The sequence below is a fragment of the Schistocerca serialis genome, chromosome 8 (assembly GCF_023864345.2).
Source record: "Schistocerca serialis cubense isolate TAMUIC-IGC-003099 chromosome 8, iqSchSeri2.2, whole genome shotgun sequence".
Classification (NCBI taxonomy): Eukaryota; Metazoa; Arthropoda; class Insecta; order Orthoptera; family Acrididae; genus Schistocerca; species Schistocerca serialis.
This window is the reverse complement of record NC_064645.1, coordinates 56,225,469-57,378,901: the sequence shown is the minus strand read 5'-3', so window position 1 is coordinate 57,378,901 and position 1,153,433 is coordinate 56,225,469. Positions and strand designations below refer to the sequence as shown.

The following is a 1,153,433-nucleotide window of genomic DNA, read 5'->3' as shown; positions in this document are numbered from 1 at the left end:
AACCTCTTTGGGGGTGAAATAGGGGATGAAAGTTTTTATGGTAATATTTCATTATATAACCAATTTTGAAGCTAAATCTGAATATTTGTATTTGGCTTCCCTGTTAGAAACAAAAAATTGCATTTCACTGCTTTTTAAAATTCAACAACTTAGGAGCTGAAATAGGGGATGAAATGTTTTATGAAAATGGTTCTAGTGAAAATATTTTTAAATCTAAGCCTTTGGAAACTGGTATTTGGCTTCTCCATTAGAAATTAAGACGTATGTCTTTCATTGGTTTTGGAAATTCATCCCACTAGGGAATGAAACGTTTTGTGAAATTATTTTAGTATGAATGTATTTTCAAAGATAAATCTACAAAAATTTTATTTGGCTTCTCTGTTAGACTTTTTTTTTAAAAGTGTTTCACTGTTTTGGAAATTTAATCCCTAAGGGGTGAAATAGTGCATGAACGTTATTAAGAAATTATGTTGTTATATTAAAAAAGTTTAAAGCTATATAAAGAAATGTGTGTAAGGGAATGGAAGTTGCAATGGAAATATCACTGCAAGGATGCAAGAGGCATGATTAACAGAATCCTTGTACTCAAGCTACCAGAATTGCTTTTTGGCCTGATGTACATTTGGGGAAGATCCTGACTTCTGGTCTTAATTAGCAAGAAAAGTGTAGAAGGTGTTGCAGTTCGTGAGCAACATAAAAATGCGATTAAAGAAAAACAAACAAAAAAGGTCTGTGCAGACCATTGTTGTTGTTGTGGTCTTCAGTCCTGAGACTGGTTTGATGCAGCTCTCCATGCTACTCTATCCTGTGCAAGCTTCTTCATCTCCCAGTACTTACTGCAGCCTACATCCATCTGAATCTGCTTAATGTATTCATCGCTTGGTCTCCCCCTACGCTGCCCTCCAGTACAAAATTGGTGATCCCTTGATGCCTCAGAACATGTCCTACCAACCGATCCCTTCTTCTAGTCAAGTTGTGCCACAAACTCCTCTTCTCCCCAATTCTATTCAATACCTCCTCATTAGTTATGTGATCTACCCATCTAATCTTCAGCATTCTTCTGTAGCACCACATTTCGAAAGCTTCATTGATCGTGACCAGGCCAAATATCTTACGAAATAAGCATCAAACGAAAAAACTACAAAGAACGAAACTTGTCTAGCTTGAAGGGAGAAACCAGATGGCGCTATGGTTGGCCCGCTAGATGGCGCTGCCTTAGGTTGGTTGGTTGGTTGGTTTGGGGAAGGAGACCAGACAGCGTGGTCATCGGTCTCATCGGATTAGGAAAGGATTGGGAAGGAAGTCGGCCGTGCCCTTTCAGAGGAACCATCCCGGCATTTGCCTGGAGTGATTTAGGGAAATCACGGAAAACCTAAATCAGGACGGCCGGACGCGGGATCGAACCGTCGTCCTCCCGTGCCTTAGGTCAAACGGATATCAACTGCGTATTTTAAAATAGGAACCCCAATTTTTTATTACATATTCGTGAAGTACGTAAAGAAATATGAATGTTTTAGTTGGACCACTTTTTTCGCTTTGTGATAGATGGCGCTGTAGTAGTCACAAACATATGGCTCACAATTTTAGACGAACAGTTGGTAACAGGTTGATTTTCTAATTCAAAAACAGAACGTAGGTACGTCTGAACATTTTGTTTCGATTGTTCCAATGTGATACATGTACCTTTGTGAACTTATCATTTCTGAGAATGCATGCTGTTACAGCGTGATTACCTGGAAATACCACATTAATGCAATAAATGCTCAAAATTATGTCCGTCAACCTCAATGCATTTGGCAATACGTGTAACGACATTCCTCTCAACAGCGAGTAGTCCGCCTTCCGTAATGTTCGCACATGCATTGACAATGCGCTGACGCATGTTGTCAGGCGTTGTCGGTGGATCACGATAGCAAATATCCTTCAACTTTCCCCACAGAAAGAAATCCGGGGACGTCAGATCCGGCGAACTTGCGGGCTATCGTATGGTGCTTCGACGACCAAACCACCTGTCATGAAATATGCTACTCAATACCGCTTCAACCGCACGCGAGTTATGTGCGAGACATCCATCATGCTGGAAGTACATCGCCATTATGTCATGCAGTGAAACATCTTGTAGTAACATCGGTAGAACATTACGTAGGAAATTAGCCTACATTGCAGCATTTAGATGGAGGCCAATTATTCTTCCTCCCATAATGCCGCAATATACATTAACCCGCCAAGGTCGCTGATGTTCCACTTGTCGCAGCCATCGTGGATTTTCCGTTGCCCAGTAGTGCATATTATGCAGGTTTACGTTACCGCTGTTTGTGAATGACGCTTCGTCGCTAAATAGAACGCATGCAAAAAATCTGTCATCGTCCCGTAATTTCTCTTGTGCCCAGTGGCAGAACTGTACACGACGTTCAAAGTAGTCGCCATGCAATTCCTGATGGACAGAAATATGGTACGGGTGCAATCGATGTTGATGTAGCATTCTCAACACCGACGTTTTTGAGATTCCCGATTCTCGCGCAGTTTGTCTGCTACTGATGTGCGGATTAGCCGCTACAGCAGCTAAAACACCTACTTGGGCATCATCATTTGATGCAGGTCGTGGTTGGCGTTTCACATGTGGCTGAACACTTCTTGTTTCCTTAAATAACATCAACTATCCGGCGAACGGTCCAGACACTTGGATGATGTCGTCCAGGATACTGAACAGCATATGTAGCACACGCCTGTTGGGCATTTTGATCACAATAGCCATACATCAACAAGATATCGACCTTTTCCGCAATTGGTAAACGGTCCGTTTTAACACGGGTCATGTATCACGAAGTAAATACCGTACGCACTGGAGGAATGTTACGTGATACCACGTACTTATACGTTTGTGACTATTACAGCACCATCAGTCACAAAGTGAAAAAAGTGGTCCAACTAAAACATTCATATTTCTTTACGTACTACAGGAATATGTAATAAAAAATGGGGGTTCCTATTTAAAAAAAACGCAGTTGATATCCGTTTGACCTATGGCAGCGCCATCTAGCGGGCCAACCATAGCGCCATCTGGTTTCCCCCTTCAAGCTAGACGAGTTCCGTTCTTTGTAGTTTTTTCGTTTGATGCTTATTTCGTGAGATATTTGGCCCGGTCACTATCAATGGACCACCCTGTATAATGAATTTTCACTCTGCAGTGCAGTGCGAGATGATATGAAACTTCCTGGCAGATTAAAACTGTGTGCCATATGGAGTCTCAAGTTCCCAAGTTCCTGTCTCCATCTGGCACACGGTTTTAATCTAGACAGAAAGAATACTATAACAGTTACCATAAGACACTGTTTTAACATCTGGAACTTCAACATTAAAATTAATACACGAAACAAATGGGTTTGTCTGTACTACACTTAGTGCTGAAAATATATTCAGAATATAATACTCCAGGTTCGAATCCTGCCTCAGGCATGGATGTGTGTGATGTTCTTAGGTTAGTTAGGTTTAAGTAGTTCTAAGTTCTGGGGGACTGATGACCTCAGATGTTAAGTCCCAATGTGCTCAGAGCCATTTGAGCTCTTTGGTGCCCAAATGAGCTGCAAAATCTGAACCTCTTAACTGCTGATGAAAGAGTAATATTTTGTAGGCAGCTTTGAACTGATGAGCTGTGGGACTGTTGTTATCACCATCATACATCCTGATCAAACTGGAAAACATCTCAATGCGATCTTGTAACAAATAATGTGCCAGAAAGAACATAAGTTTTGGAGTAGGGCTGTTTATCAGAGAAACTTATAATCTTCTTAGACTCAGAATTGACACATTAAAACTAAGAGAACGAGTCTTTCCAGTTTCTTTAGAAGACAGAGGAGTATTTACACCCAGGCTTAATTTCCTTACATATTTTTCAGCTTCATCCAACAATGACAAAATATGGCTTGTTGTCTGCAGTGAGAGAAGTGCTTTACATCCTCTGGTTAACAGATTCCTACAATTAAAGCAATTGCAAACACTGCTTATAAGCCTTATATAATGTGCTCAGAAAAAATTACGTACCAGAGACAGCAAATTTAATGTTTTGTGATAGTTCTGTAATTAGGATATTTGTGTTTTGCTGCTTTCATAGAAAAACAATGTTATGTATTTTAATACCCAAAACTACAGACTACATAGAAGATATTCTATGCCCTGTGGTAACAAACTAATTGATTCTGTGGTAAGGATAACTATTGAAACAAAAGCATCTAAACTCAGAGTGATAAGCAGTGGTTTTATATAGCAAACGAAGCATTTCCAGACACTTTATGATTTATATGTAATGTTTACATCCTTGTCCTCTACGACATCAGAAAACTAGCAACAGGTACTCTGATACCCCTGCATATAAACTGTCTGCCCTGCATTGTAGCACTTTGCGTTATTCCTTTGGTGGCATCCTATTTCCAAATACAGTACAATGACATATCACAGTCGGTACAATTTCCCCAAATGGTTACATATTCTGTAATATAGAATAACACTGCATCTAACATACAAGTGAAGTTAGTAGGGTAGACCAGGGCAATGCCGACACCTGGGGCAATATCGACACAATATGTTTTAGTTGTATTTTGATCTGCTGCGTAGTGCTGCGCCCTTGCGGACGACACCACAACTAGCGCTCAGTGTGCTTCTGTCTTCTACGCATGCCAGTAGTTTTGTGGTATTTTATCTTAAAATACACTCCTGGAAATTGAAATAAGAACACCGTGAATTCATTGTCCCAGGAAGGGGAAACTTTATTGACACATTCCTGGGGTCAGATACATCACATGATCACACTGACAGAACCACAGGCACATAGACACAGGCAACAGAGCATGCACAATGTCGGCACTAGTACAGTGTATATCCACCTTTCGCAGCAATGCAGGCTGCTATTCTCCCATGGAGACGATCGTAGAGATGCTGGATGTAGTCCTGTGGAACGGCTTGCCATGCCATTTCCACCTGGCGCCTCAGTTGGACCAGCGTTCGTGCTGGACGTGCAGACCGCGTGAGACGACGCTTCATCCAGTCCCAAACATGCTCAATGGGGGACAGATCCGGAGATCTTGCTGGCCCGGGTAGTTGACTTACACCTCCTAGAGCACGTTGGGTGGCACGGGATACATGCGGACGTGCATTGTCCTGTTGGAACAGCAAGTTCCCTTGCCGGTCTAGGAATGGTAGAACGATGGGTTCGATGACGGTTTGGATGTACCGTGCACTATTCAGTGTCCCCTCGACGATCACCAGTGGTGTACGGCCAGTGTAGGAGATCGCTCCCCACACCATGATGCCGGGTGTTGGCCCTGTGTGCCTCGGTCGTATGCAGCCCTGATTGTGGCGCTCACCTGCACGGCGCCAAACACGCATACGACCATCATTGGCACCAAGGCAGAAGCGACTCTCATCGCTGAAGACAACACGTCTCCATTCGTCCCTCCATTCACGCCTGTCGCGACACCACTGGAGGCGGGCTGCACGATGTTGGGGCGTGAGCGGAAGACGGCCTAACGGTGTGCGGGACCGTAGCCCAGCTTCATGGAGACGGTTGCGAATGGTCCTCGCCGATACCCCAGGAGCAACAGTGTCCCTAATTTGCTGGGAAGTGGCGGTGCGGTCCCCTACGGCACTGCGTAGGATCCTACGGTCTTGGCGTGCATCCGTGCGTCGCTGCGGTCCGGTCCCAGGTCGACGGGCACGTGCACCTTCCGCCGACCACTGGCGACAACATCGATGTACTGTGGAGACCTCACGCCCCACGTGTTGAGCAATTCGACGGTACGTCCAACCGGCCTCCCGCATGCCCACTATACGCCCTCGCTCAAAGTCCGTCAACTGCACATACGGTTCACGTCCACGCTGTCGCGGCATGCTACCGGTGTTAAAGACTGCGATGGAGCTCCGTATGCCACGGCAAACTGGCTGACACTGACGGCGGCGGTGCACAAATGCTGCGCAGCTAGCGCCATTCGACGGCCAACACCGCGGTTCCTGGTGTGTCCGCTGTGCCGTGCGTGTGATCATTGCTTGTACAGCCCTCTCGCAGTGTCCGGAGCAAGTATGGTGGGTCTGACACACCGGTGTCAATGTGTTCTTTTTTCCATTTCCAGGAGTGTATTATAGTTTTCGGTGTAAAGAAGGACTTCTGAACAAGTTAAGGTAATACTCCGATTATTTGTGTCACTAAAATACAACATATACAGCTAGATATTACATATTTTAACAACCATGTTGGTACAGTAGTTGTAACATTTCAAAGTGTGTAGTAGTCTGTAGGGTAAGGTATCCGCAATCTTGTCCCTCCGGGGTAATGCCAACATCCCATTATGGGGCATTATCGACAGGGTGTCAGCATTTCCCCATCTGTCCTAATATTTAATGGGGGACTGTTAATGCCTAAAAGTTTGTTTTTATTGTATTCCAGATGATCAAGTAGGTAAAAAGACGAGGGCTTATAGAAATCCTTGGGTAACAGAAGAAATATTGAATTTAATTGATGGAAATGGAAATGAGCGTTTGGCGTCATTGGCCGGGAGGCCCCTCGCGGGGCAGGTCCGGCCGCCATTTCGCAGGTCTTATTACATTCGGCGCCACATTGGGCGATCTGCACGCCGGATGGGGATGAAATGATGATGAACACAACACAACACCCAGTCCCTGAGCGGAGAAAATCTCCGACCCAGCCGGGAATCGAACCCGGGCCCAGAGGACGGCAATCCGTCACGCTGACCACTCAGCTACTGGGGCGGACAATTTAATTGATGAAAGGAGAAAATATAAAACTGCAGTAAATGAAGCAGGCAAAAAGGAATACAAACGTCTCAAAAATGAGATCGATAGGAAGTGCAAAGTGGCTAAGCAGAGATGCGTCAAGGACAAATGTAAGAATGTAGCGGCATATATCTGTAGGGGTAAGATAAATACTGCCTACAGGAAAATTAAAGAGACCTTTGGAGAAAAGAGAACCACTTGTACGAATATCAAGAGCTCAGATGTAAACCCATTTCTAAGCAAAGAGGTTTCCAGAAAGGTGGAAGGAGTATATAGAGGGTCCATACAAGGGCGATGTATATGAGGACAATATTATGGAAATGTAAGAGGATGTAGATGAAGATGAAATAGGAGACATGATACTGCGTGAAGAGTTTGACAGAGCACTGAAAGATCTAAGTTGAAACAAGGCCCCGGCAGTAGAAAACATTCCGTTAAAACTACTGACAGCCTTGGGAGAGCCAGTCCTGACAAAACTCTACCATCTGGTGAGAAAGATGCATGAGACAGGCGAAATACCCTCAAACTGCAAGAAGAATATAATAATTCCAATCCCAAAGAAAGCAGGTGTTGACAGATGTGAAAATTACCGAACCATCAGTTTAATAAGTAACAGCTGCAAAATATTAACGTGAATGCTTCACAGATGAATGGAAAAACTGGTAGAAGCCGACCTCAGGGAAGATCAGCATGGATTCCGTAAAAATATTGGAACACATGAGGCAATACTGACCCTACGACTTTCTTAGAAGAAATATTAAGGAAAGGCAAACCTACGTTTCTAGCATTTGTAGACTTAGAGAAAGCTTTTGACAATGTGGACTGGAATACTCTCTTTCAAATTCTGAAGGTGACAGGGGTAAAATACAGGGAGCGAAAGGCTATTTACAATTTGTACAGAAAGCAGATGGCAGTTATAAGAGTCGAGAGGCATGAAAGGGAGGCAGTAGTTAGGAAGGGAGTAAGACAGGGTTGTAGCCTCTCCCCAATGCTAGTCAATCTGTATATTGAGCAAGCAGTAAAGGAAACAAAAGAAACGTTCGGAATAGGTATTAAAATCCATGGAGAAGAAATAAAAACTTTGAGGTTCGCCGATGACATTGTAATTCTGTCAGAGACAGCAAAGGACTTGGAAGAGCAGTTGAACGGAATGGACAGTGTCTTGAAAGGAGGATATGAGATGAACATCAACAAAAGCAAAACGAGGATAATGGAATGTAGTCGAATTAAGTCGGGTGATGTTGAGGGAATTAGATTAGGAAATGAGACACTTAAAGTAGTAAAGCAGTTTTGCTATTTGGGGAGCAAAATAACTGATGATGGTCGAAGTAGAGAGGATATAAAATGTAGACTGGCAATGGCAAGGAAAGCGTTTCTGAAGAAGAGAAATTTGTTAACATCGAGCAGAGATTTAAGTGTTAGGATGTCGTTTCTGAAAGTATTTGTATGGGGTGTAGCCACGTATGGAAGTGAAACGTGGACGATAAATAGTTTAGACAAGAAGAGAATAGAAGCTTTCGAAATGTGGTGCAATAAAAGAATGCTGAAGATTAGATGGGTAGATCACATAACTAATGAGGAGGTATTGGCTAGAATTGGGGAGAAGAGAAATTTGTGGCACAACTTGACTAGAAGAAGGGATCGGTTGGTAGAACATGTTCTGAGGCATCAAGGGATCACCAATTTAGTACTGGAGGGCAGTGTGGAGGGTAAAAATCGTAGAAGGAGACCAAGAGATGAATACACTAAACAGATTCAGAAGGATGTAGGTTGCAGTAGGTACTGGGAGATGAAGAAGCTCCCACAGGATAGAGTAGCATGGAGAGCTGCATCAAACCAGTCTCTGGACTGAAGACCACAACAAGAACACCGCTGTCAGGATACAGTTCTTCAAACAGCTCTGCTTCCTGCCCTTGTCCTTCTCGTTTAGTGCACAATGTGCAGCATTCATAACTCGCTTGAAATTCATCACTCCTAAACCCAACTTAACTTTTCCTCACATGGTTTTATCAACTGCATATGCTGCGCTGCGTTGACTTATAGCAATATCCTTTCTTCTCTGTATCGTCTTAGCCTTATCAGCTAAAATTCTATCGCAATGTAACGACTTGATAGATCTTTATTTGCAGTGTATGCAGTGTCATGTTCCATACACTCTTCGTCGAGCTGATTATCTCCCTTATCACCTCGTGCCAAGCGTTTCTGAAGCTTTGTCCCAGGTCCACAGTAGTTATACCAAGGGATGTATAATTCCACTGGCAGTTTCTCTAGAATACCACCACCTCCTCTAATGCGACTCCTAGTATGCATGTTATGCTACTGTAGTGGCTGTGAACTATGCGCCCCCATTATATAGCAAATTCTCGGCATCAGTCCAACTGTTTTGTGTAGCAGGACAACGAAGCCATTTGACCAGTGCTTTATTTCCTCCACGACTTCTTATGACTCTCTCCACGAGGAGAACGTCCAGTTCAGAGTTTTTCTGCAACTTCTCGGTGTAGAAGCAGCCTGCAATTTCTTCACCTTTACTATCCTTCAATACATAAATTCTAGGATTCGTTCTCTGCACCTTTAAAACTGTAAATATCTCTGTTCACCAGTTCGGTGGGTATGATTTCTCAAACGCCGTCTTGTGTTTTGGGATACGCACCAAATCACCTACATTAAATTCCTCTCTGCGTGGATCCAGCATTTTAATGCGATAGTGCACCATATTCATGAGTCCATTATCACGAACATCGATTGGTCTCATTTCTATTGTGTTATGTTTGGTTCGATTATACTGAGTAATTATTTCTGGGAGGATATCTGTCCATTCGTATGAGCCATGAAGGTTATAATGCATCCACATTCGACCTTTTATTGTTCTGTTCAGACGCTCCACTATACTTGCCTTCAGGTGAGTGAATGTTGAGTAGTGATATATTCCATATCGCTGCATCACTGTCTTGAAATACCTATTTTAAACTCTCCGCTGTGATCGGTTTGGAGGTTGTCTGGGCATCGATTCGTCCCTGTCTGTAACAAACGTTCAAAAACATCCGTGACATTTCTAACCGTTTTTGTTTTAACAGGTAAATTTGGAGTATGTATCAATAATCATTAAAATATTTTTGAATCCGTTATTCTCATGTGAATATTCCCTCATATCTACAAGATGAGCTTGCCATAAGTAATCCAAGCCTTTAAACATAACATGCCTACGAGCGTATGTTTTGCGTGCTGGTTTGTGCAGTTCTCGAACTACTGTCTCCATACTTATTCGATGATACCTCTCTCTCTAAGCTCTGAGTTTACTGAAACAACCTCATTCGAATGGGCTGTATTACCTGCAGCAGCTGATGCCATGAACAGCCGTAGTCGATCTATTAGTTCGTTGTGGTCGCCATAATATATATACCGAGGGATTCGATTGTTCACTGCTTTATGCTCAATGTCAGTACCATCACCGCTGCTGCTGCTGTTGTTGCCGTTTTCGCCTTCAAGTATTGGTTTTATAATGGTTTTACATTTATTGTTGCTCAGGCTTTTCACGATCTTATGTACATCAGTCATGTGCAGCATTTCACAGTATGTTCCCTATCATTAACTCAATAATTTATAGGTTTTTGGAGGTTAGGAAAATAAGATTCATTAAGGTGTTCTCTCAAATCGCTTATCACCAATCTGTATTGTGTCATCAGTTACAGTTGTAGGATGCGTACCCAATCGAACGTTTCTACTTAACGCCTGCTTTGTTTAACCTTCCAATCTAAAGAGAGTGGAAGGGCTGACCCAATAAGGGAAAATTTCAATTCCAATGTGTTTATTAACTACCAAAAACAATCTCACATAAAAATTGACAGACGCCACTCAGGTAAGATTATTTACGAAACACTCATCACATAAAATCATAAGCGAGTTAATAAATCATTAGCCAACGATCTCCCATAAACATTGAGAAACGCCACTCAGGCAAAACATTTAAGAAACTTCCATTGCATAAAATCATTAATAAAGTAATAAACCATTAGCAACTATCTCATATAAATGTTGACAGAAGCCACTAAGGCTGAACTTGACCATAACTTTAAAAAAACAACTCTAGTTAAGACACGTTATTTAAGACCCTTTCAATTCCAATACTTTAATATTACATGTAAAATAATAGTGTACACACAGCTTCAGTTTTAACATGAATACTTAGAACATATTTATTAAAATGTAACTTGGGCAATCTTGCAAATTACTAGACTAGAGAACCTTGAAGAGCGAACCACGAAATTATTCAAATACCCATTGGCTTGTAAGATGGGCTTTTAGGGCATATAATGTTACAACTTTGTATAATCATAAATGTGTAATAACAGAAGTAAGGCCCAAGTTTGTAAGGCCGAAGTTTAACCAAGAACAGTGGAACCGACTGAGGGACGTAATACTTAACTTCGAACAAAGACGTGGCTCCGTTTGCAACCCCACGTCGAGTAGGCCACCGAAGTGTGAACCATGCAAACGCTACCGAAGAGGAACACACGAACTCAGTCGAAGTCCACCGCCCGTAAGCCAAACTTGTAATCTAAAGGGAAGCCCTGAGCTTAGATTGCCCACTGCCTCAGCTCACTGAAACACAGACAACACCCGACAATAGGAAGCCAAAAATACTTTTTTCAAGATTTTTGACCAGTAAATTAACACTATAAAATCAAGGCTCAACAACACTAACTTCACTCGCAAATGCTTTCTTAAATTGAAACAGTACCTGATAAACGCTAAGATTGGGAAATGAGGTGGCTCACGAGAACTTAATGACACACATATTGGCGACCTTAAGTGGGCCTGCAAAGCTCAACACGGTAACCTTTAGAAATAAAAACTCAGATTGCCCGCAGAGGACATATTGACATGGATTAACTGATATCGTAAGCAAATTAAACACTTGCTAATAATAGCCAATGGAATAAAATTCTGCAAATACATCAATATTATGCGGAAGCAGAGCACACGCTGAATAAGAGGCATCAATCATCATCATCTTGGACAGTTTCCAGCCACTGGCTGGGTCTGTCGGGAACACAAGCCTCTCCATCGTGTTCTGTCTTTCCACCATTCCCCCTCTTCCACCTTCGTCCAGTTCTCTCCTCTTCTCGTCACACATTCCTTCACTCCCTTCACCCATCTATCTCTTGGTCTTCCCCTGGGCCTCTTCCCCTCCAGTTGCAGATCAAACATCCTCCTTGGAATTCTTCCCTCATCCATTCTCTTCATGTGTCCATACCACTGCAGTCTTGATTTTTCTATCCTGTCCTGTACTGGTTCATCCTTTAGTCTTTCCCTCACATACACATTTCGCAATCTGTCTCGTCTTGTTACACTCAACCTGCTCCTCTGGAACTTCATTTCACTAGCTTGTATTCTACTTTTGTTGCTTTTGTGCATTACCCATGTCTCACTTCCGTATGCCAATATGGGGACAAAGTAGGTTCGGTATATAATTCCCTTGGATTTCTGTGGCACCTCCTTGCTCCAAATAAGCCCCCTAATGCATTTGAAGAACTGACCTGCTTTTCTGCACCTTTCATTTATTTCCATTGCGTTTCCCCCCTTACTTTCAATCATGCTTCCCACGTACTTGAAGTTCTCTACCACTTGTTGTTTTTCCCCTCCACAAGTTATATCCACATTTGGCCTATTCTTCTTCCTTGTTGTGACAATTATTTCACTTTTCTTTGCAGAGAAATGCATTCCATATTGTGCTGCCGTTGCCTCCCATACATCTAACTGCTCTTGCACCTCCTTCTCGCAATTTCCCCATAACATCAGGTCATCGGCAAAAAGCACTGCTTTCATTTTATGATCTCCAATTGCATCTGATACTTGTTGTAGGATTTCATCCATAACAATAATAAACAATAAAGGCGAAAGTGCACTTCCCTGTCGCAGCCCATTTTCCAGCTTGAACCATGCAGTACGTTCCCTCCCCACTTTCACGCAACTCTCACTTCCCTCATACATTTTTCTGACTTTTCGTGTTATCTCTTCATCTATCCCTTTTGCGTTCAGCACATCCCAGAGCTTGTCCCTATAGATACTGTCATACGCCTTCTCAATATCTAATATGATGTTATGTGTATTTGATTTCATTTGATGCCTCTTCTTAAGATATTGAAGAGGCATCAAATGAAATCAAATACACATAACATCACGTGTCCGGCAACATCTTACTGTACTAAGAGCGGTCGCAATCACAGTTAACTAAGCTCTCTTAGTAATTAGAGTACTTGACTGGGTGTCTTGATGCCGGAGCGATTCTGCGAAGATGCCAGACCATCACTTCGCAAGACCGTAACAGCGTGTCCCTCCAAGGAAGCGGGCACATCCACAGCTCACAAGGTTTCCGAAGACTGACAGTCAGTAGCGAGCCAGTGGGTGCGTTGGACCTTCCATCGAGCTACGGACCCCCTTGAAGATGTTCCTGCAGTCGGAGACGAAACGTTGGGAATGGACACAGAATTCATCAGCCGACCACGGCATAACAGCCCGGATAATTATAATGGACATGATATTTCCGGCTGTGAAAGTCTATATTTTAGCATCAGGATGTAGGTTGCAGTAGGTACTGGGAGATGAAGAAGCTTGCACAGGATAGAGTAGCATGGAGAGCTGCATCAAACCAGTCTCAGAACTGAAGACCACAACAACAACAACAACAGCCTCGACCTTTTCAGTTAAGTCGGCTACTTTCTTACCGACTTTATTAACTAACTCATTTAACGCATTCATCATTGTCAGAAGAGTCTGGTAATACGTCTTTAGTTCCCTGCGCATACCTCCAACTTTATGCACAATAGCCTGAATTTTCGAATCCGTGTACAGGCGAATGTTCTGTCTGTGTACACCCATTCTCGCGGGTTGAGAGCTAGACATACGCGCGAATCTGTCCATGGTGCAGTGTATACTGATGTACTATCCTCTCTTACCGTGATATATATGCAGAAACTCTTGAAAGTTTCGCCTGTACCTACCATCACTCAGTTTTCTAGTTTTATCAATAACCAGAAACCCACACTGTGAATGATTCCAGCAATCAGCACATATCTTTACAAAATCATTGAACATGTAATCATTGAACGACATGTCAGTTCCGACATGTGCCTGGTAAATGTGTTTTAAATTCAGATTGTCTTGCTTGAAGGCTATAATCAGGTTTGCATTAACCCTAACCAACTGTTTCGGGATTCTTGACTATGTTTGGCTTAGATAAAATACATCAGTACCCATATGACAACCGAAACAGAAATATTTTAGAATTTGGTCTTGGTTTTCCACAGCAACATCATCAAATATGAAGACAGTGTTTGGCTTTGCCTTTCTAGGTGGAGGGATATTACCGCTTTCACCGAATGTCGTGTATGTAACACCATCTACACCGCACAATATCTCAATAGCTGTTACTTGGGTTAAAACAGTGTTTTTGAGAATACAAAACATGTTCAAATCGGACTTCATCTACATGTGTTACCAGCGTCATAAGGACATCAGTGTTTCCGCAATTGGATGGACCTACAATAATGGCTCGTATATTATCAGAATTCCATTCTTGTTCTTCTTCAGGTCTTCTTTTGCATCTTCACACGACCAGTCACCGACAACAAAGTCCTTGTGACGAGGATGTTTCACTCATCCTGCCATGATACTAACTACGCCAGGTACTGACAAGTAGGTGGCATATATAGAAAGATACACTTAAAGGGGCAGTAATAGTACGTATAGCCAGTATAGTTCAGTCCAAATTCACTGATCCGGAGGTGTAGTATAGCACTGTGCTCAATTGTATCCAGTCACCTTCGCATTTGGGGAGCGTTTTCTCAGTTTTCTTTATGTCTGTTAATATACATGTGTCGTGGAAGTCAACGCATCGCAGCATTTGCAGTTGATAAAACCATGCGAGGAAAAATTATGTTGGGCTTAGGAGTGATGAATTTCAAGCGAATTATGAATGCTGCACGTTGTGCACTAAGCAAGGATGACATGGGTGGGAAGCAGAGCTGTTTGAAGAACTGTATCCTGAAAGTGATGTATGCAGCTAAAAACGCACTGAAGCAGAAAGATGCGGGAAGAAGAAGAAGAGGAAGAGGAGGAGGAGGATTGGTTAAAGCACCTCGAGCTCTACCAATACCCAAGACGTCTGGCGGTTTTCTTCCATTTCTCATCCCGACCTTCTCCGCGCTCTCGGCGGTAGGTTCCCTCGCTGGTGGTGCTGCAGTTATCGTTCGAACGGTCAACTCGCAAAAGTCCCAAGCGCAGTTGGAAAAGGTAAGAAGACATAGCCATATGATGGAAGCCGCAGCCATTGGAAAAGGACTATACTTGAAAATGTACAGGAAAGGGCTTTGTCTATTCACAAATAAAAAAAAGGCCATTAGCGGTAATACCAGATCCACCACTCACAAATACTGATCTTCTTAAGTTTGTTAGAAACAAATTCAACATACCAATACAATTACATACAATTACATCTAAGGCAGGAGGGGTGTACAGAATAAAACAAGTGCACGCAAACCACAGCATATCAGTTCACTACAGAACATCAAAGAGATAACGTGTGAACTATGAGTTTCTTAAATCAGTTGGCTTGAAATCGTGCAATGACATCCTTACTCAATATAACCAGTCCGGTAGAGTATGATGAGAGAATTATACGTCAGGAATACTTCTCTCATAAACCTTATGCTTCAACCACATTTAACGAGAACGATGACATTAGGATTGTCATCCAGCACCAAGATGCACTCACACTTCCATGCAAGAGTTTCAGATATCTAGAGGGATCATTCAAGAAAACCGATGGTAGCGATACAGTGGAATGCAAGTCTTTTAGACTAAACACCATCTGCTGCATTTTGTTATTGTTCAGTACAAAGCTATTTCCTTTAAACTAATAGGATGCTTGAGCCATCATCTCTTTAACACAAGATTTTAGGCTACTGAAATCATTACTACAATGAAGGAAAGTTTTATGTTCTGCGTATAGTACAGTCATGGACTTGATGAATGATGGCAGATCATTAATCATTATTAGAAACATAAAAGGCCCCAGTACAGATCCCTGTGGTACACCTATTTTAACTAATTCAATACTGCTTCTTTTCATTACACACACCCGATTTTCTATTTACTTTAGCACCTATGTCTGATACTAAAGTCTGTGAACTCGTTATTTTCCCTACATCCTCTTCTCGAGCTAGTTTCACTTTTTCAGGTACTTTGTTCTATTGTGGGATCAACAGTCTCTACCAGTTCTGTTCGATCCTCCCTACTTCAGTTTCGAAACGACTATTTATGTCTCCTAACTTTGTTTGTGCTTATTTATGTCTTCTAACTTTGTTTGGGCTTCCTCCATATCATGCTTCAGATTACCAATTTCGGTACTGAATGTTAATACTTCTGCTCCGATTTTATCTACCTTTGTGTCAACAATTCCAATATTACCGTTAACAGTTTTAATTGCTTTATTCTGGTCATCCATTCTACTGATTAACAAACTGAACAAATCTTTTACATTTCCGGAAATCACAGGTTGAAACTCCGGTTCTGTCTTAATAGATTCCTCGTATCCGCCATCCATCGATTTTCAGCAGCAGCGTCTGTGATGCTAGCCACCAAATTTTGAATGGGTCCCGCTTCCTGGGTCGTTCATTGGTCGACCGATTGTTCCGCATTTGGTACAAACAAATTACTCGCTTCGCCTAATTTATTCATGTTGCCAGTTTGCTGATTACTGTGAAATTTAAATGTGCGGCTTATTTCTGCCACTTACTGTTACTGTACTTGAGCGACTTTGTTTGTAGCAACAAGTTATTATTCGCTACAAAACTGCACAATGCAAATTCGTGCCCAGAACAATACCAAACTGATATTGTCCTGTCACCTGCGTCGCCACGTGTAACCTCACCCTTACTAATCGGCCTATCCTGCTTGAGATATAAAATATGACCGTGGATCGCGTGTATACCTACCGGAATTTTTCTAATTAGATAAGGCTATCTTTCCCGAAGAAGTAATACCGACAAGTAGGGGGAAACTGTACAACCGATATTTCTGATGGAAAAGTCTACTAAAATTAAAAAGTAGTTAAACCGAACAGGGCTACAATTTGGAAAAATGAAAGTTTTTTGTGCATTCACTCACGAACAACTCCGGACGGAAAAGGGGTACCACTGAACATGAATCCAAAAGTTACACTAATGAACGAAAAGGAAATAATTACGGTCGCCATCACACTAGGGCGATTTACATCCAAAATTCTGTACAAGATGATGGGAAAGAAAAACATTTGGAGTTGGAATGAAGACATGTAATTATAATTCCGATATCTAAACAAAGTAAACCCTGCAGTATTATTAGTGTATGTCAATGCTGTAAGTATTGTAAGTGCAATTTGCTAGAACACTGACTGTCGACGAGATCCTTAAGGATTTCCAGGCAGAATAGAGAGACGTGTAACTCAAGGAACATTAACGTGCAACGTCACTATAAGACTCGTTAACAGGTGTGGAGCTACTCCTAAACATGTACGCCCTCGCCACACACAGACGAGGGTGAGCAGTGGTCACAGTGCAGTAAAAATAAACTCTTATCTACATACAAATGATGGGTGTCACTACACCAATCTCGCTACGCTATGAAAAATGCGATCTTAGACATTCAGCAGTGTCCGTTGATAAACACATTCTCCAAAGACCAATTAACCTTCCACCAACGTAATTGAAATTCGGAACAACACACGAACAATGACTGCTGGAAAAACATACTGCACATGCCTGATAAGAGTACAACAGTACAATCATCAATGACGAAATGCTGTGCGTCTTTGTCGACGCTGCCGACACCGGACCGCAGGCGGTGACTCCTGGAGTGCAAACCGACAGCGACGTCCATCACCTCTCCTGCTTGTCAAAATGGCTCAAATGACTCTAAGCACTAAAGGTACTTAACATCTGAGGTCATCAGAACTACTTAAGCCTAACTAACCTAAGCACATCACACACATCCATGCCCGAGGCAGGATTCGAACTTGCGACCGTAGCAGCTACGTGGTTCCGGACTGAAGCACCTAGAACCGCTCGACCACAGCGGCCGGCTCCCGCTTGTCCCAGGGGAAGAGCCTTATTGGCTCCAAGTATCCACGGGAAAATCACTCAAAGGGAACTGATAAATGAGGGGAATCACCGACCTGTGGGTCCAGCCAGCTAATTTCTCTTGTCACCTGTGGCCAGGGCGTCCAGAATACTGAGGTTGCAACGTGTCCGTAAAGAAGCGATACCTGAGCAGCGGCCGACACTGGCGTCGGCGTCTGCAGTCGCCAGAGACCGTTTGGCTGAGGCTACCACAGTGTCACGAGTCCGAACCTGTAACGATAAAAGCATTCTAGTACTAACCTTCTTACACGTCTTTGAATTGCTGGATTTGTCCATACAGTCTTATTAAAAAGTGCAATACTTGGTAATAACAACGCGCTCTACTCATACTAATTACAACAATATCATCAGGTGTATAGTACTGGACGTTAAGATTTTACTGGGAATTGTAATATTAGTAATTTTCGCCTCACAAACATTAATATACGCTCAATAGTAAACGCCTGATGGCCTAAAGTTATCGAACAATTGTAAAGTAAAAGAAATGAACCATCGCATAGCACCGACAAAGTCTATTATTCTTTATCTTTGCCGTTCTTGCGAGGTGCCTGTATATCTCTATGTACATGTATCGATTAACGGTATAAAAAAAAAGAATTCTGTTGTTTCAACACAAATGAGGCTTTTGGCGACTCACCTTTTATTGTTTGTATTCTATGAAAGGCGGACGCAGACTTGCTGCGTTCCGCAACTGTATTTTATATTTTATGTGAAAATATTGAGTGAATATGCTAAATGTTATTTTTTTTCAATCAGAAAACATGTAGTTTCTTGTAACTGATTACAAACAGACAGCATCAAGAGGACATTTTGAGTGTTATGTATAAAGTATTTAACCACAATGGTCATCTATTGTAATTTAATATGAAAAGTTCATCACCAGAAATTACGATCACGCTGATGGGCCGAACGCAGCATGAGGCAGAAGGAACATTATCGTTTTCCTATTATTTCTGAGCCAATTTTTTTGTAAATTGTGTAGTGTTGCATTTCTTTTAAAGTCCATAAATCTTCTGGTCCCTTAGTGTTGTTCCGGGTATGACTACATCGCGAATACAAAAATGAACAGAAATGATAATGTTTCTCTTATTCAGGTATTTAATGCTCAACGTATGTTATTATAATAGTGTAATCAATCCCCGATTCTGTTGCCAAGTGGCCCACCAAAATATACACTTTTTCGACATTAAAAAAAAACAATTCTTTTTATTTTCGTCCCCCAAGAGCAACGCTACAGAATCCATCTCTCGCCATGAGCATAAAATAGTATAAATACAGCCGCATTTGAAAGGTACGACCCGAAAGTTTTGTCATGTTGCGCCTGTACCCTTATGTTTTATGCTGATCATCGACTTAACTTTGTTTGACCAGTGAGGATCTAACGCAAAATATTATGTAGCTGTTTATAATTTTTATATGTTTACCGTGGAAAGCGATTGCGTAAAATCATGCTGTTGGCATGTGCTCGTAATTAGTTATGCAAATTCGTGATGTTGGTGTACTTTCGTATAGAAATGCGCATTACTTTATCAAAATATGTGTCTTTCCTTATTGACATCGGGCCAGTACTTTAATAAATGTACACCGCTAAGTGTTCGATTTTGGTGTGCAGAGTAGCAGTATGTGCGAGCCGGCGCTGGTGGCCGAGAGGTTCTAGGCGCTACAATCTGGAACCGCGCGACCGCTACGGTCGCAGGTTCGAATCGTGCCTCGGGCATGGATGTGTGCGATGTCCTTAGGTTAGTTAGGTTTAAGTAGTTCTAAGTTCTAGGGGACTGATGACCTCAGATGTTAAGTCCCATAGCGCTCAGAGCCACTTGAACCATTTGAACTATGTGCGAGGAGCGATCATTAACTATGGCAACACATTTTTTCTCTGAAAGCAGGTTGGTTTTATTCACGATTCCAATAACCACACTACTCGTCATGCTTTTGGCTACAAAACCCTATTTTTCGACATAATCTCCGGTAAATGTTACACCACCTCACTGGGAGAGCCCTATGGCCGCATGGTATTACTCTACTTGTCTACGTCGGAGACAACGTTTTGCTGCACCTATAATCTCCCCGTCATCCATGTAGTACTTGTCACAAGGCGAATCCTTCGTTGGACCACACGGTGGAAGTCAGAAAGTGAGATATCCTCGCTGTAGGGGGATAAGGAAGAACATTACAATGAAGTTTTGTGAGCTGTACTGGGGTGCGCAGACTTCTGTGACGCCTTACGTTGTGATGGAGAATGAAAAGTTGCTTTGCATTTTTGTGGTGACGAACACACTTTAAGTCTTTTCTTCAGTTTCGTGAGGGGTAGCACAGTACACTTCAGAGTTGATCATTGCATCGTGAGGTAGGACATCAAACATAACAACCCCGAAGACCGTCGCCATGACACTACCAGTTGAGGGTGAGTGTTTGAACTTTTTTTTCGCCGGAGATGCCACTCCACGGATGGCTGTTTTGTTTCCGGTTCGAAGAGATGAACGCAGATTTCATCGCCCGTGACAATGTTCGGCAATAAACTAATAGCCTCGTAACGCGCATCCAACTCCTTCGTTGCTCTTTACGGTCTTCTGTTTGACGGCGAGGAACCCAGCGGGTACACTCATTGGAGTACACCAGCTGGTGGACGAGTGTGTCAGCACTACCAACAAAGATGTCCAGTTGGGCACTGAGGTATTTGATTGCGATCCGTCGATCACCTCGAATGGGAGTGTCCGCAGTTCCAACATGGTAGAAGCCACAACCGTGCGCGGCCTGCCGGCATGAGCCAGACCGGACAGGGTTGCGCAACATTGTTGCGATGATGGCGGACACCTCGCCCATCGACTCGCCGTGCTTCTGTTCACTGCCGGGTCTCCGTAGGCATTGTGGAAGCGCCTATGAATAACTGCGATGCTCAGGGTTTCCGCCAAAAGAAACTCAATAACAGCGTTCTGCATGGAACCCACCCCCATTACAGACGCCGTTTTGAAGGCTGGCTACGTATTACGCCGACACCTATCGGGACTTCAAGAAAGTATAGGAGCTGAAACGGGAATGTTCCTCGATGTCACACAACAAATCCCGCATATTTTCAACCGAAATTGGCCGAGGAAAAAAAAATGTTGCATTACTTGTTGAAAGCTCCTCGTATGTTGCTTGTCGTTGCTGGACTTCTCGCTCCCCACCATATGGCTCTGGCGGCGTATCCACATCACGGCACATACAGTATAGCGAAAGTTCAATCACGTGACTGGAAGTGTTGCCATCATGCTCTTTACCCCACGATTATTTTTTGCTACTGTAGTCAACAATCATACAGCATTTCCTGTTCGTGTTCACACTGTCATGCTATGACGCACTCCAGTGTTTGTACTACACTTTTACGAATGCTAAAGTAAACTGACGTGAGGTCTAATCCGGCATCTCCAGGAAAATTAAAGTAAATACTGTGGACTTGAGTGGTTGCGCACACATCCCATATAATGAGGTCCGATAATCGATTTTAAACCTACGCTCTGTATTTCTATAATTATTTAACCTGGAAACTTATTACATGAGCCAACAAACAGTGATGCTTACAGTTCTGCTATGGTCTGTATGTAGGCTGGATTCATTCGTCATAAGCAAACCAATATGGCGTACGATATGTACAGTATTTAATAATCACTTTCTGAATATAACAGGTGAACTAAATAGAAACCTAGTCCCAACAGGGAATCATATAGCGCTCGTAGAAAAAAGTGTTCCGACACTGTTACCTGAAATGCTCCTCCATGATACTGACAAGAGGGAGATTGAGTTAATAATTAAATCACTAAAGGCCAAGAACTCTCATGGATATGACGGGATATCTAGCAGAATACTGAAGTATTGTTCTATGTATGTTAGCCCAGTACTTAGCCATATCTGTAACTTTTCCTTTAGGAGTGGTCGGCTTCCTGACCGATTAAAGTACTCGGTAGTGAAGCCACTTTATAAAAAGGGAGACGAGGATAATGTTGACAATTATAGACCTATTTCTATGCCATCGGTGTTTGCTAAAGTTATCGAGAGGGTTGTATATACAAGGTTACTGGAGCATTTAAATTCACATAATTTGCTGTCAAACGTACAGTTTGGTTTTAGAAATGGTATAACAACTGAAAATGCTATATTCTATTTTCTCTGTGAGGTTTTGGACGGATTAAATAAAAGGTTGCGAACGCTAGATGTTTTCTTTGATTTAACGAAGGCTTTTAACTGTGTTGACCACAAAATATTACTGCAGAAGTTGGACCATTATGGAGTAAGGGGAGTAGCTTACAATTGGTTCGCCTCTTACTTTAAGAACAGAAAGCAGAAGGTGATTCCCCGCAATACTGAGAGTGGTAGTGATGTTCAGTCCCAATGAGGCACTGTTAAGTGGGGCGTTCCCCAAGGGTCGGTGCTGGGGCCACTGCTGTTTCTTATTTCTATAAATTATATGCCTTCTAGTATTACAGGTGATTAAAAATATTTCTGTTTGCTGATGACACCAGCTTGGTAGTGAAGGATCTTGTGTGTCATATTGAAACCGTATCAAATAATATAGTTTATGAAATAAGTTTGTGACTTGTGGAAAATAATTTGATGCTAAATCACAGTAAGACTCAGTTTTTACAGTTTCTAACTCACAATTCAACAAGAACCGATATTTTGATCAGACAGAATGGGCATATTATAAGCGAGACGGAACAGTTCAAGTTCCTAGGCGTTCGGATACATAGTAAGCTGTTGTGGAAAGCCCATGTTCAGGATCTTGTTCAGAAACTAAATGCTGCTTTATTTACCATTAGAACAGTATCTGAAATAAGTGACAGTTCAACACGAAAAGTAGTCTACTTCGCATATTTTCATACGCTTATGTCATATGGTATTATTTTTTGGGGTAATTCTTCTGATTCAAAAAGGGTATTTTTGGCTCAAAAACGGGCTGTTCGAGCTATGTGTGGTGTAAGTTCGAGAACCTCTTGTCGACCCCTATTTAATAGTCTGGGAATTCTGACATTGTCCTCACAGTATATATTTTCTTCAATGTCGTTTGCTGTTAGCAATATTAGCTTATTCCCAAGAGTTAGTAGCTTTCACTCAGTTAATACTAGGCAGAAATGAAATCTGCATGTGGAATGCACTTCCTTGACTCTTGTGCAGAAAGGAGTGCAGTATTCTGCTGCATCCATTTTCAATAACCTACCACAAGAACTCAAAAATCTTAGCAGTAGCCCAAACACTTTTAAGTCTAAACTGAAGAGTTTCCACATGGCTCACTCCTTCTATTCTGTCGAGGAGCTCCTGGAAGAGCTGAAAAATTAAGCAAATTACAGTGTTACATTGTTGATTTTCTTTATTTAAACTTACGAATTGCCGCCTGAATATGTTACTTATATTTCATTTTATCTGTTTCTACTATCGTGCTATAATTTCATGTATTGACTCGTTCCATGACCATGGAGACTTCTCCTTAATTTGGTCCCACGGAACAATAAATAAATAAATAAAAATAAATAAATATCTTCCCAGAGTTCTTTTTTTGCGTTAAGAACATGGAAAATTCTAGTGATCATAAATATAAGAATGGACAGGCCAACAATACATCTCGATAGTGTCTGACTGTTTTGCTGGTAGAGGTATGGAATAAATTATGCCTTTCTGATACGTAAAGGACGGAGCGTGCTTTTGGCAGACTTAGACCATTACCTATAAAAGGTTTCGTGTGTATAATCCTAAGGCCGTTCAGGATCTTGTCTACTGAGATAGTAACACTGTATTAGATGTTGTTGATCGTGACATCTTTTTACAGATCAAATTGGAAAACATAAGTGTTATATTTTTACTTGGATGTGTACGTGCTGTGGAAGACTGTAGTTTGGATGGATTATTCTGTAATGACAGGACGTAATACCTCGATACTACACTTAAAAAGAGACAATCAGGACCTATAATGGTTTATAAAACTATGTGCCGTACGCCTATAATTTTAACGTGGAAATCAGTTACACAAATACAACGATACTGGTAGCTATTTTGTACGTAATCTGATGGTGGAATTCAGAGTTACTTCGCCTGAGGGCTGAAATCATCTCGTCTGCGCACGTTACTTCCTACAGAAGCAAGACTCGCAAAATAGCTCTACTATTATGGCAGAAACATTGTTTTTCCAGATGTGTCATGGGTCCAATAAGCCATGCTATTATCAATATGGTGTTATAAATAAATACCTACGAGTGGTCTTCGAATCAAAAATTATTTACCATATACGTAATATGTTTAGCATTTTCGTGGTTTGTTACGACAGAATACGACATATGATCGATAGTCTGGGACAGTTACCAGCTATAATTATCGCAAGAATTACTGCTGTACAAGCCTATTTTATTGATGGTTGAGTGCTTGCAAACGTATAATTCTGAACAAATATTAGACGCAGATTCATCATGTTTTTTAACTGCTTATCTGAACTCTAGGTCGCTTATTGCTTATCAGAGGATCACGTGAACATGACTTCTCTCTTCACAAGGCTCATGGTATGGTATCTTATGCCACTGAAAAAAAATAATAAAAAAAGGCTAGAAAGGAACACGTCCACCGAGTCCTAATTTCTCTAATCGTATGCGAAATTTACAGTGGCTGCAAAAGTCACTTCCCAACAGTGTTTTTCGCGAAGAGTTACTTCATGCTAGTGTATTGATTGAAGTACTGGTACCAAGTCCAGCGTTACGTTTTTTGGCTTTTATTTATTTATTTTGGAAAAAGTCTTCTAGTTAGTAAGTTGTGTGTTACAGAGACAAACGATTCGTTGCTGTGAAGTGTGATGAGCAAGTTATAAGACCACATTACGGGATTTGCTCGTTAGTCTGAGACCCCTACCAGGCTGGCTTGGTAGGTGTGGAATTTATCATCTGTCATGCACTACATGTTTAATGTATGATGCACGAACAAATTATCCAGCAGAGTCGTAACTGAGGAACACATTACAAGCAAGGCTTATGAGCATTTCTTCGAATGAGATGCCGCATTTAGCGTCATAGAAGAGAACGGAAAATACATTTCATAGTCTGCTCCTCTCTCACAAGCACGAAACAGTGAATTTAACTCCGATATTACCTGATTTTGCGATTTATATTCGACGACAATGCAGACGGCATGATGTCGTAGCTGTAACAATGCATGGGAACCGGGGGAGAAGTGGACTCGTAAAATCTTCAAGTTGCGGCGCTATACACGTGGTGATAATATTGTAACCAGTACAAGTATCATGTGTTTTTGCTACTAAGTAATGCCTTTTTTTAATAAGGCTGCATGGATAAATCCAGAAATTCAAAGACGTGTAACAAGGTTAATATTAGAATGCTTCTATCCTTACAGGTTTCACCTCGTGACACTGTGGTAGCCTCATCCAAACGGTCTCTGGCGACAGCAGGCGCCGACGCTAGAGTGGGGCGCTGCTCAGATATCGCCTCTTTACGGACACCTTGCAGTCTCAGTATTCTGGACGCCCTGACCACAGGTGAGAAGAGAAATTAGCTGGCCGGTGGTTCCCCTCAGTTTCCGTTGGGTGATTTTCCCGTGGATACTTGGAGCTAATAAGGCTCTTCTCCTGGGACGAGCAGGAGCCGGCCGCTGTAGTCGGGCGGTTGTAGGCGCTTCAGTCCGGAACCAGGCGGCTGCTACGGTCGCAGGTTCGAATCCTGCCTCGGGCATGGGTGTGTGTTATGTCCTTAGGTTAGTTAGGTTTAAGTAGTTCTGATGACCTCAAATGTTAAGTCCCATTAGTGCTTAGAGCCATTTGAGCCATTTTGACAAGCAGGAGAGGTGATGGACGTCGCTGTCGGTTTGCACTCCAGGAGTCACCGCCTGCGGTCCGGTGTCGGTAGCGTCGACAAAGACGCACAGCATTTCGTCATTGATGATTGTACTGTTGTACTGTTATCAGGCATGTACAATATGTTTTTCCAACAGTCTTTGTTCGTGTGTTGTTCCGAATTTCAATCACGTTGGTGGAAGGTTAATTGGTCTTTGGAGAATGTGTTTATCAACGGACAGTGCTGAATCTTGAAGATCGTACTTTTCATAGCGTAGCGAGATTGGTGTAGTGACACCCATCATTTGTATGTAGATAAGAGTTTATTTTTGCTGCACTGTGACCACTGCTCACCCTCGTCTGTGTGTGGCGCGGGCGTACATGTTTAGGAGTAGCTCCACACCTGTTGACGAGTCATAATGACGTTGCACATTACTGTTCCTTGAGATACACTTGTCGACAGTTAGTGTTCTAGCAAATTGTACCTACAAGTCTTATAGCATTGATAGACATTAATAATACTGCAGGGTTTATTTTGTTTACATATCGGCATTATAATTACATGTCTTCATTACATCTGCCAGTGCTGCCTGGTTGAAAGTGGGGCCACCCATGCTAACTCTGGAATGCAAGATAGTTGGGAGAGGAGGGTGATCTTTCATCTGATTGGTCAAGAGATGAAGAGTGGAGAGGAGGGAATTGCTGGACACATAATCTGCTAGAAACGCCTATCCGTGAATGGGTCCACAGTTTTCCTCTGGCGAGCGCGTACCTGTCTGCGAGTTACGACTGGCTTGCCTAGGTGGTGGTGCCGCCTCCCTTAACAACAGAGATTCATTCGCGCCACCACGAGACTGGAGGTGACTACGCATACATTGTGCACATTCCTCTACCATGTCTCGGAAGAAGTTCTGGTTAGTGTTGAGTCAGCATCTCACTTGGCTCGTTCGTCCTGCGAATACTGGGGTGAGTTCCTCGTGATCTAGGTGTGTATATGTAGTAGTATTTCACATTACAACCAACATGTTGAGATCTATTTGCCGTTGTTACCCAAGGCAGGAGATCCCTCGGCCAGAACTGATATAGGAGCATTGTCGGCCACCACAACGGATATAATAACACGTATAATTACGGGTCTTCTCTAGGCCATTGCTAGCGGCGTGTTTGCAGTTACACCCCACATGTTTAACTTCGAGGGGTTGGATGTCGTACAGGCTTTTCACGAAGGGTGAGCCTAGTTACTCAGCTACTCTATCTCTGAGTATTTTGTAGCGCAGGAGGAGGATGGGATGCTTGACCCTCATTTGGCCCAGAAGGGAGGGGTGGGAAGGGGTGGTTTGGTTTGTTGCTTTGGGGGAGGGGACCAAACAGCAGGGTCATCGATCCCATCAGATTAAGGTAGGATGGGGAAGGAAATCAGCCTGCCCTTTCAAAGGAACAATTCCAGGATTTGCCTGAAGCGATTTAGGGAAATCACGGAAAACCTAAATCAGGATGGTCGGACGCGGATTTGAACCGTCGGCCTCCCGAACGCGAGTCAGTGTGGTAACCACTGCGCCATCTCCCTCGCTGAGAGGAAGGGGAAAAGAGGAGGAGAAGAGGGGCTGGGAGTATCCGTGGGTAGCCTTAATCAATTATTGATCTTTCCCCAGTGTAGAGGGAATGGGGGTGACCTTAAATATAAGGCACGCAAGTGTGTAGCCTGACACTGTGTGTCTTTATGAGCAATTCCCACTGCATCTGGAACTCTTCTTGCCGTTCTAATACTTATCAGCAGTAGAGTATCATATCACAAGTTGATAACACGGCTGTGGACTGCCTAGATCCTGCAACTTCACTCGATTTCTGTCAGTGCGTTTTGGAAGGGGTGCTCACTGAACGCGAAGTAACGCGACGCATCGTAAGTGATGAGTCGGCCGATGTTTACCTATCCGACTCGTGCTAGAATCCTGCTAGGAACACCACTGACAATCTAATTTGCCCTACTTTTAATTTGTTAATGCCAATAGGCACTGTTGCAATTAGAAAAGTTAATGTTCGCACAGTAAATACACTTCTAAGTGTTGTTACTATCTGTGTATTGGCTAGCAATACGAGCCCCTGACTACTAATCCATTCTGAGAAAACCGCACTTCAATAGCACTTACCTTTTCAGCAATATCTGCAGTGCGAGTTTAAGTAATTCCCCCTGCTTGTGCTTGATTTTGTATTGATGAACTTGAACTTAGATCGTTTGTGTTGGTAGCAGCTTCAACTCATGTATCAGTTTTGCTGTAGAGGATTGTGGTACCCACAGTATATCGGTTGATCATGCACCTCCTCCCCTAAACTCTGGCTCTTAATTTGAGAACCGTGTTTTTCGGGTATTTTTAATGACTTGCCTTCGTGTTCATCGTCGTGCCACTTGACTTATTCAGGAACTGCTTGCTATAGCGAGGCTATGTTGGTCAAAAGAAAGATCATAGTGTGTAGATTCATACGTATGCCTACGCAGTGCAGAAATTTCCATTAGTTTCCTGTTTGGATTTTTCTTGAGGAAATTAGCCTTCAGCCTATCATGCATCTCTCGATCTGTTATTAGAGCAAAACTGTGTTATTGAAAACAGATATTGTAACGTGTGAAGTTAGATGATTACCTGCGCTAGGGACACATTGCCGATAGTTTCCTGTTTTTTTCGGATTTTCGGGGAGTTTGATCTTCAGCCCACCACGTTTCTCTCGATACAATGCTGGAGCCAAACCAGCTTGTTCAAAGTGTAGATCGTGAAGCGCTGAACTGAATGACTAACTACATGCTTACAGATTTTAAATAATTTTCATATTTTTGAATTCATTTGAGTTAGTGCATTTTTCGCCTGCGACTCCTCCATGTGGCCAGCATATCGGAGATATGCATTCAGTCCGTTTAACTGGCGTGTTATACTGCGTGAATTTATTATCTGTACGCATGTGAAATTTGCTCGGTGCCCGATTTAGAGATCCTTATTCCGAGATCCTTATTCCCAATTGGGTGTTGACTGTGGGGCTTCTCCAACAAGCCCTTGCATGTCTCGGGCACTATCGACTGCTCTGTGACCTCTGGAATAAGAATATATTGCAATGTGCATTGCTTAAGAGACATATACGAGTAATTTGATTACTTCCTGCCACTTCCTTATCGTAGTCTTTCGAATCCAAAAATTTATAACTGAACCTTCAGTTTATTTACACAAGGGTTCATGATTAGAACTGTTCATGACACATTCGATTATCAAGTACAGACGCTTATGAAATGATGTACTTTCTGAACCCTATGAATGCCTTGTGGAAATACGTATAACAGCGAATTATCTTTGTCAGGTAATACATCTATACTTGATTTTTGAATAAACTGGCGTTCTAAAGTACCCCCCCCCCCCCCCCCCCGGTGTACCTTCTTAATCCCAAGCCAGCATATAGAGTGTTTAGACACCTTGAATACATGCAAAACCCAGTAAATTGGTAGTATTAAGAAAGAAAGTAAATTATTCAAACCAATTTAGTATACTCACTAGTCACGTGCCACTTGTATGTCAGCGTTCCATCTCTTCACATGCATGTCGAGACGTTAATCTTAATCACACGCATTGTCTGTTGTGTGTGATAAATACTGAAATTACCGTATTTTATGGGTCAGTTCTGGCATACAGACCAAGTCAATGATGGACAGGCATTCTGGGCTGTGTAGTTTGCAGAGACAGTTCTTTAGTTTCTCCCAGACGACTCATCCCTCGATAACTACTCACCAGAGTGGCTCCCAAGTGTGGTTGTATGAATGACATCAGGAACCAGAAGTCATAAAACAGCCAGATTTCACTATCTACTCTCATTTTATTTACATTACACCCCATTTCATACTTTAAGGTCCTAAAAAACCTACGACCTTTCCTCCCCTAACCTAACGCTGTTCGGCATGCAGCTTCTCGTTTTATTTTTTAGTGATTGCGCTCTACTTCATTTCAAAGACCTCAGTCAATCAAACACTTTTAATAAATTTAGAACCACATGTAATCTGTTCCTGATTTTAAATTGTGTTACACCATTTTCACATATTTTAAAAATGTGTGAGTGAAGAACAGGATGTTTCTACGGCTAACAACTCGATCCCCGCTCTTATGGGGCGAGGTGATGAAATAAAATAGAACCATTTTCCTATTACTCCCGAACAGGAATGCGTACGGTAGCTGACGAGAAACGAATATCTGATAAATCAGCCCTGACTGTAATAAAATCTTCACTTCAAGGTACATACATAATAAGAGAGGAACCCAAATGCCACTTATTTTTGTGTATTAGACCGTGGTACAATGTTACTGAATCACGAAGGACACCTTGTGAAGAACTGCGTAGTGCTTTATCCCACATAGCCGTAGCAGACAGTATCACGAGATCGGTAATACCCACCAGTTGTCCAAACATGTAGGTTGTCTGACAGAAGATGTTTCGCGACGACGTGCAGCCGTTATCAAAATATGGTTCAAATGGATCTGAGCACTAAAAAAATGGTTCAAATGGCTCTGAGCACTATGGGACTCAACTGCTGAGGTCATTAGTCCTCTAGAACTTAGAACTAGTTAAACCTAACTAACCTAAGGACATCACAAACATCCATGCCCGAGGCAGGATTCGAACCTGCGACCGTAGCGGTCTTGCGGTTCCAGACTGCAGCGCCTTTAACCGCACGGCCACTACGGCCGGCTGCCGTTATCAAGTTCTATAAAACATGGAAAACATGGAAATCATTACTTCACATTATTACGCATAAAATTATAAAAGGAATTTAATTACTTTCTAGATTCTCGTCTAGTATTAAATACCTTAACTTTAATATGCCATTAGGCACAGCCAAAACAATAAGCAAGCAGAAAACATGCATTCTCAACGTAGAAGATTCTCCACTACACATATCATGCTATAATGTTAATAATTTGAACTCTTCTTCACTTTCACTGGGGATAGCAATATAATCAGCGGATCTTATCATAGATATTCTTTAACACTGAATTTTAATCCCATTCTTGAACCTTTTTTTAATTTCTGTCACTGCTTCTTCGATGTGTAGACAGAACAGTATGGGCGAAAGATTTCATCCAAATCTTATATCCTTTTTAATCGGTCTCTTTGTTCTTCGTCTTCCAAACTTATTGTTCCCCCTCGGTTCTTGTACATATTATATTTTACCCCTCTTTGTCTATTAAAAAACTAAACTCCTCCCGAACAGGCCATAAAGGTCCAACGGTACTGACCGGCCGCCGTGTCATCCTCAGCTCATAGGCGTCACTGGATGCGGATACGGAGGGGCATGTGGTCAGCACACCGCTCTCCCTGCCGTACGTCGGTTTCCGAGACCGGAGCCGCTACTTTTCGATCAAGTAGCTCCGCAGTTTGCCTCACAAGGGCTGAGTGCACCGCGCTTGCCAACAGCGGTCAGCGGTCACCCATCCAAGTGCTAGCCCAGCCCGACAGCGATTAACTTCGGTGATCTGACGGGAACCGGTGTTACCACTGCGGCAAGGCCGTTGGCGCCTTTGTCTATAGCTTAGCCCTATTTTTCTCAGAATTTCGAACACTTTGCACCATTCGACATTGTCCTGGTACAGTTTGAAAGCGACCTCATTGTGGATCTTCATTTGGCCGACCGGTCAGATCATCAGTATCCAGATTTGTGGGGCATTCGAATGTAGCAGTGGCCCGATGTTAGTCTGCATATTGACTCGAGGGCACACGTACTCGTCGGCAATGTTCTGGTTGACCATATGTGACGACCACAAGGGAGGATCAAGATACTGTGCACCACACACATCGCGGCACCGTCATATCAGCACCTGCCTCATCCTGCGCTATTGATTGGAGTCTAACAGCAGCTAGACAGTGGAATTACCGTCCGACGTGTGGGCTACTGTTAACACCACAACACAGATGGTTGCGTCTGGAGTGGTGGAGTAGGCGTCCAGGGGCAACAAGAGGACAAGGAATAGAAGGTTCCACTAGTGCGCTTACCGTATGTTAAGGCCGTCGGCGAACGTCTAGTCATCGTCCTCCAAGGTTTGAAACCGATTTTCCGCAGCAGCCACAGGATCTATAATATGAAAGGTTCCACAAGCAAGGGTCAACAAGCTAAATACTGAAGGAGTACATGAATACGTTGTGAGTGCGGAGCTACATAGGGGAAACAGGTAGTCCAGTTGGCACACGAATAGCGTAACATAATTGCTATGTGCGAATAGCACAGAATAATAAATCAGCGACAGCGCAACGCCACCGTGGCTGTGGACAGCCTGTCTTGTTCCAGGAAGCCCTCGTGCTGGCGAAAGAGTCGTGGACGCGACAACGCAAAATTCGAGAGCCGACTGAAATTGTCAAGCAGCCGGGCCACGTCAACACAGAGGTCGGCTACACTCTTCTGGCGTCCTGCCTGCCGGATTATCACAGAGCAGCGCGCCGCATGCGGATGGGGGGCAGCAGCCTCACCGGACACGGACCACAGAGTACACACAGGGCGGCTCAAGAAAACATGGACAAACTGACGTGGCACATCGACCCTAAAAGACCGATCAGTAATCAAATACTGAAGCGCCAAAGAAACTAGTATAGGTATGCATATTCAAATACAGAGATATATAAACAGGGAGAATACGGCGCTGGTGTCGGCAACGCCTATATACGACAACAAGTGTCTGGCGCAGTTGTTAGATCGGTTACTGGTGCTACAATGGCAGGTTATCAAGATTTAAGTGAGTTTGAACATGGTGCTATAGTCGGCGCAAAAGCGATGGGACACAGCATCTCAGGGGTAGCGATCAAGTGGGCATTTTCCCGTACTACCATTTGACGAATGTACCGTGAATATCAGGAATCGGGTAAAACATCAAATCTTCGACATCACTGCTGCCGGAAAAGGACCCTGTAAGAACAGGACCACCGACGACTGAAGAGAATCGTTCAACGTGACAGAATGCAATCCTTCCGCAAATTGCTGCAGATTTCAATGCTGGGCCATCAACAAGTGTCAGCGTGCGAACCAGTCAACGAAACATCATCAATATGGGCTTTCGGAGCCAAAGGCCCACTTGTGTACACTGCACGACACAAAGCCTTACGCCTCAACTGGGCCCGTCAACACCAACACTGGAATGTTGATGACTGGAAACATGTTGCCTGGTCGGACGAACTAGTTTCGTTTCAAGTTGTATCGAGCGGATGGACGTGTACGGGTATGGAGACAACCTCATAAATCCATGGAGCCTGCATGTCCGCAGGGGACTATTCAAGCTGGTGGAAGCTCCGTAAAGGTGTGGTGCGTGTGCAGTTGGAGGGATATGGGACCCCTTATATGTTTAGATACGAGTCTGACAGGTGACACGTACGTAAGCATCCGGTGTGATCATCTGCATCCGTCCATGTGCATTGTGCATTACGACGGGGCAATTCCAGCGGGAGAATGCGATACCCCACACGTCAAGAATTTCTGCACAGTGGCTCCAGGAATACTCTTCTGAGTTTAAACACTTCCGCTGGCCACCAAACTCCCCAGACATGAAGCATGTCAGGGATGCCTTGCAACGTGCTGTTCACAAGAGAACTTCACCCCTCGTACTTTTACGGATTCATAAATAGCCCTGCAGGATTCATGGGTGTCAATTGCCTCCAACACTACTTCAGACATTAGTGGATTCCATACCACGTCGTGCTGCGGCACTTCAGCTTGCTCGCGGGGGCCCTGAACGATATTAGGCAGGTGTACCAGTTCCTTTGGCTATCCAGTGTAGGAACCGGGAGTAGCAAAGGCATCTGGGGCTACTAAATGGCGTTTCAGTTATTTAATTACATGCTAAAAATGGGCGCCCACTGCAGAAGATGCTCAAAATTTTGTCCATATGCATCGAGGCACGCCTGACATAGACACTGCATTGAACTATGTGCCCTCTCATAGATACTGGTGTATCCCGAAGACATCCTGTTGCCGCAACAACTCTGTCCTCTGGGTCCTCCGGCAATGTAACGTTTCATACACAAGTCCCTTCGGATACCCCCTCAGGAAAAAACTGACTGAGGACAGATTAGGTGATCGTTGTGGCCATGTCTCATACCACGACCAATCCAGCGACCGGGAAAGGTTGCCTACAGACGTGCCTTCGCCTGTCCGCCGAAAAGCGATGGGCTCCGTCGTGCTGAAATCGAATGCGGTGACGAACAGGCACGGGAACATTGGTAAAAATGGCTCTGAGCACTATGGGACTTAACATCAATGGTCATCAGTCCCCTAGAACTTAGAACTACTTAAACCTAACTAACCTAAGGACAGCACACAACACCCAGTCATCACGAGGCAGAGAAAATCCCTGACCGCGCCGGGACGGGAACATCGTTCAGCATGTCCGGCAGAACCTCTCGCAGGAATACAAGACAAGTGAAACCATCAAGTCGGTCCGGGAGAGCGTGCGGCCCAAGTAAACAGTCTCCGACAATGCCAGCCCACACGTTAAGGTTAAATTTGCATTGCGAGGCATGCGTACGTGTAGCATGTGGGTTCACATCCTCCCATGTGACAACGCAGCCTCATCAGTGAAGAAGACACCAGGTGTAAAGCTTCGGTCTGCAGAGGACTCCTGACGAAACAACCGCGAAAATCCCGTGTTCTTGTTCTGTTCCCCCGGTTGCAATGCCGGGATGCGTTGGAGAAGAAAGAGATGCGGTCCTTGGTCGTGTAAGTGTGCCAGACGGAGGGTTGGAGGACATCAGTGGCGCAGGATAAACCGCGTGTTCTCGTTGATGGCGTACGCTGCACCCTTCGGAGAACGCTTTCTTCCGCCGCAACTGCCGTGTTGTTCATTTGCAGCCAGCAGCCGGCCTCTGCACAAATAACGGGCGGTTTCGCATGGTGGGTGGCGAATAATGTCTGCCACGGCACAAAACAACCGCACGGCTTCTCGTCCATTGCAGTTGGACGCACAATATATCAAACCCATCCCAGCCATTTGGCGATACGTGTAGCTAACTGTTACTCCCAACGCCTCCTCGGCGAGAATGGCGGCAGTCTCCGTGCGCTCCGCCCGTGGATGTATAGCAACGGTCTCTCGTAACCGTACTGCCCTCTCGTGGCGTTTGTGACCCCGCTTCCTACGTGATTACTGACCTGTGTTGTACGCCCGATGTCCCATGTTAGCTTATATACATGGAGTGGGCATAGCCAACTGCTGCATGTTCTCAACATCAAACCGTGCTAGTCACGTGGATTGCCGGCGACGCTGTCAGTCTACGACTTGTGGTAGTAGCGAAACTTGAATATACACGTGACACACACAGTGGTTACGGTTTCTACAAGCCACTCTACGAGTTGGGAAACGGGGCCAAATTTCTAGTAGTTTACTGTCGAGTTGAGATTTTCACAAATGTTTTATTCGTATCTTACAGAAACTAGCAGTACGGCAATAAACAGCCTTTTCAACTCGCCGCTAACGGCAATCAAGTAATTTATAGCAATACAACAATTTAAAATTAAAAAAAAACACAGAAGATAACAGTACGGCAATAAACAACCTTTTAAAACACGCCGCTAACGCCAGTCAAAGTAATTTATAGCAATACAACAATTTAAAAAAATTTAAAGAACATTAGCAAAAAGGCTACTAAAGTAAATACAGAACTTCGTTAATAAAGTACGGTCAGGTAGTGAAGCTACCAACACCGCCATTAAAAAATTAAACAGGTCTCAGCAAACATACGATTAATGGCACTAAAAGGAATTTGCAAACTTGGAGGAATTAAAAAAATTTAAACAAAAGTGTCGTGGAATATCATTAGAACATAACAGATATGACGGACCCGTGTAAGGCGGCCACAAATCACCCACTCAGGGATGCTCAGGCTAGACAGAATACTGACCAATTTAAATACGCCCGTAAACACAATTGCCACTCTCAGGCTGGTCACTGCACCGACCTTTAGCCAGCGAAAACTTGTATAAGATGGCTTAACTTGCTGACAGAATTACAGCTAACCTCGTGCATGGAAACATTACACCACACAGTCCTGAATGAGCCACCACATGTTCAACCAACAAGAAGCATTAATTTACTCATAAACCACGACAGAATGGCGAAACAATTAAACTGCCCAAAACTACACCTCCCATCGGACAGTAACCAGAGGAGGAGGAAAGATCACTGTCTTCAATTACACTGGTGCCAGGGACAGGAAACCCGGTCGCCGGAGGCCACAAGGCAGAAGAGACGCTGGTTACACAAAATCATTACTTAATGATTAAACCTTCCACGAACTTAACTTGCAATTATGCTCAAACAGGCAGTACACGACCTCCGATGGCAAGGATCCACACATCCGACCGCGCACGCGTCGCCAGCGTACCCAACACACCACGGTCACGCGACAACACACTCTGTAACCGGAATTCACGTCTTCTCTGCAACGTTGACGGGTAGTGACCGCTCCTTCATTTTAGGTGTCTCCTTTTAAACCCCAGTGTTGAAACGGAGGATTTAAAGAAGCTTGTTAACGTCCCACCAAGGCGAAATGAACAGCAACTACTCGTGGGGCGATTCTGTATACAACCGACATGCGGGGAGCTCTTCCGTCAACTCGACCCGCTCGTCACACACAACCGACATACATCACGTGGCGACTCGGCACAACCGACCACGCCTGCTTCTACTGGAGAGCCACACTGCCCTCCGTGTCCACCACACTCTCCGCGCGCAACCCCCTACTTCCGAGCCACCACACGATGTTACAACCGGTCAAAGATCTCACTTCCTCCATAGCAGTTTCCCGGAAGTAAAAACGGAGATATCGATAGCAGAGGGAAAGGACAACCAAGCAGCCACTTAATGTCAGACAACATGTCAAACAAACATGTCAGGGAAAGAAAAGGAAAACCAATGCAATCTAAACACAATGTGTAGCACGAGTCGATACACGGCTCAACACATATTCGCCTTTTTTATACAGGTTTCTGCACGTTTGAGTTTTAGTAACAGCTATGGTACAGTACTGTCGTTGCTACGGATGTAAAGAGAAGTATGTGAAAGGAGGACCAGTTACTTTTCCTAACTATGTACAATAAATGCATAATTCTAAATGTCAGACTGATTTGAGGCACTTAATATGTTGAAAAATATCGAGGCACGGCGTTATGAAGTCTTGGGTTGTAGAGATAATTCTCGCGATTTTATGGTCATGTGTTTACGAGACAAGCACTAGATAAATTTGCAAGTTTGTTTGAGTAAAGCGCCAGTTAGCGAATACACATCGGTGCTGCGTTCATATGCAGATAAAAATTGTAGCCCTACATGACAGTCTGATTAATTTTCTGCAGTTTTTGCACGTTCTCAAATCCTTGTGTGCCTCTAACAAGGGAAGCTGCCCATCGCACCCTCTCAGATTCAATGGTAGGAGGGTCCAGTAGACAGAATGTCACAAACTCAACACAGATCAAACACGGAAACAGGAGGGAGGTGCACTGGACTGCGAAAAGAAGCAAACTAGAAACAGTGGATGGTCCAAGGAAAAGAAGTGCAATATAGAGAAGCCAGCAACACAAAAGGCGTTCTCGTTAAGTGTGGTGTCACCGCCAGACACCACACTTGCTAGGTGGTAGCCTTTAAATCGGCCGCGGTCCGTTAGTATACGTCGGACCCGCGTGTCTCCACTGTCAGTGATTGCAGACCGAGCGCCGCCACACGGCAGGTCTAGAGAGACTTCCTAGCACTCCCCTCAGTTGTACAGCCGACTTTGCTAGCGATGGTTCACTGACAAATTACGTTCTCGTTTGCTGAGACGATAGTTAGCATAGCCTTCAGCTACATCATTTGCTACGACCTAGCAAGGCGCCATTATCATTTGCTATTTATCTTGTGAAGCATGTACCGTCAGACCGATGTTTACCAATTATGGATTAAAGTTAAGTATTCCATTAGCTACGTACTTTTTTACTAGTCTCAACGCCTTTAACTGTTCCAGACCTCACGCCAGCCTGCGTCAGCTTAAACGCGTGCCTTTCGGCTACCTCCTAGTGGCTTGGCTGTCTTGCCAAGTCACAACATTAAGTATTACGGTGTTGGACTGCCAAGATGGCGAGCCGTGTTCAAACGTCCTTCGTGCCAGTTTTTATCCATATTTGTGTGTGTGTCGTGGTGTAAAGTCCGTTTGCAACAGCGAGGTGTAAGGTAGGGATCTAGAATGACAGCTGATTCTGCACGACTACTCAGTTAGCAGCCGAAAGGAAGTGGCTTTCGAATGGGAACCCCAAACGTTTGATGACGATGGAATCCTCCACCGGAAAACACGTCTGTTGTGTCACAGACGGCATTAGTGACAGAACGTCTCTCATATGATAGAAACCTCTAATCGACGCACCTAATTTGCACGACTGGTGAGTGAGTGAGATATGCCTCCTTACCCGATATAGGTGTTCGTATGAATCTGACTGTGATCACTCCGGAGGAAATGATGGAAACATAATAGTTTGTGACATAAGCTGCAACAAATGAACGCAACAGTTTCACAATCACGCAGTTTCTCTGTGCCCTGTCAAAACATATGTTCTTAACGTTTTTGCCGTTGCGTTCCGGTTTGGAAGTCTTGACTCATGAATTCCTTTGTTGTAACGCAGTTCACACACGTTTATTTGTTGCTTTCATTTCTGTGAGGCATCTATGTGGTATCTCGGCTGCTCTCACTATTCATCACGTTTACTTGCGGCGGTAACGTATTCTTACAACATGACTCACATTCTATAACCGATGTATAGTATGACAACTGCCAAGAGAACAAATACACTACTGGCCATTAAAATTGCTACACCACGAAGATGACGTGCTACAGACGCGAAATTTAACCGACAGGAAGAATATGCTGTCATAAGTAAATGATTAGCTTTTCAGAGCATTCACACAAGGTTAGAGCCGGTGGTGACACCTACAACGTGCTGACATGAGGAAAGTTTCCAACCGATTTCTCATACACAAACAGCAGTTGACCGGCGTTGCCTGGTGAAACGTTGTTGTGATGCCTCGTGTAAGGAGGATAAATGCGTACCATCACGTTTCCGACTTTGATAGAGGTCGGATTGTAGTCTATCGCGATTGTGGTTTATCGTATCGCGACATTGCTGGTCGCGTTGGTCGAGATCCAATGACTGTTAGCAGAATATGGAATCGGTGGGTTCAGGAGGGTAATACGGAACGCCGTGCTGGATCCTAACGGCCTCGTATCACTAGCAGTCGAGATGACAGGCATCTTATCCGCATAGCTGTAACGGATAGTGCAGCCACGTCTCGATCCCTGAGTCAACAGATGGGGACGTTTGCAAGACGACAACCATCTGCACGAACAGTTCGACGACGTTTGCAGCAGCATGGACTATAAGTTCCAGACCATAGCTGTGGCTACCCTTGACGCTGCATTACAGACAGGAGAGCCTGAGATGGTGTACTCAACGACGAACCTGTGTGCACGAATGTGCAAAACGTCATTTTTTCGGATGAATCCAGGTTCTGTTTATAGCATCATCATAGTCGCATCCGTGTTTGGCGACATCGCGGTGAGCACACATTGGAAGCGTGTATTCGTCATCGCCATACTGGGCTGTCACCCGGCGTGATGGTATGGGGTGCCATTGGTTACACGTCTCGGTCACCTCTTGTTCGCATTGACGGCACTTTGAACAGTGGACGTTACATTTCAGATGTGTTACGACCCGTGGCTCTACCCTTCATCCGATCCCTGCGAAACCCTACATTTCAGCAGGATAATGCACGACCGCATGTTGCAGGTCCTGTACGGGCCTTTCTGGATACAGAAAATGTTCGACTGCTGCCCTGGCCAGCACATTCTCCAGATCTCTCACCAATTGAACACGTCTGGTCAATGGTGGCCGAGCAACTGGCTCGTCACAATACGACAGTGACTACTCTTGATGAACTGTGGTGAAGCTGCATGGGCAGTTGTACCTGTACACGCCATCCGAACTCTGTTTGACTCAATGCCCAGGCGTATAAAGGCCGTTATTACGGCCAGAGGTGGTTGTTCTGGGTACTGATTTCTCAGGATCTATGCGTCCAAACTGCGTGAAAATGTAATCAAATGTCAGTTCTAGTATAATACATGTGTCCAATGAATACCCGTTTATCGTCTGCATTTCTTCTTGGTGTAGCAATTTTAATGGCCAGTAGTGTAGTTAAGTGACCGGACGGACTGTTCAAAATGTGAAAAAAAAAAAATTGCACCAGGGAGTTTTAAACATAGCTCGCTCGCTTGGCAGTCCAACAGCATGGCCACTTACTCACGATGCCGTTGCTCTATCAGGTTGCTCACTGTTTCTGTTTTCACCGTTTCTATTTTTTTCTCACAGTTCAGTACACCTTCTTTCGATTTCCATGCTTGATCTGTGTTCAGTTTTTGACGGGCTATCCACTGGGCCATCTTACCACTAAATATGAAGGGGTGTGATGTGGAGTTTCCCTTGTAAGTATTTCTGCATGAGACATTTCCGTCCGGCCGGTGTGGCCGAGTGGTTCTAGGCGCCACGATCTGGAACCGCGCGACCGCTACGGTCGCAGGTTCGCATACTGCCTCGGGCATGGATGTGTGTGATGTCCTTAGGTTAGTTAGGTTTAAGTAGTTCTAGGTTCTAGGGGACTGATGACCTCAGAAGTTAAGTCCCATTCTGCTCAGAGTCATTTGAACCATTTTTTGAGACGTTTCCCTATACACTCTCATTGTAACGCAATTAATTAGAACAGATTCCACAATATGAATCGGTACAATAGAAACCGTAAAAAATATTGTTGGCTGTTACTCCTTATTCCGAAAGATCGTAAATAAAGTGGAATCTGAGCTCTGGTACAATGGTGAAGAAGCACAATACCATTGCTCTTCACATCTTTAAGCTAACTACGGTTCCTGGTATCAAAGTTTTAAGATGCCTGTAAAACACGTATATCAAGTTTCACGGTACGGTGATTTGCCTATTAGCAGCGAAGTAATAACAGTCAAAATAGGTTGCGCACTATAGGGCTGAAATGCACCCTCCCAGAATCACGTGACTTAAGCTGCAGGAGATGTTGCGGATAGAATTGCCGTTCTGCGTATCCGAATGCTCACTCCGTAGATATTTATACTCTACGGCATGGAAGCGACAGCCTAAACAAACGGCTACAGGGGAACTGTCAGTGCATTTCCGGGCACACCAGGAAGAAAACGAGCCCACCAGAAGCCAAGCGCCGATTTGCTGGCTGTCGCCAATCACTGACGAGTCGGGCAGACCACGAATAGCTTTTCTCCTACCCTCCCCCTTCCATTATCACTAGCTTGTTATATTCTAGGGCCAATAAAGTTTCAACAAAATGTGACGTACTGACACAAACCGTCTGCAATAAATAGAGCCATCGGTTTATAATTAAAATATTTTATACAATGAAGCGGTACAACACCCAGAAGAATTCTAATCATAACATGATGAACATCACAAATGTATCTATGTTGAAACTGACTTCACAATATCTAGCCTTACCATTTGCGACACGTTCTTAGAATTCATTGGAAGACTGGTTGTGATACATTTCACACTCGAACAGCTGATGCCTTAAGAGATGTCTCAGAACAAGCAACAACGGAATGTCCATATTATTTGGATCGCTCCACGACTTAAGACCATCTCGGACTGTAATTGTTGTGTCCGTCGGTGTAACGAGGTGGATGACCACTCCAGAAGACATCAGAAGCCATAGGATGATAACACTGATGTGACAAAAGTCACGGGACACCTCCTAATATCGTGTCAGACTTCCTTTTGCTTGGCGTAGTGTAGCCTCTCGACGTGGCGTGGACTCAAGTCGTCGTTGGAAGTCTCCTGCAGAAATATTGATGCTGCTGGCAGATTTTGTACACTGACTTATCTCTCGATTACGTCCCATAAACTTTCGATGGGATTACGCTTGGCGATGTGGGTGGCCAAATCGTTCACTCGCACTGTTCTTCAAACCAATCGCGAACAATCGTGGCCTTCCATATTGTTCGGAAATATGGAGTCCATGAAAGGCTGCAAATAGTCTTCAAGTAGCCATACACAATCATTTGCATTCAGTGATCGATACGGTTGGACCACAGGACCCAGTCCAATTCATGTAAACACAGCCCACCCCATTGTGGAGCCGCCACCAGCTCGCACAGTGCCTTGTTGACAACTTGGTCCATGATTTCGTGGGGTCTGCGTTACATTCGAACCCACCATCAGCTCTTACCAAATGAAATCGGGACTCATCTGACCGGGCCACGGTTTTCCAGTCGTCCAGGGTCCAACCGATATGGTGACAGGTTGAGGAGAGGCGCTGCAGGCCATGTCGTGCTGTTAGCAAAGGCACTCTCGCCTGTCGCCTGCTGTCATACCCATTAACGCCAAATTTCTCCGCACTGTCGAGACGGAAACGTTCGTCGTACGTCCCACATTGATTTCTGCAGTTATTTCACTCAGTATTGCTTGATATTTTACGTACATACTTTATGAGTGGGCCTGGCAGTCTGTTGGTAAAATGTGTACCTGAAAACGTTTTCTTTATCTTGAAAAGCAATATATTTGAGAAATACCAATCAAACTATAACATTAACTTCTCGCAGCTGGGCTTCAGTACAGTAAAATTTTGTGAATGACATCGTGGACGTCTTTGACTGTAAAATTATTTATTTGGAAAATTCAGTAATGCAGTTTCTACAGTATGGACATTATCAAGCGGAACTAACTGCTCTTTAGAACTTGACAAAACATGAAAATCATCTGACATGATATAACACAAAGCTGACTTCATTGCGTTGTGTCCCTTATTACAAGTCTCCTTGTTATGCTACACTCTTTGAACTGCACTGTAAATATGTTGCTCATATTCTGCATAAATTTTGGTGGCATCCGTAATACTGGGTAGGAAAATGATTCCATATTTGTTTTTGTTTCATATAAAACAGAAGGTGATTCGTCACATGGTATTCCGCGGACTCACGTTGTTTGTTACTGATTACGAATTCATGTGTGGAATGCTCGATTTAAATGCATTGTTAGTATAATTGGGCATGCATCTCCGAGGCAGCGATGAAGTCGGGGTTTACCTGTACGACCATTTCACGAGTGTACCGTGAATATCAGGAATCCGGTAAAACATCAAATCTCCGACATCGCTGCGGCCGGGAAAAGATCCTCCAAGAACAGGATCAAAGACGACTGAAGAGAATCGTTCAACGTGACAGAAGTGGGACCCTTCCGCAAATTGATGCAGATTTCAATGCTGGGCCATCAACAAGTGACAGCGCGCGAACCATTCAACGAAACATCATCCATATGGGCTTCCGGAGCAGAAGGCCCACTCGTGGATGCTTGATAACTGCACGACACAATGCTTTACGCCTCGCCTGGACCCGTCGTCACAGACATTGGTCTGTTGAAGACTGAAAACATGTTGCCTGGTCGGACGGACAAGTCTCGTTTCAAATTGTATCGAGCTGATGAACGTGTACGGGTTTGGAGACTACTTCATAAATCCATGGAGCCTTCATGTCCGCAGGGGACTATTCAAGCTGGTGGAGGCTCTCTAATGGTGTGGGGCGTGTGCCGTTGGAGGGATATGGGACCCCTGATACGTCTAGATACGACTCTGACAGGTGACACGTACGTAAGCATCCTGTCTGATCACCTGCATCCATTCATGTGCATTGTGCATTCCGATGGACTTGGGCAATTCCAGCAGGAGAATGCGATACCCCACACGTCCAAAATTTCCACAGGGTGGCTCAAGGAACGCTATTCTGAGCTTAAACACTTCCAAATTCCCCAGACATGAACCTTATTGAGCATATCAGGGATGCCTTGCAACGTGCTGTTCAGAAGGGATCTCCAGCCCCACGTACTCTTACAGATTTATGGACAGTCCTGCAGGATTCATGGTGTCAGTTCCCTCCAGCATTACTTCAAACATTAGTCGAGTCCATGCCACGTCGTGCTGCGGCACTTCTGCGTGTTCGCGGGGGCCCTACACGATATTAGGCACGTGCAGTGCATATGTGCAGTACATCCACACATTACAAACCAACGTGAAATGCATGGCGTACAGTGGTAAGAAGTAGAACCTTTGAAAGTATTATTACATACTCATTTCATGACAAGATGTACTATCGTCGCCAACCAATTCTGTCACAAGTTGCTAACGTGCATTTCTGCATTAAAAGCGAGAAAGTTGGGGAAACGAATACAAATGAAAAATAACAATAATAATAAAAAGTAGAGTGACAGCAATATATGTACAAGAGATACGACTTCTTGGACTTGTAGTTAAAAACAGTAATAATAATAGGTAAAACGAAACAGAATAAAAGAACATTTAAAACAAGATGCCGAAACACTGATGTTTAAAAGAAACACTTTCCTGGCACTAAAACTGGAAGGACCTGTCCTGGGATGGGGAGTATGTTGTTGAAGGTGAAGACGTTGGCCGGTGAGGACTGTAGGAACGTGGTGCATAGTATCGATGGGGTAGGAATGGCTGTTGGGACAGAAGAAGGGTGGAGTAGAGTGGAGCGAGGGGATTACTGCTGAGGCTAATAGTTGATGGGGAAACGATGTTGAGGAAAGAAAGGCAGGAGAGGATAAAAAGGGGGGAGGGTAAGTAAATATGTGGGGAGGAGAGACAGGTAGCTCTGATGAAGTGGAATGGGTAAGATGGACTTATAGCTGGTAGGATGGGCAAATATCAGGGCGGAGGTCGTGATCTGGGAGGGAGAGATGATTGAATTTTCTTTGGGAGAGTATGTGGAGGGTGTGAAGGAGGAGGGTTGGGGATATGTGTTGGCAAAAGCGCGGACAGCACGGGAGGATTGGAAAGGAGAGGGGAAACTGTAGGATGATTGGTCCAGAGTTTGTGGGTGGTGTGGATTGTTCGGAGATGTTCAGTGTAAGTGAATAAGGACGCTGCTCCGACTGGAGCGGTTTAAACAGACGTGCGGACCAATCACAGTTGCAGGCACTGAGGTGACGCGAATCCGGCGTCCTCTGGTGAGATGGCGTATGGCGATCCCTCGCTAGCAGCGGCTCGAGGTGGCCGGTTTAAATGTCTCTTCTGCGGAGATACGAGTGACGCGCGCGACACGCCGTGTGCGGTCGACGAAGGCACCGTCGATGGCGCAGTGCTCGCTGCTCACCTGTTACTGTCCAAGGAAAGCTGTTGTTTTAAGACAGCTGGATCAGAGATATTCATGGAAAGGAACTTTGCCGTTCCACATATCGCATCACTAGTCACGCAGCTGGTCTAACCTTGAGGTTCTCCATGACATACACACCCCTCGATGAATAGGTATCACCGATATCCTATCTGACAATCACTCGCTGCACCTCTTCTACGAAGCTTCCGAACGGACATTGGCGCCGCCATTTGTCTTCGATCACAAACTTGCGACTAAGTCGCCGTTCATTAGCAAGCAGCATGGCAAGACTTTCTTCAATCGATAGGGTCGCCACTCCTAGAACAACTTGTCGCACTTGTAGATAGTTTTATGGTATTTGTGCCAAGCCACACACTGTGATCTTAGAAAAGCAACTATGTGCACCGATTCAGCGACTGGTCTAGGTTGTGTACAGAGTGATCCAACCCACCGGAAAACCTCGTCTGCAGTAGTGACAGAAATCACAGTCAGCACATCCCCCATCTCAGTGGTTTCGATGCGTTACTGAAGACAACACCACAGACCTCCTCTCGTAGATTCTGTATTTTAAAGGATCTAGTTTCATCTTCTTTATGGTGGTGCAGAACTTCATTGCTCACAGGTCCTCTTGATGTTTGGCCTCAGACACTCACAAAGATTCAAAGGGTAAATCGCCAAATGCACGCTGTAAGCACCAAGGAACCAATCTTTGACTTCACAAAGTACAGCTCTTATTGGAAAATACTACTTATTATAGGATAAACACTACGTTTTGTGGTAAATTATAGACGTAACAATGTCATCAGCAGTGACTTAACAGGGACTGAACTGCTACTTTCTCGTCTTGTGCGTATCTGTCAGCAGTTTGCACGAAGTTCACGATAAGAAAGGATCCAGACGTGGCTCTGTCGCACGAGAATGTCTATCCACGGTACATTTGGAAACGATCACGTATCGAACAACTGCTGAGTCGGCGAGAACGGAAAAGACGCACCGCATTGCTACGTTCCTTGAGATCGACCAGAGTAGGGAGGATGTTGGAGAGTGAGTGATACCATCTGTGATTAGAAATAGCTGTTTATCTTTGTATCACGCTTTTGTATGTCCATTCTCTTAATATTACGTACCACCTAACGGAATATCAGTCGTTCTTAAGGATATCTAAGCCGTTTTTTATATATGCGAATTTGCTACATTACCTATCTTTTTTAATCCACTGCGTCTTCCAGTGTTGATTATATTATGTCAGAACGCACCCATATCCGAAATTTAGTTCGGGAACGCAGTTTCAAGAGAGTGCATTGCGTGTCAGTTCAAGCGTTGTAATTGTAACCCAGTCGAGAGCGGCGCTAAATGCGAGCACCATTCCATTTTTCGTTGGAACAAGCGCCTGTCGCCAAAGAGCTTGAAATGCGAGGATACAGCCAAACACTTTGAGGTGCAGAGAGGCCTCTAGCGGGTGGACGTGGAACTACCCTGCCTCGCCTCGGTTGCCCGCCCGTTTAAACTGATCCAGTGTGTATTGATCCTGCGCGAGGAGCACGTTCGCGGGTGACAAGTGCGATACATACCAGAAGAGAGTTGCTGTTCACAATGAAGCGGGTAAGTCTGGATTAAGTATTTTATTCTAAACCGCTCTAGAAGTGCGATATACAGCAATGCTCCTAACTCTGCTGAGACATCCCATTCAGCTGTTACTGCAGAGGAGACATGAACAACATTGATAGTACACTCATTTTTTATTTAGCAGTAGCTAACGAAAGGAATCGTATGGCGATCGCTTCAGCTTTGTGTCTGCTTCTTTTCCAGAATAATAAAAGAGATTAGCTATCGTTTATAATTATACTTCTCCATATATTACGACCTTTCAAAATTTGAATTATTGTTGTAGTAGGTTCGATCGCACTTAGAGAACAGCTGGCTTGATAGGTCCTACGTTGTTTTTCAAAAAGTTGGGTTTTGTGAGCATATAGAGACGAGAACATTCATTTGCGTAAGGTATGAGTGAAATGCATGACCTTCATTTGGCCAGTTACACGGAATTATCGTGATTGAGATGATTATATGGTACAAGCTGCTCATACATTCAGGTTAGTGTTAATAAAATCGAATCAGTCTTCGCGGTATAATTTAAGAACATTCCAGCCGTTCCGACGCTATTGCCACATCTGAATTCTCGAATTTTTATTTCATTCTGTGCAGTGCGATATACTTCTAAATATAATACTATTTCCGAATTGTGTATATGGTCGATGACAAATATTTTAGCCGTAAAAAAGTGCGTGAGAGGATATCAAGACGGCTTAGATATGAAGTTACTTAGTGAAGCATAGAACCAGTGTAACAATATTCGGTGATTAGTGTAATTTATAGTAAATGCCACAATCCTATCGGCGAAGTCGAAATATTGACGAGAAAGTTGGGTATTCGGCAGCGGAATGCGTAAATTTTTATAACAGTATCACAAACATGTTTGCTGTGTTGCAAATATTTTCCGATTTTGAGATTTTATGAGTATCTAGTAACAATACAGTGTTAGTATGGTACACGTATGCAAATGTTTTGGCCGCTCTGTTGTATACTATGCTAGTATAAACATAACCGAATTTCATAAAAACAAACTTCCACGTATTTTCTACAGTGGTCACAGATGTGATGGTTAAAGATTAAAAGCAAAGATTTGATAATTGCAGCTTTTATGAATTATTCTACATTAATAAGAAGCTTCATCGAAATAATGTTCCGTCGCAGGCATAAGGCTTGATCTCAGGAACGACGCAGGTATTAGGTTATAGGAAGTTAGCTTGTCTTGGCGCTGAAACAATTCGTTTTCCACAGCTTTGGATATTCTGTCGTTTCTGGAATATTGCATATTTCATGGCTATTTTATTTAGCCATGCCCTTTGCTTCAGATCCAGACATGCATTCCAGTGGCGTACATCGGGCGCTCTTAACCTGTGCTCGCATATTCATAGGCCTGTGTAGTCTGTTTTAAACAGCAAATAACTACAGAAGTACATGGAAGATTTTCACATATACTGATTTTATGGTATATAGAAACTTCTCATATTTCAACGTGTTACTTTAGTATGATTCGCGTAACAAGTAACACTTGCTGTTTTTTACAAAAAGTGGTTCCAAAGGACTACGTGAAATATTTTGGAAGTATATCTGCCTGGTTCTGCAGCTCATTGACGTTTTTTTATAGAATTCTGAGATGACGATCCCGAGTAATCAAAACGAGACTTTGATATCAAGTTTAGCCAACAATAGGGTTTGCCTTGCAAGTATCTGACGTATTTGAAACAGGAAGATACCAGAAGGAAGCGAGACATAACAGAACGCGCCACAGTAAATGATAAAGAAATGCCAAATATCGTAATTTTATCTGCGAAGTATGCCGGTTTTTGCGGTATGATTTGCGTTGACTTTAAGCGTCTCACAGTTCAGTTTTTTTACCAACTCTATGAGGCTCTCCCATATGTCACACAAACCCGTCACCATTCGTGAGGCTTTCCTTTGTATATGTTCGGTATCCACTGTTAGTCTTTGGTTTGAATCCCACGCACTTAAGTAATTTCCTAGGGTGGGTCAATCTCCCTTGTAGCCTGATTCCCTGGTATTCTACTAATTAACCGAAATTTGCCACCCGCTTTACGTGGACCTTTCATACACCACCAAAATGTTGTTACACCCAGGTATTTGAGTTCACAGATTCCACTTAAGATTCACTGGTAATTTAGTCATAAGATAACCATTTTTTTGTTTTATTTTTCTATTCCATTTTTACATTTTCGAACGTTTAAAACAAGTTGTTTATCTCTACAACACTTTGGAATCTTCTCAAGATTCGAGTGAATATTAGTGCATCATTTTGTAGAGAGATAGATTAAAGACAACTTCATCAACTGCAGAAAGCCTGAGATTATTATGAATATTGTTCGTCAGATTATTAATATTTAATATGGACAGCACTGGTGCAACACGCTTCTGTTTGGTATACCTGAAATTATTTCATCATCTGTCGATGACTCTCCATGTTGCGTCCTCCCTATTTAGAAATTTTCAATCAAACTTCGCTTGCTACCCAATACGACCATACTTCCATTTAAAACAAGGGTATAGTACTGAGTCAAATGCTTTTCGGAAATCAGATTATGCACCTACCTAACTGCCTTGATTCACAGCTCTCGGGATGGTATGTGAGAATAGCTCGAGTTGGACCTAAGATGATCAATGTTTTCAGAATTTATGGTGATTGGCATGGAGGAGGTCATTCTGTTAGAGATATCTGATTACGTTCGGGCTCAGAATATAAGATTCTACAAAAAAGGGCGTCAAGGATATTAGACAGGAATTTCATGGATCACTTGTCGTACCGTTCTTGTAGACGGGTGTGTCCTGTGCTTGCTCAAAGTACTGGGTTCAGTGTGTTGTTTAAGGGGTCTACGATATTTTATAGTGAAGAGGAGCTAGCACAACCGCAGATTCAATATCGAATAAGATAGGGATTCCACTCTGCTCTGGAGCTTTCTTCAGTTTTAGCGATTTCAACTGTTACTCAACGCCAATGACATACATCCATTTCATTCATCTTTGCTGTGGTGGAAGAATAAACTTGGGGAACACTTTGGATTTTCCTCTGTTAAGGAACATTTGAAAGCAGAGTTCAGAATTTCTGCTTTAGTTTTGGTACCCTCAATTTCAGTTCCTGGTTTATCCGTGAGTGTATGGACACAAACTTTGGTGCCACTACCACCTTTATATACGATCAGAATTTGTTTGGGTCTAGTGAGAGATTTCTCTAGAATATTTCGCTACTGTAATCTTTGTAGGCTTCACTCATGGTCCTCTTGACAACTAAACGCTTTTTATTCAGCATTTCTATGTATATAACACTGTGCTTTGTTTTACACCTATCATGGAATAGACGCTCTCTCTGTAGTACTTTCTTTACTGTAACTGCGAACTGTGGAGAGTTCCTCACACCATGAACCGTTCTTGTACATAAATATCTAGACAGTGCGTGGCCAACTATTCTTTTAAATTTGAGCCCCAGTTGTTCTACATGCTACTGTCAAGAGCTAAAGGTTTCAAATGCCTCATTGAGATATGAAACTGCCGCCTCTTTTCTAGTTTGCATACCGTACAAATCTGTAGAGTTGTCTTAGTTGCTCCTTATTCTTTATCAGTACTCCTGATAACTGATACCAGTTTCAATATGGACATTTTCAAAGTTGTCAAGTCTATTTGTTGCCATTAGACCTAATAAATTTCCACCATCTGTGGGCTTCTGAACTGTCTTTTCTAGGTAGGCGTTTAGTGAAGTTTCATAGGGTGTGATCTCACGCCCACCACTAACATAACTGTAATTATTACAATTGATTAATAATTCATCAAAATCTTCTCTGATGACTGTAGGATTTGGGAACATACCTACTACTGAACTGTAATAAGCAGACGGTTGCATCTAGAGATTAATCTAATAATCGACAGAAAGAGTTAAAGCCTGCATTTTACCATGTGGCACTTATACAGTACCGTTCTTGCTACGCCTCGCTCCACGAAGGACATGGCCACGAAGATTTGCGACCTCAAATTTACCATTCCAGTTGTAAAATCGCCCACTATCACAGTAGCATACCTGTCGCCTTCTCCTCCAGCAGTGAACAAGCCACCAAATCTACGCCTTCAGTGGCGAAATCGCCTGCTAAACAACAGCCAGGTCAGAAAGGACAGAAGCAATACTCCCGTGAAGACTTTCTGCGTCTCTCCAGCCAACAGACATCTGTGTCATCATCTACCAACTGCAGAGGCTCTAAGAAATCAAAGGCAAACGTCTTCTCATTCCCCAACTAGGAGATGATCCTCAATGGTATCGCCACATAATACCCTCACCCGGCCGACCTCGATTTTGCCAGTGCGCACTGCCAACCATTTTTCTGCCCTGGAATCTACAGGCTGACCCAATTAGAATGCCGACGCCTCTAAAGACCTCACGGAATAGGACCTTCGAGCCTCTGCGCCCTGTACCAATGAGTCTTCGGCTGGCTCTCGGCAGCCGCCGAGGTGACTACCCTTCCTTTGTTCCGTCCTCCCAATCCCCATTACGACTCTTCTTCACTGGAACGTTCGCGCATTAGATCCAACAAGGAGGAATTACGGCTGCTCTTGGAATCGCAGCTTCCTCTTATTCTCTGCCTCCAATAAACAAAATTGCGTCCTTCCGACTTTTTTGACCTCTCGCATTTCCTTCCGGTCCGCTTTGACCTTCGTTCCGAGAACGGCATTCCATCTCATGGGGGAGTCATGCTGCTCATCTGGGGCGAAGTTCATAGCCAAATCATCTCTACGAGCACTCGGCTGCAAGCTACTGCAGTCCGCATTATCCTTCCTCGCTTCACATTTTCTCTTTTTAACATCTACATCCTTCTGTCATTCGTTTTCACGAGCGTAGACTTACTCCAACTAATCAACTTCTTCACCCCTTTTTGCTGCTCGGTTAGTCTAATGCACACCATCCTCTTTAGGGCTCTTCCAGGCCCTGTCAGAGCGATGCCCTCTTGGCTGACCTTCTCAATCAACTCAACCTCACCTGTCTTAACAAAAGAGCACCAATGTTTCGTTTCAGATTCCACAAACCGCTATACCCATTTGGACCTCTCGTCCTGCACTGCCCAGCTTGCCATCGTCTCGAGTGGTCTATTTTCTCTGACATATACTAAAGCAACCATTTCCCCCTTTGCTATCCGTTTGCTGACTCCTCGCTACCTGCGTTTAAACCCAAGTGCAATCTCTCTAAAGCCAGCTGGAGCCTTTATTACTCCCCGGCGACCTTCGATGAACAACATTTCCCCAGTTGGGATGACCACGTAGAGTACCTCCTGAAGGTTATCCTTTCCGCCGCAGAACGTTCCATAGCTCGCACTTCTTCTTTACCGCGCTGTGACCCGGTCGCTTGGTGGACTGAGGCGTGCCACGGCGCGGCATGCGCGCGGAGACGCGCTCTCCGCGTTTTTTAACCGTCGTCCTATGATAGTGAACTGTATTCGTTATAAACAGCTGAATACACAATGTCGTAGCATTATTCGCAATAGCAAAAATGCTAGCTGGATTTCATTTACTAGTTCTTTTGACAGTTACTCTCTCTTTCGTTATTTGGGGTAACCTCCATCGGCTCTCTGGGACCTAGGTCCATTTCGCCGATTTCCGGCCTGACCATAGCAAGTATTGTCATTGGGGACCCTATAGCTACACTCCTGGAAATTGAAATAAGAACACCGTGAATTCATTGTCCCAGGAAGGGGAAACTTTATTGACACATTCCTGGGGTCAGATACATCACATGATCACACTGACAGAACCACAGGCACATAGACACAGGCAACAGAGCATGCACAATGTCGGCACTAGTACAGTGTATATCCACCTTTCGCAGCAATGCAGGCTGCTGTTCTCCCATGGAGACGATCGTAGAGATGGTGGATGTAGTCCTGTGGAACGGCTTGCCATGCCATTTCCACCTGGCGCCTCAGTTGGACCAGCGTTCGTGCTGGACGTGCAGACCGCGTGAGACGACGCTTCATCCAGTCCCAAACATGCTCAATGGGGGACAGATTCGGAGATCTTGCTGGCCAAGGTAGTTGACTTACACCTTCTAGAGCACGTTGGGTGGCACGGGATACATGCGGACGTGCACTGTCCTGTTGGAACAAAACTTCCCTTGCCGGTCTAGGAATGGTAGAACGATGGGTTCGATGACGGTTTGGATGTACCGTGCACTATTCAGTGTCCCCTCGACGATCACCGGTGCTGTACGGCCAGTGTAGGAGATCGCTCCCCACACCATGATGCCGGGTGTTGGCCCTGTGTGCCTCGGTCGTATGCAGTCCTGATTGTGGCGCTCACCTGCACGGCGCCAAACACGCATACGACCATCATTGGCACCAAGGCAGAAGCGACTCTCATCGCTGAAGACGACACGTCTCCATTCGTCCCTCCATTCACGCCTGTCGCGACACCACTGGAGGCGGGCTGCACGATGTTGGGGCGTGAGCGGAAGACGGCCTAAAGGTGTGCGGGATCGTAGCCCAGTTTCATGGAGACGGTTGCGAATGGTCCTCGCCGATACCCCAGGAGCAACAGTGTCCCTAATTTGCTGGGAAGTGGCGGTGCGGTCCCCTACGGCACTGCGTAGGATCCTACGGTCTTGGCGTGCATCCGTGCGTCGCTGCGGTCCGGTCCCAGGTCGACGGGCACGTGCACCTTCCGCCGACCACTGGCGACAACATCGATGTACTGTGGAGACCTCACGCCCCACGTGTTGAGCAATTCGGCGGTACGTCCACCCGGCCTCCCGCATGCCCACTATACGCCCTCGCTGAAAGTCCGTCAACTGCACATACGGTTCACGTCCACGCTGTCGCGACATGCTACCAGTGTTAAAGACGGTGATGGAGCTCCGTATGCCACGGAAAACTGGCTGACACTGACGGCGGCGGTGCACAAATGCTGCGCAGCTAGCGCCATTCGACGGCCAACACCGCGGTTCCTGGTGTGTCCGCTGTGCCGTGCGTGTGATCATTGCTTGTACAGCCCTCTCGCAGTGTCCGGAGCAAGTATGGTGGGTCTGACACACCGGTGTCAATGTGTTCTTTTTTCCATTTCCAGGAGTGTATCACCAACACCTTGGCCGCTATTTTGCGGAAATTTCGAGCTCTACTCGTTATCACCTCGCCTTCCTGCAAAGGAAAAGAGTGTAGCAGCCTCAGGTGCTATCCTTCTCCTCTCAGAATCGCGAATGCTACAATACCGCCATTGCTATGGCGGAGCTAGATCATGCTCTCACTCCATCTCAGTCTTTCGCCCAAGGGCCGGACGATGTTTACATTCAGATGTTGCAGCACCTTTCTCTTATGGGAAACACTTTATTCTCGATACGTACAATTGAATTTGGGCAGATGACACGTTTCCGGGATGCTAACGCGGAACACTGTCATACCCATACCTATGCCCATCAAGGACAAACACCTTCCTCCTAGTTACCGCCCGATTTCTCTCACTAGCTGTGTTTCAAGGTGATGCAACGTATGATTCATGCCCGGCTGGCATGGTGGTAGGGGCGAACGGTCGCAGGTTCGAATCCTGCCTCAGGCATGGATGTGTGTGATGTTCTTAGGTTAGCTAGGTTTAAGTAGTTGCAAGTTCTAGGGGACTGATGACCTCAGATGTTAACTCCCATAGTGTTCAGAGCCATTTGAACCATTTTTGAGCATGGTGGTACTAATCTTGCAATCTACTAGTCACTGCACAGTGTGGATTTCGAGCATGCCGTTCCGCAGTTGACCATCTCATCCCTTTGTCAGCCCACGTCGTGAACGGTTCTTTGCGGAAATACCAGACTGCGGCTGTTGTTTTTGATTTGGGGAAAGCCTTATGACACCTGCTGGAGAACAGGTATCCTCTGTACTCTGTACAAGTGGGACTTCCGAGGCTCTCTGCCCCGTTTCCTCCAGGAATTTTTAAAATACAGTGTTTTCAAGATACATATGGGTTCGTCCTCGTTGAACATCTTCATCCAGGAGAACGGGGTTACTCAGGGCTCCGTCCAGGGCGTCGTTCTCTTTGCTGTAGCCATTAACCCTACTACGGCCTGTCTCCCGCCAAGCACTCCGCCTCTCTTTCCATCGACGTCTTTGCGATATATTGCAGTCTTCCACGGACTTGTCTCCTTGAGCGGTGTCTTCAGCGATGTCGATCGTCTTTACTCGTGGAGTATCGACAGTGGCTTTCGCTTTTCGATTGACAAAACAATTTGTGGCGGCGCAATCGGTTTTTTCGTCCATCTTCACATCTTCGAGTTTTGCTCTTCCGTTCACTGAAACTACGAAACTCCTCGGGGCTCATGCTTGATAAGAAACTTCCTTGGTTCTCCCACGTGTCTTACCTGGCTGCACGCTGTACCTGGTCTCTCAGTGCCCTACGTGTCCTCAGCGGTACTTCACTGGGAAGCGAATCGCGCCATCCTCCTCCGTTTGTACCAATAGCTTGTCGAATAGAAACTAGGTTATGGTTGTTTCCTGTATGCATACACACGTCTTTTTTTTTTGGTCATCAGTCTACTGACTGGTTTGATGCGGCCCGCCACGAATTCCTTTCCTGTGCTAATCTCTTCATCTCAGAGTAGCACTTGCAACCTACGTCCTCAATTATTTGCTTGACGTATTCCAATCTCTGTCTTCCTCTACAGTTTTTGCCATCTACAGCTCCCTCTAGTACCATGGAAGTCATTCCCTCATGTCTTAGCAGATGTCCTATCATCCTGAACCCTTCTCCTTATCAGTGTTTTCCACATATTCCTTTCCTCTCCGATTCTGCGTAGAACCTCCTCATTCCTTACCTTATCAGTCCACCTAATTTTCAACATTTGTCTATAGCACCACATCTCACATGCTTCGATTCTCTTCTGTTCCGGTTTTCCCACAGTCCATGTTTCACTACCATACAATGCTGTCCTCCAGACGTACATCCTCAGAAATTTCTTCCTCAAATTAAGGCCGGTATTTGATATTAGTAGACTTCTCTTGGCCAGAAATGCCTTTTTTGCCATAGCGAGTCTGCTTTTGATGTCCCCCGTGCTCCGTCCGTCATTGGTTATTTTACTGCGTAGGTAGCAGAATTCCTTAACTTCATTGACTTCGTGACCATCAATCCTGATGTTAAGTTTCTCCCTGTTCTCATTTCTACTACTTCTCATTACCTTCGTCTTTCTCCGATTTACTCTCAAACCATACTGTGTACTCATTAGACTGTTCATTCCGTTCAGCAGATCATTTAATTCTTCTTCACTTTCACTCAGGATAGCAATGTCATCAGCGAATCGTAGCATTGATATCCTTTCACCTTGTATTTTAATTCCACTCCTGAACCTTTCTTTTATTTCCATCATTGCTTCCTCGATGTACAGATTGAAGAGTAGGGGCGAAAGGCTACAGCCTTGTCTTACACCCTTCTTAATACGAGCACTTCTTTCTTGATCGTCCACTCTTATTATTCCCTCTTGGTTGTTGTTCATATTGTATATGACCCGTCTCTCCCTATAGCTTACCCGTACTTTTTTCAGAATCTCGAACAGCTTGCACCATTTCATATTGTCGAACGCTTTTTCTAGGTCGACAAATCCTATGAAAGTGTCTTGATTTTTCTTTAGCCTTGCTTCCATTATTAGCCGTAACGTCAGAATTGCCTCTCTCGTCCCTTTACTTTTCCTAAAGCCAAACTGATCGTCACCTAGCGCATTCTCAATTTTCTTTTCCATTCTTCTGTATATTATTCTTGTAAGCAGCTTCGATGCATGAGCTGTTAAGCTGATTGTGCGATAATTCTCGCACTTGTCAGCTCTTGCCGTCTTCGGAATTGTGTGGATGATGCTTATCCGAAAGTCAGATGGTATATCGCCAGACTCATATATTCTACACACCAACGTGAATAGTCGTTTTGCTGCCACTTCCCCCAATGATTTTAGAAATTCTGATGGAATGTTATCTATCCCTTCTGCCTTATTTGACCGTAAGTCCTCCAAAGCTCTTTTAAATTCCGATTCTAATACTGGATCCCCTATCTCTTCTAAATCGTCTCCTGTTTCTTCTTCTATCACATCAGACAAATCTTCACCCTCATAGAGGCTGTCAATGTATTCTTTCCACCTATCTGCTCTCTCCTCTGCATATAACAGTGGAATTCCCGTTGCACTCTTAATGTTACCACCGTTGCTTTTAATGTCACCAAAGGTTGTTTTGACTTTCCTGTATGCTGAGTCTGTCCTTCCGACAATCGTATCTTTTTCGATGTCTTCACATTTTTCCTGCAGCCATTTCGTCTTAGCTTCCCTGCACTTCCTATTTATTTCATTCCTCAGCGACTTGTATTTCTGTATTCCTGATTTCCCCGGAACATGTTTGTACTTCCTCCTTTCATCAATCAACTGAAGTATTTCTTCTGTGACCCATGGTTTCTTCGCAGCTACCTTCTTTGTACCTATGTTTTCCTTCCCAACTTCTGTGATGGCCCTTTTTAGAGATGTCCATTCCTCTTCAACTGTACTGCCTACTGCGCTATTCCTTATTGCTGTATCTATAGCGTTAGAGAACTTCAAACGTATCTCGTCATTCCTTAGTACTTCCGTATCCCACTTCTTTGCGTATTGATTCTTCCTGACTAATGTCTTGAACTTCAGCCTACTCTTCATCACTACTATATTGTGATCTGAGTCTATATCTGCTCCTGGGTACGCCTTACAATCCAGTATCTGATTTCGGAATCTCTATCTGACCATGATGTAATCTAATTGAAATCTTCCCGTATCTCCCGGCCTTTTCCAAGTATACCTCCCCCTCTTGTGATTCTTGAACAGGGTATTCCCTGTTACTAGCTGAAACTTGTTACAGAACTCAATTAGTCTTTCTCCTCTTTCATTCCTTGTCCCAAGCCCATATTCTCCTGTAACCTTTTCTTCTACTCCTTCCCCTACAACTGCATTCCAGTCGCCCATGACTATTAGATTTTCGTCCCCCTTTACACACTGCATTACCCTTTCAATATCCTCATACACTTTCTCTATCTGTTCATCTTCAGCTTGCGACGTCGGCATGTATACCTGAACTATCGTTGTCGGTGTTGGTCTGCTGTCGATTCTGATTAGAACAACCCGGTCACTGAACTGTTCACAGTAACACACCCTCTGCCCTACCTTCCTATTCATAACGAATCCTACACCTGTTATACCATTTTCTGCTGCTGTTGATATTACTCGATACTCATCTGACCAGAAATCCTTGTCTTCCTTCCACTTCACTTCACTGACCCCTATTATATCTAGATTGAGCCTTTGCATTTCCCATTTCAGATTTTCTAGTTTCCCTACCACGTTCAAGCTTCTGACATTGCACGGCCCGACTCGTAGAACGTTATCCTTCCGTTGATTATTCAATCTGTTTCTCACGGTAACCTCCCCCTTGGCAGTCTCCTCCCGGAGATCCGAATGGGGGACTATTCCGGAATCTTTTGCCAATGGAGAGATCATCATGACACTTCTTCAATTACAGGCCACATGTCCTGTGGATACACGTTACGTGGCTTTAATGCAGTGGTTTCCATTGCCTTCTGCATCCTCATGTCGCTGATCATTGCTGATTCTTCCGCCTTTAGGGGCAATTTCCCACCCCTAGGACAAGAGTGCCCTGAACCTCTATCCGCTCCTCCGCCCTCTTTGACAAGGCCGTTGGCAGAATGAGGCTGACTTCTTATGCTGGAAGCCTTCGGCCGCCAATGCTGATTATTTATCAAAATTTAGGCAGTGGCGGGGTTCGAACCCGGGACCGAAGACGTTTTGATTATGAATCAAAGACGCTACCCCTAGACCACGGGTACAGAACACACGTCTATCCATCTAATACCGTGTTAATACAATCCATCGTGGAATCCATTTGGCCACTGGCGCCTTTTACATTAGCCTAGTTGAGTCTCTATGCAGAAGCTGCCAAACTTCCGCTGTTATACCGGCATGATGTTCTCCTCAGCAGATACGCATGCCGTTTGTTTGCCGTCCCCGGCCACCCATCGTATGCCTCGTTCTTCGATGACTCCCTTGACCGCCAGTATGGGCTGCGACCTTCTTCTCTGTTAACTCCCAGAGTTCGCTTTTGGCTATTGCTCTGGCAGTTTAACTTCAACTACTACCCACCACGTTCCTGAGGGGTGTGAACCCTTCACAACCTTGGCTTCGTGTGGCGGCCCGTGTTCGTCTTAGACTTCATTCGCTTCCTAATGAAACTAATCCAGATTCGACCTATCACTGTAAGTTTCTCGATCTTCGCATGGAATTTAGCGATAGTACCTTCGTGTAGACTGATGGCTCTAAAACTGACCATGGTGTCGAGTGTGCCTTCGTCATCGGTTCCGACGATTTCCGGTATCGGCTTCCAGAACGCTGCTCAATATTTACAGCAGAGCTCTTCGCCCTTTATCAGGCCCCCCAGTACATGCGGTGACACATATACTCCGATTTTCTCAGCGCCCTTCAGAGCCTTTGCGTGTTGTACACAGTCCATCCCTTAGTGTAACTGGTTCAAGAGAGTTTCCATTTGTTCGCTGTTGAGGGAGCCATCGCGATGTTCATGTTTATGATATTCATGTGGGTTCCTGATCACGTCGGTCTTGACGGAAAATAAGGTTGCTGACGCTGCTGCCAAGGCTGCAGTCGTCCTATCTCGGTGTGCTAGCTCTTCCATCCCTTGGGGTGATCTTTTTGCAGTCTGTCGGCAGATGGTGTCACTTTGGCATCACCACTGGACCTCTCTTCATGGGAACAAGTTCCGGTGAGTTAAACCTCTCCTAGCGGCTTGGTCGATCTCATCTCGGCCATCTCGCTGCGAGGAAATCATTTTAGCTAGGCTGGGTATTGGGCACTGTCGTTTTAGCCGCCGCCATTTGTTAGGTGGTGATCGGCCACTGCTTCATGCTCGTTGTCGTCAACCTTTGACCCAATGCCCTTTTTTTAAAGACTTACGTTCTCATGTGTGTTTGCCATCTGAGTTATCGCCAATTGCTGTCGACCGCGTTTTACTTTTTATTCGTCGTAGCAATATGGCGAGGGTCATTTAAACTTTGGTTAGGGACATCGCCTCTACGGCGTATTTCGTGAACTTTTCTCCACGAGTAAGTCCTTGTTCTTAGTTCGCTTTTTTCGTCGATTGGGCTTCACGTATAGTCGCTTTTGAGTTCTTTACTTCTTGATGATCCAAGGCTTATGACATGCGCTTATGACCTTAGTTCTTTTCTACGCCCTAAAACAAACAACAGAAACGATAGAAAGAGTCAGTTGAAGTTTATTCCCAACCTTGATATTAAGTCTTGCTTGCTTAATCTCACGTGAAATTCTTTCTCCGTGGATTTGATTTTCTTGTTTACTGAGAAAAGTGGACCATCTCCATTTTTCATTTGCATACTCTTTTGACACACAAAAATTTTCTCCAAAAATGTGAGTGCTATCAGTTTCGTGTCTTAACCTAGTATTGTGTAAGCTCCTCTGCCGTGTAGAAGCACTTCAAACTCTGTCAGTTTGTTGCGAATGGTTCGGCAGTTAATCAGTAGGATTGTAATAACGTCGCCAGTAGCGGACGGTTTATGTGACACTAGTTTGGGTCCTGTACTGACACTTCCGCGTCTCCTACAGCTGTCGTTACGCGAATGGAAAGCCACCTAACTAGAGGCTCCATGCCGACTTCTCTGCAAGAGATTAACACGGCTGTGGTAGCCGCACGGAACCACTCCTGAGAGTCCAGTAGCTTGTATCCGATGCACTACTACCCGTTTACTGTAACCTTCTCATGGGTGAGCGGTTCCAGGCGCTTCAGTCGGGAACCGCGCGACTGCCACGGTCGCAGGTTCGAATCCTGCCTCGGGCATGGATGAGTGTGATGCCCTTAGGTTAGTTAGGTTTAATTAGTTCTAAGTTCTAGGGGACTAATGACCTGAGCAGTTAAGTCCCATAGTGGTCAGAGCCATTTGAACCATCAGGTGCAACATGTGTACGGATGTCGTCTCTGAACGATGTTCGTAATGTTCGGTCGGCCACCGCTGCTCACACAGTGCGTCGACCTCGACGTGCGTCTGTACTATGCGGACGTACAGAATCTGATCTCCAGCTGTGGGAAATTTCCACAGACCACTGTTGAAACCAGCGACACACCACCGATACACAGTGCCAAACACTTGCAGTAATACGTCGATACGTTCATCCTGCTTCCCGCTGTCCCACAATTCGACCCTGTTCAAATGCCTGACGTTGTTCAACAAGAGTACTTACTCGACGGTGGGGCATATTTCTGCCCTAGATTGAATGTTTCAATTACTGTTCCCCTCTAAACTCGTCACATCTACTGTCCGCAGTGTCAAAACAAAGGGTGCACAGACTGCCCCCCTAAGCGCCATCAGATCGCCGATGACAGTGTAAATGAATCAATAAATCTGCAAGCTGTATCCCTGTGCCACTGACCATAACCCCTGAGGGCTTTGCATTTTTTCAGGCAGTGTATAAATTTGTTGTGCTGTGGCGGGTGTTGGATTTGTGTATATGTTGGCCACGACAACGAGTAACTGTTGTTCATAGTAGCTTACCCGCATTCCCATTTTCTTCACTATTAGACCTACTTTTGCATTGCGTGTTTCTGATTTTGTGTTTACAACCCTGTACTAGTCTGACAAAAAGACCTGTTTATCCTGTTAACGAACTTCACTAATCTCCACTACATCTAACTTCAACCTATCTACTCGCCCTTTTCACCTACCCAATTAAGGGATCTAATATTTCACACTTCGTCCCCTAGAATAACAGTTTCGTTTTTCCTGATGACAATATTCTTCTGAGTAGTCTCCTCCCAGAGATCCGAATTGTGGACCATTTTACCCCCGGGGTATTTTACCCAGGATTCCACTGTTAACGCATACAGTGGAGTTGGATAAAAAAAAATGGTTCAAATGGCTCTGAGCACTATGGGACTCAACATCTTAGGTCATAAGTCCCCTAGAACTTAGAACTACTTAAACCTAACTAACCTAAAGACATCACACACACCCATGCCCGAGGCAGGATTCGAACCTGCGACCGTAGCAGCCTCGCGGTTCCGGACTGCAGCGCCAGAACCGCACGGCCACCGCGGCCGGCCGGAGTTGGATACTCTCGGGGAAAAATCACGTCTGTAATTTCCCATTGCCTTCAGCTGTTTGCAGTAACAGCACAACAAGGCCATTTTGATTAATATTAAAAGGCCAGATTAGTCGCTCATCCAGACTGAAAAGGCTACTGCCGTCTTTAGGATTCTCAATCCCAGAGTCACACAAGCCACTCCATATCGTCAAAGTGTATAGTTCATGGGGGACTTGGGAAGCGTGGGATGGAGGGAGGGGGGGGGGGGGGAACACACAGAGACATATAGGATAAACAGCGTAATTTTCAGCGGCGCGTGACGCGTTGGTTACTTGAACAGAGCGCGACTTGGAGGGGGAGACCGTTTAACACCTGCGGTGCTGTGCTTCCTACTCTTCCCTCCCCTGCGGGCCTGTGCTGTGGAGCCATTATTCCGTTCGGTGGGTCAGCTAACGACTGAGCAGACGGGGGCGAGTTCTTTACCCCTGTATAACCAACTATTTACCCTTTCGTACAAATACCTGCCGCTTTTTCCGCGCTGTCAATTGGGCTTAGATTAAGAGTACGGTCAGTCTTAATAGACAATGCAGTTCGCATAATGGTTCATGCTTCGTAACAAATGAAATAGTATCTCGAAGAGAACGACCTTCATGTCAACCAGCATGGATTCCGGGAAAATCGTCATGTGAAACCCAACCCACACGTTTCACATAATATTCTGAAAGCATTGGATCGTGGCAGTCAGGTAGATGTAGTATTTCTTGATACGCCAAAAGCAATTGTCTCAGTATCACACCTATGCTTATTATCGAAAGTACGGTTGTAAGGTGTATGAATCGAAGTTTATGAATGGACTGAGGATTTCTTGATAGCGAGAGCGCAACATATTTCGGATTGGAAATCATTGAGATACAGAAATAACTTCAGGTGTTACCAAGGGAAATGTGTTGGGTCTCTTTCTAATCATGTTTTATATTAATGATCTTGTGGAAAATATTAATAAAAACCGCAGAGTACTCGCTGATGATGCAGTTACCTTTAATGAAACACTGTGTGAAAGAAAGCTGCACAAATATTCAATCTAATCTTGATAAGATTTAAAAGTGGTGCAAAGATTGGCAATTTGCTTTAAATTTCAGAAATGTAAAGTGGCGCGTTTTACAAAGCGAAAAACATAGTGTGCTATGGTTACATTATCAATAAGTCGCAGTTGGAATTGATCAACTCTTACATATACATGGGTGTAACCATTTGCAAAGGTTTGAAATGGAACGATACATAGCCCCAGTCATAGGTGAAGCTTGTGTGGGGACTTTAGTTCATTGGTAGAAAGCTAGGGAAATGCAATCAGACAACAAAGGAAATTGCTTACAGAACACTCGTGCGATCCGTCCTAACATACTGCTCAAGGTGTGTGTAGGGATCCTGAACGTTTACGAAAGAGGGCAGCACGAATAGTCGCAGGTTTGTTTTACCTGTGTAAGTGTGTCACAGAGATGCTGAAGAAACTGAACAGCCAGACACTTGAAGATAGACTCAAACTATACAGAGAAAGACTAGGTTAGAGATGCATTATTAATATTGCGACTTCAGTTGCAATATTTTGCGTATTTTCTGGTTACTGTCCACTGCGATTCGGAGCTACAACTCCATTTTCAATGGCTCTCTCTACCTATGGACGTTAAATGTACTTCAGTTTTTCACATAACAAAAGAACACAGTTGTTAGTTCTATGAGAAAACTATCTCAGGCGCGATTAATCAGGGAGATAAATTATTGTAACGTATTACCTGTGGAAATGAGCGTACGGCATTGTGGACCGCGAGTCCCCCATTCGGGGAAGTTCGGCCGCCGAGGGCAAGTACTTGTTGCATTCGACGCCACATTGGGCGACTTGCGCGTCGGAGATGGGGATGAAATTATGATGACAACACAACGCCGAGTCCCTGGGCGGAGAGAATCTCCTGCCCCAGCTGGGAATCGAACCCGGGCCCCTTGGCGTGGCATTCCGCCCCACTGACCACTCAGGTAGCGGGGGCGGACACGTATTACCTGTGTTTGACCAGATAACATTTGTCTGCTAAGTTGATGAAAAACTTCTACATTTTGAATAATTTAGCATGTTTATGAGAGTATTATGAGACTCAAATGAGGTATATATAACCTATGTTACAGTTGAGAGGCACCCACATGCCTTGCTCATACTGTGGCATCATGCAGTCAGGCCTGCAAGATGAATGGTCTGCCAAGCGAGTGGATTTATTCTTATTTATTTCTCGAGTAACATCAATGACTGATTATGAGCTCTAGTACCCATAATTAAGCTACAAATTATTCTCCTGTTCGAATATTACGCAACGGAAACGGATAACACACATCTGACTATTACTAGTTTACACAACTCTGACTGTGCACTACGCACTGGAAATACCACATTTTCTTTCTTACCCAACGGCTTTGATCAACACGTGGCCATTGCACTGAATTTGAATGGCGCACACATTATAAATTCTGGATATCATGACTACACACTACTCGAAGAACAAGGCCACCAATCTTTTTCTTTCACTATCTTTTTTATTCCGATAAATTCTATTATGGTTCAAAGATAACCTAAACACACCATTACATTTTATACAACAATTGTACATGAGAAACTCCGCCCAGTGGGTCTCTATCTTATGGTTTCGTAATTATCTAACGCTACAGTGCACTTTCTGGATAGGATGGTGGATCTTTTGCTATATCTCACACTTCGACTCTCACACCCATCATCACCCCCCCAGGGGGCCCACAATTCTTTTTTGTGGACACGTGCGTAGCGAGCACGGGACCCCAAGCTAATGTGGCCCTCCTTCCTTTCCGGGCTGCATACCTTCCCTTCCCTTTCAGCATCCTTCCCCGTCCCCCATCTTCGCCCCCCCCCCCTCACCACTGGCTCTTTCCTTCCCTTTCTCCCCCTCTGGGAGTATGGTTTGTGCCTATGTCCAGAGACGGACGCTCGAAACTGTTCCAAATTCCTTGCTATCTACACTTGCAAGTCCTCGTCCTTCCTCTGTCCATCTCTTTTCCTTCCCTCTTCTCTTTGCCCTTTTCTCCGCTGCGGCGTTTGAGACCCCCTCTTCTTTCCTTTCCCTTTCTCTTTTTTCCTCCCTGTGCGTGTCTGAAGGCCGACCCATGCACTTCCATGCGTAGCCGGTGACGGGGTAACGTGTAATTCCCCGCCCCGGGTAGACAGGTAGGACACGTACGTACCCCCTGGTAACGGCCAGGCCCAGGGAGGGGTGATTACCCGAGCTGATACCTTCCGAAAGTGCCGATTGGTCCCTCCGTCCGTTTGTCGGGAGGTGTGACCTGAGGTGTGAACAATCACCTAAGGCGGGTGTGCCCTCAGTGAGGGCCCCCACAAGGGAGGATCGCGCCATCGGAGACGCCGGTAATCATGGGGGATTCTTCCGCAATGGTTTCCTCACCTTCCACTATGTCTGCTCACAAACGCAAGTTCACTGAGTCTCAGCCACAGACGGTTCTTCCATCGTTGCCACAGTTCCTTGTTGTTTCTCGGTCTGACGAAGGTCACGACTTCTCCACGGTCAACCCTTTCATTATTCAGAAAGGTGTCGACGCAATTGCAGGTCCTGTAAAGTCTTGTTCCAGATTACGGAATGGCACCCTGTTGTTAGAAACACACAGTGCCCTCCAGGCTCAAAAATTGCTGCGTACTTCTCTGCTCCACACCTTCCCTGTCCGGGTGGAACCGCACCGTACCTTAAATTCCTCGCGTGGAGTCTTTTATACACGCTCCCTCGATGGATTGTCTGACGAAGACATTCAGCACTACCTGTCTGACCAGGGCGTAACGGCTGTTCATAGGTTTATGAAAAGGGTTGACACGAACGTCATTCCAACCCGCACTGTCTTCTTGACATTTGATAAAGTTCAACTCCCATCGAAAATCAAAGCAGGCTATGAGATAATTTCCGTTCGCCCTTACGTCCCAAACCCTACGCGTTGCTATCGATGTCAGCGGTTCAATCACACCAGCCAGTCCTGTTCCAATCCGGCCAAATGTGTTACGTGTGGCAAGGATGCCCATGAGGGTGCTTGTCCACCTCCATCCCCTCGCTGCATCAACTGTATGGGTGACCACGCTGCTTCCTCTCGATATTGCCCCGTTTTTAAGGACGAAAAGCTCATCCAGGAAATAAGAGTGAAGGAAAAGGTGTCGACCTTTGCTGCTCGAAAATTATTCGCCAGTCGACAGCCCACCGTGCCTCAGACAGGAAAATACAGCACTGTCCTTGCTTCTCCTCGGCCAACAAAGGAGGCGGCCACGCAGACTTGCGACCTCACCTTTAGTACCACGGTCGTCAGATCGGCCAGCGCAAAGATCGCCCGTTCAACCTCACCTCTTTCGCCTGCCCACTCTATGGCTCACCCTTCGTCGGGTTCTGCTAAACCTCGAGCCCAAAAGTCAGGCGCCAAGTCTTCGAAAAAAGAGCATACTCGTGAAGAGTTTTTACGTACCGCAACTTCACAACCATCGGTTCCTCCTTCATCTAAACATCATACTTCCAAGAAGGCTACAAAGAAACACAGTTCCTCTCCTTCTCCGCCAAGGCGAGTCCCATCTACAGCACCACCTGGCGGAAATCGCCCTCGGCCGTCTTCTGTGTCGCCGAGGCGCACTGCTGGCGGCCGGTCAACCGGCCGATCGCTGGTGGCAGGAGCTGCTCCTGACCAACCTATGGATCAGGATCTTCTGCCTTCGACTGAATGCCATTCCATGGCGTCGGTCGCAAGCTCTGAGCAGTCGTTGAGTTGACAGCACCCTTGGTCACATTCTTCCATTTTCTGTTCACCCTATGTCCATTATCCACTGGAATATCCGCGGCATTCGAGCCAATCGGGATGAATTGTCGATCCTCTTACGATCCTACTCGCCGGTCATCTTCTGTCTTCAGGAAACAAAGCTGCGTCCCCATGACAGCTTTGTTCTCCCTCATTTTCAGTCCGTCTGATATGACCTCCCCTCTGTTGAAGGCACTCCAGCCCATGGAGGACTCATGATTCTTCTCCATGATACTCTCCATTATCACCCAATCCCCTTAAACAGTTCCTTCCAAGCTGTCGCCGTCCGTCTTTCCCTTTCTGGATACACGTTCTCTCTTTGTACGGTATACATTCCATCGTCCACACCAATGGCACGAGCTGATCTCCTTCATCTTCTTGGTCAGCTTCCACCCCCCTATTTGTTGGTTGGGGACTTAAATGCCCACCACCCGCTTTGGGGATCTCCACATCCTTGTCCACGTGGCTCACTATTGCTAGACGTCTTCCACCAAGCGGATCTAGTTTGCCTCAACACTGGGGTCCCCACATTTTTGTCTGCCTCCACGACAAATTTATCTCATTTGGACCTTGCGGTCGGTACTGTTCCGCTAGCTGGGCGCTTCGAATGGTTCGCCCTTGATGATACACACTCGAGTGACCACTTTCCATGTGTTCTTAGACTGCAGCCTCAACTGCCATATATGCGCTCGCGACGCTGGAAGTTTGCCCAAACCGATTGGACACTTTTTTCGTCTCTAGCGACATTCGATGACCCTCTCTTTCCCAGCGTCGACGATGAGGTCACACATATTACCGACGTTATTCTTACAGCTGCGGAACGTCCAATACCACGCACCTCCGAATTGCCCCGGCGCCCCCCAATTCCTTGGTGGAACGAGGCATGCCGTGACGCAATACGTGAGCGGCGACGTGCTCTTCGCATTTTCCGTCACCATCCAACTTTGGCCAACTGTATCCGATATAAGCAGCTCCGTGCGCGATGCCGTCGCGTCATCCGCGATAGCAAGAAGGCAAGCTGGAAATTCTTTATTAGCTCATTTAATACCTTCATTCCCTCCTCTGGAGTTTGGAGTCGGCTTCGACGGTTCTCAGGCGCGCCTAGTTTCTCCCCGGTCTCTGGGCTCACTGTCGCGCATGATACCTTAGTGGACCCCGTCGCAATTTCTAACTCATTGGGTCAGCACTTTGCTGAGATTTCGAGCTCTTCAAATTACCCGCCAGCGTTTCTCCCGAAGAAACGTGCAGCGGAAGTGCGACATCTTGCTTTCTCCTCTCAAAATCACGAAAGCTACAATACTGTTTTCTCCATGCGGGAACTCCAACATGGCCTCTCTTCTTCTCGCTCCTCCGCCCCAGGACCGGATGGTATCCATGTCCAAATGTTGCTGCATTTATCAACCCATAGTCTGCGTTACCTCCTTCGCCTTTATAATCGAATTTGGACCGACAGTATCTTTCCCGGACGATGGCGGGAAGCTATTGTCGTTCCAGTTCCGAAACCTGGAAAGGACAAACATCTCCCCTCTAGCTATCGCCCCATTTCTCTCACGAGTAGTGTCTGTAAGGTTTTGGAGCGTATGGTGAATTACCGTTTAGCTTGGTGGCTGGAATCCCGCAGTCTTTTAACACCTGCCCAATGCGGATTCCGAAAGCATCGTTCTATCGTTCTGCAGTTGACCATCTTGTTGCTCTCTCCACTTATATCATGAACAATTTTCTCCGGAAACGCCAAACAGTAGCAATATTTTTTGATCTGGAGAGAGCATACGATACCTGTTGGAGGACAGGCGTCCTCCGCACACTGTTCTCTTGGGGCTTTCGAGGCCGACTGCCCCTTTTTCTTCGCGAATTTATGGCAGAGCGCACATTTAGGGTGCGGGTGAACACTACTCTCTTCCGTACTTTCTCCCAAGAAAACGGGGTACCCCAGGGCTCCGTGCTGAGTGTTGTACTGTTTGCCATCGCCATAAATCCAATTATGGATTATCTCCTTCCTGATGTTTCGGGCTCCCTCTTTGTGGACGATTTTGCGATCTACTACAGCTCTCAACGGACCAGCCTTCTTGAAAGACGTCTTCAAGGATGTCTCGATCGCCTCCACTCTTGGAGCATCGAAACCGGCTTCCGTTTCTCACCCAGTAAGACCGTTTGTGTTAATTTTTGGCGACGTAAGGAGTTTCTTCCGCCCTCCTTGCATCTAGGTCCTGTCAACCTTCCGTTTTCCGACGTCGCTAAATTGTTGGGTCTTGTTTGACAGAAAACTGTGCTGGTCCTCCCACGTTTCCCATCTTTCGGCTCGCTGTCTGCGTTCCCTTAACACGCTCCGTGTCCTGAATGGTACCTCCTGGGGAGCGGACCGAGTGGTCCTTCTCCGCCTCTATCGCGCCTTAGAGCGCTCGAAATTGGATTATGGAAGCATAGTCTACTCCTCTGCTCGGCCGTCTATTCTTCGGCGTCTCGACTCTATCCACCACCGTGGATTACGTTTAGTGTCTGGAGCTTTTTACACCAGCCCTGTGGAAAGCCTTTATGCTGAGACTGCTGAACCTCCGCTGTCCAATCGGCGGGCAGTCCTTCTGAGTCGTTATGCTAGCCATCTGTCTTCCATGCCTGCTAATCCAGCCCATGACCTTTTTTTCGACGCCTCCTTTGATGTAGGGTATGCAGGCCGCTCCTCCTCCCTACTACCCCCGGGAGTCCGCTTCCGTCAACTGCTCCATTCTCTTTCCTTCCGCTTTCCCAAAACCTTCTTGACAAGTTGGGGTACAGCACCGCCTTGGCTCCGTCCCCGGATCTACTTGCTCCGTGACCTTTGTCAATTTCCCAAGGATGGTACCCCTACACTTGTTTACCGTCGGGCATTTGCTGCTCTATGTGCACAAATGATGGACGCCACATTTATTTACACCGACGGCTCGAAAACATCGTTAGGTGTAGGGAGTGCCTATATTGTTGGCGACACCCCAAATCACTTTCGACTTCCCGACCAGTGTTCGGTTTATACTGCGGAGCTTTACGCTGTTCTCCAGGCTGTCTACTACATCCGCCGCCATCAGCGGATACAGTACGTAATCTGCTCAGATTCTCTCAGCTCTCTCCTCAGTCTCCAAGCTCTTTACCCTGAGCACCCTCTGGTCCACCGGATTCAGGACTGTCTGCGCTTGCTCCACCTGGGGGGCGTCTCGGTGGCGTTCCTCTGGCTCCCGGGACACGCTGGTATCTGTGGGAATGAGGCGGCCGATATAGCGGCCAAGGCTGCAGTCTCTCTTCCTCGGCCAGCTATTCAGTCGCTTCCCTTCACCGATCTACGGAGCGGTTTATGTCGCAAAGTTGCTCATTTATGGCATGCGCATTGGTCAACACTTCCCCATAATAGATTGCGGGAAGTGAAAGCCCTTCCTTGCGCTTGGACCTCTTCCTCCCGAACGCGTCGTCGGGAGGAGGTAATTTTAGCTAGACTCCGGATACGGCACTGTCTTTTTAGCCATCGACATCTTTTAAGCGGCGATCCTCCCCCACTCTGTCCCCACTGCTCTCAGCTGTGGACGGTAAGACACCTTTTAATTGAATGCCCCTATTTTAATCCGTTACGCTCCCATCTACAGCTATCGCCTGATCTAACGTCGATTTTAGCAGATGACACGCGCTCAGCCGACCGCGTTCTCCAGTTTATTAGTGACAGTGAAATGACGTCAGTCATTTGAAGCTTTTTTTGGGGACAACCAACCCCTTTCTGTAGTGGATTTTTAAGCATTCCTTCTGCTTTTAGTTTCTCAAATTTTATGACTTTGTTCCCATTGCTGCTGGTTTTAAATTTCGGTTTTTTACTGTTTCCTAAGTCACGGGCTGGGCGCTAATGACCATAGAAGTTTTGCGCCCTAAAACCGAAAACAAAAAAAAACAAATAACCCATCATCACGAAAATTTCCTCCAGACCGAGAGGTACAAAAAGGAACATGCATAACCCACTGCCTCTGAACCTATCTTGCTACTCTCCCATTCAAACAACACATACTTCAATTACATGAAATACATCACACTGGCAACATACAATACATCACAAAGAATGGTCACAACGTTAGAATCACTTCACTTTCAGCTTTCCCACTTGAATTAGTATCATCCCAGTTTCACACGACACTGCCCCATTTCGTAACTTTTCTTTCTTACTACGAACTCTGGAGGATATATGCACGTCTTCCTGTGCAATGCAAGCCAAGTGGCGTTGCTGGATAGACGGCTGACTCACCTTGCTTCTCTCTGAGTATTAGAGTTTGAATCCAGCGTCACACGGAAACATAACACGCAAAGTAATACTAAGATAATATTCGTCACACACGCGAGCCCTCAACTGATACCATGGACGAGCACTTCTCTTTATCCGTTGTCTCACACAGATTGAGACTCACACAGTACTCACCACGTGGAAGTAATCGTCTCTAATTTCAAGTCCTGCACACGCCTTTTCTTAAATATTTCCAACTTATAGTACACACGCCAGTAATTCAGCTTAACTTTAGCACTCGGAAGTATTTCAACTTAGTACTAGCACTCGCAAGTATTTCAACTTATTGCTACACGTGGTTTCATTGTGACCGTCGGTCACTTCCGAAGAGTACTACGATCCCCTTAATATTACCTGCCTGTCATTTAATTCTCCCCGCAAAAGTTCCTGAAATAGAGAAACAATTATTCCAAACTACTCTTAGGTATTTCACATGCATACCATTCTCTCCACTCTTTTTGTCTTTGCGGAGCACACCTAAGACAGGTCTTACCAACACAAGATTCAGCGCCAGAGTGCTGAAACATGGCCGTTCTTCAGGTCATCTCGCACCTCCGCCGAGGTGGGGGAGCACCTTGCTACCGTATTGGTCAGCCACATTTCAGGTGCTCAAAGCTCAGGTAAGTTTCATCTCTCTGGTTCTACCAAAGGTGACCAAAGGACCGTCTCAAAGATGATCATATATTGCACATTCACTATCTGGGATTAGCAGACGACCATACATTCATAAATTTCGCAGATCTCACCAAACTGGATGTAGGGATTTATTTTGTGGGAGTGCACATGTGATCAATTAAATAAATAAATTGTCCGTCTTTCCCACACTGGTATCCGGCTTCGGTGTATTAAGTGAAATTGAGTTATTATTACAAAAAATATGTTGTTCTGACAAGAATAACGAAGAATGTTGTACCTATTTGCAATGTCGGGCGGTACTGTATCCTTTCACACTGATTTGATGGAGTACTGAATTTCGTATTTCCGTTTATCCATATTGACGAGGCCAGTGTAAGTGGAATGATATATGAGGTGGTGATGAGAGGGAGAGGGGCGGGGGCGGGTATGGAGATTGTGTTCACTACGACTTGTGAGGTTATTGTATTAAGAAACCCTCGTGACTGAATATAGAAAGTAATCTGTTGTGTTGGCTACGTGTCTTTTCATTCAGCATGTTAGTGGTTTGGAATATCTGTTCCTCTAGTACGTTGAGTTTTGTGTCTGAGGATTGTCTGTGGCCATCTGTGAGATCCTTATTGATGCCTAGATGGCCGTGTTTGCTGCCATAAAGATGAGTTTCCATTGCAGAGTTATGTACATTTAAACATTGAGCTGACTAGTGTTCATTCTTTCCTATGGCAAATGATCTGCGTGTTCTATGTAAATGCTGGATCGGTCTGGCCATGAGTTCGTGTAACCAGATGAATGCTTAGTTTGTCAAGTCTGTTGCAACTGTGAGAAAGTATATGCTTTATTTTTTGTGTAATAGCTCATTTTAATGCCATATCTTTTTTGAAATGATTTGCAATTTAAGAGGCTCTTTCAGTGTATGGGATAAAGAAATATTTTATAGTTTTAATTTCTTTTGGTAACAATTGTGTTCTTTCATTTCTATTTTCTTTCTTTTCCATGTTACAACAGATTGCTTTCTATATTCAGTCATCACTGTATTTAAAACAACCGCACAAGAATTAATGAACACAATTCCATTGTCACTGTCTCAAACATAAATACACCCTGTCACCTCCATCTCTTTCCAAGTACCCCCGGTATTGTACTCAGTACTCACTGCCACTTTGCAGTAGGTTGTTTTACTTCAGGTGTATGCATACACTTAAAGTGTGTGAAACCCGTAACAAATAGGACTAACAGAGGATACTGAACGTATACGGAGAAGGGCAGCACGAATGATCACAGGTTTGTCTGAACCGTAGGAGAGTGTCACAGAGATACTGTGGGAACTGAACGGAAATACTCTTGAAGATAGACATAAATTGTCCCGAGAAAGTCCGTTAAGTTTCAAGAGCCTGCTTTGTGACTCTAGGACTATACTACAACCCCCTACGTATCGCTTTCATAGGGATCGTGAGGATAAAACTAGAACAACTACTGCACGCACAGAGGAATCGAACAGTCAATCCTCTAACACTCCATACGTGATTGGAATGGGAGGAAACCCTAATAACTGGCACAATGGGACGTACCCTCTGCCATGCACCTCACGGTGGTCTGCAGAGTATAAATGTAGATGTAAGTGGAAATGTATATAAAATGATGTTGTTACCGTATAAATTACACATTTCACAATAAGAACAGTAAACAGTAGCGAGTATTTTGAGTCACTCTCTATGGTAATCAGCACAACAAATGTTGTGTTGAATATGTTAGAATATCAAACAAAACTTAACTGTCCCTCCAATAAATAATTTATTATTTTATTTCATGCATCTGTGTAACCGGAAGTAATACAAAGTTCAATATTCCATCATATCACTGTAACACAGGTTAAATATACGTCACTCGTGTCATGTAGTACTCTAATAAACATGGCAGATTGTTCAGAATGTAGATGCAGATGCAAGCGTTTTCTACCAATGCAGAAGACGAAAGTTACGTGGTCAAAAGTGGGCGATATGTTACACTATTTGCTCTATTTCTCTCATTAATTTCGCCTTAGTTCTCACATAAAACTAACAACTGTGTCGTTCTGTAATTGGTAGGTGAAAAGCTGAAGCAGATTTAACGCCCATATGTCTATACAGTCCTTATAAATGAATTTGTAGCTCCGAAACACGTTGAACAGAAATTAAAAACAAAACAAAAAAATATTGTGACTGAAGACGGAATACGATTAATAAAATCCTAACCTAAAAGTTAGTTATGGACAACCTACGACTTAAGATACGTTAATAAAATAAAGCCGAGAAACACTACTTACAAAGTTTCATGAATGAGCTTTAAATGATGACTCTAGGAATTGTACAAGCCCATACATATCGCTCCCGTAGGGATCGCGAAGACGAGATTTGCTTAATTACAATGCGCACAGAGGCGTTTAAAGTCATTCTTCTCGCGTTCCGTAAGTGATTGGAACAAGAAGATACAACATAACTGGTATTTTGGGGAGTGCCGTCTGCATGCACTTCAAAATGGTTGCAGAGTATGGATGTAGGTGTAGATATAGATGTTGATAGCATGCCCATTTACATTGTCTGATGAATGATGCGCTCTTTCGCACAGCCGTCTGGTCATCGGACATTAGGATTGATCAGCCTATAAGTTGTGAGGAGCCAGTGTTCAACAGTGTGTCTCGTGGTGAATGGGACGGGAAATTACAATACTTTGAAGCGTGTAGTGTTGAGCCTTGTTTCCGAGGTTCTTGCGTTTCTCTTGACGTTCACGTAGATGTCTCTGTTTTACACAATATTAGGCCGCGTATTGACATTAAAAACACAGTTCTTAACGTTTCCCAGCCAACCAAAGGACGAATAATTGTTTTTTAATCTGCGTGTTTTTTACTGAAAATTAACGGAAAGTTCAATATCGATAAAGTTGGAGTTCCAGATCAGCTGGATCAGGACGCGGATTGGAACAGTTAATGATTTGACAAAAGGAATCGCGTCAGTGTTCGCGTACGGTTATTAAAGCAACCGGAAAAGTCTTAAATATATGCTTAGCCGGAAGGAACTTGCATACTGCTCCACAGCTTGAATCCATTACAGTAATGAGGTCAGTAAACGAAAGCTTCCTGTGCATACCACGATGTTTTCCTAGTCTTTGTCGTGTCTTAGTGGATGAACCTCACGTTCCTATGACATGCGTACCGGTAAACTATGGTAGACAGTGACAGCGTCGATTTAATGGGATGATTTTTTCACATGCCGAAAGTACCGAACGGAAGCTGCTAAGTGCTGGAAAAATAGTACAACTAACCTGGAACGGAACATTAAAGCTATGTTTCGGAATCTGGCAGCCATTGAGTCATAAGGCGTTGTTACAGGTTTTTGCTCTGTCACGAGCAACCATTAACGACTGAAACTGTGCTCTATGTTGCAACTTCATCTGGCTACCACCTCTGCGAGCTGTCAGGTCACCAGAGCACGTTCCATACGCCTCCCAGTTTGCCAGCATCTCTTGTCACGATTTTCGAAAAGCTGCGGGGCTCCCCGTTAATCATGCACGACTAGCGGTCTGGGAGATTTGTGACCAGCCCGCAGAATAGAGACGGTTTCCTAACAAACTTTCTCGCTCCACAGCCGCCCATCTGCCGGAAATGTTTCTGCGAAGGCCGGAGATGAAAGTTCGGCTCCGACGTACAGTTATTATGCAGGAGTTTAGTTATAGCGCATGCGGTGTTCAAAAGGGCGAGATTTCATTCCTGTATTACGTAACTAATTTTCTCTTATACAGTCTCTACGCTAGTCCCTGATGTTCAGAAAAGCTTGTGACATTGGTTTAGTACGCTGGATCCGTCCGTGATATGATGTTGATAGCAAATTTGGCAGAGAAATAACCGAGTACGAGAGTGGCCCACGTAGTAAATTCTGTTCAGTAGGCTGCTGCAATGGTGCACGTGTGTGACGGTGTGTTACTATTTACTTCTCTATCGCTTTTCGTCTGTTGCTAAATACTTTTCCAGATATTACTTTTTTGAAAATTGAACTGACGCCGAAACATGTACAAAAAACAAAAAAAAGCAGCCATCTGTTCAAAACCTTAGCGACCTCGTTCTAGCAAGGCACGGGCTTGAAATCGAAGTGATCAGCGAAAAATAACAGGACTGTACGCGAAATAGGATGCAAAAATAAATGAAGAATTCTTAGCCCAAGTGGACCGAATATAGATTTTTGAGGACGTACATCTGTAATAATAAAAATGGCTGCAACACGCAAACTGAGTATGCAACACAAAAATCTGACAAGCAGTCGTACGAGAGGTAGTTTTATTTATCACTTCGACAAAATACAGCTGCGATCTTGAAAATAAGTGATGGTGTTAGTACTTACGTCCATAATGACTCTTCAGCGCGACACATTTTTCCCGGTGCTAGATGAGTTGGAAACCTTGGTTGTAGGTTTTCAGGAAGTGTTCCAAGTCGAAAATCACGTTCTCGTCATTCTGGATATGCCTGCCGCAAAATGGTCTCTTCCTCCCAGGAAAAAGGAAGAAATGATTGTGTGCCGTTGATATACTCTTTCTACGGGGTCAATCAACAAACTATTCTCCCAACCAGTTTCAATAACAAGCGACAATCAATCAGGTATCTTTAACGGTAATGATAAGGGAAAGGATTAATTCGCCCCAACGCTTCACTTTAGATCTTGCATTTATTGTCACACCCTTCAGTGTAAACCACAGAACAAGCAAGTGTAACAAGGAGAGAATATTTGCACTCGTAATATCTGCTATGTAACTTAAGAATTACTTAATAAACAATAGGAATCTAAAGTTATTCCTTCTTAACAAACATATGTTTAAGACCATAAATAATAAAGATCAACGGTTAATAAAGTCCCATAAACTCGAGCAAGGATCACCTTTTCAGTCTCTGAATGAAGTCAGTAGGTGACATAGGGGACAATCAGATGTACATTAAATGTTACACCATTAAGGACGATCACTCATTAAGAATTATAACCACAAATTAAAGAAGATTCATTTAAAGCAATTAACATCAACAGCAAATAATTAAGTCACGTCTCAGCAAATGTATCAAAACCAAATCTTTTAGTTCTATAACAATATTAGATAGTGAAATACGCCAGATTACCAACACAGAAGGCTAAATTTTACCAAACAGCAATTTCTCCAAACCTATAGCTATCTTAATAGTGTACAATAGTTAGGTTATCCAGAACTACTCTAATTCGTCTTTCTTCGACGTAACGGTGGAGTAGATAATTAACCTCTTATTTCATTCTCCTGGAACACTGAGCGGCAATAGACACTCGGGAAACTCTTACCCCAGCGTGGCTTGGGAAAGAGGATGGCTCCACCAGGAGGAGGAAACATTTACCCGAACTGGAAAGGGAACTCGTCTAACACGAGTCACTATATTTGACGAAGACCAGTTTCCGATTTCTAATCATTAACCAAAGCTTGATGGCCAGCGGACGAAAATTACGGAGGCAAAGGTAGCTTTATTTGTGCTTAGAAGAATTGATAACTTCTGGAAGTGAGCCGCGCGGGATTAGCCGAGCGGTCTAGGCGCTGCAGTCATGGACTGTGAGGCTGGTCCCGGCGGAGGTTCGAGTCCTTCCTCGGTCATGGTGTGTGTGTGTGTTTGTCCTTAGTATAATTTAGGTTAAGTAGTGTGTAAGCTTAGGGACTGATGACGTCAGCCCGCATCTCGTGGTCGTGCGGTAGCGTCCTCGCTTTCCACGCCCGGGTTCCCGGGTTCGATTCCCGGCGGGGTCAGGGATTTTCTCTGCCTCGTGATGGCTGGGTGTTGTGTGATGTCCTTAGGTTAGTTAGGTTTAAGTAGTTCTAAGTTCTAGGGGACTGATGACCATAGATGTTAAGTCCCATAGTGCTCAGAGCCATTTGAACCATTTTTTTGATGACGTCAGCAGTGAAGTCCCATAAGATTTCACACACATTTTTTTGCAAGTGAGATTCCGGCAGAACTACCGCCGTAGTATCAATACGGGACTTCGGACCTGAGGAGAGCAAGTCAACAACGGTCTCTACCCAATAGACCCAACATTTGAGACAGACCGAGCAACCGACATCAGTCGTGGCTAGAAGGATTACCAAATAGAAACTCTAGCACTACCTTAAATACAATTAAATAGAGCACTTAAATGCCACGGGGACTGAACTCCATAACACAAGAATATATATACACAATAACAATGACTAAAGTTAAATATGCCTACGTACTAAAACACAACAGATATTGGCGAACATTAACTTAATCTCGGATTTGAGACATCCATAAAATTAATTGGGTCTATCTCTCCGCCAGACAGTACGAGTTATTTAACATTGCCGGCCGGAGTGGCCGCTAGAGTCTGGAACCGCGCGACCGCTGCGGTCGCAGATTCGAATCCTGCCTCGGGCATGGATGTATGTTCTCTCCTTAGGTTAGTTAGGTTTAAGTAGTTCTAAGTTCTAGGGGACTGATGACCTCAGAAGTTAAGTCCCATAGTGCTCAGAGCCATTTAAACCATTTTATTTAACATTTTACAACGAGCTTATCCAAACAGTGACCTACGCCGCCCATGGAAAAACGACTTGCAGAAGGCTTACAGCCAAACAATTTTTTTTTTCTTTACGACGCGCACCTAAGCCAGCATGGCGTTCAAATGCACGATCATACAAGGGAGCAGTAACACACACGCAAGGCAATTTCCGATCACAAACTCAAAGTAGAGAAACGTTGCCACACAGTTATTAATAACTCCCACAACACCGGGAGATTGGCCCCGCCAGACGACGACCGTTGCACTAACTAGATCAAAAATCGTACTTTCAGTGACGACACCACCTTCTGGAGCTTACTGGTTACTGGCAGCCGCAGAGGGACTTCATAGCTTCCTCAACCCATGAACGGAAACCAAACGTTCTCCACAGATTTACGGCCTCTTGTGTCCTCACGCCCCGGGTTTTTGGGCCCATCCAGACCTGGCATAGAGGGACCGAGCGACCCGCTGCAGAACGGTCGTCCAGGGCCAAACACTCGTCTCAACTTCACGTCCGCCCTCGGCTCGGCGCACAGAGCCTCCTCCTCGCGGAGGTTCCGCAACGCCCTCTAGGAAAGCGCGGAAACTCCAAACAGCAGAAAACCAAGGGAAAAACAGGAACCGTGGCAAACGGTTCAGCCATCTACGGAGAATACGAAAGTGGAGAGAAAATTTGACAGTTTAAAATTAGCTCGACACAACGGTAGTTCCAAAAACGCAATCGGCGTCAGGGTCATATTGCCACAGCCGGCTCTCGCCCACGGTGACCAGAGGGACTAAAGCAGTCACCTGCATTGGCCGGACGCAGCGGCAGCGTCCCCCTGGTGCCTCGTCTCGGCGCTCCCGTGGGCAGTCGTGGCTCTCAGTGGGCGGTGAGATTACTCTTGTTCAGGGTGTCTCGGAAGTCGTTGAAACCTGGTCCGTGTCTGTCACTTCTTCCTCTGTCGATGCGGTACTCCGGTAATCGAGCAGCGTGGTCTTCATTTGTCTTGAAATGCTGGTTCATCGGAGATACGGTCTGCCAGTTCATTGTTCTTCATTCAGACTTGTTTGACCATACTGGATCCCTCTGCTCCACATGACGGCGTCATATGATAGCGCATTGTTGTCATACACTTCCACCAATTCAGCATGGGTTGCTGACACGTTGTTTCCCTTCAAATATAGGAAACAAATTATCGTATGACATTCCACTACATAAATGAAATGTGCCATTTTTTTTTGGTTCCCATCGCGTCTTACTACGATGCTGTGCTGCAAACCAAGAAACAATAATTAGTAAAGTAAATAAATTTTCTGTACGAGTCTGCGATCATCATGAATATTTTTTGAAGAAGACCGTCCATAGCGCAGAACAGATCTCTTTACTACGCCGTTTCGGCTACTGTCATAGGCAGAAATTTGCAATTAAGACTAAAGGAACATCAAGAGTGACAGGCGTTTGATATACAACAAATTAACAGTAAAAAAAATTGGAGTTAATTTATCACAAAGCTTTGATCTTGCGAAGGAAGGTTCAGTATCAGTATTAAAAGCTTACTCCTACTTGGGGTGGAAGGGGAGGGGGGGGCAAATAAATGGTTTGAAAATTGTACTTACATAAACATTTAAGTTCTAGCCGAAATATGTTAGATATTTTTTCCAACAAAATGGTTCAAATGACTCTGGGCACTATGGGACTTAACTTCTGAGGTCATCAGTCCCCTAGAACTTAGAACTACTTAAACCTAACTAACCTAAGAACATCACACACATCCATGCCCGAGGCAAGATTCGAACTTGCGACCGTAGCGGTCGCGTGGTTCCAGACTGGAGCGCCTAGAACCGCTCGCCCACACCGGCCGGCTCCAAGTCAACATATTTTAGTGTCTTGCTTGGCTAAGCTTTCGTTTATACGGGACATTTTTTTTATTTATTGGACACGCGTATTTATAACAGGAAATACTATTACATTTGCAACATTCTGTTAATGCGAAATGTATTTAGTACTAAACTTAATAATGGAGTAATTCCCTTTAAATGCGCATTTTAGATCGCGTACTTGTTTCCAAACAAGTGACGAAAGAAAGCACAGGTGCAACCTACAGACGAAGTGTAGGGCTGGTAAACAAGAGCCACACACCCCAATGAAAGTCTTTAGCCATCTGAGTAAATAATTAAACAAGCTGCTGCTGCAGTGGTCAAGCCACTGCAATCGCGTTAGGCAGGGCAAAGGCTTAAATTATCGTCCGGCCAACCAGGTATACGTTCTCAGTGGTTTCCAACAACTGTTTAGACCAAACGCCGGAATTGGTCCTTAGGAAAGGACACCGTCGATTTCCTGCCCTATCATACATTAGCTCCTGCTGCTTGTCGTAGACGAACCGCAGAGCCCTAAGCTTCATTCGTTTTATAAATGAGGCAAATTTAAACATTCTTACACCGGCAGAAGACACTAGGCTTCTGAGTAAACCTTCATGCTGTCACGTTTCAGGCATTAAATAACGGGTTTCTAGTCTTCCAGACTCCTTCTTTCTCCAGAATTGTTGCCATACAAAACTACTTTTTAAGGGGCAGTCAGTGTTAGTAAGCTGATAGTCCCGTACTGAGAACCGTAATTAATGATGCCGAACTCTACACCTTTATGTAAACCTTTCACAGTTATAAATCAAATAAACGGACGCGTTACTATGTGGTGGTCGCATATTGAGTGAATTGATCTCATTTGACGAATAGATTGCCAGACAATTTCCGCTGCTGTGTTCGCAAATGTAATCGAAGGCTCTAGGCTGATTACTCTAAGCCTTGGCAGCGTTGGTAAGTATTGTACCACAGTGATGTAATCTCCTACCGCCATTTGCATACCATACGTACAAACATTGACAAATCTACAGGAATAAGTTGGTTTTAACTGCTCGAGTGTTTATTAAATGATATTCCGTCACTTAACCGAACTTACCAGCAAACAGCTCCACTAGTAAGCTATTCACTTTTCAAATCTTTGTAATTGGACCCTGGATGATGGAAAAACAGTACGCAACGGGATAACTTTGTTTTAATTTCCTAGGATTTTTATCTATGACTTATCAGTTCTTCCATCTCAGGCAATATTTGTTGACTTGAAAAGCACCGAACTGCACCGTCTTTCGGAATTTCCGTTAAACTATGGATGCCCCCCTCCCCCCCCCCCCCCCCCTGTAACTGCCTTAGTCACATCAAACGACGGGGGATTTCAGCGGCGTACCGTCTCCTGTAGTATCAGGCCTGGTGAAGAGACATGTACTTACTTTACTTATTCTTAGTTATACTCAACAAGCTGAAACTATATTAATTAGACCGTCAATTAGTTAAAACTAGTCTACGATTCTCCTTTTGGTCTGCAAGTTGACTTTTCTGGCTATTAATAACTGTTTTGTAATGATCAAAGTTATATTTAAGAAATTCCCTACTCTCAGCTGAAAATAGCTGCACGAAGCGACAAGAAACCTCAGGCGCCACGCACAACAGTTCGCGCCATCATTCGGTTCACTGTTCGGACACTAACACATACGTAATTACACTGTAAAATTAGGAATAAACATACATGTGACACATAAGGTCATTGTTTCCCTAAAATACTTTGACTACGCAAAGTCAAAATTGACGCAGTGTTGCTCCTAAAGTTTCAGTTTAGGCTTAAATGGAATCAAAACATGGTATCAGTTTTTAGTATCTTTCTATGCTATTAACGATGCAATCTCTCAGGGCTGGTTTATCAAACAGAAAACTTCCAGATTAAGGAGTCAGAATAGCGCTACGTACAACTTTCTCTGTCGAAAACCTCTCGCAGCCATTTCGTTGGACATATAAGTTCGTGTTGTTGAGGTCACGATGTCACAACTAGAAAATTTTACAGTCGATCAGTTTTACAGTGTCAGCTGTTTACGAATAATACATAATTTTTTTTACCAGTTAGCTACTCAGATTCTTTCAACACTCATACTAACGTGTGCGAGCAGATAAGACATGAGACGTTGCTACTGAAGCGGTTCCCTTCGCCTCTAGTGCACCTGTTCTGGTGAACCTACAACCGCGTCCTTCTCCGTGAAGTCACAGAGGGTGAGAATATAACGTTTCTGAAGCTCGGTAAGAACATCGCGTCGCATACGCTGTAAACGTCATAAGGCAGATCTTCGCTCGCATCATTGTACAGTTCGCCTAGGAATATTTTACGGAAGTCCTGGATGGAACGGTTCTAGGCGTTACAGTCTGGAACCGCTACGGTCGCAGGTTCGAATCCTGCCTCGGGGATGGATGTGTGTGATATCCTTGGGTTAGTTACGTTTAAGTAGTTCTAAATTCTAGGGGACTGATGACCACAGCAGTTAAGTCCAATAGTGCTCAGAGCCATTTGAACCATTTTGAACCTGGACGGAACCCTACTGAATATACACTGAACGGCTTGAAATAACGTGCCATGCTCCAAAGAGGGCACCGAAGCGTTCAACCTGATTTGTACTTATTGATGCGATTCGACATAGAAGACTGTTCTACTCAGAACTTTGTCCAGTATGTCGTGCAACAAACGCAGCTGTTGCAGTTTTATGTGCTGCAGGGCGAAGAGCTTACTATTCAGACGGAAGATTTAGTCATAGAATCTTTGTGGACGATGTTTGAGAACAGGCTATTCCTGGCGTAACGCAATTTTCCTCCCACACCTCCGGGCGTCGCGTGCAGGCAGCCTACACGCAGAGCGGAACGCTGCGAACCTCAGCTGCGTAGTTTAGCTCGTGCGTGTATCCTATCGATCGCTGCCGTCCGAATATTTCCGACAACTGGCGGACACGGCCGAGATTTCCGTGCGCCGCTTTTCTATTGTAACATTCCAGCTGCCTTGTCCCCTCGGAGGCAGTAACGGAAAAACACCGCATCACTGGAATCCAGTCTGCGGATTACTGTGCCGTTAGTATTTGTGTACGCACGCAGTGTCGCATTGTTTAAACCAAGGTTTTCTCAGTACACACAAGTTTGATGCCAGGTACTGCTTCGCAAATTTCAACCTGCGTACTTAGGAAGTGGAGCTAAGTCAGTGCTGTGGGCATAAACGTTATTGTTCGCTGTTTTCTTCGTCATTCAGTTTCCATTGAAATTGGTACGGTAGAATACCATTTTCACGAACATACTGTTATTTTTCATTTATGCAGTGTGCATTCCTTCCATATAAAGTAAAAAAAAATCGCACTGAGCACTATGGGACTTAACATCTGTGGTCATCAGTCCCCTAGAACTTAGAACTACTTAAACCTAACTAACCTAAGGACATCACACACATCCATGCCCGAGGCAGGATTCGAACCTGCGACCGTAGCGGTCGCGCGGTTCCAGACTGAAGCGCCTGGAACCGCACGGCCACAACGGCCGACTCCATATACAGTATCCTAGATGTGCTTAAATGGAATAGATGGCGACATATCCAGTGTATTCCATTTCTTATCGCACTTTGTGGAGATATTCTTATAGATAATTTCTTACGACCCAAGTACAAGGGTATTTCACAATGCCCTACACCCTGCAGAAATGTCTCAACTCAAAGGAGTAAGCACTGCTCTCCTTTTTCTTGTGCCTTTGTCCCGCATCGGCGCAAGGTCTACATCTACATGGATACTCCGCAAATCACACTTAAGTGCCTGGCAGTGTGTTCATCGAACCACCTTCACAATAATTCGCTATTATTCCAATTTCGAATAGAAGAAAGGAATACCTGTATCTTTCCGTTCGAGCTCTGATTTCCCTTATTTCATTATGATGATCTTTTGTCCCTACATAGGTTTGCGTCAACAAAATATTTTCGCATTCGGAGGAGAAAGTTGGTGACTGAAATTTCGTGAGAAGTTTCCGTCGCAACGTAAAGCGCCTTTCTTTTAATGGTGTCCAGCCCAAATCCTGAATCAGTTCAGTGACACTGTCTCCCATATTACTCGATAAAAGAAAGCATGCTGCTCTTCTTTGAGCTCCCTCGATGTACTCCTTTAATCCCACCTGGTAAGGATCCCGCACCGCGCAGCAGTACTCCAGAAGAGGATGTAGAAGCGTAGTGTATGCAGTCTCTTTAGGAGATCAGTCACACGTTTTAAGTGTTCTGCCAATAGAATGCAGTCTTTGGTTTGCCTTCCCCACAACATTTTCTGTCTGTTCTTTTCAGTTTGTTGTTCGTAACTGTAATTGCTAGATATTTAGCTGAATTTATGGCCTTTAGATTAGAATGATTTCTCGTGTAACCGTAGCTTAACTGATTATTCCTTTTAGCACTCATGTGGATGTCCTCACACTTTCCGTTATTTAGGGTCAATTGGCAATTTTCGCACCATACATCCGAGGTGCATCCAAGTTCTAAGGCCTCCGATTTTTTTTCTAATTAACTACTCACCCGAAATCGATGAAACTGGCGTTACTTCTCGAATCGCCCTGCAGACGTACACATTTTTCACAACGCTGACGCCATGATTCCAGGGCAGCGGCGAAGGCTTCTTTAGGAGTCTGTTTTTACCACTGGAAAATCGTTGAGGCTTAGCAGCACGGCTGGTGAATGTGCGGCCACGGAGAGTGTCTTTCATTGTTGGAAAAAGTCAAGTCACTAGGAGCCAGGTCAGGTGAGTAGGGAGCATGAGAAATCACTTCAAAGTTGTCATCACGAAGAAACTGTTGCGTAACGTTAGCTCGATGTGCGGGTGCGTTGTCTTGGTGAAACAGCACACGCGCAGCCCTTCCCAGACGTTTTTGTTGCAGTGCAGAAAGGAATTTGTTCTTCAAAACATTTTCGTAGGATGCACCTGTTACCGTAGTGCCCTTTGGAACGCAATGGGTAAGGATTATGCCCTCGCTGTCCCAGAACATGGACACCATCATTTTTTCAGCACTGGCGGTTACCCGAAATTTTTTTGGTGGCGGTGAATCTGTGTGCTTCCATTGAGCTGCCTGGCGCTTTGTTTCTAGATTGAAAAATGGCATCCACGTCTCATCCTTTGTCACAAACGACGAAAAGAAAGTGCCGTTCATGGTGTCGTTGCGCGTCAACATTGCTTGGCAACATGCCACACGGGCAGCCATGTGGTCGTCCGTCAGCATTCGTGGCACCCACATGGGTGACACTTTTCGCATTTTCAGGTCGTCATGCAGGATTGTGTGCACAGAACCCACAGAAATGCCAACTCTGGAGGCGATCTGTTCAACCGTCATTCGGCGATCCCCCAAAACAATTCTCTCCACTTTCTCGATCATGTCGTCAGACCAGCTTGTGCGAGCCCGATGATCTGCCTTCATTAAACTGTCGCACCCACGAACGCACTTTCGACACATCCGTAACTCCATCACGACATGTCTCCTTCAACTGTCGATGAATTTCAATTGGTTTCACACCACGCAAATTCAGAAAACGAATGATTGCACGCTGTTCAAGTAAGGAAAACGTCGCCATTTTAAGTATTTAAAACAGTTCTCATTCTCGCCGCTGGCGGTAAAATTCCATCTGCCGTACAGTGCTGCCATCTCTGGGACGTATTGACAATGAACGCGGCCTCATTTTAAAACAATGCGCATGTTTATATCTCTTTCCAGTCCGCAGAAAAAAAAAATTTGAGGCCTTAGAACTTGAATGCACCTCGTATATCTCTTATAAATCGATTTGCAATTTGTTTTGATCTTCCTATGACTTTACTGTACGACAAACGACAGCACTATCTGGAAACAACCTAAGACGGCTGCTCAGATTGTTTCCCAAATCGTTTATTTAGATAAGGAACAGCAGAGTGTCCATAACACTACCTTGGGGAACGCCGCAGATCTCTTCTACGCTACTCGATGACTTTCCGTCAGTTACTACGAGCTGTGACCTCTGACAGGAAATCGCGAATCCAGTCACATAACTGAGACGATATTCCATAAGCACTCAATTTCAGTACAATCCGCTTGTGTGATACAGTGTAGAAAGCCTTTTGGGAATCTTGAAATACGGAGTCAATTTGAAATCCTTTGTCAATAGCACTCAACATTTCGTGTGAGTAAAGAGCTAGTTAAGTTTCACAAGAACGATGTTTTAAAAAACCGTGTTCACTGTGTCTCAATAGAACCTTCTCTTTTAGGTAATTCATAACAGTCGCATAAAATTTGTTCCAAAATCCTGTTGCATATTGACGTTAATGATATGGGCCTGTAATTTAGTTGATTACTCCTACTGCTTTTCTTGAATATTGGTGTGACCTGTGTAACTTTCCAGTCTTTGGTAACGGAGTTTTCTTAATGCGAGCCGTCGTATATGATTGTTAAGTATGAAGATATTGCTTCAGCATACTCTGAAAGGAATGCAATTGGTATACAGCCTGGACCAGAAGCCTTGCTTTTATTAAGTGATTTAAGTTGTTTCACTACTTACAAGGGAACCTCCCCATCGCACCCCCCTCAGATTTAGTTGTAAGTTGGCACAGTGGATAGGCCCTGAAAAACTGAACACAGATCAATCGAGAAAACAGGAAGAAGTTGTGTGGAACTATGAAAAAAATAAGCAAAATATACAAACTGAGTAGACCACGCGTAAAATAGGCAACATCAAGGAGAGTGTGAGCTCAAGAGCGCCGTGGTCCCGTGGTTAGGGTGAGCATCTGCGGAACGAGAGGTCCTTGGTTCAAGTGTTCCCTCGAGTAAAAAGTTTAATTTTTTATTTTCCGACAATTATCAAAGATCAGGCAATCACACATAATTAACTTCGCTCTCCAAAATTCCAGGACATGTTCAGATTTGCTTGGACATATACAGGATTTGACGGTCTACACACGGAAAAATATGAAAACGTTAAAAACATATGTTCTGACAGAGCACAGGGAAAACTGTGCGACTGTGAAACTGTTGCATTCATTTGTTGCAGTTTATGTGACAAACTCTTATGTTTTCATCACTTTTTTGTGAGTGATTATCACATCCACAAGAAAACCTAAATCGGGCAAGGCAGAAGGATCTTTTTACTCATTCGCCAAGTGTACAAGTTAGGTGGGTCGACAACATATTTCCTGTCATGTGACGCACATGGCGTCACCAGTGTCGTATAGAATATACCAGACGGATTTTCCTGTGGAGGAATCAGTTGACCTATGACCTTGCGATCAAATGTTTTCGGTTCCTATTGGAGAGGCACGTCTTTTCGTCTACTAATCGCACGGTTTTGCGGTGCGGTCGCAAAAAACAGACACTAAACTTATTACAGTGAACAGAGACGTCAATGAACGAACGGACAGATAATAATTGTCTGAAAATAAAAAATAAAACTTTTTACTGGACGGAAGACTTGAACCAAGGACCTCTCGTTCCGCAGCTGCTCACTCAAACCACGGGATCATGGCGCCCCTCCGCTCAAATTCTTCTTGATGTTGCCTATCTTGCGCTTGGACTACTCAGTTTGTATATTTTGCTTATTTTTTTAATAGTTCCACACAACTTCTTCCTGTTTTCTCGATTGACCTGTGTTCAATTTTTCAAGGCCTATCCACTGTGCTAACTTATAACTAAATCTGAGGGGGGTGCGATGGGGAGGTTCCCTTGTTAGAGTATATGCACTTCTAAGTTACTCATGTTGTCAGCTGTTCTTGATTCGAATTCTAGAATATTTACTTCGTCTTCTTTGCTGAAGCAATGTCGGAAGGCTGTGTTTAGTAACTCTGTTTTGGCAGCACTGTCGTCGATAGTATTTCCATTGCTATAGCGCAGAGAAGGGACTTGTGTCTTGATGCTAGCACAGTTCACATATGACCAGAATCTCTTTGGATTTTCTGCCAGGTTTCGAGAAAAGGTTGCGTTGTGGAAGCTATTACAAGCATTTCGCACTGAAGTCGGCATGGCTATTTACGGATTTGGTGTGGTTAGTTGCAGTGTTGGCCAGATGCCCTTCCGCTCACCACCTCTTTACTCCCCGCGGCGGAATACGTGCACCCCCAGCTGTCAGCGTTTAGTGTTAATCGTGAGAAAATGAGCGAAAGTAGCCTGTTCTGAACCTTTGCGATTCTTGTAACTGAGACGGGGCTTGGGAAGCAGGCCAGTATTCAGCTTGTCAGATGTGGGGAAACCGCCTGAAGCCCACGTCCAGGCCGGCCGGCACACCGACCCTTATCGTTAAACTGCCGGGCAGACTGGATGCGGCGCTGGGGCACCTTCCCGTCCCGTAAGCCGCGCTGCAACACGCACGGCTATCCGGGCGCGTGAGACTGCGTTACTTTACGCATTGTAAAAATAAAATACATCATCCGCTCATGTTAGTTTATTTTTGGAAATGAACTGTGTGGAGCAGAAAACGTGTGATACTTCTTTTATTTAAATTTCATAAGGAAGGTGAGGACGTCAACAATTTACACTCCTGGAAATGGAAAAAAGAACACATTGACACCGGTGTGTCAGACCCACCATACTTGCTCCGGACACTGAGAGAGGGCAGTACAAGCAATGATCACACGCACGGCACAGCGGACACACCAGGAACCGCGGTGTTGGCCGTCGAATGGCGCTAGCTGCGCAGCATTTGTGCACCGCCGCCGTCAGTGTCAGCCAGTTTGCCGTGGCATACGGAGCTCCATCGCAGTCTTTAACACTGGTAGCATGCCGCGACAGCGTGGACGTGAACCGTATGTGCAGTTGATGGACTTTGAGCGAGGGCGCATAGTGGGCATGCGGGAGGCCGGGTGGACGTACCGTCGAATTGCTCAACACGTGGGGCGTGAGGTCCCCACAGTACATCGATGTTGTCGCCAGTGGTCGGCGGAAGGTGCACGTGCCCATCGACCTGGGACCGGACCGCAGCGACGCACGGATGCACGCCAAGACCGTAGGATCCTACGCAGTGCCGTAGGGGACCGCACCGCCACTTCCCAGCAAATTAGGGACACTGTTGCTCCTGGGGTATCGGCGAGGACCATTCGCAACCGTCTCCATGAAGCTGGGCTACGGTCCCGCACACCGTTAGGCCGTCTTCCGCTCACGCCCCAACATCGTGCAGCCCGCCTCCAGTGGTGTCGCGACAGGCGTGAATGGAGGGACGAATGGAGACGTGTCGTCTTCAGCGATGAGAGTCGCTTCTGCCTTGGTGCCAATGATGGTCGTATGCGTGTTTGGCGCCGTGCAGGTGAGCGCCACAATCAGGACTGCATACGACCGAGGCACACAGGGCCAACACCCGGCATCATGGTGTGGGGAGCGATCTCCTACACTGGCCGTACACCACTGGTGATCGTCGAGGGGACACTGAATAGTGCACGGTACATCCAAACCGTCATCGAACCCATCGTTCTACCATTCCTAGACCGGCAAGGGAACTTGCTGTTCCAACAGGACAATGCACGTCCGCATGTATCCCGTGCCACCCAACGTGCTCTAGAAGGTGTAAGTCAACTACCCTGGCCAGCAAGATCTCCGGATCTGTCCCCCATTGAGCATGTTTGGGACTGGATGAAGCGTCGTCTCACGCGGTCTGCACGTCCAGCACGAACGCTGGTCCAACTGAGGCGCCAGGTGGAAAATGGCATGGCAAGCCGTTCCACAGGACTACATCCAGCATCTCTACGATCGTCTCCATGGGAGAATAGCAGCCTGCATTGCTGCGAAAGGTGGATATACACTGTACTAGTGCCGACATTGTGCATGCTCTGTTGCCTGTGTCTATGTGCCTGTGGTTCTGTCAGTGTGATCATGTGATGTATCTGACCCCAGGAATGTGTCAATAAAGTTTCCCCTTCCTGGGACAATGAATTCACGGTGTTCTTATTTCAATTTCCAGGAGTGTATATTGTAATGTGGATGAATCTAAATTAAAATTTCCTTATGTATTGAGAATAATATACAAGAAACAGAAAACTAAGAATAGGTGCAGCAATTCGCACTAAGGTTTTACGATCAGCCTATTAGTAGTGTAGATTGATGTTGACGGCAGATTTAAATTATTAATTCCGAAACTGAGAATTTCGGAAGGAAAATTACTACCTAGAAAAGTACGTACTATATGGAAACGAAAGTATTTGATGTTTCATCACGAAATTTACGTAACACTCTTGAAAAACGTTCAGTGTCTTTATTATTTGTGTAAATTTTACTAAAAGTGTATGTGTGTGACATTAAAACAGGTTAGTTGGCAGTTACAGCGAATCAACAAAAGAGTTCAGTAAAGTTAGACGGTCTAGACGTCTCAAACAGGAAACCAGACCCGACTGGCGCCAGTCTCATCCACTCTTTATAGAGGTAATAAGATAAAGTAGCCCACCAAACGGCTCGTCCCTTATGTGGCTCTGCCCTGCCAACAGAATAAGATACAACCATACGCAAAAATTATTTTCCAATTTCTTCAAAACGAAATTCAAGCTTTAAATGGGCGTTGCGTAACGCAGTGTTTACATGCTCTGCTGAAACAAGAGAAAAAAGATGTGTGTCAGACAAATCACGGGCGTCATTTAGCCTTGCTGTTGGACATATGGCACTAAAAGACGTCCTACAACGGCCCGTCCATCGGACTGAGAAGTTTACGTGAGGTTGGTTTAGCAGTCAGAATAAAGAATGATGGCAAACCAACTTTTTCGATCTCCAGCAAAGCCAGACAAAGTCGTAAAAAGACAGTCAATGAAGTACACTGGTGGAAAAATTAGATTTGCCGTCTTAAATGTTAGTGTATTCTCTGACAAAGAGGACTGCCACACACGTAGAATTCTGCCGTCACGATCGTGATTTAAATCATTTTAAGGACTTCCACAACTAGGTTTCTTCGTGAGTTGCCTGTTTCACTTCAGAGGAATGCCGGAACATTCCTTCGGACCGGCTTTCAGTGTATTCTTGCTTTGCATTTGCCAATGTGAATTTACGCAAAACCTGTAATGGCGTCGATATGGCCTTTTTGCAGTGTCTGCTCTAAACCTAGAGGTCGTAGTCGTATGTGAGGTAATACGCTAATCGAAGGCAGCGATGATTTGATCTTTGACGTCAGTGGTTCACTGTGACCAAAAAAGCTTGGTAATTCCTATTGGCGACTATGTGATGTCAGACCAGCCATCACTAGGATAAAACGCAATGCTCCAACATCAGACAAGTTCTATGCGAGAGGTTCAACAGGGAAATCTTGAGCCAGGTGCAACGGAATATTTTTATAAGTAATATTTGTATCACTTAAACTGCGCTGTTAGCCATGGTAAATTTTCAGCGGTTCGCTAAATCCAAAGTCGGTTTGGTAGGTATAAGAAAAGAGAAGTCATCGAACTAGAAAGTATTTTACGAAACAATCATCATGCGTCACTGGCAGCTGTTGCAGAGAACTTTGGGTGCAGGTCGGGTACATACGAGTACATGAGTAACGGAATGATCCAACTGGAAGCGAAATGGTTGTGTTGTCGTCTAGCAGCAGTTGCTGACAATGAGCGACTTCGCTTAGAGTTGTCCTAGCAGAGCAGCCATTAGCCTGTCCGATAACCGGTTGATCCGTATACTACGGGTAGTGCCTTCTTTTGTCTCGATCTCAGGACAGAATGATTATGCATACCCCCATACCCCTTCGACCGCTCGCTCCCCCCCCCCCCCCCCCCCAAAAATGCCAGTGTTTACCACAGAGGAGAGGCAGCTGTAGCAAACTTCACGTTTAGTCAGGTCACTTGGACTGCACTACATCCTGACATCAGGCTCGTTACACAATAGATTGTCGACACACTATCGATGCAAAGGAATTTATCGTTCATCCAACGAACATGCTGGTTGCAGTGCAGCGGACTGGAACACAGTGAGCTTTCTATGGACGCCTGTGGACCTCGTCGTAAGGCACACTACGCACAACAGGCTTTTAATTATCTGCAGTTTCAATGCAGCATAACGTTTAGTGAGGACATACAACAAACAGAAATAAAGCTGTGACGAAATACGACTCCAGAGAAGCCTCTGCTACTACAATTGCAACCTTCTCCCTCCAGAAGCTTGCAGATTACGGCTTGGGCATGCTGTAGAAGATAACTGGCGTAAACCGAAGCAGGCGTTTCCATCACAAAAACGAGACCGTTCATAAACAGATGGCTGATCAGCGACAACTAGGGAGCTTCATCTTGAGGATTACTTGGATCCACGGGGAAACAAATGGGCCAAGAAATACACAAGAGTCCGTGTAATTACGGCTCTAATCAAAATAAAGGGCAGATGGGAGGGACATGGGATCAGATGAACGGAAGATAAGTGCACCAATGAAGTTTTTTGTTGTATTGAGAGGTACAACAGTCTGTAGATATTTTAAAAAAGACATGGAGTGTTCATGTGGATGGGTAAAGCAGAAGACCGTAGTGCAACTGAGAAGAGACGCATTACCCAGCAGCTAGCTATTGTGTGGTGGTGGTGGTGGTGGTGGTGGTGGTGGTGGTGGTGGTGGTGGGGGGGGGGGGTGATTGAGGAGGAGGAGGATATGTCGCTATGGTACTTACAGAATACGTACAGCATTAAAGCAATCATTAACTCATTGTATCACCTCTACTTTCGTAAATTCTCTCTGTTACGCACAAGTGCAGTAACTGTGCTCTAAGACGGGGTGGAGTTAGTTCGACTCACAGTAGACCACTTTGCATCTGTCAGTGGGTTTGGTACAACTCACTTCCTGTTTCCTATTATCTACCAACCACCGTGCCCACCAACCTTCCACAGCAACACTTGTCAGCGCTCAAGAAATTGTACGGAAACCAAATGGTAAACTTCCCAGATTATCACGTCATTCCTAAGCGAGCGCCGGCCGCGGTAGCTGAGCGGTTCTAGGCACGTCAGTCCGGAGCCACGCGGCTGCTACGGTCGCAGGTTCGAATCCCGCCTCGGACATGGATGTGTGTGATGTCCTTAGGTTAATTAGGTTTAAGTAGTTCTAAGTTTAGGGGACTGATGACCTCAGCTGTTAAGTCCCATAGTGCTTAGAGCCATTTGAGCCATTTGAGTCCTAAGCGAGCTGTTAGCGTTACGTGTTATGTTAAACGAAGTTTTGCTGCTAGGGCTCTAAGCAACATTTTTTATACATTAAGCACAAAGTTATTTTAGAGCATATATCGGCGCACCTACGGTTATAGCATTTGCAGACACAGCAAAAGCCTTTGATTGTTGACTGCACTTAAAATCTTTTAAATTCTAAAAATGGCAGGATAAAGTACAGGTAGCGAAAGATTATCTACGACTCTTATTTAAACCAGACTACTGTTATCAGAATCTAAGAGCATGGAATGGAAACCGTAGCTGAGAAGGGAGTGTGAGAGATTACTGTTTTTCAAAACGTACATTAAGCAAGCAATAAAGAAAATTGGATAGAAATTTCGTTACGGAATTAAAATTCAGGAGAAAGAAATAAAAATTTCGAGGAGGCAAAGGACTTGGAACGGAATAGATAGTGTCTTGAAAAGATGTTATAGGAAAAATATCAAAAGTAAAACAAAAGTAGTGTAGTGTAGTGGTATTAAATCGACCGAAGTTCAGAGACACTAAAAGCAGATGAGTTTTGTTATTTGGACAGCAACATAACTGATGATGACCGAAGTAGAGAGAATATACTCTGAGGTGACAACTCATGGGATACCGCATCATATCGTGTCGGACCTCCTCCTTCCCAGCGTAGAGCAGCAACTCGTCACGGCATGGACTCAACACGTCATTGGAAGTTCCCTGCAGTAATGTTAAGCCATGCTGTCTTTATAGCCGTGGTTAACTGCGAAAGTGTTGCCGGTGCAGGAGTTTGTGAACAAACTGACCTCTAGATTATGTCCCACGTCGGGCGATCTGTGTGGCCAAATCATTCACTCGAATTGTCCAGAATGTTCATGAAACCAATCAGGAACAATTGTGGCCTGGTGACGAGCATTGTCATCCATAAAAATTCCATCTTTGTTTGGTACCATAAAGTCCATGCATGGCTGCCAGTGGTCTCCAAGTAGCGTAGCAGAACATAACCATTTCCAGCTAATGATCGGTTCAGTTGGATCAGAGGACCCAGTGCATTCCATGCAAACACAGCACACACCAGCTTGCTCGGTGGGGCTTCGAGGGGACAGTGCAACCCTCGAATCCTACCATCAGCTCTTAACACCTGAAATTGGTCCTCATCTGACCAGGCCACGGTTTTTCCAGTAGTTTAGGTCCGACCAATACGGTCACGAGCCCAGGAGAGGCTTTGCAGGCGATGTCCTGCTGTTAGCAAAGCCACTCGCGTCGGTCGTCGGCTGTCACAGCCCATTAACGCCAAATTTCGCCCCACTGTCCTGACTGACACGTTCGTCGAACATTCATCATTGATTTCTGCGGTTATTTCACGAAGTGTTGCTTGTCTGCTAGCACTGACAACTCTACGCAAACGCCGCTGCTCTCGGTCGTTACGTGAAGGCCATCGCCCATTGCGTTGTCTGAGGTGAGAGATAATGCCAGAAATTTGGTATTCTCGGCATGCACTTGACACTGTGGATCTCGGAGTATTGAATTCCCTAACCATTTCCGAAATAAAATGGCTCATATGTGTAGCTCCAATTACCATTCAGCGTTCAAAGTCTGTAATTACCGTCGTGCGTGCATAATGACGCCGGAAATCTCTTGACATGAATCATCTGCGTACAAATGACAGCTACGCCAATGCACTGTGCTTTTATACGTCGTGCACATGATACTGCATGTGAGTATATGGCTATCCCATGACTTCTGTCACCTCGCTGCAAACTGCAGACACAGTAGCAAGAAAAACGGTTCTGAAAGAGGGATTTATTAACATAGAATACACTCATCATCATCATCAGTTATCTGCTATATTAGCAGGTCCTTTGCCTCTCCATTTTCTGCGATCCATTGGTTCCTTCTTAAGGCTGCTGTATGTTGTACCGTCCATCATGTCATCCAGTATCGGGAATCTCTTCCTTCCTCGCTTCCTTTTCCCTTCTACATAACCTTCTAAAACCGTTTCTATCAGTCCGTCATTCTTTCTTAATATATGCCCAATCCAGTTTCGTTTTTCTTCTCTTTATTACATCTAGTAACTGTCTTTTCTCTCCCACTCTTGTCAGTACCTCTTCATTTTGTGCTCTGTCCGTCCAACTTATTCTTTCCATCCTCCGCCATGTCCAGATCTCAAAAGCCTCCAGCCTTTCACTGTCTTTTTTCCTCATAGTCCATGTTTCAGGGCCATATAGGAGAACACTCCATACAAGACATTTTATGAGTCTCTTCCTGAGTTCTCTGTCCAGACGGCTGCAGAAAATTCTCCTTTTCTTATACAACGCCTCTTTTGCCATTGCTATCCTTGTTTTAATTTCTTTGGTGCACTTCCAATCGGTGTCTATCCTGTTTCCAAGATACTTAAAATTTTGCACCTGTTCTAGCATATTTCCATTCAGCATAATTTTTATTTCCTTATTTCCTCCGAGTGCCAATACTTTTGTTTTATTTGCGTTAATTTTCATTCCATATTTTTTCCGTTAGTTGCAATGGTGTCCACCAAATCCTGTAACTCTTTTTCCCCTGTGGCTAGATGGACCATGTCATCAGCAAACCTCAAACACCCTACTCTTCTTCCTCCAATTTCTACTCCTTTGTTACTACTGGCCATTAAAATTGCTATACCACGAAGATGACGTGCAACAGACGCGAAATTTAACCGACAGGAAGAAGATGCTGTGATATGCAAATGATTAGCTTTTCAGAGCATTCACACAACGTTGGCGCCACCTACAACGTGCTGACATGAGGAAAGTTTCCAACCGATTTCTCATACACAAACAGCAGTTGACTGGCGTTGCCTGGTGAAACGTTGTTGTGATGCCTCGTGTAAGGAGGATAAATGCGTACCATCACGTTTCCGACTTTGATAGAGGTCGGATTGTAGTCTATCGCGATTGCGGTTTATCGTATCGCGACATTGCTGCTCGCGTTGGTCGAGATCCAATGACTGTTAGCAGAATATGGAATCGGTGGGCTCAGGAGGGTAATACGGAACGCCGTGCTGGATCCTAATGGCCTCGTTATCACTAGCAGTCGAGATGACGGGCATCTTATCCGCATGGCTGTAACGGGTCGTGCAGCCCCGTCTCGATCCCTGAGTCAACAGATGGGGAAGTTTGTAAGACAACAACCATCTGCACGAACAGTTCGACGACGTTTGCAGCAGCATGGACTATTAGCTCGGAGACCATGACTGTCGTTACCCTTGACGCTGCATCACAGACAGGAGAGCCTGAGATGGTGTACTCAACGACGAACCTGGGTGCACGACTGGCAAAACGTCATTTTTTCAGACGAATCCACGTTCTGTTTACAGCATCATCATAGTCGCATCCGTGTTTGGCGACATCGCGGTGAGCGCACGTTGGAAGCGTGTATTCGTCATCGCCATACTGGGCTATCACCCGGCGTGATGGTATGGGGTGCCATTGGTTACACGTCTCGGTCACCTCTTGTTCGCATTGACGGCACTTTGAATAGTGGACGTTACTTTTCAGATTTGTCACGACCCGTGTCTCTACCCTTCATTCGATTCCTGCAAAACCGTACATTTCAGCAGGATAATGCACGACCGCATGTTGCATGTCCTGTACAGGCCTTTCTGGATACAGGAAATGTTCGACTGCTGCCCTGGCCAGCGCAGTCTCCAGATCTGTCACCAACTGAACACGTCTGGTCAATGGTGGCTGAGCAATTGGCTCCTCACAATACGCCAGTCACTACTCTTGATGAACTGCGGTATCGTGTTGAAGCTGCATGGGCAGCTGTACCTGTACACGCCATCCAAGCTCTGTTTGACTCAATGCCCAGGCTTATCAAGGCCGTTACTACGTTCAGAGGTGGTTATTCTGGGTACTGATTTCTCAGGATCTATGCACCCAAATTGCGTGAAAATGTAATGAGATGTCAGTTCTAGTATAATATATTTGTCCAATGAATACCCGTTCATCATCTGCATTTCTTCTTGGTGTAAGAGTTTTAATGGCCAGTAGTGTATAAACTCAAGCGTTAGGGAGTCTCTTCCGAAGCTATTTGTAAGGAAGAAAATACAAACTTTTAAAATATGGTGCTACAGAAAAACTATGAAGATTTGGTGAATAGTTGGCATAAACAATGAAAATGTGTTGAATCGAATCGGGGAGAAGAACTTTAGAGAACCGCTTTCCTGAAAGAAGCGATAGTTTGTTACGACATAATCTTGAGCCATAAACGTCATAGAAATGGAGGCAATTTAGAGGGGGCAGGGAGGGGAGAGGTTTGTAGGAGGAGACCAAGGTTTGACTACTGGAAGCAGGTTCAAGGGGCTGTAGGGGGCAGTAGCGATGGAGGAATGAAGAGAGGCAGAATACACTAGCTTGGAGACCTGCATGAAACTTGTCTTCAGGCTGAGGACAACAGCAGCCTCCAGTTTCAACGGCAGCAACCGTATCAGAATGTCCGTGTGGAAAGTAATGTTCGGAAGCTAGGAGACAGAATTGCGTTCAGATTGCCCCGGCCGAGGCCACAGGATGGGCGAGCGTCCGTCACCCGCGTCCCGCGCTGTAATGGAGTTGCGAGCGGCTAATTGCCGTCTGAGGGCAGCGCTGATTAGCCGCCAGGATCGATGTGTGGTGTGAGTGCGCCGCGGGCGGCGGCCGGTGTAAACGCGTAATCCGCTTCCGCTCACGCTGCCTCGCGTCCACCGGGACCTGGCGCTGACGTCGGCCGACATTTGTGACTCTTATATTACTGCTTGTAACGCAGTTGTCAACTGACTCGGCGAACTGATTTTCTTCGTACAATCTTGTACATTTTGTCCCGCGTGAAAACACCTAACTGATTGTGAGACGCCTAATCAAATTACAAAACCAGTTTGAAAATGTGAGTAGAAAATATTACATCTGAGAAATTATGAACAGAATTTTCTGAGTCGAAACCAAACTTTGAAGTGTGCCAAGGGTATCTCCCCGCCGCCGTCTGCCCCATTTATCTCCCCTTTTGTTTTTTGTATCAGCGCAGTTGTAGAACTGTAGATGAAATAGTCAGGGTAGCTTTAAACGTGCAAAGTGCAACTCTATAAAGCATAAGTGAAGCACAAAAATATTCCGAGTGTGAGACTGAGCGGAATCTAAGCTAACTGTAGACCACAAAGAGTGAGAGCCCAGGAAAAAAGTGAGGAGGACTTGTTAGGGATCTGATGGAAGAAGTAGATTCTCTCATTTGCTTGTTAATGGCACTGCATTAATTCCAGTAGTACATGTTACATTATCACAATAATAGTATTATTATATTATATATTTATAAAAATTACTCAATTCCATTGTGGGAGTGTGGTACAGCAACCAGCTTCGACTTTTTTCGGAGTAAAAACAACCTTGGCTGCGAAATTGTTTAATATCAATGACGCATTTTACGTTTCTGGGGCATTATCAGATTGTCTAAGCAGAATGTAAAACCCATCCGTCTTTAAGCCACATAAGACGAAAAATGTAGACTACAATAACTGGATATGCAATCCATCCGTCTAAAAACATATAGCCTAAAATGTTACGCCAGCTGAGCCTGCCGTAGTAGTACAAAATAGGATCTGCGTACAAAATAAACGCATTATGAGCAGCGCTGAGCACAATGTCCCTTTGGCAAATAATGTAGTATTTGTGGGCACGCCAAAAGGAGATTGAGCTGAATACTGTTCATTGTACGCGTCTGTACGCGTGGTCCTATTTTGTACTACTATGGCGGGGTCAGCTGGCGTAGCTTTTACGTTTTTCTGACTGATGGATTACATATCCAGGTACTGTTGCGTCCATTTTCCGTTTTATATGGCTTAAAGACGAATAGGTTTTATACGTAGATAATTTTACAGACTCTGAGGATGCCCCAAAGGGGTGAAACGTGCCTTTGATATTAAATAATTTCACAACCAAATCTGTTTTTATTCTGTAATTATATTTATATACTTCCATATTCTATGTTCTGCTAGCGTGACTTGCCACATAGTGAATAATATGTACTGACCTTATGTGTAGACGATCTGGCTCTCTTTTGGAAATATTAACAGTGAGCCATAGTATTATTACATTCGTCATCTACGTGGAATAGCAAAGTAGTAATGGTTGAAATGGCTCTGAGCGCTATGGGACTTAACTTCTGAGGTCATCAGTCCCCTAGAACTTAGAACTACTTAAACCTAACTAACCTAAGGACATCACACACATCCATGCCCGAGGCAGGATTCGATCCTGCGACCGTAGCGGTCGCGCGGTTCAAGACTGTAGCTCCTAGAACCGCTCGGCCACCCCGGCCGGCAGCAAAGTAGTAATAATAATAATAATAATAATAATAATAGTGTTATGTCGCCAGTGAAAAGTAAAAGCATGGTTTCCGTAGTAAAAATGTCTATCAAAGCGATATTTGCATATCTAGCTCTGTAATATAGGAATCAAATTATAATTATTTTAAATATTGAGCGTGCCTGTTGCGTTATATACCAGCTATAGGATACAAACCTGTTGTGTCGTTGATACATGAAGAAACATCCTCTGGCCCGCTGGAATTTTGTCTACATAGTTGGCTGGAGACCAGGCAGGTGCTACCCTGTCGGACTTCGATGTAGATAAAGTACTGTGGGGCAGTGTAAGTCGTAAGTCGTGTCCCTCTTCCTACCAGTCTCTAGGCAGCTGCTCCGTTCGCGAAGTGCAGTAAGGTTCAGTGAGACCTGGGTGAAGCTATGGCTGCTGTTGCTCGTCAAGACGTGCCGACCAGTTAGAGCGGCGGGCAGTGAGGTCACGTGGATTCGACGTCCCCTGGGGGCGTGTGCGGGTGGCGCCCGCCACATCGGACACAGCGAGCCGTGGAAGAGCGATTTCGCCCGGTGGCGCGCTGGCGTGGCGTGGCGTGGCGTGGCGTGGCGTGGCGTGGCGTGGCGTGGCGTGGCGTGGCGTTTAAATGCGCCGCCTCTAGCCAAGAACCGTATAAATACTGCACGAGCTGCAGAACCGTGCTGACAAGACAGCATCACAAGCGCGCTGTAATGACTGGATACGTATGCAATAGATGCGGATTGTTAAAAATAGTGGTTATAACAGATAATTCGTCGCCGTCTATAAGCACCCCTCGTTTATATCTTTCACTAATCAGCAGCGCAGAATTATATTACCAACACAATGAATACCACATTTTGAAGTTTGGGGAGTAATCTGAGGATTAAATTTTAGCTTCAGTATCCTGAAAGATACACCAGCGTAAATTTACGTGTCGCCATACTGGAATATGGCATGACCTTCTGTGTATTTTTCCGTCTGTAAAAATACGTGGACAACTGCAGGGATGAAACTCGCGACTTTTAACGCAACAGAAGAATACAGTATCCATCGCGCCACAGACGACATGAGGCCTACGTTTAAACACTAAAGGTATTGATAAGTGATTTTGTGGAGTACCCTCCCAGATAGCCCGCTTGCTCAAGCGCCGCTTCCGGGACGGCGAAGTGCGAGGCCGCAAGTCGAATCCGACGGGCCGATTAACGACGAGGCTTGGTGAGCCGGCCGGCCTGTGAGTGGATTTTAGGCGGTTTCCCACATGCCACTAGATGAATACCGGCCTGGTACCCAATATCCGCCTCAGCTATACGATTCGCAAACAGTTAGAAAAACCGGAAGGCACTTTCACATGAACAGCACTGCACTGAGACAGTTGAGGTGCAGACATTCCAGGGATACAGGACGCGGGAGGGGGTGGGGAGGGCGCGACAATTGGGTTGTGGCAAGAAAGGTATCGTTCCAGCCCTTATGTGAAGCATACCAAATCTGTTAATAACCATGTCGATCCTGCGGCGATGCGGGACAAAGGGTGAAGACAAAGCAGTAATTTTCTCGAGTGCTAAAAACCGTAAGGTACGAAGAAATCTACTGTTTGCACACTTACTGTTAAGGGCCAGCAGCATAGTAAGACAATGACACATAACGGCATGATTATTAGAAAGATGCACCAGAGTAGTTGCTTATAATAACCAACCGTTAATGACGACAGACTGTTCCGGCATTTATCGCCTTTGTCAGGTACCTGCTTTCGTATCCCGCCTGGAAGGCGGCGCGTGGGTCTGCTACTGTATACTGAAGGGTAGGCCGAATGTTGGAAGTGAGTAGGAGCAGGAAAAGGTAAAACACGTCGGTACTGCGTATCATAGATGTTTACTATAGGCAAAAACAAGTTAATAAATGGTTACATAACTTGGCAGTGATGAGAAAGCCTTAGACGCGTTGTAAGTAGTGCAAAGTCTCTATGAAGCGAAACTGAAGCAAAGTATCTCAGCCGTCTGCTGTTGATCAAATGGGCAGAATCTGCAGCGGATCTCGTAGATCTGCACAGCGCCTGCTACAGGGCGCTATCGTCGTTGTCGGTCGTAGTGCCAACTTAAGTACTTGCACCTACGCTGTGACATCGTGGCTATCGATACCACACCTGCGAATATAATTTTGGTCAGGCTGTGTGTAGATGAGAATCTCATTTACATCAAAATGACTATATTGCACTCAAGTCTAGAATGATGTGACATCTACTGTATATTACGTCGTTAGTGAACTGTACTATAACTGTCAATGTTTTGATTAAATATAAATGACGTAAATATATTGAATAGTTTTTGTAACATTGAGAATTTAATGTCTCCTCAAGCTGAAGGCACTGGAATGGAGTAAATGAATCTATCGGGTGCTCTTAACTGCTGTTTTAATACGATATCCACCTCTCTTTACTTTCTAGACTCAGTTAACAGTAGCACAAACTAAGCTTCGAATTTTGCTCATAGTAACGCGCCTCCATGTTAGTTCATACTCAGGAAGGTGATGTGAAGAGCGCTTGTTTCTGACGGCATGTGTGCCCGCAATACAAGTTTACATATGTCAAGGATATATTCATTAGAGTGCAGGTTCAGCATTTCTGATTGCTTCCGCCCTTCGTTTCGTGTCGTTACTTTTTCATTGGTTTCGTACCCACTGACTCCGCTTACTGTGTTGCCCACGCCGCACACGGCGCTGCCGCTTGGCAGGTGGTCCGTGTAGTTCGCGCCCGGCCTGTCGGCTCAAAGCGACCCTGCGTGGTAGGGTAGGAGCGCGGCAGCTGGTCCCGCGCGCTTACAGTCGATAAGGCACGCCGAGCAGAGGCGACGCGCCGCCGCGACCAATCGATAGCCGGGATGGCCGCATCGGAAATACGGCCGTCGGCGTGGGCGCGGCGATAGACAGCACAGTACAGTACAGCGCAGAGCAGCGGGTGCCGCTTAGCCCGCGCCTCCTTCACTCACCGCTCTCCAGCCTGCTCTGCTTTATGGAAAGTAAAGAAACGGAAAGACGTGACGGCTCGTCTGTCTGCCTGCACTCTTGAAACCCATCACCCTGTCCTCTGCCGTTGTAGCGATCTGACAGCTTGGTCGGAAGCCGTTCACACTGTCAAATGCGTAAGATTGTCAAAAAGCGGATATGGTTTTCGTTTATGAGAAATGTTGCTAAACCGTTAGAGCAGCGATATGGTTGTGTGCCGAAACGTATACTGATCACGCCCACGTGTTGTGCGATTGCAAAAATTATATAAATTCGGAAACCGGAAGTATGAAGAATAAAATACACAAAGAAGAAAAACAGCTGACGAGGCGAAAGGAGTTTCCATCATTCCTACGCACTTCCTCCTTTCCATCACCTTTCGTTCCATTAATAGCTTCATGGCAATGAGTTTCAAAATCGGTTACATTTCTGCGAAAGCTGTGTACGAAAACGGCAATCTGATGCGACGTTTCCGTGGAATATTTTGTTTGTGGATGAAGTATCGTTTACGAACCGTGGGAAAATCAGTCCTCATAATATACCCTATTCCTCGCTTAAAAGTCTATGCTTGCTGAGAGAAGTGGATAAACAAATACCTAGGTCTGTTAGCGTGTGGACCCGGCTTTTTAAGAATCGCATCGTTGGATCCTGTTTCCGTTATGGTGCTTCAAATAGCCAGATATCTACAGTTCCTGACATGAACACTGGCACAGTTACTGAAAAACATCCCGCTGGACATAAGGCTGACGTCCCAACAATTCTACACAGATAATTGCGGACGCCCTTCATAGAATATTCGGAGATCGTTGAATCGATCGCTCGGGGAACGCAAAATGATTTGAGCCCTCGCCAGACATAACTTTTGTAATTTTATCTGGGAGAAAATTTAAACGAGAAGCACACAGGACACCAGAGGACATGAAATACCGTATAAAACGGAGCTGTGCTGCGGTAACTGCAGATTAAATTCAGTGTGCAGTGTTGTTTGTCCGTAACCGCTTTATAACGTAATTCAGGGTCAAAATTTTCAAGATTTGATATGACAGTCATAATAATAATCACACAAACTGTAGCTGAGTGTTTGCTTATACACGGCACAGTATGTACCCGTGACCATACTACCATCTTCCGTCTAAACAATTAAAGAAAATACACAGAGAAGAAGTTCAATACTGAACGTGTCATGTGCAGCAATGAGGATTTAAATTTACGTTTTACGACAGCAGAAGACTAATTACATCCTATAATTACATCATATCAAAACATAAACACTACAATTATAATATATTCATTCGCCGTTTCTACATAATTCTCTTTGTATATCTAAAATTGCTGTAACTGAACCTGCATCCGATACGTCAGTTACTTTTATCGACATATTTTATGAATGGATCATAGACAAAAACTGCTGCTGATCCCATCGATGCTGCTGGAAACACGGAGAGGTCCAGTTTGCTGTCCATTCGCTGTTCCTGTTGAATTCTTAACTGAGGACAAGCAAACAGGAGGCAGCTGACATCAGCAATCAGTATAGGCTATCGCACCACGTACAAGGCCGTGAAAATGCCTTGGCAGGGTCCAATAGTTTAGCCTAGACTGCTATTAATTGAGCTGGAGATGCTTCTTTGCTGTAGCTGTTTTTCTGGAAGAAATGTGCCGTTGGAATCGTGTCTTTGAACTGCAGCACAACGGCTGCCCTTTAGTTTCCTCGATGTGTTCGTCTTCTTATCAAATGAATTTAATGTCCGATGTCATGATATAACATTCTTTGTGGCGTAAGTGTATCCTTAGCTGTATCCCTGTTACCCCTTCCTTTGCAAGTACATGCACTTCTTTGTAGTACACTCCTGGAAATGGAAAAAAGAACACATTGACACCGGTGTGTCAGACCCACCATACTTGCTCCGGACACTGCGAGAGGGCTGTACAAGCAATGATCACACGTACGGCACAGCGGACACACCAGGAACCGCGGTGTTGGCCGTCGAATGGCGCTAGCTGCGCAGCATTTGTGCACCGCCGCCGTCAGTGTCAGCCAGTTTGCCGTGGCATACGGAGCTCCATCGCAGTCTTTAACACTGGTACCATGCCGCGACAGCGTGGACGTGAACCGTATGTGCAGTTGACGGACTTTGAGCGAGGGCGTATAGTGGGCATGCGGGAGGCCGGGTGGACGTACCGCCGAATTGCTCAACACGTGGGGCGTGAGGTCTCCACAGTACATCGATGTTGTCGCCAGTGGTCGGCGGAAGGTGCACGTGCCCGTCGACCTGGGACCGGACCGCAGCGACGCACAGATGCACGCCAAGACCGTAGGATCCTACGCAGTGCCGTAGGGGACCGCACCGCCACTTCCCAGCAAATTAGGGACACTGTTGCTCCTGGGGTATCGGCGAGGACCATTCGCAACCGTCTCCATGAAGCTGGGCTACGGTCCCGCACACCGTTAGGCCGTCTTCCGCTCACGCCCCAACATTGTGCAGCCCGCCTCCAGTGGTGTCGCGACAGGCGTGAATGGAGGGACGAATGGAGACGTGTCGTCTTCAGCGATGAGAGTCGCTTCTGCCTTGGTGCCAATGATGGTCGTATGCGTGTTTGGCGCCGTGCAGGTGAGCGCCACAATCAGGACTGCATACGACCGAGGCACACAGGGCCAACACCCGGCATCATGGTGTGGGGAGCGATCTCCTACACTGGCCGTACACCACTGGTGATCGTCGAGGGGACACTGAATAGTGCACGGTACATCTACCATTCCTAGACCGGCAAGGGAACTTGCTGTTCCAACAGGACAATGCACGTCCGCATGTATCCCGTGCCACCCAACGTGCTCTAGAAGGTGTAAGTCAACTACCCTGGCCAGCAAGATCTCCGGATCTGTCCCCCATTGAGCATGTTTGGGACTGGATGAAGCGTCGTCTCACGCGGTCTGCACGTCCAGCACGAACGCTGGTCCAACTGAGGCGCCAGGTGGAAAATGGCATGGCAAGCCGTTCCACAGGACTACATCCAGCATCTCTACGATCGTCTCCATGGGAGAATAGCAGCCTGCATTGCTGCGAAAGGTGGATATACACTGTACTAGTGCCGACATTGTGCATGCTCTGTTGCCTGTGTATATGTGCCTGTGGTTCTGTCAGTGTGATCATGTGATGTATCTGACCCCAGGAATGTGTCAATAAAGTTTCCCCTTCCTGGGACAATGAATTCACGGTGTTCTTATTTCAATTTCCAGGAGTGTATTTGACGCTGCAGTATCCTTCCAAACCAATCATTTCTATGTGATTCCATTTTTCGTTACAAGGAATGCACTACTCTACTATGTTGTTGGTATTTTCAAACAGTTTCTACATTTTCAACTGTAACTGGCATTAATACAGATGTAGAATCAGCGAGTTTAGGGTTAACGTCGATAACGTACTTCAGTGCTCAACAATAGCGACTGGACACGGAGCAAAATTAGAGGCATCATCTGTTTTGTACATATGAGTCGTAGTCGATTTACAAGTACTCAGTGGATGTTTAGCAATATTCTGGGGTGGGTTTTTCACCACAAACAAAATATTACTCTATTTTTACAGTTGGCTCGGAAGACTGCCTTAAATTATTAATACGAGGAATATATGTTGAGCGTGAGTGAAACGCCAGCCAAAAAAATTTGGTTTGTGTGTGTGTGTGTGTGTGTGTGTGTGTGTGTGTGTGTGTGTGTGTGTGTTGATTTGTGAAGTCGCTTTGTTCGTTTGCACATTTATTTTTCTGTTGCGCAATACATAATTGGATGGGACGGGCAAAAATTTTCATGCGTTGCCCTGCACTAGAAATCATTTCACGCAGAAAGAGAAGTTTCAAATAAATAGTTGAGAAGATAAACTAGAAGCACCTTGTCTTGGAGCTTACTAAACAAACAGATTAACAATATTTACGCTTGATGTAATTGCAAGTAACTAAGACAAATCGTGAATTTGAGATAATTTTCGTTTCTCCTTTTATAATTTATGAAATATGATTCTGGTCCATAAGTTTGCAGCGTCTTTCGCTGACGACGGGCGCTGCAGCGATTTAAGCGACGCCCCTCCCAGACCAGCCTCCTAACTTTTAAGCGTCTCCGAGCTAAGGCTCGTTACCTTACTAAGCGGAGTAAGAAGGAATGTGGGAGCGCTATGTTTCCTCCCTGCGGACGTATGCCTCTTTACCACTGGTTTGGTCAAAGCTCCGTAGCGTTCTGGGCCGCTAGCAACAGTCAACTGTCCAGGGTCTGAACCTCCAAGGAGCTCTGCGCACTGATCCATTGGTCCTCGCGGAACATCTTGCGACACTTTGTGATGGCATCGTCGTCCGCTTCTTACCCTCCCACCTTTCTCCAGCAGGAATCCAGAGTTGAACAGACCCCCCCCCCCACCATTTCATCCCGCACCACGTTGAGCCCTATAATGCACCTTTTGCTGAATGGGAATTGGTGCAGGCTCTTAGCTCTTCACGAGACGCAGTCACAGGGCCAGACTCCATTCAGTCAGATGATTTTTGGACGTTCCCAAGAGACAACAGCTCCTCAGGGCCTTCAATCACATCTGGCTTACGGGTGCTTTTCCATCACAATGGCGAGACAGTATAGTTATCCCCGACCTTAAGCCCAGGAAAAACCTAACGTATCTAAACAGCTACCGCCCCATTAGCCTTACGAATCTGCTTTGTAAACTGCTCGAAAGGATGGTCAACTCCAGATTATGTTGGGTACTCGAATCTCGGGGCCTTTTGTCACTGTAGCAGTGTGGCGTCCGGGCAGGGCGCTCTCCAACTGACCATTTACTCCAATAGGAATCAGCCATCCGACAGGCTTTTCCTCACCGCCGGCACGTTGTCGCAGTTTTCTTTGACCTTCATAAGGCGTATGACATGGCTTGGCCCCACCACATTTTAGTTACTCTCCATGACTGGGGCTTCTGTGGTCCCATTCCGATTTTTATCCGCAAGTTTTTATCTTACCAGCTCTTCCGGGTTCGAGTTCGCACTTCACTCAGCGTCCATCAGATTCGGGAGAATGGTATCCCACAGTTTTTTGTGCTAAGTGTCACGCTCTTCCTCTTTCCCATAAATGGGCTTGTGACCTCTGTTGGGCCTCTGGTTACCCCAGCGTTATACGTTGACGATTTTTGCATCTGGTGCAGCTCCCACTCGGTGGCGTCTGCTGAGCGCCAGCTCCAAGGCGCTATCTGAAGGGCTTCTGCGTAGGCCACCGCCCATGGCTTCCAGTTCCCCCTCCAAAGCGCGGGTTATGCATTTTTTTTCGTCGACCCACAGTCCACCGTGATCCAGAATATTATTTAGGCAGCCAACTCCTTGATGTTGTAGCACAGTCCCGTTTCTTGGGCCTTATTTTTGAAAACAAGGTGAAATGCCTGCCCCACATTCGCCACCTAAAGATTACATGCATGCAAAAGCTTAATGCTCTCCGCCACCTGGCCCACACATCTTGGGGTGCTCTGGTCTTGTCCAGACGCGATTATGGTAGTCAGGTTTATGGCTCACCAGCTCCTTCTACTTTGAAACTGCTTGATCCTGCCCACCATTGTGGGATGTCTGGCTATTGGTGCCTTTCCCACTAGTCCTGTTGACAGTCTCCTCACAGAAGCAGGGATTCCCCCTCTACGCATCCGACGGAGCCAACTCCTTGTTTCTTACGCAGTCGCCATCGCCAATTCCCTGACAATCCTGTGTACCCTGTGCTCTTCGAAAATGAGGGATGTCTCCCTCTTAACACCCGCCAACAGGTGGGATTGCCGGTTGGCAAGCGTCTCACTGCCCTCTGCCAGGATCTCCATTTGGACTCACTGGACTGCATCCCGTGTCTTTCCTCCTATACACTGGCGTTTGTCGTTGTGCATCAATGCGTTTAAACGATCTTGATCCACCCCTGAAGATCTTCCTGAACGTCGAGAGTCACTAATGCCAAAATATCCTTTTCAAAATGAGAAAATCATTTTCTTGGCGTGCTCTGTCCAGTGGCATTATTACCATAGATGGCTCACAAAAAAAAAAAGCTCAATTGGCTCTGAGCACTATGGGACTTAACTTGTGAGGTCATCAGTCCCCTAGAACTTAGAACTACTTAAACCTAATTAACCTAAGGATATCACACACATCCATGCCCGAAGCAGGATTCGAACCTGCGACCGTAGCGGTCGTGTGGTTCCAGACTGAAGAACCTAGAACCGCTCGGCCACACCGGCCGGCCCATAGATGGCCTAAATGTTCGTGGTTGCGTCCGTTGCTGTCACCCCTCTATTGAACTCAGACAGAAGATATGTCGGAAATGTTCCAATTTCTCCACTTGGCACCCATTTTCTAGCGTCCACAGCTCCACTCTGAATCTCTGATGACAAAATGGCGATACGTGAATTCAAATATCGATAGTGAACTACAAAAACAATGGAAATCGGTAAATAAAGCTATAGCAATCCGAATACCAACATGAAAAACAGAAACGCTACGAACTTAAGCACTAACCTATTAATACTATTGGGTAAGACATTTCTAAAAGTTTTCGTGGAGCGTACCGTGGGAGTGTTACGTGATCAGATTATTTCGAAGACACACATTTCGTTTAAACTTCTTTACTGAAGTGTCTCGAACTTACCAGGTCGGGTTGTCAGAGAAGATAGAGAAGATCCAAAGAAGAGCGGCGCGTTTCGTCACAAGGTTATTTGATAAGCGTGATAGCGTTACGGAGATGTTTAGCAAACTCAAGTGGCAGACTTCAGGAAAGGCGCTCTGCATCGCGGTGTAGCTTGCTGTCCAGGTTTCGAGAGGGTGCGTTTCTGGATGAGGTATCGAGAATATTGCTTCCCCATACTTATACCTCCCGAGGAGATCAGAAATGTAAAATTAGAGATATTTGAGCGCGCACGGAGGCTTTCCGGCAGTCGTTCTTCCCGCGAACCATACGTGAGTGGAACAAGAAAGGGAGGTAATGACAGTGGCACGTAAAGTGCCCTCCGTCACACACCGTTGGGGGGGCTTGCGGAGTATAAATGTAGACGTAGTAGATGTAGATGATATTTGCAACGAAACATTTCTAAAAACTAACCAAAAATTACGCTAAATTTGTGACTTATTGAGTGGGCAGAGAGAGTAGGGATAGGTACTGTGCACAGCTTGTAGCGTGTAAGTGAGGACGCGGGTGTGGGCGAGGAGAGCTGCCGCCTTTACGACGCCCTGGGGCAGCGCAGCAGCTGTTGACGTATCGAGCAGCGCGTGCTCAGCTATGCGCCAGCTCCTCGGCTGGTTCCCAGACGCGCCGATCGACCGCCAGCTCCGGGAAACAAAAGCGGGGCAGCCGACAAAAGCGGGCCGCAGCAGACGAGGGCGGCGGTTCCGACTCGTGCACCCTTTACTGTCGTCGCTCAGGGGGCGCTCTGCTTTACTAAGGCCATCTCAATGACGACGATTTGCAGAAAGTATGCTGTGTTCGAACATAACGAATTACCTCGAAGGAAACATTCTATTGACACACTCTCGGCACGGATTCGAAAAAGCAGCTCACACTAAGTAATGAGTGCTGTCGACTGGGATCTCAAATTGATTCCATATTTCTAGATTTACAGAAGGCTTTTGACACCATTCCTCGCAAGAGACTTCAAATCAAATTGCGTGGCTACGGAGTATCGTCTCAGTTGTGCGACTGGACTCGTGATATTCTATCAGAAAAATCAGTTAGTAGTAACTGACGGAAAGCAGCCCTCTTAGATTGTTTGCAAATGTTGTCATATACCGTCTAGCAAAGCCACTTTCTGTGAAGTTTGGAAGGTAGGAGACGAGGTACTGGCGGAATTAAAGCCGTGAGGACGAGGCGTGAGTCGTGCTTGGGTAGCTCAGTTGGTAGAGCACTTGTCCGCGAAAGGCAAAGGTCCCGAGTTCGAGTCTTGGCCCGGCACACAGTTTTAAACTGCCATGAAGTTTCATATCAGCGCACACTCCTCTGTAGAGTGAAAATAGAAACATCCCCCAGGCTGTGGCTAAGCCATGTCTCCGCAATATCCTTTCTTCCAGGAGTGCTAGTTCTGCAAGGTTCGCAGGAGAGCTTCTGTGAAGTTTGGAAGATAGCTGATCTGAAATATTATTTCGGCCTTTAGTCGAGAAGATATTGTAATTTTACTTAAGTAAGGCCTTCAGCCGTTTCTTTAATCCTGGTGTTTTAAAAACAATCATTTAAATTTAATCTGGAGAAGTTGCTTGGGCCCTGAGCCGTGAACTGATCTTTGTTGTTTTAAAGAGAAAACTGTGCGTTGGTTTGAGGAATAAAGTTGTGTGTGTTCTTGTATAACTAACAGTAATTCCCACAATCTGATCCGCTCTGTCCTGCGAAACCAGATTTCAAGTACTTCTACCGTAAATGTAGTTATTCCATTTATTTAGTAATATAACCTCAGGGGCGACCACGTTACAATGTCATTATGAAAAGTCTCCATCGAACTTGCAGACCCAGAAGAAGAAAGTTTTCGCTCTGCACTTCACGAAACACTTACCTGTAAGTACAATATCAGTTAATCACAATAGGATGCTGGCAGTCAGCTCACACAATTACTTTGGTGTAACAGTTTGCATGAATATGAGATGGAACGATGACCTACACACAGTAGCAGGTGTCCCTCCACTCTGAAACTACTTGGCACTGTCCGTCATTAGGAGGTGCATCTGGCTATCCGTGCCTTTCGCAACAGTCTCCTCGCAGAAGCGGCGATTCCCCCTCTACAGAACCGACGGAGCCAACTCCTGGTTTCTTACGTAGTCGCCTTTCGACGATTCCTTGACCATTCCGTGTACCCTGTCCTCTTTGCAAACGAGGGATGTCTCCCTCCTGAAAACCGTCCACGGGTGGGGTTGCCGGCTGGAATGCGTTTTACTTCCCTCTGTCGGGTTCTCCATCTCCACTCCCTGGAGTGTGCCCCGTGTATTCCCCCTCCCCCCCCCCTCCTTTGGATGGTGCCACAACCGCGGATTAGGACCATCATAATCCAGGGTCCTTAGGTGTCTGTCGTCCCTATGGTCTTCCAGCGTCTTCTAAGTTCCATTCTTGCAGAGTTCCAGGGTGCCATTGATGGTTCTAAGACGATAGATAAGGCGGTATATGCTTTTACGCTTCCCACTGGCGTGGAACTCCATTTACTGTCTGGACCATGTAGTGTATTCACAGCAGAGCTGCTAGCCATTAACAGGGCCTCCATTTTGTTTCTCAGGCCTCCCTCCACAGTGTTATGATACGTACCGATTCAATGAGTAGGTTACATGCGATAGATGCTATTCTCGTCACTCTTTGATCTCTGCTATTCACGTCATTCTCTCTGCCCTTGGCCGTGCCTCCTGCTCAATTGTCTCTCTGTGGACCCCAAGCCATGTTGGTATCCCAGGGAATGGACTGGCTGACCGTTTTGCTAGAAAGGCAGATACTTACCCCTCATTCCCTTTCATGATTCCAGGTGCAGATATGCGGATCGACATCAAATCTCTCTTTGCCCAAAGGTGGAATGACATCTGGTGCAGTACTGCTGTCAGTAATAAACTCCACACAATCAAGAGGACAACTTAAGGATTGCGCTCTTCCTTCCACTCGTCTCGGGAGGAACCCACTGTTTTATACCGTCTACGCATTGGTCATACTAGGCTAATCCGTTATCTCTTGCGTGACGAGCTAGCTGCACAATGTGATTGTGGAGCCAGACTGACGGTATCCCGTGTATTGGTGGAATGGCCCTTTCTTTTGGCTCTTCGTATTAGGTATAGTCTTCCAGGTTCCCCGTCTTTAATATTAGCAGACTATTCACGATGATTGAATTGGAACTCACTTTCCTACACGAAAGTGGTTTTTACTTTCAGTTACAACGTTTTGCTTTACTCCTAGAGCGGGGTCAGGGTGGGTGTGGTTGGCGCCGCTCTTTGTGTTTTCTAGCCCTGGGACGCATGACCACTCCCAAGTGCAAAGACAGCTTTTTTTTTTTTTTTTTTTTTTTTTTTTACCTCTGTTGCCGGCCGAAGTGGCCGTGCGGTTAAAGGCGCTGCAGTCTGGAACCGCAAGACCGCTACGGTCGCAGGTTCGAATCCTGCCTCGGGCATGGATGTTTGTGATGTCCTTAGGTTAGTTAGGTTTAACTAGTTCTAAGTTCTAGGGGACTAATGACCTCAGCAGTTGAGTCCCATAGTGTTCAGAGCCATTTTTATACCTCTGTTTTTTCGATTTCGCCTACCCATTTATGGCTTCTAACTTATTTTAACTTCCTCGGTTTATAGTCTGACTCTTTTGATTGGATCCGCCCACTGTTAGCGCACCCTTTATCTAATGCAAGTAACTTTTGAATTGCCTCGCTGTTTAGTCCCAAAACCCCCTCAATGAGTCAGTCGTAGGTAAAGCGTGTGGCAGGTTTTTATACATTGGTAGAATACTGGAAAGATGTAAACTGTCTAGAAAAGAGAATGCCCACAGAGAAGAGTGTGGGACCAGTACCGCTGAGGACTAACAGCGGTTACTGAACTTATACTATGAAGGGCGGCGTGACTGCTCACAACTTTGTTTTACTGGCCGGAGAGAGTCGCGGAAACGTCGAAAAACCTAAATTGGCAGACTCTCGAAGGCAGACGTAAAATCTTCCGGGAAAGCATGCGTACAATGTCTAAAAAAACCAGTATTAAGCGAGGAATCTAGAAATATGGTATATTTCTCTGCCTATTTCCCTCATTCAGATAGCAAAGACAAGGTGGGATAAAATAGAGAGGAATTTAAGCGGCCATCCTTGTCGCGTTCCATATGCGAATGGAACGGGAGAAGCCCAGCTAGCTGGAACAATGGGAATACCGTCTTTTCTGTTCGCCTGTCGAGTGATACGACAGGCGGTAACTGGAATGCACAGTAGCCATAACAAGTGGTTTGTTTATTAATTAAGAACAAAAGTTCTGGGGACAAAAGTCCACACTAGTCGATTTCCAACTTAAATGTCAGTCCCTGAAGTTGTCTGGTATATACCCACAATGATGAAGTCCAAGAAAAGCCATAGTGGGCCGTGACGGGGAAGGTGGCGAGAACGATTAGCGATCTGCTATGACGCGGGTCCAGCGAAGTGTTTGCAGTTGAAACCGGCTGACGGAAGTCCAGCGAGTGTTGAACGACCGGTGCTCACGGCGTGTGCGAGACGACCCAGAGCGATGGGCTGCGGAAGCGGCTGGCGTTGTCCGGAGAGTGCGGGAAGGACGCCGACCTAAGTACCCGTCAGCGGGTGAAAACTGTCGCGGCGTTACGTGGACACGTCATCTAGCGAAAGCGGAACGGCGCCTGAGACCTACGGCGCTGTCTACTACGGCATACGGGGCAGCTCACACCCCGTGAAGCTCGGAGGAAATCAGCCTGGCAAGCTGTTCGGCGCTTGCCGTTCTCGTGCGATCTCTCACAGTAGAATCACTAACGGCAGGAGCCGCGCCTTACCCGCGACACGTGTCTGTAAGCGTGGCGGCCGCGTTGCAGGGGCGCAGCCTGAGGCATACAGTACCCTCAGCAATGCGCCAGTGGTTTGCAGGGTATAGGTGTCGATGTAGAAACACGCATAGGTCAATAAAAACTAAAATACAGACAGTTGACGGACTCTTAGGAATAAAACATGACGCTGTCGCTTGGTTTCCGCCGTTTAGACAGTAATTCCTGAGCTACATGTATGCCGATTCGGTAGGTGACAAGTGTACTTGTACGGTCTTGCCTAACACCCACGTAGACAGGGACGGCAGGATTAGAATAAGCAACCCTCACAAACACTTGTGCCAGGCACCTGGAACATTGGAAGTACCGACAGTGAGCGTGCAAACGTACTTTCTTGGCAAATTACCGCATATCAGTATTTGTACAGAACTAAAAGTTGAGAAACCAGTCCAGTTTCCACCACCATAACGGTTTATCTTTATACTGAGTGTACATAAAGTCCGGGAACACTTTCAATTATTTATTGCACAAGAACTAAACATTGTACAGATGTCATACATACTGCATTTTGAAGAGAAACTCTGAAGTTTTTTTTACAAACATTCGATATGCGAACCATGAACCGTGAGTGACCCGGCAGACGTCAATACGGTAATCGAATTCTTACCATACCCTTCCCAGCATGACATCGTCGACTGTGGCAGTCGCTTCCCGTATTCCCACCCGGAGCTCTGCTACATCACGCGGTAGAGGCGGTACATACACCAGATCTTTAGTGTGTCCCCACAGAAAAAGTCACACGGAGTGAGATCTGGTGATCGAGGAGGCCATTTCGTGAAACAGTTCGCTCCGCACCTGAGCTCGAAATGTATGCGACTAGCGCCGACTACCGGCAAATTACCAAACTACGTTGTGGCGGTATACATGAAAAAAAAAAAAAAAAAAAAAAACTTTCTGTGTTTGTCTTCAAAGTGACATATGTATGATATTTGTACAATGTTTAGTTCTTGTGCAATAAATAATTGAAAGTGTTCCCGGACTTTATGTACACCCTGTATAACCAGTTCCACTGTTAAATTTTTCTTCTGGTCTGTTGCATCACTCATAAATCCTCAGGTTGAGAGAGAGAGAGAGAGAGAGAGAGAGAGAGAGAGAGAGAGAGAGAGAGAGACAAAGACAATGACAATGACAATGAATGTGTTTTCCCACTGCCTCCCGTATGGCAGTATTGCAGCAGTTGTCTCGACGTCGCGTGCACATATCATTACAGGCTGCCGCACCAGTCTTCGTCATTTCTGCGAGCTGTGACTACCGGAGGAATCGCTACGTTGCTCAAGAATCAGGCGTCTGTCTGCCGAGCCCCAAGATAGAGGGCTGTTGTTTCCGCTCTCTCAGCCATGTTGCTGATCGCCTGGTCCTAATCGCCTCAGAGAACGATATAATTTTCACTGTATTTCCGCCGGCCGGTGTGGCCGTGGGGTTCTAGGCGCTTCAGTCTGGAACCGCGTGACCGCTACGGTCGCAGGTTCGAATCCTGCTTCGGGCATGGATGTGTGTGATGTTCTTAGGTTAGTTAGGTTTAAGTAGTTCTAAGTTCTAGGGGACTGATGACCACAGATGTTAAGTCCCATAGTGCTCAGAGCCATTTGAACCATTTTTGAACTGTATTTCCGGCAAAGGGCTCTTTCGAACTACCACCAGTTGGGACATTTGGGACAAGATTTCTTTTTTTATTATGATACTTCTTCATCACTCTTTTCTTTAGCTTGCGACACGCATAGTCCAAACTTCAAAGAAAAATTGTCAGATGTATAAGTACAGTACACATACTACACAGTGAAACGCTTTTACATCTACACTAACATCGTCACACGACCGAGTTACGAACATTTTCTGTTCTCCTCTCCATGAGTAGGAATAAATTTATGGATGAACCCACCCGTAAGCAAGCAACGTAAAGTTGTCTTTAGGAGGTACATTACGGGCTCAAAAAGGATACACAAAAACTTAACGGTAGTTGATGAAGAATGAGATTCCATTCTGCTGTTGTTCTCTACATAGATAAATGTTACATAAATGATTTGACCGCGTGAGCAGCAATCTACGGTTGTTCGCCGATGATTTTGTGGTCTACGGTAATGTCTCGAAGTTGAGTGACTGTAGAAAGATACAAGACAACTTACACAAAATTTCTTGTTGGTGTGATGAATCGCAGCTAGCTCTAAAAATAAAAAAAATAAAAAGGAATTTAATGTGGATGAATAGGAAGAACAAACCTTTAATGTTCCGTTACAGTATGACTAGTGTCCTGCTTAACACAGTCAAGTCGTTTTAATATCTGGGCGTAACGTTGCAAAGCGATGTGAAATGGAATGAGCACTTGAGAACTGTCGTAGGGAAGGTAAATGGTAGAGTTCGGTTTCTTGGGAGAATTTCAGAAAAGAGTGCGTTACCTATAAAGCAGAACGCATATAGGTCGCTCGTGAAATCTATTCTTGAATACTGCTTGAGTGTTTGGGGTCCGTACCTGGTCGAATTGTAGCAATTCAGAGGCGGGCTGCCAGATTTGTTGCCGGTAGGTTCGAACACGTGTTGTGGAGATGCTTCCAGAACTCAAATGGCAATCCCTGGTGAGAAGGCAACGTTCTTTCTCAAAAACACTATTGAGAAAATTTAGAGAACCGGCATGAAGTTGACTACAGAACCATTCTACTGCCGCGAACATACATTGCGCGTAAGGACGACGAAGTTAAGATTCGAGGAATTAGGGCTCATACGGAGGCACATAGTCGTTTTTCCCTCGTTCTGTTTGCGAGTGGAACAGAAAAGGAAATGACCATTCAGGGTTCATTCCGCCATGCACCGTACGATGGCTTACGGAGAATCGATTAGATGTAGATTCTCGTAACCTAAAAGAAAGATCGCTCTTAATGAGTGCTATTCGTCTGGAAGCTTCCAGCCGCCCCCTTTACTGTTAAGAAAACGCTGTGCAATCTATGTAACTTAAGAAACTGTCTGAACACAGTCGCCTTGTCTGATTCTTGGAACGCAGGCAGCTCCTTAATTGTTTCCGATGTCTATTCAGGAGGTATCGCTCCATCCCTGATAACTTGGCCCGCCTGGAAGCGGCTATACAAAGGCTTTCCTGTGTGGCCATCATTTAATAGTTATAATTCTTGACATCGAGAAGGTCTACGATAATACTTTGAGGGGAGCTTAATGAAAGGCGTTTTCGAGGATGTGTTCAAATCTTCATCCGGTCCTTCCTCTCACCACGCTCTTTCAGATACCGAGTCGATGAAGTCTTCTCTGACCGCTTTGAACAGAGGAAAGATGTCCCTCAACGTAGCGTTCTTAAGTGTGACTGTCTTTGCCATGGTTGTTAATAGTATTTCGTCAATAGTTAAATGTAGTGTCCAGTGTTCGTTATTTGATGTCGATTTCTGTCTTCTGTTCCTTTTCCAGTCTTGTAACAACTCGTTTACAGTTGGCGAAATTTGAATTCTCCACCGAGAAGTCTCTATGCGTTCTTTTTAACCGTTCGCGTTCTGTTCTAAAGTCTTCTTATTTGGGGATAAGAGACACTGGTCTGAAAGACGCGGTGAAGTTTATGGGTTTCACATTTGACTCTAAATTAACATGGTTGCCACACATTAGGGATCTAAAAACACGGTCCTTCAAAGCAGTATTTTCAAATGTTTTAACCCAGGTCACGTGAAAATAAGTGGTCTCTGGTCTTAGCCATAGTTGATGGGGAGAGGACGAAACGTGTTTGCTCCAGTGTTAGAGGGCCTCCGTGCCATCTCGCCTTGATTATGAGCGCACTGTGTAAGAGTCTGCAAGACCCTGTTATTTGAATATGTTAGAGGAGGTCCACCACGAAGGACTTGGGCCACAGGGACCTTTAGAACCGGCCCCACACAAAGCCTCTGCGCTGTGACTGGCGACCTGCCGCATCACATCAGCAACGACTCCTCACGATGCGGCAGGCCTGCGAATCGTTATCCAAGCCAAACACTACCGGCATTCACTACCATTGCTCGCCCGCCAATGGACAGCCTTTTTTCTAGTAGACACCGAGCAACGAGGCCGTGCTGGATTCGCGGGAAGGATTGCCATTTAGAGTTGGGTGAAGCTGATTTTAAAATTTTGCACCAAGGTTAGAGCCGACCACCTTGGCTACTATAGAGGACCGGAACTATTTTAGACTTGGCGAATTATAAGAAAGGTTGCACTCCATATTTTACCTTTCAATCTGTTTCTTAACATTTTATATTTTTAATGTTGCATACGCTGACTTTTTAAACAGGGGGATTCTATTGGTTGTTCAGTAATGTTCCTCTACTGTGTCTTAAATATTCGGTTTCTTCGCGGCTATACTGTATTTACTGCAGAGCTCCATGCGGTCCTGAACGCCCTGTAGAAGATGAGGTGTCTTCAGGGCAAACAGTTTATCGTTTGCTACTATTTCCTTAGTGCCCTACAATCTCTGCACCACACGTAGCCAGTAGAGAAAATGGTTCAGTTAATACATGACCGTATTTACTTCCTTCGGCAGTCGAGGAAGCAGGTTTCACTCTGCTGGGTACCGGGGCATATGGGAATTTGAAGAAACGTACAAGACAATCGAACTGCCAAGGCCGCCCGCAGGGAACCCGATGTGCCGTTCTCCTGCTGGCTGCCATTTCCTTGGTGAGTGAGAGATTCGTGCAAAGTATAGGAGGAAGAGTGGCTGGCAAGGACGGAAAGGAAGCTGCTGATGGTGAAGCCAACTGTCCGGCTGTGCCGTCCCCCTGCCGGCCACTAAGGCGGGCTGAAGCGAGCCTGACCCGCCTTCGAACTGCGCACTGTCCCATAACGCATGGCTTCTCATTCCACCGCGAGCATACCCTAGTCTGTGACGCGTGTGGCGTTGTCATGTCCTGACGTAGGCGGGAGATGGAAAAAGGGGTTACTGGTCAGTCTGCGTTCCCGAGCGGTACAGAGCAGAAGGCAGAAGGACAATTCACATTGAAGGCATTTGATAGTTTTCTTCTATCTGAGTCAACACTGGTGCAGGCATTTACTAGAAATGCAGGTGGTGAGACTCGGTAGGGAACTCGTTGTGGCGACTCTTGGACAAAGAGGGTTTTGAAATAGTTGTTTATACCAGACAGGACTAACTTGTACACTGAAGGCTACTTCTAGGGTTAGAAAAAGCATGAATAACACTGTTACAACAGAAGCCAGTGCAGAAGTCCCAGGAGTGGATGCTAACCACAGTAGCAAACACTAGCAGCATCTTAAGGCAACAAATTAGTTGCAAAACAAAACATACTGAATGTGACACTGTTCACTGAGGCACTCCAAGTGAGAGAGAGCAGACTTACGCGGAGCTGGACCGAAGTTGGAGTCGACGGACTCGGATTCGACGTCCAGATCGTCTGACTGAGAACTCTGCCAAAATGCGGAATCTAGGGGTTTTAAAGCGTCGTGTGGGGGCACTGTTTTTCCCACTTAAAGCCACGCAGCCAATCCCGTAGGTCTCTTGCAGGTGCCTGCCAATCACGGTTTAGCTAGGTCTGCTCCTAAGGCGGGGATATTAATGCAGTTCCACTAACTAAGTCCGTATTTGGTATCAACAATGTTCAGCTGAAAGCTAAACTTATCTGCTCTGCCAAATAAGGCTTGCAACATTATTGTTATACGTCATTTAGCCCCGACCCTCGGGCTCTCCGGAGTAGGAACTGCTAGGTCAACAATTTTTGGCGTTTTCGCTCTCTTTCTAACCCTTGTGAGCCTACTGACGTTGTTGTTCTCAGGGCTGGTATCAAGCTGGCTTTATTCGCTAGTACGTGCCTGTTGGTTACAAAGTTCTACGGTGGCGACCTGCTACAGCGTCTAGACGACATATGAAGTTACATGTTAATTCCTTGAAGAGTAATTAACGCCCTGGGACCGCTTCTGGGGGCGTCTGCATTTTCGCAAGGCTCTCCCCTTACGGTTTACTTCTCGTAACAATATCTCTCCCAGTTTCGTCTGCCCTCAGCATCGTCTCTACTTCCGTGCCCTGGAACGCTTGTCCTCCTTTCTCACAGCTTCAAGATAACACCACAGTAGCAAGGAGTAATCTATATATTACAGCGTGCCACATTTTAGCTGGCTGCATTTCGTGTTATGATGAGTAGGCAAAAGCGAATTTCGGTGGGCATCTGCTCTCTGCTTTAGCTGTCCACGAGACGAGTGTGGTAAAGATTTTAAAGTTTTTTGATGTGCCTTGGTGAAATATGCCAGGGCGTAACAATTAGCAAATGCCAATCTTCATTTCTCGGCGATCTCCCATGCTGCAGTAGCTGTAAAAGAATTTTCAAGTATCTGTTCCATCAAAATTTTGCTGCTACTTGCTCAGTTCTCGACAGTGTAGCTATTGATTTCATAGTGCTAAGAGAGATTTCAAGTATTTTAGGTTGACACAAATCGTCTTTTTAAATCAAATGTTTATTGCGTAACTGGCTCACAAAAACTGTCGGAAAACTGATAGAGAAATGGCTGATTCGCCATTTAGCTGCCATTCAGTAACAATTACTGCCTACGTCATCCGTTATTAGAAACAGAAAATTTGTTGACTACAATCAAAATCTTGCTAGTGTACACACTCTCGTCATTCAGTTACGCATTTTTTAATTCGTTCCTCTCACATCGCATCATAAAGCGGCTTTTAGTCTTGAAGTTCGTAAAACATATTCGCTATCAGTCTTTTTTTTTTTTTAAGTTACTTATATCATGAAGATTATCGGTTGGAAAATGTTCCTAACATTTCTGTGAGTTTATGACACAAATACAAACGGAATGCTAATTTCACTCCTTGCAAAAGCTATCCTGCAATTACAAGAAAAGAATTGTTTTCATGTTCAAGTATCGGTTAGTAACAGTCGAACCAGCGCAGAGCTATGTGTATGCTTGCTAAAGTCGGAATGAAATTAATGACAGAATATGAATCAATTTAATGAGTTGAGTTCTAAATGACCAGATAGCGAAAATAAAGTTGTTAATAAATCTATATAAGCCTACCTCAACCCCCTCCCCTGATTTTTTCTTTTTATTATCTGTTCTGAGTCTGATTACGCACGTGATGCCCATTACACACTCGTCCCACACTATTTTAGTGGTGGCCCTAAGACCCTGCTGTACTGCACCAACACACCAGTCATCATGAACATAGTCTTGAGCCTTTCCAAAGTTTTGGTGGATAGACGGCCCACAGCTAAATAATCAGAGGACCCACTTTCAATAAAATAGAACGTGGTGCAAATTCACTAGTAAATACAATGTTTAATTCCTTCCGCAAGAGCTTCTCATAGTCCTACATATCTTTCCGGAAGATTTTAGAATTTTAACCATTATAGTCCATCGAATGTACACTTCAGTGCCACCGGACTTCAGTCACAGTTGTTGTTGTGGTCTTTAGTCTGGTTTTATGCTACTCTATCTTGTGCGAGCCTCTTAATCCCCGAATAACTATTGCAGCGTACATCGTTCAGGATCTGCTAAGTGTATTCATCTCTTGGTCTCCCTCTATGATTTTTACCCCCGACACTTCCCTCCAGTACTAAACTGGTGATCCCTTGATGTCTCAGAATGTGTCCTACCAATCGATACCTTCTTTTGGTCAAATTGTGCCAAAAGCTTCTTGTCTTCCCAGTTCATTCGATACCTCTTCATTATCCTCATTAGTTACGTGATCTACCCATCTTATCTTCAGCAGTCTTCTGTAGCACCACATTTTGAAAGCTTCTATTCTCTTTTTGTCTAAACTGTGTATCGTCCACGTTCCACTTCCATACGTGGTTATACTCCATACAAATACTTTAAGAAAGGACTTCTTAACACTTAAATCCGTATTCGATGTTGGCAAATTTCTCTTCTCCAGAAACACTTTTCTTGCCATTGACAGTCTACATTTTCTGTCCTCTAAACTTCGGCCACCATCAGTTATTTTGCTGCCCAAACTGCTAAACTAATCTGCAGTTTTCTTTCTTTATCTAGTTCCCTCAGTATCACCTGATTTATTTCGACTATATTCCATTATCCTTGTTTTGCTTTTATTGGTTTTCATCATATATCCTCCTTTCAAGACAATAGGTTTTTTCTTTTTTTTTGGGTGGGGGGGGGGGGGGGCGCACGACAGCAAGGTCTTCAGCGCTTTCAAGACAATGTCCATTCCGTGCAACTGCTCTGCCTCTGACAGAATTACAGTGTAGTCGGAAAACCTCAGAGTTTTTATTTCTTCTCCCTGAACTTTAATTGCTCTTACACGCTTTTCTATGTTTCCTTTACAGCTCCTCAGTGTACAGATTGAGTAACATCGAAGATAAGGCTAGAACCCTGGAACCCTGCCTGCCTCACTCCCTTCTGAACCACAGCTTGCCTTTTATCCCTTTCGATACTTATGACTGCCGTCTGGTTTCTGTACAAGTTGTAAATAGCCTTTCGCTCTCTGTATTTTACCCCTTCTACCTTCAGAATCTGAAAGAGAATATTCCAGTCAACATTGTCAAAAGCTTTTTCTAAGTCTACAGATGCTATAAACGTCGGTTTGTCTTTGCTTAACATATCTTCTAAGATAATTCGGAGGATCATTACTGCCTCGCGTGTTCCTTCATTTATAAGGAATCCTAACTGATCTTCTCCGATGTCGGCTTCTACTACCTTTTCCATTCTTCTGTATAGAATTCATATTAGTATTTTACAACCAGGACTTACTAAACGCATAGTTTGCTAATTCTGATACCTGTCAGCAACCATTTTCTTTGGAATTGCAATTATTACATTCTTCTTGAAGTTTGAGGATATTTAGCCTGTCTCATGCATTTTTCAAACCAGATGGAAGAGTTTTGTCATGGATGGCTCTCCCAAGGCTATCAGTAGTTCTGACGGAATATCGTTTATTCCCGGGCCTTTATGTTACTTAGATGACACTTTTCTTCAGTCTCTTCATCATCTGCGGAGCTAGTTGACATATAAACTATTACTACTGTGGTGGGCTTCGTATGTACGTTGGCTACAATAATGCTTTCGCTATGCTGTTCGTAGTAGCTTACCCGCATTTCTATTTTTTATTCATTTTTAAATCTACTCCTGCATTGTCCCTACTTAATTTTGTATTGATAGCCCATATTCACCTGACCAGAAGTCCTGTTCTTCCTGCCACCGAACTTCGCTAATTCCCACTATATCTAACTTCAGGCGGTCCATTTCCCTTCTTTAATGTTCTTACCTACCTTCCCGATTAGGGATCTAACATTCCAAGATCCGATTCATAGAACGCTAGTTTTGCTTCTTCTGATAACGACATCCTCCTGAGTTGTCTCTGCCCATAGATCTGAATGGGGGACTACCTTACCTCCGGATGCTATCATCATTTAACTATACAGTAGAGCTGCATGCCCTCGGGAAAAATTCAGACTGTAGTATCCCCTTGTTTTCAGCCGTTCGCAGTACCAGCACAGCAAGACCGTTTTGATGATGTTACAAGGCCAAATCAAGACTGTTACCCCTGCAATTACTGAAACGGCTGTTGCCCCTGTTCAGGAAAGACACATTTGTCTGGCTTCTCAGCATAGACCCCTCAGTTGTGGTTTCACCTACGGTACGGCTGTTTATATCACTGAGGCACTTAAGCCACTCAAACGACGGCAAGATCCATGGTTCAGTCAGACTAGCAATCAGAAAAGAAAAGCTATAGTTTCGACAGTAAAACAATTCGTTACGATTATTTATATTCCTCTCCCCTGCGACTCCCACAACCATCCCATTACAGCTGTTACAGCTGCTAAGGCTTAAAATCAAACTTCGTCTCTATCCAAACAGTAAGTCGTAAGTGTGTAAATTTGTCTGAAATTTTCGGTGAACAGCACTGTACAGTGCAAGGCGAGGGTACTTTGTACCAATATTATCGATTGCCTTTCCTGTCCTATTCGCGTATTGAAGGACGGAAGAAAATCTGTCTACACAGCCCCGTGTGCCCTAATCTCTTACAATGTTCTCATCATCCCTTAACTGGGTATGAGATGGTGGAACCAGACTAGTCACATAGTATTGACTGTGTACAGGTTCTTCAAATTTAACCAATACGGTTGGTGAGAACTACAGTCCAAGGATTCCAGTGGAAGTTGCACAAGCATTGCCCTTAATATTTCCATATGGAAAAGACAGGCCTTAATGGCTGTAGCAACGGCTCCATTTGCACTGTCCATTCACATTAACGTGACTACCTGTCAAAAACCTCAATAACCACCTCTTGCAGCGTGAGACGTTCAAGAAGACAGTGAGGTTCTGGGAGGTACCGTCAGGGATGTGGAGCCATGCCGATTCCGGTGCTGTGGCCAGGTTTGTCGGCTGAGTATCAGGGCCGCAAACAGGCCGATCGAGGTGGTCCCACAGATTCTCGATTGGATTCTAATCCGGAGAGTTTCGTGGCCAGTGGCATACGCTGGGCGACGTGTTGTATTGTCCTGCTGTTAGATGGCATCGTGCCGAGGAAAAACTAAGTGCATGTAGGGGTGGACATAGCCCCCACGGATAGATGGATACTTGTTGATTCATTGTACCTTCTAGAATGACGATATCGCCCAGGGAATGCCACGTTAACATTCCCCAGACCATAATGCCCCCTCATCCAGCCCGGACACTTCTGAAGATTGTTTCAATGTGTTTGCTTTCCGAGTTTTCACGCCATGAACGTCAACAGCTGTCTATTCTGTGCTGGCGTAAGCTGTCGCCAGTACACCGGTCGGCAAAGAGGTTGCAAGAAGATCGATAATAGGCCCTGAATCAAGCGCTCCTATCAGGAGAGAGGCCAATGACAGACTCATAAACAACGTGCCGGCAACGTCGTCTCGACCGCAAGTATTTAGATCGCCGCCGTGGGGCTCAGTCAGCCACAGACACCCAGCCCAGTCAGAGTTCCAGGCAGTCACCCAGTCAGTCGCAATCGCAGTCAGCTCAGCTGCTAGCTCAGTCACTACTCTAGTTGGCGTCTGTCAGTTCACGTCATCGGCTACGGGAGTGTAGTGTGTGTAGTGGGATTTGTACTTCAGCAGCAGTGAGGCTATTACAGAAGAGCTTGTACCACAACAACTTGGGTAAAGGTGAGTAGCTTCTTGTTCTTATGAACAAAGAACCCTGTTAATACATGCGTGCAGTTGTGTTGTGGAAAGTGTATACCGGCCATCTAAGAACATGTTCTTCTTGATTCCCATTGTGCAAGACTCTACAGTGGGAACGACGACACAAAATGTTCGGTGGAAGTCCAGCTGCGATAATGGCATGCAAATACCAACCTTCGTCGCTGGCGAACTTCAGTGAGCACGGGAGCACGAACCACGTGCCTGCTGCTGACGGCCAAACGCACCAACGCTCACTGAACGGCCGTCGAGGAGACACTGTTGGTAGCCCCTTGGTTCGTCTGTGCGGTCAGTTACTCGACAGCTGGACGTCTATTCGCCCGTACACATCTCGTCAGCCGTCATCCACCCCTGTCATATGTGGCCCGTGGTGCACCGTAGTCGTCTCGACGCCTTTTTGCCATGCGTGGTATGCTTTAACGACGGCGGCCAGCGAACAGTTTACGAACTTAACCGTTTCGGAAATGCTTCCATTCTAGACCTGAAATCCAATGATCATTCCCGACTGGACGTCAAAGAGCTCCGTTTTCGCATTGCGTCAACGACTGTAGTGTTTTCCTCCTTCCCCAGACACGCTTTGTATGCCCTCCACTTTAACTGCCGCAACCTGCCGTCTATGAGCGGTTATTGCACGTTGATGTCGAACGTATACGGTGGTCACATTAATATCACTGACCTATTTATTTTCTCACGCTCACTTGATACGGACTTCAAACACTAGAACAATACTCTAGAACTGGTCGCACTAGCGTCTTCTATGAGGTATCCTTTATAGATGCACTGCACTTTCCTATAACCTTCCTAACAAGTCTGTTTTTCATATGCCTTCCCTAATGTTCGTGTTCGTCTCATTTCATAACGCATTTTAGTGGTACCCCAAAATACCTAAACGATTCGACGTGCTCAAGGCATTTCGTCACTAAATTGTCCGATACTGTCAAGTTCTTGCTCTTTGTCCAGCAAATATCGAACAGTGTTACTTGAAATGTGCTCAAACTTGAGCATGCGTAGCTCACAAGCTTCGTCTTTCTTTCAGGCCCACATACTGTGGCTTTTCTGGGAGTTACGAACTCCAAGTAGTAGAGTGGGCTGTTTGTGAGTCGCAGGCCTCCTCAGCCAATATTTCAGTAGGCTGGCACTGCGGCAGATGAAGTCGTAATACTTTGTATTTGGTATTCGCCTCTTCAAGGGGAACAGCCCAAAAACCTTGGTCGGAACCGGAGGATTAGAATTATCTTGTTATCCAACGATCCAGACAAAACTGAAGGTGTGTGTGTGTGTGTGTGTGTGTGTGTGTGTGTGTGTGTGTGTGTGTGTGTGTGTGTGTGTCACTGTATTTTTCAGTGAATAGTCTCTACCAACTTTGCTGCAAGAACATACGGATAGTTAATAAGACGCGCTGATGACCACAGCCCACAATAAAAGAGAGCAATTGAGTCAACGCCAGCAGTAAAACAGATCGATATTGCATAGAACACAATGGGCAATAAAATGCAGATACTCAGCGTTAAGGGACTATGCCGTACAGCGTCCTCGCCCTACTGGCAACGTGACTTCTTTCCACAATTTAAACTGGCCAAGTCAGGCACACTCGTCCGAACGATGTAGGTTCGCCCTGAACGCAATCATCAAGACCTCTTTTAACCGTCGTAGACAATCACGTGCCGCGGCTAATGACAGCTTGTGTTCTTGCAGCAGAGGTGTACAGATTCTCCTTCCAGCCAGCCTGCCTGCCCCAATCTCCACTGCAACCATTAAAGCAGCTCGACCTCGGCAACGGAGACACAATAGTACATGTGTACTGAAGCACAGTGGTTACAGCAGGCCAGCTTGGGTTTCCGCAGGCCTAGCGAGCCTCATCCAGCTGTATCTGACAGCAGGTTGGGTTATCAGGCGAACGTGAGTTAGCAGGTGTATGTCTGCGTAGGAATTCTCATTGCGTCATAGTGGTGAGAGCAGCAAAATAAACAAATCAAATTTAAAGGAGACTGAGAAGAAATTAAGATTTGGAGAATATATACCAGTCACGAAACAGAGCGCAAGTCTAGCAGGGGAAAAATTGTCGTGTGCTTGAGGCAGTTCCAAATAAATCCGTAGGTGCCCCTCAATGCAGATTGTGTAAAAAGTTGCTAAATACTCATTCGGGATCCTCGAGTATGTTATAAAACGTTTGTAAATTTGAATAGCAGTTTCCTCATTCCAAAAGTATTTTGAAAGAGAACAAAACCTCAGTGGCTGAGAAGTGTGTGGAAAAGTGTGCTAGGGACTTGGAAACTTGTAGTAGTTTATTATCTTTCTAAATTTAGGGCAAACATTGACTGAAATAGGAAAAAAATGGTTCCGTAAATACTAAAAACCACAGTCCGTTGGTATGCAACCCAGTGCAAAGAAAGCTTAGTATGAAAAATAAGCTTCTTCTTTCAATCATCTACTTTGTAGGTCAACATGATACAGAAAACGAATTTCGTGTTTGCTAAAATGCATTTGAGGAATTTATAGTGAACTACTTTGGTCACTTAGAATCAATTCAGCTAACCTGCAACAAACATCCTGGAAAAAGGAATTAAAAATGTATAACTGATGTCATATTTGGGTAGAACAACTAAGGTTACAGAAACTAGGCTTTCAAAAACTTAACTGTAGTTGGAGTTGTAGTACAATAGACTTCTTTAGGTTCTTACGTGTATAGGTTCTCTACTTTCAGAGATAGTTCTATCACTACAGACAATATGTCTTAGAGGTGATCTGATGATGGATCCAATTGAGAACAACCAGTGCTTGTCGAAAGAGAGTGAAGTTGCGGTGGAAACAGTTCATATCGTCCGATATACGCCGTAACGGAAAAAAGGACAAATAAAATCCACCGTTTTTTGGCATTCAGTGACCCAAAATGAATATATATTTCATTGAGCCTCGTCTTGAGATACTCGGTTACTTTCACCAACTTCCGAACCCTACTTGTAACACTTCAGTGAAACCGTACAGAATAAACTGTTTCGTAGCGTAACACAGCCCAGGCAAGCGAGACTCCTATAGCCTGCTAGGGTTCGGCACACCTCGTCTTGCTTGGGAGTAAGGCGGCTTGCTGGCGGCCAGCACATCAATTGCAACTCGCCTCTGTTTCCGTCGAACCACTCCATCACACTCCTGGCCCTGTGACATGCCGCATTATCTTGTTGAAAGATGCCACTGCCGTCGGAAAATGTGATCGTCATGAAGGGTGTACGTGGTGTGCAACCAGTGTACGGTACTTCTTGGCCGTCAAGGTGTCCTGCACGAGCTCCACTGGACCTAAGGATGCCCAAGTGAATGTTCTCCAGAGCATAATGGAGCCGCCGCCAACTTGTCTCCGTCCTGCAGTACAAGTGTGAGGTAACTGTTTCCCTGGAAGGCAAAGGATTGGCGCCCTCCCATCGGCGTGATGAAGAAGGTATCGGGATTCATTAGACAGTGGAACGCTCTGTCACCGCGCCAACGTCCTGTGCCGATGATCACGTGGCCATTTAAGTCGTATCTGCCGAAGTCGTGGTGTTAACATTGGCACGTGGATGGGTCGTCGGCTGCACACACTCATCGTTAGGACGCACCCAGGGATGGTACGCACTGCCGCCTTGCTGTCTTCGGAGGTCCAAAGTGATTTTAAGCTTGACGCAGTACCCGAAACATTTTCGTCTATTTTAAGTATGTACCATAGTTTTGTTGTTATTTATACAGATGCGTCCCAGCAGGGGAATGCTCTCGGTTGTTCTGTGGTTTTACCTGATAGGGTTTTTAAAGTGCGCCTTCCAGAACAATTTACAAATTATGATGCGGAGTTATATGGCAATCTAATGGCACTGGAGAGGGTTCACAGACATCACCGTACGAGTCTTCTTGTCTGTTCCGACTCTCTTAGTGCACTACAAGCGCTTCACCAAATGTATCCGGTAGACCCGCTGATTCAGCTGGTCCATGATTGCTTACAGCGGCTCCAACGCCGTGGCAAGGAGGTGATCTTCTGCTGCGTACCTGGCCACATTGGGCTACAGGGTAGCGACATGGCTGATAAAGCTGCCAAGGAAGCGGGTTGGGGTGGTGCTGTCCATCAGTGTCCCATCCCGTTGCACGCCATTATCTCATTTTCTGACAAATGCATCATGCTTCAGTGGGAATGGTTGCAGGTGTCGGACAACAAACTGTGGTCACTCAAACCGACCACAAAAGCTTGGCGGACTTCGTGTCAGCCTCGCCGCTGGAAGGAGGTTTTGCTTACCAGACTGCGCATTGGACATAGCCCTTCCACACATGGCTTCCTCCTCCGTGGGGAGGGGGGGGGGGGAGGAGGATCCACCTTTCTGTGAAGTTCGTGGCGTACCTCTTGCGTGCATATTGCGGCTACGTGTCTCCTGTATACTGATAATAGGGCAGCCCTTGGTCTTGCTGGAGATCTGCCCACCGTCCTCCCGGATACCGATACCAGTGTTCACAGAGTGGTGGAATTTTGTGAACCGTCAGGCCTCATCCCTAAACTGGTGAAGGGCGGCAGACTTTAGTACGTTTTAAACTGCTCTGCGTGTGCGGACAGCCCTCGTCCCCACCCATGAGATTTCGTGTCGATTTTTCGTCAGGGCGCTGATGAGCGTGGTGTCGAGCACCCCCTCATTCTAACTCGTCATCATCATCATTATCATCATCGTTTGGAGTGTTCGGTGCACTGTGTGTTCAGACGCAATTGTACTCTGCCCAGTATTAAAGTCTGATGATGTTAGTTCCGCCCTAGTTCGCTGCCTGTCCTTGTCTACCAGTGTGCCCAGCCTACGACGCCCGAAATCTGTCTTGAGGGGTGGCTGCCCAACCCCACGACGTCTGAACGTGGTTTCACCTCGATTTCGCCACGTATTGAGGACATTCACCAAAGCACTTCTCTAGTACCCGGCAAGTCGTGCAGTTTCCGAAATGCTCATACCTAGCCTCCGAGCCATCACAATCTGCCCTCACTCAAACTCAGACAAATGGTTCAAATGGCTCTGAGCACTATGGGACTCAACTTCGGAAGTCATTAGTCCCCTAGAACTTAGAACTAGTTAAACCTAACTAACCTAAGGACATCACACACATCCATGCCCGAGGCAGGATTCGAACCTGCGACCGTAGCGGTCGCGCGGTTCCAGACTGAAACGCATAGAACCGCTCGGCCACACCGGCCGGCAAACTCAGACAGATCGCGCGCCTTACCCATTCTACAGTCGAACAGCACGCTCACTGATACTATATGCGCCGTGCGTGTGCCTGATTTAGGAGACATTCCTCGCCGGGTGACGCTGCTATCACCTGGCCGGGTTTATATTGATAGTAGGTCGATGGTTATAATGTTCTTGCTGATCAGTGTACGTGTGCGTGAGGTTGAAATATTACGCACTGATATTACTTACTATTTTCCGCATACAATAATCTGTGTTCTCGAAGAAGTCTTCAAAATAAATGGGCAATGTGTCCACTTTTCCTTGTCTTCAACATCCCGCGAAAGGAGGACTCTTGTTGTCACTCCACGATACAGTACTTGGCGCTCGGGTATTAGGCGGCTGCAGTGGGGCAAGGTGAGTGACAGACAACCGGTGAGCTCAAGAATTTAAAAGCTATACTTTCAGGAGGTCGTAACTGCTTACTATCAGAATTATGGGCCACATGTTCTCCCGTGATGGATTACTGAATGTGATACCTTGCGAGTGTTGCTTTTTCTCCTTAAAATGTGAGGTGGAGTTGATGTTTCCTTGTTAGACACTCGCTAGCTGTCGTGTCATCTTGCTGGCTGCCCACTGCAGGCTCCCTCTGGTGACGACAGCGGCCGTCCAGTCCTAACCCAACCGGCCGCTATTACCGGCTGACCCTACGGGCCAGCCACGCCGTCACGCGAATAAGACGGGACGGCGCTCGTCCCGTGGCCCGGCACCTCACGCGTAGCCTCGTCCGTTGCTGCCCACGGGCCCCGGCACTGCTCCAGGCTGATGTCGCCCGTACACCAGACTTATACTCTCTGTGGCAGCACGCGGCGGAGCGGGAAGCGAATAGGACTATGCCGTGAATCGTTAATTCGTGGCACACAGTTTCAGTGTACGAGGAGCCTTTATAACACCCACAGAGTGAAAGAGTCACCGTTCAAACTGCACCAGTTCGTCTCTCGGTGGACGCAGGTGAGATCCGCAACCGGGAACCGAAGGGAAGGCTCGAGGTTGGTTCTAGTGGAGCACGGAGCGGGCTGTCGGGGCCGGCGGCCGTGGCCTAGGTCGCGCTGAATGGCGCCGGCGGCCGGAGCAGGTGCCCGGCGCGTGCGTTGTTCTCCTTGTAGGGCGCGGCGCCGCCCCCCGTGTGGGGGTCGCGATGCCACCTTGAGGCGCTAGGCGAGCAGGCCACGTGGAATGCAGCCGCAACTGGGCCACGCGGCGCGCTGCGCTAACCTAACCGGATTTGCTTGCGTCACCGCTCGAGGATGGCCGCACCTGGCTCTGCTCGGCTAGGCTCTGAAACCGCGTGTGGCCGCACCGATGACAAAGGACTTCGTTCCGACCCATTTCACTCTGCCGACGCAATTCACATTTTGACTGAATAAACTGGCATTGCGGTAAAGGTGTGTATAATTCTAATCGAAGACACACTTTGACACTTGCTGACAGTTTCAAACTGACTGCCGGACTGACTGCCGGGTCACGAACCCAGAACATTGCTTTTCCTGACCAGTTGAGCTATACGTGCACGCCTCGGGACACACTCTGACAGCTACATTTCTGCCAGTATTGCGCTGCTTCAGGAAGTTGTCAAGAGCTCTCCGGAAATACCTCTGTAAGAAAGGCTGTTCCCGAGAACTGGTTAAGCCCCAACCTACGATTTTCTCCAGGAATAATCTCCTCCCAAATCAGAGCCAAGTGTCTCGGACAATGTGCAGCGTAACTCGGTCTCGACTCAGCCTAAAGGCGACGTTCCGCGTTCTGGTGCAACACGGGCTAATCGAGCCCGACCGACCGCCGTGTTCATCAGCACACCAGTATTCCTCTCGCTGTCGGGTTTCTTGCAACCGCCACCAGTGGGTCGAGCAGCTCCTTAGTTGGCCTCACGAGGCTAAGTGCACCCCGTGGCAGTCGTTCCGTGAAGGAAAAATAGCTGGTGGTGCCGGGAGTCGAGCCGTGATCCCCCGCCACACTGACGGAGTCGGCGATGCAGAGCGAACCGTCAGTTCTGAAATCGCGTATCTTGTGCCTCGCAGCTTCACTCTTAAGAGGTTAAAGAAGCGTAACAGACTGACAGAAAAAATTTCACAACTTCACGAAGGAGTTGTGCGACATAAACGAAAGTTCGTAGACGTTTTACTACGTATGGAAGATGTCCATTCAAATTTCGCGCCAGTCGCATAAGAGTGGCGCTGTTGGTGCCACTACGCGGATGCAAATCACGTTTGATTTTGTATCTTATTACTATCTTTGCGACGTTTCTCATCGAGCCATATACGTTATCTCTCATTTTTAGCTGCTTCTCTCACACAAATAATGATAAAATTTCAGAAATTCAGGGTCGCCACCAGCCCAAGTCCTTCCTAACCATTTAGAAAAAAACGGAGCTGAAAAATTATTAGTTTAATTACTTTAATAATTCAATTACAAATATCCAAATTTCTTTAAGTAGCCAGATAAATAGGACTCCATGTCGTGCATGCAGGATTGGAAATCGGAGTAAGTGGGTAAGATCAACACCACAGAATTTATCTTTCACGTAGATTATTTATTGTATCTAAGTATCTGGTTGCACATCCTAACTAAACATAACTGGTGCCTAAGTAGAAATACTTAAGTAAGAATTACGTGAGAATGTAACAGAGCACAATTGAACTACAGCAAGAAGAAACACAGAAAACGGGGATGGGAGACAATGATACTATCATCTCCTTTGCATTCATACCATAAAAATATTGAGATTCGCATTACGATTCTACTCATGCACTGTTCTGGACAGAAGTTTAACCAATGCACGGGGTTGTGCGATAATTATTCAACATATTAACTGCGTCTGCTGCTTGTAAACGGCCGAACTATAGCACGTGGTGCATTCCGAATCAAACTGTTGTGCTGCTTTGTAGAAAGCGCACGAGAGAACAGATATTCTTGCAGAAATTATAGCTCATTAAACAGAAAACTGTTGAAATAAACCCTATTGCGGTGCCGTGGTGGACCAGAAGGATCATTGATTACCAAACACGAGGCACAAAATCGACACACAAAGACAAAAGCAACTTCCACAAAATATAAGATTAAAAATCATACTCGCTTCGACACAGTATTACACTGACGTACGGTTGAAGCGATCCTAACTAGGTTTTCCTAATCAGATTTACCGTTTGAAATCCTACTTCATCGTTGTTCAAAATGAATAAAGTAACTTCCACACTTTTAACTCAAACACCCAAAATCGCCTATTTAAAGCAATATAATTATGGCACATTCGGAAAAATAACTCGCTTCAGTTAAGTTGAAGTTCTTAAGTATTTTAACAGTTCAACATAACGAAGTCCTAACTCAACCTGCTTCCTATCACCTGAAACCCCCTTAAGAGCTACGATCCGTACTCACCAAGCGTTCACCGAAGAGTGCCGCTTTCTCTTTCGAGATTATCTAGCTCCCCGTGCAGCGGAAGCTACCACAGGGGTAGGCCTCCGTCACCAACCTCACACACAGAAACAGCCTTCGTCACAGCCTTCGACTAAGATGGGTAAACCTCTGTGTTCAGGTATTGGAAACCTAAGTTGGTCATCCTGTGCTCTCCTTCGAACGAGAAGCAACATCGCCTGTTCCCAGCAGACGATGACCAACTCAACGTTTCCCACAAAACGAAACCGAAAACACACATATAATATTCAATAGGCCTTATTTGAGTGCTCAGTCTTTCTGGAAGAGTTCATGAATTGAGCTAAAATCAGTTAGTAAAGTGAATAAGTTGTACGGAATTCGCCAAGCGTCTTATGAAACGACTTCACAGAGACGTTTCACTTTAAACACACGCTGTAATGGTCGTCAGCCTTGTTTACCTTTAGATTAGACGTGATGCGTTGTTGTTAGTCAAGAACGCCTTTAAGGCGACAAACACGCCATTATCAGCACTTCCCTGAATTTGAAAGAGATCTGTAATAGGACTACAAGAAACTGCATATTCCTTTTGCGATACTCCAGAATGCATTGATAGGAATGTGACCACTGTGCATGATCGCTGACACCGGTGGCCACGGGAAGGTACGGTCGCAGGAAGACTGGGCTCCGGGCGCCCACGTAACACTACCGAGAGGGAAGACCATCGCCATTGGTGTATGGCTCCGATGCATCGCACTACATCAGCAGCAGCAGTTCAAGCAGCAATTGGAAAAAATTTTGGAAATTTGTGGTAAGGACTATGGGACGAAACTGCTGAGGTCATCGGTCCGAGGGAGCTCTCGAACCTCCGACAGGGGGAGCCGTGCGAATCGTGACACAACGCCTCAGATTGCACGGCTACCTCGCGCTGCACAGCAGTTGGCTGCAGTGGCACGACGGACTGTTACAGATCGGTTACTTCGATACAGCCCTGTAGTGTGCATTCCACTGACCCCAACCACCACTGTTCTCGACCTGAGTAGCAGCAAGCCAGGGCTCACTGGAGGGCGGGAAGGAGATCTGTTATTTCCTAATGAAATGTGGTTGTGCCTCGGTGCCAGTGATAGCTTTGTGCTATTGCTGTGTGCCTGTTATGGCGAGGCCAGCTAAGGGCCTGCGGTCAACCCGTCTGCGTGCTAGACACACTGGACCTACATCTGGAGTTACGGTCTGCGGTGCGATATCGCTTGATAGCAGGAGCACTCTCGTAGTTACCCCATGCACTCTGACTGCAAATTTGTACGTCAGTCTGATGATTCGACCTGTTCTGCTGTCATTCATGAACTGAATTCCGTGGTGCATTTTCCAACAGGATAACGCTCACCCACGTACCCCTGTTTTACCCCAACATGCTGTACTGAGTGCCGACAAGTTGCCTCGGCCTGCTCAATCACCAGATGTGCCACCGATCGAGCACGTGTGTGACGTCATCGGACGACAACTCTCCAGCGTCATCCACAACCAGCATTAACCGTCCCTGTACTGACCGACCAAGTCCAACAGTCGCCCCACAAACTGACATCCGGCAGCTGTGCAACACACTGCATTCCAAGTTTGCGTGCTTGTATGCAACATTCTGGTGGGCACACCGCTTATTATTGTAGCACCATTTCATATTTGCAATGGCTTGTCTCGAGCTAACATTAACCTGTGATTTTGGACTGTTAATCAATTAAATATGTTACCTAAAGAAATGTATTCTCGAAATTTGATTACTCTGCATTAATTATTTTTTGGTGTAGTGATTTTTTCCGTCAGTATAAAATTTCGTTTGCAAGCATTGTTTCATGTCGAAAGATTGCAAATCCATACTTTACATACTGGAAATAAGTTTACAAATGGTACTTATTTCACGTGCGAGCCGTAAGAGTTTTTTAAAGGTGTGACTTTCCTCACGATAATGGCAGGGGATCTGGCAAGGGGGTACATCTACATCTACATCTATACTCCGCAAGCCACCCAACGGTGTGTGGCGGAGGGCACTTTACGTGCCACTGTCATTACCTCCCTTTCCTGTTCCAGTCGCGTATGGTTAGCGGGAAGAACGACTGTCTGAAAGCCTCCGTGCGCGCTCTAATCTCTCTAATTTTACATTCGTGATCTCCTCGGGAGGTGTAAGTAGGGGGAAGCAATATATTCGATACCTCATCCAGAAATGCACCCTCTCGAAACCTGGCGAGCAATCTACAGCGCGAGGCAGAGCGCCTCTCTTGCAGGGTACGACGAGAAGCGTTTTCCTGTCACGCTCGTTTCGATGGTGTCATAACAAGTCTTTCTACTTTCTGCTCCAGTCCATTATACGAACCCATTTAACCCACTGAACTTCAACTTTTTTCACAGTGCAAACATTAATGTGTGATTATTTTAATTACGTCTTAGTAAAAATAACTATGTGAAAAAAATAATTCCCGCCATTTCGTTTCCAACGCGGGGAAGCGTGGTTAAATACTCCATTATGAATAAGCTGCTTCGGGGTTTCAGAAGACGAGTGCGCAAGAATTAAGACTTACGGAAAACAGACAACATCTTTGGCTAAATCATCTCTCCAATTTTCTAATCCAAACTATGGGTGCCGTTCGTGCCTCCGCAAACGCAATACGTACGTGCATTTCAATGACACGTATTATTCGAGAAGGCCAGACAGTAGATCTGTTCAGTGGACTGCCTATCTGCAGGCGCCAACTAATTCCATGCGACAATATGAGGCGGACGATTTCTCTAAAAGTCCTGACATGCATGCCCTCTTCTTGCAACTACGCCACGGCGCGTGGTACTACGAATCGAAACCTGCAGAGTTGCTGTACATAAGATGTGAGTGTTGGTGTCTTATGAGTCTTGTACTTTCAGCACAGTCGCCTTATGAAATCACATACATGGTTACAACTGTGTACTTGCCTACTGTTGTTTTGACGTACGTACTACATGTAGCAGTGGCAATGATGTCATCACTCTTTATTTTCAATTACGATAAATATTTCCAGAAAAGCACTCGGATCGTGTTTATGATTACGAATATTTGATATTCAGTGTATTATTCTCAATGACAGACTGTTCAGCATTACATGCAAATTCTAGCTTGTCGTGTGATTGTCGCATCGATACTTGTCATGGATGTGAAACAGTTTTTGCACAAAGCAATTTGACACGAGGTATATAAGATCTTTGCTCTAGTTTTCTTCTTTCTTTTAGCACATCCTGCCCATCTTGTTTTACCTCCAGTCGGCATATGGTTCGCAACGTTCATCATAGGTTTGTACGCAGCAGTGGTGTGCCCAGTAGCGCTTTTCCATTTGACAATCGCGTCTTTCTTTCCTAAAGCAATCGTTTATTCCGTATCTGGGTTAAGAAAGTCCATCAAGGGCATTGTGTTTTTATGACGAGGCATCTAGTGAGGAGAGAGTTAACAATGAAACTTGAATACAGTACAACCTACAGGCGCAATCTGTAACTATGAGAGGTCAGCAAACCATTATCGGGATTCCAGAATGAGATTTTCACTCTGCAGCGGAGTGTGAGCTGATATGAAACTTTCTGGCAGATTAAAACTGTGTGCCGGACCGAGACTCGAACTTGGGACCTGTGCCTTTCGCGGGAAAGTGCTCTACCAACTGAGCTACCAAAGCACGACTCACGCCCCGTCCTCACAGCTTTACTTCTGCCAGTACCTCGTCTCCTACCTTCAAAACTTTACAGAAGCTCTCCTGCGAACCGCACACAGTTTTAACCTGCCAGAAAGTTTCATTATCGGGATTCCCTTTACCAGAGGGACATTAACACACAGCAATAACATAGAGCCAATTCTCACTGGTTCTCTGATAACTTGCTCTGGAACACGTACGTCCCAACGACAGTGCTATGGTTAAGCCATTGAAACTCAGACAACAAGTAAATAGAAATTTTAAATGTATGAATTATGATTTTGTAATAATATAACAGTGAATAGTGACTTCCGATCTCACGGTCCCGTGAAACCTGAGGAGAAAATAGAATAGAACTGCAAAAAGCGACGGCCTAATTGCATCGACCTGATCCCTGAACGAAACGGGGCGCTTAATGCCCATAGCGTTTCCCATCAGTCGAGACGAGGCGGCCTGATTTCAGCCCACAGCCGAGTGCGCGCTCTCTACAGTCAGACGAGAACCTTCACCCACAGAAGCAGTGGCTGTTTGAAGGTCCTAGTTGAGGTTCGGGGAGTAGAGTGGTAGGGTAGCATTTTCAGGAGCATTCCCTCTCAGAAAGATTCTGGCAGAGATACCTGACCTGTTCCTGCCTGGCATTCTGCGGGAAGATTGGAATGAGAGAGAGAGAGAGAGAGAGAGAGAGAGAGAGAGAGAGAGAGAGAGAGAGAAGAGCTACAAGATTCGTTACAGGTTTGTCAGAAAAGAAGACAGATTACTGTTTAATATCCCGTCGGCAACGAAATCATTACAGTTGGAGCACGAATTAAGGACGGGGAAGGAAGTCGGCCCTGCCTTTTTCACAGGAACCACCCCGACATTTATCATAAAGAGATTCAGGGAAATCACGGGAGACCCAAATCTGGACGAGGATTTCAGCCGTTCGTCCTCCCGTATGAGAATGCAGTGTGCTGAGCACCACGCCTCTTCACTCGGTCAAGTTTCTTGGGTTTCTCTGGCCAGCATAACGGCGGCACAGAACTGTTGAATCTTGCCAGTAGGCTCTGCTTCTGGAAGGAAGGTGCCCACCAGTTACCTGCATTTAAAATTCAGAGGGTGTTCTGTACCAAACGAAACATTCTTTACACCCACACACATGTGTCATGCAATGTCAATAAAATTGTAAACTGAAAAATAACGGAAAAAATATTTCCCGCAGTTTTGTTTCCAACACGGGGAAGCGTGGTAAGTACTCATTATGAATAGGTTGCTTCGGGGTTTCAGAAGACGACTGCCCAAAAAGTATCTGCCACCCTAGCACAGGTATAGTGATTGTTTTAAATTAGTTGGATTTTGCTGTAGTGGTCTAGCGATCATTCATTGCTACTACGGAACGGAATATAAATGATACAGCATTCACATGGATCATCCCGTACTAGTCGTCATTGTCTGTAAACGGCGCACGGCGGAAGAGCAAGAGGGAGACTGCGTAAAGGGTTAGAACACGAGAATTTAGCTTGTTTGGTATCCCAAACGAAGCTCACAGAGGTTTGCTTAAGAAGTGAGCGCTTTGCAGTTACAATAAGCCTCAGAACTTTTCACGTGCACGTGTTTTCCTGCTGTCTCTAAAATATATGCATTTGACGTGTACTTCATGCTTACATGAATATTTTCTTATTGACGATTCTCAACGTTTTCCAACCGCACTCACGCTACACAGATTTAGCGTGAGCACGGAAAACCCCGCTGGCTCGCGTGCAGACCGTCTTCTGTCAGACCTTCTCCGTGGTCCATTGGTAGGCTTTCCTAGCCAGCGGCGCGGAGATTCCGGGTTCGGTATCCGATGGACACTCTTCATTTTCCAGAATGGGATTTTCACTCTGCAGCGGAGTGTGCGCTGATATGAAACTTCCTGGCAGATTAAAACTGTGTGCCCGACCGAGACTCGAACTCGGGACCTTTGCCTTTCGCGGGCAAGTGCTCTACCAACTGAGCTACCGAAGCACGACTCACGCCTGGTATCACAGCTTTACTTCTGCCAGTACCTTCACTCTTCATTTTACTGAACTCGGATTATTTTAGCCGCGTAAGAAAAGAAGAGAAGCCGCTTGAACAAATATACGAAATTGCAAGGCAAGCCACCAAAATGCCGCGAAACAGAAGGGCACGCAATCCGCGAGGAGCTGCACGTCATTAATTTATTTACCTTGGTCGCCTTTGTAGCATGCGGTTTTGGCCCTGTATTCGCACTGGTGTAGTTTCGTACGGAAATGTTTTTCTAGAATTACGTGTTGCGTTTCAGACTACCATTTAGTGCAATTCGACCAAAATCTGTGGTTCATCAATTCATTAAATTTTCATATTTTCTCAAATTGTCAAGCGAACCTCGCGTAGCGTGTTGTGTCGTCTGAAGGCATGAGATTCCCGTCGCTCCTGCTCTCGTGCTAAGAGATGGATCACCACACTTCAAAAAACGCCCTTTTGTGTGTGTGTGTGTGGGGGGGGGGGGGGATATTCTCCTCTGCCCGCAACATATCTTGACACGACTTCTCCCCTTCCTCTGCCTCGCTCATTCATTCTGCTGGCTTTGTTCGACAGAACAATGAACGTACTGCCAAGCCAGACATTGTCGGTGTGCACACGGCTTCTCTGTAATGAAAGCGCCACAGTCCTCACCATCCAACCCCACTCACGAGACTACACGTCAGTGTGCACCACGCTCCTATTACTCTCTTCCCACTTCGTTTCCAAGAAAGTTTTGTCCCTAAATTTAAAACAAATTGAATATAAGTACTGAAACTTCCTGAAAGGTTAATGCATACCTGTCAGACACAACCTCGACAGAAAGCGGTCTGGCGGAGCGGTTCAAACCGCGGCGGCTGGCAGCATCTTCGAGCGGCGAGGAACCGATTCCCACAGAGCAGCTGATAGCGGTACACGAAAAAAATGTTTTCCGAATTTCATCATGTAAAAACAATACTGTGTGTAAATGAAGAAAAGCTACGTACACTCCTGTAGTTAGTTTTTTGGTAGGAATTCTCTTCTTTTAAAAATTAAGAACTACATCTTTCCGTTTTACGTGTTTTCGTCGCTGTAAAATAGTTCTCATTCAATTTGTAACACCACAGCTCTAATGCGGTACTGATTTATTTTGCTTTTGTTTGATTTAATATTACATTGCTGTGCTTCTGTAAATGTGTGTGATTGAATCGATAACATAAAACTGTATATTTCTTTCTTTGCACAAACTTTGATGTCATGGTTTGGTTCTATGCAGTCGTTTAAATGCTTTGTCCCATTTGGAGGGAACAAAACTTACTGTATATAATTGTAATTTTGTGTGAATAATTTTTTGTAGAAATGTCTGCATGTGCAAATGTTCTGTTTGTTTAAAATGATTGTTTACTGTTATGTAAACTGCTGATCCTCACTTAGGGTTCCTAGTTAGTTTGTATGTAAAAGGTGTAGTGGTTCCCCTCGGGAACGGAACTGTGTAGCGCGCGCAAATTGTGGTTGGCCTAGGTGGAAAAGGTGGAACTGATAGTCAGTCGGGCACGAGCCAGCAGTCGGGGACGAGCTACGAGTCCGTGCACTGCATGTAAAAGATGCGTATTGTGCTGATTTCGAGAGAGGCTTTTCCTGCTTCTTTCCAAGGCCTCGGATGGATGGATAAATAGCTGGAACTATTCCGGAATTTGTGTCTATCATCGTCACCAAGAAATGACAGAGTCCAGCAATTCTGTCTGCGAATCCACCTACCAACGTGCAGTTGCCACCACATTGCGCAATCATCGCATCGTAATGCTATAATGATGTACAGTGAAGGATCAGCTTAATGGAAGTGTTATTGTGCTGAAATATAAGGTAATTTACATATGAATTTATGTACCTACCTTGATTTTTCTCCTCATCATAACACCTCTTAGGTTCCTCTCCGTTTGAACTGAAGTGATTTCCAAGTGTCCTTACTGAAAGAAATTAAAGCATAGAGTTTTGCTAATTGATGCCTCTTGAACATTGTAAAGAGAAAGTTAAAGTTAATGTGGCAAGAGAGTGAGTTAAAGTAAATGTTGTTTGCTGAAAATATTCCTATTAAAACTGCTTATTAAAGTGCTGTTGCTAACTTCAAAATTAAAAGTTCTTAAGACTGAGGCCTATAAAGCAAATGATCACATTGTTGTCTGTAGTAAATTTTAGAAGATGAGTCAGTTTCTTGCAATTTTGTCAACATTGTGTTTCGCTGTAGTAAAAGTGAGAAAGCTGCAGTTGTGAAACATTATATACTCGTGTTTACTAAATGTTAGTCTCTCTGGTGTATTAGAAGTGCATATTAATAATAATGTTATAAAGACCATTCACTTTGTGTAAGCCCTGAAAGTAATAGTGTGTTTCGGTAGCTGTTATAATTTTGCAAATTGTTTCCGCTGCTCTTAGTTCCAATCTTACACTCGCGTGTGACAAAGTATAGGTTGTGTGGATCCGTTATAGTTACTGATAACTATTTTCTTAATCGAGAATGTTAACATTCTCTTGCCTAGTTAGGCTGGCGACCGTTTTCTATCTCAGTTGAACAGTACAGATAGACAAAATTTTGTTCGTACTGTTCAAACATTTACGTAATTCTGACTTTCATTTTCGATAAGCCATTCCCGTTAGGTACAACACGGTCAACCTAACAAAATTCCTCTCAGAGGGTAACACTGCTCTGTTGCTTGAACAAAATAGTTTTAATTCATAACCTGTTTCCATTTTTAAGGTTATGGTACAACAGTAGTAGCAGACGGGAGTGTTATACGTGGCTTTTCCGTGACAGGACTGATTTGTTCTGTTGGGACATCGTATGTACTAAGCCAAACTTGGTATTTGATTGAATAAGCTACGTAAATAAATGCTGTTGCAGTGTTATAAATTCTCAAGAAACTAGTTGGCACAAAAGTTGATATTTGCAGATATTGTAGTTTCACCTTTTAGCTTGATGATGAAGTCTCTATTCTGTCGATGTTGGATATAGTTACTCTGATACCTACTTTCCAGGTATTATGTAGCATAGATTTTGAACGGTTTGCAGCGAAGAAGGTGGTCACTGGCTATTTTACGTTTCGTTCGTTTTAGGTGATACGTTGCTGCGAACGAAATGTACCTAATATATCGAAATAGTTTTTAAAGTTGAAATCAAAGCCATATGTCAGTACACGGCCAAGTACCGCGGCCTCCGCGCAGTCGTCAACATTTCGTGGAAATAGATGCACGTTTTTCGCATTAGTGATGGCGAATTGTTATTATACTTACTGCTGGGAGAAAATGACGACCATGAAGATGAAGAAGAAAGAACAAGGAAAAGAAGACATTCTACTTCAACAGTTGCTTAATGGAAAAGTTGAAACATGTCCTCCCTTTTATAACACAAGGCTTGACAAAAATTTCGTTTTCGAGACTTACCAATCGTCATTTATTAAACGAGAACAAAGTCCTGGGAGTTCTTCACGTTCAATATTTCCCAGTTTAACTATTCCGTAGGTCTGGTCAAAGAAGCTTTCGTGAAGAATTCATCAAAGAGCTATTTGTATCTGATAACACATGACGCGAAATTAGTCGTAACACTAAAGCAAGAAAACTCGAAGTTCATTGAACACTACAGCAGTTTATTTATAGTCAATTCTGTTGCAAATGGTGTTTCTCCGTATACCTCGCAAATACGAGCTAAAAAACAGTCGCGTCTTCACTTCAAGTACAACACTCCACAATTTTCAAGACAGTAAAGTAAGTTTTCTTTAAAATGTGGCATGTTTTGCACAACTACATAGCAAAAAATAAGTTTCACCGCCTCTCTGCCTGCTGTAATTAGTCTAACCTTGTCCACACGATCCACATGGGAGAGGTACGTAGGGGGTTATGGTATATTGCTACAGCCATCATTTAAATCCGGTTCTTGAAACTTCGTAAGCAGGCTTCCTCGGGCTAGTTTACGTGTGCCTTCAGTTATCTGTCGGTTCAGTTCTTTCAACACCTCAGTGACACTCTCCCGCAGGTGACCATTCGTGCTGCCCTTCTCTGTATATTTTCGATATCATCTGTTAGTCCTGCACTTGAGCAATATTTTATGATGCATGAGTCGAGTGATTTCTAACCAGTCGTCTTTGTAGACTGATTACATTTTCCCGGAATTCTCCCAATAAACCGAAGCATCATACCCGCGCTGCCCTACCCGTGACTGGGCCTGTGTGATCCTTTCATTTCATATCCCTACAAGGTATTATAATCTGGTATTTGTACTACTTGGTTGCTTACAACTGTGACTCTTTGACATTGCAGTCCTAGGATACTTCGTTTCTTCATTTTGTGGAGAGCACAATTTTTCATTTCTGAACATTTAAAGCTAGCTGCCAATGTTTGCACCAAACTGAAATTTCAGCATTACCTCAATTAATATGACATGGCCAAACAAATGCGATAACAGTTTCAGAAACAAGGCCAAGGGAACCTTGGAACGAATAGGCAAGGTTCGGGGAAAACACCTTTCACCCTTTTGTCTTGTTTAAATAAATTGTGTAAACTAAAGATTTTTCAATTAAAAACATTCCCAGTATTTTAAGAGATATAAATAAAAACACGTAGCATAACGCACAGACCAACTCAAGCGGTTGAGGAAGGTTCACAATTACGCATTTCTTAAGAGAAATGTCAACCATCAAATTTAAACTTTGTTCTCAGTTAATAGCAATAGCTTTTTTTAAAAAAAGGGGTTTCACCATTTAAGAAAAACAACCATTTAAGGAACACCGACAGCGTATACTTGCAAGGCAAGCTTTGAATTATGTATGATTCCTTTAAAATATTAAAGTCTATATGATTTCACCACACTTCATAAAATCTCACAATTTCTTTCAGTTAAGAAACAACAGAAAACTCTTCACGTATTAATCATATAAGAAAAAGCGAAAAAAGAACATTTGAGAGCCCCCATCCAAAGTGCACCTTCCAGGCAAACTCTCAGTTGTGTGTAATTGCTTTATATAACTCTTGATTCGGTGAGCCGTCTGGCGAGCCGCCGTCGCCCGGTTGTCGCAGGTGCGGGCTTCAGGCAGGCGGCGTCTTCTACAAGGCGCGGCCCTCACACCGGCAAAACTGCAACCCACTAAGGCGTGTGTTAACGGACGTTTCAGGATCACTAGTCGAGAAGTGAAGTCAATAAACAGACAAGGGAGAGAAATATGTCTGATGCGAAATAGGACAATGCGTTCGTAAAACTAATACAGAAACACCGAACTATCAGGGGCTGAAAACGTAACTGCAGAATCCAAGGCCCGCAACTTCACGAGGCGGTATCGAACCAAAACACCAAAGAGATGTTACAGATATCCAGAACAACTCAAGAGGTGGCCGACAAATGCAAAGGTTGAAGCAAACAACCGCCCAACTTATGTCCACTCGGAGGAGGCAGCAACATCCACAGTTCAATTTTGGAGTTAATGATACATACACATTACCCAGAAGATGACGGCAAGTATGGAGAATAGAACACTGGGTACTCCTTTAAGATTAAATGGATAAATACAACGAAACCGCCAGCAAGGGGACACTGTCCAGGCTCATTCTTTCAGGAATTCACATAAACAAACAGCTAAGTCCTAAGTGAGAGTTTGTAAGTAGGATCAGAATTTGTGTCCGGGATCACAGCACTATAGTCACTCCACCAGATATCGGAAGTAAAGGAAGGTCCCTAAATAGTGGAAAAACTACCGGAGCTGGTGACGATCCCATTCAATTGGACGCCAACACCTGTGACCCTCTCGTTCTGAAAGACAATGGGGCGGTCTCCAGTCTGTTATGGAGGTCGCGTCCTAACTCCTGCTGCCATCTCCGTCCGGCCAGACTAGAGTCGCTCCATCCGACTGCCCTGCATCGATCGCTCCGTCCTCCGTACTGTAGATGGCGCCCTTTCGCGACCACCATGCTGAAATCGAGATGCCGCCGCGAAGCGAGAGCTTCCACCAGAACAGGAACATCTCAGAAGCGAACAAACAAAGAACATAAATTCGAAGGAAGCTCAGAACATTAATGCTGATTCTTTCATCAGCATTCACAACAGATAATTACATGAAATGCAAAAATCTGAGGCTATTATTGATACTATCCGTAACGCTATAAACACACTTCCAGAGGTACACCTGAATTTACGTCAGCATCCCTTGATGACACTCCTTCCTAGGTAGCTCGCTGCGTCTTGGCTAGCCAGTCACAAATTTCACTTGATACTCCTTCAATCATACTTCTGATAATAAGCATAGGTGTGGTGCTGAGTCAAATGCTTTTCGGAAATTGAGAAATACTACATATAACTGACTGCCTTCAGTTATGGCATTCAGTATGTCATGTGAGAAAAGTGAGATTTAGATTTTACGTGATCGATATTTTCGATATCCGTGCTGGTTGGCATGGAGGTCATTCCCGTAGAGGTACCCCTTTATGTTTGAGCTAAGAATGTGTTCCAAGATACAACAAATTTACGTGAAGGATATTGGACAGCAGTTTTGTGGATCACTTCTGCTACCCTCCTTGTAGATGGATGTGATCTATGCTTCCTTCAAATTAATAGGCACGGTCTTTTGTTAGAGGGATGTACGACAGGCCATAGATAGGAGGTATTGCTTGAAATTGTGTTATGAAACAAGAATACGGAATAATATCTTCGGCTGTTAGTGTTAGAAACAAACTCGGAAATAATTCGTTTTGACATCAGAAATACCATGTGAGGCTAGACAATTATTTTCGTTTAAATGTGAAATGTAACTGTCTTACATGAAGTTAGATTGTGCACGTGTTGCTTTCCGTTTTGATCACATAGTTGCTTACATACGTTCTGTAATATCTTTCAAATGCCTTAAGAGTAGTAAACACTGATCTCCAGTAGTTAACATTGTACTGTACGTCATTTTATGTAACTCACTGCATGTGTGAAAACTAAGACTTTTGCAAAATATTTACCATTTTGCATCAGTTTAGCAGCTGTATCCCTCCATGCTTCGGGATACTTCAAAACGTTCTTATAATCTGCATCGCCTGTATCATACAAGAAGTCGTATTTGGTCACCTGTTCAATGAGATTTTCTGTTTACCTGATTTCCACTGAGTGCACTGCACGTTCACCGATATGACAGACCTGCTGCCTCACCGTGTGTGTGTGAAAATAGGGCAGAAAATGCTGTAGCATGCGCTCACAGCCACCGACCGCGGCGGTGAATGTGTATTTTGAGACAGACTCGCCGCGGCGCAAGACCGCCCTCTTTGTGACCGACACGACGCAACGACGCTGCCCGCCCGCCGCGGCTCGAGGTCGCAGACCGCGCCCTGTGTCACCAGACACTGCTCTGTGTTCGAATTCCGATCCGGCAAATTGCGTCAGTTTGCGTAGTGCTTAAAAAATGATGGAACTCTGCGTGCTACAGAGTGAAACCTTAATTCTCCAATGATACTGCCGTTTTACTAGAGGAATAAATGTTGCCCATTTTTTAATGCAGTTGTACTCTTCCAAAAACACACATTCGTCAGGTGTTATGTTTTTAGACTGAAGCGCCAAACAAACTGGTATAGGCAAGCGTATTCAAATACAGCGATGTGTAAAGTGGCAGAATACGGCGCTGCGGTCGGCAACGCCTATGCAAGACAACAGCTGTCTGGCGCAGTTTTTAGATCGGTTACTGCTGCTACAATGGCAGGTTATCAAGATTTAAATGTGTCTGAACGTGGTGTTATAGTCGGCGCACGAGCGATGGGACACAACATCTCCGAGGTTGCGATGAAGCGAGAATTTTCCCGTAGGACCATTTCACGAGTGTACCTTGAATATCAGGAATCCGGTAAAATATCAAATCTTCGACATCGCTGCTGCCAGAAAAAGATCCTGCAAGAAAGGGACCAACGACGACTGAAGAGAATCGTTCGACGTGACAGAAATGCAACACTTCGGCATGTTGCTGCAGATTTCAATGCTGTTTCAGCGTGCGAACCATCCCACGAAACATCATCGATATAGGCTTTCGGAGCCAAAGGCCTTTTCGTGTATCCATGATGAATGCAAGATACTAAGCCTTACTCCACGCCTGGGCCCGCCAACATCGACATTGGACTGTTGATGACTGGAAACATGTTGCGTGGTAGGACGAGTCTCGTTTCAAATTGTGTCGGACGGTTGGACGTGTACGTGTATGGAGACAACCTCATGACTCCATGGATTCCGTATGTCAGCAGGTGGAGGCTCTGTAATGGTGTGGTGCATGTGCAGCTGGAGTGATATGGAACCCCTGATACGCCTGGGTACGAGTCTGACAGGTCAAACGTACGTAAGCATCTTCTCTGATCACCTACATCCATTAACGTCCATTGTGCATTCCGATGGACTTAGGCAATTCCAGCAAGACAATGTGACACCCCACGCATCCAGACATGGTACAGAGTGGCTCCAGGAACAGTCTTCTGAGTTCACTTCCGCTGACCGCCAAACTCCCCAGACATGAACATTTATTGAGCATATCTGGGAAGCCTTGCAACGTGCTGTTCAGAAGAGATCTCCACCGCCTCGTACTCTTACGGATTTATGGACAGCCGTGCAGGATCCATGGTGTCAGTTCCCGCCAGCATTACGTCAGACATTATTCGAGTCCAAGCCAAGTCGTGTTGCGGCATTTCTGCGTGCTCGTGGGGGCCCTACACGAGATGTGCCAGGTGTACTAGTTTATTTGGATTTTCAGTGTATATCAAAAGTGTATACAGATAGCTAATTTTTTCTTATTGCCCTGTTGCAGTGAAATGTAACCTTCCGATTTGTTACGAAATATTAACGTAGTTTCATAGCTGCTACGCATCCTTTCTGCGTATTTTGTTTTTAGGAAGAAAATGGTAAAATGGTAAATATGCAAAATTGCTACGAGGCCGCCCTATGAGTGTTTTCTACAAACGCTGCCCTCGCACTCATCTACATCTGCAAGTAAGTGCCTGGCAGACGTTTCATCGAACCACTTTCACTCTGCCGTTCCACTGTCGAGCAGGGCGCGGGAAAAACGAACAATTAAATCTTCCTGTAAGAGTTCTGATGTCTCTTATTTTATTGTCTTTTTTCGCTTTGTAGGTGTCAACACAATAGTTAACTAAACCTTAGGTCGGACCGTTCCCTCCTCCTCCGTCTTTATCGTGCTCTAGTTCTGTCACGTTTGGACTATGGTTGTCAAGTTTATGGTTCAGCTGCTCCTTCCACGCTGCACGTGCTGGATCCAGTCCACCATCGTGGTATCCGTTTGGCCACCGGTGCCTTCCCTACTAGCCCTGTTGATAGTCTCCTGGTTGAAGCTGGGATCCCCCCCCCCCCTTTCTGTTCGGCGGTCCCAGCTTCTGGTGTCTTATGCCCTTACTATCCGTTCTTCTCCCGCTCATCCTTCCTATTCTATCCTATTCCCAGACCATGGACGTCGCCCGCCTGACTCCCGCCCTCGGGCGGGTTTACCGGTTGGGCTGCGCCTTGCGTCTCTTACCCGTGATTTTCGGCTTCCTTCTTTGTCCTGTCTTCCTCGCTCCCTCCCCTCCACCCCTCCTTGGTTAGTTCCTCGGCCTCGACTTCGGATGGATCTCCGCCGCGGACCGAAAGATTCCATCCCCCCGGTGGTGTTCCGTTCCTTTTTCCGCCAGATTTTGTGGGAGTTTCGGGATGCTGTTGTTTTTTACACTGATGGCTCTAAATCTGCTGATCATGTTGGGTATGCCTTCACGTCCTCTGTTGGAACGGAAAATCATCTGCTGCCACCTACATGTGGGGTGTTTACTGCGGAATTGATGGCAATTTCCCGGGCCCTTACCTTTATTAAACAATCCCAACACAACCGCGTTTTGTTATGTACGGACTCGATGAGTGGCCTTCTTGCTATTGACCGGTGTTTTTCGCGCCATCCCTTGGTCTCTGCCATCCATGACCATCTCGCTGATCTTCACCGTGCTGCTTGTTCCATTGACTTCTTATGGGTCCCGGGCCATGTGGGTATCCCGGGTAATGAGCTCGCTGATCGTTTGGCTGGGGGAGCAGTTACTTACCCCCCGTTTTCCGTAACCCCTCCTGCAGCGGATTTACGGCTTCACATCAAATCCCACTTTGCACAGTCATGGGCCAATTCTTGGGAGGCTACTCCACTGTCTAATAAACTTCGTGCCATTAAGGTGAATACAGGCCCATGGCGTTCTTCCTTTAGCCTCTCCCGCAAGGACTCGACCACACTGTGTCGTCTCCGCATTGGCCATACCAGGCTGACCCATGGTTTCCTTTTGCGTGATAAGCCACCCCCGCTATGTGGTTGTGGAGCCTTCCAGTCAGTGGCCCACATTTTGGTTGAATGCCCCCTTCTTTTGGCTCTGCGTGCTAAGTACAGACTCCCCCACACTTTACCTTTGATGTTGGCTGACGATTCCCGGATGGTCTCTCTGGTTCTAGGTTTCCTCCGGGAGAGTGGTTTTTATTCTCAGTTTTAAAGTTTTTAATCTCCCTCTGGTGTTGGGGCAGGGCGGTGAGTGTTTGGGTGTCTCCCACTGTAGGCAGTGTTCAGAGATTCCCGATTCACCTCCCTGACCGGAATCCTCTTTTCTTTCCCTTTTACTCTGTTTTTACCCCTTCTTTTTAAGGCTTGGTTAGTTTTTCTATTCCCATACGTACTTTCTGCATTATAGCAGTTGTACCTTTTAAGTCACAGGTGGTCTTGCCTATGCTGTTTCAGCATAGTGTTGGGTTCGTTCTCTTGCCAACTTCCCTCATTTGTTTTTACTAATGACAACGTGACTGCCCTTTTACGTTTCCCCTTTATCCGTTTTATTTTTCTGACTATACTGAGATGTCCCGTTAGCAGAATGGAGTCTATTTGAAACAAGGGACTGATGACCTTGCTGTTTGGTCCCTTTAACCTCAAACAACCAACCTAAACCTTAGGTCGCAGGCCCATCGATTCTGCCAATGAAAACAGATGTTGGATCTGATTGGTGTAAGGCTGTAGCTACTACCAGTAACAAAACTGGCGCAACACGCAGAGATATTAGGTAGAAAACAGAATTTCCTGTTGCTAAATCATTTCAGGTATGGAACTGACTCAGTTCTGGATGCTGTTTCAGATCAGAAATATTGTATATTCACTGATAACAACAGATTTCCAAGTGGAGCTGGCCGGCCGCGGTGGTCTCGCGGTTCTAGGCGCGCAGTCCGGAACCGCGCGACTGCTACGGTCGCAGGTTCGAATCCTGCCTCGGGCATGGATGTGTGTGATGTCCTTAGGTTAGTTAGGTTTAAGTAGTTCTAAGTTCTAGGGGACTGATGACCACAGCTGTTAAGTCCCATAGTGCTCAGAGCCATTTGAACCAAGTGGAGCTGCTGCAGCCCGCACATATACGTAGAATACTGGAGCTGAACTCAAAGCTGTGAAAGTTCGATGGTAGCGCTGTTGTTGAACACTCCATTACTTTTGTTTCCATCTGTATGACAGATTCCGACAAGCTTTTTAATGGGTGAGTGGTATTTAAATTTTACGTACTTCGGTCTTTATTCTGAAAGAATACAGTACACTGAAAAAGAGTTTGATCAACATTAACGAGTTATCACAACGAAAAAATCTCCCACGTTGGTTGGCGCTTTCTTCAGTGCTCGTTATTTGAAGTTACTGGTAATTTCCATTTCGCAGAAAATTAGTTACATTTAGAAGAGCTGCTTTCTTTTTAAAAGTTCGCACTTGATTCCCTGTAATACATTTGAAACGTATACATAGTTAGCTGCTTTGACCCCTGCCATGTAGGTAGCACAAATAGCTTCTGCGCTGAGGTGTTGCCTCTACTCGCAGGCGTACCAAAATACGCGAGATGGCTAACGTCCGTCGCTTCTGTATCAGAACGGAGGTTTAATCGAATTTTGTAAACAAAGGAATAATAGTAACAACATTCCTTTGTCACTTTACGTAAAATATGACATTTCTCTAAGGAACCTACTTTAAGCTAATCTGCAAGACGAATATCCATGCGTAATAAGTTTCAGTAGGTGCTGAGCCACCGTCATAAAGCCTTTTTTGAAGGAATGCACCGCCATCTGACTGTATATTTGCGTATATTTTCCGTCTACAATCTAGAGTGCGGCTTTCACGCCGTAATCGAGTTGAATGTTGTGGTCTAAGACCACTGTAATCGATAATGACGTGAAAGCTAAAATGTAGATTCTACAAAGGAAATATACAGAAATACAGTCCTTGAGTAATATTGCCTACTCTTTCAAAACGTTTAGAGACAGGACTAATGAAAATTAGAAAAAGTTAAGATGATGGTTTAATGCTTCAGGTGGGGGCAGTCTGCTTTCAGTCGAGTGCGATGCACAGAACTTTTATGCAATCATGTGAAACTATCAGAAAAATCCTTCATTAGGATGCTATTCAACTCGTGCGTCTCATTGCCTTGAATGTCGGTTATGTCTTCAAAGCGTTGACCCTTCGTATGAGTTTTTGCACTTAGCCCTTTTGTGATAGGTTCTTATTGACAACACCAAGTATCGTCACCTGTGATAGGTTTTACGAGAAAAGAATTGTCTGGGTTTTACATTTCAGTCAAGGTGTGCAGGTTACACTGAGCGAGGTGGCTCAGTGGTTAGCACACTGGCCTCGCATTCGGGACGACGACGTTTCAAACCCGCGTCCGGCCATCCTGATTTAGGTTTTCCGTGAGATCCCTAAATCGTTTCAGGCAAAGGCCGAGATGGTTCCTTTGAAAGGGCACGGCCGACTTCCTTCCCCATATATTCCAAGTCCGACGGGACCAATGACATCGCTCTTTGGTCCCCTCTCTCAAATCAACCAACCAAGTCGTTCGGGACAACCTTTGCAGACACTTTCCTTGAAAACATTCTGGAGAGTGCCTTGAACACTTGATGTGGTGTTTAGAGTAGTCAGTTCAAGCTGACACCGCAGGTACTGCGCTGACGTCGCTTTGGTTTGAGAGTCATTATCTATATGAAACTGCGAACATTTCAGGCAGCCTTCGTCATGGTGGATTCTAGCGTACGTGCTGCCGCATCTCTTCCATTTGCCACATGACGGGAACACCACGATATTCCACGTGTTGAGCGGAGGAGAGGATCAAGTGGGAGGGAGATGGAACGCTGATTGCTGGCCGTGTGTGACTTTGTAGCCGTTGGCTGACGTCGAGGAGGGCCGTGGAGTGCTGCTTGCCAGTGGCTCCTGTACCTGCTGGTGCGGTGTTCACAGCCGGCAATCTGGCACTGACTGAGACAAACTGGACCTGTGAAGACGGTGGCGTGCATAACGGCGGCGAATGCGCCTCCAGCCTCACTTACGTAGTGTCGATTTCCCTGAAACAGACTGTCGCCATCAAAGTCTTCCTTCCAATACGAGAAGGAGACATTAGGCAGCGTTACCCCGTAAGATTCATTTTTGCAGTAACAACTGTTGAACTGTCACTCTACGAAATTGTTAGTCTTCGCGTACTGATACCAGTTGGGGAGGGAAGGAATGTAGTTACATTCGGGTCCATAGTACAGATAGCAGTTACCATATTAAATGAAGATGTGTAGAAAGGCTGGACAAAATAATTGCGGATAAACTGTCGCACGTAGATGTACCTGTTCAAGCATTTGTTTTGAGAAATAAAGGCTCTTCACTTTTTTAATTACTTGAATGCCTGTCTTCCTTCGCTTGTCTAATCCATTCATAACTGACTTTTCAATCTGTTCCTCCCCCTTACTCGGGCTCGCCACCAATTTTGCTCCTTCGAAATTATCCATTCTAGTGTATCTTAACACTTGCACCAATCTGCTTTTATTCCGAAAGCAAGCTTTTAGAGTCCTATAAACAAATTCCTTTTTACTCACTTATTAAATGTTTCCACCGTTTCTAAGGCTTTAAAGTTTGTGGACCTCCCTACGGTGTTTCCACCTCGTCCCTAGTGTTCCCAGGTCCACTTCTGCTTGTCGTTCTCTACCACAAAAATCTTCTTCCGCTCCACCTCCCGTGTGTTCGTCTCTAATGTGTGGGCCCCCGTCCACCTACAGCTCGTGCCCGGGTTCCCCCAGCCCCTCCGGCATGTGCTCGCCTGGAGCGCTGTTCTGTCTGTGCCTCCCTCGGCGCCGGCCGCAGTCGCGTTGGCTCGTGTCCAGCAGGGCGGAGGGCGGAGTGGGCGACTGCAAGCCACCCCGTCTGCCCCCCCCCCCCCCCCTGGATCAGACACAGTGCGGCCTTGACCCCGCTGTGCTGCAGACCGCCCCCAGACGGGCACTGCGCAAATGAGGCGCCTAGCTCTCCCAACAGCGTGCCTCTGACAGATGGCGGGACCTGTACAGTACTGCTCAGAACAAGCTGCCGGTCTTCCAGCACAGTAGCAGGTGCATTTGGACGAGTGTCACAAGCACCACCTTCTTCTGGTGCAGAGATACCGTGCACATTGTGATCGCCTCCCCCATCTGGATGCGGTCGTCGACGTTCTATGGATGGGATCACCAGGCTGAGGCCGCAAGGTTCCACGCAGAGTTCCACTGGTAGCCCTCAACTCTGTTGACGGGATCGTCAATCTTCATTTCTAATGAGGCCTCTCCGTAGCCTCTGTACTGGAGCGTCAACGAATTCCCGCGGTCAGAATTTGTCGAGGTTTTCTCCTGTAAGTTTAGCGCCCGCGCATCCAATGTGCTCGGACCGCGCGGGGTGGCCACCCGGTTTGAGGCGCCATGTCACGGATTGCGCGGCCCCTCCCGCAGGACACTCGAGTCCTTCTTCGGGCATGGGTGTGCGTGGTGTTCTTAGCATAAGTTAGTTTAAGGGGACATAGCATGTTCTATGTCGCCAATGTTAAATTGTCGAGTTTTGTGACCCATTGTCTTGGAAACATTTTAAGACACCAACTTAGAATTTTCCATAATTATTGAATGCACCTTTCTAGATACACTGAACTAGAATTATTACTAAAATTATATTGTGAGGCACGTTATCCTTTTTTTTTTTTTTTTTCAAACACTCAATTTTTTGGCAGAATTTTGTAAATAAGTGAACATAAAAACAAAACAATTCCGGATATTTTAATTACGCTAGCTTCATATGTGTTGAATAACACACTTGGCACGCTGTGAAAATTTCATGTCTCTACCATCAGTACTTTTCTAGAAAACGGGTCATTTATTACAAAATATGTAGTTAAGAGATATTGAGTTTTAAAACATTTTTATTACAAATTCTTTTACAGAATTACAAATACTTCAGTAGATACTGCCACTAGATTAATTGTAGCCTGAAGACTTTCTACATGTTGTGGTTTCAAGTTCGAAGGGTGGTTTGATGCAGCTCTCCACAATCAACCGTCATGTGCAAATTCCTTCATCTCTACATAACTAACAGAACCTATTGAACATGTTCAATGTAGTAAAGGCTTGGTCTTCCTCAGCAATTTTTGTATCCCCTCCCATGCCCCTCTCCCAACCGTCACCGATTTAACGATTCCTTTATTTTCAGAATGTCTGCCATCAAAAACTACGCTGAGAGATGTAGCAGTAGCAGCCACAGCCAACACAAGCGTAAAGGTACACTTTCCACCTTTTCCGTGTGGGCAACTATTTCCAAGCAGATACTTTGTTCCCGACGAGACACGCGGCCTTGATTGGTGTTGCGTTGTTAAAAGGTGATTTTATCCGGAGATGTCCTTGCGTGTTACTACTTGGTACCAGGAAGTCCGAACAGTGATAGACTGTTGTTGGAGATGAAATTCCAGATCGCCTCTAGCGAGAATTTCCAATCACAGTTCAATTTAACGAGGTGGACTGAGGCGGTGATAGCCGCCGGATGGAGGGGGGGGGGGAGGGGGGGGTGGTTAGCTCGCTCATTTCCATATGCACGATCGCCGGCGCGGGCTCAGAGATAAGCGGCAGGCGGAAGACGCTCTCCATAAATAAGAGGCGGCGGCAGCTGCCGGCGACCAAGGCCGCGCCCGGTAGGTCTAGACGCGTCCCGTATAAGGAAACCTCCCGCCCGTGGCGTTCCGATCTGTCACGTGTTGACATCATCGGCACCAATAAGTCCGCCCAACGAGAGGTCCAAGGTCCCCCTGTTGGTTTTTTTTCCTGGAAAGTCCGCCACTTTCGCTTAGCGACTGTGGCGACGTGTAAGATATTCATTGCTGACTCGTGTCTAGGACACTCGTAGTTGATGTTGCTGTCGTAGATATCTGTGTAGCAGTATTAAGTTGCTATTGGCTAGAGCAGCTGTCGTCTGAATCTATCGACATGTGATATCAGCTCTGACGCATTGTGCCATTTCTGTATGGTTCCACACCTTTTTCTTCGGTCGTTTTATTAAAGCTTTGTGCGTTGCGATAAATCTTTCAGTCCATCCGTGCGTATTGTTTAAAGCGGTGCATTGGACGAGCTGGCAACTCGGTGCCTCGCCAATTAGCAGATAGGCACTGCACTTCAGCCGCTGTAGCGCCAAATGGCCAGAGTGGCGGGATTATTTCGGAGAAGAAAGAGCCGCCTCCGAACGCAAACTCGGGGAAAATCTAAATGTTAATACAAAGTGTTGTGGACTGGCAAGACAGCCAATCCACAATGACGGGTAGCCGAAAGGCACGCGTTTAAGCTCACGCAAAGTGGCGTGAGGTCTGGAACAGTTAAGGGAATTAATAATAGCTAATAAAGTACGTAGTTGTAATACTTAACTTTAATCCATACTTGGAGAACATCGCTCTTGTTGATACATGAATGATAATCTCAATATAAACTGGTAATGGCGCCTTGCTAGGTCGTAGCAAATGACGTAGCTGAAGGCTATGCTAACTATCGTCTCGGCAAATGAGAGCGTATTTGTCAGTGTAGCATCGCTAGCAAAGTCGGCTGTACAACTGGGGCGAGTGCTAGGACGTCTCTCTAGACCTGCCGTGTGGCGGCGCTCGGTCTGCAATCACTGACAGTGGCGACACGCGGGTCCGACGTATACTACCGGACCGCGGCCGATTTAAAGGCTACCACCTAGCAAGTGTGGTGTCTGGCGGTGACACCACACAAAGATGTTGCAGTGATACAAAAATAATACCACAGACAGTGTTACCGTAGTAGGAGGAGACCTGATAGTAAAACCAATCAGCACAGAACGAACAAAAATTGAAAGTCGCAGCAACGGTACTGATCCTGGACTCAGTCGGATAATGGCTGCTAGAGGTGGACGCCGTGGAATGGTAACTCAGCTCTGCCAGTGATTTAGTATTACAGTAATACTGAGTTTTGTGTAGTTTGAGAGATCGAGGAAACTGAAGTGGCATCAGCACAGGATGCGACGCAGAATACAAGCGTGTGCGCTATCAATTGCCCTTATACATTTCATACAGCAGCTCACACGCTTATCGACCAGACACGTCCATTACGGGTCACGCAACTGTGAAACAGATGCCGCACGTCGTCAAGAACTGTGGGAGGTAAGAACTTTAGTAGAGCGCCTCAGAAGGTACGTAGCCTATAAACTGCCCTATAGTACTGCCATTAACGGACATCGAATTCAGGAATGATAGACGCGGACTGTAAGTCGTGTTTGGCACCTGCAGTACAACAGTGGTTTATACGTAATCATGGCACCAGCTGGTTATACTTGTAATCGCTTGAACCAGCCGCTAGCCAGAACAGCATGAAAATTAGGTACCTTATAGCTTATACTGTGGCATTTGGCGCCGTCCGTGAGCAGAGATAGAAAAGAATACTGACCCTGTTTATTTTTTACTTCTGTTTTATTCTTTTGAATGTGAGTTACGTGTGGCTAATCCCGAGAAAGTGGTTCTACAACCACATCTGAATCCCACAAGACACCTTGACGTACCGCTTGTTAGTTACCCAACTTTACAGGAATGATGATCAGGTTGCGCGCTGCAGGATCTGTGTTAGTAATGTGTCATGACTTGCCGTTAGGCGCCGGTGTCGTGTAGGGAGGAACACTGGCCCCAACGACCAAGGACATGCAGCGTGGACGGCACACGTTACTGTGATCCGCTGCTCTGCGTTAGACAGGTTCTTTGGACTCAGCTGTTTCGATGCACGGTGGAGCTCCACCTCACATTGCTCATGAGGTCACTCTGTTACTCCGTAACACATTTGGAGAAACCCGAATCATTGGCCGATCGTTCAAACTGCGTGGCCACCAAGATCACCAGATTTCACCCGTGTGATTTCTGGCTGTGGGGTTACTTGAAGGGCAGGGTTTATCAGTGCGACATCGGCACGCCTTGGAGACTGAAGACAAGCGAGAAAAGCAGCCAGCGTCCAACTGAGGTGTAGACCAGTCTCTAGTGCAATTCCATGCTGTCGTGGACGCAGATGGTCGTCACACTGAACAACGTGTCTAACCGGGAACGTAAACGTCGTACGCAGTTAACAAATGTTACTCTGTCAAGTGGAAACTAAAACGTATTTCTTTCAATGGTTTACTCCTTGTTTCCCTTCTGCATATTGTAACTTTTTCTAAAAAGTTTCATTGTCCTACTACCACTCTCAAGTAAGGAAGGTTTAATTATAAACACCCAGTGTGTTTGCTCTATGACTAAAAGACAATTGCAAGCTGCAGGAACACGTGCTACCAGAAGAAAGATATATCCCACGTCTACAAAAGCGAGCCCTTTGGAGAAAAGAGAAGCTACTGTATGAATATAAACAACATAGGTGGCATGCCACTATTAAGCAAAGAACGGAAAGCTGAAAGATTGAAGCAACATATAGAAAACCTATGAAACGGAAATGAACTTGAAGACAGTATTACAGAAACGGTCGAGGAAGTATATGAAAATGCGTTGGAAGATATTATACTGCGAAAAGAATTTGAAGAACAATTAAAGACCTTATCATAATTAAGAACCCTACGGTAGACGACGTTCCTTCAGAATTATTTCATCCGGTGTAAAAAGTACGTTGACAGGGGAGATACTCTGAGATTTCAAGAAAAATGTAATAATTCAAATTCCCAAAAAGGCACGTGCAGAAATGTTTGTTTTTAATAACTCACGGTTCCAAAATACTGACATGAAGTATTTACAGAAATGCAGAAAAACTGGAGAAGCCGACGTCAGGGAAGGTCAGTTTTCGTTCCGCAGAAATATAGGAACATGCGAGGCAATATTGTCTCCACGACTTACCCTAGTACACTCCTGGAAATTGAAATAAGAACACCGTGAATTCATTGTCCCAGGAAGGGGAAACTTTATTGACACATTACTGGGGTCAGATACATCACATGATCACACTGACAGAACCACAGGCACATAGACACAGGCAACAGAGCATGCACAATGTCGGCACTAGTACAGTGTATATCCACCTTTCGCAGCTATGCAGGCTGCTATTCTCCCATGGAGACGATCGTAGAGATGCTGGATGTAGTCCTGTGGAACGGCTTGCCATGCCATTTCCACCTGGCGCCTCAGTTGGACCAGCGTTCGTGCTGGACGTGCAGACCGCGTGAGACGACGCTTCATCCAGTCCCAAACATGCTCAATGGGGGACAGATCCGGAGATCTTGCTGGCCAGGGTAGTTGACTTACACCTTCTAGAGCACGTTGGGTGGCACGGGATACATGCGGACGTGCATTGTCCTGTTGGAACAGCAAGTTCCCTTGCCGGTCTAGGAATGGTAGAACGATGGGTTCGATGACGGTTTGGATGTACCGTGCACTATTCAGTGTCCCCTCGACGATCACCAGTGGTATACGGCCAGTGTAGGAGATCGCTCCCCACACCATGATGCCGGGTGTTGGCCCTGTGTGCCTCGGTCGTATGCAGTCCTGATTGTGGCGCTCACCTGCACGGCGCCAAACACACATACGACCATCATTGGCACCAAGGCAGAAGCGACTCTCATCGCTGAAGACGACACGTCTTCATTCGTCCCTCCATTCACGCCTGTCGCGACACCACTGGAGGCGGGCTGCACGATGTTGGGGCGTGAGCGGAAGACGGCCTAACGGTGTGCGGGACCGTAGCCCAGCTTCATGGAGACGGTTGCGAATGGTCCTCGCCGATACCCCAGGAGCAACAGTGTCCCTAATTTGCTGGGAAGTGGCGGTGCGGTCCCCTACGGCACTGCGTAGGATCCTACGGTCTTGGAGTGCATCCGTGCGTCGCTGCGGTCCGGTCCCAGGTCGACGGGCACGTGCACCTTCCGCCGACCACTGGCGACAACATCGATGTACTGTGGAGACCTCACGCCCCACGTGTTGAGCAATTCGGCGGTACGTCCACCCGGACTCCCGCATGCCCACTATACGCCCTCGCTCAAAGTCCGTCAACTGCACATACGGTTCACGTCCACGCTGTCGCGGCATGCTACCAGTGTTAAAGACTGCGATGGAGCTCCGTATGCCACGGCAAACTGGCTGACACTGACGGCGGCGGTGCACAAATGCTGCGCAGCTAGCGCCATTCGACGGCCAACACCGCGGTTCCTGGTGTGTCCGCTGTGCCGTGCGTGTGATCATTGCTTGTACAGCCCTCTCGCAGTGTCCGGAGCAAGTATGGTGGGTCTGACACACCGGTGTCAATGTGTTCTTTTTTCCATTTCCAGGAGTGTAGATAGGTTGAAGGAAGACAAACCTACATTGAAAGCGTTTGTAGATTTAATACAAGCGTTTGACATTGTATTGTTATTTTGTATTGTTATTGTTGGCTGAAATACACTCTTTGAAATTTTGAAGTGGAGTGGATAAAATAAATGTAAGGAAAAGTTATTTACTCCTTGTACAGAAACCAGACTGCAATTATGATCAGCCTAAGGATATAAAAAGGAAGCAGTGAGTGAGGGAAGTAGGGAGGGCGTGAGAGAGAAGGGGTTGTACTCTGTCGCCAAAATTATTCAGTCTTTACACTGAGGAAACAGTGAAGGAAACCAAGAAGAAATTTGGAAACGGAAGTAAAGAAGGGAGAAGAAATAAAAACTTAGAGATGTGCTGACGGTATTGTAATTCTGTGAGAGACGCCAAAGGACTTGAAACAGCAGCTGAAAGGAATGAACAGTGTCTTAAAAAGATGAACATTAACAAAAGTAAAACAACGGTAATGAAATGTAGTCGAATTAAATCAGGAGTTGTCTAAGGAATTATATTTTGAAATGGGACACTAAAAGCAGTTAATAAGTTTTGCTATTTGGGCAGTTAAGTAACTTTTAATGGCCGGAGTAGAATATATAAAAGGCAGGCTGACAATAACCTGAAAAGCAGTTTTTAAAAAGGAGAACACGTTAACATCTAGTATGGAAGTCTTTTGTGAAGATATTTTATGGCCTGTAGCCTTCTACGGAGTGACACATGGACTATAACCAGTTCAGACGACAAGATAATGGAAGCTCTTGAAATGTGGTGCTACGGAAGAATGGTGAAGAGTAGATGCATAGATCGAACTAATAATGAGGAGGTATTGAATCGACTTGGTGAACAAGGAATTTGTCACAACCTGAGTAAAAGAAGTGACGCACCCTGAGACATCATGAAATTCAATTTGGTCTTCGAGGAAAGTGAGAGGGGTAAAAATTATAGTAGTAGACCAGGGGGGTGAGAAAGACTTGGGCTGACGAACATAACAAACATTGTTTGATGGTGAAGGTCACAAGCTGTGGTAGTAACAGCAAGCACTCTGGAAAAAAGAAATGTTGCTCTGGAAGATGAAGAAACATTATAGTGCAAGGTCTTCTCCGGTGCACATCCAGAACGAGATAATGTAAGTAAGTAAATCCAAAACAAAGAAAATTCGTAACTCTAAGAGTGAGCCCAAAAGATTTATTGTATGTAAAAAACATCATTCATAACAAAATTCTAAATGTATCTACAAAAAGTAAGTCACCACATTCCTGGACTCCTTGGAGAATGCCTCGGCAAGCAAGTCGCGGACCCCAATAGTCAATAGGCTGTTGTGACCGCAGAACTGCGCTTAAAACGCTCCAATCAACGTGCGCTGCACCTCCCAGCCGATCTTCCATTACATTTATTACCTGAACAAGCTGCAACTGACGTGAAACTGAGGTTACCGTCTTGCTGCGGCGATTTAGTTGGTTATGCGGGGACCGTATTTTCATGCATTGCGATCTACAGTCAGTTCTACAAGAAAATGTACGCTGTTATCTGTATGAAATAGAAGACACTATTATAAATATATGTTTACATGAAAATACATGTTATTATTACTTGCACAATTATGTACTATTTAAATCAATCGCCGCCATTATCGGTTATAGTTTGGCACCTTTTTGCCATGCTTTTACGAGATTTTCTGCATATTCTCTCGGCAACGATCTCCATATCGTTCTGGTTTTATACGACAGCTTCTGCAAGGCGTACACTGACTTTCCTTTAAGCTTCATGTTAATATACTACCGAACATATTTGAACGGATTTGCATTCGGAGACATTGCAGGCCGATCCATCGTGGACCCTCCCCCCCCCCCTTCCCCCTCCCTTGTGTTGTTTCCACGCTGTACAGAGACGGCTGCGATGTTTCGGATCATTACCCTCTTGCAGCACCCAGTGCAAATAGCCACAACTGCAACCTACAAAACAAAACATTCAACTGTCATACTGTTTATCTAGGCACCGTGCAAAAGCGCATTGAGCGCAGATTCGAGACCACTACCAGAGACGTCGCAGCGGATGTTATATTTAACACTACGGCGTATACTTCTTTGTGGAATCGACTGTAATTTCGTGTATGTATTGTTAACAGCATTCAAGTGGGTGTGATCTCTTACCCAGTCGCGGATTACTCACTACCGCTGTATTTCAAGGTGGTTTTGTAAGAGGGGGATGAAAACTAGGAGTCAAACGTCACTTCGACAGGAGATGCAGGCTGTCTTCACCTGCGGGACACGAGAAGTTCTGACGGTTTTTGGAGAGACTGACCTCCACCGGGCCGTTCCTTGGATTGTTTACTATACCGGGTCTCTCTCCTACGGGTCGCGAGGCGCATGTTCCTGGTGTTCCGGCTGAAGTTTGGAATTTTGTTTTTGCAATGTGCTGCTAGATTCAGCCCAAACAAAGCCTGCTCATCACGTCTTTCATACATCGCCCAGTGTCTGTTTGTTACCCACTACAGACAAAAAATTATTTTTAAAGCGAAATTTTATGTGCCCATTCGATAGCGCTATGCGTAGTTAGTCTAGTGCGCGATTCGTTTTATCGATACGTATTAACAAGGGCATTAAGACACGAAGAGTAACAAGTACTCCGGCAGCGAGTGAGCAGCCCTCCTGCATGGCGGTAGCAGTCAGCCAGGGCCGGCCAGTGCGGTGCTGTCGCTGCTGGAGAACACGTGTTCCACTGTCCCTGATAATACGTATCGATAAAACGAATAACGCACTAGACTAATTAATGATGGCTGTATCGAATGGGCACGTAAAATTACACTTAAAAATAATTTTGTTTGTAATGATAAACGATAGTGTTATTGAGCGGGCCATAATGGGTGGAAGTGCCAACGGCACACGCCCCCCCTCCCCCCCCCCTCCCACACACACACACACACACACACACACACACACACACAGACCAACACAGTCTCCTTGTTTATGTATGTCGCATGAAAGACGTGATAAGCTACATTTGTCGTGTTTTGAACGTGCAGCTGGAACCAGCCCAGCTAAATAATTGCAGATATCTGCCGAAACACCACAGAAACAACGTCTTGAGCACGTGTTGCATATAACTGTATTTTTAAAAGCCACAGAACACTGTCGCGATAAAACCATCGGGATTTCTTCACTTATGCTATCGCAAAACAAACGTGTTGTCAGACTGAAGCACCGAACGAGGTGGCGCAATGGTTAGCACACTGAACCTGCATTCGGGAGGACGACGGTTCAAACCCGCGTCCGGTTATACTGAGTTACGTTTTCCGTTATTTCCCTAAATCGCTTCAGGCAAATGCCTGGATGGTTCGTTTGAAAGGGCACGTCCGATTTCCTTCTCCATCCTTCTCACATCCTATAGGACCGATGACCTCGCTGTTTGGTCCCCTCACCCAAATCAACCAAGCAACAAACCATTAGAATGAAGCTTAGAGTCACTTTGTTCAAATATCATCGTCGGTACAACTAAATGAAATGAAAATATCAGAGTTACGGTTCCGATTTGAGACAGTTGTAAATCCACCAGTACGCGCCGTCAGTTTCAGCGGTCTTACACGTTGTCTGCCATCAGTTCCCTGGCTGGTTTGATGAGACCCACCACGGCTCCCTCTCGTGTGCCAACCTCTCCATCTGACGAGGAAGCCACAGCCCAATCGCAGTCTTGCAGTTCGTTGATGTTTATGGTGCGTGAAATATCAATCGAAATAATCTGTTCGATGCAAGTTCCAAAGATTCTCGAGAAAATCGACTTCGAAGTTTCGTTTTCCGAGCGACTTTAACATCCTAAATTCGGGTTGACTTTTCGACAGGCAGGGTGGCTTTGTGGTAGATTGCTCCCCTGCCACGTAGATGCCTAGGGGAAGTGTAAAATACATAAAACAAGGAGACTGTGTGTGTGTGTGTGTGTGTGTGTGTGTGTGTGTGTGTGTGTGTGTGTTTGCGGGTGCGCGTGCGGTTGGCACTCTCACCCATGATCGCCCGCTCAATCACACTAGTTACAACACGGAAAAGAACATGAAAGATGGAAGGGAGTTCGAAAACTGTCATTTAGAGCAAACTAAAAGAGATTCACAGGCGAATGTAGCAGTAGCAGGCCGGTCACTTACAAGAAACACGAATGAGCCAGCCATCCTGAAAACACATTAAAATTGTCGCCCTAGAATTTTAGTCAACAAGTCTGACGTTGTAGAAAAATTAAGACGTACCACATTTGTGTCACTGTCATTTAAAATTGAGAACGAATCGGTTGACAAATGAGCTGCTACCCTCTTGTCTGAAAACAATCTACTAAAATGTGGCGCACAGTGATCGGTACGCCTCGAGCACCCCATATTGGACGGTCCTCTCGCCGGAACAAGAATCATGAGTAGGAGGGCTGTGTACTATGCGGAGACGAGTGAGGAGGACCCCATCCAGTCTGCGGGGCTGGAAGGAGGTACGCCATGGCGGAGCTGCGGTCTTTGACAGACGCAGTTTGTCTTGTCGAGCCACTCGTCATCCCATTGGCGCGTAACTCTGTACCTCAACAGCGAGAAGAAAGAACTGAGATTCACAACACACCTCTTTGGTTGCTACATGCATCCTCCCTTTCGTTCCCCGCAATACGCATGTGTCCTGGCACCCAGCGCTAGGACTCGTCCTTCCCCAGTCGTTGTAAGCTGATGACATGCTGGATATCCTTGACTGCTTTATCAGCTGGATGCAAGCGTTGCAGAGACTGAAGGGCACTCAGGGAGTCGAAAAACATGAGGAATTTAGCAGGCATGGCACATTTCATCTGCTCCAGCGTCCTCAAGATCGCGAATAATTCGGCATCAAATACAGTGAACTCTGGAGGAGGACACGATCTGGGAAAGTAAAAGAGCAACCACTGGGGTCCTCTTATTTAGACCAGTCGGTAAGACAGTTACGTAGTTGTGGTGCTCATTTAAATTGTCGGAAAATATCGTATTGAAAACATCAGCTGCAGTGAAAACTCCACTGTACTGCGCTAAATCTAAAATGACTCTGGTCCTCTGCGGTAACCAGTGTGTCAGTGCGTGCCTCTTACCAAGGGCTCCAGTTCAAACTTCATGCGCAAAATAATCAGTAGTGGACAAGTCTGGTAACGAAAGGTTCGAATATTATTTTGATCATTATTTTATGTTTTTCATTCAGTCCGAACATACAAGTTGTGCAAATATAAAATTGATTAAATACATGCTAATTAACATATATCTAGTTGTCCTTTTTATGAAATACACACATATTCCTGTTTATAATTACATGTTGTTGTTGTTGTGGTTCCCTGTGTCTGTGCCTGTGGTTCTGTCAGTGTGATCATGTGATGTATCTGACCCCAGGAATGTGTCAATAAAGTTTCCCCTTCCTGGGACAATGAATTCACGGTGTTCTTATTTCAATTTCCAGGAGTGTATTTCCTTATCTAATTCCCTCAGCATCACCCTAATTAATTCGGCTACATTCCATTATCCTTGATTTGCTTTTGTTGATGTTCATCTTATACCCTCCTTTCAAGACACCGTCCATTCCGTTCAACTGCTCTTCCAAGTCCTTTGCTGTCTCTGACAGAATTACAATGTCATCGGCGAACCTCGAAGTTTTTATTTCTTCTCCATGGATTTTAATACCTACTCCGAATTTTTCTTCTGTTTCCTTTACTGCTTGCTCAATATACAGATTGAATAACACCGGGGAGAGGCTACAACCCTGTCTCACTCCTTTCCCAACCACTGCTTCCCTTTCATGCCCCTCGACTCTTATAACTGCCATCTGGTTTCTGTACAAGTTGTAAATAGCCTTTCGCTCCCTGTATTTTACCCCAGCCACCATTAGAATTTGAAAGAGAGTATTCTAGTCAACATTGTCAAAAGCTTTCTCTAAGTCTACAAATGCTAGAAACGTAGGTTTGCCTTTTCTTACTCTAGCTTCTAAGACAAGCCGTAGTGTCAGTATTGCCTCACGTGTTCCAACATTTCTACGGAATCCGAACTGATCTTCCCCGAGGTCGGCTTCTACCAGTTTTTGCATTCGTCTGTAAAGAATTCGTGTTAGTATTTTGCAGCTGTGACTTATTAAACTGATAGTTCGGTAATTTTCACATCTGTCAACACCTGCTTTCTTTGGGATTGGAATTATTATATTCTTCTTGAAGTCTGAGGGTATTTTGCCTGTCTCGTACATCTTGCTCACCAGATGGTAGAGTTTTGTCATGACTGGCTCTTCCAAGGCGGTCAGTAGTTCCAATGGAATATTGTCTACTCCGGGGGCCTTGTTTCGACTCAGGTCTTTCAGTGCTCTGTCAAACTCTGCGCGCAGTATCGTATCTCCCATTTCATCTTCATCTACATCCTCTTCCATTTCCGTAATATTGTCCTCAAGTACATCGCCCTTGTATAGACCCTCTACATACTCCTTCCACCTTTCTGCTTTCCCTTCCGTCTGAGCTCTTGATATTCATGCAAGTGGCTCTCTTTTCTCCAAAGGTATCTTTAATTTTCCTGTAGGGAGTATCTATCTTACCCCTAGTGAGGTAAGCCTCAACATCCTTACATTTGTCCTCTAGCCATCCCTGTTTAGCCATTTTGCGCTTCCTGTCGATCTCATTTTTGAGACGTTTGTATTCCTTTTTGCCTGCTTCATTTACTGCGTTTTTATATTTTCTCCTTTCATCAATTAAATTTAATATTTCTTCTGTTACCAAAGGATTTCTACTAGCCCTCGTCATGTTTCCTACTTAATCCTGTGTTGCCTAACTCTCTCATAAAAGACTGGTAGTTAACATTTTTGCGTATTCTATCCTTGACGGAAATATCCGTGGATCATGTACCTTCGTTTAAAAATTTAGCACTCCAGGCAATCGAACCCAGGTCACTCACGGGGAGCTGAGCCTTGTACCACAGATACAAGGGGTGCATTGAACTCACGACCTTGTTTTGGGATATTAAAGACGCAGGGAAAAGTTCGAAGTCTATTGTCTAGAGAACTTCTGATAGTTGCATCAAATTGATGTGGGGATTCATATTAGTTCTGAACTACACATACCATAAATCTAAAAGAATTACAAAAATCCAATTGCATGGTCTCGTCATAAAAGCAACAGCGGTTGCACCCAAAGTCCGCAGCTTGTAATGCGCACATTCCAGTCTCTGTCTTCCGCTGCAGTTCCCACTTCCTTTCTCGTACCATGCAAGTAATTCCTTGGCGTCTTAACAAAGGTCCTATCATTATGTCCATTTTCCTTGTGTATGTTTGCACATGGTCGTCTCCTCGAAGGTTCTGCAGAGAACCTGTCCATTTCTTCTCACTTCACTCAGTTTTCAGCAACCTTCTATTGCAGCACATCTCAAACGGTTCAAGTGTCTTCTTCTCCGTTTTACCCACAGTCCATGATTCCATTCCATACAATGTTGTGCTCCACTCGTAGGTACTCAGTTACATCTTTCTCAAATTAACATCGATGTGCCAAGGTAGCAGAATTCGTTGACTCGGTGTGCTTCGTGGTCATAATTTCAATGTTATGCATATCACTAATCTCATTTCTGCTACTCCTTACGTTCATTTTCTTTAGTTTACTCTCGGACAGCAGTCTATGCTCATTAGAGGTGGCGAGAGGAAACAGTTATTGCTACGACTTTTTAGACTTAAATATGTCCTATACTTGAAAACAAACACATTTTTGAGGTAGTGATGTTCAGACGAGTTCATTGGACAGTCGTTTTCACAGAGAAGAGTGACATCAGCCAATCTAAACACTGCTATCGTTTCACCTGATGACGCTTCATTTTGTTTTCATCATTGCAAGACTACAAATCTGGAAAAAGTTTGAAGGGTTTTGACAGGATGAACTTCTCGATAAAGCGTGTCTCAAGATCCTCGACCGTCTTTCGAATGATACCCGAACTCCTCTAGCCAACTTCGTATTGCTCCAGAATGAATGCCCTGTTCTAGAGCAGCTGCGCTACCGACGGAGCACTGCATAGCGACACACCACAGGATCGCCTTCCATACGTACTACTGCTCACGCTGGGGCTTGCGAGCTACACTCTGGGATGCGACGCCCGGTCGCTCGGATGTTTGGCGGGGCCTTTGCCGCCGAGCCTGTCGGCGCCGCCGTGCCTCGTCTGGCAGCTACTAGTACATTATGCAGCTCCATTTCTCAGCGCGCCTTTTCTTCCGCTGGCTGACCTCGGGCCGGAGTCAGAGCGGCAAAATCCAGTACCGCAACTCTTACCTTAAATACCAACTGGTTACAATCAGACTGCAGTCAGTCGCAGAGGTGCAGTGAGGACTGTAACTATCGTATGGCAGCGGAACTCGCCAGTATGCTAATGCGTTAATACGAAATCGACGTAAGCTGGAAAAAATTAGTTCCAATTTTGACCATCAAGTGCAAATCTGGCGCTATAAATGCAAGAAAGGCTTTTAGTAATGTTTCCTTATGTAAACGGGACCTGGGCAGAAAAGATCAAACAGCTGAGAGAGGCATATTGCTGATTTAATTATTAACCGCCGCCTACACAGTTCGTTCAAAACGAGCACCTGGTGGTCAAAATTGGAACTAATTTTTTTCCAGCTTACGTCGATTCCGCTTTAACGCGTTTGCATATCCGCGAAGCTTCGCTGCCGTACGATAATTGCAGCCCCCACTAGACCTCCGTTAGTGGCTGCACTTTAATTATAACCACGCGGTATTTCGATGCCTACAGTGACCACATCGCCATGCTTGCCTTGTGTCGGTTGCTGTAGCGTTTGTTCTCACGCGGAATGAGCCTTCTGTCTCTGTAACACGTCAGCTGCACGTCGCCTGATTGCTAATAGAGTCCTGTTTGCCTACAGCGCAGCCCTGTACGAGTCCTTAAATAAAACTTTCCTGTTGTACTGAGGGCGATTTCTTCCGATACAAAATAAATTCAGTAGTGTAGAAGTGCGGATTCCGGAAGAATGGTTAGAGGCTTCTCGCGTTTTCACCAACCAAGTGGACGGCCTTAAAAAAAAGGCTGTAAAACACTTTCAGCATCAGTTGACAGCTGCCTCACGCCATTTCTTTGTATCAGGATACAAATTCTTCAACGTAGTGAGTCATTATAAAAAGAACTTTTACCAGTTCTACAATTCAAAAAACACACATTTATCAAGGCTTCAATACCACCGACATTTATACCGTACTGCTTCGAAGGGGAGACTATGGGCAAAAAAAGGAAATCCTTTTGCTTTGTCGTTTGATTTAAATCTACGGAATCTGCTGAACATCTTGTCAGTAAAGAGGTTATAGGGCATTTTATTGTCTTTTTAGTGAACTCCTGTATTCTCACTGTGCCTCATCGCGAATTAAATTGACCCAGTCGGCCGGACAGAATTCCAAAACAGTACTTTCGTAGCGAATAGCTCGCACTGCCCACCGTTTTCTAGAATTTTTGTGTTTGATTAACGCTGCCTGTCCCACAGAAAACTTCCTCTATAGCGTTTTTGGTTAGCGAGCAGACGTTCGCAGTGGCAGAATAAAGACGAATCTTTAAAAAGCGTACGAACGAAAGCAAAAGGTTTTGTCGCAGATAGATAGTTGATGTTAAAAAAAACTTGTTTGAGTCCAACACAAGAAAAAATGTGAACGGTAACTGTGATAACACTAACGCAGGGAGGCGTGTTACTTCGAACGAAAGCAAAAGGTTTTGTCGCAGATAGATAGTTGATGTTAAAAAAAACTTGTTTGAGTCCAACACAAGAAAAAATGTGAACGGTAACTGTGATAACACTAACGCAGGGAGGCGTGTTACTTCGTCTGCGCTCAAGTAAGACAGTAAGGCGACGTAAGCAGCTGTTTGGCACCTCGTGCAGTACCGTTTCAATATTTTCTCAAAAATATAACTATACTGATACGACCGGGACTTTCAGATAGAGACGGGAATGAGTCATGTCCACGTTGAACACAATCAAATTGTCACTTGGTAGTTAAAGCGTATCACTTCTTCTGGCCTGACAACGATTTGTTTATGTGAAATCTGTCTGAGTCCCACTGTGGTTCGAAGTCCACTTCAAGGTGCAGACCCGCCTGTAACTGCCTGGGCCAGTCAGCCCAAATGTAGACAGAAGGCACGGAATACCGACTCTGCGTCTCGTAAATCATCAAACGAACTTTGGGTTTGAGGAAAGCTTTTCTTTCACAGTTTGGATGGGAGTGGCTCTTGCTGAAAATCTTTTTAATGGTGATAGCAGTTGCTAATTTTTCGATTTAATGGATCTCGTTAATGATAGGGTACCAGCGTATTCCTGGAAAATTAAAGTTTTGATCTACGCCGTGACTGTCCAGTTTCGAAGGAAGAATACAGGGAGCGTAAGTACAAGGCGTTGCTTGCAGTTTGAATTTTAAACTTGCACAAAGTTTCCTGTCAATCATTGGGAGCTGTCTACGAAGAGTACTTGTCAGATCTGTAACAAATCAATACCAAATAGAAATTAGTGATCTTTCAGAATATCTGTGAAATAATGAGGCCTTGAGGTTTATTTGACACCGGTTTGAAGGCATCATTGTCGGCGACGTTCCTTTATCAAAGCCAGTTCCTTGTTGGTTACAACGGGAGAAATAGATTACTACATCAACATTAAACCCATCGTCGCCAGGGATCAAATTCGGTGCATTGAAGTTAACAGCAAGCCAGTCTGCCCACTCAATCAAGAAAGGAAGACAGAACGCGAGGGACTTATTTTACAGTCTGCAAATGGAGGATAGGCTTGTGTTGATCCCTTTCAAGCACCAGCTCTGATGCCCCGACTTCTCTTATAGTCGTAATCAGCAGCAGTGGACTGACGCACTGGTATGCGCACGGAAGTCTCGTCCCACCCACGCGGTACACGTGTGTGTCGGTCCGCTTTCTACGTCGCGTCGCGTTGAGACCACCCGGTGCAACTAACCGGTGTGACGGCTCTGATGTCCATCAGGGTCGCCCTGCGCCCAGATGACTTACGTCACGACTGCTCATCGCCAAGACAGAGAGGATCCACCCACGAGTTCTGGGAACCAGCCGCTTGTACACGAGACAGAGGCTTAACCCGTCTACAGTTACGTAAGATTCCGAAATGGATTTAAGCCACGACTCCCTAGGAACGGTAGCAAGGTAGACTACTGCAGCACTTTGTTCTTTTCAGCCAAGTGAATGACTTCTTTGTGTTTCGACCTCGAAACGTACACCGGTCCGCTTGGGATGTTCCATTACAGATCTCAGTTATTTACAGCACATGTCCCAATGAGTTGTGAGAGAGTCAGGGGACTACCAATTGGGGATATTTGGGAGGCATATGACTTGTAATCAAAGGAAAGGCAGACGACATGTTTCGCAGTAGCGAAGATGGACAAGTGTACATAGCTCTTCAGTTACGCACTTTAGAGCCTTGTTTACTGGTCATCACTACTGTACCACCTTCATAAGTATGGAGAGGAAGGAGCTTGCATTGGAAGAGATTTATTTCAAAGTACTGAAGATGAAGTGCTCATAGGTGGTAAGGTTTGCATCTTAGAGCCCATCTTTACTAGAATTTTTGCTTCGAATGATCGTTCCTGTCACATCCTTGAATAGTGTCCATTTCTCCTAGGGTAACCTATGTACACCAGAAAATTAGTGCTCCTGGAAGAACGATGTAGGTTTTGATGCCATGACGACATATGACACCTGCAGGGTAGTATGGTACTGACAATGGTTCCTACATCGTCCGCCAACAGACAGTGGCTTAGCTAACAGAGCGCCGTCTGTGTTTATCCTTTAATAGGGAATGCTCACATCCAGAAGGCTCAGTGTGGCGCAAACGTGTGAAGCAAGCAGGCAACTGTGTTATGGAGACGTACTCGTCCTTCCTACAGCCAACTGAGAGAGTTCGAAAATGTCTAATTGTGACCTACCGAGTGGCAGGATGTTCCTTTCAGAGAATTGTCAAGCAAGTTGGATATGCTGCGTCAGTTATGCAAAGATGCTGGTATCAGCGCTCACGTGAACATCCTCACACCAATAGAAGAGGCTCTGGACGTCCACACAGCAGACGCCTGCCAGGATCGTCGTATTCTAAAGGCACCAGAGGTAGATCGTACAGCTACGACAGCACAGATAAGAGAGCTTGTGAGACCAGATGTGTCAACACGAACTGTCGTGAACCGGTTATTAGTGGTGGGACTACGGGCACGCACCCCTCTAGCCCATCTTCCACGCACGCCACAGCACCGACTGCACGGATGTTGCCGTCAGAGGACCAGGTTGGATGGTGGAGTGGCGCGCTGTGGTCTTCAGCGATGAAAGCAGATTCCGCCTGCACACACGTGACGCTGGTTCGCGCGTGCGACGTACACCTGATGAGCGCTGTCTCGTAGAGTGCATTCGTCCGAGACACACGCCCGCCCCACTCCAGGTCTTACGGTCTGGGATGCGATAAGCTACAACTCTCGTTAACCTTCGGTGTTTCTGGAGGGGACGCTAACCAGTGCTCGATACGTGCAGCATGTTGTTAGACCCGTTTTCTTGACGTTCTTGCTACAGGAAGGCGATGTGTTGTTTCAACAGGATGATGCTCGCCCACACACCGCCCATGAAACTCAACGGGCTCTCCGCGACGTGCAGCAACTTTCCGGGCCAGAACGATCTCCGGACTTGTCTCCGATGGAGCACGTGTGGGATGTGATGGGACGCGAAGTGACTCGAGCGACCCGTCAGCCAACGACTGTTACAGGACTCCGTGAGCAGGTCGAGCGGGCGTTGAACAACGCGTCGCAGGACGGTATTCGCCATGTGTATGATTGACAGGATGTCAGAGTCAGCTCCTGCGTTGCCGCCCGTGGAGGCTACGCCACATACTACAATATGGGTGTTTCTGCATGGGTCGTTAGCTGGTACCTCAGAACCGCTTGTGCTGTTCGTCTGTAAATGTAATCATTTCATGTACTCCATATGCACGTTTGCAGCAATAAATTTTTAGTGAATTGGAAACCTCTAAATGGGCGTACTAATTTTTTTCCTGCAGTATATATTCAGGTAAACTGCTAGTTGAGCAAATATCTCATACACTACGCGTATGTGTTGTACAGATGAAGTATTATAAAATGTCAGAATCATTGTATGATTGTCATTTTATGATCTGTGCAATCTAAAAGTAGAAAAGAATCTTTTTTCTTTTTTGTTCAACCAGCTGCTCATTTTGGCAAACGGCTTTCTTTAAAGACAAAAAAAAAGACTGTTTTAGAATGTACTGAAGGTAAAAGCAGTCGATCCGGACACAAAACTCTAGTGGCAAGACAAGTGCAGTGCAGATGAAACGAAAAGAACGTAACACGAGGAGTAAGTCCACCATGACAATACTGTACGAGGAACTTCCTTTACTTACATAAAATCTGTTTATATTTTCAGAACGTGATTCTCCACAGCTCGTAAATATTTGAAGATCATCATAATTACGGTAATGGTGGCGTTCTTCAAATAAAGTCTTTTTTTCTGGTAATACAGCCGTACAGTCAGTTCCACAAGAAAGTTTTCGCTGATATCCGTATGAAATAAGACGCTATTATAGATACATGTTTGCATGAAAATACACGTTATTACTAATTGCACGATTACCTAATAATTATCCAAATCGCCGCCATTTTCGATTATACCTTACCAACTTTTTGGCATGCTTTTCACAAGATTTTCTGCATGGTCTCTCGGTAACTATCTCCATATCGTCGTGATTTTGTATGACAGCTGCTTCAAAAGTATATACTGGATATCTTTTAAGGTTCACCTTCATATACGACCAAACATTTCGATCGGATTTGCATCCGGAGACATTGCAGGCCAATCCATCGTGGACATCCCATTGTGTTGTTTACACGCTGTACAGTCTGCAGCTCGTGGTCTAGTGGCTAGCGTTGCTGCCTCTGGATCGCGTGGTCCCGGGTTCGATTCCCGGCCGGGTTGGGGAGATTTTCTCTGCCCGGGGACTGGGCGTTGTCCTTATCATTTCATCATCATCGCCATCATTCGTGACAGTGATTAGATTGGACTGTGTATAAATTGGGACTTTCTACTGGCGCTGATGACCGCGCAGTTGAGCGCCGCACAAGCCAAACATCACCATCACGCTGTACAGAGAAGGCTGCGATGTTTCGGTTCATTGTCCCAGTTTGCTTCTTAATGGACCTCAGAAGGCATTTTTGATAAATATTGCACATTTTTTACGGCGTTTAAATTGGCTGTAAATAAGTGCAAATAGCCAAAACTGCAACCTAAGAAACAAAACATTCAACTCTCACTGTTTATCTATACACTGTGGAAAATCACACTGAGTACAGTTTCGAGAGCACTACCAGCGGTGTCGCTGCGGACGTTACATTTACTATGGCGTACACTTCCTTGTGGTACTGACTGTATTTCAAATATGATCCTCAAGGCCTTCTTGTACAAGAAAAATAAGACGAAGAGAACACAAGCCGATTACATCAGTACTTGAAAACAAAAAGATCAGGGGTAACAGCTGGCGATAACTGTTGCGTTTGGCGAGGACGGAAAACAAACAAAACCGCCGCTCTGACACTGTCATGCAGGACTCAAAATGTTGCACGCTACGGAGAAGATATAACCTCCCTCTGCATAAAAAAAAAGGCTACGGCTTGTAATTTCCGGATTAAGAGGTGCCCTGATGAGGAAATAATTAAAACAGATCATTTCATTAACTTCAGTGGCAGCAACTGCAAACTTTCGGTGTCAGCCAGTGGCAAAAGTGTCACATCTGTTACGGGCTTCCCGGACGTGTATTTACGCAGGATCTCCAAACGAGCAGTTCCCGGTACGATTTCCAGACTCTCTCTGAAGAGTAGCTCTGAACGCAGCAGCTGTATGTGTGGCGCACGCCTCAAAGTAACCGTAGTGCAGGTTTCAAAAGGAGCCACAAATAGCCCTGCCACAAGTTCTGCCGAGGAGGATACGTAGCGAACGACACTTCCATGCTACACACCATTCTACATATGCGTACCTAAGAGTTTCGTGAGAATCACCTAGTATCAAAGCTAAAAAAAGATCATTTTAACAGTATGAAGGTAGTAGCGTTTTCATTTTCATAAAAAAAGAAAGACATTGGTCTTTCAGTAACGAATCTGAAAAATTATTCTCACCAAACAGCTGACACTACTGTGGTCCTGGAGCTGCTGTCGCTCGACATTGAAACGTATTTCCTAAGAGATACAAACTGCGAATCAAGCATACTGGGTGTTAAATAAGCTGTGAACGAAGGAGACGCTCTTCTCATTGAAGGAAGCCCAAAGGCGCACAGATACTAACAAGTAGGGGTGGTAACGGACTGGATTTTCCGAAGCCGGACGTTTCCCGCCATTTCACTCGGAAATTCCAACTTGCTACGGTAATACTAGTGCGGGAGGTTCAAGTAGGCGTACAGAGCGGACTACGTTCTGTTTTCGTTCGACGTTTCTAATTCGTTTGTACAGAAAATATTTTATTTGTCTGTGCTTATGAGGCATTACAAATACAGGGAATAAGAAAATTGTTTAAAATCTATTGTTACCTTTTGTATACATGGCAATTAAATGTCCAAATTCATAATGGTGAATTGTGTGTAAAACTGGCTTCATGTTTGGTGAGGTATAAGTAGGGATATAGGATGAAACTGTTAGGATTTGAAGATCGCAACTGAATTTAAAGTAGGAGGAATATTGTTAATTTCTTCTTGCAGTGATGCATAAATAATAATAATGATAAAACTTTTTTCTTCTGCGCTTTTCAAAATAGTTGCTGGCTATCTGATCTTCATTTTGACGTAAGGCAAAGCAAAGCTTTCTGTTTGAACACTGCAGTGTTTCACAAAACAGGATCCTGTTGTACCTGTTATGCTGTAGCCTTCTTCCGACCTCAGAACTGATGTGTGCCGGAAATTAAAGTAAATGTCGTGTGACATTGTTGGCTGGGAAATTCCACGAGACTGCTTCAGTCCGCAGTCGGAGAGGGCGGTTTTCCTACGTCCTCATTGGCTTCTTTCCTTGCGGATGTGTAAAAGCTGTGTGGTATGTGTGTTTCTGGTATGTAGGTGAGTGTAACGGAAGCATGTATAGTGCAGTTTTATGTTGTTGTTGGTGGTGGTGGTGGTGGTGGTGGTGGTGGTGGTGGTGATAAGACGGTGAAACTCTGTGCTGGCAAACAGCCCACTCACTTCGAATAGCATCAAGCGGACCGCCAAGCTTAATGTCCCCCCAGAGACGTTATTGTCGTGTAACCACTCCTACACAGGCTGTGCGTTATTAACAGGTGCTCGATCGTGTTGAAAGATGCAATCGCCATCCCCGAATTGCTCTTTAACAGCGGGAAGAAAGAAGGTGCTTAAAACATCAATGTAGGCCTGTGCTGTGACAGTGCCACGCAAAACAACAAGGGGTGCAAGCCCCCTCCATGAAAAACACGACCACACCATAACTCCACCGACTCCGAATTTTACCGTTAGCACTACACGCGCTGGCGGATGACGTTCAGCGGCCATTCGTCATACCCACACCCTGTCATCGGATCGCCACATTGTGTACCGTGATTCGTCACTCCACACAACGTTTTTCCACTGTTCAATCCAGTGTTTACGCTCCTTGCACCAAGCGAGGCGTCGTTTGGCACTTACCGCATGATGTGTGTCTTATGAGCAGCCTCTCGGCCATGAAATCAAAGTTTTCTCATCTCCCGCCTAACTGTCAGTGGATCCTGATGCAGTTTGGAATTCCTGTGTGATGGTCTGGATAGATGTCTGCCTATTACACTTAAGACTCTCTTCAACTGCCGTCGGTCTCTGTACATTGAGAGACGATGTCGGCCTGTACGCTTTTGTGCTGTACGTGTCGATTCACGTTTCCTCTTCACTATTTCATCAGAAACAGTGGACGTAGGGATGTTTAGGAGTGTGGAAATCTCGCGTACAGACGTCTGACACAAGTAACACCCAATCATCTGACCACATTCGAAGTCCATGGGTTACGCGGGTCGCCCCAGTCTGCTCTCTCACGATGTCTAATGACTACTGAGGTCCCTGATATGGAGTACCTGGCAGTAGGTGGCAGCACAATGCACCTAATATGAAAAACATATGTTTTGGGGGTATCTAGATACTTTTGATCACATAGTACAGGTGGCAGACGGGTTAGTACTTTTACAAAGGCCTCAGTGTCAATCACTGCATTGTAATAAAATGATGACGCACAATTGCGCAAAAGCCCACTGGCCCCTGTTCATTATTTATCGCAAAGGTATAAGGGTTTAACAGCCAAGCAGAACTGACTCTGAATTATACGATGTACAGTTGTGGACAAGTATATATTGGAACAACGAAAAGAAGTGTAAACACTCGTTTAGCCGAACATAAAAGAAACTGTCGCTTAGGACACATCGAAAAATCGGCCGTAGCTGAGCATGTTTTTCGAGATGGGAATCATGAAATTAAATTTAATGAGACAAGCGTTCTAGCACGAACATCCCATTATCATGCGCGCATGTATAGAGAAGTAATAGAAATTCACAAACTCCACAACAATTTCAATAGAAAAGAGGAAGTTTTAAAGTTGGACAAAATATGGATGTCGACGTTGCGCCAGAATGATGCCGCCTTCCAAAGATAGGCATACCGTCGGCACCACGTGACGAATGGTGGTGCCCTCTATGCGCTCTATAAATGCGAGAGCACCTGGAGCCTCAGTGGCAGTAGCCGGACGAGCTCAGAAGATGTCTCCCGCAGATGGAGACGAAACGTCAGGTGGAAATTTTATACATCGACCACGGCCTCGCAGCCCGGAAGTCTTAACTGAAGAAACTGATGACTCTGAATTCATAAATTATATTGGCTAGTAAATTTATTAAACGTAGGCCATTTACACGTTACAGCTTCTAAAATCCCATAATAGTAGCACATTGCATGTTTTAAAGTATTAGACGACAGTCAACTTACAGGATTGCAAAAACATACACCACAGTTACTCAGGCTGATGGCAACAAAAATACTGCGACTTCATTTGCAAAATATATTAACATGTAACATCTTTAGCCCGTAACAACAAAAGACATAATTATTCGCAGTTTTATTCCAAACAAAGGTAATTCTTAAGATACTGATCAGTATTGCTCTGAACTGAGCTAACTCATGTGCGACGTAAGTCAAATCAAAGCTTGCATCAGTGAGAAAAAAATCGCACGTCAGACGATAACCGGTTTCGATTTTATCAAAAATGATCTTCACACCATGTCTCTGAAACGTTAAACATTAACAATCTTTATAGGGAAACATGCATCAAAATTACGCACTTAATCTACATAATAAATATGAATAGACAGACTTATTGCAACAAAAAGATTTTGTACCAGCAGGTGGTGGGTGGGGACGATACTCACCAATGCTCCGCCATCGTCCCCACCCACAACCTGCTGGCACAAAATCTTTTTGTTGTAATAAGTCTGTCTATTCATATTTATTATGTAGATTAAGTGCGTGATTTTGATGCATGTTTCCCTATAAAGATTGTTAATGTTTAACGTTTCAGAGACATGGTCTGAAGATCATTTTTGATAAAATCGAAACCGGTTATCGTCTGACGTGCGATTTTTAGTTTGTAATAAATCCTTGCGATCAAGAATGATCAGTATTTTAACTATCTATCAGGTTGCTGTTAATTTCCAACAATGTTTCCAAAACTTAATAAAGGTAATTATCCTAATATGTGACCGAGCGGTTCTAGGCGCTTCAGTCTGGAACCGCATGACCACTACGGTCGCAGGTTCGAATCCTGCCTCGGGCATGGATGTGTGTGATGTCCTTAGTTTAGGTTTAAGTAGTTCTAAGTTCTAGGGGACTGATAACCACAGATGTTAAGTCCCATAGTACACAGAGCCATTTGAACCATTTTTTCTCCTAATATGAATTGGGTGATAGATAGCTAAGTTCAGAATTGTTACACCTAGGTCAATTATTACATCCCTGTAATTACAGCAGATATAGGAAACATTAATTTCGTATCAAATAATTTGATGCTCTGAATCGTAGCAATGTATGAGAGGGCGATAGAACACGTCGTTACCAGTGCTCACGTGGAAAGAGGAACATAGCTCAGTGTAATTTCCGAAAAGGGGAATACTAAACAGCTGACAATTATACCATCTAATTTGTATGTTAGAGGGTGTGTGTAAGTGTGTGTGTGTGTGTGTGTGTGTGTGTGTGTGTGTGTGTGTGTGTGTGTGTGTTTTGTGGCGTCGAAGGTGGGGGGGGGGGGGGGTGTAAGAGTTATTGACTGACGCCAAAGGATAGCTACAGTAAGCAGATAGAAATGGATGTAGGTTGCAGTAGGTGTTTGGAGGTGAATAGACGTGCACAGGAGAGATGAGGTCGGAGAGACAACAACACCGCTAACGGGTAAAACATTCGTCTTGGAAAGGTCCAGCTCTATCGCAGGCTAAGTAAGCGGTCATCTAGAGTGCTAAAACTGGGTTACGGAATAGGGAAGGCTGTTGTTGTTGTTGTTGAACTGGCGGAAGTAGAGCTGTGAGGACGGGGCGTGAGTCGTGCTTGGGTATCTCAGATGGTAGAGCACTTGCCCGCGAAAGGCAAAGGTCCCGAGCCGCGCGGGATTACCCGAGCGGTCTAGTCCGCTGCAGTCATGGACTGTACGGCTGGTTCGAGTCCTCCCTCGGGCATGGGTGTGTGTGTTTGTCCTTAGGATAATTTAAGTAGTGTGTAAGCTTTAGGACTGATGACCTTAGCAGTCAAGTCCCATAAGAATTCACACACACATCATCAAAGGCCCCGAGTTCGAGTCTCGGTCCGGCACACAGTTTTAATCTGCCAGGAAGTTTCATATCAGCGCACACTCCGCTGCAGAGTGAAAAATCACATTCTGTTGTTGTTTTCAGTCTCAAGGATTGTGTGATGCAGCAGTCCACGGTTCTCTATACTGTGCAACCTTCTTTATCTAATGTGGAACTGGCGTGAAAATTGAGAAATTTTAGACAACTACAATCTACATCTACATTTATACTCCGCAAGCCACCCAACGGTGTGTGGCGGAGGACAATTTACGTGCCACTGTCATTACCTCCCTTTCCTGTTCCAGTCGCGTATGGTTCGCGGGAAGAACGACTGTCTGAAAGCCTCCGTGCGCGCCAGAATCTCTCTAATTTTGCATTCGTGATCTCCTCGGGAGGTATAAGTAGGGGGAAGCAATATATTCGATACCTCATCCAGAAACGCACCCTCCCGAAACCTGGCGAGCAAGCTACACCACGATGCAGAGCGCTTCTCTTGCAGAGTCTGCCACTTGAGTTTGTTAAACATCTCCGTATCGCTATCACGGTTACCAAATAACCCTGTGACGAAACGCGCCGCTCTTCTTTGGATCTTCTCTATCTCCTCCGTCAACCCGATCTGGTACGGATCCCACACTGATGAGCAATACTCAAGTATAGGTCGAACGAGTGTTTTGCAAGCCACCTCCTTTGTTGATGGACTACATTTTCTAAGGACTCTCCCAATGAATCTCAACCTGGTACCCGCCTTACCAACAATTAATTTTATATGATCATTCCACTTCAAATCGTTCCGCACGCATACTCCCAGATATTTTACAGAAGTAACTGCTACCAGTGTTTGTTCCGCTATCATATAATCATACAATAAAGGATCCTTCTTTCTATGTATTCGCAATACATTACATTTGTCTATGTTAATGGTCAGTTGCCACTCCCTGCACCAAGTGCCTATCCGCTGCAGATCTTCCTGCATTTCGCTACAATTTTCTAATGCTGCAACTTCTCTGTATACTACAGCATCATCCGCGAAAAGCCGCATGAAACTTCCGACACTATCTACTAGCTCATTTATATATATTGTGAAAAGCAATGGTCCCATAACACTCCCCTGTGGCACGCCAGAGGTTACTTTAACGTCTGTACACGTCTCTCCATTGAGAACAACATGCTGTGTTCTGTTTGCTAAAAACTCTTCAATCCAGCCACACAGCTGGTCTGATATTCCGTAGGCTCTTACTTTGTTTATCAGGCGACAGTGCGGAACTGTATCGAACGCCTTCCGGAAGTCAAGAAAAATAGCATCTACCTGGGAGCCTGTATCTAATATTTTCTGGGTCTCATGAACAAATAAAGCGAGTTGGGTCTCACACGATCGCTGTTTCCGGAATCCATGTTGATTCCTACATAGTAGATTCTGGGTTTCCAAAAACGACATGATACTCGAGCAAAAAACATGTTCTAAAGTTCTACAACAGATCGACGTCAGAGATATAGGTCTATAGTTTTGCGCATCTGCTCGACGACCCTTCTTGAAGACTGGGACTACCTGTGCTCTTTTCCAATCATTTGGAACCCTCCGTTCGTCTAGAGACTTGTGGTACACGGCTGTTAGAAGGGGGGCAAGTTCTTTCACGTACTCTGTGTAGAATCGAATTGGTATCCCGTCAGGTCCAGTGGACTTTCCTCTGTTGAGTGATTCCAGTTGCTTTTCTATTCCTTGGACACTTATTTCGATGTCAGCCATTTTTTCGTTTGTGTGAGGATTTAGAGAAGGAACTGCAGTGCGGTCTTCCTCTGTGAAACAGCTTTGGAAAAAGGTGTCTAGTATTTCAGCTTTACGCGTGTCATTCTCTGTTTCAATGCCATCATCATCCCGGAGTGTGTGGATATGCTGTTTCGAGCCACTTACTGATTTAACCATACCTGATTTGTCCATACACAAGTTAGCGGCTTTTTTCCATGACAAACCTAATATAGAAGCATTACTCTTGCCATCACCGAGGCATCAGCAACTCGCAGCCCCTTTCGATAACAATGCGCACTATTTAGTAAATGACCTGTATACCTAAATTCTGTGGCCGCTACGACGATAGACAAACTCCCGTCCCACTCGCACCTTAGATTTTTTAGTCCGCATTTTAGCCTAGCTTTCACCTCTAGCGATGTGAGGAGTCAAAGTATCGACACGAGGTTCAGATTCCACCTTAAACTGTAGGTTGCCTTTTCCCGATGGTATAACTGATGTAGGTTAGGGACGCGCAAGTCGCCGAAATAGCATCCAATTGAAAGATTTGCAATAGACCAGTGAGCCACACGAAATTACTGCCAGAAAAGAGAGAGTAGTTTGTGACAGATAGGACGAATTATAGGGCCTCGATTCTTTTCTGCCCTGTACCAGGAGGGCTTGTAGCGGGACAGCGGGGGACCCAACTAGGAATACTTATGGGGCGGAGGGAAAGGTGGGGGGAGACGTACTGTTCCGCTATTTTCCCTACAACCGAGGAAAACCTTGATAGGAACCGGATGACTGGAACTGTTTTAAATAATTTGTATTTATTTTTCATTTTTCATACGGCGGATCACGGTATTATTATACAGATATAATATAGGGCGGAGCAAATAAAAGTGGCCTAGAGAACAGAGCTCCAAGGTACAAAGAAACACAGCAGAGGAAAGGATATACAGTACTAACATGACCACAGCAGGTGTCGAAAGTGACCTCGATTCACCTCTTGGCATTTTTGGACCCTATTCAGCAAGATGCTGAAAGCGGATCGAAGCTGGACTGCTGGAACTGTTGCAGTCTCATCCGAAATATTCTGCTGCAGTTCTTGAAGACTATGAGGGTTGTTGCGATTCACGTTAGACTTGAGGGCTTCCCACGAAAACTAATCGCTCACTGACAGATCAGGTGACAGGGTGGCCGGCTAGGGCAGCGACAAGGCTGACCTCTGCTAGCAATTCCATCAAGCGTGAAGATCGTGTAAATGTGGTTCAATGTGGCACGTGGCGGGCGAACACGTGGTGTGCGCGTCACGAGGGAATCATTCACGTCCAATCTTACTCACCCGTCCGGGCCAATTTCATTTTCCCCACCCTGTACAATGGTAATAATGAAAAATAGATAAAATGTAGACAGAAAATACATAGATGGTACATTAATTTCCCAATACAGCCAACAGCATCTGGGTTCAGCGCCAGTTTCGACGCTTCAGTCCGCCGTCTTCAGGCCTTACTTGATGCTGAAGGGGTTGTCACGATCCATACATACGACGCATCAGTGGCCAACATAACTGGTTTACACAGACTATCTGTAGCTGTGATGTCATCTCTCCAATCATAAACTGTCACTGTTACAGATAGTCTGCGTAAACCAGTTATGCTGGTCACTGATGCATCGTATGCAGGGTGTTTCATTAAATGTGTTTGCCTCTGTAAGTTACGAAGTAATAGGCGACGGAAATATTTATTGCGGTAGGTCACCATAAGAAACGTTACACTGTCTGCGGAGCTATGAACATAGTTTGTTGTGTTATTATCCAAAGAGTTACAGCAAAAGAGACAATTTTTAAATGGTACAATAGTTGTTTCTATCATGCACTGGAATCAGTAACACCAGCTGTGTATACATCAATTTAAATTATTCCTAACACTTTTAGTTTGGCAGCTACAGCCCTTCAAAGTATCAGGGGCAGATACCACACGCTGTACATGATATATGCTGTGTGGTGGGTGCTGGGATGTTCTGGCGATGGGAAGTTGATTTAAATGAGATGTTGAAATGTGTGTCCACGTTCCTGAATGCACACTGCAATGCGCCTTCTAAGGGATCTGCGGACGAGATGTAAGATTGCCGGTGTCACGGAGCAACAGGCGTCCTCGATGCGCCGTTTTAGATCATCTGGGGATGTGGTCTCAGTGACATAAACACGATCCTCTAGATATCCCCACAAAAAGAAATCCAAAGGTGTCAAATCGGGCGACCTTGCGGGCCATGAATGAGGACAATGGCGCCCCAACCACCTTCCTGCAAAACCTGTTGTTTAATTCTTCCACAACAACACGCGCAGAATGGGCTGGGTGACCATCGTGCTGCATCCACATGCGGACTCTCGTGCGTAGACACACATGTTCAAGGAGACGACCCAAACTGCCGACTATAAACGAACGATATAACTGTCTTATCAGTGTACTTGGGAAGTAGTGTGGACCGATTATTTCATCGCCAAGGATTCTACACCATACATTTATAGACCAACTGAGTTGACAGTCGACAGGTCGCACCCACCGAGGATTGTCTCTGGCCCAGTAGTGCACGTTATCGCGATTCACTGCTCCATAATTTGTGAACGTGGACCTTGTACAGACGCGAGCGTGAAATTACGCATGGCCCATTCACAGAGCTTAACTCTCGCACGGAAATCGTTCCCATGCAGCTGCTGGGTCAGTGACAGGCGGTAAGGGTGAAACCTGTGGCTGTGTACGGTACGCTACACAGATGTGAGACTGACACCAGCGACTGCACCAACGGCTCGTAAGCTGACAAGAAGATCATGGTGTACTGTGCAGCTAAAACAAACACCTCCGTCTCCTCACTTCACCTCTTCGTCTGTTACTGCGGCGCATTACCAAGCTGCCTGTTTCCCGAAGTCGTTGTTCGGCACGTAAGAACGTAATGGCTGGCGGAGCTCTCCGCCTAGGATATCTCACGGCGTACGCCATGGCTGCTTCAGTGGCAGATTGAGCCCCGTTTGTTTGTGTGGCTCGAACTGTCGGGTATACGACCGTGTGCGGCGACAGTCGGCTGTCTAACAGCGCATCGAGGAAGCTTCTCACTCCGTGACACCGGCGACGTCACAACTCGGCCGCAGCACATTCAAAAGGCGCATTGCGTTATGCGCAGTGTGTGTATCTGCCCTTGAAACTTTGAAGGGTTGTAGCTCCTAAACTAAAAGTAATAGGAAGGTAATTTAAACTGATGTATACACAGCTGGTGTTACTGATTCCAGTGCATGATGGAAACAACTATTGTACCATTTAAAAATTGTATCTTTTTGCTGTAACTCTTTGGATAATAACACAATATACTATGTTCATAGCTCTGCAGACATTGTAACGTTTCTTATGGTGACCTACCGCAATAAACATTTCCGTCGCCTATTACTTCCTAACTTACAGAGGCAAACACATTTACTGAAACACCCTGTATGTGGATCGCGATAATCCTTTCAGTATCAACTAAGGCCCGAAGACGTCGCATTGAAGCGCCGAAACTGGTAACTACACAATAAATAAGGTAATAAGGAGGGATGTAGGCGTTCCATTCTCTTACAGTGTTAGAATTTAGCTTTCTTTACGAGCAGGTACGGTTGACTAACTCGTGGTTGAGGATGGGGCTGGGTAAAACATATACTCGCCCTGGGCGAACGCGAAGTATTATGGAAACAAAGACCGGCCGAAAGTGCGACCCGTTTCGCGCTGCGCGTATCTAGTGTAGCGTAGTGCACGGAGCGCTCGCGAACCCGCAGCCCGCACGCCGCGTGACGTCACACAGTGGGGCGGGCGTTGCGCCGGCGGAGCGCCGGCCGGCAGTCGCGGTGTGGACGCGGCTGGGTCAGCGTCGCCCTGCGTGTGCTCGCGCTCCATCGGCAGTCTGTGCGCTACAGTGCAGCTAGTACCTACAACAGTGGCCCGTCGGCGGATTCCCGAGGGACAGCCCGCGTGGCTCAGTGACCGCTACTACACGCCGGCCCGGTGCAGTCGATAGCTGCGCCGCCCTGCCGGCAGCTGCAGTACGGCGGACTGCAGAACAGCCGAGGCGTGCCGCCGCTGCTCCCAGCGGTTCCCTCAAAGTCGCTGCTCTTAGCCGCAGGTATCTGCCTCCTGTCATTCTCTCCGCGTGGCGTATCGTACCAGTGCACTCTCTGATTTGGGTTTTAAGCCTTGTTACAACGAGAGAAAGCGCCCAAGTACCTTTCTCCGATACTTGTGGTATTCAGACGGCTGGATGGCTCTGATACCACAGTGTCACAAACGGTAAAAATGTCCTCGTAAGGACAGCCTCCTGATTGTTAAAACCAGACAGCGCTCTGATTATGACTTAAGTGGATAATTATTCCTTAAGACTACTAGCATCTTAGCTCACAATAAAGGATATGTGCTGTTCAAGTACCTAGAGTTTTTGTACCTAAGATATGACAAGCGGCTGTGACAAAAATTGATCTCTCACGATTTTAACATCTTACATTAAGGGTATAGAGTCATTCCGAAGACCTGTCTAAAGCAACATATATTATGTAGATGGGACAGCAAGTCGGGTGAAAAATCAAAGAATCTTCAAAATGTTGCGTGTGTATTCATATTTTCGCTATCATTAACGTGGATACGAGGCACTTGCCGGGTAACTGCCTGTATTAGAGTTAAAACACACCTAAAAGATACTACTTACCCAAGTCGTTCCACCAGTCTAAAAGGCGTTAACCCACCCCCCTGTGTCTGCAGTAGGTTATTTGAGCAGGCGAGAAAAGAAGAGAGAGACCCGTTTAAAATAATTTGAAGCCATAGTGATTATTAATCGATAGTGATTGTTTCAAAAAATGTGAAAAGGTTTACAAATACCGCTAGCAGTCCCAAAATTTGTTGACAACTAAATCATTTATTTAGCGATCTCTTTCGATGTGATACCTCATGTAACCTGACGTGAGGCGTCACCTCGAAACAGATCGCTAAATAAATAATTTAGTTGTCAACAAATTTTGGGACTGCTAGCGGTATTTGGAAATCTTTTCATACCGTTTAAAATAGTTTTACTGTAGTGACATTTCTTTGAAGTAGTCTCTCGATACCAGTGCACGTCTGAGAAAATTGGTCCCACGTGCTTTTCTCGTAACAATACTATGTTATAATCACTCCAAGCGTACTCTTTTTGCCTACAGATGTTAATGGAATACAACGTAACAGATACCACAAAATATGCACTATCTCCAAAAAATCCGCGTCACTCGTTCCAAGACCTGCTTACATGGTCCTAACTTGAGAAGAATTCTGTCGCTAACCACCTCATTACAGGACGAGCTCTCATAGCGATGAAACCATTCCGCTAGTGCTGAGGAAGAGCGGTCTTCGAAACTTTGTTTACATTTGCTGTCATTCGGAAACATGACTCCAGGTGAATACTGGGAACTTCACAAAATGGTTCAAATGGCTCTGAGCACTATGGCACTTAACATCGATGGTCATCAGTCCCCTAGAACTTACAACTACTTAAACCTAACTACCCTGAGGTCATCACACAACACCCAGTCATCACGAGGCAGAGAAAATCCCTGACCCCGCCGGGAATCGAACCTGGGCGTGGGAAGCGAGAACGCTACCGCACGACCACGAGCTGTGGACATACTGGGAGCCGGCCGGTGTGACCGAGCGGTTCTAGGCGCTTCAGTCTGGAACCGCGCGACCGCTGCGGTCGCAGGTTCGAATCCAGCCTCGGGCGTGGATGTGTGTGATGTCCTTAGGTTAGTTAGGTTTAAGTAGTTCTAAGTTCTAGGGAACTGATGACCTCAGATGTTAAGTCCCATAGTGCTCACAGCCATTTGAACCATTTTTGAATACTGGCTAACATATTTGTTAGTGAACAGCACAATCTGCACTGCAGTTTTAACTACCATTTATTGTGCAACACGGCTAGGTAAAAGCTGTCACGATGAACCGTTTGCGTACGTGCTTAACACCAATGTAACACCGTTACAAATTGAATTAGACCTTCAGTGCTACAGAAACGGCACAGTAATAAGACGGCGCGGTCTGAAGCGAACGTCTGTAAGGGAAGCGACTGTTCGGCTCTCGTTCAGAATGCTGGTTAGTTTAGTGTAAAGAAAGAATATTCGTTTAAAATTCGCACAACATTACTGTGAAGATGAGCTTCCGACGCAGTAATCTGATTGTAACCCATAATAACGCTCGTAGATCAATACAGATTACGCAGCGTAAATTGTTTCTGTGATCTTGACAGAACGTTAAACATGTACCTCCTCTTCGGTGTAGCTTGATTTTCCTCTCTAGCAAGACTTCCTTTACTTTTTATTCGTGGGCTCAGTCAGCTTCCAGTTCGTCGTCGGTGGAGAACGCCCACACTTTGTGGCGAATTTCGCTTTCAAATCATCCTCCCGGAAATTACATTCTAGTGGTTCCATTAAGCGGGCCTTTTTTCAGTGGCTCGTGATTCTCTGGAGATTCTCGGGCCGTTATATCCACTACCTCACTGGATCTGTGAAGGTCCTGTGCTATAGTGCCAAGAATTGACATATTGCAGATCAGAAAATTTCTTTCGCGTTGTAGGACGTTTCACCTGAGTGGAAAATTGTAACGTCACGCTGATTCTCGTCATATTTATATTTCCTAGTATCTTGGTCGAATCGGAACGTTCGGCTTGGTTTTAACGGCTCTACAGTCGGTAAAAGGCTGTAAAAAGAAAGGCTCTTGTGTAGATCAGAGCAGTTGTCATGTTATCTGTTGCCTCGACTGTGTAATAAACTTATGCTTAACCAACCTTTGCGTTGTTTATTGGTGATACTAATGCTTGTGTTTTCCGAAGATGCGTCTGTCCCTGGGAATAATCTTCCTAATATTCTGATTCCCAATATGAGCTGAGTATGTTTGCATGTTACAATGCCGGATTATTTAATTCGCCTGTTAATAAGAATTTTGTCCTTGAGGTGTGTGCAAGCACTTGAGTTGCCTAAATACAGAAATTGCTTATGACTGGAATGTTACGCGAGTTAGTTTTTATGAGTTGTCAGCGGTTTACACTGAATTGCTTACTTCTCCGATAATGTCCTTCGCATTTCAGTGTTGCAACTTTCTTTTTCAGTACCGTGACCACCAGTCCATCTGGTTGCGCCAGAGTTATAATAATATCTGTTTTAAGATTTCTCAGAACAAAATTACAAACTGATTTCATTAGACACGGGAGTAACAGTTCTAAGAGGAACAGATATTTAGTGCACAGTCTACTAAAAAAGAGTACGTAGTGTAATTTCTGAAATTATCTCTAGTTCACCTGTAATAATATTTGTTATAATATGTGGAAATTATTGTTTCGTGAGAATCGATTCTTTAATGTCGGTGTAATGCTTGAACCCTCCGTTTCTGTTAAAATTACACAAACATCACACGAAACTGCCATACTTTGTCCATTTTTTATATTATATTCTTTTCATATCACTGTTTTGACGTGAGATAATTAACTACTTCATAGCAACACATGTAAATTGAGACCTTTTGCACAAAAAGTTCACAGACTCATGTTTTCCCTTGCACTGGTACAATGTAAGAGTTATTTTACCTTACGGCAACACGATGTGAAGAGTCCAGCAGATGGTGGGTCAAACTTCACGGAGGGGCCTCCACGCTGTAACCTTGATGTAACGCCTTCCGCGAGCGGCCGTGGGATATTCTCATAGAGGAACAGCTTACTGCACGGCCCGCATTTTTCCACTCATCATTTGGCGACCGCCTCCCTCCCCCATTTTTCCTCGTATACTTTAACGCGCGTCTGCTGTTGCTTACACAGTAATTTAACCAACATACACTTGAGCGCTCCCTGGCTCTCCTCTATGCTTGGCGCCACAAACGCCCGCTACTAACTGTGTAAACAAACTTACAACTGGGATGGCTTTGGCGGCGGCTTGTGCTTTAAACCGGCCATGGCCGACTGATATGGACGATGATTTGACGAAGTTGCCGTTTCAGCCGCAGGAAAAATATTAGTATCTAACGTGACAACAATTTTGTTATAGAAGGAGCTGGAGTGCGATCGAACTGAAAAAATACTCGTTAGCAGAAACAAATGCACACAGGGCGTAATAAATAATTTAACACTGACTTTTCATTTGCTGTTGCCAAGGTAACGTAGATTTTATCTATGTTGCGCGTAAGTCTGTGACGATAACTTATATTCCTCCTTTGCGACCAAATCGTTTATAATATTTCAATACACATAGTGCAAACGTGCAATATATACCAATAAAAGAAACGTCTATAATTGGCAAAAGCAGAAAACGTAGAAAAGCCGCCCATACAACGCGAGAAATTCGTACAATTTTGTGAGCACAACCATGGTTCATATTTCAGACTAAATCAATACAATAATATTTGAATATAGAACCTGCTACACAGTATAACAGAAACGTTAATATACTGAAAAACTATATCAAGGAAACGCTGTTTACAAGATATGTTTAATTCGTATGTTACTGGCATAAAGAAATAGCTGGTTATCAGTTGTTCGTCGCCTGTCACACATGCTATTCTCGCATTGAGAGCCTCCAACTTGACACGGAGAGACATTTCCAACTTCAGCTCCATACCGTGGAAAAGAGCAGCGACTCGCCTACCCGTTGTGAAATTTAACTCACGGACAGTGAACGTCAGAACTATTGTGATCGTGTAAAGCGTTGGGTCTACTGGCAGATATCAGAACAGGTCAGAATAATTACATGGCCGCCGCCGACGCAGAGCATGCTCTGGCGTTACCTCCGCCGACAGTGTACGACCGCTAGCCACATGTGCGGGATTGGATAGTCCACACAAGACTCTAGGAGTGAACGTCATGCGGTCTGGTCAGGGCTACGTCTTGGCACAGAAGAGCGCGTCTAATGACTCCCACAAGACGCGTAGCTCGTCGCCTCACGGGACTGCCCAAACTTTGGGAGGCAGGCAGGCAAGACAGCTTAACAGCATTGACGAAGAAGGATCACACTTTCGTTCAGAATTCACTTTAGGGCAGCTAGTAGGATCGAAAATGACATTCGCTGCACACACTGCTGATACAAACGTGGGATTACAGCTCCGTAACACTTGAGTTGGAGAAGCAAACCATTAAGCTTGAGAAGCGTCTAAATAAATCTTTATTGACAGCGAGGTCGTGTCAGGTACAGGTGATATAAAAATAGGGAAACTGGCATTCCTTAATTTAGTATAATGTCATATAGCATATTGGAGTAACTTATCCAGCCAAGCTAAAGTTTTGAGACTCCAAAACAGTGTAGTGAGGTTTATGAACTCGATAACGTCGTGCAAAAAGACTATTCAAGGAACTGGGATCACTAGCTGCAGATTTATTCTTCTATGAATATTTGTCAGTTATCTTTTTCAAACTAATAGCTCAGTTCTGCAATCAGTTCTTCCTTTGCCGTAGCGTTTCCGCCTTGTAATTAGGATCCGCTTTCCCAGGGTTTGGCCATTTTTTATTTCGTTATTGAACTTTGTGGCTGCATGTCCTTCCTGACGCTGCAGTAGTCAAGGCAACCCAAAAGGGAATCGTGTGCGGTATCGTATTTTAACTGTTTGCGTATCGTATTCTCTGAGGCAGAACGTGGTGACCAGCCCAGCATTTGTCTAAACGTGCGTGGGAAACCGCCTAAAAACCATACTGAGTCTGGCCGCTGCACCAGACCATTGTCGTTAATCTGTCGCGTGGAGTGGATACGTTTCTAGCTCACCACCCTGTCTCCCATGCCGGCACCTCTCATGGGATCAGTACTACAGATGAGAATAATTTTACTGTGAGGCGGTTAGGTGTCCGTTATTCAAGATCACACATTTTCAATAAATCCCCATGTGTCAAAAAAAGGTTAGCTACTTGTAAAGTTCAGTTTAAAAGGAGCCTGCTGGTTAACTCCTCCTCCTCCTCCTCCATTGACGAATTTCTTAGCGGAACTGAATGATGTGCAGAAATAAGATTTTATGCTAACAGGCTATTTGATATTATTAATAATATATTCCTCTTCATACGGTAATGTGGCTCGTAGGGGCGAGCGTTGACAGATTGTTTTATCCCTTCTGTTATGTTTGTGCTTTTACATGTTTGTGAGAAGGCTGGTATTGGGTTTTAAATGAATTTTTTTCTATTTTGACTTAACCTACTTTCTTGAAGGCCGTTTAACATTGAATTTTTTGAAATAAAAATAAGTAGTTATGTTTTGTACGACGTATTCTACATCTTTGATCTTTTTACTACGTATTTATGGAGCTAAAAGTATACCAATCTCATCGCTTCGATCCTCCAACACAGCTAAACAGCTGGGAGCTTACCACTGCCGCAACGTAAGTGGACGTCACCCAGGCAGGGGTTAGAGGTTATCCGCGAGCGCGGCTGGCATCAGAACATCTGCACAAACACTGTGCCGTGACCCCGGATTGCGGAATCGTCGACGAGCTTGGTGTCGATTTTGTACATGAAGTCAACAAAATAGACGCGGCGGGTCTGCGCCTCCGCTGTAAAGGAGTGTGCGCTGTTTGGCATTCGAGTTGGGCCGAGGAAAGCCGCGGAGCTGGCGTAGGTTATCAGCAGCACTTACCGATAAGCGGGCAGGTAGGTCGACGTTCTGCCGGCGATGCGTTACACGCAGAACTGTTACGACGTTAGTGCTACAAAAGTTCCCTCAAACTGCTTTTATCGTGTGTGTCCATTGCATCAAACCCAAACCAGTCTTCCGAACGATGATCGCAACAACAAAAGTGGATTGAACAAGCTTTAAAGGAGTGTTCCTTTTTTGCTCATTTATCCTAACGTCGACCGATGATCTTAAATTTCCCTTTGTGTCGTTTGTGGACCACGTTCAGCTTACACTATTCAGTTTTATGTCTTTCCGAACCTCTTCATGTTGTGACTTCTAGCTTCTCTTTGTCGGTCAGCAGGTTCTCCCTCTGACTTTTTTTTACACACTTTGCGCGTGTCTATTACTCTCATATACGCGTCCCTGTCAGTGTGTTCTGTGGTTACGCCTAGTTCCTCTCTCTCTTTTGTAACTACTGTACTTTCATACATATCGCGGTGGCATCGCGTTTGTTAGTCTCGTCCCAGATCCTTCTGCCGCTCGCTTTATGGATATGTTACGTTTGGCAAAGCTTCAGCTGATGATTTATACTGGCTGAAACCGAACTTCTCAGAAAATGTCCCCGAATAATTTCCGAAATTTTTCATTTGATGTATTACTCCCTTTTATTTTTGTACCTGTAATGCACAGAAAATATCTGCACAACAGCACAAACGTCTACTACGTGCACTGAGTGTCTTCTTCTGACACAGACTTGTTCCATTGGCTCGCGGTACTTACTTCGTGTTGAAAGCAGTAATGCCCACTTTACTCTCCACTGTCAAGCTCGGCTCCATCTCCGGTTTGCTTTACCGGTGTTAGTGGTAGGTTAACATTGAATTTTTTGAAATAAAAATAAGTAGTTATGTTTTGTATGACGTATTCTACATCCTTGATCTTTTTACTACGTATTTATGGAGCTACCCGTGTTAGTGGTAGGTTAACATTGATACAAAGCAGCATGGGTACATTTAGTGGTGGCGAGCTAGGCGATATGCATCTCGTTCACTGAATACAACGAGTGTGTGCTGGTCCCACGGCGACGGCGACTACGTCACAGTACTTCTCATCTGCACAGTGGCACCAGTGATTTGTATTGCTTGTTTTGGTTATTGCTTATTACAGGGTATCTCATTCTTGTGAAAGTATTTTCACACAAACAAAGGTAATAAGAGTTGCAAATCTAATAAAACAAAATTACGTTATTACTCTGTAACGAGCCACCGGACATTACCGCCCTTATGCCGAAATACTCAAACAATATCGCTGTAGTACCTAAGAAATTTTGTCGATTGAGTTAGGCTTCGCCCTATATGAGGCAGGTGCCAAGTTCTACCGTCGTTTTTAAGTCTACCATAAACTGTAGGTTTTTATACATAATGCATCTCCCTGGTCGGATGAAGACGGGGGTTTAAACATATAAACATACATTAAGACTACGCCAGACTCTGATATAGCAGAAGACTGCTAAGGGCTTCTAATTCACCGACGAATTCTTGAGTCTTGTTCGCCGGTAGAGAGACCCCACCAACGTAGATAAGAAAATGACTCGAGAATATGCGTCTACCCGTAAGTTTCTCTGTCGCAACGAACGTTTTGGTGTGTGGCTGACGGTTCTGGGCGTACCACTGCCACTCCGTTCCCATCAGTACCCTCCCCCCCCCCGCCCCCCTTCCTTTTTTCTTCTCTCTCTTTCTACGGTAGGTGGGAAGAAAAGCTGTGGGTAAGCCGCTGTAAGAGCTTGGACGACTCTTACTTTCCCCTCGTGATCACTAAGCGAGATGCGAATGAAAACAATATTCAAAGAAAAACCTTATGCTTTGTCACGTGTTTCTTTACTCAGAGTAAGAGCGTCACAGAAATGCTCCACGAACTCTGAGAGACCATCACAAGAAAGGTATTGTGGAACGCGAACAGCCTTGTTCAGAAAGCACGTTCTCCTATACATACCAGGAAACATTACTGGGTGGTTTGGGGGAGGAGACCAGACAGCGAGGTCATCGGTCTCATCGGATCAGGGAAAGATGGGGAAGGAAGTCGGCCGTGCCCTTTCAGAGGAACCATCCCGGCATTTGCCTGGAGTGATTTAGGGAAATCATGGAAAACCTAAATCAGGATGGCCGGACGCGGGATTGAACCGTCGTCCTCCCGAATGCGAGTCCAGCGTCTAACCACTGCGCCACCTCGGTCGGTCAAGAAACATTACTTTTGCCAACATAACTTCCGTAATAACCGAGAGATATCTAGACCACCGTGAGGTGCATGGCAGAGGGTACGTCCCATTGCACCGGTCATCAGGGTTTGTTACTGTGCCATTCACGTATGGAGCGCTAGAAGAATGGTCGTTTGACTGCCTCTGTGCGTGCTATAACTGTTCTACTGTTATCTTCACAATCTCTGTATGAGCGATACTTAGGAGGTTGTACTATATTCCTAGAGTAACCCTTTAAAGCTGGTTCGTGAAACTTCATTAACAGACTTTCTCGGGATAGTTTATATCTATCTTCAAGAGTCTGCCAGTTCAGTTCCTTCAGTATATCCGTGACATTCCCCCACGCATTAAACAAACCTGTGCCCATTCGTGCTGTCTTCTCTGTATATGTTCAGTATCCCCTGTTAGTCCTATTTGGTACGGGTCCACACACTTGAGCAATATTGTAGAACCGGTCGCACGACTGATTTGTAAGGAATCTCCTTTGCATCCTGATTGCAGTTCGTCAGCGTACTACAATAAACAGTAGTCTGCTACCTGCTTCAGCCTCGACTGAACCTATACGACCATTCCATTTCATATCCCTACAAAATGTTACATCTAGGATTTTTTATGAGTAGGCCGATTCCATCTGTGACTCATTGATATTATAGTCATAGGATACTACGTTTTTTTCATTTTGTGAAGCGCAGAATTTTATATTTCTGAACATGTAGAGCAAATTACCGATCTCTGCACCACTTTGAAATCTTATCAAGATCTGACTGAATGTTTATGCAGATTCTTTGAAATAGTACTTCATTATAGATAATTCCATCATCTACAAAAAGACTGATTTTACTATTAATATTGTCTGCAAGGTCATTAATATACATCACGAACAGCAAGGGTCGTAATACATTTCTCTGGGGAACACCTGAAGTTACTTCTTATCCTCCAAGATAACATGTTGCGTCCTCCCTACCAAAAAGTCCTCAATCCAATCACAAATTTCGCTTTATATCCCGTATGGTCGTACTTTTGACAATAACCGTAGGTGTGGTACAGAGTGAAATCCTTTCCGGAAATCAAGAAATACTGCATCCACAGTCTGCCTTGATCCAAAGCTTTCAGCATGTCAAGTGAGAAAAGTGAGAGTTGGGTTTCACATGATTGATATTTTCGAAACCATGCTGGTTGGCATTGAGGAATTCATTCTGCTCAAGATACCTCATTATGTTTGAGCTCAGAATATGTTATAAGATTCTACAAGAAATAGATGTCAAGGATATTGGACGGTCGTTTTGTGGATGACTTCCGCTCTAGTCTGTGGAATAGAGATGCAGATGTCTAGCAAAGCAAGCGGTTTTCAGAGCCCTTTAGGATAGAGAAGAGCTCAGTTTTCATGCTTTGGTGTGATATTCTTATGTAGCGTTTTAGTCCACTAAATTAATTGCTAATTATTTTCTCCTTCCCAGATTGAAAGTGATCGGTAATAAACACGAGAGTTTCTCAAAATATAAAATAAAATTAATGAAACTATGAAATGACTTTTGACAGTACGTGACAACGGCGTTGTAGAAATAAGCTTCAGTCCTTTAGTTACGGCTCTGCTTTGATTAAAAAGCGACTCTTCAGTGCATGTGTCGTATATAGAGTCTTCACTTTTGAAGTTCGTGGTGAAAGAGAGCGAGGACATAATTTTCTGGGCTGCTGTGTGAAAGGCTATCAGACTCGAAAAGGCCACACATCAGAGAAGAAGGGATTGTTAGTAACGGGGTGACACTCAATCGTGCAACTTCAAAGACAAATTTCTGATTTTTAAATCCAACAAAAGAACCGTGGCGATCCCTTGTCATTAAACTGCTATTATCTGTTGTCAGAAATTACCATAAGCGAGTTGAATTATTCACTATAAAAGACGAGAATGGTGTCGTGCGGGAGTTTGTTCAGATATGATAATATGTAACAGTAGTTTCCGCGATGACAACACGCACTTTCACACGGCAGTCGTTAAACGAGTAGGAAGTTCCTGCCTGCCCGCCGTGCAGCTCACGTTTGATTACGCAGCTGACTGAAGACGTTTGAGCATTTATTTTATACAAAGATGTGGCTGAGTAGTGTGTGATTCAATGGTTGAGAGGGCAAACAGACCGCATGTGTGAAATTTCAAAAGCTGCTCTTACATGCACTCACAAAAAGCACATGTATTCAGCTAATAGTAGAATATAGTACTTTAAGATAGTTGCCTGTGCCTTTAAAACAATTTGTGTTTCGAAAAACTGTCATAAATTCCTTCACCGATAATTAGATTTCAACAATCCATGATTCTTATTAGTACCTCTTGTTCTGTCACCTTAGCCCATCTTTGGCACCTCCACCTACGTGACATTAACTTCTGAACGTCCTTTTGTCTTAGCACCAGAACACTCTTAGCCCACTTTTACCTTTTATACCGCCATAAGCTGTCTGTGCCGCATCTTCCAAACTCAAGAGACATAACAAGCCAAAGAAGGGTGACGTCGCACTTCTTTTTGTCTCGACCCTATCTGACTACCAGGTATAATTAACTTCTTACAGTGTCTTCCTCAAGCACTTGAGCGCGATGAAGTCCTGGAGAGGTACTTTACTGTTACTAGCAGTCTTTTATTAAATTTATGAAAAACACGAATCACGGACCTGAAAACGAACAAACATCAGAACATTAAATTGCTATCCAGTTTGATTCTATGGACTTGTTGAAATTGATATGATGTAATTAAAATACACTGTACTTTAACTCTAGAAGCGAATAAGCTACGTCTTTGGAATATTCGTAGTATAGACCATCTATGAAATGTGTACATAAACATGTGTCCCTGACGCAGTGTGACGCCCTATCGTGAAGTGGTCTTCTCGATAGTTAGCGCAAAAAAAAACAGCAAATCTCCTCCCACCTTCTCTTTTCCGTTTTATTCGACGAGTGGTTTTTTAAAAAAAAAAAGACATCCAAGCATTTGGTAACAGAAAGGCACATTTCTAAAACTTCCTCTTCCTCAGACGCTTGAGAAATAACGTCAGAAGCAAATTACAACTGATTATTGGCCACAGGAATCTAAATACACAGTGTAAGACAACCACGAATATTTGACTGAAGGCTTTCTCTGTTATCATTCTGATGGCTCTAATAGCTTAGTGCTTGCTTTACCACGTACGACGCTTTGTCTCTGATAACGTGAATGACTTGTTACTATCTCCAAGTGACGTTCATCCGTGGAAGCAGGCGAAGTAACAACTATCACCAAATATTTAAGATTAAATTTATCTCGACTAAAGAGCACTCAAATCAGTAAAACGAACGTGTGCCACAGATTGTTCCACCGAAACAGAAATCAGAGCGGTCATATGCTGTATCTCGGTTGAGAGCCCTCACAAGAGATACTGCAGGCTGCCAGCCGCAAAAGCAGTGACAACATTTTGTTCTCACTGTAGCGAGTGCTCTTAAGGCGCAAACGAAATCTAAAGATTTGTCTCGCGAGTTGGCGACTGCCAACGGTGGCTGAGCTTCAGGACAGGGAAAGCTACTGCTGCAAACGCCGCTGTCTCCTCGCTTCCGCGTGACAAGCAGAGGGCGATGAACTGTCGTGACGCCAACACCGTGGCAGCTGAACGAACGAAAAGCAGCAGTGAAAAGGAAGGAAGGGAGATCAGGGGTCAACGCCCCTTCGACGACGAGGTCATATGGTTCAAATGGCTCTGAGCACTATGGGACGTAACATCTGAGGTCATCAGTCCCCTAGAACTACTTAAACCTAACTAACATAAGGACATCACACACATCCATGCCCGAGGCAGGATTCGAACCTGCGACCGTAGCGGTCGCACGGTTCCAGACTGAAGCGCCTAGAACCCCTCGGCCACACAATCCGGCGACGACGAGGTCAGCAGAGACGGGGCGCGCAGCGTACGGAATTACAAAAATAACTATATGGTGAATGAAAATAATAATAAAGGCATTTTCTAAAGTTTTCATTTTTGGAAATCAAAATTCATTAATAAGGTAACATTCAGTACCGTAGTAATATGCTTGATCCTTCTTGCCGTGGTGTCCACGAGGTGGTCGAGAAGCTGCTGCTCAGATTTGGTCTGTTCTTCAAATTCGGCTTTCCTAAGGTCATGCGGTGTATGAATAATGCTCCTGTGTTTTCAAAGGAACCGAGGGTGATCAGTCTGGATAATGTCAGCAGGCCTTTCCATTCTGTTGATTCCTGTCTTCTGGGGGGTGGGATGATGTTCACGAGGTGAGCGCGGTACTCACGTGCGCTATCCTCTTGGAAGACGCACTAGTCATCGAAATGTTGACTGAAGGGCTGATTTTCTCCCCATAATGCTCAACTATCAAAATTATCCCCGATAGCGGTGAGACGCGTCAGACTATGTACACGATACCGACCCAAAATATGAGCGACCCACCTCAACGCACAACCCGTGAGAATGTAAGCATGCGTGAAAAATGCGTTGGTAGCCGACCGCCTCCTCGCCCTTCTACGAAGCCTGTCACGCGTCAGACAACTGCCGCCACATTGGTGAGGAGAGCCCCACGCCACTGATCAAAGCTCTGTTTCAAACGTTGCATTCCCAGTCTTCTCCACCTGCGGTTCTGGAGTGTTTCTATTGTTGCGCGTAATGAGCGGCTAGAGCCAAAAATGATCGTGTGGAGATGGCAGAGCGCTGTCTTGATCGACATTACGCTCCCAGCAGGCAACGCGCTGATCTGTGGGGTCCGTACCAGTCATAATGTGTAGGTGTGTAGGTGTGTATCCAGTGACCTGTGTCTCACGATAACGCTCGAATCTTCGAATGAAGTACGCCACTTCGCGTGCCGTTGACCCTTTCTATTGTTAAGGTGACAAGCGTAAGCTTGAAGCGGACCTTGCAGACACGTTGGGAGACTGAGTTTCTTACGGATTCAGTTTGAGAGACAGCTCAGTCTTCTGAACTCCATCGAGTATGCACTATAGGACAAGTGGCAGTAGACCAACCTCGTGATTACTGGTAGTCAATAGAGTATTGAGGAAGAGGTTATCGTTAAAAACCTACGCATCCCACGAGGCTGTTGCAAAATTTATGTTAATAGCTTACATAGTGTCTGCTGCGATATTTGGCAGTGGTTAAGATTAAGACTCGGGCGCAGCAAGCTCAAGTACTCGTTCCGTTCTTCCTAATGTACATTGTCCGTTGTTTCTGGAAACCTCAGCATCCTTCCCAACCGACCTCTTCTTCCATAATACGTTAAACTATTAACTTTTCCGGAATTCAGCCACTTATTGACTAAAGGTTGATCAGTTGTTTGGACCGTAAACTTAAAGACTCTGGCTCATATAAATGCAGTGTTGGTTACAGTATGTATTCTCTACAAAGTCATTCGTTTGAAGCCGTATTCGCCTGAATGTTGCGATTGTAGGCAGCAGTTGTCACTTTAAAGTTAATGTTAAAACTTCAAGGCAGCTCTGGGTAAGCAGCAACAGGGGACTCGGGCTTTTATAGATCATCAGAATGTGGATGGTCGATTATTTCACAGTGGGGATATGCACCCCAGCACGCTTGAACGTAACTGCAAAATCGAAAACGTGTTCAGCTGGCGGAAACTAAATGTGCTGATTTATTTCATCGATGATAATTTGTTGCACATAGTCGACACCAGTCAGCTTTTCGGAATAGTGCGATATTGTCTCTCGACCCGATTTAAGTTTACCGCTGCTGTATCTTCGTTATGTGTGGTGGATGGCAATGTGTGCATTGTAGTGAGCAATCGAGCTTACAGGTCGACTAAAAGGAAAATAAGTTTCCTTGTGGCAAGAGCACTGACGAGCGACTATGAATCAGTCAATGTTTCAGTTCCGTAATGTTCTGCAGTGTATACCCGGTATTTCAAGTAAGGCGTTTGTAACTTAGAAAATTGTAAGTGAAATGCATATGTATTTATATGGGAAAATAAAAGAAACGTTAATATCTCTATAGATAATATATTTGAACCGACATTGTAGAAACCGATATAACTGAAATTTCTATCAACTTTAGCTAGCGATTTACAAATGTTCAAAGTTTTAATGGTGCTTCCAACATGCACTACATGACTGGTTGTGTTCAAGGGGATACTCTGTGACGGAATGTTTCAAATTTTCAGATGTGTGTGAAATCTTATGGGACTTAACTGCTAAGGCCATCAATCCCTAAGCTTACACACTACTTAACTTAAATTATCCTAAGGGCAAACACACACACCCATGCCCGAGGGAGGACTTGAACCTCCGCCGGGACCAGCCTTACAGTCCATGACTGCAGCGGCTTAGACCGCTCGGCTAATCCCGCGAGGCGACGGAATGTTTATTTAAACAATGTTTATTGAAACTTGATTCAAGACTTTCTTGCAGACAGAACTCAACAAGTCGCTCTTGACGGAACGAAATCGACAGATGTAAAGGTAATTTGCGGTGTACCGCAACGAAGTGTGATAGGACCGTTAGTGTTTACTATATATATAAATGATCTAGTAGAAAGCGTCGTATGCTCTCTAAGGCTGTTCGCAGATGATGCGGTTGTCTATAACAAAGTAGCAACGCCAGAAGACAGTAATGATTTGCTGAATGACCTCCAGAAAATGCAGGTTCTGAACGCCAACAAATGTAAGACGTTGCACATACATGGGAAAAGAAATCCACTACTGTATAGCTACACTATTGATGACAAACCGCTGGAAACAGTACCTGCGGTAAAATATCTAGGAGTAACTATCCGGAGCGACCTTAAAGTCGAATGACCACATAACAACTAGTGTGAAAGCAGATGGCAGACTGAGATTCAAGGGAAGAATCTTACGGAAATGTAACTCATCCACGAAGGAAGTGGCTTGTGAGATGCTTGTTCGACACATTCTTGAGTATTGTTCATCTATCTGGGGTCCCTACCGGATAGGACTGATAGAAGAAAGAAAGAGAGAGAGAGAGAGAGAGAGAGAGAGAGAGAGAGAGAGAGAGAGAGAGAGAGACAGGATCCAACAAAGAGCGGCACGTTTCGTCACAGGATCGTTTAGTCGGCACGAGAGCGTTACGGACACGTTGAACAAGCTCCATTGGCAGACGTAATAAGTGAGGCGTTGTGCATCACGCAGAGTTTTACTATTGAAATTTTGAGAGAGCACTTTCCGGGAAGGGTCGGACAACATATTTCAAAATGGTTCAAATGGCTCTGAGCACTATGCGACTTAACCGCTGAGGTCATCAGTCGCCTAGAACTTAGAACTAATTAAACGTAACTAACCTAAGGACATCACACACATCCATGCCCGAGGCAGGATTCGAACCTGCGACCGTAGCGGTCGCGCGGTTCCAGACTGTAGCGCCTAGAACCGCACGGCCACACTGGCCGGCACAACATATTTCTTTCCCCTTCATACGTCTCGCATGATGACCATGAGGAGAAAATTCGAGACCGTAGTACCACATTCTTTTTAAATCCGTACGCACAGTCATTGTGTTGTCCGCAATACTGGTAGCGATTTCATCTTACTAGTGATTCATGGTGTTTCTCATACTCCCCCCACAGAAATGCTTGACTGTCTCTGTAGATGAGGTTGCAGTGTCTCGATTTAGCTGTGGTTGTTCCTTTGCGTTTCCACATCACAGTGACATCCGCAACCGTGGATTTGGGAAGCTTTAGGAGGATTCAAAGGCCCGTGATGGCTCTGTTACTCAGGCGACGTCGAAGTCACTCAGCTCTCCGACCGACCCATACTGCTGTTACTGCTCCCCTACTCGGAGCAATACTCGTATACTACCCGCCCCCTTTTGTACTGGCGGATCAGCCTCTCGTGACAATTTGTAGTCAGTTACTTACGGGTGTCCGGTTACTTGTAATGAGATAACGGTGAAACGCGTTCCTAATCGTTTTGAAATACGAATGGAAACATGTCGACATGGAATTCTTGTTGAAACCAAAAAGAAACAGGAACAGAAAATTATTAGGTATTCCTGCGAATTAAAAAGAAATCAATTCTCAACTATCTGACTGCGACCTAAAAAACTCCCTAACGGCCCCTAACAACTGTTCTACAATCTTCTGTATGCAACAGACTACTTACCTCGTCTTGCCGCTGCAACTGCGTGATCAGCAACATGATAAAATATTTCAAAACCAATTAAGCGATCCATGGAGAGTCCATGGAGTAATTGCAGCAACTACTGCGATATTTTTATACATAGAAATTGAATGATCAGGAGGGGTTTGGCTAACTAGCCTTAAACGATGTAAATAGAAATGAAAGAAACCAATAAAGTCTATAGTCTATTATATTTGCTATATATTATTTAAACACTGACAAACTTTACACAGACTTTTAATTATTCCACCATGTCTGTACTCAATAAAGGTGTTTGTGGCAACAGCAAAGATGCCACTTTTACTCTCAATGTGTGCATATAGGAAACTTCCTGGCAGATTAAAACTGTGTGCCGGACCGACGCTCGAACTCTGGACCTCCGCTGCAGAGTGAAAATCTCATTCTGGAAACATACCCTAGGCTGTGGCTAAGCCATGTCTCCGCAATATTCTTTCTTTCAGGAGTGCTAGTTCTGCAAGGTTGGCAGAAGAGCTTCTGTGAAGTTTGGAAGGTAGGAGACGAGGTACTGGCCGAAGTAAAGCTGTGAGGACGGAGCGTGAGTCGTGCTTGGGTAGCTCAGCTGGTAGAGCACTTGCCCGCGAAAGGCAAAGGTCCCGAGCTCGAGTCTCGGTCCGGCACACAATTTTAATCTGGCAGGAAGTTTCATATCAGCGCACACTCCGCTGCAGAGTGAAATTCTCGTTCTGTGCATATAGTAATCTGACAAAATCCCTCCAGCGCGCAAGCAACCAATAACTACGTGCAACGAAAGGCCAAATTACCAAAAATCCTCAATTAATACCAAAATCTCCTCCGACGCTACTGGCACGATCGCGGCACGCTGCGACAACTCGGGTCGCCCGACTTACCTCCACCGCACCCTGCGTCCGACCACTTCTGACTCCTCTCAACAACAGTTCGCTCGCTACTACTCGCAATAATAATATCTGAGCCAGAGTTTGTATGTGCACACAGCAGAATCAAAGACGTCCGACTTTCTACGAATGTACTTCTGTCATCGTGTAGAGTTCCCTTTGCCAGTTTTCGCTATTCATGATCCTCTGTGCGTAAAGAACGGTCTGTTGCTTTTTTTGTTGGACCTGATTACGGTAAATAATTACAGGATAATAAGTTAACCTTTTAAGGAAAGCTCACCGAAAGTTAAGATAAAGGAGAACAGGTGTGGGATCGGGGGTGAGATGGGGGAGAGAAGGGAGGAGGGTAAAGGAGAGAAAGTAGACGCTGGCCGGGTCGGCTGTAGCGCTATTAGTGCCCAGAAACTCGCTGCCCGGTGCAGCCGGTGGTGTACGGGAGCGGCAGGCGGCCTGCCGGGCTGTGGCACGGCTGCGAGCGCCCGCCCGCCCCGGCTCATTACGTAAACGGCGGGCAGCGCAGGTGCGCGGACGACGCCGGCGGCCGGCGTGCAGTACGGCGGCGGTTGGTCGCCGTTTCGCAGGCGCGGCCCCGCCGCAGCTGACCGCACTCGCTGTCGGCCACGTGTTTCTGCTGCAGCCGGCTCAAAACACTGCGAGGGATCCGTCGCTTCCGTGGTCTCCGCACATCGACCAGAACACTTCCCTCACGTCACTGTTCAGGAAGGGTGCATCCTGCTTCTCCGCGTAGCGGACTGTCGCTCAGCGTTTCACCGACTGTTCCAGGGATTTAATTCTGCGTTGTCTGCTCATTAACAACAGAAATAAACGTCCAATAACGACACTGCTTTCTGTTTTGTAGTCTGTTACTAACTTATTTGATTGTACGAAATTAAAACATATTTCCTCAAGTAGCACCTAGAAAGCGTCCTACAGTCAATAAAACTACTACACTACTGGCAATTAAAATTGCTACACCAAGAAGAACTGCAGATGACATTTTTCACGCAGTTTGGGTGCATAGGTCCTGAGAAATCAGTACCCAGAACAACCACCTCTGGCCGTAATAACAGCCTTGATACGCCTGGGCATTGAGTCAAACAGAGCTTGGATGGCGTGTACAGGTACAGCTGCACACGCAGCTTCAACACGATACCACAATTCATCAAGAGTAGTCACTGGCGTATTGTGACGAGCCAGTTGCTCGGCCACCATTGACCAGACGTTTTCAATTGGCGAGAGATCTGGAGAATGTGCTGGCCAGGGCAGCAGTCGAGTATTTTCTGTGTCCAGAAAGGCCAGTAAAGGACCTGCAACGTGCGGTCGTGCATTATCCTGCTGAAATGTAGGGTTTCTCAGGGATCGAATGAAGGGTAGAGCCACGGGTCGTAACACGTCTGAAATGTAACGTCCACTGTTCAAAGTGCATTCAATGCGAACAAGAGGTGACCGAGGCGTGTAACCAATGGCACCCGATACCATCACGCCGGGTGATACGCCAGTATGACGATGACGAATACACGCTTTCAGTGTGTGTTCACCGCGATGTCGCCAAACACGGAACCGACCATCATGATGCTGTAAACAGAACCTGGATTCATCCGAAAAAATGACGTTTTAACATTCGTGCACCCAGATTCGTCGTTGAGTACACTATCGCAGGCGCTCCTGCTTGTGATGTAGCGTCAAGGGTAACCGCAGCCATGGTCTCCGAGCTGATAGTCCGTGATGCTGCAAACGTCGTCGAACTGTTCGTGAAAATGGTTGTTGTCTTGCAAACGTCCCCATCTGTTGACTCAGGGATCGAGACGTGGCTGCACGATCCGTTACAGGCATGTGGATAAATTGGCTCTGAGCACTATGGGACTTAACATCAATGGTCATCAGTCCCCTAGAACTTAGAACTACTTAAACCTAACTAACCTAAGGACATCACACGACACCCAGTCATCACGAGGCAGAGAAAATCCCTGACCCCGCCGGAAATCGAACCCGGGAACCCGGGCGTGGGAAGCGAGAACGCTACCGCACGATCACGAACTGCGGACTGTGGATAAATGCCGGACATCTCGACTGCTAGTGATACGAGGCCGTTGGGGTCCAGCACGGCGTTTCGTATTACCCTTCTGAACCCACCGATTCCATATTCTGCTAACAGTCATTGGATCTCGACCAACGCGAGCAGCAATGTCACGATACGATAAACCGCAATTGCGATAGGCTACAATCCGACCTTTATCAAAGTCGGAAATGTGATGGTACGCATTTCTCCTCCTTACACGAGGCATCACAACGACGTTTCACCAGGCAACGCCGGTCAACTGCTGTTTGTGTATGAGAAATAGGTTAGAAACTTTCCTCATGTCAGCACGTTGTAGGTGTCGCCACCGGCGCCAACCTTGTGTGAATGCTCTGAAAAGCATCTTTTTCCTGTCGGGTAAATTTCGCGTCTGTAGCAAGTCATCTTCGTGGTGTAGCAATTTTAATGGCCAGTAATGTATTTCTTGTATGCGGGGTGTTTCCGTAAGAGAATGCAAAACTTTAACAAGACATAGACGATGTTTCACTGAATAATTTGTGGTAGGGAACCTGTGGTCGGAGAAACCAGCTTAAGAAGATATGAAGTAAGATACTCTACCGCATTGTCTAGCACTACTGTTATCCAGCTTATTTACGACTAACATGGCTTCAAGTGTACACGTACAGTGCTGTTTATTTACATGTACATTCCTTATTTCCTACAAGAAAACAAGGAGGACGAGCCTGATTACTAGGAAGTCTACCTGGCCGCCTGAATGGCAAAGTGTGTCAACTCCTAAGGGACCAAACAGCTGTGGTCATAGGTCGCTACACTTACACATTACTTAAACTAACCTATGCTAAGAACAACACACACACACCCATGCCCGAGGGAGGACTCGAACCTCCGGTGGGAGGGGCCACTGAATCCGCGACATGGCGCCTCAAACCGCGCGGCCACTCCGCGTGGCTTCTGACTATCAGTACTTGAGGATCGTGCGAAGAGCGAGTTACTGGAGAACGTAGTCTTGGCTCTTCATGACAGGATGTTGGTCCAACATTTCGGTGCACCACCTCACTTGTGTGGCTGTCCGCAACCATCTCAGTGCTGTATTTCCTGCTCGCTGGATTAGAATGGGAGGCCCAGTTCCATGGCCTGCGAGGTCACCGCAGCTGAATCCCCTCAATTATTTCCTACGGGGATGTCTAAAGCGTCTCGTGTATGAGTTCCCAGGGGATAAGGAGATGGAATTAGTTGCCAGAATTGTAGCTGCCTATGATGTGATTCGAAACACACCAGGGTTATTTGTCAGGGTGCGTCACAATCTTGTTCACCGATGTCATGCTTCCGATGTGGTCAATGGCCGTCAGTTTCAGCACATTTTGTAAGACACTGTACAAATGGTACTTTCATTGTGTCAATGGTGGTATTTGCAGTTTACTGTAACTAATGTAAATAAAAAAGTACACAGTAAAGTGATTTTATTCCTATTATGTCCTTAAGCTGGCTTCTCCGACCCCATGTTCCGTACCTCAAATTGTTTAGTGGAGCATCCTCTATGTCCTGCACTCTCTTACGGCAACACCCTGTATAGTCTCAGTTGTGGGAAAATAATAGAGTACAGCAGAAAATCTGAGAGTGGTCGGCGATAGTCACTACTGTCTTGGAGAAGCCAATATTGCTCGTTTCGTTATCCAGCTTTCTAGGATCATAAATGTGTGGACTCAGGATTTATTCCCTGTTAAATTACTGCAGATGATTATAACAGCTGTTCATTTTGAAAAATCGGGAAACAATACAGTGTTCTACATGTCGTCACGTTTGTATCTTCGAGAACAGGAAATAACTTTGTCATCCATTATCAGGAAGAGACTTTTCAGCTAGTGAATATAACAGATATAGTGACAGAACACAATGTAATGTTTCGAAGAGGTCCCTCTGTGACACTTCCATCAAACTTCTGTCGCTCACGATACCGCTCAAAACATTACTTCTACGCACGTTTAATGTACAAGTTAATTTGAAAGAAACAACTCCGTTGATCAGTTCATCGATAGCTGATCAATACATGTATTCATGGATGGATTGATGGATGGATGGATGGACGAAGTTTCCTCGTATTGACCTGACAAACTTTTTCTTCTTCTTCTTCTTATTCTTCTTCCGTTCGAACGCTTGTCTGTTGTAGCCCTCAAGCTGGTTCATCGAGTGTAAGTCTCTTCATCTATGTGTAAGCAGTGCAACCTACATCCATTTGAAGCCGCTTACTTTACTCGATCCTTGCTCAATCTACAATTTCACCTTTCACGCTTACCGCCAGTATTAAACTGACGAATCGTTGAACCCTCAGAGAATGTTCTGTCAACTTACCTCGTATTTTAGTCAGGCTTTACCCCAGTTCCATTCCGCAGCTCCTCATTGGTTATTCGGAATACCCAACCGATCTTCAACATTCTTCCGGTAACATGTTTCGAAAAGAACTGTTCTCTTCTTATCTACATTGGCCATCGTCCACGTTTCTGTAGGAGACTACACTCCAGATGACTACCTTTTAAAAATGACTTCCTAACGCTTAAATTTAGTGCATGTTAACAAATTTCTGTTTTCACATATGCTTCTCTTGCTATAGCCAGTGTACACTTCATGTCCCAAGTACTTCGGACATTAACATCGGCTGATTTAATTCGGCTACATTAAAGTACCCTTGTTTCACTTTTGCTGACAATCATTTTACAACCTATTTTAAAGACTCATCCACTCCACACGACAACTGTTCCAAGTCGTTTGTCGTCTCCGAAAGGATTACAAAGTCTTCGCAAACGTCAACGATATTATTTATTCTCCCGCACCTTGAATTAGTTTTCGAAATTTCTTCTTCGTACCCTTGACATCTTGCTACAGCGTACAGATTAACGTCGGGGATTGGCAGTAGTCCTGTCTCACTACTTTCTCAGCTGCTGCGTCCCTTTCGCGCCCGTTTATGTAGAAGTTGTAAGTATGCTTCCGCTTCCGGTATTTTATCGATAATTGCAGAATCTGAAACAGCATTTCAGTTAACGTGCTGTTTGGACTTAACAAATGGAAATAAATAATATATATTTCATGAAGAAGATGTTTCTTCACTGTCCCCGTGTGTTACGTGAAACCATTCATGATTTGTTAAAAAAAAAAAGGAATAAATATTTACACTACTGGCCATGAAAATTGCTACACCAAGAAGAAATGCAGATGATAAACAGGTATTCATTGGATAAATATATTATACTAGAACTGACATGTGATTACATTTTCAAGAAATTTGGGTGCATAGATCCTGAGAAACCAGTACCCAGAGCAACCACCTCTGACCGTAATAACGGCCTTTATACGCCTGGGCATTGAGTCAGAGCTTGGATGGCGTGTACAGGTACAGCTGCACACGCAGCTTCAACACGATACCACAGTTCATCAAGAGTAGTCACTGGCGTATTGTGACGAGCCAGTTGCTCGGCCACCATTGACCAGACGTTTTCAGTTGGTAAGAGATCTGGAGAATGTGCTGGCCAGGGCAGCAGTAGAACATTTTCTGTATCCAGAAAGGCCCGTACAGGACTTGCAACATGCGGTCGTGCATTATCCTGCTGAAATGTAGGGTTTCGCAGGTTCAAATGAAGGGTAGAGCCACGGCTCGTAACACATCTGAAATGTAACGTCCACTGTTCAAAGTGCCGTATGAGAACAAGAGGTGACCGAGACGTGTAACCAATGACACCCCATAGCATCACGCCGGGTGATACGCAAATATGGCGATGACGAATACACGCTTCCAATGTGCGTTCACCGCGATGTCGCCAAACACGGATGCGACCATCATGATGCTGTAAACAGAACCTGGATTCATCCGAAAAAATGACACGAGGCATCACAACAACGTTTCACCAGGCAACGCCGGTCAACTACTGTTTGCGTATGAGAAATCGGTTGGAAACTTTCCTCATGTCAGCACGTTGTAGGTGTCGCCACCGGCGCCAGCCTTGTGTGAATGCTCTGACAAGCTAATCATTTGCGTATCACAGCATCTTCTTCTTATCGGCTAAATTTCGCGTCTGTAGCACATCTTCGTGGTGTAGCAATTTTAATGGCCAGTAGTGTATTTTACGCCTTGAATATTTCTAAGGGAAAATACAGAGAGAGAGAGAGAGAGAGAGAGAGAGAGAGAGAGAGAGAGAGAGAGAGTGTCAAGTTGGAGTACCTTATAATCTCTTTACGTCCTTGAATTGACGGGAGCCTGTGACCTCCGCGGTAAGCTGAACATTGCTGGCCATAGCGACTGGAAGCGTTCCAGCGATTCATAGGCCATGGTCGGCAGTACGGGCCGCACGAGGAAAGGTGTTCCCACTCCTCCACCGCGTGGCGGGGCACGCCCTCTTGTGTAAGGCGGACTGGCCAGCGGCCGCAGCTCTGAGCCGTTCCGCTTGCCCTCCTCCGAACCGGACCTCTGCAAAACAAGAATCGCTATCCCAGAGAAGACCAAACTCAAGCAAAAAGATAATAACGGGAAACAGTATGTTTGCTGCGGTGTGTAGTATAGTTTCGACTTCAAAATTAATCGATGATTCCATTATTTCCATATCAAGTTATTTTTCTCTCTGCGAAAGGCTTTAGTGTTCTTTTAACCATTAGAATGGCGGCTAGTTTTGTTTTATCGCGAAACAGCGAGTCGAGTTGGGTTGACAATGATTAATACAAAGACATTTTTCGCTGTGACGAGAATTTTCACAAAATTTCTATCACCGATTTTCTTTCTGGATGTCAAAATATTTTGACTCCCACCTACTTGGCCGTAGCAATAAAATCAAAGCTTCACGGAAAAAATTACTTGTTCAATTTCTCCCGTTCTATTCGAAGGGGAACGGTCGAGAATTAACCTGAACGTGGTCGTATGAACCATATGCCAAACACACAAGTCTGAATTTCATAGTGGTCTCTTGTCGGTATCTGGAGAACTGTGACAGTTCAGAAATAAAAAAAAAATTCACCAATCTCTTTCTGGTGGAATGTACATAAGATGCGTGACTAGACCGATGTGCAGAACTTCAGAACGAAAATAGCTTTTGCATGATGTCACTTCCGACTAACATAACTCATGAAACTCAGACCCTATATAGAAAGAACTGCTACAGTACGGTAAAAAAGATACCTGAAGGAAATACGGAATGAGACGAAGAGAAACGACACTTTTATTCGAAGACGATAATTATACTGAAGCCATCGCGCTTCATTATGATCCACTGGACATTACAAAACAAGGACATTGTTCTTCATGGCTTACGTGATTACTAATGGACGCCAGTGCATGGTCTGCGACGTGGTGCTATGCTGGCGACGAGATCAGCAAGGACTTGTGATAGGCCTTTCCATTCCTATACCAGCGCAGATGTCAACTGCTGAATGGTCTTTGGTGCCTATAGGCGTGTTGTGTACGTCTCCGCAACACATTCCACACGTGCTCGATGGGATTTAAGTAGGAAGATTAGGTAGACCAGTCCTTTCGCCGAACACCCTCTCACTCCAAGACCACCCACACCTCCACACCTGCGCTGTTCGATGCAGCCGCGCATTTTCACCCACAAAAATGAAGTCAGGGCCGAATGAACACCTCAAAAGACTCACACGGAGAAGTAGTGCAGTGTCATAATACACGTTGACCAGTGAGTGTGCCGCGTTCAAACATCTGGAAGTCAACGCGCGCATGCCACTTAATGCCTCCTCGCACCATATCACGTAGACCAGCAGACGATTATGTTGCGGCATTTTCCTGTGTGAATTACGTGTTCTCGCATTTTGAGGGGATCTCTAGCATTGTCGAGCACGATCGTTTTGGTGGAACAGGTGTGGGATGGCTTGATGTTGCAGACCACTGACTCTGTCAGGGGAGAAGAATTGTCGTTATTCAACTAGGAACTGCGTCGAAATGTGCTTCATAAAATCTGAACGTCCCACTCCAAACCGCATTAGGAGTACGCGTGTGTAACACACTGATAATCTTTCTTGATCCAAACACGGAAGAAGCGTCCGAGAAATACCTAGTTACAGGTCTCAGTGTTAATACACAGGGGGCGGCAAAAAGTTTACGTTCGAAGACCACACTTGCCCCTTGCCTACATGTCGGTGCTTATATACCCGCATACGAGTAGCGCTAGATTCCACAAACACACCAGCAAGCCCTCGATAGGAAACTTTTTGATCGCCTCTTATAGTTTAATTATACCGATTACCATTCGATCCGTACATGGACATTATCTAGTTTCCACACTGTAGAGAATTTTGAAACTTAGGCGCCTCAGGCTGCCCCGCCAACCGACCCCTTCTCTCACTAAAGCTGTGCCATAAATTTCTTTTCCCTACGGCTACATTCTGTTGTTCAGAACGCGTTGCGAATCGTGTATGGGCCAGCCCTGTTCCCCGCTGTCAGAAGTGTTTTCTCGCCGCCCAGGTCACGGCAGCCTGCTAAGCGCCAGAATACACAGTGCCGTGAATCACACTCTGCTCGCGGGACGTCGCCTGTCACGTCGGCCTGGGAACCTCTGCGTGCCCTACGACCGCGAGTAAACAGTTCTAAACGTGCCAGCTGCTGTAGCACGGTGACGCGAATCGAATTATCGCAAGAGCTGTCCGCCCCCGGTAGCTGAGTGGTCAGCGCGACAGATTGTCAATCGTGAGGGCCCGGGTTCGATTCCCGGCTGGGTCGGAGATTTTCTCCGCTCAGGAGCTGGGCGTTGTGTTGTCCTAATCATCATCATCATCATTTCACCGCCATCGACGCGCAAGTCGCCGAAGTGGCGTCGTATCGAAAGACTAGCACCCGGCGAACGGTCTACCCGACGGGAGACCCTAGTCCCATGATATTTACATTTACATCTCAAGAGTGCACAGGGCACTCGCAACTGCCTTGACCTTTCCAACTTCACCAACATTTGACAAACGAAACAAACGTTAATACACTCGTCATTTAAGACCACTAAGCGTATAAACAACCATACCACCAACAGGTAGATTTCATCCTCTTGCCTTTGTGTCCTTCGTGGGAGACATGTTTTTGACAGACACACTAATCAGTACTTATTTTTCACATTTTCATTTCGTACACAAGCATCGATGAGAAATAATGTCACAAAACATCTCTAATAAATTTAACATTAAAATAGAAGGTTGTGAAATACAAAATTGTAACATTTTCGCAATTTACCGACGGAAAACAATAAAGTAGTTTCAAATGCATATCAGAGTTGTTCCCCTTTGACAACACCTCTGACGTAGATGAATCACTGTACGTAGATATCCAATCAATTGTAAACTTGTAAACGGCAAGTATGTTTTCACATTACTCACTTCGGAAACATGTGCGATTCCTGAATCTTTATTACTCGTGTCTTAATGTGTGGTGTCTGCTCTTTCGGACATGTCTTTCAGACTGAGCGACAAGTTTCTTGTGACATAGCATGGACAACTTAGGTATATATCAAATCCCTTATTCACTTATCTGTTGAATTCCTTCCAGATAGGTTCCGTCCACATGAAGATAATACCGATAAAATATTCTACATCCACATCTACATCGATTCTCCGCAATTCGCCATACGGTGCGTGGCAGACGGTACCCTGTACCACTACTAGTCATTTCCTTTCCTGTTCCACTCGCAAATATAACGAGGAAAAAGCGACTGACTTTATTACTTCGGAGGAGCCCTGATTTGTCTCATCTTATTTTCGTGGTCCTTACACGCATTGTATGTTGTAGACAACAGAATCGTTCTGCTGTCGGCTACAAATGCCAGTTCTCTAAATTTTCTCGGTAGTATTCCTCGAATATAACGTCGGCTTCCCTCCAGGAACACCCATTCGAGTTACCGAAGCATCTCCGTAACACTTGCTTGTTGCTCGAACCTACCAGTAACAAATCTAGCTGTCAGCCTCTAGAATATTTCATAACCTGACCTGGTACGGATCCCAAAAATTTGAGCAGCTCTCAAGAACAGGTCGCACTAACGCCCTATATGCGGTCTCCCAGAATTCTCCCAATAAACCGAATTCGACCATTCGTCTTTCCTACCAGAATCATCGCATCCTCGTTCCATTTCATATTGCTTTGCAACATTACGTCCAGATATTTAAACGACTCGACGGTGTCAAGCAGGACACTAGTAACAATGTAACCGGACATTAGAGGTTTGTTCTTCCTAATCATCCGCATTAACTTACATTTCTAGAAATTTTGTATAAGTCGTCTTGTACTTTCCTATAGTCACTCACCTTCGACACCTTAATGTACACCTCGGCATATATATATATATATATATATATATATATATATATATATATATATATATATATATATATATATATATAAGCCGGTCTGTCTGGCGGTGACACCCCTTATATATATATAAGGGGTGTCACCGCCAGACACTACACTTGCTAGGTGGTAGCCTTTAAATCGGCCGCGGTCCGTTAGTATACGTCGGACCCGCGTGTCGCCACTATCAGTGATTGCAGACCGAGCGCCGCCACACGGCAGGTTTAGAGAGACTTCCTAGCACTCGCCCCAGTTGTACAGCCGACTTTGCTAGCGATGTTTCACTGACAAAATACGCTCTCATTTGCCGAGACGATAGTTAGCATAGCCTTCAGCTACGTCATTTGCTACGACCTAGCAAGGCGCCATTACCAGTTACTATTGATACTGAGAATAATGTACCGTCAAGAGCGACGTTCACCATTTATGGATTAAAGTTAAGTATTCCACCAGCTACGTCCGTTTTTCTAAAATTCTAATTACCTTGTCCTGTTCCAGACCTCACGCCAGCCTGCGTGAGCTAAAACGCGTGCCTTTCGGCTTCCTCTTGTAACCCGGTGTTGGCTCTCCTGCCAACCTACAATAGAGAGATAGAGAGAGAGAGAGAGAGAGAGAGAGAGAGAGAGAGAGAGAACAACAGCGGTACTATCACACTTCCCTGGGGCACTCCTGACGATACCCTTGTCTCTGATGAACATTCGCCGCCGAGGACAACATACCGGGTTCTATTGCTTCAGAAGCCTTCGAGCTACTCACATATCTGTGAACTTATTCCATATGATGCTTGTACCTTCATTAACAGCCTGCAGTGGGGCACCGTGTCAAATGGTTTCCGGAAATCTAGAAATATGGACTCAGCCTGTTGCTCTTTGTCCATAGTTGGCAGTAGGGTATCTTGTGAGAAAAGGACAGGCTGAGATGCTCCCTAAAATCATGCAGATTCGTGGATATAAGCTTCTCGGTCTCAAGAAAATTTATTGCATTCGAACAGAGCATGTGTTTAAGGATTCTGCAGCAAGCCGAAGGTAGAGACATTGGCCTGTAATTTTGCAGGTCCGTTCTTTTGCCTCCCATTATGCACAGGAGTCATCTGCACTTTTTCTCCAGTCGCTTGGGACTTAGTGCTGGGCTAGAGGTTCACGATAAATACAAACTAAGTAAGGGCCAATGCCGTAGAGTACTCTTTAAGAAACCGAATTGGGATTCCATCCGGACCTTGATTCCTTAAATTGTTCCTCTACTCCAGGAATGTTTCTTACTATGCCGTCCATGCGGGAGTCCGTTCGATAGTCAAACTACGGTATATTTGTATGATTCTCCAGCGTGAACGATTTCTTGAACGTAAAATTTAAATATTCGACTTTCGTTGTGCTATTTACAAATGCCACACCAGACTGCTCAACATATGACTGAATGGAAGCCTTAGACCCACAGGATGGTTTTGTCAAAGGAAATTTAGCAGTAACTGCATAAGCAAAACTGTGAAACATCTTACATTCCACAGAAACGGCTTAGGTGAATTTTTGAACTACTAGAATTTAACACACAATGCTAGAATGTTGTCTTAATTATGTTCTGCAACTTTTCCATAGACCATTCGTTCTTCTGGAATGAGTGAATTTTGAGTCAGCGAAACACACAAGTCTTTTACTGTCGTTAGTAAAGACTGTCATAGCTCAGAAGGTCACATCTTCACACACATCACTTCATGTTTTAGGTGCAGACTAAAAATCTATTGCATGTCCTAAGTGTATTTCCAAATTTAAAACAAGTTATAATCTGTTTGATGATGACATTAAGATTTCAATGGAGTAATATACTGTGATGTGAAACCTTTTTATTTAGATACTCAGGAGTGACGAAACCGGGACAACTGTTAGAAAGAGTCGTTAGGTTCGATATTTATCAATTTTTCATTTTTGTTGCAAATTATGTGGCAGTGTAAGAAGAAATTTCCTTGCAAAATGTCGAACAAAGGAATGTAATGGAAACCGCAACGATAAGCGGTAGGACAATAGCAGGACGTTTATTAAGACGTCAGACTATAGTATCCTTGTACTATAGGGAGCAAAACGTGCGGAGGAAAACGGAGCGGAATAATTAATTCAGGATGAATTGGAAAGAATTTCACTTCATTCAGGACACAGTTTTTGTTTCATCCTTACATGTTTCCGCTCTCTGTTATATCATCAGCGTGTTTTATTTATTGCTCTGACCCATATGACGCTATCAGTTAAAATATGCTTCTAATGCGGTTTGTACCATACTTCATACAACTTGTCATGGTTTCTGGTACTGTTGCCTTTACAGGTGCATTACATCAGTAGGCACACGAATTCGGTTCATTGCAGATGCCTCAACAGTCGCCCATGTATTGCATCACGAAACAAAGAGCATGTTGCTGTCAGCTCATGTGTTATTGTGGCTGTAGGAATCTAGATGTAAGTGCTTTTTTTTTAATATTATGGGACTTAACTGCCAAAGTCATCAGTCCCTAAGCGTACACACTACTTAACCTAAATTATCCTAAGGACAAACACACACACCCATGCCCGAGGGAGGACTCGAACCTCCGCCGGGACCAGCCGCAGATGTAAGTGCTACTTTGAAATAAAAAGACTGGCACAAAACGAGAAATCATGGTGGACAACATTCAACATTTTAGAAGACAAATCAAGAAGAAAGAAAGTTATTCAGAGCCATATTTTTTCCTTAATTAAATCATAGTGCAACTTGTAATCTGCAACGGCTGTTGCTTGTACGTGGACTGAATGCCCAATGTGCGGGGTGAGAAAACTGTGGTTAACATGTGTTCCACTCACCTGTGGCTACCAGCTAGCAGATTTTACAACAGAGATTGTTATCGGCACTGCATTAAACACCGTAATGCAGTGATGGCTATCAGCTAACACAACGCGGATTTGTGGAAGTGATAACGACTCAGATAAAATATAGTAGACCATTATCGTTACGGACGTTCATGGTGCAGTGGAGTAGCCATCGGCCGTCCGTGATCGTCACATCGTTGACGCTTTAGAGGGCTTCAGTCCCTCACACACCACTAGATAAGTCACATCATGTATCTCCAATGCGGTCCACGGCTGCAGCTGTGATGTAGCAGACGCGTAAAGTGCACTCACGAAGATTCGTACAGAATTTTCAAGAAAATTTGTCATCCAGATGTGGGTACAGTTTAAGCAGGATAAACACGGCGGATTGATAGGCTATTTAGCCTCCGTGCCACTCTGGGCGTAACTAGGTACTTGAGTGGGTAGTATGTCGGAGTACCAGTGTAAAGAGTCGAGCTTCAGTCGTTTTACGGATATTTTTTTTCCTGACATTTCCACTTTTTCCATCTCTGATAATGATTTGTTAATGTCGACATTGCTCTGTTTCTCTGAGTCTGCGTTAGATTGACTTCTCTCTTTAACTGTTCGTGTCAGTCAGTTCACAGGTCTCAGAGGTCCGGAAGTTAGGCCATAACGCGTCTAAAGGGACCTTGTTTAATAAAACACAGTTGTGTTCGAACCGACCTTCGGGTTTATGGCAGATTTACGCAATACTCTGAGATACACACACGTACATGTACGCACGGACGTACGTGAACACACGCAAAATTCCGGAAGGCTTGTATTTCGAAACTGGAAAGTGAAATATTGATTTGCCCATACGAGGAAGCAAGAGCAGGTCGTTGATTAGCGGAGAAAGGATGAGATATCTCTGTTATTTAAAAGTAAAGCACAGTATTTCAGCCGGCCAGAGTGGCCGAGCGGTTCTAGGCGCTACAGTATGGAACCGCGTGACCGCTACGGTCGTCGCAGGTTCGAATCCTGCCTCGGGCATGGATGTGTGTGATGTCCTTAGGTTAGTTAGGTTTAAGTAGTTCTAAGTTCTAGGGGACTGATAACCCCAGATGTTAAGTCCCATAGTGCTCAGAGCCATTTTTGAACAGTATTTCATTCATCGTCGCGAGGGTTGGTTTGAATACCATTCTTTACTAAGTACCGCCTGTTGTACGACTTAAAAATTTCACATTGTCCTAGACTGGGGATACCTTTTCATTTGGGTTACCCACCAGCTTATCGAAAGTTACTGGGTGGCATAGAATGTAGAAGAGTAAACCACAGCCTCAGTGTTGATAAAACAGGTGTGTCGCCAGAGCGTACACTGGGCCTGTCGTACGTTAAAATCGTTAATCCCATCCCGGCACACATTGCGAATGGCCAGTTTTAGTAAATGTGGTAAGTACTGGATGAATCCAATGGTGATCGTCCTACAATAGATCAAAATTGGTCACGAGGTACTCTTCGTCTTCTTCACACAAGGTCTGGGAGACTAGTACGGACGTACTTCCGAGATACAGGATTAGTGACTTGCCTAGTTTCTTTACACTCGTAGTGTGTCTGTTGCAGAACCAATTCATGTGTGTTTGAATACGCGCTACGCTCGAACGCCTTCCACTTCCCACGCGCCGTCGTCGCGGCTGGCATTTATCTCTCGAGTTTATTTGCGATAACGTCTCCTTGTGATAACGAGGCACTGACGTATTAGACGTTCGCCTGCTCGCTGCCCGATGAGCTGCAGTTTTCAGCTAGTATCCAGTTCGCAAGGTGTCCACTATAGTTCTGTCGATGAACAGAATTCTGTAAAACACCAGTGCGACTGGCGACTGGCGACTGGCGACTGGCGACTGGCGACTGGCGAGAAGAGGCCGTCCCAGCAAGCGTCGCAGCGTGACGGACCGAGCTGGCTGCAACGCCGCCTTCAGTATAGAATGGACGGAGGGTGGGGGCATTTCCAGTGAAGGCTCATGCCGTTCTGCACGGAGAGCCACAAGTAGCGAGTCTGGAGCTTCTCCAGGTGGTGAAAGCCAGCGTGGCGTCCTGGGAACAGTTCCTGCACTGGTCACAGGCAACAGACAGTGGCCAACGGCAGAGCCCGACAGCTGTGGAAACACGTGGCCTGTTCTAGCCCGCTACAGTATCGCGTGACCGGAAGCCCGTCTTCTGTCCCTCTACAGTCGCCACAAGTCGAGGTTATTCCGGCTCGTTTCGTTAATCCGCCGCCATCGGCCTGCACTGTGTGCACCATACGCTGTGGGTGAAAATTCTTAGTAGGTTCATTTACAGGGAGTATAACGCTGTTCTTGGAAGCAATACGTGTTTGCACCTGTGAAAGAGTAGTGTTCGTTGGTCAGTAAAATCTGTCTATGGACAATCTACCCCAGAATGTAGAACTGGATCGATATCACACATTAAAGCTATGTATACTATCCTTATATTTACATCACAGAGTTAGCGAGCAAATGTAAATCCCGCTCTCTTCTTTTATACAAGTGCTACTATTCCTTTGTTACTTAACAACGACCATTGATTAGTTCGAACTGCTTGCAAATGACGAAGGAAAAGCCGTGCATGTATCTTGCTTAAGCATATACATTAAACATTCGTTCATTTAATCCGTTCCTTTTAAAGCTTCCATTCAAATGTGGAAAATAGTAGGAAGTAACGACATCAAGAATAAGAATAAAATCGTTACAGATCCACAATAGGGACAAGCAAACAAAAGCAGCTCAGGTTGTTGTTAAGATATTGGCTCTTCTCAGCTTCATAGAGACCTGTTCCCAGATGGCTACCGTTGCGATTCCACGACGACTTACAACTTTTAGATCACGACCGAGACAAGACACCTTGGAACCAATGTTAATTTGCAATTTTGGCTGTTACTGATTCAGATATTGGTACACATGCCTAGTTTGGGTGCTTAGTGTGAAACACTAAGCTCGGTGGCTTCCTCGGCACGTACTACAATCTGTTTGACATCGTGACTCGTTGTATAGATTAGGTATTCCCAGCCAGAAACCCCAGAAGTGAGACTGGCAGTATTAGTAAACAATATTCCTCATGGTCGCCAGTTAACAACAATAATTTGGTAAACGTAATTGGTGGCAAAAGCTAAGAGGTCACGCATTTAATGGCGTGGTCTTCAATAAAACATAGAACACCACTAATGTACTAAGGCATTAACGTCTAATTAAGGAGAGAAAAAATAAATGAAAAATAATATGAACCGTAATTACACTTTCTTCATCAAGAATTAATGCTCAGGGGGTAGTGTCAGTAGAACAGTGGTGGCAGTAAATGGTTCAAATGGCTCTGAGCACTATGGGACTTAACATCTGAGGTCATCAGTCCCCTAGAACTTAGAACTACTTAAACCTAACTAACCTAAGGACATCACACACGTCCATGCCCGAGGCAGGATTCGAACCTGCGACCGTAGCGGTCGCGCGGTTCCAGTCTAAAGCGCCTAGAACCGCTCGGCCACAGTGGTCGGCGGTGGCAGTAACTATTATTGATAAGACATCCTCCACTCTGTAAAAAGGATGTATAAAAATTAGTTCATTCAGTTATTGCTTTATGGTAGCACTTTGGAGTTAGTACCATTGCGTGACAGAACTGCTTTAATTATAACTGTCACTTTCATATTCAAAGGGAAAAAATTCTTTGTCGTGGTTTTGTATACAAATTTAGATACAACAGAATTTCGAGATCTTATGAAGGTTCAAATATCTTTGAGCATTTCGAAATTTTTCTTAAAATTTGTCCAAGATATATTCTACACGTATTGCTCGTTAGAAGATTGTTGACCACTGTAGAACCTAAAACTATAGGGGTAATCTTTTTATGTGGTGGTAGACGTTCAGGTTTGATAAAGATTGAAACATTGGCTTCAGATGCCGTCATATAATATACGAGGCCTATTCGGAAAGTAAAGTCCGATCGGTCGCAAGATCATGTGAAAATCAAAAATGTTTTATTTGCAACAGTGAGCTACATCTTCCAGCTACTTCTGTACATAGTCGCCGCACCGATTTAGACATTTGTCGTAGCGTTGTACCAACTTTCCAATACCCTCGTCATAGAAGGCAGCAGCCTGTGCTTCCTGACAATTCTCTATGCTGTCTACAGCTCGATGTCTGTGCCAGCATATTGTCTTAGTAGCTAGCGGTTCATGTAAGCAGAGATGAAACTCAGAGAGTCAGTTACGGGCTCTGTTGTGGATGATCAAACACTTCCCAAAGAAAACTCTGAAGGAGCATATTCATTGTTCCTGCAGAGTGTGGTCGAGAGTTTACATGAAGAAGGAAACCCATGGCAGCTATGTTATGTGGGCTGCAAGACATCAGGCGAAATTTCCCACCAGGCCCTCGCACCTGGCGGGAGACACTATTGCTCTAAGCATGTTTACGAACTCACTGTGTGCTCGGAACTGAAGAGAGCGACATGACACGATCGACTGCCATACTAGACTCACTGCCCAACGCTTCAGTGCAGAGCTTCATCGCATATTCACTGTGGTTTCCATTTCGCACACCATCGGACTTTACTTTCCGAACAGCCCTCGTAATAAGTAATAGTTCACCCACAGGTGTGGAACGTGTATGCCACATTAGTGGAAAACACTGTCTGTTCTTCAATATAGGAGAGAGATCAGATTCTCCGCTATCGGGTAGACAGCGTGTCATACACTTCTGTGATTCTGTGCCTTGTAGCGCAACGTCTAGCTACGAAACCGTGAAAGCGTGCCGCCAGATGAGATTCTAATTGGATCGCAGTGCGTGGAAAACAAGGACATACACAACTTGTGCCATCGTGACAGTCATTCTGCTGTCAAGTACCACATTAATTAACACCATCTTGCCGATATTCCGTCAACTATTAACGTTATTTTTTCGATTTTTAAGTCTTGGCCCCAGAGAACAAGTTAAGACATGGGTCTACCCAGCCCATAATAACAGAACAGATTCGTTACAAAGCTACTTGGAACTCCCTACTTCTAAACATAAATTTAACGGATGCTTCATAGTCTGCAGTGATGTAGTAATTTGGTTTTAAAATTTGGTGAGTTGTGTTACAACATTGCACCCTACTGCACATTCTTACTTTAATCGGTGTCATCAGCCATCGTCTCTGTCTTCGTGTCGAGCTAGTTTCGTGACATAACATGCGGTAAACAGCTAACAGCTGTCGGAAGATATGCCGCACGCGTTAGCAGAGGCCTCTCAGTTGCACGCACAGAATTCTAAATTTGGGTGTTTGCTGTAACCTATTACCGTACCGCTGGCAAGGTGAAGTCATGGACAGTGGTTTTTCGTTGCTAATTTGTGCTAGAAATGTTCGCAGATTTTTGAAATGTGTCCATTGGTGCGGTATTCAGACACTACGCGCATTTACGCGAGAGGAAATTTGACACACTGCAGTAACAAACATCATATTTCTGGATTCTTCCTTCGCTGCTTGGAGCACTATTTCATATTTATTTTATGGTTAAAAACAAACTAAGAGTGTTTTAGAGTACTAGTTTTGTTCCGTACTAGAGTGTAGCTGTGAGATAGTAAATATAACGTTGAAAGATGTTGAAATGCTGGTGACAGCTTTGGAAAAAGACAGTACTGTCGAATGGTATGTTGCAAAAATTGTCACAGAAGAAATTTGTAGCGTTGCGGTGAGACAACAGAAAACAAAACATTGGACAGATGGAGAAGGAATTGTAGGAGTTGAGAGACCAATTTTATTATTGGATAATATAAATAAATTAGAACAACAAGACAGCAGAGCAGAAGAGACATGCGTGTGGTTAAGCAGCAGATTTAATAACCCGGAATACTGAGAAAGCTCACAATTAAACTAATACAGAACATTGTGTCCAAGTACAGTGCTCCGCAGACCGTAGGAAGTGGAGAAGTGGTTGAGAGAACTGGGTAATTTTTTTAGGGTGCTAAAGGGTTCCAGGTAGACAGTCATACGTCAGCTATACCCATATTAATAGAATCTGGCTGAAGGAGGTCTAACCGTTAACCATAGAAAGACAAGTAATTATATGTTTTCAGACTAAAGCAAAACCTTTTATTTCCATGATGACCATAATGCCTTTGTGGCAGTTGTTACTCGTCATGCCCTTCTCTTCAACGACGGCAGTCAGTTGTTACCTAACAACAGTTCTGTAGGTTGCAATGGATTAACAAGATAAACATCTACAGTTAGCGTTTTCATAGGCACGTCCTGTTTTTTGGGGTGCAGAACTAAATCTGTAAAGAGACATTTAGGATCGCTTTATTTCTTACATTTATTCCGAAATATTACTTAAGAAAAGAATTTGTTCAAAATGGTTCAAATGGCTCTGAGCACTATGGGACTTAACTGCGGAGGTCACCAGTCCCCTAGAACTTAGAACTACTTAAACCTAACTAACCTAAGGACATCACACACATCCATGCCCGAGGCAGGATTCGAACCTGCGACCGTAGCAGTCGCGCGGCTCCGGACTGAGCGCCTAGAACCGCTCGGCTACCGCGGCCGGCAAAGAATTTGTTACCAGCTGCTTTTTTTTATGTACATAACAATGAGGCAATCAGACTTTAGTTCCTTTTTCATGTTCATATTCCACACCATCGCCAAATGGTACTTCTGTGGTTTACATTTACATTAAAAGTAACTTTTCTGCTTAAATCTGCCTGTCTGTTTTCGTCTCTGACACTCTCCTCCATGGAGGCCACCAACCGTCCCTGTTTGTAGTTATATGACGTATAATTACAATTATATAACTGTACTTATAAGGAAAGACAGAAACGTTGATTTTTAAACTCAGTCTGGAATTTGCTCGAAGTGGAGGGGCATTTTGTAGTCTGTGGGCGCCAACAACCATGCGTTTTCGGCCACAGAGAATTCTCACAGTGGACTCGGCAATTAGCGAAAAATTACTACCCATACGCACCTGAATTTAAACATGTTCGCTACGTGGTGTTTAGGATTTGTATTGAAGCAGTGGTGTGAACTGCCACACGAAACGACAAGAAAACAATTAACATGAATCAAGTACAGAAACACCGATAGATTAGCAATAACAATTTAGAAATGAAATATTGCAACGTATACGTAACTCCGATGCTAATTTATAATATTACTTGAAAATACAGCTCTTCGGTTGCAAAGGTAAAAAAAATTTCAACTTTACCTAGGTTTCATCTGCTCTAAGGCAGCCTTCATCAGAAGTAAAACATTTTTACATTACATGGAGTAAATAGTTATGAAATGGTTTAGAGCAACAGTGCTCACGTTAAAGATAAAAATATATTTGTACATTATAAAATTTTCCTAGGAATGCACAACTTGATTAAGACGCGCCGCTAAGGGTCGCGTGTGCGGCCGGCACTGTAAGCAGCATCAGACTGCTCATGATGTATGTAATTTGCTTAGTAGAAATGTAGTTCGCCCTGAAAATGTCAATTATAACAAAAAATTAATCAACTCTATTAATGTTAAACTTAGAGATAATGATGCTCTCATAACAAAATCAGATAAAGGTAATTCTCTTATTATTGCTACAAAAGATGAATATGTAGCAAAAACTTTAGAATTTTTTGGGGAAAACAATATTTCTGAGCTACAGGTAGATCCTACCCCAATTTTACAAAAAGAAATTAGATCTGCGGTCAATGATGCAAATTACTTACTTAAGCAATTCCAGAAAAAACAGCTGATTAACATGAACCCCCAGCCGCCTAAGCTTCGGTCCCAGTTTAAGGCCCACAAAATAAATCCCTCTATTCGGCCTATTTTTAATAGTATGAACAGCGCTTACCACGATCTAGCAAAATTCCTTCATGATAAATTAAAAAGGTCTTATGTTTTTCGAAATAATTACTCTATAGCTAACAGTCAGAGCCTTATCAACAAAATAAAAGACACACTGCGACGAAAACACAAAGATGTTCTCATTTGATATTAAAAACCTTTATACCAATGTGCCTGTACTAACGACTTTAGATAATATAGAGACTAACTTACGTTTGTTCAAAAAAGAACTCTCTGATGAACGGATCACTGATTTCATTAACCTAATGCAGATCGTAACAAAGTACAATTATTTCGAATTCAATGGACAGCTGTACCACCAACGTGATGGTCTTGCTATGGGCAATCCCTTAGCTGGCATCCTAGCAGACATTTTTATCAACTCTCTAGAAGAGACATTTTTCAAAAAATTTTCCACTACCACATTAGGAATTGTTTCATATTCTAGGTACGTCGATGACATTTTAATCATCTATAACGGAACGAACGATGGCATTAACCACCTGCTCGAGATCTTAACTACATGAAAAAATCACCTTCAGATGTGAACTTGAAAACAGCTCCCGTCAGTTAAATTATTTAGACTTAACTTTGACAATAGTGAATGACAAAATCTCTTTCAATATTTTTCGTAAGGATTCTTTTTCTGACCAAATTGTGCCAGCCTGTTCCACACACCCACGATCTCACAAAAAAGCATTTTTTCACTCTGCTGTTCATAGAGCAATCTCTATCCCTTTATCCTCTGAAAATTTAAAAACCGAATAGAATCTAATTAAAACCATTGTAGTTAATAATGGTTACGAACGAAATATAGTAGACGATGTCTTCAGACAGAAAACCAATAACAGAATTGCCACGCTTGGGACCACTATGAACGAGCCTAGCGATTTGAACAAATACTTCTCTTTACCGTATGTAGGGCCAATAACCTACAGATTGCAACGTCTCCTTAAAAATAAATATGACTGCAGCGTAGTTTTCTCTACCAACAACTCTCAAAAATAATCTTATCCATAATTTAAAACCAAGACGGTCGCCTCTGCAAAACTCAGGCGTTTATAAAATCACCTGTGACACTTGCTCAGCTTATTATATTGGACAGACTGGACGAGCTTTTTCGATTAGATATAAGGAGCATCTATTAGGGAAAAAAGGTACGAACGTACATAATTCGTCATTCACTGACCACCTTCTTATCACAGGACACAAAGCTAAAGATGTTCATGATATTTGTGTCTTACATACGGAAAAGAAAGGCTTCAAACATTTTTCCCGTAACGACCATTTAATCCTCAATGAGCAATTACAATTACGTGATAAAAATTTCTTTGATGGTGTAAAGCCCTTGCTTAAAATCACTTAACGCGGAATATTGCTATTATGCTTCCCGTACTGTAGCCTTAAATATTGTTCTCTCTCTCCCTGTTTAACAGTATAATATTTTGTTCAACTTTCGATCTGTTACATACTATCTGACATAATGTAATCAGCACATTACGTGCACTGCTGTTCCAATGCTTCTGACAGCTGTTGTCACTGTAAATTACAAGCATTCAGTACTAGATGGCGCGATACAAGGTGCCGACTTGCTAACATCGACGGCGCGCGCGCCTGTCAGTCTGATGCTGCTTACAGTGCCGGCCGCACACGCGACCCTTAGCGGCGCGTCTTAATCAAGTTGTGCATTCCTAGGAAAATTTTATAATGTACAAATATATTTTTATCTTTAACGTGAGCACTGTTGCTCTAAACCATTTCATAACTATTTATTACATGTAAGTATGCTTTCTTTGTCTACTGTACCGTAGCAGTTAGCTATGATGTAGCCCGCATCTCGTGGTCGTGCGGTAGCGTTCTCGCTTCCCACGCCCGGGTTCCCGGGTTCGATTCCCAGCGGGGTCAGGGATTTTCTCTGCCTCGTGATGGCTGGGTGTTGTGTGATGTCCTTAGGTTAGTTAGGTTTAAGTAGTTCTAAGTTCTAGGGGACTGATGACCTAAGATGTTAAGTCCCATAGTGCTCAGAGCCATCAGCTATGATGTAATTTTATTACATATGTTTAATTTAATAATTTTTATATTATTCCAACACTCTGTTATAGGTAATGTAAAATTTTTTTACTTCTGATGAAGGCTGCCTTAGAGCAGTTGAAACCTAGGTAAAGTTGAAAATTTTTTACCTGTGCAACCGAAGAGCTGTATTTTCAAGTAATATTATAAATTTCGTCTACGGTTGCTGCATTATCGGCCATGTTCAAAATTGTAACATTGTCATTTAGTTCAGCTGTTATGGAATCTTCCGCACTGACTGGCTGTCCTGTCTACTGTCTCATAATATACCATACAGTTTCAATCTTATTATTTGCGTATATTTCTGTCAGGACGTGCGTTTTTCTGGATATTTTAATGAATTTCTTTAAAATACTAAAGTATTTTTTGTGGTATGCAAGTAATGTCGGTTCTTGACTTATTCTGGCCTCTATATTAATTTCCCCTTCTCCTGTTACGCGAAATTGGAATCACATTAGCTATCCTTAGCTTAAATGTTTTTTTTCTTTAATCGCCTTTCTGGATAGCTTTTTACGAATGCTACTTGACACAAATTTACTATGGAATGTATTGCATTTCAGGTGGCATCTCTTTCTGCATGTGCCTCTTCACTTACACCCTCCTAACTTATCCCTAAAACACTGAACTTTGCTTTGATTAATAAGTCTCACTGCTTTGTAAGAACGTGCATCAGTTGTTGTGTATCTACATCTACATGGATACTCTGCAAATCACATTCAAGTGCCTGGCAGAGGGTTCATCGAACCACCTTCACAATTCTCTATTATTCCAATCTCGCATAGCGCGCGGAAAGAATAAACACCTATATCTTTCCGAACGAGCTCTGATTTCCCTTATTTTATCGTGGTGGTAGTTCCTCCCTACGTAGGTCGGCGTCAAAAAAATGTTTTCGCATTCGGAGGAGAAAGTTGGTGACTGGAATTTCGTGAGATTCCGTCACAACGAAAAACGCCTTCTTTTAATGATTTCCAGCCCAAATCCTGTACCATTTCTGTGACACGCTCTCGCATATTTCGCGATAATACAAAACGTGCTGCCTTTCTGTGAACTTCTTCGATGTACGTCGTCAGTCCTATCTGGTAAGGATCCCACACCGCGCAACAGTATTCTAAAAGAAGACGGACAAGCGTAGTGTAGGCAGTCTCCTTAGTAGGTCTGTTACATTTTCTAACTGTCCTGCCAATAAAATGCAGTCTTTGTGTAAGCCTTCCCCACAACATTTTCTATGTGTTCCTTCCCATTTAAGTTGTTCGTAATTGTAATACCTAGGTATTTTGTTGAATTTATGGCTTTTAGGTTAGAATGATTTATCGTGTAAACGAAGTTTAACGAGTTCCTTTTAGCACTCTTGTGGATGACCTGACACTTCTCGTTATTTAGGGCCAACTGCCACTTTTTGCAACATTCAGATATCTTTTCTAAATCGTTTTGCAGTTTTTGATCTTCTGATGACTTTATTAGTCGATAAACGACAGCGTCATCTGCAAACAACCGAAGACGGCTGCTCAGATTGTCCCCCAAATCGTTTATATAGATAAGGAACAGCAAAGGGCCTATAACACTACCTTGAGGAACGGCATTTTTTTATTTACATTACTCGTGCCTCACGATCAGGTAATTCATAAGCAATTTGGTGCACATTGTTTTAGCCTGAGCATTACCTATAAAATGTTATCAATCAGGTTCCTGCTTGACCTTGTCTCCCAGCACAAGAAGTACCTTGAAGGAATGGTTCGCATCCCTTGCAAAATGACGTGCTTACTTTGAGGATTTTTTTTTTAAATCTTATGGGACTCAACTGCTAAGGTCATCAGTCCCTAAACTTACACACTACTTAACCTAAATTATCCTAAGGACAAACACACACACACACCCATGCCCGAGGGAGGACTCGAACCTCCGCCGGGACGAGCCGGAGGATTTGTTTACACATCACAAAAAGCTTTCGAAGTTCTTCGTGGTTAACATACACGACGTCAAGTGATTGTATGAATACTTTCTTCACCAGGGACACGGTCAGTTCTTACCGCAGCCTTCGTCCGTCGATGTTGATGTTCGCCACTTGATGAACTTGAAGTACACTGAAGTAGTGTATGTACCCAGGCATCTGGATTTGAAATTATCTGATCTCATTAAAGCGATATAACCGAATACTTGGACAACTTCTTAAAGGATACAGATTATTTCCTTGCTATCATTTCCAATTAAAGCTTTTCCTAAAAAATTCTTTGTCGACGAGACGTGAGACTAGAAATTTTCGTACTTAGCTGTTCGTGCTCAGTGTGGAATCGGTTTAGCTAAGTTTGCGACGCTATGAGTTACCACGAAGAAAAATCTGACGGGCTCTCTGCCTGTGTGGCCGCGGCCAGAGGACAGAGGCGTGTTTCGGGGTCGCCACCCTCTGTAGCCGGTGGCGTCAGCCTGACCCACATTCTTCCTCTCTCTCTCTCTCTCTCTCTCTCTCTCTCTCTCTCTCTCTCTCTCTGCGCATTGTTCTCGTCCCTCTGCCCGAGCTTCCGGTCGGCTCTGCACACCAGCGGTCCTACTCTATAACGGGGGAGGAGGGGGCGGGGCGCACTGGAGCCTTCAGGACCATCTGAGCTAGCTTTCATAGCATCCGTACGATTACCACAACGAGGCCACGCTCCGTCAAGTGCTGTGGAGCCACAGATAGCGCCCGCAGCGGTTCCTCGCCCGCGCGCTGCGCTGCCCCTGGGGCCTTTAAGATAAGCGCGCGTTCCCTTTGTGTGGCGCCTCTTACAGTCTAACGAGCGTAAGTGGTGGAGCTCATGAGAAGGTCGTAAACGCGGGGGCCACAGTGAGGCTGCACACACTGTTCTACGGCTTCGGAAAGAAGATATTCTCGGTACCCGACACTGTCTCAGTTATCACGAGTGAAACATGCTGCGGTACTAAATGTGTCAATCATAAATTAGCGCGACACCTTTTTTTTTTAGTGTATTCTTCAGTTCTTGGGACCGAACGAGGTGGGGGCCGAGGGTAGCACACGGGTGGCGGTTCAAATCCGCGTCCGGCTACTCGCATTTCGGTTTCTCTTGCCTACCTTGCAGTCGCTTTCAGGCTAGTTCCGCAGTGTAAACGCCCATTTCGCTCCCCACCCCCACCCCTACACGAATCTGCGTCCGTGCTCATATTACCTTGTTGTTGATGGGACGTCATCAGTACCCTGGAAGGAAAACCGCGAGTGGGCAGTTTAACTACTGCCATTCGCGCATAATTTACTGGCGTGGTTCATTTTATATTTTCGTAGCTTCTGTGCACAGGTTGTATCCTTCTTGCAATAAAAGAATATTATTTCCTACTCTCGCATTCAGGAAAAAACAGTCGTTTGAAGTATTTTCGGCTCCTACTAATTCTTCGCATATAATTTACACTTGTTTCCTCGTGAGAGTTGCCTCCAGATGGGTTTACCAAGGGGTTTGGCAGCGCCGATAGCTAAATCCGTGAAATACCTCATTACTTGGAGGAGAATACACCATCTGCTTTTTGAATAATTCCTATACAACATTCACGACATAAACGTACACGGACTTTGTCGTGGCAATGCATACTGCTAATACAGGGTCCTCTGCAGGGTTTCTATACGATGTTTCGAACCAGTCATGATCAAAATTTATACTGTGATTGTGTGTGTGTGACTGTAAATACGGTTTTCACTGACCTTCTCCGCCACGTTCGCCTGTAAGCCCTTCCACTTATTTGATTCACCACTCGCATCAGTGACAGACGGTGTTCTTCACTCGCGGCATAGATTATGATAGGTGGTGCAACGATCCAGTCTTGATTCTTTCATCTTACTAACTCACCGACTACATCAGTCCCGTCTGCTACTCGGGTAATCGCCTCTCTTACACCTAACGTCGACCAGCCGAATGTGAACAGCTGACACGCAATCACTCATTTGCCTGTTATTTGTAATAGCTACATGGAACAACACTAACGTAGATTTTCGTGGTTTATACATGTAGCGTGCCAAAAATGTAATTTGATACTTTTCAGGGCAGAAAGACAAAAATGACTTTTTTTATGCCAAAAGTCAGACGGACCTCGCCAGAATACCGAGCAAGATGCGTCTTTAGCCATTCTGTACTCCCTTACTCGCTTTCTGCAGACTGCATCACCAATAACACAGTCACAGAAGATCTGCAGTAGCTCGTTGACAGAGAAAATGATCACACTTCGTCGTACTAAGTCTTAATTGTGCCTGCTTCTCAGATATATTTACTGTCTACATGAAGTTATTGACATACGTCTCACGTGTGTCGAAACAACAGACGAAAAGCAAGGTGCCTAAACAGATAAGTTTCCAGTGACGAGCTTACTTTCTCATCTTTCAGACTTGACGACTGTATTTACGAAAAAGGATGTGTGTGCTCACCTCGGACGTGAGGTTGGTATACATCGCGAGGTAGCACTGTTCAGCTTTAGGTGACTGGCTTCCTTGAAACACCACGGCACCTCCACCGCATGATCCATAGCACAAGAGATACACGCACGGAACGTCATGCAGTTGATAGATGCATCTACTCAAGTAGCAGAAAGTATAATAACCCCGATGATGCAAATTCGTTTTGTTTTTCCAAGCGTGTTTTTTCGCGAGGGAAGGATTTTTCACGGCAACAACTGCCATCCATGACGCAGCTTTTGAGCCAATGCTCATTACAGTATGTGTGTAGATTGGTAACGTACATGATATGGTCGACAAAACCGGAGCGGGGGTGGGGGGGGGTGGGGAGTGCTTTACACACATTAACATTCCTGTAATATTTTTCAGTTACTTCCGTTTGACAGGGCTCGGAATGTGCCTTCATCTCGTTATGGCAGTGGATTTCTCTCCGTCGGAAGTACACGAAAATTCACTGCAACCTACTCCCCCTGCCCTCCTCCCCTCCTCCCCCCTCCCCCCCACCCCTGGGAAAGTATTATCCGCTTCTGTCGCACTCGCCACTCCCTGCACTTTTTACTTGGGGCCTTTGTTTCTCTTTATGGTTCTCCCGAAAGACGAATATGCTCGGAAAATCATTACTGTCGCTCGTTAACGTAATACTCGATGTGTTTGCTTTGTGTCGACCACTTTGTGTCGCCCATAATCTACACTGCAATGGGCAAATGGCCTCATAACACCTACACTAGCACGCAAATGAATACTGATTGTTCTACGTGAGAACAGAAGCTCATGCTATTGGCTGCAACGTCACTTGATAGGCTGCCCCTTGTTATTGTACGCCACCCCAACAGTCACTTTTTTATCCGACCATCACTCTAGTAAATTGATACAGGCAACCACACACACACACAATGACAAGCTCGGACGTGTGACCATTTTGGGAAAGCATCCAGCGAGCTCCTCCGCGTCCTCACAGTAGTTTGTGCTTGGGGTACGGCGAGCAGACATAACGACGATGCGCTCGTTTTAGCCAGCTTTCCCTACGTAATGCGAAAAAAAGAGGAGATGGGATGTGTGGGGTGAAGACCGGTTAATGAAACGAAGAACTTAATCTCATTTCATGTTACTGTGATTTATCCACACGATTGATGGGGTTATTTAAGGATCAATGGATAAATACATTTATTCTCCTGTCACTAGTAACACCATTGACAGAAAAGGATACAACCATGCTAGAACCTCTAACTCGACATGAATGAGTGACGCAATTAAGGCGATTTCTCGTAAGCTGAAAAGACCACGAACCCTCAAATACTGATCGCTGTAAGTGGGTATAATGCGAGTGTTGACGTATCTACCTCACGTCTTCCTGGCCAGCAAAAAAAGTATCTTTCATTTTTTCGCTCTTTTAGTTGGTCGAGAACGAAATTATCTTTTTAATAATGACGCGTCTGTGAGATAGGCTTAAGCCAAACTTGTTACGGCTTTCGTGGCCACTTGTTGACAAACTGCCTATTGGCTTCTGCCTCGGGTTCTTCGGCCGAAGTTCGTCTGATGATATTACTGATGTTTCGCCAGCACCAGTGGCTGGCATTGTCAAAGCTTCACCCTCCATTGCTGGCGGTGAACTGGAGCCGAGCTCGCGACCGCATACTATATGTATCTGGCGCGCCAACGTCCGAAGGCTTCTCCGCAATCATTTCCGGTGCGGTTCTCCTCTTGCTACCTGCGACGGTCGTTCGCTGCGGTACGGGAAGCCAGGACGCGTTTACCTTAAGGCTTTCTTCTTTCGTGTTGAAGCTATTCCTGTGTTTTTGTATTTCTATAGCTTCTCTGGACAAGCGAGTGTGATAGTGCTTCTCTACAGCCAGAAATTCCGTGTCGGCGAAGTTTATTACATGGTCGATCTCACTCAGTGCGTGCTCTGCCACGGCCGATTTCTCCACCTGCCCCAACCTGCAATGTCGCTTATGTTCTGTGATCCTGGTGTCGATTCATCGTCCAGTCCTTCCAGCATACACATTTCCGCATCTGCATGGTATGCAGTATATACCCGACATTGCAAGTGGCTCCCTTTTCTCCTTTTCAGGTGTAAGACACTCTTTTGATCTTCCTCGTCGGTTTGAAAATCGTCTTTGCGCCGTGTTTGCTGAATATACGGCCGATTCTGTAAGTCACTCTGGTAATGTATGGCAGAAAGGCCGTATCAGACATTTGTTTTTCTGATTTCTTACTTCGCCAAGTGGTTGGCTCTGTTACACTTCTAATATAATTTGTGGAGTACCCGTTCCTCCTCAGAACACTTTCCAGGTGTTGCATTTCGCGTCTGAGGTGCTGCGGCTCACATATTCGTCCTGCTCTCGTTACGAGCGTATTAATCATGCCTCTGTTCTGGCTCCGGTGGTGGTTTGATGGTTCGTGCAGGTATCGGTCAGTGTTCGTCGATCTTTGATACACGCTGTGTCACAGGTTTTCGCCATCCCTTGTGACCAGCACATCTAAAAATAGCAGTTTTTTGTTCTTTTCTAATTACATGGTAAATTTTATGTTGGCATGGAGGCTGTTCAAGTGTCTTAGGAAGTCATCGAGCTATTCTTCAGCACGGCTCCACAAGTATCGTTTACGTATCTATATCACATCTTATGTTTCAACGTCGCAAAGTCCATTGCCTGTGCTTCGACATGTTACATGAAGTTTGCCACCACTGGACTAAGAGGACTACCCATGGCGACGACTTCCAGGTGTACGTAGAAATTGCCATTCCACGTGAAATAGCTCGTGGAGAGATATGGATGAAAAAGTGTGATGTCTTGCGGGAAAATGGAACCGACGTGCTCCAGAGAGTCACTGAGTGGCACTTTCGTAAACAAACAATATCAAAGCTGACCAGGATGTGGTTTGGTGCAAGCTCCAGTTTCTTCAGCTTCTTAGTGAAATGTCCTTTATGTATGTGTCGGTCTTCCCCACGCGCGGCTGGGGCAGAGAGGCCAAGTGTTTTGCCTGTCGGTGGCACGGCTTCTGTGTTGCGCAGGCTTCTCTGTATGTTCGCCGGCAGAGAAGATGCCAAGAAGTGGCGCATGCTTGTACAATCCGGCATATAATCTGTGCATACCATTAGCACGTGTACGTCGGTTTGCTCGCACGAGCTTCCCATAACGAAGTCGATCAAACATCGGACACGTAGGCCAGAGGCGCGCTGTGTGGACTGGACGCCGGCCGGCCGGTCGGTCTGTGGAGCTGGCCGCGCTCCGCCCTTGGCAGGACCCCCTTCCGCCGGCGGTGTAGCGTGTCGCCGCACACCGGCGTTGCCGTTGACTCGCTCTCAGCAAACGTTCAACTTTCTCATCTGGCGTCGCACACATCGAGCCAGTTAAAGACCGAATAGTGCAACGTTCTATTCACCGTGTAACACTATTCTTCCGTTGATTGGCGACTCCATGGAGTGCTGTGTGCACAACGACCATATAAAAGGAAGATCAGCGTTGGCCCTAATATTGATGTTTTATTGATAGCTAAATCGATTTTCAATCACATAGTAATCACCTTCAGTGCTGGAAGTTAAAAATTTCACATGGCGATCAGTGAATAAAAACAAAAACAAACAAACACAAATACACCTGAGTATAAACCAACTGTTAGAAAGAACATATCTGTGGTGTACAAATTAAACTCGGACACTGGTATCAAGTCATCAGTAACCAAAACTGAAAAGCGATCACTATAACTGAAGCCGCTGCTTACATTCAGCAGACCTCGGTGTGACAGGGTCTTGGAACGGCCTCTATGTGGCGTGTGTCACGTGAAGACTTAACAATTCTTTATTTGCCAAGAGATTACCACAAAATACCAACGTGCACTAGCAAATCATTAATTGAATATTTCAATTTTAAAATTGTACATTAAAAAACGCATAGCAAAAAAGACGGGGGGAAATGCACATCTTGACAACATACGCTGGCGTATTATTTTCAAACAACTTAAAAAACGTGTCAGAACAAAAAATCAACAGGTGAAGTTATGTGGTGTCAGATCACAGGACTAGAAAGAAGAAAAATATACAAATAACATGACATCAAATATAACAGAATTTGTTATAACACAGTAACCGCCATCTGGCGTAGAGAGTCAGAGATATAAAGTTCTCAATTTACGTAAAATATTACATTGAAACCAAGAAGTGAAATACATAAATGTAATTATACAATGTATGTCACAATATGTTGTTGTTGTTGTGGTCTTCAGTCCTGAGACTGGTTTGATGCAGCTCTCCATGCTACTCTATCCTGTGCAAGCTTTTTCATCTCCCAGTACCTACTGCAACCTACATCCTTCTGAATCTGCTTAGTGTATTCATCTCTTGGTCTCCCTCTACGATTTTTACCCTCCACGCTGCCCTCCAATACTAAATTGGTGATCCCTTGATGCCTCAGAACATGTCCTACCAACCGATCCCTTCTTCTGGTCAAGTTGTGCCACAAACTTCTCTTCTCCCCAATCCTATTCAATACTTTCTCATTAGTTATGTGATCTACCCATCTAATCTTCAGCATTCTTCTGTAGCACCACATTTCGAAAGCTTCTATTCTCTTCTTGTCCAAACTATTTATCGTCCATGTTTCATTTCCATACAAGGCTACACTCCATACGAATACTTTCAGAAATGACTTCCTGACACTTAAATCAACACTGGATGTTTACAAATTTCTCTTCTTCAGAAACGCTTTCCTTGCCATTGCCAGCCTACATTTTATATCCTCTCTACTTCGACCATCATCAGTTATTTTGCTCCCCAAATAGCAAAACTCCTTTACTACTTTAAGTGCCTCATTTCCTAATCTAATTCCCTCAGCATCACCCGACTTAATTAGACTACATTCCATTATCCTTGTTTTGCTTTTGTTGATGTTCATCTTATATCCTCCTTTCAAGACACTGTCCATTCCATTCAACTGCTCTTCCAATTCCTTTGCTGTCTCTGACAGAATTACAATGTCATCGGCGAACCTCAAAGTTTTTATTTCTTCTCTATGGATTTTAATACCTACTCCGAATTTTTCTTTTGTTTCCTTTACTGCTTGCTCAATATACAGATTGAACAACATCGGGGAGAGGCTACAACCCTGTCTTCCTCCCTTCCCAACCACTGCTTCCCTTTCATACCCCTCGACTCTTATAACCGCCATCTGGTTTCTGTACAAATTGTAAATAGCCTTTCGCTCCTTGTATTTTACCCCTGCCACCTTTAGAATTTGAAAGAGAGTATTCCAGTCAACATTGTCAAAAGCTTTCTCTAAGTCTACAAATGCTAGAAACGTAGGTTTGCCTTTCCTTAATCTTTCTTCAAAGATAAGTCGTAAGGTCAGTATTGCCTCACGTGTTCCAGTGTTTCTACAGAATCCAAAGACGTGGTAAGACACACATCTCACTTATCCCGTTGGGACATGTGAACACTTCATATAAATTAAAACGTCATCGTAATTATGAAATCAGGATGTTTTAAAAGTGCATTGTGGATGCAGAGATTGTTTAGCACATTCGTGAGTGAAAACTACTGTTACAAATTGCAAAGAATAAATTATATGTTGGATAGAGACAAGTGTACGAAATACGCTAGCTTAGTGGATACCTGCACTATCACACTTGATATTTATAGAAAAATTTATCATATGATACAAACAGAATTTGGGTATAAGGAAACAGTGTTCTCTTTAAAGTATAAAAGCTTTGTCCAAAATAAATACATCGCACTCAAGCTACACCCTTTTGCACAAGCACTGGGTCAGAACCCATCATACCTTTACAGTTGATAAAACAGAAATGAAAACTATCAAGGAAACGGTTTTGGATACTCATATAAAGGAGGTAACGTAAACAGCGGCTTCTGTTACAGTGATCGCTTCTCAGTTTTGGTTACTGATGATACCAGTGTCTGAGTTTAATTTGTACACCACAGGTATGTTCTTTCCAACAGCTGGTTTATACTCAGGTGTATTTGTGTTTTTTTGTTTTTATTCACTGATCGCTATGTGAAATTTTTAACTTTTGATAACTAGGATTGGTGTCAATATGTAATAGAACATACGTCCGGCGACGACAGCGGGATGTTACTATACCGTATGGACCACGTGGGGGCAAGTATTGCACACTGCATGTACATGCGTACCTTAAGCCACGACATACAAGGATTGGTACAGCATCGCTGAACAGTAATGTCCTTGGCCCTGTATATCACTTCTTTCCTAAATTTCTCGACACGGAAAGAATAGTCCATTAAATCACTATGTGATTGAAAATCGATTTTGCTATCAATAAAACATCAATATTACGGCCAACGCTGACCTTCCTTTTAATTTACTATTATTCCGTCTATACTGGAAGTTATCGGGTCTACTACGTACAGGACATTTGTCCATTTTCAACTGTGTCCACTGCAAAAGTAAAACTGTGAATCACGCTGCTTCACTGCGTAAAGGACTTTTTTTCCACAAAACAGCTAAAAAAATTTCATTTTTTTACAATATATTTTGAACTGTCGTTGTTACATTACCAGTGAGCTAAAAGTGTCGAAAATAAGTTTAAACATAATTTTTTTCAGGGTGTGTCCAATTTTTTCGGTTAACGAAATAAACTTAGAATGGGACTCAAATACTCACAGAAGATATTAAGCAAAGGAACGTGATTGATTAAATTCGATGTTTATTTTCACAAATAGCAAAATGGTTCAAATGGCTCTGAGCACTATGGGACTTAACATCTCTGGTCATCAGTCCCCTAGAACTTAGAACTACTTGAACCTAACTAACCTAAGGACAACACACACATCCATGCCCGAGGCAGGATTCGAACCTGCGACCGTAGCAGTCGCGCCACAAATAGCATCTCCCACTTCAATGCACTTTGGAATTCATTTGTCAACAGAACCTGTAGGTCCTGTTGGGTTGTCTTGACATTATTTTACATGGCAGCACTACAATCCGAACGATCAGCACGTTCGTTGTTTACTTTGCCTTTGCACCCTTCGCCTTTCAACCTTTTAAATCCGAAGGGTTGCGGTCGTCAATGGCCAAGAAACGTGACTATTTCTGTCGATCCATCTTCGGAGGTTTATATGATGTCATCTGAGCGTTAGAATGTGCGCGGATTCCGACATTCTGGAAGAACATACCCATCCTTGAAGCCAAAGGAATCACTTCAGTAATGCAGAAAGCTGGTTCACAATAACGTCCTGGTAACCAGCCTCTTCGAGACGATGCGGCCGGCCGCGGTGGTCTCGCGGTTCTAGGCGCGCAGTCCGGAACCGTGCGACTGCTACGGTCGCAGGTTCGAATCCTGCCTCGGGCATGGATGTGTGTGATGTCCTTAGGTTAGTTCGGTTTAAGTAGTTCTAGGGGACTGATGACCACAGCAGTTGAGTCCCATAGTGCTCAGAGCCATTTGCACCATTTTTTGAGACGATGCGGTAACACTACAGGTAAAATCTGATTGTCTGTCATACAACACTACATGCTTACAGGGCGCCGTTCTTGAGACTGTCTCCACAAAGGAATATGGGTTATGGTCGGACCACTGATGTGACTTAAGATTGCTGATGATACGGCTATGATTGGAAATGACATAAGTAAACGTATGAAGAGGACTACTTGCCGATTTGTAATTAGTCAACGTCTATACCTTCATCTCCTTCTCAAAAGATGTTGATTCACCTGTAAATGGGAAGGATAGACGCCGTTCACACGTAATGTCCGCAGTATTATTGTATGTCGAACACTGATACGTGTAGAAAATCTGCGTGTGCTTGTTGAAGGACTACGGTCCATCGACTGCATAGTGTTCTCTGCTTCATTCACAATCTGTTCATATGCACGTCCAGATGAAGTATGAATCCTGTACGTTGCAGCAGTCTCGCGCAGTTCCGTGAGAACACGAGTAAAAGCTCTAGAATCTGTTACTATGCGGTTAGGAAATCGTCTACCGCATTCTCTACAGTCGCGGGTACCATCGTTTCCAAATCACAAAACCCTTACTTAAATACCGTATCGGCTTACTCGGTATTTGTAAATAGGCGTAGTATGCTAAGACGACGCAGTAGTAGAATTCATCATCGTCGTCGTCGTCGTCGTCGTTTTCCAAGTTTCCCGACTGTGGTGTGAAAGCGCTCACCATCTCCTTCTGTCTTCATACATCTTCTGTTCCAGGACAGCTTCCCATTTGTGTCCTTTCTCCTCCACGTCTGATCTTTACAGTCTCTACCAAGCGTTTTCTTGGTCTTCCCCGTGGTCTTCTTCCTACGAGGTACTGGTTGAAATACTTTTCGGCATATCTTTGGCTGTTCATTCTCATTTGTGTCCATACCACTGAAGCCTGCGCTTCTTTATGATGCTGGTAACAGGAACCTCAATACCAGCCACTTTTCTAATCACCTCTTTCCTGATTTTGGCCTTCTAGTTGTCTGATTGTAGTTCTAAATATTCTCATTACTGTGGCCTAAATTCTGCTGAGGTCTTTGTTTAGTAGCGATGTGTTTCTAAACCATATGTGAGGACTATTAAGAAATAGATGTGGTACATAGTTGCCTTTGATTTCCGTAGCCTTTTATCGACCCAGAGAAGATTTCTGATTTGACAGTAAAAATTAGATGCTGTCTATGTTCTGCTGAGTACTTCCCGCTTAATGGTTTTGTCTTTCGAGGTCATGCTTCGTAGGTACTTGAAATGTGAAACAGATTCTGCTTTGACTCCTTCTACAAATATATTTGAGGTTGTTTCTTGATTGTTGATGGTCATTTCTAGTGTCTTTGTTTTACTTATTTTTAGTCAAATATTTTTGAATGTGTTGTTCCAATCATTAAGTTTCTTCTGTTCTTCAGCTTCCGCCTCTCCCCGTACTATCAAATCATCAGCAAAAATAAGGGCATTTGGTGCGCTGTCTATTTTCTTGGTAGATTTTATGATCTTGACTTTGCTATTACGAAAGGGCACTTCCTTCTTGGACACCTCTCTTTGTTTCAAAGCATTTGGTCGTCCGTTGCCTATCTGGGCACATTTGTAACACTATTTGTATAGCATCTTGACTTTATCTATTAGGTACTTTTGCTAGGCCTAACACAGAATGCTAGTCAGCAGCTAAGCAAATATATACTGCTTTCGAACTTAAACCAAGCCTCGGATGGAATAATGAATAAACGCAGTATAATTGACCATGAAATTACAATCAGAATTACAGTTGAAAAAAGTCAATTATGTAACCTCATGCTCAGCTTGTTCTTCGAAACAAAAATGGCGACCGATAAATAAATTCCTAACAACTTGAATGCCAACACGTAAAACTGAAACTAATCCCTGTAACCAATAACAACTGAACACACATGAAATGTTTTATTCGAATAACTGTGTACTACCACTTTCTAAAATGTTCGTTTCTAAAATTACAGTGACTTAAGATAGTAGGTACACATTGTTATAACAGACCAAGTAACTTGGACGCGCATTGCTCTTAAAGTCGCAGACGAATATGACAGTGTTTTCCAACACACTTACTAGTTTCTGTTAACAACGATCGGAACTTTCCACTAGTTGTTCAGTTCCTCGACAATTGAAATCCGCTCCTTGGCCACGAAGCCTGTAGAGAATCGCTGCGGTAACGTCCTTATCGTGGGAAAATTTGCGATTCTTGCAAACCGGTTCTTCCATTACCTCAACGTTGTCGTCTGTGGTTTGTGGTCCTGCCGGAACGGCATCGCTAACGTCTGTGCGGCCTCGGTCGAAAGGTTAGGACAATTTAATTATGGTTGGAAACGAAATTGCATTTGGTCTAATGTACTATCACGACGAATCCGTGTGAATTTTAGACACTTTGCCAAAAAGAATCGTACTGCCTCACGTACTTCACCTTTGGAATATGTTTGCAGTTGGCGCGCCATTTCATCCGCATACTGTGAATCACGTGTCAGCTGTACTGCAGCAGAATGTGACTAGAGGACAATTGTGTTGCGCAGTGATCTTAGCGTGGACAAGATAGATAAAGTATCATAATGTGGTAATAGGTTGGTGGAAATGAATGAAAGAGGAAAAGAATGTTGCCAGAGGTGTCCCAATGTTCCCAAGAAAATTGGACGTCACATTTCTTGTCAGCGTATCTGTAGCGCCAAATCGGAATGGCCTCGCAACACGACGCAGTTGAAGGAACTGGAAAAGACAGTGTGAGCAGTTACGGTGAATTGTGGTGATGGTCTTCAAAACAGCTTGGCCCGGAGACATCAGGATGAATTCACACAGAGAACAATGTTTGGGAAACTGGAAGAACAAAGTTTGAGGAGAGTAGCCCAGGATTTTTGTATTGGTATTGTTTCACGTGCATGGGTAGCGTCCCGAACAAAAGGCAGTGCTGCCCGAAGGAGAGGAGGTAGTCCATCATGGTCAACTTGAGACGCCTGCTAACCCCGCTGGGCAGAACAGGTGATTAGGACTGCGGAAAGGGCCAAATAAGGTTGGAGTCAGTTTCACCTTAAAATTGTAATTTATTGTAATTTAATAACACAGTTATAACCAAAGCGGCACATAGACGAATCTTTACAACTACGAGTTCCAAAATGCAACTCTTTCACGGCTGAAGGCCTCCAAACAAGAAATCTTAGAAATCAACAAGATAAAAATGCAGTTAAAATAGGAAATAAAATAATTAAAAATACATCACAGCTAGGCAGAAAGCCTCAAGACAAATTAGATAGAACAAACATATGCAAGGTGCAATGCAAACGGCTGAAGGCCACAATTAAATTTCAAATTTTTTAAATAGATTACCATAATCTTTTAAAGGCAGAAGACCACAATGTTTAAGCTTGAAAGGTAATTTTAAGAATAAGGTTCCAAGGCTGAAGGCCCACAATTAATTTCCCAAAATTAAAAAAAAACATATAACCATAAGCCTTAAAGTTTAAGTAACTGAAACTGGACTAAAAGAAAAGACAACACAACGGCAATAACCTTTTAGCAAATATCCTCTTGCCGAAATTCAAACTTACATAAACACAGTAAAACCAAGACTTTTTCTTTTATCATTGGCTGTGATAGATTATAAACAGACAATTAAACACCGGTGAGAAAGACAGTAAAGACAACAGCACTCAGAAGCCTCCAGGGGGTCGGTCTGCCCTCGTTCACTTAGGTGAGACAGGTGGTGAGCCCAGCTACACTTGATCGGTCGGAAACCAACGAAGGGACAGCCACGGACCGACCGACAAACGACTTGCTTGCCGCCAATCGGTACATGAGAATTCAAACACAAAATGTTACGGGCGTGATTATCCACAATCAAATACGTATATGTATTAAGCTGTCAAAACTACAAACTGTGTTGGGCAGCGTCAACAGGTGAGGAAAGGACACTGCCTGAAATTACGTTAGGGGCCAGGGAAGGTAACTAGAATTCTAACGCCCACAAGGCAGAAAATTGCGCTGGTGCACTTGAATTGTAGTCAACCAACATTGTTAGTTCCACCACATGGCGGCTAAATTTCAGCAATATAAACACTCGGTGTTGCTCACAGGAAAACCTCCCCAACAGCGAACCACCGAAACGAACCACACAACATGCATGGACGTGGCTTGGGTACTTGAAACCACTACTCAACTTTGACGTCCTGGGTCGGTGTACCACGAAGCTCGTAGCGATCGGACAGCTCCACACACGCTCCGACACTGCGTGGGACCGCCAGCGGACCCAGCCAACTTCACCGCCCGGAGATAACTTCCCTGGTCGGCAGCAACCGACCGACTCGCTGCAGACCCCCTAGATAGAACTATATGCACAAAACCAAAGATGGTACACGGTGCAAATATCGATACACATCGCTGCTGCCACACATAGAAGGAAGAAGAAACACGGCTTAATCGCAACAAGGGCGGGAAACCAAACACAAATAGACAGCCAAGTTCACGAAAACGCATAGTTGGGAGTGAGCACGGCTCACAACTACAGCAGGATATGATAGCAACATTATGCAACAGGCGAGAAACGACACGAGTTAAACAGCGCCTGAAATTGCAACCACATTTATGCGCTTCGCAAAGGTACGGCGACATCATGGGAGTTCTTTTCTTTGGCCGATCAGAACGCTTTGTTCTGTTGACACCCTGATATCGGCCGGCACCGTTTGCGATGGTGCCAAGAGCACGTGGAGTGGTCGAACTAGGAGTGGGCAGTGGTGCTGATCTCGGATGAGAGCACATTGAGTCTGAATAGTGGTTCTGCATGTACCCTCATATGGCGAAATGTGGAAATACGTAATGGACACAGAAACAGTGCCAAACGAGATTGTTTTGGTGGTCGAGATGTTATGGTGTGGGGAAGCAATGTTGCATAGGCGTACTGACCTGCAAACTTTGAACACACTACACTCAGCGGTCAGTATTATTGTGACACTGTATTCCTTCCTCTTGTGCTTCTTCTGAGGGGTGCATTTGGTCCTTTCTTCGTGTTAACATTGAACAACGCAGGTGGAGGAGCGTCTGTAACGAGAGGATATTCGGCGAATGGACTGCCCTGCCCGTTCCCCCTGACCTAAATCCCATCGATCGCGTGTGGTATGCCTTGGGGAGACGTCCAGATGCATCAGCTAGCCTCTAGCAGCTGTCGACGGCTCGGGCGGGGGAATGGAACGCTCCACCACACCAACTTCTTACCAACCTTGTGGTCATCAAGGGAGCACGTTGTGCAGAGAATGCATTTCTGTGCATGGTGATCGCTGACCCTACTATGAACCATGTACCGTCTTTTGTAATGTCCAGAGGACTACCGTAAATAACGGTGACTGTGGTATAAGTATTGTCTTTGAATACGTTTTTTGTATACCAGGTCCCAGTTTCATCGGGTCAAATTACTTGGCACTGATATAATATGGGAAAGTTGCTTTCGTCCGTAAGTCTTGCACACAAATGCTTTTCCTGAACACTATAATTCCTATGAGAGTTTCAAACTGTGAAGAGAATCGATGTAGCTATTTGTTTAGGTTATAAGCTTTGGCCGACCATCACTTAGTACTTAATGTTGCGAGTTATTCTTAAGAATCTTACATTTGGTAGAAGAAGTCACCTGAAAATGGCACGTGGTCTGGACGCTGCGTTGCTGAAGACAGAAAAATTATTTGACCAGGTAACATCCTACACTATGATTTAGTGATTTAATTTACGAACAGGTGCGCGAGGGGTGGGGAATAGGGCTTTGGAACCCCTAAAATCAGCAATATTTTTAAGGCATACGAGGGAGTCTGACAGGCAGTCTAATGGCTGTTAACGACCGATAATATTTCGTAGAAGACTAAACCGGCCTAGAGCTCGATGTGCAAAGCTAAAGGACATTTGTCAGTGTACAATATTGTAGTGCCTGTGTTATTCTGATTACGATGCAAATTTCCTCTGGACATGCGTGCATGTCCAAAGGAACAGCCACTGCGGCGACTACGGCCGCTATGAAATACACTCCTGGAAATTGAAATCAGAACGCCGTGAATTCATTGTCCCAGGAAGGGGAAACTTTATTGACACATTCCTGGGGTCAGATACATCACATGATCACACTGACAGAACCACAGGCACATACACAGGCAACAGAGCATGCACAATGTCGGCACTAGTACAGTGTATATCCACCTTTCGCAGCAATGCAGGCTGCTATTCTCCCATGGAGACGATCGTAGAGATGCTGGATGTAGTCCTGTGGAACGGCTTGCCATGCCATTTCCACCTGGCGCCTCAGTTGGACCAGCGTTCGTGCTGGACGTGCAGACGGCGTGAGACGACGCTTCATCCAGTCCCAAACATGCTCAATGGGGGACAGATCCGGAGATCTTGCTGGCCAGGGTAGTTGACTTACACCTTCTAGAGCACGCTGGGTGGCACGGGATACATGCGGACGTGCATTGTCCTGTTGGAACAGCAAGTTCCCTTGCCGGTCTAGGAATGGTAGAACGATGGGTTCGATGACGGTTTGGATGTACCGTGCACTATTCAGTGTCCCCTCGACGATCACCAGTGGTGTACGGCCAGTGTAGGAGATCGCTCCCCACACCATGATGCCGGGTGTTGGCCCTGTGTGCCTCGGTCGTATGCAGTCCTGATTGTGGCGCTCACCTGCACGGTGCCAAACACGCATACGACCATCATTGGCACCAAGGCAGAAGCGACTCTCATCGCTGAAGACGACAAGTCTCCATTCGTCCCTCCATTCACGCCTGTCGCGACACCGCTGGAGGCGGGCTGCACGATGTTGGGGCGTGAGCGGAAGACGGCCTAACGGTGTGCGGGACCGTAGCCCAGCTTCATGGAGACGGTTGCGAATGGTCCTCGCCGATACCCCAGGAGCAACAATGTCCCTAATTTGCTGGGAAGTGGCGGTGCGGTCTCCTACGGCACTGCGTAGGATCCTACGGTCTTGGCGTGCATCCGTGCGTCGCTGCAGTCCGGTCCCAGGTCGACGGGCACGTACACCTTCCGCCGACCACTGGCGACAACATCGATGTACTGTGGAGACCTCACGCCCCACGTGTTGAGCAATTCGGCGATACGTCCACCCGGCCTCCCGCATGCCCACTATACGCCCTCGCTCAAAGTCCGTCAACTGCACATACGGTTCACGTCCACACTGTCGCGGCATGCTACCAGTGTTAAAGACTGCGATGGAGCTCCGTATGCCACGGCAAACTGGCTGACACTGACGGCGGCGGTGCACAAATGCTGCGCAGCTAGCGCCATTCGACGGCCAACACCGCGGTTCCTGGTGTGTCCGCTGTGCCGTGCGTGTGATCATTGCTTGTACAGCCCTCTCGCAGTGTCCGGAGCAAGTATGGTGGGTCTGCCACACCGGAATCAATGTGTTCTTTTTTCCATTTCCAGGAGTGTACATTTAACGAATTCGTAACTGCATGCATTCCCAAAGGAACTTTGCATCGCAATCATAATAACACAGGCGCTGCAATTCTGTATTTATCTACCGATATCGGGTAAGCGACTGTGAAGTACAGCGTCTGACCTGTACGCATAATGGGTGTACAAGTACAGGTCGTAAACACATGGTTGATGACATATGGAAGTTTCGGTCTAGCGGTGAGTAGTGCACGGATAGCCAAATGGTAATGCGACTGCTGGCGATAAGTGGGAGATCCGGGTTCGAGTCCCGGTCCGGCACAAATCTTCATTGTTGTCATTCCATTGTACAGCTGATGGTTGTCCTCGTTAGCAACTGCGAATTGATTTACTGTGTACTTGTCGTTGCAATCAGCCTCACCTAGGGTCACCAGCTTCAGCGGCAGGTGGCTCAAGGCGGACTACACCGCCAGCCAGCCAGACAGAACGGCTGCCCCTGCGGCTGTTCAATCTGCTGCCTGACTGCCTCCTGTAACGGCCGCCATCTGGCCTGGGCGCTCCCTACATCAGTGCGCGCCGCCGACCTCCGTCTGTACCCTGCGCTCCTGCGCCAACTGCCAGTTGCCCACTGACTCTGTCCAGTCGTCGTCCTCCTTGAAGTCTCTGTCCCACCCTGGCAGTCTATACCAAAGATGATAATTTTTAATTCTGTCGCCAGATATTCCTCCTGTCCTCGTCAGTCTTCTGCATTGTGGGAGATAAGTGGTGTGAGCCACCTGCCTCTGGCTCGTGTGGAGTCATCGCATTTTCCTTGTATACCGTTATTTAGAGGAAGTACGTTGGTGTTCGCCCAGACGGGTGTGGGAAACAACCTGGAAATCATACTCAGGTGGGTGGCGTACAAGAACAATGGTCCGTACGAGGCAACGGGATTGCATCACTCCCCAGTTTCACAATCTTAGGCTGTCGCGGGAAGCTAGCCGAGCAGATAGATTAGTCATTAATACTTCACAGTTTTCATTTTTCTCCGGATAAGGCAGATTTGGCAGGAATAACAATGAGCCGCCATTCCTATTCCTTATCCCACTCCCCCTACTCCCTCCTGCCACCGCCACCCCACACATACAGAGAGAGAGAGAGAGAGAGGGAGAGAGAGAGAGAGAGAGAGAGAGAGAGACAGGCCTCACGTAGATGACAGGGATATTTCACGTTTATTCTCTGCTTATCTGCATGTTACTTGTGTTGGCAAGGTGCCGTGCACGAGGATTGAATTCTTCTCTGGCCTATTACTGAAAGTGAAGAACAGGTAAGGGACACACCTGGCTGTAGCTGCCCATGTGCGATGTTGCACAGTATCATCTTAGAATACTTAAATCCCCAATTTAAAATGACGCTGCGGGATACTCTATCGCCGTTCACCATGCCCCGCTGGTAGCAAGCAGCTCCTATTCTGCGAAAGGCTCGGCACACAGCCTATATCAGTAAATCGCGTTCCAGAAATATTGCCCCGCCTCTAGCGATATCAAACCGAACTCTTAACGGCGACATCCGATGATCAGTATTTGAAGAATGCTCAGCTTATCAAGTCACGGGCGTAGCTAGCATATCTTGGAGAGTGCAACGGTCCGCATACCTTTTCCTGTAGCAATGACCAGTTTACTACTCACAGCTGCACAGATGTCCCCGACACGTAATTATCTCGGGGATATCAATCTCTGAGGTCCCAGTATTTCGACCAGCAACGTTTCTCATCCATAGAATGGAAATATTTATCGGAAGCTCGTACAACACTGCGTTCGCTTTGCAGCATAATAGTTCTGTTCTTAATATATTTCATGTAGCTGGCCGTTGGAGTGACGATCCATTGGAGAGTGAGGGACTTCACAGCCAGATTCCTGGAGAGCCGCTACTGGTGCAATAGGGAATGGTCTGGCAAGGCATTACCAGTTCCAGAATTTGCCTTTCACCCAAGGGAAAGCTCCCGAAAACTTAGTTCAGAACAGGGAGATTTGGAACTCTTTTTAATCTAATTCTGGGACCATGCATCACATATAAAAAATAAAAATAAAAGATTAAATTGAAATCCTACTGTCTGTATAGTTGCGTATATTGATGTACGTATAAAGTCCATGACTTGTTCGACATGTGGAGAGCGCCTATCCTGTGCCGCTCGTTTTCCCGTGTTTGACCAAACGGTGCACTTGCATAGTGTTTCCAACAACATAGAGGCAACGTCGCAACTGTAAAAGTACCAGGTAACAGTTTAGGCGCGGCGCGCTGATAACTGAGATTACAGCACGCGTGATACGCACTACTGAACTGATCTGACTGGCATTCGCAAACACAGTAGAGACGGAACCACCTGACATCTTGCGTAACCATGGTACAGCAGTTATCTTTCACGACTGCCTTGTAAAACGAACATGGCTTAAAGGCGATTTGCTTCAGGTTCCACTGGTTGCAGTTTGTGTCACAAGTCTGATGATTTTCGTACGAAAACCTGTGAACACAAACAGAAAATCTCCATTAACCGGTTGTTTGAGGGTCTCTATATAAAAGTATTATTTCATAATTTCATTTTTGTATGTAATCATTTTGTTCCGAACATTTTAATACGATAAAAAAGACATTCTTCTTACATTAATCCTACGTTTCTGGCATCGCTACCTGAAAGTTAAGTTTTCAACTTCGATGTCCAGGAGCTTACTTAGTACCAGAATTGAGTCTCTTTACCATGGTCTTGAAACGTACAGTGGATTTTTATTGCTGCCACAGAAACAGGCACTGTTCGAGGCGGCGGTGACAGCTGAGTGTTGTGAAGGCTGCCTTTCCACTATAAAGCGCAGCCCGCCGCCTGTGGCGTCGTTTCACTGTACGAGCGGCAGCCAACACTGTCGGCTCGCCCTTCGTGCAGCAGCGACCTGTTTTCCTCGTGACGTCACTGTCGTGACCAGCTACCGTGACGTGACGAGGTGTTTGTTGCATTCAGTCTCCGGACACTCCGCTTGCTTTACGTCTGCGAACTTGAACTGAATATCTGACGTACTGGATTCCTCATTGTTTCCAAGAAATTCGTGATATGTATGCGTACCAGTAGCAGGAAACAAAGGCGATTGTGTCGAGCTAAACATCTTAGTAACCAAAGCTGTACCAGAAAGCTATTAAATATGTTTCGTGTTTTGAGGTCTGAAAGTGGTGTTTCAGCTGCGGAAAAAAAAAACGCTATCACTAGACTGATACTAGTTAGTAAATTGAAAGCGTTTGCCTTCTCCTCGAGTGACCTAACACAGACGTAAGGCATTTAAATGAAGAATATGTATGATGATGCCCCCCACCCGCCATGAACCATGGACCTTGCCGTTGGTGGGAAGCCTTGCGTGCCTCAGCGATACAGATAGCCGTACCGTAGGTGCAACTCAACGGAGGGGTATCTGTTGAGAGGCCAGACAAACGTGTGGTTCCTGAAGAGGGACAGCAGCGTTTTCAGTAATTGATTGATCTGGCCTTGTAACACTAACCAAAACGACTTTGCTGTGCTGATACTGCGAACGGCTGAAAGCAAAGGGAAACTGCAGCCGTAATTTTTCCTGAGGGTATGCAGCTTTACTGTGTGGATTGGCTATGGCAAGGAAAGCGTTTATGAAGAAGAGAAATTTGTTAACATCGTGTATAGAGTTAAGTGTCAGGAAGTCTTTTCTGAAAGTAGTTGTATGGAGTGTAGCAATCTATGGAAGTGAAACATGGACGATAAATAGTTTAGACAAGAAAAGTATAGAAGCTTTCGAAATGTGGTGCTCCAGAAGAATGCTGAAGATTAAATGGGTAGATCACGTAAGTAATGAGGAGGTACTGAATAGAATTGGGCAGGAGAGGAATTTGTGGCAAAACCTGGGTGAAAGAAGGGATCGGCTGGAAGGACACTTTCTGAGGCATCAAGGGACTACCAATTTAGTTCTGGAGGTAAGCGTGGAGGGTAAAAATTGTAGAGGTAGACAAAGAGGTGAATACACCAAGCAGATTCAGAAGGATGTAAGTTGAAGTAGTTAGTTACTCGGAGACAAAGAAGTTCGCACTGGATACAGTAGCATGGAGAGCTACATTAAATCAGTCTCTGGACTGAAGACCACTGCAGCAACAATATGATAATGGTCCATTAGAAGTAGAAGCAAAATAGCCGTTAATAGACTAGTTTATTTAAGAAACGCAGGATCCCTAGTTTGACAGCCACTGTCAGCTAACGACCCATTCAGACTTTTCCATGTGTTCGGGTCACCAATGTTACTTCTGCATGGCAGGATGTCACAGTGATCTCTTAGCTCTTGGAATCAGTTAACACCTCCTTTCTCCTTTCCGACTACATATCGCCCCTCATCAATTTCCTTTTCATTAGAGTTTCCATTACTTCCGTTCCCTGATCCACTGGGTTGTTATAGTGTCTCTGCAATCAATTTCCAAGGTCCGTTTCTTCGTTGCTAGCTAACCAACCCCGTTCACGGATTCCTTTCGCATTTTAATTCTTACTGCCGCAGTAAATACTAGAGACACCCTTTTCAGGCCACAGTAAAGTTATTTACTGAAACCAAAGTACTCTGACCATCTCTGCTAGTCAAAGATATCCGACAACTACCGCGACACAGAAGAATACACTGCTTGGCAATTGTTAAGGAAAAACTAACACTTGCTAAGGAACAACTGCCTATTGATACGGAACAACCTACAATTACTACGAAGCACACGTGCAAAGATAGTAAAAGGAGATATTAAGTGCGCGACGTATTAAGTACAGCAAAGCCTGTACACGAACGCTCTGAATGCTGTCGTGAGTTCATGTAGTACGGTTTCTGACGAAGGTCGTTGTGGAACCGACTAGTGCGACATTCCGTGTTGTAAAGCAACATCTCTGCAAGACATCATTTGAGTGTTACGATAGTAGACTAGCAATTGGACGGCTCGAAAGCTGGTCCAACTGTCACTAGTGTGGCCACAGTAATAGGTGTGTCCAAAAGTGCCCTTTCGATATTTTGAAAGGCCGCTGAAGGTGTAAATGCTGTGCGAAAGCATGTCAGTGGTTATACATGGACCACCACACCGCAAGAGGATCGGTATGTATGCCTAGTGGGGAAGAGGAACTGACACCTCACTCCCAGGCAGATCTCGTATTACGCACAATGGCCATACACTGTGCGAGGTACCGTTACAACAGAGCGGTATTGCAGCGAGGTTACTTTGTATCATTTCCATTTGTTTATGGGTGCGGTAAGTCCCGACTTTCTGCTTATGGACGACAGTGTCCGCCCACACACGACCGCTGAGGTGTCGGACACACTGGACGGTGAAGATACTGAATGTATGGAACGGCTTGCGTACTCCCCGGATCTGAACCCTATACGGCATACTTGGGATGCTTTTGGCAGACCGGTTTCTCAACGAACACTCCCTCCCCGAACCACGCAAGATGTGAAAACTACCTTGAGAGATATGTGGGACAATAACCCCCAAGGATTCCTCAACAGCTAGGAACAAGACGTGCATCAGTGCCCCAGGAGGGCATATTTCTTATCGAGAGTCTGATATCGACCTTTGAGAGTCTAACCTGTGTCAGAGATGAGCGTTATTTACGTCTGTTGTATAACTTTCCCACATGGTACTATTTTTCGTTATAAAAAAAATGGTTCAAATGGCTCTGAGCACTAAGGGACTCAACATCTTAGGTCATAAGTCCCCTAGAACTTAGAACTACTTAAACCTAACTAACCTAAGGACATCACACACAACCATGCCCGAGGCAGGATTCGAACCTGCGACCGTAGCAGTCCCGCGGTTCCGGACTGCAGCGCCAGAACCGCACGGCCACCGCGGCCGACCGTTATAAATAAACCACTCTACCACTTTTACGTATCTACTGTGTTTTCTGTCGATGCCTGTGATTATTATTCCTGTCCAAAAATCTCTCGGTTCCCTAGAATTTGTCAATAAGTGTGTGTAAATATCTCAATTGGTTCTATAACTTTATAGTTCATGAAAACGCATATACTCCTGTATGAGATATTCATGTTTCAGTTGAAGTGTAAAGATTGACCATTAAAACACTAGGCTCCGTAACTGGTACCATCACACGTATTGCCAATAAATTCCGGTCGATTTAAAGCGTGCACACATTTTTCCCGCTTAACGTCGTCTTTCGACTAGCTTGATGCTGCCCTCCGTTTCTTACTTCACTGGCCTAATTTTGTCATCTGTACCTAGGTATTTTAGCCGACATACACCAGTATCTGTTTCTGGTTATTCTTGTCTCTTTTTAACCAGTATTATCTACTTCTCCTCCAATGGTCCTTCCAGCGCTATTCCCTTCTTCTGGCGATTCTCTTCCAAGCCTTTAGTAAGCTACTCTTTCTAACACCTCTTCATTTCGCACTAGATCTGTCCAGCCAATTTTTAACATTCTTCGATAGTATCACATTCAAAATCCTTTCAGCTTATCCGTCTCCGGGTTTCCAATGGTCCACTTCTCATTTCCGTACAACGCTGTGCTGCAGACACACGCTATCAGAAACTTGTACCTCATTTCCATATGTACCGGATGCCACTCGAACGTGGTTAATGAAGAAACTTTTCCCCGACCCTGCCAACATCTTCCTTACTTCGACAATCGTGGATATTCTTGCTTCCCAGATAAAATTCTTTCACGCCTTGTTCCCGGTTTTGATGACAAGCAAATCGTTACTCCATTTTCCGCACCAAGTATGTTGCCCACACTTCTCTACAAGTCCACATCTCGTGGTCTAGTGGATAGCGTTGCTACCTCTGGATCACGGAGTCCCGGCTTCGATTCCCGGCCGGATTGGGTATTTTCTCTGCCTGAGGACTGAGTGTTTGTTTTCCTCATCATTTCATCATCCTCATCATTCGTGACAGTGGCTAGAATGGACTGTGAAAAAAAAAGGACTTTCAGAAAATTGACTTTTTACGGGCGCTTATGACCGAGTAGTTGAGCGCCCAATAAACCAAAAATCACCACCACCACCACAACCACAACCACCATCACCACCACTTCTCTACAGGTCCTAGTGTTCCTTATACCCGGGCACAAGTACTGTGTGTTCCAAAATTTTCTTTCACTTCATTGATTGCTTCATTCGACGTAAGTTAAAAAGCCTACTCGCCCTTCTAACGATGAACTTGTCTTTGATTACGATCCATTTTTCTTATTCCACTTGGATTGTGTACGTTTTGATGTTGTGGATTACTCGTCTGTCTTCGTTTCTAGCTCCAGTATTCTAAGGACTACGAATGTCTTATTCATACATATTATGTCGACGGCTTTCTTTAGGACCACAAACGTTAGGAGGGTATCTGTATCCTGCTTCAATCTGCCTCCCATTATGTAGCGCAATGTCAGAATTCGTTCTGTCGTTCCTTTTCCCTTCCTGAAACGTAACTTACCTTCCTCTAGCAGAGTTTCATTTTCTTTCCTACTCGTCTCTATATTATATTGTTCAACAGTTTACGATCATAAATTTATCCGCACGTGCCTTCCTCGGTATTGGGATGGTAAGTTACCCGATTCACATATTTTCAACGGAAGTGACCTAGCTCCTTCACCTCCGGTAAATTTCAGCAACTCCAAAGATATATAACCGAAAACAACAATGAGGTGCCGCGCGGGACTAGCCGAGCGGTCTCAGGCGCTGCTGTCATGGACGAGCGGTCTAAGGCGCTGCAGTCATGGACTGTGCGGCTGGTCCCGGCGGAGATTAGAGACCTCCCTCCGGTATGGGTGTGTGTGCTTTCCTCAGGATAATTTAGGTTAAGTAGTGCGTAAGCTTAGGGACTGATGGCCTTAGCAGTTAAGTATTTCACACACATTTGAACATTTTGAACAAAGTGGTAATTGTAGGTCCTCCTTGATGCAAAGCACTTCAGTTATTTATGTATCCCCCAAACTAGTTTCGGCGACAAATATAGCCATCATCAGTGGGTGCTTTAATTCTGAAACATGCAGAAATAGCATAGTTATAAAGCATTATAACTCCTGTTTACTTTTAAAAAAATTGTTTTCTGTGATTACTTTCACAATATCTTATATATTACACTTTACAGCAGGATTTTAAGGTTGTTGTCGCTGTTTGCAGTATATTTTCTGTTGCCGTTTTTCTCGGCATACAGCATGTCCTCTGCAACTACTTTGAGCGGCTGTTAGTAAAAAATACGAAAATGTGAAATTATGTATGTCAGTATTGTACAGTTCGGATTGCGGTTGTGTTGTGGATACAGTTTTGATGTGTACTAGACTTTTACATAGTTTATCGTGTACTCACATTTGTTGGATGGCTTGCAGTTACTTTTATACACAGAAAAACGAAACTTTCGCACTTCGTTCATGATCCAAAACATCAAGCCACTTGCATCAAGGCGGACCTACAGTTCCCATATTGTAATTGTATGCAAACACGGACCAATGGAACAGTTCCGACTTCTGCTGACTACTTTGATCTCATGTCGTTCAGTTTTGTGTCAAATTCGGACTGCGTCATTGGACTACCAATTTATTTTACTACTCCTGCTCCTCCTCCTCCTCCTCCTCCTCTTCCTCCTCCATCACATTTGGGGACACTTCCCTGCATCACATCGTGGACATTAATCACTGGTTCCTAGCCAATTCTTTGTCACTAAACTTTGAAAAAACACACTACATGCAGTTCAGAACTTGTAAGGGGTGTCCCACGAATATATGCCTAACATACGATGACAAGCAGATAGAAGAAGTGGACAGTGTTAAATTCTTCGGATTACAGCTTGATAATAAATTCAACCGGGAGGAGCACACCACAGAACTGCTGAAGCGTCTTAACAAATCTCTATTTGCAATGCGAATTGTGTCAGACAGAGGGGATATAAAACTGAAAAAGTTGGCATACTATGCTTACTTTCATTCCATAATGTCATATGGGATTATTTTTTGGGCCAATTCATCAAGCCAAGCTTAAGTTTTCCGGGCACAAAAACGTGCAGTAAGAGTTATATGTGGTGTGAGCTCAAGAACATCTTGCAGAAGTCTCTTTAGGGAACTATGAATACTAACTTTTGCTTCCAAATATACTTGTTCCTTAATGAAATTTGTCATTAAAAATGTTGTGGGTTGGCAGGAGAGCCAACACCCTATTACTAGAGGAAGCCGAAAGGCACGCATTTTAGCTCACGCAGGCTGGCGTGAGGTGTGGAACAGGACAAGGAAATTAGAATTTAGAAAAACGACGTAGCTGGTGGAATACTTAACTTTAATCCATTAATGATGAGCATGGCTCTTGATGGAACATGATTACAGTATCAATAGTAACTGGTAATGGCGCCTTGCTAGGTCGTAGCAAATGACGTAGCTGAGGGCTATGCTATCGTCTCGGCAAATGAGAGCGTATTTTGTCAGTGAACCATCGCTAGCAAAGTCGGTTGTACAACTGGGCGAGTGCTAGGAAGTCTCTCTAGACCTGCCGTGTGGCGGCGCTCGGTCTGCAATTACTGATAGTGGCGACACGCGGGTCCGACGTATACTAACGGACCGCGGCCGATTTAAAGGCTACCACCTAGCAAGTGGCGGTGACACCACACCACAAAAAATATATCACTTTTTCAAACCAACAGCTCAATTCATGGAATCAATACTAGAAATAAGAATAATCTTCACAAGGATTTAAAGTCACTTAGTCTTGTACAAAAAGGTGTGCATTATTCAGAAACACACATTTTCAATAACTTGCCAGCAGCCATAAAAAGCTTAACAACCAATGAAATTCAGTTTAAGAGAAGCCTAAAGGATTTATTGGTGGCCAACTCCTTCTACTCCATTGATCAATTTCTCACTAGAACCAACTGATTATATATAACTTCTGCACAATTTCGGTGCAGTAATGTGTTCACGGTAAATGAGTGTGTGTGTGTGTGTGTGTGTGTGTGTGTGTGTGTGTGTGTGTGTGTGTGTGTGTGTGTGTGTAAGTACTTCTGCACCAGTTCAGTGCAGTAATGTGTTCATTGTAAATAAGTATTTAGTAGTTTTATTACAGGTTTATTACCTTATAAATAAATAAACTTTTTTATTTTAAATTCAGTGCATTAGTATTTGTAATATGATTCTTTCATATAGCGTTCATTAAAAAATTATGACCATGTCACTTGGGACCTGTGGAATGGTACATTAGCTTATTTGTTTGAGCTGTAAAAATTTGTCATGTATTGTTGTTTTCCTGACATGTTCTTCATCCTGGAGAACCTCCTCACTACGGATCAATTGGAATGAAAGTAAATCTAATCTAATCGACGTACTTCTTCCATTTGTTGTGCATTTAATTTGCACATAACTTTATGCAGTTAGCAACGAAATCTTTAATAGCTTTTCTAAGAGCATTTGCCAATGGTCACCTGTGGATATGGAAAAATTGGCATGTCACTCGACGGACTCAAATGGGATGATTCTGCGAGAATGTCAGTAGAGAAATTCGTAATTAATAATGTGTTTGGTAGTACACAGGAGAGTTCTCCGCCCACATTGGATAGTGTATTGTGAAAACGGCGTCCCCTCCCCTCCCCTCCCATCCCCTTCTGATCCCTCCACAAAGCTGCTGAGGGCTGCCACATGGGTATAACGGTGCACACGGCAGATGTGCCGGCGACCTCCTTCCTGCAAGCAGAAGAGTATGACGCGCCCTCATGCGGGTCCTGCACCGTTCCGTCATTTCCGGGACCAGCGGCACAGGGAAGTCGGAAATCGGTACACTGCAGTACGCTCTTCGCAAGGCTGGGCTCGTGGCTAGGTCACAAGAAACCTCCCTGCGTGTACAAGGTTAATTACTGGCTGAACAATGCAGGCTGCAATGTGTTCGGTTCATGACCTAAGTTTACGTTATCTTGTGTGAAATCTAAACATTACTGAACCACAGATTTCTGAGAGCGCACATTCTGATTTGTTTGATATCAGACACACTAAATATGTACTCGTGTGGATATGAAAGAGTGAATCTAATATATACGTTCAGCTCTGTTTCATGTGCACACCAAATTCTACCAATAACCAATATTTACTTGAAAACCAGGAAGGGGTACAGATAGTTCACATTAATTTAACGGGTCTTATGCGGGAGAGATCCTATACACATCTGGTATGTTCGTTGATAACATGAAACAGTTTATTCTCACAATTGTAAGGTAAAAATAGTTACTTGCACTTCTGCATGTCAGTGGTATTGCAAGCCCAATTCATTCCAGTAACTATAATTGTGCACTAAAAGAATTGGCATTCTGCAGGGGACACCGAGTAAATCTGTATTTTTCTATTTAGGCCTGAATCTTGTTTTGAGTCACTACTGTTTGAAATTACTTTACATTCATTATTACACACATAGTGGTACTTTAAAGTGTAGCCACAATGCCAGACTTTACTCACTTCTTACAAGAGATACGCATGTTCCTCCTGTTTATTGTTTTTATTGGCTTTAGGGACATGCACGTACAGCCACCTGAATAGCGTAATATCAGCTATAAAGTTGCGAACGTAAAAATAACACAATACCCAGACCCCCGGCGGAAAAACTCTCCGACGTGGACGGGAATCGAACCCGGGCCCTTCGATTAGCAATACTTTGCGCAGACCGCAGCTGTTTGTAACCTGAAACATCACAGCCATTCTCGTTTGTAAGTAACTGTGGTGTTTTGTTACATGCAAAATAAAACACCTAGGGCGTTGACAGTGAAAATTATTGGTTTGTTGCATGTTAGGACATGCATTTACAAAATCAAACATTGAACCCACGGACTACACATTCGAGTACAAGATAAGTATTAGTAAGCATTTTGCAGGGAGACATTGCGGGCACATTCGGCGTTTGTCAGATGCGTTAGACATGTGTTTAGAAACGTGTCGGGGATGGTCTGAGATGTATCACACAATAGTTGGGTTACTATTAATTTCGTTATCGGTAACTTTGACGTAAACATAGTCTTTACAGATGTTTTTGACATATCTGGATAGAAATAATGTAGCAAAATCAGTAGAACTCGAGAGCAGAAAACTCATCTGTACTCAAAGTTCGGTGAAAAAATTACCACCGCTAAAAAGTGGTGTTTTTACGTACGGCTCCGGGAGGAATTTAAAGTGGTAAATTTCTTCTAGTGCCTCGTCTTAGGGCTACGTGCGAGAACCTTTATTTATGATCCGTTCGAACGGTTTGTGTATCCCTAAGACGAAACGCTGAACTAACCGCGTTCTGCGACTGCAGGTGCGCGCCTAGACGTCTCACAGGAACGCGTAAGAGCCTCTTGCATGGCACTCTGATCGACAAGTTCACGCGATAACATTCTAGCCGAGGCTTTCAGTCGGAAACAAGCTGCGGAGAGCGCGCGTTGACGGCTTCCTGCATTCCGTGCTCGCAGCGAAGCCGGTGTCAGCCATGATACGTACACACACTCAGTGTTCGTAGATTCTGAAGTGAGTGTCTGTCACTGCCGCTAAACCACAAGGTCAGCACTCGACGATCCGTCGACGAAGTACACCACGACTTTCGCAGGATATCCTCAAGTCAACATACATCTTCTGTATTGCTTATGCCCGCTTCTGTGCAGTATCGGATTGTTTCGGTGTGCTCTGCCGAGTAGTGACGGAAAAGTTTCCGCTAGAGCGTAACTTGCTCGCTACGTGTGTTGCTTACTGTAACACAACCCACTGGCCTTCAGCACTGCGACTGATAAGGCCTGTAGGCGCACACCTGAAGTCGCAGAACGCGGTTAGTTCAGCGTTTCGTCTGAAGAATACACAAACACGTCGAACGGATCGTAAATAAAGGTTCTCGCACGAAGCCCTAAGATAAGGCACTGGAAGAAATTTCCCACTTTAAATTCCTCCCGGAGACGTACGTAAAAAGATCGCGTTTTAGCGCTGGTAATTTTTTCACCAAACTTGGAGTACAGATGAGTCTTCTCTTACCTGTGGAGCTACTCTCGAGTTCTTCTGATTTTGCTGCATTATTTCTATTCAGATATGTTAAAAATATCTGTAAAGACTATGTTTTCGTTTCAGTTACCGCAAACGAAATTAATACGTTTCTTCATTAACAGAAATCGTGTTCCGTACAACACTCATTACGTGACTAAAGGTAATTTCTTTTAGATCTAAGTCCTCCAAAGAAGGGTGGTGGCAGCTATCCGCATGCAAATACAGGTCGGTGTGAGTTTTCTTCCTGTATGGCACCCGGGGCCACGGGGTATACAGGAAGAAAACGCACACCGACCTGTATTTGCATGTGGATAGCTGCCACCATCTTTTGCAGATGAATGGTGTGCTAAAAGCACTGGTGCACAGGGCACGCACCATCTCTGATGCAGAGTGTCTGCCCCATGAGCTGGAACACTTCGAAACTGTATTCCGGAAAAAAACGGGTACTCAGAATGGCAGATCAGGCGCGCTCTCCGCCCCACCTCTACAGTACAGCGTGTGGAGACGGAAGAAGTCACGGAGGAAGGGATAGCCACTACCTATATACTGTATACTGGCGCTCTAAGGGGAAAGTAGGACGAATATTGAGGAAACACCGAGTAGGAATTGTCTTCTGCCCACCCAATGAAACACGAGCATTATTGGGAAGTGTCGAAGACGATCCCGGTTTGCGGAAGGCCGCCTACCAGATCCCGTGTTAGTGTGGGAAGACTTGTATTGAACAGTCAGTGCGCACCATCGAAGATCTTTGCCAAGAATATCAGAGGCACACTCGACGTACTCCAACAAGTCGGCGGTCGCAGAGCACTGCTAGTCCGAAAATCACGAAATGGACTACCAACATACCAGGGTCTTGGCACAGACATCTAAATACTGGGACGTCGTCGTTAGAGAGGCAATCGAAATTCCTACCAGGGACAGACTCATCAACCAAGATTCCGGCTATAAACTCAGCAAGGCATGGGAACCAGCATTGAGTCTAATTAAAAAGAAAACGAACGGGCGACCAGGGCGGATGAGGCAATTACAGCGGCGCCACCACAGATGGCGACGCAAGCGTCTCAGCGACCACCGACGCGCGGCCGCAGAGAGAACGCCTCGCAGTGGGAGGGGATTTAAGACGGCATCCCGCCCTCAGGAGCTCAGTTCGTCAGCGCACCTGACGATGGCGACTGATCGCCGAAATATTGCGACCGTTGGACACCGGCAGTACACCCGCAGACTATTCGAGCAAGAAATACGCTGGGAGAAACTGAAGAATCACACTTCCTAAAGTGTTTCGGGAATTAGAAAAAGCACATTCATAAGTGTATAATATGTAATGCGAAATATTTTGAAGAGGATATCATTGCTGTAGACTATCAAATAAAGTTCTACCCAAAAAATAAATATCAACATGTGAACGCACCTCGTATGTCAAGCTTTTTACGTAGAACTCCAGAATCGGCGTACATGTTTCGAAGGAAAGTTCACCAGTGTTTAGAACAGCTATTGCGCACATGTTTTAAGCAATATGTCTCTAATCAGGTGAATAACAACCTAGATAGAGATTTAGTGACAAAATACATTGAAATGCTGCTGTTCCATAAGCGTCAAATGTTTTACGTGATTGAATCACATTCTGCTAGCGAAAAGTTATTTAATTTTACCATGAAGTTCTTAAATTATTACTGATTTTGTACCACTAGTGATAATGGTATTTATTGCTTTGGACCACATGTGACTGTATTTGTCTTGGAAAACTGTTTAACACTTTTAACACCATGTACTGCATTTCTATCAAAAGAAACTCAATTGTGTATGAGCTGAGTCAGGCTTGAAACGACACACAACGTATTTTTAAGAAATTATTCATTGCATGTTCTCATAGATCGTATTTTAGAGGTCAACATTAACAGTGTCACTGTCACAATCGTCGTCGTCGTCGTCGTCGTCGTCGTCACTTTCTAAGTTAATAATTACGGCGTTTAGTATGTCTTCAATAATCCCATCCTTAACCCAGTACTGTCTTTCAAGTTTCTTCACGTGGAGGCAGCATGCACTCCAGTCATCTTGAGTTATCGTTTCAAAACCTGTAACAATTGGGACAAGTGTGTATGTATCCTTTTTTCGGTTATTGAAAAATTTAGTTTGGAATAAAAAAATGGAAGCTCAGAAAATGGCTACATACCTTGTTTCACCAAGTACAGCAACTTTGTTGTGCAAATATCTCCAAGAATATTTCTTCCTCTGACGAAATTTTTGAGTTTTGCCCCCGCCATTTCAATTTGATTTAAATCAGAGTTGTATGGCGGAATTGCAGAACAGTGTGTCCATGAGCTTCAAGTATTTTATTGATTCCAAATACTTTGTCTTCCGGCTTATGTTGTTTAATTAAATCAAATAATTCTGTTTTTCTGTTTGACAAATCAGTTACCATCTTACTATTTAATAACCACTCAATCATTTCCCTTTTTTTGGAGGACCTAGTAGGAGCTGTGTTATGCTCCTTGTTGCGATATGAAGAGTTGTCCATAACAATAATACAGTTCGGTGGCAAATTCGGTATTACTTTAGTCGATATTCCAACTGAAAAATTATCGTAGTTCATTTACCCATGGTAGTCTTCTGTTGCACATCCCGCTTTATAAATCAACTGTGCGTTGGATAAGAACCCATCTTTTGATCCAATATTGACCACTATAATCCTATTGCTTTCGCTAACATTGTCCATAATGCCTTCAACGCAAGGGCCCTGCCAGCATTTTCTTTAAATAATGTTGTTGTCCACCCAAGTTTCATCAATATAAAAAAAAAAAAATCTGTCTAGCTTCCTTAATTTCGTCCCTTGGATCAGGTACTTACACCGTCAGTCATTTATATCCGTTCTCTCTACCAGAATCTTTCGTTTACTTATTGATCTTTTGCAGGTAAATCCGATTTCGCCCAGCGTCTTGTGTAAAACATCTTTCTGTCAAGGAAGATGTATTTGTTTCACGGCAGTAAGGAATTTCCGTAATGCCGGCACTATTTTTTGGTTTATGTAAATGTCCTCCATCGCTTATCGAATGACCAATTTTATGAAACTGTCTATAACGATGGGTTTCTTCCCAAAATCATTAGTTTTCCTTGGTGGAGATTCCAGTAAACCATGCCGGTTATTTTCGTGTTCCTTACTTATGCGTCCTATTGTGGCGAGGCTGACCCTTGTATAAATTGCAGCCCTTTGATTGGGACTGGTAATATTAGCCAACAGTTCCTTCTGTGTCGCCTCCTTAACAAACACTGTCATAACATTAGAGACGATCTAACGCTCGTTACTTCGCAAATACGTCCTCTTCTTCGTATTCTGCACATTTTCTTGCAATGCAGGGCGATTACCCATCACTTCCGGATATCGAAGTACATCAGTGAGTTATTTATTCATTTCATTAACCGTACAGAGTAACCCACCGCCTTGACATGTAAGGTGGGTCGGATACTTCCAAATCCAACAGCAAACGCTTCTCATTTTTAAATGCGAATATTTTAGGTTAGGCTCTACCGTGACTGTTACTGACATTAAATGAAACAACGAGTTTACTGTTACCAGTCACTGTTTATTTATCTCCACGACGCGTTTCAAAGATTACACAGTATGACAGTATAAATGTGATGTGCTACGACAACGAAAGAAACCTGTGACCTCTGGAGACAGTGGCAAAAGTTCCTCCAAAAAATCGTAACACAGCACAGACACAAATGTCATATTAACAACTGTAAATCCACCTGATGATGGAGGTTTAAACCTTTGAAACTCGTCGTGGAGATAAATAAACAGAGACTGGTAACAGCAAACTTGTTGTTTCATTTCACTTCTCATTATTACAATCTTATTGGTATACAGTTGTCAATGCTTTTTTAAATAATGTAAAGAACGCAATATATAAAAATTTCTCTAAGGTTACAGCGAATTGAGTGCATAACAATTGTTAAAATGGTTCTATATAATTTGTTTCTGTCTAGTTGATGAGAATGTAATTTATATAATGCAAATGTCGAAGAAAAATAAAAAGAAATAAGTTATACAATGAGTGTGGTGAAAATAATTTGCAATATGTAGAAGGACGTGAGACTGTATCTGGGTATGTAATATAGCCTATGTAGCATGTTGGATGGTAATGGCCTATTTCTACCTATTCTAGCTGAGAAGATCTCGGTAGAACCTCGAGCTATTCTCATCTGAAATGGATTGTGCTTATGTATGTTTACTGTGTTTGTGTGTATTGGTATATTACTGGGAGTGTTGCAAGTGAGGACAATACATGATATTCAGCAGCTGTTTGTTTGTCCCATTGTTGGTAGTTGCGATATATTCTGTGTGATACCTTAGATACATACACCTGGTATTATACAGATTAAATATTGACTGAGCATTTGATACATGGAATACATGAATTTAAGCTTTACGTGAGAAGTATGAGTGAGTATACAAAGTTAACTGATTGACACTGGCGATTAAGATTCCACGAACAGAAGCGACGTATATCATTGCACGCCGATCTACACTGCTAGACAGACAATGGGCAACTGATTTTGGGTTCCCCTGTAGGTCAGTGGCAGGGTTCTTCCGGGAAAGGCCCCTTCCCCCAACAAAATCGCTGCTAGCTCTTGATTTTTACCTGCAGACTATACAAAGTTAGGAATGTATGTACGTAACAGCAATAAATAGAAACTGTGTCTTCTACATCACACACTTTTTCAAGCGGCTAAAGAACGTTATCAGATATATAATTTCCTAAACCAATTTCTAAATAGTGTGATCCACTTCCTGAATTTCACAATCATGGCACTTGCTTTCTCCAAAAGTTTCAGCAGACTCATAAACAATACATGCACCAGTGATCGCCTCCGTATTTCGCAGTAAAAAAGGGATGTAACTCGACAAGAGCGTAGACTTAAGTACTCTTTCAGCAAACCAACACCATCTTTTGATACAAAGGAAAAATTTTAAAAAAATGTTTCAGAACCAGCAATAACGTGAAAAAGAACAGCGCTGTAGTGTAATGCAATTCAAAATACCAACCAAAAAGTGCAGTTCCGGTTCAGGGTGGCGCGGGGACCGTGTCACTCATCAACTGCGGAGCCGGTAATAAAGAACACGTATAACTTTTTTAACGTTGTTGTACATCCATATTTCACTAATTTCAACACTAACAGATGCTACGTACACCGATTCCTTGAATCGTTAGCTGAACAACGTTACCAACACAATAACAGTCAGTCACAATCCACTCTTTTTTTCCAGTCCTATGTGAATAGAGCTAACAACTACGACTAATAAGTTTCTCGATCATAAAAATGGTGATGTACGTACTGAAATAGACCAAGTGAGATCTCACTCTTGTGTGCAATAGAAGTAATATACCAGTTTAGTTACAGTAATTTTCGGTGAATTATAATATCAGCCACGAAGCAGAACTGATAGTTCCACCCTTGTAGGTGTTGATGTATGCACACTCTCTCGAAATTGATTGTAAATAAGCCGGCCGGGGTGGCCGAGCGGTTCTAGGCGCTACAGTCTGTAGCCGCGTGATCGCTACGGTCGCAGGTTCGAATCCTGCCTCGGGCATGGATGTGTGTGATGTCCTTACGTTAGTTAGGTTTAAGTAGTTCTAAGTTCTAGGGGACTGATGACCTTAGAAGTTAAGTCCCATAGTGCTCAGAGCCATTTGAACCATTTTGATTGTAAATAATCGTACCTCAAGTAAATAAGGGCCATGTCTCATTTTATAAACCTAGAAGTTTAGACCTCTCTGTAGAACAAAACTTCGCAATACCCTCCATGGTTGATGGCACAAAGCAAAATGTCACGACATGTTGTTTGGGAAAGCCTGATCTACGTTGTGCTCACTGACGGAAGCTGGAACCGTAACACAGCGACATGCAAGAGAAAAATGTGAAGCCTTCGGCGTCTGAACAGGTGAAACATTAAGCCGTGCATGAAAACTGAACGAAAATGCGTTGTAGGTAGTAGACAAAGGTGCATTCTTTCCAAACGCAAAATTGGTGAAGTATAAGATAGAAAAGGGTCGCAGAAACAGCATGAAGTTGGCTAGATTATCGCAAAACTGAATTCAAAGGAACAACCGTTAGACTTGGGGAGTAATCAGGATGTCAGACTGTTTCGCTGCGCTTCCTAAGTGGTTTGATGCGAAACAAACGATTTCTAGGCGAACTATGTTAGGAGTGTAAAGGAAAAAAAATAAATAAAAACTCTGGCGACGATATTACGGCGTAAAGTCGCACTAATGCACGGCAAATCTTACTGGAACTTGTAAATAAAACAGTTGTGCCAAGTTGTAAGAGATTCATGAGGAATTATGATGAATTTATTCTGCAGAAATTAAAAACCGCCATATTCTTGATCAGTGCTGCGTTATTTCCAGTGTTTTTTAAACTCTGCACTACGATTTGTGAAAAATCTTAAACAGCATTATTATGTTTAATTCTAAACTGTTAACGGCTTAAATAAGCGGCGAAATACGGCGCCTGTAGCGTGTGCTACATGTCCTTCGTCGATAATCTTTAATTCTGTTTGTTTACGCTTATGCTAGGAGTGCTAACGCGCCGTCGGTAGTGGCTATGGGGTGAACGGGACACGTAATAAACTATCCCACCGTTGGAGAAACGTTTGACAAAATTGGTGTGAAAGTGGGGCGAGGTAACAGTTTTCGGTGCAGAGGGGCTAGACTCGCCGTGCGGATGGTGATGGAGTTGCTGCAGAGGGAGGAGAAGTGGTGGTGATGCGCTTAGGAAGGCACGCCGCGGCCGGAACCCGCCGGGGACAGACCGGTCGCCCTCCACCTGGTGACGTCACGGCCGCAGCCGGAACTGACGCGGCTGGGCGCGCGGAGCAAGAGGTGCGCTCCTCGCTGTAACGACCGTGCGTGCACTCGCCGGGCCTCTCTCCTCTCTTATTTTAGTGTTTCGTAAGCAGAGCTGATAGAAGGCTAGAGTGTAGTAACACATTTCCTTCTCCATCTTGTTTCCGCCTCGTCGCGACTACTCTTGCTTCCTGTAGATCCATAAAATTATTTAGAAGACTTGCGCCTATCACAGATCTGTTGAAAAAGCCGAAAAAATCGGAGAAATATAGGAAATTTTTTGAAGAATTTCGTACATAATTATTGATGGACGTACACATTGCAAAAGAATCGTTTGGTGATACAGATCCCAAAAACGCAGCCGGCTGCGGTGGCCGAGCAATTCTAGGCGCTTCAGTCCGGAACCGCGCGACTGCTAAGGTCGCAGGTTCGAATCCTGTCTCGGGCATGGATGTGTTTGTTATGTCGTTAGGTTAGTTATGTTTACGTAGTTCTAAGTTCTAGGGGACTGATGACCTCAGATGTTAAGTTCCATAGTGCTCAGAGCCATTGGAACCATTTGAACCAAAAACGCAGTGGCGTAGCTACGCAATACTTAAATGTCCGGTGTACTCAGCTGATGGATAAAAGATACACATTATGTCGTAAATTTCATCACACGTCTTTAGTAAGCAAACTGTTACCGAGGCAATCTAGTTCTTTAGATTTTTAACATCACACTGTATCCCATACTGCTAAAACTATTTTTTCTAACTCCATTTACACAAAAAATCTGAACTGATTGGTGAGGAAAAATCTGATACCTAAAAGATTAGGTGAGTAATTTGAACGGGAAAAGATCGATTGAGAGCGGGACAGTTCATGATAATTAGCATCGAAGTCCGGAGGAAGTTGAAATTGCGGAAGACTGGAGGTGCGTTTTGGTAATTGACTCGGCAAGCGTCGCTAAGAAGTTTTAATCGCATAACGAACTTACATGACACAGTGTGTCATTAACGGTACAGCAGCATTTATCATAGTGTGTTGGATGGCACGCCTGTATTTACATATTACATATCGTAGGGACAAAATACCAGATTTTCGAGTATTTGACCAGATTTTTATTATATTCAGCACTTCGGTGACGATAGAAGTCAACAGGCCATTCTTACGGAACAAAATAGACAGGTGTAATGATTATTTCGGGAGTAGCCCAAGACAGCACTAAGAGGCTGCTGATGTTGACGAAATGCATAAATATCCAGGCGGGTAACGTCGGTGGCTGGGTGGGAGTGCTGGCGGACGCTGCTGTTGACTACAGGAGAGTCAAAAACACAGATGGATGTATCAAAAAGCGGGTAAACTTATAGGGGACATGAGATTTTCAGCGCGACTGGCAGCTGACACTGAACGTCGATTTATATATGACGTAGTGCGCATAAATAGATGAACAGGTCCGCTACCCATCGGTTACATTACCGGAGACTAAAGTACTTAGAAGCAACCATCCTCAACGACCTAAAGTGAAATGACCACACACGACTAATAGTAGGAGGAATAGATATAGACAGTTTCACTTGGATGAACCTTATGGAAATGTAATTCACGCACGAAAGAGATGGCTCCCAAAAAAGAGCGGTTCAGCCGATTCTTGAGTATCGTTCCTCAGTCTGTAATTCTTACTAATTGGGGTTAATAAAAGAGATGTCGAAAATCCAACGAAGTGCAGCGCATTTCGACACGGGACCGTTGTATTGTATTGTATTGTATGTTAACCGGGGACCTAGAAACGACGGAGAGACTCCGTCCCCGCCGCAGCCGCAGTGGTCCACAACCCCACGACGACTACCGCAGTCCACTTCACCCCTCCGCCGCCCCATACCGAACCCAGAGTTATTGTGCGGTTCGGTCCCCGGTGGACCCCTCAGGGAACGTCTCACACCAGACGAGTGTAACCCCTATGTTTGCGTGGTAGAGTAATGGTGGTGTACGCGTACGTGGAGAACTTGTTTGCGCAGCAATCACCGACGTAGTGTAAGGGGAACCAGCCCGCATTCGCCGAGGCAGATGGAAAACTGCCTAAAAACCATCCACAGACTGGCCGGTTCACCGAAAAGCCGGAAAGCACGGCCAACCGGGTGGGCGTCACGGGACCGTTTGGCGAGCGCGAGAGAGTTGCGGAGATGCTGAACAAAATCCATGGCAGTCACTGCAAGCCGGACGCAGTGCACCACGGAGAGGCGTGCTGCTGGAATCGCAACAGTGTACATCCCAACAAGTTTCAGGCAACGTACTACATTCTCCGACACAAATCTCACAAGCTGATCAGGATGACAGAGTCTGAGAAACTGTAGCTCATGTGGGTGTTTATCGAGAATCGATCTTCCAGTGTACCATTCGTGAAATGAGACAGGAAGGAGGAAAAAAGACAACGGTACTGGAAATATCGTCCGTCGTAAGTGTAGTAATGGCTCTGTTTTGAGTAAGACGATGTCCTCAAAACGTCTACGAGTGACTGGGTGACGAAATTATCACGGTGCGTTGAGGTAGTGGAGCACATAGGATATAATGTTGTCAGATCCCTCCTGAGCACCCCGTCTCCACTATCGGAAAGTTGCAGGCTGTTATCCAGACAATACGGGCCAGAGGTGCCGGCTAAGCAGGAGGTTTTATGGTGTGGCAGGTGGCAGTTGACGCTAAATAACGAAAAGTGTGAGGTGATCCACATGAGCTCCAAAAGGAATCCGTTGGAATTCGATTACTCGATAAATAGTAAAATTCTCAAGACTGTCAATTCAACTAAGTACCTGCATGTTAAAATTACGAACAACTTCAGTTGGAAAGACCACATAGATAATATTGTGGGGAAGGCGAGCCAAAGGTTGCGTTTCATTGGCAGGACACTTAGAAGATGCAACGAGTCCACTAAAGAGACAGCTTACACTACACTCGTTCGTCCTCTGTTAGAATATTGCTGCGCGGTGTGGGATCCTTACCAGGTGGGATTGACGGAGGACATCGGAAGGGTGCAAAAAAGGGCAGCTCGTTTTGTATTATCACGTAATAGGGGAGAGAGTGTGGCAGATATGATACGCGAGTTGGGATGGAAGTCTTTAAAGCAAAGACGTTTTTCGTCGCGGCGAGATCTATTTACGAAATTTGTCACCAACTTTCTCTTCCGAATGCGAAAATATTTTGTTGAGCCCAACCTACGTAGGTAGGAATGATCATCAAAATAAAATAAGAGAAATCGGAGCTCGAACAGAAAGGTTTAGGTGTTCGTTTTTCCCGTGCGCTGTTCGGGAGTGGAATGGTAGAGAGATAGTATGATTGTGGTTCGATAAACCCTCTGCCAAGCACTTAAATGTGAATTGCAGAGTAATCATGTAGATGTAGATGTAGGCCGGCAAGTAGCCAGTGACTGACTGGGCAGGGACTCGGGCAGCGCCTGCCGTGACATTTGGCGAGGTGGGGGCGCGCGTGCCTGCAGCCCCGTGCCGGCGGCCACGCGTTCCCTGCGCGGCGCGTGACGGCGGCGCCGCGACTGCCAGCACGCTCAGCCGCCGGCAGCAGAGCCGTACCGGTCCGAGTGCCGCTCTCATCATTTCGAGAAAATTAGGCAAACGCGTTTGCGTTTGTTTTAAGGATACACGTCATTTTTTTTGTTTTTATCTCTAATGAAATGTTGACTGATACGTTAGAATAAATTAAAAAAAACTGTTATTGAATTTTTATTGGAAGATAAAAAAAGTTTGGTTTTTGTAGTAAACAGATCAAAAAATGGCTCTGAGCACTATGGGATTTAACTTCTGAGGTCATCAGTCCCCTAGAACTTAGAATTACTTAAACCTAACTAACCTAAGGATATCACACACATCCATGCCCGAGGCAGGATTCGAACCTAAACAGATCACTTTCATCACATCGGTACAAACAAATAATGAAATTACAGTGGCGTTACATCGAAATACTGAATGTCACCTCCAAATCCGGACGGTAGCATGTCTTCATCGTCCTGGGCCTTCCTCTTCTGGGTACACGCGAAACTGATTAGTTGAACAGCTGGTGAACTGTTGGAACAAATTCAACAGTTGTAAGTCCTGCAACTTTTTGTATGGCAAGGGCTTTGCTACTCTAACCTGAGTAGAAATGTATTTTCGGACGCTTAGCAGAAATGCCTGCAAACCTGTTTCATTAGGTTTGAGGTCAATCACTTCATACTCTTCTATCTAGCCGACACTGTAACGCAAAATTGAAAAAAAAAAAGAAATTATTTTTCACTTCCGTGATATCTTAACGCCCCCTCCGAAAACAGTTCGGTAGCCTTTGCAGTTAATCTGATAGGCTTCGAAAATCCAGGAACTTGTCAGTCATATCTCCAACTGCGAAAGATTTACGCTCCCGACAGCGACGCACGAGGCGTGAAGACGCCTGTTCTCTTCTTTTTCACCTATTTGGTCTTCAAAAAGTTACACGAACTCCAAACTATAAATCACAATCATCATCAATATTTTGCACTTGGATCACTTCAACTTTCGCACTAAATCAGAGATATAAATTGGTGTTATAACTATCCCAGTGTGCATTTTCGCTTAGATCAGTATGGCAGCGCGTATTTTTCAAAGCAAGATTAGTTCTAAAGTGGGAATTCAGTCACGTTTACAGAAGACGGCGGTTTTTCGACATGGATCAATGTTGCAGGAAAATTAATGCTTTTTCCCATCCATTCACGCGAAAAGCTCTAATAAAGGAAAATGCCAGAATCAGGATGGTCCTCTGGTTCTCAACTGGCCAAATTTTAACACCCGGCACGTTGCTTCGATACGTGGCTTTTGTGTCCTTCCTTTACTTCCAAGAAGTCTAAGTCTTGCGAATCCAGGTGGCTGACATTCTCGCAAACTGTACAGCAGTTGATGCACAACTTTGAGCAGGGGAGGCCAGTTTTTTGGCTGTTAGAAGAAAGCGACGAGATCCAGTTTTGCAGATGCATGCCGTACAGACCAGAGTAACATCGGGTGCTGGCAGCTGAAGCATAGTTGTTGGAACCAGGCGATCTTTGGATCTTGGAGAGCACCATTCCTCGGGTTTTCGGTCAGCCACTGTTCTACCTACTGGCCCATGGTGGGAAGAAGCATCATCAGTTGGTGGCAGGAAAGCGTTGTTGACAGTTGTTATGAATAGTGATTTGATGTAGTTTCTATATCTGACGTTGTTCAGACTCTCCGCTTACACCACTGTACAACTTGATGAGGAATCTTTTACCACAGTCCACTAAGGCCTTCGGATCTTTAAATATTTGTATGTCCACTTGCAGTTCAAGGTTGTTCGTCATTACCGTCCTGCATTTCTCTTTTGCTTGACTGTCTAGAGCAGAAGTAGTGCCACAACCACTGATCGCATGCAAGAACAGGATATTCCCTCAAGCGGGATGGCCAATTCCCTCACTGCTGTGGGGTTTTTCCTGTCCCTTGTTTCATCAGTGATAACATTACTTCGATGATTGAGGACTGGTAGAAAGACGAGAAGGTCCACGTCTTCCCCAACAACTACGACGGTTGAATATGTGGGGCCAAAGATAGTGCTATGTTGATAATTAAGGTACATGTATCTTCCGCAACTTGCTTGGAAGCTACGCCTGCTTTGGTCGATTTGTCGATGAACATCGATATTAAACGGTCCTTGTTCCGATCTGAGAGGACATTTTGCGGAGCGACACGTGCCACCATTGTTTCTTTGAAGATTATTCGTGCGATCTTCTCGATCGATCGTTCTCCCTGGTGCTGGAACTCAACTCGTCAGGATAACCATCTAACACTGCATCAGATCGTGAACTTTACTTAGATTACATGAAGGAAACGCAACTGTCACGGATACCTGAAAATAACTGCCCACTGTGCCAAACAGCTCGACGCAAGAAGTGTTCGACATTTGGTGGGGTTGGTCAGTGGCATCTGACAAACATGTTACCCCTCACTACGACAATTACCGACCACCGACCACCAACCACAACAGAAACATTACAGGAGAATGGAATTCGACAACAGATGAGCAAGGATATACGGTAAGGGCGCTGGACTGGGGTTCGAGGGGGGGGGGGGGGGGTGGAAGTCCTGAGATGGCGCGAAGCAGCTTTGAAATCGCGCAGATTTCAAGATTTCAGCAATTTCAGCACTCGCTACACGCCACAAGGTTCGTCTGAAGAAAAGAGTCACAACGCCCTATTTTGTGGAAAATAATATCCTCTTTATTCTCAGAAGTAGTCAGTTGGGTCGTTTCTGAGTCATATACGAAAAAAAGGTCGCCTTTTTCGTATTTTTACATTTTTGACTCATTTTTGGGCCAATAGTTTGGTGGGACTTCGAAAATTCAGATCACCACTCTCGAAAACATATAGAAAGCTTGTAAGGAAAACTTGTACAAAGCTTTCAGGCCGTATGCGCACCATTTGACTGCACTAATTGTCTGTAATCAGTGTCGACGACCTTCCTTCCCTATCAGCATGAGCCACATCTGTACGACCTTGGTCAAATTGCTGGCACAGTTTCACTGGTTGGTCCATATACCACCAGAATTCCATTGTGAATCTGTGTGCAATTTACGTTTTGTTCGCGAGAGCCATACTGTCCCTTGTACTCAATCTGTGGAGTAAGTTTCCAGCTGGCGCGCCGTTTGCCTCAAACACTGTGGTGCGCCTGTGATCTGGACCACAATATAACTGTGTCTGCAGGAAATCCGAGAACATGTACTCCCGTATGACAGTGCGTCACATACGTAAAGTAAGAACGAATGCCCACTTACGGTGTATGGTAAACGTAACTCTCATTGTATTTGATAGCTACATATTATCGAAAAATTGGTGCGGCTCGCTGAAGTAAACGTTCAAGTTCCGAAATCTGTGCACATCAAAATTTTTATGAATGTCTCTTGCATTTAAACTTTTTTATCGAATTTTTTTAGACATACCATTCACGCAGACCCTTTGATAAATCTGATGAGTAAATGAAAATCTTTTGTAAGGAGACAGAGTGCACGTAGTAACCCCTGATCGCAAGTGAGACGACATTAATTTTGACTATTCAGAAAAAAGAAAGGAAGATACAAATGAACTAATTATTCTGAAGTAAATATGCGACAGTATCTTGGAGGGCAAAATCGTAGAGGGAGACCAAGAGATGAGTACACTAGGCAGATTCAGAAGGATGTAGGATGCAGTAGGTACTGTGAGATGAAGAAGCTTGCACAGGATAGAGTAGCATGGAGAGCTGCATCAAACCAGTGTCAAGACTGAAGACCACAACAACAACAACATCTTCTTAAAAAACTTTATTCCCATAAGATGGACAATAAGCAACACATAAATATGCGTACTGTCATTCCATGTCATGGTGCCGAAGCTCTTCGTCGAAATGTAGTCAAAGATGTGTGTAGACCTTTTTTTTTTTTTTTTTTTTTTTTTTTTTTAATGAAGTCTCCGTCTTTAGATGCTCTGATACAGCATCTATTATTTCCTCTCCTCTGCCAACTTCATTTCAGAGTACATTTACACCCAGAGTTGGACATATACCGATCCTTCTCTTCCCCTATATTCTTGCGCTCTACAGCCTACAGCTGTGGAAGTTATTCCTTGATGTCGTAGAATACCACAATCTCATAAAACGTATAAAATTCCATAATTCTATATTTTATGATATGAGGATAGTGGTGATACTAGTTTGAAATTGGTTTCAGTAATGCTTAGGCCCTATCACGAAGCTACGTCAAACCACCCTCAGGGTTTGGAAATTTAAATAATTTTCTGATGCTGATTTGCGCGGACGGGTGAGATTGCCGCTGATGCTTATCCTGTGACAGTGTCGGGGACGTTCCCGTGAGGGGAGCGCATCGCCATGACGGACCCCAGGTGTCGTCTAACCGCGAGTGGAACCCGCAAAGCACGATCTTCTGGCGGGGGCGGGAGGTGGGGGAGGGCCAGACCGCAGATTACAGTGCTGGTGACACTTGCGCCATTGTGTTTTTTCTCGCGCTTCTTTTCCATATGCCACGTAGTGCCATACTCTCCCAGATGAATAGAAATCGGTACTTTTAAGCAAGTGACCGTTTTTGGCTACGTCATTGGGGAGATGGGTCACGTTCTCGTTTTGCTGAATGCCTTGGTGCTCTGAAACTGTACTTCCATCACATCAACCGAATCGCTTTCCACCCCCGGTAGCTGAGTGGTCAGCGCGACGGGCTGTCAATCCTAAGGGCCCGGGTTCGATTCCCGGCTGGGTCGGAGATTTTCTCCGCTCAGGGACTGCGTGTTGTGTTGGCCTAATCATCATCATTCCATCCCCATCGACGCGCAAGTCGCTAAGTGGCGTCAAATTGAAAGACTTGCACCAGGCGAACTGTCTACCCGACGGGAGGCGTCGTCACACGACGACAACCGAATCGCTAGTGTATAGGCCGAGTATTACGACGGAGCTCTTATGATTAAAATCGTGTTAAACTGATGAGAATAAACTTACCGGAGAAAAGAGTTGTCTCACCCTTAACAGAGCACACTGGTCCGACCCTGCAGCGCTGACGTAGGCCGTGGGAGCGAAGTCAGTTGCAGTCAGCTGTACGTAACCAGCGCAGTGACGTGGGTCGACGTGATAGAACAGCAGGAAGGCAATACCGTGTTTGGACGTAGCCTTGACCACACAGTGAATGCAGTTCCGCGATCCGTTGGAGTATCACGCGGATTTTCCATCGTCTCTGCAAAGAATGGTGCCCCACTTGCAGCCATATAACACAATGGTTGTAACCGACAGGATCCGAAGACTACGGTCACGCCCTGTCAGTGATAGTCGTTTTCAAACCCGATTGAAAATGAACCTCTCAATGAATGAAACCAGTGTCCGAGCGACCGTTGCGAAAGCCATTCGGCAGACTTTTGGAGCCGGGCACTTTCACTGGGACGAAGTATGCAGAAAGTGGGCAGTAGCTGACTTGAGGTATGCAGTGTGGACCGGCGAGTCGTGATTTTGTCTGTCATCAGACGGTGCGAGGCTGGCCCAGTGAAGTTTAATCCACGGTGTAGAGACGAGTTTGAGCCGGAGGTCGTTCTGTCACGTTTCGGGTGTCTTCTTTCGTATAACTTCAGGCCACTCGTCCGCCATTATACTGAACATGAACAAAGATTTTTTTTTCAACATTGTCAGCGACCACGTGTTTCCCTTTGTTTTTCATCGTCATAATAATCACGAGTTTACTGTAGATCTGTCATCAAAAATCACAACTGCCGTTGTCACAGGTCTGCACGCATACATTCCTGGTTTGACGAACATTCTGGCACCGATCACACGTCGACTCGCTCGATCATATTTTCAAATAAAATACCTGAGACTCTTCGGAACGGCTGGTAAATCGCAACTGTCGACATTTCATTTTGGAACCCCTGTTGGATCAGATCGTTAATGACTGGTTTCAGCGGGCTACGCGGCGTTCCTGAAGAAACTTGTCTCCCGGGCGTCAGAAATGTTTTGGCCATTGTGCTCGGTGTACTTTTGGCGAGCAGCGTTCCGTTAGCCCGGCGGTTTCAGCGTCCTTTGGTAGCTACTCAGAGTGCCAAGTCGCGAGCGCTTTGGGAGCGAGGCGGATGTGTATTCGCGCTGTGTCACTGTCGAGTGCTCACCAAAGCCCATTCCAGGGACCCGGTTCCCCGTCACCCCCGCCCTGTGGGAACCAGTATTGGAGACACAGACAGAGAGAGAGAGAGAGAGAGAGAGAGAGAGAGAGAAACACACACACACACACACACACACACACACACACACACACACACACACACAAGCTCTCCGCAAACCGCTACGCGAACCAGCCCGCTGACCAGTCCACCCGCAGCTGCATTTCCACAACAAAACCTCGCCGTAAATGCCGTCCAGGCGGGTCCAGCAGCAGCGGCGGCGGCGGCGGCACGCGCGCGCAGCTGTCAGCACAGACGTGAGGCGCCTGACCTCGGCGTTCCTCCCCCTGCCGCAGACGTCTGTCCCCAGCAAGGCTGTGTGACGGGAAGCGGCAAGCGTGTTGCTTCGGGAGTGGCGCAGCCCTGGTCGGGGAACGACTTGGTCCGAAGATACAAGTGGAAATGATAAACTATTGAGAAGACAAAATTATATCCTCCAGAACTGTGTGTTAGCTGAGGACACTGATCGCTCCTCTATTATCCAATTAAGACTTTACAGCCAATTTAACAACAGGCAAAGTTGGGCCAACAGTAATACATTATCATCAAATGTGCAGAGTCAGTTTTCGATGTGTACGGAAAATAAAACGATGTACAAATTCCACTGAAAGGAATCGAAAAGCTACGTACAGAAACCAATTATTTACGGAAGTTTCCAGAATGAGATTTTCACTCTGCAGTGGAGCGTGCGCTGATATGCGAACCTCCGCAGGAGAGCTTCTGTAAAGTTTGGAAGGTAGGAGACGAGGTACTGGCGGAAGTAAAGCTGTGAGGACGGGGCGTGAGTCGTGCTTGGGTAGCTCAGTTCGTAGAGCACTTGCCCGCGAAAGGCAAAGGTCCCGAGTTCGTGTCTCGGTCCGGCACACAGTTTTAATCTGCCAGGAAGTTTCATTTACGGAAGTGTTGCTACATTGCTATAGCTCACAAATGACAGGTCGGGAAAACGTGTGAGAGCCACGCAGAAAGTAGTGTCTCTACTTCCCTTCTTTATTAAATTGGTAATGTAGTAACCGTGAATTTGGCGCACTTTAGCAAAACCAACTGCTACAACCCACCCCAGTAACAGCGTCTCGCATGATAGATGGAAGCGTTGTGTAAGCTCATTAAATGACCGACATTCGCGTGTGTGTAAGACAACGTTCTGTCGTTGAATTCCTTACTGCATAGGGTGACACGCCCAATTGCATTCATGAAAGGTTGGACAAATTATACGGAAATACTACGGTGGACGTCGGCGCCGTTGGACGACGGATTCGTCGCTGTAGAGAAACGGAACGGCGAACACAGCTGGCTGACGCAACGCTGAGCTGACGGGCCGGCCAGCAATTGCAGTGACGTCACACAACATCCAGCGCGTCGACCGAATGATACGTGGCGACCGCCGGTAACTCAAGGGGAACTGCGTCGGTGAAGGCAGCGTGATGGCCATTAGTGAAAAACTGGGCTACTGCAAGACTTGTGCACGCCAGGTACCGAACAATGATTATACTGGAAAGTTAGTTCAAATGGCTCTGAGCACTATGGGACTTAACTTCTGAGATCATCAGTCCCCTAGAACTTAGAACTACTTAAACCTAACTAACCTAAGGACATCACACGCATCCATGTCCGAGGCAGGATTCGAACCTGCGACCGTAGCGGTCACGCGGTTCCAGGCTGTAGCGCCAACAACCGCTCGGCCACCCCAGCCGGCTACTGGAAAGTAAAAATTAGTTGTGAATATTGTAGCTGCTGTCAGAGTATGTGGTACTACGTTCTGACTGACGCTCGCAGACCAAACTAATTCATAAATAAGATGTCAACGTAAAGATTTCACAGATCTGCATCGCTTAAACTACTGCAACTTTTTGTGCTTTTACGATCTTCAATTTGGAAACACCGTAGCTACTTGCTTTACACTTCTATTGCAGTGTTGTCAAGCCATTGTGGCGCCCTACCCCTTGTATTGTACTTACCTGCTGCTCATTATCAACGTGAAGCATGAAATCTCTCGCGCGACTGCTTGTCCCGGCATTCAGGCGTGACCCCCTGTTATAGTCCCACGCGGTTTCCGAAGGTCGCCTCTACAAAGAAAGCGTTTTCGTCAACTGTTGACCACACTGTTCGCATAAAACAGTAGTAGTGTTTCCATTAAAAGTTACCTGTACTTTATCAAGGCGACTTTTCTATACGATCTGAAAAGCCGACCTGTATAGGTCTGATCGAAAGAACGTCGCTGTTTGAGTAATTTCTAATGACTAAACTTGAAATATAAACCCAAAGCAAATTTGCCTTTGATTTGCGCTGATGATTAAAATCCGTGTACACACATCTTTGCAGTACTCTTAGTACCCTGCGCGACTACCAAAAGACGTTACATATACAGCAGCTCACCAAAGTAGTCACACTCAGACTCTCTCTCTTTCTATTTCTTTCTTTCTTTCTTTGTCTCTCACTTCGAACAAACTCATTGGTTTAGGAACGTCACAGGCAACCAGAATACTTCCTGGCAGATTAAAACTGTGTGCCAGGCCGAGACTCGAACTCCCGCTGCAGAGTGAAAATCTCTTTCTGGAACCAGAATACTTGTTAGGAGACACTCTTCAGTATCTTTTGAGATGTCGTGCACAAGACTTCGCACACGATTCCACGAGAAGACATCAAGTGGGCTTAGGACAGGTGTGTGAGCTGACCGAGAAGTAGTAGCACCTCTGCACGTCCACATTCTGGAGAGCATCTGATGCAGGTGTTCGTAAGAACGACACACAAACAGAACAGCACCAGGGCTCCACGTCGGAACAAGATACGTGTGAGCCGTTGGGCCATCTTCAAACAATGCAGGGGTCGCGTCTCCCAGGAACACAGTGTACAGCTATACAGTTAGAGCGGGTAGGAAGTAGATACGGCTTGCTGACCAATCATGGACTATGCCCGCACGCAGACCTAGTGCAGATCTGAGCGGGTAGGTCTTCGCAACTGTAGCATGACGATTCTCAGCGACTCGTGCATGAGAAGTATTAACTCAGTCTCCAACCGTACGTGCAGACTCCACCCGACAAGATTATACGAAATAAAGTGAGGCTCAGTAGTACATCGTTGCAGTACTCATTGGCGCAACACAATGCGACGTCCCACTTATGCCTTACTTGTTCCCTAACTGGGCAAAACTCCATTTCATTAGGATTCATCGACTTTACTCTTAAATTTGTAATAAAACACTGCACTCTTACAGACCTTCACATCAGCACTGGGCAAGTCAAAGTACACACCATTACCATCTGAGTTTAGACGCCCCCATCCCTCACGACGGATGCCTAAAATTTGGCAGGGTTTGTATAGCCTCCCGGGTTAGAGATTTCACACGTAATGAATCAGCTTAGCAAATTGGCAATTCTTATATTGCTCAGGGTGTGTCCTAATAACTGATCGCTTATTGTAATCAAGTTGTGCGGAAAATTTTTCTTCAGTAGATACTTGACCTACTCATCTAATCTTTTGTAACACCTCATATCATAGCTTCGGTTGTCCTTGTCTGAACTGTTCATTGTCCACGTTTCACTTCTGTACATGGCAGTACTGCAGACCAAATACCTTTAGACAAGATTTCCTAACATTTAAATTTATATTCGAAGCTAAAAATATTTCTGTACCAGGAACGCTGTTCTTACGTATATAAATGGATTTTCCGTACTTCAGTTACATATAAATCGAAGTAACTGTGTAGCTGTAATTGTGCGCGTCAAAAAATTCTGTAGTTGAAAATGAAATGAAAAATTTTACGGCTTACGACGATCTTCATGAAGAAACCATTGTTAATTATTGTAATCCGCGCGGAGTGGCCACGCGGTTGGGGGCGTCATGTCACGGACTGCTCGGCCCCTCCTGCCGGAGGTTCGAGTGCTCGTTCGGGCATGGGTGTATGTGTGTTGTTCTTAACGTAAGTTAATTTACGTTAGTTTAAGTAGCGTGTAAGTCGAGGGACCGATGACCCATGTAGTTTGGTCCTTTAGGAATTCACACACATTTTTGAATCATTTCAAACCCAGCATGTCTGTTAGCACCAAGTAATTGCTTTCACTTGAATAATTGTCTTTCTGTATTTTGCTTTTGCACCAAATCGTAGACTGTGATCTAGGGGTACTTGGACTCTGACCACGAGAAGTAAGAATTCTCATAACTTTTACTGACAAGCAGCCTGCCCCTTGAACAGAAGCGATAACAGGCATGTCGGAATCCATCACCATATCAGACGAGCAGACCAGCTAGGACCTGTGGGACAGGGTTTGTGGCAAGAACTTAACAGCTCAGCGTTATCTTATTTAGTTTAGTGACGTGGTAGTTTGGCCACACGAAATGACGCTTAGCTATACGTGACGAAATTTTCAACCTCAACGATCTGCATGAATCATTCTTGTTTTCACTCTGCAAGGCCAAAATTACTTTCAAATATGTACACTTCACTCTCTGCAAATTATATACATCTTGATTAGTCTTCCGGAAAATATCTTACTTTTTTATTATTAATTGCATTACGCAGTAAGGGATGTTCTATCTGCGTTCTGACATTGGTGTAAGTAAGTGTATGAGGCATGACGTGGACTGAGAAGTCAAACTGCCGCTTGGAAAATATTTCCTTAGTCCCAGACATTAACCATGAACCATTCTGATTCGTATGGAAAATTTTAGTATCTAAATGTGTGTCCTATAACATCGAAAACAATGTGTAATTAATAAAGTGTATTCCTCGCTTGATTTATTTTCAGAACAGAAATAGTGATAATAGTTACGCAGAGTTCGTATGACATTTGACCAAACGACTGCTGTGGAGGAGACGAAATACGCCTCGAGGTACATGGAAGCATTCAGATCGGAATATTACCAGGCAACTACACTGGTGTCCAAACCTAAGGCCGAAAGTAATTTTGCATAGTGTGTAACTGCCGACGAACATAGCACGATGAAACCTGGACCCTACATAGACAAAATTGCTACAATAAACTGCTAAGGAACCCGAAAGAAGTATGGTCCTAGCCTGGAGAAACAATATTAAAATATCACTCCTACGAGAGACTTGTAAACTACATACTTCGTGGGTGCACTAAACCTCCTGAGAATTCTTCCAATGTGTCTGTTTGGCATCTGTCTTTCCTGAGATTTGTTTCATGTGTTCTTTGACTCTGCATCGCTCCGTACGCACACACTCAGATATTTTGTGGATGTGACTACCTCCCATGACTGTTCTGCAGTCGTGTAAGTGTTAACCAATGCGTATTTTTGTGTATGTATGTGCAATACGTTACATTTGTTTATGTAGAGTGTCAACTGCAAATCCCTGCTACAAGCGTTGAACCTCTCTGTAACTCAAGCTGCATTTCACTACTACTACTTTTTTTTTTTTTTTTTTTTTCGATTTCTCGGTGTACAACAGCGTCGTCTGCGAAAGGCGTCATGGAACTTCAGACGTTATTCACTAGGTCATGTCTAGGTATTGAACAAAGAAATTGTGCTATAACGCTCCCTTAGTGGACCCCCGGAGTTCTACATCTACATGGATATTCCGCATGGCGGAGGGTATCCTGTACCACTATTAGTCATTTTATGTTCCACTCGAAAATAGGGCGAGGAAAAAACGACTGTCTATATGCCGCCGTATAAGCTCTGATTTCTCGTATCTGATCTCGTTGGCCCTTTCGCGCTCTGTATGTTCACGGCAGTTGAATCGTTTGGCAGTCAGCTTCAAATGCCGGTTCTCTAAAGTTACTACTACACATGAAGATTTCTCCTCCTTACTAATGACATACTGTGTTCTGTTTTCTAGGAACTCTTCAATCTAATCGTATAACTCGTCAAATATTCGGTGCGCTCGTATTTCGATCGCCTGGTGACAAGGCGAAACTGTATCGAACACCTTTCAAATGTCGATGAGTACGGAATTTAAGTGACAGGAGGGTCTGGTCTCGTGGACGAACAGAGTTAGATGATTTCACACGATTATTGATTTTGGAATCTAGGTTGATAAGTACAGAGAATTTCCGTCCCCGAAACTGTCACAGTACTCGACCATAAAACGTGTTCAATTATATGGACAGACGCTATCGATATAGGTCTCTAGTACTGGGTGTCTATACGACGACAAACCCGGAAAGGACCTGCACGTTTTTTGCAATCAACAAGAACAGTTCGCTGCTCCAGGTAAACTGTTGCTAAAAGAGGAGCAAGTTCTGTCGCATTATTTCCAAACCTGAAAGTGTCACCCCGGTCCAGTGGCCTTGAATCTGTTTAGCTATTTGCTGTCAGAATAGAACCCGCAATCACACGCTATTCAAGCCAGGTACGTAGCATCGCTTCCATAAGGCACGCTACAGCGTGGTATGTGCCACTGGTAAAAATAGTTCAGTGTTTTACAAATGGGAAGTTTTGTTACATAATCGTTATCGACGAAGCACCATCTCAACTGAGCAAGAATGGGACAAAGACTTGGTTGTGTTCTCGTTACAGGAACCTTATCAACATTCGCCTACAACTCCCTCAAAAACTAACCTAGGTTTACGTGGTCGTCTGGCTTCCTTTGACGCAGCAGCAGAGGGCGTGGTGCGGCCGAGATCACTGGACTCGCGAGTGGCAGCGCGTCGCCTTGCCAATTAGCGTGCGGCATGACGGCGGACGTGTTGGCGTGTCGGTGCTCTGAGGGGAACTAACGTTGCCAGACTGCTTTCACCGTCGTCACAGTCACACTGTCACAGCACCAGGCGTGATGGTAGGGGGCGCCATTAAGTAGATAAGACGATCACCTCTGGCTCGCCTTTCGGACAACAACCAAACTTCTGACATGTTAAGACCCGGCGGCTGTGCCCTTCTTCGAGGTCTCACAAGGGAACCTCACCATCGCACCCCCCTAAGATTTTGTTATAAGTTGGCAAAATGGATAGGCCTTGAAAACCTGAACACAGATCAATCGAGAAAACAGGAAAAAGTTGTGTGGAAGTATGAGAAAAATAAGCAAAATATACAAACTGAGTAGTCTATGCGCAAGATAGGCAACATCAAGGACAGTGTGAGTTCAGGAGCGCCGTGGTCCCGTGGTTAGCGTAAGCAGCTGCGGAATGAGAGGTCCTTGGTTCAAGTCTTGCCTAGTGTGAAAAGTTGAATTTTTTTTATTTTCATACAATTATTATCTGTCCGTCCGTCCGTCCGATGCGATCACTTTTTTGGGGGTGATTATCACATCCACAAGAAAACCTAAATCGGGCAAGGTAGAAGAATCTCTTTACCCATTCGCCAAGTGTACAAGTTAGGTGGATCGACAACATATTCCTGTCATGTGACGCACATTCCGTCACCAGTGTCGTATAAAATATATCAGACGTGTTTTGCTGTGGAGGAATCGATTGACGTATGACCTTGCGATCAAATGTTTTCGGTTCCCATTGGAGAGGCACGTCCTTTACTAATCGCACGGTTTTGCGGTGCGGTCACAAAACACAGACACTAAACTTATTACAGTGAACAGAGACGTCAATGAACGAACGGACAGATAATAATTGTCTGAAAATAAAAAATAAAACTTTTCACTCGACGGAAGACTTGAACCAAGGACCTCTCGTTCCGCAGCTGCTCACGCTGACCACGGGACCACGGTGCTCGTGTGCTCACATGATGTTGCCTATCTTGTGCATGGACTACTCAGTTTGTATATTTTGCTTATTTTTTTCATACTTCCACACAACTTCTTCCTGTTTTCTCGATTGATCTGTGTTCAGTTTTTCAAGGTTGGTTGGTTGGTTTGGGGAAGGAGACCAGACAGCGTGGTCATCGGTCTCATCGGATTAGGGACGGAAGTCGGCCGTGCCCTTTCAGAGGAACCATCCCGGCATTTGCCTGGAGTGATTTAGGGAAATCACGGAAAGCCTAAATCAGGATGGCCGGACGCGGGATTGAACCGTCGTCATCCCGAATGCGAGTCCAGTGTCTAACCACTGCGAGTTTTTCAAGGCCTATCCACTGTGCCCACTTATAACTAAATCTGAGGGGGGTGCGATGGGGAGGTTCCCTTGTCAGTGACAGAAATCGCTCAGGATCACATGTGGCTTGAGCTCTCCCGATATACCTCGATGCAGTGTGTGTTAGACTGTTCCTCCGGGCCGCAAATTCTCAAGATCTCTCCCCGACTGAAAACACCTGGTCACGGGTTACCTAAAGAGTAGCTTGCCACACTGCGTGAAGCCACTACCGTTGACGGACACTAATACAGAGTTGGAGTACGTATCCGTATGTCTCATCCTCTCTGAGATCGACCTGATCCCCAGGCGGGTTAGAGCCGATGCTTCTGCCGGACGTGGCGGCTCTGCGAACTAATTTTCGCAGCCTGTATACACCCAAATCACCTACAAATGCAATCATGTACACTCCCTACGATGCAATGTACGCGCAAGTTGCTATTGTTCGTGGTGCTGCAGTTTCAGTAGCCACCACTCTTTAATATACGAGACAGGCGAAGACATCCTTGCTTCTCCCAACATTTCTTCAGAACGGTTCCTAAATTAAGTGAAGCGTCACGGTTCCCAAAGCCGCCATATTCCAGCACAGGAAGCCCGCAGCCCTAGGCAGGGCCTGCTCCCTCTCCCTCGCCGTGTCCCTCCCCCACCCCGTTGGCCTCGTGTCCGTGGTGCGCTGCTAATTGTAGAACGCTGTCCGGCCGAGTGTGTCCGCCGCTGTCCTTGCTGCCGCCCCCACTTCGCCCCTCTTACTTGTTGCAGGTGCGCCTCGGCAATTAAAGCGCGTTAGGGCCTCGGCGTGTCGTGTCGTGTCGTGTCGTTTCCTTTTCTCCTCGTTCCCTCCCGCCGCCGCTATTAGCGCGAGTCAGTGACCTGCTCCGCCGGCTGCCTACCTTCCCCGCAGCGTCGTCTGCCCCAAAACAACTACTTTAGCAAAACTTGCCTCTCAGCCGGTGTACCAGTCGAAGCAGAAGTCCCTGGATCCAATACATGCGATACAAATTTGGTGAACTCACAGAGCTTACTCCCCTGTAGGAATCATATCGCTCATTTAGTCAACGAGACGCAAAAGGCAGTCGGCATCGGCGCCCAGGTCGATGTCGTGTTTCCTGACATCCGGAAGGCATTCTATACAGTTCCGCACTGTCGCCTAGTGACCAGCTGTGCGATGCAGAGGATCCTTTTGCTAAATGCAGGAAAAGATCCTCGAGAAAATAGTGGGCAATAAAGTTGATACGCACATGGCCGGAGATACGTTCCAAAGGAGGAACATCGACATGAAGATTGTGAAAGTGTAGGTTCCAGTGATAGAAAGTACACACGAGAAGACACCTGGCAAGTGGGAAAGAAGGAAGGAAGATGAGACTTTAAAGTTTCATCGACGGCGAGGTCGTTACAGACGGAGTACAAAAGCTGGGATTACGAAAGGACAGGGACGGAAATGAGCCGCGATGTTTTGAAAAGAAACAACCCGGCATTTGCCTGGAGCGATTTAGGAAAACCACGAAAAATTTAAATAAGGATGGCCCGATGTTGATTTGAACCGTTGTCTTCCCGAATGCGAGTCCAGTGTCCTAACCACTGCACCACCTGGCTCCGTTGGCATTATGTCCGTACTGTTTTAGCTCCATACTGAAGAAGGCAGTAGTGTTGTCCGTAACGGCGCGGCGGCACGCTTACACATCGTTACTGGTGGGACCTGCTATTGCCGATTCACTCTGGTGTGGACCTGCATCGCGCAGTATAGCGCTTAGAGACGGTGACCCGGTGTACCAGCCCGATATGGTCTTCACATATGGGCAGGCAAATAGCAATGGCCAGGCATCAGCATGACTATACTGGAGAAAATATGCCCGCCGACAGCAACCGCACGACAAACCCTTGGCAGTACTGTTTCGTAGTTCGTGTGGGACAGTTTCACTTACGGCAGTAGATATCCACACGAAAGGCGGATGCGCCTGGTATGTACACATGCTTTGAAGGAACACCATTGAACAAAGCAGAACACGATAGCGGTATCAGCACCAGGCAGCATGGGACCTAGGTTCAAACAGGTCACGTGAACGTTAGCAGAATTAGTTTGGGGAGAGAACAAGGATCTCATAGATTCAGCAGAAGATGTGACGGGGATGTACTGTTATGAACGGGTAGACAGAGGGGAAAAAAACCGCAGCAGTACGCTGTAGTCAAATTTACGTGTGATCTGCAGTGACAGTTTTCAGAAATTCGCTGTGCACGAAACGGAAAATGGATCAGTGCAGATTTCAATTTCTGAAATTAATTTCGTAGCGACAGCGTAATTACAGCAGTAACGACAGGTCGGAGACTTAGGAGGTGCGACTTTTCTAAAGTACCAATCCTAAATACGGGGTCGGGTCCCCAGTAATTTTCAGTGCGTGTTTCCTTACGGTATCCGACCCGAAGACGCGGGAATCCTCTTGAGAAACGGAGTGCCGCTCTAAACTTTATGTGAGGCGGGCACACAGCTCGGCGCTCCGCAATAACTTTGCCGGCGCCGTAAAACGCTAAGCGTCCGTCGCCGCCGCGCCGGCAGAGTTCGAGAAATTGCCGGCACTCGCCGCCCAGCGCGCTGTGATCGCACCGAAAAAAAACAGCTCGTGTCGTCGCTTCCACTAAGTTGCGGTACTTTCCTCTAAACCACACGGGGTACATGCTAGGATTAGGCGTTAAATAGGCCATAACTTTAGGTAGTAGTTGCGGGGGTGAATGACCGAAAACGATGTACCGTTGCTTACTCACGAGCGCAGTACAGTTGTGTGTGTGCAGTCAGAAACGGTAACCGCTGTCTGCTCTGTTCTTTTGCGTTTAACCGTACTTTATGAATCCTAACATACCTGCGGATTATTGGCACTCAGGTGTAATCTTGTGTGTAGTTTGCTTCCCGCTCTTCCCCAAGCTGTAAGAAGACCAATGCTGCATATGCCTTAGAGCCCTTAGTACTGCAATAGACTAGCTTTTTTCTGACCGTGTGATTACCAAAACCTCCGCAATTTTAATCTGAATATTTTACTAGTTCATCAGCTAAAGTAAACTTTTGGAAATTTGTGGTAAGGTCCTATGGGACCAAACTGCTGAGGTCATCGGTCTCTAGGCTTACACACTACTTAATTTAAACTAACTTACGCTAAAGAAAACACGCACGCATCCTTGCCCGACGGAGGACCCGAGCCTCGGACGGGTGGAGCCGCGCGAACCGTGGCAAGGCTGCCTAAAATTCGGTGTTCAGACAGAAGGTCCGTTATACCAAATAGGATTCGAAGCAGCGGACATCAACAGCATATGACGAACAAGTGTGAAACAAATCTTCAGTGTCGACTAATAAGACACAAGAAGAGGGACACAACCTCGAGTGCCCCGTCCACACGCAAATCTGCATTCGAATTACTGTGAGCTGAATGCGCACATGCCCATTACACCTGGCATATGCACTGCCTGGCAAAAAAGTGCTACTGTGCGGCTGGTCTCGGCGGAGGTTCGAGTCCTCCCTCGGCCATGGGTGTGTGTGTTTGTCCTAAGCATAATTTACCTTAAGTAGTGTGTAAGCTTAGGGACTGATGACCTTAGCCGTTAAGTCCCATAAGATTTCACACACATTTGACCATTTGAAAAAAGTGCAGCGGGTTGTAGAAAAGAAGTGAAACGTCACAGGTACAGAAGCTATGTCGTGTTATTTCACTGATTACAAAAACGAGTAAGATTTACAAAGAACTTGATAGTATGCACCCACTTGCACTATGAAGTTGCCCCCACCTTATCTGCATGCGTGCAGTAATTCGGTTGGGAAGAGCGTCATAGAGCCATTGCGTCCTCACCTCAGACCATCTGTCCCACGACTTGCCCTCGATATCCCGGTTACCGACACGCGGATGGAGCTGACGCCTTAGCTGGTCACACACACATTCTATCGGGGACGCATCTGGGAATTTTTGCTGAGCACGGGAGTTCCTCGACATCGCCAAGACATCTCATAGAAACAGGTGCCATGTGCTTACCAGCAACGTCCTGTTCAAAAATGGCGTCAAAAACTGTCGCAGCAGTGCACATCTGCCCTCTCGTTCCATGCAGTCCAGATACAAACTCAACATCGGGCTATGCGTATGATCCGCAAATCTCGTTCAACTTGTTCAAATGGCTCTGAGCACCACGGGATTTAACATCTGAGGTCACCAGTCCCCTAGAACTTAGAACTACTTAAACCTAACTAACCTAAGGACATCACACACATCCATGCCCGAGGCAGGATTCGATCCTGCGACCGTAGCAGTCGGGCGGTTCCGGACTGGAGCGCCTAGGACCGATCGGCCACAGCGGCCGGCCACAAATGTGGATATCGCACGATTCCGCAAGTCTGTCTCATGGATACCCACAACGAGGCCCCGTTCAAACTGTTGTCAGGTGCTGATGAAGCACTCCCACACGAGTTAGCGTCATCTCCGCCACTTTCACAGTAGTCACTCAACATCTGACGCTGCTCACTCCCCTTATACACATCATCGGGCCTAGTAACAACACTAAACACGAACAACACTAGAGCACTGTGGTGGGCGTTCTACTTGTCCCAGGGAACCGTAGCTCTAATTATTTACGTACCCGCCGATGGTGCGCGCGCGTAGGAAACTATATTCATATCCTACCACGTCTGGTGGGAGCTTCTCGTTTTTTTGTCAGGCAGTGTAGTTTAGGTTACTGCGGGGAAATGTATTCGGGAAGTAAGAACATCTCAGTCCTGATAAAACTCAAGTTTGCTTTTACACAGAAGAGCCAAAGAAACTGGTACACCTACCTAATATCGTAGCGCCCCGCCAGCACCCAGAACTGCCGCAACACGATGTGCCACCGACTCGACTAATATCTAAAGCAGTGCTGGAGGAATTGACACCATGAATCTTGCAGAGCTGTCCATCAATCCGTAAAAGTACGAGGGGGCGGGGGGCGGAGATCTCTTCTCAACAGCATGTTGCAAGACCCTCAGATATGCTCAATGATGTTTGTGTTTGGGGAGTTTGGTGGCCAGCGGAAGTGTTTAAACTCAGGAGAGTGATCCTGCAACTACACTGTACCAATTCTGGGTGTGAGGTGTCGCATTGTACTGCTGGAAATGCACGATGGACAAGAATGGACAAGATGTTTCCGTACCTGTCACATGTCATCTTTACAATTCCTTCAATAAATCTAAATCTGCCACATGCTTTTCTCGCATTAGATGTATGCGGTAGTTCCATGTTAAACAGCTCTGGGTAGATTGTGTGTATTGAACTGGGGACCTAGAAACGACGGAGAGGCTTCGTCCCCGCGGTAGCCTTCAGTGGTTCATAACCCCCCAACAGACCACAGCAGTCCACCCACCCCACCGCCACCTCACACCGATCACGGGGTTATTGTGCGGTTTGGCCCCCAGTAGTCCCGCCTGGATACGTCTCATACCAGACGAGTGTAGCCCCAAATGTTTGCGAGGTAGAATATTTATAGTGTACGCGTACATGGAGACTGTTTGCGCATCAGTCTCCGACAAAGTGTAACTGAGGCGGAATAAGGGAAACCTGCCCGCATTGGCCGATGCTGATGGTAAACCACCTCAAAAACCATCCACAGGCTGGCCGGCAGTCCGTATCTCAACACTAATCCGCCGGGCGTATTCGTGCTGGGGACTGACACGCCTCCCCGCTCGTAAAGTAGCGCGCTAGACCGCGCGGCTAGCCGGGTGGGCTTCCGGGTAGATACTCCTAGATATTTCTGTTGGTTCTCATTCCAGTGAGTGATCACCGTCAGGTAGTCTAACGATACCGGATCCTCAGGCACAGTACATCTTGGGCACGAAATTACAATAAAGAAGAAAATGATTTATGCAACTCTCCAACTATCTTCATAAAAATATCGGTTGGTTAAAGATAGCAAGCTCTGTTGTTGTGGTCTTCAGTCCTGAGACTGGTTTGATGCAGCTCTCCAAGATACTCTATCCTGTGCAAGCTTCTTCATCTCCCAGTACTTACTGCAACCTACATCCTTCTGAATCTGTTTAGTGTATTCATCTCTTGGTCTCCCTCTACGATTTTTACCCTCCACGCTGCCCTCCAATACTAAATTGGTGATCCCTTGATGCCTCAGAACATGTCCTGCCAACCGATCCCTTCTTCTAGTTAAGTTGTGCCACAAACTTCTCCTCTCCCCAATCCTATTCAATACCTCCTCATTAGTTATATGATCTACCCATCTAATCTTTAGCATTCTTTTGTAGCACCACATTTCGAAAGCTTCTATTCTCTTCTTGTCCAAACTAGTTATCGTCCATGTTTCACTTCCATACATGGCTACGCTCCATACAAATACTTTCAGAAACGACTTCCTGACACTTAAATCTATACTCGATGTTAACAAACTTCTCTTCTTCAGAAACGCTTTCCTTGCCAATGCCAGTCTACATTTTATATCCTCTCTACTTTGACTGTCATCAGTTACTTTGCTTCCCAAATAGCAAAACTTCTTTATTACTTTAAGTGTCTCATTTCCTAATCTAATTCCCTCAGCATCACCCGACTTACTTCGACTACATTCCATTATCCTCGTTTTGCTTTTGTTGATGTTCATCTTATACCCTCCTTTCAAGACACTGTCCATTCCGTTCAACTGCTCTACCAAGTCCGTTACTGTCTCTGACAGAATTACAATGTCATCGGCGAACCTCAAAGTTTTTACTTCTTCTCCATGGAATTTAATTTCTACTCCAAATTTTTCTTTTGTTTCCTCTACTGCTCGCTCAATATACAGATTGAATAACATCGGGGAGAGGCTACAACCCTGTCTCACTCCCTTCCCAACCACTGCTTTCTATACAAATTGTAAATAGTCTTTCGCTCCCTGTATTTTACCCCTGCCACCTTCAGAATTTGAAAGAGAGTATTCCAGTCAACATTGTCAAAAGCTTTCTCTAAGTCTACAAATGCTAGAAACGTAAGTTTGCCTTTCCTTAATCTTTCTTCTAAGATAAGTCGTAGGGTCAGTATTGCCTCACGTGTTCCAACATTTCTACGGAATCCAAACTGATCTTCCCCGAGGTGGGCTTCTACCAGTTTTTCCATTCGTCTGTAAATAATTCGCGTTACTATTTTGCAGCTGTGACTTATTAAACTGATAGTTCGGTAATTTTCACATCTGTCAACACCTGCTGTCTTAGTAATTGGAATTATTATATTCTTCTTGAAGTCTGAGGGTATTTCGCCTGTCTCTACCATCTGGTGAGCAAGATGTATGAGTTTTGTCAGGACTGGCTCTCCCAAGGCCGTCAGTAGTTCTAATGGAATGTTGTCTACTCCCGGGGCCTTGTTTCGACTCAGGTCATTCAGTGCTCTGTCAAACTCTTCACGTAGTATCGTATCTCCTCTTTCATCTTCATCTATATCCTCATCCATTTCCATAATATTGTCCTCAAGTACATAGCCCTTGTACAGGCCCTCTATATACTCCCTCCACTTTTCTGCTTTCCCTTCTTTGCTTAGAACTGGATTTCCATCTGAGCTCTTGATGTTCATACAAGTGGTTCTCTGTTCTCCAAAGGTCTCTTTAATTTTCCTGTAGGCAGTATCTATCTTACCCTAGTGAGATAAGCCTCTACATCCTTACATTTGTCCTCTAGCCATACCTGCTTAGCCATTTTACACTCCCTGTCGATCTTGTTTTTTTGAGACGTTTGTATTCCTTTTTGCATGCTTCATTTACTGCATTTTTATATTTTCTCCTTTCATCAATTAAATTCATTATTTCTTCTGTTACCCAAGGATTTCTACTAGCCCTCGTCTTTTTACCTACTTGATCCTCTGCTGCCTTCACTACTTCATCCCTCAGAGCTACCCATTCTTCTTCTACTGTATTTCTTTCCCCCATTCATGCCATTTGTTCCCTTATGCTCTCCCTGAAACTCTGTACAACCTCTGGTTCTTTCAATTTATCCAGGTCCCATCTCTTTAAATTCCCACCTTTTTGCAGTTTCTTCAGTTTTAATCTACAGTTCATAACCAATATATTGTGGTACAAATCCACATCTGCCCCTAGAAATGTCTTACAATTTAAAACCTGGTTCCTAAACCTATGTCTTACCATTATGTAATCCATCTGAAAGCTGTCAGTATCTCCAAGCTTCTTCCATGTATACAACCTTCTTTTATGATTCTTGAACCAAGTGTTAGCTATGATTAAGTTGTGCTCTGTGCAAAATTCTACCAGGCGGCTTCCTCTTTCATTTCTTAGCCCCAATCCATATTCACCTACTACGTTTCCTTCTCTCCCTTTTCCTACTACCGAATTCCAGTCACCCATGACTATTAAATTTTCGTCTCCCTTCACTATCTGAATAATTTCTTTTATTTCATCATACATTTCTTCAATTACTTCGTCATCTGCAGAGCTAGTTTGCATATAAACTTGTACTACTGTAGTAGGCGTGGGCTTCGTGTCTATCTTGGCCACAATAATGCGTTCACTATGCTGTTTGTAGTATCTTACCCGCATTCCTATTTTTTATTCATTATTAAACCTACTCCTACATTACCCCTATTTGACTTTATATTTATAACCCTGTATTCGCCTCACCAAAAGTCTTGATCCTCCTGCCACCGAACTTCACTAATTCCCACTATATCTAACTTTAACCTATCCATTTCCCTTTTTATATTTTCTGTCCTTCCTGCCCGATTAAGGGATCTGACATTCCACGCTCCGATCCGTAGAACGCCAGTTTTCTTTCTCCTGATAACGACGTCCTTTTGAGTAGTCCCCGCCTGGAGATCCGAATGGGGGACTATTTTACCTCCGGAATATTTTACCCAAGAGGACACCATCATCATTTAATCATACAGTAAAGCTGCATGCTCTCGGGAAAGATTACGGCCGTAGTTTCCCCTTGCTTTCAGCCGTTCGCAGTACCAGCACAACAAGACCGTTTTGGTTATTGTTACAAGGCCAGATCGGTCAATCATCCAGACTGTTGCCCTTGCAACTACTGAAAAGGCTGCTGCCCCTCTTTAGGAACCACACGTTTGTCTGGCCGCTCAACAGGTACCCCTCCGTTGTGGTTGCACCTACGGTGCGACTATCTGTATCGCTGAGGCACGCAAGCCTCCCCACCAACGGCAAGGTCCATGGTTCTGTGACCATTTAATGAAGATCCTAAAGTAACATCGAGAAATTTAAGACAAAGATTAATTCAGATAAATTGTTTCGCGGCTTATTTTCTAGTAACGATTTTTTTTAGTGAAGCATGGTTCATTTTCAAACCTCAATACAATAAGACTCCATTGATGACGCCACAAAGTGTCATAACATGTTTGGGCATGAAATATAATATGAGAAGATTTTATAGTTCGCATAAGCGAGCAAAACCCAATTCTAAAAATGGAAATTCCGTTGGGAGTCATACAGAAGTGAAGCGAAATAATTTTCCTCATTAGATGGTTTCCGTGTTGGCGTCGCAGATGAAAAAAAATTCTTGCTGCACCTGTGCCGACCTGGTTTAGTTTTCTATTCCAAGTGCAGCGTCGTCATGGGAGCGAACGCGGATGCAGCAGAGCGTCTCGGCATGGTCGCCACGACCAAATTGACGGATCATCCTTCCCGTGCGTGTCGTGACGTCAAACGCCGAGGCAGCCGCCTGGCAGTGGAAACCTCGCGTAGCGTAAACGCTCCATAACTCTGGATCGACTCGCTGACACACTATTAAAGTCTTTGCTATTTGATACGAACTGCTGCTTATCCAATCCAGTGATGATTACCTGCTGGGTAGCTACGTAACACTGGTGAATTCAGACTGGCACTTGACATTTGTCTATCGGAAGTGTGGCAGTTTCGCCTAAATTTCTTTTTCGTGTGAAATATTATTTATAACGTTAGTAACGGTAACGCTACTACAGTTGTAAGCCTACCCACCTACTAGTGGAAAAGAATCCACCGAATAACTACAGTTTTTCAATAGCTACAGTTTTTCCTTGAACGTTATTTGCAGACCGGTTACTGAAATATTTTTTCCATTATCAGTGTTGCTATGGTATAGTTTTCTTGGTGCGTATCCACATGTTGGACGCCTGGATTGGGTCTGCAGATGTTATCCATTTTGTAGGCGAAAAGAATACACTAAGAAAACATTTTAGCTCTACTTTTGATTCTTTTCCGCTTCAAAATGGAAAAACACAGATGCAAACCCAACTCAGACGTCCACCACGTGGAAATGTACAAAGAGATAAGCGTATCATATCCTCAAAAGCGAATAGTATTTCACTAAGCTCAGACATAAACCAGTTAGCTACTCGCGAAAAAAGTGGTCCAACTAACACATTCATATTTCTTTACGCACTACACGAATATGTAATAAAAATGGGGGTTCCTATTTTAAAAAACGCAGTTGATATCCGTTTGACCTGTGGCAGCGCCATCTAGCGTGCCAAGCATAGCGCCATCTGGTTTCCCCCTTCAAGCTAGACAAGTTTCGTTCTTTGTAGTTTTTTCGTTTGACGATTATTTCGTGAGATATTTTGCCCGGTCACGATCAATGGACCACCTTGTATAGCTTCGGTTTCCCTAATGACTCTCCGTCATAACTACGACTGTGACCGGGAGAGGCATTTGAACTTGTTACTTCGACTACACGACGCTATTTTTAATACCACTACCTGTAGTAGAGTGATATGCTTAAAAATGCTAAAATTCCGCGAGTAAAGTATGCTGACAATGTCTTACGCTTAACCTGTTACCAATGATCCGACTGCGAAACAAATATAACTCCTGCCAAGGAATGCAATATCGATTGATTGAGCGTAGGAGTCTGTTTTAAAATTTGGAGCAGTTACTCCCGGTACTGGTTTGAAATTTCAGGACGTTTGCCTTGCACCTTCTGAGTCGTGTGCTTTTAGAAGCCAGCCGGCCGCGCGCTGCGGTCGTAACGCGTTGCAGATTCGGCTGCGCTGATAAGACGCTATTGTGAAGTGTAAGGCCCCACGGCTCACTCCGTTGCAGCTTAGTTTCGCGTTGTACTTTCAGAAGCGCTCCAGGACACGCCTACGCACCGACAGACGCAGAGAATAGCAGAAATGCGCCTCGCGCAGACTACAATTAAGCAGCGTGACTATGCCGGTACTATTCAGAGGTTTCCCCCATTAATCAAAGTCGCGAACCGCACGTCCTGCGTTTGTTCTACCCGCTTCAGTTTGTGAAAGTTTCTCAGGAGCCGTCCCGGGAAGGAACGCTTCGCCTAGTTGCAGTGACTTCTCTCAGTAGCTGCATGTTCCTGTCCGCTAGATACGCTGGCATACAATATCTAGAGGAGTTCTTACTCCCAACCCCGTAGAACACGAGGATCAGGATATGGTGGTTGTTTCATCAGTAATCCTTTGAAACAAAAGATTATGACGGTTCTGAATTTGCTGTCAGCGTTAAAAATAATTGTCTACATGTCTGTAGGCTATGCTACTGCTCTGTCTTAATAACATCGGAACTTCAACATCGACTTAAATTACATCACATTAATGTGCGTAGAATTTGAGCAGTTACCAAAACCTAGGGGGTTTATGATAAATCTGACAGTAGGAGTTAATGATCTGCACATTTTGAAGACGACGGAACAAAACAGAACAGAAAGAGACACAAAGAAAATTAAAGCAAAACAAAGCAATATTGGTACGCATCATGTACAAATGTCCCTTTTGATAGAAAATTCCAGTATCGTCCCAGTTTAATTGACGCACCACTGCAGAGATGAATGGTGTCTACAACAGATCCTGTCATTGGCGTTGAGATACAATCGAAATCGATTATATCGAAGAATGTCCTATGTTGCTATGAACTCCGTGTCAGCTTCCACCTGTAATTGGCTGCTGACGTAGCTCGTCTATTAGGCCTAATAAACTGTGAATCTTGCTTAACACAAAACAGTACCAGTGGGTGGGACAAATCACAGGTCACACCTGTCTACAAGAAGGGAAGCAGAACTGCTGCGCAAAACTACCGTCCATATTCACTGACTGGAACTTGGAATACGCTATAAGCGGAAAGGTGATCAGGTATCGTCGATACCGACCAGTGAGAATCTGCATACATCGGTTATGCGAAATCCAACTCGCACTTTTCTCACGTGTCATGCTAAAAAATATAAACCAAGACGATCAAGTGAACGCAGTAACCTTTGGCTTTAGAAAGGTATTTGACTATGTACCATACCTACACACAATGTGATCGTATGGGGTATCAAATGAAATTTGTGACTGAAGTCGTTTGGGAGGATGCAGCATGACTACTTGTATGGTGAATCACCCATGAATTCAGCAATGACTTCAGTCGTGCCCCAGGGAAGTGTGATGGGACACTTACTGCCCACCTTCTAAATTGATGACCTGGAAAGTAATTGTAATCTCAGACATTCTGCGGACGATATATTTATCTGTAATGATGTACTACTTGAAAAAGCTCAGCAGATGTAGTCAGGTCTTGATAAAATGACATTGTGTTGCAATGATTGGTAAGTTGCATTAAATGTTCAGAAATTTGAAAATATCTGGGTGTAACACCTTGTGGAAATGTGTAATGGAAAGATTGCATAAGTTTAGTTAAACATAAACTGGATCTCAAACCTCAAAAAATGGCTCTGAACACTATGGGACTTAACTTCTGAGGTCATCAGTCCCCTAGAACGTAGAACTACTTAAACCTAACCAACCAAAGGACATCACACACATCCATGCCAGAGGCAGGATTCGAACCTGCGACCGTCGCGGTCGCACGGTTCCAGACTGTAGCGCCTAGAACCGCTCGGCCACTGCGGCCGGCGATCTCAGACCTCCTTCATTGGTAAGATACTGGAAAGTGCTGCCTGTCTACAAAGAAAAGGACTTACAAATCATTCGTGCGGGCCATCGAAGAATATTGCTGATGGGACGCATCCAAACTAAGGGTTGTTGAACGCGTGTAGAGGATAGTGTAAATGGTCGCTGTTTTTTGCACTCGTGGGAGACCGTCACAGAATCGCTGAGAAACCTGAGGTGGCAGATGCTTGCGGGTAGGCGCCACCTGTCTCAAACTTTGCGGAACCAGTACCAAGTGAGGACTCTCACAGGATATAGCAGCACCTTATCTCCCTCTCCAGTAGGGACCGCGAAGACAGTATACTGATTACAACGCACTCAGAGGCATTGCATCACTCTTCCTGAGCTCCATACACAAATGGAGCGGGACGAAACCCTGATACCAAGTATAATCATACGCACCCTCTCCAGTGCAACTGTCAGTGGTTTGGAGAGACTGGATGTAGGAGTGGAAGTGCAACCGAGCGCCAGCTCTGCTTACCGCTGGTGCTCTTCTCCTTCCACTGTTTTACTAACGGTTCGTTTTCCACCACTGATTTGCACCTACGGGTATTAACAGACAGCTACTTCGTTGCATAGGCTTCTACAATGGTGAAGACTCAAGAGAGTGTCAAGCTGCCACGGCAGGTTCGTCCCGTGCGCAAGCCCCGAAGGAGCTGATGTTCCGTGGCAATTTATAAAAATGCGTTGCGTGACAATTTGGATCTATTGTAGCACACACATCACAATAGACAGTATACCCAGTTAGTTAACACTGCATGAAAACTGCACACAATATTCGCTACTGCCAATGATTGCACTACAGAGCGACGTAGCGCAGTGGTTAGCACATCTAGGACGACGACGGTTCAAACCCGCGTCCGGCCATCCAGATCTAGCTATTCTGTGATTTCCCTAAATCGTATCCGTCAAGTGCCGAAATGGTTCCTTTGAAAGGGCATGCCCGATTCCCATCCCCATCCATCCCTAATCCAAGTTGTGCTCCCTCTCTAGAGACGTCGATCTCTACCGGACGTTACACTATCTCCTCCTCCTGCCCTCCAATGATGGCACTGATGTGACAAAATATGCATGAGTAGGGATGTGTTAAACTTATTTTTAAAATTATTATTATTGGTCAGAAATCGCAAGGTCTGCTGCAATTGGCCGGTGAGAGTCAGACGCTAGCAGAACCAGCTAAGTAAAGTTAAAACAGACTTGCTGTAGGGAGAGTAGATTGCCACCAGGTCTTCGCAGAGAACTGCAGAAAGGGATGTCTGTGACTTCCTTAGAACAAAGCACAAAGGCCGAGCTGGACTCGAGAGTTACCAGCCGCTGCTGGTAATTTTCCAGTGCTTTTTCTTCAAGTCACTAACCATTTTTGCCGCCATTGGCGGTACCGCGATATACAAATAGTTTCGTGTTATGCTTTTGTGGGTCCACCCACCTGTGCTTTGGCTACAGTTAGTGTTTGCAATCTCTTGTCCACTTGTTTATGAGCTTTATTCAGTTGGTTACTCATTTTGGTCGATGTCTTACGGCAATAAACCATATTGATAAAGTGAACACTAGTTTCCTTCTGTACTTTGATGAGTCCTTTCCTTAATATATCCATGTTAGGTATGATGCCAAGAAGAAAGAAATATGTTGACAGAGATGTCAGTAACTACTGACGCATTTCACTGCTGATAACATTCTCCGAAATTTTTGAGAAGATCATGTATTCTAGAATAGTGTCTCACTTTAGCAACAATAGTTTCCGTATCCGAGCGGAATGCAAAAGGCCGAAATTGCATTTAATCGAAGAAGGAACTTACCAGCAACAACATCAGTCTGAAAATAAGGAAACGTATCATGAAAGATTTCGTTTGGAGTGTGGCCCTATACAGATGTGAAACTTAGACAATAGGAAGAGAAGAGAGAAGACAGCTAAAGGCCCTGGAGATGTGGTGCTATAGAAGGATGATGATCAGCTGGAGAGACAAAGTAACAAATGAAGAGGTGCTTAGAAGAGTACAGGAAACCAGATCTCTGTGGAGGCACGTCCAAAGAAGAAGAGGCAAACTTGTAGGGCACATCCTACGACACAACAACATTATTGGGACAATAGCAGAAGGAGGTACTGAGGGAAGGAATCGGCGGGGACGACCAAGGATATCATACATGCAACAGATCATGAATGGCGTTGGATGTAACACCTACGTGAAAACGACGAGAAGGCAGACAGAAGAGAGTAATGGCGCTCTGCTGCAAACCAACCTCAGGGTGGAACACAAAAAGAAAGAAGTATCCGTGGCAAATCACAGTTTAGGTTTTAGGAGGGATGTAATAATGAGAATGACATTTACACATTCACTCACCAGATTTCGCAAGCATTAAATAATAAAATAGTGGCAGTTGGTATTTTTTGTTACCTATTTAAGGCATTTGACTGTGTGATTCACAGTATTCTCCCAGATAAATTGAAATTTTATGGTGTTGATAGTGTAGCCAACCAATCTCATATCTAATCAAAAGAATGCAGAAAGTTGTACTTAGTAATTCAGGCAATATAGTCCAAGGACATAATTCAGACTAACTAGAAATCAACTACATGGTTCCACAAGGTTCAATCTTAGGTCCACTACTGTTCTCCATATATGTAAACGATTTTCCTGCCTAGTACACAACAAGCAGAATGAGGTTTTATTCAGATGACCCAGTATTGTAATCAATCCAAGAATATGTACAGTAATTAAAGTACTTAAGAGTATTATTGACTGGTTTTTGCGTGTGGTCTCACCCTCAATTTTGTAAAGACATTACTTACTCAGTTCTGCAAATCTAGAGGTACTACGTAAATGATAAGTGTAACACATGGTGAGGAAACAATTAATGGGATGGAAACTTCAAAATTCTTAGGGTACACATTGATCAGAATTTCAACTGGAAGAACACATTTTGGTACTCCTAAAACAGCTTAATTCAACCACTTTTGACCTTAGAATCATTGCAAATCTTGGGGGAGACAAATCAGTAAGTTGATATATTTTGCATATTTTCCTTCAATAATATGGTATGGAGTAATGTCTTGGGGTAACTCAACTTTAAGACAGAAAGTCTTTATTGCGCAAAAACGTGCTGTAAGAATAATGTGAGGTACGCACCGGCGATCATCTTGCAGACATCTATTTAAAGAGTTGGGCGTTCTATTGCTCCACGGTATATTTATTCCTTCATGAAGTTTTTTGTAAATAATCCATTAAGTTCAAAAGGAACAATGATCTACATAACCACAACACCAGAAGGAAAAATGTTATTCATTACTTTATATTAGCTTTGTATTTAGCACAAAGAGGAATGCACAGCGCTGCAACAAAAATTTCTGGTGACTTATCCAGTGATGTAAAATGTCTCACTGACAGCAAAGTAGAATTTTGTAACCAACTAAGAAGGTTTCTCCTTCACAACTCCCATTACGGTGAAGAATTTCTATTACTGTAATGTGTAAAAAGTGGTGGGTAGGAATTACTAATTCACATGTGTATATAGCTGCCACTTCCTTTTTGGATTGTGTGGTTGTTTTATTTCATACCCCAGTAATCATTACTCAGTTATTTGGGTGGCATTACTGATACCAAGTTTTTCCTTTGTGTGGTGAACACAACTTCGGCAAAATATTTGAGATAGGAGCCCGTATTTCACCCGGGTTTAGCCACGTAGATGGGAAGTACTGTAATCATTGCTATCAGATATGAGCGAAATAACTTGAATTTGTATAGAGCCACTGAGACACTCTTAATTAGTGTCATTGCTTAACCATGAGCCCTGCCTGTACCAAGACAAACATTAATGCAATCCATATGCATGGAAGTCTGATATTACGAGGGTTAAAATACAGGTGACGAAAAGATGTCTACGATGTGTATAGAAACCAGACTGCAGTCAAGACATGAGAGGGGCAGCAACTGAAGAAATAGTGAGACAAGGTTATAGGGTATGCAGGATGTTATCTAATCTGTTCATTGAAAAAGCTGTAAAGTAATTCAGTAACACGTATGAAAAAGGAAACTAAGTCCAGGGAGTAGAAATTTTGAGGTTTGTTAATGGTATTCTAATTCTGTCAAACGACAAAGTACTTGAACGATTAGTTGAACGAAACGGATAGTGACTTCAAAAGAGGATATAAGATGACCGTCAAAATAAATAAAACAAGGGTAACAGAGTGCAGTCGAATTAAGTGATGGTAGAAAAAAATAGAGTAGGTATTGTTTTCGGTAACAAAACTACTAACTACGGCTAAATTAGAGAGGATCTGAATGCAGACTTGCGAAGCATGGGAATTGTTACTGAAAAGGAGAAATATCGTAATACCTAATATAAATTTTAGCCCTAGGAACTATTCTCTGTAATTATTTGTACGAAAGTGAAACATGGGTAATAGAACAATAGAAGTTCTTGAAATGTGGTGCTACAGAAGAATACTGAAGGTTAGGTAGCTACTCAGCACAGCCAGTGAAGGGACACAGTACTGAATCGAATTCGGGAGAAAATATCGTGAGTAAAACAGGGATCATGGTGGTAGATTACATTCTGTCGCATCAAGGAATAGTTTCGTAATGAAAGGGAGTGTGGGGGATTGAAATTGTAGAGGGAGACCAAGACTTTATTACGGTAAAGAGGTACAAGTGATGGCACAGGAGGCTGCAGACGTGAAGAGACGTGGCTCAGAATGGCTGTTAAGGAGCTGCACCAAACCAATCGTCGGACTAAAGGTGACAATGTGAACATTTGTTCACACGGAGCAGCAGAACCCCGGCGTCAAAGGAAATGCGTGCGGCAGCGGCTAACAGCAAGAACACGGATTGTTTATGAAGTCTCACTTGGGTCCGAGGAGATCAGTGAAGGATGAGCTGCCACGATGAGATTCGGAATTATGAGGAAAGAAGTAGGTGACATTTTGGTGGGAGGCGAAATATAAATAGCTATTAATTGTGAAGAGTCTTTACCAAAGCTGGTAAATAGCTCACTTGCTTTGACATGAAGTCCTCCGTCACAGTACTAAAGGCAATACTAGGATTTCATAGTTCCTCAGAAAGATCTGTTAGGTGGCCTCCCACATCACTTTGTGTGGTTCCATAAGTGGTCCAAGGTTCGAAGGAAGGAAGGGACAGCGATGTGCGTGTCAGATGAGAGTAAATGACGGAGAAGCTGCCTTGGCCTGATTAAAACCCCAACCTCATAGTTTCTCGCTGCCGAAAAAATGGAAAGCTTTTACTTGTATAGCCCTGTAAAAGTCTCTTGTAGAGATGTCGGCCATCTCTCCTAGCTGCAGATGGTAAGTCACGGTGTGTGCAGGCGGACAAACAGAAAGTGCACTGTTCCAGATGGCATGTGGAGCGCGAAATCAGGTGTGTGTGTGTGTGTGTGTGTGTGTGTGTGTGTGTGTGTGTGTGTGTGTATAAAATTATTGAGACGCCTAATCTGTGGACCTCTTCAGTTACTTGCTATATTTCCCACCAGCCACACATTTATTTATTACTTGGTTTATTAATTTATGAGGCTGTTTATAGTATGCCCACTTCATTGTTCCAACCATAGCACGTACGTCTTCCTTTCTTTTAGTTCTCAGTAGTAAGCCGCTTCTATAGAGTATGTAGTCGCCTGTGACTGATCTTCAAAGTGCATTACCGTTCTCCAACTCTGATGGCATTCTTCCTAGCACAACAGGTATCACACCTGTGTTTTCGTAACCACTCAGACCAGAATAGATACACCGTTTCAACATTAATTCCATTCTATGAACAGTGTCAAAAAAATGGTTCAAATGGCTCTGAGCACTATGTGACTTAACATCTATGGTCATCAGCCCCCTAGAACTTAGAACTACTTAAACCTAACTAACCTAAGGACAGCACACAACACCCAGTCATCACGAGGCAGAGAAAATCCCTGATCCCGCCGGGAATCGAACCCGGGCGTGGGAAGCGAGAACGCTACCGCACGACCACGAGCTGCGGACTGAACAGTGTCAAACCCGTCAACTGTACTACTGTTTACTACTACAACTACCACCACCATTACATCAATAAACCTGAATAAAATAATCCAGTAATTACAATGTCGTTGCTATTTACTAACCGGTTCATGATACAACAGACTGAATTCGTACCTGGTGTGTTCCACTGTTACTAAATAAACACCACGTCCATCAAACTTCTCAGGTCATAGGAACCAACTTTTGTGTGTGTGTGTGTGTGTGTGTGTGTGTGTGTGTGTGTGTGTGTGTGTATAGCTTTCCACCGTCGTCACTTCTGCCTGACAGCGATTCCTCCATTGCGAATCCTTTTTTTGCCCTCTTCAAACTAGTAGTCTAATAGCAATGTTTACCACTGTCAGTTCGAGGTATTCTGTCGTATTAAACTATGTATGTTGCTTCCAGTGTTCAGTCTTAAAATCGCCTCTCTCTCTCTCTCTCTCTCTCTCTCTCTGGTTTTTACGTCACGATCTCTTTGAAAATATTGATAAGCCAGAACAGAAGAGCGCAGTAGGAGAAATCTTTAGCAGGAGAACGAGGATGAACTATTGTTCAATTTTTGATGTCGAATATTGTGGACGTTTCCACCGTGATCTTCAGCTCACAGGTTTACGCGATAGCGCCGAAATAGACTGAGGTGATAAGCATCGGACAGCGATATGCACCTATACAAATTGCGGCAGTGTTGTGTAGACAAAGTATAAAAGGGCTCTCATTTCTACCCAGACGATTCATGTGAAATAGTTTCCGACGTGATTATGGCCGCACGACCAGAACTGACGGACTTTGAACGCGGAATGGTAGTTGGAGCTAGACGCATGGGTCACTCCATTTCGGAGATCGTCAGGAAATTCAATATTATGAGATGAGATGCACAGTGTAAAGGGTGTGCCGAGAATCCCATATTTCAGGCAATACCTCTCACCACGGGCGACGGCTTTCGCTTATCAACCGAGAGCAGCGGCGTCTGCATTGTTAGTTTTAACAGAAAGGGAACGGTTCGTGAATTAACCGCAGGATTGGAATGTGGGACGTACGACGAACGTACTCGTGAGCACGGTGCTCCAAAATGTGGCGTTAATGGGCTGTGACAGCAGGCGACCGAGGTGGGTGCCTTTGTTAGCAGCACGACATCGCCTGCAGCAGCTCTTGGCCACATCGGTTGGACCCTAGACGACTGGGAAACCGGAACCTGGTCAGATGAGCCCAGATTTCAGTTGTTAAGACGTGATGGTAGGTTTAGAATACGGCGCAGAACCCACGAAGCCATGGACCCAAGTTGTCAACAAGGCGCTGTGCGAGCTGGTAGTGGCTCCGTAATGGTGAGGGGCTGTGTTCACACGGCATGGACCGTGTCCTGTGGTCAGACTGAGCTGATAGTTGACTGGAAATGGTAATGTTCTCCTACTTGGAGACTATTTGCAACCATTCTTGGACTTCGTGTTCCCAAAGGAAGATGGACTTTTTATAGAAGACAATACGCCGTGTCACTGGATTTGAAGAGCGTTCTGGACCGTTCGAGGTACTGATTTGGCCTCCCAGATCGTCCGACATGAATCCCATCCAACATTTATGAGACTTAATCGAGAGGTCAGTTCGCACACAGCATCCTGCATTGACAACACTTTATCAACTGCGGAGTGTTATAGATGCAGCATGGCCCAGTATTTCTGGAGGGGACTTCCAACGACTTGTTAGTCCATGTCACGTCCAGTGGCCGAAGACATCGCAAAATTAGACCTCACGGACATGATACCAGGCAGTGAATATTTTACAACGATGATAGAGCCAAAAGCACCTCCCTGAGAAACATGTATTGTGCTTCATTGACCAACTTCAGAAGAGAAATAGCTTCATTAAATGATCTAATTAGACGCTTTGTAAGTCATTACCAAACCAGACGTGACTGTTGGAGCTAGCTGCAGTAACGCGAACCACACTTCCGGCTCTTCCTGCTTCAGTGTGGTCTGTGGTAGGACCAGATTACATGAAACTAGATGTGAATCCCACGCGGCGACCTACATACCGACTCATCTTGGGGCATACCAGAGTAGGAGGCGAGAGTTACGCAAGACGTGACCGGGAGCGCAAGTGGCGGTGTGGGGCTCAGCGCGTGGGCGTGAGGGCAGAGAGGCCGCCCCAGCACGTAAACACGCCTCGTCCGCTCGACATGGCCAGCCTGTAACTGAAGCCTGACCTCCTGATCGCTTCCTTCTGACTCCTTACGGGTGGCGTCAATAACTACGACCTGATGCGATACTGACTTCATTTTCCAGGCTTATTGAGGAGGTGATTGATTCTAGAATAGTATCCCATCTGAGCAACAATAATAATCCAGAGTTTGGATTTCAGAAGAATAGTTGTACTGTTGTTACACGTTCACTCAGCTAATTCTGAAAGCATTAAAGTTTTTCGGCGACTTATCTAAGGCATTTGACTGTGTGAATCACAATATTCTCCTAGATAAACTGAGGTTTTATGGGACTGCTGGCGTAAGAATGCAGAAAGTTGTACTTAGTAATTCAACCAATGTAATCAGGGTAGATTCTCTGACTGGGGATAAATCACATACAGGGCTCCCCCAGGCTCTGTCTTGGGTGCGCTTCTGTTCCTCAGATATTTAAACGATCTGTGACCTAACACACAACAAACAGAATTAGTTCTTTTTGAGGTGACACTAGTATTATAATCAGCCCAAGCATACATACAGAACCAGAAGAAATGGTAAACAGTATTCTTAAAAGAATCATTGACTGGTTTTCTGCGAGTGGTCTCACCCTCAACTTCAAAAAGACACAACATATTCGATTCTGCACATCTAGAATTACTGCATCAACGATAACACATGGTGAGGAAATAATAAATAGGGCAGAAGCTACAAAATTCTTAGTTGTCTGTATCAATTATAATTTAAACCGGAAAAAACATATTTTCGAACTCCGAAAATAGCTTAGTTCAACCACATTTGTATTCTGAATCACTGCAAATCTTGAGGAGAATCATATCAGTAAGCTGACATTTTTGCATAATGTACATATTTTCATTCAAAAATGGCATGTGGAGTAGTGTTCTGAGGCAACACATCTTTAAGAAAGTCGGTCTTCGTTAATCAAAAACGTTCTATAACAATGAGTGGTGCGTACCCACGGTCATTTTCTAGACATCTGTTTAACGAGTTGAGCATTCTGATTACTGCTTCACATTGTATTTATTCTCTCATAAAATTTGTTGTAAATAATACACTGCAGCTCAGAAGGAACAATGATGTACCTAATTATAATGCAAGAAGAAAAAGTGTCATTCAGTACTCCACATTAATGTTGTCAGCGTTTCTAAAATCAGGAGATGACGGTGAGAAACTAGACGGCGTGATAGCAAGTGTGTAAACATCTAACTGCAACTGCAGACTGCAGTTAGTTTTCCGCTAGGATAAATTTCCTAAGGTAACTGCCACATTCGAACGATAAACGTCACGACCTGCATTAGTATTTTACGACGACTCAGAGGGCGCGAACTCTCAGTACAAGAAGCCACTCGCCACCGTTATGGGCACTGCGCGTGCATTGCACATTGGCAGCTCCAGAAAATCTGGAAGAAACTGTGGCTGACTGCGGCCGGGGGGGGGGGGGGGGCTGCAACAACAGCATGCATCGTAACGTTAGAAAAACATAGGTCACTTTAATTAGAGAGTTGTGGATGAACTAGACAAATGTAAAATTGGCATTAACAGGTTGCTCTTTATCGCTAATTATCTTCCATCAGGAGTATCCCGTAAGTCACGGCGTCGACCTTCGTACTAACGAACGTATCTGACGATAATCGTAAATGGGAACCAAATTTAACCCATAAAATAAAAAAATGTCTAATTCTTCTCTCTTCTCTCTCTCTCTCTCTCTCTCTCTCGAAAACGCACAAACAGTTCATACAAATTTAGCACCATTTAATTAAAAATTAATTCACAGTACTACACTTCAAGTTAGTTAAATGCGTCCGAGTTAAGGCCGTTCAATAATAAGTATTCCCCACTTGGTATCACACCAAATGTCCAGTCAGCTAGCTGTGACTCGCGACAGTCAGAACTCAGTTGCAGTGTGTGCTCGCGGTATTCGCACCGTTGCGACAGCCCTTCGCCAGCGTTCCGGCCTTCACCTTGCAGTCACAGGCCGTTTCATAATCGCCGCAGACCAGTTGCCTTTCCCCATTCCTACGCGGGAAAGTTGTACGGCTTCGGCGGCGACAGCGATGTAAACACGGCGCGTGGTCCAGGTCTGCCTCAGCGAGGCGACAGGCACGATTACGTCTTGCAGAGAGAGAGTCACTAACTCCGGCAGTGCCAGGAACCCAGAAGGTTCTGCCTTCAGTGAGGACGGCAACGAGAGCCTGTAGACTCACGCTCCTACGCTCCTGCTGTTCTTTCACAGTCGTGTTTTGTATTTTCCTTTTCTTTGGCCTTCCGGATCGAGCTTAGTCACTGCGTTTTTAGAGTCTTCATTGCCAATGCATCCGAAGTTACATCACACCTACCCATCATCTTACGAGCGCATTTCAGGAAGCAACGACAGCTAAACTTTAATGAATTCCAAGAACACATATTGTTAGAACATACCACAAAAATGAAGCTTACTTTCACAACATCTCCGTTGTTTATATATCGTATCTATCTACAAGCTTTAGAGTTCCTTGTCCTTGTCAACTGCTGGCGGTCCAAAAAATGGTTCAAATGGCTCTGAGCAATATGGGACTCAACTTCTGAGGTCATTAGTCCCCTAGAACTTAGAACTACTTAAACCGAACTAACCTAAGGACATCACACACATCCATGCCCGAGGCAGGATTTGAACCTGCGACCGTAGCGGTCTTGCGGTTCCAGACTGCAGCGCCTTAAACCACACGGCCACTTCGGCCGGCGCTGGCGGTCCATTAAGCTAGTTGTACACTGCATTAATCTCAATATCGCTTCCATAAAGTTTCTCGACCTGGAAGTCTTAGAGCATTGCGGAAAGGTAAAGACTGCGTGATCGATCGTTTCCCATCCAAACTGATGCAGCAAGCCTCTGATTTTACCAGCAGTGTAAATGTGATCGTAGTCATGAAGGACAATCCGCAAGGAGGCGTTACAAGCCGACAATTACGGAGTGTTCCCTTTAATTTTAAATGCAAGGGTGTCGCAGTATCAGTCTGCCTTCAGCGTAGTGCTGCCTCGTGATGAGTGGGTGTTGTGTGCTGTCCTTAGGTTAGTTAGGCTTAAGTAGTTCTAAGTTCCAGGGGACTGATGACCATAGATGTTAAGTCCCATAGTGCTCAGAGCCATTTTTCATCGTAGTGCCTTTTGCACGAAATAAATCCTTAGGATATCAAGCAACAGCCGCCATGAGTTTACATATAGATTTCGTTTGAATTTTCACCGGTTTAAAAAAAATAGTTCGATGCCACTAGAGTGATTGACGGTTGGTCTGTGGAGTGAAGTGATGTTTCTATGTCTCACCATCAGATTCCACGTGCATGGTGCCACATCAAACCTATCAGCGTTACAACTATTTGGCTCTGAGCACTATGGGACTTAACATCTATGGTCATCAGTCCCCTAGAACTTGGAACTACTTAAACCTAACTAACCTAAGGACATCACACAACACCCAGTCATCACGAGGCAGAGAAAATCCCTGACCCCGCCGGGAATCGAACCCGGGAACCCGGGCGTGGGAAGCGAGAACGCTACCGCACGACCACGAGCTGCGGACCTACAACTGTTTCCTGTGGTTTTTATTGCTCACACGTTTTCCTGTAAACGCATCCAGCAAAACGTTTGCTACGGCCAATACGACTGGCTAACATTTCACGAGGCAAGGAATGAGTTACGCAATTAGAATTAATCTTCTTTCTTGCAGTGTTTCGTTCTTCACTTGATTCTGGAAGGAGCCTCCGAAGAAAGTCGGATGTCTGTGTCGAGAATCATTAACCGTTTTGCCCAACTTCCTCACAATTTTTTCGTTCGTTATTTAGATGACATTAAAATTATGATAGCTTCAACTTTCTAGCATTCAGGAAGCGGATAAGATTTTTTTACCTTACTACCGGTGGAAATTTACATCGTACACGGTACATTATCAGTTACAGAATGCAGAATAACTTATTTCTATCGCCATCCTCAGAAAATGAAGACTAGATGTTGAAGAAACGATTCGAATTTCGACAGAATATTTAAATCAATATGAGTAGCAGGAGTGCGTGAAAGGTCGCTGCCCTCGTACATAAACTAAATACACTTCCCGATCAAATTACCTAAAGACTTGTTGCTTTCATCTGATATTTCGCGTGAGGCTACTGTGCAACTCGTACAGTATTTCCGGACTGGTCAGAAGTCTGACGGCTGCATAGAGGCAAACTCTGATGATGAGGGGCTCTTCCCACTAGCGTGTGTCGGAATTTGTATAAAAAAAATTTGCAAGACGTTCTCGCGCATGAACAGTTTTTTCAGTGTGTTCCGTACTGGTAGCTGATTCTTTTCACATTAGATCTGCGTCAAATGGTTTTATGGAATTTATATACAACGTGAAATTATTCTGTGTTTTCATCTAGTTTCCTTCCTTGTTCGAACTTCCAGTAGTACCTTACTTACTATCTTCTTCTTTCTTCCTTGTCAGAGAATAGTTTAGACGCGCATCTTAGCTGGTTTCGTGTTGATAATCTGCTGTTGGTGCAGCAAGCGTGGCCGAATAACCAGTTTCAAATGAAGTAAATGCGGACGAGTGGAAAGTCTGAAAGCTGGCATCACAATTTTACGCTCTACGGAAACAAATATGGAGGCCACTTCCAGACACAGTGAATCTTCTTAAGAAGTCGTTTCAAAGCACCTAATATTGTATTTTTTTTGTGTTACATCTGTCTTCCTTAGCTGCGACCTGACACACATTATGCAGACTCATGGGCTGATGTGAAACGCCATTTGTCCCGCTACGTTGAATATTCATTAGTGTTTCTCGTGGGAAATACAGTTGTGGTGTTTCACAACATGAGCTGCAGTTCACAGAGATTAAATTGGACCGGCAGCGTAATGCAATATACGGCAATAACTGTCAGCTCTACGCAACCATACAGCAGCGCGTAGAGGCGTAACAGTCGCTTCATTTTGTGCAGGCTGATGAAGCAGCCTGAAAGCGCTAGCAACGAAAACAAAACAAAAAAAATTAACTGCAAATAATTATGTCTGTTCATTCAAGATAGCTATTATATGGAGCTGAGCAAAGAGCTACGTGTCATAATGGTAATAAATCTCTCTCTCTCTCTCTCTCTCTCTCTCTCTCTCTCTCTCTCTCTCTCTCTCCCCCCCCCCCCTCTCTCCTGTCCCCACTCCCCCCTCCTTCCCACGCGCGTAATATAACACACCACTGCCTCAACTGCATCCTCTCCCCTCTTTATCTCTCTTGTCGTAGTTATATATGTGATTATTGTGCTGTTATTACACTTGGAAAATTGAGAGCTGTTTGCCATAAAGTGTACAGTATTATTTTTAATTTAAAAGTGTGGAGTGATATTTTGATTTCCTTTTCCTGAACATAAAGTTTTAATTATTTGTGCATCTGCTAATGTGCTAAATATGAAGTGTATCGCGTGGCAAAAATATAAATCTACGTAGCTTTCTCGTCTGCCATCCCAGAAATCCATATTGCTTGCATCCTCTTAATCGCTTCAATGATATCGATACACAGTATTACTCCACTGGATTTTGTTATTAATTTTTCTCGCTTGCTTTCGTTGTCTTGGCGAGTGAATCGTGATTAGTAATAGTGTCTCTTCTAAATATATCTTCATGGTCATTCATCCCTTTAATTGAGCTCTTTTCTCTTGTTTCAGGTAAGTTTTGCGAGGCGCCTGGTCTAAAGCGTGGTAAGTTCTCTTCACGAAGCAGCTAGCTCGGAGAAAGAAGGGGCGATGACATAAGGTGCACAAACGACCGCCGAGCGGAAATGTGAGTGCCGATCGGTTTGTGATCTTGAGAACCCCCGTAAAAGTCGCTGTTCAGAGAACAGGCCACAGGAATTAGGGCGCTTGTACCCGGTGTAGCCTCTGTTCGACGGAACTCTTAAGGAACGACGAAAGTCATCACTTGATTGTAGTAGTCCATAGCACATACGACCATATCACTGTGTTCTAGAGATACTTAGTGTCACGCCATTGGTAGTGACATCCAGTAATCTGAGCAACGTACAATGCTTAAATAACTACATTATTTCCATCAGGTTTTTCTTTTAAATGAGTTGTTAATCAACCGTTACTAGCCATTTCCCAGCCTGTGCAGGGATGGATGTGGACGCATCTTCGAAATGGCATGTGATACGTCCATGTCCACCTCTGAAAGGGCTGGGAACAGGGTAGTAATAATTCATTAAAAACTCATTTAAAAGAACAACTTGATGGTACCGTTGTTGTACACGAACTTGGAATAAGTATGCACGTACCACGGACAGCGAACAGCTAGCAACCAGTAGTTGTAAATATTGTATAAAGCAACAGCTTGCTAGAAACTACGTCGTTCTTTAAATTTATCGGGGCTGTGGTGCCCACTCAGTAGTAAAGTGAGGTGTTTACAGTAATAACAGTTTGTTTGAATTAGTGTGCTCTTCAACTTTGAACCGAATTTGGTCACTGTGATGGGTTGTACTTCCGCAGATATTTGAAAATGTACTTAGTGGACGTGGTAACCTCTCAGCCCGTAAATATCTTATCGAGGTGGTATTTGTGTAGCACCGAGAGCTGTTGATAGACTTTTATTCGGTTAGTTTCCATCCGAAGGATCATCATCAGAAGACAATGGATAATTGCAGCAAACTGCATCGCTTCGCTCATAAGGCGGAATCAAAGAAAATGAACGACACCGCCACACAATGGATATTTTATAATTTCATATTTATTGACGCCTCAGCAAGAGTTGCACCTTATAGGTTCGAATGGTACAAGAAGTTTACTGTTGGCAGTCTTTGTTTATTTACTTCCACAACACCGTTCGGCGGTTTAAGCCTCCATCATTTTTGTGGATTAATATGACATGTATTTGCTGTGTTATCGGCTCTGAGCACTATGGGACTTAACTTCTGAGGTCATCACTCCCCTGAAACTTAGAACTACTTAAACCTAACTAACCTAAGGACATCACGCACATTCATCCCCGAGGCAGGATTCGAACCTGCGACTGAAGCGGTCGAGCAGTTCCAGATAGTAGCGCGTAGAACCGCTCGGCCACGCCGGCCGGCTTGTGGAGCTTTTTGATTGCTTAGATAAATGGAATTGGACGTGTAAATATCACCAGTGACCATAAATTATTTTATGTCCAATTTTCAAAATTTAATACTTTGTATATAATTAATTTTTCTAGCATGTTACGCTGAGTACTTAAGTGCAATAACAATGTTGCCTGCAATGCCAGAGTTTCTATGACAGCGGCAGTTTTTTTCGTGTGTTCCTGACGATGAGTGTTTCGATCGAAACCGGTTCCGATTAAAGGTTCATTTTATGAGTAGCCCTTGGTGGTTCACAGACTTTTTTGAATATTTGAGAATGACTTCGCAGCCGAAATTGTGAAGAAATGGTAACAGAATACACGGAAGGTGTAATTCAAACCGCGACACTAAGTGAGACAGGAATGCTACCATTCGGACAATTTCTGGTGGTTGTGGGCCCTGTTGCCATCCAAGCGTTACTTTGGAAAGTCTCGCGTGCTGCTTAGGATAGAAAACTGTGCCCACTGCTAGGAGCAGCACAGCCGGCCACTGTGCCCGAGCGGTTCTAGGCGCTTTAGTCTGGAACCGCGCGCCTGCTACGGTCGCAGGTTCGAATCCTGTCTCGGGCATGGATGTGTGTGATGTCCTTAGGTTAGTTAGGTTTGAGTAGTTCTAAGTTCTAGGGGACTGATGACCTCAGATGTTAAGTCCCATAGTGCTCAGAGCCATTTGAACCATTTTTGGACCCTTTTCCCTTGTGCAATCCTTACTATTATTATGTTTCTTCTACATGTCTTTTTTTGTGGTACTATACCTCAGTCAGTAAAAACGGAACCCTTATAGAATCACTTTGTTGTCCGGCTGTCTGTTAGACTGTTAAGACCTCTTTTTCTCAGCAACGGTCATGATGTCAAGTTGAAATTTATACTAAGGTCTACGGTAGCGTAAAAAATGTAAGTTTCTAAGTGAATGCAATCAAAAGTGATGGACATTACTGTCACATATTTTGACTTGCAGATTCACTCATCAGAACCTATAGATGAACTGTATGTATACACTATTAAGTTTGTACAGAACTCTCAGAGACCGCACTTTATTATTATTATTATTATTATTATTATTATTATTATTTTAATCCTATACATAGCAAAATTCTTCCATTCTCGAAGAGCTCCTTGTCCTACTTAAACATTTAGTCATACCGTGTATACATCTGTTGTGCACATCATTGCCATCGTCTTATGTTTTTGTGATTTTCATATTAGATCTGTCAGCTATGTTCCATTTCGTTAAGCACCAAACTCAGATCCTGTTCATGTTCGGTGATTACTGCCACGCTATCGACGAACCATATCGTGGTGGCTGCATGTCCGTGACAAAATCCCCCCACTTCAAGATATTTCACTTCCCTCACTGCCTCTTTATTATACAAATTAAATATTAGCGGTGGCGACGAGTACTCCTGTCCTACACATTTCATGGTTTTGGCCTCTAGTAGCGTCCCGTCAACGCTGTGTATTCAAGTCTGCTCGGCACAAAGAGAGTAGATTACCCATGTAACCCTGAAGCTACCACACAGTTTAAGAGCGGTAAACTATACTCCTCTCTCTTCGCTGACATATTTTCCGTCGTGCGGAGTTCACTGTTTCTCCATGGTTTGGGAAATTTCTTTTATGTTAGTTGTTTGGTCCTGTGTCCTTCATGTCGCCACCTTCACCAGCTCACCAAAAGGACGGAAGCTGTGTGTGCCACGAGTGAATCGTGTAACATCTGTCGTGTGTCCTATCGTATAATTTATGTATCGTGCTTCCTGAGGCGGAGACTTGCGAACAGTTCAGCAATTGACTACCGTGGATCTGGCCAGACAAAGACAGGAAAGGTCGCTGTTACGCCGCGTACATTCAACCGCGTCTGGGTCACCTACTTGTCTCGCAGCGTAGCCTCATGGACGTTAAACCTGTACGCGCAGGTCAACGGAAGGAACATTGTCTCGCGGGAGAATATCCCAAGACAAAAGTCTGGTTGCTGGTATCGTTCAAACCTTGTTCTACTTTCTTCAGTTATTCCACGATGTGACCTGCCACTACCGCGTGGCATTGCTTTCAGTTCTGGACGCATCCCCGGCGCGTGGCGAGCAGTCTGTTGCCCCGCGCTGCGTGTCGCTTTCGCCTTGGGCTACTTGCGCGTCCAGACTTGGCGAATCGCGACGCGCCAGCGGCAGGCGCGTACTGCGAGCAGGCTGTGTGTGGGGGACGGGCCGCACGCTGCACGTCCTCGCCGCCTCTCGCCAGATCCGCACTGCTCCTCCTAAATGGTTCAAATGGCTCTGAGCACTATGGGACTTAACATCTGAGGTCATCAGTCCCCTAGAACTTAGAACTACTTAAACCTAACTAACCTAAGGACATCACACACATCCATGCCCGAGGCAGGATTCGAACCTGCGACTGTAGCGGTCGCTCGGTTCCAGACCGTAGCGCCTAGAACCGCTTGGCCACTTTGGCCGGCAGGGAAAAGGGCTTTCTGTATAATGACACAGCAGCAAACATCCAAAAGTTATAAGTCTCCACAGTCTACAAAGGTTCATAAAAGCTACGTTCAGAGCATTATTCCGACATGTTCGATATATAGACAGTACGCAAGACAGCCTTCGAAATGTTGTGTTCTGGGAAACTGGCACCAGATTCATTCAACGAGAAAGCAACGAAGACCTGAAAAACTTGAACCAGAGAAAAAGGTGTACAGGCAAGCTTAGAGGGGCTATAAAACCGTACACCGCCAACAATACAGCCCGTCATTGTTACCCGTCGGAATTACAGACCACGCGAAATGCCACCACATGTCCAGCAAGGAAAAATTTAGCTTGAAAAACGGAAATCGGCCTTCGAGGAAAGTTGTTTTTAAGTAAACTATTTCCGAAACTTTGACTCGTGAACTTACGCTGTGTAAGAGTGCATACTACTTCCACAATGTTCAAGCAGGATTTTGTGTAATCGTTTAAAAGCGGTTCGTCTGAGAACTTGAAATACCAATATCCGACTACGCCAGTTAAAACTAGACTGGCGATCGCCTTGTTTTCGCCACTGGTAATTCATACGGAAGTTTGATGTAGCTGTACAATGCTACCGCCTACTTCTCACCCACATGCCTGTTGGCGCCGTCCATTTGCGACACTTTTGTGGAAGCACTCGAGGGATTCGTCAAATCAGTTTGAAATAAAAATAAAACGTTTATGTTCACTAGTACAGTGATATAACTATGAATTTCACACTTTATCTACGACCAAAGTTATAGAAAGCGAAAAATAATGTAACACTTTATAAATATCGCAAAGAAAACCAGTTGGTGCTCATGGAAGCTTCAGAAACATTTAGGAGTTTTAAAGATGTATGTAGAGTAAAATTATGGCTAACTACAGCAGGTCTTCTGCTACAACGGTAGAAGCGACAATGTTCTTTTTCAGATTTCAGTGTTTGTATGCTCTGCCTGCGCAAACAGGACGTGGTGGGAGGAAATGGAATGAACTCCGCCGGCCGAGAGGGCGCGTGATGTGGCGTTACTTCAGTGATTAGAAACTCTAGACAAATTTACACAGGCTGGCATTAAGAGACAGTTGTGCCGTATCACGTTGCAATCACACTGGCGTGGCCAGATGCCCTGATTCGTTTGGGCAGCGTGTCGTAAGGCCGCTGTACCGCCTGCTGAGGCTGGCTGCCTCTCAACTCTTGTACTTGGATGCTGGCTGGCACTGTGACGATGCTTCCGTCCGAACTGTCCTCTCGCATGTTCTATCGCGGACAGACGTAGGGATCGGGCAGTCCACGGGAGAACCTCAGCACCGCGCAGACTCTCCACTGATTACGGAAAAACACAATACACTGAATGCTGCACAACAAGTGGTAGATTAGGAAAAGCTTAACTGATGTACTACGTGAAATGGAGTCGGTTGTTTCAGATAATTCCATCTCATTCACCAAGTGCAACAACTTTTTAGTCTTACAATAATTGTTGACTTGGGAAGCAAACAATTCGTCATCGTGACCTACCTTTCTCACTTGATAATTTACGGCTTAATGTTCTGTGATAACTAATCACTTAGAAATACACCCAGAAGAGTGCAGTTGTGAAGTAGCGTTTTCATCCGAAGCCAGTTTGTAGGAAACTCTTCGACGAGTTACAGACTTTACATTCACCTCCACAGTATCTATAGTAGCTAACATGATAAGTAGACAAGAGTAAAAGAAGGAAAAGGAAGCAAAAGTTCGGAGTAAGGAAGTGTGGCAAAGGAAGTTGACCGTGTCCTTTCAGAGGAACCATGCCGGCATTTGTCTTAAGCGATTTAGGCAAATCACGGAAAACCAAACTCTGGATGGCCGGACAGGGGTTTGAACCGTCGTCCTCCCGTATGTGAGTCCAGTGTTCTGACCATTGCGCAACCTCATTAGGTTTGGCAAGAGTGGTGATGTCTGCAGTTACAGTATCACAATAAGAAAAAGTTACTCATTACTAAAGCGGAATGTGGCTCAGAAAGGAATTCAGTGCTCAGTCACCAATATCTTCGATGATTTAACAAATAACGTGAAACGTCCGACGATTAGCAAAGGAAATTTTAAGTATAATTTGAATTAATTTCTCGTGCACACCCCTTGTATCACACAGACCAAAGTTAAACAAACACTGGTAACACATACTGGCCGGCCGCTGTGGCCAAGCGGTTCTAGGCGCTTCAGTCCGAAACCGCGCTGCTGGTACGGTCGCGGTTTCGAATCCTGCATCGGGAATGAGTGTGAGTGACGTCTTTAGGTTAGTTAGGTTTAAGTAGTTCTAAGTCTAGGGGATTGATGACCTCAGATGTTAAGTCCCATAGTGCTCAGAACCATTTTTGGTAACACATGCAGTACTAGGAAAACGTGTTTATTTTGTTCTGAAATCTGTGCATCATTTGTAACATAAATAGCGAGGAAGAATAACGTCGTCATTTTTATAAAATTTAAGCCACTGTGCTAATCAGTATTCTGTTAATGACCAGCATGTACTCACACAGCGAAAGCTCGCTTGAACACAAGCAACAGACTCCTCCCACATCATTTCGATACAAATCGCGCATATAATCTATGGTACTTGTAGTTAATTAACTGTAAACGTCCGAAATGAAGGTCGACTATGTGTAACAGACTGAAGTTTTCTCTTACCAGACCTTACCCATGATGTAAGAGCGGACCTTTATAGAACTCGTTTATTCTGTGTCTAAGTGATGTATGCATGTGTGTGAGAACCGAGATATTCAATAACAACAACATACAAGAAAAGGCAGAGCAATGTGTGCCAACAGTAAAAGAACTGCAATGCACAAAAATGAACCCCATATTTTGTGAATATATTTTATGACAGGGATCCATTTAATGATACGACGTCTCCAATTACTCGTTTAGCTTCCGCAACACTAACTTGTTTGTACTACATGAGCCAGGATTCGCCCTCTTACCAGATCGCTCTGTATTTTCACGAAACTTTGCATAGCACTAATGTGCTCTGGGGAGATGACGTAAACAGTTCTCCCAACTGTTGCGCTGAAAAGACCTGACCGTCGTCACACTTGTTGACAGTGGAGTAAGTCTTGCCCCGTTGTCATGATACAGGATACTGGCGCCTAAAGTTGGATGTAACCACGGTTATCCATTATTATTATTGTCTTAAGGATTCAGTTTCAGTCCTGCCAGTCCAGAATTATGTGATGATTCTTCTTATCATAAATGTTGGTAATAGTCCATTTAGTACACCATGTCTGTTGAATCACTTGAAATCCCCAAGTAGTCCTGCCCTACATCTATACCCCACAAGCCATTACGGTTAATTAGTATGCCCTGTCGTTCCCCCTCTTTCTTGTTGCACAGGAAAAACCAGTGACAGTAAGAGCCCTGTATGAGGTGGCATTTGCATGGCGGAGGGTACCTTGTACCACTGCTAGTCCTTTCCTTTCCTGTTTAACTCGCCAATGAACCGAGTGAAAAGTGACTGCCTATATGCCTCCATACGAACCGTGATTCTTCTTGCCTTCGTGGTCGTTAGTCGAAATCTACGTCGATGGCAGTATAATCGTTTTGCAGTCAGCCGCAAATGCCGGTTGTCTAAATTTTCTCAGCAGAGTTTTGTCAAAAGAAGGTCATCTACCCTCCAGGTATTCCCATTTGAGTTCACGAAGCATCTCGGTAATATCTGCATGTTGTTTGAACCTTCCATTAAGGCATCTCGCAACACGCCTGTGAACTGCTGCGATATCTGCCTTTGATCCGAACTGGTGGGGATCCCAAACACTTAAGCAGCGTTTATTTAGTAAACAAAGTCGTGGTCGCATATAAACAGTCACTTTTTACTTGTAGATGACCGGTTTCGATCACCTACAGAGATCATCATCACATCATCAGATGTACGTTCCTTGTTGATAGTAGAAATCACTGGAGTGGAGCACGCAGAGGGCCCGTCTGTGCTGGTGTGGAGAACACTGCTAAAAAATTAAAAAAATAAAATAAAAACTATTACATGTGCCCGGACCCTTGTTAAGTGTCTGATTCGAACGCTTTCCGGAAACATAAGAAAATGGAATCGACCTGTGGCCTTTCATCCATGGTCCGCAGGATATATTGTGAGAAAAGGGCAAACCTGAGTTTCTCGCGAGCAATGCTTTCTAAATCAAAACTGAATTCTGTTTTGCGAACAGAAGCTTTCCTATCTCAAGGAAATGTATTGTATTGGAACTTGGAATGTATTAAAGTGTACTGCAGCAAAGCGATGTTAAGGATATTGATCTACAGTTACGCGGGTCTGTTCTTTCACACTTCTTACACACGGGAGTCGCTGCGCTTTTTTCCAGTCACTCGGGACTCGGCGGTGGGCGAGAGATCCGCGGCTCTGCTGTAGAAATGGAGTTGGATGAGCGTCGTCCAGCTGTCCCTAGGCTTGCCAAAGTAACCAGCGACCAACTGTAGGACTGTCCTGCGGATGTTGTGCATCTCGCCCATTTACCCTACCTGGTAAGTGTCTCAGGATGATGAAAAGTATTCTAAAATCGGTCGAGAAGGCGTGTTGTAAGCCATAGTGTCTCTTTCGTGAGTGAATTAAATTTGGTCTAGATCTTACCAGAAAAAAAAGGACTGCCTAGCATCTGCAGTTTCCTAGAAATTTTAGTGACGATTAGTTTTATATCGCAGTTGACGCTTACCCCTATCTGTTTAACTGTTTCTTTCAAAGGGATGAGTGGCAATCGCATAGTAAAACAGTCTGTCTGCCTGTTTTACGAAAAATTGTTTTGTTACTTCACTTTGTCCTATGACGACATTAACCTCGACATTGATATGTATTGATTCTCATAAGATACTTGCTTGCGGACCTAATTTTGATTCCTAAAGCGAAAATTTTCGGTTTGAAAAATTGTAATGGTACTCGGGCATAAAATGTTTTAACTCGAGACCAGCTTGACTCCAGCGATATAGTTTTACAGTTACTCCTATCTGCCAGACAACGCGTCTTAAAAATGGAAGTGTTGTGTGCAGTTTTTCTAGGGATTTAACACGTTTCGTTTACCCAGCGTTAAAGCCATTGTACTAAGACTCATTCCAGAATACGGTACTCATTTGGAACATCTTCGTCATATTTGAAAATATTACTGGTGGACACCGTGAGAAGAAAATCATTTGCCGTTCATTAATTCGCCGTTCGCAACACGCACTTTCTTCACTTCGACACTCCATTGCTTCACCACTCTGCCCTGAAGATGCCTATTTCGTGCTCTAGAAGCTTTTCAAAATACCTTCTGCAAACCCACAGTAAAGAATAAAGCGCTTGCAGGAACTTTAAGCACTCTGCAAGCACACAGCAGCAGTCGAAGGAGAAAACACTGTACTTAAACCTCATACTAGATGCGTGATGGTGTGCACACGAGCAGCTCTTAAAGATGGTAACGAATGCTGCCGCCTGTTAGTAGGCTACGCTCGTTCCGCACGCGCACAGTATTGTCTTCCTCCGTCACAGCCGCGGGTGCAGCTGGCATCTGGCGGTGGGTGTAACGTGCCTGCAGGCGGCCGTGCTCTTGTGAGACAGCTGGCGCGCAGCCGCCGCCTCTTGGTAATACCCTGCCTGGTGACTGACCTCATAGTTCATTCTGTCAGAACACGAGGGTAGAGTCTCAGGGACCTTGCGAGATCTTGTCCCCGTCCGGACGTCACAATTTCGGTAGCTAGACCGAAACAGTGTGTCTTCTGTGAGGTAGTGAACTTAAAAATCTGCAAGTACTTCAGTCTACTGCGGACAAGGTGCGAACTACTACACTTAATGGGGTATTCAGGTTGTCGGCTGTGAACTGTGCTATTACTTCGTAGAACAACTAAAATAAATCACTTCAGTGGTAGTGGATGAGTAATTTACAACAGACCATTTGTTGTCTGAGGAGCCTCACGAAATATAGTGCGCAGAAATGTTTCGACCAGTGGTAGATGCGAGCGCAGATCTTAGAGGACGCAAACGTGTCATACTCAGCTAACACCACTCACATGGGCAACTTTAATTTCCTTCTGTTGTACTCACCAAACACACTGTGTATCAATCACATAAATGTGACACGAAGAAAACCCGTACCACTGAAAATACTTGCCGTTGTGAGATGCCTTGCTTGCACGCAGCAACTATATCAGTTTCATCTTAGGGCCAAATAGGCTTAGCGACGGCTTCGACTAAAATAGATGGGGGCATAGATTAGCAATAATTTACAAAGACTTACTAATAGAATATGTCTTAGAATATTCATCTCTAATACGAAGAATGCGAATGGTAGTATAGACCGTTCTCCACTTGCACTGATGTGTTTTTAGACACTGGTTTAGTTCAAATGGTTCAAATGGCTCTGAGCACTATGGGACTTAACATCTATGGTCATCAGTCCCCTAGAACTTTGAACTACTTAAACCTAACTAACCTAAGGACGTCACACAACACCCAGCCATCACGAGGCAGAGAAAATCCCTGACCCCGCCGGGAATCGAACCCGGGAACCCGGGCGTTTTAGTCCTAGAGCCAGTGAACAGTGACTAACATCATTTACATAATGTCCAGTTTGGTGGTTCTTGGCGGCAACTGTTAATGAGTCGTGGAACACTTGCCGAGTCACTGTTCTGAGCTACTCACTCACGAGATGATGAGAGCAGCCATGTGTTTGCATACATCCATGTTTGGCGGATGGGTGTTCTCTTGGGAACTATTTGTGTGCTCCCTCTCTGGAGGTTAACCTCTGTAACTTGCGCCGGAATGGTAGGCGGCTCGTCACTCTGCAGTACAGGGTTTATACACTGCAGCCCGAAAGACACTGTATAGGCATGCGTATTTAAATGCACAGATATGTAAACAGGCAGAATAACACAACAAGTGTCTGACGCAGTTGTTAGATCGGTTACTGCTGTTACAGTGGTACGTTATCAAGAATTGAGTGAATTTGAACAGGGTGCTATAGTCGGCGCACGAGCTATGGGACACAACATCTCCGAGGTAGCGATGAAGTGGGAATTTTTCCGTACGACCATTTCACGAGTGTACCGTGAATATCAGGAATCCGGTAAAACATCTATCTGCCACATCGCTGCGTCCAGAAAATGATCCTGCAAGAACGGGATCAACGACGACTGAAGAGAATCGTTCAACGTGACAAAAGTGAAACCCTTCCGCAAACTGCTGCAGATTTCGATGCTGGGCCAACAACTGCCAACGTGCGAACCATCCCACGAAACATCATCGATATGGGCGTTCGGAGCCAAAGGTCCACTCGTGTACCCTTGGTGACTGCACGACACAAAGGTTTACGCCTCGCCTGGGCCCGTCAACACCGACATTGGACTGTTAACAACTGGAAACATGTTGCATGGTCGGACGGGTCTCGTTTCAAATTGTATCGAGCGGATGGACGTGTACGGCTATGGAGTCAACCTCATGACCTTGCATATCAGCAGGGGACTGTTCGAGCTGGTGGAGACTCTGTAATGGTGTGGGGCGTGTGCATTTGGAGTGACATGGGACCCCTGATACGTGTAGGCACGACTCTGACAGGTGACAAGTACGTAAGCGTCCTGCCTCATCACCTGCATCCGTTCTTGTCCACTGTGCATTCCGACAGACTTGAGCAATTCCAGCAGGACAATGCGACACCCCACACGTCCAGAATTTTACAACGTGCTGTTCAGAAGAGATCTCCACCCCCTCGTACTCTTACGGATTTATGGACAGCCCTGCAAGATTCATAGTGTCAGTTCCCCCCAGCACTACTTCAGACATTAGTCAAGTCGATGACACGTCGTGTTGCGGCACTTCTGCGTGCTCGCGCGGACCCTACACGATATTATGCAGGTGTACCAGTCTGTTTCGCTCTTCAGTGCTTCAGTGTAGGTGTCTTCTGGGGGGCACGGCAGCTTCACATACAGAGTATTTGAATGTCAGTGAACGGACATCGAGTTATCTAAAGCAGTGCGATTCAAATCTCCAACAACAGTCGAAAAAACTGACTTTGGAATTTCTCGAGTGCTATTAAGCACAAAACATTTCAACTCAGTTAACTTATGTGGCCATAGTTGAATGGATAGCATTCTTATCTTGTAATGACGAGTTCACTGGCTCCATTCACCGTACAGGCAGATGTTTCAAACTTGTATTTGGATTTCGTCTTTATTATCAAATCTAAAAGATAGTTGACAAATATTGACGTCAATCCATTTTAATAAAATATTTTTATTTTGAATTACCCATTGCATGTAAAGGCAGTATTCATAATGAATGAAATTTTGGTACAAAAATGGAAACATCAAAAAAAGAACACTTTCTTTCTTAATATTACAAAAATACGAATGAATCAAAGATACAAATGTGATATTAATAAAAATATTTAATGTAGTATGGATACTCACTGTTTCATGTGATTAATAATTAAAAATGAAAATGTTATTTTGTGTAAAAGGTTGTTGAGTCACGTCTGTACTGATAATTAAAATTTCATTTCGATAATATATACTAAATTCAAATAAAAGTTTAAAAATTCTCCTCTAGGGAGTATCGAAGCAGTGAAGTCTTGATTACGAGACTCAACTACATGCTCACCCACGGGGGATCCGTTTAGCTAAAGCGAAATGTTTTATAATTGACAGCGCTCAGAACCTTCAGATCTACAAAACCAATTTTTTCGAATGTTTTTGAGAACTGCGTCGTTCTGGTTTAGGAAACTGACGTCGATGAACCGCCGTTAAAGTCATGTAAGTTTGAAGAAAATGGAAGAGGAGTCAATCGCTAAGCTTAAGTTGTAACTGAAAATATTTTGTAGGGACAGAAGTTTGCGGTTTCAGACTGTTGTTGAAGCAGTCATATTTTAAGAACTAGTTGCACCGTAGGTGTTAAAGATCAAAAAGGAGCCGTGCACCATTACACGACGACAAATAGCACGTTATTGACGTAACGTCTCTTGCGTACTTTCCAATTCATCTACAGATCAAATTAACGCGGCGGTTTCCTCTTATTTCGTTTCGTTGACCAACTGAGATCACGTAAAAAATTTCTTCTTTCCTCATTGCCACCTATTTTTCCATAATTAATCTTCTCCACATGTTGTCTTTTTCTTTCTTCTGTACAGTTGTTACGGTATTTTTTCCTTTGAAGGTTTGCTTAATTTGGTATGATGTTCTTAAGAAAAGTTTATTTCCGATTCTTTGGTACGATTTCACTGTAGTTCTTTTCTTCTTCCTGCAACCCATATAACTGTTCTCATTACAGAAATGCAGGAAATTTTCCTTATCTCTTTATTTAACTTCGTGGCTTAAGAGTAGTTTTCTTAAAGTTTGTCTCTTTCACAGAAACAAAAAATAAAAATCTTAACATACGCGCATTTGCTAATCCTTCCAGACAAGATCCCTACAGTTTACACATTTTTCCAGCTATGTTCTGCCTGTCCTATGCCATAATCGTGGAAGTTCTCAGCCTGAAAAATATTCCCCACTGCAGAATCTTCGCCATTGGGCAGAGGAGTGATGAAAGCCGTAAAACGTACCCTTCGTGTACTGCATGATGAGCAGCTGACCTTCACACGTCGTGACAGCCTCTCCATGATATTTTTGCAACAGCCATCGCGCACGAAGCGAGGATCTGGCCCTGAGAACAGAAGTCCGTTACTCCGTGACATCATCCCTCAGCAGCGCTGCGTGTGTCCGCCGGGTGCAGCAGCCAGAGCCGCAGCTCGTGGCCGTCGGCGAGACATCTGAAGGGCGAATCACTCACGCCAAGCGTCAGCCAAAGCACGCGTGCAAACCATTTGTCACCCCCCCCCCCTCTCTCTCTCTCTCCCTCTCTCAGAGAGAGAGAGAGAGAGAGAGAGAGAGAGAGAGAGAGAGAGAGAGAGAGAGAGTGGATTTCGTTGGCCAGTTGAAACAAAACTATTTGTATAAAGTGCTTCTACGCTACAAATAGGAATAAAGCGGAAAAACACTTTAGAATCTTATAAGGAAAAGTCAGTGTGGTAGAATGAGGCCGCGGTACAAGTGTAGTGTCGGAACCCTGCTGCCATTTCGGCTCACCTCCACTGCACTAATGCAACGAAATCTGTGTCCATGGTACACCGACCGAGGTGACACAGTGGTAAACCATGGTCTAGAACTGAAGAGGACGACTATTCAAGTACGTATGTGCACATCTAGATGTAGGTTCCTCATCGTTCCCCTAACTGGCGTAACGCAAGAGCCGGGATGGTTCTCATGAAAATGACATGGCAGATTAGGTGATTGCGGTATTATAGTTTACAGTTGGTTTGAATTCTGCATAGATCAATTAATAGAGGGGTAACGTGCTCTAATTTAGTGAAGTTTCCGGAGTAACCGACCTCGATAGTCACTTCTTCAGGCCGCCATTTCTGAACTGCATCGCAACCTCACAGAAAGTGACAATGGTACCTGTTGTGGAAGTGCTGTGGTTCCTTTATTGGACAGTAACGCTGTTAGCGTGTAACTTCTGAGCCTGCCAAGAGTCCAGAGGAGCTGATCCGTTTTGGGATATTAATTGCTGGTAGGGATTTAATTTGCTTTTACGTTTGACCCAATTGGTAGCCAAGTTTTCGGGACATTATCTTGGTTGCTAGTGGCCCAAGAACTGAATCTGGCTTAATTCCGAAAGCGCCATAGATTAGAGGTTTCGTTTTCTCTCCAGGTCGGACTGGGAGGTAGGTTTCCGCTATTCTACGTAAATTGATGAATACGGGAGACTGCTGAGTTGTTTGCTCAGAGAGTTCTAGGCTCGCTAGTGAATCAGATTTCCCAGTGGCGTTTGGTATTCTCGCTGTACCGTGAGGTTGGATATATTATTGTGACTCGTCTAGGTGAGAGGTGGCAGTTCCTGCAAGGGTGCTACTAATGGGAGAATGATGGGAGAGCGCTTTGAACCTGCCTGCAATCGAGTCATTTCACACGTCACGTCTTGTTGGCTGAAATGTATCAATCCGTGCCGGCCAGGGTGGCCGAACGGTTCTAGGCGCTACGGTCTGGAACCGCACCACCGCTACGGTCGCAGGTTCGAATCCTGCCTCGGTCGTCGATGTGTGTGATGTCCTTAGGTTAGTTAGGTTTAAGTAGTTCTAAGTTCTAGGGGACTGATGACCTCAGATGTTAAGTCCCACAGTGCTCAGAGCCATTTGAACCATTTTTATCAATCCGTAAACAATGTCGGTAGTTGCTTGGAACTCCAGAAATCGAAGTCTGCAGGCCGACATCCTGAGCGTAAGAGTCGAGCTCTGAACAGCCTGGAAGCAAAAGTGATTTTTGGAAGTGTTTATCTTTGAAATCAGTTATTATTGATCTACACTCATAAAGTTAGTGTCCCAGTATGGAAACCTTAGAAGAATCGTAAACGCTATCTCGCCGAGTCACTGCATTAGACTGTGGAGGTATCAGATATATGTTTGATGGGAGAGGTGGTCATTCAGAATCAGTTAAACCAGACCAAGTGGTATAGGATCCTTGACTCTTGATGTACGAAACTCGTTTTGTGTCTGTGGGAATTTCTGCTTAAACTTGCAAGGGACCAGCGGAAGCACCGTATTGAATGTTACCGGTGTACATAGTCTATCCAGTGATTACTTCTTGGAACATGTTTGAATGCAGTTTTGATTGCTACAGTTTATTTTTCATTGGTGTTGAAGCAGTTGCCATTTTAATCTTGTTCGTGGGCCAGAGCGAAGCTGACGAACCTTACTGAATCTCCTGAAAGAATAGCAGCGCAGAGAACTGAATCGTGTTCGCCGATAAGCGTTCCGCTGTCGAATCGGCGGCGCAGCAGGTCGCGTAATTCGTGTGGCGCGCCGCACGCCGCAAGGAGTGCGCAAATTCCAGCCGCGGAGGCCCCCTACCCTTGGCGCAGCGCCACGGCATCGCGGAGTCGAGGAACGTCGCAGCCTCGGGTTGGCCAGCGCAGGTTTCGTCATTCCAGCAGGCAGCTTGCCGAATGTGTGCCGGGCTTGCTGGCTGCGATCACGCGGACGGACTGAGCAGAGAGGCGTCGCCAGAGACGCCAGCTTCTCACGTGGTAGCCGCGGCGCGAGGCGGCGCGCGTCGAGAGGCGCGAACTGTGCGCCGTGGCGCTGCCGGCCGTGACCTTTGAGCGCCGGCGCCCGGCCGCCGCGACGCCCAGAGACGCGGCCTGGGCCGGCAGGGAGTGGCGTCACAGGCTGTCTGTGGCGTCATCCCCCACCCTGCCTCGGCGCCCACGCGGAATCGATAACTCAGTTACAAGTAGTTTCCTCCAAACCGGCTGGTTCAAATGGCTCTGAGCACTATAGGACTTAACTTCTGAGGTCATCAGTCCCCTAGAACTTAGAACTACTTGAACCTAACTAACCTAAGGACATCACACACATCCATGTCCGAGGCAGGATTCGAACCTGCGACCGTAGCGGTCGCGCGGGTCCAGACTGTAGCGCCTAGAAACGCTCGGCCACCCCGGCCGGCTCCATACCGGCTGCCACTCCCACATATTTACTAAGGTAATGACACTTCCCACCTTCGGTTGGTTCTTAAGTTCGTGGCGTTTTCCGGGTAAGTTTCCAAGATGCTATTCCAGGCCGGTGTAAAATGAATGCGCGCAACGGAAAATAATAAGCGCTAAATGAAGATTTGGCCCTGTCTATCTACCCCCTGAAGCAGATCTTAGGATCTCTCAATTCTATAAATTACAATCTATACGTAAATGAATAATGAAGGCAACTAATCCTACTAAATGATAAACGTTTTTCCTGCTTATATATTTATTGTAGATTTAAAAGAAACCTTTAGATTACAAAGTTTACATTTCCTAAGTAAAATTACTAATCAATTACCCAACTCTGCCCCTTATTATGACTGCGCGGCCTAATATCAATGGCACGAAATGACTGACATCATCTACGTACCAAACACTAGAAGACACTACTTTCAAAAATGATCTACGGTGGTGTGGAACCTCAGTGGACATAAACTAACGTGATCACAGTTGTTTAGCTTTTATAGCCCTAATAAGCCGAAGCAATTTGTGATATCACCATATGTAGTGCGTCCGGTGCGTTGAAGTGATGGTTCTCGTACTCGTTTGCGGCGATGGAAGAACTCCAGCCACAAATAAACTATTTCAAACACTAGGACGGCGGAAGGCGATCATCTGACTAATATACTCTAATACTGTCTTCTCCTCTCTATGTTCTACAGACGAGAAACGCGAACTCCCAGCCACAAGGACGGAGTTCAGATAACGTCTCAACGTAAGTATAGGCAGAGGAAGTGCTCTCAATTACTGAACGCTACATGCTCAACGACGACGTCCAACCCGGAGGTGAAGTCCAGAATCGTATAGGTTCGCAACATTACAGTGCCTAACTATTCTAACTATAAACTCTCCTGAGAGCAAAGACAGCAAGTTCGCCCGTAGCAACAAAGCTGATATCGAGCGACCGTCACACAAGGGCGCTCACAACGGAAGACCTGGTCTCTCCAGCGCTGGCTACCCAGCAAGACTCGGCTCCCGCCCGTTCCTCGTAATTCCGAAAACAGCTAATATTTCCGAAAACACTGAATATTCTCCCTCTCTACAGATTTTTCCGAATGCCGACCAACCATATTTTAGTCTTTTGTCGTCCAGCGCGGAAAGTTTGCGAGGAAAAACCTATACTCGTACAATGGTACGCTTCTGAGTAAAGATCGTTGGAAATAACCCAGCCTGCATGGTTTCCGAGTGGCCACTTCTTCGTTCCTCTCACATGCGTCCAAGATTTTCAGCGTTCGGAAGTATTACCCGGTTATCTTTTCGGCCCCTACTACAATAGCGGCCGGCCGTCACCCTATTGTGCTCCAGAGCTCAGGTGCCACGATGTCCATCTAGCTACTTCCTGTATTTAAGCAGGACCAACACCTGTTCGGGCTTCCCACCCAGAGCTTCTGCCTGCCGTTTCATCTCCACTGGCGTTCCAATCTCTACTAGTATAGGCAATCATTCATTACGCCGTTTTTATAATAAAGACACTCCGTCACCTTTCATCCAATAAGCGTTAACAATTATTTACAAGACGCACGTGACAATGTCAGTCTCCTTTATATATTCTGTTGTGACTTGGCAAGACAGGCAAGCCACTAGGAGATAGCCGAAAGGCACGCGTTTAAGCTCACACAGGCTGGCGTGAGGTCTGGAACAGTTAAAGGAATTGAGTCTAGTAAAAAAAGTACGGAGATTCTGGAATACTTAACTTTAATCCATAATTGGTGAACATCGGTCTGACGGTACATGCATCACAAGATAAATAGCAAATGATATGGCGCCTTGCTAGGTCGTAGCAATTGACGTAGCTGAAGGCTATGCTAACTATCGTCTCGGCAAATGAGAGCGTAATTTGTCAGTGAACCATCGCTAGCAAAGTCAGCTGTACAACTGGGGCGAGTGCTAGGAAGTCTCTCTAGACCTGCCGTGTGGCGGCGCTCGGTCTGCAATCACTGACAGTGGCGACACGCGGGTCCGACGTATACTAACGGACCGCGGCCGATTTAAAGGCTACCACCTAGCAAGTGTGGTGTCTTGCGGTGACACCACATATTCATATATGCGATGCACAACCTATCAAATAATACCAAAAGTGGTTGTAGATCAGGGCAAAGTAAGTGGATGAGTGGCCGGCCGAAGTGGCCGTGCGGTTAAAGGCGCTGCAGTCTTGAACCGCAAGACCGCTACGGTCGCAGGTTCGAATCCTGCCTCGGGCATGGATGTTTGTGATGTCCTTAGGTTAGTTAGGTTTAACTAGTTCTAAGTTCTAGGGGACTAATGACCTCAGCAGTTGAGTCCCATAGTGCTCAGAGCCATTTTTAAGTGGATCAGTGCTTGCAAGGTGCGAAATTATAGCCACATTACAAGTTTAATAAACAAAACAGAGACTTTAGTCATCGATAACACAGCTCTACAAAATAAAATTTTTTTTTCGTTGCCAGGGAAGTTGAACGAAAATGGGATATTGTTATGATACTCATTCCGAGTATATTTGTACTTTTTCCAAATTGGCTCTGGTTTTTGAGATATAGGTTATGTGTGGAAATGAGAGTTTCATGTGGATAATATCGACTGCAGGGTCCATATATGGTGTAATGTATTCGCTACCTGTTTTTTAATTAGTGATATTGTACTATCTTTATTAAACAATTGTGCTCAGGGAGTGCATTTGTGTGGTTGAGGATTACATCATGCAAACATCACACTGTCAGCATGTGTTCAGTCCTGTTGTGCGGTGCGTGTGTTGAAGATATTGAGGGTTGTGCAGATTTGAATTCGGCGGTACTCGACATTCATTTGTTGGCCGAGGTAATCCCCGCAACAGCCGATAGGTAGCGTTCAGTGTAAACAAGAAAAATGGCGATGGTCGAAAGTCACACACATGTGCAGTGCAGCTTCAAGGAGATAGAACCTTTTCATCGTGACAGCAAATAAGAGGTGAGTATTCATTTCACACAAAACAATGATGTTTGTTGGATGTGATTGACATGCAAATACAAGAAAGTTCTGCATAATATGTAGTATTTGTGCAATTTTGTTTTAGGAAAACATGAGTTCTTCACGCCGTCTTTGCGTGAACCATCCAGATGAGTTCTGCTACATTTGTGGTGAATACGTTCTTCAAAAGAACAGGAAGAATATCACTCCTTTTGTGAAGGAAGCGTATCTGGCATATTTCGGAATTAAACTTGGAGATCAAGACAAGGCGTGGGCACCCCATAAAGTTTGTAAATGCTGTGTGGAGTGCTTACGGCAGTGGACAAAACGAAAAAGGAAAAGCTTAAACTTCGGAGTGCCTATGGTATGGCGAGAGCAGAAGAGCCATACAGATGATTGCTATTTTTGCATTGTTAATGTGAAAGGTTTTAATAGGTTCAAAAAACGATTTGGAGTCAGCAAGAAGACCGGTGGTGCACAGCAACGATGTTCCTGTACCAACCTTCACAACATTACCCACGCTAACATCATCAGATGACGATGTGCACGGCGAGGAATGTACAAGTAGTGGTTCGGAATACGAAGGACGTGAGACACAACCCCAGCAGTTCGACCAGAAGGAGCTCAGTGACTTGATACAAGAGCTCAATCTTTCAAAGCAAGCATCAGAACTCTTAGCATCCAGGCTTAAGGAAAAGAACTGTCTTCATCCAAGTGTTAAAATAACAGCTTACCGGACGAGAGAAGAAAACCTTCTTCCATACTTCAACCAAGAAGCGGTTATAGTGTATTGCAGCAATATACCTGGACTTTTACTTGAATTGGGGCTGCCGGAATATAGACCAGAGGACTGGCGTCTCTTCATAGACAGTTCCACTAGAAGTTTAAAATGTGTTCTCCTACACAATGGCAATCGTTACGCATCTATTCCAATTGCCCACTCAACAAAACTTTGTGAAGCATATGCTAACATCAAGATGGTTCTGCAGAAAATTCAGTATATGCAGCACCAGTGGTTGATTTGTGTTGATTTGAAAATGGTGAACTTCTTGCTTGGACAACAAAGTGGATACACAAAGCACCCATGTTTTATCTGCATGTGAGATAGTAGGGCAAAGCACGAACATTGGAAGCAGAAAACATGGCCTCCAAGGGAACATATGGCTGTTGGTGAAGCAAACATCATTAATGAACCTCTGGTTAGTAGGGACAAGATTGTTCTTCCACCATTACATATTAAGTTAGGACTAATGAAGCAATTCACCAAAGCTTTAGACAGAAATGGTAATTGCTTCACATACATCTGCAATACGTTCCCTGGACTCAGTAGTGAAAAACTTAAGGCAGGAATATTTGATGGTCCTCAAATTCGCAGGCTCATCAACGATACCAATTTTACAAGTGTCATGACTGTCACTGAAGCATCGGCCTGGAACAGTTTTGTCGCTGTTGTAAAATGTTTTTTGGGCAATCATAAAGCTCCCAATTACGAGGAACTGGTCAAAAACATGCTCACTAACTTTCAAAACTTAGGAGCTAACATGAGCATAAAATTGCACTTCCTTCACAGCCACTTGGATCGATTTCCTCGTAATCTAGGTGATTTCAGTGAGGAACAAGGAGAGCGGTTTCATCAAGATATGAAAGGAATAGAGGAAAGATATAAAGGAAGATGGGACAGGCATATGATGGCAGATTATTGCTGGAATCTGCAACGTGACTGTTCTGAAGAGACCTATAAAAGGAAAGCGTGCAGGAAGCGGTTCGTCATGGACGGAAAATGATATACTTATAGAGAAACTTTTCAATTATGTTTTATACGTGGACAAATGCCTAGCAGGTTTTCATAGAAGCTATTTATAAAGATTATTTTCTTTTCTCATTGTAGTTTGTAGCGCTCGAGTTCAGTATTAGCAATTTTTTCTAATCTTTTGAATAAATCATGCATTATCTCAAAAACTAGAGCCAAACTGCATAAATGGTTGCTATATTCGTCCTCAGCACCACTAACCCATCCTAAAGCCACTCAAATATCCTTGGCAAGAAAATGAGTGTTGACCAGTGTAATACATTGTCCTTCACTATTTCCAGTACTTTGCCAAAGCTGGGGTAACTTTTCGATTCCGTGACTGTGGAAGTCAAGTAATTTTGAGGCGAAGAACTTGTCGAGCCATGTCCGGAAGCGCATTTTCATCCTGAAAGGAAGTTCCTTGCGAGTTATTCGATAGATAGTGGGAAAGGTGAAATAGTGAGGGCGCAAGATCAGATGAATAAGGTAGGTACGGAATGACATTCCGACCCGACTGCTGTGTAGTGTTCTTTGTCAGAGATTGTGGGCGGGCGTTATCGTGGAGTAGCGTCACTTCACGCAGTTTTCCTAGTCGTTATTCTTGGATTTCGTCTGGACAAACGTCTCAGTTGTTGACAATAAATGCCAGGAATGAGGGCTGCACCTCGGGGGAGCAATTCGTAGTACACCACACCGTCGCCGTTCCACTACATGCATGAAACCATCGTTTGTGGATGCGCGCAGGTCTTTGTACGGGGGGTTGCTGTTTTGTTTGGGATCAACAATTCCTTTCTTTCCCTTCTCTTAGTATAAATATACCATTTCTCGTTACCAGTAACGATACGGAATAGGAATGGTGGGTGTTATTCACGAATCAACTGATGACGAGCGAGTAGAGATGCACTTATGGTCACTGATTTTCGTGATTTTTGCTTAGAGCATGCGATATACATACACCTGATTTTTGTACCTTCCCTATGCGATGGTGGAATGATCACAGTTCACCAGATCTGGCAGTTCTGGAGTACCCTGACGTGGGAGAACTGTGGATTAATGTGTTTAAGCACTCTTCATCAAACCCAGAAGGTCTTTCTTAACGTAGAAGGTCACTAACGTCAAAACGAACCTCCTTAAATGAGAAAACCATTTTCTTGCCATGCTCTGGTTCAAATGGCTCTGAGCACTATGGGACTCAACTACTGTGGTTATCAGTCCCCTAGAACTTAGAACTACTTAAACCTAACTAACCTAAGGACATCACACACATCCATGCCCGAGGCAGGATTCGAACCTGAGAGCGTAGCAGTCGCACGGTTCCGGACTGCGCGCCTAGAACCGCGAGACCATCGCGACCGGCCTTGCCATGCTCTCTTCAGTAGGATTATCCCCATACAAGACGAAAATGTTTCTGGGTGCGTGTCACTCTGCTGAACTCGAGCTCCACTTGGCATTTCATTATCGAGCATCCTCAGCTCAACTTAGTAATCTCCAAATGATAAAACGACAATATGTGGACTGAAATATCGACAATGAAATACAAATAAAAAATGGCAATCGATAAATAAACCCACAGGAACCGGAATACCAACGTGCGAAACAAAAACGATACGACGATATGCACCGACCTAATACAGTCACTGTAATTTATGTCGCCCGATCAGCTGAATTTGGCGCAGTGCCATTGTCAAGTGCTCCTTGTATTGTAATTTTACACAGTGACCTTTTTTGAGTATATACAAATGTGCGTCTGTCACTTAAAAACACTGTCTCACAAAAAAAACTGAAGCACCGAGAAGACGTCGTCGAATGTCAGTGTAACTTCGTACACGAATACAACGGTGGCAGGTATATCAAAGATGAGGCACTTGCAGTTCTCTGTAACGAGTAGTGCCTAGTGTTGTTACCAGACCTGATAGAATATATAAGGCCGTCAGATGTAGAGCGATCGTTGAAGGATACGGAAATGCCCCGTACTCGTCTGAGAAACTGTTATCAGCACCTGACTTTCGAAGGGCCTTATTGAGCTTCTCCATTTGGTTGACAGGATGTAACGTACATCGGAATGCGACAGTGACCCGAATTTGGAATGTATCGGAACACCTACGTTTGCCCCACTAGAAGGGATGTGCACCGTGCACATTGTAGCCTATTCGCATCTGCGGCTGCCATCGCGAGTTCAAGAAATGGGTACCCTGGACGTTCTGTATCATGCTGCACTAATGGTCGGAAACTAGCAGTAGCCGGACTAGGGAATTACCGTCCTGTGCGTGGGCTGCGCCGGCCGGAGTGGCCGTGCGGTTCTAGGCGCTACAGTTTGGAACCTCAGAAGTTAAGTCGCATAGTGCTCAGTCATTTGAACCGTGGGCTGCGACAACACGAACGGCCGCACTTGGAGTCGTGCCGTGACCGGGAAGCATGGAGTGGTGGCGAATGGCTTCGCACTGCTTCTAGCGATGAATAGCGCTTCTGCACCACTAGCCCAGATGACGACCGTCGGCGAGTTGGGTAGAGGTCACACACACACACTTTTGCAGAAGCACAGAGGTGTTACTTCTGTTGCAGTGGTGTGGTGCGCCATCGGCTATGGCCATAGTTTACGGCTGGTAATGATAAGGGAATTCAGTCATCTATGGTCGTATGGTGGCGCCAGTGTTTATAGTGTGTGCGTGTGCGTGTGCGCGCAGTTTTAAATTCTGTCGCACATCAGCCGGCCGAAGTGGCCGTGCGGTTAAAGGCGCTGCAGTCTGGAACCGCAAGACCGCTACGGTCGCAGGTTCGAATCCTGCCTCGGGCATGGATGTTTGTGATGTCCTTAGGTTAGTTAGGTTTAACTAGTTCTAAGTTCTAGGGGACTAATGACCTCAGCAGTTGAGTCCCATAGTGCTCAGAGCCATTTGAACCATTTTTCTGTCGCACATCGCTTTCTTGCTGCAGTTTTGCCTTGAAAATGGTTGTGTGTGCACCTGTAGAAATATGGGTGGCTGCATTCCTGTAAGTTACTTGGATATAGACACGATTGTCTGCAGTCTCGCTGAAATGAAATGAAATGATCGTATGGCAGTGCTGGTCGGGAGGCCTCTTTCGGGGGAGTTCGGCCACCGTATTGCAAGTCCTCTTTAGTTGACGCCACATCGGCGACTTGCGAGTCAATGATGATGAAACTGATGATAAAGCACAAACAACACCCAGTCCCCTGCCGGGAATCGAACCCGGGCCCCTGCGTGGTGGGCGGTAACGCTACCGCTACGCTACTGTCGCTTACAGGGTATGCGAATTACGCGTTCATGCGTAGGTTTCAGCAGTCGCACACTGGTTCGTTCACTGGCGTTGTCGCCTCCCCTGCCGCGCCGTCTGCGCATCTGTGGACCAAGTTACCCCGTGCACACCCCACTGGTCTGAAGAACACTCTGCAGTGGTGTCTTCAATGAGTCAGTAGAGGCGCCACGCAGCGCACAGTGGTCTGCGTTGCGGCATCCGAGTGGCTGAACAGACTGCCGGGCCGTGACACGCCAGCCATTGTGTGCGCTGCTCAGACGTTTGCCGGTAATGAATCGGGCGGTAAGTGGTCGTGCCAGACGCGAGGGGCCGCACTTCCGCCGCACATCTGCATGGGGAGTGCAGAGCAGAGCAGTGCCGGCGGCTTCCTGTGGCGCAGCCGGTGGCCGGGCCGTCCCTAATTGGGCATTGTTCGCGGCCTGCCCTCGCGCTCATTTCGCCGGCTGCCGGCTGCTGTTCGCCGCGCCGTGCCGTTTACTGCCGGAGAGCGGAACACGGCGGCCAGCAAGACGACGCCGGCGGGTCCGGCAGCGGGCAGAGTACAGCGTTTCTCAACGCGAATTACAACTGGCGCTGTGGTAACGTGATGATGTACACGAGGGAAATGGCTGCTACGGTATAAAAACATGTTCTTTGTTGTGGTCTTCAGTCCTGACACTGGTTTGATGCAGCTCTCCATGCTACTCTGTCCTGTGCAAGCTTCTTCATCTCCCAGTACCTACTGCAACCTACATCGTTCTGAATCTGCTTGGTGTATTCATCTCTTGGTCTCCCTCTACGATTTTTACCCTCCACGCTGCCCTCCAATGCTAAATTCGTGATCCCCTGATGCCTCAGAACATGTCCTACCAACCGATCCCTTCTTCTGGTCAAGTTGTGCCACAAACTTGTCTTCTCCCCAATTCTATTCAATACCTCCTCATTAGTTATGTGATCTACCCGTCTAATCTTCAGCATTCTTCTGTAGCACCACATTTCGAAAGCTTCTATTCTTTTCTTGTCTAAGCTATTTATCGTCCACGTTTCACTTCCATACATGGCTACACTCCATACAAATACTTTCAGAAATGACTTCCTGACACTTAAATCTATACTCGATGTTACCATTATATAATCTATCTGAAACCTGTCAGTATCTCCAGGCTTCTTCCATGTATACAACCTTCTTTTATGATTCTTGAACCAAGTGTCAGCTATGATTAAGTTGTGCTCTGAGCAAAATTCTACCAGGCGGCTTCCTCTTTCATTTCTTACCCCCAATCCATATTCACTTACTACGTTTCCTTCTCTCCCTTTTCCTACTACCGAATTCCAGTCACCGTGACTATTGAATTTTCGTCTCCCTTCACTATCTGAATAATTTCTTTTATTTCATCATACATTTCTTCAATTTCTTCGTCATCTGTAGAGCTAGTTGGCATATAAACTTGTACTACTGTAGTAGGCGTGGGCTTCGTGTCTATCTTGGCCACAATAATGCGTTCACTATGCTGTTTGTAGTAGCTTACCCGCATTCCTATTTTTTTATTCATTATTAAACCTATTCCTGCATTACCCCTATTTGACTTTGTATTTATAACCCTGTATTCGCCTCACCAAAAGTCTTGATCCTCCTGCCACCGAACTTCACTAATTCCCACTATATCTAACTTTAACCTATCCATTTCCCTTTTTAAATTTTCTAACCTACCTGCCCGATTAAGAGATCTGACATTCCACGCTCCGATCCGTAGAACGCCAGCTTTCTTTCTCCTGATAACGACGTCCTCTTGAGTAGTCCCCGCCCGGAGATCCGAATGGGGGACTATTTTACTTCCGGAATATTTTACCCAAGAGGACGACATCATCATTAACCATAGAGTAGAGCTGCTTGCCCTCGGGAAAAATTACGGCTGTAGTTTCCCCTTGCTTTCAACCGTTCGCAGTACCAGCACAGCAAGGCTGTTTTGGTTAGTGTTACAAGGCCAGATCAATCTATCATCCAGACTGTTGCCCCTCCATCTACTGAAAAGGCTGCTGCCCCTCTTTAGGAACCACACGTTTGTCTGGCCGCTCAACAGGTACCCCTCCGTTGTGGTTGCACCTACGGTACGGCTATCTGTATCGCTGAGGCACGCAAGCCTCCCTACCAACTGCAAGGTCCACGGTTCATGGGGGGGGATAGAAACATACCAGTACACAAATGTCCCTCCTGCCGACTCCTTCCTTTCATAAGGCAAGGACTTTACACCAATTATTTGACATTCGTCCTTGCTACGTCCTCCTGGATGATTTCTAGCCATCGAACTGCAGGTTCTCCTCTTCTTCCGGGCCATATTTCCCATTTGTCCTGAAGGGTCGGTCCTCTTAGTCCCGTTACGCCATTCTGAACGTATTAACTTCATATCAAGACACAGATCCCTAATTTTCAGGTCGTTCTTTAAAGTCCTCACCCGTGTATTCGGTCGGCGTCCAGGGCTCACTTTCCACTCTTTTATGCCAGGTACTGTTCTTGTCATACACTTAGGTTCACAGCGCTTTACGTGCCCAGACCAGCGCAGACGACTCTCCCAAAGCTTCGCTGCTATGTCTGCTACCTTAAGCCAGACTCGGATGTGGTCGTCTCTTACTCTTTTAGGGTCCCTCCTCCAGAGCAGCGCAACATTCCTTGACCTTGTTAACTACAGCTGATTTTTTCGTGGCCCACATTTCTGAACCGAATGTCAGAGTTGGTCGCATCGCTCGCTTTCCTTTGACTTTCACAGACATTTTCACATATCAGATGGCTCCTGTCGATGACCACCATTTCAACCACACCGTTTTCGAACGGTTTTCAGTGTTTTTATCAGTGGAAGCTCTGAATGTTGTCATCGATTCGAGGTACCTGAACTGATCGGTTGGTGCTACAAGGACATGGTCTTCGTGTAGCTGTGTTTAAAAACTGGTGGCTGTCCTTGAGAAGTTGCAACACATTTAGACCGTTTAAGTTGTATGTACTCTACGTCGTCTATGTTCTAGTGTTGTGCAACAGCCATTATGCTCGTTTACAAATTCTGGGCTAATTCGTCAGCGTATGAAAATGTCCGGGGAGTTGGTTTCTGTAGAGTTCTGTGGTATAGTTCGTGACCAGACTTATTGTCAGTGGACTCAGAGCAGGTTCTTGGTGGATTCTTTCATCTCGAATTCTTCCATGGAGGGCTTGAAATTTTTCCTTGATGTCTTCATACATATCACTCAGAATGTAGCTCCCTTTTCTATGTGCAGTTCAAGAATTTAGAAAAACGTTTCAACCTCAGATAAAACAAAAACTTGCCCACTGAGTATATCTGCTGAACCTCTACTACCTGCCGGCCGGTGTGGCCGAGCGGTTCTAGGCGCTTCAATCTGGAACCGCGCTGCTGCTACGGTCGCAGGTTCGAATCCTGCCTCGGGCATGGATGTGTGTGATGTCCTTACGTTAGTTAAGTTTAAGTAGTTCTAAGTTCTAGGGGAGTGATGACCTCAGATGTTAAGTCCCATAGTGCTCAGAGCCATTTGAACCATTTTGAACCTCCACTACCGCGATACAAATCAATGTAGCACAAACAGAGAGAACACCACTAACATTCGGCTCAACCATGGAATAGGCGACCTGATTTCTTAAGAACTAGTGACAAACACCTCTCGTCCCATATCAAATGCCTGTCATCATCCTATAACTGTAATGAAAGATCTGACTCACCCAGTAGCTTGGCTGTGCTGCTGCATAACTGAATCTTTGCCCCTCTCCATCTCCATTTCAGCCGTACTCATCTGGAACAGACTACGTGATAACCCGAATCTGATCCTAAAGCACATTGTTCTGAGTCGCAGATTAGAGATTTTCGTGTTATCGGCGTAGCTTCACCATCGCGATAACCCAGCTCCCTTCTTCCTAGCACGCAGTGAGCTAGTATCTGTCACACTGTCATAATCTTTCCACTTTTCCTCATTAAGTTTTCTCCTAAACTTAATGCTATTTCTATCTTGTGCTCTGTTAACTTTTTCCTATTTTGCCTTTTCCTTCATTGGGCAGTTTAACCTCTCAGGGTTTGATTCTTTCGGTATTGGTGTCAAGCCTTTCTGTTACTAACGTATTACTTTCATTTGACACGAATGTCATATTATGAAAAATGTACTTACCAGATTGTTAAGCACTGTAATACTTATATGACTCAAATTGGTTTTTATCAAGTTTATGTCCAACGTTTTCTACGCACACTGTAAGAATGCCGCATGGTTAGGCTCACTTTGGTCAGAACTAACGTCGGACACTATAAAGCCATGCGCCGGTTGTGAATTGGTTCTTGAATACTAGTTTTTTTTTTGTTTACTTTCGTATTGGTTTGTCATCAGACTCTAGACATTGACAGTAATACTCCCAAAGTCACGCATCACGGTGCTAAAATTCCTAACCTTGTGCCTAAATGAGACGTGCCCTATCAAATTCCTGCTCATTGGTCCACATAATGAACCCGGTGACACACCAAAAATGATATAGTCTGTTGAAACCAAACAGGTTGTACTAGATACAGGACTTTAAGTTGATGATAAACATCCCTACGATATCTAAAACTCGTTCACAATATATTAGCATTCACACATTTCCACATCTCCGTTCGAGTTATCCACTGCTTCCCTGATATGGACCGATCGCCGTGAAATATTATATGTTATCTCATTCCATACCACCTACTTAGAATACTAAAGGCTTACGCCCCCATGAAATACTTGAAAACGTGGCAGTGGCTACAAGCCAAAACTGGTTGTTGTGAGAAAGAGATGTATGGAACTACATCTCCGATTTGTTCAACGTATCTTAAAGAGTTGAGATGCTCGATTGTTATTGGGAATAAAATACTGACGAAAATAAGATTAATTTTTGATGTGTCTGGGTACAAAACAAGGTACATTTAATCTCGAAACATTTCAGATTAGTGTCCAGAACATTTAATTAGAGATGTTCTGAATGTCTAGGGTGTTTTCTTTTCCTGAATCAACTTCTTCGGAAAATAACACACAGTAGCAAATGGTTCAAATGGCTCTGAGCACTATGGGACTTAACATCTGAGGTCATCAGTCCCCTAGAACTTAGAACTACTTAAACCTAACTAACCTAAGGACATCACACACATCCATGCCGAAGGCAGGATTCGAACCTGCGACCGTAGCAGTCGCGCGGTTCCGGACTGAAGCACCTAGAACCGCTCGACCGCCGTGGCCGGCACACACAGTAGCAAAATCGTTTTTAGGTGATCAGCTGCGGAAAGAAGCTGGGTTCGCCAATCTGCGGCACTGCAACACTAATTTTTCGTGAGTGCCGATCTCAATAGCCAGTTTCCTGTGTTCCCTTTTATTGCAGTCCTGAGAACGGTGACCGTGGTATTGCTTTAGGTATCTGCCATTAGCAGCGTCGGTAGGACGTCCTTTGTTCCATACCGTCATTTGAGTTGAGTACTTGGAGACCGTAAGGTGGGTACTGCGTCGCTAGCTGCCACAAGTGTTTGGCAGCGACGTGGCCTACTATCTGCGGGGTTCTTAGGTAGCTTTATTGGCAGTGTATCGCGGTCTCCACAAAGAGCTGCGCTTATATTTGGTGGAGGTTGCCCAGTATCTGCGGTTCGTCTCCTCAAGACATACCAGACATATTATACAGGGAGCTTACAACACGATGTCCATAAATGTAGCGATGTATTCCTGACACCAATAAATTCAAAAAGATGTCCATATGGACAATACAGCGTCAGGGTGATCCTTGATAATGCAACGCATCTCAGAGTGCATTTTTAGTCACATTAGAGAAGGCCTTGCTATTTGCATTTAGATAGTCTGATTGTATTTCGTTTTGTTCTGCGTAGGTCAGAATAATTCGTTTTGCTTTGACCGATTATAAAGCGATTTATTCAGTGAGTGAAATGACGGGTATACTCTGTCTAGTATGACCTACATATATATGGCCTAGCATATAAGAATGCGGTTGAAGCACTTCAGTTTTACACAGAAAGGTACTCTGGAAGATATATACCTTGCGTAAAGACGTTCGCACCACTCACCCACTTGCGGGAGACAGCCGCATTTGAGAGGAGAGTTTCAGATGTTGGAATTCCACGGGACTTACGAAGCTGTGCGCTTGGTGAAGCCCTATCAATTAGTACGAGAAGAATTGGGAGAAGGGAAGGCGTTAGTCACGTCAGCACCTAGAAAAGTCTACGTGGAAATCTTCTGTAATCGTGCCACCTTCTGTGGGTTTCTTCCCACAACGTCTTGCTGGCCAAAAGTCGGTTACCCACGACTGCTCAGAAATGAAGTCCTTCATTTACTCGATAATGTCATCTAACAAATGTGGTCCATGAATATCTCGATAAGCCGGCCATGGTGGCCAAGCGGTTTTGGGCGCTTTTGTCTGGAACCGCGCGACCGCTACGGTCGCAGGTTCGAATCCTGCCTCGGGCATGGATGTGTGTGATGTTCTTAGGTTAGATAGGTTTAAGTAGTTCTAAGTTCTAGGGGACTGATGACCTCAGATGTTAAGTCCCATAGTGCTCAGAGCCATTTGAACCATTTTATCTCGATAAGCAGTCTCCGAATCGAGGGGGACTCATTGCATGCCCTGCCCGATCTCCAGATTTGAATCCAAAGGGGTTATACTTCTGAGGACATACAAAATTCTTGGTGCTTTCAAATCCTGCACATAATGTCGAATAGCTTGAGACTGTAAAGCTCCTGTCCAAACATCATTGCGGTTTCAGAAAGTATCGTTCGTGCGGTTGAGAGAAGGTACCCTGTCACTTAAAAAAATTAGGAAAGGAGTTACACAGGAAGTCAAAGCAGTGCATCAACTAGCTTTCTTTTGTTAAGATGTGCTTAGTGTTGTTTATATGTGTTTGTCACAGTAAAGGGTTACTGATGATGACGAACGTGCTTTGTGATAAATGTGAAATCACACGGAAAAGATTTAGATACGTCGCCGTTGTGCTCTTCAGTTGGAAGACCGGTTTGATGCAGCTTGCCGCACTAGTCCGTCCCGTGCTAAACTTTCGATCTCTGTACAACCGAAGCGCCTTAAAGCCAAACGTCCACTTCGACCTGCTTGCCTTAATCAAGCCTTGATCTCCATATGAAATCTCCCCCCCCCCCCCCCCCCATTACCAAACTGACGATACTTCTACGTTTTCTTTTTGCATTCGATTCGGTATCTTTTCATCAGTTACTCGATCTACCACTCTAAGCCAACCTTTTTCTATAGCTCCACATTTCAAATGCTTCTATTCTCTTCTTGCCTTAAGCCGTTTTCGTCCACGTTTAACTTCCTTAAAGACTATATCATACGTAAGTATCTTAAGAAAGACTATCTAACACTTAAATTTCTATTCACTGTTAACAACTTCCCCTTTTTCAGAAACCTTTTGTTGCTAATTTCAGTATGCATTTTATATTCTTTCTGCTTCGACCATCATCGGTTATTTTGCTACCCAAATAGTGAAATTCATAGACTACTTTTAGTGTCTCATTTCCTAATCTAATTCTCTCAGCATCACCTCATTCAATTCGACTACTTTCCATTACCCTTGTTTTACTTTGATATAATATAACTTCCATTCAAGACATTGTCCATTCCATCCAGCTGCACTTCAAGGTGCTTCGCCGGCTATGAGAGAAATACGTCATCGGCACACCCAAAGTTTTTACTTCTTCCCCAAGAACTTTCTCTTTCCAAATCTCTCCTTGTTTTGCTTTACTGCATGTTCAATGTACAGGTTGAACAAGTTCGAATGATGCTACAAGCCTGTGTCTCTCCCTTGTGTAGCACCTGTGTTACGTTGTGAATAGTCCTTTGTTCGCTGTATTTTATCGCTCAATATTTTCAAAATAATATCTCTAAGTATCAAGATGCTATAAGCGTAGATTTACAGTTCTTTAACCACTCTTCCAAGACAAGTCGTAGGATCAGCATTACCTCCCGTTTCCTATATTTCCTTTTTGATGATTTCTTCCAGTGTTTCCATTTCTGTGTAAATAATTTGTCAGTATATTTCAGCCATGACTTATTAAACTGATTTTTCTTGATGTCTGAAGGTATTTCGCCTGTCTATTGTATCTCGTACAAAAGATGGAACAGGTTTGTCACTGCCGATTCTTCGATGGATTTGAGGGAAAGTCTGTAACATTGTCTTCAGATTCCTTTAGATGACTGGGTAGTAATCAGCAACTGAACGTACGCTGATAAGCCAAGACGTTATGACCGTTGCCCTCTGCAATGTTGGAAGCCACCTGGTGGCGTTGCGTGCACGTGACGCGGTCACCAAAGTATGTAAGCGGGGCGGACTCGGACGGGGGATCACGCTAGCGAGGATATGGGCTGCAAATGGGGGAATCCATTGAGAAAAGTGACTTTCACAAAGGAGCGGGTTATTATTACGCAGAGGCTGTGAACGATTTTCTCGAAAACGGCGAAGCTGGTCGAGTGTTCAAGTGCTACTGCCGTGACAATCTACGGAAAAAGGTTGGACGACATTGAAACTAGCACTAGGCGCTAAATATTGGATGTCCATGACTTTTCACAGAACGTGGGGTTCGGAGGTTTTTCTGCCCTGTAAAGTAGGATAGGTAGTGATCTGTGGCGCCTCTGTGGAAAGAGCACAGTGCTGGTGCACGCACAAGTGTTTCGGAGAACATCATTCATCGTACGTTGTTGAACATGGAGCCCCGCAGCAGACTATCCCTACGTGTCTACATGTTGACCCAACGACATCGTCAGTTACGATTGCGGTGGGCACGGGACCATCAGGATTCGACCATCAGTCAATGGAAACGTGCCGGCTCTTCGGCAGACTCACATTTTCGCTACATTAGGTCGATGGTCGTCTCCTTGAACGGCGGCTCGAAATGTGCAGTGCGCCACGGACGCAGGCCGTTGGGAGAAGTATTAAGCTATGGCAGACATTCTACTGCGCTTACAGGGGACCTGTGGTATTAATCGAAGACACGCTGACAGCTGCGAACCACCTGCATCCCTTCATGCTTTATGTCTTCGCCGACGGCAGTGTCATCTTTCAGCAGAATAATTGTTCGTGTCTCGGAGTCAGAACCGTGCTACAGTGGTTTGAGGAGCATTCTAGTGATCTGACGTTGATTCCTCCGCGACCAAATTAACCTGACTCTAATCCTATGGAACACATCTGGGTCGCGCCCGCCCAGCTAGCCGCGCGGTCTAACGCGCTGCTTCCCGAGCGGGAAGGCGTGCCGGTCCCCGGCGCGAATCCGCCCGGCTGATTAGTGTCGAGGACCAGTTTTTAAGGCGGTTTTTTCATCTACATCGGCGAATGGGGGCTGGTTCCCCCTTATTCCGCCTCAGTTACGTACACTGTGTTGGCGATTGCTGTGCAAACACCGTTTCCACATACGCGTACGCCATGATTATTCTACCACGCAACCATTTGGGGCTACACTCGTCTAGTATGAGATGTTCGCGGGGGTCCATTGCGGACCGAACCGCACCGTAGCCCTGGGTTCAGTGTGGGGTGGGTGGACTGCTGTGGCCTGTTGTGGGGTTGTGAACCACTGAGGGTACGGCGGGACGAAGCCTCTCCGTCTTTTCTAGGTCCCCTGTTTAATACATATGTACATACATCTGAGTCACTATCGGGCGCCATCACCGCCTACACAAATCAGCAGCCCGCTTTTTACGAAGATTGCTTAACCTGTGCGTAGACATACCTCCACAAACCTACTAACAAACTGTCGGATGCCTGGTACGCAGAATCAGTGATGTACTTCGTTCCAAATACGGACAAACAAGCTATTAAGTAGCTGGTCCGCGAGACCGCTACGGTCGCAGGTTCGAATCCTGCCTCGGGGATGGATGTGTGTGATGTCCTTAGGTTAGTTAGGTTTAACTAGTTCTAAGTTCTAGGGGACTAATGACCTCAGCAGTTGAGTCCCATAGTGCTCAGAGCCATTTGAACCATTTAGCCAAGTAGCTGGTGATAATGTTTTTGCTCATCAGTGTAATCTGTAGAAAACGTATTGTCGCTTAACTCGTCCAAAACACAGTACATGCATTTACTGATGAATCACTCTTGAAAAAAAAATGAAATTATGATCAACTGTTGTGGCTTTATTACGTCTGAACAGATAAATACGTGTAACTCTTAGAAGTATTACATTTAGAATCTTTGGCAAAAAATTATCAGACTTCACCGTATGAAAAATTTGCCCTGTGTATCACATTGAAACTTAAACTTGCTTTCTTATTTTCACCCTCTTATGATCGTCGTTTATTTTTGGGAAAATTGTGTGCTTCTCCCAGAGAAAAGCGACTAGGATTTCCTACGACGGCAGTCTGCGATCTTCGTTTTAAAGCATCTTCGTTGTTAAAGCACCCTGAGTCTTAACTCCGCAAGCCCTGTAACTACGTACCCATGGAGGATGTGTGTAATGATGACTGCAGCATCCGGTGTGACAGCTGAAAAGAAGAAAGATATTTTCTTTTCGATGCCATTTTCTCAACAGTTGTACAAAAATGAGAAACACTATCACGCGAACTGCATTTTTCAGTAAATTTCCACCTGTACTAGTACAGTGTGTGCAAAGTCCACGAAGTTGAAATCCAAACTGAATGGCTGCGACTGGTTTCAGTTCTGTTCCCGAACACTGTAGCTCAGCGTGTTCTCGCATACTTCCTGCTCGCGCAGCTGGAAGCCTGCTACTGCCGTCCCGTGCGACGGTTACCACATCGGCGTGGTGCAGAGGCGCCTGCCGCATGAGGGCCAACGGACACGCCATCTCGTGGAAATTCTCCCGTCCTTCAGCCGACGACAGCTGCTGCCAGCGTTGTGCGCAGGTAGGTGCGGAGTGGAGGGATCGGGCGTGCTCTCGCAACAACACATGTGAGGTGCGGCCGCCCCCAGCAGGGCCTCCTTTTGTACTGCCCTGCCTCGGTGATTGTCCGCGTAACGCAAGGGCGTTAATAGCAGACGCGCGGTTGTCGCTGTCGCTGACGTACCATAATACCATGTAGATGTAGGTCATGCACGACGGGCCATTCAGCAGGCCTCCAGCTATCTCGCGTGTTTACCCAAAATTTCCCGGACAGTGCGTCGAGGCTCGGGTGTATTAGTCCTTCGCATCCAGAAGGCAAAGTCCATTTCTTTATTGGCGGTGCTTATGCCGCGACTAGATTTGGCCTAATAAGTCTGCTTCCACTCACGTTACATGTTATTCATTGTACAGAATACGTATCTAAGCCCGAGGGTCAGTCGCTAGGTGCAGGATGGCATATTTACGTCTTTGTTCTTCGCAAGAAAAAGTTCGTGGTTCACAGTACGTCTGTCAAGTTTCTCTTCTTTTCTAAAGGCGCGTACACACTAGGCCAACGGAGGGCAACGAACTACAGCCAGTGCATTCGGCCGAATTTCTGGTAGGGGACACATGTCATCTTCAACAAGCCAAGGTGTTGGGAGCTAGGGATTCGGCCATGTGGAATCGCGGTTGGCCCTGACAACTCGTCTAGGTTGCTCCTGTTTTGTTATTATTATAAAGTAGCCTTTTAATTACAATTTCAGCGGTCGATATTAGAAGGGAAGAAAAGGATTCAGCAGATTTTATGTTAAGTGAGAAGTTGATCGCCAGAAAAGAAGATGAAGAAACGACATTGGTGGACTGTTACCAACTGATTCTAAAAAGTAAGGAATAGCGTGCTGGGAAAAAATTGTCTGACCTTAAAGGTGAATGGTAATATCGACTATTTCATAATTTTTTTCGACTGAAAGCTACGTATTGCAATACAGACTCCAGTTTGTTTTCCACGTCGTGCATATTTCTGACTCACACCTCACGTATTTCCCTTCAACCGTCTAATCTCTTCAAGTTGCTGTTATAATCGCAGGTCCCACAGTCACGTCCACGATAAGAACCTGTGAACTTTAATGCTGTTTCCATATTCCACTCTAGACTCCACTAAAGCTTATGGAGATAGGCATTCCAGTAACTGACCTACGTCAGTTTTTACGTCGCCAAGTTTTTCGGCTTCGGGAGACTGTACGGCATCGTCTCAGTACACACAATAAACTGCGTGCCATTATGGAGACCACGAATGTGTGTCAGTCCTCCATGCGGGCCTCTCGCAGGGACCCTGCGGTTCTCTGCCGGCTCCGCATTGGCCACGCTTGGCCGACGCATGGTTACCTCCTGCGCCGTGAAGACGCGCCTCAGTCTCGATGCGGCGCCCGGCTGACAGTGGCCCACATTCTGGTGCACTGTCCCACTCTGACTGCCCTGAGACGAACTCTTGGCTTACCGGACTCGTTGCCGCTAATTTTATCTGACAATATCTCATCGGCTGATTTAGTTATACGTTTTATTCGTGAGGGTGGGTTTTATCATTTGATCTAAATTTTAACGCATGTCCTTTGTCCCTCTGTGTCCTCCACCCTAGTGCTTTTACGGTGGAGGTTTTAATGTGTTGCAGAGTGGCTGGCTTCACCTTTTTAATATCATGGTCAGCCAGGCAAGGTAATCTGTTTTGTCGTTTTAATCTCTCCTATCTGTTTCTTGCGTTTCTGTGGTTTTCTTCTCCCCTATTCTTCCATTTGTTGCCCTTCCGTCGTTCTTGTGGTTTTTCCTTTCTCTCCAATCTGAGTTGTGAGTCTTGCTTGTATTATTCTCATCCTTGTGGCATTGTTTTACTCGGAACAAGGGACCGATGACCTTACAGCAGATGTGCTACATGGTTCTATATGTGAAAGGAGTTAACAGTATTTATCGGAGTAAAGATACATTTAATATACGTAATAGGGGTGCCTTTACTTACACATTCTGTCGTTACAACGCACAAACGAGTTATCGTGGAACGATGTCACGTGCCTCCGTGACTGATGCTATGGACACGGAAATTCGTTGACCACATACTCATACCTTGTTACTGGATTTCTAGCTGTATCAAGTCAAAGTTCCGCCCATTGTCGTGTCTGAAGAAGATGGGACTCTCCACTGTGTTTTCGAATGATGCGTGTTGTACAAGCGGTTAGCCGCTGCAGATTGCTCGCGGTTGTTGAGCCTAAATGCATGTGGTCGCTGAAATACATTTATGTTTTTAATAGTGCCGATTTCTGCCGGACTGTGTCTTCTTCTGACAGCTCACTATTTCGTTTTCTGAGCGTTCTACTCTGAACGCTCTCCAGCTGTTCATTTTTGGAACACAGCCTACGACCAGCTTAGAGACAGAAGTGATGACTCTTTCTGCAGGACCTGACCATCATTTTGCAGGAAAATGCTCAAGCACGTAAAGTGCAAGCTGTTACTGATTTGTCTGACTCATGGGGCTGTTAAGTGCTATACCACCTACTGCACTCCCCTGACTCAAGCCCTCGTGAGTTCAACTCGATTTCTAAACTGAAGGAAACACTTCACGGCATTGGCTTCGAAACTGCTACAAATTCGTCGGGCAATAGACCGCGCACCTCGAACTGTCAACACAAATGGCACTGCTAAGAGTATTCTACGACTTTCACGTCGCTGGCAACGGGTTATACACAATGCTGATGACTACTTTGAAGGTCAGTAGAACTTTGAAACGCGTATCTATTTTGCACTAGCTGTAAATAAATAGTTGTCACTATTAAAGTTCCAACCCTGGTATAAAGAGGATAAATGGTTTTACGATGACAGTGAAAAGTGAAATGTATACGTGCAGAAGCGAGCGAGTAAGGCTGCTGTATAATCGTATGGCTACTGGAAGTCTCTGCCAGAATTCTTCGCTTCTTTCTGACACTTTGTATAGGTACCTTGAAATGAATATATCATCGGAGTAGTCAGAGGTGGGTCTACCTGTTAAGAAAACATTTCAAAAATTTTGTTTGTAATGATATCTGAAACGATGTCAGCCGAGAACGCTGAATGTGTGCATGTGTGAACCTGTCATACACACTGTGTATTGAGAACTTCCTCCGAAAAACGAGACTCTTGCACCTACACTCAGTATTTTAGCACAGGGTTACTCACGAGGACGTTGACACCACGTCTTCGTTTTGGGTCTCGCGGCAGGTGCCTGTGCCAACTCTACTGAGTCTGACCTGTGGTTCTTGCTGTGTAGTAAAGTCACCGGCAGTGATATCGTCCGTACTCGGCTCCAGCTCCAGCTCTGTCGTGCGCGTTCTGGGTCACGTGACGGAGAGTGCCGACGCCTCTGGACGGGCCGCGAGCCAGAGTGCGCAGCGCGCGTTCGCGTTCGCCGTCCTCCAGGCGACCTTGCCCGCGGCTGACCTGCGCCCACGGCGCCGACTACGTCGCAGCCTCGGGCGGATTGCCGCGCACCACCTCTCGGTGGTGACGTAGTCGTGACGACGGTGCTATTACAAGAACGGCGATCACCAAAGGTTTTAGTTATCCAGAGAAGTAGGAGAGCAATTTCATTTGGTGGAGCTGATAACCAGTCATAGCAACGTGGGTAAACGACGAATGGAGTACATTTAGCTCAAATCATGCAGGCAGAGGACAACTAGAGTCAACACTGCAAAACATTAGAAAACTGCGCTCCAAGTTCGTGCCACGTAAAGTAATAAAAAGACGACAAAGACCTGTGTTGGGTAATGGCACCATCCATCCTTGGGAGCTCTGATCATACGTGTCTCGCAGATCCGTCTGTGGCTGAAACTACAGACAGCGGATAGAAAGCACTAAGATGTATTGTCACTAGAGGATACCACCATACCAACGTTGGACAGAAGGACACTACAGCACCTATGTTCGAGCACTGCACAGACTAACGAAATAAGCGATAGTGAAATTAGCACCGTCGGCACTGGATTTTTTTTTTTTTTCTCCTTCCTTCATAGTCATCTGTCTTATGGCTGGAATGATGCAGCCCGCCGCAAATTCCTCTCTTGTGCCAACCTGTTCATCTCAGAGTACCACTTGCAGCTTACGTCCTTAATTATTTGCTGGATGTATTCCAGTCTCTGTCTTCCTTTACAGATTTTTCCCCTCCACAGCACCCTGTTGTATCACGGAAGTTGTTTACTGATGTCCTAACACATGCCGTATCATCCTGCCCCCTCATTCTTGTCGGTGTTTTCCATACATTGCTTTCTTCGTCGATTCTGCGGAGAACCACTTCATTCATTGCCATGTCAGTGCGTCTAGTTTTCAAAATAAAATGGCTCTGAGCACTATGGGACTCAACATCTGAGGTCATAAGTCCCCTAGAACTCAGAGCTACTAAAACCTAACTAACCTAAGGACGTCACACACATGCATGCCCGAGGCAGGATTCGAACCTGCGACCGTAGCGGTCGCGCGGTTCCAGACTGAAGCGCCTAGAACCGCTCGGCCACACCGGCCGGCCTAGTTTCTAACATTCGTCTATAGTACCCCATCTCAAATGCTTTCATCCTCTTCCGTTCTGGTTTTATCACAGTCCATGTTTCACTACTATTACAATAATGTGCTCCAAACGTACATTATCACAACTTTCTTCCTTAAATTAATATCAATGTTTGATACACGTAAACTTCTCTTGGTCAAAAACGCCCTTTTTGCCATCACTGGTACGATTTTATGTTCTCCTTGCTCCGTTCATTGTGGCCTTTTTGCCGCCTGGCGAGGAGAATTCCTTAACTTTGTCTACTTCCCACTGTTCTTATTTCTGCTCCATCTCGTTAATTTCATCTTTTTTCGACTTACTATCAGTCCATGTCCTTTACTCATTCGCCAGTCTCTCTGTTCATGTCCTTTATTCATTCGCCAGTTCATTCCACTCAGAAGATCCTGTAATTCTTCTTTACTTTCACTGAGGATAGCAGTGTCATTACCGAATCTTGTCATTGTTATACGTTCACCTTGAATTTTAATGTCACTCACGAACTTTTCTTTTATTTCCGTCATTGCATCTTTGATTTATAGTTTGAACAGCAAAGATGAAAAACTACATCCCTATCTTAACCCTTATTAATGCGAGCACTTCGTTCTTGGCCTTCCAGTCTTCCCTGTTGGTTTTTGTACGTATTGTGTATCACCCATCTTTTCCTATAGCATGCACCTATGTTCCTCAGAATTTCGAAAATCTTGTACCATTTTGCGCTGTCGAAGGCTTTTTCCATGTCGAATCCTATGAACTTGTCGTGATATTTCTGTAGCCTTGTTTCCATTATCAAACGCAACGTCTGAACTGCCTCTCTGGAGCCTTTACATTCCCTGATCGTCATTTAACACATCCTCAATTTTCTTTTCCATTTTTCCGTACATCATTCTTGTCAGCACCATGTATGCGTGAGTGTTAAGCTGATTGTGCGATAATTCTCGCACTGGTCGGCTCTTGCATTCTTCGAAACTGCGTGTATGATGTTTTTCCGAAAGTCTGATGGTATAGCACCGGTCTCGCACATTCTGCAATTCAACGTGAATAGTCGCTTTGTTGCTAGGTTCCCCACTGATTATATAAATCCGTATGGAATGTTATCTATCCCTTTTGACTTATTTGATCTAAAGTCTTCCAAAGCTCTTTTAAATCCAGATTCGAATACTGGATCCCCTATCTCTTCCTTATCGACTTCTATTTCTTCTTCTATCACGTCATCGGAGAAGTCTTCCTTCCCATATGTTCCATCGATGTACTCTTTCCATCTATCCGCTCTTTACTCTGCATTTCACAGTGGATTTCCCATTTCACTCTTGATATTACCGCCCTTGTTTTCAATTTAACCGAAGGTAGTTTTGACTCTTCTAATTCCGATAGTCATTTCATTTTCAATTTCTTCTCGTTTTTCATGGAGGTTCCCTGCACTTCCTATTTATTTCATTACTGAATTACACGGAACGTTCTTGTATTTCCTTTTTTTCGTGAAGTACTTTTTTCTGTTAGCCATTGTTTCTTCGCAGTTAGCCTCCTTGTATCTACGTTTTTCTCTCCAACTTCTGTGGCTGCCGTTTTTAGAGATGTGCATTCCTCTTGAATTGCCTACTGAGCTATTCCTTATCACAGTACCTAAAGCCTTAGAAATACGGAAGTACTAAGGAATGAAGAGGCTATCTCTTCATTCCTTACTACTTCTGTATCCCACTTGCTTGCACATTGATTCTTCCTGCCTAGTGTTTTAAACTTCAGGCTACTCTTCATCATTGCCAAAATGTGATCTGAGTGTGTATGTGCTCCTCGATACGCATTACAGTCCAGCATCTGATTTCGGAATCTCTGCTTGGCCAGGGTGCAATCTAATTGAAATCTTTCTGTATCTTCCGGCCTTTCCGAGTATACCTCCTTCTCCTCTTGTGATTCTTAGTATTGACTGTTACCAGCTGAAATTCATTACAGAACTCAGTTAGTCTTTCTCCTCTCTTATTCCTAATACCAAGCCCACATTCTCCCGTAACCCTTTCTTCTCCTCCTTCCCATACAACCGCATTCCAGTCCCCCATGACTACCAGATTTTCATCTCCCTTTACGTGCTGAACTGCCCGTTCATTATCCTCATATACTTTCTCTCCCTCTTCATCTTCTGCGTGCGACATCGGCATGATTACCTGAACTACTGTTGTAGGTGTTCGTTTGGTGTTGATTCTGAAGAGAACAACGCTATCACTGAAGTGTTTACAGTAAGTCACTCAAAACAGTTAAGGCTGCTTCCAGCGAGAAAGGCACCAAGCCATGAAAAAATTCCAGTTGTATTTCACATGGAATACGTCGCGAAATCTGCTCCTTTATTATTGCATATCTATCTAGAATCTTTCGCGCTGAGAATAGTCCATCGAGAATGGGAAAGAGCGCAGCTCTCAGTTCATAGAAAGCGTAAAAGATCATAAGAATATACCTATTCACTGATGTGCGCCTGTTGCAGATTCCTACAGCATATTCTCAGTTCAAACACTATAATGTTCTTGGACGAAAACAAACTCGTCTCTAAGGATCGGTGCGGATTTAGGAAGCAGAAACATCATCTGGGCGAAATGCAGCTAGCTTTATCCATACACTAGCTGCAGTGAACACACACAATGCACCTTCCTAGATATCCAAAAGGTCTGCAGCACTTTCTTACATATAAAAATGCAGTAAATGAAGCAGGCAAAAAGGAATACAAACGTCTCAAAAATGAGATCGACAGGAAGTGCGAAATGGCTAAGCAGGGATGGCTAGAGGATAAATGTAAGGATGTAGAGGCTTATCTCACTAGGGGTAAGATAGATACTGCCTACAGGAAAATTAAAGAGACCTTTGGAGAAAAGAGAACCACTTGTATGAATGTTAAGAGCTCAGATGGAAACCCAGTTCTAAGCAAAGAAGGGAAAGCAGAAAGATGGAAGGAGTATATAGAGGGTCTATACAAGGGCGATGTACTTGAGGACAATGTTATGGAAATGGAAGAGGATGAAGACGAAATGGGAGATATGCTACTGCGTGAAGAGTTTGACAGAGCACTGAAAGACCTGAGTCGAAACAAGGCCCCGGGAGTAGACAGCATTCCATTAGAACTACTGACGGCCTTGGGAGAACCAGTCCTGACAAAACTCTACCATCTGGTGAGCAAGATGTATGAGACAGGCGAAATACCCTCAGACTTCAAGAAGAATATAATAATTCCAACCCCAAAGAAAGCAGGTGTTCACAGATGTGAAAATTACCGAACTATCAGTTTAATAAGTCACGGCTGCAAAATACTGACGCGAATTCTTTACAGACGAATGGAAAAACTAGTAGAAGCCGACCTAGGGGAAGATCAGTTTGGATTCCGTAGAAATATTGGAACACGTGAGGCAATACTGACCCTACGACTTATCTTAGAAGCTAGATTAAGGAAAGGCAAACCTACGCTTCTAGCATTTGTAGACTTAGAGAAAGCTTTTGACAATGTTGACTGGAATACTCTTTCAAATTCTGAAGGTGGCAGGGGTAAAATATAAGGAGTGAAAGGCTATTTACAATTTGTATAGAAACCAAATGGCAGTTATAAGAGTCGAGGGGCATGAAAGGGAAGCAGTGGTTGGGAAGGGAGTGAGACAGGGTTGTAGCCTCTCCCCGATGTTATTCAATCTGTATATTGAGCAAGCAGTGAAGGAAACAAAAGAAAAATTCGGAGTAGGTATTAAAGATGACATTGCAATTCTGTCAGAGACAGTAAAGGACTTGGAAGACCAGTTGAATGGAATGGATAGTGTTCTGAAAGGAGGATATAAGATGAACATCAACAAAAGCAAAACGAGGATAATGGAATGTAGTCGAATTAAGTCGGGTGATGCTGAGGGAATTATATTAGGAAATGAGACACTTAAAGTAGTAAAGGAGTTTTGCTATTTGGGGAGCAAAATAACTGATGAAGGTCGAAGTAGAGAGGATATAAAATGTAGACTGGCAATGGCAAGGAAAGCTTTTCTGAAGAAGAGAAATTTGTTAACATCGAGTATAGATTTAAGTGTCAGGAAGTCGTTTCTGAAAGTATTTGTATGGAGTGTAGCCATGTATGGAAGTGAAACATGGACGATAAATAGTTTGGACAAGAAGAGAATAGAAGCTTTCGAAATGTGGTGCTACAGAACAATGCTGAAGATTAGATGGGTAGGTCACATAACTAATGAGGAGGTGTTGAAGAGGATTGGGGAGAACAGAAGTTTGTGGCACAACTTGACTAGAAGAAGGGATCGGTTGGTAGGACATGTCCTGAGGCATCAAGGGATCACCAATTTAGTATTGGAGGACAGCGTGGAGGGTAAAAATCGTAGAGGGAGACCAAGAGATTCAGACCAAGCTGATTCAGAAGGATGTAGGTTGCAGTAGGTACTGGGAGATGAAGAAGCATGCACAGGATAGTGTAGCATGGAGAGCTGCATCAGACCAGTCTCAGGACTGAAGACCACAACAACAACACTTCAAACGGAGTATCTTCGCAGATGTGTGATTTTATCCATGAAAGTGCGTTTTACTGGAGGACAGTAGTTTCTCATAAACGGCTCTAACATCGGGTGTAGTCCGAGGAAACGTAATGGGACACTGATGACCTTAGTGTACGATCATAAGACTATGCAGAAAGACTTTCGTAAAATTTCAACTTGGTGTAATTAATAGCGGCTGTCATTATACGTGGACGTATGTAAAGTAAATTTCGGTAGTATGTACCCCTCGCCATGCACTGCAGAGTGGCTTCCGGAATATGTAAATGTATCGGATAAGGACGTGTGCGTGACGCCGGCGACATTACTCGACCAGTGGCACCTTTCGCTGCATAATTTAAGGCAGAAGACTGCGTGCATTTTAGACAACACTCCAGTATTTATTGATGTTTGCTGCGACGAGCACAAAGTACTCAACGTTTTGGAGGAAAAGAAGCGAGTAGGATGGGCGACTTCGACGTAGTCGCAAGATAAACGTTGAAACATGACTGATAAGACAGAAAGGCACTCAAGGTGCGTGTTGCGTGGAGGGACACAATGTGTGAAACAGGCTCACGCAACCACTAAGACAGTCTGTCAAGCAACGCCTCGAAATTTTACGTACTAGCACGATTCATCAGACTACACCAGTGGGCAAATACCTCACGGCATTTAAACCGCGGTGTTTGCTACACGCGCCGATACGTGCAGTTTCAAATACATCAGTATCCATTGGTACTGGGGTAATGCGTAGCCGCTAGACCAGTTACAACATTGCAGCCGTGAGATCGGTAACGGTTCCACATATTGTTCTCGATATTCTACAGCGGGGGTTTCCAACATTTTATCTTACCAGGACCACATTGGAAGAAGACGAGTACTTTTAGGCCGCAATTAATACGCTTAACGCTAACAATAACTGCTGAGCAAAAAATAAATAAATAAATAAAAATTAAAAATAAGTACGGGCCAGTGAGAGGAAGCAACGTATGACGGGGTTTTCAAACTGCGACGCAAGAGATCCAGCCGCGCGTCTTAAATCTGCCGCTGTCGACGCGAACGAACCGTTGACATGCGGTGCCGATACAAATGAGGCCTAAAGTCTTGATAATGATCGCCAGCCTGACTTTCACACACGAGACGTGGTTAACAGACATAACTCTATTCTCGCCAATCGATTGTTGTCCTGTCTGCGGTACCGAAATGTTGTTGTTTCTCTAGAAAAGATAAACATCAAATTTCTGCCTTTGAGATACTGTAGTCTTAACTTGTAAAATATGCCACATTACTTCCGTATCACATATGCCACATTAGCTATCATTTTGTGAAGCGAGCTCCAATAGGAAAACATTTAAACTCTCCATCAGACTAAGCTAATTGCTTACGTATTCATTTTTGTATCATTAATCCAGTAAGTTAACATTTTTAACTTTACATAAACAATTTATTTTTTAATTTTTTAAAGAACGCATGAGGGCCGCTCACTTCTTGCCCCCGGACCGCGAGTTGGACAACTCTGGTCTACAATAAAATGATGTTCGGAATGTATTACTTCTAATCGCAGATCCATGACATAATTTTGTTAAAAATCCAGAAAATCTTTTAAGTGTTTCTCGCCGTTTTTCTAAATGTTACCACTTCATGTCACAATTATGGCATGTGTTGACAGGAAATTGGCTCTTGGAAGTATGATATTACGTCAAAACGTCGGACAAGGAAAATCAGTCAGGACTGGGGGCGTACTCAGCTGATCCTAATGGTGAGGGCAACTGATAGCTGTAAGCAGGAGACCTGCGTTAAACTCCCAGTCTGGTACAAGTTTCCAATTACCAGTGCACACGCGTATTCTTGCCGCCATTAGTCCGAAGACCAGTTTGATGCAATTCTCCACATAATCTGTCTTGTGTAAATATTTTTACATCTATAAAACCAGTGCACGCTACATTGGTTATCCTCTAAAATTACCCCCCGCTCCCAACACACCCTTCTTATTTATTTTCCGGGTTTACTACGGAAAACTGTAGAGAATTCCTCCTTCTGCAGGACACCTTTTTATGCTTTCGTTATAACCCAAACAAGTTGCGGTACTTTATGGCTATCTTCAGTGAGAGTTTTGTTTTTTTCTGATAACTGGTGCATGTTAACCTCTTGTATATGTTATGTAAATTTTTGTCTCAAAAGTATTTAAATTTGCAAAAGAGCTATTATTAGGTGTCAAACATTTTGCACAAGTTTACGTACTATGTACAGTAAAGACGTGTCACCAAGTTGAGGCATCATGTTCGGTATATAACAGTTAGTTTATAATTACTGTCAATTTGTATAAGTGCGCCAAACATGTAGGTACTCGTATTTTAAAACCAGATATGCAGAACATATCAGAGCATTAGAAAGTGATAGCTCCCACTCAACGTTTGCTGATCAATTTGTAGCACAGAATCATCTCCCAACGAACATAGAAACTCGTGCAAAAATTCTTAAAACTAACAAAATTTAACTATAGAACAGAATTATCGCATTATATACTCTTTGAGGGATATACTCAACTGTTGATAAAATTATTCTTGATGAAAAAATGCGCCTCAGTTGAGCTTAACTAATCCTTCGGATAGAATCCTACACACGACCCGGGTTTCAGGATGTAAGTCTCGTGTTGAGAGAGAGAGAGAGAGAGAGAGAGAGAGAGAGAGAGAGAGAGAGAGAGAGAAGGCACAGTACAAAAATAATAAAACCATAATACAGCAAGGAAAAATTTATCACGTATTATTATTATTATTATTATTATTATTATTATTATATACTTTGTATTTTCAAGTTTTCTTTTAAGCGTTCTTTCTCACCTTAGTACCTAACTGTAATTCTGCAGCTTTGTATATATTTGGCGTTTCTCGAGTTCACTAGTCATGTTGGTTCCTACGTTACTGGAAATTTTATGCTCTATGATCATGTAGGTAACCCTATAAGTGGTGTTGCACTGTCTGAATCCACATTCCATTCTTAATATGACTTATTCAGTATATTGACATGTTGTTATTGTTGTGGTCTTCAGCCTGAGGACTGGTTTGATGGAGCTCTCCATCCTACTCTATCCTGTACAAGGCTCCATCTCCAAATGACTGTTGCAATTTACATTCTTCTGAATCTGCTTACAATATTCGTCTCTTGCTCTCCCTCTACGATTTTTACCCCCCCCCCCCCCCCCCACGCTGTCCTTAATTGGTGATACCTTGATGCCTCAGAATATGTCCTACCAACCGGTCCCTTCTTTTGGTCACCCTGTACCACGAATTTCTTGTCTCCCCAATGCTATGCCGTACTTCCTCGTTAGTTACGTGATCGACCCATCTAATTTTCAACAGTCTTCAGTAGCACCACATTTCGAAAGCTTCTATTCTATTTTTATTGAAACTGTTTGTCGTCCATGCCTGACTTCAATTCATGGCTGCACTCCTGCAGAAAACACTTCCTAACAAATTTACATTCGATGTTAACAGAGTTCTCCTTTTCAGAAATGCTGTTTCCGCCATTGCCAGACTACATTTTGTACCCAAGCGGTGTGTGGCGGAGGGCACTATTCGCGCCAAAGTCACATTCCCCCCCCCCCTCCCCACCCCCCCTCCTCTATTCCACTCGCGGGACGCGCGAGGGAAAAACCATTGTCTAGACGCCTCAGTACGAGCTATAATTTCCCTTACGTTGAATGGTGATCATTGGGCGATATGAAAGTTGGTGGTAACAATATATGCTTTACATCTCGGAGAAGATCGGATTTGTAATTTAGTAAGCAGCCCCTTCCGTTCAGCGCGTCGTCTATCTGCAAGTGTGTCCCACTTCAAACTTTCTATGAGATTTTTAACGCTCTCGTAATGACTAAATGTACCAGTCACGCATCTTGCCGCTCTTCAATCTCTTGAATCAGATCCAACTGGTAAGGGTCCCATACAGACGAACAATAAGACTGGACGAACTAAAGTATTATATTAGAAAAATGTAGCGAAATGCAGGAAGATCTGCAGCGGATAGGCATTTGGTGCAGGGAGTGGCAACTGACCCTTAACATAGACAAATGTAATGTGTTGCGAATACATAGAAAGAAGGATCCTTTATTGTATGATTATATGATAGCGGAACAAACACTGCTAGCAGTTACTTCTGTAAAATATCTGGGAGTATGCGTGCGGAACGATTTGAAGTGGAATGATCATATAAAATTAATTGTTGGTAAGGCGGGTACCAGGTAGAGATTCATTGGGAGAGTCCTTAGAAAATGTAGTCCATCAACAAAGGAGGTGGCTTACAAAACACTCGTTCGACCTATACATGAGTATTGCTCATCAGTGTGGGATCCATACCAGATCGGGTTGACGGAGAAGATAGAGAAGATCCAGAGAAGAGCGGCGCGTTTCGTCACAGGGTTATTTGGTAACCGTGATAGCGTTACGGAGATGTTTAACGAACTCAAGTGGCAGACTCTGCAAGAGAGGCGCTCTGCATCGCGGTGTAGCTTGCTCGCCAGGTTTCGAGAGGGTGCGTTTCTGGATGAGGTATCGAATACATTGCTTCCCCCTACTTATACCTCCCGAGAAGATCACGAATGTAAAATTAGAGAGATTAGAGCGCGCACGGAGGCTTTCAGACAGTCGTTCTTCCCGCGAACCATACGCGACTGGAACAGGAAAGGGAGGTAATGACAGTGGCACGTAAAGTGCCCTCCGCCACACACCGTTGGGTGGCTTGCGGAGTATAAATGTAGATGTAGATGAAGCAATTTCCTTTGTTGATGGACTGCATCGCTTCAGGATTCTACCAATAAACCGCAATCTAGAGTTCGCCTTACCCGTTACTTGTGCAATCTGATCGTTCCATTTGAGATCATTTCGAGTAGTCACACCGTAATACTTAACGGATGTTACCGCTTCCAAAGACTGGACATTTATTTTGTACTCGTACATTAATGGGGATTTTCGCTTTGTTATACGCAGTAGGTGACACTTACTAATATTGAGAGATAACTGCCAGTCATTACACCACGCATTTATTGTCTGCTAATCCTCATAGATTTGTACACAACTTCCATGTGATACTACTTTCCTGTAGACTGGAGTATCATCGGCAAACGGTCTGATGCCGCTGTCAATACCATCAACCAGATCGTTTATGTAAATCGTAAAAAGCAGCGTACCTATTACGCTGCCCTGTGGCACACCTGATGTTGCGCTTGTTTCTGTTGAAGTTTCCCCATTTAGGACCACATACTGCTCTCTGTTAGAAAACTTTCTATACAACCGCATATGTCATCGTACAGACCATAAGCGTTCACTTTTCGGAACAAGCGACAGTGCGGAACTGAGTCGAACGTCTTTCGAAAGTCGAGGAATATGGCATGAACCTGGGAGCCGGTATCTAGAGCCTGTTGTATATCATGCTGGCTTCTGCAGATGATCTTCTCAGAGTCTAGAAAGGTCATTTTGTCTGAACACAAAATATGTTCTATGATATGTGTCGCTTCCTAAACTGATTCCCTCAGCATCACTTGTTTTAACTCGACTACATTCCATTATTGTTGTTTTGCTTTTGTTGCTGTTAATCTTGTATCCTCCTTCCAAGACGTTGTCCACACCATTCAGCTGCTCTTCAAAGTTCGTTGCAGTCTGTGACAGAATTACAATGTCATTTTTGTTTCTTCTCCTTGGACTTTACTTGCTACTCCAAATTTTTTCTTTCGTTTCCTTACCTACTTCCTCAGTGTACAGTTTGAATAAGATTGACGATAGGCTACAACCCTGTTTCACTCACTTCTCAACCACCGCTTCCCTTTCATGCTCTCGACAGTTCTAACTGCCGTTTAGTTTCTTTACAAGCTGTAAAGAGCCTTTCGCTCACTGTATTTTACCTCTGCTGCCTTCGGAATTTGAAATAGGCAACATTGTCAAAAGCTTTCTCTAAATATACAAATGCTAGAGACATGGGTTTGCCTTTCCTTAACTTATCTTCTGAGATAAGTCGTTGTGTCAATATTGCCTCGCGTGCTCCTACATTTCTCCGGAATCTAATCTGATCTTCACTGCGATTGAATTCTACGAGTTTTTCCATTCTTCTTCTTCTGTAAGGAATTCTTGTTAGTATTTTGTAACTATGGCTTATTAAACTGATAGTTCGGTAATTTTCAGACCTGTCAGTAACTCCTTCTTTGAATTGGACTTCGTAGATTCTTCTAGAAGTGTGCGGGTATTTCGCCTGTCCTATACATTTAGCACACCAGGTGCCTTGTTTCGACTCAGAGCACTGAAAGACCTGAGTCGAAACAAGGCCCCTGGAGTAGACAATATTCCATTGGAACTACTGACGGCCGTGGGAGAGCCAGTCCTGACAAAACTCTACCATCTGGTGAGTAAGATGTATGAAACAGGCGAAATACCCTCAGACTTCAAGAAGAATATAATAATTCCAATCCCAAAGAAAGCAGGTGTTGACAGATGTGAAAATTACCGAACTATCAGCTTAATAAGTCACAGCTGCAAAATACTAACACGAATTCTTTACAGACGAATGGAAAAACTAGTAGAAGGCAACCTGGGGGAAGATCAGTTTGGATTCCGTAGAAACACTGGAACACGTGAGGCAATACTGACCTTACGACTTATCTTAGAAGAAAGATTAAGGAAAGGCAAACCTACGTTTCTAGCATTTGTAGACTTAGAGAAAGCTTTTGACAATGTTGACTGGAATACTCTCTTTCAAATTCTAAAGGTGGCAGGGGTAAAATACAGGGAGCGAAAGGCTATTTACAATTTGTACAGAAACCAGATGGCAGTTATAAGAGTCGAGGGACATGAAAGGGAAGCAGTGGTTGGGAAGGGAGTAAGACAGGGTTGTAGCCTCTCCCCGATGTTGTTCAATCTGTATATTGAGCAAGCAGTAAAGGAAACAAAAGAAAAATTCGGAGTAGGTATTAAAATTCATGGAGAAGAAATAAAAACTTTGAGGTTCGCCGATGACATTGTAATTCTGTCAGAGACAGCAAAGGACTTGGAAGAGCAGTTGAATGGAATGGACAGTGTCTTGAAAGGAGGATATAAGATGAACATCAACAAAAGCAAAACAAGGATAATGGAATGTAGTCTAATTAAGTCGGGTGATGCTGAGGGAATTAGATTAGGAAATGAGGCACTTAAAGTAGTAAAGGAGTTTTGCTATTTGGGGAGCAAAATAACTGATGATGGTCGAAGTAGAGAGGATATAAAATGTAGGCTGGCAATGGCAAGGAAAGCGTTTCTGAAGAAGAGAAATTTGTTAACATCCAGTATTGATTTAAGTGTCAGGAAGTCATTTCTGAAAGTATTCGTATGGAGTGTAGCCATGTATGGAAGTGAAACATGGACGATAAATAGTTTGGACAAGAAGAGAATAGAAGCTTTCGAAATGTGGTGCTACAGAAGAATGCTGAAGATTAGATGGGTAGATCACATAACTAATGAGGAAGTATTGAATAGGATTGGGGAGAAGAGAAGTTTGTGGCACAACTTGACCAGAAGAAGGGATCGGTTGGTAGGACATGTTCTGAGGCATCAAGGGATCACCAATTTAGTATTGGAGGGCAGCGTGGAGGGTAAAAATCGTAGAGGGAGACCAAGGGATGAATACACTAAGCAGATTCAGAAGGATGTAGGTTGCAGTAGGTACTGGGAGATGAAGAAGCTTGCACAGGATAGAGTAGCATGGAGAGCTGCATCAAACCAGTCTCAGGACTGAAGACCACAACAACAACATACATTTAGCACACCAGGTGGAAGAGTTTTGTAATGGGTGGCTCTCCCGAGGCTATCAGTAGTTCTGACGGAACATCGTCTACTCACTGGCCTTGTTGCGATTTAGATCTTTCAGAGCTCTGTCAAATTCTTCTCGCAGTATCATATCTCCCTTCTCATCTTCATATATGTACACTTCGCTTTCTACACCTATGCTTCCAAATTCATCTTCCTTGTATGAATTATCTACATACTCCTTCCAGCTTTCAGCTACCGCTTCTTCGCTTAGGACTGGGTTTAATCTGAGCTCTTGATATTCACACAGCTGCTCCTCTTTTCCTGAAAAGCGTCTTTAATTTTCCTGTAGGCGGTATCTGTCCTTCCCTTAGTGAAATAAGCTTCTAAGTCCTTGAATTTGTTCTCTACCCATCCCTGCTCAACCACTTTGCACTTCCTGTCAATCTCATTTTTAGAGAGTTGCATTCCTCTCGCCTGCTTCATTTGCTGTATTTTTAATTTTTCTCCTTTCATATTTAAATTCAATACGTCTTGTGTTATCCGAGAATTTCTGCTAGACTTGCCGAATATCCTCTGCTGCCTTCATTCATTTCTTAAAGATACCCATTCGTTTTCTACTGTATTCCTTACTCTGTTCTAGTCAACCGTTGCGTAACTCTCAGCAACATGTGGTTCTTTTAGTTTATCCAGGTCCTATCACCATAATTTCCTATCTTTTTCCAATTTCTTCAGTTTTAGTGTACAGTTCATAACCAATAAATTGTGGTCCGAGTCCACATCTGCCTCTGGAAATATCTTACAATTTAAATTCTGGTTTCTAAGTATCTGTCTGGCCGTTACGTAATCAGCTGAACCCTTCCGGTGTCTCGAGGCATCTTCTACATATACAACCTTCTTTTATGATTCTTAAACCATGTGTTAGCGACGATTAAATTACGCGCTGCTCAAAAGTCTACCAGGCGGATTTCTCTTTCATTCCTTTCCCCCACACTATTTTTCCTTCTATTTCTTTTCCTGCTATCGACTTCCAGTTCCCCATCACAATTAAATTTTCGTCTCCTTTAACTAACTGAATAATTCCTTTTGTTGTTGTTGTGGTCTTTGGTCCAAAGGCTGGTTTGGTGCAGCTGTCCACGCTGCTTTATCCTGTGCGAGCCTCACCATCTCCCAGTACCTACTGCAAGCTACATCTTTCTGAATCTGCTGAGTGTATTCATCTCTCGGTCAATCTCTGCGATTTCTACATCTTTCTGAATCTGCTGAGTGTATTCATCTCTCGGTCAATCTCTGCGAATTTTACCCCCCACGCTTCCCTCCAGTACTAAATTGGTGATCCCTTGATTCCTCAGAATGTGTTCTACCAACCGACCACTTCTTGTAGTCAGGTTGTACCAGAAATTTCTCTTCTCCCCAGTTCTATTCAGTACCTCCTCATTAGTTACGAAATTTACTCATCCAATCTTCAGCACTCTTCTGTTGCACCACGTTTAAAAAGCTTCTGTTCCCTTCTTGTCTAAACTGTTTTTCGTGTATGTTTCAGTTCCATACATGGCTATACTCAATAAAAATATTTTCAGACAGGATTTCCTGACACTTAAATCTGTACTCGATGTTAACAAATTATTTTATGTCGTCATATATTTCTTCAGTCTCTTCATCATCTGCGGAGATAGTTGGCATGCGAACTTGTACTAGTATGACAGGCGTGGGCTTCGTGTCTATTTTGGCTACGATAATGCGTTCACTGTGTATTATAATAAACCCACCACATATGTTGCCTGTTACGCTTTATTTGTGGTATGTTGGTTTGGCCTCTTTAATAGTTTATACTGTTGTTGTTGTGGTCTTCAGTCCTGAGACTGGTTTGATGCAGCTCTCCTTGCTAGTCTATCCTGTGCAAGCTCCTTCATCTCCCAGTACCTACTGCAACCTACATCCTTCTGAATCTGCTTAGTGTATTCATCTCTCGGTCTCCCTCTACGGTTTTTACCCTCCACGCTGCCTTCCAATGCTAAATTTGTGATCCCTTGATGCCTCAGGACATGTCCTACCAACCGATCCCTTCTTCTGGTCAAGTTGTGCCACAAACTTCTCTTTTCCCCAATCCTATGTAATACCTCCTCATTAGTTACGTGATCTACCCACCTAATCTTCAATATTATTCTGTAGCACCACATTTCGAAAGCTTCTATTCCACTCCATACAAATACTTGCAGAAACGACTTCCTGACATTTAAATCTATACTCGATGTTAACAAATTTCTCTTCTTCAGAAACGCTTTCCTTACCATTGCCAGTCTACATTTTATATCCTCTCTACTTCGACCATCATCAGTTATTTTGCTCCCCAAATAGCAAAACTCCTTTACTACTTTAAGTGTCTCATTTCCTAGTCTAATTCCCTCAGCATTACCCGACTTAATTCGACTACATTCCATTATCCTCGTTTTGCTTTTGTTGATGTTCATCTTATACCCTCCTTTCAAGACACTGTCCAGTCCGTTCAACTGCTCTACCAAGTCCTTTATTGTCTCTGACAGAATTACAATGTCATCGGCGAATCTCAAAGTTTTTATTTCTTCTCCATGGATTTTAATACCTACTCCGAAATTTTCTTTTGTTTCCTTTACTGCTTGCTCAATATACAGATTGAATAACATCGGTGATAGGCTACAACCCTGTCTCACTCCTTTCCCAACCACTGCTTCCCTTTCATGTCCCTCGACTCTTATAACTGCCATCTGCTTTCTATACAAATTGTAAATGGTCTTTCGCTCCCTGTATTTTACCCCTGCCACTTTTAGAATTTGAAAGAGAGTATTCCAGTCAACATTGTCAAAAGCTTTCTCTAAGTCTACAAATGCTAGAAACGTAGGTTTGCCTTTCCTTAATCTTTCTTCTAAGATAAGTCGTAAGGTCAGTATTGCCTCACGTGTTCCAACATTTCTACGGAATCCAAACTGATCTTCCCCGAGGTGGGCTTCTACCAGTTTTTCCATTCGTCTGTAAATAATTCGCGTTACTATTTTGCAGCTGTGACTTATTAAACTGATAGTTCGGTAATTTTCACATGTGTCAACACCTGCTGTCTTTGTAATTGGTATTATTATATTCTTCTTGAAGTCTGAGGGTATTTCGCCTGTCTCGCACATCTTAATACTACGTTTTATTAATTTTATATTTTGTGCTGTGGTTTTATTCGTTTTGTTTGTTGACAATTTCATTATGCCTTTTTATTATCTTTATTTCTTGACAACTGCATTATACATTACTTTTACTGCTTGCTCTGTACTAGGCCTATCTTAGCTAGTGCCACGCAGAAGTAGATGGTATTAGCGCTGTAGCGGGTGGCGTTTAGGAGGAAACTTGGCGGTGTAGCCGTGATGTTAGCTATGATTTTTCCGGTGGTCCCTCCTGCCCTCGGTGGGCACACAAGATATGAGGCGAGCTGGGCGCTTATATGGTAAGCCAGTTCCGAGGTTCACAAATTGGCATTCTGCAGCTTATATGACTTAATTTTAATTTCTTAAGCCCATGCCACATGTCTAGTCGTTCGCAGTTGGTTCAGAGGTTACATTAGGCTGGTAATGTGTGCGGCAGCGCGTGTTTATTTGTTGTTACATTCAGGGTTAGGTCACAGGCAGAGCTGGAGCTGAGTATGGACGGTGTTACTAGCAAATAACACGTCAGGCGCATCAATTTTTCTTTGTGTACGTTTAAAGTCTCTCTTTTCCTCCTGAAACGAAGCAAAGGAACACTAAATAGCGTTAACAACAGGTGATGTGGCGGCAGAAACCTTGGACATTGCGTGTGTAAGAGCAAGAAATTCCACCAGCAAAGCGAATAAGTGGCTTAACGTTTGACAAACAGGGGCAGTAAGGTCACATCATCATAAAAACAGTAAGTAACACGTCAAATAACGCGGTATATAGCGATTTTTGAGTCAGAAATGAACGAAAAACAGAAAAATAGAAAACGTTTCGCTGTTTGCATATAACAAGTCATATAACGTATGGTAGGTATAAAGTTATTGCGTATACTGTTAATTGCATCATGTGAAGCATGTCAAAAAATATATATCCCCAATATTTCCAAATGCAGTATCCTAGATCTAAATGTTAAAGCCTACCGTAAGTGAACAACATTAAGTGCCGGAACTCAGTGACATGCCTTAACTGTATACCGTATGTCTATTAATTTAAAACATATGACACCTGATAATCTCTCATTTTGAAGCAGAAATTCATATGACCTGCACAATAGGTTCACATCGTACCAATAATTTTCCAGAAAAAAAAAAAAACAAATATCGCATTGCAGGTAGCGCACAAGTGCTGAAAGATGTTTGGATAATAAAAAATATATAAAACAGTGTCATGGATAAGGTGTGTTTCCTCTCCAGCTTTGCTGTGGTTTAGCTAGACGTGCCTTGGTAGTATCGCTCCTGAAACAGCTTTTCTAGGAAAGTATTAATGGTAAACAGGCAGCATTTGTTAAGCCGTACGATTTTACTGTAAGTAAATTAACAATATCGGTGTAGTGTATTATCTATATATTTAGTCTGTCAACACATACTTTCACCGAAGGAAACGACATATCACGGAGGAAATACCCGTATGGGGCGGAAATCGGTAGGGGTTACGTACATGTACAGTGAAACAAATTATTGAAATTTCAGAAAAATTCGATGCTTTATTCAAGAGAAAGCTTCACAAATTCAACAAGTCAAAAACGGGCTGCTCCACCTCTGGCCTTGATGCAAGACTGGCATTAATTGACCGAGTTTTTGGATATTCTCCTGACGGATATCGTGTTGAATTCCGTCCAATTGGCGCGTTAGATCGTCAAAATTTCGAGCTGGTTGTAGGGCCCTTGCAATAATGTTGCAAATGTTGTCAGTTTGAGACAGATGGCCAAGATACAATTTGGTAAGCATAAAGACAGGCAGTAGAAACCTTCACCCTGTGTGGGCGGGCATTATGTTGCTGAAATGTAAGTCCAGAATGCGTTGCCACATAGAACAACAAAACGGGGCGTAGAATATCGTCGAAGTACAATTGTCCTGTAAGGGTGCAGCAGATGACAACAAAGGGGGTTCTGGTATGAAAATAAATGGTACACAAACCCTCAGTCGTGGTTGTCGGGCCTTATGGGGGGCCGACAGTCATTTTAGTATCCCACCGCTGTGCGGTGCGTCGCCAGACACGCTTTGGCTGGTCATCATGTCTGAAGACAGTCAGTGAGATACCAGGCCGAAGACATGTCTGGAGACGCCCCGGAAAGCGGTGGGATACCAACATGACAGCCAGGAGTGATGGCCTGGTGTGCCATTTGTTTTCACAGCAGGACCCCTTTGGTTGTCATCTGCGGCACCCTTACAGGACATTTGTACTTCGACGATGTTCTACGCCCCGTTTTGTTGCCCTCTGTGGAAAGGCATCCTGGGCTTACATTTCAGCACACGGCGAGAGTTTCTACTGCTTGTATTCGTGTTTGCAAAACCCTACCTTGGTCAACAAAGTTGCCGGATCTCTCCCCAGTTGACATTTGGAGCATTATGGGTAAGGCGCCAACTGGACACAATTTGGAGCGATATCCGTCAGGAGGACACCCAACAGCGCTATCAATCAATGAAAAGCCAAATAACTGGTTCCACAAGTGCGAGAGATGGACCAACGCTTTATTGACTTGTTCAGTTTGCGAAGCTCTTCCTCTTGAATAAATCATCCAATTTTCTGAAACTGTAGCCATATTTTTTGCCTTAGAGTGTATACATGAAATTTCTAGTTTAAAGCGACCTCCAAGGCGACAGTGTTAAACTAGCGTATTTTCAACCTTAGCGACATTACACTAATCACTCCTTTAGCCCAAAAATTACGTCTCCTAAAGAAACACTGGTATCCAGAGCTCACTGTTCGGGCAAGCGGGAAAAGAGGGTGGTGGACCACCAACAGGAATTCTTCACTACCACTCCACCGGCAGCAGGATAGGAAATGTAACGTGTATGTGCTCCCCTCGTATAATACGATGGGTATTAGGTTTTGTTGCCAACGGCCTTGCCGCAGTGGTAACACCGATTCCCGTCAGATCACCGAAGTTCAGCGCTGTCGGGCTGGGCTAGCGCTTGGGTGGGTGACCATCCGGTCTGTGGGGTGCACTCATGTGAGGCAAACTGAGGAGCCATTTGACTGAGAAGTAGCGGCTCCGGTCTCGTAAACTGACATACGGCCGGGAGACCGGTGTGCTGACCACGTGCCCCTCCACATCCGCATCCGGTGACGCCTGTGGGCTGACGATGACACGGCGGCCGGTCGGTACCGTTCGGCCTTCGTGGCCTGTTCGGTGGGAGTTAATTTCTTTTTACTAAGTTTTGTTCTAGGTGACAATACTGGACGGTATCGGCGGATTGGTCTGTATTAGCGCCGCGGCTACTCTAGAGAGACAGGCATTATGCCGGTGTCCCATTACTGTGCTTATTAACCTGAGATACTCCGCGCGCAGCTTTATCTCAGTGTTGGTGTACGCTACAGAAGGCAGACGCTGCGTTTAGCCGCACAGAGGAGTGGATGCACCAGCAGACGGTCGGTCTAGTCGTCCTGTGTATCGCTGCTGCTTGTTTTTTCGTCCAAGGACGCGTCCTCGGAGCCACTTAGAATACCAAGAGGTTTACGTTAGTCTCTTCTGCAAGAGAACCAGGCACTGTAAACAAGCGTAGGAACGTACAGGAAGTCACATCTGAGTCGCTACACGCAAAGTAATGTACATTCTGGAATAAGAGAGAAAGAGAATGGTAAAGTACAGCACTGCCAAGTGTCCGCCAGGATTACTCCGAACTCGAAACTGTGTCGTCATAGTAGGAAAGGAGTTCGGCCAGCTTTGTACCAGCCGATGATTCAGATAAATAAAAGCAATACACCATCAAATGCTCTCGGTAGCGTGTGAGAAAATCTTCAAACCTCTGCGACCTGAATGTTTACTTCACGCTGCACGAACTTACTGCAGCCTAATCAGATTATTTTCTCTAGCTCGTACTTGACATTTAGTAATTACTTCTAGTACTTAATCATTAAGTGAAAAATGCTTGAAACTTCAAAGTATTTCAGTTCAGAATGTACCCAAATTTCGTTTTCAAGGGAACGATTTTTATTAAATTCAGAATTAAGTGTACAATTGCACCTCTGTAGCTGTGAAGCTGGGAGCCTGTACAAAGAAGAAAAAAACTACGATTTTAGCCTAAATATTCAACCAGTAATATAACATTTTCGACTGCCCACCTTCATGAAGTCCTTTTTCACCAAATACATACGGGGTGTCTCGTAACCTATTTTTAAACAGTAATAATTTCTTTATTTATGAACCATTTTTCTTAGTGCTGCTTTTGTTAGAAAGTGTTGCTACACCACGAAGATGACGTGCTACAGACACGAAGTTTATCCGACAGGAAGAAGATCCTGTGATATGCAAATGATTACCTTTTCAGAGCATTCACACAAGGTTGGCGCCGGTGGCGACACCTACAACGTGCTGACATGAGAAAAGTTTCCAACCGATTTCTCATACACAAACAGCAGTTGACCGGCGTTGCTTGGTGAAACGTTGTTGTGATGCCTCGTGTAAGTAGGAGAAATGTGTACCATCACGTTTCCGACTTTGATGAAGGGCCGATTGTAGCCTATCACGATTGCGGTTTTTTCGTATCGCGACATTGCTGCTCGCGTTGGTCGAGATCCAATGACTGTTAGCAGAATATGGAATCGGTGGGTTCAGGAAGGTAATACGGAACGCCTTGCTGGATCCCAACGGCCTCGTATCACTCACTAGCAGTCGAGATGGCTGGCATCTTATCCGCAGGGCTGTAATGGATCGTGCAGCCTCGTCTCGATCCCTGAGTCAACAGATGGGGACGTTTGCAAGACAACAACCATCTGCACGAACAGTTCGACGACGTTTGCAGCAGCATGGACTATCAGCTCGGAGACCATGGCTGCGGCTACCCTTGACGCTGCATCAGACAGGAGCGCCTGCGATGGTGTACTCAACGACAAACCTGGGTGCACGAATGGCAAAACGTCATTTTTTCGGATGAATCCAGGTTCTGTTTATAGCATCATGATGGTCGCATCCGTGTTTGGCGACATCGCGGTGAACGCACATTGGAAGCGTGTATTCGTCATCGCCATACTGGCGTATCACCTGGCGTGATGGTATGGGGTGCCATTGGTTTCACGTCTCGGTCACCTCTTGTTCGCATTGACGGAACTTTTAGCAGTGTTCGTTACATTTCAGATGTGTTACGACCCGTGGCTCTACTCTTCATTCGATCCCTGAGAAACCCCACATTTCAGCAGGATAATGCATGACCACATGTTGCATGTCCTGTACGGGCCTTTCTGTATACAGAAAATGTTCGACTGCTGCCCTGGCCAGGACATTCTCCAGCTCGTTCACCAATTGAAAACGTCTGGTCAATGGCGGCCGAGCAACTGGCTCGTCACAATACGCCAGTCACAACTCTTCATGAACTGTGGTATCATGTTGAAGCTGCATGGGCAGCTGTACCTGTACACTCCATCCAAGCTCTGTTTGACTCAATGCCCAGGCGTATCAAGGCCGTTATTACGGCCAGAGGTGGTTGTTCTGGGTACTGATTTCTCAGGATCTATGCACCCAGATTGCGGGAAAATGTGATCACATGTCAGTTCTAGTATAATATATTTGTCCAATGAATACCCGTTTATCATCTACATTCATTCTTGGTGTAGCAACTGTAATGGCCAGTAGTATACGTTATGTCACATTAATCGTGGTTGATTAACCACGCTTATTGTGGTTGATTAACCATGGTTTTACCTACAAAGCTGAATCTTTGAAAGCAGTTACCTACTAAACAGAGGTGAACATGTAACAAAATTAGGGGGTCTTAAGGCTTGCCAATCGTGACATCAATTTCAAATTAACAATCTCATGAGTTATTTAACCGCGCACGTTAGAGATGCTAAACATGTTGTTCATGTTGTGACTTTAAGGAGTAGAAAAACGGAGTGTGTTGTCTCGAATGTCAGAATGAAACTAATCACATCATCATTTGATGTTAACGTAATTTCACCGTGTAACAATTTGTTAAGAGATTTTTAGAATGAAAAGAGCTAATGACGAAGCCGGCACTAGTCCGGGGATAACAAGGCTTTTGCATCACCCTGGACCTTAAACAATTTTCCGCGGACGCCAGTGAATCAGGCGAAGTGCCCAAGTGTACAGTGATGTATCTCAACGTTATGAAGTTCTGCAATTAGAGTAATACATCCTCTATGAGAGCATGTGAACCAAATAACATGTTCTGTATTTTATTTCTGTCATTTATTTACTCTGATTACACTACACTTTGGGAAGTTGGGTACAGACTGCAGTGTGTGTGGGTAAAGGAGTGTTCCCTAAACTTGACTTCGATGCAGAAACTACCTGTACAGACTACGGAGCCCGCCTCAGAGGGACGGCGTCCTGTCACATTGCCAGATGGTTGGAGAGTAGCTGCCGAGGCGATGAGACGAGCCAGGGACAGTGGTGGCGAGAGCGAAGTTGCCCGCCGTCTCTTGGGGGGGAGGGGCGGAGAGGGGAGGGTGTGGAATCGCCGCACCTGCCGCCCCAGTCCCCCGGCCACACCGCGGGCTCGTCTGGGCGCGGCTGCCTGTTCCTCGAGGACAGCCGTGGAAGCACCACCACCACTACTAACTACTACCAGATCCAATGGACTGCTGTTCCACGTCGCCGACGATTCACGTGACTAAACAAAAATGCGCGTCACGTAGACATTGGTGTGGCCCACGAAATTCTTGCCTATTGGTGTTTGTGGATCTGTTTTTCCTTTCCTCTTCTTTTCTTCTTCGTCTATGGATATGTCGGCGCCAATCCTCAATTTTTTTCCTATTTTCCTCAGGTATCTTTAGTTCCGATCATATCGTCAGTTTCATTTCTCGTTTTATGTGCGTGATGTACCGAAGTCTTGGTCTGCCTCGTGAACTGTTCCCAGGCATATTTTCCTTCTACCAATTTCATAGTGGCGGGACAGTGTCTGTATAACTGTTCAGCTCACCGGTCTCTCCATTCCTTGACACTCCTCCACAACAATGTTTTGTCTCCTATAGTGTCGAACACGCCATTGCTCTTTATTTTCTTTATTTATGTTCATGAAATTTGTACAACACTCTTCAAAGCCATACTTCAAAAGCCTGAAGTTTCTTCCGTTTTGCCACGACAACTGTCCATGACTGCGATCCTTGCAGGCCAACGCTGCTCCTGGTATTTAAAAGTTGTGTATCGCAATGTTAGTAGCTTCTTCTATTTCGTCTTCTTTTTATTCTTGAATGACGTTTTAGCTTGTGCAATCCGGTATTTAATATTCCGGTCTGATTTCCAAACCTCCATCATTCTAGTACCCTAATATTTAAAGCTGGTAACTTGCTTAAGATTGTCTCTGTCGTAACGTACTTTTTTTTTGCTATTTGAAATTCACTATAACGGGCAGTGAAATGAAAACAAGGCAGATGGAAAAAAAGTAATCACCATAACTGATAATACATTTACCGCACCGTGAGGCAACACGATCAGTATCTTCATGCAAAAACATTTGCGATTGCCTACAGGTTCATGATTGTACTCAGGCGTGCAACGCTTTCTAGGAAGCAAATTGACGTCCACAGACGTCTTTTCTTCAAGGCTCCAAAAATGCGGAAATCGCAGGGGGAGATGGTTCAAATGGCTCTGACCACTATGGGACGTAACATCTGAGGTCATCAGTCCCCTAGAACTTAGAACTACTTAAACCTAAGTAACCTAAGGAGATCATACACATCCATACCCGAGGCAGGATTCGAACCTGCGACCGTAGCGGTCGCGCGGTTCCAGACTGTAGCGCCTAGAACCGCTCGGCCACAATGGCCGGCTGCACGGGGAGAGATCGGGACTGTATAGAGGATGTTACCCAGCGAAACTTCTGCAGCGTAGTCGAAAAGAGCTTCTACATCTACATCTACGTCGATATTCCTCGAGCCACCGTACGGTACGTGGCGGAGGGTACCCTGTACCACTACTTGTCATTTCCTTTCCTGTTCCATTCGCAAACAAAACGAGGGCAAAACGACTGTCTGCACACCTCCGTATGAGCCCCAATTTCTCATATCTTATTTTCGTGGTCCTTACGCGCGATGTGTGTTGGCGGCAGTCAGCTTCAAATGCCGGTTCTCTAAATCTTCTCAGTAGTGTTTCTCGAAAGGAACGTCGCCTCCCCTCCAGTGATTGCCATTTGAGTTCCCGAAGCGTCTCCGTAACAGTTAAGAGTTGTTCGAACCTACTGGGAACAAATCTAACAGCCCGCCTCTGAATTGTTTCAGTGTCTTCCTGTAATCCGACCTCGTGTGCATCCTAAACGCCCGAGCAGTACTCAAGGATAGGTGGCACTAATGTCCTATATGCGGTCTCTGTTCTGGGGTAACCAGTAGCGCCGGAACGAAGATGCGGAACGCAAGAGCAGAGAAGGCGGCGAGGAAACGTCGGCCAGTGGTGCGAGGAACTGGACCGCGCCGCGCCAGGAGCGACACCTGGGAGAAGGGAATGGAAGCGCAGCTCCTGCCAGCCTCGGCCACTCATATCGCCCCAGTCTGCAACGGACATTTCTGCTAAGCTATCTGATTGCCGAGATCCCTATCAAGTGCTTACTTGGACTTTGTGTATACTAAGAACTTTACTGTTTTCATGTCACCTCCCGCTAGCGACATTTGCTGTAATCAGAGTTAAGTACTCTGTTTGCTTTCTAGAAATAAAACTACTAATGTTGTTTAGTTGAATTGTTGTATAACTTTCCGAGAACGCTACATCCTGTACGCACCCTATAAGCAGCTAGTGGGCAAGACCCCAAAGTTTCCTTTACAGATAAACCACACTTTGTCAAAATGCTCCAAATAAGCCGAAATCGACCACTCGCCTCCCCTACCACAGTCCTCTCATGCTCGTTTCATTTCATACCTCTTTGCAACGTCACACCCAGACACTTAAACTACTTGACTGTGTCAAGCTGGACACTAGTAATACTATATCCGAACATTAGGTATGTTCTTCCTACTTATCCGCATTTACTTACATTTTTCCACATTTAGAGCTAGCTGCCATTCAACACACCAACTAGAATTTTTGTCTAAGTCATCTTGCTACAGTCACTAAGACGCCTTACGGTACACCACAACGTCGTCAGCAAACAACCGCAGTTTCCTGCCTACCCACACTGTCTGGAAGATCATTTACGTATGTAGAGGACAACAGCGGTCCTATGTATGACCTTCCTTTGGGCACTCCTGACCATAACCCTTGTGTCTGATGAACACTCGCCGTCTAGGATAACCAACTGGGTTCTATTATTTAAGCTGTCTTCGAACCATTCAGATATCTGTGAACTTATTCCATATGCTCGTACGTTCGTTAACAGCTTGCAAAGCAGCAGCGTGTCAAATGCTTTCCGGAAATCTGGAAATATGGAATCTGCCCGTTGCCCTTCATCCACAGTTCACATACAGTATATATATATATATATATATATATATATATATATGTTATATATATATATATATATATGTTATATGTATACTGTATGTATCCATAGTTCATATATATATATATATATATATATATATATATATATATATATACTGTATGTATCCATAGTTCACTATATATATATATATATATATATATATATATATATATATATATATATTGTGAACTACGGTTGAAGGGCAACGGGCAGGTTCCAGATTTCCGGAAAGCATTTGACACGCTGCTGCTTTGCAAGCTGTTAACGAACGTACGGGCATATGGAATAAGTTCACAGATATGTGAGTGGTTCGAAGACTTCTTAAATAATAGAACCCAGTTGGTTATCCTCGATGACGAGTGTTTCAACATTCCTGGGTGTTTGAAGTTGATGGCGCACTTCAGTTTTTGCAAAGTGTCAGGGTACCTCTGTATGTCAATTGTGGCGTCGTGTTGCAGAAAGTCAATGAGCAGCGGGCCCTTGCAGTCAAAGAAAATGGTCAGCATGACTTTCCGGGAGCTGTCCTGCCTGTTGTTTCGACTACACTGCAGAAGTTTTGCTGGGAAACTCTCACACGTCGTCCGTACAGTACCGATCTCTGACCATGCGATTTCCAAATTTTCTGAGCCCTGAAGAGAGACAATCGTGGCCATCGATGTGCCTCGGACGACGAGGTGCACGCCTGCGTACAAGCGTGGTTCCCTAGGCGACCGCACACATTTTTCCCTGTGGGTACTGACCGCCTTGTGCCACAGTGGGGTAAATGGATGAACAGTTATGGCGATCAGTTTTCAAACAATGAACAGTTTACTTACCTTGTTTCTTCTGTCTCGTTTTAATTTGACTGCTCTCTATACATGACTATTTCTGTTTTCTTCTTATTTGTATTAATACTTTCATATCTTTATTAAAATATCTTGTTTATGACTTTTTGGTCTGTCATGGCGCTGTTTTCAGATTCGGTCAATACTGCTAAATCATCGGCAAGTCCAATCATTTTCATTTTTTCATCTTCGGCGCATGTCGTAGGAAACCGTGATCTCGTCCGTTATAATAAATAAACAAACAAAATCTGGATCACTTCTTTTATTACCGACTACCGGTTTCAATCTGCGCTGCAGATTATCGCCTTACCCCACCCACAGCCTTTGTGTTTTACATTAGCTGACAAACATCGCGTTGCGGCGCCGGACCTAAAGGTGGCCTGCAGAGCGGATTGAAACCGGCAGTCCTCAGCGTACGTAGCGGCCTCAGAAAGGAAGTCGCAAATTTTCCACGCTAAAGCCCGTCTCACACGGAGCAAGATTCGCTGTAAGTTTCCTTGCTGGCTCGCGCGACGGCTACCTTGCGGGCTCCGTCGTCTGCTAGCGGGCTACCTTGCTGGGAACCTTGTAAGATTTCCAGGATAGATCCGGTGCTATTTTTCTTGTAAGATTCCCTGCGTGCTACCTGCGTTGGCCAATCATGAGACGTTTCGTTTGTGACGTCAGATGCGGAAAGCTTGGGCGGGAAGCCTTTGTTGAAAGTCGCTTTTCTGCTGTTGTGAGGTGCGATAGGAAGTTCTTATAATTATTAAATAATGGCACCGCTGTGGTCCAAGGAAGCGATTCTAGCATTGATATGTACTTACAGGGAAGAACAGTGACTGTACGTCGTGAAAAGCGCAAACTACTATAATAAATACTTGCGTGCAGAAGCACTCGAAAGAGTTGGAAGTGCCGTGTGTCTTGTTCGACTATTCGTATAAAATTTGCAAAGGATGTACGATCTTCTATCCTATAAAATAAAGTCGTATATAACAGTCATTATTGGTATATTTATAAAGTCAAACAGTAAAGAAATGGTGATACTTTTCAAACAAAAGTAGGTGTTCGCATAACAACCTCAATTCTTTATGACGCATGGAGAGCACACCTTTCCCAGCTTTTCTCCTCTTAATCCAGTTTTTCGTCCATTCTTTCTTTCTTCTTCTCTCATTAGCATGCATTTCTGCATCGTTTAGCGCCAAAACAGCTAATAATGCCAGTTTGCCCTGAACATCTGTACCTGAAGCAGCCATCTTCGTTCGATACAACATGCAGCCGATCACAACACAACTAGCTGCCGATCTTGCACCGTGGGAGAGCTTCGGCATGGAAGATGGCCGCCTCCTTTCCCTGCAAGCCGGCAGGCATGCACGCCATCTCGAAAACTTGCGGAGAACCTTGCTCCGTGTGAGACGGGCTTAAGAGCATTGCGCAGCAAGACGGGCTCATTGTCAGAGGAGGGGTGCGTGTTCCGGGTATCCTGCAGATACAGTGCTGCTGAGCTACAGATAACAGGTACATCCCAGTGATAACAGGTGCATTACAGTGCGCGAGTGAAGTGGTACAGCAACAACCAGAGACTACTCCAGATCTGAAGTACGAGTATGTACGATTCTCATAGGCGAAACGTCTAAACTGGACAAAGATTCACCGTGAAATTCTGGCGGTAAAGGAGTCAAATACAATGTCGCGTCCGGCCATAGTCAAATGGTGGTGATGCTGATCTGCCACGCAATGCAGATGTAGCATTGTACGATTTCCACCTTTACGGCGAGCAGAAAGAACATGTGGGAGAAAGAAATTTTTCAACGGTGAGGACGGTCACGCAGCAGTTCTCGAACGACTCCGTCACAACTCGACGGATTTCTGTCGTCGAGGAATTCAACGATTCGTGGAACGGTCCGACTTTGTTTACGGAAACTTGGTGCACATGTTCTAAAATAGTGTCACGTACCTCTGTCACGGTGAAGTGCAGTGCAGCTTTCAACTAAAGTTACTTGACCTGCCACAACAGTGTGTAACTTTTTGAAGTCACTTCGTATTCGTTGAAGAGTAATCTTGAAACGCTGCATCCCTGCAGAACACGTTTCCTTTCTGGCGCAGATTTTTGCGTCATTGTCTGTCATTTTGAGCACTGCTGTAAAGCTGATAATTTTCCAGACTCGGTGATCCAACTTAATGCTCCGTAAAATTTGCCTTACTGTAGACGAGTTAACATTATCAAAAACCGTTTCCAAACCATTTAAGTTTATTAATTCTAAATATTTTTATCTTCAGTTATTGCTTCTTCAGTTTGTGTATCTTTACTGAATCCAAATTGATCTCCAGAGACGTTTTCAGTAATTTTGGTTAATATTTTGTTCCTTATAATCTTTGTCAGCATCACGAAGGTAAGAGTTGGCAAACTTACAGTAAGTGATGGAACGTCTCTTTTTTCTGGCAAACTATGTCTTTGACTATTTACACGCGATACATCTATTTCTGTTCAGTGCCAGCTGCTAGTCTTCGCACGTATACAGGGGGTTTTACGAGCATGCGCGCAGTTCGTATGGGACCGGAAACCCCCCTCCCAAGCCCCGTTATATAAAGAATCGAACACCTGTTTGTACTATAGTTTCAAACCTCTGATTACTCTCGAGATGAATTAATGTGTTAAGCATTTCACCTCAACCATGTGAAGCCTTTCCGGTTGAAAACATTGTAGTTTTACACGCATGTCAGTGTTCACGACGTTCTAATCCCAAAACTAGGTGTCTTACAGTGACATAATGTGGCAGGTACATTCAGTGGTGTATCTGGATACTACTTGCAAAATCTCTTGCGAATAGTAAAGAAGAAATAAATAGTAAATGCTAACCGTTATTTTTTTCCTTTCATTATTTTCTAGTAGGTGTCGGCGAAAATAAATTTCGCAAATGATTTAAATTATATGTAAAACGTGTTAGAAGTCATTAAGTGGTCTCATTCTCAAACATTGGGTAAATATATTCAGGGTAATTTGCGACCCACGAGAACTGCCTCAAGAAATATGTTTTTGTAACTTTAATACTTGACTTGCCTGTTAAACTTTTCATATAAGGGTATACCTCTCAACGAGTATATTGTAGCAGTATTTTAAATTTTCAAATTCAATCAATAATTAAAAACCACATTTTGTTGCCCCTGGAAACCGTTACATGGGCTGCCTGCACCGATTTACAAATACGACGGGCAGTCAAAAAGTTCCCGGAATTTAGATGTGGCTATTTATTACCACGCTACAGATATACTTAACCGCGCTCAAAATAGACTCGTACAGCACACAGACAAATGTTTCACTGCTCCTGCCATTGCTGGAAACAGCGACGAAAGTCCTATTTGGCATCTTTTGAAATTCAGCCGTTCTGTTGATTTTCATGCCTTCTACTATCGCAAAAGGGTTACCTTTCAGGACTTTTTTGATCTGGAGGAAGAGCCATAAATCCACCGTTGCTAAATCTGGTGAGTGGGGAGGCTGGTACAGGAATGGATTATTTGTTTCCGCGAACGATTTGTGGGAGCGACCATTGTCGTGATGTAGTGTCCATCCTCCTTGTCATTTCGCGGGACGTTTTCTTCGGTTTGCCTCCGTCGTTCGTTTCAAATCTACACCTGCAAATTCACTGTGCACCACACCTCCGTTGTCGAAAACCGCAGTGTGCCTCAGTTTAGTTTCGGATTTGACGGACGTGCTTTACTTGTTAGAGGAGAGGACGTATGTGTGTGCCGTTCTTATGACTGCCTTTTTTGTTCCGAGTCGTACGCGTACTCCCAGTCCTCATTAACAGTAACGATTGTCTCAAGAACCGTAGAGTCCTGTGTACCTTTTCGGCCGCAGTAAAAAAAAAAAAAAAAAAAAAAAAGTTTGTTTCTTCGGGAATCAGCATCCGCGGAATAAACTTACCACTGACACGTTTCATCCTCAAATCAACGGACAGGAGAGCGTGTGAATGATCCATGAGAGATATGCAGTTCTTGTGCCAACTCGTCGATGGTCATTCGTCGGTCTGATCTGATTAAATGTTTCATTTGCTCGGCCTCGTTTCTGAAAGTTGATCGTCTTCCTGTCCTTCCCGAAATCTTGAAAACCACTCGCAAACGGCTGTTTATTTCAAAGCAGCTTCCACGTAAACTAGTTGTAAGGCTAATAACATATCTGCAGCAGATTTCCCCAAAACCGTAACTCAGTACAGGCAGTAAACAAAACGAACCTCTAGCTCACGGGGCTTGCGATATCCCCTCTGTTGTGTCGTCAACTGCGAAGATAACGTTCCCACCGTGGGCCCTACCTTTCCTGTCACTCAAGAGGAAATGAATTCCGAAACACACAAATACTGATACACCGTCGTCCCAACGAGCTTGTGGAAGTGATGCGTTACTGCTTGACTCGAAGGCCGCATCGCGTAAGCGCTCTCCTGCTACTGGGAAATGCAATAGCCGGCGTCGATTCACCTGGTACGCATCGAACAGGTGGAGTCGCGCGTTGCGCAAGCGACGGGCGAGCGGCGAGCGGTGCAAATAGCTCTGATGCAACGCGACTCCACACCACGGCACTCCACTCCCCTGCACGCATCCTCCAGCCAGAGCCGCTTTCATCTGGCCGTCGTAGAGCGGACGCACACGGCCGCTTCTTCTTCCACGTAACTCGCAGCGGGAACCCTGTTGTATCTCGCAGCTGCCTCGGACGCGGAATGGCCAACTCGCTAATGAATCCTTGTAGGGAAGGGGGCTTTGGCGGTTTCACTATTGCTTTCCCCTCTCTCCTCCACCCCCCCCACCACCGCCACCCCACCCCACCCCTCCCTGCCAGGGATATGTCCAGCACCTATCGCTCTTCTGTTGAATGATATTATAGCGTATTCTAAGCGACGTTAATGGATGAAAACACCCGAGTGAAGCCCAGCTTCCTTTGTTCATACACAATATCGTGCACACAATACAGAACCGAAACAAGAGAAGGTAGTCATGTTGGTAGCGAAGTCGTCGCTGTAACTCATGCCAAAGGTGTCCCATTGCGTTAAGTTCAGCACCTTGGGCAACTAGTCCGCATGAGAAATTTTATTGTCCATAAACCAGCGCCTCACAGATGGTGCTTTGTGAGAGCGTGTATTTCCATGGTGATACAAACATCGTCCCCGAACTCTTCCTCTACTTTACACAGTCCACAAAGCTCTAAAGTGTGTTCATATACTTCCGTGTTTAGAGGTTCCTTAAGTGCATTAAGGGGACCATAGCCCAATGTCGAAAATCGCCCCTAATTCCGTAGTACCACAACCACCTCCTCCGTACGGCGAGTTAACGTGTCCCAGCCAGTCACTAAACCCAGACACTTCCATCACATTGCCACAGTGCATAGCGCGATTCATCAATCCAGATCACTCGTTTCGTACACAGCACAGAGGCGTCGCGTAATTTTTACACCGCCTCAAGCGTTACTTAGCATCGAATACAGATATGTGTGGCACATGAGGAGCTCGTGGACCACTTTGTGGTATCGTCCACAGAACGAGATCTCGAGCAAGAGTTGGTACCTCATGCCGGCAGCACAAGTAAAGATGGCGGCTGCGGAGACCTCGGCGTAGACACGGCGCCGTTTTCTTACGCCGCCGAGGCCGGAAAGCTATTGAGTACGTGCTCAGTGCCGCTCACCCCAGTCTTTATGTGACCAGCGACCACTCGTAATCATCGCTAACGAGGACAGCATCGTCTTGACACTGATATGGCTGCGAGCGAATTTGAACAGTTACTCTGAATTTACATCCGGTCAAAAACAATTCTACCCTGGTGTGAATTTTTCATTCAACGTTATGCCAGCGGCGCATCAGATGCGAGTTACTGTGTGAACTCTAAATGTTACAAAAGTTAAGTACACTCTGACGCAAATAAAAAGATAGACAATGGAGGAATTACCCGAATGAGATAGAAATCGATAGATGTCATGTACAGCTACAGACACAGATGATAATTTCAGAAAAATTAGACGGTTTATTCAAGAGAAAGAGATTCTGGAACTGAGCAAGTAAATAACGCATTGGTCCACTTCTGGCTCTCATGCAACCAATCATTCGGCTTGCCATTGATCGCTAGAGTTGCTGGATGTCCTCCTGAAGGATATGGCTCCACACTCTCTCCAACAGGCGTGTTACATCGTCAGAATCCCTGTCCTTAATGCTCCAAACTTCTCAACTGGGGAGGGATCCGGCAACCTTGCTGATCAAGATACAATTTAGTAAGCATGAAGACAAGCAGTAGAAACCCGCGCCCTGTGCGGGCTCAAATGTAAGCACAGGATGCCTTGACGTGAAGGGCAACAAAAAGGGGCGTAGACCACAGTGGACCTACCGCTGTGCTGTAAGGGTGCCGCGGACGACAACCGAAAGAGGTGGTGCCACTGTCCAGTGCGTCGCCACACCCGCCTTCGCTCGTTATTGGCGTGAATTAGGAGGAGCGCTCGTAACTAAGACAATTCTGCTCCAGTCGATGAGACTGCAGACCGAATACGTATCTGGGGATGAAAGACCTACAGAACGCAGTAAGCAAATAAGAACACATTATTCTGTTGGTATGCTTCTAATGTAATCTGCCTGCTCCTTCATATGGTCTGCACTTCCGAGCCATCGCTAAAGGAGGTGCTCAACATGGTGTCAATTCATAGTAAGGTATGCTTCTGTCTGGCGTCTTAGGGAATCGTGCTTCTCTGAAAGTCTTTATGTTCGCCACTCCCTCTTTTAGATTTTGATGACGCATTCCTGTAATGATCGTATAACGAAAGATTTCATGCTTCCCAAGAACCAAAAATCGAAAGGAGAAAAATCAAGTGAACGAGCTCACCAACGTATTGGTCATCACGGACCAATTCATTGCCCAATAACTAACTGTGTGCGACGCTGTCGTACATTTCCGGGTAAATGGGCTAGTGCTCCATCAGGCATCAAACAAATCTCCAGCCGTTGCTGGAATGGCACCCCCTCTAACAGGACAGCGTAGTCAGTTGATAGGAACTGACGTCACATTGCTTCAGTCTACCTGTCAGGCAGTATGTAAACCCCTGTTAGTCTACCGGCACTGAAGTTTTTGTACTTGAACTGAGTGTTCATTTGCATCATCCGACATCTGTTCATAGTAACAAAATAATTTGTTTCCATTCTTTCACTGCGTTCTGTGGGTAATTTGTAATAGCAGACAGTTTTCAGCAGAAGAGACTTTCACGGTAGCGAAGATCAAAAAGTGCTCATAGCTCTTAAAGTATGCATTTATGTTTACTGGACATTTGTTTGTTGTTTTGATCCATGTTACGACCTCTCTGAAATTTGAAATGGGGAACTCTCTCTCTCTCTCTCTCTCTCTCTCTCTCTCTCTCTCTCTCTCTCTCTCTCTCTCTCTCTCTCTCCTCCCTCCCCTTCCTCCCTCCTCCTTTCTACCTATATATACATGATGCAGTCGGATTAACGTGACCACCACCTACGTTCGACGTCACCGTGCGATAACCATTCACAGTCGGCAGGTGGGAGCACTAGCAGTGAAGGCTGTATATACCATGTCGTAATGCTGAAACGGAGCGATTTATCTGACGTCCAAAAGGGCAGGACTATTGGCTTTCGAGCAAAGGGTGAAAGCTTTACAGCAATGGCTAAGTTTGTAAACATTTCACGTGTCGCTGTGGTTAAAGTACGCCGTGGGCGGCGAAATGGCATTGTCCAAAACCTGCGCCGAGGCAACGGTGGTGCACCACGGGCCATGGATGTCACGGGTGAACGACGGCTGCGGAGATGTTTACGGGCAAATGGAAGTGCAACTGTCGAGCAACTGACCGCCCAGATGAACCAAAGCGCTACCAACAGTGTCTCCTCAACGACCGTTCAGCCAACGTTGCTGCGTATGGGCCTCCACAGCAGGCGACTGGTTCTTGCACCTGTGTTAGTTGTTTCTCATCAGCCAAGAGGGCTGGAATTTGCACGCCAGTAAACCAAGTGCACATCCACTGAGAGACGACAGGTGGCCTTTTGAAAGGAATCAGGTGTTATGCCCCATTGGACAGATGGCCGCTGGCATGTACGGTGTGACGCATCTGAACACTCTACAACAGTCATCGAAACGGTGCAGGCCGGAGAGCATTTCGTGGGTGATCTAGTCGTTCTGGAAGTCACAGTGGATCAACACAAGTATACATCTGCCCTTGGGACCATATCAACCCCTACACGCAGTTTGTTTTTCCTCGGCACGATGGCATCTACCAGCGGGACAATGCAACGTGTCACACAGCTCGCACCAGGGCGAGTTTACCGTGCTCCCATGCACGCCAAACTCCCCGGATTTAAACACAATCGAGAATCTGTGTCACCACCTCGACTGAGCTGTTCGCGCCACGGATCCTCAACCAAGAAACCTAGCGCATGGTTCCACATCGCTGTCGGTACCTTCCTGTACGTTGTCCACTCTTTTTGCACGTCTCGCAACGGTCCGCGATGCAAAAGGTATCTGAGGCTTCTGATAGGCGGTCAGATCATCGTGACTGAACGGTGTACGTATACAGGGTGAACGTTAATAAAACTGACAAACTGTAGGGTCGGATTATCGACTGGGAATGGAGGAAAAAAGGATCTATGAACGTGTGTCCGGAAATGGACGGCGTGCGTGCAATTGCAACAAATCGTGGCGGAACACCGTACAGAGCTACATCGCATCCAAGAGGTTCAAAGTGGGCTCCGTGGGATGCAGTGCACGTGTTTTACTAACGTTTATCCTGTACAATTATTGGTGATTTTTCAGGCATTTTGTTTTAAGTGTCCTTCAGCTTCGATGGTCAGAATTGCGAGGGGCAGTTTCATTTTATGTTTTGGATTGGTGCATAAGTTGGTAGCGTTTTGCCCGTAAGCTTAATAAACACAGCAAATACATATAACTTATACTTCAGGAACATATTATCATTGACTATTTACAGCAGTCTGCGAACGCTGGCGTAGCATGTGGATTCCGCGACTGTAGAAATCACGTGCTTTGGAGGCGAAGAACTCTTCGAGCCACGTCCGGAGCGCATTTTTATATGGGAGAGGAAGTCCGTTGGAAGTTGTTCGATAGATAGCGGGAAAGGTGAATATCTGAGGGCGGAAGGTGAGATGGATAACGAGGATGCAGAATGACTTCCCAACCCGACTCCTGCGTAGTGTGTTCTTTGTCGGTGTAACGGATTGAGGGCGGGCGTTATCGTCGAATAGCATCACTCCACGCAGTCTTCCAGGTCGTTATTCTTGGATTGCGTCTGCAAGACGTCCAGTTGTTGACAATAAATGTCAGCAGTGATACTTACACCTCGCGAAAGAAATTACTGGTCCACCACAGCTTCGCTGTTGCACCACATGCATAATATTATCTTTTGTGGATGCGCGCATGTCTTGGTACGGTGAGTCGCTGCTTTGTTTGGACTCAGTCATTCCTTTCTTTTCCTTATTTTGGTTCAAATGGCTCTGAGCACCGTGAGACTTAGCAAGTGAGGTCATCAGTCCCCTAGAACTTAGAACTGCTTAAACCTAACTAACCTAAGAACATCACACACATCCATGCCCGAGGCAGGAGGCGCCTAGACCCACTCGGCCACAACTGCCGGCCCTTATGTCGGCATAAAGGCACCATTTCTCGTGACGAGTAACAATACAAGATAGGAAAGGTCGGTGTTGTTCACGAGCCAAATGATGACGAGCGAGGAGAGATCCATGTATGGGCACCTGCTGAATTTTGTGCTTTTTAGCTGAGAGCATGCGGTACCCATACACGCGAATTCTGAATCTTCACCACTGCGTGCAAATGTTTCACAATCGTGAAATGATGACAGTTCGTCGCATTTGCCAGTTCTAGAGTAGACTGACCTGGATCATTGTGGATTAATGCATTAATTCGATCTTCATCAATCCCAGAAAGTCATCCCGAACGTGGAGAGTCAAAACGTCCTGTTTAAAATGAGAAAACCATTGTCTTGACGTGCTCTGTGCAATGGCGTTATCCCCATACACGGTGCAAATCTTTTTGGCTGCTTGCGCTTCTTTCACGCCTATACTGAACTCGGATATGTTCCGATTTCTCCACTTGGTATCCCATTTTCTAGCGTCCAGAGCCCCATTCACTGTTCCCAAATGACAAAACGTCAATATGTAAACTCAAACAGCAACAATGAAGTACAAATAAAAAATTACTGTCGATAAATAAACCCACTGCATCTATAATACAAACATGCGAAACAAAAGCGCTACGAACTTATGCAGCAACTTAATAGTTTCTCAGTGTTCCTGAGTTATTGACGTTTAATCGACACATATTTGTGTTCCGTGGTCTTCCTCTGTTAAAGTGTGAAGAAGTGACGTATTTATAAATAACCTATCAGCGCGACTTTCTTCCATTTGTTGACACGAAGTCGCGGTAAAAGTTAGAGAGGTCATGCACACGTTGTGGTGACAGAAATGGTACTAGAAAGAAGGTTGGATATACGTTCAAAGAAGAACAACGAAAAATTATTGTATACAGAAACATGTTTCGCTGTAGCCTAAGCATTAAAGAAGAAAAATTAAATTAAATTGATTGTTTACTACTGCAAGCATTTGCATGTTTATCGATCACTCCCCAACAAAATAGATCTGTGATGTGGTACAATATATTATGAACGTCTTATATTTTTTCTCTTCAGATTTCGTCCGTATAATTCTTAGCGTAGTTTACGAACGATTCGACTTACATACTTTACCTACAGCTTTGCTCTGTTTGCCATCTTCCAGTGTGTGGTGTGGTGTACCTCGTGTACTTTTATCAAAAAGAGTGTTAACATAGGCAGGACTACCTAATTTACCAGTTGTGAGGATAGCTGCAGAGAATGGAAAGAAGAATTTTTTGGGCCAAATTATAGTTCTCGCAATCACAATTAATCGCAGGTGTTTAATTTTTGGGGTCTATAGTCGAAATTGTAGTGGTTGACTTTTTTGACTGAACCACAAAGTCGCAGCTTTCGTGCAGGTAGCCCCACTAGTCACGATGTAGTGAGCCCCCCCCCTTTTCTCCGCCCCCTCTGCCCCCACACCCTCCCCATACACCCAGAGACTGCGGCAGCTGGCCGGTGTCGGGGAACTCTGGCCAAGGCCGGTGCGGGTCGCGAACCCCGGCCCGATCGATGCGAGGCGCGGCGAGGCGGCAGGCGCCCCTGCCGCAGCACACCCGTCGGGCTCCCCACAGACCCATCGCCGCTGTTACCGGCCACACACTCCTCTCCTATGGTAGCTTACCCTGACACACCCTCACACTGCAAGGAAACAGACTTTGCTGGCAGGTATTTGGGTATTAACGTAGGTTCCCGTTCCGCTCCCAACTGTTCGTGTACTTACAAGGTGGGAAGCTGTGCCACAGAAGCAAAAGCTCCAACGAAGTTTTTATTACGACAGACCGAGAGAGATACGCGTAAGTGTTAGGAGTATTCGATGACAGTACCCACTGGTCTTCTCTAGACTGGTCTGCAGACGTTCGCCTTGATACTATAACGGTAGTAACTTCAGAGTATCTTTCCGTAGTCAGCGTTCCCTTAATTTAGAAAATTAAGTTGATACTGTATTTTTATATAATTCCTGTATGTCGCTCGTTTTCTTCCATCACTTTCGTAATCACCTAAACTTTTATGGCAAATTTCTAGCCGTTTATACGTGTAACCGACGACGCATGCATATCTAGCGTTACTCCAAATGTGATTTGTACGAAAATTCTGTGTTCTAGAATGTGCAACCTATAAAAGACAGGCGAAATACCCTCAGACATCAAAAAGAATGTTACAATTACAATTCAAAAGAAAGCAGATGCCGACTAGTGTGAAAACTGCAGAACTATCAGCTTAATAAGTCGTTGTTGCAAAGTACTAATACGAATTATTTACAGAAGAGTGGAAAAACTGGTAGAAGACGACCGCAGGGAACATCAGCTTCTGTTCCGGAGAAATGTAGGAAGACGCGAGGCAGTGCTGTCCCTACAACTTATCTTACAAGATAGGTTAAGGAAAGGCAAATCTACATGTACAGCATTTGTAGCCTTAGAGAAATCTTTTTACGATTTTGACTAGAATACTTCCTTTGAAATTCTGGAGGTAGCAGAGGTAAAATACAGGGAGGAAAAGGCTTGTACAGAAACCAGACTACAACTACTCTAGTCGAGGGCTATGAAAAGGAAGCAGTGGTTAATAAGGGAGTGAGACGGGGCTGTAACCTATCCCCGACGTTATTCAAATTGTACATTGAACAACAAGAGAAGAAAACCAAAGAAGAGTTTAGAGTAGGAATTAAAGTTCAGTGAGAAGAAATACAAACTTCGAGGTTTGCCGATAACATTGTAATTCTGCCAGAGACTGCAAAGGACTTGGAAGAGCAGCTGAACGTAATGGACAGTTTCTTGGAAGGAGGGTATAAAATGAACAGCAACAATCGCAAGACAAGGGTAATGGAATGTAGTCGAATTAAACCAGGTGATGCTGAGGGAATTAGATTAGGAAATAGGACACTTAAAGTAATAGATGAGTTTTGTTATTTGGGCAGCACAGTAACTGATAATGGCTGAAGTAGAGAGGATAAAAAATGTAGACTGGCAATGGCAAGAAAAATTTGAGAAATTTAACAATGAATATAGAATTGAGTGTTAGGAAGTCTTTTCTAAAGATTTTTGTCAGCAGTGTAGCCTTGTATGGAAGTGAAATATGGACAACAAACATTTTAGACAAGAAGAGAATAGAAATTTTTGAAATGTGGTGTTACAGAAGAATGGTGACGATTAGGTGGATAGATAATGTAACTAACGAGGAGGTTTCTGAACAGAATTGGGGAGGAAAGAAATTTGTGGCCAACCTGAATAGAGGAAGGGATCGGTTGATAGGACGCACTGCGACGTCAAGCGATCACCAGTTTAGTATGGGAAGAAGTGTGGAGAGTAAAAATTGTGGAAGGAGAGAAAGCGATGAATACAGTAAGCAGATTGAGAAGGATGAAAATCGCACTAGTCATTCGGAGATGAAGGCTTGTACATGGTAGTGTAGCATGGACAGGTGCATCAAACCATTCTTCGGGCTGAAGATCACGGCAACAACAGACTGATGACAGGCAAAGACCTCCCCAAGACTCATCCATTGTCTTCAGCAATACGCAGCCATGTTTTCTAGTGTCCTGTGATGTTTTCTAGTGCCATCGGCGCCCGCCCCACTAGCATGTCGCCTCACCCGATTCTTATCTCTTGGAATCCAGTAAAGTACTTCCTTGGTCCAGCGGCCATCAGTTCGTGAATCAATATGTTCCGCACACCTCCAGTTCTTTCCCATTACAGGCACGATTATTACACCCTGAATTCCATACTGTCCCGTTAGCCAGTTCTTTATCTTCCTATCTCTCGTAATATTTCTCAATATGTGTTGTTTGACTGTCCAACAATCAATCCCTATTATTTTACCCTTTATGTGAAAACTGTTCGATGTTTCACTGCCATTAAGTAAAATTATATATATATTGTTAGTAAATATTTTTCTCACATCAGAAGCTTAAGTTTGAAAACTCTGGTTAGTTCTCCCAATGCAATCCAGCACGGTTTTGCTGTTCTGTTTCTTTTGTAAACCATGCAGTTCTCGTCTTCAACTACCCTAAAGACAAAATGTTTCAACTCGTTCTGTGACTTTTATAGCTGATTTTAACATCTAATACCAATCTTGATCTTCCATTAGTTATGTAGCTGCCTAACGAGAAACACTGGGATGCTTGCAATTGTCTAACTTCCTTAAATTCGCCATCTCCCCCTATAATGTTAAAATCGAATGTAAGCTATAACGCTGACGTCAGTATTGGTCAGTATATTAACGTAGATGTTATACGACATTAAGAACAGGTTATAGTACAGTTTTTATTAAGAAGAAGTCGAAAGCTTTCTGAAGATCCGTGAATCCTAGATATCAGCAGTTCATACTCGTTCCTTGAATCCTATAATTTCTTTCGTGACTTTCATTTCACCCATTGTGCTATTTACACTTTAAAAACTGGTTTATTTCTTCGATAGCGTCAAGTTCATTTTTTTTTCACGCACCTGTGATAATTTTAATGAACATGTTGTACGTTAGGATGATATTTTCGTTGTTGTACATCTTGTTCACCCCCTTTATTGAGCAAGAGAACAATTACACTGTTAATCCAGTGGTGAGAAACGGTCTTCTTTTACAAACATCCTGCAAAGAATTTTTGAAGTTACTTTCATGTAACTTTTCCTGAGATGCGGACTACTTCTGTCCGAAGCCTGTTATATCCCGGTGTCTTGGTTACCACCCATCTGTATGTATAATTTTCATCACAAAACTAGACAAATACTAAAAAAGAAGTTTTGGGCACTTGCACAATTTGATGTCTGATATCTGGTGTTAGTCTCCCATCTGCGATCTTAACTGATGAAGTGTGGTTTCTACCGAAGATAATTTTGTTTTCTTCAAAGTCTTGTTGATCTAATTTACTTCTGTTATCAAAAATTCCTTGTACCTTTCTGCATCCTCTCGGACACATTTCTGAACAGTTACAGATAACTGCACTGAATATAGCGTCATCTTATTGAGGCGATTCCCAGGACGGTGACCGTCTGGTAGATGCGATAGTATTTAATTTTGCGACCTGTGCTGGCGTTATTGGGTTTTCCTCCTGAGTCTAGACACACGATAAACTAAATACGGACCTTCTACAGAGTAGCTTCATGAAGCAAATTCATGTCGGTATTGCTATTTGCTTCAATTTGTCGTTAAATTTAAAATGATTAAAGAAGGGGCTACATTTAAACACATGACTGCATCTTGGTATTGGTGGTAACGAGCAGAGCGCGAAATTCTGTCTTGCATGGCACTTAAGTCTTGAATGGTCTTTTAAAGTGGCATATTCGTGTAATTGAATCACATCGTCAGGGGATCAGGGAACTACAGATAGTGTCTAATCTGAATGAAATAGTTTTCATCATCATTATCTGATTCTTATTTCCATAAAATATTAAAGAGAACATCATTTTCGCTTTTTCCATTATTTAGTATTGTAATATTTTCTTAACGCAAGAGCAGTCCGTCTTGCTCCAATACCTGAGCATCGTACAGGTCGCAGGGTCCAAGAGTTCCTGCCCGGCTGGCTTGCTTCTTAAAGACGCCGTCACACCGTGCGCTGACGACTCGAGCGTAGGCGTAGCGGGTGGGACCGGCGCTGCGAAAACGTAATTTATGTGAGAGTTCCTTAATCAGACCGAGCCTCACTGCAGGCATCGCACGGTGCTCCTGCCCTCTGCAGAACGTGGTACGTCAGTTAAAAGTTCTCACTACTGTGACGCTTACTAATGCGGATTCGAACAGTAGCAGGTTGCACAATAACTCGTATCCTTTTTAGTAGTTTTTATCTGTCCTGCCGCAAAGTTCTCATTTTGCGGTGCTGTGGTCAGTATGATTTACGCTTCCAGTTCCACGTATATTTCTTCATTTTTGCTCACGCTTTCCCTACGGCTTCCTTTACGCTTCGAGGGTATCGCGTTTCAGTCGATCGCACCATCGATGCTTCCTTTCTTGTCAGTTCTCACGTTTTCTTCAGTACAGCGCGATCGTATACAACACTGTTCGTAAGATTGTGGAAATTTGTATTTCTTAGGGTTCTTTCGTTGTATTAATAAACATTATTTTGTTTACCGGCTATTTTGTATCGACATTCAGCGACGTTAACACACTCGTAGCTATTCGCTTTCCGGAAGAGCAGGTCTACAACTTCCGCCCAGCCACCGAGACTTAAGTTTTCTTGATTTCCCTACTTCATTTAAGACGAATGCTGGGTAACTTACTTGAGAAAGGTACGCCTGGTTTGCTTTCCGATATCTGCTGAAGCTGAGTGTCAGTTTTCAGTTATCTCAACCGTAATCTTCCTTTCAAACAGTGTATTACGAAATGAACAAAATTGCTACACTGCGACGAGAAAGATAAGGTGTTCCTGAGGTCTTGGTGCTGTCAGCTTATAGTTCTAGGAACATTTAAGGTTGTGAATGTTCGTATATCTGCTTGCATAATGCATAAAATTTGAGAATGACATAAAGAATATGACGAAATTGGACGGATAATTCAGTCCGTAAAGGGAGGTGAAAATGTGTTACGAGAGAATATGGGTTTGGTAACAGGAACGAAAGAGGAGAAAGACTAATCAAGTTCTGCAGTAAATTTCAGATGGTAGTAGCGAGTACTCCGTTCAAGAATCAAAACAGGAGGTGGTATACTTGGAAAAGGTCGGGAGATATACGAAGATTTCAATTACACTACATTATGTTCAGACGCCGATTCCGAAATTGGATACTGGATTTCAGGGCGTATCCATGGGCAAATGCAGACTAAGATCACAATTAGATAATGATGAAGGAACTAGTCAGCAAGAATCAATACACAAAGTAGTGGGATACGGAAGTACAATGAAGGGCCACAGAAACTAGCACATCTGCCCAATATCGTGTAGGACGCCCGCGAGCATGCACAAGTGCCGCAACACGTCGTCGCATGGACTCGACTAACGTCTGAAGTAGTGCTGGAGGGAATTAACACCATGAATCCTGCAGGGTTGTCCATAAATGCATAAGAGTACGAGGGAGTGGAGATCTCTTCCGAACAGCACGTTGCAAAGCATCCCAGATATGTCAATAATGTTCATGCCTGAGGAGTTCGGTGGCCAGCAGAAGTGTTTAAACTCAGAAGTCACTCTGAAGCAGTTCTGAACGTGCGCCTGCCGCATTGTCATGCTGGAATTGCTCAAGTCCGTCGGAATGCACAATGTACATGAATGGATGCAGGTGATCAGAAAGGATGCTTACGTACGTCTCGCCAGTCAGAGTCGTATCTAGGCGTTTCAGGAGTCCCATATCAATCCAACTGCACACGCCCCACACCATTACAGAGCCTTCACAACAGTCTCCTGCTGACGTGCAGGGTTCATGGATTCATGAGGTTGTCTCCATACCCGTACACGTCCATCCGCTCGATACTATTTGAAACGAGACGCGTCCGACCAGGCAACATGTTTCCAGTCATCAACAGTCCAATGTTGGTGTTGACGGGCTCAGGTGAGGCGTAAGGCTTTATGTCGTGCAGTCATCAAGGGTACGCGAGTGGGACTTTAGCTCCGAAAGCCCATACCGATGATGTTTCGTGGGATGGTTCGCACGTTGACAATTGCTGTTGGCCCAGCATTGAAATCTGCAGCAATTTGCGGAGGGGTTGCACTTCCGTCACGTTGATCGATTCTCTTCCGACGTCGTTGGTTCCGTTCTCGCAGGATCTTTTTTCAGCCGTAGCGATGTCGAAAATTCGACGTTTTGCCGGATTCCTGCTATTCACGGCACACTCGTGAAATGGTCGTGCGGGAAAATCCCCACTTCATCGCTACCTCAGAGGTGCTGTGTCCCATCGCTCAAGCGCCGACTATAACACCATGTTCAAACTCACTTAAATCTTGATAACTTCCCATTGTAACAGCAGTAACCGATCTAACAAATGCGTCAGGCACTTGTTGTCTTATATAGGCGTTGCCGAACGGTAGCGCCCTATTCTACGTGTTTAGGTATCTCTGTATTTGAATACGCATGCGTATATCAGTTGCTTTGGCGCTTCATTGCATTAAGGAATGAAGAGATACGCTTGATGTTCTCTGGGGCTATAGATAGTGCGGCAATGAATAGCTCAGTAGGCAGTTCCGTTAAAGTGGAATGGGCATCTCTAAAAAGGACAGTCACAGAAGTTACAAAGAGAAATGTATGTATAACCAATTTAACCGTGAAGAAACCATGGGTAACAGAACAAATACTTCAGTTGATCGACGAAAGAAGGAAATACATTAAGTTCATGGAACTTCAGAAATACAGAAATAAAGGCACTTAGTAGTGAAATAAATAGGACGTGTAGGTAACTAAAGCGAAACGGCTGCATGAATAATGTGAAGAAATCGAAAAAGAAATGATTGTCGGAAGGAGTGACTCAACATATAGGACAGTCCAAACAGTCTTCGGTGAAATTAAAAGCAACGTAACATTAATAGTGCAATGGGAATTCCAGTGTTAAATGCTGAGTAGAGAATGGATAGGTGGAAAGAGTGCATTGAGAGCTTCTGTGAGGTGGAGGATTAACCTGATGACGTGACAGAAGGAGAAAAAGTGTCGATAGGGAAGAGAGAGGGGATCCAGCACTGAAATCATAATTTAGAAGAGCTTTGGAAACGTTAAAATCAAATAAGCGGTATGGTTAGATAACATTACATCGGGATTTCTAAAATCATTCAGGGAAGGGGCAAAAAATTGATTATTCACTCTGGTATGTAAAATGTATGAGTCCGTCAACATATCATCAAACTTTAAGAAAAACATCGTCTACACAGTTACGAAGATTGCAAGAGCCGACAAGTGCCCGAATTTTCGCACAGTCAAATTAACAGCTCCTGCATCCAAACTCCTTACAAGAATAATATATAGAAGAATTCAAAGAAAATGGGGTATCTGTTAAATGACTATCGGTTTGGCTTTAGGAAAGATAAAGGCACTAGAGAGGCCGCTGTGACGCAGTCATTGCTAATAGAAGCAAGACTGAAGGAAAATCAAGACATGTTGGTAGGATTTGTCGACCTGGAGAAAGTGTTCCACAATGTAAAATGGTGCATGATGTTCGCAATCCTGCGAAAGTAGGGGTAAGCTGTACGGAACGATGAGTAATAAACAACATTTACAGTAACGAAGAGGGAACAATAAGAGTGTAAAATCAAGAACGAAGTGCAAGGATTCAAAAGGGTGTAAGGGAGGGGTGTATAGTGTAGTATTTCGCTGATGACATAGCTATCGTCAGTGAAAATTAAGAAAAATTACAAGATCTGTTGAGTGGAATGAACAGTCTAATTAGTACAGAAAATGGATTGAGGGTAAATCGAAGAAAGACGAAAGATGAAAGTAATGAGAAGTAGCAGAAATAAGAACAGTGGCAAACTTGATATCGTGATTGGCGATCACGAAGGTAGGTAAATAACCTATGACGGACGGAGAGGGGAGTAGTTTTAAGATAGTTTAGACATGTAAAGGGAATGTAAGATCGAAGAATACCAAAACCGATCATGGAGGCCAAGTTTGAGGCAAGAGGGAAACCCAGAACAATGTTGATTGACTCGATTAAGAACAGTTTAAGAAGAGGGACTCTGCACCTGAACAAAACAGTACAACTGTAGAACAAGAATGGTGGAAAGGCAGCGGAAATTGAGAAGTACTATAAATGTCAGACGCCGGGTTGATGGTGGATAAAAGGGAAATGAAGACGACGACGACATGCTCAGTCGGGAGTTGACGAACCGGAAGATAGTCGAATGATCGATATTGATTGTCCTCTGGTCGCTGTCAAGGTTAATTATCTGACAGCTTTGTGTCTGGTGTGTCTTGGTCTGCAAAAGCAGAAGTGGTATGACCGATCGCTGAAATGATACATGTTATTAGCCTTTCACTCGTCTCATTTTTTGACCATAAGATGCATTAAAAATGTCAATCTTCTGCTAGCTGAAGAGACTCTTCTTGCAGTCCGCTGTAGCATTAAGTCTCTCTCCCTCTCCCTCCCTCCCCACCCTCTCTCTCCCTCCCTCCCCTCCCTCTCTCTCCCTCCCTCCCCTCCCTCTCTCTCCCTCCCTCCCCACCCTCTCTCTCCCTCCCTCCCCACCCTCTCTCTCTCTCTCTCTCTCTCTCTCTCTCTCTCTCTCTCTCTCTCTCTCTGTCTTTGACGCTCATTGAAGTTCATTTCCCTAATTAACGCTGGGGCTGCTAACTTTGCAACCTCCAGTGTTAAACGTTGTTCGTTAGCGGCTAGATGCGAAAAGAGGAAGACTGCGCAATAAATTGGCAGGTGCCAACACAGCAACGTCGGTGCAGCAGATAGCAGCACACGCGTTCAGTAAACTACTGGACGGTAGTGGTAGCTTTCCAGGAGTATCTTCTATAACTTAGATTAGTCACTACGGTCTGTTTCTTACGGTATAGAATTGGAACCCCTCCAGCAGAGAAAACAGGTTCCCTATTTACTATAGAAATTGTACTGGGTGTATAAAGGAATTCGGGAAAAATCAGACGAATAGAATGAGGGACCCTCGATATGGAAGCGGCAAAATTCTTGAGCAGTTGACATGACGTGTAAGGAGCAGACCGTTCGCTGAGCTGACAGAGACTGCAAACACAAAATAAGTATTTTCAGCAGGAATCGCCATGAATGTGCCAGCTGTCATATTCTGATAAGTAGAGTTCAGAAATAATTTTAACCATGTGGTTCACAGGTGTGCACTCAATATCACGAAACTAAATGGTAAATTAAAAGAAGAATGGACAAGAAAAGATGTTTGAATGTTATTGTCAAATGATAGGTAGGCTTGTCGAGATGTGTGTGCTGCGCATTTACATTCTCTCGACTGCATATTAAAAACTGTCACAAGTGTTAAACGAAGTGCATATTTCGAGTCGACGAATAACGAACGTTTCGTCGCCGAAATCACTCACCTTTGTAAAGCTAAGACCTAGTAGTGAGTATTAGGAGGGCATTCTGAAAAGTAATGCCTCAGAATTTTTTTATGTGAAAACTCTGAGTGCTTTTTAAATAAAACAAACGTTATTAACATTCTACATCTTCATTCTTCGTGTTTACGCATTTCAATATAGTCACCCTGGCGACGAACACATTTCCGTCGACCCCAACGAGCGACGAGTTTGTTAATACCGTCACTGTAGAATGTTTTTCTCTGTTGACGGAGACACAGCCTCACACCTGCTTAACATAGCTTCATCGCTGTCAAAATGAAGTCTTCGAAGGTGTTGTGTAATACTTGGAAAACAGGTGAAAATCGTATGGGGCCAAGTCGGGACTGTATGGAGGATGATCGATGACAGTGAACCAAAGACTTCGGATTGTTGCAGATGTCGCAGCACTCGTGTGTGGTGTGGCATTGTCGTGCTGGAGGAGAGGGGGCTCCGTGTGTGGAAGAACTCTTCGAAACTCGAATACCGCACGCTGTTTCTCAGCCGCCGACATAGTGAAGTTACACACCGCCATGTTACACGCTATAATTCGGATCCCCCTAGCGGCAGAGTGCCGCAAATACATATACATGAAGAATAAAGACGTAGAATGTTAATAAGCCTTGTTTAATTTAAAAACCTTTGAATTTTCACATAAACAATCCGGAGGCATCACTTTCCAGCACCATCTCGTAGTTTCAAAATCAAAATTATTAGTAGGCACCAAACACCAAAGTTATTTAGGTTACTGCCTAACAGGAAGACAACCTACATGCTTCTGTAAAATAATTTTGTATTTAGCTGATGGCTATGTGGAATTCAACGCGCGTAGTGCTTGCAGTCCATTTTATGATTCAGAGCAATAAAATATTTGCTCAAACTTTATCACGTGATAATTTTCTTTAGAAGCATCAAAATATTTCCTACTTCCTGACCCACTTGAGTATCAGGGTGGCATCACTGATACATTACACTGTAGCGTGTACAATAACTTTCGTCATTGGTCAGCCCAAATGTACAATGATAGAGGAATAACCGCAAGACTTGCGTAAATGCCATTAGGTAAACCACAACACGCTAACGAAATGAGCACTGAAGGATGTCGGTTTGTCGCGCACCTTACTTGTCTTTATGTGTCTAATCGATATCCAAAAACATTTTGCTTTCGCGCCTGTGTTATATTCGCGACTTCTCTCGCAAGATAAACCTCAGCAGTTTATACACATCAGTAAACACTTGTCTAGGAGTGCAATGTGAGTGAGGAGTGGTAGGCAAACATTCAGCGACGGAGTTGCTTTGGACCAACGTTCTGCAGTTCTCAGCCGTAACATGACGTAGTAAGTACTTGCTGCCAACGTAACGCACGGAAAGTCGCCGGTTACAAACAAAAACAAGACATCTGTACATTAAATGTGAAACTTTCTTGACTCGTCGAAGGTGGTCAGCAGTTCCTCGACGCGTTGGACCCTTTCTTTACATAAATTTACAAATTTTTTATTATGTTCAGGACTTTTTGGCATTTTTACTTGACTCTCCAGTGTAGTAATAATCTGTAAGGTGTGCCATGTCACTACTTTACCGCAGGAGTTTGTATCGACTTGATTGAATTCAGAAATAAGCTGTAACTTCTGTCATACAATAGCTAATATTCTTGACCTAATATGAATGTAATGTTGAAAATAATAGGACTACTGTTTGCTCCTGGTTTGGCTTGGAAGAGCTTACTGTATAAGATCTTACGTAGTTACTGTTTCGTAAAGGAGATCACTGCAATGCGGGCAACTGAAGAAGACTGGGTCTGCTCTTTTGCCTCAAGAACTAATCAATAACTAGTTACCCGTTTTACGGGATATTTTCTCCCGCTATTTGTGTCAAACAAAGGAGAGCTGTTTAAACAGAACCGTTCCGTTCTCAGAAATACATTTTTCGATATGGTTAATCTTGTTTTGTAGCATTTGATGAGCAAGCGAAACGAATGACAATATTCCGCAGTTTAAAAGTTAAGCAGTTAAAAAGTAAGAATAAATGGAAGAAAATGGTACAGAATTTTAAATACACGGTCTCTGGAGTTAAAACTACGCTGCCGACAGAGGATCCTAAAAGGGGGTTTCTGAAGTGAGGGACTATAGTACAGAAATGAAGATTAAAGGCGAATGAACAATGTTTGTAAAGAGACTGTAAACTGATAAAGTTTCTTAAAAAAAAAAAGAAAAACAGCTGCCAGTCGCATCGCTATTGTTGGCGCTTCCTGAAAACATGCGATACACAGTCTGCTTTCGTGAATCCACGGTGTGATTTGCCACTGACTTGCCTGCGTCTAAGACTGTGTATCATTCTCCCCAAGAACTTGCGGACGCGCAAGTAACATACGGTGCAAGAAGATGGAGTGGCCAGAAGCTGGACGATAGAAACTTGCAAAACAGTCATTCAAGACGCAGACAGCTGGCCATCGTTCTCGACAAAGAACCATTGACGTAGTAGAAATTGAGGAGATCGTGTCGGATCGTGTGGGACAAAATTAATCAATAAACACGCGCCTACGTAGTCCGAAAACGCATGTTTGTAAGAGCACTGTTTGGGGATCAGTGGTGTGGCAGCAGTTACAGCCACGTGTCACAACAAATGCGTTGGAGCAAATGATTCTGAGTCCAGAGGTGTGTGTTCTGCCACTGAATTATGCACTGAGATCCGTTGTTGTCACTTGGAAAAGCAGCTGCGAGTTTAAGTTGATGTTCTAAGCTGTAACTTGATTATGTTACATTTTATTAACTTAATTCTCGATTTCCGACGACTTGTTCCTTACCTGCCGACAATACAAGAACAATATACACTACACTTACACTACCCAGAAACATACATAGATATACACAGCAATAAGCGACGAAGAACAATGGGCACAACTAAACGCATTGACAAACAGTATTTCAAATACAACACATGAAGAATATCTGCGGGCACGACATAACAGACGTGCCTGTATGGAACATAACAATAACAACTCCGTAGGATGCACAGCGGTACCCTTAGTGACGAGGGGAACAGTGACGATGAAGAGGAACAAAAGGAGGGAAACGAGATGTGACAGTAAATAAGCAAAAGGTGCTGGCGATCTAGCCAAGAAATCACCAAATGCTGTAAACGGATGAGCACCTAAAGTTAATAGATAGGATTAGCAATACTATTTCTCTACTACTAACCAAAAATATTTTTTGTTGTTGTTGTGGTTGGTGGTCAACAGCTCTAATAAACCATTCCGTGGTATTCACCGTTAGTCACAACCGGTGATGACACCAACAAATCTCTCCTCTATCCTATCAACTTTTAAATATTCTTCTTAAAAAAAACAACAAAATGTTATTTATATTTCGACCTTAAATTATTTTCATTTTGAAAAGTATTATTCTTCGTAAAGTGTTGTAGATAAAAACAAAAGAAAATAAAAATGCAAAAAGGATGAAAAACGATAACTGTAAGATATAGGACCTGTATTAAAACACCAGGTAACAGGTCTATAATTTGGCAATATATAAATAAATAAATAAAATTACCTGACAATACTCAGGTTATATACTACGTCTCAGTTTTGACCCTAAAGACTTAGAACATTCAGCATTTTAGTAAAGAACATATAAACCATTTTCCCTCGCCTTTATCTAGTTGCCTTGAACATACACTTATTTATCTTACCGTAACACTACTTTGCTTATTATTATTATTATTATTATTATTATTATTATTATTATTCGTGCAACGCGGGACACACAGCTGTCTGTATGTCATTAATTCTCACTACTGGTTTCGATTCATATCTATTATCAGAGTACGAAAGTTCATACATTATTTACGTATGTCATGTCATATCAATGCGGCAATGTTCGTAATACAGCCCCATCAGAAATGTTGAACATCAAACATAGAACAGGTAAACGTACTCAAGTGGATACCTGTTTGCTCTTTCGCTGTTAAGCAGTTTGATGGGGCCTTATTAACATGTCCGTATTAATATGATATGACATATGCAAGTAATTTATTAATTTTCATACTGTGATGATAGTTACCAGTCGGAAACGGTATTAATAATAGAGCACACGTAGACTGCTGCCTGTCATGCATTTTGTAACATATGCAAGAACTTCTGGCAGCTGGCAATAGACTTCAAAAAAATGTTAACTACTTGACCAGACAATCGCAGTATCTCGCACTCCTCGCTAATTCGTGTCCTTTCTTTTGGAAGTGCTTACTATTGGTACTGGAATGTGCTACTCCAGCTAGATACAATGTGTCTGCGTCTTTTGATTCTGAAGGTAGCTGCTGGACGAAACTCGTAACGTGTTAAAGTGTAACCAATAACTCAAGTGTTGGACAGTTGTACAATCTGAACACAGACAGCCGAAGACAGGCCACTACAGGCCCAATGGGCGAACGATTATTACTTGCCGGATGAATCTGGAAATTTCGCGTGATTTGTGTTTCTACTCTGTAATCGCAAGTTTCGCAGAAACATATATTGACGGCCACTTAACTTTCTCACGCTACACGGCGGCCCATGTGGCGTAAAATACGTAATCTACAGCAGAATCTCTGATCACCTGTTGCAGGGTACTCAGCGATCCCTCATTGTGCTCGGCATATCCTGGAAAACGTGCTCAGCGAGAGGTTTGCCTTGGAGAGTATTCACCTAATAGGCCTTGCCAGCCGTCATTAAAATTCTGAGCTGCTGCTGATGTTACACCATCTGAGGCCCTTTCTCTTTCGAAATAAAACATCTAATTAAACGCAGAAATTTTTCCACCGAAATAAATGCTGAAGAAGAAGTTGGAGGAGACCGTTGTACTGAAGCTTAAGTTCCTGGTAAGACACTTAAAGGTATTCAGTCACACGTGTTCGTATTTAACCGAGGAAAATGTCTTATTAAACGAAATACTGTTAAAGCCGAGGATACATTATACTCAAATAAGCGTGCGTTATGATAAATAAAATTCGTTAACTAGTTAGAAAATTAAATGTGTAATGTATACAGCCACTTGCTTTTGTACTCAGTATTGGTATTTCAAAAAGTATCTACGACTGACGCAGTCGTTCATTACACGTATTTTCTGTGTGGTTTCAGCTAGTGAACCGCACCGTCTAGATTCTGAGAGTACAACAACAGCAATTCAAACATTATGGGAAAAAAGGAAATTTTGTGTCCCATCTAGATGACAAAAAATTTGTCAGTATAAGCGCGTAAATTAATTCTGCTTCTGGGCATAACTGTTGTGCACTTATGTTCTTAGTTTCAAATGGCGTTCTCGTATTTTGTTGAACATGTTAAGTCCAATGCCACAAAGCGTTAACTGTGAGACTCCATTTCCTGCTGAGTTCAGGTGCAGACAACGTATGCTGGTTTCAACACCACTGTGGGTTACTAGGCTTCGTCCTGTAGGACGTGGTAATAACTGACTTCCTTCGAACTTCAAACGGTTCCACCCAGCCAGTTGTAGTGCGACGTACAGTTCAACAGGACTCCGACACGTGGTGGAAAGTGATATTTTTTGCATATTCAGTTCATTACCGGTGGTAAAAGAAAGACATGACAGACAAAATCGATCTTATTGAGCACTGAACCGTGGACCTTTGCATCTGTAGTGTGACTCTTACTAAACTAGTGTCGAAAATTAAAGCAACAAACAGAAATTTTGCAAGGTTGCGATTATTTTGTCACAAATCAGTATAAACAAGTGATAGTAAAATATAAACAATGTAAAGAATACAGAACGTAAACAAATGCAACATGCATAACAGTAGACAAAAAGTTCTTCATTTTTTCCAACTTACCGGATTTGCACACACATTCCAACGACTGGGTAATGTGCTGAGTACGGATTTTGATCACCCCTGGCAGAAATACAACCATGATAACGACGCGGCATGGTGCATGATGTTATTAGTCCCATGTTGAGGCAATAACGCCCATTTTTCCTACAGAGGTGCTCGCAGTCTTAGAGACAGGTTGGTGGATGCTGACGTGATGCAACCCGTCCCCCTAATATATCCCAGATATGCCCTATGGTATTCAAACCGAGAGGGCGAGCAGGCCACACCACGCGTGCCGTTTACAAGAAAACGTCAACCAACCGTGCTCTATGAGATCCAGCATTCTCGTCCCTCAGTAAGACTTCCGGGCCCACAGCTCCTCGCAACAACTGCTCGTTAGGTCCCAAGATCTCGTCACGGTACCTAACAGCGGTTAAACGTTGCCGATTCACCCATAAAAGTTGATGAAGGGATGTTGATGTGGTCAAAATGATCCCTGCCCGCACCGTTACGGATCCTCCTCAAGATCGGTCTCTTTCCACATTGTCTTGGTCCCGAAATCGTGTTCCACATTCCCTCTAGATGCGAATCCATCGAGAATTACTCTGCAGACCAATCGAGACTCATTGGTCCATTGTTCGACCGCCTAGATGGGATGTTTGTGATTCCACTCTAGACGTTCCCTTCTGTGAAGACGCGCCAGAGGTAGACACACAGCTGGTCTCCGACAATTATGGCCAATCTGTCGAAGTCTTCTGTACAGCGTTTTCCTCAATACGACACGTCCAGTGGATGCTGCGAGGTCAGGTGCCAGTTGCAGTGCAGTAGTAAGGCGGTACCGTCGTGCCCTCCTCTTCCTGATGTGACACGTGGTCGGCCCTGCCCTGGTCTTTGGGATACAGTTTCGGTCTCTATAAACTGTCGCCACATCCGAGAAACAACAGAACGTTTCACACAAGGCAATCGGGCCACATCAGTTTGCGACTCTCCTGCTTTCTTGTTTGTTGCTTTAATTTTGCTCACCAGTGTATGTATTTCCCGAGCCTGTAAAAGTCCAAGATATTTCAAAATAATTCTCCGTATTGTACTATAAAGCGCAATTTTGTAAAGAAGCGTATTTATTGGTGCTTGAATTTTGGACACACGATAGCGCCGTCATTAGATGTATTACACATTGCCTACGTCTTGCACTGCATTTGTAAATACTATGAAATCTACGTGTAGACGATGGCGTGATCATTAACATACCAAGTGGACTGTATTCAGGTGATTCCTGAAGCACGGCAAATCCTTTTCGTCCATCTATGTATTGGCTCCATCTCCACGATAAACACAGTACGACGGACTGACTCTGGAGGCGTAACGGAGGAAGAGCTCTGAAAGACGGACCGAATGCTTACTGCAGTAACGCACAAGGCGATGTCCCTGCCAACTGTTTACATCACATTCGACTCTTTGGCATTCACAAGTGAATCTACAGATAAAGAAACTACCATGTGTGGTGCCATTTAAGGGAGTACCAAGAAGCGACAAAAAATAGGACATTGTAGGACGGTCAGCTTCACAGAAAGCAAATAAAATTCCCCTTCCGTGTAAATTTGAGAAAACCTTCAGCTACCCGTTTCTGTTGTGCTTTTTTTTCACTAATTACGTCAGAGTCTGTCTTAATCACGAGATGAACATGAAATTTCTGCAGGCCTTAAAGGCATGTCATTTGTTTTCTTTGCGGTAAGGAATTACAACGCCGGTGCTATGCCGGACCCATATCTCTGCTGGCAGATAGTTCGCTGTAGAAAATGATTTTACTGCTTCAGACTGAGGGTCCACTCAGTACAGCGTGTGGTTTCCCGCAACCTCTGGCATTCCACGCCTGAAACGCAAGAGCGGATAGGGGTGCCACTCGTGGGAAGAAACTTGTGCCTCTTGCGGCAGTCTAGCCACCGATGAAGAGTCATGTAGTGTAGGACGGTCCAGGGCAAATGGTGTTAGATCCCCTTGTGTGGCCGGCCGAGTTGGCCGAGCGGTTCTACGCGCTTCAGTCTGGAACCACGCGACCGCTACGGTCGCAGGTTTGAATCCTGCCTCGGGCTTGAATGTGTGTGATGTCCTTAGGTTAGGTTAGGTTTAAGTAGTTCTAAGTTCTAGGGGACTGATGACCACAGCAGTTGAGTCCCATAGTGCTCAGAGCCTCTTGTGTGCACTCCTCTTTTAATCTTAGCGCTGGCATCTATGTCTACGAAATGTGCATCTTGTTATATTTAGCGCGTAGTTAACATTTATCATTGTCGAACAACGTGCCGTCACATAACTTTGTGGTATATAAACAAGTAAGAAGAGGAATATTTGTGGTACCTGTTGCGGGCATGCAAATAAATTATTCACAATTCTTGTAAACCTAAATAATAGTATGCAATTTGTCGATTCAGAGTCTTACGTGTTTGAAGTTCTATTCTTGAAGTAGTATTTTAATTGTCTTGAAGGTTACATTAGACAGCGCCGATAATGGCGAAAAAGCTCTACTGTGAAATACAGCTCGCTTTTGCGGGCATGTCAAGGTACTTGGGACACGTAGTGGGTCGCATAAGCTGAGTTCAGTGAATTAATGGTGATCGCTGTAAACCTTTCTTGTGAGCAGACTTGCGTCGCCGTTGTTTTTGCTCGCTGTCCATCCCTTGGCGTCACTTGTTCCAATGGTTCAAATGGCTCTGAGCACTATGGGACTTAACATCTTAGGTCATCAGTCCCCTAGAACTTAGGACTACTTGAACCTAACTAACCTAAGGACATCACACACATCCATGCCCGAGGCAGGATTCGAACCTGCGACCGTAGCAGTCGCGCGGTTCCAGACTGTAGCACCTAGAACCGTTCGGCCAGCAGCGGCCGGCCCGTCACAAGCAAGGAAGGAGAGAAGTAGCGATGGCCTGTGGCTGGAATCCAAAATCATCTGTATATAACACTTGCAGATTGATAGAACGCTTTAATTTCTAAAAAGGAAAGAAACATAATTTCTCGTTATGATGTGGATTGATTTGTTTCCTGTGCCTCCTATACGCAATTACTTTTACACAGTATTACTACTCGCAGAACGCAGGCTAAGTATCGTCTTAGTATTACTCAGTACTAATGCTCTCGAAGTCCGCGAGCGAACTGGGTGCTGACCAGCGGTGGACGGCTGGTCAAGTCAGCGTTGACAGGGGACGCTGAACTCCGTCTTCCCGAGGTGTGGCGCTGCCCGCTCTCTCCGCTGGCGCGCGGATCACCGCCTTTTGATGCCGTTTCGCGGCGCTCCGCTGGCCGGTGTGCCGGTCGATGCTCCAGGACTGCGCACACCTGATAAATCAGGTAATTCATACCAAGCAGGAGCTTAAGCCTCAACAAAAGAAAATGATAATCAGGCAAAAATGTAGACATATGAGGTCTGCCTTTTGCGCTTCCGAAACGGTTGGTAGGACAAATAAATATAATATTTAAAAGAGGGACGGATTTCTTTGAGAAACAATCATCACAGTTTAGCACAGTTTACTGAAGTGAAACACTATTAAAAATTCTCAAAGTAATTTTTGACTATGATTTGTCGATTCCTGTTATTTAATTATTTAATTGACTTATACTATTATTGTGCTGAGTTACATTGCGGTGAGAAATGGAAATGGAATATTAGGCACGCACGGGAAAAGTTCATACAAATATACACGATTCATACACAGAAGAATAGAGAAACAGTATTTTCACTCTCAAAATGACTCAAAGGCTTAGAGGTTCATCTCTATCGCTATAAATGAATTATTGTCAGTACGAGTACTACGGAACGCTTTCCAACAAAGGAATTTATATACATCATCTTCCACATGAAGCTAAGGTACTCTGGCGTGAAACATCGGCAAATACTGTCATTATTCAACAATAAAGCAAAATTACTACGTTTCGTGAAAACTTGAAGAGCAGAAATGTAAACCGAATAGACACAGAGATATATTAAATATCACGCGGACCTAAGAGTGAAACCATACAAGATGGTACTGAAATTACACGCAGTGAAATTATCAGCAGGTGGCATCAACAAAGCTGTAAAATTTTAAAGTTGAAACGAAATGAAACGCAGAAAAAGTGAAACACTCACACACGAGAAAAGTTCATGCATACTTCCCAAATACTCGTAGAAGAAAAGTCAGACAACTGAATTTTAAACCTGTGCTGGAGTACCGACTTCCTGCTGCACGTGTTCTGGTTACCTAAAGCAAGGACCGGAAAAACTTACTGAATGCAGAAAACATGCTGTACACTGATGTAGCAAATTAAAGGTTTACATCAGTTAGAATGCCTACACACCATCACACATCAACGCACTCACCAACGGCAAGTCGCTCGTAACACTCTCATACTGACTCACCAAAGTGTCAGTGTCGGGTGCGGAGAGCACCCTCTCCCTGTAACGAACTTCCCCAGGCAACCGGAGGAGACCATAGGGGCCCTTTCTGCCACCAACTTAATTACTGTCCAATGACTGCTGAAAGGGTACTGATCTCTCTGCCTGGACTGAGAAAGCTACGTTGCCTTCACTGTTACTACCACGGCAGACGGTCAGGTGCTGCACTGCTAGCAATAAAAGACAAATTCAGCACACACTCTCACTCGTTCATACAGAGGATACAGAGAGAAAGGAACTTTGCAAGCACATAATGTAGGCGATATATGTAGGATTGAGTGCTTACTGCAAAAATCGGTGTATTAGTCTACCTCTCCTGCGGCACTGATTGGGGACAAACACGAGGTGTAAAACTAAATAACAAATGATTGAGTGTGAACAGCAAAAAATACAAATTGAATAATGTGAAATGAACCTAACACAGACGTCCAACTTACCCACTCTCTCATTTATGTATGTGTGTATGGAATCTGTTTGTGAAACAATGAACGCAAACCGATGCCGTACAGGCAGATACAAACCCAAGCACCCAAACTGAAACAAGCAACAAGGCTGTGTATAACTACCCCAGCCGGCTTTGAGTTATCACTCGAGACATGGTCAACACTTTAGCTGAATCAGGACTTACTCTAGTAGGTGCACTGATGCGTTTCACTTCACCCGCAACATGAATTTCTCACCGAGAGGCTGACGATCCGTCATATCACCCAAAATCGTGACCTGAAAACGAACATCCACATGCAGATATTTTCGTCGTGACACAAAGTGCAACTGATCATGCCAAAGTTATAGCCGTCCAATTGTGCAATGAGGACATTTTCTTTATTAACAGTTGCAAATGATGTTTTAGATTTAGACCACGTGGGCAGAAGACTCCGGACACCGCTACGAAAGCCGGAAATGCAGTGGGGAATTAAGCTCTACATGGCACGAGAGACGGAGCTACAAGTATAAAAACAGCCGAATGGGTCGCTCAGGAGAACTCAGCGAAAGGCAAACGCGCTCTAATCCTTGGATGTGACCTCAGTAAGACACTCATCAGGGACATTTCACCCCTTCTAAACGTGTCAAAGTGCCCTGTTGGTGATATGATAGTGAAGTGGAAACGCGCAGGACCAAACATGTCTGCTGGCCGCTGTGGCCGAACGGTTCTGGGCGCTTCAGTCTGGAAATGCGCGACCGCTACGGTCGCAGGTTCTAATTCTGCCTCGGGCATGGATGTGCTTGATGTCCTAAGGTTAGTTAGGTTTAAGTAGTTCTAAGTTCTAGGGGACTGATAACCTCAGATGTTAAATCCCATAGTGCTCAGAGCCATTTGAACCATTTTTGAACCAACCATGTCTAAACCAAGACGAGACAGACCACACTGACTGACAGAGGCAGTCGAGCATCAAGAAGGGCGCTAGGGACAGAAAGAGTCACTTGTGAGTTCAAAAGCGCTCCCAGCAGCCAAGCCAACACAATCACTGCACTCAAGGAGTTTAAGAGATGGGGCAGCTCGTCGCAAGCCACACATTGCTGCAGTCGGTGGTAAGGGATGCTTGTTGTCCTGTAAAGACCGACGCCACTGGAGAGTGGATGACTGCAAATGAGTGGCTTGGAGTGATGAAGGACGCTGTATCGTAGACCAATCAAATTTAAAGGTTAGGGTTTGGCGAGTTCTTGGAGAAAGTTACCTGCCATCACGGGATGTGCCACCAGTGAAGTGCGGTAGAGGCAGTGTTAAAGTGTAGGAGTGTTCTTCGTGTTTAATGTGTAGCTCTCTTATTGCGGTTAAGAAAATGTTAGATGCGGAAGGATATGTTCATATTTCACAGTATTGTGTACTGCGTACATTAGAGGAACACCTCGTAGATGACGGTTGTTGGTGTCAGCCGTTGTATCTGTGAGACAATGGCTTGTGGATAACAGCATTCCTGAAACTGACTGGTCTGCCCATAGAGAATCTTCACTCCAGACCCCAGTGCCATACATGACCAAATTCTCTGGTTTGCACTCTTGAAGAAGAATGGGCTGCCATTCAGACAGACATTCAGAGACTGAAAGCGTCCATAGCAGAGCTCCGTCAGTCACAAAGATAAAGGATGGGCACACACCCTTTATTAAAGTCCAGTAATACGTGTCCGGATACTTTTGATCAAATACTGTACACCGATTTTCTAATGTCCTACATCTTTGCAGCGTTCTTCTATTAATTTACATGACGTATACTACGCAGTTTGTGATGTTTGTCGTACCATAAATGAGAAGCTTTCTCGTATTTCTCTACATCTACATCTACATTTATACTCCGCAAGCCCCCCCCCCCCCCCCAACGGTGTGTGGCGGAGGGCACTTCACGTGCCACTGTCATTAGCTCCCTTTTCTGTTCCAGTAGCGTATGGTTCGCGGGAAGAACGACTGCCGGAAAGCCTCCGTGCGCGCCAGAATCTCTCTATTTTACATTCGTGATCTCCTCGGGAGGTAAAAGTAGGGGGAAGCAATATATTCGATACCTCATCCAGAAACGCACCCTCTCGAAACCTGAACAGCAAGCTACACCGCGATGCAGAGCGCCTCTCTTGCAGAGTCTCCCACTTGAGTTTGCTAAACATCTCCGTAACGCTTACCAGATAACCCTGTGACGAAACGCGCCGCTCTTCTTTGGATCTTCTCTGTCAACTCGGCCTGGTACGGATCCCACACTGATGAGCAATACTCAAGTATAGGTCGAAAGAGTGTTTTGTAAGCCACCTCCTTTGTTGATGTCCTACATTTTCTAAGGACTCTCCCAATGAATCTCAACCTGGTACCCGCCTTACCAACAATTAATTTTATATGATCATTCCACTTCAAATCGTTCCGCACGCATACTCCCACATATTTTACAGAAGTAACTGCTACCAGTGTTTGTTCTGCTATCATATAATCATACAATAAAGGATCCTTCTTTCTACGTATTCGCAATACATTACATTTGTCTATGTTAAGGATCAGTTGCCACTCCCTGCACCAAGTGCCTATCCGCTGCAGATCTTCCTGCATTTCGCTGCAATTTTCTAATGCTGCAACTTCTCTGTATACTACAGCATCATCCGCGAAAAGCCGCATGGAACTTCCGACACTATCTACTAGGTAATTTATATGTATATTGTGACAAGCAATGGTCCCATAACACTCCCCTGTGGCACGCCAGAGGTTACTGTAACGTCTGTAGACGTCTCTCCATTGAGAACAACGTGCTGTGTCTGTTTGCTAAAAACTCTTCAATCCAGCCACACAGCTGGTCTGATATTCCGTAGGCTCTTACTTTGCTTATCAGGCGACAGTGCGGAACTGTATCGAACGCCTTCCGGAAGTCAAGGAAAATAGCATCTACCTGGGAGCCTGTATCTTATTTTCTGGGTCTCACGAACAAATAAAGCAGAACGTGGCGGAGGAAGCTGTAGCCTGGCTGAAAGCGCGTGCGGTGCGTGTGTAAAGGCCTGCGTTAACTTGCCGCGGCGGCACGCACCGCCTTGACACGGGCACGGCGCGCGCAGAGTTGCGCAGCAGCGCGCACGCCACGCCGCGTCCGGCAGTCTAAAGGTCTACGTCGAGAAGCTGAATACAACAGCAGCTCTGCCACAGACGTACTCTGTCCCAATACAGCAGCAGTCTTCTAGTGTGTGCGCCCATGTTACTGCGTCCTGAATATGTCTCGGCGAAGCACCATGCCAGCGCACGTCTCGTCCACACCTCAGCTTTGTTCAGCTTTCCTGGAAGAATCGTCCCCACACACTTCAGAAGATATCCAGGGATGATTTGCTTTAGGAAACCTACAGCCAGAAGAAGCTAAAAAAGTCAGAAAATGGAAAGTCAAAGGCTCAGTTGAGATATAGTGAGCGACAGCGAAATCAAATGGAAAGATCAGAAACTCTCATCAGATGAATAGGGGTAATATCAGCAGCAGCAGAAAATGGTGTCAACGGAGGTGGTATTTGTCAGGAATAGGAAGACAAGACGTAGTGAGTTATGGTAACTGTTAAGTCATAGGATTATACTCATCAGAATTGACGCAAATCAACAACAGTAGTCAACGTATATATGCCGATGGTAGAGAAAATGAGTGAGGTAATGGAATGTGTAATTATGTGTGCAAAGGGGGATGAGTAACTGGAACACTATAAAAAGGCAACGAATCGGACAGAGTTAGGGAGAATTTGCGCCCGTTGGCAGAAATAAGACATAAGAAAGAATTAATGAGGCCTGCAATGTAATCTTAGCTAATAACAGCGAATGCCCTGTTCAAGAATATAAAGACGACATATACTTCGAAAAGGTCCAGCTGGATAACATCATGGTGACAAAGCGAGATGGAAATCCGATATTGGATTTTAAGGCACACCTGGGAGCAGATGCAGACTGGAAGCAGATACATTTTATTAGTAATGAACAGTAGACTCAAGTTTAAGAGAAACGTCTGGAAGTTTCATTGAGGGAGGAAGTGACGTACTGAACTACTGAGAGAACATCAAACACATCTAATTTTTACCAAGTCCGTAGCTAGTTCGATAATGAATATCACTACTGGCAGCTCAGCTGAAAAGGAGTGGACACCTCTAAAAAGGGCAGTCAGAGAAGTTGGACTGTAAATATAGGTACAAGATAAATAGCTAGTAAAGAAACCATGGGTAACAGGTGAAGGAAGTACGAAAATGTTTAGGATAAGAATGGAGTACAGCAATATGTCACTTAAAAAAATGTTCAAATGTATGTGAAATCTTATGGGACTTAACTGCTAAGGTCATCAGTCCCTAAGCTTACACACTACTTAACCTAAATTATCCTAAGGACAAACACACACACACCCATGCCCGAGGGAGGACTCGAACCTCTGCCGGGACCGGCCGCACAGTCCATGACTGCAGCGCCTATGTCACTTAGAAAATAAAGAAATAAGGCGCAGCATAGTGGCACGCCTTAACATGACGCTTCCGAAATTCTGGGAGGCGTGCTGGTCCCCGACATCAACCGGACGTCCGATTAACAATGCAGGCATGAGATGATAGAAGAAGATATGGAAGACATAAGGAACTCGGTATTAGCCAGATTTTAAGACGTCTTTAGAAGGCTTGGTGTCAAATAAAGCAGAAAGGATTGGAATTTCTAAAATCACTGGGGGTGGGATGGAGTCATGTCATGACAGATGCGAGAAAATCTCATCCACATGATGTTTATTATATATCGTGGGTTGACTGAAGCTCTAAGTTAATGAATTGAGTCCTGGCAGGCGTCGATTAAATATGCAAGCACTAAACGTACTCTGTCTTCAGGCCACAAGTGGCCCATCGGAACCATCCGACCGCCGTATCATCCTCAACAGAGGATGCGGATAGGAGGGGCGTGTGGTTAGTACACCGCTCTCCCGGTCGTTATGATGGTTTTCTGTGACCGGAGCCGCTACTATTCGGTTGAGTAGCTCCTCAATTGGCATCACGGGGCTGAGTGCACCCCGAAAAATGGCAACAGGGCTTGGTGACCCGGACGGTCGCCCATCCAAGTGCCGGCCATGCGCGACAGCGCTTACTGCGGTGGTCTAACGGGAACCGATGTAGCCACTGAGGCAAGGCCGTTGCCAAATACGCAAGAGTACCCTCCAAAACAATGAATGTTAAGTGAGACACGACTGACAATTACTTTGATTTATTCCAATAAAATGATCGTTGAACAAACAGCAAAGTGTGTCAACATTAATTTTCTTACAACAAAACCACAGATAAACAAATGGCAATCTGAACCAATATTCATCTAACAAAACCTTATCTGACATAGCGGGGTCAGGAGGACAGATGCTAACAATTGCCCAGTGACTGTCGTAATCGTTATTGAAATTACACTCTGAGATAAAGGAACTGCACACCACGAAGAAATTAACCGAATGGGACAGAAATTCATAGATGTGATGCACATGTGCAAAGAAACAAACAAATGTGAACCATGAATTTACTTTCAAAACCTTTTCTTAAGAATTTACTTCATTTACTAGCCATTCATCAAGAACATTAACACATTTAATCACACTATGTGAGTGTCGAAATAGTTGCCAATGGGTAACTGATGACACAAATTGAAATTTTTTAATAAATGGTAATTTTATTTCTAAAAGCCTTTTTTTTTAACAGATTTAAAACTTGAATCAGAAAGCACCCTGTAAATATCAAGTTACAATTTATTCAGAGGTAGAAATAACATTTTTTGTAGTATGAGCTTTCGGGCTGAGAACCTTGCCGCTCCCTTTTAACACGGCCGTAGTCACTACCGCTCACAAAAATCTCTAAAAGACTATACTGGTGCAAATCTGCAACCCATCAGATTACTTTAAACTAAAATCTTAACAACTCACACAAACACATAAACTATGCACCCCGTAAGATGGATGGAAATGGTACCAAACACTGACATTAAAAATTATTTTACACCGAACGTGCAACTTGTTTTTAAAAGAACTCTTACGGTGGAAGGGTGGCAACTTTATATACTAAAATGACCATTTAAATAAAAACCCATTAAATACAGTTTTACATAAAATGTACAAACATGCTCTACATTTCACATATACCGCCTCTCAAGATGATAGAGAAGATAAAAACATATTGCAGGAATTCGGCCTTTACACCTTAAGCAATAAATTCGTTAACACCGAATCCGACAAACATGACAGAAGCAGTTATTAACGTATGACAGAGCGACAGACAGACAGACAGAGACTATCTGCCTAACAAATGCGGACGGGAGACAGATGAGCAAGCTGGGGACGAGAGACTGACCAAGAAAACAAGTAGAATTTAACGAATAAATGAAAAAACATATCACGGATCACTTCTAAAAAACTGCGATGTCTGGCGAAGACCTGGCGCAGCACCCCCAAAACGCTCTCCCGAACCGTCCGCTGCCAGCCGCTTCAACGGACAAAGGAAGGCGCGCCGATCTCCCGCCTCACGGCGTCGTAGCTCGCGCCGGGCAGACCGACGTCGTGGGTTAACCCCTGTTGCTCTCGTGTCGGCCGCGAAGCCACTACCCCTCGGTATACGGCGCGGCCCACTGGACTGACGTGGCGACCTCACATGCGCCGACGCTCAAGGCGGACAAGTCATCTTGTGTCTCAGTGCGCGACCGACCGACCAACCGATCGATCCAACCGCCAATGACCCTTGCCTGCACAAACTCGAGCAGACTGGCGGCCTAACTCATACTAGCACTCCGGACGACAGACAGACACTAACTGCCGCACTAATGCGAACGAGAGACAGACCAGCAACCGACTAGCCAACTGACCAGACTCGCCGAGACTGACAGACTGACCAACTGCCGAGCTCATAGCGCCCCTTAAATGCTCGTGAACAGGCAACTTTTCCCCTTTCCCACCAGAGGGAGACACCAAAGCTGCGACTGCCACAGCGGCGCCACCGCCAGAAACGGAGGGCGACTGCCTTATACTACGCGCAGCGGCACGCTCTTCAAAACAGCAAATTTTACAACGGCTCAAAATGATTATAACCGCAGAAAATTTGGATGATTTATTGAAGATTAAGAGCTTCACAAATCGACAAGCTAGTAATGCGCTGGTTCACCTCTGGGCCTTATGCAAGCAGTTATTTCGCCTTGAAATTTAAAGTTGTTGGATGCCCTCTTGAGCGATGTCTTGCCACCTTCTGTCCAGTTGGCGCGTCAGATGGTCAAAATCCCGAGCTGCTTGGAGGGCCCTGCCCATACGGCTCTAAACATTTCCAATTAGGAATAGATATGGCAGCCTTGCTCGTCAAGGTAGGGTTTGGCGATTACGAAGGCAAGCAGTAGAAACCCCCGCCGTGTGCGAGCGGCTGATGTGTAAGCCCAGGATGGCTTGCTATTAAGGGCAACAAGACAGGGCGCAGAATATCTTCGAAGTACCGCTATGCTGTAAGGTTGCCCCGGATGCCAACCGAAGGGGTCCTGCTGTGAAATGATTCGGCGTCCCAGACCATCGGACCTGGTTGCCGGGCCGTATGGTGGGCGGGTGTCAGGTTGCTCTCCTACCGTCGTCTGGGGCATCTCCAGAAGCAGCGGAGGCCGCCGAAGGTCGTCTTTAAGGTCGGAGATCTCTCCTCGAGTGGTAATTAAAAGGAAACCTCGCATTGCCACGTGTTACGTCTCTCACTGTCTTTGGAATAGTTTCAAGTCCGGATCACCAGAGTGTCAATCGATGGAACTGCTTCTCACAAAACGCTACTCCCGTGACTCCGTCTGGTTAACCACTGCCTTGCGTCCTATCATCCTTTACAGAAAAAAGTTGCGTCACTCTGTCTGTGTCTGTTTCTTAACCAGTGAGGTGCTCTGCGACATCAACGTCTGTTGTCTCTTTCTAACATATACTTTATATACGTGAGTCAGTAGTGGCAGGGTTTGCATCATGCAAATATTTGTTTTTTGCAGAATCAAAACATTTGGAAGTGCGTCACGTTTTCAGAGGCCTGGGTCTGTGGGTCCCCTAACTGTCTTCAAGATGCTTACCTCTAGCTTTCAGTGCTTTCTGGGGAAACGGCCAGCTTTCTACGTTTCGAGTACAATGGCACCTTCTGCGAAACAGGGCGGTACACCTCACTCCGTTTCCAGGTCACAAATGTTTTCGCCACGAGCAGTCTGTGTTTCTATACAAAGCCCGACGTTACCCCCCCCCTTGGCAGTTCCTTCTCAGAGATCCAAATCAGGGACTAATCCAGAATGTTTTGTGACTGGGTAGACTGTAATGAAACTTTATTCAGATGCAGGCCACATTGCATGTGGATACACATTGTCTCTCTTTAACGTAGCGGTTTCCATTGACTTACCATGATACCGTCGATCATTGCTGCCTCTTCTACCATTTGGTGGCAGTTTCTCATCCAAGTGCAAGAAGGTGCCTCTTTCCTCTAATCCGCCCTCTTTGGGTAGGCCACTGGTACAACGAGGGCAAATCCTTACGTCAGAAGTCTTCGACCGCCACTGCTGACGACTTCTGAATAAAAGTTAAGCTGTGGCTGGGATGAAACGCGGTACGCAGGACTTTCTGGTTATTAGTCAAAGACGCCCTTATATCACGGCTACAATAATTGTGTGTAGTGGAAGAGTCCTTCAGGTTGTGGATTTGTGGACAATTTTCAGTCGTGCTTATTAACGGCATATTGATTGAAATTGTTAATAATGTGTTACATTATCGTGTATGTTTCACGCAAAATAGCAACGGGAACTTAGTGCATTACACTTTGTTAATTGCAAGGGGTATTGTACTGCGAGATTTTAGTTTGATACAAATACTTTTTATAATCTGAGTTATTTTCTTTTTATAAACGGTCTGTTTATTCTGTTCGGCGGTAGCTGGACTACTCCTTTACAGTAACTTTTTACTATGCTTCTGATTTACTGCTGTTTCGTGGAATGGTTAAACAAGAGCAGAGGCTCTCTCTACAGCGAGTCCCTGTAGACGGCATTAACTGATTGTGTTTCTCTTTTCCAGGTAAGTGTTCCGCGGCGCCTGCTTTAACGTGCGGCAACACCTGCGCTCGGAGCGTGGCGCATGCAGTGGTAGGGCGAGATAAATCTGCACGCAAGGCTGGTGAGTGAGACAGACAGAGAGAAAGAGGGAGAGAGAGAGAGACAGAGAGAGAGAGATGAAGTGCGCGTTAGAACTGAACTAGTAGGTGTGGCGCGGAGCCCAAGAGAGACACCCTCGGCATGGCGTCGGTGACAGCACGAATACCACCACTGCTGGCGTCTCCCTCAGCAGTGGCACAATGTTAACAGCACGTGGTCGTGTTGTCGTACAAGTCGCTCGTGCAGATGCGATGTAATCAAGCTACCAAATACGTTATCTGCTTTCGCTCCCTGCTTCTGAGGCTAGTCACCCCAGGTACCCGACATACAAACAAGTCCAGACGATCCACACTCCCTATCCCACCTACTGTGACACGGGGATGAAGTGGTATTCTGCTGGGTACCAGGGCACATGGGAGCTGTACTTGCAGTTACCTCTCTGTTGAGATATTGGATCATGTCAGACCCTCTGCTGGTGGTTTACAGGTACCAGTACACCCCCATTTAACAGGAATTTGACAGCAAGACATGAAGGCCTACCAGCTGATCTGTTTAGGAAACGATGAAACGAATGTGGTACGTCTTTAGAGACTCTGTGTAATATATTTACGTTTTTTAACAAGTCATTTTTTCAAACTGACTGTAGGCTAACTGTGAATCTTACATATTTTGTAGTTCTCAGTGAAAATGTGGATGCAAATGAGTAAGAATGGAGCAGGGTCAATCCGTTTTCCAACTTTTAAGACAATTTTAAATATTTAAGTTCACTAGTCTCGGCCGGCCGCGGTGGTCTTGCGGTTCTAGGCGCTGCAGTCCGGAACCGCGGGACTGCTACGGTCGCAGTTTCGAATCCTGCCTCGGGCATGGATGTGTGTGATGTCCTTAGGTTAGTTAGGTTTAAGTAGTTCTAAGTTCTAGGGGACTGATGACCTAAGATGTTAAGTCCCATAGTGCTCAGAGCCATTTGAACCATTTCACTACTCTCGAATTATTTTAGCAAGTACGTTGATGACCTCCATCTTCAACGTACATACAATCAATCGAGTGTGTCACAGAGAGAGAGAGAGAGAGAGAGAGAGAGAGAGAGAGAGAGAGAGAGAGAGAGAGAAAATGGGGTAGGCAGGGAATAAGAAATACAAAGAGACATACATATTAAGCTGAAAACTCCTGGCGCTACTCCCAGGAAAACACGTGTTGATTTTCCGGGTGAGACTAGTTGAGCCACGATGACTGTGGCACGGAGCAGGAACCGCCCTGCGACGGCATGAAGATCAGCCGTCCCTGCCCCGTGCCGTTGTCTCCAGCAGTCAGAATGCAGTAACTGGTCTCAAGATGATCTCACACAGATAGAAAATTTTAATAGTGGTTTCTGACCGCTGTTACTTGGAAACGGAACTGTCTTCCTTGTCGAATCCTAACGATATCTCCACAGAGAATTTATGAGAGACTGATTCATCAGTTTTCTGTTAGAGAAAGCGAAATTACTAGAGTTGAAGTGGTTTTTGGGTGTCCACAATAATATTAGCCTGAAGCGGTTGAAAGGAAAGGAAGAAGTAAGGGAGTTTATAATTTGTCATGCCGACACGTAGATACCTCGGTGTGACCTGCTGCTTCGCATTTACCGTACCCCCTTGGAACTTAACTTATCCGATGAGAGCACCGTATATGAAACACTAAGTGCTCTCTGGCGCCAGTTTCCCACAACAAAGCGTGCAGTGTATACAGCAGCACACAGAAGCTGACGCAAGCAGAAAAGTCATTCAGCAAGCGGTGCGCAGAAACCTCAGCTGCGCCTTGTCCTACCCTAGCCGTGGCAACGCTACAGCTCCACGCGACGCGATGTTGACCGTCGAGTGATTCTCATTACACTCCAACGAGGTACTCGCAGCGACCTTGCTTCCGCAATAAATAAATAATCGCGGCATTCACCTGGAGAGATTTAGCGAACCCCAGAGGACCTAAAGCAGGATGGACGCACAGCAGCTTCTCTCTTCCGAGCTTCTGCTTACGAACGAAAAATGGGTGAGAAAATGGTTGCAGACATTAATATCAACATTAAATAAAGCTATCACGGACTGGATTTACCTTATACAGGGTGTCCCATGAGAACGATCAATAATCAGGGATACGGTAGGAACGATCATTCGAAGCAAAAATGTCTAGCACACCTGGCATGAAAAAGGCTTACCTTACGAGTAATGAGCATTTGTTAATTGTCTGTAAAACACATCTCTTCTATTAAACAAGCGCTCCTAGTTGTCAAGGTATGCATTTTAGTGCCCGTGTTTAATGGATAGCTTTTTATTGTTTTGGTCCATACCACCTGCTGCCAAAATACGGAAATCAAAGAGCTTGCAGTAGATGCGATTTATTTCACAGTATGGAAGCTGAAGAATTGGACATAGCTTAAAGGTATCAATATTATAGCGCATGTTCATTAGATTTTTTCTTCTTGGAATGACGGCATCTCTTATATCTCTGGATATTGAACATTTCTCCAGGGACACACTGTATATCGTAGCTTCAATCACGGTAGTGCAGTTGCAACGCCCGTTGAATGACTCTTCGCAACTAATTCAAAGTTCCAATTACATGTTTCTCCAGTTGCGTGTGTTTTCAGGTTCACAGTCGAGAGAAGAGTACAGTAGGGTGCAAATGTACCGTCAGGAAAGACATCTTTCAACTTTTTCTATCACCCTATTGCTCCTAATGTTCAGTCACTCCTGACAAAAATTAGGATTGTTTCTCTGTTCCTCACTAGCAATTCAGAAACCGAAGTTACATGCCATCGCAAGGCGAAAGTGCAAGCAAACAGAGATCACATGCCGCGTCAGCATTACAGACACATCCGGTACGTGAAGGTGTTGAGGAAAATAAGTGTGTCCCATTTCTCGCTCAGGGGCGCTTCGTGCTGCGCCCCCGTGATCTTGTAGGCTGACACGAGGGCCGTGCCATTGAACTGCTGGCCGCCTGCGAGCGGTTGCTGAGCTACGGAGGCGCTCTGTCACGCTGGTGCATTCCGCTGCGGTCGCTGAGCGGGCGCCCGTTGCGTAAGCGCGCTTTCCTTGCCTGCAGCGTGGCTGGCAACAAAAGTCTCGCAGCCACGTACTGACAGCGGGCGAGGGCGCGTGGTGAAGACGCCACTGGTCTAGCATTACGGGACGATCTCGTTATACTATTTAGCAGCGTAGTTCACATTTAGAACTGTGGCGTCACAGAAGTAATATGCAAATAAGTTACGTACGGGAATACTTGCGATAACTGTTGTTTGAATAAGAATGTATTACTCACACTAGTAGTAAACTTTAATAGTGTCAGCTTGTTCTTCTCGAAATATAACCCTAGTAGTGTGAATGTATGCTTTCCCGGCGTATACAGCTGGCGAAGAGTTCTCGGGCTTCCAGCCGGGTGGCGGTGTCTTCAAACTGCGACGTTTCGACGAGTGACATACTCATCATCTTCTGGCGAAGTCACTTTTGCGGGCAAGTGCTCCACCATCTGAGCTAGCCAAGCACGACTCACGCCCCGTCCTCACATCTTTACTTCTGCCAGTAACTCGTCTCCGACCTTCCAAACTTTACGGAAGCTCTCCTGCGAACCTTGCAGAACTAGCACTCCTGAAAGAAAGCATATTGCGGAGAGACAGCCTGGGGGATGTTTCCAGAATGAGATTCTGTAAAGTTTGGAAGGTAGGAGACGAGGTACTGGCTGAAGTAAAGCTGTGAGGACGGGGCGTGAGTCGTGCTTGGGTATCTCAGATGGTAGAGGACTTGCCCGCGAAAGGCGAAGGTCCAGAGTTCGAGTCTCGGTCCGGCACACAGTTTTAATCTGCCAGGAAGTTTCATATCAGCGCACATTCCGCTGCAGATTGAAAATCTCATCCTGATAAAGGACATGTGTGTTGTATTGTCTCAATGCCTGTCAAAATCAGAGTTTGTGCTCAGTCTCGAATGACTGTCGTATTCTCGACAGTACTGGCGTACTGCTAATATCCGCAATAAACTTGACACACCTCTGCCGTAATATCCGCGCAATGAAATAAGACTAGCGGACGTCTGTATCGTTCGTCATCGTCAAGATGGAGATTAATTTCACGCCACCTCACTACCGTTTGCCTAACGAAGCTCAAATTGCTTTGACATTCAATATGTGTTATTCTTGTTATATGTAGTGAGAATAACACCATCGGGAGTATTTACCGGTCTTATTCATACGAAACCCGTTTTGATGCGACAGTAAATCATCTTCAGGTCCTTCGATGCAGCAGACACATCGTTTGTCATATTGCACAAAATGTACTACCAAAGTACCTATAGATCCTTCTTTTTTAATGATCCTACACTAAAATTTCCAGTTACATACATGCATGTGACCAGCATAGTATTAAAACCTTTATAAAAAAATAAGAGCTGTAGGTAGCGTTTACACGCTATCATATTTGTAATTACTGCGATAAAATCAAACATCCTGCAATATAGATGTATTAGCAGACAGGAGCAATACATATACATTGGGTTAATCATTGGGCTCTAAAACCTACTAGGCTACATCGGTCTTAGGAGGAGGACTGTATTCTTTTTGTGTCAGTCACATAAAACAGTTCAAATGCTGCAGTCCTTACTGTATCACTTACACGGGGTGGGCCTAGACGTATTATAAAACAAAATGTAACATATACTTAAGATAGTTAAATATTTTAACCGTACGATAAAAAAATGTATCCATTATTTACATTGCAATATGCTACACGTGGGCTATTTATTATTTCCATTCACTTTGCCTGTTGTTGTTGTTGTGGTCTTCAGTCCTGAGACTGGTTTGATGCAGCTCTCCATGCTACTCTATCCTGTGCAAGCTTTTTCATCTCCCAGTACCTACTGCAACCTACATCCTTCTGAATCTGCTTAGTGTATTCATCTCTTGGTCTCCCTCTACGATTTTTACCCTCCACGCTGCCCTCCAATACTAAATTGGTGATCCCTTGATGCCTCAGAACATGTCCTACCAACCGATCCCTTCTTCTGGTCAAGTTGTGCCACAAACTTCTCTTCTCCCCAATCCTATTCAATACTTCCTCATTAGTTATGTGATCTACCCATCTAATCTTCAGCATTCTTCTGTAGCACCACATTTCAAAAGCTTCTATTCTCTTCTTGTCCAAACTATTTATCGTCCATGTTTCACTTCCATACATGGCTACACTCCATACGAATACTTTCAGAAATGACTTCCTGACACTTAAATCAATACTGGATGTTAACAAATTTCTCTTCTTCAGAAACGCTTTCCTTGCCATTGCCAGCCTACATTTTATATCCTCTCTACTTCGACCATCATCAGTTATTTTGCTCCCCAAATAGCAAAACTCCTTTACTACTTTAAGTGCCTCATTTCCTAATCTAATTCCCTCAGCATCACCCGACTTAATTAGACTACATTCCATTATCCTTGTTTTGCTTTTGTTGATGTTCATCTTATATCCTCCTTTCAAGACACTGTCCATTCCATTCAACTGCTCTTCCAAGTCCTTTGCTGTCTCTGACAGAATTACAATGTCATCGGGGAACCTCAAAGTTTTTATTTCTTCTCCATGAATTTTAATACCTACTCCGAATTTTTCTTTTGTTTCCTTTACTGCTTGCTCAGTATACAGATTGAACAACATCGGGGAGAGGCTACAACCCTGTCTTACTCCCTTCCCAACCACTGCTTCCCTTTCATGTCCCTCGACTCTTATAACTGCCATTTGGTTTCTGTACAAATTGTAAATAGCCTTTCGCTCCCTGTATTTTACCCCTGCCACCTTTAGAATTTGAAAGAGAGTATTCCAGTCAACATTGTCAAAAGCTTTCTCTAAGTCTACAAATGCTAGAAACGTAGGTTTGCCTTTCCTTAATCTTTCTTCTAAGATAAGTCGTAAGGTCAGTATTGCCTCACGTGTTCCAGTGTTTCTACGGAATCCAAACTGATCTTCCCCGAGGTTGGCTTCTACTAGTTTTTCCATTCGTCTGTAAAGAATTCGTGTTAGTATTTTGCAGCTGTGACTTATTAAGCTGATAGTTCGGTAATTTTCACATCTGTCAACACCTGCTTTCTTTGGGATTGGAATTATTATATTCTTCTTGAAGTCTGAGGGTATTTCGCCTGTTTCATACATCTTGCTCACCAGATGGTAGAGTTTTGTCAGGACTGGCTCTCCCACGGTCGTCAGTAGTTCCAATGGAATATTGTCTACTCCGGGGGCCTAACTAAGCCAAAATGCGATCTGGTATAAGAGTCATACACCGAGGTGTACCGTGACAGAAAGACGCTCAAGTAATCAGGCAACTCTGAGAAAATTGTATACCTGCCATCTGTAACACAGTGCAGATCCATGTAAGTAAATAGTATACTCATTATGAGCATTGGCCGCAAAAGGCAGATTCTAAGTTTCGAATAACGTCCAGACATAAAGTCCCAACACGCCAGGAAGCTAAAATGCGTCGGACATTCGGCCGCAGAGTGGAGGATCCAGTCTGACAAACCTCGCATCGATTTGACGCTGTCTGCAATCCCCTGTCGCGTATCCTTTTGAATTCAGCGTTAATTGCTGCATCCTGCGTTTTAGCGATCTGCCTTATCTGCTAATATCTACAATTGTCTCTGCGATTCTTAGCTTCTGGCATCCGTTCGACTATAGCTTTCAGCAAAAATTCGTGTTGTAAATAAGTAGCCAAATATTCTCTTTCTCATATTCACTATATTCATTATTGGCCGTGTTTTCAAAGTGCCTCCTTGCAGAACTTCTGCGTTAGTTACGCGATCTCGTAAATCGTTTCCTGTGACATTAAATTTGAGTAGTTTCTAATCGTTTCATTGCTGGTCGCTATACAGAGCTATACTCTGAATATAGCCCACCATTTACTCTTCTGAATTAAATTTTTGGATATTACCACCGTTTCTTTTTACTAAAAGGCCTTTTGCGTAGCACAATTCTGGCGACTATTTCTTCCTTTCATCATCCTTTTCGCCTACACAGGCACATTATTCTCAGAAAACATTCGTCCTCTCAGATCAGAAATAGAAAAGGGTAACACGATATTAGTAAACTACAGGAGTATGGCAAGACCCGAGAATTACGACGGGACTTCGAAACCTAAGTAACTTTTATTGAACGGTGCAGTGCGCTTCAGATGACGGATACATGGCGCTACTTTTCTACGCATTTCCAAATAACGGTCTGAATATCCTGCCAGTCCTTCAGTTCCTCGACGACAGCAATCGGCTCTTTGGTCACAGAACCATTCGAGCACCGCTGTGTGAATATTTCGATAGTCATAAAATCTAAGACTGCTGCGAACCAGTTCCTCGACTGCACGGAGTTGTCAATTGTGGTCGATGCCGCCGGCTTTCCTTCCCAATCAGCATCACAGGCCTGCCTGTGCGGCCTTCCTCATATCGGTGGCTCCATTCACTACGGCCGGACGTGATGTTGCATTTGGTCCATGTACCTCACACAATCACACGGTGAATCTACGTGCAGTTTCGACGTTTCGGACACAAGACTCTAACTGTTCCGTGGTCCTCAACTTCGGAGTACGTTTACAGTTGCCGCGGCATTTCACTTCCAACCTGTGGTGCACCTGTCATCCGTACAACAGCAGAACTGTGTGCGCAGGAAATCCAGAACATGCACTCTCTTCTGACCTCTCGTTATGCAATGGTCTTAGCGTCTGTAACTACATGAGTAACTTATTTTCTGAGGGTACGTAGTTTGTCATTGCAGGTGTGATAGCCAGATAGTATTAGGACAGCAAGTTGGTTGAAACTGGAAGTGAGTAGCAACAAAATGCAAAATGCAGAGTGGAATATATACCGCAAGAATGGGTTAGACGCCAGTGAGGGCGGCGTAAGTATTCCAGTTATGAACTCGTCTGTACCTAGTGGGATGGTATAGATTCCGCTTGTGAAATAATCTAGGCGGAGTTGAGCAACCAAAGTTGGTCAAACATGGTATTAGGATGGTTTGATAGAACGCCTGCGTCAGGCGCTGTACTGACAGGTAGATTAAGAGAGAAGTTGCAGAACATTGGGAATAAATTTCTTCATCACGCTATTCTAATAGGGGGAGACTTTAATTTGCCAAGCATAAAATGGGAGAGTATTGGTATGAAAGGTGATGCCAGCGACAAGGATTCGTCTGACATTATTGTGAATGTTTTGCTCGTAAATTACTTGGAGGATACAGTTAGAGAATGAACAAAGCGACGGTAATCTTATAGCGCCTAGCAACAAACAGACCTGAACATTTCGAGTGACTTAACGTGATTATAATACTATAATAGTATCAATGACTAAAAGTGTTACAAAGAATGTGCAGAAAAGAAGAAAACATTTTGGTTAGTAAGATTGGCAGGATACAAATCGCAGAGTACCTTAGTTGACATCAACTATTCAGTTCTGAGAACGAAGCACAGATCGATAAAATTCAAAATCATCGTTCAATACGGCTTAGGCAAGTATGTTCCGAGCAATGTTTTAATGGTTGGAAAAGGCCCACTGTTGTTAAATGCTACAGTGACAGAGACAACTACCTGACAGATTTAAGAGAAGTCAAACCAACACAAGTATATTTATTAATTAATCCATCATATACAGGGTGAACCAGAACTCCACCGAGAAACTATCAGAGTCGGTAATATGGCCAGAAAAAGGAAAAAAAAGTCTAGTAAACTTGTGAACTAAAATGCACTGTTTAAGAGCTATGAGCACTTTCTCAACTTCGCTAGTGAGAAATAAACCTCGTCTACTTAACAGGTATTCGTAACTCTGAAACTTTACATTTTAAAGCACAAGTTTACTAGATATTTTTTCTGTGTTCTGGCGTCCATAGTACTTCCTCCCAAAGTATGGAACGCAAAAAGCTTGCAGAAGAACATGTGTGTTCCACAGTGTAGGAGAAGTAGTACTCATAACTCTTACGGAATGCATTTTAGACGCCATGTTTACTACAACGTTTTTGTTTTTTCCTACCCTACTGTATCTATAAGTTTGTCAGTCGATTCCAGGCTTGCCCTATATATATATATAAGCGGAACGTGGCGGAGAATAGTTCCTGTTCACGTTGATCATTAATGACTTCGCAGTCTTCTTGATAGCGATGCACAGAAAAAGATCACCGTGGCGGCAAGACTTGCAGCTAGCTCTCACTGTAGAGGAATGTCCAGTTCTGCATTTCACGGAGCGTTAAATGGCAGCGAGTTAGTTATGAATGCAGCTATTTCTCAGTAATAGTATTCAGGATACTAATGCGGATTCCATGCACTTAAGAAATATTGATCTGAGATCCGTACAAGAGTTTTCCATACAGTTCCCTTCTTACGGAAACGGCAAACGAAGAGGGTCTGCCATTTGCTCTGTTTCTAGAACTTACAGGGGAAGCTACGACGTTGGGGTCACATATTTACTTCAAACTTTGTACACCTTTAGTAGGCCATTAATAATGTGCAAATGGTAAGCTGCACTTCCCTGGCAATTCCGAGAAAATCGCAAGAGGAGTTTGATGCATCTATCATGTGGCTTATGTATTTCTACCGGACTTTAGAGTTCAGTGTGGTCAAGTGATTAGCGTTCGAGCTTCGTAAGATGAACCTGTGAGCGGCGACGGTTCGGCTCCCACTCAATTTTTAATCTACACACACCAAAACAAGTTTTGCGTCACCCTGGTTCCCAGAACTCCTGAAGATAGACGCTGAGTGTGGATATTGTATCACAGACACAGTCCATTTGACCAGAGATGTCATTAAACCCTCCCAAGATCTAAACAACCATGCATGAGCAGCGCCTATTAGACGGAGGGGGTCCGCCAGCCGATGAGTTCGTCATTCCACCAGGAAGGAGGTAAACGCCTTGTGTTGTCTGTAGTTCAACCATGCCTAGACGGTCAATACCGCTGTTCGATCGCGTCCGCATTGTTACTTTGTGCCAGGAAGGGCTCTCAACAAGGGAAGTTTTCAGGTGTCTCGGAGTGAACCAAAGCTATGTTGTTCGCACATCGAGGAGATACAGAGAGACAGGAACTGTCGATGACATGCGTCACTCACGACGCCCAAGGGCTACTACTAAAGTGGGTGACCGCTACCTACGGATTATGGGTCGGAGGAACCCTGTCAACAACGCCTCCATGTTGACTTATGCTTTTCGCGCAGCCACAGGACGTCGTGTTACGATTCAAACAGTGCGCAGTATGCTGCATGATGCGCAGCTGCAATCTCGACGTGCATGGCGAGGTCCACCTTTGTACCCACGACACCATGCACCGCGGTACAGATGGGCCCGACAACGTGCCGAATGGACCGCAAGTGATAAGCATCACGTTCTCTTCACCGATGAGTGTCGCATATGCCTTCAACCAGACAATCGTCGGTGACATGTTTGGTGGCAACCCGGTCAGGCTGAACGCCTTAGACACACTGTCCATCCAGTGCAGCAACGTCGAGGTTACCTGCTGTTTTGGTATGACATTATGTGGGGTTTCGTACGACCCTGATGGTCACGGAAGGCGCCGTAACGGGTGTACGATATGTGAATGCCATACTCCGACCGATAGGGCAACCATATCGGCAGCGTATTGGCGAGGTATTCGTCTTCGTGGACGACTATTCGCGCCTCCATCGTGCACATCTTGTGAATGACGTCCTTCATGACGACATCGCTCGAGTAGTGTGGCCAGCATGTTCTCCAGACATGAACCCTATCGAACGTGCCTGGGATAGATTGAAAAGGGCTGCTCATGGACGACGTGACCCAACAACCACTCTGAGGGATCTACGCCGAATCACCGTTGAGGAGTGGGACAATCTGGACCAACAGTGCCTTGACGAACTTCCGGATAGTATGCCGCGACGAATACAGGCAAGCATCAATGCAGGAGGACGTGCTACTGGGTATTAGAGATACTGGTGTGTACTGCAGTCTGGACCACCATCTCTGAAGGTCTCGCTGTATGGTGGTACATCATGAAAAGTGTGGTTTTCGCTCAAATGGCTCTGAGCACTATGCGACTTAACTTCTGAGGTCATCAGTCGCCTAGAGCTTAGAACTAATTAAACTTAACCAACCTAAGGACATCACACACATCCATGCCCGAGGCAGGATTCGAACCTGTGACCATAGCGGTCGGTCGGCTCCAGACTGTAGCGCCTAGAACCGCACGGCCACTCCGGCCGGCAAAGTGTGGTTTTCATGAGCAATAAAAAGAGCGGAAATGATGATTATGTTGATATCTATTCCAATTTTCTGTACAGGTTCCGGAACTCTGCGAACCGAGATGATGAAAAACTCTTTTATTTATGTGTGTATATTATCAGAACAAAAAAAAAAAAAAAAAAAAAATTCAGAATGTCAGTGAGGTGTTTTTCCCTTCGAAACTCTGACCATTCCCTGTAAATTCGGGAAAAGTGCATTCATTGTATGTAGTAGATGCATTTTCAGTTTATGTTTTCCATGTCTGTATGACACACAACATCCTGCAACGTGTGATGTCGAGAGCACATCCGACGAGTAATTGTACATTATATTGTGGTCTGGAATATTGTGACTTATCGTATTACAGAATGTCATTCGCACCGTTATTTTTCGAGGCTAGACTTGGACTTTCGAAGCCTGTCCCTCGTCTTTTAAAATTTAATTAAAAATAGTAAATAGACAAATAACTTACGAAATTGATTGCAATTTCATGAAAATGAAAATGCACCTGTTTTTTTTTTCATTGTATTACCTGTCAAATGTAGTGTACATTAAATAATGTGACAAGTGATGAAAAAATATTGATTAAAAAAATAAGTGTTAGCAAGATTCGGACCGTCATCTCATCCACAAATATCTTACGAAGCGCGACTGCTAACCGCTCGGTCACAATAAATTCTTACATTTCGCGTCTTCGCACAGATACGTCAGTAACATAACATTGATTGGATTGGATTGTTTGGGGGAAGAGACCAAACAGCGAGGTCATCGGTGTCATCGGATTAGGGAAGGACGGGGAAGGAAGTCGGCCGTGCCCTTTCAAAGGAACCATCCCAGCTTTTGCCTGGAGCGATTTAGGGAAATCACGGAAAACCTAAATCAGGATGCCGGGACGCGGGATTGAACCGTCGTCCTCCCGAATGCGAGTCCAGTGTGCTAACCACTGCGCCACCTCGCTCGGTAGTAACATAACAGACATACTAAATTTCTCTTACGATTTTCTCGGAATTGCCAGAGTAGTTCAAAATGGCTCTGAGCACTATGGGACGTAACTTCTGAGGTCATCAGTCCCCTAGAACTTAGAACTACTTAAACCTAACTAACCTAAGGACATCACACACATCCATGCCCGAGGTAGAGTTCGAACTTGCGACCGTAGCGGTCGCGCGGCTCCAGACTGTAGCGCTTAGAAGCGCTCGGCCACTCCGGCCGGCGCCAGAGTAGTGGACCCTACTAGTTGCACATTATGTTGCTTTAATGATCTACTGAAGGTGTACCAAGCGTCGTGGCCTCCTCTTGTTCGTCTATATGGTCGTGCGGCGTAACTTTATGACGTAGCAGCATTTATTAACATCATGCATCGATATCGTACCTGCAAGGAAATCGAGCTTAAACAAGGTGCCGACAAATGGTGACGGGCTTGTTTGATTGGAAAAATAGTGACATATGCTGAAAAGTCGTAACTGGAAGACGTTAAATAAGACACCATAAGAATTGGCAGTCATTCTTCCCACGCCGCCCATCCGTGAGTTGAACAGAGCGAAGCTTTATTATTTGGTGTATCAAAAGGAACGCTCTGTGGGGCACTTCATAAGAAATAATGGAATCCGACTGAGGATAGCGGAGCAGTGAAGGCGAGTGGTACGGCCGTAGTGAGAGAGGAGACACGGCGCTTTCCCACGCCGTGTCCTGTGGTTGCTGGCCGCTGCTGGCGGTGAGAAGGAAGGCAGCGCCAGCTCGCCACTTGCTGTTGTCGCAGCCGCAGCCAGCGCCTGCCGTTCCGCGCCGCTGCCCCCGCGTCGCCTCGCCTCGCCTCTCCAAGCCGCTGGCCGGCCAGCCATTCGGGCCCCGTCCTCTGTCCTGTGTCCTCTGTCCTGTATCCTCCCTCGCCACTGCCAGCGCACTCCGCCTCGCTGGTCGCGCCGGCCGTCCAGCTGTTACCTGTCACCAGCAGCCAGTGTTGTCTGCCCCGACTCCTGTCTGACAGGTCAGCGAAGAGTACTGCAAGTGCGACTGCTTAAGGAGAGTTCAAGTACAGATCTGCCGTTTGCTGATTACGTCATTCAGTTACAAGGCAAGCCAGCCAGACCACTTTCAGTTTGGTCTGACTCACTGCTTCAGTGATGCCGGCACGGTAGCGGCTGCCTTCTGTGATAAAAAGAACAGTAATGTATTCAACGATGAACTATAAGAGTGTACCATGTGACGTCCACCAAGACCAAACCACGAGAACAATGGCGATCAAAATTAAGGAGAAATATGGTGAAATGCGGGTTGCGATTGAATCCTGGAAGCCTTTTACCTAGTTAAACCGTAGATCTGTCCCCAGGATTACCCGGGCGGTTCACGGACACGCAGGTCACCAAAGTGGTGTCCAGTTGAAAGACTTGCCCCAGGTCGATGAGTTTCAGAGAATTATTACTACTATTAGTTTGCATTTGAGTAGTTTGAGCACCCCGACAACTGAGCACCCCTTCATACTAGACTGTCTGGAGGAGTGTGGTTATTATATAATAAGGAACTGTGCTGAAAAAAGGAATGCTGCGGAAAGCAATAGGAATGTGAGGAGTGCACTGCCCAGAAAAATAGTCTGTCAGCATTACTCAAAAATCAAATCTGTGTGTAATATTATGGGACTTAACTGCTAAGGTCATCAGTCCCTAAGATTACACACTTCTTAACCTAAATTATCCTAAGGACAAACACACACACACACACACACACACACACACACACACACACACACACACACACACACACACCCATGCCCGAGGGAGGACTCGAACCTCTGCCGGGACCAGCCGCACAGTCCGTGACTGCAGCACCTAAGACCGCTCGGCTAATCTCGCGCGGCAGTCAGCATTACTCATGAACTGGTTAGCGCGACGTATTTGTACACGACGGTTTCTCAGACTGAACTGTATCCTTAGGGCCGGCCGCGGTGGCCGAGCGGTTCTAGGCGCTCAGTCCGGAACCGCGCGACTGCTACGGTCTCAGGTTCGAATCCTGTCTCGGGCATGGATGTGTGTGATGTCCTTAGGTTAGTTAGGTTTAAGTAGTTCTAAGTTCTAGGGGACTGATGACCACAGAAGCTAAGTCCCATAGAACTCAGAGCCATTTGAACCATTTTGTATCCTTAGGCTGTGACAAGCTTTACCTTAGCTTCTCTGACCGCAGACATGGATTGCGCTATTCCTCCGGCAGTGGAGTTCCTACGTTGACTCACGGGAAACGAAGAGCTGACGTCTTTCAGCAATGCAAGTACTGAACATGTAATGAGTGATGTCAAATCGGTCCAACAGAAAACTTATGGAAGCGTACGCATCTGAAGTACCATTCTCGTTCTTTTTGGGTCACTTCTCGTACATGTTGTTTTCCAGTGAACTGCACGAACACGTTTACTGTAAACTGATCGTCTACTGCCTCTGAGTTGATCCATTTGGATGCAACGCTTAACAGCCTTTGCACACACCTCAGGACTAAAATCGGTGGGGAACAAATACTCTATCGCACATTGTTTTCAGTTACGGCAGCAACCGTCTATCTTGTTTGCCAATGTACCTATCCTGGCCCTGGTAATGTGTGCAGGGAACCCTCGTTCCGCTAAATGTGTACAGCAATGCTCCTGGAGAGATCCATTTTTCGGGAAAACCCCGGCTCCTGATTAGCAGTATTGCTGCGAATGTGAAAGCTACATTACAGTAAAAGTGTGCACATAGCTCTCATTAGCAAGACCTCCTCGCCATTAAATCGATCCATTAGTCAAAACCGTATCAAAATCCGCATAGTAATTACTGAGATTAGCCTTCAAACAGAGACAGGAAAATGAAGCCGGGACTATAAGTATGGAAACCTACATTGACATAAGGTGGCTTGACGAGGCCTGACTATGGGTGGAGCTATTGTGAAATGCTGTGTTAACATTACTATGTCCAGTTGTAAGATTTCACTTACATAAAGTGTAAGCTTAACTGTCCGTCGCTGACATAGAAGACTGCAAACCTTCTTTCCATCCCGTCTGGGCAAGCTGTGCAGTGACTAGAGTACGTGTAAAGCTTACTGGGACAGGGTAAATGTTAGCTACAATGAGGTCGATAATTCGATGGTAATACTGGCATTTTAATTTGATATTCCCCACAACTGACAAAATTTACAAAAAAATATGAATTTCTTTGTCCACCCACACGCTCCTGAGAATGACGCATTAAGAATTTGAAATTACGCGCCCCTATTACCGGCAGCTACGTTGATAAATACTCCGCACCTTGCAAGGATAACTTCTAGGTCGAGAATATTAGGTAAGTTGTTGGAAGTTGTTAGGCGTTGCTGAAAATCTCGTTTCTGAGCACACAAAGCGCTCTAACCGCAGAACTGTGTACGGAACACGCGTTGGTGCAGTGCCGCGATACAGACCGTATATGTCCCTTCGAAGACGATAGCCAAGACGGCGTCTTCGTCCGTACCGCTCGATAGCTGAAGGTGAAGTCCATTCTCCCCACAGTTCTCCCGTCTCCCACGCCTACGAAAACGCGGCGGAAGAATACTCAGTTTCGGCCAATGTCGAATGCTCTATCATCGCCGAAATCCCTCCTACGGCATTTCTGAGATCTAGCCAATGATCGAGTAGGTCATAACGCCCCTAGGCAAACGAAATTCCCGTCTTCCGCACGTGTTGCCCAGCACAGGTGGCTCCGGATGCCGGGCTACCACCAAAGGCGCCGTATTGCCCCGCGTTTCCGGTGACCGCTACCTGCCTCCGACGGCGGCCCGTCAAGCTACGGCCAGCTGCAGACTTTATATTCCACAATTCTCAGCTTCCGACACTTTTCACCAACGCATTAATTAGTGGCTCAATCATGCAGACATATAGGGAGTACTGCTCGAGAGTGCCTCATATTTATCATAATTCAATAGACTCATGATCTAATGCCCTTGCCAGTCCCTTTATTACTAATACTAATGTTGGTAAGCTAACGTGTAAGTGCCCATGTCCTGGCACCTTACAAAAGTACAAGTACAGTGTAGTTATTATAAACGTGCAAGTAAAATAACTTGATAACGTAAGCAGTCTCTCCACGTCGCAACAGTTATTTATTATTGACAAATCTTGACGGACTGTTTCTGATATACTGTTAAATACAAGCCGGCCGGTGTGGCCGAGTGGTTCTAGGCGCTTCAGTCTGGAACCGCGCGACCGCTACGGTCGCAGGTTCGAATCCTGCCTCGGGCATGGATGTGTGTGTTGTCCTTAGGTTAGTTAGGTTTAAGTAGTTCTAAGTTCTAGGGGACTGATGACCTCAGATGTTAAGTCCCATAGTGCTCAGAGCCATTTGGACCATTTTTTTTTTTTTTTTTTTTGTTAAATACAATCGTTGTCGTTCCGTTACGACATCCAAAATAATTACAATAACTCCGATTTTACTCTACAGTCTAATAGAAGACTGCGATAGACGAGTAGACAACGGCATGTAATCAGTCAGTAAACAGACAGTCACACACAGCTGGATACAAGCGCGCTATGTGACCGGGGTGGGCGTTGTCCAGAGCAGAGACTCGACGCTCGGCGCACGGCGGCTGCTGCTGCGGCTGCCCCCCACTGGACGGCAGTAACCGCGCATTGTGGGCGCCCAGCAGGGCCGAGTCCCGCCTATTGAGCGCCACCGACCGCACTGTGCCAGACAGCGACCCCGCCTCCGCACAAAAGCGGCCACCGGCCCTCACCGACAGCTTCCACTGGGAGCTCCCTGTCAACCCCATGGCAAAACCGCTCTCCCCTCCTGTCCGGTCCTGTCCTCTTCTCTACACGGCCACCGTTCTCTGTGCTACATCGCTGCCCCTGAACTGGTTTTTTACAGCTGTTGTTACCACACTACTGGGTTGTCAGCCACGTGGGCAAGCGCCGTGGCGCAGTGGTAAGACGATGGATACCCAGTACAGGGGTCTACTATTCGTATGTTGATTTTTTTCGTGGTTTGGTTAAGGTAAATGCCGAACGGTTTCTTCCTTTTCCCTCCCCAGTCGTAGTGTGCACTCAATCTGAAAAACTCTCCCATCGTTAACGGGCGTGAAGCCCTAATCTTCTTTCCTTACTGTAGGTGTTACGTCAGAAGAGGAGGCTAAGATTTCAAGATTTCATACCCCCTCTTTCCCCCCCCCCCCCCCCCCCATCAGTCTACTGTCTACTGTCTACTGACTGGTTTGATGCGGCCCGCCACGAATTCCTTTCCTGTGCTAACCTCTTCATCTCAGAGTAGCACTTACAACCTACGTCCTCAATTATTTGCTTGACGTATTCCAATCTCTGTCTTCCTCTACAGTTTTTGCCCTCTACAGCTCCCTCTAGTACCATGGAAGTCATTCCCTCATGTCTTAGCAGATGTCCTATCATCCTGTCCCTTCTCCTTATCAGTGTTTTCCACATATTCCTTTCCTCTCCGATTCTGCGTAGAACCTCCTCATTCCTTACCTTATCAGTCCACCTAATTTTCAACATTCGTCTATAGCACCACATCTCAAATGCTTCGATTCTCTTCTGTTCCGGTTTTCCCACAGTCCATGTTTCACTACCATACAATGCTGTACTCCAGACGTACATCCTCAGAAATTTCTTCCTCAAATTAAGGCCGGTATTCTATATTAGTAGACTTCTCTTGGCCAGAAATGCCTTTTTTGCCATAGCGAGTCTGCTTTTGATGTCCTCCTTGCTCCGTCCGTCCTTGGTTATTTTACTGCCTAGGTAGCAGAATTCCTTAACTTCATTGACTTCGTGACCATCAATCCTAATGTTAAGTTTCTCGCTGTTCTCATTTCTACTACTTCTCATTACCTTCGTCTTTCTCCGATTTACTCTCAAACCATACTGTGTACTCATTAGACTGTTCATTCCGTTCAGCAGATCATTTAATTCTTCTTCACTTTCACTCAGGATAGCAATGTCATCAGCGAATCGTATCATTGATATCCTTTCACCTTGTATTTTAATTCCACTCCTGAACCTTTCTTTTATTTCCATCATTGCTTCCTCGATGTACAGATTGAAGAGTAGGGGCGAAAGGCTACAGCCTTGTCTTACACCCTTCTTAATACGAGCACTTCGTTCTTGATCGTCCACTCTTATTGTTCCCTCTTGGTTGTTGTACATATTGTATATGACCCGTCTCTCCCTATAGCTTACCCCTACTTTTTTCAGAATCTCGAACAGCTTGCACCATTTTATATTGTCGAACGCTTTTTCCAGGTCGACAAATCCTATGAAAGTGTCTTGATTTTTCTTTAGCCTTGCTTGCATTATTAGCCGTAACGTCAGAATTGCCTCTCTCGTCCCTTTACTTTTCCTAAAGCCAAACTGATCGTCACCTAGCGCATTCTCAGTTTTCTTTTCCATTCTTCTGTATATTATTCTTGTAAGCAGCTTCGATGCATGAGCTGTTAAGCTGATTATGCGATAATTCTCGCACTTGTCAGCTCTTGCCGTCTTCGGAATTGTGTGGATGATGCTTTTCCGAAAGTCGGATGGTATGTCGCCAGACTCATATATTCTACACACCAACGTGAATAGTGGTTTTGTTGCCACTTCCCCCAATGATTTTAGAAATTCTGATGGTATGTTATCTATCCCTTCTGCCTTATTTGACCGTAAGTCCTCCAAAGCTCTTTTAAATTCCGATTCTAATACTGGATCCCCTATCTCTTCTAAATCGACTCCGGTTTCTTCTTCTATCACATCAGACAAATCTTCACCCTCATAGAGGCTTTCAATGTATTCTTTCCACCTATCTGCTCTCTCCTCTGCATTTAACAGTGGAATTCCCGTTGCACTCTTAATGTTACCACCGTTGCTTTTAATGTCACCAAAGGTTGTTTTGACTTTCCTGTATGCCGAGTCTATCCTTCCGACAATCATATCTTTTTCGATGTCTTCACATTTTTCCTGCAGCCATTTCGTCTTAGCTTCCCTGCACTTCCTATTTATTTCATTCCTCAGCGACTTGTATTTCTGTATTCCTGATTTTCCCGGAACATATTTGTACTTCCTCCTTTCATCAATCAACTGAAGTATTTCTTCTGTTACCCATGGTTTCTTCGCAGCTACCTTCTTTGTACCTATGTTTTCCTTCCCAACTTCTGTGATGGCGCTTTTTAGAGATGTCCATTCCTCTTCAACTGTACTGCCTACTGCGCTATTCCCTATTGCTGTACCTATAGCATTAGAGAACTTCAAACGTATCTCGCCATTCCTTAGTACTTCCGTATCCCACTTCTTTGCGTATTGATTATTCCTGACTAACGTCTTGAACTTCAGCCTACTCTTCATCACTACTATATTGTGATCTGAGTCTATATCTGCTCCTGGGTACGCCTTACAATCCAGTATCTGATTTCGGAATCTCTGTCTGAACATGATGTAATCTAATTGAAATCTTCCCGTATCTCCCGGCCTTTTCCAAGTATACCTCCCCCTCCTGTGATTCTTGAACAGGGTATTCGCTATTACTAGCTGAAACTTGTTACAGAACTCAATTAGTCTTTCTCCTCTTTCATTCCTTGTCCCAAGCCCATATTCTCCTGTAACCTTTTCTTCTACTCCTTCACCTACAAGTGCATTCCAGTCGCCCATGACTATTAGATTTTCGTCCCCCTTTACATACTGCATTACCCTTTCAATATCCACATACACTTTCTCTATCTGTTCATCTTCAGCTTGCGACGTCGGCATGTATACCTGAACTGTCGTTGTCGGTGTTGGTCTGCAGTCGATTCTGATTAGAACAACCCGGTCACTGAACTGTTCACAGTAACACACCCTCTGCCATACCTTCCTATTCATAACGAATCCTACACCTGTTATACCATTTTCTGCTACTGTTGATATTACCCGATACTCATCTGACCAGAAATCCTTGTCTTCCTTCCACTTCACTTCACTGACCCCTACTATATCTAGATTGAGCCTTTGCATTTCCCTTTTCAGATTTTCTAGTTTCCCTACCACTTTCAAGCTTCTGACATTCCACGCCCCGACTCGTAGAACGTTATCCTTTCGTTGATTATTCAATCTTTTTCTCACGGTAACCTCCCCCTTGGCAGTCCCCTCCCGGAGATCCGAATGGGGGACTATTCCGGAATCTTTTGCCAATCGAGAGATCATCATGACACTTCTTAAATTACAGGCCACATGTCCTGTGGATACACGTTACACGTCTTTAATGCAGTGGTTTCCATTGCCTTCTGCATCCTCATGTCGCTGATCATTGCTGATTCTTCCGCCTTTAGGGGCAATTTCCCACCCCTAGGACAAGAGAGTGCCCTGAACCTCTATCCGCTCCTCCGCCCTCTTTGACAAGGCCGTTGGCAGAATGAGGCTGACTTCTTATGCCGGAAGTCTTCGGCCGCCAATGCTGATTATTTATCAAAATTTAGGCAGTGGCGGGGATCGATCCCGGGACCGGAGACTTTTTGATTATGAATTAAGGACGCTACCCCTAGACCCCGGGTATCACCCCCTCTCGTCTGCGCTATACGACCACAGCTGGCTCGGTATGAGCACAGTGTTGAACGCCTCCCGCTTCCTTGGCTCGTCACTGTCATCGATAACACAGATTACACACGAGATTCTGCTCACGCTCACCTGTCACCCACACTAGGCAGACGCACCCATACTTCACGCGGGAAAGCTAACGTACGCGCGGAAGGCTAGTATCGACTTCACAACTAACACTGGCATCACTTTCCTTCCTACAGCTTCAGCAAACAGAGCGAGTCGTGTCTGGCATGCTCGATGCTTCTTGATTCTTACAGAGGAGTCATATAAAAACACACGTTTTGTAAAAAGCCAACCGAGCTGGCAAGCCATTTGGTTGCCATAATCTCCATCTGCTGGACCAACCGAGAGACATATTGCTCCCTACTAACTCAGATGCGTAAATGATTCAGTCGGACAACAGACTGAACGATATGAACTCGTAAATAGTCCCGGGTGTTGAACATTAGCAATAAATTACAGCAGTTATGAATACTGAAACGCACTTTGATCAGAGGTAGATTGGTTTGGACAAGTCTGCAAGAAACAAGTGAGGCGGGAGTGAAGGTCTTTCTCGAAAGTACATGACCACCGATGGGCGTGCAGTGATTAGCTCGACTGTGCCAGCAGGACATGTGACAATCATATTGAAACGTGTGACTTGGGGAAGGTAAGAAAAAGTGTGGACGGGCCCTTACTCAGGTACCGTTGCTTGCTCAGTAAGCACGTACACTTTCTGTAAGGAAATAATTTTTTAAAAACAATCATTTCAAAGAAATTGACTGTACTACAAACTACAGTGATGGCTGAACGCCTTATTAAGAAGAATTCAAATTATTTGTCGGCTGAAGGGCACAAGCAATAGGAATAATTTAAACAAAATATTATTTTTTAAACAATTGACACAATCAGACCAAATAAAGAAGGGAGTCATCGACAGACAGTGCTCCAAGGATCGACCTGGGAAAGTAACTCGAAGCAAGGTGAGACAGGCATCCCGGTGTTATACTCACTTGACAGGATGGCACCTCAAACTAGTCACTATTCAACGCAAGATCAACACTCTCGCAAAACCTACCTAACGTCCGATGCCCGATACAAGGATGGAATAACCCATGCCAGGCAGACGGGCGGACCACGCTCTTGACATCGTAAAACGACAAACGTTATACAAGAGAACATGTTCAAACGCAAGAATAATCCGAGGTAATCACAAGTAGTTTTCTCCACGAATCCAGTACGCAGAGAGCGTTAAAATGACTGCTCATTCAAAATCACACTAGATACACACGGATCCGCAAAAACAATTACACAAACAACTCAAACAATACTATAACCAGTCACTGTGGAGCAACAAGGACCAATTACAAGTCGACACAAAAACAGATAACCCAGAAGCCGTCGGAAGACCAGTACACGGCAACCGAACGACCAGCCAACGGTCGCTCTCGATCAAGTCGGGCAAGGCAAACGTCCCAGTATGAATCGCCAATTACCATAATGTCACACACACACACACACACACACACACACACACACACACACACACACACACACACACACCAGTGAAGGTTGCACTACTCGAATATAACGATCCATTCAACTTAAACTGGCTGCATCCGGACGTCGACGTGGCCGTGAACTCTCGCGACCACATCCTTCCACCGGGCAGTGCACGTACCGCCAGCTGCCCCGGCGAGTACTGGCGCTGTGCGGACCTGACTGCTGCTCCGTCCCAGATCAACACCGACACACGACGACCCGGAAATACTAGAGGTCGCTCCAAAGACAGTACCACAGTACTCGCTATCGATAAACGCCGCTGCGGCCACTCACGGACAGACAAAGCGAGGAAACGCAGTGGCGGCAGTGAACGGACTAAGAAAACGAGAGGCCACAATCCGAATACACGACGCCAACCTGCCAACGGCTCAAACGCGAGCCAGAGCACGGCTCACACGGAAATGAAAAGGCCTGCTCTGTGACGGATGAGCCCTTCAGTCCCTGCCGGCTGTTAACCTACGCACCGAAATAACGCCTAACTGCTCTCTCTGCCGGTTGCCCCGCACTGCAAGGTAGTCTCAGCACAACTGACGAGTCGGAGCGCCGAGTGCTGCCTGCCTCCTACACCAGAGCCCCATGCCGGCAGCTTAACAGTCGTCTGTCGCCCTGTGATCGGCACTTCCTCAGAAACACAGCTGCAGTCCCCGAACTCAGGACATCCGCTTCTACACATGTCTTAAGACCCGAGCGTCTACTTCCACGTGCCTTTTCCCAGTGTGTCCCCAAAACATTCGCTCTTTCCTCTCTACTCTGCAGCAAACCCTTGCAGAAGAATAAATGTTTTACAAGTTATCTACCGTACTCCAGACGCAAAGAGTTATGAGCCGTCTGAAGAAGCATCTATATAGAAATCATGGTGTTAATGAGTTGTTACCTGAAAACGGCGTAGAATGTGTAGCTCCTCGTCAATAATACCACATGGGTGAGAGCGCAAAAATTGATTTAATGATGCATCTTTCCACCTTTATGGACTTGCGAATGCAAAGAATTCAAACATTTGGGCTACGGAAAATACGCATCAGTTCCAAGAGTGCCCTCGGCGTGCCCTAAAAGTAGGCGTCAGGTATGCAACGATACGCAGGCGAATCTTCTCCATGTTCTTTCATAGTACAGTGAGCAAGGAGGATTTCGCCTGGCAACTCCTTCCATTCTATCGGCGTATTTTTATTTAGAAACAAAACAAAAAAACTAGTTTTTCTAACTTTACTTCCATGACCAGGAGTAAATAGTTACATCTTCATTAATGGTAACATTAATCACGTATGCGTAGGCTGTACACTTACTCGTTCCACATCATTTCGATGAAAGAAGCACTCAAATCATCTTCAGAACATTTCACTAACTAACTCCTCAGACCAGCTGCAGTGCAGGTGGTTTTAAAAAAAGACGACGCTACGGCTTGTGCACTAAAGAGCGCTATGACTCCCATGGATCAGTGTTTTGACAAGTAAGTGATTCCGAAGGCACCGTGGTCGTCTCGGTACTGTATATTAGTGCCAGCGGACTTTTTCTCGTGGAGATACTTTAAGGATGACAGAATTCACCCTCACGCTTTTCCTCAAAATTGCAGAAACAAACTGAACGGTGTGTTGTCGCAGTTCAAGAGACGTTACGGCGTGAGTTTAACAACATGTAACGTCGCATTGAGTTGCAACTTGAACTGTATAAAGGAGGTCTGTTCTATCGGTTACTATAAATTAGCGACTAGTTGCGTCACTTTTCGAACACCCTGTAAGAGCCGCCATCGTCTCTCAGTTTGTCGCGGCGCGGCGCGGCGCGGCGCTAGCCAGGACGTGTGTTGTGGCAGCAAGGTATCAGGGTCAAGGCGGCCTAGGTGGCAAGCCACCTCGCGGCCCACTGGACGCCGCAGTCGCAGGAGTATCGTATAGTGTCGTGTGTTCTCTTGTGCCGGCAGCGCGAGGGCGGAAACACAGAGACTGCTGCCAGAACCCGGAAATTAATCCCGCGCTGCAGCACACGGTACGTGACGGATCAAACGGTTCCGAGCACTATGGGGCTCAACATCGGAGGTCATCAGTCCCGTAGAACTTAGAACTACTTAAACCTAACTAAACTAAGGACATCACACACATCCATGCCCGAGGCAGGATCCGAATCTGCGACCGTAGCAGCAGCGCGGTTCCCGACTGATGCGCTTAGAATCGCTCTCCCACAGCGGCCGGCTAATAAATGTAATATCTGTACAAGTACACTGCTGATGACAAACCGCTGGAAACAGTGTCTACCGTAATATATATAGTAATAATTCTACATTCCGACCTTAAGTGGAATGACAACATGCTGAATAATGATCAACACATTGACTGAACTCGAGTAAAGTGAAACACCAGCGTATTTCCATCATGGAGATTATATATATGTGGTGTATCACTTAAGTGGAGTTCGGTCTCGCGGTTCTAGGCGCGCAGTCCGGAACCGCGCGACTGCTACGGTCGCAGGTTCGAATCCTGCCTCGGGCATGGATGTGTGTGATGTCCTTAGGTTAGTTAGCTTTAAGCAGTTCTTAGTTCTAGGGGACTGATGACCAAAGATGTTAAGTCCCATAGTGCTCAGAGCCATCTGAACCATCTGAGTTCGGTCAGTGTGTTGATCATCATTCAGCAGCTTCCCCACTTGTTGTCCAGGACATGAACTATGATGTCTCTTCAATGAATATTGCAAGCTTTTTACAATTATTAATATAAATGAGGAAATTATATACATTACAGTACAGAAAAGCAATCATTCCTACATAATTGTGAAGAAAGTTCTGAATACGTGACCTCTATTGGGTGCGTCCAACGTTACTCTAGTTTTTAAGATGAAAATCGCAACACGATATGCCCAGATGACATGCATGCGCAGGTTGTCACCATTTTCTTTGTAACTGTTGGGGAGCCGAATCATTAGCATCGTGGACATGGGAGGTATATCCAGATACAACAGAAATTTGGCTGTAGTGTAATGACTGCAGACTTGGTGGTGACGAAATGGTCTTAGGACAGCAGTGTACCAAGAGCACTGGGCACAGCTTCTTCGAGAAGGGATTACACCTCGAGCAGTTAGCAAGGGCTGCTCGACTGGCTCCGAGTAAAAGACGGACAGCAGGTGAATCCGGGACCGTGGTCGCAGAGGTCACTCCTTACACTAACCTGGGTGTAGGACGTCACCATCTAATCGAATCAAAGTCTAGATATTTAACACAGGGAAAAATGAAGGAAGGAAGATTAAGGTTTACAGTCCCGTCGACATAGAGGTCATTAGAGACGAACCAGAAACTCGGATTGTTGAAGGAAGGTTGGGGAAGGAAATAGGTCGTGCTCTTTCAAAGAACCGTCCCGGAATTTGCATGGAGCGACTTATGGAAATCATGGAAAAAATAAATCTGGTTGGTCGGACGCAGATCTGGGCAGTCGTCCTCCCGAATGCGTGCGCGCTGTGCTGACCACTGCACCACTTCGCTCAGCGTTTAATACTTGCTGTGTCTGAATTCCTCCACAAAGTGTGGTTAATATTGGACTGGAGCTTCGCTTTCCTTTTCCGTCAGCGTGTTTGTTGAATGGCGTCGATTGAAGTTTGTAATGAGAGAGTGTCCATTAACAGTTGCACGGCTGTCACTGAACTATTGTGCGACCGTGGCCGCTTGTTGTCCTCGAACTTAAGAGTAAGGCCCCTATCGTACCTGCAACATGAGTAACTGGAGCAGAGTGGCCGTATACCGTACGTCACCATATTAGGGGCAGAGACGATGAAGGGATGTCGCGCAACATGGCAGCTCTGTCGGTGCTGGAGAAAAGTAGGAGTACACGAAGTTTTCTGGCGGTGAGCGTGAGAGCGCCGGCTGTTCTGGCAGGTTTCCGCCGCCTTGGGGGCCACAGCGGAATCCCGAGTGGTGACGTAAGCGGTGTCAGGCGGCCCTGCAGCCCGGTGTTCCCGTTCCGCCGCCAGCACCGCACGCCGGCACGCTTCGCCGCCCGCAGACCTGTTTCCAGGCACGGCAGGTGGCTGCAACCGCTGCCACACAGTCTACAAGGGGCGTCTCAAGACACTGGCTGCGTGTTCCACGCTGGGTGCCAGCGCTGCCCCCTGGCAGGCAGAGCTCAGAACCAGTCACCGCACGAGGTTCTGGTCCCAGGGTCCGGATCTTGCGGGGGGGGATGACGGCCACAGAACATTCGTTTCTCCGCTTCCTTTTCCCCGTCCACATGTAACTTGCAGTCAAGCCCACTTTTAACAGATGCCACCGTCGCCTAGGATTCATCTTCTTCTGGCCCTACATTAATTTTTCAGAGTCCTTTTTAAATTAGTTCTACAACCAATAATTAAAATATTTGCTACAGCACAGAATGCTGTGTATCTTAAAGTTTTATCTAAAAATGTTCATTGTGGCATACGAAATATGTCCCATCTCTAATCTGTTTCCTGTCACATCCCATGAACTACGTCTCGATGTATGCTGACAACTGCTTGTGTTATCCGTTGTCGCAGCTCGTCTACGTTTCGCGGAATAGGAGGAACAAACACGCTGTCTTTAATGTAGCCCCCTACACAGAAGTATATTGGCGTCAAATCAGGTGATCGTAGTGGTCAGAATATAGTTCCACCATGTCGAATCCAAGCCACGGGATACGCGACAAGTTCACGATGTTAATGTGGTGGCGCGCCATCTTCTTGGAAAATAAATATGCTGTTGTAACTGAGGCGTCACATAACGTTGAAGCATTTCCGGATACGGTGTGTCAGTTACAGCTGACTCGGTAAAAAAGGACCGTAAATTTTTTACAGCTTACAGTTCAATGAACCATTTACCATACGCGAGTCCCGAGCATGTTCGATTAGGTGACCTGGTTTCTCCTCGCCCCATTTCCGAACATTATGCCAATTCATTTCACCGCAGGTATGGAAACTGGTTTCATCACTAAACACATTTTCATTGAGAAAATTATCTTGAGTCTGTATTCTGTTAGAAATTCCTGCACTATATTCATCTCGCTTTTATTTGTCATTTTCTTTTAAAGCTCGCAACAATAACGGCTTCCCGAAGCAAAAATACGGTTTTAAGTATTTCATATAATTTACTCGATGAATTTAAAATTGTAAAATGCTACCATGTATAATCTCACGTTAAAGGTTTAACACGACGAAGTTGGAAACTGTGTACACGTCTCGAGGCAGCTTAGCTCAAGACGCTCGAATTACCAACACCTCATTCAGTCACTATTTCAGAATGAAACTTTACACGTAATTTCAAACCTTTTCGAAATTTTTTGTCACAGACATTCCTCCCGACAAAACAATAAAAGAAAATAGTTTATCGCTTACTAACATTCTCGCAGCTCGTACAGAAAAGTGCAGCATCAGGCGTGACGTTTTAATTTATTACTTGTTTACTATGAACTCAATTCGGAACACAGTTTGCACACACACTCCACGTATATCACTGAATGTACCTCCAAAAATTAGATGGTTTAGGACACGTAAGGGCCAGTCAAATGAAAACGAGATATATGAAAAAAATTAGTAAGCTGTTTATTATTTCAGAAGTAATTTGCATAACTGTTCATACATTTATCTCACCGTGAGACGAGATGGTCAATGCCTTCGCGCAAAAATGTTTGCCGTAGCCTACGGAACCAGGAGATTACACAGCCGTGCGCCTCTTCGTCCGATGCAAATCGACGGCCCAGAATGTCTTTCTTCAGGACTCCAAAAATATGGAAATGGCTTGGGGAGGGATCGGGACTGTGTGGAGGGTGTGTAAGGGCTTCCCAGCGAATCGTGCTGACGGGCATTATCCTGCAACAAAATGATGCTGTCCGTCAACATTCCTCGGTGTCTGGACTTGATGCCGCGCTTCAATTTTAGCAAAGTGTCCACGTACCGCTGTGCGTTAATTGTTGCACTACGTTCCATAAAGCCAGTCAACAGCGGGCCCTCGCAGTCAAAGAAAAAGTTCGTCATGACTTTCTCCGAGCTGGCGTGCCTGTTGTTTCGCTGGGAAGCCCCTACAAATCCTTCGATCTCTCCCCATGCGATTTCCATATTTTTGGAGCCCTGAAGAAAGAATACAGAATTCTTTCGAAACAGTAAACAGCTAACTTACTTTTTCCATCGGTCTCGCTTTCCTTTGGATGGCTCTCATAGTTCAGGAAATATGACGCCATAAAAATTGAGATTTTTGGGAAATTACCTTAACAGATACTCAATTCCGAAGTATTGACATGTCTGAACTGTGTTATACATATATTTGCTGAAGATCCAAAAAACTGGTACGCCTGCCTAATATCGTGTAGGGACCCTGCGAGCAAGCAGAAGTGCCACAACACGACGTGGCATGGACACGAATAATGTATTGCCCTGCTGAAACTGTCAAAGTCCGTCGGAAGACACAATGGACATGAATTGATGCAGGTGATCAGACGGAATGCTGACGTACGTGTCACCTGTCTGAGTCGTATTTAGACGTATCAGGGGTTCCATGTCACTCCAACTGCACACGCCCAGAACAATTACAGAGCCTTCACCAGTTTAAACAGTCTGCTGCTGACGTGCAGGGTCGATGGATTATTGAGGTTGTCTCCATACCCGTACACGTCCATCCGCTTGATACAATTTGAAACGAGACTCGTCCGACCAGGCAACAGGTTTCCAGTCATCTACACTCCAACGTTCGTGTTGACGGGGCCCAGGCGAGGCACAAAGCTTTGTGTCGTGCAGACATCAGGGGTACACGAGTGGGCCTTAGGCTCCGAAAGCCGATATCGATGATGTTTCGTTGAATGGTTCGCACGCTGACACTTGTAAATGGCCCAGCGTTCAAATCTGCAGCAATTTGCGGAAGGGTTGACTTTTGTCACGTTGCACGATTGTCTTCAGTCGTCGTTGGTCCCGTTCATGCAGGATCTTTTTCCGGCAGCAACGACGTCGAAGATTTGATGTTTTAACCGATTCCTGATATTCACGGTACACTCGTGCAATGGTCGTACGGGAAAATCCCACCTCATCGCTACCTCGGAGATGCTGTGTCCCATCTCTCGTGCGCCAACACCACGTTGAAACTCACTTAAATCTTGATTACCTGCCATTGTAGACCAGTAACCGATCTAACAACTGCGTCAGACATTTGTTGTCTTATACAGGGTGTTACAAAAAGGTACGGCCAAACTTTCAGGAAACATTCCTCACACACAAATAAACATAAGATGTTATGTGGACATGTGTCCGGAAACGCTTAATTTCCATGTTAGAGCTCATTTTAGTTTCGTCAGTATGTTCTTCCACCTACGCTCAATGGCGCACGTTATCTTGATTTCATACGGGATACTCTACCTGTGCTGCTAGAACATGTGCCTTTACAAGTACGACACAACATGTGGTTCATGCACGATGGAGCCCCTGTACATTTCAGTCGAAGTGTTCGTACGCTTCTCAACAACAGATTCGGTGACCGATGGATTGGTAGAGGCGGGCCAATTCCATGGCCTCCACGCTCTCCTGACCTCAACCCTCTTGACTTTCATTTATGGGGGCATTTGAAAGCTCTTGTCTACGCAACCCCGGTACCAAATGTAGAGACTCTTCGTGCTCGTATTGTGGACGGCTGTGATACAATACGCCATTCTCCAGGGCTGCATCAGTGCATCAGGGATTCCATGCAACGGAGGGTGGATGCATGTATCCTCGCTAACGGAGGACATTTTGAACATTTCCTGTAACAAAGTGTTTGAAGTCAAGCAGGTACGTTCTGTTGCTGTGCGTTTCCATTCCATGATTGATGTGATTTGAAGAGAAGTAATAAAATGAGCTCTAACATGGAAAGTAAGCGTTTCCGGACACATGTCCACATAACATATTTTCTTTCTTTGTGTGTGACGAATGTTTCCTGAAAGTTTGGCCGTACCGTTTTGTAACACACGACCCTAGCGCCATATGCTGCCTGTTCACATATCTCTGTTTTTTTGAAAACTCATGCCTATACAAGTTTCTTTGTTGCTTCAGTGTGTATTATATATTATATGGAGGTTCGATTTTGTTTAAGAGTCCGTGCGTGGGACGGCTATTGGTCTTTTCTAAGACAACAGTTTACTCACCACCAGGTACTTCTCCAACGTAGTTAGCGACGATCAAGAATAGGACTGTTTGTAAGAGACGCTGTCAGTATCACACGCCTGTAGATGAAATTTAAGCGATGCACGTCGATGAATAATACCGTCCGTTAACTGTGTAACTGCAAATGCGCTTGTCGGACAGCCGTGAGAGCAGCTGTCAGCACGTGGTCAGCAGTGCCGACAAATGGAAAAAGAATTACCACTTTGTGCGCCGGCTGTTAGCCAGCGCCTCGAGATTACCACTTAGATGTCTCGGAGACGCCGCGTAGATCACAATTGAAGCGAGATTACAAACGCCAGAGGCGTGACGGCAATTTCGCCAACTCCGTCTCCCTGCAGTAAGGCAAGGCAAGGCAATCATCTTAAACGGGGCATTTCCGCTGGCGGCTGTGCGCCCCAGTCGCTGCCGATGCATCTGTCTGAATAGCCCGGAGCAGCCGCCGGGAGAAGGGCAGTTGAAGCGCTCCGTGCACGATTCCACACGGATATTCCGCGGTTTGCTGCCCATATGTATCCTGCCCTGAAGCGCTATATGCCAACTTCTTTCTTACCGTCGGCCTTCAGTTTCAGAGGTAAGATAAAGGATGTGTGTCGCGAATTGTAGCTCTAGATACGTGTGGTTCCACAGGGCTTTCGGTTGAACATTATATGCGGAATATGACGTTCTGGAAACAGTAAGTCTGTATTTACAGTCCTATACGACCAACTGCCTTCAAGTGTTTGGCGGAGGGTACATTTGTAAAACTTTCGTTCCCCATCTTTCTGTTCCATTTACGGATGTTGATGCAAAAAATCACAATTCTGACACCTCTATAACCTTAAAAATTTCTCTAATTTGCTGTTTTGGTCTTCCCATGAAAAGAATATTGGAAGACGTTACAAATATCTTGTACTCGAACTCAGGGAATTACAATTTCAGAAACAGCGCAGTCCATGCAGTTGCATCCACGATGGTTTCTTTGGAATTATTGTCACGGCTGTCACGATGAATGAAGAGAACAGCGATGGAATGCACATCTCTTTGTAGGACTTTCTCAGTCTCTGTCGTTAATGCAACTTGTTATGGGGCCCAGACGTCCAGAGTTTGGTTCAAATGGCTCTGAGCACTATGCGACTTAACTTCTGAGGTCAACAATCCCCTAGAACTTAGAACTACTTAAACCTAACTAACCTAAGGACATCACACACATCCATGACCGAGGCAGGATTCGAACCTGCGACCGTAGTGGTCGCTCGGCTCCAGACTGTAGCGCCCAGAACCGCACGGCTCGTCCAGGGAACATGGTCATCTGAAGTTCATGTAATACACTTATAGTTCTCCCAATAAGTGTATGCCTTCCCGAAAGTGAGGTGTACTGGTTCATTCCATCGGCCGAAGACATCTCGATATCGCATTGTTGTGAATCTTTCCAGTGATAGATAGGCACTGATTTGCACTAACTGTTTTGGCATGTGCTAGTGTGTGTAGAAGACAACAGCAATTCGTAACAAGCTGCCTATCCCAAAAGTACGCTTCTTTAGCGGAGCGTTGGGAGCTAATGATTTCAGTCTTTATCAAATAAAATACATAGCACCCGCAACTAAATGCTAGAGCACCAGCGCCTAAGCAGGTATATACCAGAGGGTATATGCAACAGCGCTTTGTACCGTTGTCTGAACGACAACTGAGTAAGTTTTTGTAACTGATATTGAACCTGAACAAAAAAGAAATACAGTTTGACATGTCTCTACGAACTGTCGTAAGGATGATATGCACTCATGTTCTACATTTATTTTAAATTTTATCCTTATTACTAAAGCATTGTGGGTTCAAATTTAGTTTGAAGGAATTATGGAAGAGTCAGCTAGCACGCAAATAGTTCGCTGTGCCCCGGGTAGACCTACTGAACTATACATCCTGACAAGATTTTCTTTTCACATTATACACTCGGTAATCTAAACACTCAGGCACTTTTTAAGCACCGGGTCTTGCTATCGACAAATATGTCTTGTATAACATCTTCACAGACGCCAAATCCACAACATGAGCTATCTTAGGGATGAAGCTATTACCAAAATTCAGAGCAGTCACAGAATGAAAACGAATTCGTGAAAAATATTAGTGACACATTGCAGCCAAGGTCATAAACATAACTTGCGTACTAAACACTTAGGTGGGTATGTGCAGATTTAAGAGTTTGCATACAAACGTCATTGCATCAGGCCTACTTAGCTGATCTCAACATGAATTCTGACTTCATTTCATTGAAGTATACTTCTCACATATTGCGAATTGCTGAGCGTATTTACCTTGTTAAATTCGTCGCAAACTGTGTGTTGTAAGCCATGTGATGCACTGTTACTAGAATTTAAGTAATGGAACGTTTTATAGATTTTTCATCCGTTTCTTTGAGGTTTCAGTGGATTACAATGTGTGTGTACCATAACCCCTGATGGAAAGTCTTCAACAATCAAGTTGTGATTATGACGTCAGTTCTAATATATTAACAATGGTTTTCATTAACTTCTTTCCATTGTATGACCGATCATGCTGTTAATAATAGGTTTGTCTTGAAAGAAGGCAAAATGTTGACAAATGAAATATTGTGCAGCTACATGGTTTTCGTGAAGGTATAATGCAATTTAAACTGTATTCGAATGAAATTCTTTTTTCAGTGCCACTCTTTTTACCGTCCGTAAATATGAAACACGCTTCTTGTCATCTTGGAGTTTTTTTAGCTTCCAGTAATTTATACGACACAGTAATTACGGGTTTAACAGCAATATTTTAACAAAACTGTAAGGGATAATGTTCATTAGAGATGCAGAAAAATATTATTGCAAAAATCAGAAGCAAACTGCTCATAGTCTGCTAAGAAAGTTGCTAATGTGTTGTGAAACTGTCAGTAGGTGTCTCCCGCTGTTACGGGAAAACACTACTGTGTGTACGGAACTGATATCGCTCCAAACTTGTTATGGGGAATTGCAGCATGATTAATGGACTTAACTTTCTGTACAGAAAATAACTATTGGTTTCAAATGTAAGTAAATACGATTAACATTAACTGTTGAATAGGGTGCAAGCAGTACGTAGATAATATACTAACAGGAAAATATGTGCTTCACAGTAGTTTATGGTCAGAATTCAGAAACACAGAGTGGTCACTTGCAATAATCCCTTCCGAATTATTCTGTACCATTTATCACGAATTTGTTTAGCCTCCAAGAGAGTATCACGGAAACACCAACAGAGTCTGTGACATAAGTATAACCGAATTAGCATACCCTCTTTTCATTTTGCACGTGTAAAACCTTCAAACTATTAGGATCATGGTAATGCCGCATATTCACGTTTGTCAATGAAATCGGAAGTTAAAAAAAATAGTGCACCATATATCACACACGCCATATAAGGGAGAGTAGATTATCCACCTGAACGAAAAATACGCCTACCATTTAAACTGCACTTCACTCATGTCGAAGAGTATGCAGCACTGCTTTCAGAATATTCCAGTTGGTGGTGAACTGCTCTGGATGGATATTTCTCGTCCCTTAAGCATTCTCGGAACGACCTGCTGCCGTAAGGAAAATTGTCGTGCGTGCACTGGAAGTCGATAGCGTGACGTGACTAACCACGTTGCAAGAGCGCTGTGTGTAGGCTGGCGACGATTTTTCTCGCTAGCTCTTCCACCGTAGCCGTCACGGGAGTAACACTGTAAGGGTCGCGAAAATAGTTACGCTTCTCAGTAAGGAAATTGGAGTAGGGCAGCCGTCTTACTTTTTTGCTGAATAATACTGTTTTCTTTTCATTAAGTCTATCAAAATATTTCTTCTAGGCAGAAAAATTATGGAACGGTCCGTTAAAATTGCCGTAACACAAGAAGTTTTAATTTGTTAAACTACAGCTATTTAGGTAAATAGCTATCCAGTAACTCAATCAACAGTGTCTTCCACATTTCGTCGTACAGCAGTCCAGAAATTTGGAAAACCGCCTTTGCTGGTGTGTGTGTGTGTGTGTGTGTGTGTGTGTGTGTGTGTAAAAGTAAAGAATTGTTTCTAAACTTTAAAACGCATCGACAGTATAGAATTACGCATGAATGTACACAACTTTCTTCACCTTTTGTTAATTGGAATAACGCGTTTTACTTCAAAATTAATTTTCATAGCATGTCGTTATTGTTCACATGCTGACACAGCTTCCAAGCTAGATTTCATTTATATGAGACTGAAAACACGCGTTAACTGCCACAGCTTGATTTATCCAACACGGGAGATTGCACAGTGATTGACGAGTTCTGTCCTGTTCTACTCTCTTGCCGAGCGAGCGAAAAATTAATCTTACTCTGATGATCTCTACATTTTCCGAAGGGGATTTCTTGGGAAATGTCATCCTTCTTCCAAATATTCCGCCTTAAGTTAACCGAGCATTTTTGTTGCACTTTCGTAAGCGGCTACGCCGACCTTTCGAGGTCCTTTCATTTCGTCTCTGAATGTGTTAAATGTCTGCCTACTGCATTGTAACTTACTACGGAGTCCACTTGCTGGGCCAGTGTTCTAGAGTTGGTCACACCAACATCTAGAGTCGAACAGTATTCCAGAAAAATTGCACTTTACAAGAAGACTTTTTTAGTTTCGCTTCCTACTAGTTTCGATTCTTAGTATTAATTGTAACTAAAACATGTGATATGCGTCACATGCTCTGTTATCCTTCGGTTATCAACATTTTAACTGTTCTGTTTGTTATATACTGTGTACCGTCATATACTGTGGAGTTTTCCAAAGTCACCAGCCTGTCGACTGTTTTGAAACTACCCTCTGTATTTCCGTATCTCCTTCTAGCCTTTTCGTTACTACAGCACTTAACATCCCCCATGAGCTTCCTGTACAGTTTTCTCTCCCACTTCTCTTTTCAGTATCAGGTCCTACCGGATGTTCTTGGATGTTACCAGTAGAGCAGTTTCAGATACAGCAGATTTTCTTAGCTTCATTCACAAATTTTGATAGGTAAGCTCAGTTTTGTTCCACCCAATACATTCTTTACTAGAGTGGACGTAGAAGTGATCAAGAGGGGTTGTATAAAGGAAAAATAAATACTTTTATATTCTGATATGCACATATAATTAATGTGTACTAATTACAGCATTGTGGTTGGCCGACATGACAAGATAGGAAAGCCCAACATGATTAAAACCACAGAGTCAGGTATAAAGCCGTTACACGAAAGTCCGACATAAAATAATGGTAAAACCACACAGTCTAGCGTAAACTTGTATAAGTTATCCTTTATATCCGATTTTATATAATGGTTTTTGTTTGACTGTGTGGTTTTATCACTATTTTATGTTGCACTTCTGTGTAACGGCCTTATACCTGAATGTGGTTTCTTGCCAGTCGTCCTAAGTTGTTATTTAAGTGTGTCTATGAGGCTGCTTGTTGATGTTCTGAAAATTTGTTTTTGTATTACTAGCTTCGTTAAGGTGTTCGAAATCGTTTCGTCGACTAGGCGAATATGGCACTGGCATGATGAATTATAGACGACCCCTTGCTTCCGTTAGTAACTGTTACTCAAATATCTTCTTGTAAAGGTTTTTGCTTGTATTTGAAATTTATATTCTGCAATGCTTGTTAACGCAAGCGCGGTCAACCACTATATGAAGAACTATAACAGACTGTAAGAAGTGAAAAAACATTTGTAAAATATAATGCCCTAGACGGCGCAGTTTCGATAAGAGTCCCCTATCGTGGTCTTCCTAATGTCGTTTACCCTTCAGTATTTCAGATGGGTGAACGAAGTACTGCTTTGTACCAAATATGTATTTAACTACAGTAAACATTGATGTGCCTGTCGTAATGCATGTTATTGCATAACTTATTGGTACGAGTATTTACCAACTGTCATCAGTTACCTTTGTACTGTGGCACTGTTTTGCAAAGTATAAAGTGCTCACTGTTTTGTTTCTGTTTCCAAGGATGATTTAATAATGAGCTTAGGGCCAAAACTAGTCATTAAGGAATAAAGGAAATTAATATTGCTACTTTGACGGTCTCTGTAATGCATTGCATAATTTGATATAATTTGTGGACTACTTTTTCTGACTCATGCAGACATTCTCTTGCGGACCACTTGATGTGAAGCATCCCCTGAAATTTTTCAGATCCGCCTGTAGGTTTGCGAGGCTGTGAGTAGAAGTCACATAGCATCCCGTAGGCCTCGGAGATTTTCAGATGGGGTAGGTTTCGAGAGGGCGTTTACTTGCTGCATTTGTAGCAACAGTCACGTCTTCACAGGGGTAATGTCATGCCAGTAAACAGAAGACAGAATTAATGGAAAATAGTTTTATTCCGCTACTGTGTTTAGCAGGCAGTGTAAGCTACCAGTAGACAAAAAGAAGAGCGGGAAAGAAGCTGGTTACGTCAGATTCTTGTATCACTAGTAGGAAACACATAGCTTAAATGGACTGCACGTCTAGGAAACCCAGTGTCGGACAGACTTATATAGCTAAAATGTTGGTACCACTGCCCTCGATCCTTGGAAACTTGGTGTATGCCAAGATGAGACCCCATTCACTCGAGGTACACTAAACCTGGACAACCGCGTAATGTAGGATGATAAAGAGGGTTTTACTTATTTCTGTCCCGCGGGACGTTTTCTCGCCACACGAAGCGTACAGAAAAGCCAACCTTAATCCAAATGTGAGGCGTGAAAGACCTTCCGTAATGGTGCATATGATTATGTGATGGTTTTTGTCAGTTCCACAGTTTTAACTGCATCGATAAGAAATGAAAGAGAGCTCTTTAAGATCTGTGAAGCTTCTGTAAGGGCCCAAGTGCAGTGTTTTCCTGTCATTTGGTCTGTAATGCAAAAAAAGTACGAAGTGACAAAAGTTCCAGAAGTGTTTACTAAAAGCAAGTAACGAGATGATTAATTTATAATACGTAATCTGAGGAACTACTGTAGACGCTCTGATTCGGTTTCACTAATAGAAAGAGTTATTCACAAGGAAGATTCGCCTATATAATTCCTGAATATTTCGCGCAAATTGGCTGAACTACAATCACAAATAAGAAACAACCTACAGACAACGGAGCACACAAGAAGTATGAACCACGACATTGATATGTATACCAGAAAAGGCGAGCAGTGTATGTTGTTCAGCTCAGAATACTGGAGATGCCTGCTTAACCTCAGTAGCTACCGGTAAACGTCGAAGTTCCGCCATCAACTCTTCGATGAGCTAGGTAGTTGTCCTAAAAAAGAGGGTTTCGCTCATTAACCAAACGGTACACAGTGTCACAATAACCATCGGAGTGATTCCTTTCAAAGGGACACGGCTGGTATTTCCATTTGCATGATTACTCTAAAATTTAAATGTAAGTATGTGGTTGAAGCTTCATAGACCCACTTCGAGAGTCTCTATCTACAGTTGCACTCTCGAATAACACGTGAGGAAAATCAACACCGAAATATCTCCTTGCGAGCTCTGATTTCTCTCATTTTATTGCTGTGATCATTTCTCTCTGTGTAGACGGGAGCCGTCAAATATTTTGGCAATCGGACTAGAGAACTGGTGAATGAAAATTCACCTCAACAAGAAGCTTATCATATTCGAGACAGTACGCGACCTGTCTCTTTCACGATAGTACAAAATGAGCTTCCCTTCTTTTAATCTTTGAACCTTTCAATGTTCTCCTTAAATCCTGCCTGGTAAGGATCCTGTGCCGCGCAGCGTTACCCCAGAAGAGGACGGGCAAGTGTAGTGTAGACGATCTCTCGAGCAGAATTGCTAGCGTACTGTCAATAAAACATAGCCTTTTCTTTCATCTTCTCTACAACGTGTATTATGTGATGGGCGAAATTTAAGTTGTTTGTAATTGTAAACCCTGGTTATTTAGTTAAATCGACAATCTTTAAATTTGTGTGATCAAAACTTTTTTTTTTGTTCTCATTCTATTGTCAGGGTTAACTGGCACTTTCCGCACCGTACAGATACACTTCTCCAATTCCAGTTTATGCTGTGTCCTTAATGAGCTCGTTGTCTAGTGCACGTTAAACCCTGACGATTCTTCATTTACAATGAAGCCGGAACACGTGCTGACTATCGGATGTTATGGTATTTAGGCAATCCGTTTGAGCAGGCATATTAGCAGTCCGACTGCAAGAAACGAGTCTAGCTCGGCCCGGCCCGGCCCGTGGCACCTTTTCCGTAAGGCCGAGGGCAGCCGCCGGCCTTGGTGAAACCCGAGCTGACGATGGAGGCGACCAGTGCGGCCGAAACCGTAGCCGCGCGTCCTACCGGCCGCGGCCACATCGCGCACTCGAAGCCTCATCAGGCGCGCACCCGCACCCGTCGTAGCCTGGGAGCTGATACTTATGGCTTTGTTGTCTACAGCAAGCTCCTTAAAAGTCACAGTCCGTATCTGTCTGCAGTTGCTTTCGAAAATGAGTCACCATTTGCTGTAGCAATAACGTTGTTACAGTTTTATACCGTCTGACCAGTTCCTGTTTAATATTAGGAAGTTCTAGTTTCCTTACTCCAGACGTACTGGCAACGTACTGAGTGAACAACACTGACGGCTCACTACAGCCTTATCTAACTTGAGTTGTTTATTATTAAAGATTTCTTAACCATGTCAGTATTGTTGTCTGTTAAAATCCGGAGTATGGACACATATTTTTTACAAATTTTATGACGTGACTTGGGAACAAATTTTCAGAACGTAGCTTTCATAACTTTTGTCTTACAAAAGTCTGTTACTGTAAATAATAATAACTCTTCGTACAAGGCGTCTCACAATTTGTGTTGCAGGCTTCTAGCGGTTGCAGAAGGGACTTGGTAGGTAAAGGGACCCGTGTCTGGAAATGTGTATTGTTTGGATATAAAATAATTTTGAGGATAGGATCACTTTCTGATCTCCCACTTCACGCTACGGTACGTAACGGCACAGTTGCACAACGCGTGCATTGATGACGTTCGCCGTAGAGCCTCGGTCCATCACATACCATTTTCATCAGACTGCAATAGCGACTGCCAGAAAGGAATCATAGTTTTTACTACACTACTAGCCATTAAAATTTCTACACCAAGAAGAAATGCAGATAATAAACGGGCATTCATTGGAAAAATATATTATACTAGAACTGACATGTGATTACATTTTCACGCAATTTCGGTGCATAGATCATGAGAAATCAGCACCCAGGACAACCACCTCTGGCCGTAATAACGGCCTTGATACGACTGGGCATTGAGTCAAGCAGAGCTTGGATGACGTATACATGTACAGCTGCCCATGCAGCTTCAACGCGATACCACAGTTCATCAAGAGTTGTAACTGGCGTATTGTGACGAGCCAGTTGCTCGGCAACCGTTGACCAGACGTTTCCAGTTGGCGAGAGATCTGGAGATTATGCTGGTCAGGGCAGCAGTCGAACATTTTCTGTATCCAGAAAGGCCCGTACAGGACCTGAAACATGCGGTCGTGCATGACCCTGCTGAAATGTAGGGTTTCGCAGGGATCGAATGAAGGGTAGAGCCACGGGTCGTAACACATCTGAAATGTAACGTCCACTGTTCAAAGTGCCGTCAATGCGAACAAGAGGTGACTGAGACGTGTAACCAATGGCACCCCATACCATCACGCCGGGTGTTACGCCAGTATGGCGATGACGAATACTCGCTTCCAATGAGCGTTCACCGCGATGTCGCCAAACACGGATGCGACCAGCATGATGCTGTAAACAGAACCTGCATTCATCCGAAAAAATGACGTTTCGCAATTCGTGGACCCAAGTTCGTCGTTGAGTACACCATCACAGGCGCTCCTGTCTGTGATGCAGCGTCAAGGGTAGCCGCAGCCACGGCCGCCGAGCTGATAGGTCATGCTGCTGCATACGTCGTCAAACTGTTCGTGCATATGGTTGTTGTCTTGCAAACGTCCCCATCTGTTGACTCAGGAATCGAGACGTGGCTGCACAATCCGTTACAGCCATGCGGATAAGATGCCTGTCATCTCGACTGCTAGTGATACGAGGCCGTTGGGATCCAGAACGGCGTTCCGTATTACCCTCCTGAACTCACTGATTCCATATTCCGCTAACAGTCGTTGGATCTCGACCAACGCTAGCAGCAATGTCGCGGTACGATAAACCGCAATCGCGATAGGCCACAATCCGACCTTTATCAAAGTCAGAAACGTGATGGTACGCACTTCTCCTCCTTACACGAGGCATCACAACAACGTTTCACCAGGCAACGCCGGTCAACTGCTGTTTGTGTATGAGAAATCGGTTGGAAACTTTCATCATGTCAGCACGTTGTAGGTGTCGCCACCTTGTGTGAATGCTCTGAAAAGCTAATCATTTGCATATCACAGCATATTCTTCCTGTCGGTTAAATTTCGCGTCTATAGCACGTCATCTTCGTGGTGTAGCAATTTTAATGTCCAGTAGGGTAGAAATACACTTATTCAACAAATAAGAGTCGAGAAAAATGTAAAATTTCAAGGAAAGACTAGCTATTCTTACGCGTTAATCAGCCTTGAGGTAATGGATTTATTTTGGACAGACTGTCGGCAGGGAAGAAAGCAAGAAACGTAAGAAAATCGTGTAAATCAGCAATTTCCAGAAGGGAAACAAATGGAAAACAAGGTTTTAGGCTACAATGAATTTAAATACGCTAGTAAGCATTAAGTCTTTTTTTTTTTTTTTTTCATCCCATGTGTCGAGGTTGGCTTATATCTCCGTCGTGAGATGTATTTAAGTAAGTTAGTAACACACATACGATTTGTGCATTTGATTTTTTGAGTTTATCGGAGGGATGGCAACAACAAACTTGACCGTGATCAAGATGACAGGAAATAAATTTATACAACAAACGTGGCCTCGCAAGTCTTCTCACTAGGGCAGAGGACGCTAAACTGCATAATATGCGAAGAAAGTAAGTTTCCCTAGAGACAGATGCACAGGCCAAAAGACTCGCTCAAAAACGTAAGATTTATTGATTGTGCTTCTAAGACACATTATTTTAGGAGATATAACAAAAGTAAAACATTTCTGTTACAGACAAGGCTACTCGTTGAAAACTAATCCAGTAATGAACCAAAGAAAGACGACTTCTGAATAGATTCTAGAAGACATCAGTTAGATTCCGTTATTGCGCTGTGAAGGTGGCTGCCTGAATTTGCAGCTAGTCTCCGCTATTGCGCTGTAAAGGTGGCTAATACGTTGGGAAGAATTTTATTGAAATCGAAATACGACGTTTCAAGAATCGGTGAAACATCGAATTAATTGCTCAGGTAAGCAATGGACACGTTCTGCATCTAGTCAACGTGAATAAACAACGAAATGTACAGCGTAGATCAAACAGTTCTTCACGTAATACCACCTGAAACGCTGATGAAAACTGTAGTTGCACAGATGGTGGCAGGATAGATTCGCAAACATTACATAAGACAAATTTTCGACTTACTTCTGTTAACATTTGCATCTACGTACTCCGCAAAGCACCATATGCGCGTGGTTGAGAGTATCTTGTTCGACTGTTAATCATCTCGTTTCCTGTTGGAGAAAGGGGTAAACCACCGTGTACAGAGGTTGGACAAAAATATGGACGCACCGTGAGAAATGCATGGCTGAACATAAACGCAGGCGCCAGCCAAGCCTGCAGGTTGCGCTGTTTTATTTCACGACGAACGCCACCTGTGCAATGCACTCAATATATTGCAAGTGTCAGTCGTGGTCACAACAGCGTTCTATGTAGTTGTGAGTGCAGTACGTCAGAGCTAAGTGAATTCTGACGTGGGCAAATTGTCGGTCCTTCCGTTACCAAGGCAGCCGAAGTGTTTAGTGTTTCAGCGGGCACCATATCAAACATTCAAACGACATACAACAAAAGCGGAGAAACGTCATCCACTAGGTCACAACACTTGATCGTGACAGACGGTCACTGAAGAGGAGTGAGACGAAAATAAGGGGTGGCAGATGCAAAAATCACTGAAGAACTGACTGTCGGACAACCTGTCAGCATCAAAACAAGGCGGTTCCGTAAAGCTGGAAAGTGTAGGACGAGCTGGAATTCCAAAACCACTCACCAGTGATGCAGCTGCCCTCCACAGGGAAACGTGGTGCAGAAGCCACGAAGTCTGGACTATGGAGCAATCGAACAAAGTCATTTGGTTGGATATGCCTTGTCTCACTATTGCCAACTTCTGGCAGAGTTTATGTCCCAAGAGTGAAATACGGCAGAGGTTGGATGATATTCCATGAGCATTATGGTCACTCTGCAAGGTCTCATTATTGGCAAGGTTTATGTCACCATTTTGGCTGATCTGATCCATCCGATGGTATAATGTTTGTTTGGCAACGGTGGTACCGTCTTCAGAGACGACAGGGCCCCTGTTCCCACAGCCCGCGTCGTCTAGGGCTGGTTTTGTGAGCCCAAGGATGAACTGTTGCATCTCTTGTGGCAAGCACAGTCACCATGTCTTAGTATTATTGAACCTCTGTGGACCGCTTTAGAGAGCAGCGTGCGAGATCGCTATCCATCGCCGTGACCTTAACTTGCTACTACACTGAAGAGCCAAGGAAACTGGTACACCTACCTAATATCGTGTAGGGCCCCAGAGAGCACGGAGAAGGGCGGGCCACAGCACGACGTGGCATGGATGTCTGAAGAAGTGCTGGAGGGAAATGACACCACAAATCCCTCAGGGCTGTATATAAATGCGTAGGAGTACGAGGGGGTGGAAATCTCTTCTAAATACCACATTGCAAGGCATCCCAGATGGGCTAAATAATGTTCATGCCTCGGTAGCGAGCGGAAGTGTTTAAACTCAGAAGAGTGTTCCTGGAGGCTTTCTGCAGCAATTCTGGACGCTGGACGTGTGGTTTGTCGCATTGTCCTGCTGGAATTGCCCAAGTCCGTCGGAATGCACAATGGACACCAATGGATACAGGTGATCAGACAGGATTCTTACATACGTGTCACCTGTCAGAGTCGTATCTAGGGTCCCATATCGCTCCAACTGCACACTCCCCACGCCATTAGAGAGCCTCCACCAGTTTGAACAGTCCCCTGCTGACATGCAGGGTCCATGGATTCATGAGGCTGTTTCCATATCCGTACGCCTCAATCCGCTCGATACAATTTGAAACGAGACTCGTCCGACCAGGCAACATGTTTCCAGTTATCAACAGTCCAATGCCGGTGTTGACGGGCCCCGGGCGAGGTGTAAAGCTTTGTGTCGTGCAGTGATCGAAGGTACACGAGTGGGCCCTCGGCTCCGAAAGCGCATATCGATGATGTTTCGTTGAATTGTTCGCACGATGACGCTTGTTGATGACCCGGCATTGAAGTCTGCAGCAATTTGCGGAAGGGTTGCACTTCTGTCACATTGAACGATTCTTTTCAGTCGTCGTCGGTCCCGTCCTTGCAGGATCTTTTTCCGGCTCAACTGTGTCGGAGATTTGATGTTTTTCCGAATTCCTGTTATTCACGGTACACTCGTGAAATGGTCGTACGAGAAAATCCCCACTTCATTGTTATCCCGGAGATGCCGTGTCCTATCGCTCGTGCGCCGACTATAACACCATGTTAAAACTCACCTGCCATTCTAGGAGCAGTAATCGATCTAACAACTGCGCCAGGCACTTATATAGGCGTTACCGACTGCAATGCCGTATTCTGCATCTTAACAAATCTCTATATTTGTATGGTCATGCCTATAGCAGTTTCTATGGCGCTTCAGTGTATTTCGGAAATAGTACCAGATTCTCTTGAAAACGATACACAACATGTATTTATCCATTTGAAGACGAGTGGAGGCTGCTTTGAATTTCAACGGTTTTCTTACACCGGGTATTAGGCATGGTAATGCGTTGTGTTTTTGCTGTTTCCGTATTTGTCTCCGCCGCAAATGACGGTTCTCGAAACATTCTCAGCAGTGTTTCTTCCTCTCTTCAGGATTCCCATTTGAGTTCACGGAGCCTTTCCGTAATACCCGCATGTTGATGGAACCTTCTGGTAATACATTCAGCAGCAAGCATCTAAATTGCTTCGACGTCTTGCTTGAATCTGACCTAGTTGGGATCGCAAACGCTCGAAGAGTACTCAAGAACGGGCCGGTAAGTGTTCCGTAAGCAGTTTCCCCTGTAGGTGAGCCGCACTTCCCAGATTCCTGCCAGTACTTGAAGTCGGCCGTTCGCCTTCACCACAACCGACGTCGCGTGCTCGCTGCATTTTTCACGTCCTGCGCAAGTATATGCCGAGATGTTTCATCACTGTGACTGTGTCGAGCAGCAAACGAGCGAAACCGTGCTAGAAAGTCACCGATTTCTTCCCACCACTCATCCGCTACAGCCCACACCTCAGCGCATCCAGAACAAGCCGCCTTTCGTCACACCAAACAGGAACTCTGTCCTTGTCATCATTCTGCATCCTCCACCTGCAACTCAGTGACGACTCGCTTTCCTTTACACCGCAGCGTCGTCAGCCAACAGTCGCAGACTGCTGCTCATCCTGTCCGTCAGATGGTTTATGCCCATAGAGGACGAGAGAGAGGGTACTACATTTCCCAGCTCACTGCCGCCCATGTCCACTTCTATGAAGACTCGCCGTCCCGAAGAACGCACTGTTACCTCACAAGTCTTCGAGCCACACATCGCACCCCGGCAAGAACAGAGACAGAACTCAAAAATGCAATGCTTGACAAAACTCGACTTGAAGAATTTTTTGAAAGTTATATTGAAATAGTGTATGCTTCCTTTAAATTCCATTGTATTCCATACAACAGTCATATGGACATGTAGTTATGTTCTCGTCGAATGTAAAGTGTTATCAGTTATTTCAGCTGTCACTTTTCTTTCTTTTCAAAAAACTGTTTCATTTTTGTTATGACTTCTCATGTAAAACTTTCGCTACTTCCACCCTCAGTTATAAGTTTTCTACTTACTATAATATAATACTACATTTGAACCTCCATTCGGCAACATTAGTAAAGTACGAATAAAAAATGAGAAACAAGTTGAAATTCTTTTATTAGAAAAATACAAAACGTAAAGTTATAATTTACGAAAACTTATACAGTTAATAAGAGACATCAGTTAGGTAAAATTTAAGCAAAACCATTTACGAAACATTGAATCATGAATGGGCTTGATAACGTAGGAATACTTTTCGTCGAGAAAAGGAACAATGTGAACTTTCATTATAGTAGAAATTTCCAGTTTTTTCATCTATAGGGCAACGCACAAAATTTCGTAATATTTCCAACAATTGCTAGCGTCATATCAGCGCTGAAGGACATTGTAATATAAGATACAGACACTGTACGATATTGTGACAACCGATCATCATCATCTTGAACAGTTTCCAACCCCAGGCTGGGTTGGAAAATAATCTGCGCCATCTAGTCCTGTTTCCCCACAATCTTTCTGTCCTGATTCTGGTGCAGTTCTCGTCTCTTTTCTCAAGACTTTCCTGCACACCTTTCAGCCATTTGTCCCTCGCTCTTCCTCTTGATCGTTTGTGTCGCATCTCCATTTGATCACGGGAATTCTCTTGTTTTCCAATCTCTTTAAGTGCCCATACAATATTAGTCTTGATGTTTCTAACCTGCTGTGCTAGTAAATGATGTTAAAAATTACACTCACCTTACACATGAAAAGTGTCGCATCTCCTGCTGAGCCGCTCTTCCTGAGTGCCCAGGCACACGTGCCAGTAGCAACGCTGGAACGACTCTGTTCTTGTCGCGGAGAATCATGAAGAAGCCTGCATCAAAACTGACACAACTGGCCTGAAGTGAAGTGGACAAATTGCGGGATAGAGACGTGGCGTTTTTCGTGTACGTTGGGGCACTTCGAATGTGTTTTTCTGCGACACAGGTTAAAAACTGCCGTGTTTTGACTAGTCTCTTTTCTTTCCAGGATGTGATACGTGGGAACCTATTCCGTATGCTATGTCTTTCTTCAAGTCTGCAGCCTGATGATGCGGGGTGCAGCGCTTATGCTGAAACGAACAGCATAGGCGGCAACCAACGAGAGTAGAGAACTGCTAACCAGCTCTAAAACTGATTCTCGAAACAACAGTTATTAGCGACCGAAGAGGATGAACAGACTTTTTTATGCGATAGGTGTTTGTAGACTCCGGCGACGCAGCTCAGCACGCCGTGGAAGAGACAGGACAGACGATGGTAGGCGGCGCATGGCCCATCCCGCATCCCGCGGATACCCCCGCCGCTGTGAGCTGGGTGAAGCACTATCCAAGTTCTGACGGTTGGCTGGCCATTGCAGTCGCTGCGCTGCCGGCAGCACGCGTGCGCAGACCGGGCTGTGGGCGGCCGCTTCGTTTCTCATTTCCTGGCGGAGCCAGCGGTGCGGCGAGCTTCATAGCCGCCCTGTGGCCGACACAACAGAGCACCCCACCACCTGAACCGCCCACCTGCTTCCTCCACTTCAGTGCTCTTCGCTTTATTTTTCCCTTTTTCGCCCCTTCCCCCGTTTGTTCCTACTGAACCATCAATTAGTGCGGTTCACAAACAACAACTCAGGTACACACGTTATTCCAAAACGTTATCGTGGAAGTAGGAGCCAGGATGTGCTGGTGATATAACACATACTGCTAAAGATAGCTTTTTATTTTAAAAGACTTCCTCAATGATAAATTTTTAAGTCTGGCATTTTTTAAAAAAACAATTTCCAATAGCTGACAAATTTTCTTTATGAGAAGGAGAAAAGAACAATGAGAAAAAAACCTTTAAGTAGCTAGTTTGTACTAAAGTTAAAATAGTTATCTCTTGGCAATTGCCGGCCGCGGTGGTCTAGCGGTTCTAGGCGCTCAGTCCGGAACCGCGCGACTGCTACGGTCACAGGTTCGAATCCTCCCTCGGGCATGGATGTGTGTGATGTCCTCAGGTTAGTTAGGTTTAATTAGTTCTAAGTTCTAGGGGACTGATGACCACAGATGTTTTGTCCCATAGTGCTCAGAGCCATTTTTTTCTTGCCAATTAAATAACATATTACACCTGTCAGTTGTTACAAGATAAATGTGAATAAGCCAACACACAAACCTTCACATTAAAGGCAGTTCCCAAAAACAATTTCCCTTAGCTCGGTGAAAAATGGTTCAAATGGCTCTGAGCACTATGGGACTTAACTGCTGTGGTCATCAGTCCCCTAAAACTTAGAACTACTTAAACCTAACCTAACCTAAGGACTTCACACACATCCATGCCCGAGGCAGGATTCGAACCTGTGACCGTAGCAGTCGCGCTGTTCCAGGCTGAAGCGCCTAGAACCGCTCGCCCACTCCGGCCGGCTAGCTCGGTGAGGGACTGACACGTCTAAAGGGGCCCAGATCACAATAGTCGGAATATTTATTGGTGGTCTACAAGGCCACAACAGATCAGCCCCAAAACTTGCATTACAAGCCACCATCTCCCCGAGTTACCCAAAACCAGAAGATGTAGCAAGGGCGGTGCCTGTACAGACTCTGAACCACAGAGACACACGACACCGACCCTAAATCACCCAGTCGAGGTGTGAATGAAACGGCCCGACCAAGAAGCAATTACCACATTCCCGCGGACAGGCAAACGAAAACTGTGGTGGGAAGACCCCAACAAAACCACTGGTGAAGAAAAGAAACTCATACAGTACACTAGAACTTGCAAAACCCCTTATATATATAAACAGTACTCAACTTCTCACACAGCGCCGGCAACACGTTGCACTTCCTTATGCTCGTCAGAGCCAACCGCTGCCAGTGGTTTCAACGGCCGATAAGAAGACATGCTGTCCCACGTGCTGATCTCTCGCACCACGGCTTCTAAGCTTCATAGGCCACGTACATGCGGGTAATGCAAATGCAGACTTAGCCTCTGACAGCCAAGAGGTCGGCCAAAGCACGTGGCGAGCAGTTAACGACCCCCCAAGAACAGGGCCCCGCTCGCGCCATCACCTCTCTCGGTCACCGCCCAGTACGTACTCCTCTATCGTCACACGACCGTACACTTGCTCCACCTCCCACCAGAGGGTGGTAGCGATCCAAACAGCGCGCCAAACCGATAGCGCCACCGCAAACACTAGACGCGAAGCTTCCCACTCCGCCTGGCGCGCTTTTCGAAGAGCCGGACACGACTACGGCCCACCTACATTGTAGCATACTAGCTTTCTCGCCTGTATAATGTTTACTCCAGACTCCGTCCTTTCAACGTGGCCGATATTTCATTTAATGGTTGAACTCAGATAATCGTTACATCTCCAGTGGCTAACTACAGGAAACAGCTGTTATGAAACGCAGTCCTTGCAGTACCAGCGCCTCAGCGCAAACTTTGAACACGATTTTCTTGTGCGTTCAGTTACCCACAGTAAGCTGTGATACTTTCGTCGGTTAGCCCGATTGCAGCAGTAACTAAGCGTAGACGCTTCGTGCTAGAATTGCATATCTTTCAGCTAGTAGGATGAAGATCGCAGTCCCGTTTGTTATTGGGGAAAATTGTCGACCGCCTGCAGCTTCTGGTTTATTCGGAACTACATTTCGGAGGTACTCCTAAATCTTCATGTACCTCTTATATTAGGTTTCTCACAAGAAGCACCAACACGTGATTGTAAAAATGTACGCCTACATCTATACCCCGCAAGCCACCTTACGGTGTATGGCGGAGACTAGTTCGTGTATCAGTACCACTTTCTCTTTTCCTGTTTTACTTGCGTATGGTTGGGGGAAAGGCTGGGCTCGAATGTCTGTAATTTTATGTTGATGGTCTTTTCGTGACATTTACATACGAGGAAGCAATATATTTCTTGATTCTTCTAGAAACGTACGCTCTGGGAACTTTAACCCTAGGCTATACCGCGATGCAGAACGCCTCTCTTGCAGCGTGTGCCACTGGAGTTGACTGAACATCTGCGTGACGCTTTCGCGCTTGCTAAATGAACCTGCACCGAAACGTGTTGCTCTATTTTGGATCTTCTCTATTTCCTCTAACAGTCCACTCTGGTACGGATCCCACACTGACGACCAGTACTAAAATATTCCTTTGTTGACGGGCTAAATTTCCAGAGGATTCTTCCAGTCAGTCTCATCCTGGAATCTGCCTTACTCACGATAAATTGTATGTCGTCGTTGCACTTCAAATTGCTCCGTACGCTTGCTGTGAGATATTTTACAGAAGTAACTGCTCCCATTGATCCACAACTGTGTAATCATAAAATAAGGGACTTTCTGTTTACGTATTTGTTTCTTTTGACGGTCAGTTGTCACTCCGTGCAGCAAGCGTCGATCCTCCGCAGGTTTTCCGGCACTTCGCTACTCTTCCCTACCGTCGCGACTTCTCTCTTTGGAATGTCCTCTGCTTTTTTCCAATCATCACTAACACTACGTTCCTCTAGAGATCTAACGTACAGTGCCGTTAGGAGAGAGAAAGTTCTTCAGCAAACTCTGTTTAGAATCGAGTCGGAATCCCTATTGAGCGATTTGAGTCGCTCTTCTGTCCTCAAACCCTTACAGATTTGCGTTTCCCTGATTACAGAAATTTACTTCTTAGGAACTATGTTAGACATAGCTATGCGGTTTGTTGGAAATTTTAGCTTATTTCGCAGTTTTTTTATGAATACACTACTTTCTGTCTATGTGTGTGTGTGTGTGTGTGTGTGTGTGTGTGTGTGTGTGTGTGTGTGTGTGTTTTTCAAATGGTTGCCTAACCCATGAACCATCGAGTAACACTTTACCTGGATGTCACTGCGGGTTATTTGTTCACCAGTTCGTGGATGAAATATTTCTAGACGGGTGGATCTGTACAGATGGTCTAGCATCATGACAACACCTTTACAGGATACAAGTCCTCTTGACATTTTCGAAGTGTTACGTTAAGGTTAATTGGTCAGCTGACTAGTTCTTGATGTGCAGACTATTATAGCACGAATACGAGATGCTGTAGAGTTGATGACGGAAGAGATATTCACAAAGACTTGGAGAACCATTGAGTACCGCCTAGACGTTCTACGAGCAACAAATGGACTGCGCGTAGAAGTGTATCCATAAAAAAGTTTGAGTTAACCTGCTGTTTGCAACAAACCTCATAGTCGAACCCGGTGAAATTCTTTATAAATATTTTTTTTGTAATCAGAAAAAGGCTTCACGCTCACCATTTAGCAGACAGGTTGATTCCTTGATGATGTTACAATCTTTCAGGGGTGAAGGAGAAGGGGAAACGTATAAATGTGAGGTAAAGACCCTGGAGCAGAAAAGATCGGGTCGAAAGCTGCAATCTAAAATCGTTCTGATACCTCTTACAGTAGAATACATGTACCGGTATGGTTGTTGATAAGATTTTGGGATACGAAAAGTTCAGGTGTGATTGTAAGAATCAAAACAAGATAAAAAGTCTGATAAATATAGATTCTAAAATGCATACCTTAATAGCTATAGCCACTTTTTCATCTATGTTGTGAAACAGATTTTTTGTACCAAACAAGTGCCCACTGATCCCAAAGTATGCAGCTTCGAGCCCATGTTTACTGGACATTTTTTTTCTTGTTTTGGTTCGTAGTGCCTCCTTCTAAGGCACGGAAAGAGTTTGCAGTGGAAAAGATGGTTTTCACACTATGGAAGATGAACAAACTTCCGTAGCTCTTAAGGTAGGCGTTTTAGAGTACCTGTTTACCAGACATTTTTGTTGTTGTTCTGGTCCATACTATCAGCTCTAGCCTACAAACTAAGCAACAACAGTACCGGTACACGCATTTCACTGCCAGAAGTGTCAGAACGATTTTCGCTTATAACTTTCGACCCGGTCGTCACCGGATCAGGGTCCCTAACCTCAAATTGATACACTAATCATTTGCCATAAATTTTGAAAGTTTTTAATATTACAACGGAATCACCCCATATATCGGACTAAGTGGTTGGGTCTGCTTCACACTTCGTGTGCTACAAAGCCGGCCGGGGTGGCCGAGCGGTTCTAGGCGCTACAGTGTGGAACCGCGCGACCGCTACGGCCGCAGGTTCAAATCCTGCCTCGGGCATGGATGTGTGTGTGATGTCCTTAGGTTAGTTAGGTTTAAGTAGTTCTAAGTTCTAGGGGACTGATGACCTCAGCAGTTAAGTCCCATAGTGCTCAGAGCTATTTGTGTGCTACAAAACGTGAAGCATGTTTCTGATTCCAAAATAGTAGCGTGGCGCCTCAGCAACTGCTGTTGTTACGCGCACTGTGCGTATCGAAAGAAGTGGCGCAGTGGTTACCACATTGGGATCGCATTCGGCAGGGCAAGCGTTCAGACCCCTGTCCGACAATGTGGACTTTTTCCTACATTCCCGTAAATCTGTTCAGGCAAATTTCCTGATAATTCCTTTGAAAATACTGCTGCAGTTTATCTTTCCCGTCGTTGCCCAATCAGAGCCCATTTTCAGTCGCTAATGACCCGTCGTCGACTGGACGTCAAACACCATTATTTGTCTAAGACAGTTTGTCAACGACTGAAAGCTGTTGTTAAGGAAGAAACTAAAAAGTAGTTTGCCACGTGGAGTGCGATTGTGTTCGCCACAAACTGTCAGGTGTTATCCGCCCGCATATGTCCGTCTGACGTAATTGCAGCCCGCATGTTGTCGGTGTGACGGTAAATAGTGGATGCAACGGTCACTAGGTTCAAGGAACGATAAGTCAGCGAACCGTAAGTCCAGAAACTGATTGCAGTTCGCCAAACATAAAGGTTGCGGAGACGTGAGCGCATTGTTTCATTCCAGAAAATTTTCTGTTTCTCTGAAACCAGTATCATCGTAAAGTGCAAGATTCCTATCCCTTTGACGTTGTTCTAATTTATCGATTAGGGGTGACGTGATCATCTTGAAGATTGCAACAATCCAATGTTCAAAAATGCGTAGAAAGTAAACACTCTTTGATCGCAGATTTACGTATATAATTCAGTCACCGATTTCGAACGTTACGTTCATGAGATTGATCTAAAAATGCGCGATTTATGAGTTACGAGCATCGTAAGTTACAACAACATAGCAGTATCATTGATTCACATGACCTGAGAAGCATCCGAGAAATGACGTATCTGTCCCTTCGAACTTCGTAAAAGAATCAATAAGATATTTAGCCATGACTGGCATCGTCGCTACATGTAAAACATAATAATACTGCGACGAACACTCGTGGGCCATGACGCACACTGCTTTCAGCTGTAGTATAAACAGCCGAGGGGACTTGCCGATCAAAGACTGTTTCAGTTTCTACGAATTATGTTCTGATTTAATCATGTTTATTTTTTATTTTCTCCATAAAGGTGGCAAAATGTTCATGTTCTCCGTTTCAAAAGGACTTTGTCAGAATTTAGATATATCAATTCACAACGTTTAAGTTGTTTAGGTTTCCAATTATAGGTAAAGTGACACAGAAAAACGTATGAAAAGGTAAAAAGTGGCAATGTATATCGAAGAGCGACGATTTTAGACGGGCTTAAGGCAGAAGTAAGACTCAAAAGAGAGTTATTACTATTTAACATGTAAACTTAAAAGTACGACAAATGTCGATTAACTTGCTGAAGGAAAATGACCGAGCATGAGGAGAGCGCTCGCACTAAGTGGTGGAGGACGGGGTCTCGGAGAGGGGCGGGCAAAAAAAATGTGCTCATAAAGGCGACCTGCGGAACAATAAATATAGCAAACACTCCGTATTTTAGACCGGAAGAGAGCCTACTTTATCTGCATGGGTTAAGCAATACAGATATATCGTCTAGGATGTGCTTTGTTCGTAATAAGTGTGGGTATATCATGTAACTATTGTGGTATTACTCAATAGAAATGGGGGAGGGAGGGTGGAAGAAGTGTGGGGGGTAAATGATGTAGGGTAACCCCAAGAGATGACTTCAGTAAGCAGGTTCAAAAGGATGTGGGTTGCAGTAGTTACTAGGAGATGAAGGGGCTTGCACGTAGAATGGGGAGGTGCATCGGATTGAAGACCACAACAACAACAAAATCACTGTGTTTGCATGTCGACGCAATGCTGCCATCGTGTCGTGAAATCGTTTCACGAGCTTATAAGTTCCAGCCTAGAGATCCGTGAAGTATGTGACGGGAAGTACATGCACAAAGCTCAACCTTAAGTAGTGAATGACGACAGCGCAGGGTTGTGCTGTGTTTGCGAGCGCAACATATTAGGTGGTCGTGTCCTAAGCAAATAAAAAGAAACTTGTAAACCAAATTTATCCGTTTGCAGTATTCTCATTTACAGTAACGGAATGCGAGAGAATGAGGTTCAAAAAAATGGTTCAAATGGCTCTGAACACTATGCGACTTAACTTCTGAGGTCATCAGTCGCCTAGAACTTAGAACTAATTAAACCTAACTAACCTAAGGACATCACACACATCCATGCCCGAGGCAGGATTCGAACCTGCGACCGTAGCGGTCACGCGGTTCCAGACTGAAGCGCCTTTAACCGCACGGCCACACCGGCCGGCAGAGAATGAGGAACAAATGCGACAAGCGCATACTGTTCTGTAACTACAGGGCTGCTGTTATTAAAGAACAGCTACTCGTGGGGGTGCAGTGTGGGCTATAATTATCTTATACCAGCGAAAATACGTGACAGATATTCTCATGCGTTCACGCGGAAACGAGTTACGCTGGAAAAATATTAGTTCCAATTTTGTACACTAGGTGTAAATCTGGCGCTGTACAGCATCTCATCGAGGTCTCCGGTGGTTATACTGAACAAATTGTGTAAGCGACGATTGAAAATAAAATCAACATCATACCTTTCTCATTTGTTTGACCCGTTCTGCCGACGCCCATCCTTAATTCTATGCGTCTTTCTTATAATCACAGCGCCAGACTTGCACCTGGTGGCCTCAATTTGAACTATTATTTTCCCGTCGCAAATCGTGTTCGCATTAACGCATTAGAATGTGTACCAAGTTCCGCTGCCATACGATAATTACAAGCGACACTGGAGATGTGTGAGTAGTTGCACTTCAATTAAAACTACCCGGTGGTTACGGTTCCAGAACGCTCTGTTTCCCTCGTAGGAAAACACTCTGCTAGGGCGGACCTACACCTGGCGCAACTGAGCGCAACGAGCCTGCACTGCAGCGATAGAACTAAGCGGCTTCCGGCATGGGCTAAAGCATAACGGCTACTTGGAGGCAGTTCCGCAGAGGGAGGGGATTTACGAGAAACAAACAATGCTGCCATGCACTGTGAAATATATTTCATTCGTGCGCTTTAACCCACAGTATTTACATTTATTATGTTGCCAGAGCTTAAAAATATTTATCGTTCGTACTTTAATTTCTACCTCATGTTTTTCGCGGTACCTGTTTCAGTTACAGTACCGAAATATCCTACTAAGAATAACATTTCGTTATCTCGTACCCACTATTTTTATCCACATTACTTACTAGCTGTAATATTTACATATCGCAAAATCATGAAAGAAAATCAATTTCATTTTGTTTGGTTATGATATTTTGCGTAAATTTAGATACAATTTGAATCTTAGTTTCCGGAAGAGACAAGCGTTTTATGATAAGATTCGATTACTCAGGTCCGTAACTAGTTTGGGACTGTTACTGACACAAATTATTGGATGTTAGTAACAGTCCAATATCCTTGTTTCCTAATAATTCTGTGGCAGCTGCTGAAAATTCAACGTTGTCCATCTTTAATCGTTAATGAATGCGTAGCATGCATAACTGACACCGGCGAGTAATAAGACGAGAGTTAGCTACGCCGTACGACAGTGAGTACGAACATTATTGTGCGGGGCGTCTACCAGGTATTCAGTGAGGAAGGATGGAATACGTCTAATTCATTGTCACCTGCCATCAAGAAGCTGTTGAACAAGAGTAACAAGGCAGTTGTTTGTCAGTATATAAAAAAAACATTTTTACAACCGTATGTATATGTGTGAGTATGCTTTCGAAACTGGTTATTGTTGCAGTGCGAGGGCAGGAGAGGGGGGAAGAGATAACAGATTTGCCCTGGTTGCCAGCAATCGGTACTGGGCTACAGTGTTTTTCTCTGAAACATAGACCTTGGCAAAATAAAATTAATTTTGTTCAGTAGATCCAAATGTCGATCAGACTTATTTGTAGTTTGTGTCCTTGAAATCGTGGAAGTGTAGTGGATAGATGTATGGCATTAATCACACTGCTACCAACCATGCTTAACACACATAAAAAAGCCTTAGAAGAGCGCAAGGAGCATTTTCCATAGACTTTTGTCCCATGGTTTCTTAATGTTTCTTCACACCATTTTCTATTTGCAAATTGAGTGGTAATAGAGGCAGGCCACATGCATTCCCTCGTTTAATATCTCAGCTTGTGGTACTGCTTCCACAGCGAAAACATTCTGATTCTTGTAGAGCTGTAATTTTTTTTGTCTTTATAATCACTTACGATAATCTGACCTTAATATCAAGACCTTGCGATAGTTGGTACGGGCGTGCAGAATATTCACAAATGCGTCGCAAGAAACTGTCGGACTAAAAGTAGCAACGAGGTTGCTATGTAAAAACGCTCAATATGTCTGTAACACTCATACACGAGCTGTATAAACTCTCACTCACACTTTACATTTACAGCTGCCACTGTCTCTCACTGGTGAACGGTACAAAAACCCACTGATCGAAAACGTGAAGAACATCTCGTAAGCCGCAGCACGAGATGAGCGTGACTTGGGATTGACCTGCCTGCCTAACTTAAGTGCAGTGGTTTCCCGGTCACGGGTCAGGAGACTTCGCCAAAGCCTTTTGTCTCTCTTTGAATACACCCGGTCAGTCCAGAAAGTTTCAGGACTGGATAAATCAAATATAGAGAAAAGTTATGGTGTCCTACACAGTGTCTCACATACGAGAGCGACGCACAAAACTTTCATACAATCACGTGAAACTGTCAGAAAATTTCTTCTGTGGGATTTTGTTCAAATCCCGCATCACGTTCGCACCATCTTTGATCTTGGCGAAGCACCAGAGACCCATTGTGCACTTTGTCGTTTTGTGGCAGGTTCCCATTTAGCACAGTCTTGTCGCCGCTGATGCATTTATCCAGGAAAGAGTTGTCCCCGTTTGTTATTTCAGTAAAGACGCGGCAAGCGTCCACACGTCTTGGCTTTTTGTTCGGGAGTCATTGTGTGCGTGACTTTCTTTTCACACAGTTTTTTCTTCAAGACATTCTGGAAAATATTTTGATCACTTGGTTTAGAGACGTATAGTTCGTTGCCCCACTGCGATTTGTGACACAACAGCAGCGTTGACACCTACGGTCGCACTGCCTGCCCATTGCTGACTGGTCGGATGCACATCTGCTGTCTACAGTTATCAGTTCTAGTTGTCACCGTAGTTACTGTGCTGACGCCGGTTATACGGCAGGAGTAAAATCACTCTCGGAACTTTTTGGACGCACAGTGTGTGCAGTAACGCGACTCTTTCGTCATCAGGTGAAACGATAGTGTCTGTAATTAAATTTGTCAGGGGCATACCATACCATACCATATTAGTGCGCCGGGCAGACGCCACGGCATCGTGTGGCAGAGGCGTCATTTGGATCTGGTATGAAGGATGTGAGGTCGACACAACGTTCTCCACATATTATTCCCTACTTGTCACTCAGGTAGCTCCTAAACTGGCATCATTAGGCTGAGTCCGCTCCTTTCCAGTCCTCCGGCCTAGGAAAAGCTCTTGGCAGTCCCGGGAATTGAACACTTCTCCTACGGAAGGCAGGCAGACATGCTGAGAACTCAACTACGGGGTTGCATCAGTTGTATATGGTATGGGTCTTAAGAGAACTGAAAGAAAGATGATGAGAGCAGAGGTCGGGCCCAAATGCTATTCCTCTGTAGTGTCTCCCAGGTGGTTGCCGATCGTCCATAGTAGACCCAAGCATTATCGCAGTAACCGTGATCGACATCTTCTGCCTAATCATTGTGCCTCTATTTCAGATGATAGCAGCTCAGGAAACACTGTGGACATGACATAAATGTTTCAAAAGTAACACGGTGAATTTAGATGTTGTACAATGATAACGAAACATATGCCGCCACGTCTTTCCTCCTGCTTGATGACGGAACACTGTTCGTGAAATTCGTTGTCAGTATCGCAACCGTCTACCACTGGAAGTAAAAATGAGTAAGTTTTTTCCTACTAGCCCACGAGGTAAGATCTGTGTGAAGCTGAAAGTTTCACCCCAGTCGGCTGCAAACACCAACACAGGAGACGTCCTGTGAAACACTCCGTCGCGTCGCGTTTCGTGACGTAAGACGGTCTGCTTGAGAGCCTTTAAACGACAGCAAGAACGGGGGACAGCCTGCTGCGATGCGACTCACTCAGGCTGAGCGGGGCTCCCAGTCGGTACCTGATAGAGGAGGTTCCGGAGGACAAACACGGCACTTGCCTCTGATGGCAGAGTCACAGCAGCCGGCATCACTGCTGCACATCGACGATGACAATTTGCTGTCGTCGCTGAAAGTGGGAAACGAATACAGGATCTGTTGAATGGAATGAACCGACTAATGAACACAGACTATACAATGACTGAAAAACATGGCAACGCCAAAAAATAATTAGTGTAGAGTTATAGAATTGCGGGAATACATTGATCTAGGTAACATATTTCAGTCATTAACATTGCAAGATCGTCTAATCTAAGCGCGAGATAAATCATGGGTAATAAGAAAAGCTACTACATGAATAACTAGATAACCGCCAGAATGTTGACTGCAAACGTGCCTGCATTGTGCTGTAAAGGTGCCGGATGTCAGTTTGTGGGATGGAGCCCCAAGCGCGTTGCACTTGGTCGGTCTATACAGCGACGCTTAATGGTGTTTCTGGATGACGCTGTAATTCTCGTCCGATGATGTTCCATATGCGCTTGATTGGAGACACATTGTGTGATCGAGCAGACCAAGGCAACACGTAGACACTCTGTAGAACATGTTGGGTTATGACAGTGGTATGTAGGCGAGAATTATCATGTTGGTAATGTTACGACGTAATAAAGCCAGCGCCGGCACGCCAGTTGGGGACGACGGCTGTGAGAATAGGTCAGCCAATCGCACGCTGACCGACCTCCGTCCAGGACGACTATCTGACATCAGCCGCCCCTAGGTGAAGGACATAAGCGCCGCGCCCGACTGGTGCCAGCCCACTTCGATAGCAACTTAAACGTTATCCACTTCGTTAGCCGACGCATCGTAGCCGCTTCATTAGAATCTCTATCTAGCACACGCTTGTGTTTATTCTGAAGAAGACTGGCTATTTCCTATGTCGCCCTTTGCTTGTGACACATTCATCAATTTGTAATTGTCTTCTTATAATAAAACTTAGTAATACGAGTTGTTTCATTGTTTGCGTATCCTACGACTTATCTTAGAAGCTAGATTAAGGAAAGGCAAACCTACGTTTATAGCATTTGTAGACTTAGAGAAAGCTTTTGACAATGTTGACTGGAATACTCTCTTTCAAATTCAGAAGGTGGCAGGGGTAAAATACAGGGAGCGAAAGGCTATTTACAATTTGTACAGAAACCAGATGGCAGTTATAAGAGTCGAGGGACATGAAAGGGAAGCAGTTGTTGGGAAGGGAGTGACACAGGGTTGTAGCATCTCCCCAATGTTATTCAATCTGTATATTGAGCAAGCAGTAAAGGAAACAAAAGAAAAATTCGGAGTACGTATTAAAATCCATGGAGAAGAAATAAAAACTTTGAGGTTCGCCGATGACATTGTAATTCTGTCAGAGACAGCAAAGGACTTGGAAGGGCAGTTGAAGGGAATGGACAGTGTCTTGAAAGCAGGGTATAAGATGAACATCAACAAAAGCAAAACGAGGATAATGGAATGTAGTCGAATTAAATCGCGTGATGCTGAGGGAATTAGATTAGGAAATGAGCCACTTAAAGTAGTAAAGGAGTTTTGCTATTTGGGGAGCAAAATAACTGATGATGGTAGAAGTAGATAGGATATAAAATGTAGATTGGCAATGGCGAGGAAAGCGTTTCTAAAGAAGACAAATTTGCTAACATCGAGTATTGACTTAAGTGTCAGGGAGTCGTTTCTGAAAGTATTTGTATGGAGTGTAGCCATGTATGGAAGTGAAAGCTTTCGAAATGCGGTGCTACGGAAGAATGCTGAAAATTAAATGGGAAGATCACATAACTAATGAGGAGGTATTGAATAGGATTGGGGAGAAGAGAAGTTTGTGGCACAACTTGACAAGAGGAAGGGACCGGTTGGTAGGACATGTTCTGAGGTATCAACTGATCACCAATTTGGTATTGGAGGGCAGCGTGGGGGAAAAAATCGTAGAGGGAGACCAAGAGATCAATACACTTAACAGATTCAGAAGGATGTAGGTTGCAGTAAGTACTGAGAGATGAAGAAGCTTGCACAGGATAGAGTAGCATGGAGAGCTGCATCAAACCAGTCTCAGGACTGAAGAGCACAACAACAACAACAACATGTAGCACAGACTTGTTTGTCTATTCTGAAGAAGGCTGGTTATTTCCTATGTCGCCCTTTGCTTGCGACACATCTATCAATGTTCAGTATTTGTAATTGTCTTGTTATAATAAATCTTAGTAATACGAGTTGTTCGATTGTTTGTCTAGCGAACCGAGTATGCGGGATTCCTAGACACAACAGATAAACACCACTGAAATGCTGTTCATGAATGGCAGCACAACAGGTCGAATCAGCAGACTGACGTACAAATTTGCAGTGAGTGTGCGTGGGACAGCTACGAGAGTGCTCCTGCTGTTACACGAAATCGCGCCCGACACGGTAACTCCAGGTACAGCTCCAGTGCGTCCAGCACGCAGACAGGTTGCTTGCAGGTCCTCAGCTGGCCGCCTCCTAACCAGCACATGGCAATTGTGGCGTCACCGCGAGGCACCACAGTGGCCAGGTTGTAGGCATCAAATCGGCCGCGGTCCGTCAGTACACATCGGACCCGCGAGTCGCCACTGTCGACGCTAGCAGACCGAGCGCCGCCACTCGGCTGGTCTTATGAGGCTGCCCAGTTATTCAGCCGACTTTAATAGGAATGGTTCACTTGTTATAGCTTCAGAGATCTCATTTGCAGAGACGCTAGTTAGCATAGCCTTCAGCTAAGTCTGTAGCTACGACCTAGCCAGGCCCCACATACAGTTTATGCATTGCCAATTGATTTATATTTGTGAAGCAGTCAGAATTGTAAAGCAGTATTGGCAGTTCAGTCTATAACTGCACTTGTGAATATTATTGTACAAAGTCAAGATCGACGTTCATCGCTGATGCTGAATTAAAGCTAAGTATCTACAGTGTGAAAAGAATTTCAACCGACAAACTCTTGGAGGTTGTAGGGGGCATCAAAACAAATATTTTTCTCTAATGTCATTTTTTCCTGTGAGAAGTCTTTAAATCGGTTGAGGAAGATTTCTCTGGCGGCAAATTAATTAAACCAACAAACACTTACCCATTTTTTTATGACCAAGAGCCAACACATTAACACAACCCGATTTCAACTATAGTAGATTTTGAAAAAATGCCTCCATTGACACGTAAACAAAGGTTACACCGTCGGATCATGGTCTGTCTGACACGGGTAAAAAAACCCCAGGAGTATCCTGAATTGTTCCTGCTGCTGCTACTATCCGAGCAACCAGATCCTCTTCTGATGCAACAGGAGTTGCGTAAACAAGGTTGCGCATCTCTCCCCACACAAAAACGTCCGGAGGGGACATATCTGGGGATCGAGCAGGCCACGGTACAGGACCACCTTTGCCAATACACGTTTCTGGGCACCGTCGGTCCAGGAATCGACGTATACGACGACTGAAATGTGCCGGCGCCCCGTCATCTTGGAACCACATGTGTTGTCTTGTAGGGAGCCGGACGTCTTCCAGCAATTCTGCCAATGCTCTGGCGTGAAAATTGTAATAGTGCCTGCCATTTAATGGCATAGGTAGCAGATACGGCCCAATTAAGCAGTCCCCAACAACACTGACCCACACATTAACGAAGAACCGCACTTGATGAGCGCTAGTAACTGTGGCATGTGGGTTACCCTCACTCCAAACATGCGAATTGTGCATGTTGAAGACTGCATCACGCCCGACCGTTGCTTCATCGGTAAACAACACAGAGGGTGGAAATGTAGGATGCATTTCACACTGTTCCGGGTAACACTGCGAAAACTGTGCTCTGGGTGGATAATCAACTAGTTCCAGGTTGTGCTGTAAGTGAAATGGACGTAACAATTGCTCTCGAAGGACTGTTCTTACATTCGTCTGATTCATCCCCATATTACGTGCAATTGCACATGTGCTGCTTGAAGGATCCCGCTCCACATGCTGCAAGACAGCTTTCTCAAATTGCAGCGTTCTTACCGTGCGACGGCGTCCCTGTCCAGGTAATCTGCTAAATGACCCAGTCTCACGCAAACGTTCGTACACAGCAGCAAAGGTCGTATGATGTTGGATACGGCGATTAGGATATTGTTGCTGATAAACCGCTGTACAGCTCGTCCGTTGTGGTGTGCTACGTAGTACGCACCAACCATATCAGTGTACTCACTCCAGGTGCATCGATCCATTAGTAAACAGAGACAACGCACTACTACACTGGTGGAGAGCAGTTTCCTACAACTGAAGGGCATAATACGGCCTCTAACAACTGAAGATCCTAATACGGCCTCTAGCAACTGAAGAGCGTAATATGGCCTCCACCGGTTTAAATAATCCTCATAGGAAAAAATGACATTAGGGAAAAGTATTTGTTTTGATGTCCCCTACAACCGCCCACAGTTTGTCGGTTTAAATACTTTTCCCCCTGTAATTCTATTCCTGTCTACTAACTTCTAATCACCTAAGATGTTCAAGACAGATCCCGTCAAGTATAGTTCATTGATTCTCACGTCAGCCTACCTGATCAACGTGTGCAATAATGGCCACCCCTTGTGATCAGACTAAGAGTAAAATTGGGTGACTCAGCTGGGTCACCCTTTTTCCATGAGGCCCATAGTTCCGCCTCGTACATAAAAGCAATCACTGGCACCTAGGCAGAAATAAGTTTCAAGAGAAACAAGAGGCTCCTGCTTGACAGCACTGAAGTCGCACATGGCGGTGGTCTGTGGTCAGTGGAATGAACGCTGCAGAACGTTTGGCTCGGAACTGACCTTGAAGTAACCGATTTGTAAAGTTCGTTGTGTCACTGTGATCCCAGCTGCTGCTGGAGATGCAGTACGACGCGCCACAGCCACACGCCGAACACGGCGGTATTCCCTCTCGGTGGTGCCACGTGGCCGTCGGGAGACCGGTCTCCTTGCGGCCGTACGTTCTCGTGACCGCCGCTGCCTGCCACCGTGCACATTGGCTACGTTCCTGCCAAGTCTTTCTTTACGTCGCAGAAGAAACACAAAGCTTCTCGTAGTGTTATTACACGACCCCATTCAAACTCAGTGACGTGTTGATAATGGCGTCTTTGTTGCCTTAAAGGCATTCTTAACATCAACTGATGACGTCCGATCTCAAAGGACAACGTGTATTTAAAGCAAACCTGATTTTTATCCTCATTCTGGCGCGAAATTAGAAAAGACATCATCACTCAGATATAGAAACACGTCTACCAACTTTCATTTATGTCGCACAATTCCTTCTTGGTGTTGCGATTTTTCTTTTCGTCGGTGTAGATTGAGAGTAAACCAAAGGCGGCGTCGTTTTTTAATCACTTACCAAGTTTCTTCCTCCCCTGTCCTCTACCCTGTCACCATTCCCCCTAGTGCAACCTTTATCAAAAAGAATTTTCTCAAACTCTCCTATCCAGTTCCTTTCGGCTCTTAATTGTTTCCAGCATTTGTCCTCGTCCACCCTTTGTAAAACGATATCATGGTTTATTTTATCTGTTCATTTCGCCTTTACATTCTTCCACATTATAAAATCATCTAAGCATTTCTCCTCTCTAAGACGCAGAGCCCATATTTCGGAAACGTGCGTCCGGTCATCGTGATGTAGCTTTTCAGTGATTTCCCTAAATCGCTTCAGGCAAATGCCGGGTGGTTTCTTTCGAAGGGCACCGCCTACTTACTTCCCAATCCTTCCCTAATACGATGGGACCGATGACCTCGCTGTTTGGTCTCGTCCCCCAAATCAACCACCCAACCAAGCCATGCTTCGGGACCATACGAGTTAAAACACCAGGCCAAATATGGAAGCTCAGGGAAAAGTCTACGAAAGCATAGTACTGCCCCCAACCGCCTCCGTGGCCCGGTGCACGTTTCCAACAGCCGCTCGTCCGGCAGACGGCGTATACAAGAGTCATCATTAAGGCGACACGTTTCCGATGGTCCACGGTCCAGTCAGGATGATACCGTGACCACTCCAAACTTAACTGGTGATGTCCTTGGTTTAGCACAGGAGCAGAGTCTGCCACAAAACTCCAACAATGTACGCTGAACGGCGTGTCCCGAAACACCGCTGACGGCACCAGCGCTGTACTCTGCCGTCAGATCTGCCGAAGATCACCGCCTGCCTGTCCTGCTTCACAGAGCGCACAAGGTCCTGACTCCCACGCTCCGTGATGAGGCGTGGACATCCAGCAGCTTCTCGCCTACTCGTAGTTTCATCGGCCTTCAGCCACTTTCCGACACATACGAAAATGGCGCGCAGCCAGTCGACCAGCTTCGGCATTTTGGAGACGTTCCTTCCCATGCGCCGGGCCGTAACAATGTGCCCTTCGTCAGAGTCGTATATGTCAGTGGGTTTCTGCATTTCCGGCCGTCTCGTCGCTTCAGTGATTCCCTATTCGTCTCTGCTCCACTTATTGCTTACCGCGTCACGAGCCCACAAAATGCATTACTCTGTTGGTAGGCACTGCCCATAATGCAATCCAAAAGCTAAGAAACAAAGCGCCATGAAGGAACGAAAATCGGTTGGTGCAATCCACATGGCCAGACAAACAAATGATTACAATTTCAGAAAAATTGGATAATTAATTCAAGAGGAAGAGCTCCCAGAATTACAGCAATACAGTGACACGTTGCTCTACCTCTGGCCCTACGGAAGCAATTATTCGGCTTAACATTCATCGATAAAGTTGTTCGATGTCGTCATGACAGATATCGTACCAAATTCTGTCCAACTGGCGCGTTAGATCTTCAAAATCCCGAACTGGTTGGAGGAACGTGCCCATAAATCTCCAAACGATCTCAGTTGGGGAGGGATCCGGCGACCTTGCTAGCCAAGGTAAGGGTTTGGCAAGCACCAAGACAAGAGGTAGAATCTCTCGCCGTGTGCTGAAATGTAAGCACAGCATGGCTTGCCACCAAGGGCAACAAAATTGAGCGTAGAATATCGTCGATGTACGATGTAGCGCTGTGCTGTAAGGGTGCCACGGATGACAACCAAAGGGGTCATGCTCTGGAAAGAAATGCCGCCCCCCCACCCCCCCCCCCCTCCGCAAAGTCATGGTCTAGGGTGCTTTTCCTTTTCATAGCCTGATCCCTTTGGTTGTCATCCGTGGCGCCCTTACAGCACAGCGGTACGTCGACGATATTCTACGACCAGTTTTGTCGCCCTTGGTGGCAAGCTATGCTGTGCTTCATTTCAGGAAGAAAATTCCCTCCCGCACACGGTGAAAGATTTTACCGCTTGTCTCCGTGCTTGCCAAACCCTAGCTCGGCCAGCGAGGTCACCGGCTATCTCCCCAACTGAGAACGTTTGGAGCCTTATGCTCAGGACTCTACATCATCAAAATCCCGAGCTGGTTGTAGAGTGCCAGTTGCACAGAATTCAGTGCGATACTGAACAACTCTATAAGTCAATGCTAAGTGGAATAATTCCTTGCGTAAGGACTAGAGATGGACCAGCGTCTTATTGATTTGCTCTGTTTTTGAAGCTCTTTCACTTGAAGTAATTATCCAGTTTTTCTGATACTGTAATCATTTGTTTGTCTGTGCATGTACCTCACACACATCCAATTCCGTCCCATTCGAATAATACCTTCATGAAGTGTTGTTCTCTATGTCCTAGACTGTATATTGCTTTAGTTTCGCACTGCACATTCTCATGCTCCGTTGCAGTGAGATATTCGGACTTCCCTTTCTTACATTTCTGCCGAAAGTACGATAAAGGACTTGGCGTCTGTTTCGCTAAACTTTAGTAATCTTCGAATAGTGTTCGTGTCTTTAGAAGTACTAAACATTGAAACTGTGCATGAAATAGTAAAGGAAGAAAGGAAGTTTGATTGATGGAGCGGGGGCGACGTAAGGAGCAAATTAGGACGGGGAGAGAAGGCATTCGTCTCCTACTATCAACAGCAGGCTATATTCTGCGGAAGAAACCTCTGGTAATATACGTCTGGAACACAGCAGTGTATGGAACTGAAGCAGGGCTATGTGAGAAACAAGAAATAAGAGAATCGGTGAGTTTGAGGTGATCTGTCACAGAAGGATGCTGAAAATTAAGTGCACCAAAAAGGTAATTTGAGGCACAATGAATGGAAAACGCTGGCTAGTAGAAGGAGCCGGATAATATGATTCTGCTAAGACATCAGGGAGTAGAGGGAGCTGCTCAGGCTAAAACTTGTACGGGGAGAAAAAGTTTGTCCTAACATGTAGATATGATAACTGTACAGAAGTGGAGAAAGAGGTACAAACACCGCGAGAAAAGTGAGGTTCAACATAAATGCAGATGCTGGCCAAGTCTGTTTTACGAGGCAAAGATAGCTGAACTGATGGGGCTTCAAGAGGCACGGTATCCAAGATTTGTATCGCATGCAGGGAAACCGTAAAACATTTTCCGCTACGCCAGAACGCGGACAAAAGTGTACGTTGAGTGATCGTGTCGGACCATCGTTGAAGAGGACTGTGACAGAAGAGGAGAGGAAGAGAGTAGCAAAAGTCACTGCAGAACTGAATGTCGCACTGGCGAAACCGCCAGTATCAAAACACGAGGGAAGCTCCATAATCACGGAACTGTAGGGCGAGCTGGAATTCCAGAACCACTTGTCAGTGATTAAAGCATCCGTAACTGGAAAAGGTGGTGCCGAAGCCATAAAACCTTTTGTATGGTGAAATGGAAGAATGTCGTTCGGTCGGATGAGTCTTATTTCACGCTGATTCTAACTTCTGGCCGAATCTGCGTCCCAAGACTGAGGTGTGGCGGAGTTAGGTGGTGATTTGGGCAGCTATATCGTGGCATTCCATTGGCCTCGTGGTTGCTCTGCAAGGTCGCATAGGAGGAGGATTATGTGACTATTTTGGCTGATAATATCCACCCTATGTTACAGTCTTTGTTCCTAAATGGTGATACTATATTTCAAGACGACAGGGCCCTATTGACACAGCTCGCATTGTCCAGGACGGGTTTTGTGAGCCCGGGGATGAATTTTCGTATCTCTCCCGGCCATCACAGTCAGCGGATCTCTTTACTGTTGACCCTTTGCGGCCTGCTTTAGCGAGATGCGTGCGTGGTCGCTATCCAGCTGCACCATCGGTACCTGAACCTGCCACTGCCTTGCAGGACGAGTCGTGTAAGATACTCCTGAAAACAACACAATACCTGTATTTATCTTCTGCGAGATATGTGGAAACTGCTGTGAATGCCAACGGCTTCCTTACACCGTATGAGGCATGTGTTGTGTTTTGCTGTTTCCACAATTTTGTCCACCCTCTATATACTGTACCATCTGTACCTCGGTATATCTTTAAGTGAATGTCATAATATAGATCCAGAGGTCTGGAGTTCAGTTTAATTTCGTCCTACCATTTTTTCTGTCATTTGCCCTGTGTTCCACCCCTGGCCGTCACTTCTTAATGTGGAATCCACTAATTTGTAACGTAGTTACCGCAACGTTAGTGGAAATATTTATAAGTAAGCGGAGGGATACTTATTACGTAGAAATTTAAAGGTGCCACCATCCGTCTCATGGAAGTACCACACACAGTCATTATGTCTAAAACAAAACAGATACAAACATAAAACTACTAACAGTATGAGAAATTCTAATTATCATAGAAAAGAGTCTTGCAATTCACATATCGAACGGAGGATGCATTTTATTGAGTTCCTGAAGAGACTTCGTTCAGATTTTTAAAACAAAACATGAAAAAGACACTGTTACTTTAACCCTTATTGCCCCATATGGGTCGGGGGATAAGAATAGGCCCGAGGTATTCCTGCCTGTCGTAAGAGGCGACTAAAAGGAGTCTCAAACGTTTCGCCCTTCATGTGATGATGGTCCCCTGTAGGGTTTGACCTCAACTCTTCAAAATTTCCCCGAAGACCGAGCCAATTGGGGAAGGGCTCCTTACATGGTGCATTGTGTCCATCGTGCATTGAGATCCTTAGCCCACTTACTCGTCGTCGCATTGCAGTCCCGCCCATTGTCCATCTCTTCGGAGAGGACACCTTCCTGGGTGCGTTTTCCACCATGCACTATGCAGTGTCGCTTTCTGCGTCTACGATGACCATGGACTTGTTTACACCTGATATCCAGCACAGTAGCCAGTCCGTTGTGGTGGGGCCTCTATGTACCCTGTTGGTTGTAGCCCCTGACCACACACTGTTGGCTCTTCTGATGCCTGCGCCGTTAACTCCCCACGTATGCAGATGCCCATCCCCCTGGGGCATCGGGACTCCCAGCAATGGCCGACAGGTGGCCTTAGCTGCGGCTGGGTGGCGCCCGTGACCTCAATGCCCTCCGTTGCCTGAGCAGCACCAATTGGGGTGCAGATCGCCCCACGCTGCTGCGGCTATGCAGAGCCCCTCTCCAGTCCCGAACTGACTATGGGAGTGTGGTTTACGGTTCGGCAGCGCCCTCAGCATTGCATTTACTCGACCCTGTGTACCACTGCCGGGTTCGACTAGCGACTGGAGCTTTTAAGACGAGTCCGGTGACCAGCGTACTGGTGGAGGCTGGGGTCCCACCATTGCAGATCAGACGTGCACAAATGCTCGTCAGTTCCGTAGCACACATTCGTAGTTCTCCTGAGCATCCGAATTACCGTCTCCTTTTCCCGCCCGCGGCAGTCCATCTCCCGCGTCGGCGGCCGAGGCCGGGGCTAACGATAGCGGTTCGCGTGCGGTCCCTTCTCTCCGAACTGGAGACCTTCCCTTTAGCACCTGTACTTGCGGTCCGTTCACGAACCCCTCCATGGTGTACGCCTCGGCCGCAGCTTCCTCTGGACCTGTCATGTGGCCCTAAGGACTCCGTTAACCCTGTGGCTCTCCGCTGTCACTTCCTCTTGATTCTTGACGTGTTCCGGGGCTCTGAATTGGTTTACACCGACGGCTCGATGGCTGATGGTCGCGTTGGCTTGCCTACGTTCACGGCGGCCATATTGAACAGCATTCCTTACCCGACGGATGCAGTGTATTCACTTCAGAGCTGGTGGCCATTTCTCGTGCACTTCAGTATCCCCGTTCGGGGCCTGTGGAGTCTTTTCTTTTATGTACTGACACCTTGAGCAGCGTGAAAACTATCGACCAGTGCTACCCTCGTCATCCGTTGGTAGCGTCCGTCCAGGAGTCCATCTATGCCCTGCAACGGTCCAGTCGTTCAGTGGTGTTTGTCTGGGCCACTGATCACGTCTTAGTCCCAGGAAATGAACTTGCTGACAGGCTGGCCAAACATGCTACAGGAAAACCACTTCTGAAGATGGGTATCCCCGCAACTGGCCTGCGATCGTTATCACGCCGCAAGGTTTTGCGGCTTTGGGAGACTGAATGGCATAACCTCAGTACGCACAACCAGCAGCGTGCCATTCAGGAAACTAAGAATGTGAGGAAGACCTCCATGCGTGTCTCTCGCAGGAACTCTGTGATTCTCTGTCGGCTCCGCATTGGCCATGCCTGGGCGACCCATCCACGGCTGCCTTCTGCGGCGTGAAGACCCACCTCTGCGTCGGTGCGGCGCCCGGTTGACAGTGGCCCGTATTCTTCTGCTCTGTCCTTCTTTAGCTGCCCTCCGAGTTCATCCTCGGTTGCCGGACTCGTTATCATTGATTTTAGTAGACTACTCCTCATCGGCTAATTTGGTTTTACGTTTCATCCGTGAGGGTGGATTTTATCATTCGATCTGAGTTTTAGCGCACGTCCTTTGTCCCCTGTGTCCTCACCTTAGTGCTTTTAGGGTGGAGGTTTCAATGTGTTGCATGATGGCTGGCTTTTCCTTTTTATTTTCGTGGTCGGCCAGCCACTGTAATCTGCTTCTGTGTTTTACGCTCTTCGAACTGTTCCTTGCATCTCTCTGTTGTTTTCTTGTCCTCTTTTGTTCCATTCAGTGTTCGTTGCCTTTCCTTCGTTCTTGTGGGCTTTCCTTTCTTTCTGTTTTGTGTTATATGTCTGTTTTATTCTCACACTTGTGGCATTGTTTTATTAGGAACAACGGACCGATGACCTCGTAGTTTGGTCCCTTTCCCCCCCCCCCCCCCTTTTAAACCAACCAACCGTTACCCTTATTATACTGGAATCCTGTTTAAACGTAGAACACAGAAATTACTACGGGGAAGGAGGGAGGGTACAGATGAAAGTACGTCTAAGAACTTACAACAACTGGGAAAAAGTAAAGACCTGGACTCCCAATAGTCAAAAACCATTTAGACGTCCAGTACGACACTGCAAAATGTGCTTATGCAACAAAGTGGGAATCCTAAGCCGACACTGCTGATGGGTTGTTATTTTACATCTGTTTCCTCATGGTTAATCTGAAATTCTCAGTTAAGTACCTGGCAGAGGGTTCATCGAACCACCCTGAAGCTATTTGTGTACAGTTCCTATCTCGAACAGCACGCGTGAAAAACGAACACTCCAATCTCTCCGTGCGTGCTCTGAGTTCTCTGATTTTATAATGATGATCACTTCTTCCTAAGTAGATAGCGGCCAACGAAGTTTTTTCACACTCAAGTTTGTGACTGAAATTTTATGAGAAGATCCTGCCGCAACGAAAATCGTTTGAGTTTCAGTTATTGTACCCCACCATTTCGCATACCATATACTCTTACTTCTCGATAACACAAGACGAGCTACTCTTCTTTGAACATTTCCGATATCCTTGGTCAGTCATATCTGATGCGGATCCCACACTGCACAGCAGTTGCTGGTGAATTAAATAAAACTTTAGTTTCTGCAGGGAATCATGTACCTTTCATGGAAAATGCCTTTCCGAGATTGATGTCTGAAATACTCCTCTATGATACAGATAAGGGAGAGATTGAGTCAATAATTAAATCACTCAAGACTAAGGACACTCGTGGTTATGATGGAGTGCCTAGCAGGATATTAAAGTACTGTGCTGCACATGTTAGCCCTGTATTTTTGTAATTTTTTTCTTTAGGAATGTTCAGTTTCCTGAAAGATTAAAGTACTCAGTAATTAATCTACTTTCTAAAAATGGAGAAAGGAATAATGTAGACAATTTTAGACCTATTTCTATGCCATCAGTGTTTGCTAAAGTTATTGAGAAGGCTGTGTATGTAAGGAAAATTGATCATTTTATATCACACGATTTGCTATTAAATGTACAGTTCGGCTTCCGAAGTCGTTTAAGAACTGGAAATGCTATATTCTCTTTTCTCTGTGAGGTACTGGATGGGCGAAACAAAAGGTTTCGAACGCTTGGCATATTTTTTGATTTAAATAAGGCACTTGACTGTGTTGATCACAATATATTGCTCCAGAAGTTGGAACACTGCGGAATACGGGGAGTAGCTCACAGCTGATTCACCTCTTACTTTAGCAACAGACAGCAGAAGGTCATCTTGAAACTGGCTGTGATGTGGGGTCTTAGTGGGGAACGGACAAGTGGGAGGTGCCCCAGGAATCAGTGTCGGGGCTACTCCTGTACCTTGTTTATATAAATGATGTGCACTCTAGTATTACGGGTAACACTAAAATATTTCTGTTACCTGATGACTCTAGCTTGGTAGTAAAGGATGTTGTGTGCAACATTGGCTCGGTTTCAAATAGTGCACTTCATGACCTAAGTTCATGGCTTATAGAAAATACCCCAATGCTAATTCACAGTAAGACTCAGTTTTTACAGTTTCTAACGCACTATTCAACAAAACCTGACGTTTTAATTTCACGGAATGGGCGTATGATTAGTGAAACTGAACAGTTCAAATTTCTAGGTGTTCAGATAGATAGTAAACTGTCGTGGAAAGCCCACGTACAGGATCTTGTTCAGAGACTTAATGCTGCCATTTTTACTATTCGAACGTTATCTGAAATGAGTGATCGTTCGACCCGAAAATGAATATACTTTGCTTATTTTCATTCGCTTATGTCGTATGGTATTATATTTTGGGGTAACTCTCTCCATTCTAAAAGGATATTTTTGGCTCATTCGGGCAATAAGTCCACGAACCTTTTGTCGACCCATGTTCAAGAGGCTGGGTATTTTGACATTGGGCCCTCAATATATATATTCCTTACTGTCATTTCTTCTTAACAATATTAGCTTATTCCCAAGAATAAGCATCTTTCACTCAGTTAATACCAGGCAGAAATCAAACCTGCATTTGGATCGGACTTCCTTAACTCTTGTGCAGGAAGGTGTGCAGTATACTGCTGCATCCACTCGAATTCAAAAATCTTAGCAGTACTCCACGCGCTTTCAAAGCGAAACCGAAGAGTTTCCTAATGGGTCACTCCTTCTATTCTGTTGAGGAGTTCCTTGAAAAATTAAGCTGATTCTTGTTGTATTGTTGATTGCGTTTACTTAATCTTATTGACTGACTTTTTTCGGGTTCATAAACATTTTATTTTTATCTGTTATTGCTTTTATGTTGTAATTTAATGTAGTGACATGTTCCATGGCCTTGGAGATTTCCTCCTCAATTTAGTCCTACGGAACTTCACGTGTAGATAAAGACTGATTAGCGTGACTAAGCAGTCTCTTTAGTAGAACTGTTGCACTTTCTTCGTGTCCTGCCAATAAATCGCAGTATTTGGCCTGCTTTCCCCACAACGTTATCAGTGTGATCATTGCAGTTTAAGTTACTCGTAATTTTAATCCCTAAGTATGTATTTCAATTTACAGCCGTTAGATTTGTGTGATTTCTCGTGTAACCGAAATTTAGCGGGTGCCTTTTAGTTCTCATGTGGAAGCCTTCATACTTTTCATTATACCACAATTTTTTGGTCTCTGCATTTAAAACGGTCAAATGTTTCTGCTCCTCAGGTTTCCTCACTGTACAGGGATAAGCTTAACAAAGGGCGGACCATACTATTCATCTCAAACTGACGAAACAGCTTCACTGACTGAAGCGCCGGGTGACGGCAAGCGCCTGCAGTGGAACACACGGCTACCCGCAAAGCATAGCGGCGCTGCACAATGCACAGATCTCAGGATGAAACAGTTCTGAGGCTAGACTCAAAGAGAACAGGGATCAGCCTTTATACTCCAACACAGTTTAGTGCCTGAGTGTACTGTACTTTAGATATTAAAAAGAAAGCATCTACTTTTGAGATAATGGTTAAACAAAGACATTAAATATACTTCTGAAACTTCCTGACAGATTAAAACTGTGTGCCCATCCGAGAATTGAATCCGGACGGCCCCTTTCGTTTCGGCGGTAATGCTGTTAACGACAGAGTTATTCAGACATAACCACGACCCGAGTATAAAAGAGCACACTCTGCTGCAGAGTGGAAGATTCATTCTGGAAACTGGTTTTTGTTGGTTGTCCTTGGGACCAACAAATGTGCCAGCGAGACATTTGGTACTGTTTATTTCTAATAATTTTCTTTTTGTATATTCGATTTTTGTCGCCTAAAGCACATTGTAAATCATGCTTAAAATGCGTCAGTGCTTTGCTTTCCTTTTCATTGCTGTCAGTCGATTAATTACTTTCACACTCGTTACGTCTAGCGAATTGATTGAGTATTCTTTATGGTTTTTCCGATAATGAGATATACTCGTACCAGTATATCGCCAGTATTTCCATTCATATCTTACCGAAGTCTACATTCAAAATGTTACCCTCGAGAAGTCCAAGAAGTTGCACTTTGGGTCAAATTTCACTACCTGAAAAATATTTCCTCATTCGCTGAAAGATGTCTTAGAACCAAGATATTTACTTGTTGATTTTACAAATCATGAAAATATATGCTAGTAGAATTCATTACTGATGACAAGTGAGAATTGCAGAGTAACCATGTAGATGTAGACATTTAAGTCCCTGGCAGAGGGTTCATCGAACCATTTTCATACTACTTCTCCACCATTCCACTGTCGAATGGCGCGTGTGAAAAAGGAACACCTAAATCTTTCCGTTCGAGCTCTGATTTCTCTTATTTTATTATGATGATCATTTCTCCCTACGTAGGTGGGTGTCAACAAAATATTTACGCATTCGGAAGAGAAAGTTGGTGATTGAAATTTCGTAAATAGATCTCGCCGCAAAGAAAACCGCCTCTGTTTCAGTGACTGCCACCCCAACTCGCGTATCATATCAGTGACACACACACCCCTATTGCGCGATAACAGGAAACGAGTTGCCCTTCTGTGCACTTTTTCGATGTCCTCCGTCAATCCTACCTGGTAAGGATCCCATACCGCGCAGCAATATTCCAGCAGGGGACGGACAAATGTAATGTAGGCTGTCTCTTTAGTGGGTTTGTCGCATCTTCTAAGTGTTTTGCACACAAAACGCAGTCTTTGTTTCGCCTTCCTCACAATATTATCTATGTGGTCTTTCCAATTTAAGTTGCTCGTAATTGTAATTCCTAGGTATTTAGTCGAATTGACAGCCCTTAGATTTGTGCGATTTATCGTATACCCAAAATTTATCGGATTTCTTTTAGTACCCATGTGGATGACCTCGCACTTTTCTTTGTGTACTGCTAATTGCCACTTTCCGCACCATACAGAAATTCTCTCTAGATCATTTTGTAATTGGAATTGATCGTCTGATGATTTTGCAAGACGGTAAATTACAGCGTCATCTGCAAACAATCTAAGGGGGCTGCTCAGATTATCACCTAGATAATTTATATAAATCAGGAACAGCAGAGGGCCTATGACACTACTTGCGGAACGCCAGATATCACTTCTGTTCTACTCGATGATTTACCGTGTACCACTACGAACTGTGACCTCTCTGAGAGGAAATCACGAATCCAGTCACACAACTGAAACGATTCTCCATATGCACTCAATTTAATTACTAGTCACTTGTAAGGAACGGTATCCAAAGCCTTCTGGAAATCTAGGAATATAGAGTCGATCTGAGATTCCTTGTCGACAGCACTCATTACTTCATGGGAATAAAGAGCTAACTGTGTTGCACAAGAACGATATTTTCTGAAACCGTGTGGGTCATGTATCAATAAGTCATTTTCTTCAAGGTGATTCATAATGTTCGAGTACAGTATATGATGGGAAGCAGCGTATGTACAGAAAATGCAATGAAGAGCAGAAATAGCACGAAGTGCAATGGTGAATGACATAGGTTTTTCAAAACAAGGTAATCACTTCGACTGCAAACTAAAGGTTTCACTGGTTTTTTTTTTACTTACGGTAGTGGGGTATAGATTTTTAATGTGTAAATCACTGTACAATGAGGCGTTGTCAGATAGGATGGACAGGAAAATAAAGAAATGTGTAAGGGAAGAGAAAAGTGGGAGGCGTAATGAAGACTAGGAGATGGGTGGGAGGGCTGCACGACCGCTTCTGACCTCGGCTTTCTTTAGCATTAAACCTAATAAAAAACATCAAAAATGCTATGCATAGGAATGCGTGAAGGAGAGAGACTTTAGGCAACAGTGGATGTCAAATGGCTGACTTTGGGACGCAATAAATATCAAATTCTAATGAAACACACTTAAGCGCCAAAGAAATTGGTGCAGGCATACGTATTCAAATAGAGATATGTGAACAGGCAAAATACGGCGCCGCGGTCGGCAACGCCTATATCAGACAACAACTGTCTGGCGCAGTTGTTAGATCGGTTACTGCCGCTACAATGGCATGTTATCAAGATTTAAGTGAGTTTGAACGTGGTGTTATATTCAACGCACGAGCAATGGGACATAGCATCTCCAAGGTAGCGATGAAGTGGGATTTTCCCGTACGATTATTGCACGAGTGTACCGTTAATATCAGGAATCCGTTGAAACATCGAATCTCCGACGTCGTTGCGGCTGGAATAAGATCCTGCGAAAACGGAACCAACGACGACGGAAGAGAATCGATCAACGTGACAGAAGTGCAACCCCTCCGCAAATTGCTGCAGATTTGAACGCTGGGCCATTAATAAGTGTCAGCGTGAGAACCGTTCAACGAAACATCATACATATGGGCTTTCGGAGCCTAAGGCCCACTCGTGTACCCTTGATGACTGCACCACACAAAGCTTTACGCCTCGCCTGGGCCTTCCCGGGTTCGATTCCCGGCGGGGTCAGGGATTTTCTCTGCCTCGTGATGGCTGGGTGTTGTGTGCTGTCCTTAGGTTAGTTAGGTTTAAGTAGTTCTAAGTTCTAGGGGACTGATGACCATAGATGTTAAGTCCCATAGTGCTCAGAGCCATTTTTCGCCTGGGCCCCTCAACATCGGCATTGGACTGTTGATGATTGGAAACGTGTTGCCTGGTCGGACGAGTCTCGTTTCAAATTGTATCGAGCGGGCTGACGTGACTGACTCACAGTTGAAGAGGAACTGTCGGGCTATGTCGTCTGTACGCAGCTAGCAAAGAAAGAGTAATTCCTTGAGTGTGGTAGGGAGAGAGTGGAGAGAGAGAGGTAGGAGCAGAGGGAGAAGAGCAAAGGTTCAAACGAGAGCTGCACACTTCGTCAGAGCTTTGCTTAATCCACCTGAAAGGGTCACAGATTCCATTTGTAGGCGGGGATGTGCGCGGTAGAGGCTTCTACTCTCAACATTTCAAGAGCCGAAGTTCTGGTGGGTGTCGGTGAATGTACGTGTTACTTCCTGGAGCCTAAGACTCTCGTAATTACGGCAACGGCAAGTGGGGGGAATTTGGATGTATACAATAAGATACAGACTGTCTTTCTTTCCGAGCGCCGTCCGCGTATTCAATAGAGGGAAAGGGGATGCGAGATAATCCTGGCACATCGTGGCACAAATCCTATGGAGTCGTGTGCAGTACGTGAGCAGACGTAAAGGGCAGGCGGCGTTACTCGAAGCTCCTCTCAGGCAACACAATGTAACATGTGAGGGCACCATTGTACGCTTAGCTGAACTGCTTAAGCGTTTGTCGCCCGATCCATTTCGTACGTCACCATGTGCAGCTGTGTGACGGTAGTACACTACTGGCCATTAAAATTACTACACCACGAAGATGACGTGCTAAGGACGCGAAATTAAACCGACAGGAAGAAGATCCTGCGATATGCAAATGATTAGTTTTTCAGAGCATTCACACAAGGTTGGCGCCGGTGGCGACACCTACGTGCTGACGTGAGGAAAGTTTCCAACCGATTTCTCATATACAAACAGCAGTTGACCGGCGTTGCCTGGTAAAACGTTGTTGTGATGCCCCGTGTAAGGAGGAGAAATGCGTACCATCACGTTTCCGACTTTGATAAAGGTTGGATTGTAGCCTATCGCAATTGCAGTTTATCGTATCGCGACATTGCTGCTCGCGTTGGTGGAGATCCAATGACTGTTAGCAGAATATGGAATCGGTGGGTTCAGGAGGGTAATACGCAACACAGTGCTGGATCCTAATGGCCTCGTATCACTAGCAGCCGAGATGACAGGCATCTTATCCGCATGGGTGTAACGGATCGTACAGCCACGTGTCGATCCCTGACTCAACACATGGGGACGTTTGCAAGACAACAACCATCTGCACGAACAGTTCGACGACGTTTGCAGCAGCACGGACTATCATCTCGGAGACCATGGCTGCAGTTACCCTTGACGCTGCATCACAGACAGGAACGCCTGCGATTGTGTACTCAACGACGAACCTGGGTGCACGAAAGGCAAAACGTCATTTTTTCGGATGAATCCAGGTTCTGTTTACAGCATCATCATGGTCGCATCCGTGTTTGGCGACATCGCGGTGAACGCACATTGGAAGCGTATATTCGTCATCGCCATACTGGCGTATCACCCGGCGTGATGGTATGGGGTGTCATTGGTTACACGTCTCGGTCACTTCTTGTTCGCATTGACGGCACTTTGAACAGTGGACGTTACATTTCAGATGTTTTACGACCCGTCGCTCTACCCTTCATTTGATTCCTGCGAAACCGTACATTTCAGCAGGACAATGCACGACCGCATGTTGCAGGTGCTGTACGGGCCTTTCTGGATACAGGAAATGTTCGACTGCTGCCCTGGCCAGCACATTCTACAGATCTCTCAGCAATTGAAAACGTCTGGTCAATGGTGGCCGAGCAACTGGCTCGTCACAATACGCCAGTCGCTACTCGTGTTGAACTGTGGTATCGTGTTGAAGCTTCATGGGCAGCCGGACGTCTACACGCCATGCAAGCTCTGTTTGACTCAATGCCCAGGCGTATCAAGGCCGTTAGTACGGCCAGAGGTGGTTGTTCTGGGTACTGATTTCTCAGGATCTATGCACCCAAATGCGGGAAAATTTTAATCAGATATCAGTTCTAGTATAATATATTTGTCCAATGAATACCCGTTTATCATCTGCATTTCTTCTTGGTGTAGCAATTTTAATGGCCAGTAGTGTAGATTTCGTACGTTAAGTCACTGATTTATTTCCTCATATGTATCTAAACGAGAGAATTAACACGTCTCACTGGTAAATTATGGTCGCTTCCGGAAGCTATTGAAAAAGAGGAGGCGAATATGTTGATATAGCAGGCTGCGGACGTGGTGGTCTCGTGCGGGAGCCGGAGGCTGCAGCCGCTCCTGGGGTGGAGTGTGGGGTGTAGTGGAGTGCGGTGGAGTGTAGCGGCGCAGGCGCCCTCCCACGCACCATCGATCTGTTGGCAACGCCACGCCACGCCACGCCACGCAGCGCGGCCGCGAGAGCTGGCGGCTGAGAGCTGGCGGCTGGGGTCCGACAGCGGAGTGGCCACAGCGAGGCAGCGGCCCGCACCTGCCCAGGCAGACAAGGGGGGACCCTCCAGGCCAGGGTGTAGGGCGCCGCCGCGGCGCAAACACGCACACGCGCTCCGCAGCTGCGGGCTCACATAGCGCACTGACAGACACGATAAACCGTATCTATTAACTTTTCGTGAACGCTGTCTGTAAATTTGTGCACCTCGATTCCGCCTCTCTTAGCGAACAGCTAAGTCGCCATTAAAAGCTGTTCGTCGTTATGTACTGCGTGATCGACAGATCAGTCTTTAGAAGTAATAATGATTTAAATAATTCAAAAATAAATTGTTTTAATTTAGCACACGGAGGATAAGTCTCTCTCATCAAACGGCGGTATCCATGCTGTTCTCAATTAGACAGTCGATCTGTTCATAGATAATGTAATTTATAAAACAAGCTTTACTTGACTAGGAATTAATAACAGGCGTACACGAATTGCACAAGGAGATTTGGATATGTGGGACAAAATATTAAAAGTGGAGTTTAATTTAAACTACATTGAACTTATATTTTCCGTAAATAAATTAATGGGAAAAATAACACATATGCTACTAGAGTCCGGCTTTGACGGTTAAGTGACCCATAAGATAATTAAATTTCTTGCCTGATGGGCTTGCAAATCATTGAATATGTGTAAGGAAAGGGAATAACCTATTAAAGGAAACGTACAAACACTAACACGACATAGAAGGAAGAACAGAAAGAAGAATATAACACCCCCACCAACACGCATATGGACGGCAGAGATTTCTTCCCCGGCCTAAGGCCATCCAGAAAATTCATCCGTAGAATTAACTAAAAGCTCAAATCCGAAGTACAATTCGGGTCGAAAACAGAGATTCACTTACTTACAAGAATACGTATGAAGCTAACAGTGCACAGAACAGGACGAAGTCACCCGAGCCGCACAAAGCCAAACCAAGAAAAATACAAAATTCCAGAAAGCCGGTTAATTCCTGAAAGGGACTGTGGTCACAAGTACAAAGAGGTTCAAATGGCTCTGCACTATGGGACTCAACATCTGAGATCATGAGTTTCCTAGAACTTAGAACTACTTAAACCTAACTAACCTAAGGATATCACACATCCATGCCTGAGGCAGGATTCGAACCTGCGACCGTAGCGGTCGCGCGGTTCCAGACTGAAGCGGCTAGAACACCGGCCGGCGGCCGCAAGTAAATTATTGTAGAACCGTTGCAAGCTAAAGCTGATGCCGAGAGCTGGAGGCTCTTGGGATCTCGCGTTACGTGGAAGCGAAGGAACAAAGGCGCGCACGCACAAAGCTCATAGAAAACGCTGAAAACGGATGAAAATCAATGAACGGAAGAATAAAACGACACGAGAAACGCAAATACGCACAAATTCACACCGATAAACACGAAACCTAACTGTAATCACGCTTTGTCCTCACATCATACTCCCAAATTTCTGCGTTCTGAGTGAACGAAGCCACTTTTCATGAAACTGAACCATCTCAAAAACTGTTGTTCCGTACATCGGATCAAATATGTTGAATGGTTATTAGTGCCAGACGACGTAATAGAAATCGGTTAAGACTTAACTAGAGTTAACCTTACACAAACAGCTACCATTATCAGCTACTACACACCAGCTCATAAGAAAAACCTCGCTCACCAAACTCCCAGTACCGAGTGACCAGTACCATGACCAAGTCGGGGTCCATACACGGGTAGCGGAAGCTGCCGGAGAACGCCGTCATGTCGTCAATGAAACCTCTTTGCCATCCTCTAAGCTTACCCCAAAGATGACTCAATTTCCACTGTAGCAGACAAGCAGTTTACCGCCACTAGACACTATGAAACCTCAATACACATACGTATTCACTTACCCTGTCGTTCCGAGGTGGTAGGAGTGGGATAGGAGGATTGTGTTACAATGTAAATGCACTGTAATTACAGAAACGTAACAAATCAATTTATGGATGTAAAATAGACATAGAACAAATAGGCGTAGTTGTGACTGTCTGAAACATACTCAGCTGCTGTTGTCTCCTCCAGGGGTGTTTATTGAATGTACCGAAAGTATAACGTGCTAAATTTTGACTGAAACATACTCACCTGCTGATTCTCTCCTCCAAGAGTGTTTATTCAATGTACCGAAAGTATAACGTGCTAAATCACAAGTAAAATGACGTTAAATGTTATTGAAACATTGCGCTGGCGTTCACATAGACATCCTTGGACGGAAAGAACCAAGCTCCATGTGTTGCAGTACAACTGCAACTGCATAGTACAGATACGTAGCTTTTCTTTCCCGTCGCATACTCCTTCTAGAGCACCACCTCTACGTGGGATACCGACCACAGGCCTGACCAAAAATGCTTACCAGAGTCCTTCAAATGTTCTGCATTAGGGTAGCCAGCCTCTCTTTATATTCAAAACTACGATATACGAGGTGGTTCAGTCTCGAAGACTTCCTTGGCCTCTAGAACTACTTCAGTCGACAACATACACGAGCAGTCTTCGTTGGCCCGCGGACCTGATTTACTTAAGTTATTTAAGCTCGCGGGTCGCCTCATCGCATGACGCGACAGCGGCGCTCCTAGTCTAAACTACAGTCTCTGTGACGTTAATGTTTATGGGATAAACGCACCGATATAATGGCACCCTTCCCCGACATGTTACGCTAGCAAATTATTCCTCAACACACGCCTTTTTATTAGTGTACATTCATTTTATGTTCACACCAGCTTCTGATGTTTACATTTACTAACGCGTCGTGAACATTGTTTCTTGACTCACGGCCGGCCGCGGTGGTCTAGTGGTTCTAGGCGCGCAGTCCGGAACCGCGGGACTGCTACGGTCGCAGGTTCGAATCCTGCCTCGGGCATGGATGTGTGTGATGTCCTTAGGTTAGTTCGGTTTAAGTAGTTCTAAGTTCTAGGGGACTGATGACCACAGAAGTTGAGTCCCATAGTGCTCAGAGCCATTTGAACCTTTTTTTTTTTTTTTTTTTTTTGACTCACGACGTTTTGCTATAGCTGACTTAAAAATTTCCGTAGCAAAATTCTGCGACTTTGTTAGTAAAGAAACAGTGTTAATGACACATAAAGATGGGATGCCAAGAATCGTGAAATGTCACAGTGGAAAAATAAGCGCCTATAAAAGTATCTAGTTAATCCGAGAAAGAAGAGAAAAATAAAATACACCAATGAGATAGGTAATCTCAGTCGACATGCAATTAGAAGTTCCTTTGCGATTTCTGGCCACAGAGGGGTCACTTAGTGTTTAAAATTTGGTGTGTTAATACCGACAAACTCTCTTAAATTATTTTTTAAATATTTGTTCAAAAATAGTTTTGATGACTGATCGCATCTGCATGTGTTACTGTCACCAATAACCCAGAGCCGAAATGCTTCTCCCCACATCGCTTGCTGGTAGTGAGCTGCATTCCCCACTCATTGTAGAGGGACGTGTCCTCAGTACCTGCCTACCTACTTTTCGTGGGGCATCCCGTAGTTTCCGAGAAAAGCGATCCGGAAGTGTTATGCCTGTCTTTCATACGCATAACATTAGTAAAGTTTCCACCGTCCTAGAACAACAGCAAATATTCGCTGCTACCACGCTGGTGGTACAGGTTCAAACACTGCCCGTGTCCTTTTTTTTCCCTCCGATTTCATCGTATAGAATATCATTAAACAGTACATGACATGCAAAATTAATCGGAAAGTATCCCACCCACATGTATCCCAGTGTTCCAATCCTTTGATTATTTTCACCGGGAATTTAAAATTTTCACGATAAAAATTTAAAAGGCTCCCAATTTCCTGAAGTCTATTTCGAGAAATCGCTTCGATGCAAGATTCCATGAACTTACACTCTTCAATTACGCATTGACTTCGTTCATTTACTTTCACATGAACGATCAAATACATGCGGTTTCCATAGAAAGTGATCCAAGAAAGAACAATCTTTCTGATTTAAACGGACTGTATATTCTGGTATTGCTTCCGAAATATCTTTGAGGCTGCAAGGCAGTAGCTTTCATTAAATGTTCGTGGTGCTCTAAGAATGTGTTTCGGTTGCTCCCACGACAAATACTCTACGCAATTCTGTTGTGGCACAGCAGTCCATAGCGAGAAAGACGATTCAGTAATCTATTATATAACAAACGGAATACGCATTTGAAGGAAGTGTGTTGTAGTGGTTCATTTGTTTATGAAATTACTACAGCAAAAATAACTACTTTTGAAAAATTTTGCATCACATATAGTATTTAACGATATTTTGTACGGTGAAATAGAAAAATGTAGACACGCAGGACTTGAATTGTGGCACTTGCCTGGTAACGGTGATCCCTAGTTGCTGCGCTAAGCTCACTGTGATAACGTTACACGCACAGCAGGTATGTGTAAAACTTCAACATTTATTTTCTAGCAACCTATGGGCTGTCGCATGAAAAGTCACTAGCCAGTTACTCAGGATAGGTCCCTCTAGTACACACCTTAGATTCATCCAAATCCGTGATTACCTGGCCAGAGGCCGAAGTGGCCGAGCGGTTAAAGGCGCTACAGTCTGGAACCGCACGACCGCTACGGTCGCAGGTTCGAATCCTGCCTCGGGCATGGATGTGTGTGATGTCCTTAGGTTAGTTAGGTTTAAGTAGTTCTAAGTTCTAGGGGACTTATGACCACAGCAGTTGAGTCCCATAATGCTCAGAGCCATTTGAACCATTTGAACCTGGCCAGACGGTCGCCTTGTCAGACAGGAAATGTGTTTCCATTTGTTGTTGACATCCACAGGCGGCGAAATTGCATTGTGTATGCGCGGAGTGAGCAAAACTTCCACTGGTCTACGTCACGAGCTGCAGAGCCTAAGCGAGCCGAGTGTCGACACAAATATCCGAAAATGCGTCCTGTACAGTGCGAGCGCTTCGCTCTGTCTATCCCCCACGAATTTCTTCCGCGGGCAGGGTTTGAAACCAATCACTAGCATCGTGAGATGCGCCGGCCGCCTGCTGCCCGCTGCCCACTCTTCATTTAGAAGATAAGCAGTTTCTTCGTTGCATCGATGCACTGCAGGGAGATAATCAAACCAAAGCATACAACTACGTAAAACCGTGCCCTGGACCCGCCTGGTCTCTAAATCGGCCACCCGCCTGACTATTTCTACCCTGACCGTCACGCACGAATCATTTTGCTCTCGCACTTGCGGGCGTAATTAGCCTCGGCCTCTTCCTTAATTTCTGTGATTGAATTACTGGCAGAATTAGTAACATTCTTGCCGATCACAAATCTACGTAAATAAGAATCGTAGAAGACTCAAACAGGTGTACTGAATGAAATTCTCTCTCTCTCTCTCTCTCTCTCTCTCTCTCTCTCTCACACACACACACACACACACACACACACGCACGCACACACACAAATAGGCCAACAGTGAAGCATGCCCAAGCATAGAGCAATTTTAAGCCCCATTGATAGAAAATTTGTATCCTTCGCTGTATCTATGTTTTGTAAAGTAGGTAGCGTGGGCTATATTTCTGTCGTGACTACTCTTCGTAGTGGAGACGTATCTTAATCCATCTCCAACGCTGCTCACACCGCTGGCATCCAGTTTTTCTCCTACTTTTTGATCTATACTTCATTCAGTCATCTCTGTGTTTTTTCGTAGAGCTTTCTAGGACGTCACGTTTATTTAAAAACGTTATTGCTGTTTTCGTAATTAATGAATCATCTCGATAAAGCATTGACGTATTAGAGGACAGTGGTTGATAATGCTTCATGTCGTAAACTGATCTACAATTACTCACATACGAAATAGAATTATATATATCTCCTGTTACTACTGTGTCATATTCACAGAATGAACTACTTCGCACGTATATTCGGTGTAGCTGACAGAGGAATTTCGGCAGTTCACGGAACTAAAATTTTTATTCGCTTTTACTGTGTAGAACTTGCTGTTAAAACTACGCCAGCATGAGAAGGAAATGAAAAATTTCGGCCCTGGGAAATGAGAGTAATGTTGACTTTGCCAGTCGGTCTGAGACCCTTCCGCACTCGGCCAGCTATTGGCCTAGCACTGACCAATAGCGCGACACCAAACGAGTAGCTCGCTCCACTTCAGTTTACTAGTAGCAGTTGCCTGTGGCCGGTCCAAGTGGTTAGAGTTTATGTGAATCGTGTTGAATACTCAATTTTGTCACCAGTAACAGCTGTGTATTTTTTGGTATTACTTGGTTACTGGCAGAGTTTCCGTGAATACAACGCCTGTTCGATCTAAGCGACGTACCGACGAGAAATGTATCCAGCAAGCCGTGGAGACAAGGTACTGTTTGACAATTGGCAGTTTCAGTACGCTGGTGTCATTCGCTTCAGACAAACTGAAATTAGTTTGAAAGAAGTCTTACTCCTGCGTCGTCCTATTTCTTATTTGAAGCAAAGAATTCATTTCATGCGCTGTTAGTTAATTTATCTCTGTTTGTATAGCATCATGCAACTTCACACAAAAATAGTTGTGCTTAGTTTGTGAGCATTCCATGAATCCACCCATACAATATTGTGGATTAAATCTCATGACTTTTAAAATTTCGAGATACATGGTAACAGATTGTGATATACTGGGTCAGCTCGTACAATGGACTAAAACGCCAAATGGGTTACACTTTTCTGTTCTAGGTACAGAACCTCAGATCTCTGAAAGTACACTAAGATACCGTTGCATGTTTATCTACTCCAGTGTTGTGTACATCGTGATATGTTGACTACTCTTCGTACGAAGAAACGAAACTTCAGTGTATTTTGTTTGATAAGACCCAAATGTTTCTGTAAGCTTCTGTAATATGTTTATTCGCATGGCCATCATCCTCAGCAACTGCAGTTTTTCCATGTTCCACACAGTGCAATTAAAGACTATATTTCGCCAGATGTGTTTATCTGATATTTATAAAGCATTTTCTGTGGTCACTTTGGAAATATGGATACATAACACGATCCCGGATTTTGGTATTTATAATTAAAAACAGCATTTCTGTGTAAAACTGGAGTACAGTTCACTTACGTTGTTTTTCGTCTCTTGTTTACATATTCTGCACACCATTGTTTTTTCCCGTCGGTGTTAGCGAAGGTTGAGATCGAAGGAAATGTGGTTGCACATTCGTTTCTAGCAATTGTTCGTCATTTTCATTCTTATTCACGATTACGAAAAAAATATGCATTCTCAGGTAGGCAACATTACCCAGAAAATACACGAGTGAACAGTGTTTTGTCTCGTGGAGTTTTACAAACGTGAGGTGAAGTTCAACAAACACCAGGCAACCATAAGAGAGAGTGGGTTCAACAAAGACGAAAATTTGCAAAAAGTGGTTGTGCAACAAAGTTTCTTTCGACACCAATCTCCTCTAACAACCATAAAAGAAAGTGGTTTGCAGAATTCGTAAACAAGAGGCAGAAAACAACGTAAGTAAATTGTACTCCAATTTTATAAAGAAATAGTCTTTTTAATCTGCAAATGCCGACATCTAGGGCCATGTTAAATACCCACATTTCCAGAGTGATCACAGAAGATGCTTTATAAATATAATAGCAAGACGTCTGTAAAAATACCGTATTTTGCTGTACTATGCGTAAGACGGAAAAACTACAGATACTGAGGAGAATGGCCATCCAAACAAATATTACACCTACATACTGCTCTGAAGTTGCTCGTAAGACGGTACATTCCCACCTATCAGAATTAAACTGCATGTCGATTCAGATTTCGCTCTACAACGGACAGTATGCTTTTTTCTTTCTTTTTTTTCCATTTCTTGACAATTTAAAGCGAAGAACCAGTACTCGAACCTGGTACCCTGTTCTCCTTGGGTAACGCTCTTAGAGCAAGGGCAACGTTCAGTGGTTCGAGTCCTTTACGGCACTCCACACATCTTGCACGAAGTTCCAGTTCAGATTTAGTTTTCCACATGCAACTAGTTTTATCTGATAACATAGTGTTTGTTTCGTCGTGAACAGCAACCATTTGATATTACATTGCTGGATAAATGCGGCCTCTATGGTCTCTCGATGATTGATAATTTCATCTACCTACATTATTCTCGATTTTCGGAGAATCAGTATCTGACGTAGGATGTAACTATTGTTTCCTTTTTTATTGTCACGTCGACGCAGAATTTATTAGGAACGTAACACCCGTTTCTTGAGGGATCAAGAGATGATAGACTCTGTAACAGGCGTATCTGAACCCCAACACTGGACTACTCAGTTTGTATATTTTGCTTATTTTTTCATAGTTCCACACAACTTCTTCCTGTTTTCTCGATTGATCTGTGTTCAGTTTTTCAAGGCCTATCCACTGTGCCAACTTATAACTAAATCTGAGGGGGGTACGATGGGGAGGTTCCCTTGTCAGAGGAACACTTGTTGGCTATGTTCACTCCGTATCCCGCTTAAGTCCTAATCTCTACAGCTCCCTCAGTATCACGAAAGGTGCTCCCCGATGTCTTTAAGACGTTTCCTGTCAACTGCGGTTTCTGCTCGTCGGCGTTTTACACACATTCCTTTCCTCACCAAGTCACTAGAGAACCTCCTACTTTCTTATGTTTTGTAAACAATTTGTTTCCAAATATGCTACTTCTAAATCTAAGCTTAACGTTTGCTTCAGTAAAACGTAGACCAGTCGAATGATTAGATTTCACATTCCAAACAGTATTACTTTTCAAATTCCAAACAGTATTACTCCCAGCTAGGAAAATACTGTCAGTTCTCTACTTCCAGGAAATATTCTCATATACTTTATCCGTGAACAGCTCTGCAAGTGTGAAGCTGCGAATCGAAAGCTGCTGGTTCTATCCACAGCTGATACGAGAACAATGATTTTTTTTAATTTTGGCCTCCTAACGTGTCTCTAAAAGGAGACAGGTTTTTTTACGCATGTAAAAAAATGTTGTTGAGTTGCGGTATGATTTAAATCTACATTCTGCACGATACTCCTTACAACGGAATGGTCCAATCCAACATGTCAAAACCTACTCTCAAATTTTTCTCACAAGCAGAATACACGGATAGAAATGCATTGCGAATATTCTAGTTGCTAAAGCGCACTGCAAGTTACTTTTTTTGTAATTAAAGTTACTCATTTTTGCCGCACGAAAAACCGCTTGCAATATCGGTTTGTCCAGCGCTTCCTGCCTAGAGCGCGCGCGAGTCGGCAAATAAGCAGACGAAGCCGTGACACGAGAACGCAGCGCGTAGTCAAAGGCGCTCACAGGCGAATTTTAAGCACTTAAACCACACCAAATATGTCTCAAATCATTGATTCTTTGAATAACTCGGAGTTCATACCAACAGCTAAGCTGCTCCAAATGTGACTGCCACGCAACTGACTATAAAAACAAAGCAGGGTATGATGCTACATTACTCGCAACTTCCTCAATCGCAGTTTTAATTTTTTGATATCAAATATTTTTTAACAATAGCTGCAGCACAGTTCCAAAGATCGTTTTTAAGTAATATAAATATTACCAGCTATGAAACCGTCTCTTGTTTCTTCCCTGGAGTTGTCACAAAAATGCGAAGTGTCTATTGGATGACGAAAACGCACACCTGATGTAAGAAAAATTAACGCATTCAGGGGCTTCGGTGTAATTACTACTGTAGTCTTATCTAGATAGAATTAGGATGGACCTGCAGTAATGGTTCCATGGCAAGCTAGTGGAAAATGGACTCCATCGTGCTACCTACCTACCAAATTTTATCTCAACTTACATGAATGAAAATACACAAAACTATTTTCATGTATACTGCAGTTATCTGATAGCCCAAAAACCTGAAAATATGGTTCAAATTCACTTGAACCAGACAAAAATATTCTTACTGAACTTTCATTTAAATAGTAGAACACTAATTTTTAGTGTTTACTGTCAATACATTTGAATACAAAACCATGTATCAGATTACTGATGGAGTAGGAAATGATTGTGGTAGCTGTTCTGCACGCTGTGCTGCGTACCAGGCGTTGTTGTTTTGGTCTTCCGTCCAAAGACTGGCTCGATGCAGCTCTCCATGCTACTCTATCCCGTGCAAGCCTCTTCATCTCCGAATAATCACTGCAACCTACATCCTTCAGAATCTGCTTACTGTATTCCTCTCTTTGTCTCCCCAATTTTTACAATTTTTAACGCCCCCCCGTCCCCCCTCCCTCCCCCCTCCCTCCCCCCTCCCACAACCTACCCACACACTTCCCTCCAGTAATAAATTGGTGATGCCTTGATGTCTCAGAATGTGTGCTATCAACCGATCCCTTCTACTCAGGTTGTACCAGACATGTGTGTTCTCCCCAATTCTGTTCAGTACCTCCGCATTAGTTACGTGATCTATCCATCTAATCTTCAGCATTCTTCTGTAGCACCAAATCTCAAAAGCTTTCATTTTCTTCTTGTCTAAACTGTTTATCATTCATGTCTCACTTCCTTCCACGGTTACGCTCTACACAAATACTTTCAAGAAAGACTCCACAACACTTAAATCTGTACTCGATATTAACAAATTTCTCATCTTCAGGAACGCTTTTCTTGCCATTGCCAGACTACATTTTATATCCGCCCTACTTCAGCCATCATCAGTTATTTTGCTGCCCAAATACCAAACTCATCTACTACTTTCTCTCATTTCCTAATCTAATTCCCTCAGCGTCACCTGATTTAGTTGGACAACATTCTATTATTCTTGTCTTGACTTTGTTGATCTTCATTTTACATTCTCCTTTCAAGACGCTGTCCGTTTCGTTCAGCACCTCGTCAAAGTATTTTGCTGTCTCTGACAGAATTATTATGTCATCGTCAAATCGCAGTCTTTATTTCTTCTCCCTGGACTTTAATTCCCACTCCATTTTTTTTTCTTGTTTCCTTCACTGCTTGCTCAATATACATATTGAATGACATTGGGGATAGGTTACAACCCTATCTCACTCCCTTCCCAACCACTGCTTCCCCTTCATGCCCCTCGGCTCTTATAACTGCCATCTGGTTTCTGTACAAATTGTAAATAGGCTTTCGCTACCTGTATGTTACCCCTTGAACCTCCAGAATTTGAAAGTGTATTCCACTCACCATTGTCAAAAGCTTTCTGCAAGTCTAAAAATGCTATAAACGTAGGTCTGCTTTTCCTCAAACTATCTTCTAAGATAATCGTAGAATCAGTATTGCCTTGCGTGTCCCTGCATTTCTCCAGAATCTAAACCGATCTTTCCCAAGATCACCATTTACCAGTTTTTTCACTCTTCCGTAAAAAATTCGTGTTAGTACTTTTAACCATTACTTACTATACTGATAGTTCGGTAATTTTCACACCTGCAATAATAGATCTTGCGTATCAGGTGGAAGAGTTAAGTCATAGTTGGCTCTCCCAATGCTATCAGTAGTTTTGACGGAATACCGTCTACTCCCGAGGCCTTCTTGCGACTTAGATCTTTCAGAGCTATGTCAAATCCTTCTCGCAGTGTCATAGCTCCCTTCTCATCTTCATCTACGTACGCTTCCCTTTCTACAACATTGTTTTCATCTTCCTTGTATGAACCCTCTATATACTCATTCCACCTTTCATCTTTGGCTTCTTCGCTTAGGACTGGTTTTCCATCTGCGTTCTTGATATTCATGTAGCTACTTCTCCGGAAAATCCTCTTTAATTTTCCATTAGGCGGTATCTATTTTTTTTCCTTAGTGGAACATACTTCTAAATCCTTACATTCGTCCTCTAGCCATTCCTACTTGGCCACTCAGCACTTCCTATCAGTCTCATTTTTCAGACTTTTGTATTCGGTTTCGCCTGCTTCATTTGCTGATTTTGTGTATTTTATTCTTTCATCAGTAACGTTCACTATCTCGTATGTTATCCAAGGATTTCTATTAGGCCTTGTGCCTTTACCCACTTGATCTTCAGTTGCCTTCATTATTTCATCTCTTGATGCTACTCATTCGTCTTCTATTGCATTCATTTTCCTTTTCTAGTCATCCGTTGCCTAATGCTTCTTCCGAGACTCTCAACCACCTTTGGTTTTTTTTAACGTGCTCGGGCCACATCATCTTAATTTCTTACCTTTTTGCAGTTTCTTCAGTTTTTGTCTTCAGTTCATAATCGATATATTTTGGTCAAAGTCCATATCTGCCCCTGGAAATGTCTTACAATTTAAAATCTGGTTCCGAAACTTCTGCTTTCCCATTATATAATAATCTCTTCCAGGCGTACTTGATAAAATTCGTAAAACGTGTTGATGCAGACTCACAGTGCACAGATGACTGATGTTCAACAATACTATCGGAAATTGTATTTGTCAGACGGTTTACTAAAAAAAATGCTTTCACCGTGGAAACGTTTCTTTATCGAGAGGCTGAATAACACTTTTAGTCCCGAGTGGAATCCGAGTTATATGAAGTCTTTTCGTCGTCGATCTAAAGACAGAGGTGCTCAAGCCAAGGATCCAACAAAAGCAAAGAGTTAATTTCTGCGGCTGGTAAGACGACGTTTCAGCTATGATACTGAACACTATTCTCTCCCGCTTTTCCAAGATTTGTTACGTGGATTACTAGATTTTTGCAACTAAACTGTTCTTTTATTAATTTTTTGGCACTGCTTCACCTTGAGGTTCATGAAGGCAGATACAAAGCAGCAGACACAGTAATTCACTGATACTTATCGCAGCATTGTCGTATACGAATGTGTCATAGCACTTACCGACTGCACAAGCGACTCTCTCTTTTTTCATCTCTAGTGCTTTCACGTAGATCTTGCACAAAACGTGACTTAATGATTTTATAGGCAGCATTTTAAGAGACAAGAAGTTTCGTCTTCAAGGCAGCTACGAATTTCGTTATAGTTTTACCTATTATTCACATGTTTGATCGCTACTTCATGTAAACTTCGTAACATTGCGACTTTTCATTTTGTATAATTTCCTAAATATGTGTAACCAGAGGGCAGTTCGTAGATCTTCCTCGGTAACAGTTCACTGGCTATCGCAAGCAGCTCTAAATTTACCGAATAGTTATTGTTCAGACTTTTGCGAGTTTCATTTTGGCGCATATTTCATAATGTGTGTAAATCTTTCTCCCATTTATACAATTCACATTTAGTGTTTACGAAACCAAACCGGCTTTGCAAACTGCTTAAGTTTAGGAGTTTCATCTCTCCTTCGGGTAATCAAAAAATTTACAGTTTTTTTTTGTCACTGAAAGCAATTACTCTCAATGTTCTCTTTGGGCTAGGAGGGTAGAGTATTTTTTCTCCAGACTTGTATCAGAAAAACAATCACCGTTCGAACCACAATTCACGGAATTGTCGGTTATTCCCTTTTTCTTCTAATGCTGACAGAATTTCCGACCAAATATCGGCATCATTTTAATCAACTGAAAAGAAATTAACTAATAAGTAACACACATATTGGCCTCTAGGAGAAGTAGGTAATTTAGATTGCATACTTCGTTGTTTATGTTTCATCTTCGTGAAGTTTAAAATATTATTGGATTCCACCTTACTGTGAAAATCGGGAACCTGCACAGACAGATTCTGTTAGCAAGCATATACGAAGAAAACTCAAAGAAAATTTTAAATGACATTTAACTTTTAGTGAATACTAGAAAAAATTGAAATTAGCTTTACGAGATGTGATCGCGCTCTGTCGTGTTATGTTTACCGATGTGCCGACAACCATGGATAAACACTATGCGCTGCAACTACGATAGGGGTGTGCTGTTCTCCAGACGCCCGTAGAGCTACTGTTTGACAATTTTCAGCATTTTTTAAAAAAAATATTGTCTTAGCAGCTAAAATTTTGACGTTGTTTCTTTGGGTGTATTCTTCCTGTATAAAAAAATTCAGGGGAGGTTTCGACAAGTCGGACTGGACCATTTTCTTGATAGCTACATCTACATAGATACTCCGCAACCCACCGCACTGTGCGTGGCGGAGGGTTCCCTGTACCACTACTTTATGTCTTCCCCCCTGTTCCACTCGCAAATAGAGCGATGGAAAAAGGACTGTACACCTCCGTATGAGCCCTAATCTCTCGTGTCTTACCTTCGTGGATCTTACGCGCGATGTATGTTGGCGTCAGTACAACCATTCGGCACTCAGCTTCAAATTGCGGTTCTCTAAATTTTCTCAATAGCTGTGCGTCACACGATAATCTCTACTTTACTGTTCGATCTGCGGATGCTGTGTGTGGAGGAAAACACTGAGACTCCTCATGAGGTAGAGCTTTTCCATAAATACCCCCTAAACGAACTCCTAACGAATTCCAACATACGTTTTTTTGGATTTTTCTATTGTCTCCATTAAGACTGCCCTGCTGAGAGTATTGGGACAACCTGCGTTCTGCACCACTTTCCATTCCTGCCAGATGTATCCAAGATGGCGGCTTGTAGACTTGGCAACAGCGCATGAAATCATCCATGATGGCATCTATGATGTCATCCAAGATGGCGGATTTTGGCAGGAAGTTTGAATTTTGGTGGGAAGTAGGTCAATTGGGCTACCTCCACTACCTAACCACCCTCCCCTCCCCAAGGAAAATGGAAGTTCAGATTCCACATGATAAAGCATCACACCACAGCTATATCAACTACCTTAAGAAAATCGCGAGAAGATAGGTCACTTGGACTACCTCCACTAATGTAAGTCACCCGACCGCCACCTCATCCTAGTAACTGGCGCGAAGTTTGAATTTTAGCGGTATAGAAAGGTCACTTCAGCTATCTCTCCCAATCTAAGAAAATGTTTGAAAAGAAAGGGCAGTTGGGCCACCTCCACTACCTAAGTCACCTGAGTGCCACCTCTTCCTAGGCTTACTAGGACTACTAGGACTCAACCTGTACTTGACGTAAGTCTCTATTTTGCATGCACTATTTTATTTAAACAATTAGAGGCACTACCACCATCAAGTGTCGTCGCCAAGGGGTCCAGACTCCAACTGACCTAGTACACAGTACCACCACAAGAGGGTGCTGTCATCCCTCCTGTGACGTAATCCAAGATGGTGGTCTGGAGGGGGAAAATGGTGCGAAAATGACCGAGCCTGTGCTGCGTTGCTGGAGAGAGTGAGGAAGAAGTGTGCTTTATTTACTTTGGAACAATTTATTTAGGGATGGATTATATTTATCACACTGATACAAAACACACACTCTGACATGGTTGGGCTCACGCCACACAGCCCACAGACCAGTACACTACTCCTAAATAATGCTCTGCAGACATGTAAACAACTCCTAAATTACTGATATATTTTCAGCTCAGACATGCAAACTGCTCCTATATATTGCAGTACACTGATGTGTTAACATGCTCAGTACCCGTAAACTGTCCAATTAGCGCATAGCACAGCCTACAGACCTGCTCGCAAAATAATGCAACGGACACTGCTAGCCACCGCTGTCTACTGGACCTCACACACTCCCAGAAATTGAGATGCACTGAGACCCCTGCAAAGTGGTGCAGTCGCCAGCTGCTGAGCCACGCACAGGTCCCCATTTAGATTCCTCAAGCTTGACACGGAGACATCACTTTCACACTTGATACCTGAGAAATTCCTCTTGAAATACGTATTCACCTAAGCACCACTGCCTACACGACCGGACAGGAGCTAAAACCTATTTGCGGACCATAATTCAAACTCCTCTGCCGACAGCATGTGAAAGTTTACCGTTCCTGGTGCGATGATGCATAGCTGCAGTGCAGGTCCAGTGAGAACAGCGTTTGCAATTGTTTTCTGCAGACGAGACTTTCAGAGGTAAAATTATTTTGCACATATCGCTAAATTGCACTGACAGCTAAACCCACAAAAGTTCTTTACAGATCATCAAATACATACAAAACTCACAAGAATATTGGACGCCAGGAACATATTTACCAGTGTAACTGCAATTAAATATTAAGATTGCTGCTACAGTCTGACACCGATCGATGTACATGTAATGTCTCCTCTGTGATGGCTCTGGTTCTGGAACGAATCTCAGTATCTATAGTGCTGATAATTTTCTACATAAAAAAATCTTTCTCATACCCTTGCTGTTATCAATGTGCTCAATCTAAACATCCCTCACCGTAGGACACACACTCATCTTCTCCGGTCATGCCAAAACGTAAGCCACAGTAACTTTACAATGCAATATATACACATTTTACACAAAAAGTGAGATCTTTTGTAGCTGTACAGCACCAAAAAAAATTATGGCATGCTGTCACTCACACCGGCTATGTATCTCTATTCTCCTCAGTCCTAGGAAATTATCGGACAGTCTTACAATCAGCACTTCTGGAAGGTGCTGCATCCAGTTTAGATTCTCTGAAACAATTGTTATGAAGGATAGGCATCAGGTACTATGTGTGATACTGAGTATCTCACCCACGTATGTAATGCTTGGAAAGACATCACTGATGCAGATTGGTGTACTGTAATTATCATCACTATCGGTAGAACAACAAGGAAACATGCGAATTCGTTCTTCCTTGCGCTCCTAATGTGGCACCTCATCCATCACATGTTACACTTACTGCTTTCAACATACATAAACGTTCTCACTGCTATGTAGAGACTCCTATATCCCTGCACAAATGACATCTTGTTAATGAATAGGGGATTATGATTGCTTCCTATCAAATTTACCCACTGAATTACTGATGGCATCAGTGTGGAAACACAGTCTGCCTTTTCTTTTTCTTTGTGCAGACGAGACTTTCGGCAGCAAAAACTATTTTAAACTGATCGCCATACTGCACCGACAACTAAACGCCGAAATGTGCCCTACATATCGTCAAATATGGAAATACTCGTACTCAATTACACTGCTCTCCCAGTGAGGACAGGAGCTCGAATATTAAAGCGTGAAACCGATCTCCAACCCAGCAATACATCACCACGTACTGTGTCGATGTAGTAAACATACAATTCGTATCCTACGCCATACAAAAATCGCCCCTTTTATATCATTCGTACATATGCCACGAAGACAGACAGCAGTGTAGTTAAACTCGCGGCACAAGTTATTTCCCTGCATGGTCGATGGTCGTCCATTCCCAACAGGTGACCAGAGTGCATTCAGTGGGCCGAAGTCACTCTCAGAAATGTTCTACAAATTCGAGTTCGTTCCCCTTCGACACAAACGCGTAACGAAGACCTTTACTTGAGAACCCGAAACAAATGGAGGAAATAGATATTTCCACTCGCAAATGCTGATGTCAGTGACGTAACAGATTCCAAATCATCCCTATAATTTACAAAGTCATCTAAGGTGTTTCTCATACCTAGAGAACCGGCAAACATGTCCTCCCCCTGCTAGACACTTGCACGACAATCGATATTCTCTCAACTAAATAAAGATGGGAAAGTCCATATTGAATCTTGTCAAATTTCCACGCGATCACGAAAGCTATCCAACACATACGAAGTATTAGTTCGCTATTCGGTCATCTCGAGGACAACCTGGTTAAGACGTCTACATTCGTACGATCCAGCAGGTATCTCTATTCCGAGAGCTTCTAGTGTTAATGTGAAACGTGAATCATCCCTGCAAAGGGCACCAGCACTGCACACCAAGCACGCACAGGTAGAATCACCCTGAGAAATTGATCACATATATTTTATCCCTATACTTACAACTAAATGTTACTATCGCAGATGAACATCATTTGACATTGAGCGAAGTATCGGAAATACACCCTAATGGCGGCTGTGGCTGTGGAAATATAAATATCAGTATCATTCTTATGACCTGACATAATCTTCTGTTTGCTATTACAGTGCTAGACATCAAACCCATACCTTCCTTACGAATGGACAGTCATTTCCTTTGCAGATGTCTGAACACAAACACATACTTTATAAGCCTGATGCTCAAGGTCAACCTATCACATATGCCCTACTACTACTACTACCACTACTACTACTACTAAGTATAATACTTGACCAATAAATGATTCTACACGATACAAAATAATACTGAGAGAAAATCAATGATGGGTGGGCATCTCTCATAAGTTTTTTTTGCAAGTGTTATCGCTGTGTCTTAGAAAGAGAGGTGTAATCGGCCAGATGTTAAAAAACCCGTTCCCAACAACTACTGAATGTTACTGTCACAAGTGGTCTTGGTTCTACAGGTGCACACAAGTATCCCTGCTAAAAGCTATACTGTCTTTATAAATCGAGTTATGGCGTTACCTACGAATGATGTGGTTTTCCCAACAAATACCTAGACAGTGGTTATAATACCATATATTATCGTATTATCAGTCAGGTTACACATAACCCACAATGCAACCTCGTCATGAAATCGCTCAATTTTGAAAGTGTTTCGGCTAACGAATGTGGTATGAAACTGCTATCAGCAACTCCCTCACAGAGGTCATAAGAAATGTACACTAGCTTTTCAGATCTCTAGTGTTACGCTATCAACTAGAAATGATGGCCATTATTTGGAATCAACTCTCCACATACCTGTGTTGGATCACAGCCACAAGTGAATCATATTTCTGATATTCTCATATCTTGAAACACTTTTCTCGAACCTGTCTGCTACAGTAAAATTCCAACATGGTTTTAGTCAGTTGCTATGCATCCTGCAGCTGCCCACATTTCTGCAGCTTTGTGCATGTGATCGTTCTAATTTAATTGGGAACTGGGCAGAAGTCAGAAAAAGCCATATCCACCACCTTCTGCAACCCATGATCAAATAGAACGACCTGAGTTAGCGCAACAGGACCGTTACTTGACTATTCAGTGGCAATGTGCACATTGTGGTGCATCTACAGACTAGATACAAATACTACAGTCCGAAGCAGATCTGCATCCATTCACATCTATCAGCCCAACATGCTATCATTGTTATTCTATACCATCCAGCAGAGAAATATTAAGAACTATAAAAGCTCTACTAACTTCTTATGATATAGAACTCACCTAGGCACCATTGGTGGTGTGGTGATGCATAGCTGTGGTGGGGGTCCAGTGCGGATAGAGAGACCCCACTTGTTACTAAATTTGCCTGTCAAACTGCTGCTGCTGATGCTGCACGATCCTATTAAATATACAGCTTTGATCCATTGCAGACACCAGCTTAGTTTCATCACCTGTACTGTAGGAGGATGATCACATCCCATGGACTATAATGTAAATCTCAAGAGACGCTCCCTGTGACCCTGTATCATTATTTGAAACATTGTTTTCTAACATACTTTGTGCACTGCCATACATTTTGTTTTTCTACCATGACTTTGAGGCACTTGTCAGGTTCTAAACTGACATTAACAAGGCCTGATCCATTGCCTCTCACAGAAATCTAGATGTCACATGGTGTAAGTCAAGTTTTTACTGCACCTGCCGTAACACGCCACTAACACTGGATGATTTTAAATAAAAGAGAGTTACAACATAAGGAAACTGGAAGAGTGAAAGACCCTCCTCACATTGTCATTGACCAACATGCCCTGCAGCACCGTTACTGAATTAATCTGCAACTGATCAGAAGAAGACCGCTACTTGCATGTCTTGTGAATGAATGAATTGTGCTTTCTGAGCCCTCACCGATCCAAGTGCACAAGATTGCTCGATATGCACCCATGTCGAGAAGTTTAGATTTCGAAGTTTCGTGACGTAATAGCAGACAGTTAAGAAGAACAAGAATCAAGTGATTTTTATGTGCGATGGAGCTCCAGAAGGATGGAGTTCGACGCATTTTTACGTAAATCAACCAAGCTATCAACTCTTAAGTATTGTTCTAGAGTCTAAGATCAGCATGTGGAAGGTATTGGTAAGAGAGAACATAAAGACACACACTCCTATGGCTACAACGTTTTTCACTTAAAACGGGCTATAATGTTAGTTCGCTTACATTTCCGACCAATCAGTCTCATGGAATGTGGGGCAGTTAATATCCCAATGTATGAAATATATTTCAAGCGGATTACATACTTCCTTATTCTCAGTTTGTCTATGATAAACTACGTTATCGAACGGTAAAACGAAAAAACTATGTCCTTAAAACATTGGCTCTGTGTGATATGAGTACAATATAGCTTTCCAGAGAAGTATAGTGCCCACTGTTCACGACTGATCACATGTACTGTGCCTACCCTAAGCCCTATATAAAATGATCGTTAGTAATGGCTAATACCTCTTACAAGGAAACAAATAAACGCATAGCAGCAGTGTCCAACATGTGAAAATTACAACTCATTCCGCCACTAACTCTGTAAACAGCACATCTGCCAGGCAAATGTATAAATAGGGATTGCAGCGCCTCACAAACATCTATCACTAACTTAGTTATGAAGCTGAAGCTGGTGATACATTGCTGGGTTGGAGATCAGTTTCACGCTCTAATATTCGAGCTCCAGTCCTCAGTGGGAGACCAGTGTAATTGAGTGAGAGTCTTTCCATATTTGACGATATGTAGAGCACATTGTGAGGTTTAGTTGTCAGTGCAGTATGGCGATCAGTGTAAAATAGTTTTTTGCTGCTGAAAGTCTCTCTGCAGAAAGAAAAAGAAAAGGCGGACTGTGATTCCATACTAACGGCATCAGTAATTCGGTGGGTTAATTCTACAAGAGCCAATCACAATCCCCCACTCATCCACAAGACGTCCTTTGTGCTGGGATATAGAACGTTTGTGTATGTTGAAAGCAGGGAGGGTAACATAGGATGGATGGGGTGCCACATTAGGAGTGCGAGGAAGAACGAATTCGCATGTTTCCTTGTTGTTCTACCGATAGTGATGATGATTACAGTACACCAATCTGCATCAGTGATGTCTTTCCAAGCATTACGTACGTGGGTGAGATACTCAGCCTCACACACAGTGCCTGATGCCTATCCTTCATAACACCTGTTTGAGAGAATCTTGGCTGAATGCAGCACCTTCCAGAAGTGCTGATTGTAAGACTGTCCGATAATTTCTTAGCACTGAGGAGAATCGAGATACATAGCCGGTGTGAGTGTAAGCATACCATAATTTTTTTTGGTGCTGTACAGCTATAAAATATCTCACTTTTTGTGTAAAATGTGTATATATTTCATTGTAAAGTTACTGTGGCTTATGTTGTGGCATGACCGGAGAAGATGAGTGTGTCCTATTGTGCACTGCAGCTATGCATCATCGCTCCAGGAATGGTAAACTTTCACGTGCTGTCGGCAGAAGAGTGAGAGTTATGGCTCGCAAATGGGTCTTTGCTCCTGTCTGGTCACGTTGGCAGATGTGCTTAGGTGAACACGTGTTTCATGAGGAATTTCTCAAGTACCAAGTATGAAAGTTATGTCTCCGTGTCAAGCTTGAGGAATCTAAACAGGCACCTGTGCGTGGCTTGTCAGCTGGCGACTGCACCACTTTGCAGGGGTGTCAGTGCATCTCAAGTTCTGGGAGCGGGTGCGGTCCAGTGGATAGGGGTGGCTGGCGGTGTCTGTTGCATTATTTTGCGAGCAGGTCTGTAGGCTGTGCTATGTGCTAATTGGACAGTTTACAAGTACTGAGCATGTTTACACATCAGTGTACTGCAATATATAGGAGCAGTTTGCATGTCTGAGCTGAAATTATTTCAGTAATTTAGGAGTTGTTTGCGTGTCTGCGGAGTGGTATTTAGGAGTAGTTTACAGGTCTGTGGGCTATGTGGGATGAGCCCAAGTGTGTGTGTGTGTGTGTGTGTGTGTGTGTGTGTGTGTTTTCTGTATCAGTGTGATAAATATACTCCATCCCTAAATAAATTGTTCCAAAATAAATAAAGCACACTTCTTCCTTACTCTCTCCAGCAGTGCAGTACAGCCCGATTCATTTTCGCACCGTATACCCCCTCCAGACCACGACATTGGATTGCATCACAGGAGGGATGACAGCACCCTCTTGTGGTGGTACTGCATACTGGGTCAGTTGCAGTCCGGAACCCTTGGCCTCCACACTTGATGGTGGTAGTGCCTCTAATTGTGTAAATAAAATAGTGCATGCAAAATAGAGACTTATGTCAAGCACAGGTGGAGTCCTCTCCCTGCCAGTCCCTAGTAAGAGGTGGCATTCGGGTGACTTACGTTAGTGGAGGTAGTCCAAGTTACCTGTCTTCCCACAATTTTCTTAGGTTAGTTGAGATAATCGTGGCGTGATGCATTATCCTGTTGTAATTTGAATTTCCCGCCATTTTCTGGGGGAGGGAAGGGGAGGGGGATTAGGTTAGTGGAGGTAGCCCAATTTGACCTTCTTCCCGCCAAAATTTGCCATCTTGAATGGCGTCACAGCTGCCATCTTCTATGATGTCATGCGCTGTTGCCAAGTCTACAGGCCGATATCTTGGATGACGTCACCGCTGGCATCTTGGATACCTGCAACAATGTAACGTGGCGCAGAATGTAGGCTGTCCCAATACTGCGGAATAGCAGTACTCAAGAACGTGTTGGACGAGTGTTTCGTGAGTCAATTCGCTTATGGATGAATTATCTTTCCTTAGGTCATTTTCTGTTAATCTGAGCCTGCTCTCAGCTTCCTACGTCCAGTCTTATGTTGTTCCATTTTACTTCGCTTCGAGAGGAAACACTCATTTTTATTTATATTTCACGACTTCCAATGACTTCTTGTCAAATGTGCAATCGAGTAATTAACAGTCCTCTGCCTACTTATGCGCTGTACTTTGTTTTCGAAGACGACGTACTCTTGGTGTCGGTGCCATTAGTATGCAGGTCTCTATGAACTTCGCTACAGTTTTGCGTCGTTGCCCCCTGCCCACATGGAAAAGCCTCGTCCACGAATAGCTCCATGGAGCTCACGACATGAGAGATTCGCCCGTGATGATGTTTTACGACGTTTAATCGAGCCCCCGTTAGTAGTCAGCCAAACCCACAGCTACTGGGGAGCTGAGACTTCCTGCCTGACTAAAACTGTATATCGGACCGGGTCTCTAAGCCGGGACTTCGCCAACAGTGCTCTTACCGACTCAGCTGCCCAGGTGAGGTTATGGCTTTGAGTCCCAGTCAGACACTCAGTCTGCCAGCAAGTTTCGAAAAAGTGCACAGTGCGCTGCATAGCGAGAGATTCATTCTGGAACCAGTCGCGTAACTGATGGAATTGATTTCTGGGTTACAAGTGCAGAGCTTCATCTGACGTCTCAAGCGATATTGATGTTCGAATAACAAACGAGAACTTAATAGGAAGTTCATTACGAACATCGAGCGCCAGCAAAAATATAATTCTGATTGGCTTCAATATGGCAGTCGTTAGTGTTACCACGATATCATTAATCAAAAACGAATACTGTGGTCTTTCACCCGACTGATGAGCTCTCAGTACTCCTCTGTCCGGTGCTGCTCGCTTTGTTGTGTTGTCTTGCGGTACTGTTTCGGCGTCATCTGGCCCATGTGTAAGAATTACATCACGTTTCTTAAATCAAAGTGTCTGTTCTTTAGTTAGAAATCATGCTGAAGACCAAGTTTCTGGGAAGATTCAATGCGTCACAATAGTCGAGAAACCCCACAGATTCGTGGTTATTGGTCCGTTTGCAAATCGTTTTCGTAATATATTGACGGAATGTATCTGACAAGGCAGAGCGACAGAAAAAGCACTAAAAAAATTTCAAAATGTGATTGCTTTGATTATCATGAAACTTAAATCAGATGTTTTGAAGAGAGTATTTTTTTAGCTACAGACGAGTTTATATCCGCCTTGTAGATCATACTACCTAGCTAAATCGAGACAGTTCAGCACCTGAGCTGAAGTAAAACTATTTTCAAAGAACAAGCCGAAATATTGCTCGAGCTGTGCTAAAATTTAGATCACCACCACGAAAGGGCCTTCCGAATGAAGCAATCACTTAGTCGTGGATGAGGTGCTACCGAGTTGATCTCAGAATGACAAAAGAAGCGGAGAATTCATGCGGACAAAATATGAAAGTATCAAATCGGTTTTTTGACAGCATTCACGATTTGGTATTAGATAGAACTCAATACTTCGTTCTTAACGAAAATTTAGCTCTCTTGGGGTACACGCCCGTTCCACTTCGTTCGGAATGGAGTGAGTTCTATCTAACTGAAAGTCGTGAGTCCAGTCCCGAAGCTGGTTTCATACTAAAGTTCGTTTTGTGTTTACTTTCTGATACTGTAGAAGTGCATTACATGTCTTCTGGGAATGACGAACACACTATTCAATCGGACATTTGTCTGCACGAAATGTATTCGCAGTAGCGAATATGAACGGCCTGCAGCTGTATAATGGAATAAAGACAGTGAAAATTTGTGTCGGTCCGGGACTCGATCCCGAATTTTCCGCTTTACGCGAGCGGTCACCTTTACCTTTTCGGCTACCCGAGCTGTCGACCAGACCCAAACTTCCATACGTCGTCGTCCGCGTGTCATACCGGTACTCCTACACCCCGTGCAGGGGAGATATTTTATTTGTACGTCGTAGGCCAATGAACACGAATTGCAGAGCCTGTGTCGTGTAGAACTACGATGCAGTGTTTCATCGGACATGCATGCATTTCCGAAGGAACATTGCAGCGTACTTTATTACAACAGGCTCTGCAATTCCGTACATTTGCCTAGCACATGTCCGATTAGTGAAGCATAGTTCAACTTTATGCTGTTCATGTGAACGCAACCCCAACACAGGAACGTAAAGATATAGTATGCCCTTCTCTACCCTTTTAGCCAAAACTTTGGAACTATTTCGGTCACATTCTGCTATTCACTTCTTAATCAACATATTCATCTCCACGCTAGACCACACTTTTCTAAAACAAATGATCTGTAGACTTAATATTTTCTTTGACCCACTCACATAAGATTTATACTGCTAACGGGTTTCGTCCAGCAGTGACCATCATCAGAACAGTCGCCCTCCCGGTTAACCGCGCGGTCCAACAGTCTGCTTCCCGAGAGGGAAGGCGTGCCCGTGCCCGTGCCCGGCACGAATCCGCCCGGCAGATTAGTGTCGAGGTCTGGTGTGCCGGCCAGTCGTACGCTATCGTCTGTGGAATGGCGACTCACTGTCCAAGTCTGGATGATCATATGCTTCACGTGCCAGACTCAAGAAACATCCTGCTCGGCTCCTCTGGAATTGTTAAATAACCATTTTCTACAAACTTTGTAAAAGTTCGCCTCCTCAGAAAATTGTTGATCACAACATAGTCGAACCATGCCGTGTCCAATCCCATGCGATCTCTCGGCAGTCGTGTTTTCGCTGCTGGGGAAAATTCACCTTCTGCTGCTCGAGGATTATCTAGCTTGCACGTTAGCATATTAGATTTTGTAGCTACACACACAAAAAAGGTTCAAATGGCTCTGAGCTCTGTAGGACTTCACATCCGAGGTCATCGGGCCTCTAGAACTTAGAACTACTTAAAGCTAACTAACCTAAGGACATCACACACACCCATGCCCGAGGCAGGATTCGAACCTGCGGACAGTAGCGGTCGCGCGGTACCAGAGTGAAGCGCCTAGAACCGCTCGGCTACACCGGCCGGCCTAGCCACTACAGAATGGCGTCAGGAACATCAACGGGCTCTCTGGCGCACGTTATCCTAGTTCCTCACGACGCCCTGGCAACCATACGCACCTTCAGAAAACACCTACATCAATTCAGAACACGTTCTCACACTTGAACATTAGGGTCACCCTAGAGCGGGTGTAACGACGCCAGTCTGCGATTTGTTAGTGCACCCATTTGTGACTCACGTTCAGCTTGATTCTTAAATATGAGCCATAAAGTTTTGCGCATTGAGTACTCGTATCCAGACCGTCAATAATGATTTTATTTGTTATTGTTCATCTTTCCCAATCCCCAGCTCACAATGAAATGAGAATGGAAGACATATTGACATTGCGATCGTAAATAAGTAAATAAATAAATTCAGTTCAGTCCCAGCAGACCATATCGCCGATGTTGTGTTTGTGAAGGACTATGCAAACAAACATAAAATAATACCTACCAGTTACTGGGACTCTGAACCGTTCCTTCAGACGGACGATTTGTATTCGGTTGTCCCTGCTGTTCACATTTCCCTTAGAAAACTGTGATGTATATCAAACGATTTGATTTGATTAGAGGGTTATGAAATTGGAATTGCATTTTGTCTAGTACAGTGTAACAAAAGTTATCGATGTACTTTTTGGATGTTTCTTGTTAATTAATAGAAATCAAAAAGTCGTCATGTAATGAAAACTACTTAAGAAAATAGAAGTTGGTTGGCTGATTCGTGGGAGGGGACCAAACAGCAAGATTATCAGTCCCATCGGATTAGGGAAGGATGGGGAAGGAAGTCGGCCGTGCCCTTTCTGAGGAACCATCCCGGCATTTGCCTGAAGCGATTTAGAAAAATCACGGGAAACCTAAATCAGGATGGCGGGAAGCAGGTTTGAACCGTCGTCCTGCGATTGCGAGTCCAGTGTGCTAGCCACTGCGCCACCTCGCTCGGTAAAATAGAAATATTTTGAACTCCTCCTTCGGCTGATTGAAAAGGCGTTCCTAAAAATTTTAGATATCGAGGTCAGCAGTGTTGTCATACCAGACTTTGCAGGATTCTTGATGGAGGCTGTACACCCCAGAATCTGTTGGAACTGCGAATGGGAGGTGATTCTCATGTCCAACAAGTATTAGTAAAGCTGAGGATAAACGAAATACAAAAAATTTTAACTATATGCAGGGAAATAGATAAAAGTAATGCAGGGGAAGGCATAGGTAATTTTAAGCTAGATTGTGGCCGCAAGTACGAATTATTTACCTCAGAATCGTCTCTTTTTACGTAGAAGAATGGGTTATAATTTACAAAGCAATTCTCGTCTCAAGCAATCAGTTTAAACAGGCCGGTCGATCGCAGTCTGTCTCGGATTTATAGAGAGGGCGGGCGTGTCAAGCAGAGCTACAGCGCAGTCGTGAGTTGACACTATTTTTTCACTAGCTTTTTTTTATGACCCATCGTCTAATTTCTTATGGTGGGTTGTATGTTGCCATTTAGCCGCTGTGACTGAAAGTAACACCAGTCTGGCTCCCGTCCCCACTGACGCCGTTGCCCGTCTCCCGCCACTTGGAGACGGGCTCTAATTGTTTACATCTATTTGATACCTTTTTTGTGCAGCATTACAAAAACTTATAAGTAATGAGTTGGCAGTGGAGCCGCAGCGCTGACGCCGGGCGCGCGTGTCGCTGTTGCAGGGACCCGGCGAGAGTCGCATCCCGCTGTTCCGGGCTGCGGCCGCCCCGCGGCAGGCCTTCGCCGCCCCCGCGCCGGCAGAGCCCGCCGCAGTGGAGGCGCACCTGCCCCACGTGCAGCAGCGGCCGCGCCCCCCTCAGGAGCTCGCGGAGGCGGCACTCCGGCAGGCCGGACAGCTGCCCTCCGTGCCGGGGAAAGCCGGCCTCTCCCTGCACAGTCCTCCGCGGGCCACAGGTGCCGGTGCCGGTGCCGGTGCCGGGGACTCGGGAGCGGACGCGGATGGCGCCGAGGCGCCGGCAGCGCCCAAGGCGCACAAGGGTGCCGGCAGGGTAGCCACCATCTTCGGAGCGCTGCGCAAGCTGGCGCCGCAAGCGGGGGGCGGCAAGAGAGAGGAGCCCGCGCCCCCCGCTGAGGCCGCCATGCCCGGCGACGGCGACGCCTGGCAGCGGTTCGCGGCGCCGCAGCTGCCCAGGCCGGCCAGGCCGGCTGGCGCCGCCCCCGCCCCGCCGTTCGCCAGGTCTGCGCTGAGGAAGGGCGGCGACCAGCCGCGGGGGGCGGCGCCGCTGCCCAGGTCCGCGAGCGCGACGACGAAGCTCCACGAGCGACACGGCGACACGTACACGGTGGCCTCGGGTCGCCAGACGGCGGCGACCCTGGCGCTGTACCGAGGCGTCGCCGACGACGACCCCGCACCGACGCCGGCGGCGTGCGGCGCGGTGCAGGAAGTGACGCCCAGCCCGGAGGAGCAGTTCCAGAACGCGGCTGCGTCGGCGGCGGGGGCGGCGTACCGCAAGCGGCCGTCGCTGCTCGGCCTGTTCGGCGGCGCCGCCCCCGCCAGTGGAGGCGTGGCCGTCGCAGTCGCCTCGACCTCCTCTGGTACCACCTCCCCCGTCGGCAGTGGCCAGAAAGCGCGCAAGTACGTATTAAGCTAGCAAAAATGAAACTATGATGAGATGTGGACATCGAATACTAGATTAGGTGGTACTGAATCGAATTCCGAAAAAAATTACTAAACTAACTCAGTCTCAACATCTACACTTATTATTAGTGACGATGTGGACCGTTTGCACCAGCTGGACATCACGTGCGGCAGTTGCACGTGCAGATTCGAACTTCAGAAACAAGTCACAAATGTCCTTTCCAATCACCTTGTCTCTTGTATAGTTCTTCTAACTAAGGTACGAGCATATGGGATTGGTTCCCAAATACGTGAGTGGCTCGAAGACTTCTTAAGTAATACATTCCAGTACGTTGTCCTCGATGGTGAGTGTTTATCGGAGGTGAGGATATCATCTGGAGTTCCCCCGGGGAAGTGTGGTAGGTACGCTGTTGTTTTCTATCTACATAAATGATCTTTTGGATAGGGTGGGTAGCAATGTACGGCTGTTTGCTGATGATGCTGTCGTGTACGGGAAGGTGTCGTCGTTGAGTGACTGTAGGAGGATACAAGATGACTTGGACAGGATTTGTGATTGGTGTAAAGAATGGCACCTAACTCTAAATATAGGTAAATGTAAATTAATGCAGATGCATAGGAAAAATAATCCCGTAATGTTTGAATACTCCATTAGTAGTGTAGCGCTTGACACAGTCACATCGATTAAATATTTGGGCGTAACATTCCAGAGCGATATGAAGTGGGACAAGCATGTAATGGCAGTCGTGGGGAAGGCGTATAGACGTCTTCGGTCATTGGTAGAATTTTTGGAAGATATGGTTTATCTGTAAAGGAGACCGCTTATAAAAAAACTAATACCACCTATCCTTGAGTGCTGCTCGAGCGTTTGGGATCCCTATTAGGTCGGATTGAGGGAGGACATAGAAGCAATTCAGAGGTGGGCTGCTAGATTTGTTACTGGTAGGTTTGATCATCACACGAGTGTTACGGAAATGCTTCAGGAACTCGGGTGGGAGTCTCTAGAGGAAAGGAGGCGTTCTTTTCGTGAATCGCTAATGAGGAAATTTCGAGAACCAGCATTTGAGGCTGACTGCAGTAAAATTTTCCTACCGCCAACTTACATTTCTCGGAAAGACCACAAAGATAAGAGAAATTAGGGCTCGTGTAGAGGCATATAGGCAGTCATTTTTCCCTCGTTCTGTTTGGGAGTGGAACAGGGAGAGAAGATGCTAGTTTTGGTACGAGGTACCATTCGCCACGCACCGTATGGTGGATTGCGGAGTGTGTGTGTAGATGTAGATATTGCTTTATGCAGAAGATGCAACACGATCGTGGGTGCGTTCATAGAAATCACCTTGCCTGTAATATGGTTTCCTAGACGTAGGCAGCTTGGCTGTAGGCAGTGTTTTCGAATTTCAGTTTACAGATGCCTGGATACTTCTTATTTATGACAAGAACTAACATTGGGGACACTTTAAAATGACACTCATCTGAAATAGAATAAAATTCCTTCTCGCGCACTCTACAACTTTATCTGTGATATCGTAGATCGATGACATCCCCAACAGTGTCTCACAGTTGGCAAAGGAAACACAGTTTCCGGCGTCTAGCGGTCGCGCGGGGACCCTGCGGATCCAGTGATGCGCGCCCACTGGTCCACACCATCAGCGTCTCCGACTACGAGGGCGCTCTGCTGCAGCGATATAGGATAGCCGGCGGCCGCTTAACGGCTCAGTCTGGCGGAGTCTTCGGCAGTTGCGTTAATAGTGGGAGCCAACCACTGCACAACACTTTTTAATTCGTGTATTAGCTGGACTTCATTGTTACTTGCTCTTCGGTAGAGTTTCTCCACAATGCTTGGAGAAAGCTACAAGTTAAATAAAACTTCTGTCTGTTGTATTTACGTGTCCACTAACGATTGATATTCCTGCACAGCTTCCCTACGATGGCAGCTCCTGCACCAGTCTCTAGCCCACCTCTCGTTACTGTTGTGTATCCAGTAGTATGCAACATTCTGCATGCACATTGGTGCACAAACTGACGCCACCACTTAGTCTCAGACCGTCGTGGACACTGTATTCTCAAAACTACCTAATCAAAGACCACAAAAGGTGGCGCTTCCTTGTAAAGACGTGCTTTGTACATTCAACGGGAGACGACAAAAAGTATTTCTCATGCGTTTCTCGTGTTCGACCACGCAATCAGGGGCGTCATCACGACACAGTACTATTGCTTCCATATACCGCGTTATTTGGCATGAAAAACTGTCTCGTAACAAACAAACATCATGTTCGAGATTCAGCGTATCGTACCACGAGGGCAATCCGCGAAAAATATTATTAAGCAACAGTTTCGTATGACATATTATTAGGTATGAAGGAATTTTCAGTTTCGCAAAATCGGGTTAACGCGCAGGACAAAAATGGGAGAGGGCCGGTAAAGTTCCAATACAGAAAGCAGGCTCAAGCGGATGTAGGTCGCGGTAGTCATTCAGACACGAACAGGTCTGCACAGGGTGGATTAGCGTGCACGGTCGCACCAGACCAGTCTTCAGACAGACAGACAGACAGACAGAAGAAGCAGAACGAGGAGGCCATAAAAACGTAGGGTTCCAGAGCCGTTGCGAGCCTCATTGCAATGTTTAGATACATCCCCGCGTCAATAAGAATCCAGGAACGGTAGAGCGGGCACCCATGAGTTTCCCGACTGCTATGCTCTGAGCAAGGTATAACACCACCGAATTCTCGGTTATTTTAGTATCTTCGTATTCAGTGCTCCATTATTAATAAATATGTACAGAAAAGAAGCAATTAAAAGCAGGAAGGTTAAAGAGTGTGCATAAAATGCAGGGTGGAAGTGAGTGAGTGAGTGAGTGAGTGAGTGAGTGAGTGATTGGGAGGGAGGGAGGGAGGGAGGGAGGATGGATTTGCTGAATACACTCTTAACCTCAGTGAGATAGAGGAAGAATTACCATACTTCAATACTTGTTGCAGATAATGAAGAATTCACTGAACACTGAATATGGACTGAGAGTAAACAAAAGAAAGGTCGAAGTGATGGGCAGCAGCAGAAGTGAGATCGCCAGTAAAAATTGAGAATCCATTAGTAGTGGAATTGAAGACATTCTGCTACCCCAGAAGCAAAACAACGTTTGACTGGTGAAGCGAGGAGGCTATAAGAAACAGAATAGCGTAAACAAAAAGGGTATTCCTCACTAAAAGACTCCTGCTGTACCTGAGTCGGGATGACAGAGCGACTGTCGAACACGGACAGTGCCGATGTTGCCAGTTCACCTTTACCCGCAAACCCAATGTGGTCGCGGCAGCAGGAGCTGTGCAATTCCAGTACTGAATTCTTTCGTGCGTTCCTGCCAAACTGCGGTACTCAGTTGGCCTTGCACAATAGTAATGCCTTATCACTTTCGCTATTAGCTGCAGGCAGTCTTTTGTGTATCATAAAGAAAAATACAGCACAAAGAAACAAAGCAATGACGGAAACGTATCACAGCAGTGCGTTAGCAACTGTGATTGTTCGGAGAGCGATATGACAACAGACCCCGCAACTGAACTCGTTCTCTCATATGAACATTCAGCTGTCAATCACTCCGTTATTCTGATCCACGTACAGTACCAAACATAGACCTTCACTTGAGAAGGGTATTTCTGAAAATGTATATGTGAAGTGTGGAAATGAACGATGCACATTAGGAGAACTGGGAAAGAAGGAAACACAAGCGATTGAAATGTACTTCTACAGTATGAAGCTGAAAATAAAGTTGATTGTCAAAGTAAGAGGACATCCTCCCTTCACCAGGTGAGGTAAGCGAGATATCGAAAAATTAACTATAATGAGGCATAGCTTTAAATTAGACATCAGGGAATAGCAGCGGTGATACTGCAGAGAGCTGGAGGGTAAAAAAACAAGTGTAGGAAAGAAAAAGTTTAGAACACACGAAAGAAATAATTGAGTGTAAGTGGTACTCTGAGATTTGGAGGTTCACACAGGATGAGGAAATCGTGGTGGGCCATAACAAACCAGTCAGAATACTGGTATCCCACAAAACAAGACAAAGACGAGGCGGGGCGTGCAGTGTCGATCGGAGACTGGCATAGTGTGCTGTGACTTATCGATAACCCGTGCAACAGTTACTAATAAGAGTGTTCATGCAAGTATAGTTTCAAAGACGTTTGTACGTCTTACAGTTCCTGCCACATGGATTTGGATGATAATGAGGAAAGTAAAAATGTTGCTTTGGACAGAGTGCATCTATTTAAAAACACGAGTGAATGTCCTTTGTTTAGGGTACTATTGGAAGCAGGAACACGTGCGCAGAAGCAGGTTAACTGACGTCAGCAGTGAAGTCGTCCACTGCGCCAGGCTGCAGCTATGTCCAGCCGTCGGCCCACCGGAATGTGGGAGACCTGGGGCGGCGTCACACAGTGAGACAGAAGTCATGACGCAGGTGGCTGCTTCGCTGGGCCATCAGCTCCTTTCCCTATTTTGATACATAGGTGGTGGCCTCCATGGGCCACATCTGAGTTTGATATCAGTTTTTACGCAACTGTTACCTACCTCCAACATGTTTTGCTGTTTTGGTCTTCAGTCCGAACGCGGCTTTGACGCAGCTCTGCACACCACTCTGTCTTGTGCAAGCCTGTTTATATGTGCATAACTACTGCAGCCTTATCCATTTGACCTGCTGACTTCACTCGAGACCCATCGTCTAGGGGTAGCGGGTAGCGTCTTTGAATAATAAACGGAACATCCAGTGTCCTGGATTCGAACCTAGTCACTACTAAAGTTATGAAACAAAATCATTAGTAATTGCCGCTGAAGACTTCGGGCATAAAAAGTCACCCTTGTTCTGCCAAAGGCCTCTTCAAGGAGGGCACAGGAGCGGACAGAGGTTCAGGGCATTCACTTGCCTTGGGGTGGGAAAGTGCCCCTAAAAGGCCGGTCACTCACACCAGAATGCAGAAGGCAACGGAAACCACTGACTTCCAGACGCAGGACATGTGAGCTGTAATTGAAGAAGTGTCATGATCATCTCTCCATCGGCAAAATATTCCGGAATAGCCCCCCATTCGGATCTTCGGGAGGGGACTGCCAAGGGGGAAGTGACCATGAGAAAAATATTCAAAACGAGCGACACGGTAACATCCTACGAGTCAAGGCGTACAATGTTAGAAATTTGAACGTGATAGGGAAGCTGGTAAGTCTGAAAATGTAAATATTAAGGCTCAGTCTCCATAACAATGGGAGTCAATTAAGTGAAAAGGAAACAAGACAATGTCTGACGAATGTAAGGTAATATCAACAGCAGAAGAAAATCGTGTAACGGAGTGGGATTAGCTATGAACAGGTAGGGCAGAGAGAGAATTATTGTGAACAGTTGAGTGATAAGGCTGTTCTCAACAGAATCGATAGCGAACCAATACGACGGCAATAGTTCAGGTATACATGCCTAGGCCAGAGGCAGATGACGAAGAGCTAAAGTATATGACGATAATGAACGAGTAAAGGGAGGGGGAAAAGGAATAATCATGGGGGATTGGAATGCAGTTGCAAGGGAAGAAGTAGGTGAACGGGTTATCAGAGAATACGGACGTGGTAGTAGCATGAGAGAGGAGAAAGACTAATTGAGTACTGAAATAAGTTTCAGCTAGTTATAGGAAATACTCTGTTAAAGAATCAGAACAGAAAGTACACTTTGAAAAGGCCGGGAAATATGGAAAGATTCTAGTTAGATTACATCATGATCAAGCAAAGTTTCCGAAATCAGATACTGAATTGCAATGTGTACCCAGGAGCAGATATAGAATCAGATAACAATTTAGTAACGATGAAGAGCAGGCTGATGTTTAAGAGACTAGTCAGGAAGGAACCATGTGCGAAGAAGTGAGATATGGACATAGTAAATAAGGAAGAGAGATATTTGAAGGTTTCTTAGGCTATAGATACTGCGATAACGAATAGCTCAGTAGACAGTTTAGTTGAAGAGGAATGGACATCTCTCAAAACTGCAATCACAGAAATTGGGAAGAAGGTAAATGCGAAGAAAACATGGGAAACAGAAGAAATACTTCACTTGATCGGCGAAAGAAGTAAGTACAAAAATGTCCAGGAGATTTGAGGAACATAGAACTGGAAGTCATTTAGGTGCGAAATAAATAGGAAGTCAGGGAAACTAAGGCGGAACGGCTGCGTGATAAATGTGAAGGAATCTAAAAAGAAATGGTTTTCGGAAGGACTGACTCAGCAAATAGGAAATTCAAAACAACCCTCATTGATACTAAAAACTAGGATGGTAGCATTAAGAGTGAAATGGGAATTCACTGTTGAATGTGGGGGGAGAGCGATTAGTGGGAAGAGAACATTGAAGGGGTCTATGAGGAGGAGAACTTACGGGATGTTATAAAAGAAGAAACAAGAATCGATACAGAAGAGATAGGTCTTCCAGTATTAGGATCAGAATTTAAGAGATTTGGTGGACTTAAGATCAAATAAGGCAGAAGGGGTAGTAACATCCCATCGGTATTTCTAAAATCAGTGGAGGAAGCGCCAATAAAACGACCATTCCCGTTGGTGTGTAGAATGTATGAGAGTGACGACATACTATGAGCCTTTCAGAAAAGCATCGTCCACACAATTCCGAAGATAACAAGAGCCGTCAAGTGCGAGAATTATTGCACAATCAGCTTAACAGCTCATGCGTATAAGTTGCTGACAAGAATAATATACACAAGAATGGAAAGAAAATTGACAATGTGCTAGATGACGATCAGTTCGGCTTTTAAAGGTAGAGGCACTAGAGAGGCAATTGTGATGTTGCGAATGATAATGGAGGCAAGATTAAAGAAAAATCAAGACACGTTCATAGGATTTGTCGACTTTGAAAAAGAGTTCGACAATGTAAAATAGTGCAAGATGTTCGGAATTCGGAGAAAAATATGGGTAAGAGAGAGTGAATCGAAGAAATATTAAAGTAAGGAGAGGTAGTAGAAATGAGAAGAGCGATAAACTTAACATCAGAACTGCGAGTTGCAAAGTAGATGAAGTTAAGGAAATCTGCTACTTAGGCAGCGGAATAATACATGATGGATCGAGCAAGGAGGACGTGAAAAGCAAACTAGCACTAGCAAAAAGGGCATTCCTAGTCAAGAAAACTCTGAGTATTATACACAGGCTTTCATTTCAGGAAGAAATTTCTGAGAATGTACATGTGCAGGACTGCATTGTGTGGTAGTGAAACATGGACTGTGGGAAAACCGGAAAGAAGAGAATCAAAGCATTTCCGATGTGGTGCTACAGAAGAATGTAGAAAATTTGTCGGACTGACAAGATATGGAATAAAGTGTTTCTTCGAAGAATCGACGAGTAAAGGAATGTATGAGAGACACTGACCTGAATAACGGATAGGATGGTAGGACATCTCTGAAGACATCACAGAATAACTTCCATGATACTAAATGGAGCTGTAGAGGGTAAAAACTGTACATGGAGACAGAGATGGTGAAAATAATTGCGGACGTTGGTTGCAAGTGCTGCTCTGAGATGAAAAGATTGCACAGAAGAGGAATTCGTGGCGGACCGCATTAAAATAGTGAGAAGAGCGATGGCCCAAAAAATACTAGTCTCGTGCCTTGATCTCCCCCTACAATTTTTACCTGCTAACGCTGGTTTTTACCAAACTGACAATTGGTTGGTGGATCGTAATTATGTCCTGTCAATCGATGCCTTATTTGGTGAGTTTGTGCCGTAAAGCTCTAGTTTCTGTAATTCGAGTCTGTATCATTTCATCGGTTACTCGATTTACCTAGTGCAATCTTCAGTATTTTTCTGCAGCACATTTCAAAGGCTTCTATTTTTTTGTGAACAATTGATAATCCATGTTTGTCTTACATTCAAGGCTACACTCCAGACAAATATCTTCAAAAAGGCTTTCTAATAACTTAATTGGCATTAGATATTAACAAATTCCTCTTCTTCAGAAAATAATTTCTTGCTATTGTCAATCTGCATTTTACGTCCTATCTATTTGGGTCAACGTTTGATGTTTTACTGCCCAAATAGAAAAACTCTTCTACTATTTTCAGTGTCTCTCATTCTTACTAATACTCTCAAGATCGTCTGATTTAATTAGGCTACATTTGATCATTTGATGACACTTGTTTGACTTATGTTGGTAACGGCCTTTCAAGACACTATCCATTCAGTTCGACAGATCTACCAGTCTTTCGCTGTCTGACAGAATTAGAATGTCATCGGATAACCCTATATTTTTTGTTTCTTCTCCTTGAAGTTTTATATACTTTCCAAAAAGTCAAGTAATCTTGAGCTCTAAAAGGCATAACTTAAGATATGAGCTATTCTTGATCTTAAATACTGTGAAACAAATGGGGAATAGAATGTTGTAGAATAGAATGTTGGTTGTTACTAGGCTCATTTGGTAGTCCACTAAACAACTTAATTTATAAGTCAAGCCTCGTAAACAGGACTCCAGAAATTTAGAAGCACAAACAATTTGAAACTGACTTCATAAACACCAATAAAAGAAACTTGACTATCATGTCCGCCAATCTTAGTATTAGGACGACTTGGGGTGACCATAAAATTAGCTGGCGTCAGAAAGGATCTTGGGCGAACACGACACACCAGAATATAGAAAGCTCAGATTCATCTCTAGCAACACTGTGCAAATGACGAGTACGTAGTGTCTATCTGTCACGCTATGCAACCACGGCAGCAGTTTGTAAGCTACGTGCCGGATACAGTGTTCGGGCCGGGAACCGTTTGAATGCGGTCGGCACGGCCCGTCCAGGTGCAGACCACGTGCACGCCACGCCCCAGTCGTGTGCTGCATCGTTGTGGTTTCCTCTGGCACACGCCGAGACGCCTGTCGACTGTACAGTTGTCGCTGCTTTGGCCAGAATCATATCCCCCCTCCTGGCCAGCACACCACCTTCCACCCCACAAGAAGCAGACAGCGCCCTCCTCCCAGCTCGCAAGTGCAGACTATCTGGAGTCTGAAAGACGTCGGACCGAATATCAGCCCAATGTTACCCTCGTTAGCTTCGAAATTTCGAAGATTTAGTTCAGTCAACATTGTAAAACCCTTTCTCTAAATCCATAAAACGTGCGTCTTACGAACCACGGCGCTCCGGCGTCGCGGTGGTGTGTCTTCCTTGCCTCAGCGATACAGGCGGCAGTGCGGTAGGTGCAACCACATCGGAGGGGTACTTGTTGAGAGGCCGGACAAACCTGTAGTTGCTGTAATCGAACAGCAGTCTTCTCAGTAGTTGAAGGAGGCAACAGTTTGGATTATTGGATGTTCTGGCCTTGTGTAAAATCAGTCAATATGGCCCTACTGTGCTGGTACTGCTAACGGCTAAAAGCAAGGGGAACCTACAGCCCTAACTTTTCCCGAGGGCACGTAGCTCTACTGTATGGCTAAATCACTATGGCATCCTCCTGCGTGTAAAGTATTCTGGAGGTAAAATAGTCCCCCATTCGGATCTGTGGGCGGAGGCTAATCAGGACTGTGTACTCATCAGGAGAAACAAAACTGGCAATATACTGGTCAGAGCGTGGAATTTTAGATCGCTTAATCGAGCAAGTAGGTTAAAAAATTTAGAGAAAGGGTAAGTTAACTTAGGTGTAGTGAGAATTGGCGAAGTTTGATGGCAGGAGGAACTGGACTTCTGGTCAGGTGTATTTATTTAATTTTACTTTTACCAGCTACGAATTACTCTTATATGCCAACCTTTTCGTCTCACAGTAGCACTTGAAGCTATGTCCTCAGTTATTTGCTGGATGTATTCTAATCGATGTCTTCCTCTGTAGTTTCTGTGGGTGAATATACAGGATTATGAATACAAAATCGAACGGGGGTAATTCAGGAGGATGCTTAAAAATGAGTAAGGAAGCAGGAATGCGGGTCACCGACTACGAGCAGCATAGTGAACACATTGTTGTAGCCAAGAATTTGGAGTAGGAATTATAGTCCAGGTAGAAGAAATAAAAACTTTGAGTTTTGCCAATGGCATTGTAATCCTGTCAGAGACAGCGAAGGACCTGCAAGAGCAACTGGTTAGAATGGACATAGTCTTGAAAGCAGGATATAAGACCAACTTTAACAAAGCAAAACAAAGTATTATTTAGTAGTCCAAATAAGTCGGGTAATTCTGAGGGAATTATATTAAGGAACGAGATACTAGAAGTAGTAGACGAGTTTCGCTATTTGGGCAGCAAAAAAACATGACAGGCGAGGTAGAGGGGATATAAAATTTAGACTTGCAATGGCAAGAAAAGCGTCTCTGAGGAGAAATCTGTTAACATCAAATATTTAAGTGCTGTGAAGTCCTTTTTTAGAGGTATTTGGAGTGAGGCCTTGCCTGGAAGTGAAACATGGACGATAAACAGTTTTGACAAGAAGAGAATAGAAGCTTTCGAAATATGGTGCTACAGTATGATGCTGAAGATACGATGGGTAGATTATGTAACCAATGAGGAGGTACTTGATAGGATGTGTGTGAGTGTGGGGGGGGGGGGTTATTGATAGACCAAGATATGAATAAAATCCGGAGGTTCAAAAGGATGTGGGTTGCAGTTCTTATTCAGAATAGATGAAGCGTTTTGCACAGGATAGTACAGCATAGAGAGCTGCGTCGAACTAGTCTGCAGACTTAAGGGTTGTCGATTTCTATCAGTCTTTTTGTTCTTCCGTAAATAAGTCGTGTTAGTATTTTGGAAGCATCATGTAATTAAACTGCTGGCTTGGTAATACTCGCATTTATTACCTTTTGCCTTCTTTGGTATAGGAATTACTACATTCTTCCAGGAGTATGGGAGTATTTAGTCTGCCTGATGCATCTTGTAGACGTGATACATTTGTGTTGTATGTTCTGCCAGAGACCTCAGTAATTACTTAAGGTCGTTAAATCTTAGGCATACAGCTCTCTTAGATGTGTGCAACTTTATAGTAGTTGGGAATGCAGTCACCATTTCACTAGGTTTTCCTGCAATTTGAGTGTGGAGAACGTTCAGCATATCCCAGTATGAGGTGGTTTCGTCATCAGCTGGCGTTTGAATGTCCTCTGAATTGTTTATAACTCAGATCTTATTGGCGTGTGCAGGAAAACATGTGTATCCCAACCATCTCCAAATTATTTATGTGGCATGTCTCATCGAAAGATCTATATCACGGTTTTGTTGTCGTGCTGCGCAGCATACAAGCGTATGCAAACCACATTTCCTTCTGTGATGTTTCCTGCTGCTGTCCCCATTGCTGCTTTATTTTTTCCTGAAACGTGGGCAAAGTGTGAACACGGAAGCTGAATAAGTAGCAGGTCCACTTCACTGAAACTGTCTTCTGTAGGGCTATTTATTGCTTCGTTGTGACAAATACCTAAGTGCCCATTCCACTGCATAAGATCAACGATCTTACTTTCTTTCTTGGTTTTCATTATTAATTCCACCACGTCATTGAAATTATATTGGCTGTGCTCCATAGCACTTCTGTAACCAGTAAGAATTAAAATTTTGCTCCTACTTTGGATACCAAATATAGTTGTTGCTTTTCTACCACGTTATAAACACTGCTTCCTTGCGCTAACGAAAATTTTCTATGGGTATCTGCAATGCAGAGCAGTAACATGAGCAACTAAATACCTAAAGTGTTTTGGGTCCATCATATTTTAGTAATCTATTTGAAAGTTAAATTTATGCCCAGATTAACTGAATGTCAAAGAGTAGGTAATAACGACATAAACAAGCCACAGAAAGTTTTAAAAGTTTTTTCTCTGTAAGGATTTCACAAGTTCTTTTTATTTATTACGACACGTTTCTGCTCTCTTCAGAACCACCACTATATCTTGTGTCCCATGTATGTCGTATTTATTGCTGAATTAAAGTGTCTAAAATAGTGTCAACACAAATGATTCGCACTGCAGAAATTTCAATACTCGTGATTTACACAATGTAACTAATCGCTGAGAACTGAAAAGCAATTATTTCAGTTGTGGAGAAAGCAGAGAAGTCCTAGAATTATACTACGTGAGTACCAGAAAGACAAAGCAACTCACTAATGTGATAAAATCCTGCAGATTTTTTTTCTTGTAGTGAATATTTCTATGAACAAAGAAGTTACTGTGGGCAGGCCGTCAAATCTTTTGAGTCTGCCGAAAAAGTCCACATTTTTTTATTTAACAGATCCACTAAATTTTAAGCATCCGTCTATAACACAACCTTCAAAAGCTTCCGTTCTCTGTTGCATCGTCCATGATTCACTGGCTTAAAATGGTGTGCTCCAGACGTAGTACATTCTCACAAATGCCTGCCTCAAATTAAGACTCGTGTTTGACGTTACCACAGTTCCGTTGGCCAGGAATGCTCTCTTTGTCATGTTAATCGTTTTTGTGACCACCTCTCTCTGTCCTTCACGTGTTACTTTGCTTGCACGGCAGCACACTACCTTCACTTCGTCTGCTTCGTCATTTCCAGTTTTGATACCACTCTGGTCATTCTTTGGTTTAGTCTTACTTTAGCTCAGTATTCTGTAATGATTGCAATCAGTACCATTCATTTCATACAACGATAATTCTTCCTCTCAGTCACTATGAGGATGGGGATGTCATCATCTTTGACGTAGTTTCTCACTGAATTTTAATCGTGCTCATGAACGTATATGGAACGCAAGGAACTTAAGCCTCTCCCTATAACTGCATTTGCCGTCAGTCGCCGTTCGTTCTTAAGAGTAATGATACATTGTTTTTGATACACTGGTCACAGCATCTGCTGACGTTCCCCCCAAGGCCCTCACGGGTCCTACGCCCCTCCAGGGGGTCCACAACTCTTTTGTGGACACGTGCGTAGCGAGCACGGGACCCCGAGCTAATGTGGCCCTCCTTCCTTTCCGGGCTGCATACCTTCCCTTCCCTTTCCGCATCCCTCCCCGTCCCCCATCTTCGCCCCCCCCCCCTCACCTCTGGCTCTTTCCTTCCCTTTCTCCCCCTCTGGGAGTATGGTTTGTGCCTACGTACGGAGACGGACGCTCGAAACTGTTCCAAATTCCTTGCTTTTACACTTGCAAGTCCTCGTCCTTCCTCTGTCCTTCTCTTTTCCTTCCCTCTTCTCCTTGCCCTTTTCTCCGCTGCGGCGTTTGAGACCCCCTCTTCTTTCCTTTCCCCTTCTCTTTTTTCCTCCCTGTGCGTGTCTGAAGGCCGACCCACGCACTTCCATGCGTAGCCGGTGACGGGGTAACGCGTAATTCCCCGCCCCGGGTAGACAGGTAGGACACGTACGTACCCCCTGGTAACGGCCAGGCCCAGGGAGGGGTGATTACCCGAGCTGACACCTTCCGCAAGTGCCGATTGGTCCCTCCGTCCGTTTGTCGGGAGGTGTGACCTGAGGTGTGAACAATCACCTAAGGCGGGTGTGCCCTCGGTGAGGGCCCCCACAAGGGAGGAGCGCGCCATCGGAGACGCCGGTAATCATGGGGGATTCTTCCGCAATGGTTTCCTCACCTTCCACTATGTCTGCTCACAAACGTAAGTTCACTGAGTCTCAGCCACAGACGGTTCTTCCATCGTTGCCACAGTTCCTTGTTGTTTCTCGGTCTGACGAAGGTCACGACTTTTCCACGGTCAACCCTTTCATTATTCAGAAAGGTGTCGACGCAATTGCGGGTCCTGTAAAGTCTTGTTCCAGATTACGGAATGGCACCTTGTTGTTAGAAACACACAGTGCCCTCCAGGCTCAAAAATTGCTGCGTACTTCTCTGCTCCACACCTTCCCTGTCCGGGTGGAACCGCACCGTACCTTAAATTCCTCGCGTGGAGTCGTTTATACCCGCTCCCTCGATGGATTGTCTGACGAAGAAATTCAGCACTAGCTGTCTGACCAGGGCGTCACGGCTGTTCATCGGGTTATGAAAAGGGTTGACTCGAACATCATTCCAACCCGCACTGTCTTCTTGACATTTGACAAAGTTCAACTCCAATCAAAAATCAAAGCAGGCTATGAGATAATTTCCGTTCGCCCTTATGTCCCAAACCCTACGCGTTGCTATCGATGTCAGTGGTTCAATCACACCAGCCAGGCCTGTTCCAATCCGGCCAAATGTGTTACGTGTGGCAAGGATGCCCATGAGGGTGCTTGTCCACCTCCATCCCCTCGCTGCATCAACTGTATGGGTGACCACGCTGCTTCCTCTCGAGATTGCCCCGTTTTTAAGGACGAAAAGCTCATCCAGGACATAAGAGTGAAGGAAAAGGTGTCGGCCTTTGCTGCTCGAAAATTATTCGCCAGTCGACAGCCCACTGTGCCTCAGACAGGAAAATACAGCACTGTCCTTGCTTCTCCTCGGTCAACAAAGGAGGCGGCCACGCAGACTTGCGACCTCACCTTTAGTGCCACGGTCGTCAGATCGGCCAGCGCAAAGATCGCCCGTTCAACCTCACCACTACCCACGAGCAGCAGCTCGTGTTCTTCGTTTTATCAATTTGACACACCTCGCTAAGGACATTTGATGATGCTGTTTTTTAATCCTATGCCTGTCAGTCTGTCTTTTATCGTGTTTTCCCTTTTAGTTGTTGTGGTCAACTTGTGCCTCGCGGTGCATTCTTAGAGTAGTCAGGGCGCTAATGACCATTGAAGTTGTGCGCCCTAAAACCACAAAAAAAAAAAAAAAAAAAAACCTCACCACTTTCGCCTGCCCACTCTATGGCTCACCCTTCGTCGGGTTCTGCTAAATCTCGAGCCCAAAAGTCAGACGCCAAGTCTTCGAAAAAAGAGCATTCTCGTGAAGAGTTTTTACGTACCGCAACTTCACAACCATCGGTTCCTCCTTCATCTAAACATCATACTTCCAAGAAGGCTACGAAGAAACACAGTTCCTCTCCTTCTCCGCCAAGGCGTGTCCCATCTACAGCACCACCTGGCGGCAATCGCCCTCGGCCGTCTTCTGTGTCGCCGAGACGCACTGCTGGTGGCCGGTCAACTGGCCGATCGTTGGTGGCAGGAGCTGCTCCTGACCAACCTATGGATCAGGATCTTCTGCCTTCGACTGAATGCCATTCCATGCTGTCGGTCGCAAGCTCTGAGCAGTCGTTGAGTTGACAGCACCCTTGGTCACGTTCCTCTATTTTCTGTTCACCCTATGTCCATTATCCACTGGAATATCCGCGGCATTCGAGCCAATCGGGATGAATTGTCGATCCTCTTACGATCCTACTCGCCGGTCATCTTCTGTCTTCAGGAAACAAAGCTGTGTCCCCATGACCGCTTTGTTCTCCCTCATTTTCAGTCCGTCCGATATGACCTCCCCTCTGTTGAAGGCACTCCAGCCCATGGAGGACTCATGATTCTGCTCCATGATACTCTCCATTATCACCCAATCCCCTTAAACAGTTCCTTCCAAGCTGTCGCCGTCCGTCTTTCCCTTTCTGGATACACGTTCTCTCTTTGTACGGTATACATTCCATTGTCCACACCAATGGCACGAGCTGATCTCCTTCATCTTCTTGGTCAGCTTCCACCCCCTTATTTGCTGGTTGGGGACTTCAATGCCCACCACCCGCTTTGGGGATCTCCACATCCTTGTCCACGTGGCTCACTACTGCTAGACGTCTTCCACCAAGCGGATCTAGTCTGCCTCAACACTGGGGTCCCCACATTTTTGTCTGCCTCCACGACAAATTTCTCTCATTTGGACCTTGCGGTCGGTACTGTTCCGCTAGCTCGGCGCTTCGAATGGTTCGCCCTTGATGATACACACTCTAGTGACCATTTTCCATGTGTTCTTAGACTGCAGCCTCAACTACCATATATGCGCTCGCGACGCTGGAAGTTTGCCCAAGCCGATTGGACACTTTTTTCGTCTCTAGCGACATTCGATGACCGTCGCTTTCCCAGCGTCGACGATGAGGTCACACATGTTACCGACGTTATTCTCACAGCTGCGAAACGTTCAATACCACGCACCTCCGAATTGCCCCGGCGCCCCCCAGTTCCTTGGTGGAATGAAGCATGCCGTGACGCAATACGTGAGCGGCGACGTGCTCTTCGCATTTTCCGTCACCATCCGACTTTGGCCAACTGTATCCGATATAAGCAGCTCCGTGCGCGATGCCGTCGCGTCATCCGCGATAGCAAGAAGGCAAGCTGGAAATTCTTTATTAGCTCATTTAACACCTTCACTCCCTCCTCGGAAGTTTGGAGTCGGCTTCGACGGTTCTCAGGCGCGCCTAGTTTCTCCCCGGCCTCTGGGCTCACTGTTGCGCATGATACCTTAGTGGACCCCGTCGCAATTTCTAACTCATTGGGTCAGCACTTTGCTGAGATTTCGAGCTCTTCAAATTACCCGCCAGCGTTTCTCCCGAAGAAACGTGCAGCGGAAGTGCGACATCTTGCTTTCTCCTCTCAAAATCACGAAAGCTACAATACTGTTTTCTCCATGCGGGAACTCCAACATGCCCTCTCTTCTTCTCGCTCCTCCGCCCCAGGACCGGATGGTATCCATGTCCAAATGTTGCTGCATTTATCAACCCATAGCCTGCGTTACCTCCTTCGCCTTTATAATCGAATTTGGACCGACAGTACCTTTCCCAAGCGATGGCGGGAAGCTATTGTCGTTCCCGTTCCGAAACCTGGAAAGGACAAACATCTCCCCTCTAGCTATCGCCCCATTTCTCTCACGAGTAGTGCCTGTAAGGTTTTGGAGCGTATGGTGAATTACCGTTTAGCTTGGTGGCTGAAATCCCGCAGTCTTTTAGCACCACCCCAATGTGGATTCCGAAAGCATCGTTCTGCCGTTGACCATCTTGTTGCTCTCTCCACTTCTATCATGAACAATTTTCTCCGGAAACGCCAAACGGTAGCAATATTTTTTGATCTGGAGAGAGCATACGATACCTGTTGGAGGACAGGCATCCTCCGCACACTGTTCTCTTGGGGCTTTCGAGGCCGGCTGCCCCTTTTTCTTCGCGAATTTATGGCAGAGCGCACATTTAGGGTGCGGGTGAATACTACTCTCTCCCGTACTTTCTCCCAAGGAAACGGGGTACCCCAGGGCTCCGTGCTGAGTGTTGTACTGTTTGCCATCGCCATTAATCCAATTATGGATTGTCTCCTTCCTGATGTCTCGGGCTCCCTCTTTGTGGACGATTTTGCGATCTACTACAGCTCTCAACGGACCAGCCTTCTTGAACGACGTCTTCAAGGATGTCTCGATCGCCTCCACTCGTGGAGCATCGAAACCGGCTTACGGTTCTCACCCAGTAAGACCGTTTGTGTTAATTTTTGGCGACGTAAGGAGTTTCTTCCGCCCTCCTTACATCTAGGTTCTGTCAACCTTCCGTTTTCCGACGTCGCTAAATTCTTGGGTCTTTGACAGAAAACTGTGCTGGTCCTCCCACGTTTCCTATCTTTCGGCTCGCTGTCTGCGTTCCCTTAACACCCTCCGTGTCCTGAATGGTACCTCCTGGGGAGCGGACCGAGTGGTCCTTCTCCGCCTCTATCGCGCCTTAGTGCGCTCGAAATTGGATTATGGAAGCATAGTCTACTCCTCTGCTCGGCCGTCCATTCTTCGGCGTCTCGACTCTATCCACCACCGTGGATTACGTTTAGTGTCTGGAGCTTTTTACACCAGCCCTGTGGAAAGCCTTTATGCTGAGACTGCTGAACCTCCGCTGTCCAATCGGCGGGCAGTCCTTCTGAGTCGTTATGCTAGCCATCTGTCTTCCATGCCTGCTAATCCAGCCCATGACCTTTTTTTCGACGCTTCCTTTGATGTCGGGTATGCAGGCCGCTCCTCCTCCCTACTACCCCCGGGAGTCCGCATCCGTCAACTGCTCCATTCTCTTTCCTTCCGCTTTCCCAAAACCTTCTTGACAACTTGGGGTACAGCACCGCCTTGGCTCCGTCCCCGGATCGACTTGCTCAGAGACCTATGTCAATTTCCCAAGGAAGGTACCCCTACACTTGTTTACCGTCGGGCATTTGCTGCTCTATGTGCACAAATGACGGAAGCCACATTTATTTACACCGATGGCTCGAAAACATCGTTAGGTGTAGGGAGTACCTGTATTGTTGGCGACACCCCAAATCACTTTCGGCTTCCCGACCAGTGTTCGATTTATACTGCGGAGCTTTACGCTGTTCTCCAGGCTGTCCACTACATCCGCCGCCATCAGCGGATACAGTACGTAATCTGCTCAGATTCTCTCAGCTCTCTCCTCAATCTCCAAGCTCTTTACCCTGTGCACCCCCCCCTGCGGGTTCGGGGGTTAGAATAGGCCCGTGGTATTCCTGCCTGTCGTAAGAGGCGACTAAAAGGAGTCTCACATGTTTCGGCCTTATGTGATGGTCCCCTCTCGGGTTTGACCTCCATCTATCCAAATTATTCCGAAGAGCGAGCCAATTGGGGAAGGGCACCTTACATGGTGCACTGTATCCTTCGTGCAATTAGACCTATTGCCGTCTTTCTCGTCGTTGCGATGGTGTCCCGCTCGTTTTCGATCTCATGGGCGATTACCACGCTGCACTCTGCAGTGTTTCTTTTAACTGTGACGACGACCTTGGCCATTTTTGCACCTAAGATCCAGCACGGTAGCCAGTCCGTTGTGGTGGGGTCGCCATGTACCCTCTTGGTTGTAGCCCCCTGACAACACAGGGATCGCTCTACTGATGCCTGCGCCGTTCACTCCCCACGTATGCCAAGGAGTAGATGCCCATCTCCCTGGGGCATCAGGACTCCCGGCAATGGCCATCCTGCCAGGTGGCCTTTGCTGTGGCTGGGTGGCGCCCGTGGGGAGGGCCCTTGGTCGGAGTAGGTGGCATCAGGGCGGATGACCCGCAATGAAGCGTGGTACATCATCTCTTGCTGGCGGCCAGCCGTCAGCAGTCTCTAAGCGTTCCAAGGCTCAATTCAAGGCTAATGTGTATGACCCCAAATCGTTCCCCTCCCTGGCCACACCATGGGAGGAACGAAGGGCTATGAATGAGAGCGAAAGATACTCGCCCCGGTATCTCGTCTGTACCAGAGCTGACGGGGAACCTTTTATGTCCGTGAAGCCTCAGTTCTTTGTAGAGCATTTAGAGGACAAGTTTGGGGAGGTGGAGGGCTTGTCTAAAATGCGCTCTGGATCAGTACTGATACAAACGGCATCCTCCGCCCAGTCCCGCAGGTTACTTGCTTGTGACAAGTTGGGGGATGTTAACGTTTCTATTACGCCACATAAGAGTTTAAATATGGTCCAGGGTGTTATTTTCCATAGGGATCTCCTTTTGCAGTCTGATGACGAGCTGCGCGCCAACTTAGAACGTAGAGGTGTTCATTTCGTCCGGCGCGTTCATCGGGGTCCGAGGGACAATCAGGTTGCTACCGGTGCCTTCATCTTGGCCTTCGAGGGTGATACGTTACCGGAAAAGGTCAAGGTGATGGTCTACCGATGTGACGTCAAGCCCTATATCCCTCCCCCGATGCGGTGCTTCAAGTGCTGGAAGTTCGGCCACATGTCTTCCCGCTGCACTTCCAGCCTCACATGTCGAGATTGCGGACGCCCGTCTCATCCCGATACTCCATGTGCCCCGCCTCCCATCTGCGTCAACTGCGGGGAGCACCATTCACCTTGCTCGCCTGACTGCACAGTCTTTCAGAAAGAGCGCAAAATCATGGAATATAAGACCCTGGACCGGCTGACCTGTACTGAGGCCAAACGGAAATATGACAGACTCCATCCTGTGAGAATGACATCTTCATATGCAGCTGCTACAACAACTGTGCTAGCTCCATCCGTTGCGAGACTTCCAGCCAGCTCGATAAGCAGTACGACTCCTTCTGCCCCCTTGCCCGTGGGGGGCTCTCCCCAACCGGTTGCTCCTGCACCACCTACCTCAGGAGCAACCTCCTCCCACCCGTCGGGGACGTCCGTCCCCGCTTCTCAGCCGGAGAAGCGCCTAACTTCTTCGGCTACTCTCGCCCGTAAGAGTTCCCTTGGGACGCTCCCTTCCCAGGGTTCCCCCAGCGGGAAGGATGACGGCCACCAGTGGCATAAGTCCTCACCAGCAGCCGGGCGTAGGGCTTCACGATCCTCCTCTGTCCCGGAGACTGAATCGGTGAAGCCTTCCCAGCCGGTGAAACCCAAGGTTCAGCGAGAGAAGTCCAAGAGAAAGACCTCTAAGGCTAAAGAACTTGCGGTGGCACCAACCCCACCGCACCTTTCGCGCTCTGCGTCTGAGGATGAAGTCGAGATTCTAGCGTCCGCTGAGGACCTTGATCTCGCTGGTCCCTCAGACGCCATGGATGCCTCTCGTCCGGGTACTGAATCGGTGGCAGTGAGTGAACAAGCGGCGTAAATTGCCTTCCCAGTCCTTTCACGCCTTTCTCAGCCATGGACAATACCATCCTCCAGTGGAACTGCGGCGGTTTTTTCCAGCATTTAGCTGAGCTCCGCCAACTTCTCAGCCTTCGCCCTTTCTTCTGCATTGCTCTCCAGGAAACTTGGTTTCCGGCGATGCGAACCCCCGCCCTCCGTGGCTATCGGGGTTATTACAAGAACCGAGCAGCTTATGAAAGGGTGTCTGGTGGCGTCTGCATTTATGTCCTTCACACTCTGCACAGCGAGTCTGTCCCTCTCCAGACGCCCTTAGAGGCTGTCGCTGTACGCGTGTGGACGCCACAGGCTGTTACCGTCTGCAGTCTTTACATTCCACCGGATGGTGATGTCTCGCAGCATGTCCTGGCTGCACTGGTCGCCCAATTGCCGCCACCTTTCTTGCTATTGGGCGACTTCAACGCTCATAACCCTCTGTGGGGTGGGTCAGTGGCAACAGGTCGAGGCGCCATCATTGAGCATTTATTGTCGCAGCTCGATCTCTCGCTGTTAAATGATGGTGCCTTCACACACTTCAGTGTGGCGCATGGCACCTACTCCGCCATTGACCTTTCAATCTGTAGCCATAGCCTCTTACCGTCTGTCCAATGGAGTGTGCATGACGACCTGTGTGGTAGTGACCATTTTCCGATCTTTTTGTCACTACCACAGCGCCACTCTTCTGGGCGCCCTAGCAGATGGGCTATGAATAAGGCTGACTGGGACTTGTTCTCCTCCACTGCCGCTTTTGAGCCTCTCTCTACCGATGACATTGATGCGGTGGTTCAATCGGTCACCACCGGCATCGTTACTGCCGCCGAATCTGCCATTCCCCATTCCTGTGGGTCCCCTCGGCGGAAGGCTGTGCCTTGGTGGTCGCCTGAGATCGCTGAAGCGATTAAAGATCGCCGGCGGGCGCTCCAGCGTCACAAGCGACACCCCTCCCTCGACCACCTTATCGCCTTCAAACGGCTGCGTGCGCGGGCCCGCCTCCTTATCCGCCAAGGCAAGAAGGAGTGCTGGGAGCGGTATGTGTCCACCATTGGCCTCCATGTCACTCCCTCGCAGGTCTGGGCCAAGATTCGACGCGTCTACGGCTATCGGCCACCTGCCAGCGTCCCTGCGCTCTCACTGAATGGAGCAGTTTGTACTGACTCCGACGTCATTGCCAATCGCTTAGCAGAGCATTTTGCTATGAGTTCCGCTTCTGCGAATTACCCCCAGGCCTTCCGCTCCATTAAAGAGCGGATGGAACGTCGGAGCCTTTCGTTTCGCACCAACCACCCAGAATCTTACAATGCTCCATTTAGTGAGTGGGAATTTCGCAGTGCCCTCGCTGCTTGCCCTGATACCGCTCCTGGGCCAGATGGCATCCACTGTCAGATGCTGAAACACCTTTCAGTGGACTGCCAGCGGCGCCTTCTCGATCTTTACAACCGTCTTTGGGTCGAGGGGGAGTTTCCGTCGCAATGGCGGGAAGGCATTGTCATCCCCGTTTTGAAACCTGGAAAGAACCCTCTGGAGGTGGACAGCTACCGTCCCATTAGCCTCACCAACGTTCTTTGCAAGTTGCTTGAACGGATGGTGAGCAGGCGCTTGCATTGGGTACTGGAGTCTCGGGGCCTTCTGGCTCCGTCTCAGGGTGGGTTCCGTAAAGGCCGCTCCGCCACCGACAATCTGGTGAGCCTGGAGTCGGCCATCCGTACTGCCTTTTCCCGCCGTCAGCACCTGGTCGCTGTCTTTTTCGACATGCGGAAGGCGTACGATACGACGTGGCGTCATCACATTCTTTCTACGCTCCATGGATGGGGTCTTCGGGGTCCTCTGCCGATTTTTATCCGCAATTTTCTGTCGTGTCGTACCTTCCGCGTGCAAGTCGCGGCCTCGTATAGTTCCTCCCACGTCCAGGAGAACGGTGTGCCACAGGGCTCTGTTTTAAGTGTCTGTCTGTTTTTAATAGCCATTAACGGGCTTGCTGCGGCCGTGGGAAATTCTGTCTCCGCTTCCCTGTATGCTGACGACTTCTGCCTTTATTACAGCTCTACTGGCATTGCAGCTGTTGAACGTCAGCTACAGGGCGCTATCCGTAAGGCGCAGTCTTGGGCTGTAGCGCATGGGTTTCAGTTTTCGGCAGCCAAGACCTGCGTTATGCATTTGTGCCGGTGCCGAACAGTCCATCCTGAGCCGCGGCTTTATCTTGCCGACGAACTCCTTGCTGTGGTGGAGACCCACAGGTTTTTGGGGGTGGTTTTCGATGCCCGGTTGACTTGGCTGCCTCATATCCGGCAGCTGAAACAGACGTGTTGGCGGCATCTAAACGCTCTGCGATGCTTGAGCAACACCCACTGGGGCGCCGACCGCTCTACACTGTTGCGGCTCTACCAGGCGTTAATCCAGTCCCGTCTGGATTATGGGAGCCTGGCTTATGGCTCAGCATCCCCATCTGCGTTACGGGTGCTGGACCCGATTCTCCACAGCGGGATACGCCTTGCCACTGGTGCTTTCCGCACCAGCCCTGTGGACAGCGTACTAGTGGAGGCAGGTGTACCTCCGCTGCGGTTCCGACGCCAACGTTTGCTGGCCGCTTATGCTGCCCATGTTCTAAGCTCGCCCGGGCATCCAAACTATCGTCTCCTGTTTCCGAGGTCGGTCGTCCGTATGCCAGAACGTCGGCCCCGGTCTGGTTGTACAATAGCGGTCCGCGTCAAGGAGCTTCTCTCTGGGCTCCAGGGTTTCACTGTTCCACCTCCTTTCCGGGCTACTTTGCATACACCCCCATGGTGTGTTCGTCGCCCTTGCCTTCGGCTGGACCTGGCACAGGGCCCGAAGGACTCAGTCCCTCCAGAGGTCTTCCGCCGCCGCTTTTATTCTATCCTGGCCACGTATCAGGGCTCTGGTATTGTCTACACTGACGGTTCGATGGTTGCTGGTCGTGTCGGGTATGCGCTCACTCTAGGGGACCGTTCCGAACAACGTTCCTTGCCGGATGGCTGCAGCGTTTACACTGCTGAACTGGTCGCCATCTTTCGTGCCCTGGAGTATATCCGCTCCTGCTCAGGTGAGTCCTTCGTTATCTGTAGCGATTCCCTGAGCGGTTTACGAGCTCTCGACCAGTGTTTCCCTCGTTCTCGTTTGGTGATGGCTATCCACGAGTCTCTGCATACTCTCGCCTGTTGCGGCCGCTCTGTGGTCTTTGTGTGGACCCCCGGTCATGTCGGTATCCCGGGTAACGAACATGTTGACCGCCTGGCGAAAGAGGCCACCAGCAAGCCAGCTCTGGACCTTGGCCTCCCTGAGACTGATTTGCGGGCAGTCTTCCGCCGCAAAATCTTGGCGCTCTGGGACGTGCAATGGCGCGAACTGACAATGTCCAATAAACTCCGTGCTGTCAAGGAGACGACGGCTGTGTGGCGATCATCCCTGCGAGCCACTCGCAGGGACTCGGTAGTTCTTTGCCGGCTCCGCATTGGCCACTCCCGGCTGACACACAGTTATTTACTGCGCAGGGAGGACCCTCCTGTATGTCGCTGCGGGGCGGCTTTGACAGTGGCCCACATTCTGTTGGCCTGCCCCCTTTTAGCTGTGGTCCGGCAGACATTTGCGCTGCCTGATACGCTCCCTGCCCTTTTAAGAGACGCCCCCGCTATGGCTGACTTAGTTTTACGTTTTATTCGGGCAGGGGGATTTTATCATTTAATCTGAGTGTTTCTGTTTTCTTTTATTGTTTTGTGTTGATTCTGGCCTTTGGCCTATGATTTTACACTGATTTTTTAATGTGTTTCTAAGTGGTTGGCTTTTCCTTTTTTTATTTCTATGGTCGGCCAACCACCGTCATTCTCTATGTGGTTTTCGTTCGTTTTGTCTTGTCTTTGTCTCAGTCTCTTCTGTTCTGTATCGTCTGTGATCTCTTCTGTTCCTCGTTTTTATTCTCTGTGGGTGTTCTTTGTCTTTGGAAAAAGGGACCGATGACCATAGTAGTCTGGTCCCTTTAATCCCCCAACCAACCAACCAACCCTGTGCACCCTCTGGTCCACCGGATTCAGGACTGTCTGCGCTTGCTCCACCTGGGGGGTGTCTCAGTGGCGTTCCTCTGGCTCCCGGGACACGCTGGTATCTGTGGGAATGAGGCGGCCGATATAGCGGCCAAGGCTGCAGTCTCTCTTCCTCGGCCAGCTATTCAGTCTCTTCCGTTTACCGATCTACGGAGCGGTTTATGTCGCCAAGTTGCTCATTTATGGCATGCGCATTGGTCAACACTTCCCCATAATAAATTGCGGGAAGTGAAAGCCCTTCCTTGCGCTTGGACCTCTTCCTCCCGAACGCGTCGTCGGGAGGAGGTAATTTTAGCTAGACTCCGGATAGGGCACTGTCTTTTTAGCCATCGACATCTTTTAAGCGGTGATCCTCCCCCACTCTGTCCCCACTGCTCTCAGCTGTGGACGGTCAGACACCTTTTAATTGAATGCCCCTATTTTAATCCGTTACGCTCCCGTCTACAGCTATCGCCTGATCTATCGTCGATTTTAGCAGATGACACGCGCTCAGCTGACCGCGTTCTACAGTTTATTAGTGACAGTGAAATGACGTCAGTCATTTGAGGCTTTTTTGGGGACAACCAACCCCTTTCTATAGTGGATTTTTAAGCATTCCTTCTGCCTTTATTTTCTCAAATTTTATGACTTTGTTCCCATTGCTGCTGATTTTAAATTTCGTTTTTTTCCTGTTTCCTACGTCACGGGCTGGGCGCTAATGACCATAGAAGTTTTGCGCCCTAAAACCACAAACAAACAAAAAAAAAAAACGGGTCCTACGTGAGATTCCACCACGCACGCTCGTGTCTCCGAGCTACTGCGGCCCTCTCGCCCTTCCCAGGCTGCGTTCCCTTCCCCGTGCCCCTCCCTCCGTGTCCTCGTCCCTCCCCCTCGACCCTTTCCTTCACCTGTCGCGATACCCTCGGTTAGTTGACCCGACTATACCCCTGATTTCTGCTATCCCTTACGATTTTCTTCCTCAAGTTATTTTTTTGCTTCACTTTTCCTATTTTGCGTATTTGGTTCTCCTTGGGGCTTTGACGTACCCTTCTAAATTTTGAATCTGTAGTGTGAGCGAACTGGGGAATAACATCTTAGAGTCTTCGGCATGTGGCCTTACCACCACTTCCATCTTCGCCTTGAGACCTTAGTTCATCAACGCTATATAGCCAGCACTGTAGCCAGTCTGTGTGTTGGGGTCGTTACATACCCTTTTAGTTGAGCCCCTGACATCACAGGTACCACCACACTTCTGATACCTAAGCTGCTAACCCCTTATATATGCGTAGAACTGGTTGCCTACCATTCTAAAGCTTTGGAACTCTTGGCAACAGCCGCCGTGTCAGATGTCGCTTGTGTAGTTGGCAGGCACCACAGGGAAACCACCTTTTCGGAGTGGATGGTATCGTGGTATCAGGGCGGACACTTTACGTATGAAACGGAAGAAGTTCCAAACAACACTCCTTTCTTCTACAGCCTTTTTGAGATCTCCCTTCCCCATCTGCCCCCTAGGAAGGAGACCAGACTTGCAGGCTTGGGGTGAAAGACTTTCCCTGCAACCCAGTTTGCGGTGACATTTCCACTGCCACTAAGCCACTATTTTTTGTGGAAACTATTGAAGCCAAGTTTGGCGAAGTGGACACTCTGAATAAGATGCAGCCAGGTTTGTCGTTGGTCAAAACTACTCCTGCCGCCCAGTCTACAGCCTTTTGTACCTGTGACCAGTCTTCCAGTGTCCATTATGCTTTACCAGTCTTTGAATATGGTTCAGCCTGTCATTTTTCATAGGGACCTCAACCTTCAAACTGACGAGGAAGTCTGGGCCAATCTGGAACGAAAGGTACATTCACGTTGTTTAGTGTATTCAGAAAGGCTGTAAGGACGGTTGCATCAATAGCAGAGCTTTCATTCTGGTATTTGAGGGGCATACCCTCCAACAGAAGTCCAGGTTATGATTAACCAATGTGACACTGAAGCTGTACATCCCACCACCCCTGAGGTGTTTCCGTTTTTTGCATTTTGGGTGCATGTCTTCCCACTGTACAGCAGACCCTCTATAGTGAATATGGACGCCCCCTTCTAAGAGGGGAGCAACAATGTTCCAGCGCTCAAGTGTGTTGTTATGACCATCACTCTCCATGCTCCCTGGAGAGGAAAAATGATACAAGAGTGTAATTCCCTTGATCATTTCTCCTACACTGAGGATCGTCATAAATACGGCAGTCTTCATTCTGTCTCTATGACCTCCGTCCCTTCCTAATGAGTTGCAACGCTTTCTCCTCTCTCCCCTCCCATGTGGCCCCATTGCCCTCCCCTGTGAGTGCCACTCCCCCTGTCCCCTCCCTCTCCTCACTTTCTTGTCAGCCACGATCTGTGCCTTCTTAATTATTGTTCCCCTACCCATGCCTCTTGCAGCCCATCTTCTGCCATTGATCTTTCATCCACTTCCTCTCCATTTCCCCCTTGATTACACCGGTTGCCACATAACGACCTCTGTGATAATACCACTTCCCATTGATTGTCTCATTACCTTCCTGCCTCCTGAATGCCAGGTTACCCTTCTGGGTTTTCCATCATGCTGACTGAGGTCGTGTTTACCCGCCCCGTCCCCCCCCCCCCACCCCCTCCCCCCTCTGTTGCATTGATGCAGTTGTCCATGACGTGTCTCAAATATTATTCACGCTGCTAGCATTGTTGTAACCACTCAACTGGCCTCTTTCACCAGTGGCTAGTCCTGAGGTGGAGCATGGCCATTGCCTTCGCTATTAGTGATCGTCATCGACCATGAAGAGATGCCCATCCTTTGCCCATGTTATTACCTTTAAACACCTTCTTTCTTACACTCTAAGTGGGCTATTTAAGGACCCCCTCCCCCTCCCCAGATTTTCATTCGCTAGTTTCTGTCCCATCAGTTATTCAGAGATTGGGTAGGCATTTCTCTCAGCTCTCCATGGACCCAGGAGAATGGCTTTCCCACTGGGCTGTGTATTAAATGTCTTTTTCCTCATCACTACTAATGGTCACTTGTCCTCTGTTGGATCATTGGTCACCCCCTGGTCTAAATGTGGATAATTTCTGTATCTGGGCTAGTTGCCACTCAGTGGCCTCTGTGGAGTGACAGCTCCAGAGTTCCATCTGACACACTTCCATATGGACTCTCCCACATGATCAATTCCCCCCACAGTAAAACATAGATGGTACATTTCTGTATGTACTTCCCATCCCACTGCTAGACACCGAATTCCTGATGGTGGGCCCCAGCTCCTTTTCTTGGGTCTTCTTTTTAACAACAAGCTGACTTGGTTGTTCCATATCAGCCTTCTGTAGATTTGCTGTATCCCTAAACTAAATGTCCTTCCTCCCTCTTGCAGTGTGGGTTGCTAGACCCAATTCCACCTTTATTGGCCCTTACTTCTGTCCTATCTGGACTGTGGTTGTCAAGTTTATGGATCAGCTCCCCATGCCAGACTGCTCTACTCGGATGCAGTCCATCATTGTGGTGTCTGTCTGGCCGCTGGTGCCTTTCGCACTAGCCCTCTCGGTATTCTTCCAGTTTACACACAGGGGACCCCACCCCCCACCCCCTCCCCAACTTCAATTCAGTGGTCCCAGCCTCTAGTTCCCTGCGCCATCATTATCTGATCTTTTCTTGCTTGCCCCCTCCTATTCTATTGTTTTCCCTGTTTCGAGACATCATCTGCCCACTGCCGAACCTTGGGCGGGTTTACTGCTTGGACTCTGCATCACTTCTCTCCACTGTAATTTCCATCTTCCCTCTCTGTCCTGTTCTCCATGTTTTCTCCAAAACACTCCCTCATGGTTAGTTCTTCGGCTCTGGATGTGGATTGATCTCTTCTGTTGGCACAGAGCACCATCACTTGTCTGCTACATAAGGTGTATTTACCACAGAAGTGATGGCAGTTTATTGGGCCCTCGGCGTTATTAAATGCTCCTCTCTAACCAGTGTTTTGTTACATTTGGACTCGATGAGTGGCCTTCAGTTATCGCCTGGTGTTTTTCCCACCACCTCTTAATGTCTATGATCCACTGCTTTCTCGACTATCTTGATCATGCTGATTGGTCAGTTGATTTCTGTTGGGTTCGCAGTCGCATGGGTGGCACGGGTATTGAACTTGCTGATTGTCTAGCTATGAGGGCAGCTACCTAACCCCCATTTTTTGTGATCCCTGCTGGGACAAATTTGCGGCTTCATGTCAAATTCCTGTTTGCTTAGTCATTGGCTGTCTCCTAGAGGCCACCTCCTGTCTAATAAACTTCGTGCAATCGAGGGAACTCCCGCCACATGCCGTTCTTCCTTCTGCCTCTCGCAGCGGGAATCTACCACCCTCTGGCGTCTTCTATCAGCCATACCAGGTTTACAAAGGGTTTTTTTACTGCAGAATGAGGTGCCTCCCTTTGTAGTTGCGGAGGCGCCTCAGAGAATCCACATTTTGCTGGACTGCCAGCGTCTTCAGGGCCTATACATTAAATATGCCCTGTCATTCTACTTAGCTTAGGTGTTGGTGAAAAATCCACGCATCGTTACGTGTGTCCTTTGTTTTCTTCAACAAAGTGGTCTATCATCCCAAATTTAAATAGTCGTATTTCCTTCTAGAAGTTGAGTCCCACAGATAGCGTTGGCCCTGCCGCTATGCCAGGCAGGTCCCTCTCCCTTTTTCTCTACGTTTTGTCTGGTATTTTTTCCGTTTAGTTTCCCATTTTCTTGTCTTCTTCCCCTGCTGTTGTCTTTGTTATATTGCTATCGTGGTACGGTGCAGGGGTCGGGATGTATCGGCAGCGGTGCCGGTGTCCCGTCACGTGATGGGCCTCTGACACCCTCTCTCGCCAGTCCCCATCATTCGCTCCCCCCCCTCCCCCCATCCCTCCGTCCTGTTTTTTGCTTATCCTGCTGCCTCGACATTCCTGCTGCCTCTTCGCTTGTTTTCCTTTCATGTAGTCCCTTAGTTGTCTGCTACCTTGGATCGTAGGGTCGATGACCTCGCTGTCTGTTCACCTCCCACCCCAACCAACAATACAACCATCTGCAGATGCCAGAATGAGATTTTCACTCTGCGGCGGAGAGTGCGCTTATATGAAATTTCCTGGCAGATTAAAACTGTGTGCCGGACCGGGACTCGAACTCGGGACCTTTGCCTTTCACGGGCAACTGAGCTACCCAAGCACGACTCACGTCCCGTCCTCACAGCTTTACTTCTGCGAGTACGTCGTGTCCTACCTTCCAAACTTTGCAGAAGCTCTCCTGCCAAACTGGAAACATCCCCCAGGCTGTGGCTAAGCCATATCTCCACAATATCCTTTCTTTCAGGAGTGCTAGTTCTGCAGGGTTCGCAAAAGAGCTTCGGTAAAGTTTGGAAGGTAGGAGACGAGGTACTGGCAGAAGTAAAGCTGTGACGACGGGGTGTGAGTCTGGCTTGGGTAGCTCAGTTGGTAGAGCACTTGCCCGCGAAAGGCAAAGGTCCCGAGTTTGAGTCTCGGTCCGGCACACAGTTGTAATCTGCCAGGAAGTTTCATCTGCAGATGGTTTTTGAAGAGGTCGAAAAATCGTTATACAAAAGGTATCTTGATCCAGTTGGTGGTAAAACAGTTCCAATTTATAAGGATCATAGATCCCAAAACACTGCACAGCATAAAAATAAATACACACAGGTTTAGCACATTACGGCTCTGGAAACTCGCAACCGTTGGCCTCGTTGCTTTCGCCCGTTGCTGTGGTACCGCAGCCTGCTCACTCTGGTCGGTGTGACGCACAGGGGCAGCGGCGGCCGCTGGCAGCCGCTCTACTCGTCGACGCCGTTTCGTCCGCCGCCGGACGCCGGAAACGGGTCGGAGGCTGCCACACCGGAAGACGACAGGCTGCGCATGCGCACTGCCAGGTGCGCAGCGGTAGCGCCGCGCGCCGTGGCGCGTGGGCGTCACGAGCAGGAGGAAACCTGCCACGTGGTGCGCACGCGTCAAGAGCAGGAAGAGTCCGGCGGCGGCGCCACCACCACCACCACCACCACCACCACCACCACCACCAGCACCAGCAGCCACAACAGTAGCAGCGGCGGCGGCGCTGGCCAGCGGCCGCGCTACTTGGAACACAGGGCGGGCTACACGTTCACCATTCCCCCTGAGCCCTCTCCGCTGACAAAGGTGAGCCACCGTAGTCTGCGCTACCAACACTGTGCCCTTTCGTGTATTTGACACACAGTGGTTACGAACATATGTCACGTACTTTATTTCGTGCACGCTTGGCGGTATCCTTTCCATTTGCTGTGAAATTTAACCACGCGGAAGGGAGATGTAAGTTTCAGATTTCGTAGAAGAATCCTAGGTGTAATTTAAGCACGAAAGAGGTCGCTTAAGAAAGCCTCGTTCAACCATTTTTGTAACCAGGTTGGATTATGAGGAGAGCACGAACAGATCCAAAAAAGTACTAAATATTAACGACCCGTCGACGATGAGGCCATCAGAAACAAGAAGCAAACTCAGTTTTGGAAATGATAGGAAGACAGTAACTTTCCAGACATTTGCCTAGATCGATTTAGGGAAAAAGCAAGAAACGTGAGTATGGATGGCGAGATGAGGATTTCAAACGCCGTCATCGCGACTGCGAGTTCATTGTTGGTGAGGCCGATCGTGGATCGTGCCTGGTCTGGAACGGAACTTCCCATGACAGGCAAAGGTTCCGGGTTCCGGGTTCGATTTCCAGTTCGGCGCTCATTGTTTGATTGGGAAAATAACTCAGTTATCCAGTACAGTCATATTTATTTCTAAACAAGTGACGTGTTTCGGCTGGCATCGACTATCCTCAGATAATCAGATTCAGGCCGTTGTTCAGAGCGAGCAATGCGGCGACCGCATTGTCAGTGTTGACGACGCCCTGCTTTTCATAATCTGAGGATGGTGGTAAACACCAGTTATTTTGTTAGAAATAAATGCGACGGTGAGGGATAGTTAAGCTATTTTGAAAACAATCGCTGTGTTCTCCTGCTCGACAAGAATACCGTTCTTGTCAAGCTTGCAATGGCAGAAAGTACTACTCCCTCCAACATACATCTCGCAAAATGACCAAAATAAATAAAAAAATAAACTCATTCGCGTTCTCAGATCGGCAAACTTCGTTTCCCATCTGTTACCCTTGAGCAGAATATTGATGCGGAGGGTGTGTTATATTGACAGTGGCACGCTAGGTAACCTATCCCACAACTACGTATCACATTTGAATTTAAGTAAACGTCTGTAGAAATGTGACAGTCAAGCTCTGACGCACACCACACTCGTGACGTGCTCATGAAATATGCGCAAGGAAAGACTCTGAACTCATTTGGTCCCTATGCAACCTGCCTTGGCTAAACATCTCAAAGATTAAATTAAGAGATTCATTATTTTTTGCCCTTCTAATTAATGACGGGTAGGAATGCAAGGGAATTGTGTAATTCAACACAGAAATTCTCACCTAGGGTATTAAGGAAATAAATTGGCTCAAGACAAACATGAGCATGGAATTCAAATATGATCTGTACGGAAATCTTGTCCGCAGCTCGTGGTGTCGCGGTAGCGTTCTCTCACCCCGAGATCGGAGTCCCGGGTTCGATTCCCGGCGGGTCAGGGATTTTCACCTACCTTGAGATGACTGGGTGTTGTTGTGTCGTCTTGATCATCATTCATCCCCATTACGGTCGGAGGAAGGCAATGGCAAACCACCTCCACTAGGACCTTGCGCAATACAGCGGTGCGTGTCTCCCGCATCGTCCCCTACGCTCTGTCAAGGAATATGGGACTTCATTATCATCGTGGGGATCCTAAGCGCTATGAGTTACTGAAAATTTACGAACCAGAATAAGGCAATGGCAAAATGAAATACGTGACCTATCTGAATCAGCTATACGTGACTGGGCCCACAGTAAGATGCAAATTAATTGTAATCGAAGCTAGCGCATCAGTGATAGAACGCTTTACAACGCTAATTAGAAGTAGAGAAAAGTTACGCTAAGTGCAACCGCTGTGAACAGAAGAGTAACGGATTCCCTGTTAGTCTGACGAAATTTCGTCGTGAAGACGACGACTGTGATGAAGCTAATGGCGTCCAATATAGGCAGCTTCAAAACCGACTCGAAACGGTAACTGTCCAGTGACTCGACAGGTAAGGCTCTAATAAACTATTCCGCTGCGAAGTAGAGGAGAGAAAGTGAGGACCAACTCCTCTCACGGTCAGGAAGGCTCCCCCTCGTCTTTCCTTCGCGATTGGTCTACCAGAGCTTTTGCCCCATTGCGCTAGTGAGCAGCCAATCGCCGCCCAACAACTTTTCCGCGAATGACTGCTATTAAAAAACCGGCAAATCCCCCACTGCAAAGTTACGTGACTATACCCCCAGTGACAGATCTTACCCCCAATCTCCAAGACAGCTATAATCACAATCTGATGAAGCTCTCGAGCGCGGGACACTGACTGACTGTGTTCGTTACGTGGCCTGAAAGGGGCGCCGACGAGACGGACGCCCGCTTCCGCGAAGCCCAGGCCATAGCGTCCGTCCTCCGTCCTCTCTCTTAAAACACACAGCTTTGGACATCAGCGTTCGCCCTCGTAGAACGGTGTCCGGAGCGTCCGCTAGCCACCGATTGCTATGAGACAGCGAACCGCGGTGACGGTCCTAGGCCCCTTTGCTACGGCCGGTAACCTCCCACGCACTCAGTCTGTTCACCACCGGGGTTGCGCGGCTGTTGTGTAGGATCGTTGCATTTCTGCGAATCCATGAGCTTTCTCCACTCGACGACCACACTCAAGGCTGGCAACAAGATGGGGCAAGAAATGATTAAAAAAAAAAAAAAACCTGTCACCAATGTAAATTATTCCCGTTACACGCCGGCACAGAGCGTTCGATCACAGATTTGTAAAACGAAGTATGTCCACTGCATGTTAAAGGCAATTTGATTATATGTAGAGTCAAATATGATAATCGAAGATCGACTGGCGTAATGGGTCTACTGCCGTGGGTGGGAGGCGCAAAAGGTCTGCCATTTATAGAGGGGGCAGGTAGTAGTGATATGGTTCACAAGAGATACAGGTAGCTCTGCATGTGTAGAAAATTTAGAGCTGGTGATAGGAACGGGTGTCATACTAACAAATAATGTGCCTTAAAGATATACAGAGCAAAGATAAAGGTGGTCAACAGATGAAGACAGAGAATAACGATTTATTCATATCAAAGTTGGGAACGGTACACAAGAGTAATAAGTGAATAAATTCTTATGAAAGGAGGCGGATTACACAGGAAGATGGAAGCAAGGCAAGTATGAGAAGGTATCAGATGTAACCAACCATAGGTGAAGAAAGCTTTCTTAATTAAAAGAGGTTTGGTAGTATGAAATATTGATAGAAAACTGAGGAAGTTTCTGAAGCTCTACCTCGCCTCCCACTGGCCTGATTTGTGGCCGTCTTCACAACTGGAATTATCCACTAACGCTCTCCTACTGTCTACGCTTTGCAGAAGAAACTCTCCCTTGTGAATGTACCAGTGCTGAGAATTCGTGAAGTAGGAGAGAGATAGTGGCAGGATTGAAGTTAAGATGAAGACTCGTGCGTTGTACCATCCCCTCCCCTCACCGTTCTCTCTCTCTCTCTCTCTCTCTCTCTCTCTCTCTCTCTCTCTCTGTGTGTGTGTGTGTGTGTGTGTGTGTGTGTGTGTGTAGACAACGAAGCATTACCCGTCGCTTGTGGGTGTTACTTACTTTACAGTACGAGGGCCGGCACTCCTCGGCGGACCTCGGTGACTTCAAACAGCGTCAGCGGGACTCGCAGCCAGTATCAGCACCGGTGCTGGGAATCGAGGACACAGAGGAGATGGACGTGGACAACGACGACGAGGAGAACTCCGTGGACCTGTCGTCGGAGCAGGCGGACGAGCCGAGCAGCGGCGCTGGAGGCGGCGGCGGAGGCGGCGGGCTGGCCAACAGGCAGGGCTCGCTGGAGCTGGACGAGTCGCTGGGCATCCTGACGCCCGACCAGATGAAGGAGCCGTTCTCGCTGCTGGGCGACAGCGCCGCCACCTTCCTCTGCGGCGGCGCGCCCGCGCCGTGGGCCGGCGGCGAGAACTCGGCGCTGCGCATGGACGCGCTGTGCCGCGAGGTGGTCTACGTGGACCAGTTCTCCTTCCCCGAGTACGACTCCATCATGGACACGGTGGAGGAGGGCGGCCGGGCGGCCCGGGCGGCGGCGTCGCCGCTGCCGCCGGCGTCGCCCTGCTCGGGGGCGGCGTCCGCCTCGGCGGCCGGCGACGGCGACGCCACGGAGCACACGCTGTCGCCCGAGGAGCTGCCGGTGGACACGCCGGTGCGGGAGGAGGCCGCGCTGCTCGACGACGACGACACCAAGACCGAGGACGCGTCCGACGCCACCACGCAGCTCACAGGTGAGCGTTCCTTTAACACACAGCCGGCACAGTTGTGAAACACAGCCGGCTCCTCCTTCCCACCGAGGAATCAGTCCTGCCAAGTTCATCCCATATTTCTAGATCTGTAAAAGGCTTCCGACACTGTTCCTCACAAGCGTATTCAGTGTGGAACTGCATTACCCGTTAACACTGTCGGAAAGGTCACAGTCCGTAGTCATTAACGCCAAGTCACCGACTGAAACACTAGTGGAGATCTACAGTTCCCGAAGGAAGTGTTACAGGCATTCTGGTGTTCCTAATCTAACGCTGTCAAAAATATTTTCACATGTTTTTGGGGCAGCTTGCCAACACCAAATCAAGAAAAATAATTCATACGTTCAAAAATCTTTCGTTTCCGTCTTATTAATTAAAGTCTACAGTGTACGTTATTGAAGCTCACCAATACATCAACTCATAATAAAGACTCGAAACTGTACAGTCTTGATCTGTAAGGAAGCAAGGGAGTCGATGTTGTTATTGGTGGCCGGTATCCTCTTTCTACAACACAAATGCACGCGTGGATTGATACGGTTCTTTATTTTCATGAACATTTACTTAACTGGAATAGAGTCCATGTGTTGTGGCACAAGTTCTTCCCTGATAGTCCTCTAGAAGACGATATCAGTCCTCTTGCTATTACAAACTTTAGTCTCGCTATAGCCACTGAGCTGGTCGCTATCTACTGTCCTAACCAGTGACGTGAACCTGGACCGCTCTGCGAACCGACTGATTCACCAAACTCGATGAGTGAGTCAGTCCATTCTCAGAAAGAGGGCCAGGTTCACGTCACAGGTTACCAAAGTAGATAGCGACCAGCTTAGTGGCTATAGCGAGACTAAAGTTTGTAATAGCAAGAGGACTGATATCGTCTTCTAGACGACTATCAGGAAGAGCTTGTACCGCAACACATGGACTCTTTTGCAGTTAAGTAAATGTTTCCAGTACACGTAAATAAACAACCGTATTAATCCACGTGTTCATTTGTGTTGTAGAAAGTGGGTACCATCAACCCCTAACAACATCCTCTTCCTTGCTTCCTTGCGCTACAAGGCTCTACAGTGGCGACGAGGCTACTACAGAAACGTCCTCCTCTTTCTTCTAAATACGCATGCATTCGTCGAAATGTGGAATGTCGCACCCTGATGGGTTTCCAGTGGTTTCCCAGGTCGCCATGAGACGTCCATCAAGAATTTCTGCGCCCAGATGGTATGCTGCATAGACCAATAAGATGCCCCAGAGATAATAATCCAGATGACTGAGGTCTGAGGGATGTGGAGTCTATGCAGTTGGTCCTCCTCTAGCTATCCATCTCTCATCGTAGGAACCAACCAGTCCTTCTCGAACACCGAGATTGAAATCCACTGGAGCACCATCACGCATAGACCTCGTCTTTCCTCTCATTTCCAGGGACGCATCTTCTAGTATGTCTTGAAGGGTGTTCTGAATAGACCCTGCAGAGAGCACCTGTACGACCCTACGAGGCACGCGCTGATCCTGCAGCCACTATGAATAAAGACAGAAAGGAATGAAAGACATTAGTTGCCTGTGCGTATCGATTTATATCAATAGGGCAATTTCAAAATATGCGCCATACCGGGATTCGAAATGGGGTCTTTCTCACTAGTCATCTAGCCATCTAGAAAAAGCAAGGAATCAAATCTCGCCTTTGCATTCTGATGTGTTTTAGAGCAAAATACAACACGCCATTCTAAAAACATTGCGACAGCCCATTATCTCCTCACGAACGTAACTCGGATAACGTAAGTCTCCTTACGACAGCGGTACTTCGGCGAGGTACAGATTACTTGCAAAGATCAGGTCAAGGGCTGGAAGCTGCCTTATAGCAGAATCGCAGAGATATGATAGCTAATTTAGGTTTTCAGATTTTTTCGTGAAGAAACAAGTACAGTTCTGTTGTTTCCTGAAAGCTGCATACGCATAGAATTAAACTGATGTTCAGCTGCCATTAACATATGTAATCTAGACGTAGAAGTGATTTATGGTTGCAGAAATCCTGTCACACACGTCATTTTGTTACCTCTTCTTTGTAATAATAAACTTGAGATGGTAGTGGGACAAATAATGTAAATTAGACACTTGTGCCGATTGGTAGTACGTAAAGTGTGCTTTAATGAAAATACGTCGAATGTGTGCTTCAAACTTGCACCGCTGTAAACAAACTGGACGCAATGCCGCACATACTCCTAAAGTATTATGTTAAATTCAAAACAGGTAGCAGTTGATTTTTTACGCTGAAAATCCGGGCAGCGCTGCTGAGGGTCGCAGACAGCGTGAGGCCGGTAGTGTGTGCTATGAGGGAACGTGCCCCTGAGCTGTGCTGCACGCAGTGGGCTCAACAAAAGGCGCGTCTGCGGGCGGGTGTGACGTTTCAGCGAGACACATTCGCTGGTGCAAGTATTGTTCATTCAGTGAATCCCGATCTAAGGATGGACGGCTTCATTTCTCGTGTTCACCACAGCAACGTGACACCTCGCTCCGATCTGTCCTGGAGGCCGTGTCGTGACGAGTAGTACCGAGCACACTGGATGCGCGCCAAATCGTGGGGCAACCTCCCGTGCTGACACGCCGAGGCACCCTGACACCCTAGACATTAAGCAGAGACCACACTGCCCCATTCACGACTGGATACGAAACTCACGCTACGGAACTACACACGTGTTTGTACGTAGCGATGTACACGGCTATCATGAAGCGTTCAGTAGTTTTTAAACCTCCATGTTTTTCAAAGTATTACTTGTACAAATTCGGCTGATGCGTGAATAGAACCGTAAACTCAAAAAGTTCGCGTTTTGCACTCTGCAAAAGTTCTATGAGCGCCCCGATTGTCGTGCGTCACACATCCAAGCGGTAGAATAGTTCGTTCCATAGTGTCAGTGGTCAGCACAGCAGAGTTGTCCCACCGTTCTTGGTAGTGGGGGTACATAAATACGGTCCTTGATGAGCCCCCAGAGGAAAAAGTAGAGGCATTACGTGAGGCGGCCCACGGGGACCAAGGGAACGTGGCCACGTCGGCACCATTACATCCAACGCGGCGACGAAGAAGTTCGTCGTTTAGGTAGCGACCAATATCGGGGCTCCAATGAGGGAGTGCCCCGTTGTTGTTGTTGTTGTTGTTGTTGTTGTAAAACGAAATTCTCGGGATCAAACAGTCAGTTGTGGAAACTATCACAACTGCAGCATATCGAGGTAAGGGTCACCCGTCAGTCTTCTCACAGAAGAGAAACGCCACATACAGCTTCGGCTCTGACACTGCACGGAAAACAATCTTCGGCCAAGCACCAAAATTTAATGACGATTTTCAGTGCCCGACCTAACGATTGTGGCGATTAACCTTTCCGGATAACCTGAAAGTTGCTTCGTCGCTGAATATGCTTGGAGACGAAATGTTTATCCTAAATTGCTCCGTGCGATAATTTTTTGCGTACGAACCTTAAACTTTCCCTTACACCCTTCACACGGTTGCGTCTGGTGCATCTGGCCCACCGCCGCTTTCGTATTTACAGGCAAAGCCGGCGTCCCTAAATTATCGATGCCAACGCACAATGCTCAGTGTACAAGGCGGTTCTTTTCCACTCCTGAATCCTCGCGCACTATTGTAGCAGATAAACATTTTTATGTCTCCGTGATTGTCGTCAAATATGGGGTGTCTGGGAAGCATTCTTACTCGCATCGCTAGACAACATTCAAACAAATCATATTAATGAGTTTTATTCCAAAATGAAAAGAGATAATCCTTAACTTTGACAATCACACAGAAGTGCCGCAAGCAAAGGGCGTCAGTGTATACAACTCCAAGTCGGTGCTATATAGAAATTACACGCGAAGTAACTAGAACTGACGCTTTTATTCATGTCGCTAGTCTTGAAGCTGCTGTTCAGCTGGGTTGCGACCAGTCGGGCGCGGCGCTTACGTCCTCTTCGCATAGGGGTCGCTGCTGTCGCGTTATCCTCCTGGAAAGGGGTCGGTCAGCGTGCGATTGGCTGACGCCTTCTCACAACCCTCTCTTCTCTGTCGTTAGCGACGGGCGTGACGGCCCTTCAGCTTACGCCGTAACAAACATCTCGGATATTGCAACACGCAGAAACTTTTTTTTTAAAAAGTCATAAGGGTAGTCAAAGACTGTCGAGCAGTTCAGTTGCGAGTACAAATGTGTGATGATACGTAGTGGAGCGACCATATTATACGGTCAGCTGTGCGTACAGCAAACGGCAGCGTGTGACACAGACCGCTGTGATATTCCTGACTGAATTGTAATGGATAACACAAAAACAAGCTGAGGCAAAGCTAAGCTGCGACAATGGTGCGGTTCAGTAACGACTCGTTGTTGTCGTCCTGTGCCCCGGCAGCGTCTTCGTCGGCGGAGCCGTCGTCGCGGTCGTCTGTGGCGGTGCCGCCCCCGCCGGCCACCGCCCCCCAGCAGGGCCTCGCCGCCCCCGCGCCCGGCGCCGCCCACGCCGCGCACTGCTTCATCACGTCCGTCACCTCCATCACGAGCCTCGACACCGGCTACCAGGTACTGTGCGCCGCGGCCGCAGCCCTGCTCTGCTCTCAGCTGAGGGAGCTCCCATTTTTTTCTGAGTGAGCTGCCCTTTAGTTGACTACTAGTGGTTAGTCCTTCCCTGTGCCAGCTCCCTTGGCTCAGAGTACCGCGTGCACCCACCGTCCTAAATTATTTGCTGGAAGTACTCCAGTCGGCCCCCCGTTACAGTATTTACCCTTCTCATTTCCCTCTGGTACCCTGATGTCTTACCACGCGTCCTACGGTCCTGCCCCTTCTTATCAGTGTTTTCCATGTGTTAACTCCTTCGCCGACAATGTGGAGAAACTTCTCATTCCTTACCAGTTTATTTAATTAATTTTCAACATCCATCTATAACGTCAAGTGTCAAATGCTTTACGTCCCTTCTGTTCCGCTTTTCCTACAGTCGATTATCCACTACCGTACTGTGCTGTGTCCCAAACGACCATCCTCAAAAATTCCTTCCTCAAATGAAGGCCAATATTTGATATTAGACTTCTTTTCGCCAGGAATGTCCTCTTTGCCTGTACTAGTCTGCTTTTTAAGTCCTTGCTTGGTGCTTATGGTTATTTTTTTTTCTTTTTGTTTCCTAGCCAGCAGAATTCCTTCACTCGCTCTACTTTTCACTCCCCAATTATAATCTTAATTGTATCACTAAACTGATTTCACGTAGACCTCATTACTTTCGTCTTTGTTCGGTTTAATTTCAATCCGTATTCTGTGCTCACTGGACTACTGATTCGCTTCAGTATGTGTATAATTAGCTATTGTCTTTCACACTGAATGTCAATGTCATCAGTGTGTGTTATTAACGATAATGTTTCACCTTGAATTGAATTGTATTACTGTATCTGTAGACTGGATTTTCATATTTTACTATCCTTCTGATTGATTTTTATGAAATGTTACTTCCACTGCGGGACAAAAATGCAACACTCGAAGGACAAGTTCATTTCATTGACAAGTGAGGTGACAGGTAGTTAATCATTGATAAAAGACTAAAGCCAAATGAAACACATTTCACGGTAAAGGGTACCCAAACGGTCGCATGACCGTGTAGACACCGCCCTCTTCCCACACTGCTCTCTCTCCGGCGTAACGCAGGCGTGGCGAATTATATCCTGCAGTACATCGTCTGAAGTATATTGCGTCTCACGTTGCAGCCCTTCAGTGGTTCTTCCAGGTCCTGGAGCAGGAATTAGTTACCCCTCGATCATCTGGCATACTTGTCGATATGGCGAGAGGTCTGGTGCACTTGCCGGCCAGAGCAGTTCTACATCACGAAGAGCGCGAAGATGCGCACGAGTCGTATGTGGAGCTGCTTTGTGCTGCCAGAAACGCGCGTCGGCTTCCAATGGAAGAAACGGCAACAGTACGGGGATAACAGCCTGAGCAGTGTAGCGAGGATTGCTTGCTTCGTCCTGTGGAAGCACCAAACGTGACTACGTTATAGATGACGGCTGTCCACAGCGTGGAGGCTGCGGTGGGACCTGTGTGTTGTGGGCGAATGCACAGTGGAACAGGCAGCTCACCAGGTCTGCGCCGAACGCGTTTACTTACATCACTCGCATACTGAGAGAACCTACTCTAGTGACTGAGGACAACAGTGCGCTATTCCATTCCCCTGGCATGACACCAGAGAGGCGATGCTTGGCGGTGTAGTGGTGTCTGCGGTAGCCTGGCTAAACCCGCTCGTCATCTGAATCCTGTGACCAGACGGTTCCCAGTGGTCCCTGGTGACGCAGCAGGTGCATCGTCCCCGGATCGCGTCTTGTCGCTTACTGCTGCTCCCAGAGTCTATCCTGACGTGAATCTGTTCTTCGCGAACGTCCAGAAGAAGTGCTATAGGTGAGGGAATGTTCCTCAGACCACTGCTGAAAGAAACGTTGCATTGTGCCTAATACACTACAGGCCATTAAAATTGCTACACGAAGAAGAAATGCAGATGATAAACGGGTATTCATTGGACAAATGTATTATACTAGAACTGACATGTGATTACATTTTCACGCAATTTGGGTGCAAAGACCCTGAGAAATCAGTACCCAGAACAACCACCTCTGGCCGTAATAACGGCCTTGATACGCCTGGGCATTGAGTCAAACAGAGCTTGGATAGCTCGTGCAGGTACAGCTGCCCATGCAGCTTCAACGCGATACCACAGTTCATGAAGAGTTGTGACTGGCGTATTGTGACGAGCCAGTTGCTCGGCCGCCATTGACCAGACGTTTTCAATTGGTGAACGAGCTGGAGAATGTTCTGGCCAGGGCAGCAGTCGAACATTTTCTGTATACAGAAAGGCCCGTACAGGACATGCAACATGTGGTCATGCATTATCCTGCTGAAATGTGGGGTTTCTCAGGGATCGAATGAAGAGTAGAGCCACGGGTCGTAACACATCTGAAATGTAACGAACACTGCTAAAAATTCCGTCAATGCGAACAAGAGGTGACCGAGACGTGTAACCAATGGCACCCCATACCATCACGCCAGGTGATACGCCAGTATGGCGATGACGAATACACGCTTCCAATGTGCGTTCACCGCGATGTCGCCAAACACGGATGCGACCGTCATGATGCTGTAAACAGAACCTGGATTCATCCGAAAAAATGACGTTTTGCCATTCGTGCACCCAGGTTCGTCGTTGAGTACACCATCGCAGGCGCTCCTGTCTGTGCTGTAGCGTCAGGGGTAGCCACAGCCATGGTCTCCGAGCTGATAGTCCGAGCTGCTGCAAACGTCGTCGAACTGTTCGTGCAGATGGTTGTCGTCTTGCAAACGTCCCCATCTGTTGATTCAGGGATCGAGACGTGGCTGCACGAATACACCCATGCGGATAAGATGCCTGTCATCTCGGCTGCTAGTGATACGAGGGCGTTGGGACCCAGCACGGCGTTCCGTATTACCCTCCTGAATCCACCGGTTCCATGTTCTGCTAACAGTCATTGGATCTCGACCAATGCGAGCAGCAATGTCGCGATACGATAAACCGCAATCGCGATAGGCTACAATCCGACCTTTATCAAAGTCGGAAACGTGATGGTACGCATGTATCCTCCTTACACGAGGCATCGCAACAACGTTTCACCAGGCAACGCCGGTCAACTGCTGTCTGTGTATGAGAAATCGGTTGGAAACTTTCCTCTTGTCAGCACGTTGTAGGTGTCGCCACCGGCGCCAACCTTGTGTGAATGCTCTGAAATGGTAATCATTTGCATATCACAGCATCTAAATTTCGCGTCGGTAGCACGTCATCTTCGTGGTGTAGCAATTTTAATGGCCAGCTGTGTATGTGCAGCAACCCTTCGATACGCTCGCCCTGCTTGCTGCGGAGTCAAAATGCGGTCCCCGTGAAATGACGGAAGCTGTTCGACAGGAGAACTGGCTCGTCGGTGCAGCATAGTTGAACGCTAGAACGAACGTAGCAAACAGTGTTCACCTCTAAACCAACACAGTTACTGTCTGGAGAGTCAAGACAGAGGGCGCGCAGACAAGCCTCCTGAGATCCATCTCATCGCTGAGTCGCTAACACTAAAACCTCGTAGCATGCACTGCTGTCACTGAATAGAGTCTTTGTAGGTGTTGCACTTTTTTTCCAACAGTGTATGTAGTAGATCGCTAATTGCATGGTAATCTGTGAGTAAGTCCATCTCGAGAATGCATATCAGACACAATGTAGCTTGCTGTAAACGACTTCCTTGCTACCAGACTGACTTTTTTCTCTCCCTGTGCAGGGGGACGGCGAAAGCAGCCGCCCCGCGAGCCGCGGCGCCGAGCTGTCGTCGCCCCCCGGGCCGCCGCCCAAGGCGCAGGTGGCGGGGGCGTTGGCGGCGGCGGCGGGCCACGGACTGGCGCTGGCGCAGCCCCAGGACCCCATGACCGACTCAGACTTCTTCACCGAGAGCGACGCCGACGGCCACGAGGAGGCCAGGGCGCCGCCCCCGGCCGCCGCCCCCGCCGCCCACGAGGAGCCGCCCTCGTCCTCCTCCAGCTCCGCCGCCACCGGCTGCGGAGACCGCCGCGCACAGGCAAGCCTTCCAGCTTCGTACCGCCTATCGAATATAGCAGCAAACATAAGGGAATCCACATCACCGAACATAGGACGTTCGTTGTCAAATTTTGCAGATAAAAACAAAACAAAAACGCTACAAAAAGATGACAAACGAAAACTGTAATGTGTACGACCTTTTTTCAAATATCGAGTAACATGTCTTTAAATTTGCAAAAAATAACATAACAGAAGAGCGTTCCACACGCAACGGGAGAAAAGCTCGCAAACCGTAGTAGACATCAACAGTCACAGTACCTCTAGGAAAAAGCTCTGACTTCTGCCGCTAGGGGAAAATATTTTAGTGATAATATGGAATAAAAAGTTTGAAGCCGCGGCAGATAGTCAAAACTTCACGAGCTTATAACCAAGCATTCGTTGGCTATTGCGAAGTGGTAGGACTGCCAGTGGGCTGCTGGTACGCCTTTGTATACACTAGCTGCTGGCTGTGACGTCACTGGTGCTCACGCGACGCCCGCGAGAAAGACAGGCAGCGGCGCGTACGCGATGAAGGAACGCCTGAATTCACTCGCTCGCTCAGCCCAGCAGACAAACTACGTTTCTATACCTGTTAACTCGCAACTGGGCGTGTACCTACTGACGAGAATTGCATCTTCCACTGGAATCTATTACGAACTCTTCCTGATTAACAATTCTAAAACAAAATTTAAAATCAACACTCTATATAAATAGTATAACGGCCATTTAATCTCTTCTGCTTAACAGTCCTCATTTCACTGGGGCTTCATGCAACTTATCATTTTGGCATGATTTTACTTCTATTGTACTCCAGCACAGCCGTAACAAATTATAAGTAGGCCTTTGGATTAATAGCAGTAAGACTCCATAATAGCGGATTCCAATTGAAGTTTGTTTTCGTTTGTACGTACACGCCTAGTTGCGAGCTAAGAGGTGTAGAAACGTAGGTTGACTTGAGTTGAGCGAGCTAGCTAGCTAGCTATCTAGCTAGTTCAGGCCTTCCTTCGTGACGTACGCGCCGCGACCTGTCCTTCTCGTAGGTCTCCTGTACCCGCTTCGAGCTCACTACTGCTCGATCCCTCGCCGCGGTGAGCTGCAGGCCGCTGTGTGTGTTAACGGTGTTATCGGTATTTATGTTTTGATGGCTTCCTTAATTACGCAGTCCCAGCATTCGCTAGTCCGAGCCGCGACATAAGTTTCACCAAATTTGCTCGGGTTATTGTCGTCTCAAGCACGCTCAGCTAACGCACGATAGCGTACGAGGTAAAACCTCTCGTGCACCTCCCTGCGTTGTTCTGCAGTGCGTACTATTTGCCCGACGTGAGACTGGCCACACTCACAAGGTATCTTGAAGAAGCCAGTTGCCAAGAGGCCTTCTGCATCTTTAACTGGTATCAGAAATTACTGGATTTTTGTCGGGGTCTTGAAAATCGATTTGATCTTTTGTTTTCTCAGCAGCCGGTTTATCTTACCCGATACGGAGCCACTGAAAAGCGCAAGCAAGTTTTTCCTGGTCCTCGTCGATGATGTTACTGTCATTCTTTCTTGACGTAACTTCATTTAATTGGTCAACGTTGTAGTCTTTCTTCCCGAAGATCTTGCGCAAGTGGCTCAGCTCACGGTGCACGTTATCGGCTTCTGATATCGTTCCTGCACTATGCACCAATGTTTGTAACACAGTGACTTTGTGCTGGGCGGTGATGCCTGATGCCTGACAGCGTGGAAATACAGGCCGCTGTGGATAGGTTTTATGTAAATGTTGAGGCCAAGGCACGCATTTCGTTTGCTGCGGACTAGGAAGTAGGGGAACGGCAATGCATTGCCTTTTTTTGCCTCCATTGTGACAAAACATTAGTCACTCTTTACAAACAGGAAAGTTGTCGCTTAGGAACGCAGTAGGTGGGGCACAATTAGCACATGGCATCACTAACTCAAGTGCTTGCTGTGAGGTAGTATTTACGTGCCAGTGGGTAGTATGCAGTCGGCGCAGTAAGAGTCGACGTGACAGAACGGAAAAACGAGCTGTCATGTTTGGACGTAGCTGTGGCCATACTTTAAGTAGAGTTGCCCGATTTGTCGATGTATCAAATGGGACTATCCATTGTATCTACAATGAATGGTGCACCATTCAGTGACGCCACCAGGGATGGGTGTCACACCTAGTCAAGCAAAATCGCACTGAAACCCGAAGGGACTCGGCGCTGCAGTGAATACAGGTTCATCTCCACCATTTTCTAACAGAACGTTCCACGGAATGGCCGTCTGGAGTCTGCTACCTCGCAAAGGGGCCTTGCTCACAGTTGCACATAAAGCTGCACTTCTTCAGAGGGTCCAGCCGCGCACAAGCTGGTCAGTAGCCGATTGGAGGTGCGACGTATGCTCCGACTGTTGTTCGTATTTCATATCATCCGAAGCGCCGAATCACCAACGGTCCAATGTAGAGCTTAACTCACAGTGTGCGGAGGGTGCAGCTCAATCGGCAGGTGCTACTGTGACGTTCTGGGGTTTTTTTCGTACCATGATTTAGGGCTCACTCATTCAGGTTACTGCAAACGTGAATCAGGAAGTTCAACATTCTCAGTCACCATGTGCTCTCCTTTCGTCTAGACCTTAGGGAAGAGTACGCTGTGTACACTCTCGTTTCCCAACATCAGTCATGTTCACCTGGCTTCGTCCATAGTTTCCTGGTTTCACAGAAATTCGGAGACGCCATCGTACTTAGATTGGCCCGCTAAATCAACCCATCTTAACCCCACTCAGAACATGTAGCGGTCTGCTCATCAGCCAGTCGCTTCAGCTGGATTTGGCCTACGTATCCAGTGTTCTCCTCGCCTTGTTATCAAGGCCAAGGGCGGTCTTACACTGTACTGCTGTGACGTCTTCCACAGGTGACTAATTTTTTCTCATGTTTCACACAAAGTTAAGACATATCAGTTTCATCGAATTACAGGAAGCGAAGTAAATTCCTATTAAAATTTTCGAACCAAAACCACGCAATTACAAATGCTTGCAATTAATGAAAGCGTGTCGAAGTATCACAGAAGTCAGACTACCTGTAACGTACACGAAATTGTTAAAATATTTTTGTAACTATGGACCCCTACATACTTGCTATTCTTAAATGGGACTGTAATAGTAATCGAGATTAATGATTTAATTTATATCAAAATTTAGGTCGTTATATTTATTTTCAAGTGGAACAGACGCAAAACTGTCTGTTTTACCTCTACATCATGTGCAGACTGACTTTCATCTATTCGCCACACGCCCAGCTTCGAAACATCACTGGCGATGTAGTATCAGGCACGTAAAGTGTCAAACCCACAATAGTGGACTCTGGAATACTGAACCGTACAGAAAACAAGCACATCCGACCCGTCACACTATTTCCCCAGTCAGCTCCGCTGCCCTGTGTCGACAACACGTACTGGTGCACGCTTTAAAATCGGTCCGTGCACGACTGCGCGCGTTACCAATGTGTTCCAAAAGCCGCGAGCGAAAATGCGGTTTTTAAAGGGGGATCATTTCTGTTGATCGCAGAGATAAAGACTGAAGTGCCTTGAACAACCCTTGGCCTAGCGATCATTTGTGTACCTGTCGAAATAATGGTGTGGCTGTCCTACAAAACAGGGTCAAAATTTAATGACAGCACACACTTCCTCCAGCCTTCGCATATTGAGCAATTATGTTGGTTCCTTTGCATTAGGTGTTGTCTAGGGTGGACCTTAGGAGGATTATGAAACCATAATTTGTTCATAGGCTGTTCCCAAGAAAACTCCGAAAAACCATGATTTTCGGGTACGAAAAGTACCAGTTGTGGTGATGACCACTTACTTCCATTATTTCTATTCATGGCAGGTCGTAGACATTTTTACCATATGTTTATCAGATGATGATCTCAGGAAACTTTAAATTTTTTTTAGATACTGCTACGCGTTACCGAGAACCAGAATGTCGTTTCAACTGACGTAGTGAACATACGGCAAAGGTCCTAGGGTCATCGCGAGGGTTCTCAGATCACCATACTATGTTTTCAGTCAGAATTTTTCAACAACAGAACTTTAATGCGTTGTATCTGGCTAATGGGCACTTCACGCCTATACAAATATGCCCCAAGTGGTACTGCGGTGACAAAAATCAGCTAAAAAGGGTCTTAACATGCCTCAAAAGAAATTAAAATGACTGCCAAAAATTGTGTAAAACTGGGAAGACTGCAAATTCAGTCAAGTACAGTATTTCCAACGACATTTTTACTGTCATGATACAAATCACAAGCCGGCAAATTATCCAGAAAAAAATTTAAAACAAACTAGTCTGTGTTCATTATACGTATTACACGTGCTTATTTGTTGTTTATGTGATGTCAAAGTGTATAAAACTGTCAAAACTTTACTGACCTATAGAATTCGTTTTACACAGATACGCAAGACACCTTGCTGTAACAGTAAAAGAAGGAAACCAGCAAAAAGATGTTCCTGTTAGACCACAAAATAGGCGAGTAGCTTCCTCTTTAAAAGACTAACATTAAAGTGGGGAACCAGCTATCTCAATGCTTATTCCGCCTTCCTCAACAAAACATTTGACTCGCGAACATATTCGTCCTTTCTCGAGAATAGCAGAGATACAGCGACGGTAGAAGAGAGGCGACGAGAGAGAGAGAGAGAGAGAGAGAGAGAGAGAGAGAGAGAGAGAGAGAGAGAGAACAGCAATGTGAGCGAAAGAGGAAGGAGACAGATCAGTGGAGACCATACGTGAGATTGCGCGGACCTTCTCAGACTGGCGGAATTTAATACGTAGGCTCATGTGATGGCACGCTTTGGATCAAAATTTTAAACACGTGGGTGTTGGGGAAAAAGTAAGTTGGCTCACTAGAATTTTTGAGCTGCGGCGGTACAATGGAGACAATGGCAGTGGCATGTACCGTAAATCAGGGCTGCGTAAGCAGGCGAAAAGCGCAGATTTGCAAGCAGCGACTACTGAAAATGGTTCAAATGGCTCTGAGCACTATGGGACTCAACTGCTGAGGTCATTAGTCCCCTAGAACTTAGAACTAGTTAAACCTAACTAACCTAAGGACATCACAAACATCCATGCCGGAGGCAGGATTCGAACCTGCGACCGTAGCGGTCATGCGGTTCCAGACTGCAGCGCCTTTAACCGCACGGTCACTTCGGCCGGCAGCGTCTACTGAACCCCAGTCCGTCGCCACAGGGGAGACGGTAGGCAGTCGTGTGGGGACTTGGGGTAAACGAGGAACTCGATTCTGAGGGGAAATGATTGGAGGAATGTAGACAACCTTTATACACGCTGTCGCATTCCAGATCAATTACTTGAAACTGCAGATTAGGACGAATTAGGTACTGGAAGCTTTTCGTTTTCCCGTACATGTGCATTACCAATCCTGATTTATTTTCCAGCGTGGCTGGCAATCCTTCTGTAGACACATAAATTAATAAATTCTGTGACAAACCTACGTTTTCTACACCTTCTTCAACGCTGTCATAAATGTCACATCCAGTTCGCATGACCGTGATGTTTGATAACGACACCACGCGAAACTTGGTTCACCAGAAGTGGACATACAGGTTGAGGTGCAAGTCGTCTTTATTAAATCACCATCCGCGGAAGAACGTAAGACCTTTGATAGAAGTCGTGATTTTCCTTCCTCTTCTTTAAAGAGCTTCCTTTCAAGTTTTAAAAGTTTTTGTCCGCGTTAAGATCCTTAAGATTTTTCGTTTCCCTATCTTTTGACTATGTAAGATAAGTAGTCAAGTAGAAAATTAAACTTACTTGAAGCAGTCAGTCCTACGTACGTATTGCGTACCCATCTTACTGCGTAAACAGGTAATATTCCTCGTCCTGTGGAGTGAAATGCGTAGACGTTGTCGGAGTTACAAAGTGCCCACTCGTCATTGCTGCTCTCGGACGACGCTGCTGTGAGGACGGGCCGTCCTGTCTTTCACAGTTGGCTCTTCCATGTGGTGTTGGAGCGAGGACGTGCTGCGCCCCCATTTCCCCTCTGTCCGCCCACCACGCCGCAACTGCTCTGCGTGCTCACGCTCAAAAGCAGGCAGTAAATAAAGTCAATGGGAGAGAAAGAAGACAGTGGGAGAAAGAGACACACACAGACACTGGCAGTGAGAGGGACACGCCGAGTATGAAGGCTCCACTAGAGAGAGACTGGGTCAAACCATATGACAACTTAGAATATTCTGCGCCAAAAGAGCGCGAGTATGTTCGCATCACATCATTTTTGGTCAGCAATGCAGAATGAAAATAAGCAGCTGGTTCCGCTCTTTTGTCAGAGTCTTTAAAAGAGGAGCTCTCTCTCTCTCTCTCTCTCTCTCTCTCTCTCTCTCTCTCTCTCTCTCTCTCTCTCTCTGTTCTTTTTCTTTTTTTCCCCCTCTCTGACAGGAGTACTTTCAGCACATTTTACAGACTACTAACTCAAAGAAGCTGTTGGTCACCATCGCAATGCAATTTAGTACAGCACTTATGGTTGAATTAGACTTAAACTCTGTGTACAGATTAATAAAGTTGTCCATTAATTTGAAACAGTAAGTTCTTGTAAGCTGTGTTGCCCCATAATAAACTGACGAGGGGCTTTCCCGAGACCGACATGTGTGATCAAAATCAATTCAATCATTTTTATCACATTAAGATTAAGGAACTGTCTTTTTCCTTGTAACCGCCTTTCTGGGGACTACGCAAGGACTCTGCAGGAATGGACAAGGTTTCTGCAAACACTGTTCGCCTAAAAACCAGCTTCCTCCGTTTATCTCAGAAGGGCACTGGATGGCGTAGCTGGGGTTGACGAGTTTCCAAACCGGAAAGCTTGCCACACGGTCGCCTGCAGTCCAGTGCCGGACAGAAGTTGCCGCCGTTGCCAGCTTTCCACGCGAAGCACATACTGCTGCAGAACCAGTAACCATTTTCTCCTATAGAGCAGTGAATTTGGTATGCCAACTCCGAACTACATAGACGACAGGATGGTAGACCGTTGACTTTTAACATCTACGTCAATACTCCGAAAGCCACAGTCTGGTTTATGGCGGAGGGTAATCTTGTATCGTTTCCCCTTCGCCACCTTCCTATTTCATTCGTGGATGACAGGCAGGAAGGTAGACTGTCGTTGGATTGAATGAGTCACAGCCCATCCAATTTTAGTAGTGCGGTCGTTATGCGGAGATATAGCATGGAGGAAGTTGTAAGAACGAATTGCTGAAGGTGTGGGATCTTGGAATTTCGTCAGGAAGGGGTGTCCGCGACACAGAAAGACTTTCTGACAATGCCTACCACGTCGGTTCGTGAGCATTCATGGGCCACTCTTACGTCGATGAAAACAATACCGTCAATAATCATGCGGTTGTTCTTTGAATTTTTTCTGTCTGTTATGTTATTCCAACGTGGTACGGCATTGTTACACTATTTTGAGGTACTTGATACAGAATCGACGCAAAACGGTTCCTGACCACTGCAGTGAGCTTTACGCGTTTGCGTCAAGCAATCACGTAATGCAGTTTTTGTGTTTGTTGCTATGGCAACGCCTCGTCTTCTGCACCAGCATGTGCTTCGCGCAGAAGGCTGGCAACGGCGGCAACACCTGTCGGGCACTGCTCTGCAGGCGAGCGTGTGGCAAGGTTTCCGGTGTAGGAACTCGTCAACCCCAACTACGCCGTCCAGTGTCCTTCTGAGGTCGAATTAATAAACAGAGGAAGCTGGTTTTTAGACGAACAGTGTTTGCAGATACCTTGTCCATTCCTGCAGAGCCCTTGCGTAGTCCCCCGAAAGGCGGTTATAAGGAAAAAGAAAGTTCCCTTATCTTAATGTGATAAAAGTCCAAAATCTCCGATATGATATCCTTTCTGGACAAATACATCGAAGGGAGAGGACCAACATAGCTAGGATACTTCTCAGTTTCTGAAACACTGGGATCGACAAAAAATGGAAACAGCAAAAACACAATACACTACCATATCTAATACGGTGTCAGAAATCCGTTTGCATGCATAGTGGCTTACAGTCGTCTCGAAATGGATAAATACAGGCCCTGTAACATTTTGAAAGGAATCTCGTGCTATTCGCCCTGCAAAATAATGGATAGTTCATCTAACGAAGATGGAGGTCGATAGCGCTCAAATACCTTTCTCTCCAAAGCAGAACACAAAAGTTCAATAATACTTGAGGTATGGTGACTGCGGTGGCCAGGTGAGATACGACAACTCATCTTCGTGCTCGCAAAAGCAGCCCTGAACGATGCGAGCTGTGTGAACAGGCGGCCCTGTCGTCTTTGAACACAGCATCACTATTGGGAAGCAAACACTGTACCATGCAATCGACCTGATCAGCCAAAAGAGTCACATAATCCTTGGCAATAATTCTATCTTGCAGTGTAACCATGGGGTCCGTGGAATACCTCGATATTGCTGCCCAAATCATTACACTTTCGCCAAATTTCTTGGCAAGTTGGAAACTGTGTGAAACAAGATTCATTCGAACAAATGACGTTGTTGCGTTGCTCCATAGTCCAAGTCTTGCGGCTTCGGCGCGACAATCTCCTTTTACTGGAATTTGCATTACTGACGATTGACTTTGGAATTTCAGCTTGCCTTGAAATTCACTACGTATGGCGCTCCTTTCATATTCTTTTAATGGTGACAGGGTTCGCGAGTACGAGATTCAATTCATCAGTGATTTTTCAGCTGTGGTCAATTTGTTTTTCATCTCAGTGCGATGTTATTTATTGCGTTGTAAATGAATTTCCTTGCAGCTTTATTTTTATCTTGTTGTTTACCTCATGTATGTACAATCTCTGCGTCGAAACGTTTCGAAGCACAGAGCACGAATTATCAAACTGTGTGTCACCTTGCTTGATTGTGCGACGCAATAGCAATAACAGCATTCGATTCAGGAACCACGCCTAATCGTTCTTGGAGATAAGAATGTTGGAAATCTACTGTACATACATCACGTAATCATCAAAATAAAATAACAGCTGCAAGGAAACAGACTTCCACTAGAATAACTGAATCAACAGATGTCTGCGTGATATTATCGTCCTCTGTTGAGGAGTAATTCCTAAGTGTCTCGATGCCTGTTTACATGCAAGCCTATTGTGCACGTCTGTTGCGCCATTATTTCTGTCATTACAATTTAAATTCCATGCGAAATCTAAAATCTATAGCAATACTTCATAGAGAGTGTAGTAATAAAATATGAATGTCGTGATCAGATTACACCCCAACGTTTGTAAATAAAGCCATAATTAAGGTAAGCAGGTGCGTTCGAAGATTTCGGGCCATTACGCTCGTAGCTAGTCTTCATGACGACAGCTAAAGTACAAAGTATAAACTTTGTTTCTGTCGTGACTATTCTTCACTCCATCTTCACAGCTTCTCACACCTCAGACATCCAGTTTTTCTCCCACCTCTTGGTCTGTACGTCATACAGTCACCTCTGTATTTCTGCGATTTTTTTCGTTATTCTTGTTCTCATAATTAATATATAATTTCGATAGAGCATTAATAAATTAAAGAACAGTAATTGTTGATGTCTCATATCGTTAAAGTGTTTTACATCTAGCCCACAAAGCAAAAAGATTATTCTGTCACATTCACAGAAATTATTTCGTACGTGTATTTGTTGTAGCTGATAAAGGAAATCGTGCGGTCCATGGAAATAAAAAATATATATTCACTTTTACCGTGTGGGACGAGATGACAGCATTACGACGACAGGGGAAGGAAGTGATGAAAATCCGACCCCGGGATTTGACAGTACCGGTAGTGTTGAATTGGCCAGTCAACCTGAGACCCTCATGTGCTCGGCCAGCTATTTGCCTAGCGCTGGCCAATAGCGCATCACCAAACAAGTAGCTCGCTCCGCTTCAGTTTGCTGGACGCAACTGCCTGTGACTGGTTTCAAGTGCTTTGGGTTGATGTGAATCGCGTCGAATCGTGCCAGTCATCAATAATAGCTGTGTGTTTATTTGATAGTACCTGTTTACTAGCAGCGTTTCCGTGAATACAGCGCCTGTTCGATCTTCACGACATACAGACAACCAATGTATGCAACAAGACTTCGAAAAAAGGTATCGTTTCACAATTAGCAGTTTTAGTACACTGCTGTCATTCGATTTAGACAAACTGAAATTGTCTGAAACAAGTCGCATTCTGCGTCAGGTTATTTTCTGTTTAAAACAAAGAATTTATTTGGTGCACGATTAGTTAACTTTGATCACTTTGGGTAGCATCATGTAACATTCCACAAAAATAGTTGCGATCCCATTTGTCAACATGTCACGAATCCACCCAGTCAGTAACGTAGAATGGATCAAGCGTTAGTACTGTTTGCTTTTTAAAATTTGAAGATATGTGGTAACATACTGTAGTGTACTGTGGTATGACGACGAAACCAGCAAATAGGTTGCACTTCTTCGGTCTTGGTTATAGAACCCCCACTTGTCAGAACATACAACGCCATATCATGTTGATCTACTTCACAGTATTGTGTACGTCGTGAGATGTTAAGTAATCTTCACTGAACGAAACAAAACTTTAGCGTATTTTTGTTTGGTGATACCTAAATTTGTTAAAGTAAGCAATTTTCAATGAAATAAAGCATTCTCCTATGAAAAAGATACAGTAATGACTGCTCCCAGGAAATTTAAAGCCGTTGTGGAGCCAAGCATTAAAAACAGTATACAAATATGAAATGGTGACGTTTATCGTGATGTAATGGAAAGTGTTAGCAACGTGCTGATATCAAATCTAACAGTAGTTACGAGTGCGCCATTAAACTACTTAAGAGTTGCTCAGCAAATGGTGAGGTACTATTTTCGTTAATTATAATTCCACTCCAGGGCAGTTAAAACTGTACTCTCAAATGGAGAGTGAGCTGTTTTGGACTTCGTGGCATTTCAGAGTGCTGGGCCAGTGCTCGAACCTTCTAGCTTGTCTTCTGCAGGCACGGTTCCGAGGTTCGAGTAGTGATTTGCCTCGAACTTTCAATTCAGATTGTTTCCCCGTATTCACACTTTTTTTTACCAAGTGTTAGGGCGTTTGATTCGCCATCGTCAACATTAACCATTTCGTATACGTTGGTTAATAAAGGCACCGTTTCACATTTCCCAAGCCTTATGGTCTTTAGATGTTTCCTGATGTCGTCTACCTGTCTTCCGAGATGTTCAGAGGACTATCTGTGCTGATGTGCAACTACTTTATCCAGCTTTTACGGACACTTCAATGTAAAACTCTTTAGGAACGCAACACTCGTTTCTATAGTACAGTGGAAAGGGTCAAGAAACGAAGCAATGCGTGGCAGGGTGTGTATCTGAACCCCAACGCTTTTTTACTGGAGTCATGGAATCTAAACGATCGTTCCACGTCGCATCAGTTGATCACTGCTTGATAGAGTTGACTTACTGCACCGTACGCTAACCTTCCATTCTCGAAATGCAGTCAGTAGACATGAATGATTCATTAGTATCTGCGCAAGTTCAGTGTAATACCTTGAATAGCTTTTAATTTTGACTGCGAGAAGCGATTGTTAGTTCTCTGCAATGTTTCCGTGACATGAATCTTCCGTGAAAATCCTATTAGAAAAAATTCAAATGGCTCTGAGCACTATAGGGCTTAACATCTGACGTCATCAGAACTTAGAACTACTTAAACCTAAATAATCTAAGGACATCACACACATCCATGCCCGAGGCAGGATTTAAACCTGCGACCGCAGCGGTCGCGCGGTTCCAGACTGAAGCGCCTCGAACCGCTCGGCCGCAGCAGCCGGCAAAATCCTATTGGAGAAAATGTTGGCTGCCGTTAATTTTTAGTTGAACGTAATGAGGTTCCCTCACGGTTGGACAACGTTCCATTGAGATGCAATGCGAGTATCGCGAAATTCTCTCTCTCTCTCTCTCTCTCTCTCTCTCTCTCTCTCTCTCTCTCTCTCTCTCTCTCTGCCCCGTCACAACCTCCGCCAAAGTTTCAAGCTTAGAGTTGCACATCGACCTAAAGTTATTGATTTTTGTTTATACTGAATCTGTCTTCCACTATAGTTTACCGTCTATAGCTCACTGTAGAACCATGAAAGTTATTTCCTGGTGCCTTAATCCCATGTTTCTGTAGTTTCTTTTGGTTAGTGGTTTACACACAGTCCTTTCCTCGCCGATTCACCTGAAAATTTCGTTGTTTCGTATGTTTTGTAAACGATTTTGTGAACAATTGCTGGTTAACAAATCCAAGGCTGACATTTACTTCAACGATCAACCAGTCGGGTGATTAGACTTCATAGTCCGACTCACTGTCATTTCCAGCTATGAAGCTAATATAGAGCGTACTGTTCCATACTTTATCTGTAAATGGCTCGGCAAGTGTGAAACTACTAATCAAAATCTTCAAGGGTCCGCCGACATTGATACGAGGGTTTTTTATTTTGGCCACTTAACGCGGCTTCCATCGCCTGGAAGACACCCCTTACTTGTGAAACTGGGTAAGCTATATTTCATACTGTTTTTTATTTGCGGGTGCTGTGTGGGAAGGAAAAAAACTCTCAGTAAGCCGTCGTGTGAGTGCCAGTTTCTCCATAAATTCTTCCTTAACGGACTGTTAACGAATTACTCGACTCTTCTTCGAATTTTTGTCGTCTCCATTAACGCTGCCCGATTGACTAGCAATACTGAAGAATGAGTGGGACGAGTTTTTAGTGAGAAACTTCGCTTGTGGCTGGATTGCCTTTCCTTGGCTTTCTTTCAATTAATATGAACCTGCCCTCGCCTTTCCTATGCCTGTTCTTATGTTGTTCCACTCTACGTCGCTTCGAGAGGATAATCCAATATTTATTAGAATTTTACGGCTCCCAGTGACTTCTTTGCCTAAACTGTAATAGAGTAATGAGTCCTTTTGTCTATTTACGTACCATACTTTGTTCTTGAAACCGGTGAACTCCGTGTTTGCGCCATTCGTCGGTCTCTGCAGGCCTCCATGCTTTTCACTACAGTTTTGTCGTTGCAGTTTGCGCACTTGGAGAACAGCATCGTCCACGAATAGCCTCACAGAGCTCGCGGCATGTGTGGTTCACCCGGGTTTCATTTTGCGACGTTCAATCGAGAGCCAGTTATCAGATAGCGAAACCCACCGCTACTGTGGATCTGAGACTTGCTGCCAGATTAATACTGCGCAAGCCGAAGCCTCGCCTTTGGCAGGCAGTGCTCTTGCCGACCGAGTTGCCCAGCTGAGTTTACGGCTTCGAGTCCCGGTCAGATACTCAATCTGCCAGCAAGTTTCAAAAGAGCGCACACCCCGCTGCAAAGTGAGAAATTCATTCTGGAAACAATCCAGTCAGCTAATGTAATGGCTTTCTGGGTTAAGTCACAGCTCCATTTGATGTTTCAGGCGATATTAATGTTCCAATAACAAACAGAAACTGAACGTGAGCGCTAGCAAAAACTTGCATATTATCTGCTGCAATACGGCAGTCATCAGTGTTACCATATGATTAATCAAAGATAAAACGATAGTTCCTGTCGGTCTCTCGGTACTCCCCGCACAGCTTGAGGATCCTTCGTTTGTGGTGGCGTCAGGGTGGCTATATGTCACAATTACATCATCATTAATTACTTTTGAATACACTATGGGAGTGACAGTGATCAATGTGTTACAGATATTTACTATTAAAAACAGTCTTGATCACGATTTATTTATTAAGGTGATCGGTTTCGACCACTGCTGTGGTCATCTTCAAACCATTGAGTAGGAACCTCTATCTGCTGGAGAATCACTATTCGAGTAGTGATTCTCCAGCAGAAAGAGGTTCCTATTCAATGGTTTGAAGATGACCACAGTACTGGTCGAAACCGGTCACCTTAATAAATAAATCGTGATCGAGACTCTTTTTAATAGTAAATACATCACCTTTCTTAAGTCAAATTAACTGTTCTAAAACTCTAAACTACACTGAAAGCAAATTTTTTTTTTTTTTTTGGGGGGGGGGGGGGGGGGGAAATTTATTCCATCAAAATAGTCGAACTCAGCAGATCGCTGGTTCTGGTTGAATGCAAATCTTGTTAGTAACATGTTGACGGGTTATCTGACAGGGCAGGGGGACAAAAAATGCCACTATGATTGTATTTTATCTGGAGAGTATAAATTTGAAATTTTTTTTAAACAAAATAATTTCGAAGTTACAGATGTTTTTTTTTTTTTCTTTAACCTGTAGATTGAATCAACTACCCGAATCGGGACAGTTCGGCTGAAGTACCTCAGTTCCATCCAAATTAGTTTCAGAGAAATTATCTAAACATTATTTTAGCGGTGCTCTCGTATCAGTTAGTATTAGTTCATTAAATATATTCCCTAAGAAACATATTGAACATAGTTTCTAAAATATAAAGTGAAAACGTGAATCACATGACAGCTGACGGTTAAATAAAAGTAAAATGTAGACACGTGTAATGTAAAGGAATTTTATCTCACAGCCTAAGTGTCTGTTACGTTGCACGGGAACCATCGTTTGGTAGGTGAAAATCTAGTTTACGACCAACAAAGGGCCTTCAGATTGAAGCAGTGACTTGAATGTAGATGAGGTGCTCGCTGACAACATAGAGATAAAATGAGCGGAGAGTTCAGTGAATACAGGACGAGGCATTTCAAACTGATTTTGGAGTCGTGTGAAACTACAAATCGGATTAAAAAAGATTATAATAAAAGTTGTTAACCTCCCTGCCCCAGCGGAAAGTGTGTCGGCTGGGATCATTTTCGAAATCTTAAAGAGGAATCCCTATTTTTAATGTGGATTTGTTTGTTCCGGAAATACGTAACTCTTTTATCTAACATCTTTTCGTTGTTACAGGTAGTGCTGTAATTGACAAAGAGAATCAAAATCGGCAGTAAAACTTGGGGTTCCTATTTAATAGATCAAACATAGGCCTTAATTTGAGGAAGAAATTTTTGGGGAATGTTCGTTTGGAGGACGGCATTGTGTGGTAGTGAAACCTGTACTGTGGGAAAATCGGAACAGAAGAGAATCGAAGCAGTTTAGATGTGGCGCTACAGAATAATGTTGAAAGTTTGGTTGACTGATAAGGAATGAGGTGGTCCTCCGTAGACTGGGGGAGGAAGGGGATATATGAAAAACACTGACAAGAGGAAGGGACTGGATGATAAGACACGTGTGAAGACATCGGGTGATAACTCCCGTGGTACTAGAGGGAGCCGTACAGGGTTAGAGACTGTAGAGGAAAATTGAGATTGGAATAGATAGAGCAAATAATTGAGAATATAGGTTGCAAGTGGTATGCTGAGGTGGAAAGGGTGGCACAGGAGAGGAACTCGTGGCGGGCCGCATCAAACCAACCAGAAGACTGATGATACAAAAGAATTAAAATTTCAAAGTTGAGCACACATCCCGCCCGCTTAGAATGGGGGGCGGGGGGCGGCAGAGGGTAGTTTCTTTGGCTGTCGCCCGTCGAGACGAACAACTTTTATTACAAGCTCGCTTAATCCAGTTTGTAGTTTCCCGTATATTTCCAAAAACTGTTTTGAATGCCTCCCCCTGTATAATGATCCTAGAGCACTGTGTTGGGGTACGCTCATTACATTTCGTCAAGAACGACGTATTGATGGAACTGAACAGTGTAATGAGTTCCATCTAATAGGAAGTCGTGGAAGCAGGCGCAAAGCTGGTTTCATTCTCAGTTGCTGCTGTGTTCGCTGAGCGGATTGCGTGAGTTCTGGAGGTAGTAAGAGTTCAGTACTGATTCACAGTGCTCCGTATCTCGAGGACGAACAGAGCGACGACCATTTGGCCGGAAGTAGAGCGAGCGCCCCTGTGTGCAGGTGATCGACGGCACGCTGTACAACGAGTCGCAGCGGCTGCAGCAGCGCTGCCCCAGCTTCACGGCCTCCTCCGAGATGGAGTCCAGCGGCGTCTTCTCCGACCTGGAGCCGCGGCGGCCGGAGGACGGCGACGCCGACGCCGACGACGCCTCCGCGGCGCACGACGCGTCGCCCAGCGGCTCCACCGGCAGCGTCTCGGAGCACAGCCAGGTGGGCAGGAGCATCCTCACACCTCTCTGGAGTAGACCGTGCACACTCATGTCCATCCACGCACTCCGCTAGAATGACATTCTCGTGTGAACAGCTCTGTTACGTCCACAGAACTTAGCTTAGAAGCAAGCTGTTAGAGCTTCATTGCCTTTACAGAAGATTTACAGTGTAAACTTCATATACACACTATACGGAGATCCTTATCGTCAAATTCACTACAGTTGTTAACAGAGGTATTGACTGTGTGTTGGCATAAACTATCTGGGTATTGAGAATGAGATTTTCACTCTGCAACGGAGTGTGCGCTGATACGAAACTTCTTGGTAGATTAAAACTGTGTGCCGGACCGAGACTCGAACTCGGGACCTTTGCCTTTGGCGGGCAAGTGGTATACCGGCACACAGTTTTAATCTGGTAAGAAGTTTCATGTCAGCGCACACTCCGCTCAAGAGTGAAAGTCTCATTCCAGAAACAACCCCCAGGCTGTGGCTAAGCCATGTCTCCGCAGTATCCTTTCTTTCAGGAGAGCTAGTTCTGCGAGGTTCGCAGGAGAGCTTCTGTAAAGTTTGGAAGGTAGGAGACGAGGTACTGGCAGACGTAAAGCTGTGAGTACCGGGCGTGAGTCGTGCTTCGGTAGCTCAGATGGTAGAGCACTTGCCCGCGAAAGGCAAAGGTCCCGAGTTAGAGTCTCGGTCCGGCACACAGTTTTAATCTTCCAGGAAGTTTCGTATCTGGTTATTAGTTAAGAATTCCCCATCCTGGACTTGACCCAACCCTCTCTGGTACTTAACCCCCCTCCTCTTCTGCTTGTGGGTGATAGTCTCCACGATTTTGTTCTTGCTCGTCTTTGTAGAAATGTCAGTGATATTGAGATCAGTTTTGGCTAATGTTTCTGTTTCTTACAGTTGGTTCTAACGAGTGTACAAGTGTGTAAGGAAAGAGTGTAAACCCATATTCCGATAGGAATATTAAAGATTGCCTTAACAATTTTCGGTTAAATCTGGCTGTAGTATCTTCACGTTTTGGCGCCGCAAAGACTGTTCTATCAAGTTTCGGGTGTGCAGCCGCAAGAAATCTCCTTCTAATATTTCGGCTGTATAACGTTCAGCCATCTTCAGAGTGAGCCGCAAGACTGCCGCTCCAGTGCTCGCTTCGTCCCTTTATACTGTTGTACCGCGTGACTGCGCATGCGGCCACAGATGCAAATGCGCCAGAGACGTTGGTTGGCGGCAGAGACGTGCATAATGCGTGAGTTGTATCTATGACTCCGCAGTTGATCTGTGTTGGCATATCGATATATCACTGTGAGCTGCACTGTGACGACGTCTTTGTGAGTTTATTACAGCAAGTGCCGGATTCCATGATTTATCAAGATAGAAACCAGTATCTCATTAATTTTTACAACCTAACAAGTCGGCAGTGGCAGAGCACTGTATTGATAATGGTCACAGTATGTTGTATGATTCCCTAAATCACTCCAGGCAAATGCCGGGATGGTTCCTTCCCCGTCCTTCCCTAATTCGATGAGACCGATGACCTCGCTGTTTGGTCTCTTTCCCCAAACAATCCAATCCAATGTTGTATGACAACGTCGAAATTTTGGCAACTACATCATCCTTTTGGGACTCGATAGTGAAGGAGGCGATTGAAATTCGCTTGACGACGAATTTAATTAATAGAGATAGTGGTTTCAATCTCGATAAATCATGGAATCCGGCACTTGCTGTAATAAACTCGCAAAGACGTCGTCACAGTGCAGCTCACAATGATATATCGATATGCTAACACAGATCAACTGCGGAGTCATAGATATAACTCGAGCATTATGCACGTTTCTGCCGCCGACCAACGTCTCTGGAGCATTTGCATCTGTGGCCGCATGCGCAGTCGCGCGGTACAACAGTATAAAGGGACGAAGCGAGCACTGGAGCGGCAGTCTTGCGGCTCACTCTGAAGATGGCTGAACGTTATACAGCCGAAATATTAGATTTCTTGCGGCTGCACACCCGAAACTTAATGGAACAATTGGCTGTAGTAGTTGAGCGCTTCTCCAGAACAGACGGTGCATGTTGTCCGGCGGCGTGTTCCAGGAGAAGGAGGCGCAGAGCCCGACGGGCAGCAACGTGACGGCGAGCACGACGGTCATCCCGGAGGAGGCGTCGCTGGAGGAGGCGGAGCGCGCGCTCACCGAGGAGAACAACCTGAAGAACCTGTCGTCGCCCGTCATCACGGAGCTGGCCGCGCCGCAGACGACGACGACGACGCCGCCGGCGGCCGAGGCGGCGCCCCAGGACCAGCCCAAGCCGGCGGCCGGCGCCAAGCCGCGCGAGCTCAAGAAGTTCAAGATGCCCAAGCGCAACGTCGTCTCGAAGATCAAGGCGATGATCGAGGCGCCGGCGCCGCAGCCGCAGCCGCACGAAGACCAGGAGAACCAGCGGCCGGCGCACAAAGCCAAGAAGGGCGGCCGCTGGGACGCCGTCATGAGCAAGATAGCGCAGGTCAGTCCGCCGCTTCTCTATGCAGGGGGCGCTCACTCGTTAAGGGGGGAGGCGGCCGGCTGGAGACCCGGCCAGGGCGGCGGCGCCGTCTCGGTTACAGGGAGGACAGCCCCCCAGCCTCGGACAGCTTCTTGTTGTGTCCCTTCATCTGACTGTAGCAGGGTCATTTGTCAGTGCATTTTGTCGCTGTGGCATGCCGATTGGGCTACACTTACTGAAAACAAGCTTCGTGCCTTGAAACCTGTCCCCACGGCTTGGACGACCTCTTCACGCCCATCTCGGCGGGAGGAGGTCGTTTTGGCCCGGTTACGAATTGGACACTGCCGGTTCAGCCATCGCCATCTGCTGACGGCTGCGCCGGCGCCGTTCTGCCCATGTGGGCAATTGCTGACGGTACGCCACATTCTAACCTCCTGTCCGAATTTTAATACACTGCGCGTTGATCTTGGCCTGCCATGTACTCTGGATGGCATTTTAGCGGATGACCCAGGAGCAGCTTCTTTTTATCCACTTGACAAACTTGTTCAAGGATTCTGTTGTTTTTTTTTTAATCCTATGCCTGGTAATGTCTTTTATAGTGTTGTCCCTTTTAGTTGCTGTTTTAACCTTGTGCCTTGCAGTGCATTCCTAACTTAGTCTGGGCGCTAATGACCATCGTAGTTGTGCGCCCTAAAACCACAAAAAAAGAAAAAACAGCTTACACTCCAGCGTTCTTAAAGTGCAGTGCTGTCTCGCGCTGTAAGAGTATATCCGATATCTGCATAGGGCTATAATTAAATTTTGACGGGCACTTTTCTGTTCCTCGTACACTTTAACATTTATTCTCTGTGTAAGTCAATTCCTCTCAATAAACCGTCGCTACTTGATCTTTTCCGTGGAAGTTTATTGTAACACGTGTCTTTTTTAAAAATGTTGTTTTGATCGCAAATGTGCCTCCGCTACTAAGACAGCTCTTAAAACGGAATCCTGTACGTGGAAAAATTTCCCACACTGTTTGCTTGCCAGATAACGCCAGTGAGATATCCCCTTCGAGCTACACACTTCAAACCCACACCGCTCCGCGTCGTGTCCCTCTTACCGCAACTGGCACATTTCGAGTCACTCAGTTTTAACAATCCCCGTCATTTTTCCCGTCTGTGCTGTGCTCCTTCATTCTTTCTCGTCGTACCGAGTGAGGTGGCGCAGTGGTTAGCACACTCGGTTCGCATCCGGGAGGACGACGGTTCAAACCCGCGTCCGGCCATCCACATTATGGTTTTCCTCTATTTCCGTAAACCGCTCCAGGCAAATGCCGGGATTTTCTCTTTCAAAGGACACGGCCGATTTCCCGTTCCATCCTTGATACAATGAGAACTTGTATTCCATTTCTAATGACCTCGTTGAGGACGGGACGTTTAAACCCAGTCTCCCTCCCTCCCTCATCGTCAACACATTTAATGACGTTACAGCAAGCGGTTGCCCGTGTCCACGAACACAGTTTGCGCGATCGCTTTCCTGTGTTTGCACCGCTAGGTAATAATGCACTGCACTTCGGACGAGATGGTCGCTATAATTAGCAGCGTCACGAAGCTAGTTGCCCTTACGGCCAGGTCTACCATTCGATTTGTCCAGCCGTCTCCTGTCTAGCCGTGGAACGCCACAAACTCGAGGTAATACGGGAGACACGTTATCAAGTACGTAAACTGCATTCAGTTACCTGAAACGTAGACGTTTTGCGTTGATGTCAATTTGACCTTATTACCAGCACCCTCTTACCAGCAGTTAAACCTGGCCCACAGCTGGATCACAATGACTGTGTACTAAGCCTAACAACTGGCAAATAACGCAACTACTTCCGTTTAGCAGTCGACACGAGATGGACAAATAACCATCTACTGCTGAAAGTCATTCAGACTGTATTTATAGCTTAAAATTCTAATAAAGTGAGCTTCATATCGCTACGAAGTCCTAAGTATTTACCAAAACTGGAAAGGATGAGAATAATTCCTACAAAACAAAATGGTCGCCGATCAACTATGTACAACTCCACTGTTAAAGTAACTAGTTACGCTCACAGTGGTTCATTAATTTAGAAATAGCAAACACAGAAAATTCAGTTTGCTTCAGTGTCCCTAGTTTGTTTAAAACTAAAGGTCTTCAGCATGTACTTTAATTGTTGCGACCATCTTGACAACCAACACAGATTTTATTGCAACATTTATCAGTACTGCAATCAAAATTTAGTGACTCACTTTTGTATTTTGTGGGTTGCGTCATCGACGCAGTAACACACATTGTGCGACTACGAATAGGCCCAGTAGTAGCGTCACGACAATGATGGCCACTAGCCACAATACTACTGTCTACAGTTACACTTACGTAACTGTCTCGTCCTACAACTGCCTTCTACTAGCCAAACAGCTGAAGCGCCAAAGAAACTGGTATAGCCGTGTGTATTCAAATACGACGCTGCGGTCGGCAATGCCTATATAAGACGACAAGCGTCTGGCACAGTTGTTAGCTAGCTTACTGCTGCTGAAATGGCAGGTTATCAAGATTAGAGGTTTGAACGTGGTGTTATAGTCGGCGCACGAGCGATGGGACACAGCATCAACGAGGTAACAATGAAGTGGCGATTTTCCCGTATGACCATTTCACGAGTGTACCGTGAATATCAGGGATCCGTTTGAAACATCAAACTCCGACATCGCTGCGACCGGAAAAAGATACTGCAACAGCGGGACCGATGACGACTGAAGAGAGTCGTTAAATGTGACAGAAGTGCAATCCTTCAGCAAACTGTTGCAGATATCAATGCTGGGCAATCAGCAAGTGTCAGCTTGCGAACCATTCAACGAAACATCGATATGGGCTTTCGGAGCCGAAGACCACTCGTGTACCCTTGAGGATGCACGACACAAAGCTTTACGCTTCGCCTGGGCCCATCAACACAGACACTGGGCTGTTGATGTATGAAAACATGTTGCCTGGTCGGACGAGTCTCGTTTCAAATTGCATAGAGCGGGTGGACGTGTACGGTTATGGAGAAAACCTCATGAATCCATGAACTCTGCATGCCAGGAGGGGACTGTTCAAGCTGGTGGAGGCTCTGCAATGGTGTAGGGCGTGTGCAGTTGGAGTGAAATGGAACCCCTGATAAGTCTAGATACGACGCTGACAGGTGACACGTACGCAAGCATTCTGTCTGATCATCTGCATCCGTTCATTTCCATTGTGCATTCCGACGGACTTGGGCAATTCCAGCAAGACAATGCGACACCCCACACATCCACAACTGGTACAAAGTGGCTCCAGGGACACCATTCTGAGTTTAACACTTCTGCTAGTCACCGGACTCCCCAGACAAGAACATTATTGAATCTGGGATGCCTTGTAACGTTCTGTTCAGAAGAGATCTCCACACCCTCGTACTCTAACGGATTTATCGACAGCCCTGCAGGATTCTTGGCGTCAGCCCCCTCCACCACTACTACAGACATTAGTCGAGTTCACACCACGTCGTGTTGCATGTGTGCTCGCGAGGGCCCTACAAGGTATTAGGCAGTGTACCAGTTTCTTTGGCTCTTCAGTGTATGTTCCCTAAAAACTGTCGACATCTCGAGTATGTTGGCGCCGGATCACCATCTGCTTCGACGCCCCCCCACCCCTTTCTCGCTGCTCTACACGGTTGTCAGCTGTATCGCAAAAATAAAGACTCATTCGCAATTATTCCAGCTCGCCTCGCACACACGAAACAAGCACTAGTAACGAACAAAATAGGACGTAGACGTGAGGCTGTTACGGATAGCCGTGTGAGGTGGTGGACGTGTTGCAGGGCCAGGCGGAGCAGCGCGTGCTGAAGAGCCACCTGAAGGAGGTGAAGAGCAAGGTGTTCGCCGGGCTGGGCGCGCCGCCGGCGCCGGACAGCACGACGGCCCGCAGGAAGGCGGCCACGCCCACCTCGCCGGCGGTGACTGCGCTGGAGCGCGCCGGCTCCGCGGACTCAACCACGCCCACCAGGACCAAGAGGTCAGCTTCTCCGCCAGCCTGCAGAGGCCGTCACCAGTGACAAATCACTGGAGGTGCCCGAGCAATGGCGGTTATCTGCATTCTCTTGCTTCTTCACCTCTCCCATGTGTTCCCCTTTCTTCTCATTCTTCCTTTCCCTCTCTCTTATTTTCCTGTCTGACTTACTCTCTCCATTTCCATCATTTCATCTTGTTTTCTATATTCATGTTTCTTTCCCTGTATGGTTTTCATCATCGCCCCCATTCTAAGTTTATTTGTTCCCACCCCCGTTAACTGTTTACTTTTTCCACCCTACCTTTACTTCCCTTCTGTCTCCCCTTTATCGCTTCCCCTCTCATTCAACTAGATTCTTGCTGCTTTCCATCTCATTCAACTAGATTCTTGCTGCTTTCCATCTCACCGTACACTGCGCTGATTTTATACTTCCTGCAAATATGCTACAGAACATAGTGTTGATTATTTGCGTATATAACCTCATCTTATCCTGCTCCGTACATACGAAAGCTTCACTGATTCTTCCAGTGTGAAGTCGTAACAGTCCTGACAGTATCGTCCATTTTTTTGCTCAGAGTTGTCACAAATTCTCTCTTCGTTTATTTCTTAAGGTAACACTTTCGATCATGTTTTGTCTCCACATTTAACTTATAATATCCTTTACTAACAATCATAACAGAGATTCTTCTCCAGTGACCAACATTGGACTTACATGTAACACTTTGGTTAAGAAGAAACCAGCACAAATTTTTCTCTGTTCATAACAATCCTAGAACTATCAGGTGCATTGCAGCTATGTATGTAATACTTTTAAATAATACTGTATAAATTGTACCCTGTCACTTCCATCAGACGCTAGTGGTTCAGAGATAATACCACTGGATCTTTCAGCAGAATAATACCAACCCTTGTAACTGTTCCTTACAGACACCTTGGATGAGGCTTTACCCTCACCCTTTCCCTCCATTGATCATTAATATCTCGAAATGACTAAACTCTACATGCCCTAATCAGACAGCTAAAAAAGGGACACGAACTGAAATGGAAACAGCCACTCCTTGTGACAGAAGTGTGGAATTTCTGCACGAGGTAAACATTGTCTCTTTATGTCTGTCTTTGTATAAGATGTTTGAAGGACTTCAGCTGTTCAGTATAAAATGTAAAATTAAAAGCACCTTCAGCTGTCTATATTATGAACTTAATTTATTCGTGTGACTGGTTTAGGCATTTCACTACACCCTCTCTGAAGACATCAACAATAATGACAGTGTCAGTTATGTAATAAAGAGGTGGTGAAAAGTTAGAGATCATTTACATACAGTGGTAATATGTAGTAAGCATTTAACAAGAAACAAACTGTACAATGTGCAATACCAGTATCAATGATAAACTAAGAACTAAAGTGAGAGAACAGCTGCACATTGTGTGAATAAAATCTGGGAAGCAAAATTATATATGCCATATAAAAATAAAATGAACCTATTAATGTAAGTCAAAATTGTCATTCTTAGATCACTTCAGTATCACGTATCAACAAACAACTGGAATTTAAAGGTAATATCAATGCTCATGAATCAGTTGCAGCAGAACAATCACATCTGTATACTGCTGAGTACAATCTGAAGGTGAATTATTTATATGTTCCCCTATACTAGTAAAATATAAAACCATTTCTAGGAGGTCAACTCCAGATTAACTGCCTGTATATACATTGTACCATGTTTGCATACATGGCTGACTGCTGTGCAATGGGCCCGGGTTCCATTCCTGGCCAGGTAGGAGATTTTATCCACTCGGCAACTGGGTGCTGTGTTATTGTTACCGTCATTGATGCCCAAATCACTGAAGTGTCATCTAATAAAAAATACTTGCACTAGGTGGCCAAACAACCCCAAATGGGCTCTCCTGGCCAATACTGCCATATGACCATTTCATTACCATGTACCATATACTAATAAACTAAACAAAAATGAATTTAATTTTACATCAAAATAATAAATTAATCACAGATCCATAAGGTGCCACCTATTTAATACATTTTTTAATGAAACAAACTATAAAGCTAATGTAATAAACAATAAGTCCATAACGAATTCCAGCTGTGTAGGGAATGTCAAAATATCATATGAAAGAAGTCACAACCAGCATCATCAGGAAGTGGGAAATCTGCTCTTAGACAGGCATGTGGTTTGGTCATACAGTGTACCAGTCAAGTAACCACTTCTTGATAATATGGGTTACAACTTATTCTATATGATATTTTAACATGTCCTACATAATGGGAATTTGTTATGGCTTATTACATTAGCTTAACAGTTTCTCATTGAAAATATTTTTATGTAGTAGGTGGCACCACATGCATCTGTAATTAAGAGATTATTTTGATATAACTTTTAAATTGCTGTTTTTATTAGTTTGTTAGTGTGTGGTATATGGTGATACATGTAGTTAACATAGTGTTGACCTCAGGTAAATGGTTTTATTTTCTGGTAGTATATGAAAACATGTAAATAACTCACCTTTAGATGGTACTCTTTAATATATGTCTGTGACTGTTGTGCTTCATTTGATTCACAGGCATCAGTGTTACCATCACACTCTAGTTGTTTGTCAATATGTGACACCATAGTTATCTAACAATGACATGTAATTATGACCTCTGATTAGTAGGTTCACTTAATTGTTGAAGGGCATACATATATTTTCTTGATGACTTTACATTTGTATAGTGTGAAACTGTTCTCCCATTTTATTTGTTAGTTTATGATTGATTTTGATAGCTCATGTTGTGTGGTTTGGTTTTTGTTAAATTTGTACTACATATTACCACTGTAAATAATTCGTCATTAAATTGCACACCACCCCTTCATGTAATTCACACAGTCATCCTTGTGTTTAGACAAGGGCCTGGACATGGTGTAGCAGACAGCTGAAGGTGTATGAAATTTCACATTTTATATGTAAGCAATAGGCTGCAAAGACATTTGAGTAAGGAGGAGATCATGTGGCAATTACATTTATCAATTTTTTTATATTTGTATGTGACATTCAGATCTCAAATATCAAACCTCTTCCATGCATGTATCAAAAGTGTTTGTTTCTGATCACAATCAAGAATAAAATTCCAGTTGGAAATATAACTTCTTAATTATTTATATTTTATGAAGGGTTGTTCATTTTTAATTTAAACAATCTGTGTTAATAATATTTTGCAAAATATCGATAGGGTATATTTTATATTTGCAACCAAAACTGGAATTTAGTGTGGGATGTGTAACTTCGAATAAGAAAATGTGTGTTTTCATTAAAATGATCGGTATATGTGTCAATTAGCAGGAATTTGATTAATTTTATACTTAAATGATGTAAGCACTCAAACTGGACGAAAAGAAGACAATGCTGAGATCTGAACCAGCGATCCATTGATTACCCAATGACCACTCTCCAATGTTATGGTGTGAGCCAAGCGGCTCATTCTAAAAAAAAATCGCAAAACTTCAGGGAATTAAAGTTAATTGGATACCTTCAAAGTCGGGTTTCTCTAGAATTTCTAGAGTGCATCGACTGCTTTTGAAGAGCGGTATTTGAGTTCTGAACTTCACATGTCATACTTAGAGAAAATTACAAAAATGCGATTTCCATGTGGCCTCCTTGTTAGATGATGAACGACGCCACATGACAATAGACGGTAAGACTTCAGCTCCCATTCTGCTCGTATGTTACTCGGAAAGTTCAGTTTACAATGTAATGAACCTGTACAATGAAGAATTCTCTTATGCTTGGGCGAAATCTGAAATGGCTGAGTGCTAAGAAAGAATGTGCGAATATGATGTGAAAAAAAATGTTGCAAGAAAAACTCTTTCTCCCTATCTATCTATCTCCCTTTCTCCCTATCTATCTATCTCTCTCTCTCTCTCTCTCTCTCTCTCTCTCTCTCTCTCTCTCTCTCTCTCTTTCATTGAAATGAAACTTCGATGACATCGAGATGAAAGTAAACTATCGTGAAATGAGAATTCACTGGGGACTCTCGCGCGATCTTCGGTTGCCGGTCGATATTGTTAGAGGTGGGAATGGAGCGTGCAGGAGTGCGCCCGCCACTACCGCCGTGTGGGCGTGTGCTGTTGCAGCAGGCGGCCCCGCACGCGCGCGTCGCCCATCTCGCAGACGCTGCCGCTGTCCGGCCACAGCTCGGTGCGCAGCTCCGTCAGTGACGTCAGCGGAGAACACGCCTCGCCGGCCACGCCCTCCTGCAAGAGCGTCTCCTCGCTACGTGAGTACCCTCTCTCTCTGTCTCTCCTTACCAGAGCCCCCCTCAGTCTTCAGGTGGCTACAGCGCCTGAGGAACGCAAGCACACCGCCCCCTCCCTCTCCCACCATATTGAAAGAGTGCGTTCCTTAGCCATAGTGTCGTAAGAATCACGCTACATGGTTCCGAATATACGAGTATGCTACAGTTCTGTTCCGATTTTGAAGAAATTTTGCATTCTTTACCTTCATGATGAAAGGGAAATCATTGTTTATATACTGCTTATCTAAGATTCGTAATCTGACTTGAAACGTGTCTGTATGTAACATACAGTGATCAGCCAAAATATTATCAGCGCAGCCCGCCGCGACGTTGGATGCCACCCAGTGGCGTTGCGGCCACGTGACGTGGGGACAAAATTATGTGGAGCAGACACGGACGGGGGGGGGGGGGGGGGATCACACTGGCGAAGATACGGGCTGCAAATGGGGAAATCCACTGAGATAAGCGACTTTAACATAGGGCAGATCATTATTATACAGAGCATATGAACGAGTATCACGAAAAAAGAGAAGCTGGTCGAATGTTCAGGTGCTACTGTCGTGAGTAGCTACGAGCTAAATGATTCGACGTCCACGACTCTTCACAGAACGTGAGTTTCGGAGGCCTGTCTGCTCTGTAAAGTAGGATAGATGGTGATCTGTGGCATCTCTACCGAAAGATCACACTGCTCATCGTACATTGTCGAACATGAAGCTTCGCAGCAGACCACCCCTGTGCGTTCACATGTTGACCCAGCGTCGTCGTCAGGGGACAACGGACCATAGGGATTGGATTGTCGATGAATGGAAATCTGTCTGCTCTTCGGGTGAATCGCATTTTTGCTACACTAGGTAGCGGGTCGTCTCCACAAACGACGTGAACGGCGGCTCGAAACGTGCAGAGCGCCACGGACGCAGGCTGATTAGAGGGGAGCTGTATTATGCTACGAAACATTCTCCTCCGCTTACATCGGACCTCTGCAAGTTATCGATGACAGTCTGACAGGCTGCAAACAACCTGGATCCCTCCATGCTTGATATCATGCCCGACGGCGATGTCATCGTTCAGTAGTACAACTGTGCGTGTCTCGGAGCCAGACCCGTTCTACAGTCGTTCGAGGAGCATTACAGTGAACTGGGTTGATGTCTCTGCGACCAAATTCGCCTGATGTTGATGCTATGGAACACATTTGGGTCGCTATAGGGCGCCTTCACGGCGTACGGAAACCAGCAGCCACTATTCACGAGAGTTACACGACCTGTGCGTAGACATCTAATGTCACATACCTCCCAACAAACCTACTAACAAACTGTCGTTCCCTGATAAACAGAATCAGTGATTAATTTCGTTCCAAAGACGGACAAACAAGCTGTCAGGGAGGTGGTTATAATGTTTTGGCTCATCAGTGTATAAAGGGGAAAAGTTGTTACAAAAAACTTGAACAGTTCTTGGCCGATTTACTTCAGATTTCTACACGATCCCCTGACTGGACATAGGCTACATATTTTAATAGAGACAGATACACATTATATATAATCTTCAGGTTCCTATCTTCAGATGAAACAATGAAGAAAATTAATGAAAAATTACATGACTAACAAACTAAATATATCGTGGTAAAATAACTGTAATTCCTATGGCGAGAATAAATTACAGCAGCAATACTGTCTTGGAGATGGTACCATCAAACGTCACTAGATCCACGGACTAACGAACGCTAGATAATTTGACAGAAACATGATTGAAAACTGTTATTTAATGACAAGTTTCCGTTGTTACACATGCCATATGCAACGGAAGAAGGCTGGCCGTGAAGAACCTGTTGCCGAACGTAATATAGTCCACTACCATCACGAGATATGCCGCAGGTGAAGACATATTCATTCTTCGCATTCCGTTGATACTTAGTGATTTAAATAATGTTGCCCTTCCATTTAAAACGATTGCACTTTCCCATGTGGCTTCAATGTATTGTGAATATCGAAAGCCACAGGGCCAGTCACTTTTTTGTGGCAGATATTAAACGTCCCGTGCAACGCCAGGCACGGCAGCTGGTAATACGTAAGCAAACACAGACAATCCCGTATGCGGATCGGTTGAGTGCACTCCTGCTGGGATTTCCGTTATTACTACGTGAGCGCTCGTCGCAACTCCTCGTTTAGTTTCTCATGTTTCGTTAAGCATTCTGTGTTCAGAGATGTGATGCAGATGTCAAAGACGCAAACAAATAGAGGAAAGAAGAATTCCAAGGTGGAAAAAAATACTGATGCCTAGGTACTGACGAAAAATGCAGTAGTGGAACTCTGGGAAATCTACAGACGTCATTTATGATGGTTTACATTATTATTAAAGAATAACAGAAGGAGGCTCACAAGGCTACTGACTTCTTAACTTGAATCACGTGAGGGCAAAAATTTTCTTCTGCACTGATTCTTACAATTTTGTTTAAGAAAACTGTACACTACTTTAGTCCACGATAAATTCAGTGAAGCTGCATCTGTTCTATTTCAGTTGGAAACCGCTTTGTACGTAAGAAATGAAGCTCTCTGCAACGTAACAGCTCAGTCACTCTTGTGAGTGCCAGTAGATTCTGCGACCAGACCAGCCACGTTGATGCGAGACCCATTATCAGGCACCTCCCAAACTGCCAGGTGCTGTTAGTGCTGACTCCCACGAGCACACTGCATCTCCGTGCCCTCACACTGGTGACACAGTATCTAACACCGTTCACGCCCGTTGTAAACCCTAACAGGCCTGGGAACAGCTCGAAACACGACCAACACTACAGCTCTGTGGTCGCTTTTCTTTCTGTCACAAAGAATAGGAATTCTAATCGTTTACACACTCGCCAATGGTGTATACGTGTAGTAAGTTACATTGAAATCAGAACATGTCCTACGTATTTTTCACTTTCTCTGTCAGGCAGTGAAGGCTGCAGTAGTTTTGCAGATATGAAGATATATACACAGGACTGACTAGCGTGGGCACCTGCAGGAAACCAGTCTTTGGACTAAACAGCACAGCAACAATATTTGAAAGTTACGAGATAGTTTTTTTTTTTTTTTTTTTTTTTTTTCAACTAAACCGGTCGCTGTCCGAGAGCTTTCGAGATGGCGGCTGCCCCCCTACTGGGTGACTAGGTACACGTACCTGCACTCTTCTCGGGCAGGAAGAGGTCAACCATGTGACCTATCCTCTTTGACATAGTGTGGCTAGTTCTGCGCTTTCTGGGCAGAAAGAGCTGTACTGAATGTGAGTGGCAAGGCGAAAGTATTGGCGCAGAAGCCGCCGTGGCCACAGCGTGCGTAGTTACTCATCGACCAAGGTATTACTGCGGCTAGGTGTGAGGGCGCTTCGGTCGGCACAGAATGTGCTATGCTGTTCTGTTATAACGATCAAACAACTTGCCCGTGAAACTATTCAGACTTCAACAGTGTTGACGATAGTCTAAATAACTGATCGGGCTTTCGTTTACAGTAATGCCACCGAGCGGTTCCGATAATGGCGACGGGAGGTCATTACAGTAATACTGTGATTTGGTAGTACTAATCAGGGCCCTGGTTTATATTTGATTTACGCACCTTAATTACATACCCAAGACACTTGCAGATTCAAGGAATGGGCGAACTGTTCTGCAGCGTGGAAAGAAATGCTGCAGTGCAGGAAACGATGCAGTAATACCACGGTGCAAATTGATCCTGGCCTACATCAATTATTAGACATGATGCTGAATTCGTCACATCATCTGCAACATGTTACCGCAGCTTCGCAGGCTGTTCTGACCTGTCTTTTTACCCAGCAGTACCTGTAGTGGCAACAAATGTGAGCATGCAGTTGATGAAACAAACTGGCAGGCTGGTAAAGTGAAAGTGAGAAGCTATGTAAGAAATGGGTTTCGTTAATAGACGTTAACATGCGTGTAACAGGTAGCTGAAAAAGGCTGTTTGCTGAATAAGTGAGAATAGGAAAATTAAATGGAGCGCACAACCCTTCAAAATTACCGTGCTAGTCTGTAAAGTACTGCGTAATGACGTAATCTTAGAGGATGCGGTACGAGATGCTAACTGCCCCACATTTACTGGTATCATGGCGCGTTGTGACAACTATCAGCTCGCAGATACAAGTCAGTGTGAGTAGGCTTCCTGTAAACAGAATGTCCCAACGTACCATCAGTCTTCCTTTTGACCAACACATCAAGGAAGGGAAGGCATCCATTCTTTTCCACCACCATAGTTGTCACCATCCAGCTCAGCGTGAAGGAATACTTCGTACCTTGTTTCACAGGCCCCACGTTATCTCAGACCCTGAAAGTTTGGCAGCTGAGCATCGCATCTCGCAGTCACCTTTCGTCAGAATGGTTATAGTGAGAGGCAGATCAAACGTGCGTTGCACTATCAGCCTTCTGTGCAACGGGTGAGTGACGATAGCAACGTCGTGAAGAAGTTTCGTGATCATACTATTGTAATAGGGGGAGACTTCAATCTACCAGGTATAGAATGGGATAGTCACACAATCAGAACTGGAGCCAGGGACAGAGACTCTTGTGACATTATCCTGACTGCCTTGTCCGAGAATTACTTCGAGCAGATAGTTAGAGAACCAACTCGTGAAGCTAACGTTTTAGACCTCATAGCAACAAATAGACCGGAACTTTTCGACTCCGTGAATGTAGAAGAGGGTATCAGTGATCATAAGTCAGTGGTTGCATCAATGACTACAAGTGTAACAAGAAATGCCAAGAAAGGAAGGAAAATATATTTGCTTAACAAGAGTGATAGGGCACAAATCGCAGAATATCTGAGTGACCACCATCAAACGTTCATTTCTGAGGAAGAGGATGTGGAACAAAAATGGAAAAAATTCAGAAACATCGTCCAGTACGCCTTAGATAAGTTCGTACCGACTAAGGTCCAAAGCGAGGGGAAAGATCCACCGTGGTATAACAATCATGTACGAAAGGTACTACGGAAACAAAGAAAGCTTCATCATAGGTTTAAGAGTAGTCGAATCATAGCTGATAAGGAAAAGCTGAACGAAGCGAAAAAGAGCGTAAAGAGAGCAATGAGAGAAGCATTCAACGAATTCGAACATAAAACATTGGCAAACAATCTAAACAAGAACCCTAAAAAGTTTTGGTCATATGTTAAATCGGTAAGCGGATCTAAATCCCCTATTCAGTCACTCGTTGACCACGATGGCACCGAAACAGAGGACGACCGAAGAAAGGCAGAAATACTGAATTCAGTGTTCCGAAACTGTTTCACTGCGGAAAATCGTAACACGGTCCCTGACTTCAGCCGTCGCACGGACGCCAAAATGGAAAATATTGAAATAAACGATATCGAAATTGAAAAACAACTGCTATCACTTAGTAGCGGAAAAGCATCCGGACCAGACGAGATACCCTTAAGATTCTACAGTGATTATGCTAAAGAACTTGCCCCCTTTCTATCAGCAATTTATCGTAGATCGCTGGAAGAACGTAAAGTACCTAGCGACTGGAAGAAAGCGCAGGTCGTTCCCATTTTCAAGAAGGGTCATAAATCAGATGCGAATAATTATAGGCCTATTTCGCTTACGTCAATCTGTTGTAGAATAATGGAACATGTTTTGTGTTCTCGTATTATGACGTTCTTGGATAATACAAATCTCCTTCATCATAACCAACATGGATTCCGCAAACAGAGATCATGTGAAACTCAGCTCGCCCTATTTGCCCAAGAAATTCACAGTGCCGTAGACACTGGCGAGCAGATTGATGCCGTATTCCTGGACTTCAGGAAGGCATTTGATACGGTTCCGCACTTACGTTTAGTGAAAAAAATACGAGCTTACGGAATATCGGACCAGGTTTGTGATTGGATTTAGGATTTCCTAGAAGAAAGAACACAACATGTCATTCTTAACGGTTCAAAATCTGCAGATGTAGAGGTAATTTCGGGAGTACCGCAGGGAAGCGTGATAGAACCTTTATTGTTTACAATATACATAAATGACTTAGTTGACAACATCGGTAGCTCCGTGAGGCTATTTGCAGATGACACGGTTGTCTACAAGAGGGTAGCAACATCAGAAGACTCGTACGTACTCCAGGAGGACCTGCAGAGGATTAATGCATGGTGCGACAGCTGGCAGCTTTCCCTAAACGTAGATAAATGTAATATAATGCGCATACATAGGGGCAGAAATCCATTCCAGTACGATTATGCCATAGGTGGTAAATCATTGGAAGCGGTAACGACCGTAAAATACTTAGGAGTTACTATCCGGAGCGATCTGAAGTGGAATGATCACATAAAACAAATAGTGGGAAAAGCAGGCGCCAGGTTGAGATTCATAGGAAGAATTCTAAGAAAATGTGACTCATCGACGAAAGAAGTAGCTTACAAAACGCTTGTTCGTCCGATTCTTGAGTATTGCTCATCAGTATGGGACCCTTACCAGGTTGGATTAATAGAAGAGATAGACATGATCCAGCGAAAAGCAGCGCGATTCGTCATGGGGACATTTAGTCAGCGCGAGAGCGTTACGGAGATGCTGAACAAGCTCCAGTGGCGGACACTTCAAGAAAGGCGTTACGCAATACGGAGAGGTTTATTATCGAAATTACGAGAGAGCACATTCCGGGAAGAGATGGGCAACATATTACTACCGCCCACATATATCTCGCGTAATGATCACAACGAAAAGATCCGAGAAATTAGAGCAAATACGGAGACTTACAAGCAGTCGTTCTTCCCATGCACAATTCGTGAATGGAACAGGGAAGGGGGGATCAGATAGTGGTACAATAAGTACCCTCCGCCACACACCGTAAGGTGGCTCGCGGAGTATAGATGTAGATGTAGATGAAGTGGCACCTAAGTCTACGGCATTTTTGCCTTACGCAGGAAGCATTTCCTACAGGATTGGCCGTATTTTGCGGAAATGTGAAATGTGTTTTTCGACCACCTTCTAAGATTAAGGTCCTGTTGGTGTCCGTAAAAGATGATCTTGGTTTGCGTAAGGCTGGTGTCTATCGTATTCCTTGCAGTTGTGGCATGTCATATATTGGCCAGACAATCAGGACTGTGGAAGACCGGTGTACTGAACATAAGCGTCACACACGCTTACAACAGCCGAGCAAATCCGCTATCGCAGAACACTGCCTTGACACCGGTCATCCTATGGAATACAACAACACGGAGATTCTGGCCTGCACGTCCAGCTATTGGGATAGTGTTATTAAGGAAGCTGTTGAAATCAAACTATCAAGCAACCTTATAAACAGAGAGGGTAGATTTTGTTTAAATGCTGCTTGGAATCCGGCTCTGTCTCTCATCAAAAAACAGAGGGACAGAATTAGTGCTCCTTCACCTGTTGAGTAGTCACTATCGCTCTTTCTGGTGTTGGTCATCTTTGTTTGTGTTGACACTTGTTGTGTGTGTGGTATCTTCCTTGTTTGTCCTCTGTGAACCGAGGTATTAAATTTCCGTGCACATTTCTTCCTGCTTCCATTTGTGCCTTGAGAATGGCAGGGTGTGCTCCTGTAGAAATATCGGCGGTGGTCGACGTCGTCACCCGGCAGCAAACCCGTAAGTTGTTCGAACAGTCAATTCGCCGGGAAAAGTTAAGGTCTCACATTCTCTCAAATTTCTCGCCATCCTTCGCCAGTGCATGGATTTATTGTCTTTTCACGTGTGGCTCAGTATCTTGTTTCACCTGATGATTTTTAGAGCCAGTTTGTGCAATATTACTTTCCGGCATTCGTCCTTCCCACAAAGCGTGCGAGAACGGTACAGGAGTGGGGGGAAAAGCGGGCACCAGAAGCGTCAGCCGCCTCACGCCGTAGGCTGACTTGCGAGAAGAGAGGTAGCCGCGGCTGGATGTGTGAGCTAGAGGCGTGGCAGGCAGGCCTCCTGCCTCCTGCCCCCGGCGCCTACCCTCCCCGCCCCGCGGTGGTGCGCCGTGACTCAGCGTGAGAGATCCAGCGCCGAGACGGCGCCTATTGATCGCGGCCTGTCGCTGGACCGCGCAGTGCCTCCCCAGCCGCCGCTGCCCTCAAGGTCGTCTGCACCGTCGTCCCTCTTCTCGTATCACGCACGGCTGACCTCTCCAGTCACAGGATCCACTATTTCGTCCCCCTGGCCTGGGTACATCGCATCTAGCTTTCCTAAAACACTGTGTGTACTGCATTAATAATCCCAAACTGCGCTGCAATTCCCTGACGTGCTACAGGGGACACCTTCTGTCACCGGAAAGAATAGAGAGATCGCTTAAAAATCTGTTGGCTCAAGTTCACGATCCACTGTAAAGTAGAGGCCTTGCTTTACTGATTGTGCGAAAATTCGCGTGTAATTGAGAATGAGGGCAACGGTATTCGGCGATTCCAATATTTGGAAGACTGTGCAGTGGAACAAGCACCGCACCTTGTCCGCCTAGATAAGGATCCTAGACTAGTACAGAAGAATATGCCGGATGAGGCATTGGTGGCCTTCTCTTTTGTGCGTGAATTGCAGTAGCTTCGCCTTCTCCCATAGATCTACGTCTCACGCCTGCCGCCCGCCACCGTTACTTTTATGCAGCCCCGTGTTAAATCGCTCTGCACATATTCGTGGATACTTCACTGCTTTGACTGATCGTCGATCACGTAGTCGAACGTTATCGTCTCTCTTCACTTTACATTATATGTATTTACGTTGAGTCTGCCCTCAATCTTTGCAACCTGAACTGACTACCCGCAAGCGTCTCTGCATTTCGTAAGTTGCCTAACATGTCAGTTCCTTGGACAATTCGGTCAAATGACCTGGAGGTGTCGTGGAGGGCTACGTCGTTTAGGAAATGACCCTCACAAATGTCACAGCAAACCGACTTGTGGTGACTCATGGGGTTAAAGACTGAATTGCAGTTATGGTGTCTTCAGGTCTAGTAATGCGTGGTTATGTTGCAGTTCGTTGACGCTGGCCATAGCCAATCGAGTGATTGTGTACAATACCCCAGGGGTGGCCAATAATTCGAATCGCGAGCCATGCCCTGGCACGAGTGCCATAGGTCTCACTCACCTTCTCTGTGCATTCACCCCCCCCCTTCCCCACCCCGCCCACTCCTCCTGCCACGACACGCTCGCCTGAGTACGAGGAGGGGGAACGGGGGGGAGGGGGGAGGGGGGGACACAGTGAACGTGGCGCATTAAATGGCAGAGCAGGCACACTCCCTGTATGTGATTTGTATTTCACATTTCTCAACAAACCAGATCACAAACGAAACACATTCTCAGTATCATTTCATTATTTTTGGTGCGCTAAGATAATTTTTATCTGGTAAAAAATAACGGCATACTGACAGACGCAGACATGGCCCCTTTGTTTCCTGAAAACGGCAATGCGCTTAACTAAAATATACACCATTTGAAGTTACATAAAATACGAGGAGATTCATTGCTACTATTCAAAAAATTATTGCGTGTATTGCTGAAGGACGTGCAAAACATAAGCTTGTAACGTATTTAGTGAGGCTAGGTACGGAACGAACACTTGTCGTGTAACGTATAGGAACACAGCAGCAGCTGTGGCGGCGACACGCGAGCACTTGTCAGCTAACAGCTGTGGCCCACATCTCGGCACTCGGGAAGTTCAACTTCAACAGACTTGTATCCAGTGTTCCTCCGCACTAACCATCACAAGCGTAACATCTCAACACACCCCAGTCGATCATGCGTTACAGATAAGACAGAAGGAACAATCCGAAAACATTTACAGTTGTACGCATACCAATAGCAACAAAGACAAGCCTTGAAATAGGTGAAAGTGCAGTTAGGGTGCTCCCGGCTGTCGTGTTGCATACTTATGTTCATAAAATCTCGCGTGTTGTACGATGGGCATTCAATAAGGTAGACCGTGAGGCAGTCCTCGGTAGCGAGCCAGAACGCTGATTCAGTTTCCTGAGGTTCATAAATGACGTTATTTTGTTCTAGTAGATTAGAATTTACCATCAACCAAATTTTCGCCAAAATCGGAATAATAATAAAGTGGGTTATTGTAGTCATGACTGCACATCTGAGGTCTGCACTTCACATCTATTATGATAATCGTATTTTCTAGCCGAGACTCGCTGGCTTCGTCAACTCAGAAGCAAATCATCACATTTTAACCTAATGCAGACCTCGGGTCACCGCTATGTTATGTGTCAGCAAAACTAATTTCTTTTCGAGTCACCAAAGAAATATGGAAAATAGTATACGAAGTTAAAGTGCATAACAACAAGTTCACTAAAAGTTGTTCTGACGCTCTTCGTATCGAAAGCAAATGTCATCAGTTGTTATCTTCTGCCGTGAGAAATTGGTCAGCGATTCTCATTGGCTGTCGCACTTCCAGCCGCGACACCTCAGACTTCACCCGGACCGCATGCGGTCGAAGGCTCCCCTATTCTCGGCTTTGCTCGTTCCTTCCCGGAAGTACAAATACTTGCTGCAGCGCCACACCTCAACTAGCACTGCCATGTGTAATTTTTCGATCGGCACATACCTCTTTAATTCAGCAGAGTCGTGGTGTCAGCGCTGTTTACCTTTCGTTATTCCTTAGAGGTAGAAAAAAAGTTCACAGGTCCAGTGGCTGTCTTCAGAAAAAGAGGGAGCATAGGAATAGATCACCACAATGCTTTAAAAATGAATGTGAATCACAGAAGAGAGGGCGAAGAATTCTCAATATATATTAACGACTCACACAGGCGACACGTACTACAAATTTGCCGTGATTTATTTGACAGTGAAAGAGCAAAAAATTACAACGATCGACAGATGGGATTCACTGTTCTGTACATCAAGAAGCACTTCGTGCTAAATTTGCAGACACGCAAAACCTGAAGAAACTGGTGGTATGAATAGCAAAATTTCTGAAGTCACACTTAATGTTGCATCCTAACAGAGGATAGAGGAAGAGAGAGGGGGTGGGGTTACAGGTCGGTCTGCAATTTCCGAGCGGTTAGGAGCAGAAACACAATCTTCCTGCGAAGGCAGCTTGATTGTTTGCAGTGGCGCCAAGCACTCGATACGGTGCTCGCAGCAGGAGACTCAATACTCGGGAACTTAATTAACGACGTTTATTTTCTATGAAACTAACTACTACACGCAAGGTTAATTCTAAACATTAGAATAAGCCAAGGGTACAACTAGTTCCACAGCAGAAGTCAGTGTCAAAGCCCGTGGAGTGAATGCTGACGGAAGCAGCGAACACTAGGAGCATTTTAAGTTCAGCTTTGAGAGCAGCACTAAAAGCGAGACAAAAACACCTGTACGAGCTTACCGAGACTGGCAACAAGTCACACAGTCTCGGCGTCCCAATGAACTGACTGAGAACTCTACAAAAATGGGGATTTTTAAAGCTTTACGGCGGCGCACTATTTCTACTTTCCTATAGTCGGCCCACCAATCCACTGGCACTTTATAGGCTCCAGGCAATCCTACGAGTGGCTCTGCACCTCCAGGGCGCCTCTGGCCAACCAGATTGAGACTCCTCCCCTTCTACTCGTTAGGTAAAGGTCTATCTGGACTTTACTCAGACTGACTAAAAGTTTGGTAGCAGCAGCGTTCAGGTGAAAGCTAAACGTCGCTGCCCTTCCTATTATGGCCAGCAAAAACAGCGTTCTACGTCAGTTGGCCTGTTGGGAACTGCTGTTGTAGCACTCTGACCAGTGACCCAGTGACGTTGCTATTCTCACCGGAAAGAGTGCTGCTTCTGCTAGGACATGCCTTTTTGTGATCATCTTCTGCTGTGACACCTTACAACGGCGCCTGGGAAAGCTGCCCAGAGCGTCCGCAATTCGCAGGGCTCTAGCGTTATTGTAGATTTCCGGTAACCTAAACGCTACCGCTTTTGCCTGCTATCTGCACTGTCTCTCTGATTTCCTATGTTGGTGTGCTCTTGCTAGCTTCCAACATCCCGAAGCATAGAAATGTACATGTAACTACGTAGTCAACCCATGACATTATTATCGGACTGTCGATATTGAACAGTTTCCCACGGAACTGACGAAGAGTATGGAGACTACATATGTTACTGTTAAATATGTTGGTTAAGTCAAGGGACATGGCTGGAACGATTTTTGGATTTTAAACTCGCCGTGGTTGAATTTACGAAAGAAAAAGGGGTGCACGAACGAAAATTGGAACATCTCGAATGGTTTGCAGACCAAGTGGACTTCATTGCACACTGCCCACAGTAAGAAATTGCAAGGTCAGATCAACTTCGTATTGATTTGATGAGGATGCATTTAAAAAGAAAATCGCGTTATAGAAGGGACGCATTCTGACAAGAAACAGTCTTATTTCCCTCAGTTCACTGCTGTTAAAAGGCCCTGAAAGAATTAAGATAGTTTCCTAAATGTTTTGAGGACACAGTCGGCCTTACATACGTTTTCGAGACAGTTTGCCATTTCAGTTTAAAGTGCACCTGTACATGTAATCTACGTTAAAACTGTTCAGGACGTCTGCCGTATTTTGGTGAGGTAGAGATTCCACGTCTCCGTAAGAAGGTTGCAAAAGTGCTACAGTACTTCGATCAACATGTGCCTCTCAAAGAACTTTTCCCTATTGTGGAACTAAATAAGATTACGTGGCAACCTCAGTGCGAAAATCTGTGTAACTGTCTACGTCTGTCAGTATGCCGTTATTTTTTACCAGATAAAAATTATCTTAGCGCACCAAAAATAATGAAATGATACTGAGAATGTGTTTCGTTTGTGATCTGGTTTGTTGAGAAATGTGAAATACAAATCACATACAGGGAGTGTGCCTGCTCTGCCATTTAAATGCGCCACGTTCACTGTGTCCCCCCCCCCCTCGTTCCCCCTCCTCGTACTCAGGCGAGCGTGTCGTGGCAGGAGGAGTGGGCGGGGTGGGGATGGGGGGGTGAATGCACAGAGAAGGTGAGTGAGACCTATGGCACTCGTGCCAGGGCATGGCTCGCGATTCGAATTATTGGCCACCCCTGGGGTATTGTACACAATCACTCGATTGGCTATGGCCAGCGTCAACGAACTGCAACATAACCACGCATTACTAGACCTGAAGACACCATAACTGCAATTCAGTCTTTAACCCCATGAGTCACCACAAGTCGGTTTGCTGTAACATTTGTGAGGGTCATTTCCTAAACGACGTAGTCCTCCACGACACCTCCACTTTTCACATGATTGGAGTGATAAACGAAAGTGATACACACTGTTACTGTGTAACAAATCCAAATACTGTCAGGGAAGTGGGATGTCATAGTCCTATACGGACTGTGTGGTGATGTTTGATAGTTTATTATATAGCTAGATGCTGTTTATAATCTGAAGATATCTGTAATTGGCTTGAATACTGCAGCTGTATAGTTCACTACAATTAGCCGACCGTTAACAAGTCTTGCACTGGGAAGGTTGTATTGGCACAAGTTGCCCAAATCCCGGCCCTCCTAGGAGAGCGTGTGCGCCTTCAGTACACGTGCTGTGTCCTTTCTATAAACAAAACAAAAAATAAAATAAAAAAATAAAATAAACAAAAAAAAGACAGCTGTTAATATTACGAGAGATTTAGTTTTGAATAAAGCTACAGTCCTGGCAAGACAATGGTTTCAACTTCTCAATTGTTAACAAAATAATTGGATATTTACTACAACCACAACATATTGTATTGCATTACTCTAGGAGTGAGGAAATTTATTGAGCAATAAACAAATAGGGTAACTAAAACAGTGGAAGCCTGTAGGCGAGAAATAACTGAAGAATTATTAATGTGGTGTGTGACGATGGAGCAGGCATGTGACGGGTACTGAATAGCAACCATAGTGGTGGATGCGTGTCAACCTGACAGATCCCTCCATGCAGCTTCCCCAAAAGCTGCGGAGATGAACTCAGATTGGCTGTAAAAAGCAGTCCCTCTCTGGACAGTGCACTGTCCTCTGAATGCAGGGGTTAAATAGCACCAAAAACTATTGTTGGCGCTTATCTTCTGCTTTCATCTTCTTACAGGCAACACGTCTTCCTCGAGTGGTACTGTCAGCGTCAAGGCTGGGTGGACCTAGAGCTTAGGCACCATGTTGCAGTAGTTCACACCAGTGCCTAAGGCATCAGAAGTTCTGCTGGCGCTGTCGAGGTTACAGTCACTTTGCTTGCGAACCACGACAACTAGATCATCAGAAGGGCCTGGTCAGAAGGGACAGACGTGGCAGTTCCATATGCGTTTATAAAAATCAGCATTTTTGATGCAGTTAGAGTAAGGTGTGAGCCATTTACGTTAGCATAGCTTGCACGCAGCGGTGGCGCTGTGAAAAGACTACAGAACGATACTCCGGAAGTCGAGGGTTCGAGTCGCTATGACGAACCTTTTTTAATTCACATTTTTTACGTTAGTTATATTGCAAATAAACAGAAATAATTCTCAACGTATCCTATTTATTCATAAAAAGACATGAAAAGGAAAAGTAAAGGATAATTTTGGATTGCAAATAAATTTCGAGTGAGGGATTGTAACGTGTGAACTAGAACTACGTATATAAAATTAGATACTTACGTTGTTTTAAAGTTGATGATTTACACTTGCTGGGACCGATCGAGGTGGTGCAGTGGTAAGCACACCGGACTCGAATTCGGAAGGAAGACGGTTCAAATCCGCGTCCGGCCATCCTGATTTAGGTTTCCGTGATTTCACTTAATCGCTTCAGGCAAATGCTGGGATGGTTCCTTTGAAACGCTACGGCCGGGTTCCTTCCCCACCCTTCCCTAATCCACTGTCGCTGATGGCATCGCTGTTTGGCCCCTCCCCCGAATTAACCAACCAACCTACACGTGCTGGGATGATGATCGTCGTAAAAGCAGATGAAGCAGTAATTTTCTCACTATCGTGTACACTTTATGAACGCCGCTCTTTTACAATTATATTTGTAAAGTTTCGACACAAAAACTTGTGTACATCCATAAGTAGTTCTCTCAGATCGGGCAGTTTGGCAGTAAACCACGTGCAACTCGTTTCCCCAAATATTGAAGAGGATAGCTTGTGATATACAACGGAATATATTGTGATGCCCTCTTCTCGGTATGTGATTTATCTCTCTGCGAGATGAGAGCAATTTTTGAAGCTTTTCGATCAAATTCTTTAGCTGACGATAAAAATAGATACCGCAGGGTTTCACTGCGGTGTGTATTTTGGAGGAGGAGGAGGAGGAGGAGAAATGCCTTTAATACTGCATGATGGCAGTCCATTTTGTGAAATCTCGTGATATCATTGTGGATTTGTTTGTCCTCCCAAAGTGTCAGTTAACAGAAGAAACGTGTTTTCCCGCTCTGACGGTTATCTTCACTTCATAGCAACTACAACAACAAAATAAAATAGCCGTTCACTGCTTCTGGAAGAAATATACTCGTATTGAAGTCTCCAAAATGTTGAGAAGTCACCAACTACGGGTAAAAAAATTACGTTAAAGATTTCGTAGTTATAACCGCCTTGACTCAGCTAGAGTGACTTACACGATTTCCCATCATTGTGAACCTCCTAGGGCAACGTGTTTTCGTTGCTAACACAGATGTTGGGATAACAGGGCATTCCCGGCCTAACGCTGCAACACCACATCTCGTGCTGCGCAGTGACCTTGTGAAATGGGGTGCAGCCAACTCCCCCTTCCACGCCTAGCCCTAACCCAAGCCCATCGCAGTCGCTTTTATGGCCGTCCAGGCGCCAACGAGAGGCGTTAATGTGGCAGGTCAGCGCTGGCAGGGCGGCCGTAAGATGTGGTCCGCCCTCGGATTGCTGTACAGTTGAAGAGCATTGCTCCTAAAAGCGAAGCCCTTACCTCCCAAACAGTGGTGTGAAGATTTGCGCTTTGCCAGGCGGCTCCTACAGGAACTTGTACACTGTTTACTCGTGCGACATGTGTCCGATCATTTAACGCACAGTGCGTACCAGAAGGAAAGAAAAGTTTGGTACCAACCTGTAGACTCTCGATCCATTAAAAAATAGAACTCCCATGTATAAAACATGTCTGATTACAAGTGAGTTAGTATGTTAAATATTTGACGTTAAGTGTGGAAGTGACAAAAAGCTTGTAAAATATCTGAAGTTATGCTTACTTTTTTCTTTATTTTTTAGGAGTCATTAAGTGCTCTCATTCTCAAATGCTGGATAAGTCAAGTTAAATTTGTCTTATTGTGTTGAACGTTTGAACACAAGATTATACCTCTTAAGAGAAGAATCCCCCGCCCCCATGAACCATGGACCTTGCGGTTGGTGGGGAAGCTTGCGTGCCTCAGCGATACAGATGGCCGTACCGTAGGTGCAACCACAACGGAGGGCTATCTGTTGAGAGGCCAGACAAACGTGTGGTTCCTGAAGAGGGGCAGCAGCCTTTTCAGTAGTTGCAGGGGCAACAGTCTGGATGATTGACTGATCTGGTCTTGTAACATTAACCAAAACGGCCTTGCTGTGCTGGTGCTGCGAACGGCTGAAAGCAAGGGGAAACTACAGCCGTAAATTTTCCCGAGGGCATGCAGCTTTACTAAATGGTTAAATGATGATGGCGTCCTCTTGGGTAAAATATTCCGGAGGTAAAATAGTCCCCCATTCGGATCTCCGGGCGGGGACTACTCAAGAGGACGTCGTTATCAGGAGAAAGAAAACTGGCGTTCTACGGATCGGAGCGTGGAATGTCAGATCCCTTAATCGGGCAGGTAGGTTAGAAAATTTAAAAAGGGAAATGGGTAGGTTAAAGTTAGATATAGTGGGAATTAGTGAAGTTCGGTGGCAGGAGGAACAAGACTTCTGGTCAGGTGACTACAGGGTTATAAACACAAAATCAAATAGGGGTAATGCAGGAGTAGGTTTAATAATGAATAAAAAAAATAGGAGTGCAGCTAAGCTACTACAAACAGCATAGTGAACGCATTATTGTGGCCAAGATAGACACAAAGCCCATGCCTACTACAGTAGTACAAGTTTATATGCCAACTAGCTCTGCAGATGATGAAGAAATTGATGAAATGTATGACGAGATAAAAGAAATTATTCAGGTAGTGAAGGGAGACGAAAATTTAATAGTCATGGGTGACTGAAATTTGTCAGTAGGAAAAGGGAGAGAAGGAAACATAGGTGAATATGGATTGGGGGGAAGAAATGAAAGAGGAAGTCGCCTTGTAGAATTTTTCACAGAGCATAACTTAATCATAGCTAACACTTGGTTCAAGAATCATAAAAGGAGGTTGTATAACTGGAAGAATCCTGGAGATACTAAAAGGTATCACATAGGTTATACAGGATGATTCAAAAAGAATACCACAACTTTAAAAATGTGTATTTAACGAAAGAAACATAATATAACCTTCTGTTATACGTCATTACAAAGAGTATTTAAAAAGGGTTTTTTCACTCAAAAACAAGTTCAGAGATGTTCAATATGGCCCCCTCCAGACACTCGAGCAATATCAACCCGATACTCCAACTCGTTCCACACTCTCTGTAGCATATCAGGCGTAACAGTTTGGATAGCTGCTGTTATTTCTCGTTTCAAATCATCAATGGTGGCTGGGAGAGGTGGCCGAAACACCATATCCTTAACATACCCCCATAAGAAAAAATCGCAGGGGGTAAGATCAGGGCTTCTTGGAGGCCAGTGATGAAGTGCTCTGTCACGGGCTGCCTGGCGGCCGATCCATCGCCTCCGGTAGTTGACGTTCAGGTGGTTACGGACAGATAAGTGCCAATGTGGTGGCGCTCCATCCTGCTGAAATTGTGGAATTTGCAGCTCTCTGCTAGCTCTGAGAGTCGATTTTCCTGGGCTGCGAACAAATGCTTGCTGGATGCGTGCTACATTTTCATCACTCGTTCTCGGCCGTCCAGAACTTTTCCCTTTGCACAAACACCCATTCCCTGTAAACTGTTTATACCAACGTTTAATACACCACCTATCAAGAGGTTTAACATCATACTTCGTTCGAAATGCACGCTGAACAACTGTCGTCGATTCACTTCTGCCGTACTCAATAACACAAAAAGCTTTCTGTTGAGCGGTCGCCATCTTAGCATCAACTGACGCTGACGCCTAGTCAACAGCGCCTCAAGCGAACAAATGTACAACTAAATGAAACTTTATAGCTCCCTTAATTCGCCGACGGATAGTGCTTAGCTCTGCCTTTTTGTCGTTGCAGAGTCTTAAATTCCTAAAGTTGTGGTATTCTTTTTGAATCACCCTGTATAATGGTAAGACAGAGATTTAGGAACCAGGTTTTAAATTGTAAGACATTTCCAGGGGCAGATGTGGACTCTGACCACAATATATTGGTTATGAACTGTAGATTAAAACTGAAGAAACTGCAAAAAGGGGAGAATTTAAGGAGATGGGACCTGGATAAACTGAAAGAACCAGAAGTTGTAGAGTGTTTCAGGGAGAGCATAAGGGAACAATTGACAGGAATGGGGGAAAGAAATACAGTAGAAGAAGAATGGGTAGCTCTGAGGGATGAAGTAGTGAAGGCAGCAGAGGATCAAATAGGTAAAAAGACGAGGGCTAATAGAAATCCTTGGATAACAGAAGAAATATTGAATTTAATTGATGAAAGGAGAAAATATAAAAATGCAGTAAATGAAGCAGGCAAGAAAGGAATACAAACGTCTCAAAAATGAGATCGACAGGAAGTGCAAAATGGCTAAGCAGGGATGGCTAGAGGACAAATGTAAGGATGTAGAGGCCTGTCTCACTAGGGGTAAGATAGATACTGTCTACAGGAAAATTAAAGAGACCTTTGGAGATAAGAGAACCACTTGTATGAATATCAAGAGCTCAGATGGCAACCCAGTTCTAAGCAAAGAAGGGAAGGCAGAAAGGTGGAAGGAGTATATAGAGGGTTTATACAAGGGCGATGTACTTGAGGACAATATTATGGAAATGGAAGAGGATGTAGATGAAGACGAAATGGGAGATAAGATACTGCGTGAAGAGTTTGACAGAGCACTGGAAGACCCGAGTCGAAACAAGGCCCCGGGAGTAGACAACATTCCATTAGAACTACTGATGGCCTTGGGTGAGCCAGTCAACGCAAAACTCTACCATCTGGTGAGCAAGATGTATGAGACAGGCGAAATACCCTCAGACTTCAAAAAGAATATAATAATTCCAATCCCAAAGAAAGCAGGTGTTGACAGATGTGAAAATTACCGAACTATCAGTTTAATAAGTCACAGTTGCAAAATACTAACGCGAATTCTTCACAGACGAATGGAAAAACTGGTAGAAGCGGACCTCGGGGAAAATCAGTTTGGATTCCGTAGAAATGTTGGAACACGTGAGGCAATACTAACCTTATTACTTATCTTAGAAGAAAGATTAAGAAAAGGCAAACCTACGTTTCTAGCATTTGTAGACTTAGAGAAAGCTTTTGACAATGTTAACTGGAATATTCTCTTTCAAATTCTGAAGGTGGCAGGGGTAAAATACAGGGAGCGGAAGGCTATTTACAATTTGTACAGAAACCAGATGGCAGTTATAAGAATTGAGGGACATGAAAGGGAAGCAGTGGTTGGGAAAGGAGTGAGACAGGGTTGTAGCCTCTCCCCGATGTTATTCAATCTGTATATTGAGCAAGCAGTAAAGGAAACAAAAGAAAAATTCGGAGTAGGTATTAAAATTCACGGAGAAGAAGTAAAAACTTTGAGGTTTGCCGATGACATTGTAATTCTGTCAGATACAGCAAAGGACTTGGAAGAGCAGTTGAACGGAATGGACAGTGTCTTGAAAGGAGGATATAAGATGAACATCAACAAAAGCAAAACGAGGATAATGGAATGTAGTCAAATTAAGTCGGGTGATGCTGAGGGAATTAGATTAGGAAATGAGACACTTAAAGAAGTAAAGGAGTTTTGCTATTTGGGGAGCAAAATAACTGATGATGGTCGAAGTAGAGAGGATATAAAATGTAGACTGGCAATGGCAAGGAAATCGTTTCTGAAGAAGAGAAATTTGTTAACATCGAGTATAGATTTAAGTGTCAGGAAGTCGTTTCTGAAAGTATTTGTATGGAGTGTAGCCATGTATGGAAGTGAAACATGGACGATAACTAGTTTGGACAAGAAGAGAATAGAAGCTTTCGAAATGTGGTGCTACAGAAGAATGCTGAAGATAAGGTGGGTAGATCACGTAACTAATGAGGTACTGAATAGGATTGGGGAGAAGAGAAGTTTGTGGCACAACTTGACTAGAAGAAGGGATCGGTTGGTAGGACATGTTTTGAGGCATCAAGGGATCACAAATTTAGCATTGGAGGGCAGCGTGGAGGGTAAAAATCGTAGAGGGAGACCAAGAGATGAATACACTAAGCAGATTCAGAAGGATGTAGGTTGCAGTAGGTACTGGGAGATGAAGCAGCTTGCACAGGATAGAGTAGCATGGAGAGTTGCATCAAACCAGTCTCAGGACTGAAGACCACAACAACGACAACAACAACAAGAGAAGAATATTACAGCATTTTAAATTCAGTCAGTAATAACGCGAAATATTCAAGGGATAGTAGCTTACTAATTCATATCGCTATCGATTTAAGGACCTTTTAGATATCCGAGGTGCTGCTTAGATTTTTCCTATCATTTAGGACATTTTCGTGCTGACTCCCCTGCAGTCTGAGCTCACTTAGTCAGTATACTCCTCCGAACGGTTGCTCATCTTTAAGATCGTTCAAATTTTTCCTGTTCGTTAGCAAGGGCGTACCCAATGAGTGGCAGAGAAAAATAGCAGCCTCCTTCAAGCCATCCACTGGTCAAAAGCGTCTTCCTGTCCCAATACACAGGCGCAAATCTTAACTCAGAGTCAGTTCGAAAGAAGTCCGAACGCCCAATGCATATAGACTACCAGGAAGCATACCAAGAGCTGTGTGTCGTCACATCTCTATTTGACTTTTCGCTGCGAAACTGTGTGAACTCTCCCCCCCCCCCTCCCCCCTGCACGCACGCAGGCGCACGCGCGCACACACAGAACCTCCCTTTCCAATCTCAGATCATGGACATACTCATTTACCTCAGGGCGTACAAGCGAAAACAACACGACTGTGCTAATATGAACATAAGTCGGCCACATGTGTTCGTTCTGTGTTTAACGTAAGTAGTGTTTTTTTAAAACTAGAAAATGGTTTTTATTTACTGTTCTCTTTAACTTATTGCCCTAGCGTGCTAGACAATATCATTGTATCCCTCCAGACTTGTTTCTCTCGTTCTCAGAGTCCACAGTTTAATATAATTTGCTAATAGCCAATGGTAAGCTAAACATTATTATGTTATATCCCTCGTAAACTCTCCTAAGTTGCCTTTTACCAAACACAGTGACCTGCGGTGGTCAAAGTACTAAGTGGTCAAACTTGATTTAGCGCCTAGTCGGTACGCAGCGTACTTCGCAGAATGGAATGACCATCTTGTTGGTCGCGTGATAACAATGGTAGTGCCGTACAACGTCACGATGTGATATCAAGTGAGGAACGCACCATTCAACAAATGTTATTAAACCAATTTATCTTCTCATTCCAAACTTCTAACATCATAGGTTATATTCACCCGTTATTTTTACTCTTCGCACAATCGTTTAATCGATTTTAAACGACACCACCGCAAAGAGCCTCGTTTTGTTATCAAAACAGTTATTATTCCCTTTACGTGACAATACAAGCACAGTTTACGTGCTGAAGTTTGGCTGTAATATTCGTATGGTAAAGATGAAAAACTGCAATCAAATATGTAAAGCCATTTGGAATCAGGCACACGCTACGTATGTCTGGTGGTTCTATCTTTAATTTATGGAATTCATTTATTTGAAAGTTTAATCGTCAGCAGCTGGATCGTATGGCGAGGGGGATGGATGTTGCATAGTCTGCTCGCGTGTTTTAAAGGCTCTGGATGTGAAGAGGCTGAAAAAGATACGCTGTTGGGTCTGACAAGAGCAGCAGTATTTACGTCATGGTAGATAATTCCCTAATAGCTTACAAATATACGTCGTTGTGTTATCATCCTCAGGCAAGCAGCGGGGCTAATATGGCGACATAACATTTGCTTTCCTTTCCAAGAATGAGCCATTCAATATCTGCCCTTACTTTTTTCTGCTCAGCACAGTTTGTTGACTGTTAGTTAACATTGCTCATAAAGATTCGGGCCATCGCGTGGTATTCAGATTGTGTGTGGCGTAGAGAGCCTGTAGTGTGGCGCATAATCGCCTGCCACCTAGCGTCGGACGCGAGAAGTATCTCCCGGCGGCGCTGCACTCTAGCTTCCGTCAATCGTTACATAGCGGCGCTGTTGGCGCATATTGTGCTTCTGAATATTGTACGTTCACCAGAAACACCAAGGCGGAAATGGATACGTTAGTGGAATTGATGATAGAGGCAGAGAAGTCTGTCTTCGGAATTCCTCACTTCATATAGCTTAAAACAATGTGACGCGAATCGGTTTGCCTAACGTTTGCGAAGCTCTTGGAAAGCAAAATGTAACCCTTCGTACTCAAAACATCGTGAATATTATAATGCAAGCTACTGTAACAAGATGATGACACGTTCTGGAGTGTATGCGCCATGTATTCACGTGTAGCAATCTAAGGGGGAGTTGGAAGACTGGTTGGTGTTCCCTAATAACAATTACCAAAGATAAATATCCGGTATTGCTTTCTTCTGTTTGAACGCCAATGAGCAGAACGAGGAAAATGATACATCTGTGCCTTTTCGAGGTGCATATGTAAATTACTGTAATTCCGAAATTTTTGAAATAGTTGAAAAAGTTATGTCTTGCAGTTCTAAAAATACATACCACTGCTCGTCACTGTAAATTGCTCCTTTGACGGCTTTACATAAATTTGTATTTCACCATAACAGACACATTGAACCATTCCGAAACTGTTATATTGAATGTTTGACACATTGCACTTCGGATAGCCGCTGAGCATGTAACACATTTTCGTAACATACAATGAGAGAAATTTGCAAATTTCCCTGTAGGTTTGTTACATAACAGCTATTAAATATATATTGTAATTAATTGCCAATGGCGTAGTCAATCTTTTTAGATAAGCAGTCAAACTGAAGTGAGGCGAATCATTGATGTTGACGCGAATAGTCTTGTTTTAATACATTTATTATTAAATAAGTTCAATAATTGTTACTGTTACGAACGCAAAGCTAAATTAGTGAAAGGTAGATAGGTACCACATTTACATTGCCTCCAAAGTTATTAGTGCCGTACGTATACTGCTGATAAAATATTCTGTTCTTTGCACCTAAATGATCACTCCCGAAAAACTGTTACTGTCTCTTCATTATTATTCTGGGTTTTTCGAGAAAGTTAATGTTGTTACCTTCCCACACTTTTCCATATTTACGCTATACTTTATTCTTTGTGTATTCCTCAGATGGAAAAAGAAATTATGTTGTTACTGTCAAGACTTTGAATGAATTTTAATCTGCGGTCGAAGACAGCGAGTTGTTGTCGTTGGTTTTGCTCTTTGCTAGTAGAAAGCGGTATCCATCTTGAATTTAATGGCGAAGAAGATCGCTCTGTTAATATTTTACCAGACAGAATTTCAATTTCGACTTGAAGACCTTTATCTCGTGAATATACGTTCCCGTGAGAATAAAACCATCTGAGCACAATTTTCTCGTAAGTAAAGATGAAATATATTGATATGGAATAAGTCAAATGAGCTCTAAATGGAAGTAGTTTTGCAGTCACACTTGTCACGTTTGGTGCAAAACTACATTTCTTAAATCGAAAATCATCTCAAAGGATTTAGTGTGTCTTTGCAAACAGTTGTGCCTTTTTAGAAAATGGTACTTTAATCTCGGTACAAATGCTTCTGGCGAGACACTAGACTGTTCCGTGCCGCCTCCGTTACGCCTCTTCCGATGCGTATCTCACTGCAATTGTGACACAGTTAGTAATACTTCGTCAGTACGATTCGTTGTACGTAGGTACTAATGGACTTTCCGTAAGCTTTCTTTCAGTAGGCAGCACTAGTCGACATTCTTCAGAATAGTCGTCAGCTTTCGTCAGCCACTTGTCACGCGTCTGCGGTCGGACACACGAACGCCGCGGCCAATCTTGGCAGCTAGTCTCACCTCAATTTGTTTTACTGAGCCAGGTAAATTACTGGCAGATTCTCCTTGGACTTGCATATTAACTTAATATCTTTACACGGACATTTACAAAGTTAAATTTACAAATACAATCACATATTTATAAAATATTTTTGGTTAGCGGACGATATTCTTACCATTAAATAGAGGAATGTATAGTGGTTTTTTACACCACATTGTATCATAGACATAACAGCAAATTACAAATATATATGGATTACAAGTACAAATACCGCGTTTGTAATACGTCGTCATACGTTTAAAAGAAGATATCTATTCGAGTACATAGGTAATAATTTCCCGCTCCAAGGCGACCGCTTTATTCTTTTAATGAACATTACTCCGTAAGCAGTCTTCCCTTGGGGCTACAACGATTCGAAGACGTAGTGTAGTCAACATAGATTTAGCTTCTGACAGGAAATGATTATTTTGAAGACTAACTCATTTTAGTGGGGCTCTCAGGAAACGAGAAATAACACACACCATCAATCTAAGAGTACAACAAAAATGCATCTATTGCTTATTTTCCACTTCGAAAGAGACTGCAAGACATTCAGCGTAGCACTATAATAGCATCGCATTTGAGAAAACGATGCAGTGGAGAACCAGTATCTTGATTAGCATAGATAGGTACAGCATATAGTATCGTGGAGGCATTCAGTTACACGACGCATTTGCAATACGAATATCATATCATAAGTGTTTAGCTGGAAAACAGAAATCAATGCGGCGGTAGGATTCTCCGAGTATTAGTGCGTTTTTACTGCTGACTAACATATTTCAGTAACGAAATAAGGTTGATGAGAATACATAGAAGAGAAGGACCTATTTAGACTTGATTTCATTCCATAATCAGTACTGTTATAAATGTTTAAATAGTTGGGTGTGTTGCCACATTCCGTGTCTGCTGTCACTGTATTCCCGGATTCCGAGGACTTCAGTCTGCTTCTAAAAGGTGATCCGCGCATGTGAGTATTGCTCGTCATTCAGGGATCCGTACCGGATGGGACTGATCGAGGACAGAGATAAAATCGAAAGAGAGCAGCTCATTTCGTTACGGGTTCATTTACCAAGCACGAAAGCATCAAGGAGACACTAAGGCAACTCCAACGGCAGAGGCTGCAAGAGATGCGTTCTGCATCAGAATATGGTTTACTGTTAAAGTGAGAGCGAAAGTTCCTAGAGTAGTAAACAGATACTGTACAATTCTTCCTCCTATACGTCACGCGAAAACGCGATGAACAAAAAAATGAGAGGTTGTAGCCATCACGGAAGGTTACCGGTAATATTTCTTCCCGCGATTCATTCACGACTGGAGCAGGAAAGGGGGAACGACTGGGTACACAAAGTACCCTCAGTCACACACCGCAAGGTGGCTTGCGGAGTGTAGATAGATGCAGACCTCGAGACGAACAATTTGACAGAAGGCACTAAGTGTGCCAGGACCGAAAACGGCGTAAAATTGGCCTAGAAAAGCCCCATGAAGCTATAGTGCACGGGCGAGATTTTTAATGTCACCCTCTTATGCCAGCGGTAACATTAGTTAACCTTTCCTGTTAGGGTAATGAATGCCACTGACTTTTGAACAAGCTATGCAAAAATAATTATCTTACCAACTCCGTCTAAACTTAACCCTTACAAGCGCAATTATCTCGTAGTAAGTAGGGCAGGGAAACAGAACTATTTAACTGCCAATTTCAGGGCGACGAAACAAACTTGTGAAGCAAAAATAACACATCAAATTTACGTCTTGTAAGTGCATCAGCAAGGAGTTTTTGATATTAAAGTACGATTTTAATGGAAATCTCGCCAGGCGCACGTACGCTGTAGTTCATTAGGTGGCTTTTGTGGGCCAATTTGAGGCTGTTTTCCGGAGTGATATACCTAGCAAGGTGGCGCAGTGGTTAGCACACTGGACTCGCATTCGGGAGGACGACGGTTCAAACACGCGTCCGGCCATCCTGATTTAGGTTTCCTGTAATTCCCTAAATCGCTTCAGGCAGATGCCGGGATGGGTCCTTGGAAAGCGCCCGGCCGACTACTCTCCCCATCCCTCCGTAACCCGATGGGACCGATGTTTGGTCCCCTCCCTCAAATGAACCAACCAACCAACCGGACAGATACAACCTGTGAGGTGCTCACAGCGTTGTCTGAATATAGTGTGAGCCCTCATTTGAAATGAGACATGCACAACGAAGTCCCGATTTTGCTACCTGTAGTGCAGCGTCGTCTCCTTTAGTTTGCATTTTGTTTTCTCCTCCCAGGTTCATTAATTCCGCGAAGCGAACTTGCGGTAATTGTCACTGCTGTTGATTAATTAAATAGGAAATGCATTTTCTTCTGGTAGATATGAGGCTTTTATTAGTTGCTAACTTGGTAACTACTTAAACATTGCAGCACTTCACTTAGTATTGCGCAATACTGTTTTACAGAGTCACGTAAACATACGTCTGCTCTCAAGTACATTCGCCTTACAAGCGTGTCTCGCTTCAAAATGCTTTTAGTTTTGGAACGTGTCCATAGTCAACTGGTTGTTTGCAGTGCTAGTTTAGAATACAAGTTTAAAGGTTCAAAACAGGCGTAAGATCTAATACTTTTATGTTGATGTGTTTTGTCCACAAATCAAATGTTTTAGTGTTGGTGCTATAATATGCAGATAAGGCCTTACAAGCTTTTTGTAAGTAGTACATACTATAATTTGACTAGCGTATTGTACTTTGGGTAATCTTGTCAAAGATTGATATTTTGTGTCTCTCAAACCTTTGGTGTTCCTCGTGTTATATAATTAGACGGTATTAAATTATATGTGGTGTTTTGAATATGACAAAGGTGCGAATCAGTTGTTTCCAATAACTTATTTATGGCGTAATATAATTAGTACTTTTGTCGAATAATCCTCAATCTGGAAAGTTCGATGGGAAGTGAAAGTTTTACCGGCTTTTCCGTCGCCTTAACTTTCTCACGAGAGATAAAGTTTAGAAAACGTAATTAGTTTACGAATTATAGACTTCCGTAATTCTTGTGTTACTTGTAATTAAAAGTTGCCTACATATTTTGATGGCTCTGGAGGTTGAGTCGTCGCATATCAGAGATTAAATTAACATTAGGCTTGGGTGACAATTGATACTGTTTCGTTACGTGTTTCATGGTAGGAATTTTGACTTGAAATACCAGTTGAACGGGATGCACTGTGTCTTCAAAGGAGGATGTGAGCTAAACATCAACAAAAGCAAAAAAAGGATAATGGAATTTTGTTCAGTTAATCAAGTGATGCTGAGGGAATTACATTAGGAAACGAGACATTTGAAGTAGTAGGTTAGCTTTGCTATTTTGCCAGCAAAATAACCGATGATGGCCGAAGTAGAGAGGATATACACTCCTGGAAATTGAAATAAGAACACCGTGAATTCATTGTCCCAGGAAGGGGAAACTTTATTGACACATTCCTGGGGTCAGATTCATCACATGATCACACTGACAGAACCACAGGCACATAGACACAGGCAACAGAGCATGCACAATGTCGGCACTAGTACAGTGTATATCCACCTTTCGCAGCAATGCAGGCTGCTATTCTCCCATGGAGACGATCGTAGAGATGCTGGATGTAGTCCTGTGGAACGGCTTGCCATGCCATTTCCACCTGGCGCCTCAGTTGGACCAGCGTTCGTGCTGGACGTGCAGACCGCGTGAGACGACGCTTCATCCAGTCCCAAACATGCTCAATGGGGGACAGATCCGGAGATCTTGCTGGCCAGGGTAGTTGACTTACACCTTCTAGAGCACGTTGGGTGGCACGGGATACATGCGGACGTGCATTGTCCTGTTGGAACAGCAAGTTCCCTTACCGGTCTAGGAATGGTAGAACGATGGGTTCGATGACGGTTTGGATGTACCGTGCACTATTCAGTGTCCCCTCGACGATCACCAGTGGTGTACGGCCAGTGTAGGAGATCGCTCCCCACACCATGATGCCGGGTGTTGGCCCTGTGTGCCTCGGTCGTATGCAGTCCTGATTGTGGCGCTCACCTGCACGGCGCCAAACACGCATACGACCATCATTGGCACCAAGGCAGAAGCGACTCTCATCGCTGAAGACGACACGTCTCCATTCGTCCCTCCATTCACGCCTGTCGCGACACCACTGGAGGCGGGCTGCACGATGTTGGGGCGTGAGCGGAAGACGGCCTAACGGTGTGCGGGACCGTAGCCCAGCTTCATGGAGACGGTTGCGAATGGTCCTCGCCGATACCCCAGGAGCAACAGTGCCCCTAATTTGCTGGGAAGTGGCGGTGCGGTCCCCTACGGCACTGCGTAGGATCCTACGGTCTTGGCGTGTATCCGTGCGTCGCTGCGGTCCGGTCCCAGGTCGACGGGCACGTGCATCTTCCGCCGACCACTGGCGACAACATCGATGTACTGTGGAGACCTCACGCCCCACGTGTTGAGCAATTCGGCGGTACGTCCACCCGGCCTCCCGCATGCCCACTATACGCCCTCGCTCAAAGTCCGTCAACTGCACATACGGTTCACGTCCACGCTGTCGCGGCATGCTACCAGTGTTAAAGACTGCGATGGAGCTCCGTATGCCACGGCAAACTGGCTGACACTGACGGCGGCGGTGCACAAATGCTGCGCAGCTAGCGCCATTCGACGGCCAACACCGCGGTTCCTGGTGTGTCCGCTGTGCCGAGCGTGTGATCATTGCTTGTACAGCCCTCTCGCAGTGTCCGGAGCAAGAATGGTGGGTCTGACACACCGGTGTCAATGTGTTCTTTTTTCCATTTCCAGGAGTGTAAAATGTAGGCGACAACGGCGAGGAAAATGTTTCTGAAGAAGAGAAATTTTTTAAGGTCGAATATAGATGTAACTGACGGGAAGTTTATTCTGAAAGTATTTCTATAGAATGACACATCCTGTGACATCAAGGCATTACCAACTTAGTATTGGAGCTTGAAGGATATAAGGTGCAGTAGTCATTCAGATACTAAGAGCCCTGCATAGCATATGGTAGCATGGAGAACTGCACCAAACAAGTCTTCTGACTGAAGAAGAAGGAGGAGGAGGAGGAGGAGGAGGAGGAGGAGGAAACATTAAATGTCGTATGATAAAGATTACTTCGTCTTTTTCTTTCTTCAGTAAGCCCATGTCATCATTTCGGTTAGTAATGACATCGTTATTATTCGAGCTCGAATGTAAATCTTTGGTTTATAGTGCAAACCTATCAACCGGTCTTATTGATACCATATCTGACGAGATTTGTTGCTCGTTTATTTGGTTGAATATAAAGTGCAGAGATCGATACCACGGGAAAACCGTAACAAATCCAAGTACCTTACTTCAGACTGTTCGTCTCGACGTGCCCTGCTTGACTGCGGTACGTTGTAACAGTTATCATTTACACCCAGTGTATGCGGTATTTTATGATTTACATTACAGACTTGTGTAGGGGTAAGTTTAGCCTGGATCGACTTTCACTGCATTTCCAAAACTTAGAACCTGTCATAGTTGGGCAATGTGGACAAGCAGGATGGCTGTTCAAGAGTCCCAAATTTGGCGTAGTCTTTACTCATTGTAAAATGGTAACACCTAATATATATCTGTTCTAAAATTACAATCTACAGAGATATGACCAGTTACATAGTATAGGAGGTGCAATTACAGCTCCCTGTAACGCCGTACATGCCCTGGATCATAAATTTAGGACTGTAAATTCAGTTTTACTCCCACTGCGTACTACTCTGCAGTTCCCAGTCCTTAAGATTATGAAGACCATGGCCACGCTCTGGAACTGTCAACGTCTGCTGTCAAATAACCAGTACAAATTTTTACTCGTGGGTTAGTTTACCAAGTCATCACAGCTCGCTTTCCACCCCTCCTCTTCTCCGTAAAAACGTCAAAGTAGTAGTGCATCACGAGCATAGTTGCACCCAGTATATGCTCTGTTACAACCAAGTAAGCTGAAGAATCCTGTATACTGTTAATTACACTCAAGACGGGTGAACACTGGTTACAGCAGTTTTCCAAACTATCAACATTAATTGCGCAAGTTGTATACGCACCGTTGAAAAAAACAAACGATGCAGAACATAAGAATACAGGGTTCGCATAGAACGAATATCGTGGTACGTACACACACACACACACACACACACACACACACACACACACACACACACACACACACACACACACACACACACACACACACAGAGACGGAGAGAGAGAGAGAGAGAGAGAGAGAGAGAGAGAGAGAGAGAGAGAGAGAGAGAGAGAGACATGGAAAAGAAGTCTCGAAGCTACTGTCCTAGATCCTTAGCAGTCATCCACAGTGTTGTTCTACGTAGGTTGATGAGACGTCTAAATTTCTTTATGGTTCAACGCTTGTTTTTCATGGTCAGCAACTTGATGTCTCTCTTTTTATTGGGCTGTTTCGATACATTGCTTTTCACTTCCCACTAAAATGGTCGTAAATGTATCGCTTATATGAATTGATCTCGCGGTACTGGTGAACCTCAATAAAATGTTGAGAAACATTTAATTGTTGTATCTAATTACTCTAGTGAATTCCTTGAGTCATTCCACCAAAATGTTGCAAACGCGTTGTACGAAGACGCATAGATAAGTCCACTTTGAACAGGTGCCTTAAAGTTCTGCATAAATTACCACTAAACGCAAAGTGAAGGGTGATAGCCAGTTTTGCGTTAATGAGTACACAGTATTTCATATTCTTACTGATGTTACCAGTTCTCAGATGAATTGCTTTTAAATGATATATTCATAATAACGTTTCAGCATTCTGGAAGAGGTACTGATTCAACATCACTTAACGAGTTAGTTTCGGAAGTCGTTCATTTACTTGTAAAAGGACATTTGTTCGAAACCTGATTTTACACTAGGTCGCTTCGGTCCATTCTGCGGCCATTGCGTGACTCGAGTGAACACTCACGAACCGAAAATTTATTGCCGCAAAGACTTCCGAGAATAGTTGGCCAAACGTGACTGCAATCCGTGTGGCTGCAACGTTTCCGTAGAAACTGCTGGTATATGTTGCCGACAATATGGTGTTTTTACGGCCCTTCTAAACGTACCCTCAACAGCGATAGAAGTCCCTAAATTTAATTTGCTACTCGCCAGTAAGCTGTCATCAGAGATGGATTTATGTTGGAATCCTACTGAAGCTTCCGTATGGTGAATGGTCAACCAAGTGGCACCTCTGGCGAGGACGCACAGCGGCTGTAAAGTTTTGTGGTTCCAGAATGAGATTTTCACTCTGCAGCGGAGTGTGCGCTGATTCGAAACTTCCTGGCGGATTAAAACTGTGTGCCAGACCGAGACTCGAACTCGGGACCTTTGCCTTTCGCGGGTAAGGTCGCGTGTCGGTGGTGACGTGTCCGCCTGGCTGACTTAGGCGGGGCACGCCTGGCCACCCCACCCCCTGTGAGTCAGCGCCAGGTGGCGCCGTAGCCGCTGTCCCCCACAGCCCTTTAGATCCCGCCGCAGGGAAAAAGGAGCCTTTGGCCTGCAGCTGTGTACGTCTTGTCTGTGAATACATAGACAAGGTTGCCAGGTGTCGGGCTTTTTACAGCCGTGTCCGGCCAAATATATAAAAGTCGGGCATGTCCAGCTTTTGTTAGGCTTTTTCACTATGAAGTATAGAACGCAACATTTATAGTTGATCTCGCGAAAACTGATTCATTATTAACATTCGATTGAAAATACCCAGCTGACTCTATTTCTGTTTAAAAGTAGGTAGTCCAGCTTTTGAGAGAAAATGTGCAGCTAAATAGACCTCGGAATCTTGCTTCTCTATTTTTAGATTTGGCTGTCCTATATATAAACCAATCAGGAAGCCAGACATAGTGTTATTAGATTAAATGCAGTCGTTGATTTATTTAATGTATACTTGATTACCCCAATAGTACGGTTATTTGAGCACCTCTGTATCGTGTTAAGTACGGAAAGTAATAAACGTTGCGGACTATTTGTGAATGAAATACACGCAGTACCCTATTTGCGTACCCTTGCTGTTTACCAGATACCACCGCAGTGCATCCATATGAATACTGACATACTAGAGATCCGTGTAGCATATTTTCCTTACCACATAACCACATTGTGGACTGGCCACCAAATCTTTGGTTTTCTGTAGTCTGCTTATTTCGCCTTTGTCTAAACTGGATCATTTTCTGTTGCAGATGTTTCTTCTTATCCACTGTTTTCTTATTTAGTCTAACATTTTTTGTTTTTTTTTCCAAATTCACGCTATTCATTTTTACGTAAGCGGTTGTTTGTACTTCACTGATGGTTTCCAATAATTGAAATATCTTGGGGTGTGAATGATAGGGCATACCTTTCAGCTTCTGATGAAAAGTTTCGCCACGCATTTGTCGTTAGTGTCAGAGAAGAGAATTCTGCCCAGACAAAATTTATTATTCGGTCTGGATGTACACCAAATTTGAAAACTGATTTGCAGCTTCATTGTCCGGTTGGAAGGTGTCTAGCTCGTCGGATGAGAGAAAAGGAAGCCCAAAAAAGTCTTTAGGAAGTATGAAATGTCGTCTTGGGAAACACATTCATTTACATGACGATTAGTTTTTACTTCGCGAAACTACATCTGGCCAAGGTGGAAACGAAGTTATTTCGATAAATAACGATAACAGCGGAATGAATACCCACTTCAGTCAACATGAACAGCCCCCGGAGAAAACTTTTCTGGCAAATGATTACTTGGATGTTAATGGGCCATTACGTGCTGCTCCGAGTAAAAGCTAACGGTACATACGTACTACTCGTAAACAATCAGCCACAAGAAGTTGTTTCAAAAGGGAAGGTCAGCTCGTAAAAGTACCAACCATAAATAATTTATCACACTGTTTTAAAAAGAATAGGATATTTGCTGTTGTGAGCCATATAATGTTATCTCGAGATCGTTAACAAATAACCTATTTTCATCTAAAGTAGTTGTTTAGGTTATCAGATATAACCGCCTGCAACTCCGAAAGACTGGCAATTCAGGACTAAGCCTCATACGAACAGAGTTTACAGCTTTACTAAACAGCATGACATAGTTTTTATTCAAGCCATTACCAGAAACTCAGGAATGAAGAAGTTCGGTCTCCCATTCTCACAACTGTTCAACCGCCTTACGAATCAGAGTTGCTTAACATCTGCCTAAGCGTAGACTGGACATCGTCAGGTTCATGGTCGTTAAAAGTGTGCGCTTAACAAGTCGCAACTGTTACATCAAACTTAAAGTTACGCCTTGGAAGTCTCTTCACAGCATGAACATCATTGAGTGTGGAGATTGATGGAAGTGAAACTTGTTCCGCTCTATCACACGTAGTTGCTTTCATTTGTCACTAATCGTCGACAGCCCACTCCATGCACCACTGTAGCTAGCGAAGGTCGTCCATGCAACTAATAAGATTACGATTAGACGTGTGTTACAGCGCCTCCAGTGGATCCTGGATCCATGCGCATAAAACAAAGTTTGATTACATTCTTACCGCACGCGCGCGCGCGCGCAAGGAAATTCATGCAATACAAGACCCTGGACCGACTGATCTACACTGAGGCCAAGAGTAAATTTGAGCACCTACATAATGTGGCTATGACCACCTCTTATGCCACCGTTATGAGAACAGTTGAAGAGCCCCATCAGCTCCGCGAGCCAGTCGGCTCTCAGAGCCGGAAGACTACACGTGCCCCCTTGATGGTGGGAGGCACTTCTCTCGCTGTTGTTCCCACACCACCTATTCCCCCCAACCATCGGGGACACCAGTCCCCAACTCTCAGCTGGAGATGCGTAATTCTTCTCGGCTCCTCTCGCTAGGAAGGGGTCCCTTGGGTCATTCCCTTCCCAGGTTTCTGCTAGTGGGAAAGATGACACCCGCCAGTGGCTGAAGCGCCCAAAAGCAGCTGGTCGTAGGGCAACACGATCATCCTCAGTCTCAGAGAAACCCAAGGATCATCGTGAGAAATCCAGAAAGAAGACCCCTAAGACCAAGGAAATTTTGGCGGCACCCACACCACCACCACTGCCTACAAGCCCTGTGTCTGAGGATGAGGTGAAGATTCTGGAATCTGCTGAGGAGCTAGATCTCGCCAGACCCTCACACACAATGGATATAGTCTGTTCAGGAAATAAGTCGGTGGCAGCAGGTGACCCTGAGGCGAAGACTACCTCATTGAGTGTTTCATGCCTTCCCAGTCTCACGATCACGTAATCCTCCAGTGGAATTGCGGCGGTTTTTTCTACCACCTGGCTGAGCTACGGCAGCTGTTGAGCTCTACACCTGCTTTCAGCGCTGCCATTCAGGAAACCTGGTTCCCAGCAATACGGACCCTGCCCTTTGTGGCTACAGGGGATATTACAAGAACCATAGCGAATATAATAGAATGTCAGGTGGGGCTTGCGTTTATGTCCTGAACTCGGTATGTAGTTAACCTGTGCCCATTCAAACTCCTCTTGAAGCTGTGGCTGTCAGGATACGGACGATGCAGGAAATAACTGTCTGCAACGTATATCTACCTCCAGATGGTGCGGTATCCCTGAATGTATTGGCTATACTGATTGATCATCTCCCTAAACCTTTCCTACTTTTGGGAGATTTTAACGCCCATAATCCTTGTGGGGTATCACCACGCTTATTGCCAGATATGTCGAAACTTTACTGTCTCAGTTTGACCTATGCCTCTTAAATACTGGGGCCACCACACATTTCAGTGTGGTTCATGGTAGCTACTCGGCCACTGATATATAAATTTGCAGCCCAGGACTCCTCCCATCTATCCACTGGAGAGCACATGACGACCTGCGTGGTAGCGACCACTTCCCCATCTTCCTGTCACTCCCCCGACGTCATGCCCACGGACGCCTACCCAGATGTGCTTTAAACAAGGCAGACTGGAAAGCCTTCACCTCTGCTGTCACCACTGAATCTCACCTACATGGTGCCATCCATGTTGTGATTGAGCAGGTCACTACAACGATAATTTTTGCGACGTAAAACGCGAGCCCTCGTTCTCTAGGGTATCCCCGGCGAAAGACAGTCCCTTGGTGGTCGCCGGAAGTCGCTGAAGCAATTAAAGAGCCTCGGCGAGCTCTACAGCAGCATAAGCGGCACCCTTCCCTTGAGTACCTCATAGCTTTTAAAGGGCTCTGTGCCCGTGTTCGCTACCTTGTCAAACAACGGAAGGAGTGTTGGGTGAGGTATTTGTAGACCATTGTGTGCCATACGTCACCTTCCCAAGTCTGGACGAAGATCAGACGTCTTTCTGGGTACCACACCCCAACAGGTGTCCCTGGAGCCAACATCAATGGCGTGCTCTCTACCGACGCAAACGCGATTGCCGAGCAATTTGCTGAGCACTATGCCCGATCCTCTGCGTCGAAGAACTACCCCCCAGCCTTTCGCACCCTCGAACGGCTGATGGAAAAGAAAGTCCTCTCGTTCACTAAGCGCCACAGTGAACCCGATAACGCCCCATTTACAGAGTGGGAGCTCCTCAGCGCTTTTGCACATTGCCCCGACACAGCTCCTGGGCCTGATCGGATCAATAATCAGATGATTAAACATCTCTCGCCTGACTACAAGTGATATCTCCTCGTCATCTTCAACCGGATCTGGTGCGATGGCTTCTTTCCTTCGCAGTGGCGGGAGAGCACCGTCATTCCGGTGTTAAAACCCGGTAAAAATCTGCTTGTTGTGGATAGCTATTGGCCCATCAGCCTCACCAACGTTCTCTGTAAGCTGCTGGAACGTATGGTGTGTCGGCGGTTGGGTTGGGTCCTGGAGTCACGTGGCCTACTGGTTCCATGTCAGGGCGGCTTCCGCCAGGGTCGCTCTACCACTGATACTCTTGTGTCCCTCGAGTCTGCCATCCGAACAGCCTTTTCTAGACGCCAACATCTGGTTGCCGTATTTTTTGGCTTACGTAAAGCATACGACACGACCTGGCGACGTCATATCCTTGCCCCATTGTATGAGTGGGGTCTCCAGGGCCTGTTCCCGATTTTTATCCAAAACTTCCTGTCGCTCCGTGTCCAAGTTGGTGCCTCCCATATTCCCCCCCCCCCTCCCGCCCTCCCCATACTCAGGAGAATGGTGTTCCACAGGGCTCCGTATTGAGTCTCTCTGTACTTCTAGTGGTTATTAACGGTCTAGCAGCAGCTATAGGGCCGTCGGTCTCCCCTTCTCTGAATGCGGATGACTTCTGCGTTTCGTATTGCACCTCCAGTTCTGGTGTTGCTGCTCCTACAGGGAGCCATTCACAGGGTGCAGTCATGGGCTCTAGCCTACAGCTTCCAGTTTCCAGGTGAGAAGTCGTGTGTCATGCACTTCTGTCGGTGTCGTACTGTTCATCCGGAACCTGATCTTTATGTTAATGACAATCCACTCACTGAAGCGGAGACGTATCGATTCTTAGGACTGGTTTTAGACGCTCGATTGACTTGGCTTCCTCATCTTCGTCAGCTTAAGCAGAAGTGTTGGCAGCACGTCAATGCCGTCCATTGCTCGAGCAACACCAATTGGAGTGCAGATAGCTCTATGTTGCTGCGGCTCTACAGAGCCCGTGTACAATCCCATATTAACTATGGAAGTGTGGTTTACGGTTTGGCAGCGCCCTCAGCATTGCATTGATTCAACCCTGTGCACCACTGCGGGGTTCGACGAGCGACAGGAGCTTTTAGGACGAGTCCGACGAGCAGCATACTGGTGGAGGCTGGTGTTCCTCCACTGCAGATCAGACGTGCGCAACTGCTCGCCAGTTACGCAGCACACATTCATAGTTCCCCTGAGCATCCGAATTACCGTCTCCTTTTCCCACCCACGACGGTTCATCTCCCGCTGCGGCGGCCCAGGTCAGGGCTCACGATTGCGGTCCGTGTGCGATCCCTTCTCTCCGAACTGGAGTCCTTCCCTTTACCACCTCTACTTGAGGTCCTTTCACGTACACCTCCATGGTGTACACCTCGGCCGAAGTTTCGTCTGGACCTTTTGCATGGCCCTAAGGACTCCGTTAACCCCGCCACCCTCCGCTGTCACTTCCTCGCGATTCTTGACGAGTTCCGGGGGTCTGAAGTTGTTTACACCGACGCCTCGATAACTGATAGTAATGTTGGCTTCGCCTATGTCGGCAGAGGCCATATTGAACAGCAATCCTTGCCCGCTGGCTTCAGTGTATTCACTGCTGTGCTTGTGGCTGTATCTCGTGCACTTCAGTACATTCGTTCCTGTCCTAGTGATCGTTTCTTCTCTATTCTGACTGAACACCTTACAAGCTATCGCCCTGTGCTACCCTCGCCATCTTTTAGTACCGAACATGCAGGAGTCCATCTTTGTCCTGGAACCGTCCAGTCGTTCAGTGGTGCTTGTCTAGACCCCAGGACAATTCGGAATCCCAGGCAACGAACTTGCTGACTGCCTGGCCAAACAGGCTACTCAGAAACCGCTCCTGGAGATGGGCATCTCTGAAACTGACCTGCGTTCTGTCTTACTCCGCAAGTTTTTTCGGCTTTGGGAGACAATGGCATAACAGTATGCACAACAAACTGTGTGTCATTAAGGAGACTGCGAATGTGTCGCAGGGAATAAGTTGTACTTTGTCACCTCCGCATTGGCTGTGCCTGATTTACACATGGTTGCCTCCTCCGTCGCGAGGACCCACCTCAGTGTTGCTGTGGCTCCCAAATGACAGTCGTCCACATCTTGCTGGACTGCCCACTTTTAGCTGCTCTGCGGCAGGCTTTTAACCTTCCAAGCATCCTACCTTCGGTGTTGGGCGACAGTGCCTCAACTGCAGCTTTAATTTTACGTTTTATTCGTGAGGGTGGGTTTCATCATTTGATCGGAGTTTCAGCACTTGTCGTTTGTCGCTGTGTGTCCTCCACCATAGGGCTTTTAGGGTGGAGGTTTTAATGTGTTGCAGAGTGGCTGGTTTCTCCTTTTTTTATTTTCATGGTCAGCCAGCCATGGTAATCTTTCTCGTTTTTAATCTCTTCTCCCTGTTTTTTTGCGTCTCTTGTCCTGTTCCGCCCATTGTAGTGTTTGTTGTCCTCCTGTCGTTCTTTTGGTCCTTCCTTTCTCCTGTTATCGTGCCGTATATCTTCTTTGTTTTCTTCTTTCCCTTGGGTACTTGTTATACTGGGAAGAAGGGACCGATGACTTCGCAGTTTGGTCGCTTTCCCCCTTTTTAAACAAACCATCCAACCTTCTGAATCTCCTTAGTGTATTCATCTCTTGGTCTCCCTCTACCATTTTCAAGTTCCACGTTGCCCTCCAATACTAAATTGTTGATTCCTTGATGCCTCAAAACAGGTCCTAGCAACCGATCTCTTCTTCTAGTCAAATTGTGTCACAAATTCCTCCTCCTTCCCGATTCTGTTCAGTACCACCTCATTGGTTACGTGACCTACTCATCTAATCCTCAGCATTCTTGTGCAGCACCACATTTCGAAATCTTCTATTCTCTTCTTGTCTAAACTATTTATCGTCCATGGTTCACCTCTATACATCGCTACACTCCATACAAATACTTTCAGAACAGACTTCCTGACACTTAAATCTATACTTGTTGTTAACAAACTTCTCTTCTTCAGAAACGCTTTCCTTGTCATAGCCAGTCTACATTTCATATCGTCTCTACTTCGACAATCATCAGTTATTTTGCTCCCCAAATAGCAAAACTCATCTACTACTTTCTCATTTCCTAACTTAATTCCCTCAGCATCACCCGACTTAATTCGACTACATTCCATTATCCTCTTTTTGCTTTTGTTGATCATCTTATATCCTCCTTTCAAGACACTGTCCATTCCGTTCAGCTGCTCTTCAAGGTCCTTTGCTGTCTCTGACAGAATTACAATGCCATCGGCAAACCTCAAAGTTTTTATTTCTTCTCCATGGATTTTAATACCTACTCCAAATTTTTCTTTTGTTTCCGTTACTGCTTGCTCATTATATACACTGAATAAAATCGGCGATAGGCTACAGCCCTGTCTCACTCCTTTCCCAACCACTGCTTCCCTTTCATGCCCCTCGACTGTTATAACTGCCATCTGGTTTCTGTACAAATTGTAAATAGCCTTTCGCTCTCTGTATTTGACCCCTGCCACCTTCAGAATTTGAAAGAGAGTATTCAAGTCAACCTTATCGAAAGCTTTCTCTACGTCTACAAATGCTAGAAATGTAGGTTTGCCTATCCTTAATCTATTTTCTAAGATATGTCGTAGGGTCAGTATTGCCTCACGTCTTCCATCGTTTCTACGGAAACAATCTTATCTTCCCCGAGGTCGGCTTCTACCAGTTTTTCTATTCGTTTGTAAAGAATTCGTGTTAGTATTTTGCAGCCGTGACTTATTAAACTGATAGTTCGGTAATTTTCACATGTAATTTCGGACTTGTTAATGTGAAAATTAAAATTCTTTTGAATTTTCACATTAATAAAGCCGAAATTACAGTGTTCGCCCAAGATACAAAAATACGTCCGATCACATCAAAGGCATGCTTACTACTACTTCACCCTGCCGTAATAACCGTATTCTAAAGTGGTTAGAATTTTTGTTGACAAATGAATTTCTATGAATTTCGATTATTATTTCTGAAATGAATCCAGATATAAACATAACAAACAGTACTAGAGTGCATAATTAATAATAGAAATTTTAAGTGCGCCAAATAATTCGTAGTTTCAAATGTTTCTAAAAAAATAGTTTTAACTGTACATTCAAAGCTGATACTTATGTGTTGTAACATCTAAAATAAAGTAATTCTTTTTCATAAATTTTAGCTTGAAGTATAACATATTGTGTATAAAATTACATCAAAGTTTTCAGAAAAGTAGCTGAGCTAGTATAGACCAGTCCAAAATTCCAAAAATAAAACTGGTGTCGACAACTACTGTTGAGAAAATGTAATGCTAGAGGAGGATGTCCAGCTACAGTACGAAAATTCCGCTCCCTCCCCAGTTGATGTCATTCCACTATTAGCAACCAGATCATTACTGTGCGAGGCACAGGCATCTGTCTTCGCAATTGTCAGCGCCTGGTGAGATGATGGTTAATTGTTCGAAAGCTCGAGTTTTTACTCGGGCATGACGTGGTTTCGACATAAAAACAATTTGTTCAATTTCTCAGTTATTCCCGTATGGATTATCGTTGTCATGAGGTGAGCAGAAGGTGGCAACGTGAGGCTACGCGAGGGCAACCTGGCTGAAGGTGCGTCTTTTGGACTCATAATATCCTTTATTTCGCTAGCTGTGTGTGTGTATGTGTGTCTGTGTGTATGTGTGTATGTGTGTGTGTGTGTATGTGTGTGTGTGTGTGTGTGTGTGTGTGTGTGTGTGTGTGTTTTTTCCTGTAGTCGTCTCAACTCCGCCGCAGCTGCAGTCGGCGGAGATTTCCCTCGGCCATGACTTGTTAATTACGGGCCTTTTCTGATCCGCCAAGGACGCGTTGCTTCTCGTAAAAATAGCAGTGATGTACACCCGGTTACAGTCACGCAGCACTCGGTACGAGGTCCACGGACTTCACGAATTACTCTGTCTGTACTCTGGTACTTCTCTCTCGCCCCCTCCCTACCCCCTCCCGCCCCCTCCCTCCTCACCGCAGTTCCATTTTAAAGTCGCGAATACTCTCATTTTACCTTTATGCAGTTTTCGCGAGATATACGCAGAAGGGAGCAGTATATTGGCCGACTCTTGTGGGAACGTAAACTACCGGTATTTTCACAGTTAGCCACACTGCGATGGAGAACGTCGTCCTTGTGATATCTGCCATTGGAACGAATGAAGTTCCTTTCCTTTGAATCGTCTTGTATTTACTCTATCAGTCAGAGTAACGACGAGTAGCCAAATATTAGTCGAATGAGGGCTACCTCTGAATTGATCGGACTACACTTCCTAGGATTTTTGCAATGAATATTTCTGGCATCTGTCTTACCAGCGATGAGTTTTATGTGGTTGCCCTCGTGTACGCCCGAAATTGCGTTCACTCCTTCAACGTGTTCTGTTTGCTAAAAACTAATCCAGTGATACAATTGGTCTGATATTCCGTATGCTCGTATTTCGGTCCTCAGGCGGCAGTGCGGTACTGTGTCGAACGCCTTCAGTAAGTCAAGGAACACAGTATCCACCTGGTGGGCCTCGTGGACGAACAGAGAGAACTGCGTTTCACACAGTCGTTGCTTCCGGAATCAGTGTTGATTGCCGCAGATAAGATTTTCGGCCTCCCGAGACATCGCGCGTGATCCTAAACAGTGTTGTCAAATTCTGCAACAGACTGACGCCTGCCATATAGGCCTGTAGTTGAGCGAGACTGCTGGTGATTGTGTCCGCTGCAGCTACTTAGATTTCTGTCTTGCGGTGCACGGACAGGGGGAACTATGTAGAAAAATGTTATCGAAAAAGGTAGACTGGTGCTACACAGAAATCGTTCTCGTCATAAGTGTGAACACCAGAGGTAGCCTGAACCTAGTTACAATCGAAAATTTCTGAGTTCAAATTTCTGAGTTCTAATTTCTGAAATTATTTGCGTTTATGAAAACCATTTGTGTAAAGCTGTGTTACAGAGCCGCCGTGCGCAACTGCAGTCTTAACTGTGACGACAGGCGTGCTTCCCCGATGTGCAGGCGGGCGCAGTGCAGGTGTCTGGGGAAAGCCTCGTAATAAGCGGTACGCCTGTAGAGTGCAGGGAAAACCGTGGCCTTAGGCCGAGACTGGGAACCGTCACGGGAAAACTGTGCTGAGCGAGCGGCGCCGTGCGTCGCAAACACCCAGGCAGGCGCTTACTGCCGCACGTCACGCCAAGAGCGTCCTGCGTGCACCGGGCCTGAGGCGCCCTCTGACTGCTGCCTGCGAGGCGGTGTGGTGACTCGTGGGGGCGGCACGTCGCCTCGCCGGTCCCTGCAGCCGTCACCGCCAGCACACTAGCCTTGACGGTGCTGCTCCTCGTTTGGCCTCACGAAGATCAGTCGGCCCCGCTCCGGGCCTCCCTACCCGACGAAAAATTTGATTTGGCACCTGTAATCCATCCCACATCTTTCCGTACGGAAGGCTGCACTGCTGATTATTAGAGTACGAAGGCGGTAGTAGTAGTAGTAGTAGTAGTAGTAGTAGTAGTAACTAGACCCAAACAGTAATTTTACCTTACGAAACTTGAGGATCAAAAAGTTGTTTTACAACTAAAAATAAGAAACCAACATGAAAACTTAATGTAATGTAGGATTTATGTGGAGTGGGTTTCGGGATGTAGATTGTGTAGGCGTGGGCTCAGTTTTTTAAAAATTTATTAGGCATACAATATTCTTTTCAGCAATGAATAAACTATAACAAACAAAACTTAATTTACAGTTCTGTATAATTCTCGAAGGCAGGACTCAACAGCATAACGTAAAACACCTTGTAACACGATGAAACCAAATTCAGTTAGACTTCACCCGAGTAGATCGATTCGGGAAAGGGTGCGCGGGTCGTTCCAGTTTTCTAGAAGTTTTGTCCAGCAGACGCACAAACCCATAGGCCTATATCGCTGGCGTCAAAATACTGGAACACGTTTCTGTTCACGTACCATAAAATTTCTGGAGATCGAACTTCTCTTGCAGGAATCAACATGGATTCCGAAAACAACAATTGTGTGAAATCCAGCTCGCTGTGTTCGTCCACGAGACCCGGAAGGCAGTAGATGCCGGTGCTCACGTAAGTGGCGTGTGCCTGCCTTGACTTCCGAAAGGCGTTCGGTAAAGGTCCGCACCCTCGCCTGGCGGACAAAATACAGGCGTTGAGTGAAAGGTGCCCAACTAAAGGAACACGTCATTCTCAACGAGGAGAAATCGTGAGACGTAAAAGTAACTTCGGACATACCCCGAGGGGTGTTAAAGGGCCACTACTTTTCACTGTACGATCTAGCGGGTGAACTGGAAAGCTCCGCTCGGGTCTTGGCGGATGATGCCGTTGGGTACTAGATCCAGGCGGTTTGTTTGGAAAGCACACCGCAGATTTGATTCACTAATGGGAGTTTTTTCTCAGTCTCTAACTTGCACCGTTGTCGACGATTCGCTTAAGCCTAATCTTTCTTCCGTCCACTACAGCACTGAAGCGTAAAGCCCACAGACAGCTCCCAGAATCGAGTCGACACTAGATAGTAAATACATTCTAGAAACTTCATTTCTCGTCATCCGAATAAGGCAGAAAACGGGGCACACTAGGAACTTCGTACACAGCGTGAACAGATGAAGAAGCATCGGGAAAATTACCGCGGCGTTGCCTCACAGCTTTTTCTGCATGCGTTTGTGAAATAAGATTTTGTATGTTCATACCCTCTAGATCGCCCAACCTCAATATTCGCTGAATGTTGTCTACTCGCATTCTTCGACATTCAGGAGTGAGTGACCGGTGATTACGGTGTACAAATACTGGGACAAATAGAAAGTGATTTGCATCGAAAGCAGCTGTATGTCGAACGCCAGACCCAGAGCTCCGGGGTTCAGCAGCCTAGGATTTTCATCTGTTACGCGTCACTTCTTTCACAGTGAATGCCATAATCTCTGTATTAAAGTTCGTCAGCCTTAGTAAACTCTACTTATAGACCAAGGGAAAATCGAAACTATTCTCCCTGGTCAACAAAAAAACCTGTAATAATACAAGAGGGAGTGCAATGCTCGATCCGTTCTGTGAATTTTTTAAGTTGGTGACCGGTTAGTTTAACCCCTGTGCACAACTAAAATACCGTCACATTGAGATCATAGCTTACGAATACGATAGGTTACTCTTACATTTATTACCAGCACATTTATTATTAGCTTAGCTGCCGCTCCTTCGATCGCGTACACTGTATGGCCCTCAGATTTTTTGTTTTTATTTAATAGAATTTTTATGTTGTTCACAAACTGCGACACCTAAGTTTTCCACGCTAATTAACATATAAGCATGCTCTTTTCCGAATGTATTTCTGACCAAAAAGCGATTCTCGTAATTGAAGTCCAAATCGTTTGTTAATCATGCTTTTTGCGTTCTTGTGGAGATACTTACATGACAACTTTCATCCCCTAACAAATATTTCTTTAGATCTAACCCGGAAGTGAAATATCAATTTTTCATAAATTTAGCTTTAATTTTTTTAATGTAATGAAATATTTTCTTACATTTTCAACCCCTATGCACTGACTCCCTCTGGGGTTAAATTTCCAGAAACACTGAAACACGTCTTTTTTTCCGTTATTTCTAACCGACAAGTCAAGAACCAACTGTCATAGATGTAGCCTTTAAAATCCTTTAGCCGTTTTTTAGTAACTATTTTCAAAAAAACTTTCACACACTATTTTACCTCCACTGTGGTTAAATTTCCAAAATTGCTGAAACACTTAATTCTTTCTGATTGAGAAACCGAAAACCAGTTTTCGTAGTTCTAGCTTACAAATTCCCTACTTCCAAAAAGCTTTTTATCCCATATTTCACCTCCATAGGAGTGGAATTTCGGACAATCCCATCTTAAATGATGCTCATAGTATAAGATAAATGGTTCAAGTGGCTCTGAGCACTATGGGACTCAACTGCTGAGGTCATCAGTCCCCTAGAACTTAGAACTAGTTAAACCTAACTAACCTAAGGACATCACACACATCCATGTCCGAGGCAGGATTCTAACCTGCGACCGTAGCGGGCTTGCGGTTCCAGACTGCAGCGCCTTTAACCGCACGGTCACTTCGGCCGGCAGTATAAGATACACACCCTCTCCAAACTTCAAGTTTCTATCCTTAGCGATCTGGATTGGGATGAGGAGTCAGTCTGGAGAAACCTTTTATACACAGAGATTTGTGGGTCGCCTGACCCAATGAAACATTGTGGGACAGTAAAGAATCTTGTAGTCAAGACTGCGAGTAACGGAGATTTAATTGTTCTCAGTGATAGACCTAATTTACATAAAATAGAGCAAGGTTCTCCAAAAACATCAAACTGGAAATTGACGCTACCACTGTAGGGAGATACCAAATAATATGGAAGACTGTGCGGACAAAACACAAACTCTCCTTCCCCGGGGAGCTCACGAATTCAGTCAACGAGACAAAATGAGGACACAAAATGTAACCAATTAAGTAAGAGAAGTTGCGTGACAAAGTAAGTAGCGAGCTTCTCAGAATAGATGGCGCTACCGTAATTGAGACACGGTTCCCCAAAAATCAGACTGTGGCTGGAAGACGAAACCATCCAGAGTTTTGTTCAAACACTCAACTACCCAGTTTAAAAAACACGCTCGGCGGAGGGGACTGCTCGATGTTTTTGCAAATGTGACGAATAAGAGTAGCACTTATGTTTCGAAAGAACAGGTAATGCAGCAGGAACTTTACACTCTTGGCGTAGAAAACGCACATTAACAAATATTTGTACTTCCCTGGAGCAATGTCTCCTCGACTCTTAAGCACCAAGCGCGGTGATGGGGTGCAACTCATTTGACTGGAATGAAAGCAAACGCCTTTCCCACGTCGGTCATGTGGGGCCATACCCTTCCCGTCCTTTCAATGTATAAGGAGCAGTCAAATGAAAACGAGACAGATGGAAAAAATGTAAGTAAACTGTTTAGTGTTGCAAAGTATTCTGGACAACTGTTAATAAATTTATCCCATTGTGAGAAGACGGTCAATGGCTTCATAGAAAAATGTATGCGGTTGCCTACGAAACCGTGACTGTACGCAGGCGTGCACCTCTTCGTCCGAAGCACATCGACGGCGACAAACATCCTCCAGGGTTCAAAAAATATGGAAATCGCATGGGGAGGGATCGAAATTGCAAGGAGGCTTTGTAAGGGCTTCATCAGTGTGGGCAGGCCCGAAAGTTGCCAGCGTTGTTTCGACTGTGCTGCTTTGTAATTAGCCATTAATTTATATGATTATGTGAAAACAGTGACTAATTCTTGATTTTTATATCGTCTAATATAATATAAATTCTTCTAGGAACCTGATGATGGTTCGCGAACCGGAAATTTTTCCAAATAAAGTAGTTTTATCAGCAGCTCTTGGCGTTTAATCGTCACTTCCTGAGATCATTACGTGTTCTAACGCTAAACAGTTATGTATCTTATACATGTTCATACTGTGTCAAATCATGCGTTGACTAGTGTCTTCATTCTGGTAGGAAACTGTTGTCGACGAAGCCCTAAACACTGCGGAAACTGGCTGTCGCGTGGTATCGCAGTAGGCAGTAGAAAACAAATGTGCGCGATGTCCTCCACTCCACGATCGCGTTGGGGCTATTCAAATCAGTTGTGTCCGATATCCTGTCCGTGCAGTCGGAAGCGTCCGTGGTTAAAAGCGGCGTCTTAACACGATGAACGTAAATTTTCTGTTGTACATAACAAGGGAATGCAACAGTCCTGAGTTGCTTGGTAGTATAGCTTAAAGTCTTGCCCTTTGATGATAAGGCGCCAGTTGCTGACCTACAAGATTGCGATCGGCCGCCTCACGCCTTGCAGAAGGTCCATATAAGAAACAAGTTGATACGTATTTACTCCCTGGTGGATGGCATTAGCGAGAGCATAGTAGAATACTGGGGAAGTACAAGGAGATTGCTTACAAATCACTAGTGCAACCGGTTTCAGAATATTGCTTAAGTGTGTCGGATCCGAACCAAATAGGACTAACGGGGGATACTGAGTGTATACAGAGAAGGCAGCACGAATGATCATAGGTCCCTTCAATCCATCGGTATGACTTACAGAAATACTGGAGGAATTGAAGGTGGAAGACTATTGAGAAATATGTGAACTATCCCAAGAAAGTCGCGTAACAAAGTTTCAAGTAGGGGCTTTAAATGACGACTCCAGGAATATACTACATTCCCCCTACGTATGACTCACATAGGGATCGTGAGGAGAAGTTTAGAATAATTACTGCACGCACAGGGGCATTCAAATAATGATTCTTCCCGCGATCCGTACGTGAATGGAACGGGAAGAAACCCTGGGAGGTATGCTCTGCATGTGCGTCGTGGTGCTTTGCAGAGTATAGAAGTAGATGTAAAATCTCACTGTGCCTGATACCATGGTGCCTCTTCACCCCCACAAATTTCCTTGTAGCCGTGGTGTTGTTCCGCAGAACGGTCTATAATCTCGTAAACAAAGTTATTGTTGATATTCTTGACAACATGACGGAGTATATCAGCAGTGCTGATACTATGTCAAAATAATGACTGTATCTGTAAATAAATCATCATATTGAAGATCCGCTGGTATTGCAGTGAGCTTCGATTTAAGTGCGGAGACTTCCTTAGAGAATTGCAATTGGCCACTATAGCGCATCTGTTCGTCCCAATATGCGCTTCCAACACGATACAGATGGTGCGCATGTCCCAATGCATCTACAAAAGGCCTTGAACAGTTTCGGGCTCGAAATAAATTTCGTGAACGGCGTATACGTGCGAATGTCAAAATCGGTCTTGGAACTGTGATGGTGCGAAACTGCCGCAATGCAGTGACGTTTTGATGAAATATAAGAGATACATGCTAATGGTGGATGTTTATTTTTAAACTGGCATCTACTAATGTAGTATTGCTCGGCCAAGAACCGAATCCTCGAAAACAAAGTATCTTACCCAACCTGGAACCAGTGCACTGTCTTCTGAGGTAATGGAGGTTCATTAGCTTCGACAAGAACATTCGTAGAGTTTGACCACAGAGCAATCAAGAAGCACATGGTCACTTTACACTGGCATCTGCAAAGAGTTTGTTTAGCGAAGCCATCGGATGTACTGCTTAGAGAACAATTTTAATTCCTGGTTTTCGATAAGTGGTGTTTTTGTCATATCCATGAGAAGTGAGTGAAATCGGCAGGGTTGGAATCGTCTGGTTTAATATTTGACATGCATCATAGGTAACCATACATAAAACATCGCACATAAGGGACAACAGGTAGCTTCTTACAATGAAACATCTAGCTAGTCCCATTTTTATATCCTTCCATCCATGTCTTGATCCTCAGTATATCAGATAAGAAGTCCTAGTGGGCGATCAGGCTGTGTGTCGAAGAATAAGGAAAGTTGATATGCCGCTTAACTGATGGCACGTATTCCTTTTCGCCCTTCTGCCCTACTCTGACGACCAGTAGGGACGGCGCCAGTGTTAATATGGCACATGAGCTTGTAATCGCCCTCAAAATGGGTCAATGGAGTGAGCCGCCGGGAGTCGAACGCGGACCTCCGGCAAGTGGTCGCGCGGTGCGCCGCGCCGGCGGTATTGAGCGAGGCGAGCGCCCTGGCGGCCACACGCGGAACTAGGCCGAGTCTGTCTGCTGCGGCGGCGGCACGCGGCCGGCTGCCGGCAGTGCAGCGTGGGACAGCCACGCGTGAGGACGAGGGGAGGTGGGGTGTGTGTACCGCTGCGTGCTGTCGGGCCTGCGACACTACCTGCCGTGCGCGGAAAACACTGCCTCGGGCAACGTAGACCGCCTCGTATCGACAGCGGCGTGCAGACGTCAGCGAACTTACACCCCTCCCGTATACTACTTGCCGGTGCATTGACAAGAATTTCGTTACATCAGAAGCTCAGAGGGAGAAACAATAAACATGTTGGCAAACTGACGATAAAGGGAGTTACTGAACACTGCAGCATGTGACTGAGTGAAGCATACACAGAATTGACTTCGTAGTAGGCTACAGTTTTTTTTTTTTTAGTATTGATAGGCTTCCACGATAACCGTCCACGTGGCTGTACAGTGTACTTAACGTCTGAGGCTGTTGAAGAACTGTCACCTTGTTAGGTCATACACTTGGATAGTATCGTCTACTTATTCGCAGCTGGGTCCTGTAGACATCAGTACCAAAATATTCTAAAGTCTGAACGGAAAGTAGAGTCCGCTGTCTTCGGCAGTGAAGTAGCCTACCCAGCACCGTCTGGACTATTTCCGCGTCTCTCCAGAGGCAGCTGGACCACTCTTGGCTCTGTTTCAAGGGCTCCAGTTTCTATTTCCTCCTGCGAGGAGACGCTGGCGTCTCCTTTCCTTTCCTTTGCTTTTGTTTCGGTACTGCCCCCACTCGCCAGACGCCGTTTCCGTCCACTCGGCCACACCCTGCTGCTGGCGTTCGCAGTTAGTTATCACGAATACGTTTTGCCCCACTTAATGTTACGTATAACAAACTAGAACTGTGTTTTCTTCCCCTAATAGCTACTAGTAGCATTTTTTTTTATTTTTTTTTTTTGTGAGACCATTTTTCCTCCTTTCGTAAGGCACCGGTGCTGTTAATCCCGAGCGTGTTCGGTGGTACGTGTTTGCCAGTGTGCCGGCAGACGACCTTCTGCGGTGATAAACGCCTGCTTAGCGCCGCGGTCCTAACAGGTGTTCCCTGTTTGCCGTCGCCACCCGCACCGCTTCTGGTCCGCCTCCTGCTCCCACCTGACTCTCAGAGTGAGCAGAGGGAACCCACTGCCCGTCCCGTAGAACACGACAGTCGCCGGCCGGCACACTCGCGCTGTGCAGTGCGAACTTTCGAAGTCGGCAGCGAGTGGCGGTGGGCGCTACGCGCAGTGTGTGTGCAACCGTCGGACCGGCGCGTTCTGGTCGGGGTCAAGGCTGAGCTGAACAAAGTGGCCGCACCAGGAGGAGCGCTGGCCCAGCCTTCCGGAGCGGCGATGAAACGGCCTCTCCGATACACGCAGTCTGCCGAAGAATTCTGCCCTCCCGAATATCCTGTCATACTTCAGCACCGGCGCTGACGGGATAATTCGACAACTCTTAAAGAGCTTATCGCTTCTTTATATTTTCTGACGAAAATACAGCATCATTTTAAAGATAGCGGTAGCTCCTAAACGCTTCAGGGTGCCTCCCTCTCTGTTCGCCTGACAAATAACAAAAAAGAAAATCACGAACTGACAGTCCTCCTACAACGGTGTACTGCGACAACTGACCAGCAAGCACCTAGCAACAAGCTGGAAGCAGTCTGTGCGTAACCTCGTCCTTAACGAACCGACCCAGTGTTTTGCCGGGTGTGTTAAGTGTGAAAGACAACCGAGTGACTTGTCGGAGACAGCGTGCGTGTGCGTGGAATCAGTGTAGTGTGAAGTGTCCGGCGACGGCGAAACATGGGAGCCCACGGGTCCAAGGAGCGCGAGCGCGAGCGGGACGGCTCGGCCACCCCCTCGTGCAGGGTGCGCATCTCCAGCCTGCGCAGAGGTGAGTCCACGGCGTAACCACTCGCTGCGTACGCAGCTACCCTGCCTTGTCCGTGTTCGCCTTTTGTTTAGTAGTAGTCCTGATCGTGGACACACGCTTTGTGAAAATGAACAGAATGTGATTCTTAAAATCGCGCAGCAGACACCACAGTATTGTAGAATACGATACCATCCATCAATTATAACCAGTGAAGCTTTCTGTCAGGCAGCCAGTTCGCAGCACTACGTATTCGTGTAATTACGCAGTCATTTATCTGTATCTAAATTAACGTGTTATGGGAACTCTTGTGGCAATAAACGATTTGGACGGGGACGCTTTTTAATCAAATCCTTTAAATGTATTTAAAAAGTTGAATCTAATAGATCACAATGCGGTCTAAAAAGTTTTCAGTGAGGACGTATATTTTACTAAGAAATTCCCAATAGTTTTTTTTAAAAAACCTCAACTTGAGAAACACTTTTTTAAAAATCATACGTTCCCTAATTCACAAACTGTTTCCAACCTGAACTAGAACTTGAGAAACACTTCTAACCAGTCTACCATTAAACATAATTCTTAAATAATGGTGCCGATAGTGTTGTCATAGGTCAAAGCAGAAAAACAGTATGGTGGAATTAACTACAGCCCTTACCTATTAACATAAAACCTGCTAAAGCTAGAGCAAACACCGCTCGATATAAATTCATTAATGAATTTTTTTTGTTCCAAATGCCAAGAACGACAGCTTCAGCCTGAGATAGGGGCCCCATGCAACGCAACAATAAAGTTATATCAAAACAAGATTTACGGCAAGAGATGCAACGAGGGATTATTTTACTGTATGCTTATAGAGAGTCCTTACCTGCCTATAGAGTGAAGATATTGCACTTCCTGAAAATTATAAAATAACAGAGATAAGTGCTAATGGCAGAAACATAGTATAGCCTAGAGAGACTGAAGTTCCACCCTGCTAGCTAACAGCTCATATTTAGGATACTTTATGAACTATCTTACTGAAATGTTTAGTTACAGATATTAAGAGTTATTTTGGACAGTTATCGAAAGTATTTAAAGTACACCGTCTAGTTTAAAAATTAAGTTACTCAGTAGCCTGATAATCACTCGATGAAGGAGAAAAATTGACACTGCCAGTTGCCGAAAACTTGTCTAGATACCCGCGTCTGTCAGCAAAGACAGTGAATACAAAGGCTGTCAGTTTTATTCTTCATTAACAACCATATAGAACCTCACTGACACGTACGTTTCGTGTTGTATCATAAACACTTGCAGCTTTCCAAGAAAGCCGAACATAACGAAATAAGCGAATGGTATGGGTGTGGATTTAAGGTGAAGACCCTAACACTGCACGCTGGCCGTTCCAATTAAGTGGCTGCGTGTGGCGCCGTTATTGCGGTGAGCCGATAAGTGCTGATCACTTAAACACAGGGGGGGAGGGGGGGCTATTGCACAGCTAACCACGATATCTTACGATATAGCAAAGCCCGTTTTAGCGGATCTTAATCCTGGAAACGTTTCGTATTATCTTTTGCGTAGGTAACTTTCAAAGCTTTTTCTTTTGTCTATAAACCTATCCTCACTGAAACACACATTCCCGGTTCGACAGATGTTAAAGTTCTTAAGAGGTATTGCTTATGACAGAAGACTGCAAAAACTTCGTAGCTAGCAATAATACTAAGTAACCACATAATACGTTCGATGGTAATATTTGAAGACTTCACTTAAAGAAGGTTGTATATCACAATTTCATAATTTTTGAGGGAGTAAAAGTAATTGTTCTTTCCCTTTAGTAATATTTATTTATAAATTTTATTATGTACGATGAAGAGATACAGTATGTTTTACAGAACAGCAACATGCATTTCGCATGTTATACAATATTTGGAAAGTTACTTTAATCTTTAAGTAGATTTCTGTCGGTGAACGTTGCTTGTTCTGTAGAAGAAATTGTGAAATAACATTGTGGGCCATATCAAACAAACATGAATTTCTGTTAAAATAGCGAAAATAGTGGAAAGTCTTAACAAGAATATAATACCTGACATGTGGAAATAATTCACTGTATTTATTTAATTAACCTCGAAGCTAAAAGACTAGTTCTGTTTAGGACAAGAAGCAATAATAAAAGAAAAAACTATACAGAGGAAAAATAAACTGTTCACTCGGAAGGTTAGTTCACATCAAATTATCTGTATTGTGCATAAACGTAATTACATATCCCAAGCTAGCCCATTTTCTCTTTCAGTAAAGGAAGCAGCTCTTCTGAATGACATTGCATTTGGATCATCTGCATTCATATTCAAACATGTAAACAGTAATTTTCAAGTTTTGGATCAGACTTCATAATACCTTCAAGAACATTGACAGCAGCAAAATCGTTCTGCCCATTTTTTATTTTTTTATTTTTTTTATTTATTTTTTTTTTTTTTTGGTCAGATATTCCATACCTCCATTCTTAGGTAATCATGACATCCGTTACTTTTCTTTCTTCTCCAGTAGTGCAGAGGTACGGTCCCAAGGCAGAAAGCTGCATCCTGAATACTGTTAAATATCCCGTGAAAAGAAAGTAGTTGTACAAAACTATCACTCTGCAGTTGTTTTTGTCAAAATCAACGGCAAGACCGAGCAAATTATTTTAAAGTAAAATTCTTACGTTCTAATGATACATTCTAATGATACACACCATTCTTTTACGTACCACTTTGACTGTAGTTTTCATGCACATCTTTAGCAGCTTTAGAAATAAGATTTTTCATCGCTCCTCTTACTTTTCTTAATATTCTGCTTCCAATTTGATGGATTATTTTCCTTTTTGTGCTTGTGTTTAACGATTCAGTATCCTTTGCAGTGAAGCTTAATGCAGTCACGTTCTCCAGTTTCATTGATAGGGTCTATGCAACGTTCTTCCAGGATAATCAACTTTTTACAACTACACATAGCTCAACTTGTAAACACAGTTGCTATGGTAGCATGTCTCATGTAATGGCCTTCTTTATTCCAGTGAAAAATGAACTTTGCTGCAGATGTGATACACAACCTTCTTCGAAGCAGGTTTTCATTTATCGGGAGAGTGCATGGAAGTAAAAGAACAGTTCTCCGGGTTCAAGGGCGGCCATACGATATTTTTTTGGAATGAGGTGGGGATCTAGACCTGGCAGTATGAAGTATTTTTAATATTTTGGAAGACGAATGGTGACTTGTAAGTAGCTGTAAAAAATTCCACTTCAGAGCCTTTTAAACTACCTAATACCGACCTTTAAATCATTTTCCTCGAAGAAACACACGTGGTTACATTATATTTCTATATTTTTTTTCCTTTCACTGAGAGGGGGGAAGAGGTGCTGCTTCCACTTGCCCACGGGTATGGGCCTGCCAGGGATTATTTCTGAATACAGTATCTTTAGATATGTAAAGACTTCAAAGTTAAAAATTTCAGTACACAATTTGTAACAAACTTTCAGATCGTTAAAGAGTTCACGAAACGCTGCTTTGCCCCAGAAACACATTTAGTCATTGTACTAAGACGGGTTTTTTGAGATAAGATAAATATGTAAATTGGTTTTAGCTACTGCAGGTTAACAGTGAGTCAGTAAGGGTCTGAACCCTGCCAGGTCTAGATCCCCACCTCACTCCAAAAAAATATCGTATGGCCGCCCTTGAACCCGGAGAACTGTTCTTTTACTTCCATGCACTCTCCCGATAAATGAAAACCTGCTTCGAAGAAGGTTGTGTATCACATCTGCAGCAAAGTTCATTTTTCACTGGAATAAAGAAGGCCATTACATGAGACATGCTACCATAGCAACTGTGTTTACAAGTTGAGCTATGTGTAGTTGTAAAAAGTTGATTATCCTGGAAGAACGTTGCATAGACCCTATCAATGAAACTGGAGAACGTGACTGCATTAAGCTTCACTGCAAAGGATACTGAATCGTTAAACAGAAGCGCAAAAAGGAAACCCTGAGTTTTGGTTAACAACTGGGACAACAGTTAGGAATAGGCACGGTGAAGTGCATTTTATATCGAAATTTAAAAACCATTAAATTAGCATTTACGCAATAGGTTTGTGGGTCGCGAAATGTGACCACCGGGAAAAAGGAAATAAAACTTAAATTTGTCTCGGTTGTCCCAGAGAGCGCGAATCATTTAAAGTGCCATCACACGCGCTTACATGCCCACGGAGGTATCCACTAACGGAAAGGAGACAATTTTCCAACCGTGTGTTAGGTCGCTGGCTCACCTTGAGTTGCGTAATTACGACTGCTGGACCTGGCATTGATGTTCACCAATTTGCCCAACTCGTTTGCGGCCGTCAAGCGACACACACACACACACACACACACACACACACACACACACACACAGGCGCGCGGGCGCCAGCCCGGCGTTGCCACCTGAAGCACGGACGTGACACACTGCCAGCCGGTATTCTGTACAGTTGCTGCCAGTTGTCAGTGCGATTTCTATTACTTGTTTCCATTTCAGCACGGGAAAGTATTTGTAAGATACTTGGGTTCCAAAGAGTGTTAAAGGTTTAGTATAGGTAGTTCTGGAATCAGCTATCCTTTAAACTGAAGCTGTGACAGTGCATACGTCAAATGAAGAGAGCTGTTCCCAACCGAACTGAGTAGGGTGGACAAATGAGTTTACCAAAGTTTCCATTCTCGAGACTTTTCGGAAGTGTGTACTGGCAGTCCTCAGGGTACACATGTTGCGACGAGTGACTGTCACACAGTCCAAAGTATATTTTCAAGATGGACTTCGTACTCACCAGCGAAGTCTATGGTGGATCAACGTCAAGCATACACTTTGAATCTGTCAAGAAGTTACACGACATTGTGAATTCCGATGCAGAATGAAAGATCCGTACTGAATCGCGTCAGGTTGATTGTAATATGGAATTGAAAAAGACAACCTATGATGCGCAGCGACTAGTCTGCCTTCCTTGTGGCGTATTAAAACGCTGGCTCCGTCTCCGAGCCCCACTGTAAAGCCTGGCCTCTCTGCAGATTATTAAAGGAGGCAAGTTTGTGATTCGCAAGACGAGAGACCCTTTGTGGGAGGTTCCGCTTTAACACTGCAGTCGCTGGACGTACCTCGGATTAGCGGCCGAGGACCCAGCGAGATTAGCGTGACTGGACGGTGCTTACATTTCTTGTCGACTTTCATATATACGTCCTACGGCAATGCTAAAATTTCTAGACACATTACAGACGCGACATTACAGAGGTTTTATGTCAGTACAATACCCTGATAGCGGTACGCTTTCACTTTTTTTTTTTCATTTATGTTTATTGAGCTGCCAGTGAGTGAAACCATCTGTTACTGGTGTTTCATAATGTAAGCATATTGAGCTACAAAACGGAAGATGTTACTAACGAGTTTCTCATTCAACTACACATAGATTGTAAAAGCGTGCGGAAACGAACCCAGAAACTTCGAAAACAAACGACAATATAAGGAAAAAATGTTACAGCTAAACTTATTAGTAGCTGAATCACGTCTCTGATTGGTTGAGACATTACCCATTCCAAGTAACTCTGAGGTATCACTGTTGGCTGCGCGATAACACATATACAGATTCCCCTACAAAAAACTGTGGTTAAAGAGCAGCTATCCCACGCTAAACGTCTGTCGTCACCTCACCGTAATATATTAACACCTTTGCTGTGCTCTAATACCGATGAAACAGACATGTCGCGAGCATCAAAGTTGCGGCCTCACTGCTAGATCATGGCACCTAGTAGTGCCATCTAAGTTACCACTTCCTACGCAGAGAGTCTTCAAATACTTCTCTGAAATATATTTCATATTATGAGATTGAGTTGATCTTTCACTAAAGCGCATATGTGACAAGTGAAAAATGATAAAAAATTTTATGCTTCCTTGTATTGGCTCCTGTGGTTATTAATTGAACTGGTGTGTTTTAGAAGGGACTATGGCCACAGATTTTTATCTCCAAGTTAAGTTTGCCGAAGATACCTTATCTTTATATCCGTACGCATCGTTTGGTATAACATTAGTCATAAACGAAATTGTCGTGAGATGGGTATTGAGTTAAAGAAGGGGCCATGCCCAGATTGATTCCAGAGGAGTATGAAACTGATACGTTTGTCTTCTCAGAATCAGAGCTTCAGCGTCATATATGTGGAAACAAAATATTCTGGATCTGAAGACGTGCTGGCCCAGCCACTACAAAAGGGATACTACCTTAGTCTGCTCTTATGGTAGCAAAACAAAATGAAGTTTTCGATATCTGCATAGAATCAATTCATTTTTAGCAGCAGTTCTAGAATTATTGAAGCCAGGCCATTCATTGATGGAATCACTGCTCAAAGGAGGATATAAGGCAGATCTTAAAGATGAATAAGCACGTAGTGGACCTATGCAGTAAAAAAAGAAACTAGATACCACACCAGCAGAAACTGTTTTGTAACAGTATCTGCCAGTGAGCAGCGAAGGATGGACAAGACACAGATGATGTCTTCTCTGCTTTGTTGTATTTTGATTGTGGTTGTATTTTGGGTACTTTATTAATAAACCTGTATGCTCGTAAAACTCTTTCTATTGCTATAATAAATATGCGTAATATGAACTTAAGTAATACATTCCTTCCATTGCAAACAAAACGCCAATTGCCTTATCGTCACGTTCGAAGAGGGCTCATCTCCAGTGCATTCAGATTGGTTTACTGAGCACACACGATGGCTAAAGTGTGTTGTAATGGGGTATATTGTTTCACTCTGGGGTTAATTGCTACATAATTCAAGACACGGTACTTAAACCCATTGTGTAACAAAACAGTGTTTTCTCTCCTGAGAAATTTTTCTGCGACAAATGACCCCTTTCCAACTCACCATTTCAATTTTAATTCCTTTTTACTGAGTTTTTTATACCCTGATGCGCTAGAGATTTGATAGTGGTGAACTTCATAGTAATTTTTTTAAAAAAAAGGATCATAACTGTTGTCACAATGAAAAAGACCACCTAAGAGAAGTGGACTGGACTTGAGCTACTTCCGTTCTGGCTGACGCCTAATTCGGCAGTTTTCACCAGTGTGAGAGGCGCCGACGCCACAGCAGCAGCTGGCCAGATGGCTATCTGCGCTGCAGTGCCAGCTGGCGGCAGCAGACAGGGCCGCGCTCCACTTAGCGCTTTCAGCCCGGCACGCTCTGCTGCTGGTGATTGGCTGCAGTGGAAAGCACACGCACCGAGTAGCCAGCAGCTTCACCGCCGCAGTCCCGAATAGCTCGCACTTTCTGAGACGTCAATGTGAAGTAATCACGTGCATTGCGCCAATGCAGCTCCAGCATTTCCGCTGCTGCCGAAAGCCCAACTCACTCTCTCTCTCTCTCTCTCTCTCTCTCTCTCTCTCTCTCTCTCTCTCTCTCTCTCTCTCTCTTTCTCAGGAGCTGCCCAATCTTGTATCGACTCATCTATCGACAACTGTGCTATGGCAACTGTGGTACGGGGGATTACAGTGTCTACCGGGTCTTCAGACGTGTAATTGCAAAAAAGTTACTGTACTATGCCTAAAACCAGCCGTACATGTCCGCTTCTTCCCATCCCGACTCTTACTGGGGGTATGGGCATGTTACCTGGACTGTAGATGGTAACTCTGGAACGTATATTTTTGCTTGTAATTTCTCCATTTGTACCAGTGTTAGGGTCACGTTGAAAATGCGATGAGGAAAGGATAGGTCTGTCACGATCTGGGAGCTATTTGGTACTAATAGAAAGTATGTCACGCGGTATGTTCGCGGCAGAGTGAAAAATTGGGTGGTATTTGTGACGGGTGTGCGACCAGATCCTCAAATTAGTTAGGTTTCGGCATTTCGCCTGGCAACTATCTTCAAATATGAAGTAGAATTGCTGAGAAGCCACAACCACGGCCTTCCTCAGACCTGTGTACGGGCGTTCTCTCTGGCTTCGCTCACGCTTCTGAAGGTAACAGCCAGCCAAAATGCAGAAATATTACGAAACACTTACTTGAGGATGTTGGCGGCAAACCTGACAAAACATACCGTGCTAGGAAAGCTTCAGCAGTCATACTCAACGGGAACGTGCGTCCACTCACGACTATAATAGGCACATAACCGAAAACACTAACGTTATTGTTCCACGGCGGCATCCCGTGGGGTCGTAATTTCGCATGCTAGCGCCACAACCGCCAGTTGATTGGAAAGAGGTTTGTGTAGACTCGAGTTAATGTGCTCCAGACCGTGTAATAAGATGTAAAGGAACGTTTTTGGCTGATTTAACAGCTAGTTACTTTCCTACGACAACATGTTTCCCAGCACATTTTCTAAACAAACTTAGAAGAAGTTTCGTGATCATACTATTGTAATAGGGGGAGACTTCAATCTACCAGGTATAGAATGGGATAGTCACACAATCAGAACTGGAGCCAGGGACAGAGACTCTTGTGACATTATCCTGACTGCCTTGTCCGAGAATTACTTCGAGCAGATAGTTAGAGAACCAACTCGTGAAGCTAACGTTTTAGACCTCATAGCAACAAATAGACCGGAACTTTTCGACTCCGTGAATGTAGAAGAGGGTATCAGTGATCATAAGTCAGTGGTTGCATCAATAACTACAAGTGTAATAAGAAATGCCAAGAAAGGAAGGAAAATATATTTGCTTAACAAGAGTGATAGGGCACAAATCGCAGAATATCTGAGTGACCACCATCAAACGTTCATTTCTGAGGAAGAGGATGTGGAACAAAAATGGAAAAAATTCAGAAACATCGTCCAGTACGCCTTAGATAAGTTCGTACCGACTAAGGTCCAAAGCGAGGGGAAAGATCCACCGTGGTATAACAATCATGTACGAAAGGTACTACGGAAACAAAGAAAGCTTCATCATAGGTTTAAGAGTAGTCGAATCATAGCTGATAAGGAAAAGCTGAACGAAGCGAAAAAGAGCGTAAAGAGAGCAATGAGAGAAGCATTCAACGAATTCGAACATAAAACATTGGCAAACAATCTAAACAAGAACCCTAAAAAGTTTTGGTCAAATGTAAAATCGGTAAGCGGATCTAAATCCCCTATTCAGTCACTCGTTGACCACGATGGCACCGAAACAGAGGACGACCGAAGAAAGGCAGAAATACTGAATTCAGTGTTCCGAAACTGTTTCACTGCGGAAAATCGTAACACGGTCACTGACTTCAGCCGTCGCACGGACGCCAAAATGGAAAATATTGAAATAAACGATATCGGAATTGAAAAACAACTGCTATCACTTAGTAGCGGAAAAGCATCCGGACCAGACGAGATACCCTTAAGATTCTACAGTGATTATGCTAAAGAACTTGCCCCCTTTCTATCAGCAATTTATCGTAGATCGCTGGAAGAACGTAAAGTACCTAGCGACTGGAAGAAAGCGCAGGTCGTTCCCATTTTCAAGAAGGGTCATAAATCAGATGCGAATAATTATAGGCCTATTTCGCTTACGTCAATCTGTTGTAGAATAATGGAACATGTTTTGTGTTCTCGTATTATGACGTTCTTAGATAATACAAATCTCCTTCATCATAACCAACATGGATTCCGCAAACAGAGATCATGTGAAACTCAGCTCGCCCTATTTGCCCAAGAAATTCACAGTGCCGTAGACACTGGCGAGCAGATTGATGCCGTATTCCTGGCCTAGGCATTCAGGAAGGCATTTGATACGGTTCCGCACTTACGTTTAGTGAAAAAAATACGAGCTTACGGAATATCGGACCAGGTTTGTGATTGGATTCAGGATTTCCTAGAAGAAAGAACACAACATGTCATTCTTAACGGTTCAAAATCTGCAGATGTAGAGGTAATTTCAGGAGTACCGCAGGGAAGCGTGATAGGACCTTTATTGTTTACAATATACATAAATGACTTAGTTGACAACATCGGTAGCTCCGTGAGGCTATTTGCAGATGACACGGTTGTCTACAAGAAAGTAGCAACATCAGAAGACTCGTACGTACTCCAGGAGGACCTGCAGAGGATTAATGCATGGTGCGACAGCTGGCAGCTTTCCCTAAACGTAGATAAATGTAATATAATGCGCATACATAGGGGCAGAAATCCATTCCAGTACGATTATGCCATAGGTGGTAAATCATTGGAAGCGGTAACGACCGTAAAATACTTAGGAGTTACTATCCGGAGCGATCTGAAGTGGAATGATCACATAAAACAAATAGTGGGAAAAGCAGGCGCCAGGTTGAGATTCATAGGAAGAATTCTAAGAAAATATGACTCATCGACGAAAGAAGTAGCTTACAAAACGCTTGTTCGTCCGATTCTTGAGTATTGCTCATCAGTATGGGACCCTTACCAGGTTGGATTAATAGAAGAGATAGACATGATCCAGCGAAAAGCAGCGCGATTCGTCATGGGGACATTTAGTCAGCGCGAGAGCGTTACGGAGATGCTGAACAAGCTCCAGTGGCGGACACTTCAAGAAAGGCGTTACGCAATACGGAGAGGTTTATTATCGAAATTACGAGAGAGCACATTCCGGGAAGAGATGGGCAACATATTACTACCGCCCACATATATCTCGCGTAATGATCACAACGAAAAGATCCGAGAAATTAGAGCAAATACGGAGACTTACAAGCAGTCGTTCTTCCCACGCACAATTCGTGAATGGAACAGGGAAGGGGGGATCAGATAGTGGTACAATAAGTACCCTCCGCCACACACCGTAAGGTGGCTCGCGGAGTATAGATGTAGATGTAGAAAAGACCTGGTGTCAAGCAACACCTTTTAAACGTCGATATATAGGATTCCCGGTATTTTTTAAAAATAACAACAGTCCTAGGTGGTGCTCAGGTAGTCAGTTGTGTGCAGTGCGGATGCGAGATGAATCTCGCACCATCCGGCTCGTCTCTACCTGTCGATCTAGCTGACTTTCTTTGTACCAATATTTTGAAGCTAAACCGTGCTGCGGGAAGGTGTCGCTTTATTGTAGCCCGGCTTGCGCTAACGGCTTCTGGCATCTATAGTAATTCTTGTTGCGATCGCTGCGGTAAAGGTAATGACTGCTTCTCTGATTCTGTGATCCAGGATTGGGTTTTATGCTGCTTATGCTGCTGCCACCCGGAAACAAGACGAGGAGTGTGCGCACCTCGCTATACGTACAGTAGTACGCTGCAGACGCTACGTGTCCCAAGTATGGGCCTATTCTGAGAAGGACCGTCCGACCCCAGATGTCCTCGGTAGCACCTTGCTGCAATTTCGTTTTCTACTGTTCGTTGGCCCAGCTAGTAGCATAAACTGATCCGTGTGCCGTTCACCGTAGAATGTTCACAACTAAATGGTAAAATCATAGTCCACACAGTCTGGCGTTACGTTGCTGACATTAACGGTGTGTATCGCCCATTGGTCTGAGGTCTCACCTCGATCGCTTTCGTTGGCGGGCGGCTTCTGTCAGTGTGTGTCTCCGTGGCTCGTTTCCACGTCTGTATGACGGCGCGAGAAAGCAGCAACTAGGGAGGGCAAAGCCCGGTGCCAGTGTTGTCTCGCAGATAAGTCGCGTTATCGCCGCGAGAGGCGCTGGCTGGCTTACGTGCGCGGATATCATTTTGGCACCAGTGCCAGTGGAGAAGGTGGGTTCAGTGAAAGGTGCGTTATAATTTCTGTAACGTATGTCCTGTTAGTGAACGATGTTTTCTGAAAACCCGCCAGCGTAGCTTCGGGTGGACAGCCTAGTGTTACTTACACGGTTTCAAACGCCGTAACAACAGGGGACAGGATATAATTTCAAATCTAGGCCGTTGTAAATAAAGTACCGAAGTGAAAGAGAAGGCAGCTACTTAAATCGACGTTCATTTTTTCCTTCTGTCCGTCTTCTTACGGTTCTATACCTCAGTCGGTAGAATCTGTACCTTCTAAGGATTCCTTTGCCTGTCCGTCCGTATCTCCGTTAAGATCCACTTTTCACAGGAATTACAACAGCAATGGCGAAATTACACAAAAAATTTAACTGAAAACGTAAAATATTTTCGAAAGTCTTGGAAATCCTGGGACCGATGTCTTTGATAGTATAGACATCCGTAACAGGCAAGAATCGTACAGCTACTCAATGATCGCATTGGTTGAATTACCTACACATACGATCAAATCTGTACGTAAGTGCGAGTTCTACTCGCACTTGATCACTGGTTTTTTGTATTCCTGTCTTCCTCCGGTTTTCTTATTTTTCCTCCTATTTCTTCCACATTGTTAACCCTTTTTACTCATTTATTTAGATTTCTATATTGGCCACTATTTCCTTGACCGTATAGTCATTGCTCAAAATTACTTCTAGCCCCATTACTTTCAGTAAGAAAGGTGACACTTTTTTTCTGGAAGAAGGTTGGTTTTATTCAGGATTCCAATACAGCATATTATTCCTCGCTGTTTTGGCTACGAAATCCCGTTCTTTTTTCAATAAAATTTCCGATCAATGCGACAGCGTGATGTCATCTTACTGCGAGAGCCCATGTGCCCGCACAGTGCCACTCCAGCGGTGCACCAGTAGCCTCCCCATCATCCACGTGCTGCCTCCCCAGGAGTGTATCCTCCGTGGAGCCAGAATGGTGAGAGATCCGGCCTGTATGGTTGGTTGAGGCCAGTCATGCAGCGAGGTGTTTGTTTGTGACCCATCTATCACCTCTAGCCTGCCCGCACGTTCCACTGTTGCAGGACCCACATCTGCGTGCTGCCGGCCGGCACGCGGGAGGTCGCGAGGTTTCCGCGACCTCATTGTTTTCACTGCCAGGCCTCCGTAGACATTCTTTGAGCGCTTGTGAATATCTGCCACTCTCTACTTGGAACGCAGACACCATTTTGAAGGCTAGCGCCGCCACCTGTGGGAACTTCATGAAACTACGGGGCCTGAAATGGGAACATTCCACAGTGTCCCACAACAAAGTCCGCAAGTCAAGCAAAATTGGTCGAGGAAAAAATGTTGCATTACTTATTGACGCTCCTTGCACATAGAGGGAATTTCCTGGAATACTGATTAGAGTACTTGCGGGGCAGAGATGACACTTCACCCACTATTAAAGCAGTCGAGACGGGGGAGGGGTCGGCGTCGCCCTCCCTCGCCTCTCTTCACCGTCAGCGAGCTGAGGTTCTCATGTCCCTCGCAACTGTTTCCACACGGTCCGAAACAGGCCAGTACTCGCTTCCACGGCCGTTGCAGTAACTTACTTGAGTCTCTACTAAAGTTGTGTAAAAATTGAACTACATCTTCTTTTATTGTGGAATTCTGTTAGGATGCGATGTGGGATAGGAATTGCGTTTCCTGGATCCCTGTATGGTACCAGTGTTCAATGCATCTTCACTTCTGGTGTGAAGTTTTGTCCGCTTTTTATTTTTAATTTTTTGTTATAGAAAATGACCTCCAGGTGTTCAAGACAACTACCTCCTGTACAGTATTAATTGAACTCCTCAACTTACGTAAACGAAGTCACGTTTGCCACTGGCGATATCAGTCATCCACATAGACCGCAAGACGTCGGCGGTGAGAAAATTTAAATCAGCATTTCGTGATTTAGAATCAAAATTCTATGAGGAGCGCCATGTGTTCGTAACACTGACAACGATAGCTGCCGTCCGGAGACCCTGCTGAAGTTGTAAGCAACGAGATGAAAAATTGCGAAGGGTCCACCAACACGAGTAATTCGTGAACAACGTACTACAGCAAACGGAAGAGGACGCCAGTAGGAGAGACGGAAGACTTAACAAAGCCTGGTCGTTTACTGAGGCTGTTAGGCGATGCTCCACTGTAGTGGATGCCAGATCGCGTTTACGTCTGCTGCAAGTTGTAAAACGCGCGCGCGTGTCAGCCGGCGTGTGTAAACAGCAGCACACCATAGCAGCGAAAGCCGAGAGGCGCGTATATCCGCGTGTCGCCGGGCCGGGCCGGGCCGGGCCGTGCTATTTCTGCGCTGCCCTGATCCTCTTTGTAGTTGTGTGTGTGTGTGTGTGTGTGTGTGTGTGTGTGTGTGTGTGTGTGTGTGTGCGTGTGTGCGTGCGCGGGCGCCGACCCGAGCAGCAGTTCGCGGGTGGGTGCGTGGTGCCGTGCGTGTCCTGTTATAACTCGCAGCCAGGCCCGGCGCGTGCTTAGCGACCTCCACCGTGAGTGGCTAGTGGCCGACGTGACGTCACTGCGGTGGGGCTTCCCCTGTACCTTGAGAGGACGAAGAAAGTGGCAGCCGGCAACGTGTGGTCATGACGTCATCCGTGACTAATGACCGCACGTGGAGAGGAGGGAAATGGGCTGATGGGGGTTAATTGTCACATTGCATGCCGGACTACGGCGCGCGCGCGAGTAAGTCTCGGTGCACCCTTCCGGGGTTTACTACCTCAAAGGTGGACGCCAGGAAGCAACAGTGTTCCTTCTGGAGATATGGACCAGTTAACTGTCTACACACGGTTACCCTCCGCGATTCAGTGTAGAGCGGCTTAAAAGTGTAGTTAGGGATGCCCTGCAACTTAACATAGTGACTGGAGCAATGATGTGGTCTAAGTGGACTCTCGCACCAACACCATACACTTCTCTCTCCATTACTACACAAAGTAAGGTTACTGCATCCATAGCCGAGACGTCTAACTTCAGCAATTTAATGACATATTTAAAGTGTAGAGCACAGCATTGTACAGTAGTAAATCGTGGACAAAGGAAAATCAGAACAGCACAGAATCGAAGTGTGAGAGATGTGGTGACACAAAAAATATAGATTGTCTGGACTCATTAGGGATGAGCTGGTTGTCTACAGAATTGTCGAGGGAAGAAATAGGGATAACTCTGACAACAGAATGGGGCAGGATGATGGGACCTGTGTTCAGACGTGAGAGAATAACCTGCATGGTACTAGAGAGAGAGAGCTGTAGAGGGTGAAAACAGTAGACGAAGACAGTGTGTGGAATAAATCGAGGAAATAATAGAGAATGTAGGGTGCAGGTACTACTCTGAGACGACGAGGTAAGCGCAGAAGTGGAATTAGTGTCGAGCCGGAAAAAACCAGTCGGAAGACTCATAACTCGGTTTTTCTTTATTTTTTTTCAGCTCTATGCGGCTCTACGCCCAAAAACTTTTTATATCAATTAGCAGCCGAAGGCAAAGCTCTTATAAATCTGAAATTCTTGGTCAATAAAACGAGATATTCATTTTCCACCATAGGTTCCTCATAGCAAAACGCAGAGTTTCGGATCCAGTACGACTCGCGTAAATACGATGGTAAGGCTTCGGGAGACTTGTTCGTGGTCGGAGAGTGAGTCTTCACCCTAGCTGTTCCGGGCCGGGACCGTGTGCTGCGCTAGTCGTTTCGCTGGTTGCGGTCGCGAGGACCATCCTCCTGTTTCGTCTGCAGGTGATGGACCGGGAACTCAGTGATGCCCCTGAATGGGTAGTGATTACAGCGGCCTAGGCCGATGGCTACAAATTTGGCGGGCGTTTCCAAACATTGTTGGAAGACGTGGCAGGAAACGGCAGTCTTCAGAAGCTGTACTAGCAATAGCAGAATGAAAGTGCCTGCAATCTGCTCCTTATTCTGATTGGCTGGAAGAGGATAAATTTTAAATAATTACGTGGAGCGGCTTGGAGCTCGCGAAATCGGAGTGTCTTCCGGCAGCCTTCGTGATAGAGTTGTCTGCTCTCTGGGGGCGGAGGTGGTGGTTTCGTAGTGTCTGTCAAAAGTCTGGCGAAGTTATCGTTAGTGATCTACACAGTTATTTCTTGCAGTCTGGAAAACATAAATCGAAAGCGCTTTGCCGTATCGCGGGTGTAGATTTCGGGGCGAGACATTCCTGTTTTCTAGGTGAGTGTTGCCGCAGCCAGACATCAAACTAGGTTGAGGAGTCGATGAAGTTGCTGGACGGTGGTGGTTAAAGAAACAGATGGACTTGCTGAGCTTTCCTTTGAAATCGATAAATGATCCTCATTTCCGTGTATATCTGAGTTTGTTGTCTTAGTGTGACTTTGAACTGTTTCTATTCCGTTCTTCTCGAGGTTATCGGCGAAAGTTGGTAGGAGCCAGGGGGAAGGTGGTTTACCACCTGACGCAGTCTAGTCTGATCTCAGAATTTTCCTGAGAGCAGTTGGATCGCTGTAGGACTACATTGCCTTTAGCGTTGTGAAAAGTTTCACCTTGTCTCGGGAGTCAAAGCGAGGCTGGAGACCTTCTTTTGGACTGGTTTCACGATGCAGCAGAGACGAGTATTAATCCGGCTCCGCGAGGAAACTTTTCCGATTAAGTCGGCAGAGCAGTGCGTCGCGTGATTTTTGTGGCGCGCCGTTCGTCGCCGAGAGGCCGTCGGTAGCGTCAGGGGCAGCGGCCGCGAGCGTGGACCCGCGGAGGCTCGGAGGCACGGCGTCGGAGTGGACGATGCAGTGTCGAACTGGGTGTGGATATGAAGCAGGTGAAAGCTGCACACTTGCTGCTACACGCCTATCTTAAACGAGGAATGGACGGACGAGGAAGCGCAGACAGATGGAGGGAAAGCGCCGCAGCTGGTGTCGGGATCAGTGCTTCCGTGGGAGCCCGAGCCGCGTTTCCAAGGCGGCCGCTGCCCGCCAGCACTAGCCGTGCGTGCGTGCGTACGGCCCGGCGCTTCCCACAGGAAACCCGACCCAGACGCTGCCGCAGTCGCAGCACCCACTGTGCGCACGCACACTCTCTGAACACGGGCTGCCAACACAGCCTCTGTCTCTCTAGGTACGAAACAATCGTAGCTGAGCCCCAAATCACACTACAGACTAGCAGATGCTAACCCTGGGACAACCGACAAATTCGTGACAAACACGGGAATTTTTGCACATGGGAAAAATCGGGGTAAATCCCGGGAACATTTTACAATTCCGGGGAGTTTTCATTGTTCTAATTTGCAGTTAAATTTTTGTAATGTTGTCTGGTAACAACTGTGACTCGACGAAGGATTTTAATTTAGCCCGCTACCGCAGAATAATACTGCAGAAATAAAGCATAAACGAGAGAATAACACTAAGATAAACCTTTAATTGCAAACACAATGCGTCATTTACAACAGCGAAACACAAGGCACAAACGAGGGTCTGCCGACCGCAAAATGTGTCAAAGGCTTTAGGGCGAATACTATGCAGTACTTAGTAGTAATAAACTGCTTCCGATGTGTGTGACGTCACAAATGTTTGCACTTATATTGAGGAAAAATATTGCGAATGGTGGTTTGAGAAGCGTTGCTTTCAAAGTAAATTTCGTTTTAGGCGAAACAAATTACGTGTGAGAATGTGCGATGAATTTCTTAAATCACGGAGCGTTTCACTGTCCTTCGAAACTTAACACTTTGTAGACCAGCCACTTAGACATCTTTCGGGCCCAGAAGACGAGCTGTTTTAAGCATTATTTAAAATTTTACTGGCACATTTGTGTGTGATGTATCTTGAAGGGTAACACAGGTAACACATGCTAAAAAAGACCAAGCGTCAACGTTAGCTTTTTATACTTATTTCAGTTCTTTCATAGATTACAAATTACGCAATAACGACGGCAAAAAAATAGATGCAGCCTTCAAAATAAGGCGGAGGTGAGTTCAGCAATTTCATATGTAATTGGGTTTTCAATGGAAAGGTCGAAGTGCTCGACGGACCATTTATTCAGCCAGGCGACACACACAATGTCCGATGTACGGAAGCCAATATTTAATTTTAATCGTACTTGCCAGAAATATTCAGCTGCTGCAATTTAAGCAGTGCTCTTAGGGTCCTGCTTAACCACAACCCCGAAAAAACTCAATTTTCTGACGACCTATATGTGAAAGCATAGTTTTTCTTGTACCTATCCTGAATGTATATTGATTTAAGCCATTAACTTTTCGTATTCGTCTGTTCGCGCAATCTAATAGTGATGTTGCTATTGGCTGACTACATCACATGTCCTCCTATGCTCTCGATATTTGCTGTCATTCGCTGGCGAGATAGCAGTCTAGATGTCAGTACTTCCGAACCTACTGTGCTATATTTGGTGGATTCCGTATTTATACTTTCGTACTATAAAAATATGCAGTCTATACCTTGCCGCGCAGTAAAGAGCTTTCCAAAAAGCTTTTTTCCGTTTCCTAAATGTGGGGAAGTTCTGCGCTGATGTATAAAACCTTTGCCGTTCAAAGGATTGATAAGTCTCCACAGAAAAAAATATTGTTAATTAACAAGGGGAAAAAAGCACACTCATCCGGAGTATAGTGTATTTACACGCCGGGAAGAGTATTTTCAACCAGGAAGTCCGGGAATATTTTTTCTTGCCGTCTATACATCCTGGTTCAACTTGAGTTATTCGCTCTACCAGTCTAATGGTCAGCAGTCTTCTACAGCACCACATCTTATTGTCTAAATTGATAATTGTCCACGTTTCATTTCGCTAGAAGGTTACACTGCAGACAGACACCTACAGAAAAGCCATCCTAACATTTACATTCACATTAGATTTGAGAAATTCTTTTCTTCGTGACCTCAGACTGCATTTTATACCTCCCCACTTCGGCCGTCATCTGTTGTTTTGTTGCCGGATAACAAAACTCGTCTACTTCTTGTAGTGTCTCATTTGATAATCTACATCCCGCAGCATCGCCCATTCAATTGCTCTTCTCCTAATTTGACTTTTTAATTCCCTTTCGAAATTTCTCCTAGGTTTCTTTCACAGCTTGTTCAATTTATAGATTGAGCAATATCGGGGATAGGTTACAACCCTGTCTCGTTCCTTTCTCAACTGTGGCTTTCATTTCCCGTTCACACTCTTATAGCTGCAATCTGGCTTCTGCAAAAGTTGTAAACAACCTTTCGCTCGCACTGTTTATTCCTGTTACTTTCAAAATTTTAAAATGTAGACCAGTCTACATCTTCATAAGCTTTCTGTAAATTTGTGAACGCTGTAAACTAGTTATGCCTTTCTTCCACCTGTCTCCTAAGTTATGATACCACTATTGTCCTTCATTTCTGCCGGACGCATGCCTATCTTCCCCGAAGTCAGTGTCTGACAGTTTTTTCAATCTTCTGTAATTGATTTGTGTCAATATCATGCAACCATGATTTATTAAGCTGGTAGTTCCGTAGTGTTCACACCCGTCAGCGCCTCACTGCTTTGCAATTGGAACTATTACATTTTTCTTGAATGTCTGAGGGTATTTCGCCTGTCTCCTAGGTACTGCACGCTATGTGGAATAGTGTAGTCATGGCTGGCTGTCCTAACGATGTAACATGTTGTCCTACTTCTTGAAATGTACGTCTCCCAGTTTCAGCAGTAGTCCTCTCCGTTACACCCAACGCCTCTTTGCCTCTTTTTCGCAATAGTAAACGATACCGTGACGAATAGCGCCGCTCTCCGTTGCATCTTTTATGTCCCTCCTACTAACCCAACCTAGTAAAGATCGCCTACTGATGACCAGTGCTCAACAGCCGGTCTTAAAACTGCTTCGTAAACCATTTGTTTCGTAGATGAACTATATTTCCTTAAGATACTCAACCTGGAATCTGCTTTTCGTATACCAATTTAACGTGGTCATTTCACTTCTTATCGGCACTTCCAGTGATTCCGGACACTTGCTCGGAAAAGTTCTACCGTTGTTACTGTTTCCATTGGTGGTTCACCAATACTCTAAAGGAGCAGGTATGTATCACTCTGCCTGATTACGAGTATGCGCGATACCTCAGATTTACTTCCGTTCAGGCTGCACTGCGAGACGCTGCACCCACTGCCGAGCTTGCATTTCGCTACAGACTTTCTGCCTTGCAGTCTTCCTGCTGACGAGAGCATCCACTAGATCTAGCCTCACTGGCTTCTCAGCCGGTCCAAATACGTTGAGCGTTTCCATTTGACGGAGTTCTCTACTAGTTCAACAATGTGAAGTAGAAAATTCGCGGAAACGACAGTCAACGACAGGCAGTTAATAAATGTGAGTATTCACGATCGCAATTTCCTCCTATTATGCCATTCTCAAGTGACAGCTGACTATGAAGTGCGCCAATGCGTGATAGCTCGTTCTCGGACTGATCTGTCCCTGTCAGCCACCTTTGCATATCCAGTTTGCGTAATGTGGAAAGAGTCTTCGTCATTTATATGAATGAACGAAGCAGTTAGTATAGTTACTATCGAATTTACGTGGTCTGCGCGCCGAGTCCACCAGTTGCGAAATTTGACCCATCATCGGGACGAGGATTTCAACTCTGTACCTAACCACCGCGGCAATTCACTCAAGCGATCTCACTAAATAAATGAATCCCCTCCCTAAAGTCGTTTTGCGATCTCCTGTATAAACACTGTGCATTCGAATTAACTGTAAGTAAAGGTAACATTGTTCTATATACTTTATCGTTATCTTGTCAAATAGTATTTCCTCAAATAGTCCCTCGCATTTTGTCAGCGAGCAAAAGAAGAGAGTTGCGAGTAAAAGAAAGAGTGCAATTCTCGACTGCAAATCGTGTCGCACGTGTGGGGAAAACTCTGCGTAGTCCTCGAGCTCTTCTCTCTGCTCTGCCCGTCTCAAAGCAATCTGGGCGGGGGGGGGGGGGGGGAGGAGGAGGACTAAGAGCTCGTGGGGGGACGCCTAAATATTCAGTGCGGCAACTTCTGCCGAGGACCGGGAAAGAACGCTGCAGAAAGGGGTGGAAACGGTGATGGTACCCGTAACAGGTGGCGAAATATCGATGGCTCCTGCGCCAAGGCTCTTCTGCAGAACTTGGTGCGAAGTGTGGTAGCCACGTATTCAAGTCGCTTCTGCTTCGCGTTCCTATAGACTTGGGGTCGGCGTGATCGGTTCTTTGACAATTGGAGACCACATAGTATTGGCGAAATCCTGTTGTTTAAATTTCGAGAACCTGTTTTCGAAGAAGACAGCGACCATAATGCTGCGGCTATCTTAAATGTCCAACAGGGATCATGAGGGTAGGATAAGAGATTAATATGTGTACACGAGCGTGTAGGTAGTATTTTTGCTTCGCTTGAACAGAATGGAGTGGGACAAAGTCGATAATACTGATATAAACTACACTCGGCTAGGCACTGTAGAATGACATGTATGTAGACGTGGATGTAGATCTGTGGCTGATAAGCATGTTTAACATCTGGTTCATGCACATTTCAACTGACTGTTTGTGTAAATAGTGACCGGTAAGATACCTCTGACACAGTATAAAATGAAGATTAACAACACTCTGAACATTTCCAAACATCTTCCCTTGTTGTTACAGACTACTAAGAGAAACGTATAATTTAATACTGAAGTGTAGGAACATCATGGCAGGATGGTAGGCGACATTGTACAAGCCTTGTTAAAATAGAAAACACTCTTCTCCACTAAGAAGGTATTTCTAGTGGCCTGGTATGTGTCTGACTTCTTTCCGACCTTGACCTGCATGCTATGGCATAAAAAGGAGTACCGTACACTGGTTGCAGACCACGTACACCCATTCATGACGATCATGCTTCCCTACGGCAGTGGAATTTTTCATAAGATAATGCGCCGTGTCACAGGGCCAGAACTGTGGAGTGTTTCGAGGAACACAGTGGCGAGTTCCAAGAGATGTCCTGCCCCTCCCACCAAGCCGGTCGAACACAACTGGCATGTCACTGAATGTGACGTCAGAGCACGTCGCAAGGCCTCATTGCTGCCACGCCGCGACGCGTCGCCGCCGTCATTCGTCCCAAACGTGGACCTACCGGCTATTAGGTAGATGATCATAACGTTGTTGCTCGTCAGTGTATATGACTGATCACATTTCAGCCGAGACGGAAAATGGAAGTGCCTTTCAACGTTCCCACCTCTTCTGCAGTAAAGCTGTCTAGTAAGTAATTTTTAGGCATGTAATACTAAACTTAGTGTGGTGTGGGGGTAAGACTGTTTGGTAACTGTCGCATATATTCGCAAAATAACACAGTATTGAGAGAATGAACTGTCAGTGAACGTGAACGCTAGTATTTGTCCCAATAAGTACCGCCATAAATCGTGGTTGCTATACTTCGTAACTTGTCCCTGCATACAGTAAGTCGGAGAGCTGAGTCACGCCGGGGCAAAGGTAAGCTGCTAGGAGCTGAAGAAGACCCGGGCTATAAAAGCCGCGGCCGTCCCGTCTGCGCGACGCGGAGACAAAGCAAAGCGAGCTCTGCGTCTCGTCCGTCTGCTCTTCTCTTCTCCTCCCGCCTGTCTCGTTCTTCGCCAATGCTTTGCTTTCCTTAGGCTCGCCACGGCACCTTAATAAAAGTCTGCAACTCGGCCGCCGCACGCTGCAATTTCCTCGGTCCCAGAAACTCCTTTACCACAACACGAAGGCGGTAGGCACCTCAGCGTCATGCTTAACTGCGTTCTGAATGAGGTCCACTGTGGCACAACGCCAGTCAGTCTTGTGCAGTCGTAGTTTCGCGACCGCACTCGGTAGCCGTTGTCCTGATACTGATAGCCATATACCCGGATAGCGTCCTCTGCTTGGTTGCGATTGACTACCAAACAGTGTTCATGTTTCTGGCTACAGTACTTGCCGCAGGATAATGTTCGTGTATGAAGGAATAGGGGGTGAAATTTACAACATTTTTTTTCTTTTTGTTTCACACAGTTTTACGTTTCATAGGTACTGAACGGTTATGCGCAAAATCCTGACAAGCTGAAGAACAAATTTCAGAATAAAGGCATCCGAGCACCACTTTACGGCATTTTCGTTTTTATGTAACCATTATACAACTAATAATTTCACTTCAAGGCGTACTATAGTTGGTGCGACGAGTTTTTAGGTACCCAGGTGTACTCGTATTCATTTAGTATTTTGTTTTGTTGGCCGACACATTTATTGTATGTAACATAAATAACATTTTGATCTTCGTTTGTAGATTTTAAGACCACCTTTACTGACTGAAGCCCATTATCGAAAATACATTCGTTAAATAACTAAGTTATCTAGCAACTGGTAACCTCATGTTACGGGAATATTCCGCCGTAGGTTGTAACTTAACCGAACGTATCGCCTTATTCAAACGGGTTCCGCGAATGCAGACCGGTGACTTGTACGGCAACCGCCGATATTAAGACATGGACACGACGCCGTCATTTTCGAAGCACAAACGGAACGAGGAGCACTGCGCAGGATTCCTCGAAACCTCAGTATGCAGGAGAGGCGGACGCGCACACAGTAAAAACTATTGTGCCACACAACCAAGATGTGACCAAAGCGAGAAGTTACCGTGAGTGACTGTTCGTTACCCACGGCTGAGCAGTATGTGTCTCTCTTTTGTTCGACCTGTGAGAGAGCAGGATTCCAAGCAGAATTTAAGTAAAAAACATCCGTCTGTATTTATAAGGTCGCTTACTAGTTTAATATCTACTGCTCCCTTTAATAAGACAGTCCCAGTAGAGCTGGAAGTGGACTCCAGAATTTGTGTTACATTCTGTGAGATGACCAGTGCCAGGTATTGTTCTGCAGTAGCAGATTTGTACGACTATTGCGTGTGCGACGCTTACGCTCTCTGCACCTGTTCTCCGCGGTGCTGATCGTCGTAACACTGTGTGACGTGTCTCAACTCCATGCGTAGACGCTCTTCTTAGGCAAACCGAGATCATGCTTTGCAGACCCTAGAATGGGCCTGTTGTTAAATAACGGCCGAAAACCCCAATTCACATAGTGTTTACGCAGAAAACGAACACTTCGGTCGGAGATGCTACCTGCTTAAGAGAAAAAGTCCTTAGGCGTGACTTACTTGCACAGCCCACTATTGAGGTTTTCGCCGTATGGCCTTTTCAAGCGGTACTAACTGCCCTTCAGCACATGTCAAAACCTAAAAACAGCTGACATGCTTATATAAGATTCGTATGCTGGATCTTAAAGTGTAGGAACCTCTTTCTGACTAACACAAGAAAGGCACGCAGCAACCCTTTCGCACATGTATCGTGAAGCGACTATTCAGATATTCCGGATGAAACTCAAGTTTCACATGAGAAGCTGTGTTTATTAAAATGCAGTCACATTGGACCTCTAAATTATAAAGCCAGCTGATTATAAATTACCGGTCCCGACTTCAATAGATCAGATTTTAGGCCAGGGGCAGTTCTACCGCCAGAACAACTCTTGGGTACCGACCTCTTGAAACGATTGGTATGAGGGCCGTTCAATAAGTAATGCAACAGATATTTTTTCTCGGCCAGTTTCGGTTGAAAAAATGCGAAATTTGCTGTAGGATATCTCGAAATATTCCCACTTCAATCCCTATAGTTTCATGAAGTCCCGAAATGTGGCGACGCTTCAAAATGAGTTCTGTGTAGGTGCGTTCCAAGCAGAGCTGTCATTGAGTTTCTTTTAGCGGAAAACCAGAGCATCGCAGACGTTCACAGGCGCTTGAAGAATGTCTACGGAGACCTGGCAGTGAAGACAAGCACCGGGAGTCGCTGGGCGAGGCGTCTCTCATCATTGCAACGAGGTTGCGCAAACCTGTCCGATCTCCCGCGTGCCGGCCGGCGGCACAAAGCTGTGACTCCTGCAATGTCGGAACGTGCGGACGCTCTCATTTGAGATGATTAACGGATCGCAATCATACATCTCGTTGCAGTAAGACGTTGACTCCGACGTCGACTAATTGAGGGGGTAATGCGCGCATACGGCCCCCCTCTTCCCCCACCCCCGTAACGTGGCGTAGCGCCGTGGCACTGAACGAAGATTGTTGGAAAATAGGATTTTGTATCCAGAACAGTGGGGAATAATATGGTATATTCGAATTCTCAATAAAACAAACGTGCATGCAGAAAAAATGTATTGAATTACTTCCTGAACGCCCCTCTCACAGTTGCGATGTTAGCGGAAACTAGCGCGCGCAGGCCGCCACTTGCGAGCTGTTTGAGAGTCCCGCGTCAGCAGGCGAGGGGCAGCCGGTGAATGGAATGTCTCGGGTCTCGGGTCGTGTGTCGCTTGGCCGGGGCCCGGGTGTCGCCCGGCGTTGGCGGCGCCGCAGCGCGGCCGGCATTCCTGCGCGGCGTACGCGCAGCCTTGGGCGCCGCGTATATGGCAGGTGGCTGACCTTGCCCCACACACAGCGTGGGTACCTGCCCGCCACACGCGTACTCAGAGCGAGCACCTGCTGCGGCCCGGGGCCTACGCGACCGTTTGTCGCCTGAGCGCGCAGCCTCCGCCTCTACCCGTGCTCGGCAAGCCGCCCTGGCGACGCACGGCCCATCAAGTCTAGTCAGAGTATCAGTCGTCACCTCACAGTTACGTTCCGTACTTAATTTTTCGTTAGCTTGCTGGCACATCTCTGCAGTCCGCCACAGACTGAAATCCAGCGCGACACAGTACCGTGGCGTGGCGTGGCGCGGTGTGGCGCTCGAGAACAAAAACAAAACGCCACAACGCAGTGACACAGAGGTGTCGCGTTAGTTTCCTGCGCTGGATGGGGACAGAGCTGTAACATCGCACGCAGAGTTGGTGGACGCGCACTGCAGCAGTGAGCCGTCATACACCATGTGATACAAAGTATCCGCACACTTGGCTGAAAATGACTTAAAAGTTCGTGGCGCCCTCCATCGGTAATGATGGAATTCAATATGGTGTTGGCCCACCCTTAGCCTTGATGACAGCTTCCACTCTCGCAGGCATACGTTCAATCAGATGCTGGAAGGTTACTTGAGGAATGGCAGTCTTCACGGAGAGTTGCAAGAAGGCGCTTACATCAATGCAGGCGTGTGCTGTCATAGTGTCACGCAATACAACAAGGGGTGCAAGCTCTCCCAATGAAAAATACTACCACACCATAACAACACCGTCCCCGAACCCCACCGGTGGCACCGCACGCGCTGGCAGATGACGCTCATCGGACTTTCGCCATACCCACACCCTGCCATCGGATCGTCACATTGTCTGCCGTGATTCGTCACTCCATACAACGCTTTTCCCCTGTTAAGTCGCCCAATGTTTACGCTCCTTACACCAAGCGAGGCGTCGCCTGGCATTTACGAGAGTGATGCTCGGCCTTATGAGCAGCCGCTCGACCATGAAATCCGCTTTCTCACCTCCCGCCCATCTGTCACAATACTTGTAGTGGATCCTGATGTAGTCTGGAATTCCCATGCGATGATCTGGATAGATGTCTGCCTATTACACATTACGACCCTCTTCAACTGTCTGCGGTCTGTCAGTCAACAGACGAGGTCGGCCTTTACGGTTTTGTGCTGTACGTGTCCCTCCACTTTTCCACTTCACTATCACATCGGAAACAATGGCCTAGGAATGTTGAGTAATGTGAAAATCTGCCGTAAGACATGTGTCGCAAGTGACACCCAATCACCTGACCACGTTCGAAGTCCGTGAGTTGCGCGGAGCGCCCCATTCTGCTCTCTCACGATGTCTAATGACCACTGAAGTCGCTGATGTGGAGTACCTGGCTGTAGGTTGCAGCATAATGCACCTAATATGAAGAACGTATGTTTTTGGGGGTGTCAGGGTATTTTTGATCACAAAGTGTACTTCAAGATCCATCTCATGCTCTGCCGTTATCACTGTTCGTTAGAAGAATACCCTTCGCCCGTGAGCAGCGACATTGCTATCGCATGGACGATTGGTGACACTACGCCAATGACCGAGGCACGGTAGAGTTAGTCTGCCCACGAATTAACTTCACAATGAACTTACAGGAAAACACGTTCCAAAATAACTGGCATGATTAACTCGAAAGTGGAAAATATCGAAACAGTGGTCGACACGGAAAAGTCGACTGGATGGAATCGAAGCGCCGATTGATTCACTTTGCGCGCTACAAAATTTGCTCGTAAGGTCTGGAATTTTTTTCGCTTACTCTTCGGGGACTTCGTCCCCGTCATTCATTAGGCAAAACTTGAAGATTACTTGATATCAATACTACCATAATTGCGATAAAGGGCTCGTACCCTCCTTGACGTCTAAGAGAAACATTAGTAATTTTTGATAATATTTGTGCGTGAAGTTACCGCTTATTGTCGCCCCTTCTCTGGGTCATCCCCCACCTGTATCTCAGCTTGTAAACACCTTCTCACGCAGCAAGCAGCTCCTCACACGACTGTTGTACGCTCCACATGTCGTGAAATGTGTGCTGCTCGAGCGTCCTCCAGCTGTGGGAACAGGCTCTCACTACGGTCCTATAGCTGCAGCTCGAGACAGTATAGGAAGGTAAGAGCCCTCAGTACCGTTACTCGTGTACGTCCTACAGCGAGAGGTCCCCGTTGGAGAGACCAGACTTTTTGAAACCTTCTGTACGGTGATGTACATTAAGGTCACAGGTGTCACACCCTGCAGCCATTCTTTCTGGCGGAACCCCATTTGCGACTGATAGCCAGAATTTCGCATGATGCTCTAAAACTTTCAAAACGCAACATTGCACAATTTGGTTGCTTACCGTAATTGTTATATAACAAGCCTCCCGTATAATAGGATGTGGGTTCGAATCTCCTAAAGTATCGAAATGACTTTGATCATTATTTTTATTCAGTTAATTGGTTTAAATATCCACCAATATTTCTAGGTATTTATCACGTCATTTGAATCACCGTATTAACTTTTGCAATTGCTTTCATTTTTATTCCTTTAATTATTTTTACACTTTCAAAACGCGTAAAAAGCAATCGGGGAGCAAAGCCTACTATTATAAGAAGCACTGCCCAACCACTATCCTTGCCCGCTATGGACCAGATCAACCAGCATGGAGCTCCGTAAGCCCTAATGAAACATGACGACTCATAACATAGTGCATAAAACTCACGCCCCCTGCCAAAGTGTACAGAGCTGCCGGTCTTTAGAGTCCCATCTCCCGAAACACACATCAAGAAGGCGGAGAGAGGCTCAGCAAAATCATCGACAATCGACATCCTCTCTTTGGAACTGGGTGCAAACGTGGTTGACTGAGAAACGTTAAAACGTTCTTAAACACAGCCTTTGAAGAACCACCATTTGACTATCCATTGCCACAAGTAGTGCCTGGCGGCTGCATTTACATAAAAATATACAGATAAATTTGTAAGGAGTTAACAGTGGAACCCACATCTTGCATGTCAGGCATGTGGTATAATCATCACACTACGCAACCAATCTACATAATGTTTCTTTTTTAAAGGTGTAGAGCGTCATTCAAAATTCCGAATTTTTTTCATAACTACTCGCAACCGAGGGCCCACCACAGTGAATAGCTGCGACATGTGATATCTCGGACCTTAACCTAATATTCCGTACAGATGACTTAAAAAAGTTGATCCCATCGCTGCGGACGCCTCCTCCTTAGTCTCAGACAATAATTTCGTGATAAAATTACTGTTTTCATTATTCTCCATTGTTACGATGATTTGTCAATGACCACTGGCATTTAATACTAATATGAAAACTTCACTTCGTTTCTTGGTCTGGAAGGAAAGCAGTATTCCTTTCGTTAACGGGTAAATTGTGTTACTAATGAGTGTTACGACCACTCTGTTGTGGACATCTAACGTATATTTTTATCACGTCACGAGTCTCAGTGGAAATTAATGCCTTTCAGAGCTGTTTTAATTGTTTGGTAGTCAATTTCAGTAATATTTAATGGATGCGGAGAGAAATACGCTTCTTACTGCTTGTTTCACTATTTTTGGGATCTAGGTTTCGGGTTGTTAACACTAGTAACAGACGGTAGACAGTAGACTAACAACCTGAAACTAATTAGTAAAACAAATGGTAAGTTTGTTGTTCCTTTAATGTTTCAGAAAGCAGTGAAGTCAACAGAAATTTAAATACTTGTTTATATATCAACTTTTGATCTCCATGCTACTATTCAGCATACAGGTGCTTCACTAAAAAACAGTAATTTATGGGAAGCACCAGTTCGTTGTAATTAACATATTCCGGCGTTTTTTGTGGACAACGGAAGAATTGCGTTTTCGAGCCAAAATGCGCAGAAATACGAGGGTGTGAAATTTAAAATTTTGCCAGCGAGTTAAATATTTGAAGAGATTTCGGGATTGCAGCCGGTCGTCGCAAATTTCATTCCACGATATTTCGACTGGACACCTGCCAGTCTTCGTCAGGTGAGCCATCGAGGACTGGCGAAGACCCCCTCCTCAACCCTCCGACCCATATGGCGCGCTGACAGAACTGCAGCGCGTGCGTCAGACGGACCACACCGCCCGGCGGCGGCGCCCTCGCTGGTGGAACTGCGAGGATCAGCTGCTGTGTTCGGCGTTGCCGCTCGCCGCAGCCGTTACAATATTCTGGTGTCTTAGTCTGGGGCAAATCTCTGAGATGACGGGATTCCACCCATTAGCCAGCTCCTAGCGGCTATCACGGTTCATTAGATTTACGCGATGCTTATTTCAACGGATTCTTTTATAATGGAGTCTCAAAAAGATCCAGTGGCGAAAATTGTTTTTTAATCTCCATTGAATGACTGGAGATACAGTGTTCCGCAGTTGCAGATTTTCACGGTTGTAAAAGCAGAATGCAACGTTTATGTTCTGTGCAGCGGTTTTTCACTATGCGTGTTGTTTGTCCTATATAGGCCATATCACACTGGCAAGGAATTTTAATTCCCGTCTTCTGCAGTAATAAATTATTCTTCACTGATCCCAGCCGGTTCGAATTCTTAGATGGTGGGCAGAAAATCACTTTCACCTGAAAGTTACTAGAGATTCTTGCTATTTGGAGGAAATATTTCCAACGAAGATAAGAAAAGCTAGGGACTTTGCTGATGCGTTCTCCTCTTCATCCACTTCCCGCTTCCTAGTTTTGGCTGAGAATGCCCCGTTAATTTTCCAGGTAGGGTATCCATTGTCTCTGAACACTGTCCTTAAATATGCAAGCCCTTTAGACAAACTATATGCATCCGACACTATATGAACCTTGTGTACAAGGGTGTTAAGCACACTCGTGCTTTGGGATGAGTGATGGCAGCTTGAAGAGAGCAAGTATAAATCAGTGTGAGTGGGCTTACAACAAACAGAATGCCCCAGAGAGCCCTCACTCTTCCGTCTAACCAAAACATCCAGGAATGGGAGCCAGCCATCTTCCTCTAATTCCGTAGTAAATCGAATATTCTCATGTATGAAGTTAAGATGATGTAAAAACTCCAATTACATGTTCTTGAATGTCTATCCTTTTGGCAGGATGTCTCTGGGACGACGACCGTTCACTATTGTGACAAAATAACACCTACAGCCGTCCTTATGATTTTATTTTGTTGCAACCAGTTACTTGTCTTCTCCGTGGGGTCACACTACGAAAGTACCATACACGTACCTCCAAAAAACAATTGGTTTAAGAACTGCTGATTCAACTGCTCTTTCCTCAAAATCCTCCATAAAAAAGTTAGCCAACAGGGGAGACAAGCGGTTGCCCATGACGACGCCGTCAGTCTGTTCAAAATGTTCTTGCTTAAACATAAAATTGATTAGAAAAGAGTATACCGAAACAAAGCAGTGATGCCCGACTGAAACTGTTAACCAATAAGTGCCAAGGAATCAGCAAGAGGTAGGTTTGCAAAAAGATTCATCAAAACTCGCTAAAAAATCCGACTACTTAGATAAACAGTCCCCATTCCGTTGATAAAATCGGCTGAATTCCATATATGGTGTGGATACTTACCAGCCAATGGTCTCAGCAAGAAAGCAAGATGTTTGGCTAATTCATTTTGTGGGGGCGCCAGTTTTACTCACTATGGGCCGTAAAGGAAGACCTATGTGCACTCTAGGAAGACCATGCAGTGTTGGTGGTACGCTGCCATATGGTCTTAACCACTTGATGGTCTCTGGAGGTAGCGAAGAATAATTCAGGAGTGTACAAGTCTTCCGTTACACAGATGGTGGAGGGTCGTGATCAGTCTTCCTGTACATGGTATCACTAAGTAGGCCATATATCTTCTGCAAATACAAAACATGAGGTAGCAAAACAGGTGAGTTACCTTTATCAGCCTTCAGCATCACTATGTCCAGATCCTCTCGGAGATTTCATAGTGCAGCCCTATCATCAGAAGTTATATTAATGCATTGAGGAGAAGCTTACAAGAGAGCTCGTAAAGCTGCCCTTCTTATTTCTTTGGCAGTGTCCATGGGAAGGCATCATACAGCTTCAACACCACTCGCGAAACTAATCAGAAGTAGTGCACAGGGTGCAGGTGCAAAATTGAGTCTTCACCCAAAACAGAAAGCGTCACATCGTCCAAATTCTTCTCCGTGAAGTTGACAACGGAACGTCATGCAATTATTGTCTGTGGCGACGGCTGTTCTGGCACTAAACGATCAAATTTTGAGATCTGCTGAGAACTTGCATCTTTATGTAGCCAATCAAACTTGGCTGAAGTCACTCCATCAACCCAATCTCATGGCACAGGGAGAGAAGTGCTGCAAGCGTCAGATGTAGGTCTAACAGCTCTTCTGAAATGTCATTCAACCGTCGGTTCGTATGACTAATTAGCTTGTTAACGATAGCATGACTGCCTTCTCCGTTATCTTCCGTGCAGTGGCAGTCTTAATAAAATGTCACTCGGGCAGATTTTTGTGTAGCGACATTGTCTCGAAGTCTCATTGAAAAATTTAGATCTCAAACATTTTGCTCCCTTATCATGTAGCTTGTAGAAACTTCTTACATGAGAGGCCATCTCCTCTCCGCAAAGGCGTCAGATGCGAAATTTAAAATTTTGCCACCGAATTAAATGTTCGAAGAGATTTCCGGATAGCAGCCAGTCGTCGTAAACTTCACTCCACGATATTGCTGCTGGACACCAGCTAGTCATATTCAGATGAGCTATCGAAGACGTTCTCCGCTCCGCCCTATATAAAGGACTGCCGCGCATGCGTCAGTCATGGTGACACATGGACCATACTGCTATACACAGCGGAGCGTAGGACATCTTCGTCAGTCCTCGATGGCTCACCTGAAGATCTCTGGAAGGTATCCAGTCGAAATATCGTGAAGTTGACGACGACTGTCTGCAATCCGAAAATCTCTTGGAACAATGCGAATGTGGTTGGATAGGTCGGGTAGATTTCTATGAAAGAATGAAACATTTTCGTTGTGGCTTGTAAGCTACATTATTCCAAGGATCAGAGCCGTCTAAATTGATCACTGTGTCGACTGCGACTGAAAATGGAGAAAACACCATCTTGCTGTTATTAAACATTTTCGTTTGGAGAGCCATACAAATCATAATTCTGTACCACCATTGAAGACCATTTACTTTCGGATTAATGAATGTAAAGCACTGAAGACGAAGCGCGCCCTGGCCGTCCAGTTGAGGCCGCCACAAAGTAAACCACTGACAGAATCCATGACCTGGTGTGGTAATGCCAGACTGTCCTACGAAGTTGGTGCATGGGAGGTGGGTGCTGCGATTGCTCCGAGCCTACCAGAAGCGCATCCGGCACTCTTCAACACAATGTCTGGCGATGTTTATTCACAATTCAACAACCGCTCCCATTTGTGATTGTTGATAAAACCTCAATCCGTCATTACACACCAGCGTCAAAACGGCAGTCAAAACTATGGACAAAGGCTGGTGAAAGTGCAACGAAGAAGCAGACTCATTTTGCCAGCTGGTAAGGTGATGGGCACTGTTTTCCTTCCATCAAACTGGTACACCCCCGATCAAATAATTCTCCAAACACAAATTTTTATTGGTATTGTAAATTAATATCAGAACTGGAAATCTTGTACAGCCGTTATTTGTGTTTCACTGATACTAGGTCTTCGTTCCCCAGATTTTTAAATTTATCTTAATAAATTATGAGAGAGTAATCTCCGTGGTATTTAGAAAAGTCTCGCCTCATCCGTGCCGCTCTTCGGAACTGCTTTCAGCGGAGAGCAACTCCCGTATCGTTAATGAAGAACATCGCCCGAAGCAACGGTCTAAAAGCAAACCTGGAGAGGTAAATGCTGGTTTGATAGTTTTAACTCTGGACGACTTGACCTCCGATCTACCACAGCACTTGCCGCACCGACACAGTTATCCTCTCCTCTAATTAATGCAGCGAGGCAGCGCACCGCTGCCAAGTAACGAGTTTCATTTGCTCAGTAGTGCCGTGTACGTTCAGCCCGCTGCGGCGAGTCGTGCGTAGAGAATTGGAAACTACGAGATCTGCCGTAAGGGATTTCGATCAGCTCTGCGCGGTGAGGGGGTGTAGAGGAGGTCAGAGGTGAGAGAGCAGGCTTTGCAACCTGCACCTGCCAACGCAGGGACCAGGTGGGGCGAACAGCTGCAGGCGGTCCTGCTGGTCCCACGGGGTCCAGCGACCTAGAACTGCCTGTCACGGGACAGTACTGCTCGCGCCACGCCACGTCAACTGTGTTCGCCATTGCGCTCGTCGTTTCGTTTGCGTGCGTTCCGCAGAAAGTAAGAGAAGTAGGGTTCACGTGCATAAAATGTATTCCACAGAAAGTCACGCCACTAATACTGAACATGTTCAGTGTTCAATAGTTTCTTAAGCACTCATGAGTAGGAAAAACGAAATTAGTGACAAAAGTCTACATCGAAATTGAAGACTACGCAGCAGATAGTCTAGGAACTCTGCTACCTCGGAAGATAAATAATGCACGACGGAGGAATCAACTACAGTTATTAATCAAGAGGAGATAGCAGAGGCAAAGGGGCATTCATAGCCAGAATGTGTCTACATAGTATCAAATATCGGCGTTAATTTGAAAAATATCTTCGTATGTGCGCCTGGAACAGAGACTTGAATGAAAATTAAATGTGGGCTGTTGGAGAGCAGTAAAAGGGAACCGAAGAGTGTGTGTTATATCATAGAAGGACGTTGAAAATTGAGTAGATTGCTGACTGAGGAAGTTCTCTGCGGAATCGAAGAGAAACAGTAACTACGCACACATGCCACTGATAAATTCAGAGATTATCCAGGGACGTTTCGTGTAGTTTAATACGATGGATCCGTGGTGGCTGGGGCTCGTTGCAGACTAACGTAATTTCATTTGGTTTGTTATCTCCATTTATCTACGAAACTTTATTGCATTGAAAGTACTTGCTCAACAGTGTGAATGGACGATACGGCGCTGTCTTGTTCGAATAGCAACTTTTTTGCCATTCAAGTGACTTGCTGTTGATAGTAATGACGACTTATTTCTCGCCCTCAAGGTTGCGTACAATACTGCTCGATTCTGCCTAGAGTTCGCTTTTTTTATTTATTTTTGTTTTTGGCAGCCTTAGATATTATTCTGAATTTTCTGTTGCAGGTCTTCGCGACTACGCCTTTGAAAATACTTTCACAATTGTGAAAAAGCCTACAAATGGTTCAAATGGCTCTGAGCACTATGGGACTTAACATCTGGGGTCATCAGTCCCCTAGAACTTAGGACTACTTAAACCTATCTAACGTAAGGACATCACACACATTCATGCCCAAGGCAGGATTCGAACCTGCGACTGTAGCGGTCGCGCGGTTCCGGACTGAAGCGCCTAGAACCGCTCGGTCACAGCGGCCGGCAAAAAGCCTACAACATGCTAAGCTAGTAGAGGTAGCATAAATTATTTGTCTGTAATGGAGAGTACGGGACCCTTACACCAAAATACTCGGAAAATATTCCTGAACAACGTCCGACGTTTTCTTGGCAGAGTTAGATTTCACCTAGAAGAGACAGGGTGACGATAGCATACGTATTAAGATATGAAGGAATAACTTCCGTTGTTGTAGGAGCCATAGAGCGAGATACTGCTTTTCCTTAGGCTTGAGAAATAGTAATGTCAAAACGACGGAGTGCGTGTAACCATAGAGCAGCAGTATCTATAGGTACACAACGGGACACTTGTTGTCAACGCGAGTTTCTCCCCTAGTCACGTGAGTTCCGTGCGGCCTAAGGTTCCACTTCCAGCATATTTCAAATTGCACGTGCAGCAGCCACAGTTACTATCGTTGTTATTAATGAATGTGTGAAAACCGAGCAAATATATGAAATATTAATATGTAAACGTTACACTAGAGTGACGTGACAATGAACGTTTAATGGTGGAGCCCGTGCTCGTGGTGTTAAGTTCTGTGTGTACCGGAGGTGGAAACAATGAAACAGAACTTTCCTCCGAGGAGAAAATTCGGTGTGATCTTCACGTTATGTGCGTGGTTATCAGTGAAGCCGTTTTTAATTTATAAAGTAGCGCCCACGTTCCGCTGCCGCCGTAGTGTCTGAGGTTCCATACAAATAAAATAGTATTTTTCTTATTCAGAAGCACCAGTGGGCGTTCTCAGTTAGGGATAGGGGGACACTGTAAAACAGACCAACTCCCAACTTGTCCCGTCACACACACTGTCGAATAAGTTCCGCACCAGCGTAAACAGCACCAGGACGCGTAATAGATACTGACTGATAGCATCTGTACCCAGAGCTGTTCGTCGCGAAATCTGTTTTGTCTTTCGACGCTTTTCTCCCTAGCAGTGATAGATGGCTCTAATTATTGAAAGCTTCGAGTAGCGCTCTAACATAAATCACAATATTTTTTTCGTGGAACAGGCCACTAAAAACTGCTAAAAGTGAGAATATAGAAAGGATTCGCATGCATCCGAACTTTATTTACCTAGAAGCAAGAACTTGCATTAACATTTTTATGTTGCGCAGGCTGCAGATATAGTGCGTAGTGGAGCATTAACGTGTTTGGTGATCAATGAATACACTTCCTCTCTAATTTTCTGCCTTTTTTATGAACTTGTACTTAGTCTATCCCTTCCACGAAACGAATGTAATTTGGCGCTCGCACCCATCCAGAGCTCAAATCGTGGCTGCGCTCTTCAGAGTTGTTGAAGTGAAACGAGCTTTTGGTAGCCGACCCAGCGTACATTCATCACACAGAGCTGGCAGTGCAGTCCCGTGCTACTGCCGGTGTGGCCATCCTCGGCTGGAATGTAGCCAGTTACAGGGCGGTCGGAGGAAGCCAGCGGGTGGGACCATTGATTCTGGCGACGTCGCTGTTGGCTCTCGCGGTGCACCTCCGCGGCAGACGCTAAGAGGTCCTTGACCGCCTTCTGCCCGGCAGGGAGAAAGCGCCTGCCCACGGCACACGTCGTGCGGAAGGCACCTTTCGCGCACATCGCTAACCGAGAAGCCGAGAGGAGAAGGAAGGCGGGTTGCTCTTGTTAACAGGACTAATTAGCTCAGTGGTTGCCTGGAATCAGTCTACCCCTGCAGGGGTAGACTTATTCCAGGCAACCAACACTTGTCTTCGTGGATGTTGTTTCTGCTCAGTGTCCCTTGTAAATTTTCGTACGAAGGTCTTGATAATCGCGGCGCAGTTGCTTAAGCGAGCAGCAGTGACCCCGAGAAAAGATGTTTTACACTGCAGCAGAGCTTGTGCTGCGCGTAAACTACTTAGAGCGACGTGCGGAAGTAGTTCGCCGAGGTGACAGCAAGCGAGCGGTTAATGCGGTGTAAGGACTGCTTGCGGTTAGAGCATATCACCTTACGTTCTAGTACGACGCCCATGTAGTAAACAGCTAGGAGACCTCTAGCTGACTTCACCGTTACCGTTAGACGTCAGCGTGTTGCGATCAGATGCAACTGAAGGCTGTCTCCTTAACAGACGGTAGTTAGTGCCACGTAGCCATGCTATCCGATCGAGCTACATATAGAGAATAGAAAAACTGAGAATACGAAGTCGTCCTATGGCGTGCAAAAGGTAAGACAGGAAAAGGTAGACAGTACATTCTAGCCACATTATAGAAATACACCATCTTCAGAGATTTAACGCGGTTAACAACGCGTACGTGTTCACCATATGCCGCTAACATTTTTGGTTACAGCAGATGGGGAATGCACGGTGGAAACCGATCACAATTAGAAACGTCTTAGCCAATCCAAATGTAGGAGATATGAAATGGTTATAGGAATGTATACCGCACACTTTCCTACGTGGGAAAGTGATTTTTAAAGGTGTGTATCCGGGCGTGAAAGCATGAGAGGCGGATACAGCTGTAACGGGTTCATGTACCTGTGGCTCCAACTGTTTCTCGACAAGCGGAGCCCCGAAAATCCTTACAATAACAATACCACAACGGGCAACGACGAAGACACGGTAGTTTTATTAAAATCCTTTAGTTACTTCCGTAGGCCGCGGCGCGCTCTGCTAGCCCACGAGCTGACCCCTGCCGGCCGGCCAGTCAGCCAAGTGCCCGTCTGCCCATCGTTCTCCCCGGTCACGCAGCGACCTGGCCTGACCTCAGAGACGAGCCAGCAAGGCCCTGTCCGCGGCGTGTTGCAGCGGAAGACATCCACTACGCCGCGCCGGCCTGTTTCTCGTGCGAACGGTGTGAAACACAGTTGTGTCACTGAAAACTGAGAACTGACTTCCGCAACATCGCGTGTTGAATCTTGTAAACATTCTTACGCTACTAAGTTTTTTCTTTACCGCTTTAAATGGTGATTTTAAACGTAGTTCCACGAGTTCCTGACCTTCTCCGGAGACAGGACGTGAAACACGAAGTATGAAATCCTGAAGCATTGTAAAATAAGCCAAACCCAATTGTATGCCGAGCAAGCATCTGAGGAATTTGTAAGATACGTCACGCTTCAAACAGACGTTTTATGCCGTTGGTACCTAATCAAAGCGAGAATCACTGATTTAAAAGAAGTCGAGACCTCGTTGACGAACAAAACATGAACGAAGCGAAAATAAGTATAAGCAGTGCGATGCGAGAACCCTACAATGAATTCGAAAGCAAACTTTTACCAGCTGATCCGACCAAAAACCACTGAAATCATTAATTCAGTCGCACTGAAACGCAAGAGGAAAGAAGACCGAAACACCGAAGCAGCAAGTCTTCCGATATTCTCTCGTTGTGGGTCTCGATACGGTCACTTCTTTGTCACGTTGCAATCACAGTAATGTCTGATATGGATTGCGGAATAGAAACGTTGACAAAAAATCGCCCGTCAGTGGAGAGTCCTCTGGATCGTGAGAGATACATGTTAGATTCTAGAGAGATAATGCCAAAGAAATTGCCCCCGCTTAAAAATTACAATGTTGACTTTATCTGTTTCAGCACTAGATTCGATGTGATTAGTGTCCGAGCGGTTCTAGGCGCTTCAGTCCGGAACCACGCTGCTGCTACGGTAGCAGGTTCGAATCCTGCCTCGGGCATGGATATGTGTGTGATGTCCTTAGATTAGTTAGGTTTAAGTAGTTCTAAGTTCTAGGGGACTGATGACCACAGCTGTTAAGTCCCAAAGTGCTCAGAGCCATTTGAGGCGGATCACAGGACGGTCCCTATGCAGTTTACGTCACGGAGTTTGTAGTGACTGTCACCTTCCATCCAGTGATTCGCGTTTAGGGTTGCCGTGTATCTTACATAGTCGTGTCTGATCTATTCAGAGACCTAGTGGATCACACATTCCTTCCACTTATCCCTCGACGTAGACTTCTAAGCAGCGCAGGTAATAATAAATTACTCGAGACATACCACAGGATTATTACAAACGGCGTGTTTCAAATATGGGCTGCACAATTCTTTCAATAAATCATCTTTCAGCGTGGTTTTACACACTCAGTCCATTTCATACGCTCCGTCCTCGTTGTCGCAAAGGTCACTAGATCCTGATATCTTCGTCAGAGCTACATCAGTGATGTTACCTGTAGATATTTTAGCACAGTCACGACCTAGTTACAGTGGGCTGTCACAGAGACTCGGCGTTGTGTTTAAACGCAGTGCATTGCGCTTGCTTTGATCGACCAGTTGGTGGGGACGGACGGTGAGGCGCGCCTGTTTTGCTCGTGCCCTGCTCTGTCTGCTCCGCTGTGCTGTGCTCGCGGCCGCAGCAGAAGGAGTCAAGGCCGCTCGCTCTCTGCGTGCCTGCCTGGCCGGTGTAATGAGGTTTGCTGCCGCTGCTGCTACTACTACTGCTGGCGTCCGGCCAGCCGGGAACTCCGCTGTCCGCCTCGTCTCCTCCGGGACCGCACTGAATTATCCACTGCAGTTCCTTTTTGCTGGGGGCTTTGCTCGCGCTTCCTTCTGCAAAAAGTACTCACGCCTCCCGGGCTGAGACCTCAAAGTGGCGGAGATGATTTCATTTCCACGTACTGAAAAACTGTCACTAGGTGCTGACTGATACACACTCCCCGCCTCGAAAGATCACTTTGCATTTCGTAGTCAAGGAAGGGATCGACTGTGCTGGGATTTCAGTGCCACACGTTCTATAATACTGACTTATTGTCTAGCTGTACGCTGTGAAAACTGTTAAGAACTGTTAATAGGTGATACGATGCACATAGAAGGTGGAGGGTGAAGAAAAGGGCCGCAGCTTCTTATGTTGAATGAGTCCGTGGGTGAATCCATTACTTGCACGTAATCCGTTAACATGTATTGAATATTCCGTCGGTACTTGAACATACACATTAAAAACTCAAATACACAGCGCTGATGTTCCGCTAAAATATTACTGTATATCGCTACTGCGTATTTCAGTAGCGGCACGTGATGCAGAGGAACCGAGGAAAACCAGCCATTCAGCCTCACAAAAAGCCATAAAATCATTGAGCAGACACTAATTCTGGTCCAGATTACTTGGACAAATTCATCAGCCTATGCAGATTGGTGTGTGTGACAGCTACATCGACAGAGGCATGGGGTTGCGCTCAGCAGTGCCCGGACATCGGCACTTGACAGCGAGACTCGACACGTTTGTGTATTTTCCAGTGTGTAGCTGCAACGGTTGTCAGTTATGAGTGGTTTCACTGTAGGGCGAGGGTGTTTTCCACCCAAATATCTGGCGAGATGCTAACGCGGCGAAGTCAGTTCCTGTTCAGAATATTTGGCAGGGAGGGTCCAGTTGCGCTAATTACCTTACAACAGAGAAAACATTGTCCACAGCCGGTGAATGGGAACCATTTTTTAATTGTAGGACAGTGAGTGCGCGCCGTCATATATACATCTCGCAGCGAAAGCAACTGCTGTGTGAGGCTTCTGTGGCCGCACTGGGCACATCTTTATTACTTGTACCTTTGGAATTTCCTCACTCCTTCGGCAGTAAGTAGTTCTGCAGACTAAAACAAAGGGGGGGGGGGGGGGCGGGGGAGAGAGATAACGTAGAAATCTCAGATTTAAATAGGTTTAGCTACTGCACATCGGAATCTTGTTTAACAACATAATTCGAATATTTGTGGCAGGTCGTCTGTGTACGATAGTGTACGATACCAGAATGTTCTAAAAAGCCGCACGCGAAAATGCGACTTTTCAGAGGGTCCTATCTAGGATTCTGTTGATCAGAAAGATAAAGGTCAAGTGTTTGGGATAGCAACTGGCCTAGCAACCATTTTTATACATTTAATATTTTAAGTGACGATAAACAGCCATGAAGTAATTGAAAAAACATTTTTAACCATCAAGTGTTACTTTTTAAAATCTGTCTACCGCTTTCGGTAATCGACCAACCTGACAGGACATAAACTGAACACAGATCAGGTAAAAGAAACAGGAAATTTTCTTTTAGCTGGTCGGTTTTCGCCTTACATCCTGTGAAGATAGTCATTGGCCGAAATAGGTAGACATAAAGGTTTTAAAAGTAGCAACTGATGGTTAGAAATGCATTTTTTCCATTTTTACACCGGTTGGGAGAAGAGGCACACTGTAGCTACCTTACATTGTAGTGTCAAAATTTAAACATCATACAGTTTCTCGAGATCAAGGAAACTAATCGCATTGGGTGGTTCTTTTACATTAGGTTTGGTCTACTATGAACTTTGAGCATTTACAAAAACACCATTTTTTCCGTGGACGGTTCTTGAGAAAACCCCGAAAAACTATGATTTTTGAGTACAAAAAGTATCAGTTGTGAGAATAACCACTTCTATAATTCATGTTCATGGCAAACCTACGGACGTTCTTGCAGTATGTTCTTGACATGATAATCTTGGAAATTTCCAACTTTTTTCCGATTTTATTACCTATCGCCGAGAACCACAGGTTCAAAGTTACCGTATTTACGGACTAAGATACGCTCGTAATATCCGGTGTGAGGCGTAAATGTAGTTTTAACTGACGTAATGAACACTTGGCAAGCGTTCTGAGGTTACAAAAGTATGTTTTTAGTCAGTATGTTTTCACTAAAGGTATTCTCTGTATATGGGCGCTTCACGCCTCTACAAATATGGCCGAAGTGGCACTGTAGTGTCAAAAAATACGTTCAGACGGGTCTCAATATGTCTGAAAAACATTAAAATGACTGCCAGAAATTTTGCGAAACTGGAAAGACTGCAGTTTCAGTAAGATGTTTCTAATATCATTCTTGCTTTTCTAAGACACAAATCATAAGCTGGGAGTTTCTGATGAAGTGCGATCGATTTGCAAAGTATCAAGAAAAGGTAAAGCAAACGATTTTGTGCTAACCTAACACTGTGCGTACTTACTTATTGTTTATATGTGACAAAGTATATAAACGTGTCGAAGTATGTTAATAAACTATCAGAACTTGACTGCCCTGTAAAATTCGCTTTATATAAGCAGCACAGCCTGCTTTAGCAGGGAATAGAAGGGAACCAACGGGAAAAGACTACTATTGGAGCACGAGAAGGCGAATGTGTTCCTGTTTTAAAGAGTCTGTCAGAAATGTGGGAAACCAGCTGCCTTAATAATTATCCTCGCCAAACATTTGTCATGCGAACATTACCATACATTTTTGTGGTGAAAGAGTGGCAGGTATACGATGACCGTGGAAGAGGCAGGAAACAGTGCCAAGGGGAGGGAACGGGAGATAGTGATGCTGAGAGAGGGAGGGGGGGGGGAGAGAGAGAGAGAGAGAGAGAGAGAGAGAGAGAGAGAGAGAGAGAGAGAGGAGAGATTGGAAACAAAAAGTACAGATGAATGGAGATCAAAGGTAAGCTTTGTGGATGTCGACCCTCCGAACTGGCGAAGTTTAACATGTAGGTGTGGGACAGGGGTCATTTTGGACCGAAATTTTAAACACGTGGGTACAGGGGGAAAATAAAGTTGGAAACCCAGAAATTTTGAGCTGCCCCGGTATGACGGGGACAGTGACGGTGGGGAAGGAAGATAAAAAGAGACATCAGAAGTGAGAGAGGAGACTGTGTCTTTTGTGGCGGTGTTCGTAGCGACAAGCAATTCGCTGTAGAAACGGCTTACGAAGTCACCGCCACACTTTTAATAGCGGGCCGACCGGTCCGCTGGAACAGTGAACAGAAAGATGAAAACCCAAACACTCTGATTAAATAAAAGTCGGTACTTATCTTTATTAACGAAGGTACAGAACACAGTAGTGAACTCCGTGTCTACAGAAATCTGTCTAGTTCGAGTCGGAGCGGCTAGGTCAGCGTCGGCTGACGACAAACAACTACTCTGCTGCGATGAACACACAACTGACTAGCAAGTACACAATTCGGTGGCGAGTATACAACTGAGCGGCGAATACAGAACTGTCCTAGCGCTCGCGACTCCAGCGCTTAAGAAACCAGAAGCCAGCGGTGGCGCGCGCAGACTTGCGGCGATTTCCTGTCTCGCTGGCGCTGCTTATGCGGACGGCGTCCGAACTTTGATGCTGCCAACCTTTTGGCAGCGGGCTCGGGTGGCATTACTGGCTAGGATATAACAGTGTCAGTGGGGTACAGGCTTCTGTAAAGCAATGGGAAAAACAGTGAGAGAGAGAGAGAGAGAGAGAGAGAGAGAGAGAGAGAGAGAGAGAGAGAGAGAGAGAGAGACACATTCATAGACAGTGGCAAAGAGAGAGACACATTCATAGACAGTGGCAAAATGGTACGAACAAGAAAAATGATTTAGAATGTTGTGTGTTAAAAGAGCGCGAATTTAGCGCTTTAGGCGATTTAAAATTTCATATTCAAATTTTGAGGAAATGCTTATTCTGAGCAGCAACTGGGGTTTTAACGATATTGTTTCTGCATGTTTGCTTATATATATTGTAAGATTGTACCCGTTTTGCCTCGATGCAAAGACATAATCGAATGGTGGAAAAATGTAGCTTTCGCCATCCAGAGGTATAGGTTCCATTACAAAAGACGGCACTCTTTCCATCCACGAGGAGTTACTGACACAGCTGAAATATTGGGGACGTTTCTCGATGTTTACGTGGATAGGTCACTCGGTAAGAATATTGGCCCGAAAGGCGGAGTTCTGGGTTCGGCTTCCTGTCCGGCACTGTTTTAATGTCAGGATTTTCCAGGAGTGTAAAGGAAGTTTACCACATGCGAACGCACGGTCGATTATACCGTGTGGTATGGGATGTGCTAAGTGGTTTGGTTGGACGCTTTCAGGTCTCACCAGTTCCTTTAGAGTTCGTCGTTCAACGAATCTAGTGGTTAAGGTGAGGTGGTGGCATCGTGCGTTGCAGATGCGAAACTGCGGGCGGCTGGTCGATCCGGACCACCTTCAGTATTTCCTCAGATTTGTGTCTGACTGTACTTGGAGCCACGTTAAAGGCAAAGCAGCCAGATGGAGTCTCTGTGAGAAAGGACAAGAAGGTAGCAGCATATCCTGAGGGCGGACACTGATCTGGGAGCAGCTGCAGCTGACAGCTGGCAGGACGTGACTGGGCCAGGCGATGAGAGGGCAGAGCTGCGTGTCAGCAGCCGCAGCTGACTCTGGTTGCTCTGCTCCGTTTAGCCTTCAGCAGCGCGGCCACACGCCGGCCATTCACTACGGCTGCATGCGAGCAAGTCTGGCGGTGGGAGTCTGTGGCAGGTGGTCCGCTGTGCGCCTTCACGCTCCTACGTCGTTTCTACTAAGCGTCACTGCGCCGGTGTGTGGAACGGTGGTAGGTCGATTTGCCGCCTCGCTGACTTGATGCTGATCCTCCTCGCCCTGCTGCTGCTGTTGCTTCTACACATTCTGCATCTGTAACACGATGAACAAAAGTTCTTATTGTACTGTTACGCATGAAACACTTTGTTGACAGATCGATTTGAGGCAACTGCTGTTCTAAGAGTGAGGGCTCTTGTCGCCACAGCAAATAAAATAGTTGCTGTCACGTGACGTAAGTTGTGTACGCGCCGTCGCCATGGCACCGCTTTTGATCGTGCGGCGATATATTGGGTCCCCGACGCATAATATATTCATTACGGAGGACAAAAACTGTCTGTTTCCATGTGTACTTCAGATGAGACTGTAGTTAGTGGGACTAACTGCTGGGTGGACATAAAAGATAAGAACAAAAGCGAATATAGATTTTATTCGTCAAATGACGCTGCTTGATTTTTCGGAGGCGACCTGTGACCTTCGTGTCGGATTGGATTATGAAAATCGACGTCTTGGTTGGCAAGACCTGTCTGGATAGCCGTGCGTGTTAAAGCGCCGCATCCGGGACGGGGAGGTGCGCCGGCCCCGGATCGAATCCGCCCGGCGGATTAACCGTGTGCCGGCCTGGTTTTCAGGCAATTCCGCACATCTGCTTAGGTAACACGGGGTGGTAAAGGGGTGGTGACAGGAAGGCCGTCCGGCCACCCTTTAATCTACCCCTGCCACAGCCATTAATGACCGTGCTCATCCTGTAGAGATGCGAGACAGAGGCACTTGAAAAAAAAGGTCTTGGTTGGCCGCGTAGTGATTTATTAAAAGTGATCATCTGTTTGAGTTTTGCAGCCATCGACAGATATAAAAACTGCAGAAGCAACACACAGTCCTGGGATTTGCGAGTTCAGAAGCCCACGGCCCTGCATCAACAGAAATGCAAGGGCTGTCCCGGCTATTGTAAGTGCGCTAGCGTCGTCCAGACACGGTGGCACCGCGCTGCAATTGGCAACGCGTATATGGAAATGGTGTCTGTCTGCAGCCTGCAACAATAAACGCGAGAGCCTGAAGAAGACACACCCTCTCTCAGCATAGCAAACCCAGGCACGGAAGTCAGTACAGGGGTGAACAGCCAAGTGTTGTGCCCCAGTTCGTAGTTTCAAGTGAAGCAGCCAACGTCGTAAAGTAGGCCTAAAGAGCCATTAAACTCTCAGACGGAAATTTACTTTTATAAATGTTGAACATTGTACTTAAAGAGAAGATTTTGTTAATGAGTGCAAATGATGCTTTAATATTCAGTGACAGTTGTAAATTATCAAGCATTTCTCTGGCAAAGGATTGTATCATTTGTATAATAAAGTGAACTAATATTTCATTTATTGTAGTTCCGATGAGCTATCGCCCGGAGCTATCAAAGAACCCACAGTTATGTCCGGATGATTGTCAATTTATCTGGTCATAAGAGGCAGTGTTTCCTGCAATGCAGAAGCCATTATTGTTATCTTCCAATGCGTCATATAACACACAGAATGTTGCACTGTGTTATGAACCAGCTGGACGAAAGAGAAAACTGTTTGTTCATAGAGAAGCATACAATGTTCAGGGCCTCTGTAAAGCCGCGTTTTGATTTCTGTTGAGATAGTCTCAGCACTCTTCGACAATTACGGGCAGTTCGCTTCCTGGAGTCCCTGTTACACGAAGATGGAGAAGAGAAGCTGGGAAAGGCAACTAGTGGCAAGTGGGAAAACGGTTAATTGCCGAGGTAAATTGAAGTCGTGAGGCGCGTTGTGGCGCACTGTCTACGGGTTGGGATTTCGGCGCAACGAAAACCGCAGACTTCTTTGTAAGGTGGAGGCAAACTGTACGCAGCCTCGACGTCTGTATCCTCTCCAAAGCCGGTGGGAAGATGACGGCAGTGTCAAAGGTCAGCAGTGCTAAGGGCGTATGGGGGTAGCGACTTGAAATTTTGCGTTTTAAAGACGTCAGATCAACATTACTGTGTCCTCTCAGTTTTGCGAACAAATTATTCATTTCCCCGCTGTTGCTTCTTCGCAATATTTTTAAACATTCTCCTCGTCCTCCTTTCTGATACTTGTTGCGCGTCAAGTTCCCGGTAGTGTCAGCAGTAGACGGGGCAGAGCATAGATCGTGGCAGGTGTCCGTAGAGCACGTAAAAGCTGCCGTGGATGTGTGCCGTGTAGCAAGGTGTAACTGGGGCCTTCTCTTCCCAGAACGTCCTCGACTCGCCAACTATACAGAGACACGAAGAATTCAGTTTAGCTGTTGACAACACGGGTTGTTGTCAGAATTCGCCCCCCCCCCCCATACGTTCTTTTTGTGAAACACTTTTCATTTAAGAAGTGATGAGAAGTGTACCTATCTTACTGCCTCTGCTTTTTCATCTCTCACATTATTAGTGTGTATGCTCTTGCGATGTCAAACAGAACAAATAAAAACGGTTAAGTAACAATCCGTATCTTTCTTACTTCTGATACTTCGTCATATCTCATTTTAGAACAAACACCGGAAATTTTTGATAAGTATTTGCTCTCTGATGGAGATGGTCTACAGATTTTCTAGCTTCCCTGATATTCCACGTCCCGACTCTTAGAACTATTCTTTCGTTCTTCACTCGGTCTTTTTCTCGTGGTCGCCTCCCCTTGGCAGTCCCTTCAAGGAGATCCGAATGATCGACTAGTCTGGAATAGTTTGCCAATGGAGAGATCATTATGGCTCAAGTAGCGGGTCACATGTTCTGTGGATACACATGTGTCTTTAATGCAGTGGTTTCTGTTGCCTTCGGCATAATCATACGTTTGATCATTGCTGATTCTTCCGTCTTTCAGGGCGAGTTTCCCATCCCAGGGCGAGAGAGTGCCCGTCTTTGATAAAGCCTTTGGAAGAATGAGGGTGACTTGTTATGCCGGAGGTCTTTGGCCGTCAAATCTGATGATTTTTTTGTTAAAAATTTAAGCCGAGGACACTTTGATTACTAATCAAAGATGGTAGACCACGGGTCTCTGTATAACGAAATGGTTCAGATCCACAGGTGGTAGTGTAATAATCTTTACTCGCTCACAGCTAGCGCTACTTGCCTCATAATTAAAATCATTAAAAATTTTCCCTGTTGTTAGCCACGTTCAAATGGATTTTCTTGGTAAACCCCCTAGGCTTGTCCACATGTGTGAAGGACTTCATCAGGGTGTGATGTTTTCGATTCACTGCTCATAGTCACTAGTTAATGACGGAAGTAGTACCTCTCATAGACAGGCTGTTAACGACTTACAAGGCTACACGCATTTCTATCGGCTCAAGTAAAAGATAGATGATTAAAAAGTGTTAGATACGTATGAATATTGTATACGGGAATTCTATGAAACGCGTCCAGTCAAGGTCGTGAAAAGGTCGCGCGTTGTAAAAACGTTTTTTCGTACGTTAATAATGAAGACACCTCTTCCCGATGGATGTCAGCGGCACTCTGCGAATCTCCAAACTAAATAGGATATGGTTTCAGACAGTGCTCCACGGTTAAATGGATGTTTCACATCCATGCACCATCCATGTGTCTAGCCTCTAATATACGTGCAGAAAATTACCTCCACCTGAGTGTACGAGGTCTGTTAGAGAAGTATCCGCTTTTTGTGAGGGGTTTAAATCTAGTGCGCTTCCATGAGCCTCGTGCGCATGCGTGAATTTTTTCCCGCCTATTGATAACGTCAGTTGCTGACAGGCAGCAATTAAGTGAGATAACGTCTAGTGCTCGCGTCTGTTTTTTCAGTCCAAGGGAAATGACGGAACGACTGGAGTAGAGCTACTGCATCAAATTCTGCAAGAAATTGGACGACAGCCAAGTGGAAAGCATTCAGAAGATTCAGAAGGCTTTTGGTGACGATGCTGTGGGCATCACACAGATTAAGGTTTGATACAACCGGTCTAAAGACGGCGACTGCACATCGGTGGAGAGTGAGCCACGCTCCGGTAGGCGATCAACATACCGGAATGACGAGGTCGTTGCCAATGTGAATGCCGTAGTGATGGTGGACCGTCGTGTGACTCTCAGGGAAATTGCGGAAGAAGTGGACATCAGCACTTCTTCGGCACGCTCCATTGTGGCCGAAGATTCGGCCGTGAATCACAGGACATGCTGGACTTCACAATGATCCCGACTTTCTGGGTGTACAGATACGACCCGAAAAGTCCCAGTTGTCACGTGGAAGCATTCCTCCTCCTAAAGATCAAAGAAGGCCCGCCAAGTGCGTAGCAGCGTGAGGGGTGCCGATTGCTTTCTTTGACTCCTGTGCTGTCAGTCACCAAAGAGTACTATAAGGGTGTCCTCTGTCGCCTACGTGATGCTGTGCGCCGCAAGAGACCGGACTTGCGGTCACCAGGAAATTGGCTCTTTCATCACGACAATGCTCCAGCACATTCTTCTTTGGCGAAAAACCAGATTGCTGTGCTTAAACAGACCACACTCTTCATATGGCCCCCTGAGATTTGTGACTGTTCTCCAAACTCGAGAGACCATTTATAGGAACCCTATTTGAGACAAGAAAGAACATTATGGTAGCAACGACAGCAGAGCTGAGTTCCATTCCGGAAGAGGCTTTTTCGGCATGCTTCCAACAATGGTGGCACCGCTGGGAGAAGTGTGTGGAGTGTCAAGGGAACCACTTCGAGGGTGATTAGGTGTCCAGCGCTCAAGGCAAGCCAGTTTCTTTCCCGGCCAAATGTCGGATACTTTTCTAACAGACCTCAGAAGTGATGAGACAGCGCGCCCGTTATCCAGGGATCTCGCACCTACTCCTTCGGTTCCACGGTGAACTATGCCAGCCGAGAAACTGTCGTCGGACCAGAACGCAACCACCAACCAGCCGCCAGTTGGTCGCCGTGTGCCGAGGCCGGCGTGGTGATGACGTAAAGGGCATGGCGGGCGGGCAGCGAGCGTGTCTAACGAGCGGCCATTAGTAGCGGCAGCGCGCCGGAAGACGACTTGATCAGCTCTCCCCGCACAATAACCAATTTCATTACCAGTCCCCCGGTCCCACAACAGTCTCGTATTTCATTTCGGCCTTTAGAATAAATCACTCAACTCTGCTGGAGCGATCTTCACAGCCATGTTGTGCTCAGAATTACAAAGAGCCTATTCAGCACACGATAGCGGCAGATGCGGTCTGTGTGTGGCTACAACATTATTTTTTTCATGTTAATGTTTAATGTACCCATAGAGGCAAGGTCATTGAAGATGTATCGCCGAATGGTAATGAAACATGGTCGACTTGTCTTAATGGCGAGACGATGTCAAACGTAGATCACCTCGTCATAGCATTACTTCGTCGACAGTTTCTTTGCTTTGGACAGACACTGTTAGTCTGGTATATCTTACTCCTTATAGATATGCAGAGTTCGCTTTTTTAATTTCATTATATCCTGAGTGTTACAAATTCGAAACGAGCTTTCTCTACAAAATGAATAGACAAGCAAGTACAAGGCTAGAAAGACACAGGACGTTGGCTCATCATACAAGAAGTGTGAATGCGTGAAGAGCTCTACAAGCATCAGTGTATGTCTGAGTTTTCTTTGTCGGTCAGTCAGTCAGTCATCAATGTCTGCGCAGGAACTGATATCCTAAAGCTCCGCAGCTGCACAAAAAACCCAATTCTCTGCCTTTCACGATTCAGACTGTAAATGCCAGCAGTGTCAGCTCGTGCAAAATTACACCAGTGTGTGCTACAATGTGGTGGCCTATAGCTACATATATGCAATGATATTTTTAAATATAATTAAATTTTATAATTAATAGTTTAACACCGAAGTGCAGCAAAATGGAAAAAGAAAAATGTTGATACCAGTGGGATTCAAACCCAGGTCCGCAAATTACCAGTGTGTTCTTTACGCCTCTCACCCACAGTGACGTCACGACTCCTACTGTTCAACAAGTCACCGTACTCTGCAGTTACGCAATACGCTACATGCAGTTTCAGATAAATATGTTGCGACCTGGTGCTGTGAGCAACGCAGCACTCGTGGTGCTGGAGGGGATGACGCCATAACAGATCATGTGCAGCAGAAACCAGGCGGCTGTGTCGCTTCTCTGAGTCGATCGCAGTGCGGCTGTCATTTCAGAACGCGCCCCTAGTTCCTAGTTATGGTGGAAACAACGCTACAAAACAGGTTTTCGTCTGTTTTATTTGCATGTCAGCACGCATTTGAAGAGAAATAGCGTAATTTTTGTGCGATTTCTGGCTCGCTTTCGAAGAGAAATGGCCTAATTGTAAGGGGATTTCCAGCTCTCATTCAAAGTGAAATGGCATAATCCTAACCTGATATTTACAATGTGCTGTAGCACATTAGCACATAACTGACCGCCACTGAATGCTACTCTGCTTCCCCCTCCACAAGACTAAAGGTGTTCTCTCCCTTTGGACTGGCAGAAAGACCTCTAACAAAATGGCATTTCTTAGAGAAGCTATCTGGTAACGGGGAGGAAACGTGTGTTTGAAGTCCGTCCATCATATGTGATACGATTGTTGTAGAAAATTCCCGAGAATTGCCGCTCCACTCTAGTACGCTGCCGTCGAGTTATAGTTATCGTCTCGTTTTAAGATGTACATAAACGACGAGCCAGCATTTCCCCCCACCCTCATGAGAAGCAGTCTCTCAACCTCGCCTCTACTCCATTTGAACTATATTTGGAAAATTTATCGACCCACGTCATTTGGCGACTTTTATATTCAGAGGACGGTTTCCACCTAGGAAATCCTGAGGAAGTTTTTCCGAAAATATATACAAGGCCTTACAAGATTTCTTCCCTGATCTCGAAAAAAGTATACGTGGAAACTCGATCCAATTATATGTCTCGGCCTACTTGTGGCGCCGCAGTTGTACGCTGTACATAGCGATCTTGCAGTCGGCTGAGAGTGCATAGGGTGGGTCGGTTGTTCACTGAACGCAGCACCACTCTGATGTGACTGTTTAGTCGGCCACATTTGAGTGACTTGGCTCGCCTCTGATTGCAGGGGAAGGGTCACGAAGCAGGGTTGGGAGCACTTTGGCGGTGGTGGAGCTGGGAGTAGAAGCAGAGGCCGCAGAGGAACAGAAGAGCAGCCGGTGTGCGTGTGTTGTGGCGCTATTTATATGCCCCGGGTTGGCCGCCTATTCAGGACGGCGCCTCATTCAGGGCCGCGACCGGCCGGCGTCGCTGCTGTGTACACTCTACAGTACACTACAGTAAATAGTCCCTCATCTGGACCAGCAATGGTCGGTTCCCAGGCGTCGCAAAAATCATTCCACCTCCCCATAAACCTGTTCTCGCTCATCACCTCCCTCCCATAATTTTTCTATCAGCTTGCGGTGCCTTCTATAGTAGTGAGGCCTCGGTTGAGTGAGCTGTCCACAAATCCGTAGACGAGGCCGCTATATTTGGCTGGCTGTAGCATGAGAGGCGGTGGTGCACTTTCCTGTTGATGCGGCAAGTGCCGCTATCGTGGATCAAATATGAAAAGTCACATCTAACATGGAGTCACGGTATGTGATGACAAAAAATGGTTCAAATGGCTCTGAGCACTATGGGACTTAACTTTTGGGGTCATCAGTCCCATAGAACTTAGAACTACTTAAACCCAACTAACCTAAGGACATCACACACATCCATGCCCGAGGCAGGATTCGAACCTGCGACCGTAGCGGTCACGCAGTTCCAGACTCTAGCGCCTAGAACCGCTCGGCCTCTCCGGCCGGCTATGTGATGACAGTCCGGCCGTCGTATAAGGATGTTAACCTAGGTCACAATAGAATCGATACTCCATACAAATCAGTCGCCGGCCGGAGTGGACGTGCGGTTCTAGGCGCTACAGTCTGGAGCCGAGCGACCGCTACGGTCGCACCTTCGAATCCTGCCTCGGGCATGGATGTGTGTGATGTCCATAGGTTGGTTAGGTTTAATTAGTTCTAAGTTCTAGGGGACTGATGACCTCAGAAGTTAAGTCGCATAGTGCTCAGAGCCATACAAATCAATCCATTATGCTTCGTGGGGCTACGTAAGCAAAGCTACTCGTAAATAACTAGAAAAAGTTCATGAAGAATAATTTCAGATCTTGGTAGATATTCTGCAAGCGCTTGTGAATATCTGCGATGCTCTCGTTTTGCACACAAAAAACCCTCAATCACAGCTCTCTGCTTGGAACGCACCTACGTCACAGACGCCATTTTGAAGGCTACGTATAACGCCGCCACGTGTCGGTACTTCGTGGAACTTCAGGAGCTGAAGCGGCAACACTCCACGATGTCCCGCAACAAATTTATGGATTATGCATATTCTTGAATTACTTTGCAAATGTGCCACGGTGATGTAAGGTAATGAAAATGTACTTCGTTGTCAGGCACTCTTCTTGCTTTAAAGAAAACAGCATTTCATTTTTTCGAAAGGTCCTGAGTGCGGTACTTTGTTCAGAGATTTCAGTCAATCCTCAGTCCAATGAATTCAGATTTCTCGACTCGAGTAATTACTTCATCACATAGTAACAAAATTTCGCTTCCCTATGAGCTCCATCACATATGTTAAGTAGGCCGTACTTTGGAAACCACTGAAAAGTGCATGCGTTGTCTTAAGTGACGTCAGCGTATTACCCGTTACCCACGAGTTAGTTATACACTATCCCGCTCGCACCAACTGCGTCAGCCACACTACGCAAATATTGATTTACCCTTTATAACACGTTGTCATAGAGAGTAGATTGGTGTAATGTGTCGCACAGTGTACGACACACTCTTGTCCGTCGGACAAGGCACGACCAGCGTGTAGTTATGCCCTTGTCTGATAAACTACTAGCTCTATCATACCAGCAACTTCATCTCCTCTGATAGCTGCCAATACTGTCGACATTTCCGACCAATGGAGTCCACTCTTTAACTATTGCGTTGAAATTACTGTACACTTCGGTGGTATCTCCCCATGAACAACACTTTGTGGTGCTAAACCCCTGCTTGTCCTTTAATTTGGTGAAAAAGTGTGAAAAAGTGTGTTCTTGTAATTTTCCATGAATAGTAGAAGAGTGTAATTTCCTGCTAATGCTGCATCACTCCTCGTTAACGTTGTCTGGGGCGCAAGAGGCATCATACTAAGTCCTTTGGAGAATCTTAGTGTTGTTCTTCTGGAAGGAAAACACTGGGTTACAGGGAGAGGGAGGGAGGGAGAGAGAGAGAGAGAGAGAGAGAGAGAGAGAGAGAGAGAGAGAGAGAGCGCTTTAATGAGTTTATTCAAAATGGAGAGGAGAACGCGCCTCGGCGGCTTGAGAGTCTCTGCGTGCTACGCAACTGGTGCCAGCTAACAAAACAAGGCTACGGTGAGCCGTGTTTGTTGGTGGGGAGACGTTTTTACCGCCTCTTGTGCCTGCGGTTGCGGCGGTGTAATGCGCTAAGTGCGGGAATCCGGGACCCGAGACAAAAAGGAAAGCCCTGTCGGATCCTCTTCCTCTGCCTCCTACAGCTGCTCACGTCACAGTGACGTAATTACACTACGTCTGTCTCGGCGAAGCGCCTGCTTGTAAAAGTGACCGAAATTAGCCTGTATGTATTCTTCGAATTAGAATTCTGAGGGATTTTTGCCATATTTGAAGCCCAACATTGCACTAATGCATTAAAGACCGAACTAACTGATGCATCCAGTGAATTAGTCTTCGTACGCGGATCAGCGTTTCCCTGTGTCAGCTAGCGAGGCACGTGCTATAACACGTCGTCCGACGTTCGATTTTACACGTAATCCATTCGAAGGCATTGGGGAAATCACATATTTAAAATGAGATTTTTCTGCTAGGAGTTAAAGTTAGATTGCAGAGATAGACGTCAAACACATTTCATTGCCTGATTGTCATTGTAAATTTAAAAATACGCATCTGTTCTGTGAAATGCAAGGTGTCTGGTTCGATGTAGGAGACGACTGGTAGGCTCATGTCGGAGGACGGTACAGGAAAAAGTAAATATATTAAGCATGTACGTCCCACAGGGGATCCACCGTTCTCTGTAGACTCCGCATTAACCACACTTGGCTGATCCATGGCCCACATTCTGACATGCTGATCTCTCGCAGTGCCGATGTGGAGTCCGACTGACGGTGGCCCACTTACTCATAGACTGCCCTCGTTTGGCTGCTTTGAGACGGCATCTTCTGGTGCCAGCAGACAACGCCAACTCGGCTGAGCTAGTATTACGTTTTCCCCACCAAGGTGGTTTCCATTCATCTTTGTAAGAAAGGGCTTTTTGGCGTCATTGACAGCTTCTGGGGTTGATAAGGCACCCGTGAGACCAGAGGTCCCTGGGGGGCGGCCCTTGCTGGGTAGCCCACCATGGCCGGTACCCCTTTCCACCTTTTAATTCTCTTTATTCCTTTTTATTTTTCGGTTCTTGGTTCTAATGCCTTGTCTTGACTGATCCTTTAACTACTTGTCTTTGCTTTTTTTCTTGGCTACATCTGTTTTTTATTGTGATAGTTACACTCAGGCTTTACATTAGATGCCTTTGGCCTTCTTTCTCTGACAATTTGACACTTAACGGATGAAGAGGCTGATGACCCTCCCAGTTTAATCCCTTTCACTCCAAACCAAGCAACTACAGTTCAGAGGATTGGCGATAACAGTGAAAAGGAATGTTTGCGTGAAGCTTAGAGACTTGTACAGACAGCATAATGGGTAAGGCGATTGGTCCTGATAAGCTGGTGATCCTAATGTGGTACATTTTTGTATTTAGTATAGGAAGTTGAAACCACACAGTGTGGCGTTTGGTAGAGTCTTTTGAGTGCAACAGGGTGACCTATGTGGACAAGGTGGAAGATCTGATATTCTAAACTCCGTCCGAACAGGCGTCGGAAGGCCAAACCTTACCGAGCACGCTGCGTGTCAACCTCAGCCGAAGAGCGTCACTGGATGCGGCGGCTATGGAAGGGCTGTGGTCAACATATAGTCCTCCTGGACGTTTCCAGTTTTCCTGACCGGAGCCGCTACTCTTCAGTCAAGTATCCCCTCGATTGGCCTCTCAACGGCTGAGTGCACACCTCTTGCCAACGGCGCTCGGCAGACCCAGACGGTCACCCACCCAAGTGCTAGCCACGCGCGACAGCGCTTAACTTCGGTTATGTGACGGGAACCAATGTTACCACTACGGCAAGGTCTTTGAGATCTCATATTGTAAGGGAAATTGAATTAACTGAACAAAGTCAGGGAAATCTCGAAGAATTATGAAAGACGCCAGGAGTCCTGAGACGCTAGTGGGTGTTGAACTGTTCTTTGGAAAGAAACGTACTGACTCTTTTTTGTACAAATCACGCTACGATTATTGGCGCTAGAATCTCACGCAATGTGTGCGTGAGGCTTTGTCACACGGTAATGAATTCGTAATGATTACAACATCGAAGAATCTTAATTTTTTGAAAAATCTAAATAAGGATCTGTCTTTGAACTGGCGCTTTGTGGATCAGCGGTTTTTTCCGCACGCAAATCAATGTAAAATATTACTTCCCGATTTACCTGTCGTGCCAGTCCATAAAGTCAACATAGAGTATACAGCGATGCGCGTCCCGTTCGAAACACAATGCGTCGTTGCAGTGAAAGTGTACCGACGCTGCGTTGCAGTGACAACGATTGGAAGCGTGTTCCTGCGACGATTTCCCATACGCATGCGGTTAGTGCACAGGGAGACGGCGTAAGACGCTCTGGTGACGGACTACCGTCCGATGGATTTTTCAGGGGCGGTAAGCATTTATACGGTAGAGAATATGTAGTAACGTTGCATGAAAGTGTTAAGAGTAACGCAAAGTATAAATTCGTATTCGTGATTACAGAGTTACGAATACCTTGACATTACTCATATTCTTCTGTATTGGTGGTTTAACAAGCGCGAGTGGTAACTTAATGCGAATTGTATATACATTGCTTTAACTTTTAGAATATAAATTACAAATTTCTATCTACAGTAAGTTATAACAATATTATGGTCGAATATTATTTCTTTAACAAGGAGAAAAGATTCGTACAGGTCTTGTTTTCAGTTTCTAAACATGTGAGAAGCCAACACAGATTTCATTTACGGCCATGAAAACTTGTAAAGCAAAACATGCTTACGCCTACAATAAAATTGATTCAGGGAAACTTTTCAATTTCAGTCCAGCAAAACCTGGATTCATTAGGGAAATCTTTGGCTGAAACAGTCACCACGCTGTCCAAGTAAACACATCTTCTTGCGGTTAAATATAAAAATGGGCGCTCACAGCGGAGAGAAACTGTAAACCCTAGTGAAACGACGTTAACTTGGCCTCCCCCTGTCGCTTTTAGCTAGAGCAGCCGTGGAAGTTTACTAGCGGCGCGCTAGGCCGTGTGTCAGTAGTGCCTGCTTGCTTGCTTTGTGCCGCCGCTCTCGTGTCCGGCAGTGACGGTGGGTATTTGCAGAGGTGACTGGGCGCGACCTCGCGACTCTGCAGCCGGGATGCGCGCCGCGCCGCGCCATTACGTAAAAGTCGCGTCAGTGCACGGCGAACTTCGCGGTGGTGGCGTGCGGTTTCGCAACGGCGACACGGTTTTCCTGGAAGCGGTCCCCTAGGGCAGATATGCACCGCGGACGCCGTTTCATTTCCAAGCCTCACTGAGTAGTCGGTCAAAGTAAGTCTCCGTGAACAATGACGTCCATACGGCACGTGCATGGTTTGCAGAATGCGGCACATCTGTCGTATCAGAGACTGGCGTGTCTCATAAGATTTCTTTCCTTCATCCGGACAACAAAGTCTTTAGTGATGATGGATTTCGCCTAAGATACCATTTTTCTTCAGAATTAAAAATAAGAAAAATCAAAGGAAGGAAAACAATCAGACGAGCAGAGAGTGAAGGCATCATACCAAATTTTGGTTAAACAGAGAGCATGAGGTGAATACGTCGTCTTACTCCAAAGGATAACGTTTGAAAGAGCTTAACTAGCACGCATTGCCAAATAAATCCCCTCGATAAAAACCTAAGTTCTTCACATGCGCAGTGTTACTTGAAATACGATAAAACTTTAACGAAAACACACACTTAGTAATACTTTTTATCTTGTATCAAGCTACTTTTTAGAGAGATACACGCATTGAATGATTTCGCGGTTTTATCGCTAGGGGGCGGTGTTTGACATGGGTTACTCTTCCTTTACGTTACCGTAGGCGGTACGAAAACGCTTGCGCCACGAGCGTTAAGAGGCTATTTAGAATGATTTCAATCCTTCATAAAAAAAAGTTAATGAGTGTGTGTTCCTATTGTTCAGTTTGCTTACTTCGTCTATAGATCTGGAAACGACTGTAGGTTACAATAGAAACTCCTCATTTTCTGTTTTAGGCCGATGACCCTCTAGTGTCCGAGCAAAGGCCCTCTCGACTGACGAGTAGCAATTATTTAAGTTCCAAAATTCTGATACTCAGCATTCGAAGGAAAAGAAAGCTAGGACAGTATGTGATAAAGGGGAGAGTGAAGTAAATGTTATTGGATAGTACAGACAGAGTAGTCGTTTGACAAACTTTTTTCTCTGAACTGAAAGGATTTTTGCTAAACATCTCATCGATTATGAAGTTGTTAGAGACGGGGGAGTAGTTAGCATTGGGCAAGAGCGCGAAAAATTATTAGCTTATGTTCTTCTTTCGCGAATTTGACTGACTAATCGCCTTAAATGATTACGATCCTACGGAAAACTTGGGATCCTGTGGCTAGTCGGTGTTCCGGAACCAACCAGGCGACAAAATGTCCAAAGTCTGGGATAAAGCGTTATCTGAACTGGCAAGAAGAGGACAATGGATCGGACACTTGGACATGTTAGATATAATTGAGTAGTGGAGGGAACACGAAATAAGTGAAAAATCACAGGCTGCGAAGAGCATACTGTAATACCATCCTGTACTGAGTAGGTTCACAGAAGTTGGAAGTTAGTCTCTTCACATGTCGCTTGGAGCTAAATAAAAGACAGAGGATTCCGTAGATGCTCCTCGTAGCTGTACGTCCAAATTAGCGGGAACAACACAGGATAACTGAGAGTGAGGTGGCAGATATAGGGGATGATCTCCGCCAGGGACACGCGAGAATAGTTTACAGGACGGAGAGGTAAAAGTTTCCCGGAGAAGCCTCGTGACGAAGACAGAGACGGCAAGTGCGCTCCTGTGAGGCCCATAAAAAGCGGCGGATGCTGGGCTGGGCGCCGCTCCGTTCCCACCTCCCACCCCCTGCTGCCTGCTCTGCATAAGGACGCTCTCACGGAAGGCAATGCGGCGGAAGCCAGCCTCGCCGCTTCCCGGTTCCCTGCTGATAGCCATCCAAGCTGCTCCTCTGTGCCAGGCCATTAGAGCTTTCTTATCTCTCTCTCTCTCTCTCTCTCTCTCTCTCTCTCTCTCTCTCTCTCTCTCTCTCTCTCGCTTCCCCCCCCCCCCTTACCCAGTAACTGTTTACGAAAAATTTGTGTTTTGCTGTCACTGCTGAACTGCTTTGATACGTATTGTCGCATTGGTACGGTATAGTGCCAAACAGTACGCACACGCAAGGAAAATTTTGGTGCTAAGTATATCTGTGCAATCGAGCAGGCAGGGTACGTAGCCGTCCGATGCTGGTGTAATGTCAGATTTTGTTATTCAAATAACTGTGTTCCAGTACTGTGCTGTGGTAGGAACCAAAAATGTTACTCCTTACATAAGAAAAGCTAACATTGTCATTGCATTATCTCTGATTCTTTGCTATCTCTGTTGTTGAATGTAATATTAATAATTCCAATTTCGTTCTTGGTCTGATAAAGACGAAGGAAACATGTAATTGTGAATATCACCTATTACAACTCGATAGTAAGAGAAAAGTTGTATTCAAGGAAGAAATAAAGGCGTACTCATCTCTGATAAATAACTAGTTGAGACTTGAACGTAAATACACTCCTGGAAATTGAAATAAGAACACCGTGAATTCATTGTCCCAGGAAGGGGAAACTTTATTGACACATCACATGATCACACTGACAGAACCACAGGCACATAGACACAGGCAACAGAGCATGCACAATGTCGGCACTAGTACAGTGTATATCCACCTTTCGCAGCAATGCAGGCTGCTATTCTCCCATGGAGACAATCGTAGAGATGCTGGATGTAGTCCTGTGGAACGGCTTGCCATGCCATTTCCACCTGGCGCCTCAGTTGGACCAGCGTTCGTGCTGGACGTGCAGACCGCGTGACACGACGCTTCATCCAGTCCCAAACATGCTCAATGGGGGACAGATCCGGAGATCTTGCTGGCCAGGGTAGTTGACTTACACCTTCTAGAGCACATTGGGTGGCACGGGATACATGCGGACGTGCATTGTCCTGTTCGAACAGCAAGTTCCCTTGCCGGTCTAGGAATGGTAGAACGATGGGTTCGATGACGGTTTGGATGTACCGTGCACTATTCAGTGTCCCCTCGACGATCACCAGCGGTGTACGGCCAGTGTAGGAGATCGCTCCCCACACCATGATGCCGGGTGTTGGCCCTGTGTGCCTCGGTCGTATGCAGTCCTGATTGTGGCGCTCACCTGCACGGCGCCAAACACGCATACGACCATCATTGGCACCAAGGCAGAAGCGACTCTCATCGCTGAAGACGACACGTCTCCATTCGTCCCTCCATTCACGCCTGTCGCGACACCACTGGAGGCGGGCTGCACGATGTTGGGGCGTGAGCGGAAGACGGCCTAACGGTGTGCGGGACCGTAGCCCAGCTTCATGGAGACGGTTGCGAATGGTCCTCGCCGATACCCCAGGAGCAACAGTGTCCCTAATTTGCTGGGAAGTGGCGGTGCGGTCCCCTACGGCACTACGTAGGATCCTACGGTCTTGGCGTGCATCCGTGCGTCGCTGCGGTCCGGTCCCAGGTCGACGGGCACGTGCACCTTCCGCCGACCACAGGCGACAACATCGATGTACTGTGGAGACTTCAGGCCCCACGTGTTGAGCAATTCGGCGGTACGTCCACCCGGCCTCCCGCATGCCCACTATACGCCCTCGCTCAAAGTCCGTCAACTGCACGTACGGTTCACGTCCACGCTGTCGCGGCATGCTACCAGTGTTAAAGACTGCGATGGAGCTCCGTATGCCACGGCAAACTGGCTGACACTTACGGCGGCGGTGCACAAATGCTGCGCAGCTAGCGCCATTCGACGGCCAACACCGCGGTTCCTGGTGTGTCCGCTGTGTCGTGCGTGTAATCATTGCTTGTAGAGCCCTCTCGCAGTGTCCGGAGCAAGTATGGTGGGTCTGACACACCGGTGTCAATGTGTTCTTTTTTCCATTTCCAGGAGTGTATTACTCTAATTATTCAAATTACTATAGAAAGCTTCAGCTACACTACGTCAATGCGGAATTAGAGAGACGCTGGGGAAATTGGAAAACGAACCTGCAGATAAACACGGCTACTTTCAACGGAGTCAAGAGCAAAATGGTTCAAATGACTCTGAGCACTATGGGGCTTAACTTCTGAGGTCGTCAGTCGCCTAGAACTTAGAACTAATTAAACCTAACTAACCTAAGGACATCACACACATCCATGCCCGAGGCAGGATTCGAACCTGCAACCGTTGCGGTCGCTCGGCTCCAGACTGTAGCGCCTAGAACCGCACGGCCACTCCGGCCGGCAGTCAAGAGCAGACAACAAGAAATATGCCACAGCTCTTTACCAACATATTACCACACGACAAAACACACGCAAGGCGAGTTTAGTTTCAATGGACATTTCGATATACCATTTAAAAACAAAGAATACTTGCTAATTTTGTCTATAAAACCATAAAAGTAACAAACTGGCACGCCATTTATCTGTTTCACTCTTTTCATTTGGACAATCAAGAACCTTGTAGGGTGACACAAGGTAGTGGTACAGTATCTGGCGATATTCGCCTAACGAATTGTCGTTTCAGCTTCACTGCGCAGTACAGTCAAAGGAGCAGTCTTTGGGAGTCGTTAATTGTCTTCCACTGCGGCGTATAAATTTGAAATTTTCCTCAAAGGTGCCTACAACATTCTTCTGTAGTGGTGCAAGACCCTGGCGCCCAGCGACGTCTCCCTCGGGCTCGACGCTTCCAGCAGCAAGGTGCCGGCCGACGCGCGCGAGGAACAGGCCGCGGCTCAGGGGCGCGTGCAGCGTGCAGCGTGCAGGCGCTCGCCTAACGGCACGTTCGCACCCCGGTTCTGCCCAGCGCTATCGTGGCCACGTCACACCCCCTCTAACCCACATTTCACCCCTTCCTTTCACACCACCTCGGTGGAGATCAGAACTGCAACGCCCAGCATCGAAATGACGCAGCAGGTCTTATTATGGGTGGCCGAGGAAGACATTTCAGATGCAGCGCCGCTCAGAATCGACTCGAAAAGACCTCAGCAACTGCCATAAAAAGCGTCAATGAAAGCACCCCTGTCCTTGGGGGTTTGATTCCCGCACGTATGGCGGTCGAAAACGTCAGTTCTCAGTGCCAGGAGAACAGGACGACGTTCTTAACACCGTTCGACATTGCTGACACCCCCGGACGATTCAGCCCCACCCTAAGGATATCGTGGGGTTGCACCACCATCGATCGTGAACGCATCCCAATGAAGACCAGCGCGACTGCAAATTTTGCTATCGCGTACATGTTGGAACCTCTAGGGACTGTTCAAAACCATTCCTAGAAATTTCAACCTAATCCGAAGCATCAAAGGGTACTAATCCTTTTTCACCACTCCATTCATCTTTATTGAGAATTTCAAAAATGTACATGTACACACACAATCTGTGGAACAGTCATAGGCGCCTGCAGGCAGACAACCGTCTGACACCCCTCCGATGTCATTTCCCTGCTTGCAGGCGTGTAGGACTACTTCACAAGTTTTCTCCGTAAATGTACATTTTAAAAATCCTCAGTTAAGTTCGGCGGGTGCCACTGAGGGTGTTGCGAAATGGGAGTCCATTACAGAGGAATGTTCTAGGCATGTTTGACCCAAATTTCAAACTTTTCGCCACAAGTCGCGACAATTACAGGGTTTCAGAAAAGTGGTTCTTTAATTGTGTCGAATAGCGTAGAAGTCACTCCATACGGAAAGGTGTTCCCTGCTAGAGGTGAGTCGTATGCAAATCCATTTCACTCCATACATTCTGAAGTATATGTACAGTCATCGAAACGAGCATATTAGAAATACGCATTTTGAGTTCTCGATTTATTTTCGTCCGAAGACGCACATACACAAAGTCTTTCCCGTAACCTTACAAAAGACGTTCATCTGTATGAAGTCGGAGATCTAGGTGGCCACCATCATAGCACAGCGTCCTCGTGTCCAATGCGACGTAGCCAACGGTTTCCAAGATACTCATTTAAAAATGGACGAACCTCTACACCCCAATGTGCAGGGTTTTCCATGTTGTTGAAGGCTGTAATCAGTGGAATCTGAAGCAAGATCTGAAATTAGCAGTTGCTCATGTATGTGGAAGTAAATGTATTTTGAAACAGTTAAATGAACAAAAGTGGATACAACATATTTTCGTGCTGGTTTCGCAGAGAACACATGGAGTCACGCTGACGTTAAATTTAAGTCTTTTCTGTATCCAATAGTCGAATGTTCTGCCGGTTAACTATGCTGTCTTGCGTGGAGTGTTGCCACAACGCCAAAAAAATGGGACGTGCAGCAACTATTTCTTAATCCATTGCCTATACTGGTGCCGTTGGATAAATCGTCCGTCTAATTAACGTTCAAAATTTTCATTATCTTCTACGTTCTCTGTAATTATGTATCGCTATGCATTACATATTTACAGCCGTCTGTAATAGGTGCATTGATTTTGAATCACCCTGTATTATGGTAAGCGAGAAGTCTCAGTGAAAGTTATAACGTAAGACAGGACACCCTAAAATAATTAGAATTATTTTCCAAAGGCAGAGAAGCGTAAATGAGACGTTCTTTCACTGCGTGTGCCTACTACTGAAGCAGCTGACCAATTGGTGCCGCATCAGTTAGGTTGAAATGCCTGGCATTGTAAACGCCCGTTAGTGTTTCTACGATTTGCAACTATGGGCTTGGCAAAAGTATTTGCTAACATTTTTGTCGGAAATCATTACTGGGGACAACAGGCAGTGTTAACAGTATGACCTATAAATCAACCACAAACCGAGAGGGGAAACTGATTCTTCACCACGACCTGATTAAGTACCAAAAGTCATGCGCGAGGTGAGAATGTTGCTTTGTTTTTTCGACGTTACGGAGATAATACGTTACACAAATGTTGCCAAGACTGGTTGAACAAGAACTAATGACTTCAAGGGCGGAAACAGTTGCATCAGACACTGTCGTGGCCATCAGAGGATTAGCTGTTGGGCCACAACAGCGGACCCGGTCATAACACGGCGTCGCAGTTTTTGCCCAAAAACAAAGCTGTGTTGCCCAAAAACAAAGCTGTGTGTGTGTGTGTGTGTGTGTGTGTGTGTGTGTGTGAGCGTGCTTGTTAATTGGAACCAGTTTTGATCGACAAGTTGTTGGGATTTCACACGAATATCGTACACGGATTTCTACTATAGTTAACACATTTTTTTCTACTTGTAGCAGATTCTGCGCTCCTTTTTGTCTAACGTTGCTAATGAGGCGTTTATCCGTTCACGATGCTTATCATACACTGACACGGTATTTTCCTTCATTAGTAAAAGCACTGTCGGATTTACTTCGGCTGAAGTCCTCGACAGTTTTTAGTTTTAGGATTATTGCAGGCATTCGAAGGTTATTCCAACTAACACCGATCCCGCGCTGTATCAGCTAATCTTGAGGTTGCGGAATTTACATTTTAAAAAATTAAAGATAGCGAGCAACACTTGCTCTTTAGGAGCCATAACAGTCGACATGCATCTAATTTGTCTCTGTTGAGCCATTGTGGACGTGGGATAGGGGCTGGTCAAATATCTAACAATGAAATTCGACAAACAGCCGTGCAATTGAGATTTTGTTTTCGCTAAGAGTTTCGGCAATTCATTGTGCCATCTTCAGACCCCATATGCCCCTCTCAAAAGTAATCGATATTGGCATGCTGGGACCACATGTTTCCGGGTGTTGTGAATTCGTAGGTCAAGTGCTTCCTTCGGAGAAATGACTGTAACAGTGAAAATAAAGTAAAATAACATCTCAATTGCACGACTGTTTGGCGAAATTCATTGTTAATTATGCACATCATTTTTTCACGTGTACACTGCCCGACACTATTGTAAGCAAGGTGTATGGCGTACAATACCTAGCACCGTTATTGGCTGCTGGCTTCCCTTTGCCATTCACGGATTGAGGTGGGAAAAAGGTTGTATTTGCTTGTAAATGTTCATCACTAAGGATCGTAAGTGGAAGACTACGAGCATTTAGCAGCGTGTGTCAATCATTTCCATACAAAAAGTGAACAGCGTTCTGAGAATGAACAAATGAAGTCATCATTTCAAAGATTTCCGTGAATCAGCGGGGAATGTAAGTAGCACACTTGCATCGTTAAGCATCCAGTTGATACCTTCGTATCGTGTAGCTAAAATGTCTTCTTAAAACAGCTTGATGAACGATATCGAATCATGCTTCAGCGTTATCTGTCTACTGATTGAAGAAGACTAGTCGAATTACTGGGGCACATACTACTGTGAATGAAGGTGGCAGTTTGCTCTTATTTCAGACACCATACATTGGCCACTTTCGTATATTTCAACGCTATAATTTAGGTGGCGCAGTAACTGTAGTGAGTGGTAATACAGAGAACTACTGCACTGCATCGAGAGACTCGAGGGGCATATAGCCAATGTGGTTAGGCCATATTTCGTGGCAGGTACGCTGGCGGTGGAGGGAGCACGTAGGGTCGGTTTGCTGGGACCTTTAAAGATCACGGGCGGCCCATCGTTCAGTATTACTAGTGTGTTTGGGATCACCACCAGGTCGGATTAAAGGAAGATATCGAAGCAATTCAGAGGCGTGCTCATAGATTTGTTACCGGTATGTTCGATCGACACGCGAGTCTCACGGAGACTGAACTGGTAATCCCTATGGGCAGAGGTTCTTTTCACGAAACAGCATTTAGAAAATTTAAAGAACCGGCGTTTGAACTGCAGAACAACTCTACAGCCGCCGACGTACGTTTCGCGTAAGGACCACCAAGGTAAGAGAAATTAGGGGTCGCATGGAGACACACAGTTGTTCCTCCCTCGTTCTGTTTGCGCGTGGAACGGGAAAGGAAAAGACTGGTTTTGGTACGAGATACCCTCCGCCAAGCCTCATACGGTGGTTTGCGGAATATGTATGCAGATGGTGCAATCAATTTCTGACTTAATAAATGCTGGAGGCAGTCTGTCCCCAAAGTTTCTTTGCTGTTACTACACGATGCAGTTAACTAATTGCAATAAGAAAGGCGTAACGGTGAATACGGTACCGATGCAGCAAGAATCCTTTCGAAGTCGTAAGAAGTTTGCTAGTGGTTCTTGTTGGGCACCAAGTAGCTCCTCAGCTATACTCTATATTTTCAGTGTTATATGGAGTTAAGTGTAGTAGTCGGAGAAATTATGTATCTTATGATGTTTAACACTAATTCCACAGTAACGTGGTCCAGAATCGTTGTTTGAAGTTGGCTTACTTCCCGCACATCCAGTCATAGCCGTTTGAAGCTCAGAACGTTTCTACGGCGCTGCGATATCTGTTGCGGGCGAGAACACGAACCAGAGTACTGCACAAACAGGTAGGACGCTTCGAACCGTGAAACGTTTATCTTTTCCTTGCAGTCTGGGGCGGAAAGAAAATCTCAGTGTATCTTTACAGCTCCTATGTCACCTGCGGCCTCGGGGCTATTCGGAGAAAGCTCTATGAAGACGTAGCATTCGAGCAGATTTTGCAAAGTCCTTGGAATTAGTTGGCCTGAATAGTGGGGTCATGGGCGATGTGTCCCGGTCTTAGTTACATCCAGACTAACGGCATCTTCTCTTTTGTGGGAACGAGCTGACTATCAGGTGACAAACATCGGGCCTGAATACACCTGGACTACAGATTTGTCTTCCGTGGAGTGTCGTCGAGTGCTAGTTGTATCACAGCTGTTGTAAACCCAAGAGAGCGGAAGAGACACCAGCACACACATACACAGTGGAGAGCGTAATTAGGGCGGTTGTTTGTCTCGGGAGGGCTGTCGATGTCCGCCTGCCGGGCGGAGCCCTCTCCCTGCGGCGGGTACAGGAAGAACACTTCACGTGTGAACCGAGTAAACAGAGCGGCAGGCGGCGCCGGCAGCTCCCGGAAGGCCGGGCTGGCGAGGCACTGTGCCAGTCTTTGTGGCTTCCTCTCCACACGTGACGGTCACGAGTCGCACATGCGGCCAAGATGCGTTCACCGATAGCGGAAACAGTACGCCGCACTGAGCGCTAGCAACGCTCGGCAGCTACAGTCTGTGAGGTGGTGAGTCGAGGGTTACCAGTTCCAAAAATAAACCAGACTCGATATTTCGCACTAAAAGCCGGACTACCCGTTTTCGATAGAAATTGAGGCTGACGAGTATTTTCAGTCGTTTATTAATGAATTGCAGTCAGTTGTATTGATAGGTCGGCTTCAGTCGTGCTAACTCCATGAATCTGCACATGAACGTGTAAACACGGTCAGCAGCGACGCTTAGGAGAGCGTGGCGGCGGGGCGCGATTCGCCATCTGCGCGTTCTGCCGTCTGGTTATAATTAAACTTTTCCTATTTAACACGCTACAACACGGAGACTAACTACCGTACGGGTACCAAACTTGATAGCGTTAGTGTCAAAGACATGGGGGAAGAGAGATAACGCAGAATCAGTTCAATTGAAACCGTTTTAATGTGCTGTTATGGTAGATCATACCATTACATACCGGTAGCATTACTGCTACAAAAGGGGCTCAATATAGCGCCCATTAGTGTCCAGAGAAGTCTGAAAGCGCAGTTTTGCATTGTGCACAACAGAACAAAGCATGTCCGTTACGTGTCTTGCTATACTGTGCTTGAGATCAGCACATGTGTGGATGTTCTCCTAGTAAATGCTGAACTTCAGGTAGCCCTACAACCCGAAATCACAGGGAGTGAGGTAAGTTAATCGTGCCGGCGAAGGATTTGGAAACGATTCGCATATTATTCTATCGCTTCCAAATGTGTTTCGCAGAAGCAGCTGAACTTCACGAACGATGTGCGGTGGGGCCCCATCTTGCACGAAAACCAGTTCATTGCGTCTCTCACCCGTAGGGCGGGTATGACGTGCTGCCGAAGCATATCGCAGTAACGCTGGCCAGTCACACTGCACATGTTTGGTCCTGGAGCGCCAACCTGTTCAAAAAGAAATGGGCCAATGACGAACGTAGATGTGAAGCCACGCCATACGGTGATACATTCACCATACACAAGAACTTAATGCACAGTGATTGGAGGTGAAGCTCCCCACACCCGGCAATTCTGTGTGCTCGCTTCACCTGTCAGAGAAAAATGAGCATCGTGTGTCGGTAGGATGGTCCAGGGCCACCCCTCGTCAACTTCAATCCTTTCGGGAAAGTGAAGAGCGAAGTGAACACGTCGTTGTGCGTCCTGGTGTAGGCTGCTGTGCGATATGGATCTTCTACGGACACCAGTTGAGAATGGTTCGAAGCAGCTTACGGACAGTGGACCACGGGATGTTCAACTGTCGTGACGCAGCACACGTACTGCCTGACGATCGGGAATTGCGCGCAGCGTTGTCTGCCATAGCAACAGCGATTAAATCAGCCACCTGTGGTGCAGCCGGTCGTCGGCCTCTTCCTGGAGCGATGCACAGTTCTCGAGTTGATTCGAACTTCGTCATGCTCCGTACAGCAGGTGGAGAAATAGGACCCTTCAGTAATCCTTTCAACCGGCGATATTCTCGAAGGGTAGCTGTCCAAGCTCATGTTGCCACGTCAACAAGTGCACTGCGACCGGTCAGATGTGTGAGGCAGAATCACTATGATTGACCACGGCACCTGGAGGCCATAGTTGGAACTGGACTGTGGTGCTGTGACGCATGGCAATCATGCACCCCATACCCTCGGCATTAATGTTATTAAGTTTGGTACTGGTACTGTAATCAGTTTCCGTTTCATAACGTGTTAAATAGGAAAAGTTTAGTTATAAGCATCTGCTACTTTGCCTCGCTCGCTCTGCACGTAGAGTTGTGTATTCGGCTCCTTCGGCCTACGAACTAAAAGATAGGACACGGACATAGGAATAGCAATTTTTCGTATGTCTATCGTGATGGTGACCTCCTAATTCTTCCTTTTTTAGTTACTCAGTGCACCTAAGTTATTAGCTTGCAAAGGGCCGTGTAGTGCATTCACAGCTTCATTGGCAAACAGCCTGACAAAAGCCGTACAGATCGGACTTGCATACATTTCGCCGGACGCGACCGAAAGAAGGCGGACATTCCCCCCTGAAACCGCCCATCTGGCGACCCTAATGCTGTGCATCCACTGGAACCGTAATGGTCCAGCTAGTTGGACGGCCTTACGCAGCCACCCAAGGCCGACTAATGCCAACAATTGCAGCGCCACTGCGCATGGCCAGCTGACGGATCCTAGTGAAACGGGATTGGTCGGACTTAAAAGCTCCTAGCGAGCGCCTATCTGTGTGTGTTCCGTACCTAGTCAGCAACTGTGGACTTAAAGAAACGTTAAGTACGTGAATGAGAACAGATCCCTGTGGGATATGCAAGACGAGACTGCGTCGTTCAGGGGAATCTATGGCTGAGAGTTGCAAAGGCCGGGAGTGTGCTATTGGAAACGCTGATCATTATGTAGGAAAAAGACGTAATACTGTGCAGTCACATGTGTTCAATGTGAGATACGTAGCGTACAGTCTACAGTCATTAACGATTTAAAACTTCTCAATTTTGATTTTAAATATAGTTTGTAGAAGACAACCTTCAACCGTGCGTTCACCCTTATATAAAGCATTCAAACCTCTTCCACTCGTTCATTTCCACTGAACACAAGAAGGTAATAAATTACCTCGGATGCAATACGCTGATGTTGCCCCCGGCGACAGAAGATTTAATTTTAGTTAATTTTGTTAGCTTGCAAGTGACTGCAGCTGCTGGTTCTTCCCCTCCTTGCCAATTACGATATTTTGCAGCAATCATATACATTTCACAATAATGTCGACATTATCAGGTTTACCGATTTCAATACTACCTTGCAGCGATCTCCACTTAAAAATTCATTAGTCCAGATGCATATTCTCTCACTTATCGAGCCTTAGAAAGACATTTGTTCAAAGTAGCTTCCATTGGTCCAACTTTTGGCTCTGGGGACAGCTGGCTCAGCTGACACTTCAGCTCAGCCCCCTGCTGACTGACAGGTCGCCAGCCGTGTGTCGCGTGTTACTCGGTTGCAGTGGGCGAGCTTCATCGGTCGGCTGTAGTCGTGCAGCCATACGGACAGCCTGTTCATTGACGAATACGGCCCCCTTGGACGTCCTGTCCAGCCGTGGCTAAATGAGGGGACAGCTTCTCCCGAAGTAATACCAGAACACAGTACCTAAATATGTAGACTGCAGCGGTTTTGGTATCGCTTTGAACAGGAAGTGTGAAAACTGGTGGGGACAGCTCCGACAATCATGGTGGCCGAATATCTAGAGCTGCTAAAGCATAAAGTGGACGCCACGGTTTTACACACCGCTGGTTCGTCACGTATCCGTAAAAGGATCACATCTCATCCCACACTGACTATCCTGATACAGTGTGTGTGTGCGTGTGTGTGTGTGTGTGTGTGTGTGTGTGTGTGTGTGTGTGTGTGTGTGTGTGTGTCACACGCCGAACCTATCTTCTCATTCTGGAGTTAAAACGTAGCAGCCGGTGAGAGTGCTTTCCAGCATAACAATCCAGTAGAACAGTTAGTCTTGAAAAACGAATTTATCTCGCGACCTAACTGGAACGTCTATAAAATAACCGTCTACGTTCGTCACCTCTTTGTTGTACACCAAATGATTATACCTAGAAAATAACTTCTTAGTTAATATTGGTAGTGGTTCAGAAAAATTGCCAAGTATGCTGACTAGACACTCCGTCTTTCACCCCTCTGTTTCAAAGTCTTTAAAGTGTATTTGCTGGCAAGTGGCACTGCGCTCATGTCGAAACGTTTTTGTACAGAAATCCAGTGCTCTTTTATGTGTTTCTCCATACGTTTGGCCCAAAAGTCTTCCATAGAATTTGCCAGTTCTTTTTACATTCTGAAAGGTAATGAATATGAAAGATCCTCTACAGATCCGATAAAACTATAATTTTTTTAGTTGCGTACCACAATTTCCAACCATTGTTTCCAATGGTGTGTCGCATCTCGCCTAAAATATTAGGCACACTTCTGATTTATTGATTCAAATTGACATACAAAACCATTTGGATTCTATTTTAAAAACTGTCAAAACACTGCCGAGAAACTAGTTTTCATGTGTGCTTATGGTCAGTTTAATATTCTGTGTATCATTTGCACGATAAATCGTAATGGTGTGAAAGAAATCAGTTCACATCCACATCGCATCAGTACTGAATAAATACTGCACCAATTTTGAGCAGTAGTTTTACATGAACTGTTGTTACTGTTAAATGTGTACTGATCGTTGTGGTAAGTCTCTGACGTCAGCTGTAGGTACCGATTATGCAGTACCGTATTGCGGACCATCACAAGTTTCTGAACGTCCTTCACGTGGATAGTCTTACAGTACTGCCCTCACGTCTGAATTAAGTCGTCTTTCTTAATCCCTTAGAAACTAACAATCGCTTTAAGAAAAACTTGGTTTACATCAACCGTAAAACGCTACATGTAAAAAAAAAATTATATCGTTAAAGTCGTCTGGGTGTGTTGCGGTGTCATATAAACCGAGCGAGGTGGCGGAGTGATTAGCACATTGGACTCGCATTTTGGGAGGAGACGGTTCAAACCTGCGTGCGGCAGTCCTGATTGAGGGTTTCCGTGACTTCCCTAAATCGCTTCAGCCATATGCCGGGTCGGTTCCTTTGAAAGGGCACGGCCGACTTCCTTCCCCATCCTCCCCTAATTCGATGAGACCGATGACCTCGCTGTTTGGTCTCCTCCCCCAAACAACGCAACTCATCATATAAAATAATAAAATAACAGGTATTTGGTCCGTGATACGTTGCTCTCCTTCAAGCAAAGCCCATTTTTGTTGGAGTAAGGATCTTCCGCATATTGTTTTTCTCCTGGAGGCTTAAGACTATCGCACTTCGAAACGACGTCCACGGTCTAAGGACATCGCTAGGAACGTCGGCATAAAAAATTGTCCATGCCTTAAAGGCCGCTTCAACAATGCCCAAACGTAAGTTATTTGTAGTATTTAAAGTATAATGTACGATGACGTGGCAACACAAAGATTTTGAGGAAAAAGAATTTAAAGCAGCATATTATTTCCATTTCCACATTTGAACGGAATTCACAGAACACGACAGCGGCAGAGGAATTTATCTAATCTTCAGTCGCATTAATGTTTATAGTGATTACCGGTTTCGTTCCATTATAGAGTATCTTCATCTGCACAGTAGTTGCTGCACAATCAGTCACGTGCTGTGCTCAGCATTGATTAGTGGCTTACGGAGGCTGAGCATAGTACGTATAACGGTTGGATTACTCTGCTGTTATTATAAATTTGAAGATGTTTTATTATGGAACGAAACCGGTGATCACTAGACACAAATGCGATTGCAGTCTGCAATAAAAATACTAAAGTAATAGTTGTCGTTTGTACTGTACATAATAGACATCGCGCTAGTGCTTCACATTTTCAAATCACCTTGGCACTTAACCTGATATTGAGCAGCACGTGTCCAAAATTTCTTAGATACGAACGTCATCCGTGTGAGTTCGAGAAACGGTGTCTTGAACGTACTATATCAGTCGTGACCCTCGTAAGAACTGCGGACTGTCGGCGGATGAAGATTCCGAACGCTCTGTTCACGGAAACAGTCTTACCAGTAGTAGCTGCTCTAGCCGATGCTAGCAACGCCACTGTCAGAACGTGAAATAAGTGTGATGTAGAATGAACAGAGGAGCGTTAATGCGTACGGGTTGACGTCCACAGCTCGCGCAGCCCAAGCGTTTCCGCGTTGCGCGGGCGCTGCCGCTGCCGCTGCCAGCATTAGCATACAATGCCCCCTGGCGGTGCGACCCTCAGCTGCGCGGCGCACGCACGGCATGTGGGGAGGCTGCGTGAAGAGGCACGCATTCCCCACCCGCCACTTCTCCGGGTCCCGGTCGTTCTGCAGGGGCCCGAGATGCGGGCGGCTCCCGCCTTCCTACCTTCCGTTCACGACGTGCCACAGCGTTTAGGTGACTGCGGCTTTTGTACTGAACTGACGCTAACGTATCTGATCGCTTCACCACCACCATCACCACGACCACCACCACCGCCACCACCACCGCCACCACCACTTACAGTGGTTCAATTCAGGCACTAGATTTGGCGCTTCCAAGCGAGGTACGAGTGAACTATGAAAAGTATATGCAGTGAAAGAGTAATGCAAAGTAAATAATGAAATTCGAAGTCTGGTGTGGAAACCACTATGAAATTTTACGCTTTGCCCCACTGCTGGTGGTATGCCGTTGCTAGGTCGTGTAATCAAAATTCATACCCGACATAGTAGCTCTTTGTTTGTGGACAAAAGATTTGTAATAAGCGCGTTCCGTCTCTAAACTTCTGCTAACCGTAATTTGATGTTAAACCATGCTAATAAAAATGTAGATCCATAACTGCTTACATCAAAAATGCGCGTCACCCATTAGATCCACCCAAAGAAGAGCGGCGCGGGAGGTCATCTGCCTACAGCGACAGGGAGGCGCTATAATTCAGGGAAAAGAAGACGTAGGATGCTTCTGTGTATTTAATTTACACGTTTATCTTGCTGAATTAGTGACTGGAATGTTTGAAGAATAACTGTGACCTGTAATTGCGTCAGCGATGCGCGAAAGGAAACCGCCGGATGTGACTATACGAGCCGTTGGAAAGCATGTTTTCAGTTCGGTAAATGAATTTCCCTGCGGGTGTCAGAGCCTTCATTCTAGCGGGAATAAAATACATACTTCCGTGGCGGTCAAAGCGAACTGACAGACAATTGCAATCTGCATTTACCACCCCAGCATGTCCGATGCCCTGCCTGCCTACTTAAAACAGACCACGGAGATTCCATCGACGTTACGCCGTCACTTACAAGACAGCTTTTTATGAAGTACTTTTTGCTTTCAAATGTTGTGGCACATACATAATCAATGATAAAACGTGTTCATACGGTTTGATCAGTCGTCTTACTACGTCACTAATTTATTTAAAGATTGACAGAGTTCCATATATTTCGGTACTTGCAGAAGACTGAAATGTTGTCTGGAAAGGTTTTTCAGAGACCTCTACCAATCGTACATTTTGTTGACTTGCTGAATGATTTAATAAACCACTGTTTCTCGAGGTCGAAACCTCATCTATAGGCTACAGTGGCAATACAAAGAGTTTTGAAGAAAGTTCGTATAGATGTTAGCCATTTACACTCTTAGAACGTGCTGTGGTCATCCTGCTGCAAATGAGTCATTACTTAGTTTGTTGATCTGCTATTAACATAAATTTAGTGGTGTGTAAAAATAGATCAAATTAAGTGAATATTCCTCTGCAGGATGACCAAAGCACATTCCGAGACTAAATAACTTCAATATCTGTGTACTTTCGTTATGAGATTCCTGTATTGCCATTGTAGCCTGAAGTTTGTGTCCCGACACAAGTCGGTCAGCAGATTTCATGACTGGTACCGGAGTCTGAAAAGCCTCATTTTTGAAACAATCACGCTCGATTTACAGCCAATATAGGTCTCTCTGCCGGAGATGGAGACTTCTGAGTGCATCACTTCCGCTCTCTCTCTCTCTCTCTCTCTCTCTCTCTCTCTCTCTCTCTCTCTCTGCAGCGTGGAGAGGGGTTTAGAAGTAATTAAGCGAATGTAAGGAGAAATGAGTGGAACGTTCCCGTGTCGGCGTGGCGCCCGTGGCACGCGGCCAGGCATTTCCGCCCCGGTCGCCCCACCCACCCTCTGTCTGTCAGAACGCAGCAGCAGCAGCAGTAGCAGCAGGAGGGTGGGGAGGGGAGAACCACTCCAGAGTCAGTGGCGCGCCCGTTCACAGCGTCACCTCACCCGTGTGTCGCTGCGCAGGCGGCGCGCTGAAAGGGTGGACAGTGAAGATACTACGGGACGGGCTCCACTACTGCAGCCGGGCTTATCGCCTTGGTACAGATTTATGTGCGCGATGGTCCTTCTAAAGCTGGTTGCCCGTTAAAAGTACTCTCGTGTTCCTGATAGCTACTGACCGAACGTAAATCCGGGACCATTACAGACGTACTGGAATGAATCGGAATAACAAAAACATACCGTCTGTAACTGATACGAAAGAATGCAGAATAATACAGAAGAAATTAACGTCCACCTGGTTCTCAAAGTGTACTGACCCCTTCGTTGCGGAACCACTACATAGCCCAGTTAAGCAAACTGATAATTCTCCAGTTTGCGCAGGTTTCAAGAACGTATTAAGCAAAATTAATCCGTTCTCAATTCGGTAGTGTTGCCATAGCGCCCGTAATTGCCTTAAAATTAATGATCATACTTTAAATCTCGCTGTGCAACCATTTTATGTTGATCTCCGCTCAGGTGAATAATTGTCCATTTGCACATTTTTCAAACATTCTCTTGAGATTTTGTAGCGCTGCAAACCGATATTAGTTTTGACAAAAAAACATCGGTACCAAACAAGGGAATACCTCAGAAATGTGCAAGCGGACGACCCTTACTCATCTGACCGAACACGGACACACAAAACACACACTGATTGTAATTTACATCATTAACACACAACGCGTTTGGTGAGAAATATCTCCAGTCACTTTTATGTTCAACATTGCATCAGAACGAATCTAATGCTCGCATATAGAACTCTAGATGACACGAAATATTGGATGGAAAAGGGGCGTGTCGCGTTGTGTCTCCAGAATTGGGAGTATCGCTTCATGACTCCACACATGATTTCGCTATGAATTCTGCCAAGCAGGTGTGCGTATCCAGCTGTGGTTTATGAATTCGTTGGACAGCGGTCGACCGTAACAAAGTACTGGGCATAGCTGAGAGTTCATCATACAAATATCATCAATTTGCTTTCCTGTTCCACTCGTGCAAGTAAACAGAAAACCTGTGTTAATACCTTAGTACCTCCCAATTAATGGCGGCAAAACGCTTTACGTATAAGAAGCCACACTGCCATGTCAATGATCATGTCAAATTAGGGCGGAGAAACGGATAGTATGCCACGGTAACCTTTTGTCCTTGGATTGAGAAACTGCCTCTAGAAGACAGAAGCATCAGCAGTGATCGGCGGCCTGAGAATGCTGAATGCCATGGAAAACACTGTATTAGACACACGTGACCCGTGACGCAAAAATTTCTTTCGTGATCTGTTCATTGGCAAACGATCCAGTAGCAGTCCTGGGAAGGGAGTACCAAGAGAGAGAGAGATAACGATGAAAGACTGAATAACCAACTAAAGTGTAACGTTCTACGGGTCGGAGTGTGGAATGTCAGCAGTTAGAATACGATGCGGAAACTAGAATATCTGAAAAAGTGAATGGGAAGTGTGACTATATATATAGTGAGAGTTCGGTGAACTGAAGTAGGAAGATCAGAATTGCTCGTAGGACAAAGTTAGGTGATATCAACAGCAGCAGGAAGTAGTATAACGGGAGCCAGATTAGAGATGAATAGGTAGGTAAGGCAGTGCATTACTGTCAATAACTTATTTAGTGTGTTACTGTCATCAGAAGCTGCAGCAAACACCTACAAGAATCGTTAATTTATGCATGCTGACGTCGAAGAAGAAGAAGAAGAAGAAGAAGAAGAAGAAGAAGAAGAAGAAGAAGATACAGGAAGTAAATCAGGATATTAAACGGGTAATTATGGAATGAGAGGGGGAGAGCTTGCTTGTTATGCAATAAATTTCGACTACTAACAGCGAATTCACTGTTACAAAAGGAGGAGTTGGTCATATACTTCGAAAAAGCCCGTCTACGTGGAAGATTCCAGCTGGGTTACACAGATCACGATATCATACATTACACTGTAAGATGTACTCAGGAGCAGACTGACTCGGATCACAATTTAGTAATCGTGACTGAAATTCAAAAGAATCTTCCGGAAGAATGATTGTCGAAAGAATTATCACCGAAGAAATGACGAAAAATAAGATGTGATTGAAGTTCTCTAAGGTTGTACATGCTGCGATTATGAATGCCACAGTACGTGGTAGAAATTGATGGGACATCGGTACAATGACGTAAAAAGCAGACTAGCATAGGAAAAGAGCTCATTATTGGCAAAAAGAAGTCTATTCATATCAGAAATCGAACATAACTTGAGGAACAAATATCTGAGAATGTATGTCTTTCACTGCATAGTGTGGAAGAGAATCGTGGAACTCTGAACACTGGGGTGACTGGAAAAGAGGGCAATCGAAGCGTTTCAGATGTGGTGTTACAGGAGGATGTTCCAAAAGTATTATAAGAAATGTGGTTGTCCGTAGTATCGACGAGGAAAGGAAGATAGGGAAAACGTTGACGACGAGAACGGGGAACAGGTTGAATAGGATCTGTGCTAACTCTCCAAGGGATAACAGTATCGTTCTAGAGGGAGCTGTAGGATGTAGAGGGTGGACAGTATAGAGGAAGACAGCGACTGGAATACATCCAGCAAAGAATTGTGGACGAACGGTTCAAGAGCAGAGGAGAACAATTCGTGGCGGGCTACATCAAACCAGCCAGCAAAACTGATGACTAAAGAAAGCTTCCCGTAATCTCTCTTGTCATATTCTCATGACGTCTATGCGAGTTATTCGTTGGTGACAGCGTTGTGTTCGCGTACTGATCTTAGACTACAGGTTCCGTAGATTTATCTGACAGTTTCACGAAAACATTCTTCCTTGAAAGGATTTTCTGGTACGATCGTACAGCGCTTCTCTGATTTAGCTCGATGTCTGATGTGTACACTGAAACAACAGCATTGCTCTCACTATCCTCTTGCGTGCAATTTGCTTTTCAGATGCACTGCATTTGCCCAAAATCTTTTTAGAGTTGCAGATTTCAAATCCACCCGAAGATATGAGTCGTAGTATTTGGAGACCGTTTTACCAGCGTTGTGCCACCATAAGAACATCTATTTTATTCTGAGGACATGTATTGTAAGGGTGGGCGTAATACGTGTGACGTTCAAACTATTTTATTCGGAGAGGCGAAAGACTTCTGTACAAAGAGGATCTTACGACAATAATCGTGCTAATAGTTAATGTCTTAAAGAATGTTACAGGAATGTGTTAAGACACGAAGCGCGTTGGAAGCAACACTCCCGGGGACTGTGGGTTCGTTGTTTGTTTCACGCGATAATTCTTGAGAAAATCTGTCGCTATTAATTATTTTTATTTTGGTACCAACAGTCTTTTCATGCGTCACAGTGGGTGTGCAGACATCGTTTAGAGCCGTCTGAGTACATGTTAGATGATAGTACGGAAATGAGGATGAACACATTCATAAATCGGAAACATAAATAACACACGGTTTTTTAAACTCTCGATCACAAATATTGCACAATGTCAGATGACTACGCTTATCGATAGATAACGTTTATACGAACATACTGTGGATTTGATTACTCAATATTACAAACTGGTCATGTGAATTATACGTCTATTGTGAAGCAAAAGAAAATATTAAGTTAAAATGCAGAGTTTTGTAGCAGACACGTCCTGAAAATGGAGAACTATGGCAAGCTCAAAGGTCTTAAAATAGAACTTTGATAGAACTGTGCATATAATGCGCTTGGATCGTTTGTCAGAAATGGCAGAGTCGAGGGAGCTGCAAGTTGGCTGTCAGCTGTTGTATGGTCCAGATTCTGTGAGAGCCCGTCTTTCCGTTTCGCACAGTAGCGCCACAAACCTGCACATTAGAGCGAGTAATGGCGTGTCGGAGGCTCCCACCTATTATACCGAGGAAAGCGGAAAAGCGGCAGGAACTGGAGTACGCCTTCCTTCCCCCGCCTCCTAGCCCGCGGCGGCGACGGTCGCCTGTAATTGGCTGCTAATGAGTGTCGGGAAGGGAACGGTCCATTATGGAGAGGAGAAATTGCCGCCCAGAAAGGAGTGGGGAAAGTGGGCGCCACATATCCCTAGGCACCAGAACACGGTGCGTTAGCGCCTGAGAACGCACTGGATTGGTTTGTATGCACTCGGTTACAAGTATCTGTTTTTCAAACGGCAATGTGTTTGGGGCGTTATTCAAAAAAGTGGTTCAAATGGCTCTGAGCACTGTGGGATGAAACATCTGAGGTCATCAGTATCCTACTTAAACCTAACTAACCTAAGGACGTCACACACATCCATGCCGGCGGGGCGTTATTTAGGCAAGCAGTGTTGCCGGGAGATGATGTGGGCGCGTGAAGTGGCGCGGATGCAGGTGGCGCCCCGGCAGCGATTAGCCGTTGCGAGGGCGGCGTGGGCGTCAGTGGCGGCTGGCGACCAGCTGGCGGAGGCCTATTGATCGCGCGTCCGCACTGCGCCGCCCTCGCCTGCTCTTCTTCTGGAGGCGAGGCTTGGCGAGGTGAGTGTCCGCGTGGGCGGCACCGCCACAGGCACACACTCCCTCCCAAACTCCGCAGGACTGCACCAGTGGCCGCGCGCTGCCCAGGCGGCAAAACACGGCGTCCTAACCTGGTCCAACCTAGTGGTCCTACACAGGGCGTTGTAAGGTCCAGGGAGACAGAGGCGTTCGGACTTAGCTGTCGGTGCACAGTAAGGTAACTTCCTGTTCGCTGGACGACACACCTTATTCTCCTGCATGTATCCATTATTTGTTTTGACGTGATTTTCAGTTCGCATACTATGTTGTACCAAGTGAAGGAGCACGTGTCCAGGGAAGTATGTTGGGACTTCTGCTCTTCGTCTTACGTATGATGATAATCTAACGGCCTGTGGCAGAGGATAGTTAGTGTACCAGCGTCTCTCTCTCTCTCTCTCTCTCTCTCTCTCTCTCTCTCTCTCTCTCTCTCTCTCTCTCTCTCCCCCCCCCCCCCCTTCCTTCCTTCCATAGTAAACGCATGATTAGTAACAAGGAATACTGCTGGTAAGCCTCCGCCTGAGCTCGAATTTATCTAATTTTACTTTCATTATCTTTGCTCGAGATGTGCGTAGGAGGAAGCAATACCATGGCTGACACTTACAGGAACGTACGCTCTAGCAGCTTCAACAGTAAAACACTCCTTGATCAGAACGCCTCTCGTGCAGCATCTGCAGTTGTCTGAGCATCTCCGTGACGCTTTCGCGCTTACCTGTAATGGGCGGCTCTTATCTGTGTCCTCTATCAATCGTATCCGCTAATATTCAAGAATTGGTCGAACGGGGTTTTTGTAAGCTACATCCTTTGTTAACGCACTGCAGTTCCTGAGGATTCTTCCAGTGAACTCCTCCGACGCACCTTCCTGGATATTTTATTGGCGCACCTGCTTCCAGTGAGTGTTCTGCAATCGTATAATCGTACAGTAAAGGGTCTCCTCCGTGTAGGCGTCGCAGTTACGTGTAACTAAGAACGCACTTGTGTGGAGAAAGCTGCGCAAATATTGTCAGATCTTCGTCATATTTCAGAGAGGTTCTGTGTGTGTGTGTGTGTGTGTGTGTGTGTGTGTGTGTGTGTGTGTGTGTGTGTGTGTGTGTGTGTGTGTGTGTAACGGGAAGGAGCCGTGATAAAACTGGTTCCAGGAGAAGTAATATCCACTATGCACCACGCTGTGCGTAGTTGTACATAAAAATGTCTGTGGAATAACTACACCTTGCGTCAGTCTGATTGAAATAAGAAGTTTTTTCATAATATTTTTAGCTCAGCGACTGAACCGTGCAGAAATGTTACAAAAGCGACTTATAAAATGTAAAAAGAAACTAGTGAAACAAACAAATGTGAATAACATTCTCTGTAGAGGACCTCGAAATGGAGGTCGAACGTCGTTTCGATAGTGGTTTAGTTACAAAATAACTCGGCCTAATGCCTAAAAGCATTTTCCTGAAATCGACACTGCCCGCGAAAGGACACAAGTTCAAATAATTTATCTTCTATCTTCAGTAAACAGATTACTTAGCGCATCGTTAAAAAGTGCCTTGAGTATCGCCTAACTATTGCTGCCAGCGAGACGCCTTCAAATTAGCTGAACAGCTGTCACTCTTCGTGACGCTTAAGGCCTGTCTTCCTCTATTCACGTGAACAGAACTCTGAGAGAGATCTGCAAAATGTTACACCTGAAGCCTCTCGGCGCAGACGTCTCCACTATTCGAGACGGCCGTCTGCCAGATGTTATTTCGTAAGAACATTCAAACGAAGGCTCTAAAATCTGGCGTATCTACACAGTTATTGAAAAAAACATAGCGATACTGGTTCCTGTTACGCTGTCGTACGTTACAAAATGTGGCGTTGCCATTTTGCATTTCTTCGCTTAGTAATAAGTAACATTCACGAGTAGTATTCTTCAGAGAATAAGCGTTTACATTTGTAGTCCTTTCCGGTGAGCGGGTGAAGAGACAGAAATTACGACTGCATTTCGGATTCCCAGCGCGTACTACCGTTGGACAATTAAGCCAGGCATTAACTCATTCGGGAGTAGCGCCGTAAGGGGAAGAGGAATGGGCGGCTGTAAATATTCAGCCTGGGGAGGGGGGGGGGGGGGGCGCTGCACTGTCCCTTCCAGTTGTGAAATAGCTAATTCAACGAAATTGTCAGTTTGTGTAGCAGCGACATCACTCATCTACGCGAATAACCTGTAAGAAAGACATAACTAAATTAAAGATGTCCTCAGGCCGAAGCTCAGTATGAACACGGCAGTCACTTGCCGACCAGCCTCCTATTGGGGATAGTACGTCGTCGACTTTCTGCTACCCTTTAACTTGCCCAGACATCTGGAGGCGGACCTACAATGCAACGTGAACTGTGAACGTTTCACAAAAACAAGAAACTTTGACAGAGGTGAAGAAGCAGAGTGACAGGATGAACACGAGAACCGGCTGTAGATAAAACTGTCAGTATTTGAATTTTTAGAGTGGCGCTCGGTGGGCCAGATAGCCACACTAGAACCTCTACCATCAGTCTCTAAACTGCGTGTTTCCACTGACTCAGATCACTTCATTTGAATAACGCATTTTTGGCGTCGCCATTTAAAAAAAATGTAAAGTCACACGTCTTCCAGCAATCTTTATAAGTCCGTTCTTCCATATGCTGTATACTAACATAATAAATCTAATCAGCAGCCTTTAACAGCTTCACTTTTGTCGTCGTGTAAAAAGGATATGACTCTGGAATTTATTGTAAAACGTCGTGAAACTTACCGCTGCTGTAAGCCGATTAAGTGATTATGAATGTAAGCAGCTCTCAGCACTTCTTTCTCATCAGTTTTACGAAATGGAGTTACATATAGCTTACTTTTTGGACGCAGTCGTTCACGAGAAGCTCGAAGGCGGGCTCTCATATGTTCGAAATTTCCATTTTATTTTCAGTCAGCGTTCATTGTTTTCAGTCTTAGAGACAGAGGCAGCTAACCGTACTAGATCATTTCTAGATGCTGGAGTAGTCTAAGCTACGTACTAAGTTCAGGAGCAGTGCACCTTCGGTTTTGTCTTAGTATAATTTTCAGACGTGTCTCTATAGTTAACGTAATAGCAGTGTTTTATTTGTATGGCGTAATTCAGTATTTACATCCTTACGTCCGTTCCAATGACTAATTTCGGTAACAATTGTAATGTGCTTGACTGCAACACACAGTTTGTCTTCATAGCGTAAAACTGTATTGATATTGACAAGTAATTGAATATAATACCGAATAATGCATAAATCAACATGTGAAAAAGAAAATGGTAGAAATTAACCATGAAATCACAGAGCCACTTCAAGAGTTTCGGTATTGCGAGCGTTGAAAACGACTGATGTGCGTGGAAAGAAACAGTCAGAAGAATAAAACTGGCTGGAAATGCGTTTTGTTAGCTAAATAGGTGTTTCAAAACCAACGAATGGGCGTGTCCGAAAAGGTGGTTTATAATGATTGAAAATTACAATTTCTGATTTACGTGGACTTGAAATGAGAGAACCATTCAAAAACTGAGCGTGAATCAGCGAGTAACGAGTGATGGATATTGGAAATTACTGTATGAGAGAATAAACAAACAAACAAAAGATGGAACTGGGGACATAATGGAATGGAAGATGCAGCTGTGGGTATTGAAAATTAAATCGAGGGTGGGTGAACAGATACTAGATGGACCACTGTAGTTCTTTGCTGCATTCGCAGAGCTAAGACGAAAGCAATGAACTAACGGCAGGTACCCGCCATAAGAAAACGTGCAGGAGCGCGTAGAACAGTCTAGAATGTAGAAGCATCCAGCGGAAATTGTAAAATGGTTAAAGGCGTGGTTGACCGCTGGACTTAGCTCTTCCATTAGTTCAGGTCTCCACCCGTCACAGGAAACGTACAAAATTTCTTTTCCGCCTTCAGGCTGAAGCAGGGAAGCCGTGATGCTGTGTATATTTTGATTCAATGGTTCATGGTCTTTGATATAGATGGTATTCTGATCATCGGTTAAAAGTTGTCTTATAAATCAAATCTCGCTCCGCGAGAATAATTGCTACAACTGCTCTGAGCTTGTTTGAATGAAATAGGTCTTCTCGGTAAGAATTCAGATATTCATTGATACGTATCGTAATTTTACATTTTGCAGAAAAGAGGCGGAACATCATGTTCCCGGGCGCTAGCTGAGCCAAATGTAGTTATACAAAAAGAAAAGAAACCTCTTTCAGTTACGGTTGTAGTGAGGAAGAAGCAGACCAAAGTTAAAGATACCAACTTTGGACTGTAGAATTCACTCGTTGTCCTTGAATTCAAACTAACAATAATCAGCAATATAGACATAACTGATTTAAATGTATATGCTTTACTCTGGAACAAAATGCATGGACAACTAGTTACCTGTAGAAAGTCAGTGACACCAAAGTGACTCTTTTCCTGCATAGACCACTTATTTCAAGATCACTGACAGTCTATTAGCGATTCGTGTCATTTATTTACCGATGATTCCAGTAACTTGTCCAGTCAAAACTGGGTTAGGATCGACACTTCTCTTGTTCAGTCTACCCAAATATCTACTCCAGAAGTGTTTTCCATCATAAAAGGATTTTTTTCGAGCAGTGAATAATGGAATATTCTTCAGTTAGAAAGAATGAGGCAAGTGAATGCATAAAGTACCCTAAACATTTTCCAGAACTTGAAGTTAGCACCACCTAAAAATTTATTCTACCACCGGCTGCTTCAAAAGTAGGTAAATTTTTCGACACAAGTAAGATAATTTTCTTTGAACAAGAGGTATAAATTTACTATACTTTACGAATAGTCATTTCAGATATACTCGTAAAAATGAAAAAAATAGTTCTGGTGTAACAAATTGCATGTATACAACAAGAGATGTAACTAGAATCCTAGTGCAGTATTCCGCAAGAGTTCCGAAAGCACACACCTCCCTGTTGGGTGAGGGTTGTAATTAGGTCGCGCAACCGGAGCTTTGTACTCGCACCGAGACGTCAACCGCGCCAGGCGGAAATTAATTACCTCAGCAGCCACTGGCCGCTCCTAGGCTGCTCTGCAGGCGGTCGCCGGCTCGGCGTGCAGTCCAAGCAAGGCCGGCGGCGCTACGTACCACCGAAAAGTAAGTCTGTAAGTCTGCAGCTGACGTCGTCCTCTAACCGGGGGCGTTTCTGAGCACAGGCTTCATCTGCGATCGATGGTGTCGAGAAATCTTGATGATGGACAAACAAAAAAGCTGATAGTCCTTTAATGTTGTCGTGAAGGTACCATCAGGTCACTATACAGGGAGTAGAAAAACTACGTATACGAAATTTTAGTGTGTTTAGAGATGATCAACACTTCCTCGCATGACAAAAATATCACTAGTGCGCCATTTCTTCTCAAGTTCGTGACGCTAGTGATGTCCAGAAATGGCTTTCGAACTGCCGCGTGATATATTGTTAAATATCTGTTGTTGAATGGATAATTTTTTGTGTGTGTGTGTGGGGGGGGGGGGGGGGGGAGGAGGAGAGTTTAAGCATTTGGCGTACGTGACAGCGATAGACTCCAGAAGAACTGGTTGTTGTGAGCGTGTGTTAGCCAGTCATTAGCACGCAAATGCCAGCTGTATGTTAGTGCAAACGGACGACGTTGTTAGCAACATCCACAAAACAATATTCATCACACGGCGGTCTGAACACCGCCTCTGAACAAAACTACCGAAGAAAACCTTGGAATCCTAGCGGGGAAACGGTGCACCTGTGACATTCTTGACGCAAAGAAACGTTTCGTTTCATCTCCTCTATAATAATATGAAATTTTGTGTACGTAATTTTTTTTTCCACGGAGTAAAGTCTCAGCTAAATTTGTATACCCTAAAGATTGACCTTCTGATTTTCTTAGAACGTCAACAAAAGCAGAAATCAAGGTACCTGTTAGTGCTTACCAATACGCAACCGCATTGGCTTTTTATCTTTTGTCATCTGCTCGGCTTCCATAAGGATGTCGCGTCGGTGTTGTACCTCTTGCTAATAAGCAGTGCTTTCTTGGTTCATCCACCACCCATTAGCCTGGCTACTTGACCTCCCTCCCTCCCTCCCCTCCCCACCCCTCTCCCTCCTGCCCTTGCCACCTACATTACGGTCATAATAAACGTCTTCCATTGCATTTTGTTCCCGGACCCGTCTGTTGCATTCGTGTTGCTCTTAGTGTTTCCCAATATGCACCCCCCTCTCCTCCCCCCTCCCTCCCAGTTGCTCGCTGAAGCATCCTCGGTTTTTCAGTGGTTATTAAGTCAAAACTGATAAATAGTGATTTCGAGCTTACCGCGTAAGACAAAACTCTGTTTTACTACGTTTTTCTTTATTTTGTGATCCAGTCATTTGTTCAGTCCACTTTCTCTAAATACGAAATTTGTTAAAACGTTTCAGAGACTACGTTATTACTTCCTATTATCTTTTCGTTGTTTATAATTTAATCTCGCTGATTTGTATGATTACTTGTGGTATATTCATGCCGTGTGGTGCTGTGATTTTACATTAAATATGGAAAGGTTATTAGCAAAGCGCGCTTGTAATCACATAGTTTGTATGTCACGCCACGGTTACTGCAGTGTATCACGCGGCGGTGGCGGTGGTAAAGCACGGATGTGATGTGCTTGGCAGCATTTCGTCCCCATCGACACGCCTCAGCGTACAGCATAAATGCGTACTGTGGCTATTTCCAGGATTTTTCATATTATATTTAAATAATACATTTATTATTAACTTGAACGACATAATTCATACACATAAAAACATGGCTGCAAAAATTAAAATCAGATGTGACCAATGGCTTTCATGAAGGCGGCAGGACATAGTGAATACGAAACGTTTACACATTAAACAGATCTGCCTCTATCCAAAAAATTTTCTCTGAATAAAACTTGAAGAAATAACTAGAAGTTCACTTGTTTTTGAAAGTTCTGTGGCTGGTGAAATGCTAGTATATAACCTCCAAGGGACATTAACCTCTTTCACCATCTCGGAGGGCACAACTTCTTTGGGACTGCATGGACATGTCATATGGAGGAATGCCAAATGTCATTTCAAGTTTTTTAAAACGGAAAATTTTAAAATTTGTTATAATTATATACGTAATGTGAACCATGGATCAAGTTTTATATTTAGTTATCAATGTCTTCAACTGTCTTGATAGGTTTTCTTTCCTTCACGTTGGAAAGTTGTAACATATAACTTTTTCATTTGCCTCACTTTCTGTATTCGTTAGCTCTCATTCTCCTTATTATTTGGCCATTTGTTTTCTTGTCAACATCTTTCATTTTGACGAAAGCACAGGCCCTTACAAAAACAAGCATTCCTCCTCATTAGATATTTCGTACCTTTAATTTCCTTCAATCTTATGAAACCTTTTGGGTTATGATCAGTGAAATTATTGTGTAATCGTTGAAATTCTCTTCACCTTTCTCTGAAGGAATACTACGAACCGTTCTCGTAGTGTCATTAGAGATCTCCTTGAAATTATTCGAAGCCAGTTATTCCCTGAAAAATTTGTGTGTTCCGTGAGGTTACGACATACTTGAGCTAATTCTGGGTGTTACGCTTAACTCTATTTGCAACATAATCATTATAAACATTTATACATTTTTGTTTCGTCTTGTAGTTCCTGGCAAATTCATGAAAGTTGATTCCTAACGATTTGCGTTGTCAGCAATGATTATTACAACTCGCGATTGCACAGCAAACCATTCTTTTTCGCCGTAAACGAATCTCGCTCTCAAAACTTCTCAAACCACAGATAACTATAGCACAACTGTGCACTTAGTCAATCACCGATAAACGCTGACACTCACGTAAACAACCTTCTTTCCACTCAAAAACGCAGACACGACTCAGCTTACGTCAGTGACTGACTGTAGAGCGATATCTGGTCCGACTGTTACGTCAGTGTCGCGTCTGTTTCATGCCGGCACCTTGAGCTGCTCAGTGGCACCGCCAACGGTCGTCAGACACTGGCGCCAGAGGTCGCCAGATAACATCTGTCGATAGTGGTCATCGTGCGCAGGGTCAAAGGTGGTGAGGCTGGGCTATGCTAGGTTAGAATCTGTTCTGTGCATGAAGTAGGTTAGATTTTAATCTCCTAGGATGGGGTGGATACACGACGCCTCCGTGCTTGGATACGAATGCTGCATAGTGGCTTCTGCTCTTAGAGAGACTAAATACATATAGCTTTCCTGTCCCGTAAAAAACGTGGGGAGTACTATACTCTCTCCCCTCAGTTACTGGAATAACCAGACAAGTTTTAAGACTATATGAGATGACGGGAGGAACGTTCTGTTCCATACTCGAGATAATTCTTGGTGATATTGAAAAGGAAGTTATAAAAACTGTCTTGCTGTATTTGTTTAAAGTTGTGGAGACGTACCACAATTAACCTTCAGTTACTGTCATTTAGCACGTGAGTGAAAGACAAGCACAAAGTGTAGCTTAAGATAATCTGATGACGTAAAGCACTTAAAAGTACAAATACATACGGTACACCACATTTGCAAAACACTTCATATTAACAGTACCAATACCATACTGGCATAAAACGCCAGTAAGTAAATAATAATAATAATAATAGTAATAGTAATAATAGTAATAGTAATAATAGTAATAGTAATAATAGTAATAATAGTAATAGTAATAATAGTAATAATAATAATAGTAATAATAGTAATAATAATAAATAATAATAATAATATCAAAGACAGAGGATGAGATGGTCAGATGAAGTTAATCGACACCTCATGTTCTGTTATTACCAAGCAACAAACATAAGAACCAACACAACTGGATACAGATCACAAGTATACACAACATTTATTACCAGATACCCGGAATTAAAATTTCTAACAGAACAACGACTAGCTGATCAGATCCGTGTAATAATAAAAAATAACAGGATACCCCAGTCAGAATTAGAAAACATCAAACAACAAGTACAGCAAATACTGGAACAAAATAATGTGCAATTAGAAGAAGAAGAAGAAAATACAGTAATGGACTCAAACATCCCAGAGAAGACAAACAAAGAACAAAACGTGTCAATTAAACAAACAGAGGAAAACGAAATCTTAAGACAGCCACCAGAACAAGCACAAATAGAACACGAAGTGACACACATGTTAGATATAGAAGAAAAATTTCAGCTGACATATATAGAACACAAAGACACAAATACAGACATTAGACCATTCTTGCATAGACCGCCAAATAACCCACAAGTCGAAACAACAATAAAAACTATCAACACAATCATACACAACAAAATAAATGAAAATACAACTATGGAAGAGTTACAACTACTGGTTTATATAGGAGCACTCACTACACTAAATATACACACTAGGCAGAGATCAGAACCAACCAACACACAGAAGAAACCCACAAAACCAGCATGGCAACACAGGCTACAGATCAAAATAGAAAAACTGAGAAAAGACATCGGACAGCTAACAATTTATAAGAAATGAAATGTCAGAAAAAAACGAAAAAGGTTAGGTAAAATCTCACAACAAGAAGTGATAGAGCGATTAGATGAAAAGAAGCAGAAATTACAAGCATTGGCCAAACGACTTAGAAGATACAAAGAAAGTGAAAATAGAAGGAAACAAAACCAAACATTCAACACAAACCAAAAGAAATTTTACCAGACAATAGATAACACACACATAAAAATAGACAACCCACCAAACATAACAGCCATGGAACACTTCTGGAGCAACATATGGTCAAACCCGGTACAACATAACAGGCATCCACGGTGGATACAAGCAGAAACAGATACAAGATGATACCACAAATGCCTGAAGTGATAATTTTGCAACATGAAGTCACCCGAGCAATTAATTCTACGCACAATTGGAAAGCCCCTGGAAGTGATAAAATAGCAAATTTCTGGCTAAAGAAGTTCACCTCAACACATTCACATCTAACTAAATTATTTAACAGTTACATTGCAGACCCATACACATTCCCTGATACACTTACACATGGAATAAGCTATGTGAAACCTAAAAATCAAGCAGACACAGCAAACCCAGCTAAATATCGCCCCATAACATGCCTACCAACAATCTACAAAATATTAACTTCAGTCATTACACAGAAATTAATGACACATACAACACAGAACAAAATTATAAATGAAGAACAAAAAGGCTGCTGCAAAGGAGCACGAGGATGTAACGAGCAACTGAATAGATACAGAGGTGACGTATCAAGCTAAAACTAAACAAAGGTCGCAACACTACGCGTACATTGATTACCAAAAAGCTTTTGATAGTGCACCCCACTCATGGTTACTACAGATATTGGAAATATACAAAGTAGATCCTAAATTGATACAGTTCCTAAACATAGTAATGAAAAACTGGAAAACCACACTTAATATCCAAACAAATTCAGATAATATCACATCACAGCCAATACAGATTAAGCGTGGAATATACCAAGGAGACTCATTAAGTCCTTTCTGGTTCTGTCTTGCCCTGAACCCACTGTCCAACATGCTAAATAATACAAATTATGGATATAACATTACTGGAACATACCCACACAAAATCACACATCTGCTATACATGGATGATCTAAACTACTGGCAGCAACCAATCAACAACTCAACCAATTACTAAAGATAACAGACGTATTCAGCAATGATATAAGTATGGCTTTTGGAACAGACAAATGTAAGAAAAATAGCATAGTCAAGGGAAAACACACTAAACAAGAAGATTACATATTGGATAACCACAGCGACTGCATAGAAGCGATGGAAAAAACAGATGCCTATAAATATCTAGGATACAGACAAAAAATAGGAATAGATAATACAAATATTAAAGGAGAACTAAAAGAAAAATATAGACAAAGACTAACAAAAATACTGAAAACAGAATTGACAGCAAGAAACAAGACAAAAGCTATAAATACTTATGCTATACCAATATTGACCTACTCATTTGGAGTAGTGAAATGGAGTAACACAGACCTAGAAGCACTCAATACACTTACACGTTCACAATGCCACATATATTGAATACATCACATACATTCAGCAACAGAAAGATTCACATTAAGCAGAAAGGGAGGAGGAAGGGGATTCATCGACATAAAAAACCTACATTATGGACAGGTAGACACTTTAAGAAAATTCTTTCTAGAACGAGCAGAAACTAGCAAAATACACAAAGCAATCACTCATATAAATACATCGGCTACACCACTGCAATTTCATAACCACTTCTACAACCCTTCAGATCACATAACATCAACAGATATGAAGACAGTAAATTGGAAAAAGAAAACACTACATGGCAAGCACCCGTATCATCTAACACAGCCACACATCGATCAAGACGCATCCAACACATGGCTAAGAAAAGGCAATATATACAGTGAGATGGAAGGATTCATGATTGCAATACAGGATCAAACAATAAACACCAGATATTACAGCAAGCATATTATTAAAGATCCCAATACCACAACAGATAAATGCAGACTTTGCAAACAACAAATAGAAACAGTGGATCACATCACAAGTGGATGTACAATACTAGCAAATACAGAATACTCCAGAAGACATGACAATGTAGCAAAAATAATACATCAACTACAAGTATGCACCACAAAATGTACTGGAGAATGATGAATACAAATTATACTGGAACAGAACAATTATAACAGATAAAACACCACCACATAACAAACCTGACATCATACTCACCAATAAACAGAAGAAATTAACACAACTAATCGAAATATCCATACCCAATACAACAAATATACAAAAGAAAACAGGAGAAAAAATTGAAAAATACATCCAACTGGCTGAGGAAGTCAAGGACATGTGGCATCAGGATAAAGTTGACCTTATACCAATTATACTATCAACTACAGGAGTCATACCACACAATATCCACCAGTACATCAACGCAATACAGCTACATCCAAACTTATATATACAACTACAGAAATCCGTAATTACTGATACATGTTCAATTACCCGAAAGTTCCTAAATGCAATATAACATATACCGTACAGTTAAAAGGAAGTCACGCTTGATCAAGGTCCGCGTCACTTTCCATTTTAGACCAGACATAACGTCTGAAAAGAAATGATAATAATAATATTATTATTTTTGTTTGTAGACAATTAATGACAACTTATCACAAAAAAGACCCAGTAAAATAGCTATGAGCATATAAGATACGCCACCCTTTCCACCTGAACAAATTATTTTTTTAGGTTATGCTTCATGCCTACAATTTCCAATAAAGATTTTGGCTATTTTAGGTCTCGAATAAACTTGGGGTTTGAGTCCATAGATTCCTAACTAAATCCCGTTTACGATATTTTCATCCTTAGGATGCCTCAAACTTACTCCTTCTTCTACTAAATTTACCAGTTTGTCACGGTCCATATTTCGTTGCGAGAACGTCGGTCGATTTGACTGAAGAAAACAAACTGATTTCAATTTCACCGATTGTCGTCCAAAGTCTGTACTTTAGGAAGACAATATCGGCTATAGTGTGACTGAGCACGTAGTGGTGTACCGATTTCGGTCGTCGGCGAAATCCAACGTGACCGCAGTCTTAGACTTGGTAGGGAAAGCCCCCGGCTGACCGCTACCGGATTCGGCCGGTGTGGCCGCTGTCGATAGACCTCTGTCCGTGGCGCGCTCCGCCCATCCCGAAATATGCGCGGCGCGCAATTCTGTTAATGGAGGGCAGCTGCCTCGCCAGGTCTGCTACCCCGGCCCGCCCACCACCCAGCCAGAGGAAACCACCTGACAGTGGATCCCGTGGTCTGGAAATACGTTACACGTCTCAGTACTGTGGGACGCGCGGCTGGTCACAGAAACATATGAGGGCGTGCGTGTTTGGTTGAACATATTCATGCTGTTTTCGTCGCTCGTTCTGGACGTTGATAGCCATATTTAATGTTGTGGCTTAGTTTGCCTCGGCGACAGATAGTCAGTGAGCTCGCGTTGTAATGTAGTAGTATCTACGTAAAACCTTTAACGCATAAGAAGATGCAGCGCTTACATATTTCGTTTATATTTTACCATACCTACACAACCCAACAATGCTGCGAACGTGCAGTGAATGCGTACCATCTGATGAATTGCTAAGTGACTCGAAATCGATAACGGAAAATAAAAATTGAATAACAAAATAAAAGGCGTTTGGTTGCAGTAATTTGTGGAAACCTTTATTCGTCATAGTCGGGAGTGTTCCACACCCATAACGGCTAAAAGTTATGAGACCATACGTCTCGCATGCGTCATATTCTGGCTGTTGCTGCTGCAACACATTTGGAACTGTTACATCCTTGTGGGAATAAGCTCCTGAGAGATCTAATCGATGAAACGTTATCGTGTTTTAATCGATTTTTCACGCCATTAAGCTATCTCGTGCCGAACTTTGAGAAACGCCTTCTTCGTGCGATAGCAAAGATCAGCTGATGTCTGTTAATCTCTTGGCTGTTACTACTTCTTCTGTGTCCACATGTGTGATGTAAAACGCATTAGGTCGTAATGTTTCGCCTGAAATGATACTGTACAGCTTCGTGCTACATCTGTCCACGGTTCATAGCATTTGGGATACTGGAAACACAAGCTTAAAAATTTAACTGCGTATGTGAGAGATGACGTGCCTAATGGATCACTGTGGTTCCCAGACACAATATCGGGTCTGATAAGTCGGCCATTCACGTTGTGAATAAAAGGAAGGCAATTTAATAGCGGCACTTCCTCAGAAATAATGACGAAGGTATAAAATTACCAATTTTTCCTACCTCATATTCGGGATTCATACCGACAAAAACATCCAAACAAGAAAAAAGAAATTTTGGAAAATACGACTTACACTCTACAAGTGCTACTACTATTTTCATATATATCAATGTTTTCTCCTTGTTCTGAAAAGTTATTTCTTTGAAGTAACGATCTGTTCAGTAATTTTAAATTTTATATACATTTGACCTAAATATTAATATTAAATTTGTCGTATTTTAGGCTTTTGTAAAATAAAGACTATCTTATAGAGGACTTTGCTATTTGGTTACTTTCATTCTAGTCAACAGGTCGTGTAGTCCTTTCCCACGTTTTGTATACGACAGCAGCGTTATCAGTGAATGTTGTTACTGATGGTTTCCGGATGAATTTATATACTGCTACCAAATCATTTTTTCGTCATTGCTTCTTCGATGTACGGATTGATCTGTTAGGTAGAATCAGTGTATTATTGTCGTTCGCCCCTTTCTAATCCGAGCACTTGTATCTTGGTCTTTCATTCTTATTGTTCCTCTTCGTCTCTCATAATTCTGTATATTACGTAGTTGTCCTTAACTGCCTCTAACCTCTTCTGTCTTACACGTAATTTGTCGCTGAAAACTGAATGGACTGATAAGAAATGAGGTGGTTTTCAGCAGGATCGGCAAGGAAAGGGATACATGGAAAACACGGAGGAGGAGGAGAAAAGAAGGAACAGAATGATAGGACATCTTCTTAAACATGAGCGAATAAATTGCATGTTACTAGAGGGAAATGTAGAGGGTTAAAACTGTAGCGGAAGACAGAGAATGGAATACATCCAGCAAATAATTGAGGATGTAGGTTGCAAGTGCTACACTGAGATGAAGAGGTTAGCACGGGAGAGGAATTCGTGGTGGGTAGCATCAGACCTGTCATAAGACTGCTACAAATAAAAATCGGAATAGCACAACTCTTACTAGTAATAGTCAGGAATATCCTGGCTAATATGGGCACTGGAGGAAGGCGCTAAAGCAAGCACATCGGACGTGTATTACGAAGCTCAATAAGCGTCCTATGATGACATGAAACAAATTTCATTGTTCTTACATTATCACGAATCCCACAAAAGGTACGGAATCTGTTTCCCTGTACACTGTCCCATAACCTTTTCCACAAATCTACATATTTCATCGGCTTAACTGGTATTATATATTTAAGATGTTAGGCCTATTTCGAATAGTGTCCGTTACCCGCAAATATTTAAGCAGTTAGACGGGCAGCAGAAGCTGTTATCCATTTTTAGAGAGACCTGTCATAAATGAACGAAGTGGGGGGGCCTTGGCGAAATCTTTCTGCATTGTCTTTCTTGCAGACAACAGAGTGGTTAGACAAAAAGGCGATATTTCTGTTGTCTGTTTTAGTATAAATCCAGTAACGGACCACAGTTGTTTATTAATCAGGTTATCAATTTCGGTCACCGATGACTACCTTGAGACCTGAGTAAAGACGGCATACTGCACAATTGGTGTCATTGCGTATTTTGATCCTACACAACGAGACGGATTGTGTTCTGTACTGCCTTTACTCAAGTCTTAAGATGGTCATCGTTGACCGAAATTAATAACCTGATTAATAACCATCTGGATTTATAATAGACTAAATAATATCTGGATCGCCGAAGAGCCTGCTTGCGACTGTGTCGCAGTTCGTAAGTTCTGTTGACCTTATCAGGAGTCGACAATCTATTTTGAGAGCTCAACACACCATGAGCGGTACTCTCGCAGAAAGCTTTCAAGGAACAGTTTAACAGTGGCTGTGTTGCACTAAGCAGTGTCGTCCAGTCGTGCGTGCATAAATTGTACAGCTAATGTATGATCGTATTAGAGGTTTATGAATACATCCCTTATGTTTTAAGGAACATCCACGTATGTAGTAACGGAATCCCGCGCGATCGATGCCGCCACTTATCGCAGAAGGCGAGTTCGCAGATGAGCGTCCGAATTGTATTCTGCGCACGTCCGGCGCGGCTGCTTCCCGTTTCGCCAAACACAGCGCCGGAGCCGGCTGGCCATCGAGAGGCGCCGGCAAAAAGCGCCGCCTGCCGCCTGCCGCCTCGCGGCGCGGTCGTTCATCTGCTGGCCGAGCCGCGGCCGCCGTGGTCAGGCGGCGGCAGTGGCTGCGAGCCGCGGGCGGCCGGCCGGCTCTGCTGCTCCGTCGGCTTCCGTCCGCGTCCTCAAAGTGTGACGAGAGTACCACCTCACGGCTATGTTACAAGGAACAAACGTAGAAAAAGGAGTATACTTCAACATACGTTATGATCTGACACTGCCTGCTAGGTACGGAAATGCAATAAGTCTTTGGACTTTCCAGAACAGTGGCGATGTGCCGTGAAGAAAGGACTGTGCAGGAAGTTATGGTGGAACATAGTGGAGAAAACGACTCTTGTTTAGTTTGTCGTAGAGAGATGTGGCAGTAAGACTCGAACTGACCCACCGTGCGAGGTGGTTAGCACACTGGTTCAAATGGCTCTGAGCACTGTGGGACTTAACATCTGAGGTCATCAGTCACGTAGAACTACTTAAACCTAACTAACCTAAGGACATCACACACACATTTATGCCCGAGGCAGGATTCGAACCTGCGACCGTAGCGGTCGTGCGGTTCCAGACTGAAGCGCCTAGAACCGTTCGGCCACCGCTGCCTGCTAGCACACTGGAATCGGATTCGGGAAAACATCGGTTCAAACCCGCGTCTGGCCATCCAGATTTAGGTTTTCCGGACACGGACCTTATCCCACACACTTAAACCGCATGAGTCTGAGGCAGACACCTACATGCACATGCGGGGAAGAAGGTTCTCCAGAACACACTCTTTTTCAGCGGGCAATACGCGAACAATAGACATACACTACACTTAGATTACACAGATAAATACACAGCAAGAAGAGACGAAGAACAATGGGCACAATTAAAGCCACTGACAAACAGTATTTCAAAAACACCACATGAATAGTATATGCGGACACGACATTACAGACATGCCTATGTGCAGCGTAACAGCAATATCCAGAGGATGGACAGCGATACCCACAGTGACAACGAAAACAGTGACAATGAGGAGGAACACGAGGAGGAAGCTGAGATGTGACAGTAAATAAGCACAAGTCCTGGCAATCTAGCCAAGAAAACACCAAATGCTGTACATGGATGGGCACCTAAAGTAGTTAATACATAGGATTAGTAATTAATAGGATAAGCAACATTATTTCTCTACTAATAACCATTTCTCTCTCTCTCTCTCTCTCTCTCTCTCTCTCTCTCTCTCTGTCTCTCTGTCTCTCTGTCTGTGTGTGTGTGTGTGTGTGTGTGTGTGTGTGTGACTGGCGGTCAACGGCTCGAAGAAACCATTCCGAGGTATTCACCGTCAGTCACATTCGGTGATGGTACTAACAAATCTCTCATCTATCCTATCTCCTTTTTATATTCTTCTAAAAAGACAACACAATTTTATTTATATTTCAATCTTAAATTATTCTTATTTTGAAAAGTATCATTCTTTGTAAATGTTGCAGATAAAACGAAAGGAAAGAAAACTGTAAAAAGATGAAAAACGAAAATTGTAAGATGCACGACCTGCTTTAAACATCAGGTAGCAGGTCTATAATTTGGCAATAAATAAAGAAATTTCCGTGATTTCCCTAAATCGTCCCAGGGATGGTTCCTTTGCAAAGGCATGGCCGATTTCGTTCTCCGTCCTTGACACAATCTGTACTAGTTATCCGTCTCTGATCTCGATGTCGACGGGACGTTAAACCCAAATTTTCCTTCCGAACTGACCAGCTAAACTTCGAAGGGTAACACTGTTCCAGGTAAACGGAATTTATCAGGAAATGAAAACGCTGCTTAAACGAACTAAGATAGCAAAAACACTGGGAACTGATCGAGAGGCTGGAATAGTGATAAGCCAGATACAAAGGTGAAATTACACCAGAGAAAGTAAATGGTTTACACATGACGCACTACATGCTCAGCAGAGTCGGTTAAAGTAAATAATCATGTTGTACTCAGTACACAGCCAACATGCTACACCTAAACTTCAGGCGAGACACGAGAACCTCAGCACAAGACAGCTTGCTGGAACACGTAACGATATCCAGGAAGAGTTGGGAATCAAGTAGAGAAAGTATTGAAGGGAGCGAAATTTTAAGGCTGCAAACACTGAAACATGTTTCTCGTTTTAGTGGAACGATCGACGCTTCGAATGGGCAGAGGTGAAAGGTTGAGAGAAAGACATCGGAGCGTAGTGGTTGCCAGCACATTTATCACTACGGAGCTACACTGTGAAATGTAGCGCGTGTGGTCTCGGACTGGTACTACACTGAAGGCATGCACCGAATTGTCACAGCGTCTAAACATTTTTCGGCATAGCGGAAGAACATCACATTGGGTAAACTATTCGTCCACTTAAACGTAGCGGAATCTCGTTAATGAAGCTGTCAGAGCGTAAGGATACAAAGGGTGCGAGATCGCTTTTGTATTACTCCATTTCTGCAGGTATGCCGCGTAGTCAGTAGATTTCCCTGTGACATGGGGAGGCACTCCGTACAGTGGAGTAAATCGGCAATAAATTTAGACTAGAGCATGAAGTTGTCGGGAGATTGTAAACTACTACTCGTAGTTCTGCCCTGAAGGGCAACGTATTGACGCTGCCGACACATGGCACAGCGTTCCCGCTGACCCAGCACCTACTGCGCACTGGCCGCGCGTTTCACATGCAAATCGGAGGGGGGTGGGGGTGGGGGCGGGGGGGAGAGAAGAGGAGGAAGAGCCGTCGTTGTGCCACCCTGCGTCCTGCTCTCTTGCCGCTCTCCCTGCCACCCTCCCTCTGCTGCTGTTGGAATGCGCCTCACGCGGTTTCTTAAAGCTGAGGTTCGCTGTTCTCTGAGGCTCCCTTTCTTCGTGCCATTAACAGCGAACTTTCTCCCCATAATTTACGAGCTGAACCTGTTGACCTGGTATATCCCTAAAGACTGCCGCCCCTGCTCACGTCCCGTGAATCATTACCATCATTTGTAGCTATCGCAAAGTCAAAACAAGCAGTGCTAGAATTACTTCCACGGTGACACTGTGGCTGATTTTTCGCAAGCGAAAGGAAAATATTTTTTAGCAGAGTAGGAGAACGGATAAACTGACAGCATTTAGTAAGTAAATTGCTTATGGTTATTTTATCTGCCATGACTTGAGTATACCACTTCTGTTCTTAGAAATACGTGCGAAGTCATAATTGCAACCAGCCATACTTCCTAAATCAACCTTTTTTTAACGTTACGTTTTCTGATCGAGCTGCATATGAAAGTTTTGCCTTTTCGCTAGTGGTTGTTCCCGCTAACTGTTCGAAAACACGCAAGCTCGTGGTGAGGTGGGTAATGGAAATAACAAAACCCGACATGATAATCGTTCACTGCTGTAATAATCGGGATACGTGTTCGAACTTCGTCACAAAAGATGCAGGTTCAGCTGTACAATAAAAATAGAATTTTAAAAAAGTTGACAAATCTCGCCACTGGCGGATCGGAAGCCACATCAGTCCTCATGTTCTCCAATTGAACTAAAAAAAAATTTGAAATATTTTGACAATTTAATACATCAGAATTTTGTAAGACAATAAATACAGAAAAAAGTCTTCAAATATCATTGTTAATCACGAAGTCACAACAGTACAAGAGAGATGCTTTCACATGCCTGATCACATTCAAAAGAGCCAGAAGTACAGCAGGCACATGTCTCGCTGCCTCTCACAACATGTAAAGACTGAGCCTTCTTTTATTTATTAACATACAAATTAAATCTTTGACATTCATTGTACGAAAGTTTTAAAGCCATAGTGAGACTGTAGCAAGGATTTCTTGTACGAATTTCATTAGTTCACGCATCTGTCTTCTAAACAATTCCGAAAAAAACGCGGAGTTGTAAGCCATCACTGATAAAATATTGTTGCCTCGCAAGTTTCAGTTAACGAATGCAGTCTGGGCTTTGCGAAAGTGTGTTCGTCAGGAAATGATTACTAAATATATTAAAGTGAATATCAACAACAGTACATCTGCACAGCAAACAAAGGACAAAAAATGTGGCTGATTGTGGTTTTATTTTTCAGTGAGACTACTGCTTAGTTTGCACATCTGAGTATGAACGGCTTCTGTTCTACAGAACAGAGTAATGACGGTGGCTCAAAATATATTTCGTGCTTGTTGAGACAGGCAGCCCAAGATAGGTCATTCACCTCGGATGCGTATAATGTTAGTTCGGTTTCCTATCTTTAATTGCCCGAAATATTTACCGGGCCAGTGTTGTTTCGCCTGTCCTGCACGTGCGGGAGTCTGTTAGTGTGAATTTCTTAGAGCAGCAGTATTTCAACCGTCTGCTAGCCCGCTTTAGAGATCTCATTTCCGAAGGCGGGCTGCAGACGACAGATGTCATGCCACAGAAGAAAAATGTGAAAGGCTCCCTTCCTGAATCACGAGGTTCGCCGACCAAAAAGTGCGAATTTGTTTGATCTGTCATCTTAGATTTCAGTGAAATTGTCTCGATACCTGCTAAAATCAGTTTCGATTAAATATTTTGTTTTCTCGTCTCGGAATGTCCCCTCGGCAAAATTTATGACTTACACTTTCGGTGCATAAATTTACCATCACATCACATTGCAAAAGAAAGGCTGCGCCGCTTTACTAGAGAACAGTTTGTCGTAACGTGTCATTCCGTGACTGTTTAACGGCTGCGTCCTTCAGCTTTCACATGTTTCATCGAACGCAATCTCAGAATCAGGAGATCAGCAGTTCGCTACTGACGCGTTCTTATGATCTACCAAAAAGTGTGCAAAATGCGGTGTGATACAAAGGTAACAATACTAAAACTACAAACGTGTGAACTTGGTTAGCATGTTCAGAGAAATGTGGTAATCTCCAAAACGCCTTAAAATTCAGGCCGCACAAGTTTGCATCTGTTGGTTCCACCACTTGAAACATTTTGTCCTTGAAGTTATCCGGGAGCTTCATTGGTTTTTATTTCCTGGCAGTAGGATGCATGTATGCGTAAAACTTTCTACATTGTTCTGGACTGTCGGAAACGAACCTGTTACAGTTCCTTTCTGGATGTTCTCCGTTTCTTCCGTTGATTCCACTTACGGCCGCAGCCGGACAGCAGCAATCTGTAGACACAGAGAATGTTGGATACTCGTCTTCTGTTGAATTTCGCGTCATTACACTTCAGTACGTTACTTAAGCTGTGAAACAGCTGCCAGTCTTTGCAGCAAGTCTTCCCACACTTCTGTTTGCAACCAGTTCGTTACTCGTCGTTGCCGTCATCTGTTTCACTGTACATATGCGACTGATTATAAATTATTTACAGATTTTATTGTTAAAGGAATTTTGTCGTTTTTAAGAATTCAGTGTATGCGGTAAGCTTCGCTGTAATATGAACACGCAACTTGGTGATAATTAGCATATTTTCCCCTTGAGGCGCAGGAATGAATAAATACTAGGGTGCCCCAATCGTGTGCAGCAAACATTGTCTCTGCAAGAGTCCCGTGGCAGTCTGAGATCAACAAGTCAGTATTAATAATTGCCCTGATGGTATTCTGGACTTAAATCTTATAGACTGCCACAAAGTCATCCAAGTGGATGCAAAAACAGTGCATTTCAATCAAATGTAGGCCGTTCATATAATTTTCCAAATATATTCCCTTTTCCCACATTTTCCTTGATGGTTTCTATGTGTGTCTTTCACCACCACCACACCATTTCTAAAGGTAGTAATTCATACGTGTTGCTAGTCTGGTGGATAGTTCTGCAGGTATTACAGATCTCTATTGGTACATGCATCCACGCATATACGGTACATATAAGCGTTTTCATCAAATATGTCCTGACAACTTACATGGCGTTCAGATGACATTTGCTGACAGTGCGTTTTTAAATACCCAAAGGGGGCGGGGTCACCATCGCATTCATCAAAAGTGATATTTCCAAGTGTGTTGAAGTGAAACCGCATCCTGGTTACTCACTCCGTGAGTACACAGTCAGTTTACTGGGTGGTAATGTGGAAACACACGAAAGGCGTTTCGGAAGTCAATAACTACGATCTTTATTGTCAATCAGCCATACACATCAGATCTTGATCTCGTGATTGAAAAGGTAGACACACGATTAACAGAGCTGTTACTTGTTCAAGTGGTGTTGAGAGTCGCGTAGGAATTGTTTGCAGTGGAGGAGAGAAAAACGTATAATGCGAGCGGCATTCAACAACGACAAAATGCTGCCTTCAGCATCTCAGTGGCACAGTGAACAGACTCTGATACTTTTGTATACATAAACTGGGTAGTTGAGAAGCGTTGCGGGGCGCTAGTGCGGCAGACGGTGGCAGTACCGTTTTCTAGCCGCTAGCTCGCGCAGACCTAGGGTGGTGCGACGGCGCCCCGGGGAGACGTCGGCATCGATTGCCAGCTTGCTGCCTCCGGAGCGCAGATTCCAGCGGCCGCTGACGTAAGGCGCGCTGCGTTTCGTAATACGGCACGGGTCGTGATGTGAGAGGGTGTGGGCGGCGCCACCGCTCCCCACAACAAACCCACCGACACAGTCGCCTTCACTTCCCGCACACCACAGACACACACACACACTCGCGCGCACACACTCCCCACTGCGAAGGGCTATTTGAGGCCGGTGATGTTCCGTATTGCCTCACTATCCGTCGACCACGCAGTGCGTTGGCTGTCGTCCTTGCCGGTATTGTTGACTCGTATTATCTGTACGTAGGATACAGACCGCCCAGCTAATTTGTTTGTAAATTTCATCGTGTACCGTGCCGGTATCTTGAAGGTCGTCAGGTGACGTGGGAGCTCGTGTACCGCAGCGTCCGAGGTTGAAAACTTACAGCTGTTGATCGATAGGCAGCTGTCAAATAAAAACGACACAGCAGGTCGGGACTGTGTGGAGGATGTGAAGGGCTTCTCAGAGAAACTTCTGCAGCGTACTGCAAACAACCTTGGCAATACGCGACCTCTCTGTCCCCATGCGAGTTCCATATTTTTGGAGCCCTGAAGAAAGACATTGGTGACCGTCGATTTGCTTCGGACGAAGAGATGCACGCCTGAGTACAATCGTGGTTCCGTAGGCTACCGCTAACGTTTCTCCTTGAAGGCATTGACCGTCTTGCCTAACCACGGTACAAATGAAATAAGTTCTGGCGATTACTTTCGAAATAAGTTAACTTACTTTTTCCTTCTGTCTAGCTTTCATTTGACTGCCCATCTTACTTCCACATCTTCAATCCACTGTGAAGTGCATAGCAGCGGGTACTTCCCAACGTACCTGTTGTTGGGGCTTCTTTCTGTTAGTGACGTAGGGAGTACGGGGAGCAGGATCACTTGCACGCCTCTTTCGGCGCTGAAATTTGTCTTACCTCGTCTTCGCGATCCCGACGGGAGCGACCGTAGGGGTTATACTCTATTCTAGATTCTTCAATTAAAGCTGGTTCTTAAAGCTCTGTAAGTAGCTGTTCAAGGGGTAGTTCGCGTGCACCTTCAAGTGTCCACAAGTGAAATTTTTTCAACTTATCCGTGAAGCTGTCTCACGAGTCAAACCCGTGGCAATTCTTCTTCATGTACGTTAAACATTCCACATTAGTCTTTGTTCGGTATTGGTCCCACACACTAGAGCACGTGTTCTTCATGCAGTCTCCTTTGTTGACTGATTGCATTTCTCTAGTATTCTGCCAATCAACCGAACTCTGCCACCTCTTTCACCTACGACTGAGTCTGTGATTGCTCCATCTCATATCCTCAAAAATAGTTACATCAAGGTATTTGTATTAGTTGACAGACTGCAATTGTCATAGGTCACTACTTTCTTTCATTTTGTGAAGCGCACAATTTTACATTTGTCACCATTTAAATCCAGTTGCTACAGTTTCATCGATTTGATATCACATCAAAATTTCACTGAATGTTTGTGCAGCTTGTTTCAGACTGTACTTCATTACAGATAACTGCATCGTATGCGAAAAGTCTGAGGTTTCTGTTGATGTTGTCTGTGAAGTCAGGGTGCGACAAAAAGAAATCGCCTGTTTTCGGAACGAAGAAATGGTTCATATGGCTCTAAGTACTATGGGACTTAACATCTGAATGCATCAGTCCCCTAGACTTAGAACTACTTAAACCTAACTAACCTAATGACGTCACACACATCCATGCCCGAGGCAGGATTCGAACCTGCGACCGTAGCCGTCGCGCGGTTCCACACTGAAGCGCCTAGAACCGCTCGGCCACAGCGACCGGCGAACGAATAAAAATAAAACCTTAGGAGATACCAGCAACTATTTAGTATTGAAGTGCCTTCTGCAGTAACAGATTCCATTAATGGGTTTTTGACAGTACATGACTCAGCCCCCGCTGTTGATGTACTGGTTGAGCCCCTCTCGGACACTTTCCATGACTGTGAACCATCTCAGGCAGACTGGCAGCAACCTCGTTTGTTATCGCTTCCTTAAGACCTTCCATAGATTTGGGGCGATGATGACACTATTTGTATTTTAGCCATCCTCACAGGAAAAAATCGCAGTGTGTCAAGTCGCTTGAGCGCTGAGGTCACCCGAAATCACCTCGTAAGGAAACAGCATGCCCCGGAAACGTCTCTCTCGAGATCTGAAGTGAACGAAGAGGTGTGGAATGTTGCACCATATTGCTGAAAGCAAACTTTTCTGCCCCGTGTTCGTTATTAATATGGTCCACTTTTGGCCGGAGAAAGTTCTAAATCATAGTACATTAACGATCAGTGTTCACTGCAACTCCCACACAGTCTTCAGAAAAAGTAGGGACACACTAAACTCTTACTTTTGGGCTATGTGGTTTATGTTCTCGCGGGTTGTTTTCAGACAGTATCTGAAATTTTATTTGCTGCGCCATAAAGATGAATATTGATTTCGTCTTTAAAGAGAATATCTGTGCAGCACACGTTTCAGATAATGTTTTGGCACAGTCTCTTACAGGCTTCAAAGATATGCTCTGTCACTCAGCTCTTGAGTCATCACATCCCTGCAAGGATACGTCTTTAGATTTCGGTGAAGAATTCTACGTACGCTTCGGTACTGTAAGTGTAGTGCCGGGTGTTCACGTGCCGGGCGCCGTGCAGACAACTGAACTGAATACCTCACTAAAGGTACATTTTCCGGTCATCGTGGTGCAGTGCGATGGCGGCTAGGAGATTTCTTTTTGGAAGCAGGAATTGTTCTCTAAAATTCATATTTTGTGTGTAAAGTGTTTCCTTATCCGGAACGGGGTCATGGCAACCAAGCGTGAAGTGCACGTAGTAAGATCGCTGTGTCGCTATCGGCGATCCGCCATTTTTAATAAGCTCCTCGATTACTTACGAACGATACCCACCAGCCGAAGCCGTTGCTGACACTTAGTGATGCAGACACAGCAAATTAATGACACTACTCCCCCACTCTCGACCATTCCTTCGTTTAGCTGTGTGGTGTCAAAATCGTGGAGTTCTTTTTGCCGCACCCTGTATAAAACATGGCCGAAAAGTTGGCTGGGGGCACGCCCTGAAGTAACTTTCACGTTCGTAACTTTACAGCATAACATGTTGCATCGCCCGTACTCTGAAGTCCTCAGTCCAGTCACGAATTTCGCTTGATAACCCATATGGTCGTAATTTGGTAATAAGCACGTGTGTGATATTGAGCAAATGTTTTTCTGAAGTGAAGAAGTACTGCATCTACCAGATTACAGTGATCCATCCTTTTCAGGATATGTAAGGAAAGCACGACTTGGGGTTTCGCGTGATGGATGATTCGACTACCGCGGAATATCTGTATGGCGTAAGGTTTGGCGGGGGCAGCTGGCAGTTATCCACGGCCTGAGTGGAAAGGAAACGAAGTGAAAGGCTAACGGCAGCGACGCAGGAGGCGGCTGGTGACGATTGTCTGCTGTCATACTGAAATAGTTGATCCCGTGATCACAGCCAAGTTGTGGGCGACTTCAGTGTTCATCGAATCCACGCAGGCCTGACACTAGGCTTGTTTAAGGTGTAAACCCAACAACTCCTGAATAAGAGGATAGAGGCCGTCGTCTCTCCATCTGACCAGTGGGCAGTCCAAGACGTTCATGCCCCCATTAAGTCGAGGACCAGTGAAGATACCGTTTAGAAATTTTCAGTGTGTCGGACATTTGTCTAACTGTAACGATCTGCACTGAATGTTTTTGCATCAACACAAAAAGATTTATACTTTCCGACCCAATCACTTTGTTGTTCATGAATTTATATATAAAATTTATCCAGCAACATAATTTCACCTTGTAGGATACATCACTTCACCAAGACTTAAGATAAACCGGCAAATAATGAAATGCAGTAATATCAGCAAACAACTCTGTTGAGGATCCTTAAAGGAAGAAGGGACAGGTTAGTGGAACATCTGCAAAGTCAACCAGGATTCTCCACTGGAAGGGGAAATGCTCGCGAAAAAATAGTAGTGTCATAGAAAAGTACTTTGGACAGATGTAATATATAACGAAGAGATGGGGTACCGTTCGAACTAGTAGCCTGTGGATAGACAGATGAAGACAAGAAAATGCAAGTAGATTGGACACAAGCTGCGAAAAAGTCTGACGGCAATAGACAGGCCCTGAGCTGGGGTTCCATCGCAGAAGAAGACTGAAGTTGGTTGGTTGGTTGGTTGGTTGGTTGGTTGGTTGGTTGGTTTGGGGAAGGAGACCAGACAGCGAGGTCATCGGTCTCATCGGATTAGGGAAGGACGGGGAAGGAAGTCGGCCGTGCCCTTTGAAAGGAACCATCCCGGCATTTGCCTGGAGCGATTTAGGGAAATCACGGAAAACCTAGAAGACTTAGGGTAACACGGAGGACAGTGAAGAGAAAAGCAACAGATACAGGAAGAACGTGGGGAGAGGGAGAGAGGGGTAGTGCAGTGGCACAAACCAGGAGCTGCTGGCGAGGCTTCGTTCCAGCTATTGGAACAGAAGGTTAGAAGTTAGATGCAGTAGGTACATAGGTACATATGTACGGGTGACGAAATTTCCTCAAGATAAGAGGACAACATCAAGCAGTCAAAAGATTGACACGTTTTAAGAGAATAATTTTGATAAAACTCTGCGAAAAATGTAAGGAAAAATTTGGAACAAAACGACCTGACAACTAGACAGTGTGCCCCTATTGTAAGTCACTTTCCTGTATTGTTGTCAAATATCTGCTTTGTTTTCTCAACTCTCTCCTAATTTCGCAAGCATTTCGGGCGTATCATTACTCCCATTATTAACAGTAATTACAGCATTAAAAGCCCCTGATATTGGATTTGTTATGCTAATAACTGCCTTCTTCGGACTTGCCTGTAGAAGTGACAGGGTATCTGCACTGCAGGAACACAAAGCCTAATGGTGGAAAAAATCTGTTGAGAAAAAAAAGTCGCTTTAAGGAACGAAATAAAATGGAAGCAGACTGCTAGGTAGATTTGTATTTCGGCTGAAAAACAGTATCTAACTACAGAAATACGCCTGTCGATGCATCTGGGTCAAGTGGAAAACATACAAGGCATTTCACGAGAACAAGAGGTGATATGACCAACTAACTAGAAATTCTTGTCTCCAACAAATACCATCTCAAGTAGTTCTATGTTTCCGCACATTGTAATCGAAGTGGAAATGATTATTATTGTTTATCGTCTCACATTGTTACTGTGAGCCAACGATTTCAGTGTCAGAACTACTTTTCTGTTTGAGTGTAATCTGAGGTGAAATTTTGCATTCTATCTTTCACGTAAGGCTGTCGCCCAGATGAATAAAAGTGTGAAACTGAAACAGTGTCCGGTGTTCCAAGGGACTGAGGCTTGATCGTGAGCTGGCTACACACAGTGTTTTGGTGGGCCGCGCTCATTCCGAAGAGAGGCAAGTACCAGTGGTCGAGCACCAGTCCAACGCACGTTTTCACACGTTCATTCTATAACATTTTTTCTCGAACTGTTTTCCGTCTTTGTCAATACATTTCGTCACACGACCTGGACCGCTTAATCATACTTTTACCCACAATCGTTTATTGGAACCAGTATCTTCAAAAGTGCTGCCAATAACGTCTTCCAAATCCTCAATTGTTTGCGATTTTGTGGCATACACTTTAGCATAACCCGAAAAGTAGTAGTACATTGGAGTAAGGTCAGGAGATGTAGGAGGCATTTCTATTGCCCCTCGCTGCCCAATAAATTTCTTACCAAGTACGTAATCAACATATGACATGAGGCATGTAATGTTTGAATTTGGCCTCAAGTAAAAATTTCCGCATGTATCTAGAAATATCAAAATGGTTCAAATGGCTCTAAGCACTATGGGACCTAACATATGAGGTCATCAGTCCCCTAGACTTAGAACTACTTAAACCTAACTAACCTAAGGACATCACACACATCCATGCCCGAGGCAGGATTCGAACCTGTGACTGAAGCGCCTAGAACCGCTCGGCCACAGCGGCCGGCCTAGAAATATCCTCTTAGAGAGTGAGTCTACGAGTAGACTGGCTAACCGCTTGTAAGACTTGAAGATTAGTTTTATTACTTATTGATGGCCTACGTGACCAGTAGCAATCCGCTGCAAATCCAATAGTCTCGAAATGTTTCCATAGCCTGTAGACAGCCTTTGTCGTAGGTGAATCAGTGTTGAAAGTATTATTCCACACGTGTATTATTAATGATTTTATAGAAGTGCACTCTCGTTTTTGTGTCTGTAATTGTCACGAACACATTACCGTAACGTTTCCAATGGGTTACGATGGGTAGTGACTTCAGGCTCATCCCTACATACAAAGATTTTATCATAATACGATGTGTGGAAGCATGTTTTGACGGTAATTTTTGCCTCTCTACACACGAATTCGAAATTGTTTAAATAATCAAACAGTCAGCTTACTAGTATTGATGGACTAGCTACAAAAACTGTAAGATGTTTCCTCCTGGCACTTTTAACTGAAGTACGTCATTGATTTACTAGTTGTCTAGGTCAGCAACAGTGAAACGAATGATCTGGAGTTGTGGTTCGTATATTGGACTCGTATGTCCTAAATCTTGTGATGAATAACCCTGTCAAACCACCAGCTTTTAGATGCTTCTTAGTCATTCAGCGGTGGCACAAGCGATTTTAATTGTCCGTTCTTCCACGGCAAGGCTGTTAACTGTAAGTTAAACTGTAACAAACGATTAATGGGTAACAGTTTCTTATGTGAATTCTTGGTCCGGGTTTGTTTGTTGGATTTCATGTATCTGAGCTAAATGCCAACATTTGTTTTTAGTTTCGTTTTTGTTTTTAATTTCGTTTGTAATTTTCTGAAGCGGATGTGGTATAAGTGTCATTTCGAACCTCTTTCACCCTGAAGTAAGCTTTCCTCATTTTTAATTACATTCGAAGCACGAAGAGCTGCAATTTCCGGGCGCGCAGTTGTCGATAGTTTAATAACCGCGAGAAGCGCCGTTAATTGCCTGAAGTACTTTTCTGTCGGAATGAGAAATTGATTCGGGTCTAAGCTGCCCGTGACGGACCTTGTTTTCACCACCACTGCAATGGTTACCGGGATTATGAACAACTCGAAACCTGGGTTAACGCGTTCTCATTCGACTGTAAGAGTAATACGAGCCTCCACACCCCTCGTCAAAGTTTCAAACTTATTTAGGAGTACGCTATGTTGCACTCAAAGTTTTTAATTCATAATATATTATTCCTTTGTTTGCAAGTTTTCATAGCTTCATGTTTCTGAATGTTTAACAAAATACGGTTTGTTAAAAGTACGGCGTATGTAGAGAAATTGTGAGTGAAACTAAGAGAGATGCTCCAGAATTACAGCGAAACTGGAAACTACGAAACAGCATTTAATATAAACGAGAATTTGAAACGGCAGAAACTCTTCTCGAGTAAAAGAAAAACAACGACCTCGTTTAGATTATTTTCATTCAGTACAAGAACTGTTTACGAAAGCAATTTTCATTTGCTAGCAGTCTGTCGAAACGATCGTACTTAAGTAACATGAAAATGTTACAATACGCTGTGTTGCATCACTTTTACTGCGGCGTCAACAACAAAAATAAAATTTCAAGAATATTTTCTTTGTCGGCGTCGTCAAGGATAAAATGAAATTCTGCAATTAATCGAAGTACAGTGCCCATTTGTATGTACTCCCTCAGATTAGGCCTGTGGTGGTGGTGGTGGTTCTAAATATCAGCTTCCACAGTAGAATACTTCGCCAATGTAAATTTCAAGGTTTTAACTGTGGTGGAGCACGTAGACCACAGGAAGCTGGTACGGGTTAGGGGAGAAATGGTTTATTGCATTAATATGAAGCTGTTTTATACCAATCAGAGTGTTATCAGATCTTGTATGCGTTGTTTTCTGTAAGCATGCACAACACGATTGCCATTAAATGCATTTACCGATTTTGATGTAAGTTGTTATACCTTGGAGAGTTTGTCAGGGTCTGAAAAGTCCCGTACCAAAACGTCACGGCGTGTACTTCGTTACCAACACGTGCAGATTTCTTCGCTCATTACAATGGAATACGATCGCATAACTTCACCCTAACTATTTGCGATTCAGTTTCACAACAGGGAAGAAAACCACCCAAGTTCCTGTTGGATCATGTTTTCTAATCTCGAACAAGTAAATACGGTGCTTCAGGGCATTTAGCATAGTGGTCTGTGGAATAAGATGGTTTCAGTAGTGAAATTTAGCTATCAGTCCCGCACATCCACTTCGTGCGTAATAGATTTTCTGACTGTATGCTAATTTAGGCTCGTTACGCTGTGGCGCAAGATCGAAAGTCGTAAACAAGTTTCCGGAGGAGGAAGTCGTTAGGAAACACGCGGAGCCGCTATGGTGGCACACAAAGCTGTTTACCCACGCCTGCCGGAGCAGACGGATACGCAAGTGTAGCACCCTGATGTGCCGCTGCCGCGGCGTCCCAAAACACGAATCTAAAGGCACTGCGCAGTAAACGGGGAAAAGTGAAGCGCGATCTGAACAGACCTTCAGTGACAGGGGTGGTCCAGTAGTCAGTGGCTGTCATATTCCTTCCACTAGTGAATCTTCGCTAAAGACTGCGCCTAAGAACAGGAATCTGTTTTTTAGGAATCACGGGTAACGAGGCAGCGCTGGATCAAGCAATGTGGAGGTTCCTAGACAATAAAAAGCCCATCACCACCACGAATTATTTTCCAGTACCATGTTAACTTTCTCGACAAATGCTTACTAAAACTTTTCGGAAGAAAACAAACCAATAGTTAAAGCTTTTACGAAGAAATAAGTGTGATAAAACAGTAGTACATAAGATTTTAAATAAAAAAAAGTTTTTTTAATGAACCACTGTATTGAAAATTCCCTTTCCTGTGTTTTTCCGCAATAAAATATTTCATGATATCTTCGAAGCTCCTTATTTTCAGAGTTTTATACGACGTTTTCTGTGATCCTAACGGCAAGTGATCGACGACAGTTTTTCAGAAGCTCCAATTTCAAAATGCTTCCCCCCCCCCCCCCCCCCCCCCCTCCTCTGATATCAGTCGATGGTAGCGACACATTCATAAATATTTACAGCTCTCACAGCATAAGCAGATGATGTCACCGTACACTGGCATTTCTAAGATAGCGATGACGGAAATGCTTTGCGTCCTTGATTTGTTTCGAAATAGAACCTTTCTTCATCGGTGTTGTGTGTCGGTTTTCATTTGTTTTCTAGCCATTGTCATCGAACAGAGAATTCTCATTGTAACGTTAAAGAATTTAGAAGGCATTTAAAAACTTCAGTAGCCGTTTGAAGTTATAATTTCTTGTGAGGATTTATTTTATGCGGGTTATGGAACGTCTAAAAGCCAAAGGCCGAAGCATAGTACGCTCAGTGGTTAATCGCGTTGCTGTAACGGGGATGAATCGGCGCAGTGCTTCTCATAATTTAGAGCAACCGAAGGGAGTTGACTGTCCGGCCTTCTGGCAAGGCTATGTTCATCGGAGCCACCGTAAAACATAAGTACAAGAAGTTTGACGCGCGACGCAAGCGCACGCTCGCATTTAGCACGGAATGTTCACTGGCTAGTCAGTTCCCTCCCTATATGCCACGTGGCGACTCAGCGCGTCTCCCCTAAGCTGAGCAAAAACTGGGATGGAATGCGACGAAAATTGACCTGACATCTGTTTGTGGCAGCTGCTTAAAATGTCGTCCCTCTGTGGCAAAAGCCGTAAGCCGCCGTTTAGTGCATGGCGGAGGTTACCTTCCACGTTCCATTCGCAAATAGAGCGAGGGGAAATAAGGCTGTCTGAACGCCTTCGTACGAGGCGTTATTTCTGTTATCTCCGTGGTCCGCTTCGGACTTGAGCTTCGATAGCATTTGCTTAAAAAGCAGTCTCCGCAGTCAAACTGAAAACTTGCAACGTAACACTCTCCTGGAGTCAGTAAAGCAAAATACTAGCGCAGTCTGCACGCAATGGAGATGCTGGATCCGGAAATGCTCCTCCTTCCTGATGAAGTGTGGCGCCTTACAGTGGGGTACGTGAACTCTCAGAACAAGCGACGCTGGTGCTTGCACAGAACTTGTAAGGTGGCTATAATTTCGCACCTTACAAGCACTCATCTATATACTTTGCCGTGATCTACAACCACAATTAGGTATCATTTGATAGGTTGTTCATCGTATATATGAATATTTGTAGAAGACTGACATTCTCACGTACGCCTTGTAAATAATTGTTAACGCTTTTGCATGAAAGGTGACGGAGTGTTGAGTAAGCAGCGTTCAGTGATTGAGAGCACTACTTCTGCCTATACTTTTGATGTTACTTGAACGCCGTCCTTATGTCTGGGAGTTCGTGTTTCTCGTCTGTGGAACACAGCGAGGAGAAAGCAGTATTAGAGTATATTAGTCAGAGGACCGCCTTCAGCCGTCCTAGTGTTCGAAAGAGTTTTATTTTGTGGCTGAAGTTCTTCCATCTTCGCAGACGTGTACTAGAACCATCGCTCCGACGAACAGGACGCAGTGGATATAGTGATATTGCTAATTGCTTCGGCTTATTAGGGCTATAAAGCTAAGCAGCTGTGATCACGCTAGTTTATTTCCACTGAGGTTCCACGCCACTGTAGATCATCTTTGAAAGTGGTGTCTTATAGTGTTTGGTACGTAGATGTCATTCATTTCGCGTTATTTATGTTAGGTCGCGTGGCCATAAAAGGGGCAGAGTTGGGCAATTGATAAGCAATTTTGTAGTCGGGAAATATAGACAACTCTAATATAAAGGGTTGTTTTTTAATGTGCAATAGATGTATAATGAGAAACAACTTTTATCATTTAGTAGTATTAGTTGCCTTAATCATTCATTTATGTTGAGGTTGTAATTTATGATAAAGAGCATTAAGAGATCCTAAGATCTGCTTCAGGGGGTAGTCAGGCAGGGCCAAACCATAATTTTAGCGTTCATTATTTTCCGTTGCGCACATTATACACCCGCCTGGAGTAACATGCTGGAAACTAACAAGTGATCGTGCCAAGTGTGAAAATTCGCTAACTTTTCTTGTCTAAAGCTGCATTTCCTTTCCTAATTTATTTGCATTCGACTTCGAAGAAACTACAGCTTCATCTTCAGACGTTTTAGCACTTAACAATGTGGCACCATGGCAAGTATATCCTGTCAATGTAACGCAGCATCCCATAGTGTGTTCATTGTACGCTAAGTGTATTACCACTCTATAACTGGATATACTGAGGCGGTTGTCACATCGGTGTTGAAGTGTCTGAAGATGTAGCCGTAATCGCTTCTGAATCGAATGCAAATACTTACGACAGTGAATACAGCTAAGAGAAACGCAATAATTGTTCTGCTTATTAAGATATCAATGTTGACGGCAATGGAATTGTTCTGCAGTCAGTGGCAAATGCTGGTTCTCTAAATTTTCTCCATTGCATTTCTTAGTTCCACACCGATTCTTTCCACACAGCAAGTGACGTGCGTACCAAGTTTGGTTCAAGTCAGTACAGCGGTTTAGGAGGTAGTACTACTACGTTCAGTGTTTCAGGAGGTGGTGTGGAAGTTACATACATATACGTACATCCATTTTTATAACATCTACGGATCACAACGGTTGGTTTTGTAGACTTCTATTCCATAAAGCTGATCCTGTTGCTTGAAATTTTCTTTCTAATGACTGTATAGTCATATCATTCGGAACACGTACACGAGAAAATTTTTGTTTTTTGTACGGTTCAAGAAAGGAAACGCTGGTTCATGGTTCTTTTACACCACAGTGGAAAGGAACTGCATGCAACAAAAGGGAGGTAGTAACCCCGGTCAGAGAGTAGACGGGATGCGAATCACACGCCGTCAATCGCCAGGTGCCACACCGCCAGAGACGTGCTGTGATAAGATGGCATACAGGCAGGGCACAGGGAGGCACGTGACACGTCCGGCAGACGAGTGCCGGGATTATCCGCAGACAAGTTGCGGCCTAGTTGTGTCTCGCCCCGCTGGACAGCCGCCAAGGCGGTACCCCATGCTGCATTGTAAACAAAGGGCGTACGTGGCGAGCGCGCCGGTGTAGTCGGCTGACACGCGTTACCTCGCCGCCGCATCTCGCGAACCCCCTTTCCAGTCCCTCCCTGTGACTGGCGCGGGATCGTTGTGGTATCACAATAGGAGACAGCACTCCCTCGCCGGGAAGTTGTCTTGTCTTCCTGCGTGCGTCTCCCCTCCCGGACGCGGCGCATTACGACAATTGCGGGCGGTGTCAGGGAGCCGCCCCCGTCGTGCTAGCAGCGTGTCAGAACACACGCGCACCTTAAAGAAATAGAAGACGAAGAACACAGTACTCGGATTAGAAACGGTGTAACACAAGAACGTAGTATCTTGCCCTTAGTGTTCAACCTAACACGATAATAAGACAGGTTCACTTGTGGCATTAAATGCTGGATGAAAGAATATCAGTGATAAAATTCGCTGATGACATTGCTGTCATCAGTGAAATTCGGGAAGAATTGCGGGACAATTTATGTGGAATGGACTCTGCAGTGACCACACACCATGGATTGAGGCGAAATCGAAGAGAGACGAATGTTGTGAACAGTAGAAGAAATGAGATTACTGACAAAGTTGAAAGTATCATTGATAAGATTGTTCTAAATTAATTATTCAGCAAACCTGCATCTGACTGCGCCTGTGAACTTGTTTCTTGCACTCCTACATTTTGCCAGAAATGCAACATATATTTGACTCACTAATAAAATTTAAGAGAATAATGCCGTTTGTGCAGTGGCATTAAGATGGTACTGGAAAATTAACTTTTGGCCCTGATGTTTACTTGGTTCTTTCATTGGTGGGTAACTTTACACTACTACTCATTTTCATATTCAATTTAAGCAAAGGATATGGATTTTGATTCAGGCTGTTAGATTTAAACACAATGTTATCAATATATATATACACACATTGCTAAAATTTTAACTTCTACACAAAACCTACCATTTCCAACATTTCTGTAGCACGAAACACTCTTACAAAAAAATTTTACCAAACGCTTACTGTGTCAAACCTTGAGCATACTAATCCTAACTCTGAATATTATCTAACAAAACCAATTTGAAATCATTATAAATCTTCTCTCACTTACGTGCTAAGGTTTGGTCTAGGGCAGCGAGCGCGACCTACCTTACAGCTGTCACCACACGTCTGCTTCCTCCGGGCACCTACCTGTGACTTCTCGGTTTTTCACTGCGCGCACCCGGCTCTCTTAACCATCAAAGAGCCTCCTACTCAAAGATATTATACTCGTTCCACTTTGCGGTTGGCAACTACCGACTATATTCTGGAGCTACCCTGATCAGACCTTAGCACATACCTTTGAAAGTTATCAAAGTTTGTGACCAGGAAATAGACGAAGTGAAGGCAAAATAACGGATCGGGCGAGGACAACGTAAAAAGCAGACAAGTATAGGCAAAGAACGCTACTGGTGACAAATGTCGACCTTAAGCTGGAAAGTAGTTTCTCAGAACATATAGTATGGCAATGGATCGAGCACTGTGGGGAACGTAGGAAAAGAGGAGGATCGAAGAGTTTGAGATGTGCCGTTATATAAGGGTTTCGACAATTAGGTGGTCGAAGGAGGAACTAGGTTCTCCGCAGAATTGGCAAGGAGAGAGGAACATACGCGAAATCGTTAAGAACAGGATGATACATCGGGAAATAACTTGGTACTAGAGGGAGCAGTAGAGGGTAAGAACTGTAGGGGAAGAGACAGACTGGAATACATGCAGCAAATAATTCAGGGTCTACAGTTCAGGCGCTACTGAGATGAAGAGGTTGGCAGAGGAGAGGACTTCGTGGCGGGCCGCATCAAACCAGCCAGACTGAAGAGAGAGACAAAAAAATAATACATGAACTATCATGTTCTATTTCAACAAATTCACTTTGGAGGAGTCGGACACTACGAGACAACACGTTACCGAATTTGCTACACGTATTTGAAAATTAGTAATTAGCAAGTAAAAACAGTCTAGCATGCATGCAAACGACACGTAATTGTAATGAAAGTAGCTTACGATCATTTCTATACAGGAAGATCTGTAAGTGCACTCAGTAGCCCCACCGAGAGTGGGATCCTGATTTAGGTTTTCCCTGATTCAGGCAAATGCCGGGATGGTTTCTTCGAAGGGGCATGGCCGACTTCCTTCCCCCAACCCAATGGGCCCGACTACGCTGGTTGGTCCCCCTCCCCCAAACCAACCAACCAACCAACCAACAAGACAACCGAGCGTGGAGCGCAGTGATTACTGTGCTGGCCTCGTGTTAGGGAGGACGAAGGACCCGAAACAGTACTTGTCGGGCCAACCAAATTTACTGTTTTCGTGGACTCTGTAATCGCTTCAGGCAAATTCCGATTTCACTACTTTCAAACGATCCAGTAGGTAATGACCTATGTTGTACAGAGTTCAGGTTTATGCGGACCTCAACCCGGACGCTGGTTTGAATACAGCAGTGCTTTACTAGTAGAGGTCCCACCCTCCTGCTTACCCCAAAGCTTTAAACTGACACCCAGTGTATTGTGGTTTCCGAATTACGATGCTGCTTGGTGTTCCACACTGACAAACCATTGCCAGAGGTGAAAGAAGTAAAGAGAGAAAAATTCTTTGGTATCGAACCTTTGATCTTTGAATGTGTAGCTTGGCACCGACTCACTGCGCCACTGAGCTACACTGAAGAACTGAAAAAGCCTAGCAGAAGAGACCCGGATAAAATAATTTCCTTCCCCATGCACAGCGCGCTAATCTTAGATTTAGGGATACGAGAAGACTTAGTTTAGCTTTCTTCTCTTCACACTGCCCGAAATACTTCCTCCGTTAAGCTATTTTCCTGCTCCCAGTGTTTAGACGGCAGTATTTCTGAGATAACGGGCGTTTCACGTGTTTAGAGGGGCGTAAATATCTGTAACGAGGCAGTCGCTGCAAGGCACCCCACACGCGCGGGCGGCGGCCCTATCTTACGCAACAGGTCGGGCATCTTCCCGTGGGACGTGGGACCGGGCGCAGCCCGTTCCCAGAGCGTCTGGTGTCTGCGACAGCGGCCTGCATCAGCCCAGCCGATCCTGTCATACGACCACCTGGAGGCGGCGCAGCGCAAAAGCCGAGCGGCGACTGTGCGGCGTACGCGGTGTCAGGGTACCGGACAGCTCGAACGCCAGTGGAAGAGGAACTGTTCCGAGTAGCCTCTCAGGAATCATCACACAGTGAACTGATTCACTATTCACGGCGCATGGGCAACACTACAATCGTAACACCAGGAGGAAGAACGCAAATTTCAACCGCAATAGCAATATATCACTCCAGTATACAAATGTTTTGCACAGAAATAGCAGGAATAATGGCGCTAATATCGATCATGAGATTTTAAAAATTAACAAAGGCATCAGGCTCGGAAAAGGTTACGTTCTTCTGATTGATTCTGATGCGGCCCGCCACGAATTCTTATCCTCTGAGGCCTCCATCTCACAGTACCATTTCCTCCCTGCATCCTCAGTTATTTCTTGAATTTATTCCAATGTCTGTCGTTACGTACAGTTTTCACCCTTTACGGCAACATAAAGTAGCATCGAAGCTACTCCCTGACGTCCAAACATACGTTCTGCCATTCTGTTCCTTCTTCTTGTCACCGTTTCCGGTATGTTCTCTCCTGGCCCATTCTGTTGTAACAATATTTTGTCTTTAAATTGTTTCAAAATAAGAGAAACGTGGTTTTTTTTTTTCTTCAAAATATAAGATCTGCCTCAAAGATGCTAGAGGCCACATATTAGTACTTTTATGTGATCTGCTGTCGTCAGATAAAGAGACTTTTAAATGATTTGTGCACAAATGCTCCGAGGCGAGTAGTTGCTTACGTTCAGAGCCCGCACCTTAATGTGGTGAGAGTCGTGTCGGTCCTGCAGTGCAAGACAGGCACCACAATGGCAGGATGTAGAAGCTACGTAAGGGACAAATGGGTAGTATGCTGTTGATCAAATGACAGTAAATTGAGAACGTGATGAATTCATTTATACTGTACACACAGTATCGTTCTTGTTTCCGTTTTCACCGTACGTCCATTTAAACCTGGTTCTGTATTCGTCACATGGTCTCCCTCTACAAATCGCTCCATAGCATATTAACCATTCAGTGATGCCTCAGGGTGTGCCCCGTCAACCGAGCCAGTATCATAAAAGCATTTTTCTCCAAATTCGATTCAGTACGTCCTCATTAGTAACCAGATCTACCCATCATTCAGCATTCTTCTGTAACGCCGCATTTCAAAACCTTTCAGTCTCTTCTCGTTTGAGCTTATGGTCCACGTTTCACTTCCTTGCAAGGACACACTCCACGTATATATCCCCAGAAAACACTTTCTAGCATTTAGATTTGATTAATGTTAATACACGATATAAACTTTTATTAATTACATCTCACAGAAAACAATATCAATCTTTCCCGAGTTTCCCAGAGCAAAGGTGCCGGCCGAGTTACTTCACTGCAGTCAATCTTAGTTGTCCTGTCCGCTGCCTAAGTTGTCATACGGATAGTTTTACTGGGGTAATTGAAGCAGTGGCAAGCTTAAGTCCGATTTGTTTTAAGCGGCTTCGTTGCAGTCTGTCGTATGTATTGTGAGTGGCGACTTTTGCCTTCAAACGTCATGAGAAGAGTGCGTGATAAGTCAGAGACGTGGCAGACAACGTGGGACGTGTTGTACGGTGTCGTGACGCCGGAGGGCGGGGAGGAAGACTCGCCAAAGAGGAGAAAGCAGCGAGTCGGCCGCCAGCCACGGCTATCACTCTTCCGGTGAGATCAGGCGTAGATGCGGCGGAATACATTCCTAACGCCAACAGTTGTCGGGCATAAATGAAAATGGTATTCCACACTTAGGGACGCTTCATTTTGTAGTCTACTTTAAAAGCGAAGGGAATGAGCATCCTAGTAACAGGTGTTGGCGATGCCTTTATTTCATTCTTTAGACTATGCCGAATGTCACTCACAAACTTCATATCTGTGTCGATACGGTACGTGGAAGGCCCCACATACTGTATCAATAATTCCGAGCTTCATAAGTGTTAAGCACAGCAAATGTTCTGTTTCTGTGTCGAAAGTGAATTACATCTTTACAGACATTTAACTGCTGTTTGACTACGACATACCTATTACGTGCGATTAGTAGCGACGGTCTTGTTTACGGGCCTGAACATACTACGCCGTGGTGCCGACATCAGATATTCTCCCGTTAATTTGTTTCGTTTACAATGCTGCACCTTGATCGTACAAAACAAGTTCCCACTCAGCACTGGAATCTCATCCCAGCGTTTTGCAACTGGCAGAGTACAAGAAAGGGAAACTGATACTTTTAATACCTTGACGGCCTTTAAACATTTTACTTCGAACCTGTAAATATTGTCTAAGAAAAATGAAGTTCGATAACTCCCATAGCACTTGCAAATTTTTTTAATGCTAGTAAGTTCCTATGCTTCGGTCGTGATGAGATACAAAGCAGTGACGGTGGCATTTCAAATAGCTTGCTTAATTTGGTGCCATTTCCTCATATCAGGCAGGGATAGTCTTCACTTTGTGCGAAAAGTTTGTTCATTCCTCACAGTTTAATGTAGATTGCAAACCACAAATCTTTTTTGTGTTCATCGTATGCATTATATACTTCTGTTCCATTGTCTTTGACTTCAGAGGCCCATAAAACCTCTTTAACCCGAATATTTGTTTAGGTGCTTTAGTAGCTATGATTTCCCAACCTGTGAATGGACTTGAGTAGCCAGTTGCAGCTGACCGCTTCACCGTGAAGACTTACCATACTTCATATCTGTAAATGTCATTCCGAGAAGGTGGGAGGAACTAAAAGACGCAGTATTGTAAGACATTTGAACCACAAACCTCTGGAATCGTAAGTTTGATTTAGCCAGCTATTAAACAAAGAAACAAAGATCTAGAATTAGATTTTCACTCTGCAGCGGAGTGTGCGCTGATATGAAACTTCCTGGCAGATTAAAACTGTGTGCCGGACCGAGACTCGAACTCGAACCGGTAGAGCACTTGCCCGCGAAAGGCAAAGGTCCCGAGTTCGAATCTCGGTCCGGCACACAGTTTTAATCTGACAGGAAGTTTCAACAAAGATCTAAGCTATGAAAAAGCCACGTAATTCCATTAAATGAAGTATTTCACTTTATCATATTTAGTTACTACACTGGATGCTGGTAATAATATTTTCGTTCTAGTAAAGATTGTAATGTAGGTTTATATACAATTCTTTTCAGAAAAAAAACTATTGTTTGGCTGTGTTTGGCCTTAACTATCCCTTTCCTTTAAAAAATTATGACAGTCTTTTATGCTTTATCACTAGTTAGTAACTTAGCGCAGTTTTTAATATAATTACAGCAAGTGCAATTTTACAAAAGTCAACAAACGTCAGAGATGTGTTTCATCATAGGACCCCTTCAAAACGGCCATTAGTGTGGTATAAATAAACGCTGTTGTCGGTAGTTGTACACTCTTTCCTCCGCACTTCCTCATGTGAGCGTTTATGAGACCTGGGAATAATCTCTCTTCACGGCTGCACTAAACGCATGTATAATGTATATTCTCTCCATTATCTGCCCCCGCACCCCACAATCTGCCTTGATGCAAACAGCCCACTGCAACCGGATGAAAGAAATTACACGGGTATCGGTCTCAGCTGAGAGGATCACGATGGCTGTCAAAAAAACTGTTTTGAATCTGGCAACAGAAATAATGTAAATTAAACGAAGATATTACAAATCAGAGATGTCGGGCCGGTGACCAGTATGCGAGCAGCTTACGCGCTTGTTTTATTCCAGACGGAAAGAAGCAGCGAGAGCGTGTATCGTTCATGTAGAGCTCATAACGTAGTTCGCGAGCGCCCACTCGCGGGCTCTTGCGTAATTAATAGGCCAGGCTGCAAGCCATTAACATACGGGGCCGGCTATTGTCTTCGGGCCAGCTGCAGCAGCAGCAGTCGGCGCAGCTCCCGACTATCGCAGGCCGCACGCGGCAAAAGGGTAATGGCGCCCTGGCCATTGTAAGTCATGTATGCGCTGCCGGAAATTCCAAAAGGCTACGTCACTGTTCTCGCCGACGTGGATGTTCTCTACGGCCCGTCACGCTCCTGGCCTTTAATAAGCCTTCTAGCCCTTGGATCTCGCACATTAAACTAAACTGACTGTTTAACAAAGTACCGTAATCCGTTTATACATATAGTCAACTCCCCGATGAACAGATTAGGGAAATTCGCACATTAATAAAGTTTATAACAGAACAAAATCACTTCCAATTCAATAATGAATTTTATTTACAAGAAGATGGATTAACTATTGGGTCCCTAGTTTCAGGAGCCTTAGCAAATATTTTTGTAAGCCACATTGAACAGATAATTTTCACAAAAATAGTAGCAAAAGAAAACAACATGTTACATTGGTTCAGGTATATGGATGACATCCTTTGCTTAATAGATGAAACACAAACAAAAATTGAAGAACTACATACTGACACCAACAAGATACATAAAAATATAAAATTCACAGTTGAAAGAGGACAGGACAACGAAATTAACTTTCTGGATATAACAATAAAAAACATAACAACAAGCATATGTTTGAAATTTACCGTAAACCCACAGCAACGGACATTATCAGTCCCCAATCCTCGAACCACCCACACTCACGAAAGCAAGCAGCACTTCGACACGTGCTCCGTAGACTCAACACAGTACCGCTCACCAAAGAAAGCTGCCAAAAAGATCTGGACTTAATAATGCAGACGGCACAAAATAATGGTTACAATAATAACACAGTCACAAAGCTAAACAACAAAATTAAAAGTAAGATAAAAGCAATAAGCACCGAACTACAGACCACAACACAACAGAATCAAACACAAACATGCAGTCCCATAACAACTAGAGAAGGTAAATCAGAAAAAGATGAAAGAAAACGTAATATGGTACACAATGACATACGAATGCAAACTCACCCATAAAATCACCAACATTTCCAAAAGACGGGGAATAAACATAGCATACACAAGACAATTCTATACAAAAATGCTCCCCAAAACTGACAAAAAGCACACACATACCAGAAAACAGTTATATATCAACTACAGCTCAACACTTGTGAAGGCAGATACATAGGACAAACAGGTAGAACATTTGATGTCAGATACAAAGAACACACGAGAGCTTGGAAATATGGGACAAACCACTCCACATTTGCCGAACGCCTAAGACAACATGACCACAAACCAACCACTAGAGAAGATGACATGAAAATAATTAGGATCAACAATAAAAAACACCTAACCCTGCAAGAAAAATACCACATACAGAAGACCGAAGCAGGAAGAATACCCTGTTGAATGATCAAGTATACATGGCAAGCAATTCATTATTTACACTAACAGATAAAAAATAGAATAACGCTCCCAAAGAGGATCAATACAATAATACTGTCCAATGTAGTAATAGTATCTCACAACAGCTTTATCCTCACTTATCCAGGAACCCCTCCACAGAATATTGAAACGAAAAGTCAAATCAGCTGTTACCAAAGTTTTCAACCACTCGCTAACAACTAGTACAACACCATACCATTCAAACCACCAGCCCTCCCCCCCCCCCCCCCCCCAAAAAAAAAACTACACACTCGTCGGCGATTTATCTATGACACACACACACACACACACACACACACACACACACACACACACACACCGCGCACGCGGTAAAGCATCATGAATAGTAGTATTGAACATATACTGCGTACTTTGTTAGGTTGGCAACAAGTAGGTAAACATGCCAAATAGGAGGAAACAAGTAATTGAGGCGCAATATTTACGTTGTGAAAATCAGTGTTCGACGAAATAGTCGTATCGAGTGGCAAAAGAACATAGTACACCACAGGAAATAATGAGAAACGTGGCGAACAGTGTGGAGGAGGTCAGAACGCAAAGTTGTGCCCATATGGCAGTAATAAAAGTGGTAGTGCGACCTCCAGACCAGAGGAAACGCAGATCAGCAAATCGTAAGTAATTACTTTTTACAAAAAAATCGCGACGTGAACTGTTCAATAATCTAAAACTAACAAAACTGTATCGTTATAGATCCCACTGATAATGCCTTAGAACAAGGTAAGGCAAAACTCGTATGAGATAAATAAATTAAGTAGCGGCAGGAAAAGGCAGTTTTATTTACAAAACAAGTATTTATATGCTTGCTGCGTAGGATGGCCACGCAAAGAAACTTGTAATTGCGCCGCTGTCGACGACTCAGTATTGAAAATGCAGTGCTATGGAATTCCTAGAAAGAAATTCTGAGTTACGAACGTCATTTGGTGTCCCTAATAATCGTACTTCAGTTTATGAGCGTTGACGCGATACAGTTTAGTGTGCCGAATGACGAACCCACAACATGGAATACTTTTCCCCTAAACGCAAAATATTACTACCGTAGCCGGCCGAAGTGGCCGTGCGGTTAAAGGCGCTGCAGTTTGGAACCGCAAGACCGCTACGGTCGCAGGTTCGAATCCTGCCTCGGGCATGGATGTTTGTGATGTCCTTAGGTTAGTTAGGTTTAACTAGTTCTAAGTTCTAGGGGACTAATGACCTCAGCAGTTGAGTCCCATAGTGCTCAGAGCCATTTTCATTACTACCGTAATTCGGTTCTTCATTTACGATACCGCCATTTCGTTCTGTACAAAAATGGCAGGTGGTCGTTTCACATGTAATACTTGAATCACCGTATAACCCTAATACAGCTTTTGTGATAAAACAGGTTCGGTTTAAGGAAAAAGTTTTATTCTTAGCAAGATTCCTGTAGGCTGCGGCATCGGACAGAAATACACTGAGACGAGTCCTCAGGATGCCCGCTCTGCTTCCAGCTGGCAACCGCGACGGCGTGCTGCACTGTTTCGTGACTCCTTTTAGTCATATTCAGTATCAGTGCAAAAGCGTTTTCTATAAAAGTTCGTTTCATTTGTGGCTACTGCTACGAGTCCATTCTGTCAGCACTCTTGAGCTCGGTAGAAAATATGGCCACCACCTTACTTCTGCGCACCTGCTGAAATGGGAATACGAAACACGACGATAAGTAAGGCCCGTGCCGCTGTCCACCAGTGATAAACATTACTACTGAAGTTGGTCTCTGCGGTAGGTAACTGCCCGCCGATGCCTTATTACTTGCTTATCGCAATCTTACACTGGAAAGGGCAATTGTACCTACAGTGTAAAAACTTTATTTGTATGCATGTTCTATTTTTACCCAGCACCTTGGCATCACCATGCCTAGGTGTTTTAGATATTTTATCACCACCCTCGTCTCTGGTGTTTTTTTAAATTTCTTGTTCGTGTACATAGTTTCGTTGCAAATTCTCCACGCATTTTACAGTTTATAATTCTGCTTTAAACGTCACTTCATTTCTTTCCAACCCACACCTTCCCCTCTCCCTGCTCCTCCCCCTTCCCGATCCCGGTATAAGGATATCACGTAACTTTCACGAACTAAGTTATTGATTCCCGAAATTATTTTCAAAAATGAATTAAAAACAGTCTTGACCGCAATAAAATATTTGCAATGCGTACCAGTTTCGGTCACAATGTGACCATCTTCAGAGTGTTCTCGTTACCAGGAGTGGAAGTCATCCGGAAAGTTAAGACAAGCAACCCACAAAACTAGGATATACACCATCTGTGTTTTCGACTATTTTTACGTGTCATCTCCCAACCACACCTACCCTTCATTTGTAAGGGTTGTCGTATCCCACTCTATTCTTTCCTGGATAGCCTACAATTTGTTGCGGTTTTCGAGGCCCTTGTCAACCCCTTCGCTAACTGTACCTGCAAATCCCCCTCTCCTCGGTCCTTGAAAATTAAAGGTGTCTTAGTCACACAGTACTTTTTTTTTTCTTTCATAGGAAGCCGTTTGGCGAGAAATTTGGTCGTAATTTCTCTAGCAACTTCAGAATTAGGCTGCGTTCACATTGCCGGCCGGGCTGACGAGTACTGGCTCGGCTCGTGCCTAGCCAGCTCAGGCCGACGAGTAGTGCATTCACATTGCGCGCCGCGCCGAGCCGGGACGGCGAAATGGGGGAAAGTCCACTAATCCGATTTTCATGTTTTAAAAATTCTTAGCGGTATATAAGACTTCGCCACATCGTTTTATGAACTTTTTTCCTTAAAAGCGTTACTTACGTCGTGAAAAAAGAAAAAGTCTACTTTTCGTTTCGCGTGATTTCTTAGTTACGTAACGCTTCCCAACCGATTTTGAAGAAAGTATGCGGCTAAAGAATCTGATTTTTGTGCACGTGGTAGTGCAACATCTTAGCTTCGTATTGAATCATTTATCTTTCCATATTTCTTAACAGTCATGGTGACATGATGCTATTTGTCAACGTTGTGCACTAGATTTACAAATCTTGTAGTGAAAAAGTTATGTAGCGGGTAGCTTACTGTTAGATCCGTTTTAGACCATACATTGTTGTGAATGAAATGTAGCTAAAAGTACCAAAAAGTTTTTGAAATGATAATGATACTGATATGTCTCTGGTCTCAAATAACGCGAGCTACTCAGCGGCGTCAGTGCCGCGTCCGCAAGCCACGGAGTTCGCGCGGTTACAGCTTGGTTTAGTGTAGTCATATAATGCAGCACAGAAAAAAAACTAATTACTAGTGATCAGCGCAGACCTAGTGCCGGCCCCTCTTATTTTAATGGTCTCATTCTCTAGATAAATCCAAACGTATAAGAATTTTTCCCTCGGCTACTGGACAATCATCTGCTATGCTTTTATCATTGGCCACACGTTGCATCACAAAAGACAAACAATTATTTGCCATCAGCATCCTACAATTAGTATGATGTACATTTCGCATTTCGAACTAAAAGATAACGGAAGCGCAATTCTGCAGTCTCGTTGTCTACTTTGGCAGAAAAAATAATGGAGAGTTAATGAAACTACTACAGATCGGCACAGATGTGCGTTTCATTGTTCTTCATTGGTTTTTTTTTCTCTTCCTTGGCGGGCTGCGCTGCACTGTCAAGGTAATCCCCACTCTTTGGCTAAATGGCTGGCGGGAGGCCAAATAAATAAATTTAAAAAGATCCCCATCCTTCGACAGCTGAAAAGCAAGTCAGTAGAAAACGCAGCTGCAGTCAACAGTTGCTCGCCTTCAGCTAGTCTGTGCTGTCGTGTAGAACAATGTCTTCACTCTTTTATTGGTATTGTTTTGACTCTGCAGTAACTCGTCGAGTTTTGAAGTACAGAAGAACTAGGAGGTTATGGATTCATCCCATAAATAGCGACAGACATTTAGGAGAGTTTTTTCTTTATATGAAGAACTTAAAAACTATCCTGAAAAACTTTATTCAAATTACAGAATGAATCATAATACATTTCAGTATGTGCTGCAGAACATTCAAGACAAAATTTCTAAACAGAACACAAATTTTCGCAGAAGTATAACAGCAGAAGAAAAATTGTGTATAACGATAAGGTAAGATTCGTTAGTACACACTTTCTGGTTTGCACTAGAACTTTGTACAGCATTCACTACCTCCAATTAATTGTAGTCATGCTTTTGTATTTTAAATTTCACAAACGCTTACCTCTGAGGGGAAGAGCGTTTATGGGACTCCTGAGAATCATTAGGAGGTAATTAGCTTCGTCATTTTGGGTAATGTCTTGCTGTGCCTTCAACGAAGAATCTCAGAAATACTCCTTCAGAATTTTCCAACTTTTTTCTTCTTTTTTCTTCATGATGCAGCGCTTGGCAGTGGTAATGGTTCATCATGTGGAGCCACTGATGACCTCACAGAATTCTTTTCATTTCCTTGTAAGATAGACAGATTGATAGGCGAAGAGTTTTGAGATAATGCCCTTTGACTCAGTGGTTCTATTTCCACTGATAAGGAACTGCCACAGCATGACTTTACTATGCATTATCATCTGGTAGGGACACATTTCCGTCCCTCAGTGACACTCATATCTGCCTCCGTTTACAAGTAAATGCGAACTATTCAGTGGCGGCAATGCCGCGATCGCTGGCAAGCTATTGTTGTAAATGCATGTAAATACGGTAGATTAAATAAATGAAATAAAAGTAATTTCGCATGTATCGTTATAATAAACGTAATTTTTCCTCACTGATTGTGAAATGTGAGGTAACATCTTAAAACAAAAGACGTGTGCAGTCACACTTGTGATGAAAGCAGAAGGGAGACGTGTGATGCGTGTACTGCAGAAGCTGTAGTGCTGCTCCACAGGCTCGCGCCTGCGGTCGGCTCGCGCCGGCAATATTAAACACTCGGGATGTCGCCGGCTCGGCTCCGGGAGGCTCACGGCGTGTCGGCGCGGCCCGGCCGCCAGTGTGAACACCGCAATTCAAAACCATGTGTTTGATATGGAAGCGGGCGGCGGCCCGGCCAGGCTCGGCTCGGCCCAGCCCGGCCGGCCGGCAGTGTGAACGCAGCCATTAGACTTTGTCACCGCATCCTCTTACCACCACGCTGATTCTGAGGCTAAACGTCATGAGCTCTGTAAGAAATTAGTCTGGCGGTCTACTTCACTACGAATTCGACACTAGTATCGTTAGTTTCTGTATTTTTGTAGGTCACACCTGCACCCCTACAGCTAAGGAAACTAAGGACGTTACCCGAGCCCTACTTTTTCCAGACAATGTCGCAATTCAGCGGTTTCCAACCTGAGAGTAATTACCCGCTGATGGGTAAAATGAAATTTTATGAAGGTTAAAAACAAGAGTGTACGATGGTGTTTCCCAGAAAATTATTTTTTTAAATATCATTACTATTATCACCACCAGAGTGTAATATTTATTTTAACATGAGGATCAGTGTAGTGGAGGTTACAGCTTGTGAAACGACTGTATGAACGTGATCTTCACAGTCCTCTCACTATACGCACGTACTCTGTACTTTGCACCATGCCTCTATGACGCTAAAATTTAGACATAAACATCACATATACTACAGTAGCTCATGAAAATGTCTTTCCACAGTTGTAGATGGTTCCAGCAATACATCATAAATTGCTTCATTTTTCACTTCGCATCAACAAAGGAACTAAGCGACAGCACAGCTCCACATAGCAGAGCACAACGTAACAGACGGCCGGTGTGGCCGTGCGGTTCTAGGCGTTTCAGTTTGGAACCACGTGACCGCTACGGTCGCAGGTTCGAATCCTGCCTCGGGCATGGATGTGTTTGATGTCCTTAGGTTAGTTAGGTTTAAGTAGTTATAAGTAGTTCTAAGTTCTAGGGACTGATGACCTCAGATGTTGAGTCCCATAGTGCTCAGAGCCATTTGAACCATTTTTGAACAACGTAACAGTAATTACGTTATGGCAACTACGCTGTCGTAAGGACTAAACTTTTATTACTACTACTACTACTACTACTACTGTTGGTGGCAGGGGTCACATAAGGCATTGCAGGCAAACGTCTTCAAATTTCCACGAATTGCAGCAGTGATGTGGGGATACCACCAAACAGTAGGTCTAGGTGCATTGCAGACATTTTGGCTTGGTTGATTTTAAATAGGGGTGTAGGGTGTGGGTGAATAAAGTGCCGCTAGGGAGAGCAGTGGTGCAGAGGAAGCATGTTTTGTAGCAAGTGTCTGTCAGTGTGTGTAGTTAGCCTCCTCTTATAAGAAAGAGTTGTAGGAAGCACTCGGGACGTTGTGGGAACAGCTCCATTATTCTATAAAAACGAAATTCTTTATGCGATACCCAGAAAAAGTAAATATCATTTACCTTTCGTTATTTTAAAAATGTTTTCAAATATTTTTTGTTGTCGTGAAGTATAGTGAGGTGCGAATATTGTCGATAGTCCGTGCGGAGGGTAGTAGCCAATACCCGACTGCACTCAGGGGTAATGGTCTGTGCTGGGTTGGGAACCGGCGTCATACGGTGCACAGAGTTTGACTGAAACCGCTATATGCGCCCGTCGTTCAACGCGCCGCGGTCTGTGGAGTGGCGAGATTGGTCAGCCCCCTCGGTGTAGTGGCGACCTGGTGAGTATCGCCGGCCGCGTCGACCTGAGAGCGCCGCAATAAATTCTGGGGGCTGTCTGGGCCGGCAGCGCGGTCTGGCGCCGCTGGAGTGGCCAGCCTGGGCGGCTCCAGCTGTGGCTCCAGAGTGTGGCGCCACTCCGAGGCTGCGAGCCGCCACAGGCTGCAGGTTCGCCTGGAATGCGTTTTGTTTTATTAAAATGTGCTCTCGCGTTTGGCTGCAGAATGCTTGGAATGTTGTCACTGATTCCATACATCAGTGCATCCCAACCTTTGACACCATTACCACTGAGCGTAGTCCCCACTCCCCCCCCCCCCCCCCCCCCACCCAAACATTATCGCCCAACTAAACTTCGGAATGGAAAAGAATTGTCCCTGAACATTTTTATTTTTAAACTGACGGAAGATGATAATTAGTTTCTGTAGGTATTTCACTAAACCACCACCTTAAATAGAGTGGTGAAGCAACTCTTCAGTGCGTCGCCAGTGCCACGAACAATCTCTTAGAAAAGAAAGTCAACCAAACACATTGAGGGTAGCCACTCTTTGCAAAACGTTCCTCCTGCACAACACGATTCCCTTGTGACACTTGTTTCACCCACACCTCACCCACCCCCGACTTCAGATCAACCAAATTAAAATTTGTGCACCATACTTCGCCCTGCTCATAATCACTTCATTGCGGGACTCCGCACTCCCAACCTCTCAGAAATTGCAAGAATTCAAGGTGCAAATCCTTTCTGGCCGCTGCCAATAATAATAGTAATAATAATAATAATAATAATAATAATAATAATAATAATAAAAATAATAATAATAATAATAAAAATAATAATAAAAATAATAATGTAAAGAGCAACTGATAATAGATGCAGAGGTGACATATCAAGCTAAAACTAAACAAAGGTCGCTACACTACGCATACATTGATTACCAAAAAGCTTTTGATAGTGTACCCCACTCATGGTTACTACAAATATTGGAAATATACAAAGTAGATCCTAAATTGATACAGTTCCTAAACATATCCAAACAAATTCAAATAATATCACATCACAGCCAATACAGATTAAGCGTGGAATATACCAAGGAGACTCATTAAGTCCTTTCTGGTTCTGTCTTGCCCTGAACCCACTGTCCAACATGCTAAATAATACAAATATGGATACAATATTACTGGAACATACCCACACAAAATCACACATTTGCTATACATGGATGATCTAAAACTACTGGCAGCAACAAATCAACAACTCAACCAATTACTAAAGATAACAGAAGTATTCAGCAATGATATAAATATGGCTTTTGGATCAGACAAATGTAAGAAAAATAGCATAGTCAAGGGAAAACACACTAAACAAGAAGATTACATATTGGATAACCACAGCGACTGCATAGAAGCGATGGAAAAACAGATGCCTATAAATATCTAGGGCACAGACAAAAAATAGGAATAGATAATACAAATATTAAAGAAGAACTAAAAGAAAAATATAGACAAAGACTAACAAAAATACTGAAAACAGAATTGACAGCAAGAAACAAGACAAAAGCTATAAATACTTATGCTATACCAATATTGACCTACTCATTTGGAGTAGTGAAATGGAGTAACACAGACCTAGAAGCACTCAATACACTTACACGATCACAATGCCACAAATATAGAATACATCACATACATTCAGCAACAGAAAGATTCACATTAAGCAGAAAGGAAGGAGGAAGGGGATTTATCGACATAAAAAACCTACATTATGGACAGGTAGACAATTTAAGAAAATTCTTTATAGAACGAGCAGAAACCAGCAAAATACACAAATCAATCACTCATATAAATACATCGGCTACACCACTGCAATTTCATAACCACTTCTACAACCCTTTAGATCACATAACATCAACAGATATGAAGAAAGTAAATTGGAAAAAGAAAACACTACATGGCAAGCACCCGTGTCATCTAACACAGCCACACATCGATCAAGACGCATCCAACACATGGCTAAGAAAAGGCAATATATACAGTGAAACGGAAGGATTCATGATTGCAATACAGGATCAAACAATAAACACCAGATATTACAGCAAGCATATTATTAAAGATCCAAATACCACAACAGATAAATGCAGACTTTGCAAACAACAAATAGAAACAGTGGATCACATCACAAGTGGATGTACAATACTAGCAAATGCAGAATACCCCAGAAGACATGACAATGTAGCAATAATAATACATCAACAGCTTGCCTTACAACATAAACTTATAAAACAACATGTTCCCACATACAAGTATGCACCACAAAATGTACTGGAGAATGATGAATACAAATTATACTGGAACAGAACCATTATAAAAGATAAAACAACACCACATAACAAACCTGACATCATACTCACCAATAAAAAGAAGAAATTAACACAACTAATCCAAATACCCATACCCAATACAACAAATATACAGAAGAAAACAGGAGAAAAAATTGAAAAATACATCCAACTGGCTGGGGAAGTCAAGGACATGTGGCATCAGGATAAAGTTGACATTATACCAATTATACTATCAACTACAGGAGTCATATCACACGATATCCACCAGTACATCAACGCAATACAGCTACATCGAAACTTATATATATAACTACAGAAATCCGTAATTATTGATACATGTTCAATTACCCGAAAGTTCCTAAGTGCAATGTAACATATACCGTATAGTTAAAAGGAAATCACGCTTGATCAAGGTCCGGAAGCTATAACCTGTATAACACTTCAGCCATTAATGCTACTATCTTAAAAAAGTTACCAAAACAGTAAATTGGTAATCAATGTTACGGTCTTACGAAATAGTGACAAGAGAGATGATATCTCACAAATAATTTAGTTTGGTGACTCACATGCAACTGAAACTTTTGTTCTTTACCCCTGAAAAAAATATTTTACCTGAAGACGTGATGTTTATTTCGGGCATGTCCGAAAGAAGACATACCAAGCACTCATATAATTGATTTCCGTAGATGGGCAACCCTTCTTCAGTGCGGATAAACAACTACGTCAGACCTCCTGCGGGCATCTCAGTGTAGCGGACACAGAGGACATGGACCGTGACCGCGGATAGATGGTGCTGCGTGGGAGTGCGGGTCGGCCGTGCGGTGTGCCGAAAGAGTCCGCACAGTTGCGACAACACTGTGTCCCGGTGACGCAGCTGTTAACGCATCTGCCCAGTAAACAGGAGATATTCAATTCGAATTTCGGTCCGGCACTCAGTTTCACTTGTCGCCGCTGATTCCGCGAAATGTCCCAATGCAGCTGACATCAGCTATTCCTTTCCTTTCCTCCCCTCCCCTCCCCTCTCCTCCCCTCCCCCCTCCACTCTCATTTTAAATATAACATTTTACGCTTATGGGTGACTACCCCCACTTTGGGAAACACTGCCTATTGAACCACTGTTCATTAAAACAAAGAAACCAGCCTAAAGTTGCTTCGTGAGTGTAGAAAATGGTAAGGGTGGATGGCTCGGAAAGCGACAATGTAACACGGGTGTACGCAAATGTCGACTTGAATTTAACTTAGAGTTTTAACATAGTGAATTCTTTTTAAGCGTAAGTTAATGAGTTAATTCTGATACAGGCCAAAAATGAATTATTGTCACAAGCGATTCCAGCACTGCAATCAGATACAGTGCAATCCAAAAGTAACCCATCACTTGCGTGATATCGAAACAGTTGTGATCTGCCTCCACTTCCTCAGTAATAATGGTAATTATGACTCTTATTGCCGCGTGGGCGACACGCTCAAACGCTGTCTCTCGACCGCCGTCTCTGACTTTCGCTCTTCTGCTGCTACAGAAGTAACTTCACTGGCACCCAGCGCCCTGGGCGCCTCGGCCTCTATAACCACTACATATACGTGTTTGCGACCTGTGTCAATAAACAAATAATGTTGATCCCCTTACACTGTGCAATGGAAAACAAGATTTTCAATGCCAATAAGAGTGTTAAATCATGTTGTTTATATTTTATTACTAATGAAAAAGTGTCACTACAGACCGGCTGCCCAACCTCGTCAGGAGACACTTCATGAAACTTTATTGAGATAATCTTAGCCTGAATTCTGAAATGTTAACGGCTTTGTATTTCGTGGTACATTACTGATGACCCACTCCGGCTATTCGTGTAATGCTTATTGTTAAATGAACGCATTGCAAATTGGTAAAGTTAAATTTGATACTTTGTACTTGTAAGCAGGGTGACAAATTTTCGTCCTCAGCGCTTAGTCATCCAGCAAAACTGAGTGCTACCGTGCAGCAACAACAGTGTATGAAAGAAAAAGGATTGCACTAAAATTATTGGCAGTAAAATATAGAGCTTGTGTGTGCTTAGCGGTAGAAGCCAATGCCTGATGATGACAGTACAACGCCAGTGCCTAGGTTCTGAATGCCATCAGTTTGCTCACCATTCCGTATGGTGACGGCTGAACCTATAGATTCGGTACCAATATCGTTAGTTCTCCATTACTTCTGCAAGTCAGCTCTTCAGAGACCCAAAATATGTCAGAAACGTCTTGTACCAGCAGTAGTCTAGGCACTGGTGTGATGGTTCCGATGGCTCAAATTATTTGCGTATTTTATGATTCTCTGGATGGTGGTGGTGGTGGTGGTGGTGGTGGTGGTGGTGGTGGTGGTCAGAATGTATAGCTGAAAAGGAGGTCAAAATACGCCAGCCTTTCGTAATAAATACACACTACACCTACCATCTGGTAGACACTAGTAATCCCGTCACACTGAATTGTGTTACTGGCCGTTTCAAATTCTGTACCTACCAGATACCTCTCGACATAATGTACTGCTTTCTGTCGTCGTGAAGTCGGCTAGAAGTACTCCAAATCCTCCTGTGCAACAGCAGAGAGAGCACAGCTGTGCACAGCGAGTCTATTTGGACAATAATTTTACCCGACAACGTCTCTGCGTGTCATCGTCCGATACGTAACGCTGAGGGTGGGCAGCGGCGTATAAATAGCGAGCGTCCAGTTGCTGCTGTTTCGGCGGCCGTGTGTAGACGCCGGGGAGCGCCACAGACGGACGAGGTGTGAGGGACGCGAGGCGGCGTTACCTACTCGTGGCAGCTGCGCCTCGCCGCCGGGAAAACGCGGTCTGTTTACTCTGCTCCGGCAGTGGCACCGCAGGTGGGCTACCAGAGCTGCGCTGGGCGTCCGTCTCGTGGGTGGGTCGATAGTTTGTAGGTGCAGTTGTGGCGCCCGATAATGTACAAGTTCCAGCGGGTACAGATCAAGCGAATTTGGTAGCAAGTGAGTTTTCAGTATCATTCTTCTCCAACCACTGTAGTACGATAGTGACAAGTATAGTTTGTGCCCGAGCTACACAGCTATCGCAGTACCTTAGATCAATACCACAGCTACCACGGGAAGCCCCCATAGCATATTAACGCCCCGGCCAACGGCCTTGCCACAGTGGTGACACCGTGGCCCGTCAGATAACCCAAGTTGAGCGCTGTCGGGCTGGGCTAGCACTTGGATAGATGACCATCCGGTCTGCCGAGCGCTGTTGGCAAGCGGGGTGCACTCAGCTCTTGTGAGGCAAACTGAGGAGCTACTTGATTGAGAAATAGTGGCTCCGATCTCGTAAACTGTCATACGGCTGGGACAGCAGTATGCTGACCACATGCCCCTCCATATCCGCATCCAGCGACGCCGGCGGGCTGAGGATGTCGCGGCAGTCTGTCGGTGCCGTTGGGTCTTCATGGGATGTACGGGCGGAGTTTATTTTAGTAATAAGCACCGCTCCGACCGACTCACGTTCGTGGCGCGATGCGTACTTCGAGCAGCTATTCGCCACGATGATGGCGTATCCGGACATGATTCTCAACGTGGCGTAATGAGAAACATGATTCTCAACGTGGCGTAATGAGAAACATGATTTACTCCAACAGGCAATACGTTACCATTGATCGACGGTCCAGTCCCGACTCTCCCGCGTCCACTAAAGTCGTAAAGGACGGTACCATTGGGTCAGTATGGGAAGACGTATCTATGTCTGCTGCGAAGATCCATGTTGAATTGTGAGAGCGTAACGGTGTGCTGCGAAACTCTTGCACCCGCACCAACATTGTATTCCGTCGTCAGATTTGCCAGATTGCAGGCTATGTCGCTTCGCAGCGAGGGCAGGCATCCGAACTCCACAGTCTGCGATGAGCGGTGGACGTCGAACAGCATGCCACCTACACCTGGTCTCACTGTCTTTCAACCACTTTCCGTAGACGCTCACGAACACAGCAGGCGAACATCGGACAAGCTCGGCGTTATACAGATGCTTGTTCCCAGCCGTCGGGCCGTAACAGTCTGCCCTTTGTGCAAAACTTAAGGACGAAAGTCAGTTTAACATCATGTCACTGGCAAGTAACATCGATGAAACTTGGACGATACATAGAAAGAACTTGTACATTACAGTACACTATTTAGACAGAAAAAGGCAATGAGACGAATAGAAATGGCACTTTTATTCAAATACAATAGTTATATTGAAGTCGTGGTGACTACTTACGTTCCCCCGGACATCACAAAAGGTGATACATAGTCGTTACCAGGACATGTAGTCAGCACGGACGGCAACGCATGCTCTGCCCTCATCTTTGGTGAGCAGTACGAGTAGTAGGGCGTTCCATTCCTCCGCTAGGTGTTTGACAACTGGTGGATGGTCTTGATGCATGCAAACGTGCTGCTATACGTCTCCCCAACACATCCCACACGTGCTCGATGGGATTTAAGTAGGGGGAACGAGAATGCCAGTGCCTTCGCCGAACAAGCTCTCATTCCAAGAGCTGCTCAGCCTGCGCCGTTCTGTGTGGTCGTGGATACTCTATAAAAATGAAGTCATTGCTGAATACACCCTCGAAATGACGCACATGAGCGAGGAGTGGAGACTCACAGTGACGTTGATATGTGAGTGTAGGGTGTTCGAAGATCTGACGGTCAGTACGTCGAAGTAACATTACACCTCCCCATACAATAACACCTGGACAACCAAAACGAACAAGTTAGGCGTTCCTGCGTGCATTGTCTGTTTTCACCTCTCGCCTTATAAGGGCGTGTCCAGAACCACTACTCAGACTGAATCTGGTCTCACCCGAGAAGAGCACGCGACGGTACTCCTCGCTGGTCCAGTCCCTATGATCTTGGCACCATCGCAAAAGATGCCGTCGATGTGCGGACGTTAACAGAACAAAACACTAGCTGTCGTGTAAAGAGCCCATCCTGATGCAGTCGCCGTGTCACTGTGAAGAACAAGACTGCGCGCCTTAAATGTGGCTGCAATTGTACCCGCTGTCTGAGTTGGGTCCCTTTTCGCCACTCGGAGAAAGTAGCGGCCACTTGCTGCTGTACTTGACCGCCGCCGACCACCATCTGGCTTTCGGGCAGCAGTGCTTTGTGATTCGGAACGGTCCCCATGCACGTGAAACAATACTGTGAGCAATACGATAAACCCTGGGCTACACTCGTCAAACTTCGCCGGTCCCCCATTTTTCCGATAATTCTGCCCCGCGTGAACTCGTCCAAAAGTTGCCTCCGGATCATACTGTAATCTACGGCCCTATAGAGCACCGTGACTGTTCACTGACGAACGCACGTACGCTGTCTTTCCCCGCCGCTTCAGCTGCCTCGTGTTTGCTGGACCAGCTCCGTTTGCCCCCACTGTCTAGCTGAGCTTATGCCATGTGACGACCAGTTTTCTGCACGACTGGGAGACCTGTGGCTACTAAAAATTCCAGCACTTTCTCATTTCCACAGAACTGTTAACATGTTAAGTTACTTCGTCTAGCTCGTTCTCGAGTTCTGCGGAGCAGTGTACCGGGTGATCAAAAAGTCAGTATAAATTTGAAAACTTAATAAACCACGGAATAATGTAGATAGAGAGGTAAAAATTGACACATGCTTGGAATGACATGGGGTTTTATTAGGAAAAAAAAGTATTGCTAGACGCGTGAAAGATCTCTTGCGCGCGTCGTTTGGTGATGATCGTGTGCTGAGCCGCCACTTTCGACATGCTTCATGCTTGGCCTCCCAGGTCCCCAGACCTCAGTCCGTGCGATTATTGGCTTTGGGGTAATCTGAAGTAGCAAGTGTATCGTGTTCGACCGACATCTCTAGGGATGCTGAAAGACAACATCCGACGCCAATGCCTCACCATAACCCCGGACATGCTTTACAGTGCTGTTCACAACATTATTCCTCGACTACAGCTATTGTTGAGGAATGATGGTGGACATATTGGGCATTTCCTGTAAAGAACATCATCTTTGCTTTATCTTACTTTGTTATGCTAATTATTGCTATTCTGATCAGATGAAGCGCCATCTGTCGGACATTTTTTGGACGTTTGTATTTTTTTGATTCTAATAAAACCCAATCTCATTCCAAACATGTGTGTCAATTTGTACCTCTCCATCTACTTTATTCCGTGATTTATTCAGTGTTCTAATTTATACTGACTGTTTGATCACCCAGTACATTACCTTGCAGCATCAGGGGTCCGCAACCCAGCGGGCGTGTTTGTCTTGTGGTGGTCGGTGGTCACAATTTTGTTGCTCATTATTTATAATCACGGAAATTACTGTTCAGGGTATTAGTTACACAACAAAATGTTGTTTATAGACTGCCAACACCGTCATTTGTTTGCCTATACTGTTCATGGATCATTACTATTGAAAATTGCGCCAGTTTCATTGCCACTGTCACTTACGGTAGTACATTCAGCATCTCCTAATAAGTTTTGTATAACAATTACATCGGTGGTAGAGAATGACCAATTCAGTACTTTCATCCAAGTAACGAAGGACTGAAAATGAATATTCAGCTTTTAGTGACATCAATGACTCTCCCTACATAGCGCCAACAGTAACTCACGGCAACTAGACCGTCGTCCTAAATGCCTGCAGACCACCATAATCTTTAACATGACTCCGTGCGCGAAATCGTTTCGCTTCACTGCTTGTGCGCGTTGATTGTGATAGGTGCGTGCGTAACTGATGAACGACAAGCGGCCTCCTACTTCACACAATATTACTACCTCCTCGGTACATTAAATGCACGTCTGCAAGAGTTTGTAGCGAGTAACGCTCCGTCTTCGACGAAAGCAGAGCGGTTTCCAGACAAGGGCCTCACGCTTTTCTCATTAAGGCTCTCGTTTTTTCCAGAGATATTCATTTCAGACAGTTGGATTTTGATATGACCAGGACTCGCATTTGACGGAGGACTGAGATAAAATCCCCCATTGCAGTTTCCTTGTTTTTGTTAAGTCGACTGTGGTGAATACCGGGCAGTCCAAACAGTAAGAAATATTCAGTTCCAAGAAGTATGTTACGTGATGGACTTACAGCTTAACGGGAAAGCAAAGAGGTGGTCATAAAACCTGTTCCAGAAAATAATATTTCTTTCAGAGAACATTCAGCGATGAACAGGAAGCAGCGTTCTATGACCATGTTAAAATATTACATACTCAGCTTCTGTCTTTAGTAAAAGCAGTGAATAAATATGCAGAATAACTGAGAATAAAGCATTGGTTATATGAGGCAGAAACAAAACCGGCTGGGCACATTTCCGATGAATTTATGAACAGACTGGAAGATTAAATGCTGAGGATATAGCATCTAAGAGTTTGCAGCGAGCATCAGGTTTCAGCAGAGAAAAAGCTAACACATTATGTCGCAAACTAGCTGAACTGACGGAGAACTTAAATGTTTATAACCATATATAATACATTTAAAATCTTTTTGCGACAGAAATTGTTTCCTTCGCAATTTCACCTTGGATACAGTACGTGGCACCGAAGTATATTATTATATCAAGTAATAGTACTGCTTAGTGTGAAGAATGTTGCAGTACAACCTCCAGAAAGTATTGTAATTGAGTATAAGATTTAGTATAAGATGCCATCCGACGTTGTTCTGTCGACTGTTGGGCTTTGAGGGACGCCAGCATTGGCCTGGGGTGAGATAGAGGGAGGGAACGTTTCATCTGATGGGTGTGTTTGTTGCGTCTTCCCCCTGTTGTGTGAGCGCTTGGGGACTGGTTCCCATGAATGGCAGACACGCCAGCTGCGGTTTCTCTCTCTCTCTCTCTCTCTCTCTCTCTCTCTCTCTCTCTCTCTCTCACACACACACACACACACACACACACACACACACACACACACTATTACAGTCCGATACATATTTCATTGAATCGAAGGATGATGGTGTTAGAGACTAATCAGGAAGAGGAATGTAGTGATAGACGCATGTCATTTAAGTCTGCAATGCAGGTTTACGAAAAATGGTTGAGTGGATCTGACAGTGCAGGATGCTGATGACGATGATCATGATTTTTGTGTTTAACGCAAATGGCAGATAGAGTAAGTTTGATATCATCACGCCGATAAGTCTAATACCACTCCGGTGTGGGACACATCAGGTGGAACATCTAGTGCATGCAAATAAGCGTAATGAAAATGTTGAAATTATCTAGCGCATACATTGAAGAAACCATAGCACCTCTTGCTTGTGCCCACCTAGAACAACTGAAGATGCCATTACCAGGACAGAATCTGCGTACATACTTCTGCTCTTACGTATTTACCAGGAAGACAAAAGTGAGCAAGTAGAGTGGTTACAATCAGTCACTCTTTCACGCTCCAGCCGGGCATGTAGAGGAGGGATACCTTAGTACATCGTACAGTGAAATGTACCCTATGCCACAGACTTTTTAATGATTCACAAATTATGGATGTAGAGAGAGGCAGATTCTTATTATTGTAATTTGTGTAATCTTACTTATAGATTTTAGCCCACCGCTCCTGCCGTCTCTTCAACGGTTTTGTTGTTGATAAAATCATTTTTCCGTCTGTTGGAAAACAGATCAAATTCGGTGCTAAATAACTTGTTCATTCCATTCAGCGTTACTCGTCCGTACTGTAGGCCAAATGGACGCAGTTACCTGCTGATATTAGAAACTGGGAGATCGGCATTCAGCAACATAGATGATCAGTCATTCGTCGACTGAAAGACGCCAGACCTTCCTGTGTGTCAGCTGCGAAGCATCGTTTGAAGCGATTACGACGTGGAGAGGAGAGAGGCAGGGGTGCCGCCTGCTCCCCCACTGCTCAGGGCGGACAATGTGGCCCTCGCCCAGCTGCCGGCGCGTCCCCAGCTGCCGCCAGGTGCCGTCTGATAGCGCCAATTACCTCCAGCCCGTGGCAGCGACGCTTTCGGTGACACTGCCGCACTGAGCAGATCTCCTGCCGGGACTCGCAGCCGTATCTTCCCTTTACACTGCCAACACTCTTTTCAGCTGAACTAAGTACCACAGTACGATTCATGACCGGAATGAAAGCTGCCCTTCTAAACAGCAGAACTCCTCTGGACGAGAGGTATTGGCGTAATGGAAGCTTTGGCGCCTGAACGTATTCAAATGTCTTTGACAACACGAGATACTGAGAGGCGTAATTGTACACACACAAAAAACAGTTTTGCACCACCCCGGTTCCGAAAATTCCGGAACCTGTACAGAAAATTGGAATAAGGATCAACATAAACATCATTTCCGCCCCCTTTTATTGCTCATGAAAACCACACATTGGATATTGTACCACCATACAGCGGAACCTTCAGAGACGGTGGTCCACATTCCTGTACACACCGGTAACTCTAATCCCCAGTAGCGCGTCCTCTTGCATTGATGCATGCATTTATTCGTCGTGGCATACTATCCACAAGTTCATCAAGGCACTGTTGGTCCAGATTGTCCCACTCCTCAACGATTCGGCGTATATCTCTGAGTAGTTGGTGGATCACGTCGTCCATAAACAGCCCTTTTCAATCTATCCCAGGCATGTGCGATAGGGTTCAAGCCTGGAGAACATGCGGGCCACTCTAGTCGACCAATGTCATTACCCTGAAGGAAGTCATTCACAAGATGTGCGCGATGGGGGGCGCGAATCGTCGTCCATGAAGACGAATGCCTCGCCAATATGCTACCGATATGGTTGCAATATCGGTCGGAGGATGGCATTCACGTATCGTACAGCTGTTACGGTGCCTTCCATGACTATCAACGGCGTATGTCGGCCCCCATATAATGCCACCCCAAAACTGCAGGGAACCACCTCCTTGCTGCACTCTCTGGACAGTGTGTCTAAGGCGTTCAGCCTGACCGGGTTGCCTCCAAACAAGTCTCCGACGATTGTCTAGTTGAAGGCATATGTGACACTCATCGGTGAAGGGAACATGATGCTAATCCTGAGCGCTCCGTGTGGCATGTTGTTGGACCCATCTGTACTGCACTCCTGCACTGCACGGTGACGTCGTTGCAAAGATGGACCTCGCCATGGACGTCGGGAATGAAGTTGCGCATCATGCAGCCTATTGCGCACAGTTGGAGTCGTAACACGACGTCCTGTGGCTGCACGAAAAACATTATTCAACATGGCGGAGTTGCTGCCACGTTTCCTCCGAGCCATAATCCGTAGGTAGCAGTCATCCACTGTAGTAGTAACCCTTGTGTTGCCTGAGCGAGGCATGTCATAGACAGCTCCTGTCTCTCTGTATCTCCTCCATGTCCGAACAACATCGCTTTGGTTCACTCCGAGACGCCTGGACACTTCCCTTGTTGAGAGTCCTTCCTGGCACAAAGTAACATTGCGGATGCGACCTAACCGCGGTATTGACCGTCTAGGCATGTTGAACTACAGACAACACGAGCCGTGTACCTTCTCCCTGGTGGAATGACTGTAACAGATCGGCTGTCTGACTCATTCCGTCGAAAAGGCGCTGCTCATGCTTGGTTGTTTACATCTTTGGGCGGGTTTAGTGACATCTCCGAACAGTCAAAGGAGCTGTGTCCGTGATACAATATCCACAGTCAACGTCTGTCTTCAGGAGTTCTGGGAACCGGGGTGATGCAAAACTTTTTTTGATGTATGTATCTTAAACTTCAGTTGCGCTCCATTACAGGGCACACTCGGACACACTGAGCGAGAGTCATTCTGCAGGCACGACGTCGAAATGTTTGTCATAGTGGCATTAACGCATTAGTGAGCTTGGAACACAGTAAGGCGCTTGTAAGAACTGATAACGTTGCAGCTTAAGATATCTCGCTAATTTGCCACAGCAGTTACTTCGAGTGTATTGCGCGGAGTTCGTTGTCTGGTGGCTAGCGTTGCTGCCTGTGGATCAAGGGATCTCGGGATCGATTTCCGGCAGCGTCGGGGATTTTCTCCGCCCGTGGACTGGGTGTTTGTGTTGTCCTCATCATTTCATCGTCATTCGGGAAAGTGGCGAGACTGGACTGTGCAAAGGTTGGGACTTTGTACGGGCGCTGATAACCACGCAGTTGAATGCCCCACAAACCAGATATCATCATCGAGCATATTGGAAGTAGGGGAATTTGGTAGCGCGCAAAGTGTACTTGCGCTAATGTTACACTTGCCACAATTAATCATGTATACTATGCAGCTTGCTCAAGCTTTAGTGCGTTTCGTAACGAAGATTACTCTATAACTGTATGTTAGTGGTTTCCATTGTTTTCGTTACATTGTGGTTCGCTTTACAGGCTGCCCCTTACTTCGTCGACCATTTTTACGTTCACTGTCAAAGGCCTCTGCTAGACTTTCACAGTCTTCAGCTATACACACACGTATTGGTATGGCTTCTAAAGTCGACTGCTGATCTTCCGTTAAATAACTTTTCGGTCTTTCCTTATCTACTGCAATCCACCAGAGAACTTACGTCCTCCATCAGTATTCTATTCTACTGTTCAGGTACCGCGCCCACTTGTTTGATTATGCTAGCACACAGGACGGCGTCGCCTGATAAGGAAGTAACTTTTTCTGTGTCTTATTTAGCGCGAACCAAATAACGCTGACAGCTAGCTTCGTTTTCTTCTTTCTTCGTGGGGACGGGGGAGGGTTTCATTGGCATCTAGCTACAATTCAGAGAAATAAATGCAAAAGGAACTTAAAGCTTCCGCATTTGTCAAGAGACAACATTTCTAGGGTATTACAATGAAATGAACACCCTTAGCTGCTTACAGGCGTTGACATACGTCAACGGGGACAGATGAAAATGTGTGCCCCGACCGGGTCTCGAACCCGGGATCTCCTGCTTACATGGCAGACACTCTATCCATCTGAGCCACCGAGGACACAGAGGATAGCGCGACTGCAGGGATTTATCTCTGGCACGCCTCCCGCGAAACCTACATTCTCAGCGTATTGGCCCGCACTACATTCGTAGTGCCCCCGCCCATTATACTCGTTATTCGCGGCGCGTTGCCGATTCCCGTAAGAGTTCGGGCACTGTTTGTGCATTTGCACAGAAGGAGAAGATGGTCAAGTGGCCGGTGCCATATAAGCAGGAGATCCCGGGTTCGAGTCCCGGTCGGGGCACACATTTTCATCTGTCCCCGTTGACGTATTGCATGGGGGCTTAATTAAATATATATGATTGAAAATGATTTTTTGTTTTTAGTATGTCCGATTACGCAAGTCTCGTAAACGGTTGGCCCTGACTAGTACTATTACGCTATCTGACTGCAACAAACAATGTAAGAAAATTTTCGTAAACACAGTTAATTAAGTCCCCAGCAACTATAAAACCTACAAAATCCAAGCACAAATGTAACTGTTCTGTATGTGGGAGTGTGACTCAACGTCCACATCTGGCACGGTTCTTTTCCAACAAGACAAGAATTTTTAAATATCAACTATGCTGACGTGACAAAAGAAATTTAGAAAAACTATAATTACGCAAGAAAACCAGAATTCACTCTAATACAAGAACACAAGCCAGATGCTTTGTTGACTGAACCTGTAGTGACGCATTATTTCAGACACACAATTAATAAAAGAACATTGTAATTTTTACCTTCATATATATTGACGAAATGCACTCATTACAATAACATCTACTATCTCTCCCATCAAATAACTGCATAAAACATGGAACAACACTCTTTACTACCACATCTCACTCCGACTTCACGACAAGCAGTGCCCACTAGCACATCTCGGTACGACTCTTAACACACACTGTCCTCTACGAGCTCTCTACTAGCACTGTCTGCCATGAACTCTCAACAAGCACTGTCTTCTACGATCTCTTAACACGCACTGTGGAAGCGGCTTAATAGTACTCTTTGGCGCAATCTCTGGCGCAGTGGCACAGTGTAGCCACCTTTCAGTATGTCAACGCCTGTAAGCAGCTAAGGGTGTTCATTTCATTTTAATATCATTCTAACGAGCTGCATGGTCACCGATGGTATCTGTTCTTTCTGACATGTCCGAAAGAACAGATACCATCTTAGTATATTTCTAGGGTAGTTCCTAGTGAGTTTAAATTTTTTTTACACCTAAACCACATCCTGAGCAGAGTGCTGAAGCTCGCTGACGTAGTGTGTGTACTGTATAGTACACAGACCGCCGGCGACGAAGCAGTGTCGTTCCCTGCACGCCCTGGTCCAGTTGTTTCTGCTGCGGGTGGATTGTTGCGCAAGTCTGCAAGCTGAAAAACAAGCTCCGGTGAGACAAGTTGTTGTTCCGATTGAGATCCCTCAGGCTCTATTTCTGTTGGACTAACGTGGCTCTAAAGAACAAAGCCCTGCAAGGACCCGCCCTCTATGAAATAATAGTAAAAAAAATTACAAAACTGGTGAGGAGTGGGCCGCGCTCTGTGCATGCCTGCCTTCAATCCATTACGCTCAAGCATCTCGCTAGAGAGCTTTACTCTGGCTGAGACGTTCGGTCACTGGCCGCCCGATCGTTGCTCGTTGCTCGCTGCGAGCGGCCGGTTGCCTCGGGGCCACTTCCGGCCCGCTGTTGTCGGGGACGGTCCTGTCCTCTTCGAGAGCCACTAAAGCGTCCGTGGGCGGCGCGCTGGTTACCGCAGGCCCGCTAATCCGCGAGCTCCGGTCTGTGGACCAGAGTCGGCGCCACCGAGTTCCAGACGGGGCCGCAGTTGGGCAGCGGGCGTCTAAACGCCGTGGCGACGACATGACTGTCCGGGGCACCTCAGGTAGGGACAGCTGAGCTCCGACAAGTGAGTCCTGAGTCATCAGCGGCCGCCGCCACGTGGCGTTCACTGCTGGGTCAAGGTCTGCCCGAGAGCTTCCATCGAATTACCGTCTACAGTTATGAGTTTCCTTTTGTCGTGTCTTCAATCCACCTTCTATTAGATCTTCGTCACAGACCTTTCTGTAGCAAATCCAGCAACAAACTTACTTGCTCCGTCTACCAAACATTCGTCTTTCTATACCTCCAACCTATCTCCATTACATTCCTCTCGCCTCCAACTGGAGTCTGTTGCCCGAGCAGCCGGATCTATATATATATATATATCTCTCTCTCTCTCTCTCTCTCTCTCTCTCTCTCTCTCTGTGTGTGTGTGTGTGTGTGTGTGTGTGTGTGTGTGTGTGTGTGTTGCAACAAACTGATTGCATCCGTACGTTGTTTACGGCTGAAAACGCAGCTACATAACTACGCAGCGATTCAGAATTACGCAAACAAGTTCTTCGCGCAGCCTAAATGTTAAGAACGGAAAGCTCTCAGCCATAAACTGATCGATGTCGTCCGTCAAGGTATTTCTGGTTCCCAGATAATACAGGTCACCGTATCTTAACTCTTCTGTAGTACAGAACAGTAGAATTAGGACTGATAATACGATCCTTGGCTGAACACTATCGGACGGGATGGCGAATAAGAACCACAGACGTTGCTGACGTGGTTGTTTCAAATCCCAGCGACACAAAATCAGTGTAGGAGCGTATATGGTATCCGCCCCCACACGCGCCTAAGTAATACAAAAGCTGTCCGTTTTTAGGTGTAGCATGCGAAGTACAGTCCATGTAGCAGCAGCGACTACAGAAATGGGCACTATACTAAGATTTCTTGATTGTACAAATGCGCTTCACTCTAGACGACCGTGACGCAGAATGACCGTTTATAGTTTATTATTGACGCTGCAGAAAGAATGGTGCTATAAATACAACAGTAAAAATTTTGCGTCTCCTGATGATCGTTTTGCTCAGAACTGTTAGTATATAAATGCTTCATCAACAGCCCGAGTTCATTACATAAAAATGAAGTTTCTTAAATATTTATTGTTTGCAGCTACATTTTAAGTCCTAGAAGTGGAATCGACCTAAGCTGGTAATCTGTCAGGAAGTGCACACTCTGCTCTAGCGTGTAAACACAGGTTTCTCCCTTCTGTTCTCTAGCAGCATCAACGCACTGCTTTGTCAACGGCCTTGCGAGGTGGATAAGCAGGGCACCGTCAGATCACTACGTTAAGGACCGTCGTGGGTGGTCAGTTCGTGGGTGGGTGGCCGTCCGCGTAACCGTGCATTTTTGGCAGTTTTGCGTTTGCGTTTGCCTTTGCCTTTCCGGCAGGGACGACAGGAGGGGTGGTGGTGTCAAGTCCCTGATCACCTGCCTTTGCGCCAACGTCCTGCATTAAATTCCAAACCTCTCGCAGTGCCTCACGGAGTGAGGGAATGCGACACTGTTGTTGATAATCCATCCGTCGGAAGGGGACGTTAAGCTCAGGGGACCCATGGTGGTGTTCGAGAGGTGGCGGCTACGTGCCGGCGATGGCTTTCACACTCTGTCACCACCTCCAACACGAATATATACCATTAGTCATGTACATTTAACAGACACACTTACACACACAGCTCTCGTACTTTGCGAAGGAAAGGTGACTGCTGGCGCTGTGTATAGGAAACAAATTTCCTGTTAGACGTTTGAAACAGCCCTTCGGAGTCTCCGTGGCGTTCATCCCAAACGACTTTAATTTTACTTAACGTATTGGTCGATGTTTCTCACTAAGAATTATGATTTGCTACATTTTGCCATCATCGAGTAAACCATCGACCGTTTCGTAACTCGCCGGTGATGTAGTAGTCCAAGGTGCCTCTATCTTGGTGATGTGTCGTGTTGTTTACTGAACGGCGCCTTCAGGGTTCGCAGCTGAGAGTGAGACAGAAAGAGATGAGGGTTAATGTCGGCGAGGAGTCGCCAGCAGCCAGACCACGGAGTACGCTGCAGTGCAGAGGCCATGAATAATGCACAGCCCTGGGGCAGCGCAGAGCAGAGAAGAGACGTGGCTGACTTTTTATTCATAACTCCCTAGAGCAGCGGGCAGGGCCGGCAACACTCTCACTCTCTCTCTCTCTCTCTCTCTCTCTCTCTCTCTCTCTCTCTCTCTCTCTCTCTCTCTCTCTTGTGTGTGTGTGTGTGTGTGTGTGTGTGTGTGTGTGTGTGTGTCGGAAATCTGATTGCAGCCGTCAAGCAGTAATGTCGGCGCTTTTTGTTCCCAAAAAGAGGAACGAGAACTTCCATCTCCTGGCGCTCCTCAAGCTAGTTTACAGCGTGGAACCTAGAAAGTCGTCGTTTCGCCAGTGAGAATATCCCTTTCTCGTAATTTCAGATTTACAGAGGGTCTCTATTAAACAGACAGCTGAACAATGAACGAAACAGTCACGAAGAAACGGGCTACTCATGAAGCTCCAGATGCCTGAGAGGCAAAGTTGTCTTGGGCGAGTTCCGAACCAGATCGTTACGGACATTGGTCCTCTGTACGGATGGTTTAGTGAACAAGGTGGTGACAAGATGCACTTTCTGTAGATTCTGGTGTGCAACTAGGATTTAAGCACAAACTCCCGAAGGAAATTCCTTTAATGACGGCAGATCTTACGTCATCTTCGGACAGTTAAAGTATTGTCATATGGTACCAGAAGAAAACATTCTCACGTTGATTTAAAATCTGCCACCTCGGACCTGAAGCATTTTTATCGATAGCGTAAAAACAACCGGATAGCCCAGGGCATAACAGCGTTCCTAAGACAACTGAGAAAGTGGCGCAGTGTTGCCTTGTACTGAAGTAAAGCGCACAGCAACACAGAAGGACAATGAGACTTCTGACTGTCTAGCTTGTGAAACAGTGATCTCGTGTAAGGAAGATGATACACATGTCGCAGCGGAGAGGCCAGAGGTTGTCAAGGTTCGCACATAACTAGAAGAAAACATTACGCTCAAAAAACACTTGTAATGCCATCAAACCAATATGATGAATACTCGTGTGTATCTAAACTTGTAGTTTATGTTGTGAAGCATTTTCTCATTGCATCTCATTGCATAAGGAAAGTAAGATCGAACGTAAAGATTGTTAATGAAATTTATGAATAAGAAATGACCGTTAGTAACATAGCAAGACGTTAGCAGACACAGAATATGCTATATATAAATAACCCCTTGCTTCTGTAAGCGGAAAAATGCGTAACTGGTGGGAAATCGAACTTGTAATCTCTGTTTTCTCGATTTGTTTTGCCCGGTGTTTATATCAGAAGTATACGCGTGTCTATAACACGGATGGCTGTTAAATGCCTTTCATGTTTATAAGAAATTTTTTTCTTATGTGTACTAGTTACATGTATTCGTCTTTACGTGAGTGCATGTGTGGGCCATTCGCAAAGGCCCATTATCTAAAAAGAAGACTAACTGTAAGCGGTAATCACGTGCACATTAGAGTGCTTCCTTAAGACTTAATGAGAAAGTTATAGGGCACTTAGAGAACAACTGAGGATAAAAGGAAATAATACAGTCTCATTACATAATCAAAGCCTTCTGTAGAAAGTATATTGCCGTTGCATAGGCTACTAAGTTTCTTGGCAGGGACGACGCAGTAAGATGTCCTCGATGGAGAGTCATACAGGCGCAGATGCAGTGCCCTTACATGCCCAGGAACTGGTAATATGACGATTATCCTGTTTACACCTCAGCGGATAAAATAAGTCGCAACACCGTTTTAACGTACGCGAAGAAGCTGGTGACGAACAAATCCTATCACGTGAGAACTGTACGTAGTTCGTATTTTCTAAGTGATCTTTGTATATATACCCCTTGCTTACGTAAGCGGAAAAATGCGTAACTGGTGGAAAATAAAACTTGTAATCCCTGTTGATTTCTCGATTTGTTTTCCCGGTTTTTATATCAAAAGTATATTACTGCAAAGGCTGGCATCTAGCACTAGAAACAGGGGAATGTCTAGTTCACGCGAAACGTTGAAATGTTAAAGTCTTTCGCATCCTAATTAAAGAGTAATAGCTAATCAGTTACGTTATACATTTGGCAGTAATATTACGTCGAGATTAGGAGGCAGAACAATTACATCGGTTCGGTCGTTAGTAAACCGAGTAGCGGGGTTGGGTGTATTCGTAGAATTGATAGGAAATTGCTGTTATCTACGAAAGAGACCCCTTAAAACACGCTAGTTCGACTAGCGTTGAACATTGCCCTTTTGCGGAACCCACTTCACATCGGAGTGACAAGGGGATCCACCGTGTGACGAGCAGGTCAGTGAGACTCGTCACCGGCAAGCGGGTGTAGCAGAAATGTTCAAAAAACTTCACTGGCAGCCAATGAGAGGACGACGTCGATATCTGGCGAGGAAATGCTTGGCAAATTCGCCGTAAGTGAACTCATTACGAGGACACTTAATTCGTTTTAAAACTTAACAGAATATGCTCACGTCCAGAAGTTACGCAGAAACATATCGGCAGAGCTGCTGTGTGAAAATAATTTGTAGATCTACTATTACTACTACTGTGCCCGTCCAGTGTCAGAACAGTCTCTCTCACGGACAACGAAAATTATAAAAAAACTGTGCGAAGAAGTACCTAGGTAAGTTTCTCCGCTGATGTTCATCTCCTGCGGGACCAACTGCTTTTTCCGCAGCCACCATGCTTCGCGCATTGCGTTGCACTGACGCCATTAAACACGAGCAGACTCGCACTCCAGTGTGATGGGTGGGTGCCTGCCAGCTGTAAGACGGGCCATTAAGCAGTGGAGATAATTCCGCCTGGCGAGTTTGGCGCAGCTCTGGAGCCCAGAGATTCCAGACGGCTGTAGTTTCCGTGCTCCTCCCCTCGCTCGGCCCTCTGTTTTTCCAGCCTCGGCCCCCGCTCCTCCTCCTCCAGACAAATTATCGTCTCCATAACCCTTCACCTCCGCACCCGCTGGCTTTGAGGGCCCCGCTGCGCTCCTCGTGTTTCCCGAACAGCTGTTGCCTTGTTCCCCTCCCCCCCCCCATCCTCCCACCCTTCCTCCTCCCCCCCCCCATCCTCCCACCCTTCCTCACCATTCTAAGAATCACCCCGTAAAGTTTTACAGAGCACACGAGCCATTCACAAGCAACAACAGACGTGGAAATGCTATCCAAGTCAGTTTAATGGCTCTTTGTTCTGGTTGTCGCACCTAACTTCTGAAAATGCCGCGTTCCTGTAACTTACTCAGTAGGGATGATTCTGCTCTAGACCTAGTGTACAAATGTTCAAGAACCTTCAGAAAACTTCACATTGTACTTTGGCGATCTTATTTCGAACACTCTAGATGTTTTCTTCCAGTACCGCTCACCTAGTAGCCATTCTGAATCCACTGGCGTCCAGTGTCTAAAGTCAGCCGTAGTATGTTATATCTCGACACCAGTTTCTTCTTGTGTGGCATGTATGGTGTCAAATACTGGCACTTAAAGTTATCAACCCAAAGACAGGTTAAAATACCTCAGTACTTTAGTAGGTACGGTCGCATTGGGGGTGGTAGCACCTTCCAGTTCTCAGACCTTTTGAACTGTCTTACTAAGCCACTTACCGCAGGTACATGGGCAATCCACTCCATGTGCAACTCGCCTTCATCTACATCCATACTCTGCTAACCGCTGTGAAGGGCATGGCAGAGGGCACTTACCATTGTAGCAGTTATTAGGGCTTTCTGACATTCTATTGGTGTATAGATCGCGTGGGCCCGCATCTCGTGGTCGTGCGGTAGCGTTCTCGCTTCCCACGCCCGGGTTCCCGGGTTCGATTCCCGGCGGGGTCAGGGATTTTCTCTGCCTCGTGATGGCTGGGTGTTGTGTGCTGTCCTTAGGTCAGTTAGGTTTAAGTAGTTCTAAGTTCTAGGGGACTGATGACCATAGATGTTCAGTCCCATAGTGCTCAGAGCCATTTGAACCATTTTTATAGATCGCGTGAAGAATGACAGTTGAAATGTCTTCGTGTGTGTAGTAATTATTCAAAGTGGCTTGGCGATCCCTATAGGAGGGGTTGTGGTTGTTTATTCTTAAATTCAGCACTCAGAAGTTTTGAAACTTCGGACTTAGTTTGCATCTATCCTATGAAAGGCTATCTTCAAGCATCTGCCAGTTCAGTTGTTTCAGCATTTCCGTGACACTTTCCCGCGCCTCGAACAAACCTGTGATCATTCGAGCTGCCCTTCTCTGTATAGATTCAGTATCCCCTTGTAGTCCTATTTGACGCGGGTTCCACGCACTAGAGCAATATTCTAGGATGGGTTGTAAGTGTGTTTCGTGCCCAGTCTCCTTTTCCCAGTATTCTACCAATGAATCGCACTCTGCCACCTGCCGTACGCACAGCTAAACCATTTCATATCGCTACAACTCGTTACACCTAGGTATTTATACGGGTCGACACATTCCACCTGTGACTCAGTGACTTTATGTTCATAGGATACAAAGTTCTTAAAGTTGTGCGAACCGCACTTTTTACATTCCTGGACATGTGAACCAAGTTCCCAATCTTTCCCACACTTTTAAATGTTGTCACGATCTGACTATTTACTCTCCGTCTTTTAGACGGTATTCCTCAGAGAAGCCATTTGCACATTAATAAATCGTTATGTTGGTGTGACTGAGAGTCGTACGTCCATGTATAGCACAAATATTCCTAACGTTGACAGTCTGCGTACTATTGCGAAATTGAAAACTGTGTTAAAGCTTGAAACAATCTTTGCAGCAAACTACTATCTTGTTTCGGTTTTTTTTTGCCGTCAATCTCTCTCACATTATGTGACTGAGACAGCGTACTGCCTCTGCAACTCGGTTTCCTTTTCTTTCAGATTAATATGACGTCAGGTGCATGTAACGATGCTGGCTGCTGGGGTTGTTGCAAAAGAAAATCTTAGATACTTAATTACATTGTAAAAATCAAGCTTTGAAAGATAGTATTAGCGTTGAAGTTTTCCCTCCGATGCCAGAAGTCTAACGTAGTATTTTGCTCAGAACAAAACGAACCGCCCAACATCTGAATTTTCTAGCTAAGATTTGAGGTACCTGATCTCTTGGACGATTCCGGGTTTGAGTTACTTTTATCAAAGCTGAAAAACATGAACGAAGGCATCGGTCTGTCATAACATGACATGACGGGGCAGGACTGATAGTGAGGCAGCAGGGAGTAGTAGCGGGCGTTGCAAACGACGCTTCAGCTGACATAATTGATAATCAGTAAAACGCACACGGGGAGATGAAACATTTCCTTCTTGTAATTAATACTAAGGGCGTTCAGCGTCACATCGATGTATCATAAACACAACATTTTCTAGTTATGAGACAACAGGCTTTCCGCATTAAAATACTCGTTGCTGTATCACATGTATTTCAGTGCATCGTCTTAAGGTGTCCATTTCTACTCGCGAGTATTCACGATTTCCATTAACGTCTTCAACCATATGATCTTCCACTGCCCTTTATGGGGCAGCGAGTAAGACTGCACGATTGTGTCAGACGAGAACCGGGAAAAACTAAATCACTCAACTTGGTGTTTCCCGTTCACCGGTAACAACTAGATGGGTGAGACTCACTACAGACTATAAAGCTCAACGGTTGCTATCGACAGTGAGCAAAGTACGGAAGGAGGGCGCCCCAGTCAATAGTCGGCCTGACCAATTCGTTGTGTGTTTGCTGGTCCGGGAGTTAGGTCAGTGATAAGACACCGTTAAAGTGTGCTACACACGACTCCAAAGCGGGAGCGGCTACCCTCAAAGTGAGGGAGTGCCGCGACAGACGAGCGTTGCGTTCTGACTCGGAAGGTGAATTATTTCTTTTTCCGATAGCCAACAACTGTTGAGCTAAGCAACCAAACAGCACCCACACTCAGCAAATTTTACATGCATATTTTATTTCCCGTCTGGCGACTCAAATACAAGAGACTGCATTAAGAATTTGCAATCCTTAGACGAAAACACACAATTTCCGGTCCGTATATACAAAGATAGATTGACATTTATGTTCGATAAATGCGAAATGAGGAGGTTGTAGAGGATAACATTTTATAAAAATACACACTAGAATATTATAGAAGAAGAAACATGCTACTATTTCCTCCACAGTTCCCAAGTGGATACAAAGAAACAAAATCGAAACTTAGTTTCATTTGAAGCTTGTTCTCAAAACTATCACAAACGGATAAATGAATGTACACTCCCAAAAGTGAACTCTAAAGCTGTTTCAGCCCCATCACACACAAAGCACTTTACAACAATTGTTTACTCAGATATCGCATTTGCTGAAGCTGTGCGGCTGTCACATTTTATTTACATGACGAAACGGTGTCTCGAACCTTCTGGGTCAAATTGGAAAAGGTGATAGTGGGTCCATAACCAATTATATTGAGATAGGGAACCAATGGACGGAAATGCATATTTACTGTGTTACGGACATAGACAGCGTACACCGTATAACAATGTCGCTCACGGAGACTTCTCAAAATGTTGACCGCCAGTCTCAATGCATGTATTGCGCCGGTGCATACAGTTCTGCCGCACGTTCGCAAAGATTCCGGGTATCTGTCTGTACATGGGAGCAGGCAGCAGGCGGTGAACACCGTACGCCCTGACAACCAGACACACACACCGTTCACAGCTTAGCTCATGGTTCGTTCGTCGTGTGACGACCGCATGAAATGCATCGGCGCAATAACCTGTGCCGCATGCGCTCGTCACTTTGAACAATTACTATGAACTATGTTCTTATTATGCGGTGTACGCTGTGTATATCCGGGACACGATAATTGTGCATTTCCGATCATTGGTTCCCATTCTCAATGTAATCGGTTGTTGACCCACTACCACTGGTTTCACTATGATCCAAAAGGTTGGAGGCAACCTGTACGCATATTAAGTTTTTCCTATTACGAAATTCGTCAGTGGGGTAGGAGCTTACTACCGATAAATCCTTTAGGTTGAAATATCCCGACCAGAAATGGGCTTCCCATGTACACTGAAACCTTCGCATCTGAAAGCTGAGAAGTATTGACCGCTAGCATCTTCACGGCGTTATGTCTTCTTAACAAGACGCTCCATTGTTTGTGAATACAAGCGACAGAAACAAATGCTACGAGTGCGAACTCCATTTGCCTTCTCCCTGATAGCGGCTGGACAAGCGTCAGGAAACAGGTTTTTCTAATAAAAACTCCAGTCTTAGCTACAAGGTGCATACGAGGTCGGCCTGTACACTTTCGTGCTGTAGGTGTCCCTTCACGTTTCCACTTCACTATCACATCGGAAACAATGGCCTAGGAATGTTGAGTAGTGTGGAAATCTGCCGTAAGACATATGTCGCAAGTGACACCCTATCATCTGACCACGTTCGAAGTCTGTGGGATCCGCGGAGCACCCCATTCTGCTCTCTCACGATGTCTAATGACTACTGAGGTCACTGATACGCAGTACCTAGCTGTAGCTTGCAGCACAACGCACGTAATATGAAAAACGTATGTTTCTCAGGGTGTCCGGATACTTTTGTTCACATAGTGTAACTAAAAGTAGCTGAACCGTCAGCTTCCTTTCTCCGTATTGCAGATAGTAGGCTAGTCTGACTGTAGCATCTGACGCTTACGACTGTTAAGAAGCGACGAATTTTCGAGAATGTAACAGTGAATGGAAAATCATTGTAAATAAAACTGAAACCTCAGACTGCTGAGAAATTTGGGCGTATTAGGAAAACCCTCGTAAAATAGAAAGCTTAAATAGCTTCCCGGTGAGAGACCCGAATTAGATTCATTAAGCGTCCTCCTTCACCCAAACTCGTAGTAAACCGTCTTTCTGCAGATTCTTGAGATTTCGTCAGCGTGTGACAGTTATCAAGTAGGATTAGTAGGAGAGATCTAGAGAGAAGCAACTGGTTCATAAGAGGGAGAACATTAAACAAATGCTCGTCAACTTCAGTGGCAGGCAGTTTACGAGAGGTGTTACGCATCGCGGAGAGGTTTACTGACAACACTCTGAGAGCGTCCGTTTCAAAAAGACACGCAGCGTTCTACTTCCTCTCCTTACCATTACGATTTAATAATGCAATTTAGTAATGATACGGAGGCGCACAGGCCGCCGTTCTTCCCGTTCAACATTCTCTAATGCAACTGGAAAAAGAATGTGAGGAGGAGTGAGTGAGGGAGTGTTAGATACTACTCTAGTACCCTCCACCACGTACCTTGCGGTAAACAACGAATTTGTGCCGCAATCGCACGTAAGTGAAAAATGTTGTACTGGCATTAACAGAATTGAAACAAGTATTGACGGCTGAGAACGGGACCTGCAAGTTTTCAGACCGGTTTTGCAATAGATTTAATCTTCATGATTGGTTGTGTGCCGAACCGGGACTCGAATCAGGGTCTACCAGTGGTGAGATTTTGCCCGCGAGAGGCAGATCCGGCTGCTGCGAGTATCAAGTCAGCGGCCGGAACCTGTTAGACTTGTCAAGAAGATTAGTTCCAGCGCACAGTCCGATGTCAAGTGGATGTTGTGCTGTACGATTTCGCTAGTAGTTGTGAGAAAGTAACGTCTTGCGCTTCTTACCTCGTAAAATGATGAAATAACGTTCGCATTGACGCCAATATTTTAAGTTACTGTTACTTCGATAATGCGAAAGACGGACAGGAAACAGCATCAGAGAATTTGAAAAAATGGCGGACATTAACGTGCGAGTTTGGTAAAGGGCATAGGGCTTTCCCGGGGGGCGATTAGCGTCGTGAGGCACTCGGGGAGCTAGCTAGTAGCAGAAAGCCGCGGAAGGCCCACAACGGCGGGGAGAGCGCCGTGCTTCGCCACGTCCTCATCTACACGGCATTCAGATGACGCGCTATGACGTGGCGGTCAGGGCCTGATCGCAGAGTTAGAATAGCTGTAGTAAGCACTCAGCAGAGACGCAAAAAGCGTGCGTGCGGGGAGAGAGAGAGAGAGAGAGAGAGAGAGAGAGAGAGAGAGAGAGACGACTCGTAGGCAAGCATAGTTTGCGGTCTGCTCACAATCGGAGAGATGGATGGACGCGACGGTGACGTCATTACTGCGACACTTGGTAACTTGCTCCTCAGAGAAACGTGAGAACTGCTATTTAACACACAACCAACATCGGTACTTCTCCTTTATAATGCGAGACCACACAGATCTGAACTGTGCATTGCTTGAAGTACCTATACTCCTTCCCTTACTTGCCATGTAATCTGGAACTAGCTCCACTAGACTAACATCCCGATGTCCCCCCACCCCACCCCAATATGCGGAGGAACTTCAAAATTCCGCATGACGGTGGCTAAAAGATAGTGATTTTTACGGCGTGCTAATAGGGCTATATGCGCTACTTCAGAAGTGGATGAAACCGCTGAACAGAGCAGCAGTTTAATTACTAGTTGAACAGTTATTTACGAAGGATAAGCCTGCATCATGTGCAAATTCAACATAATTTCTCTTATAAATTAAAAGGGAATTGAACTTAAACATCTGCAACTCCACATGACAAGCCACCACACAATCTATGGCGAAGATTACGTCTCGTGCGACCACCGTCATCGTGACCCCCTGACCCCAGTCCTCACCTTTATGTTCGTGAATGATGATCGAAAACAAGTGCGTTCGGAAAGTCCCCGTTTGAGCTGAGCTTCCTCTGATTTCACCGTCAGATAAGGATGTTACCTCGTTCTTCAAACGTATATTCGCAGAATTTTAGTTGTTTTCGTGCAATAGCTTTCCTTACAGCGTCTGCCACTTTCCGATGAGCACTTCTGTGACGCTGTCACGCTTATTAAGCGTACATTTGCCGAAAAGCACTTCGCTTCTTCAGGTCTCTTCAGTCGGTCCTGTTAATTCTGCCTAACAAAATTGTTCAAATGTCTCTAAGCACTATGGGACTTAACATCTGAGGTCATCAGTCCCCTAGAACTTAGAACTACCTAAACCTAACTAACCTAAGGACTTCTCACACATCCATGCAAGAGGCAGGATTCGAACCTGCGACCGTAGGAGCAGCGCGGTTCCGGACTGAAGCGCCTAGAACCCCCTCGGCCACAACGGCCGGCACTACGTAACGCGGTATCACGATAGGGTACCCGCACATTCATCCCTGTTGCTGCATGACTGTTGTACAAAAACTAAATCATTATGCTGCATCATTTCCGTACCCACTAGACTTGGTCCCTGCAAAAACCCCGCTGAATAGACGAGATAAAAAAACATCGTAGACGGAGCTTCGAGCGATCGAGCAGGGGGGCGCATAAAGACTGCTTCCGGAAGTGGAAAGTCCTTATATATATATATATATATATATATATATATATATATATATATAATACAAGTGCTATGGCGAGGGTCACTGCGACAGTCCTAACAAACCTGAATTCGTTTACGAATTAAGTGACTACGGTAATTTCATTCAGCCGATTGTTGAGCAATGCTCATAAAGTTGGGAGCCGTCATGAAAGAGCCGTGAATTGCCTCACCACATCTCAGACCGCTCTCACATTTTCTTGCAGGCGTCGCAACACGTCCAGACAATACTATCGATTGATAGTTCGTTCCTGTGGGGGTGAATTCACTATTACTAATCCTTCCAAGTCAAAGAAAACTATCAGCATGACTTTCACATTTGACCTGACCTGACGAGCTACTTTTGGTCTTGGAGAATCTTTGCCGACCCATTGTGAATATTGAATCTTGGTGTCAACATCATAACCGTAGACCCATGTCTGATCACCAATTATGATTCTCTTAAGAAACATATCATTCACATTTGCGCGATGCAAAAAGCTCTTTATAGATTGCAAGGCGATGGTATTTCTGGTATTGACTCATGAGCCGTGGGGGCGAACTCGGTGTCAACACTTTGCGTTCCAAGATACTGTGTCAGAATTCCATGACAAGATCCAGTTGAAATGTTACATTCTTCTGCAGTCATTTGGACAAGCAGTTTTCGAGTGGCACGCACAATTTTGTTGATGCACCTGACATGAGCGTCGTCGATAGGCGTCCTGAACAAGGGTCATCTTTCACACCGGTCGGGCCATTTTTAAACCGTGTGAACCATTCGTAACTGCGAGTACGGCTGAAGCATTCAACACTGTAGGCTTCCTCCATCATTTGGCGTGACTCGGTAAAGGTTGTCTCGAGTTTCCCACAAAATTTAATGCAGACACGTTGCTGCTCAAAATCCGTCACCTCGAAACTTGCAAACTGTGCAACACAACGGTCTACCCAGTACAGCACTGAACAATAACAGACATACAACAATGAAACTTCCTGCAGCTACACCTTAAGCACAGGTGTGCGCAGTGATGCTAACTGAATTGCGCTCCAACACACCATTGACGCCAGATTAGCAGTGTTCCGAACTTTTTTGAACAGACCTTGTAAATGCGGAATGGAGCGCTGCAGTTATCTGGTGTGTGTGTGTGACCCGCCCCTAGTTCTGAGGGTGCAGCGGGGCGCGCCTTGCTTCGCGAAACCGCCCCATGCAACCCAGCTGTCACGGCGGCCGCTGCGCGCTGCCCGCTGCCCGGGAGCACAGTACAAATCGCACGGAACACAAAGTACAGGCCGCTCTACTGGCTCACTTTGCGTTCCTTTTTCTACACTCGCTTACAAAGCGGAACGTGAAGTTCCTTAAATCAGTTTCAATATGCGAATTAACTTTTTCGTCTGCTTACTAGACGCAGCAGCTGGAACACGTTGTAGCGTCCATTAGCGGTTTTATCACTCCAACATGCACATGGACATGGACAAACAGCACAGATCGTCTAGCAAACAGAACTGATACCAGCTTTAGCTGTACGGGCGTACCCGCAGGGAAGAAAAAATTACGGTCTTTGCTAGCTGTATTCGCACCCTACTCCGTCAGACGGGAGTATCATTTCAGTGTCAGTTTGAAGACAGGCGGAATATTTATCTATAGTGACAAGGTCACCCAGAATCTTAAAACAGTGTTTTCTTCCGTCGCTGTTGTCCTTGTAACTCAAAATACTCGCCTGCTGCCCGCTCTGAAAACTTCGAGCACCGTTGTACCTTTGATTCGCTGACTTATTTGCCTTGTTTAGAGTGACAAGAAATAGCGCACAAACAAAGAAAGGAAGGAAAGTTAAGATGCTGGTTTTGATTGTTCAGTGCTCTACGTGGTGTCTTCCCCACTCGAGAACAACGCCCAGAACGTCCATACAACTGTGTAAAACGTAAGGAAAAGTTCTCCTTTGGAATGTTGATAAACTCGCGCGTCGTTCTGTAGTTGGTTCTTAACGATAATAGCACGTGTCGTCATACATGGTGATCTTTTTTTCTAAAGGAACTTTGCATTTCAATCGATTCACAGCAGACGACCGTGCCTCGGTCTTGTTGGGGACTCAAGGTGTATGTAGGACAAACTTCGCATAAATTTCTCTCTTTGTCAGGAAATTCTAGAGAATCTCTTGAACATTTGACTTAGAAATGTGGCTCCATCCCTATTTGTGACACAGCCACGATGAGATAGTGAGGGCAAACCTCCAGTATTTAACACTACCTGCTCACAACTGACAAGTGACTACACGTATGTTGTTCACAATTCGTGATTCAAAGTGCGACAGTAATTACTGCGCTGACGTATCGTGTACGCTAGAAGTAATGTCAGCCTCGTAACGTTTTGGTCGGACGTTATACACAGTTAAATACATTATAGGTAGTACGTATTGATAGCATTAGTATGTTTGATGATGAAAAACGCAGTTTTTCAGTCCTTTTCTTTCTAAAAAGTTGTGCTCTTTGAGTCACACCTCACATTTTTCAAAAGCTAAAATTAGATTGTATTTTCTGATTCTAACTGTAAATTTTTTTCTGACAAACACTTTGTATGAAGTGCTACGTTTTATGCACCGTAGAGACGACATGACATGAGGCTCTCACTATGGACACGATTAGTAACAAAAATGTTTTGAAGATGACAGTTACATCTGTCGAAACCGATCTTGGTTATTGAGTACCAAATTAAAATTAGGTCCCTGTCCCTAACTTCGATCCCGCATACTCTGTCGTGTAACAGGATTAACGTAAATCGCAAATGATGAATCGGGAGAAGAGGCTCTAAAGCAAAAAGCTTTAGAATAGATGGATGGATGGGTAGGAAAAGGAAAATCTCCAGAGCGGTGAAGTTTGTCAAGTAAAAAATTAAGCTCCGGAACACTACGCTGAAGTCTTCATTTATCTGTTTCTCTTAGAGTTTTATCACGGAACAAGACAGCTGAGACACTGCTGGGGCACTGAACTCTAGATGGGCAGGGTGCCGGTTCAGGGCATCATCCAACACTTAAGATTTAAGTTTTCCGTAGTTTCCCTAAGCGCTTAGGGCGAATAGCGGGGTGATAACTTTGCACAGGGTACGGTCGGTTTATTTCTGTATCTCTCCCCTATACGAGATTGTGTTTAGTCTTTAATGATGTCACTGTGGGCGGAACGTCAAACTCAAGTCTTCATTCCTTCGTGCTGTCACTTTCTGGAATTTATGATGACGTTCGAAGAAAGTTCTTCCCAAGAGTTTTCAGTTGGAAACCTTAAAGAATCAGCTTTGACAGCTATCAACTACCGTCTAGGTTTCCGTAACACTATGTGAACCTTCCAGAATGCCCTGTTGGGCTTCCGTGTCGGTGAGCGCCGCACAGCAGCTGCTGCATACAGCCGCCTGCAGACAATGTCGTCGCACGCGCCTGTCGCTTGCGAAACACTTTCCTGCGAACTGCTGGCCTCGCGGAATTGAACCGCAGACCGAGTATCGTTTCGCAGCCCACGAAAAGCGTATAGACTTTCATGCCTGTGCCTTTCGCTTTCACTGCGGATGGCGGACAATGGAGTAATTTGAAAGAAACTCACCAGATCCTTCGAGAGATATGCTGACAGCCCTCACAGGCCGCAAATAAAATCGGACTACTTCGAATTGCGTAACTTCCATTCGCAGCAGTGACTCGATCATTACATCATCAGTAAGAAGAAAATTCGTGCATCGAATTTCGTAAGTGCGGCTAGCTCTAACGAACTAAATTTTATAAAACTGGAGAAGAGGTGTTATCAATTAATGCGATCATAACCAGTATGCAGGCGACAGAGGATCATAAGCTGTCTTTGATAAGAAACCAGTGGTCGGAAATGAATGTTTCAGGCGGTAAGCAATCCGTGTGAGGCACCTGTCGGTAAACTACTGATCTTTAATGTCGCAAAGTACCTGTGTGAACAGCGCCACGTGCACGTAACGAGGCTGCGCAGAAAAAAACCAGTTGGTGTAAACCTCTGAAGCTGCTGACCGCGCCCCCTTTAAAGTTCACGCCAGCATATCGACGGGCTTCACCACCCACAATCCTGGAACAGTAATTGGGACTTAGGTGTCCACGGCTCTCGACGATTTCTACTATTCAAACTGTTTTCGCTTCGCAATGAATTTCACTTGGTGTGCCGCATCGTTCTCGAACCACGTGCTGTCACTGGTGCTGCGCTGAAGCTACCACGTGAACGGATTGACAAACACCGCTTCCTACGTCGCCAGTGGTAGCACTATCTTTAAAAACAGCACGCACTTGTCCGTGATGTGTCAACGGCGGACTTCACAACAGTTGACGATGGATGGAGCATTATTCATTAAGCGAACATGCAGACAAGCGCTTAATGTATGGAGCAGCCGGGCGCAGTGCCCAAGAGGTCGAAGGAATGTACTAAGAAAAGTTTCACCACGGGGACATGGACAGAAAATGGGGCCGACCGCTGTGGCCGAGCGGTTCTAGGTACTTAAGTCCAGAAGCGCGCGACTGCTACTGTCACAGGTTCGAATCCTGCCTCGGACATGGATGTTTGTAATGTCCTTAGGTTAGTTAGGTTTAAGTAGTTCTAAGTTCTAGGAGACTGATGCTCTCAGATGTTAAGTCCCATAGTGCTCAGAGCCATTTGAACCATTTTTGACAGAAAATGGACCGTTCAGGCCACAGACAGATGGCTTAGGTTGTCGACAATTCTTTTTCCGCTTAGTAGAATTTGAGCAGATGATATCAGGTGACGTGCGAGGAAGCTCTCTTGAAGTTCTCTGTGAAAACTAAAATTCAAAGAACTGAAAGGAACAGCAAATATGTTGGCGTTGTGAATAGCATGTGCAAGCGGAGGGGCCAAATGAATTTCTGCTACTAACGGCTCATGTCCGCCGGTGGAGTACATTGCAATGGGCGGTTTGAGACACACAGCAGATGATATGAGCGTGCATTGTTCCGACCGGCTTTAAGTTTGTCAATGAAGAACTAAAATTTGTTCTCAGATCATTAGTTCAAAGGAAACACTCAGTTCGGTATCTTATATCATTTATATAATTTCAACCAGAATGGAAACAGTCTGCGTTTTCGTTCGTAAGAAACCTAACAGTCTCCCGTAAGCTGTAGTTCTGGGTTGTAGTTTGCACAGTTTCACTGGTTCCACAGTGATTGTCTCAGCCTCACATACGAAGGTGAATCATAGCATTGTGGCCGGTACCTAATGTCGCCATTACATAGAGCGAAACTTTCTTAGCAAAGGTTGGTGCACGCGAAGATAACATCAGTCATGAACAAAACGTCGCATATATCTAAAACGTATACGGACAAAAAATTTTTTTTACTGCGACGTTAAGAGTTAGAGCCCTTCTTCTCTGTTAACGCTATGAATTAATCAGCATCGCACGTCGCAGCCAGATTTCCAGCGTCTACTTACAGTCACTTACCCAAGAAAGTCCACGTACTTCAAGGACACAGATTGATGATAACACCTTCTTCTTTGTCTCCCGCTTGAGTCAAGGGCACTGGACAGAAGGTCACGCGCCGGAGAGACCACTGGTCAACAACTCCTCCAGCTCTGATAACGGTACCAGTTCGAGGAGGAAGTGTCGAAAAGTTTGTGCAGTTATGTTTCACTGAAACCATTCACTAATTAATGATTAGACCTCGCGAAGCAACCAAATTGCGGGGTTGTGTGCTGGTATGAAGTGAGATACTGCCGGTGTTTTCGGCATGCCATTAACTTATGTACCACCATCAACTACTACGACGTCATCTTCCAACATGGAATGGTCAGCAGCATACTCATCATAAAGAGAAAGAACAAAAGACAACCCTTAGTTACTGAGAAGGCTGAAATATACATCCGGGTTAAGGATCACAGTAACCACGCGGAACACTCACAAAACACCATAGAGCCGCTTCTGGCTTGAACTACAGCCTGCATTCCATTCCAGTGGATAACCTGGGATGTCGTACATCCTTTATATTCTTTCTGACGGTTTACCGCCGAAAGAAATTCACCGCAAACAGGTATGTGTAAACAAGGAGGCTCTTCTTTCATTTGCGACAGTTTACAAACACGGGTTCGCGCGGCCATCACAAAACTGCGGAGCCACAGACTCGTATAGCACAAAATATGGATTTGGACAACCGGCAATTAAAGGTCTAGTATGTCATAGCTTTTTGGAATTGTAGTGCAGGTTTTTTAAACAAAGATCAAAATCAAAATTGGAAAGAAATTTCTCAACTAAATGGTTCAAACAGTTTCAACTGATTTTGTGCACATACTTGTTACTACAGATGTGACTAGCGTTCACCACTACGCGCCACATAAAGTTCATTGCAGTCCCTGGATGGCCGCCGATAGCAGCGCTCATGCAAAAGACGAATTCTATTCTATCTACCGGAAAGGTTATATCTACTATTACAATAAATCCGACGTGAAAGGGATGCTTCGCACTGATTTCATTGCGAAATGGTAATAACAGCTGCCAATAGTATTTGGCTTTTGGGTCAACGTGATAAACAATTTCACGAGAGGATGGCAATTGCCGAAGAAACATCAGATCAGTTGGCCACCTACAAAGTTGATTTTGACACTAGGAAAACTGGTTCGTTTTTCAATTTATTGACATTCTCCTCGTGCCCATACAGCCATCTGTCGTGGAATGTCAGTTACGACGATACGAATGTGAGGACAACACAGCAGCAAGACTCCGGGCGGAGAAAATCTCCGACCCAGCCAGGAATCGATTCCGGGCCCCTTGGATTAGCAACCTGCCGCGCTGACCGCGCAGCTGACAAGATGGGCGGGAAAACTGATGAATTTGCAGTTGTGTTGGTGATAGCTGCTCCCTGTTCACAAGGTCCGACACCCTCCTCCTGCCACCTATTCCCACGTGTAAAGAAGTTTTTAGATTCGAAACATTTTGAATAAAGAAGAGTTTTTAGCAGCCATAGGCGGGCTTTATCCAGACTTTTCACGGTAACACTTAATAGATAGATTTCATTCACTAGCGGGGAAAAAATTGCGACAAAATTAATGAACTCACGGCTTTCCGACGTGGAGAACTGCCTGGTAGAAAACTTACCGCACTGCGTTCGTAACTTAATGCATAAATGGAGGTACATGAGATGGGTGGGGTTGTACGGAAGCTGTTGTCAGGCCAGTCACGCATTGCTCCCTGTAACGAATGAAACTGAAGGTAATAACTTGGCAAAGTACAGGTGGTGATACTACGTCGCTGGTGCCGGATCACCAACAGAGTTTCGGCTGGCGAATTCCTGTGCGCCTTTCGTCGCTTCATCTGGCGCAGGAAGTCGCCAGAGAGCGAAGCTCCGCTTTGATGGCTCACAGAAGGCGGTTTCTTCCTCTCGCCGGCGCGCCATCGTCATGACGGCCGTAAAAATAGCGCTCCGGCTGCTCGCGTCCGATCTGCCCGTGAAACGCGGCCTCTGCGACCGTTTCCAATTTCACGGCCGCTCTCTCGGCCCCCAGGTGTGCCGGTCGCGGCAGCTTCTGCTGCTCCTGCACGCCCGGTCACTGGTCGCGTTTGAGTCGCAGTAGTCTGTAAAAATTCGTGTAACTTGCAACGCGCAATCACGTTAAGGACCGAGGTATTCATTTACTTTTCACATGGCAGCCCACATAAAATTACTAAAGAAAGGAAAGGCCCCAGGACCAGACGGCATCATCGCGGAGGTGGTGCAATACCTCGCTCCTCAACTGGTGACACCTTTAGCAAGAATTTACAACGAGGCCCTGCGCCTCAGAACATTCCCCAAAATCTGGAAACAGGCCAATGTTGTAATTATCAAAAAAGGGCGGGACAAAGACCCTAAAGAAGCAAAATCTTACAGACCTATCTGTCTGTTGGACCTGTTAGGTAAATTGCTGGAGAGGTTACTAGCTGATAGACTGACAGCACACCGGATGTTGTGCGGGATGAGCGACAGACAATTCGGTTTTCGGCAGGGGCGATCTGCGTGTGACGCAATTGCCCTCGCATCCGAGGTCTGTGGGTCGTCTCCGCACAAGTACATAGTTGGCATCATGGTGGACATCAGTGGCGCCTTTGATAGCCTGTGGTGGCCTTCGCTCTTCTCCTGCTTGCGGGAGAAGGAGTGTCCAGGGCCGCTATACGGCTGTCTTAGGAGCTATTGTATGGAAAGAGAGGTCTGGCTATCGTCCCCTAGCGAGCGAATTGGTAAGAAAATCACGAAGGGGTGTCCACAGGGCTCTGTCCTGGGGCCACTCTTTTGGGATATCAATATGGAGCCTCTCCTGGAGAGCTTGGAAAATAGTGTGGATGTGCTAGAGGCGATAGCTTACGCTGACGACCTCCTTCTGCTGGTTGGCGGCCGAAGTCGCGAGGACCTCGAACCTAAAATTAATAGGACACTAGCAATTCTTACACAGTGGTGCCAAAACACAAAAATGACTATTGCGCCTAGCAAGTCAACATACTTGTTATTAAAAGGCCAATTGGCCAGGAATCCAACGGTAAGAATTGAGGGCTCACCAGTGATTCGGCGTCGAGAGGCCCGATATCTTGGAGTAACAATTGATGAAAGGTGGAACTTTGCCAAACACATCGAAACAGTTACACAAAGATCACTTGAAGCTCTAAATAATCTCATCATGATAGGACACAGTAGGTTTCACCTTCCACCAGAACTCATAAAATTGTACCACAACACCATTCTCGTTTCCATCGTGGGTTACGGATCCGGAGTGTGGGCACACAGGCTCACGAGGGTCGTGCCCGCTATGTCTGTGAGGAGGGTGCAACGTAACATGCTTCTGCGCTCCATCGGAGCGTACAGAACATCTCCAGGAGGGGCACTACTAACACTCATGGGGGTATGTCCCCTGGACATCAAAATCCGGGAACAGGCAGCTTGGTACTGGGTGAAGAGGGGAGATATAGAAAAGACCGAGAGCATCATGGGAGTGCGGGTGGGGGACAAGTTTGCAATTAAGAGGAGAGGAGAAGAGCTATGGCAAGAACTTTGGGACACAGAAACAACAGGCCGAAGGACTTACCAGCTGCTCCCCAACATCAAAGAACGCCTCCAACTCTCGCATTTTCAACCAAGCAAGGGACTGGTGCACTTCCTCACAGGGCATGGACCGTATCCGGCATATCTTTGCCGATTCGGGAAAAGGGCTACCCCCTCGTGTGATTGTGGAGCTGAGTGGGGCACTCCGGATCACGTGATCTATGAGTGTCCGGTCTTTGATGACGTAGCCGGGGAATTAAGAAACCAGCTGCCTCACAATAACACGAACCAGTTAATTAGAGACCCTACTACATTCACCATATTAAACCGCCTTGCCAGCGAGGTGTTAGCAAAGGTCCTGCAAGAATACCTCAGGGAAAATATATAAGCCACCAGACATGACATAATTGAAGGCGACCCATCCCATTCCGCCAGGGCGTGGACTGGCCAATCGCCGTGACGGTAGGAATCCGCCATGCCCTGGAACAAGGGGGAGGGAGCGCCAATACCCGAAATTGACAACTGCGCACCGATTGTGACTTAGAACTAATTAATCACTTAGCATATAGGAGATAGAAGACCTCTAAAAGAACCTGCAGCGACTTTCTTTAAGGCCAGCCCAGTGCCAGGGGCATGCTCACTGGGGTTAGCTCAGTGGGCACGGCCACACAGTAGGTTTATATTAAAACAACTGGCACGCCTGTAACGCTGCAGGAAGTAGCCCTTAGATTAGTTAGCTAAGAGTAAAACTAGATCCTACCCAACAAGAAACTAACTCCTCATTTCCTGTAGCAAGTAAGTTCACTAACACTAGTAATAGAAGTTAAAAATGCTGCTAATATCAATTAAATGTAATGTAGATCTAAGACCCACTAATGTATTAGGTGGTGGGTTACAATGTATGAAATAATTTGAATAAATATTTTTTTTAAAAAAAAAAAAAAAAAAAAAAAAAAAAAGAACCCTTCAGTGTGCACTCCACCGGGCACACCACCAGCATCCAGTACATATCACGTCTGTGACGCCATGTCTTGGCAAACCATCTCGGAAAACCATGATCTCCATTCCCATTTTTTAGTCATCAGTTTTCTGACTCGTTCGATACGGCCTGCCACGACTTACTCTCCTGTGTTCAACCTCTTCACTCTTCATTTCAGAGAAGCACTTGTACCTACGTCCTGAATTGTTTTTTTTTTTTTTTTTTTTTTTTTTTTTTCAGTCTATCTTCTACGGTTTTTACCGTCTATAGCTCCCTCTAGTACCGTAGGGGTTACGTCATGATGACTTAACGCGTGTCTGTCATCTTGTTTCGTAGTGAAGTTTCTCATACTGAGAAAATGGAAGAAGCAATCTACATTTAACTTGAAAAAACTTAGCCGGCCAGGGTGGCCGAGCGGTTCTAGGCGCTACAATCTGGAACCGCGCGACCGCTACGGTCGCAGACTCGAATCCTGCCTTGGGCATGGATGTGTGTGATGTCCTTAGGTTAGTTAGGTTTAAGTAGTTCTAAGTTCTGGGGGACTGATGACCTCAGAAGTTAAGTCCCATAGTGCTCAGAGCCATTTGGACCATTTTTTTTTTTTTTTAACTCAAGTCACGCTCCCACTAATAAAAATTTATTATTGACGATCAATTCAGACAGTTGAAACTGTCATCTTCTAATTTTGAAAAAAATATTCTGTTTTAAATCATGTTCCATTATGAGTTGATCCCTCATGCCATGTCATTATGGTGGAGAATGTCCAGCACATTATACATCGGTGTTCTAAAAGTAAAACCATATGCAGATAAAAAGCATCTTGTGTAAATGGGCATGTTCACAGACATAGCACTTCACTGAGGAACGCACAATATATAATAAAAATGCGCATTTGTACAGATGTTTACGTTTATGCAACATGTTGTTATTGAACTGAATAGTCTTGCGGTTGCCACTTCCTTCAGTGATTTTATCAATTCCAAAGACATGTTACCTACCACGACTTGTTCGATCCTAAGTGAACTCTAATTGCTAGTTTTCACTAAAATCGGTCAAGTCTGCGGCAGTGGACGAGGGGTAAATTGCAGATGCACTCCTGTCGTCCACCCGGAATTATGTGAGGTATCGGACACATGAAAAAATATTATTTAATTGCTTCGGTCACTCGGAACCTTTCTGTGCAAGTCGTTTTTCCGGAAGCTGTGCCACTTTCAACTTTCAGTAGACCACAGAAATAAATCTGTAGCGAAGTGCTCGTCCACTGTCAGATCTGATGGATTTTGATGAAAACTGTTTGAGCTTAAGGACGTACATCGACACACGGGGTGGGTGGGGCAGCTGCCGCGGCGCGCCGGCCATCAGCGATATTTCTGTCCAGCGGGGCTCCAGCGGCCTCCGGGCCGGCGATGGCGACGGCACGCCACCGTCAGCTTTATTTCCGTCCGTTGCCGCGCCGCGTGGCGTGGCAAGCGGAGTCCTCCAGTCTGGATCCAGGGGAGTGCCCAGTCAGGCAGCTTGCCTCCAACCGATGACCTATCCTGTACGTTTCCTCTCCGGTGCCCCTTCACTGGTGATAAAATCTGTCAATAAGCGCATCTGGAAAAAAAAAACTTCCCACCGGAGACACGTCGATAATACTGTGTAGCTCAGCATCTAGCCTCAGTTCAGTGAGGAACCTACACGTTGACCTTCAGCTCGTATAGAGCTACACGTTGCGGGTAGACTGATCGATACGTTTCACCCGCTGTTCCAAATAGGGCCAGACATTTTAGAAGGGCCAGATCGGGTGAGTTAGTGGGCCAGAGGCGTTCGGTAGGGTGCCAGAGTGCTCGTCAAACGATAGGTGTGTATGTGCAGGCCTGCGCACGCGGCTGTTCGCAACCATCTCATTCAACGTTAGTCCCGAAAATGTGCTGGTGTGGACTTGGAACAGTCAGACATATCACGTGGGCCTTGCAATTAGACTTCACCAAGTCACACTGGCCGCTTACCTTGCGTCTTGTGCCCCTTTGCAGACGAGACTGCACTACAGTCGATACATTGAAGCCATTTACCTCGACGCTACTGGCAATGAATAATTGCATAATTTTCACGTATGCTATAATACAGTGTGCGGCAAATAAAAGTGACCCGCAGAACAGAGTTCCAGGGTACAAAGAAAAAAAAGCAGAGGAAAGGAAATACAGTACCCAGCTGACTACAGCACATGTTGAAAGTGACCACCACTCGCCTCTTGCCACTTTTGGGCCATGGTCAGTAAGCTGCTGAAGGCAAATCGAAGCGGAACTGCTGGAATCGCTGCAGTCTCATCCGAAATGTTCTGCTGCAGTTCTTGAAGACTGTGAGGACTGTTGCGATGCCAACAGCTCTGTCAGATGTGAAAATCGTGTAAATGTGTTCCAAGGGACGGGTGTTGATCACGTGGCGGGCGTACACGTGATGTGGTTACATGCACACATTCACGTCCAATCAAATCCGGTCGTTCGGGTCGCTTTTATTTGCTCCACCCTGTATTTGTAATTATGTATTGTATGTCACTCCTCGTTCACGTCGCTCCTCGTTCACGTGTCGCTCCCCGTTCGCGTGTCGCTCCCCGTTCGCGTGTCGCTCCCCGTTCGCGTGTCGCTCCCCGTTCGCGTGTCGCTCCCCGTTCGCGTGTCGCTCCCCGTTCGCGTGTCGCTCCCCGTTCGCGTGTCGCTCCCCGTTCGCGTGTCGCTCCCCGTTCGCGTGTCGCTCCCCGTTCGCGTGTCGCTCCCCGTTCGCGTGTCGCTCCCCGTTCGCGTGTCGCTCCCCGTTCGCGTGTCGCTCCCCGTTCGCGTGTCGCTCCCCGTTCGCGTGTCGCTCCCCGTTCGCGTGTCGCTCCCCGTTCGCGTGTCGCTCCCCGTTCGCGTGTCGCTCCCCGTTCGCGTGTCGCTCCCCGTTCGCGTGTCGCTCCCCGTTCGCGTGTCGCTCCCCGTTCGCGTGTCGCTCCCCGTTCGCGTGTCGCTCCCCGTTCGCGTGTCGCTCCCCGTTCGCGTGTCGCTCCCCGTTCGCGTGTCGCTCCCCGTTCGCGTGTCGCTCCCCGTTCGCGTGTCGCTCCCCGTTCGCGTGTCGCTCCCCGTTCGCGTGTCGCTCCCCGTTCGCGTGTCGCTCCCCGTTCGCGTGTCGCTCCCCGTTCGCGTGTCGCTCCCCGTTCGCGTGTCGCTCCCCGTTCGCGTGTCGCTCCCCGTTCGCGTGTCGCTCCCCGTTCACGTGTCGCTCCCCGTTCACGTGTCGCTCCCCGTTCACGTGTCGCTCCCCGTTCACGTGTCATTCTTTTTTTCATAAGCTCTATATATTATCGACACACAACTGAAAAAGAATAGATCACATTCTCGGCCCCATGTACACTGAAGCGCCAAAGAAATTGGTATAGGCATGCGTATTCAAGTAGAGATATACGTAAACAGGCAGAATACGGCGCTGCGGTCGGCAATGCGTACTACTGCTGCTGCTGCAATGGCAGGTTATCAAGATTTAAGTGAGTTTGAAAGTGGTGCTATAGTCGGCGCAAGAGCGATGGGTCACAGCATCTCCGAGGTAGCGATGTAGTGTGGGGATTTTCCCGTACGACCATTTCACGAGTATGCTGTGAATATCAGGAATCCGATAAAACATCAAATCTACGATATCACTGCGGCCGGAAAAACATCCTGCGAGAATGGGACCAACGACGACTGAAGAGGATCGTTCAACGTGACGGAAGAGCAACCCTTCAGCAAATAGCTGCAGATTTCAAAGCTGGGTCATCAAGAAGTGTTAACGTGCGAACCATTCAACGAAACATCATCGATATATTGGAGCCGAAGGCCTACTCGTGTACCCTTGATCACTGCACGGCATAAAGCTTTACGCCTCGCCTGGGCCCGTCAACACCGACACTGGACTGCTGATGACTGGAAACATGTTACGTGATCGGAAGAGTCTTGTTTCAAATTGTATCGATTGGGTGGACGTGTACTGGTATGGAGACAACCTCATGAATCCATGGACCCTGCAGGTAAGCAAGGGACTGTTCAAACTGGTGGAGGCTCTGTAATGGTGTGGGGCGTGTGCAGTTGGAGTGATGTGGGACCCCGGATACGTCTAGATACGACTCCGGTTGGTGACACGTACGTAAGCATCCTGTCTGATCACCTGCATCAATTCATGTCCATTGTGCATTCCGAAGGACTAGGGAAATTTCAGCAGGGTAATGCGACACCCCACTCGCCCAGAATTGCTACAGAGTAGCTCCAGGAACATTCTTCTGAGTTTAAAAACTTCCGCTGGTCATCAAACTTCCCAGACATGAAAGTTATTGAGTATATCTGGGATGCTTTGCAACGTGCTGCTCAGAAGAGATCTCTATCCGCTCGTACTCGTACGGATTTATAGACAACCCTGGGCGATTCCTGGTGTCAGTTCCTCCCGCACTACTTCAGACATTAGTCGACTAGATGCCACTTCGTGTTACGGCACTCTGCGTGCTACACGATATTAGACAGGTGTACCAGTTTTTCGGCTCTTAAGTGTATATCTTACACTGTACGTGATTAATGTTGAAATAATGTTACAAGTACTATGAGCCTGTGTTACGTATCTCTTTCTATGCTCGTCTCCACTATCAGACTGACGCCATCCTTTCGTATCAGGCTGTTCTCGTGTCTGTTTTCCCAGTCAGAGGCCAGAAAAGGCCATTCTCCTTTATAAAGACATGCTATGGACAGCCAGTAGGGGACGAGGAACGCATCTGTCCGCCATTTCACGTGATCCACCACGCACCCAGTGAGTGATTACGACGCAACATCTATCGCCGAGTAGACTTCATCCCTCTTTGCACAACATTACAGCAGTTATCATCATAGGACCAACTAGCCAAAAACGTAACATGATAACATGCTGACACCTTGGAGGACGGGAGTGTCAACGATGAACTAATTATGAAGATGTAGAAGAAAGGTCTATGTATGACGATCGACAATGTTGATATAAACGTCTTTGTTCATAATCAACGCTACCCGAATGATTGGGTTGAAGTTATGGTTCGAAAAACACGTCCAAACCATCACTGAACCACCTTCGACCAGAACCACTCCCGTCTCTGGGGCTCAGCATTCGTTTGCTGAGTACAGGCTTGGCGACCCCGAGTTTCCTGAGCTGTGGACTGGTAAGCGCCACCAGTCCTCTGTCACCGTAAGCTCTGGTCATACTTCAACGACTACCGTACAGCGCGGCGGAGGAATGTTGTGTGTTTCGGAGAACGGGGGTCTTAGCTTCAGCGCCTAGACCGCGGGGAAGGTACACACCTCTATAAAAAAAAAAAAAAAAAAAAAAACCTCAACCTCAAGGTGTGCTACGTGCTGAGGAGATGAATGGCTGTTTCATATTTATTATAGTTATTTGATAGAATACAAATTTTGAGAGTGATTAAAGAAACTGTAATTATTCTCCCACAAGAAAGTGCGAGGTTAGTTGTTGAGCAGCTTCTTCCTCTCGAGCTTACAAAATTTCTTGCTCACCGAACATACATGATGCATTTGTAGAATAATTACAGCAAACTGGGAACCTTAAAGAGTACACGCACGAAATTATATCGGCGCGATCGCATATTAGCTTAGCCAGTCGCCTCAGCAACTGTTACGTTCGCTAATGTTTCTTTCGGATAATTCTAGAAATTGATAACAGAAGGCAGTAGCTGTCTGGAGACAGGTAGCAAGATGTCCAAATATTGTTCTCATACTAAATAAATCCAGATTTCGAGCTGTCATTGGCTCGCACGTCGAGAAAATCTCGGCCCGAGCTATACTCGGGCGCGGGCTTTAGAACGCTGCGTTGCGGCCCCAGCTGTGGTCGGGCTTGGTCGCCGAGATTCGGCGCTTTGCTGGTACTGATATAGACAAATAGTATTGTGTCCGCGAGTATTGTCGTCCATCAAATTGTTTCCAAGCACTGTGAAACGAAATGTGATAACCACGAAACTTTAACAAACAGTAAATTCGCTAACTTAGAGGTGGGGGATCCATTGTCGCAGTGGGACAAATCACAGAATACACTAACAGCTTGCAGTCAGAAAGCAACAAAAGCCAGCGTCCACCCTGCCCAGTCATGGTCTACAATTGACAGTGACAGCAATGTAGCTGTTCTGGAAACTGGTTTATCAGTCTCCACTTTTAGAATACACTAAGCATGTAAGCTCGCCGGACAAAATGGTAGTCAGCCCCTTTAAAGAGCATACTGGTTGCTTTGGAGCACTGTAGATGGCGTGATCTGGTCCTGAGCGGTCACATGACGCTTCAGCGCTGACCTAAGTCATGTCAGTGAAGTGCTGTGTTTGTGCGAGTCAGCTGTAGGGACTGCGCAGTAAGATGGGTACACCTACAGCCGTGACAGAATGGCAGGAAGAAGCTACGGTCTTTGGACGTGCCCATGAACACACCGTGAATGAAACTGCCTTCTTTGTCGGTTTACCAACATGGACTGTCCAACGTATCTAGAAGACATCACTCGCATTCATGTAACACTTGGGAGGCTATCTAAATGGTTTTTAGTACGTATTACTCTTGAAAATATGTTACATATGTGGCAGTAAGGCTTTAAATATTGTCAGAAATGGCCAGTTCTCTAGGGCCGACATCCTTCTAAGTGGTCGGTCTTCAGAGAGTTGAACTTCCTCGTATAATACAGGTTCAAGCTTATGATTATTTTATAAATGATTTAAAGTGTTCATTATTTGCTCTTGAGCACGTAAGCGAGAAAAGGTGGAGAAAAGGTTTGAAATAATGTTTGAAATAATGTTTGAAGTTCATTGGAAGTCGCTGAATGCTCTGATTCTCAAATACTGGGCGAATATAGTCTGGACATAAATATAGTTTGTAACTGTAGCACTGGCCTTACTGCGTGGAAACTTTCGTATAAACCTCTCAATGAGCATATTATGTCTGTATTTTAAATTCCGTCACTGTTCGTGTGAAATACTAGGACTCAATTCCTGTTGCCCCTGGGTGCCGTTTGATAGGCAACCAGCAATAGGGCAGTGTTTCGTGCTCCGGTATAGCTGCTAGGAAATGTTGGCTGTAGACCTATTTTGATGTCAGCTTCACTAAATTCGCATGTAGTGTGGCTGGTATTCGTGCTCTTGTTTAAGGCGACTTGAAAATAAAACTTTGGCCGAACTCAGGCAATTGCAGTATATCCAAACAATCTATTGAGCAAGCTTATAGTTCTGCCGAAATAATGACAACGTTGAAACAGCCTTTGAATTGTTTAATTACGAGGTGAGGTCGGTGGCAGTGCTGGAATGGAAGTCTGTAGTTAAAATCTCTTTGGTTCTTCTCAAATACAATGTTGTGTGCGAATGTGGTTTGTTACCTTCCACTTTTTAAATCGTGTCATAGTACGTATGTGGGGGATTTCACAGTGCACATGTGGGGTCATACGCAGTCTTGGCGCGCGCACGCACACACGCACACACGCGCATTAGAATGACGTACTTGGTTAAATTAACAATGGCCAACAAGTAGTATTGTTTTGAAGAAATAAGCAAAGTTTATCTCGTGATTGCAGCTGTGCTAGCCATGTAGAAAGAGTATATAACATTGGCTACTGTAACAAAAACCCCAATCACAGGATTTTATTTTCATCTGAGGACAAACATAACGGTAAGATTTAGACGTATTCGTGTTCTCGGAAAACTTGTAGGATGGTTATTAAGGGAATATTTACCTGTTTTGTTGCAGGATCAGCGAAAAAGCGAGCAGATACGACTCGAGCGAACAGCCCACTCAGCGATGGGTCCCTCAACTCGTCCGCGTCTCACCAGCCGGCGCGCAGACAGAACCAGCGTGAGTACCCGCTGCAAATCACGTTAGCCTGCCCGCAGTCCGCAGTCCGCATGCCTCACCCTTGTCGCTTCCGTAATCAAGCTTCACTGTGTGTGTCCTGCAGTTAATGTCTATACGTGTGACGTTCATTACATGCAAACTGAACAATGTTTATACCAAAAGTAAGCGGTAAGTGCCTTTTCAGGAAAAAATAGCAAAATTCATGTTATTAATTTTTTTTAGGTAGTGTGTAAGCGAAGATCCTAAGGGAATAAAACGAGTCACGACCTACACCGTGATTATGATTCTGGTCTTCGGCAGGACAACGGTAGTATTTCAGAGGGTGGAAGGCGTTTAGATGTTCTTACTGAAAGTTACAATCAATGCAGCCCAAACATCCACAGTAGCAGGAGACTTACTTTCTACCACTGCTCTATGAAAAATATGGTAATATGCACTGGAACAAAACTGTGGCAACACAGTAAGAAACTCTAACATTTATTGATAGTGGTGGTACAAAACTTCACTTAAGGGAGGTTTACTATCTTCGACCCGAAAAAAAAGCATGTTCTTTGAGAATTTTTTTCTCTGGATGTGTTATGTCACTTTTGGTCAAAATGTTGATTGATATTTCTTCTAAAAACTGGAAATGTCGAAGAGCAAAGGCGGACGTGCCGTCGGAACGAAACAAAATTTCGATGTAGACCTCCACGCGCGGTACGTCACGGGTCAGCCGGCTCGTCTGACATCAAAATTGAATTCATGTTAGAGAAATATGAGATTTTTTAGACGTTGAACCTCGCTTAATTTATTTGGACCATAGGAAACAAAATGGCGGCCATTTGAAAAAATAGGGTTTTTCATGGATTTTTCGACTTCGTTGATGGATCGGAATAAAAGTGGTACTATTCCTAGACAGCTTCGTTAGCTTCGTCGGAAACAAAGAATCATGCCACTCGGTTCAGTAGATCTGAAGTTACCATACCGCGCGATAAAAAAAAGTCGTTTCGAGAAAAACGCCTTCAAGTTTTGACTACGTATAACTGCAATATTATGGCGTTCAATGTGCTATTCCGAGTCCATAAAGTGGTCCTTCCTCTTCCACATAGAGGGCGCTCTGCTCGATCTGGGCCATCCAGCGCTGCTCGAGATCCGCGCGTACGGCCGGTGACAAGCGGTTTTTGGCCGCTTGCATCCGGTGGTCGTCAGAATGCTCGGCGAACTGCGTCGAACAGAGTCCCAGGGTGACGTCCGTCGCTGTCATGGTCTTCAGAATTGCTGAATACCCTTCGTTCAAGCTGCTCACTGCCAGGAAAGTCGCTATCTCCAGTCTTCGCACCAGAATGCAAATGTTTGGGGGCTAATTTCTAAACACACGCGTTCAAACTTTCATTTGAATTTTGTTTGTTTCCTCCCAAGCACCGGTACAATAACGCGTCCTCCGAAAGGGCCTCGTAGATAGGATGAATAATTTTTTGAACTTCTTTGGAGAGCGATTGGTCGTGTTGATATTCGTCCAGATCTCCGGTAGCCTCTGCAATGCGCCACTTGCACCAACTAGTTTCCCCAGCCGGACAATTTTTGGTGTTGTGGGTGGTCATCCGTCGAACACTTGTGGAAATACGTTGCCCAAATTGCCTTCTTCATCTGTTCCACCGAATTGGAATGCCGTCGGATTGCCAAGCCGTAGTACGTCGTAAACTCCCTGATCACTTTATCATTTTTAATTATGGGCAAGCACAGAGAATAATTCTTCGGGGCTACAAAGTCGAAATTCCCGAAAAAAAAAACTGCTGCGTGAAAAGGGCCGATTTCGGGCAGGTGCATTTTTTGTTCAACCGCGAATTACAGACATTTCCGTTCCGTATTCGGAAAAGCCGTTTCAGCGGTGGATTCTAAACACTTTTATGGATCCAAAATTGCAGTTTAAAAATAATCGTGTTTTGATCCAGAGGACAGTAAACCTCCCCTTAACATTGGTAACAGCTCGATGTGTGCCAACTTATGTCCTACACCTAATACGATGAAAATCTAAAAAACTTCAGTCTCCTGGCGGTATATGATTTAGTTGTTCGCACACGAGTGTCTGAATAATTCTTTATCTTTTTCTCCGTAAATAGCGACTGCTAATTCGTAACTGTGGTCGTCTGAGCGGAACTCGCGAGAAATGCATCGTCTCCATCCGTTCCAGTACTAGTCAGAAGCGATGTACTCTGAGGTGACTGAAGTCATGGAACGGCGATATGCACAGACATGGGTGGCGGAAGTATTGCGTAAACAAGGTATAAAAGGGAGGCGCGTTGTCGGAGCTGTCATTTGCACCCAGGCGATTCACGTGAAAACTTTCCGAGAAGATTGTGGCCGCACGACGGGAAGTAACAGACTTCGAAGGAGAAGTGGTAGTTGGAGCTAGACGCACGGGACACTGCATTTCGGAAATATTTAGGGAATTCAGTACTCCGAGATCCACAGCGTCCAGGGTGTGGCATTACCTCTCACCACAGACAACGCAGTGGTCGGCGGCTTTCGCTTACCGGCCAAGAGCAGCGGCGTTTGCATAGAGTTGTCAGTGCTACACAACAAATCAGTGTGTGAAGTACGACGGACGCACCCGTTAGGAGTGTACGGCGAAATTTGGTGTTAATGGGCTATGGCAGGAGACGAACGACACGGCACCGCCTCGGCATGTGCCCGTATCAGTTGGACCTTAGCCGAGTGGAAAACCGTGGTCCGGTCAGATGAATTCAGATTTCATTCGCTAACAGCTGATAGTGGGGTTCGAGTGTGGGGCAGACGTCACGAAACCGTGCACCCAGGTTATCAAGGCACTGTGCGAGCTGCAGGTGGCTCCATAATGGTGTGGGCTGCGTTTACTAGAATGGACTGGGTCTCGGTTACGTTCGGCTACTTGGAGTCCATTTGCAGCCGTTCATGTTCTCGAGCGACGACTGAATGTAAATGAATGACAATGCTCCATGCCACCGGTCCACAATTGTTCGCGATTGGTTTGAACATCATTCTAGGCAATTCGGACGAAGGATTTGGCCACCCGGGTCGCCCGACATGAATCCCAACGAACATTTATGGGACATAATGGGGAGGTCAGTTGGTGGACACCATCCTGCAGCGGCAACACTTCCTCAATTAAGGACGGCTGCAGAGGCGGCACGGCTCAGTTTTTCTGCAGGGGGAGTTCCAACGACTTGTTGAGACAACTCCGGGCAAAAGGAGGTCGTACACGCCTTCTGGCGGCTATCAACAACGTCGGCGGACGAATACGCTGCGCTGGTGGACGTGGTGTGGAAGCAGTGTGTATTGGCCATCTACAGGCGGCTGCTCGAACTGATGCGCCGCCTGGCGACTGATGTGATCTTCCAGTATGTTGGCAGCCTCACGCAGTAATGCTATACATCTCTTGAAACATGAACACACAAAAAAGAATTAGGTTGAACAATACATTATCTATTCGGTAATGTATTTTTCCCATGTAAAATACCTGCTTAACACCTTCGAAATACCTAGGTCTGACAAAATACAAACGAAAATCGTCGAATTTCTAAGCAAGTGGTTACCGTAAGGGGACTGTCCTTGGGCCATGAACATTGTTCTTACGCTGTGCCACTCACCAGACTCAGCCGCAGTCGGCGGCCATTTCACTGCAAGTGTTACCTGCACACGAAACTGTAGTTAATGTGATCTGGCACAAAGGATGTCGCAAAATTTCCTACCTCCCATATTTTTTACTGATCGTCGTATAGAAAATACCGCCCACAGCTACATCCGTTTCTGCCACTGCTCTAAACATTTTGCCTTATCGTTCACTGTGAAGTTGGACAGGAGGTCCGTCGTCTTTCACTTACGTGCAGGAACACAGGGAACTGGCTGTAACGAGATTCGCGACCATTACCTTACAGTAAATCATCTTACATACATTAGAAGAAAAGAAATACTTTGTACAATGACGAGTTACTAGTAAAATCAGTTCCCGAGTGGTACACTGATGGCTCCAAAACTGACGATGGTGTCGGCTGTGCCTTTGTCGTCGGGGCCGTCACCTTTAAATACCGGCTCCTCGACCAGTGTTCCAGCTTTACGGCCGAGCATTTTGCTCTCCATCAGGCCGTTCAGTATGCCCGCCGCCACCGCCACTCATCGTATGTACTCTGCTCTGATTCACTCTGTGCTCTTCAGAGCCTTGGAGCTCCATATCCGGTCCATCCCTTGGTGCAACGGATCCAGCAGTCCCTCCATTCTTCTGCTGCTGATGGCTCTCCTATCAGCTTTCTGTGGGTTCCCGGCCATGTAGCAGTGCCTGGGAATGAGGCTGCTGATGCTGCAGCCAAGGCTGCAGTCCTCCTGCCTCGGCCAGCCTCCCATTGTGTCCCGTCATCTGACATTAGTGGGGTTGTTTGTAGGAGGGGTCATCACTTCAAGGAAACAAGCTCCGGGCAGTAAAACCGTTCCCAACTGCTTGGACAACCTCCTCCCGACCATCTCGGCAAGAAGAGGTCCTTCTGACCAGATTGCGGATTCGGCATTGCCGCTTTAGCCACCGCTATCTGCTCTCCGGTGACCCAGCCCCGCAGTGCCCTTGTGGTCATGCATTAACAGTGCGCCATGTTTTATTGTCGTGTCCCCGTTTTAGTCAATCTCGTGTTGTCCTGTCTCTGCCATCTACTTTACGGGATATTTTAGCTGATGACGCTCGAGCAGCTGCTCGTGTTCTTCGTTTCATTACTTTGACTGGCTTGTCCAAAGACATCTAACTCTTTCACTTATTTTATCTGCATCTTTGTAAGAACTTCCTGGTGTCCCCCACCCCCCCCCCACCCCTTGAGTTTTACTAGATTCTATGTGCTCTTCGTGATGGCTGGGTGTTGTGTGCTGTCCTTAGGTTAGTTAGGTTTAAGTAGTTCTAAGTTCTAGGGGACTTATGACCACAGCAGTTGAGTCCCATAGTGCTCAGAGCCATTTGAACCATTCTATGTGCTCTTAACAATTGTGACTGGGCGCTAATGACCTCAGTAGTTGAGCGCCCTTAAACCCCAAAAAAAAGAAAAAAAAGTTCCCGAGTGGATATCGCCAACTAAACAACATGCAAGTGGGCATTTGGAGCTCGGCACTTCCGTGGGCCAGACTACACACAAACTGGAGCCATGCCGTGTGTCGTGTCGTTCGACGAGTTGTGATTTTGCCTTTTCTCGACTGATGTAAAGGGTCAGAGTAACGACAGCGCAACGAGCCGTTAAAACTGCGGCCTGCGGAGGCTGGCTGTTGAAGCCGAGGTGGCTGTGTGGTGACGATCTGAGTGCCGCGCACCGTTCATTTCGTGTACAGCAATGGGCGCTAGTCGCCCAATTTTAAAAACTCATACGCAACGGCAGGGACTGTTTTATTAAATAAAATACGTTAGTTTTTTCGCCTCTTAGTCCGTAGCGGCGCTTGTTTGTATATCATCACTAAAGTACCGCAAATTACTAGATATATGCTGTCCGGAAGGTTGAAACCACGTCACGTCAGTCAGAAATGTTATTAGTGAATCTACACAACCGTTCTGCACGTTATAAAGAACAGAATTTAAAAAAAATTACCCTCGTAGTGGTATCTGGCTCCCTAAAATCTTGCATAGACCATCTTGTGCATCATTTAAAACGGATCTATAAACATACGATGGTCGTACAGTAAATAATTCATTTTATTCTCTGCCAGTTTCGGTTTCAAGAATGCAGAATTTGTTGTGGAAAATCCTGGAATATTCCCCGTTCAGCTCCTATAGTTTCAGGAAGTTACGTTAGGTGGCGGCGCTATGCGTAACTTTCAAAATGGCGTCCGTAAGGGAGGCGCATCCCAAGCAGAGAGCTGTCACGAGTTTCTTTTGCCGGAAAAACAGCATGGGAAGGGGAGGCTGGTAAAGCTTATAGGTGACAGTGTAGTGGGTGGTGGTGGGATCACTCCCGGAAAAATTCCTGTAGTAGTTGCTGCTAGACCTGCACCTTTTTTAGATTGAAGTCAGCTGATAGGTATACCTGCTTAAAGGAAGTCCCTCTAACTAAGGGCTCACCTTCAGAGGACGTCATGTTTCCAAGTAGATATTTCATCAAAATATAAGAGGTGTTAGAGATATAGTTAGTGAACTGCTTGTAAATGTTGACTCTGAAATTATTGGTATATCGGAGAACCAATTAAATTATTTGACAGATCAAAACTTTCTTAACAAGGATACAGATTAGCTGGCTGTTTTTTCAAGGACTTCCTTGCGGGGTGGGGGTAGCGGCCGTACACGTAAAAAAACAGTATTCCATTTGCGTCCACAGACGTATCACGGCAATGCACTGAACAGCTATCTGAATCTCATGCAGGCGCAGTTGAATTTAGTGAAACTAACTTCTAATTGTTGTTGTTTATAGGTCCCCTAACTCCGACTTCGGAGCATTTCTGCTCAAGCTAGGGAGGTTTCTTGTATTAGTTTATAAGAGCTACCAGAAATCAGCTACATGTGCTGACTTCAATATAAATTCTGTATATGATAGTGCAAGAAAAAGGATGTTGGTAGATATCCTAAATTCCTATGATCTGATCCAGACTGCCTTTTTTTCCAACTAGGGTGCAGGGGAACAGTTGCACAGCCGTAGACAATATTTTAATTCATTCTTCATTACTAGAAGGGCATTTTGTTAGTAAAAGGGTGAATCGCCTTTCAGACCATGATGCACAAATTTTAACACTAAAAGGCTTTTGTATGCAAACAAGTGTCACATATAATTACAAACTATGTAGGAAAGTTAATCGAACAGCAATAGACAGTTTTTTAAACCTCGTCAAGGAACAAGAGTAGCAGGATGTTTATAGTGCCGGTAACATAGATGACAAATGTAATGTTTCCTTAACATATTTATCATGCTCTTTGAGAGTTCCTTTCCATTAGAACGTCCTAAACGGGGTACTAACAGTAAAAGGCAGCCCAGGCGGCTGACTAGTGGGATAAGAACATCATGTAGAACAAAGCGGGAATTCGGTCCGCAGCTCGTGGTCTAGAGGCTAGCGTTGCTGCCTCTGGATCACGGGGTCACGGATTAGGGATTTTCTCTGCCCGGGACTGGGCGTTTGTGTTGTCCTCATCATTTCATCATCATCCTCATTTGTGGCAGTGGCTAGAGAGGACTGTGGAAACATTGGACTGCGTAACAATTGGGACTTTGTACGGGCGCTGATCATAGCACAACTGTGTGCCCCCATAAACCAATCATCATCAAAGCGGGAATTACATCAAAATGTTAGAGGTAGTCACAACAAAGCTACAGTAATCCATTATAAACAGTACTGTAAGGTGCTTAAAAATGTTATTAGGAAGGCAAAGAGTACGTGGTACGCATATAGAATAGCTAATTCACAGGATAAAATTAAAACCACATGGTCAGTTGTTAAGGAAGTGTCTGGTCAGCACGATATAATGTCAATTCGCAGTAAAAATATTTCTGTTACTAATAAATCAAATATATGTACAGTATTTAAGTCATTTTCTGAGCATTGCTGCTGAATTAAATAAAAATTTAGTTTCTACTGGGAATCATATAACTCTCTTGGCAATTTTAGTCCTATTTCTATGTCATTATTGTTTGCAAAAGTTATTCAAAAGGCTGTGTACGTAAGGATAAGTGATCATTTTATACACACGTTTTCCTATCAAACGTACAGTTCGGCTTTAGAAGTCGTTTAAGAACTGGAAATGCTATATTCTCTTTTCTCTGTGAGGTACTGGATGGGTTAAACAAAAGGTTTCGAACGCTAGGCATATTTTTTGGTTTAACTAAGGTGTTTGATTGTGTTGATCACTAAATATTGCTCAAGAACTTGGACCATTAAGGAATGGAGAGAGTAGCTCACAATTGGTTCACCTCTTACTTTAGCAACAGACACCAAAAGGTCATTATTCACTGTATTGAGAATGGCTGTGATGTGGGATCTGAGTGGCGTACAGTCGAGTGGGTGGTGCCCCAGGGATCAGTGTTGGGGCCACTCCTGTTCCTTACTTATACAGTTGACCTGCCCTCTAGTATTACAGGTAACTCTAAAATATTTCTGTTTGCTGATGACAGTAGTTTGGTAGTAAAGGGTATTGTGTGCAACATTGGATCCGTTTCAAATAGTGCAGTTCATAACACAAGTTCATGGCCTGTAGAAAATAAACTAACGCTAAATCACAGTAAGACTCAGTTTTTGCAGTTTCTAACACACAATTTAAAGAAACCTGACGTTTTAACTTCACAGAATGGGCATATGATTAGTGAAACTGAACACTTCATATTTCTAGGTGTTCAGATAAATAGTAAGCTGTCGTGGAAAGCCAACGTTCAGTATCTTGTTCAAACACTTAATGCTGCCATTTTTACTTTTCGAAAGCTATCTGAAGTGGGTGATCGTTGGACACGAAAATTAGTCTGCTTATTTTCATTCGCTTATGTCGTGTGGTATTATATTTTGGGGTAACGCTTCCCATTCTAAAGGGATGTTTTTGGCTCAAAAATGGGCGCTTCGGGCAATAAGTGGAGTAAGTTCACGAACCTCTTGTCGACCCTCTTTCACGAGTCTGTGTATTTTGACACTGGCCTCTCAATATATACACTTTGTAAACAAAAGTATCCGGACACCCCCCAAAACATACGTTTTTCATATTAGGTGCATTGTGCTGCCACCTACTGCCAGGTACTCCATATCAGCGACCTCAATAGTCATTAGACATCGTGAGAGAACAAAATGGGGCGCCCCGCGGAACTCAAGGACTTCGAACGTGGTCACATGATTATGTTCACTTGCGTCATACGTCTGTACGCGAGATTTCCACACTCCTAAACATCCCTAGGTCCACTGTTTCCGATGTGGTAGTGAAGTGGAAACGTGAAGGGGCACGTGCAGCACCAAAGCGTTGAAGAGAGTCGTAAGTGTAATAGGCAGACATCTATCCAGACCATCACACAGGAATTCTAAACTGCATCAGGATCCACTGTAAGTACTATGACAGTAAGGTGGGAGGTGAGAAAACTTGGATTTCATGGTAGAGCGGGTGCTCATAAGCCACACATCACGCCGGTAAATGCCAACGACGCCTCGCTTGGTGTAAAGAGCGTAAACCTTGGACGATTGAACAGTGGAAAAACGTTGTGTGGAGTGACGAATCACGGCACACAATGTGGCGATCCGATGGCAGGGTGTGGGTATGGCGAATGCCCAGTGAACGTCATCTGCCAGCGTGTGTAGTGCCAACAGTAAAATTCGGGGGCGGTGGTGTTTGGTGTGGTCATGTTTTTCATGGAGGGGGCTTGCACCCCTTGTTGTTTTGCGTGACCCTATGATAGCACAGGCCTACATTGATGTCGTAGGCACCTTCTTGCTTCCCACTGTTGAAGAGCAATTGGTGAATGGCGATTGCATCTTTAAACACGATCGAGCCACCTGTTCATAATGCACGGCCTGTGGCGGAGTGGTTACACAACAACAACATTCCTGTAATGGACTGGCCTGCACAGAGTCCTGACCTGAATCCTATAGAACACCTTTGGAATGTTTTAGAACGCCGACTTAGTGCCGGGCCTCGCCGACCGGCATCGATACCTCTCCTCAGTGCAACACTCCGTGAAGAATGGGCTGCCATTCCCCAAGAAACCGTCCAGCACCTGATTGAACGTATGCCTGCGAGAACGGAAGCTGTCATCAAGGCTAAGGGTAGGCCAACACCATATTGAATTCCAGCACTGCCGATGAAGGGCGCCACGAATTTGTCATTTTCAGCCAGGTGTCCGCATACTTCCGATCACATAGTGTATATTCCTTACCGTCGTTTCTTGTCAACAATATTAGCGTATTCCCAAGAATAAGCAGCTTTCAATCTGTTAATACTTGGCAGAAATCAAACCTACATTTGGATCGGACTTGGTTAACTCTTGTGCAGAAAGGCGTGCAGTGTACTACTGCATCCATTTTCGATAAGCCAGCATTAGGATTCAAAAATCTTACCAGTAATACGCGCGCTTTCAAATCGAAACTGAAGAGCTTCCTCACGGGTCACTCCTTCTATTCTGTCGAGGAGTGCCTTGAAAAATGAAGCCGATTCTTGTTTTATCGTTTATTGAGTTTACTTAAACTTGTGGCTTGATTTTTTTTTTTTTTGTTTTTTATGTATTATTACTTTTATGTTGTAATTTCAAGTACTGACACGCTCCATGACTTTGGAGATTTGCTCCTCAATTTGGTGCTAAGGAACTTGAAGTGTAAATAAATAAAAAATAAATTAATATTCATAGGAGCTCGTAGAACGTCTACGGAGACCTGGTGGTGAACACAAGCACGGTGAGTCGTTGGGCGATGCGTCTGTCACAGCAACAAGGTCGCGTAAACCTGTCTGATGTCCCGCGGGCTGACCGGCCGCGCACAGCTGTGGCTCCTGCAATGTTGCAACGTGCGGACACTCTCATTAGAGGTGACCGATGGATCACAAACTAACTACTCGGTGCTCAACTGGACATCTCTGTTGATAGTGTTGGCACATTCCTCCACCAGTTGCAGTACTCATAGGTGTGTGTCCGCTGGGTTTCTCGCCGCGTAAGAGAAGACCGTAAAGAGCAACGAAGGAAGAGGAACTGCTTGCACGCTACGAGACTGATAGTGTGAATTTTTTGTCGAACATCATCACACATCACAACAATAAAACACGAGTTCATCAGTTCGAACTGGAAACAAAACGGCAACCCATGGAATGGCGCCACACCAGCTCTTCTCCGAAGAAAAATTTCAAAGCCATATCGTCAGACAGTTAAACCATGGTGGCGGTTGTCTGCTGCTCTGAAGGGGTTACCCATACAGCAAGACGTTGCCTCCGACCTAGACTAGCAGAGTGGTACCATGTGGGCAAACAGGCAGTAAGGTGTCTTTAGGCCGTCACATTGAACGGGGATTGTGTTGAAAAATACGGGTTTGTAGCCAAAAGAGTGGGAAATAATGTGGTGTAATGGAATCCTGAGTAAAATCTACCAGATTTCAGGAAAAAAAATGTTGCATTACTTATTGAACATCCCTCTTATAATAGGAAATTTCCCAGAGTGGAGATGCATGCATCCGAAACTTCAGTGGCACATCATGTGATCTTGGATTACATGCTGGCACATGTTAAGTTATACGACATGTCGTGATGTATCATGTCACTTCACTTGACACAGTGCATTATATTATATGACATTGGTGCTGATACAGAAAATAAGAAAGAGCGAGTATGTAAAGATGTTTTCAGTTAAATGTCTGAAGCTCCCCGATAATTCGAACGGCTAGTTTCCTCGCTTACATCTGTAACTCTGCCCAGGCAGGACATACTCGCCTTTTTTGTGTTGCAGCAGGAGGATATTTCTCATCCTGGAGCAATTGAGGTTTACTTAGACACTCTGTGACAAAGCGCTGCTCTTTCTGCTATAGCTCCCCGGTGAGTACGCTATGGACACCCACGTCTTTAAACACAACAGCCGTGTTTTCAGGGCTACAGGCAAATGTTGCACGTTTCACGAACACAGAAGCACGGTATCTCGTTTCGACTGGCCCGCTAGAATACGCAGTTTCAATCCCATAGGAAACGTATGCCGCTACTTGCAACAGCCGGTGTAAGGCTGGAATCAACATCCACAGTATTTTTGTAACTCTACGGTACCTAGTCAATAATGGCTGGCGTCTGCTGGATATGTGATAAGTAAACAAACTTGTGGACCACTTGCCTCGCTGAAATGAGGCTAGATGCAGCATTAGGGTGGTGTCGCCGTGGGTACCTGTGAGTAGTTTTTATGTTTGTTATTAGTATCTGCGTCTCCGTTTACCAGATTCTTCTCCTCGGCCGTGGGTTAGAACGTTTCTATTACGTCACCAGCAAACACGGGAATACCTCAGAATTTGTGTGTACCAAAAAAAAAAAATGGCAGACGCAAAGAAGAGCATGACCCCAACACGAGACCAGCACGTGGCAGCCACGTGGCGTGCAGATGGCGGGCATCGTTGATGTGTGAGGGGCGTTTTTAATAACCAGGGGAGGGGGGGGGGGGAGAGTGAGTGAGTGTGAGTGAGTGAGTGAGTGAGTGAGTCTGGTAGGCAGGCTGCCAGCACGGCAGACGCCTCTCCAGACAAGTGGCGTGGATCTACGGCTCAGGGCTATAGGAGGCTCTGACGCCAGAAGCTCACCTCCGTCTGGAAGCTCGTCCGTGTAACGACAAAGGTGCCGGGCCGTAAATAGTTCCCAGCGTGAGTGCCAGTTCAGAAAATATTTCCAGGGACCAACGAAGTATCTCAAGAATACAGGATAGCGGATTGAGATTCAATACGCGTCACCTTGCAGGACAGAAAAGACTGGATGTTCTGAAACTTCCAGCCAGTTCATTACCGCCGTTTTAAGAGTGAGGCCGACAGAAGCAGCAACGGCAGTAACACAAAACGTTGCCACCATGGGCAGTAGAAAACTGCTAGTCAGGCGTATTAGGCTTCAGTTCTTGAAACGCCGCATCAGCTGTTAAATCATTAGTAGTGAGGAAAGCTGCACAGTCAGTACTTGCGTGTTAGTAGCGATAGAGAAGTGTTAGCGAGACATCAGCAATGGTGGATGAGGCAAGAGAAGTTCCAGAGCAAAATGTAGAACTGGCAGTATGGAGAGGCCTAGGAAAACACTTCAAATATTTGGGAGAATGTGAGACGGGGTGGGATTAAGGCGCCAGAAGGAGAGTGCTGAGCAGTCCCTTCCGTTAAGTGTCAGTGCTGTGCTTTATAAAGAGAACGATAGTTAATCAAAACATAGCTCATTTTAAAGTTGTATGTCTCTTGATATACTCGAATACGTACACGACTACAGTGAGGACGCAAAACATTGTGAGCACCTGGTTAATAGCGTCTTGGTCTGTCTTTGGAAATAAATGTAGCAGCGACTGTGCGTGCCATGGATTCGACAAGTCCTCGCCAAGTTTCCGGAACCGTATATGTCGCACCAGCCACCTACGGTCACCAAAGCAATTCCCGTGGATTAGGGACAGATGTTTTGTGGGAGTGTAGCTGGCGCCCAGTAGCGTCCTAGAAGCGTTCGGTCGGTTTCAGATCAGGCAAATATGGGGGCCAAGGCGTAAACTTCATTTCACTCTTACGCTCCTTATACCACCGTAGCATGGTTCTGGCGTTGTGACACGGGCAGTTACCCTGCTAGAAGTTGCCATCGCCGTCGGAGAAGAGGTCAATCATGAAGGGGTACAGATGGACCGCAGTACCGCTCACGCAGTCGACAGCTGCCGTGATACGTTCGGTTACCGCCACACGTCACCTGGACACCCATTTTCGAGCAGCGAGTCTCCTGGATGACGATATATCTGGACACGACCATGGGAGATGGTCTTTGCCGTTCATTCATGGTCCTGTGCCCACTGCAGTCGTAACCCTTGATGTTTTTGGAACAACGTAGAGGTTGCCTGTGGAACCTCGGGTTCCAGAATGATGTGTTCCGAAACACCTGTGGCTGCTCCAGCATTGTACCCTGTTGTCAGATATACCACAGATCGCCGCTTATCTGCTGTAAGAGAGGTTAAGCCTTCCATTTACAAGTTCTGTGCTGGGGCGTCGACGACAAATAGCTTGCTGCCTACTCGTGGCTTCACCCCATTTCCGAGAGACTCGCCCATAACAATTTACCTTCCGTCAGAGTCGCTTACCTCAGTGAACTTTCCCCATTTGTGGACCGCACCGTCGCCAGAATGGTTTTCCAATAGTCTTCGCTCGTAAACTTTAGTTACCGCTCCACAATTGTGCGCTGTACCACCTGGCGACAAAGAACTTCGCGGTTGGCGGCAGTCATAATTTTTCGGCTCCTGAGTGTATGCATTCCCTTCAACGCTCGTTCAGGGTGTTACCTTGAGCGCTAAGACTCCATATTCGCCATCTACCTGTTTCCTGCTGAGTTACTGTTCAGTATGCGGTGATCGTGATCCCTGTGGGGTATTAATTTTTTTCTTTTTTTTCAGTAAGTCCTCAGGTAGTTTCCTAAGTCGCTTGTTAAATTTGAGGACAGTCGTTAGTTAAAATGAACGGAGTAATGAACGCGGATTCATCGTACCCATATAACAGAACATAAATTTCATATTGAGCTGAATATCTCCACAGCTGTTTCTTTTTGTGACCGATAATATGAAAATAGTATAATTTATCACAAATGGTAAATATTAACTCGATTATAACTATAGTGTTTTATATAGCTCATTTGGCAAAAGCACTAGAGTAATGTTGAATCTAAAGATAATACATAATCTGGGAACACCTTTGTGCTATGTGATACTAGTTTCAGTTAAGAATTAGGAAATATCGTTTAAGAATTGACAAATGTTCTGACCATTAGACGATTTTTCAGTGTTCTTAACGCCGGCCGCCGTGGCCGAGCGATTCTAGGTGCTTCAGTCAGGAACCGCGTGACTGCTACGTTCGCAGGTTCGAATCCTGCCTCGGGCATGGGTGTGTGTGATGTCCTTAGGTTAGTTAGGTTTAAGTAGTTCTAGGGGACTGATGACCTCAGATGTTAACTCCCATAGTGCTCAGAGCCATTTGAACCATTTTCAGTGTCGTTAACCTCAACTGCTATTTGTATCATACGTTACAAAAATTACACGAAATAGAAATCGAACACTGGACGGCTACGGACGCAAATTCTCTGAGGCATGTCGCCTGACATCTTAGCGGAAGCCAATCGTAACGAGCATGGTGGTGCATTTTTCAACAAAAATGTTTAATTCTTTCGTGGAAATTTACAGTCCTATCAAACCATCCTCGTATGTCAAATTTCACATTTACTAAAGAGAAAAAGACCACCTCGTATATAAAGCAGTGCCAAATACAGAGTAAAAATAATTTTCCTTTCCGTTGTCCAGAAATGAAGAATGCCACGCAGACGAAAACTAGGTATGAAACTTCTTGGCAGATTGAAACTGTGTGCTTGACCGAGACTCGAACTCGGGACCTTTGTCTTTCGCGGGCAAGTGCTCTACCAGTTAGAGCACTTGCCCGCGAAAGACAAAGGTCCCGAGCCCGAGTCTCGGTTCGGCACACAGTTTTAATCTGCCAAGAAGTTTTATATCAGCACACACACACCGCTGTAGAGTGAAAATTGGACTCTCGAAAAGTAGGTATTTTAGACAAATGTTACTTTCGATCGGTGCATCCCTCAGCGGCATGGTGCTATTTTGACCATTCGAGAGGCAGAATGTGCTGCACACAGCAGAACAGAGCGTGACAGCAGGTGGTGTTTGGCGGCATGGTGTGGGAGGGAGAGGGGGAGAGAGATATACGGCAGGTGGGGAAAGTGGAGGAAGCAGTGGCTGGCCTTAGAGCGTCGCGGCTGGTCGCTCTCCAGGAATGCCGCCCGGCCAGAGCGCCACGCTGCAGTGCGCTGTGCTGTGCTGTGCTGTTATTGCAGCCGGCACAGCACCGCCGTGTAGTCGGCTGGCAGCCAGCTGTCTGTAAACGCAGAACGCCGTGTGTCAGAATGCAGCATTAATCGCGGCCACAGCGCCTGCGCCTGTCGAGCTGCGCGTCCGCTTTGCACCAGGATGTGAGGCGCCTGCTGTTTCCGAACAACTGGCCACCATAGCCGCGATCGCTAGCGCACGAGGAGTCGGACTCCACCAGACGGGTGTTCTGCAGACAATTCTGCCGCAGCACAGGTCACAGGTGCATCAGAGCGTGCGGGTGAAGTGGCGTGGCAACTGTAAACTTAGGCCTAAGCTGGCCTCCTCTGCGCAGTGCGATTCTTGTGGGCAAAACTGCACACGGATTCCCCGTGAAATTCCCACGCTGTATGGACCAGAGGTAGTGTCACTTCGTAGTAGTGAAATGGTGCCAACAATTCGAGCAGAGCCGAAGAGGCGTGGCTGATGCTGATCGGGAAGGTAGACCATCGACATCGAGCACAGACGATGATGTCAAGGCAGTCGAGGAACTGAATGGTTCTCGAATGGCGTCCGTGAGCACATAGCGGATTTATGTCGAACAGGAATTAAAAATTATCCAACCTTTGCTTACAGATACTCGGTGACTATGGTGGAAATCAGAGTTTTCTATCGGCTGAGGCCTCGATCTCCTTAGATCGTTTGCTTGTCGATACGCACTGCCTGGCACGGAGAGGAAAGACCGGTAGAGGCGAAGTCGTACCGGACAGGATTCCTGCCAGCACGAGATACAGGGTTTCCTTATTTCAAAGTTTTTCTTTCGGCTGTGAAATATTTGGTCTGCTCAAGTTTAGAATTTTTTTTTTTTTCAGTAAAAACAGCAGTGCATTTTAACATGACAAAAAGTTATGTCCTCTTTATTTGTCGCGGTATTACATCAACGTGAAATTATTTCCGCTTGTGATTCGTTGCTGTTACCTGCTACAGACGTTAGCTTAAGAAGTTGCGGGACTGTCGCAAAACAAAATACAAAATTGCTGAACTTATTGTATCATTGCATTCCTCCGCATGTGGCACATACTCGCACCACCGATTACTGAAGAGGCTCTGCAACATGTCAGCAAAAGCTTGTGCTGGGAATCCTCTTCATAACTGGCGTCAGATGCCGTTCAAGCGATTCAGAATCCTCAAAATGTCCCCGCTTGACTGCAGATAAAGAGTTTGGGAGATGCCCATGAAGTCTGCAGATGCCAAATGAGGGGGGAACCGGCGGGGGGGGGGGGGGGGGTCAAGACTCTAAAATTACCGTTTTTCAAACAAATTACTTGATCAGTTTTGAGACGCGTTATGCCACAAGAACCAAGAATTAAGTTTTGTTAAGTGACAAAAAATTTATTATAATCCAGAGAATTGATGGCTGTCGACTCAACATTTATTTCGTTATAGAGAGATTACTTTTATTCTTGAAACACAAGCATGACTCATGATTCCTTCCAAAGCAGGCCTTTTTCTGTTATTAATATGATTATGGATCTGACACCTTTTCGAAGTGTACGCAGATTGTATCCTTTACGATTACATTTGAAATGTATACAAAAAATGATCAATACGTTAGGAAATAAAGCAGCAAAATATTAACGATATTTTTATTCATATATCAGTAATATTTACTGATACTCAGTGTCACGTACGTGGCATTCTGTGAAACGAAACAATGCTCTAGGAAGCGCTGCGTTTAGGTACGCTGATTGCTTTAAGAAGACTGTGACGGGGAATTTGATTCCACGACAGCTCGAAAGTGTCTCTCAAGGTGAGTGCACACTAGTAAACAAAGTTGAGCTATTTTCTACAGACATTGTAGAGGGACTGTCTACAGGTATGAAGCTAGACGATGTACTGTAAGCAGACAGTCTAGATACTTCGTCTCATGTACACACTTGAATACCTTGTTGCTCAATATTTGCTAAATACGGCTGACCTCGCTGAGATCTCGGCTTGTGCAGTGATAACGTATGTGGACGAGGTGGTGCGTGTCGGCACCTGAAAGTTCAGAAATTAAGCACTGAATCATACTGGTGTAACACGCTAACACAAAACAACGCTTTTGTTTCGATGGTTGAAACGATGTATGCGTGAATATACTATGATTTGAGATTTCTGACTCTCAGCCATTGACCCTTTACGGTTATTCTTTTTGTTTCTATTTCATGCGTATCCACTGTGGTTACAAGCTAGGGGCGTTTCACGTTGAAGATTGGTCGAACAACTCAGGACCGATAGGTCAAACAATACTGCTAATACTTCCGCCATCTTAGTTACAGCTGTTTTCGTTGCTGGACTCAGTAGACGCCTCTCGCTTCTGGTAGCAATTTGAGGGGAAAAACATTCGTTAGGTCTTGACATTTCGCGTTTTTCGTCAGAAAATTCCGCAGCCAAAACTGAGAGTAATACTAATTCGGTACGCACCGTCGTTTTGTGGTGCTAGATTATTACAGTAACATGTAGCCTGTAGTACTGGAGGACACTGATGCTGTGTTTCAATAAAGGTGGGACTGAAGTTCAGTGACGGCATGTCACAGCAGCCGAGCTGCCCCAAATATTATTGGCTGGATTGTCTGAAGGCGGTGTAAATGACTACACTATTAGTTATTGCAATTCTAGATGTCTTATTTCGAATACACTGGAAGTTGTATTAGCACTTGATCCATTAACCATCTGGAACTAAACCACCGTCAATGAAAGGGATGTGACTGAAGAGTGCGGTAAATATCGTATTATAGTATACGTGCCTTGTTATTTATTAACGGGTTGGGTATGAACGGATAGATCAATCCTGCAAGTAAATCTGAAATCTTAGAAAACTAGAGTTGTATCAGCAAATGCTGTTGCAAAGGATATTAAAGAGTCAGCCCGCCTCCAAAGGCGAGGTCACTAACGCACACCTTTGCGATGGCGCTCGATTCTCCGGTAGCCTGTTCAAATCCTTCACTGCTGCAGTTTGCTGGCGAAGGGAAAAGAGGTGCTACGTGAAGTGCCTGACCACCACATCTAAGACCAGTGTTCCGGGTTAAATTCCAGAGTTCCCTGCATTGTGACGAACTGAGAGCGTGTGACACTGTCAGCAGTGGATCTGTCCGTCGGATGGGAGCCTTAGGTCGTGAGGGCCAGTCGGTGTTGTTGGAGAGAAGTATGCTGTGCGACATTACACCCATCACCCTCACCTACATCCAACAGAAACTCTTCGGACACAACACTCGCACACCGCGAGGAAGGGTGGCCGATGTGCGCGCGCGGCAAGAAACCCCTTTCCCGTGAGACGGCCCAACAACCACTCCGATTCTCCTACCCAGCAACACTCTTAAGATTCGACAGAACGTTTTTATCGACAAAAATGATCTTGGCTATCCAACTGGAAGCGAAAGCCATCGTGGCACAACAAGGAAAACTGTTACAGTTTCCCAACAGCACTTAACTCCCTCACAGTTCAAGGGGTCATTCATTGCCTACCGCTACTGCCCCTACTGCCCGTGCAGCAGGCACAGGACGATATCTGCTCACGGGTTAACAAAGCTCGGGCAACATCCGTGTAGTTTCCGCCAGTAAATTGCTCACTTCCGATCAAACTGGTGGGTCAGCCTCCCCCAGCCCTCCCGTTGTGCTGAGTTGTTTATTCAAATCAACCTGAACGTAAACGGAATCAGACATTACACGGGGGGAAACGACGATGACGGTGTCTTCCGGGAAGTAAAAGGAAGCGACCCACTGAAGGTAGCCCGGTCATACAGGAGAAGTGTCGCAGAAGAAAGTATCGTCAGCATTTCGTCCTCAAAACCGTACGGTTGTTGAGAGATGTAACGGTCTCACGTAGCTATCAATTTACTGTACCAGGTTTGATATGTAACATTAAGTACCTGGTCCCATGGTTAATACTACACCGGCTGCATTCGAGGTTAGCGGATAGCGTTTCCGTCTCTTGACACACAGGACGCTGAATCTGAATGTAGTTAATCTTGAGCTTTCAAAACGCAGTACTGCGAGGCTTGAATTAAGGCGAGATACCCTCAGCTAGCCGATACCGTTGAGGTGCAACAGGTTATCCTTACGGTACACATTAAACTGCATAACTCTGCAATCAGGCCCGAGCATCAGCCGCTTACAGCTTGACGACATCAGCTGTTGAACTTCTGCTTTGTTAAGTAAATAAACGCAAATGACTGCAAGAGGATCAGTGTAACAAAAGCTCGACATTCTGGTTCAGAGGAGCGAATCGGAATCGGCCTACCTACCTACCTCGATCGAATCCTTCACCTCTACAAAGTAATCATACACGCTGCAAAATACGGAAGCGAAGCTTGAATGTCAAAACAACGTAGATGCTCAGTTTCTGGACATATCAGATTGACGAAAATCAATCACTGTCATTATGTAAATGATTTAAAGCCACGTGCAGCTGTCACTTTTTCTTAATTTGTTGGAAGAGTGTAAAGTTTACCAAATATTTGTAGTTGGCCAATTAGTCTCTTGAGAGGGCAGGTTCTGTAGTTGTCACAAAATTTATATCATGTTAGTATGTGCTATATTAGGAAATGGATGTCGAGTGTGATGCCGTGTGAAATATGGGTAATTTTTAAAGTAGTAACGTGTACCAGCAAAAACGGTGCTAGCTATAGTAATTTCATGAAACCTAAGACATCTGCACCCACAACTACAATCGTGGTGGATACTGTTTAAAAATACTCGCAGGTTCTGGAGACTTGGGTGGCATAATGGGCGGACGATGAACTGTTCTTAAAGAATCGTAATACTGGTCTAAGGGAGGAAACTGTGAATAGCACAGCGAATGAAGAAGGTAATGACAGGTGCAGGCAGCTTTACATCAGTTAAACCACTCATTGCAGCTGCGGAATCAGTCTCAATGAACATCTATTACAATTATGGTTTTTTTTTTTTTTGTTAAGAGGCTTTTGAATGTAAAAACTCATTCCTCTTTTTGTGCTTCAACGAGACTCGTGTCATTCATTCTAAGTGAATTTGAAAATATGAATAAATTATTCATACCTTCTCTATGAAAATTGCGGAATTAAATAATGATGTTGATAGGATAATGGCACAAATTTTAATTCATTTCTTCTGCTTCCATCATTTTCGTAGATATAGAAGAGGCTTAAATGTCTCGAAGAAAATTTAATTATAAGATGTGATAGGATGTTAACAAAACAGTGAATAGTCGCCGTTTCTTCCCGTTAATGTTTTATTCGCGCCACGAGCAGTTCCAGCGACGAAGATCAATTAGTGTGAAGAAGGGTTTAAATATTCGACTATATTAGCCAGTTAATGGTTGAGACAGAAATCCAGAACTTCGAAGTAAAAGGTTTACGGGCGATGGAGAAAAATAATTCGCTTGAAATTACAGTAGGCTGCTTTTCTCTTTCCTTGCATCCACAGTCCAGCAATATTTTAGAAACGTCAACATTTGGCGCCTGGCCTGTTATTAAACGCTTTTATTCACGATCGCAACTGCTGCCTGTTACGGCTTCGGCACACATGTTCTAGATCCAGAAAGCTTCAATACAGAGCACACGCCTCTCTGAACTGAGATTTTTAATTCCTCTTTAAATGGGTACTGACTTGAATCCTAGACAGTATGTCAGTACTTCTTCATATTAATCTCAGAATAAGTATCACATAAGCACACGTATCGAATATTTACTTTCAGAACGTTAAACCGGTATGCCGTGACTAACCAGACATCACTACAGGATATTGGAGTACATCATCACATACCTCTACAGTGTTCATTTTAGCTTCGAAAGCAGTGCAGTGCATGCTCTCGCTATTGAACGACGCTGATAAATTTGCAGATTCCAAAAATGTTTACACCTTGCATCTCGCACGAACCAGACCGTTTGAAGAGACTCGTTATAAGATCTTATGGTATATATGTTAAATTGTTCCATTACTAACAAATACGAAAGGTAAGTGAGAAAGTTATCTTTTCTGTGTTTCTCTCTGGATTTTTGTTTCTTTTGTAAGAATAACATGATCGTAGTTCTAGTTATACTTACTGATGAAATAAGAAACATCTCCTCTTTTGAGATTATTTAATTTTGATCTCAATTAAAGTCTGATAAACAGTTAAGCCAAGCCAAATTTCGAATTAGCCCACCGTACAAAGCATCGTGACAAGATAGTTACACAACTGGCTGCATGGAGGCGCACTGTTACTGACTGGTGCTGCTGTTTGCAGAGTCCGCCGCAAGAGCGCGCACGCACAGCGTCAAAGGAAGTGGCGCCTCTGGTGGACGCTCCTCAAAGCATTTGGTGGCAACGGCGCGCGTGCTCAAAGATTCATCTCGCAACAATAAGCTCGTCTCTCAACGGTCCACTGAAGGTACAGCCCTGCTGTGGTTCGATAATTGCGTTTGTCACAGTTCCCGCTCATAATATTAAATTATTCCAAAATCTGTTTCAGAATTTAATTCCTGCACTCCATGCAATGTCCTGTAACATGTGATCTTGGAAATTTGCATGAATTGATATCCTTTTATTGTAATCTCCCACCTTTGTGACGGCAAATTATCGAACTATGAGTGGACTTGGTGTATGTTGCCTGTTGAAAATCTTTGTTCTTTTATGTGTTTTCTTGCATCTCCCCAGTGCATAGTCGAGTGCCTGCGTATATAATACCAAGTAATCCATAATTTATAGACGTCCAGTTTTCGGAATGTTGGTGTGTTTAATGATCATAGTTCCATATTGGCATGCTGTCCCGTTTCTGTTTCACAAAATAATAAAATAGAGATTCCAGTTTTTGGTAGTCCGTATTACTTCCTATTGAATGTTAGTTCGAAGGACCACTACTCTCTAGCAACGTTAATAGACGTTTATTTCAATAAAAATTAGAAACTTATTTCCTTCTATGTCCAAGCATTTGTGTTGCTAGACTGGAGGCGTAAATGCATGATCTTCTTAGAGATTTTAATCTTACCGAGTGATTGATAGGTGTGCAATAACACTCACTTGGTGTTTCCCCGCATGCTTCCTATAAACAAATGTAGTTACGTGTATCGCTCGTATACAGAATACCTTTGTGTTTTCGTTGTATGTTGTGTGGATTCAAGAGTTTTATCAAAATATTTTCAACTGTTATTAACTATAGTCTTTCCGAAACATTGCTTGTCGTGACGTAGAACATTGTTTACAAGATGCTTGCAGATCTGCGGAAACAGTCAACAAACCTTGTTTGGAAGACATTTCGCTTGGCGTATATCTGCGGCCCTAGATAGTATTTTTCCACACTTTATCTCGCGTATTATATTAACTCAAAAGCATCAGAACTAAGTTTTCAGCACACCTATCCATATTTCCTGCCCTTACTAAATTCAGAACATTAATGGTCTTAAGATGGATGGAGCAGAGTCCTTTCATTCGCCGTTTATACAGAAGTGTAGTAGCGAACTGAAACGTGATGCCGACGACTCGAATTTGTAAACAAAGGGAAAATATGAAAACTGGTAAGTGATGGCGTATGCATAGTCATAAAATATCTCCTTCTCTTTGACTAGTGTGTTCTGTGGGGCCACATATCCTCGTAATGTCCTTCTGGCTTCCATTGGAAGAGATGAATCCATCTTACAGTTCTATACATTTAGTGTAGACACACACTAGGTAAACGTAGTTTGTAGATTCCATAGGACGTGATACGTTATGGACGCATGATAAAAAACTGAAAATTTTGATTAGCAGCTCGTATTTAATTTTAAGACGGATAAAATGAATTTATAGTTTAACATTGATGTTCGTGGTCGTATCAACTATTGTGCCGTCTGTTAAAAATCAAATAAACTAACATTCACACCTACAAGATACGTCATCTGAACTTTTAATTTTTCCTTTTCATTGTTTTTTTTTTAAATTTTGTTGTTCCTAGAGTTATGATAAGTGTTAAGGTGCGTGGAATAAGGGACCATGTAGCAGAGGAATTAGTTGTTCTGGAGACTGCGGTGTACGGAAATATGTCGCTCCTGATCTCAGGAGTCCTCTAATCACTGTTTAGTTATTATTTGGCGCGTGTCGTATGGGGAAGGAAAAGTGTATTGTTTTGTTACGTCGTCCATTTCTAATGTGCCACTCGAACGATGAAAACACAGCGCCCAAGACGAAAGGTTCGAAGCATTTGTATCCCATTGCTTTCCTTTATTTTTGCGTGCGCGTGTGCGGATGTGTGTGTTTCGACGTAAGGAAACCTAAAATAAAATTGCAAAAGTAAGATAAAACCGCTGAGTTACACGAATCTGGCTGGTACTTAATTTTTCATTCTCAGCGAATAACCTGTCTATTTCCTTGCAAACATTATAGCGCAGTGCTCTCATGAGCACGATGAGAACTTTTTCTCACTATTCTGATATTCTGGTTACGTCTGTCTATTCGCAGCTGCATATGTGCAGTTTCCGTTTAATAATTGGCAACCAATGCTGTACAATCGTAATAAAGTCATGAGATGTTCCGTTTAGCCAGACGTGATTCGCATTAAATACACATGATTTACTGTTCGTACTGAGCAAAAAAGTGACAGGACCAGAACTGTTGGTGGCTCAATGTGTAAATTAAATGTCCTGCACGCAAGTGAAAATCTGCATCCAGTCTGCTAGGCACTTTGAAGTGCCTGCAGAAAGTTCTCCCCGTTGTTATACACAGTTTTCTTCCTTCCCGTCCCATTTGTCAGTGAAGCTAGGGAAAAAGTTTTAAGTGCCTCTTTGACGCTACAGATAGACATTTATGGCGTCCCTATGAGAGCTGTACGTCGGCGTCCCTAGGTTCCTCGTCTGACAGAGTTTGTTGAAACTCTGCAAGAAAGATTTCGCGAGACAGCTGACGTATCTCGTAAAGCGTGTGCCGGTACAGAGTTTGCAGCACCTCCGTCACGTTCTCCCCGGTGTCCATCCAACCTGTGACCGTCCGTGCTGCCGTTCTTTCTCTATGTTCTGCATCACCGTCGCAATTCTTTGGTACTGGTTCCCTGCGCTTACGCAGTATTTCAGGAATGGGGCGCACCAGTGTTTTGTAAGCCGCCTCCTTTGAAGACTACATGCTCTTGCCTAGTATCATACCAATGAAGCGATTAAGCATATTTAAATCATCACATTTCATATCCTCACAAACTGTTACATCAAGCACTTATTTGTATTTGTTGACTGATTGCAGTTGTGACTGACTGGTATTGCAGACATAGATTACTGCGTTTTTGCATTTTGTGAGGTGCACAATTTTACATCTCTAAATATTTAAATCAACTCGCCGGTCTTTTCAGAATCTGAAATCTTGTCAAGGCCGGACTGAATATTTATGTAGCTGTACCCCATATGGTATTACTTTAGCTAGCAATCGGTCCTGTGGACTTCCGAGAGCGCGAGCTGCGTGGATGTTCTCGGAATCCGTGCAGCACGCATGATGATAATCATTGTCTTAGATAGATCGCTACGTTTGTGCTCAGAATGTTCTAAAATTCTACAACAGTTGAATGTCAGTATTGGACGGTACTTTGTGGATCACTGCTGTCATAATTCTTGTAGGCGTGTGTTACTTGTGCGTTGCGGCACGCACTGAGCACGGTTTGTTGTTTGTGGGATCGCGGTTTGCTGTGGTTAAGAGAACGGCTAATTCTGTATAGAGTCTGACAGGGATACCACGACAAACTGCTCCGCATACACTCGCTACTAGTCAATATTCGTTACATGTTGTCCGCCCCGATAGCCGAGTGGTCAGCGTGACGGATTGCCGTCCTACAGGCCTGGGTTCGATTCCTGGCTAGGTCGGAGATTTTCTCCGCTCGGGGACTGGGTGTTGTGCTGCCTTCATCATCATTTCATCCCTATCCAGCGCGCAGGTCGCCCAATGTGGCGTCGAATGTAGTAAGACCTGCACCAAGGAGGCCGGACCTGCCGCGCAAGGGGCCTCCCGGCCAATGACGCCAAACGCTCATTTCCATTTTTTCATTACATGTTTAGCTGTGTTAGTGATACTGAATGTGTGGCGGGCAGGATGTAAATTCGCTTTGGGTAGACCACGTAAATTATAAATTCCGATGTAAGAGGGGCAGGGGTTTTTTGGACTCCCTCCATCCTTTGTTACCGCTGGCCCTTCGGCCACTCCCTCAATGTAGCTGATGTAGCGTACCGTCTGTAAAGACGTGGACGGAACGTTAACTAACGGCCTGCCTCCGCTCCTCTCGAGGTCGTACGACTGTTCAGCCCGGTCTCAATTAAATTAAGTACAAACACGGCGCGTCACAGATAGCAATATTCCTCCCTCAGTCAGCGCGTGTCGAGTTCGTCCGCGACCGCGACGCCTTCGCTGCAGTGACGTGAACGCTCGTGTGTGTGACGGGTTGCGTCAAGTGCGGCTGACAGGCGCGTTCCGCCCATTATGCGTGCGAGCCTTCTGCCGGAAGAGCAGCACTAAAAACGGCGGGGTAATTCCCGGTAATTACAGGCTAATTACCCGCAGCGTCGGCACCGCCGTGGTTCCGCCGCGTGTGAGGCCCGTCTAAGAGGGGGAGAGATTTGCCGCGAGGCCGTCTCCGACCCCCACTCCCCCCTCCTCGTTTAAAGACTTCATACGACTTCGTGTTAACGAAGGTGGGAGAGGTTGGGATGCAGATCATCACCAGCGTACGTAAGAAGAGGCAGCAAAGAAACCAAAGGAAAATACAGAACGGCAACAGAAGTTAAAAAAGGGGCAGGTTTCGTAGACGACGCAACCAGTCTGGCCGTATATGAGGAATTTTTGGAAGACTGACTGAAACTACGGACAACATGTTCGCCACGAAGTAACGGTTAATCCTTTAAGTGAGACTAGTACATGTATAAAACCCTGGCAGACAACTGAAATTACCATGTGTAATTTCATTCTATTGATTCTTCGTTATGAAAATTTACCATCCCATACAACACGGTAGAGTTAAAAATACACAGTAAATTGAGTAGGCTTGTTCATTGCAATTCCCAAACGATACGTGGTGACACGTATTGCTTTGTTTGAAAAACCTTTTATCTTTTCAAGGATTATGGATAAACAAAGACGGTGATGAAGAGTAGTACAAAGAACGTCAACGACTTACTTAACATCAAATCTGAGAACGACCAGAGCAGTGAAGTAATTGTCTACGAAGCAAGGTTATAGAGGATGATCGAGGCAAAGGAGACATCAGAAGTAAATTGGTGCAAGCCATGAAAGCTGCCGCGAGCTAACAAGGTCTTCCGTTGAACAAAAATAGAGCTCGAAGTCTTTGTGTGTGTGTGTGTGTGTGTGTGTGTGTGTGTGTGTGTGTGTGTGTGTGTGTGTGTGTGTGTGTGTGTGTGGGGGGGGGGGGGGGGGGGGTGTATTTCTTGGCAAGCTGATACGATCAGGGTCCATAGACCATTGCGGTAAGGGATTCACAAGTAACTGAAAATGAATGACAATTTTCTTCCGCGCGAATCAAACCATTCGGGTCAAAACTAGTATATACGGCAGACGATCTAAACGAGTATTTTGAGTTCAGGGAACAACGGTCGATGGTTAATATTTCCGGCGGTAGGAGATGTATGATTAACTCCTGTCAGTCATGTGTTTGTAAACAGCTTATGCTATTTCTAAAAAGTCTACCTTCCTCACCGATGATTGTGGAGCTGTCTTCTAAAACAATACATTGTCGTCTATGACGTGGCTCTTGCGCATTTTCTGTGTTCAGTGATCGTGATTGGTTGTAAAATTGAATTGTTCCTTACAGAAACTTAAAATGATTTTAATGTTATGTATATATCTTCCTGGGTAGGAACAGTCTAGCAATGACGTCATTCAAGCCACAAAGGACAGACCACGGTTCTCGACAAAGTGTTCTTCGAATTGGGATCGTAAGGTAAAAATTTCATAGAATAACATCACTCAAATTGCGCGTATAATGCATAGCTCGAAGGATACAGTATCTAGACTACTAATGTTGCAGGAATTGCGCTCCTATCATAATGCAAGCAAACTATGTACTCAAATTATTTTTAATCCACAGTTCAGTTCTGTCCACGTGTTATTCTGTGATGCATGTAGTGCAAGTATCGTCATTATGAACAGCTGCCATGGGCATAAGTCTTTGCTGTAAGGTGTAAGTTGCGTCGATAAGAAACTAAATATTGATTTCCGTCCATGAATTCCTAATCTTTGCAAAAACTGACGTAGTGCCCTCTGAGAAGATTAGCAGTCGCTCTGGTTGTAAAACATTATTTGCCATCTTGATGGTTTTAATTCTTTAAAATGACCGATTTCAGTTAAACATTAATCATCCACTTATCTACGGGTAAAAGTAAAATAACTCATTAACAAATACTCTGTGTAATACAACGTTATTATTAAACCATACCATTAGACATCAAATATACCAGATCGTACTTATCAGCAAAATTTACGCACTACATCACAGGGTAAAATAGTGAGTTGGTAGAATTCATGTTGTTCAGATCGCCCGCAAGGCGAGCACCAACAGGTGGTACGTGGTACATTCGTCTCACGCGAATGAAAAATGTATGCCGACACCGAATTTATATTTTTTTGTTAAGAAAGCTATTTTTGCAAATACTTGATTAAAAACTTGTAGTTTGTCAATTATTGTTATGTTGGCATACATGTTTCATTCAAATGTGACAAATGTTCCAGACGCCACCTGCTGGCAGTCGCCTTGTGGGCTGTATTAATAACGTGTATTCTACCACACCGCTATTTTATCGTGAGAGGTAGCATGTAAATTTTGGTGGTAAGTAGATGGGTTACTCTTGGAGCCGATGCAAGCAGGGATGTTTCTGGTACGTTTGAAGGTATGGTTTAATTACAGCGTCGCATTTTGTAGAATATTTGTTGATTAGTTATTTTACTTTTATCTACCGATTCATGTTGAATAGGAAAATGTTGTTTCAAAAAATTAAAGTTTTTGACCCTAAAGTAGACTCACTGTACAAGTACTAATTTAGCCACACTTCTCGCAAACGGTTGGGCCGTAAAAGATGTTTCCTCATTTTGTCCATTAAAGGCTGCGAATGTGAAAACAAGAAGTTGCCTACGAAGAAACCGGGGGCATTCAGGACATTATGTAGTTAGGCATTGTCTAGTTGCAGTACAGAATACTGAGTACTGAGATAAAAGAAGGGATGAATTTTTTTCCACGACGTAGCGTGTTCTGTCGAGCGAACAGCTGAACGGGGACAAGTCTTGGTTGTTTCAGACAGTCTCACCCCGATCAGCATCCTCAGATGTTAACTTGGTCACAGTGTACACATGAAGTCAGTCGATACTTAAAGGATTTATAACGGCTCGCATGCTTTGGTTATTTATGGTTTTGGATATCTGCGTAGGAATAAGGTGGCTTCGACTTAACGTTGTGCCGCGTCATACAGGATAAATGAGGTTAGTGTGCCATGCCTCTTGTTTAGCTTACCAGAGACCATGAATACAGAAAGGATTCCGTCAGTACATGTGCATCTTTTTTCTGAAGCAAGTGCGCGCCACATACGGTTGAATCTGTGAAGCCTTCTCCATAGCGTCACAGAATTTTTTCTGTGACCTGTTTGTTGCCCTTCAAATTCACCCGACAGTCCTTACTTGGAGCTTTGGATGTGATTACCAATGCATTGCAGACTGAAGAAGTCTGAGTGGCTGATAACATTATAAGAAACGCAACTTTCTTCTCAGTTTTCGTCCGACACAGTCGGCACTCCAGCTTTAATTAATGACCTCGACTTCGAGGCGTTAAACTCGAATCGCGAGCGACTTCTCCTTCTCTAAGAGAAATTGTGACAGCAACAGACGACGTCACTCCAATTTCATGTTTCTAGAAGTAGTTTAAGCTCATTATTCGGCGTGTTCGGTAGTTCATTTTTGTCACTTTTACTCTCACGCATTTTACACTTGCTCGTGAACCATTTACGGCATACTTACTTTTCTTATGGAGAATACAGCGAAAGAAAATGTATACTACTGTTGCCTTCTTGCAAGATGAAGTTCGTTCATGTCATAAAGTCAAGTCAGTTCTTCATTCGAGGATATACTTTTAGTAATATGTCCCTGTGATTTGTTACTTCTGCAAAAGTCTAACATACGTTGGAAAGATACTTGGAGTTAATCAGTCGATTGCTAACCCCCTGCTGTGGCTTCAGAACAGAGGAAAGTTTGCCGGCCGGAGTGGCCGTGCGGTTCTAGGCGCTACAGTCTGGAACCGAGCGACCGCTACGGTTGCAGGTTCGAATCCTGCCTCGGGCATGGATGTGTGTGATGTCCTTAGGTTAGTTAGGTTTAATTAGTTCTAAGCTCTAGGCGACTGATGGCCTCAGAAGTTAAGTCGCATAATGCTCAGAGCCATTTGAACAGAGGAAAGTTTAATAAGCTATCATTTTTAGCCACGGCAGTCACACTTGCAGTTCACCAAAAAGTCTTGGGCTGCCTCTTATTTTTCCCACAAGATGCGCGGGAAGCGCTGAGAACTTCAGTCTGATGCTAGCCTCTATTAAAGATAGCGTTTCACTCTGTAGTGTACAAAACGAGAAGCACGTTTTCGTACGACGTGACGTGTTGGCTGGTTATTTAAAGCGACAACGTTCTTATCAAATAATTGTTCGTGGAAAGCTCCATGATTTTGTTTCTGTTGCTATTAGGATTCTTGAATTTTGTGTACAGTGCAGTACCAATGGCAAGAAAACATTTTTTGGCAAGACAGGTTTTATCACGTTTCCTGTTTAGTAGTATTCTGAAGCTTTTGTAGAAAATTTGGCCTGTTTAGGATCAAACTGATTACTTTTGATTCGGAACAGTATAAATTTATTTGTGAAATCGTGTCACGTTAGTGCATTTTAGTGCTTTGCTGCAGTGTCGTGTAAAGTAGTAACTCTGTGTTTTGGAGGTGTTGGAATGTAGCATAATTAAATAGAATTGACAGAAGTTAGAAGGGGCTAAAGTACTGTCAGTGTAATGACAGCACGTATGTAAAGAGAGAGTCACTTTGTAAAGTTTATCAGGTTTAATACAGCGAAGATTCGTGCTCTCTATTTTCTGAGCTAATGCTATTCGAATGGTTGACATACACGTTACATCATGCGCTCAGGGAGCACTGTGTCTGATGCGGGCAGAGGTTACGTGTGTGTGTGTGTGTGTGTGTGTGTGTGTGTGTGTGTGTGTGTGTGTGTGTGTGTGTGTATACACGGTAGAGAGGCTGTCTGCGGACACCGGGTGCCGGTAATCGGCCCTCTGCCCTCGGCCGTCGGCTTTCTCATTGGTAAACAGCGCGCCTCCTAGCCGCCTGTTAAGTCGCGAGGTCACGCCTGGGTCGCCAGACTGCAGCAGGCGTCGGTGGAGCATCGCCCCCCTGGCACTGCCGCTGCTTCTGGCGTCCACCAGTCACCAGCAGTGCGTCGTGTACATTACTCAAAGGCAGCGTAGCGTCGTTATTAATATGACACACAGCCCGCTCCTCCTGCCCCCCCCCCCCCCCCCCTGCCCCTTTTCCCAAGGCGGATGATACAATCAGTTTTATTCCGTGAGTAAATATGTTTTTTCCACCATAGCGTAAAGATGCATTCATACTCACATTTTGCTGTCGTTGGACCTGTATTCTCTCGCCATGTATTTCGTATACACTTTTGCTATGGAATGGAGACTAAAGTGTTCCTTCACAAAATATCAAAGAAAAAAAAAGTTTCGCAGTTTATATTTGCTTCAAGCTGACTCCATAAAAATTTATGATCGTGTGTAAAGGTCTTTCGTAAATGTCGATAACACACAATAAAATACTTGCGAAGAGTATTCTGATGAAAAGAATAAAGTAACTATAGATTTACGTAGTCGAAAATTTTTTGGCTCTGTTGCAGCATCGAAAATTTTCTATTTTTGTTACAAAAAATTTAATTAATGGTGGATAGGAGTTGCATCGTTTAGGACAGGAAGAGTAATGATTTCTTTGTTCGCTGTGGCTGTAGAGACGTTTGGAAACGTGAAAACAGAAACTCGGTTTCAGACGAAAAGTTGGTCATTGTTTCTATCACCACAGTGACTAGCGATAAGTGTGACACATAACTGACGATTCAAGTGAACATGATACCTCAGTCCAGTGCTTTATTAGCAGCCGCCGGATACCGTTCTGAGAAGTTACTATTCCTGGTGACCACGTGCCCGTTGCAGGCATAAAGAGCGCATGTAATTGTAGGCTAGTGTCGCCGAAAGCTTGGACAAAGCATCTGGAACTGCACTATCAATGTTAGAACTTATGTATTCATTTCTTTGAAGTTCTTCTTTTGGTCGATATCAGAAACAAGATGTCTGCTCGCTTTACACAGACACTGAGGAGCAGATGACCATCACCACCATTTGCTTAAGGTCGTGTTCGTTCACCTATGAAACGCAATACCTCGGTGATTCTGAATGATACGGATACGAGAAGTCCGTGATAATTTCTCGGAGGTAGGTGTACCAGATGTGTACACACAGGTCAGGTCGTGCGTCTTCTCTAAATAACGGGCCGGCCGTATCTGGGCTCGAAGCTGGCGCCCAATAGACTCGCTCGTGAGTTCCGTAGCCTTCAGATCAGGCGACACTGGTGTCCCTCAGACCAGTGTAGCACTAGTCTGCCATTGTGACGCGGACACTTACCCTGTTGGAAGGTGGCCTCATCATGGAGGAAGACATCAATCATGAACGGGTTCAGGTGGCCTGTTATGGCGCCTTGGGTTACTACCACGAATCGTACGAAAGCCCACAGAAATGTCCCCCCTTGTATAATAGTACCCCAGCGGCAGCTTCTATGGCACGGTGTACTTTTCTAGATGGCGTATCGGGACTCGACCGTCGACCTGTTGTAACAATAACAGGAATTCCCCCGACCACGAGACAGGTTTCTGTTGCTACACAGTCAAATCTCGAAGACCCAGTTTCCACTGCAATGGTAAATAATATGTCTGGAGGATCAGTGTGGCAAAATGTAGGGGTCACGTGCTGCTGAGGTCCATATTCAACAATGTGCACTGAACTGTGTGTGTGTGCATGGACGAGCACTGTACCCTGTTGTCAGACCTTCCACAGATCGCCACCTGTCCTGCTTTACAGGGCGGGCAAGTCGACGTCTTCCACGGTCGGTGATCAAGCGTGGGCATCCTGCATCTTGTGGCCTAATCAGGATATCACCGTCGTTAGACCACTCGCCATAGACAGCCGACCAGCTTCATCGTTTCGGAGCTGCTCGCCCCCCAGGCCCTGGGCCCTGTAATCTGTAAAAGTGGCACGGTGAAACATTGTACTCCCTTACCTAATGAACATGAAGACGGCAGCTGTATGAGAGCCGAGAGATACAGGCAGTACTGAGCTACCAGTTGAGCCGCCCCCCTTGCTGGTATTTACGCGCCGCCTCAAAGCGAGTATGGGTGACAATGGGAGCGCCACCCAGCGCGGCGCCCCCGCGGCCGCCTGCTGGCAGGCAGGCAATTTTCCGGCCGGCTGGAGGCCGCCGCCGCCGCCACATACGGCGGCTCACTTCCGGCCGGCCGCGGCGGCGCACACTGGAGGCGACGGGTCGCTGCCCGGCCACGCCCCTCTCCTCTCCTGTCCTGCCCTGTCCTACCACACCCGCCGTCCAGCGTGCCGGCTCTGCCAACACCCACCTACACTGTGTCACCCGCTACTGCATCTAGCCACGTTACGGCACCACATCCTGTTCTATTTATCTCGTAATAAATATGCAACTAATCGCATTTTTAGTTTTTTGATAACATTTATTCAGCCATAAACATGTGTTCGAGCCACAGCAGGCTCATCACCAGATGGAAGTGTTACACGTACATTACGCTGTGGACCAAGTGCAGCTAGGTGCAGGCCTGATGGGCGCACTGCCTTGGGGTGTCCATTTCAAATCTCTTCCGATAATGTTCGTTATCGAGTACACAAATATACACAGTGCTTTGCTGCACTTCGTTTTACAATGGTTCACCTAGTTTACAGCACCTAGGCTACACCTCCAGTACTTGGGACGTTTTTCGTGTGGAAATCGGGGGAAAATAGCACACATGCCCTGTAATGTTGATGCATTAAGTTGTTCTGAAAGCGGTGCTGATATTCAAGATAATAAAAGCGGGTTAAAAGCTGTGAGCTATCTGGGGAAGTTATCCTTGCATTACTGAGCAACTGTTTCACCAGGTATCCAGTATATATATATATATATATATATATATATATATATATATATATATATAAAGAATTTAAATAAAAAGAAATAAATCAGTTTATATTTGGACGTTTATTTTAACATTGATGATTGTTCGTTAAAATTTCAGCATATTAAACTTGATTCATAACTAAACTGGTGCCTTGTTTAGGATTGTGAAAATGTGAGTTTGTAATCTTACGCAACACATCAAATATGGAGCCAAGATTGGGAGACTATATACAACACTGCATTCATAAAATAACACATGAAGAACGTTGAAACATATGCAAGAGGAAATTAACCACAACCAACCGATTCAATTTTCACCCAAAGAAGAATAGCGCAATCCTGTCTGTCATTAAATTACCACACACTGGTATACTAAATTCATACTAATTGTCTGTGAAATCTTCTCGAAAAGAATAGCTGAGGGCCACTTTGATGATTACACCACATGCTTCATGTGGTCAACTTGGTTTACACAAAGAGTGCAACTCCACAATAATTTTGATAATTAAAATAAATTACATCGAAACGCAATTTATAAAAGAAAAACCTCGAACTGGTTACTATCGTCATACTATTAACCTGATGGGTCAAACAATTATATAAGCACGTGGTACTGGTCTCTCAAAGTACACCCCACGTGGGTTGAACATAAAGAAAAGTTGCTATACTGAAAAATATTGTCAAGACGAGACGTTATAATCTCACGCACATTCCCATTTAAGATTGATGATCTTAGTTAGAGTTACAGATCATCCACACATGGTTCCACTTCACTCACAAAGTAGTGACAAAGCAACTACTGGAAGATATTCTGAACTTCACACTCGAATTACACTGCGTTGCAATTTAAGATAACATAAGATATTTTAGACCTAAACCTGAAACAAAGGTGATTAAATTTTCAATTAGGCTGAACTTAAGAAATCCATTGTCCTACGGACTTAGCAGAGACGCGCTTAGCCGGAGATCTTACCACTTCAGACGCTCGCCACGGACAGACTGGCGTGGGCCCCTACCGAGTGTGCTTAACAGATACAAACGGAAGTGACCAGAGAGGCAGCTTCCTATACCAACATGACAAGGGACGGACGGGACCATACCAAGAATAGAAACCTCTTTGATTTTACAAAGCGTAGCTACCTGTTCAGACATTGGTCCTACTGTTCTCTAGCAGACCGGCTTGTCTGCTACCATCGAGCATGCAACTAGAAATACATTTGCTCATTCACCTTCCACACAGAAGGGAAGGGGGATGACAGTATCTTATCATATACACTGTGTAAAAGAAAGCGGATGTAGGTTCCATATGAGACGGTGTGACATGAATTACGTATAAAATGTGTTTCAAAGTGTGGTAGTGTGACAGATCGTTCTCTTGTTTATGTGGAAAAGTAACAATTTCAACTGCTCAGTCTCCTCCCAGATAGTCAGAAACACCACAGTAAATTTAGAACAGGAATGTATGCCGTAAGTGACAACAGATTTAAGAAATTAACATGGAAGGAATCCAATAGAGACCTTTCAGCATGTTTTATACACTGAATTCCAAATTTCCGTACACAACGCCATTTGTCTACTAACTTAATTGCAACTTTTTTTCGAGCAGCTTCCACAGTCATTCAATTTGTTCGAAATGGAGCGTTTTCTGCCTTTGACTGTAGTAACTTTATTTCGACTATTGTCCAGTTTCGGCTTTATACAATTTCACAGAAGGTGCTTGACGTGCATGATGGGCACAAGTCGCCGAGCTACAAATCTTCCAGCGCTTGGCGGGCAAACAAAATTAACGTATTGTTAAGTGTCATTAATTGTGTGTTTTCCCGCATTAAGCTAGTCGGTGTGTGTAGTCTCGTGCCTTGTGCTCATCGTGCATGTCAACTATTGCCTCTGAAGTGATATAATAGCCGAAGCTGCCCAATAGTCGAAATAAACAGTTACTACAGTCAAAGGCAGAAAATTCTGTCATATCGGGAACTCCCTCGTAATTCTTACCGCGTATGTCCTGAGCAGATCAAAAATTGAAAATATGTAAATTTTACTCTCGCACTAGAGTGCATTTCCTTCAAAATCTATAAAGCAGACATGACAAACATAATACAGGAAGACACAAAACCAGAAATCTGTACGCAGACGACATGGTAATAGGAATAGTAGTGAGATAGGAGAAATAGAAACCACTACAAACTCTCGAAACTTGGGAAAAGGAAAATGACCTAAAAGTAAACCAAGAGGACAGTTCAAATGACAGTCAGGAGAGTACGAAAATGTCAATCCGAGACGGTATAACTGTATAGAGTGAAATCCTACAAATAGTGGGGAAATAAAAATACCTAGGAATTACTTCGGAGAACATCATTCGACTTGCATATTCAGAAAAGAGCAGCAGCAGCAGCAGCAGCAATGCAATATCCCGAACGCAACCAGTCTGTCGTTAAGCACAGCGACACCGGCGTCTGTCATAATGTATAGAGGATACGGATCACATGGAAAGAAAATTGGGATCGGCGCTATAAAGAGTACAGAAAAAGTAAAGACGATGTTCATGAAACAAGTACCAGGGTGCGAAAAACAGCGCCATTACAACTTGCATATGAACTGACGAAAGAAACTTACTTCGTACGGATATCAGATTAGAACTATGGCTACCTACCACGTGGTCATACTAGTAAATGACTAACATCATGGATTGGGGAACAGGAGAAGATGAACAGAATATTCTGTAACACACCAGCGATGCTGGACGATAACTGGACCACGTAATATAGAAACCAGAGACTTAACAATCAGATCCGCAATACATGGGTTTCGTCGTAAAATATGTACCAACAATTATTCCAGGAAACAGTTGAAGAGTGCAGATGTGTGCTAGGTGGCAAAGGGTGTAAAATATGCCCCATTACAACGTGTGTGAAGAGAACGAAAACTGTAACAGACCATAGCAAACATTGAAACCTGTAAAACTTGTATGTTGATGCTCGGAGCGCACGTTTCACGTTAACAAATAAATCGAACACGAAAAGTTGAATTTAAGAAATTACTTTGCTTTAATACCTTGACACATACTGTTAATAACGTTGAATAAATTTCTTCTCGATCATTTGACAGCAAAACTTCTTTTTTTGTGTTGAATTGTTTAAAATAATTTGGGCTCTTCACTCTAGGTGAGAGGCACTGTGTGTACCGACACTTACGCAACTGCGGCTGTTTTAAGTTGTTCAGGATTAATACCGACGTCCAATAGATAATCCTGTTTGACATTTTCGTATTCGAATTCTGTGAATATACCCAACAGAGCTATTGCTTCATTCTACGCTCTCGCACCGCCTGAACGCTTCAGTCCTCCCCCCCCCCCCCCTCCTCCCCCCAGGTCATCAGTCTTTGTGACTGGTCTGATACGGCTCGCCACGCGAATTCCACTCCTGTGTGAACCTCTTCTTTTCAGTGTAGCACTTGCAACCTACGTCCTCAATTACTTGCTGGACGCATTCTTCTTCCACAGTTTTTGCCCTCTACAGCTCCCTCTAGTACCATGGAAATCTTTCCCTGATGTCTTAACAGATGTGCTGTCATTCGTCCCTTCTCCTTGTCACTGTTTTCCACATTTCCTTACCTCTCCGATTCTGCGGAAAACCTCCTGATTCTTTACCTAGTCAGTCCACCTAGTTTTTAACATTCTTCTGTGGCACCACATTACAATGCTTAGATCCCCTTCTGTCACAGTTTTCCCACAGTCAGTGTCTCAGTACCATACAGTGCTGTGCTCCAAACTTACATTCTCAGAAATGCCTTCCTCAAACTAAGGCCTATGTTTGAAACTAGTAGACTAGGAGTGCCCTTTTTGCCGGTACTAGTCTGCTCTAATGTCGTCCTTGATCCGTCAGTCACGGGTTATTTTGCTGCCTACGTAGAAGAAATCCTTCATTTCGTCTACTTCGCGATCAGCAATCCTAACGCTAAATTTCTCGGTGTTCTCATTTCTGCTACTTCTCATTACTTTATTCGAATTTACTGTCAATTAATATTCTGTACCAATTAGACTGTTCATTCCATTCTACACATCCTGTAATTCTTCTTTGACTGAGGATAGCAATGTCATCAACGAATGTTATCTCTGACATCCGTTCACCTTGAATTTTAATCCACTCTTGAATCTTTATTTCCGTTATTGCTTCTTCGAAGTATAGGTAGAACAGTAAGGTCGAAAAAGTAATCCCTGTCTTACATCCTTTGTAATGCGAGCACTTCCTGCTTGGTCTTCCAGTCTTATTCTTCCTTCCTTGGTTCTTGTACGCATTGTATATTATCCATTCTTCCCTATAGCTTGCCCTATTTTTCTCAGAATTTCGAACATATTTCACCGTTTTACATTGTGGAACGCTTTTTAAGTCGAGAAACCCTGTGAACGTTGGTTTTTCTTCACCAGTGTGAATAGCCGTTCTGTTGCCGCTCTTCCCTCAAAGCTTTTAAAAATTCCAACGGAGTGTTATCTGTCCCGTCTGCTTTATTTCATCTTAAGTCGTGAAAAGTTATTTTAAATTCTGGATGTAATACTGGATCCCTATCTGTTCCCTGTCGCTTACGAGCTTCTAAGGTAACCTACGTTAGCGCCTGCTACATTCAAAGTAGCTGTCTGGTTAAAAGGAAGAGAATTCCTGGTTATCGATGGCCTGCCATTTCATATTCCATTAGGCAGACTTGTCTGACAACGCTGGAAGCGTACTGTCTCACCAACTCGAGCGGCGTGCTGCGGTACCGTGAATCGGGGATTTCAGCGTATACCAGGATGCAGGAATGTACCTGCAAAAAAAGAAACAAAAAATCCGAATGATTGAAATTTATGAACTGTCGTACCAAAATATTCATAAAATACCCGTGAACAACCACAAAAATTTTGTCAGTTCGACTTCAACGTAGTATGCTCCCATCACGTTCTTCTAGCGTCATCCCCTTTCTTCCATTTTATTCTCCTGCCCTGATCACTTGCACAGGCGATGCTTGACTTGTAAAGAAACCGCCTCCTCTGTTTCTGAATGCGTAATGATTGTTTCCAGCCGCCCGTGTTACATCGGGCGTGCCTATTGTTCAGTTGCTTTCGCGCCGTGAAAGTGTGGAGTGGGGAAGGATGCGCTCCCGGCTGGGCTGTGAGCGAGCGAGCACGAAAGCGCCTCCCGTCTGCCCGGCCAGCTTTGCCCGGAATGGCGCGCGGCGGCGGCGTCCTCCTCTTCTCGTGATTTTCCCAGCGCGGCAGCTGAGACGCGGTCTGCGTTCCGTTTCCACTGCCTCTGGCAGAGCCGAGCCTAGCTGGCTTTGCCGTGTAGCGAAAGCGCCCGGCCTAACGAGCGACCGGAGAAAGCAAACTCGCTGGCGAAAGTGCTTCTTCAGCATACGGGCGCCACACCTCCGCCAATGAGACGGGCCGCGCCTCGGCAGCACTCAGCCGGGCACTCCAGAGCCCCTCCCCCACATTGCGCAACAGCTGCCAGCAGGTGGCGGGCGCGCGTCTCTCCTGCGGAAGAGTGTCCTCTGTTTACCCGCGTGTCTCGCCAAGAGGTCGCTGGCACCGTGACGTTAAACACGACTGGTCTCACTTTCTTTCCGCCACTCCCAGCAACGGCTTTTAAAACGAAACCTGCAAGAAAGTTGTCTTCTATAATTTCAGTAGCCAGATTACCGAATATTGACAAACAATATATCATGTCATCACCCTTTATCTTAGGTTGCTGCTGTACTCCATGTGTCTGTGTTCATCTTTGTCTCAACATCCACTCATTCATCCGTTGGTATTCTGCCCTGGAGAGGCCTTTTTTTTGCCTCATTTTCTAACGACTGTTTCGTTTTTCAATTCGCTGCACTTGTGTTGTTTCAATAGATTTTTTTAAGAGCTGAATCGTACTCTCATTGCTGCTTCTCCCTTCCTCTCCCCCCCCCCCCTTACATATCCTTGAAGGACCTTTTTTAGATCCCGTTCCACTTTGATCAGTCCAGTCCAGTTTTTCTCTGTTGTTATGGTTAGCGCCTGCCTCCTCCTAAAATTACCTGTTGTTCATTTCTCCCCATGTCGGCCCATATATTTACGACAAGTTATACATACAAAAAATAAATATTACAATACTATAGTCACAATAAAATACAGTACAGTGATGAGTTAAAACTTATTCGCACTGTCAGATGTTACATGGCTTTAGTTTCGCAAAAAAAAGAAGAAATGGGTACTTACAATCAAATGTAGAAATTACGAAATAACAAAAATAAAACTTTCTTTGTAGAACTGGTGGCACGGCTGGATGGAGAGCTAGTTTGCTGTATTAACTTAAAGTAAGGTAGCCGTTTTGAGGAAGCAATGTTGACAATAAGGATTAGGTACGAAAGTTATTAAAACAGTGTTTATTGGGTTAAAGAGTACAGACTATATGGTTAGATGATGGCAGCGGCAACGAGAAGTAATGTGTAATGTAACTCTTATCTTCCATAACGCTGACTGCATTTACGTAGGAAAGGACCATAGTCTTCAAACACCATCGCCGACACGGGGAATAAAGTTAGACTTTGTAGTGGATATGTGAGACCCACTGTTTCAGAAGTGCATTAGTGCAGTTATTTAGCTGCGGAACACTTCGTGTAATTCAGGTCGGTGAATAGCGAGGAATCGACAGTTTAGACAGCAATAGAAAGTGCCTCGTGCGTAGTACGCAAATTTGCCAATTGGTTTGGTCTAGTAAGTGAATACTTCCGTTTATTATGCCTTGCATGATATGTCCTTTCCACTCAACTTCACAATCGACACGTAAGACTTTACTGCTAGGGGATCCATATTCCGATGTGCCCAGAGGTGTAATTAATCGTGCATTCCGTACAACAGACAGTGGTTTCATTATATCTCGACGTCTTAGTGTAATTAGAGATTGACGTAGCTTCTGAGAGGGTTCAAATGGCTCTGAGCGCTATGGGACTCAACTGCTGAGGTCATTAGTCCCCTAGAACTTAGAACTAGTTAAACCTAACTAACCTAAGGACATCACACACATCCATGCCCGAGGCAGGATTCGAACCTGCGACCGTAGCGGTCTTGCGGTTCCAGACTGCAGCGCCTTTAACCGCACGGCCACTTCGGCCGGCACGTAGCTTCTGGGTAGCACGATAATGTCATCCATGTGCCTTTTCGGACTGATTTCTGGTCTTCAGTCGATGATAACAGCACTTTCCCCTTTATCCCAGCACGCAGTTTTCAGACCGTATTATGCCTGTGTGTAGGCGGTACCGGCGTCGTTATCGTGGCACTTTTAAGGGCCTGACTTCCCAGAACCTGCCCACAAGGGCAGCGGCTATTTACTGAGTCGTCGCAGGGCCGCCAGCCGCGTTTATGGGCTGTGACGTCATTTCCGTAGCCCATAAGGGACCCGTATATGTTGGAGACGATAGCTCGTTCCTTGCTATGGAATGCATCCATTGGTCCGGCAGACTTTAACTAGCTGCTTACATGTTCTTTTACCACAATAAAAACCACACTAGCTATTTTATTGTAGTGAGTGGCACACAAACGTTGATCCATAACAGGAATTATATTTACTCCTTGTAAGCTGAACGCAAGAGATGTAAAACTGTTCGTTTCAAACAAGGACAAATAATACTCATCTTGGGAGTGCTGCATGAAACCAAGCAGACTAGTAATTAAGATATATAATGACGTGTGGGTTGGTAAGTCTCAAATTACAAACCCAAACATGCAGTGTTCAATCCGAAATAGGGCACGGGATATTTTGTCATTTTTTGACTTCTAGCAGTGATTTTATAGTATGTCGAGTCACACAGTCCAAGTTAAATCGCAGCTGGCATTATAACTGACTAGATAAAGCAATTAAGAGGTCGGAGGAAGTCTAGGACATACCAGATATAATAGGACCACGCCCGACAAAAGCCCAGTGGTGTTAAAAGCAATCTGTTTAATGAACGCTTTCTTAAGGATATAAAGACCCACTGATGATGGTACACACGTACTGATACATACTTTGGCAATATAAGAAAGAATTTGTGTGTGGGAGGGGGGGGAGGGAAGGGGGAGGGAGGTTGAAATTGTATGATCATAAACCTGGTTCGTGTTTTCAGAACACGCAAGATGGAAGAACTAGTCCTACACCTGTCAACCGTAGATTATGGAACTGCTCAAATTTCTAGTTACGGGTTCCAAACGTGGTATATTGTTCAACAATATAAGACAAAACAGCGTAAAAAAGGAAAACAATGGGGTAGTTATATATCCTTGTTACGTTTGCGTGTCCGCAGCTCGTGGTCGTGCGGTAGCGTTCTCGCTTCCCGCGGCCGGGTTCCTGGGTTCGATTCCCGGCGGGTCAGGAATTTTCTCTGCCTCGTGATGACTGGGTGTTGTGTGATGTCCTTAGGTTAGGTAGGTTTAAGTAGTTCTACGTTCTAGGGGACTGATGACCATACATGTTAAGTCCCATAGTGCTCAGAGCCATTTGCACCATTTTTACGTTTGCGTTATTGCATTACCAGTTTCAATATAGGCGTCGTAAGCAACGATACTTGTTCAGTCGTTTACGTATCTGTGAGTACTATCATAGTATCTGATGGCGTGTATAAATAATTTCGAAAAGATTAGTCGGTGTGTCTCAGAGTTCCTGCAGCACCAGAAATGTAGCATTACACTGCCGGACTGTGTGTGCATGTGCCATTGGCTGAGCATTAAGTGATGATCGACACCCACAAGCGACCAACCGACCTACGTAGACTTCGCGGTTTAACGGGGCTAAAGAGGATGGCACTGTAGTATGTGACGAAACTTGCCGATTATCATCAGCGTATGCTAGGAGAATTTACAACCGACTTTAAAAATTAGTAAATGCAATGTGCTAAACAGTCAAACAAATATCGTTTGACTGCTTGACTGGCGTTCAGAAGAATAATTTGCAACGCCCAGTTGCTGAGATCTGTGTCCAGAGCTATTTGATAGCAAACGACGTCATGTGTCTAGCCATGGGGAAGGTAGATAGCTCCTAAGAAAGTGAATTTTATCGAACAATTCTTGAGTATTGTTAATCGGCGTGTTACCTTCATTAAGCTAGGCTAACGGAAACTACGGAATAGAGCTGCAGGGTTCTACATCTATATCTACGTAATTACTCTGCAATTCACATTTAACTGTTTGGCAGAGGGTTCATCGAACCACAATCATACTGTCTCTCTATCATTCCACTCCCCGAACAGCGTGCGGGGAAAACGAACACCTAAACCTTTCTCTTCGAACTCTGATTTCTCTTATTTTATTTTGATGATCATTCCTACCTATGTAGGGTGGGCTCAACAAAATATTTTCGCATTCGGAAGAGAAAGTTGGTAACTGAAATTTCGTAAATAGAGCTCGCCGCGACGAAAAACGTCTTTGCTTTAATGACTTCCATCCCAACTCGCGTATCATACCTGCCACACTCTCTCCCCTATTACGTGATAATACAAAACGAGCTGCCCTATTTTGCACCCTTTCGATGTCCTCCGTCAATCCCACCTGGTAAGGATCCCACACCACGCAGCAATATTCTAACAGAGGACGAACGAGTGTAGTGTAAGCTGTCTCTTTAGTGGACTTGTTGCATCTTCTAAGTGTCCTGTCAATGAAACGCAACCTTTGACTCGCCTTCCCCACAATATTATCTATGTGGTCTTTCCAACTGAAGTTGTTCGTAATTTTTATACCCAGGTACTTAGTTGAATTGACAGCCTTGAGAATTGTACTATTTATCGAGTAATCGAATTACAACGGATCTCTTTAGAACTCATGTGGATCACCTCACACTTTTCGTTATTTAGCGTCAACTGCCACCTGCCACACCATACAGAAATCTTTTCTAAATCGCTTTGCAACTGATTCTGGTCTTCGGATGACCTTACTAGACGGTAAATTACAGCATCATCTGGGAACAACATAAGAGAACTGCTCAGATTGTCACCCAGGTCATTTATATAGATCAGGAACAGCAGAGGTCCCAGGACGCTTCCCTGGGGAACACGTGATATCACTTTAGTTTTACTGATGATTTGCCGTCTATTACTACGAACTGCGACCTTCCTGACAGGAAATCACGAATCCAGTCGCACAACTGAGACGATACGCCATAGGCCCGCGGCTTTATTAGAAGTCGCTTGTGAGGAACGGTGTCTGCGTACAGATTTCTGGTTTTGTGTCTTGCTGTCAAAAGCTTTCCGGAAATCTAGAAATACGGAATCAACTTGAGCTCCCCTGCCGATAGCGGCCATTACTTCGTGCGAATAAAGAGCTAGCTGCGTCGCACAAGAACGATGTTTTCTGAAACCATGCTGATTACGAATCAATAGATCGTTCCCTTCGAGGTGATTCATAATGTTTGAATACGGTATATGCTCCAAAACCCTACTGCAAACCGACGTCAATGATATAGGTCTGTAGTTCGATGGATTACTCCTACTACCCTTCTTAAACACTGGTGCGACCTGCGCAATTTTCCAATCTATAGGTACAGATCTATAGGTGAGCGAGCGGTTGTATATGATTGCTAAGTAGGGAGCTATTGTATCAGCGTAATCTGAAAGGAACCTAATCGGTATACAATCTGGACCTGAAGACTTGCCCGTATCAAGCGATTTGAGTTGCTTCGCAACCCCTAAGGTATCTACTTCTAAGAAACTCATGCTAGCAGCTGTTCGTGTTTCAAATTCTGGAATATTCCATTCGTCTTCCCTGGTGAAGGAATTTCGGAAAACTGCGTTAAATAACTCCGCTTTAGCGGCACAGTCGTCGGTAACAGTACCACGTGTTTGTTTAGTACGCATGGCAGTGTGACAGCAGACTGATAGTCTACACACCCTCTGCGGGTGAAACAGAAAGGGGCAAACAGTGCTTGTACATAGCTTATCCTCCGCCACGCGCAGCACAGTGGCTTTCGGAGTGCAGATGTGGCCGAAGACGTAAGCTGTCGGAGCGGTGAGACTACCATCCGATTACGGCGCCGCACCGCTCGCGCGTACCTCTTCAACTCACCGGCGGGATTTTTCACCTGTCAGACACTGGACAAGGCACACACGTAGCTGTCATCTCCAGGATGTGTATCTGTCCTGCCCGGAAACAGGTAGTCCTTCACTGTACATCTGAGATACGGAAGGTTGTACGTTGGCAGGCCGCGGGCACATTATACCTGTCAGGGCGGCAGTATCACCCTGTGCAGTGTAAATATTCCCCTCCGTTGACGCCGCTTCCACTCACCATTCCCGGTAAGGAGTGTGTGTTGTCTGTTTACGTGCGGAGGAGACCATCTCTGTCGGCAGTGGCGCCGAATGGTAAGCGCCGTGGAGAGTGTGCTGAGGGACAGGGGGCACGGGGGGAAGTGGAAGCGGCGAATACCTGCGGCGCGATATCAATCAGGTCCGTGGCGGGGGAGACAGCAGGCGGCGCCGCAGCCGCCAGGGAATATCAACACGAGCCGAGCAGCACGGCAGCCCGACTGCCGGTCACGTGAGCGGCGGGCGGCGCCAGCCGGACCCTTCTCCATTCCTCATCTTAACGTTTACACTTGTCTGGAAACAAAGCCGTCACGGCCGTCGTGGCTCGTAAATATCCACACTGTTGTGGAGCCTATACGTTCTCACCCTCACTCTCCCTGTCCCTTTCTGGCGTCTAGAATTTCACGTACCGTTTCTGCTGCACGATTTTGCTAGTTCCAGGGCAGATTCATTTTCCGGCTGCCACAGGCAATGACGACGTATTCACAGCACGTTCTTCGAAATAAATCTACATTTAAAAAATTCCATTGTAGTACTACACAGTATTTGGTATTTGATCGTGTAATACACTTGTGATAAATTAAAATCCAGCATATGTATGTACATAGGAGTGTGGGGTTAGGGGAAGGGAAGCGGTGTGGGAGACACATCTTAGATGCCAACATCTGCACGACTGCACTGTAAGTCACGCTCAAGTGGTTGCCACGTCCTTTGTACGACCACTTCCAAGCTGCTTCTCAACCTTTCCACTCTCGAACACCACATGCGAAAAATCAACACCTAAATCTTTCTGTGAGAGCTGCAACCTGGTAAGGACACCGTTCGGAGCAGTTTCTTCGTCCAAGTGTTCTGCCAATAAAACGCAGTCTCTTGTTCGCGTTCCCGCAACATTTTCTATATGATGGCCGTAATTTAAATTGGTCGTAATTGTAAACCCCGGGCCTTTAGTTCACTTGACAATCTTTACGTTTCTGTCACTTATGGAATTGCTGAAATTTAACTTCTTTTTGTACTCTTGTGCAGGACCTTACATTTCTTATTGTTTAGGCACTATTGCCACTTTTCGCAGGATGCAGCTGTCTTGCCTGTATGGTTTTGTCCAAGTTGTTAATACGACTCGCATCATTTCGGGAAAAATTAGGTTTACTCCAACCATCTGGCTGCCTGTTCTCGGCCACGTACCACCCCTAAATCTGCGGAGGAAAGAAGCCTTGATCATGGAATACAATGAGGTCGTAGCAAACTCTGGATGACTGGTGCATTCTGACATCCTTCACCACGGAATCAACAGGTTTAGTTCGAGGCATCCTTCTTTTCCACTTCCTGTCTCACGTCACCAATTCCTGAAGGAAATAATGGCTCCAAAATGCCCTAGCAACATGCTTTGCATTGCTGATACCGTCCCTGGGTTTGATCAATTCCCAAAGAGAGGGTTAAGATTCAACCGACTGAGCCAGGACATGGGATGTGTGCAGTCACTTTTTTAGATGGGGAATGCTGTTCTCTCCACAGCTGGACACCGAGAGACACTATCCGACGTGTCAGGGAAGAGTACAGCACCAGACCACATACAAGGGCTGTGAGAATTCGCAATGGCAACCCGAAATTCCATCAAATATATACAAGGACTAGGTGTTTGTTGTGATTAAGTATTAAGTATTAAACGTTTAGAAATAATGTAATGTAACTTAACATACAGATCCACTTAGACCTCACACGCTTCACGAATATAGCCGTTCGCCGTGACTACGCGTGCAGCGGTACCCACTGTCGCTCTCCACCCACAGAGGGAGTGGCACGGGCACAGGGGCGCAGCGTCGCAGGTAGTCGCTTGAAGCAGCAAAAATAGTCGCGTGGACCGTACACGGTGATTCAGCTGCCCCTACCTGTGGGTCCTGTGCAACCCGCAACGCCGTCAAATTCCAAGTACAATAGGTGTAATAGTTTGCGCGTAGCGAGCGAGAGAATGTGAAATTCTCGCACGTGGTTTTTGAAGGCGTTCTGCGCTGCATAAAACCGTCAGATAAGGGCGGGTCACTCTAGGCCAGTGGTTCCAACCTCGGGGTAGATACCTCCTGAGGGGTAAAATGAAATTTTCTGAGGGATAGAAAATAATAGATTTAATTCTGTTTGTCACTAAATTATTTTCGAAAGATCATTACTACTATCGTAATTGTGTAAGACACAAATATTGGTTATATAAGTTACCAATAATCACTTTTTTCAATTAGTAGTATTAATCAGAAGCAGGCTACAGGTTCCTCACATAGTCCATCCACTACACACTTACGTTGGGCTTTTCCCGTACATTTCTGATGATAAAAGTGAGATGTTCGTAACAAATGCTGAATGTCTCAAGAAAATATCTTCTCAAAGTTGTAGATAGTACCTGCAGTCGTCCAGAAATTGCTTCATTACCCGCTTCGAAACAGATAAATGAATTACTCGACAGCAGGATACAACAGTAAGTACATAAGGCTGTACACGTTGTTGTTGTTGTTGTTGTTGTTAGACTGGTTAGAAACAAAGCATTAAGAGCCTGAAGTCCAATTTGTGCCAGTTGCGAAGTAAGGACTCCAGCAGTCAAGTGATTCACAAAGAGTGAGTGTAACGCACACATCTGAACGTGTTTGGTTTTTAATAGGGCTACATTGAGCAGGTCAAGCAAGCGCCGTAATGAAGAGTAATGCAGGGTAAGTATGGTTTTTAGCAAGTGCCTACCCTACCCTACCCTACCGTTAGCATTCTTATATGACGAGAAGTTGTGGGTGACACACACACACACACACACACACACACACACACACACACACACACACACACACACACACACACACCAAATGTCATTCAGCATTCATCATTTTAAAGATAAGTGTTCCAAGAAAAGTCTTTCTTTTTACGATTTAGGTAAGTGCTAGAATTGTTGTTAATGTGGGGGGGGGGGAGGAGGGCAACAGATGGCGGGGAGGGGGGAGAGTACTAGCTAATGTATGATGGCAGTCAGGGGTAATGGTCTGATTGAGATTGGGAACCACTGCCCTAGTCGCTGGTGGCACCAGTGCCACAGTACGCCGCCAGGCTGCTCCACGGCGCTCTCAGTTCTGGCAAGTGGTGCAGCTATTTTCTAGCGGGGGATCTCAACATTGGCTGGAATGAGGCCCTTGACTAGGTTGCGATCTCCTCTTCAAGCGAACCCTACATTAATTTACTGTCCTATCACGTGAATGTATTTCCTTTCCTACGGTCCTGTGACCAAACACAGCATCATTCCGTGACTCCTCAACTGTGTAAGTTGACTTGAGCAAATTCCCGCTGAAGTGTGGACCCATGTCGAAAGGTCTCAGTCCTGCTGAGCATATATGGGGCTGTATCAAGCGAGATGTAGGCCGCTTGTATGCAGATCAGAGATCCTTCAGTTGGGGACGGTAGCTAAGCGTCACCGATAATGTCGCCTCTACGATGGTTTCACTATCTCGTGTGGTGCACTTCATAACGCGTTTGCATGTGTGTAATAAAAGTGCTCCGGAGTGCATTTAAACGCTCACCCCTCCACTGTCGCTAGTCGCGTGATTTTTTCACGTTCAGATCTTAACACTCCAGGTCGTTTATTAGACTTTCTGCGATACAGTTTACGGCAGTCACGCGAGCAGTTAGTTGTCACGGCCGTGTCAGAAGTACGGCACCATTTGGTAAGAGAGGCGATTTATCAGAGTTGCAAAGATACATGATTGACACATACGGGCCAGTTTGAGTAACGAGTGAAATACGCACGGATAGTAGCTTTTCGGTCCACGTCGTCGTGTCACGTCGTGAGCTACAGTCATTAACTTACGCACTGGTCCCAATGATATCATTAGACGAGGTAAACTAACACATCCCATTAGCGGTGGGAGCTTTCTGCGGTCCGGTACGACCCCGGAACCGCCGCCGGGAGCGTGGAGCAGACGTGGTGCGAGCGAGAATAGCTGAGCGCGTGCTCTGGAGCGCATTAGCCTCGGGGTGTGTAATTCCAGCGGGCAGCAGTCAGCGGTTACGTGAGCGGCCGGCAGGCAGCTGTCGCGCCGTGTCATCCCGCCACTGCCTGTAAACACTGTGCGTCTGACGTCACGCGGCAGCTGACGCCGTAAACCCGCCCGTGTTTGTCCTTGGCGTCTTATAAGCTGCTCTCCATAACAGTTCTCGCTGGTCGTTAGCCCCTAACTGCACCGCCATATCCATAACTAAAGAGCTTGACACTAAAGCCCAAAGCACTTCCCCAAATACGTGGCTTGAACGCGACGGGCACTGCTACGACAGTCTACATCCTCGTACGTACTCCTCCATCCAACTAAGGGTATGTGACAGGGGCCGCTTTCAGTACCAATATCATTCCAATCCATTCCTGTGCTATTAGCAATTGATGCTCGGAAATACTTCGGTGAAATCTCTGTACTAACTGCAATTTTTCGCGTTTTTTTTCCCATCTTGGACATTTCGCGAGATATTCTCTGAAATAAAAACGTTGTTTTGTCGAAGTCATTATAACTTTGTCATAGATGGCAAAGGAAGATGAACGTAATCAACAGAAAACAAGGCCACTGGAATGTAGTCGAATTAAATCGAGCAATGCACACTGAATTACAGTAGAAAATAAGATGCAGACACCATTAGACAAGGTTTACTGTTTGGGCAGCAAAAGATAAAATGCAGACTGGTAATAGCAAGAAAAGCGTGTCTGAAGAAAAGGGAATAGAGACGTGTTACGAAGTCTTTTTCTGCAAGTATTTGTCTGGAATATAGCCTTGGAAGATATAAGCAGTTCAGACAAGAGGAGAATAGAAACATCCGAAATATCGTGGCATAGGCGAACACCGATCACTGGATGGGCAGCAGTATAAGTAAAATGATAATTCTGACTCGAATGCGAGGGAAAAATTGGAAAAAAAATTGACTAAAAGATGGGGTCGATTGATAGGTCACACCCCAAGGCGTTGAGGACACGTCAATTTGATATGGGACTGAAGGGTGTAAGTGGGGATAAAAATTGTAGAGAGAAACGGAGGCTTGACTGACTGTAGGAAGCTGATTCAAATTCATTACGTGTCAGTACCTAAGTAGAGATAGAGGTTTGCGCAGGGCAGACTGGGGCAGATACCTCCGTTAAACTAGTTCTGGGACTAAAAGCGAGAACCCTAATGAGATTCGTGCAATGAATAGGCCTTTTATACAAATGGTTTTATTCGGCCTTCACTCAGTGATGTATCACCATTCATGTAATAGAGTAACAAAGGATCACTCCGTCCAATTGTGAGAGTGCGTTGCATTTGTTGTTGTTGTTGAGTGTTTACTGCCAGTCGAAACGCAAAGTGTGGATCCTGTACAGGTTCGCTTCCCGGCCTTTACTAGCGATCTGTCGGGCAGTAAGTGGTGCTTAAAGCAATTCTCCATAAATTATGAATGTGAACACACCTAGTTTGCATGTTAGTTTCTGAGGATTAGCGAATAAAATAAATATTACTCTTTATGAGGAAATGTTTCGGAGTCGACACTGCCAGCTTAAAGTTTAACTACGAATGGATACGAGTCGCTAAACTTCGATGTGACGTGATTCGTGCTTTCCAGGCGCTAAACGGGAAGGGTACCAGCGCTCCCAAATCTGGAGATTTTTGGTAAGTGAAGACGCCGGGTGGAACGTGGTAGCGTGTATTTTTGTGATCGGTTCACGTAGATTTACAGTCACGAGGAAAGAGTGCACAGCGCGCTTTTTTATGGCGTTGTCTGGTTACAAGATACACTTGTGTTACGACCAAGCTCTGGGCGTATGATGTCCCCATTCTCATGGGAAAAACACTAAGACGAGACTGTCGTATCCGCATAGTCTTGAATTAGTTGTGACGAGTTTAACTTGGTTCCTTTTGCCGTTAGCAGCATTGCGGGAACACAGTATGCCGTGGAGACAAAGATGTCACGGTCAGCCCGCTCACGTAAAGCTGCTGAATAAGAAGTCAGGAGCACGTCTGCGGCTGAGCGAACAGGGAGACGCCGAGTGGACACCGCTGAAGGCTCGCAACTGCCGGCGGTCACCACCTCTCAGTGAGAGGTGCACAGGTGGAACAGTCTGGTGACTGAGCCGATCGGAGCAGTTGGCGAACATTCGGAGCCCTATTTAGGCAATAAGGTGTGTACACTGGCGCCTTCGTGCTGCAGTGAGTATACGAATGGGGTTGGGGGAACGCCGTCAGAATGTTTAACAAATGATTCAAATGGCTCTGAGCACTATGGGACTTAATTGCTGAGGTCATCAGTCGCCTAGAACTTAGAACTACTTAAACCTAACTAACCTAAAGACATCACACACATCCATGCCCGAGGCAGGATTCGAACCTGCGACCGTAGCGATCGCGCGGTTCCAGACTGAAGGGCCTAGAACCGCTCGGCGACACTGGCCGGCAGAATGTGTAACACCTCGATTGCATAAATCATCATGATTCTGTGATAGTACGTCTAATAAGGCAACCAGATCTGAATTACAGCCGAAACCAGTTTGGGAGACAGCAGTCTACTGTCAAAAATTAGCCAAGTGCGAGGACGACTTGCTCTCTGGGGGTTCCACTCAGTCAGTTTAGTCATCCCAGGAATAGAGAATCTAGACATTTTTGCCTGTTGTTAACGTTGGTACTGGCAAGATAGTTTTCTCCGGGAATTTTAAGACCTTCGAGAACGTTTTAATTTCAAGTTTGAAGTCGGGTGATAAACGAGAAAATTATTTTTCATGCAATGTAATTACAAACTAAGGCTTTTCGGATTTTTTCCTGTAATTGTACCATTACACTTTGCTTCCTGCCAAATTTCACGAGTCTAGGTCAATAGGAAGACGCTATAGGTTTTCATGAGTTAAGTTTGCGACTATGAAAATATGTGACATAAATTGCCTAATCTCTTGATTTCATTGACTTTGAAGTTCCAGTTTTTTACACCACCAAGGGACGGTAGACCTTACTATAGCGTGTTCGGAAATTTCCACTGCAAACTTCTACGAGTTGTAGAGGGCAGTGAGTACATAATAGATTCAATAGGAACACATGTTCGGAAACGCCATCCAACAACGCTACGGAGCGCCTAAGATATATGGACTGGCGCCTGTAAATGTAGGCATGTACTGGATGATTCCGTACTGATGTTAGAAACTTTGTAGCACGATGATGGATGAATGTATCAATTTCAGATGAAGGATGAACTGTTCTGACACCTTTGACAATGGAATACACGTACCGGTATATTGTTGCTAAGATTGAGGGTAGGTAACTTTCAGAGGTGGTAGTACAGACCGAAACGAGGAAAAAATGTGTAGTGAACATGGGCTCTGAAACGGAATTCTTAAGAGCCATGAGCACCTGCTCAATAGAGGCGTGTTTTACAGTAGGGAAGATGAGCAGGTGACCACGGTTCCTCAGGTGTGCATTTTAGAGTCCATGTTTACTACACATGTTTTCCTCGTTTGGTCCATATTACCACCTCTGAAAGTTGCGACGACACAAAAGGTACATGTATTCCACAGTCAGAGGTATCAGAATGATTTTCGGTAGTAAGTTTCCGACTAGTTAGTTTCCCAACTACCTCAGTTGCTACATTTACCCGTCTCCATCATACTTGGAAGTTTGTAACACCAGCAAGAAATATATATATATAGTAACAGGAATTTCCAACCACGCTGTATGATATTAATTGGAACTTGCCACATCTATCTGTTGCTGAGGAAAAGGGCTTTTGGTAGAGAGGCGGACAAGAAAGTGATGCTAAAACGGTTCCGGAACCCTACGAATAAGCAAAATAATAAACAAACATAAACAATAAAAATAAGTAGAATAATTCACGGTATTTTGATTACGCGCAGTGCAAAGTAGTAAGAGGATGATCAGACATTAGAAGGGATCGCAACTGGTGAATAATGGTGCAAACAAGAACAATTACGACAATACAATAAGATCGATAGTGCAGTACGAACAGTTGTACTGTATGCCGAACTGTTTTCAACTAATTAGTTGCAGCAGCAGTCTTCCACATAATTTAGAAACACACACCTACATACGCTTGCATAAAGACGTTCCATGTATAAGCCAAAATCTTCCTGTCAAACGCAAAAAAATGAGTTACTTTGAGCTGAAGAAACTCTTCCTTTTAAATCTTGGTAAAGGCTAGTACTACAGTTCGATGACAAGTCAATGGAAACAGTAGTTACCGTAAAACGCCCAGGATTAACCATCCAGAACGACCTAAACTGGAATGGTGATATAAAACACAGTAAGAAAAGCAGATGCTAGGCTGAGGTTCATTGCGAGTATCTGGAGGAAATGTAATGATCACTATGAGATAATCTCATGGTTGCAGTCGACACGCCTCCGTGGCCGAGGTCACTAAAGCACGCCTGTGCGGTGGCGCTCGGCCCAGGTTGTTGTTGTTGTTGTTGTTGTTGTTGTTGTTGTGGTCTTCAGTCCTGAGACTGGTTTGATGCAGCTCGAATGGGGTCCTGGAGGTGGGAAACCTTTTCAGTGCCAGTATTGGGTCGGCGAGGGCTGGAGAGTTGGTGGCATAAAGTTCCTGACCATCAGACGGTGCACCAATGTTGTGGTTTGTATACCAAACCTTTCCGGAGTCTCTCATGAAGTGAGGGCTTGTCACAGAGTTCATAGTGATCCGTCCGTCGGATGGGGACGTTAAGACTGGCGGCCACATTGGTGTTATTCACGAGGAGTAGGCTGTGTGCCAGCACCGTGTTTCACTATCTCCCTTTCATCCTCATTACACACACACACACACACACACACACACACACACACACACACACACACACACACACACACACACACACACACACACAGCATTACACATACTGTAATGGAGTATGTTGCAAATAAACAAACAAAACAAGAAATACTTGCTGTTAGAGTGATTATTCAACGTCTGCGTAATGCTCGTGCACACTAAGCCGCACAATTCGTTCATAAAACCGTAGGTAGATAGACAACGATATAAAGAATAACAAAAATTATCATACTAATTATTAGACGATGAAAATTACATCATGTTAGTTTAATTACACTGATAGCTTTCCTATATTGAAGACTGAAACTACTTAGTAAGTACTTCAAATAGTTCAATGGCTCTGAGCACTATGCGACTTAACTTCTGAGCTCATCAGTCGCCTAGAACTGAGAACTACTTAAACCTAACTAACCTAAGGACATCGCACACATCCATGCCCGAGGCAGGATTCGAACCTGCGACTGTAGCAATCGCGCGGGTCCAGACTGTAGCGCCCAGAACCGCTCGGCCACTCCGGCCGCCATAAGTACTTCAATTCTTGAGGCACTTTAAAGAGCAGTAAAATTAATTATTGAGTAATTTATTTAGTATTTAGTAGTTTATTTAGTATTTAGTAGTATTAGTAACTTAATCAGTAACGCTAACAAATTTAGTTTTAGTTTTGCAGACTGGAATGAAAGACGTAATCATAAGCAAACAAGAATGGAACGGTGGTCGTGACATGTACCTAGACGAACGTGTGGTCAATAAAACAAAAAAAGAGATGATACCGTAATGGAATCTGAGTACATGGCATTGAAAGACGTGCGGAAGGATTACAGATAAGCATATCTGACCCCCTTAAGGCATGGAGAAATTTAAGAGCCGACCTTCATGCAGCATTAGATGGCAAATAGTTGATGGTGGAGGTGGCTGTTGCTTGCATCGTTGTACTGGTGACTTGCTGAAGAGGCCGACCGACACGGCCTGTGTGAGGAAAGCCGCGCCCCCGGCCTGTACGCTGTACGGCGTTGAGCGACAGCTCGGGGTATCGAGGCTAATGCGACGTGACGTGACGGGGCGGGACGCGACGTGAGACGACGCCCACGGCGCCCGGAGAAACGCCGCCCCCAGCCAGCCAGCCAGCCAACAGTCCAGAGAGCCTAAGCAGGCCTGGCGGCAGGCTCGCAACGCCGCTCTCTGTGCTCGTACCTGCTATGCTGACTCACTTGCGGGTCCGGTGCTCTGGCCATTGTCGTCTGTAACCACTACGAAAGCAGTCTCTCGCCGACCTGCTGTGGCACCCTTTCCAACGGCGAGTGGCTAATACTCCCTCATCTCGAGGTTTAATGCTCAAAAATCTCACTGTCCGCTACCGTATTTTTTTATACAGTGCACTATACACACAGTGTTTATAATTAAACTTTCCCTATTTAATTACCTTAAGAGTACCACACTTGGTAGCATTAATGTCAAGGACACGGGGAAGAGAAATGATGCAGAATCACTTCAATTGAAACACTTGTAATGTACTGCAAAGCTACGTCATATAACGACATACCAGTGTCATTATTGCCACAGAAGGGGCTCAATACGGCGCCCGTCAGTGTCGATTAGGGTCTAAAAGCTCGGGATTCTACAGCAGAACGAAGCATGTCCGTAGGTATACTGACAACCTCTCCTGGTGTGCTGCACTTCAGATCAGCAGATGTGTGAATGTCCCCCTGGTAAACCTGTCTTCAGTTAGCCCCACAACCAGAAATCACCGGGAGTGAGACCAGGTGATCGTGCCGGTCAAGCATCTGGAAACGATCGGCTGATAATTCAATTGTTTCCAAATGTGTTTCGGAGAAGCACGTGAACTTTACGAGCGATGTGCGTTGGGGACCCCATCTTGCATGAAAACGGTTGACTTCAATGCGTTTCTCTCCCGTAGGGCGGGTATGACGTAATGGCGAAGCATATCGCAGTAACGTTGGCCATTCACACTGCACGTCTTTGATCCTTGAGTGCCAACCTGTTTGACAAAGAATGGGCCAATGTTGAACGTAGCCGTGAAGCCACACCATATGGTGACACGTTCACCATACAGAGGAACTTCACCGGCAGTGACTGGAGGTGAAGATCCCTACACTCGTCAATTCTTTGTGCTCACCTCACCTGTCCGAGAAAACTGAGCTTTGTCTCTCCATAGAACGGTCCAGGGCCAGTTCGTCAACTTGAATCTTTACGAGAAAGTGGAGAACGAAGTCAACACGTCGTCTTGCGTCCTGTGGTGCAAGCTGCTGTGCGATATGGATCTTGTACGGACATCATTTGAGAATGGTTCGAAGCGCCTTCCATACAGTGGACCACGCGATGTTCAACTGTCGTGACACAACACGCTCACTGCCTGATGATCGAGTATTACACGCAGCGCTGTCTGCCGTAGGAACATAGATGTCATGAACCAACTGTGGTGCAACTAGTCGTCGGCCTTTTCGCGGAGGAACGCCCATTTCTCCAGTTGATTCGAACTTCACCATGCTCCGCACAGCAGGTGGAGAAAGAACCCCTCTGTAATCCTTTCAGTCGGCGATATTCTCGAAGCGCAGCTGCAGCATTACTGTTGTTTTGATAACAGAGCTTCACCAATAATGCCCTGTTCCTTTTGTCCAAGGTCATGTTGACGCGTCAACAAGTACACTGCGGCTGGTCAGGCGTGTGAGACGATGAATCACGATGAGTGACCACGGCACGTGGCAGCCATAAGTGGAACTGGACGGTGGCGCTGTGACGCACGTGAATCATGCGCCCCACACTCTGGACATTAGTGCTACCAAGTTTGGTACGCGTACGGTAATCAGTTGCCGTCTTGTAATGTGTTAAATAGGGAAAGCACAATTATAGCCACCCGGAATTATAAAATACACCGCCGAGTTTTCTCTGAGTGCATGATCAATCTCAGGAACTATTGTAGGGATTTTGAAAGGGGTTTTCACTACTGGGTGGCGTGATTCATGAGGAAGGCCAGCAGTGTATAGTGTATAATTTACTAGCGTTACCGGATAAGCACTTGTTAGAGCTGGCGGAGGGAAGCCAGGCTGGTCGCTAGTGAAATATGTGCGTGCATTCAGTCATCTCGGTTATCCTTCGTTCGTCCAGAGGACTTTTTATTTAAATATTGACAGTATTCTCCTTATGGCAATACCTTGACGAACACCGCTGGATTCACCTGGATTAATGTAATAATTTTTGTGAGTATGCGTCTTCAAATAGCCTTTATATAGTAGCACAAATACGCGATATAATTTATAACGATGTTTCAACTTCTAAATAGGTAGGTTCCACCTGTAGATGCGGCTGTAACATGTGAGAACAGTAATCTGTCAATCAAAACCACGTTTCACCAGCTGTCAACGGTGTTTTGATTTATGACTCGAGTAAGAATTTTTTTAAATTAAAATCAGAAACTTTCGTAAAAACCGGGAGATGAGATCAGAACCGGATTACTTAAAATAAACGTACGTAATTATAACAATAATTGGGCGGTAGTAGTAAACAAATAACTTAAGCAGTTACATTGGGGGGGTGGGGGGGAGGAGAGGAAGACAGGAAGAGAACTTCAAACACCTAATTTTTTGTCCCCAAAGTAAAGGAACATAAGTTGCAGATTATAAGCTGCAGAGGCCATCCAGCAACTAAGAGTGTTCCTAAGATACCCGTAAATGTCTTGTTAAAAGTGTCATTGAAACTAATTGGTAGTAATCACACCTGTATCTATTGGTTTATTCGAAGATCTTGTACAGCATAATAAAGAGAAAGCACTGAGAATATACATATCGAGAACAAGAACAGTGATTATTCTGAAGACGCAGTTCTCGACATATTTTATGTCATACTCACATTTTACGAAAACCCACGTGGATCTTAAAGTTGCTGCTATGAGTAGTGTCCCTTATTACTGAGGAGTACGATACTGCTCTCTTAACCTCTGCATTCATGCTTATTTGAAAATTAGTTGTAGAGTTTAGTTTAATATTCACTGTCACAGGACTAACCGGTAGATTAATCGTAGATCGACGCATAAGTAATAATCAATTTTCTGACTCTCTAATTCTGTCTGGGGTATTGCCCCTAATTCATCGAGTAACTTTCTTAGACATCTCCTTTCAAATATCGTACTTGTATTCCTCAATTCTACAGATAAACTTGGCGTCTTAAGGGGGCAGTTGGACGTGGCTGAGGAAGCTCACCGTGCTTAGCGGAGAAACGCAGTGAGACCAGACCCCCCTCCCCCCCTCCCCACCCCCAGATCTGTATAACGGCTGTTACCGGCCGCTGAGCCGCGTTCCGCCAGCTGTCCACGGCAGACGAGACGGCAGAGGCTGAGGCGAGGGCCAACAAGTGTTATCGGCAGTCCCTCACCCGGGCCATCGGCTGCCCTCTGCAGCTGGTTGCTCGATGCAGTCGCAGGATCCAACGTGGCTTCTTTGCTTTCATTAATGGAATTTGAACCATTAGGAGCTTATAGTTTGTATGTTAACATTAGCAAGGTGCAATCGTCCCAATTAGCACATAAATGTAAGCATATTAGTCGTTTTCTTTCGTAGGATGTTCTTTTATTTTCACTCAATTTGTCATTATCGGACTACATCACAACGGAAAGTGTTACGCTTAGTGTTTTTTTTATTTTTTTATGAGCCACGCACCATTATGGGGCAAGAAATATGTCGTAGCGGTCCTAGTTCGAGTGTTACATAACCTTACTATGTACGGGCACATCTCAGATGTGCAGTCCCTATGTAAAATGGAAAAAGTGCATCTTTTACGCGGGTTTTGACACTGTACCACGATATGTGACACATTAAAATGTGTTAGCGTGGACTAGCTATAGTAATCAAACACACGTTTTTTATTGAGAGCCCCTGCATTTCACAGTCGAAGATAAGTAGCTCTCTTGATTTGACTCTACGCAGACATTTTGTCTTCTCCAGGAGCGAACAAAACAGATTGAGCTCCCGTCTGTTATTATCTGCTACTGTCGTCATCCGTCATGATGGCGGTCATCTCCGGAAGGACTCTGGGCGTGTTGCGACTGCCTACTGATCCTGCAATCGTTTCCATGGATGTCGTTGCCTTTGTGGATTTGCTGCTTTGTACTGTCAAGGTTGTTTCGGTTATGCTTGATGCATGCATGCATGCGGTGCAGGAGTTCCAACCGGTTATTTTGAGACGAAGCAATGGACAATTCGCTGCGTGTCTCTGAAATTTAATTTCCATCGCGTCTGTTTATTGAAATCTCAATTTTTCTCATTAATTTACTCTCTTATTATTATTTTGCAATGAAACATTCTGGGGTTCCGTGGCGGTGGTGCAGTCAAATGTTTCCATAGGAAAGATCTCAAATAGATCTTACAAGGAGACGGCACGACCGTGGGGTCGAGGATTTGTCCGCAATTTTGTGTGGTGGAAGAGGACCCCCAACACGTCACGTGGCTAAAAAAAATCAATCCAAAGTTTGTTAGGTGCCGTATGAGTATAAAATGTTAGTCCGTTGGCGAGCCGCCGTTTGGCCTACGTGGTTAGCGTTCGGACGTTTATGCCAGAGGTCTCGGGTTCGATTCCTCCCCCGCGCACATTTTTTTTCTTCTGTTGCTTGCAAAATTGCAGCGCATTCTTACAGGAGAATCGTGAAATTAATTCCAGGGAAGGTTGTATAAAAATTCATTCTATAATTCACCATCAATTATCGTCACCAATATTCCGAGACATCATTCAATATTCCTGGTTTGCCTCAAAATTATCAGAGACTCCAAACATTTTCGTAAATGTTAATGGGGCATGTTTTTGTACAGATTTATTGCAAACGCCCTGTGATTGTAAAAGACCCGCTTTCATATGTTGCGCAAGATGTCGCAAAAACTATTGCTTTGTTTGTTTTTACGATAATTACCGCTGCGGTTCTTGTTTATAATTATTATATGTACAGAAATTGAATGTTTCCCAATCGACTTTGCTATTCTGATTAAAAACCCAATGTTTCTCCTCATGTACTTTACAATGAAAAATGGAAAACCCACCGCCATGAATTGTTTTTGGACAAAAAGAAAATAATTTTCATTCAATAATGTAACTAATCTGTTAAAGATAATGTAGGTTTGGGAAACTTTCTGAATAATTGGTGGAATAACAAAAGAAAATGAAACAGAAGAAAAAAAGTGCCGGAGGAGGAATCGAACCCGAGACCTCTGGCGTAAGAGTCCGAGCCCTAAACATCTGGCCAGACGGCGCCTCGGCAATGCACTAACAAACTTTGGATCGATTTTTCCCGGGTTTTTCCGGGTAGTGCGTCCTAATATTTTAACCACGTGAGGTGTTAGGGGTGGTCCTTCACCACACACAATTTCGGACAAATCCCCGACCCCCACCGTCGTGCCGTCTCCTTGTTAGTGTTGGTACCTGTAATAAAGGGATCGCTGACACAATGAAAGCACAGATCAAAATAAGCAAATGTGCCGCAACATATTCATAACATTTTCAATAATGAAGGGTCCCCTGTTAAGTCCTGAAGTTGAGCGAAATGAATATTAAAGTCAACTCTGAATTAATGCGGACACAACACATGCTGCGATTCTTGTAGACGCGCGTCTCGGCGATCGAAAGTCTGACCTCGCGGAGCCACGCGCCGCTCGTCACCCTCTGTACAGCCACACTGCCCCAGTCCAGAACACCGCGTGCTCGAGGGCAGAGTCTGTCACCAATACCAGGCTGACGACGCAGGATTTGTCTTTCCAGCACATACCACAGAGGAGAGAAACTCCTGAAATTCGTGACTAGCGCACACTGCGTATTCCCGAGTTGTGTGAAGGCTGGCACAGAGATTACTATCTGCTGGAGCTCCCGGAATACTAAAAGTTCTCACGCTGTGGAAGCAGAAAATGGCAGAGTTGCATATTTAAGCACCCTGAAGGGAGAGCAAATTCATCACACTTGCGAACACTTCTGGGATTGCTGACTTGGCAAGGACGCGCTCCGTCCTGTCGACAGACAGGAACGGCCACAGGCATCCTGTGACTTTTTGTAATAACGCGACCCTTGAGAAGCCCAGGGAGAGAGCCCTGTGTACCAAAGCTACTAGCCCTCCCAGGCACGATGCTGGCTCGTCTGAACTGTCTCACAGGAGAGAAGACACTGCAGCTTGGCTCCAACAGGCACTACATACGTTCAGCCTCCCAGCAAAGTTAACAAAACACACACATTTCCAGACAACAATAAAGATCGCCTAGCGACATGTAACAGAGCAGTTACGGTACAAGATGTTAAAGTCCGGTTGCACTAATAGTACTGCAGTGTCCTTACATAATTAGTGTTTCTTGTATCTTTTCCGTTCAATACGTAAATCTGGTATGTTTGATGTAGCGATTCTGACACAATCTGTGAGCTGCTTAATGATTTGTTCGTTGACAACACTTTTCGTTATATATGAAAAGCACAGTATTGTATATGTTCTACTGTATTAATCTATTTTGTTAACTGGTTTTTGGCCAACAAAGCCATCAGACGACTTGAAGTGGTTAACACTATTAACAAAATAAATTAATGCTGTAGAACATAAGCAATGTTCTACTTTTCATTTATTATTATAAAGTACGAAGAACCGACAGAAGAATGCGTTTAAGACAGTTCTTTCGCTCTGGTAGCGATTTCGATGTGGAAAGCTCTTGTTTTGGTTTTTTTCCGTAGATACTTTAATATTCTTTGGCAACAAGGTTCAGGTTGTACATCATTTCTTGTATTTCATTCTCTAGACTACCTATGATACGTTGATCATCCGCAAATAAGGCTGTCTTCTACATCTACATCTTAAGTTAACTGTATCACACAAGAAACAAAACTTTTCATTAAGTGTATTTGTTACCTTGATGACTTCGCCTAAACACATCGCTGCCTGGCAAGATCAGTGACCAAGATAAAAAATCGAGTGCTTGTGATAACTCAGCTTAAAAAATTAATTCCATAAAAATTACGTTAAAATGGTATTAGCTCCTATTAAATTTCAATTAAGTATTGTTGGCAGTTGATTCAGTCGTACTTTTCATGCTCGTTGGGACACATCACACGTATTTTTCGGTGACAGTCTGAAAACTCTGAGAAGACTTGCCACATGCTATGTGCTTGTTAAAACGCTGCAATGGAGCCCCTATTTTAGGGGCTAATCAAATGTTTCCTCGTTATCTGCCATTTCGTTGCGGCTTTTCGACGTTTAATACGTTTGAGCCCCCATTCAGTACGGTACCAGCTCTCCACAAATCCAACTTTTGCGTTTCATTTTGATACTGTGATGATTTTGGTGGCTACAGTTATTCCAGGTATCTGGTTCCGAAATTAACTTCTGCCACCAGATTTTAAAGCTATGTTCATGGTCAACATTGATCAGTAAGTCAGTCTCCATAGTTTAGCATTTATTTTCTAAACAACTGGCTGAAGACACACGTGACTTTCACCCGACAGGCTCGTACACGGTTGCCAACGTGTATTTAGTTACACTGCACAAAATTAAAAGAACAGCAGGTTTACATCTCCTATCACACAATCCGTGTGACGCTTGGCGTCTGCACAGTGTATTTAAAGGCGTCACTCTCTCCACCGATGTAAGAAATTCAATGCCAAAGAACGATGTATGGAAACGTTTGTAATAGAAATAAGCTGCCAGAAGCTAGCACTTTCTTGTTGTATGTAAGAATTAACTTAAGTGTTTTTCTGGTGTATGACACATATGTCTGAATGTAAGTAAATGTTGTACCTATATTAATATAGCATGGCTCCACTTCTATATCTTAGAATCTTTCTCCCTTAAGTAATAAGTATTAAAAGCAAGTGAAATTTTTACGAAATTTAAAATTATTGAAATTTTTTTATAAATTCTCACTGAAATTTCGTGTTGATTAAAAACTGAGGGTCTGTAATGTTCTCGAAGTTACGGAGAATTTAATATTTAGGTTTATGTTTCAGCAATCGTTCGGCTGATGTGTTAGGGTTAGTTAGTAGTATAAGTTGTGACCTTTTGTCCTCCAGCACTTGCTGAATAAATGTTAGTTTTCAAACTGAATGTGAGTGATGCGCAACAGCTTACTTAGTTCATATACAACGGAATTTTGGAATTAGCGCAGTGAGCTGGTCCGCAATGAAACCTATTGTCCTACCATGTTTTCTAGTTGCTGTTGATTCTCACCTCATGGTAGCAAAATGTGGGATAACGTATTAAACTGGTTGCAACATTCGAAATATGGTTTCCTTACAGGAATTCTAAAATAAATTTGAGGTGGTCTGTTCGGTATGAATGGAATTAACAATCAGTTAGCAATATTTTATTATTGTAGTAAATATGCCCTATACACACTATGTTATGAAAAGTATCCCGACACCTGACTGAAATGACTTAAGTTAGTGGTGCCCTCCATCGGTAACGCTGGAATTCAATACGGTGCTGGCCCACCCTTAGCCTTGATGACAGCTTCCACTCTCGCAGGCATACGTTCAGACAGGTTCTGGAAGGAGTGCTGCACTGAGGAGAGGTATCGATGCCGGTCGGTGAGGCCCGACACGAAGTCGGCGTTCCAAAACATCCCAAAGGTGTTCTATAGGATTAAGATCACGCCACAGGCCGTACGTTATGAACAGCTGCTCAATCGTGTTGAAAGACGCAATCGCCATCCCCGAATTGCTCTTCAACAGTGGGAAGCAAGAAGGTGCTTAAAACATCAATGTAAACCTGTGCTGTGATAGTGCCACGCAAAGCAACAAGGGGTGCAAGCCCCCTCCACGAAAAACACGACCACACCATAACACCACCGCCTCCGAATTTTTCTGTTGGCACTACATAACTGGCAGATGACGTTCACTGGGCATTCACCATACCCACACCCTGCCATCGAATCACCACATTGTGTACAGTGATTCGTCACTCCACACAACGTATTTTCGTTGTTCAGTTGTCCAATATTTACGCTCCTTACAACAAGCGAGGCGTCGTTTGGCATTTACCGGCGTGATGTGTGGCTTATGAGCAACCCCTCGACCATGAAATCCAAGTTTTCTCGCCTCCTACCTTAATGTCATAGTAGTTACAGTGGATCCTGATTCAGGTTAGAATTCCTGTGTGATGGGTTGGATAGGTGGCTGCATATTACACATTACAACACTCTTCAACTGTCGACGGTCTGTCAGTCAACAGACGAGGTCGGCCTGTACCCTTTTGTGTTGTACGTGCCCCTTTACGTTTCCACTTCACTATCACATCGGAAACAGTGGACCTAGAGATGTTTAGGAGCGTGGAAATCTCGGGTACAGACGTATGACACAAGTGACACCTAATTACGTGACGACGTTCGAAGTCCGTGAGTTCCGCGGAGCGCACCATTCTGCTGTCTCACGATGTCTAAAACTACTGAGGTCGCCGATATGCAGTGCCTGCGTATAGGTGGCAGCAAAATGCGCCTAATATGAAAAACGTATGTTTTGGGTGGGGGGGGGGGGGGTGGTGTCCGGATACTTTTGATCACATAGTGTATTAGAAAAGTAATTAGGGTGATATAAAATTTTTGGTTATGTTCACAGAGTTAGTTGTTACGGACCGCGATCGACTTTGCCTCGATAATCAACTATGAACGTACATCACATGTCCACAGAGCAAATATAACGCGTGGAAGATCTTACTTTCTAAATCTACGTTGGTGTTCCGTTATAAACATTTTTGTAGTCTGTAGGAACCTCTTAGTACTTTAAGTTACTCATAGCACTGAGAGTTGAGTATTATGGTGCACATGTAATTAGGACACTGACTTCTATCAGTGTATCAATTCACGTATTGACTTTCAGGTGCTGCCTGCCGTTATTTTGCCTTTCCTCTCGGCATTTTCAAAAGTAATTGCAAATGTTGGAAAGGACAAGAGGCAAGGCGACACGTCGCTGCGTACCAGCCCGGACGCTCTTCCGGTTCCACTTCCCCTCCGCTCATACAAAACAGAGTTATCGCCCTCGTCCGGTGGAGAGATGCGTACTTCCCCATTACGGCTAAACAACTTCAATTATTAAATTGCTGTAGCAGGAACTGAGCACGCGGGACATGTGTACAGTTGAGTGTGTGTGTGTGTGTGTGTGTGTGTGTGTGTGTGTGTGTGAGAGAGAGAGAGAGAGGGAGAGAGAGAGAGAGAGAGAGAGAGAGAGAGAGAGAGAGAGTGTCCAGGTGGTGTTCATCGACAGGCTAGATGGCAGTCCCACTCCGACAAAATACCCCGTGGTGCCACATTGATAACTGTCGTCAAGAGCTTGTACAGGGTTATTACAAATGATTGAAGCGATCTCACAGCTCTACGATAACTTTATTATTTGACATATTTTCACAATGCTTTGCACACACATACAAAAACTCAAAAAGTTTTTTTAGGCATTCACAAATGTTCGATACGTGCCCCTTTAGTGATTCGGCAGACATCAAGCCGATAATCAAGTTCCTCCCACACTCGGCGCACTATGCGTGAAACTTGCCCGCACGCGTTCAACCTTTTCTTCCCTCACTGCAGGCCGACCCGTTGATTTCCCCTTACAGAGGCATCCAGAAGCTTTAAACTGCGCATACCATCGCCGAATGGAGTTAGCAGTTGGTGGATCTTTGTTGAACTTCGTCCTGAAGTGTCATTGCACTGTTATGACTGACTGAAGTGAGTGCATTTCAAGCACGACATACGCTTTCTCGGCTCCTGTCGCCATTTTGTCTCACTGCGCACTCGAGCGCTCTGGCGGCAGAAACCTGAAGTGCGGCTTCAGCCGAACAAAACTTTGAGTTTTTCTACGTATCTGTAGTGTGTCGTGACCATATGTCAATGAATGGATCTACAGTGAATTTATGAAATCACCTCAATCATTTGTAATAGCCCTGTACTTAAGTTTACGTAAATACATGTATGTAATGAAATAATAAGGAACCAGTTACATATAAGAAATTTAATTTCTTGACCGGTTTCTGGCACTCAGTGCCGTTCTTCAGAAGATTATACCTGTCGCATTATTAGCGAGTGTCAATAATAAACTGCATATAGCACAATGACATGGTCATGTATTCAGTGTCTGCATAAAACTAGTAAAAACAAGCGAAACAAAAAGTGCAGACGTAACGCCGGAATATGAACTAGTCAGCCAGTGGCATGCATACTTTGAAGCTTGTCTTAGGGGGCATGAAACTACTAGTTCTATGCAGACACTGTGAACACACTTCACTATGGCATTGTGCTGCATCCACTTTATTATCGGCACTCGCAAATAATGCGACAGGCATAACCTTCTAAAGAAGGGTAGTAAGTTCCCGAAAGCGATCAAGAAATTACTTATGTGCAACTTCTTGCTTATTGTTTCATTATAGAAGAGTGAAGTTTATGAAGATGGACAAAATACTAAAATACATATGTGTGCGTGTTTATTTCATATCATTTAGAATTCCCGTTTACAGCAGCTTTGTCTGCCAGAACTAGTAGAGTGAATAGCGTCATTAATATCAAATTGAACTGGAAAGGTCACTGTGCATCCGTGCTTACCTTAATAATCTTTGTTTGGCAGATATTTAGTGAAGACGCTGGCTTTCAGTGTACGATTTCTTTTGACAGAGGCGCGTAGCGAAAAAGCGATGAACAAAAGCAAATGCTTTCAGACTGTTCGAAGAAGCCAGGAGGAGGAGGGGACACTTCCAGACGTTTGCTAAGGCCTTCTCCGCTTAGGAACTGGTCTCCTGATAGGCCGGATCACGACAGAACTTAAACATTTCGTTACGTTACATATCAGTCCATCACCTCGACATTTTTTAAATAAAAATAATGTTGGCGATGACGTCCAACTTGCTTTTATAATAACGTCGTAGCCACTGCGGAACTCTTCGTAAACTTCACTGGACCGACAAATTAGTCATGGTCGTTAACGAACGTAACTGAAAATCGTCTACTCTGTTCACTATGAGAAACTTGTTCTGGAATGCATTTATGTATTTTTGTGGAATGAAATGAGCGTGTGGCATTGTTGGCGGCAGACCCCACCCGGGAAAGTTCAGCCGCCGAGTGCAAGTCTTGTTTCATTCGACACCACATTGGGCGACTTGCGTGCCGGTGATAAGGATGTAGTGATGATAACACAACACTCAGTCCACGAGCGGAGACTATCTCCAACCCGGCCGAGAATCGATCCCGGGCCTGCTTGCATGGGAACCAAGCACGGTACCACCCAGCTAAGCAAGCGTACATTTTTGATAAAGGTTTACTGCAACTCCATCGGTTTGGTTGGATGATTCGGCGTTAGAGGCAGAATTCTTCCTAACATTTTCTGGCAGTGTGGCTTTCATTTCTGTTAATGTTTTTTGTATTGGAGAGTAATCAAGTTCGTCCTTGCTGTGAATTCGATTTTTTTCTGCAGTTCATACAGTTTTCTCCTAGGGATTTACATATTTTATAGGATTTACTAGATAAGGTTACATTTATCGAAAAATTATGTAATTTTAAAAATTGGTATATTTTGAAGCAGAATTGCTTAGCCGATAATGAGTGATTTAAATATAATTAAATGTTATAAGATGTCAATTTGCTGGTTTACATATGTCTTATATGCGAAGAAAATGTAATTTCTATCTCGTATTGTAGCTCTGTCACTTTCACAGTAGCAATTATGTATTGCATAAAGATGATGGGGGAATGGTCTGTAATTAAATCTCGGGCGAATTAGTGAACTTATAAACTCTTCATTAGTTCTAACTTGGTGGAACCAGGGCTTCGATCGTGTTACGTTGTGTGTGTTCATAATATTTAATTTTATGGCGTTTCCATAATTAATTGATATTCGTCTTCCCATTTCTTCTTCTTCTTCGATATAATGTAATCTTCGGGCCTGACGGCGGTAGTTTGATATATTTAAGTGTGTCGTTCTGAGCAGCGGTCCTACACTCGATGTATTTCTTTGGATCTTCGTACAGCAGCTTGTACGAGCCTGCTGTTAAACTGTGTGGACACGCCACCTCCGATACTTCCAGCCATGTAAAGCGCAGTGTTGGTGAGACTGCTTCAGTTTGCAGGGATGAGTCACGTAACGGCATTGCCAAGCGGATATGAACGAAGTTATTTGCTGTTGTAATTGAACTAACGGAGTACGCTTCAATATAGGACTTGTCACTAGTTCCGTCCAATGGTGAGTCCTACGCCTGTGCTGTGATTCAAACATTGCTTGCTTCCTAAATTTTCAGTGCCGTTGAGCCGTTGAGATGATGTGAGGAAATCGCTTGTGATTGCGCCCGGTGCTGCTCTGTACGTAGTCTGCGCACTGATTGGTGCCAGATGTTATCTCGCGCCTCGGGTACAGCTGCCGCATACAGAATAGCGCAGCCGCGGCGTGTCGGTTTCATCGTTACATCATTGGTGGCGAAGGATGTGTACGCAGGTTGTTGCCACCAACCACCCTCCACTTTTTTTTCAGATCCCACGTTACCGGTGAACTACCGGCTGCGTATTCTCCAAGCAACCAGAGGATTTGATGCTTCCCTTACTTGTGTGACATAACTTCACCGCTGAGCATCGAGGACGCTAGTGTTGGTTGGTCGTCGCACAAACACTGATCGGTGTTTGCGGGGAGGGGGGGGGGGGGGAGGGAAAGGGTTGAAAGAGGAACGACAGGCGGGGAGAGGAAGAAGGGAGAAGTAAGAGGACGATGACAACAACAACAATTACTACTACTACCACCACCACAATCACAACCCCCACCACGAGTACACATCGCTTCGGAACATCGACAGTAGGAGGATATTTTTTCACACATTGCATACTGGTAGGTCTTAAGAACAAACGTATTACTTACTGATATTCGTTAATTATGTAGCCATTTTTGAGTCTGTAACAGCTATATGAGCAGATTCTTTTCCTCTGTCGCTAGGACTTCCTATTACCCGGAAGCCACAACGTCGGTATCTCGGTCACTTTCCTAGTCACTACTTTAATGTGCGTATCACAAGCATTTCAAGATCTCGTTACATTGAAAAACATCACCGCCCGAGCGTTAGATTTTAGAACTTTTGACAATTGCACACCTTACTCCTGAATCTTCGTGAGTTCGTTTGTTCATGCAGCTTGGTCGGCCACTTCAGACTTCTCAACGAATCATTGTTGCTGGTGCATTTTATGTAGAAAATCAGTCATATTAGATTTTAGTGGCAGTGACAGGGAAGTAATCACAGCAGAAAAAGTTTATTCTAAAATTCTGTCTACGACGCACACAGGCTTTATTTGCCTCAATAAATTTCGACCCTTCAGTAATGTTTTCTTTCAGTTACACAGTGATTACCTTCGCAGAAATTAAGTTTGGGAGCTTTGTTTTCTTCATCTGTGATGTGGTGCTCTGTCTACATCTACATCTACACTCCGCAAGCCACAAGACGGTGTGTGGCGGGGGTACCTTGAGTACCTCTATCGGTTCTCCCTTCTATTCCAGTCTCGTACTGTTCGTGGAAAGAAAGATTGTCGGTATGCCTGTGTGTGGCCTCTAATATCTCTGATTGTATCCTCGTGGTCTCTTCCCGAGATATACGTAAGAGGGAACAATATACTGCTTCACTTCTCGGTGAAGGTAGGTTCTCGAAACTTGAACAAAAGCCCGTACCTAGCTACTGAGCGTCTCTCCTGGAGAGTCTTTCACTGGAGTTTATCTATCATATCCGTAACGCTTTCGCGATTACTAAATGATCCTGCAACGAAGCGCGCTGCTCTCCGTTGGATCCTCTCTGTCTTTTTTATCAACCCTATCTGGTACGGATCCCACAGCGGTGAACAGTATTCAAGCAGTGGGCGAACAAGTGTACTGTAACCTAATTCTTTGTTTTCGGATTGTATTTCCTTAGGATTCTTCCAATGAATCTGTCTGGCATCTGCTTTACCGGCGATTAATTTTATATGGTCATTCCATTTTAAATCACTCCTAATGTCTACTGCCTATGCCTAATGCCTACTAATTATAGAATTAACTGCTTCCAGTTGCTGACCTGCTATATTGGACCTAAATGATAAAGGATCTTTCTTTCTATGTATTCGCAGCACATTACACTTGTCTACATTGAGATTCAATTGACATTCTCTGCACCATGCGTCAATTCGCTGCAGATCCTCCTGCATTTCAGTACAATTTTCCATTGTTACAACCCCACAATATACTACAGTATCATCCGCAAAAAGCCTCAGTGAACTTCCGATGTTATTCACAAGGTCATATATATATATATATATATATATATATATAGTGAATAGCAACGGTCCTACGACTCTCCCCCTGTGGCACACCTAAAATGACTCTTACTTCGGAAAACATCTCTCCATTGAGAATGACATGCTGCATTCTGTTATCTGTATTGTACAATAACGAGTCTACGGCACTTGACATATGTTGTTCCTTCAATCGTTTGTGGTTATTTGCAGTGTACATTGCGTTAAGTGATGTGCCACAACAGAAGGCCTTCGCAGCTTAAACGGCTTCAGCCGCGCGCACCGGATGTTTCTTAGGAGGCACGACTTAACCTATCATCATAGGGCAGCGAATGTGCACGATCAGAGCACTTCCGTAAATGATCCACTCGTTTTCAGAGTTCCTCATTTTCCAAAGTATTACATGTACAAATGTGATTGTCCCCACCACATGCTGCCGAGTGCAGTGCCTTGACAAAATGGCCACAAAACAAGAGAACAGTTACTATGTTTTGGAATATTCTAGACGTTTACCTGTTAATAATAGTGTGGCGTGCATGCAGGTGGACTACAGTAAAGAACCGCCAGGTAAACGGAGCAGTATCGTGCGTTGGTATCGATACTGTCCGGATATTAGTCGTCGCTGTAAACAGTAAAGTAGTAGTCGACCAAATGCGTGAGGGCGACGGTGGGGAGGGTGAGGGAAAGTTTCGAAAGCAGTCAAAAAAAAAAAAAAATTCCTCGCAAGCCACGAACTTGCAGTATGCAGCAAAATATGTAGAAGATTTTGCGACAGCGGCTGTACTTCAGACCATATCGATTGCAGCAGAAAGATCCTGGCACCTTCAATTTGCGTCACAATGCAAGAAGCAATCGAGGATGAATATTTCGCCCGCAAGCTGATATTATGGGACGAAGCAATCTTCTTTTACTTGGAAAGGTTAATGACCTCATTGTGAGAGAGTGGGGCATGGAGCATCCTCATGATATTGTGGCACATGAAGGACATCCGCCGAAGATTGCTTTCTGTGCAATGACATAGACGAAGCTGTGTGGGCCGCTTCTCCTCTGCGGGAAGACTGTGACGGATATGTTGCGGTGGTTGTTGTTTCCACAACTGTCTGCTGATCCCAGGAATTTTATCTTCCAACAATACGGGGCAGCCCCTAGTTGGAGCATCGCTGTTTCTCACTACCTAAACTACGAACTTCCGCATCGCTCTGTTCCCTTGCCCCACCAGGTCGCCTGACCAATCAGCTTGTGACTTTTGCCTTTGGGGGTACAAAGAACAGTGATTACGTACCACGTACTTCCAAAAATAATGGAACAGCTGAGAGAGGCGTTGGTGTGATGACGACTGACATGTCGCAAGATGTATGGAACGAACATGACTACCGCTTGGACGTGCGCCGCGGGCAATCATAGAACGTTCGTTGAGTCCAAAACGCAAACTTGGTGAGATTACGATTCTATTCATGCAGCAGCCGTATTTTTACAAACAATACCTTCGCAGAGATAGAGCTTTGAAAACGAATGAATGTTTTATAGTAGCCCTGTATTTACATACCGGTATATAAGCATTTCTCGAGAATAAGTCTGTCAGTTTTGTGAAACAGTATCAAATTTCATATACTAGTTTCTGAGAGTCACATACAGACAGTAAAACGCGGCGGGAGACTTTTAATTTAATAGTATGTATAGATGCTGTGTGATCGGATACATCGGAACGTAAGGCGAAAGTCGACATTGTACGTCAGCAGGGACGTGGCCCATCTCCTCTGCTCCCAGCTCTCGTCCAGAGCTAGCCAGTGCTGCCTCATCTGCATGTTCCTTGATCGAAACGGTACGTTTCCCTAACCGCCCTTCCTCCCTCCGTAGAGACACTCGCGACTTAAGGTTACACGTGGTCCGTGCCCTTCCTGGCGCGCTACGTAGCAGAGTGGTTCGCCGAAAACACGGTATTCCTTCTGTCACCTTTCAGTAAGCGTTGGCCATACGTCTTCTGATATCTCCTCCCTCGTTTTATTTCTTGAATACTTCAGTGTTGTCAAATCGGTGTCCTTTCATGGCCCTTTTCATGCTTGGGAATAAGAAAAAGTCGCACGGAGCCAGGTCGGGCGAGTAAGGCGCGTGGGGCAGCGGAACCACGTCATTTTTAGCCTAAAGCTATCTAAGAGAGATGTTTGTGTGTGCAGATGCGTTGTCGATGTGGGAGAACCAGTCTTTTGTCTTCCACATTTTTTTTTTTTTACGAGCACCGAGCTCCAATATAACCCACTGACAGTTGATCAATTGTCTGTCGACTGTCTGTGAGCACAAGCTCTCGAATTTTTTCAATATTTTCTTCGATTCGGGCAGCCGTCCAGAACGAGGTTTTGTCATCAGTCGACATTTTTAAATGGAGCAAACCACTAGTAGACTTGAGTTTTTCCCATGGAGTCATCTCCATAAGCTGTTTTCAACATTAAAACAGTTTCAGCAGCATTTTTACCGAGTATAAAACTAAATTTCACAGCTGCACGTTGTTCACTTAAACCTGGCAACAAAAAACAAGAAGTCAACAACGCTAGCAAAAACAATCACTGCAGTTGGACAGAATAAGCCAGGCTGACAACACTGACGCTACTGAACTGGCTGAGAGTTGCGCTATACACGCCTAGCGGCAGAAATGCGTACTACACAAGCTCCGTCCACGGCCATGTTATTCCGATTTTTTGTGGGGAGGGGGTGTACCTCCTCGTATGGTGCCAGATTGCCCTAGCGGATTCCCGAACTGTCTATCGAACCTCGCTGTTGAAGTGTGCTGGAGCAGAAATACAGCTCAACCAGGCAGCCAGCCAGTCCCTGAGGCCAGAGCGTATTGTGGGGCGACCCCGCCGCCATGCAGCGGAGGGCGACGAGGCGTGCAGTGCAGCCCAGACCAGGGGGTCGCGGGCCGCCGACCGTGACCGCGGCGCGGTCCTTGATCCGCACGCATTGTCGGTGGTAAGGCGGCGTGGAGCGTGCAGCCAGCGATCGCATCTGGAGTGGGTGGCGGGGGCCCCGCTAGTGGTGCACCACTCTGTCCCAGGAGCATACACCAACTGAAACGCACGCACGCACGCACGCACGCACGCACGCTCGCACAGGGGCGGCGCGCGCGCGCTCACGCACACAGGGGGGCGGCGCGCGCGCGCCTTTAATGAAATGGAATACGCAAGGAACCAGAACCATTCACTTCTATCTCGGTTTGAGAATCAGCTTTTCGCAGGATTGTAGTCCCGTCAGGTGAGCCACGCGGGGTTGCCGCCCAGTCTAGTACGTTATGTCACGGTTCGGGCGGCTCACCCGTCGAAGGTTCGAGTCCTCCCTCGGGCGTGACTGTGTGTATTGCCCTTAGTGTAAGTTAAGTTAGATTAAATAGTGTGTAAGCCTAGGGACCGATGACCTCAGCATTTTGTTCTGATAGTAACTTACCACAGCACCATCACCACCACCACCATTAGGTGGGTTCATTTAAACTGTTGTAACATAAGTGATGGTAAAATGTTGGAGATATGCGAGGCCTAGGTACAGCAAGCACTTCCAAAGTATGCAAGGCAGCCCAGCGTGAAGCCAATGTTCATAATTAAACGTGGAGACAAGGATTAGGGTCCACAGTAGAAAGATGAGATCGGGTTACTTCTCCAATTGCCGGCCGGAGTGGCCGTGCGGTTCTAGGCGCTACAGTCTGGAACCGGGCGACCGCTACGGTCGCAGGTCCCAAACCTGCCTTGGGCATGGATGTGTGTGATGTCCTTAGGTTAGTTAGGTTTAATTAGTTCTGAGGTCATCAGTCGCGTAGAACTTAGAAGTTAAGTCGCATAGTGCTCAGAGCCATTTGAACCATTTGTTGTCCAATTGAACGCAAAATGCATCTTTCAGCTTTATGAATGAAGTAAAAATAAGAAACAAAAATTGCAATATTTGAAATTTCCTGTCTACAGCCTCCTTGACGCGATAATTCTACTTCGGATGACACAGCATACGAGCGTCAAACATTGCAGCTGGTTACATTAGCTGCTGTGTCCCAGGACAATAGACGCACAATACTTGGTGAAATGTGCGAGGTTGATCCATTAACGACTGTCTTAAATGACAAATGGGTACTCTATGGAAGCTCTGAGTCTACCGACATTGCTAAACAGCTAAGTCGACGGGTTCATCTTTATTCCATGTGTCGTTTCGTAACATTCTTCAGGTGCATTTTCTCCGGTCTTTTAACAGATACTTGCAGTTTCACTTTTGCAGTGTCTAGCTGCAGTCAGATCAGACAAATACTGCTCATTATGTCTTTTACGCGACGCCAGTTATTGGCGGAAAGCGTCCGTTTGTTCCCTGTTACTAATAAAATAATTTGCAAGGCAGAGCTTCAAGTGCCCACTCGATAGAGGGGTCCCAGGTTAGTGTAGTGCGATATTCGTTTTATCGACCTGCGTTAACAGGAGGAATAAAACTCGAAGAACATCAAACACTACGGAAGCGACTGCTGCTTGGCGGTAGCGGTCAGCGCGCGCCAGGGCTCTGCTGTCGCCACAGATTTACTGTCCCTGTTAATGCATACCGGTAAAACGAATAGGGCACTCGACTAATTTGGGAGCGCTCTGTCAAGTGTCACGAAGAATTCCGCTTTAAAAATCATCTTGCTTGTAACGGGAAACAAGCTGACGCTCTCCGTCAACAATGCATGTCACACGAAGGACGTTATGAGCAGGCAGTACTGGTTTGGGCTGACTCCAGCTACGCGTTACAAAAACTAAATCGCAAACTGTAATTTTGGAGACCATTTCTCTTGGAAAACAGCTTTTTTATTACTTAAAAATTAACATACTCTCCACCACAAGAAACGTTTTTTTTTCTTTTTTTTTTACGCTAGGCGGTGAACGAAGCAGGCCTTAAGACTCCACAGACGTTAACTGCTAAAGAGAGTAATACAGCTGTAGCATCACGTATCTAAGCAACACTTGACTTGCTCTCTTTAGCAGTTAACGTCCGTCGAGTCGTAACGCCTTTTCTCGTTCACCGCCTTCGCCTACCATCAGGGGTGAAATTTCTTCTTTTATTAGTTGTTTCGTAACATATATTTCGCATATTACTGCATCCCCCTGATTGTATTATATGTTCCTATTTCAGTATGATGTCTGAAGATGGCCTAAAACAGACCAAAACCAGTAACATCAGAAAAAGTATTTCTTGCGGTCGACGCTGTTTGTTCATTTTAAATTTCAAATGTATGGCGAAACACGAAAGAAATTGCGCCTGACGACTCTCGGGTCACACCCTGTAGAAGTAAAATGAAATTCACTGTTCCTTTCTGTCAGTGTATACGTGATAATCGCAGAAACTACTGTCGGGATTTTGATTCGGTTTTCGGTGGTCGATACATCCGTGACGAAAGTTTCTCTACAGAATTGACATATATTTCTTGCAGATTGGCTGAACTGTGACGAAATAAAGACCGCATCGCTTTCAAAACGATGACGTTGCCATCTAGCAATACAGCTGCTACTGCAGACAGCAGTGAACCTCGAGCAGAAGTAGAGACGGGCCTGGGGGCTGACGGTCTATCGTGTGCCCCAACCGAGGTAATGTCGTGTGATCTGATCCCAGATAGAGCCGGAATTTTCATTGACATTTAAGCTAGCATTCTCCACTTCATGAGGTGGATGTTTGCCAAAAGCAAGATGTCGCGCGGATTTCGTGTCGAACTGAAAGCCGCATTTACCGAGAGAAGTGGTGTAGTGTTAAAGCTCGGGCTTCGTAACATAAAGGTTGCGGGTTCGAATTATGGTCGGACCACGGCATTTCGTCTGTGTTTCTTAACGATCACTTCACAATGATGTGGACATTCGTCAGAAACGAAACGTGTTTCGGATTCCACGTGGGGTCCCAGGTTGTTACGGCGTCAAGTCAAATGCCGCCCAGTTGCACAGCAGCCTCAAGACTAGCGACTTACATAGAAGCGTCAAATCTCATTACTTTGCACAATCTATGTATCAGACTTTGGAATTGTTATATTGGGGAAACTTGGTTATTTCGTATGTCGCCCTCTGCTTGCGACACATCTGTGTAACACAAAATTATGCATTGTAATTGCTCATTTTGTAATAAAATTCATTAATACGATTTGTTTGAATGTGGTGTAGCGATACGAGAAAGCAAGTTTCCTAGACACCCCATACTGACTAGTAGGCAGGATCGACCACATGTTCGGTTCCCGGTTGCGTCGAAGATTTTCTTCGCTCTGGGACTGCGTCTTTCTGTTGTCCCCATCATTTCATTCCATTTGATTTCGTCTCCGTCGTCGTGCAAGCCACCCAATGGGCGTCAAATAGAAATACTTGTCAGTAGGCCGGCGAACATCTCCAGGCGAAGTCTCCCGGCCAATAATGCCATACCATCATTTCGTAAATATATATGTGGTGCTAATTAGCTGAACCATAACGAATACAGTCGCCCACTCCGTTTGTCTGTCGGTGTGTCGATGCTACTCTCTCGGGATCTTGTGGGCGTATTTTTATAGTCGCGGTGCGCAGGCGCGACAGCCCCGCTGAGTGCGGCAGTTCCTTTGATGCGCGGCACGCATTGTTCACGGGTTGCTGTTGGGCAGTCCGCTCAGGCCTTTGGGCTCCGCCAAGTGCCTTGCGCTGCTTAGGTCGTTGAATTCATATGAAAATGGTGATATTCAGTTACCTAACGCTGTGACTTGATTTTGCATCCTAAACTGTATGCAGTGCCCCGTAAACAAGACTACCGCTACGCCAGGCAACTCGTCCGGTCGTAAACGCTGCCCACGCGAAGCCGTGGCGAATCACTAGTCTCACAATGCTTACCACAACGTGGGCACTAACTTGGGCGCAGTGTCAAGTACTGTACGTAGCTGTTCGCTTTGTCAACGTACAATTACAAACTCGTGAATTTCCCATATAGCAACTGCGCGTACCAGTCCACTAACATTGTGACCACTTAACAGGAATGAAGAAATACGACAGTCTCCATACTAGTCATCTCGATGTTAGGAACACCACTTCAGGATGGCCGTACTAGAATTCTGAAACTGCAGTGTATCCTAAGAGTTGCCATAACATCAGTTCATTGTTTAACGACCCACGACAAGTTAGCATCGGTAGTCGAGATGGGCAAACTGAAACACGTAACTGTTTCGAAACAAATGAAACAGTACAGTGAAGTGCTTCGATACGCTGTTTCGAAACAGTGAAACAGTTTGTGTTTTGTAATCTAATAAACCTACACATTTTATCATCTTGAATGTCTACTGTATAATTATGTCCATATAAACAAAAATGAGGTGCGAGAGCAATAATCATATCGCAGAAAGCATGAAACTATCACTTAGGCGTCTTGGCAGTTTCGTATTTCCTGCAGCAGATGCGCTGCTTTCGTGTCGTGTGACTTTCATACTTTTCAATTGGCTGAGGACAGCCATAGCTGAAGACAGAAGAACCACCACGAACGGAACTGGAGGTGGGAGCAAACTGCAGAAACAACGGATATGCTACTGGGATTCCCACATTCCGTTAGTTCAAATGGTTCAAATGGCTCTGAGCACTATGGGACTTAACAGCTATGGTCATCAGTCCCCTAGAACTTAGAACTACTTAAACCTAACTAACCTAAGGACATCACACAACACCCAGTCATCACGAGGCAGAGAAAATCCCTGACCCCGCCGGGAATCGAACCCGGGAACCCGGGCGTGGGAAGCGAGAACGCTACCGCACGACCACGAGCTGCGGACACATTCCGTTAGTATGCTAATTTCCATGCGCACAAAGGGAATCATTGTGGATAATAGGCACAGTGACTATAGACTCACAAATAACGCCAAATAATTCGAATAAATAACAAAATATAACAGAAAAAATTTTGTCTTTCAAGGTGTTTCGAACCGTTACTATAAATTCACCATGCTTCCCAGCCCTTCTCGTTCACCATTACACTATCAGTGATATATCAAACAGATTGATTGCAATTATACCTACATCAAATTTATGTATATGTCTAATAACTGTCACTCTACGCCTTTTTTTATTCAAATTGTTGTAAGCTTACTTGCGTTTCTTAATATGATTACTGTACATGAACAGAGAAGCGTATGTTATAAAAAAAAGTGTAATTTAACTGAATGATTTTCACATATTCGTTATTTTGAATGTAAATAGTATGCGTTGTTTTATTGTTTCGTTAGTGTTTATAAAGCAGATGTTACGCCATTTCGAAATAGGACAGTCAGCTAGAAACGAAGCTTTCTTTTCGGATATCTTAAGCTTCATGCTATTGCTTGTCAAAAATATTTCGACACTCTTGAAAGTGTTTCCTGAAGTGGCATGTTGTGTTTCAGTACCTGTGCCGAGCCCGAATCTCGTCCGACACAGCGGAATGAAACACCACTGTTTCCAAACAGTGAACCACAGCCGTTCCGAAACACTGAAACAGTTCCACGTATCGATACACTGTATCGAAACATAGAAACAGTGGCCAAGTCTAATCGGTAGTTATTTTAAAATAATCATTTTATAGGTGCCTGCACGTTATTGTCGTCAACAGCTGCGTGTGAGTATTCACGAATAAGATTTCTAAAAATCGAAAGAAACTCCAAAAAGTAATCAAAAACAGCATCTGAATTTGTTTTTCCTCTTAAAGGTAAGTCATGCAACGCACAGAACAATGAGCCAGAAGTAACTTATTTTACGTTAGCACGATTAGTTTACAAGTACACTAGTGCCGCAAGATTCTCACTGACGAGTTCTCCTGCACTCTTAGTTTCCTTTGTCATAACTAGAGCCAAGATTGTTATTTAACATTAACATGCAAAGTATTTACATACTTATGAAAATAGGTAAAATATTCAAGGAAGTATTGTGTAACTTCACGGATACATGTTACTGAATATTTCACACAAAACAGTAATTTTTTATTTAGAAGAACCTCGCCAATGATGTAAGGGCTTCATAATTTCTGATGGCACATCCTTACTGAGAAAAAGAAAAAAGAATCACTGAACCAGTTCTGGGAGCTGTTCACGCAGGTAGTGCGAGTAGTAAAAGAGAATTAGATGGCGGAAGGCTCACCCGTAGTGAGACAAGTGTGGTACTGCGCTTCTCTTCTCAGAACCTAGCGGCGTGTCCTTACTGCCTTGCGGCCTTGGGTTTCCTTCCCTCACAGCCGTAGAACCGCCGCAGACCTGCGTTCCAGGAATCCAGGCCGCCGCTTCCGCCAGCGAACTCGATCAGTCCTGACGTCATCCATCAAGAACTGCTGCGTGTAACAGCTTTTTCGCAACAGCCACCGTTTCTCTCTCTCTCTCTCTCTCTCTCTCTCTCTCTGTCTGTCTGTCTGTCTGTGTGTGTGTGTGTGTGTGTGTGTGTGCAGGGGAAGGAGGTGGGTGAGCCGTTTTTGCATTTCATTGCACAACAAGATAGCATGCTGCTGAAGTGAAATTTCGGATCGAGGTACGTCAGCGCTAAACAATGACGTCATATGGCTGTGGATTCGAGGGCAGTTTTCCGGAGGCGATGCGTTAATACCACCCAATCTCGGATCTTATCAAACTGAATATTGTGATTTCGTGATTGGAAATCGTGCTCCTCAGTTCCCACAAGTCTCTGCCAAATCCAGCTGCAAAGACAAAGCACAAATAAATATGAAATAAACAAACCATTAAAATGTTTCCTAATTCGAAACGGGCGGTCCTCAGCAAGATCTAGTTTGTATCACTGCTGCAGATCGTTTGTCAGTGTTCAGATCGTCTTCCAGAAAGTGTAAGACTAGAGATCTTGTTAATGTGGTGGTGGAGGGCCACAGCTATACAGGAACTGCTTTAACTCGCGTCTTCCCAAGGGCATGGAGTTAATTGCTACAGACAGAGATTACTGCTTGAGATTAGTCTGCGGCAGGAACGGCTTTATTAGGCAACTTCCACTCTGCGGGGGGGTACGTCTTTCAAAGTAATTTTAGTTAAAAAAAGACATGACGTCAGAAACAAGTAGTATGCCAGCTCGCCACCACATGCTTTTTCCCGCTTGTTAAAGATCTCTCGCTTAAAAACAAGATTAGCTGCTACAGTAATTCCTTGGCGCTACCCGCTCGGTGTCATAACAAACAATGACGGCTAAAGGAAACCGTTCCTTCACCAATTTTAGCCGTGATTTATCGAAAGCGTGACTTCATACATTTGATGTTTTTATAGTTTGCGTCAGTTTCTGCTAGTATCTATGGATCACAGTTCTGAGATAAAGTACTGACGGGATCTCGTGATGGAAAACAGATAATAGAGTTTTTTGTGTCGTCACACTTTTGACTTGTTTGATGTGGTCCGCCACAAATTCCTTTCCTGTGCCAACTCTTCACTTCAGAGTAGTTCTTCCACGTAAAGTGCTTCGTTATTTGTTGGATATATTCCAGTCTCTGCCCTTGCCAGTAGTTTTTATCCTCTGCAACTCCATCTAGTACCACGGAAGATACTCTCCGGGGTCTTAGCACAAGCCCCTCGTTGTCAGTGTTTTCCCCACGTTTCTTTCTTCAGTTTTGCGGAGGACCATCTCACTTATCTTAAAGAGTCCACTTACTTTTCAACAGTCTTCCTTAACATCACATGTCAAACGTTTTCTTTACTTTCCCTGCTTTCCCACAGCTCATGATTCACTACCACACAATTCTCTACTCCAAACGTACTTTCTCACAAGTTTCTTCCTCAAATTATGGCTGATCTTTAATATAGTACATACCTTTCGGCCAGGATTGCCTTCTACGCCTCTGCTAGTACGCTTTTTACGTCTACATCTACAGTACGTGATCAAAAGTATCCGGACACCTGGCTGAAAATGACTTAAAAGGTCGTGGCGCCCTCCATCGTTAATTCTGGAATTCAGTATGGTGTTGGCCCACCCTTAGCCTTGATTACAGCTTTCTCTCTCGCAGGCATACGTTCAGTCAGGTGCTGGAAAGTTTCTTGGGAGATGGCAGCCCATTTTTCAGGTCAGGACTCTGTGCAGGTCAGTCCACCACAGGGATGTTATTGTCGCGTTGAAGGACGGAATCGCCATCCCCGAATTGCTCTTCAACAGTGGGAAGCAAGAAGGTGCTTAAAACATCAATGAATTCGCCATACCCACACCTTGCCATCGGATCGCCACATTGTGTACCGTGATTCATCACTCCACACAACGTTTTTCCACTGTTCAACCGTCCAATGTTTATGCTCCTTACACCAAGCTATGCGTCGTTTAGCATTTACCGGCGTGTTGTGTGCCTTACGAGCTACCGCTCGACAATGAAATCCAAGTTTTCTCATCTCCCGCCTAACTGTCATAGTACTTGCAGTGGATCCAAATGCAGTTTGGAATTCCTGTCTGATGCTCTGGATAGATGTCTGCCTATTACAGATTACATCCCTCTCCAACTGTCGGCGGTCTGTCAGTTAAAAGACGAGGTCGGCCTGTAAGCTTTTGTGCTGTGCGTTTCCCTTCACGTTTCCACTTCACTATCACATCGGAAACAGTAGACCTAGGGATGTTGAAGAGTGTGGAAATGTCTCGTACAGACTTATGACACAAATAACACGCAATTGCCCGACCACGTTCGAAGTCCGTGATTTCCGCGGAGCGTCCCATTCTGCTCTCACGATGTCTAATGACTACTGAGGTCGCCGATATGGATTACCTTCGAATGGGTGGCAGTAAAATGCACCTAATATGAAAAACGTATGTTTCTGAGGTGTCCGGATTCTTTTGATCACATAGTGTGCATTTATAGTCCGCAAACCACTGTACAGCGCATGGCGGATGGTACCTTGTACCATTACTATTCATTTCCTCTCCTGGTACACTCGCGAATAGAGCGAGGGAAAAACAACTTTCTAAAAGCGTCTGTAAAAGTCCTAATTTGGCACATCTTCACGGTAGCTAACGCGTAGTGCATGTAGGCGACAGTAGAATCGTTCAACCGTTGGCGTCAAACGCCTGTTCTCCAAATTTACGCAATAGTGGCTTGCGGAAGGAGTGTTGTCTTCCCTCCAGAGATTTCCATCCGAGTTCCCGAATCATCTCCGCAATACCTGGGTGATGATCAAACCTGCCGTTAACAAATGTAGCAGCGCGTGTCTAAACTGCTTACACGAAGAACGCCCGATCGCAGCCTCATCAGATTTAGTGGTAAGATGGCCCCGTGGAAAACTGAACACTGATGAAGCAGGAAAACAGGAAGTAGTTGTACTGAACTGTGAAAAAAAAAGCAAAATGGAAGCAGTGAACTGTCCACGAACAAGAAGTGCAATAAAGAGCAGCCTGAAACACCAACGGCGTTGTGGGTAAGAGGTCATGGTGTTAGATAGCCAAGTGGGCGAGCCGTGTTTAAAACTGCCTCGCGCCATTTTTTCCCCACAGCTTTATGAACTTCCCGTCCGATCATTGAAATGTTTGCTCTCTTTCTGTAGCCTTGACACTTGTCGTACTATACGTTGGTTACAGAATGAGTCCTGTGGTAAGAATCCGTTACCACTGCAAGTAAACAGAGAGCAGCCGAGATAGCAATTAGACGTCTCACAGAAATGAATACAACAAATATAGGGGTGTGAACTAGGTTACAACAAAGGAATTAGACTGTCTAGACTTCCAAAACGGAACGCAACTTCAGAAACGTTAAAAACATGTTTTGATAGAGCACAGAAACCCCCGCGATTGTGAAACTCTTGCGTTCGTTTGTTGCAGCTTATGTGACAAACTGTTATGTTTTGATCATTTCCTGGGGGAGCGATCACATTCTCATTCATACGAACAGCTGTATCAGAAAAGGAGGCATATCCCACTCACTCATCAGGCGTACAAGATAGGTGCGTCGATAAGAGATTCCTATACATGACACACGTACTGTGAGTAATGCCATGTATGGCACGCCAGACGTGTTTCACGGTGGAGGATTCAGTTGAGTTGTCGGCTTGTTATCAAACGTTTGCGGTTCGCATACAAAAGCCACTTCCTTTCGGCTGCTAACAGAATAGTTGTGCAGAATCAACTGTCGTTATAGATTCCTACCTTACACCTCGCTGTTCCAAAAGGACGTTACATCACGACACAGACAGAAATTTGAATATAATTAGAATTATGCATTAATACCTTCAGCTTCTGACAGTCGTTGATATATATCAACGGGGACACGTGAAAATGTGTGCCCCGACCGGGACTCGAACCCGGGATCTCCTGCTTACATGGCAGGAGATCCCGGGTCCGAATCCCGGTCGGGGCACACATTTTCACGTCTCCCCGTTGATATACGTCTGCCATATAAGTGCAAATTAAAATAAAGCGAACATCGAAAAAAAACTGACATGAGGGAGATTAGATCACGGTTCGGCCGCTTGGTAGTCAAACACCATGACCACTTCACCACGACGCCATTTCTCAACTCTGCTGCTCTACATTGCACTTTTTCTTCTTGTCTCATTTTTGATTTTTCTTCACAGTCCAGTACACCTTCGTCCTGTTTTCACGCTCGATATGAGATACCGCATATCAGCAGCTGTGGAAGCTGTAACTCAAGACCTCAAGTGGGGCATATTGAACACCTATGAAAAAAGAAACTGAATTTCCCGTTCATCAAAAAACAAAATTCATTGTATATGTTTATACTTTCAGAAATATAGACGTGCCAAATCGGATTATTATCTTTGATACACCCTGTATTTTGTTGACCTTCACTTATATGGGGAAAAACGACAATCGCAATAATATAAGAGATCAGAGTTAGCTCTGAAAGATTTAGACGTTCATTTTATTCGAGAGTGAAACGGTCGGGAAATAGTAGGAAAGTGGTTGCGTGAACCCTTTGCCAAGTACTTGAGTGTGAATTTTGCGCAGTAGTCGCACAGATATAGGTGAGTATATATTAAAACGTGCCGCTGTGTCGCTCAGGAAGAGAGCCCCGAGCCAGTTGGGTTGCAGTAATCCACCAGGAACGACAACACCGATAAAGGAAGAATGTGTAACCGACCGACACTGGCTGCCGAACGAACAAACCTTCACACGGGAATGCCACCCGTGACTGGCTGTAACTCCAACTAGCGACAGTTTTGTCGGTATTTAATCTTCTCGACGATAACAGCGGCGGTCCTTAAAGGCATTGCGTTGCAGGCTGAGAGCACGACTCGCTCGGTACGAGCCACTCCAGTATCCGTATCAGTGATTTACCAGTGGCGGACGGAAGCCGTTTCTAAAGCCGTGTCGGGCATTACAGCGTCGGCAGCGGCACTTGGCGCACAGTGAACACGCCGCCGTGACACGCACGGCCACAACAACTCGGTATTTGGGCGGTGTGTCATCTTTACGGCCGCTCACGGCTTCGGAGCAGTTTGTGGTCGCCGGGTGGGATGTCCTGCCCTCGCTTCTGAAGGGGAGCGTATTCTTGGCGCGAATGACGTCATATGCGGCGGCCGCCACTCAAATAAACGTGGGTCTATCGCTGCGGTTATGACACACGGCGCAGAGGACGTCTGTGGGCCCTGCGCTGGAAAGTGGCTCCCGAGCGGCCAATTCTGCAGTCCTGCTAAGACTTTCCGTCTTCACAGGCGCGTACGAAGTACTACAACCAGTGGAATCGGACTAACGTTGGTCGCCAACGCATCAGAGCAAAGGGTTGTGGCCAGGAGATTCGTTCGTGCGGAATCGCTGTTGATTCTCACAACATTTCGTTACTTTTATGAAGTGGCGTTTCAATTAAAATTTCATCGGCCGGTATTATGAGGGAAGAAAAGGATTAACAGTCGTCGCATGTACAGCATTTAGTTTACTGCAACAGGGAACGGAATAGGAAGAAATGAAGGAGAAGAAACAACGCTGGTGGACGACCTCTCTTTTTCAGAAGTATGGAGCAGTGTCGTAGGACTAAATGTCTGACTTTCAAGCTAAATTGTAATAGTTTTCCGGAAGAAAGTTTAGATTCCGAACAGCTGTTGAGTTGTGCAAGCCCTAAAATGTACAAAGGTGACACCTTTTTAGGAGGGCTGTACCCTCAGCAGGAAGATCAGAGGTATCTGGCAACTCGGAGTCACCTCCACTCCCAGCTTTGTTTCTCCTCGTCGTCCACGGCGAAAGGATGTCGATAAAGACTACATTTTCTTTCACACACCGTGCACATTGCTTCCTAATAGCTCTGTAACTTCCCTGCAAGTGCCTAATCTTTTCGATTTGTTTTTATAATCGTAGGTGTTAAGATCCTTTAAACATCCCTGACTATTATAAAACTCCGTACTACAGTACGTTTAAACACAATAAATACAGACCAGTTCAAGACACAAAGCAAATTTCTGCTTAACCAACCAATATTGGACCCGGTGTGCACACTGGGACAGGAGCCTAAAGTCCAACACAGCACCGACACTTTGATGTTACCGCTAGCATCCCGAACCGCAGCCTCGTCCAACAGTTCCTTGGCTCCGATTTGCAGTCTGTATACACTAAGGAAATCTTGGACAACGATGCGATTGCTTGTCGCTCGCTGCCCTAGACTGTACGCGCCTCCAAGGGACTAGGGTCCTTCACAGAACTAGGAGGGTTCATAGTGCTTTCAGGTGTGACCTAGTTTCCCTCACTACTACAAATTGATCATATACTTCTTTAATTGGACCATAATCCATTCTTTTCGCACGTCTTTCTCCGACTGAATAGCGTGTCGTCTCAAATGACACGTACTGACAGCTCAGAGTTACGTTGCCGAAAGATGCTGTATTGTGCAAGAGCGTTCACGATTTCATACCTGACAAACGTAAAAACGTGTTGGAATAAATAAACAAAAGAAATAAATACATACTTATCCTGCTAATAGGCATATCAAGAGACTCTCGAATGCGATCGGTTCTTAGAAATAATATTGATTAAAATGAGGAATTGCAAATTTTCTCTCTTTATGTTCCTATTGGCGACAAGGAGCAGCCTTCTCGCAGACTAAATTACAGAGTGTTAGAAGACTGTCGGACGTCCACGTGTAACGACAGTATCGGTTAATGCTTCCCACACCGGAGCGCCAACTGCATCAAAAAAAAGCTACACTGTTCGACCAAAAAGGCTGTTGTCAAAGCCAGCTTCAGTGACAACTTCTATAAATATTGCTGTTCTTGTCTTCTTCCTAATAGCATGAACTCAGTTTTGTCTTGATTCGCCTTAAGCCCAACCTTCTGTGCTTAGTTGTCCATTGTCTGGTACTTTTTTCAACTAGTGCTTTGATTTACAGGGTGACAATTATTGAACTATATGAAAAAAACGTGGATTAGTTACAAACTACGGCGTTCACACACTTTATTCAACATGTAAACGTCACTACAGATATTCGGATTTCGGTTATGACATGTTCGATATGCCTGCCATCATCGGCGATGATGTGGCGCAGACGAATAGAGAAATTCTGCATGAAATGTCTGCTGAAATGTCGGAATATCGATGCTGTCGATGACCTCCTGAATGGCTGTTTTCAGCTCAACAATGGTTTTGGGGTTATTGTTGTACACATTGTCTTTAATGTAGCCCCTCAAAAAGGAGACGCATATGTTCAGATCCAGAGAATATGGCGGCTAATCGAAGCCCACGCCAGTGGCCTCTGGGTACCCCAGAGCTACAATGCGGACCCAGAGTTCTCCTCCAGGACATCAGACACTCTGCTGCTTCGATGGGGTCGAGTTCCGTCTAGCGTGAACCACATATTGTCGAAATCAGGGTCACTATGGAAAAGAGCGATAAAATCCCCTTCCAAATCCTTCACGTACCATTCGGCAGTCACCGTACTGCCAAGGAACTTTGCACCGATTATTCCATCACTGGACGTTGCACACCACACAGTCACTCATTGAGGATAGAGAGACTTGTGGATCACGAAATGCGGATTCTCAGTCCCCCAAATGCGGCAATTTCCCTTATTGTCGAAGTCATCTAAATGAAAGTGGGTTTCGCCGCTTAACTAAATCATAGTCACATCCAAGTCATGTTCGTCAATTCTGCACAATAGTGCTTTAGAGATACAACAGCTGTTCCGTGGCCCTGGGGCTTAATGGCTGATGATGAGTCTGAATTTTGTTTGCGAAGAGATGCAGGTATTCAACAGCAATCTGACGCAGTGTGATTCCCACCTGTTGTGTGGCTCGTCTGATAGATTTCCTGGGGCTGGTTTCAAACACAGCGCGTGTCTTTTCGATGTTTTCAGACGTTTTCGCCCTTTTTGGACGACCGATGTTGCCAAGACTGTCATCGTGAACATTACCTTTTCTCTCAAAATTGCGAATCAATTTATTGATTGTTAGCACACTTGAACCGGTTGTCTTCAGCTTGACATCGGTCGCAAACTTCGTTTGAGACGCACGTGGGCTGTAATTGCTCGCATAGTAGGCTTTGAGAACCGCTGTACCGTGACGTATTCAAATGGCCGACAGCAACAAGCCGCCTGCGCATGCGCATGCTAATTCCTATGATCCCCGCGGCCAACCGTGCAGTTTGAACGTCCTAACGCAAACTGTTCAGAAGTTATGACTATTTTATTTCACATAGTTCAGTAATTGTCACCTTTACTTAGTGGAGTATATCTCATTTGCATATTCGAGAAAACTGAAATTACTATCCACCTGTACTCCAGCTCATTCCTGTTGCCTATATTCCCTTGTTACTATCTCTAAGATGTCATTGAACAGAACACACGAGAGAGCATCCTGCTGTCTGTGACCTGTTTTAATCTCGAACGACCGAGCGAGGTGGCGCAGTCGTTAGCACACTGGACTCGAAATCGGGAGGACGACGGTTCAAACCCGCGTCCGGCCACCCTGATTTAAGTTTTCAGTGATTTACCTTAATAGCTTCAGGCAAATGCCGTGATGGTCCGTATGGAAGGGAAAGGCTGACTTCCTTCAACAATCTTGAACGTTTGTGACGTAACCCGTCGGGAACGCACTGCTGCCTGTGATCAATCCATAAAATTTTCCAACATTTTCACTTGCTTGAGAGGGATTCTGAAGTTACCCAGTGCATTGTATAGACTATTCCTGTGTATGTTGTGGTATGCACGTTGAAGATCGAAAGACAGACGGACTACAGAGATTTTTATCATATTCCCAGCCTTTTTCAAACAGTTGTCTTAGGGTGAAGATGCCGATCGGTTTGATCGAAACCAGTTTGGTATCCCAGTATGTTGTTCACTTGTCCCCCTTCTTTGTAGGTCGGGTATATTACGGCCAATTTCCATTCTCCCGGCAATGTCTTATCAACTGGATCAGTTTGTAAATATCTGAGTCAAACGTTCATCTTTCTCTTCGATTAATTGTCCTGTTATTCTGACCTTTCCTGGGGAATCGTTGTTTCTGAATCTTTTGACGGCAGTCTTCACGTCTTGTTCAGTGACTTCGCATTATTCTTCTTCTTTTTCTTTTCTTTCCTTCGCGTTATCAGCACGTGGCATCTCATCTGGATCTGGGCGATTCAAGAGTTCCACATTTCTAAAGCTCTTATCATTTCTCAAGTTGCCGTTCTTAACCTAATGACAAACGATGAGCTCTGAAATACACGTTTGCGATTTTTGATGGATTGGAAAAATTGTCTTGAATTCTGGTTACGGCGCTCTGCCTCAGCTTGTTCTAATGAACTGGTTCGGTATATCCTCTTCCCAGTTCTGAGAATTCACGTTGTCTACTTTCTGTTGTTGAGAAAATATTCCCTTTTCTGCTCACTCATTCTGTCAACCAGCCACGTCTCCATATTCCTTCTCTTCTCTGCAGCGTCCTAGCGTGTATCGTTGAACCGTCCTCTTCTTCATTATTTTCTTTCTTCTTCATATCCTCCGCTACACTTAATACTGTGACCTTTATTTCTTTCCACTTTTCCTCCTCGTTGTCTCCTCTTGCGTCTACGTTTTCTAGGGCCTCAGAGCGGTTTTTCATTTCTATAGCACGTCGTTGTTTATCTGCACTTTAACGCAGTTTCCCAACATCCTAAGTAGGTTCTAGTGATGTTACCAAGAGTAAATATATCCTTCGGTACTGCGACATTTCCACCCTTGCAAAACCGTCAGCAAAATCGCCATTTAGCTGCCATCGGAGAAGACATGTAAATGTGTATTTGTAATTGTTTCATCACTTAGACAAGTGCGAGCAATCATTATTGTCGCCACCTCTCGGTGCACTTGGCTGCCGCACACAACGGCTCCGAATTTCCCTAGATATTACATATTTTCTGACAGTTCCATGAGCCAGAACCTAGGGAAGCAACAGATGGGAAATATTGCGAAGTTACCCGAAGACGACAAACACTGCTTTCCCGACTTACAGGCCACCCGTTAGCTGAGCCATCAGTGCACCTCCAGTTCACCTTCAATCTACGCCATTTGTACTGCAGCTGCTAGTGTCTCTGTACCAAATAGTTCAACGCCTGCAAGCGATCGGTAACGAGGTGCACTCATCTGTGTTTCAGTGTTGTGATACTTATATGCTGTGCGCGCTACCTTCCTCCAAGACGACGGCAGACTTGACAGGGCTGAATGCGTTAAGTTCCCGCTCTGACGAACTCTGCGCTCCTCTATCGCTCATCAGCTGTCCCGCTAAATCGCAGCGCGTCCCCCAATCACATACAGAACGTCAGTTTGGGAGAGCGGCTGAATCTTACCTGTCAACATTCCCATATTTCGGCGGCTGTATGCGATTACTGGCCAATGGACGGCTTGGCTAGATGTGGAACACATGCAGAAGCCTGTGGATTGTCTTCCGTTACCAAGGCCGGAGGCGGTATCAGAACCTGGGGTCAATGTGCAGCGTGCTTATGTCAGAGCAGAAAACTGTTATACTTCACATCAACCTTGGAAAGAGAGTTGATGTGATCCAGTCCACCTCCCATTCCCTGTTGTTTGTCTGATGTCTGAGCGGAAAATGAGCCTAAGAACTTACGCTGGCATCTCACTAGCTTAGCCTGGAGACGCTGGTGGTCTGTGGGGTGGGCTGCAGAGTTTTAAGGTGGAATGCGCGTGTCGCGGGGAATCCTGCCTCTCGCCGAACAATGGCCACTGCCAGGGCCCAAACTGCGGGGTCGCCACGGGAGCCCGGCGTCTCGTCAGGTTTGCGTTTACGACAGGAAGCGCTCCCTGAAAATGTCCACTTCGTGTCTGGCAAAGGAAAGGAAAGTGAAGGGAAGTCTGGCGCGTGGGTGCCTGTGAGGTGTGTCGTGCTTGATAACCACTCGTCAGGTTTACATGTGACGTCGCTTGGCGAAAACAGGATACCGTAAACATAATTGTCTTCTTCACGTATTAGGACTGATCAGTTTTTGCTAGCCCGATCAAGTATCGGTGTTCCCACAGTCAGTTTTTCGACACGGATGATGTGTCAAAATTGGTTCTTCCGATTTTATCTGCACGGTGAAGTGGAGAAATCATGGATGAATACAAAGCTGTTTCTTGTTTCTTTCGTTTCAATATGATCACGAGTGTTTTGCAAGAAAAAAAAGCTGTCAATGATGTAACGGCTGGAAAGTTTCCAAGTGAGTAAAAATGATCCTTTTCACGTGCACAGATTTGGCACATTTTTTGTCACTAGAAATGGTATACTTCCGCCTTTCCTACTTCTGCCGTTGCTGTTTATTTTTAAATCGGGAACCAAAGTGAGTTTCGACTGGATGCCACGGTTTAGTCTTCCTCACACATGAACTAATATTTGAAGTAGCTATTTATTCATACACGTGCTCGTTAAGACGAGAAGCATAAAGTGACAACACCTGGTGTAAAAGATGTTAGGGTTTATACTTCCTGGCAGATTAAATCTCGGGACCTTTGCCTTTCGCGGACAGGCGCTCTACCGATTGAACTACCGAAGCACAACTCATGACCCGTCATCAAAGCTTCACTGTGCCAGTACCTCTCCTCCTACCTCCCAAACAGTCGGTAGAGCACTTGCTCGCGAAAGGCGAAGGTTCCGATTTCGAGTCTCGGTCCGGCGCACAGTTTTAATCCGGCAGGAAGTTTCGTATCAGCGCACACTCCGCTGCAGAGTGAACTTTTCATTCTGATGTTAGGGTTTTTCATAGGTTCATGTGAAATGAGCACATCGGGCGAAAAATCTGACACCTGGCATGTAGAAGCTAATTTCGGTGCACATATACAGCCTGAACCTGTATGCAACCGACAAAATTTTATACGTTGATAAGGGATATTTCCCGACTGCTTTACTGCAAACGACCGCAGGTCAACGGTTGCTCGTTGCAAAATTTAATGTGTGCAAGAAATCAAACGAAATATAATGAGTCTGTCTCTGTATACTGACTGTACAGAAACAGTCTGAAAAGCTTGTAAGGGTGTTGAAGGGTAGGTTGTGCTGAGAAGTACTTGTTAAGCAGAAATTCGATACGTTGCGCCGTTTCAAAGTTAGTTATCACTGAAGTTAGCCAGTCAAGCTGTTGCGCGCGCAAATACAGGCGGCCCAGTAGATAAAACTAGTGTGAATTGATCTCATAGCGTAAGTGATTGCGCGCGAGACTGCACAGCCTTGGCTCGGATTCGATCCTTAGTCCTCCCCTTGCCCAAATTTGTATCGTTCTCTTGTTCGGTTTTAGGGAACGAGGCGAAGAAAACACCGTCTCTCGCGGGCCGCTTGAATTTGCTCGTACAACGGCCTCATTGGCCACCTTCAGTGCTAATTAACTAGGAAACGCCGGAACGGAATTATTTTTTCTTAACAATTATTTCTCAGCACAACATCCCCTGAAAAACCCTTAAAAGGTTTTCACACTGTTTCTGACGGCCCTGCATACCTGCAAAATCTCGTTGCATTCACTCTTAGATGTCAAGCTTGCATTCAGTTGTGCTCGAGTCTGTCACGGATTTGTATTTCCTGCCCGTGAGTTGTACGTTTACTGTGACACACAGCAGTATTGGTAGGTTGACAGGCGAAGAGATGCGCTATGCACCTGGTGAATACATCCAGTGACTGGAACGGAAGAGCGACGGAGCGCAACTATGCTCAGTTATTACACCGTCGTGTGTAGTTGCCTGGGCGGAGCACACTGTAATAGCGGAGAGTGAACTAGGTGGCGGTGGGGGCGCAGCTAGGATACGGAGTGGGAGAAGTGTTCCCAAGTCTCGGGTGTAGCAAAGGTCACCCTGTGAGACGAAGAATTCGCCAGTATTATCACTACGTACAGTCATCTTGTTTGTTTGTAGTCGCGATACGACCGGAAAATCACATGCTTGTGCTACTGGTAAGTCTCCATTTCACTCCGTCGTTTATCGGCTCGTATTCCACTCAGTGTTCACTGCCGCTCTAGTGGTGTGCTCGCCAAGTGTCTGTTGGTACAAACAGCACTTAAAGAGGTCGTTACTCGGTTAATGGGCGACGTCTCGAACTGTTAGACCTTTCGCATGTACCTTGGTTTTCCAGTTCTGTCCTTATCTAGCGGCTAGTACAGATTACTTCAAAGTGGCAATTAGACTGCGAAACGGCCCGACAGTGGTAGGTACGAGCTAAGTGGCGACTTATTTGTGAACCCCGGCACAATTAGGACCGGTAACAAGCGAATTAGGAGGGCGGTCGGGCGCTATCGTGCTGGGAGATCGACGTGGGAGCCGCGGCCGGGTCACGGGAGGGCGCCCGCTGACCTCGCCCGCTGACCTCGCCCGCCCCGCCCCGGCACCAGGCGACTGGCTGCCACAGGCTCGGGTGTGCGAGTGAGCAGCAGTACACAGGATCCTCACAACGTAGGTGGTGAAATGGGCGTACGGCGCTACTGGCTGGGAAACCCCTCAGAGTTTTCGTCCGCCTGGTGCAAGTCCCTGTATTTGACGCCACTTCGGCAACCTGCAGGTCGATGAAGATGTGATTAAATGATAACACAAACAGCCACTCTGCGACCGACGAAAGTCTCCGGCACGGCCAGGAATGGAGCTCGGGAACTCCATATCTAGAGGCAGCGATGCTGAGCAGTATTTTATCTGCAGATTCTAAAAATAACCCCAAAAAATTTTGGTCGTACGTAAAATCTCTGAACACTACAAATAATTCACTACCTTCTCTTGCTGAAAGTACGGGTAGTGTAACGGATGATGACAAACTGAAGGCCGAAATTCTAAACCTAACTTTCAAACACTCGTTTATGCTAGAGCACTGCAACACCATTCCCCCTTTCATTATCGAACATACGCAAGGGTGGCTGACATAGTGGCATCTGGGATTGTAAAACAGTTAAGATCCTTACACGCCAGGAACGCATCTGGCCCAGACGGTATCCCCGTAAGATTTTATGTTGACTATGATACAAATATAGCACCATTCTTATGCGTCATCTGTCAGAGATCATTGGAACAGCGGTAAGTTCCACGGGACTGGAAGAAGGCCCAGGTTATAGCAATCTATAAAAAGGGGAGAAAATCGGATGCACATAATTACCGGCCAATTTCACTGACATCGATTTGTTGTAGAATCATGGAACATATTTTGTTTTCAGAAATAATGGCCTTTTAGACTCTGAGAAGCTCATCTGCAGAAACCACCACGGTTTTCGGAAACAGCGGTCATGCGAGACACAGGTGGACCTCTTCGTGCATGATATACAACAGGCTCTAGTTACCGGTTCCCAGGTTGATGCCATATTCCTCGACTTTCGAAAGGCGTTCGACTCAGTTCCGCACTGTCGCAAAGTGCGCGCTTACGGTCTATCCGATGACATGTGCGGTTGGATGGAAACTTTTCTAACAGACAGAGCAGTATGTAGTCCTAAATGGGGTGACTTCAACAGAAACAAGCGTAACATCAGGTGTGCCCCAGGGCAGCGTAATAGGTCCGCTGCTTTTTACGATTTACATTAACTATATGGTTGATGGTATTGACAGCGGCATTAGACGGTTTGCCGATGATGCTGTAGTCTACAGGAAGGTGGTATCACACGGATGTTGTGAACAAACAACGAGGATTAGCAGAAAATAAATGCGTGGTGTAATGACTGGCAGTTATCTTTCAATATTAGTAAGTGTAACCCAATGCGTATAACAAAACGAAAATCCACTTTAATCTACCAGAAATAAATGCCCAGTCTTTGGAAGCGGTAGCATCCGTCAAGTATCTGGGTGTGACTATTCGAAATAATCTCAAATGGAACGATCAGATTACGCAAGTAACGGATAAGGCGAACTCTAGATTGCGGTTTACTGGTAGAATCCTAAAGGGATGCAGTCCTTCTACAAGGGAAATTGCTTACAATACGTTAGTTTGTACAGTCTTAGAGTACTGTTCGTCTGTATGGGACCATTACCAGTAGGGTATGATTCAAGAGACTGAGAAGGTCCAAAGAAGAGCGGCAAGATTTGTGACTGGTACATTTAGCCATCGCGAGAACGCCACAAATCTCATAGAAAGTTTGAAGTGGGACACACTTGCCGATAGAAGACGCTCTAAACGGAAGGGGCTGCTCACTAAATTCCAGAATCCCATCTTCGGCGAGGATGTAGAGTATATATTATTACCACCAACTTTCAAATCGCGCTATCATCACCATTCAAAGATAAGTGAAATTAGAGATCTTACTGAGGAGATCAGACAGTCGTTTTTCCCCTCCCGCGATGCGCGAGTGTAACAGAAGGGGGAAATATGACTTCGGCGCGAATAGTTCCCTCCGCCACACACTGCTAGCGGAGTATATATTTAAATGTAGATATCACCAGCTGCAGACAACGTAGCTGGAATGACGCATGTCTCATTCATAAATGAAAGCCGCGCGGTCTAGGGGCCTTTCCACGGTTCGTGCGGCTCCCCCGTCGGAGGTTCGACTGCTCCTTCGGACATGGCTGTGTGTGTTGTCCTTAGCATAAGTTCGTTCAAGTTACATTAAGTGGTTTGTAACAGTAGGGACCGATGACCTCAGTAGTTTGGCCCCATAGCAATTTACCACAATTTCGAGAAATCAAATTTGAACGTTGTTCGTTCGTGAGAAGATTAAGAAGGAAAACTACGTACCAGGTTGTGTCGGAGTTTGGCAGCAGCACGATCGGAGCCTACCGAGACTGCGGTTTATCGTTCAGCTGTGGTGCTGTTGGCGTTGTTCGGGATTCCACGACACTGTCCCGACGCGACTGGCGCTCCAAAGGACGGACGTTGCTCACTGGGCCGCACGGGATCTTACCAGCTGCGTCGCGTACCTTGAGTCAGGCAGCTGACTTCTTTGCATCTAGATACGTAGCCAGGCAAACATATGACGAATTCTTGAGCACCAGAGTGTCAGCATGGCGACCGTTGTGAAGACTTCTGTTCACGCAGCGGATAGAGAGGCGCGGTGGCAGCGGCGAGATCAACAGCAGCACTGGCCAGAAACGCAGAAGTAGAAGTCGTAGTCGCAGTCTTTCTAGGCGAATGCCAGTTTTGCGTATGTCATCATGATGGACGCATACGCGTGTCGATGCTCCAAGGGAAGCTGAATATTTCCAGATTGCAATCGCCATGTTCGTAAAACGTAGCGTCTGGTGTGATGATATGGGCGCCACTGGATATCAACACTATCACTCGTGCGTCGCGGTAGCTGGTAATTTGTACGACTGTCATTACCATTTTACGTGTTAAGGTCAGTTAATGTCTACTGTCATCGAGATCTCTGTGCCGTTATCTTTCAACAAGATACTGAGAGACGAACATCAGCTGGGTGCAAATACTGATAACTAAGACTGAAAGAAGAGAAATGCGAAGTTTAGGACTTCACTATGCTTACAGCTTGACATTCGTTCACTACAAGATTAATGACGCAGAACTAGTCAGTCGTGTGATATAAATATGTGGGATCAATAACGTGTAGAGATAAGACGTGGAACGGCTGTATAGGTTCAGTTCTCTAGATACGAGCAAGTGGACGGGTATGGTTCATTGTTAACGTGCAGGTACGCTGCAAAGCGTCTGTAAAAGAGATTGCTTGTGAAAAATTTGTATGGCTCAGTCTTGAACTCTGGTCAAGTCTGTGGGATACACCTTACGTCGGACTAAAAGGCGGCCATTGAGCATGTACAAAGATTGGGTCACAGAATCGTTTGACGGCTGTGTGTGTGTGACAGGAGTTAAATGTTACAACGCTGTCACTCCAGGAAATTCCATGAATCGTGTTCAAGAGCACAGATGATGGTTCTTGCGCCTCCTTCGTATGTCCCATCGAAATCGTACGATAAAATTAGGCAAATAACGGCTTCTCATGAAACGCGTGGAAACAGTATATCGTACAGTAAAAGGTAGTGTCTGCCACGCTTTTTACGGTTATTCGCAAAGAATTGCCGCGCGTTGCCAACCGTGACAGACATTTTTTTTCTGGTAAAAACCTTGTGACTGTTTTAAGTGTGCAGAGATAGCAGCCTAGCGCGTCAGTGGAGGCCCGGAACTTGACCGCTCAAAATAAGCGTCGAGTGCTTTAGTGTGATGAGTAGCACCTGCCCTTGACCCGCTGGTCTCCCGCTCCACCAGAGGACAGAGAGCATGTGGCCCGCCACGGCACGCCCCGGTGTTGGCGGTGCTGCGCCACCGCGTCGGCCCAGACGCAACTTCCGGCGCGCGCCGGAAGGCGGTCGTCGCTATTTACGGAGACCCACTGGCCTCCTCGCGATGGCGACAATGAGGACCGCACCTCCAGGCCACTGTGCGCGCGGCGCGTCCTACACTAGTCTTTGATGCGATCGAGCTTGAACACACAAAGCGTCTTAAATGGTCATTTTCTTTGTGTTCCGTCCGCTACGCGCATCTTTCGAGAATGTTTGCACTCAATCTTTCTGTCTTCTGCTATTCTTTCAGTCGTTACGTGACTATTTTTCATTTTACGTAACAGTAGTTACCTTTTCCTCCCTGATTCTTTTTCCTGTTACCATCCCTCCTAAAGCTCGTCAGTAAGCGTTGTCGTCTTAGTGTCCTGCCTACAGTAGTTCCTTTTCCTCCTTAAAATGTCCAATGACTGATTTTGTTCACCAAACCTACCCAACACTTATTCATTGCTAACTCTATCTTGTCTTACTTACCTTCTCCATCTTCCTTCATATCAACATCTCAACCGCCTCCAGTCGTTTTCCATCTTCAGTCCCTAAATGTCCACGTTTCGGCGCCATACTGAATTACGCTTCACACAGCATTTAACCAGTCGTAAACTACTATGTCATTCATTGTCAGTTCGCCGTCGGGCAAAACGACCCTGCCGTCATCGAATTCTATGCTTTTAAATTATGGAAGGTGCTTCCCAAAGGTCGTAGCTGACGCGTCATTTATGAGGTGGTCATTATAATGCTGTAATTCCTGTATGCATTTAGCACGAATAAAGGCCTGGGACTTAACATCTGAGGTCATCGGTCCCCTAGAACTTAAAACTATTTAAACCTAACTAACCTAAGGACACCACAAACATCCATGCACGAGGCAGGATTCGAACCTGCGACCGTACCGGTCGGGCGGTCCAGACTGAAGCGCCTAGAACCGCTCGGCCACACCGGACGGCTAGAATAATCACAGCTGGTGCAGATTTCCCTTTGGTGGTATTACAATTGATTGTAGAAACCTTCTACAGCTGTATGGATAAAGAAGGATCTCCTAGGTATGGAGATTAGCTTGTATAATTCTACACACAAAAAGGAAATTATAAAAAATATTTCAATGAGCGAAAGTAATTTCCTCCGTGGGAATATTGTTTCGTAAAAAAAGAATAGAACAACAAGTAAAAGATTTAGAAGCGCTAATTGGTTTTAAGGCATGGAATGCAGCAGTTGCGTAAACTACGCATGAAATAACGGAGCATGGATACTGGATTTCGGTAGACCCTCAACGATGCTATGAAATAGCAGCTGACCTATGTAATGTATGTCCCCTTTTGCTATCGGCCCTGATTGCACCAGACCGTATGGTTCTTTTCAGTAAATCGTTTGTCACCGTAGGTATAAGTTAATTATTTCTATTTGGATGATTATTTCCCCGGAATTCTTTATCGTGGACTATTACCAACGAGACAAAAGTTACCTGCGTCAGTCTAATTTTTTCTCAATACCCAGACGTATTTCGAAGATTTCCCGCCGTTGTTCTTTGGTGAGTGCCGTGGCTCACCTGTATTGTTCTGCTTGATGGCTCCAGTAATCTCCTTTGTGTTTCAGTTTACTCTAAATTTCCCTCGTTATCCTGAATATGGCACTGAAATTACATTATTTGCAGTGACAAAATTATTCAGAGTTTTTCCAGTAATCTACATACTTCAGGCGTATGATATACGTACACATTAGGTACTACAAGCAAACATAATAATGACCTGCAATAGAGAACTTACTGCAACAATCTGCGGAAAATTTGTTCTTGTTTGTGTAATGTAAGATGAGTAAAAATATGCATCTGAACAATGTAGCCACCTCAGATGTGGTTATGTAAACCCTCGAAATGCGTATCATGTATTAATAAAAATGTTACAGGCAGTGGTAACTGTTAATGTCTTTTATCATGAACTGGTGCAGACTTCAAGAAAAATGGTATGTGGACGGAATAATGTTAATCGCTAATGAAAGTCAGAAAGGACAATTTTAGATCTTCCCACAATCGAAGCTACCAAGTATCTATAAATGTAGCCCTAAGGAGGTATCTCATACTTCACTTAACCAGTAGATGGGCTATCAGAATGTACTTCTCCATTAACAGAATGCCACCTAGAAAGTAGTCCTCCTGCTACTTAACGGTCCAATAAAGTTTCTCGTATTTCTGTCTGCCTTTTTACTTCACATGTGGCAAGGGCCTTATCGACCACACGTCCTGTTCTACGAGTCTCTTCTACTTCCTTCTGTCGAGTGCGTTGTTTGTCTGTCTGTCTGTTCGGTGTTGTTCATCCGAGCTGTGTCCTTCCGGATGTTATCTCGAATCCTGATTCTAGATCTTCCTCGCGTTAGATTGTTGTCATGCCGAATGTTATTCTAGGCAGTCTATTCTCAGTCAGTCACGCTATATGGCCTGATGAGATCACCTTTGTTTTTTAAGACTTACATGATTGTACGGTGTATGTAAAGCTCTGTTAATTTTTTTTCTTACCCTCCATAGCATGTTGCTTTCACCATATACCGATCCAAAAATTTTTCTTAGTATTTTTCTTTCGAATATTAAGTTGTCTTCGTCTTTCTCTGTAAATTTTAATTCTTAACAGCCGTATGATGTTACCGGTATATAGTAGTCTATTGATAAAAGCGGGTTTTGAAGTTAGTGCTAAGTGATCTTTTCTTTAATATTTTGATAAAACTAAAAATTGTTTTCTACACTGTTGCTAGACCGGCATCTATTTCTATATGCATTCTATTGTTTGTACTAAAAAGACTCTTCAAGTACTTGAGGCGGCCAACTTTCTTGAAAGTTAATCCATCTACAGCGACAGGTGCTTTACTTTGGATTTTATGACTTATGATCAGATATTCAGTCTTTTCTTCATTAATGTGTAATCATGTTTTCTCAGCGATTCATTCCGTTTTGGAACTACGCATTATTGTAATGTCAACTGCGTAGGCAAATCTAGTAATGCTCACAACACGGAATTGGTTTCCTTGTCGATTAATTTTACTACATTGTCATCCACTTCTCTAAGACGAGGTTAAATAAAATACGTGAAATGGCGTCCCCTTGTCTCACTACAGCGTACACATTAACATTTTCATTTTCTACTGAAGGTCTCTTTTTCGTGTTTACATATTTTAATTAATCTGATTAGCTTTGAGGGTATTTCAAATTCCCTCATACTTAGATGTGTTGGTCGGTGTATGCTATCGTAGACATTTTTGAAGTCTGTAAATAATATGTAGACGTCAACACTGAATTCCCACGCCTTCTCAGTTATTTATCATAGAGCGAATAACTTATCCACTTTTGTGCGGAAACTGCATCGGAAGCCCTACAGTTTTTGTTATCGTAATCAGCCTGCTTATAGACACATTTATAGGGTTTTATAAGTGACATCCAGTAAAGCAATTCGTCTATAGTCAGTGCACATTCGGGGATCTTTGATCTTAAATAGGCGACATTTAAGTGAGCTTTTTCCAGTCGGCAAGTATGGTTTCTGTCTTCCAGTACTGTTTCTATTAAATATTTTAGTTCTAATTCCAGTTGTGATCTTCCATTCTTTAATAACTCATCGTATATCCTGTCTTCACCACAAACCTTGTTATTGTTTAATTTCTTTATTTCTTGCTGTATTTCGTTTACTGATAGGATGGTGAGTTGTATATCAACTGTATCATATTCATCAAATATAAGATAAGACTGTGGATGATTGCAAATGAGTAGTTGCGAAAAGTACGTCGACCACCTTTCTTGTATGTCATTCTTGTTGGTCAGTATTTTCTCGTCCTGATCATTTAGAGACCGCTTTTTGTAAACTTATCAAAAAAATTTTTTTAAAATATTTTGATACGTATGCCATGCTCAGTGGTGCTTGAAATCAGTCTCTGCTTTTCTAATCATATTGTTGTATTAACTTCTTATCTTAGGGTTCTTTTTCTTTCCTTGCGGATTGTATGGTATCTTTCCTTTAGTGTCATATTGTTACTCTCTTGAATCGATGATCCCCTCGCTTTTCTTGCCTCCAGCACTTTTTCTTGGCAATTTACGTTAAACCAAATTTTGTTAGGTCATTCTCTTTTTCCCATAATTTCTGAAGAAGTTACTTCTTGAATATTGTTCTTAGAGTGTGTTTGTTTCCGACTTCTTGTTCTCTGTTCCTGACTAGCTAGCTGGAGAAAAATATCCAGGGTAGTGTCCAACGAACTCGCAGTGATGCGACGGCAGAAGTCTCGTTACTGATAACGAGAATAAAGTAAGAGACAGTCTTAAGATATGCAGCCAGACAATCTTCCGATGAACTAGTATGAGGATTTCATGCTAAAATTTTCGCAGGATTGTTCATTTCGGACTGCGTGTTCCTAAGACTTCGCTTTCGGTTGCAAAAGGCACTGCGGCGCGAGGAGATATCGCACGTAAATATTTAGCTGCCTGTGATAAGGCTCTGCTGCCGCTGCCCCGTGCGTCGCTTTGCGAATCGCCGCGTCGGTATGGGCGCTTGTTTACACACGGTCTCGGTAGCCTTGTCTCAGTCACACAATACGGTCACAACGGCCAGTGTACACAAGTCGCCAGACTTCAGACGGGAAGCGATTTCCGTAATCCGACCGACAGCAGAGGGGGCTGCAGTGTACCCTGTGCCAGTTTCTCTGTGGAAATCGCATAGCAGTGGCTCCGAGCGGGCAAGAGAGGTAGTTGGGCGATACGACCCCTCGGAGACAAGAAGGTGCCGAGTGTTCGAATCCCACCGTAGAGTGTGTTGTCATTACGTCCTACTCAAAAATCTTGAGCAATAGGGTAACAGTTCTAGCTGAGGTACTTCACCCAGAAGATCAAAGTGGGTTTAGAAAACGACATTCGTTTTGTGACTAATTTTTACAACAAAACGCCTCAAGGAAAAACAAAGAATTTAATTTCCAAAACCACATCGCTTTTATAGATTTTGCAAAAGCTTCGTATCGACCTCATAGAAATAAATTATTGGCAATAAAGAACGCCACCACATGTCAAAAGGGCAATCAAAAGGCTATATCGTGAAACAAAAATCGTAATTAATACAGGGAAAGAAGACAGAAGCGATAAAAATCTCTCAAGAAATGAGTTTCTTGCACCGACACATCTCAAAATTTATATTAACAATTTATATTAAAAATTGGAAATCAGGTAATTATTCAGCAATCAGATTGAATAAACATACTAATCTAACTGCATCGCATATCGTAGATGATGAATTAATAATACAAGGAAGTGAGAGGACTTCCTCCAGTTAGCATTACAGCAGCTAAACCAAATACGTACACAATACAATATAAAAATTTAGTTATGTAATATGAAAGTTACAGCCTTTCGACGTAAATATTGAGTATGTTCGAAAGTTCTAATTAACAACAAAGTACTGAACAGGAGTTAAATTGTAAATACTTGGGATGAGACACGAGTTAAGATTATGATAGTGATCCAGGTGAAAACTACACAAATTTCAGGCAATATGTTGAACAATAAAGAGGACATTTAACGACAAAACCGGAAAAGATACAAAAGTTAAATTTTGTAAAACTATCATGATTGTTGTTTCGAAACGAGAGTTGGTTAAAACAAGAAAAAAGGTGACAGCAAAATACAGTCATTAGAGTTGAGATCCTTGGGGAGAGTTGAGGACAGCAGAAGAAGAGACTTAGTGAAGAATGAAGATCTTCTAGGTGAGGTGAATGTACGCGCTTATTATGAGGAAATAGCTGAATGCAGACATATGTGGAACTATCATGGGAGCAGAATACAGGATGAGTCTACCCAAGAAAAGTCTGAACTACAACCCGAAAGAGCTGACACAGGTCGACCACGGAAATGACGGTAAAGGTGGATCATGCATATGCCTAACGCCTGTATGAACGACGACGATGGATAAGTGCACGCTGACCTGCTGTTCTCAAAGGTCACCGATCGTCAGGTCGTCTGAGAAAGTCACTCTACATTTGGTAAGATTTGCTTGGCGCTGCTTCGATAACTGCTACTTCAAGCAGAAATGTTGTGATGTGTGTTCATTAATACTCGTGGGATTTTTGAAATACCGAGGTACGGAGTTCCAGCTTTCGTGAGTGAAGTTTTATGTTTATAATCAGGATCTACGTGTGAAAATGTTTATACAGTGTTTTATAAGGACGATGACAAATTAAAGAACGGTAATGACCTGAACTGCGGAATATATTAGATGCTTCTTCGTGTGTGTGTGTGTGTGTGTGTGTGTGTGTGTGTGTGTGTGTGTGCGCGCGCGCCACTCTCCTAAGACATGTAGAAAGAATTTATTTATTGTCTTCTTCTGTTTCCAATTCAGGGATTAGGCCACCACCTGTTCAGACATCATACGTCAGTCCATCTTCCACGTAATCTTTCAAAATCTATAATTACCACTAAATGTCAAATAACTGGTTTAAGTAATCTGTCGTCATGCATTCGCTCCCAAATGGTCTTTCCATTTATTTGTATACTGTTGCATTTCATCATTTAGAGCGTATTTGGACAAAAATTAACCTGTGTCTAAATCTGATTTTTCTATTTGAGGAAGTGGGGTGGGGTGGGGGGGGGTGGGGGGGGTGGGGGGGGAGAGAGAGAGAAAATAACATCTGTGTAGTGATATAGGTATTGCCATGCTAACATTTTTGTAATGCGGGATTGCATATTATCCTTCACTTTTTGTGTGAATTGTTTGGATGTTGGTTAAAATTTACATAATTCTTGTGTCTTAGATTTGTTCATAGCTTTTACCTTATCTTAAAAGCAAAAGTTACACAGATGTCCGAAGTTATTGGTTTTCTCTTATGTGGCCGATGGCATAAAGCGCGGGTATTCAGGCTACAGCTCCAGTATTCTGAATCCGCTTTGGAGATATCTATTTCTCCATCATCATATGGTGCCAAAAGGACGAAACTGAGGTACAATCTTAGTTTTCATGTTCATCATGTGGTGTCTTGTACAGAGGTAATGCACTGCTATAACAGATTTATCCGATGGATTTAGATGTATGTTACTTGTGTTCCTCTCATCATTTTAACACATTTCTGCCGAGAGCCATTTAATCAACAAGTCTACAGCGAAACCCTGAAGAGTCACAAGAATTTTATTAAGAGCGAAATGCAAGATGTTCATCAATCTGCTCAGATTCAATGTAATGTCATCGACTCAGAATATCATCCGTGCCGTATATATCTTTCACTTTTCGGTAAGTAGGTCCTCCTAGATGCACTGGGGAATCTCTTTCATTCATTACAGTCCACATCTTCACCCCATTTATTCCAATAACATACCCTTTCGAGAGTCATAAACACCACTTGAGTGTACTGTACATATTTCTATAATGTGGGTGTGAAATGCTGACTGTGATAAATAATTTTTTCCTTATTTTTTCCCTTATTTTGGTTATGATTAATAAATGAGGCGGCATCCCACGAATTGAGACATTATTTCAGCCTCATAACAACATTCGCAAATACATGCCAAACTTCAGTGTTTTAAAAGCGCATGTTAGAAGTTGCTGCCTACGGAGACCAATGTGAACGGGGACACTGAGAGAGCTTTAGATGATGTGAAATAAGCAAGCCTCTACCTGGTCGTCTAGAGAAGAATCGAGAGCAATATACTAGACTTTACCTTGGCGGTTCATTCAACTTACTCCTGCACATGCAACCATTCGCTAACGGCAACGTGGGCATTCAGTATGTTCGACACAGTAGTAAGTCACTGCAGGAACCACCTCTTTAATGTGACAGTTTACTAGAGGGGGAACAGTGCACTACGTTCTTGATTGTGGCGCCGACGTAGTTGATGGGCGCGGAACCCGGCGTCATCCTAGGGAAAGGCTGGTCCGCAGCTGAGCCGCTACCAGGAGCTGGGGAGACCCGGATGGCGCGCGCCACAGAGCGGCCTGCGTGTCCTTCGCGTGGGCGGCCGCTCTCTCGCAGGCGGAAGGCGACCACCTCACCTCACGTCACGCTCCCAGACCGCCAGTGTGTGCCGTCATGTCTAAAAGTGGTCTCGCCAGCTGATCAGCTTCCACGTGGCTCCGTTACAAACTATGTTCGCAAGCAAAGGCCAAGGGGGACCATGTGAGAAATAGCACCAGTGTCACGGTATCCCACAAACATTACATAGGCGACGAAGAGGTGGATACTGTATTACGTGTAGCTAGGAGGAACAGTCTGAAGCGACATGCAGGGAAGTACTGACTTTCGTTGGAGGAATCCTAAGGGAGTGAAACTTATCCACGAGAGCTGTAGCTTCCAAAACCTTTGTTCGATTGCTTTTACAGCATTGCTTGTTGGCCGGAGACCCTTACCATGTAAGTTTAATAGGAGAAATCAAAAGTTAGAAAAAATAGTGGTGCGTTTCGTCGTTATTTCGTTTAATAAACGACAGATCATCACGAAGATGACTGTAAAACTCAAATGGCAGACGTTACAAGAGGGACCCGTGTTCTGGGCGGAAAGGTTACTCTGAAAATTCCAAGAGCGTATTACAAGAAGAGTCAGACAACATAAAACAACCTTCCACAAGCACCCTGCGAAATTACCTCGTAGAGAAAACGGAGAAATTAGAATTCATGCAGAGGCTTAACGACAGTTCGTTTGTCTCCCGCTCTATTGGCCACTGGGACGGAGGAGGAGATGACCGTATTGCGCGAAGTACCCTCTGCCTCACAACGTTAGGTGGTTTTCTGATAGCTGATGCAGAACGCGACGTCCCTGTACTCCTCTAAGACTCAGGTCATTCCTCTTTGGCACATTATTAGCAGACAGCATCAGCGAGTTCATTGTTTTAAACAACAAAGTTTTTCAGTTAAGTACTCACGTAAATTTTTTAACGCTGTTATTTATTAGCCCACAAATAGTACTAAACCGATGGGTGCGTTAGCAAGTAGCGAGAAGCCCACAGGTACGTCAAATCCGTACTAGACGAGGTGTAATGAGTCACCACGTAGTCTGATAAGTGGTTTAATGAGGCCCGCAACAAATTCCTCTCATGTACCAACCTCCTCATCTCAGAATAGCACGTCCTAAACGATCTGTTGACTTCATTCCACTCACTATCGTTCCTACAATTTTTTTCCTTCTTTAGATACCTCTCCTACCGTGGAGGTTATTCCCTGATAACATAGGTCCCATCGGCCTGTCCCTTCTACTTGTTAGTGTTTGCCACACGTTCCTTTCTTCGCCAGTTATACGGAGAACCACGTCAGTCCTTGTCTAATCGGTCCAACTAGATTTCAGCATTCTTCTGTTACATCACAACTCAGATGCTTCCATTATCTCCCCTTTCCCCACATTCGATGACTCACTACTATAGAGTGTTGTGCTCCAAGCGTACATTCTCAGGAACTGTTGCTCAAATTAAGGGCTACGCATCACACTAGTAGATTACTTTTGACTGAAGATGCATTATCTGCCTGTGCTAGTCTGGAATCTGTTCTCTTTAATTCGCCCATCATGCGTTATTTTGATTCCAATATATTCGTAAACTTCCTCCAATTCGTTGCCACCAATTTTCATGTTAAGTTTACCATCCTTCATTACTTTCGTCTTCCTTCCGTTTACTCTGTCCGCAGTGTGTGTTCATTAGACTTTTCATTCCAGTCAACATGTACTACATTTTCCCCCTCACTTTCACACAGCGAATCGTATCACTGACACTCTTTCACCTTGAATTTTCATCCCCCTCTTGGACCTGTCTCTTTTTTCCGTCGTTTTTCGATGTATAAATTGAGCAGCAGGGACGGAAGGCTGCATCCCCTTCTTACGCCCTTTTAAATCTGAACACGTCGTTATTGGTCTTCCATTTTTATTACTTCTTCTCGGCTCTTGTACAAACTGTGTATTACCTGTATCTCCCTAAAACGTACTACCGTTTCTCTCGGAATTTCGAACATACTGCACCAGTTCACACCGTCGAAAGCTTTTTCTAGTTTGGCAAATTCTGTGTACCTGTCGTGATCTTTCATTCCCAGTCGCAACGTCAGAACTGGCCCTCTGGAGCCTTGGGCTTTCCTAAAGCCAATCAGATGGTCATGTAACAAATCCTCAATTTTCTTTTCAGTTCTTCTGTATGTTATTATTGTCAGCAACTCAGATATATGAACTGTTAAGCCGAATGTACGAGTTCTCCCACATAACTGCCCTTGATATCTTCGGGATTGTGTGGACGATGTATTTTCCAAAATTCTCGAAACTCGTAGATTCTAAATATCATCTTGAACAGCCTTTTGGATGCCATTTTCCCAAGTGATTTTAGAAATTTCTTTTTCGATTTCTTTACGTGTTATTTTAGCCATTTCGCCTTGATTTCCCAGCACTTCTCGCTCATTTCCCTGAATGATCTATATTCCGTCTATCACTGAACGTTACTGTACTTCATTCTTCCGTCGACCACTGAAGTATTTCTTCAGTTGTGCAAGGTTTCTTTCCAGCTATGTTCGTTGTCCCTACGCTTGTCCCTCCAAATTCTGATCTCTCAGTTTTCGACTTGTCACATGCCCTTCAACTGTATGTTTAGTGTGGTGTTAATCATCGCAGTATCTGCAGCCTGAGAGAGCTTCAAACGCATCTCATGGTGTCTCAGTTACTTCCGCGTCCCACATCTTCCCTGGTGGCTTGTACCGGGCGATTCTCTTGAACTTCCGTCTACTGTCCATTACTACCAAACTGTTTCCTCAGTCTGTATTGGCTCCCGAATCGCCGTACAGTCCAATATCTGATTTCGCAATCTCTGTCTGAATATGTAGTAATCCAGCTGGAATGTTATCATTTATTGCAGGACTCTGTTAGCTTCTTCGCTGTATCATTCTCCCGTAACTTTGTCTTTTATTTCTTCACCTACTACCTCATCCCAATCCCCGGTGATTATTAAATCATCTCCCTTAACATACTCGATTACCTGCTCAGTGTTCTCACCTTCTTTATCTATCTCATCTGACTTCGGGATTTATACCTGAACTACTTTTGTTGGCATTGGTTTGCTGTAGATTTTGATAGGAACAAGCCGACCACTGGCCAGAAATCCTTACTTTCTATTTAATTTCACTGTGACATAAAATATATAGATTAAGCCTTTGCGTTTCCCTTTTTAGATTTTCTAGCTTCAAATAACTCATAATATCGGCCCTGACGTCCAGACCGCTACCCTTTCGTTGGTTATTCCATCTTTCTCCATGTTGGTGGCCGCCTCTCGGAGATGCGAAAGGCGGACTAATCCGAAATCTTTAGTCAGTGGAGTGATCATAATGACAGTTTCTGAATTACGGGCCACATGTTTCTGGATACACATTGTGTCGTTAATGTAGTGGTTTCCATTGCGTCCTGTACCTTCGTATGAAGCGATTAGTTGACGAATATTGCAACAAGCTTGGTTATTAGTATTCACGCTACGCTACACTTCACTGTAGATAGCCATTTGCAGTGATAGAAAGGTATGAGCTCAATGCAGAGCGCTATACATTGTCGGGAAAGACGGTGTTGCCTATTCTCGAGACGTGGCATACACGCCGGGAAGTTTTAACTTCTCTTCTACACCAAATAATGGTTACGAAATCTGAGCAGCAGCTGAAACAGTTGTATGCTCCAGAAGAAACGACGTCTGGTTCGAGAGCGAGAGCCTGTCCGCCCGTGCCTTTAGTTGACCCAGTAGGAGTAGCGCTTGAGTCTGTTCCTGTCTGCCTTAGACTCGGGCAATGAAAAGGAAGGACCGGCGGCGAGCGCGCGCGGGCGCCTGGGTAAACAGGCGGCGCCACTTAACATACCGGCTGGCTGGCTGCCTGGCTGGCTGGCGGAGCGGGAAAGCGCTCAGCGCCCGCCGGGCCGTCCGCTTGCCGCTCCGAATGTACTCGCCGTCGCGGCCGGGGGAGGCAGCAGTGACGGTCCGGCTGTAGCTGGTAGTCTCACGTATGGTGCGCAATGGGAACTTCGGAGAGGGGTGTTTTTTGTTGCGACCCACAACAGGGCTGTTGGTTCATTCGGTTAGCGTCTGCAATTCACAAAGGGGGTTAGCTAATTACAACACCGTTTGAATACCTTTAATTCCTGTAACAGTGTTGGCATTTTCCAGCATATTGCACAATACTATAAGGCTATATGTTAAGTAATATTCACTTTTTTACTTTAGATACTGTGTGATGACGCACAGTCATGGGCTGTTGAATCACAGATACAGTCTGATATTAGCCTTCCGCGCCGATGGCATCTTGGTATGCACCCCAGCAGTCACCGTAAGCTTTGGGGAACCGTTCCGATTTGAGAATGTTATACCGCCGTCAACAACTCACGAAGGGGAGTTTACACGCGTGCGCAAGTCCAAAACAGGGTGAGTTGATTGATATTGGATGATACGAAGGCCTGTAGGAGCGCATGCTGTAGGTAACGTTTTCCTTGAACGTTTCTGACGAAGTTAGCGAACAGTGATGATGGGTATCACGTTAATAAAACTGCAGGTTGCTGTGCGGGATGGTACGAACGAGACAACTGATGCACATGATCGCACAAGAGGTTTCAGTGTCAAATGTTGGTGAGAAGTGATGTCGGACTCGTTTGAGGCTGAGGTTAATCACGAACAAACCAGGGCTCGCATTGCGATCCTTAAAATTATCTCCCTAAATGCTGCCCTGTTGAATAAGCGGAATTCGTTGTTCCGTTTAGTAGTGTGGAGGGTGGTTGCAGAAAATAGCATTGCATCAAAGGAAGAAATCTACCAGCAGCCCAACTAGCGTAATGACTATGCGTAGGGAGCTAAAATCAGTGGGATACAATGATCGACCTGTACTCTACAAGCCACGAATTTCTGTAGTCAGCGCTAAGCGACGCTTGAGAGTGGTATAGAGAGCGGCCGCACTGGACTATGGATGGCTTCCAAACAAGTGATCTGTAGTGACAAATCACGCTGTACCCTGTGGAAACTGAACGGAAACGTTTGTGTTTGGCGAATGCGTGGAAAACATCGCATGCTTTGGTATGTACTGCCAACTGTGAAGTACGGAGGAGTTGGTGTTATGCTATGGGGATGGTGTTCGTGGTTACGGTGTGGTCCCCTTATTGGTCTTAAGAAAAAGCTGAATGCGGAAGGATATGAACCCATTTTACAGTATTGAGTAGTGCCCGCGGCAGAGGAACGGTTCGGAGACGACGACTGTTTTTGTCAGCGTAGCAGCACCTCCGGCCATAAAACAATGTAAGACACTAGTTTTTGGACAATAACATTCCTGAAATACTAAGAGTCCCAACCTAAAATCAATGGAGCGCCTTTCGGATCAGTCTGAACATGAGCCCTTCGCTCCACACTACCCATCAACACCTATCGTACCCATTGCGAATTCACTCGTCTACCCCTCATAGCACACTGCGTTAATGATCGTTTCCATTTGCCAAAGCGTCTAAAATTCCCTCGCTCCAGGCTCCAGCAGGCGACATCGCTACATTCATTGATTTCGGATCTTGCGCAACAATGGGCAGCCAATCCTCCAGACATTCGGGGACGTCCCCAGCAGACTTCGCACCGTCATGCAAGCGAAGTTTGTGGTCGCACCCCGTACTAATATCCACAATAGGTGTCTGGATACTGTTGAGCGGATGTAGCGCACAGCCTGGGAGGGGGCAGAAGCAGAGCTGTCGCGCCAGAATGTTGCCGGACGGGTGACGCGGCTCCAGCTGCGACAGTGTCCAGTGTTTTGGCGCGAAAGCGAAACCTGCGCTCCCACCTGCGTGGCGAGCCTGCTGCGTGCGCGTGGACGGGGCGGTGGGATGCTGGCCGGAGAAAGCCGGCAGCTCGTCAGTGGGCCGCCAGCCGGCGACTCAGTCTGTGCCGTCTCAGTGTTAAACGAGTGTTTGCCGCAGTGCTGCTGCCCTCTGAGGAAACCAGGTCTGTACCCGAGGCGCACGCTCTCTCTAGTGTCCCTCTCGTTTTTGCTGCTGCTGCTGCTGCTGCTGCAAGATGTCGTGGTAGGGGTATAAGCGATCGTCATATTAGCGGCTTGTCGGAGAGGGTTAGGTCAGTGTTTTGCCTGTCGGTACCCAACCCAGCTGACAGACCTGCCGCACTAAAATTCCTCCTGTTCGTCGTCGCAAATTTTCTCGTTATCCTGTAGAGTTGTGTGCTGAACACATGGCTTTTTTTGGGCATCTATGTGTGATGATAGGAGATGCATCCTCTTCTAAATATAATCGGCGGTTCAACATTTTACCACTTTATTCGCAGATCTACTTCAGCCGCTGAAGGCAAATGCGTAAATACGTTGTGGTACGCGGATGTGACGCCACCAAATGGATGCTGGAGGGGATGGAGAGAGCGAAAAATTAGCCCAGTCTGCTTCTGGCGGTCATCAGCGTAGCATCTTGTATAATAAGTGTGGTGTCACCGCCAGACACCACACTTGCTAGGTGGTAGCTTAAATCGGCCGCGGTCCATTTAGTACATGTCGGACCCGCGTGCCGCCACTGTGTGATCGCAGACCGAGCGCCACCACAAGGCAGGTCTCGAGATACGGAATAGCACTCGCCCCAGTTGTACGGACGTCATTGCTAGCGACTACACTGACGAGCCTTTCTCTCATTTGCCGAGAGACAGTTAGAATAGCCTTCAGCGAAGTCCATGGCTACGACCTAACAAGGCGCCATTAGCCGATTCTTGAGTATTGCTCATCAGTATGGGACCCTTACCAGGTTGGATTAATAGAAGAGATAGACATGATCCAGCGAAAAGCAGCGCGATTCGTCATGGGGACATTTAGTCAGCGCGAGAGCGTTACGGAGATGCTGAACAAGCTCCAGTGGCGGACACTTCAAGAAAGGCGTTACGCAATACGGAGAGGTTTATTATCGAAATTACGAGACAGCACATTCCGGGAAGAGATGGGCAACATATTACTACCGCCCACATATTGTAACCTCCCCACCGTAATTTTCTAAGAAAGAAAAAGGACAATACTCAATACAAATGGGAGCCGAGTGTAACCTCCCTACAAAAATTTTAAAAGAAAAAGGACGATACTAATTAGAAATGTTGATGGACATGGCTCTATGCGTAACCTGCCCACAATGAAATGTACTGACAATGGCAACAGAAATGTGAAATTCGCAATCTGACTCAAATATAAATTCCTGATGAAAAATTAAAGTCCATTCAGTGATAAGAAAATTTAATTAAACCGAAATATCGGTCTTTGGCCCTGTGTAAAAACAATCAGAATTAAAGTCTTACCTCAGAATAAATGGATGTCACATATCTGCTCTTGTTGTTGCGCACCGCTTGGAGGAACTGCATTGCAAATAATAATATTCTCTCTTTTTTTTTTGTGATTTTTAGTGGAATTTTCCTTCAACAGAAGTGGAATGAAATGGGAAGTGCAACGAAATCTTGAGTTCAATAAAAAATTAAATTTTTGAGAAAATGCTTTTGAAATAAAAAGTTATTATTGGGAGACTTGTTGGAGAATAATTACAATAAATAAAAATTTTCCATTATCTAATGATTATATTAATTAACAGTATACCTTATTCCTCATCTTGACCATTGTTGCCGACCGCCTACATCACACAACCGCACTGGGCTGCTACTACTGACCGACCGCTCTGCATGACGACTACAGACTGAGTACTGCTCTCAACTAGACAGAGCTGCAGACTCGCAACGACTGAACTGACAGACTCGCAACGACTGACTGACTGCTACTCTGCATAGCGACAACTAACTCGCAAAGACCACTACTGACTGAGAACCGCTCGCAACACTCGCGCGGTCAAGCGCATACTCTCTGGTCACAGATGCTACAATGCCTCGCCATCGCTGCTGCGTTACATACGTGTTTCATAACCCTCCACTCGGGGGGCAAAAATTTGGCAGCGATGGTGAGTCATTTGGACTTGCCAAGTGCGGCAAAATTTTTCTTTAATTAACAAAATCCTACAACTTACAGAATATTTAAATGTTGTGCACACGCACTAAGTACAAAATATATCAGACAAGGACAAAATGTGAATACTAAACATAGTAGCAAATCAGAAAAAAGTATATACAAACTTTTTGACAGATAAAGTGCACAGGCACTGAAAAAATTCTTTAGCATATGCAGAACAAATAAACAGACTGGCAAGAATAATTAGATGTAGTACATAAAGTAAATGTTGTGCACACGCACTAAGTACAAAATATATCAGACAAAGACAAAATGTGAGTACAAAACATAGTAGCAAATCAGAAAAGTATATACAAATTATTTGACAGATAACAAAGTGCACAGGCACTGAAAAAATTCTTTAGCATATTCAGAACAAATAAACAGACTGGCAAAAAATATTATGTTGACAAGTGTACATGCACTGAAAAATGTCTTTAGTATTTTCACAACAAATAAACATAATGGCAAACATCATGTCGACCAGTGACATAAGTGTACTCATACTGGAGTTTAGCGAATCGAAAAATGTATAACCTATGAACATAAATGATGTTACCAAAAAAAAATTTTTTCTTTATGTGACAAGAATCAGGATAGGAAAGGGAAGGATTGCATCATGGTTGTAGCACTTTAGATTGCACACAGCTGCTCTGAAAGTCCATATCTTTCCACAGTAGTACAACACCAAGTGACACAACTTGAAGTTCTTTTCCCATCAGAATTTATCAGTGTAGCCAAGACACTGAACTGTCGTAGTAATGTTCCATGTTTTCATTTTGGCAGTACATTAGGTACACCAAACAGTGGGACCATAATAATGTCTTCATCGCTCATGGTGGTGGACAGCATGTCGTGTCAACACCACACTCTTACAAGGCGCACCAACGTAGAATTAGTGCAAAACCAAATATAGTGCTCCATGATCACTGGGATAAACAGGACAAATGGACATTGCAGTAATTCAGGGTAGTCAGCTTATGAGGTGAAGGACATCAAGTCACATAATATTGACAATTACAGTCTTCATTGATAGTTCGTGGCATTCATAGCCCAGTTATTGAACATTTCTGTACCAAGTATGTAGTATTACAGAAAAATGTTCATTAATTGTTTTACACAGAATCAGTAGCCTTCTTTTCCTGGTTACAAAGCATTATGAAATAATCGCATTCTTTTCAGTTACAGAGTATAATCAAGAATCATTAACCTTCTCCTAATTACAGTTAATTAATCATTTGTCATTAATTAATCATTTGTCTAATTACAGTTAATTAATCATTTGTATAATTACAGTTAATTAATCATTTGTCGTTAATTAATCATTTGTCTAATTACAGTTAATTAATTAATCATTTGTAGCCTTAATTAATTACAAAGCATTATTAAACAGTACCATAGTTAATTAATTATGTGTCATTCCAATCTATTAAGAATCATTAGTCTTTTCCTAATTACAAAGCATTATGAAACAGTCACATTTATTTCCCATTACAAAGTATGAACATTGAAAACAAGAGTTAATTAATGGCATAATTAATAACAATTTCGTTGATTGACATTAATTATTGGCACTCAGTGGCCATCAAGTATTGAATAGAATAAAACATAGTTCATCATTCAGTATTATTCAGATCATTACAAAGTCATTATTAAAAATCAGTTAATTACAGTCAAATCATTAGTAATCACAGGCATTACAATAAACAGTGGCAGTTATTAGCTAGTGACAAAGCATTATTTTGAATATAGTCTCATTAAGAGGTCATTACTCGAGTGACATGCTATTCAGAGTTGATCAGTATTATTCAGAATTATCATAAACTAGTGACATTATGTGGGACTGGTAATACATTTTTTTGGTAGCAATGCATTGCGTTGGGATCGATAATTAATTGCTGAGGCATAATACTTTTTTGCTTTTGACCTATTGCTGCAAATGAGGATAGGTAACGTCATTCGTCATGAGTCAGCTGTAGCAAGATTATGTAACAAGGCAGTACATGTGATCACATTTATAAATGATAAACACAAATGGGTAAAAAATATAAAACTGCAAGTACTAGAACAGGTATAATAAGTAACAGGTTTAGTAAGTGTCATGAAAAACTTCTCCTGGAAAAAATACAAAAACGGATTATTGACCTGAAAGAAGAAACGCACACTATGCTGAAAAGTAGTGAACTTCGAATTAACAAGTAGTGAAATGTGTATAAAATGTGTTCCATAGCTGTCCTTTCCAAAACTTTCCGTCATCCTACTATGCAATGTAACACCTGCTGTCAAAGCAAACTGCAACAAATACTTAAATAACTACGTGGCATAAAGAAAAAAAAACTTCATTATCCATATCATCATAACTTCACCATTATCATCACCTGTAAAGAAAAACTTCATTATCCATAATACCATTCCCTTCATCATTATTCATCAGTATTCACTATCATCTGCAAAAAATCACTTCATTACTCATTACCTAACTATTCCTTATCTCTAGCATACTTCATCACTAAAACTAAGATGTGTAGTTCTCTCTGACAGCCTGCATCAATCACCTTGTATTCTGAAAGAAAAAATTAGTTAAGACTGCTATTCTGTGATGAGTATAGTATAGTCTTGTTAATGCTTGTTAATCCTGATCCCTTTACTCTTCCTCATAAAGTTATTGCATCTCCTTTCGTTTATTCCGTAGGTGAAATTCCCATTTATGTTAAATTTATTTCTTAGAATCATCATTCCTTTCTGAAATTGATGAACAAAGATTAATGTCTTGCATTTAAATCCTATACCCACTAAATAATAACTGGTTTATGGTGACACAATTAACCATACAGCATAACATGACAGAAAACGTAATATGTCCAAGACATTGACAGTGTTCGGATGCGAAAAAATGTACACAGAATAATACAATGCAGTAGCAAAAAAAAATGTGAAACAGTCACGATGTTGAGATGTCATAAGGCAAAAAAAAAAAATGTCAAAGTCGACTGGTGTGTGTTATATCTTAACTATTTCATAGTGCATACAAACAAAACTGGAGTACAGTCATATACACAAAAAAAAAATGGAAAATGTGCACGGTCTGATGTGTAACGACAAGAAAAGCGACCTGCTAACCTTACCTTGCCGGGCACTTGCCAAGAAAAAATACGATAATCATCAATAAGTAGTCACATAAATATAATTGCAGAAATAGTCGTAAATGTGTAAATTCATCTGGAAAAATATGCACGGTCTGATGTGTGACGACAAGAAAAGCGACCTGCTAACCTTACCTTGCCGGGCACTTGCCAAGAAAAAAAAATACGATAATCATCAATAATTAGTCAGGTGAATTAATTGCATTAGTAAATGGCATCATAGTGTGTTGAATCATACAGTGGTTTCACTCAATAAACGGTTTAATGTTTGAGATATGGTGATTGCCTTTCGATTTTCTGGTTCTCAAAGTTTCGACGTGTACAACATTGGGGTGAGGGATACTGCGAATCCGATACGGACCTGCGTATAGAAGTTCAAATTTACTGCACTTACCTTTTAATTTGCTCGATAAATAGTGTGTACGTACTAATATCTTCTGTCCAACGTGAAAGTCGCGGCGTGTACAAACCTGTTTTTGCTGTCTTCTCCGGCGCTCTGCGGCACGTTTGATGTTGTTCAGCGCAATGTCAATTATTTCGTGGTGTCGTAGGCGACGATTTTTGGGGAATTCTATTAATTCTTTAATTTTGTTCGGTGGTTCAACGTTTTTCAGTATAACAGTCGGAGATAGCATAGTGGATTCATTTGGAATGGAATTAATTACATCTTGGAATGAGAGTATGTGTGTATCCCAATCAATATGTCTTTTGTGGCAGTATATTCTGCACAGTTTACCAATTTCCTTCATTAATCTTTCACAGGGGTTCGAAGAAGCGTGGTACTTGGATATATAAATCGGAGAAATGTTTCTAGCTCGTAACATGCGTGTCCATATACTACTACGAAATTGTGATCCATTATCAGAAATTACTTTCATTACATGCCCTACATGAGATAGAAAATGTTTTACAAATGCTTTCGAAACAGTTTTAGCAGTAGCTTTGCGTAACGGAGTGAAAGTAACAAATTTTGAAGTGAGCTCAACAGCGACAAAAATGTAGCAAAAACCTCTGTTAGTTCTCGGAATCGGACCAAAAATATCTACTGCGGCCATGTGTCTTAATTTCACAGGTATAATGGGATATAAAGGAGGAATATGTGAAGTGGTGTCTGATTTAGCTTTCTGGCAAATTTTACAAGACGCTAAAACTCGTCGTATACGTTTTTCCATGTTGGTAAAATAACAGTTCTGTCTCAGTATAAGAAAACATTTTCGTGCTCCGTAATGTGCGTAACTTAAATGAGTGTACCAAATTAGTTTGTTAACCAGTTCGTCAGGAATGCATAATAACCAAATGTTGCTGTCAGGATGAGAGCGGCGAAACAGAATGTCATTGCGTACAGTGTAGTGGTTCCTAATCGTAACATTATTCTTATCTAGCCAAAGGTGTTTAATTTCTTTCCACACATTGTCTTTATTTTGCTCCTTTGCTATGTCCTGTAATGATGATGAAATAAAGTTTTCAAATGCAACTTGCTGAATGTACATGACACTGAAATTTGTTCTGCAGAAGTTGGTTGCTACGTCTTGCTGATTGTTGCCGAGAGAACGCGATAGTGCGTTTGCTATAACATTTTGTGTACCGGGAATGTGAACTATTGTAAAATTAAATTCCTGTAAATATAGTTTCCATCTGCTTAACCTGTCGTGAGTGAATTTAGCTGAAAGTAAAAATTGTATCGCTCTATGGTCTGTGTAGACGGTGGTATGTCTGCCGTAAAGAAAGTGCCTAAATCTCGTGAAAGCCCATACAACACATAATGTTTCAAGTTCTGTGACGGAATAATTTCGTTCAGCAGGTGACAAAATGCGACTTGCAAATGCGATGTTTTTAATTACTGTAGAACCATCTTCTTCAATTTCCTGGAAAATGTGTACGCCTAAAGCGGTGTTGGAACTGTCAGTGGCAATGGAAAAATTTCTAGTAAGATCTGGGTGCGATAATAGTGGTGCATTCAACAAAGCATGTTTCAAATAACATTCTCGTGAGCAAAATTCTGCGTGTCAAAAGTAATGTTTGCGTTACTGTAGTATGCAATCTGTGCTGTATCTGGTTAAATTCTATCGTACGTGTTATTATTTACGGGAGAATGTTGTGGCATATCCACTATACGAACTGTTCTTTTATTTCTTATTGACGTGTTACGCTATGGATGACACCTATTGTCTGTTTCATTCGTGATAACACGTTGTTGCTAATGTTCTTGCTGCTCATAATATCGACTGTTATTAAATGTACGCTGAAAATTGTGCTCGTTATTTTTACGTCTGTCAAGATAGTAATTTCTATACGGCGCATTGCGATACGAGTTGAAATAGCGTGTTGTCTATACGTAGTTATTTCTTTGCTGCCATGCGTTACTATTCGTTGGAGCTGAGACTATACATGCACGCGGCGAAACATTAAAGTTTGGTTGACCTTGTAGACTGCATTGTTGGTTAGGTATGCTAAGCGGTTGACTTTCATGCTATTGTGGTGAAAAACGTCTATTGTTACCAAAAAATGCGTTTGCTGTTAATTTTACACATACTGATGATTACGATTTTTATCTGTTATTTAAGTTCTCGTGATTCTGGAGTGCCTAATGAAAATTGTCACATTCGGTAAAAGATTTGTCGTATCCGGTTTTCATTACATACGTTTCTTAATACTAGGTAGAGCAATAGTTAAAGAGCAGTTTGGATAGATATAAAGGATAGTAGAAGAGAAGGCAGCAGTGCAGAAAACTAAAGATGAAACAGCACTACTACAGCTCGGGGCCCTATGCTCGCTACGGCACATATTCATTAAAGCGTAATGAATCCCCTGAGGTCATTTACGCACTGCAAATAAATTTTAGCTTTTGCGTTACAGGCAATAGCGGTATAAATTCAAAAGCAAATAGTTGTATCCAAGTTAATTCTGGTTTCTTCATTATAGGCAATGCTTTTGTAAATACAAAAATAAATTGTCGCATCTGGTTCAAAGCTAGCTTTTGCATTACAGGTAATAGCGGTGAATGTACAAAGATAAATTGTCGTATACAGTGCAAAGCGTGTACCTGTGTTCTGCCATTATTAAATTCCTTACATTTTCTCACAAATACAAATTGCTTATTATCAACGCTCTCGTCACTGAATTTGATAACATGCTCAGGCTTGTGTGTGAATCCGCTCGTCTGTGTCATTTCGTACTTTAAGTTGTGTAGCTTTTCAGATTTTAATTCGCGTGGCTTTTCGGATTTTAAGTCGCGTAGTTGCTGTAAATTGCTCACATTATACACGCTGTGTGACTCTGACAAATGCTCGCAACGTGGCGGGTTCTGTGACGTATTGGTGACTGAAATAATTGTCAATTCTGTTACTTTAATACTTTCGTCAATCTGGTTGTTGTGTCTTGCAAATTTCTCGTCATCTTCCGTGTTCGGAGTGTGTGAAACTTCCACTGACTCTAAATTAATTTTGTCGCGAATCTGTACTGCGTTTTTAGGGCATTCTTCAGTGACTGCATTAATTTCGTGTATCACTGTTGCGTTTGCTGAACATTGTTCAGTGACTGCTTTAACTTCGTCTTTATGTAATTCTGTTGTGCTTACACGTGTGCTACTTAATTCTTGTGCAACAGTGCCAACTTTTTCATTACTGTTATTAGCACAAGTCTTAGTATCCTCACGTAATTGACTTGTATTATCACAATTTTGCGTGGCAATGGCTTTAATCTGTTCACTAATCCGTTCATTTCGTTCACTAAGTTGTTTGATTTTTTTATCAATGTTGTCTTGTTCTTCATTCGATTGTTTATCCCTTTCATTAATCAGTTTGCTTCGTTCGAGATTGTTATCCAGTTTTTCATTCATTAGACGTAACATTACCAAAATTTGACCCAAGCCATTAACTACTCTAATATCTGTGCTGTTTAATTGCGTACCGACAATTGTCACGTTTTGCTTGACCATTTGGTCATTCTGTAATTCACAGAAAGGTTTATCAGTCGGACGTACACTGTCAGTCATTGTTTCGGAATTAAATAAATCCGTCCTACTTTGTGTGATCTGTTCATCTTCATTAGACAAATTTGTCTGCTCGTCACGTGAATTTACTAAATCGGTTGTGTTAAGCTCGGCAGCGCTCATTACTATAGACCGCTCCGCGTCATCAATTGTCGTCGAGTTAACAGACGAGACAATTGAATTCGTTTGTTCATCATTAAGGTAAAAGTCATCATTAGTGGTTGGAATGCACTGATTGTTAGTGAACGCAGGTTTGTCATCATTACGTTGCGTATCACAATTACTATCGGTCACGTTGTTTAAGTCGGTAATTTCATTCACAATACTTCGCGATACACTATTCACAGTCTTTCGCGGCATTTTTACAATAGTCAAAATTTTTCACAAAACAAATGAGCACAATGCAAAAGCAACACACAAATACAACAAAGCAGCAAATTGCCGTTGACCTGTAGAGAGAAAGTCACAAGATTATTAAAAGCGTTGCGCTAAATCCTAATTATATCTAAGCAAACAAGAGCAGATATCTGACTGTCGCTCAAAAGACTCTCAACGAAATTCGATCCTGGACTGGGTGTCGCCAAGTGTAACCTCCCCACCGTAATTTTCTAAGAAAGAAAAAGGACAATACTCAATACAAATGGGAGCCGAGTGTAACCTCCCTACAAAAATTTTAAAAGAAAAAGGACGATACTAATTAGAAATGTTGATGGACATGGCTCTATGCGTAACCTGCCCACAATGAAATGTACTGACAATGGCAACAGAAATGTGAAATTCGCAATCTGACTCAAATATAAATTCCTGATGAAAAATTAAAGTCCATTCAGTGATAAGAAAATTTAATTAAACCGAAATATCGGTCTTTGGCCCTGTGTAAAAACAATCAGAATTAAAGTCTTACCTCAGAATAAATGGATGTCACATATCTGCTCTTGTTGTTGCGCACCGCTTGGAGGAACTGCATTGCAAATAATAATATTCTCTCTTTTTTTTGTGATTTTTAGTGGAATTTTCCTTCAACAGAAGTGGAATGAAATGGGAAGTGCAACGAAATCTTGAGTTCAATAAAAAATTAAATTTTTGAGAAAATGCTTTTGAAATAAAAAGTTATTATTGGGAGACTTGTTGGAGAATAATTACAATAAATAAAAATTTTCCATTATCTAATGATTATATTAATTAACAGTATACCTTATTCCTCATCTTGACCATTGTTGCCGACCGCCTACATCACACAACCGCACTGGGCTGCTACTACTGACCGACCGCTCTGCATGACGACTACAGACTGAGTACTGCTCTCAACTAGACAGAGCTGCAGACTCGCAACGACTGAACTGACAGACTCGCAACGACTGACTGACTGCTACTCTGCATAGCGACAACTAACTCGCAAAGACCACTACTGACTGAGAACCGCTCGCAACACTCGCGCGGTCAAGCGCATACTCTCTGGTCACAGATGCTACAATGCCTCGCCATCGCTGCTGCGTTACATACGTGTTTCAATATATCTCGCGTAATGATCACAACGAAAAGATCCGAGAAATTAGAGCAAATACGGAGACTTACAAGCAGTCGTTCTTCCCACGCACAATTCGTGAATGGAACAGGGAAGGGGGGATCAGATAGTGGTACAATAAGTACCCTCCGCCACACACCGTAAGGTGGCTCGCGGAGTATAGATGTAGATGTAGATGTAGCCTTACATAGTTTGATAGTTATCGTATGCAATGTCTCAACAAGAAGAACGATGTATACAACAAGGATAATTAAAAGTTAAGTATTCGAGGAGCTGCATACTTTTCTTATGAGAATTCACTACTTATCCTGTTCCAGAATTCACGCCCGTCTGCGTTAGATAGCTTCCATTTCGGCCTCCTCTATCTACAAGGTGTTGGCACATTTACCAACACATCAATAAGAGTTCAAACACAGCGGAACTTTGCCTAACCTATAACTAAAGTAAGAACATTGTGTATTTAAGAACATGAAAGTTAAAAGTTTTTATTTGTTAAAGGTGTAAGTGAGGGTCATAATATGTTAATCCCTCTTGTCGACTGTATGGCAAATCGCCCTTTCCCTCCCGTCTAACAGAAATCTGTTGCCTGCTCAGTTGTCCGATTCACAATTCGTATTTCGTTACATACATGTGAAGTTATCAAACATATTCAGACTACAAAAATAATTCACTTACAGTGGCGCTACGCACTTAATAACAGTTACTAATATCGAATGACGAGGAATACCATGGCAACATGCAGTTTCAGAGATTCTGGGTGATCCATATCGGAGACTGTTTCGCATTGGAGGTAAAGTAGTTCGTCGTTTGTTGACATCAGTGAATCTCATTTTGGCGTTTTCAGGGGTTGAAAGCTAGGTCGTTGATTCAACGTTGCCGATTACGGGATTTCTTCCTCAATACTGGTACTGAAGGGTCATTCGGTGTATGTGTATGTAACGGTATTAGCGCTCTACAGATATTAAAGCTGCCCCACGTTCGATGTCAAACGTCAACCTCGCCCTATCGCATCGTGCGGCGACTCAGAAGGCAACCTTGAACCGAATGAAGGGCCAACTACCACCCAACACCTGTTATATCGTACGTGAGAATCTTTGCGTGTTAATAATAGGTGTGGAAAGGAGAAAACCTCGTAAATTGTTTCCGCGGAAACAATGTGAATGTAACCAATGAGAGATGGAAGGATTTTTTAAAAAAAGTATCATCGTTGGTTCGATACGATTCGCCACGATTTTGTCTCACGTGCCAATCATTTAATTGCGCAGTGGCATTGAAATCCAACTTTGTTGTATACTTCCAGTCTCTGTTTTCCACTACAATTTTCCCCCCTCTGTAGCTCCCTGTAATAACGTCAGAGCGATTTACTGTTGTGTTATCACACGTCCTGTCGCCATGTTCCTCATTGGAGCCAAGTGTCTCTTTGCACATATTCCTTTCCTCCGAAGATCGTGTGGGTGACTTTCTCTATTCTTGTAAGCTCATTTAATTTCCGGCATGTTTCTGCACCACATATCAAACCCTTCAGTCCTTTCCTTTTGTAGAAAAATATGTTAACAGCTCCTAAATTAATGTAGGGTGCACAACCGTAGAGGGGGTGTGATGTAAGTCCCCTAATTTAGGAATAATATTTTTATTTGGCGTTCCGATGTTCGAAACGTAAGTAGATATCCGTGCCGAGAAACCAGAGGCGCAGTCCACGCGTCGAAGTTTTCGCCACCGGAGCCACAGCAGTGAGTAGAACGCAGCAGACGTAGCGTAACGAAGACGAGAGCGGTTTCAGATCTGCGGCAAGAGCGCGCGCGAATGCACCGGGAGGCGGGTGACTCGCCGGCAGCCGTGGCCGGTATATAGGTAGGAGGACCGCCAACCGCCCGGCTCGCCATGTGCCGAACCGCCGCTGCGGCGGCTCAAACCCTAGCTGCGCCCACGCCACGGCAGCGGGCGGCGGGCGGCCTCCATTCAGCAGGCCGGCCGGCCAGCAAGCCGCGCCGCACAGCGTGGGCCGCACTCAGTCAGGGGCAAGGCCGCCTTTCTCTCTTCCTATCCCCTCGGTTCTACATTTCCTGCTGGCCGTGACTGTCCGCCAAACGATGTATGTGTGTGTCATTTTCTCTCAACGTTTTCTTCCTTTTCCCTCAACGCAACTTTTCGTGTTTGTGTCCGCTCAAAGTAATTTTTCGTTTTTGCCCTCACGATTTTTTCACTACTTCTGTTGTCATGCAAGATTATTTTGCCACGGCACATGCCACGTCTTTTTGTTTCGTACCACTGTTCCATTCTTTACTGTTTCATTGTCGTTGTTCAATTTTTGATGTGTTTCATCGCCGTTGTTATATTTTTTTACTGGTCTGTCTTTATACAGCCGCGCGGGATTAGCCGAACGGTCTTAGGCGCTGCAGTCATGGGCTGTGCGGCTCGTCCCGGCGGAGGTTCGAGTCCTCCCTCGGTCATGGGTGTGTGTGTTTGTCCTTGGGATAATTTAGGTTACGTAGTGTGTAACCTTAGGGACTGATGACCTTAGCAGTTAAGTCCCATAAGAATTCACACAAATTTGAACATTTTTTTGTCTTTACACAATATAATTTTTTGAGGGCTTGTCTGTGTGCACGTTGTTTGATGAATTCGGTTTTCAAGCGTGGTAAATAAATAACACGTATGCCCAAAAATAACCTGCATACGGTACGTAAGGTGGTACATGGCGGCCCTACAGTGGTTGTATGATGATCTGTGGTTTCACTCATTGTCGACTCATTCCTTTTTTCTCAAAGAACTGTTAATTATATCAGTTGTCGTGGTGGTTTCATCTATATTATATAACGCAATAACCAGGCCATTAAACAGTAGTTGTCATACACAACGTTGTCACACCATCACTCCGTGGAAACGTTATGTAGAACGTTCGACTGGGAGACTGGAGTCTCTCCACTCCTGTGCCACCCTACAGTAGGCTAGAGAAGGCTTCTCATTGCAACTTCTCAAAGTTAAAGGTTTTCCATTCGCCCTGTGAACTGGACAGAAGATTTGAAACTCAGAGCCATTGACACCACCAACAGAGATGATCACCACCTACTGCGCCAAGTGTGTTGCGACCAGAATACAAGTGTCACGTCGTGGATGCCACCAAAGCAGCGAAAGAAATAGGCCAAAAATCCACCGTGTACGTTTTGATGCTGTCACACTCTAAAGTCATAATGCCTCTTTTACAGCACCCAAAATGTAAACTCTAAATACGTCTAGAGTGCGATATTGTATTACATTTGCTACATGCGCTAACTTCTGTGAGAACTGGTCAGTTCGTTACCCTGCAGTATTTAATTTCAAAACTCTTCTTGAGATCCCGTGCCCCCATTTCTTTCGACTGTTCACATTGCTGTCCCGCACTTCACGTTTCGCCTCGCTCTCGCAACGACCTCCGTTAAGAAAAGTTAGTTTTTCCCATAATGTGTCTGAAAATTTTCAATGCTTTCCTCTCTAAGAACTAATGTACTACCCAGCGCTTTTGAAGACAATTTGCTACAGTTCATAAGCGCATAAAAATTTCAACGCAAGAGAAAGTTTATATTTTTCCCCAAAGACTATTTTTTTCTGTACGCATGGAACAGAGAACATTTTCTTCAAACTCCAACAGCAGTCTGGCCAAACTGCTCAATAACGAACTGGCGTTGATGTTAATAATGTAAAAGTGAAATTTCTTTCATACTTCAACAAGGAGCCCTTGTTACAATACCACACACATTTGAAAATGAAATTACTTTCCGGTGACGACTCACTGGACACGTCCCAATGTCGTGTAGGGACCTCCTTTTGTTCGGCGTAGTGCAGCAACTCGACGTCGAATGGACACACAAATTCGTTGGAAGTCCCCTGTAGAAATATTGTATAGCCGACCATAATTGCTAAAGTGTTCCTGGCGCAGGTCTTTGTGTACGAACTGACCTCTGCATTATGCCTCATGAATGTTCGACGGGATTCATGCCGGGCGATCTGGGTGGTCAAGTCATTCGCTTCGGTTCTGCAGTATGTTCTTCAAACCATATTTGCGAACAATTGTGACTGGGTGCCATGGCGTATTGTCATCCATAAAAATTCCGGCGTTGTCAGGGAACATGAAGTCCACGAATGGCTGCAAATGGTCTCAAAGTAGCCGAACATAATCATTTGATGGGTTCAGTTGGACCAGGGGACCCAGCACATTACATATAAACACAGCCCGCATCATCACGAAGTCACGACGAGCTTGCGCAGTGCGTTGTTGGTAACTTGGTTCCATATCTTTGTGGGGTGTGGGCCACACTCGAACCCTTGCATCAGCTCTCAGCAAGTGAAGTCAGTGCTGATCTGGCCAGTCCACGGTTTTCACGTCATCTGTTGTGCCACCGAAATGGTCACGAGCCCAAGTGGCGCTGCTGTCAGCAAAGGCACTCGCGTCCTTCGTCTGCTGCCACAGCCCATTAACGACAGATTTGGCTGCACTGCACTAACGGATACGTTCGTCGTACGCCACACATTGATTTCCGCGGTTGTTTCACGCAGTGTTGCTTGTCTGTTAGCACTGACAACTCTGCGAAAACGCTGCTGCTCTCAGTCGTTACGTGAAGGCTGTCGGCCATTGCGTCGTGCACGGTGAGAAGTAATGCCCGAAATTTGGCATTCTCGGCACACTCTTGATACTGTGGGCAAATAATGAATTCCCTAACGATTTCAGAAAGAGGAATGTTGCACGCGTCTAGCGGCAACTACTATTCCGGTTTCAAAGTCTGTTAATTCGCGTCGTGCGGCCACAATCACCTCGGAAACAGTTTGTCACGAGTGACTCGGTACAGGTGACACCTGTGACAGTGCACCGACCTTTTATACCTTGTGTGCGCCATACTACAGCCATCTGTATACGAGCATGTCACTGACCAATGACCTTTGTCACCTCAGTGTAATCAGAAGCGTATGTTCGTAACAGAAGAGAAATGAAAATAACCGTTAGCTTCGTGCAGAGTGAAGTGCTGGACGTTTCACGAACTGTCGGACATAGGGCGGATGGTGACCATGACTGCGTAGCGCACCGTGTCTGCCGCCGCAGTCGGCCACGGCCAAGGCCGGTGACCTTCCGCAAATAGGCCCTGCGCGCGCACCACGCACCGGCAGCAGCAGCAGCAGCAGCAGCAGCCAATGCTGCCCGCGCCCGCGATTGAGTTCGCAGCCGACGGGAGAGGATGCGGTTCAGCGCGGCCGTCTGTGGGAGGCGCCGTACCTGTTAGATCAGATTAGATTAGTACTTGTTCCATAAATCAAGAATACGACACTTAGTAATGATGGGGAACGTGTCAGGTTAATAAAAGGTGTCTATACAAGATATTACATTACACAAAACAATACATGACACTTGGTATTTTTTAATTTTTTTTTGTGGGGATTGGGGAAATTACCCACTTACTATATCCAAAAATTCATCTAGTGAGTAGGAGGAGTTGCCATTAAGAAATTAAAATAATTTCCTTTGAAATGATATATGGCTATCTGTCAGACTTTTGATGCTGTTAGGTAAGCGACCAAAGACTTTTGTGGCAGCATAATTTACCCCCTTCTGAGCCTTGAGTAGTGGAGATCATCCTTTCTCCTAGTGTTGTAACCATGTACACTGCTATTACTACACAGTCGCAGTTCCGTCGGACATTCTTCCAAAAGCTCACCTTGAACGTGATTTCCAAGGTGGCTTGAAGATCAAAATCATTTGTTACATGGGAACCATACTATTTAAGCTTTAATAAGAGCGGCAAATTTTACATATACAACCATACATTAGTCAACGGTATCGCAAGGTTCAATCGAGACCAAATAAGCAGATATGTTTTGAGTTCTAGTAGGCATTAGCTCGGAACAGAGGAGGGCTATACAACCGAATAAAATGTTACATATAAATTGGAAGAGACATCAGGAGTCACGTATCATCACTAATAACCATGATCTTCAACGTAATTATCGAGCGTCATTCGAAGGCTGCGTGTTGTTTCATGGAAACCCCTATTCGTGAAGCTCGTTTGGAAAGAGCGGAGAGCTATTTGAACTTTTTCTTAATTAACATGTTTATAATTTTACATGTTTATAGGCAAAAATATATACATCACGCTACATAAATGTTGTTTTGACATCTACAAGACAGAACAAGCACAAATAAAACGTAGATAATTGATTTCCAAATAACTCAGTGTCTCCCCCCCCACCCCCCCCCCCCTTGCATGTCATTCGTTTGGGTGTTTGATTCAAAGAGCTACTATGCCTTCCTCTTTGTACATGGAAATTAACTATTGAGCATATGCTTAAAAATGAATACCATTCGCTCTATCCCTCCTCTTTGTTTTATTTGTCCTTCATTGAAGAATGCTATGACCTTGAATAATGTATCATTTATACGTAAAATATGCTGCTCTTTCCAGATCTCAAATGAAATATTAGGGTTCTCATATAAGAAAATCGCTTTAACCTCCAAATCGCCTTGAAAATCGCGCTAAAGGTCACGGAAATTAGTAGCAATGCGTTACCCTCTTTGCGAACTACAACTTCTAAACATTTTGCTGTATCTCATCCCTATCCGAAGTTATTCCCCATTGTGCATTAGAATGGTTCACCGTATATATATAATCAGTGCGTCGTGCCACGTGCATTGGGTGCTCCTGATGGGAAGAGAGCGTCAAAGGGCAAGCAGCTTTCCTCTGCTTTTGAAACCGGCCTGCCTAGCCTATTGCTGGCGAATTTACTGTCTGCTACTCCGAACCATGGTGCTCTTCGCTATTTTTGACCTGCACAGAATATTGCTAAAGGTCAGACGCGTCTCGCAGGTTGCTCTTGGGCACGGCTGTCAATTTGTGACTGATACGGTCTAATTATCGAGTACCAGAGACTTGTACCGATTTTTTACTCCCCTCCTATTATGTCTCAAAATAGATTCGGGAACTGGCTCTAGGGGAGGCGACCGACACTACCGCCCGTGGCGACCCTTGTGCTTTTTTCCCCCCACCATTGAGAATGCATTCACCGTTGTCTCACGTCTACAAGGCGTGCAAATTCGAATCAAGAGTAAAAGAAAAGGTTGCGTCGGTCAGTTACCGACAATCACCGAATAGTACTGTTGTTCATCATATTGCTCTACGTTGATTAACTATTTCGATCAAATGGGTGTTTCGGTTATTTGGATACGTCATGTGACTGTTTTTGGAAAAAACGGTCACAGAAAAGTACCACAATTTAAAGACTTGAGATTTGTGACAGAGTTTGAGACTGTTTGCAGTGCTCAACAGTAGTCATCATTGCTAGCTAATAGTTTGTTCCCACGAATTGCAAGCATGCGGCATTACCCAGTCTCATTGTTTTGCAACCTTGTGTATCTAGTGTGTCCACTCCTCAGCGGTGGTGTAGCAATTATCTCGAGTGGTAAAGTTATAACCACACGTTTCCTTCAGGTTCATTGTAGGTACCTGTTTAAACATCAATTTCCAATCTCTGTCATTAAAAAATCTAACAGAACAAGATATCAGGTCTCAAGTATAGTTGTGATCGGTGACTTTGCAACGGCGGCGGCGACGACTGTTGAATGATGGCTCAGGATGTGTGAGATCATCTGATTCATGTTCGGTCAAGTTTCGCCATAAATTTTGGTTCTCGGCTTCCTGATTAACTATCAGAGCTACCAGTCTAACTTGTAATCTACTGTACCACCACATTTCAAAAACAGTTCTCTTGTCTGAGCGGTTTATCGTCTCCATTTCACATCCGAACAAAGGAACAGTCAAAGACAAATACTTATACTTCTTGAGGCAAATTTGTATCATATTAGGTATTTAAATATTTCTCCCTTTCCGGAATACCTGTCGTGCCGCATTTTATCTGCTCTGCACTTCGGCCGTGGCCACTTATATTGCTGCGTAAATAAAAAATCTCATTTACTACGCCTGGTGTCCTTATTTTGTAATCTAATGCCGTCAGCGTCGCCTGATTTAATTAGACTCCCTCATTTACCCTTCTTTTACTTTTTTAGGTGTTCAGCTTGTAACGTCTTTCGAAGACTATCGATTTGGTTTAACCAGTGTTCCAAGTTGTTCCCCGTTTCTGACATCGGTTAATGTAAAATTTTCATTTTTCTTGTCTCTCGTTAACTACGTAGCAGCTTTTAATCCTTTGATATATGCCCACTGTTCCTCCCCCTTCCTCGGCTCTTTGAATTATTCCTTTATTTGCGGTGAGCTTATCGCTTTGTGTAGAAAGTATTCAACAAACAAACATGGCGGCACTTTAGCGTGACAATGACAGTACCTTGAAATGTGGAGCCAGTATTGTTTGCGAATCGAGCTCGTTCGTGTTTCATGAAAACCATTCGGTAATGCGTCGGATAGCGCCATAAGTAACAGATTTAAAAACAATATGCAGAAAGAACAATGTACGGTTAGGATAACACGTTTGTCTACGCTACCTTTATAAAACTTGTTTATTACTGAATTCCTTGCGCTTGAGGTGTGCTAGATGTTACCCAAGGCTGTAATTTAATTTTTCGGTTACTCATATCATGAAAACACACATTCTAAAAGGTGCCGTGTGGTTTCGTACACTCACGCCGCAGCACTGTTTGACACTTGTGTAAATGTCAGTTGTTTCACGATTACATTCAAAACAGCTGTCGAAGACTGCGAAAAAATTCACTTAGGTTGAGACGAGTTGCAGGTCCGGTGCAGTCCTAGAACAAGCAGAAAGGTCACTATAATGACTGCGGCTCTAGGCCCCACCTGGCCTTTGGCCTTTGACCTTTGCGTGACGAGAGAATTCCGTGCCATTACAGTTCGGTGCCCCCCCCCCCCCCCCCACACACACACACACACACACACACACACACACACACACACACAGAGAGGCGAGGAGGAAAGTGCCCGGAAGTTAGTTCTCAAGAGCAGGGTATTAATCCTGTGCACGACCAATGGCTGTTAACAAACGCTGTGGCGGCGCAGTGGTTCTCTGCTGTTTACACAACAGTGGATCAGTGAATAAGCACACACTAATCTGTTATTATCTGTTACAGATATGAGTAGATAATGTTGAAGTTCCTTCCCCTTTCCATGTACTGTAGCGACACGACAGTTCATACATACCATTTTCTAGGTAATACCGTAAATTACTTGTCAGTGCAAATTTTCCGATTTACAGATGCAGTCATCGTTTTACGATTTTTCTTAAGTCTACGCCTAAAAGCAAGTGTGTGTGTGTGTGTGTGTGTGTGTGTGTGTGTGTGTGTGTGTGTCTGTCATTCATTGCGGGGGACAAGCCTTTAGATGTTGCGCAGTGCAGAGACGAGCAGACAGCGGTTGCCATCCAGTGCAGAACGGCGGGTTCCGGCCGGCCGGTACAATGGCAGGCAGCATCCATCACGCGGCGGGCGTCAGCTCTTCCCGTCTGCCCCCCCCCCCCCCCCCTGCCCCTCTTCACCCACCCGCTGTCCGTAACACGATAGCGCGTGGCCCCGTCCACAGCCGATGCCGTATATCGGCCGAATCTGGCCCCTCTAGGGGACCGGCCTTCCTGAAACACGGATGTGCTGGTACTACCTGATCCGAACAACTGGAGCAGGAAGTTACAAAAAGTCCGTTCATGGTACACGACTGTAAGGTACAGGTTACTGTATAGAACCCATCCTTGGCAAATATTCATTGTTGCAGAAGACTTGGAAAATTTCGATGTGGGCTTTCACGACCGTATTTGCACTTTTCCCCTTGTTGAATTTTGTTATATGGGCGTTAGGTCGTGGACCAAGGCGTGTTTCTGTGCCTAACATTCCGTTTCCAAATGCTGGAGACTTCACCTGAGGGAGTTCGTGTTTTCCCTTGTTTAATGAGCTGACGACATATTTATTACCCATTTGGGTAGTGTATTCGACGAATAATGTCAAGTTAACTATCTCCGTGCCTACTGGCAGCTGTATGTCCTAGTTGTGTTTGGTGGCTGCGCAGGGAAGTTTTGAGATAGAAAATGTCAAGATTGGATTTTCCCCCCGAATAGCACTTAGGTTCTTCGGTTCCAAATAAAAACTTCTGTAGAAATTCGGGACAACCATTCGTGTTGTGTGAAAACCTGTCTTCTGTTCAGATTTTAAAAAAATGTGGAATATTTTTATAGCTTCTTTTCCAGCATGTTTAGTGATACTCTAGTACCCACTTACTTATCTAAGATGTGCAGGATTTCAGTCCCGCGTCTTTGGCGATTCGTAGTAATGTTAAAATAATTTCCCTTTCCGCAGTCAGCTGGTAATATGAATTCTCCCTTCCCAGCTATTATCACCGCAATAAGTTGACTGTGAAAATCTGAAGCCCATTGGTATCCCACAAACATGCCAACTCGAATGACAGAATTTTATTTTCATACTTGGGCGTTGGCGTTGAGCAGGGGATTAGAAGCTACGGAAAGTACTTAAAAATGTTTGCGACGGCTATTGGAGAACTTTAAACTCAGGCTACGCTAAGAGGTTGTACTCCTATTCGCAATGAATTAGATCAGTGCTTTATAATCGTCTCTAATTTTCAAGGAGAGAATCAGCAAAAACGTCTGCGCTTGCCGTTTCACAGAATTAGCTTTACATTCAAACTGACTTGTACATTTGGTCTGATCTAAGCAGAGCTTCAATAAAGATAGTACAAGGAAATATTTTATATGGTTAATATGTGTATGGTTGGGAAGGTAGTTCCAGTGGGTATTGGCAAGCATTTTGTTGTCCTTTTGTGCTCTTGTCCTTTCTTTATCAACTGATATAGATTAAGGAACTAGTTTGCGTACTTTCTCGCTGGCAGCCAGTTAATTAAGACAGTGCAGCAGATAGCGAAAATACAAAGAAAGAAACGAAACTAACAGTGCTTAAGGTTGAACAGGAATCGTTTTAGGTGAAAAGCGCACTACATATGAATGACTAAGGACACTGTCAGCGATACTTTCCCAAACACAACGGCCAATGCAAAAAAAGTCGTATCTTCATCCAGTTCTGTTTTAATTTCAGCTGTAAAGTTGGTTAACATTACGACGTGCGTTTTTGTTAACCGTTGTTGTATAATGGGGACAGAAATTCCGAGAAAGTTATAACTTCTGTGATCAGGCCTCTCTGTAGATACATAAAATTGTTTTCATTAATGAAGGGGTGACGATGCACACGTAGTTAACCATCTTTTCTGCCTCGGCTGTTGTCTGGGAATACTTTCCATGTTTCGCAGTCGCCCATGTCAGTTGGCCACTGCCAAGGCCCCGTTTTCTCATCTTTACAGAGAAGTACTGTGCGAAATACAGCAAGAGTGAAACTTCCATTGTCTGCCGAGTTCCATTGTTCAACTGGCGACAGAACGGGATTCGTGTGAAGTCTTTCCCTTACTTCATTGCATTGTTGAGCAAGAAATTTCAAACACACGTTAAGATTTCACCTCTGGCAGTGTACCTCCCTGATCGTCAGTTCAAATTGCTATAATATGTGCAGATAAAAGTTATTTAATAATTGATTGTGAATCTGAAGTTGAAATTTTTATGAAAACTTTATGGAGCTAAATCCTTCATGTCAACAAGTGTCAGTGAAATAAATAACTCAGGTAATGTTAATAAGTGTTTCACCTGCAAGACACATGGGAGGAAAAATGACCAATTAGTTTAGTAACGAATTGCAGCCTTTATCAATAAATCATTTTGTGTGAACATGAATTCCACGAAAACTGTCGTGCTCTTTCGTTTTCGTTCGTAGATACAGAAATATCTGATATTAATAATCGTGGGAAAGCTTCCATGAAACCAGTGAACGATGCTGTACAGTATTTCTTCTTTACACAGTACAGTGTATATATTCTTGGAATCGCTAACCAGTACGTGCTGTACTAAAGATCTCGTTTCGTTTGGGCAGAGCATGGAATATACTAAAAGTGCATAAATGAATTGTAAGTTTGTGCTGTTTGCCCCTTCCTTGCGGTTAGTGGCTGATCAGTTGCTGACTTCCTCCGCTGACAAGTGTAAATTTTAGGTTACATTGTCGTGAAACCATTACAAAACAGCGGCTTATGTTTTAGCGAACTCCAATAGCTCCCAAAGAGCTCCGTTACATTAGCTGTGGTAATTATTACGTTCTAAGTGGTTCTGATATTTTGTATCATCCATCTATTCTTCGTCTGTCCAGGATTATAAGCATAAACAACATAATTTGGTTTTCATTGTTAAAAAAGGCGATATTTTGTCAAATGTTAGTGACAAGTTGGCAGTGTAAGAGGACGTCGAAGTGAAACTGACCTGGTTAGGGTCTTCATGATTTCGTATCAACATAATCTAAACAGCAGAGAGATAATGTATCAAAGTTAACAGGACCAGTTCGTGCGTCTTGTACAAATAGAAAAAACAAAAAAATTTCTCACCTGCTCATTTCCGAATATTTGATTTTGGTCGCCTTGACGATGTCTAGCGTGCGTCACATACATCATACACACTTGCGGAGTCGTGGCTTCTTATGTCTTTGGTGATAGTACTGTGATATTGTCGTACATATAACTTACAGTCTGAGTATAACTAAAGTAGAATCAGCGCCGTGAAACTGAGTGCTTTGTAGCGAGAGAGAGAGAGAGAGAGAGAGAGAGAGCGAGCGAGAGAGAGAGAGAGAGAGAGAGAGCGAGCGAGCGAGAGAGAGCGAGCGAGCGAGCGAGAGAGAGAGCGAGCGAGCGAGCGAGCGAGCGAGCGAGCGAGCGAGCGAGCGAGCGAGCGAGCGAGCGAGCGAGCGAGAGAGAGAGAGAGAGAGAGAGAGAGAGAGAGAGCGCTAAGTAGGAACAATACATGTTACTGCTCCGACACTTCACTTAAAACGCAGTTGTAGGCACCATTCATTTTACAGAGTACTTCCTATAATTTCTGATAAAATACGTCTCCAGCAAAAGAAAAGTTCGCAGTAGGTATTAAAATTCATGGAGAAGAAATAAAAACTTTGAGGTTCGCCGATGACATTGTAATTCTGTCATCTGTCAGAGACAGCAAAGGACTTGGGAGAGCAGTTGAACGGAATGGACAGTGTCTTGAAAGGAGGATATAAGATGAACATCAACAAAAGCAAAACGAGGATAATGGAGCGTAGTCGAATTAAATCGGGTGATGCGGAGGGAATTAGATTAGGAAATGAGACACTTAAAGTAGTAAAGAAGTTTTGCTATTTGGGGAGCAAAATAACTGATGATGATGGTCGAAGTAGAGAGGATATAAAATGTAGACTGGCAATGGCAAGGAAAGCGTTTCTGAAGAAAAATTTCTTAACATCGAGTATAGATTTAAATGTCAGGAAGTCGTTTCTGAAAGTATTTGTATGGAGTGCAGCCATGTATGGAAGTGAAACGTGGACGATAAATAGTTTGGACAAGAAGAGAATAGACGCTTTCGAAATGTGGTGCTACAGAAAAATGCTGAACATTAGATGGGTAGATCACATAACTAACGAGGAGGTATTGAATATAATTGGGGAGAAGAGCAGCTTGTGGCACAACTTGTCTAGAAGAAGGGATCGGTTGGTAGGACATGTTTTGAGACATCGAGGGATCACCAATTTAGTATTGGAGGGCAGCGTGGAGGGTAAAAATCGTAGAGGGAGACCAAGAGATGAATACACTAAGCAGATTCAGAAGGATGTAGGCTGCAGTAGGTACTGGGAGATGAAGAAGATTGCACAGGATAGATTAGCATGGACAGATGTTTCAAACCAGTCTCAGGACTGAAGATCACAACACGTCTCCAGCCGTATATCTACAAAAATGTAATAATGTTTCGAGGCTTTATCCCTTTATTATGAACAGTAAGACCTGAAAAGTACTGTATAGATAGGCCCACAGCCTTCTCTTCATCTTACTGGTGTACTCCTGGGGAAGCCAGCGACAGCGAAAGCTCAACAAGCACATGCTTGCGCGTGTGTAGGGAAATTTTCCGCAAGCGTTTGAACCGTGAAAGCTACTCGAGGCGTGATCGATCTATTGTTGTCAAAATTCGACACACACACACACACACACACACACACACACACACACACACACACACACTTACCCCCTGCGACACTCCAAACCACGGGACGGAGCGTATACGGAGGTGATCGGAATCAGCGTGCTTTCGCGCTACGCGGGGCAAGGTGAGTCTTCCGTAGTTGATCCTGCGAGCTTATCAAACGTGCAATAACGTGTATGGATATCTTTGACATGTTGGCAATAAGGGATAGAACAGAACTGGAGAAAATTTGTGGTACTTTGTTCCCATTGTGAATCGTTGCGCCAGTAATAGAATCCATCCGCTTACTACATGGCGTTTCTTTATAGTTCGGCAAGTAACAGCAGCGCGTGCGAAATCAGAAGCCTGCCGCCAGATAGTGTGTGTGTGTGTGTGTGTGTGTGTGTGTGTGTGTTAATCAATCACGGCAGAGACGCTGCAAGGCTTCACTGTGCGGGTGCGACCGGCCGGCAGACCCAGGGGTTCGGTGTTCGCGCGCGTCCTCTGCGGATTCACCGGTGGCCCTGGTGGTGGGGACAGAGAGCCCTCCCTCCCCTCCCCCTACCTCTCCGTCTATCCTTGTTGCATGCGCGGCAGCCGACAGCTCAGTTTCGCTCTGAACGCAGAGTAGGTCGGCGTGGCGGTGGGAGAGGTGCCGTGTGCGGCGTGTGCCGTAGTTGTGCGTGCGTGCGTGCGTCACTGCCAGCGCGAGGGACGCCCGTGGCTGGGCCCACGCAGTATGTGACGGACGTAGTGGCGCCTGTGAACCTCCCTAGCAACCTCATCACCTGTCAACCACGGAGGGCGGTATCTCTACAAAAAGTAAGTCGCCACTTCGCCAGGGCTGACTCCGTAGCGGCGTGTTGTCGCTGATTTAGATAACTGCATCTGTACTACACACATCAAAGTGTGCGTTAGTACTGCGCGGCAAGGGTTAAACCCGTCCCTTTCGTGCAAGGAGCCCGTGGAGAAAGGCTGTTAATATGCCTTCTTTACGCTACTCGTTACTGATGCAGTAGATGTATTACCAAGCAGCTACAGACCACTAATGGTATGACGTTTCAAATATTGAATTGTTCCTTTGCATTACCGGTTTCGAACAAACGCTCATTTTCGAATGGCTCCAATTCAGTAATGATACGAATTACTGTTGGAAGATTTTAATTGCCATTGTGTCCCACAGTAAAACAGAAAAAAAATCATGTGCTAGGGTATGGAAATTTAAATGAAGGTATTCTACACAGTATAAGTTTATGCGCTAAACGTATGGCCGAAGGAGTTGAACGTTTCTCCCCCCCCCCCCCCCCCCCCGTATTTTTTTTTTTTTTATTTTCCTTCAAACATTTTGTTCAACATCCCACAGGGTCGCATTCAACGTCGATCCTTATTGTAACAACTACTCTTATCACATCATTCGATTTATTGTGCTGCTGAAGGCATATATTACAATATTGACTGATATAGTGTCATGTTTTGTGCTATGTGCACAATTAAAATTTTTGGTAAGAGTACTGGAGTTTAACTCTCGTAGGTCGGCAGTTCATATTTATTTCCATCCGGAGTTTATCTCAAAATTCGAAACCATAACATACAAAACTTTTTATTGTACTGCACTCAAAAACTTGTTCGATGATCCCTCTCGTTAATGAACTACGGTGAGGCTGATAAACATTTCTTTAAAACCGATGAAGTTAAAAGTGAAGGTTGCTGGAAGTTGCTAAGTGTTATCATTTTCGAGTAATGGATGAACAAATTTGGAACATTTGAGCGCCATTAGCTTCGAGACAAATACATAGTCTCAAATTGTAGTAGTTACCTCATAATATTAAACTTACTTTACTCTTAGTTTGTGGTAGCATGTCAAGTTTTGAAATTCAGTCGATTACGCGAAATATTGAAAATGAACTTTTTTTATTGGCCCCTTGAAGACGTTAGACGGACAGTCTCCAACAAGAAGTCCAGGACACACACACACACACACACACACACACACACACACACACACACACACACACACACAAACACAAATTGATTTTATGTTGTAGATATGCACGATGTCTTAGCGAAATGTACGATGCTTTCGACACAGTTGTGTGATTCAGTAACGCTGAAAGGTTGGCAATGCTGGCGCCAAAGCTAGCATTCAGACACGCTTACTACACTGTGCGGTTTGTGATATAAGGCTTTGGGCTTACGTGTCTACACATTAGTGGAGCGCAGATGTAGGGAGGGGTGGGAAAAACCCTAAGTGTATCGCTAATCCATTCAACTGAAACCCAATTGGAGGACTCAGTTTGTGGCCTCTGCTACCATACCCAGCAAGCCGCCGTATGGTGCGTGGCGGAGGGTACGTTGTAAAACTGCCAGTCATTTTCTTCCCTGTTCCACTTACAGAGATGCTCCGAAATGAACTGAGACACGACGTAGTCACTCCTGTTCCATCATCTGGGCCTTTGAGTACACGAACGTTTGTCTGTGTTTGTGAACAATGTACATTTTGTGTAGTGTGTAATTTTAAGTCATGTCGCATCGTTGAGAGAGAGAGAGAGTTGTTTGGTCACGCATTTGTCAAGAACGCCATTAAAATCACGCACGCGCTGTCGTCGCGCGGATCCGATATGGTTCTGCCTTCACTATTATCTACGCACAACTGTACGCATTTCCTCCACACTGGCATCCGTATTTGTTTCACACTGAATTTCGTGAAGTGAGTTGCTGCCACTTTATTACCTGCAAAACTGGTCGCACCCACTTTGCAAGCAATGCGTATAATTGAGAAATTTCGAAGAGAGTGCTGCCACCGCGAGTCTTTATATTCGGGAATTAACACCATTGCTGTTTCACCTCACGCTGTGTTTCTGAAGTCACAAGTCCGCAAGTAGTGTGTTTCGTTTGTCCTTCCGCCTCATTTTCATGGTTTACAAAACAGTAATACGTACAGCATGTGTCTGATATTTTTTCGTAGTTGTTCTTGAGGATCGTGGTCGTGGAATATACCCACGCAAATGCGTAGTGTGATCATCGCTGGTAACGATACACCACGCGAATTGGCGGTCAGGAAATGTTCTGTCTTTACATTGTGTGTTCACATGAGCTACAATTGTTAGTAGTCTCGTATATTATATGCTCATTCATTAGTCTCTATTTTGACGTCAATTGGTTATCCCAACAGTGGAGAATTGTTAGTGTCCCATTCAAGTTGAGTTACCTGTTTTCCTAATATTTCTATCGTTATATTTTCCCGTACGTACATGTTAGTAAAATTGTTACTGCCAGTCTCGCAAGGGACCGGCTTACAACGCAGCACCACGTTCAAAGATCTGGATCGTGTACGGTGCTAGACAAGCATGAATCTTGTGTTCGAACATGACAGTTAATACCATCCCAATTCTCCCCTAGTTTCATACTTATTTTTCAGTCAGGTCCCTTCGGCTACCAGTGTCGGTTGTTGTAACAGGTCATTTATCGGAGTACCGATGCTTTTACCCTAACTTTTTTAACAGACAGTTACAATGAAAGAAAGAGATTGCTTTTGGGGTGCAAGAGGTTTTTAAATGACACTCGGCATCGGCACGATTTGACTGAAATCTCTCTCTCTCTCTCTCTCTCTCTCTCTCTCTCTCTCTCTCTCTCTCTCTCTCTCTCTCTCTCTCTCTCGTGTCCCGGAATGCGACAATGAAAAATGCCAAGCTGCACCGTGTTCCAGATTCCTTCTCTTGCGAACCCCCCCCCCCCCCCATCGTTTCCCCTCATAAGAATCCCGCACAACCGGCTGGGTGAGCTGCTTCCCCAAGTCTCAGGAAGGCAGGACGTACTGCTTCTAGGGGCCCGCGGCGATTACATAGAACTGTGGTGATAAATTCCACCTCCAACTTCATGGTTGTCTTGTCTTACCTACCGCACACACATTAGCTGTGTGGATAACGGGAGGTTGTTTACTCTGCATTCCTCAGCGTGTGTCATCAACCCCCCAGAAGATGGAGCAGGAGATGGTACTGGGCTCACAGAGCGAGGCCACTACCGGAAGGGTTACACACCCTGGGTTTCTGACTCCTAACTTCCAGTCAGTTGTCACTGTTACCCATATGGGGCAAACAGTGGAACCACCAGCGCCCTACTTACATTGCTGTGAGGGAAGGAACTACTTTGTCAAGGGAGAGAGTAATTGTGGCACACTAACTACCTTCCGCCACACACACCGCTTACGGTAGTTCTGCGAAGTTCAGTTTCAGATGTTGATGTGGTGAATCAGTGCTTTAGATTTTTGAAGTAAGCTGTTTGCACACTAGGATTAAGGTTTTTCGAAGCACAGTTGGATTGACAGAGGAGACATCCAGTTTAGATAATGCCACTGTGTTGTATGCTGTTGCACCATTCTGTTGACCTTACTGCCGACCCTTAGTCCTACGGGGGCTCAGTTCCCATTCGGGAACTGTGGGGGAGGGCCCTAACCACTGTGCGGGAATCCACATCGTTTTCCGTGATTTCTCTAAGTCTCGTACAGCAACTCGAGAAAGATTCCTTTGAACCACAGTCGATTTTCTATCCCATTTTTGGCCAGTCAGAGCTGTTGCTCCATCTCTGATTACATTGTGGTCGACGGAACATGTCATTGTAGTTGGTCTTGCACGGATTAAACTTCAAAACTCGCCAATCAGAATGAGGTACCAACCAATCTCTTCTTACATCACAACGACTTACCAACCAATCTGTTCTTACCTCTAACAATCTGTTTTCACTGCCGGTTTACCACTGTCTTCTCAAAACTTTTTTATCCAACCGAGCAGGGTTCACTGATATCGGCCATCGCGCATGTCTGGCGATTAGCTTTATTCCGATGTTCGATGGTTGCTACAGTAGCGGTATCCTGTAGGAAGCCCCATGAATGAAGTCAGTGCCTTGACAGTCCTTGTGATCTTTCAGCGTCTACATACTTACTCCGCAAGCCACCGTGCGGTGCATGGCAGAGGTTATCTTGTACCACTACTAGTCGTTTCCTTTTCTGTTGTAATCGCAAATGGAGTGACGGAAAACAACCCTGTATGCCACCGTACAAGCCAACATTTCTCTTACCTTCGTGCTGTTTATGCGAATTGTACGTTGGCGGCTGTAGACTCGTTCTGCAGTCAGCAAATGCGGGTTCTGTGAATTCTCTCAATAGTGCTTCGCGAAAAGAAAGTGATAATTTCTCCAGGATTCACGTTGGACTTCTCAAAGAACCTCCGTAATGCATGCGTGTTGGTCGAACCGAGCGGTAACAAATGTAGCAGCTCACGTTTGAATTGCCTTCATGTCTTCGTTTAATCCGACTTGGCAGGGATCCCAAAGACATGAGTAGTTCTCAATAATGGGTCGCACAATTTGATTGATTTGATATACTTTACTAACATTCTGCCATTATACCGAAGTCGACCATTTGCCTTTCCTACTACCGGCCTTACGTGCTTGTTCCATTTCGTATCGGTGTGCGGCGTTGCGGCTGATATTTAATTGACGTGACTCTGTCAAGCTGCACACTATCAACGCCACTGTTGTAGATTGTTAGTCAGCCTTTAGCCAGGATACCGACTGCCGTTGCCGTCTGCGATGTGGTGTACAAAGAAGAGCCTGTGAGAAAGTTTGTCTCTCCACACCACTGGAAAAAACCATTTTTCTCGCCACATGAATAGCCTAGAGTCTTCGTATCTCATAGTTGTAGTATGGGCGTCATACTTTTTGTAGCGTTATTCCTGTTAATGCTGCTATTATATTTTTACAGCTCTTGTGAATAAACTGGCGTGGTACATCTTTTTTCCCCTACAGTACCACACTGTTAAATTGTCTTTCATTGACATTTCGTAGAAACGTAGGCTCTTTTTTGTGTTTGAAATAAACACTACTTCATTAGGCAATTTAAGTCGCTTGGGCATAATCAAACTACAATACACCACAAAATCGTTGATATCTATACACGTGTGGAAAAATCGGCTTGTTTTGGCGTCAGGCCGGCCGTTGTGACCGAGCGGTTCTAGGCGCTCCAGTGTGGAACCGCGCGACCGGTACGTCGCAGGTTCGAATCCTACCTTGGTCATGGATGTGAGATGCCCTTAGATTAGTTAGGTTTAAATAGTTCCGAGTTCTAGGGGACTGATGACATCAGATGTTAAGACCTATAGTGCTCAGAGCCATTTGAACCATTTTTGGCGTCAGCACACCATAGCAGGTAGGGGCACAAGTATCTCAAGTGTGAAATTTGTGCGTAAAACAAAAAAGTGCGACTTATGTGTGGATTTTGTCCCCTTATCAGCATGTATAACACTTTAAAAAGTCAGCGATCTCGCAGTTTTAACCTGTAGTGCAAACGCGTTTCACACGCTGCAATGGGGTATTGGGTAGTCTCTGGGAATCCCGGTTTCCCACTGTACATCCGTGAGAAAGAATTTTGTCGGTGTCTGATGCAGCGCATTGTGTCGATGGCGTTACGCGTGTTCGGAAGCCCTGGAGTGATTTTTAATTGCCTGCTCTTCGTTGCCGCCACTGTAAATGTCTGCGCCGTAGTGGCCTGCATGCAGAATAGGGTGCCGCGTCCATTGTGTTGTTGGACGTCCCCATTGTGTGGATACGGCGGTCGGTGATCAAGGCACTGCGAAGCATTCGTCAGAGAATTCGATTCGGGACAATCGTACCTGAAGAAACGTGGCAGTAATTGTGGCCACATTGTTGTGTGCCGTTGGGAATTTTTCAAGCTAGACTTGTGTGTGTAACATGAAATGAGACTGTGTTTGTCATCAGTGGTAAAACCAGCCTTCCAGTGTAAGCTCCACAAACGATCACCCCCCCCCCCCCCTCTCGCCCAGTGTTGGTGTCATCTCAGAATTCATTAGCCGTAAGCCTTTGTCGGCGCTACCGTGTAACATAAAACGTTCAAAAACTTCCCTGCAGATTAAAACTGTGCTGGACCGAGACTCGAACTCGGGACCTTTGCCTTTCGCGGGCAAGTGCCTTTGGAAGGTAGGAGACGAGATACTGGCAGAAGTAAAGGTGTGAGGACGGGGCGTGAGTCGTGCTTGGGTAGCTCAGTCGGTAGAGCACTTGCCCGCGAAAGGCAAAGGTCCCGAGTTAGAGTCTCGGTTCGGCGCACAGTTTTAATCTGCCAGGAAGTTTCATATCAGCGCACACTCCGCTACAGAGTGAAAATCTCATTCTCATAAATCATACAGATTCTCTTTGTCATATTTGTACGCGTGTATTTTGAATTTATTAAAAGATTTTCGCGATATGAAGGAATTCATTGAATCTAAATGAAAATCTCCACGGACTCATCGCGAAGGTGTTTACATAAGGTCGGTATTCGGTGGACACTTCTCTTTGGAGTGGACATTGATCCGTTGCCTGTTCAAACGGTTCAGGTTGTGCTGCGAAACAAGTAAATTATTTATAGTAGAACGTCATTACCACCTTCAGGTTTAAGCCACAGTGCTATTTAATAGATTTACGCCTAATGAGTTTCCGTCTCAAAATATTTTTCAGTTACAAGCTGCCCACGCTTCTTATTTTCTGGGGAATTACGAAACGTTACGGAAAATGCCCTGGTCACATTTTTGCTAGAAATGTCACTGCAGAGATATTAAAAAGATATAAGCCATCCAACTGCTTAATGTTCTGTGTAGGCGATAAATGGAATTGAGCAAGACTGCTAGTTGGTTCCACTAGCTCGCTGATGAGACTGTAAAAGTAGTTGAGATTTTATGCAGAACACATGGATGCTCCAGCTATGTTTTATTGGACTGAAATACACAGTTCAGTGCTGGATTCTGGCAAGAGGAAGGTGCGGTGAAGGTCTACTCTGAAAGAGGCGACAGTGCGGGGTGCCACAGTTGTGTCGTAAGACGCTGCAGGGCGGGGATTCAAGTCGCTGTCCGACAGTTCAGATTTCAAGTTTTCATCGACTTCACCAAAGCGCTAGAGGCGAATGCGTGACGGTTCCTCTGAAAGGCCTCGGTGGATTGCCTTCGCTAATCTGAATCTGTGTTTCGTCTCGACGGGACATTAAATCCTAAACATACTTCCTTGATGCGTAACAGAAATTATATTGGAAAAAGTAACATCTTCTTCCCAATACAAAAATAGCAATTTGGTAGAACAAATGGTTGTTGTGGTCTTCAGTCCTGAGACTGGTTTGATGCAGCTCTCCATGCTACTCTATCCTGTGCAAGCTTCTTCATCTCCCAGTACCTACTGCAACCAACATCCTTCTGAATCTGCTTAGTGTATTGATCTCTTGGTCTCCCTCTACGATTTTTACCCTCCACGCTGCCCTCCAATGCTAAATTTGTGATCCCTTGATGCCTCAAAACATGTCCTACCAACCGATCCCTTCTTCTAGTCAAGTTGTGCCACAAACTTCTCTTCTCCCCAATCCTATTCAATACCTCCTCATTAGTTATGTGATCTACCCATCTAATCTTCAGCATTCTTCTGTAGCACCACATTTCGAAAACTTCTATTCTCTTCTTCTCTAAACTATTTATCGTCCATGAAACTTCCTGGCAGATTAAAACTGTGTGCCCGATCGAGACTCGAACTCGGGACCTTTGCCTTTCGCGGGCAAGTGCTCTCCTTTCTCATTCTATTTATCGTCCATGTTTCACTTCCATACATGTCTACACTCCATACAAATACTTTCAGAAACGACTTCCTGACACTTCAATCTATACTCGGTGTTAACAAATTTCTCTTCTTCAGAAACGCGTTCCTTGCCATTGCCAGTCAACATTTTATATCCTCTACTTCGACCATCATCAGTTATTTTGCTCCCCAAATAGCAAAACTCCTGTACTACTTTAAGTGTCTCATATCCTAATCTAATTCCCTCAGCATCACCCGACTTAATTCGACTGCTTTCCATTATCCTCGTTTTGCTTTTGTTGATGTTCATCTTATATCTTCCTTTCCAGACACTGTCCATTCTGTTCAACTGCTCTTCCAAGTTTTTAGCTGTCTCTGACAATTATAATGTCATCGGCGAACCTCAACGTTTTTATTTCTTCTCCATGGACTTTAATACGTACTCCGAATTTTTCTTTTGTTTCCTTTACTGCTTGCTCAATATACAGATTGAATAACATCGGGGACAGGCTACAACCCTGGAGAAGCTGTTTATCTGAAATACATGAGAACCGCATGGCGTTATGCACCCCCCCCCCCGGGAGAAGTACGGGAAGAAGATAGCATGGGACTATGAAAAAAACCTCATATTCCTTATTGAGTACTGTAACCGCTAGCCGGAGCCCTTGTTCCGTTTAAAGCTTGGGCTCTGAGCGGAACCTTCAGTGAATCGTTCTGTCCGGCTTTTATGCTTTTGTGTTTCATCACACAGCGCACAGGTTAGTGCCTCAGTGCGCATCAGTTCAGCTCCGGGCAGTGCACGGGAAATGTTTTTCCCGGCAAATGGCAAGATTACAGCGTATCTGTTTCGTGACAGAATACCTGACGCAGTTTCCAACCACCACTTTCTCTCAGATTTTGCTGTAATTCTGGCTTTCTACCACGTCGCACCTGATTTTCTGTAGGACTGCGTTAAGGCTGCTCGCACCTCAGCGTGTTATTAATTACTGGGCCGTTGCCAAAGCAGACTCCAGAGCGGCGCTTTCTCCTTTGGGCTCCACGCGGCTCGCGCACTGCAGGGCAAGGATGGCACAGTATTAAAAGGAAAGCGGCTTCTGTTCTGAAGTGCTGGGCTTCATTTAGCATGATGTTACATGGTGACACTCTAGTAATTTGTTGTTGCTCTATACTGCAGCTTCAATTCAGGAGTTAAAGTATAACGCATTAATATCATCTGAAGATCAAATGACTAGAAGTCGAAACCGGTAATGAATGAGAGGGTTCGGCGATGAAGTGAATGTAATTGCGACTGCTGTATCCTGATGAAAAATCACCTTTCTCCCGTGCGAGCCTGGTTCGCTTTTCGTACAAAACGATCCAACAGCGAAGCACAAGAGTCCCCAGTTATATTTCGGGACCCAGAGTAAAAGGCAAGCATTTTACCCGGAAAGCATAGCAACTACCGACTATCAAAAATGTGTCTGCCTTTTTTTGTGGGCAGCGCACTCTTCGTCAGTCTGTGTCCATTGGTATGACAGTTGTAATAACACTGATGAAACTCATATCTCATTCTACATACGAGTGACAGAACGACTCCAGAATATTCCGGGCTGCGAGTAAACATCGCCAACACACTGTCCAACCATGTTCCTTCCCTTTTTTCAATTATTCAGTACTGTACACTCGCTCAGTTGACACGCGCACACCTGTGCTCGTGTGATCTTTTTTTAGTCAGTGCGACTTCTCGTTTCCGGTCTCTGAGCCGGTGATCCGCTTTCATCTAAAATGCTTCAACGGTGACATTTAAATTAATTAATCCTAGACTAAATTATCGCAAGTGCTGGTGCAGAAACCCAATGACTCTCTCTGAAGTATCGATCTCCATAGTAGTACAAAGCTTAAAATATGGTAACAACAGTAAACTTTCGTGTTTCCTTCTAGACGTGACATTCATATGGCTGTCAACAAGTAACTGTCTCATCTATTTGGTTCAGTATTTGTGACGAGTCATTTGTTACCAGACCGTGCAGCTGGCAGTCGCACTCTGTTTTCTCCGACTCGCCCTAAAGAAACACACAAACAATAGTAAAAGAAGAGGAATTGTTACCTTTGTTGGTCGGAAGAAGGGTTTTTTTGATGCCTAACAATGTGTCCGGTGAACTTTTCTGTTCTTTTCTGTCTGATTCTCTTTAGTGCTTCCTCATCGGTCGTCCAATGTGCCTGTCTAATCACCGGCATTCTTCTGGAACATCCTCTTCTTGTCTATTCTGTACATCGTCCACGTTTCATTTCCATACAACGCTACACATTGTTTAAGAAACTACTTCGTAAATATTGATTGGCGACTCCATGGAGTGCTGTGTGCACAACGACCATATATCTTAAATTAAACGGAAGGTCAGCGTTGGCCGTAATATTGACGGTTTATTGATAGCAAAATCTATTTTCAATCACACAGTGATCATCTTCAGTGCTGTGGTGTACAAATTAAACTCATAGGCACTGGTATCACGTTATTATCAGTAACCAAAGCTGAGAAGCGATCACAATAACTCACTATGTGACTGAAAATCACTATGTGACTGAAAATCGATTTTTCTGTCAATAAACCATCAATATTACGGGCAACGCTGACCTTCCGTTTAATTTTACTTCGTAAAGCTTAATATTTTAAAAATATGTTTTTGTATCAATTTGCCGCAGCGACTGCATAAATATTTTATAATTTAAAAACGAATAAATTTATATTAAAAGTCAAAGTAATTTTTCTTTCTCAGAAATAGCTTTTCTTGCTATTGACGGTCCGCATTTTATGTCGTTTGCTTCTACAGCTCTGAATTATTTCACTGCTCAAACAGCATTTCCTGATCGAATAACGCAAGCATAAAGATGGGAGCCCACTAATAAAAACTAAACGCACTTGAAAATAATGCAGATTTCGAGACAACAGATACCTAAATAGGCGAAAAAATGTACAAATTACGTGCTCGGTATGAACAACGAATTAATACCACACTTCTTGAAAAGCTTAAATGGGTTCGCCTCTGTATCCATTTCGTATTTCGTTACAATTTTTCTTTCATAACAGTGCACTCAGACCTGATCACATCTTCAAGTACGACATTGATAACTTGCGTTTGTGTGTTGCCAGGCGAGTGTAGTGGAACAGTTCTGTAAGCACCAGCAGCAATTTTCTAAAAATAATTTGCTGAGCGACTTACCGAATTAAACTTGAGCAAGCTTGTGTTCTAACGTATACAGCTCGGCAAGTACTTCTACAAGCTACTTGTTAGTAGAAACACACCATAATTCTAGTAACGCTGCGAGAGTTGTGTGTGATCTGTTACGTTCTGTGCAACACTGAGCTGACGGAGAGAGGCCGGTTTGCATTTGGTTTCCGCGCCGGTTGGCTCGAGAGACGGCCGCAAGTGAATCGCATGCAATCTGTACTGCGTGCGATGTTCCGGGGCGCCTTCCGCCGTTTGTGAACTCCCTCCGGCGGACAGAAGGGGAGAGGAACTGCTGTTGCGAAACGGCGCAGGGCGCCGCGCGGCGGGCGTGCCGGTTTTGCAATCACCGCAAATGACTTGTGGGGGAGGGGGGGCGGTCGCTGACACCTGGAGGAATGCCAAGCGGAGCGCTCCAAAGGTTACACCGCTGCGTCCGCACCGCACGCCTGACGCCTGCGCGCTGCCAAGTCGCCGGCCCCGTGTTAGTAAACACCACACACACTGCGCTGGCGGAGCAGGGTGAAGTGGTGACTGGCCCACTTTCTCCGTCCTCTTGTATTTACTTCTTTGGCCCATATTGCGAGTCCTTTCGACTTTCTAATATTCGTTTTTTCTTTCCTGACTTAAAAAAAATTAAGTACTGTAGCACAACTAGTGACCCTCCACGGCTTCGCACAGGTAGCGCTAAGTATTTGCGGCGGGATACTTGTTTGCCGTAGCGGTAACTTTGTTTACGGGTCGCTGTGTAGAGTAACGATTAAACATCAGAGGTCAGCGCCAGGTAATGGAATATCATCACTTTCCTACAAATTAAACGATTTAAGCGGCACAAGCCATTTTCCGGTGTACTGCAGTGGCTAAAGGCTTGAGCGGACTACCTCACCTCAGCCCGATAACAACGCGACGTGCGTATCAATGGCGCCTTCGTGGCCATTCATTTGTCGGTGAGGCGATCGTTCCACTCCGCCGCTAGTATCCAAATCCCTCCTGTACTTCCTGAGGGTGGCCTTCACGTACAGAACAGACAGAAGAAATGTGGCGGAGCACTCTAATGCAACGTAGTTCAGCCAGTTAGCACAAAATATTTACAAACAAGTCTTTTCTTGTAGCTTCACATGTGTGTGCATTAGACACGCGTACTGAACACACCTCCTCGTCCCCCTTCTATATGTTTCCTCCTCCCCACTCGCTGTCTCTTAATCTCCTTCTCCCCCTATCTATCTATTTCCTCCACCCCCTCTCTCTGACCAACCTCCCCCCACCCCTATGAACATATTCTCCTGCCCCTTACATTGGACTGTATCCTGTTCCTGCTCTCTTTTCCCCATCTCTGCCTTCCCCTCTTCTTTCCCATTTGTCGGCTACCCTCATACAACTTCATTTTGTCTCGTGAATCTCCCTCTCCTCCCCTCTCTGTGCATTTCCTGTTCCCATCCACTTTGTCCATCCCCTCCTTTATACATCTGAACCTGTTTCTAGCCATGTTCATGAGGACATGCAGCCCTTACAATGCAGTTCAATAAAGCAGGCCAATATTAATCCCATCACACAGCAGTCATGCAGTGCAGACTACATTTTCTTGGCCTTGAAACGCAGAGTGCTCTTCAAAGCGGGTTGATTTTGAAGTCCAAAGCAGTTCCTACGCAGCATGTCTGTCATGCAGGACAGCCAGTATGCTAGGGGCTGGAATAAACACATTTTTGTCTGTACCTCTGTTTCCACAGGAGTTAGAAGGCTGTGCTGATACTCAAGAGCCCTGCTCTGTCTGCCAAATTTGGTTGAAATCGATGCAGGGGTTCAGGAGGAGATGCTGGATGTACACCTTTGAACTTTGCTCGTGAATCAACGAGCCTATTGGTGAAAACGTTCCCAAAACGTCCATATTAATTCCTGACATCAGCTTTCATATATAGACAAAAGAAGATGGTGAGGGACTTCAATTTAAAACGCGTATAGAACGAGAATGTATGTATATATTTATGTATTCATAAATTCAGGTAATAATTTCATGCAGGTCAAAACCCTAGTGAAAATCTTTCAACTGGACGTTACATTGGCAGTTTAGTTCCTTAGCCAGTTAGGGAACAGGAAAAGGAAGACCTGAAGAGTAACATGAAAGCTGTAACACGTTTCCTTTCTGGGGAATCTCCAAATGACTGACGTGGCATTGCTAGGTTAAGTCAATGAGAAATCCGTGACTCGAGACTCGGATCCGATAGCGTGACATTTCGTTGGGGAGGGGGGGGGGGGAGAGAGAGGGAGAGAGAGAGAGGGAGAGAGGGAGAGAGGGAGAGAGGGAGAGAGGGAGAGAGGGAGAGAGGGAGAGAGGGAGAGAGGGAGAGAGGGAGAGAGGGAGAGAGGGAGAGAGGGGGAGAGGGGGAGAGGGGGAGAGGGAGAGAGAGAGAGAGAGAGAGAGAGAGAGAGAGAGAGAGAGAGAGAGAGAGAGAATTACAAAGATATAGAGCAACTTATTGATTATAGCGCTGACATGTAATTTTCTCAGGATTTTCATATAAACTGGCACCCAAGCAATAGGGAAATCAATCCTACCATTATGATCTTTAGACCGGCTTGGTCTGAAAAGGAAGAGGATCGAAATGTTTGAGACGTGGTGTCAAGGAAGAATGCTGACGTGAGAAATGACGCGGTTTTACGCAGAGCTTGAAGAATAATGTAACTTAATAGAAAATTATTTTTCGCAGAGATTGTACAATTATAGAACCTGATACATTATACCTGGAAGTCGATGGGAACACAAACTGTTGCGAACGTTTCAGTCATGGGGAGCTATCTGGCGTAAACCTGAACTAGAAGGGAAAGGTTGACACGACATGGGTAAAGACGTCAGGGAATAACTCGCAGGTCGTGAGGCGGTGCCGTAAAGGGCAACTCTAGTAGAGGTAGACAGCGATTGAGACACATCAACAAATAAGAGGACACCGGGTTTTATTGCTACTCGGAGATGAAGAGGTAGGCACAGGAGAAGAAGTCGTGGTGGTCCACATCAAACCAGTGAGAAGAGTGACTAGGAAAAGTTTGGCTCAGCGTGGAATTGGCCAGTTTCATTTAAAGTATGTAAATCGCCGCTATGTTTCTACAAAGTCTTTCTCAAAACTGAAAAACATAGTCGTGGAGCAGTCTGAAATAACGAAAGGTTTGCTACAGATATCTTTCTCCAGATTTGGTGGAGATACTCTTCTATTCGCTCTCAGTGGTTGAGTAGCACAATCCATGGAACTGTGTTACGTATTTCTAATTAATACCTTCAAACACTGTTTACGTGTGACTAATTGTAATTAGCGCCAATATTGAAGATGGAAGCTTGAAGAATAATGTAACTGAATAGAAAACCATTTTCGCAGAGATTGTACAATTATAGAACCTGATACATTATACCTGGAAGTCGATGGGAACACAAACTGTTGAGAACGTTTCAGTCATTTTGGATCTGTGTTTGCTAAGCATCTAGGTTGTCAAAACTATGCAGGGACGGAGAGCAGTACAAGAAGTTCAGGGGCATAGCTTTAGTGAATGGGATTAAGATAGGAACACGTTACTGAAATTACACTGTGATTCAGGAATAGGAAGAAAAATTAAGAGATTCGCAAAGTTAGGGGGCTGAATGCCTCAGAAGTCGCAGATTATCGTAGCTGAAGCGCGTGCCACGTGGGACCCGCGCTTCAGTGCTTACCGAGCAGGGATGGCGCGGATGCGGTGTGCAGCCCTGGCGGCCGGGTCGCTTCGCTGGAGATGACGCCAGAGCCGGTCTGTTGATGACGCAGTGCTCGCGTCACTCAGGGTTGCGTCACTCCTGTGAGCGGAAGGCAGTCCACTTCAACGCTGCCGGTATTGCAGGTTGCCCTCTCGCTTATTCCACAGTACTACACTCTCCGGTTGTACAAGGCGTTTTGAGAAGAAAGTTCCACATAAGATTGGCCTCCCATACTGAGTGTCTGTTGCAATACAGTTACTACGTAAGCAGGATGCATTTAACATAAGAGCTTTACTTAAAAAAAAAAAAAATTATTTCTGAATCTGTGGATCAATCATCAGGTGCTAATTCTGTATCTTATTTATCCATTCTGTAATTGCAAATCGCGGAACTCAGTGCACAATTACGGAATTAAAAATGTTATTCCTGGATCCTTTGGTAAGCTTTTCGTTTTGTTTTCCGTAGTTTGATTGGCGGGTTTATAAATTAAAAATCGAACCGTCTCCTAACAGAAATTTATATTTCACGTCGCTGCACTAAAGATGAGAGGTACATGATGATGGACTCACAAGGTCCAAAACCAAATTGTTGGTGACTGCAGGCGTTGCTATTCATACTTCGTGTGTACTGAAAACGCTGACATCCACAACTTCTGAAGTGTGTGTGTGTGTGTGTGTGTGTGTGTGTGGGGGGGGGGGGGGGTGTAATTTTTGATTTGATAATACTGTATCTCTTATGATGACGCGTTCCTTTGGGCTGAGGAGTGATAACACGCTACTGAGAACTCAGTACAATACATAATGTCCTACAGGGCTCTTTGTTTAATAGAAACCCATTCTGGACGAAGGTATATTGAAAAGCGTCCTTTGTTGAATGGCTAACGCAGCTTAAAAGTGTTGGGAGGGATTTTATTGCTACTGTAATCTTAACAACTAAACTTGGTGAAGGCTTTTAGTATTTGTGTCTAGTCACATGTCTGACGTTTCTTCCTTTTTACAGCAGTGACCATGCCATTTTCAGGATGCTTTATGTAGGTATGCCTCTTACGGTACAACTTCGTTGACATTACCTATGAGACCTAGTAGGCCGCTAAGAGGTTGGAAACACACCACTAAAGCTGAGATCAGTATTTACCGTGGGAAAGTGCGTTGCATCTGCCGATTGGGAGTATCTTTCACGCTTCGCGGAAGTTAGCGTCGCGGAAGTGTGCTGAGAATGCCAACCTTACATCAGAGTCTGTTGAATTCGGTTTCCCTGTTGGGAGCGAGCGTGCAGGTCACCGCCAGGATTATCTCTTACACAGTGAGAGGCGGTGTGAGCAGTGGCCCGTGTAGGCCGGAGGATTGTTCTCAGACCGGCAGTACGGCGGTGCGGCGTTTCCCTCGGAAATCCAGATGCGATCTCAGCAGATGCGGGAGAGCCGCTTTCTGCGGGTCGCAGAGTGGCTTCAGAGGCCGCTCTGCTGTCATCCCTGCTGGAAAATGGTGTCGTAGCGAATCATAACAGAACCAGAAAATTCTGACCTCGGCTCTATGACAGTATTCCGAGAGGTATCCTTGGTCGCTAGGCTGGGTGTTTTTTCCGAAATTCAGAATGTCCAACGAATCTGACAACTTCAAAGCTAGAATTAACACACAGAGGTCTAAAATTCAAATATTTGTCTTACAATCATCTGTCTGTGATTTTCAATTCTTAAATTGTTAAAAAAAACACGGATAACACAATATACAGAAGTCTGACTTGAAGCAAAGCATCGCATTTTACCGTATTCGGATTTCTGGTCGCCTTTCAACCTCCTTAGGAGAATCGTCCCTTCTTCCCCATCTATAAAACGACAAAATTACAGTTCATCTTCATCATTAATACAGCTTCCAACATGAGCATTGGCAAACATTTTCTCTCGACTGATAGATCTTTGCACGGGCTAAAAATTCTTCATGGAGCAATAATAGAATGAGGTACGGAAAACACGAAACGCATGGTAACGACCAGCAGTCGTTTTCCGTGGCTTACGATTAGCTGCTGAGTACGGTAGAGTTTGATTTTAACTGTTTGTGAGTGAAGGCTTGCCGACTTAGATTCTTTTCTAACAAAAAGCTTTGAATTTCATGCACATTCACAAGACTGTCTCGTAAACATTTTCACAATGAAGTGTGTATTATGTGAAACAGTTCTGGTTCTGTGTAAACAGGACTTTTAAGTATTACGACAAGGTTAAATCTGAATACCTGCAGTCCTGGATACATCGTCGACATACATTCATGTTACGAAAATCCAAACCAGATCTACTTTAACGTAATGAAAAGTTTCAGGTGTTCACCGTAGTCTTCTATAGTCTTCTATGGTCAACACCTCTCCGTGATGTTGTATTCATTCTGCAAGATTCACCCTCTCTGCCTTCCGCGCGCAGTTTATTGCTGTTCCTTCGTCTCTTCTCTCTCCTAGTACTCCTGCTCCGACTGGTTTATTTCATAGGTTTTGTGGCTTACGTTATGTAGTATGCTTAAAGACAGATTGCTACCTCACTCCAAAAATATGCAGAGAGTGTAGGAACTTCTGGTTGAAGAGTCGATCCCCACCGGAAATTAGGTTTCTGCACTGTATCCACCACAAATTCCACTGGATGATCTACGGCCTTACGAAATATACAGAAAAGTTTGTACGGACGGATCTTACGTCTATGGCAGCACGAGTACGAGTGTGTGTGCGCGCCAAGCTCCCGGTGTTTTATTAAGTGGGTGGAGGAGCTCGTGGCGTGGCGTGGCGTGCCGTGCCGTGGTGGGAGGGGGAAACTGGACGTCGCCTGCGCCGCTACGGAAGCGGCCGGCAGCGTGCTGGACAGCGCCGCAGAAGCCCCGAGGAGCGCAAATCGAGTTAAGGCGGTGCTTCCGCGACCGCTGCAACTGCCCGGCGCACCCTTCCGCCCTGCCATGTCACGCGACTTGCGTGTGGCGGTTCGTGCGTGAGAAGAAAGTGTTCGGGTGGTCTGCGTGGTACATTAGTCTTTAAATAAGTGTTCGAGTTTACCCACGGAATCGTGACTATAGCTAGACGTGCACGTCTTCGTCCAAAGCAAACCGACAGCCACAGGGTTCCAGAAATATGGAAACCGCGTAAGGGGAGATCGAGACTGTGTGGAGGATGTGTGAGGGCTTCCCAACGGAACGTCTGCAGCATAGTGGAAACGACTTCGGCGACATTCGTTCTGTTGCAGGACAGCGCTCGCTTACGTGATGCCAAGGTTATTCGGATTACAGCCCAGAAGTTTCGTTGGGAAAATCTTATACTGTATACAGTCCCAATCTCTCCTCGTGCGATTTCCATATATCTGGAGCCCTGAAGAAACAATCGTGGTTCCGCAGGCAGCCGCAACTATCTTTCTGTGAGGGCACTGACCGTCTTGTCTCACTGTGGGATAAATGTATTAATGGTTATGGAGGTTACTCTCGAAATAATAAACAAATTACTTTTCTTTCCATCTGTCTGGTTTTCATTTGATTGGCCCTTATTCTTTAGGTGAGATGTACGATGTTGTCTGCCACTACATTACTTTCCACGTGGCAACGCTTTGCGTGTGGACAAAACTCCATATTGGCTTACGGTTTGGTGAGCCAGTCTGAAAAGGTTAGCTAGGCCATCTGTTTTACTAAAAACGCCAGCTGTAGTACACTTCTTGATATAAACACTTGCGTGACCGAATCAGATAAATGGTGCATGTACATGCTCCGCTGTTTCATCGGAACCTGGAATGTACTCTAATCTATTGAGATAGTATAAAGTCAACAGCCAAACGTAACATGGCGACGCTTTTGTAAGATAGTCTTCCTAAATATTTTTTCTGTTCCATGGCGTTTGAACAATCGGTGACACCTCTGTTCAGTTCGTAATTTGTTTTCCCTTTATCGGCCATTATTGGGAACGTGCTGTTGAGCAGCTGTGTAGGTACCGCCGGCAACAAGTGGCGCCCCAGCGAAGTTTGTGAGCCACGGCGTCCCTGCCGCTGCCGCCGTGTGTTTGGCAGACACAGGACGCGGTCAGTGGCGCGTGGCTGGCTGCTGCTTTTGTCCCAGCCTATCCAGTTACCGGCCAGCCGCCACCACCGCCGCTAGCCTGCCACAGCCGCGCTCGCTGCCCAGCTCCAGCTCTAGGCTCCAAATGCTCGTAGTTGTTTCCAGGCGGTGCAACTCTCATTAGTACAGGCAAAAGTACTCTCGTATTTGTTACGCATTTGTTGTATTTTTAATTTACCGCTGAAACGTCCAGTGGTGCATGATCGTGGTTATGACGTCACGGGTCAGCTACCTGTCAGACGCCATGGATCTAAAGACATCTGCATTTCTCGCAATATCTCGATAACAAATGGTTTCTCCCAGTTTAGAGGCTGAAGAATCAGTGTCCAACGAAAGGGAGTAACATTTTTTTTGTGGCTCTGTTTGCAGTGACTTACGGAAGGAAAGTGCTTTCCGGTAAATTGAACTCACTTGAAATTGCTAAAATTCTGTTAACCATTCTTTTAAAAATGTTAGCTGTCTTTCCGTCGGAAGTGCCACTCGTTTGAGTGCGCGCCATTGGGTATTTGTCGCGAGGTTTGAAATGTGAATGGCTACTTAATTTGTAAACAGCTGATGTTGTCGACTGGGAGCGATCGATTAATTCAATATAAAGATGTCTTCTAATATGAAGCTTTTTACTGTCTTGTATTTCGACAAGACTAAGCTGCCATCTTATGCAGAGTACAGTTTACGAAATCATGCTGTGCGTTAAACTGTACGTTCGTTTTCGTAACAACAAAACTGACTCAATAATAATAATAATAATAATAATAATAATAATAATAGAACATTAAAAAACGTAGCTTCGTGATTAGACAGAATCGTGCAAAAGTGGCACATCAAGAAGTGCAGCATGTGTCGTGGTTGGCTGCCGTCTTGACTACGTGGCCGGTGGCTCTGCACATCTGAAGATGACAGCTTAGTGCTGTCGAAACAAGTAATCTAGTGTACATACACGCGATCGAGGTGGAGGAAATGGAGATTGGTGTTTAACTTCCCGTTGACAACGAGGTCATTACAGACGGAGCACAAGCTCGGATTAGCGAAAGGCGCTGAAGGAAACCGGCCGTGCCCTTTAAAAAGAGCCATCCCGACATTTGTCTGAAGTGATCTAGGGAAATCGCGGAAAACGTAAATGAAGATGGCCGGATGCGGGTTTCAAGCGTCGTCCTCCCAAATACGAGTCGAGTTTGCTAACCGCTGCGCCACCTCCTTCGGCCGCGATCAAGTCAGAAGCTTTCTTTGCACCGACATGCGCTGGAATAGCCACAAAAGTACATGCAAAGCAATTACGTCAACATTGCTCAAGATTACAGGAGTGCCCTGCATTAAAACGAGGTGGTGAGATCTGAAGCTGCACAGCGTGCAGATTGCGATACCAGTGGCATACTAGCCTCCTCCAAGCCAGATAAGCCCGTGCGTTTCTACTGGTAATTGGATTCAACTATAACGCAGCAGAACTGTGGCCCAGACGATAGATTCGACATCCGTGACATTAATTTTCACCATGGAGAATGCTCGCAATAGCGGTACTCATTAGCACCTCCGGAATGTGTGTGTGTTCACCGATCTGATTAAAAACGAAAAATTAAATTGCTGCGAGCTGAACGAGCAGCAATGTCATTTATTCATACATATTGAGCTGTGTGATTCGCGACACTCTAGGTCGACTGCTACGAACGTCATTTTGACGTCACTTATCAGTAAGCTTCGAGGGAAACTAACTTGTACCTTCAACAGCGCGCACACTGCAGCAAAAGGGCAAGCGGCCAGGAAACGTATGCACTGCATAAACTGCGTACGCCACGCACGTCCCATTTAAAAATAAATAAATAAAATACAGGTCATTGTAATGTCGCCAGTCTAGGGATGAAGACGAGCAGAAGACTCTGCGCTGAAATATCGTGGCAGCATGTTTCTGACGCCCAGAAGGAAACACACATTTTCAGTTTTAAATTTTTATAGTGCTGGCCCGTAAGCAGCAGCCGTGGTAGGGCGTGCGCTATTGCGGCTCTGCTCAAAGTAACTTTGGATGTGTTACACAGCGCTCTTATCCTCCACGAATCGTGGATAAGCACATAGTGTCACTGCCAGTGATGTGACCACAGCGTACTGGCTGTTTCGCCAGTAGCAAACAGTAAACCTTGCGTAAATTTTTTGGTTGAATGCTGTTCATATTTTGGACAAAATACCAAAACCAACAATTATTGCAAGTATATCTGCCGTTCGTGCATATTTATTTATTAGTAAAATGAATAACAAATAATTGTTGCTGCTACGGATGCGGAATTCGTGAAAGTGATAATGGTAACTTCTACCCCGATGTCAGGTGAGTTAGAAGGCAAAATATACTAACAACTCATTCTATACGATTTTTTGCCCACTCTATCCACATAGAATTGTAATATCCATAACGTGGGAAGTTTCGTGAGAAAGTTCGTAGACGATGGTATCGTGTACAAGGAAAAAAAGTACCGAAGTCCATTTAGTTTTGCACAGCACCGGGACTTGGTACCTGGACTGCTAGTTGAATCTCGATGTAATCAATTGTAGCATATTCCACCTAAATGATCGGAAAGACTTGATGTAGCTTTTAGATTGCACTAGTAGCGATAAACCACTGAAAACAACTAAACATTTATAGGAGTATCGGTTTTGGACAAAGCAGATAAAACTATTTGCAGCAAAATCAGATGCCAGGACGAAACTCGTGGCGTAAATCCAAAAATGTAATTCTTTCATGAAAGAAGTGGCATAAAAAATTCTCGTTCGACCGATCCTCGAGTGATCTCCGTCGGTTTACAAAGAATATATTTTTTGAGGGACTTAATCATTTCGCTATCGATTTCGTTCTATTTTTAATATACGCATTGATAAATTAAACACTAGCCAGCGGCGGAAATGTGTCCCCAAAAAATCAATTTTGATTGATTTTGAATTCCAAACTCCGGAAGTTACACAAGGAGGAGCCTCTGGTTTCATCTCACGGTCGCTTGGTAGCCGCGAGCGCGTTACGGGAATGTTTGTGAAGCCGTCCGGCGTCTCGGATAGGTTCGCCGTTGAGCTACCCAGAGCGTTAATTCCATTACTCAGGCGTCATACTGCTTTCCCCAACGGGAAAATTGAAGAAATTAAAGAGTTCACATGGTGGCTTACCAATAGCCGTTCGTCCGGCCACAGTTGCCATTTCTTAACAGGAATTCTCATTTTTAACTGGAGAAAGAGTATGGCAAGAGAAAGGACGTCCGCCAATCTTTGTGATCGGGTGCGAAGTATCGACTGGAAGTACTGGGCGACAATTATTGAACTATATGAAATAAAATCGTCATAACTTCTGAATGGTTTCCGTTAGGATGCTCAAAGTGCACGGTTGGCCGCGCGTCTGGTGGGAATTAGCATGTGAATATGGTTTCGTCTAGCGATGGAGCCCACTTTCATCTGGATGGGTTCATCAGTGAGGAAACTTGGTGCATTTGGCGTACTGAGAATCCGCATTTCGTGATCGAGAAGTCTCTTTACTACCAACGGGTGACTGTGGGGCGTGCAATGTCCGGTCATGGAATAATCGGTGCGATATCCCTTGATGGTACAGTGACTACCGAACGGTACGTGATGGTCTTGGAAGACGACTTCATCCCCGTTATCGAAAATGACCCCGATTTCGACAAGATCTGGTTCATGCAATACGGAGCTCGACTGCATCGAAACAGAAGAGTGATTAATGTCTTGGAGGGGCACTTTGGGGAGCGCATTCTAGCTGTGGAGTACCCAGAGGCCCCTGGAATGGGTCTCGATTGGTCTCGGATCTGAACACGTGCGACTCCTTTTTGTGGGGCTATATTGCAGACAAGTTGTACAGCAATAATCCCAAAATCATTGCTGAGCTAAACAGAGACATTCAGGAGCTCATCGATAGCATCGATGTTCCGATATTTCAACGGATCACGCAGAATTTCGGTATTCTTCTGTGCCACGTCGTCGCCAATGATGGCAGGCTTGTCGATCATGTCAAAACGTAAATCCGAATACCTGCAGTGACTTTTACATGTTGAATAAAGTGTGTGCACGCAGTAGTTTGTAACTAATGTACGTTTATTTTTTCATATACTTCAGTAATTGTCACCCTGTAGATACGTAGATGTAGGAGTAGTTTCCGGTGCAGGACATTCTTGCCATTTACTGACGGTATTGTTAATTCCATAATCATAGAGCGATCAGATTTGATGATTATTAGAAGTTCTTTGCAGATTTTGTGTCGCATATTTAGGCAGCACAGACGATGGAGGCAGGTTTCAAACGTAGCCGCTGAACAGCTGTGCGAAGGGTTTACTGTTCCGTCTTAAGAGTTGGAGGACAAACGCAAATTTGGGGAAAGAAATCTGCTGTTCCTTTTGAAACGACTTGTAACGCTTTTTCCTTGTGCCAGTCTAGAGAAACGAGAGAGAAACTGAATGGGAGTGGCCTTTCATGGATCTGCCGTCCGGCCGAATAGTAGTCGAGTGAAGGCCAGGGAGGTGGAGAGCGCATGTGTGAAGCGCCTGCCGAATGAACAGGCGGGTACAGCTCGTGCTCCCTGCCGGTACGTCCTGGGCTGCTGCTGCTGCTGCTGCTGCTGCCGCCTAGAGGTGGGCGTGGCCGCCAGCGGCGACACGACCCAGGGCGCGCGCCGCTTGCGACACTCCAGGTGGGGAGCACAGAGGTGGCGCCGCGCCCTGCACTGTAGTTGGCGTGCACTCCAGAATACGCTAACCGTAACTGGAGGCTGTTCAGGAATGGCGACTCGTTAAACTGGTCCGTCACAAGTGTGCTCTGCCGATATGCGTACATCAAATTGCGTCAGTTCTGTTACGTCACGCGTCAGGATGACCCGACGCAGACTGTGAAAGTGCCATAGGATGAGAGTAAATCGTCTTGTCACCAGGTTTCGGTGGCGGTCTGTAGCGCTGCATGTCTGGCGAGAGGAGGGGACTGACTACCTCCCGTGGTCCTCACCGTTCGCAGTCGCTACGTCAGTAGTCAGCAAAGCCCACAAGTCCACAGTCACTTTACCCATTTCCTATTCCAGTTTCCAAGGAGGCTCAGGGAGAAGCTAGAATCTAAGTTTATCCTCGTAGTCTTTTTCTCGGGATACGAGTGGAAGTAAGCAATAGGTTGGTTCACCCTTCTAGATGCATAGGCTCTCGGAATGTCAAAAGTAAAACCTCTCCCAGTGGAGACCCACGTGCGTGACGCTTCTGCGCTTGCTAAATGAACCTGTGATGAAACGTGTTGCTCCTCTGTAAATCTTCTCGTTTCCTGCAGAAGTCCTGCCTGGAGAAGATACTCCAGTATCTGTCTAACGGAGGTTTCCCGATTATATTGAACTTCCTGACGATTTGTCCAGTCACTTCGCTTGAATTTGCCTTCATTTCCTATTATGTTGTCGCCACCCTTGCAGTTCTCCGCGTGCATACTCCGAATGTGACTTTTCAGTGGAGGCTCAGCAGTCGTGTCGTGTAACTAATCCATCGCAAGCTCTTCACCCTGTTTATACATAATACGGTCCGCGACTTGTTAGGTCAACTTGTAATTATTAATCTAAGCGTAGATTCTCTTCACGTTTTCTTGCAATTACTACAATTTTGTGCCGTTCGACTTCTCCAGAATCAGTGGACATAATTTCAATACAAAGAAACAGCATTTTTAAGTTTAATGGCTTCTAGCGTATTACCATTATAAAAGTTTCCTGTCAGTTCGTCAAATGTTAGATGTGATCTTCTAGTATGTTCCTGTTGCATTTTCAACTATGATGACCCTTCATTGTCATAATAATACTGAATTGAACTATACCCAATGGAAGTGGGAATTTAGGTATATAGTGTGCTATTAGAGTGAAACCCAGTAAACGTCTCATTGTGCGACAATCACAGTGGTCAGAGTAGGTCCGTGAAATCCACGACAGAAAGTGCAAATACCTAAGTTCCTAAAATATTTAATTAAAAATCAACAATGTGAGTGCCTCGAAAAACAGATAATTCTACCTCACGCAATTCGAGCTAATCTGAAATATCTTCCATTAAAATGAGTTTCAAGAAAGACTTCAACTATTCGTCCTAAATAAATCCAATATATGTCATCTATCTCTGGTAAAATGTAGCAATGACGAACGCCCTTGCCTTTGGATAAAAACATTGAATATTGGTTTCGCTAGTGGAAATTGTGCTGTTGCTTGTCCCCTATACGGGGACCACGCGAATCCAGCAACTGTGAAACACTACAAATAAAATAGTAGTAATAATGGACAGGGACCGCAGATAGGTTGCGCTCAATGGGAGTGTGGATCGGCCGTCAGGCGTACCCAGACAGTCCGCGCAGTTGCGATAACGCTGTCCCCTGGATGGCGCAGTGGTTACCGCACCTGCCTAATAAGCAGGAGATCCTGGTCGGGTACACACTTCCCCTCGTCGCCGTTGATTCCGCTTAATGTCCCGCTGCTGCTGATGGCAGTGATCACCCTTCAGTTTACATATTCGTAGAATTCTCTGTTTCGTGAACAGCGCATTTTTATTGGAAGATAGGAAGACAAATCGTTCAGTGACACAATAGGCTTCGTACAGGATCACTTCATTAAATACACGCGGAGCACGTGGGATGTGCTGCTTTTCGTAGGGCACGTTACATCGTTTTGACTGCAACACATATCAAAGATAAGTGTGATATCGAGACGACGAAGCGGTCGGAGTATCTCGGTAAGAGAAAATCCACTGCATTTCAAACGCCGTGTTCTAATTAGTCATGGATTAATTATATAGCTACATTAAATCATGAACTATTTTCTTCACGTGAACATTTTAGTGCCACAAACAGTCTTTAAAAAATGCAACTGAGTGGCATGTATCAGAAAATTGTTTTTTTGTAACTTGATACGCTGGCCGGGTTTGAAAGTGAAGGCGCATCAGATCATAAAACTAGTGTAATCGTGATTCAGTTTCTTCGACCCGAATTGAATACCTTCCGTGGTTGCAGTCGTTGCTTAGGCTTCCCTAAGAATGTCGCTGCTGGCCGTGGCTGTGCGGCTCCTGACACTCGTGGGTTGGCGAGGAGGCGGGTGAGAGTAGACCCATTGGCTGTGGCAGGCCACCGAGTAGAGTGCTTTCCCTGCCGAGGGCGGGAATGGCCGAGTGACGGATGTACCGGCGGCGGCGGCGACTCTGCCGGCAGGCAGGCAGGCAGCATGCGGCCGTGACCGTTGCAGAGGTGCGGCAGACGGCACACACAGAGCGTCGCGCGCTTACCCTCTGCCCTAAAGCGGCTGTGCAGCTGCTCGCCGCGGAAGAAAGTGCTGCAACACGGCTACGCTTTCCCAGTCCGGGAGCTGCTTCTGCAGCCATTGATACGTGTACTTTTACCGGTGGTACCCGTTTAAGTAAGACTACCTACCGCAAGATTCTACATATAAAACTGTCAGGTGCTAGAGACGTGTGGTAGGGTTGACATTTGCGTCTGCTACTGTACTTTCCATCCCGTACGCCGTATTCTTGCGGCCGAAGTTAGCTGGTATATGGCGTGGCTGTTGTTGTCGCTAGGGGACACTCGGCAGATTTGTCATTAGCGCCCGATCTGATTCGATGCGTCGTGGCTCTAGTATTCTTCAGCTCGCCACCCCAGCCTCTGATGCGAAAGTCTTGCTATCTCTTAGTTACTACTGCACAGTACAGGCATTCGAACCTCCTAATTGTAGTCGAAACTTGGCCGCCACCTGCAATTTATACCCATCGCACTTCCCACTATTACCAAATAAACCGTTTCTTAAAACAGAAAAGAGCAATTCTAAGAACCTATCACTTCTTACAATTATAAGCAATTTACGTATAACAAAAATAACGCTATTAAAATAAACACTCAAAGAAAATAAAAGTTAAAAGATAAATCTTAAAATTTGAGTCACATCAATCCCCTAGCCCTTGTTACAATGATTTGTCGTAAATGTCTCCCGTATTTCGATTCTGTACGCAACTAATCTCGATGATGTTCTTGCCTCTACCGTTAAAAGTCCACGTTTCAATTCCACGAAAGGCTGCCCAAAACAAATACTTTGAGAGGAGATTTTAAACATTTAAATTAGATGTTAAGCTATGCTTGGTTTTCAGAAACCCTGTTGTTGGTGAGAGTCTCTATATTATATCGCCTCTTCTTCGGCCGTCGCCAGTTGCACGTCACAGCTCAACTACTACCGTACTTTCGGTGTCGTATTTCCTAATATAATTCCATCATCTTTATTCTGGTTTAATCTTACTTTATGTCGATCTTATAAATATTAGGTTCTGTCCATTCTTTTCAATTTAACTTCCAATACACCCATAATCCACACACCTATTTTATTTTTATTACGTCTCACATTTCTCCTTTTCTTCTATTTCCCCCTCTATATACAAACTGAATGACATAGGGACAGACCGAGCGAGGTGGCGCAGTGGTTAGACACTGGACTCGCATTCGGGAGGACGACGGTTTTAATCCCGCGTCCGGCCATCCTGATTTAGGTTTTCCGTGATTTCCCTAAATCACTCCAGGCAAATGCCGGGATGGTTCCTCTGAAAGGGCACGGCCGACTTCCTTCTCCATCCTTCCCTAATCCGATGAGACCGATGACCTCGCTGTCTGGTCTCCTTCCCCCAAACAACCCAACCCAACATAGGGACAAGCAATGAGAATTAGTAAAAACACACCTATTTTATTTTTATTTCTTCTCACATTTCTCATTTTCTTGTATTACTCCCTCTATACAGGAATTGAATGACGTAGGGGACAAGCAGTGAGAATTAGTAAAAAGAAAGTGCAATAAAAAATAAAAAGTACGCAAAATTTTAGAAGTAGAGAAACGTGAAAAAGGCTCCTATAGATGTTACAGATGAGTATTCTGGTTGAACCAATTTGAAATGAAAGGCTTCAGTTCTGTCGACACATCCAGCGAAAGCTTACAGACAAAACAAAAACAAAAAAAAACAAAAAAATAATAATCCCATCACTCTTTGTGTGCTGTCTTTCATAAGGCAAGTTACTAGCAGGATTGGGGACCTACTGCAAGACTGTGGGACGCAGTGGTGGGTCGTCTAGCTAGGGCTAAAACGTGGTGCGTCTCAGGCCAGTGTCCTATGCAGGGGAGTGTTGCGTCCACGTGATGCTGACTCTGTGATGGTGGAAGCTAAGCCACGGCCGCGTCACTGACCGAAGCTTGCGCCTTCTCCCTCCCTCCCTCGCTACCCGTAGCGATTTTTTCTCCCACTGACATATAGCTCTTCACCTCAAAAGTGAGGGCATTACGCTCAGTGTGATGTGATGGCATACAGTGCTGCTACAAATATTGTGCAACTGACCATGAACTCTGGTCTCTCAGCTGGATATCGGCTCTACTCCCAGATGCTGTAGATGAAGCGTCTTGGATGGACTAAGACTGGTTTCTGTGAGGGTCTTCAAATCCATCTGGTGCTTATCTGATCCAGTGCGTTATACGTGTCGCGCATCTCTTTATAGTAGGCAGTTTGTATCTTCGCTAAGTGGATACAGCGTCGGTGGAGTGTCCAACTAAAACAAGTAAATTGTATTGGGTGCTTGGGAAACTGAAGCATGAGGATTTTTATGTCTATTTTTCCTCCAATTTTGTATTAGTTGCAAGGAAGCAGTTGGGGATGCTGCGCTGGATGTTAGAAGTGGGTGGTAAGATCTTGCTGCTGTTCCATCTTTCTCTGGTGACGCTTGCGACCCTTACTAAGAATTTCGCCGATGCCGGTTAGATTCACATCATAGAAGAGGAATTAAAATATTCTCGGAACCCCTGAAACGTGCCAGCTTTTATAGTTTGTGTTCCACATACTGTCTTGGGCTCGGAAGGGTATGGACGTCTAGCGGCGTGACCAGTGTAAGTTTCGGTGGAGCGGCTGGTTCGGTGCGCGGCAGGTGCCCCTGGGTATTGTACAGTATAATGACGCAGGAGCGGCCGTTGCTGCCCGCGCCCGGCAGGGACGTCGGTGGTCAGTCGGGGGAACCAGTTCCTGCCGCCGGGGCCACTCGCCACTCGTCGCTGCATGGGACCGCGGACCGGGGTCTGGACGCAGCCTCAGCCAAGTCCCACTGTCTGTGGGGTCGTCTCCGTCAACTGTTCGTAAAACTTCAGGTGCATCATCGGAGGAGGACGAACACGGAAATCCAGATAATCCACCTCAGAGTATCACATAGTACCAAAATCTCATTGTGACTATTTGTATTTAATTAGCATATTAAACACGCAATGAAGGAAGTGTCTACACCACCACTCACCGATTAGGTCTACAAGGCGGGACCTGTGATCATCGGACATGAGATCAACCTGTCGCTAAACCCTCCAGCCGTTGCTGCCAGTCGATGAATGCTGATGGTGTCGCTTCGTCTTTATTTAAGCAGTACCATTATGAAAAAATTGCAGGTTCCAGTCTCTGTGACGCAGCAGATCTCACCTGTCACTGATTTTACAAATAGTGCACTCTCCACTGGAGAACGCAACACCGATTCAGGTGATAAGGATCGGCCAGCAGGATACGATTACGAAATTTTATAAGTGGTTACCAAAGATATTGTACTCTACGCTAAATGTATTATCAGAATGGAAAACACTCCTATCATAACACAAAAAAGGCGAGTATGTCCTGGGTAGCGAACTAGCTTTCCGGCTTATCTGACAGCTACAAAGACCTTCAAATCAAAATATATTGACAAAGTGGTGCCTTTTTACTTGTTAGTACCCATATCGTGTAGTATAATGCATAGTGTCAAGTAAAGTAACACGATACATGATGTGATGTCTTACAACATGACACATGCCATCATGTCGTCCAACATGGCATTTGCCATGTCGTGCAGTATGACACAACGTGTCATTTAAGTTTAGGATGCATGCACCCTCCCTCTCGGACGCATCACTCTCTCTAAAGCACATAAATTTGTATCTGTTTGTTCTTATAGGCCTCGCCACGCATGCAACAGGACGTGCTTTCTTAGCACTCATGTGTGAAGATGTTGTGATTTAAATGTCTATGAAACTGCCAGATAATTCACGAAGCCAGGTGCCTTCTTTTACATCCATCACTCTGCCCAGGATATACACACCTGTTTTTGTGCTACGATTGAAGGATTTTTCTTTTTTGTTGCCAACTTTTACTGTTTTCATTTTGACATTAGACTGCCATAGATTCGCAATCGATGTAGATTTTGGGCGACGACCTATCCGGCATACGTTTTTTCCTTTTCTTTAGAACCATGTTGCCTTTATCGTGGCAACGGATAAAAGTTTCACAGAACAACAGAACGACCGTTAATTATATGTATTTGTGTATCTTCTCACACAATTTGAACGTATTTGCAAAAATAGAAGCGGCGTGCGTAAAAAACACCTCGTGTGCTTTTTGCACGTAAAATCCGAAAGATGCTAGATTTACGAAAGCGAGTTTTAAATTGTATCGTAAGACTGCATTTTTTATTTGATTGTCTTCAAACAGTTTCCGCGTATTCACTTGACGTTACAAAGAACTTAACGTGCTACATTCAGCTCGACTTTAAACCATCGTATCTCGACAACGGCTGAAGAGTACTAGTTAAAAGAAATTCATGTAATCCATTTATCTACCTCCGTGCAAAGTTTCAACAGATTCGTAGGCCTACAAGTTTTTAAGGTATGTGAGTGGCGCGCTTCAAAAACCTCCCAGAAAAACGTATTTTTTACATCTTTTCGCTTCTAAAATCCAAACGGAGCAAGATTTTTCCGACAGCTAAAACTTCTCACACCAAGATCCGATACGCTGGTGGACCAAATTTGAACTATCAGTCTCGCTCCATTCCAGAGTTATTTGAGAGTGTTTTTTCACGTAAAGTCCGAACGATGGTGACTCTACATACAAATGGTGCCATTAGCTGAGCTTTAATTTCAGACGGATTAAAATCTGTAGCGAAAGGGATTAATCGATTAGCAGAATTTGCCTGCGTGCTATCTCCGGTTCGTTGTTCAACCATTGCTTAATATACTGAAACATAGCTACAGCAAGAGAGATTTTCATATTCCTACATGTATACAAATGCTGGTCTGGCCTGAACCAAAAACTTTCTACGCCATAAATTTTTAGACAACATAGTTGTATGGTGATAAACAGCGATTAATTTACTTATAATCAAATTAATCATAGTTACTAACCGTGCACAGGCAGGGTGACGACTCCAGCGAGCGACCAAATGGTGTAAATTGCCCTGAAGATGACCCCATCGCGGGTCGAAACCGGTTGGCGGCAAAATAAATAATGCAATTGCGACTGTCATTTTGAACAATTGATTTCTACCACATGCTCCTGACTCAAACAGGGACCGAGCACCACGGGCACCCCCCACCCTCAACCTAGATTCTCGCGCGGTCATTTCATACATATTTGTAACAATCTGATTAAGAACTTATTTCAATAACGTATTACTGTAACATGTAATTAGTGTTAGGCATTTGACGTCAAGTGCTGCATAAATGGCTCTGAGCACTATAGGACATAACTTCTGAGGTCATCAGTCCCTTAGAACTTAGAACTACTTAAACCTAATTAACCTAAGGACATCACACACCTCCATGCCCGAGGCAGGATTCGAACCTGCGACCGTTGCGGTCTCGCGGTTCCAGACTGTAGCGCCTAGAACCGATCGGCCACTCCGGCCGGCGCTCGATAAATATGTTGCACAGATGATTTTTCAGTCAAAGGCATCCACATTGCTTTCAAGTGCTTTCGATGTCATCTAATTGCATTCCATTCAGTTGTCGATTTCATCTTGACCATAGTAGAGAACTTCTGTGGTCCGCGTGCAGTTTATTCACCGAGTGTCTCCATTTCATTATCGCTACAGTCGCATTACGTTTTGAACTCCAGTCAGTTCTGTGATTCGTTTATTAGTTTTCCAGTCCGCCTTGGTAATTTCTAGCATGCATGTTTCTATTGGCCGCCGAAGAGTAGAATGATTTGGGGTTGGAAGTCTATACGCATCGATTGTAATGTTTCCAAATTCAACATATCGGAAGCTTAGTTTTGGAAACCCCCATTCCGTTACCAAAAGTGCTCCACTCGGTTCTATGCTCTTCTCTCCTGTCCCACCAGTCTTGTCTTAAAGTGGCCTGGACACCAAAGCTCAATTGGTTCCGTTTTTAAGTTCTGAATTTCGCATGTAAGATACTCTGAAAGAAATAGCAATTTACATATCGTCTACTCACAGGAAGGATATAGGGAAGGATCTGCTTTTTCAAGAGAACGCTCAAATTCTGGGACAACAACAGAGAAAATGACGTATTTATATATGTATGCCCTAAGAGGAGTTTAGTAATGTGTCAAAGCTTAGTTAAGAAAAAATGCAGTACAAAAGTAACAGTCCAGGCTACACAGTTGCAATGATTGAGAAAAGAACTGTAGATATTCTTGACTTGAATGACGAAATGGGCGACAGATGTTCACCTCGCGTAGGAGACAAAGGTATGAAACCGTTGTGTGGCGAAAGAATAAACGGGATGGAGGAGACCGCATTAGAAGACCGAAACTGTGGTGAAAATGAGGACGACCGAGTAGTCTTCCATTTACAGCCAATATGAGGCAATGTTTCCATACCTGTAGTTTGCAGCTTCCCATAATTTCCTCGTTTCCCCACGGTTGTTAACTTTCCTCTCTTCCGTGTGCCTCCGTACGTGTTATTGACAGGCATTGTTGTATCACGTTAATGAAGAAGCTGGTACTTTCCGTTTAGCTCTCTGGCTCGCGCGAGTTTTCAAAAAAAGGTGCGTGGCGTGTAGTGCCTTACGGTAGCCGCAGCAGCTGGAGATGTTTCCGGAGGATCAACGTCCGCGAGCTGATAGCGGGGCGACTGTGCTGGTTTTCCTGGAACAAGCTGCCGGCCGTGTGGCTCGCTCCGGCCGCCGAGGGCACGCGCCACTTGCGGAGTCCGGTTACCTGCCGCAACCGCGTGCTGGCAGCACTCCCTCAGCCGCGAAGGACTGCCGCTGCCGGACAGTGCCAGAGGTGGTTGAATTCGGAGGCGTCCGTGGCGCGTTGATGACGAGTCTCTGCATCAGTGATTATTTTCTGCTCCGTAAGCGGATCACCCCAAAGACGGCACCCGAAAGGACTGAGATCGCACGAGCGTGCAGGCCGTAGGTCGCAACAGGAATCGTCCTGTGCTTCTCGAACAATAAGAGCGCTATCATGCATAACTCATATGCTTCGTCTTGTTTGCACGCCTGGCGCCGTTTTCGATGAAATCGATGCATCTCTAAGAAGTACGTGTATGCCCGTCAGACGGCGTTTCCCTCTGGTGTTTTCCAGTCTCATAGCATAGTGCAGTCGTGTCTGTGACACTTTCCTAAAGGCGACACCGGTGTGTTATGACCCCAGGAGCGCGTCTGTGTGGAGACGTACTCCAGAACTGGTGGCTGTAGCGTCCTGTACTTAGTTTCCTTTACTGGTGTCCGCACATTCTATTAACTCTTAACAACAAATTGTAACAAAATATCTTCCATCCGCCTTCCCAGCCACTGGCATAAAGCGTTCGTCGCATATTAGATTGCTTCTTAGAATCACCTCAAAATATTTGAACGATGTGATCTGCTCCATAACTTGACCTGTGACCTCGGAATCGGATATTATCGTATTCCTTCTCTTTTTTATGGATATTATAATGCCTATATCCACATACACTGAGTTACCGCTCATTAGACCCCCTTGAAATTTCGGTAGTCTTTCTGCAGTTCCTTTCGATCGTCCAGCTAAGATAGTTTGCTGCAGACAACGTCGCCAGTGTGCTGTCTTACAGTGCTGCGGTTGCAACATGATGGCTCGTTTAGAAGCACTGATACCATAAGCGCTCGATATTACGTTTTCTTGGTGAACATGTGATGGTACTTTTGTTCCTGTAGAACGTACAGTCGTGTAGAACGTTATCGGTCCTATTTGACAAAAGTTCATAATCAGTTTTGTGTCGAAAGCCATTTGGAAAGGCGGCATATGCTTTTCACCTAGAAAATGTATATGAAAAAACTTATGCTACACGGACGTGGTTTTTGTGAATCATCTTAGTCTTTAAGAGGACTCGTATTTATTTATTTATTTTACTTGAACGTCATAATGTTGGAACTTGAAATTAGAAGTCAGACCCTGCAACAGACCGATGTTACAAATATTGTTCCGTAAGTTTGATTAATGAAAATGCAGATCTCTTTAAATGTAGGTAAATGTTGAAATAATGCGTGTAACATAGAGAGGGCGTATCCTATCTGGTAGGACTACTGGAGATCATTCTGAGCAAGCCTTGTTAAATGGGACGACCATCCTGAAATCGGTATTTGGGGAGGCGGATGAATGTATCTTCGATTTTTTAGAAGGGTTCTGAGAAAAGTAGCTACATTTGTAAACAAAATTTCGTATAAGATGCCAACGGTGCCAATTCTAGAATACTGCTGCATATTTTGATTGCTTATCAAGTAGGCACGACACCAGACCTCGAAAGAATTGAGACGCGAGCTAGTATGCCGGTATAACCCGGATGGCAGTGTAACATAAATCCTCGTCGAGCTTAAACGGGAAACACTGGAAGAAAGGCGACACAATCCTCGCGAAACCTTGTGTAAATACAGATACGTGTATCTGAAGATGACTGTGTGACCATTATGCTACCGCCAACATACTTCTCACGTAGAGGCCACGACAGAAAGATGAGAAATATTACAGGCGTACGGGCATTCATTTTTCCCTCGCTCAGTACGCGAGTTAAATAGGAAAGAAAATCGAGAACATAGGAACGATGTACCCCCGCCTACAGTCCCTTGCGGAGTATTTAAGGCGATGTAGACACGGGTTGAACTTGTTGCCTTATTTGTAAAGATGGGTCACGCGGGGTATTCGCTGCTATTCTTCCTCAGTAGGAGAGCAGTATGTTCAACACTGCGATAAGAAACGTTGCTGTATACCAGTGTGACTTAATACTGTATACTGATCACTACTTCCACCTACTTGTATATGGTGTCTGTAAGATACTGTAAACTTGTAAAATTTAGCTGTAGTCCACAAGAAGTTCGGTTCCAATTCCTTGTCCGCTATTCAATCTTTGTGTTTATCGCTCCCGATTCATGGATTTGCCTCTGACAGTCGTATTTCGAAACACAGACAAACAAACAAACAAACAAACAAACAAACACAAAACCGCAAGCGCACGATGCTAAGGACACACATACGTTCCCATACACAGCACTAACCAAACGCTGCGGGATTCTTCCGCTCAAGATGCTATTCAGCATCACATATACATTGATTGTAGTCGCAGAGAAAATCGTCTAGCCAGCCTCTATGGCCGAGCGGTTCTAGGCTGTTCAGTCCGGAACCGCGCTGCCGCTACGGTCGCAGGTTCGAATCCTGTCTCGGGCATGGATGTGTGATATCCTTAGGTTGGTTAGGTTTAAGTAGTTCTAAGGCTAGGGGACTAATGACCTCAGATGTTAAGTCTACGGGAGCTATTTTGAAGATCGCTTAACATTAGAGAAGCTATACACGACACTGCACGAAGCGTAATTTTTGAAGGCTCTAATTTCAGCGTTGCGACTGGTACACCACAGTCATTAACAGAATTATTTAAGGTAGTGTTGAGGCGAAGTGCTGAGGCCAGCAAACCTGAAGACAGCGAAAATATTTCTAAATCTAATCAGAAGAGTATGATTATTACCTTTACTCAGGTAATTAGTTTAAATGTATTTTTTTTATTTCTAGTTATTTGCTGTTATTTTTCTTCCTGCCATTCTTTTTTCGTTTGAAATCTGCCTGTGTCGCCTACAAGCTGCAACCAAACGCCATCTAGGAGTGCTGATCGCTTGGAAACGAGGCTACTAGTGTGAGGATAGTTTCAGGTAACCAGTGACAGCGAGAGTTACAGTTTGCTTCTAGCTCTGAAACTGAATCTTTCCTTTTTTTCCCCTCTAGTTTGCTCGTAGAGGTTAGCTTTCTGATCGCCGTGAACAAAACGATTATGCTTTCAGTTCTGCCGCAGATTGTTAACCTCCGTTTTCTCGGTTATATTTCACATCACGAGGTTGTGGCTAGGTTAGGACATGAGTTTAAATTCAGGGGTACAAATACCTTCCGCAGTTCGGACCTTGATCATTAAAATCAGACGTCGACAGAGCATCTTGCATTTCTGACAGTCCTTGCAGCGACCACTTCCAACATTGCTGCGTATGTACATAACAGCATTTGTGAAACGACCACTACATTACTTCAGTGCTACAAGATGAGCAAGCTGTTTCTTCCATTGGTGGCGGGCCCAGAGGCGCACCTGTTGGTGGGGCAGGTATGATAATTGCTGCCCGCCAGGTGCTGGCTGTGCCGTGTGTGTCAGGCAGAGGACAGCAGCTGCCGCCAACAGGTGCAGCAGCGACAGCAACAGGCAGCTGGCGGAACACATCGCTGGCTCCCAGAGCTCTGACTGCCTCGAGGTAGCCGTCCGCTAGACGCGCACCGAACTGAGTCCATCACGCGACGATGGGCAACCCGGTCAGCTGTTCGTTATGTTCGCACATAAAGGAAGCCCACAAGATCACTGAACAGGGTTGCTGCGAACTTGAATTCCACCACGAGAATCATCTTAAAGAGCTTGCAGAATGCAATACCTACGGACTGCGTAAAAGCTACAGTTTTAAAAACATTTTGTTGCTGCAGACAAAAATATATTACCAAAAATTACGACACACTCCAAGCATGCCATTCGTTAAGTACCTCTGTGCGAAATTTGATAATGCAACGTGATCAGGGACCAAACAACTGTTCGATGTTGCCAGTTACGGTCGAGCCGTACTTGATACAGTCGATGATTATAAAATAATGTACTTTGTGTTTGCACAGTATGTCCATCTAAATCGACGTACACACTGCGCAAGCCAGCATATGGTGAATGACGGAGAGTACTTCGTACCACTGGAAGCAAGTACGATCCTCCAGCTTATCTAATCGTGCCTTCAAGGTCCCTAATGCGAAATGTGCGCTGTCAGCAATAGAATTGTACTGTAGCCAGACGCAAAAGCCGTTTCTCCTCTTTCTTTACATGAAAGACTACTGAGACAATTTAAACTCCGCAATACTCCCGTGTTGATCGAACAGCTCTAGCAGTACGACTATGAATTGCTTCCATGTCTACCTTCAATCCGACCTGGTGGGAATCAAACATACGAGAGGTACTAAATAATGGGTCGCACTACTGTTCTACCAGGACACCTCCGATTGTTTAAAGAATCGAAATCCCATGCATAAATGTTTCGTTATTTTATGTGTGGGATAATATGTTTAATACGAGCCCTGTATTTGTCTTAAATAATGTAAACGAGAAAATTTTTAGAAAAGAGTTCGAAATTTTTATATATATATATATATATATATATATATATATATATATATAGTGTGATTCAAAAAGAATACCACAACTTTAAAAATGTGTATTTAATGAAAGAAACATAACCTTCTGTTATACATCATTACAAAGAGTATTTAAAAAGGTTTTTTTTTTCACTCAAAAACAAGTTCAGAGATGTTCAATATGGCCCCCTCTAGACACTCGAGCAATATCAACCCGATACTCCAACTCGCTCCACACTCTCTGTAGCATATCAGGCGTAACAGTTTGGATAGCTGCTGTTATTTCTCGTTTCAAATCATCAATGGTGGCTGGGAGAGGTGGCCGAAACACCATATCCTTAACATACCCCCATAAGAAAAAATCGCAGGGGGTCAGATCAGGGCTTCTTGGAGGCCAGTGATGAAGTGCTCTGTCACGGGCTGCCTGGCGGCCGATCCATCGCCTCGGGTAGTTGACGTTCAGGTAGTTACGGACAGATAAGTGCCACCTATCAGGAGGTTTAACACCATACTTCGTTCGAAATGCACGCTGAACAACTGTCGTCGATTCACTTCTGCCGTACTCAATAACACAAAAAGCTTTCTGTTGAGCGGTCGCCATCTTAGCATCAACTGACGCTGACGCCTAGTCAACAGCGCCCCAAGCGAACAAATGTACAACTAAATGAAACTTTATAGCTCCCTTAATTCGCCGACAGATAGTGCTTAGCTCTACCTTTTGTCGTTGCAGAGTTTTAAATTCCTAAAGTTGTGGTATTCTTTTTGAATCACCCTCTATATATATATATTGTTAGAAGTCCTTAAGCACTATCATTCTCAAATACTGAATATAGTTACGGGTATTTGCGCGCCATCAGTTAACGCAGCTTACACACACACACACACACACACACACACACACACACAGTTTCTTACTGTAATATGTGTCGTACAGTGTGAAACTCTTTAACACGAGATTATATTTCTTAATGGGTACATTATGAAAGCATCTTAAACTTCTTAATTCGGCCAAACCGAGCGGGGTGGCGCACTGATTAGCACACTGCACTGGCATTCGGGAGGACGACGGTTCAAACCCGCGTCCGGATACCCTGATTTAGGTTTCCTGTGGTTTTCCTAAATCGCTTCAGGCAAGCTCCGGGGTGGTTCCTTTGAAAGTGCCGGCCGATTAGGTTCCCTATCCTTCCCTAAACCGAGTTTGTTCTTCGTCTCTAATGACGTAGTTGTCGGTGGGACGTTAAACACTAATCTCCTCGTCCTCCTCCTCCTCCTCAATTCGACCAATAATTACACGAAATATTGAAAATCAAATTTTTTGCTTGCGGAAGGTATGAGGGAACCTGGACGCTGTTTCGGGTTACCGGTACACTAACGTACGTACTCGTTTCCCTTTATAGGTGAACTTATTTCTGTAATTATGGCAGTGAAACAAGAGCTGATCATTCGGATTCTGTACAGCCGGCCTTACGTGCTCGATGTATTTCATCTCGCTTTGTCGCTTTACGCGTAGATATTTATTCGACGTGAATGTGTCGAGCCAGCACATCAGCAATACTTGCCCGAACATCATAGGTCTGTTTTTCCTACTCACCTACATTAGCACAAATTTCTGTAAACGTGGAGCAAAATGCCACTCATCACACCAAATAGAGATTCTAAGTCATGTGATATCCTTCTACTGTAATTGGAGGACGACGACGACGACGACGACGACGACGACGACGACTACTACTACTCTCGTGCATCGCTGTCGACTTTCTTGAGCGCCTCGAAATCGATAGCGATTAATAACTAACATCAAACGTAGCTTTGTGAAGTGGATATCATAATAAATAAAATAAATACGTCATTATTCTCCCAGACAATTGTATCAGATGGTTTCTACTAAAATTATGGCTCTCTATTCAGGAGTCAAAATAGTACAGTTATAAACATTTCTTTCTTTGTAGACTAGGTGATCTCTCTATCTCTCTCTCTATCTCCATATCTCTCTCTATCTCTAAATCTATCTCTCTCTCTCTCTCTCTCTCTCTCTCTCTCTCTCTCTCTCTTTATATATATATATATATATATATATATATATATATATACCAACCTCATTCCCTTGTAATATCTTGCTCAAATTCATTTTTTTTAAATCCTCTGCAATTAAACTCTTGGTATTCTAATCATTCCAACTCCATGTCACCCACTAACACTTCCCTTTCCCCCTCTTCTCCTTCATCACAGTCCCAGTGTACTTTTCCGCAGATAGTCGATCTGTCCTACGTGTACTATATCTCTTCCTTCGTGTACGCCTCACACGTCGCGTTTTGACGCAGTGAGAGCGTTCAGAACAGCCATCTGACGCCCGCCTTGTTTGTTTGTTTGTGCAGAGAAGAACGGGGTGCCGGACATGAAGACGCCCGTGGCGCGCAAGCCGGCGTCCCGGCGCTCGGCGCCGGTCACCACCCCCGCCAAGCCGCAGCCTCTCAGGGGTGAGTACCGCCACCTGCTCTGCCGACGCTGCTGTAACATACTACTTCTGTTTCCTTGGTAGCCCGCGCTATTGTTCCGCAGAATAACAACGTGCAACACAAGCACACTTGCATTCGATTTGGAAAATATTCTTCAAGATGGTTAAGAGTTCAGAGTCATCTGAACGTCAAAGTGGAACAGTAGCAGTTCCTTGCGCTTTAGCATGTTGTGATGAAAGTGAGAGGAAAGGTGTGAAATATGATACTGCGCGCCGTATTGGAGTCGGCGAAAGAATTGGAGAAACTCTCACGACTCGGTAGCATCAGTCATGTTATGGCCGCTTTTGAAGAGTCATGATTTGATGCAATGTCTATATGTTCTTTCATTAAAGCTACCAGTTTCGTCAGACCGAGGATAGCCATGACATAACCCGTATAATTGTCGTTACTTTATGCCTGAAAGTATGTCGTCGGGTAAGTTGAGCTTTCAATAAAGTGACCCACAGCTACTGTGCCTAATCGTGATTTTTCAAAAAATATTTAAAATCCTTAACATATAGCCTCCTTAAAATAATTACAGATATGTGTTACGTAATGGGCGAACAATTCAAATTGTCTGACTTCTCTGGTCTTGGAATCAGTTTCCGGTTTTGTGTTCGCTTCTGAAATAATGTATCTAGATATATAGATCACTACTTTCCATATAACGACATCCATCAGTTAGTGTTTTTGTGCCTGTTCTTTAGTTTCATTGCTATGAACCTTGTTTTATTGCTGTGCCTTCGTGTGACGCAGTCCCAAAGTAAATGCGAACATGTATCGTCGCAGTCATATAGTTTGCACGCGACTTCCATCTTTTTCGCTTGAACGAGAGTTTGTTACTTGCCTCAGCACTGTCAGACCTCCCCCATTAGACGTTAACTTGAGTGTGGAGCGTTGTTACTGACTCTGCAAAGTGTGCTGTCAGGCAGCGACCCGCAGCGAAAACCAAACTTGTTGAAAATCCGTAGTCCGCTCTACGACTGCGAGGCATTAATCGTCGCACACATCCTTTTAGTCTTCCTTGCCAATGGAAACCGATATACTGCAGTATCAGTTCATTTCATGGTCTGAACGTCTGACTTTAAGAGTTGAGCGGCACAAGATACACTGTGGAACATATATTTAGGAATATTAGTAACGTTCTTGGCATAAAACAATATTTTCACTGTGCGAAGGATCATAATCAATATGTTTTGATAAATTAGAACTTCCTTTCCATTGGTGACGCAATTATTTCCCAACGACAACCCATGTCCAGACAGTTATTCGAAGTCCAAATCCTTTAAAAGACGCGTATAGTCAAACGTAGCCGGTATCGACATTAACAAGTAATTATTTTTTGAAATAATGACAAGAGGCGACGGAGGATAATCGACTACTGTTGCTTCAGTTTCGACTCGGTAGCATCCGTGGTGACGTGGGGTTGACGGCTTGCTCGCAGACACGGGGTGCCTGCGAGCAGTGTGTCCACACTGCGGTCACCTTCGGTTCGCCTCGGTTGGTTTGTTTGTCTCGTTGCCGTGAGAGACGACTCGGACGATCGACCTGCCCGCCTGTTGACCTAGGGCTAGCTAAGGGTTCCGCGTCAATACACACTCCAGATAGGAAATTAACTGCACCTGCAACGTAACCCTTCAGCGAAAACTGTCGGGTTACACCAACACCGAAAGAGTTAGGTATTAATTGCGGTCCACATAGCTACAGTATGTTTAGATGTTTCGTAAGGTTTTTCGTGTGTGTGTGTGTGTGTGTGTGTGTGTGTGTGTGTGTGTGTGTGTATGTTTACACGAAGCTGAATTGGCGACTAGATATCTGGAACTGTGTTTTAACGACTGACGCAGAGCCATCTGCATCGCATGCTACGAGCTGTTGCCTGGGCTGCGTTCGCTATCGGGACTGCAGGCAGACACGTCAAAGCTGTCTCATCATGAGGGACGCGACAGCTGATGTTGACGAAGATCGGGGACGGGCCTTTGGCATCACAGCGGGGAATTTCGCGTTGTGACACATCCCCATGCTCGAACAAGGCATTAAATTGTGCCGGATGTGGCGAAAATGCTATGAAATGTTTACCAATACTGTGCGACGTTACTTTGAGCTTCATAGGTTGAACCGATCAGATGACGTATAGGAACACAGCTTGCAAAGATGGAGTGGCGTTAGTTGCGATTTTTGTATTACATAAGGCGAACATGAATATACGCTGTTTCAAGGCACCGACATGACACACCACACACACACAAAACGCGTAGTTATGGGTATTTTTTGTCATAACGTCGGGAAACGGCACGTCAGCGGTAAAAATTGCTACCATGTCTGTAAGTACAAAGACATACGAATACGATGGGAAGACAAACCTCTCACTTTACCTTGAAGTCTAAATAGACTGAAGAAATCAGGGTAGCTCGTATTTCATACGAACAATTAAGCAGTGTTGCCTATTTCATCCATCATCATCAGATATTAATAGGACGCGAAGTCGTATTTACGAATTCTCAAACTTGTACGAGTACGTATACTCAACCGGAACAGCAAAACCAACACCTGTGGTTGAAAAGTAAACGAAACTAGATAAAAAACATGAGATTTCATGCATTCAGTAATCACTAATAAAAATGTTACTTATTAAAAATTAAAAGTTGCTACTGGTAAGAATGGAATTAGCGACTCGGCAGTTAATCAGATACAAGCGGCTCTATTAAAATATTTGAAATGTTTCATATTTAGCCTCGCTGGATAATTTTCGAAGTCGATTTTTTTTTCCTCGAGTGTTACTGAGAAATGCTTTAGGAAAGTGATCTGAGCACTGACTTTGAAATCGTTCAAGTATGGAGGAAATCGAAGGACCGCACGGTAGAGTACCCACCCCCGTCCGTGAGAACTGCCATTGATATGTCCGCCCAGCCGTCCAGTTTAGGTTTCCCAAATACGAGGCCTGTTTGGAAAAATCTCCGATCGGTCGCCGAATTAAAACTACAGTGAAAATGCAGTGAAACTTGGCGCGGATGTGTTGGGCAGTGTCTCTAGCACGCTTGTCTATCGCCCCACGTCGCACTTTTCAGTTCTGAGCGCACAGTGAACACGTAAAGATACCTAGAACAATAGTGCTCCCACCAGGTGTGAAGTTCTGCTGAGAGCCTCCTACTGATTCGTCACTCACTTCCGTCTTTATGACAATCCTCGACCGCATCCCGCAGGTGGAACGACGATAGTCCTGCGGCTTCCACGATGGTAAGTGTTCGATGACCCACCGTACAGCCCAGACTGGAATCCCTCTGATTTTCATCTCTCTGTTCACATCAGCCGCTGACCATGAAGAAAGCATTTTGCCACAGGCAACGAAGTGCAGACCAGCGTAGGGAATTCGCAGAAGTCGCAGGCGGCTGCCTTCTGTGACGGCATTGGAAAGTTTGTACGACGCTACGGCAAATGTTTCGGTGTAGACAAGTAGCTGCAAGGCGTAGCTAAATGTTGCGAATAAAACATTTCTTATTTTCGCTGTGGTTTCCATTTCGCGACCCATCGGAGGTCGGAAAAAAGCGCTCCTATCTGTAAGACAAGAAGACGCGAAGGTTCGTTTGAGGACGACACGGGAGGTTTCTTTCCCTGTCCTCGTCCCGAAAGTGACCGTGTGGTCCGCCTCTAGTGAGTTGGTAGTCGAAAGGACGGCAAACTCGTAGTCTTTCTTTTGCCACCTGTCAAAAGATCACTGTGTGCTTATTCGTCGCTGTGTCAGTATTCGGATAGAGAACGGTAACGGTGTCCGTGTAATGCTGGTAGCCGGACCGGGACACTGTCGGAAGCGGCGTGTGTACTGTGTGTGTGTGTGTGTGTGTGTGTGTGTGTGTGTGTGTGTGTGTGGGGTGCAGCCGCAGAGCAGAGGTGTGCAGTCAGGTGCCGGCAGCCAGCGAGCGCGGTCGGCAGACGCAGCGGCCGTAACGGTGCCCCAGCCATAGCCCGGAGCCTCTGGCCTCGATTCCCGGCGTGGGCGGACACCGCCTTCCCACGGGCGACGCTGCGGGACTCTCGGTGTGCCCTACTACTGCGGCCCGTTCCCAGGGCACACTGCTCCCTCTCTCCTCTGGTTTTGCTACGCCTTCCGACAGCTACTGCCGCCTTCTCCTTTGATAACGATCATTCTTTAAAGTATTCATTCGTGAGCCATTGGTTGCTGGTATTAATGAGAGCGAATAAAATTCGCCTCTGACGCACTGTTTCTTCTTAATTCTCAAATTAACCCTACATCTTCAGGAATTGGACAAATAGCACAGCTGGTAAACAGTGAAACAGTGGCAGTTCAATATACAGAACGTCACCGTGAAGATGAAAAAAGAAAATCTGAGAAACTGTGTAAGGAAATGGGCACTATAAAAATACACCACCTCAGGAAAACCAAACCATACGGTAAAAAGCCGTAAAATAAAAGCACACTGATGATACTGCAACTGCAGCGAAACATATTTGGGATAAAAAAACAAAATTGTGTTTTGCTAAGGGCGGACACCATCCAAAAACATATGTAAATACCACCACATTAAATTTTGTTTTGGACAGCCCATGTATCAGTTCAGAAATGTCATTTTTGATAGGCACACACGCCTTTCATGTCTTCATATTGGACTTGGGTTTACGTTCAGTTTTCTCGAGGACATGTTAGGTATCGAATGCTTACATTTGTCAACGAGATTCACTTCCATCAGTGCCGTAACTAGCCTCGATAAAAGCCATACACAGGGTGTCCCTTCTAAGAGTTGTCAGGCGCATTTTCTCTGATGCTTTGGCAAAGTGTAACAGGAGCCAGCCCGAACGCATACTGCACGTCACGTCTTTCATGCGACTCCCAGCGTCGACGGAAAGCGTCGGTTTGTTTCACGTTCCAAAGAAAAGATGTTTAATTCGGAATTTTACGTGCCCATTCCACAAAGCGGTTCAAAATTACTGTAGTGAGATACTTGTGTTATCGATATGTATTAACAGTAGCAGTAAGACACGAGTAATAACCCGCCAAGCAGCGAAGCTCCTCAGTTGCTGCAGGAAGACGGTTATTCTTCATGTTTTGAGCGTCCCTGTTAATACATATCGATAAAGCGAATATCGCACTCCATTAATTTGAAACCTCTCTGTCGAATGATAACGTAAAACTCCGATTCAGAAACGATTAGTTTGTAGCAGGAAACAAATCGACACTTTCCGTCGAGGCACCGCATGAGAGAAGTAATGAGCAGAATTTGAGTTGACTACGGCCTCACAGTGCAAGAACGAAACGGCAAATATTTGCTAAAACTATAGAGGAAATGCTCCTGAAGAGCTATAGCAGAGACACCCGGTATAAGCTCACATTCACTGGATTTGTTTTACCCATGTTTACGGTTGCTGTGTTTCAGTGCTCAAATCACTTGATAACGTCAAAGTCGACATTATCACTGTGGGATGATCAATGTATATATGCAGTCACGTGGTACATGTGGTCATTCAAAAACGACTCCTTTAAGCTGCACACAAATGTATTCTTTATCTATTAATGGTCGGGCACTAGTCATCATCATGAAACTTGCTGTGGCATTAGTTGCATCCAAGCAGGCAATACATACACTGTTCAGCAACATGAATTAAGTTTTGTCACAAGCTACTTGTAACATAACCAAATAAATTCATAGTAACAAGTTGGCAGTAGAATGTGGAATTGGCTGTTACTGTGTATTCACATGATCACTTTTCTAAGTTGTTATGCAGCATTATTAGATAGTAGAGTGACGCTAATGAATGCCATTGGAAGCTTTTCGAATGTGGGCTACTTTCAGCACATTGTCCAAAGAATAAGTATCTCTGCGACGCTTACAATTCAATATTAGTCAAAAAAGGAGTTAATGAAACTATGATGCGACAAACGTCCAAAAATTTCATTCACAATGTTGCGTGGCAGGCGCAATACTTTTCCACCCTTGTAACTGTAGGCTGGTAACGCATCTTATGCCGTGTAGGTATACGTTTGTCAGATTTTTGAAAACGGGCGATTAATATTTCGTCGTCGGTAGAGATACAGCCGTGTGTAACTTTTAATAAAGCACATTCTGGAAGACGCGAATTTTATTCACTGTAAGATTTTCAGTTATCACCTCCAGAAGATAAATATATGTAATTTCCATTTTGTTAGCGCACGCATATGTATGCAGTTTCTGTACGCATTGAAATAGGCTCGCCACAACACCGTATCATGCCGATGGGGTGAGACAAGGGAAAACGCTGCGACCTGCTCATAAGGTGCAGATGGGCAGCGGCACTGTGCTTCGACCAGCCTAGTGGCGTGCTGCGCTTACGTGGCGAGCGTATTTCAGTGCTTGTCAGGGCTGCAGGCGTGCACCGACCAGCCAACAAACAAATACGATTACGTAACTTTATTTTTCCGACACGATTCCCAGAACTTCATGACTACCGTAGGTCTCACTGTGACGATGTTCTGATTCAAACGTCGACTGATATTAATATGCTACGGAATTACTCGACGTCCACTGCCCGACAAAAGTGAAGCACCAATTTATTGGTATGATGTTGCACCTTCTCCCCCCCCCCCCTTTGTGGCCAGGATGCATGCAGTGATCCGGTTGGTAAGGTTATCATAAAGCCGTTATAGACTATCCTCCTCTGAGGCAAGCTGATTCGCAGCTGTCGCAACTGGTCCTTGATTTCGTGGGCAACGCATTTGGAACGGAATTGACGTCAGAGTTTGTCCCACCCATCTCCTATCGGGGACTTCCCATCCATCTTCTATCGGGGACAGATATAAAGCCGGCCGCGGTGGTCTCGCGGTTCTAGGCGCGCAGTCCGGAACCGTGTGACTGCTACGGTCGCAGGTTCGAATCCTGCCTCGGGCATGGATGTGTGTGATGTCCTTAGGGTAGTTAGGTTTAAGTAGGTCTAAGTTCTAGGGGACTGATGACCACAGCAGTTGAGTCCCATAGTGCTCAGAGCCATTTGAACCATTTTTGCACAGATCTAAAGTTCTTGCTGCCTGAGGGATTACCTTAACATCACCCAGACAGTTCATAGACACACGTGCCGTGTGCGGAGAATCGTTGTCCTGTTGGAAAATGGCACCACGATACTGTTTCGTGAGAGATAACACGTCAGGACCCAAGATGGTCGTGGCATGCCTTTGTGCCGTCAGAGCTACCCCGATCACTACCACCCGTGAACCGAAGTGACACCAGTGGCTCCCCGTACCATAGCCTGGAGTAACACCGCTGTGCGCCCCCCCCCCCCCCCCACACACACACACAAAATGTAGGAAGAATGGGACCTGTCGAGCTCGCCGCCATAATCGCCAGCGGTGGTCATCCGGGATAGTGCAGAACCGCGATTCACCGCTGAACACAGTGCGACGCCTTTCGTCAGCAGTCCACGGCACCGTTCCAGACGCAGCCGTTTGGGTTGCGACGTTAACAGCAGGGTACGCGTGGGACGGTATTTACGCGCTCTGTCTGCTGTTGGGCGAGGTGCAGCCTAGAGGTTGAGGCTACGCAGGTAGAAAGTAAGCGGTCACGCGGAGTGGCCAGTGGCAGCGGCTGTATGCCGGTCCCCGCAGTGCGTGTGGCGGCGTGTTGCGTGCGGAGCAGGACGCAGTGCGTGCCAGATCCGAGGCCGCGGTCGCAGCCGTGCGGGAATGCCGCCGCCTTATGTGGAACACGGGCGCCCGCGCCGCTTCCGCGCTCGGTGGCAGTGTGTGCACCGACTGCCTGCCTGCAGTCCAGCCATTCCTAAGCTGGGATGCGGCAAAAAAGAACAACTTGAAGGTTCTTATCGTACGTCACTTCATACGTCACAACAGCCGCCTACGAGTAGTAGTCTTGTGGACTTTCAGATCACGGTGTCACACACGAAGGATTGCAGGAATGACCGAACGGGCCTGGTCATGACTAATGTTACATGAATGCGATGTTTTAGAGTTGATGATCGCATCGACAACGAAGAAATTGAATAAGAGCTCTGGGTCAGTTTCACAGGTATGGGGTAGAGGACGAGGGAAACTGCTTACTTTAGGAAGCGTAAAGGCATTCGCTGTTAGTGATTTACGATACCACAGAAAATGGAACACCATGGCTGGAAAAGAAATGGAAAGTGTCTCCTCAGTACACTCGTGGTTCATTGAGGTTACTCTCACAAGTGGTAGCGGTTTGATGATGATTGTGATTGCTTTGTGAGGCGCTCAACTGCGCGGTAATTAGCGTCCGTACAAAGTCCCAATTTTTACGCAGTGCAAGTTTTACGCAGTCCAATCTATTCACTGTCGCGAATGATGATGATATGATAACACACACCCAGTCCCCGGGCAGAGAAAGTAGCGGTTTGATCAATGTGCTCCCAGATAACGGCAACGAAGGCCTCTGGCATGAATTTACAGATATTCAAATCGTTTGGGAATCGTCTTACCCATTATCGCTTGAGCGCTAAATTCGTGGGGCTTTGTTGGAGCTAGGCGCAAGATCCGCACATGTCGTATTTAGTATTCCGCACTCGAGCACTTGTTTTAAATTGAATGCTATATTTCGGACCCTGTGTGTCCGTCTTCATTGGTGCTAACATTTCCTCGTCGTTTACATACCGGATCATCTGAACCATGTGATACAGTTCTCATCAATCCACCACTTTCTATTTTCAAATATCGGTACTGAGCATACGATCAAGTGCATTACACAAAAAGCTCTTGAATTCTCGTACATATTTTGCACGCAGTAACACCTGGTTTGGCATTTGGTCAAAAGTATTGACATGAAAGAAAAGCGGGACTTAAAAACAGTTGTAGCCTTAGTATCGTTATACACAGTAAGTGAAACAGATATGAGTGTATGAGTTAGGTTTCATCTCCTCTTGCTTTTCTTGGAGAGATAGTCCTTTCATTGATAGTCAGATGCACGCTTATTCTGCCATGAACTTTTTTTAAGTAAGCTGCTTCACCTAATTGTAGCCTGTCGAAGCAGGAAATTAGATTGTCATTTCACACATGCATTTTTGCACATAAAACGAAATTACAATTAATTATTTAATTGAAACTTGTACAGAAAAAGGATTCTCGAATCGTGTTCCTCAGGTCGCTTGATAAACTTGATGATGTTAGGCTTAACTTCTATTTTCATAAATTTATAGTAGATGTTTTTCTTACACTAGAATCCCATAACCCGCTTAAATCAGTATCTTACTAACCCGAGCCATAGGAATATAGCCCCTTCATTCTTTGTGACGAACTCCCTTTTTGTTATAAATCTCCGAATTATCCGGTAACTTATCCCTTGGGCAAAAGTAACAGTATAAAAGGTGTTTATTATCTGTTGAATCACGTCGCCTTTGTGACACTTGAGCAGGTACGTCACCAACCACATCTATGCAAAGAATTTGTCTCAAATGAAGCCAGGAGTTTAACTCTGAGACACGGTGTTACTAAGCGTCGTACGACGGCACCTGACAGTCTTCCCGTGAGACAGTTAGGTACGTTGATAACGGTGATAACAGCCGTGTTGGAGTTACCGTTCACATTCAGTGCTGTCATTATTGTTTTATTCTGAAGTACAGAACTGTCATTGTTGTTTTATTCTGAAGTACAGGACTCTCCCGCATTTATTCAATTCGAAGGCCGCAGCTTGCAGCGTTTGGAAAGACATAGCAGAAAGTAGCTTACAGGAACCTGATGACCGGTACAGGCTACGTAAAGCGATTGAAGGCATACCTCCAAATATCCCACACAGCCACACTGCTCAAGTTGACAACGCTCCGCACCGCACGGTTCGAAGAAATGAAGCTCCCATCCTTGCTTTCCCCAAAGAAAATAATTTGTCGTTGTAGTTGAAAACAATGCAGCAGTGATAAGAAGAGATGAAGAACTGCATGAAATTCTAAAGGCATCATAAGCACGTGTACACTGTGGACTGTACTTTTCAGCAAGAACTCAACCAAGAAAGCCAAATGGCGTTGTGTTTAGCACATTGGACTCTCTTAAAATCCAGATGTGTTTCTTCCGTGGCTTCCCGTAAGTGCTTGAAGTAAATGTAGGAACCTGTCTTTTTCAAAAGCATTCTGGTGATTTCCTTACCCATCCTTCCAGCTATCAGAGACTGCCTCTCTCTCTCTCTCTCTCTCTCTCTCTCTCTCTCTCTGCCGTGCAGTTAAAGGCGCTGCAGTCTGGAACCGCAAGACCGCTACGGTCGCAGGTTCGAGTCCTGCCTCGGGCATGGATGTTTGTGATGTCCTTAGGTTAGTTAGGTTTAAGTAGTTCTAAGTTCTAGGGGACTAATGACCTCAGCAGTTGCGTCCCATAGTGCTCAGAGCCATTTGAACCATCTCTCTCTCTCTCTCTCTCTCTCTCATATATATATATATATATATATAATTTGAATTACAAAAAACTAATAATAAAATTGCATGGCGCGAGATTCGATCCGGCGACCTTCGGATTACGAACCCGAGCGCTTACCGCTGCGCCACGACGCTGTAGAAAACTATTAATCGTAGAGAGTATTTCACCGCAACGGTTTCTTTTAACTGTCGATTTTCTCGACAACGGCTGAGAAGTGCATCTTAGTGCTTTGTCATATTACACCTCTGGCCATGAGCTTTTATTATGCGCAGTATGAATCGAATCTGAATTTCACAATTGGCGACCTCCCCTTGTTAGACAATTCTAGTTTCCGTGATGCATTCAATAACAAGCATTAATGATTGTTTAAAGATCAGTCTGATTTCTTACAGGAATGAGATGTCTACAGTAATCTTTGTGAACCTCCAGTAAATTTAGAAACTGTTTATTGTAGTACACTCTAAGGTACCGACCTAACACCAGTCGCAAATTGCGTAGCTTTTCTTTGTAGAGTTGCAATTTTTTCGGCTCAGGTCGACATCATGTGTGTTTCAGACAACGGATAATTATCTTAAGAGTCTGGATCGTAAAATTATTAAAGCATTTGCAAAATTTCTCATGTTTTTGCCATCTTAACCATTAGAATCGATATGAATACAGTACATGCGGTGCATCACGTCAAGAATATTACCTGTTTTACCACTAACAACAACTCGACTAATCTTGACGTGATATACCCTTTATTTGTTGCATTCACTGAGTTTGCAAGAGATTGTGGTAGCCGGAATTCTTAAAATGGCACACGATGCTTCAACTAATTTGCGATTTCGTGTGAATATATATATATATATATATATATATATATATATATATATGCGCGATACCTCAAGTTTTCCCCTACTTGTCCAAGAGAAAGGCTCGCACACTCATTTTGTAAGTTACTCGTTTTTAGAAAAGCTACAGTGTCCTCGATAATCGTTTTATTTTTCCGTCATTACTGTTCCATTTAGTATAGCTTCGGGAGGTGGCAGCGAAAATTTCTGAAGGCTGTGTCCAGTTATTGTTGATTCTATAATAAGCCGTGAGAGCTAGTGAAATAATTGGCGCCCCAATAATCACAGACGGTAGTTGGGGAGAAGAAACAATGTTTGTGTAAAAGTGACCTGCAAACCCCATACTATCGCGATCTGCGGACGCAGATCAGTCAGAAAAACTTTTTAAGTGCGCAATGAGCGATCGAACAACTTGGCAGCTTAACTAATATCTGCGTGTTCTGGAGAGGAGATTCACTTGTTGGGCGAGGATTAGTAGCAGTCAGTTGCGGTATTGTTCGCCGAAATAATAATTAATGTAAGCGGCAAGTTTCCCGTTCCAATTGTTCACGTTTTTGGCACACACAATTCAGACTCGGGTAGCTGTCGCATGACGCCTGCACGGCCGCGTAGGGTGCTGACAGGCGTGCTTTGCGGGCTAGTCCGTCACACACTCACAGGCGTGACTCAAACGATGCAACGTGTTTTTTCAAACGTACTACGTGTCATCGATGGACAGCGCGCACGCACGCGCGAGCGTTTTTTGTTTTTTTGTTTGTTTGTTTGTTTGTTTGTGTGTGTGTGTGTGTGTGTGTGTGTGTGTGTGTGTGTGTGTGTGTGTGTGTGTGTGTTTTCAGAGCAAAACAGCGACAGAGCGAAGTGACGCAGTGGTAACACAAAGGACTTTATGTAGAAAGACGGCAGTTCAAATCCCAGTCTAGATATCGACGTTCAGGTTTTCCACGATTCCCTAAACCATTTCGGAAAAGACACAACTGGTTTCCTTCTTCAATCCGAACTTCTGGTGCTTCTCTAATGACCGTTTCGTCTGCGAGACGATACACAGTAATCGTCCGTCTTCTTACAGTGACTGATTTGCAGCAGATTGCTTACGTACACTCGAGAAGATTAACGCGTCTTAAGTCTTCTTTCTGGTTGAGAAATTCGGTTACTACCTGTAGTAATCCATCATATTTGGAGAAAGTCTCAGAGAGGGAAAAACAATTTTGTAAACGCGGGAAATTATCAGATCTTCCCAAACTGGGCTTGTCATGCGGCTGACCGCAGCACAGCGCCCTAGGCGGATAGAGTAGGATACCGAACATTAACCGCCGGCTGGCGCCAGCGGGTAGTCATTTGGGGGCGATTATTTTCTCTTTCACCGCGGCGAAAGGAAAGTGGTTTCCGCAGCCCAACATTTCCCTGATAGCCGGTGAAACCTGTTCTGTTCTCTTCCGTAGCCTCACGCGATTACCGCGTGGATAGGAAGCGTTATGCATACGTGTGCGCGTAATGGATGTGCGAGGGAAACGTAACTGGATCACTACAGCGTCGCTAATGCGAGCTACTCCCTTGACACTCGCTCCAGCTGTGCTGCATTCGTCGGCCCTTGTTTGGCGGCTCCTGTGGAGGAATCCTAAAATTTCATGCTGCCGCTCCGGGCACGGCGAGCGAAGTTCTCAGCTCACGTTGTGCAGGTAGCTTTTTCGACAGGTGTCACTTATGATTGTGTCAGTTAAGTACAAAGTATCTGGAAAGGAAGATGGCACGTGTTACAATAATACGTTGTACGGGAGTTAGTTCGAAAGCGGAGCTACTTTCTCTGAAACATGGGGAAAAATAATCAGAAGTTACTGTGTGCAGTTTTCATGCTGCTTTTCGGTGATACAGATACACAGCGGATATTAATACTAATCTTCCAATATACTAGAGAGGTCATTAATGTAAGATATCGAAAATGGATGACCATAGTGCGTCTGGGATGTCAGGCTGGAACGTGACCTACTGAGAAAATGTTGCAGACGTTATGGTCAGGTTCGTGTGAATTTCCCTATACAGAGTGCGCTTGTGGAAAAAAAGTGCGTATATTTCCTCTCTCTCTCTCTCTCTCTCTCTCTCTCTCTCTCTCTTTCTTTCTTTCTTTCTTTCTTTCTTTTGCGGTGTGTTGATTCGTATTACATCTGAAGGCAAGAATAAAAGATTACTATTGCAAGATAGGCTTGAAGTGTCGTTCGATTTGATAGTGGGAGGTTGAGAACATTGTTGGACTTGCGATGTAGCTGAAGACTCTCAAAAGCTAAAAGCCTCATTAAAAAACAGTTTTTATTTTCGTAGAGCAGCCGAAAGTGTAAATGTCCATTTTACAAAATAAAGAAAAACTCAAGAATCAAATGTTCTGTTTACGACAGGTTTCGGAATGAAATAATTCCATTTTCTGGCATACATAGTAATGATGGAAACAATATGTTACAAGTATGGATAAGCAGTCATTCAAAACTGAAAATGTGACGGCAAACTCAGGACTTGGCATTACTCACATAAAACGTGAAAGAACTAAGATTGTCTTGCGCCCTCTGTAGTCTGAATAAAAGTGCAGTGTACCACTTTATAAAATAGGAACCTAAGAAGTTTAAAAACGAAAAAAATCATTAGGGAACGACTACCCGCAGAATCACGGAACACGTAACAAAATGTAGATCGGACCGTGTAAGACTCTTACATAGGATCCCGCCAGCAACCACCGTCTCGCTCGTCTCACTAAAAGGAAAACTGTAAACAGCTGACGCGAGAGGCCAGTGGGAGCACGCACCACACGTGACGCAAACACAGTGTCTACACGCAGCTGTGGTAGATGGAAGGTTTAAAACCGCGAGCGGCAAAACCAAACATGAGTATGGATACTCTCAACATCAGAGAGGAAGAAGACCTGTACGTCTAGATATAAAACAGAAACCGCCACATTAACCAGTTTTATAGAAACAAAATGTTACCAGTTAAAATTATAGTTGTAAGAGGAAATGCTCCAAACACGCACAAAACTTTGAAAAGACCTAACTTATACGGTGACCTGAAATATGCCGTAATTAGCTAAAATGTTTCTGTTGTATGAATCTGTATGTTCGTTAAGTTTCACTGGGGTGAAAGGGGAGACTTCTTAGAGTTTCTATCCCTTCAAGTAGATTAAGTACGGATCCTTACCTACAATGTGCAAAAAATTGTCGTTAACTTGTTGCAGCTCAAGCTGATCATCAATCAGATGCGTGGTCAAAGCTGACGTGGAATTAGCGTAGCCTTTATTTTCTTCAAATCTATTATGAAAGTATGGTCCCGTTGGACCAACCTCTCTGCTATTACACATCTGTCCTGCATTATAGTCAGTACGATATACACCAGAATTGGAAAGCGGACCCTTATATATTTCACGATTTATTAGCCTAAACTTTCCCGTACAAAATAAGCCAAAACATTATTAGGTGTCAGAAGTTTTCTTCCAGTCTTGTCCGATACATGACCATGATATGGCAGCCTAGAGAACCATTATTGCTCTTCCGTTTACCTGGAGCGAGAGTGGGGATGTTCCATGTTACGGCTACTTTCACTCGTATTCTCTTATTCAACTTGTCATTCATAGTTGCAGAGTGATCATTCAGTGCAATGGTGTGTCTACCCTATTCCCTCAGACTTCAGCGAAACATTATTTAACCTCCTTTTGAGCCCCTTACCCTCCCCCCATTCCCCTCGCTCGCCGCTATCCATGAGCAAGAAGTTGTACCAAAATTGTAACTGCCTGAAAGCAACGAGCTAGCAGTACTTACCAGGAAATAAGAAACATTAATAGGTAGTTCCTATACGCTGGTAAAGATTTAATTGAAACCTATTACTAGAGAGGTGCGTTTTGAGTTAACTATGCCTTTAACTAGGAGCTGTATTGTCGAGGTATAGGAATTTGGTAGCCCAATCGTGCGTATGTGAGAACCAGCAGGCATGTCGGAGATAAACTAGAGAAACATCAGGAGAAGGACGATGGAGCTGCTGTTACACAGCAGACGTTATGGGGAGCAGAAGAGAGCCGCTTTACGCGCCAACATCGAAGCTGTGCCTGCTACTGTAGTTCACGTTAGAGTAAACATTCGTCTGCGAGTGGCCGAGATCGCGGTCTGCAGGCTTTGTGTCGGTCTTTCAAGTGCACCAGAACACTACAGTGTTTACTTCGAAAGAGAACGGTCATAACACTACAGATCAGATGACAGGTTTCTAGAAAATTTCTCAAGAGCCATCAGGTTTCTTAGCAAAGACTTTTCCATCAGTAGTTCGCTGCCTCATACCAATCCGTCGCGGCACTGCAGAAAATACACAGGCGTGCAGCTTTGAGAGCCGTATATTACCGCTAGCCGCGCCAGACACGATGCAAAAAGTCTTTTCAAAGCGAGTGTACATATCGAAGTAATGCCTCATTATTAGTGCTATGCAGCCTATATCAACTGTCCCACGGTGCAGGAATTAGAACGCGGAACGAAAACTTCGGCTAGTGTAGCGAGCAAAACATTCTAGCCGACTCTGCGGCGGCGCCTTTGAAGTGCGGGTGGTGAAGGCGGGCTGCTGTGTGTTCGGGAGCGCTGACCTGCGACGTGGCCTGGAAAGGCAGCCAGCCAGACGACGAGCCAAGTCTGCGCGGGCCGTCAGCTCGTCGCACGTCACACAGGCCATCTGTCTCACTCAGCGCGTGGCAGCAGCATCTGGCTGCGGTACAGCCGCTAACCTATCACAGATATCTCTGTATATAATCTCCTCTAATATTTCTCGTGCCTTTGCTTACACCGTACTTCATAATGGAGCCTCCTCGGCACTCAGTTCCTTAACGATTCTGTTGTCCACATGGAAATGTGGTAACTGGGTGATTGTAGAGAAAGTCGTACAGCTTACATTTGGAGTCCAGAATGGTAACCTTCAGTAAATATGTGTAAACCCAAGATAATAAAGAAAGCAATGTTTTTTACTCGTTACAAATCTAGGAAAGTACAGTACACATCCAGGAGAGCTTCTGTAAAGTTTGGAAGGTAGGAGACGAGATACTGGCAAAAGTAAAGCTGTGAGTACCGGGCGTGAGTCGTGCTTCGGTAGCTCAGATGGTAGAGCACTTGCCCGCGAAAGGCAAAGGTCCCAAGTTCGAGTCTCGGTCGGGCACACAGTTTTAATCTGCCAGGAAGTTTCTTTACAGTATACTTGGTCAACGTTACGCATTGTACCTGTACTTAGAGTTACAGGGAATGCCAGGAGGAATGGTCAGTATTCAGGGACATGATAGGATCGATTATTCTAAGCAAAAACGTCTAATTAACGTGGGCTCAGAATGCATACCGTTAGATCTATAAACATTTCTTCAGCAGGAGTAGTGTGTTTCACAGTAGCGGAGATGAAAAAGTGCTCATAGCTCTGAAGGCTTTTAAAACCCATGTTTACCAGACTTTCTGCTTCGAATGCTGCTTCCTGTCATATCCCTAAATATCGACCAGTCCTCCCGGGACACCCTATATTTTGACCTGATTGTGGCTATAACCGAATAGCGCCGTGATTCATAATAAACACGAATCGATTTAGGCAAATTATAAGTGCGATGGTAAGTTAGCCTCAAGGGAAATTTTAAAATTTCCCTTCCAAATTTCAACACATTTGTTCTGTAGTCCTCTCTTTTGTATTTGCCAGTAGAAAACTAATATTTCTACAACGAACAGCTATGCCACCTATAGAAGAAAATGAATAGACGGAAGAATTACAGATTAGAAGTTATTATCGACATATACGATGTGAGAATGGAAGGCAAAGGTGTGTTCTGTGTAAAAAGCTAAGGATATTAATTTGATCGTGTCTACAGAACTAAAACCATAGGTGTTCGCATTTATGAGAAAATGATCCCTTACGTACATATTTCTGGTATTAGGTACATATTATTCACAAAATTGAAATATTGAATTACCTGTGTGCAACGGGAACTATTAACACGTTGCTGACGGATCCCGAGTTTATTCGTGTTTCGCACGCAATCTGTTGCAGACATATCTCGAGATAACTCGTGTTTTTTTTATATGCTGTCTGTAGATGACATCTGCGGTGATTTTTTTTTTAAATGCATCGTCTATTTGGGTGTCTACTTCTTGGTTGTTCTTTTTATTACAGAAGTTTATTCCACCAACCACACAAAAATTACTAGTTTCAACGGAATTAACCCCATCTTCAGATCATTTCTCCAGTTTATTTCGTCGTCTGTTCACATTAATTGGATAAAATTATGATGTATATAAGGGACACAATTATCTAAAAACGTCAAACCCACATAAAATGCATGCAAATTCGAAGCAAACATCCCTTATAGAGACACCATTCCATAATATCGTCTCTCGTCATACAATTAGAAAATAGCTGTGCGAGCAGTGCACATATAGTTACAGATGAAATGCAGAAGACATGTGTAAAACGTTTTCATGTTCCGTCCTTGGTGACAACTGACAGGAAACTGTTGTGAGGCAATCAACGGTATACGTCGTGTTTTGAGGCGCCACCAGAGGGCATAATTCTTTTACACCCTAATATCACATCTTCGAAATACAGTGCAAAGAATTATATATTTATATGGAAAACCGGGTGTATATACTTCGCTTTCCAAATATATGCGTCAAAAAATTATTGCAAAATATTAGTGTCTCTTACAGCAGTATTATCGTCATTCTGTGGTAAACTAATACCGTTACAATAATAAATTCTTGGATATAGAGATTAAAAATATAAAACGGTGCTGTGTGGCATTACTACATGCAGGTGTAGAGTCTCGTATGGATTGGCCCTGTAATAATAAAAAAATCTTGCCAAAATGATCTAAAGTTGGGGGATTTAATTTTGCTGCAACCAGTAATCATTGCGTGTTTTTGTGCGAACTAGGCGATTATACGTGCGTAATAAGAACAACAACCGTGTTTAGATTCTGAGATCACCTCCAATACAGCTGTAAATGTCAGGTAATCTACTAGTGTGTCAGTCTTGATTGCCTTCTTATACTTTTTGCTTCTTTAATACTTTGATTCTGTTTTGACATTTCGGACAGTTACTAGTTTTGTCTTGAAATTGCTCCTGCTTTTAGAGATGGTCCTGTTCAGAAGACGGAAAGGAAAAGACGGTCCAGAAGTATTTCCTGAGGTTTTCCGCGATCATTATTGACATGTTCGAAACGAGAATAAAAGATAACTGAGTGATTGTTTTGATGGTTCTGAGGACGTTTCATCTGACGGTGACATCATTAGAAGTGTAAGGAAGCGTAATGTGGCAATGTTTTAAAGTAATTCCGACAATAACGAAGAACGTGGTTCTGTTCCTGTAAATGATTAGTTTTGTCGTAATGCTAACCCTTTCGAGACGGCGGCCAGTCGCACTGGCTATGCCAGTGCACTAGTGAGATTCGAGTACCATCTCGAATGTGCTATATGTGAAGCGACGAAGTCGTGGCAGTACCAGTTGGCTTCTACGGAAACGGAACGCAGATCACGACATCCTAAGAAAGCAGTCCTCGAGCAAGTGGATTTCGTAGAGACGGAGGGGAATTTCACAGCTACATCACAGAGAGACTGTAGAAGTTTGTGATGGTCTTAGTATTCAGAAGGCAGTTGGCAAGACGCGAAACATAATCAGTACAACGCGTCCGAGGGATGGAATACGGCCGGCTACTGAAAGTAGTACGAGCGTCGCACGGCCAACTAAGAGATGGATATGACAATAGGAACTGCAGCTGAACGCACTGCCTAATGCGTGAAGGGAGGAGAAGTCAATAAGTGTAGGAAGGAATTTTCGGGTTTATCGTCCAGTCCATGGCGACGTGTCTAAGGACTGAATACAAGCCTGCGCATTAATTTCTACGAGTATTCCTTTCCTGTGTTCCAGTGATACTACGGAAGACGTAAATCGGGATGGCCAGACAGGACGTAGAACTGAGAATTGATAATTGACCTCATGTTGTTTGGAATAAAACTGCTTTGTCGTAACTACTGCGTCATTTCGTTCGGTGCACCTTAAAGTGGTTTGAGCAGTTGGGTGGAGAGAGAGAGAGAGAGAGAGAGAGAGAGAGAGAGAGAGAATAGTGAAATTGTGAAGGTGGCTAACCAGGAACTAAGTCGAGTCGCCCGTACTCGCATTGAGTGGCCAGAGGAAATTTCCCAGCCAAGCTTGTTGATGGCGCAGTGTAATGGAGTAAGGAAAAATGGAAACGCTGGTCGTTGCGTCACCGGCGGTATTTCGCAGTTGGGCTATCGGCCGATCAGAGCACCGCACCGCGCCGCGCCGCCCGCCACCTGCGCTGGCCGCCCGCACGAGCGGAATCCGATTATACCTCGACCGCCACTGGCTGACGTCACTGCTGTACGACCGGCGGAGCGCGAGGCGCTTCCAAGGCCGGCACGACTCTGGCTCTGCGTTCGTACACGGTTCGAACCCCCTGTCCCTGATGTTTTCCCTCGTTCACCTAATTTAACATTCATTCCGCGTTGAAACGTTGCACTAATACCGTCCATTGCGAAAACTTCAAAATAAACGAGGGAAGGTTAGACTTGAACGTCCTGTCAACGAAGGGGCTGTCTGAGAGCATACTTAACTCTGGCGGAGCAAAAGTCTCCTATGTCCTCAGAGGTATAAATACGTTATCAGTTACCTGTGGGACAAGGAAGGAACGTCTGAACGTGTTTCTTTCAGCCTGACTTGCAGCACTTTTGACCGAACTTGGTGCACTAAGGAATTGTTATGCGGAATAATATTTTAAAAAATGCAAATTAGTGAAGAGACTCGTAGAGGTTGGAAGAGGATGTTCAAATGGCTCTGAGCACTGTGGGACTTAACACCTGAGGTCATCAGTCCCCTAGAGACCGAGCGAGGTGGCGCAGTGGTTAGCACACTGGACTCGCATTCGGGAGGACGACGGTTCAATCCCGTCTCCGGCCATCCTGATTTAGGTTTTCCGTGATTTCCCTAAATCGTTTCAGGCAAATGCCGGGATGGTTTCTTTGAAAGGGCACGGCCGATTTCCTTCCCAATCCTTCCCTAACCCGACCTTGCGCTCTGTCTCTAATGACCTCGTTGTCGACGGGACGTTAAACACTAACAACCACCACCACCACCACCAGTCCCCCAGAACTTAGAACAACTTAAACCTAACTAACCTAAGGACATCACACACATCCATGCCCGAGGCAGGATTCGAACCTGCGACCGTAGCAGCAGCGCGGTTCCGGACTGAAGCGCCTAGAACCGCTCGGCCACAGCGGCCGGCTGAAGGGGATGTATGTGAAACTAATTGGAAGCAACTAATATTAATGTCGAAAGCACAGTCTTGGGGTTCGATTGTCTCGCTGCTGACCCTACGGACGACATTAAAGTCCAGGTTCTGGCTAATGCAACGTGCAGGACAGTGTAGAGCTGTCAGTAGGTGCAGCCTATTGACAACTGCTGAATGTGTCACAGATGGCGTAGGTACATAAGAGTCGGTTCGCTTAAAAATATTCATTGTTGTTCCTACAGGGCAAGTGTATGAAAGTGTTGCCTTAAACTGTTTCAGTTAATTCGTAATTTTATGTAAAAATTTAAATAGTTCGAATTTTAAAGACATAGGAGTCACTGCATCGGTTTGGGGAGAAAAGAAATTTATGGCAAAATCTAACTAAAAGAAAGTATCGATTATGTTGGGTCATGTCCTAGGAATCAGCGTCAATTTCTTAATGGTGTGTGTGTGTGTGTGTGTGTGTGTGTGTGTGTGTGTGTGTGTGTGTGTGTGTGTGTGTGTGTGGTGTTGGGGGGAGAGGGGGGGGGGAAGAAAGAGATTAACATTTGCAGAGAGAGTACAGCTAGCAGATTAAAATGGATGTAGGCAGCAGTAGCTATGCAGAGATGAGGGAAGCCTGAAGAGGATAGGTATTAAGTTTGTTTTGTAGGCTAAATGCCATATGCCACAAACCTCCCACTGAACTGTATACCGTCTTTTCCTTTGTCTATGGCGGAACCTATGCGCTCGTTTCACATCATATATCTAAACACTGTTAGTCCCAAGTAACTCGGTGATCCTACAGTGAAACGCCACCAGAACTGTATCTATCGTCATTTGCTCTACTTTGCGTGTACCTGCATCAAGGGCTTGATGCCAGCTGTTCGACAAAGCTGATACTTTCTCGAGTTCTAACTGGAAATTACAGCAATCTTTACGGGACGGAATTACTTCGTAGGTAGCTCCATTATCAAGGAAAATCCGGAGTTAGTGACAATGAAGTGTGTCACTACGAGGTTATAGTTACCGTTTAGGAACTTTGCGTATACTAGAAACACGTGAAATGTATTCAATAAGCAGTGATTGCAGTAATATCCAGTTCAATCTCAACAAAATATTTGAATGGTGCCAAAACGTGCTAGTGTGTCTATAGAAGAGATTCCCTACAAAGGACTTGTATGAACCGTACTTCGATACAGCTCAAATATTTGCGACCCGTAACAGGCAAGAGAAACGCGTGTCACCGAACGTATGTGGAGAAGTGTGCCGGAAATACAGCGTTGTTTGAATTGTGATAATCATCTCTTTTTTTCGCCCGAAGATGGAGTCAGTGCATATCGAGAGAAGTAACTTAATAAAACAAAAGGACGGAGTATAGAAATATTCTTCTTCTCCGTTACATAAATGTTGCGTAGGCATCGCGTACGTACAAAGTTAAATAATTGTGTCCATTCATCGAGCGTTGAATGGAAGGAGGAGAAACTTAAGTATATTGTACAGTAAAAAGTACCCTTTGCCACACAATTCAGTGACAGGCTGCTTATAGTTCCTGTGAATCCACGGACGGTTGATCCCATGCCATTTGTCAGAGAAAAACAGTAGCTCAAGACCGTGCGACAGCGTTTCTCCCTTTTTCGTTATGCGAAGCTAAGGAGGCGCCGTTCTCTGCGCAGCAGCCAGAGCAGCTTTGACTTTTCCGGCGTGATAGACTCCGTGTGTGACGTCATCTGACGGGCAGCCAGTGTTACACTACTGGGGCTGGAGCGCGGGGGCGGCGCGGTGATTTACGCAGAGCTGCTTCCAAAAAACGCGGACTCCTGAGAGGCCAGTAGCCGGTTGTGGGCAGCACACGCACAGTAGCGGCCTGTGTTTGCGCCCGTCACGGTCGCTTGGGCACAAGTTCATCAGCCCGCGGGCAGGCGCCGGCTGCGGTCTAGACGTGGACTGCCGCGGCGAACGTCGCCAGTGGAAGTCACGGTTTAAAGCGTAACGTTGCCGACGTACAGCTGAGTAGAGGGGGACAATGAGAGAGAGAGAGAGAGAGAGAGAGAGAGAGAGAGAGAGAGAGAGGGGGGGGGGGGGAGGGGGGGGAGAGGGAGGGAAGGGGTACCCTTAAAGTACTATACACTGAAGCGCCAAAGAAACTGATAGGGGCATGTGTATTAAAAAACAAGGAGATATGTAAACAGGCAGAATAAGGAACTGCGGTCGGCAACGCCTAAATAAGACAACAAATGGCCGGCGCAGTTGTTGGATCGGTTACTGCTGCTACAATGGCAGGTTATCAAGATTTAAGTGACTTTGAACGAGGCGTTACAGTCGGCGCACGAGCGATGGGACACAGCATCTCCGTGGTAACGATGAAGTGGAGATTCTCCCGTACGACCATTTCACGAGTGTATCGTGAATATTAGGAATCCGGTAAAACATCAAATCTCCGACATCGCTGCGGCAGGAAAGAGATCCTGCAAGTACGGGACAAACGACTGAGGTGTGTCGTTCGACGTGACAGAAGTGCAACTCTTCCGCAAATTGCTGAAGATTTCAGTGTTGGGCCATCATCAAGTGTCAGCATGCCAACCATTCAACGAAACATCATCGACATGGGCTTTCGGAGGCGAAAGCCCACGCGTGTATCCTTGAAGGTTGCACGACACAAAGCATTACGCCTCACATGGGCCCGTCAACATCGACATTGGGCTGTATCGAGGGGATGGGCGTGTACGGTTATGGAGACAATCTGACGAATCCGTGGAACCTGCATGTCAACAGGAAACTGATCAAGGTGGTGGAGGCTCTGTAATGGTGTAGGGCGTCTTTAGCTGGAATGACATGTGACCCCTGACACGTCTAGATAAGACTTTAACAGGTGATTCGTACGTAAGCATCCTGTTTGATTACCTGCATCCATTCATGTCCTTTGTGCAGTCCGACGGACTTGGGCTATTCCAGCAGTGCAACTCAACACGTCCAGAATTGCTACAGAGTGGCTCCAGGAACACACTTCTCAGTTTAAACACTTCCACTGGCCTCCAGACTCTCCAGACATTGACATTATTGAGCGTATCTGGGATGCCTTGCAACGTGCTGTTGAGAAGAGATCTGCACCTGTTCGTACTCTTACGGATTTATGGACAGCCCTGCAGGATTCATGGTGTCAGTTCCCTCCAGCACTCCTTCAGAGATTAGTCGAGTCCATGCCACGTCGTGTTGCGGTGCTACATGAGGTTAGGCAGGTATACCAGTTCCGTTGGCTATTGATTGTATATCAGGATTCAACCGAATAGAAATTACATTAAAGTACAGAGTTGCCTGTGCTGCCACTAGTCAAGATCATTCGTCTGTAGAACTGCATTTGTGTACAATGGATATTTGAAGTGTTTATCTGGAGACTACAGAGCACAATTCGCCGAAAACAAAATGTTGTGTGAGAAGTTGCGGCGAGCAGCACTGCTATTCACAGCCGTTTTGGCGGACGTGGTGTATCGGAAGGCGCTACGTTTTCGCAGAAGGATAGTGGTTTGTCGACCAGTTGGCCCGTAGGAACTTGGGTGCACTGAATATGACTGAATAATTACCCCCTAAATTTTTGATATCTCACGAGAGTAATCTCGCCCTGAACTAAAAACGTTGCCTGGTCCTTCAAAAATTGGCCGCGGCGAACGAGAGTTAAAGATTCTTGAGTAAATGTCCATCTTCTGGGAATATCTACAGAATAAACACAATGCATCTTTCATATAATGTCATTCCTGACGTTAAACTGACTTCCAGATCATAATATCAATCCAGTTGAACTCCAGTAGAGTCCGAACTGCAAATCGGTTACCACCAAGTTAAATTAAAGACACTCAATCACTGATTCGTGATAATTACAAGCAAGTCTGTTTATATTCACCATAATTAAAGCGTATGTGGGCGCTGATATCTTCGCAAAGCCTCGGCAGTCGGCTGCAAGCTCCTACCGAACGGCTACTCGGTTCACCGATGGTTTGATCGGCTGCGACGCCCCGTAACTTAAACTGTGCTTTCTAAAACATGTAGCCATTTCAGTTGACACACGGAAAATCCCTTTGCCCGGTCGGTGGTTACCCTCCCAGCAGTCTGTGCAAGTCCCCATAGTGACGTGTCTACTCCGCGGAATCTCCAAGTAAGGCAGTTCAAGGCGGCCGATATAGGCGGACCGTCACACCGTGCGTGTTTGATTACGTTAGACCATAAACGATCCTGTCGGAGGAACATCCGCAACTGAGCATTATGCCAGAGGTTGAAAATACCGCTACAGTTGGAAGGTTATTTTACTTAGAGCACGACCGGTTTCAGGCTCATATACGCCCGTCTTCACGTGTTATTAGTTCGTAGCCGCGGTGGAGCACTCCGTGCTCTCCGCTCGTGGGTAATACTCCGCGTCCAGTACTAGTCCACCGCGCCGCACGGGGTCATAGCACGAACTAATAATACGTGAAGACGGGCACATAAGAACCTGAAACCGGTCGTGCTGTAAATAAAAGAACCTTACAACTATAGCGGTATTTTCAACCTCTACTGAATACGTTAGGCGAACTCGTCAGCTATAGGCGCTCTGTTTGCCACAGCTGAATACGTAATATAAAATTAGTAACTAGTAGAATTACAAATATTTGATTAAGAATATTCACAATGTGAAACTGTCTGTGGTAGACCTTTCAAAGTGAATATTAGTAAAAACTTATTCAGCTACTGATGCAGATAAGGTAGATGTGTGTTACTGAGGAGTAGGCGCAAGGTGCATGGCTCAAACCGTGTCGTACATTACACAAGAATTCGGGTTTGCGAGATCGGTAGTGTCTCGGGCTGATGTACAGCATCACAGGTGCAATGTTTCGAGACGTGTAAACAGCCACAGAGGACGAGCGCGGGTTTTCAGCGTGGCGTCGCCTGCCGCCTCCGTAGAGCCGTACGAGGCTGTGGAGGGCCTTCTGGCAGATCGACGCCCGCCAAGAAGCCGTTTCTGCCACGACTGCGCGGAGGGACACGCGCCGCCTTGGTTTCGGTAGCGGACGACTGACATCACGTCCCGTACCTTCCCAGGACGTTCGGCCACTCAGTGTACGTTAATCGTGCGCTACTTTGAGAATCAAAACAAAAGTCGCTTTGCTGTTATCCGTCCTCCCTTTAATCGTCTTCAAAGAGGAAATACGGGGTTCCAGTGGAGGAACAGCGTGCACCCTTAAGGGCAAGGGGTGAACGCGCTGCGGTTTCGCTGGATCCGCACGATACAACTAGGCCTCAGTGATGGCATTAATCGTATCTCCGACACGAGCCGCTCCAGTTCCGTGTCTTTCAGTCACATCATTGAAACTCTGCGTTTTTTCGTAGAGGATAAACAAGACGACAAAGTTCACAGCACAGCAACCTTTATTTTGGGAAATACGACTGTGTGATGTGTTACGCTGCATCGTTTCAATCAAAGTTCGCTTCTTCTTTTGTGAAATAACAAGTCTTTTATGATTCTAGAGACTTTGCTGTTCATAACTGTCTTACACAGTATTACTTTCAACAAGGAGTTCTGCCATCCTCAGTTGCGTATAACATTACGGTATGTTGATAATCGTTACTTTGGGACAGTCTAATGGGAAAGTAATGAAATATAGCTTTTGTGCTATACGCGTTTCGGCTTTATTCTTCGGAAGGCATCTTCAGTGTCCTTAAATATGTCTGTATTTTAGTTAGATATATAATGTAAATTTAGGACGTTGTATATATTGGTTATAAACGCTTCTAGCACTCTTCGTTTTTCTGTGCTGTGATGATAATTTAAAGTTCGACCCACAGATTTTGTGTATGTTGGTTTAGGTGATGCATTCTTGTTCCTTTCATACAGCTGTTCTTCTTCTGATAATTGATTTTTTTTTTTTTTTACACTTCACGGCATTAGGAACTGAACACATTTTGAAGTTCTAGATGGTATTGGCAACGGTTGAATCAAATTGCCAACAACTGAATGAATTTTCGTGGTGTCTGTGATCAGACACAAACACAGAAGTGTAAAGTAATTTCAGATTCAGATGGCAATAATCCGAGGAACACCTGTAACAGAACAACAAGAACACAACATGGAAATAAACATCCACGAAATCTGTGAGTAGAAATTTAATTTATTACTGCATCATTGAAAAAACAAGAAGTGCCAGAACTGTTTCGAATGTATATTTACAACGTCCTAAATGTAAACTAAATAGTACAATCGAAAATACGGACATATTCGAGGCCGGTGCAGCTACCATTCAGAGAGTAAAGGCAAAACGCGTATGACTCGAAGATTGTGTCAGTCAGTTGTCATCAGACAGTCACAGAGTAATAATTATGAGCATACCGTAATACCATCGTCTCTTCAGCTTCTGCGGGATTAACATCGGCTAACCACGAAACATCAGGTTTTTTGCAAACATCGTACTTTCACCTGCCTAGATGCGAAGTAGAACTCACGCGTCTCCATGTTGTAAAATAATTTGTATTCTGCTGTCAGGCCTTCGAAATGTTTGGTACTCGCCTTGCGAGTAGTAGTAGTAGTAGTAGTAGTAGTAGGAGTGTGTGTGTGTGTGTGTGTGTGTGTGTGTGTGTGTGTGTGTGTGTGTGTGTGTGTCCTCATCTCCCTCGCCCTGCCCCTTTACTGCGATAATGCTATAAACGGAACACTTAAGATTTCCCGGAAGCGCACATTGCGTTGTTGTGAATGGAGACGTCTGAGGCAGTGGCTTCTTTTTTTATGAGGCTGCCTAAATGTCAGCGGCCGGCGTGTGATCTCACAATCGAGGAGCTGCCGGCGCAATGAAGTTTGATGACCACTTGCTGGCGCGTTCGTCGCAAGCGGCGGTGTGTGTGGGCGGTGCCGGCAGCGCCGCGTCCAGACGGAGGTGGAATGACCGCTCGACTGTTCCCACATTCACAGGAATTTTTGTAGCCGCCACCCGCACCTGATTCAACTGTTACGAGCACATCGGTTTTCGCTATCTCTCGAATGTCACTGCAGGTTTCAAACGATAAGAATGAACCTGGCGTAAATAAACACAAACGCGATGATTGGTCAGCAGCCGTAGCTCTCGTACACTGTTGTTGTTGTTGTTGTTGTTGTTCGGCTCTTGGAAGTAGGTGCAACTTACGTTTTAGATATCTTATTACTGTCTCACTGTAAATGAAACTTCAAGACATTCTGATGTATTAACAGCCGTCAACAATTTTCTTAATCATACTTTAGCTACGTAATTTTTATTTCAAAAATCGTGTAGTCACAGTTTGGTTGTTCATACGTACCTGAAAATGAAAATGGATGATACCGCTTTCTGCTTCGTAGTGAAACACGTGCGCGGAACGCCATTAATGGCTAGAAACAAATTACAGAGAAAAATCAACTTTGACCTGTTTTGAGATATAGCTATGTACTAAATATAAGGCATTCAATTTTAATTCAAAGTTTGGCGTAATCTGTAGCTGCTTAGGTAGATTATCGAATGTGCTTGGGGGCGGCAGTTCGAATCCCGTTATGGTCTAAAACTATTTTTTTTGTTTCAATACCTAAATCATTTGAATATGAAATTTATCAAATGTATGGTAATTAACTCAAACTTCACCATTATTTTTCAAGAAAAACGCGCGGATTGTTAGTTTCTAATTACATTTCGCACACAAAATTCTGGTTTGCATTGCAGATACAAATTCTTAATTATCGATATTTCATAAAATATTGTTGAAAAGATTACACCAAGTTTTTGGCGAAAAACTAAAAGTCAAATAATATTTGTTCGAATATATCCATTGTTTTGTAGTACACGTAGTCTCCCATCAGCCAGAGTGATAAGCGTCGTAGAAATGTGCAAACCGATCATTTTCACGGCGTCGAGAACACTGTACAAATGCTTCAAATTTATGGCTGTCGTCTTAACACTCAAATCTGAACCCAGTAGAATTGATCTGGAGCGAAGTTAAGGGATTTGTCGCGAGAAATAATGAGACATTTAAGCTGTCAAACGAACTGCAACTAATGCACGAAGCTTTGCGACACTTCACTGCCCAACGATGGCGAAATGCAGAACACCACGTCATAGAAGACGAGCAGCAAACGTGAACTTTTCGGTGGCTCGGGATTCTGTTGCTGATAGCCTCGTTATCAAGTAGCAGTGGTGAAATGTATTCCTCGGAGTCCGACATGGAAGTAGTTCAGAAGTGGAAGTTGGTTGGTTGATTTGTGGGATGGAAGGAAACAGCGAGGTCATCAGTCCGATCGGATTAGGAAGGGATGGGGAAGGAAGTCGGCCGTCTCCTTTCAAAGGTACCATCCCAGCATTTGCCTGAAGCGATTTAGGGAAATTACGGACAACCCAAATCAGGATGCCCGGACGCAGGTTTGAACCGTCGTCGTCCCGAATGAGTTCAGAGCTTACCAGGCGACTGAGTGTCAACGTTTAACTAATGGTGAAATCCCAGCAGTGCGCTTTTACGCCGCACACAGATCATGCAGAAAAATCACCCTTGTTAAAATCGGAGTTTTCGTCACTCTTGTTTTTAATTACAATACTATGCTTACTTTACTTTTTCGTGTCCGGAAACTACAATTTGTTTGCCCAGTATTGGGCAATGTCCAATGCTTCTTCTTTAGCCAGCCATAGATCGTCGAGGGTGCATCTGTGGGGGCAGGCAGGGCATTGTAGGAGATGTTCCATGTCCTGTCGAGTGCCGCAGTCGCATTCGTCGTCATTTTCGTCCAACAAACCCCATTTGATCAGATTAGATTTCACAGGAGCCACCCCAGTTCTGATGCAGTTAAGCATTCTCCAGGTTTTCCAATCACCAGAAACGCCGCTTGGTGGGTCCTCTCTTAGTGGATAGTAGATGGGGGGCTCATCTAAGGCGCAACTTAGGAAACGGCGTCTGGATTTGAGTCTGCTGGGGCCACACTCTAGGCCAAATATTGAGTGACGGGCATCAAAGGTTTGTTTTAGCTTCTCGGTATGTTCATGGGCTTTCCTACGTGAGTCAGGGCTTGTGAAACCTGCGGCCCTGTGAAGATTTTCTATGGGGGTGGGTTTCATGCAGCCTGTCACTATCCTGCATGTTTCATTCAAGCTAATATCTGCCTTTTTTGCGTGGGCGGATTTGCACCATACCGGGCAGGCATATTCGGCAGTTGAGAAGCACAAAGCTTGGGCTGAAGTTCTGACCACGGTAGGTTTGGCACCCCATTTACTGTTGGACAGCTTTCTTATTAGGGAATTTCGTGCTTCTACTTTTTTTGCATGTGTTTTCGCAATGATATTTGTATGTCAATGTTCTGTCCAGCACGACGCCAAGGTAGGTGGGAGTATCTGTGTGTTCTAGTAGTGTCCGATCCCAGATAACATTGAGCCTGTACTCTGCCTGCCTCGAGTTCACATGAAATGCACTCACTTGAGTTTTGGAGGGATTGGGTTTTAGAGAATTCTTTCTGACATTGTAGAAAGGGCGGTTTCTAGTTTCTCCTCGATGGCTTCAAACCTGTTGCCTTGAACTGTTATTGCCAGGTCGTCTGCATATACAAAAGTTTTGGTTTTGTCTGGAGTTGGTCATTTGTATATATGTTGAATAGGATTGGCGCCAACACGCTCCCTTGGGCGAACCCATTTTTCTGATTCCGCCATCGACTCTATTTCCCCTCAAGCATTACGAAGTACTGTCTATTTTGGAGCAGGGATTCGATTATCTTGACTAGGTGGTAGTCTTTCAGGGTCTCATAGGCTTTATGCAGTAGTGTCCGGTGATCCACTATATCATAGGCGGAACTTAGGTCGACTAGTGCCAGCCTTGCTTGGTGTGGAATTAGCTTCGAGTCAACGATCTTCTCTATTCTGTTGAGGATCAATCTTTCATAGAGCTTAAGCAGGTGGCAGAGAAGGGTTATGGATCGATAGCTCTTCGGAGACTCTGGGTCCTTTCCGGGTTTAAGGAGAGCCACCACTTTTGACTTCCTCCACAGTTCTGGGATTTGAAAGGTTTCACGGCACACGTTAAAAAGTCCAAGTATCCAGTCCCTGGCGCCAAGGCCGAAGTTTTTAATCTGTTCCACGCAAATATCATCAAACCCAGCGGCTTTCCCATTCTTCATGGTATTTATGCCATTGTTCAATTATCTCATGGTAAATGGTTTCTGGAAGTTGGTGTTTTCCGTTGGCGTGTGATTTTAGTTTTCTGACGTTTGGAGTTGAACTTGCCGTTTAGAAGGAGCTGGTTAGCCACCTGGTTTGGAGTTACGTTGGCCGGGGCCTTGTTTAGCCTTGGGTCACCATCCAGTTTCTTAATCAGGTTCCAGGCTATTTTGCTACTGTGGGACATATCCATTCTTTGTAGGGTTGCTTCCACTTCTACTCGCGTGCCTCGCTGAGGGCTGAAATTAAAGCTGTGCCGCAGGTGATGGTTTCGTCGCTGAATGAATGGGTCTTCCGCGAACAATACTTGATACTTCTCCAATACTATGTTAGCTACGATCGAGAGCATGTTAAGTTTTCCGTCCGATCACCTAAGAAGTGTATCGGCTGAGTTTTACCATTGTTTCCTTCTGTTCAAAAATTAAATGACATTCAAAGCTGTAGCGTTTCTCTGCTCGTCTCTCTTTGCGTCATTACCGCAAGTGTTCACATTACTGCAGGTTAGCTGGATAACTTACCCGGCCACTCCTGTCCAAGTTAAATGCGCCGGTAAAGCTGTTGTCCCGTATTATCGCTGAGTCGATGTAGGCGTAACGGACAGCATAAAACGTACCCTCATGATCGTACTTGGCTGTACTCGAGACAGCTTGGCTTCCGCTTCACGTGAAACGATATTTTAATGAGGTTCCAGAAAACGCAGAAGACTACATAGTGTAATGTTTACATGAGGTTTATTCGTATAATGAACGGAGTATAGCGCACGGTTGCAGGAACACCCGCCACATGACATCATTAAACAGTGTCTAAACGCTTACTCTGTCAACGAAACGCTGAAAATACCTGCGTGACTGGCAAGTACCGTTCATAGAGAATATTGCGTCGGGAATCGAACGTGTATCTAGACAGGCAGCAGTGCGTTCGGATAGAACCAGAACCGAGAAGCGCTAAATGCGGCAAGCGATTATCGCGGCAAAGTGTTAACCGAAGCTCTTCAGCTGACCACCACCTCCCTCCACCTCCCTCCCCGGCAGCCACATTCACTCTGTGGCACAATGTTCCTTGTTGATGGTCGTGCGCTGTCTCGAAACCTGAGGCCCGTTTATTTATTTATCGGCGCGTATGCGGTAGCGGCCGACAACAAGGCGCTGGCTTAACGGCCACTGCCTGCTGCGCTGCGAAAGCTCGGCACGCAGCTGACACCGCACTGCACGCCTCGGCGACGCAGCCAACTCCGGTTGTTGACCTGACGACACGAGCGCCGCCCACTGCAACAACGTTACGCACGCACTTACGGAGACTGCACTATGCTACAGCACTGTGAACGCCTCATGTTAAATAGCGTCCTCATTAAATTGTAGTAACATACTTGGCGGCACACAGTTGATGGTTTTCCGTGGCTTCCGTAAATGATAAGACAAAAACGGGGATGGTTCTTTCTGTAGGGGACACAGTCCGATTCCGTCTGTAATGATCTTAGTCGACTGGGCCTCTGAAATGTGATATCACCACCTTCAGTCTATTGTGAACCGATGTCGAACTGTAAGTTCCACGTAGATCCTGAACACCGTAGCAGACATCTAACCCGTAACCAAAAGGATTTCTTGATGTTTCAGGTCCGCCCTTCGCCCTTTTGACTGTGTACGTGGTCAGAGGCTGCGTTTCACTCAGTGAAGGAAATAAGGGATCGGCGAGGTCGTTTGAGTGACCGTCGGGTCAATGTTGACAACGATAAGACAAGAATTTGGTCACTGCAGATGCGTTCTCAAAAGTCAACCCAGCTTTCGTTTGACATGATTTAAGAAAACAGTGGAGAACAGTACGTTGGCCAAATAACGGGCTGAACATTGTTCGTGCTGAATGAAGTCCATTTTCTCCGCTTTGTCACCGTATTCAGGAGCACATGAAAACATGCGGAATAGTACAGTAGAATTTCAGCTTTGCTTTTACACTACGTTGTTTGAGTTAGTACGTTTGTGATTCTTATCAACTTAAGAAGAAAGGCTGCAAAAGGAACAATGCAATACTTTTATGTTGGCAACAGGGACAGTAGAATGAGCAACCGTTATTACGCTTTCTGAAAGGTGCTGTTCAAACGTCCCGTGAAGGCACTCAATACCGGCTGTAAAAAGCATTTACAGAGACGGACCTGATTCCTCGATGAAACGTAGGCGCTTCGTTGCACTTTCTTAAACGAGGTATCGCCTTCATCTAAATAAAACTGCCTTTAAAAAAAGCACAACAACTCTACATGACAACGTGCCTCGCACTAAAGAATTCCACGAATTTTTCTTTAAATAACTATTGAATTGAATCTGAAAACGTGCGTAACAATTTCACTCTTCAACAGGAAAAGAAAAAAAAATGGCTCTGAGCACTATGGGACTTAACTGCTGAGCTCATCAGTCCCCTAGAACTTAAAACTACTTAAACCCTACTAACCTAAGGACATCACACACATCCGTGCCCGAGGCAGGATTCGAACCTGCAAACTTAGCGGTCTCGCGGTTCCAGACTGTAGCGCCTAGAATCGCTCGGCCACTCCGGCCGGCAAAAGAAAAAATTAAATATATTTGCACAGCTATACACATTTAAGATGTTTATTCAGCCACGACTGCTTTCAAAGTGGAAACATCGGTTTCAAATCGCCTCGGTAGGATCATAATAGCCGCGTAAGCAAAAAGCTGTCAAGCAGTGATAAAATTGATTTTATGGTCGTTGCGCGCGCGGACGCAACTACTCTCGGTGACTTTCTTTATTGGAAGGAAACGATTTTGCTTTTCGACTCGACGAACTATCAACTATTAACACGGATAGCGGTATTTTTATTGCCAACATACTTTTCCAAAAGTTTATCTAACCAATGATGTAAATATTAAAAAAATATTTATCTTTTCTTTCTTTTCGTCAAAATAAATTCCTATGGCAAGAAATTTAGAAACTCACTGGACATAGCACATTTCAAACTTGAGACAGAATCGTCATCATCGAAATCGTGACAAATTATACATACAAATACTCAGGTAGTGCTTTCTATTTGGACGATGGCAGATGGAAATTAGTAACACAGTAAAGAGATTATCTTTGCGACAGCTGGTATATTTTTTCAGCTCTACATTCACAAAATATGTTACATTTTGGGAGAACCACCTATCGGGTACAGCAATTCTCTCACCGGGGGGGTGATAGGGTTAAGTAAAACAATGAGTCTATAAACAGCCTAACATTTATAAAACATTTTAAATAAGATAATTTACATATAACATCATAAAAACAGGAATAGCTGATTATCACGCAGCAACATGTTATGTGCCACAGATGTACACAATTTTAATAACAATAAAGTACATCATCACGTAGCAATACCACCCCACGGGCGTCTCGAAGTTTGCAACGGAACCGATAGCGGTAGTGCAGGGAACCTGGCGGACCCAGTGGTCTGCGCCCGCTGAGCCACGCCCGCAGTGGCTCTGGAATACGAGCGTCCTCTACCGCCGCGCTGCAGAATGGCCGACTGCAGATGCCCAACCCACTTGCACTTGAAGGCTGATCACTACCACACCATTGTCCGAGCTTACTTTAGGGAGCCTCATCCTTGTATCTGGTTTCTGCTGCATTATTTGTAATGAATCTTCATGTGCTTCGAGAAAAAAAAGTTAGATAAATCTTCTTTTTGTGGTATTAACTTGTTTTCTCAGCATTTCTGCTCCTGTCCAGCTTTCCTACGACGACAGTTGCCACACCACTCTGTAGTCCACCTATCCTTAACCTTGTGTATGAAGTCCTACAAAACATAAAGTATGTGGTGGTGGTGGTGGTGGTGGTGGTGGTGGTGGTAAGTGTTTTACATCAGTCAACCATAGATTGCCATAGCATAACACACTAGAAAGCAAAGTTCAGAAAAATGTAGCCCTTCGAAAAAAAATATCTGCATATATTTGATAGGTACTTATATCACACAATAAATTCAATAGTTTTAATAGCAACAATGGCTCCCAACTTCAACGTCATAATTTATACAGAATGAAGTCGAAGTGTCCACACACAGTTATGAGTATTTCACTAAGAATTAAGATTGTGAACTCACTTCTCTTATCTATGGCCGTACGTACAGCGTGATGAGTGCTGTTTATGCCATACGTTTCAGCTTTTAACCTCCCACCCCATCCGCAGTGGCTATTCAGCATCTTTGGTTTGTCTGTTCTACCTGTGGATTCACGAGCAGTGTCAGATTTGTTGTTGTTGTCAGTAGGTAAATAAACCTGTTCACGGCATCAACTGAAAAGTACTCCCGTGCTTAGTCACAACTTGCAATTTCCTCGAATTCCTTACCATTTTCGAGATCTGCTCTTCGTGCTTATTTACTTTTCGGAAGTCAACTGTGAAATTTGGAAATTGAAGTATGTAACAACAAAACGCTCCTACAATTTTTTTGTCGTGACCCAGAGGGTGAGTCGTGACACGTTTCCCGCCGCTTCTTCTCGGATCCATGGCTGACTCTGGGTGCTACACTACTGGCCATTAAAATTGCTACACCAAGAAGAAATGGAACTGACATGGGATTACATTTTCACGCAATTTGGGTGCATAGATCCTGAGAAATCAGTACCTAGAACAACCACCTCTGGCCGTAATAACGGCCTTGATACGCCTGGGCATTGAGTCAAACAGGGCTTGGATGGCGTGTACAGGTACAGCTGCCCACGCAGCTTTAACACGATACCACAGTTCATCAAGAGTAGTGACTGGCGTATTGTGACGAGCCAGTTGCTCGGCCACCATTGACCAGACGTTTTAAGTTGGTGAGAGATTTGGAGAATGTGCTGGCCAGGGCAGCAGTCGAACATTTTCTGTATCCAGAAAGGCCCGTACAGGACCTGCAACATGCGGTCGTGCTTATCCTGCTGAAACGTAGGGTTTCGCAGGGATCGAATGGAAGGGTAGAGCCACAGGTTGTAACACATCTGAAATGTAACGTCCACTGTTCAAAGTGCCGTCAATGCGAACAAGAGGTGACCGAGACGTGTAACCAATGGCACCCCATACCATCACGCCGGGTGATATGCCAGTATGGCGATGACGAATACACGCTTCCAATGTGCGTTCACCGCGACGTCGCCAAACACGGATGCGACCATCATGATGCTGTAAACACAACGCGAGCAGCAATCGCGATAGGCTTCAATCCGACCTTTATCAAAGTCAGAAACGTGATGGTACGCATTTCTCCTCCTTACACGAGGCATCACAACAACGTTTCACCAGGCAACGCCGGTCAACTGCTGTTTGTGTATGAGAAAACGGGCCGGCTGGTGTGGCCGTGTGGTTATAGGCCGCTACGGTTGCAGGTTCGAATCCTGCCTCGGGCATGGATGTGTGTGATGTCCTTTGGTTAGTTAGGTTTAAGTAGTTCTAAGTTCTAGGGGACTGATGACCACAGATGTTAAGTCCCATAGTGCTCAGAGCCAGCCATTTGAGAAAACGGTTGGAAACTTTCCTCATGTCAGCACGTTGTAGGTGTCGCCACCGGCGCCAACCTTGTGTGAATGTTCTGAATCATTTGCATATCACAGCATCTTCTTCGCGTCGGTTAAATGTCGCCTCTGTAGCACGTCATCTTCGTGGTGTAGCAATTTTAATGGCCAGTAGTGTAAATACTGGTAGTTCCCAGTAAACACCCCCCCCCCCCCCCCCCCCCACACACACACACACACACACACACACACACACACACACACACACGCACCCAAGGCGCAAGACTCCAGCTCCCATCTATAAAATGTCATATGACCCGAGCATGTCACTCACAATGATACAATTTTGAAGATACTTTGAGTGGTATATGTGGATACACACCATAAAATGTGTTGCGAATACAGTTAGTAGGAAAGAAGCAGTAAATTAAAATGTCATAAATTCGTTTCAATATTTTGTGGTGGTGTCTACAAGGAAAAAAGCGTTTTGAAAACTATTGAAATTATCTGTAAAGTTTGTTACAATTCGCCAAGTGCTCTCATGCTCCAATACTTGATGCATACAGTGGGCTAATGGGCGCGACTGGAGTTACGGTGGCTCAAGACACACAGGCATACGCAGTTTCCATCTGAAATACGTGTCATACTTTTGTTAAACTTTTGACCTAACGTTATAGCATTTAATGAGCTGAATGTAACAGGAGTTTAGATTTTTAAATATTGTCGATAACTGCAATAAATGTTGAAAATGAAATTGTTGTTCCTTGAAACCTTTAGAATAGTAAACTTTCTCGCTGAAGAACTAATACTGGCCTCGTGGGGTGAGACTTTGCGCCGCGTAAGTACCAATCTTATCACCACAAATTAGGGACTCTTCAAAATTTAATGCGTTTTGTCCCGGGAAAAGGTCTATGGTCCACTTTTCTTTGCCGAGAATACTGTTACAGGAAGCAAGTATCTCGATGTGCTTGAAGTTTCTTTTCCCTCAATTGTAAACTGATTCGAAAGACACCATGTACCAACAGGATGGGACACAGTCACTTCTGACATCTGGAAGTGCGGGAATTTTCAAATCAAAGGATTACTGAACGGTGGATTCATGGCACTGGACCAAATGATTCAGCCTTACATTACTGGCCTCAGAGGTCGTGATTTTCTTGTGGGGGTTTATTAAGGACTCTGTTTGTGTTCCTCCGTTAGCAACAACAATGAATGAACGGACGCGCACATCGCATAACAGTAGCTGTGGAAGCTGTACCTTCAAGACATTCTCGCTGCAGTGTACGTGAATAGCGCACTGACATATGCCGTGCGTCTCAAGGGGAGCCTATTGAACACCTATGAAAATATGAAAAGTTATGAAAAAACTGAGTTTCCCGTTCATCAAAAAACAAAATTTATTGTATATGTTTATTAGTTTCGGAAATATAGACGTGCCAAATCTGATGATTCTTTTTGAAACACCCTATTTTGTTTGTTACTGATTACGAAAACTAGACAGTTGAGAATCTCCTAAGTGTAGACGACTTTTTTTGGATTTGGCTGTTAGTTGCTGACTGCATATTATTACAATAAAATGCTGGACAGGCTGCACGAATACTTGATAAGGGCCGCATGCTGGCCGCAGTTTGACGACCACTGCGTTAGGGCGAGTACACACTCTGCTGACGAAAGAAGACGAACGGCAGGGACTGGATGGGGCCGAACGTTGGTCGTCACTGCATTGGCGCTCAGCTTGGCTTCTCACCCACGCCAAACGAAGGGCTTGGGGCAAAGGGATTTGGTCGGATGGAATCTGAGCTGCCTCTGATTACTTGTTGACGTTGCTCCTGTTTTGTTATTGTTATAAAATATCGTTTCAGTTAAGTATTCACCAGCCGATATTACGAGGAGCAGTCGTCGCCTGTGAATCATTCGAAATTTGTTCATAATTGAAATTTTGCTTTGCTGCGGATAACTTTCCATCTGCGTGATTATATTTAGTACCGGCTCCATGGACAAAAATGGTCGTTTGATACCTTGAACTGGAGACGAGGTTTGAGGCTCCCTGTTCGACAAGGCTGATGAACTATATGGCTCGACCCCGTTTTCAGTGTCACTTGTGAAGCACGTATCCTGATCTTTGTACTCCTGACGTACATTGTCCACACAACTGAGCGTATGCGACACCAGACATTCCACAGACTCGTCTTACTGAAACGCTAATGCAACTGCCACTTCTTTCTCACTCTGCGATATTCCGTGGATTCCTTTCTGACGAAGTGTCAACTTCGGCAAGTATTGAAGAGATAATGAAATGTTTGTTTTGTTTATCGTTGCCTTTGCTGTGCTTTGTACCATCAGCACTAGAGCTGTAGGATTGTGAATTGCTCATCGACCAAGCAGATGATCTAGGCTCCTTAGCCGCGTGCAGTGCTCACCACTGGATACCTCCAGTACTGCCCGCTGTTGGCATTAGCAGCCAATGTTGTGGTTGCGTGGTAGAAAATATGTGGGGGCGTGGAATGGCGTAAACATGATTGGCGTTTTGCGACCACGCGCTCAAGGGGCAAAAAATGGCAAATGGCTCTGAGCACTATGGGACTTAACATCTATGGTCATCAGTCCCCTAGAACTTAGAACTACTTAAACCTAACTAACCTAAGGACAGCACACAACACCCAGCCATCACGAGGCAGAGAAAATCCCTGACCCCGCCGGGAATCGAACCCGGGAACCCGGGCGTGGGAAGCGAGAACGCTACTGCACGACCACGAGATGCGGGCACGCTCAAGGGGTTCCTAGTCATTTAGTAGGATCCCATAAACATGCACGTCGACGATAGAACTCTTATGAGGTTTAATGCACTTTCCATATTTCACTCCCTACTGCAGCATTTTAAAAGACATAAATAGACACCGTTGGCGAGAGCAGACATTGCCTGCAGAGGAAACGACGATTGCTGAAATTACGCTTTTCAGGACAGCCGGCGGCCTTGGTGACCGAGCGGTTCTAGGCGCTTCAGTGCGGAACCGCGCGACGGCTACGGTCGCACGTTCGAATTCTGCCTCGGGCATGCATGTGTGTGAAGTCCTTAGGTTTAAGTAGCTCGAAGTTGTAGGGGCATGACCTTAGATGTTATGTCCCATAGTGCTCAGAGCCATTTGAACCATTCAGAACAGCCACAAGTCGCACGTCAGTAGGTTTGATGACTGGTTTCCCTCTTTAACAGCCAACTATTGTACTTTATCATCAGCAACTCTGAACTTTACCGTTTACTCTTGTTAAAGAGCGGAACCGGTGAATAAAACATACTAAGATCGGACAGAGACTTCAAAAGAAGAGCCGGACTGAACTGGCAACGGGAAGCTCCGAGATCTGCAGGAATGAAACAATTTGCAAAGATACTACGTTGCATGCCGACTCGGAGGCCGTATCACGAAGTGATATAATTGGATGGTGATGGACAAGAAGTCGCTACGGAACCAACGAACATTCGACCCAGTATCGACAATAGGAGAATAGGGTCCCAATGGCAACTAACCGCTAGCGGTTTGATGTTATCGGCAGTAGACCGAATCGCAACCGAGGCCAACCGCTTCGTTGGCTCAGATTTGCCGCCCATACACACTGAGTAAATCACGGCTAGCGTAGCGGTTGGCGCCGTTCGTCGGTGTAGTGTGTACACGCCTTTAGCTAGTCAATTGCAGTTGAGGTTGCGTCCCCGGTTAGCAGCTCCGTAATCCAGAAGCCTACGTGAATCGGAGCACTGTGGATGGTACACATGTGAGCCGGACAGTAGGTTGTCGGTGGGGAGGACGCTATCGCGGTTTGAGCCGTCAGTCGGGAACGTGCGGGGTGAGTGCGGAGCCTTGTCGCCGGCTGGCGAGGTGGGAACGCCGGCCGGAAGTGGTGCTAGTGGCGCCCCGCGAGGCTGCGGGAGAAAGCTGCGGGCGAAAGCCAGTAGTGGAGTGGAGTGCAGTGTGGTCGTGCCGCAGCGGGCAGCCGGTCCGGTCCGCTCAGCCAGTCAGCCATGGGCCCGCTGGGCAGGCTGGCGTCTGCCGTGCTGGCGGCCAGCGCGCCGCACCTGCCCGACCCGCCGCCGCCGCAGTCGCAGGCGGGCGCCGGGGGCGGCGTCGAGGCGCGCCGCCGCGGCGTCTCGCTGTTCGCCACGCTGCGACGCCGGCGCCACAAGGGGGCGGACGTCCCAGGTAGGCACTGTCTAAGCACCTGGTCAGTAGCTCCGATGACGTAACGTAACATACATCGCGGGACACAGGTTTACATAGTTGCGTTGGGTTAATTCCAGATACAGCTTTGATAGTCTCAACTGCGCCGCTAAACAATGGCGCAGAATAGTCTTACTTTGTTGTCACTGAAACCGTATCTGCAACTCGTCCACACACTTTTCGGCACTACGATGCGGATGTTGTAGGAGCGTGGACGCTTTTGCTCATCACAAGCGACAGTACTCGCCGGCTACCCAGCAATCAGTCCAGGATGCTATAAGTCAGTTTTCATGACATCGATATACTTTCCGGGGATCCCATAAACAGTAATGTAGCAACAACGTAGAGGTGGCGCAACCAATAAGAAACGCCGAAACTTCCTGGCAGATTAAAACTGTGTGCCCGACCGAGACTCGAACTCGGGACCTTTGCCTTTCGCGAGCAAGTGCTCTACCATCCTTCGCAGCAGAGCTTCTGTAAAGTTTGGAAGGTAGGAGACGAGATACTGGCAGAAGTAAAGCTGTCAGGACCGAGCGTGAGTGGTGCTTTGATAGCTCAGATGGTAGAGCACTTGCCCGCGAAAGGCAAAGGTCCCGAGTTCGAGTCTCGGTCAGGCACACAGTTTTAATCTGCCAGGAAGTTTCATATCAGCGCACACTCCGCTGCAGAGTGAAAATCTCATTCTAATAAGAAACGCCGTCACAGAGTCCTAAAACAATCAGTTTGTAAGCTCAAGGTTGGCACTGTCAGGCATCAAATTTCAGGGGGCACTCGGCGTCCGCATAGTGAAAATGTACAGTGTGGTCGGAAACTGTGTGAACAGCTTAAAAGGTGTCATAGGGTAGGTTGTCCTGAGAAATACAAAGAAGAAAAAATTCGCAGGTAGCGCTGTTTCAGAGTTAATTAGCACTGAATCGGGTTGAAGCGCGTGCAAATTCGAGCGGCCCGCCAGAGACTGTGTCGCCAAACGCGTTCACCGTTTGGTTCACTAAAACCGAACATAGGGCGGTAGTAAGGATCCAACCCTAGCCAAAAGCTGATCAGCCTCGTGCACTATCATCTACGTAATGAGAGCGCTCAACAGCCTGATTGCTTAACTTCAACGCTAATTAACTCTCAAACAGCGCAGCCTATCGAATTTCTTTCTTAACAATTATTTCCCAGCACAACCTGCCTTGCGACACCCTACCAGCTTTTCACACTGTTTCTGAGTTCCCTGTGTAGTTTTGGTGTCCATAGAGATGGAGAAACGAGTCAAGATTTTCTTGAGCCGGTAGTCGTGCTCGAGAGTGGCAGAAAATTGCAGGAATATCTGCAGAGGATCGAATGTTGGTGCAACAACTTCCAGTTAAACGTAATCAAATGTAATTTATTGCTCATTAGTAGGCGAAGGTGTCCGCTAGTGTTAGATCACGCTACTGGCGATATACCACGCGAAAGAGTAACACCTCGTAAGATACAGGTACCCGAACTGAAACGACAATATAAATGTAATTGTCTGAAACGCATATGCCATACCCTCACTGGAACAATATTGCGGAAATTGAATTAAACTCATCGACGAAATAATAACTGGCTTACAGAACACTCGATCGACTCACTCTTAAGAATTGCTCATCGGTCTGGGAACTCTACCAAGTTGTATTAATAAAAGACGTAGACAAGACCCAATGAAGAGCGGCGCTATTCGTTACGGTATTATTTAGCAATCCCTAGAGTAAAAATGAGTATATCTACAGCAAACTAAAGTGGCAGACGTTACAACGGAGGCGTTGTCATCACAGAGAGGTTTCTGCTTGAAATTCCAAGAAGAATCGGGCAACTTATTATTTTTTCGTGGGTGGAGAAGAAACCATTTGCGGACACTCGACGTATCTGCGACTCTCCAGCCACAGTTGAAGTAACTGAGCTAACATCGTACTTGAGAATGTGTTCGACGAAAGTAAGTACTCGATTAGCCGCACTGCCAAAAATTTGTGTTCTTGCCAGTTAAGTCGCAGTGTATAATTTGTTGCGTAGCCGTGTAACTTTAGAGATTCCGAACTACTACCTCAAGATTCTTGTGGTACACTGAAAGAAAATGAATTGGATAGTGTTCTGGAGAATTTTGGTGTGTGGCGTTTGCGAACCGTTGGTTGGGATCGAGACTTGAGTTTTCCGGAGTGCAGTACTGTAGCTCCAGAGCACCTAATAGTGATGCAGGAGTGACTAATTAACATATCCCCGCAGGTCGAAGCTAGGCTCCGCTTTCATCGAAATCATTTCAGAAGAATAGAAATGTACCAGTTTGATCAGTGCTACGAGGAAGTGAGGCTTAATTACCTGTTATTTACCTCGCTGAATCAGTGGAGGCTATTAGGTGTTGTAATTAAGCACACATTCGCAAGGTAATTACGTTGCGCAGGACGCAAATTTCCACTCATTACGCTATGCGAAATTTGCCCGTACGTTGAACACAATCTCCGTATTCCGCGACACTTAATTTATAGAGAGACTGGTGTGAGGTGTATCCTTTAATTATGTGGTGTTGTATTGCTGGTATTCACCTGGTAATCACTCATCACATGACTGTCCAAACGACACCTAGTAGTTTTCACTTTTTGCTCTTGATGAATGGAAAGATGACTAGCGTCGGGAACTATGGCTAAAAAACTTGAAAATACAAGGCGTAATTATCCGTTTAAGCATGTTTATTCGATGCCCAACTGGGCGCCTAGATTCAGCATATTCAGAACAAGGAAATGGTTTCTTGCCGCAAATCATGATTAACATTTGGCGTACGTACCTAAAAGTTCGGGTTAGGAGATTGCGCAAAACTTAATTGAACTGCTACATCGATTGTCTTGAGACGGTGCTCTTAATGCAAGGAAATATGTCAAAGTTAAGGTCTTCGGGCGCGGTATGATGCACCACAAATTGACGGTTGGAATATAGTAAAGAAGTGCTTACGGAGAGTAAATCAAACGTAAGATGGTTTTGTAACCGATGAACATGTTGACTGGATGTTAAATGAGCAAAATTAAGTCGAAAGATGTTGAACGAAAAAGTATGGAGGAAGAAGTAAAAACATCTCTATCTGAAAAAGGCTCCTTGATGCGGAGCATTGGCTCACTGGGACCTGGGGGTAGCAAAAATTGGAGCTGGCGTGGATGAAAAGAACAGCCTAGCGAATAGAAAACTTTCCTCGAGTTGCTGGGACAGAGGTTCCGAACGCTTTACACATGCACTTGGGAATCAAGGGGTTGTGTAGTTCAAACGAGCATAATTACTGCCGATAATCACGAAAAATACCATGACATAAAGAAAATAATAGCAAATGCTCAAATGTGATGCCCCAAATGTTTCTCAGCTTCTTTCTATGCGTTTTTTATTTCTTCTTTCTTGCCTACTTTTTAACAGTCTTTATGCCCAATTTTTAACTATTTTTCATCTTAGTATCTCTATAGGATATTTCGAAGTCTTTGCATCAGACGTCTACGGGTGATAGGTCACGTCATAGGAAACACCTTCTGTTAGAAATTCGCTGACGCTTTCCGGCAGTGCTAGGCATTTTTAATCAGTTACGCCCCTGGGCAAAAATTCAGTACTGCCGACACACACACACACACACACACACACACACACACACACACACACACACACACACAAACGGAAAAAAACCACAGTATCTTCCATCTTTGTCGCCCTTCAAGTAGATCCATCTCATCCCGGAGTCTGTCACATGTACTTCCTTTTTACCACTCCCCAGCGTACCTTTGTCTCCTTCCCTGGTTAGTAGTTATTAGCTCCGAAGGCTAGTATTATGGTATGCTCTTTATGTATCTATAGGCAGTTCTGAAACTTCGCTTCCTGTAGGTAAGTAATTATCTCACGTAATGGCATTTCGCCGCACACCTGCAACACGGTTGGCCGAGGAGAGGTATTTATCTGCACGGGGTACTGTGTTGTGTTGGGCGCTTGGAGCTCTGACAGACCCAGCGTCGGTTTGGGGCGCTTCGACCCGACCTTCTGTGCGCGAAGTGAAGGGGCCGGCTTACGCAAGCGCGCAGGTGTGTGTGTGTGTGTGTGTGCGCGCGCGCCGGGTCCGGTGCGGTGCCGTGGTTCCAGCAGACGCCGGAGCCTCCGCCAGTCCAGCACCTGACTGTACGGCGCTATCAGAATTCCACCCGCAGCCCGCGGCAAAATCATGAGCGGCCCACACACGGCGACGCGAATGTACTACTCGGACCCTTTGTAAGTTACGGCGCGCGTGGCTAGACTGAAATGCTCTACACGGTGTGACATCTTCATTGGAAGATAGAACAGATATACCAAGAACATTACGACATGTAATGCTGCTTTTGAAACGTTAATTAGTCGGCAGATGCTCTTAACAGAGTTTTAAGCCATGTTCTTGTGATAATTTTCATTAATGTCTTGCACACAAGTTACAGCATCAAAATAATATTTCACGCCGTTTCGTTTTCCATAATGGTGTTGGTGGTTTGGACGAAGAGGATTATTCATAAATACCTCCAGGTTTTCAGAAAACGACTGCGCAAAAATTACAAGACTTACTGAAAACAGACACGCATTAGCGGACAGAGCATCTTTCCAAGTTTGTAGCTCACACTACACTAGTTCAATATGGGTTTCGTTTGTGATGGGTGCAAGTTGTTGACACGGTGTGTCCGGGAAGGCGAGAAGGCTAGTACGAACTAATTCGACGTGACAATACGGTGACGAGGGTAAACAACCAAACTACAGGACATCACAGTCTACTGGTACAATCTGTAATTACAAGAATTCTGCTAACCATTAGTGAGCTTCCCTTTACTAGTGGGACACTGATACGTAGCAGTAGTGAGCAATAAACTGCACTTGATTATCTGATATCCTATCGTGGGACACATACGTCCCGTTGGCAGTCAAAGGGTTAAGATTACCTACGAACAGTATCTATAACACGTTGTGAAACCTCTTGCAAAAGTTATTCGTTAAAGCGGTTAGCAGTTTCTGCCTTTAAATTACTAGAACAGGCCTCCCCAAAGGGAAGCTAACAACAGTCAGAAATATTTCGGCTCCAGTGGAGCGACAGACAAAAAGAATCGCGAATGATTTATCGGTTGGGCATCAGTAAACGTAGAGGAAGCAACAGGCTTTACTCCTACATAATGGAGCTGCGTGTTTATGAACGGGACGCCGTTCCACCAGCAGCAAGTATAAAAAGTACCAAATCCTTGTTTCTGTTCAAATTGGTTAGGTAGGTTGTCCGTGGTTTGAAGGCAAGTGTCAGAACTGATGCATTCTACGTTCAGATCTCCTGTATCCCACACCCATCCCACTGAGATCTGGTTGTACAGAACGACGAAGTCTACATTGGGTCGCGTTGCCCTCTCGGATAGGCAGTTAAAGAAGCAAAAATAATTAGCTAAATTGGGTTCCCTGTGTTGAAGGCAGTATCTATAAAGAAACTTGCCAGTACAGCTGGCTAGAACGAAATGTAAATAAGTATGGTAGTGTGGACTATTGAGAAAAGTAACTCTCATACCTATCGTGGCTGTCCAGAACGACATCGAAAAATGAAATGATGTGGTATAATTGCCGATACTTTTTCCCTCACAAGTACTTTTGGCAGTAACATGCTCCAGGTTGTTGTTGTTGTTGTTGTTGTTGTTGTAACTGCGGAGCGGTGACCTCTATTTCTTTACGCGAATCGTGTGCCCAGCAAGGCAATTTTCTTACGAAGATGTGCCGTGGGAATGAGTTAGTTCGAATACTCGCAGCCTCGGTTGGTGCAGATAGATTTACTTGGCCTAGGGTTACAGACAGAGAAATGAGAGCGGTTCCTTGTACGTCATGTGAACCTGCAAGTTTACATTTTTGCCGAATTTATAGTGGGTGGACCATCCATATGGGCTTTCATCAGCTGTTTAATTTATTCCAGTAGTACTGTCCATAATTTCACAACACAGTTTCTATGTCGAATTCGCGTTCAGGGACATTTGCTGCCTGTGGCTGCTATTATAAGAAGCGAACGAAATGAAAGGCTGTAATTGGGAAAGAAATGTCTGCACATACGGCAAGTAGTAAAGATACATGGTGATAAAACTATACTTTCCTGAATCCCGTTATGTTTGAATGGAATAACACCATAATTTTTATGATAGAACCCTGTAGAGATGCTGACTTCACGACTGGAATGACATATACGCGTCTAGAGTTTCCTAGGCGCTCAAGTCGCGCCATGTGAAAGACTCGAGATTTCAAAGATATGATTGACTGCCGGTATAGAAGTATGTCCCATTTGGTTGTGGTCTGGCTTACTGCTTGAGTGACGTCACCTGCAGCCGATTCCCATGCTGTGAAGTGAAGTGTGGTAGTGAAGAGACCACAGCCTCTCCTCCCCTCCCCCTCCCCCACTTTACAGGCCAGAGTGAGGGGTGTGTGGGGGAGGAGAACAGAGACCATCCCTAGCACTATGACTTACTTTTCATATCAAGGTTTTCGTTTTTATTCATTATGAACTTCCCGTTTATAGAACCCGCTCCTGGATCCACCAAGATTATAGCCCCGCTCCTGGATCCACTAAGATTATAGCCACTGTGTTAAATTTGGCTCCACATCGGAACGTTGGACACTCGAAAAGAGGCGAAGCCCGTGGCAAGGCTTTTGTATCTTCGGAAATGGTATTACTTCCCTCCTTGGGCCACGTTTTGCTATTGGTGACTTTTCCAAGTTGCTGAAGTTCATATAACGTTTATGTTCAGTAGAGCGTTCGTTCGCGATTGAAGATCGCCTGCGCTGTGTCATTTTCACGATGTATACATGAAACGTTGTAAGTGCAGGGCACTCTCAATCCAGACTAGGCCTCACTGAACACAGCATCTCTCAAGTCTTTCGCGACAGACGGAGCTCTAGTATTGACAATATGACATAGTATGCAACCAAGGCAGTAAGTATACAAATTTGGTATTTGTACAAGTTTGAAGCGGATGCTGTGCTAGGAGATGAGCGTTTGAAACAGTCTTTACTTTTAATGATCGTAAATATCATCCGTTGGTTTCGTTCGACGTTGGAACCCCCTCCCCCTTCGTGCCCTTAGTGCACCTCCACCTCTCTTAAATGCACAGTGATACGACCGAGCGGCGGCGCAGTGTCCCGTTACTGCTCCTGTGCCTGTAGGAGCTGTTTCTGAGTGACGTATTACGGTCAGCTGTCTGCACGTTCCGTACTGACCGCTAGAGGGCGATACGTTTTTTTTGCACCGTTGCATATAGCTAGCAGAGGCAGACATGCATCCCACAGATCATGATCCTTTTCCATCGGTCTGCTCTGTATCACTACGTTAAAGTGTACGCACGTTTCGTGTCTTAGCCACAGTCAAAATTTGGACGCTTTCAGTTATTCGATATTCTGAGAAAACGTTAACTGTTGAGAGCAATTTTCGTTTGAACAAATTTCGTTTGGACCTCGCATCTTTACACAAAACTGGATTAATTTTGCCGGAAATCCACGCAGGTGTTCAGTAGTGTCCACCTAGCCGTTCAATATGTGCATCCCTTTCACTGTTTTCCTGTACCGGTGTCTTCGTCTCAAAGTAGCGCAGCCGAAGGCGTCAGTTGTTTGCTCCATATAATCCAATCGCTGTGTTCCTTTGCAGTCGTCACCTTCTGCCGCTTCCTCTAGTGGAATGGAGGCTGTTTCCCGTGCCTTAATAGATCTCATACCGTCCTGTCCCTTTAGTATTTTCCATATATTGCTTTCTTCTCCACTTCTGCAGAGAACCACCTCATTTAGTATATTACGTCTAGTTAATTTTCAGCATCATCACAACCTTTCCACTTCCTTTGTCTCGTTTTACAGTTTTCTCTCAGCCCTTTATTAACTTCCGCACAGCGCTATCCTATAAACCTACGTTCTCAGAAATTTCTTCCTCTAATTGTAGCCAATGTCGGATACTAGTAGATATCTTTGGGCGAGTTCTTTTCTTCGCCCAAAGTCTTCCCTCTTCTGTCCTATTTGGTCCGCCCGCCATGTTTTGTGCTTCCGAAGTAACAAAATTCCTTCAGTTTCTATTCTGCATGCTTACAAATTATCGTAAGTTTGTTACTAATCTCTCTTCTGCTGCACCTTCATACTTTTGTCTTCGTTTGATTTGCTCTCCTTCCATATTCTGTGGTTAGTAGACTGTCCACACCATTCAGCCGGTCCTGTAACTCGTCCTAACTTTCAGAGAGAACAGTGATTGTATCAGGGAACCTCATGGTAATCGTTTGCCTGATCTTGTAAATAATTTAATTTAATTATTGTTTGCTTACTTTACTTCTTCGTGTCCGGAAACTACAATTTGTTTGCCCAGTATTGGGCAATGTCCAATGCTGCTTCTTCTTCTTTAGCCAGCCATAGATCGTCGAGGGAGCGTCTGTGGGGGCAGGCAGGGCATTGTAGGAGATGTTCCATGTCCTGTCGAGTGCCGCAGTCGCATTCGTCGTCATTTTCGTCCAACAAACCCCATTTGATCAGATTAGATTTATTGCTTACTATTCGGACTTGTGGTAAGTAGTAAATGGTTTGTCAATAAATATTCACTTGCAACAGTTAGTGTATTACTTGTAATAATTTTGACATTGATATCCGGACATTGTTAGGAAGATCCTGTATCGTTGCAAATTTCTCTCACAACCTATTGCGTCTGTTACCCCCCCCCCCCCCCCCATTTCCAACTCGCAACTAGCACTTGCACAGTAAAGATGAAGGTGGAAGAACATCAGGGTTCAACAACCAGTCAGCTACGAGATCATTTCAGGCAATTATCGGCCGTGCGTTTCAAATGAACCGATCCGGCATTCGACCTAGGAAAACAAAAAAAAAAACACTAGTAAGGGGATTAGAAGCCAGCTACTCTGGACTGTGTGTTCACTACTTTAGCGCGCCCGTGTTTGAGGGCAGAAGGCCTGCAGTACTTCAGGACACTTTTTCCTCCTCTAGCCCGCACACGTTGTGTCAGAATCGATTGGGACTGTAGTGTTCATGCGTCACACACTCCCTCTTTGTCTAACTCCAGACGTGACTACTGTCTCCATATCTCAGTAATCTCGTAATCACAGTTAGTTAGGCGCTGTGCAAATCAACAAAGGCTTCGGGGCCCCGGGTTGCTAAGATTGTCCTCTCGAGTTGGCGCAGCGACCAGATAAGTGCGGCAAATGCCAAGGCGAACTGCCAGCCGCTTCGCCATCTGCAGGGCGCTGCGTTGCGCCCACAGCACCCTAGCGGTCGAAAAGCGATCGGCACACACACACACACACACACACACACACACACACACACACATAGTGCATCGTCGTCCACAGCGGGAACAAATTAGCACCGCAGGTTGAACGGAAAGGTATGTACGACTATTCGAGACAACCTATCTAACCGATAGAGATATCTAACGAAAGATCCGAAATGAGTCTAAACATAACAGAATATTAATTCACTGCAAGAGTGTCAGCAGAACGAGCCTCTTCGTAATGTTTTATTTAAATCTCGGTGTTAACTATCCTCTAGCTGAGGATCGCGCTAACGACAACCAAAATATGTATTTATTATACATCCAGCCTCTTCTACATCCATGCTTACCATAAATTACTCTCTCCCACGGGGTTTTTCAGTCTGTGCATGTAAAGACTAATCTGAGGAACTACCGTACAGATTTTGATACGCTTCTCACTAAACATCCACTGATTCACCATGAATGTGTATATGATTTATTAGCGCTACGCAAGTCATTGGGCCGCTGATAGTGCTACCGGTGGGGAGCCGGCTTAGGTCGCTAATCAACAATAGCTGTATCAGTGAACATACATTGTAACAATAGCTAATTGCTATAACTACTTCAAGTATAAGACTACAGAGTGTTACACGTAAAAGTCTAGTTTGAGATATGAATTGCGTTGAACCATTTTATGAAATTATAGATGTGTCCCCGAACAAGTACAAAGTCGAAGTTTCGTAAATGTTGTTTGTGACTTTGTTAAACGTATAATTCCTCTTGATCTTTCTTGTACTTTTTACTCGCCAGAATAACGTCACTGAGATCGCATGCTTGAAAAGCTTCATGTCTTCAACTCACCCCATCGAAATAGCCTAGATAGCAGGCCTGTCCTAGGCACATTCTAATGATAGATGTAGTTTCCAGTTTCCAGAAATTGAATTTAAAAAGTTATAAAATAATGATACTGCATGCCTGTCTGGGAAGCCAAATCATTACACCCAGCGCATTAAAAGAGCGGCCTGCATCTTTCGATGCCAGCAACTGGGGAATTCGTCTGCATACTAACTGATAATAAGCCAGACTTAAACATGCTGTACAAGTCCAAAACAAAATAGTGGAGGAGGATATTCTGGGCGTGGCTGATTTACTTACGGATATGAGAGGCTGAGTGCGAATGGAGGATGATATGCTGGTAAGGGGTTTCCAGTACCTGCTTCGATTTTGGTGTTGATGCTGCAAAATACAGTAACTTAATAATCTTGGGACAAAAGTACCAAAACCGACTGTATCGCAAGGTAGTGATTGATGTTTCATGTACATTTTAAGTATTTCTTTAACAGAAAAGTAGTAATAGAGGAACAACTTTAGTATAATTAGTATTGTACAGAAAAATGACATGACGTAAATTACAAGTTGAAAAATTATTTTTGCAGTGAAAAATAATGCGTAATAGAATCAGTTTTCCGATATGCTGCCTAAAATATTTTTTCTAAGTGTGTCTCAGAAAGCCGATTTGCCTGTGGGATGACTGCGTCACCAACTTTCGAGAAAGGCGTTGGTGATGGCGTCAATCCTTGCCTCTTTGAGTAATCTAGGAAGCTGGTCTCAATGTCTTCCCATTCTTCTAGAGGCTGCACCGGTCCTATGAAGTGCAAAGACTCCTCTCCTTACATGTGCGAGATGAATTAGTGTGGCAGCTAGTGGAGAAGCGTTTTGCTTACAGATGCTGAAAATGTGAAAGAGGTCACCACATCTGTAGGCATTTAGTACCTCAAAACATTACAAAGTTTTTCAGAAACACCATTTCACTGAGTTATTAACGCCTTCCTGTACCTATAGATACGCATATATATTGTTGAAATCTAACATATGCTCATTATAGTGTGTGTATGGTTTGCTGTTTTCTTTCCTATTGCATTTTAGCTTCCTGTTTGTTAGATAGTTACATTTTAATTCTCGTTAAAGTAGCAAGGGGAAGCCACAAAAAACGCGAAGTTTGGTTTGTGCACCATTTTGCTTTACCAGACATTCATATTGGCGATTGCATTCCTTTGCTTTGTACCTTAGAACTGATGTACCTAACCAGTTACACATTAATGCGGATTCCACTCAGCAGATGTTGCAGCGACAAGACTCTGGATTCGTGTGCGGGAGGACCGTTCGGATTTTCCCTGACAGTCAGTTAGGGTGAACGCTGGGTTGGTTCCTTTGGACAAGTACAGGCGATTTCCTCCTGCGATCAGAGGTTGCCCTCGGTCGCCAATGACTTCGTCGTCGACGAGACGTGCAACCTTTCCCTTCGTTCTTCCATTCATTATTCCCTTCCGAAACACGGTGCATGTCAGCATTTTTCACATACACCAATCACTGCCAATGGTTAAAGAAGCGATAATTGACAGTCTTGGAACCAACTGGGGATCAAACGCTGTATCTTTTTGTTCGGAGTCTTGCATTTACCCAACTAAACCACTCCATTCGGTTCTTCCGATTCCAACACACTGATATTGCTGACGACAAATACCTGGTATCATAGGTGTCGCCAGCTGGTGGTATCGGTAACAGCGGGTTACGTGCTCGGGTAGGCGAGGTCAGGCCGGCTAACGGCGCGGCGGTCCCTGGTTGGTGTGCGAGGCGCGTACCTGCGCAACGGGACCCCCGGCCCGGCCCAGCCCAGGACAGGAGAGGCACAGGCCGGGCCGTCTGCACTCAGCACACAAGAGTGCTCGCGGCAGGTGGCACCGGCAGGCACTCTCTCTCAGCAGTACCACAGGGCTCGCTCCTGGGACCACTCCTGTTCTCCCTGATCGCTCGCGACATCACGTACATTCTGTCCAATGCCGATAGTCTATAGCTCTTCTTAAGTGCCAGATCTGAAGTTACCAACGATGCCATCGTCCACATGAACGATGTTTGCCCACAGTTTGAGTGGACTCCAAACCTGCAACTCCTACTAAGTGCAGAGAAACTCTCAAGTTATTTTGTATACAGTCGGAAACTAGTTATTAACTCCTATTCTTCTCTACGTACCCAAGTATCTTACCAGAAACGGCAGCTACTTACAGGTAACTTTGGATTAGCAGTTCCGCTGGTCAGACAATACTTTCGCACACTTCCGAGAACACTTCCGCTTGTCTGTATTACAACCAGAATTTTCTGAATATACACTGAAGCGCCAAAGAAACTCTTATAGACACGCGTATTCAAACACAGAGATACGTAAACAGGCAGAATACGGCGCTGCGGTCGGCAACGCCTATATAAGACGACAAGTGTCTGGCGCATTTGTTAGATCGGCTACTGCTACTGGCAAGTTACCAAGATTTGAGTGAGTTTGAACGTGATGTTACACTTGCCGTACGAGCTGTGGGACACAGGATCTCCGAGGTAGCGATGAAGTGGGGTTTTCCCGCACGACCATTCCACGAGTGTACCGTCAGTATCAGGAATCCTGTAAATCATTAAATCTCAGACATCACTGCGGCTGCAAAAAGATTCTGCAAGAATGGAGCCAACGACAAACGCAGAGAATCGTTCAACGTGATAGAAGAGCAACCATTCCGCAAATTGTTGCAGACTTCAGCGCTGGGCCATCAGCAAGTGTCAGCGTGCGAAATATTCAACGAAACATCATCGATATGAGTTTTCGTAATAGAAGGCCCACTTGTGTACCCTTGATGACTGCACGCCACAAAGCTTTAAGCTTCGTCTGGGCCCGTCAACACCGACATTGGACTGTTGATGACTGGAGACATGTTGCCTAGTCGGACGAGTCTCGTTTAAAATTTTATCTAGCGTATGGACGTGTACATGTGTGTAGAGAACGTCATGACCATGTGTGTCAGCAGGGTACTGTTCAAGCTGGTGGAGGCATTGTAATGGTGTAATGTCTAGATATGACCCTGACAGGAACACGTATAATAGCATCCTGTCTGATCACCTACATAGATCACCTGCATACATTCATTTCCAATGTGCATTCTATCAAACTTGGGCAATTCCAGCAGGGCAAAGCGACACCCCAAACGTTCAAAATTGCTACAGAGTAGCTCCAGGAACACTACTGAGTTAAAACAGTTCTCTCTGGCCACCAGACGTGAACATGATTAAGCATATCTGGGATGCCTTGAAACGTGCTTTTCAGAAGAGATCCGCACCGCCTCGTACTCTTAGGGATTTATGGACAGCTTTGCAGGATTCATGGTGTCAGTTCCCTCCAACACTACTGCAGACATGAGCCGAGTCCATGCCACGTCGTGTTGCGGCATTTCTGCCTGCCTGCGGGAGCCCTACACGATATTAGGCAGGTGTACCAGTTTCTTTGGCTCTTCAGTGTATTTAGACAGGATATGAAACTTAAATTTTTTTTTAGTTGCTCGTTATGTTGAACTTACAGTATCGCGATATAATCGAGCCGTGAATGCTTGTACGTCTGTAATATTTGTCACTGCTTCATACGCCTAGTTGAGATAGTTGTTGGGAGACGAATTTATTTTTTTCCTAATGTCTGGCTTCGGACACGATCCACTGAGACAGCCTTTGATATGTGACACTCAACTGCAGAATGTCGACGTTCATTATTCTTGCGAAGTGTCACAAGAACGCGTGGTTAGTTCACGTTGATGCACAAAAAGAAATGAACGCGTTAGCCAGTAGCAGGGTGACGATTCTTCTGGACAAACGGAAACTCACAGGGGAATTAAAATATACCTGTAAAAACGGGGAAATACCAAGGAAAGTCAGGAATTTCGTAAATTCCCCGCGTTTTTAACCTAGCATTGAAATTGAATTTCATTGAGTTGCTTTAAATTACAAATTTTAAAATGCTTAATATCTCAGTGTGTTAATTATATGAATGTTATGTTCAATGCCTATTAATATATTTTCAGTTTGAAAACGCTAACTTCAGTGTTACAATACACTAAATACATTTTACGAATGCTTGGACGATCGTAATACTACATACGGAAATGTCGTGTAGATACCAGCCTGTCGTTTGTTTGAAGGCGCCTTGCCTGTCAGTTTCTCTGAGAAAGCTGCTGCTATATATATAAGCATATAGCCTTAAGAGGTTGAGTGCACCTCTTTTCAGACCTTCCTACAGCTGGAAGATTGCTGATGGTGACTAGGAATCAAACTGAGGACCTAAGTGTTCAGTAACGCTAACCTCTACGTCAAGCAACAGCCAACTGAAACATTGATTCGCATGACCTCACAATATGAAAATTATTGGGATCGAGTTGCACGTAGATTGGTCGTTGTTCATGTGCGGTTGAACGAAAAGACGAAATCGGAAGAAAAATTTGGTTGGATGTCAGTAGAAGCACGCGGAAAAAGCGGCTGTCATAAAGTTAGTTCACGTAAATTTTAGTAGCAGATTATAGCAAGAGAAAAGATGGAAGAGAGGGGAGGAAAACGAAATGGGGGTCAGCGCAGTTATGAGCAATGGACGACATCGAAAAAGAATTTTGTAAGACCACTGAAGAAGTAGGAAGCTTCTGAAATATCACAGTTGTTGAGCGAGTGTTTCGGCATTGTTCCCCACGTCCCCAAAGAGTGGGACTGTTCTTCACTACTTGCGACCACCGTAAGCTCGTCCTGTAAAATTAGACATTCAGCAGTATCAGCTGCGCAGACACCTTGGGTGAGCCGCAAATGCCGGTTAGAACTAAACTAGTCGCAGGGGCTTAGCGAATGACGTCAGTGATGTGCGCAGTAGTCCACTTCAATGGAATAACGGCTGGTGGGGAGGCGTGGCTGGAAATAGTCGGCGGCGCTGCTGAAGCGATTCTTCGAGAGAGAGAGAGAGAATGTGTGTGTGTGTGTGTGTGTGTGTGTGTGTGTGTGTGTGTGTGTGTGTGTGTGTGTGTTTTCAAACGTGGTGGAGCAGGAAACAGGTGACCCAGTTGTGTGGCAGTGGACTCCTGTTGTTCGGACAACTGCGGTTCAAATGGTTGACGTACCTAATAGTGTTTCCCTAAATCGCGGAAGACGAATGCCGAGGTGTTTCCTTCCAAAAGGACGTGGCCCATTTCTATAACATGGTCGTGGATGGGAAATTAATCGTTAATCATCCTACATCGAAAAACAGTTTGTATATGTGCCATTAGGTTTCACACTTGTCCTGGTAACAAACATTGTCGGTTCACTCTAGAACGAGCAAATTCTCTTCTGAAACTTACACTATTCGACGGAACAGCTTTAGTTTCTCTTGCCGTCGTTCCTCAGTTTTTCAGTGCCATCTAGTCCAACACTTCTCATAAGTTGTTAAATGCATCTACCGTGATTGGATACTCATAACAGTGATTTTTAAAAAAGGCATTCAAGGCTTTTGTTCCCCCATCTTCCGTTTCCCTTTAGTCGATTCCTTCGTTACTCTCGGGTCCTTCGTTGTCTACCGCGTGCGCGCGCGACAGCCCCCACACCCATTTCTATAAACGTAGTCAACGCTAGACGACGCCACTGGACAGTCGATGACTGGAAACGAGTGGTTTGTACACGGCCCCCCCCCCTCCCCCCAGCACTTGATATCTCCCCACATTTAACCTGCGTAAGATTTTAATAACAATAATAATACGCAATGAAAGATAAATTAAAACAGTTACCTGTATGAGCCACTTTTGTTTTCTCCCACGACGCTTTTCCAGGGCTCCTAATCTTGAGGTGCATCAGTGCATTACATCACATTTTTGTTTGCTAGATGTAGCCATTTGTCTGTTCTCAGTTTCATTTTGAATATGCTCAATCAGAAAGAACCCTGACGTCATAACTATAGGTTTTCATCTTTAGATGTCGCACCTTCCTTCCGTTACTCAGCTTCCAGTGATGCACAGGTTCTAGCTATCGACTCATGAACCCTTTCGGGTTAGTTGTTGACAGCTGGGCTGGTACGATGAATCTGTGTGTGTGTGTGTGTGTGTGTGTGTGTGTGTGTGTGTGTGTGTGTGTGTGTGCGCGCGCGCGCGCGCCTGCCTTCTCTCTCTCGACTGTTATCTGCAAGCGGTCAGGCAGAAGCCCATCCGCGCGTGCGCACTCTCTCTCGCAAGCCATTTACAACACACTGTAATTTCTAGACTTTTTTCCCCTCGTTTTAAACATTCGAAGTTCCATTCTATTTCATTCTCCGAAAGTTACATTAGAAATTTGAACATTATTAATAAAATGCCTGTCTAAAGATAACTTCTGAAAAATCAAATGGTTCATATGGCTCTGAGCACTATGGGACTTAACATCTGTCATCAGTCCCCTAGAACTTAGAACTACTTAAACCTAACTAACCTAAGGACATCACACACATCCATGCCCGAGGCAGGATTCGAACCTGCGACCGTAGCAGTCGCGCGATTCCGGACTGAAGCGCCTAGAACCGCTCGGCCACCGCGGCCGGCGATTACTTCTGAAAAAACAAACTACGTGACCTGCAACTATCAAGCACGAAATTCATGAAGACGAAATATGGTAAAATTAAAACACGTTCCACAATTTATATATCTTCATGAGAACTTTTAAGAATACGGAATTCAAACAAAAGCATACGAAATCAGATGCTGAAAGATAGAAACAACATACTGACTTACCCAAAATAGCTACAGCAAGAAATATGTCTCCAAGCGCACACAACCTCAAGGCATTACAGTACAGAAATTAAAACGGAATGCCTTTATGGATCAGAAACACTAACTTTGAGCTGGAAAACTGATATTGAAAACGCGGAGAAAAGGAGCGCACAATCGTAAGAAAAATTCTAGGTCCAAAACTTGTAAATGACGCAGGAGGAGTCAGGAAATCGAACAACACAGAAACCTCAACAGTGACGTTAGGAAAAAGGAGTTTAAATTTCACTGGGCACACAAAATGAAAACCCAGATAGGGTTACAACAGAGTAGTGTTTTCTTTTTTTTGTTGACAACAGGAACGAAGCCAAAACGGACGGTACGAAATGGATTGGCGAGATCAGACCTAATTTGAAACTGGCAGGAATTACTCCAGATGATGTCCATCCAAACCCGCGAACTCTTGATATCCAAAATTCGAACTCTTGATGTCCAAAATTCGAACTCTTGATTACCACGGACCCCTAAGGTCCTGTGACGGGGACCACCCGCAGCCTGTGAGAGCGCGCCTTCGCGGCCCTGAGGCGAGTTCCCTCACGGAGGCCGGCGGCCCTTTTGTCCGCCTGGCTGGCGGAAGCGGCGCCTCCTCTCGGGAATCCCGCCTCATCTGCATGCCGGGCACCTCGCCTCACCACCTCTCCCCACCACGCGCCGGAGAATGCGGCCCCTGAAGGGTTAGGAAGCAGTCTCCTCCCATCCTGCCGTGGAGTATCACAGCAGGCACACAGACCATTCTGTTCTGACATTGTTAGGAATTCTGATTAAATATCTCGCAACAGAGTGAACAATGAGGCACAAGTGTCAGCCTTTACGTATAGATTGCGTACTCTGAGATTCACTGTGAAGTGCGTGGCGGAGGATCCTTTACATTCTACAACTAAGAATTCTGCGCGTTTTATTCGCGAATGAGACGTGGGAAGAAAGACCGCTTGGATATCTACATCTACATGATTACTCTGCAAGTCACAATTAAAGTGCCTGACAGAGGGCCCTTCGAACCGACTTGAAGCTATTTCTCTACCTTTCCACTCTCGATAGCGCAGGGTTAACGAACACTTACTCCTATCCGTACGAGCTCAGATTTCTCTTATTTTATTACGATGAGCGTTCCTCCCTGTGGAGGTGGGCGCCAAAAAAATATTTTCGCACTATGACGACGAAGTTGGTGATTGAAATTTCGTGACAAGATCCTGCCGCAACGAAAATTGCCACCCAATTAGTGTATCATATCCGTTGCCCTCTCTCTTATTTCGCGGTAATAAAAAATGAGCTACCCTTCTTTCAGCTCCGTCAATCCTATCTGATGCGGATCCCACATTGCGCAGCAATACTCCAGAAGATGGCGGATGAGCATAGTGTAAGCAGTCTGTTTAGAAGACCTGTTGCGTTTTCTAACTGTTCTACCAATAGATCGCAGTCTTTCGTTTGCTTTCTCCGTAACATATAGAGCTAGAAAAGTGTTGGACAGCGTAATGTCACGTAACATATTTGAAATTTTCAGCTAAATAGAACAAAATGTAATATATGTACGGGAACCAAAAGCAGTGAGTAATAATGGGACTCAGAGAGGTGTACAGGTATTAAAGAGTGGCGTAGTAGCTCGGATTAAGAAGGACGTGAAACAGGAAAGCACTATTTACTGTTCAACTTGTACATCGGTGAAGCACTAACAAAAGTAAATGAAAGGTTTAGGATTGGCGTTAAAATTCAGTGTGAGAGGACGTAATTGGTGAGAGTCCTTGATGACGTTGCAATCCTCGGTGAAAGTGAAGAAGAATTAACGATTTGTTGAATGAAATCAGCGTTCCAATAATATGGATCGAGAGTAAAGCAAAGATAGGAGTAGGTGTTGAGGAGTAGCAGAAATTTGTTTGTTAATAAACTTGAAATATCGCAGTCCACCCTCACTCTCTAAATGGGCCTCACCATTTTGTTTCGCCTCGTGTAGCGGCGTGCTATGGTACCGTGGTGCCAACAACTGAAATGACCGAGCGAGGTGGCGCAGTGGTTAGCACACTGGACTCGCATTCGGGAGGACGACGGTTCAATCCCGCGTCCGGCCATCCTGATTCAGGTTTTCCGTGATTTCCCTAAATCGCTCCAGACAAATGCTGGGATGGTTCCTTTGAAAGGGCACGGCTGACTTCCTTCCCCGTCCTTCCCTAAACCGATGAGACAGGTGACCTCGCAGTTTGGTCTCTTCCCCCAAAATAACCCAACCCAACAACTGAAATGTGTGCAGACAAACAAATGTATTACGTAACTTCATTTATTGTGGGCCATAATTACGACTTAGAGCACCTACCGTATTCCTGTGAAACCATGATTTGCTGTTTGAAGACCGTACCAGTTACGTTATTGACGACTAAGTACAGTGTTAAGCTTCAGTTATCAGCTTATTGAGGGGTTGTGAGAGGTTTATAAAGTGTTTGAAAAGTTCACTGTTTTATCTACCTCCGAACCGGAAGTTTAAGGGTGACTGCGTTCCAACTCTGTATTTTGCATCCTCCGGAGTTTATTTAGGCGGTAGTAATGCGCCTAAAAATGAAACAAAAATTGGGGCGCAAAACCGCAGTTGCCACGAAACGGCGGAAGAGATTTTACTGGTAAGTGCATTAGCAACTAATGAACAAGAGTGTGAAGTAGAAAGATAAATTCATTGTATAAACTAAAAAACTCAGAATTACAACCGAGGGAGTTCGAATTGTGCCCATTCCAGAGGAGAATAACACCCACAGCGACTTGTTATTGAAAGCTGGAGAATGGAATCGGTTACAAGAGATAAGGTATTGGTGCAAAGTAAAAACAGAAACAGACGTCCCAGTCTCAGAACCGAGCTGTTTTCACAGAAGGACTAGAGCCATACTACTTATACGTCAAAGCTGGATACCCTAGTGTTTTAAATAGTTCGCGAGCAAGTAATAGTTGTACATACCGAACCGGTGAAATAAAGCAGCTACACTTGTAGGGTGGGGATAGCTCCTACCAACCATTTTTGTGTACAAGACAACCTGTGCGGCTGAGGGAGGGGGTCACATGACGTCTAACCTTCAGCGATTTGAACCATGCCTGAGAAGGGACGTTCTGTTGTATGGCTGCCCTTGTAGTGCCGAGACAACGTGCCATACACAATTCTAGTTGTCATAGGCAGCTTTCCTGACCGTCCAGTTGAAATGGAATTGGTGTTGGGCGAAACTGTCCTTCCCTAACGTCGCGCTCAGCGAGACGGTCAGCAGTTTCATTATGCAGAACGCCTTCGTACCCTTTTATCCAAAGTAAGCGCAAGTAAGTGACCAATGTCCGCGGGTCTGTGACGGTCTCGAGGACATTAAAGACGGATCTGTTAGTGTCTCGAGTTAAACATGTGCCTGCTTCCATAGAGCAGCCACCACGCACGGCACATCAAAGCGCGCCACCTACCGCTGTTGTGGCACACTGACCGTGGGCTAGAGCGTACGTTAAACCAGCTGACGAAGGCGAAAACCGTGCGCACTAGCAGCTCTATTGCTTCAGTATTAATTTACGTGTTCGCTAGCTATGGACGTATGCTTAAGGAAATAACAGATTACGCAAGCGGCAGTGGCCTCTGATGCTCGGTAAACATTTATTAACTACGGGACACGGGTGTCGCGGCTGCCTCTAATCTGCAACAGGTTTACACGCTTCGACACGTCCGCAGGTAATCTTAAGATCGGGTGTTTGCCCCGTCGAGTGGCGGAAAGACAGGAGCTCTGAGTGACGCGCGCAGCTGCTAAGTGAAGCCTTCCGGAACCCCCCCTTTCTCCCCCCCCCCCTCTCTCTCTCTCTCTCTCTCTCTCTTTCTCTCTCTCTCTCTCTCTCTCTCTCTCTCTCTCTCTCTCTCTCTCTCTGCGTGTGCGTGTTCGTGCAAGCGCGCGCGCGCAGTCGACTGAGGCTAAGCTGGCCTTCACTCAGGCAATCACTCTTTAAACTTGTATCGCTCGTATTAGGCAACTGTGTTTTGCAAAGCTTCTCCAGATGTAAGTTAACAAGACGAGCCCTTGAGCAGTTTTCGTGTTTCGTTCCGCCATCGTGTGGAGGGCTAGAAGCCGGTCGCTGGCTGCACACAGTCACTCTCTGGCAGTCACCATCGAGGGAACGGTCGTACTTCGGCTCCCCATCTGCGGACGCAGCAAAAACCACCAAAAAATGGTAGACGCTTTTGACAAATTGACACCAGCAGTAGGAAGATACAGCGTTATAATAGGTTTTAACGTGGGTAGCGTTTCGGAAGTAAACACATCATTATGGTCAGTGCCACGTACAACACTCTTCAAATATTGGTCTGTACTGCAACATGACATGTGGTCGCGTACCTAAGAAAGTCTCACTGAAGTAAAACTCGGGGACATTCACTCACATGATGGATCTCCAGAAAAGCATTCCGCAGTAAATTCCCGAGACTTAAGATATTATATTCTTTTATTTTTCATAGACGTATTTATTTCCGTTGATCGTTCAGTAACTAGCTAACTGATGGGTCGTATTTTTATGTTATGAAACAACTTGTACAAAAACTTATTTATTATCAGCATTCAAAATGCAGACTCACATTTTGCAAATCTACTATGAGTAAGACAAGGGTTTGCGAGTGGTATTAACATTTCGAAGAGGGTCGAGAAGACGCTGAAGACAACGACCGCTCTGGTAGCCCTATAACAGTGGATCCCAACCGGGGATAATTATCCCGTGAGGGGTAAAACGTAATTTTCTGAGGGTTAAAAACAAAAGAATTCGATTTTTAAAAGATCATTACTATTATCACTCGTCTTCCTCACAAGTCACCCTTTATACACATACGTTGTTCTTTGCTCCACGCGTCGGACAGCAGTACCTGATACGTAGACATCACACATGCTTACATATCTCATGAAACTGGCTTCTCAGAGTTGTTGGCAGTGCCCAAAATAGACTAGGCATTGGTTCATTATTTTGCGACAGTAAACGAAGTAACTGACAGGACAACACAACAGGAACTATGTAATTGCTACTATTTAGGTCCGAGACTCTATTAATAATAATAATAATAATAATAATAATAATAATAATAATAATAATAATAATACCTGCAAATATTATTATTGTTATTAGTGCCAGTGTTAAGACTCAAAGCACTAGCAACCAGACAGAAGTGTTGCAATTTCTGCCAGTTGAGAAGTTTGGAGTCCAGCAGTCAAGTGGTTTACAAACAGTAGACATGTGTGTAATGCACACATTTTGATTTTAGATAGGGCTGCAGGATGTGGGTGCAACAAGTGACTCTAGGGAGAGGAGTGGTGCAGAGAAAAAGCAGGTTTTATAACTAGTGTCCACCCTTAACGTGGCTAGTTAGTTCTCTTTTCCGAGGAGGAGTTGCTGTGGGTAGCAACTGCGGTGTACTGAAAACTGCTTAACATTCTACAAGCGATTGTTAGAAGTAAGCATTCCTTCGTTGACTCATTAATTCATGATTTAACATAACACCTACAAAAAAATGAATATCATTCACCTTTCATCATTTTAAAAATGGAAGACCTCAAAGAAAATTCTTCAAGATCAGCGGATGGTTAACCCTAGATTAATAAACCCTCGTTAAGTTTACTGTTGCAGTTAGCATCTCTTCATGGCAGACATCTATGTAAACTGATGCTGGTTTATTTATTGCCCGATTCCAGCGGTTTGCTAACCCTAGTGCTCTTGTAAATATTACGAATGTTTAGTAACGTTGTGCATGGTTTCTGATAGTCGACATATTTAACTGCTTAGAATTTGTTAGTTTACCGTCTTACTGAAACAGCAAGCAGTGAAAGTTAAATGAGCGTTAGTTTATATCATATCGGCTCTCTTCAGCCCTAATCTCGTCTTTTGCTATAGAAATTAGAACAGTACGGATGGTACTGGGCTTCATTTGGACATTAACACACTGGGTGATTTGCTTGCGACATTTCACGTCAAAAGCATAAGCAGCAGCAGGACCTGCAACCACCTCATTTTCTCCTTCGAGCAAACGAAGGTCAACATTTTGTAACGACAGGTCAAGAGCTCTTTGTGAGGAACACTGACCTAGGTCCTGCTTAGACTCCAATAATAGTGTCTAAAATAGAAGAACCATGTTTCGTGTGTAAAATCCCGTCTCTTAGAGGTTTTATAATTATGATAATAGCTTATACCTTGTACATAAAAAATTATGACTTCTTTTTCAATAATATTTTGAGCTACGGTTACAAAACATAACATTTTGTACGTTTTTGTTTGTAACATACCGATGGAGTTCCAATAATTTTAATTAACTAGTGCCTAACATGTAAATTATGACTTTCGTGGAATAAAATTTGGAGAGGTAAAATTTACGATGGTTTAGTTTCAGTATATTATTTTCCGCCCTTTAGTGCTTTAGGGTTAAGGATGAACGATTTGGAGTTCCCATGACGTTTGAGAATAAGCAATATGTCGCCTTCCAGTGGCATAAGAGTCCGGTCTCTCTTTGCCGCAAATTCGTAGTAGGCTTGAGGAGGAGGCAAGCATTTATCTTTATATGTAGTTTACTTTGTGGTCCTGCTTTTCGCCATCCACACGATAGCACTAATTATATACTCATTTCTGTGGATGTAAGTGGATCGTGGAATATGACAACAGCGTTTGCCTATGACTGGCCCGCACGCACGAAAGACGGCGAAATTCGGCAGTCTGGAGCGAGCCACGTGGACCGCCCAATTAGCCCGTGGCAGTCCGACGTCTGTGTGTGGCGGACCCCTAATTCCGTCGACGCGTCTAACAAGACGCCTCTCGGAGGTCCTCGCTGCCAGCTGTAGCTGTGACCGCCCGGGTCGCCTCTTTCTGAGCGGACGCCGCAATAATCACAATTGACCGTCGCCTAGTGAACCGGTTCCATTATATTAGCCGGACAAGATTGCTGCTGGACTCTGAGAAATGTTTTCCTTTCCAGGACACGTGTAACTCTGCAGCTGTGGTTCCCTGCTTGTTAGCCGTAGGCTCTTCCCGATTACAAATCACGTTGCCTAGCGGTGACACGTGTCGTTAATGAAAAATAAAAACCGGGTTTTGTTAGCGTTTTGGTCAACAACACTAACGTCACTTTGAGGTGGTTAACAAACTCCAGTGACTGACGTTACAAGAAGGGGTTGCGTGTCACGGTAAAGTTTACTATTGAAATTCCGTAAGGTTATTCGTTACAGTGGCTCGCTTTAATTCTCCCATTTTATTTCCGCTTTGTTAACAAAGCAAGCTTAATCGCCTTGCACAACGTTGAAGTTTTTTGTCGTTTTGCTACATACGAGGTGTGATCAAAAAGTAACGGATGTTTTTGTTTTTCTTAAAGAAAAATTTGTCTATTCATCAACATCGACTTTCTTCCCTTCAAAGTACACCCCCTGAGATGCGACACACTTCTGCCAGCGAGCGTCTTTTCTAATCTTGGAGGCACTCCTGGAGATCACTTTTCCTTATTTCAGCTCCTTCAGCAGTTCTGTTTTTATATCATCAGTGGTGGCAAAACAACGTCCTTTCACAGTTCTCTTCAGCCTCAGGAATAGGTGAAGTCGCAGGGGGCCATATCCGATGAATACGTTGTCTGAGGCAACATAACGGTTTTGTTTTTGGCCCAAAAATCACGAACAAGTATTGAGGTGTGAGAGGGAGCATTATTGTGACGCAATTTCCCGAGCGGTTTTGCGACTGTTCTGGCCGTTTTCTTTGGACTGATTCACGCAAACGGCCCAGAACTTCCAGGTAGTATTCCTTACCGACCGTACTACCAAACGACTGGAACTCGTGATGCATTGTACCTTAGTAATATAAGAAAATCCTGAGAAGAACCTTCACATGCGATCTAACTTTAGAGTTTTTTCGGTCTTAGCTCTTCAAGCAGTTTCCATTGCGACGACTGGGCCTTGGTTTCGACGTCATACCAGTATACCTATGTTGCGTCACATGTTACGACCTTCTTTGGAAGTTCTGGATCGTTGTCGACTAAATTCAGCAATTCCTGAGGGTATCTATGCGATGTCATTTTTGATCGACATTCAATAATTCCGGAACAAACTTTGCTGCTACATGTTTCATGCCCACGGCACCCGAAAAAGTTGCTTAGCATGAGCCAAAGGATATACGAACATGATCAGCAACCTCTCGGATGGGACTCGGCGATTTTCCAGGACGACAAATACTGCTTCGATTATCAACCGCAGCGTCATAATTGCCTCTCTGGTGCCTTTACCTTTTCTGAAGCCAAACTGATCGTCGTCTAGCACATCCTCAATGTTCTTTTCCATTCTTCTGCATATTATTCTTGTTTACAACTTGGACACATGAGCTGTTAAGATAATTGTGAGATAATTTTCGCACTTGTAAGTTATTGCAGTTTTCGGAATTGTATGGATGATATTTTTTCCGTAAGTCAGATGGTATATCGCCAGACTCACACGTTCTACACACAACGTGAAGGGTCGTTTTGTTGCAACTTCCCCCAATGATTATAGAAATTCTAATGAAATGTTACCTATCAATTCTGCCTTATTTGATCTCAAGTCTTCCAAAGCTGTCTTAAATTCTGATTCTAATACTGGATCTCCTATCTTTTCTAAATCGACTCCTGTTTTTTCTTCTATCACATCCGACAAATATTCCCCCTCATAGAGGCCTTCAATGTACTCTGTCCACCTATCCGCTCTCTTATCTGCATTTAACAGTGGAATTCCCGTTGCACTTGCTTTTTGTGTCACCGAAGGTTGTTTTAGACCTCCCTGTATGCTCGGTCAGTCCTTCCGACAGTCATTTCATTTTCGATTTCCCCGCATTTTTCATTCAGCAATTTCGTCTTAGCTTCCCTGCACTTCCTATTTATTTCTTTCCTCAGCGACTTGTATTTCTGTATTCCTGAATTTCCCTGAACATATTTTTACTTCCTTCTTTCATCGGTAAACTAAAGTATTTCTTCTGTTACCCATATTTTCTTCGCAATTAACTTCTTTGTACCTACGTTTTTCTTTCCAACTTCTGTCATTGCCCTTTTTAGAGATGTCCATTTCTCTTTCGACTGCACTGCCTACTGAGCTGAACCTATGCATCCTTTTGGGAAACATCAGATTGAAGCATAGAATCATTCTTCAAAACGATGTTACTTCAGTTTTGGTACATGGATCTTGACGAATATCCACTGCTTGGCACATGGACGCGACTGCTGTTCTCCCGTTCCCAAAATATACTTGCGTGGATTGAGACTCTCAGCACCTGCAGCTACGAAGACGAAACACCGCACCGGACTGGATGGTGAATGTGACATAGGTGTTAAGCGATTCTATAAAGTCCACCTTTAAACAGTTGATTAAAAGAATCATACCTTCAATTGAATGGAAACAATTTTATAAATTTACAGTGGGATCAATTTTTTTATTGCTGTAGAAATCAATTGCATATAATGTATTTATTTCTGTATGATTTTCAGTGAATGACTTTAATTTAAGTATGAACGTACCACGTTTCACTTACTTTTAGAGCTCCGTAAAAGATTTAGTATTTCAGAAGGGTTCCCTCGCCAAAAACATTTGCTATCCACTGTCTTAGATACAACCTTATTTCCGTTCTTTCTCAGTTCAATCGCTCTCTCTCCTAGATCCTCCCACCCTGATTCCCGTTTTCTCTTCCTCCTCTGTTTCCCAAGTTTCTCTAACCGTACGTCGTTTCGTGGTTATCTGCCGACGCCCCCCCCCCCCCCCTCTCCCCAGTAGCAGCTGCGGCTCCCTTAGATTGGTAGTTCGCATCCTTTCCCAGTTTCCACTCTCCATCTCGATTGTTCTCCGCTCGCCATTATCCGCCGGTGAACAGTGTCTGGCGCTTCCTCCGCGTCCGGCGGATGTCCTCGTTTGGAGGCTATCTACGCCGGCCTCGCTGCAGGTGGGGGCGGTATTTGGGCCGACAGCCGCCCCCCTCCCCCCCCCCCTCCCAATCCCCACCCTCTGCACGTATGAGAGTCAGAGCCAAAGCAAGGGACGCTTCTGTGGCATCTAGAGGCGGGCGTAAGTTATTTTAGGTAGTACTTTCTTTGAGGTCGATAAATTTATCTTATTACCCAACACTAGTATCGACTACACGAAGGTCAGTAGCTGACTGTAAACGATGGTACCGGTTTTAATTTACGTAAAGATACTTGAAGAAAATAAGTTTTCGATGAAATTACCGAAGACTTCCCTTCACGTAAATACCTGCAGTTTTTCTTTCGGTCGACTTCACGAATTTCCATGGTTTCGGATTCCACGAAGAACACGTCTTGTTTCTCTTGCTTTCGTGAGTACAATATACGAAGCGAGTCACTGATTTTTATTCGAGTGCTTCGTTGGTAGCCACAGCAGTTACCGGTGATTCAACTGAGTAGGTTTTCAGTGTGTAAGAACATGTACATTTAGTCTTGAATATCTCATTTTTTGCGTTCTCACTTGGGCTTTAAATTGCTGTGCGCGTCGTATACGCATTTACACAATAATAATATTAAACTTCCTGGCAGATTAAAACTGTGTGCCGGACCGAGACTCGAACTCGGGACCTTTGCCTAGCAGGTTAGCAGGAGAGCTTCTTTAAACTTTGGAAGGTAGGAGACGAGGTACTGGCAGAAGTAAAGCTGTGAGGACGGGGCGTGACTCGTGCTTGGGTAGCTCAGTTGGTAGAGCACTTGCCCGCGAAAGGCAAAGGTCCCGAGTTCGAGTCTTGGTCCGGCACACAGTTTTAATCTGCCAGAAAGTTTCATAACAGCGCACACTCCGCTGCAGAGTGGAAATCTCATTCTGGAATAACAATGTTAACCATGATCAGCAAAATAAGTTTTTACTAGTCTGTCACTGCCTAGTGCTTCTCATCAGAGCAGTTGAAGACCTACAGAATTTGTAATTGTTTCTTAGCCGTACAATCTACGCGCCGTAAGTTCTGACCGGTACAGAAGTAGGTACAGTTTTCTCGGAATGTGTGTTATTTTGGTCAAAAAATTGAAAGTAGTATTTTTCTGAAGTTACTATCACTTTTTAAACTTCAAACAATTACCATACCAACAACAGATGCTTCACAGAAACATGCACTATATTCATGTCAGGCTTCTTAACTACCAAAGGGAAGTTGATACTATGCGTGTCTAGAGGAGGGAAGCGGTGCTGTCAAAACATCTGTTTTCTAGAATTCATGTAAAATTGATTACGTAAAGCGAACAGTACAGTAGAGCCTCGCTAATCTCTCCCGTGTTGGACCGGGAGCGTGGTCGAAACACACAAAGGTCGGATTACCAGAGGAACACCGTTATTGATCCGTAACACCACAGTATGGTAGTGTAAAACTTTAATTTCCAACTGTAAATACTGTCTGAAATATTTTTCCATGTCAAAACAGTTACAAAATGAAAAAAAAATACCGTGCACGAAAGTTTAATGTAGGTCCTACAGTAGTGCGTGTACTGTGAAATTCTCCTATATCGTATGGTAAGATATTGTTACTGTGAGTGGAAGTATAACAACTGAACAAAACCTATTACAGTACTGCATTCACACGCAACAGATTTTCACTTGACTGTTTGAAAAATAGGAAATCACACGGGAGAAATTTTCTGTTATTAAGCAGGACGAGAAAAGTTCTTTTTTATAGCTGACGAGAACACTGATTTTGCAGCGATGTTCCGCTTTTTCCTAATCAACAAAACTCATTTGGTGTAGACGTAGGACTTCGATATATAGAAATGCATTTTAACATCTTTATGTAATACTCGAGCCGTAGGTTCATTGTCTTCGTTGTCATCGGTTGTTAGTTACATCGTCAGTGATTTGGTCGTCAGTTAATTCTGCTTCTGCTGTGTAGGCAACGTCAACAATACTGTTCCACCCACTTACGTCACTGGACTTAATGTCCGATTGTAAAGACGGCACACTATGCATAAGTTTAGTTGGTGTCGTAATTTAGTCGTACACACTTTAATAAGTGAGAACAACACTGTCACTAATTTATAAAACAAATGCGTTTACATAATACTTACCGATCGAGCTATAAACAAGCTATGTCGTACCAAAGCTGATGGAACTGTCGCATTTAGCGACGATGAACTGTCTTGATCCATATAGCAGGCGGTGAGTTCAGACTAGGCTGCAGCAGCGGCCAGTGCACGTAAGCAAACACCGGAAAATAATGGTGGGGACTAAGAGGAGAGTAATACCATCCGAGGTCGGATTAGCGAGGTTCCATTGTATTCCCCAAATGTATTACGTTCGCTGGAATCTTTACAAATGTAAGATGTGTTTTCCGAAAATTAAACATCATCCACTCGTGTCTCTCTTCCGATACTTGCTGACCACAAAGACGATTTGTCTTTAGGAGGTAAGGCTTCTCAGGACGTATAGCATTAAAAAAAGTCTCAATTTTGGTAGCAGGAAGAGCAGTAGACGGGTGGGGGAACGTTGTATCGGTTACGACATACGGTGTACTACAGCTGGTAACCTCACCCCCAGTTTTTTTTTTTTTTTTTTTTTTTTTTTTTTTTTTTTTTTTTTTTAAGAATAGAACTCCCATGTGTAAAACAGCTTCAGACTTGTGATTACTCAGCAAATGAGTCAGCGTAGTAAATATTTTACGTGAACACTTCCGCCTTTACGGTTGAAGACAGACAGCCGTGATTATATTCTTTCTTACTAGTTTCGAATATTTGACAGGTATACTAATGAATAACTTTGGAAACGAAATGAAATTGTGAGGGAAGCTTGTTGGTAGTCACTAAGTACCCCCTGAAACGCCCTGCTTAACCCGCGGGACAGGACAGATAGAATACATTGTGGAAAGGGGCCAAAATAAGGGGCTGTCAGTCACACTCAACATACAACTTTATTATTTGATCAAACATTACAAGAGCACAAACAAATATTTTAAAAAAACCACAGCTTTAATCTTTGGGACTTAATTACCGGCTGGAAGCCACTTTAATTTAAAAACGGCTGAGGACCAATAACTTAAAACGCTAGCATAATCAGAAATTTAAAAGGCAAGCCTTATCTTAAAACAGTTAGGCTGAAGTGAACAACTGAAATTCAAATCGGCTGAAGGCCGAAGACTTAAAAATTCAAAATTTTTTTAAATGCCAAAGGGCTTACGTGAAACAGTAGCTTAAACAATGCTGAAGGCATTAAGAGTAAAACAACTCTAATTTAAAACACAAATCCGGCTAGAAGCCTTACAAGTATCAACAACAAGAACAAAATTAAAAAAATAAGGCAGTACACACAAGGGCGTCCAGATGTTCGAGGGTCGGCCTGTAATTCAAACACAAACGCTCACTTAGGTGAGACAGGCAGTCGGGCCAACAATTCACAATCCGACGACAACCCAACCGACCGACAGTCAGCGGACCCACCGACAAGATAACTTCCACTTCACCCGACCAGCACACAACGGAGTTCAGCGGAGCAACGTAGAAGATATTGGCGCCCACAAGCAGTCATACCAGTCATACACGGAGCTGTCAAACTACACACCGTGCTGGACAGCAGCAACACGATGAGGAAACTGCACTGCCTGAAATTTACGTCAACGCCCAGGGCAGGTAACCGGAACGTTAACGGCCACAAGGCAGAAGATTCCGCTGGTGCACTTCAGTTCAAAACATCAAATACAGTGAAACTCGACCGGAGAGTGGCTAGAATTTTCCAACTTGAAAAGCACGTTGTTGCTCGCGGGAATATCCCAACAGTCGAGAACGAACACCAAACGACACAACGTGAACAGTCTTGACTTGCTGGTAGGTTAAATCAAAACCCAACTTTCGCATCCAGGGTCGGTGAGACACGGACCTCGTAGCAATGGGAACAGCGCCACACTCTCCGGCACCGCGTAGAGACCGCCAGCGGGCCCCGGGCGAACTACGCCCCGCCGAGAACTCCTCACTGCTCCACGCCAACCGACCGACTCCTCAGAGCCAGTACGCCGACAACATTTAAAATAACTTCAGTCAAAATCACAGAAACTACACACAGTTTCACGAACACTTGCACGAAGAACTAGACAGTACTAACGGCAGTGACTGTACAGTAACATGGACGAATCACGAGTCGGTACACACAGCCAACCCATAAGCGATCGCCGGCCAATTACATGTCATCCGGGAAGACGACCGACCGACGACCAACCAAAGTCGTCCCCACTGCAATCATGTGTGTCGGCAACCGTAGGGCGAGTCGTGGCGGTCCGGACCCCACTGCTGCCGCGTGCCAACTGAAACACTGCCAGGTCCGAACTAACTCACAACACACGACGATAGCAGTCCCGGAAAGATAATACGGCAGGGCTAATATCGATAAGCGCTGCTGCTGCCGCTCACGGGCAGGCGAAGCAGCAACTCTGTGACACCAGTATCAGAAACTAACAGAACGAGGTGGCGGTACGATTTAAAAAAAACAGGATGTTAAGTAAGAGATGGCACGAACACGAGCCACGCACCGCTCAGCCTCGTTCTCAAATACTGGATAAATGTGGTCTGGGTGGCAGAGTCGTTTCTGTAATACTTGCCGTGTTTAAACCTTTAACGTAAGATTATACCTCTTGATGAGCGGGTTAGATTAGCAGTGCAAATTTGTAAATTCGATCAATAACTGCATGAAATGCTGAAAATACTTTTGTAAGTAATAATGTAGAAGCAACTGAAGAATAAAAGGGGGGAGTGGAGGAGAAGTGAAGTGCTCCTCCAAAATGTGGTATGAGAAGAAGTGTTGGTATTAGTGGCAGCAGTATCAATGAGCGGGTCACTACCCACTGTCGTGAAGAGAACAGCCTAAGTAGGTCCTCGCCTGCCGCTCCTTGGGGTGAACTTTGCAGTATGCAGTAGCCGCGCCGGCGCTACGTACTGTGCCGCGGGTAGTTCCGCACGCCACACCAGTTGGCGCAACCCCGTGTAACTGTGTGAGGATCACGTGCCGGAAGCAGCTCACCCCAGCACGCAGCCAGTAAGGCGACACAGCTTGACGTGACCGGACTCTGCTGCCGGCGTGAGCGATCTCTGGCCCAGGGGGAACGGCCGTCGAGCTACGGAGCTTAAGGCTGGCCACGTGGGCATGCTTGCGCACGTGTAGCGTAACTTCGTGCAGTAATTTCTGACTGCAGGTACTACGTAGCGAGAGCGTAAAAGTATTTCGTCGTGAGGCAAAGCATGCTCACTCGTGTGACAGATATGCCGTTTAGGACTCCAAAATCAGATTTTATGTAAAGTGTTCCCAGTACCGATTCTTGTCGTTAATGTAAACATTTCAGTAAAGATTGTGTAAATGTGGGAGTGGCTATCAGCTTTTACCTTATATAGAAAAGCGTTATCAGCTTCATGTAAACACTCGACTGTATTCGTGAATCGATTGTCAATTAGCTTTATGCTTTCGAAAATTTTTGGCTAGTGTGGACCGATCTTCTGGAGGAGTTAAGGATAAGAAGAATCGCAGTGGCCATTAATTTAGTCGAAAAGGTACAGGCGTAATAGTGTTTCCGAAACGAAAATCTACTACCAGATTTTTTATCTTTACAAAAACCGCTGAACTGTACACAAATGATTTGCATCCGGATAATCACGGGAGCATGCTTCTCTCATACAGAGTGTGTCTCATACAGAGTGCGTCTCATAAAGAGTCCTCAAGGACGTCTCCGCTGGTGTTTTGGCATATAATTGCAATATTTGTTTTAGCGATATGTGTTAGCAGAACCGGTTATTCCCACAGTTTTACTGCACCCTTTAATACATATCGATAAGACAAATATGCTAACTACGGACCTCCCTGTCACATGGGGACGTAAAATCATGCGTTAAAGCTCATTTTCGTTGTAACTGGAAACAGAGACGCTTTCCGCCGATACTGGGCGTCGCATGAAAGACGTAATGAGCGGTATTCGTGTCGGCCGACTCCAGCCACACAGTGCAAAAACGAAAATGCGAACAACTGCCGAAACACATGAGAAAATACGCCTGGCGACTCGTACAAGGGAAATGTCGATGGTGTTAGGACAGCAACCAGCCACAAATTTACTTCCAGTTCCTTTATTCAAAGGGTAACGTTACCAGTTTCGAATCGTTGTGATTCATCCTCAGACGGTTTACACGCTTTCTTTATGACATGTGGCGTGTTTTTTATAGATTAATTGTCCTAAAATATAAATAATACATAATTATAAACACGCCACACACAGGTGGTTGCGTTACAGATTTTCGTTGCATATGACTTACGTGAAACGTCGGTTTGGCGTGTTTGTTTCCATAACATTCGTCCAACAGATGTAAATGCACTCCCACTGCATTCTTATTGTTGCACACGTAAATTGTTCTCACTGAACACTTTATATTTGTCACTGAGATTTCTACCACGCACCACCTGTTTTGATACATACAAAGAGCTTACAAACATATGAGTATCACAGATGCTATGATATATCGTAACATTTGACGATGATGTCCTATGTTTGGAAAGGATCATTTATTCATTTACTCAATTGTAATGCCTTTTACACTAATACAGAGACATTGAATTTTTGAGTTGATGTTGTTAAATTAATTATAAAGTTTTTATTTTAGACAGAGAGAGAGAGAGAGAGAGAGAGAGAGAGAGAGAGAAACACTGTATAGGTAAAATAGTATATTATTTAATTGCATTTAGCATCATGAGAATTATAGTAACATATAAATTTGCTACTTGATTTGCACATAGGTGTACTAATATTATTTGCTTTGGAGGCTGGAAATAATTTTTGGAAATTTTTCAGGAAAGGGGTGTAAGCTAATTCTGTTTGTTCGTTAAGGATATAGTCTAGGATGCTGTTTTTGTGTGTATGTATTTCTAATTCTTCTAATATATTCATAGTGGGTCCTTTTTCTGCTAGATGAAAAATTTTTAAGTTGTCCTCAGTGTTTCCCGCTGAGTGGTTTTCTTCAGCAATATGAGCTGCAAATGCTGATTTGTTCAAGTTACCAAGTCTTAAAGCATCAATATGTTCTTTGTATCTAATTTCAAAATCTTCTACCTGTCTGTCCAATGTAGAATTTTGGGCATGTATCACATTTGAGTTTTTATATTCCTGATTTACGGTAGTGGCTCTTGGAGGTATTTACATCATGGATTACTTTTTGTTGTCATTTATTATTTGTGGAAAAGCTGATTGTGATATTTTTCTTCTTTTTAAATAGGTTTTCTATATGGTATGAATGTGGGCCTATGTATGGGAGAGTAGCATATTTAGGTTTGGCTTCAATGGTACACTGATTTGGCTTGAAGTGGATCTGAGGTTTTTGTCTGTATTTTGTTGTGGAGTTTTTCTATTATTGTGGGTTTATATCCATTATTATGAGCAACTGTTTTAATTATATTGATTTCATTTTGTTGGTCAGTGTCAGTCATTGGTACTTTTTCAATTCGGTGTAGCATCGTTCTGAAATATGCCATTTTTTGTTGGCGGGGGTGGCAAGATGAGTTACCAATACTGAAATCTGTGGTGGTTGGTTTTCTGTAAATACTAAATTGATGTTTATTGTTACTATTGCAAATGTTCAGGTCAAGAAAGTTAATGCTTTTATTAGTTTCATGTTCAACTGTGAATTTAATATTTTTGTGCATTTTGCTTAGATCTGCTGCTAATGTATCTATTTCATTGCTTGTACCAACAAAAAGCAAGATCGTATCATCAACATATCTTCTGTGGTAGATTATTTTGTTTGCTGTCCTAACACCATCAACATTTGTCTTCAAGAAACAGCCATGGTCTTCATCATGTCATCATATGACAAAATTGCGTCTTAGAAGGGAGTTATCCACCAACAAACTTTGACCGAAACAAGGAAAAAACGTCGAATAAACGTGGGCTCTAAAATGTATTGTTTAGTTTCGCTACTGTGAAACACACCTCTTCTATTAAGCAAGTGCTCAGAGTTAGTAATGCACGCATTTTAGAGCGCATACTTCCGAGACACTTTTGTTTTTGGCCCATACTGCCACATCTCAGTCTGTCGAGATCTGGTTCACCATACATAACCACAGTTTTACGTGGTAGACTAGAGGTCGCTCCCGTGGCTGCACCTTGTTGCTACGGGACATTGGCACGAAGGCTGCTGCCTCCCTGGTTGTGAGAGCGTCTCGCTCGGCTGCCCCGCTTCCTTCCTCCCTCCCTCCCCCACTTGTCTCCTCCCCGCCCCCACCGCGACTCCCACCAGCCCTCTGGCGCCGTTCACAACTTCCGGTGCGCTGTCAGCCAGTGCAGTAGTTGGCGAAGCGAGTGCACGGAGCCCGGCTGCCGTGCGGCAGGTGTCGTGGTTGACACGGCCCGTGCGCCATGTGGCAGTCCGCCATCGAGCTCGGACTGTGATGGTGTACCGTGCACGCTGCGAACTGACGAAGAGTGCCGTCCCGGCACTTTGCTACCCACTCTGGCGGCGGAAGTTTGCGACATGCGTCAGCGAAGCGAGAGAGGCGATCGAGTAACAGCGAATGACGTCTGATATCCGAACCGATACTGACAACAGAGTCAGGGGCATTACTTAACAGCACGCCATCGTATTCACCAGTTTCGTTCCTTGACGTTATGCTCAGCTTCAGCAAATATCCCCTGAACAACTTGTAACCTCCCCGCACAAAAATCTTAAAAGTCAATAAATGTGAAATTGTAACCTCCCAACAAGAAATTTGAAAAGTCAATATTAATGAAAATGTGCCAAATGTTGACTCCCCACAAAAATGAATAATAAAAATGAGCCAAGCGTAACCTCTTTGCAAAAATAGGACAATGATAATGTGCCAAGTGTAACCTCCCAAACAGAATTAACGTTAAGGAATGAAGTTCGATCATTAAACTCACAATAATATTAATTAAATAATAAAGCATGAACTGAATGTAACATGTGAACAGAAATAATTAAACCTGATAAATCTTATAAGGGCAGCTGCGCTGACCTTCGGCCCTGTGAAATAATTAAACCTGATAAATTCTTACCTCAATAAAACTGCATCTATATCTGCTCTTATTTTTCGGCACAGCTCCGTGCAATGCTGGCCCATATTTAATTTTGATTCTTGGAGGGAATGCATAGGAAGTATTATTTAACTTGAAATGAATCTTTTTCTTTAAAACAGTTACTTTATAAGAAAATTATTATTGGGGCAATTCTTGAACAAATTAATTACAATTAACATATGTTATTAGCTGAGCGCAATGCTGCTTCATTATCTTCGATAACAATATACCTCGTCCTGAATCGTGACCAGAGATGCAAGGAGAGCACGCCGCCGACGCATGCTGACGGCCGCTCAGTACAACCGTCCACTCGCTACAACTACTGCCGACTGACTGCAACTCGCAACTGAACACTCGCGCGGTCAAGCGCAGACTAGCAACGATAAATAATTCTCTGGTCAGAGATTCTGTCATGCCTCGCCATCGCTGGTAATGAATACATACGTGTTTCCAACTCTACAGACGTTTGACTCAAACTTCAAAACACCAGTTTTTCATAGTTCTTGACTATTCCTTCGAGTAGTAACACATTCTTTTACGTTTGTTACAGTACGAAACTGCTCATTAGTAACATTGGACACACACACACACACACACACACACACACACACACACACACACACACACACACACTCACTCACTTCGTTAAATAACAGACCGCATCCACCGCAACATCGTGTGTTGGATAATACAAGTGACGATCGTACGCCTACGTCCATTGCTCGACGGAATTAAAATTCGAAACGCGGGTTGATCGCGCCGCCCGATGGGTTATACATCACTGGCTGCTGCACAAGCTATTGTTTCGGGCGTAACTTGGAAGGTTGTCTCGGATAAGCAACGCATACTGAGGAATAGATTCCGTTATGTATATATCCTGACTTGAATATCATACTCAGGTAAGGCCCTATAAATAGGGCGCACTTATTTTAATTCAATTCTCAATTTACTCTGCTAAAGAGAACGAACCTGTAAAGTTACCTTCAAACATGAAGAGAAGAACTCAAACGGAGGAGTCCTTTACATGCAGTTTAGGGTACCCCTCTGAGTAGAGCTAACACGCGGTTAGCTGCAGCAGAGCAATACGTTCAGAATTACAGGCAACTTGTCTAACATCTAGGGCCTTCCCCGTTGTTGGCTGCCAGATTCCCAGATAAATGTATTCGTACTCACGAGGCAAACGGTAAGGTAAATGACTTCGGCAATCTGATTTTCCGACGGAGTGCCCTTCTAGGCCAAAGCGCACGGTATTAATATGAAAAATGTGCCGTGTTTAGGATTCCACGTACGTCCTCCTATGACTGGCCGGATAGGTCAATCAGAAGGTCGGAGAAAGGCAACGGGATACTAACTCCAGCAGCACTCCAGTAAAACGCACTATAGTGTTCAAACTGACTTTCGCATCGATGACAGCTCTAGTGTTCGGCGTGTGTCATAACTAAGAGTGAAAACTAGCACGGTTACGAGTGTACTGTAAAAGCAGCAAAAACAGTCCAGTAAACAAGGGACTGCGAACGAGCCGTCTGCAAAATAACTGCATACGTGGGGAGGGAGCTGCTAGCGGCCCTTCATCTAAGTGTGAAACATTGTCCTTCTAAGGACAAACGTATTTCAAACGTAAACTTTTCGATTAATTTCCCATCTAACAGCGTCGAATTTCACCTGTGGCCCCTGGTTTTGGAATTTTGTACATGCGTGATGGGCATCAGCACATTTTGCTATTCGTGTAAGGCTGCGCCTAACGCGCCACTGTAGTCGAAGAATGTTTGGGCCATCCGGACCTGTACCTCCTCACCTGATCAGCCCTCTGGACCACGGCATCCTTTTCCTCTCAAGAGTGTAGTGGACACAAGTCCATTCGATACGGTCTAGGAACTACAGCAGCGAACTATACGGTACTATCGACATTTACCGTGTGACTAGTGTGTGTTCCGAAGAGTTAGTAACTCACAACGGAGGAGTGTGTAATACTGAATTTAGATGCCAGGTTGATACGTGAAACACCATTTGCAACAGCTTTGGAAATTTTGAAATTACCACGGATAAAGCACTTTGAGCGAAAGGTTATTTACAACTTACCACACAGACCGAGCTGCACTTCTGAGAGTCGAAGGACACTGAAACAGTAGTTGAGAAAGAGTGAGAAAAGATTGAAGCCCACACTCCACGTTAATAGAGATATAGGGTAGGCGAAGAAGAAACCAAGGAGAACTTTCAAAACGGAATTAAAGTTCAGGAAGAAGAAATGAAAACTTGTGAGATTCGCCGACGACATTGCAGTTCTGTCAGAGAGGGAAGATGACTCGTAAGAGCCGTTGGAATGGATAGCTTCTTCGAGGATTAGCCGAGCGGTCTACGGTGCAGCAATCATGGACTGTGCGGCTGGTCCCGGCGGAGGTTCGAGTCCTCCCTCGGGCATGGGGGTGTGTGTTTGTCCTTAGGATAATTTAGGTTAAGTAGTGTGTAAGCTTAGGGACTCATGACCTTAGCAGTTAAGTCCCATAAGATTTCACACAAATTTGAACATTTGACCATCAACAAACTTAAAACAGAAAAAGGGTTTATGGTATGTACTAAAATTTCGTCGGCTGATGCTGAGTGAATTAGATAAGTAACGGAAAGACTAAAAGTAGATGAGTTTCGCTAATTGGACTACAAACTAAATGACGATAGATGATTCAAAGCTGATATAAATATAAACCGGCAATAGCAGTAAAAACGTTTTTGAAAGGGAAAAAAGTAACATTGTCTACAAATGTGTTACGATGTACGTTGCAGTGGTTCTGTAGAGTAGAATTGTACAGGAAGGCCCAGTACAGAGCACAGCATGAAATCATCGGACTGAAAACTATAACATTTTCCATAGCTGAAGTTCGATTGTGGAAGATCAGTAAAATTGCTGTTTACAGCGTGGAATTTTCTTTGAACTGAACGTTTCCCAGCCAAGAATTTCTTTAACAGTGGTGCGGAAGGAAGTCGAAGGAATATTTTAAAAGGTCCGACTACAAAGCCCTCACTTTTCCCAATTCCAAATGTGCGTTGCCTTGCCTTGAAATCTTCTTTTGCCGTTGCGTCGCGTTCTCTTTCGTTTCTATTCGTGCAGTTACTGTAGAAGTACTTGCCAATCATCTTGTGTTACACTTCGCAAGGTGACATACCCTTATACAAAACTATTTTTTAAAACTGTCCAGACATTGCTCAGAAATGTGTTGCCGAATTTGCTTTCAGTGAGAAATGTGCCGAACGTTTTTTTCTGTTGTGTTTCGGGCGTTTGCCGTTTAATTCATTACTAACGGCGGATCGTCTAACAACATACTGCGTACTGTATAGATTTTTTTTGTCTATGGCTGCGGTAATGAAACACATCTTTGCCTCTGTCTTGTCAACCGAATAGAACTATTCCCAAAACTTACTGTTTTTGAAGTGAAGCTGACTTTAGTCTGGTGACGCGGCTGCAGGAAATTTCTTTGCCGGTCTTAACATTTCAAGGAAAATTAACATTCAGCTATGTCTGCGTAACAGTCGCAAAAAAGCAATGCCATTAGTTGAGGCTCAAGGGTAAATCAGTTCTCAAGCGAAAAGCAATTCCGAGTTCAGTTTGTATAGATAGCACCATCTTCAGAGTAATCCTTTTAAGGTGCAATCATTGAAACTTGATTTCTTCGTCTGACTGGTCCGTTTATCTGCAGAAAAACGATGAGATTTGTGGGTTTGCCCGACGTTATCTTTTTTCCTAATCCCATACTATTTATTGTCAGTGGTCTTTTCATTCGAAATGCATGAAATGAAATGTACAGGGTTATCCAGTGAAATTACGTAAATTCCAAATGTTGATTAGTTCCAAGCTTAAGAATGGTCCCGTACTCGGCCAATGAGCGTACGCTACCACATGCAGGAATCCTGCATCGCCGTTCTAACCAAGATCCTGGTTACCATTGCGCTTTTCTCCGACCTGTTACGGAGTGTCAGGTGTGTATGTGAGCAGTGCGGATAGCTGTGGCGGGTGCTTGCACAGTGCAGTGTTGGGTTTGTGTTGTTACGGATGAAAGGAAGGTGGAGGGCGAGACCAAGCGCACGGACTACGCCTTCAGAAGAGCACCAGTGAGCCACCGACCTCAATGTCCCCGTACGACGCAGTGCCGTATGTCCTCACTGCACGAGACACCGCAGAGAGGTTTGGAGTTTAATCCGGACATCTGCGCAAAGACTGGCGATGGGCAACTTAGCGCCGCAACTTCTCACCGAGCGAGGTGGCGCAGTGGCTAGCACACTGGACTCGCATTCGGGAGGACAGTGGTTCAAACCCGCATCCGGCCATCCTGCTTTAGGTTTTTCGTGATTCCCCTAAATCGGTTAGGGTAAATGCCAGGATGGGTGGTCCCTCTGAAAGGGCACGGCCGACTTCCTTCCCTAATCCGATGGGACCGATGACCTCGCCGTTTGGTCCCCTCCCCCGAATCAGCCGACTACAACTTCCCCTCCGCTTGGTGGCCAAATACTGGCAGTTAAAATGTTCCACTGCCAGGATTCGAAAAGGTTCACCTCGGAGTCGACCGGCAGCGCACAGGCGTGCGTTGGCAACCTCGGTTACCGAGGTGGGATTGAGAGCTGTACGTGGTCCGTTTTCTTTTTCTATTCCTTCGGCTACAGTTACCTACTTAAAACCCAAAACCAGAACAATGAGAGAAAAATAGACAAACTCTAAATTCTCCTTTGTCCCCGTACGTAGATAAACGGAATGCGAGCGGAAAAGAAAAGAGCATGAAGTTCTCATCAGCCCACGTTCTCCCTGCAAGAGAGAGAAAATGGAAGATGAAGGAGGGTTTCATGCGGATGTGGCGTGTCTTAGGTGGTGAAGACCATTGTAACAGTCAAGGCGATGTGCAAGGCACGTCAGTGACACCACCAACTAAAGCAGTTGAACAAATCAGCCGTGACCGAGCCCTGCTTCGAATGTAACCGTGAAATGAAATGCAAATCCCAAGTGTCTGGGGGAGGGCGGTCGGTCGGGCAGTATAGTTGGGGTGTCCGCCGAAATAAAGGGGTACGAAAACCCAGTAAACCGGGGAAAGTGGCTTGGGGTGCAGCACTCGAATTATTAAGATCTCTCCGGTCACCGCATCCAACGGAGCTGGGAAAAGCCGGCCGGAATGGCCGAGCGGTTCTAGGCGCTACAGTCTGGACCCGCGCGACCGCTACGGTCGCAGGTTCGAATCCTGCCTCGGGCATGGATGTTTGTGATGTCCTTTGGTTAGTTAGGTTTAAATAGTTCTATCTTCTAGGGGTCTGATGACGTCAGAAGTCAAGTCCCATAGTGCTCAGAGCCATTTTAACCATTTTTTGAGCTGGGAAACGCCCAGGGAATGTTCATTTCACGAAATAAACGCGGGTTTTGGGAAGAAGAAGAAGAAGAAGAAGAAAAGCAGCAAAGGGCGTAGCCAGCGCCGTGGGTCGAACTTCGCAGCAAATAGCAACAGTACTTCCGTCTGGAGTCCAGGCAGCGAGAACACGCAACAGGCGCAGCTCGCAGCACCTGAAGACGACTGCTGCGTGAGTTGCGAAATGTCCGTGGAATGCTGGACTGAACGCCACTGAGGCGGCGTGTTATTGAGATGAAAGAAGGCGGCGCGGCCGTTGCCCACGCGCCCGTCCGCCGCCACTTGCTGGCGGTGCGTCACTCGCTCTGAGAGCGGCGGCGCGTCAGTCGGCCGAGAGACGCCGACGCGAGCGCACGGCCGCGCCGCGGCGCCCCGGGTTCCGCAGCCGACGCCGGCGACCATTGACGGCGCAGGTGAGTCCCGCGCTGCAGCCGGGAACAAGTGGATCACACCCGGCGGCTTACACGGCGCGGGCAGATGTACCGCCACAAGACGGCGTTCGGTGTGTGGCGGAGGACACTTCTGGCTCTAATATCATTTCCCCCACCCTTGTTCCAAAATTCTGATCTTCTTCTGCTCATTCGGCAGACGCGTGTTACTTACCTTGCGAGGTACGCTCTCGGAATTTCAACAGTAACAGCGCACTGATGCACAACGCTTTTGTTACAGCGTCCGCCATTAGGGTTTGTCGAGAATTTTCGTAGCGCCTCCGTCCTTATTGAACGAGCCACTGTCGAAACGCGCTTCTCTTCGTCGGTTTTTTCTCACTTTTCTAATAAACAAACCTGACGAGCGATACTGACAAGATCGATCGAACAGTTGTTTTCAAAGCCACTTCTTTCGTAGGTGAATGACATTTCCTTAATATTGTTTGAATGAATCCGAACCGCCGGCGTGTGCTATTGGTAGAACTGGTTTTATGCGGTCTTTCTGCTTTAGGTCGCTACAGACGGACGCCGCTAGAAAAGCTCAGCGCATCTTCAAAGAATGTGACATAGGAGAAGCTAGTGACAGCAGTTCTAGAGGCACGACATCAGGCATCTGTTACTTCAGGGAAGCGCTGCAAGTACCGTAACAAGTTAATACAGCGCACACGAGACTGAGATGCTCGGGGAACTGAATTGGGAATTTTTGGAAGAAAGGCGACTTTGTTCTGTAGTGACCGTGCTCGATAAAGTCTATGGAACTTTTATTCGAGAAAGACTGTGCGATATTTGTGCTGGCATCGTAATATATTTTCCGAAGGTATCATGAGAATAAGGCAAGGGAAATTTGCGACCCGTACACAAGTAGGCACTTTCGTCGTTCAGTATGCGAGTGACGCTGGACGAACAATCGCTAAATATTCTCCACCATCCATTTAGTGACTTGGAGAGTATATACGACGTTAAGAATTTGCTCTTGGCAAATAAATCGCGATTCAGTTAGAAGAATAACTACGTCGGATGTTGGTCTGCACCAGCGACCACTGTGCTAATAATCTCCGGTATTTCAGACAGACAGACAGAGAGAAAGAAAGAGAGAGAGAGAGAGACCGGTTTGATATTGAAGTGGAGAGATGATGCGATACATATGCATGCAGAACATTGCCTGTTTGTTATTGTACTCAGCCATCGTTCATAACTAGGATATCAGACATCGAGCACTACTTTACGTAAGAAGTTTATTAGTCATAAAACGTATAAATATTTCTGACTATGACGTTCACTTCCTAATAGTTGAACCAGGTTTAACGATTGAAACACTTAAGTTTTGGTTATAATAAATTTCGTCGAATGTTCTTAACACTTTGAAGCACTCCAACGGGTCAGTTGGTCCAGATTCCCTCATGATGAAACATAGTCCCCCTCCTCGTCGATGTTCGGTTAAGAAATTTACATATCCGGAATTCTGTCCCAGGAAGAACAATTTTTGCCATTTTTGTTTCGATACTTCACAAAAAGATTGGGATGGTTAATTTCGACCATCAAGTGCCTGTCTAACAAGATAAACCATAGTAACTGTTTAACATTACATACATTTAATATAGAATACAATAAATCGCAAGTAGACCAAACTTAAAAATCGTTAAACTGTCCTCGTACGGTCTTATCGAGGTCGGTCTTCGGTGAAACTACTGCGGTGCTACCTGTTGCAGGAAACGACCTTTTAACATAACAATACCGTTAGAATAGCACACCAGAAGCTACGGCTGTGTCCCTGAGTGTACAAACAGTGGTAGGAAAATTCTGTCTGGAACGCGTTCAGTAACTTAAGAGAGCAAGAACTAGGGATAATATTTCTGTCAAAGTGCCACCAATTAAATACTGCAAGTCTGAGAAACGTCCACTAACACAGAGCTTTGTTATGGAACAGAACGCTAACTTCAACAGTGAAACAAAAGTTGATCTGCACCTAGACTACGACATCAAGTCGACTCCTAATCTGATACTATGTAAATAGTGAAAATTTGGAAGCACAAGCCTGCCAGCGAGTATGATAGTCAGCCACTGAACAGCATAGAACCCTCAGTTCCTCGACCCTAGTTAATCAAAACCGTGCTGGGTGGCGCACCGTGGTGAGACGCACTGCACTCTTATTCGGAGAGACGACGAGTCAAGTCCACGTCAGCCACCCAGGTGCTGCGATTTCCGTGGCTTTTCTGAATCTGATACTGGAGTGTATTAAAACTTGAGTCGGAGTTTAGTCTGTGACCGAGAGTCCGTGCAGCAGAGCCGTGAGCCCGGTCACAAAGCCCTCACTCGATACTGCTTTTAGGTGAGAACGCGGGTCCGTGCTGGTCAGCCTCAACAGAAGCGACGCACGGCAGCAAAGCGGGCGCTGCACGTCAGTGTATATAACTGGGCGGCGCTGCGCGGCGCGGCGCGTTTATTTGAAGTCTCCTCCTAACTTTAGCGGCGCAAGCCGCGCGGCGGGCTGCCAAATTTCCTGCTGTCCTAGGTAGCCCAGCAGAGGACGACCTCTGGCCTAGCACAATGTCGCGGCTCTTGGCGACGACAAACCTGCTGTCCTGTGACTGAGCGCGTCGTTCTCGCAAAGAGTGCTCTGTAAATATTGCCACCTCCTCATCAATTACGCGTAGACTGTACTTAAAGGTAAACTCCCCATCGCACCCGCCTCAGATTTTGTGGTAAGATGACCCATTCGATAGCCCGTCGAAAACTGACCACCCCACTGTTACAGACGGACTTTACGCCACGACACAGACACAAATTTAAATTCAGTGAACAGACACGTCAATGACCGGATGAACAGTCAAAAAGGTGTGCAAAGCAGATTTGAACACGGATATCTTTCCTCGCAATCCAACACCGTGATCACACAACCGCGATTCTTTGGTGATACACCTTCGTTCGATGTTGCTCATATCCTGCTTGGACCATCCACTGTTTCTGTTTCGCTTCATTTTTCGCAGTCCAGTACACCTTCTTCCTGTTTCCAGGCTTCATCTGTGTTCAGTTTTTGACGGGCTATCTGCTGGACCGTCTTTCCACAAAATCTGAGTGGGGTGCGATGGGGAGTTTCGTTTGTTAGGTCTCCATCACAGTTCTACGTTAGGTAACTGTTCACCACCACCACCACCACCACCACCACCACCACCACCACCACCATCATCATCATGTCGAGTAATTACGGACGAATAGACGCAGTACGTAAACATTCCCTGTTACCGACACTTAACGACGATACCACATCGCCCAAACATCTTCCTATAAAGACCTACAGTAAAAGTTTTGCGATATTTGTTGCAAATTGATAGATAAGAAATAGTAAAATTAAAAGTAATATGATAGAACTGATATTTTTTGTTTATAATACGTATTCTTTTAAACAAGAATCTGTTCAAATGGCTCTGAGCACTATGGGACTTAACATCTGAGGTCATCAGTTCCCTAGAACTTAGAACTACTTAAACCTAACTAACCTAAGGACGTCACACGCATCCATGCCCGAGGCAGGATTCGAACCTGCGACCGTAGCAGTCGCACGGTTCCGGACTGAGCGCCTACAACCGCTCGGCCACCGCAGCCGGCCTAACAATCTCTATAACATACAGATTTGCGATGTGCCACTTTGAAACAGAATTTATCTCAGAAGTTTTCATTCGTGGTTTATAAGGTAATTCTAGCACGATGCGGATCACATTCCTGCAGTTTTTGATACCAGTAAAGCAAAATGATAAAAATGCGACAAACGAGGTATCACATGTTAAGGAGCGACGTGACAACCGAATTCGTATAATTTTTGTAAGTTTGATACGTAAACTTCAGTACTCGAATATCAATCTCGAAAAGTACTTAGATGCAACTCTCAAACATTCCCGAGAAAATCAACTTTGGAGTTTTTCCGAGCGTCTGTAACAAGTTAAAATAAGGTACAATTTTCGGCACGCAGCGTGGCCCTGTGGTAGAATTCTTGCCTGCTACGTCATGTTCGATGAACAGTTTCGTGAAGCTTAAATATACGAAGATGGTAAAAACTGTCGGCAATGCCTGGGGTCGGTAATCACTCATTCGAGTCTATTCGGCTATTATTGTTTTCCGTTCTTTTCGGTCAATTTGAGTACATTATTTAAATACAATGTTCATCAAGACCATGCTACTTAACACACCTCTGTCATTTTTGCGAAAAATATTAGAGACTATTAATAAATTTGTTTAAATTCCAAAAAATAATAGAAACTTTCTTTGGTCTTCATATACTGTAAACTTCATAGAAATACCTATAGAACATACACCTCTAAGGAAGCGATAGCGGGGTGCCCGAGGAAGCGATAGCGGGGTGCCCGCATGGCAGGCGAACAGTCCACAGGAAAAGCGGCCTCGCTCTAGGGTGTTACAGACGATTCGAAAACTCCAGATCGGTTTTCTAGAGGATGATGGAAAGTTGCAACTAAGGACTTTGAAACACCGATATTTGGGTTCTGAATTTCCACGTACTATAAAAAATAAAAAATGCAAAAAAATCTGATTCCGGCGTTGCCTCCTTGTTACATGACGACTGGTGGTCGTACCCCCTTAATTCCTCCATGATTATGTGACTTGCACTGAGCTTCGCGGTATAGAGTGAGAAGTGGAAATGAATGATTATTTATTTCGTCATTCACTTATGCACTATCAGTTGATTTCGCCGCCTGACTATTAGCAAATGTTTCCAGAAATATTCAACACAATTAGAAATACATTGATATAATAGGAGAGAAGCACAAATTACGGGATTATGGATGGTGGGACAGCAGTAACTGCTTTTTGAATAGCTAGTTAACGGAAGTCGAAGCGCCCTGTACACTTCAATAGTTCGCGTAACTTGGGAGTGTGAACAGAACTATACTAAGTGGGGTATTGTAGGAACCACTTGATAACCATATATCGAAATCAGCTGAAAGCGAGTGTTGAAATAAATATTCATTTTACAACGGTAGGTGGCAAACTGGTTGTAACCTTCAAAACTTTTACTGCGGATGTGGATTCGTGGACAGTAAACATATGTGTAGTCCTTCTGGAATACAATTTTATTGTATTTTCATCCTATTCTTTTTCACCTGTTTCTGTTAGTTTTCTTGCCCTGTTTTATTTTTGTTCCGTTTTAGTTATCGTCCTTTATTAGTTTTTTTCTTTTCGTTTCTTTATTGTATTCTCGGTTCTTTTTGCTTTCTTGGGCGTTTCAAGCATTGAAAAACGTCCCTGTACTGAATTCCTATACGCCTTTTGTCAGGCCGTGATAAAATATAAGAACGTCGAAAATCACGTCAGGTAGTCCATCCCGCAAGTGGTAGAGCTGTCCTTACGTGTGGACAGTGACAGAGCTGCAGGAAACAACGCTCTTAACTGAAAAGGAAGCTCTAGAACTACTGCAGAAGCTACGGCATCACCCATGAGTGTATGGCCGAAAGGAAGAAAAACGTTGTTTGAAATAGTTTCAGCAGCTCATACGAGCAAATAGCGAACTGAGCAACAAGCTACGTACACAGTCATCTCCAGCCGTCAGTTAGCTCACTGTATCTGACGTATTCTGTCGTAGTGGTTTGAGGAGCGTACCACAATATTAAGAAGCATATGCTCCTCTCCCCCCTGCTTCCTTCGCGATCTCCTGACGACCTGAGTCGTATCCAGCACACGTGGGACTCTGTCGCCCACCACGTGCACGCCCTCAGTCTGTGGGTCTGTGGCAGTGGCCGAGGATGACGGCACGTGAGCGCGTCTGGTGTCTCGCGGGGTCCTCACCGTGCCGCAACCATCAGGACCAAGGGGGATGGCAAACACTGGTAGACGGCTCTCCCCAGTTACATTTCTCAAGAGCATATTTCGATTAATGTTACGTTCCTTTAATAGACGTTATATGTCATTGTAAAATCCATACGTTAAGCATCTGGAACAACTATCTCTTCCTTCGAAAGACGTATAACAAGCTGACGCACGACGAAACAGCTAACTAAATATTACAACTATTAAAATAAGTTCGTTTTTCTCTTAATTCAACGTTACAACATTACTCTGAAGCCATGTTACCTCAAGAATGGACGTCTTGTAGTGGCAGTATTCTCTTTAGCATCATGAGAAACATATTTCTGCGGATCTTGTAACTCCTGTCTGGTCGCAAATTCAACCATATGCCAGACATGATAGTTTCGAATCAGACATAATGAATCTTAAGGAGTTTCCAGATCTTCTGTAACACACTATCGGTATTTCTTCGTAAAGGTTTCATCTGCACGTGCTATTACTCAGATACAGCTCGTACTTAAGCGGAGGAAAATCTGTTCTCTTACAAAAGTACACGATTTAAGGCTGCGTTACAAATATTTGCCGAGAAGTCGCACTTCAGAATGCGTCTAGACTCTTATTTTTCCTCGCCCCACACGCATTCCCTCCCCGACAGCACATCTGTACTGTGCGTGGTAGAGGGTTCTTACCACTGCACCATTCATTAGCGCTTCATCCCCTTCTATCCATGTATGCAGTGCGTGGAGAATGACTGTTTAAATCCCTCTGTACTGTGCTGTAATTAATCTAATCTTTGCCTCACAATCGCTGCGGCAGCGATATGTAGGGCAGTATAGTATTTTTTCTAGAGACGTCATTTAAAGCCGGTTCTTCACTGTGTAAGCACGCGTGTTCTGAATAGTTCATCTTCAAGAGTATGCCAGTTCAGCTCCTTCACCATCTCTATTATTCTCCACGAGGAGTCAAATCCGTGGCGATTCATGCTGGCCTTCTCCGTACGCATCCGATATCCCATGTTAGCCCTGCGTGTTACAAGCCGCACACACTTCAGTGATATTGTAGGACGACTGCACGAGACATTTATATCACTCTCCTTTGTAGACTAATTGCGTTTCCGTAGTATTCTGCCGATAAATCGAAGTCTGATACCCGCTTTACTCACTGCTGAGCCAATGAGATCGTTCCACTTTAATGTCCTTATAAAGTGTTACACCCAAGTAATTGTACGAGTGCACAGATTTGAACTGTGTATCGTAGATACCGTAGTCTTAAGATACTACGTTTTTCTGTTCTGTGAAAAGCACAGTTTTATATTTTTGAACATTAAAATCAAGCTGACAATCTTCGCACCACTTCGTAATCTTATCAAGATCTGAATGGATTCTTGTGCCGCTTTCTCAGACAGTACTTTACGATGGATAAGTGTATCATCTGAAAATTTTCAGATTACTGTTGATATTCTGGGAGGTCATTAAATACGCAACATGAAGAGCAAGTGTCCCAACGCACCTCGCTGGGGCACACTCGAAGGAGGTGCGGCTTATTCTGCAAATGGTGGCTTCACTCTACGCCCCTTGGCTGTTTGTACACCTCGCGGCGCCTGCGTACCGTCGCACCGGACTCGGCGGTTCCCGCCATCCGCTCTTTTGTTGAGCTTCCTAGCAGCCTCTCACGTGGCGTCATCACCGCAGATTGGTGGGAAAGGTTAGAGAGAGAGAGAGAGAGAGAGAGAGAGAGAGAGAGAGACCGGCCGGCGCTACATGCCGGCGAGCAGTTTTCGCAAAGGTCATCCGGAATGAGCCTTCTAGGCCGGCGCATGCGCGCACACAATGCCGTTCTGCCTGCAGTGGCACAAAAATAGGCAGAAATGAGCTTGAAGCTCTACTGTGCAGTTGGGTCCGTGTTTGTTGTCGTCGGATCGGATTTATCGCAAATTTTGAGTCACAGGTGGCATCGTATTCTCCATCGACTGTGCTATTTATTATTATTTCCACGATTGCGACTTCGACTTTTAAATAAGTTTCGAGTCGTTAAGCTGCTGAAAACAGTAGTTGTGACCCCAGTGAAAAACGGTTGTTTCTCTGAAAACCTTAAGCCCTGGAAAAAGACTTGTAAATCGAACTTGCAGCTAGAGAAATTGTAACAAATGCACTGCTGGAAAAAAAAGAAACACCGTCAAGGAGAACTCTATTCACAAATGAGGTGACAGTAGGTCGTTTTTGTGGCAGTATATGATAACACATTGATATCGGATGAAACACGCGGGTCGCAGTAAGGGGTATCAAAGCAACCGCACCTCGACACAAGTTTTCCTTCGTCTGGCGGCAACGCAGGGGCGTATTCTCGCAAGCAAACGATCGTAAAGGTGCCGAATGGCATCTTGCGATACATTGTTCCAAAAATATTGCGCCTTTCGTTGCAATTCGCCAATGGTTGTTGTATGTCCCGGAGAACGAGTAAGTTCTCTCATCATCACGTCCCGTACGCGTTCAGTTGGCGAAAGATTTGCCAATCTTACTGGCCAGGGCATTCACCACGAAAAGCAGGTTGTGTCGCAGCAGCCGTATGTGGACGTGGACTGTCCTACTGAAAAAGCACATCACAGTTCTCTCGAATAACTGGCAGTATCACTGGGATAACGGCCTGTCCAGTGTAGCGTACACTGGATTCTTTACCCTCGGCAAACATGTAGCCTGGGATCGAATCTGTCTGTCGTGGACGAGCGGACTCAGAAACAGGCAGCTCAGCCTGTGACTCGCCTACAGACAGAATGTGCCCTCATTACTGAAGATGACAGAACGCTCTTCCATTCTCCAGCGAATTCTTCCACGACGCCAGAGTGGCCATGCTCGGTGGTGTCGCCGGTGGTAGGCTGGCTAGAGGCGTACATGATCTTAATCCAGCTGCGTCCAGGCGGTTCCCAGTGGTCCCCGATGACACGGCAATTGTGCCCAGATTTCGCCCCTGGATGTTGATTGATAGGTCTCAGCTGTTCGCACAATGCGTCGATATAGACGCGCGTCTGTACAGCGCAGACGTCCAGAATTTGGTCTCTTTGTGGTGTGTGAATGTTGCACAGACCACTGTTGAACACATTGACACTCCACTAACGCACTGTGGTCAACACCCGCAGGTCCACAGCACGACCACGTTGAAATGGCGGAAGTTGTTCACCAGGGCGTACTCGTTGGTGGAGCATGACTGTACCCTACAGTGAATGTTGCAAACATTATTCACCTCCAAACTCAGCATAGTCACTACCTGCAGAGTCAAAACAGAGGGGGCACAGACAGGCTTCCTCAACGCCTTCTGATCGCCGACGAGCGTGACAGATGAATCACTACCACTCAGTATGCACTTACTATACCCTGGTGCCCCTGAACACAGTGCTTTAGGGTGTTGTTTATTTTCGCCGGTGTAGTGTAGTCGTTTTTGATTCAGAGTTGGTGTCTGGCTGCATTTCCTTTCTGTCTCCAACCTACGGAATACGTGCGCCAGTACTCTACCGTACTAAGGTGTAGATTTCGAGGTGTTGCTGTACTGTTGCGAGAAGATACCTAGGTACATTAAGTGGCAGCAGAATCCACTTGCGGCAGCCCTTTTAGTGGGGCAGAGTCGAATGCCTTGGGCAGATTAGAGAATGTCCGAGAAGACAGTACGGTAGGTGGCGAGTTCGGGACATCGGCAGAACCTGGCTGTAGGGTCCGCTGAGGGGCGAAAGCGAAGCGGCCGGTGAAAGCCAGTCCCGGGTCGAGCCAGCCAGTCAGTCAGTCAGTCAGTCAGTAAGACCGACTGACTGCAGCGCACGCCACGCCAGCCAGCCAGCCCTGCCCGCCGCCCACGCTCATCAGCGCCACTCGCCTCCAGCTTCCTCCAGAGTTCGCCGCCGCCGTCACGACATCGCCGTCCTCGGCAAGTCACGAGTTCGCCTGCACGACCTCGCATCTTCAGTTACGCTCGGCGTAGGCTCTTACCGTCCACCCGCCACTTTTGCTGTTCCATTCGCGGACGTTGCGTCGGTACGAGAAGTGTCGGCTATTCTCCGTGTGCGCTCTTAATTTTTTTTTTTTTTTTTTTTTGGCGGTATTCTCGCGAGCTGTATGTAAATGGAGGCAATATTTTGTCCGATCCTCGATGGAAGTTACGCTCTCGTTCTTTAGAACGCATCCTAGAGTACTCTAGTCGTATCTAGCTTTGACGTCGTTTATTCTGTTATAATTCTAACACAGCCTTGTTGATGGACTACAGTTGGCAAGGAATAGACCTGTTCGTTTAGGCGCGCACTCTTTAGTGCAGCGTAACTTAAGTTGATCCATGTTGTCTGGGATTAATGTGAAAATGGTGTGTGTGTGTGTGTGTGTGTGTGTGTGTGTGTGTGTGTGTGTGTGTGTGTGTGTGTCAGAACAATAAATTTACAGCAATAATGATTAAAGTGGGGTACGTAACCCCTCTCGCACACACAGCATGTAATCGTAACATCCATGGTACTAATAAGTATTAGGAACAGGTGTCTGAAGCAGTAAATATTATTATGTAAATTTAAAGTGAAGAGACAAGCTGTCAACGCGTCTGTCCAGGCTCGATAGCTAGACATTTCACTGTGTTTGTAGTTCAGGCGTCACTGATCCCCCGCGATGCAAAGTATCGCCGCGCAGTAGACGGACGACTTCTGGGTTGTGCTACACATGCCTAGCATTTAAATAACAAAAAAGTTTAAAAAATTAATAAGAAATACCTCGTTTACATCGTTTAATAGTACCTATTCTGAACACAGACTAAGACTACAAGCGTGTGTAAATACGGGTGAATCAGTTGTTTCATTCCACCTACGTTCTTTAAAGTCAGTCGTTTATTATTTCATAGTGGAAGGTACAGCTCCTCCTCACGTGTCATACTGTGTCTTCATTGGCATGCGGATTTCACTAGTGACCTCGTGAAACGTGTCAGATTTGTTGTTGGCAGCGTGTGGGGTCAGCCGTTCCCTGGCCGGTATGTTTACTGCCGCCGGTCATGCGACAAGCACATCAAAGTGGCCTGTCCCTCACGCAAGCAAGTGAAAAGTTTCCTTTCTTAAAGAAGGCTTATAATTTTCTAGAAATCCTAGCCATTTGAGTGGTATAAAATGTTCGCAATGGCTAATGACCTCCACGACCAACTCGACCCCGTCCCGTCCCGTAGCGCCACGCCCCCGCGTGCGGAGCAGTGAGGATTGCGACATGCGAGACGACAAATGAACGGCGGCGCCGCCGCCTGCAGCCCGACCTCTGTTGTGTACACGCTGCTTATTTTTAGTGGCCTCTCGCCGCACAGGTGCGCCTGCTGCCAGCCGCCAGCCGCCGAGACGAGGCACCTGCAGTTGGCCGCCTTCCGTGCGTAACGCGTTTCCTCCTCCCCCCCCCCCCCCCCACTTGTGATTCCACTCGTCAGCATCACACTTACGAGGGGGCGGCGACTTTCATTACCGAGGTGTCTCGTAACGTTTTCTTGCGGGACTGTATTTCGACCTTCAGCATGTTTCGTCTTAGCCCTCCAACTTTAGTAGCACTCTAGGAGCACGTTACAGGTTTTCCGTTGTAGGGGTAGCAGTATGTCGAATTGTGGGCGCTGTTTCTGTCTCAACTCTGTGACTAGAATGTACCGGTGGTGGGGCGGCTGTGGGAAGGGCGTAACCCGCCCCCTACGGACAGCTTAGCTCCACACACTTGCTGCCTTGATTACTTCTCCCACCTTGTTTTATTTTTGACGGGCAGCTTATGTCCATTTACGTACGCAGCCTTTTCACTTCTACCGTTGCGTGTCTCCAGCCAAGAAGGCATTCTTTACTCTGAAACTCTCTTGGCTCTTAATCTGCTTCGAGGGTAAGGTTTCTTCCCCCAAAGATGAGATTCGTCGTCCGTTTAGACATACTTGTCCGATGTATATACTTTTACTATCCTCTACTTCTCCGTAAATTATTTCTCAGCTTTGGCACAAATCTCATTTTAAATACCTCGATTTTATCACTCCTACGAACTTTCGTCGTTCCGTTACATTTTTAGCGGGCGCCATAATTCCCGCTGAACTAACTATTCACCGAGCGACTGATGACCTCACAGTTTAGTCCCTTAATGCCCAACCAATCAATCTTGCGCTCCATCCGGACGAGGAAAACACGGAGCTCCTACGCAGCCATAATGCAGAGATGTCGCGAGATTGCCAGCTGTAAGATCTCTCTGTAGCTCCTTGGAGTTCTGTATCAGTACGAACCCGGAGTTTAGGCAGGCGATATGTTGTACCAGATAGCTGTCTGCTTTGGCGATGACACGTTACCGCGTGAAGTGGCTCTATAGTAATCCCTGTCACCTATTTTAAGCTACCGTAAGTTGTGTTTACGTGAAGTAGTCTCACTTGTATTGCGTAATGTTGTTTGATAAATACGACACAAGAATGTCAGTGATTAATTACCGACTGACCTGAACCGGTTCAAATTATGTTTACGCCAAAAACTGATTAAGAGTTAAGTAATTACTTGCAGCAGTGTGTAAGTGCACGTCTGGATCAGAACCTTCAGCTGTGCGCTGTCAGTGCGACTTGGTTTGAACAAGAGCATGGCAGTTTACTACAGACATGTACCTGCGCGCCGCCAGAAGGCAAAACGGCACTACTCCTGCGCGACCTAGCGGATAACGACAAGCTGATGTGCTTTGCGTAGTCGAAAGAATGACTGCAGACGTGTTCCTATTGAAATGGGTCCTGCTGCCGAAAGTGTTTCACAGACCCGCAACATTTGTCTGTGAGATTTCGTACATGACTGTAGTAAATACCCCACCCACTGCTCCTAATCAAGCCGCCGTCGATGTTGTTGAAATTTGACACAGCCTACGTTCCCCCTCCCTCACCATGCACACGCGCGCGCACTCTCTCCTATCTCATTGGGGAAATGAACAGAGAAGAATATTTTGTGAAGCAAAAGTGAATGCGAAATACATCCAGAGTAATGTTCAGTAGTAGTTAATGTCTATCAGACAGTAACTTCCACCTAAAACTGCGACGTTAACCGAGCTTAATGCTTGGCAGGAGCGCTGTGGTGGCTCGGAGTTGCGTCGCACAGTGCCTGCTGAAGCTGAATGAGCCTCGGCCTTCCCAAGCTCAGGTAGCGGCGCCTTTTGATGCTGCGGCGACCTTGCGGGGTACAGCCGCGCTTGTGTGTATACAATATCTGAAGCCAGAGGCGTACCATAATCAAACATAAATCTTAGGACAACAGGCTGGTAGCCGCTGGCTATTGCCGCATACCACTACGCATCAATGTTGTTGTTGTATTCAGTCCTGAGACTGGTTTGATGCAGCTCTCCATGCTGCTCTATCCTGTGCGAGCTTCATCATCTCCCAGTACCTACTGCAACCTACCTCCTCCTGAATCTGCTTACTGTATTCGTGTCTTGGTTTCCCTCTACAATTTTTAACTCCCACACTTCCCTCAAGTACTAATTTGGTGATCCCTTGATGTCTCAGAATGTGTCTTATCAACCGATCCATTCTTTTAGTAAAGTTGTGCCACACATTTCTTGTCTCTCCAGTTCTGTTCAGTACCTCCTCGTCAGGTAAGCGATCGATCCATGTAATGTTCAACATTCTTCCGTAGCACCACATGTCGAAAGCTTGTATTCTCTTTTTGTCTAAGCTGTTTATCGTCCATGCAATTTTCTACATGGCTACACTCCAGCCAAATACTTCCAGGAAGATTTCCTAACACTTAATCTATATTCGATGTTAACAAATTTCTCTTCTTTGGAAACGCTTTTCTTACCATTGCCAGCCTACATTTTATCCTCTAAACTTAGGCGATCATCAGTTACTTTGCTGCGCAAATAGCAAAACTCGACTACTTTTAAATGTCTCGTTTCATGATCTGATTCACGAAGCATCACCTGGTTTAATTTGACTACATTCCATTGTCCCTGTTTTGCTCTTGTTGCTGTTCATCTTATATCCTCCTTTCTAAACAATGTACATTCCGTTGAACTGCTGTCCCAAGTCTTTTGATGTCTGTCATAGAATTACAGTGTCATCGCCAAACCTCAAAATTTTTATTTCTCCTCCCTGGATTTCAATTTGCACTCCAAATTTTTGTTTGGTTTCCTTTACTGTCTGTTCAATGTGCAGATTGATTAACATTGGGGATGGGCTTCAACCATGTCTCGCTCCCTTCTCAACCACAGTTCCCTTTCATGTCTCCCGAATCGACGCATCAATAAAGAATAAAAAAATTTATTGCAGGTTTCGCCGTCTTTTGAAGCCTGAAAATCACAGGTTATTCATTCTGTCATTAACGAGATGGTGGGCTGATTATTCAGGAATAAAAAAAATGGTTACGAACGTGCCGCGGGGTGAAGACACCGGAACACAATCCTGCCTGTTCGCATTAGGATGGTGACGAGTTTCGTGACCTCGTCTGTTTTTGGGTGAAGTTAGTAGTGTGCCAGGTGGATACTTCACATCCACCTTGCCATTGGATTTTTGTTAGCAGCAGAAACCGTACTCTTCACCTCGTAACGACCCTGCCTGATTCCCGACACTAACAGCATGTTTATGTCAGAGCGGAATGACGTCATAGAAAAAGCTTGTGCTGGCGTTCGTGCGTTGTCTTCTTTCTGAAACAAGAGTACACCATTTTGGATACTGTTATGAACGAGAAAGCAACTGCCATGGGAGCAGTGATGTGATTTAAACTTTTGTCTGCACGAAAAAGTTCACTCATTTGAAATGTAGGAGCTGAACCTGGATTCTGCTGCGAGTCTCCCTCCACCTTACACCTCGGGACTAAAGTGATTTAAGAAAGTCGATTATAATAGTTTCCTCCCCTCCTCCTTCGTCGGTATATCAGACGAACTGTCGCAAACGACCGGGGAACGTCTGTTGAAATGTGTACAGGTTATGGTTTATTCTACTGTTTCGTCATTTGCGTTTCATAAATCAAAGATTCACTGTTATCGTTCCGATTATGCTTGCAGTATAGCACTTACCTGTGCAGTTTATGTATCGAAACTATCGGGAGTATGAGAGTGCTGGCGGTACTTAGCATCATACCCACACACTGTGCCCCTATGCCCAACGTGTACTGTGGAACTGGGACAGCAGTTGCCAGTCACCATCTTAATGCTGAGTAATCGATTTCTAGGTGCAGTGTTGCTACGCGTTTGCTACGCTTTTGCTATTACCCACGCCTGCTTATTACCTGGAAACACGATCGAGAGAGCCACCACCTGTAATAGTCCTGTATCGGAGGTACTGTTTCCACGCATCATAGTAGACATTCCAGGACTATGCTTCACACGACTGACATGATGCTGGCAAGAGTGGCGGAAGCAGGCAGTTCCCTGCAGAGTGCGGAAAGGGTCTTAGGAAGGGAAGGCGAGGCTTGCTACAACAAGGCTCGCTTTTAGTCCAAGTTTTGTACACGTTCCACGAAATAATGAGAGTTGGCAGGCAGGCTCATCATCGAATTCGCAAGCACCACGGTTTGTTTATAAGCAGTTGCAGTCTTGATTTCATTGCTACGAAACTTCACAAAACGCCGATACGCATTCAGCAGTAGCGCTGGTCCTTCGCAGTAACCACGATAAAAAAAATTGTCCTCCTCCTACTGTACTCCTACGATCAAACCGTCTGTTATCTGAAACTTCGAATGGAAGTGTTGAATGTTTTATCCACCGGGCAAGGTGGCGCAGTGTTTAGCACACTGAACTCGCGTTCGGGAGGACGATGGTTCAAACCCACTTGCGCCCATCCAGATACAGTTTTTCCGTGATTTCCCTATCACTTCAGGCAAACACTGGGATGGCCGACTACCTTTCCCATCCTTCCCCATTCCGATGGGACCCATTATCTCTCTGTTCTGTCCCCTCCCACAAACCAACCAACCAACCAACCATGTTTTATCCGCTTATGAAGATACACACATCGTACTCGACATGTTAACTTTGAGTGTACGTTACAGACTGTGCCTCTCTTCATTCAAGCTGCAGATGGTCGTACAGACTCCTTTAGTAAAGTTGTTTTGTCAATGGTGGCGTGTACCTTCTTCTCATTACCCACCAGGATTAACCTCACGGTTTGTTGAGTCTTCAACCACATAAATCAACTTTTTTCGCAAGAAAAATGATACAATCCATAGCAGAGATAGCACTGTTTGCAGTCCACATCAGTTGATAACTCTTTATACTACTCATTTTAGCATAGCACCGAATGGTGTAGAATCTCTGATATTCCTCCATTTTACACACACACACACACACACACACACACACACACACACACACAGTCACACACACGCACGCACGCACACGGTGCCTTTTACACGAATCATCAATCTCACATCTCACATCTCAGCTCAGTAGGCTGACGCTTCAAACGAAAGACTTAGTTCCAGACACAGTAAACAATTTAGATTGTCAAAGCTCACGGACGTGATTCATGTTGTTCTATCCCTTTGGCGGACGATTCAATCCCGCGTCCGGCCATCCTGATATAGGTTTTACATGATTTCCCTAAATCGCTTCAAGCAAATGCCGGGATGGTTCCTTTGACAGGGAACGGCCGACTTTCTTTCCCATCCTTCCGTAATCCAATGAGACCGATGACCTCGCTGTTTGGTCTCTTCCCCCAAATCAGTCCAGTCCAGTCCTTTGGTGGAGAGGCTAAACACACGATAGCTGGTTCGTCCTACCGGGCGCTTACACCAAGCAGAGATTGCTTCCGTATTGTGAGTTAGTTACGAGCCCTGCCACATCGCTTGGAAGCTCGTCCCTTAAGCGCTTGTGACAAGGCTAGAAGCGACAGCTCTCATATGCAACGCAGCTCCCGGCTCGTGGCCTTGACCAACTAGGGATTTTTTGCGGCGTCTGTGTATGCTCTAGCACGATGGCCGGCGAGCTGGCTCCACGCCTGAGCGTCCGCTTCAGCAAGTGCCTTCTCTTCCAGCCACTGTCTAAACTTCTTTGACAGCCGCACTACATACGATCACGCGCACGTCTCAAATACTTATTACCTTTCACTCATAACTTGTATTCTTGCTTCTACTGGAGAAACAATTTAGTCAGTAGCAGCCAGTTGCCTTCCACGAACCTTCACATTCGATACCATTAAAATTTATCATGTCTTCACGAAAAGTTACCAGGTCCGTTAGTCATTACTTCAGTATAACGATGCTTGCTGATCGGCATATTCGTGACTGGGTGTAAGATCGTTTATACATGATTTTGCATTGAAAGTCCTTGTAATTAGTAATGGTGAGAAAGATTGTCTTGTTAGTCTTGAGCAGTCAGCCAGAGACTTTTTAGTGTAAACTTTGTAAGTGACCGCATCACTGAAATGCGTTTTGCAATCCACAGTCTTTTTGACGCTACGGAAGAGACGTTACTTTTATACAGTTTCGTAACGATGGTTCTCCGTCGCTGTAATTTTTGCGGGTTCGAACTGGTCCACTGGTACTTACATCTATACACTCTGGACGCCTTAAGGTGTTTGGCGGAGGGTACTGTACTATCACTATCTTTTCCCCTGTTTCGTTTGCGAATGGCACATGGAAGAAGAATTACCATCGTTACCTCTATTATTGAAAGACTATCCCAGGGCACGGTACCCAGACCAATTTCTAGATTGCCTATCTGACGGCTTCCAGGGGCAACAAAAATTACATTTTTAATATTTCGCACAATTGTGAGTGAATGTAATTATTTACATTGCTGTCTTAATCTACTAATTAAGATGCTTAAGCTTACAAGTTTAATACACCAAGACAAGTATCACAGTTAGAAACTGTGTGTTTCGAGAAAGCGTAACTGACGGCGCACAAATCCTCGTACTTTATTCGGCCAATATTTGAGGATGAGAGCACTTACTGACTTCCAAAAAACTGTACATACAGTTTTCGAAACTTTTTCTCGCTGACGTCCTCGACAAAATGATGAAAGGAAAAAATGTTTATCGCTTACTACATTTCCGTCGTACGTGTAGTCAAACGGCACCAGCGGGGATGACGTTCTAGTTTATTAATTCTTCACTATTAACTCTAATCTCATTATATTTGTAAACAGTATCTGCACGTGTCACTGAGTGTACGTGCAAAAAAATGGTTCAAATGGCTCTGAGCACTATGGGACTCAACTGCTGTGGTCATAAGTCCCCTAGAACTTAGAACTACTTAAACCTAACTAACCTAAGGACATCACACACATCCATGCCCGAGGCAGGATTCGAACCTGCGACCGTAGCGGTCGCGCGGTTCCAGACTGTAGCGCCTAGAACCGCTCGGTCACTCCGGCCGGCAGTGTACGTGCAGAGTTACATAGTTGCAAGGCGCGACATGTCGTTCGGGAGATATGGCGCCAGTAAAAATTTATACGCTTGGAAAACTTACTTTTGCTTAAAATGGAAGGTAAATTACCCAGACTATATTAATCCAATGTTCCGTAATGAAAGCACATAGCGACTTCCAGGACAAATATTTAACACATTAACTCATTTGTAAAGTAATCAGCCGTTTGAAGCTCCTTTTACATGGGGTTTTCTCGAGAGCTCAAATTTCTGTGATTTTTGACGTCGTGGTCACTTCACGAGGCAGCAGTATGTTGCCCGACTGATCTTAGTGTGTCGAATTTCAACAGTAAACCTATCCGTTATACAAGCTTATCTTGCATCGTCTTGTAGAGTTCTTTTAGCATCTCTGTAATGCTCTCGCGATTACTAAACACATACACACTCTCTCTCTCTCTCTCTCTCTCTCTCTCTCTCTCTCTCTCTGTGTGTGTGTGTGTGTGTGTGTGTGTGTGTGTGTGTGTGTGTGTGTGTGTGTGTGTGTGTGTTTGGTCTTATTGATTAACGGACAGACGCATGAGCTATACCCAAAAATTGGTAGAACGAGTATTTTGTAAGCCTGTTTTTTCGTAGATGAATTAAATTTAAATCATTTTTCTCAATCACTCTCTCTTGCATGTGTAGCACATTCGAAAAGGTTCGTTGGTTTGTAGCGGATTCCAACTTCTCAGTGTGTGTTCGGAGTATTCGAATCTCTTTCCTCTGCTTATTGACCCTGCCAAATATGTACGATGATTTTTCATTCAGATGGGCACTTGTGACACAGCGTCGTGCACCCTAAACAAAAAAAATCGACCAGTTGGTGAAAAAGGAAGGGTGACCTAGGCCATGAACCACTGTAGGCACGCATTCACTGGCACAGACTTTGAACGAGATTGATACCCAGTAGTCCAGTCAACGAAGACAAAAACAAGTCGTCTTGGGAGGAGGAGAAATCGTGTAGTCGCCAATATTTGTACAGTGGCAGGTGGATTGTCATTAGCAACGTGCTAAAACTCCTGTGTGTGTGTGTGTGTGTGTGTGTGTGTGTGTGTGTGTGTGTGTGTGTGTGTAAGGTACTGGAGGGGGGTTGCGAATGGTTGCTTTTTAGGTTTTTCTCGAACATGCGAAAACCACAGTATACAGCGAAAATGTTTGCCAATACAAAAATTAAACTACTGCAAATTTCCTACTAAGAAAGTTACTACTCATTTCTTCCCTAAGACTAACCGTTCCAGGAAAAGGAAAAATCGCAAGTTATTAAAAACAGTGTTTAAAAACTAATGTAGCCTGTACTGTTAAATAACGTGTGTTACGAACAAATATAAAATTTTTGTACCACAATGAAGTAGAATCGTATTAAGGGATAAATTGTGTTCTTAGGGTGTAACAGAGTGGAACCGGAGGTTAGGAGGGTGAGGGAAGGTAGGTAGCCGCACTGTGGTCACGCACTTCCCTCGCTCACCGATGTGCAGGCCTTTCATTTGCCCATTCCCTCTGCCGCACAATCACTAAAAGGACACTACAGTAAGTTTCACACAGTTATACCGACCCTTCCGTAGCTCGCCTTATGAATTACTGGCGGAGTAGTGTGCAGACAGACCCGGAGGTGTTTATTTTCTACAAAGTGCGTTAACACTACGTGCAATACAGAAAAATTTCTGATACTAACCCGAGAAATGCGTATGGACAGAATACGTGTAATATGGACAGAATACGTGTAAATCTCTGCACACTGTTCTACACTGCTACAGGTGAAATTAATTCTTAGTCATACTGCAGTTTTCTTCCGGAAAAGGCGACTTCCCCGACAAATAATGTTGCTCGCTCTTCAGTTTACAAACGGACTGTATCTTCCTAGCATAACCTGCCCAGTTCTCCTGTGGAAGTTGACAAAATATCTTCAGTGAGCTCGTGTTAGTATAGTGGAGTTAATTTCGGTTTATCTAGTCGGTATTTATTTACAGCAGTTAAGGAGGGAAGTACGTGACCACAATCTGGCGACCTAACATCCCTCACGCTTCTAACCTCCACCACCGCCTTACCAAACTGTTAACACCCCCAGAACACTGTTTATCCCTTAGCATGATTCTGCTGCACTTAGATGCGGTACAGACATTTAATATTTGTTCTTAACCAACTTTATTAGCAATGTGCATTCATATCATAAATTTAAAACACTGTTTTTAATACTCTCCGATTTTTCCAACCCATGCAACGCGGAAACCCAAAGGAGAAATGAATATGACCTCTCCTTTGCAGGAAATTTGATGTAGTTGGATTCTGCACTGTGCAACATTTTCGCTAGAAGCTGCGATTTTCGGGATAATCTAGATAAACGTAAAAGTGACCTCCAGACCACCAGCTTTCCAAACTAGAACAACAACAACAACAACAACAACAACAACCGCGGCAGGGCGATACTAGAAGTCGATCAAGGGGGGGGGGGGGGGTTGGGGGCATGGAATATCGCTTAACAAAAGGAGAGTCGGGGTCCTCCACCGACAAATTGGTAAAATTTTGTGTTGCTTAAAGTAGTTTTTGGTAATTATTTTGGAGTTCAGGGTAAAAAAAAATGTGCATTGATAAATAATAAGACTCCCATTTTAAGTTAAATGATATTTATTGGTTTAGATAGTGATTTATTTGCTGCTCTTATTCTTTTGTTAAAATGTGTTTGAAGTACATTGCAACCTATATTGCTACATAATTATAAAAGAAAAAAATGATTGAATTTGTTGGAGTAATAGATGCGCTGATTTCTAAAGTCATTTTATCCAGTGTCGTATGATACTCCATTAGGGGGGGGGCTATATCCCACATAGCCCCCCCCCCCTCTTGCCACCGCCCCTGGGCGCAGCGCGCAGGATGCCGTGACTAGCCAGAGCGGCCTAATTCAGCGCTTGATAAGGTCAGAGAGAGAGAGAGGATACGCCACGCCGGCCCACGCCGAAGCGTCGTCTGCTCGCCGACGCAGTGGCCTAAGTTTCCTTTTCACGCACCCTAAATCCCTGCTCCCTATCCTCCAAGGCGGCTCGTCAGAGATAGAATCGTTTGATTTCGAATTGGGTGCTTTTCCGACCGCCTGTTGGACTTACGGAAGTCGTGTTGTCATTGCTACTAGCGCATTCGCAGACTGTAATTTGAGCCATCCGATGTCGCCTTCACAGTTTTCAACTGTCTTGCAATAGGGTCGTCCAACTGACGCTGCAACACTCCAGTCCAACTCTAACCGTGCTCCTCTCCTGAAAAAGCTTCACATACTTTCATATACGTGTGCAGGCTGTTCCGAAACTTTTCGTTCAAATCAATACAGGAGGAGGAGAACATGGAGTCAGATATACACTGAAGAGCCAAAGAAACTGACACACCTGCCTAATATCGTGCAGAACTGCCGCGTGGTCTCGATTAATGTCTGAAATAGTGCAGGAGGGAACTGACACCATGAATCGCGTAGGGCTGTCCATAAATCGGTAAGAGTACGACGGGATGGAGATCTATTCTGAACAACACGTTGAAAGGCATCCCAGATATGCTCAATAATGTCCATGTCTGGGGAATTTGGTGGCCAGTGAAGTGTTTAAACTCGCATGAGTATTCCTGGAGTCACTGTGTAACAATCCTGGACGAGTGGGGTGTCGCATTGTCCTGCTGCAATTGTTCATGTCCGTCGGAATGCACAATGGACATGAATGGATGCAGGATGCTTACGTACGTGTCACCTGTCAGAATCTTATCTAGAACTATCAGGGGTCGCGTATCACTCCTAAAGCACACGCCCTACACCATTACAGAGCCTCCGCCAGCTAGAACAGTCCCCTGCCGACATCATGCAGGGTCCATGGATTCATGAGGTTGTCTCCATACTCGTAAACTTCTATCCGCTCGATACAATATGAAGAGAGACTCGTCCGACCGGACAGCATGTTTCCAGTCATAAACAGTCCAATATCGAATACGTTTCGTTGAATGGTTTGCACGCTGACACTTGTTGATGGCCCAGCGTTGAAATCTGCTGCAGTTTGCGGAAGTGTTGCATTCTGTCGCGTTGAACGATTCTCTTCACTTATCTTTGGTCTCGTTCTTGTAGGGCATTTTTCCGGCGGCAACGATATCGGAGATTTAATGTTTTACCAGATTCATGACATTCGCGGTACACTCGTGAAATCGTCCTACGGGAAAATCCCCACTTCATCGCTACCTCGGATATGCTGTGTCCCATCGCTCGTGCGCCGGCCATAACACCGCGTTCAAACTCACTTAAATCGTGATAATCTGCCATTGTTGGATCAGGAACCGATCTAACAAATGCGCCACACACTTGTTACCTTGTGTAGGCGTTGCCGACCGCAGAGCCGTAGTCTACCTGTTTACATATCTCTGTATTTGAATACGCATGCCCATACCAGTGTCTTTGGCGCTTCATTGTATTTATTTATGGTACAGGTGGCCCCTGACAACAATTTCTGATGCTACGGACGACTTAAACAGCAGGTAGTGTAGCATACTAATTGCAGCAGTGGTATTCACAGAAACTGCGCAAATACGCGAGCATTGCGCTGTATGCGCGCAGTGCATTGTCGGACCACTGATTGTCGAATCCGCTATGAGAGTCCTGTCGTGACCGCAATGGTGCCAGCAGCGGCAGTTCTAGTGACAAGATCTCCTTTTGTTTCATAGGTCAGCTACGTCTTATGCCCATGGGGGGAAGAAGTCCAGACACGTGAGTTGACGTTGGTGTCTGGCCCACAGATCCACCTCGGGCGATCCAGTGATTCCAGAAGGCGGCTCCTCACAGCAGTGCTCAAATGGGGTGGCGCCCCATCGTGATGGAAGTTCATCCTTCGTCTAACATTCAGAGGCACATCGTCCAGTAGTTCTAACAACACGTCCCACGAAGCGGCGATATTTCGTTGAGGCGAAATGGAAGAATGTATTGTCCAATCAACGTATCACCGAGAATGCCGGCCTCCACATTAACACCGAATCGCCGGTATGTCGTGGATTCCCACGCGCCCAGACATGTGAGTTGTTGGTATTTGAATGCCAGTACACGTTCCCTGTCAGCGACACCGACACAACAGCTTACGCCCCTAACAAAATGTTCCGTAAGATTACGAGTTGATTTCAGAGACAGTATGTTCCTTATCGAAGGACATTTATGTTCTCTGCCTCTTGCATTAACCTGAACGAATAATTTCGGAACACCCTGTACATACATTTTGGATCATAACAACTCTGTATTCAAGGGCATAATATTCGTAAATTACCAAAAGCTATTGTAGGTTCAGTTTGCTCGTCTCCTGGTTACGTAGTTTCGAAAATATTTTCACTGACGTTTTCCTTAGAATTCTTATAGGTGCTAACTTGCCATTTGTTCTTCGATCAGAAGGGTAACAATTCTGTGACATTAGCCAAGAAAGATGGGTCTGCCTGTTACTGAAGCCTGTAGACTGTTGATTCACCATACGAATTATACACGCAGCCAATAACAACAAACCGATATAGTCTTCAAGTGTAATTTGATCTAATTCTTCCCAGCTATCACCATAAACTTTTGGACTCTCAGTACTACTCATTTTCGCCGCAGTACTCTGAATATTACCGTTTATAAGACCTTGAAAAGAGGATTCTACATCACTTACTCTGGACACAGCATGATATCTTGTTGGCCCGAAGTCACTTTTATAACTTTTCTGCACTGTATACTCTTACAGGTCGCAGAAAAGTGCCAAGTTCCACATTATGGTTTTGTCATTTGACTGAACCACTCGTGCCGCTTGCACGTTGCCATGTGATGTATCGATGTTTGAAAGCCAGATCTAGGACAAATGCTAACGTCAGTGATATTTTTTTTTCTTTTTCCTTCAGAAATTTTTTTTTACTGTCACATGCATTTACTAATGCTTCAGATTCCTGCTCAGAAAGAAATCGTTCCGTATTGATAGCCACACGGAAATTCCTACGTTGATTAAATTAACTGCGACCGAACCAAACAGTTGATAAAACCTTACTAGTAGCGATAATGCTTTGATGATTTGGACGTAATAACCGACCTGCATTATTAAGTCCCACATTTCAACAAAGTCCGCCATTATTATAGTGTGTGCTTGTATCTCAGACTCGTAGTAATAAAAATTTTCTATCGGTATTTGTACATGACGTAAATTTTTAAACACACACGTTACTTAATCTCAGGAACATCAGTGTAACCAAATTAAGCCATAAAAAGGGAAGAAAACTATATTTTCATTTAAGCCTTAAGCTGTTGTAAAATGCATAGAAAAAATAAAGTTTCTAGCACTAGAGTTTAAATATGAAAACGTTATTGGAAGAACTCACTGCTGTGACCCAAAGACAAATCCAGCATTAAACCTGCGGGATTCGGCTTCGGCGCATTCTAGCGCAATTACTACGTTCACATGAAGCTCTCAAATCAGGGTTTCGCGAATCAGTTTCCCAAAACCGCTTGTACATCAAAATACGTACTCCGCAAACCCACGTGAAGTGCATGCTAGAGGATTCTTAGCTTGGTACACGTATTAGGGTTTCTTCTGGCACCTTTTGACTGCTTGATTTTCTCTGTGCGCTGCAATTAGTCTGTTATCAAAGTTCTTCGCTTAAGACTGCTACGTGAAATCTTGTGCGTGGACTTTCGCGGGGCAATTGGGCGTCTTATCTTTTAAGTGTTGGCCAGCTCAGGCTTTTCAGTTGACGCTCTCTTGGGAGTCAAACCAATAATTTGTGCTCCCCTTCTTTAAATATATTACTTATCCCGTGCTGGTGCTATTTGGTGTGGCTGCCACACACTTGAGCAATATTCTAAGATATCACACGTGTTTTGTTTGCAGTCTCCTTTGTACACTAACAGCATTTTCCCAGTTCGCGCCAAGAACTGAAGCCTGCCACATAGTTCATCTGAAATTGTGCCTATGTGATGGTTTAATGTCATTTCCTTAAAAATTGTTAAAGCCATATATTAATGAGTTGACTGTTTCCAGTTGTGACTATATTGTCGTCGTGGGACAGTTTTTCTCGTCGTTTTGTGAAGTGCATAATTTTACATTCGTGTACTTTCAAGTAAATTGCCGATCTTCGCACCACGTGAAAATCTTATTAAGGTCTGGCAATGTATTTGTTCAGCTTGCTTTAAACAGTACTTCATTATAGACGGTTGCATAATATACGAAAAATACGAGGTAACCACTAATACTGTGTGCCAAGTCATTACTATACAAAATGAAGAGCAGTTGCCCTGGGGCACGCCTGAAGATACATCTACTTATTCCTCGTGATCATGTACACACTTCAATAGTAGTACCGGTTCTGGAAATGCTGGTGCCAGTTTTCCACAGTCGATATTCGCTTCCATGTAAAGGCTAAACAGTTTGAGACGTGCTTACATTGTCAAGTTCCTCTTACTTTCAAAAATGTAGATTAATATGGACGAAACATTTTGTGTGCGTTAAAGGAAAAAATGTGTCACATCGAGCAGGAAGTTATTAATTTCCTTTATTTAACTGAAGAGAAGTACGTTTATATTCGTTATTTTGAAAGGAAGAGACGAAGGATGACATAATTGTTGCATTAGGCTACGTCCTATGTTAGCGACAGCTTCAGGCTACAAGACGCGACTGCAGAGTATTGGTAGCTAAGTAAGTGCGCTACGGGTTGGCGACGTTCGTGCCAATGGTCGTTTGTCCACTGTAGCTGGCGACATTTAAATTCAGCTGTGTTTGAATCTTGTCGCTGGAGTGGGCACGAAGTCTGCAACGAAATACGTATAATCCGATTTTAAGAACACTACTCAATCAAAAAATTTGATTCTTCTGCATTTTACAGATACATATCTTCGCTCGATGAAACACTGAACTTCTTTTCGCTATTTGTCACAGTTACCGTGCTGCACGCAACTAAATGAGTGCACGAGATTTCATCTAACGAGGAACTCCTTGAGTGCGAGGTGGCAAGTTCAGTCTTTAGTGAGGCGCGTTTGAAATTCTTGTGTTAACAGTTATGACAGGAAAAACATTCGCTGCTAATTACTCACAATGTGCATCACGAGGGCGAAATAAAACGAGTGTCGGAAGGTGCAGAGATCAGCCTTTATGAGATATACTTATTACGCTTTACAAATTGGACAGCGTCGACATCCAAGAAATGTTCAGAACAAACCATTAACACGCACCATGAATACCGAACAAAAAAATGGTGCACCACAGTGATCACAAAGGTTCGCACCATCAAGGTCGAAGGCGAACTCCTTGGGAGTCGCAGAACGTTCAGGCTGGTATCCACTGCGTGTAGAGTGAGCGTGGTGCAACGGGGTCATGAGGACTGATGGAATGTGATTGTATGCAACCAAATTCGAAACAGTCTGTCGTGGAGCTTATCCTGAAACCGGGCGTAGCTGCAGGTAGTGCGATAATGTTTTATAGTAACGGAGAAAACAAGCATCCAGAGGCCTAATTTGTCCACAGCTTCCAGGTGGTATGAATTGCAATTCGCGAGTGATAGTTTGCTCGAAAGGAGTATGATTCTTACAAGCAGACCAGGAATCGAGCAAAAGCAAGTTATTTTGACCAGCTGTTAGCCAAAAGGACTGCTCTTACCGTAGGTGTAGTTCTCTTACGGCCATTTTCCCAATCTTGCGTGCTGTGACGTAAATACTCCCTACTGCCCTTGCAAAATCTCACAAACGAAAAAGAATGGTCTGGGCAGAGCATCTCCAACTTCTCGCAGCACAATAAATTAATTTTCCAGACAATTCCACCATCCAGATGAACAGCTGACATAATTTTGTAAGAATGCGTTAAGGCCCTCATGTCAGTTGATCTTGATACAACTCTCTTGCTACCTTTAATTTCCAGGGTTCCTTTCATATGCATGTCCTCGTCAAATACCGATTCGTCGAAGTTCAAAACAAATTGCTTGCTCAACTATGGGATAAGTTTATCTCGTCTAAAAACTCTCGGACCGATCCCGCAGTTTGTTGTGCATCGTCAAGTTAACGCTTTGTTTGAAATTTCGTTATCTTAACTTTTCCAATACTATAGCACTGTTTGAAGTTACACAGCTATCCACTTCTTCCCCTGAAATGTCTGTAATATACGCTGCGCGCAATTTGTGTGCATAACGTAGTAGGCAAATTGTATGGAGCACCCTCGAAGTGCGCAGTCAACAGTTTTTGTAGTCATACAAATGCAATGACATAATTAAATTTTCATGGAGATTGCGTTGGGGAGGGCACTGGACTAGGGCAGTCTGTGCAGCTGTGTTGCTTGTCATGCCGTGGCGGTGGACTAGCTAGCATACCTGCCTAGTAAGCGAGGAGGCCCGGGCCCGAGCCCCAGCCGTAGCACAAATTTTAATTCATTTCTTCAGCTTCCATCATTATCGTAGAAATGACATAAATACAGAGACATTTACTGGTCTCGCACAGATATGATTTTGTGTATGTAGCCTAAAGCGGCGACTGAAAAATTGTACCAATGCAGGGAATCGAACCCAGTTCTCCTGCTTACTAGACAGGTGCGTTAGCCACCCTGGAACATCAGTTCACACGAATAGACGGGTTTACAAGTTTTTGTAACAAGTGCGCCTTCGCCTCTCTTGAATATCGGTATTTTTTCCTTATTCAGTGCACGATCATATTGCTGTGGACTGTTCGAAATATGTTACTAATTGTTTTTTTACTATGCTGGGGATGATATTCCAAGTACGTAAGGTTTTAGTACATGCTGCTTCGATGAGTGTCCTTTACTACGTTTAACCGGTGGCAGGATTTATGATTCCCTGTCCAGCAAGGATGATGAAGGATAAGTAATGCAACACATTTTTTTTCTCGGCCAATTTTGGTTGAAAAAACCGGAAATTTCTTGTGGAATATTTTCAAACATTCCCGCTTCGTCTCGTATAGTTTCATTGACTTCCGACAGGTGGCAGCGCTGTACGGAGCTGTTAAAATGGCGTCTGTAACGGATGTGCGTTGCAAACAACGGGCAGTGATCGAGTTTCTTTTGGCGGAAAACCAGGGCATCTCAGATATTGATAGGCGCTTGCAGAATGTCTACGGTGATCTGGCAGTGGACAAAAGCACGGTGAGTCGTTGGGCAAAGCGTGTGTCATCATCGCCGCAAGGTCAAGCAAGACTGTCTGATCTCCCGCGTGCGGGCCGGCCGTGCACAGCTGTGACTCCTGCAATGGCGGAGCGTGCGAACATACTCGTTCGAGATGATCGACGGATCACCATAAAACAACTCTGTGCTCAACTTGACATCTCTGTTGGTAGTGCTGTCACAATTGTTCACCAGTTGGGATATTCAAAGGTTTGTTCCCGCTGGGTCCCTCGTTGTCTAACCGAACACCATAAAGAGCAAAGGAGAACCATCTGTGCGGAATTGCTTGCTCGTCATGTGGCTGAGGGTGACAATTTCTTGTCAAAGATTGTTACAGGCGATGAAACATGGGTTCATCACTTCGAACCTGAAACAAAACGGCAATCAATGGAGTGCTGCCACACCCACTCCCCTACCAAGAAAATGTTTAAAGCCATACCCTCAGCCGGTAAAGTCATGGTTACAGTCTTCTGGGACGCTGAAGGGGTTATTCTGTTCGATGTCCTTCCCCATGGTCAAACGATCAACTCTGAAGTGTATTGTGCTACTCTTCAGAAATTGAAGAAACGACTTCAGCGAGTTCGTAGGCACAAAAATCTGAACGAACTTCTCCTCCTTCATGACAACGCAAGACCTCACACAAGTCTTCGCACCCGAGAGGAGCTCACAAAACTTCAGTGGACAGTTCTTACTCATGCACCCTACAGCCCCGATCTCGCACCGTCGGATTTCCATATGTTTGGCCCAATGAAGGACGCAATCCGTGGGAGGCACTACGCGGATGATGAAGAAGTTATTGATGCAGTACGACGTTGGCTCCGACATCGACCAGTGGAATGGTACCGTACAGGCATACAGGCCCTCATTTCAAGGTGGCGTAAGGCCGTAGCATTGAATGGAGATTACGCTGAAAAATAGTGTTGTGTAGCTAAAAGATTGGGGAATAACCTGGTGTATTTCAATGCTGAATAAAACAACCCCTGTTTCAGAAAAAAAATGTTGCATTACTTATTGAACTGCCCTCGTACATGGCTCGACACTGTTTCAGTATCGCTTTCACTTGTTAAGCACGTATTGTTCCTCAAGTACATTATTCGCACAGTCGAGCGTATACGACACCACACATTCCACCGACTCGTCTTGCAGAAACTCTAGTATTTCATCTGCCACTTTCTTCTCGCTCTGCGAAAGTCGTTGGGTTCCCTTGTGACGAAACGTCAACTTCAGCAACTGCTGTAGATGTAATGCAATGTTTGCTTTGTTTATTGTGGACATTTCTCTGCTTTGTATCGACGCCACCAGCACTATAGCTCTGTTGTTTGTTACTCGTCGACTAAGCAGTTGAACTGTGCTTCGTAGCATCAGCTGTGCTCACCATTGGATACGTCCAGTCCCGCCCCCTTTTGCCGACAATATGGTGGCGCATCAGGTGCCGTAAACATCATTGACCTTTCACGACCTCGCACTCGAACGGTTCCGCGTAAGCGTGTTCTGAGCTTGCGTAGACCTTGCGCATAGTTATTTTAGGTCATACATGATTGCGTATGAAATGTAGCCAACATATCTAAATTGTATTTAAAGTTCAGAGCAGAATGATATCTCTTTTTATTCTGAGATCTTGATTTTTATAATCGATTCAGGATATCAGTACGAGATTTCCTGCAAATGACGGCACGCAAAGAGGACGTATTTTGTTGTGTGATTAACATTCAAAATGTGTTGGTCAAATGTTTGAGAGGAACGAAAAGACGACTCCCTATAAAATACACAGTAGGTTTATAGCCCAGTTAAGAGTGACAAATGGCAAACAGGCTAGTTTTGCAAACAAATATTTAATTACTTGAAAGTAATCTGGTAATTAAAAAATAGCTTAGTGAGTTAAGGGGATATTGAAATACTTAACAAAAAGTTGCTGAAGTTTCAAAAACCTGATCTCATCGACTGTTTCGTACATAAAAAGATACGTTACTGTGATATTTAACTGTCAAAAAGGCTTCCTTCGAGTCAGGTACTAAATTTAGCACATTTCGTGGTCATAACGCGCTAAGAAGGCAAATTTGGCGTCAGTAAGATCATGTTTTCTGAATAAAACATGAAAATAAATAATGAAAAAATGGGTCACATGTTTTGTGAAGTAATTTGTCTAAAAGTAAGAGGCACATTTTATGTCCCTTTTAATGATGCTCGAAATCAGGTACAGCAAATGAGGTGCACCGAATGTTTCTCTAATCTATTTTACTTTCTGCTTTTAGGCAAATGATTTCGCAATACAGTTTTTGAAAAGTTTTGTGTGATTTATATATGCAGATTATTTAAATTAATTGAAACTCTTGGAATTACCATTGATGACTGATGATTTGTGTTCCCAACAACAAAGTATCAGTAAAATTTCATGGTTGCTCATTGTTTTCTATTAGGAATTAAATGTGTGTGATACACTAGGATAGGTGTGTGTACGCTTTATCAATCACTTTGGCAAGACCTAAAAAATATATACTTTCGATGCTGTGTGAAGAGTACTGATAAAACTTGGCACACACAGCAGGTGATACGATTGTAGTCGAGTCAGTTAAAACGTAAATAGCAGGTGGGTCCGAACCCAGGATCAATGGCACTTCAGCCAAAGATGCTACCACTGCCCCATAGACTCCTCATGGGGAAAAATGATTCATTTTTTCGAAGTCAGACATTCTTCTGAACTCAGGAGGAAGAGGAGGAGGTGGAGTTCTGAGCCGAGATCGCTATAAAAACCTTTACTGTAGGAACAGATTTTTGCAAAACTTAAGTCACCATCTTCTGTTCTGTAATAAAATTACAAGAACTGCTGCAAACTATTATATAGATGATGCAGCATTAACCTATAGAAGAACCAAATGACATACGTTCATAAAGGTTACTCCTAAGTAATCACTATCCTTCGAGCTCAACAGGAGTAAACTAATTCTTCCGAACGTATCGGCTGTTGAAATTTGAGTGTATATAAGAAACATTAGTGTTTAATTCACTGATTAGCTAGTCGAACATATCTCTGCTTATTCGCGTATATGAGAAAAAACTGTTTGGTGATTTCGTAGCTTATGATATAAATTACGAAATTTTCCCTCTGCAAACTACACGCACAGCGCTTCTTTATCGCCCTTGTTTTCCTAAGTAAAGCTAATTTTGTTGCCTTTCTCTCGAGCCACAATATGCTACCGTTCATGCGCGCCATTTTATAGAAACAACTTGTCGGCCGTAGCAGCCAGGTGTAGCTCGAAATTTTCGATCATACGTAGGACACCAAATATCGCCCGCGCTGTTGCTTGAAGCTGCAATGTCGGCTAACGTAGGACACCGCTATAAGAAAATCAAACCGACTCTGAACATTTGGATTTGTAAACTGCCATACCCAGTCTCTCATTTCATTTGAGAAGACTGTCCTACACAGTCAGTGCCCAGTGACAAAACTTTCGCTAATTCTGTGCACAGAAAGGTGAAGTTGAAGTTGTCTAGCGCATCAAAGCCCAAAATAATGCAATAGTCTAACCTTCTATTAGTGAGTATTTTTTCCATAAAGCATGTCTCCGGAAGAGCTAATAAAAGTTTCGACTGTATCGTCTCTCTTCATTAAGTTCAGTGACATCCACAAAGAAACAGTACTTCTTGTATCACATATACACCGAGTTGACAAAAATCACGGGGTACCTCCTAATTTCGTGTCGGACCACCTTTTCCCGGGCGTAGTGCAAACTCCGACGTACAAGGGACTCAACAAGTCTTTGAAAGTCCACTTCCGAAATATTGAGCCACGCTGTCTATATAGCAGTCCATAATTGCGAAAGCGTTACCGTTGCAGGACATCTCGATTACGTCCCATAAATGTTCAATGGGTTTCATTTCGGGGGATCAGGTTGGCCAAATCTTTCGCTCGCATTGTCGTGAGTGGTTTGAAGAACAATCTCGAGCAGTTGTGCCCCGATGACATGGCGCATTGTCATCCATAAAAATTCCTTCGTTGTTTTGGAACACGAATGGCTGCAAACGGTCTCCAAGTAGCCGAACATAACCATTTCCAGTCAATGATGGGTTCATTTGGAAGAGAGAGACTTGTCCATTCCATGTAAACACAGTCGACACCATTGTGGAGCCACCACTAGCTTACACAGTTTCTTGTTGACAACTTGGGTCCATGGCTGCGTGGGGGGTCTGCGACGCACTCACACCCTAACATCAGCTCTCACCCGCTGAAGTAGGGACTCATCTGACCAGGCCACCAGTCAGTAGGGTCCAACCGACATGGTCACGAGCCAAGGAGAGGACCCCGCAGGTAATATCGTGCTGTTAGCCAAGGCACTCGCGTTGCTCTTCTGTCTGTTACCACGACAGCTCGATGCAAAAGCTTCTGCTCTCGGTCGTTAAGTGAAGACCGTCGGCCAGTGCGTTGTCCATGGTTAGAGGTAATGCCTCGGCACACTCTTTACACTGCGATCTCGAAACATCGAATTCCCTAATAGTTTCCGAAATATGTTACATGAGTCTACGTCCAGTCACCATTCCGCGTTCAAAGTATATAAATTCCCGTCGTGCGACAATAATCACGTCGGAAACCATTTCACACGAATCATCTGAATACAAATGACAGCTCCGCCAATGCATTGCCCTTTTATGCATTGTGTACGCGACCCTATCGCCATTTGTGTACGTGCATATCGCTATCCTACAGTAGTCTCAGCCTCACGCCATTGCGTGTCTTTATTCTTCCCATTTTCTTTCGCCTTCACCGTTTCCACATCAGTCATCTCGTTGTACACTAATCAAAATATGTACAGAAGACCCAGGCGACACTAATTCCATTCATAAATGTTTAATAAACATCACAAAGAATTGACACCAAATTGTTCAAATTGTGTAAAACTTCAAAAAAATACCTGAGCTGACTATAATGTTTATCGACACTGCAAGGAAAATAACAAAATAACACATTCTCAGAATCAGTGGCGGCTCGTGAGTATACATTTTAACAAATTTTTGGATTCAGATGAATTTGAGAGGGTGAACTTAATAGCACCTGTGGTATGAAAGTTACGCTTATCAACAAGTTTATAGAACTTCAGACACTGTCTATAATAATAATAATAATATGCAAACTTATCTGACAAAACAAAGAATTGTTTTGTGGAATTTTGTTGTTTTGTACATAATTAAGTACAGTTTAGGGCGATAACGAAATAATGTGTAAGCTTTCGCAACTCTCCATTTCGGATTTTTGTGTAAGTGGGAGTTTTTGTGCTTTTTCCATTTTTTTCTGATGAATTTACAAGATGCCTAACAGATGTATTAGTTCACGAATTTACTTTCGGCTGAGAAACAGATTCTTACGCTGCACCCACACAATAACTTGTGCTAATTGTACACATCCTTGTTAAATGTTCACTAGTAGTAATGCTTATTTGGTTTGGTCACTGTCTCAATCAAAGGATCTGTTCTCGGAGGCCCTAGTTCCTTTGCGGCTAACTACTCCTGATAATTTAATTTTCTGTTCCTAGGATGAGATTTTCGCTCTGCAGCGGAGTGTGCGTTGATACGAAACTTCTTGACGGATTAAAGCTGTGTGCTGGACCAAGACTCGAACTCGGGACCTTTGCCTTTCGGGGGCAAGTGCTCTACCGACTGAGCTACCCAAGCACGACTCGCGACCCGTTCTCATAACTTTATTTTTCAGTTAACATTTGAAATAGATTCACCATAGTTCATGTTTACACTGCACACAAAGTGCCGTTTGTGGAAATGATTAAATTCAAATTGTAATGTCTACCAACGTGATCACTTGACTAGAATACAAATGAGGCGTTGAGATCAATAAGGGCCTACAGCATATCGTCATTGATCCCACATTTAAGTGAATATCAGAGAAACCAGTGATAACGCTTTTCGTGTATTTTCAAGGACTACAGCACAGATGAACTTGACTCGCCATAAAATCAGCAGAGTTCAGGAACATGAATAAACGCTACAATCTCACAATCGACTATGATCTGCATTAGGCCCGTATGAGTCTCAGTGCCCCATAACTTAATATACTGTAATTCGTTCAGAAAATCACAAAACAGGTTTACTGTACGTACAACTTTAACATATAATGAAACCTGATATAATTTTACTACAGTAAATAGTGAGTGAATTAGCATATCTGCATATTAGCAGGATTTATGCCGAGCGAACGGGGATAAAAGTCTGCTGCAGTGTGCTACCACCTCTAGTTGAGTGGCAAGGGCTAGCTGTGCAAATGGTGAACCGTGCCCCTTGATTATCAAGGTAATTACGTCACACGAGTTGCGCATGCGCAATAGCTCTTTGTAACATGCACAACTGAAGGTGTGTTCGCGATCATGATGCCAAGTTTCACGGAGTGTAGAGGAGCAGTAGCGTGGTAGATTGAAGTGATAAAAAGTGACTAACGTTAGTAAGAATTGAACATTTAATATATTAAGTGCTACCTTTTGTTTGAACTGTCCCAACTTTCAACCTGCCAAAGGTGGCAACTCTAGTCCAACTCGACCTTAAGTATGAAGTGTGGAGCAGCGACAGCGTTACGGAAATTATTATAAGTGACAAATAAACTGGCTTCGCTCGTTTGCTTAAGGTGTATGTGATGAACAAACAAGAACGAAACATAGGTATGTGTTTTAGAGACAAAATATAGAATACACATTAAAGTGCAAACAAAAACAGAAAAACAAACAATGAAAAACCACACTTCGTGCTATAATTGTTAGCATTTTTAATTGTTTAATGTGAACTAGATTGTAGCAAAATGCTTGTCGCATCAGACGACAGGTCGCTTTTGAACTGTTCTGCAAATGCACCTGTAATAACCGCCAGTAACCAGTGAGATTTTGTCGGGAGTGTTCTCACGCGTAAAGCTGAGTGTGACGTGGCCAAACATCCGTGACGATACAGATTTGTTGGGGACTGCAACACCCTGTAATGTTTAACATGGCGCAAGCTTTTTCCTGTGCACCCCGTGCAAGCTTACCTCCCCCCCTCTCCCCCCCCCCCCCCCCCCCATCACCACACACGCCTCCCCTCTCTCATATGAGGTGCCTTACAATGTGATGGGAGCAGTTACTGTTCGCAGTTCTTTGCAGTGTTCGTGACAGACAGGAGAGCCGCAGTTTGTTGCGTGGTTTTAGCTATTTTGCTTCTTCAACATCGTTTCCGAAAAGCGGATAGAACGTTGCTTATTTTCAGCGTTTCATTATAACAAGTCGTGCCAGGATTCAGAACTTTTTCTGTAAAAATATCGTACGCGGCACTTATTTTTTTAGCACTCGATTCGAGTAAGAAGCACGTTCATCAACCTCTCCCGTTTCTACGTTTTCCCCTGTACAGTACTTAACCTGTACAAAAATGTCTGCGATAACTTGATAACTGCGTAGAAAGAATAGGATATATGAAGAATGATGCCAGTGAGAGGACCAACGCATGAAATACCTTAGTTTGACTGTCGGAGGTTTAGCTAAAAATTTATTTTGATTTGTCATAACTTTCTGAGTTTGCCGTATTTCTGTTTACACCGTACTCTTTGAATGGCGGTTTTATGCTTTCATTTGTTCGTTTCAGGCAAACAGAATCTTTGCTCGACGTTAATGGTGGTTTAGCCAGTTATTAAAGTTGTTATATCTCACATCACTTATAACTCTTTGCACTGTGTGAACTAGTAAAAGGTACAGATATTTTGACAATCTACTAGAATTTGTGACACCAGAACATGCCTGTCGTTACTCCCAACAACATGTCGTCATGAATTTTAGTAGGACAACTACAAAAATGATGGTTGTCGTTTTCTGATAGAAAACAGCTTTAGATATTGTATACATTGCGCAGCGTGCCATTGTTGGTTGTGGCGCCAGTATTCCGTTTCGCAGCTCTAGACAGAGCAAGATCGAAACGATACAGTCTGGCTTACATCGCTACATCTGGGACCGTTATGGGTTGCCTTCAGTGTCAGTGATGGAGTGTGTGAGATCGTTTTTTATAAGGCGTTTGCGTAGCTTGAAAGATGCTTTCTGTTCACCAGACTTCCCGGCCATTCAATACGGAAACGGTGAGAGAGAATGCAGTAACCTATTTTCAGACTTCTCTTGTAACTTTAGTTTAGTATATTTAGCTCTGATTGAGAATTGTTTGAATTGTTCTTGATGTAGAGTTGTCATCATTGCATGTGATATGCTCATCAAACTGTGTGTTAATGATGGTGAAGCGTGAGTGTAAAGCAGTTACGTACATAAATACATTTTTTCTGTGTTCGATAGTTACGAAATGCCAATGATATCTGAGACAATGAAGCTTATTTAGTGATGGTTGTGTCTTAAGTTAATCGTGAATTACAGTAATTAGAAGCACTGACCAGAGGAAGACTACCATAATCCTCTCCCGACGAAAAGTGTATTCTCTAATGAACTGGGTTGTGTTTCTGGGAGAGGACGACTTGAGTTCTTTTCCTGGTCATCTCACGTTGTTCGAAGCAGCTAATAATAAATCATCTTCAACTAATCACTATCATGAACTGTTACTGGAATAATAATTAGAAGTGAAATTATTATTTGTCGTACAATTTGACTTTTAATGAAGAGGTATGTATAAGAAAGACGTACATCCTAACTCTTTGTTAAATGCTGCAGTGTACCTGCAAGCAGTTTTCACCCCTTAAAGCGGTTACGTCTTCCACACCCCTCCGCCCTTACTGTTCAGCTCACGAATCCCCCCTAACGGCGTGATGCTTTGTTGCAGATCACAACCGCGTGGCGGGCAGCGGCGCGCCGCTCAAGGAGCCGGCCGGCAAATTGCAGCCGCAGCTGCAAGCCGCCCCGGCCGTGCCCACGCGCGCCCAGCTGCAGCAGCTGCGCCACAGCGCCACCGGTTTCGAGGCTTTCGCCGTGCTCGTCCAGTACCTCGTCAATGACGTAAGTTCGGAAGCGACTCCACAAAGTACATAGTTTATAGTTCGGAGATACTGCCATGGCTAAAATACTTGATTTTTTTTATTTTCTAACACAATCTCAATTATTTTTACAGATTATAGGAACAATCATCCCAAACGGTCATCCAAGCCAGGGTGTAACTAGATTTTGCCCCCCCCCCTTCTCTCTCTCTCTCTCTCTCTCTCTCTCTCTCTCTGTGTGTGTGTGTGTGTGTGTGTGTGTGTGTGTGTGTGTGTGTGTGTGTGTGTGTGTGTGTGGCGAGTTGTTCTGGGTTCTGTATTTGGTGATGTTAGTGATAGACAGTGGCCGGATGCCCCTTCTGTTGCCACCCGTCCTGTTGTACCCCAGGACAGAATTGGTGTACCTCCACCCGTCTCTGTCTAGTGTTATCCATGTCAAAGTATGAGAGAATTTTTCAAAAAGTTTGCAATTTGTCTAACTGATGTGTGAAACTGACCCAAAAAAAAAGCCCACGTTGTTAAATGTGCTGGGCAGATTCTACCTGTGGTCAGCACGTCTCCTAAAAACCCAGAATCATGGTGCCGATGTATGTGGTATGCGGGAGACAATTATTATTAAGATACCTTGCTACTGGCTATATAGAGGAAATGTTGACTGCAGACAGGCCCAACAAAAATACAGCTATATACATTTGAGCTTTCGGGCTACAGACCCACTTCTAAAGTGCGCCTAGAGACAGTGGTGATTTTGTGCCTGCCTGCAACTCAACGCCGCCCCTCTGTGGTGGGTAACAATCTGCCCTTTCCGCGGTATTGTTGTTACAGCATCCTGGATTTTCCATCATTTAATTTACGCAGTTAAATCAAAGTGTGCACTCGCAGTCTCCAGTATTTCACTAGGCATTTTGATGATGAACACTGTTCTGCAAATTATGGCCGTACAACGGTGTAAATGAGAGAATTGCTGCTTCTTTTTAGTACTAGGAGGGGCATATGTTCGTAGCATTTTTGTTTTGCCTGTTGGTATACAGGTTGCTATGGGTTTATTTACCAGTTGTCATTTTTTATTTATAGTTCACGGTTGCTGTTTGAGTTTACATATTGTATTTTGTCATTAGTGAGTGGAGCTGTGGCCACTAGAAAATTGAGTACTGTGTGGAGAAATCGAAACATTTCCGAAATACTCTGCTGTCTGAATCAAGTGAGGGGTGACAGCATCGGAGGTAGCCAGAAACGTTTGCACTGTGCGTAGGGATAATGCCGTTGGATAGAGGTCTGCAAGAAGATGGTTTTCTTACAAAAATCAGTGGATGGCCATCAGTGCATATCTGCTCGGTCGTCATCAACTGGCTCGTGAGCGAAACTGACCGTTCCTGTATTTTATTATTACTGATGATGAGAAATGGTGTCTTTATGCAAATGTAAGGAAAAGAAAGGAATGATTAAGCCAAAACACAGTAGCAAATCCCTCTGCAAAGACATACGTTCGTCCACAAAAGGTAATATTATGTATCTGGTGGCACGGCAATAGTGTGGTGTACTACAGATTGCTTCCCTGAGGTGTAACCTTCACTAACGCTTCTTGCCAGTCGAAGAACAACAACCAGGAAGACTGCGTGAAGTGATTCAGGTTTCAGATAATGCTCACCTGCATCCTGCTAGACCGACAAAACCCTATACCGGTGTAGGATTGTAAAGTCTGTCCACACTGACCTTATTTACCTGATCTTGTGCCCACAGATTTTCATCTCCTCCACAAACTATCGAGAAACCTTTGAGGAACTTCTTTCCTGGATGAAATAGCACTCCAGAAATGCTTGACAAATTCTTCGCCTCAAAACAATGTGATTTCTACATTTGTGGAATCAAAAAGTTGCACCGACATTGCAGATTATTGTACGTAGTGAAGGAGACTATATTATTGATGACTAAAGTCTGTTACACGTATCTGTTGTGTTTATTAAATGTATAGAAAAACACTACGAACTTCTGTGCAAACCTAATAGTTTACATCTACATTTTGGGAGCTGGGTTTCCCCGTTTGGTGCAGCCTCACTCAACTTACTGTTGTTTGCTGATTCTCCTCAGATCATTCTATGGACTTAGCTTCTATGCAATTTATTATCTAAAAATTACCTCTCATATTTGGAAATTTATTTACAAGTGTGTTTGATAACTAAGACATTAGAATTTTGTAATTTTGCACATTGTATCAGTTAGATTCATGTAGTTTTTTCTTTGTTATACTGGTAAACATGTCTGAAAAAATGGGTACCCATATCATATACACTGAAGAGCCAAAGAAATTGGTACATCTGCCTAATATCGTGTAGGCCTCCGTGAGCATGCAAACAACATGTCATGGACTCGACTAATGTCGGAAGTAGTGCTAGAGGGAATTGACACCATGAATCCTGTGGGTTTGTCCATAAATCCATAGAGGTATGAGGGGGCAGAGATCTCTTATGAACCGCATATTTTGTGCAAGGAATCCCAGATATGCTCAATAATGTTAATGTCTGGGAAGTTTGGTGGCCAGCAGAAGTTTCTGAACTCGGAAGAGTTCCTGGAGCAACTGTGTAACAATTCTGGATGTGTGGGATGTCGCAATGCCCTGCTGGACTTGCCAAAGTCCGCCGGAATGCACAATGGACTTGAATGGATGCAGGGTGATTACACAGGATGCTTACATACATGTCATCTGTCAGTTGTATCTAGACGTATCAGGGGTCCCGTACCACTTCAAATGCGCATGCTCCACAGCATTACAGAGCCTGTACCAGCTTGAACAGTCCCCTGCTGACATGCAGGGTCCATGGATTCATGAGATTGTCTCCATACCCATATAGGTCTATCCTCTCGAAACAATTTGAAATGAGATTCGTCCAACCAGGCATCATGTTTCCAGTCATCAACAGTTCCAAGTCAGTTCTTGATGTGCCCAGGCAAGGTGTAAAGTTTTGTATTGTGCAGTCAACAAGGTTACATGAGTGAACCTTTGGCTCCGAAAGCCCATTTTGATGATGTTTTGTTCAATGGTTCACATGCTGACACTTGTTGATGGCCCAGCACTGAAATCTGTAGCAATTTGCGGAAGGGTCGGTCTTCTGTCACTTTGAACAATTCTCTTCAGTCGTTGCCAATCCCATTCTTGCAGGATCTTTTTCCGGCTGCAGCGATATCGGAGTCTTATTGTTTTACCGGATTCCTGATATTCACAGTACACTCATGAAATTGTCATATGGAAAGATCCCCACTTCATCACTACCTCAGAGGTGCTGTGTCCCATTGCTCGTGTGCTGACTATAACACCATGTTCAAACACACTTGAATATTAATAAGCTGCAATTGTAGCAACAGTAATTGATCTAACAACTGCACCAGACACTTATTGTGTTATGTAGGCATTGTCGACCACAGCACAGTATTCTGCCTGTTTACATTTATTTGTATTTGAATATGCATGCCTGTACCAGTTTCTTTGGCACTTCAGTGTATTTAGTCTGTTGTCAGCTGTCAAAAAGTGACATAGTTTTTTGGTAGTTGTGACTACTTGGAATATCCATAGCTGCTAAATTAAATGGAAAGAGCAGATGCTTGCATTATCTGCTCTACAAAATAATAACCAACGGCAGTATTTAATCATTGTAGGTAGACCTGTATCATTTTTAAACACAATGATACCTTACATAATCGCAAATCTTGAATCTGCACATTCGGTTATACCATATACCTGTTTCCAGTTCTAACGTTTTTACATATTTAGCTCCCCATCCATAATAAGTTAGTACTGAATCATCTGTTGAAATTTAGCACGTGAACAGAATTAAGAGTAACACACATATTTTGTGTAGATATAGGTTTCCATGATGAATCACCAACTCTAATGTATTTGAATATTTTAAGGTCTTAGAAAATCTGTTGTCACTTTGCCAAACACAGACAGAGGGCCGATAAAGTGATGTGATCCTCAAATTTTTGTAATCTTAATAACCACTTAGATAAAAATTTCAACTTCTCACACCCCTTCCTTATCACTCATCACACCTTACCCCAAGTCATAATTCTTGCAGAAAAATTCAGTGTTGCAATGTCATAGAGGCATGATTAGAAATTACAAATTAAAAATTAAGATTATGTATTTATTTATTTATTTATTTATTGATTGAAGAAGGTGGGGGAGGGGTTAAATTGACATTCTTTTCACTCTTTACAGTGATCTCACTTCTAAAATGTTCATGTGTCAAGCCTCATTTCTTCAAGAAATATGGAGAATGAAGTTTGAATGGCAAGTAACATTGTAAGGAGTGATTGAGAAATGAGCATTGTAATTTTGATCAGTCATTAAATTAAGGATTCTTATAAATTGATGTGCTGACCTGCAGCAGTCATAGAGATCTGAATTTGACTAGCCCTACAAGTATGCCCTGAGCAGTTGGAGAGCTGCTTTCCCAGTTTCTGAAAAAAGGTAACAACCCACTTTCAATTAATAGGTTAACTGAGATTGTGGACAGTTGTCCTTGATTGCAGCAGGACACTTTTAGAAAGACTGCCATACGGAGAGAGATCCTTTGCAGTTCCGGTTTCCTTAAAAAAGTGGTATGATGTCCCATAAACAAATACACCCCCAGTCTGTGGTTTTTGATGTCTGCCAGCCTCAGAAAACACACAACCTCACTGTTAGAACAGGAAGAAATAAAGGTGTCATCCTTTTTGACTCCGTAGATCTGTTGGCATCGGAGCGTAGTGGTCAGTCACTCCTTTGAGTCAAAGGTAATAGAAGTACGAATTTGATTTGATTCTTTTTCATTTTGATCATTTGGCTCAGTTTGCTTTCTCTCCTTTCACATTTGCATTCTGAGGACATGACTTCATGTTATCACCAGCCCGTAGTGTTCTGAAATGGTAGACGTAGCTTGAAATGATGCTTGGGCTAAATCCAGATGGTTTCAGATTCATTACATGTATGCTTTGCCAAGTGCTGCTCCAGAGAGTGTATGCCATGCTATGGTCGCCATTTCCGATGCCCTGCTAATGGAATTATCATTAGTTATTACTACCCCTAGCTACCAGCTTTCTTTTTCCCTCATAATTCTATCTTCACAGTCTTTAGGCAGTGAGGAATCCCTTTCCTTGTGGCTACTTGTTTGCTTTTGCAACAGTTGTTTCAATTGTTCAGTGTACTTACTTATGGGTCATTCCATTTCAAGTGCTTAAAATATAAAGAAAGCCCCAAGTACCTCGCTCCTACCCCCCCCCCCCCTTTCCCTGGCCCCATAATCCCCTCCCTCACAGATTTTGATGAAATAATTCCACTATGTATGCATATGAAGCTATGCTTTCATAAAGTCCAGCATTTCCATATCGCAACACTGAAAAAAGTGAAGTTTGCTTTGTGTTTGCTCATGAGATAAGGGCAAATTATGCTGGAACTTGGTGACTCTCCTCATTGTTTAGGATACAACAGCCTAATTACCGAACAAGTGTTCAATATAGCGTATACTGAGCACTAGATTTCTCAATTTGCTGTCAAAGTAGCTCTTAAATCTTGTGACAAATTTGGATGACGTTTTGGCTGCTTGTTTGTTATGATAGGATGAATATCCATTGCCAATTTTTTTTTCCTCTTTTTGCAGCCAGCCAGCCAGCATGTTATAAGGCTGTGCAAGTGGTCTCTTGATTACTGAAGATTAAAGTTGATTCACATAATGTTTTCATTAATTTTACACGATTTTTCAAAATCGTGTATCTTGAAAGGGTCGTCTAAGACCTGAGTTTCCTTTGTGCAATTGAAACAAGCTCATTTTCTTTGCTCAGAAAAAGTTCATTTCATTTTTCAGACAGATGGCTTGAAACGTAATGAAGGAGGTCAAAAACGTGATTTGACTGCTATTAAAAACAAAGAACATGAAGAGTTCTTCAGTAAGCATATTTGAAAATGATGTAAAACCTGTTAAAGGTGTTATTCATTGTCTCTGTTTACATTAAAGTAAAAAGTCTCTTGACTTTTAGAAATGTTTACTTGTTAATTTAGGTTGTTTCGTGCTATTTTGGAATTCACAACTTTTTTCACCTTCTACGAACAAACAATTTTTGTTTTGGGTAAAAATATCTGGCGTACAGTACTTGGATTCCAAATTATGTGCTGTTTTAGCAGTTAAACTTCTATAATCTTCTTTAATTGGGTGATTGCAAGCCTCAATTTTTACATTTTAGTAACAGACCAAATATTTTGCTAGAATTTCAACTATGATGCAGCGTTTTGGAATAATTTCACAGAATTTAGAAAATAAGCAGTAAATATATCTTCCATTTTGCTTGACAACAAATACTTTTGGGCTGAAACTTTCTTTATCCACATTATTTTATTCTTTGACAGTACCAGTAAGCCATTTTCTGCCTTTAACTTGCTGCTGGAACAGCAGACGTGCATCACTTCCTTTATTGGCCACCTTCGATGTGGTAACATGAAACCTACAATTTTTTTGACTGCGTTACTGCTATGACAATTGCAACTTTTCTTGCAGTTTTATGGTCAGCAGCCTGTGATCTAAACATCAGGACATGCCTCACTTGTACTATACTAAAGAGCCAAAGAAACTGGTACACCTGCCTAATATAGTGTAGGACCCGTGCGAGCAACCCCGCTAGCAAGCAGAAGTGCTGTGACATGACGTGTCATGGACTCGAATAATGTGTGAAGTAATGCTAGAGGGAATTGACACCATGAATCCTGCAGGTTTGTCCATAAATCCATGGAGGTATGAGGGGGTAGAGATCTCTTATGAACAGCATATTTTGCGCAAGGAATCCCAGATACGCTCAATAATCATGTCGGGGAAGTTTGGTGGCCAGCAGAAGTTTCTAAACTTGGAAGAGTTGCTGGAGCAACTGTGTAACAATTCTGGATGTGTGGGATGTTGCATTGCCCTACTGGACTTGCCCAAGTCCGTCGGAATGCACAATGGACTTGAATGGATGCAGGGTGATTACACAGGATGCTTACATACATGTCATCTGTCAGTCGTATCTAAACATATCAGGGATCCCGTACCACTTCAACTGAACATGCCCCACAGCATTACAGAGCCTCTACCAGCTTGAACAGTTGAGTCATTCCATGTCAAATAAACGCACTTTAAATAAAAATTTTACCTCATCCTCTTAGATTTTGCTGAAAGTTGGTATACTTATAGTGGGTGCTGAAACTAAGAAAAATACCAAATTTCAATTTTTTACCTCAAACCATTCCTGAAATATGGTCATGAAAGATGTAGTTTTGCAGCGTTTTTCATGCTCTTTCCAGTGATAGACAAAAAAACATAGCTTCTAATTAATAACCTTTTTCAAAATGGTAATTAATATTTTGATTTAATTTTTTTACAAAAAGTACATAATTGAAAATTTTCAAAATATTTCCATAATTACTTCATACTGTTGTAAATCACATGGCAAAATATAAATGCGGGATGATGATGGGTTCATAGTTTAAAAAAAAAAATTATTCGGTACTCTTGTTTTTCGCTAACGGCCCTAGTTTGACCAAACTGACCTTTAAGGTAGTACGTCAGTAGTGGACCGTATCATGGGGCTTGATGTCTGTACAATAATTCAGGGACTGGAGCCATTGTTGAGATGATGTAGTCTGCATTGTTACCTTCTAAGGCTTTGTGTGCCTACAGCATTATTGTGCACTGTGGTTTTAGTGCAAATCAATTGTTACCTCTGTGTTGACCAGTCTGTATCTATTATATTTAATAGTTCATTTTCAAGTAAATCTATACATTGAAGGAGAGTTTATAAGTGGTTTTTGTATAAATATTGAACCAAGTAAAAAGTGCAGTGCTGTAAAAGTGCAATGTTGTAATCCATTGAAGAAGTCAAATCATTTTATTAAAGACAGAAAAAAACTGAGAAATGTCACAACATGGATGCCCAAATTATTTCCTCGAATACCAAGTGGTGCCAAGATTTGTGATAAATGTAGGAAAGATGTAATCAAATTGAAAAATACACCAGAGCCCATCAGTGATGAAAGTGTTGAAGAAGAATCTTCTGGATCAGAGATAATCATCCGAGACCAAGACCCTGACTTCACTCCAACTTCAGTAGCCGTTAAAATATTTAACACAACACTTCAAGAACTTGGCGAGTCCCCAATTGACAAGAAAAAACTAACATCTGGGCATTACGCCAAATCAAAAGTGAGGAAAATCTCATCAGTGACACGTAAACTGTTTGTTGCTCCTGAAACTTCATCAGATACTGATACTGATGAATCCGTTCTTGAAAATCTTAAAAGAAACTTTAAAAATTCTATAAGTAGAGCAAAAAAACTAATGATTCTTACAAGTTTATCTGAAAAGTGGAGTGTCAGGAAAATAATGAGGGAATTTAATGCTCCTAATTACATTGTTCGGCAGTCCAAAAAAAATTTTGAAAGAGAAAGGATTCATGGAAGGTCCAAACCCAAAACCAGGGAAGTGTTTACCAGCAGAAACTGTTGAAACTGTACATTCATTTTATGAAAATGAAGAAGTTAGCAGGGCAATGCCAGGTATTAAAGATTGTGTGACAATTACAGAAACAAGTGGAAATAAAACAAAAATATCATAAAGACTTATTTTGTGTAACCTTAAAGAAGCTTTAAAGCATTTTAAAGACAAGTTTCCTAACATAAAAATAGGTTTCTCTAAATTTGCTGAGTTGAGACCAAAACATTGTGTATTAGCTGGCCGGAGTGGCACACACCCTGTCTCCGTGTGTACAACTCACCAAAACATAAAATTAATGATAGAAAATGCCAAACTAAATACAGTAACAAACAGCAGCTTAAACAATTATAAGCAGTGCATTGCAAAAATGCTTTGCAACCCATCATCAGTTAATTGCAACATGGGGTTGGGTTGTTTGGGGAAGGAGACCAGACAGCGAGGTCATCGGTCTGATCGGGTTAGGGAAGGACGGGGAAGGAAGTCGGCCGTGCCCTTTGAAAGGAACCATCCCGGCTTGCAACGTGGGAAACTGTGAATACGGCCCAGGAGAAACTGTCATACGTAAAATTTTAAAAGACTCTTATCATGAAAACCTAATTGAACAAGTTCAGTTCTGACAGTGGATGTCAGTTGACCTATGTAATCTGGAAATTGTTCAGAAAACTTCTGAAGAATTCATAGATTTATTTTGTAGTAAGATGTCGACTTTGATTCAGCATGCCTTCCTTGCCAAGCAACAACAAACATTCCTTAACTCCACAAGAGAAAACCTTATGGAATCTGAATTTGTTGTCATATCTGAGTTTTCAGAAAATTATAGTATAGTTCTACAGGATGAAGCTCAGAGTTTCCACTGGACAAGACAACAGATTACCTTTCATCCTTTTGTTATATATTACAAACAGGAAGCCAAAATTGAGCATATGAGCTTTTTCATTGTTTCTGATTGCCTGGAGCACAATACAACTTTGGTTTACACCTTTCAAAAGAAGCTAATTTCATATCTAACAAATAAATTTCGAAAGATTCCAAAAAAGATATACTATTATTCTGACGGTTCTGCCACTCAGTATAAAAATAAGAAAAACTTCCTGAACCTTTGCCTTCATGAGGAAGACTTCAACATAAAAGCTGAGTGGCACTTTTCAGCCACAGCACATGGGAAAGGGCCTTGTGATGCAGTAGGGGGTTCAGTAAAGAGACTGGCAGCTCTTGCAAGTTTGCAAAGGCAATACCAAAATCAGATCCAAACCGCACGAGAGTGGGCAGTAGATAATATCACAAACGTTGATTTTGCATATTCCACTCAAGAAGACTACGCTGCTTCAGAAATATTCTTAAAAAGCCGACTTGAAGAGGCATTGACAATCAAAGGAACACAGCAATTTCACGTTTTCATTCCCAACACTACATCAAAATTAATAGTCAAACACTTCTCAAGTGATCTGCAGAGTTGGGAGAGGGAAGTAACTACACCACCAGACAAACTGAAGTTACAAGATGTATCAGGCTACGTCACGACTGTATATGGCACAAACTGGTGGCTTGGGTACATTTTAGATAAAAACGAAGAACTTGATGAAGTGAAAATAACTTTTCTTCATCCATGTGGACCAGCTAAGTCATTCTCTTATCCTGCACATGCAGATGTCATGTGGATGTTCTCACAAAAGTGAATCCATTTACTCCGACAGGGAGAACATACATTCTTAATGAAAGTGATGTAAACCGAACCCAGTCAGCTTTATTAAAATGTAATATGTGAAGTTCCAAGATAATTTATTGGAAAACTGCTTTCAACTCAAAACTCAATTTTTGTCTCAGGTTAGTGTTAATGTATATTTTGTAGAAAGTTATTTCAAAATTATTGTTAGTACCTATTCTGTTAATTTAGCTATGTACAGTTACTCAAAAACAAGCATTACGTATTTAATTTGTTTAATAGTTCCATTTCAAACATCATGGACCAGAACTATTATGTAAATACTTGTACTTATTCATACTTTATTTCAGTTTGTAGTTAAATGCTCAATTTCTTGTTTTTGTTATATTGGTTAATATACTGTTAGTGAAGTTGTATGAAATTAAAATAAGCAGTCAACTTAATTATAAAATATGCTGATTAGTTTTGGTTTGATAAGGTGATGTTTTGATATTTATAATACTTTTTTTACTTACCTTTCAGTATATTTTAAAGAAATTCCTGTTTGTTAAAGGTCAATTTGGTCAAACTAGGGCCGTTAGTGAAAAACAAGAGTCCTGAATAATTTTTTTTAACAATGAACCCATCATCATCCCAGATTTATATTTTGCCATGTGATTTACAATAGTATGATGTAGTTATGGAAATATTTTGAAAATTTTCAATTTTGTACTTTTTGTAAAAAATTAAAATTAAATCAAAATATTAGTTAGTATTTTGGAATAGATTATTAATTAGAAGCTATGTTTTGTTGTACATCCCTGGAAAGAGCATGCAAAATGCTGCAAAATGACACCTTTCCCAGTTCTCTAGCTCAATTAGGGCAGCTCCTAGGGCAATTTAAAAAAAGTCCGTTCACAAATGTTTGGCCAGTTTTTGAAAAGTTTACCTAGCCATATTTCAGGAATGGTTTGAGATAAAAAATTTAAATTTGGAATTTTTCTTAGTCTCAGTGCCCACTATAAGTATACCAACTTTCAGCAAAATCTAAGACGGTGAGGTAAAATAGGTGTGTTGATTTGACATGGAATGACCCAGTTCCCTGCTGACATGCATGGTTCATGGATTCATGAGATTGTCTCCATACCCATATAGGTCTATCCTCTCAATACAATTTGAAATGAGATTCATCCAACCAGGCATCATGTTTCTAGTCATCAACAGTTCCAAGTCAGTTCTTGATGGGCCCAGGCAAGGTGTAAAGTTTTGTGTTGTGCAGTCAACAAGGTTACATGAGTGATGAGTGAACCTTTGGCTCCAAAAGCCCATATTGATGATGTTTCGTTGAATGTTTCACATGCTGACATTTGTTGATGGCTCCGCACTGAAATCTGTAGTAATTTTCAGAAGGGTTGCTCTTTGTCACATTAAACGCTTCTCTTCAATTGTCACTGGTCCTGTTCTTGCAGGATCTTTTTCAGCCAGCAGTGATGTCGGCGCAGCGATGTCGAAGATTCGATGTTTTACCAGATGCCCAATATTCATGGTACATTCATGAAATTGTTGTACGGGAAAATCCCTACTTCACTGCTACCTCAGAGAGGTTGTGTCCCATTGCTTGTGCGCCAACTATGACACCTCGTGCAGACTCACTTAAATCTTGACGACCTGCCATTGTAGCAGCAGTAACTGATTTAACAACTGTGCCAGACACTTGTCTTATATAGGTGTTGCCAATTGCAACACCACATTCTGCCTGAAGCAGCTGCATTTAACACTGCTGCAGCTGGGTTCTTTGATACAAAAAATTATCAAAACATCTACACTGAAGCACAAAAAAACTGGTATAGGCATGCTTTGAATATGCATGCCTATACCAGTTTTTTTGGTGCTTCAGTGTAGATGTTTTGATAATTTTTTGTATCAAAGAACCCAGCTGCAGCAGTGTTAAATGCAACTGCTTCTTTTGTATCACTTAATATTCTTTTTGCATAATCTCTGGCAGCCCTAAATTATATCTGTTGAGATTTCTGAGGAGAGACAGCAGCAGCATATAGGCTTGTGTTCAGTGATTCTTTTGGATGTACTGCTTCAGCTTCTGGCAGTGATGGAGCTGTCTTCTGTTGTAGTGCTCTTTTGTGGCACATTGTTTTCACTGTGTTGGGCACTGTTTCTTACCATGTTTAACATTGCTCTTTGTCATAGCTTTCAACTGATCATCTGTTTCCAAAGTAATAACCCATAAGCCCTTAATCATATAATAGTTGTTTAGACCAAAATGATTACAACAGAATTTCTATAAAAGTTCATATTTATCCAAAAGCAATACTTTGTGATGAAAACTCATTTGTCTTTCAGCAAGACAGGATTCACTTCTTTCATTATGTAACTGTTGCTGGTGTGCTGAAAATTTTTATTTCTTTGGAACCTTTTTGAGATGCAAATATTGTCAGGTGACATGCAGAATTACCTTCTTCAGTTTGGCATTTTATTCCATTTGACTTTGTTTTCAACTGTGAAATGTGAATATGCTGGATATACTCTCCTGAGAAAAATTGCATGTTTGTAGATTGTGAAAAGTAACTCGGTGAATTCCAAAATGACACAGAAACAACCTAAATGAACAGATAAACATTTTTGAAAGTCAAGGGGGGTGAGGAAATTAATGATATATAGATATACACCTGAAGATGTAATTTGATATAACGAAACCAGTTGTGCTCCTGTAGGCTAAATAAAAGTTCATGCCCAGTAAAAAGCGGTTTACTTGTGAAATGTGACATGGAGTACTACAGCTGAGGTTGCCCTCAACATAAAACTTTTTATTTTAAGAAAAACAAAGACAACTCATAACAACTTTAACAGATTTACTTTATTTTCAAAGAGTCCACACATTGTTCGCCCCTAATAGCAGTCGAAGCATATTTTTGATCTTCTTTATTGTCTCAGAACTGATTTCTCTTCTCGCAGGTGACTGGGTGGTCCTCTTATCATCATCGATTTCATCTTCATCAGACGGACAAGTTGCTGAAGTAGTGTCAAATATGCCAAACGGCCATTTCTTTTTCACGGTGATGTTATGATATTGTGAAATGAAAAACACACTCCGTGTGTGGTACTAGTTAGCATCAAACAGGTTTGATATAGAAGCAGATGTTTGTTAAATAAGAAAGTGGATACAACTCGCACATGTGTCTATATTCTAGAGATCGATCAAGGAGTGGGGAAGACCATAATAATGATGATGATGATGATGATGATGATGGAGTCAGATTCATCCTGTACATTCACAAGTGTATAACTGAACTGTAACATTGTAACCAAGTGAAGTTTGTAGTTTAGCTGAAGCAGTCACCATCAATTTGATTTGCCATCACTAGATAGTGTGTTTATTTGCAGAGTACAGTACTACGTGATGCAACAAAATGGAGAGCTTGTCAGTGTATAGAACAGTTCCTTCTGCAATTACTTGTACTTTATAATCTGCCTGTGGTATCCAATGGCAGTACTCCCCCCCCCCCCCCCCCCCCCACCTGCTCCCCCCCAGTTTCACTATGAGTGGTTCATAAAAAATGTTGATGGTTTACAGACGGAAGAGAAAAGGTGTCAGTATGAGGATGAGATTTCGCGCCTGGAATGTCTCCATTCGGAGCGAGAAGCAGCATTGCTGCAGGATGGCTTGTCAAAGCTGCAGCAGGCAGAAGCAGAGCACAAACACCAGCTCAGAGAAAGTGAGCAGCGTGCCAAAGACCTGCGCGAGCGCCTGGAGGCAGCTGACGCAGAGACAGCCCGTTTGCAACAGCAGGTTGAAGACCTCGTCAGTAGAGACCACGAAGCCCAGTTGCAGGTGAGAAATTGAAATTTCAGCGATATGTTAATCTCGAAATGTTCTCTTTGGCTCAATACCAGTGATTACCTGTTGTTAGTCAAGTTACTTCAGGTTAGTATGTATGTATTTGATAAATTGTCTCATACAATAAACATTTTATGTTTCAGGTGACAAAAACATTTTTTCACTAAATGGTCCACAATTTCATTTCAAATATCCTAGCCAAAAATCTGCCTATTACTACAGTATTTCTTTGAACTTGTTAATGAGTTGAGAGACGGTAAAGACAGAGATTAACCTGCTAGTGGGATTTTGGGAATGGGGGGAGGGTTGGAAGAATAGTTTCAATCTGTGGGCGAGAAGAGGTTGTTATGTTGTTTTGCATTTCACAAAGAAACAATTGGAAAATTAAAGTTATTCTTGGTAGGGACAAGCTTGTGCTGAACAATCTAAACTTCACAGCAGAATGTACAAAACTATGTAAATAAAAACGAGTAATGGATTTTTTGGTAAGATTGTGATACTGTCAAATGAAAGACCTTTCTGGAACAAACAAGTTTGAGATAAAACCAGGAGATAGTTGAATAATTATCTGGAGATAACTTGTACCCAAGACTCTGTCCTAAAGAGATTGACCGGGGAATGGGGAAAGATCAAAACAACTTGGACACATCATTCAGAGTTGGCTACAGGGATAAATTCCTTGATCTGAATCCACTAAATGAAGCAATTCCTGTCTGTCTGGCGTTGACAGTACTATCTGAGCAACAAATTAAAGGCTTTACGAATATAATAGAGGGAAACATTCCACGTTGGAAAAATATATCTAAAAACAAAGATGATGTGATTTACCAAACGAAAGTACTGGCAGGTTGATAGATACACAAACAAACACAAACATACACACAAAATTCAAGCTTTTGCAACCAACGGTTGCTTCATCAGGAAAGAGGGAAGGAGAGGGAAAGACGAAAGGATGTGGGTTTTAAGGGAGAGGGTAAGGAGTCATTCCAATCCCGGGAGCGGAAAGACTTACCTTAGGGGGGAAAAAAGGACAGGTATACACTCTCGTGCGCGCACACACACACACACACACACACACACACACACACACACACACACACACACACACACACTTCCATCCGCACATATACAGTCACAAGCAGACATTTGTAAACGCAAAGAGTTTGGGAAGAGATGTCAGTCGAGGCGGAAGTGCAGAGGCAAAGATGTTGTGGAAAGACAGGTGAGGTATGAACGGCGGCAAATTGAAATTAGTGGAGATTGAGGCCTGGCGGATAACGAGAAGAGAGACTATACCGAAGGTCAAGTTTCCATCTCCGGAGTTCTGACAGGTTGGTGTTAGTGGGAAGTATCCAGATAACCCGGACGGTGTAACACTGTGCCAAGATGTGCTGGCCGTGCACCAAGGCATGTTTAGCCACAGGTTGATCCTCATTACCGACAAACACTGTCTGCCTGTGTCCATTCATGCGAATGAACAGTTTGTTGCTGGTCATTCCCACATAGAAAGCTTCACAGTGTAGGCAGGTCAGTTGGTAAATCACGTGGGTGCTTTCACACGTAGCTCTGCCTTTGATGGTGTACCCCTTCCGGGTTACAGGACTGGAGTAGGTGGTGGTGGGAGGGTGCATGGGACAGGTTTTACACCGGGGGCGGTTACAAGGGTAGGAGCCAGAGGGTAGAGAAGGTGGTTTGGGGATTTCATAGGGATGAACTAAGAGGTTACGAAGGTTAGGTGGACGGCGGAAAGACACTCTAGTTGGAGTGGGGAGGATTTCATGAAGGATGGATCTCATTTCAGGGCAGGATTTGAGGAAGTCGTATCCCTGCTGGAGAGCCACATTCAGAGTCTGATCCAGTCTCGGAAAGTATCCTGTCACAAGTGGGGTTCTTCTGTGGGAGGTTCTGGGTTTGAGGGGATGAGGAAGAGGCTCTGGTTAGTTGCTTCTGTACCAGGTCGGGAGGGTAGTTGCGGGATGCGAAAGCTGTTTTCAGGTTGTTGATGTAATGGTTCAGGGATTCCGGACTGGAGCAGATTTGTTTGCCACGAAGACCTAGGCTGTAAGGAAGGGACCGTTTGATGTGGAATGGGTGGCAGCTGTCATAATGGAGGTACTGTTGCTTTTTGGTGGGTTTGATGTGGACGGACGTGTGAAGCTGGCCATTGGACAGATGGAGGTCAACGTCAAGGAAAGTGGCATGGGATTTGGAGTAGGACCAGGTGAATCTGATGGAAACTAAGGAGTTGAGGTTGGAGAGGAAATTCTGGAGTTCTTCTTCACTGTGAATCCAGATCATGAAGATGTCATCAATAAATCTGTACCAAACTTTGGGTTGGCAGGCTTGGGTAACCAAGAAGGCTTCCTCTAAGCGACCCATGAATAGGTTGGCGTACGAGGGGGCCATCCTGGTACCCATGGCTGTTCCCTTTAATTGTTGGTATGTCTGGCCTTCGAAAGTGAAGTAGTTGTGGGTCAGGATGAAGCTGGCTAAGGTAATGAGGAAAGAGGTTTTAGGTAGGGCGGCAGGTGATCGGCGTGAAAGAAAGTGCTCCATCGCAGCGAGGCCCTGGACATGCGGAATATTTGTGTATAAGGAAGTGGCATCAATGGTTACAAGGATGGTTTCTGGGGGAAACAGATTGGGTAAGGATTCCGGGCGTTGGAGAATGTGGTTGGTGTCTTTGATGAAGGATGGGAGACTGCATATAATGGGTTGAAGGTGTTGATCTATGTAGGCAGAGATACGTTCTGTGGGGGCTTGGTAACCAGCTACAATGGGGCGGCGAGTATGGTTGGGTTTGTGAATTTTAGAAAGAAGGTAGAAGGTAGGGGTGCAGGGTGTCGGTGGGGTCAGGAGGTTGATGGAGTCAGGTGAAAGGGTTCGTAGGGGGCCTAAGGTTCTGAGGATTCCTTGAAGCTCTGCCTGGACATCAGGAATGCGATTACCTTGGCAAACTTTGTATGTAGTGTTGTCTGAAAGCTGACGTAGTCCCTCAGCCATATACTCCCGACGATCAAGTACCACGGTCGTGGAACCCTCGTCCGCCGGAAGAATGACGATGGATCGGTCAGCCTTCAGATCATGGATAGCCTGGGCTTCAGCAGTGGTGATGTTGGGAGTAGGATTAAGATTTTTTAAGAAGGATTGAGAGGCAGGGCTGGAAGTCAGAAATTCCTGGAAGGTTTCTATGTGGGAATGACCAGCAACAAACTGTCCATTCGCATGAATGGACACATGCAGACAGTATTTGTTGGTAATGAGGATCACCCTGTGGCTAAACATGCCTTGGTGCACGGCCAGCACATCTTGGCACAGTGTTACGCCATCCGGGTTATCTGGCTACTTCCCACTAACACCAACCTGTCAGAACTCTGGAGATGGGAACTTGCCCTTCAGTATATCTTCTCTTCTCGTTATCCGCCAGGCCTCAACCTCTGCTAATTTCAAGTTGCCGCCGCTCATACCTCACCTTTCTTTCAACAACATCTTTGCCTCTGTACTTCCACCTCGACTGACATCTCTGCCCAAATGTCTGCTTGTGACTGTGTATGTGCGGATGGATATGTGTGTGTGTGTGTGTGTGTGTGCACGAGTGTATACCTGTCCTTTTTTCCCCCTAAGGTAAGTCTTTCCGCTCCCGGGATTGGAATGACTCCTTACCCTCTCCCTTAAAACCCACATCCTTTCGTCTTTCCCTCTCCTTCTCTCTTTCCTGATGAAGCAACTGTTGGTTGCGAAAGCTTTAATTTTGTGTGTATGTTTGTGTTTGTTTGTGTATCTATCAACCTGCCAGCACTTTCGTTTGGTAAGTCACATCATCTTTGTTTTTAGATATAAATTAAAGACTTTGTCAGCTATTCCTGATACTAGATAGTTGACTAGACTCTGCAGTTTCAGCATATACAAGGCACCATCGGTTAGAAAAACATTTGTATTTTCTGCAGACGGAGCAGACGCGGTGTCGGTACGAGGGTGAGATTTCACGCCTGGAGCGTCTCCACGCAGAGCGAGAGGCAGCATTGCTGGAGGATGGTGTAATGAGGCTGCGGCAGGCAGAGGCGGAGCACAAACGCCAGCTCAGTGAAAGTGAGCAGCGTGCCGCAGAGCTGCGCGTGCGCCTGGAGGCAGCTGATGCGGAGACAGCTCACCTGCAGCAGCAGGTAGCTGGCCTTGTCAGCGGCCTCCGCCAAGACCGTGACGCCCAGTTGCAGGTGAGGAACTGAAATTTCAAAATTGTTGTTAATCTTGAACTGTCCTCGGGCACCATTGGTTACAGAGAAGTCTGTTGTCAGTTAACGGAAGTTTGTATGTATATATTTCATAAACAGTCATGTATTGCGCTTTTCATTTTTCAGGTGACAAGTACGTGTTTATACTAGGGACTTTTTTAACATAAAATCTATTTCTTTCTGTATGTTAACAAGTTGGAAGACCATAAAGGTGGAGATACAAACCATGCATATTTTAAGCACTAGTGTTGTATGTTACAAAATGGTGGGAGCACTATTCTGCTCATGACACACACATTGATGACTAGAAGAGGGAATGGTAGTTGACCGAGAATGTAAATAAATGTAAATTATTGTGCATAAATAGGATTTTAGATTAAGCTGTTGGTGAAGGACCACTGTAAACACCACCACTATAAAATACCAAAGATTAACCATCCTAAACTACACTGATTGTATGAAAGGAAGATGTCAGGCTGAAATTCATTGGAAATATCTTGAGGGAATGTAATTCTACATGAAAGAAGTGGCTTACAAAACTCTTGTAAAAATGATTCTTTAGTACTTCTCATCAGTTTCCCATTACCAAGTTGTATTAATATAAAAGATAGCAAAGATTCAGTTAAAAAAAGTGTGTTTCGTCATTGGTGTGACATGGGAGCATTACGGAGGTGCTGAACAGACTCCAGTGGCAGACACTGCAAGAGAGATATGTATCACGAAGAGCTTTAGAGTTGAAATTCAGACAGTGAACCATCCAATAAGACAGTTAATGTACTACCTCCTCCTACATACACTGTGTTAAATGACCCCTAGACAGAACCTGAGAAATCTCAACCCTGACCCACATCATTTGTGAGTGAGCTGGCTTGTGAAATATAGGTGTAGATGTTGACTTGTCACATCAATTTCCCAGTGGCTGCTAGAGCTGCGTTAATCCCAGTTTCCATACATTGCTCACTGATACTTTACTTCGGTGATACATTTTATTACTTTTTTTATGTACGCACCAGGTACAATAGCAGTGAATTAGATTATAATTTCTGTACTTCAGAAGACCTGGAAATTAAAGTGGTTCTCTCATGATAGTTCCCTACAGCTTCCTCGGCACCAAAATAACTGTTATCCCTGTTCACAGGTCACAGCAGGAAGATGTCATGACCTAGAAGAGGAAGTGAGGTCATTGAGGACAGTGCTGGATTTGAGACATGAAGAGCTAGCAGAGGTAAGAAAGCAGAATGCTGAGCTAGCAAAAGATGCTGGAGAGCTACCAGGAGCATTACAAAGGATAGCAACACTGCAGGCGCGAGTTGAGGATCTCCAGGAGCAACTGCAGCACAAAGTTGACTTTGAAAGGTAATTTTTTTTTTTTCCTCGAGGAACAGTCAGAATGTCATAAAAATGTCAGCACATGTATATGGTAAATGGTAATGCTGTCGAACTTAACAAACTTTTTGGTTGGTGCAGTACGTATTTGTAAATCTGTTTTAAATATTATATGTTCTGCAGGTTAAATACAAGATTTTATTGACATACATCATTTCATTGTAGTGTGGTGAAATGTTTTTAATTATTTTACATCTATATCCATAGTCTGCAAATCACTGTGAAGTCTATGGCAGATTAACTGTAAGAAAACTTGTATACGACATTCAAGAGCATGTTTATTTAACTTGCATGCGAAGGATTGTATTAAAACATTAGAACTGTATTAAAATTCACATTAAATATGTTTACTTTCTATAGAAAACTAGGTTTCTTAGACAGAAGAGGTTTATGGATTTTATTGGTGCAGACAATTATCCTCACAGCTCGGTTGTGTTAATCCCGTACTCACATTTTACTGTTGTTGTCATTATTGTTGTAGTCAGTTAAAAGATTGGTTTAGTGCAGCTCTCCATGCTAGTCAATCCAGCACATGGATGTAGAGTCACCTAATTTCGGTATATTTGGAGTAATTTGATATTGAATAATTAATTAATTAATTAATTTTTCTTCTTCTTCCTCCTCATGGGGTAGGCTGTACGGCCTGTTCCGAAAACCATCTTAGTCTTGGATGTCAAGTGTTGTTGTTGTTGTTGTTGTTAATGTTAATGTTACTTTTCAGGCAGCTATCTCAAGAGAACAGGAAACTGAACGAGTCATTTCATCATGTTGCTGTGCAGAAACAAAGGCTTTCACAGCATAATGAAGAACTGCAGTGGAAACTGAAACAGAGCACTGAAGCAGTTCATGTGATTACACAGGCTCTGACTTCTACGCCTATCTCACATAACAATCATAAAACTAACCGAAAGCTAATTGATTCTTTCCATGACTATAGTCAAGCATTTCCAGAAATCAGCAAGAGCTACACTAAATTGAGTAGGTAAGTGAAAATTTACTTCCCTCTCTATTTTTCTGTTTTCATGATCGCCCTCTCATCACACAGTGGTATTTTACATGTGGTGTGATTGTTGTTTTTTTTTACTTAAACATGTTTCTACAGAAAAAGGTTTCACAGAGGATGTCTGCCAGGAATTAGAAATATTTTGTAAAGTGTTATGATATAATTACCTCCAAATACGATCTTTCCTGTTCAAGAAGAAAAAGAGTGAAATTTAGTATCAATCTTCTTTCAGTGATTTCATTTACTTGGATGATAATTATGCTTCCTGTGCAACAACTGAAAATGTGGTTGAATTTTCAGCAGGTCGCCGCTGATGCAGCGCCGTTGTGACTTGAGCAACACACCTGTGATGCATCATGATCTCGAGCACCCTAGTCCCCCAGCATCACCGAAAGTGAAGGCTGTTGTTGAGAAGAGTGACTCTGTGTCATGGGTACTGGACATGGATGAATCTCCTGAAGCAAAAGTGTCTCGCCTAGTGCGCCGTGCAGGCAGTTTTCGTGGCTCTTCTGGCTTATCTCCACCATCTACTGCCCAGTCTCAGACCCTTCCACGAAGCCGTGGTGCATCTGGTCCTGGAAATCGACGATCGACAGGAACCAGTGCTGGACGATCGAGAACGAGGGCATGGTCAGTGTCATCTTCGGACAACTTTGTATCCTGCTGGGGTTCATCAGGAACGTGCGCTACATCTGCTCCTGTTACAATGCAGCGTTCAGTTTCAGGAACACCATCACCTGTAGCACATTCTTATGGAGAAGATAATTACACAGTATCCCCTGGAAAGGTTTGTTCATAATGTTACCATGTTGTATTCATTAGCTATGACATTTTCATCTAATGTTTGTAGCCAGAATTGATTATTCTAAGCTGTGTGCTTCATTTTGGTGGTAATTCACTAATGCTTTCAAATGAAGTTGTAATGAGTTACAAACACAGTGAAAAATGTAAAATTTTCACAGTATTTACTGCTACTATTGATGATCATACTACTACTACTACTACTACTACTACTACTACTTCACTTTCTAAAGAGCTACTGATGGCTATACACCACTGTTTCAGTGAAAGCCAACAGACTGAATGTGACTTAGAAACAATATTCACTTGTTTGTGGTCACTACTAACACAAGCATTCAATAACACGTGATAGTATGCTAATATCATTGTTGACATATTGTTTCTGGATGGACGTCATCATCTTGAGTTGTGACTTGAGAAGCAGTTTGCAATTTGTATTCACTTTCAGAGTGAGTGACTAGTGTGAGGCTGCTTCATTGGACTCCTTCCATTCCTGGACTCCTTCCATTCCTATTAGTGGAAAATAGAGCTAAAATTTGGAGCCAACCTCTCAAAATGACACTAAATGCTGTAAAATGCCATGACATTGAAAAAGAGCAGAACAAACTGCTACACCCTCATACTCAGTCTACAAAGCAAGCTGCTGCCTACTCAGGAAAAAGTGTGGCCAACCTAAAATAGTTTCTGACATTTAGTAAGACTCATTCTGTCGGGTGTATGTAATGACTGCTGTGTATTTTATATCGGGAGGAGCTTCAGTGAACTTAATGTTAAAGACAAACTATTTCAAATTCAGATACATACAACATTTCTGTTATCTTGAACACTGTGAATTAGGTCTGCTTGTGATTACAAGTATGAATTCGTGCTGAACACTCTTGTCATCTATTAACTGGTTGGCTGCACCGAAACAGCAGTCAGCACCGACTGAGACCTTTCGACTGACACCGAAAATGCAACTCCTATCAGTCACCACAACACGGCTCTTTAGAAAGTGAACAAGAATTACCTTGTTGTGCAGTTTGCTTCTGCATAATTGTGAAATCACAGCTGATATTTTTGTGCTTTCATTCAGTAGAGGTGTAACCTGTTGGTTTCGCATTTTATTATGAATGCTGTGGTTTTATTCGAGATACACTTCTTATAAAAATCGTATTTCTTAAGAAAAAAATAAAATAAAATACCAAGTCATAAGATAGAGAGGCTGCAGATAATACAAACCTTTGAGAACCAGAGATGCTTCGATCGGAAAAAGATGGAATTGTGTTGAACAGCACGGGACTAATTGGGAATCGTCAGGAACTCAGTAGAAGCTGCAACTTAATTTCATTTTGGAACATGTCACCTTTGCTCTCTGTTCTACTTCTCCCAGTTTGCCAATTTATTCAGTAACTGCTGCAATGTTGCTCAATGAAATAGGCAGCATGGGATTCTTTCAAACAGAGTAGTGTCTTACACACTGCAGCACTCATGGTATGGTTACAGAGAAACATGGATGCTTCAAACATTAGCATTGTGTAAAGCATTTTTTTGTTTCAGGAAGTGACAATGTATAAAGCAATTTGTGATGAAATATCGTGTCTGTTCCTTTATTCTGTATCAATTTTCTTGCTGCCTTAAAGACCTGCTGCGACCACCACACTTCATGTTTTGTGATAGCTCCTTTTTTTAGGTGAGACAACACTTCGGTGCAAATCCAATGCACACACAATGTAGGTGTCACTTAGGCTCACCAAACCTGCTTTCTTGATCATAAAAAAGCAGTTTGGTCATTGTATTCATCTTCAAATACAACAATTAATCTGTTGACGGACAGAGTGAAAAGTTTCAGCCTAGAAGTGAGACTTACTTTTTTTAAAGGCACTTACTTCGTGATGTGCTCACTTTTTGTCAGAACATTTTGTCTGCGATTGCTCCCTTCCTCCAAGTGAGTAGACTTCATCACTAAAATATGACTGCCACATATATCGACTACAAATCTAAAGCCTGCATAATGCCTTTTTTGGCCTCAGTGTTTTACAGGCGCAGGTTTATTCAGATGAGGAAATTGGTGGATGTTGTCAGATATGATGTGTAGGTGTCGATATTCTGACAACTGATGCATCAGGTCTGCTTGTTATTGGAAGCTACAGACACACATCTGATCTGAAGAAATGAATTCTCACACAAAATCAGTTGGATTTTTTAAAAGAAAAACCCATATTGAGAAATTCGTTTTTGCATTTACTTTTGGTTAACATTCAGCTAAAGTGGTTCCTATATTGCACTGAGATATTGCAAACTTCATTCTTTATAGGCAAAATATTTAGCATAATTTATCAGCTGTTTGCTACTTCCTTTAATTAGCAATAGTACAATATCTTATTGTACACTTTCCGTGTGTTTTCATTCTTGTCTGAATTTTTGGAATATCTTTGAATTCGATCGTTTTCAAGAAAAGCTCAGCCAGGATTGACTTTAAACATTATTTCTTAACTCTTAAAACTGTTGGAGATACTTTTCCGTACCTTGTATGAATTCCTATAGACGTTAAAATGCCCAAACAAATATTCTCATGATAACCCAATGTTGTAATTTATCTATCTGAATGAAACATGAACAATATGTCTAGTTTAAAAAATCAAATATACAGAAATTTCCCACAGATCAATCTGAAACTTTCCTTGATTATTGCACAACTTATTCAACAGAATACACTGCAGTGTCACACAACAGATTGTTGCATCTTTCTCAGAATCTTCTGGGTTCTTTGCTTACATGCTGACTGGAACATACCGTATTTTTCTGATAAGTGGCCATTAGTATTGGTAGTAACCAATTCCACATATCACTTTTCATTGCCCTGTTCTAGTAAATATAAGCAGAAACAACACATGCAGATTTCAAAATCCTGTTCTTCGTCAAGCTGCATAGAACTACTGTATGACAAATATTTTATAGGCCTATGTTGTTCATATTTGTTGACATATATGTACTTAGAATCATAGGCTTAATAAGACATCATAAGGTACGAAATAGTTTTACACAGTGTTCCAGTAATTGGACCTATGTTCTCTTCTCTCTTTAGACGCCACTGAAGCGCTGCAGCCGTGATCCTGACGAGTGCTCTGTTAACGGTGACGAAGACGACGATGACGACATGCGCCAGCACCATAATGCAAATGGAAGTGTTGCAAAGAGGTCCAACGCAGATAGTGGTCCCTCCAGCCTCGATGGACAGTTGTTGAGTTTGCGCACTTGTGGCAGCAGTAACAGCAGCAGTGCCAGCCCCCCTGGCAGCAATACCTGCAGTTCAACAAGCAGCTGTTCAGAAGCAGAACACAACTACAGACACTTGAATGGCACAATTATTTACCGGCAAGTCGAGACAGAGACTGCAGACATGAGGGTTGTTCCCATTCCCCACCTTCCTGGTAGCAGTGATCTCTCGATTTTGGCTGCTGCCTGTGCTGCTGCCAAACCTCTGATGGGAGCTCCCAAGGATGCGGCAGGAGAGGCGATGATCTCTGAAGAGACACTGGACAATGAGGTATTTCTATAGGTTGAGATTCTAGCAGTGCGTTTGAGCTTATACGGGATGATTTGATAATGTCAAACATCAGTGTTTTAGTGATTTTATTGGTAGTTAGTAGCATCATCAGATGATAATTTTTCAGATATACAGATGTTACCATCACACTATGTAGATAGTGTGCCCTGTTTGTTTTTATGTGCTGTGTTGTCCTCGTTAGTCATAAGTTTTATTGTATTTGCGGTTTTGCGTTTTTCACATGCACTCGTAGTTTCCTGTGTACTAGTTAATTAGTTACTTTGGGATTAAAACACGTGCGTGTGCAAGCATGCACTCGGGATTATGTCTTCCTGATGTTGGTGTTAAAAAATGCTGTATGGTAAGAATAATAATAAGAATAAAATCTACCAAAGAAAAAGAAAAAATTTGGTCTTTAGAATGAAATGCCTAACTGGTGCACGAAATGAAGTAATAGTTGGATTCATAATTTGGTTGCAGATATTTCAGTTGAACTGCATATTGCTGAAAGGTCCAAAGGATATTGTTACTCTAAGATATGGGGAATATTGGTGAAACAATGAATCTACAATAAAATTATGAGATAAAAAATTCCTTATTGTGAAGAAGCAGCAGCAGCAGCTGCTGCAATGCATTGGGGAAAACACACACACACACACACACACACACACACACACACACACACACACACACACACACACAGAATAAACGATCATTATTATGCTGCCATTTAATTAAGACCTTGAGTGACTCTTCTGTTTTCTAGTGTATTTCTTCCTCCAACACTTCACTGTGCTGTGCCTACTGAAGCAATCTCTTCTTCTCTGATAGCTAGAAATAATCGTCTAGATTTCAGTACCAAGCTGAGGAATATATAATAAAAAAACCGATAGTTCAGAAAACTTCTAGCTTGACACATGCACACGAACAGTTGTCACCTCATATGAAATCAGGTTTAACATATCAATCCCCAAAGCTGCTCCTGGCAGTTTATTCTTAGCTCCTATCAGTCAGCTTGGTATTAAATTTCTCTCTCTCAACTTTTATTACCCTCTTAAAAGATTTTATATTTTTGTGGGAATGATGAGAAGTAAGTTAGAAAAAAATGTTTTTCCTTTTTCTTTCAACAGAATGATGGAGATGGGGGCGATACATCATCTGATGGTGAAGATCCCCAGTCCTGGGAGAATGTGGGGCTGTTACCATCAGACAATGAGGCCTGAGGCAGAATGTCTTGCTGGTGTATGTGCTTACTTGAAGCTGGAGTATTTTAGAAGTTCTGAAATACTTGAGACTTAATACTCTGGCATTTTAAGCCTTACATTTATGTGTGTGTTGGTTTAAACCTAAGACAAAACACGATGGCATTGAATATTGTATATCCAGTATGTTGAGAGTATGGTGCATACAGCTCTCGGTTTTATACACACGACTCAGACTCTTTATTGTGCTGTTTCTTAATTTTTCTCATCAATAATTTATCAGCTTTTTGAAAGCATGGTGCATACACCTCTTGATTTTATACAGATGACTCAGATTTGTTACTGGGCTCCTTAATTTTTTTTCATTGATAATTTGGTTAAATCAGTACCTGATGAAATTATTGTTAATTGTTTTTAACTGGTTTTATAGTGCTGTTTTGTGTGATGGAAACTTCAAAATGTGAAATCATCCCGTGATAGTTCCAGTAATGATCCATAGGATGAATGGACCACTTTTAATTCTTGCATTTTCTTGTGCCTTAATATTTTGTTTAGGTTGTTGGAGGTTCTTGTGAGAGTTCTTCCAGCAAAACCTTAGTGCTCCCACCTTCAATCTTGTATATAGAATTTATCAATTGGATTGAGAGAGATCTTTCAGCTTGTTAACATGCATATTAAATTATTTGACTTGACTTGGGGGGAGGTCTTAACTGCACTTAAGTGTGAGGACTAATGCCATTTCCATTTCATAATATTTTGGGGTGTGGGTGGATCATAAACTGCAGAAAATCATCAAGATTAAACAGTGATTTATTGGAGAGTAAAACTCCAGATGCTAAACACTGCAGCACTGGGATTAAAATTTGGACATTCACTCATCAGTTACTGAACATCACTGAATGTGATGTCATATTTTAAAAGTTTCTATCATGCAATACTGCATTTTTACACAGTGCTGAACTAATACAAGCAAAACATGCACTGAAATTATCAAAGTTATCATTATAAGAATATCCATTTTATGTTTCTTTTCTTCCAAGAGCATTTCATTTTCCACATATCCCTGTTTGTGTATCTGCTTTCTTTTTAAATGTTTTGATCACCATATATTTTATGCATAAACAGTACTGCTATTCTCAGTGTTTAATCGTTTAGCACCAATTGGAAGAATTATACATAACTTTCGTGATACTAACATGATTATTTGCGAAGCCACTGAACTTTGAGCAAAAAATGCTGAACTATGTGATGAGTAATTGAGAAATGGGGGTAAAGTGTGACTCAAACTTGAGAACAATTACTGTATACTCATCAAATTGTCATTACCAAAGTAACATCATTTCCTCTTTTTTTTGAGGTAATATTTGTAAGAGGATGATCTTGTGTTGAGCTATTACACAGCTTTCCTTTGGCTACATACATGTGAGCTATTTGTAAATTTGCTACTGCTTGTAATAAAGTTTATCAGAGGCTGTTTGATGACTGTTAGATTTGTATACGTCATAGCTACAAAATATTATGTAAGTAAGAGTGTTTAATAGGCTTTGAGAGATGTAAATTAGTGCACAGTGGTGACAGTTCACACAATACATCTTATCTAATAAATCTAAAACTTGATGCTGTTAAAATACTGATAATTTACAGATATGATAAACCTAGAATTACTACTTGTGTGGAATACGTGCTTTGTGAACTAACTCAGCCAGAGCTAGTTCATACAACTGAACTGTCTCCGCATTCTGTGTTTGTATATGTGATACTTGTGGATCAACTTTTATAAAATTTCTGCTGTTTTAATTTGGTAGTTTTATATAAGAAAACCATATGCTACTTACATTTTATTGTGATTTTGAGTACAATGTGTGGCTGATGAAATAGTATATTTTGTGTGAATTTTTTTGCTGTATTTATGTTGTGTTTTCAAAGCACAATTGATATTGCAGTTGTTTGTATGTACATTGGAATTGTATCATGTCTTGTTACAGAATGTCACTATCTTGTAAGGTAAAAATAAAGAGTTGCTACTATTTGGAGAAAAAATTATTTTTTGATGGGAGTACAGTTTTTTGTTAACAGCTTTATTTTTACATTCATCAACAACTGGGTGAGAATTGTAGAAGGGTGTCTGTGCAGTGATCAGGATTTTACCAGGGAGGCTTTTCATTTCTCTGCGGGATTTGGTTCTAAAAAATGCAGTAATTGTGAAACATGATGTACTTTTTCATATTCATATCTAGATGACTTATTTAAATGTCAAATGCTGCAGAGTGTTTGTTTATGAAAAAAGATTCATCACTGTGTAATTTAAATAAGACCTTGGAAGATGTATAGGGGAACTGGAAGTCTTTGTACTATTATCAATATTTATTTTACAAAAAGTAATAGACTTACAGATTTGTGGCTTGTGGCAGATGAAAGAACAAATCGTGAAGTTTTTGTTAAGATGACAATGAACGTACTCATGTGCCAATTGTTGCTTGAAGAATGTTTAATCGATGTTAGATTTCATGCCATACATTTGACAACATTCCTTGTGCAACACGAGCAACAGCATCCATTATCCTTCTTCTTAGTGTGTTCAGATCAGGTACTTGGTATAATATACGTAGTCCCATGGAAAGAAATCTGAAGGCATTTTGTGTGATGATGTTGCAGGCTTGGCGTTGGGACCATCACACCCAATCCAGCTGTCATTAAATGTTCTCTTAAGAAATTTCCTAACATGCAAACCCCCAATGCGGTGAATGTTGGAAAATTGGATCAGGCTGCAAGTCTCTCTGTTGCTGTCCTGCAAAATTTTCTAGCATGTCCAGATATTAGCTGTTATTGACTTTCTTCAACATAAAAGAAAGGGCCAGTGAATGTTCTGCATTAAATCACACCACATATTCATTTAAGGAGAATCTGTGATGTGATTTACAGCAACATGTGTACTTTCCAGACCCCATATCATCTTATTGTGCTTGGTATCTTCGTACTGTGCTTGTTAACTTTATCTAACCTGTAGAAAATAGCATTATCGGAAAAACAAATTAGAGGAGATATTCATTGCTGGTGTTGATTCATGTCAGTACAATGTGCTTATAAATTAGGTATACGAAAGTAGCCTTAATTTGTGAAACAGGTAAATAACTTGCAGAAATGTTTGATATGGCACTGCATCCTGTCTTAAAGTTTTATTCCCACCTACCACTTACAGTTCCTGACATTATCGATACTAGGTAGCAAGCACGAAAGTGTTATTTCAACAGTAATCATGGAGTCATATAATGATGCAAAGAATGCACAGCATTGTTTATGGTTTCATGAATCAAAATCTGCTACTACAGTTCAGAGGAAATTCAAGACTAAATATCACAAGCCACCACCACAAAGACAAACTGTTATTATCTGGTACAATCATTTCATCGATTGGCTGTGTACCTCAGGATAGCGGGTCAAGTTCAGCCAGCAGTCTCTGATGGAGCAGTTCAACAAGTTTGGCAGTCATACATTCATAGTCTGGGTAAATCCGTGAGATGTGCCAGCTTAGAATTGAATATATCTAGTGTGGAAGGTACTATGAATAGCCTGTCATCCAAACCCTACAGACTGGGACTGTTGCAAATGACAAAGGAAAAGGAGCTGAGCTTTGCACAGAAGTGTTTAACAAAATGCAGATTGAAGATGATTTTCATAATGAAATTGTGTTCAGTGAAAAACCGACCTTCCATCCTGTTGTTAAGTGAATCTGTAAAGTGTTCGGATATGGAGTGACCAGAGATCACATCACGTAATCAGATGTGTCTGGGACTCACCTAAGATTGTGTTTTTTGCACTGTAAGCTGTAGCAAGATTTGCGGTCCTTTCTTTTTTGCCGAGTCAACTGTAACTATCATATTGTACCTAGACATGCTTGAACATTATTCAGTGCTTCAATTACAACAGGATATGGGCACAAAATTTTATTCCAGTAAGATGGCCTGCCGCAATGTTAATGTCGTGAAGTTGTCGCGTATCTCAATAGGAATATGCCAAATTGGATTGGACGAGGTGGAACAATATCCTGGCCACCACAATCACCTGGTTTAACCTCAACAGACTTCCGTATATGGGACTACAGTAAAGACGTGTTCATTCCTCTGCTTCTGGGAAATGTCGATGAGGTGTGACTGGATAACACAAGCAGTTGCCACCATACAGAAAGACTTGTTTCATGGGATTTGGCAGGAAACTGATTACAGATGGAACATTTGTTTTGCTATGAAAGGTAGCCACAATTAACATTTGTAAATAAAACTTGAGGATACTGCATTTAGTGTTGTATCAAACATTTATTTAAGTTATTTACATTTTTCACAATTAAAGGACATTTTTATATAACTAATTTATAAACACCCTGCATGTCTGTCACAAAAGCTATTAGACAAGTTCCACCATCTGGCACCTACATGTGTCTTATATGGACCTTATATACAGGCAGGTGCACTCTGTTGTGTAGAATTCTTTGCACGGCGATCCTATGAATCCCTAATTCACAAGATGCACGTCGAGTAGATTTCAAAGGGCTTCATAAGAACGTCTGTTATACAGCTCCAATGCTTTGTTCACTGACTGAATGCTGTTGTGTTTGTGGAAGATCCAGGACACTGCTGATCTGTACATCTTCTTGTCAGGGTTTCTCCCCCGTATTGTCTTTGAAACCTTTGATGCTCAGTAATTGCCACAGAACACACTCCTCCTCCTCCTCCTCAAGTGGTGCTATTTCACAACAGTGACTGTAGTGCTCTCTGCTCAACTCCTAACTACAACACAGATATGCAAACTAACTTGATTATTTATTCTTTCATTTGTCACAAACTAGAAGTTTTTAAGTTCTATAGTTTTTACAAAATAAATATCTATAATTGTGCAAAGACTTTAGGCCCTCCCTGTACATGCTCAGTGCTCTTCACGGTTCAGTAACACATTAATTAACTTAACATATGATTGTCTTGCAAAACACTGAAAAACTAGACAGATGTGTTTCTTCTCTCAGTACACAACTGAACTGGTCAGTTCACTTTATACAGAGTGCGGATAGTACATCTAAATCACTTGTGTATTGTGCATTATAAATGGCTCTTAGGCTAAAAGGCTACATTAGGCGTGATAGTTATTTCAGTTGATAATAACAGCTGACATTGTACAGCAGAGTAACAGGCCTGTCACGGGTAACTTTCTATGTAATCTGGCCTTAAAGCTTTTGAATTATTTGTAAGTAGGACATGTATGTAAGCAGTGGATGGTGTCAGGTATTATTTCTTGTAAAGATGTTTTATCGAGGTCATTTAGCAACACTTCAGACTCTTAACAAGTTGAGATTGTTGGAATCTGTAAGTTTCGTGCTAACAGTGATGCAAGTTATATAAAGAATCAGAGTAGGGGAACTGAAATATCGAGAAGCTATGGTGTTTTCGAGTGTAATTAAAATGAAGAAATAAGGAAATTACGTATTTTCACCAGACCCTGTAAGGAAATGCTACTACACTACTCATAATTATCTCTCACACTGAAAAGTGGAGCTGCAGTATTGATACTGTAGAAGTCAAAAGTTTAGAAAGAAAAGCAAGCAAGTAAGTTTAAATGAATTATAGTGAACAAAAGGTGTTTGACAGTGAATAAAATTCTTGCTGTGAGTTGACAACTAACTTCTAACATTCTTTCAAAATTGATGGCGAAACTGTGTTGAAACGTCCCAAAACTGCAACTGTTATGGCATTTATGATAATCAAGACATAGTTATAGTCAATATCAATATTTAATACAATTCCGGCCCCATAACCTGCCACGAGTGAACTCTACCAGTAACAGCAATGAGATCACAATATTACTGTGCAAGAGCTGTACAAAGTGTTAAGTGTTATAAAAATTCGTGGACGAGAGATAATTACTTAGTCATGGTATAGAAATTGTCGTAATTAAAAGAGAGAGAGAGACTTTAAATTGTGAGAATTCAGTCATCATGTAAAGAGCAGAGTTTGCTGTGTAAAATAATTAAAGAGCTGTATGTCACTATTAGTAGTGATTCAGGAGGGGTCGATTGTTTTACTATCATAGTTGCAGGAGCAATATTGGCTATGTGCACTTTTCAAAAAATGGTGTAGCGTAAGGGTATACCGAACAGTTTTTTCTTAATTTTGTAGTGTAGAATTTTCAGATGATATCGCATGTGCTATTACACTATTTATTTATGTTGTTACTAATGCAAAAATGAAATGGCCACCGCGTTCATATTTTTGTACTGTAGTTATGATCTCGATAAAGCAGTTTTGTTCTCGTATAAAATCATGTGTACTATTCTACAGGCACGAATGTACACTGTTAAGTTTTGCTGCTAAAACAAAATATCATATATGCATTAGAAAAACAATTTCAAGAACAGAAAAGCAGGTACACAAGATACAGGCCATATTTACATAACATCAACTTTTACTTATCATGGACATTCAGTGAGCAAGAAAACATAGGGAAGAAACGTGTATAAAATAATCATTGATGTCAAGAAGCATATCTGTCTACAATATGGAAGAGACATTGAGCTGTGGGTAGACATACAAAGATAGTGTTCAAACAAATTTCGGGCTTGCAGCCAGTCGTCGTTCAATACTTCGCACGATATTTCAACTGGGCACCTGCCAGTCATCTTCAGGTGAGCCGTCGCAGACTGCCGAAAACGTCCTCCGTTCCGCAATATACAGTGTACTGTAAGTATTGTGTGTATGTGTCGAAAACTTGGTGTATGGTCTGCTAAGTGACTCTACCTATAGGAGGATTGATTACGATCCTACAGGATGTGTGCAACGAAAAACTTCAGCACTATTAAATTCCTCCTCCTTACTGCAAGAGACCATCAAGAGGTTAAGACCACATGGTTGTGTACCTCCAAGACTATGGCCTTCCAAAGATTCATAAAGAGGGTCTTCCTCTGCGTCCAATAGTGAGCAACATTGGAGCTCCTACATATGATTTAGCTAAACATCTCACTTCCTTACTGAGACCTTTCGTAGGCAAGTGCTCACATCACATATGAAACTCAGCTGATTTTATCAATAGACTGGGTGCTCTTCGTCTTAGCAGTGTGGACCTTCTAGTAAGTTTTGATGTGGTCTCACTTTTTACAAAAGTTTCTCTTGCAGATCCTTTGACACTGATTGGTAACATGTTTCCTGTTGATATCACTGCTTTGTTCAAGCACTCTCTTTCCTTAACTTATTTTATGTTTAATCAAGAATATTTTGAACAGACTGATGGTGTCTCCATGGGTAGTCCCCTGTCTCCTTTGGTGGCCAACCTTTTTATGGAGGATTTTGAAGAGAGCGCGCTTGAATCAGCTGCCCTGAAGCCAACAGTTTTTTGGTGGTATGTGGATGACACTTTCATAGTGTGGCCTCATGGAGAAGATAAATTAATGGAGTTTCTACATCACCTCAACTCCATTCATAGCAACATCCTGTTCACCATGGAAATAGAGGAAGATGGTTGTTTGCCTTTCTTGGATGTCCTGGTTCGAAGGAAGAATGATGGTTCTCTAGGGCATTCAGTTTACCGGAAACCCACTCATACTGATTTGTACCTGCAAGCATCGAGTTGCCATCACCCATCGCAAACCATGAGTTTGCTTAAAACACTTGTTCGTAGAGCTCATACTGTTTCAGATCTAGATAGCTTACCTCAAGAACTCGCCTATCTAAAGACAGTATTCAGCGAAAATGGGTATTCCATCTGGCAGATTAACAGGGCACTAACAGTTAAAACTAAGAAGCAGGAAGTGAATAAAGAGGAGAACATGCCGGAACAATCTTTAGCTTTTCTTCCTTTAGTTGGCAACACTTCGTTTAAAATAGCAAGAATCCTCCGAAAATTTCAGGTAAAAGTGGTTTTCCGCCCACCATCGAATATTGCGGACCTTGTGGGATCAGTTAAGGACAATCTGTTACTACGAAAGGCCGGAATTTACAAGATACCATGCGAATGTGGTATGGCTTACATAGGTCAAACCACACGCACCGTGAAAGAATGCTGCACTGAACATCAATGTTACACCCGCCTTTTGCAGCCAAGCAAGTCCGCTATTGCTGAACATTGTATTTCTACTGGACATTCAGTGGAGTATGAGAAAACAATGATTTTGTCTACAGCACCCTCTTTGTGGGACTCCATTATTAAAGAATCCGTAGAAATACGACTGGTGGAAAATCTGTTAAACCGTGACAGCGGCTACTAGCTGGACAGTGCATGGAATCCCATCATCTCCACGATTTGCTCAAATCGAAGACGACAGAGTGCGTCGACGGCCGTGGCAAACAGCAATGCAGAGGGTGACTGAGTTCCGCTATTTCACCAGAGAGGGCGCTGCCGGCGGGCAGTGTGGTTCAACTATCAAGTTTTCGACACATGCGCAGAATACTTACAGTACGCTATATATTCCGGAACGGAGGACGTTTTCGCCAGTCTGCGACGGCTCACCTGAAGATGACTGGCAGGTGCCCAGTTGAAATATCGTGCGAAGTATTGAACGACGACCGGCTGCAAGCCCGAAATTTGTTTGAACAGTCAATTCGCTGGGAAAATTTTAAAATTCACATACAAAGATAGTGTTGAGTAAAGATAAGTATATCTCTTACAGAGTGAGATGCTGTTGTGTCTACATTAATCTAGACATGTCAGGACAGTTAGCTTGTAATTCGCATCGTGCTGAAAGAAAGTTGGAGTTGTTCCATCTTCAGACAGCAGGGACAGCAACACAACTGCAGGTAATGGGCTGCTGCTAGTGTATCCTGAATGAAGAAGAGCCCAACAATACGAGGTCCCCGTATCCCACACCAGACGCGTCACTTTCATGGTGCCAATTGTCTTCATTGAATCCAACCAATTAGGATTGACATTGGACCAGTGGCTGTGATTCTGTTTATCTCTCTCTCTCTCTCTCTCTCTCTCTCTCTCTCTCTCTCTCCATCCACACACAAACTGACAGATTTTGTCCACCTTTCGTGTCAGCTGTTCGATAAACTAAACCGGACAATCTGCGTTGTCCTTACTGAGATGATGTAACATTTGTATTTTGTGAGGGTCCCATTTGTGTACCTAAAATTCTCGCGATTGTGTCACGGCTGATGTAGTCTTCTGTTTGACGCAGAGAGTACTGCTGTCTGAACTCTTATCGAGCGAGGCCAGTACGGCAGTTGTCGCTTCACCCTCAGCTATTAAATCGTCTGGCTCGTGGCTTCTCCGAGTGAGCCAGTCTTGGGGAATTTTGTGGTAGTCTGTATGTGTGGTGCTTGAAATCTTCTGTGTTTCCTAGGTTGTGCCCATCTCCTGATATCGGGACATTCTCAGTTTGTTCGGCTCGTGTTAACACAATCAGCTTTTTATGTTAACGGTAAGGAATAAACATCAGTTGAATTCTAGAATGAAAAAAGCTATACTCAGAAGGGAAAAAACCATTATCTTTTTTTGCATAATTCTGTTTTGTGTGTCACATGGCCCTCTGTGCATTTTAAAATTACAAATTGCATTCTTGGTGGCTGCTTCCAAAATGGCCACCATTTTGGTAACATAGCCTAACAGTTTTACCCCGTTCCCATCTCGTATTACTCAACTTTAAATTGCAGTTTATCCACCTGTTCTTTCTATAGAAAGGTGGTTTATGCCTTTTGACTACCCTGTAGATAGTGTAGTGGTAACTTACGTGTCAGACTTGTATTCAGGAAGAGAATGGTTGTAATATGTGTCTGAACATGTAGATTTGAGTTTCTCCATGGTTTTGCTAAAACTTTAAGTCATAACCATTCCATAATCAAAGGCTCCATTCCTCAGTTTAAGTCTCTGAACATTCCCACGGCAGATAAAAAGTGTACAATGATGATAACTGATAAACTGAAATACAGATTTTGGACAAAATAATACGAACACTTTAGTGTTTAAACTGTTATTGAGAACTTGGGTACCCACATACCTGTGATTCACTGTGTGATAGTGTCTACTTGCATTGTTCACTATGCCCATGGATTCTTGATGATCAGAGCCATGTAGGTAGCTGTAAATTTAATGAACTGTGCAAATGATGTACACTATGCAGACTTCGAAATGACGTGGCATTTTTCCACTTTTATTACCAGCAGAAACACTACAATGAGCATATTTGATTTCACATCAAATATTTTTATGCAAATACGTACCTCCATTACTTCGTGTAACTATACACAGACATGGCATTTACAAAATAATCACTGTGTGAAGTTACAATCCCTTTAAGACCACTATTGGACACAATAGTTGTAAATTATTCAAACAGTACCAGTACACGTACTAGAACTTTCCAGAAAGCCAGAGAAATCATTAAATGTCAAGTGCATAACACAATGAGCAATGTGAATAAAAATGTGCTAGTCTTAAGCACTGATCATCAGTGTACCCATGGCAATTTTTCTGCTGGTCAGACACGAGTAATGTTACCAGATTTGGAAGGATGTTAGTAGATATAAAGAACTGTTACAATTTTAAACTGAAAATGTGACCTTTTTACCTGCAGAATTTATGCCAGTACGATATGAAAAACGTAGTGGAGTCTAGCCAGATGGAGATAGTTCTTCATTGTGTGGGTGATCGTGGATTCTAGACTGGTGTGGCCGAGGATTTTGGAGTTGACTGTGTAACAGTTTGTAAAACAGTGAATGGTGTTATGGATCAGATAGTAAAAACTTAAGATTGGGTTCTGTTCCTATCTAAAATGCAGGAAATTAATACTGCTAAGCTGTAATGGAAAAAAAAGTATTTAGACTGCCAATTGTTATTGGGACTATCGATTGTATCCAAGTAGAAATTAGAAAACCAGCATTACATGGTGTTGAATATATCAATTGCAAAGATTATGCCTCTGTTTTGTGCTGGTAAAATATTTGCTAGCATAAGTGCAGAATGGCCTGGCAGAGTGCATAATGCTAGAATATGGATATGTAGCCCAATTAGAAATATAATTAGAGGGTACAACGGGGATGCTTGCTTATTTGGTGATTTGGGATACAGATTATCTCCACGGTTAGTCACTCCGAGCCTCTGGTCAATTGAAGCGATGATTTCTGATCATCGGTAACTATGTAAGACCTTCAGGTAATCCCAAATTTACAGGAACATGTACATACTGCACATCAATTGAAGCACCTCAAAGATAACCTGTAGTATAATTTGGAGGGCAGGAGAGGTGCAGAAAAAGAAGAAAAAGACAATGATGAAAGTAAGAGCCCTGATGAAGATGAGCCTACTGACAGACAGCTGGAAAGCAGTGGAAGCAAGGTCCATGGTGAACAGAAATGGCAGCAAATGCTTGGATTTATTTAGTTTTAATTTCTGTCTTTTCAAATGAAATAAAGAGCATTTAAGTAATGTAATTATAACTGAAAATCACTTAATTACAAGAGAGCAAGAAGAATGTACAAACTGTATTGGTATTTGTTTCTTTTAGACAGTAAAGAAAGGAATGGAAAGGCTGTGGTGATAAGAAACATTTAACAATGCAATATTTGCATCTCGTACTAATAATCAATTTGAGTAGATCAGGACTCTGAATTTTTTTCTAATGTTTTCTTTTCATTTTCTATTTGAATGTTTATTAATTCCATTTGTTTCAACAATACAAGTCTCTGAAGTTGCCGTAACACAAGTGTTTTGCTTCTTTAGTTTCATACACTCCAGTTCCAATGTACATTGAGGTTGTAGGTTTTGTTGTTGCAGGAGCAACAACTGGACACATACCTAGTGTGGCATGTCCCTCTGATCTTCATTTTTGTCGCCATCTTGAGCAGTGTTTGATATGTACTTGGTATCAACAGAAATAGCTCCTGAAAACAGGATTATCTCTTTAGGAGAGCAGTACCAATGAACCCTTTCCTAAATCTTTAGTTCCTTGGTAGTATTCTGGTGCAATAGTATTCCATGCATTCTTTTCTGACACTACCTTCGGTATTCTAGATTTTTGTACTACGATCGTGTACTTGGATATCAAATTGACGAACAGTGTTTTGTTACCTGTGGTGTTGTCGGCACCTTCACTTGCACTGGTAGATGTGTTGATAATTGGCTTTTAAGCTAGCATGACCCACATGCCACAATCCTGTAATGCACCTAATATTCAGCATGAGTATGATGGGTCGAGAGGGAAGTGGTGGAGGGGCGGAAAGGGGGTGGGGGTGGGGGTGGGGGGGGGCAGGGCGGACACACAATAGCTGTGATTTGTCATGAATAGGTGAATGCTGACCCACGGTGAAAAACATGATGTGTCTTGCCCTTGGGTTGTGTCTACCCTTGCAGAATTTACTTGCATTTTCTAATTGAAAAGGATACGTCTATCTAGATCTCGCTTATAATTATTCACTTCACAAATAGTTGGAACTAAATCCTGTCCCTCAAGACTACTTAGTAGACTGTATTGGAACAACATCTATCACATAAAAAGAAATGATAGCCACTAGTCACGAAAATAACTTCATATAATCCATACCTACATTCATATCGTATGCAAATAGTGACAAAGTTTTCATAGAAATTTTAAATATGAATTCCACGGACATGAAATAGATTTGTGGGTATCAACATGGTGGTAGTGAGCCACAATTTTTCTGTACAGAAGTAAATATTGTGAAGATAGACCATGAACTCAAGAATCGACTTCAGCACAACCCAAGCTCTAACATACGAGTTGCAGATTGCTAGATGGTTGGTGTCCAACTATTTAAAGACTGATGTACAAACATATTGTGATAAATATGTTGAATTTAGGTAAGTTTATGAAACCATTCTATGCATCCGCATTGGGAATATCCCATTTATGGGTACAATTGTAATATATTATGCAGAAATATAAATTAATGGCTTAATAAATTAGTGAAGTATATCATTTTGTGCATAAAATCCAGCCCAATAAAAGAATAATGGCAAAGGTCGGAATGTAACAAGACAGGTAAAATCTGAAAAGGAAAATGTAGCTGCTCACAGACTTTAATGTTAATTCTCTCTTAAGGTAATTAGTTTCATAAGAACTGAAATAAGTTACTGAAAACTTGTAATGCCATTCTTTCTAATGAGAGGCGTTACCATTCATAAATATATATTAGCTCACATGAAAATTACAAAGTTGTATTGCAGTAAAAAGTTCAATTAGTGGTAGAAACCAACTTTGGGGAAGATCAGTTTGAATTCCGTAGAAATATTGAAACGTGAGGCAATACTGACCCTACAACTTATCTTGGAAAATAGACTAAGGAAAGGCAAACCTACATTTCTAGCATTTGTAGCCTTTGAGAAAGCTTTTGACAATGTTGACTGGAATACTCTCTTTCAAATTCTAAAGGTGGCAGGGGTAAACCATTTGTACAGAAACCAGATGGCAGTGATAAGAGTCGAGGGACATGAAAAGGAAGCAGTGGTTGGGAAGGGAGTGGGACAGGGTTGTAGCCTATCCCCAATGTTGTTCAATCTGTATATTGAGCAAGCAGTAAAGGAAACAAAAGAAAAATTTGGAGTAGGTATTAAAATCCATGGAGAAGAAATAAAAACCTTGCGGTTCGCTGATGACGTAATTCTGTCAGAGACAGCAAAGGACTTGGAAGAGCAGTTGAACGGAATGGACAGTGTCTTGAAAGGATGATATAAGATGAACATCAACAAAAGCAAAATGAGGATAATGGAATGTAGTTGAATTAAATTGGGTGATGCTGAGGGAATTAGATTAGGAAATGAGGGGCTTAAAGTAGTAAATGAGTTTTGCTATTTGGGGAGCAAAATAACTGATGATGGGTGAAGTAGAGAGGATATAAAATGTAGACTGGCAATGGCAAGGAAAGCATTTCTAAAGAAGAGAGATTTGCTAACATTGAGTATAGATTTAAGTGTCAGGAACTCGTTTCTGAAATTATTTGTGTGGAGTGTAGCCATGTATGGAAGTGAAACATGGACGATAAATAGATTGGACAAGAAGAGAATAGAAGCTTTCGAAATGTGGTGCTACAGTAGAATGCTGAAGATTAGATGGGTAGCTCATATAACTAATGAGGGGGTATTGAGTAGAATTGGGAAGAAGAGGAGTTAGTGGCACAACTTGACTAGCAGAAGGGATTGGCTGGTGGGACATGTTCTGAGGCATCAAGGGATCACAAATTTAGTATTGGAAGGCAGTGTGGAGGGTAAAAATCGTAGAGGGAGACCAAGAGATGAATACACTAAGCAGATTCAGAAGGATGTAGGTTGCTGTAGGTACTGGGAGATGAAGAAGCTTGCACAGGATAGAGTAGCATGGAGAGCTGCATCAAACCAGTCTCAGGACTGAAGACCACAACAACAACAACAGTGAAGTATTTGATTTACAGGGTTTCCAGTAAAACTACACGAATCACTGGAATCAGCACATTGAAAAAAATTATTGAATAATGAGTCAAAGTGTTGAAAAGCTAGGTGAAGGTTTTGAAATACTTGACCACCTACCACATGTGCAGGGTGTTCAGAAATTCCCATTACGAGCTTCCAGGACTTGTAGAGGGTGAGAGCACATAATATTCTGAATAGAAACCTGTGTCTGGAAACATAGTGTTTCTGTGCTTCAGTTGTTTAAAAACATGTTTGCTAGGTAGGGATGCAACATAGTAGTCATGCTGGGGTTGGTTATGTCAGACTTACTGTTGTCATTTGACTTCTGTCCTACCTCTTTGACCTGGTTGGAGCCTCATTCACATGTCTGTATGTGTGAGAGCAACATGATTGAGTACAAGTTTGCCGAATACACTAACATGATCCTTCTGATTGACGAAGCTCACGGTAATGGAAGAGCTGCCCGTTGTCTTTATAAAGATTGTTATCTAAAACATCCAACTCCACTGCATACCCTTTCCACTACAATTATGCAACAGCTATGAGAAAGGGTACCTCCACCTCCAGCAGGCATGACTTTGGTGCTTCAAGGAGATACCGCACAAATGAATTGGAAGAGGCCATGCTGCATCACATTGAAAAGAACCCGTCAATGACTACACAAACAATTTTTTTGGTTGCTAATGAGTGGAATTGTAAAACAAGTGATGTACTGGGTCATCAGTGACTTGTAAAAGTGGTTGCATTACCAAGATGTTTTCAGATGGCTGTAGCACGGAAATGGTACGTTCTTGGACACAAGGTCCAATTTAAAATACTATCTACTCACTCCCCTCTACCAGTCCTAGAAGTTTGTAGTGGGAATTTCTGGACAACCTGTATATTACTTCAAAAGTGTACAAAAATTGAAAAATAAGTGAAGAAAACAAAATTATTAGCAGGGGTCCATTAAGAACAGGTAAGAGATTTTAATCTGCTCTGTTTCAGCTGGCATGCTCTTCTTTTCTGCTTTTATTGTGACATCTGTAGAAACACCCAGAACTGTCAGTACAGTTTTGATAGTATTCTTTATCTACTGTTATACTGGACTTCACATGCTATAATTGAGGATAAATTCTTAACAGGTTGGATTGGTTAGTGCACCCATGACAGCAGTCGCATATCTGCATTGTTGTGAATAGTGTTTGTTAGTGTCATGTCAGCCTAAAGAATGCATGTGGAAACTACTGCTATGAACACAGTGATGGAAAAAGAGAGAAAAATTACTGGAAAGTCTATTAAAGTGAACTGTTGCTTCTACCCTGTCTGGCCATCAAGATAAAGGTTTTCCGTTTTTCCCCTAAATTGCTCAAGACAAATGCTGGGATGGTTCCTTTGCAAAGGGTAAAATTTATATCCTTCCCCATCCTTTTGTAAACAGAGCTTGTGCTCAGCTTTCAATGATGCAATTTTGACTGATGAAAGCTAGACAGTACAATGTCAACAAAAGTAATCTTTAGGAAATGCACAAACAAAACATTGACTGTACAGCTTCTGTTTTCAAAGCTCTTGTAAACTAAGAGAATGCAGAGGAGGATCCTCAGTGGTATAAGAAATACAAAATTTGTACTATGAGCTGATGAAACTCATGATGAATTACTATGACACTACTACACAACATGTTTAAATATGGAGAACATCAAGGAGTGTGCAGTTCAGGCCATCTGCTTCCATGTGCATGAAGCATGATGGAGGTTTTGTAATAGTAGGGATGCTTTCAGTGGTTGCTAAGGATAACACTATGAGAAAGGGACACTAACAAGGTCTATGAAAATATTATACTTGACTATGTTCATTTAATGCCACAT

The 1,153,433-nt window shown here is 44.6% G+C and overlaps 2 protein-coding genes across 2 annotated transcripts; both read left to right on the top strand.

The window, feature by feature from the left end:
• The first annotated feature begins 521,444 nt into the window (after window positions 1-521,444).
• LOC126416817 (uncharacterized) lies at window positions 521,445-559,293 on the top strand. Its single transcript, XM_050084700.1, has 5 exons — window positions 521,445-521,941; window positions 552,098-552,482; window positions 556,069-556,539; window positions 556,645-556,741; window positions 559,031-559,293. The coding sequence occupies exons 1-5, from the start codon at window positions 521,445-521,447 to the stop codon at window positions 559,291-559,293; spliced, it is 1,713 nt and encodes a 570-aa protein (XP_049940657.1).
• A 5,887-nt stretch (window positions 559,294-565,180) lies between these two features.
• Window positions 565,181-1,139,254, top strand: LOC126416816 (microtubule-associated tumor suppressor candidate 2 homolog). Its single transcript, XM_050084699.1, has 16 exons — window positions 565,181-565,333; window positions 581,169-581,378; window positions 583,469-583,876; window positions 587,691-587,884; window positions 592,006-592,148; window positions 816,287-816,391; window positions 838,055-838,198; window positions 991,828-991,929; window positions 1,110,914-1,111,086; window positions 1,124,791-1,125,048; window positions 1,129,002-1,129,268; window positions 1,130,425-1,130,642; window positions 1,131,394-1,131,654; window positions 1,131,979-1,132,462; window positions 1,135,544-1,136,005; window positions 1,137,136-1,139,254. Exons 1-16 carry the CDS (start codon window positions 565,181-565,183, stop codon window positions 1,137,226-1,137,228), a joined length of 3,675 nt encoding a protein of 1,224 aa, XP_049940656.1. The 3' UTR covers window positions 1,137,229-1,139,254.
• The last annotated feature ends 14,179 nt before the right edge of the window (window positions 1,139,255-1,153,433 follow it).

Coding starts and splice junctions, on each gene's coding strand:
- LOC126416816 (XM_050084699.1), top strand. CDS start 565,181: ATGACCGACTCAGACTTCTTCACCGAGAGCGACGCCGACGGCCACGAG. Junction 991,930..1,110,913: donor CAAGCCGCAGCCTCTCAGGG/GTGAGTACCGCC, acceptor GCTTTGTTGCAG/ATCACAACCGCGTGGCGGGC. Junction 1,129,269..1,130,424: donor ACCGTGACGCCCAGTTGCAG/GTGAGGAACTGA, acceptor CCCTGTTCACAG/GTCACAGCAGGAAGATGTCA.
- LOC126416817 (XM_050084700.1), top strand. CDS start 521,445: ATGCCCGGCGACGGCGACGCCTGGCAGCGGTTCGCGGCGCCGCAGCTG. Junction 521,942..552,097: donor AGTGGCCAGAAAGCGCGCAA/GTACGTATTAAG, acceptor TGTGACGCACAG/GGGCAGCGGCGGCCGCTGGC. Junction 556,742..559,030: donor CGCCACCACGCAGCTCACAG/GTGAGCGTTCCT, acceptor AAATCCGGGCAG/CGCTGCTGAGGGTCGCAGAC.